Genomic DNA, 1,153,433 nt, shown 5'->3' on the forward strand with positions numbered 1-1,153,433 from the left:
CGCTGGGACCATGACCTGAGCCGAAGTTAGACGCTTAACCGACTGAGCCAGCCAGGTGCCCCTCCTATCCATATACTAACACATATACGTGATATTTAAATTTTAGATGGAAAAGAGATTACTTCTTTTTTTTTTTTAAAAGATTTTATTTATTTATTCATAGAGACACAGCTAGAGAGAGAGGCAGAGACACAGGCAGAGGGAGGAGCAGGCTCCATGCAGGGAGCCGGATGTGGGACTCGATCCAGGGTCGACAGGATCACGCCCTGAGCTGCAGGTGGCGCTAAACCGCTGAGCCACCAGGGCTGCCCAAGAGATTACTTCTTAATGCTACTCTGTGACTTTTTTTCCCTACTTAATAGTATATTTTGGCTATCTTTCTATTTTAGAACATAAAAATCGACTTCTGTTGGATGCCTGGGTGGTGCCGTCAATTAAGTGTCTGCCTGCAGCTCAGGTCATGATCCCAGGGTCCTGGGATCCAGCCCCATGCTGGGCTTTCTGCTCAGTGGGGTGTCTTTTTCTCCTTCTCCCTCCCCCTCTGCCTCCTCCCCGCTGCTCATGCTCTCTCTCTCTCTCTCAAATAAATAAATACAAAAATACATAAATAAAAGCTTTTTAAAAATCTACTTCAGTGTTTACATGTTCCCAAATGCTATTTGGGGTCTTTTTGCCCCTTGGAATCTAGAAAAGACTGGCTTGAACCTCAAGTCTGTTCCCTGGAGATTCTCAGGGTCAGGTTAGGATGGCTTATGTTCTCCTGGTCCCCCCTGGCCCCTTGTCCATGCTTCTGCTAAGTTTATTCCATCCGATGTCCTTAACTAGTTTCCAACTGATGGACATTTAGGTTGTTTCCAATCTTTTGCTCTTATAAATGCTGCTGAATAAATTTGTTCATCCTTTGTTTTATGCATATGGAATAAATTGCTACAAGTATTGCTGGGTCAATTTAGCAATAGATACTGCTGTAGATGCAGATACAGCAGTATGTACTCCTATGGCTAAATTCTCTTTACAGTGATGGTACTGATTTTCATTCATGATAGGATGTGTTAGCAAATCGTGATCTTCGCTTATCTGTGCAAACACACACACACACACACACAGTGTTTTTCATATTCTTTGCCATTTTTTTCCCTGTGAATTGTTGATGGGAAGGAACATTACACATGTTAGGGAAATTATCCCTTTGTAATTTGAAATAAAGATATTTTTTCTTAGTTTATTATTTGTTTTCACGTCATTTTCTTTTTAACAGCTGGCTAGGGTTCTATTAAATGGGCCTTTCTATTTGGTTGTTTCCAACTTTTTCCTATTGTAAAGATTTTCTTTCTTTCTTTGAGTAAACACTCCACCCAATGTGGGACTCCAACCCCATAATCAAGAGTCACATGGCAGACTGAGCCAGCCGGGTGCCCCCCCAACTGCTTGCTATCATAAACTACACATCTTTCTCCACCAATCTGCATTGGGTCTCTAAATCTAGAGTAAATTCCTTTTTTTTTTTAATAAAGATTTTGTTTATTTATTCATGAGAGACACACACACAGAGAGGCAGAGACAAAGGCAGAGAAAGAAGCAGACTTCCTGCAAGGAGCCTGATGTAGGACTCGATTCTGGATCCTGGGATCATGTCCTGAGCTGAAAGGCAGACGCTCAACTGCTGAGCCATAGGCATCCCTAGGCTAAATTTCTAAAAGTGCAATTGCTTAGTTGAAGACTATTAACTTAAAAAAGCTTTTTGATATGTATTGGGTTTTGGATATCACGTTAAAATTTTTTTGTATTATTACTTTTTTAATTCTTAAATTTTATTATTTTTTAAAAAGATTTTATTTATTTGACACAGAGAGAGAGAGAGAGAGAGAGAGCACAAGCAGGGGCAGCAACAGAGGGAGAAGGAGAAGCAGGCTCCCCGCTGAGCAGGGAGCCAGAAGGGGGGGCTCCACCCCAGGACCCTGGGATCATGACCAGAGTCCAAGCAGATGCTTAACTGATTGAGCCACCCAGATGCCCCTGTATTATTATGTAAAAACAACAAATGTGGGGGATCCCTGGGTGGCGCAGCGGTTTGGCACCTGCCTTTGGCCCAGGGCGCGATCCTGGAGACCCAGGATCGAATCCCACATCGGGCTCCCGGTGCATGGAGCCTGCTTCTCCCTCTGCCTATGTCTCTCTCTCTCTCTGTGGCTATCATAAATAAATAAAAATTAAAAAAAAAAACAAAAAAACAAAAAAAACAACAAATGTTCATTGGTTTAAAAAAAAAACAAAAAACAACCCACCTATCAATCACCCATTCACCTAGACTGGCTGGTCTAATCTATACTCCCACCCACTTCCGCTTCCTTCCAGTGGTAGTAGAGCAAATCATCTACAAAGAGTGAAGGATTTAGGGAGAATCTATCGTTGGATGAGAGGCTCCTCAGCTCTCCTCCGAGTTCCTCCAGATAGTGGCAATGGAGTTAACCCAGCGCTGCTGTTTGGAAGCCTTCCACAGGGGGGCTGTTCAAGGGGTGACCGTGTAATCCCACCCCCTGCTCCCGTTCCCTGGAGCCCCACTCTGCTTTTGCAGATGAGGGGAAAAAACAATCGCCCACGTGATGACTCAGCCAGCCCCAGGCCACCTGGGTGCCCTGCAGGATCCCCACACACCCAAAGGCTTTGCTTCCACCAGAAGTTTTCACTTACTTTTGATTCATCCCATCCCAGACGGGCAGGAAATTGCTGGCGGAGCATGAATCACGGAGTCTTTCCTCTGCCTCCTCTCATTTCTATGTTGCTTCTTTGAACAACACCCCAACCCTGTTGATGGGCACGCCCCCATGCCATCTCATCTGGGTGGGCACTGACGTCTGGCTGGCAGGGGGCTATGTCCCTGCCGAGCCACTGAGGCTCGGGAAGGGAATAGTCACCCAGCCCTACAAGCAGGAGAGCCAGGGGCTGCGCCTGGCTTTGTGGGCTCTTTCCACTCATGCACGTGGCATCCCAAAAACAGCTCCTCTGGGGAGTGGCTCCCAGGAGCCACCTGGATGGGAAATGATGTCCAATACAGTCTTCAAGAGGGTAAAGGGCTGAGGGACTGCATCTTCCGTTGGTGTTGCCCAGGGAACTGCTTCCCAGGACTCTCCAGGCCGGTTTCTGAAAACTTGCTCCTGCCACATTCCTAGTCTCCATTCGTGGTTGGCTTCACTCCAAGGGTACCAGGCACTGAGGGAGGCAGGGCAGACACCTGGCCAGCCAGGTCCCTAGGAGGGCTTCACCAGCCTGCGTCCTCTTCCATGCAGCACCAATTATTGCCAAGGGGGCTGCTAGTCCTCAGGATTTGGGAATCAGGGAGCCCACAGGCATATCCAAGGGTGTTTCTCAGCCTGGAGATTGTTGTGGCTGTCCGTCTGGAAACATGAGCCACAGCCCAACTCTCTCTGCACAAAGGATACGAACCTGAATTCTGAACTCTGAGCAAGGCACCGTGGGGTGGGCCCTCATCCACACTGGCCCACTGAAGCCTCTGTACCCTACATGTGGGCATTTAATTATTCTCTTTTTACTCAAGAGGGATAGGAGGCTCTCAGAGAGTAAGCAACTGCTTGAAAGTTACATGATGATCAACCTATGAACTGGGATTTTGAATCCAGGTCCTCAAGCTGGAATTCTTATCTCAAAGCTCTTGTTCTTTCCTCTTGATTCATTTTTTTTTTTTCCAGAACCAATAAGTCAGAATAAGAGGCCATAGTAGAGAGGCCACCTGATAAAACCCACCTCTGAGGCCCAACCCGGGGAATTCAAGAGAAATAATGTTATGTAGAAGGTAACATGAATGTTGGCCAATGACACTCCTCCAGGTATAGTTGGGGTTCAGGTAGTGGAGCTTTCTGGTGGGAAGTCTGTGAGCTATGACTTCTGGCTTCTTTGGGGTCTTATCTAGCAATGAGAGAGCTGGATCTCCACTGGGGGACTTTCTATCCCAGTGACGGGCAGTGTTGGGGCCTCTGGAATTTTTTCACCTCACAATTAACAGAGAGCCTTGTGCAATCGTGCAAAGTTGAGTACTTAGCCCAAGTGAGGGTCCTGGGGCTGGCATCTACTCTGGCTGCATCACCAGGACTTCCGGCCACCAGGGAGCTATGGGATGCCAATGTGGTAGAAAGGAATTTCTTCCGCCAAATCTTAAATGGGACATAACAACCAGGGACAGGATTTCATTGTTCCCACTGTAGGGGATTGTTCCCACTGTAGGGGTTCAGAATGTCACCCCAAAATATGCCACTTTGGCATATTGATTATTTTGAATAAGAGCTACTTGAGTAACAGCCAATGCAAAAAGGACACGCTGACCCTCCTCTGTCCCCCTGAAAACAGAAGAAGGATCTCCCATGTGAAAGTAGAAGGCATCCTTAATACCAGACCCAGGGAACTCAGAGCCAAGAAGACTGTATAAACAAGCCTTGCTAATTCTTCACCATTTACTACCTCTAGCTCTCTGCCTTGTCAATCTTTCACAAATGTATGGTTTCTTTGTCTAAAAGGTATAAAAGCTTCCTGCTCTGGTCACTTCTTGGAGTCTCGTATCCTTGTGGGGCTTCCATATGTATGTACGTAATTAAATTAGTTTGTCTCCTGTTCATCTGTCTTTGATGACAGGAAGTCCCAGCCAAGAACCTAGAAGAGCAGAGGGAAAATTATTTTTCCTCCCCTACACTGCTCAGCCCCATTCAATGAAGGTGCATGTTGCGGAGATTTCCAAATGAGAGCTTTGACATAGTTGGGGCCCAGTCATCATTTTGCATGAATCCTCCCCACCCCAGGCCCTTCAGTGAATTTGTGACATCGCCCTTCATCCAGGCTCTCAAATGAAAAACAGGCTCATCTTTACTCTCCCACTCTTCCCACAGCCGAGCATTCATCACTGTCCTTGCTCACTTATTCTCTCTTTTGAACATTTCAAACCTTGCATGAGCCCTCCAAACACATTTCACATTTTTCAGCTCTTCTGCATGTCTGTTTATACCACACCAGCCTCTTTTACTTGAATGTGGGGTGGGTGTGAAAATCCCCTCTTAATAGTCTGTGGGTTCTCCTCTTTCTCCACTGCAGCCTGTTCTCACAACACAAGGAAGAATGAGAGTTTAAAACCCAATAATGCAAACTCCTCCCCTTGGCCTCCAAGACCCCAGGGACTGGTCCCTGCCTGCCCACCTGTCTCAGCTGCACTTTTTTTTTTTTAAGATTTTATTTATGTATTCATGAGAGAGAGAGAGAGAGAGAGAGGCAGAGACACAGGCAGAGGGAGAAGCAGGCTCCGTGCAGAGAGCACGATGTGGGATTCCATCCTGGGTCTCCAGGACCATGCCCTGGGCTGAAGGCGGCACTAAACTGCTGAGCCACCTGGGCTGCCCTTTAATTTTTTTTTAAAAGATTTTATGTATTTGACAGAGAGAGAGAGAATGCGTGAGAAAGCACAAGCAGGAAGAGCAGCAGGGGGGTGGAGGGAGAAGCAGACTCACCTGCTTCTAAACAGGGAGCCTGACTTGGGGCTAGATCCCAGGACCCTGAGATCATGGCCTGAGTTGAAGGCAGATGCTTAACTGACTGAGCCACCCGGGTGCCCCTCAGCTACACTTTGTTGCAGGCACTCTTGCTTTCTTTCATCTCCCATCATTAGCACCGTCTATCCAGCCCCAGGCCATTTGCACTTGTGGCTTCCTCTCCTTGGAGTACTATGAACCCCGTCCTTCTCATCCTTAAGGACTCTGCTGAAGTGACAGTCCCTCGGAGAGCCTTCCGTATCATCTGAGCAGATCACACACACACACACACACACACACGCACACCCCGCCTTTTTTTTTTTTTTTTAATTTTTTAATTTTTTTTAAAATTTTTTTACACCCCGCCTTTTAAATGATAGCATTCCTGATGAGATGAGTCATCCTGGATTAAGGTGGGCCCTGATCCATTGACTGGTGTCCTTAGAAGAGGGAAATTTGCATGCAGACACATGGAGAACACCATATGAAGACAGAGGCAGAGACTGGAGTGATGTGTGTACGAACCAAAGAACGCCAAGCTTTGCTGGGAGCCACCAGAAGCTGGAAGGGATTAAGGATTCTCCCCTGGAGCCTGTAGAAGGAGCATGGCCCTACCGACACCTCGACTGCAGACTTCTACCTCTGGAACTGTGAAAACCCCACTTTCTGTTGTTTTAAGCCACCAAGTTGTGGTGGCAACCTGTTCCCTAGGTATGAATTGTCGGTAATTCTTTTGTTGGCTTATTTGTTTATGATTTTTCTGCCACTTGAGAAGACTTGTATTTCTTTATTCTCTCTGGTGTCTCTAGTGTCCAGCTGTGTGTCCAACACAAACACCCACCATGCAGTTTCAGATGAGATGATTCCCCCACACAATCAGCCGCAACATCTTACCAACTTCAGCTCATCTTGTGTTTACTGCTCTGTACCATGTCTATTGTTCCGGCTCTGGCTCATCCTCTCCCTCTCCGTTATTGCAAGAATCTTCTATCAGTTCTCCTTGCTACTTAACTTTTTACCTTCTTTTTCTTTTTTTAAAAAATATTTTATTTATTTATTCATGAGAGACACAGAGAGAGGCAGAGACACAGGCAGAGGGAGAAGCAGGCTCCCTGAAGGGAGCCCCAATGTGGGAAACTCGATCTTGGGACCGCAGGATCATGCCCTGAGCCAAAAGCAGATGCTCAATCCCTGAGCCACCCAGCTGTCCCTTTTTACCTTCTTTTTAACACAAATCTGATCTTACTTTCCTTTTAAAAAACAATTAAAAAAACATTTAAAAAATTTATTTGAGAGATAGAAAGCACGAGCAGGGGGAAGGGCAGAAGCATGCTCCTTGCTGAGCGGGGAGCCCGACACGGGGCTCGATCCCAGAACCCTGGGATCCTGACCTGAGCCAAAGCCATATGCCCAGCTAACTAAGCCACCCAGCTGCCCCTGATCTAACCTTTCTACTTAAACCTTTTGTTCTTTCGCTATTACTCTATGCCAGCTCTTGGACCTTGGGCCTGCTCCATAAACTCTCAGCCTCAGTCTTAGTCTTCCCATCTGTGGAATGGGGGTAATAATTGTGCCTACCTGAGCAGGTGGATATGAAGATTAGCTGAAAATCAGTGCAAAGCTTGGAGCACAGTGCCCAGCACAGAGAACCCCTCCAAATGCTAGCTTTCAGGATTAATGTCAGCATGTGTTTTGGATTGAGGCTAGAGGCCCAAGGCTATGTAAAATGAGTCCTTTGTTGAGATGAGAAAAATCACATGTTCAAAGCTGGCTGGTCCAACAACTAACTGTTAAAAATGATGAAGAAGCAGTTTGCCTAGCATTTTGGCCTGTTGAAGTTTGGAGAAGTTTGAAAGCGTGAGTCTGCATATCATTACACACACAATACAAATACAAAAAGTGAAAAACTTAAAATAGGCTCACGTTTATATTAAAATCCTATAATTTGCACCATAGACATCATCTTAAATATAGAAATAAAGGGATTCATTTTAATCATGGCTCAGAATTGATGTTCTTCATTTCTGAAAAACCTCTTAATCAGGAAATTTCAAAAAAAATGTTTAAAATGCATGGAAACACATTTCAGAGCAATTCCAAAATTCAATGTGTGCAAATTATTCATATATTCATAATTTTATTATAGCACATCAGATTTGGGGAATCAAGTGCAGGGTAAAGAGAATATCCATTAGTTGCTAAAAAAAAAAAAAGACCCTTAAAGTGAAATGAATTTAAATATTGTAACTACTTTCCTATTGGCTCAGAGCTCGCCCCAAAGCACTAGCCATTTAATAAGGCTGGAACTTCTCATTGATTTGAAAGGCTAAATTGGTGAGAATCTTTCTTATCAAGAAGTCAGGCTTTCTGTAGAATTGAACCAAGCTGATGTGGTCAGCCGCTTTGGTCAGCGTCAGGGATCCTGACAGGGGGCTCGATCTCATGACCCTGAGATCATGACCTAAGCCTAAACCAGAAGTCTGATGCTCAACCAACTGTAACACCCAAGTACCCCTGGGTTTTTATTTGTTTATTTGAGAGAGAGAGATTGTGTGGAGCGGACAATCCCAGGACTCTGAGATCATGACCCAAGCTGAAATCAAGAGTCAGACACTTAACTGACTGAGCCACTCAGGTGCTCAGCTTTAAACATAGGGAATGAATGATTGAAAATAGAAATACTGGCAGCTGGGGTGGCTCAGCGGTTTAGCGCCGCCTGCAGCCCAGGGCGTGATCCTGGAGACGCCGGATTGAGTGAGTCCCATGTCGGGCTCCCTGCATGGGGCCTGCCTGTGTCTCTGCCTCTCTCTCTCTGTGTGTGTCTCTCATGGATAAATAAATAAAATCTTAAAAAAAAAAGAAATACTAACTTGCCTTGATAGTATAGTTAGCCCCAGGGAAGTCCCAGCAAAATAGGTGTGTTGTTATTTATTATTTGTTAATATTAGAAATTCTCCTAAAGGTAGGAGAAACAGGGAGCCTTTTGGCCAAAGTGTGGGTGTGTGAGAGTTTAAAGGAGATATAGACTGTTTGACAGGAGGAATCTTCAGAGATTCTACAAACTCTGGGGAACATTCCAGACCATGAGAATTGAATAACTACCTGGCCCATACCCAGTAGGAGAAGAGCTCTCTCTCCCCTGTTTCATTCTATTAAAAGTCAAATCTTCTAAAATGTTCTTTATACCATCATACCTTCATGTAGTATACAATGGAAATAATACAGATGAAGTGTTAGTGTTCCTCGACTCCTCCCTCTCCCCCTCTCCACCAGGGACCTACCTCCTCTCATTCCAAGGTCAACGGGCATGTTATTATTTTGATGTTTTCTCGTTCTAGATATTTTCTCTGCATTTGCAAACACACATGTACATATGGAAAAATATAATGTGTGATTTCTAATTTGCATTTTTAAAGATTCTAAGTTATACATGCTCACATTTTAAAAATCTAATTATTATACAAGACCATTTATTGAGTCCTTACTGAATGCCAGGTATTGAGCTGCAGTAGTGTTCCAAGCCAATTCTACAGTGGGTGAAACTTGCCCTCCGGGTGCACCACGCCCACCTCCCAGTCTCCAGTAGTGGGGTCTTCAGTATTATCTTATTTGATCTTCACTGCAACTCAGGTGATAGGTATTATCCTTATCATCTCTCTTTTACAGAGGAAGTAGTCTAAGCTCTGACCAGTTAAAGAAATTTGACCTAAGCCACATGACCAGTCACAGGCAATTTGCCAGGATCTCAAATCACATAGTCTGGTTCCAGGATGGGATGACTCCATGCAGGAATGTTTCTATGGTTGAAATTGCTCTTGTGTCTCACTGAGGGCAATGGCCAGGAAAAGAAATGCATTGGAAGGTGAAGCAAAAGAAGCATGACATGCAACTTTGCATTGTGTGTCCCATGACACCTTTGCATTCTGTATCTCATGACACCTTGAATCATTCCAGGATGTCACACTTCATCAGAGGCATCGATTCTGTGGCTTTCTGTGCCTCCAAGAGGAGGCTTCATGGAAGAAGGTTGTAATAAAACAGCAGTGTGTATCGTATCACAGTACACAGTCACTGCTCAGGGCTTGGCACCCTCTCTAAATCAATTGCCTAAATGAATTGTTTTGTTCACGTAAAGCTCCATCATGAAGAAAGCAAAGTGAAACAAGTGTGAAAAATGCTCTTGCTTCAGATCTTTGAATGATTTTACAACGAGAATTGAAGAAGATAATTTAAAAAAAAGGAATTGAGGAAAATAGTCTCATTCTTCAAATCAATTCATCAGATCACAAATGTGGATGTTTTAAAGTTATTCATATCTGAGGAAAGCTTATTTTTAGAATTTTATTTATTTATTTTTTTAGTAATCTCTACAACCAATGTGGGGCTTGAACTCACGCCCATAAGATCAAGAGTCATGTACTCCACTGACTGAGCCAGCCAGGCGCCTCTGTGTTTAATTTTATAAGAAACTACCAAAAAAAAAAAAAAAAAAAAGAAACTACCAAACTGTTTTCCAGAGTGGCTGTACAATTTTGCATTCCCACTAGCAATATATAAGAATTTTGTTTATTTAACTAGCTCACCAGTACTTGGTATTGCTGAGATTATATATATATATATCTCCATTCTAATATGTTCGTAATGATAGCTTGCTGTGGTTTTCATTTGCATTGCCCTGATGGCTGATGATCTCAAGTAATTCTCCATGTGCTTATTTGCCTTTTCACTTAGATGAAGTGTCTTTTCAAGTCTTTGCCCATTTTAGAGAGCGGGGAGAGGGGCTGAAGGAAAGGGAGAGAGAGAGAATCTTAAGCAGGCTCCACATCCAGGGAGCAGGGCTTGATCAAGAGTTGGCCCCTGAACTGACTGGGCCACCTGGGCGCTCTAAGTCTGTCCATTTTTAAATTGGGTTGCATGTTTTATTACCCATTCCATTTGTTACTAATGAGTTTTGAAAATTACTTACATATTTTAAATACAAGTTCTTTGTCAGATATATGATAGCAAAATTCCAATGTGTATTTATTCTCTAAATGTGTCTCTTGCACAGCAAAAGTTTTAATTGGAATGAGGTCCAGTTTATCAATATTTATTTTTATGGATTATTCTTTTAGTATCCAGCCTAAGAATTCCTTATGTAGCCTTAGATCACAAAGATTTTCTCCCATTTTTTCCTGCACAACTTCTGTAGATTTATGTTTTACACGTTTAAAATAAAAATTGTATTTATTTATGAGAGATACAGAGAGAGAGGCTGAGACACAGGCAGAGGGAGAAGCAGGCTCCCTGCGGGGAGCCAATGCAGAACTCGATCCCAGGACCCCAGGGATCAAGCCCTGAGCCAAAGGCAGATGCTCAACTACTGAGCCACCCAGGTGTCCCACGTTTTACATCTAAATCTATGATCCATTTCGGGCTCAGTCAGTTGAGTGTCTGCTTTCATTTCAGGTCATGACCCTGGGATCTTGGGGTCCAGCCCCCACTTCGGGCTCCCTGCTCTGAGGGCAGCCTGATTCTCCCTTGCCCTGCCTCTCCCCTTGTGCTCTCTCTCTCTCACTCTCTCTCTCTCAAATGGATAAATAAAATCTTTTTAAAAATTAAAAAAACAACAACAATGGGTTACATTTGTATGGATTTATTTCTGGATTGTCTATTCTGTTTTCTTAACACATATGTCTATCTTTCCACTGTCTTAATTATTGTAGTGTTATTGTAGGTCTTAAAATGGGATGGCAAAAAAAAGAAAAAAGAAAAAAATGGGATGGCTTGATATCAACTTTTTCTTTTTCAAGATTATTTTAGCTATTCTATTTCCTTTGCATTTCCATATAAATTTTAGAATCAGCTTGTTTGTACCTACCAGAAATTCTACTGAGATTTTGATTGGAATTGCATTAAATGGATAGATTAATTTGGAGAGGATTGACATATTTGCTATGTGAATCAATCACTACATAGTTTATCTCTTCATTTATTTAGGTCTTCTTTGGTTTCTCTCATTAGTGTTTTGTGGTTTTCAGCATTCATATCTGTATATGCTCTGTTAGTTTTATATATAATGATTTCATTTTCATGGTGGGAAGCTATTGTTAATGTATCATTTTTTGAATTTCAGTTTCTAATTACATAGTTTCAGTACATAGAAGTATAATGGATTTTTGTATGTTGACCTTGTGTCTCATGCTAAACTGACTTATTATTAGTTCTAGAAGGTTTTTTTTTTTTTGTAATTTTCTTGGGATTTTTTTTTCTGTAGGCAATCATGATATGTGTGAATAGAGAGAGCTTCATTTCTTCCTGTCCAATGTATATTATGCCTGTTATTTATTTGTCTTGCCAATCTTTCCTAAGGTACTTATATTATTATATTTGAAGTAACTTTCTTGTAGATAGTGCATAATTGGGCCATACTCCACCACTATATCCCCCATTTCCACAATCTGTCTTTAACTGATTTATTTAGACCATTTACATTTAATGTAATTATTAATATGTTTAGATGTAGGTCTACCATTTACTATTTGCTTTCTTTCTTTTTTCTCAAGAACTGACCACCCTGAGGTCAAGACCTATGTGGAGATCCAGTTGGACGTTTAATCGACTGAGCTACCTGGGTGCCCCTTATTGAGCTACCTGGGCACCCCTTATTATTTGTTTTCTATTTGTGACTTTGTTTTTAACTCCTCTGTTTTCCCTTTCCAGCTTACGTTAAACATTTTCTTAGTATCTCAATAAAATGTAAATGGACTGCAAGATGATATTACTTTAGCAGGCAATCAAGCTAGTTAGGCTTAGATTAAACATCCTTATCCATTTTCTGCAGATTGTGGTTCCAGTATCTGTTCACTCTTTAAAGCTTTGCAGCGCCAGTCAGATATGTCTTCTGTGTGTGCCACCAAATGGCCAGTGTGGGATCTGGACTAGGCAGTAGTCTGTTTCAAGGTCCTCCAAGTCTTTCCTGTGTAGAGAAGCTCAGGAGGTCATAAATGACTTTATGGGGTCACTTTCCTAGGCTTTTCCCTTTCTACAATATCCTGGGTATCCTTTTAGTACTCTGGAGATCCCCTTTTTGATATTACAGCCCAGATATAAGGTTTGAGTTATCCCATACTGCTATGCATTTCTGTGGATGCACTCACATTTGGGCTAAGCAGTTAGAGAATTGGAGAACTCATCTCTGATTTGCTAATACCTAATATTCTCTCCTTCATCTCCATTTAATGTCATTATATACTTTTCAGAGTCCTCAAGTAGCTCCATTCTACCTATTTTTATAGCAATAATCATTAGGAGAGACAAAGAGGAGTATGCTTACTTCATCTCATTTAGACACTGGAACCCCTCATGTAATTTTAGAAAACATTTTGAGGAACTTAAATCAGAGCTTTGGTTATTATTCAGAGACATTTCCATTCCTTGTTTTTAAAAATGTTGTGTCAAATACTGGTTTTACTGGATTAAAAAAAAATCCTAAGTGGGATGATCTAGAGAAGAAATTAAATCATTCCTCTTGGCATTCTGATGTATAATCATCTTCCTAATGAACTTTATGTCTCTAAATCACATTTTAATGAGGTCTTGCTCAATGTAATGTGGACTAAATGAGAATAGTCACAGGTCTGAGATGGTTAAAGGTACCTAACAATTCTGGTGTAAAAACATTACTGGTGACTGGCTGACGGGCACTGGGGTGGGGGGGCACTTGATGGGCAAATTGAACTCCAATAAAACACACAAACAAACAAACATTACTGTTTCCAATATAAAGAGAATATTGACACATCTTTCCACTGCTGGATGGACAGTAGATTGAAAAGAACCTTCTACAACACCTACATAGATTACCCCATCACCTATGAAGAACTATTTGCAGTTAATGATTTGTTTAGTGCTTTCCTTTTCTGCAATACTGAGCTCCATGAGGGCAAGGACTATAACCATTTTGTTCACTGCTCTATCTCTAGAGCTTTGCACAGTATTTAGCAAATAGCTAGCACTCAACAGAAATATGATGTCTAAAGGATTGGATGATTTAAATGGAATGAGGCAGGAATGGATTCCACACAGTTACTGTAAAAAGAAGTATGTGTGGTTGCTGGAGAAGGAAGAGGGCAGGATATGACCAGCTATAATGTCCACTCTATAGTAGTGTTTCAGACTAATACCCTACAACAGGATATATACTTACTTAATAAGCATCTGTCAGATGCTCACCATGTTCAAAGCATTTGCTAGGTGATGGAGAAGAGGGTGATACAAAGATGAATAATGATCAATTTCTTTTCTTTCAGAAAGAAATTTCCCTTCTAAACAAAGGGATGCTGTGTTCTCAATACAAGAAGAATACCAGATTCTACTTTTTAATACCTAATATTCTTTAATTCAATTCAACAAATATATATTGCCTGCCTATCATATGTCAGATACTGTGTGAGTTACTTTCATAAGAATGAGAACAATGAAAGCTACTATTTTTTCCCAGTGATTACCATATGCCAGATTGTGTCAAATGCTTTGCAGTTGTTAAAAAGCTTTTTAATTTTTAAAAATTGTGGTAAAACGAACCTAATGTAAAATGTACCATCCTGACGGTTTTTAAGTGTACAAACAGTGACATTGAACACTAACTCCCCATTGCCCCTTCCCCCAGCCCTTGGCAACCATCCTCTACTTTCTGACTATGTGAATTTGATGACTGTAAGTACCTTACCTAGGAGGATTCATACAGTAAATTTATATCTTTTTAAAATTTTTATTTTTAAAAAGATTTTATTAATTTATTCATGAGACAGAGAGAGAGAGCCAGAGAAAGAAGCAGGCTCTGTTCAGTGAGCCCAATGTGGGACTCGATCCCAGGACCCTGGGATCGTGACCTGAGCTGAAGGCAGATGCTCAACCACTGAGCCATCTGGGTGCCCCATAAATTTATCTCTTTGTGGCTGACTTCTTTCACTTGGCACGACATTCTCCAGTTTCATCCATGTTGCAGCATGTGTCAAACTTTCCTTCCTTTCTTCAGGCTGACTGATATTTCAGTGCATGGATAGACCACATTGTGTTCATCCATTGCTGTCATACTTTTATTTAATTCTTGCAACAGGCCTCCCAAGAGACACATATCTATAACAGACTCATCTTTTTTTTTTTTTTAAGATTTATTTATTTATTTATGATAGACATAGAGAGAGAGAGAGAGAGAGAGAGGCAGAGACACAGGAGGAGGGAGAAGCAGGCTCCATGCAGGGAGTCTGATGTGGGACTCGATCCCGGGACTCCAGGATCGAGCCCTGGGCCAAAGGCAGGCACTAAACCGCTGAGCCACCCAGGGATCCCCCAGACTCATCTTATGTCCTGGTCAGGGGACCTCCACATCCTTCTCTTGAACCCTCAGTAGCTTCCCCAACTTGAATCTGACTAGTCACTTGCCCTAGGAGTCCTGGATCTGCCCTGCAGCCAGGTCAGTGAGCTAGAGGTATGGAGTTTCTGGCTCTTCCTGTAATTTTCAGACCCGGATGAAGTACCACCATCCCATGCAGCTGCCAAAGCAGGTACAGGATGCAAACCAGCTCAGGCTAGTTAGTGCCCAGTGGAGAACACTTTGCCTTCTGAGAAATGGGAGATGGGAGGAAGTTTGACATTTTCTGTCTCTTTTCTCCCTTGTGACCTCATGGACTATTCTCCTTGTAGACTGTATTAGTTTCCCGTGGCTGCTGTGACAACTTACCACAAGCGAAGTGGCCTAAAACAGTGGGAAGTTCATTCTCTCACACTCTTGGAGGCCCGATGTCTTAAATCGAGGTGTTGACAGGGCTGCACTCCCTCTGAAGGCTGATGGGGAAAATCCTGCCTTGCCTCTTCCAGCTTCTGGCAGCCCCAGGCATTCCTTGGCTTGTGACTGTGTCTTTCCTATGCGCCTCCGTCGTCTTTCTGTGGCCTCTTCTCTGTGCATGTGTCCAAATCATCTCCTCCTTTCTCTTAGACACTGGTCATTGGATTTGGGAGGTCCTGAACTAATCACACCTGCAAAGATCCTATTTCCAAATGAGGTCACTTCTGGAGTTCCAGGGGGACATGGATTTGAGGGGACACAACTCAACTAATTATATAGCCTACCTGGAGATGTCCTGCATCTGCTCTGTCTCTCCACGGCTCACTCTGAATCAGCAGCTGTTGAGGTGACGTGTGTATTGGTCTGTGCGGGGTGCTGTAATACATATTATAGACCAGGGGCTCAAACAACAGAAACTAACCTTCTCACAGTTTTGGAGATGGCAAGCCCAAGCCCAAAGCACCACAGGTTTGGTTTCTCTGGAGGCCTCTCTCCTTGGCTGGCAGACAAGACCTTCCTATGTGTTCTTATGGGGCCTTTCCTCTGTGTGTACACTCGCTGCCCTTTGAGGCTTTTTTATATGGATACCATTCAGATGGGATGAGGGCCCTACCCCAATGGCCTCATTTGAACAGAATTACCTCTTTAAAGACCCCGTCTCCAAATACAGTTGCAATCTGAGGTACCAGGGTGGAGGGGTTAGGGCTTGAACATATGGATGGATCCGGAGGGACTCCCTTCAGCCCATGACACTGATGACTCACATTGCTTCACACCTCCTTTGCTTTGCTCCCCTTTCTTCTCACCCTCACTGGCCTCGTTTGCACATCCCTAGTTCAGCAGTAGCACTGTTTATCCTTGCCTCAAGTTCTGTTTTCCACGGAACTTAGGCTAATACAGCATCTCTAGGGAAGAAGATGAAGTCCTGCAGTTTTGCACCAAATCTATGTTCCTTGTCACAGTGGACTTAAAAAAAACAAACTACTTCACTTAAGATTTTGTTTATTTATTCATGAGAGATATGGAGAGAGAGGCAGGGACATAGGCAGAGGGAGAAGCAGGCTCCCTGTGGGGAGCCCGATGTGGGACTCCATCTCAGGACCCTGGATCATGTCCTGAGCCAAAGGTAGATGCTCAGCCACTGAGCCACCCAGGTGCCCCAGTGAAGTGGTTTCTATGCCAAACTGTATCATAACCCCCACCCTGGGTAAAATGCACCAGTGGCTTCCCAATGCACTTGGTCTAAAACCTCCACTTTCACTCCTGCAGAGCCTTGCCTGGTCTATGCTCTGCTCACCTCCCCATTCTCAACTCCAACCTGTGCCCTTTTGCAGGTGCTCCAGCTTACCTGCATCCTTCCTGGCCTAAGAGGCATTGCTTTCCTTTCCCAGGAACGCTGTGACTCCCCAGATGGCTCACAGAGCTGCCTTCTCTTGACTGGTGGGTCTCAAACTAAATATTACCTTTTATATTTGTTTCTTAGGGTTGCTGTAACAAAGTGCCACAAACTTGATTGCTCAATACAGCAGAAGTTGGTTTTCTCATAGTTCTGGGGGCCAGAAGTCCAAAATCGAGGTGCTGGCAGGGCCAGGCTCCCTCTGGAGGCTCTAGGGGCAGCTGCTCCCTTGCCTCTGTCAGCGATGCTCGGCATTCCTTGGTTTGTAGACACAGTTGTCCAATCTGGCCTCATTCCTTTGTGTCTGTAGCTCTCTCACCTTATAAGGACACAGGTTATTGGATTTAGTGCTCACCCTAATCTGATATGATCTTATCTTTTTAAAAAAAGATTTTATTTATTTACTCATGAGAGACAGAGAGAGAGAGAGAGAGAGAGAGAGAGAGAGGCAGAGACACAGCCAGAGGGAGAAGCAGGCTCCATGCAGGGAGCCTGATGTGGGACTTGATCCTGGGACCCCGGGATCACACCCTGAGCCAAAGGCAAACACTCCACTGCTGAGCCACTCAGGCATCCCTGATATGACCTTATCTCAACTTGATTCTATCTGCAAAGACTTTATTTGCAAGTAAGGTCACATTGACAGTTCCCAGAGGTTAGGATTTCCATGTGTCTTTTTAGGGGACGCAGTTCAGCCCAGAACACCCCCTTAGCACAGTTCCTCTGAACGTAAGTCCTACAAAACCTTGTTCCTTCAACTCTAAGGGGCTGTGCAAGCCATGTGCTTCTCAGATCTCCCCCACTATGGGGAGCACGGTTGAATGGCCCCAGCTGCCGCCAGTGGTTTATTTTCACAGGGATCCATATCTGTCCTGGGTGAGCCTAGCTATGGTTTGCCTTTCTTACTGGCAGGTGCTCAGTCAGTACTGCTACCTGGAGGCCCGTGGAATGCCCAGTCCGCAGCCATGGATTCCCACACAACATGGCATTCAACCAGGGAACCTGTTTCACAGTGAAGAAGGCCCAGGAGGGGGCTCATGACCACCGGTCATATTAAATTCTGTACCATCCAGAGCAGTTGGTCATTACACAGTTGGAAGGCTCACCTACAGGCATAGCTGAAATGCCAGCTTATGTGCAGGGCTCTGAAAGATGGGCTTTCATCCCTCAGAAGGCATTAAATCCGAGACCCTTCGAGGGTGCTATGTCTCTGACGGGAAGCTTAAGCTGGTCCAGAAACCAAAGGGAGGGAAGCCAGAGTACTTCTACCTGTGTTACTCAACATGAGCCACTGGAGGATTTTCTGCCTCTTGCCTCTGCAACATTATAGGTCCCTGTCCCCACAGGAGATGCACTGTTACCTGGGAACACAGCAAAGGTCCTGTGCAAGCACAAGCTGTGCTAGGACACTTTGGACACCTGTGCCCAGAATGGCAGGAGAGAAGGAGTATCACCACACTAGTGGAGGTAATTGGCCTGGTCTGCAGGAAGAGGTACGGGAGGCCTCATGCAAGGACCTCATGCTCAGGCCTGAGCCTGGCAAGGGTGTATATATATACTTTTTTTTTTTTTTTTTTTGAGAGAGAGAGAAAGTGAGCTGAATAAGGGCAGCAGGAGAGAGAGAATCCCAGGCAAGCTCCACACCCAGGGCAGATCCCAATGTGGCTCGATCCCATGACCCTGAGGCCACTTCCTGAGCTGAAATCAAGAGTCGGATGCTTAACTGACTGAGCCCCCCAGGTGCCGCTCCATTATTAATTTTTGCTCTGTTTTCCCCACCAGACTACAACCTCTGTTAGGTCAGGAACCCCATCTAAATGGATCTCACCCTTGCACCGGGTGCCTGGCACAGAGCCTCGCATGCGGTGGGCACATGGTCCATCTGATGAGAGGACTTCCTCTGCTTCTCCATTCTTAATGATGCGACGCCACTGTCAGCCTGCTCAGGGTCTTGTGGTCGTTGGGATGTGAAGTAGGGACAAAAAAGCCTCACAGGGAGAAGTTAGGGATTTGAAAAACAAGAAACCACCGTTCCCTGACCCCGTGTGCCTTAGAATTGCAAGCAGTCAGGAGGCTCTGGAAATCAGAGTGAAGCCACTTTGAAGAGTTCTAAAGAGCTTATAGGAGGTGGCACTTCTGCTAGTGTGTGTGGGGGAGCAGGAGTTCAGAGGCTCTCGTCTTCAAAGGGAATCTTCACTGAGAAGGAGCAGCAGGCCTCCAGCCTTGGCCCCAAATCAAATTAGCCTTTTCATGTCCACAAGCAAACAAGGCTTCTGAGTGATGTGCAGAGATCTAAGTGAGATGAAGAGAAGGAGGGAGGAGCATCTTTGCATGGGAATCTTTCTGGTGCAGGGCTCGTTCAGTGGGGCTTCCGGGCTCTGCTTCGTTAGATCTTGGCTCTGAGCACTTGTACCTCCTCCCACTCCCTTCCACGAAGGCCAGCTTCCCCCAGGCTCTGTTTCAACTTTTTTTTTTTAATTTTATTTATTTATGAGAGTCACAGAGAGAGAGAGACAGAGACACAGGCAGAGGGAGAAGAGGCTCCATGCACCGGGAGCCCGATGTGGGATTCGATCCCAGGTCTCCAGGATCGCGCCCTGGGCCAAAGGCAGGCGCCAAACCGCTGCGCCACCCAGGGATCCCTCTGTTTCAACTTGAAGAAGACCTGAAACCATCAGGAGCTTATGGGTGCTGTAAGGAGCCAATGATTCTGGCTTAGGGTTTGCTGTTCCTTTGTGTTCTTGATAGTTTTGTGCTCTTTGGGGTTTCATTCAGTTTGGGCTGCACTATACTAGGAAGGGGTTGTGGGGAATAGTAGGTCTCCCGAAGAAATTTATAGTGGCAGCGAATTGCACAGTGGTTAATATCATGGCTTTCGACTGTGTATCAGTCAGGAGAGATGAAGCCATGTTGCAGTAACAAATAGCACCCAGGTCTCATTCATGCCATGGGTCTGGCTTAGCTCCGGCTGCTGTACCAAAATATCATAGGCTAGGTGGCTTAAGCAACGGAAATGGTTCTGGAGGCTGGGGAGTCCGAGATCAAGGGGCCGACAGACTTGATGTCTGATGATAGTTCTCCTTCTGTCTTGCAGCTGTGTGCTCCTATGGCATGAGATTGCTTGAGAGAGTGAGTTCTCTGCTGTCTCTTCTTTTAGGGGCATTAATTCCACCATGAGGGCCTCCTCCTCGTGACCTCATCTAAAATTAACCACCTCCCAAAGACCCCACCTCCAAATACCATCACATTGGGAGCTAAGGCTTCTACAAATAAATTTGGGCTCACTGAGGTTTTGCCATTTGGTGGTGCAGAGGGAAGGGAATGTGATGAATTAAGCACAGCCTCTGCCTTCAAGTGGCACGTTTCTTCTGCTCACACTTCCTTGATCAAAAGCAAGTTACAGGGATCCCTGGGTGGTGCAGCGGTTTAGCGCCTGCCTTTGGCCCAGGGCACGATCCTGGAGACCCAGGATCGAATCCCACGTCAGGCTCCCGGTGCATGGAGCCTGCTTCTCCCTCTGCCTGTGTCTCTGCCTCTCTCTCTCTCTCTGTGTGACTATCATAAATAAATAAAAAATTAAAAAAAAAAAAAAGCAAGTTACATGTGTAACTTCTAGAGGGATATGGAGAGTACCGTCCGGCCTTGTACTCAGAAGGAAAAACTGTACTATCGGCAACAGCTCTAATGATCACTAGAGTGACACAGTCTAGGTGTTGCTGTGAATGTGTTTTTTTATATGTGACTGACATTTAAATTAGCGCACTCTAATGGAGCAGATCATCTTCCATAATGTGGGTGGGCCTCATCTAATCAGTCGAAGGTCTTAAGACCAAGGTTTCTGAAAGAAAGAATTTGCCTTCAAAACTGTGACATAGGAACCCTGCTTAGGTTTCCAGACTGCTTGGCTTGCCCTCTGGATTTTGGACTCAAGGCTGTAACAACACCAAGCTTTTCCTGGATTTTCAGTCTGCTGGCCTGTCCTATAGATTTCAGACTTGCTAGCCCCTATAACTGTGTGAGCCAATTCTTTAAAATATCTACCTCTCTTAGCTCTTTTTGGGTCTCAAGCCTGCCAGTTCTTTGACTGGGATTTACACCAACACTATTGATTCTCCTGCATCTCCAGCTTCACAATGGTAGACTTTAGGGCTTCTCAGCTTCATCATTGTGTGAGTCAGTTTCTTTCTTTCTTTCATTTTTAAAAAATATTTTATTTATTTATTTATTTATTTATTTATTTATTTATTTATTTATTTATTTATTTATGAGAGAGAGAGAGAGAGAGAAGAAGAGACACAGGCAGAGGGAGAAGCAGGCCCCATGCAGGGAGCCCGACGTGGGACTCGATTCCAGGACTCCAGGATCACACCCTGAGCTGAAGGTGGCGCTAAACCACTGAGCCACCCGGGCTGCCCTCATTTTTTAAAAAATATTTTATTTATTAACTTGACAGAAAGAGAGAGAGAGAACTTGCAGGAGGGAGAGGCAGAGGGAGAGAGAGAAGCAGGCTCCCCGTGAACTAATACAGACCTAAATTTCTCTTCCCAAGTGAAAAATCTATTAAAGCCCTTGGAAGAAACTGTGTACTTTTGATTTGAAGTTAAGAGCCAATGGTCAAAGTATTCTGCTGTGAAGACTTGATCGTAGTTTAATAATGTGGGGAGATGGAATCTTCCTTGCAGAGCAGGCTAATGGCTTTGGAAGTCTCAGGCAATGTCTCGGCTTCTTCAGAGCTTTAAGTGGGTGCAGAAGCTTGGGGCTGACTCAGGCATGGTTTTTCCTCCTGTTTGGGGTTTTTGTTTTTGTTTTGTTTTGGTTTGTTTTCCTGTATAGAGTGAAGTCAGACCTAGCAATGTTTTGGTGATGTTATTACATCAACAAACTCTGTCATGAAACTTTAAAATATTCTTATTTTAAATGTTGCTCTGCTAAGTCCCCAAATCACAGTCCTGGGGGGAATCATGGAGCTAATCTGGCTTCATCCTTCTCAAATTGTGTCTATGAAACATACATTCCTAAATGTTCATCAGTGGTCCCTGAAGAAAATGGGATTCCATGACAACGTAGGTTTGGTGGAGACAGCATACACTCTCTCCTTTTTGGAGAATCCAAATGTAGTTCGATGAGGTTTGAGGGGCCTCCTGACTTGGAAGTAGAGACATCAAGTAGACAATTGGTAGTTGGGTGTGGATTTCAGGGACAAGGTTGGAGTTGCACACATAGGTTTGGAAGTTAACACATTTAAAACCACAAACAGAGGGACGCCTGGGTGGCTCAGTGGTTTGGTGCCTGCCTTCGGCCTGGGGCTTGATCAAGTCCCAGAATCGAGTCCCATGTTGGGCTCCCTGCATGGAGCCTGCTTCTCTCTCTCTGCCTGTGTCTCTGCCTCTCTCTCTCTCTTTCTGTGTCTCTCATCAATAAATAAATAAAATTAAAAAACCCCCAAAAACCAAAAAACAAAACCAGAGACAGAGAAGAGATTATTTGGGAGACGGTTTGGAAGGAAGAGGTGCATGAAGTCCGGAGGTGCTGCAGCTCTCTTGTGACCAGGAAGGGGAGGACCCAAGAGTAGAAGATGAGATCAAGACCTGAGTTGAGACCAAGAGTTGGATGCTTAACCCACTGAGCCACCCAGGTGTCCTTACTTACTATTTTATTTATCAACACAGCAGAACAGATTACATACTTGCTCAGTAACTTGCGTTTTCCACTCAGTTATGTATGGTTCACATCAGAACACATCTGGCACATTCTTTTTGATGGCGGTGTAGTATTCCACCGCGAGGCCCCATTGATGGACAGGCTTTTGTGAATACAAATGATGTAGCAGCAAACATCCTTGGGCACCTGACATCAGGCACCTGAGCAAGCTCATCTGTCAGAAGCAATTGTGCTTCCTTTCCTAAGAGTTGTCAAAGCTCTGTTCTTCTAGTTTCTACCCGTCTTCCCAAGCATGGCCCACATTGCCTGCTTCTCTTTCTCTCGACTCCATAAGTACTTACAGTATGGCTTCTTCCCACAAACATACCTAAAGGGCACTGGTGACCTCCTTCCTTAGGGCATCGCCTCTGACTTTTCTGTAGAATTTGACCTCACTGCCCATCCCATCCTGAAACTCTCCTCGCTTGGTTATCTTTGTCTTCCCATTTCTCTAAGCACGCTTTTCCTATGACCTTTGGCAGCCTCAATGTCTGGCAAGAGCTCGTGGGAGTGGAAGCTGCTGGGGCAGCCCTTGGGCTGTACCCACTGACCTCAGTGCCTGGACCCCAGAGGAATGGGAGGTTTTGATCAATATCTGAATCCACACTCTCTCTTAGGCTCAAACCCTTCACTTAAAAACAAACCAAAAAAGTGTTGTATTTAACTCCCGCATTTTATGTCATTATCATCACTATTTTAATATTTATTATATACCATTTAAAAAATATGAAAAGGTGTAGGGACACCTGGGTGGCTCAGTCGATTTAACATCTGACTCTTGATATTGGTTCAGGTCTCTATCTCAGGGTTGTGAGTTTAAGCTCTCTGTTGGGCTCCAGGCTGGGTGCAGGGCCTACTAAAAAAAAGGTGTTGGGTGCCTGGGTGGCTTACTGGTTGAGCATCTACCTTTGGCTCAGGTCGTGTGATCCCGGGGTCCTGGGTTCAAGTCCGCACCATGCTCCCCTCAGGAAGCCTGCTTCTCCCTCTGCCAGTGTCTCTGCCTCTCCCTTTATTTTTTAAATAAAATCTTTTTAAAAAGTGTCAATAATAACAAAGAATACAACAAAAGAATAACACAACAAATACCAATGTATCCACCATTTGGCTTCATAAAATATGACCAACACAACTGGAGGCTCTTTTGTACCCTCCCTGCACCTCAGAGATAATCACTGTACTGAATGCGGAGTTTGTCATTCTCTCACATTTTAACTGAGTCCTGAATTTCTGGCTGACCTCTCTGGATATCTCTCTATGGGGATCCCATTCAGTATGGTGAAAAGCAAATGCAAGTGATTCCATTTATATAAAAAGGAAAATGTGCTCTATACATCTACCTATCATCTATCCTTAGAAATCCTTCCAGAAATATCTATATTGGGGTTGACCAAACAGAACATGGCAGCAGGCCTTTTTTCACACTTCTGTGATACATCCAAATATAGTTTACCTATCTGCTCATTTGTGTTTTCTAAATTTTAAAAAAGATTTTATTTATTTATTTATTCATGAGAGACACACACAGAGGCAGAGACACAGGCAGAGGGAGAAGCAGGCTCCCTGTGGGAAGCCTGATGTAGGACTCAAACCTAGGACCCCGGGATCATGCCCTGAGCCAAATGCAGACGCTCATCTACTGAGCCACCCAGGTGCCCGCCCTTGTTTCTAAATTTTCAACAGTGGAGCATGGATGACTTGACTATGAATGCCCCAAACCTATCTTCTCTGAAACCCTCTTACTAACTGAGCTTTAACCCCAGAAGTCCTTATTTCTGTTGGAATTCCATAGTTCTTCATAGGTGTGAAACCTGGCAGGCATGCTTGATGCCCCTTTCTCTCTTTCTCATTCCTTCAGTGGTTGAGTGGATTTCTATTGCCCCCGTTAGATTTTAAGTTCTTAAGGGGGTTCAGACCTTATGTGTCTCCCTGGGGGCCTATCACACTGCACAGCTCGTGAACAGATGGTCCCAAAGCGGTTATCGAACCTTCCTGCCTGAGGCTTCGGGCTAGTCTACACCTTGCAACTGTCACCTGGATTATTTATAGAAATTTCCTCTATAAATAGACAGTTTCTGTTTCAGGTATGGTTTGCTCTTGATATTTACGCTTTGATCTCTTACCCTCCCCGGGCCTCAAACTTAGAAACCGGAATTGGAGCTGGTATTCAAATCCTTAGTCGAAGTACAAAGAGCGCCCAGAAGAACTAAATCATAGTTGTGAAGTTCTTTTTCTTTTTTTTTTTTTCGCATCGACATTCTAACTGCTGTCACTACATTTGCTGGGGAATTCCTGACGAGATTTTACTTGTCCTTCCATGCTGTTCTTTCTGGGGCTTTCTTGTTTTTCTTTGTGATCAAGTTCCAGATGGCTCAGCAGTGCTTCCAAAATGAATATTTTGACAGATTGCTTAATGCTTGCAAACCATGTCACCTTCGATGCTCTAATACCCCTCCGGTACCATGTCAGCATTATTGTAATGCAAGTAAGTAATCCTGCTTGAACAACTCATTCGTTGGTGTAACCTATTTTCTCTACTTTGACTACTTATTCAAAGAGTAAAAACATTGCGGGGAAGATGGTGAGGTCTTCTGTATCAAAAAGAGAAAGGAAACAAGGCAAGTATTTGAATGCCAATGGGACCAAAGTAATTACTCAGAATTGAGCTCAATTTGATGCAGTGCTGTTAGCAACATGGATTTTTATCAACTCTTCTAATTAAGTGTTATTTAGGATTTACGAGTCAGTGCTGATGAATTAGGGGAATTGGATGGCAAATAATCTTTACTTGATGTGGATATTATGTTGTCAGTTCATTATCTCTCTGATATTCTTTTAATTCAGTGAAAGGAACAAATGCAATTCTCTGGACCTGTTTGGGCCTGAGCTTGATAGTTTCTTTGACCATTTTCGTGTTTATGTTCTTGCTAAGGAAGATGAATTCTGAACCATCAAAGGACGAATGTAAAAACACAGGTTGGTTGAATGGTCAGACTTTGGAATCTATTTCCAAGAGGTGGCTATTGTGATTTGAGTTCCTTCTCTTCTTTTTTCCTGTTGAGTTATTTCTTTGGTTAGAGCCCTTTCGAGCGTGTTAGAGGACGGTTGTATTAAATGAACTTTGGGGCAGGAGCGAGCTGTCTTCTTTTTGGTGTTTGTCTCTTCTTTATAGGTGCCCCACAGAGTTAGCCTTCCCCTATAGTTTTCCCTCAGTAATTACTCTTCTGAGGTACTGGGCTTCCTTGGCAAACATCCATCTCTTTGACCAAAGTTAGCACATTGATTAAACGTTTACTTACTCTCAAGAAACTGCAAGCTCGGTCTGCTACTATCAGGAAAAATGTATTTGGCAAGATCCATGGCCTTATTTTTAATACAAATGTAAACATTTTTTGCTTGGTGAATATTTTACTGCCCCCAGAATGCTAGAAATGAATAGAACCAGTTGTTCCTGGATTATTTGAGCAGTCATTTTAAAGATCATTATCTTTATTAAGCAGCAGAGAACCAGTCTGAGAGAAGTGAATGTTCTACTTAAGGGCTTTTTAAGATAAAAATATTTCAGCAGCACCTTTGCCCATGATCTGATTTCCCAAATGCTTTGCAGCCTTTGGCCTATTTCTGATGCATTTATTTTCCATGTATAATCTGTAAAGCACCCCCCTCATTTGTCTTCTCATTTGCAGAAAAGGGAGGTAGATGGCTGTTCCACATAATTTACTCATTTTTCTTTTCTCATTTTCTTTCTTTCTTTCTTTCTTTCTTTCTTTCTTTCTTTCTTTCTTTCTTTCTTTCTTTCTTTCTTTCTTTCTTTCTTTTTTTTCTTCTCTTTATTTTTGCCTGGGGTCTGAGAAACAGGTGGGGAATGACTTTAAGTGTGACGTTTTGGAAGATGGAGTTATTCTGTGGCAGGTTGGGGAAGTAGTAAAACTTACCTTCACTGACATATAAATGGGGACATAACAGAGACTCCTTCCATACATGATCACAAAAAAATTCATTCTAAAATTTCTTTAAAAAAGATTTTACTTATTTATTAGAGACATAGACACACACACACACACACACACACACACACACACACAGGCAGAGGGAGAAGCAGGCCCCATGCAGGGAGCCCCATGCTGGACTTGATCCCAGGTCCCCAGGATCACACCCTGGGCTGAAGGCAGCGCTAAACTGCTGAGCCGTGGGGGCTGCCCAATATAAAAAATTTTTGATATGATACCAAATGGTCTGTAAGAGAAGTATCCTTACTTTGAATTCTAAAGTGTCCCCCAAAGGCTCATTTTGTGTGTAACATACGGTAATCTGTCATTTCCACAAGTGTAAAATAGAGCCCATAACTTAATGCCTTCAAGGGCCAAGTGGGTAACCAGTGAATGTAGCGGGCCAGGTGGAGGTTTCAACAGTTGAATAGCCAGGGCCCTTCCTCAAGGAGACAGCGGCTATTGACTTCAGGCAATTGTTTCCATGGAGGAAGGTTAGCTATTTGTTGTTTTTTTGAAAGAGACCAATTACCTAGATTTGCACATCAAATCCCTTGAAGGCTTTTTTTTTTAATCTCTTGATTTTTATTTTTTTAAAAGATTTATTTATTTATTTATTTATTTATTTATTTATTTATTTATTCATTCATGATAGACAGAGAGAGAGAGAGAGAGAGAGAGAGAGAGGCAGAGGGAGAAGCAGGCTCCATGTGGGGAACCGATGAGGGACTCGATCCTCGGACTCCAGGATCGTGCCCCAGGCCAAAGGCAGGCGCTAAACCGCTGAACCACCCAGGGATCCCTAAATCTCTTGATTTTTAAACGTGGACCAACAGGGGGCACCTGGGTGGCTCAGTGTTTGAGGATCTGCCTTTGGCTCAGGTTGTGATCTCCGGGTCCTGGGATCCAGTCCCGCATTGGGCTCCCTGTAGGGAGGAGCCTGCTTCTTCCTCTGCCTGTATCTCTGCCTCTCTCCTTGTGTCTCTCATGAATAAATAAATAAAATCTTAATAAATAAATAATAAGGGATCCCTGGGTGGCTCAGAGGTTTAGTGCCTGCCTTCGGTCCAGGGCGTGATCCTAGAGTCCCGGGATCGAGTCCTACGTCGGGCTCCCGGCATGAAGTGTGCTCCTCTGTCTGCCTCTGTCTCTGCTTCTCTCTCTCTGTGTGTCTCTCATGAATAAATAAATAAAATCTTTAAAATAAATAAATAATAAACAAACAAACAAACAAACAAACAAACGGAGGCCAACATAGCATATAAGCAAACACTTAAAAACACTGTATGGGCCTAAACAAAGTCCAATGTGGCCTATGGTCAGTTCCTGACTCCCAGTGCAGGACATTTGTTTTGTAGGAGATCTGTCTCCATTGCTTTGGGCCCTAAGGTGTCCTGCTAAGACTGCCAGGACGGCACCACCTGGGAAGTTGAGGTTGATCGTTCTGTTTCTACACAATCAGGATCGGCTCACCAGAACGAGGCGGATGCTGACCAGGAGAAGGGCCGTGATAGCAGGACCAGCGAGGAAGTTCTCTCGAGGGGCCTGGAGTACACAGTAGAAGAATGTACCTGTGAAGACTGTGTCAAGAGCAAATCAAAGGTGGATTCTGACCATTTCTTTCCACTCCCAGCTATGGAGGAAGGTGCAACCATTCTTGTCACCACGAAAACAAGTGACTACTGTAATAGCCTGCTGGCCAGTGTCACAGAGATGGAGAAATCCATTTTTACCAGATGATTAACCATTTCAACTGGTCAGAGCTGCTTTGAGAATCTTAACGTCAGGAGGAGTAATCTCTTTAGGATGATTGTACTTATCAGTTGCGGATAGAGCTTTTTGTCCTAATTCTAGAAAATCTTTATGTTAGATGTACTTCCCTACCTTATTGTTGGGAGCTTACCTGTGGAAATTTCCTTGGTTTCATGATTAAATTCTTGACTTACTGAAACAAAGCACTGCAGTGTGTAGATCCCATAGTCCCACATTTCTGTGGCTAGCCCCTTTCTCTCCTATACACACATACATGCATACGTTTCAGGCCAGATTTGATTATTATTATTATTGTTTTTAAAGATTTTATTTATTTATCCATGAGAGACACAGCGAGAAAGACAGAGACATAGGCAGAGGGAGAAGCAGGCTCCCTTTAGGAAGCCCGATGCGGGACTCCATCCCAGGACCCCAGGATCATGCCCTGGGCCAAAGGCAGACGCTCAACCGCTAAGCCACCCAGGCATCCCTGATTTTTATTATTAAAGAAAAGCAAGGTTATCTATGTATTCCTGGAGACAGAAGAAGCCTAGAGTCAGCCACACTAATTTAGTGTGCAGTGCATGAGTGCAAGCCTCAATCACTTGTGAGCTTTCAGCTTAATGGAGACATCAGGCATTATTACAATCCCATAAATAAATGTGTAACTGCAAACTGTGATAAGGGTATAGCAGGTATCATTTTAAGACCCCAATGCAGGTAGTAATAATGATAGCTAAAACCTAGCCTTCCTAGGGCCCCCTGGGTGGCTCAGTTGGTTAAGCGTTGAGGACTCTTGATTTCAGCTCAGGTCATGATCTCATGGGTCGTGGGATCAAGCCCTGTGACTCAGGCTCTGTGTTCAGGAGGGAGTCTACCTGAGATTCTCTACCTCTCTCTCCCTCTGTCCCCTCTCCCCCCACCTCTCACGTTCTTTCTCTAATAAATAAATCTTAAAAAAAAAACCCAACAAAAAACTTAGCCTTACTTATGTGCCAGGATTGTTCATGCTTCATCTGTACTAATTTAATGCATACAATAAACCACAAGATAGGTGGACAATTATTACCTCCATTTCAGACAATGGCAGAAACTGAGTCAGAGCAAGGTAACATAACCAGTAAATGGCACAGCCAAGATTTAAACCCAAACATCATGATTTTTTTTTTCTTTTCACATCAGTTGAAGTCCATTTGAGTTCCTCATCTCTTTGGGCTATAATCTTAGTCATAAGTGGGAAGGAGGGATTCCCTTTCTGGGGTTGTGCATAGATCCTGAGGTGTTATGGAAAGGTTATGCAACAGGTGATGATGGCCTCTGATAATATGTTGACTTTGATTGTTGTTAAGATGTCCGCTGGCACCATAGCATAGACTTCAAAGTCTTGGGGCTGTGTGGCTTCTTCTTCTTTTTTAAAAATATTTTTATTTATTTATTCATGAGAGACACAGAGAGAGAGGCAGAGACACAGGCAGAGAGAGAAGCAGGCTCCATGCAGGGAGACTGATATGGGACTTGATCCCCGGACTCTAGGATCACACCCTGGGGCGAAGGAAGGTGCTCAACCGCTGAGCCATCCAGGTGTCCTGGGGCTATGTGGGTTCTGTGTTGGGTTTAGGATATGGGGAAACTTGGTGAGCCCTTTTTGCCCATTGGGGGCCCATAATGGTTCCATTCCAGGCCCTTGAGGGCTACAGGAGACAATATAGTACAATGGTTTGGCACTGGCTCTTTTTCTTTTTTTTAAATTTTCATTTATTTATGATAGTCACACACACACACACACACACACACACATACACACACAGAGGGGCAGAGACATAGGCAGAGGGAGAAGCAGGTTCCATGCACCGGGAGCCCGACATGGGATTTGATCCCGGGTCTCCAGGATCGTGCCCTGGGCCAAAGGCAGGAGCTAAACCTCTGCGCCACCCAGGGATCCCAGGCACTGGCTCTTAGAGCCAGATTGCCTGGGCTTGAATGTTGGCTCTGTTACTAGAAGTTATAGACTTTAGGTGACTGTGAGAGTTACTCAACCACTTGTGCCTCAGTTTCCCTACCTATACAATGGGAATAATAATAGAATCTACTTATAAAGTTGTTTTAAGGATTAAATAAAAACACATAGACACATTCATTTGCACATACACATGTGTGTATATATATTTACTTTTTTTCCATGAAAGTATTTGGTTCATAATAAATACTTTGAGTTACATTGCTGGAATGATTTTTTAAAAAAATTTAAATTCAATTTGCCAACATATGGTATAAACACCCAGTGCTCATCCCATCAAGTGCCCTCCTTAGTGCCCATCACCCAGTTATCCCATCTCCCACTCACCCCCTTCCTCTGTTTCCCAGAGTTAGGAGTCTCTCATGGTTTGTCTCTCTCTAATTTTTCCCACTCAGTTCCCCTCCTTTCCCTTATAATCCCTTTCACTATTTCTTATATTCCATGTATGAGTGAAACCATAGATGATTGTCCTTCTCCAACTGACTTATTTCACTCAGCATAATACCCTCCAGATCCATCCACGTCGAAGCAAATGGTGGTTATTCATCTTTTCTGATAGCTGAGTAATTTACCCCAAAGATACAGATGTAGTGAAACGCCAGGGCACCTGCACCCCAATGTTTACAGCAGCAATGTCCACAACAGTCAAGCTGTGGAAGGTGCCACTATGTCCTCTGACAGATGAATGGATAAAGAGGATGTGGCCTATATATACAATGGAATGTTACTCAGCCATTAGGAGTTACAACGTTTAAAGGGAGTGGTTGGAGGTAGAAAACATTACAGCACAAGCTACGAGGTCACTAACTTATCCAGCCTCAAGTGCCGTGAAGGTAAGGTAGGGGGCGCTCTGAGAAGGTAAATCACGTTATCCTCCCCACAACTCCATGAAGCAGGTATGTGATGGTTACTGAGGCTGGAGGACCTAAACTAAGCTTTTGGGGGTGGGGAAGTTGGAGGGTGGATATAGGCACGTAGATTCTTGAGGATTACAAATTAACAACTGTAAAGTATAATTTTGAAAATGGCAAAGACAACCCCACCAATCAAACACACAAAAATTTTCATCTCTCCATTCTCTCAGTACCTGTTACATGTGCTATTTCGACACAATTGTTAATCATGGCATACAGAACACTTTGCATGGGACTTTTTTTTTTTTTTTTTTTTTACTTAATGCATTATCGTGAGCTTTTCCCCATACTTCCATCTTATAATTCGCATTTTCAACTACTGCAAGAGATTCCTCATGAAGTGGGCTATGATTTGCTTAGTTATTCTTCCACAGTTGGGGTTTGGTACTTTCCACTCTTTCACTGTCATAAATAATGCTGCGTGACAGCCTTTTCCAAAGAGCTCTTGACTTCTCCTGAATCCAAAAGATAAACTGCCAGCGGCCAGAGGTTTTGTGTTGAGACAGTGTAGTAGGAAGACCGTGGAGTTGTAGGTCACACAGAACTTGGCTGGAATTCTGCCTCCACTTACCTGCAGGGCCTAGTCCTCAATTCAGTGTATTCAACGTGGATCAGGATTTATTAGTGGATCATTCAACTGTCTCCATTAGCATAAAAAAGAAAAAAATAGAAGAAAATACATTACCCATGTAATTATTTTGTTAAACATCTCCTTAAATGTATGCATGTGTACACTGGGTTGGAATGTAAAATGTATTTGTTTACTCCAGGTTTTGGGCAAAACCAGTTGGAAAAATGCCCTTTTAACCTATCTGGGTCCCCTCTCCTCCATGTTCAAAACGGGGCAGTAACCTGAGCTTCATGTTATGAACACATGTTGGCCCAGCAGCATCCATCCACCTTCATCTCCAACGCCACCGTACCCCAGGCATACTATTTCTTGTTGGGCAACCGACTGCAGTGGCTTTCTAACCAGGTGCCCCTTCTCCACCCTGCCCCACTACAATTCATTCTTTTTGTTTTCTTTTGGGTGGCTCAGCGGTTGAGTGTCTGCCTTTGGTTCAGGTTGTGATCCCGGGATCCTGGGATCGAGTCCCATATCGGGCTCCCCGCATGGAGCCTGCTTCTCCCTCTGCCTGTGTCTCTGCCTCTCTCTCTCTCTCTCTGTGTCTCTCATGAATAAATAAATAAATAAATAAATAAATAAATAAATAAAATCTTAAAAACGAATTCAGATCGCGTCACTCCTCTGCTTACATTCTTCCAACGGCTCCCCATTCCCTTACCTACTTAAAGCGGAAAAATCCGAGACCCACAAGGCCCTCCATCCAGCTCTCCGACCTGTCTCTCACCCACCCCCTGGCTCCAGCCAACCCCTCGAGGCGGGACCTTTGCAGCCGCTGCTCCTTCCTGGGACACCTGTCCTGTGCATCTTCCACGGCCGCCTCGCAGCCATCGGTCAGGTCTCCGCTCAAAGGTCGGCTCCTGAGGCGCCCCCCCCCGCCCCGCCCCCGGAGATGCCCGGTTCCCACGGCTTGGCCCGTTACCCGATTTCACTTCCCTCCTAGCCCCTCCCGCTCCCCGGGACAGTGCGGGCTCGGTCTCCTCGTGGCGGGTGCGCGGCCTCCCCGGCGGCTCGGTCCAGGCGCGCCCCGCGACGGTCGCAGCGCGGCGGGTCTCCCACCTGCGGGCTCCCCCGACGCCCCCCGGCCGGCCGTGTTTACCTTCCGGGTCGGGGGCGGGCCCGCGGCGGCGGCGGCGCTCCACTTCCGGGGCGGGGCGGGGCCGGCGGGCGGGGCGGCGCGCTGTCTCCCGGCCTGTCTGGAGCCCGGCGTCGGCGGCGGCGGCGGCGGCGGCGGCGGCGGCGGCGCAGGCACCGGGAGCGGCACCATGAGCGGTGAGTGGCGGCTTGGCGGCTGTCACCCGGCCGGGCCGCCCCGGCTCCCGCCGCTGCAGCTGCACGCTCCGGCGCCGAGCCCCGCGTCCCGCCGGCTCGCAGACCCCCCGCCCCGGGCACCTGCGCTGCCCCGGCGTCCCGAGCCCGGGCTCCGGTCCCCGCCTGCGGTCCGCCGCTCGCGGCCAGCGCCGGGGCGCCCGTGCGCAGACCCCGGCCCTGCAGCCCCCCGGCCCGCGCCCTCCGACCTCGGGCTGCCCCGACCCCCAGCCCAGCCCAGCCCAGCCCAGCCCAGCCCAGCCCCGGGGCCCCTGCCCGCCAGCCATTCCCGTTCCCCGGGCCCCCCTGCCTTCGCCCCGGTGCCCCCGGGGCAGGGTGCCGGCCCCGGACTCTTCGTTTGCGCCCCCCGGGGCCCCGGGCCCCCGCCCCCGGAGGACCGACTTCTCCAGCCCCTTTGTCTTCCTCGCCCCTCCCGTCCCCTCGCGCCCTGTCCCCCGCCGCTTTGCTGGTCAGCCCCCGGCTGTCCCTCTCTGGTCCGGGCTCCTTACATTTTCGCCTTTTTTTTTTTTTTTTTTTCTTTTTCTCTCCATACTCCCGCTCCTTTGCAGTTCTTTGAGGTCTCTCCGCCCTGCCCTGCACCCCTGCCGTCCTTGTCCCCTACTGAACCCATCCGGGTGGCCCCTTCCCCGGTGGCACTTTCCCAGCAGCGCCCCCCTCCCCGCCCTCCAGCAGCCCCCCAGCAGTCCCCCAGCAGCCCCCCAGCAGCCCCCTCCCCGCCCCCCAGCAGCCCCCCAGCCCCCCCAGCAGCCCCCCTCCCCGCCCCCCAGCAGCCCCCTCCCCGCCCTCCAGCAGCCCCCCAGCCCCCCCAGCAGCCCCCCTCCCCGCCCCCCAGCAGCCCCCTCCCCGCCCCCCAGCAGTCCCCCAGCAGCCCCCCAGCAGCCCCCCAGCAGCAGCGCCCCTCCTCCCCGCCCCCCAGCAGCCCCCCAGCAGCCCCCCTCCCCGCCCCCCCAGCCGCCCCCTCCCCACCCCGCCCGCAGGGGAGGGGCGTGGTTACGGTGCGGAGGCCGGGAGCGGGAGGCAGGTGGGTGTGGACAGCTTGTGCTCCGTGTTGCTGAAGTTTAGTCCCTAGACTTGGCCGTGGATTCCCAGCCGTCCTCCGAAGCGATCTATTGGTGTTTTGGTGCTAAGTCATTCCTGGGTGTTTGAGCGTGGAGAGCGGCTCCGGGAAGCCGCGCACCGCCCGGCCCGGGATCTGGGTTTGCTCGGGAGGACCCGCCTCCCCTCAGGCCGCCCGCCGGCCCGGTAACGTGGACCGGCCTCGGGAGTCCCCGCATCCAGCTCCGGCTCCCTTGGCCCTAGCCTTCCACCCCGGCTGTCTGGAGGGGGCGGGGGGGGGGGGGAGCCAGGGCGAAGGGGCTGTGTCTCTCTGAAGTTTTAACTTTTGAGTTATCTCCATGGATTTTATTTTTTAAGATTTTATTTATTCATTAGAAACAGAGAGAGAGAGGCAGAGACACAGGCAGAGGGAGAAGCAGGCTCCTGCAGGGAGCCCGATGCGGGACTCCATCCCGGGTCTCTAGGGTCACGCCCTGGGCCTAAAGCAGGTGCTAAACCGCTGGGCCACCCAGGGATCCCCCCGAGGATGATGATGATGATGATGATGATGATGATGATTTTTAAACAAGCCACGCACCTTCTGTTTTGCTGGTGTTCAAGAGCAAGATTTGTGAAATTGTTGGTCCTGATGAGGGAGCTGGGAAGGGGGCTTCCTGGAAGATAGTCCGTCCAGCTTATGTTGTCAAAGCAAATGATTTTTTGGCCTAATTGGATTTCTGGGTCCTTGAACATTAGTGATAACTGCAACAAAGAGGTGGTGAGCTGGTTTCCACCCAGGAGATAGTAAAGCCTGGTTTAAGCGTAGGCCCTGGAGCCCACCGGCCTGAGTTCAAATCCTGACTCTGCCACATAAAGCTGTGTGATGTAGAGTAAGTTACTTGACCATTCTGGAAGTCCCAGCCAAACGGGGATAAGCCATATCACCTGTCATCAAGGCTTGTTGCAGTGGCTAAGTAACTTTATACAGCTTGGTACTGTGCTTCTCACATGGTATGTGTGCAGGAACTTGGACCCGTCGTGGTTTTCATAAGGACCCTCTGAGGTTCAGGTGGGGTTGTTTTCTGACCCAGCTCTGAGACAAGGGGCTGGGGCTAAGTACGCCTTGAAAAATCTCTTGCTTTGATTTTTTAAAACATTTTTAAAATTTTATTTAAGTTCAATTAATTAATATATAGTGTATTATTAGTTTCAGATGTAGAGTTTAGAGATTGCATATAACACCCAGTGCTCATTCCATCGCATCCCTTCCTTAATGTCCATCACCCAGTTACTGCATTCCCCCCACCCACATCTCCTCCAGCAACCCTCAGTTTGTTTCCTATAGTTAAGAATCTTTTACAGAAAACCTCTTGCTTTTAATATGACTAAAGAGACTCTGTCTCAAGCTTAGGGTTCTGGACCATTCTCTTCCTTCGATCACAAGAGCAAGTGAAATTGACAAGCCAAGGGAAATTGATCAATGTGTCCTTCAAGAAGCCACTTAATATCAAAGATAAGGAGGCTTTAAAATTTAATTTAAAAAATCATTACAAAAGGAAACCAACAGATGGCTTTTTTAAGGAAAAAGTTCAGGATGAAAGCCTTCTTTTGGAAAGATTGTAACTGAGGCAGAAAAAGTGGTTGCTGGGGACAGAAGGAAATTGCAAGGTGTTTTCAATTTCTTCTTTCCCCCCATAGAACTAATTGAAATACATCACTGTATAAGTTTAAGGCAAACAGCATGATTGACATATATTGTGAAATGATTACCATAATAGGCTCAGCTAACATCCATCCTCTATGGATATGATGAAAGAAGAAAAGAATAATTTTTTTCCTTATGAGACCTCTTAGGCTATACTCTCTTAATGTCTTCCTATATGTTGCACAGCAGTATTAGTCATCATGTTGTACATGACATCTCGAGTCCTTATTTATCTTATAACTTGGAAATTTGTACCTTTTGAACCCTTTCCTCCTATTGCCGCCTTCACATTTCTTGAGAATACAATTGAAATAGTCTTCCCACCCTTGGGATTGATGATCAGCATACAATAAAATAGTGTTGCTTGGAAATATTTCCTCTTTCCTCTGTCCTTTTAAATAGAAAATCTCAAACATCTCAGTGTAGTGAGCATTCATCATCTCATGACCATCCCCTATATACTTATTTCTTTCTTACCTCTGTCCCCAGTTTGTTTATTTATTTAAAGATTTTATTTACTTATTCATGAGAGACACAGAAAGAGGCAGAGAGAGGAGAAGCAGGCTCCATGCAAGGAGCCCAATATAGGACCCCATCCCAGGACTCCGGGATCACGCCTGGAGCTGAAGGCGGCTGCTCAACCGCTGAGCCACCCAGGCGTCCCATGTCCCCAGTTTATTTTGAAGCAAATCCCAGACACTGTATCCTTTCATCCATAAATATTTTAATATGTATCTCTAAAAATATAGGGACTCTTTTTTTAAAAAACATAGCTCAATTTCATTATCATAGCTATACGAAATTAGCAGTAATTTATATCATCAGATATTCAACATTCAAGTTCCCATAATTGCCTTATAATTTTATAGTGTATTTTTTAGACTCAGGATCTAAATAAGGTTTAAACAGTGCAATTTTTTTGGTCTTTTAGTTCTTTTTTTAACCTTAATTGTTATTCTTTTAGTGCTTTGTATATTCACAAAGCTGTGCACACATCATCATAATCAGTTTTAGAACATTTTCTTTAGTCCAAAAAGAAACCCTGTACCTGTTAGCAGTGGTTTCTCATTCTCCCTCCCCTTAGCCCCAGGCAACCATCAATCTACCCTATCTTGGATTTATTTATTTGGGATATTTCATATAGATTGAATCATATAATATGTAGCTTTTTTGCATCTGGCTCTTTTCACTAAGTATCTTGCTTCTAAGCTTCATCATATTGTAGCATGTAACTATACTTATTACATTTTGTATTTGAATAATATTTCATTGTATAGATATTCTACATTTTATTTAACCATTTGTCAGTTGATGGACATTTGACTTGTTTCCACTTTCTGGCTCCTCTGCATATTGCTGCTGTGAACATTCACCTACAAATTTCTGTGTGGGCATGTGTTTTCATTTCTCTGGGGTTGATATCTAAGAGTAGAATTGCTGGCTTCATTTGAGGAGCTGTCAGACTGTTTTCCAAAGTGGCTGCACCAATTTCCATTCCCACCATCTCTGTATGAAGGTTCTGGTTTCTTCACATCCTTGCCAACAGTCTTTTTGATTATGGCCATTGTAGTGGGTGTGAAGTGGTATCTTTATGTGGTTTTGACTTGCATTTCCTTATTGGTCTGTGATGTTCAGCATCTTTCCATGTGCTTATTGGCTATTTGTGTATATCTTTGGAGAAATGTTTGTTCAGATCCTTTGTCCATTTTTAAATTGGGTTTTGTTGAGCTGTAAGAATTCTGTATAATTTCTGGATAAAAAAAATTTCTGAATACAAATCCCTTAGATATATCGTTGACAAAAATTTTCCATTTTTTTTTTTTTTACTTTCTCAATTGTATTCTTTGAAGACAAAACATTTTTTTTTTTTTAAAGGAATGAGTTCCCCTTTTATCTCTCTCTTTTTACCACTTACAGTTTTTGTTGAAGGAAATAGTTCATCCTGTTACAGGATAGACAATTTGTGGGATTTTGCTGACTGCAACCTTCTGGTGTGGTTTGACATGTTTCTCAGTCTCTTGTATTTCCTATAAAGTGTCAATTAGAGTCTGCTGTATTTTGTAGTTGAAAATGTTTGAGTAGAGTCAGAGGTCAGATGGTTTCAAGGCCAAGCACATTAAGTGCAAATAACCAGGAAGTGGAATGCCTAGGTAATGCATACACAAGATAAATGAGTATCCTGAGGCCAGAAACAACTCAGATGACCATTAACAGGGGAGATGATGCGCATATGTGGTATGGTCACATGATGGAAAACCTCAAATGTTAAAAGGAATAAAATGGATTTCTGCACATCACAGTGGCTGTATCTCAACATTAACCTCTAAAAAGCAGTGCACAGAATTATGCTAAAATACATACCTTGATGCACATTAAAACATGCATGTGAAACAATGTTTGCAGATTCACATATGTGTGTAGAAGCAAACAAATTGGAGGAAGGATACTTGCTGAAGGTGAGCAGTCGTCTTAGGATGATAGCAGTCACGATTTGTTTCTTTTTAAAGAATCCAGTAGGTAGGAATACTTGACTACCAGCCTCTACAAGCTAAGGAATTATGAATTTCAGTTAATGCTTTTGCTCTTACTTAGAAGGTAGAACTTGAAGGGTTGGAAAGTCATTAGCATTCTCAGGCACTGTCTTTCCTAAGACTTTATATTTGAAGGTCCTTGATGCTCATTTCCATCAGTAACTAGTCTGTCAGGAACCTTTAAGTTAAAAACCCTGTTTCAGGAGTGGGGAAAGCTTGACCCAGAGAGGTCAAATAATTTTTAAGAACAGTCAAGCTCTAGCGGCCTTATAGACCAGAGTTTGGGGCTTAGTGGGTAATTTACTGCTGTTTCTTGCCTGATGTTTGTGTGTATTTTAGCAGCTTTATCTTATTTTTCTGGAATGTTGAGGGTCATGGTTTTCTCTTTGGCATTGACTGGGTCCTTTCCAGCAGTAGCTTGTGTTTGGGATAAAGAATCAGCTGAAGCGAGTAAATGGAAAAAAGGATGTTTGTGGTTTTCATTCAAAGCAGAAAAAGTGATGATATCAACTTTTTTTTTTCCTCCTAATGAAGGCACTGTGTTGATCTGTTGTGGCAGATTGTAAGAAGAAAGTGTTCTACCGTCAGCAAATATTTGACCATGTCCAATGCTAGTTAAGTGGCAGTGGATTGAATCTCATTGACATCACTTCTCCTACTTTCTTGTTATAACCAGTAAGGAGTATGGTTTTTAGAGCTCTTAAAATGTGAAACCCAAATCTGACATTTTATGGACTTCTCTGAATTCTGGCAATGTGAACATAATTCCAGATAAAGCACCTTCCATCCTGCCACCATCTTGTCTATATGTAGGCCATGAATTCTCAATGGGAGTGAAAATTGGTTCTCGAGGGAGAAAGAAATTTTAATCTTGTGTGTAAAGCACAGATACACATGCAGTATGTAAACAGGCAATATACTTGTGATGTTAAAATTTCACGGAGAGGATGATTAAAAAAAAAAAAGTCTGAAAAGGATCCTAAGGGGAAGGTAATGAGGAAAAGGTTGAGAAACAGTGGTATGAGCTGAAGTAATTTTGCCATTACCATATAAACTTGCATTTTGCTTTCATCCTTAGCATTTTAGGGTAATGCCACATTGCTATGTGGTCTTCATATTGATCGCTTTTATAGACTTCATAATCCATCATTAATCCATTGTTTTACATGTAGTATAATTTTTAAATTGTTTGATTCTATTTGTGGAAACTGAGCTTATTTTACCCCTTTCCTTTTTAGTGAATGTTTTTGTTTAAGGTAGGTTTCCTTCCTTTAGATTGATATGTCTTTAGGATGATTTTTCTAAAATAGCTGTAACATGAAAGTGTTGATAGTTCTTGATTGTTCTGGCTTTCGAAGTGGTTGTAGTAGTTACAGTGCCGCTAGTAGGAGAGAGGACTCTAGTGGCAACAGAGCCTGGCTATAAATTCAGGATTCAACATTCAGACATTTACTGAATGATGGTTTGGTGTTTCTTCTATCACTTAGCAGAGGGCTGTAGTGTTGGCGTCTGTCAAAGCACATTGAATGAACGTACCAAAAAATGTTTAGTTGGAGTAATGAATGAGTTAGCCAGGACTCTTCAGTTGCATGTGGCAGAGTAGAAGCTGATTTCGAAAAATTGGAGTTTAAAGCATCTTGTAATCGAATGTCTAGGGATAGTGCTGTCTTCAGGCTCAGTTGCATCCAGGTGCTTAGTGAGTCATAAGGACTACCTTTTTGGTCAATTTGAAACTCTGCTTTCCTTTCTGTTAGCTCCGTCCTCCAGCAGCCTGTGCTCCATGGAGGCAAGATGGCTACCAGCAGCTTTGGGTCTCATCCTACAATGTAGCAACACCTGAGCCAAGAGTGGGCCTCTTTCCCAGTTGCTCCAGCAAAAGTCCTGAGGCTGACTCACAGCAGTCTGGCCGGCTGTGTGGTCATCCTGGAACCCGTCAATGTGGCTCTGGTCAGCCAAGTCTGGATCGCATGCCCAGTCCAGAGCCCAAGGGTGGTGTCTGACTTGTTGTCTGGATAGAGGATGAACTGAATGGGGAGGGCTGTTATAATTTTGAATGGAACAGTCAGGGAAGGCCTCACAGGGAAGGTGAGGTGTGAGCAGAGACCTGAGGGAAGGAAGGGTGACTCTTGGGTCTTTCAACTGAGCAGCTGAAAAGGGTAAGAATTGCCCCTCACTGAGGTGGGAAAGTCTGTGGAACATCAGTGTTGGGTGTGGGGTGTAGCAGTTTGAGGCCCTCAGGGGAGTGAGGACTCTTTCCCAGGCCCTAACTTCTGCGTGCCCATCCTGGAGCTCTTTAGAGGCCTGGCGGTGGTGCCTTCTCTGTTCTCACTGCCCCACTCTGCTGGGCCCATGCTCCCAGGCTTCCTACTTGGAGGGAACCTTGCCCACCAAATCTTATTTTTCCTTGCTTGCATCTGCATGTTTTGGGATCCGCCCTTTCTTCCTCCATCTTAAAAAAAAAAAAAAAAAGCACACAAACCCCAAATCCCAAAACGACATTAAAGATTATTGTGAAAACATGGAATATCCCTATCAATATACCTCCCTAGAACATTAAATATTTAGATTTTTAGGTATTCCACTTCTGTCTTTGCTCAGCGCATATGCATTTTACATAATTGCCTTGAGTCTACATCTCAATTAGTGTTTTCACTTAGTTACAGCATTTATCCATTTGCCTTCCTGTCAAAATTATTTAAAAAGCCTGCATAACGTTCCACCAAATGGATATACCGTTGTAGGAAAAGAAAGTAAATTCCATTTACAATGTTCTAGGTTGGAATTGGCATATGTTTTCTGTAAAGACCCAGATAGTAAATAATTTCTCCTTCGTGGGCCATCTGGTCTCTGTCCCAACCACTCATCCCCATTGTTGTAGCATAAAGTAGCACATGCAATCAATAAAGAAAAGATGTGGCTGTGTTCCAATAAAACTTTATTTAGAAGAAGAGGCAGCAGCTGGATTTGGTTTGTGTGCTGCCCCCCGTTCCAGAACACTACCGGAAAAATCTGTGTGCCCGTGATACTGTGTTTCGGCAGTCATTGGGGTGTAGTGGAAAAAAGTTTAGACTCAGACAACCCTGGATTTAAATCCCCATGGAAGAGCCTGAGCATGTTATTGAGCTTCTTTGGCTCTGGATTCCCTCATCAGAAAATGGAAATAAAAGCAAGTGATGAACATAGAGTGCCTTACAGAGAACCTGGAGGTTGGAGGGCCTGGTGAAATAGTCCCTTATTCCTTTTTTCATCCTCCCCTTCCTCCCCTTCAGTTTAGTGGCCAAGGTGTCAGGAAGGTATTTTGATATTTTGGTAACTTTTTGTATGTGTTGCCATGTTGCCTTTCAGAATCCACTGCACTGGTATGTTGTTAGCAGCAGTGTGTGCCTATTTCCCTACAGGTTTACCAGCATTAAATGTTTCTTGGTGAATTGAGTAGTTATATAATGGTAACATGTGGCAGCTAATTTAGTGGGTTTATAATTTGCATTTCTCCAGCCATGAGGGAAGATACACTTTTCCTTCAAAATGCTTGCACAGTGCCATTTTAGTGTTTTTCTAAGCAGAGATTGGCGAACTGTGCTGGCCACCTGTTTTGTGAATAAAGTTTTATTGGAATACAGGCACATCCATTCATTGACTGTTGTTTATGGCTGCATACACTCTACAGTGGCAGAATTGAGTGGCCGTGACAGAGATCTTATGGTTTGCAAAGCCTAAAGTATTTACCATTTGTTATGTACAGCAAATGTTTGCTGAGCCCTGCTCCAGAGTAAATGCTTTGCCCATTGATGAATATGCTGTTGACTTGGTCTTTGATCTTAGACCTCACAAGGCCAATGAGGCTATCTATCTCCTTTAAAGCAGAGCCTGCTTCTTTCCATTGTGTGGTGGTGGACAGTCTGTCTTTTTGTCCTGGCCCAGCTGTGCCACTTGACCCCACAGTACAGAGAACTAGTGCCTTGACTTTGGGGAAGAATAAAGTCTGTATTATTTGTTTATGTACAAATGCTGAGCAGACAAAGCTGCTGCTTCCCTCAGCCCATTACACACACCCACAAGGCTGAGGCTGCTTCTGTGTCCTGGCTCATTCTGGTCCTCTCCATTTAAAGCGGACACTTTGGGGAGCCACAGAATCTAACTCCAGAGCCTTGATTCAGCAATTGTTGAGTTCCTTCTGTAAGCAGGGGTGTATTATCGCTGGTTCCACTCAATCTTGGATAGGAATGAGGAGCAGGTTTATGATTCCCCATAATCCTTTCTGTACGGATTATACTAGGGGTGTGGTATGGTTGGAGGGTCACAGGAGCACTCCATAGAGAACAGTTTATTTTGCCTGTGACAGGAAGGTTTCTCATGGAAAGTGACGCTTGGGCCAGCCACTGAGAAGTTGGTTTGTCTTCCTGGGCCCTTTGCAAAGGGATCCCTGCATGGAAGTTGAGCTGCCTGAGGTTAGCCTACTAGCCTTTCGGGCGTTGGCAGGCCTAGGCATTGTGGTAAAGTGTTGGGGCACTGTTCCTGGGGCAAGTGATCTGTGTCTCCAAACCTCAGTTCCTTTATCTGTTATGATGCTGCTGCCATCACCCATCTTACAGTTAGATATAAAGGTTTTATGTGTGTCTCAGAAAATTGGTAGCCGATATGGCCTCTAGTGTATTGTGTTTGATTCACGCAGAGTTGGATGAAGCAGTGCTCCAAAAAGTATAATTAGGTGCCAGTTAATATGAAAATCTAAGTTTCTGTCTTTTCTTGAAAAACCAGAAGATGGGACAACCGCTAGCTGGGGTTGCTATGAGGTGTGATCTGCTTGAGCCTAGTAACAGCTGCTGTTTCTACAGAGACATCCCCCTCAGCTCCCTCAGTCCCTACTTCTGCCCACAGCACTCATTTCCATTCTCTTCCTGACCCTGCTGGAGTGGGAGTGAGGGTGTGTGTGCATGTGTAGGGGCAGGAGGAGATCGGATCTTGGTTGTGTACATGCCTCTGGCCTATACAAGGCCACCTTTCCTGCCTACTCCCTTCGTTTCTGTTTTGGACTGGTGGTGGGGTTTTGGGGATGGTAGAAATTAAACAACAAAACAACAGCACTAAACTCACCATTGGGCCGAGAGCTCCAAGCATCTTGTATGCCTGCAGATGTGACAGAGCATGAATTCTAGCAGTGAGCACAAGTTATGGTGTACCTGTCTCATGCAAGGCTCTTGCAAGGTGTGGGCTCTTGGTATAGGGTGAGGGAAGGTAGGAACATGATTGAGGTGTGGGTCTGGGCTACAGTCTCCTGGGGACCCCTAACAGGTAACCATCTTACTGCTTACTGGGTGGCCATAAAGTCTGCAAACAGAGATACTATTGTTTTAATTTTCAAAACCTCTGTCTGATTAATTCTGCTAGGGCAGTGGTTGGCAAACTGGGGCCCATAGAGTAAATCCAGCCCAAGGCCTGTTTTTGTAAACAGCTATGCTCATTCATTAATGTGTTGTCTGTGGCTGCTTTTGAGATATAAGAGCAGACTTGATTAGTTGGGGCCATATGACCCACAAGGCCTAAAATATTTATTATCTGGCTCTTTACAGAAAACATTTGCTGACCCCTGGCCTAGGGCATGTTAAAGGTACAGGTTTAGTCAGGGAAAACCAGAAATATAGATCATCTGATACAACCCACTGCATGCTTAGGACTTGATAGAAACACAGTGTTAACTGCAGTTCTGCAGGATGTTTTGAGGGAACAATCACAGAGTATCATTGAGTGTATCATATATTTGTTACATAATATCAGTAAGTCATTTGCTGCCACCTGTGCTTCCAGATGTTATGGCTGCTGTGTAGATAATCAATGCAGGGTGAAGGTGATGCGGGCAGAAGGGCACCAGGCCAGAGCCCAGAAAGGTAGTCATGGCAGGGGTGGCTCTCCCAGATAGCCTGGCGGCCCCAGTGAAGGCAGAGCTGGCCAGGGCAGCAGAGAAATGGGGTTGCAGCTGGAAGGGCATGTGGGTACAGGCTTTTAGTAAACTTGGGGGAGGTATTACGACATCCTCGTGTGCTGTAAGGATTGCTTACATGAGAAGAACAAACTAACTGAGGGACAGTTGCTGGAGTGTGTCCTTGAGCAGAAGAGAGGAGACGGGATTCAGAGCACGAGTGGAGGTTCAAGTTATTTAGCTTCTAAAAGCCTTAGTTCATCGTCTCTGAAATGAGACAATCACATGTACTTTAGGGCAGAATTTCCTAATTGCAGCACTACTTGACGTTTTGGACCAGATAATCCTCTGTTGCCGGGACTGTCTTGTGCACTGGAGAAGGTGTAGCAGCATCCCTGGCGTCCACCCACTCCATGCCAGAAATACCTGCAGACGTTGCCAAATGTCCCATTGGTGGGGGCAAAATCACCCTGGTTGAGATCACTTATCTATACCCACCCCTCGTAGGGCTTCTCATAACTACATCTTCCTGAACTCCCGTTATTTGAATGTGCCTGTTGTTCCCTGTTAGTAGCCCCATGATGCAGAAGTTAGGGACCCCCCTCAGTGTAAACAGAAATATGGAAGAGAAGTGAGCCTGGGGGCTGGGTACTATCTGGAGTCCTCTTGTCTCCACTCTGCTCCCTCCCCAGGGCAAATCCTGTCTCTTTTTGGTTTGGAATGTGCTCTGGGCCAATATCTGTCTGTGTCAGCCCTTCCCATAAAAACATTTTTTATTGAACTGAAATTAATATAACATAAAAGCATTTATGTTTTTAATGCCGTTAAAAACCACGGATCATTGCTCAATTGTAGGACTAACAGTTATTATAACAACCGTCTTAAGGTGAACATTTCAATGGCATTTAGTACATTCATGATGTCCTGTGACCACCATCTCTGTCTAGTTCCAAAAGATTTCATCCCCCCAAAGGGAGACCCTGTTCCCATTAAGTCATTGTGTTGTATCTGTGTGGATTTACCTCTTCTGGTCCTTCCCATTTTTTTTAAAGCACAGCTCAAGTTCCTGCTTTTTCAGTGAGCCTCCCTGGCCCCAGCAGAATGGCAGTGTGGAGCATGGTAGAGGGAGCACTGGCCTAAGAGTCAGGCAGACCATGGTCTTAACCTTTGATGTACTGCTTGCTTAGCTGTATGACCTTGAGCAGAATTCCTGGCATGCAGTGGCACCCAAAGAATATTGCCTTTTTCTTTCCTTCCTTGAACCTGCTTCGTACATTGCAAGGATTAGCCATCAACCAGAGAAATACCTGGCATGACTTTACTCCTGCCACTGCATAGAGAGGTAGGGAAATACCACTGTTGAAGTGTGTATGTGACCTTAATCAGATGACCTAACGTCCTCTGTGGGTGGCAACCACATTTACCTTGACCTCCAGGGTTGCAAGGATTAGAGGAGGAATAAACATGGAGTTCCTAATGCCTCTTGCTTGTTTCCCCCACCTCACCCCCACCCCAGATGCCATGGACCCTTTTTTACTTTTATTCCGCCCAGTGCAGCAAGCACAGAGTCCTGGACTGGGTAGCTTTCTTGTGCTTTAGAGAGAAAGCCAATTGAAAGCATGTCTTAGAGCCAGAGGTCTTACCCTCTGGGATATAGGGTTGCCAACAACAACAACAACAACAACAACAACAACAACAAGACGTGCCTCATATAAGCTAGGCACTATTCTAGGTGCACAATCTACATTTAAGACACTTAGGAGGTGCAAAGGGGGTGAGTAACTTACTTGCCCATGGTCACATAGCCCAGGGTGAGGATTTGAATCTGGACTATCCCATTCTTAAGTCTTGTCTGTCTCCCTAGGAGGTGACAGAAGGCTGGAGGTTTGTGCTGAAAAGTAATGTAGGATCCTAAGGATTCTAAACATTAAAGACAACAGGGATGCTCATGATTGATTTTTCACACGCACTTGTGTCTTCTGAGTTAGAGCCGCATGGGATCACTGCATTTCTTTGATGGGTTTGTAGCCCCCTGGGGGTACTCCCTGGGGTAGCTTTATATTTTCTTTTGTTTTTAGCTTTCTATTTTCTATTTTCATTTTGATGGGGCCCTAATAAGGAATGCAAAAGAAGCCTCTTCAGGCTCATCTGGTTAGTAGTGTGGACTCAGGGCTGCCCTTGGAAAAGGAAGAGAGCAGGAAGACTGGGGCTTCCTTCACAGAAAATCACAGAAAAATCAGTGGGGCTGTGATTGCAGATTTGTTGCAAAGCTGGAGAGCCAGCAAGATTTAGCAAACGGCCAACGCTGGAGCTAGTGGACTTGAAATGGAATCCTTCCTTGAGTACTTTCCACGGGAGTAGCCTTGCGTGCTCCACGCTGAGCCTCAGTGCTCTGGTGAATGGAGCTACCTTTCCCATGACACTAAGGATTGTCAGTCACTTAATGGCTTTCCCCACAGTTGAAGACCAGTAGGTGGGCATTGCCTCCCTGCTCCCCTCCGGTGGTTACAGCATTTGAGACAGAGGGGACAGAGAATCTTCTTGACCAGGGCAGGGGTGCTTATTCTCCTCTTGGTCACTGGAAGAAGGCAGGAAGAAGGCAGGAAAGACACTGGTAGCGTAGATTGCTCTGTTTGCCTGTCTTCATGGGGGCCCCATGTTCCAGACTGCAGAGCTAGGACAGCACCATCTCATGCAGAAACTGGTGCCTAGAGAAGGGAAGTGACTGTCCCTGTCACATGGCCAGCAAGCAGCTCTGCCGGGATGAGAACTCATGATGTCTTGTGACTTCCAACTGGTGCTCCTTCCACTGCTCTTTATGGCCATGGCCCCCTGGGCACCTCCTGCAGTGCATACGTGCTCCCAAGGCTGCCTGTACTCCCTCCACCCCTGCTTCCCCCCACCCCGCTTCTCTGAATCCCCAGTTAGGGCCAGGATGGTCTCACTCAAGTGTCCTTCTCGCCTGCAGAGCAATTGCAGCCAGGGAGGGTGAGTGGAGGGCTGAGGCCCGCGTGAGGCCTGCGCAACCTCAGATTGTTTCTCTGTGATGAATGGGCTTTTCTTCCCACCACAAAGAGAGGCTTTGCGAGGTAAAGCAGAGGAGGCTGCCAGTACCTTCTCTGAGCAGTGGGTCAAGATAATATAGGAAAGATCCAGGATCATCATGCATATCAGGAAGGGTAGGGTGCCACATCCTCCCTGAACCAGCAGCATCAGCAGCATCCGGGAGCTAGTGAGAAACACTGAATCTCAGGCTCCACCCAGACCTGCGGAATCAGAACCTGTCTATAACAAGAGCCTGGGAGATTTTGTGTGAACATGGAAGCTTGAGAATCACTGCACTAAAAATGATCAGTAATGAGATGATGGAGATTTTTATTTTCTTTGTGCAGGTTTTCCTGATTTATAATTATTTTTTTACATGAATTTTTTTATCATGGTAAAATACAGGTAAGAAAATTCACCATCTTAACCACTTTTAGGTGTACAGTGCAGTGGTATTAAATATATTCACACTTTTGTGCAGCCATCAGCACCATCCATCCTCTTGACTCTTTCCATTTTGTAAAACTGAAATTCTGTCCCCATTAACACTAATTCCCCATCTTCCTCTCTTCCCAGTTCCTGGAAACCACCACCATACTTTCCCTTTCTGTAATTTTGATTACTTCTTATAAGTAGAATCATGCAGTATTTATCTTTTGGGGGACTGACTTATTTCAGTTAGCCTATTGTCCTTAAGTTTCATTCCATGTAGCATAGTTCAGAATTTCCTTCCTTTTTAAGCTGAATAATAGTGCATTGTGTGGCTAGACCCCGTTTTGCTTAGCTGTCTGTCCATTACACTTGGGTTGCTTTCACATCTTAGCTACCACTGATGCTGCTGCTGCGAACATGGGTGTACAATGTCTCTTCAAGATCCTGCTTTAAATTCTTTTAGGTGTCTACCTAGATGTGGAATTGCTGGGTCATATGGTCATTTGATCACATAAATTACTTTCACGATAAAAAAGATAACAAAGGCATTTCAGAGTGGAAAACTTTGTCAGGTTTCCAGCTAGCATTGCCCAAGGACAGGTAGGGTTGTTGGATGCAAGACTTGGAAGAAGGAAGAGAGAAAGCCTGACTTGTCCATCCCGGTGTTAGAGAAGAGCAGAAGCCATACCTTCTGCTAAACAAAAAAGTAGGATTGACAGCTAGACATAAGTATCAAGAGAGATGTTTGGGGGCTTTGGGTGCGGTGGGGGGGGGTGTTTTCAACCATCCTGAATGACACTTTGGCATACTTGTGTGGTGGGAATGATGTGTAGTACATCCTTACTCAAAACCCCTCCAGAGAAAAATAACCGTGACACCATTTAGGAAGACGCTTATCACCGTGTGTCCGTGGAGTGTCTATTCTGTGTTTTTTTTTTTTCTGTGGGCCTGGGGTGAAGCAGGAGCCTTGTGTGGTGACCCCAACACAGACTTTTGAGGGACATGGTCTTGAGTAAGGATCACGATTCTACCAATTAGTATTCAAATTAGAACAAAACCTGTTGTTTTGGTTCACAAGGCCCTTTGTGACTGGCCTCTGCCTGCCTGTCTGATCTTTCCTTCCTCTTTTTTGCTCTTTGCTCAAGTTGTAGCAGACTTCTTCCTTCTGGTCCTGGAAGACTAGAAGCCAAGCTTGTTCCTGCCTCTGGGCATCCACCCTGGCTATATACCCTGCCTGGAACGCTGGGATCCCATGTCTTTCCGGGGTTCCTCCTTCTCTTTATAAAGGGCCCAGCCCACACGTCACCTGCAGAGAGGCCTTCTATCACTGCTCTGGTGAACAGGACCCTCTTGCTTCCTCCCTGTCTCATCACCCCATTTGGTTTTTCTTCTCAGTATGACTCTGACATCATCTCGGTTTAGGTTTACTTAAGTGCAATTTCTTTCTTCCCTAAGAGGATCTTTTCTCCATGAGAGAATGTTTCTTCTATATGACTTCACTCCTGTGTCCTGAGCACTTAGCACATTGCCTAGGACACAGTTGAAGTTAGATAAGTACCGAGTGGGTCAGTGCACATGCTTGCTGTGCTCTGTGGACTTCATTTTCCCCATCTGCAGTGTGAAGATCCTAATACTTATAGGGTGGTTGTAGGAATTACAGGATGTAACACATGCAGAGTACTATTTTGTGTCTGGTGTGCAGGAAGTGCTCAACACGTGGTCACAGTTGTTATCAACTGAGTGGCCCTGACATAATTTGGATGAATCACTGACCATCTCTGGTGTGATGCCTTGCTGGGACTCCCTGGCAAAGCCCATGGTAAATTGCCCAAGAGAAAAGCAGCTTGGTGGTACTTTAAGGCCTGTGGTGTGGGGCATCTGTTCTTGTACCTCTGAATTTGATTCTTTTTTTTTTTTAAATTTGATTCTCCCTTGAAATAACTATGTTCTCTGTCTGGAGCATCATAATACATAGCTGTGTCTCTGTTGATTGGAATCCCCAGGTCTCCTCTGGGGCATCAGATGTAGCTCTCTAGCAGTCTGCTTGGTGCTTTGAAGTGTCCCTGCCTCAGACATTTTCATTTTATTTATTTATTTTAAAGATTTATTTATTAATTCATGAGAGACACAGAGAAAGAGGCAGAGACACAGGCAGAGGGAGAAGCAGGCTCCATGGAGGAAGCCTAATGTGGGACTCGATCCTAGGGCCCCAGGATCACACCCTGAGCCAAAGGCAGATGCTCAACCACTGAGCCACCCAGGCATCCCCCTCAGACATTTTTAAAAAAGATTATTTATTTATTTACTCATGAGAGACACACAGAGAGAGAGGCAGAGACACAGGCAGAGGGAGAAGCATGCTCCATGCTGGGAACCTTATGCGGGACATGATCCTGGGACTCCAGGAACATGCTCTGGGCCAGAGGCAGGCGCTAAACTGCTGAGCCACCCAGGGATCCCCTCCCTCGGACATTTTTAAATGGAAGTTAAGCATATACCATGTGTATCAGTTAGGAATGCTTTTGGTTGCAAGTAACAGCCTGGTGTATAGTGGTTGAAGCAAAGGGGGTTATTTGCTGTATGAGAGGTGGGAGATTTCTAGTATTGGTTCAGCAGTGAAATGACATCAGGGCTGGTGTCTCTGTGAGTCTCTTGGCCTTCCCTCCTGGCTTGTTGCTTTGTGGCTGCATGGTGCTACTCTGGCTAACCCCAGTGTGTTTATAATGAAGGCGTGAAGGATGGAAGAAAGAATGAAACCATTAACATGTATTCTTTTATCAGGAAGGCATGGTTTCCCCAGAGCCCTCCCAGTGTCCTTCTGCTTACATCTTGTTAGCTAGAACTTCTTAAGGTCACCCTTCCAAAAGAGGCTGAGAAAAGGAGTAATTAAACTTTTCAGCTTGTAGCACAGGAGGTGGCATGGGGAAAAGATGTTGGAGCTGATGGTGAGGTCAGCCAATGGGTATTGCCTGCCATACTAGGGGAACCTGTATTGTAAGTTAGACTGTTGGTTCTCAACTGGGGGGTGTTTTGTCCCCCATAGGACATTTGGTAGTATCTGGAGACATTTTTTGTTGCCACATCTTGGGTGTGTGTATGTGCTAATGGTATCTGGTGCGTAGAGCCCAGGGATGCGACTAAACGTCCTGCAGTTCACAGGGCAGCCCCACCACAGAGAATTATCTGGCCCAAATGTCAATAGCGCCAAGATTGAGAAACCTGAATTAGACCATTCCAGACACATTCTTCAGGTGTGGGGAACATGAATTTAGCTGCTTTCCTGTGATGTAGCAACAGGCAACTGGCCAAACTTCACTGTAATGATGTAGATTACTGGTGTCTGTTCTTGTTGATTTCATTACAGAGGAGGCTGATGCCGGTTGGGGACAGCCACATACTATGTGGCAGAGTCTTGGTAGAGGGCTCTTGCCACAAAGAACTAATGAAGCCTCATTGCATTTTAGGACCACAGAACAATGACCTGAAAAGACAGTTTCTGCTGGAGCGTCTGCTGGATGCAGTGAAACAGGTAAGAAGAAAGCTCTCATTTGACTTTGAGGTCAGGAAACAGTGTCAGGCCATCCATGTCCAAGTCATCTCTGCCCTTTCATGTGCATGACTTACTCCCTCTTTCCATCTGGGAGCAGTGAGGCTCACGGTGTTCCCCAGAGAGTGACAGAGCAGGGAGGGCAGTTGGAAGTAGTGACTTTCTAATGCCTTTGGAGGACCCCATCCTTCATGATGTCCCTTTGAGAAAGGCATTGCTGTTGGTTTCAAAGTCTCACTTCCAAGCAGTTGTGTTTTAGGGCAAGTCTTCCGGGTGCTGAGGTGGTGGCTGGAGTTGGCACCCTGTGGGCACGAGAACAGAGACGGGACGAATGAAGCCATGCCCAGGGTCGCGTGGGTCCTCCAGGTGGGCTCTGCTCCGGTTGCTTCATGCTGTTCTTGATATCCAGTTTTTAGCAGGTGTGAATGCAGGCTTTGGCGTGAGCCTGGCTTGGGTGTGCTTGCCCGTGCCTACCAGATGTGCATCGTGTAGTATGCATGTGTCAGCCACGAGCCCAGCTCCCTGCGAAACTTCTCATTTTATCCTTCTGACCCCCCAATGAGATGGTTCCTGTGATGGTTTCCATTCTATCGACAAAGAAACAGAAGCTCAGAAAGGTCCAGTAATTCACTTAAGGAGCTATAGGTCATGAGTAGCAAAGCTAGGACCCAATGCTGGGAATTCTAGGTAGCTCACATTTTGGAAGGTGTAACTGCCAATCATATGCATGCAGTCCCAATATGGGGAGATAAATACTTTCATAGGGATATGTGTCAAGTGTTAAAGTGAACCCAGAGAACTTGGTATCTCCCAAGCCTCTAGGCATCCTGGTAGGGTATGTGGTGGAGAAGACATAGACTCAGGCGAAGCTGGAGTCCAATACCAGCTTCACCTCTTCAAGGCTGTGTGTGTTGAGGCAACTCCACCTAGCCTCTCTGAGCCTCCCTCTTCTCTGTCATCGGGTCACTGCCTCTAGAGGGCTGTTGAGAGGGTTGCATTTGTTAAAGTAGGTAAAGGGCTCAGCAGTAAATACAGAGCCCACGTTATTTGTTTCTTTGTCCTGGAAGTGGGGAAATACAGTGGGAACATAAAGTAGATGTGGAGCCACTTTCAGCATAGCTGTTGAACAGAAATAAATTGGAGCCTATGCCCAGAGCTGCTATTACTATTGTTGTTGTTGTTATGACTTGGGGGGATGAAAGCGTTGTACATAGACCTTTTTAAGGTCAATTTTATTGAGGTATAATGGAGGCATGCAATAAAATACACTAATTTTAAGTGTGCAGTTCTATGAGTTTTGACAAATATATCATTTATAATCATTCATTCATTCATTCATTCATTCATTCATTGGAGAATACGCTCTGGAATCTTGCAAGCCTGCTACCCACAGTGGAGATTCCACACCTTTAAAAGAGAGTAGTGGCTACTGCTGATGGCAGCATGGTATTCTGAATTGAATGATATATAACTAAAAATGGTGAAAATGGTAAACTTCTCATATTCTATTTTTTTTCCACAACTAAAGAAAAAATGATGGTTTGCTTTTATTTGTATCCACCCTGGATGAAACGTCATTTGGCACAACCAGATGACATGGTTGAAGCCTGAGTCATGCTGCCATAATTTTATCGCCAGTCATAACAACTTTGGGGCCCTTTCCAGAGGCACCCATCATCAGATTTGTGGAAGTTTTAATTGTGCCTTGTGGAGCTCTTGTTCAGACAGTCAGCTGCTGACATACAGAAGCAGCTTCCTAGACGATGTACACAAGGCTGTGTGCTTTTGTTTTCCTCTTGGTGTTGTTTTCCCACTAGCTCCACTGTACAAGGGGGAGATAAGGGCTTCCTGTAAGTGGTGGCTGGAAGGCCAGGGTGTCTACTATCTCATGTCTTGGCTTGACACCATGGTACGGGGACACCCTGACTCGGCACCTGGAGTTCTTGGCCCTGTGTGTCTCATGATCCTGAAATCCTGTGTGGGCTGTTTGTGATGTTTGAGTGTCCCATCCTGATGATCTCAGTGGCTTCTTTTTCCATGCAGTGCCAGATCCGCTTTGGAGGGAGAAAGGAGATCGCCTCAGATTCTGACAGCAGGTAAAGACATTGCTTCTAAAACCATTTACTGTCAAGGTGGAAAAGGTGGCCAGAGATGACTAGCTTCTGCATTCTGTCTCTGCAGCCAAGTGGTGCGGTGATTCAGTTTGGGTGATTGTAGACCACCTATGCAGTGACTACATGTTTAGAGTATTTGCAGCTTCCTATAATACTCCCTCCTTCTAGTAGTCCATTCTGAAGGAATTACCTGAAATATGTTTCTGCATAAGTTATTTTCAGGGTAATTGATAATGATGGCAACTCAGAAATTGAAATGCTCAACAGGTGGGAAATGCTTAAAAAAATTCAGTGCCTTAGTAGAATGGAATGTTATGTAGCCATTAAAATTGATGTCCATACAGCATTTGTTTTAAGCAGAGAAATGCGCATGTAGTAATTTATAAATTACATTTTTAGTTAAAATAAAAAGAGCAAGATACAAAAGTATGTGGATGCAGAATGATGCTAGCTATGTTAAACCACCACTCTGGTGGAAAATGTACCAGAATGTGAACAGATGTAATCCTGGGGTTGAGAATATTGGGAATCCTTACACTTTCTGATATTTTTCATATTTTATACTGTGATTGTGTGTTTCTTTTATAATTAAAAAAAAGTCTAAAAATTGCCATTGACCTCCATGACCCAGGAAGGGCTGATGTAATTGCATAAGCTTCTCACATTGACTGGGAGGAGACGAAAATGTTTTGGCAAAGGTAAGAGACACACAGGCATTTACTTTGTGAAGTCATTCAGGGCTGATTCATGGTGGCAGGAGGAACGTTCCAGCAAAGGAAGGGAAGGGAAGGGAACTCACTTGCTCAGCATTCATCTCATCCTGGAGACTGGCTGCGGCCCCCACCCTCTCACCCCACCCCTCCCAGTGGAGCCAGTCCCTTGTCTGTCCTTTCAGACCCATGTCTGCGATTCTTTACCAGCTATCAGCAAAGCATGTAGTGCTACGTTTTAATAGAGCTTCAGGGACTGTTTGAAACTGGTGCAGATTTAAAACATTACTCTTCCCTTATTCTATCTCTTTTTTTACCTGGTTTTTCTCCCTAACACTTAGCACCAACTAACAGACTATACGTTAAGCTTTTTTATTTTGTTGATTTCTGTCTCCATGTGTCATAATGTCAGCGCTGTGCAGGCAGGGGTGTTTGCTGTCTTATTCACTGATGTACCCCCGTGTCTGAAAGCATGGAGAAGGTGTCTGGGTGAGCATGTGCATTGCACTGTGCTATAGTCAGGTGTTTAAATATCTGTGTCACCATGAGGCTTGTGAGCCTTGAGGGCAGAGGGGTCACTCCTCTAGTTTGTATTTCTTAGGGTTTTGCACAAACATTTCCTTCCTGTCACACATTTGCTTCTGAACATATGCTTGTGGCATCAGATCATTAGACTGATTTACTGCATTAGTTTTTCATGAGGCTCTACTATGGGACCTGGCCCTGGTCAGCACAGGGGTCCTGATTTGGGGATGCAAGGTCCACCTGCATCAGAATCATCTGAGAGGCTTACTAATCAATAATGCAGTTCTCCATCCCCTTCTGACTTCCTGCGTGGGTGCACATGAGCATGTGCAGGTGTGTGTGTGTGTGCATGTGTATGAGTATGTGGATTCAGGACTTCTTCCTCACTTTTTTTTTTTTTTTCATAATTGTCTGGTTCTTTTCCTGAGAGAGGGAATCCATCTCTAAATGTTAGATTAATGTGTTCTTATATAATAGAATTTACTACTAAGATTTTTATTAGGTGTAATATTATGTTTTATTGTAGAAGTTAAAAAGGTAATTCCTTCAATGAGAAATGTAGTTTATGGCTAAAAGGAGTGTGCTGCTTCATATTAATAATCATAGTTACTGCTTCTTAAGGCTTCTGTCCCTCATTATTCACGTTGACACTTCAGGATAGCTCCGAGAGAAGTGGTGGTATTATTCCGTCTTTACAGATGAGAAAACAGACTCAGAGAAGTTGGATAACTCAGCGTAGGTTAGACATGTGAGAAAGTTAGACTTGCAAGTGGGACCCTAGTTTCTAGGGCTTCAATGTCTATTCTTCCCATGTTATACTACATTTAGTGATTTTGTTGGTTTTGAAGCTAGGTTTAAGAAACATAGCTTTTCCCTAACTTTGAGGGTTCCTTCTCAGTAACAGAGTCTTGGTCTTATCTTTGAAATATGTTTGGGTAAATGTGGCACCACCTTCATATATATAGCAAAGGCCACATCATTGTCCTTATTCCTTGAGAAAGCTTAACCTCAAGAGGGAATGTCTGTGAATGTTTTGTTGTGGGGTCTGAACACATAGTGGGTCTCCTCCACCCCTGACAAATGGCCCCGCACCAGAAGTGATCTCAAATGTATTCTCTTCTTTCCAGCTCTTCTGCTATCACCTTGTCCCAGTCACCACATCTCTCTCAGGACGGCTACCATAGACTGTTTTCCTTCTGGTCCTGCTTCTTCTGCACACAGAGACTTCTGCAGAATGTGGATGCCTTCCTGTCTCTCTCCCACGGAGAGCCTTCCCTTTCTTCCCTTTGCTCTGTGGAAAAAGACTCACATCCCTAACAGCCTCTCTCTCTCTTTGCTCCAGCTACCGTGGTCTGGCCTTTTCTGTTTTTCTTTTCTAGTTTTTAAAGTCTTTTAATAATTTTCAGGGAAATCTTAAGACCCCTGACACCAATTATTCCCCTACCCCCAAGTCCTCTGGGACTGTTTTCCTTGCTCTATACCATGGATCAGCAACTATTTATATTTGTTCCTTGTCATTCTTGGCACTGAGCTCTAAAGCCCCTGAAATTCCCAAAGTCATAAAAGCCATAAAGGTGTATTCTGTTATGCTAATGCAGTGACTTTTAGAAAGTCCCAAAGGTTGGGGGCCGGTTACCAGGAGAACCAGCCCTGTGATTAGAGGGTTGGAACTTTCCTTCCCAGCACCCCCCACTCCAAGGAGAGGGATGGAGATGGAGTTCAATTGCTAAAGGCCAATGATTTAATCAATTCTGCCTATGTAATGAAGTCTCCGTAAAAACCTAAAACGATGGGGTTCCGAAAGCTTCCAGGTTGGTGTACCTGTGGAGGCACAGGGAGAGAGGTGTTCCTGGGAAGGGCATGGAAGCTCCATGTTCTTTTACCTTACCTAGCCCTATGCATTTCTTCCATCTGGCTGTTCCTGAGTTACATCCTTTTATAAGAAACCTGTAATCTAGTATGTAAAATACTTCTTTGAGTTCTGTGAGCCACTCTGGCAAATTAACCCACAGAGGAGGTTGTAGGAATCTTTGAGATATGTAGCCAGTCAATCAGAAGTACAGGTGATAACCTGAGCTTGCCACCAGCATCTGAAGCGGTGTGGGATGTGTGTAGTCATGTAGAACTGAGATCTTAACCTGTGGGGTCTAATGCTGTCTCCAGGTAGGTAGTGTCAGAATTGAGTTGAGTTGTAAGACACCCAGGACACCCAGTTGGTGTCAGAGAAAATTGCTTGGTGGTGTGGGGAAAACCCACACATCTGAATAGGTGATCAGAATGAGATCTACCTTGCCAGTTGGGAGAATTAAATCAGATACTGTGTGTGAAAGTGCCAGACATGTAGGTGTTAATTTCACTCCACAGGGACCGATATCTGGCGGGGACAGTCATCACTCAGCTGTGACTCCTGCCCATGCTGCCTACTGATGGAGGTAGTAGTCTGCAAATAGAAGGGCAAAAGTGAATTAGTGAGCCTTGTCAATGTTCTCTTTTGCTCTCGGAGGAACTGAAGATGGAAGATTTCTTTCCATGTAACTCCGGGTATAGTTCTCGGTCCCATTTGGAAAATGGAGCTCTTTAGATGTGCCTCTTCCCCCATCATTCTCCTGCAGGAAGTTAAGAACCAGTGTCTACTAAGACACAATGAATATTTGGAAGGGTTTTTTAAAAATTTTTATTTATTTATGATAGTCACAGAGAGAGAGAGAGAGAGAGAGAGAGAGAGGCAGAGACACAGGCAGAGGGAGAAGCAGGCTCCATGCAGGGAGCCGGATGTGGTACTTGATCTTGGGTCTCCAGGATTACACCCTGGACTGAAGGTGGCGCTAAACCGCTGAGCCACCCAGGCTGCCCTGAATGCCATTTTAAATTTACTGCCTTAGGCAAACTTCTAGTCATGACTGGAAGTGTTGGCCTATGGTCACAACTAGATTCTAGATGGTTGGATGAACATTAGTAGGAGCCTTTGAAAGGGTAGTCCACAGGTGTTTCTGCCAAGGCTGTTTGGTAACAAGCAATAGAAATCTACTCCAGTTTAGGATGTTGTGATCTTATAGAGTTGATGGCAGGCCAGGTTTGGAAACAGGAAGGGGTCAAGACAACTTTAGAAATCTAAGCTGGAAATGGGGGCTCAGAAATGGTCTTCTAGCAAGAATGGAGGTCTAGTTAAGGTTCTGCAGCGGGAGTGACTCTCTCATTCTGTTCAAGATTGACATTCCAGGGAGAAACACCGGATTGGCCAATCTCAGGTCACATGGCCATTTCCTGGCCACCAGCAGAAGGAGCTTCCTGGGACCACACTGGCTTGTGTAGTGCAAGAAGTCTACTTGGGTTCACCATCCCAAGACAAGATCCAATGAGGAAGAAATAAACCTTCAGATGAAATCTGAGTGCTGTGATGAAGGTGGCTATTACGAACACAGGCTGGCCACAGTGCCCAACATTTGCCACTTGTTGCTGCTGTACTGTAGTGACCATCTTTCTTGGGACAGTACTATGTGGTCTAAAAATGTTCAGGTCTATGTCAACAGCCTCATTTGATCCTTGTAATGACCCTGAGGTGTAGACCAGCAGAAAGGGGAATGATTTTTCACTTTTACTGGTGTAGAAACTTGGAGGCTGGCCATTTATGCAGCATTAATTTAGTATCTAGTACACATTGGTGCTAGGGGCACAGATTTTGGTTGGGTGGGTCACGTGGTTTATGGGTAGTGGAGCAGGACTGGAGTCAGACTTCATATTCCTGGAGTGGTCCTCATTATCTGACATTATAACTCCTCTTGTTTTTCTAACACAATTTCCCCAAATGAGAAATTTCTATCACTGCAAGTGCTTAACATTATTTTTAATATTAAATGTCATGGCATTAGATTCCTTTCAGTTGCTCAGTGGCTCAGTGGTTCACCCTTCCTTTTTCAATCTCAATGATACTGGTGGTGAGACTTGGTTTAGCCTTAATGTGAGGTTGAATTAAATGAAATTGCTGATATTTGATCCTTTTGACCTACAAAAACAATAACATCCTATGGTTCAAAGTGGTCTGTCTCCAACCACCTCCTCCTCTTGAAACAGAGGCTTTAGTCTCCGTCTCCCTCTGGCTGAGGGGCTGAGCCAGGATTTAATACTTTATTTTAATTACATTTTCATTTACTCTGTAGGGCCCATGATGCTGGCTTTCCATTTGCAATAGCAATAGTTTTCCCTTTTAAAACAGACTTCTTTGGGCAGCCTGGGTGGCTCAGTGGCTTAGTGCCTGCCTTCAGCCCGGGGTATGATCCTCGAGTCCCGGGATCAAGTCCCGTATTGGGCTCCCTGCATGGAGCCTGCTCCTCCCTCTGCCTATGTCTCTACCTTTCTCTCTCTCTCTCTCTCAGGAATAAATAAATAAAATCTTAAATAAATAAAAAAGACTTCATTTTATTATTTTATTAATTTAATTTAATTTTTAAAATTTATTTTATTGGAGTTCAATTTGCCAACATATAGCATAACACCCAGTGCTCATCCCATCAAGTGCCCCCCTCAGTGCCCATCACCCAGTCATCCCCACCCCCCGCCCACCTCCCCTTCCACCACCCCTTGTTCATTTCCCAGAGTTAGGAGTCTCTCATGTTCTGTCTCCTTCTCTGATATTTCCCACTCATTTTTTCTCCTTTCCCCGTTATTCCCTTTCACTATTTTTTATATTCCCCAAATGAATGAGACCATATAATGTTTGTTCTTCTCCGATTGACTTATTTCATTCAGCATAATACCCTCCAGTTCCATCCACGTCGAAGCAAATGGTAGGTATTTGTCATTTCTAATGGCTGAGGAATATTCCATTGTGTACATAAACCACATCTTCTTTATCCACTCATCTTTTGATGGACACCGAGGCTCCTTCCACAGTTTGGCTATTGTGGACATTGCTGCCAGAAACATTGGGGTGCAGGTGTCCCGGCGTTTCATTGCATCTGTATCTTTGGGGTAAATCCCCAGCAGTGCAATTGCTGGGTCATAGGGCAGATCTATTTTTAACTCTTTGAGGAACCTCCACACAGTTTTCCAGAGGGGCTGCACCAGTTCAAATTCCCACCAACAGTGCAAGAGGGTTCCCCTTTCTCCACATCCTTTCTAACATTTGTTGTTTCCTGCCTTGTTAATTTTCCCCATTCTCACTGGTGTGAGGTGGTATCTCATTGTGGTTTTGATTTGTATTTCTCTGATGGCAAGTGATGCGGAGCATTTCCTCATGTGCATGTTGGCCATGTCTATGTCTTCCTCTGTGAGATTTCTGTTCGTGTCTTTTGCCCATTTCATGATTGGATTGTTTCTTTGCTGTTGAGTTTAATAAGTTCTTTATAGATCTTGGATACTAGCCCTTTCTCTGATATGTCATTTGCAAATGTCTTCTCCCATTTTGTAGGCTGCCTTTTAGTTTTGTTGACTGTTTCTTTTGCTGTGCAAATATCATTCTCAATGGGGAAACACTGGGAGCCTTTCCCCTAAGATCAGGAACAAGACAGGGATGTCCACTCTCACCACTGCTATTCAACATAGTACTAGAAGTCCTAGCCTCAGCAATCAGGCAACAAAAAGAAAAGGCATTAAAATTGGCAAAGAAGAAGTCAAACTCTTCCTCTTTGCAGATGACATGATACTGTGCATAGAAAACCCAAAAGATTCCACCCCAAGATTGCTAGAACTCATATAGCAATTTGGCAGTGTGGCAGGATACAAAATCAATGCCCAGAAGTCAGTGGCATTTCTATACACTAACAATGAGGCTGAAGAAAGAGAAATTAAGGAGTCAATCCCATTTACAATTGCACCCAAAAGCATAAGATACCTAGGAATAAACCTAACCAAAGAGGTAAAGGATCTATGCCCTAAAAACTACAGAATACTTCTGAAAGAAATTGAGGAAGACACAAAAAGATGGAAAAATATTCCATGCTTATGGATTGGAAGAATTAATATTGTGAAAATGTCCATGGTACCCAGGGCAATTTACACATTTAAGGCAATCCCTATCAAAATACCATGGACTTTCTTCAGAGAGTTGGAACAAATCATCTTAAAATTTGTGTGGAATCAGAAAAGACCCCGAATAGCCAGGGGAATATTAAAAAAGAAAACCATAGCTGGGGGCATCACAATGCCAGATTTCAGGTTGTACTACAAAGCTTTGGTCATCAAGACAGTGTGGTGCTGGCACAAAAACAGACACATAGATCAATGGAACAGAACAGAGAATCCGGAAGTGGACCCTCAACTTTATGGTCAACTAATATTTGACAAAGGAGGAAAGACTACCCACTGGAAAAAAAGACAGTCTCTTCAATAAATGGTGCTGGGAAAATTGGACATCCACATGCAGAAGAATGAAACTAGACCATTCTCTTACACCATACACAAAGATGAACTCAAAATGGATGAAAGATCTAAATGTGAGACAAGAGTCCATCAAAATCCTAGAGGAGAACACAGGCAACACCCTTTTTGAACTTGGCCACAGCAACTTCTTGCAAGATACATCCATGAAGGCAAGAGAAACAAAAACAAAAATGAACTATTGGGACTTCATCGAGATAAGAAGCTTTTGCAAAAACAGACTTCTTTACGTGGAAAATGTGAGCCAAACTCAGGACAGGTCAGGAAGGGTACCCATCCTCAGATGTAACAAAAGTTGCCCAGCTCTTTATGGCAGATGAAGTCTGGGAAGGAGCTCTGGCTGGTCCAGTGTGAAGCTGGTGTGTGGCGTTTGGGTCTATATGATACATAGCACTGTTCAACTAATACCAGAAATGAATCCAAAATGTGAGAGTGTGGGAGGGAGATTTGTTTGATATTTTGAGATTACACAGCAAGATGCAACAGTCCTTGTGTGAAGTGTCACACACCAGGAAATTAGAGGCAGAGCTTGTTTCAACAGATTCTGTCCTTAGAAACCTCCCCAGGAGGAAGTGGGGGCAGCCACTGGGCTCTGAAATGCATGTGTTTCTCCTCACCCCTCTCTGTTGGAATCCTCTGCTCTGTGTTTCCCTAAGAACAATGACCCTTTCTTGTGCTTCATTAAAATTATTCTGCGTACTGTCAGTCACGCTGGCCTATGGAGAGGCCATAACATATTTTTGAATAATTTGCCTACTAGAAATAGTGGCTCAAGAACTCAGCAGGCACTGGAGGTTACCTCAAGGGGTAGATACGTTATTCTTCCACAAAAGCATCTTCTTCCACGTGAAATTACAGCACACAATCTGGAAGCTTTCCCTTGGAATTATAAACAGCAGCCCAAACTTCGGGGTGGCAGGATGTGCATGGGACTTGGAGCTCAGAGTTTGAATCATGGTGTTGTCAGTCCCGAATCATGTTGGTCTGTGGACAGGTTTTGACTTTCTTGTGCCCTGATATCTTCATCTGTAAGTGGGTACAGTTGTAATCACTTGGTAGAGCTGTGAGTTAGTTTATGTGTAGCCTTTTGAATAGGGCCTTAGCAGCTAGTAAGTTTCCAGAAATTGTTAGCTATTGTTATTGTCACTATAATTTTATGTAAAGTGTCCTGACACTTGGTAAATATTCTCTGCACAATGGGTCTCTTTGCCATTATGGCGGGGAGCGGGGGACAATGAATTGGCTTCGGGTTGTGTCTCAGAACATTTAGGAATTGTACATTTTTGTGACCCTTTAGTGACTATGTCAGAAGAAGCCAGAGAGGAGCTTTCTTCTCCTTTCCAAGCTTACCAGGGAAGAGTGATTTGTTTTGATGACTTTTCTTTACCTATGAGGAATTAGAAACATTTCTGAACTTTTCAGAGAGCTTCAAAATTAAACCAGCTGCACTTTGCTGTTCCCTAGTGTTATTCTTAGCATAGTTGAAAACTGTCATATGTATTTCCTCTGGACACTTATGAAACCAAATGGCTTTTTCAGGCATTCCTTTTCCTCTTTTACATGTCTTTGGATGTTCATCATGTGATTTTTGTCTTTAGTTTTTCACTGGTTTCCTACCAGCCCATTAGTCTGAGACATTGACTAGATATGATATGGCACTCAAGTAGCCATAATCTAAGAAATGATACCCTAGTGGATCAAGTTCAAACACCTCCCCAAGACAGTAAGAGAGGAACCTCCTGACTTTGCAGACCGTCTCCCAACACATCCAACACATCCACGATCTCATCATTTTCTCACGCCTCCCTAGACCACCCCACTTGCTACTCCTACTGCCTGGAATTCCCATCCTACCCATCTGGACCACTAAAGATCCCGCACTCACCTCTTATATCTGTACCTTATAACTACAGGCCACCATGACTATCCACAAGTTACATGCTCATCTCCTGGACTCAGTTCTAAGTTCCCTGAGGACAATGCTTCTCATCTTGCAGAGGATCTTGGGGTTCGGTAATTGGATTCTCTGTCCTCCCTATCCTGAACACTTCATTTCCACTTTCAGGATCTGTAGTAGATAGTTTCACGTTGCATTTTCTTTTATTTTACTCTATCAATCAAATGACTTGATTTCTTTTTGGAAAAAAAATTATTTTTAGCTAATGCAGAGCCCTAGGGCATTTAGCTAATTTGAGCACATTTCCATTCTGAATTCTAATACATATTTATATTAATAGCTATTGAAAATAGCTATCACATTGGCCCATAGGAAGCAATGTGTAAAAACTATCATCGCCATCATCCTTGTCATCACCGCCCTGATGGTGGAGAGAGACCATGAGCATGACTTATGAGCTTTTTTTTTTTTTAAGATTTTATTTATTTATTCACAAGAGATGGGAGAGAGAGAGAGAGAGAGGCAGAGACATAGGCAGAGGGAAGAGAAGCGGGCTTCATGCAGGGAGCCCAATGTAGGACTCGATCCTGGGATTTCGGGATCATGCCCTGAGCCAAAGGCAGATGCTCAACCACTGAGCCACCCAGGTGTCCTGACCTGTGAACTTTGATGTCAGGTGCCCACCCCAGCCACAGATCACCAGTTACCAGCTGTTAATTTCAGACTTAACTTAGCTTTTCTAGGCCTCTGTGGTATCTCTGGAAAGTCAGAAGATGATCACAGTCCCTACTTCCTTAGCTGTAGAACTGTTTGCTTGGCATAACCAGTAGGAACTTACTAAAACTCAATATGTTGTCATTCTTTGACTATAGACATATCAGTATTTTGGCGGAATTGGAAACTAAAGGCTAGACTATTGCTCATTAATTCCTCTATTCAACAGATCTCTGTTTGTAGATTGCTATGTTAGCATTGGGGATATAAACCGGATGAGTTGTTTGCTGTCCTCAGGGAACTTAGAACTGAGTCCAGGAGATGAGCATGTAATTTGTGGATAGTCATGGTGGCCTGTAGTTATAATTACCTAGTACAGATATAAGAGGTGAGTGTGGGATCTTTAGTGGTCCAGATGGGTAGGATGGGAATTCCAGGCAGTAGGAGTAGCAAGTGGGGTGGTCTAGGGAGGCGTGAGAAAATGATGAGATCGTGGATGTGTTGGATGTGTTGGGAGATGGTCTGCAAAGTCAGGAGGTTCCTCTCTTACTGTCTTGGGGAGGTGTTTGAACTTGATCCACTAGGGTATCATTTCTTAGATTATGGCTACTTGAGTGCCATTTTCATAATTTTTGCCATTTCTGTATACTGTCTGAGTCAGATATTCGCTTGTGGTGGAATTTGAAGGCCGTATATACTCTGGTCTTATCATAAGTAATACCATCAGTGAAATCCAAGACTGATGCTGGTTATAGTCTTTCTTGATGCATTGAAATAATTAACATAAAAATGTTCATCTGTGTTCCTCCTAAAATCACATCTTGTCCTGTATGCCATGGCAAAGTGTGGTATGGGTGGGAAAAAACAAAGAAAGACAACAACATAGAGTTGCATTTCTGGAAGAAGTGCAGGGGGGTGGGATGAGATGGGGTCTGGGAGGCAGGGAGGGGTGAGTCTGTGCACTGGGCCAGAGGGCTGAGTGGAGACGTGGCTCTTGAAAGGAGAGCCAGAGGATTGGAAAAGCCTTGTGACTGAGCCTTGAGAAGCCCAAGGGGCTGCCGGGACTTGGGAAATGAGACACCAGTTCTTTGGTGTAAGGTGTGGCCAGAAATCAGAGCAGTTGTGTGTTGTCTTTAATTTTGTTTTAAGGCAAGCTTTGGTGTGGAGTTTCCTTTCTTCCATGCTGTGGGCACCAACTATGCTTGAAGAGCCCTGGGTCCTCTGGCTTAGTGTCACTTCTGTGTTTCCTTGTTTCCCATTTATTCACTCCTTCAGCGTCTAGGGACTCTTGTTTCCTCCATTCTCTTTTCCCCTGGGAACCAGCTCCTTCAGCTGCTTCCTTCCCGACTGCCAGCTCCTGTTCCTGACTTTGAAGCTCCTCATCTGCCAGGAGAATCCTAGGCAGTATTTGTGGCTAGTCGAAGAGCTGGAGGTCAGTCTTCCCACAAGAAGGCAGTTACTCTGTTGATATTAGTAATTTGAAAATGGTCAGAAACTGTGCGATTTAACTCATTGAAGAATTGGTTATTCTTTTTAGTTTCTGGCTCCTCTGGTAGGACACTTATTTGATTTCTTCTTGCATGCCTGTCTGCCACCCTCAAACCTTCACACTTAAAGCGTCTTGAAAACTACTGCCTTGTGAGTTTTCACTGCTACCAGGCTTGCATTTTTTCTGGTTCTTTGTCAACTTTTTTTTTTTGGCCTCTTTTTTTTTTCTCTATTACATCCTCTTCTTGTTTATGACAAAAAATTATTTGTTCTGTGGTTTTCTCCAAGTTCATATAATTTTTATAAGTAAAACACACATGTGTGTACATGTACACACACACAGGTTTTATTGCCCTTGTTTTTCAAAAATTGAATTATATGTAATGTTCTGTATCTGTTTTCTCTCTTGGCACTATCCTGTCAAAACCTTTCTAAGTTAAGGTTTTAATAGTTTTAATTATTTTTAATTTTGTAAATCTAATCATTGTTTTTAAGATGTTGCATTATATCGCATGATGCATATGTGCAAATAGTTGCCTATGAGGTAATAATGACTTCATGTCTAGTATTCACTACTGTGGACAGTGAAACAACAGATACCCTTGAACATCTTTACTTTTGTACTGAGGATTTTATTTCCTTGGCATAGATTTTTCAGTAGTTGGGTTGCTGGGTCAAAGAGAATACGTGATTTTATTTTATTTATTTTTTTTAAGTAAGCTCCACATCCAGTGTGAAGCCCAGTGTGAGGCTTGAACTCACAACTCTGAAATTAAGACATCCCTAAGTGGAGATCAAGAGTCAGATGCTTACCTGACTGACCCACCCAGGGGCCTCAAAATGTGTTTATTTTTTATTTTATTTTAAAAAAAGATTTTATTTGAGAGACAGAGAGACAGAGCATGAGCCCAGGGAGAGGCAGAGGGAAAGAGAGAGGGACAAGCAGACTTCTTGCTAAGTGCAGAGCCTGACATGGGGCTTGATCCCAGGACTCTGAGATCATAGCCTGAGCCAAAATCAGATGCTTAACCCACTGAGCCACCCAGGTTCCCCAATATGTGTTTATTTTTAATAATTATGATCAGGTATCTTTCTAAAAATTTCTACTGGCTGTGCATGAGACTACCCTTCTCTTTCCAGGTAACAGTAGTTGTGAATGTTGTTTTGAAGTTTTATAGGTCTGATGGGTGAAAGGTGGTCCCTTGGGGCCTGGGTGGCAGTCAGTTAAGCATTTACCTCTTGCTTTCAGCTCAGATCCTGATCTCAGAATTGTGAGATTTAGCCTCGGGTCAGGCTCTGTGTGGAGTCTGCTTGAGATTTTGTCTCTCCCTCTGCCCCAACCCCTTTCTTTTTTTTTTTTTAAAGATTTTATTTATTTATTCATGATAGTCACAGAGAGAGAGAGAGAGGCAGAGACACAGGCAGAGGGAGAAGCAGGCTCCATGCACCGGGAGCCCGATGTGGGATTCGATCCCGGGTCTCCAGGATCGCGCCCTGGGCCAAAGACAGGCGCCAAACCGCTGCGCCACCCAGGGATCCCCCCAACCCCTTTCTTGCACACATATTCTCTCAAATAAATAAATAAACCTTAAAAAAACACAACATAAAGAAAAGGTGGTGGCTCACCATCATTTTAATTTGCATTTCCTTGATTGCTAGTGAATATCAGTATCTTTCTTGTTTTTTTTTTTTTTTCTTAAATATGTTTTGGCTATTTGGCTGCACTGTTTTGTGTGAAGCTCCTTGATATTATTTGCCCATTTTATTATTGGATTATTTGTCCCCTTATCAGTTTGTGAGAGCTCTTTATACATTATTGTAATTAGTTAGCCTTTCATCTAAAGCCTTTCTGCTTTGCAACATTTTTTTTCAAATCTGTCCATTATTGTTGGAAACACAGATAACAGTATCTATTATACTACCACATTAAAATTTTTTTACACAATTAAATATCTATTTATGGACCCATATGCCTACCTACCAGTTTTAAGGTTTTCAGTGTTTTAAAAACATCTTCCCAACCGTAGATTGTGCATGCAGTGTTTTAAAATTTTCTTGTAAGATTTTTATTGTTTGCAGTTAAACTTTTAATCCACCTATAATTTATTTTTTTTTTATGGCCTGTGGGATAAAACTAAAGCCAATTTTAGTTTCTTCTAGATGATTGCTATTTTTTTCACAGATCTTTTTGGCCCTTTATTTCTGGGCTACAGTTTACATTCATTTCATTTATTTAGCACAGAGTGAGCATGCTCTGATTCACAGCATGAGGACTAATTGAGAGTACGAGGCTGGCTTGACTCTCAGGTCCTGGGACGCCTGGCACAGCAAGGAGTCAGCGTGGGAGGAGGGCCCTCACATGCTTGTACTGCCACACTGGGATGAGGGGCCTCACCCCTCATGATTCTTGCTTAAGAAGAGTTTGCATGAATTTTCAGAGATACTGAAATCTGCTCAAATGATGGTAGAAGGTGCAAATAATTGAGAGAACATCATTGAAACCCACTCCACTTTCTCCTACTCCCTCACAAATAAGAACCATACAATTTATATTACTCTACAACTTGCTTTTTTTTTTTTTTTTTTTTTTAGAGAAACTGCGCAAGCAAGAGAGAGAGAAAGAGAGGGGGCTTGCAGGGGGGGCAGGGCAGAGAGAGAGAGACAGCGAGAGCGAGAAAGAGAGAGAGAGAATCTTAAGCAGGCTCCACACCCTGCACAGAGCCTGATATGGAGCTTAATTTCATGACCCTGAGATCATGACTGAGCCAAAATCAATAGTCAACTGACTGAGCCATCCAGGCACCCCATTGTTTTGGTATGTATGTATGTATGTATGTATGTATTCATTCATTCATTCATTCATTCATTCAAATTCAAATTCAATTCAAATTCAAATTTAGTTTCAGATACAGAGTTTAGTAAGTCATCAGTTGCATATAACACCCAGTAAGCTCATCACATCATCTACCCTCCTTAATGCCCATCATCCAGTTACCCCCTCTTCTCACCTACATGCCCTCCAGCAATCATCAGTTTATTTCCCATAGATAAAAGTCTCTTATGGTGTTATCTCTCTTTCTGATTTCTTCCCATTCAGGTTTCCCTCCCTTTCCCTATGATCCTTTTTGCTATTTCTTATTTTCCACATAGGAGTGAGACCACATGATAATTTGTCTTTCTCTGATTGACTTATTTAGTTCAGCATAATACCCTCCAGTTCCATCCACGTCTAGGTAAATAGTGTAAGTACCCATCCTTTCTGATGGCTGAGTAATAGCAGTGTGTGTGTGTGTGTGTGTGTGTATCTATATATATATCTTCTTTATCCATTCATTTGTCAATGGACATCTTGGCTCTTTCCATACTTTGGTTATTGTGAACATTGTTGCTATAAACATTAGGGTACACATGTCCCTTCATATCACTACATTTATATCTTTGGGGTAAAGACCCTAGTAGTGGAATTGCTGGATCATAGGGTAGTTCTATCTTTAACTTCTTGAGGAACCTCCATACCATTTTCCAGAGTGGCTGTACCAGTTTGCATTCCCACTAGCAGTGTAAGAGGGTTCCCCTTTCTCCATGCCCTCACCAACACTTGTTTCCTGACTTGTTAATTTTAGCCATTCTGACTGGTATGAGGTGGTATCTCATTATGAATTTGATTTGTATTTCTCTGATGCCAAGTGATGTTAAGCATTTTATCATGTGTTCTGTTGGTCTTCTTTGGAAGAATGTCTGTTCATGTCTTCTGCCCATTTCTTGACTGGAATATTTGTTTTTGGGTGTTGAGTTTGATAATCTTCGTTAAAGATCTTGGATACTAGCCCTTTATCTGATATGTCATTTGCAAATATTATCTTCTCTCATCCTATAGGTTGCCTTTTCATTTGGTTGACTGTTTTTCCTTTGCTGTGCAGAAGCTTTTTATGTTGATGAAGTCCCAGTAGTTTATTTTTGCTTTTGTTTCCTTTGCCTTTAGAGATGTGTCTAGCAAGAAGTTGCTGCAGTCAAGGTCAAAGAGGTTGCTGTTTGTGTTCTTCTCTAGGATTTTTATGGATTCCTGTCTCATGTTTAGGTCTTTCACCATTTTGAGTTTATCTTTGTGTATGGTCTAAGAGAATTGTCCAGTTTTATTCTTCTGCATGTGGCTGTCCAATTTTCCTAACAGCATGTGTTGAAGAGACTGTCTTTTTTCTATTGGATCTTCTCCCCTGCTTTGTTAAAGATTAGTTTACTATAGAGTTGAGGGTCCATTTCTGGGTTCTCTAATCTGTTCCCTTGATCTATGTGTCTGTTTTTGTGCCAGTACCATACTGTCTTGATGATCACAGCTTTGTAGTACAGCCTGAAATCTGGCATTGTGATGCCCCCAGCTTTGGTTGTCTTTTTCAAAATTCCTTTGGCTATTTGGGTTTTTTTTCTGGTTCCATGCAAATTTTAGAATTATTCCAGCTCTGTGAAAAATGTTGATGGTATTTTAATAGGGATTGGATTGAATATGTAGATGCTTTGGGTAGCATGGACATTTTCACAATATTTATTCTTCTAAGCCATGATCATGGAATGTTTTTTCATTTCTTTGTGTCTGGCTCAATTTCTTTCCTAAGTATTCTGTAGTTTTTAGAGCAGAGATCCTCTACCTTTTTGGTTAGGTTTGTTCCTAGATATCTTATGGTTTTTGGTGCAGTTGTAAATGAGATCAATTCCTTAATTTCTCTTTCTTCTCTCTCATTGTTAGTGTATAGAAATGCAACTGATTTCTTTGCATTGGTTTTATAACCTGCCATGTTGCTGAATTGTCCTGTATGAGTTCTAGCAATTTTGAAGTGGAGTCTTTTGGCTTTTCCACTAAAAATATCAAGTCATTTGTGAAGAGTGAGAGTTTCACTTCTTTGCCAACTTGAATGCCTTTTCTTTCTTTCTGATTGCTGAGGCTAGGACTTCAGTACTATGTCGAACAGTAGTGGTAAGAGTGGACATCCCTGATGTGTTCCTGACCTAAGGAAAAAGCTTTCAGTCTCTCCCCATTGAGAATGATACTTGCTGTGGGTTGGTTATTTATTTATTTATTTATTTATTTATTTATTTATTTATTTATTTATTTATTTATTTATTTATTTATTTATGATAGACAGAGAGAGAGAGAGAGAGGCAGAGACACAGGCAGAGGGAGAAGCAGGCTCCATGCAGGGAGCCTGATGTGGGACTCGATCCCGGGACTCCAGGATCTCGCCCTGGGCCAAAGGCAGGCGCTAAACCGCTGAGCCACCAGGGCTGCCCAATTTTTTTTTTTTTTTAAGATTTTGTTCATTTATTCATGAGACACACACACACACACACACACACACACACAGCTGCAGAGACACAGGCAGAGGGAGAAGCAGGCTTCATGCAGGGAGCCCGACGTAGGACTCGATCCTGGGTCTCCAGGACCAGGACCAGGCCCTGGGCTGAAGGCAGCGCTAAATGGCTGAGCCACCCGGGCTGCCCCTGTAATTATCCATTTTGGTGGGATCTTTGTCTGGTTTGGGATCAAGGTGATCCTGGCTTCATAGAAAGAATTTGGAAGGTTTCCTTCCTTTTCTATTTTTTGAAACAACTTCAGAAGAATAGGTATTAGTTCTTCTTTATTTTAAAGAAGATTTTATTTATTGGAGCAAGTGCATGAGTAGGGGGCAGTAGCAGAGGGGGAAGAGGAGGCAGGCTCCCAGCTGAGCAGGGGCCTGGATATGGGGCTTGATACCAGGACCCCGGGATCATGACCTGAGCTGAAGGCAGTGGCTCAACTGACTGAGCCACCGAGGTGTTCTGTTACTTGTTCTTTAAGTGCTTGGTAGCATTCCCCTGGGAAGCCATCGGGCCTTGGTCTTGTTATTGGGAGATTTTTTATTACTGCTTCAGTTTCCTTGCTGGTTCAGGTTTTCTATTTCTTCCTGTTTTAATTTTGGTAGTTTATAAGTTTCTACGAATGCATCCATTTCTTCCAGATTGCTTAATTTGTTCTCATGTAGTTGCTTATAGTATGTTCTTAAAATTGTATTTCCTTGGTGTTGGTTGTAATCTCTCCTTTTTCATTCATGCTTTTATTAACTTGGGTCCTTTCTCTTTTCTTTTTGAGAAGTCTGGCTAGGGGTTTATTGATTTTACTAATTCTTTCAAAGGACCAGCTTCTAGTTTCGTTGATCTCTTCCACTATTCTTTTGGTTTCAGTTTCATTGATTTCTGCTCTAATCTTTATTTCTTGTCTCCTGCTTGGATTACTCTCTATTTGCTGTTCTTTCTCTAGCTTCCTTAGGTGTAAGATTAGCTTGTGTATTTGAGACTTTTCTGGTTTCTTGAGAAAGGCTTATATTCCTATGTACTTCCCTGTTAGGATCACCTTTTCTGCATCTCAAAGGTTTTGAACAGTTGTGTTTTCATTTTCATTTGTTTCCATGAATTTTTTCAATTCTTTTTTAATTTCCTGGTTGATCCATTCATTCTTTAGTAGGATCCTCTTTAGCCTCCAAGTGTTTGAGTTCCTTCCAAATTTCCTCTTGTGATTGAGTTCCAGTTTCAAAGCATTGTGGTCTGAAAATATGCAGGGAATAATCCCTTTCTTTTGGTACAAGTTGATATGTGAGTTACAACCTGGTATGTGATCTCTTCTGGAGAAAGTTCCATGTGCAGTTAAAAAGAGTGTGTATTCTGTTGCTTTAGGATAGAATGGTCTGTTATGTATCTGTGAAGTCCATCTTGTCCAGTGTGTCATTCAAAGTCCTTGTTTCCTTGTTGATCTTCTGCTTAGGTGATACGTCAGTTGCTGTGAGTGGGGTGTTAAAATCCTCTACTGTTATTGTATTATTATCAGTGTGTTTCTTTAATTTTTATTATTACTTGGTTTGTATAATTGGCTGCTCCCAAGTTAGGAGCATAAATGTTGACAATTGTTAGACCTTCTTATTGGCTAGACTCTTTAAGTGTGATATAGTGTTCCTCTTCATCTTTTACTACAATCTTTGGCTTAAAATCCAATTTGTCTGATACAAGGATTGCTATCCCAGCTTTCTTTTGATGTCCATTAGCATGTTACATGGTTCTCCACCCTCTTACTTTCAATTTGGAGGTGTCTTTTGGTCTAAAATGAGTGTCTTATAGATAGCATATGGATAGGTCTTGCTTTTTTTATCCAATCCAATACCCTGTGTCTTTTGATTTTAGCATTTAGTCCATTTACATTCAGAGTAACTATTGAAAGATATGAATTTAGTGCCATTGTATTACCTGTGAAGTCACTGCTTCTGTATATTGTCTTTATTCCTTTCTCGTCTATGTTACTTTGGGAGTATCTCTTTGCATACAGGATCCCCTTTAATATTTCTTGCAGGGCTGGTTTAATGATCATAAATTCTTTAGTTTCTGTTTATCCTGGAAGCTCTTTATCTCACCTTCCATTTTGAATGACAGCCTTGCTGGATAAGGTATTATTGGCTGCATATTTTTCTTGTTTAGTACCCTGACTATATCATGCCAGCCCTTTCTGGCCTGCCAGGTCTCTGTAGATAGGTCTGCTGCCAGTCTAATGTTTCTACCTTTGTAGGTTAAGGACTTCTTGTCTTGAGCTGCTTTCAGGATTTTCTCTTTATTTCTGAAATTTACAAACTTCACCATTATGTCAGGGTGTTGATCTGTTTTTGTTGATTTTGAGGGGGGTTCTGTATGCCTCTTATATTTGAATGCCTGTTTCCTTTGAGATTAGGGAAGTTCTCAGCTATGATTTGTTCAAATATACCTTCTGTCCCTCTTTCTTGCTCTTCTTCCTCTGGGACTCCAATCAATTTAATATTGTTTTGCTTTATGGCATTGCTGATCTTCTACAATCTTCCTGGGGAAAGAGGAGAGTTACTACATTTTTGCCTGTTGCAGGGCCCCCGCACAGAGAGGGGTCACCAGATGGTGCCATGGTTCACATTTATGGCAAACTGAGCTGAGAGCCCACTCCGGGGCTTGCTGACTGTAGCCAGTTTCCTGGCTCCAGTGCTTGAGAACTATGTTGGCTCAGGCATCCCCGTTCTTTCTGTGACCCCGGGGATCCTGAGACCAGACTGTCCCACTATGATTCTGCCCCCCTTCGCCACCTGAGCACCTTGCAGGTAGGGGTGTCCCTCACTGGAACAGACTTCTAAAAGCCCATTTTGCACTGCAGGACTATATCACATTCGGGTAGCGGACTTACAGAGGCTCCCTTGGCCCACCATTTATCCTCCCATATATCCCCTGAGATTCACTTCTCTGAACCTCCTACCTTGCAAAAAGTGGTTGCTTTTCTATTTGTAGAATTCTGGCAATTATTTTCTTACATCTCAGGTTGTATTCACAGGTGTTCAGAATGATTTGATAGATATCTAGCTAAATTCAAGGGACTAGTTGAAACAACAATGTTCCCTACTCTTCTACCATCTTGCCTCTTTCCCTATTTTTTGTTTTGTTTTTAGACCTGGCTGTGTATTATGGAAATTTTTCCAGGTCAGTAGGTAACATAATGGTGCAGCTTACTGTCAATGGCATCTTTATGACTAATGCCAATTTGTCTAATTTTATCAATTATGAGGCACAACTGGATTTCAAAGATGTGTGAAAAAAAGTTGGTGCTTCTTCGGGTTGATTAGATATGGCATCTCATTATTTTTTAGTTTCTGTGTAATATTTTACAGTCTGAAGGTGGTATAACTTATTTACTATTTTCCTGTTAATGGATGTGCAAGTTGTTTCTAATTTTGTTTCTGCTTTTGCTATTGTAAACAGTGCTACAATAAAAATATTTGTGTATATATTTATTTATATATCTTTGCCTCCAATTTTTGTATTTGTTTATTTAAATTTTTAATTTTGAGATAATTGTAGATTCACATGCATTTGTTTTTGTTTTTTTGTTTTAGATTCACATGCATTTGTTAAGAAGTAATATAGAAAGATCCAGCTTTCCCTTTCCCCAGTTTTTCTTAGTAGTAACAACTTATAAAACTTTAGGACAGGGATCCCTGGGTGGCGCAGCGGTTTAGCGCCTGCCTTTGGCCCAGGGCACGATCCTGGAGACCCAGGATCGAATCCCACGTCGGGCTCCCGGTGCATGGAGCCTGCTTCTTTCTCTGCCTGTGTCTCTGCCTCTCTCTCTCTCTCTCTGTGTGACTATCATAAATAAATAAAAATTAAAAAAAAAACACTTTAGGACAGCATTTCAGATTTCCCTAGTTTTGCTTACACTTATTTGTGTGTATGTGCTTGTGTGTGTTTGTGTGTGTGTTTAGTTCTGTGCAGTTTTATCACTGCATAGGGACACCTGCTCATCACCACAGTCAAGATAATGGAGTAGTTTCATTGTCACAGGATCCCTCTCCTTGACCTTTTATACCACATGTACCTCCCTCCTGTTCCCTCCCTCTCCATCCCTAACTCCTGGCAACCACCAATCTGTCCTCTGGTTGTATAATTTTGTTACTTCACGAACATTATATTAGTGGAATAATACAGTGTATAATCTTTTGGAATTGGGTTTTTTTCCCCCCACTCAGTGTGATTCCCAGGAGATTGACCCATGTCTTTGCATGTATCAGTAGTGTGTGTGCCTTTTTGTTGCTGACTTGTATTCCATGGTATGTAGGGACCAAACTCTGTTTTTTAATTAACTCGCTGAGGGACATCTGGGTTGTTTCAGTTTTTGGCTATTGCAAATAATGTTGCTGTAAACATTTACGTGCAGGTTTTTCATGGGAACATAATGCTTTTCCTTTTTCTGAGATAGTCACCAAGAGTGTAATTGTTGGGTGGATGATATTTGCATATTTAGTTTTATAAGAAACTAAATTAGTCGGTCTGTGATTGGTTTTAAAGTTGATAGTCCTGAATTGGTGTCTTAGTATTATGACACTTTCCTGGCCACTGGTGAGACTGAATGTATTTTCATCCATTTACTGGTCAACATTTCCTCCTTTCATGATGTGTTTATTGACCTTGTTGAAAAGTTTATTATTATTTGAGTTGCTTGTCTTTCTCTTATCCATTTATAGAAGCTCTCCATATAATATGGCTTTTGATCCTTTTTCAACCATATGTATTTTGTAAGTATTTTCTCCAGTATCTCATTATTGTTTTACCATGTTTATGGTATCTTTTGCCATATAGAAATTTAAAAATTTTATGAAATTAATTATATGAGGCTTTTTTTTTTAAGTAGTCTCCATGCTTACTATGGAACCCAATGTGGGGCTTGAATCCTTGACCCTGAGATCAAGACCTGAGTTGAGACCAAGAGTCAGACACTTAACCAACTGAGCCACCCTGGCACCCCAAATGAACCTTTATTTATTTATATTTATTTTTTAAAGATTTTCTTCATTTATTCATGAGAGACACACAGAGAGAGGTAGAGATAGGCAGAGGAAGAAGCAGGCTCCCCGCAAGGAGCCTGTTGCTGGACTCGATCCCAGATCCCAGGATCATGCCCTGAGCCGAAGGCAGACACTCAACTGCTGAGCCACCCAGGCATTCCTCTGAATGAACCTTTAAAATTTTGCTTTTAGAGTATCCTGTCCTGAGGTTCTTCTGTATTTTTCTCTATTGTTCTTACAGTTTTATTTTTTCCCATTTATAGTTTTATTTATTTTGATCCATCTGGAATTTTGTTCTATCTGGAATTGGAGGCAGAAGTTTATTCTTTCCTTCTAGCCCTGTAGCTGGGTGCTTTTTGTCAGTGCCCCTAGTTTAAATAGTCCATTCTTGTGCATCTGAATTGAAGCACTGCCGTTATTATATCTCACATGTTTCCATATTTATTTGGATGGTTTTTTAAAAATAATTTTATTTATTTATTAGAGAGAGAAAGCAAGGGACAGAGCACGAGCAGGAGGAGGGGCAGAGGCAGAGGGAGAAGCAAACTCCCCACTGAGCAGGGAGCCCGATGTGGGGCTTGATCCCAAGACCCCAAGATCATGACCTGAGCCAAAGGCAGATGTTTAACCAATTGAGCCACCAGGCACCCCTTATTTGGATTTTCTATGAGGGGTTTCTTTACACTCCATCAATTTGTTTATTCCTACACTCAGAACCATACTGTGCCAAGTCCTTCCTGGGATTATTACTGAAATTGTATTCAATTTATACATCAATTGATATATACATAATTAATTTAGACATTAATGACATTTTAATTTTAATAAATCTTATTCAAGAAAATGGTATTTCTATTTATATTGATTTTTATACCTTTTAAGAAAATATTATTCTTTTCTTCATATAGGATTTTTATCCTTCTTGTTTAAAAATATGATTTATTTTACTTTTGTTACTATTGTAAATGGAATTCCCTTGTCCCATTTTGCTTACCTAAAAAAAAAAAATCAAATTTTAATGTTATAGTTTCATTTATTCCAGCATTTTTTATTTGTGGGTTAGAAACACTTTTATATCTTTGTAGATCTGCTTTTTTTGGCTTAAACATTATAATCTAAGCTCTTTATTTGTTTTGAAAAGTTTATTTATTTTGTAATCTAAGCTTTTTAAAAATGCCATTTGAAGTTCTCTATAAGCATTTAAAATAGTTATACTCCTTTCCTCACCATAACTTTCAAGTTGTATTTCTTCATTTGTTATAGCTCAATGTAGCAATATTTCTGGCTCTTGAGATGTCAATACTTCTTTAATGCTTGTTTTGGAAAGAAGCTAAGTTCAGAAAAGCGTAAAGGCAGGAAAGACATCACCAGTAATTCTTTTACCAAGTGGCTATTAATGTTTTCACATAATTCCTTTTAGGATTCTTTTTTAGCATAGTTGAGAGCAGACAATATATAATTTCACATTGTGCTGATTTTTCATTTTATATTACAAACCTGTGGGTTTTCATTATCAACTCTTGGTATGAGTTTTAAGGAGTAAATAGCATTCAATTATGTTTAACCAATTGTCCAAATGTGAGATCTTTAGGTGGTTTTTAATTTTCCCCAGGTATAGATGATGTTGTTTTGAGTATCTTCATTCTTAAATCTTTATGTGACTTGTAGATTTCAGCCAAGGATTGATATCTGCCAGGAAAATTCACAGGCTAAAGGGTGTGAACCTTTGGAAAACTATTCTTTATACATAAATGTAGAGCATGGCCCATTGCACATGAATGCCATATGGTAGCAAGGCTAGTGGTGATTCTACTGTCCTAAGTCTGAGATATGGCTAATGCTGTTGATTGACTGATTTTTATGGATACAGTTGACTCCATTCCAGGTGACATCCACAGGAGGATAATCCAGTCTGTTTTCATGATTGTACTTGGGTTTTCTTCCAGAGGTTCCTATAACACAGTGAAAGAGCACTTTGAAATATGCCCTCTTTCATAAAGTTAATTTGATGTCATTTGTAAAAATGTGGCTTTTATTGCTGATCCTGTCATTTTTTTCTAGCATTTGCCATTAAAAAGTACAGGATTCTTAAGAATCTTATTATAGATTCATGTGGCAGGATAAGGAGTCTTGAAATATAGGTCAAAGCTCAGGAAAACCACTTGCAGAATTTCAGCAGTAAACTTGTCAAGCTCATGTGGTGTCCAGCTGTGCTGGTATTGGTAGGTAGTTTTAAATTCAGCAGGAGCAAGGCCATTAATTTTCCATTCTTTCATTCCTTTATCAGGCTTTACTAAACATCTTGAGGGCCATTTTAAAAAAAGATTTATTTATTTATTTGAGAGAGAGAGAGAGAGAGCGCATGTGCATGATGGAGCACGATGGGGAAGGGGAGAGAGAGAGGGAGAAAGAATCCTAAGCAGATTCCTTGCTGAGTGTGGAGCCCAACATGCAGCTTGATCTCAGGACCCTGAGATTACCACCTGATTGGAAACCAAGAGTTGGATGCTTAACCAACTCTGCCACTGAGGCACCCCCAATTTTTTTTTGATTTTTAACAGCATTATTGATATCTAATTTGCATACCATAAAAACTGACCTCTTGTAAGCGTACAGTGCAGTAATTTTTAAAGTTAATTAATTAATTATTTTAGAGCGAGCGAGCAAGGGTTCATGTGGGGTTTGGGGAGGGGCAGATCAAGAGGGAGGGAATCTTAAGCAGACTCCCAGTGTGGAGTTTGATCTCATGACCCTGATATCACTACCTGAATGGAAACCAAGAGTCATTTGCTTAACCAGCTGCCGCCACCCTGGCGCCCCTTGCAGTGATTTTTAGAAGTAAATGTATAGAGTGGTACAACCATTAACTCAACCAAGTTTAGAACATTTTCATTATGCCAAATTTCTGTTGTGTCAGTTTATAGTTAATCCCTGATTCCAGCCTTAGGCAACCACTAATTGACTACTAATTTTGGTTTCTATATATTTACCTTTTCTCAAAATTTCATGGAATCCTACACTTTGTGGTTTTTTGGGTCTGACTTCTTTAGCATAATATTTTCAAGGCTCATCTTTGTTGTAGCATATCTCAGTACTTTATTCCTTAGTATTGCTGAATAGTATTTCATTGTATCAAGACACCACATTTTATTTATCCATTCATCTGGTCAGTAGTTGTATGCATAAAAGCCTGAAGTGATTTTCTTGACTGGTGCTTAAAAAAACAAAACAAAACACCTCATTTGCTATTAAGTTCTCCTACTTAATTACAAACATGCCCAGTTCATTGACTTACAGTAGAAGTTAAGAAGAAGCTAAGTCTTGAGTGATTAGTAGGTATAAACTCAGGCCCAGTGTGGAAATGCAAAGGGGACATAGGGAGGGTAATAAATAGCATGGCCTTTGGCAACGTAGTCATCATAGTGAATTAATTTTAGGGTTAATACTCCCTTTAGTACTCCCTCTGGGTTTTCTGCTGTATCAAGTTGATTGTGACCTGTCTTCATCTGGAAGGTAATACTGATGATGTAACCCAAACCTTGGTGACTGGGTTTGTGCTGTTCACCTGCATTCCATTCCCTTTAGGGGCCAGATATTATCTAGAGTTGGCGAGGTAGTTACTGACTTGTATGTTAGAGCCAAGTAAACTAACAGGGATTGTTGATTTAATTATTATATTTGCAGATTATTTGTTTAAAGGTGCAGGCTGTGGTTTATTTTTTTAAGTATTTTTATTTTTTAAAAGATTTTATTTATTAGAGAGAGAGAGCGCATGCGAGTAAGCGAGTGTGCAAGCAGGGGGAGTGGCAGACAGAGGGAGAGATAGAAGCAGATGCCCTGCTTAGCAGGGAGCCAGATGTGGGGCTTAGATCCTGGGACCACAACCTGAGCTGAAGGCAGACGCCTAACCTATTGAGCCACCCAGGCGCCCCCAAGCTGTGGTTTAGTATGGAGTACTCTAAACATAGCCCAGCGTTTTTGTTTTTTTCCCCTGAGGTAGGACTTTCATTGGGCTCCATTTTTGCCATGCTTGTTTTGATTCCTGTGGAATTTAGATGGTTTTGTTAGGTGTCCCAGCTTTCAGGAAGCCCTTAAATGTGTACCTGCATGAAATTGTAGAGGACTAGCATATACATATCTCATGTTTAAGAGTGACATCTGCCTAGCAAAGAGGGTTGTTTCAATGTGGGGGAGTATTCTGGGACTTATGGCTCAAGATTAATTACTTATTTACTTACCTGTTGAAAAAGTGTTTATGGAGCACACACTATGTACTAGACATTCAGTTAGATGCAGGGTAGTCAAGGTAGGTTTCTAAATAGTGTCATTGAGGACAGATGTTACATTTGGGATGCCAGTTGGGGTTCCTTCCAGTGGAGGGCCAACTTTAATCTTTAGCAGTGGTTGCCCAGAATCCTGGGATGGATTACTGATGTCTGTCATGAGCACAGACAGAGAGTAAATGTACAATTGCTATGTATTTGCTGACACCATGTTAGGGTTTTCTGGTGTAGATGGATGGCTTGAATAAAGATGGGGTATGGAAAAGAGAGGACATTTGTCTCAGAATAAGCATGCTTGCCTTGAGACATTTGTCTCAGAATAAGCATGGGGTGTATATGGAATCTACTTTGGATCAGTTTGGGATTTGGTAGGGCTGGAGTATGGATGTTGTTATTTATGTAGTCTTATAATGCTATTTATTATGTACTCATGTACTGTCTCTTAAATGTCTTTAGCCTGTTTCTTTAGGTATAAGACGGAGATAATACCTGCCTCACCTATATAATAATGTTGATGGGAGGAGCTAATGAAATAATAGGTATGAAAATAGTTTACCACCCACAGAGCAATAAACTCTTAGAGTATTATTACTACAGGTGTGGAGGTGAGTAGAACAGGAAATGCCTGAAGTTAGGCAAGATTGAACAGGATGGTGATGGTCTCAGGACCTTTGCACTGGGTCCCTCTGCCCAGTCTGCTGTGTTTGTCACATCCAGGTCATAACTCCAAGGTTACCTCCATTTAGGCCCTAGAATCTAAGCCTGTTCCTGCTGGGTCTTCATCTACCACCTTGTTTGGTTTGATTTTCTTCAGAGTTTTCATTAACTGAAATGGTCTGGTTAGTTTTGTGTATCTCCCTTTGCTAGAACTGTGCAAATGTGGTGAGGCAGAGACCTTGCTATCTCTTTGTATCCTCAGAGCCTAGAATAGTAGTGCCTGGCACATAGGGGGAGTTCGGGATTTATTATTGTTTTTTTGAGGTGAGGGGGCATGGGAGAACACGAGCACGAGTGGGGTAGGAGGGCCAGAGGGAGAGGAAGAGAGAGAATCTTAAGCAGATTCCACACTCAGTGTGTGGAGCCTGATGTTGGGCTTGATCCTAGGACTCTGAGACCATGACCCGAGCCAAAATCAAGAGTTGGACACTTAACCGACTGAGCCACCCAGGCATCCCAAGGATTTCTTGACATAGGTTGCATGAGTGAATGGAAGAGCCTTAAAGTCCACAGACTCAGTGGGCCTGGGTGCCCAGGAGCCCTATGAGGTTGGTAAAGAATAGAAGGTAGTAGCTGTGACCTCATCTCTTTGCCAACATGTTTTTGAAGGTCCTCTTTTTTTGGTTATTGAGAAATGAATTTAATGGAATCCACAATAGTAACTTAATTGAAAATTCATCCCATCAACTCTGGATCTGACTTCATAATGTAATCTCTTACAGCAACATAAAGGATAAGTATCAGAATTCATATTATTATTTTTTTAGTGTATGTAACAGGCCATGAAATTATACAATGTTTCCAATTTGGGAGGCTGGCACATTCAATCCCTTCAAAGATAATGTAATTCCTTAAACTATATGTGATATGAATTAGAGTTGGAACTTGTGAATTGGATACAATTAGCTGTCCACCCCTCCCACACCAGACTGATTTGTTTTTAAATTGGCTTTAATTTTTTCTCCTCTGCTGGCTGGCACCAATTCCATTTTCCCACCTTTCTTGTGAATTGTTACTCTGCTTTCAAGAGCCTGATGAATATGGCTAGACTGTGTGGGGCTTCCTGGAGGTATGTGAAAGGAACATAAATGGGGAGAGGTGTGCTGAGGGACCCAAGTCAATTCCATATCAATTACCTGCCCATAAATCCAGGTGTCAAGTGTGTACCTTCCCTGAGGTTTATAACTGATAACTCACCCGCTTCTTGGAGGTACTGGGGCTATTTTGGGTGTCTCTCTTCTTACACAGGTGGACTGATGAATAACTGGTTCTCTTGCAGGGTAACCTGTCTGTGTGCCCAGTTTGAGGCCGTCCTGCAGCATGGCCTGAAGAGGAGCCGGGGATTAGCACTAACGGCGGCTGCGATCAAACAGGCAGCAGGCTTTGCCAGCAAGACTGAAACAGGTACTGCTCACTCTAATGGAGCACAGAGGATGTAGTCTTTTCTAAAAAGTTTTTATTTTTTATTGGTGGTTAAGGCAGGCATTGTGTGGGGCTGGAATGGGGGCAGCATGTTGGTGCAGAAATCCACGTGTGAGAACGTCTTACCTCTAGTCAGTAATGGTGTTGTACTTTGTTGAATCCTCAGAACCACATGTTGCAATCTCTGGGGGCTAAGGGTTCTGCAGCCCAGGTGCTTTTGTCACCAGTGTGGTGTGGCAGTTGCTGGGAAATCGAAGATATGTTTTAATTTTGTACATGGGAATAGCATGACATTTTGTAATTAAATCTGCTTTCGACACCAGCAACAGAAAAACAATAGGTCTCTGAGCTTACAGCCCTGTTACCATCCATTTTAGTACTGTCAAAGCACTTCTTGCATGCCATGCTCCTGTGTGTCTGAATGACAGGGATAATGCTAATAATCACTACCAACAGGTGGGGAGCATTTTGTACAAGCCTGGAACTTCGTTAGTCCTTTATATACACTAACTCACTCAGTTCTTATGACAGTCTAATGAATAGTAGGGACCTTTATTTTCTCCATTGTACAGATGAGGAAACCTTAAAATGATTTGTTTTGGATCTGGACCTAAAAGTATGTCATGTCAAATGAGAAACATCCTATGTCCTTCTTCCCCAACTTTTTTTTTTTTTTTTTTTTGAGAGAGAGATCATTAGCAGGGGGGTGAGGGTAGGAGGAGGGGCAGAGGAGAAAGAGAAAGAATTTCAAGCAGGCTCCACACCCAGTGCAGAGCTGGGCACAGGGCTCAATCCCAGGACCCTGAGATCATGACCCGAGCAGAAACCAAGAGTCGGCGCTTAACCTACTGAGCCTCCAGGTGCCCTCTTACCCAACATTTTAAAGAGCAGATTCTTTCAGACCCTCAACTTGTGGCTGCTGCCCCAAATTACTGAATCTCATTAGTGTAACGACATCTGTATCACTGCTGCTGCCCCTCGTTCACAGCAGACCGTCATCTCTCGCCGTGTCTGGCAGAGGTGTCTGGCAGAGGTGTCTGCCAAATGAGCCCTGTGCCTTTCCTGCTCCCTTGTGTTGGTGCATTTCTCTTCCTTTTGCTCTCAGTCCTTCAACAGATTTTTGATTGCTGTCGTTCATTTCACCAGGCGCTCGTTCTCAGAAGAATATAGTCCCCTTTGGGGTAGGGGACAGCTGCCAGAGGGATTCCTGTCACTATCAGTTTTTCTTTATTTTTTTTTTTTAAGATTTTATTTATTTATTCACGAGAGACAGAGAGAGAGACAGGTAGAGCCACAGGCAGAGGGAGAAGCAGACTCCATGCTAGGAGCCTGATGTGGGACTTGATCCTGGGTCTCCAGGATCAGGCCCTGGGCTGAAGGCAGCACTAAACTGCTGAGCCACCCGGGCTGCCCACTATTGATTTTTCTTCTGTGCTCTTGGGTCCCTTCTCTAAAAGTCAGGGACCCAGGGGCTGAGTCAGAGTGGAGCCACCTTTCAGTCACTCCCTGTGGAAACCACTGCCTCCTGCCTTGGTCACCTGGGCTGTTAGCCTCTCTTGTCTCGGTGGCCTCTCGTGGCCTCTGCATGGGGGTGGCTCAATGCTGCGGGCTGCGTGATGAACTGCTCAAGGACATAACTTTGCCCAGAGTTGTCCTCAACATCATCATGTCCCTTGTCTTCTTCCCATTTCCATCGTTTCTGTGTGTGCAGCAGCTACCGTAGAGAAATGAGGGTGGAGTAGACCACTAGGCTCTGGGTCAGCTTCCATGCGACAAGGGCAGCTGATAGCATGGGAGAGGCAACCTTGGCTTTGGAGTTGGACCATGAGATGACCCCGGGGAAATGCTGCACTGAGCCTTGGTGGTTTTTACCTGCAAGGGCCATCTTCTCATCCACTGGCAGCCAAAATGGAGAAAATGAAATCTGAAGAGGAGGGTTGGATGGAAATGAGCATCCCTGTGCTCCCTAGTCCCTGCTGGCTGCTGGCCTGGGCCCTTTCTGTAGCATGGCAGTTATTGCTAGACCCTAGAGTCAGGTGACGGGGTTGAAATCCTGGCTTTGTGGCTCGTCACACACGAACTCTTTGGGACATCCCCTCTCTGAACTTCTGTTTCCTCTTGTGTAAAATAAGGTCACTCATAGGATTGGCTTCACAGTTCTGTGGTGGGGGCTCAATGAGACAGTGCCTGCCACGCCAGGCCTCAGTGCAGAGCTGTCGGAGCTGGTGCTTGATAACATGGCCACAACTTTCCATATTTCCAAGGTGATGTGCTTATTTTTTGGATGATGCCACTGAGGCTCAAATAAGTTCAGAAGTTGTTCAAGTTCCCATAGTAGTAAACAGCAATGCTGAGGATTCCAACCCAGGGAGACTGATGTCAAATTCCTGGCTCTTCTCAGCTTCCCCCTCCTCTGGCAGTGGCTGGATGCCCATTACTGCTCCTCTGTAGACCACTCTAGCTCAATTAACTGAATTGGAAGTGACAGGAGACAATAAGTAATGGTGAATTAATCCACAAGGCTGTTGTAGTAGCTCTGTTTACAGATGGGAAACATTACCTTTTGAAGAGAGAAGAACTGAATCCAAAGTAATGACCAAACAAAATGATATTGTTGAAAATCACCATACAGTAGATAATACTGAGAGTCTGCTGCGGCAGGACGGCATTTGGTCATCTGGGGTTAGGGTACCTACAAGGCTGAGTTTGGGAACAGGTGCCCTTTATGGTGTACTTAAAAAAATGCTTTAAAAAAGTTGTCCACATTTACAGATTATGAGATTTCATGTTGAAATACAGATTTCTAGCTTTTGTTCAGCTGGAGGATCTGTGGCTCTGGGCCCACATTCTGCTCACCACCCCTGCCATCTGTAGAGGGGCCCGAGTACTCTGGTTCCCCACACTCTCCCCCTCTTCTTCTTGCCCCTGAGATGAGTGTTGTTGTTATATACTGAGATGAGTGTTGTTGTCATATACTGTCCCACTGTTGTTATTGCCAATGTCCTTATCTGAAATTTAGCAGTTTTCAAGCATAAACACCTCTCAGATGATAAGCCTTTGAAGTCAGTTTCCAGAGTGCCAATATGGTTGTCACTTTTGTCCAGTTTTGTAGTCGCTTTTTGGGGAGAGGATTTGTTAACTTCTCATTTGGCTATAGCCTGAAGTCCCTTATTTTATTTTATTTTTTTTAGTTTTGATTTTTGAATCCATCCTTGTCTTTGTCATGTGCCTGGTAGTTTCAACTGAGTGTTGTGTATGAAGAATTGTGTGAAGCTTGGGATGTTATCTTTCTTCAGGAGGACTCACTCTTGCTGCTCAAGCAAGTAGGGTAGACGAAGATCAGTTTACTTCCGTCAGGGGTTGAGCATTTCATGCCTGGGCTTCAGCATTTGGTGAAGATATATTTCTGCTTTTGCCTATTGCTAGGACGTACTTATTTGGGGTTTCCAGCATGTATTTGTTTCCTAGACCTGCCATAACAAATGTGCACACCCCAAGTGGCTTAAAACAGCAGCAAGAAATTTATTCTCTCACATTTCTAGAGGCCCAGAGTCCAAAACCTAGGTGTTGGCAGAGCCTATTCCATCTGGATGCTCTGAGGGAGATCGCATTCCCAGCCTCTGGTGGTTGTCAGCCGTCCCTGGCGCCCGCCATCCTTGGCACCCCTTGCTTATGCCTGCTTTGCTCCAGCCTGGGCCACTCTCTTCCCATGGCCCGTTCCCTCTGGGCCTCTGTTTCCGTGTCCTCTCATTAAAGAACAGTAGCCCTATTGGATTTTGGCCCACCCTCCTCCACTATTACCTCAACTTAACTAATTACATCTGCAGAGAGCCTTTTCTCAAATAAAGTCACATTGTGTGGTTTCAGGCAGGCATGAATGTTCGAGGGATGCTCTTCTGTTACCCTGAGCTGTTTACCAGTTTCTGTCCTCCTCCACTGGTTCTGAGCTCGGATTCTTTCCCTATCAGACCTTGTGGGAATTCTGAAAGCCCCTCATAGCTTCTCATCAGAGAAACTCTGTTGCTGGCAGAAGCCTCAAGGGCCAAGTAAAGGCCTGAGTGTAGGCCTCTGGTCTGTGGACTTCCCTTCTCTGGGGGATCTGGGTTCTTTGTTCCTTGCCTTTGTAGTGCTCTGGGGTCCTCTGTTTTGTTTTAATAACTTTAAATAGCCGCCTCGCTTTCTCAGTTGTGTTTTTGGGAGAAGTGGTCTGATCTGGACTCCTCTTCCAAAGCTGGACGTGGCCCCTTGCGGCCACACTGCGAGGCCTTTTCCTCTTGCTGGCTTGCCATCTTCGTGAATGGCCATGTCAGTGGCCTGTCTAGAAGTCAGGTGCCAGGCATTCCTTCTGTGATAAACTGTAGCCTGGGAAAAGGAGTTTGCAGGTGAATTTCCTCCGGTTCTGTGAGGTTTTTAGCTAGTGCCTGCATCCATTCCCCATTCCCTAGTTTGCTTGTTTGGCGCTTTTGTTTTGTCTTTGTTTTTGGCTTAGCATTCAGGTTTTGTTTGTGTATGTGTTGTTTTTTTTTTTTTGTTTTGTTTTGTTTTTTTTTGTGTGTATGTGTTTTTTGACTTAGAGAGTTTTACCCAAACGTTCCTGAGTTATGAAATGTTGGTAGGGTGGACATGATTACTAAGTGTTATGCCATCAACTCAGTTTTGTCTTGTCAAGCACTGTTGGCAGGTGTGGGAAGCAGTGTTCATCCCTAGCTGAGATCCCCTTGAATGGTTCTGGCAGGTGGGTTATGCAGGACCCAGAGAGGCTTGGGGGGTGGGGTTACCCAGTGTGTCTCCTTTGGGATTCAAACCCCAGAAGTGAAAGTCTGCTGTGTCCGGGGGAGCTGTTTTCTCTTGCTTTGACAAGTGGCTGGATTTATCTACACAAATCATTGATTTGGTGGTGATACAACGGGAATCTGCATTTTAGAGTCTGGTCCTGCAGTTTGTGTAACTCTCTCTTCAGTTACGCAGGTTAGTGTGAATAATTATAGCAGAAACTGCTCTCCCCCTTCTTTCTTGCTAATAGAATTCTGATTTTGTTCACATGTTGGGTTTTCAAGAGCTTCAGGCCTGAAGCTAGCTCCAGGGGGAGTGAATCTAGATCAGATCAGGCCAACCTTAATAATTATCAGCTTGCCAGTAGTTGCTTTTGGAATAGACATGGGACATAATTCTGACCAAGGGGAAGGAAGGAGTCTGCTGAGGGCCATCTGGGAAATATTTTTGCTTTTATTTTTTTATTTTTATTTATTTATTTAAAGATTTATTTAAAGATTTATTTATTTATTCATTCAGAGAGAGTGAAGAGAGAGGCAGAGACACAGGCAGAGGGAGAAGCAGGCTCCATGCAGGAAGCCCGATGTGGGACTCGATCTCAGGACTCCAGGATCACGCCCTGAGCCAAAGGCAGAGTCTTAACTGCTGAGCCATCCAGGCTTCCCTATTTTTGCTTTTTGAATGGAGGCCTAAGACTTATTTTATGGTGTTGGGTTGTTGCATGAGACTGTGACATTTGAAGCTATAGCAATGGTCTTGAGATTTTGAAGGGGGACAAATCTGAGGACAAAAGCCAGTACGGCAGCTCAGAAAGATGTACCTTGGTAGGGTCTTCTGAATTAACCACCTCTATACCTATGTCTTTAGACTTAAGTTAATCTTGGAAATGAAACCTGGGTGTTTCTCTGTTTTGATGAATTGGCTGACCATAGGCCTGGCTTTCTTGTTTGCTGAGCAGCAAACATAGACAATGTCAAGCAAACATTTCTTGACATACTGAGCAGCTCCTGTGAGCCAGGGGATTTGTTATTGTTCCATTTTATTTCTGAAATGACTATGCATAGTGAATGATAGATGAAGAAAATGAGGCTCTAAGAATTTTCTTAATACTCCAGATGTAATAAGTATGGCAGAGCCAGGGTTTGGCCTTAGGTCTTAGTGATTGTGATTCTGAAGCTCCTACTATTTTATTCATAATGGCATATTGTTTCCAGGAGGGGACTCTCTGAAAGATCATGTTCTTCCCCAGTTTGAATTCATGAGTAAATGAAGCAGCAAGTATTGTAAGTTATAATCACTTAGAGCAGAGGTGGATAAACTGTGTCCTGCCATGGATTTTTTTTTTTCTGCCATGGATTTTTATAAATAAAGTTTTATTGGAACACAGCAACACATGTTCATCTACTTACTCTGCATGGCAGCTTTTAGGCAGTTGTAACTGATCATTTGTCCCATAAGGTATGAAGTACCTAATATTCAGCCCTCTAGAGAAGTTTGGTAATCCCTGTCTTAGGGAACAAGGACAGGGGATTCCACTTTACTTTATCACACTATATTCACTTGTCTGTTGTCTCTTTACCTAGATGACTAGATGGTAAACTTTGGGACCCCAGGGCATCATGTCTGTTTTACTTCCTCTGACTTCCTATCTCCTAGCATAGCATCTGGAAATATATCAGTATTTCAATCAAAATATATTCATATTTTATTATTTTAGTTTGCACAGTACTGTATTTCATGATTGCCAAGATACCTTATACCAGCAGAGGTCTACAAAGGAAGTGATTAAATTTGAAGGAAAAGAACAAAGATTGATTTTTAGATTTGATGAAAATGAATTAAAAGTGACTGAGACTTACATAGGCGTGACTTGGAATTGGAGGGTTTTGCAGATGTTGGATGCCTAGAGTCACCAATGCAGAATGCAGTATGGAAAAGCAAAGTATTTTTCCTTCTATTGGAGAAAGGAGAACGAAACATTGCAGTTAGTGCCTGTTGTAGTCTATTTGGGCTGCCATAACAAAATACCACAGAGTTAGGAGCTTATCAACAACAGCAGTTTACCTCTCATATTTCTGGGGGCTGGGAAGTCTAAGATCAAGGTGTCAGCACGGTTGAGTGAGGACCCTCTTCCTGGTCCACAGCCCCTGCCTCCTCACTGTGTCCTCACATGATGGAAGGGGACAAGGGATCCCTCTGGAGCCTCTTCTATAAGAGCACTAATCCCATTCCATGAAGACTATCTTCATGATGTCAGGGTCCTCTAAAAGGCCCCACATCCTAACACCATCATCTTTAGGATTTTGACATAGGAATTTTGGAGGGACACATTCAGACCAGAGTACTGCCATTTCATGGCAAAACCTTGTAATTTGATGTTCTTGTTAATGACTGATGGATCATCATGAGGTTATGTGGTGGCAGTCCATTACAAGGTCGTAGGCCTGGTTCAGAACATACCAGAGACACACCTGCTATCATTGAGCTAGCTGTCTGTCCTGTAAAATTTAAGTCTAATATTCCTTGCCTGTTCAGCAGCCCTTGGCACCAAGGACCCTCCGATGTTGACCCACCAATCCCCCCTCTCTTCTGCAGTGCCACGACCTCCTGGGATACTTGCTGCTTCTTTGTTCATCCTTCTTATATATCATTTCTACACCCTCAAATAGTAAATATCATTCATCTGCGGATTCTTTTGTTGCCTCTCATTTCTGTGCATACACATCCTGTCTGAATTCCTTGGTGAAAATTGCTCTCCATGTGCAGATGACTCGAAGTTCTACCTGCAGTCCACATCATTTCCTGGGGCCCTTTCTCTTCCATGTCTATTTGGATGCACCATAGGCTTATTGCAGGTTTCACAACTGAATCCTCATCTTCAGCTCCATTGGTTCCTGTGTTAACCTATGGCTTAACCTATGGCTCTACCCTTTCCTCGGCTTTCCTGGACAGCCCTTGGTTTTCCTTACAGCCTCTTTGTCCTTTCCCTCTGCCATATTTTGTCTTTCTGCCTTCCATCTCCATCCTCCCTGATCCACTCTGCACATTGTGCCAGGCTGAGGGTTGGGGATTCTTCAGTGACCAACCTGTTCCCCGCCCTCTACTTAAAGCACTGTCATGTTTCTCTTCAGAGATGGGGCAGGGGACACACTCCTTGACCTGGGTCCCAAGATCTGTCCTCTACCAGCTTTGTCTGTTTCTGCTCTTTCTCTAAACTCTACCCCACACCCAGGACTAACATGCAGCTTGCAGGTAGGGCATTGCAACACTTCCAACCAGGTGGTAAAGAAACCGTGACCTGAGTCCTCCATGTTGCCCTACTGCCAGAGCCCTTGCCCGGGGAACCCCTGGGACCGCTTCATAATTGAGCAATTAAAGTGTTAATACTAGACAGTCTAGGGGAGAAGGTGTTCAGTACCACTGTCTCTTCATTGTCAGGGACCAGTTTCGGTGTTTAAATCCTACATTTTGAACAGCATGCTTGGTTTCTACATTTGAAGCTATCAAATCTGGACGTGTTCATTGCTTTTACTCTTCCACTCCCTCCTCCCTCCCCAATTCTTGTTCACATATTACCAACTCAAACTTCTGTTTTCTCTTTTAAATTGTGGCAAAGTGTACATGATATGAAAGTGACCATTTAAATCATTCTAAGTGTACACATTGTATGACCATCCCCACCTTCCATCTCTCAAACCGTTTCATCTTCCCATGTTGAAAGTCCATCCCCATTAAACACTGACTCCTCATTCTCTCTGCCCCAAGCCCCTGGCTTTCGTACTCTATGATTTATCTTAAGTGCTTCATGTGAGTGAGGCTCACTTATATACTCCATGTACCTAAGGCTGATGTTGTTTAGCATAATGTCTTCAAGGTTCATGTAGTATGGGAGAATTTCTTTCCTTTTTTAAAAAAGTATTTATTTATTCATGAGAGATACAGAGTGAGAGAGAGAGACAGAGACACAGGCAGAGGGAGAAGCAGGCTGGGAGGGAGCCTGGCACGGGACTCGATCCTGGGGCTCTGGGACCACGCCCCGGGCCGAAGGCAGGTGCCAAACCGCTGAGCCACCCAGGGATCCCCTCCTTCCTTTTTAAGGCTGAATAATATTCTATTGTGTGTATGCACACCCACACACCACTTTATTTCCTTATCTGTGAATGGACATCCATTTATTGGCTGCTAAATAATGCTACCATGAATACAGGTTGTACAAATAACTATTCAAATCCTTGCTTTCAGTTCTTTTGAATAAGTACCCAGAAGTGGAATTGCTGGATCAGATAGTAATTCTGTGTTTCACTTTCTGAAGACCTGCTATACTGTTTTCTGTAGTGACTATGCCGTTGTACGTCCCCACCAGCAGTGTGCGAGGGTTCCAAGTTCTCCACATCCTTGCCAACATTTGTTGTTTTCATGTATTTATTTCTTGATACTAGCCATTCAAATGGAGGTGAATGTGATTTTGATCTCTTCTTTCTTGAAATCTCAGATTTCCTCCCAAGAAGTCATTCATGAGCTCCTTACCCAGTTCAGCTGGCCTGTGCCCCTCCTCTGCATGTCTCCTTTCTGCCTCCCCCTCCCCAGCCCTCATTAGTCTTGAGTCCTCCTCTTATCAAACCTATTTATGGCACTATCTGTTTTTGTGACTGTCTCTCTTGATGGTCAAGGACCAGATCTGTTATCACTCTTCCTCATAGCTCCAATGTATTGCAAGGTCCCTGGCCACCAAAACGGATGTTCAAAATAATGACTCCAGGACCCAGACTTGAGGACTGGTCCTGCTGCTTTCTTGTCCCTGGAAGCCAGACCCCACCCTCTGCTGTGTGCACATCTTCTTTTATAATCAGCTGAAAGCAGGTGGTATTAATACATACCCAACTGTAAAATTAGAGAACTGGACTTCCTTAATCCTCAGTGGGGATTTTTGAAAATGGTTGATTGCATTTTAACTCAGAGCAGAATTTATATTTTGCTTCATTGGGTCACCTTGGGTAACAATTTCATTTCTGTAGAAAAGTATTTTTGGAGAAGCTTCATGGGCCAGGAGAAGCCTGGGCCCATCCTTTTGATTGTGAGGGGAAGTCCACTCCACCGCCCTTCCATCCCTGCACAGCTTTCAGTTCCCTCTCTTTGTCTCTCTGCTGTATTCATGAACTTGCAAATCAGCTAGCTCTGGTGCAAGAGACTTGGGAAGGATGTCAGTGGAAGGTAGAAAGAAAATACTGTGCTCTGTCCAGGGGTGCTGATGAGAATGTTTAACAGCTGGTTGGGAACCACTGGCTTAGGGAGAGAGCCATAGCCAGGGCGCTACCCGCCTCCCGGCTAGGTATTAATCAGCGAGTTCCTAGATTATGGGGTTGTCCGTAGAGTCCTGGGGAGGGTCTGTGACAGCTGGGGTGGCCGAGGGCTTGGGCTACTTACCCAGAGGCATGAAACTGTCCCAGCAGTTTAGGATCTCATATAGGCAGACTGATGCCTTTTGGCCAGGAGTGACCTCTGGCTGTTTTAAAGATGTTTGATCCTAAGGTCTAGTAAATTAAAACTCTGGTAAATTTGGCCTCAGAGTTGTCAATTTTTAGTCCATAATTATCTGGCTTGTTGGATCCATGGATCCTTTGCTTTGTTCCTGTCGGCATGAAAATGACCTTCAGCAAAGGATGGGGAACATCCCTAAAAAGAGACAAGACACAAGCTTTAGAAGTCCTTCGTTTGGCACTAGAGAAGGTTCCCACTTTGTAATAAAGGAGGTGCTGTAGACTCTTGTATACCGTGGGTGAATGCCAGGTGTGCTATGCTGAGTTGTTAGAGCTCAGGACTGCCAACTTCGGGGGCCAGGCAGAAGACAGGAATGAATGAGTCAAGCCTGCGAAAAGCACCTGGGTTGGTGGAGACTTTGAGTCACCTGGCCGCCACAGGCAGGCTGGGAAGTGTCTAGGGGTTCAGGAAGAGAGATTTTGATGAGCAACTAGTAGCTTGCGAGGGTGTGGGCGTTCACTCCTTTGCATGGAGTGGTCAGCAGCCTTCTTTATGGGACTTTTCAGTAGAGACATCAGGGAATAAGGGGAGTAGCTCTGCTGTTACCTGGGGAAGGAATCCTTTGCAGTTCAACAAGTTGAAAGCTTACAGTCACTTGCCTCTGCTCTCACATTTATTCTTTGCCTTTCCCTGCAGAGTCTGTTTCCCAGGCCCCCTTGCTCACTGTCTTCCTGTTCGGCCAGAGGGAGGTGGTGATGGGTTTAGAAGGTGAGAGGAAGAGGGAGGCTAGAGCATTTCTTCCCAGCTTCAGGAGGCATGTCTAGCAGTGCTGTGCTTCCTCTGTGGTCCATAGATGTCCCATGTGGCCCCCTGGGTCAGGCCATGGTGTTCTTGTTTCCCTGCCCTCCTGGTGCCTCTGCCACAGTCCAGCTGTTGCCTGATGGGTCTGTATGTATGCCTGGAATTTCTGGATTGTACAGTAACTCTGTGTTGACCTTTTTGAGGAACCACCAAACTGTTGTCAACAGTGACTGTACCATTTTACATTGGTAATTTTTTTTTTTTTTGAGTAGAGATGGAATTGCCTTTATTTCTCTGCAACTGAAATTAACTCTGCTATTAAATCCCCTTTCATGTAGTTCTTATACTCTTTATACTACCTCTTCCTTCTGTTCCTCTGGCTTCAGGGATGGATTGGCTTTCTGGCATCAGTAGTCTTTAGGTGGCCTCATTATCTCCTATTTGGCTTTGTAGCCCTGCCAGAGTCTTTGTAACAGATGCCCTGTGTTAAATTCCTTCAGTGGACTACCTGGTGTGGTTTCTGTTCATGGCTGAGCAGGTGTCAGATGGAGCATGCTTGGCGTGTCAGAGGAGCATCAAGGGGATGGGTGAGGCTGTAGCAGGGTGAGTAAGGTGGAGAGTGGAACAGGATGGAAGCCCAGAGGTGGGAGAGGAGCCAAGCCATGGATGGACAGTGAGTGGCAGTTCATCATCCTCCTTGTCTTGTCTGTTCTTCTGATCTCCACCTACCTCCACCAAGCTAATTGGCCCTTGTTCTGTGGAGTCAGTAGGGATGTTTAGTTTTTATTTTTAAAAATATTTTATTTATTTATGAGAGACAGAGAAACAGAGAGAGAGAGAGAAAAGAAGGGAAGGAGGGACATAGGAAGAGGGAGAAACAGGCTCCATGCAGGGAGCCTGATGTGGGATTCGATCCCGGACTCCAGGATCACACCCTAGACTGAAGGCGGTGCTAAACCACTGAGCCACCTGGGCTGCCCGATGTTTAGTTTTTAGATTTAAATAGACTGGAGTCTTCAAAATTAATTCAATATCTCAGATTATTGTGCATTTATTTGTTCTTTAAAAAATGTATCAAGTTCTGAATTATAAACTTTAAAAATGGTAAATTTTATATTCAGTGAATTTTACCACAATTAAAAAATAAACCTGGAAGTGGCTATGTTAACCTTTAATTGGGAAGTTTAGTTTTTTTAAAATTTTTAAAAAATTTTTATTTATTTATGATAGTCACAGAGAGAGAGAGAGGCAGAGACACAGGCAGAGGGAGAAGCAGGCTCCATGCACCGGGATCTCCGGGTCTCCGGGATCGCGCCCTGGGCCAAAGGCAGACGCCAAACCGCTGTGCCACCCAGGGATCCCAGTTTTTTTCTAACTGGAAGGGAATTAATAGTGGACTTAATTTCAGTGGCAGAGAAATAAAGACAATCTCATCTCAAAAACAAACAAAAGATACATCAATGTAAAATGGTGTAACCACCATTGACAATAGTTTGGTGGTTCCTCAAAAAGGTAAACCTAGAATTACTGTATGATCCAGCAATTCTACTCCTAAATACAGACTTAAAAGAATTGAAAGCAGGGACTCAAACATACTTATACATGAATGTACCTAGAAGCATTATTCTAAGAACCAAATGATAGAATAACCCAAATGTCTTTTGGCAGATGAATGGATGAATAAAAAGGTGGTATATATGCATAGTAGGGTATTATTCAGTCATAGAAAGAAATTAAATACTGAGAAATACTAGAACGTGGATGTGCCTTGAAAACATTCTGATAGGTGAAAGTAGCCAGATATGAAAGGTCCCATAGTGTATGATTCTACTGATACAAACTATCTAGAATTGTCAGAATCATAGAGACAGAAAGGAGAATAGAGAGCCTTAGGGGCCGGGAGGAGGGGAGAATGAGGGAGTTATCATTTCCTGGGTATGGAGTTTCTGTTTGGGATGATGGAAGAGTTCTGGAAATGGATAGTGTGATGGTCGCACAACACCACGAATGTACTTAATTCCCCTGGATTATGCACTTAAAAATGGTTAAAGTGCTAAATTTTATTATGTATATTTTACCACAATTTTTAGAAAGCAAAAAAAAAAAAAAAGTATCACGTTTACAGACTTTTAAGAAGTCTTTACTATGTGATGTTTAAACCACACTTCCTGAGTTCTAGTTTCAGAAGGCAGTCCTGTGGCTGGTTAGGAGATGGCTGAGTGACAAAGCTGCGGCCTCTAGTCAGGAACTCTGCTTTGCTGATCTTTTTGTGTCTTGTAGTCAGGCTCCTCCAGATTTGGATGTGACTGGGGTTTGAGGGGCCCTTGGGGTTACCTAAGCCTGAGGCTGGTTTAGAAGGGAGCACTTGGTTGCCTTATGTTCCTGGAATCCTTGATGGCACGTATGGGTGATTCTGTTAGTTTTCCCCATTTCTTCTTTGGCTTAACAGAGCCTTGATTTTGCTCGGGGCCATGGGATATCCCCTGGGTGATGGATCATGAGTGATTCAGCCAGTCTTGACATTCTAGATCTCTGTTCCTCTTGGTTTTCTCAGATTACTTATCCTTTTCTTAAAAAAGGTGATAGTGATAGAGCTGGCTTTATCTTGTCCTCTTTCTTTCTGCTCCGATTGTCGATGGGATACCCAGGGTGGTGGCAGTTCTCTGTGACAGTGAGGTGAAGGTCAAGAGGTCGGAAATTCTGCCCATGACAGAGCCTTTGAATCAGCTGTCTACCTCCAGACTAAATCTGTGAGAAAATTAAGCCTTTGTTTATTAAGAGCCTAGTTCCTTGTAGTTGGTTTTCTGTTTCTCATTGAGCCATGGTATTTTTAAAAATTTTTTATTTTTGAGGGATGCATTTGTCACTTGTATGCACGTAGGCCCTGCTTAGTGCCTGGAGGGTTGCCCCTCCTCTGTAAATGATTATCAGATGACTGAAGAATACCCTCTCTCATTGCATCAGGCTTTTGGTTGTAGGTGACAGCAAGCCACTTAGACAACTTCAGCAAAAAAGGGCATTACTACCTCAAGGAACTAAGAAGACTGGAGGGAGAACTGGGTTTAGGGGCTCAGCATCCCCCACATCTGTCTCTGCCTCTCAGCCCTGCTTCTGTCTGGGTAGGTGTCTTTCCCAGGTGGGCATACTCTACATGAAAGGGAGGGAAGGTGGTTCCAGGTTTACATGATTATTAGAGCACCTACTTCTAAAATAGTGGATGGCAAACTTCTTCCTTAAGGGATGAGATAGTAGGTATTTTGGACTCTGTGGGCCTTAGGTGTCTGTAGCAACTTCCCAGCTATGACTGTGTAGCTGGAAAGCAGCCACAGACACTATGTCTACAAATGGGCATGACTGTTCCAATAAAACTTCACTTACAAAGACAAGTAGTAGGCCAGGTTTGGCCATTAGACCATTGTTTCCTGTCTTCAGTTCTCTAAGGAGACAAGGTCTCTCCTCTGGTGGTTCAGGTAGAAGTTGTGAGGAGAACACTGTGGTCCAGGTCCCAGCACCAAAAAACTCAGCAATTGAGAGGCATAACATTTTCATGCAATATTTTTAAAAAGTCAAAATTAATACAAAAAAAAATCACGGTGCTCAAAATAACAAACCAGGGCAGGAGAAGGGTGGGTTGAATGAGGCCAGTTGCAGCACACATTCTGCTTGGCCGAGTGATTGTCCAGTCTGGGTTATTTGTCCAGCACTGTGGGAGGAGAGGTGCATAGTGCTGAAGGCAACTTCACAGGGAACCAGGTGGGGTGCTGTTCTCCTAGGAAAGGGGGATGCAACTACTAGGGGTAAAGGGAAGGGGTGCTTTTTGCTTTCTGTGCTGCCTTGGCATGAAGCACTTTACACATATGCTTTATTTTCTCATTTTTCCCCCCTCATCATAAATTAAAGGTAGGTACTGCGATCCCCATTTTACAGATGAAGGACAAAAAAAGTTGCCCAAGGTCATACAGTGCCTGAATTAGAATTTGTGTCCGGGTTTTTGTCCTCCAGAATATCTCAGCATCTCTTACAGTCTAGGCCTGCAAGAAAATTTACCAGCAGACCTGTAATGTTAGAGTCCCCCTCTGTTGACAAGTGTCCCTGGAGGTGGCTTGCCTCAACTGCCTCTCCGAGGCTCTTGTTCTTGTGGGCAAATGGTGTTCAGGTGTTCGGAGAACCAGAAACCCTCACCCACTTCTGGAGTTACCCCCTGGTTTCAGAGCAATAAGAGATCGGTATATAGCCCCAAATTAAATTACGGACACTGCAAGCGTTAAGTGGCAGGTGAGCTGCACTTGAAATAGACCGTATTAATGCTGGCAGTGGAAGTGGAGCCCTGCTGGGATAATTCTTATCATCGTTGGCATCGCTTTGGCAGGCTTTAGACGGATTCTGTAGCACTACGCAATTTGCAAAATTGAAAGGTGAAAACACACGTTAAGTGTCTCGTGTGCATTCAAGGTCAGAGGGAGGTCACGGCAGTTCTCCAGAAAGACCAGATGCAGGTGAGAGTCACCTGATTTGAATCATGATAGAGATCCAGATGGTTGTTTGGCATGTTTCAAAACAAGTTCTTGGCCTGCTGGCCCACGGTATTGCTCTCACCATTCCCCCGTCCTGGTTTCTGAGAGAAGCCTTGAGTGGAAAAAAGGCTGTTACACATGACTGATCTCATGGGTTCGGGAAGGGGATTTGTGAGTGGCATTTAGGGGTTGAAACAGAACGTAGTCCTAAATGAGCCGCACTGTTGGTTTCCCCAGTCATTCCTGAGATATTTATTCAAACTGATTCAGAGGTTGGCTTCATCCACAGATATGCATACATGTGCATTTATTTGCCATTATCAGGAAAAGGAGAAGAGGAAACGATGCAGTCGCTCTCATTTGAGAAAGTAGTCACTAAGCAGATGGTGGTTGGTCATCATGGTCTGACCAGCGTGCTCAGCCTCTACTTCCCTTTTCTCCAGTCACCCTAGTATCTCTGGATGATTCTATACTTTGGGGCTTACTTTATGGGAGAGGAATCCGAAGGGTGGCATGGCTGAGTGAGCTGCCAAGGTCATTCTGTTGATGGATCTCTTCCCAGTCGCCCAGCCTGCTAGACTGGAAGCTTTGTTAAGGATGAACCCTTGTTGTGGCCTGTTCATCCAACAGCTGTGGCCGGTCCGTGGCTCCCATTACGAATGTAGTCCATGCTACCTGAGCTGAACTGAATCATTTGAGTGAACTTAAGCCAGTGTCCATTTAATGGAGATATGTGTATTTACATTCTTTTAGAAGGAATGTTGAAAGATCTTGTTTCATTCTCAGAGGGGTCTTTTAGCTTATTTAGCTTCTGGATGAGAATTCCCATCTGCCCGCAAAGACTCAGCATTTTCTCCCGTGGGATACTGAGCAGGTGTGAACACGATTATCTTGAAGAGGGTAGAGCCCTCCGTCCCCACACAAGGCTGTCAGAGTTAGTGCTTTGCAGTCATGTAGCTCCGAGGCCTCCTTCTGCCACACCGCTTACTGACCCTTTGGCCAGGCCTCGGACCTTGTCTTTGACATAGAGATGACATAACTGCTTATGAGGAGTGCGGACGGCTGTCAAGGCCTCAGTGCAGTGGCTGGTACTTTGCTGGTGCTCTGCACACAGGAGCAGCCCTTGCTGATGTTACTGGTTATTATTGACAGCATGGAAAAGGCTTGATGAGCTTATGTGATGAAAGTTGATCACAACATGAGGTATATACTAGAGTGAAAATTATGAATAAATCTGTGTGCATGTGGATGAAAAAGGTGGGATGTAAGGAGATCCAGTAACTACATTGTGGATAAAAACAAACTTTCCGGGATCCCTGGGTGGCGCAGCGGTTTAGCGCCTGCCTTTGGCCCAGGGCGCGATCCTGGAGACCCGGGATTGAATCCCACGTCGGGCTCCCGGTGCATGGAGCCTGCTTCTCCCTCTGCCTGTGTCTCTGCCTCTCTCTCTCTCTCTCTCTGTGACTATCATAAATAAATAAAAATTAAAAAAAAAAACAAACAAACAAACTTTCCTAGCTTTCCATTAAAGCCTTAAATCTGTTCCTATTCTCAGACATATGGAAATCTTTTCTAAGGAACTTGAAATGAGGACAGTTATGGACAACGATGTTCAAAGCAGTATGTAGGGAAAATGGGCAATATATCATGTTCCCAGAAGTATAGAAATACTTAAATATGTTTGGCTGGGAAGTCATCAAAAATCATGTTTTCAAAGATCTTTAAATGTGACAGGAAAACGTTCATGATCTAGACAAGTAAAGAAACAAACCCAGGTGCAAAATTATACTCTATGGTATCTTCCTTTTCTGTGCTAAGGAAAGAACTCAAAGTCCTGAAAAATGCCTAGGGAACGTCACTCTAGAACGATGTGCGTCCCAGGCCAAGTGCTACCATACTCATCCCTGTCTCTGCAGAGCCGGTGTTCTGGTTCTATGTGAAGGAGGTCCTCAGCAAGCACGAGCTGCCTCGCTTCTACTCCCTGCACCACATTGCCTCGGATGTGGGCCGCGGCCGGGCCTGGCTGCGCTGTGCCCTCAATGAACACTCTCTGGAGCGCTACCTGCACATGCTCCTGGCCGACCGTAGCAGGCTCAGGTACGTGGGATGGGCTTCGGGGGAGGCATAACCATAACTGACAGGTTGGAATTGCAGAAACTGACCTCCTGGGTTTGCATCCTGGTCTCCCCGTTGGGGGCACCCAGGTTCCCCTTTTATGGTCCCAGTTTATTCGCTGTGCACAGATGATCTGAGAATAAGCAAGAGAATGAATGCTCATAAAGGACTTGCATGACACCTGCATCCAGCAAGTACTCCATAAAGGCTTATTGTTATTTAGGTGTGGGATGTGGAGAGAGTTGTTGTCCCAGGGCACAGCCTGCTCTTCACTTGGTGAAATTTTAATTTGGGCTGCTTTCAGACTAAATTGGGGATTTAGTGCTGTTTTGTGTTTGCTTTTCCTTTGTGCTGGGTTCTTTGCAATTCCTTCTGGTTTGTTTGTTTATTTGTTTTTGAGGTTAATCCCAAACTGACTGAAAGAAATAAGGAAGTTTTGTGCTGGGCAGAAAAGTCAATTGTTATTTAAAAAACAAAAAAACAGGGCAGCCCCGGTGGCCCAGCGGTTTAGCGCTGCCTTGGGGTGGGGTGTGATCCTGGAGACCCGGGATCCCTTGGACGGAGCCTGCTTCTCTCTCTCTCTCTCTCTCTCTCTCTCTCTCTCTGTCATGAATAAATAAATAAAATCTTAAAAAATAAAAGGAAAAAACCCAAAAAACTATTTTATGATGTTTTCTTTTTTCCCCCCTTGATCGTAAACCTACAGTTCACTCTATCAGTATAGGTCAGTTTATGTTGCTCTAACAAACATCATAAAACCCTCAGTGGCTTGAGACAGCCAGGTTTACTTCTTCCCCCTGCTGCATGTCTGTCATGGATGAGTCGGGGTTTCCCATCCCAGGGTCCCAGGCTGACATAGGCTCCATCTTGACAAATGCTTTTGTGATTGTCAAGGTAGGAAAAGGGGCTGTGGTTGAACTGAACACTGGCTTTTGAAGCTTCTGCCCAGAGAGATACTTCACTTCCACTCACACTTCATTGGCCAGCAAATCACATGGCCATAGCCTGGCTCAGCAAGGTGAGGCATGTGCTGTCTCATAGCACTGGGGGGAGGGTACTGAATATGCATCAACTGTAGTACTGTCAGCCATGTTCCTCTCAGAAACATGTGACAGTGCTGACATTTTCCTGTACTCATGATGTTAACAATGACTCTATGTCAGTGGCTGTTATTTACTGTCTGAGAATGGTGGACTAGACATGTGTTTTGTCACCTGCTGGTGCAGAGGGACAGTGATCAGTCCTGCGCTGGTTCCTTGAATAGCTTCCACATTAGCAGTGTCTGGATCCTCAACAGTGAGGATTTAATTTGAGTGAATTAATTTCATTTAATTCAATAAGCTGGTATTTCATTCATGCCGTGATGCATTCCCATGGTTTTATATGCTGCCCTGTGTTCCCTGGCTTGTCTCCTCATCTGTTTGTGTGTGTGCGCTGCTCGTGGTCACCTGTCTACCAGCAATTCATTTGGTGTTCTGGATTGTGCACAAAGATTCTGACAAATACTCCTGAAGTTCTCCCACTGACATTGCCTGTAGTGCCTTGTCTGGCTGTATGCTCGGGCTGTGGGGCCACTGTGCTGACTGCACCTGTGTGACGCTTAGGTATGAGCCCAGAAGCTATGAATGTCTGGGTGCCACCCTACCCTGAGCATTAAGCAGTTTTAGTTGAGGAGAACATACTCCTCTTTCTTAAAACGAATTTCCACGAAGCTTTTTCCAGCAAATCATTTGCAAGTAGTTCAGAGTTGTACAACTCATTATCAAGGTCGACTGTAATGATGAGCAATTAGAGTGAATCCAGCTGTTAGAATCACAGTTGAACATAGCTGAATCTCTAGCCACTTATCTAACTAGATGTGGGAAAACCAAATTCTTTTACATGCACGGAAACTGGCCCAGATTATTAAAGAATCACAGTGTTGGGAATTGGAGGTAGAGTGGCAGTGCCAGGTTGAACATGTAGTTTGCGCTTGCACCGACACTGCTGGGTAAGTGTATCAGAAGTGGGGCGTTCCTTTGTTCTGTCTGTTGTACTCAGTCCCTTCGGCGGTGAATACGTCCCATCTCATGCTGCACTGTAGGTCCCTCGCCGCTGACCCTGCTTTAGCCTGTGAGCTTTGTCTCCACTAATTGAAAGTTCTCTGACCTCGTAGGGAAGTCAGGGATTGAGGGCATTCGCTTGTAACTGCTTAGCAGGGGTCAGGTAAAGAGCTAGGGAGCTGGACTGGGGCACCTGCTTCAGAGCCCTGACTGTCCCATTATTGCCAGATGAGCTTGGACAAGCCCTGGATGCCTTGCTGACCTCTCTCCTTCTGCCGGTTGAGGTTGTGGGGCCCGTTGGTCTTCCCAGCCCTTTCCAGGGCTAACTTGGACTTTCGGGTCTGCAGCCCAAGCAGTTATTACATACAAACGCTCTGGTTGATGGAGCCATGGAACTCTAGTTCTGAATTTGTCTCTTGTGGTAGCCCGGTCATGGCACCTAGGGAGCCAGCTTGGATTTCCTGCCTATGTCTTAGAGAGATTGCTTGACTGGATGCCACCCCTCCATTTGTGCCCTTCTTTGCTGCTTCATAAATAACCAAGTTTCCATCTCATGCCTATTTCAGTATACTCAAGCTCAGGGGATGAATGAGGAATTCATCATACGTTCAATCCTTTGTTTATAACCAGAAGCTTCAGCCTGGCAGAGACCTTGGATGACCAGGCACAGATTTTTAGGGAACCATGTAAGGGAGTTGTTGGGCTGATGGATGCAGAGAACCACTGTTCAGAACTTTTTCCCTTTCTCTTTCAACTTGCAGCACTTTTTATGAAGACTGGTCTTTTGTGATGGATGAAGAAAGATCTAGCATGCTTCCTACCATGGCAGCAGGTAAGCCTGGCTCAGGCCAGGAGTGATGGGTCCTTGAAGCTTGGTGAGCAGTCGGCTGGGAATTTATAACTCCAAAGGAGGCTGTGATTTTCCTTACTCCTCCCCTACTTAATGAGTTACTTGTCACTGTCCTTTATTTAGTGGCATTGGTCATTGAGTCCATTTATCTTGAGTTGGATATCCTGGCAGGGAAAGCATAGGGTTGGGGGTTTTGGCTGTGGCCTTGAACGGCCTGGGGAATTGGAGGCAGAAGACCTGGCTTTGACACCTGGCTCTACCCTTTCCTGGCTCCTGACCTGGGACAGGTCCTGTGAGCTCTGTTAACTTTACTTCCCTCCTCTGTGAGGTGGGGATCCTGTTAGCATGGGAATTGCTTTCATAGGACAGTGAGAAAATCAATTGTGGTGAAGAGTCATGTACATGATTTGTCAATATGGAAAGGCTGGATTGATGTTAGTTGGCAAATTGTTAGATTGTTTATCTTTTGACTCTCATTCAAAGGGTGAGCCCAACAGAAATGGGTAACTTGCTTCTTTCAAATCTTTCCTTACCTCTATTTTTTTTTCTTTCTTGAAGGTTTATGCTAAGTCCCAAGTACTGAGAGAGAGTTACATTCGTCTTGTCCCATTGATGAGGAAAAGTCAGGCTTTGACTGTGATTTCCTGTGTAGGCCAGTGCAAGCTTTTGCCTGAAGTGATACTAGTAATGCTATTGGTGCACATTTTTGATTGTTTGCTGAACTGTTTTTAGTGGGTGATTGTCTTTAATACCCTGTGAAAGAGATATTCTCATCCCCATTTTCCAGCTAAGGAAACTGAAGCTCAGGTTGTATGTGGCTTGACCAAGGTCTCTAGAAAGTGGCAGTGGTGGGATCTAACCCAGGCTGTCTGACCTCAGAACTTATGTCTTATCAGCCTGGGGTTGATCCCTTATTTATTTTTGACTAATAGGGAGACTATTTGGAAAGACTTAGCTCCTGTGATAGCTGATCTCTACTGACCCCATATTGTGGGAGGTTTTTAAATTCGTGCTTAAAATCAGGGTGTCCCCTCTTGTGTACTATATTGTTTGCCACTCATTTATTGTGTTGGAGGTGTGACTTTCCTGTGGTAGACACTCCAGACTTTTCCCTTTTTTGGGCAGGTCTGAACTCTATCCTCTTTGCAATTAACATCGACAACAAGGATTTGAATGGGCAGAGTAAGTTTGCTCCCACCGTCTCGGACCTCTTAAAGGAGTCAACACAGAATGTGACCTCCTTGCTGAAGGAATCCACACAAGGAGTGAGCAGCCTTTTCAGGGAGATCACAGCATCCTCTGCTGTCTCCATCCTCATCAAACCTGAACAGGACACCGACCCCCTGCCTGTCGTGTCCAAGCACGTCAGTGCTGGTGAGTGAGAAGGGGGTGGGACCTTGAACAGCGGGGTCGGGTCAGAGGATGGCTGACCATGGCCGAGGGGGACACAACTTGTGGTCTGAGAGTGCCAAGGGGAATGAAGTCTCACGCACTTGCATTTTCAGTTCATACTCATGTATATTTTTCTTCCCCCTGTTTCCTCTGGAAGGGACTGAGACCCTTGTTGAGATGTGAAGACCATAGGGTGGGAGAGCATTCGGCTCAATGACAGCAAAAAGACTGTGAGGGTGTGTTGGTCTCATGAAGCCAGATGAGCTTGATCTTCACTCATTTATTCCTTCATTCCCTTCATTCATGGGTTCATTCACTGCATTCTGTGTGCTTGGCAGTGAACCAGGAAGATCTCTAGCATTTTATCTGCAGGCTCTTGGGTTGGGTAAGGATAGATACTTAATGATGAATTCTACAAGTAAGTAATGATCCTTCTGATAAATGGGATGGAAGCAATGCATGGGTGCTACGGAGAATGTGCACTATTGGGGAGGGTGATGTTTAAGTGGATGCCAAGGAGAAAGGGAGAGTTAGCTTTGACTCTAGGCTGTGGGGTGGGGGGGAAAGAAAATTGATTGAATTAAGATCCATTTTGTGAGAACTTTGTAATATGCCTTGAGCCTTCTGGGACATTCAAAGTGTTGCTATAGCAAAACAGGGAATTTTGGGTTTAAGGATGTAGTCCTAATATTCTCAAATTCCTTTAAACAAGGCAGTAATCATGGTCATCTTTTTGGAATTATTAATGATGGTGAAAACTCAGAATCTTCTGGGGTTTTGGTATATATGCTGGATTTATCTGTCTTGTCTGCTCCTTATCCAGTAGAGACCCTAGGTGAATGACATAGGAAAGAGGACTGTTGAGGGCTTTGTGTGACAAAGAAGCTGGAATTTGTATACCCCAAAGAGTGTCATTTTCACTGCTTTTGACATTGTCTCAGTGTTTGATACACTGGTGAAGCATCACCATGTCACACCTTGGTTTAGATGGGATGGAATTTCTAGAGTCAGTTCAAAGTGTCTCACAGCCAAGTTTGATGATTCAGATGGGTGAAGAGACTGACTTCTGTAAGTACTGGTTACAAAGGCAGCCTTGATTTCAGTTTCACTTAGTCTTTGCTGTGTAACAAACAGCTCCAAAATGCAGTGGCTTGAAAGAGCCACGATTTATTATTTTTTAATGAATCTGTGGGTTGGCAAGATGGTTCCACTGATTTCACCTGGGCTCCCTCATAGGGCTGCACTGAACTGGTGGCTGAGCTGGAAGATCTAAGATGGTCCCACTTATGTGCCTAGAAGTAGTGCTCACTGTTAGCTGGGGCATCTGTTTTTCTACAGGTGGCCTCTCATGCTCTAATGAACTAGACTGGCTTCCTTCCCTGGGAGTTTCAGGGCAGCGTTCCAGGAGGGTGCAGCACATCCTGGTTCCTGGGCTGTAGAACTCACCGTTATCTCTGCTGCATGCTATTGGTAAAATCAGCACTGAGCCAGCCCACACCCAAGGGGGTGGAGAAGTAGTTGCCACCCTCAATGCATGCAGCAGCGAAGTCTCATTACAGAGATGGATGAATGGTGGCTGCTGAACAGTTGACCACCACCCAAAACTGATATTCTTGGTCTCATTAATCAGCTAGGAGTATTTTCCAAAGTGAAACAATGAAAGTCCTTTCATCTCTCTGACTTGAAGTACTTACAAGGGACGATTGTTATGTATGCTCTATGGAGTGTTTGTTTAAATCACAAGTAGAGCCCCACATCTATTTTGCTCAGTCTCCTGTAGACAGACTTTTTTTTTTCTCAAGGATTTAAAAAAGAAAATCTGAATTTATCTTATTTCTCAGGAGAATAGTAGAGGATTTTCTACAATATAGAGGCAAAATGGCTCAATCATGGCTTAATCTTGCCTGCTGCTTCCTCATACCATATCTTCTTTTGCCAGATGCCAAATGTAAAAAGGAGCGGAAGAAGAAAAAGAAGGTGACCAACATTATCTCATTTGATGATGAGGAAGAGGAGCAGAACTCTGGTGATGTTTTTAAAAAGATACCCGGGGCAGGGGAGAGCTCAGAAGAGAACTCAGACCGCTCCTCCATCAATATCATGTCTGCCTTTGAAAGCCCCTTTGGGCCAAATTCCAACGGAAGTCAGAGCAGCAGCTCATGGAAAATCGATTCTCTATCTCTGAATGGGGAGTTTGGGTACCAGAAGCTCGATGTGAAAAGCATTGATGATGAAGATGTGGATGACAACGAGGATGATGCGTATGGGAACATGTCAGGAAGGAAGTGCCTGGGCCATTCAGGGTCACCTGAGAAGTAAGTGCCACTTGAGCTTTTAATGAAGGGTGGTGCATTAATGGCTTTCTCTTTTGGCAGTATTGGGTGAAATCCAAGCACACTATGTGTGTAAAGAGCATCATTCACTTTTCTCATCTTGATTGAAGAAGAAGGAGCATGGGCTTACTGTCCTTCTGAGAATGAACAGAAGGGAGTATATTTGAAGGTATTTACTATAAAGTTGGTGTCAAGATGGGTGCTCTGAAATTCCTGCCTTATGTATGTGTTTTTTGTTTTTGTTTTTGTTTTTGTTTTTTTTTTTTTTTTTGTGTGTGTTTTTTGTTTTTGTTGCTTGGATATTCCTTGTATCTCTAACTTGCTCCTAGCACAGGAAGCTCAGGAGAGAGGCAGCGTTGTTCTAGACAAGAGTCACCCGCTGGCAGTTTCTGTGTTTATCTACAGAGGTGTGAACAGGACTTTGCCTGAGCTTGCTGCTTTAACGGTGGTGTTGCAGTAGATGAGTGTTTATGGAAGAGCCTTGATGCACGAGAAGGCATCAAGCAGAAGAGCCTAGTTAAGAGTGTGGATCTTGGAATCGAGACAGCCTGGGTTCTCACTTACTAGCTGCATGGCTTAGGTTGGATGAGTTTACCTCCCAGAACCTCATCTGAAACCTGGGAGAAAAACAGCACCTGCTTTTCAGAGTGATTGCTGAGTTAATGGGATATTGCACGGAGGCCTTTGGTCAACTGCTGCCTCTCTGGCTGCTCTGTGAGAATTCCTGTGCTTGGTCTTACTCCAAATGCCAAGTGAACTAGCTTGCCTTTTCGCTTGGGCATGGCAGTGCCTGGTGCCATCCACCACCCCCAGCTTCAAACCCAGCTGGTGAGTGAGGAACATGGAGATGCCAAGACCCTGAGGTGTGAGATGTGGGGCATGGCCGCTCTGGCCCTAGGCTTCTCAAGTCCCGTCTATTCTAATAGGAGTCTTTTTCTTTCTCATGAGATGATACCTATTTCTGATCTCTGCTCTCATCTTCATTCACATGGGTACCTGTATTAGCAGCATCACTTTGTTGTTCTTCTGCGGTGGGCCGGGCCCGGGCGGGCCCCAAGCATCCCTGCTACAACACCAGGAGCTCCCGTGGGAGGCTAATGCGAGTCACCATCTTCACGGATGGAAGGATGGGATTCCTCAGAGAGTGGAGATTTGTCAGAGCAGTGGGTAGAGCAGGGATGAAGGGTCAGTTGTGCTGTGCTCACAAGCTTCTACTGTCAGATATTTCCCACATTTCTACATAATTAGGACTATCAGTTGGTTGACAGATCAACACATCACGATTTGCTGATGTTGCCCCTGGATGTTCAGTATTTAGGTCTTTGGCTTTTGCTGTTGTTCTTGTTTTTGCTTTTTTGTTATCAGCCATTCTGAAATGAATGTTTTCATGTACAAGCCTTTTTTCTACTCCTGACGGGTTGGTCAGGGTCACCTCCCTGAAGCGTTTGTTGCTCTTGGTCATGGGGTGAGTGCTTTCTACCTGGGAACTGCATGTTGCGACCTGCTGTGTGAGTCGATCTCCAGAGAAGCAGAACCAAGGGGAGGGGATCCCCCCTTACCTGTGAGTTCACTTGCCACAGTTACCTTTCTGTGGTTTCAGTTTCCTGTAGCCAATCATGGTCCTGAAGCAAATACTCCTCCTCCTCATGGATCATTACAAGGTTGGTAGTGAACTGGCTTATGCCTACACTACACAGCGCCTTCATCCCACTTCATCTCATTGACGCTGGCTGGCCAGGTCTAAGGACCTAGAGGGGGGTCCCACAGGACCAGCCAAGGGAGTCCCTGAGTGCATGCAGGTTAGAAATCCAATGTGAGCCAGCAAGAGGTGAAAGCAAAGTTTATGGAAGGCATAGAGAGAGGGCAGGTACAGAGTGTCTCGGAGACCCAGGAAGGAAAGGAGGGAGTCTCATCCTTGTTCTGGGTCTGGGGGTTCCTGGAACCTCTCAGGCTTCCAGGAACTGGTTAGAACAAACATGAGGATCCAGGTGTTATTCCTTGGAGCCAGGAGATCTTGGTGTTGAGATGTCTAGTGCCTGTAGTGGAGAACACATCGATGAGAATATGTAGATGGTGACTTCCTCCAGTCATTCTTACCTGGTCCCTCCTCAGACGTTACCTGTTCTAATGAAGTCATTAACTCCTTGTCCCTTACAAGGAGGACAGATGCTTTATGTATCAGGAGGTAGGTGTAAAGTGGAAGTATGGGTCTAATCAAGAAAAGAAGCAAGAAAAGGAGCAGAAAGCAGATTTTTATGGAGTCCTTCAGTTTCCCTATCTCATCATCACGCAGGCAGTTTATCAGTTCCTGTCATCACAAGAAGGGTGACTGTAATACAGTATGATATTTTGAGAGAGAGTGAGAAAGACCACGTTTACATAACTTTTATCGCAGATTATTATTATAATTGTTCTATTTTATTATTAGTGTTGTTACTCTCTTAATATGCCTTATTTATAAATTAAATGTTATTCCAGGTGTGTATGAATAGGAAAAACATAGTGTATATATAGGGTTCAGTACCATGTGCAGTTTTAGGACTCCCCTGGGGATCTTGGAACATATCCCATGGATGATGAGGGGAACTACTGCCTGTCCATCTATGTCTGTCTGTCTAGATCTATTTTAAGGAATTGGCTCATGTGACTGTGGAAGCTTGACAGGTCCCAAATCTGTAGGGTGGGTCAGCACGCTGGAGGCCCTGGGAAGAGTTGCAGTTTGAGTCCAGAGGCAGGCTGTTGGTAGAATTTCTTCTTCTCTGGGGGACCTTAGCCTTTTCCTGTTAAGACCTTACACTGATTGCATGAGGCCCAGCCAAAGTGGGGAGGGTGATCTGATCTACTCAGAGTCTAGTGACTGAAGTGTCAATCTCACCTAAAAATACCTTCACAGAGACAACTGGGATAATGTTTGATCAGATACCCTGGTACCATGGCCTAGCTGAGTTGACAGTAGGCTACCGCAGCCTCCCCTTTTTGTTCTTCACCTGGGCCTTTCAGGAAGTGCCGTGTCCTTCTGTGTGTCCATGGTGAGTGCATCCCTGAGTTGATTCACTCTGTGTTTTTGGCCTCAGGCACAGTGATCTCTCTTCCTACCCCAGACTGTGCCATTGAGGGAAGCCTGAGGGGGGAGGCCAGCTTGTGAGCCAAGGTAGGTGCCTCCAGCATTGTGATGTGTAAAACACAAAACAGTGCAGGGTGACCTTTCCAGGGGTCCAGGCCCTTTGAGGCCACTGGGCCTCCTACAGGTTATGGACAGCCTCTCCCTGGCGTAAGGGGGGGATCTTGATCGAACGTTCTGCAGAGCATCTTGGGGAAGAGCAGAGGAATGATGACATGGCCTACTGAGTAATACTTGCATTTTGATCTTAAACTAATGTTCACATGAAAGGTCTAGGAGCCTAGAGGGGCCTGAGCAGTTGAACAGCACAGCCAAGTTTGTGAGGGAAAGGTGGCCCATCCCGGAGAAGGGCTGTGATTGCCTCCAAAATGCCCTGTTGGCCAAAAGTTGGGTTTACATTTCTGTTTGCTTAGCAATTAAACCACTGCCTTGATGACAGAGGAAAAATCTTGTCCCTCCCACCTCAAAATTTGTATGTATTCAGTTTGCTTTTTGTTTTTTTTCTTAAAAGAGGATCGTATGTTTATTACAGGAAGGGATTTTTCTGCCATTTCATATGTGACCTCTGATACCAGTAGGGACGTGGGGTGAAAACATAATTCAAAAAGAATTTCAAACATAGGGACAAATGTTATACCTCACTAGCAATTAAGCAAATACAGAATGCCGGTAGACACCCTATTTTGCCATGATTTATAACTGGATAAAGGGCGAGCTCTGGGTTAGCGCCCTGGGGGAGGGCTTGCTCAGCATGTCCTCAGCGCTTGGTGTGTTCGAGGCACACAGAAGGCACCAACTGAGGGATGGATGACTGGTGCACTTGGGCGTCCTCACAGATGGCCACCCCCTGTGTTGACAGCCCCCTGGGAAGACAGTCTGACGCGATGTCAGGAGCCTTAGAAATGTTTATCCCACTCGATTAAGCATTCCTTCGCTGGGACTCTACCCCGAGGAGAGATATATACCAAAGTCCGCACTTAGAGGAGCAGAACATGAGCTGACCTCCGTTAACAGCCGACTATTCTGTAGCTTACACTTTAACATCCTAGCGTCTCAGGGCTCAAACATCTTTTTTTTTTTTTTAATTAAGTTTTTCATTTTAATTCCAATACAGTTAATATAGTATTTTATTAATTCCAGGTGTTGGCTATAGTGATTCAGCTGTTCTGTCCATGACCTGGTAGGATCTTGAACTTCTTAAATGACATTTAAGAGGGTGCCAATAGTGTGGAGACCAACTTTGGAATGAATATTGAATGAAAAAAGCAAACTATGAGTCCTGCATTAGTTTCATTACGACGTCCTAAAGAAAAGTATGTGTAGAAAGAAACACCAAGGGAAGAGTGTCTAAGTCAGTTTTGTTTTTGGGAGTGTGGCTTTTGGTGTATTCCCCGCCCCCCTCCTCTTTTTGGCACTTTCTAGGTTTTAAAATAAGCGTTTGGTTTTTCTAATGAAAAGCAGCACCTGTTATTGAGTTAGTAAGCCAATGATGGCACATACTCTGAATTGGTCTCCGCCTTAGCACTCACTTCAGTGTAAATCACATTGGGGGTGGTGGCCCTTGGGCACTTTTGCTTGGGTTCTAAAACCTCACCTGATGGAGCCTGTCCTCACCTGCACTCTGGGTATGTTGCTGGGAAGTGAAGCTGCAAAATTTCCCCTTAGAATAAACAGCGGAAAATCCCACCCGCCTGGAGCCAGTGCAGTGGCCCAGAAAGGGCTGGTGGTTTTGCTGCTTTCTCCTGAGGGGCGCCCTGGAGCGCCCCTGGGTGTCTGGGAGCCCCCTTGTCACCAGCTGCTGGATCAGAGCCCCGGGAGGGCAGTTCTCTGCTGATTCTAGAGGTACAGCCCAGTTCACCCCATAGCCCCATCCCAGTATGGCTTTGGCTTCTGAGGGGCTCATTGTGGGTGTGACCTGCAGGATAAAATAATGGATTCTGCACAGTTCTGTTAGGATTGTTTCCCATTTCTTGCTCATAGCCAAATGTCTGACTAAAAGCTAGAGAGGGCTGAAAGGAAAATCTCTAAGTGGCAGGCCTCTGAAAGCAGGGACAAAGTAGCCTATAGGCCAAGATTCTCCCCCAAACTGAGAATGGTGGTTACTTTTTATTTATTTATTTATTTATTTATTTATTTATTTATTTATTTATTTATTTATTTATTTATTTATTTATTTTTGAACATTTTTATTTATTTATGACAGTCACAGAGAGAGAGAGAGGCAGGGACATAGGCAGAGGGAGAAGCAGGCTCCATGCACCGAGAGCCCGACGTGGGATTCGATCCCGGGTCTCCAGGATCGCGCCCTGGGCCAAAGGCAGGCGCCAAACCGCTGCGCCACCCAGGGATCCCTGGTGGTTACTTTTTAAAAGAGAAGGATACTTATGGGCACAAACCCTATATTTCCAGTCTGGTCCTTTACAAAAAAAATTGTGTTGATCTCTGCTCTAAATCAAAAGAAAAAAGCCTACCTATATCATGTCGGCAGCAGCCACAAGGCCCGTTGTACTGGGGTTTGAAAGATGGGGGCTCAGACCCCTGAAGCCTCTGTTCTGTCCAGGATGCTGAACTTGAATGAGTCATGGCATCTCCTGGACCTTGTGTCCCCTTTTTCTCCCCTTCCTTCCCTCCTCCCATCTTTCCTCTAAAGAAGTTTTAGGCTCCTTTACAACTGAGTTACAGAGTGATTTTATAAACTTTAAAGTCCCCTGCAAATACAGCCTGGCATTTATTACTGTTTCCTAATTGCCCAGAGGCAAATGCTCCTGTGGGCAAATCCTTCCCCAAACAAACTCAACTGAACCAGCTGGTGTGACAAAGATGGTCCAAGTTGCTTTTGTACTTCGTGGATAAGGTGACGACATAACTGGTCATATGAGCCCGGTTAATCTTTAAGCTGACCCCTTTTCTTGGGAGGGACCCAGATGCAATTAGGTCTGATTCTGCACTTTTACTAATGAGTGTTTGAGAACCAGTGAAGCGAAGGGACGCTAGCCCCAGGTCACCTGGCTGACATCATTTCAGAGCTTGGGACTCCGTGCTTCCTCTTGCTTCAGAACTTTGCACGTGCCATTCCCTCTCCTGCATTCTCCCCTCTGTCCTCTTTGCTCCGTTTACTGTGGCTCTCGCCTTTGGCTCTCACCTCTAACCTCCCTTCTTCAGGGAAACTTTCCATGGCCTTCCTGACCAGCTCTGCAAATCTGAGCTGCTGTCTTACATCTTCTTGTGGGATTGTGGGATTCATGTCCTGGTGCCCTACCAGACTGTAGGCTCCTCGAGGGCAAGATGAACACTGTTGGCTGGCTCTTTGGCCAGCACAAAATCTGTGTGAGCACAGAGCCTGGAATACAGTAGGTGCTCAGTAAATACTGGTTGGAAGAATGGATGCATGAGGTCTGGATCTGGACTGCATGGGCCTCCTATCTTTAGCCCTGTCACGGTCTGGTTGGTTCCCAAGAGGGAACTTGAGGGAGGCCCACCGATGCTTGTGGTGGTCTGAGCCCTCAGAGGCTCTTCGGTCTGTCACGCAGCTGTATTCTCTCACCTTAGGCCGCTGGATGGGAACACCCACCTCTCCCAGATGCACAGCTGGGCTCCTCTGCAGGTGCTGCACGGTGATGCCGAAGTCCTCTTTCCGGTCAGCGGAGTGGGCTCCTACAGCCCTGCAGGTGGGTGTTTCCTGACTCCTCCTTCCCTCCACTCCTGTGCTTTGGCTGGAGAACCAGTTCTCTGTAGGCATGAGGGAGCAAAGAGGCATGGGGCTCAGAGCGGGAGACTGGAAGGGAATAAGGGTTTGGCTTCTCTTCTTGCTGAACCGGAGTGTTTGAGTTGTTCCTAACCAGAGCGGGTGTGTTGGGCCAGAGCAGCTGACAAGTCAAGAAGGAGCCCCGAAGCCTGTTTTTTTTTCCTTACTAGTGATTTTTTGGGAACTTGGTCATGTACAAACTGACCACAAATGGTGACCCTTAATTTTGCCTTTGAGGGAGAAAGTTAGAGAACACTTAGCTCTAAAGTCTCCAGCACCCTTTGCAGCAAAGCACGTGGGGGTCAGAGAGCAGCTTGCTTCAGACCTGCCTGTACAGGGAGAAGATAAGTGATCCTGACTCCTTCCATTTGGTTGAGTGTGCTCTCCTGTGGTTTGTTACTGTTTTCTTGAGCTAAAGCAGGTCCTGGGGGAATGGTGGGAGGGGGAGGAGGGGCCCCTTGTGCAGGGAGCAGCTCAGTGCAGTGCCAGGTGGCCGTCACTGCCCCACAGCACCACTGGGTGAGTAAGGCCCTAGTGCCCCCCTGACCTCCCCACAGGCACCTTCTCACCCTTCCAAGGCCAGCTTTAAGAAATCATAACGGAGGCCCACCAACTGCTCAGGAAGCTGCCTACAGTCTGAACCAGATGATAGACTGTTGTTCCTTGTCACTGGCGGGCACAGAAACCCACCCAAAGTAGCTGGCACACAGGGGCGGGTGGGACGCCAGCTGGCAGCCGTCTGGGGTGGGGATCAGATGGCCCAGCCCCAGGAGCCGCACCGGCAGGGTGGGTTCCCCTCTGAGCAGCAGGGAACTGGGGCTGCTGAGTGTGTGTGGTGGGTGACTCAGTCCACCAGCGGGTCTCCTCTCTGGAAGGTGCAACCAACGGTGGTAACAGCAGCCAGCCCTTGTCCTGGAGTGAGCCCAGGACCATAAGGTGGCCCATCCGATGAGTACATCCCTCTCCACCACAGCCTGTGAGGAAAGGCTGGTCACTGTTACCCTACCTTTCTCTCAGATTTGTAGTGAAGGCTCCCCATGTGAACGTGGGGCAAGGTGCCAGGCCCCAGCTAAGGCCTCGTGAAAGCCTGCTGTGGCACCGCAGCAGTGGCGTGGCGGGGCACCTGGTGTAGGATGTGTGTGGGCCGGGAGCTGATGGTTGGAATGGAGGGTGCTCCTGTGTCTCCCCCATTCTGTGCCCCACACTTCCCTATGGGGTCTGCCCTTCTCCTCTTTCCTTTGAGAGTCTTTGCCCTCTCTCACTCCCTCCCCTTTTGTCCTCAGCCAGAAGCTTTTAGCTTGCAGAGAGCAGGTGGTCCTGACACCTATCTGGGACCATATGGCGTCCGCCTGATGAGCCAGTGTCCCTCCCACTCACCTTGTCTCCCTCCCTACCAAGGGGGCCTTTGTGTTGGGTTGTAATGGTCGCTGGGCTGTCAGGTGCCCTTGGTGCTCTGTTTTGTTTCAGTGGCTCCTTCCTTTTTTAGCTGGGTTCCTCTCACCCATCTGGGCCTGGGGACTGAGGGCTGAGGGCTGGGGCACTGCTGCCTGCCGTTTGTGTTGGGGTTTAGTCTTAGAGAACTCCCCGCTCTTCCTCCCTCTGGGCTTTCCTGCAGTGTCTCCAGGGAGAGGCTTCTGGCTGGCCTCCAGCATCCTGGTGTGAAGGCATCCCCCTTTCAGCTTTCCCAGGGTCCCACTGCTTACCTTCCAGCCTTCCTGACCCAGAGGCTTCATCTGGTCCCTTTAGTGGACCCCGAGGTCCAGCTTATCGTGATTATCCTCATCAGAAATGCTGTGTATGAGCTGGGCTGCCAACTTTTTAATTTACTCTAGTAACGAAGCTGCCAGGCGTCCTGGAAGCTTGTGACAGCCTCAGGGGCAAAGTCACTGTGGGTAGGAGTTGCATAGGAAGACAAATTATGCTCGGGCTGCAGAAGATACTAGAATCAGAACTGGAGGAATCTGCTACCTGATGGGAATGCCAGGCTGCTTCAAGTCCCTCCTGGCCCGATGCTCATTCCCTTGGGTGGCACTTGGTCCAGAGGTGCTGGGTCTGGCCTGCCTGCCAGAGAGGCCTTTCCTTGGGTGGCTCTGGGTGCACGATGTCAGCATGTCTCTCCCAGCTCCTTTTCTTTTGCTCATTTCTGACCGGTGTCCCTTCAAATTGACATCTTCCTACAAAGGAAAGTTAAATTATTCCTTCTCATCGTGACTGGGAGCTGTTTTGTGTCCTTAATGACAGCTTTGCACACAGAGGACTCTACCCTTAAGAGACCTTCTCATCATCTTTGAAAGTGTTACTGCCTCTAGTGCCTCTAGTGCCCTTGAGGGCATTTAGAGGAAGAGGTGGGGAGGCACATGGTGAAGAAAGATGAATGTTTTCGGTAGCTAAATCTGAGGAGGGAGAGGATGGCAGAGAAGGGGACTCTGAACACAGAAGTATTATCCTCTGATTCTTGGACAAGGAGGCCTTGTGGATTAAGGGGCTGTGCTTTGGAGCTGCATTTCTGGGATTAGAGGCTCAGAGAAGGAAGATACCAGCCAGGGTCCCACAAGGCCCGGAAGGAGGATTAGATACAGTCATTCCTCTGGGCACGTCTATTACCTGCAACTGAGCAAAGCGCGTTTACCAACATCTCTTTGAAGCTGCAAGGGAGAGAGAACCCCCGAAGTTTGTTTCAACTACGAATACTCAATGGAGGTGAACAAAAACCCATTTTTCTACCCACTGCACACGTGGAACATTACTGCTCGCCTCCTCACCGAGGGTCCTGGGTTTAGTGTTGCGTTGTAGTAAATTCAGTCAGTTTCTGAGGGCTTGTTTGTTCATTTCAGACCTTGGGTCCTCGAACTTTCATTTCCCCATTGGGTAGAATATTCAACGTGTTGTCCTACCAGTGGGTCTTTGGGGTTGCTGGTTGAGGTTGAAGAGGCTCTTTTGCAGCGCTGCTCCGATCTGAGACGGTTGGCCTGGGAGCTGGACTCCCAGGGGGTAATGTTACTTTTGGAGAGTCAGGATACTGTGGTGCCCCACCCCCCAAGCCTGTATTGTGTGTGGTCTCCACCCCCACTCATGGGGGTCATGTGCCACTCAGGGCTCATGGTTTTCTTTATGCAACTACTGGGTGGTCCTGCTCTGTGCCAGCACCATGCTAGGCTCCGGGGAGATCCAGAGGTGACCCCTCCCCCCTGCAGTTTTGCATGTAAGGGGGGGACAAGGGACACCAACAGCTCTCTCTGCTACCCCTACCCCTACCCTGGCCATTCTTCTTTTAGCAACCGGAGTGATTTCTTAGAACATAAGTCAGGTTGCATCATTCTCCTCCAAACCCTTTCAGTGTGCACTGAGGATAAAATCCAGAATCCTCACTGTGGCCGCCCTGTACCCCCCAGGCCCCAGCTCGCTGCACAGCCTGATCTCCCATTTCTCCTTAGCTCCATGCCCCTGGGCACACCAGCCTGCTTCCACTTCCAGGTTTTCTCCTCCTGCCTCCTGCACCCTGTGTGCATCCTTGGGGGGGGGGCGGGGGGCAGCCCACGTGGTGCTGGCTTATAAAGGGCTCCTCTGCCCACTCTCTAGGCGGGCCAGGCCTCATGTTCACACTGCCATACACCTCTTACGTCCCCAGCACCCTGACCTCAGCTTGTAACCGTGTGTTTGTATAATCACCTGGTAATTCCTCTCCCCCTGCTGGTCTTTGAGGTCTGTGAGGACAGACTCATGTCTGTCTGGTTCCAGTATGACTCTGGCCCTGGCTAGAGTCAGGCCCACAGTGGGGGGCTCAGGAATCCTTTGCAGAGTGGGTGAAGAGTGAGTGGGTGGACCAGGCACGTGGGGATGGGGCATGCCAAAGGGAGTGGACACCTGGCAGTTGGAAAAATGATATCCAGGTGGGGACACAGTGTAGACAAAGGAATGGGGCAGGGAGTCCAAGGACCTGTAGAGGGAGGGGTATGCAGCTCAGATCAGCTGTGCAGAGAGATCATGAAGTGGGTAAGGGCTCAGCTCTGCCCCTGGGCAGAGTGAGGTTCAGACTCTCATGTGCTGGCGGTCTGGGACAGGTCCCTGAAATCTTCCCTGGCCGTCTCCACATTTATAAAATTAAACTAATAGTAGTGAACCTCACAGGGTGCCTTGTGGATGAGTGGCACATACTGAGAGGTAGCTCTGCACCCCGGAGTGTCAGACCCCCTGCAGCATCACTGCTCAAGGTGGTAGGTTACTGGGGGAGATCACAGATCACCTGGGCTGAGGAGGCATGGTATCTGGAATGCTGGTAGGCTGTGCTGGCCATTGCTCCTGCCGTGGATTTCCGTGGTGCATGTCAGAGTCTCTGTTTTCGCTTCAGGGAGAGGAATCCAACAGCCATGAGTTGGATTAGCAGGGGTGAAACAGAACTGTGGGGACCCCCTGCAGGAGACTCGTAGAAGGCATGGAGCCTTAGCACTATGGTGGCAGTGGATGAGGAGTGGAATGAAGTGGAACCGGCAGGTCTGGGGTACCCTTAAGTGCCATGATGGGGGCAGGGGTGCTACACTCTGAGAGGCCGTGGTCCAGCGGAGAGGGTGGCAGAAGAGGCTGGTTTGCATGGTCATGGTCAGGTGGTGGGCCCTGCAGGGTATTCCAGTAGAGCTTTCAGGCAGACAGTGAGCCCTGTGGGATGAGGATTCAGGCTTGAGGTCCCAGCCAGAGGTGCGTACTCTGGAGCTGTCCTCTTCATGAAGGGGGAGCTGTAGCTGGCACCTTGTTGGGTTTGCCGAGGGGGACAGAGGGGGTGGGGGCAATGATGAAGGTGATGGTGGGAGCTGTGGTAGGCAGGCTGGGTTCTAGAGCGAGCTGCACTAGCAGCCACTCAGTGACTATTCTCACCAAAGCAGACGTGTATTAAAATAGGAGTTTGATCATACATACGGTTGGTGTTATTAAAATGCCCATATGGTAGTCACCGGTGTTACCCCTTTCATAGTTGAGGATACCATGTCGCAAAGATGCTAGGTGACTCGCTGATGTAAAATTGGAGGCCAAGCCTGCAACCTTAAATGAACCACAATGGTAGGGAGGGAAGCTGAGGGGTAGACATTCGCTGTTTCCCCTTCAAACTTCTTAAAAAATTCCAGGAGTGAGTGGAATAGCTTAATGGGGACAGCAGGGTGGAAGAAACAGTGAAGAATAATTTTCTCATTAGGATCCCCTGGTACAACGCCGTAAGAGCTGGGGAGCCTCAAGCAGGAAGAGAGTCAGGCAGAAATGGAATGACAGGGAGGCGGCCGTGGGGCTGAGGGCAGTGAGGGGTGGTCCCTTCCACCTGTGTGTCCCATCCTCCATCTGGGCCTGGCTCTGCAGTGAGCGAAGCCAGGAGTTTCTCCAAAGGGCACGTGCCACCATGGCTGGTCCCAGTCTTTGTGTCCCCGGCCAGCCTGAGGGCCATGCATTGGCACTTTTTTCTGGAAAGCGACTCAAACAGCAGCTAATACATTTATGAAAATCTTCAGTGCCTCTGGAGATTATCTGTGGCCTCACTTCTTCCGAATGCCTTTCCCACACCACCCTTCTCTGAGCAGGGAGGTGGCTTTCTAGAAAGCAGCAGGGCACTTGGTTTTGATGCAGGCAGGTGCTGTCAGTGATTAGGCTGTGCTGCCCCCTTGTGTCTGTCAGAAGCCCCTGCAGCGAGAGCGTTTTTATCTAACAGCTGATTAGTATTCCCTGATCCTGAGGCTGGCTCTGAATGTGGACTTCATGCATAATTCCAGGTGGCTCAAGGTCAAAAAGGTTAAGTGGGAGGATGGGGCCTCCCATCAGTGATTGGTCCCAAATCTGAGATTATGGCCCAAAGAATGAAACAAGCAGCAGATTAAAATCTGGTGAGCAGGTGAGGAAACATCTGTAAGTGGACTGATTTAGCAGAGCCAGTGTCTGCACTGTGTCCTTGCCTCATGGAGAAAATGAAATGAAAACAGACAGCTGACTTTCTCTCTGCAATTGCTCTCTGTGCACAGATGCCCCCCTCGGAAGCCTGGAGAATGGGACAGGACCAGAGGATCACATTCTCCCGGAGCCCAGTCCCCGGTACAGGTTAGTATTCGGAAGCCAAATTGTTTTTGAGATTGAGTTGTCCTGTTCACAACTGTGCTTTTTATTCTTTTTTTTTTTTTTGATTTTTTATTCATTTATGATAGTCACAGAGAGAGAGAGAGAGGGGCAGAGACATAGGCAGAGGGAGAAGCAGGCTCCATGCACCGGGAGCCTGATGTGGGATTCGATCCCGGATCTCCAGGATTGCGCCCTGGGCCAAAGGCAGGCGCCAAACCGCTGCGCCACCCAGGGATCCCTTATTCTCTTTTAAAGGTAGGAGCACACCTTTTGGGATTCAAGGTCAAGGCCTTAGTTCACACTAATGTTCAGGTGTAGCTTGCATCATATAATGTGAAGTTGCCAAGGGTGTCAGAGCATGAGAGACAGTGTTTATCAAACTTCATTTGCATACCACCTTTACTTTTATGGGGTGAGGGTCATACCTGGGTGCTGCCTCTAGTGTTATGCCTGATTTTAGCATTCAGTCACAGTAATGCACAATTTTTAAAAAATATTTTATTTATTCATGAGAGAGAGAGAGGCAGAGAGGCAGAGAGAGGCAGAGACACAGGCAGAGGGAGAAGCAGGCTCCATGCAGGGAGCCCAACATGGGACTTGATCCTGGGACCCCGGGATCATGCCCTGGGCTGAAGGCGGTGCTAAACCGCTGAGCCCCCCGGGCTGCCCTAACGCATGATTTATTTTATTTTATTTTATTTTATTTTATTATTTTATTTTATTATTTTATTTATTTTTATTATTTTATTTATTTTATTTTATTATTTTATTATTTTATTTTATTTTATTTATTTATTTTATTTTATTTTATTTTTATAATAAATTTATTTTTTATTGGTGTTCAATTTGTCAACATACAGAATAACACCCAGTGCTCATCTCGTCAAGTGCCCCCCTCAGTGCCCGTCACCCATTTACCCCCACCCCCCGCCTCCTCCCCTTCCACCACCCCTAGTTCGTTTCCCAGAGTTAGGAGTCTTTATGTTCTGTCTCCCTTTCTGATATTTCCCACATACTTCTTCTCCCTTCCCTTATATTCCCTTTCACTATTATTTATATTCCCCAAATGAATGAGAACATATAATGTTTGTCCTTCTCCGATTGACTTACTTCGCTCAGCATAATACCCTCCAGTTTCATCCACGTTGAAGCAAATGGTGGGTATTTGTCGTTTCTAATGGCTGAGGAATATTCCATTGTATACATAAACCACATCTTCTTTATCCACTCATCTTTCGATGGACACCGAGGCTCCTTCCACAGTTTGGCTATTGTGGACATTTAACGCACGATTTTAATATTAGATACTGTTGGAGCCACTTAGTTCTCCTCTATTTGAGATGTGCTTAGTCTGGCATATGGCAGTAAGCCCCGTATTGTTTTCTGATTTTCAAGTGAAAGTATCTCAAAGGGAAACTGAGTTGCTCAAAGTCATCGCATGTTGGGTGACAGAGCTAGGATGGACACTGAAGTCTCTCGGGTACTGCCAGGATCTTCGGTGCTTTTCCAGTTGTTTTCTTCTGTCTTCATGTTTTAAATTTGGTGCAAACTTCAGTGAGTGGGGATAGATCCCATCTGCATTTTCAGCCTTAGCTCCAGGATGGGAGTCACTTTTTACCTCAAAGTATGCTTGATGTTATGCTCTCTCCCTGAGTCTATAGGACCTTGCTGTCCGATGGTGACACCACCTGTAGGTCTCTGTACAGGGAGTACACTGTCAGGGAGGATTGGTGTCACCAGCTCCATCCAGGATGCAGAGCCCTTTATGCTTTATTTTATTTTATTATTTATTTTATTTTATTTTATTTTATTTTATTTTATTTTATTTTATTTTATTTTATTTTATTTTATTTCATTGATTTTTTATTATTTTATTTATTTATTTTATTTTTTAAGGGTTTTATTTGTTCATGAGAAACACACAGAGAGAGGCAGAGACACAGGCAGAAGGAGAAGCAGGCTCCCTTCGGGGAGCCCGATGCAGGGACTTGATCCCAGGACTCCGGGATCACGACCTGAGCCAAAGGCAGACGCTCAACCACTGAGCCACCCTGGGTGCCATGTTTGCTGATTGTGTTAGAAAAATACTAGGTATTGATTTCGAGGACACAAATAACCTCAGTGAGAAGGCAAATTTGTGAATAGGGAATCTGCAATCTGCATATGATGAGGGTTGCCTGTGATTTTGAAGGGCTGCCTCCCCGGCTTCTGGTGGGTACACCTGAGTACACTCAGCACCTGCTAGTTTTTTGAATGATGAGGTTGTGTATTTCCAGTGGCCGAGTCTAACTTCCTTCTGTCTGCCTTCTCCCAGTGTCGAAGCCAGTCCTCCCAGCCAGGGAAGCCCTCTGAGCAGCCTGTTACCTTCTGCCTCCGTGCCAGAGTCGATGACAATTAGTAAGTACTTTCTGCATGTCCTCCACCCATACTGGGTGACTTTTGGGGCTGCATATCAGTGGAGTGGCTTTGTGCTTGCTGTTGCACTGTGGACTTCACGAAATGTGGGGTAAAACCAGGCATGTGTGTACCTGGTCATGGAATTGAAGTGTGTGTGCGGTTCTAAGCTTCCTGAGCTGTGGTGAATAACGTGGTGCTTGGACGTGTGCACGCTGTAAAGGACACGCTGCCGAGATGGAACAGCACTGAGTTAGAGGGAAACTTCTGTTGTTCAAGGTTTAGGGACTTGCCTCCTGTAAGGTCGTCAGCTACAGAGGAACTGTGCTAGTTGGATTTCCTTTAGCCCTGGAGGAATCATTTTTGGAAGCAAGGAAGAGTGTCTCTCTCGAAGAATGAAGGTTGTTGAAGATTAGGTTCAGATAGTTTCTGACCTTTCTACTGAGAAAAAGTATTAGAGATTAGGTTCATGTGGCTTTATATAATAAAGAATAAACTAACTGTACCTTCAGAGGTAGAAGTTCATCTCTTTTTCCAGAGCAGACAGGCTGAGGCTGGTATGTGGCTCCATGTTCTTCAGAGACTGGGACTCCTTCCATTTTGCCTCATGGCCCAAAACGGCTGTTTTAGCTCAAGCCATCCCATTCTCCTCCCAGGCAGCAGAAGGGGGAGGGAGTAAAGGAGAGATGTTTTCCATTTCCATAGGTAGGATTCAGAGTCTGAACTTGCAGAGGGTAAGAAATTACAACTTTTTTCTCTGCAACTGGTTTCTCTGCCTGAAATTTACATTTCCCTCAATTATGAAAGTAGCAGCAAACCCTAGAAACCACAGCAGTGTCAGCAAAATGGGTGACTTTGTCACTGATGGAAGTCCACAGGCACCCTCGAGAACCCCAACATGAGAAAAATCTCAGAATGTTGTTTCTGCTGGAAAACAGCTTTTAATGTAATATTAAATAATTTTATGCATTAGGTCACTTTTTTTTTTTTTTACATTTTGATAATTCACTTTCAATATATTCAGTTTCCTTTGTAGTCTTGTGTGTCTTATGTATCTTAAACTATGTTTCTGAGAAGAGGCCCAGGGGCTTCACCAGGCTGTAGAGTGGGCCCGTGGTACTAAACAGGTGACCCCCTGCCGCAGCTCTAAGGCCCTCTCCTAGAAGGCACACTCAGTATCCCATTGGCCCTGCCAACATCAGTCCCACAGTCTCTGCTGGCTGCTAGGGAGGCAGTGACCCCACTGCCCTATTAGGGTGTTCATTGATAGGGGAGGAAAAACAGAGTTTGGGAGACAGCTGGCATTCTCCTGAGTTGGGGATGAAGGAGGAAATGGGCAGACTCTGTAAGGGAGGCACCGTGGGAAGGACCAGTCTTACTCTGTGTAATGAAAGTGTGCAGTTCATTATGGTGCTCCTTAGGTGGAGTCAGCCAAGTGGATACCTGTAGGTCTGTACACGGGGCAGGAGAACCCTGAAGTCGCTGGCTCTCAAAGCTCAGTTATTTATTTACTGCCATACCAGTACTTAACCCTGTAATTTTTTTCTTTTTAAATTGGTGCACTTAAGAAAACCTAAATGCCTTTACTTAAGAAGGGAGCTTTGCATGAGTACAGTGAGTGCAGAACCGCTGTTAGTTGCCTGAAATAGCAGGTAACTGAAAATAAAGACACTGGAAAGGAACCGATGTTAAGTCGGCCTGGATGTCACTGCCTGGCCCAGCTTCTGTCTGGGACCCCTTCCCATTGTTGTGAGGAGAGGCCAGTGAGTGAGCAGCAGCAGGAGGGTGGTGGGGATGTCTTTGTCCTGGAAGAAACCAGAGGGGGTGAGAAGGGACAGACGGCCTCTTGTCTGAGTCTCTGCTCCTTTACTCCTTGTCTTTCTGCATCTGCAAAGCTCTCTCTCCGCGTGGGTTACATCTTGTATAGAGGGCTGAGGCTTTATTCCGGCTCTGAGGTGTGTCTCAGAGAACACTGGTGCCTGCCTTACGTTTGTCTTGGAAAGAACAGCAACCTCGAGATTGTGGGCATGAACACCAGGCCTTGCCACTTGTCAGAGCACAGGCATCTTCGTGCGCCCCAGCGGGTACCCGGCATTATGCTTCCAGGCAGTTCCCTGCTTCCTGGGGTGAGGTCCCTTCCTGACAGGTGACCACAGTCTGCTTTGTTGGCACCTCTGTGGGTCTCCCCGGGCCACTTTCTGCCAGAGGAAGCAGCCGGCCCTACTTGTGCGTTGACACCACGGTCATCTGTTATCATGCCGATGGCTGAGATTTTGGTTCTTTTTCTTGTCTTCTACGATCTTCCAAAAATGTCAATCTAGTTTTCTTATTTGGTATCTTTGGCAAGTAGGGACCTATGCACGGTATAACTTGAATCTCTGAGCAGATGTGTCATCACACCCACAGCTTGACTCTTGATACTTTATTTTTTAATTTTTTTAAAAGATTTTTTTAATTTATCCATGAGAGGCACAGAGAGAGAAAGAGAGAGAGGCAGAGACATAGTCAGAGGGAGAAGCAGGCTCTCCGTGGAAGGAGCCCGATGTGGGACCCCATCCCGGGACTCCATGATCACACCCTGAGTTGAAGGCGGATGCTCAGCAGCTGAGCCACTCAGGGATCCTGACTCTTGATACTTTATATCGATGTCCTTTGTGTGTTGGGGCGTGATGCTGTGCTTTTGGGGCAGAGGGTGGTGGCTCCCTGTTTGCTGAAGTGGCTGCAAATTTTAGTGAGCCTTCTGGACACACACACTTGTATATGTTCTGGATGAGAGCTCAGGATTCTTTAGAAATTTTGGGTAGAAGGTGGTTTTGATATGTGTCCCCCTCATCCTGCCTGTGCCACTGTGACATCCGAGAAAAATAAGAAGAGCGAGCCTGTCTGGGTGCCTGGGGCATCAGCTGGGGTGGCCTTGACAAAGTACCACAGGCTGAGTGGCCCAAACAGCAGATCTTTTTTGCAGTTTAGGAGGCTGGGGGTCCAGGTGACCACAGTGTTGGTCCCTGGTGAGGCCGCTGCCCTTGGCTTGCAGATGGCCTTTTCTGGCTGCCTCTGCATTCCTGGTGTCTCTTCCTCTGCTTATAAGGACCCCAGCCCTACTGACTTAGGGCCCCACCCGTAGGACCTCATTTAACCTTAATTACCTTCTTAAAGGTCCTACCTCCAAATACGGTCCCACTGGAGGTTAGGGCTTCACATAGGAATTTTGGCTGGGGTGGGGAGGACTCATTCAGTCCCAGGGAGTCCCAAGAATAGTGTCCTGAGAGCTGTCCAGATTAAGAATTCCATCCCAGCACGTGAAGCACAGGGGATTCTACTCAGGAGATGCTTGACTCTCAAAGACCCTGAGGAGCCTGGCAGAGGATCCCCAACTCTTCTCTGTGATGCAGGGAACATTCTCTCACATCCTGCCAAGTGGCTTCCCTGGCTTCATGTAATCATGGATATCGGTGGCTGCCTCGGCACAGTGGTGCACTTCATCCTCAGTGATTGGGGATGACTGACAAGTCCCTGCCAAGCAGCCTTCCCCTTCTGGATGCCTCTGAAGTGGCAAAGGGTTTTTATCCTGGACTTTTTAGGTGTATATTCTTGTTATGAGGTGCCCAAGAGAGGACCGTGTGGCCAGGCCCACATTCCTGCTTTTCCTACGAGGCCCTTTGGTACTTAAGAACCCACAGAGCCTGTTAGCAAAAATTAATTATTTAGCGAAGTGGTAAAGACGGTTGGAGCACATCAGAACACTCCTACTTCTGCCTCCAGGCACTTCCCTTTCCGGCAGGTGAGTGTGTTTGGGGTGTGCAGGGCCTGACGACAGCAGTTCACCTGTTGTTTTGGTGGGTGATGTGTTGTCCCACCCAGGAGGGCTCGCCCTGAGGCCAGGCTGCCTTGTTTCCCAGGTCCCCCTGCCCTGGGTGGTCTTGAACCTCTCAAGGCCTGTTTCCATATCCAAACATAGGGATGCCACAAACACCCATCATTTGCCTAGAAGAGTATGTGGGTCAGAGCTGAGTGTCAGTAAATAGCAGCTATGACCAATCTGCTTATTTGCATTCTGCTTTCTTAGCATTATTTTCTAGCATTTTCCTCTCTACATCTTCCAGGTCATGCTGCTGAATGACTGTGTAATATTCCAATTTAGATTATTTGAGCCAGGGGAGGAGGGCACACCAGCCAGGTTTGTTTGTTTGTGATTTTTGCTTTTGCACTGAGTCTCTTCACTCATTGTAAAAAAAACAAACCGAGAAGTGCCAGGCTTGGAGTAAATTATTTTTGTCTGCTGTGTGTTTCTTTGTGGTAAATTCTTGGACTATGGGGCGGGTGGGCCAAAGGTGAGTCCCGTGTTTGTGGGTTTGTTATCAGTAGCCATTTTGTGTTTGGAGTGAACATGTTGCCAGTGGGGACAGCTGCTAGTTTCTTTCCCCCTCCACCGACCGTAATTGCTGACGTTTAATGCATCTGCCATTTTCAGAGCTGGAGAACTGGCCCTTAGAGGCTGGGTGGCCATGCGTTCTCTGGAGGGGCAGTCCCCCTCCAGGCCTTTGTCTGACATTTGTGACCCCTGCCCCACTGCACGCGTTGTTTGTGTGATCCTTTCTTTATTTTGTGGTCTCTGGTCCTCCCATTGGCCCTTCTGCCTGATGTGGAGCTGAAATGGGGATGGGGGCCCAGAGTGCTATTTGCCGTTCCTGGCACTGGCCACGTGGCTTGGGGAGGAGGCCAAGGGGACAGGCCGGCAGGACCCCCACCTCCCTGTGCTCCTGCTTATTAGCCTGTATATCAGGGAGCCAGAAGGCAAAGGCCGCCCTGAGGACTTGCCAGGACAGAGGGGAGGACAGACGGCCATGACATGAACAGACTCATGAACTTCCCGTGTGTCTCAAGTGCTAGGAGGGTGAGCACAGGGGGGCTGTTTTAGGTGGTGCTATTGAGCGCAGTCGGGCTCAGGTAGCTGCGGAGCTGAGGCCTTCGGGGTGAGGGGGACTGTGTAGTTTTGGTGGTGGGTGGTGACGGTGGCAGTGGGGCTGGGCAGAGGGGTGAGCTGAGCCGAGGGTGCTCTCAGTCGGATTTTATTTTATTTTATTTTATTTGTTTAAATATTTTATTTATTTATTCATGAGAGACACACAGAGAGAGAGGCAGAGACATAGGCAGAGAGAGAAGGCTCCATGCAGGGAGCCCGATGTGGGACTCGATCTCAGGACTCCAGGATCAGGCCCTGGGCCAAAGGCAGACACTTAACCTCTGAGCCACCCAGGCATCCCTCTCAAGGCCATGAGGTCAGATTTCATCCCTAGGGCAGTGGGAAGCCGGTAGGGGGGGTCTCAAGCCGAATCATGCGACCCTTCTCACTTGCTCTTGCAAATGGCAGTTGTGCAGCGCGTCTGCTACCTGAAGCATCGTCAGGAGCCGGGGGTCCCTGATTGCCCTTGCTTGCTCAGGGTCCTTGAAGGCCTTCCCTGGGTGGGACCTCCTGCGTTGACGAGGGTGTCCTCACTGTTTGAAGCTTCCAGCGGCCCCCAGTCAATGTCCTGAGTACTGGGCACTGACACCCTTAATGCTGGAGCACGCTAAGTGCTGCAAGAGCGCGGGGGGCTAGAGGGATGCTGGCGACCTGGAGCCACCATCCTGGGGTCCGGCCCAGCCCCAGTGCTTCCTGGGGAGATTTCCCTTTCTCTTCCTTCTCTTCCCCCCCACCCCCAAACTCTCTTTCCTCATATGTGAAGTGAAGAGACTGACGCTGGCATCTCAGGGCCGTTCTGAGAGATGAACGCATTCTCGGGAGGCCTGAGTGCTGAAGTGGGCCTCACGCGGGATGGGAGCCCTGGCGAGTGCCTGTAAGCTTCCACATGTGCTGAGCGCTGAGCGCTGCTGTTCTGACTCCCTTTCGGTCCTTGCCCAGCAATGCTCGGGGAGGGGGGGGGGGGACCAGGCCGAGACTGAGGACGAGTCACTGTTGTGTCCTCTCCTGGTATTTAGGTGTCAGGTGGCGGCATTGTCTTAGGGATGTTGGTTCTTTCTGAAATGACTTCTCGAAATCCCCTGGGGGGTCAGTTTGGAGCTCATTCAGTAGCCCCAGGGGTTCAAGCTCCAAACCCTAGTTAGAGCCCAAACCCCTAGGACTGCGGAGCCTGGCCCCTGACATTTCCATCCTGGTCTTTCCAGGTGCTCTTGGCCAGTCACTTCTGATAGCAGATCTGCTGGCGAGTTCTTCCCTCCCCTGACCACTCGTCCAGAGAGCTCGCCTGCACCGCCCACTCTCTCCCTCCACGGCTGCTGATCCCAGGTTTTCGAAGCCCTCCTGACCTGGGCATACTGTTGCTGTGTCCCCACCGGTCTGTGAGCTCCCTGAACACAGGTGCTTTGCCTGCTCCTTCACTGCCTGCACCCCAGCACCTCAAGGCCTCCTGCCGTGGCGTTGTGACTCAAGAAATCTTAGTTTAGGGGGTGAAGGAATGAACTGATGTTGATGCAAGTTCTAACAAGCCTGAAAACATCCAAGTGCTCTGCAGGAATGACCCGAGGGTCAGTTCCCGGGTCACTGGTGGGTCTCCAGCTTGGTCTGCAGCACAAGCCCAGGAGTGTGGGTTACACGGGGTTGGGGGGAGTGAGTGATTTTCCACCCGTCCCGCATGGGGCAGGAGGCCGCTGGTGCTTGCAGAAGGAGCACTAGCTTGGGGATCAGAAAAAGTTGGTGCTCAAACCGGCTCTGATAGCAGTGGGTCCCTCAGCCACTCTGTGCCTCAGTTTCCCCAGCTTTAAAGTGGAGGAGCCTACACTCCAGGATTCCTTGCACTTCTAACCATCTGTTCTGGGAGAGGACTTATGATCCCTGCATTCTCCTTTATGACCATGAAGGAGCCAAGTCGTGGAAGTCTGGGTGTTTCTGGTGTCTTGCTGGCTCCGGCTTGTTGCTCTGCCATCACAGGCCTCTTCATTCTCCCTGTGCTGTCTCCTTTGCACATGTCTTGACTGTTGGGCTGACCTTGAATGACCTTTGGTTGCTAGGGAAGCTGGTAAATGCAAACCTGCTGGCGTTGACATTTGGCCTGTAACTTGTTTTCCAGGCCAAGTGTTGGCCGATGTAGGAGGCACGGCCGTTTGGAGAGAGGCAGGGTGGTGTTTGTGTGAGTGCCCAGACGCCTGTGGACTGCTCGCAGGAGACGCTGTCTTACAGAGTTGGGAAAGGCGAATTAACCTTTGGGAAAGACAAATGTCACCTTCAGGTTTTAATTCTGAGTGGCAAGCAGCCCTCCTTTACACTGTCCCTGCCGAGTTTCCTCACCAGGGCTGCTGGAGGATTAGATGTATAAAGCCTTTATGCATCCTTTATATTTCCATAGCATTCTGGCCCAAGTGGTTGCAGATGAGTTGAGAAGGCAGCCTTTTGGAGTGGAAAGAACACTGGGGGTCAGGCCGGCCAAAGTACCACTGTTCAAGAGCTCTGTGACTCTGGGCAAATGCTTTTGCCTTCCCCCCGAAAGGAAGTGAAATATTACCTGCTTCCAGGATTCTTCACGAGGTATATGCAGTGTCTAGCATGGAGCCTAGAGTGTCTTGTGTCTGGTGCTTAGCTGGAAGTGCAGGGATGGTTTCAGAGACTGTGGAAGCCCTCGTGATTGTGTGCAAAATTCTTTTGGTGTGTTTGTGCTCATATGTGGATTTTCCCTGGGGGGAATTCCTTTGCTTTCACCATTCTCCCTCAGAGGTTTCCAGACCTTGGAAAAAAGGACCACGTAGCTGCTCAGTTTGCGATAATTGCACATAGTGTGTGTAGCCCCCCCAGTAGGTCAGGTGCTGTTCATCCTTGCTCTGAAGGATGAACCAGTACATTTTGCTCTGAAGTCACTACCAGGTAGACTTGCTATGTTCCTAACCGTGTTCTTCCACAGATGAGCAGTGGGAGCCCAGGCAAGTTATTTAGCCTGTCTGTGCTTCAATATTCTCACCTGTAAAATGGGATGAATAGTAGTATTCACCTAATAGGGTTGTGAGGAGTTGCATATAGCCTAGTACTTTTTGTAATGAATTAATATGTGAGAAATACTGAAGATACTTTATGCAAATCATACCTCGGTAAGAAAAATTGGAAAAACATACTCTGGAGAGTGCCTGGCATATTATACGTGCTATTATTAAGATCCTCGAAGGGTACACTGCCGGCTAATCATCCTTCAGGATGATATTTATTGAGCTGCAAATAGACCCAATTCCTGTTTTACTGACACCATCCCTGCTGCACAGGTCACTGTGGTTCCCTTTACCTGGCTTTTACTCCTTAATTTTTCCTCCTAGTTAAAAGGAGATTAACATGTATACTTTTTTTTTTTTTAAGATTTTATTTATTCATTTGAGAGAGAGAATGCACAAGTGAGCATGAGTAGAGGGATGGGATGGGGACAGAAGGAGTGGGAGAAGCAGGCTCTCTGCTGAGCAAAGAGCCCGATTTGGAGCTCAGGATCATGACCTGAGCTGAAGGCAGATACTTAACCGACTGAGCCACCCAGGTGCCTTGTGTACTCCATGTGGTTGTAATGGAAGCGATAGTCAGGACAGTGGTTCTCAATTAGGGGTGCTTCCAGCCCCCAGAGGTCAGTGGGTGACACCTGGAGACATTTTGGGTGGCACAGCGGGATGGGGATGCTGTGGCATTTGTGGGGTAGTGGCCTGGGACACTGCTAACACCCTACGGTGCACAGGACCGCCCCACAGCAGAGGATGATCCAGCAGTTGTCAGTAGTGCAGAGGATGAGAAAGTCCACAGTAGGAGGGGGAGGCACTGGGACTATTCTCCAGGAACCGTGTTTTGTTTTAGACCTTTTTCTTGTTTTATAATCACTTGCGTGCTCAGGGAATGAGACTCCAGAGAAACAGGAACCTCAAATGGACCCAAACAAAATGATACATCCCATAGAGCCTTTGTTCTTGGGCCTGTCTTTGGGAGCTGCTTCGTCCCATCATTGCAGTGAAGATAATTTAGGGGGGCTGTAGATGCATAAGCATAAACACCTGTGGCATGTACCAGCATAAATCACAGCTGGATCTGATAGCTGTAGAGACTTTCGCATTCAGCATGTGTAGCTCCTTGGGGCTCAACTCATTGAGAATTCCTTCAGTTGATACTTATTGGTATTCACGTCGGCTGTACATTCCTTCACTCCCTCAGTAAAAAAAAAAAAAAAAAAGAGTTTCTACTCCTGAACTGAAATCTTTGTTTGACTATATGGTCATTTGGGAGCGGGAAGTTGCAGGCAGGCGGCTCAGCCTTTCTTCCTGCGGGCTGCGGAGGGCAGCCCTGCGGCCACCAGGTGGCGCTCCGGCCCTTTCTCTGTCTTGCTCGCCCAAGCTTTCCTCCTGCAGCTGGGGGGTGTTGCGGACTCAATTTTGATGTCCAGCGCTTGTGCCCTATTTTAACTGTGAGGTGGGGTGGTGATGGCAGTGGCAGCGACGGTCTTTTCTAGTTGAGGAACATTGAGCATGCACAGAACATCGTATTTGCCACGAGTGTAACTGCGGTTGTATTGTTGCTGATGGCTTTCTGAGGAGGTAAAGGTGGAATAAAAGCTAATTAGAAAATATTTCTGCTTTGTCATCGCTTTCCACAAGATGGAATTAATTATCCGTGGAGGTTTGTTCATCATTGCAGTCCTAGTCATTGCCACCTTTTTCCTTTCTTGTGGGGTTGGGGGTTGGGTGAGGAGTGATAGATAATAGAAGTAAGCCCGGATAATCACCATGACTGTTTCCTTTTGATTTCTCCTCACTTTTGATATTGAGCCAGGGCAGAGGGCAAGAGAAACATCCTTGGTTGTCAATAGGCCTTGTTGACCGGGTCCTTTTTTGTCCTAGCTATTATTGGAAGGGAGTCTCAGTACTAGTGAGGAGGTCTGGCTCATTGCCTGGCAACACGGTTCCAAACGTTCTGTAGCTTGAAGATGCTCTAGTAATGGTTTAGAGGAGGAGGTGAGGTCCCACGGCCGGCTGGTTGCTTGGCGGGCAGGGTGGGCCAGCAGGCCGCTGCACTGCCTCTACTCTAAGCCCCCTGCCCCCTTGAGTCCAGGGAGTGACTCTAGTTGATAATGGCCAACACAGGTCCTCTAGTTAGGCAAGTTTCTTTAAAGACAAAACTTCTCGGGGTGCCTGGGTGGCTTAGTTGTTTAGGCATCTGCTTTCTGCTCAGGTCATGATCCCCCGCATTGGGCTCCTTGCTCAGTGAGGAGTTTGCTTTTCCCTCCCCCTGCTCTTGCGCTCGTGCTCTCTCTTCCTCTCCCTCAAATAAATAAATACAATCTTTAAAAAAAAATAAAGGGGAAATGTCCCACTGAGTGTTATCTACTAGACTTTCAGTCATTGTCTTGGTAGTTAGAATGTTCCAGATGGAATTCAGACATGCTTCAGTTCTTTACTGATTTGTTTATTCAGTCCACAGACATTTACTGAGCATCTCTCACATGCTGGGTGCTATTCTAGGTGCCGGGGAGTCAAAGGTGAAGGAGATCCAGTTCTACTCAGGAACTCTGTGCCTCAGTTTCCCCATCCTGAAAATGCAGGTTATAAGAGTAGCAGCACCCTGTGTTGTTGTGAGGACTGAAGAACTTAACATAAAGTGCTTATGCCAATACATCTGGCATGTGTGAGTTCTTGTTACATGGTCCCTGCCCACCTGAAGTTCAGAATCTCTTGGAAGTAACCATGATGAGAAGACCCAGAAATAAGAGAAGAATGGTTGCATGGGGCAAAGGAAGGCAGTTGGGTCATGCAGGGCGGATGTATTCTTTGTTGCTTATGGGCACTGAGTGACCGCCATCATGTTCTTTCCTTACCCTGACCTGGAAGGAGTCCCCCGCCGAGCAGGAGATCCTTTTTTTTTTTTTTTTTTTTTAAGATTTTATTTGTTTATTCATGAGAGACACACAGAGAGAGGCAGAGACACAGGCAGAGGGAGAAGCAGGCTCTTTGTGGGGAGCCTGCTGCAGGACTCGACCCCAGGACCCTGGGATCACGCTCTAAGCCAAAGGCAGACGCTCAACCACTGAGCCACCCAGGTGCACCGGAGCAGGAAATTGTAACTGGAGCTTGAGATCAGGCTGTCCAGCTTCCCCCGACATGGAACCAGAGAGGCCTCCAGCTGCCTGACAGAGATGGCTGTTTCCTTGCTGCTCCTGAGGGTTGGGGGCTGCTGTCCAGGAGGACAGAGGAGGGGAAATGGCTGAGGGGGCCGGTGTGTGTGTGGGGGTTGGGGCAGCCTTGATGAGGAGGGGGGGCACTCCACGGAGGGGGCAGCTGTGTGCAAAGGTTCCTGAATGAGGAGCCCAGGAGCCCCACCTCTGAGCCCTGCTGAACGCTGCCAGACATGCTGCGGGCCTGGAGGGGCTCTTCCAGAGGAAGTGTGATGGTCCAGCCTGTGGGACTCACTGTGTGTGCATAGCCCAGGAAGGCTGTGTTTTAGCTGGCCTGTCCCCCAGGGCATTGCCAGGAGTGTCTCAGGGCGACCTCCTGCTTTAGTCTGGGGTCACTCCCCTGGGAAGCTTTCCCTTGACCTTTGTAACCATGGGCTACTATGGATGAACTACCGTGAACTCTCCGGGTTTCAGGATCCTGTCTGGATTCCTGGTGCTTCTGAGCCAAATATGACTCCCCCCCCCCCCCCCCCCCTTTGGGGATTACATCCGTCTAGTCTCAGGTCAGTTGAGTTCTTGCCGGCCCCCTTAACAATGCAGTCTCCATATTTGTTGACAGACATTCTGGGGTGGGTGCTCATTGATCCCCCAGCCAGGAATAATTTTTGGTCTTGAGCTCTTTAGTGGGCTCTTGGCTAGGCCTTGCAGCGGCTTATGTAACAGTTTGTTGTAATTCAGAGCTGATCCAGAGCAGACTTCTTGCTCAGGGGGAAGCACCCGTCAGACTTGCTTGAAATATCAGCTCTGTTCGAAATGTGCCATCAGAAGAGCTGGGGCAGCTCAGTTTGTAGAGTTGTGTCAAGGGGGCAATTACCAGGTTTGAATTCGGGGTGGAGGTAGCTGGCTGGGCCGGACATCCCGTGGAGGTGGTGGGTCACTGGAGCAGTGAGGTCCAGAGGATGCCCCAGGGGCTCCCGTCCTAAAAAGGGGTGAGCAGCACCCACCTGTGAGAGGGCCTGATCAGTGAAGGGGAGGGGTGCTTGTGTTTCGGTTCTGGCGTTTCTTCCTTTACCTGCACCTCTTCCCCCTCCTCTCCTGGATCTTAAGTACTAACTCTCAAGGTAACTATTAAAATCTGTATTCTCTGTGTGAATACGTCTGCATGGAAAAAGCCCAGAAGATACTCATGGATCTCAGTAAAGAGTTTGCCTATCCCCCTCGTCCCAGCCACTTTAGCTGCCCCCCAGCCTCGGGACCCGAACCTTTGTGGAGTTCAGCCTCCGGAAGGACAACAGCTGCCAGACTGACAGGGCTGGCACGAGATCTGCACTCGTCCTCTGACAGGCTGTCAGGTTGCTTTTCAGCAGCTCTAGGCTGCCTCGGCCCCTGCACCGTCAGCTTATTGTCCCTTCTGGTCCTTCTGCTTGAACCACCTCCCCCGCCCCCAGCTGTGCCCCCCTCCGCCCTCCTTGTGGCCTGCAGAGCGCTTATTCATCTTTAGGGCTTAGTTTAGGTGGTGCCTCTAAAACAGTAGCAGTCTTGTAATCAATAATGCTGCCTGGAAAATCGCTTTAAAGCTGTGAGCTGGCAAAGATGAAAAAATGTCAGCCCTGAGTTCATTAGTCAGGCGAGGTCCCCCCAGGGGCAGGTCCTGAGTGTACCCCATGGGTGGGTGAGCAGCCCGTGGGCCCCAAGAGAGGGAACCCACAGGGGTTGGGCTGGGCATGCACAGTTCCTCCTCCTGGGCTCCAGAGTGGGATGTCACCCGTTCCTCCGGGGAGCAGTCATGAGGGCAGAGAACTCGGAGTGGGAAGTTGGGGGCACTTCTTCCCCGTAGAGATGGACAGTGAGAGACCTGGTGGCGTCTCTCCCACCCAGAGCACCTCACTTGAGAAGAGACTTAGAATTCAGGCTGTTTTTAGGTATATGGTTGTGGGTAGGTGACTCTCCTGAGGCTCTGTTTTCTCTCCTGCAAAATGGGATCAGTGATCTCTCCATGACAGATTTGCCAGCAACCTCTGATAAAATAGAGCACGTAAGGAATGGTGCCTGAGTCAGCTGACTGGCTGAGTGTGGAATCCATGACTCCTTTCACTGGTAGCCGGCCTTCATTTTCCCTGATCCATCTCCAAACGCACATCTCCTGTTCTCCCTGAAGCAGGGAAACGGGAAGCAGCTACAGAAGTGGGCCACAAATCTAGCAGGGAGGTCAGGTGCAGCCCCGGGGGCATCAGGTGGCAGGCTGTAGCTCAGCAGTGGTGACCCCTGAGTCGGTACCTCCCCTCTGCTGCTGCACACAGGCTGGGTGTTTGTGGGGGGCATGGTCGTGGGGTGGGGGGGAGTGCTGTGGCCCAGGTGGGTTTTGAGCTCTCTCCCTCCCGGTATGGACACACTCTCCTGCTGAGTTTTCCAATTCAGTTAGCCAAGAATCCAGAGCTTAGGGGAAATGAGGAGGCCTTAGGGCACAGGAACAGCTGTAGCCTGTCTTGCGTGGGTCTCCCCTTGCCTCTGGGTTCCCTCAGCTGCGTCCAGCACAGGTGGAGCCCTGCTGGCTTGGGGAAGGGAGCTGGGTTCTGCCAGCCACCGACTGCCCTCTTGTTCCCCCACTTCCACGGGGGTTTGGGAGAATGGCGCCAACGTTCTGTGCCCTTCCGATTCGGGGAATGCCTACCGAGGGAGAAAGCAGAATGCCCAGATGTGTCCGTGCCTCCCTGTGACCGAAGACCCTCGTACGTGGCTGGTTCTGCTAGGGGTTCCGAGCGGACACTCCTGGATGCAAAGCCGTTACTCCGGAGTGCTTTAGGGACATGAAGGCTGGGCCGCAGGGATGCAGCAAGAGGAAGTGCGCACTCAGTGTATTCTAGGCGCCAGGCTCTGCTCTAAGCGTGTTCCATGTGTCCCCTCCCCCCCCCGCCCGTCTTCCCAGCAGCTCTGCCAGCCCTGTGTGTTATCATCCTGTCTTATTGGTGAGCAAGAGCTGGGTCCTGGTGATGAAACTGCTCGATGACCCTCACACAGGTAGTGAGTGCTTGACAGGGGTCCCTCTGGCTGGGCATTCATTCAACAAATACAGGGGCCCTACTATATGTCAGGCACTGCCCTGGGCTCTGGGGCAGGTTCCCTCAACCTCTGCACTATTAGCATTTGGGTTGGCCCATTCTCTGCCATGGGGGCCGTCCTGTGCACCGTCGGGCATTTATCCACATCCCTGGCCTCTCCCACTCGATGCCAGAAGCACCTCCTCTCCAGTTCTGACAGTCAGAAATGTCTCCAGACGGTGCCAGATGTTCTGTGGGGTGGGCAACCCCCCCTCAGGTAAAAACCACTGCTCTAGGGGGATAGCAGGAAACCAAGAGCTTACGTTTTGTTGGAGAATTTCAGAGACCACACACACAAATAAATGTATCAGGGGATGCTTCGTCTTCTGAAGGAAAATGAAGCAGAACACGAGCACAGATGGAGAGTCAGCTACTCTGGAGGGGCTGCTGTGGCCTGCTGTCTGCGAAGGCCCTTCTGACGAGGGGCCTCTTGAGGAGAGGCCTGATGCCATGAGGAAGGGAGCTGTGAGCTTTGTGGAGGAAGAGTTCCCAGCAGAGGGGACAGCCGTGCACAGGCCTTGGGGTGGGAGGGTGCTGAGTGTGGCTGGGGCAGCAGGAGAGTGGGTAGGGAGGGTGGGGGTGGCTTTAGCTGTCACTCTGTGTGGGATGGGAACCACTGGGGACTCTGGAGCAGTGGAGGGCCATGCTGGCCACTGGGTGGAGAGTTGGCAGTGCGCGGGCTGGGGGGCAAAGGAGAACAACTGATCAGCGTCCTGGCAGCAGAGCCAGCCACTGGAGGAGGCTCTGGGCTCTCCGTTTAAGAGGATGACCTATGGTCTCTTTTGAAATTCATATGATCAATGCTGTTTTCGCTCTAGATTGAAAACCCTGGCCCACCTCTGCCCACCTGGAGTCCCGTCCCTCTCAGGACTGATCATGTGCCTCTTAATCTTTGAGCTGTGCCTTCTGCAGCTCAGGCCTCTTCTTTGACCTCATTTCTTGATTCAGCATTTTTAGGAAAGATCAATTAGCTTCCTGGAGAAAGGGGAGCACCTTACTGGGCTGAGGAAGCAGCAGCCTTTTCTGCTCTTCATCCTCAAGGCTCTTTTTGTTGTTGTTGTTGTTGTTTTTCCTCCTCTAAATCCAGTTGCCCTAAGGTAGCTTTCTGGTTCATGTTGCCTTCCGAGCCTTCATTTCCCTCCTGTTGTGTTCCGCCAACCACCACAGTTTATTGACCCCCTGATTAATTTTAATCATTCTGTATTGGCAACTTTGGTTAGTCACAGCTGCTCCTTCATAATAACGAGAAAGGAAAGTGTCTTCTTAACGTGTCCTTGATTCCATTTATCATCTCTCCATGGTGTTCTCGTGATCATTACTTTATTGGTTTATCCCCAGAGGCCTGTGTGATTGGGGCCCTTCCGAAATTCACTGATAAAAAAGATGAACTATATTTGAAAAAACCAGCAGCCTCTTTCCTTTCCTTTCCCGGAATCGGAAACCCACATCTAAGACAGTTGTTCAGGATGAGGCTGCAAAAAAGCAGAATGTGTTTCCTTGAACTGTGCCTACGATGTGGTCTCGGACCATCTGACCGTTAGGTGCCCTGTTTGGAAAATCTAGGTGTGGTTTGGGGCGTGTGGGCACTTGGACGCCAGGAGAATCTTTTCAAGGGAAACCAGACGCAGACATCGCCCTGGCTAGAATTCTCTGGGGCAAGTTCTTTCTAAAAAGTTCTCACCACCACGTTTACCTGGTGGCGTGGCTTCTCTCAGGATGGCTCCAGGATTAGCTTTGGGTGGAGGCCGTCACTGTCATGTGCTGTAGTCAAAATAAGATTGCCTCACTGATCACCGCGAGTCCTGGAAATCTGCATTTTTCTGTGCCAGTCTTTGTTAAAAATAGTTGCTGACCCTTGTCTGTATTGCTGGATACTGTATTCAGAGCGTTCTCTGCCTTCTAGAGATCGGTCCAAACAGCAAAGTATGTGAGGAAAAGAAACCGGGAAGAGTGCCAGAGACTCGCCTTCAGCTGCATCTGGGTATCTGCTGGGGATGTGGTGAGGCCCAGCTCCTGCAGGTGGGATGCGTTGGCTCTGAACTCAGACCCACTCGCGTCCGAACAGTGCTTCTTTTTGCCAGTTTCCTGGCTGATCACTGCAGGGGGGGAGGTTGAGGGTTCGGGGAAGTCAGCCTCACTCCCCAAGAGTGTTAGGAACAACACAATGTGCAGGATTTTCCACAGTCAGGGCCACAGTTAACTCACATACGAAGCCAGACTGCTCTAAGAATTTGATTTAAAAAGACTATTTTGGGGGAAATTATCCACCAGCTTATCTTTAATGAAGTTTGACCCTTTAGTCTACAGTAGAATTTTTTCTCTTCTGAGTCACACTGATAACTTAGAGCAGCAGATTTCTTTTTTTTCCAGGTAACACGTGAGCCATGGAAAACTCAAAAACTGATGACAAGGGTTGTCTGTCTGGGGATTCCTGTCCCTTCTCTCTCCTCCCAGAAGCCTTCAGATTCATCAATATGGTCCTGTCACACAGATGAGTCACTGTCCCTGAAGTGGAGAGATCACTCTGGAGAGGAGAGTTTTGCAGAGTTCTGTGTGGATATTAAGTTCAGGTGATTGAGTTGAGAAGCTGGAACCAAGGGACCCCAACCATATTTAATAGAGAGCTCCTCAGTGGGTGTGCTGCTTGGTCTAGCGTGGGAGGAGATAAGGAGTGATTGCTTTCCAGAGGCGGCCCTCCACCATCCATCTTCACTAAGATGGCTCCTCTAGAGGGGCAGGGAGTACGTCTCCATCTAAATCACATTGCGGAGGAGGGAGAGACAGTGAAGCAAGCTTGTCACAGTTTAATACGCAATGCTTTCACCAGGGACCTGAGAAGTTTGGTTTCTGTAAATTTCCTTTGCTCATCCCCAGCTCGTGGGGGCTATGGGATGGCACTGAGGAGCCACCTTGCTAATGCACTGGTTGCTTCATCAAGAAATGCATATGGTAGCGTATTAGGCAGGAAGTCACTCTGGCTAACAAAGACCTGTGGTGACGCTGGTTTAAACAAGGTGGAATTTTCTTTTCCCCCATAATAGCTTGGGACCTGGTTCTTCCCTTGTGTGGCTACGCCATCATCTCTCAGATGTTGCCCTTGTTCCACATGCCCATGACATTGACCTTTCTGCCAGAAAGGAGACATGGCCTCACACTCCCAGAGTGGCTTCCTACTCCCCTCACTTCGGCTCACATGCATCCTGTGGCCATATCTAACTGAAAGAGAAGGTGAGGGATGTGGTCATTCTGAGTGGTCATGTGGCCAGTTACAGAAGAAGAAAATGGGATTTGGGACAGTTGGTGCCCACTCCTGGTGGAAGATCACATGGTCAATCTGACCGTGGAGCTTTTGTTTTTTTTAGCATTAAACTTTTTGTTTTGAAAGAATTTACACAAGAAATGGTGAAAAAAATAGATTTCCATGTACCCTTCCTCCCTCTTTCCCCTAGTGGTACCATCTTACAGAACCAGAGTATGTTGTAAAAACCAGAGAAGCGATGCTCTACAGGCCTTACGTGATTTCACCCGTTTTTATATGCATTGGTGTGTGTGTGTGTAGCACTGAGAAAAGCTATCACCCATGTGGATTTGTGTAGCTACCATGCAAATGGTGTTTACTAGTTGCCCACCCCCTAGGATCCAGTCCAGGACTGCACGAGCCATGGGTCCCTGCCCAAGATTGAGCTTCATCCTGCCATTCCTTGATCTTGAAATATAAACAGCTGGTGGTTTGCTTGTTTACTGTGAGGTTCCTTAACTTCCTGCCCCTGCTTATGCCTATGGGTTTCAAACTGGCCATCCACAGAGGGGTTTCATTTGGGGCTGCACAGTGTTGAAAATAGCTTTTTAATTAGTTGCCAACATTTAAGCATTGGGTGATTTTCATGTTAAAAAAAAAAAAAAAACCAACAACAAACCAAACCACTTAACCTCAGTGGAAAAATCAGAACATCTTGTGACCACTAGGTATTTTTGCATAGCGTTCAGCTGTAGCCAGTGGTGGCTACTGGCTGCCTAATAGCAGTCCCTCCTAGTCCCACCTGCCAACTCTGCTCACGTGTGCTTCCTGCCTGGCCCCCTGGCAGGTGCAAGTCCGATTCCTTAACAGAAGCAGTTTTCTCTCTCAACAGGGGGCCTTATCCAAATTTGGGGGGCCAGCTACTCATCCTTCCAGCCTTTGTGCAAGCATTTCCCTCTAAGGAAGCACTTAATGGCCCTCCCACCCTACAGGATTGGTAACGTCTCCTCTCTGTTCTCTCCATCATGCCGCTCCCCACTTCACTGCTTGCCTGTCAGCCTCTGGGCCAAGTCTGCACACTCTTTGAGGGCGAGGGGCCAGGATCAGGGATCGTGTCTCTGCTCTCATTCATCTGCGTGTCCCCAACACCTCGTACTGTGTCTGGCACCTCGTGAGTGATTAGTAGTGTTGGTCGAGTGAGCACAGCAGAATCAAGGCCACCATCAGGTGCTGATGTGCTCACCGCTTACTGTGTGCCAGGCCTCTGCTGGGCCTTGACTGTCACCCTCATGCGTCCTCACTGTGACTCCATAGGAAGCTGTTCTTTCATCCATCTTAGTAATGAAGGAACGGAGGCGCAGAAAGATGAAAGAGCTTGGGTGCAGTGATAGCACTTGGTACCGAGAAGGTATGGGAGGACTTCTGCCATGGATATTTTTTAAGACCAAGGATTGATTGATGGCCCCTGGAGGAGATGTAGAAATGTATTAGAAATTGTTAGAAAATGACAGGAAAAAGGGAAATGTTGAACCATAGAGATTTTTCCTATTGATTAATCATTGGCTATTTGTTGTCCCAAAGAGGATAATTGTGGCACTCTGGCCCAGGTGGCAGATGGGCTTGGCATTGGAAGACCAGGATCTTCCTGGACCATCCTTAGGATCTTGGTGGCAGGGAAAGTTGACTTTTACTGACTGTATCTGACACTCTTTGAAGCACTGATGAAAATGAGGAAGGGGTCAGGCTGAGGCTTGAGGAGAATACCACTTGGCTCTTGGGGCTGGGATGCCAGTGCTGATGCCCTTTTCAAGGGAGATGCCATGCCAAACCACAGGGACGCTTGGTTAGTGGCTTCCATCAGTAAAGATGACTGGGCTGGACTTGACCATGGGAGATTAAGGCGGCAGGTGTGCTAGAAGCACTTGGCTGTTAGTTCTGGCTCCAACCCCTCAACCCTTTGGGGGTCTTGGAAGTATCATGTTGTCCCTTCTTTCAGGAGAGGAATAAGAGGTGTCCAAGCTTGTTGGGGACCTACTATGTCACTATGCTGGCAGGAGCATGCGAGTTTAGCTTTACTTCAATTCCCCCCAGCAACCCTGTGAGGTGGGTGGTATTATTCCTATGCCCAGGGAGGTTCAGTTTGCTATTCATTGACCCAGCTGGTGATTACTGGCATGAGGACATGAACCCAGGCTCAACCCGAAGCCTCTGCTCCATCCACCGTGCCAAGGTGTCCTCACAGTCTCTTGGTGGCCTCACTGCTACACCGGCCTTAACCGTCTATGTGCAGGTGTGCATGCCCATACCCAGGAGCTGCCGTCAGCCAGAGCACAGCGAGGACACAGCAGTTAGGAAGCTGTCCTGTTTTCTAGCGGAGAAGCCCAGCACTACAGACACTAGGAGGTTCCTGGGAGTGACACAAACATTCTTACAGGGCCCAGGCTTTAACCTCTTCAGCCTTGTTTCTTCATTTCTGAAATGGGAGCAATCCCAGCTGTTTGGTTTCTTCACCGTCAGTGTAAAGTTTCAGGCGCTTTGAGGATGACGGACTGCCGCCGCCCTAAAAGCCAGAATCTGCCTCAAGTGCTGAGCTGGGTGGGAGGTTGTCAGAGCCTCAGGCTCAAGTGTCTGCAACACAGTAGGTGTCAGGTGACCCTCTTCCCACCTCCCTGCTTGGAGGCCTGTCCCCCCCAGCAGGTCCTGTGGCAGGATAGAGGTGGCAGTGCTACTGGTCACTTGTGCTCAGTCTCAGCCCTTATAGGGTCCAGCAGCCAGCGCCCCATCTCATGTCTCTTGTTGCCCATCTTAGTGTCGAGCATTAATTTCATTAAGGACTAATTTTTCAGCTGCTCAGGTGAAACTTGGCACAGATTTCTCTAGATGAGTGGGCTTTGCACAGGTGCTCCAGACTGTGGGCCAGGATTAATACAAAGGCAGCGTTCAGTATTAGCACCTGCCTGCCAGGCCCAGCGACTGGGACAGGAGGGCATTTCATGTGAGAGGTTGGGCTGCTTGACACACCCCTGGTTTCCAGAAGGCTTAGGAGCTCCCAGCATGCCTATGGCCCAGACTTTAAAAAACATGCAGCCCGAGCTGACCGCTGTTGCTTCTGAGGAGGCCAAGGTGTCTGGAGGCCACTACTGTGCTGCCTGGCAGACCCGTCAGCCACCTCTCTAGAGCCTGTGGTTCCAGCCCCTTTAAGACAGGCTGGTGGCCTAGGAAGCAGACGATTAACACGAGGTGGCGTTTTCTCTAGAGGCCCAGGGTTTTAGTAAAATGGGCTGAGCACGAGGACTCCTAGAAAGACAGACCACTGCACCCTTATCCTCTTTACAAGGTGGTGGTTTCTCTGGGCAGGTAGGACGTGTGCATCCAGACCCTCATGCGTTGGCTCGCTTCCCCTCTGAATCCTGCAGGGGCCTTTTATGTACTTGGGGCAAAAGTCAGATTCCTACCGAGGCCTGTAAAACCCGGCCCTTTTGTCCCCTGTCCTGTGCCTGTCACTTAGCAGCCACACTGACCTTCAGGCAGTTCCTTAGTCACACAGAGTATGTGCTTGCCTGGTGCCTTCCTTTTCCATGGATGCCCCCCTACCTCCCAACACCTTTCTTTTAACAGGGGGTTTTATCCAAATTTCGAGGGGTGCTTGGAAGAAGCCTGGATTGGGGCTCCGGGTGCAGCTCAGTTCTGTGTTGTGCTCACCATATGACCTTGGGCCAGCTGCAGGGCCTGGGTATGTGCGTTGGGGCAGCATCCCCTGCCCCTGGGTGTGGTGCAGCTGGGGTTAGTGAGCGTGCCGCCTCATGCTTGTGGGTCACCCACAACATCTGGTCCCGTCCTCATGCATTCTTAAGCCGGGAGATCGTGGCTCTTCTGGTCTGCAGCCTGAGTGCTCCGTTGGCTGTTATGGTGCACCCTGGTCTCTTCTGCGGGTTTTCTTGGTGGTGTGGCATTCCCCTGCAGGAATCACTGTGAGTAAGGGATGGGGTTAGCATTTGTAGCACCTGATGGGAAGAACGCCCAGACTGCGGGTTCAGATGGAAGGGAACTGCGGCCAGGAGGAGTCCTTCAGCCTTTGGAGGAAATAGGTGATGGGGGCCGTGGTCCTCATGCTCTCTTTCTGCTAGGCCTCGGGGGCCGGGATCCCAGGGCCGGCTGCACCATCTGAGAGTGGGAAGGCCTTCCTCTTTGGGTTCTTAGGTCTTGGGAATGGGGATTCAGCATGAAAGAAGGGAGAGCATTCTCTGGGGTTGCCTTTTATCTTAGGTACAAAATCCTCTGCCGAGTTTGGGGGGACTGTTTCTGCCAGGAGGAGGTTTTCCCCGCCTGTTTGTTTCTTCCAGTTGCTTTTTTTCCTTCTTTCTGCTCCTGTCTGGGAAGGGAGCCAAAAGACACTTAGCTGCCCATATTTGGCCGCATCTAAGGAAGGTGGTGGTCTCTTCTCCTTTAGAAGATTTAATGTGGGGTGATTTTGCCCTTGGGGGGTTGGGGGGGAGCATGAATAGGTGTTAGGATTGGCCTCTTTCAGCTCTTACTACCACCTGGTGTTCTCCAATAATCTCCTTTAATTCCCATAATGGCTGCAGGAGGGGAATATGGGTCTTGCTGTTTTACAGGTGAGGAAATGGGTTGAGAGGTTAAATCGATCGCCTGAGGTAAAACAGCCAGTAACTGACCTAAACTCATTGGACCATCAAGTTTTCTCCCACTGTCTCAATGACAATGTCCTCCGTCCCATCCTACTGAGTATTTTGTCTCACTTAATCCCCGAGGCCAGCCTGTGGCCTGGGTCATGCGATCCCCTTCTTAACAGGGCACCTGGAAGGCCCAGAGGGAGCACCACTAACTTGGTTCTGAGCGGGATTTGTGGGCTCTGTGTGGGGCTGCTTCCAGAGATGGCTTCAGCAGCCGAGAGGGCCTGTGTTCAGCTGGGGTGCTGGGTGCGAGGGGGGGGGCATGCAGGGAGGAGCGTTCTCAGCTGCAAGCACTTGAGAGCCCTTTTCACTGTGGTTTAAGTAAACCTCTTTCCTTCCTAGAACCGGTTGGGAGGTGGGTAGTTGCTGGCATGGTTCAGGTGCTCCGTGCCTCTGATTTGGGTTCTTTCTTCCCCAACTTCCTTACTTTTGAACTGCACTAGAATATTCTGTTAGTTTCAGGTGTATAACATTCAACCATCTTGAGATAATTGTTATCCTAATCCTCTGTTTACCCCCCACCTCTTTGGCAACCACCAGCTTTCCGTGAGAGTCTGTTTCTGTCTTTCTTGTTTCTTAAATTCTACCTGCAAATTGGTACAGCACCATGGAAAACAGTTTGGGGAGGGGGTTCTTCAAAAAACTTAAATACCACTTGATCCTCTATGCTACTAAGTGTTTACACAGAAAATAAAGACCTTAATTGGAAAAGACACATGCACCCCTGTGTTGACTGCAGGATTATTTATAACCACTGAGACACGGAAGCTTCCCTAAACTTCTTCAGTTGTGTGTTTCCATCCTACTGTTTGCCGCCTCGTGTTTGCAAGCTGGTTGCTGCTGTTCTAGATACCATACCCATTTTCAAGCAGGAAACAAGGGAGAAAGGGTAGCTCCTGCTATTTCTTACTAGGAAAATAAAAGGTCCTCCGCCCTAGTCCACTTAGTAGGCTTGGTTTTCTATCTTGCTGGCCAGGACTGAGCCATATAGTCCCCTCCAGCCTTAAGGAAAGCTGTCAGGCGCTGTGCTAGTCTGGACATTCAGGGAGGATAGGCTTGCTCCTGCTCCTACAGTTCTCCCCCTTGAGCCAGTGGAGGGGGGTGGTGGTCCTCAGGCTGCCCCAAGGTGAAGTATTGGCTTCATCTTCTAGAGTCCCGAAGGCTTCCTGCAGAAGAGGGTGTAAAGGTGAACTAGGGGTGAAAGAGCCCTCCCTTCACGAATGTTCGAGGCCACTGACTGTTCAGTATCCAGTTGCTCTCTTCCTTCAGTCTGGCTAGTCCTGAAAGTCCTTCTGCTCTTAGCTCAGGAGTCTCTGTCACCGGCCCCAGGGGCAGCTTGGTCTCTGTACCTCCCACCTCCTTCCTAGGTCTGTACCTGCTTTCTTCTTCCTCCCACCCAGATTTTCTGCCTCATGTTCGAGATGGCCCCCTCTCTGAGTCCCCAGGGTGCTGGAGGACTGCTTCACTGCACACAGCAGCAGCAGTGGAAAAACCGTACTCAGGGACAACGTGGTATGCTGGGTGTCCGGAGACTCCAATGCTTGCCATTGCTTGTTGGCCTCTTGTGTTCTGAGTGACTCTTGTCACTCTACCTGTTTGGGCCTCCCCTGCCTTAACAGTAAGACTTGGGAGCATCATTGTGCCTGTCCTCCCTGCCATCCATGACTGAGGTGGCAGCTTGTGGGTGGCTATTTAGCCATTAGCCTCCCCCCCTTTTTTTTTTTGTTTACAGAGCACTTCCCTGTCCTCTCTCCCATCAAATCGCTTTACTTTGGAGGTAGGGAAACAGTCTGGGCATGTGACATACCCACGGCTGCATGGGAGGGAAGTAGTGGAGCTGGGACTGGTGACACAGACCCGACCTCCACGTGTCAAAGTGTAGAGCAGGACAGCAGATAACCGCTTGACTCCGTCTGGTGTGAGATTGGCCTATGTCCTCCGTAGCTGTGTGCTTCTAATTAATTGCAGATTATGTGTGTGAATCTGTCTGAGAATTGGCCACACATAGGATATCACAGCCTGAGGGCGGAAGGAAGCTGTGCAGCTGATGTCTTAATTATTTATGGGTATTTCACGTGCAATTAATCTTCCTTGCGTCACTTAACCCCACCACTCCACTGTGCGTGAGGCCAATTGCAGCAGATGTCGGTGTGGCCACCCTCGGGGCCGTAGCAGGCCTGGTGCTTTAGACAGGTCCCGGTCACATTTATGCTGGTTGCCTGGGGCCGTCCAGCCAAATGCAGCTAGCCGGCAGGGAAGGAGCAGATGATGGGGATGTCTGATGCTCTAGATTAGCTTGCAGGAGTCAGAAACTGGAAAGGTCCCTCTGCTGTTTCCGAAGAAGCTTGGCATTGCAGAGCTAGGAGTCTAGAGGACCAGCTTGTCTAAACAGCTCATTTGATAGATGGGACACCTGAGATGCCGAGTGGCCATGAAATACCTCAAGGACCTGGCTGCTTAGCAGCTGAACCAGCCAAGGACCTGGAATCCTTACTTGTTACCGGTCTCATCTCTCATCTTTGCTTCCATCCTCTTCTCGTCCCATGAGTCTCCCAGCCTGCTGGCTACTGACTCCAGTGCCAGCTCACTGTAGGTTCCAGGATGTGGCTTCTGGGGTAGGACTCTGTTGGTTGCAGGTGATAGGAACGAGCTCTAGTCAAGTAAGGGAGTATTCCTTCTCCTGCCTCTAGCACGTGGGAACATCATTGCATGTATTTATTTATTTATTTATTTATTTTAATTTTTTAATTTATTTATGATAGTCACACACACACACACACAGAGAGAGAGAGAGAGAGAGAGAGAGAGAGAGAGAGAGGCAGAGACACAGGCAGAGGGAGAAGCAGGCTCCATGCACCGGGAGCCCGACGTGGGATTCGATCCCGGGTCTCCAGGATCGCGCCCTGGGCCAAAGGCAGGCGCTAAACTGCTGCGCCACCCAGGGATCCCACATCATTGCATTTAGATGGCACTGGCCGCCTTGGGTCAGGCAGTCCGGCCTCCCTCCTCCTCTGTTAGTAGAGGAGTAGTGAGCTAGGGAAAGCACGTCCTTGACCTCTGGCCCAGCTGACTCTGCCTAGAACCTGCTGAGGCTTTGAGTCTGATGAAAATCGAGAATGTTAATCTTTTGGGGGGAGTGTGAGTCGGGGGGAATGCAGAATACAGCTGGTATGGAGCCCTGGCCTCTTTCTGAGATGCCACTGTGGGGTTGGGGAGACTGTAGGTATCACATGGTAGTTGTGGGTCTCAATGTAGGTGGTCTGGGTTCTGGTCTGTTTCCTTATTGATGAAATGGGTTTGATTATAGAACCTGTTTCATGAGACTGCTGAGAGGGCTTAATGAGATCACTTTTGGAATGTTTCACCTGATATCTGGTATGAGGAGGCCTGTATCCTGCTAACTACTGTTACTGGCAGAGCCCTTTGTGGTTTTTCCATCTGTAAAATGGGGCATGACCGCATCAGCCCCATGAAGTAAGGAACTCTTTGGTTCCTTTAATGCAGCCAAGCCCTGACCGTTGCTCCAAAGTTAGCAGTATATGCAAAGTTGTTGCATGCAGGAGACTGCTAGACCTGGGGCAGTCTCCTCGGCATCAGCTGTTCCCTTTTGGCTTGCTCCCAGTCACACTGACCCCGAGCCGCCTCTGGGGGTGCTGTGTCCCCTTTAATGTTCTAGCCCCAACGTAAACACCTGAGAGCAGGCTGGAGTGGTTAATCAGACTTCTTTGAGTGTTAGGATACCTGCTTTGTCCCCTTTCCCTGAAGGGGGAAAGCTCCACAAGTTCCCCAGAGAAACCGTGGCGATCCTTCAGGACAAAGGACTGTGTCTCCCCCATCCGGTTCTGCAGTGTAGTGATGGGGAACACAGGCTCCCTGCACAGCAGGCTTCCCGGTTTCCCAGTTGTGTGATTCTGAGTGAGTGACTTAGTCTCTCTCAGCCTTTATTGGACTCCTAAAAAAGCTGTGCTGGACAGAACAGGGTGGGGGGGTCCTCTTGCCCCTTGATTTACGGTGGTATGTGAATGTCATGGATGCTGACAGGATCTTGGTCAGTCCCAAGAGACCATCTCCAGGAAGGACCTCCTCATGGTGTCACGTTTGTGACATTGTGGGAGCTGAGAATTCTGACAGTGGTATCTCTGGAGTAGTGGGGAGGGCATGGTGCTACCATCTTTGTGTTCCTTATGGTCAGAAATCTTTCTATAGTAAGGATTGTGCTTACCACCACCGCAGAGGAGGAGCCTGGTTTCTCCATTTACCCAGGGCTTATGGACCCGTGTGGCTTAGGAGTCAGGCCAATAAAACCTCAGGCAGGTATGGGGCCCAGCAGGTAAGATGTATCTGTCCCAAGAGCTTCTGATGTAGTTTTTGCTGGGCTGTACTGCACAACACAGGGATTCCACATACCCACAGGGCAGGTGGGTATGTGGAATCTCACAGGCACAGCAGTAAGATGGCCCAAGTTCTCAGTGGTGCTAGCAGGAGTACCTTGGTAGAATGTCCACCTCCTTATGGGACCTGCTGATCTAGCTGTTTTGCAGTGAAAAGCAGGTAGGCCCTGCTTTGTACAGCTTTGCGTTTGTCTGACACCATCTAATTAACACCTGAATTCCACTTGTTGCCTTAAAACCAGACACTGGACTGGTTTCTACTCTCACTGGGCCTTTTTAATAAAATGCTCCAGCCCATAACTAGTGCTTCCTACAAATGGAAGGAGAGAGGGCGAGGTCTGTAGGCCGGTGAAGTAAACCACCTGCTGCCTCCTGCAATGATTACCTCTTAGGTGAGCAGCTGTCTTCTGCTCCTTCCATCTCCACTGCCCGACTCCTTCTCCAGAATCAATTTTAACTGTATCTGTAGTGATTTCTTGCTTTAAAGTATACTTGCAGTGAATAATGATGAAAGTAAGAATAAGAGTTGACTGTGCTGGGTGCTGAGGGCCTGGCTCTCTACTACACACATCTGAATCTCCTGTGAGATGCAGTGAGCGTAAACAACTCTACTGCCTCCCTGCAGGGGGGAAAAGGCTCTGCAGTTCTCCAGAAAGTGCAGAATTACCCTGTGACCCCGCAGTTCTCCCGGGTGCCTAATGTGAAGAGTTGATCATGAAGACTCTAACAAGTATGTGTACACAAATGTTCATGCGGCACTAGTGACAGTCACCAAGGGTAGAAGTGGCTCACATGTCCATCAAAGGATGAAAGATGGACCAAATGTGCTTATCCCTACCATGGAAGGGTGTGAGGCCATAAAAAGGAATGAGCCCCGGTACGTGCTCCGATGTGGGTGGACCTCGGAAACCTAAGTGGACTAGACCAGGAACAGAAGGTTACCTGTTGTAGGACTGGAAGTGTGGACATTCTGGGAGAGGAAATTGCACAGAATCAGAATGCAGATGAGCAGGTGCTGGGGACACCAGGGTGGCAGGTAGTGTGGGAGAAATTGCTTCTTGGGTGAAGGGTTTTACTTTGGAGGGGTCTAGTTTCACAACTAGAACAAGGTGCTGGCTGTGTGATGCTGAGTGTGCTGAGCATGGCTCAGTTGGTCACTTTAAGGTTGGTTTCACATTATGGGACGTTCATCTCCATACTTTATTAACAAAAGCCATGACTATACTCCCTCTATCTTCATTCTCATAAGTTCCTCCATTCTATTTCTTCTCCTTGAAGCAACCTTTACAACTGTTTTTAGTTCTTAAGGCAGATACTTCTTTAAAACTGAATGATGTGCTGATGGATTTTTCTTTTTAACTTTGGAGAATAAATGTACAGATTGTTCTTGACATCTGAAAAAGTGTAAGGGGGTATGAACTTGAGACCCCAGCCCCCGAGTCACTCCTAACCTGACAGTTGGTATGTATTCTGCTGTTGTCTTTTCTAGGTCTTTCATTTTTTAAAAGGTTTTTGAGAGCAGGAGTGGGGGGAGGGGCAGAGGGAGAAGCAGGCTCCCCACTGAGCAGGGAGCCCAATGTGTGGTTTAATCCCAGGACCCTGGGATCATGACCTGAGCTGAAGGCAGACACTTCACTGACTGAGCCCCCCCAGGCACCCCTTTTCTAGGTATTTCTCAGTGGAGTGGGGCACTGGGATTCTTGTTGATTCCCAAGTCCATTACTTTGAGGTTCCTGGGGAGTTTCCTGGGGTTTCCAGTCTCTGCTTCCAGCCCCTTCCAATTCCATACTTGTGACATTCTCTGTGAGACCTTTTTTTTTTTTTTTTTTTTTTTTTTAAATGGCTATACCTATGTGCCCTACTTACCCTGCCATTTGCAAGCTGATGGCATGGTGATCAAGAACTCCAGCTTCAGAGCAGATCTCAGAGTGGTGGCCCATAGCCATGATGTGCTGAGCCTGCCTGATGAGAGCCTTGTCAACTGTATTTAACATCAGATTTGCATAAAAAACGTGGTTGCTGGCTTCTCTTGACCAATCAGAACTGGTGGTAGCCTGGGACAGTGGACTGGAGACAGGGGCTGCTGCTGTGGTGGGGCCACCTTCTCCCTTCTTCCAGCTGGCCCCACATCCCTTTGAGGACTTCACTATGTTCACTGCCATAACTTGTGGGACTTATCTGCTTTTGCTTTTGGGACACTTGCCTTAAAGTTTGTATTAAAGTTGCTGTAAATACACTGCTGTAAGTACATGAGTATGTATACAAATGAGCGCGAACCCCAAAATTTCACATGTGCAGAAGGTGATAAAGATTTAGAACTTGATCATTCTTGTATTTTTCTTTACCTTGTGATTTTTTTTTCCCCCCCACCTCATTTTGTCCCCATGGGCTCCTCAAACCTTTTCTTCTGGATTATGTAGAAACAGTTTTAAGGGTGAGGTGAGGTGGAGATTTTAATTAGATTCCTGATTTTTTTCTTTTTTCCCCCATAGTAGGCAGAGGTTGGGGGAGTGGAGGCTATATGCTGGGGATTTGAGTCTTGAGTGTGCCCCATCCCGGGGTCTGGCTCCAGCTGACCCTGCCAGTGCAGGTCAGGGGCAAGCTTCCCAGGGAGGCTGACCAGGGTAGGGCCTTGTCCTACCAACTCCCGGCTCCATGGCCTGCAGCAGGTACCTTTTTTTGGGTCTTTGCTTCCCCATTCATAGAATTGGTGTAGTAGGCCTTGCTTCTCTGGAGGTAGTGGGAATCCAAGGAGACTGTGGCCAGAGCGTGCTCTTTCCTGGCTGGGCACACAGGAAATGCAGCAGGGTTGCCGCTGGCCCTTGGAGCATTGGCAACACATATGGGGGGGCACCTCCCCCCCACAATCTTAACAAATCACAAAGTAGAAACCCTGAGTTGTCAGGAGGAGGCCGGAAACAGAACAAAAGGCAGCAAGGGCCTGATGGATTTTTGAAGTTAAAGTGGAGCTCGATATAGTTTATCCTTTCTCCTGGAGATGAGCGGGAGTGGGTAGGCAGGAAAAGATATAAAAAGCAGTAAGTTAAGTTTGAAAAATGACGGTGTAGGTTAAGTATATAGCCGTAGAAGCATATTATTTATTTCTGTGCCTGTGCCCTCGTGAGCTCTCTCTTTAAATATAACGGAGTATGGGCCCCAGGGGAGCACTTGTAAAGGCTCTTTGAGGTCTTTGGGAAGAGATGCTATATAAAGGCAAAGAATTATTATACAGATCTATGTATATGTGAGAGTGTGCATGCGCGTGCACCCATACGTCCCGATAGACTACATCCAGTTATCTTAGTCCTTACGTTTTTCTCCCTCTTAAAGTGATCTTTGAACTCCTTTTTAAAAATTAATCTCCAGATCATTTCCCCTGCCTAGAGGGCCTTCAGTGGCTGAATATATGGGCAGGCACTCCTTCTCCGGCCGCTGTCACTGGCCCAGTACTTCACATAGCCGCCTCCGACACCCGTCATCCCTTGACGAAGGGTGTTATCTGTAGTGTGTGTCTGCATCTGTGCTGGTTCCTGCTCTGATGATCTGTTGGAAATTTGAGATCCGCGTGGGTGGATTCATGTGCCGAGGAGGAGGGGAATGGTCCAGTTTTATGGCCTGGTGATGATAGAAGAATTTGCCTTCCCTTCCATTCCCAAGACCCATTGGAAAAAGCTGGGTTTGAGCCTGAGTCTCTGTCCCTGGGGCAGGAAATTACAGCTGTGCATGCGGTGGTTAGTGTTTTCCGGATAGGCCTTGAACGTACTATTAAGCACAGTTGATGTTTCTGTCTGGCCCATCCCATGCTTCTCTGTTCCTGGAGATGAGCAGACTTTAGCAGTGGGCACCAATCGCTCATTAATTCATCTCGCCCTTCATGCATTCTTCAGGTCTTGGGTGTACTGTGGACAGGGGCTGGAGCAGGTGGGGGGCCCCCAGTTCTGGCCACCTCTCCCCCTATTCTATGGGGGTGGAAGGCTTGTATAGATTCTTTCATGCTAGTATAGACAAGGTATGACAGGGCCTTAGGGAAAGGGGTCTTGTTGACTCCGTTGGCTGTGAGGACTTGGAATGGTTGAGGTTTGGAACACAAGAGCATGATAGTAGGAGCTCCCAGGGGCCTGGGTGTTGGGAGGAGTCAGGCAGGAGCTGGGGTGGCAATTCCTTGTGCCTGTGTTACTCCTGTGGTTCCGGTCTCTGCAAGTCACCCTCAGAGAGCTATGTTGGCTGCTACATTTGTGCACTTACAGACCAAGTCAGCCAACGGTGAGTTTACCAGATCCATAGGGATTCTTCTCACAATTTGGGTTTCTCTCTGTCTTTGCCCCAGTGTCAGGCAGCAGGGCTTTATGGCTTATGTTTGACACTTCAGACGCCAGCCCCTTTGGGAAACTCTGTATTTTCTCTGTGCTGGGTTTGCCTGGAGGGGTTTTACTGGCTCCTCTTTGGCATACTTGAGCTCCTGTATTTGTCAGCTCCTTGGTCCCTGGCTTGGCCAGCTGTCCTCAGCTCAGCTTTCAGCACATGAATCTTGGTAGAACACCTTCGAACCATTTGTTCTTGGCCAGATGTATCTTCTTCCACCATTCCTTTATCTCTAGTCAGAGACTGGCCCATCCTAAACTCCTGGAGGACCCCCTCTGATTGGCTCTATTTGAAGTAACCAGCTGTCCTATATCTCCCTGCCTGTAGCTGGAGGCCTGTGAGGTCAGAGTCTTGAGGAGGGGTGTGAATAAGACTGGCTCCTTGACTGCCAGGTACCTATCCTGGCTCCTTGACTGCTACTGCCTGTGGGTGAGGACCTCACAGAAGAGGTGATCCCTGCCTGAAACCCAAAGGAGGTTCCAAGTCCTTTAGGACAGCCTGCGCCAAGACCCAGAAGCATGAGAGAAGGGGAATGGGTCTGTTCTGTGAGACCGAGCAGGGAGGAGTACAGGAGATGGGCAAGGTGTGAACCACCTTGGGGACTATGGTCCATGCTTGCTGGGGCTTCGGACATGTATGGGATGCAGGCGATGGTTGAGCCCTAGGTGTAGGCACAGCTGCCTCTGGGGAACCAACAAAGACCATGAAGCCCAACAAAGACGATCCAGGGCAGGAGGCTGAATGGACAGCTGGAGGGACCAGCAGCATAGCTGAGGAGACCTCTGAAGGGCTTGGGGGGAGGGGTCCATAGGGTCTGAGGCAGCAGTTACCCAGCCGGCTCACATCTATTTCAGCTTGGTCGACAGGCTTAGTGGGGTCCAGCCTGTCAGCTCCACTGCCGGGCATGAATGTCTGGCAGGCCCCACTACCTCCAGGCCTGAATCAGATGGTTGGCCATGGAGGAGTAGAGGCTAGAGTTTCTGGACAGTTCTCCTAAGACCGATAAACTTTTCCTAAAAAAAAATAAAATAAAAAAAAAATAAACTTTTCCTATAAAGGGCCAGATGGTACCTATTTCAGGCACACAGGACCCTCCCTTCCTGTCCCAACAACTCAGCTTTGCTTTTGTTGCACAAAGGCAGCCAGAGACTATTTGAGAACGGGTGAGTGTGGCTAAATTCTACTAAAACTTCTGCCGTCCCCTGCTCTATCCTGTGAGGCTGGCAGTATGAGCAGCAGTGTTCAGCCAAGGGGGGTTGCCTGGGGTCCCAGAATGAGGACTTGAGGGATCTGGGATTTCATGAGAAAACCTGTTTGTTTTTCCCCTGCTTTGCCTGTTGGCTGCCTTCGAACAGTGTCAAGTTTCCATAATGGATCATTTTTTTGTTAGACGGGCCCTTGATGGGCAGAGGTTTTTTTTTTTTTTTTTAAGATTTTATTTATTTATTAATGACACACACACACACACACACACACACACACACACACAGAGGCAGAGGGAGAAGCAGGCCCCATGCAGGGAGCCTGACGTGGGACTGGATCCTGGATTTCCAGGATCACACCCTGGGCCGAAGGCAGGTGCTAAACCACTGAGCCACCCAGGGATTCCCCGCCCCCCCCCCCCCCCCCCCGCCTTTTTTTTGATGGGAAGAGTTTTTAAAAAAACAAAATGTAATTTTTTTCATGGACTTGTTTGCTTTCGTGTTAAGGCCTCTTGTTGCAAGATGGCATAAATGTTTGTTCACATATTTCTAAGTGTTTTATGGCCACACTTCACATTTAAATGATTCCATTTGAAATGTGGATACATAACAGAAGCAGAGATGTAAGTCTTGTTTCTTGCTCCTAAAATGGTTCCTTGCCCTGGTAACATTTATGGACGAATCCATCTTTCCACAGTGATTTGAAATGCTGCTCTTTATCTCAGATCAGTTTCTTGGGGTTAAAGCGAACCTTCTCCTGTGAACTTGGCCGGATTTGCTAGTCAGTTCTCTGAAGCCAGGCAAGGAATCAATTTTTGAGGTGGTTGGTCCTCTGCCCTCAGCCTCGGGTGAGGGAGACCCTCAGACTCTGTGGAGGCTGCAGAGCAGAGAGGCTGGTCCGTGGGCACTTGAAACGTGTGTTGTGGCAGGTAATAAAAAGGAAGAAAACCGCAATACTAGAGACTAAACCAGTAATGGGATGTGCGTTGCTGGGGGAGAAGAGAGAAAATTATAAGGTAGGGAGCACCTCTGCTGGCGTGTGTCACTAGTGCTCGGGCAAATACCATATTTACATGGTCTGTGAAAACCAACCCCAGCGTTACTCACTGGCTTTGCTGCTTCAGAAAAGTCAGCAGGGTGGAGGTGTATGAAAGTAAAGTCTGTCCCCAGCATTTGTTAGCAGATAGCCGCTAACTTGGGACATTTCCTTCTTTGTGGGGACCATGAATGAATGTGCTGTGATGGTGGCATGGGGAGGGTGGGAGGGATTGTCTGACAGCCTTGTTTTTACTTCTGATGCTGGTATCCGAGGATGATGAGCTCGGCCTTGGTCATCCCACTGTTTCTCACAGGTGACTCCTGCGTGGTGTGGTTGGGGCCCCTTCAAGGTGAGCCTGTGGCCAGGCTCTCTCATTCCAGCTACATGGCTCTTCTTTGCTAGAAGAGCATTCATGTTTTCTGGAACTTTCTGGGACTTGCTGGGGACTGTTGCTTCCTCCAGGCTGTCTTTCACCTGTGGAATATGCAGGTTTTAGCTGCAAAGTCTGAGAGGCAGTATCTGGGATCCCTGTGTGCCATGCCCCCAGAACCTAGACACTCTGTCTCCTCTAAGTGACACCTCATTCTGTAGGTCTGATTTCCCACGTTTCCCATGGTGATCTTGTTTGACACATCAGAAAATTCTAGTATCTAGTCTGCTGCTCTAGGGCTTAGACCACTTAAAAAAAAAATCTTATTTCCCAAGGTTGAGGTGCATAGGAACTCTGTAAAATCTCATAACTCCTGAAAATGTGCTCAGTTGAACCAACTCCTACTTTGGCAGTCACTTGTACCTTATCCCTGTCTTTCTGTCCCCTGCTGTTGAAGGAAAATGTACTAAGTATGGTGATAGGTAACCATTGCTATAGTGCCACCAGGCGTTAAGTGGCTGAGCTGGGGTTTGAAGTAGGATCTGCCCAGCCCAGGAGTCTGTTGATGGCAGTGCTTCATGGGTTGTGCTCCTGTCATTGGCGTGGAAGGTTCTTGAACCCATACCGGACCACCTTGCCCTTCCCAGATCCCCACTAAAGCAAATTCTCTCTACCTGTTGTGGAAAATGCCTTTGGCAGGACCAATTCTTGGCCTTCGGGTGTGGAAGGTGACTTTCAGACCCCCTAGCCTTGTCCCAGTGTGGGTTTCTTCTCTTTACTGAGTGCCCTCTTTAGGTTGTGAAAATTGAGACCAGACTTGCCAGATGCGGATACTTTACATGTAGAAAGTGGTTATCACGTGTCAGCTGTTACTCTTGTTAGTTTCCATGGTATTGTAGTTGGGTATGAATAGTGTGTCTAGACCATTCATTGTCCATGAACCTTGACTAAGCATCTAATGGGTTGGACCTCTGGGGACCCAAGGTGTGTGATGTGTTGTGCATCTTTAAGGATTTGTAAGCCAATTGCGAGAGATAGGTGGTTAATTGTACACATTCTGCAACTTATTGAGGGGTGGGCAAATCCTGGAGGGCTTCCTGGATGACATGCCTTTTCATCTGGGCCTGAAGAAGGGGGCTGGGTTTTATAAGACTGCAAGTTGGACATGAACATTAGAAAAAACCAATTCTGACCATGAATCCCAGCAACTTGTGGATAGGGTCAAAATGGTGCAGTTAAAATCATCCCAGAGAGCCTCTCAGGAAGGCCTCTGGTCAGAGGCTGCAGCCCCCAGTAAAGAGGCTGGCGATGCCTGGTGACACCAGGAGGGGGCATGACGCAGACATCTCAGCATAAGGCTCCAGTGTGTGGGTGGTGAAGTGCTCCCTCCAGCAGAGGCTTGTCAGAGGCACAGGGGGACTGAGCAGTCCGGGGCACCCCATGCTGTGCTGTGGCGGCGGAGGTGCCCTGCTGTGCACATGTGCTCTGCAGGGTGCTCCTGCTGCTTGGATCCAGTGCACATGGCTCATTAGTATAAATCAGACATGCGTGTCACGTGTTGCCACAGAACAGAAGGCTTACAGATAGTGTAGTTTCTCCAGAGGATTTCTCTGGGGTTGGGGGAGGGAGGATAGACAAGTGGAGCACAGGGGGTTTTAGGGACAGCAAGACTATTTTATGTGCTACTATAATGGCAGACACACATCAGTACCATTGTCCAAACTCCGAGAGTACTCTGTGCCAAGGGCAAGCTGTGATGTTAACCTGGTGGTGGTTACAGTGTGTCTGTGCAGGCTCATCATTCATAACCAATGTACAGGGAGGGTGCATGGAAAAGCTCCATACGTTCAGATCAGCCATGGACCAAAAATGGCTTTAAAAAATAAGTCTATTGAAGAAAAAAAAAATTTCACCTCTTCCAGCCTCATGGAGCAACTCTTACTGTAAGTGCATATCCTCTTCTTCCATCCTTATGTGAAGTTTGGACTGATAGAGAACCCCAGTGGGGAGGTGGCTTGGTAGGAAAACTCTGGATTCAAGCAGTCCTTGGAGTACAGGAGCGATTTCAGGTCGCTGGCCTCTGGTGCTGGGTTTCTTGAAGAGAAAAACCAAATAGATCTTAGCCTGTCCTTGGTCTTTATTTTTCCCCTTTCATGGCCATGGTGTCATAGAACAGATTACTGGGTGGTTTGTGTGTGGCTCCCAACTGCCCCACCCATTTTTCAGTTTAAACTGCATACGTTGATGTTCTTCTAAGGTGATAATGCTCCCTGCTGCAGTGTGTAAGAGGCAGTGCTTTACCATAGCGCCATCCCATCCCCTCTGTCCTCGGAACCTTCTGGCACCCCAGGGAGTTGGGAAGGTGGGTGCTGATTTTGCTTCTCATACCTGAGGGAGAATGAGAGACTGGGATGAGCCTGAGAGCCAGGACCCAGTTACCTGGTCAAGTTTGGAAGGCAAAGTCCTATAGACCCTGTTTCATGATAGGCATATGGGAATGGGTATTGTTCCTTTAAAGACCTTCCTTAAGTGAGTTAAGGTACCTCACCTTAACTTGGGAAGGTACCTTGTAGGTGCTCAGTGGGTGTTTAAGGAGCACGCACTCTGCAGCTTTATCTGCTTCGTGAGCTGGTTCCTGTCTCTCGGGGGGCTGTGGGGCAGCTCAGCCCCTTTGGTCTCATTAGGCCTCAAACTCTTCCTAACCTTACTTCCCTCCTTCTTGATCTTGCCACCACCCTTACTCTTACCCTTTTAAGGTAACTGCTTTTTCTGCTTATTTATTTTTCTAATTTTTCAAATGTTGAAAGGTTGGAAGGATCATGTGTGACTTGGATCTTACGTGTGGCAGGAGCTGTGCCCCTCTGGTCCTGGCTGTGGCCTCATTTCTGGACACGCCTTGTTTCTGGACCTTGCACACGTGTGACCTGGGTCTCCTCCCTGGCCCTCCCACCTTCTGCCAGTGCTGGTGTCTTCATGGCAGTGTCCCCCTGGAGTCTGAGAACTCGGTTTTGATCCGGTTATGGACTAATGTCCCTGTGAGGCCTCTGTAAAATCCAAGTTCTTCCATCTGCACATGTGACTGGTAGCAGTTACTGTCTCCTGGGGTCCAGCGCAGAGTTTAGGATTGGGGAGATTTGGATTCAAATTTTAGTGCTGTCAGTATTTAATCTGTTTGAGCTCATTAGCACACCTATAAAACGGCCTATCGTGGTTGCCACATGGCTCTGTGTATTCACTGGATGTGTAATTTTGGCTGTGAGCTTTCCAGCAGCCAATCCCAAGAGGGAAACAAAATTTCACAGGATTTGTTAGGGAGGGAAAAAATAAAACTGGGTCTCTTGGAGAAATCCAGAAGTTCTATGTCTTGAGATCTGAGTGATAACGCTAAACAGCGTCTTTAATACGTGGATGGATTGTGACAACAGTTAAGTTTGGAGGTAGGAAAGTTGCATGCTTATTTAAAAGCATGGTTTCCTATCAGTGAATGCTTTCCTAAGTTGAAGATCCCCACAGGAGTAGCACCTGTAGGTCAAGACTGTGTATTGGGGAGGCCCCACCCCTTTCTAGTGTCACCTGTACTAATGAGAGAAGTCCATGTAGGAAAACCAGAGCTCTTAGGTTTTACTAAGTGTTTCTAAGGTTTACTAAGTGTTTCTATGTCCATGTGGAGCCAAATGGCACTTGATCAGCTCTCTCTTCTGTTGATAAACAGCTGTACCTGGAATAGATTGTTGTTCAAAGCAGATATGGTCCAGTAGTAGGGGTTCAGAAAAGTGTGTAGAAGCTGCAAGACTGTCTTTTTCCCGTAGCAGTGCAGAGTATGCTCCCTGAAGAGAGCCCTCCTCACACCTCACTGTGCCCTCCCCTCCCGTTTTGTGTGGCTAATAAGTGATCAGCTGTGCTCATTGGGTCTTTCAGACTGAACAGGAATTAATTTTGAAAGGGAAAATGGAACTTGTCTAGACAGCTTGCCCTAAATAGCACATAATCCAGCTCGATGAAGGAATGGTGAAATGGGCGGGGTCTGCTGAGTAATCTCGACTGTGCTTTCTTCCCTTAGGTGAACTTCGACAAGCCATCGTGGCCATGATGAACAGGAAAGACGAGCTGGAAGAGGAGAACAGGTATCCTGATTTTTCAGGCTTGAGGAATAGTCTCTTTGACATTAAACCTCCGGGACGAAGAATATTACAGATGAAGGAAATCTTGCTTTGACAAGATTGTGACCAGCGATCTCCTTTTGTGTAGGATGTACCACTTTAGCATTGGGAGGGGATGAAAGCCTTCCAATCATGGATCTACCTTAGAACAAACTAAGGATTTGGTAAAGCAATCTTCCTGAACTTTTTTTTTTAAAGGAGACTCTGAGATACAATTCACATATTATGTAATCAGCCTATTTAAAGGGTACAGTTCAGTGTTTGCACGCATGTGCAGCCGTCTCCAAGGTCCACTTCTAGAATGTGTTCACCTCAAAAGCACCCCATACCTGTTGGCTGTCTTCCTCTGCCCCTCGCCCCCCAACACAAAGCAGGCTTTTGAGTAACCTTTTATTTGAAGGCCTGTCTTCCCATGTCCTGAGCACTCAGATACTTAGTTTTCTCAAATCAGGGATACCTAGGGCAAGATGGTATTTGACTTCTTTTTGGCTTGTTCAGAACAAACAAGCCCAATTGCAGATAGTGAGAAGGTAAAGACTTTAATTGTTTTGGGTTCCCTGTTGAAAACAATGGTAGCTGCTTGCCCTGTGTGAGCTCTGCTGCTCCCATCTGGTGGCCTTGACTATGAGCTTCTCAACTGTGACCTTGTCTTGGCCTCAGGGCAGTTGGTGGAGGGATTTGCCTGCAGTTGTAGGTTAGGCTTCCCGAGCCATTGTTTGTCTCCCCGGGGGTCAGGGGACATGCGCCCTTGGGCCTGCGTGTGTGCATTCCTGTTGCTTCCTTGTTCTACTCCGAGCAGCAAGCAGGAATTAAGTGTCCACGGTGACAGGCAATCATGATTGTCCTTCGTAAACCTTACTGTGGGCCCTGCTCGACAAGCTTCTTCCTCCTCCTCTACGAAAACACATAAAAGAAAAACAAGCATGATTTCTAAAACAAAAGATAATTTTTAAAAAAAGGAATCTCGAGACAGCACAATTGTCCAACTAAGAAACGTTAAATGAAGGGCTTGTAGATACTACAGGATTCTTTTTCTTTGCTCTAGCTGGAGCTGTTCTCTTGGAAGAAACTGTAGGTTTTGTCTTACCTTGTGAAGAACAATAGTTATAGTCAATTTCTCCTTCCAGTGGGGGAAAAACAGTCACACCATGTTTGTGTCAGGGGGTTGCAGGCCCCAAGAAGGGAATATTTTCAAAGCCCTAAAGGAACTGCAGACTTCAGAGTTGAGTGAGTGATGGAATGGGGTGGGTGTGTGTGTGTGTGTGTGTGCGCGCGCGCGCGCAAAACTCCCAGTCCCACTTCTGCTTATATCCTGATGTCACCTGTACACTAGGTTTGGGATGTAGGGGCCCCAAAGTCAGTAAGTGCTCTCTGAAAAGATCCATTCGAGGTCCAGTGAAGTATAGTCAGAACCTTGTTTGGCTCACTTCTCGGTGGCTAATCATGGCTCTTTCTGGAACAGCTTCTGTCTTGTCTGCTTTACAAGACCAAGGATGACCGAGAAGTGAATGTTATTTGGAGTATTAACTCTCAAGCATAGTACAGAGCAGGATCCCTGCAGTGTGAACCCAGGTAACACTATAAAACACTAGGTCTGCCCGTGTCACCTGGAGATGGTAGACAGGATGCCAGTGTGCTTTGTGGGTAGAAGGGGAAGTGAGAGGAGGCCTCTGTCCGTATTCTACTCTTTCAGCTCACGGGACACTTGGGGCCTGTCCTGGAATCTCTTCCCTGGTTAAATCTCTTCTCTGATTCAGCTGTGACAAAATGGTCTTCATTTCATGTGTGGCCTTTCTGGGTGGCATGCCTTGAAAGGAGCTTGCCTGGGGGTCTCTCCACTCTTTGCCTTTAATTTTGCTGGCCACTGCTATGGTGTGTGTGTGTGTGGGGGGGGGGGGGGCGTGCGCCACAGAGCCTGGGCCACATCCTGGTTCTTCCTCAGAGGCACATGAGCAGACTTGGGTATATCTGTAAATCACTTCACATGAGATAGACTGGAACACAGGTTCATACAGACCCTTTGTGGAAAATGAAGGGGTGTGTTTTGGTGCGGCCGTCTCCACTGGCCATGTCTGAACAGATGGCCCCTCTGCCCAGGTCTTTGCGGAACCTGCTTGACGGTGAGATGGAGCACTCTGCGGCCCTGCGGCAGGAGGTGGACACCTTGAAAAAGAAGGTGGCTGAGCAGGAAGAGAGGCACGTCCTGAAGATCCAGGCGCTGGCAAGGTAGGGGGTGCAGAGGGCCTGACAAGTGGGTGTGGCAGCGGAGGTTTGTGCAAACCTCAAGCACACCCTTCCCTGGCACTATTTTTTTTTTTTTTTTTAAGATTTATTTATTCCTGAGAGACAGAGGCAGAGACACAGGCAGAGGGAGAAGCAGGCTCCATGCAGGGAGCCCCATGTGGGACTCAATTCTGGAACTCTGGGATCATGACCTGAATTGAAGGCAGATGCTCAACTGCTGAGCCACCCAGGTGTCCCTTCCCTGGCACTTTAATCAGCAAAAAAGACCAAAGGAAAACTATACATTTGAAATTTTAACTTACAATTACTGAATGATATACATACATATGGTTCAAACTATAAAAAGTACACAGCATTAAATGATGCAGTCCCCCTCGAGCGGGCAGTGGTCAGTGCAGAGATGTTCCACGCATGTCCTTTGTTTTGTCTTTTCACTTACCTCTCCTGCCTTCCTTTGACCTCTGTGAAACATGGTCCTTTATTCCACCCCCACTCACTGGACATCATACAGATGCTTCTGTACTGCTGTACTGGGGCCACTGCCTTTCCAATAGTTTCTGATCTCTCATCTACACTAGAGTTGATCTGACCAGGATGCTGACAGCCAGGCATTGGAAGTGGCTTGTGATCATTTCCTAATACTGTTTGTAATGATGCCACAGTGCATAACCTTTGTGTTTGTCACTCTGTTCTATATTTGTTAGAAAAATTCCTTGAGGTAGAATTGCTGGGTCAAAGTGCAGTAGTTTTCTAAGGTAGATAGAGGTCAACACCTCCTCTGCCCCACATCCCCAACCTCTGAGGCTGAGCTAACTGTCCCAGCAGGAGCAGGTGGGAAGGCCTGCTTCTACTCAGCTGTGCCTACAGAGGTCAGGCCCCATTTCTGGGTCCCTGGTAATGTAACCTGGTAAGGTGAAAAGTGGCATTGGCATAATGGTTTGCATCTGCAACTTCCTAATGAAGAGTACAGTTGAGTGTGTTCTTAGTGAAAAGCCATTTTATTTCCTTTCCTGTGATTTAGTTTATATCTTATTAAGGAAAGCTCACAATCTCAAGTCCCATAAAAATGTGGATTTTCCTGAATTTGTTCACATGCAAACATTTTTATGTACTGCACTTAAAATCTATAACTGTCATTTCTTAGTCTGCTTCTCTGAAGCACTTACATTTTATGTTAGTGGCTTTTATATGCCCAGATATGGCATTGCATTGAGCTAATGTACCACATTAAAATAATTCCCATTTGTTGGACATTTGAGTTCTTTCCTGTTAGGTAGGATAAACAGTTTATCAGTGGTTCTTTAAAGCTGCTTTATTATTTATTTATTTATTTATTTATTTTTTAAGATTATACTTATTAATTCATGAGAGACACCCAGAGAGAAGCAGAGACACAGGGAGAGCAAGAAGCAGGCTTCAGGTAGGGAGCCCAATGTGGGACTCCATCCTGGAACTCCAGGATCACTCCCTGAGCTGAAAGCAGACGCTCAATCCCTGAGCCACCCAGGCGTCCCATATTTACTTATTTTTAAAGGTTTTATTTATTTATTCATTCGTGAGAGACAGAGGCAAAGACCTAGGCAGAGGGAGAAGCAGGCTACCTGTAGGGGGCCTGATGTGGGACTGGATCATGCCCTGAGCCAAAGGCAGATGCTCAACCACTGAGCCACCCAGCCTCCCCTAAAGCTACTTTAAAATGAGACCAGGATGGGGCTCCTGGGTCTCAGTCAGTTACGCAGCCAACTCTTGATCTCAGCCTGTGTTGGTCTCTGCGCTCAGGAGACAGCCTGCTTGAGATGCTCACTCCTTCTGCCCCTCCTCCTGCTTGTGCCTCTGCTCACCCTCTGGAAAGAATAAATCTTGGGGAAAGGCCAGGAGATGATGTCCTGTGGATGTGCAGGGAGTCCAGAGTCCTGTCATTCATAGCAGCATTACTGCCCTGGTTCTGCCCTGTGATGTGTGTGGCACTAATGGAATTGTTACGTATATGTTCTCGAAAGTTGGCACAATGATCTATTTTTAATTAGAACTCTGCTTTCTTCATACTTGAAAATAACCTCTCAAGACCTCATGATGCATCTCAATGCATCAGGCAGTTGAAGGACAATGACAGGCACAGTACTTGGCATTTTCTCCACTGGACCACCATTTTGCCTTGGCCATGCCAGGGTTCTGTCATATAATTGTGTTTATGATAAAGGCTGAAGTCTGTAAACACTCTGGTTCTGCTATTCATGGTCATCTGGGGGTTGTATTAGGGGTCTGCTTAGCTTTGAGTCCCCACTCTGTTGCTGGCAGATTATGCATCTCTGGGTGATTGAACATCAGCAAGTGTTCATTTCCTTGTTGAGGAAATAGGATGATGATCTGCACCAGAAAGGACAAAATTCAAAAGGGCGTGAGGCTCTGGACATGAGCAGTTGAGTGTATTTTATAGTTAGTGTGTTTAATATAGGATAATTCTGGGGGAATTGTAGATCATGAATGGAATAGATGAACCTAATTTCCTAAGCAGTCTTTATTTTAAAGATTTTATTTATTTATTCATGAGACACACACAGAGAGAGAGAGAGAGAGAGAGAGGGGCAGAGTCACAGGCAGAGGAGAAGCAGGCTCTGTACTCGATCCTGGGTCTCCAGGATCACACCCTGGGCCGAAGGCAGTGCTAAACCGCTGGGCAACCCGGGTGGTTTAACCCCATTTGAACAGTGGGTAGCTAAGAGTTGAAGGTGCCTGAAAGTTTGCAGAAGGAACACCTATGAAATTGCACACAGTTAAGCAGGAGACAACAAGGACGCAAATGGAACAGCTGGATGTGTGAGGTTTTTTTTTTTTTTTTTTTTTTTTAAAGATTTTATTTTTTCATGAGAGACAGAGAGAGAGAGAGAGAGAGGCAGAGGGAGAAGCAGGCTCCATGCAGGGAGCCCGATTCAGGACTCGATCCTGAGGCTCCAGGATCATGTCCTGGGCTGAAGGCAGGCACTAAACTGCTGAGCCACCCAGGGATCCCCAGGATGTGTTTTGATACAGCCCAACTGCTGACCTGTTCCAGAGAGTTCCTCTGTTAGTTGTTGGAACTCTCTTACTGCTCCTTGCCCCAGAAGGAGAGCTATCAGTGTTGCCGGATGGTAGAGGTGTGTGGTCAGTTGTTGCTTGTGAGCCTGGGGTGCGGTTGACTACGTGCTTGCACTGGGGCTGTTCTGTTCTCATGTCCTCTTGTGTTCAGGTGGCAGGTGTCACAATGGAGGTGGTTTAGTCTAGTAGTTGGTGGCACGGATTCCAGCGTTGGCCTGTGGGAGTTGAATCATGGCTTTGCTGCTGCATTATTGTATGAGCTTGAGCAAGTGACTTCCTTGTTTCCTTAACTGTAAGAGGAGGTTAAAAAAAATCCTGGACCTCACAGTTGTTGCAGGATAAAGTGAGAGACTGTGTGTTGGCTCAGTCAATGTGCTTCATAAGTGCTCAATAAATGTTAATTATCATAATCTTTTTTTCCTGAGTACAATAATTATATTACTAAGAAACCTTATCTAATCAAAACCTGAATTTTAATTTGGCAATGGTGCAGAAACAATTAAATGCTAGGCTATTTCAGACCCTAAAAAGTGAAATTATTTTTTGCAGTGAGTATGGGAATATGCTGTGTGTGTTTGTACGTGTGTGCTATACTGGCTCTGAATGTTGTAAAACTGAAACACTGTAGGAAAAAATCAGCTTTTTATCACCTTCCTTTTTGCTCAAAATTGATGGCTTTCTTTTGGTGCTGTCCTGGCTCAGGCAAGAACAAAATTGTGTAACCAGCTCAGTGCTTTCATGGCCCTAACTGGCTGCTCAGTCCCAGGGTGGAGGCATTAGTGTCCATAGCAATTCTAGGCCTGTGAGTCTCCCTCCCTAAAGGATTATTTCCTACTGAATTAAGAAAACTGAAGCTAGGAGTCAGGTGTTCACAGAAAGAAGGCCTTTACATGCGAACTACCTTTGAGAGAAGCAAGTGAGCAGGGTAATTGGATTATTGCTAGGATGTTTTCTGTTTTTTTTTTGTTGTTGTTGTTGTTTTTTTCTTTTTTTTAATTTTTATTTATTTATGATAGAGAGAGAGAGAGAGAGGCAGAGACATAGGCAGAGGGAGAAGCAGGCTCCATGCACCGGGAGCCCGATATGGGATTCGATCCCGGGTCTCCAGGATCGCGCCCTGGGCCAAAGGCAGGTGCCAAACTGCTGCGCCACCCAGGGTTCCCCTGTTTTTTGTTGATTTTATTACTTAGCTTTTGCTTTGTAACAAATTTATTTCAAAGTCTGGTAGTTGAAAATACATGTTCATGATCCTCCACAATTCTGGGGCTTAGAAATCAGGGAGTGGCTCAGCTGGGTGGTTCTCAGAGTTGACCATGAGGGTGTAGTCATTTGAAGGCTTGATTAGGCCTGGACGATCTTTTTTTTTTAATGTATTTGAGAGAGCACACCTGTGTGCACAAGAGGAGCAGAGGAAGAATGAGAGAATCCCAAGCAGACTCCCTGCTGAGTGTGTAGCGTAATGTGGGGTACAATTCCACAACCCCAGCTGAAATCAAGAGTCCGATGCTTAACTGACTTGAGTCACCATGTGCCCCTGTGGAGGGTCTACTTACAAGCTTACTCCTAAGGCTCTTGTAAGAGGTCTCCATTCCCTGCCATATGGGCCTCTACCAGTAGGGTGGCTCACAGCACAGTAGCAGGTTTCCTGGAGTGTGAGTAATTTAAGAGCAAGAGAACACACTCAACATGCAAGACATGGTGTCATTCTTTTACAACCTAATCTTGGGAATGAAAACCTATTACTTTCCCTGTTTCCTGTTGTCCCACAGATCAACCCTGATTTAGTGTAGGAGGGATCTACACATGGATGTGCTTACCAAGTGGCAGGGATCATTGGGGGTCAGTTTGGAGCCTGCCCACCATCACCACCAGGATTCTTTCTTCCTGGGGCAGACACTATCCCAGTCTTTCTTGGTGAGTGGTTCTTCCTTCCTGTTCTGTGTGATTTGGTGGGACTGACCCTACCACTGCCTAACTGGTCTCCAGAGTAGGGCAGGTAATCAGGTCTGGATAGTCAGCTTGTTCTATTTCTTGGTCACTGTGATTGGATCACAGAAGGTCATGTGGCCAAGTTGATTTGTTAAGAGCCAGTTATGGCATTCTTGAGAGGATAGGATGTAAGACAGGCATTGTTGGCATCAGTCTTTGCTGCTATGTGGGAAGATCCTGACCCCAAATGGTAACACCATGGAGAGATGGAGGGAGAGAGAAACAGGCAGGTTCTAATGATACACCTTAAGCTCTTGGATCTAGTCTTTCCTGAAGCTGTTATTTATCTAGACTTACCAGTTGTATGAACTAATTACTTCCTTCAGTTATTTGAATCAGTTTGTGACTGATGTTCTCTGTTACAATCCTGAGTCCTAACTAACCAGACTTCTTTGTTTGGATAATAGGGGGTTGGAGCAAGTTGTTTCCTTTGTGCCTAGGCAACATTGCTCCCTCAACCATCAACCTGTTAGGTTCACAAATAGATGTGTGGCTGGCCGTGATTCATGAAGAGTGAAGAGCCTGTCCTGAAGAGCACCCAGTGGGTGGTTCCACAGAGCCCAGCTAAAGGGCTTTGCTTCCTGTCGCCTGTTGGGACTGGCCTTACTAATACTCTTGGTCACAATTTTATCTCCTGTTGAGGCACTTTAGTGTGCAAACAAGAATATGTTGGTTGTATGATGGTGCCATTTCTTTCGTCCTTCTGAGCCTCTGGTTTCTCCTCTGTTGAAAATTTAAAAGACAGTGGGTAGCATGGGCTCCTCCCCATACTTCCTGTGAGAGGACAAAAAGGATGTTGTGTGGTGTGTCCTGAGTGCTGGCTTGCAAGGGCTGTGTCTAACCCTTGGCTAAGGAAGCAGCACAGTGACTCTGGTCCTGGCTGGGTCACCTAGCAATTTCTTACATCTTCCTTTCCCTGGTTGTGCACTGGTGCATAATAATCTGAACTAATGTTAATAAGCTTTTGGCTGTAGAAACCCAATCCAAATTAGCTGTGGTCAACAGGGCAATTTGGTGTTGGTGGGACTGGTCACTCTATTCAGGTGTTCCTGGACCTGGGCTCTCCAGTGAGGTCAGTGCTCCCTCTCCTCTGCTCTTGGCTCTTTGTGTCCTTCTTGGGTAGGGCCTCTGCACCTAGCAGCAAAGTGACCTCTGATGGCACCGAGCCTTGTGTAAGATCCAAAGAGAGGAGACTTTCTCCTGATGATGTCCATATATAGTCTCTTAGACTCTTCACTGGGCATATTGTGGCCGGGAGTGAGCAGAAGGCCATGATTGGCTATCTCGCCAGGTCTCCGAGGCAGGCAGATAAATCATGCCTGTTATACTTCTCTTAGGTTTGTGGGGAAGATTATAGGAGCTAATGCTCCTAAAGCCTTCAGGAGATCTCCAGGCTCATCATAAATGTTCAGTGGCTGTCCCCTGATTTCTTAGCTGGTACATTGGCTGTGGGTGCCTGATGCTGAGGCCAGACAAGAGCATGTAGGTCTCTCCGTTGTCCTAGCTTTCTCTTGCAGTGAGCATCTTAGAGCCTTTGGTCACTGGCCTTCACTTGACCTTCAGTTCCTCCCAGTGTTCTTTCTGTCCTGCATGTGAGACAGAACTGTACTGCACAATCAGTAAGGGAAGGTTGGGTAAGGTGCTAGGTGCCCCACTCCCATCATTCCATCTGGACCCCTGGAGACCTTTACTGACTTTCCATGAAAGCTTTAAATCTCAGTGTCTGCCTTTTATTTTTAAATTAGAGAAAAAGGAGGAGTATGCTTCTAGTGAAAAAGGACAGTAAATCTCTTTTAAGTTTCCATCTAAAGGCATTGATGATGGTTTTCATCCTGAGTCCAATGGTCATAGGTGAGAAGGTCAAACATGGGCTGTATGTCCTCGTTTCTGTCTTGCCTTGTTTGGGTCTTAATGTCCAATAATAATTGGACCTCATTGATAAGCACTGAATCATGTGGATGTGTAGTTCTCAGGCTCTAGAGGAGTCTGTATTCCTTTTTTAGGATAATAAAAATATTTGGGGGTGGAATTTGGATAAGGTCCCCTTTACTATACTGAAATGAAATGCGTAGCTGCTATAACTTACCTATAGAACTAATTATTAAAATAATGAAAAAAAAAAAGCAAAATAATGAGTGTAACACCCTAACTGCTATGAAGGAGAAAAAAAAGGAAAGTAATTTATAATAAAAAGTAGATTTCAATATATATTGGCCAGGTATGGCTTTGCTGGAAAACATGATGCAGTTAAGTGCTTGCACCTACTTATAATGCATGAGTTTGGATTAAAGGCAGTAAGAAGATCTTAAAGGCCTTGATTATAAGAACAGAAAATGAAAGTAGAGCGTGGGTGAATTCTAGGGTAAAAAACCAGTATGTTGTGTGTATTTTAAATGAACTAGATTGTAGTCAGACTAGAAACAAACTTGGCACCTACACGAAGGGTCCTATGACGATTGAAAGTATGATGGGGGATCCAGGCCTGCCTTGGCCCGACTGGATAAATGCTAGCAGCACCCTGTCATCCCGATGATGGCCAAAAGCATCTCCATACTTTTGCATTGCTTAGACTTTGCCAAACATGAGTCCCCTGGGAGCTTTTGAAATGCCTATGTTCACACCTCTAGGAGGCAGTGATGTTTCCCAGTGAGAGTCCTTGCCTTTGCTCTTCCCCACTAATTCTCATTTTCAACAAGATTTGAGAACTAGGCCATCAGAATTGGGTATTCAGGAGCCTTCTGGCCCATTTTCAGTTGCTTTGGTCTCTGAGAGGGTTTGGCTAAGGACTAAACCCTGACCACAAAGATTTCTCTGTTGAGAGCTCCCACTGTGTGTCCCAGCCTACTCTGGTACTCCTGGCCCCTCACTTCCCCTTGGACACGACACTTGCTTTCCCCAAGGTCACTGGCTCTTGGACTGAGTCTCATTAGCCGAATGAGTTATGTTCTTCGTCATTCTTCAGTGGGTCTTTGTCAGCAGCTGACAGGTCCTTTATGACTTATACCAGAGCAGCCACGGAGAGGGGAGTGCATGTTGTGGGACAAGGAGGAGTAGAAAACATATGTGTCAGGGCGGGAGACAGGATGGCTTAGAGGGAGCCCAGTTCCTGAAGTTGAATGCTACCCACAGTCAGTGAAGGATGGTTAGTACTCATGGGCTCATTTGTTGAGTCACTCATCAAACATCTACTCTGTGTTAAGCTTAGTCAATCAGAGACAGAGTCAAGACAGAGCTGACTCTGACCCATAGGTATGAAAATCGAGAGGGGTGAGCTATATATAAACAAAGATTTTAACCTTTTGGCTGGCCATTCCTTATGCTCTAGTTGCCCCTTCTTGGAAGAAAGTATTATGTAATGATATATGGGGTAAGCCTTGGATTTGAGCTCTGCCTCTTAAGGTCAGGACTAGGGTGAGGTGAAGGAGAAGGTCACTCTGAGGGCCATCCAAGTGCTTCTGCCACTTTGAGATGAGAGATTCTGGTGGTAATTGTACCCCTAATGCCTTTCATCTAGAAAACTGGGATAATCATCTCTCCCTTATAGATGCTGTCGAAGAGATAATGCATGAAAAGTGCTAAGCACAGTGAGTGCCCTGAGTAAGTACTTAGTAAAAGCCAGCCGTGCTTGTTACTGGTTTCGTGGAAGTAAATTATTCTTCCATCCAAGCTTGCAAAGAGTCATTTTCTGGAGTTAATCTAGCCTGCTGTTGCTCAGATGTAACTAACTTTCTAATAAAGAATTCTTTGGGTTGAAGAGCTAAATGCCTCACTTAGACTTCGATATATATTACATTTACCAGGGGAGCTTTTGAAACTGTGTCCAACTCCTCCCCCCCCCCCCCCACCAAAAAAACCCAACCGCACACCAACTGTGCAGGCTGCCCCTCTAGACCAATTAAATCAGAATCCCTGGAAGTGAAACCCCAACTGCTCCAGTAATTCGAGTGTGCAGCCAAGGCTGAGATTCGGTGGTTTAGAGCAGCACTCCTCAAACTTGAATGTCTCCACCAAGTGCACCTGGTGGTCATGGGGACCTCAAACTGTTTCAGCAGGGCTGGGCAGGGCCAATAGCAGGTGTTTCTTGCTAGCTCTGGTGATGCTGATGCGTCGGCTTCCTGACCCACACTGAGTAGCAAGGATCTGAAAAGGTGAAGTTCTCTGAGACCCCCTGAGCTTATAGAAAGTTTGAAGGCACTTATTTTTTTTTTCTTAGTCAAGTTGGGAATTAGTTTTGTTTGCTAGTTTGAAAAAACGAATACTATGATCCACTATGAGAACTAGCACCATTAACATTTGTCATTTTTGCTTTTGCTTTATTTATTTTTTTTAAAGATTTATTTATTTACTTGAGATATAGCACAAGGGGAAGAAGGACAGGGAGAAACTCAAGCAGACTCAGTGCTGAGCATGGAGTCTGATATGGGGCTCCATCCCATGACCCTGAGATCAGATCTGAACTGAAATCAGGAGTCAGGTGCTTATTAACTGATGGTACACATCCAGGCACCCCAATATATTTTTTTCAAAGACTGATTTTATTTTAGAGAGATGGGGTGGGGGAGGGGCAGAGGAAGAGAACATGTCTTAAGCAGACTCCACATTGAGCATGGAACCCAACATAGGGCTTGATCTCATGACCCTGAGATCCCCATCTGAGCCAAAATCAAGAGTCTGACACCTGTCTGATTGCACCACACAGGCGCCCCTTTTGATGATACTTTTAAGCTAACAAGGAAAACCATGCAGACTTATTTTTGATGGGTCTTGAATGGACTGCATATGAGGTATTAGCACGTGCCCATCTTGCAGGTTGATTTGCTCACCTGACATTGAATTGGATGCTCTCATGTTCAGATGTATGCATGTGGAATTCCAGGGCAGTCAGCTGGAGAGTTTTGGAGAAAGCTCGTCTTTCTGTGCTTTTTCTTTTCTTTTTTTTTTTTTTAAAGACCTTTATGTTGTAAAAGTAACCTGCAATGGAACAGAGCATCCCAATCTCCCAACCCTAGTATGATTATTTCCCCTTAGTCCATTTAAGTACAGTTTTTATATCTACCACCATCAGTGTGTGCATGCAATTTTTTAATGATGTTTTCTTGTGTTTCTATGTAGTTTTCAAATTATGTTTAGAGAGCCTTCCCCCGGGAATATAAAATGTACAAATTGCAATCCTTAAGTCTGAGAATAAGAGTAGTTTAAAGAAGAAAATCCCCTGGACACAATTACCATTGATGTGTTATATTTATTATTTATGAGGTATTTTATTCCAGTTCATTTTATGTATACATTCATTTTACATAATTCAGATCACTCTGAATCTGTAAGTTTATCTGCTTTGAAAAGCAATTAGCATCCCACCATGAACATTTCCTCTCGTTATTCCCATCTGTGGATATCCTTTTCAAAGGTCATGTGGGATTTTGTGTTGGGCTGTGTCCTTGTTTCTCACATCCTTTCCTTAACCTTTTCTCTCCACTCCCCACCCCCCTTTGGGGGCAGGATTTCCATGAACATTTTTTGGTAAAGCTCTTTAGATTAAGGACTTAAAAAAATTCTAGATCTGTAAAAGCTCTTGATCCATATTGCCAAAATTCTTTCCAAGAAAGAGGTGTCACCTGATAGCCCTATGGTGGTATGTGGAGGGCCTTCCTCTGTCCGTTCTGAAGGAGGAGAAGGACCTCACGGGTGACTTTGTGGTTTCCACATGGGTTGGTTTTGGGCTAGTTTTCTGACATGGTGGATGCAGGCTGAGATGTTATCCTTGTGTCTGTCACTCATTTTCCCCTCTGTGAACTTCTTTCCTCTGTACATCCTGGCAAGAGCAGGATCACAGGGCAAAGGATATGAATCTTTTAACGGCCCAACTTAGGGGTTGCTCTGGCTCCAGGGTGAGGCAGAAGGACCCACCCAACAGCATTGGAGCAGGTTTCTTCACCCTTCATCACCCCCTTGACTCCTGCTTTTGCGAGTGTGGAAAGTGAAGGTGTCCTTAATATGGATGATTTCCTGGATGATTTTTACTTTAGGGAGTAGAGACCTGGGGATCCTCTCTCCCTCAGACAGAAAAATGGAAAAGCCAAATGTGTTAACATTTGAACCTCAAATTATGGAAGTACCTTCTCAGACACCATGAAAAGTGGAGAGCCATATAAGTTCCTTCCTGCCCCTTCTAGAATTATGTGATCCATGTGAGTTTCCTAGATATTTTGTATGAATACCATGAACAGGAAGAGAAGATCAGGAGCATCATGGCATCTGTTACAGCAGTCACATACAAGGGAGAAAGCCGTGTGCTTGTTTGTTTTCTCTGTTTCCAGAATCCAATCAAAGACTCAGGTTTTGTTGATGGACTAAAATTTTTAGGGGGAGTAAGCAGCAAGGTATATTTGCACGAACATCTGCGTTTTGAAACACGTGCCCACGTTGAATGGTTAAGCGTTAGAGCCATTAGTAGTCACTGCCAGATGTTCCCTGCAAAATGTGCACCAAACATGGATTTGGGTGGTTCATCAAGATGCGAAAAATCTGCAGCTGCTGAGGGAACAGGGAGAAGGTTGTATCTGAAATATTGTTGCAGCTCATCACTTTCCCCATCAGAGCACAGGAGCAGGAGATAAAAAAAATTACCCCCCCCCAAAAAAAATTACCCAAACCAATAAATACGATACAACTCTGATTAAAAGGTTATGATAATTATCCCCGGTAGGGGGAGGGTTATGGTGTGTGTACCATTCATTAATGCTCCATTTGCTGTTTTTTTTTTTTTTTTCTTCCTTCCTAATGAGAAGTGGGTAGAGCAGTCTGGAGGAGTAAATAACAGTTTTGAGGGCAAACTAAAGACTGGAGAGCTGGGGAAAGAACATTTGGAAGAGAGAGCACGCTATCTGGAGTGAGCATTTGTGCTACTTGAGAGAAGTGGTTGAGATGAACCATTTGGACCTGGCTGATCCCAGAAGCTGGAACCCATTGCTCAGTTTAACACCTTGGCTTTTCCCCTTGGCCCTGGGAGAGGCAGATTTTGTAAGCTGGTTATTCGTAGAAAAATTTTCGAACCTTGCCTTTCCGGTATGGTTTGCAAGGTGGCAATTTCCATGTCACTGAACATGAAGCCTGGGTCTTAAATATAGCCAGCATGTGAATGCCCTGCAGGCGGTGACAGTGGCAGTGACATCACCACCAAGCAACTTCTTGTTATTCTGGAGCCGGGGAGGGGGGGAGCAACAGGAAGCTCAGTGGAGGGGAGATATTCTTGGCAGCAGCAGAAATGCAGTTTCAGGAGAGACAACTGTCAAACTGAGGGATTTGGGAAGTTTGCGAAGTTTATTTGCTCGATGAACAAATGAAAGTTCAGAGTTTATACTGGGTGCCAAAGACACTGCACAGATGCCTGAGATGCTTACTTGCCATCACATGGTTCCTATGGCCTAACCAGTATCATGAAAACCTTTTAAGCCCAAGAACCCTTTCTTCAAATGCAGCCTTCCTGAGAGTGGAGCTGTGTGGGGTGGGGATCCTGGAACGCCACCTACTGAGCTGTAGTAAAACCCCTTGTGAACCACGCCACCCAAAGAGGCCATTTGAAAATGTTCACGGGGGGGGGGGAGAAGAGGTTTGCTTTTGAGTCCAGTTGTGCCTTGTTTCTGTTCCATGGATCTGAATCCACACCAGGCCTCTGCATCTCTTCCCCACTCTCTGGGGCTGTTGCCCAGGGGGTGTTCACCAGGACTCAAGTTAATGGCGTCTTTAGGTCTTGTTTTTCTCTTCATTGACTCCCCTGTCTGTGCGGTTTCCTAGTGCCATCTCTCTTCCCTGTGTTCTCGGTCTCCCTTATTTGCTCTTTTTCTCCTCCCTCACCGCCCTCCCACCCCATGACATTTGGCTGCTTCTAGAATGTTACTATGTTAGCTGTTGCTGACTTTTTTTTCTTAGATCACAAACCTTACAGGGCTGCATTGCTCTCAGGTCTGTTTCAGGGACCTGTGCAATGCCTGACATGTATCAAAGCCTGGAGGGGTCTTGAAGGAACAAATGTGTATTGGTCAGTCACGTCTACGTTGTTGCTCTGCTGCATTGAGCTTATCTTCTAATGTCCTTTTGTGGTCTAAGAAAGCTACCCAGCTATCACATCTGCATTCTAAGCAGCAGGAAGGATGAAGCAGAGGAGGAGGAAAAAACAGTTTGTGCTGACTTTTTTTAAGTTTTAAAAGATTTTATATAGAGAGCATGGGGTGGGGAGGGGCAGAGGGAGAGACAGAGTCCCAAGTAGACTCTTTGCTGTGTGCAGAGTTTGATGTGGGGCTCTGTACCATGACCCTGAGATCATTACCTGAGCTGAAATCGAGAGTCAGATACTTAACTGACCAAGCCACCCAGGTGCCCCTGTGCTGACCTCTTTTAAGGAGATTATCCCCACTCTCTCAAAACAGTTTTTCACTTATGTGGCCTGAATTTACTCTGTTAGGAATGCTGAGATTTTTTTTGTTTTTAGTTGGGTATCTCATCATCCCAAACAGGACAGCAGAAGGGAAGAATTGGTATTTTGGTATTTTGAAAGGCACAAAGTGGTCTGTGTTCAATGCCTTGAGCATAGTCCACTCTCAGAGGGAAAAGTCACTTTTGTTATGAGAAAGATGAGGTTCTATTTTGTGGTCATTGGTAGATTCACTTACCCCCATGGTGATGAGCAGAGTGGCTTTTTTTTTTTTTTTTTAAGATTTTTATTTATTTGACAAAAAGGCAGTTGCTTAATGGACTGAGCACTCAGGTGCCCTTTTTTTTTCTTTCTTCTTAAAGATTTAGAGATTGAGAGAGTGCTGTGCATGCAGGTGGTGGGAAGGGGCAGAGGGAGAGAGAGGGGAAGCAGATCCCCTGCTGAGCTGGGAGCCTAATGTGGGGTTTGATCTCAGGACCCTGAGATCATGAGCTGAGCTGACACCAGGAGTTAGACGTTCATCTGACTGAGCCACTCAGGTGCCCCAGAATGGCTTTTGAGTCAGGAAGATCTTGGTTCAAATCCCTGTCCTAAGCATTTGCTTGCTACGCTAGCTGTGTGATGTTGGGCATCACACTTTAACTTTACTTCTGTGAACTTTAATTAAAAATAATCCATAAAAGGGGGTAATAAAGAGCTTTTTCATTGGTGATGGTGAGGATTGAAGGATTCTTCCCATGTCTTGATCACCATCTTAATCAGTTATGGTTTCCAGATGCCCAGGGATCCAAGGCTGACAAAAACGTGGTTTCTGAGTTCCAGAAGCTCACAGAAGGGTATGGTAGGCAGAGAGAAGAGTCTGTGCAAGGGCGAGAGAGGACCATTTGGATGGTATGTTGAGGAAGATTCAGGTAGCTCGACATGGCTGCAATCCAGAGCCCTGGAGTCCAGGGTGTATTTGGGGCATGACTGAGGAAGGGTCCGGAAGAAAGGCCTGAGGATAATTCCAAAGGCTCCAATGCGTTTGGCCCTGGTTCTGTAAATGGTGGAGAGCTAGCAAAGCCCCTTAGGCAGGAGAGTACTTAATCAGGTCTGTTCTGTGGACCATTCTCTCTCCCAGACCGGAGGACTGAGTGTAAGCCGGAGCCATTCAGGTAAGAGGTGGTGGCTGCTGCATCTAAGTAGGGTGGTGATTCCAGAGAGAAGATGGTGCCGTGAGACCATGGTGGGATCAACACTGAGGGGTGTGATGCTGGTTGCTCCACACTTGGATTAGGCTCTGTCTGCCCAGCAGCCTTGGTTCCCTGGGGTGAGGGGAGGATAAACAGGCTGTAAGTGGAGGTACTTGAATAGCTCCTAGAGCAGAAGACCATACCCCACCTGGGTCCTTGCCACCAGTGTTTTCACTGTGAGGTTTTCTTCAGGCCTGAGCATCCTTCCTAGTGGAAGGGCTTTTGGCAAGTGAAGCAGCATGGAAACCATGAAGCCCTGTGGCGATGATAGCCTGAAACCTCAGCTAACGAGCTTGCTACTGCCCAGTGATCACATCTCCATGTTGGGTGTATGAACCTGTATCCCTTTGTAATTGCTGTGTCAGAACATGAGTAGGCCCCCAGTCCACTAGGGAGGAGGTTGTCCCTGGGTCACTGGGGTGATCACAGCATGTGATTTGGGTTCATCTGTACAGATTGAGGCTAATCTTTTGACTCCTTTATCTGACTTGAAAATTGCTCAACTGGGCAAGAGATGTGGTCTTCTAGCAGACAGATGCACAGGGATGGTGGGCATCAGAGGGGTGTGACCTGGGTTTTCTGCCCAGGTTGGTTGCTAATTAGGTTGTGACCTTGGCTTTCCAAGGACCTAATGAGACCAAGATGGCTCTGTCCTTCTCTGCCACCTGGCTACAGAGTGAAACTTAATATCTGTTTGCCCATGTTTCTTATTTAATTGTTTTATTATGGTATTTTCCAAATATATAGAAATAATCTAACCCACCACCCAGCCTTAGCAGTTCCTAACATTTTGTCAGTCTTGTTTTGCCTGTCCCTTCACACTAACTGCTTGGTGTTTCACTGGAATGCTTCAAATGCTAGGTATTAGATCACCTGTGAAATTGGTTTTATATGAATCTCTTACAGGTAAGGACTCGTGAAAAACCTAACAGTATGCAATGCTGTTATCCCCTTTAATACAATTAGCAGTGATCTCTTGGTATCATCTATCATCACAGATCTTTGTTTCAAGTTCTTACAGTGGCTTCAGTTGAATCTGTTTGGATTTTACTTTTAGAAGTAGAAATCTGCTCATGTCCTCCTCATGATTAAGATGCTCTGCATTGGGAGGGGATCTTCACTCTTGACCATGGCCTGCAGGCCCTGCACGATCTGACCTGTGCCTCCTTGCTTCCCTGTGGGGATCTTTGTTTCTTCTGCCTGGGGCATCATACCCTTGGGACTTGTCATGGCTGCTCCCCCTCCTGATCTCTGAAGAGAGGGCAGCCTTGTCTCAGCATGCTTCCCCCACCCTCTCCTCCAGACCTATTCTATTAATCCCTTCTAGTTCTTGTTATGTGAGTGGATGGTTATACAGTACAGCTTGTCTGCACTGTGTGGCCGGGGTGCCTGGAGCACACCCCTCTTGTAGGGAGAAGCCTTTCCCCCTCTTTTAAAGGCTTTATCTATTTTCCAGAGAGGCAGAGACACAGGCAGAGGGAAACGCAGGCCCCTGGCAGGGAGCCCGATGCAGGAGTCATCCCAGGATCCCGAGATCATGACCTTAGCCAAAGGCAGATGCTGAACCACTGAGCCACCCAGGACACCCCCCTCCTTTTGTAATCATAATACTGGCACAGGTGGTTAAGGCTCTCAGAAGCAGCTATGCCTTGTGATGGTTACTGCTTACATAATAATACTTTGTAGATAACCCATGTAGACTCTTTGGTTTCTGTAACTCTTTCCTGTTAAGAGGAGGTCCCAAATGCATATTTGAGTCCTCAGCCCCCACATACAGTGCAGGAAACTGGTTTATAGATGGCAGGTCAGGACCCCTGCAGGCGGTCATCTCAAGGTTTTGCCTCATAGTATCTGGAGAGGAGACTGTAGCCTGATGGGTTGGGCCCTAGGGTTCTGAGTAGAGCTATCTGGAAATCCTGTCTTGTCTGTGCTGCGCAACCCTGAGTGCATCCCTTCCCTGAGCCTCAAGTTACTCATGCATCAAATAGGGTGAACCGGCTTCTCCAAAGCAGCAGGCAGCAAGGCCTTCTTTGGGCTCTTTAGTCGCTTGCACACAGGCTGAGGTCTGTTTGCAGCAGCATTACTGAGGACTGTGTCTGCCCGGGAGGTGAATGAGTGTGGTGTGCACCCATAGGTCCCTGAACACGTGCTGCCTGTTAATTAGGGGTGGAACGTGGCTGAATAACTTTTACCCATTTTAGAAGTGTTCTCTCTGCACCATGGATTGTTTGGTCTCCTACCAGCTCAGTTATTCCTCACAGCGGTCAGTGAGTTGTGTCCTGCAGCTCCCAGTTTAAAGGAGGATGTGCTGGGGGAGGCAGGTTGCCCAAGGTCCCACATCTATGCAGTGGGTGGGGCTGGGGTTTGAACCTCTGTCTGCCACCTGACTCTGTTGTCGAGTCCCCTTGATTTCCCTTTTCACGGCCATCAGGATGGCGTTACCCCTGTGTCATGGTCGCAGTGGGTCTCTTAGGTGCTGTGTTTTTGTCCCGGCCCTGGCTGCTCATGGTCCACACTAACGGTGGTTTAAAACGGGCTGCCTCCCACATTGTCTCAGTTCCATAATAGCCTCTGGTCCTGAACCTTCATCTTGTTGCCGGTCTAAGTCTCTCGGCCAGTCTCCTGGGATGTACGACGCAGGCCAAGAGCCTCTGTTGCCTATCTCCCTGTACCGTTTTTCCCCGAATCTTCACGGGGAACTTGAGAATGCAGCTTTCTCAGAAAGTTTTATGTAGCAAGACATTGTGACAGGAAGACAAATTGTGGAGCTTTAAATTGAAGAAAAACAGGAGGCAATTTGTCTGATGTGTTCCAGTTCTGTTCTTTTACCTTCTTCCAGTCTGAGTTATGGAGACAGTTTCCTCTCGCTTTGAAGGTTAAACTGCTGGGAGCTGTTTTATCGGGGAATGTTCTATTAAAGCATTAAGAACAATTAGACGTGGAGTCCTTTTTTATTTTTTGCAGATTTTGACATCTAAGTTATTGGGAGCTTGGCTCTCTCTTTTGCTCTTCTTTAAAAATTAGAGAACACTGGAATGATATAGATTTTAGGGTGGGGGGGGGATTTGGCAGCAGGCTTACTGTAGTCCTTCAGAAGGAGAGAAAACGTTTACTTTTAGAAGTGGAATCTGATCCTCTAGGCCTGAGGGCTTTGATGGGGGGAGCTATGCTCTCCCATCCTCGGAGATCCTTGAGATGGGTCAGGGTATTCTTTTGTAGATTCTAGCAGGGTTTTCTTCATAGCCCTGACTCTGGTTTATAATTACATATTTGGGGGCCTCTCTGATGATAGTCTGTCTCCTACTGGACTTGGACTTCCATGAGAGAGGGGGGACATGGTGTTTGTATTGTCTGGCTGTTCAGGCCTGAACCCTGCACCTAACACAATAGATGTTAGGAATCTGGAGTATTTGAGGAGTAAGTGTATCTTGAGTAAAACTTGGTCTCTTTCTCCCTGCACTCCCCTCCACCCCTCTCCTTGCACCTGTGACACACTCTGCTGGATGTCCCCATCCTGCTGGTGCCACCTGACAACCCCTTCCCACTGCAAGGCCACTCTGGTGCCTATTACACCTGTGCCGATCAGAAGAGAAAACTATCCCAGGAGGAAGTAGATTTGGTGGGAAGCTGGTGACAGTGTAATTATGTGCCTGTGACTGCTTGGAAATATTCTGTACATCATGTTGATGGAAAAATATTGTGTTAAGTTGGTGAATTCAGCAGAACACACAATTTAGCTAAGCCTTTGGGAGGAACAGCTAAGAGCTCCTGAATGTTCATCTTTCTGAGAGCCCAAGAACGAGGTGAGCCCAGGTACGTCCCTAACAGGTACAGTGGAAGATCTGGTGTGGGACACCAGACCCCTCCAGTGGCCTTTGCCTGGAGATTGGTGCTATGCGTTGGTGGAAAAGAAAAGGGTCGACTGGACTGGTTGGGTGCTAAGATCCCTGGGGGGGAGAAGACCCAGAACTTGGGTTGCCCTGCTGGAGAGGCCACACCAGCATGGAGAGAGAGAGTAAGGGGTCACAAGCCCTGTGGCCTTCCCTGTTGTGCTGGTGACAGTGATGCAAGGAAGGGACCTGTGCCCATAGGCATGATGTCATGTGTGCTCAAGTCTGACTGACCTGGTGGAGTCCTGGTCCTTTACTTTGTGCTGTGTGACCTGGGGTACCTTTGAGCCTGTTCCTTCATCTGTAACGTGGGGGTGTGAGGATGAAATGAACTGAGCCCTTAGCCTCATGCTCCATGCATGGCTTTTGGCCATGATATTGTGATCTCCACCAGTGAATGCCCAGGAAGTTGTCTTTGACATTGACCCCCAACTCCAAACAAAAATCTTCGTTTGTAGAGTTCAGTTGAATGGGTAGAGGATGGGATTGGCCACACGTGCTGCTTGTTCAGAGTAGCCCTCCTGGCAGGGAGACTCTTGGGGGTGTCAGTAGAGAGCACCTCTTGTTCGTTATCTTAGCAGTTAGAACAAAGTGGCCAGATGACCTCTGCCAGGTCCAACAGGGCTGCTTTGGCTTCCAAGTGTGGTTGGCATCTCTATAAGTGCGCTGATGACTCCATGCCAAGTTAATCCCCAATTGTGCCTAATTCCCAGGTCCTGGCAGAGCCTGTAGAGTATTACAGGGAGCTGATGGCATTCCCCACCTGTCCAGAGACAGTGGCTCAGCTCACTGTGGGTTTGACCACTTTTCTGAACAGAGGTGAGAGCTAATTAATTCCTAGTGATCCGAGGGCCCAGCATGGAGCAGATATAAGAGGATTTCGAGAACCCCAGCCACTTCATGTGCTAGGCTTTGGCTTCAGATGTTTCTGACTAAACTTGTATCCTTATAAAGATGATGAATTTTCCCCAACTGGAAACTGCATCTCCTCAGAACCACAGTGGAATGTTAATTCAAGAAGGTAAGTAACTTCACCAGTAGGAGGATAAGAGACCCTACTGACCAGGGTGCTCACACCTCAAAGGTACTAGCCTCATTGCCCTGGACGCACGTCTTAGGAGGGATGAAGGAACAAGTAGCTTGTTGCTGCTCTGGCATCCCTCGCTCGTGGCAGACGGGAGTCTTCAGTCCCTGCACACTTTGACATAGACACAGAATCTTCTCAATCCCATGTCTAGGCTTCCACTTCTAATCAGAGTTGGTTCTTCAGGAAAGATCTGTTCTTTACCTTTCCTGCCTATTTGAACCCTAAGGAAGGCCCTTTCCAGAAAAGGTAGAGCGGCCAAACATCCTAACAAATGGTTCTAAGGCCACGTGGGGATTACGAGCCTGGTGAGAACCAGGAGGAGCACCGAACTTGTCCTGATGGGCAGGCCTGCTCGTGATGCTGAGGCATTGGTTGAGTTGACCGTCCTGCCACCCCCTAAAGATCACCTCATGTCCCTTCTTCACCGTGTTCATGCTGTAGGTGGCCATCCCAGGAGTGAGTGTCAAGTCTTAACATGAAGAAACTTGCTTGGTAGGAGAATACTTGACCTTCACCTGGTTTGGATTCACAACCCATTTCAGCCTCTGCTTCTGCCTCCTGAGTTACATAGCAGTTACACAGCTTAGGTGTCCTGCTGACCAGCCCAGCCCACCAACTTTGAAGTCCTAGTCAGAAAAATGTTGCAAACAAAGTATGTAATAGGAACTCTGAGCTATTATGATTCCATGTACAGGTTGTATCCAGAACAGGCAAATTTGTGGAGACAGATAGTAGATGGCTGGTGGGTGGGGGGAGCAGTTGGGAATGATTGCTCATGGATATGCGGTTTCTTTTTGAGGGGATGAAAATGTTCTGGAATGAGTGCTGATGGCTCATTATACTTGGGCGTATTTATGAACTTTGGCACTAAATGCTTTCAAAGAATGAATTGTGAATTGTATCTTAATGAAAAACTGGGAAAAGTACATGGGGGTTTTAAGCAAAACAGTCAAATTTTACTAACAGCTACTATTTATTGAGCACTTAAAATAATAACTTAGTGATAAAAGTGCTGTGCTATTCCTTAGTTCTTTCTACAACATCACTGGGGAAAGGAAGATGGTAGGCTTTCTCTTTGGGGTCACAGGTAGTAGAAACTTGGATGCTGGGATCCCTGGGTGGCACAGTGGTTTAGCACCTGCCTTTGGCCCAGGGCTCGATCCTGGAGACCCGGGATCGAATCCCACGTCAGGCTCCCGGTGCATGGAGCCTCCTTCTCCCTCTGCCTATGTCTCTGCCTTTCTCTCTCTCTCTCTGTGTGACTATCATAAAAAAAAAAAAAAGAAACTTGGATGCTTTAAAAAAAAATATTTATTAGTGGAGCAAGCACGAGTGGGGAGCAGAGGCAGAGGGGGGAGCAGCTCCTAGCTGAGCAGGCAACATGATGTGGGGCTCGATCTCTGGACCCCCTGGGATCAGGACCTGAGCAGAAGACAGACGATTAACACCCTGAGCCACCCAGGTGCTCCTGAATGCTTTTATTTCTGACCATGCAGAGGGAGCAGTTAATGTGTGTGTGATTTTGAGATACCCAAATTTTCCTTTCCTGGTTCTTCTCAGGAATGTTGACACATTACAGCTGATCGAGGTACATCCTGATTGCTTTTTTGATAGAGCAGCAGTAAGAACTTCACCTTCCATTCCCATAACCTTTTTTTTTCTAAGAGTACATCTACCTGGTACCTCTAATCATCCCACGTGGTTCAAATTCTCTCCACTGATGGCCTGTGGAGCTACATTTTTACCATCAGATGTATAGAGGTTGCCATATAGATATCGTCTTCCCCTCTAGATTTAATGTCCATTCTTTTCTACCTTGTTCTGTACTTCAGGAAGGGCACCTGGGCTCCTCTGCCCCTCCCCTTCCAGTGGGGGGTTGGGGTGCTTGGTGGATGGGAGGTGGGGGCATGAGGAAGGCAAAGCGGGGGCATTTATTTCTCTGGCTCCCCCCTTACCAGGCCTCAGCTTGGTGGTGGCTGTATTCCTGTCCTGGAGACCACAGGTCCTTAGTTGCCTGACCATGTCAGTCTCAGTTCCAGATACTATTGCCTCCCTTTGATTGTTGGTCCCATAGGAGTGTGGCATGGGGGCTTCCCAGTAGTGCCAGGTCCTCATCAGTCACCATCCCTTGCTGGTAAAGAGTTCTTTCATTAAACCCCATTTCTCCCCCTTCTGACGGTGCTTTTTTCTTCTGGACTGCGACTGAAATGCCGGGCTTGATCTTGCTTCATGGCTTTGTGCTTGATGGTTCCTCTCCTGGAATATGCTTTTTCCTGGATCGTGGCAGATCCCCAGGCTCGGTGCACATGTTACCACCTCAGGGGGAGCTTCCCCTGTCTACCTCTTACCCATTCTATTCAAGAGCTATGGTTATATATTTTTTGGCACTTGGAGCCCTTTAAATCCTCTTTTACTTGGTTGGCTGGTTGGTCTTGTCCTGAGTATCCCCGGCTTTCCCAGGTAGATGAGGGATAAGCAAACTTTTCCTATAAAGGACCAGAAAGTATTTTTGGTTTAGCAGCCTAGATGGTCTCTGCTGCAACCGCTAGAGTCTGCTGTCCTAGCAGGAAAGCAGCCACAAAGATGAAATGAACAAGCATGTCTATGTTCTTGGAAAACTTACTAAAAACAGACTAGAAACTTGCAGTAGGTAAAGGACATCTTAATACAGCTATAACAGAGCAACAGCATAATAAGCAGCATGATGGGTTTGGCCCATGGCCCATAGTTTGAAAACCATCAAGTAGACTGAAGTCTCCATGAACACTGGAACCTGAGTAGCAAATGTTCACTGAGTGGCCTGCTCTGGGTATGTCATTGTTCTGGACAGTGGGACCGATGGTGAAGGAAGATGGTCCTTGACCTTGGGGACCCTGGGAGACAGACGTGTGTGTTGTGCAATGTACCTGTTGATGCTGATAGATGGAAATGTCCCCTGGGGCCTGCTGGTGAATCTGCTCACCCTGCTGGAGAGGTCAGGGACTGGCCTCTGTGTGGAGGAGCCCTCCAAGTGTACCTGGAAGGATGATGGAAGGGTTGGCAGGTAGACAGGGTGTGGTGTGCTTAGCAACCGGGCAGAGCCCAGGTCCATTGTGCTGTCATTTGGTCATTGTTCTATAGCCTTGGAGGGCCCCTGGATGAGGCTGGACTGAAGAATTACTGTGATTAGAACAGTCATCCACTGAGAGTGGCATGGATGCTGGGTGTCAGGGGCTGGTAGCAAGGGGATTGTGGAGAAATTTCTTCCCTGAGAGTGGGTATTGTCTGGGGCAGGGTTTCAGGAGGATGTGGATTTCTTAAAGCTGAAGCTGATGCTTGCCTGGTCTGGTGACTGGTCTCTGCCTTTCGACATGGTGTGGGAGGGAACGGATGGAAGGCTAATGCAGACTCTGTTCTTGGCTCAATGGATGTTGGTGCTGCTCCCTGATCGAGGAGGGGGAGCAGGTGTGGATGAAGCCAGGATGTATTCAGAGTTTGGACAGTGGTTGGGATGGGGAGGTGAGCGACAAGAAAGACATAAAATATAAGATCTTGGGTAGTGTAAGTATCAAGAAGACCAATAAGAGATGGTTGAGATAAAGCTGCTGGGAATGTCTAGGGGAGAAGCTACCACTTTCCTGGTTAAGGAAAGCCTCTTGGTGATTGGAGGGCAGGGCACACAGGAGCTGAGTTTGGAAGGATGAGGAGGAGCCAGTTTGCCCAGATCTGGGGGCAGACTGTTCCAGTTAGACGAAGAGCATATGCAAAGGTCCTGAGGTGATAATGCACAGGACATGTACAGGGAATGTAGAGAAGGTGTGTGTGACTGGAGCAGAGGGGCGTGAGCTACGGAATGAAGCTGGAGATGCCACCAGGAGTCCCATCACAGAGGCCACTGTGAGCAGTTTGGGAAATAGAATTTATAGTCAATTGAGACTTGTGATTTTAGGCCAGTTTCAGGAAACCCATGCAGTAGTGAATTGTTGTGTAACAGATTTATAAGATGTGCTTGGGAATCCTTAGCTATGTAGGTTGGAGGCTTTGAAGAGTTTAGCCACTATATTTTCCCTTCTGGCCCAGTGTGACAACTTTGAGAAGATTTAGTACTGTTTACGACTGTGTTCCTTTCTGGTTGATAATACTTTTTTAAACTTCTCACTTGAAAATGGGCTGGCATTGGAAAGCTGTACGAGCAGTCTGAGCATTTGGCTTGTTTTTAATCCTGGGATTTTCTTATTTGGGCAGTGAGATTCGTATGGAATGTGTTTATTCATGCTTTCTTGACTGACTTCTCCCACGGCTCTTGGTGAATTTGCATTGCCACCGTAGGAATAAATCAAGAATTTGTCATGTTCAGGCTTTTGAGGGGAAAAAATGAGGAACATTTACCAGAACTTTTGGGAACTTTTTACTAAGTCAAAGTACACAGTGTGGCAGGGAAATGAATATAACTGAGCAGGCCTCCATTTTTGGCTTGAGGGTCATGGTCTGGGAGTCTGCCTTGCAAACATGGTTCTCTAGGTAATCATCCTGAAGGATAGAGGAGCTTGAGTGGCACCCCATCTGCAAACATCTTTTCCCTTACTGCCCAGTGCTTGCTAGCTGTTTGGTGGCAAATACGTGGCTTGTCAAGCCATTCAGCAATTGAGTGGCATGAAAAGATAATTTGCCCGTCCTCTTCTGTCTTGGGTCAGCTCCCTTACACCTAAGCAGAGGGGAGAAGTGATGTGTGTAGTAAAAATTGTCAATCCTTCAGTTTCTGAAGGCTTACTCAGCTAAATGTTTTTTGTAAGCCTACTTTATAGACCTATTTTTATCATTCAAATAAGAAGGAACTTTGATTCCCTGAGCACTTCTGAGGGGTCATGCATCATTTAGGGCTCTTGATGGGGAATGTCAGGAACTCTAATGCAAATTGACCAAAGCAGAAAGGGGATTCATGGGCTCCTATCACCCAGTTAGATTTTTGTCTTCAGGCATGGCTGGATTCAGGGTCCACCTCTGTCCCCTCTCTTTGTGGGCCTTCTTCCTAAACACTGCTTTCACTGACAGGCATGGGATGGTTGTAGCAGCTCCAGACCTCCTGCGTTCTTAGTTTCATGTCCGATGGGCAGGATAGTGCTGCTTAGGTCTTAGTGGTCAAACAGAAGTCTTTGGTTGGACGCTGGTTGGCTCCTACTGAGGCTAAATGTGTGCTCATTCTTGAGTCAGCCCCTGTGACTGGGAAGAGTGAAGTGAAGTCCTGATGAGCTAGCTCTGAATTATCTACCTGTGAAGGTGAGTTAGGCTCAGCTTCCACGTGAGCACATGGGTAGGGGGAAGAGCTGGGGAAGTAACGCTCTTGCTGTGAGCAAAAACAAGAGCTTCCCTGCAAGAGGTATCCTGTTCATATGTGTATCCCTCCTCCACAGCCCCTAAGTGCCCAGCATAGTGCCCCAACATTCAGTGAATGTCCTCAGAATCCAATTCTACACCTGAGAGACTGCAAGTTAGATGGAGCTCAGGCTGGCCAGAGGGGGCGCTGTGGCACTTGGCCATGTTCTCCAGTTGGCAAACTAGGGTAGATTTTCTTGCTGTACAAATAAATGCTCCCCCCCCCCCAAAATTATGTTTAGGAAGTATAACCCATCAAATGTGTGATATTTCAGATTCTATTGCTTAGGACAGGGTTCTGTTAAAATGTGGATTAACTTAAAAATATTAAGGAGACATTAGTATAGTTGCCATAGGACATGGTAAAAAGTTATTTGCCCATGGATGACTCATGGGTGTGCAAGCCTGGCACAGTAAGGGTTAAGAGCTGGGATCCAGAGTCAGCGAGCTGTGCCACACACTGGCCCTGTGACCTTGGGTTCCATTGCCTCACCTCCCTGGGGCCCCTTTCCCCCTGTGAATTGGGGCTGCCCTGGAGGGTTGGTGGAAGAAGTGGAGGAGAATCCCATAAAGTGCTTATCACAGTGTTTAGCACAGGGTCAATGTTGAGTTTATAGCAGCTATTGTTAGTGGTGGTAGGATAGGCATGGCTCAAGGTTAAAAATGTGTTTTTGGGGGTTCAGTGAAGTACAAACATTAATAAATGTTCATTGGGCACCTACTGTGTGCCAGGCCCTGAGCAGAGTGCTTGGGATGCAAAGTGAATAGGCAGGGCCCTTGCTTTTGAAGGCATCCAGCTTAGTGGGAGAGACCAACAGAGAAGCCTGCTGGGAGTGCTCAGAGGGCAGTAAGGGGAAGATGCTGTGCTAGCACAGAGGACGATGTCTGCCCAGAGTGCAAGGGCTGGAGAAGGCCTCCAATCTCTGCCTTGAAATGAGAGGAGTCAGCCAGGGAAAGATGGTGGAGGGAGGACACTCTACCCCAGGGGGCTGGTGTGTGCCAAGGCACGGGGCATCGACAGCTAGATCTCATGGTGTGCGGGCAAGACTCGAGTGCCGGGGGTTGGGGAGCAGAGCAGTGTGGCACTCAGTGTATTTGGAGCTATGACATTTTGGGTGATTTCTTCATCACATTCTTTCCCACCTACTTCCCGGGTGACTGCTCTCTGTTGGGGGCCTAGAAAGGTGGCAAATTGTTGCATAGCCACAACTCACAGAAACTCACAAGATTCTGTGTGCCCTTCCTCCCTTGGATACCCTCTCTTTCTTTAAGAATTGCCACCAATGGCTTCAAACATACAGAATGTGGTGTATATGTACATATGAAAATATGTCATGCATTCAAAATCAGAAGGACAGGATACAGCTTTATTGAACAAATACAGGGAATCCCTGGTCCAGCTTTGTGTTGTGAGTTTATTAACTGTAATGATTGGTCTGTTTGGGCTACATATATATTTATTTTGCAAAACAGAACTGAAGCCCTACTTTTTGTTTTAAAGATTTTGTTTAGAGAGAGTGAGTGCTTGTGTGTGAGTGTGGGGGGTTGGGAGCATTGTGTGAGAGAATGTCAAGCAGACTCTCCAGCTGAGTGTGGAGCCCAATGTGGTGCTGGATCTGACAACACTGAAATCATGACCTGAGCTGAAATCCAGTGTTGGGCGCTTAACCAACTATACGACTTAGGTGCCCCAAAGGCCCTGCTTTGAACAATGAAAATGTTTCCATCCTTGCTTTGGATTTTGGGTCTCCCCCTGTATGTGGGGTCCACCAGGAGTCTGTGCAATGGTGGTAAAGCAGGGACATTTGGGTACCACTTCCCACATGGCTCCTTAGCACTGTGCTGGTCTCCTTTGCATCCCAAGGATTTTTTGACTTTGTGGGGACCCTGTGGTAAAGTCTTAGCTTTGTAGCCTGGACTAGGAAAACGGGACTTCCTGGCCAGCTCTCAGTTCATGACATCATTGTTCTCATTTGGAAATGAAACACCGTGTCTGTTTTCCTTGTGTCCCTGCCTCTTGAGAAATCAGATTGCAGTGGCCTAGGACTGTACCAGCTGATTGCCTGGCCCAGAGCTGGAGGCCCCCCAGGAGCTTGTCTGAGCTCTGCCAGGAAAGCCGGTGGATCAGTTGCACCGAGGTGACTGTGGTGAGTCACCTGTCTGGCCAGGCTGTCATGGAGCCTCTGTGTCTCCAAGTAGAAGTCTTGGAATCCCTTTTCTTCCCTGAGCTCACCTGGTTGCCTCGTTCCTTGCCAGGGTTGGCTTCATGACCCTCATCGTTAATAGGGCCAGCATCATGGCAGCCACCCTTTAGTAGCTGCCTAGGGTGGGAGGTGCTATCATTGATTGTGTCATCAATACCACCATTAATGATGGCTTTTATGATTATGGTAGCTCACATTTACTGAGTGCTTACTGTATTCCGGACACTCCTTGAATCCCCCCAGAGCTCAGAGAGGTTAGTACCAGTGTCTGTGCCATTTGACAGGAGACTGAGGCACAGAGAGATGAAGTGACCTGCCTGGGGTGTCCTTGCTGGGGAGGTGCCAAGCCAGGATTGGAATTCAGATCGTGACTGTGGAGCAGGGGTCGGCAAACTGTGGCCTGCAGTTTTACGTACAGTCCTCCTGTAGCAGCCACACCCCTCCGTTGGTGGATTGTCCAAGGCAGCATTGGTGTCACCGCAGCACGGTTCAGTGGTGACAACACAGACTGCCTGGCTTGCGAAGCTGGGGTATTTATGGTCTTATCCTTGACGGAAAAAATGTGCTGACCCCTGTTCTAGAGTCCAGGCTCTGAGCCACCATGCAGTATTGCCTCTTAATTTGAAAAATAAAATCCCTGAGTTCCTACGGAGTGCCAGGTGCTGTGCCAAGAGCACTGGGACACCATGAGAGGCTGGCACACATGTCTCTTGTCCTGGTGGGCGGTGGGTTATGGTAACAGGCACTTACCCTAGTGTATGTTTGCAAGCAGAGTCGTGCTCTGAAGGAAAAGGGCAGGCCGTGGGAAGGCAGTAAAGAAATGCTTAGTACTTGTACAGAGACGATGGAGGGTGTGGATCAGAGGTGTTCTTGGGGCAGGGATGCTTGAGCACATGAAGTCAGAGGTCAGAGGAGTCCTCAGGAGGAGGCAGCAGGATGTGCAAAGGCCTGGAGGTGAACAACAGGAGATGGGGGGGGGGGGGGGATGGAGAATAACTCATCTTTGAGATAAGAAACCGAAGCTCAGCAGGAGAAGTAACCCTTGTCCAAGGTCACACAGCAAGGTCATGCAGGCAACTGAACCTACTTTCTTAACCCCATGTAGTTCCTTCTGTGTTTTTCCACACGAAGAGTCCATTACCTTACGTGCCTTATCCTGGCTGGCATCTTCTCAGAATGGGGTAAGCCAAGGGGTATGTTCCAGTAATTCTGGGAAGAAGCCTGGACACTTAGTGGGCAGCCACACAGGTGAACTGGGGCCTTAAGACCCTGGTGTGCCATTTAGAGCCTGATCCATTATATGTTCCTGGCCTCGTTAGGAGCGACTTCTTGGGGCTTCTTTTAATCCCTTATCATAGTGAGGCAATTGGAACACATTGCCAAGTTCATCTTTGTTGCTAGAATTTTTTTAATGATCCATCTTGAGTTATTATTAGAGTGTTACATAAATTCTTATCAGTGCATTCTGGTAGGTTACCCTCTGAGGAGATCTTTTAGGAAGATAACAGCAATTCATAGAAAACGGATGTGAATGAATTCCAGTTACCTGAATGCTGGTTTCCTCTTGCGCCAAATCCGTGCTGGAAGAGGCTGAGCATGGCAGCTGGGGGCTGGGCGGGAGGTGCCGTTCCACTCCTGACCAGCACCAGTGGGGGCAGGCATTCATGAGGCATTCACACCAGGGTGTGCATCTGGTGGGACCGTGCCCTAACTGGAGCAGGCCCTTAGAGGTGACCGCAGCACTTCAGCCTGCTGCTGGGGGGTGGGTTTGGGGGGTGATGAAATGTCCGAAGATGGACTGTGGTGTTGGTTGCACTAAAAATCATTTATTGTATGTGTGCAATAGGCGGATTGTGCGGTTGGTGAATTATATCTTAACCTGTTAGTTTAAAAAAAGGGACTGGAGGGGTGGGATGCCTGGGTGGCTCAGCAGTTGAGCGTCTGCCTTCGGCTCAGGGCGTGATTCCGGAGTCCTGGGATTGAGTCCCATGTCAGGCTCCCTGCATGGAGCCCGCTTCTCCCTCTGCCTGTGTCTCTGCCCCCTCTCTCTCTCTCTCTCTCTCTCTCTCTCTCTCTCTCTCTCTGTGTGTCTCTCATGAATAAATAAATAAAATCTTAAAAAAAAAGGGACTGGAAGGGTCGGTGAAAACCCCCTTCAGCTCATTCAGGCTCAAAAAAATGAGTGAGGGGCATGCAAGGTGATCTATTAGAAGCTTTAAGAGATTTCTAGTTTGAGAACACTAATCTTGTCTGTGGTTGTGATGGAGCCCCCGTTGCAGAGAGGGCTCAACAGGCACCTAGGGTGGGCTCAGCACAAGGCCGACTGCTGTGTACACAGCCCTTGCGAGGCCCTACTCAGACATCAGATACACTAGAAGGCACCTGCCACGTGTGGAACACTTGGGGGATTTCTTCCCAGGAAGGAGTCTCGGATACCTTGTGGGGCTTGTCAGGGGGCGCACAGGCGTGGTGGCCCTGGGCTGGGGTCAGGCTTTTCCTGACTCCTACCTGACGGATTGTGGTGCAGTCCTTTCCCCTTGGGTAGGACATGCCCTGAGTGGGAAGGCCCAGCAAACATTGAGGGATTCACTTTCAGTATGCAAGTACTCCTGTGCTCCAGGGAGGTAGAAAGACTCTCCCCCCAGTGGAGCGGAGTCCAGAGTGGGGTTTCTCACCCTCAGCCCTGCTGACATTAGGGACGGTCATTCTTTGTTGGGGGCTGTCTCCTGCCCTGTAGGATATTTAGCATCTTTGGGCTCTATCCACCAGATGCCAGTAGCATTCTCTCCTCAATCATAACAACCAAGAATCTCTTCGGACATGGTCTGCTGTCCCGGGGATTGAAGTTGGCCCCCATTGAGGAGTAGCTCTGTGGACGGGGTGGGAGGTGGGAGACAGCTTGTGCCAAGTCTCTGCGCTGGAGGAAGCACAGCAGCATGTGGGGGAGGGAGGCAGCCAGGGAGGGAGGAGAGCCCATGGGTGAAGAGCAGTAGGGGCTCGGTGAGCTCTGGCACCCAGCACTCAAGGTGGCCACTGGGAAAGTGGGCACGGGGTGTGAGGGGCTGGGGGTACTCGGGCAAAGCCTGACTCCCCCTGCTCTCTGGTGCCCTGGGAGCCAGTCTCTGCTGTGACGTGGAGGTGAGGCTTCTGCTGTGCTGCCGTGGGAAGGAAAAGGGCTGGGAGCATGTGGCACTCAGGATGCCTGCCTGTGTCCTGTCGTGATGGTGGCACCTGGAATGACAGGGCATATGCGGTGTTGGGGGAGCTCAGAGCAGGCCCAGGGGCTGGGGGTGTCTTAGGAGGACGTGACCTTTGATGGATGACAGTCTTGAGGGATCATGAACGAGTGGTATATACTTCTGTGCAGGGGTGTGTGTATATGTGTATGTACGCCCCTGCCTGCTGGGTAGAACGGGGTGGGGGGGGGAGGCCTCTCAGGTACGTGGATCACATGAGGAGTGCCTGAGCCCAGAGGGACGACAGTGGCTTGGAGCAAGCGCTTCTGGCCCCGTGTAAGTGAGGTGGGCCTACTCTGTGAGGCGGGGAGTGAGGGCTGACGTGGCAGCAGAGTGGAGGGAGGGAGTCCAGTGAGGAGACGGTGCTGGTGATCCAGGGGGGTCTGATGAGTTGCCCTTAACAGGCACTGGTGGAGTACAGAAGGGTACTGGGAGAGGAGCTTGGGAGGGGGGGGTAGGCTCCGTGAGATGGATCGATTACATCAAAGGGGTGGTAGAGGATGATGGGGCTCTGTAGGAGGTGTATGTGCCTGAACATGTGTGAGTGCATGCACACGTCCCTATGGGGTGTGTGTGTGTGTGATGCCAGCCCAGGACTTTCCTGGGAAACCTTGATTTCCAGGGAGATGGTGGTGGTAGGGTTTACTTACAGCTCTGGGGCTCAGGAGAAAAAATCATGACTTGTAGGTGCTTTCAGAGTCTTGGGGAAATGTGATTTTTGTATCTGAGATGTCTCTGGTGGTTTGGAGGAGAGCTGGGAAGACCTTTCACTAGGGCCAGGGTGTATGCTGGTGGTCTGTGATTTCTTCTCTAACTCCTGATAGACCTTGTAGTAAGAAATTGGGGGTTTCACAAAGCTGCCCACACCATCATCACGTTATAACTAAGAGCACCAAATTGATCCTGGACTGGAGTCTGCTGTTGTTTTGCTAAAGCCTCACTGAAAGGCTGAAATTTATTTAACAAAACAAAAAATGGAGGATTAAAAAGCACTCAGTTACTTCCACCTTGTGATCATTTTGAGTCAGCAGTAAATGTATACTTTTGATAGCTCTTTGCTGGAATATGGGTTTTTGTTTTTATTTTTTAAGTGCTTTTGGTAGAGTCTCTTATTTTGAGCCTGTGCTGTTTAAAACTGTCTGCTGAGGGAGAAAAGGCAGGAGTCCCCCAGTTCTGGCTGTGGCCATGTTCCAAAGTCCACGTCATTGTCTTTGCCAAAGATGAGCTTATAGGTGGTAAACTATGGGTGCACTCTCTAGGAATGGCAAATGGAGAGGAAGCCCTGTTTGTGAGGATTTTGGGGGTTGCAGTTCAAAAAAAAAAAAACATTGAACTCTAATAAGTTTACATAAAGCCAAAAAAACGAGGAACTTATTTATTGGTTAATGTAAAAGGGAAGCCCAATAGGATGGTGTCTGCTTCTGATCTGGATCCAGAATAGTAATGAAGTTCCTGACCTGTGAATCTTACCTCTGAGCTTTCTTTATGGGTTGACATCTTATTCAGGTGGGGATTCTGAGAGGTGGTTAACATGACCTTGAGCAGCATTAGGCTTTTATTCTTCTTGAAGGATCTCTGTAGAGTGAGGAACACCGTCTCCTCCCCACCCCCCCACCACACACAAAAGAACCCTGGCTTGGTCTGCATGGGTCACTAGGGCCTCCCCTGGCTTGGTCCTCAGTTTCAGAGGGTCTGACTAGCTAGGGCCAGATGCCCATTCCTGGTAGGTAGGGAAGGTAGAGCTATGGAATTGAGTGTCCCCAGAAGGAAGGGAATGGGATGACCCCCAAAATCAGAAGAGTTTCTTCCACCTGGAAAGCTTGGCAAATCCAGGATCCTGGATTTCAGGTCTTTGAAGTGTAGAGGAACTTCTCTTGGTTAGAGGGTAGCGATCCCTACTTTGAGGCTTAATACAGCATTTAGGTCAGATTCACATTGTCTAATATTTGTTACAGATGCTCAATGTTGACCTCAGCCTCTGCTGTCTCCTATGTCTGCTGCTTGTGGCATCATGGGTGGCCAATTATTAAATCTGGTTGAGGTTCATTTTAATTCTCAGCTCTGCTCCTTATAGGCTTTGTACCTGCAGGCAAGTCTCTTGCTCTCTCTGTGCCTCGTTTCCAGTGAATGCCAAGTCTACCTACCTGATCTTTTGTGCTTTTGTGAGAACCGGATGAGAACCTTGACTTGGTGAACTGGGAAGTTGCAGACTTTCCCACTGCTGATGCTTGCTGATGTTTTGGTGCACACGTGTTGTTGTTGTTGTTTTCTTTTTCCTCCCTACCTAACTTAACACCAAAAACTTTGAATTTTTATTCTGGAAGTATTACACTCTGAGAACTTATGTGTCTGTGTGTTTTAAAATTTTACTTTTTAAAACTCTCTCTGTGTGACTATCATTAATAAATTAAAAAAAAAAGAGTATAATGTTATAACGAATGAATGTAATCTTTAAATAGGAAGGACAATTGGCCCTGGCCCTGTAATTCTCACTTCAGGGATAATGGACCCTGAGATTCAAAGAAAGTAATTTATGTGAGGTATCCCGTGGCCTTTTATTTTTTTATTTTTATTTTATTTTTATTTATTTATTCATGAGAGACAGTGAGAGAGGCAAAGACCTAGGCAGAGGGAGAAGCAGGCTCTACGCAGGGAGCCCGACACGGGACTTGATACCGGGACCCCAGGATCACGCCCCAGGCCCAAGGCAGGCACTAAAGCGCTGAGGCACCCAAGGATTCCCTCCCGTGGCTTTTGAGGCGGCAAACTGCATTTGTAAAGGACCAGATAGTAAATACTTTTGGATCTGTTAGCTACACAGTCTCTGTTGGAACTACTGAACTCTGCCACTGTAATGTAAAAACTGCCACGTATGACACGTCAACAATTAGTTGTGACTGTGTGCTGTTACCAACAAAACTTTATTTACAATGGTTGTGGCTGCTTTTGGCCTGAGGCCATCATTTTGCCCACCCTGCCCCTACCCCATCATGGTAAGTTGCCAACTGCTGAGTTAGCTACTTGCATCTGGGGCTTCAGGCTTCAAAATCTAGCCCTGTCCCACTGTGATATGCAGCTTCCTCTACGTGCACATCAGGAGGAGCTTGTCTGCCAACCAGGAGCCAAACACCTGCTTTGGGAGGGGAAGGACTTCATCTCCCACTTTGTGAGGTGATGGCAAAGATGTTTTCTCTCTTTAGGGCTTAATGTATTTTAATTCCTTTAGTGTTTGCCTCGGTTTTGCCACCCTGCTGCTGTTTGTTGATGATTCAGCAAAAGTGAATGTGATTGATTGGAAGGTTTTGTCTGGAATGGCAGGCTCCTGCTAGTTTGTCCCTGAGACTACAAGGGCCTCAGACGACAGGTCAGCACCTCCCTAGTGTCTCATCACTGCTGCATAGCAGCCACCAGTGGCCTCTCCTGGGATGGAACTAAGTCATCGGCTTTGTGCTCCTGAGCTGCTGGAAGAGCCAGGTGGGGAGGGGTGGCAGAGTGAGACCCCTCGGGAGAGCAATCCTGTGACCGCTCTGCTCAAAGAGCAAGAAAAAGTTATTGAAGTTGTTCAGCCTTGACCTCTGCTCAGAGCAAAGGCTGAAAGAATCCAGTTGCTGCTGCCAGTGTCTGTTGTGGGCAGACAGGCAGCGGAGGGGTTTGTCGTTGGACTCCTGTCGTCGGACTCCTGCCAGGTTCGTGCCAGGTGACCTGGGCCAGGTGGGTGCAGGATGGAGTGGTGACTACATACCACCTCATGTGGTGTTCACCACCATCGAGGCAGTCTGGGAACCAGCACAAAAGAAGCCTCAAAGCTCCTTTAAAAACCGAAGGAATATGTGTATTTTCCACGTGATAACACTGTTGGTGCTTTATTAATAACAAATTATACAAAGTTTAGGAGGTGACACAAGATGAAAATGGAATCTGTGCTGGGTGGCTTGTTGGAAAGTGGCTAAGTTTTCCCTCTTAGTAATAAACAGCAAGCTGAAGGAGATTGTGTGCTTGGCGGTTTTGCTCTTTGGATTTTTGGAGGAGGAAAATGGTTCTATAAATTGCAAATATCATTAATCTGTTGGAAATCTTAATTCTTTTGTCCCTGAGCTAGGAGGGACCTAGCTTAGTGTCCTCTCCTGAGAAGCCTAACAAAAAACATTAATTATATTTCGTTTACTGCTTAGGTAACTTCCAAAGGGAGACTGGATTTGGGAATAATTACTTGGGGATTATTCTATTTTTAGGGCTGTTTGGGGATTATCTGAATTGTTACTAATCTTACTCGGCTGCATGTTACTCACTGCTTATACTCACTTACAAACTTGCCATGGCATTGGCTCCATCAGAAGTGGGTCATTATTTGTTACAGGCTGAGTTATGTCCTCCCAAAATTCATATGTTCAAAGCCCTCACCCTTAATGGGACTGTATTTGGAGACAGGGTCTTCAAGAAGTAATAAAGAATAAATGAGGTTGTCAGGGTGGGGCCCTGATCCAAAGTGATAGGGGAGGTCTTAGGCTCTTTGGGGAAGAGGAAGAGCTAGCAGAAAAGCAGGCACACAGAGGAAGGACTGTGTGAGGACACTAGGACAAGTATCCCATCTGGCAGCCATCTGGAAGTCGAGGAGAGAGGCCTTGGGAGTAAACCTAACCTCCTACACCTTGGTCTTGGGCTTCCAGCCTCTGTAATGCTATGAAATAGATGTGGGTTGTGTAAGCCACCCAGTCTGCGGTACTGGGCAGTGGCAACTCTAGCAGACTAAGATACACTCCACTGGTGTGTCTGGTCCCAGCTTCTGACAGGGGGCAGTTCAAATCCGGGGTCCATGCTTATTAGCTGTGAGTACTTGGGCCAGACTGCTGAACCTTCCTGTATCTCTTTTTCTGTAAACTAGGGATAGTGTATGTCCCAGAAATGGTGTATTCTGTGCTTGTGTGCTATAGTGTGACTGGTAGAAGGGTTTGACTCCATCTGAGCCTTGCTACCTGGTGGTAACTTGCATGCTGGTGTTCAGTGTTCCTGGGGGTTTTTACTGGTTGTCAGTGATGGAGGCATACCTTTCCCTAGGATTTATGTCTAAAGTGGTGTGGTATACAGGGAAAATGAACTGGTCCTAGGGTCAGGCTGCATGGATTTTTCACGTCTGTGTTGCCGGTTTTGGGTGGGGCCACTGGCTGGCTGCTTTCCTACTTAATGCCGCAGTCGGCTCAGCTGTATAATGGGGACAGCATTGACTTGGACTGGCATTCTCGCTAGGATACTGTGACACCATTTTAATCCACTTGGGACTATATCCCTCATGGCTGTCTTTGTGGTTTTTCTTCCAGGGTGTCAGGTGGGGTGGGGGTGGGGGGAAACTAGTCTGTGGAGGGTCTTTTTTTTTTTTTTTTTTTTTTAAAGATTTTATTTATTTGAAAGAGAAAGTGAGAACATAAGTGGGAAGAGGAGCAGAGGGAGAAAGAAGACTCCCCACTGAGCAGGGAGCCCAACGCAGGGCTCAATCCCATGACCCTAGGATCATGACCTGAGCTGAAGGCAGACACTTAACCTTCTGAGCTACCCAGGTGCCCCTGTGGAGAGTCTTAATAAAAGTCTTATTGATCTTCTTAGAGGCAGACCTTGTTGGTTACATTCTCACACATCCTCAGTGCCTGGTATAAAGCAGAGGCTCAGTTATTTTTAAGTTTTACTGATAGATAATGCACATATCCTAGAATTCATCTACCCCAAGAATGCAGTGTAGTGGTGGCTAGTGTATTACAGGCAGTGTTGAATTATTTTCTCAATTTCTGAACAGAATGAATGATCAGGTGCTTCATTGGTAGTATTCATTCATTCAGTCAGTATTTGCTGGGTGCCTGCTATTTACAAGGTAAGGTGCTATTTTCACCTAGTTTCAGCCCTGGGGATCCAGCAGTATTCTAGGCAGATAAAATTGTGTGCCTTCATGGAGTTCACAGTCTTGTGAACTCCAGGATTTGGTAGTGGTTGGCCTTCCCTCTCTCATGTAGCTGCGGGCTAGCTACTGTGAACGAACCTGCCAACGATAACTCCCATCTACTTGGCCTTGGGCTTCATCTGTCTTCCATTCCAGAAGTTGCTAATGTGGCCTGTATGTCATTGTAGTTTTCATCTCATCAGTATTCACTGGATGTGGGGGAAGGGACCGAGATCAGGAAATACCAGGTTCCATGCTGCTGGGAGCTTCAGAGGATGAGACCTGAAGGGACCTCCCAGGATGAACACCTGATTACAGGGCATGGCTTTGGTGGTGTATTGACTGCTCTGGTATCTTATAACGTTCTCTTCCATGATCTGTTTTGCCATGATCTGTGGTTGTTTTGGAAGGGGGCTGCAGTAAGCTGTTACTACAGTGGGAGGTGGTGGAGGGCTTGAGTTTGCTCATTTGAGAGCAAAGCTAGAGATAGTCATTGCCCTTGGTGCTATGGAACATAGAGCTCAATCGGGACATCCACTGGTCTGAGATTCCACAAACCATCCTGGCTCTTCTCCTCTTTCAAGTCAACCCAGGACTGCAAAGGGCCAAACTCCTGCAGAAAAAGCCCTTGTCCTGGAAGCTATATGGAACCCTCAACAATCAGGAAACTCGTTTAATAGGCTGTTTTGTTGTTTGATTTTGGAGAGGGGAATGGTAGGTAATCAGATTCATCAGACATGGGTCAAAACCGAGCTTTCCATTACAGACCACGGGCACTTCTCTTTTTTACCCTCTGCTTTGTGTCCACGGACACTTGTCTTTATGGCTCATGAAATAATATCCAAGACCTCAGAATTCAAAAAGTTCAGAGGAGCTTGAATGGTGTTTGTTTTCTTTGTACAATTGTATGAGCTATGTGTGACCTAGAAGGACTGTATTTGGCTAAATGGACACAGGGGCTGCTTTAGTCCTTACTCTGGTGGTGGTGGTGTTACTCTGAGACTGGTGTGGTATGAAGTGCATGAACTAATATGGTCTCTCCTGATTCCATCATCCTGTGGATCCTTGCCGTACTTGGTATGAAGAGAAAAGGATGTACAAATCTAGAAGTTAAATAAGTTCTTCACAAATAAAATTTGTATTGAATTGGAACTAGCAATATGAATCATGAGGTGTTTTATCTTAAAAATGTTTATGTGTATATCTAGGTATACATTCCCACGTGTAGATAATTTGTGAAAGCTCAGAATAACACCAGTACCAATGCTTTGGTGTAAGAATTGAGAACACATAAAATTTTTTACATATGCTTTCCCCTTCTTGGGGGAAAAAATCCTTCTGCATCTACGTTACCTGAATCTGTAGCCTATTTTTTCACTTTAATACTTGCTTAATCTTAGTTCTGTCAGTTGATGTAAATTCTGCAAGTTTCCCCTCCAGGTCTTGGGCTGGGTGGCTAGTCATTTGGGTTTTTGTAAGCTTGTTCTGTTTTGCTCGGGGTCAGGTGGGGTGCGGTGGTGTTTTCAGGAACAACATGCTTGAACTTCTTGCACGTTGTTAATAGTTGGTGTTCTTCGTACTTGGTGGATCGGAAAAGTCTTAGATCTCGTTTTCTTGATTATCTTAAATTGGTTACTATCTATTTGGGAAGCATTGCTTTTGGCAGATGGGTGATAACCTGATTTTCTTTCCCTTAGAAGGCACTTGCCCTGGGGCGGCAGTGGTGGTGGTGGGGGATGTCTTCTGTTTCTCCTGCAGTCAGTAATTCTGCTAGATTGCATCTTGGGGTTAGTCACTCAGAATTCGTATTCCTAGATACGTGGTGTGCTCTTACAATATATAATACCAAATTTCTTTGAACAAGGTTGTTTTTTCCCCCCCTTTCTAGGGGCTTCTGTTTTCTCTCTGTTTGATCTTAACTTGTCTTGAGTATTTGTCACTTTCTCTCAAATCTTTTTTATCCCTTTCTTTCCTTTTAGGTTTGTGGTTTTGTTTTTTTATACCTTCTAGGTTGGTCTTTTTCTGCAATGTTCGCTTTAATAGCCTGAGTTTTGTCACCTCATGACTGAGTCAAATTCTGCTTCGTGTTGTTTTTTCCTGTGTTCCATCATTTCCATGGGTCTTTGAGCATAGTTTGAAATAGAAAGTTGCAGTTACATGGGTATTTCTGGCATGCCTTCATTACCTGTAGATATGTTCCAGTTGTTACTCATTCCTTAAAACTTTGGGATTTTATCTGGATCCTTCTCTGTTGCTCTTCATGTGTAGTTAGGAAAGGAAACTTCTGGAGGGCAGTAAGGGGAGGGGAGGCTGCTTTTTCCAGCTTGGCAAGAGCTCCCTCTTCTGTTTCGATGGCAGGGTCAGGTGTGTGGCAGCCTTTTCCCTGAAGCTTTCTGCTTTGTCCTGCTTCCCAGCCTTTACTTTGGTCATCTTCTCTCACCTCTGGTGTCTGTCTCCTCCATTATGATTGTGTTCTAGTGGTTGGTGTCTTCATCTGGTGCCCTGCCCTGGAAGGGAGTCCTAGTGGGCCAGTTTCCAGGCTGAGTGGAGGCCAGCCTGTGTGAGCACCTTCAGCCACCCTGTAGGTTCCTTGTAGTCACCTGCTGTGGGGAGGAGGGAAACTCCTGAAGTGTTTCTGTACTTGATGGCTCAGCATGTTTCCTTTCCAGGGGAGTAACCATTGGTGGTTGAGAGGGTTCTTTCTGCAGGATATCTTACCAGATGTCCTCATTGCTTCCCTCTGCACAGAAGCTGATGCCACTGTGGCTGATGGTTTGTCCTTTCATGCTTATTAGTCCTCCAGCTTTACTTTATCCACAGGCTGGTGGTTTTGGTATTTAGTTGTTATTTATATATTTATAGAGACAAAAAATTTTTGCTTCTGTCACTGTTTTCCTAGAATCCCTTCCTGAGTAGACCTTTTAAAAATACTACAAATACATCTCCTCCTCTTTAATGATTCTACCAGACAAAGCACAAAAGAGGGAAGTTACCAATGAATGTAAGATTGAAGGTGAATGAATTGTAACAGGCTGATTGATCACAGTGGACCAGAGTTCATTTCCTTCACAAAACTAATGATTCTGTTGTCTCCTGCACACCTTCATTCATTCCTAGCAGTGCTTCCCATTCTCCCTGCTGCACGGGGCTCCAAGTGGCTGAGACTGTGGATCCTTCAGCCCATGATGTTGCCAGAGGGACCAAGGTGCCAGGAGCTCCTGGCCAGTCACTTTCAGCCTGGGCGGCTTCATCTGTTCACCTTCAGTGGGGTATAGAAATGTCATTTTGAGTCCTGTTTATGGTTTTTTTTTTTTCCATCAAGCACTCCTTATTTAAAACAAAACAAAACATTACCTAAGTTTTTGGTTTGAAATTTTTCAAAATATTTCTCAAAATTTCAAAATTTTTCTAAAAACCCAAAATAATTTTCAAAATTTCAAGAAATTTCCAAAAACCCCAAAATGTGCAAGAATAGTACAGTGAGGGCAGCCTGGGTGGCTCAGTGGTTTAGCGCCATTGCCTTCGGCCTAGGACATGATCCTGGAGTCCTGGGATAGAGTCCCATGTCGGGCTCCCTGCATGGAGCCTGCTTTTCCCTCTGCCTGTGTGTGTGTGCCTCTCTCTCTCTGTGTCTCTCATGAATAAATAAATAAAATCTTAAAAAAAAAATAGTACAATGAATTTGAGTACACATACCCTGCTCCTAGATTGACTAGTGGTCAACACTTGGCACGTTTGTCTTTGTTTCCACTCTTTTTTTTTTAATTTAAATTCTGGTTAGTTAAAATACAGTGCAGTATTGGTTTCTGGGATAGATTTCAGTGATTCATCACTTATATACAATACCTAGTGCTCATTGTAACAAGTGCATTCTTTATTGCCTGGCTCCCAGGTAGCCTGTCCCCCACCCATATCCCTCCCTTAACCCTCATTTCTCTGTAGTTAAGAGTCTCTTATGACTTGTTTCCCTTTTTTTTCTTTTCCCCATTCCCATATGTTCATCTGTTTCCTTTCTTAAATTCCACATACGGGTGAGATCATATGGCATTTATCTTTCTCAGACTTAATTCACTTAGCATAGTATGCTCTGGCTCCATTCATCATTGTTTTGATGGCCAGGTAATATTCCATTGTATATATACACCACATCTCTATCAATTGATGGACACTTGGGCTCTCTCCATAGTTTGGCTATTATTGTAAATAATGCTGCTCTAAATATCAGGGTGCACATATCCCTTTGAATCTGTATTTTTGTATCCTTTTGGGTAAATACCTAGTAGTGCAATTGCTGGATCATAGGGTAGTTCTATTTTTAACTTTTTGTTTAAAAAGTTGTCCAGAGTGGCTGCACCAGTGTGTTGTCCAGAGTAGCTGCACCAGATTGCATTCCCACTAACAGTGCAAGAAGGTTTCTCAACATCCTCACCAACATCTGCTTCTTGACTTGTTCATTTTAGCCATTCTGATTGGTGTGAGGTGGTATTTCACTGGGGTTTTGATTTGTAGTTCCCTGATGATGAGTGATGTTGAGCATCTTTTCCTGTGTCTGTTAGCCATCTGGATGTCTTTTTCGGAAAAAAATATCTTCATGTCTTCTTCCCATTTCTTAACTGGATTATTTATTTTTTGGGGGTTGAGTTTGATAGGTTCTTAATGTATTTTGGAATCTAACCCTTTATCAGATTTATTGTTTGCAAATATCTTCTACAAAAAATATTTTGTTGGCTGCGTTTTGGTTTTGCTGGTTATTTCCTTCACTGTGTAGAAGCTTTTTATCTTGATAAAATCCCAATAGCATATTTTTGCTTTTGTTTTCCTTGCCTCAGGTGACGTGTCTAGTAAGAAGTTTCTATGGCCAAGGTTAGAGGTTTCTGCCTGTGTTCTGTTCTCCTCTAGGATTTTGATAGTTTCCTGTCTCACATTGAGGTCTTGATTCATTTTGCATTTATTTTTGTGTATAGTGTAAGAAAGTGGCATGGTTGCATTCCTCATGTGGCTGTCGAGTTTTCCCAACTCCATTTGTTGAAGAGACTGTCTTTCCCATTGGATATTCTTTCCTGCTTTGTTGAAGATTAGTTGACCATATAGTTGTGGGTCCAGTTCTGGCTTCTCTTTTCTGTTTCATTGGTCTATGTGTCTGTTTTTGTGCCAGTACCATACTGTCTTATGACTACAGTTTTGTAATATAGCCTGAAATCTGGAATCATGATGCCTCTAGTTTTTTCTCTTTCAGGATTGTTTTGGCTGTTCAGGATCTTCTGTGGTTCCCTACAATTTTAGAATTGTTTGTTCTAGCTCTGTGAAAAATGCTGATGGTATTCTGATAGGGATTGCATAGTTTGATTTAGGTAGCATAAGCATTTTAACAGTATTCTTTCAATCCATGAGCATGGGTTGTTTTTTCATTTATGTCATATTCAATTTCTTTCAGAAGCATTCTGTGGTTTTCAGAGTACAGATTTTTTACCTCTTTAGTTAGGTTTATTCCTAGGGATCTTACTGGTTTTGGTGCAGTTGCAAATTAGATTGGTTCCTTGCCTCCTTCGTCTTCTGCTTTGTTCTTGGGGTATAGAAATGAAACAGATTTCAGCTCCTTGATTTTATATCTTGCAACTTTGCTGAATTCATGTATGAGTTCTACCAGTTTTTTGGTGGAGTCTTTCAGGTTTTTTACATAGAATATTTCATTTGCAAATAGTTGAAAGTTTGACTTCTTTCTTGCTGAGTCAGATGCCTTTTACTTTTTTTTGTTGTTGTTGTCTAATTGCTGAGGCTAAGACTTTCAGTACTATGTTAAATAGTAATGGTGAGAGTGGACTTCCTTGTCTTGTTCCTGACTATAGAAGAAAACTTTCCATTTTTCCCCCTGGAGGATGATATTAGCTACAGGTCTTTCGTTTATGACCTATATGATTTTTGAGATATCTATCACTACTTTGTTGAGTGTCCTTATCAAGAAAGGATGCTGTATTTTGTCAAATGAATTTTCTGCATCTTTTGACAAGATCATACAGTTCTTACCTTTTCTTTTGTTAATGTGGTGTATCCCATTGATTGATTTGCAGATAATGAACCACCCCTGCAACCCAGGAAAAAATCCCACTTGATCATGGTGAATAATTTTTTAAATATACTATTGAATTCAATTTGCTAGTATTTTATTGAGAATTTTGGCATACATCTTCATCAGGGATATTGGTCTGTAATTCACCTTTTTGGTGGGGTTTTTGGTTTTGGAATCAAGGTAGTGCTGGTTTCATAAGATGAGTTTGGAGGTTTTCCTTCCGTTTCTGTTTCTTGGAACACCTTGGGAAGAGTGTAGGTATTAACTCTTCTTGAAATGTCTGGTAGAATTACCCTGGAATGCTATCTGGCCCAAGACTTTTGTATGTTGGGAGATCTATAGATCTCTCTCTCTATTTCAAGATTTTGAGAGAGGTTTGAGAGAGGGAGCATGAGCAAGCAGGGCTGAGGGAGCGGAGAGGGAGAGAGAATCTGAAGCAGACTCCATGCTGAGCACAAAGTCCAGTGTGGAGCTTGATATCCTGACCTTTGAGACCATGACCTGAGCTGAAACCAGGAGTTGGATGCCTCATAGACTGAGCCACCTAGGTGCCTCTGTTGGGAGGTTTTTTTGATTACCTATTTAATTTCTTTGTTGGTTATGGGTCTGTTCACATTTTCTATTTCTTCTTTTTTCAGGTTTGGCTGTTTCTTAGTTTCTAGGAATTTGTCCATTTCTTCCTGATTGCCCAACTTGTTGGCATGTAATTTTTCATAGTATTCTCTTAAAATTGTTTGCATTTCTATGGTGTTGGTTGTGATCTATCTTTCATTTGTGATTTTTATCTATTTGGGTCATTTTTCTTTTTGATAAGTCTTGCTAGGGGTTTTATCAATTTTATTAATTCTTCCAAAGAACTAGCTCTTAGTTTTATTGATCTGTTCTACTGTGTTTATTTTTTTGTTTCTATATAATTTATTTCTGCTGTAATCTTTATTTTCTTTCATCTGTTGGCTTTGTGCTTTTTAGCTGTTCCTTTTCTAGCTCCTTTAGATGTAGAGTTAGGTTTTGTTTTTAAGACCTTTCTTGCTTCTTGAGGTAGGGTTTATAATATACTTCCCTCTTAGGGCTGCCTTTGCTGCATCCCAAAAGTTTTGGACTGGTGTTTTCATTTTCATTCATGTATTTTCTTTTAAACTGATAACCTGGTTAATCTATTCATTCTTTTTTTGTTTTGTTTTTTAGAGTGAGAGAGGGAGAGCTTGTGTGCCAAGTGGTAAAGGAGGGACAGAGGGAGAAGGAGAGAGATTATCTTAAGCAGGCTCCATACTGAGTTTAGGGCTGGACATGGGGCTCAGTCACATAACCCAGAGATCATGACCTGAACTGATATCAAGAGGCAGATGCTCAACTGACTGAGCCACCTAGGTGCTACACTGTTCATTGTTTAGTAGGATGTTCTTTAGCCTCTATATATTTGAGGTCTTTCCAAGCTTTTTCTTGTGGTTGACTTCAAGTTTCACAGTGCTGTGGTCTGAAAATATGCATGGTGTGATCTGAATCTTTTTGTACTTGTTAAGGGCTGATTTGTGACCCAGTATGGACAGCGTTCACTCAAAAAGAACATGTGTTTTTCTTTAGGATGAAATGTTCTGAATGTATCTGTTAAATACATCTGGCCCAGTGTGTCATTCACAGCTAGTTTCTTTGTTGATTTTCTGCTTTGATTATCTGTCCATTGCTGTAAGTGGGATGTTAAAATCCCCTACTATTATTATCTATGAGCTTCTTTTTTAAATTTATATATTTGTGTTTTCAAGTTGGAGGCATAAATATTTATAGTTTTTTAGATCTTCTTGATGGGGAGACCCCTTAATCATGAGATAATGCCCTTCTTCATCTCTTGTTACATACAGTCTTTGGTTTAAGATCTAGTCTGTCTGTTATAAATAGGTCTACTCCAACTTTCTTTTGTCATCCATTAGCATGATAGATCTCCATCCCCTCACTTTCAATCTTCAGGTGTCTTTAGGTCTCAAATCGGTGTCTTGTAGTCTGCACATAGAACTTGTTTTTTTTTTTAATTTTTAATTTAATATATTTTTAAGATTTTTATTTATTCATGAGAGATGCACAGAGAGGCAGAGAGCTAGACAGAGGGAGAAGCATACCTTGAGCCGAAGGTAGATGTTCAACCACGAGTCACCCAGGTGTCCCAATCTTGGTTGCTTTTGTGTGTGTGTGTGTGTGTGTCTGTGTGTGTGTGTGTGTGTCTGTGTGTGTTTGTGTTACTTATTTTTTTCAAACAAAATTCATTCTGATACCCTGTGTCTTAGATTGGAGCATTTAGTACATTTACATTCAGAGTGTTATTGAAAGATATGAATTTAGTGTTACTGTGTTGCCTATAGAGTTGGTGTTTCTGGTGATGTTCTCTGGTCCTCTCTAGTCTTTGTTGCTTTGGGTCTTCCCCCCCCCCCCCCCATTTAGAGTCCCCCTTAATATTTATTGCGGGGCTGGTTTAGTGATCACAAACTCCTTTCGTTGTGTTTTTGTTTGTTTGGGAAACTCTCCTTCTATTCTGAATGACAGCCGGATAAAAAATTCTTGGCTGCATATTTTTCCTATTGAGCATGTTGGATATCTTCTTTCACTTTTTACCAGCCTGCCAAGTTTCTGTGGACAGGTTGGCTGCAAACCTGATCTGTCTTCCCTTGTAGGTTAAGGATTTTTTTCCACTTGGGTGCTTTCAGGATTTTTTCCTTGTCTATGTATTTTGTAAATTTGACTGTGATAAGCCTTGGTGATGGTTGGCTTTTGTTGAATTAATGGAAGTTCTCTGTGCTTCTTGGATTTTGCTGCCTGTATGCTTACCAAGATGAGACAAGTTTTAGCTGCAATCTGCTCAAATAAACCTTTTGCCCTTCTTTCTTCATGTTTTGGGACTGCTATGATATGAATGTTACTCTGTTTTAATAAGTTGCTAAGTCCCCTAAGTCTGCCTTTGTGATCCATACCTTTGTTTCCCTCCTCTTTTCACCTTCATTATTTTTCGTGGTTTTATCTTCTTTATCATTGGTTCATTCCTCTGTTTTGTAATCTTGTTTCTATGACATCCATTTGGATCTGCATCTCAGTTATAGCATTTTTAATTTTGATGTGACTAGATTTTAGTTCTCTTATCTCTGCAGTAAGGGCTTCTCTAGTGTCTACTATGCTTTCTTCAAGCCCAGCTAGTATCCTTATAATTGTTATTCTAAATTCTAGTTCAGGCATCTTAAATCTGCAGAGATTAAACCAGATTAAATCTCTGGTTGTCATTTCTTCCTTTTCTTTCTTTAGGGTGTATCCCTCTGTCTTGTCATTTTGGGAGGGGAGTGGGAAAGGCAAAATTAAAAAAATAAAAAATGAAAAAATACATAAAGGAAGCTAGATCCTAGTTGTGGTTTGGTCTGCTTGTTAGAAGAAGCTTGATAAAAAAGTAGAAATAAAAACGAAAAGAAAAAAACTATAAAATGAAATTGCTCTTTCTGTATTCAATAAAAACAACCTCCCCTAAAATCCCAAAAGATATTAGATCCTGCTTTGCCTATAGCTGAAGCTTTGCATCACTGTATGATCAGTGGACTTAATATGGGTGTGGGGTTTGTGCTGTTCTTCTAGGGGTGGGGCCTGCTGCTCTGATTCTCAGGTGGAATTGCCCTATCCATTCTTTGTAATAAATGAATGAACACACACATATGTTGTGCATATATAGTTTTTCTGAGCTATTGGAAAAAATGGTTTCAGACATGATTTTTTTTAACCCCTCTTTCTAGGTTTACTCCCCAAGAATAAAGACAATCTTTTATATTATCATAATATTATGATGCCTGAGAAGGTAATTCCACCGTATTTAACATCCAGCCTGATGTGGGAAAAAGACAAAAAATTAAATTTTCTTATTTCCTAGAACCTATCAACAAGTCCTTGAAACAGGAGGAGTGATTTTTTATTTGTTTGTTTATTTATTTATTTAGGAACTCTGCTGCCTCAATGTTAATACTTTGCTAAGGCCAAGAGGCAATCTTAGCTCAACCCCCAGGATCTGTGAGTCTGCTTTAACATAAAAAAATTCTTTTTATCTCTAATCCCCAAGATAAATGTTGGTTGTCATCCTCCAAGCGTATGACCCACTGATATACATCTGAAGGGTCTCATGACTAAGGTTTTATTAGACAGTAATAAATGACCTTTTGTGAATAACAGCTAGCCCCCTCAAGGTCCTGGAAATGTTACTTCCAAAATTCCTTAGAGAGTTAGGCTTTCCCTAACCCTCCCAAATTGAAAGGATGTAATTGGCCACACCTCATGACCCCCAGGCAGCTCTTTCTGCCCATGGGTCCTGTCCTTGTGGTTTATTAATAAAATCGTTTTTTTTCCCCCCCACCAAAGATCTCTCAAGATTTTTTCTTGGCCATCAGCTCTGGACTCTCCAATAGCACTCCAAAACAACATCACAGCCCATAGTTATAATTCTCGTATTGTTCCTAATTTTTTAAAAGTAATTACCCCCCCCCCCCCTAGATTCAGGACTTAAATGAAGTTTATGCATTTATTACTTTGGGTTGTCATGTTGTCAGGACATCTTTGAGGCTGAATTCTGTGGTGCATGCGGCATGTGCTGCAAGGCCAAGTTCCTGCTTCTGCGGCATGCCTGCCTAGCAGCAGCCCCATGTTACAAATAAAAGCAGTGAAGTGTTGGACATCCTAGAGCTTCCTGCTGGTCACTGTATTCCCGAGCTCAACCCCCCTTATAACAAAAGGCATCCAGTTCCCTCCTGGACTTTGAGATCACGGTGTCTCATCAGCTGGCTGGGATGTGTGAGATTTCATTCAGTGGTCTGGCCCTCTGGAATTCCCCTGGAACCCGGAGGCCAGAGAACAGACACTTCTTATAAATAGTAGTAGTGTCTTCTGTAGTTTCTCAGTCTTTCATCCTCAAGGTGTGGGGTGGAATTGAATAGAGTAGAAACATATCTTCATTAAGTGAAGATAAGTGAAGCAGTAGTGACAGGCAGCTTGAACGAGCTGGGCTATCTATCTATCTATCTATCTATCTATCTATCTATCTATCTATCATCTATCTATCGTTTCTTTTTTGCTCTGTCAACTTGCAGTATTAGCTGTTTGGGGGAAAGTAATGATTTCCTCAGAGATGTGTTTTCATTGGTACCTCCTGCAGGACTGATTTTGCTTCAAAGTGAATGAGCCTTTTTGAGCAGGCCAGTGAAAGTTCTGCTGTAGTCCCTGAACCATAAGCCATCCTGGAGGGAGGGCTGTTGGTATGAACTGCCTGGACTTAAAACTCTGTGGTCTCTTAAGTTTTATATCCCATCTTTGCGTTGACCTGGAAATTTCCATCCCGCAGCTGTCTCTGAAATTGATCAGAGTGCCAGTGTTTATGTGCAGTGGGGCTGGGGGGGAGGTTGTCTCAAATTGGACTTCCTGCCTGGGCCAGGTGGATAATGGAATGAGTAAGGCTGGCCACAGGAGAGAATAGGGAGTAGGGGAGCCTTTGGGATACTGGAAGCATTTGTCCTGCCTGAAGGAGTTGCCAACTACACATTGCCACCCACGAATGGCCATGAGGGCTTGCAGGCCTTCTATGATCACACACTGGCTTTTTCAAGAGAAGTTAAAAACCTGGATCTTCATAGACATGGCCAACAAGCACATGAGAAAATGCTCCGCATCATTTGCCATCAGGGAAATACAAATCAAAACCACAATGAGATACCACCTCACACCAGTGAGAATGGGGAAAATTAACAAGGCAGGAAACCACAAATGTTGGAGAGGATGTGGAGAAAGGGGAACCCTCCTGCACTGTTGGTAGGAATGTGAACTGGTGCAGCCACTCTGGAAAACTGTGTGGAGGTTCCTCAAAGAGTTAAAAATAGACCTGCCCTATGACCCAGCAATTGCACTGCTGGGGATTTACCCCAAAGATCCAGATGCAGTGAAACGCTGGGACACCTGCACCCCGATGTTTATAGCACCAAAGTCCACAATAACCAAACTGTGGAAGAAGCTTCGGTGTCCATCGAAAGATGAATGGATAAAGAAGATGTGGTCTATGTATACAATGGAATATTACTCAGCCATTAGAAATGACAAATACCCACCTTTTGCTTCGACGTGGATGGAACTGGGGGGTATTATGCTGAGTGAAATAAGTCAATCGGAGAAGGACAAACATTATATGGTCTCATTCATTTGGGGAATATAAAAAATAGTGAAATGGAATATAGGGGAAAGGAGAAAAAATGAGTGGGAAATATCAGAGAGGGTGACACAACATGAGAGACTCCTAACTCTAGGAAACGAACTAGGGTGGTGGAAGGGGAGGTGGGAGGGGGTGACTGGGTGCTGGGCACTGAGGGGGGGAACATGATGGGATGAGCACTGGGTGTTATTCTATATGTTGGCAAATTGAACACCAATAAAAAATAAATTTATAAAAAAAACTCCTGGATCTTACAGGAAGATACTTTGATTTGTTTTTTTAAATGACTTGTATCTAATAAAACTGCATTGAACATGTTTGCACATACACAGAGACCCCATCCATCCCTACCCCTAATCCCCTGAGGGTCAACAGAGCAGGTCTACCAGCTAGACTTTTATCTTTCTCTCTCTTTCTCTGCTTCTTAGCCTCCATTGTTGTATTTTGTTGTTACCTTTAAAATTTTGCTTTATTCATAGTCTACATTTCCCTCCTGTGGTCTCAAGAGACTAGGATTTGATGAGACTATTGTGACTTATTCAAGAGCCAAACTTGAGTTTTCCACCTTTGTATTCAGATGCAAGACATGTGTGCCTCCCAAGGCTCTGGCAGTGACAACAGCTTCTCCACAGCCCATCAAAATCCCAGACGCCATACCACTTCTCTGGAGGAAAGGGTATCGTTCTAGGCCTCCCCTTACCCTGGCCCCTTCCTCATAGGCAGGCTGCACAGTAATGGTGAGCATGTACCCTGATGCCCAAATGCATTTGGAAGTGTTGGCTAGGTTCTGGCTCAGTGGTCCTGTTGGCATCGGCACAAAGGAGGTGAACAGGTTTCCGGAACTCTGCACCTCTCTGAATGGTGATGTTTATCAGAGTGACAGCACTGGCTGGGCCATGTTCTCAAATCCTATTTAGTGTGCTGTATTTATATTTACGAGGCAAAACTTCTTGGCTTTTCAGTGTCATTTAGGAGCTGTTCAACCCTTTGAACCCAACTTTGTGGGTTTTTACTATAAACCCATGTTTTTGTTGGTTGCAAGCCTGTTTTTTTTGTCTTCTTACTTTGAAAAATTTAAAAATGGCTGAAGAATTACAACAGTGAAAGGACTCTCATGTACCTTTCAGCTATATTATCTAGTCATTAGCATTTTACCACGTTTGAGGTAGTTTTCTCTTTACCTATAAAAACTCTTTTCTGGGATCCCTGGGTGGCGCAGCAGTTTGGCGCCTGCCTTTGGCCCAGGGCGCGATCCTGGAGACCCTGGATCAAGTCCCATGTTGGGCTCCCGGTGCATGGAGCCTGCTTCTCCCTCTGCCTGTGTCTCTGCCTCTGTCTCTCTCTGTGTGACTATCATAAATAAATAAAAATTAAAAAACAAAAACAAAAACTTTTTTTTCTGATCATTTGAGTTGTAAACATCATGACCTTTAACCTTTAAGTACTTATGTTTTCTAAGAACAAGGGCATTGTCTTTGATACCCATTGTGTGATGATAAAATTTAGGAAATGTAATACTGATGTGATAGTATGTGAAACTCGTATTTTTATTTTACTAGTGAGGCCAACTAAGCCTTTTATGGCCATTTTCTTTGCCCAGTCCAGAATCTGGCATTGCATTGAACTCTTGTATTTGTTAAATCTCTCTTAATCTGGAGCCCTTCCATACTGTCTTTGTTTTTCGTGACCTTGATTTGTGTATCTATTTTCTGGCCAGTTGCTTTGTAGACCATCCCTCACTCTGGATTTGTTAGCTGTTTGCTCACGATTAGAATCAGGTTATGCATTTTTGACAGGAACTGAAGGGTTTTAAATCCATTTCCTCTTGGTCTAAGATGGGGACACTAAGTGGCGCTTAGACTTGTGGTCTGATGGAGGGCAGAGCTTGATACTGAGAGGTGAGTGTGAAGAGCAAAGGGAGCACTAGGGCCCCAGCCAGAACTTGGCTCACAGGTGGGTCTTCTTTGGCAGGGGAACTTTTTTTTTTTTTAAATTATGATTCAGTGTTTTAAGACCTTAAAACTTCGCAGAGAAATCCAGACTGCCAGCTGCTGGTTGGAGGGCTTGAAGATCTGGTGACACTGGGGCTCCAGTTCCAGGTGCCTGTTGTAGAGTTATGGATGACCCCTGCAGATGGGCACGTGTGCTCTCCTGTGAGCCCTGCCCTCACACGAGGCATGATGTGTGTCACCCCTGCCTGCTTCACTCTCTCTCATGCTACTGGTCTTGTTCCTGTGGGTCTGTGACTCGAAGACCTCCAGAATAGGCTTGCAGTTGAGCTCTCTGTATTCTGTTCCTGTACAGTCATGCATTCTTCTTGGGACCTTCTTTAGGGAACAGTTGGCCATTTTATAGCTGCTCCATTTGCTTGTTCTTCCTCTTTTGGGCGGTTGGTTTATTTGGCTATGTTGTTATCTTCCTGTGGGATGCTGTTTGCATTTACTCTTCCTAAAGGTAGATTCTCACATGGAGGACCTTAGGGTGTCCCAAACTGGCTCCTGGGGAAGCCCAACTCCATGTGCGCCTCCTTCAGCTCCAGTTACTGTGAGAAAGGTTCCATCCCTGAAGGGGCCTACACCAGCCTGGGGAGATCAGGCAAGTATTTTTGGAGGAGGTGAGGTTGAATCAGTGACTCATCCAGTTAGCTTGAGGGAAGAGGACTCTATATGGATGCCTGACCTCGACATACCCAGAGGATGACTTGAACATTATTGCAGGTTCCCTAGCTTTTTTTTTTTTTTTTAATTTCTTTTTATTGGAGTTCCATTTACCAACATATAGCATAACACCCAGTGCTCATCCCATCAAGTGCCCCCCTCAGTGCCCGTCACCTAGTCACCCCAACCCCTCCCACCTCCCCTTCCACCACCCCTTGTTCGTTTCCCAGGTTAGGAGTCTCTCATGTTGTGTCACCCTCTCTGATATTTCCCACTCATTTTCTCTCCTTTCCCCTATATTCCATTTCACTATTTTTTATATTCCCCAAATGAATGAGACCATATAATGTTTGTCCTTCTCCGATTGACTTATTTCACTCAGCATAATACCCCCCAGTTCCATCCACGTCGAAGCAAAAGGTGGGTATTTGTCATTTCTAATGGCTGAGTAATATTCCATTGTATACATAAACCACATCTTCTTTATCCACTCATCTTTCGATGGACACCGAGGCTCCTCCCACAGTTTGGCTATTGTGGACATTGCTGCTAGAAACATCGGGGTGCAGGTGTCCCAGCGTTTCACTGCATCTGGATCTTTGGGGTAAATCCCCAGCAGTGCAATTGCTGGGTTGTCTTCCCTAGCTTTTTACTTTTGTGGAGAAAACCTTTTTTGGGTTACCAGATGATGATGGAGCTCCTGTTAATAATTTATGAATAATGAGAATAGGAAATAGCAAACATATACTTAGTATTTATTATTTTCCAGACACTCGATAGATACTTAAATTTTCTCTCTCTCTCTCTCTCTCTCTCTCTCTCACACACACACACACACACACTTTAATTATTTCTGTAGTTTCTGAAGTAGGCACTTCTATTCTCCCATTTTATAGGTGGTAAAACCAGGGCCCAGAGAGGTCAAGTGACTTGCCTAAGGTCACACACAGGTAGAGTCAGTATTCATATTAGGCCTGTTGGACCTCAAAACACTTTTAAGGCAGCTTACTGCTCACTTCTATCCTTTATGTCATTAGTCAGTGCCCTAAAGAAGTAACTCGAAAGAGTTTTGAATGAGTGTAAATGACAGTCAAGTATGATTCCGGCTATTAAGTTTGGAACCCAGTGATTTTCCTGTTGTGCTCAGGATATTTCGGGTGTGTATCATCTGCAATTAATTACCTTCATGAGTTGCTCGAGTTGTCTGGGCTGTTTCCCTGGCTCTGGGTATGAAATGTGGGGCCAGCGTGCCATTCTGAGTGGAATTTACCAGGTGGCTAATGAGATGGGGTTTATAAAAGAAATAGTGAAATGGTGGCAACAGGGAGTGAGTACTAAAAATCAAACAAGCTTTTTACGACTCCCCTCCCCCCTCCAGCTGGCAGATGAGACACTACACAGCTCAAGTCAGAACAGTCAAGGAGAAATGCAGACTTCTTGGAATTTGGGCCCCCTAGCAGCCCTTGCCCTGTCTTTTTAGAGAAAATGGCTAGAAAAGACAAGTAGTCAGATTTCTTATGCACACTGAGGGACCATTGCTTCCTGACCTGCAGTAGGGGGAGCATCGTTGTATCTCTGTGGACTCTTGCTCTGATTGGGGTGTGCTGGGACGGCGCAGGGCAGTGAGTAGTTCTTGGGCTCAGGTGTGGCCCGGAAGTGACCCGGAGGCTGGTTAAAATGCAGATTCCAGGCCTACTCCAGATTGTGAATGTTGAATTCTGCAGCAGGGCCTGGGAATCTGTTTTGACTTAATTTTTGAATTCCTGAATATTATTAGTATTTGCTATGAACAGAGCATTCTTCTTCATAATGTGTACAATCATCCCAATCAGACAATTAACATTACATTTTTACCATCTAGTCCTTTCTTCATGTTCAGCCTTCACCTGTTGTCTCACTAATGGCCTTTCTTGCAAAATAATTTGAGTCCAGGATGGCTTGTTGGATGTAATTCCTTCGATCTGGAACAGTTTTTTTCCCCTGGATTTCCATAACTTTGACATTTTTGAAGATTACCAGCCAGCTTATTTTGCAGAATGCTGCTCAGTTGGTTGTTGTTTGGAATATTAGCTTTCATTTATGCGTCTTGGTTACTTGAATCACTGAAGTGATGCGTGCTCTTCTCTGAACATCCTAGCAGGTGGTGCCCGGCTTCAATTTGTCCCATTACTGATCACAGTAATTCTGATCCCTTGATCATGATAGTATCTGCCACTCTTCTCTGCTGGGAACATTTTCCCTCCTTTGTGGTTCAGTATTTTTTGGAGAGGTAGTTGGAGTCTATGTGAATATCTCATTATACATTAAATTTTCTCCTCATTCACTTATGGGTTCATGGATTTCTCTTCAGTAGCTCATCCATTACTATCATTATTTTGATGGTCAGACTGTCTTGGATTTGTCCTGTGGCAACCCTGATGAGTGGGCTTCGGTGTCCTTTTGAAATGACTCTGTAAGTTTAGATGGACACTCTGAATTCCAATTCAACGCCACACTGTTGACCTTCAAACTTCTCACTTTATATATTTTTTGCTCCCTTCTTTGAAGCAAGAGCCCTGGATCAGACTGTCAGTGTAATAATTACTTGCAGGTGTCCAATATAGAGATTCAGCAGTTCCATACATCACCCTGTGCTCATAAGTGCAACCCTTAATGCCCATCACCTGTTTTAGCCATTCCCCACCCCCACCCCCACTTTCCCTCTGGTACCTATTATTTTTCTATAATTAAGACTGTTTGTGGGGGGCCAGTTGGTTAAGCTATCTGCCTTCTGTTCAGATCATGATCCAGGGTCCTGGGATTGAGCCCTATGTCTGGCTCTCTGCTCCTTGGTGATTCTGACTTTGCCTCTCCCTCTGCCCCTCCCCCCAGCTCATGCTTGTGCACTCTCTCCAAAATAAAAAAAAGTTTCTTTTGAGTCTCATTTGTTACCCTTTGTTTCTTAAATTCCACATATGAGTGAAATAATATGGTATTTGTCTTTCTCTGACTTCTTTTGCTTAGTATTATACTCTCTGGCTCCATTGCCTTCATTGCAAATGGCAAGATTTCATTCTTTATTATGGTTGAATAATATTCTATACCACATCATCATTATCCATCAATTGTTGGACACTTGGGCTGCTTCCATATCTTGGCTATTGTAAATAATGCTGCTATAGGGGTGGACGTATCCCTTTGAATTAGTGCTTTTATATTCTTGGGGTAAATATCTCATAGGGTGATTGATGGATCTTAAGATTGTTCTATTTTTAACTTTTTGAGAAACCTCCATAGTGTTTTCCACAGTGGCTGCACCAGTTTGCATTCCCACCAACAGTGCATGAGGATTCCTTTTTCTCTGTATCCTTGCTAACACCCCTTGTTTCTTGTGTCATTGATTTAGCCATTCAGCAGGTGTGAGGGGCTTTCCCATTGTGGTTTTGATTTGCATTTCCTTGATAAGTGATGATGATTATCTTTTCATGTGTCTGTTGGTCATCTGGGTACTTCTTTGGGAGCTGCTCATTTTTAAATTGGATTATGTTTTTGGGTGTTGAATAAGTTCTTTCTGTTTTTTGGGTACTAACCCTTTATCACATAAGTCATTTACAGGGATTTCCCATTTCATAGGTTGCCTTTTAGTTTTGTTGATTATTTCCTTTGCTGCATAGAAGCTTTTATTTTGACGTAGTCCCAGTAGTGTAGTTTTGCCTTGGTTTCTCTTCAGAGACCTATCTAGTAAGAAGTTCCTAAGGCCAATGTCAAAGAAGTTACTGCCTGTGTTCCCTTCTAGGATTTTTATTGTTTCAGGTCTCACATTGAGGTGTTTCATCCATTTTCAGTTCGTTTTTGTGTGTGGTGGAAGAAAGTGGTTACTCTTCTGCATGTTGCTGTCCAGTGTTCCCAGCACTATTTGTTGCAGAGGCTTTTTCCCATTGGGTATTCTTTCCTGCTTTGTTGAAGATTAATTGATCATACAATTGTGGACTTCTAGGTTCTCGCTTCTGTTCCATTGATGTGTATCTATTTTTGTGCCAGTACTATACTGTCTTGATGATTACAGCTTTGTAAGATGAAGTCCAGAATTGTGATGCCTCCAGCTATTGCTTTTCTTTTTCAAGGTTGCTTTGGCTATTTGGGGTCTTGTGTGGTTCATATGAATTTAGGATTATTTGTTCAAGTTCTGTGAAAAATACTGTTGGTATTTCTATAGGAATTCCATTAAATGTGTAGATTGATTTGGGTAGCATGGACAATTTAATAATATTCCTGTAATCCATGAAATGGAATGTCTTCCCGTTTCTTCAGTTTCTTTCATCAATGTTTTATAGTTTTTCAGAGTAAGATCTTTGACCTCTTTGGTCAGGTTATTGCTAGATAATTAATTTTGGATGTAGTTGTAAATGGGATTATTTTCTTAATTTCTCTTTCTGCTGCTTCATTATTGGTATATAAAACATATAATAGATTTCTGTCGATTGATTCTGTATCCTGTGACTTTACCGAATTTGTTTATTGGTTCTAGCAGTTTTTAGTGGAGTCTTCAGCATTTTCTGTATTTAATATCATGTCATCTGCAAGTAGTGAAAGTTTTACTTCTTTCTTACTGATTTGGATTCCTTTCATTTCTTTTTGTTGTCTGATTGCTGTGGCTAGGACTTATAGTACCATGTTGAATAAAAGTGCTAACAGCAGATATTCCTTTCTTATTCCTCACCTTAGAGGAAAAGCTCTGTTTTTCCCTATTAAGGATGATGTTAGCTTCAGTTTTTTTTTTTTTTTTAACAGATGGTTATTATGTTGAGGTATGTTCCCTCTAAACCTATTTTATTGAGGGTTTTTTTTTTTTTTAAATTTATTCATGAGAGACACACAGAGAGAGGCAGAGACCTAGGCAGAGGAAGAAGCAGGCTCCCTGTGGGGAGCCTAATGTGGAACTCTGGGATCCTGACCTGAGCCAAAGGCAGATGCTCAACCACTGAGTCACCCAGGCGGCCCTTTATTGAGGATTTTTAACATGAATGGGTATTATATTTTGTCAAATGCTTTTTTTTTTTTTTTTTGCATCTATTGAAAAGATCCTATGGTTCTTAGCCTTTTTCCTATTGATGGCATGTATCCCGTTGATTTGCAAATATTGAACCACCTTTGCATAGATCCCACTTGATGGTGGTGAATGATTTTTTTAATGTATTGTTGACTTTGGTTTGCTGGTATTTTATTGAACTTTTGCATCTATGTTCACCAGGGATATTGGTCTGTGGTGTTGTTTTAGTGGTGTCTTTATCTGGTTCTATTCATAGAATGAATTTGGAAGTTTACCTTTTTTATATTTTGGAATAATATAAAAAGAATAGGTATTCTTTAAAAGATTGGTAGAATTCACCTGTGAAGCCACCTGGTCCTGAACTTTTGTTTTTTTGTGAGTTTATATTACTGACTCTTTACTTTGCTGGTTATTGGCCTGTTCAAAATTTCTATTTCTTCCAGTTTCAGTTTGGATAGTTTGTTTCTAGGAATTTATCCATTTCTTCCAGCTTATTCGATTTGTTGGCGTATGGTTATTTATAATATTCTCTTATGATTGTATTCCTGTGGGGTTGTTTCTTCTCTCTGGTGATTTTGAGTCTTGTTTTCCTCTTGATTAGTCTGGCTAAATGTTTATCAATTCTGTCCCCCCCACCCCCTGCATGAGCCAGCTCTTGGTTTCATTGATCTGTTCTATTGGTGGTTTTTTTTTTTTTTAATTGTTTATTTCTGCTCTAGTCTTTATTATTACTCCTTCCTTCTGCTGGTTTTATGTTTTGTTCTTTTCAAGTTCCTCTAAGGTATAAGGTTAAGTTGTTAGATTTTTCTTGCTTGAGGTAGGCTTTTTTTTTTTAAGATTTTTTAAAGATTTCATTTATTTATTCATGAGAGACACAGAGAGAAGGCAGAGACATAGGCAGAGGGAGAAGTAGGCTCCTCGCAGGGAACCCAATGTGGGACTCGATCCTGAAACTCTGGGATCACGATGCCTTGGGCCGAGGGCAGACGCTCAACTGCTGAGCCACCCAGGCGTCCCTGAGGTAGGCTTGTATTGCTCTATATTTCTCATAATCACTTTTGCTGCATCCCATAGATTTTGGATTTTTATTTTAATTTTCACGTGTTTATCTGTTTTTTATTTTCTAATTTCCTGGTTGATCCATTCATTGTTTAATTAGCATTTTTTTTAAACTCCATGTATTTCTGATCTTATTTTTTTCTTGTGGTTGTCTTCTAGTTTCATAGCATTGTGGTCAGGAAATAGGCATAGTGATTACAGCCTTCTTGAATTTGTTGAGGTTTATTTTGTGGGCTAATATGTGATCTCTTCTGGAGAATATTCCATGTATACTTGGAAAAAATGTGTATTTTGCTATTTTAGGATGGAATATTTAGAAGATGTCTGCTATATCCATCTGTTCCAGCATATCATTCAAAGCCACTGTTTCCTTGTTGATGTTCTGGTTATAGGATCTGTCCATTACGGAGTACGGTGTTAAAGTCCCCTACTATTATTGTGTTATTATCAATTCCATTATGTTTAACTATTTTAAGTATTTAGGAACTCCTGTGTTGGGTGCATAAATATTTATAGCTGTTATCTTCTTGTTGGATTGTCCCTTTTATACAGTGTCCTTCTTTGTCTCATTCTTGTCTTTGTTTTAAAGTCTATTTCCTCTGATAGGAGCATTGCTACTCTGGCTTTCTTTTGACATTCATTTGCATGATAGATATTTTTCTGTCCTCTCCCTTTCAACCTACAGGCGTGTTAAAGTCTAAAATGGGTCTCTTTTAGGTGGCACATTCTGTCCCTCTCCTTCTTTTGATTGGAGCATTTAGTCCATTTACATTCAAAGGTAGTATTGATAGCTAGGTATATATTGCTATTTTATTACTTGTTTTGTGTTTGTTCCTGAAGATTTTCTTTGATCCTTTCTTGTCTCTCTTTCATGGTTTGCTGATTTTCTTTAGTGATATATTTGGATTTCTTTCTCTTCATTCTTTGCATATTTATTAGTGGTTTTTGATGTGTGGTTACCATTAGGTTTGTATATAGTGTTCTGCTTTAAGCAGTCTGTATTAAGTTGATGGTTGTTTGTATTTGAATCCATTCTTTTCTCCTCTCTTCCCCACATTTTAGGTATGTTTTATTTTCTATCTTTGAGTTCCTTGACTAATTGTGGTTTTTTTTTTTTTTGAGTGAAATATTCATTTTTACTGCTTTTGTGTTTCCTACCTCTACTGTCACTTTTCGTCTCTTCTTTCCAAAGGGTCCCTTATAATACTTCTTGCAGGGCTGGTTTAGTGGTCACGAACTCCTTTAGTTTTCATCTGGGAAGCTCTTCATCTCTCCTCCTATTCTAAATGATAGCCTTGCTAGACAGAGTATTCTTGGCTGCAGATTTTTCCCATTCAGCACCTTGCATATAACATGCTGCTGTCTTCTGACCTGCCAAGTTTCTGTTGAGGGATCTCCTGCTAGCTTTATGGGTTTTCCCCTTGTTAGTAACTTGTCTTACTGGTTTTAAGATTTTTTTATCACTATTTTGAAATATAATTCAATAGGCTTATTCAGTAGGCTTATAATAGGCTTGTTGTGGTTTTGGTCACCTCTGTTGGGCATTATCTGTGCCACCCCAATCTGCATATCCATTTCCTTCCCCAGATGAGAGAAGTTTTCAGCTATTGTTTCTTCAAATAAATCTTCTGTCCCCCCTTTCACTCTTTTCTTCTCGGGGCTCTGCTAATACAAATGTTATTACATTTGATGGAATCACTGAGTTCTCTAAGTCTATTCTTGTTTTGCATAATTCTTTTTTTTCTCTTTTGTTCGACTTGATTACTTTCCATGACTTGGTCTTCTAGGTTATTAATTTGTTCCTCTGCCTGGGGTGTGTGGCTAGAGGCACACAACTGGGTGTAATGCAGCAGGTGTGCATGGTGGCAGCTGTGCACCTGGCTGGCTTGGAACACCTGGGTGGTTTTAACAAAACTTTCCCTGAGCCCAGGTAAGTCCAACAGGCTTGAGGTGGATGAGTCTTTGGAGAACCTGTGGGTGTGGTGCATGGCTAGGGGTTAGACAGCAGGTATATGTGCAGCCCCATCTCCTGCAGGTGTCTCTGTGCCTTTGTTGGCAGGTAAGGGGAGAAAATGGCACCTGCTAGCTCCCTCATTTTCAGAGTAGTCCCCCGACAGGTTCAGAAATCAGTATGAACTAATGTCTCCTCTTTGCCCTGGTGTTGGATAAACTGCTGTTTTTCTGTTGCTTCTCTGCCCAAGCTTCTGTCTCTTTAAGGGCAGTGTCCTGGCTATCCCTCCCCTCCAGGCTCACCCAGTGCTGAATCAGCTGACCTCCAAAGCTCCAGGTTCCAAGCCCCACTGGTTTTATAAACTCAAGGAATTCAGCCTCTCTGGTTTTTAAAGCCAAACGTTGCAGGGGATTAGTCTTCCCCCTGTGGGGGCCCATTTCTCTGCTCACTCTGCACATGCAGCTCCCTCCTTCCTGCAGGCACCCTCCCTCCATGTTCTGACCTTTCAGATGCAGCTTGTTGTCTATATTGACTTATGGAGTTCATCCTGCCAGTCTCCTGATCATTCTCCAGCTTATTGACTTGGATGTGGAGGATACCTAGTTGAAAACGTGGGACGGGGTGAGCTCAGGGTCCTCCTACTCTACCATCTTAGGATATCAGGCTATTTTTGGTTACTATATCATTTCCCCTGAATGTAACTGGTTCCCAGTGGCTTTGGCGGGATTGGCTCAGGAAGAGAAGGGCTAGGAGATATCTACTTTCTGACTAAGCTCCTCCAGCTGAATCTCTTAGAGGGGATCCTCCATCCTCTGACCACCGTGGAAGAACCTGGCCTGTTGCAGGGTGTGGACTTTGGAGTTGACTAGATATCAATCCTCTACATTCATGGGTGATCTTGGCTAGTCTCCAACCTGCTGAGCTTCCCTTTAACGCATTTGGTCAAGTTTGGACGGTAGTAATACTCAATGTTTTACAAGGACTAAAATAAGAGAAATCGGATCTGACCACTTTCCTTAGGGTCTTACAGGTGAAATGGTGGTGATGAGCACAGGCCACATTAACATGTTTTACTAGTTGAGAGGTAAGCTTCTCGGGTATGGTAGGGACAGAAGAGGTGGTTGGTCACAAAGTCCTGGTGGTGGAGGAGTGGCTTCAGAAAGAGCATGCCTTGGAAGAGACTCTTAGAAAACCTGGAGTGTTCACCAGGGAACTGGGACAGTTGGGAGAGTTGTAGACAGAGTGAGACCAGCCTTGGGAAGGCACAGGTGTTAGGAGGAGCCTGGCAGGTGGGAGTGACAGTGATGAGCGGATTGCCAAATCCCAGAGTCGGAGTGAGTTCTGTGTGGCTGCTCATCTGAGCTACTCAGGGAGCCCTGGGCAGCTGCAAGAAGAGAGGAGGGGGACAGATCCGTCCTGAAGAGCACTATGTGTTGCAGGGGGTCAAAAGCCCGCATGGAATCCTAGAGTAGGCCCCCCATGGTGGCCTCAAGGAAGAATTCTCTGAAAGACCTCCTTTCCTCTCTAACCCCCTCATTGCTGAGATGCTGGCTGGCTGGCTGGCTGGGTCTAATCCCATGGACCTCTTTGGCTTGTTGATGGCCTTAGAAAGGTAGCATAGAGGCCTTAGAAAGGTAGCATGGAGCCACACTGCCCGGTTCTGGGTCCTGGTTCTGCTGCTTGCCAGCTTGTTACCTACAAGTAGAATTACTGAGTCTCCCTGTAGATCTGAAATCCCTAGCTGACCCTAGTCCCCTTGTCTGCTGCCCTAGTCAGTGCTGGACAAGTATTAGCTTCTGATGTCAAAGTCATGGTGAAGATTGAAGAGGGTGTCTGTGAAAACAGTACAGAAATACATGTGCTTATCCTAGTGCCGGGGAGCAAGAATTCCTTCCCAGAATTAAGGGATAATTTAATTAAAGACTAATTAAATTGGCATGAGACAGATTAACAGGAGAAAATCAAATTTAATAGTGCACATACAAGGTGTCCACACAGACTGGAAAGGTCAAAGATGGCAAAGTCAGGTATATATATCATGCTGAACTAAGGAGAACGGGGGTGTAGGGATCTAGGGCTTAAGAGGAAAGGAATATAATTCACAGGGTGATGAGAAGAGTGGATGATTGGTAATTAGATGTTTGCCCTGCCATACAGATGTGGGTCATGAGATAAAAGGGCCAGTAACCCCTTACTCTGCAAAGACCCTCCAATTTAGACCCTTCCAGGTAGTGAAGGGAGGTGTGAACACATCTCTTGCGGTTACAAGGTCTCGATTACCTTCAACTCAAGACAGTCTACATGTGAAAGTGGTACATTGTGTGTGTGTGTGTGTGGTGGGGTGGGGGAGGTGGGGAGCAGAAATTTTCCTTACCCCTTCACTAGCAACAGGCCTGAGAGATTATAATACCCCTGTAAGGTGATGCGGCTGGAGTTGCAGAGGAGACTTACGGGGGAGCACACACAGTTGAGGAAAAGTGATTTTTTCCACTTTGTTTTTTCAGTGAACTTGACCTTGAATGCTAGAACTGACTATGAACACTACAGAGTCCAGCAATTGATGCTTCCCTTCCTGCCTTTTGTTGGTGGCTGCTTGGGACTGTGATCACCATTTTGGATAGCCTGATCACTGAGCTACATTTTTCTGGTATTGAGGTGTGGCTGTGGTTAGTGCCTACTTGACACCCACTAGACCATCACTCTGAGGTGGCCTTGCTCCAGCCTCGGGCTGGGGAAAGCGCAGTTCCTGTAGGTGTGTTGTACAGTGATGTTTTGATGCCTGTGAATTACCAAATGCACTTACCAAGTTCATTGGTTTTGTTGTGAGTAATTATCCTTTGAGTAGTGCTGTCTGGGGTTGCTGGTTATTGATTCTGACATTGGGGCGGGCATAATTGCTTTCACTTACAAACATTAATTATCGCAGTCATTGGAAGCTGTTTGAGAGGTACTTACCACCTCCTCCACCATTGGCTTCCTTTACTGATGTTTTTAAAGATGACAGGGTGGCCTGGTGTAATTGGGGCTGGGGCGGGAGTTGGCAAGGCTTTTTGGACTCTTGAAGAATACCTGATTACGTCGGTCTCCTCTGTCACCACCCAGTCTTCCTTGTCCCAGCCATTATCCTTTCTCACCTGGGTGAGTTGTCAGCCTAACTTCCTTCTGTTCTGTGTATTTGTTTTTGTCCCTTTTTTTTTTTTTTCCACATAGCTTGTCACTCCCCTGTGTAACACGTTGGATTGGCTGAATGAAGTCCATAATTTGGGGTCCCTTATGATTCCTTAGCTGCTCTAGCCTCCTTGTCTGCCCCAAGTCTGGCCTGGGGGCTCCCTGCCTCCCCTGGCTGGTTCCTCTGCCTGGAACCTCCTATGAGTGTGCTCCAAAGTCTGGCAATGTGGGCATCCCCTGGGGGCTTGATAGATAGGCCGAATCTCAGGTTCCATCGAGACACTGAATCAGAACCTGCATGTTACCAAGACCTCTACTTGACCTGTCCTGCATGTTCATACCATGCCCTTCCTTGCTTCCTATTGGTGTTGCCTCTTTGTCACCTTTCAGAAAGGCTTTCTTAGACTACCCCATGTGAAATACCCACTTACTTATCCTGTATCCTTTTCCCTTCCTTCCTTGCTTTATTAATCGATAGACCTTTGGGAACAGTTTCAGATTTATAGAACTGTGATCAGAAATACTGAGTTTCCACATATCCCTTCACAGCCTTCCTCCCCAACTTCCCTGGTTAACATCTGGCGTTCCTGTGACATTGGTTATAGTTGATGAACCAATGTTGATATGTTATTAAATCAGGTACATAGTTTACATTAGTATGTAATGTACATTATGTACATTCTATGGGTTTGGACAAAGGTAGAGGGACATATGTCCACCACTGTAGCATCCTACAGAGTGATCTCACTGCCCTAAAAAACCCCTGTGCTCTGCCTGTTGACCTCCTTCCTCCTAGCCTCAGATTGCTTTGTCTTCATCATTGTGACTTTTCCTAATTATCTTACCATTGGAATCATAGTCTGTAGCCTTTTCAGATTGACTTCCTTCACTTAGCAATATGCATTTCAGTTGCCTCTATCTTTACATGGCTTTTGTAGCTCATTTCTTTTCATCACTGAATAATACTCCTTGTCTGGATTTACCGGTTTGTTGATTCATTCATTTATGGAAAGTTGTCTTGATTCCTTCCATGTTGTGACAGTAAGGAACAAAACTGCTATAAATATTATATGCAAGGTTTTGTGTAGACATAAGTTTCAACTCCTTTGTGTAAATACCAAGGCGTGTGATGGCAGGATCATATGGTAGGAGTACGTTTAGTGTTGTGAGAAACTGCCAGACTGTTCGGGAGTGGCTGTCCCATTTTGTGTTCCCATCAGCAACGCATGAGCATTCCTGTTGCTCTGTGTCCTCGCAAGCATTTGGTGTTGTCAGGGTTCTGGATTTCTGCCATTCCAACGGGTGTGGCTTGCTTGAGCTTTTATAGGTCTCATTGTATCTGAAGTCTGTTTGGTGACTGGTTTGTGCACCTTGAAAGTTGCTTTCAAGAGGGGAGAGACCTAGTCCTGTTACTACTCCATTTCTGTTGCCAAAATGATACTCAGTACACAAGCAGGTCTGTGGGAACGTGTTGAGTAAATGATGTACTTTCTACAATGTTCTGGTTAAGTCCTCGGGATTCTTCCATTATTGAGGTGAGTGAAGTGCAGACAGGGATGTTCACGCTGCACACATTTGGTTAGAAATTACTGTGAGACTCTCCCTTTACAGATGAGTGATGGGTCAGAGGAATTTGTCACTTTGGACATGTTATTTGCCCTCTCTGTTATTCTTAAGTCTGTTTCTAGACCTGAAATTGAGGATAAAAGTATCTCATAGAATTATTAGGATTAAATGAATTAATGTATGTAAAGCTGCGTTAGTTCTCAATTGTTAATAAATGATCCCAAAATATAGTAGATGAAAACAACACATTCTTGTCTCATAGTTTCTATGGGTCAGGAGTCTGGACATGACTTAGCTGGGTGCCTCTGGCTCAGGCTGTCAGGAGGTTGTGGTCACGTGTTGGGTGGTGCTGCTGTCATTTCAAGGCTCGGATGGCCTTCCAAGCTCTCTCACTTGGTTGCTGGCAGACCTCATCCCTCACCAGGTGGGCCTCTCCACACTGCCGTTATAGAGATTGCCTATCCCAGGAGTTGTCAGAAATAACTTGATACCCAGTGAGCACTATAGGAGTTTAGGTGGTGATGCTTGCTACCACCCCTGCCACTACCACCTACTACTATTACTACCACCACTGTTGCTACCACCACTAACTGCTGCCGCCACTGTCACCTACCACTGCTACCCCCATCCCTCTTCAGGTGTTGTCAAAGAGCTGGTAAGAACTGGAGCTGAGAGTTGGTCTGAATCTAGATATTTCCAGTTTCCTATACTGCCTACTGACTTTTCTGCTTTGCAGCATGGTTGCTGAGGCTAATCTTCTTTGTCTCACTGGAATGTGGACTCTAGGAGGGTATAGAGTCCTTGTCTATTTTGTGCAACCTCCTGCCTTCTGCACCCAGCCCTTGGTGAATAGATGCTTTATGATAACCTTGTTAATAGAACCAGTGTTGCACCCTTTACCTAATCAAATGGAAAAATAAAGTTGAGAAATGAAGGAAGCTCCAAGAGGTCAAGAGAATAGTCTTTTTTTTTTTTTTTTCTGATGGATTCCCTTCCCTTACCTCATACCTGGCAGTCCGTGAATTCCTGATGAATGAATGAGAACAAAATGACAGCTTTTTGTGGCAAACACTCTAGCCCCCACCTGAAAGGAGGAAGGGATTGGCCAGTGTTGTGGTTAACCCAGTGCAGTGTTCAGTAGAGGTTAAATCCAATTGTCTTGTTATATTCATGCCCTGCTTTGTGCTGTATGGAATTTAAGGCATATGGTGCTCTGAATGTGAGCAATTTTCAAAGAACTGAAAGGTGACAATAAAATAGTTGAATCTAGAATTGAACTTTTTCTTGGATTCTAAAGTCAGGATCTCAGAAGGAGACCTAGCTTTCTACCCCACCCAGCAATTCTGATGGTACTGCACTTGGGTGAGAATGTGGACCTCGGTGTGATGGAAGCCTGAGCAAGCCAGTCTCGGCTGGGCTTCTCTTACTGAGAGGTCCTAAATGACTCTTGTTCATGGGTCACTGAGTCTTTGGAGCCACATTACAAACCCAAGTTTTGAATTGGCAACAGGCCACTTTATTCCCCAAAGATCTGTTCAATGATGTACCACTCTTGATACATTTGCCTCATCCTTTTTCTTAAAAGTTAAGAGGGTATTAATCACAGAGACAAAGTAGAATGTAGTTGCCAGGGGCTGACAGGGTGTGCAGTAGGGGTGGGAAAGGGGAGTTGTTTAATAGGTACAGTTTCCACCATTCAAGATGAAGAAAGTTCTGGAAATGGCTACACAACAATGTAAATGTACTTTAAAAAAAAATTTATTCATGAGAGACACACAGAGGCAGAGATCTAGGTAGAGGGAGAGGCAGGCTCCCTGCAGGGGAGCCTGGGATCATGCGCTGAGCCAAAGGCAGACAGTCAACCACTGAGCCACCCAGGCATCCCGACAATGTAAATGTACTTAATGCTGCTGACCTGTATACTTAGAAATGATGAAGGCAGTAAATCTCACATGTATTTTATTTAAAAAATTGAGAAAAAGATGAAGAAAAGTACAGAGATGCAGTGGCAAGAGGTGACTTTGTTACTCTGAGGGTTTTTTTCCGGCCTCCTGCCTGCAGTTGGCAGTCTTTGGTTTTATGGTATCTTTCTTAGGTGCCCATATTGTGGACTCCCGTTAGTGGGAGATGCCTTCTAGGTGGGTGCAGTGGGAAATGTGGCCTTATCTTCTTCTCCTCTTTAACTTATACTTTTTAAATTGTCTTTTGGTTTTGGTGTACATACAGTAAAACTCACTTTTTTAAGGACGTATACTTACGAGTTTTAAGACCTGCATACACGAATGTAACCCTACAGTTAGGATGTAAAATAGTTTCATCATCTCTGGAAATGGTCACCTGCTTCCCCTTTGCAGTCAGACTTTCCCCCAACATCTAATGTTTCCCTACTGATAATCTATTCATCATAGTTGGGACTTTCCTAGGATGTCATATACATGATAATCCTGGGGTATGTAGCTTTTTGAAGATGGTTTCTTCCATTTAGCAAGTGTTTCTGAGCTTCATCCAACTTGTTACATATCCATAGGGCATCACCTTTGTATTGGTAAATAGCATTCCTTCGTCTGGATGTGTTCAACCCTTTACCCACTGAAGGACACTTGTTCTCAGTTTTGGAGGATCATGAATAGTACTGATAAATATTCATGTAGACATTTTGTATGAACAATACATTTTCATTTTTATAGGAAAATGAAAATAAGTTGCTGGGTCATTTGACAAATATGTTAAACCTGATGAAAGGTTGCTGTGCTATTCCCCAGAGTCCCTGAGTGTTTCTGCATCCCACCAGCAATACCAGAGAGATTCAGTTGCTCCACATTATCCCCAGCACTTAATATCATCATTTTAAGAAGTCTCTAGTGCTATCTCAGTGGGTTTGATTTGTATTTCCTTAATGATGAATGATGTTTAGCATTTTCCTTGTGCTTGTTTACTGTCTATATATCATCTTTGGTGAAATGTCTGTTCAGCCAGCTTTCCCTCTCCCCTCTTATCAAGTGGTGGTGTTTTCTTGAGTTTGGATATTCTCTATGTATTTTAGATAAGAATCTTCTGTTGTTTATATGATTTATAAGTATTTTCTCCCAATCTGCAGCTTGTCTTTTCATGCTCTTAACAATGTTCCATGCAGAGTAAATCTGCTTTGACTTTTTTTTTTTCCTATCACAAATCATGCTTTTGGTGTTAAATCTAAGAACTGTGTGCCTAACCCAGCTCAGGCATGCAGATTTTCTCAAACGTTTTAGAGTTGTATGTTCTGGATTTATCTGTGGTACAGTTTGGTTAATATTTGTATAAGATGTGAGGTATTAGTTGAAGTTGACTTATCTGCTTATGGGTGTGCAGCTGTTCCAAAACCAAGTATTGAAAAGACTGTACTTTGTCCTGAGTTGCCTTTGTACTGTAGTCAGAAATTACCTGGCCAGGGGTGCCTGGCTGGCTCAGTTGATGGAGCATAAGAGTCTTGGTCTCGGGGTTATAAATTTGAGCCCCATGTTGGGGTGTAGAGATTATTAAAAATCTTAAAAAGTTACTTGGCCAGATTTGTGAGTTTATTTCTGACTCCTGGTTCTGTGGCATTTTGCTATGCCCCATTCCTTAACTGCTGTACCTTTATAAAAAGTCTTAAAATTGGGTAGTATGAGTTCTCCAAAACTGTGCTTCTATTTCCTAATGATTTTGATTATTACAGTTTCTTTGGCTTTCCATATACATTTTAGAGTCAGCTAGTGCATATCTATAAAAAATCTGGGATTTTGATTGGGCTTGTATGAAATCTGTGGATCAGTTTAATTGACACCCTAGGTGTTTTGAGTCTGTCAATCCATGAGCCTGATAATTCTTGTCTATGTAGTTATGTTTTGATTTCTCTTGTCAGGGTTTTATAGTTTCCAGCATACCTATCCTGCACATTTTTTATTGGATTTACACCTATGCATTTCACATTCTGGAGCTATGATGACTCTTAAAATTTTGCATTCTAACTATTCATTTCTAATGTGTAGAGATACAATTTTTACATCTGACCTTGAAAAACTCATTCTTGGAGATTTTTGTAGGTACTCACGATTTTCCGTGTAGAGGATCATGTCACCTACTCCAGTAGGGGCCATTTTAGTTCCTCCTTTCCAATCTGGATGCCTTCTTTTTTCACCTTAGTTTACTGGTTAGACCCTCCAGTGCTGTGCTCAGTAGGAGTGGTGAGAGTGACTTCTTTGAGTTCTCCAGCTTCTGAGAAACCATTCATTTTATTACTATGTGTGATGCTAGATGGAGGTGTTCTTCCCCCACCCCTTTTCCCCCATCTCAGGTTAGATCTAACCTAACTTTTAAAGTTTTTTTTTTTCCTAGTTCACTACCGAAGTATATTGATGGATAACTTACAAATATCTCCTAATTCCATCGTGTAGAAATGAATGCTGTTAGCATCATGGTTTATATATTTCTACCATAAATACATAGCAAACCATACATAAGGGGCTGTAGGAGGTCTGCTACTTTTGTCCTCTGCTATGTTAATGTGATGGTATGTTACAGATGTTCCTTCGTGTTAAACATAGATTCCTCACAACTGTGACAGCTCCATAGTATCTTGTTGTAGGGAGATACACCATAATCTATCCACTCCCCTGTCATCTGACATTTAGTTTGTAACCAGTTTCTTTTGGATATATTCACAACACCCTCATGTATGTGTTCTGAGACTTCTCGTTTATGGACTGTGGCTTCCTGGAAGTGGAGTTGATGGGTCAGAGGGTGTACTGTTACTGAGGCTCTTGATTCCTGTTTGCTAAGCTCACCTCTGACCAGCCACTTCCACTCATGAGATGGGTGATAATGGGTGGCAGAGGCTCATACTGTGCAACTTCTGGAAAGTCATTTCCCCCTGAACAAAGCTAGCCAGTCGGGAGAGTTGTATTCACATTTGCCCAGGAGCCTAACCAGCCAAGGGAATCTGCAGACCCATGCTCATCATCAGCCCTCCTTGTTCAGTGGAATCTTTTAGGGCTTTGAATTTTTGATTTTTTACATATACTTCTCTAAATATATGTTGAACAACACAAAACTTTAGAGCCTAAGGGACATGGGTTTGAATCTCAGGTTTGACTCCCTGTGCCACTGCTTTCCATTCTGCAAAACAGGCACAGTGAAACCAACCTCCTGATGTACTGGTGCTCTAATGAGATCATGTGGGTGCAGAGTGAAAGAACCAGGAGTTGGAGATGTTGACATGTGAGTTGTGGCCACACATTGAACTCTGATTTTTTAAAATTTGTTTTTATTTTATGGCCTGTTTAACCTCTTGCAGACTGTTTCTTCATCTGTAAAGTGAAGGTAATAAAATTTGGGGATAATCCCAACCCTTCTTGCAGGGGTGTGGTACAGACTACACAAGAGCCTGTGTGCATCGTCTCTGACATAGAGTGCCCCACGCGGGGGCAAACTGTGATTCATCATAGATGTTATACAGATCCTTTGAGTGAAATGCAGCTTTTACCTATAGGATGTCTTGGCCTTGAGCTGCTTTTCCCTTCTTAGCTACCATGGAGGAATTTCAAGGAAAATCTAAAGCTTTCAAGTGCCTACCTCTGCCACAGTCCATGTGGGCCACATTTTTCTAGCAGAAACTCAGTTCTTTGCCACTAAAATTGGTCTCCCAGTTTTAGGGGACTATGTCCAATCTAAAACAGCATTTGGCAAACTGTAGGGTAGCCAGTGTGCACGAATACTTCACTTTGAAGGCTCTGAGAAGCTCTGGGGCAATAGGGGTGGGGGGAGAGAATGAAGTTGTTCAGTGCATCTCTCCCTGATTGTGCTTACCTGTGATCCCCTTCCTCCTCTTTCCACGATCTTTTGTCACCCCCTCTAATGCAGTTCAGGAAGCACTTTAAAATACCTTCTCTGTATACCTTTATTTTATTTTAAGGCAAAGGTTCTCTGCCCCAGATTGTGGTCATGGTGCACCAGCTTTGTGGTTTGGGCCACGCCTGTGTCCTACCTGCATTATTCTCTCTTTAGTGTTCTTTCAGTCCACCTTTGAAAACCTTTGAACTTCTTTTGAAAGGATTCTTTATATCAGAGCAATATTTGGAAAATCAGTTTTTTAAAAATCTACTAGAGGAATATCTCTGTTTTATATATATATATATATATATATATATATATATATATAAAAGATTGGTATACCTCTAAAATGATCTTGGCAATGTACCGCATTTGGAAGATTCTGTTTTAGTTCATGCTGTTTCTCCTCTTTGGTGGAACTGTGAGGGAGTTAGGTCCCACTGCCATTGGGAGTGGAGAGAACTGGGTAAGTACTCGAGGGCAGTCAGGGAATGGGGGATTTCTCTGCAAGTTTATCTTTGTGAGGTTGGTTTCCCACTGCAGTTGCTTGGGCCATGACAGGGCTAGGTCTGCCTGACAGAAGCTTTACCCCTACTCCTCCTTGTTCTGTGGTTTGCTCATTGTGGACATTGTGATGACTGATGATACCCCTCTTCCCCCAACCTCCCCCAACCACACCTCCTCATTTGAGGCAGATGGGTGAGTTAGAGTTGAAAGACCAGATCCTTGGAGAGGGCCTGGCATTGACAGGTGGATCACTGACTGGTCCTAAATGGGATGAGAAGCCGTCAGCTGCACCTGGAGCAGCAGTGACTACACTTGGGTGGACAGGGAAGTGGTTGGACCCTTAGGACTTCCTAGTGTCTCGTGTCACTGGAAGGTCTGAGCGCAGGTGGTTCTTAGTAACAACAACATCCCAGCAAAAACAACAGATGTTTTTTTAGATGGCATGTCAGGGTTTGATATTAAATCAACTCTGTTGGTTATAAAAACAACTAGATGTGGTAGGGCAATCTTCAGCTGAGCAGTATACATCCTAGAACCAAAGAAGGGGAAAATCCTATGAAGTGGAGAAGAGGGAGTTGCTCTAAGGTATTAATGGACACGGTGACAAATACCTATGCCTCCTTGATCTGAGCTCTCTGCCTCACAGGCTCACCATGCATGTGTTGTCAGTGTAGACAGGGTGGAGGTGCTTCCCCCCATATAGGTGAAGGGGTGGCCTGATCCATAGTACTACCATCTTTCCTCTTGAGGATTTTCTTTAATGTTTTTGTCTGCAAACATAACTTCCCTATAGAAGATTAGGGAATACAGCTGAGCAACCAAAAGAGAAAAAGGCTAAAAGTAATAGCCCTATGAGCTCATCGCTCAAAGGAGTCTGTTGGGATGCTGCCTGCATGTCTAGCCGTCAGGGCTGTGTGGCACTCATGCTCCCTCTTGTGCATGCACATGTGGGGTGGGGTGTAGCAAAGAGGTGAGGCCCCCTGGCAGGAGACACCCTGCCTATGAACTGATGTGCCCAGAGCCCCACTCAGGCTTTGGTCTTCCTTGCTCACCTTGGCCTTTACCTATTGAGGCTGACCAGCTTGTGGTGGTGGGACCTGTGGTGGTTTGTAGGCCTTTGGAGGAATGAGTGAGCCTACACCATCCTCCCCACGTCTTTCACTCACTCAGAGCCTTTTCATAGTTAGTATTCATTTAGTTAACTAATCCATTCTATTGTCTCATGAGGTGCCAAACAAAAAGGCATTTTTAATTTGCTAATCATAATAGACCTGTGTAATAAGAATGATGGACTCTCTATGGCTCTTCTAGCTACAAATTAAAGTTCTGTTGGCTGGTTGCAAATTAGTTGTTCAGAGCCTGGGAATTATTTTCTTGGCCTGGTAATGTGCGCTTTTTTTTTTTTTTAAATTTATTTTTGTTGGTGATCTCTGTACCCAGTGTGGAGCTTGAACTCATGACCCTGAGATCAAGAGTCACATACTCTTCTGATTGAGCCAGCCAGGCACTCTAGTAATGTGTTAGGTTTTAAGAAAATTTTTTTGCTGGAGCAGGAGCTCTCTGGTTTTCATAATCACCTGCCACCTACTCCCTCTTTGTCCTGGTTTGCTCTGCTCCTTGGCCTAGTCTGTGTGACTCCAGTGGCCATTTAAGTTTGTATTCCATTCTCAAGAGACACACTGTGGGGGAGGATGCTTAGAAGCATCAGTGAAAACAGTGGGCTATATGGAACTGCTTGCATGCATGCATGCGTACACGTGCACACACACATTATGCCCATAGGAAACTCTGGTTTTGCTCTTGTTCCATAGTTAGGTAGGCTGTAACCATTGGGGAGACTGGGCCAAGGGCATAGGATCTCTTGATACTATCTTTGCAACTTCATGTGAATCTAATTACTTGAAAAAACAAACAAAAAAAAAACAAAAACAAAAAGGGCCTTATACAGGTGTTTGAATTTCCTCCATAAACAGTTCCAGTGACCTGAAAGTGTTAACTTCCCACAAAAGGCAAAAAGTTCATTGGTACAAAATAGTCTGGGATGAATTTCTGGCTCCCAGAGGTGCTCACCCAGTGGTTTGATGTACTCTGCAGTTTCCCACCAATTTGATGCATATCAGTTTATATTAAAAACTTCAGTTTTAATCTGTTGCATCTAATTTTTAAATAGGATTGTAAGACACTATTAAAAGATCCAACCCAGAAAAGAAGCAGCCACTTGAAACCTTTCTGTGCTGGCTGCAGCACAGCAGAGGAACAGGGAAGCTAAGGATTGGCCTGTGTGCCGTGAGCAAATGAGAGCCCAAGCAGCAGACGTTGACACGGTTCACCTGTCTGTCCGCCTAAATGAGCCTGCAGATTCCGCCACATGGAAGATGCTCTGCCTCGAACCCTTGTTAAATGATGCCATATAGAAATGCAGATCAATTGCTTTCCCTGGTCTTCAGGTCCTACGTGACTTGAATTCACATGTGGTGATGAGGAGGAGGTTGGAATGAGTGACAAGACTCTGCCGAGGCAATCCAAGAAAACAGGCTGGACAATCCACGTGTATCGGGGAACATTTCCCTCCCCCAAACCTTTCCAGGACTTGTAGTTGCTTAGCCTCAGACATTTGCTATTCACATCACAGATGGAGAAAGTTGCAGACATCTTTATGAACATCCGTTAGAGGCTGTCTAGGAGGAGGGAGGGGGATATAACGGACTCCTCTGTGGTTTACTCTCTAGAGCTTCTGAGATGAACGTAGTGTTCTCAGGTGACACCTAAGTATATGGTAGAATCTGCAGTTGGTGATTTTTTTTTTCTGTCAAAAGTGCAGAAAAGCAAAATAGCAAACACAGGGCTGAGGTGTAGTCAGATACTTGGAAGATAGTACTGATGATGGGAAGTCTGAAGCTTTTACCCTGAATAAGTGTGTGGCGCACGCCCATGCCAAGGAATGGCATTTGCATCCATAAATGGATGGAGTTAGAAATGGCCTATGTGGTGAATTGTTAAAGGAGACAACCTAGTTGCAGAAAAACTTAAAATACCTGGTTTTACGAAGTAAGCCATAGTTGAGTGTATGGGTGTTGTTGAGTGTTGAGGAAGGCCTGAAATGTATATGCTGGATTTTCAGTTCTGGATACCAGGAGGAAGGGGGGTGACTTGAGTGGTGAACAAAGGAAAAAAAGACTTTAAGCAAAAAAAAAGAAAAGAGTGTGAAAAATGTTTCATCCAAGAGAAATAGATTAACTGCGTGTATGAGCACGTGCATGCATACCTAGAGAGAAGTATGATAGCATAGCTATAAAAATGTCACTGGGTTGATTTCAAGGTGTTCGGCTTTCAACTGACTTTTACATTCCTGCTGAAATGTGCTCTGATTGAGTATTTTGTGATGTGCATTTACATTTTTATATTTATAAAAAGAAACCTAGTCTTAAAGCTGTTTTCATATTGAGGAAATGTTCTCTGATGCTTAAAGGCACTCAGGCTCAAGACCTTTGGGTGGGAGGAGTAGAATCAGAAAGTGTGGAAAAAGCAACTCTCTCTGGGGGCACTGATGAGATACCAAGTCCAAATCCCAAAAGGAGACTGAGAAAAGCTCTTCTGGGCCTTGGGACAGAGCGACCTGGGTTTATGTCTTGGCAGTGAGCCTTGCTTATGACCTTGACCTTGGCCATGTGACCTTAGTCACAGACCTTATCTGTGCCTCAATTCCTCCTCTGTAAATTGAGGAGAATACTATTGGGTCATTGTGCCTAATACACGATAGGCATTTAAACATTTTCCTAATGAATGAAGAATGAATGAAGTCATGTAGGTGAAGTGTGAGCTGTGTGATACTCAGTAAATGGTAGTTTTCGCCTTCTGATCCTCATGTTCTTTTCCTTAGCCATGTACCTGGGGAATGAATTTGGTAGAGTAGGGTCTCGATGGAGCCTGAGTTCTGTGTTGCATAATATAGAGTCTTGTATGGAGATGGGTGTGGACTAAGCTGCTGCTTCTCTTTATGACTCCATTTACTCACCTGTAAAATAGGTGTGATGAGATATTGGAAAGATTAATGAGATGACAAAGATTTCACGTGATGCCTGGCAAATAATACATGTTCAGTGCATTGTAGCAGTTAATAAAAAGTGATTTTTCCCCAGGTCGAATACATGGTATTTAGGACGTGCTACTGTTAACAGAATATCACCGAGTGCCTGATTCCGAACAGGCACCTAACAGCTTGACAGACTCAGATAATCCAAGCACAACTTATGTCTGTATCCTGACTTTGTGGGGACTGGAACCAGTTAGCACTTAATTTACAGTTTTTGCAGGCTTTTTGCGAATGTGCCCTTGCTAATGTCTCCTCCAACAACAATCTCTTATACAGAAAATGTATTAATATTTATATCATGAGCCCTATGTTATTTTTTTATACAGATTGCCCCCCCCATTTATATCTAAATCTCCAGTTTTTAAAAATGTATTTTTTTTAACGTTCTTGTACCTGCAGAGAAAACGAGGTGCTCAAAGTCCAACTGAAGAAATACGTTGGAGCTGTCCAGATGCTGAAAAGAGAAGGTCAGACAGCTGAAGGTGAGGGGGAGACTGAGCCTGGTTGGGAAGGGGTCCAAACTTTTAAATCTCAACAGTCCTTGTACCTGTAGTGTAGGAGACCCTCAAAGTGTGATGACTGCTTATGCAGATGAATTAGAGAAACAGTGCTGATCAGGAATTTGGAAAACAAATTAGATGGAACATCCCATTGTGTATTCTTGCTAAATGCATAACTAATATTGTAAGACTTAATTGCTGGATCACTAGCAACAGTTGTATTAATTTGTGTACTTAGGCAGTTTTATGTCTGGGATCTTGAGGTACTTGCTAGGTAGAGAACCTTGCAACATGATAAAGTTCCATCAGGCCAGTGGTGAAGAACCAGAGCTGGAATTAGGCTGACCTGGTTTCAACCCCAGTTCTGGCTAAGCTTCTTCATCTCTATGTATCTTAGTTTCCTCATCTGTAAAATGGGGTCCCTACCTTATGAGGTAAATCCTCTAGATATCTCAGCATAATGCCTATTCTAGGGTAAGTACTGAATAAATTTTAGCTGTTAATATTAGTCAGAAATGCAGGTTAAAAAAAAAAAAGATCTCTTGACCAAGATTGCACCAAAGGAGGTGATACCATATGCTGCTTCTCTCTGCATTTTGGCTACACTTTAACTGTCCTGAATCAACTCAAATATTTCTCCGGTCAGCTGGAAGAAAGGATATTTAACTTTGGCTGAAATGTCTTGCAGCCTTCAGCCAGTTTACCATTAAAAGGTTTCCTTAAACACAAATGAACTCTTGGAGTGTAGACATTTTATTTATTTATTTATTTTTTTAGTGTAGACATTTTAACAAAGGGGTGGACCCTCCAGGCTTACAGGTCCTGGGAGTCAGCTTGACCTGCATTTGAATCTAGACTCACCAGGTATAACTTGATGTCTTGGAGTTATTTTGCCACCTGTAAGTGGAAACATCCCTCCAACATCATGGAGATAGTTGTGGGGATTTACTGAAACAATGAACACGAAGTTTCCGGTATGGCACCTGGTCTGTAATTGGTGTTCAGTAAGTGGTTGTTATTTTTCTGTGTGCTAGAAGGAGACTGACTTGGAATCTGGATATGGTTTGCATAGGAATAACAGAATAACAGAAAGTCTTGAATTTTGTTTGAAGCTTTTGTGTTGATTATGGTCTCTGTTTGGCTTCAACATGTTGATGATTACTCTTATGATTTTTATCACATGCTTTGCTTTGTTCATCATTAGTCTAGGGGTTATCATTGCAGAATTAATCATGTTTTCCTGTGGGCTCTTCACTTTTTCAAACAGACGTTGCTATTATGGCTCTGAATTTATTTGACCATGTGTTCTGTGGATGTTGGTCTTTTGACTTTCACTCCCCATCTTCGTTTCCCCAGCACCTTGCTTTTGTAGTTGCTCGTTCCATCCATGATGCATTTTGAGTGAGTGGTATTTATCTTCCCCTTTCCAGGCAGCTTCACCTCTGTTTCCTTTGGACTTTGTCACCCTGTGAAGAGTAGATATTTTTCCTCTGTTCTGTTGTAATTTTTAATTTTTTTGGTTTTTCTTTCTTGTATTTTAGAAAGTTCATTATTAGAGGCTTATGGGAGTTTAAGGGTTTTGTATGTGTATCGAGGGTGGAAATAAAGTCAGGTCATTTTCTTCCAAATCCTGGGTTCTTTGCCTTCCAAAGTTCTTGAACTATAGTGTGCAGAGGGCATTACCTGGGAAACTTATTAAATATGCCTCTTTCCGGGGAGGGGGGGAGAATGCTGTTTTTGTCATGGGTGGTTTCATCTAGGATGGGCCCCACATTGGCATGTCTAGATAATGTGACTCTAATGCACATGACTCATGGACTATACCTGACTGCCTTTTGAGAAATCTGTGCCCTGCCTGCTCAGAACTAGGAATCGGTGCAGTAAGAAAATTAAACCTAGGAAGAAAGAAGCATTTCTGGGCTTGTGATTTAAAACCTCAACTTTATAAAACATATGGTGGAATGTGAGCATCATTGGAGTCCTTCCTCTGGCACTCGAGTACACAGAACCCACAGTGTACAGAATTGTTTCCTTTACCATTGCCGGTCCTTAGGCACAGCCTGGATGCCCTGAGCCAAAGTTGAGTATGTGCCTTCAGGATGTTGAGATGGCCCTTGAGTGGATCAGTAGAGACCGTGTGGCGTGTCTTGTACTCTGTGTGACAGCAGTCCTTACTGCTGTTCATTATTGTGAAATGTAAGACCATCTGCCTTCTCTGCAGGTCATTGGTCAGTGAAAGGTTTTTATGAAAGTCCTCTAGTGTGGGCGTGCACAGGTCAGTGCTCTGTTGTGGTGCCTTAGGCCATGTAGTTTATGCCTCTCACTCAGAAATCCTAGTGAGCACCTGTAATGTGCCAGGCACCAGGAAACAGCCTTATTAAAAGGTGTGCTTTCAAAGAGCTTTGACCTAATTTTCAAGTGATGCCCTCTATTGGTCAAGTGAATCGAGGCTCAGTCCTCAACCCCAGCTAGTTGCTGACTCATGTTCAAATACAGTGTGTGCCCTTGTCAGGCTATAGTAGCTCGGGGTGTCTCAGCCAGGCTAGGATGGCTTGGGGTGTCTGGGGAGTTGAAAGAGTAGGGGCAGGGAGAGGTGGGAGGGGGAGAGAGTCCTTCCTGATCTCTGATTCCCTTGGGGTTATGGGTGGACGTAGAGATGTATACCAGCTTCCCATATTCTAGGTGGGAATTCGGAATGCATTTTCCACAGTTATAAGCCTTTTAGTTTGAGGACCTAAAGATTCTCTTTATCTTTTGGCAACAACTTATTTATGAAGTTGTTATTCCCCTCATCAGTAGGGGAAAAGAGTTGAGAAATCATTCTAAGCCCCAAATACTCAGGGTTGAATAGATTGCTTAGGGCTGTGTTGGGACCCCCAGCTTCATTGTTGTGGAAAAATGCCTCCTAAGATTTAAAACAACAACAACAAAAAACATTTAAAACGGGGCCTTAGAATAGATTGTTGACAACCTTTAATTTTGTAGATTTCAGATTCCTATTGTCTCCCTTTTCTAAAAGAACGGTTCCCTCTAAAATAAATGAAGATTTCATCAGTAAATATGGATTTAGGATTTTGGGTGACCTCAATATTAACTGAAGCAATTTTTTCTCCTTAATATGGTCCAGGAGTGTGAGGTTGGGTTATTCACCACTCGAGTGCTAGTTTTCCTTCCTGAGACCTGATTTCCCAAAAGCTTATGCCTTCACTTGAATTTTTGGATCTCTTTCATCCTGACGTGGATTGTCTGCTCTCCTTCCAGCTTTAGAGCTGTGTCCACAGTGAACTGGCCTGACAGTTAAGCTTGCAGTGTGACTCCTATTGGATGCTTAATCAGTTCTGTTAAGGAATTCAGACATTTCTCCAGTGCAGGGGAGTTTCACTTAGAGAGGGAGAGCAGGAGATGGCTCTCCAGACTCCTGTTTTCATCTATGAATTCACTGAAGTATGAAACCTAGTATGTCAAGTTGGCTTCTTGCCTGGAGAAGGCCTTCTGGCAGCTCACTGAGGGACCTGAGGAGCGGCGAACCCCCTCAGATACCTGCTGGGTTTTGTCGACAAGATGGCTCATTTTCTCAAGAATGGACTCACATTAGCCAAGCATGCAGAGGATGATGTGTAGTCAGAAGAGGAGTTCATCCATTCATAGTGAGTAAACCAGAAGCCCAAATCTGTTGCTCAGGCACATCGTTCCTTTTGAGTCTCCTCTGATGGTGGCTTGTGGAGTCAGAAAGGGGGTAACTAGTTGGGTGCTTCTTTAGTGTCTTGATGGGACCCAGACAAGCCCTTACTTGTAGAGATGCTGTCACCTACTGGCTCTTTACATGGTCCTTTTTGGTTGGGGGTGGGGCTTTTGGTTTAACAGGATCCTGTGCTGATTCTGTCAGATGGTAGTTGATGGTGAGAGAGAGAATGTGCATGTGCGGCTCTTCTGTAAGAGAGATATTTTGTACTTGCCTCACAACCGGTGGTCAACAGATAATTTTCTTTCCATTAGAGATGATAATTAATCCTGGCTCTTCCTCTTTCCTCTCTAGTTCCCTGTAAGACCTAGACACAGGACTCTCTAGGAAACTCCAGCTTGAGTAGCTGTGGTCACTATCCCTCACACACTGCCACCCAGGTGTAGACCCAGGGACTCTCCTGGTGAGTTGAGTGTCGAGTCTGCAGACTTATTTCTCACCCAACAGGGACCAAGAGGGAAGAATGTCCGTGGGGGTTAGTAGGTGACTTTTTAATCAACTCCACACAATTTGAGAATCTCCCCAACCAGCCCTTGAGGTATGGGGAGCGAGGGTGAGAGCATTTGGCTGGTAGAAGTCTCCATGGGGAAGCACAGCTCCCAGATGGAGGCCCTCTGCCGAGAGCTGTGAGGAATGCCACTGGGGAGAGGTGTCCTGAGGGAGATCCGTCAGGACTGGTCCAGGAGCATGGCTGTGGTATGGATTTAAGACTCCTCCTCCCTTGCATCGACCACATGGAGAAAGAAGGATGGCTTATTCTATCAGGGCCCCTGTGTCTTTGTCCAAGGTGTCACTTCATCCTGCACATGGGGCCCTGGGCATGGCCCATGAACAAGATGCTCACGGTCTCAACATTGGGGAAACCCAGCATGCCACATGGTCCTAGCATCTCACCATGGCCTTGGGTGGATGGATAACTTCTGTGTAAGGACACTGAGGACTCCCATGCACAACTGATGGGGCCATATGACCATTCTGTGACTCTGTTTCTTCCTCTTTAAAATGGGAATTGCAGTAATGACTTCCTCATGGGGTTTTGGGTAAGATGGAGGTGGGTTAGTATGTGTAAAGCACTTAGCATCCTGCTGACATGAGCCAGTCAGTACATACTGGCCACTGATCCTATAGTAGGTACCTCTACCTCTCTCAGCCCTTTTGTATGGTTCTAAAATTAGAATGAAAATAGTATGTACTTCATGGACTTTTGTGAGGATAAATAGTAATTAAATGAGGTAGTTGGGAGAACATGCTCGTGTCCAAGTCTGGGACGTAGAAGGTACTGTGGTAGACAGGAGGATGGCCCTCAAGAATGTCCATGTCCTGATGCCTAGGACCTGTGAATATACTGCCTTACGTGGCAAAAGGGACTATCCAGATGGGAGTTAAGGATTGTGATAAGGGGAGATGATCCTGCTTTATCTGGATGCCCCCAGTGTAATCATGAGGGTCCTTAGAGAAGGGAGGAGGAGGGCCAGGGAGGGAGAAGATGTGACAACAGAAACAGCAGTAGCTGGAATACAGGGCCCCAAGTCAAGGAGTGTGGGCATCCTCCAGAAAATGGAAAAGACTGGGAACTGGCTTCTCCCCTAGAAGGAGCACAGCCCTACTGATGGCCTGAGTATAGCCTGTGAGACATTTGAGACTTCAGGCCTCCCAAGCTCTAAGGTAGTAAACTTCAGTTGCTGTAAGCCGCCAAGTTTGTGGTTGTTAGAGCAGCCATAGGAAATGAACACTGGTTGTGAGGTGTACTGAGGTATTAACTTGACCCCCCATGGGCATAGGGACCATCGTCATCAATGTCTTACTCAGCTTGTAGTGGGAAGTTGAGGTTTTGAAAGTTGGGTTTTTGGTCAGCGGTCCCCTGGTGGACAAAATGGGACCTGAGAGGGGATCTGTGGCCTTTGACTGGCAGCACACATGGGGCAGGAAAGCCCACTGTCCCTGGCCTGTGCCTATGCATGGCATGCTTGTCTAGCCAAGCAAGGGAAGCCCTTGCCCCAGGTACACACTTGCCCCACTCTGGGGTTGCTGTGTCAGCTCTTGTGGGTGATTGCTGTCCCTGCCTGCTCCAGACACTGGAGTGAAGCCTCCACACCGTACATTCGGGACCTTGCTTGTCCCATGGACCCTTGGTTTTACCCTTTGGGTGTGGTCAGTGGTTGTATGTGCAGCTGATGAGGCCAGTTTCTCAGTGTCCCACAGGAGGATGTTCTCACCATGCCTGCTGCTCAGCAGAACCTTGCTTGGTGTTAGCTTTCTTTTGGGTTTGTCCGAGGAGCATTTGCTTGTGAATTGGAACTGGCTTTCCAGACTGTGGAAGACAGATGGTCTGCTTGCCAGAAGCATGGTTCTTTCCTGTTGGACTGGGAAGGCTGGGGCCATTGTAGCTCTCTTGTGTCCATGTGAGGCTGTCACACAGATGGAGGGGCTGAGCCAGGTTGGCTGAGAGGAGCTGGGATCATAGCTGAGCTGTGATCGTATCCTTTGAGCCCCTGAATCCAGCCGTGCTTGACAGGACAGTTTAGCCCTGAGCTTTGTGTTAATAAGAGCAATAATTCCACCTATCTCCCCTGCCTGTCCTCAAGCTTGAGTTCAGTTTCTGTAGTTCATAGGCTCGTGGCAAACTATCAGCTCTTTACTGGAAATGGAGTCCATCATGTGCTTGTGAGGGGCTCTTATTTCTTGGAGTCTGTCTTTCTAGATGATAGTGTCTGGGGCATCATGAGGCTCTTGCTCCCGCCTTCCCCTCATTAGGTACTTTCCGCTGTCCTTTTGCCTTGGCCACCGTATCTTATTCCCTAGTGATGGATTTAAGGCTGCATGTTCTTGTCGGTAGCTCAGTTTAATTAATCTGTCATGAGTTCAGGGACAGAGAAGAAATGGCCTATTGCTGGTGGCAATCAGAGTAATCGGCGGTGAGGCAGGAGGTACAGTGGGAGGAACTTGACAGATGAGGGAGGCATGGTAGCAATTTAAAAAGTTTACTCTAAGAAACAGAAGTTTAAAAAAAAAAAAAAAAAGGAAGTCCTCAACCTCCCTGATATGTCGTGTCTCTGCCTGCAGGTGGCCTGCTCACAGATTCCCTATTCAGTGCTTGTGCTTCATGTTCTCACCAGGCTTCTGTTTCCCTGGGCTCGCAGGAGATAGGGCAGGGCAGTTGAGACCCTTTGATTCTGTGGAGGTGGATGGCCACGGGCGAGGGGATTCCTGGAGCCTGCACGCATGTGGGGCATAACTTTGTATCTTGCAGTCTAAACTGTCGCGGGTTTGGGCCATCTCCACTTGGGTGGCCTTGCGTTCCTGCCCTGGGTGTGCACAGAGGTAAAGATGTCTTGGTCTGAGGCAGGCTTCTTGGGTTTCGAGTAAAGCTAGTTCCTGACTCTGTGCATGTCCTCCTGTCTGATTGCAGTTGGATAAACGTGAAGCCTCATGGAAACATATGTCAGATCCCATCACTCTGCTCCAGACCTTCTGATGATGGCCTCCAGTGTTGGCTGTGGTCTGGCTCTTTTCATGTTCCAGCCCTGCCTCCTCCTGCCCTGCTCCCCCCTTGCGCTTTCCTGCAGCCACCCTGGCCATCAGGCTCTTCCTCAGATGCACCAGCCTTGTTCCTGCCTCAGTGCCTCTGCAGGTGTCCCTCTGCTGGAATGTTCTTTCCCTGTGTCTCCACGGCTGATCCCATGGTGGCAGGCAGGTCTCTGTTTCAGCAGTCAGCTCCTCTGCCACGTTGTATCTTCCCACTTGCCTTTTATTGTGTTACTTAATCTTCATCACAGGGCTTACTGGTACCTTGGACCATCTTGGTGGTTCATCCCCTTCTCTGTTTGCTGTCTGTACTATCTACAAGAGCAGGGACCTTGCCTGTTTTTTTTTTTCTCGGCTGTGATCAAAGTGCCTTGAGCAGAGCTTGACCCACAAATGTTCAGAATGTGAAGAATAAAAATTTCAGAGCTGTTGGGAACCCAGCCTTCTGGCATGTAGGTGATGGAAGACCTAAGGTAGCTCCAGACAGTGCAGCCGTGGGCGAGTTGATGGGTCTTCGTTCTAGGACCACACCAGCAATGTGCTGGACCCCATATAACCCTTCTTAGGCTCGTGCCTTGAATCAGAGTCTTCTTTCTCATCATGCATAGTTTTGTATTTTGTAACCACAGTTTGCATATGACTTCGACTCTCCTATGGTTTCATCATTCAGAGCTCTTGATTACAAGAGTCATAAAATCCAATTTTATCTGGCCTAAAAAAAAAAAAAAAAAGTTTAACAGTGCCTGTCTTCAAGGATGTCTTGATCCAGGGATTTAAACAATAACAGGAGTCCCTCCCCAACCCCCATGTTTCTTAAGTCTGTGGTGTTCCCCACCCCTTTCTTTTCTCTCCACAGAGTTGGCAGTGTATACTGGTATTGGTTTAACCACCAGGCCTCTGAGGGGGAAGGGCATGATTTCGGGTGCTCATTGATTTTCATAGTGTAAATGCTCCCACTGGCTGATTCCTGGCTGCCAGCCCTGTGTTCCTGAGGGCTGTGTTGGGAGGGATACACACACTGGACTCCTGTGAACTGTTGTACCCCAGCCACTGTGCCCCACTGGGTGCCTGCTCTCTTCTCAGGCAGGCGTTCTCATGCTGGCAAGAGGCTGTCTGAAATTCTAGGTTGAATCTTCTCAGCAGGGGCACCTGGGTGGCTCAGTCGCTTGAGTGTCTGCCTTTGGCTCAGGTCATGATCTCAAAGTCCCAGGATTGAGCCCTGTAGTGGGCTCCCTGCTCATGGGGAGTCCATTGCTCTCTCTGCACATCTCCTTCCCCATGCTCGCTCTCTCAAAACAAAACAAAACAAAAACAACTCAGCAAACCAGAAGAGCACACTTCTCTTTCCCACCAGCTTCCTTATGAATAGCTCTACCCTCTTCCCCCACTTAGAGCAGAGCTGGGGTTCTTAGTCCTGGCTCTGCATTGGATCACCCGGGGAGTCGGAAAACCTCCCATGCTTGGCCACTGGGAACCACTGCCTTGGAGGATACTTCTTTCAAATTAATGAAGTTCAAGGCCAGCCGGTATGCTACAAATGTGCCAACAGTCTGATTCCTGGCCAGCAGGAGATGTCTGAGATCAATCGAGGTTATGTCTTTCATCTTCCATCCAGGTTTGGTCTCAGAACCTGTCTCCACATAAGTTCCACCAATTAAGAAGACAGTGGGGGGGGGGGGGTGCAGTGGAAGGTGTTCACCACTGTCAAGTTAAATCTGTACTTGTACCCACCCTTGCCCCCCCTTCAGGGATCCATGGTGGGTTTCAAGCACATCTTTCTCTAGCTTTTCCCTTCCTCTGCAAGCTTGGCTCTTCTCCATTGTGTCTAGTATGTTCTCTCTCTGGGCACTGCTCACGAGGCTTCAGTGCAGTTTTGCCATGTGTCCCCATCCTGACCAGTTCCTGATCCCTTCTCTTTGCTCATCCAGTTTCCTCTTCTGGAGGTGTCATTTCCCTTCTCCTTGTTCAGGCCAGACGTTACATTTATTGTAAGAGCCAGCTCTTCTCCTGTCATCATAAAGAAATGTAATCCCACTGATCTTTGAGTTTGCTAAACTCCTGTTTCACTTAGGAGCAGCAGCCAAGGTCTGGCATGCGATTGCTCACTCTGGTGAGTGTAATCCTATCTTTCGGGTATGTAGTCTCTCTGACTACACGGAGGATCATCTGAGACTTAGAGACTTAATTTTGTTTTTCTGTGTGTTGACCAAGTGGATGATAGATATGTGATAAAACTTGCCAGATTGCATCCAAGTAATCTTAGCAGTGACTTTAGAGTACTAGGCAAGTTGGTATAGATGAGAACAGCTTATCTGAGAAAGAAGAAAGTTTGGGGAAGCGATGGTACTTAATAAAGAGGAAGAGAAGAATTGTTCTCACTACTTCCAGGAGTGACCCACACTGCTCTGCCCATAGCCCATGGGTGGTCCCACCTAGATGCAGAGAGGGGTCTGGGAAGTGTCCTTTCTGGCTGGGTGGCTCCTTCCCAGTAGGAGTTCTGTACAAAGGAATGGGGGGAATAAGGACTGTACCAGTCATGCTAGGTACTCGCTTTGATGCATGTGGTGTCTGTCTTTGAAACCAGTTACATGGCTCCTTAGGAAGAGACCTCACACCCAATATGCTTATTTTGGGGCTTGCACTCTTTAGAATCTTAGAAGGAATGCTTGGTAATTTGTAAGGGTCTGCAGTAGAAAAAGTGTCCAGGGGCGCCTGGGTGGCTCAGTCGGTGAAGCCCCTGCCTTCGACTCAGGTCATGATCCCAGGGTTCTGCTCAGCGGGGAGCCTCCTTCTCCCTCCCCCTGCTTGTGCTTTCTCACTTGTGTGTGCATGCTCTCTCTCAAATCTTAGAGTGTCCAATAATGTGGGAAAGATGTGTCTGTAAGAAGTACTGATTCCTTTATTAGTTATTAATTGGGATGAAGAGACCATGTTGTACTACCCTTTGTTGAAAGATGTTTCTGGGATCCCCTGCACATCTTGACTTGTGGACGGTAAGAAAGGGTGCCCTTGGATTCACTCAGAAGTTGTTAATTGAACACTGCCCATGTGCCAGGCATAGTTCTGGGAGTACTTGAGTGAATGATAGGTACAAGCGCTACCCTTGAGCTGATAGTTTATTTTAGGGGAGATGGACAGTAAGAAGGTAGACAAATAGATCATTATAAGTGATTCTCTAGGAATTGCCTAGAGCAATCTTTGGTTGACAGTGGGGAGAAAAGGTCCTGTCCATTGGTGCTAGACCCTTTGCCAGGTTCTTAACTACAGTGTCTCTGTGAGGTTGGTGGTGTTGTCATTGCCATTCTATAGATGTGGAGCACCAAGGCTCTGAGAGATGGATGTGCTCCAGGTCACCATATTAGGAGTCTCCAGAGAAACTGATCATACACACCCACTTATGTAAGCACATGTGTATGTATGTGTGCGTGTGTGTGTGTATATATATATATATGTTGTATACAAACGTGTAGAGATGTACATGTGTGTGTATATATATACACCTTTGTACACGTACTTGCCTATATGTCCATCTTTATCTGTCTAGATTGGATTGACTGATTTTAAGGAATTGGCTCATGCTATTGTAGAGGCTGGAAACACAAAAATCTGCAGAGTAGGCTGGCCGGCTGGAGATCCAGGGAGGAGTTGACGAGTCTCAGGCTATCTGGAAGCAGGATTCCTTCTGGGGAGCTCAGCCTTTTTTCTTAAGGTCTTCAGCTTAAGGTCTACTCCCCTTCCATTGATTGAATGAGGTGCACCTACATTATGGAGAGGAATTTGCTTCACTCAAAGTTGGTTAAAATCTCCTCTTAAAAAAAAAAAAAAACAAACCCTTCATAGTAGTATTTAGATGAGTGTTTGGCCAAGTACTTGGGTGCCATGGCCTGGGCACGTGGACATGTGAAATGAATCCGGACAGTCCTCTGTCTAGAAAGAGCCAAGCCAAGGTTCTGGCCCGGTCTAGGCTGAGTGCGTGCTTTCCCCGGTGCTCCTCTACCTCTATTCTCCCAGCAGTGTCCTAGCTGGTAAGATCTGTTGCATCGCCCTGGGCCCCAATGATGGTGTGTAGCTGCTGATCAGGAGCTGCCTGCCTGTGTGGGGCTGCCCAGGGCACGATGGCTCAGCTGGTAGCATCCACCCCTTAACTGTATCCAGGGAAAGATCCACTCCCTTCCCCTCTTCTCCCTGGATGACTGAAACCTGATGGTGTGCCGTCAGCCACGTGGAGAACTGGCAGTTAGACTCGGGGAGAAACCACTTCTCGGGAGTGGTGGAGACCAGGCAGGCTACTGGCATTTCACGAAGGCTCCTTCTTCCACAGTGAAAGGAGAGGAGGAGGTGCAGGTGCAGGGGGGGAGGCACCGTAGTACATGGAGGTGAAGGCTGGCTCAGGTTCTGTAGCTGGTAGGATCTGGGTTGAATCTCTGTGCTCTTTGACTAGTTCCATATTCTTGGAATGAGTTCTTAACTCAGAGCTTTGGTGTGTTCATTTGAGGAGCAGAGATGATAATTTGATTTGATAAAGCATTTGAAGTTTCAGGGAGATGACATATGTAAAGTACCAGGCAACTCTTGATGGTATTTTGGATTGGAGATGCATTTTGGAGGGCGTCTAGGCTATAGAAGGTCAAGGCACATTAGCAGAACACCTGTACACTAATTTCTGAAAGTGGGTAATTGTGGTAATCATAGAGTGAATCTCCTTGAAAGCTTTGCATTCCTGGTAAAACATTTGTGTGATTGGCTAGTTTACTGACCTTTAAATTTCTGAACTGGTAGCTCAGTACCTGGCCCCCTATACAGTGCTCAGTACAGCAGCACCCAGGGAGCCATTCCTGGGACAGTGGCCCAAACTCTGACACACACACACACCACACACACACACACACACACACACACACACACACACACTTTTTTTTTTTTTAATGAGAACTTACTTGAAAAGTCTGGGGAGTAAGGTACCTAATACTCAATGTATTCACCATTCAGATTTAACATATAGTTTTCCAGACTTATTTTGGATCAGTAAAAAGAATTAAGCTTTAAGTGTCATCTAGAATGTCCTCACTGATGACATCCACGTGTTTCCAGATGTACGCTGGTGGCTCAGCATGGGTGGAATGCCCCTCTTAAGCTATTCCAGAGGCTTTAAGGGGAGGGTTAGGTTAGAACTTGGATGGCCCAAGCCAGGCTCCTCACGTGCCCATACCTAGAAGGGGGTAAGGTGTGAGCAGCTCCACCAAATACACTGGATTGAGAACAGGAAGGGGCAACACCCTTGAAAATAAGGGTGGGTCCTGATAAAGAGAGGACGTTGGGGAGGAAAAAAACAGATAGCCATGCAGCTGGAGTGACATGGGAAATGTAGCATCTCCAAAAGTTTTACTTAGGAGGGGTTTGGTGGTTTTATTGGGTAGGGGTTTGGAGATGTTGTTTTGATGCTGTATCTACATAACATGCACTCTGTTTTCGCTGAATTGGTATGTTCATTTGGGCTAGTCTATCAGGTAAACTAGGTTTGGGTGCATAAAAAAAAAAAAAAAAACCTCAAACAACAGTGACTTCCACAAGATTTTTCTCTTATCTAACATGAATCTGGAAATTGCCTTGTTTCGGGCTAGTGTGATGCTTATAAAAGATCATCAGGAATTCGGGCTGCTTTTTTGATTTTGCTCAACCATCTTCAGTACATGGCTTTTTATCTTCTTGATTGCCTCATGGTACCCAGATGGTGGTGGTGTTCCGGCCATTACATCTGTATTTCAGGCAGGTAGAAGCAGGAAGTGGGGAAGGACAGAGCAGGCACTTCACACCTGAATTCTATGAGGATTTAAAGCTTTAAGAATAATCTATCTTTAAGGAGCTTTTCAGGCCCCCCAACATGACTTCGACTTACAGCTCTTCGGCTCCCTAATTGAAAGGAAGATTGGGAAATGTGATTGTTTAATTGGCATAAAAGGAGGGGTAATTGATATTGGGTAGACAGCTGGCTGTCCTCAAGTGGCTTTGGGGAGGGTGGAAACTGTGGGGGGGAGGGGGGCTGCCAAAGCTCCTCCCACTCCTCAGACCAGCCCTTTGTGCCTTCACTATTGAGAATAGCTTCATCAAAGGTACAGGGGTCATCACAGCAAGCAAGAGGGTCTGGTCCCTGGTTCTAGAAGTGCCCGTGTCTCTCTGGGGCCTGCCATAAAAGATAATGTTTTATTTGTTCAACCTGATTGCATCCTCTGCAGGATGCTTTCCCCTCCTAAATCATTGCAAGAGCAATTGCCTGGAAATACCAAGTATCGATTCATGATTTTTGTTCATTTTTTATTTTTCCGTGAGAAATGAAGGCCCAGAAAGAAAGCAGGAGCACTCAGAGGCGGAGACCCAGGGCAGACATATATTTGTCATTGCCACTGCCCCGTTTTAGGGCTGCCTTGGTGTTGTGATTGTTGTGCAGTTTGTCAGTCAGTGTCTTGTTTGGTGTCCGCGTCCTCTCCTTCCAGGAAGCTGACAGGTGGCTGGTTTTGTTAAATGCCACTTTGGTTCTGAAAGATGCTCTAAGTTTCTAATTATAGCTTTCATCAGGCATCTGGTCACTGTGCTTTGGTTGAGTGGGTAATGATGCCTTGTACCTCAGATGAGCGTGACTTGTCTAAATGTTTTTTCTTGGACCAAATAGAAAAATAGACATCCTGTAAAAAGATAAAGCTGTTCTCTCGATCTGGGGTTATTTCACTGTTAACGGCCTCAGTTTCACTCTGCGTTTCAGTAGAAATACTCCTTCTCCCAGGCCTCCGAGGAATGCCTTCTATTCAGTGTCTAGAACCTCCCTGCTGCCCAACACAGCCCCATGCAGAGACATCCCTGCCCCACCGTCAATCCCCCCAGCTCTGTAGTTTGTTGCCTATTTTGTACTTTACAGTTTTTCTTTTTCTTTCTTTAGTGACCTAACTAATAAACATTGATGCCAGGATGCATACTCCCTGAGAATAGGGGTGGACTTGGTTTTGATACTGTTGGGCAGCCACCTTCTGGAGCCAATGCCTGACCCCTGGTAGGTGGCAGGCAGCTGGTTGATGAATGAGTGAAGTCATGAATGTAGTTAAGCACCTTACAATAATAGTGAGGATCCGGCATCGTCTGACTGGCCCTGCTCTAACGGCTTGATAGGCAACCCTCCTGTGAGGCCAGTACTGTTACCTCCCCGCAGCACAGGTGGAGGAGACCAAAACTTTAAAAGGTCAGGGCATACACTGGGGCCGAACTTGGTGAAAACCCCTGCCATTCTCTGTGTATTTGATTTGGTTGCTCCTGTCATCAGCATGGTCAGGTGCTTTGTCCTGGGTACACAGCAGGTAGATGGTGGGACCGGATCATGGGTGTCCTGACACAGAAGTGAATGACCTGCAGTGTGCACCCCTCTGGAGCCCACAGACTGGGGTGACTGGGAGGGTACACTGGGTGGGTTCCCAGAGAGGGAGCACCTAAGGATCTCCCAGCCAGCCATGCCAGAGGGCGGAACAGGACAGGACTTGGACACGGAGCCATGAGTTGGGCTTCCTGGGTGCCCTCAACCAGAGTGATTGGTAGGAATTCTGGGTATGTGCTGTACCTGAAATTTCTTACCTTGCCACACTCCTCATTACTTTTTCATTTCTCTCTGACTTGTAATCTCCCTTCCCCTGGGACCCAATCCCTCCAAAAGTACACCCTCCTTCCCCCCTGGTGGAGCCAATTAGGCCAAACTCAGCTGTCTTTAATTACTGGTCCTTGGTTTGCCTCTGGTTTTTCTCATTATCTTGCCGTTAGCAGAGTGCAGGGGTCCCACTGCTGGGCAACCAGGAACAGTGCCTGCACAGTTTGGGGCCTTGCTTCTGTGGGCTTGGCTTCCTTCTGAGGAGTAGACAGTAAGCAAACATATACCGATAGGCCAGAAGCAGTCTGCTGAACTGGTAGCTTGCCTAAAAGTGGTTTTTCAACAACTTTAAGGTCGAACAGCAGTTCGTGTTTTCTTGTTAAAACAAACAAAGATAAGCAGAAAGGGGGGAAAAGAAAAGCACAAAGCTCAGGTGTCACTGATAATCTGGAACGTATCCTTATAGGTAGAAATGACCTTTTACAGGAGAAGCACCCCCGCCTGAAGAGGTTAGTGATTTCTTACCCCATTTACATTACACTTTATGGGCTGAGAGAAGAGCTGGTGGCATAAACACACACAATAAAGAATTTAATAGTAAAGTCAGGCAGGAGTACAATACGACTGTGAATTACATCCAATGTCTTGTCACCGACCAATCACTTGTGTGCCGAGTGCCAGGGAACACGGTTTGGTGGGATGCAGGCTGGGTGCTACTTGCTCTTGTTCCTCCTTTTTCACCTCTTTTCCAGAGTAGAGTGGGGCAGCATTCATGACAGCAGGCTGGCCTGGAAAGTGAGGGTGAGGTCATGGATTTGGCCCAGAAAGCCCTAGCTTTGCCCTTTTCTAGCAACATGACCTTGGGCAGATTACCTGCCCTTTATTTTTCTGTCATTGGGTTTCATTTTGGGAAGTTTCTTTTCCTAAGTCTTCAAGTTCAGGAACCTTTTCTTCTGCAGTTTGCCCATGACACATTCATGGGGCCACACTGAGCTGCTGGGGATGCTTGGAAATAATAGTCTTGGTTTTCTGTCCTGATGGTCAGGTGCCAGGCCCAAAAGGTGTTTTTCTTGCTAAAAAAGAAAGAAGGGGTATTAGGGTACGGGAGCCATTTCTGCCACACTTCTGAACCAGCAGCTACTCTGTGTTTGCACAAGGGAGTTGGTGGTGCTGGCTTTGCTAGCAGCAGCAGTAATGGGGGCAGTTTCAGTGGCGTAAAATGTGAAACATGATTTCTGCTGAATGCTTTTGAAACTGTCCCCATTTGAGTGAAACAAGAAACAATAGACCTTCTCTTTCTGTTTAAGCAGTAAGTTGTCAATTTCTTTGCATCCTGTGCTTGCTTCTACTGTGAATCTAGGGTGTCCTTTAGCATGCAAGATTGCATTTACCATGGACAAATGGCCTGTTGATCAGCTGTTGTCAGTGCCATGAAAATTGTACTAAACTAGAATTGAGACCCATGTATGAATCCTGACCTCATGCTCAGCTGGTGTCATTTTGGGAGGGCATGTGCTCAGCCACTCCATCTGTAAGATGAGGATAGTAACTACCTGGTACAATGAGCAGTTTCACAAACTTAAGTTTTAAACTCCTTCAATATCATTTTGTGTCTCATTGAGAGAGGATAAAATTAATCTGCTTGGCTTCTCATGACTTGGTATTACTCTTCCCACTTTTTTTTTTTTTTTTTTTTTGCAACTTCTAGCTGGAGAGTTCTTTGTATGACACTTGGCATCCAATTAAATAGGAATTATACAAGGTACTTTCTGTTATTTGCAATAATAAAAAAGGGTTAAATGTATTAGAGAATTGATTTTTAGTGAAGTCAGTCACTACACAGCTTGTATTTTCATACCTTGTTTTTTAATAATTGAATATTTTGTTGAAATCTTAACATTGAGTTATATATACTTTTTGTAACAGACTCAACAATATACAGATGTATGAAAAAGTTAATCTCACCTAATGCTACCCGTTTTAGACAACCGGAATTAATGTTGATATGTATCACCTTACCATAGATCTTGACAAACGTGTATCCCCCCACCTGGCAGGAGTGGGATTACAGTCTCCATCAGTAGTTGGCAAACCATGGTCTGTGAGCCTGCTATATATGTTTGTGTAAATAAAGTTTTATTGAAACACAGCCACACCCAGTATTTGAGTATTGTCTGTGTATGCTTTCTCAGTAGAACAGAACATTGGTAGTGCAACAGAACTATAACTATCTGGCCTTCTAAAGAAAAAATTGCTGACCCTTGAAATATTTAGCCTTTCTCAGATAATAGTATATCACTCAACAGTTACAAATCTTGCTCCAGATCAATAGATGCAGATCTAGATTAGTCTTCTTAATCTTTTTTATTAGCGTCCATCATGCAGCTGTAATTTTTATTTTTTTAAAGATTTGAGAGAGCACACGAGCTGGGAGGAGGAGGAGAGAGAGAGAGAGAGAGAGAGAGAGTCTCTGAAGCAGGCTCCACCCTGAGCATGGAGCCGAATGCAGGGCTTGATGCCAGGACCCTGAGATCATGACCTGAGCTGACACCAAGAGTCAGATGCTCAACAGACTCCGCCACCCAGATGCCCCAGCTGTGGTAGAATTTTGAAGATCATTTTCCTATAGGTAGCATTTAGCTTATTTCCAGATTTTTGCCACCATAAACAGTGTTGAAATGAACTCCACATAGGTGTCCTTATAATCCAGGGGCTTCATGTTGATGGGAAAGATTTATAGAAGTACAGTCACTCAGTATAAGCATGAGTTCTATGCTTGTCAGTTGCCTTTTGGTTAAAACCAATAACAAAAGTGGTTTTTCAGTCCTTTTTGACTACAGGTCACGATAAGAGAGATGCTTAAAGGCTCACACATTCGTGTATTAAGGAATTGAGACATTACCTTCCTAGAGCAGTACTTACCTTTACTATGTGCAAACCATTCTTATGTTTTATATCCTGTTCTATTCCATCTTAATAAATAGTTGTGACTCACTGAGTTACCTTCCCCACCCCACTGAGGGGATGCAATCTGTAGTTTGAGAAACATTATTTTACAGAAGAGGGTAATACTCCAGAATCTAGAAATTGAGTTAATATGTTCAGTATTTTCTGTATTAAGGCCATTCCTCCCTCCTTCCCTTATTTAAGGCATAAACATCATTTATCTTACTGAAAACCCCTACATACTTTAGTGCATAACGTCTTTAGTTTCAAGGCAGGCACATACAAGTTTCCTTTGGAAATGGGAATTGTCCTTTGATGTTGATGGTTCCCTGAAGAGAGTGGACTTCAGGGCTTTCCTGCCATGTGTTTGCTGTCATTACCTGTGAATCAGGCCACCTCCTTTCTTGGATTTCACCCAGTCCTTCCTACATAGATCCCGAGCACCCTCTGACCCCAGCATTCACACACATAGATTTACCACCTGCTGGTTCTACCCCCACCCCATCCCCCACCTCAGCTCCCTCTGTGCTGCCTGCCCAGTACTCTGAGTTTGACCAGGACTGGCCTTGAGCCCCATGATTCTGTTTTTCCCTCAGGGTCTGTGGAGGCCTCTAGCCTGATATTATTAGGCTAGAGCCTTTGGCAAACAATAGAAACCAACTGAAGCCAGCAAGAAAGTGTATTATCACATAGAAGTAGGCCTGGGGTGCAGGTATGGCTGGACCCAGGTATGCAAACAGTTTACCAGGGGCATGTATCTCTCTGCCCCTTGGTTCTGCTTCCAGTGTAGGGTTGTTTCAGTTTCAGACAGGTGTTCTTTCCTGGAGGGAGGAAGAGGTAAGAGATAAACAGGGGTTAGAGTAAGGAACACCCATGTGGCTTGCTGAGAAGGTGTTGATTTTATCCTCAGGTTGGGGGGTGGTGGCTGGTGAAAACTTAGAAGTAGGAAGTGACATTTGCCTGTTTCCTCCCCTCAGACGAAGATCTGCCCCATGTGTTGTGTTGTTTCTGTGCATGACAGAAATGATTCTGCCTTTAGAGGGCTGGTTACTTTTAGACACCTAAAATATTTTTCTTTTCTTTTTTTTTTTTTTTTTTGAAATTTCTGACATTGTTTGAATTTAATGATTCATATTACGAATTATTCATGAAAATGATCTTTTAAGCTTCTTATAATAGCTGAAATTATCCTTCATTAGATACTGACAGGTCCTGTGATGGGTGTAATTATAAAAAAATATTCTTAGGCTAGCTATATTCTGCAGTGTTAAAATTACGCAAATGAGCAAGAGCTAAGAATAGAAGCTGAGTAGGATGGTCAGATTTTATGGGAGCCGGTTGGGGGGGGGGTGGCAGCTTTGCAAATTTTCTAAAAAGGAATAAATATGTGCTGTACACATAAAGTACGTTTTTATTACAGTCTGCCTCCATGCTTACCCTTTCCTCATCGGTGAGGGAGCAAATTAATTTTAGCGTCCTGAATTGTTTGTAGCTCCTGCCATATATGAATCGCATGAAGCAGAATTTTTTTCCCCCCTTCCTTCCACTCAGCATTTTCTGAAGGCATGCTGTAGTAGTCTGACGGCTCTGAGGAGAAGCTTGTCGCTGAGACTGAGAGCGGAACAGGGAGGGGAGAGATGGGCAGGCAGGGCAGCAAGTCTTGATCCCAGGATGGCCCTCTGGCTAACTGAGCCTGGGAAGTCAGGACCTCCTCTACTTCAGGTCGTGAGCATGGCCCGGTGGGATGTGCGTGGCTTTTATAGGGGCCCACCTGCTTCTTGGAACTGACCATGGCAACTTTGTAGGGAAAGGCCAGAAGGGGAGAGCACTGAGTGGCCCGTTGTGTGTGTTAAAACCACAGTGCCCAGCGCCCCGCGTGACCTGGCCCAGCCTGCCTCTCTGAGGACTCTGTTGGTAATGCTACCTTTCTACCTCTTACGTGGGTGGGGCCAACCCTTGTTGAGGGTTTTATGGAAGAGCCGCTGGGAGAGGGGATGGTTTGCAGGGCACCATCACACTGTATGATCCCTGTCCAACTCACAAGGAAAGCTGTTGGGGTGAACTCTTAATTCCTCATCTTTGAATTGGACCATTCAGCAAAACATCAGGGAGAGAGAGTGGATTTAAACACATTTAGGGACGCCTGGGTGGCTCAGAGGTTGAATGTCTGCATTTGGCTCAGGTCGTGATCCTGAGGTCCTGGGATTGAGTCCTGCATCGGGCTGCTTGTGAGGAGCCTGCTTCTCCCTCTGCCTATGTCTCTGCCTCTCTCTCTCTCTCTCTCTCTCTCTCTCTCTCTCTGTCCCTTGAGAATAAATAAATAAAATCTTAAAACACACACAATTAAGTAATGCTCAGTCTCTTAGGCACTGTTTAAAGAACAGTCTGCTTGCTTAATCTGCATATCTTAGATGGTAGATGCTATGACCATCCTCATTCTGTAAATAAGGAAAATAAACAGAGAGCTTAAGTCACTTGCTCAAGATCACACAGCAAATCGGGAAGGTGAAGCAAGGCTGATGAACCTCCATTGATTGGGGCTGGAGGCACTGGGAGAAACACCTGATGTGCCCACCCGAGAGATTTATAGTCAGGCTTAGGTTTATTCACAGAGATGTGTCTTCAGGATTTCTCTTTTCTCTGTTACCTCTTTGACTTCATCCTGTATCCCATCTCGGGATACCCATTAAACAACTCCCCATTCCCTTCTTCACCCAGGTCCTTGCTCTGCTTATTTTCTTATTTTTATTTTTCTTTCTGTGCTTAAAAAAAACCCCAAAAAACTAACAGTGAGAATTGCATGCCCTTGATGGAAATGAAAACAGCACTGATATCTGTGCACAGTGGTTGTGCTTTGGGGTGAGGCAGTGGCCTCTTCCTCCCCAGCTGTCATGGTGCTTCCATTTATTGAGGGCCTGCTCTTCACCGGGCTGTGGGCTAAGCCCTTCATGGTCCAGTGTCTGGCACAAGTCCTCACGCAGCACTTTCCAGCATGTCTTTGCTTCTGAAGAAACGGCCTTTCAAAGGGCCCGGGCAGTTTTTTTCTGGTCCTGTGGCTGACAGGGAAGCCTGGGACGACTGCAGAGCCAGAGCTCCTTACCCTCACCCAGGGGAGTGGCTTTGCTTTGGGTGGCTTCTCATCCCTGTCCAATCTGTTGTTACTGGAGAGCTGTGGGGAGATTTTTTCCTCAGCACATGAAATACCAGTCCGATTGAGTTGCAGGTGATCAGGGCACATGCGTCAGACTTGAAGACTGGAGTGGGTGGAGTAGGTGGCGAGTAGTGCCTTTCCCTATCTCCTCCCTCGCTGCCGTCCTTTCTGGGCCCCTTTCCTCACATCATCGAGCTCTCTGACATGTGTAGGGAGGGCCTGCCACAGACCAGGCCTGGTGCAGGTGCTGGGATGAGGACATGAGCCATGTTCGCTGTCCTCAGAGCTGACAGATAAGAAGGGCAGACAGACGAGTGGGAAGGTCACAGTACGGGAGGCCACATCCCCTCAGCTGGCCCTGAAGAAAGGCCAAGTGTAACCAGAAGGGTTCATGGAGAAAATGCTATTTTGAGGGTTGAAGTTTGAATAGGAATTGTCCACGTGGAAAAAGGATGGATGAGGAATTTTGAAGAAACTGTGTATGCAAAAGTGGGAGGATTATTGGAACTTCCCAAATGATCTTTAGCCAAGAGATAGATCTGAATATATTTTTAATATGGCCAACCAGCAGACAACCAGACCAGCTGGATGGCATCCTAGCTCTGTGTCCCCCTAGATGCTTCCATGGCACTTTATGAAAGAGTCCAGGGCAAGAGACTGTATTCTAGGGGCAGGATCTGTTAACGTTAACTAGGGATTCAGATCGGGGGCTGTACACCAGGCCCGTTTAGAATCCCGATGGGTGAATGCTGTCGGGTTTCCTGGATGTTCTTCTCTAATCAAGTAAGGACAGAATCGTATGTACATTTCTAGCTAATCTGTAGACCTTGATCGTCCACTTCCTTCATTGAAAAATCTTTACAGACACCTGTTAATCTAATTCACAAAGCCTTTGGTGGTGGTCAGAGATAAAGATGGCCTAAATCTTAATATGCCTATCTTTAAAAGGGATCTTTCATACTTGGTTGTGGAGGATTGTAAAATTGCAGTAGGCATCTGGGTCTACCTAGGGCCTGGCCCTGGATGCCAAGCAGAGGCAGCATGGAAAGCTTATGTTCCTTCCCTCAAGTTATTTGAGGATTTGAGGAGCTGATATAGGTTCTGCCCAGATCTCAGCAAAACCTAAACAAGTCTTGTTCTTAGGTCTGAGCTCAGCAAGCTTTCTTTGATCTATTAAAAACGATGACTCCCTAGCATCTAGCCCCACATCTACTTTGCCGTCCTCATTTTAGTTAGGCCTACAGGAATACACAGGCGCTAATGAAGAGGCCCCACCTGCCTTTTAACTAACACTAGTTAGACAGATGAAGCAATCGAGCCCTGTGTTTTATTCTTGGAAGCTAGCCAGCGTCTAGCCCTCCTCCTCCAGCATCCTGGCAAGAGGCAACTTCATCCATGGTATGAAATCCCTTGCATACAAATGACTTCTTGGTTGTGTCACCCCTTACTATAATTCTGGTAGTGATTAATTCTTTTCACTGTCACGTTATCTAACAAGTAGTCTTGTTCGGCGTTCTGGAGACCTGAAGAGTGCTCTATGGATTTTGGGTTTAATGTTAATATGCAGCCACTCAGAAAGGTGCAGAATAAATGGGATTGATATTGTCTGGGAGTTTGGGCTGCTGTACCCAGCAGAGGCCCAGAAGTGAGGTGTGTACGGGTAGAAAGCATGAATCACTTCTCCGCAACAGGAGAATGTTCTCATGATTTTTTAATGATATTCCGAAAATGAATGTGCACTATTAAGGTAAACTCTTTAAAAATTAAGGCTTTTGTAATTCTGTGAGTTTAAAACATAGAGAAAATCTGAGTCTGTTGACTGTATGATGCATGAGAGACAGCTCTTGGGGCTGCCTGGGACCACATGGAGCTGTAGGGGGCTCTGTTTATTTTTAAAAGGGGCTTTGGTTTCCAGGGAAGCTGAATGCCTTGGACTCTAGGTTTTGGGAGTATTTATTTAACACCAAGTCAACTGGCCAGCTGATTCCATCTGCAGGCAGCGGGGTCTGGCTACAGCCCCTGGTTCTGAGCTGATTTAGATCTGTTTTGGGGAGGGAAATTTGGACTCTGCTGAGGTTCATAACAGTTAGGATTATGGACCAGGAGTGTGGTGGGATCCAGAAACAGGATGCAAGCTACCCTTTTGGGGCTTCTGTAGGAGCCAGCATTGCTCTCACCATGCAGTGTAGCTGGCGGTCCAGCAGGGGGCGCGGTGCTGTTCCTCTTTCTTGCCTCACTGTATTTCCAGTCATTCACGGTGCTTAGAGTTCCAAGAATAACCCTGTGGTTAGAATCATTCCTGTGAGGCAGTTTTCTAGCCTTGCATTTTCATTGCTGCTTTTTTTGGGCCCTTCTCCCCCCCACCCAACCAAATGATCTTTAACTTGGTCAGGACGCATTGGCCTCACAGAAGATGGATGCTATATACATGCAATGTTTGCCATATTCTAGGGGGATCTTTTTTTTCTCTTTTTTCTATTTTCTTTTTTTTTTTTTTTTTTGCTGAGGTATCCCTGTTATCTTGGGAATTCTTTTTGTAGCAGCTGAGGGCTGAAACACACACACACAGTCACACACAAACCCCACACACATATACACAAAATCCAACTCAATTCAACCAACATTTCTCGAGTATCTTTGTGTGTCAAGTCTTGGGAACTGGTGCTCACTCTATAAATCTCTGGGGACAAAAGACGGTAAATTCTCCAGATCCTTACTATTCAGAGTGAGGCCTCTGGACCAGCAGTACTGGCATCCTCTGGGAGCATGTTAGAAATGCAGATGCACAGTCCCTCCCCCAGCCTCATTCTTTCAGAATCTGCACTTGCACTTGCACCTAGAGATCTCTAGGTGAGCTGCCCACATGTCCGAATGGGAGAAGCACTGCTCCTGTTTCTGTAAATGGAGGACAGACCCTGACAAGTGTTGGTGTTACTGCTTACTCTATGCCTGGGGCAGGCATCACTAATCAAACTGGATGCTTCTTCCTGGTGAAACCTGTCTACACTCCATGTTCTTTCTCAACACGGTGGTCCCGGCAGCCACTTCAGCTGCTCAGAGCAGGCATGGAGATCAAGCTGTGCTGCTTTATCCCACCTCCACCCAGTCCATGGTGATCTCTTGCTCAAGGACAACAGTAACATGCTGTTCCCCCTGCTTCTGCTCTTGCCCTCTTTCCCTCCTTTTCACATCACAGAGTCGTCTTTTTTTTTTTAATAATAAATTTATATTTTATTGGTGTTCAATTTGCCAGCATACAGAATAACACCCAGTGCTCATCCCATCAAGTGCCCCCCTCAGTGCCCGCCACCCAGTCACCCCCACCCCCCGCCCTCCTCCCCTTCCATCACCCCTAGTTCATTTCCCAGAGTTAGGAGTCTTTATGTTCTGTCTCCCTTTCTGATATTTCCTACCCATTTCTTCTCCCTTCCCCTCTATTCCCTTTCACTATTATCTATATTCCCCAAATGAATGAGAACATACAATGTTTGTCCTTCTCCGATTGACTTACTTCACTCAGCATAATACCTTCCAGTTCCATCCACGTTGAAGCAAATGGTGGGTATTTGTCGTTTCTAATGGCTGAGGAATATTCCATTGTATACATAGACCACATTTTCTTTATCCATCATCTTTCGATGGACACCGAGGCTCCTTCCACAGTTTGGCTATTGTGGACATTGCTGCTATAAACATCGGGGTGCAGGTGTCCCGGCATTTCATTGCATCTGTATCTTTGGGGTAAATCCCCAGCAGTGCAATTGCTGGGTCGTAGGGCAGGTCTATTTTTAACTCTTTGAGGAGCTTCCACACAGTTTTCCAGAGTGGCTTTTTAAAAATACAAAACTGTCTTGCTTAAAACTCTTTAGTGACTTCCTGGTGCAGTTAAAATAAAACCCTGCCTGACTAGGCCCTCTGGCCCTGTCCTGTGTCTCTTCTCCCCCATTGCCTGCTGTTTGTTCACTGCCTCTCTGCCCTCGTATCTGTTTTTGTAGCATGCCCCACTCTTTGCACGGCCGGGCTGGGATATTGGGAAGTCACTGTCTCCCTTGACTGTCCACATTGTCCATGTGAGAAAGCTAAGGAGCAAAGTTCTTTGATCTGCGTGAGGCCACATAGCCAGTCAGAGCCCTAGAAGGCTCATTTCAAGGCCTGAGCTGCTTGTGGAAGTGAACCACCCTCAGTGGTCCACACCGGGGAGCTGTCAGCAAGTCCTCTGAGTGTTCAGTGCTTCTTGTGTCTACAGTGTCAAGAATGCTCCTCTCTCCCTCCTCAATGCCTGGCTGCTCCTTGTCTGTTAAGGCTGGTCTTGGGTCTGTCACCTTCCCAGAGATGCCTTCTTTGGCTTTGCTAGTCAAACAGCTGCCACTGTTAAGTCTCAGCATCCCAGTCATGTTCTCCAGAGCACTTGTTAAAATTCATGAGTAGTTTTATTTATCTGTGGATTGGCTTGTTTTTAGTCTCTCTTCTTGAGTCTAAGCTTCATGGTGGCAGGAATCCTGTTAGCATTATTGACCCCACACCTGAAGCACAGTGTCTGGCACATAGTCAATATTCAGTAAATATAATTTGGGCTTAGCCTTGAATGAATTACAGAAGTGGGAGGATAGTCCTAAAATTTTAGTCTTGGTTTGGACCCAAGAGTATGTCTTGCCCACTGTCTACATTATGCAGATGATAAAGCTGAGAAACAGATGTGACCTTCCTGAAGTCAAGTGGATCTGAGCTAATCAGATCCAGGATGATTTTATTTAAATACAAGGATTCTTTTTAAAGTTACATACTCCCAGCAGACCATAACAGCCCTAAATAAAAGTATCTTATTCTTCATACCCTTTAAAAAAATATTTATTTGAGAGGAAGAGAGTGAGAGCTCGAGAGTGAGCACATGAGCAGGAGAGGCACAGGCAGAGGCAGAGGGCAAGGGAGAGAGAAATTCAAGTAGACACCACGCTGAGCACAGAGCCTGAAACAGGGCTTGATCCCACTACCCCGAGATTACGACCTGAGCCCAAACCGAGAGTGGGACGCTCAATGAACTGTGCCACCCAGGCACCCCTGTACCCTTTTTACCTTATTTCCTTTGAAGAACGGTGTCTTTTTGACTCTTACATGACCTTTTTCCTAATCAAGTAAGATACTTTCTATGTTGTGCAGAGATGTTGATGTTCCATCAGAGCAAACTACGTGGTATTTGAAGTAGGCGGTTTGCTTTTCTTGGATGAACAGACAGTCTCCATGGGGTGGTGCCCTGAGGCAAATCAGAAGGGAAGAACTGTGCTGCCTCTGACTTCTGTAGCCATGCCTGTGTCATGCTGAGATCTTGACAGGTAGCTAAGTTGTGTGTCATACGAAATCTCTTTGGACTCAAAAGGTCAGTCACATGAATTGCCTGCCTTCTTTGTAGGATAAGGTTCAGCAAACTTTTTCTGTAAAGGGCCAGTTAGTACATATTTTCAACTTTGTTGGCTGCGTGAACCTCTGTGGAAACTTCTCACCCCTGCTGTTGTAGCACTGAAGCAGCCCTAGACATTCTACAAATGTGTGGTCATAGTTGTAGATCAATAAAACTTTATTTGCAAAAATAGTGTGAGCCCAGATTTGGTGTGAGGGCCATAGTTTGCAGACCTCTGTCCTAGGATGTCCAAATTACATATTAAAACCAAAGAACTTTGAAAGTTAGCTTTCATTTTTTTCAAGTTTGTGAAGTACCTTGAGAGATGGCTTTGAGGCTGCTGTTCTTTGGATCAGGAACAGGTTCTGAAACTTGAGAAACCGTTGTTTTTGGCTTTCTGTTTGGGCAAAGAGTCAAGCAGTGATTTATCAGTTGCAAAAATAGTTTTTATTTTTCAAATAAACAATCTCATTCTCCTCATTAGTAACCCATCTGCTGGGCCATCAGCAGCGTAGAGAAAGATTGCTTCATCAACACGGTAGGGAGCGGGATCGCATAATACATCTAACCCTCATTCTTGAGTGACAGTCCTGTTTTGGGAGCTGGACTGCTTTGTACATGGGCCCATCATCCTTGCCCAAATGCTGGGAGAGCCCATTCAACACGATGGAAATGCCAGTCTCCTTTGAGATAGATTCAAAAAAGCTGCATGCGGACAAATGTCAGCATTTGTTTTTGACTAATGAGCAGGCGATAACCCTTGACTGCCCCAAATGCTTATCTTTGAGTGAGACTGGAGAAAGCTACATCATCAAACCCAAAGTGAAAATTAATATTACTCCTTCCCCTAGAGATGATTTGGGCTGGAAGTAACAGTGAGGTCTTGTTTGTGTTTTTTAGAATAAGGGTTTACTGTGCCTTGTAACAAGTCATTTAAAGGTCAAACTGTCCAAGGAGGACACTATTTAGCCAGGTTCATTAAATAGGGTACAAAGTTGACTCTTGGGCTCCAAATGCCAGTTGACTAGAGAAAATAAAACAGGGCTCCCTTCAAAAGATTATTTCCCCCTGCTGACATTAAAAAAAAAAAAAAAAAGTTGAACTCATGCTGTGTATGCATTTTTGTACCTGGCTTTTCCCTGTCATCATCCACCTCAAGACTTTTTAAAATCTAAAAAAGACTGATAACTCCAATTTGCAACAACTGTGCCATACTGCATTTAGGACATAGACCAGAGTTTATTTAGTCAATGTCCTGTTGTATTAGACCTTTTTTTTTTTAATGTTTTACTGAAAACTGCTGCGAGTAATGTCTTTCGTATATACAATTTTCCATGTTTCTAGTTACTTCAGAGAATGTAGTGCCATCAGTACTGTTGTGGGATGAAATGCTATGTTTTTTTCTGACTTCTGTGATAGATTACCATGTTACTGCTCAGGGTTGTGTCCATTTGATGGTGTCTGCACCAAATAGGGCTGATTGGCCACTCTCCAGCATGAATGAATGGTTACCATTTAAACACCACTAGGCACAAAATCTAGCTGATTGTATCTGATTTGTATTTCCTGAGTTGCTATGGAGATGGAATACTTTTTTTCTATATTTATAAATTGAATTTCCTTTCGGCGAATTATCAGCTCATTTTTTTGGCATGTATAAGAATTTTCCTAGGGTTATCTGAGGGCTTGGCATCAATAAAGACGCTGGCTCTGTTTTTTTAACGAGCTGTGCCTCTTTTGTTAATTTAAGCCTACAGCACAATAGTAGCTGGCTTTGTTGTAGCGGGTTTCCAGTTCAAACGTCTGGGCATAGTTCTAAATTCTCCTCCCCTTCACAAGTGTCCCCAGTTTGGGTGTTCAGCAGTTGGCCTAGTGTAGGCAATCTGACAGTCCATATTTTGAGAATGAAACCTTCAAGCCTTTGTTTGAAGGTACGTATGAAACCTTATGGTCATTAAGGGGGGGAAACATCTGTAAAGCCATGTTGAAATCCCCCCTGCCGTCTTTCCCATGGTATAATTGCTTTGGTAGTAGATGTGGTTTAAAAACAATCCTGGGCTTGCTTTTCCTTTGGTAAAAGAAAGAACAGCTCTGGTTCTTAGTCTCCCAATGAGCCTCACAGTGGGTAGCTGAAACTTCAGGAAACTTGGCTGTTAACAAGGATGTCCTTCTCCCTAAGCTATGAGGATTCTGATACTCCATTACTGTGTGGAACCCATTACCCTAGGAACAAAGCAGGGCTTTGAGCAGCCTGTGCAGGAGGAGTGCAGGTGCCTGACACCCTTTGGTGAGCACTTGCCATGTGAGCCCTGGAAGTGCTGGGGAAGAGGCTCTGGGATCAGGCTGACTGCCCAGTGGGTCCTGGCCATACCACCTTCTTCTTTTTTTTCTTTTCTTTTCTTTCTTTTCTCTTTTCTTTCTTTTCTTTTCTTTTCTTTTCTCTTTTTCTTTTCTCTTTTCTTTCTTTCTTTCTTTCTTTCTTTCTTTCTTTCTTTCTTTCTTTCTTTCTTTCTTTCTTTCTTTCTTCCTCTCTTCCTCTTCCTCTCTTCCTCTCTTCCTCTCTTCCTCTCTTCCTCTCTTCCTCTCTTCCTTTTCCTTTCTTTCTTTCGTTTAAGAGAGCAAGAGAATGAATGTGTGAACTGGAGAAGGCGGTGGGATAGAGCGGGGAGGGGGGAGAGTGAGACACAGAATCCCAAGCAGGCTCCATACCCAGCGCAGAGCCCAATGTAGGGCTCCATCTCATGACCTCAAGATAACCACCTGAACTGAAATCAACAGTTGGACACTCAGGTCGCCTAGGTGGCTCAGTTTGGTTAAGCATCTGCCTTCAGCTCAGGTTGTAATCTCCTGGTCTTGGGATCGAGCCCCACATTGGGCTCCAGCTCAGCAGGGTGTCTGGTTCTCCCTCTTCCTCTGCTCCTCCCTGCCACTTGTGTGTGTGTATGTGTGTGTTTTCTCTCTCTCTCTCAAAGGAATAAATAGAATATTAGAAAAAAATAGTTGGATGCCCAACTGATGGAGCCACCCAGGTACCCCAGCCAATAACCCTTTTTTGAGCTGCATGCCTTAGGCAAGTCACAGTTCTGAGCTTTATATTCCTCATCTGCAGAGTGGGCATGGTAATGGTTCCCTGAGAACTATCCTTATGAAGATCCAGCCCTGTGCCCCTGGAGGGACTCTGCCCTTAAGTTTCCTTCCTTGGTTCTCCATCTCGTACTGATGTGCCTAGAGCTTATCAGGTGCTTTCACATCTATGACCTATTCAGATCGTTCAAATAACTTCATGGGTTCTGGTCTTTTTCACATGCAGATAGAAGTAGACCATCATGTCAGGATGATGTTGCCTCTCTTCAGCATAGGCCAGCCTGTGGTCACCGCAGCCGCTTCTCCCCATCCATGCACTTCTGCACCTTCTCTCTGTGCTCTGGCCACCTGGGCTTGTCTGTTCCAGGAGGGTATCTCTTTTCCTCCTAGGGCCTCAGCACTGATATTTTCTTTGCTTGAATCCCTCCCACCCCCCCCAAATAAAAAACTGTCAACTACTTCACCTTTTTGATTGGCCTTTAGGTATAGGGTATAGGCCTAAAGGGCATAGGGTATAGGCCAAGGGTGCAGGGCTGGGTATAGGCCTAAAGGGTGCAGGGCTGGGCAGTCAGAAGGCATGGGGACAGATTATTTCTCCAGCATGCGGGCTGGTTGGTGATTACCCTTAGCTGGATTGCAGTTATGCTATTGATGTAATTCTGTGCTCCAGTTCCGTCTTCCTCACCAGATCACTTGAAGTGGCCACTCCTTCCCCTTTCCCCGGCCCCCAGCAATCCCTGATGTATTGTCTGCCTCTCTGTATTGTCTGCCTCTCTAGATTTGCCTATTCTGGCTATGCTCTATGAAGTGAATGGTGTGATGGGTGTCTGGCTTCTTTCATTTAGCATCATCATGTTTCCAAGATTAATTGAAATTGTAGCATGTATCAGTACTTCATTCCTTTTAGGGCTGAATAATTTTCCATTGTATGCATGGACCACATTCTGCTTATCCAGTCTTCTGTGGATAGATTACTGGTGCTGTCTTTGGCTGTTGTGAATAATGCTGCTTTGAATGTTCAGGTGCCAGTTGTTTTGTGGACATGCCGTTTTGCTTGGGTATGTTCTTAGGAGTGGCATTGCTGGGTCAAATGGTAACTAACTTTTTGAGGAACTGCCAGGATGTTTTCCAAAGGGCACCTCCCACCAGCAGCGAACTAGGATTCCAGTTACTCCCCATCTTGGCCAGAATCGATCGCCTGTCCCCCTTATTATAGGGGTCCTCGTGGAAGTGAAATAATAACTTTCATAATTTTGATTTGCATTTTCCTGCTGACTGGTGACGTTGATGATTTTTCATGGGTCCCCTGGCCATTTGTGTATCCTCTTCAGAGAGCTCTCTCTTCCGACCCTTTCCCTGTATTGAATTGATTGTCCTTTTTTATTATGTGTGTGTCATTTGTATGTTCTGGACACGAGGCCCTTATTATGTGATATGCAAATACTTTTTCCCACTCTCTGGGTGGCCTTTCACTTTCTTGCTGGTGTCACTGAAGCACAGCTGTTGTTAATTTTGCTAAAGTTGTTATTTTTGTTGTTGGAGCACATGCATTTTGGGTGTCCTACCTAATTGAGTTTATTTTGATGATTTGTGTTTTCTGTCCATTTCATCCCTCAAAATGATGTATTATTTAGGATTAAATATTGTTTGGCTCTGGCCCAAAGGTCTTGGGGTTATTCTGAATTCCTCTCTGAACTCCCCACTGTGCTACATTGACATACTTGCGCTTGGGACTGAAACTCTTTTGGGCACAGCTGTGTCTCTCCTCAACAGTGTAGCGGGTGCCCAGAAAAAGCCTGCTGAATGTGTGACTTGATGATCTGCTTACTCTGGTTCTGGGTCCCCTCCCTCCACCCGCCCGGCCTGTGTGTCTCCCTTCTCTCTTCCTCAGGTTGTGTTTTTCTTTTCTCCTCTCTCTCTGTATGAGTGTGTGGATGGATGTCTCTGTCTCTCATTTCTCCCCTCTTTCTTCCCTTAGCTTGTCTTCCACTCTCTTTAAGTCCCTCTGGTTTGGTGTCTTTATTTTCCTCCAGTCTCTCTCTTTCTCTCCTCTCTTCTTTGCTTTTTCTTCCAGTTGACCCCATCCTACGGTCTTGGCAGGTGATCAGAAGCAGACCTCTCTCCCTTTCTTTGTCTCTAGTGTTTAATAAGTTTGGGGGGGAACGTAGCCACAAACTGTTAAACCCCTTGTCATGCCTATACCCTGGGTTGGCAGGAGCTGCTGCGGAACCAGCTGGCACAGTGCTCAGGTTTGCAGCATGCCATGTACAATCCTGTCCCCTAGGCCTACAGTACTTCATTTGGAGTTTGATTAGGAAGCCGCAGTGAAGCACTTGCACATTGGGACATCTTAGGCATGTCGGATGGGAGCAGTACAGTCAAATATTTCCCTGTGCACCATTGCCAGCGTTGGGAGCTTTATTATGGAAATCACTATTTCTGCCTTTTCATTCTCCCAAGTTCCTCTCCTCTGTTGGTGTATTTTCACCTGCTCAATGTTGGGATAGTCTTCAGGGTTTTCTTACTTTCTGATTGAGTGGCAAGCCTCAAAATAACACAGGGGAAAGAAATGGAAAAACCTCTGGGTAAAGCAGATTTGCACTCCATGCTTCTCTTATTGAAAGGAAAATTAATCAGTGTTTGGAACAGAAAAATGTAAACACAATAAAAGGTGGATTAAGACCTAAGTTGTAAATTTGATCTGGGTGTATACGTATATGTTCGGAGTATAAATTCTGATTTATAATCACAGTTCTTTTTGGCAGTGCATAGAGGCCTTAGGGAACTGAAGAGAAGCAGGGAAGGATTTGAAAATAAATAACAATTTAGGGGTTATTGGAAAAGTACAGTTTTCTATTACTGTAGGACTTGTTTCTGCTCTGGGGGGTAAGTTGAGAGAGGATATGTGTGACTTAAAACTTGATTCCTCTTTTTAATATATGCTACCTCTGGTTGCATAGATAACCCAGAACTGCTTTACATATATATTTCCCAGTACTGTAGGTTTTGATTTTATATCTTTAGCTTCTTCACATCAATCCAACACAAATCTCATTAAATAAATGTCCATCAGCTGTGTTCCAGCAATTACTATGTGCTGTTGGTTTAACCAAAAGACTAGATTGAAGAAAGAAAGGCAGTCTGTTTCAGTCTGTGGGTATTTATTTTAAAAGTCTTCATTTGAATGCATGTCTGCACGAACAGGGCTGATGGCCTACTGTCTGTCCTTTGGTTAAGAAGCTTTCCTGGAGGCCCCATCTAACAACTTGGGTTTACAGATTACTGGCTGGTCTTAGGTAAAGGAGGTGTGATGTGGTCTTTTAGCCTGGAGCATGGCTTTTCAGAATAAGACTGGGCTTTTGCTATGAGAGAGGAGGTAGGCAGTGGATGCCAGGCAGGCTACCCTGCCCTGGCTGTAAAGGTCATGTTGGCAGTAGTTCATGTTCATTGAGCCATGCTATATGCCAAGAAGTACACCAGGCACATTAAATGTGGGGCATGTGGGTAACCAGATGGAGCCTACATCTGCCTCTGCATTTAGCGTTTGGTTGGCTAGTAGACTTTTTAATTGTTTAGCACCATTTCCTGGGTTGTAGGTAGCTCACTGGACTAAAACGCCTTGAGGACAGGAATACTTGCATTTGTTTCCCAAAGCACACCTAGCTCAGTGCTATGTACCTAGGAAATGTCCCCCAAATGTCGACATACTGAACCAAGGTACTTGGTGTGTGTGTATATTTCCACTGAAGTGTGCATGTACATTTTCTGATTATAAAGAGCTTTACGTTTATTAGAGATGAATTATAAAAGCAGGCACTAGGATGGAGAAAGGAAAAAACGACAATGTCCTCATTCAGATGGAGCCACTGTTAAAATTTTCAAAGTACTTATTTGCAGCCTTTTATCTTTGTGTGTCTATGTAAAACAAATTTGGATCATTCTATGAATATCATTTTGCATTCTCCCATTTCACTTGGGATTACATCATGAGCATTTTTGCATGTCATTAAACACTCTTCCCCCTCTGTCTTTGTGGCCACATCACATCCCCCTCCTTGCTATGGCCGGGCACAAGAGTTGTGTTTCATTGTTACCACTGCTGTGATGACCATCTTTACATGCATGTACGTATGTGATTCTATGATTTCTCTAGGTCAGTGATTCCTGCAAAGGGAATCACTAGGCCATTGGAGGCCCTTGACAAAGGCAGCCAACACACTTTCCAGCAGGAACGCATCCACACTGGCTTTGTGGGTGTGCCTGTTGAGCATCTTTGCTCTCTGCTAATTTGATGACAAGTGTTAAGTGTCTGTAGTGGTGGGATTTTTCCCAGGTGTTAATAACCATTTGTAGTTTGCTTGTTGCTATGAAGAGTCTATTTGTTGTCAATCTTGATTTTATTTTTTTCCTATTAGATTTTTAGGCTTTCCATTTTTGATCTGTATTTGCTGCTTATTCTTGGCCATTTTTGTGGCAAATACTTGTTTTTCTTCCATTTTTCTGTGTAATGTTTTCTGACTTGTAGCATTTAAAATTTTTTTTACCTAATAAAATTGGTTGAAATTTCTTTGTGGTTTTGTCCATTGATTTGGAAAGTTCTAAGATGTGGTTTATGTATACAATGGAATATTACTCAGCTATTAGAAATGACAAATACCCACCATTTGCTTCAACGTGGATGGAACTGGAGGGTATTATGCTGAGTGAAGTAAGTCAGTCGGAGAAGGACAAACATTATATGTTCTCATTCATTTGGGGAATATAAATAATAGTGAAAGGGAATATAAGGGAAGGGAGAAGAAATGTGTGGGAAATATCAGAAAGGGAGACAGAACGTAAAGACTGCTAACTCTGGGAAACGAACTAGGGGTGGTAGAAGGGGAGGAGGGCGGGGGGTGGGAGTGAATGGGTGACGGGCACTGGGTGTTATTCTGTATGTTAGTAAATTGAACACCAATAAAAAAAATAAATAAAAAAAAAAAATAAAATAAAATATTTTCTTAAAAATCAAAAAAAAAAAAAAAAAAAAAGGAAAGTTCTTATAGCTCCTGAGAACTAGTTTTTACCTCTTTGACTTACTTTAAATTTTTAAGTCTTTTAAATACATTTTGGAGTTTATTTTAGCATAACATGCAGAGAGAGGTTCTGACTTTGCCCCCAGTATCTCCCCCCACTCACTAGTTAAGCAGTTACTTCTGCATTGTTTAGTAACATTTATGTATTAGGTGGCTTTTAAGAGGATTAATGAAAATTGACTAAAATTCTCATCTGGGCTTGGCCTGGTCTTTCTGTAGAAGTCACTGTTGTAAACAAAAGGTAGGGGGAAGAGGAAAGAATGATTGACTCGGTATTGACTCAAGGAATCCTGAAAATAACAAATCCCTTTTTTATATTAAGAGGGAGTTTATTGATTTATGTAAAGACTTATAGTGGCTTTAGGCAATGCTTGGTCAAGGACTTGATATTATTAGGGCCTAATCTGTCTGTGCTCTTGTGTCTGTTTCTTGCTTTGTTTGTCCTTACTTCCCAGTCTCTCTCTGTCTCAGCCTTTCCCTGCTCATGTTGGTTCCATCATCAGACAGATCAGGCTTCCCACATGATTGTAGGATGATTACAGCAGCTTCGGGACCTGGATCCTTTCTAGTTTGAGTCCAGTGTGGAAGATAGGGGAGAGCCTCTGCTTCTGTGTAGTGGAACTGTGCACATACTTCCTGGGGTTGCACTGACTCCAGCATGCCCAGCTCAGAACCAGTAGCTGGTGAGGAAGATTGCAAGGCTCTGGTTGGCCCAGCCCTAATCACATACCAGCCCTGGGGTCAGCCCTTGGGTGGAGTCAGTGGTGGATGAAATTTGGGGAGGACTGGCTTCCCAAACAAAAGTTGGATGCTCTTTCCCAGAAGTTGAGGGAAGTGGAGTCTAGGCTTCCAATAGGTAGTGCGTGTCTACAGTAATTTCTTGTGAGTGGTGGGGCAGAAACCAACCAGCGCACCTTGAGAGAGCTAATGGCTGGAAAGGGCCAGTTGGAGGAAGCTAGCAGCGCCCTGACTTTAAGAGAGGAGGTCACTTTTCAGTCCTGACCCCAAATCCTGTGAGCAGTGATGTTTGCAGCCCTCTCATCTTCTCTCTGGAAAGCTGCCATCTCTTGTCCTGTCCCTGGTTGGAGGAGAGTATTAGGCTGCTGACTTTCATGGAGAAGAGCATTGATCCCAGGAGTTCACTTAGGTCTGCTTTGGCTGCCTTCTATTATCATCAGAGAATTCAAATCACAGGTAGCCCACCAGAAAGTGAAGACACTCTTGGCAATTCTGTCATTCTCCAACAGCCTATTTCATGTAGGGGTGAAGCAGAGCATACATGAACGGTGGTGTTGCTGCAAAGCAAGGTGCTGGTGGTTGGTCAGCATGAAATCCCATGAGGACCTTATGGGTGTATGCAAGAGGACAAAAAACAGGTGCTTTGAAGAAGGCAGGCAGCATAAGCTAAGGCAAGAAGTTTAAGAGAAATGTGTCACATTGTCAAAAAGCAAAGTCAATTTTTATGGTTCTTTTCTTGTCATTCATGTTTCTCTAATACATCATTCCATGGCCTTTGTGTTCCTATGAGAAGTCCTACCAACCTTCTCAGTAAGTGGCTCTGTAACTGAGTTGGTAGGCTCAAGAGATACCTCTTGTCTGTTCAAGAATGCTGATAACCCTATTTGGGCCTTCATCCTGGCTTGGACACCTGCTGGACATTTAATTGAGTTAAATAGTTGTGTTGGGTTTTGGGGTCTGTCCATTTGGAAGACACCAAAGGCCTTGATTGCAGGGTTGGTTATGTCCTCATGGAATCTGGTTGGGCTTTCAAGTATCCATAAGTACTACTTGTTGCTCTGCTCAAACAGAAGAGCCACTGGTTACAGATGCATGTGTGAGTCATGTGGGTGAAGTAGGCTAATGTTAGGACTTTGTATCTCTGTAGAAGTCCAGCACATCTGTGTCTGTTACCTAATGTCACAGATTCCTTTGTGGCTCTTGGAGAGGCTGGGTTCCAACCAGGATGGATGGTGAGAATCCCCAATAGTTAGAATTATTTTGGAAAATCCTTTGGGGAAGGTATCACATCGTGGATGCTCCTGCTTTCAGAAGTGGAACAGATTGTTGCTTGTGAAATAAAACCTCGCACGAAGAGACTGGTGGGTGTTTAAGAGTGAGGTTGTTTATAAACACCCACACTCTCTCAAACTCTTTGTTAAGCCCTACATCCTCTGAGTTTGGTAGGAGCCTCGGACTGGGAGAAGCACGTGGTTGCTGACACTCCTGGGGAGCTGCAGTCTGCATGTCTGCTGGGCGTGTGTCCTGGTGCATAGACTCGGTGAGCGGGATCGTGGGGGGTGGCATCCAGTACGGGGCTTGTTTTCTCCTCTTTCAGTGCAGGCCTGGTGTCTCATGTCCAGTCCTGGTCTAGGCACCTAGCTGAACCTGGATGGACTAAATGTCCATTTGATGCCACTCTAGGACATGTGCTGTGTATCCTAGAACGAAAGCCTGGTCCCCTCACCCACGTGGTCATGCAGCTCTGTGAAGTGAATACTGGGGGCAGGTTTCCTGTCTGGCCCCAGCTGACCTCTGAGCACCCTGCTTCTCCTGCTCTGCCACCTGGCTGTTTCTTTCTCACCTGCCTGGCATCTCCTTTTGCAGTTGGTAATATCTTCTGATGCCTTGTGACGAGTTTATTAATGGGTAAAGGAGAGCATATCGGGCTGAGGGTTTCATAGGGTACGAGGGGTTGGGGAAGCTTGAACGAGATCCTGGCGGTTACTCCTGCCCCGTCAGAGGGATAAAGTCGGTCTAGAATTCTGAGAATGGAAGAAGATTCTGTTTTTTCCTTCATATAATCATATAAATCACACATGCTAAACAATTTCTTAGGCTTCCTAGAAGCAAAATCATCTTCTCAGTACTGATAGGCCTAGTCTGATGTAAATGGAAGATGGTTTACCATTTTTGAGAAACCATTTCCCGTCTCTGAGAAGTGGCTGTGGCTGGCGGGAGTGAAGCGGATGGGTTAACACGGAGGGTGGCTGGTTAATGTTCAAACACAGATGTGCCTAGCTCCCGGAGCCCCATGTCTCACCATTTGTTACTGTTACTTAATTTGAAATGACAGTTTTGTGTTCTCGAAAGAGCAGTCACGTTTCTCCTTCCAGATTTGTTGTGGCAATTTATTAGTGGATCTAATTATGTTTGTTTGGTGAGGCCTCAGGTGAGGACCCACCTAAGTGGTAATAGCACTGATTTAAAAATAAGCCTGAAAGAGAGCAGGTTTTTCTTATAATGATATAGAACATTGATTTTTTTTTCCCCCAATAAAAATTGCTCCTAAATCGTAAACTTTTTTTTTTTCTTCAAAGATGTTATTTATTTATTTATTCATGAGAGACCGAGAGAGAAGCAGAGACATAGGCAGAGGGAGCCTGTCTCTCCTTCATGGGGAGCCTGATGTGGGACTCGATCCTAGAACCCCAGGATCACGACTTGAGCCAAAGGCAGATACTCAACCACTGAGCCACCCAGGTGTCCCCTAAATAGTAAACCACAGACCTGACTCCTATGAGGAAGAGATGTGGGAGCTCAGGACTGAAGGAGAGGAAGGCTGTCCCCTTCCCACACCAGGTTTATCTAGTTGCCTCATAGGTGGAGAAAGCCTGAGGCAGGAGGAAGAACAGGTGTCAGAAGAACTAAGGAGAGGCCGATGCTGGACCCCAGAGAGGGGAATGGGGGTGGGCTGCCCCAGAGTCCCCAGGGCCACCTACATCTCAGGAAAGGGTTTAATCTTTAAGAAAAATGGAATGTCTTTGAAGAGTCCCAAATAGAGATCAGATCTGCATTTTAAATTTGTCACACCCTCCCACTGTGGAGAGAGAATTGACCAGGGCAAAGGGCTGTGTGGGGTGAGCTGTTGGCCCCCGCAGCCAGCCTCAGCCACACCAGCTACTGGAGTTGGCACTGGGGTTGGGGATGATGGGAATTAAAGGAACATCAAAGGATTTGGGAGATGAAATGGACAGGACCAGGAGTCCATGCTGCAGTTTTTTATTTTTTAATTTTTTTTTCATACTGCAGTTTTAGGTAGAGCTCTCTCCTATCAGATTATATTCTTTCTTTAGTCTTTCTGTCTTTGCTTCGTTTTCCTGTGGCCTGTGCAGTCCATTTCCTTCTGCTTTTCCCTGAAAATGATTCTGTGGGTAAAAATAAATATCTTCCAACTTTGAGCAGCTCCTCTTCCAGATGAAGCGAATAAATGAGAGACTGAAATGCGCAGTGATTTGTGATGAGAAAGGAACCAGTGGTCCGTGATTGACGCAGGTGCAGCATTTCCTCCCGGAGAGCCGCCGGTCCCACGTCCCATTTACCAGACGCACAGCAGGGCCTGTGTTCTGTAGTGGCTTTACCCAGCAGAGCATTACAATATTGTTTAGTTTATTTGAAGACTCAATTAAGGCTGAAAAAGTCCCCCTTCCAAACGGTCTCCGGACTAGGTTTGCTTTTCTTTAGATGGGGTTCCTTAGGTGGCAGGCTCAGGAGGTGCCATTAGAGTGTGTCTTAAAAAAGAAAACCACCTGTGACGGCAGCCACATGCGTTTCCTGTTCCCACCTTGTGGTTGTGTAAGAGTGACAATCTAATTTTCATCTCTAAGGAAGGTAGATGGGGGTGAGACCGGCAGCTCTGAGCCTGCCTGCCTCCCTGGTCAGAGCAGTAAGAGGCCTCGGCTTCTGCTTCTACATGGGCCGCCCCTTCCCTACTGTTGCACCTTTGTTGCCTCGAGGAGGAGCCTTTGAGAATAGAGGTTGGGTCCTGTCCCCTCTGGCCTCTTGGGCTTCCCTTCATACTTGGACATGATCTGGCCCTGCCCTCCTCTTCCTCTCTTGCCTTCCACCATCCTGCCCCGGACACCTTCCCTCCTTCCCATCTGCCATATTTCACTCTTAAGACCCTTGTTCATGCCCTTTGGCCTGGAATGTCCTACCCTGAGATCTGTGTGCACCCGTCTCCCCTTCTTAAGGTTTTCACTTAAATATCACTTTACCAGGAGGCCCTTCTATCTGTCCTGGGCACCCCTGACACGGCTGCATTTTTCTCTGTAGCTCTTGGCACTGCTTGATGTAAAAATTAATTTATTTGTTGGCTTGTCTGGCTCCCCCACTGGATTATAGACTCTCTGGGAACTGAGGCTTTCTCTCTTTTCTTCTGTGCCGGATCCCAGGCCCAGACAGTGCCTGGCGCACAGTATGCCCTGTGAATACTGCCGAATGAGTAAGCACTTGAGAAGTACCCCACTGGGTGCTGCGTGATCACTGCATGATCCTATCGGTGAAAGGAAGGCAGTGTCTCTGTTAGTTATTTTTGCTTAACGAACCACCCCAAAAGTTAGTGGCTTAAAACAACCACCATTTTATTTGCTCACATGGCTGCGAGGCAGAGATTGAGGTGGGGCGCGGCCAGGATGGCTCCTCTGTGCTGCCTGTTGCGAGGCCACGGCTGAAGTTCCTCAGGGGCCTGGGGGATGGAGAGTGGGTGGGTGGGGGCGTCTGGGCCAGTCCAGCTAGGGCTGCTGCATTGGCGCTGTGTTCTGGCTGGTGGCTGCGTCCCTTGGTCCTCCTTCACGTGAAGGCTCCACATGCCTCTCTTGGGCTTAGGCACACCTGGTCATCTCCAAGTTCTCGGGGAGCCGTCCCAGGGGACAGCCCCGTGTGCAAGGCTGTCAGGCCTCTACTTGTCTCACGCCTGCTAATGCCCCATTGGCTGGAGCCCGTCCGAGTCAGCGTGGAAAGTGACCGCACGAGCACAGGGATATTGGGAGGTGTGGTTCATGTGGGGTCTCCGTACAAAGTCTGCCACTGGCAGCATCGTGTGTAGCTGAGCGGACAGATTTAGAACCAGCCTGCTGGGTTTGTGTCTGTATTTATCTTCTCTCCAATGGCAGGACTTTAGGTAAGTCACCTGATTTTTCCGTGCCTGTTTTTCTCCTCTATAAAACAGGGCAAGGCTACTTCACAGGGCTGTTACTGAGTTTGGTGAATAATCTGCGTTAAAGTTCTGAGAATGTCTCCTGGCCCGTAGTAAACACTAGATTAGCCATTGGGTGCCCAGCATCTGTGTGCTGGACTATTCCATGCTCCATTTCCCTGTTCATTTCTTGGCTCACTCTTCATTGTATGTATCAAATGTTTGTTAAGTGCCTGCTGGGTAGCAGCTCAGTGCTTGGGCTCTGGGATGCAGGAGATCCCTCGTGGAGCTTGTAGGAGGGTGGGGAGGGCAGATGAAGAGGTCAGGAAGCCTTCTACAAGAGTGAGGTAAGCCAGATGGGAGAGCTCCAGAGCTGGGGGAGGCCAGAGTGGGAGACACTCACCTGGGTTGTGGTGGGGATGGGCAGGGTAGGCTTCCTGTGGGAAATCACATCAAACAGTCCTTGAAAGATAAGATGGACATTGTGGGCAGAAGGTTCAGGTTGGTGGAAGGGCATATGCAAAGGCCCAGAGACAGGAGGAGGAAGTGGGGTAGACAGGAACTGAAGGAATTGGGGCAGGAGGGGTCAACATCCCCCCATCCCCGACATACACCTGTGGTTCGTTACTTCTTCTCAGTCCATAGAGGTGAGGTATCAGAAGACGACGCGTTGGTGAGAGCCCCAGGAGAGAAGCTGCTGTAGTCGGTTGGGCCTCAAGCCTGGCAGCAAAGAGGGTTTCTAGAATGGGTGGAAGTAGATGTCAGCCAACCAAGAGCTAGCCTGAAGGATCAGATCAGGTGGTTGGGGAGAGCTCATTCTGCAGCTCCCTGTGCCTGCTGGCTTGTGCCTTAAATGCACCACCTGCTTCCTTGCTCTACTGTGTACAGGCTCTTAAAGGAGCAGCACAGGGCCTGCCACATGTCCTGGGGCTATATTTTGGCAACAGGTTATTTGTTTCCATTCTGTAAATCCTCACTAGGGATAAAAGCAGATCTGTGTACAGATGGTGGAACCATTGGGTTGCAGTTGACCCAGTTGTAGCGCATGAGAGGTGGAGAGGGTAGAGTGATGGGCTGTTTTGGGTGGTTCAAGGTAGGCTTCCTGGAAGAGCTGACATCTGGGAGGTCCAGTCTGCATCCAGTGAGGGGGTGGGAGGTTCTCTTCCACAAGAAATCAGGGTTGTGCTTGGCTTGGGGCATGGACAGCTGACCTGGGGAACTGCAGGTATGCAGAGAGACCACGGGGTGCTGGGAAGATGGCATAGTGGAGGGTTCGCCTGCTGCTCCTCAGAGCTCCCACGTCCCTCACCTGACCTCCACGACCTTGCTCATTTATAAAGTGGCAGCAGTAATAGTTCCTGCCTTAAGGAGCTTTGCTCAGGTTTAAATGGAATAACGTATGGCAAGGACTTGGAACAGCAGTAAGAACTTAATATAGTTGTTATTATGGCCGTTGAGATTACAGATCCTCAGGAGATTGCTTTTTAGCTTTTTTCATGCCTAAACTTGATGATGCAGAAGCCATTGAGCAAATATTTGGAAAGAAGATTGTAGCACTCTCCCAGGTCCCACTTGTCCTTACAAATGATCAATAAGGATTTCTAGAAACAGAGTTTAATGACACAGAAAACTGTCCACAAGCCCCATCCTCAAACCTCATGGTAATGATGTGAAGGAAACTTCTGCACTCCCACTCGCACCAGGTCCCAAAGCATTTGAACTACTGGGCTGTAAGCTGGAAAACTGGGAACTGCCAAGAATGTCTGGAGTGGGGTTCCTACTTGGCAGCATCCTCTGGTGTCCTCTGGAAGTCTGAGCCATACCTGGCCCGCTTCCCTACCCACTGGCTTCTTGACTTCTCAGGAATTCGGTCTTCCCAACTCCAAGGGTATATGTGTACTTTCTAGGAGTGATGAGAGAATTCAGTCAGGTGATGTAATCACATTATGATTTGTCCTTATCGACTGTGAACATGGGCTCGACTCTTGTTCCACCGGTACTGTTTGTTTGTCATACCTGTCCCAGAGGGCGACTTCCCATACCTGCCTCACACCCGCCCTCGGGTGCTGGCAGCCATGCCTCAGTCCTTCCACATCTTTGGGAAAGGCTCTTTGCTTCCCTGGCTCCCACCTCTGAGAGGCAGCAGCCACTTGAGGGGCTCTGGGCGCCCAGCCACACAGAGCCTTTGGACCACCAGCTGCTTCTCCAAGTGGCATGGTGCCCGCAGCAGGGGCGCAGCTGCCTCTTCCAGCTGTCTAATTGCTCATCAGATCCACTTGAGCACCAGCATAACAAATCTTACTCCTTCATTCCCAGCCATCTTTCTCAGGATCTGGACTGCCAGCTGGGGATGAGGGTGGGAGGAGGGTTTGTGTGTTGGGTTTGAGGAATTCTTGAGGCCCAGATGGAGAAGCTGGTGGTATTGGGGTCTCTGGGTCCAGTGATCCCAAGGAAATGGTCATGTGTTCATTCAGCTGGTGCCTGTTAACCTTGCCACGTGCTGGGCAAGTCATGAGCTGAGATACAGAGATGGCGGGACAGTCATTTGGGTCATGAGCCTTTGGTGACCAGGCATTCACCTAGAAGTACTCATTTATTCTTTCGTTCATGTATTCCTTTTAAAAATAAACATTCATTAGCTGGCTATCATAGGCTTCTTGGAATTTTGGCTAACATTGAACCAAACAGATCCAGACCCTGCTCTTGCAGAGTTACATTTTAGTCTGGGGGAGACACACAGTCATCCCCAGATAGGATAAAATAGGTATGTCAGAACGTGATAATTGCTGGAAGCAAAGTAAAAATAGATCAGGCTAACGGAGACCAGGGGTGTGGGAGAGTCTGATGTTAAACAGGTGAGGATGAGCGTCATTGAGAAGGTAGTTTTGGAGCACCGGCTTGAAGGGGGGAAGAGTGGTCATCTGGTAGGAGAACGCTTGAGGCAGAGGGGGTAGCCTGGTAAGCATAGGGTGAGGGTGTGCCTGGCACATGCCAGGGGCAGCGAGGGGTGACTAGGAGGAGGTGATGTCATAGAAGCTTCTGGTGGGTTAGATCCTGCAGGGCCTTATGAGTTGCAGTGAGAAGGTTAGGTTTTTAATTTTTTTTTCCCCTGTGTGGAATGGGGAGTCACTTGGAGGATTTTGAGAAAGGAGTATCATCTGACCTAGGTTTTTGAGGACCACTTTGGCTGCTGCCTAGAGATGAGAGTATAGGGGAGCAAGGGTGGAAGCAGGGGGGAGAGCCAAAGGGATTATCACAAGAATCTAGATGGGAAGTGATGGCTGAAAGCAGGGTGGGTGGTCACAGTGGTGAGAACTGGCTGGGCATTTACGGTGCGACTTTGGCTGTGATGTATGAGTGGGAACAGGGAAGGCCTGAGCAACCAGAAGGATGCCATTGCCACTAACCAGGATGCGGCCAGCTTTGGGCAGAGGAGGAATGTGAGGGTCCAGCAGGAGTTCTGGTGCAGAGGTGCTGAGTTAGAGATAGCAGGACATATTAGAGGAGACAGGAAGGAGGCATGTCTTTTGTGGGCTGGAAGTACAGACTTGAAAGGTGTGGACAAATAAACATACTTAAAGCCCCAAGACTGGATGAGATCCCTGAAACAGTAAGTGTAGATGGGTCAGGACCTTGGGGCCTCCCACATTAGGAGCTTGTCGACAGGAGGAGGAGGGACCAGCACAGGTGATTTTGAGGGAGTGTCTGCGGAGGAAGGGGGATACTGAGAGAATGGGGTGTCCTGGAAGCCCAGTGAAGAACATGCTTGAAGTTGGAGACTGAACAACAGTGTCATGTGCTGCTGATGGTCAAACAAGTTGGGAATAATCTAGTGGATTGGAATAATCTAATGGCATTTGGAATAATCTAGCAGCAGCCAGTGGTGACATTGATAAGAGCAGGTCAGTAGGCCAGGTCAGGAGAGTGTGCTGGGAGAGCGTGGACGAGAACTGGGAACAGCTAGTGTAGGCAGCTCTCTGGAGGAGGTTGGCCACGGTTGAGAGCAAGGGGTTGTGACAATGAGGGTAGGGATGTGGAATGAGAATTTTTTTAGTAAGCTCCACGCTGGGCAGGGCTTAGACTCATGACCTTAAACTCATGACCCTAAGATCAAGGCCTGAGCTGAGATCAAGAGTCAGATGCTCAATGGACAGAGTCACTCAGGCACCTTGAGATTTTTTTTTTTTTTAATAGGACAACCAACATTTACCCCACTGTTGTTAAGCTCCACATGCTGTGCTGCTGTCTGACTTAGAGTGGGGAGCAGGACCCAGTTCCTGAGTACGTGGGCTTTCCACCTGCTGGAGTTGAGGATGGAGGAGGCAGGTGTGACTCTTGGCCTCTCCATTAGGTGTGTGTGTGTGTGTGACCACCTGCCTTCTGGCCTGCTCCGCTGGATTTCTAAGGTCCGAGCCAGAGTACTTGCTCTTTCCACCTGGCCTTCGATTCCTCCTCTGTCTTCTTATGTGTATTAGTTTCCTCTTGCTGTGGTAACAAATGGTTAGGACCTTAGTGGTTTAAAACCATGCACGTGTGTTATATTACAGTTCTGGAGATCAGAAATTTGATGTGGTCTTTCTGGACTGAATTTGAGATTTTGGCAGGATTGTGTTCTTTTCCAGAAACTCTAGGGGTGAACCCATTTCCTTGTTCCTTTGATGTTGCAGAAATAATTTCCAAGTGATTATAGAACTGAGGTCCCTGTTGCTTTGCTGGCTGACAATTGGGGTACCCCCTAGCTCTGCAGCCCTCTTCCAGGCCCTACATATGGTTCTTACATCTCTGAACCAGCAGCGGGTCACTGACTGCATGTCATACTTGGAACCCGACTTCTCCTTCTACTGCATCTCCTCTGTCTTTCAGCCAGAGAAAGTTCTCTTTTTGTAAGAATCTCTGTGATTAAAGGGAGCCCTCCTAGGTAATCCAAGGTAGTGTCCCCACTTCAGGGTCTGCCTGCCACGCTTGTCTCAATAAGTGCTATCAATGGTTGCTCAGACCAGCGATCTCAGGAGTCAGCCTTAGTTTCTCTGCATACTTTACCTCCCATTTCCATCCAGAGGTCTTGTCTGCTCCAAAATACACCAAAGATAGCCGTTGTTTCTGGTCTCACGGCCGTGAGCCTGGCTCAGGCCGCCACCATCTGCTGCCTGCAATGTTGCAGTAGTTCCTAACTGGTCTCTTCCATTGTATTCTTTTGCCATCCATAATTCACATGGTAGAATGACTTAAAAATAATCAAACAAATGCCATTGTATGACTTCCCTGCTCGGAACCCTTCATTGGCTTTGCCTGAAAATTCTTCCCATGGCCCCAGAGGGCCCTGTGGGATTCAACCGACACCTGCTTTCTCTGCTACTCAGTCACTGTGCTCCTTGTTTATCATGCGTCAGCCACACCGGCCTGCCTTCTGTCCTCAGAGAAGCCTCTCTATCCCGTGCCATAGCATTCACCACTCCTTTGCCAGAATGTTCTCCCGTCGTCGTAGTTCCTAACTGTTCTTCTCAAAGAGCCTAATCTCCCCTTGTCTAAAGAGCTATCCCCACTCCTGCACTGCCTCCTGCTTATTATATTTGCATGGCATTTGTTACCATCAGGAATTATCTCCTTTATTTGTTCATTTGCCACAAACCAGATGTAAGTTCTTGGACGGCAGTAGCCTAGCATGTTCTGCTCCCCATGGGATCCAGAGCATCTGACCCATGGCCACCACTCAGCATGCATGTACTGGGTGAAAACATGAGGGTGCAGCATTAGAATTCTAAAATGCTTTTGTGGGATGAGTGTATCTCTAAAAGAAAAAAATGCTTTCTTCTACTCTACTCACAACACTAATGCCAAATGTGTGGGGCTTTTTTCTGTACCAGCCAATCCTCAAATTTAGGGACACCAACTGGGTGTCCTACAGTGCAATTCATTTCTGATAAACTGGAGTTAGTGCAGACAACACAGTCTCAGGGCACAGTCCCAGAAGATGGCCTCCTTTTCCGACGTCAGTCTCAAGCCCTGGGTTTCCACCTGTGCTTCTGAGCAAACCGCCTATAGATTGGAGTTCCCACCACCCCTTCTTCAGGTTCGGCAATTTGCTAGAATGGCTCATAGGACTCAGGGAGATACTTCTTCACATTTACTGGTTTCATTATAAAAAATATTACAAAGGCTACAGTGAAGAGTCAGATGAAGAGGGTACACAAAGTGTGGTCTGCTGGAGTCCCGAGCACAGGAGCTTCTGCCTTGTGGAGTTGGGGTGCTTGCCCCTGCTGGTATGTGAGTATGCTCACCAACCCTGGAGCTCTCCGAACCCTATAGGTCAGGGATTTTTATGGATGGTTAGACCACCTAGGCAAGATGGATCATAAACTTAGTCTCTAACCCCTCTCCCCTCCGTCAAGATTAGGGAGTGGGACTGAAGGTTTCAAGCTTCTAATCACAGCTTGGTCTCTTTGGTGGCCAGTCCCCATCCCACAGCCCACCAAGAGTCACCTCATGAAAACAAAAGATATTTCCATCCGGAAATTCCAAAGAACTTGGGAGCCATGTGTTAGGAACTAGGGTCCAAGACCTCTGTGTGTATAGGTGTGTGCGTATTTTATATTTATATATATAAATATTTAAGTATAGGTATGTATTTAAGTTATTTTATATTTACATATAATATAGTGTTATGTAATATATGTGTTTAAATATATATATAAATATACATACCCATATATTTCTAAAGATGTTATTTTTGAGAGCCTGAGTCAGAGAAGGGGCTTAGGGAGAGGGAGAAGTGGACTCCCTACTGAGCAGGGAGCCTGATGTGCAAGGCTCCATCCCAGGACCCCAGGATCACGACCTGAGCCAAAGGCAGACACTAACTGAGCCCAGGCGCCCTGCATTCCTTATTATTTTTTTTCTAATTTATTTTTTATTGGTGTTCAATTTACTAACATACAGAATAACACCCAGTGCCCGTCACCCATTCACTCCCACCCCCCGCCCGCCTCCCCTTCTACCACCCCTAGTTCGTTTCCCAGAGTTAGCAGTCTTTACGTTCTGTCTCCCTTTCTGATATTTCCCACACATTTCTTCTCCCTTCCCTTATATTCCCTTTCACTATTATTTATATTCCCCAAATGAATGAGAACATATAATGTTTGTCCTTCTCCGACTGACTTACTTCACTCAGCATAATACCCTCCAGTTCCATCCACGTTGAAGCAAATGGTGGGTATTTGTCATTTCTAATGGCTGAGTAATATTCCATTGTATACATAAACCACATCTTCTTTATCCATTCATCTTTCGTTGGACACCGAGGCTCCTTCCACAGTTTGGCTATCGTGGCCATTGCTGCTAGAAACATCGGGGTGCAGGTGTCCCGGCGTTTCATTGCATTCCTTATTATGCAGTTTATCTGCCTTTCCACCTTACTAGTTAAGAGGAAGAAATACTTTTTATCTGCTGATGTTGCATGGCACTTGTAATGGTTTGGGAGTTAGTTCACGCATCCAGCATCTCAGGGGTGCCATGTGTGGAGAGAGTGGTTATTTTTTCATTTAATACACAAACACCCTAGAGGACTTCTAGCCTCCCTTGGGGAATTTCCTTGACTCTTGGTAAGAGGAGGACTTCATTCTTATGTCATGATCTGATTGTAGTAGTCAATCAAGTACAAAGAGACGACCATAAACAGACCAGAAACATCCCATTGGTACAGAGAGAGATGGATTCAGCCTTCTGGCCTGGAATGTTCCAAACCCTTCCCCAGCTTCCTTCTCCTCTCCCTTCTGTCCTCTGCTTCCTCCAAATCTTCCTTGCTTTGGGTTCTTAGATATAATTAAGATTTTCTGGGAAGTTGTCAGGATTGCAGAACATCTCTGTGGGCCTTTTGAAATAGCCTCCTGGTTTGTCATATATTATCATGTTGTTCCAAATATGTCAGAGTCTGTTTCTCACGTGCATAGGAAGCCTACATCACTTCTAGGTATCCAGGGAATTGTCCAGAGCCCAGAGAGATCATGGCCAGGCCACCAGGTCCTTCTGCCCCGTCTGAGGGGAGGCAGTGTGGACTCTCCCTCCTAGCATGGGCCGGGTTGCAGGGGGGTTACTGGTGGACATGACGCCCGCCCTCTTTCTGCCTGCCTTCAGCTTGCACAAGCTCCAGTTATGGCTGTGTGTGGGCCGTGCCAGGTGGGTCTCTAGCTTCCCTCACCCAGCAGCCTTGCTAAGAGCCATGACCGAAGGCCCCCTGCCTGCTGAGCTCTGTGGAGCCCTGGGGAGCGGGAGGATCAGGGCTAACCCTGGGGGTCACGTGTGGCTCCTGGGGGGTGAGCACTTGAATGTGCTCCTTCTCCCCTTTCCTACTTACCCTCTGTAGGATGTCTTCTCCTTGCTTGATGCAGTGGTTCTCACACTTAGTGTGTGTGTTGAAATCACCTAAGTATTTACTAAAATGCAGCTTTCTGACCTTCCCTTCAGACCCTAGTTGAATTAATTCTGGGAATGGGGCCATAGAACCTCCGTAGAACCTCCATTTTAACACTTTCTATTCCCATCACATTCCTGTGCAGGTGATGCTGTTGAGGGTGGGCCATGGTCCACCCTTAGAGTCTTGCTGTCCTGGTAGCCCTCCCTGTGGGGTCACTGCAATGTCCATGAGTTTCCCCTCCCTCCTCCCTCTCCTGTCCCTGCTGCATTTGCCCGTGTCCTGCTTGGGCCTTTGCTCTTCCCCACAAACATCCACTTTCCATGTTCTTCTGTCCCCTTGGGAGGCAGCTGCCACATCGAGGCTTTTCCTATGTTTCTCTGTGACCTCTTTTTTCTTTCCATGGTGACTTGACCTTATGGCATTCTTTAGAATTCATAAGGGATGTGAGCTTTCAATGTGATTTCTTTTCTAAACCAATCAGTCTCTCCACTTCTCACGCCCCAGTTTGAAACCTCAGCCATGACCTTGAGACTCGGGGATGAGGATTTTCATTTCATGCCAGTGTTCCGGGCGTCCCTGTTTCAGCTTTGACTTTACTCTGCTGTAGGTGCCTGGAGCAGAGACAGATACTGAGTTTTCAACATTAATTGTGTGAGCCTTAAAAAAAAAAAAACAAACAAAAAAATAAACCTCCCCTTTCCAAAATTCTCTTCCTTAAATCTTTTGCTATTACTGGCTTTTATTGACCAATTTTGTTCTTCCAGCTTCAGGTGTGGTGAGCATCCTTGTTGATTACTGCTCAAGGTACCTGCTGGCATCACCTGTGGTCTGGATGAGTCACTCCTCAGAGCCTAGCTGTAGGCCCCTCACCTTGGGGGTATAGGGCCCCGCCCTGCCCTGCAGCTTGCCAGCCTGGCAGCTTGAGGTCCTGTTTCACAGAGTACATACTTTTCAGCTCTCTAGCATCTTTGTCCTTCTGCTTGCCTGCCTTGGCCTTTCTCGGTCAGGTGTCCGGCTGTAGTGGCTGTGAGTGTACTGTGAGCTCAGGTTTGCCATTTGCTCCAGAGCCTCTCCTTTTCCATCCTTCATCCTCTGGGTCTTGTGGGCTTACAAGATCAATGTTAGTGCTAAAATTGACTCGGTCTTCTGCTTGGTTTCATCCATGAGAACATTGAGGCCCATAGTGGTTAGATGGCAGTTCAAGATCACAGAACACTGGGAATCTGGGGGTGGTGGTGGTGGTGGGGCAGGAAGCCTTTGTTAGCATTAACAGTTTAAACTGTGCATACCCTTTGACCCAGCCGCTCTGTTTCCAGTCGTTCAAAGAAAGAATTATGCACATGCACAAAGACAGGCACCAGGCTGTGGATTGTGGCCTTGCTTGAGTTGGGATCAGTTCCAGAGACTGGTGGGAGAGATGGTGGTTGTGTCCTGTGGTGGTGCTGTGATGAGGAAGGAAGCCAGTCTGCCTGTGCTGGCGAGGTATAGTCAGTCACCCAGGCTGGTTGTAGAGTGACAGGTGGCTATGCTGTGTATGCCATTTAGGTCGTAAAAACCCAAACCTGTAAGAGTACATAAGTACTTATGTAGCTGTGCATACAGTCCAGTAACAACAGTGAGGGGAGTGGGCGTGGGGTGGGAGGGTGAGGCTTTGGGGAGGGGTGCAGGACACTTGCTATGCTGTATACTTAAGCATCTGAGTTTTTTTAATTCAGATAAAATTCACATCACATGCCATTCACCTATTTTTAAGTGCAGAATTCAGTGTTTTTCAGTATATTCACCAAGATGTGTGACCATCACTACACTGTAACTCCACAACATTCTCATTACTCTGAAAACAAATCCTGAACCTATTAGCAGCCAGTCGTTTCCCACCCATGTGCCCCCACCCCCCAGCCTTTGGCATCTATGAAACTACTTTCTGGTTCTGTGGATTCTGACGTGGTGTCAGGTGAAGAGCATTCCCTTCCCCACTTTTTAAAGATAGATAGATAGATAGATAGATAGATAGATAGATAGATAGATAGATTGATTGATTCAGAGAGAGACAGAGGCAGAGACACAGGCAGAGGGAGAAGCAGGCTCCATGTGGGAGGTGGTGTCTCCAGGATCACACCCCGGGCTGTAGGCGGTGCTAAACCACTGCGCCACCAGCGCTGCCCTTCCCTCCCCTTTTTTGAAAAGGGAAGACCTTTTGATTTCTTTTGGTTAGCAAAAACGGGTAGTAATGGAGGTCTTCTGTAGAAGTGAAGTGGTGTAATGCAAACTTGTGGCAAGTGGGAGATAACCTGTAAACAGAACCATACTGTATGTGTCCTCAGGCATCTGGTTTTCTTCTCCTAGTATAATATTTTTTATAATAAATTTATTTTTTATTGGTGTTCAACTTATCAACATACAGAATAACACCCAGTGCTCATCCCGTCAAGTGCCCCCCTCAGTGCCCGTCACCCATTCACCCCCACCCCCTGCCCTCCTCCCCTTCCACCACCCCTAGTTCGTTTCCCAGAGTTAGGAGTCTTTATGTTCTGTCTCCCTTTCTGATATTTCCCACACATTTCTTCCTCCTTCCCTTATATTCCCTTTCACTATTATTTATATTCCCCAAATGAATGAGACCATATCATGTTTGTCCTTCTCCGATTGACTTATTTCACTCAGCATAATACCCTCCAGTTCCATCCACGTCGAAGCAAATGGTGGGTATTTGTCATTTCTAATGGCTGAGGAATATTCCATTGTATACATAGACCACATCTTCTTTATCCATTCATCTTTCGATGGACACCGAGGCTCCTTCCACAGTTTGGCTATTGTGGACATTGCTGCTATAAACATTGGGGTGCAGGTGTCCTGGCGTTTCATTGCATCTGTATCTTTGGGGTAAATCCCCAGCAGTGCAATTGCTGGGTCATAGGGCAGGTCTATTTTTAACTCTTTGAGGAACCTCCACACAGTTTTCCAGAGTGGCTGCACCAGTTCACATTCCCACCAACAGTGTAAGAGGGTTCCCTTTTCTCCGCATCCTCTCCAACATCTGTGGTTTCCTGCCTTGTTAATTTTCCCCATTCTCACTGGCGTGAGGTGGGATCTCATTGTGGTTTTGATTTGTATTTCCCTGATGGCAAGTGATGCGGAGCATTTTCTCATGTGCGTGTTGGCCATGTCTATGTCTTCCTCTGTGAGATTTCTGTTCATGTCTTTTGCCCATTTCATGATTGGATTGTTTGTTTCTTTGCTGTTGAGTTGAATATTTTCAAGGTTTATCCCTGTTGTGTGTACCAGTACTTAATTCCTTTAAAAATTATTTTTAACTGTGGTAAAGTATATAGAACAAAATTTATCTTAAGCATTTTGAAATGCATAGCTGAGGGGTATTAATAAGTACATTTCACTGTGGTGCCACCTCTTCCCACCAGACATCTCCACAGACTGTTTCTGTCCTGCAGAGTTAACTCTGTACGCTTTGAGCATAGCTCCCTGCTCTTCCTCCCCTAGTCCCTGGAGACCACCTTTCTACTTGCTGTCTCAAGGAGTCTGACTACTCTAAGTACCTCCTATAAGTAGACTCACACAGTATTGATCTTTTTTGACTGGTTGACTTCAATGAGCCTAATGTCCCCTGGGTTCATCATGCTGTGGGATGTTATGACTCACTTCCTTTTTAAAGACTAAAGAATATTCTGTTGGATGTGTAGACTGTGTTTTGCTTATCCATTCATCTACTGATAGACACTGGGGTTGCTTTCACGTTTTGGTGATGGTGAATAATGCTACAATAAAACATGCGAAGTCTCTTAGGATTAAACTTTTTTAAATAACATGCTTGTGCTCATGTATTACTTTTGAACTTAGGATGAAATGGGAAATAGAAGGTAAGTGGTCACATCTAGAATTGAAAGGTTTCTGGATTCTGAATGTTTTTTTCTGGTTTGGGGTGCTGGCACAAGGGGAGAAAACCATCCAGGGGAGGAGCATCGTCAATTTGTCTGAAGCTCGCTGAGGCCTTCCCTCTGGAATCAAGAATCCTGTCCGTCTCTGCCAGGCCAGAATGATGGGAGTTCCTGTGGAATGGTATAACACTGGGGTTAGGACTGTGCCCCCATCACTTGCAGATTGGGGAGGAGGAGGAAGTATCTTAGTGCTTACAATCATGCTGGGTACTCAGTAAGAATCCACAGATGATTAACTGCCACCAAGTTACTATTGTGGCTTCTCTTCTGGGATAGTTGCCAGCCCTTGAGTAGTTGTATGGGTCAAGTGGGAGTGGGTATGTGCACTCCTTGGAGAGAATATAAACTGTTTAGAAGTACAGTGGCTTATCCTTTGACCTCTTGGCTGGGTTGGAATTTCTACCATGTTCCTGTTCCTTAATTGGCTGAGGTCTCATGTATGTACAAGAGGGGCGTGAAAATACAAAAATGGATTTTTTTTTCCTGTAGCGAACATGTGTTGCTTTGATAATTTGAGAAAATAAACTTATTGAAGAAATGCAGAGAAAACACAGAACAAGATCTTAGAGCCATGATAAACATTAGCCTGTCAGTTAGATGGCATCTTCAGTTAAGAGTGGCTAGCGTCTGTTGATCAAAAGTCTTGATAGGTTGGTACATTCAGATTCAAAGAAGTGTTGGTCAGCCAGGAAGGAAGTACTGAGAATCTTACTTGTGCCCCATCTAATTGTGAACACCATGTGAGTTGAGAGAAACAAGATGGAACCTTTAGGGAGCTTATAGTCCAGGCAGACAGATAAGCTCACACACCTTTGCCACATGGAGAGCTTGCCTTCTGCAACAGGACCCTGCTTGTTGCTTCACCTGCTTCCTTGGGTCCTCTAGCGGGGGGTCCTGCAAGATGGGTGTGATGATCCTCTCTTTGCCAACCAGAAGGCTGGGTTTGGGTCAGGAAGCACTTTGCAGAAAGTGGCCAAGCTGGGGTTGGAAGCCAGGTGCATCTGACTCCAGCTCCTGTGCCTTTGGTGCAGTTACATCTCTCTTACTGTATTGATGTGTTTCCTTTTTTAACTGGATGACATGGACTGGCTTATGGTGTGGCAGCAAGTCCTAGGAGGGAGGCAGTTCAGAGAAATTGTCCACATGGGTGTTTGAAATTCAAGGGGTCTCCTCTGAAGAGCAGATTGTACAGTGATTACCCAAGTAAGGTTTTAGTTCTCAAAACTTGGGCTTTATAGATAACCCAGTTCTGCCTCTCATATACATAGCTGTGCTGTTTTAAGAACAAATTGCAGAAGTCACACGTGGTGGTTTGATATAAAATGATTTAAAGGCTTCGAATGAAAATACCGATTGCTCTCTCCTGCTCCTGCACCCCAGGTTTCCAAGGTTGACAGCTTCGTGTGCCCTTTGTCCTTGCTCGGATGACCAGGTGCACACTTAGGTGGGTCCTTCCTCACCGTTGCTTCCATCCTCCCTTCTACCAAAATAGAACCACACACATTTCTGTTACTAATTTAATTCTTGAACGTCAATACATTTGCATTTTGAAATGAAGTTTAAAAAACATTTGCAGCCATCCATGTCCCCTTTTCCCATTGTTGACAAGGTAACCCTTCATGAACTTCTACAGAGTACGGTCTGGCCCAAAAGTTCTGTTTAGGGCAAAGATCTGTTCTGTTCAGGGCAAAAGATCCCTGTGTCTGGCATGCCTAGCTGCCTGTTTCTTTCCAGCAAAAGAAGTGGTTTTCACTGTCAAACTGTTTTTCACTTAAGGGGGAAAAAACACAACTCTCAGGTGTCTATCAGAGGCTCTGCTAGGCTACATCACACGAGCAGGTGAAAATGTGCTCAGCAGAGGGTGTGAAGACAGTTCTGGTTTATGCCACCATCATTCCCAGCTGTCCCAGTACGTATGTTTTATATTTAGGTGCTCTCTCAGAAGAGGGATGTGGCATCCGAACAGGTGAGCATCTTTCTCTAGAAAGACCTATGCGAGATGGAGCTTCTGATGAAGAGGCTTTCTGTTTTGAAAAAGAAGGCAGGCTCTTGCTTTACATTCTTCTTAAAAAGTTATCCTGTCTTTAACACTTGGAGTGAGGATATAAAATGCTTGAGAATCTTGCCTTATGGAATCCTCGTAAGAAGTACCCTCCCCATTTTACAGAGGAGGAAATGAGGTGATGAGGTCTCATTCTACTTGGTGGCAGAGCCAAGATGTGAACCTCGGAATGCCTTGTGTGTGTCTGTCGACACTTCTGATCACACATAATTCCTCGTCTGGTACTAGAAACAATATCCCTGTCAATCCCTTGGTTCCTGGTCCTGATCTTGAGGGATACAACAGATGAGTCTGTAGTCTTGGGATAGGTCTCATTGGCATGGATATCCCCTACTAGGGCATTCTTTGGATAACATTCTCTTGGCTTGACTATCATATAAGCCCCTTGCCTTAAAAAAAATAAAAAATAAAAAAACCAACCTGGAGAATGATCTGTGAGGTGAATGGATTTATATCATGTTTTTGAAGAATTTGATTTCAACTTTCTGGAGAGCTGGGAATCTATAGTATTCTTACACCATGAAGCAACCAAAAATGTCAGGGTGTGTGTGTTTGCATATAGGAAAGTAGGTCTCCTTTGGAGTTTTGGAAGATGGCCTTGGAAATCTGACATTGTAGGAAATTGGTACCACCCTTGTGGGTAGGCTCTGGATGGCTAGGAGACAGTGTGGTGACTGAGGAACAAGTGTGGGACTTTGAAACCAGGCAGACTGCAGTTTGTATAACTGGGTCCATCATTTACAGTGTTCAAAAAGAAATAGCGCAAAAACAAAAACACCACAACACACCCAAACCTCTATTTTCTCATCTCTGAAATGGAAATTTTGTGCAATGGTATTGTGAGCCTTAAGTGAGAAGATAACCCCTCATCTGGGAGGTGGGATGTGTCAGGGCTCAGGAGAGCCTAATGGGCTCTTTATTGCTGCCTGTAGGTGCTCTATGCTGGAGCCTGTGCCCACGTCCACGTGGTAGACCCGCTCCTGCATCAGTAGGGAGCAACCGTCCCCTTTCACCGTGACGTCTCCTGTCTGATACACCTTCCCCGAGTACTGTGGTCTGGCTTCTCACAAGAGATTCTAGCTTGGATGAGGATTTCTTGGTGTTGGGGGACTTTCTTCCCGAAGATCAAAAGTAGCTGAATAGCAGCCACAGTTCATCTGTTGCCCCATCGCTGGAAAATCATAAGATGTCGAGTGCTGAATGGAGCAAGCCCTCCACAGAAGCTCTCCTGAGAGATTCCAGGGACTCACTGCCCAAGCGGCACCGGCTGTGGCAAAGCTGCAGCCATGCAGGGGCTGGTGGCAGTGGCAGTGTCCTCCACCTGTGTCACAGTTCCGGGGCAGAGAGAGAACCATTGGGCCCCCTGCCACCCCCTTTCTTGAGTTCTCCTTAGCTTTTGGGCCTCATGAACACCTATTGGACCAAGGTCTGAATGAGAGAGAGAGATTCTCTGTTACTCAGCTGCTGATGGGGTAGGAACACAGGTTGGGGTTTTTCTGTCTCTGTCACTTGAAAGATATCTGACCTTGAGTGAGTCCTGAGATTCCCCTGGAAACTGATTTTTGGCAGCTGTTACTCTCTATCTTGCATGTTGACTGTGAGAACAGGAAAGCGTTCAGTAGTGTGCCTGGCTCTTAAGCATCATGGTTTACTGATGAGTGCCAACACTAAGAGTGTCTTTCCTCCCAGCCAACCTGTGCTGGGATGGGTGGCCCATCCTGTGGCTCCTTGGGGTTGGCCTATTACTATTTTACAGCAGGAGGAGCCTCAGCTTCCAAAGGATAGGTAATCTCATCCATCCAGTTTTATCATCTCTATGCCATTGACTTCTAACTTGACATCTCCAACCTCTCCTCTCCCTGGAACTCCAGATTCACACGCTACTGTGTTCACACTGCTTTTCTCAGGTGGGCTGTGTCCAACCTTGACTTGTCTGAAAACTGGACTCCTGGTGGTCACTCACTCTTCCCTGTCACACCCACCCTTCCCTAGCTCAATAAAATGATAGCTCCATTCTTTGATTTTTCTGAGACCAAAAATGTTGGCATTAGCGTGACTTTTATCTTCACCCTGACCCCACGTCGGATCTATCGGTATCTTACTTATACATCTGGGGAGTGCTGTAGCTGGAGAGTGTCCACTAACTGCACTGCTTGCAAAGAATGGTAAGTTCTTCCTTGAAGGGAGATCTGAACTGTGCCTCCTGATCCCAGCCACTACACCTGTATCCTGAGCTTCCCCTCTAACCTCTTCACATGGCTGGAAGAATGATCTTTAAAAAAAGGTCTGGCCATCCCCCCTTTGTTCTGAACCTTTTAGGGTCTTCCTGTTTTGCTCAGAATAAAATATCGTAGCCTATACACCCCTCCCCCCTGCCCCGCCACCTTCTCTATGACCTCACATCCTGTTCTCTCTCCCGTCCATTATCCTTCAGCCATGCTGGTACTCTGGCTGTTCCTGGAGCACTCCCAGGGCCTTTGTACTTGCTCTTGCCAAGAATGCTGTCCCACAGGGCTTGCATGGCTCATGTTCTCCACTGTAGTGCGTCTCTGCTCAGCTGGCATCTCCTAAGTGAACCTTTCCTTGCACTTGACTTAATTAACATTCACCACCATCAGTGCTCATGTTTCACCACCTCAGTTAGCACTTCTGACAACCTGATATATTAAAGAGTTACTTCTTTATTTTCTGAGTCCCTCCACTCAAGTTTAAGCTTTGCATTGGCATTCACAGTCTCCCTCCTTAGCACATCCCTCTATGCCCGGTGCCTAGTGCCTGACACAGAACGAATCTTCAGTAGCTAGTTGTTGCATGAATAAATAAAAGACGTGCTCAAGGTCTCTCACTGGGAAGTGGTGGAACCAGACTTGGCCGTTGGTCTGAATGCAGAGACCACACTGTCTTCAGTATGCTTTCCGCTTGCCACAGCCAGCACATGGAAAGCGATGGATGCTATTATTATGAAGACTGTTTCTTCTGCTGCTTTGTAGGGATCATTGTCACTCACCCAGGAGGGACCTTTCTTCTTTAGAACCTTCGGATGTCCCAGATTTCCCATCACACCAAACCAGGCTTGCTATTCCGGGACTGGCACACTTCCTTGTGTCCATCAGGATGTTCAAGGGAGCCATCTCTGAATTTAAAGTGGTTCTTTATCCTCTTTTGCCACCAGCGTCTGACACTGTTTGCATCTGGGATCGTGCTAAGCTTGTTGAAATTGAAAGCAAAACAGTAACCTTATCATACTGTTTGCCATGTTGCTCTCCATGGTCTTTGAAGTTTTGCTTAAACTAATTTAGGCAGAAAACCCCATGCATTCTCTGGTGCCTGCTAACGAGACCAGCATAGTGTCTGCTGCTTTTAGATGACTTACCACAGACACCTCCAAACAGTAATGGCAGGCTGTGAGGAGGTAAAAAAACTGTGTCATGTTTGCTAAGTTTAAATGACCTGCTAACAGTACTAACAAACCCACAGCTTCTCTGAAACAAGAAAAATAGTTCTGATTGAAAGTGTTTCTGTGCTCCTACCAAACGTAGTTGCAGTGTCTGATTGTTTGCATTTAAAAGGAGAAGGCTCACTCTTTGGGGCCAAAGTTTTCTATTTGGAGTCCAACTTCTATAATCAGGCCGTTATGGAAATATAAGAGAAAATTGCTGACCACTCAGAGTACATGCAAGTAAACAAAGTGTAGGATTTCCTCTGAATACTGTGGATGTTAAGCAGGTTGACTGGGCTGGTAGGTTATCAGGTGCTACACAAAAGACCTAGACCTCTTCCCCTTTGGCCCAGGCTTGAGGTGGTCAGATGGAGTTGCAAAGGAGGCTGCAGTGAGAGGGTGCATCTGAAGATGCATTGTAAATTCTAAAGCACCACATCACATGAAGCACTATTACTGTTGCATTTTTATGAGTATCCACTGCATGTGGATACAGCTCTCAAATTTTTCTTAGCATGTTAAATACGGTTCTTCCTTTTGCCTTTGGGCCTATCTCTGTGCTTTGGCTTTTTCAGTACAACTTAAGTTCCTTATCCAAGAAGGAAATATCCAACCCTGTAGGTGAGCATTTCTTGTTAGGAAATGTTAGTCCTAACTAACTAACTAGTCTTGTTAGGTCCCAGCAGCGACACTTGGCTCATAGTCCTTGATGAGGGCAGGCTGTTAGGGTCCGAACACTGTCCCGTAACTCAGATTATGGGCTGGGAGCGTTAACAATGAAACTATAGACTGAAGACTATCAGTTTAATCAGTTATTGAGCCTTGTGTTGTTGAATTCAGAAGGAGCTGTAGTTGATAGAAATAGAGAACCATGTGTTCCTCTTGGGCTTTCTTTCCATTTCAGACTCAAAGATCGCTCTGAGGAGATGTGCATCTTTAAAAAAAAAACCCCATCACCAATCTTTAGTTGGATCCATCACAAATGTTTGTGTTTGTGGTGTAGATTTGACTTGTGGAGGTCAATCACAGTTGATCCTTGCCACGTTGATTGGTTTATTGGGGGATGTACAGAAAGTAAGGAGTTGAGGGTGCAATGTGCTGTTTTTGGCTCTCAAATGACTTGATGTTACTCCAGCTTTGATTATGCTGCCTTCCTTGAACACCCAAATGTTACCCTGCTCCTAAGGCAGATGAAGTCTTTCTGGCTTGAAAATAAACAAATGAGATGTGGTGCTTGTAAAATTTAAACTAATGGAATGACTGGACTTTCATGCCTCACCATGTGTTCACTTTGCAAGTGGAGAGATGGAAAGTGACCAATTAAATGGCTCCCTTCACTTTCCTAATAAGCCATAGAGATAGACGGGCCAACTCCACTGCTATGTTGTCCTTTTATATATGTCACCCATGTGGAACCATACCATCGTCCTTATGTCTCCAGGGCCTAACTCAGTTTTACCCACAGTGCTCTCTGAGGAAGTACCTGTTGAATGATTAGAGGTACTGTATTGTTAATCTATTGCTGTGTAACAAATGACCCCAAAATTCAGCAGCTTAAAACAACAAACATTGATGACTTTAGTTTGTGTAGAGGAGGAATCCAGGTGTGGCTCAGCTATGTGCTCAGGCTCTGTGACACAGCTGCGGTTGTCGTCTTAGAGCTTGACGGGAGGAGGATCCATGTCCACTCACCTGGCTGCTGGCAGACCCCTGGCTGTGGGTGGATACATCATGGGTTTCTCCAGAAGGCAGCTCACAAGATGGCAACTGGCTTTCCTCAGTGAGTGGATGTGGGCACCCAAGGCAGAAGCCACAGTCTTTTAAAAGTCAACCTCAGGAGTGACATGCCATCAGTTCTGCCACTTTGTGCTCATTCGAGGGGAGTCAGTAAGTCAGCCCATCCTCAGGGGAGGAGACGATTGAACAGTGGGAATCCCCAGGGAGGGAGGGATCACCAGGAGCCATCTTAGAGGCTTCCTGCCAGTGAGAAAAGCATGGTATAGCTGGGATTCGTCATTTATTATTTTATACCTGGGATAGAAGTTTCTGATATGCTTGTTAAAGCTGTAGGAATGGAACCAGGGCAACAGGAGGTCAGGTCGTTGCAGGGGAAGGTTGGCTGGTTAGTTTCTAAGAGACCTTTTATAAATTCATGAGTGCCCAAGGTCTGTTCCCTCGTCTTGAAGGTTAAAAAGCTTATTCATGCATCTGCCTCCTTCAGTGCAGAAGATTGTGGCTTCCTCTTAGATGTTCCAACAGAGGACCTAGTATCTGAGGAGGGGAAGGCCAGTGGCTGGATTTCTAAAGAGATGTGCAGACATCAAGCAGGTTGGATGGCCGTGTCTTTCTGATCAGCAGGATCTCCTTGTGGAGGAAAAGCAACCTCGCTTAGGCAAAGATTGGGTCTTTAGGAGGGCACCAGCAGGCCGTGCTGTTCACATACCTGTCACACCTCAGATGTGTACTAGCACCAGCCTTCACTAATGGGGCACGGGCAGCTTCCTGCTGGGGGTGGCTGCCCTGCCGTGGCGGGCGCTGCTACTATCTGGTCTAACATTTTTAAGTGCAGACTTCTCTCGGATTCTGTTTCCTTGTTTAAAATCAAATTCGGTGTTTTGTTGTTTAAATCCAGCATTTGCATGTAGCCTGGCCATAGAAGACCTGGCACTTCTGGCCTCCACACCCTCCCCCATTTCCTACTCCCCATAAGCAACTGCTTCAAACCTTGAACTGATTGTTCTGGGTGTTACCTTGATGTTTCTGAGCAGTGCATGTCCACTGCTACTTGTTGATTTCTCCATTGATACCTCACCTCAGAGGGTGAAGGGTAGCTCTTCCATCCCCACCCCCCCATGGTCTCCCTTCCCCCATCCTCCAGCACAGACACACCATCTTTTTGGTTTGGTCCCTGGGCTGTGAATACATTATTAGGACTCTAAAAATGCTCTGCAGCTGAGCTGTGAGGTACTTGATCATTATTTTCATGCAAGTTTTGAATTTCTTTTGAGTTAATACTTGCAAAAAAAATTTGGCGGGTGTTGCGTGAACTCATTACTAAGCCAAATGCTAGTACTCTCTTACTTCTGGAAATCTCTATATGTTAAAAACAGGGCATCTATTAGTTTCATCCGGGGACCATCTATCCTGCAGTTCTGGGACCCACTGTGGCCAGAGGAAGCCTGGCTGCTCAAGTGGGCCTGTTCTGTCCAGTTCACTGCTCCCGCTTGGTGCTCCTTTATTTAGAGAAAATTCACATGCCATACTTATGAAGTGTACAATCCAATTCTTTCTAGTACCTTCATCACCTCTCTCCAGATCTAGACTGTTTTATCACCTCCAAAAAGGTGTCCTAAACCCATTAGCAGTGACCCCCATCCCTCCTTCCTTCCGGTCCCCGAAACCAATACTTGACATTTCCTATAAATGGGATCCTGCTGTATGTGGCCCTTTGGTGTCAGTTCTGGCGTCTTTCCCTTTGCAGGCTCCTTTCAGGGGCTCATCTGTGTTGTGGCAGATGTCATTTTTCCTTCCTTTTTATGGCTGAATGGTGTTCCATTGTAGGGATAGACCATAGCATGTTTATCCATCAGTTATCTGTGATGGCCATGTGAGTTGTGGCCACTTGTAATTGTTAATAATCTTCCCACTTTTGTGTTGTATCCTCTTTCCTAGGAAGCCTGTTTGTTCTTAGATTTCTTCTCCTGTTTTGGTTAAAATTTTTGAATGGTTGTGTGTCTGAGGATGTTTTCACCTTCTTGTCATGGGGCTTGGCTTGGTCCATAATTCTTGTCGCGGGGCTTGGCTTGGTCCATAATTCTCGGTTGGAAATAATTCCCCTCAGGATGCTGACAGTATCACTTCATTGCTTTCTGGCTTACAGTGTTGCTGTTCAGAAATGCTATGCTGTTTCTAATTTTCTGTCCTTTGGACAAGTTCTGCCTCCACTCTGTGAGTTAGTGTCCTCTCCTGGTCGCTCACGTTCTGAAACTCCCCTGAGAGGTGCCCGAGCATGGTTTCCCCATTGTGCTGTGTGCTCCGTGAGCTCTTCTGTCTCCATACGCCTGCCTCTCGGTTCTGGGGCATTTTCTTGCATTAAGTCTTCGACTTCCTTGTCTCTGTTCCCCTCCCCACTTCCTTCCCCCTTTCTTGGATTCTTAAATGGCAAGTCTCCATTTCACTTTTTGTTTTCCCTCTTGTTATCCTTTGGCCTTTGTTTTCTGGAGATTTTCTTACCTTCTTTTCTTTGTATCTGCTGTTCATTTCTTCTATCACAGTTTTGTTTTGCAAAAGAGTTTTTTTTTTTTTTTTTAATCTCTCTGTGCTGCCTTTTCTTCTTTTTAAATACCTCCTTGCTCCTGTTTTCAACCATACCATCTTCTTCTCTCTCCGGGAATATTAATGAGCATTTGCTTCTTGGGTGTTCTTTTCCCCTAATTTGGGTCTCTTGCTTATAAGTTGTTTTTCTCTGTTGATTCTGGTCCTCATCTTCCATCATAGGTGCTTGTGTCAGGTGTGAGGTGTGTTCTAGTCAGCCCCTCTGAGGTAGGAGTGGGGTGCTAAAAAGCTGGGCTCATCTCCTGGCATGCAAGCAGGCTGTGCCATTTCACTAGAGAGCCTCTCACATCAGGGTCTTCAGCATGTTAGATTCCCAAGACCAAACTTTCTATTCCTTGCCTAGAGGTAGGTTTATGTTGGCTGCAGGATGCTCTGGGAATGGGTGAAGAAGAATGGAAGAAGCCCAGCAGTATTATGTTCTCTCTTTTCCATAGGGTACCCTGACCTTCAGCTTGACCCAGAGCTGTGATTTTCCAGATTCTCTGGAAATAATAATTCTCTGATTATTCCAGAGAATAAAACCCTAGTTTTCTGCAAATTGCTTCCTAAACAGATCTTGTGTTTCTTCTTTTCACTTTCAGCCCCATGTTTACCCCCCACTTCTAAAAGTGTCTCATATTAGCAGTCTATTAGCCGTTCACAAGTTGTCCCATGGTCATCGGGTTGAATGTCAGTGTTGCCACCTTGCAGCTGAGAAGGAAGCGTTCCCAGGCCTACAATGCACCTTACCAGTGATCTGCACTGGAATTTCAGAAATGGGTGTTTTAATGGGACTCTGAGAGGATGTGAATGTAAATGAATGTGTTCAGCCTATCACCTATAACTGGAAGCCCTTGAAATTTTCTCTTAAAACCTATTTTAGATTGAATAGGGTTACTTGGGTCACTGTTCGCAACAGTGGCTGGAGCCATGGTCACTGCTGGGACGGGAGCATCTTTGGGTTCATGCAAGCATGTTGGGTGCCATCACTCAGGGCCATGTTGCCTCTGGGGCCCTAGGTCACTGTGGCCGATGGAGGCTTAGGGAGGGGGCTGATAGCAGAGCTGTAGGCAGAGCAGGTGCAGGACCCCCATTTTTGCTCAGCCTTTGCCCACTTGGCCATTCTCCCCAAGCTTCCAAATCCCAGTTGCCAGAGGGCTGGCCTTCATGACCATCTCTTCCCACTCTGTAGGGCATCTAGGACTTAGCTCTTCTGGAACACACAGGGAATGGGATCTGCTTAGTGGATGTTTGTTTTTGGACTTGGGGTGAATCCATATTCTTGAGGGACTTCCTTCCTGCCCATGCTCCCCTGGTGTTCTTGGAATTAGCCTGCTTGTTCCGGTCCTAACTTGCTGCTCTTCTCCACAAAGTGAGCATTTATGGATGTATCCCTGAAAGGAGGAACAACACCACCCACTGGTGTCTGCTGTGCTAATAATTCTTGCATTGATCTGGGGGCCAGTCTCTTGTTAGGATGTCCTTGAATTGTCATTAGGCATTGATTTTAGAGTTTTTCCTGAAGCTGCCTGGCTTCTGCTCTAAGTACGTTTTATAAATGGCAATTCTTAGTGGCTCTATGTGGACTCTGATCCCCCCTCTGCCATTGATGTCGAGCTATAGGCAGGTGAGTGCTGCATTGGGGGAACTTCTTTGTTGGAGAAAGAGAAATTTGACCACTATAAAGATGGAGGTTCTTTAGTCTTGCCAGTATGTTGCCTGTGTTTCATTGGAATGGGGAGTAGTGATAAGATTATTCCCCAGGGTCGCACGCCTCTGTCTCTGTGACCATTCTTACATTTTTAAACATAGCTTATTGTTCACATCATTGTACTCATGTGAAAATGTTACAGTGTTGAAGTAATTAGTAATTGTGATTCCCACCCCCGCCTCACCTTAAAAAACAGCTTTCTTTATGGAGAAGATATTTGGCAAAGAAGAAAAGATTTTTTTTTTTTTTAAATGGGAGAATAACTCTGATTACTGCTAAAAATATTTATGGGCTTTCTTTCTTTCCCTAAAGTTGTACCAAATCTTTGGAACGTTGATGGAGAAGTTACAGTCACTGAGCAGAAGCCGGGCGAAGTGGCCGAGGAGCTGGCGAGCTCCTATGAAAGAAAACTCATTGAGGTAAGGCTGGTGGCCTCTGTGCATTCACTCCCAGTGTCGGCTGCTTTGGGGACTTTGCAGAAACAGGTCCAGCCTGTTGTGCTGATGTTAGCATAATCAGACACTGCTCCCCTTGCACTATCAACAAAACACAAAATAGTAAAAGCATCGTACTTGATGAAGAAAACTAAGAAGAGCTGGTTCTTCAGAAATACTAATGAGGCACTTTTGGTGCCTATGGCAAGGAAATGGAGAAAACACAAATATGTCATGTTAAAAATATGAAAGCAAATGTACTCTTGGATTTGGAGGAGATTAAAAGCAGGACAGATTATCATACACAACTTTGTGCTGATAAATGTGCAAATGTGGACTCTTTCCCAAGATAATTATTTATTGTTGATTATCAAAATTAATTGATGATGCAGCCTACTTACCTAGAGGGCACCAAAAACCTGACAGAAAGTTCTAAAAATAAAGGAGTGCCCTTGGAGGTAGCAAACCTAGATGGTTTCATAGAGGTTTCTAGGCAACCTTTCGAGGTATGTACAAACAGCCCGTTGCTCTTTGTACTTCCTTAACGCATTGTCTCTATGTACGTCTGTATTTCTGAATCTTGGTTCCAGTGCGCATCACTCTAATATAACAAAAACTGACAAAGATAGCCTAAAAAAGAAACTATAGACTAGTCTTATTTCTGCATAAATGCATAAAAATTCTGGAAAGGTATTACCCAGTCAAACCCAGTTCTATATGAAAGGACCAGTCCATGTGAAAGTAGGATTTATTTAGAATTTCAAGGATAGCTTAATGTTAGGAAATTCATCAAGTCAGCTTATTAATAGATTAAAGGCTAAACACCAGATACAGATTTTGCCTGATATCAAAGAGTCCTTTCATAGCATTCATCATCCATGTCTAGCAAAAATGCTTTTTTTTATTGAAATAGAGTTGATACACAGTGTTATGTTAGCTTTTAGTAGACAACATAGTAATTTGACAACTCTATGATAAAAATATTCTTGATAAAGGAGAAGGGTACTTATTTGATAGGATAAAGTGTTTTTTATCACCATATTTAGTGGTAGGCCGGAAGGCTAAGTTTTCAGTTAGACAACTAATAGGTGAAAAATATATGTATAGGTGTGTGTATATGTTGTGGTCACATACTGGTGATATCCATTACAAGTCATGTATGTTTGTCTAGATACATGCATGTAAGTGTATAACTATACTTGTGGTGCTTTGTGACCATTCTACAGTAAATTTTATTTTTGGAATCAGAAAAAGGCCTGCCATTGCCATGGAGACATGCCTGACTTAGGGGTAGGTTTTAGAGGCAGGCCCTTTGAGGAGGAGCCCTCAGTGCTCCTTCTTGGTTCAGGCTGACAGTCTTATTATAGTTCTATTTGACCTGGTTCCTAATGACCTCCAAAGAAGGGAGGTGAGAAACCATTTGAATTCTAACTCAAGGGAGCTAAAAGAGGGGATGAGCTGGGGTCTTAGCATAATGGGCTAACAGGGGAAGAATTACAAACCAGGATGGAAGGGCCTGGGGATTGAGGGGGACAACTGTCCCCTTAAGGCATGTCCTCACCCCAGTGCCCATCTTTGCAGCCTCATTCAGTGGGGTCATTGACCAGAGTTGGCTGGTGATGGTGCCAGGTTCTGGTGCATCATTCCATTCTCAGAAAGCCTGGATGGGTAAGGGAATGGGCCTTGTACCCTCAGGATTGTGTTAGCCTGTGTGTTTGTCTCCTCTAGGACCTCAAGTCCCTGGAAGGCAGAGACTGTCTTTTCCCTCTGAAATATACTCAGATACCATTTCTTGGCAAATGGTAAATGCTAAATAATCCTTGAATTGCAAATATTTTTAAGTTGTCCTAGGACAGGGGTATCTCCAGTTTATTGAATTAATGAAGAGCTGATGAGCTAGGAAAGGTGGCAGGGTTCTTATCAGAGTGAAAGTAGGTTGGTAGCTTGTGTTCTTTCAGGAAAATCTGGGCAAGGTGTTCAGTTGTAAGGACTTTGTCAGACCAGCCACATATTTTAGAGACTGGTGCTCATGTCCCAGGGCTCCTTTGAGTGTGCTGAGCTCTGGGTGGGGGGCAGGAAGGCAGTGATCCACATGTGGGTTCCTCCGGCCAGAAAGCTGACCTACTCATCAGTAACTCTTGCTCTGAAGGACTTGCAAAGACAGTGACTGGCCATTTGACCCACTGAGCAAAGTTCATTGGTTGGATGGGAAGTTGGGAGGTTGATCTGGTATTTTTTGAGTTCCTGCTTTCTATATAGGGAATGGCAAGGACAAAGGTCCTGCATGGGGAAAGAGTTTAGATTTGAGGACCAGAAAGGAGACCCTCAGGTCTGGAATGGAGCAGACAGGGACAGTGGTGGCATTGTGGCTGCTGAAGGCGGGCCAGATGATGGTGCCTTGGAGGCCGTGTCATGGCCATGCTGCCACCTGCTTTGATGGTGATGGAGTCTCACCATCTCACTGCACAGACTTGAGTGATGTGCAGAGAAGGTGACAGTGTGATGCAAAGTTACTGTCTGATCTGTGTGTGGTGTTGTGCTTGTTAGCTGCTACATCAGAGGGAGTGGTGATTGGAGTGTAAGGGCTTCTCTGGTCAGCCTTTTTTTTTTTTATTTTTTATTTTTTATTTTTTTTATTTTTTTTTTTTATTTTTTTATTTTTTTTCTGGTCAGCCTTAACTTCTAGTCTAGTTCCCTGTGACCTCCTTACCTAGTAGTAGGATTAGTGGCTATAGTCAAGGAGCTGAGAGAGATGGAGCTTGAAGCAGAGATGTTCTCCGTTGGCATTTACTCCCCCAGGCTGATTTTTTTCATTATTTTCTGATGGCAGAGTGAGTGGCCAGTGATCTTTCCTCTGTGAATATTATTAGTATCTCATTATACCAAGACTTTGGCTAAACTTAGGTTAGCAGTAATCAAGCTCTTTACAACATTCTTTGTGATGCTCATTTGTCATATTACCAATGGTTAGTTTTTACCAAGGGGTTCTAAACACATGTCCAGTAATGAGCATGGGGAGGAAGAGTTGATGCACTTCTTCCATTGCAGAAGGGCAGAAGAAGAGACATTTTATGTTATAGGACTGTTCAAAGAACCCCAGTGGTTGAATGACTCTTTTGTGATTCATCCCAATGGAAAAAGATTCTTGAATATTCTTTCTTTAGATGTCTCTGAGAGCATTAACACCACCTTGTCCACCTGCACACACATACACTGCACACTACACATCAGTGCTTGGTGGCCTGACACCTGCACCCCTGATAGCTCAGTACCCAAATTCAGCATTGTAAGGCATCTTTTAATGGCTGGGAGAACATCAGGGACCAAGGATTGGAGATGGAGAGATTGTCCTTGACATCCTATGATGGTTAACTTCTGAAAACAAGAGAAGAGCAAAATGCAGGTGTAGGTTCATCTGGCAGGGGAGAAATACGAATATGAAAGCATGAATTACCCAACAGCCACTGTGATACTGGCAGCTAGCTGTTGGCTGCACACTTATTTCCGTGCACTGTGCTAAGGCTTTTATGTCTATAAACTCCTGTGATCCTCAGCAGACTTTCTCAAGGAGGATGCTGTTCACAGATGGAGCTTTGAGAAATTGAGTAACATGCCCAAGATTTCTCTGCTTGGTAGAAAGCAGGGCTGGATTCAAATCACCCAGGCTGTCTAGCACCAGAGCACAAACCTGTCTTCTGTCTGCCTGTTCTGGAAGGCCACGCTCACAGAAAGAAACAAAAGGGAGACCTGCCAGAAGGGAAGGGACGGTCACTGGCCATGTTGGAGAGAAGGAGTGGAAGTGGAAGGAGGAAGACAGGCAGCAGAGAAGAGGGATAGTGCAGCACCAGCAGTTTGCAGCAGTGCTAGGAGGGGACACCCCATACTCTGGTGTACAGCAGGAGGGAGTGAGCTTGTCTGTGCAGGAATAAATAACCTGCTTCTGAAGCAAATGGAATGGAACACCAGGCTGGGAGCTCCTCGAGGGAACTGTAGATGATACCTTTTTAATTGTATATTAATTGCCTAGCACGGTTCCAGCATACAGTAGGAGCTGCATAAATATTGAACAGAATGACAAATCTGTTGAGTGGATTCAGCTGTTCAGTGTAAGGTTTATGAAAAGTGGTAGATGTGACTTTGCAAGTCACGGATTGAGAGGGCGTAGTTCGAGGCACCACTGTAGCTCAGGATAGATATCTAAGGAGAGTTAACATGAGTTCTTTGGGGGGTGGGGGGCAGACTCTTCTCACACTCAATTTCAGGAGGAGTTGTAGCCTGGGGAGTCTAGAGAGGACATGGAGGGACAGATGGACAGTTTGAACTGCTTTATCATGTATTCATTGAGGACTTTCTAAGTGGCCAGGCTTTACCTTCCTTCCTCCTCCTTTCATGGCTTTGCCACCCCTAGGAGCAGTAGCACTGATGGTTCCAACAGGTGACTCATGGAAGATATGGGTTGAAGCAGGTTCTGAAATGGCATTTGCTTACCTAGATTGACTTTTTCTTCTGTTTTAATGGCAATGTCATTGCTGTTTCCTCGATAGGTAATACTAGCTATTCATTACCCCCAGGCTGGTCCGAGGTCACCAAGATGGGTAAGATGCAGTGCCTGTGTTTGAGGAGCTCTCAGCCCAGGAGGTGAGGCAGACGCCTCTGTTAAGGATCATCAGGGAGCAGAGTTGAAATGCAGTTGTAGAGTTATGCCTCATGGGGTCCTAGAGCCATGTCCTTACCAACAGTTCTGCAGAGCTCAGGTACTTTATGGGAGCTTCTGGAATCTGTTCCTCCCTTTTTCATTGGGACTGTTAATAATGAAGCTTGGAATTTCTTCTGTAAACTTCCCATCTGTCTTGAAGATGTGGACACCAGGGGAAATGTATGTGTTGTCACCAAGGGCTTTGGAGGTAAAAGATAATGGACATGTCCAAGAAGGATGTGTTCTAAGATTCTTCTTTATCTCTTTTAAGTACAATAGCTTTGGTTTAGACTCTTCTGTAGAGATTTTCCCATTCTTCTCCAGCAGTTGTCAAGAAAAAAATGTAAGATGGCAATGGCATTTGGACTTGGATCCTGCATCTTTTCAGCCCTACCTTCTACAGCCTTGTGGCTTGCAGAGCACACCTGTCCCCGTCAAGATGGACTGTGTACAGATTTGTCACTCCCTGCCATGTGTTCCTGGGGGCGCTCCTATCCTCTCTAAGCGTTCATTCCCCCATCAGTAGAATGCAGCCAATGTACATGCTAGCTCGGTCACTTTGAGGATTGAATATAAAGAATCCAGTTCAGTGCCTGTAGTAGGAGGTATCTTTGTGCTTTCTTTTCTCCCTTCAGATTATTATTATTTTTTAATGATCCCTCACCACAACTTGCTCTCTGTGGGGAGTAAATCCAAGTCCTCTGCCTTTATTTGACCCAGGGGCAGGAGTGTGCCGGAGCCAAAGCAACAACAACAGTATATGGGAGGCTGTTGATTCAGTAGCAGTGTCCTGCTTACTCTTGTGGCTCCCGTTGAACTTGCCAGAGCTGTTCTGGAGCTCTGTTCTGTCCCTTCTGTGAGCCAGTTTCTCCCACTTTCCTCTTTACAGTAATTAGTTTTTCATTAGGTTAGAATCTGTTTCTGTTACCTCTAAAGTAGCCTAGCTCATAGGAAACTTTTATATATACAGTTGGAGCTTGAACAACATGGGTTTGAGCTGTGTGGGTCCACTTACTTGGGAATTTTTCTGACAAATGCAGTATAATACTGTAAAGGTATTTTTCTCTTAACATTTTCTTTACCTTACTTGAAGTATATGGTATGTACAACATACACAATTGGTGTTAGTTGAATGTGTTCTTGATGAGGCTTCTGGTCAACAGTAGGCTATTAGTTGAGTCTTGGGGGAGTCAAAAATTACATGCAGATTTTTGTGTAGAGGTAGCACCCCTAACCTCAGGGTTCAGCAGGGACAACTGTGTGTATGATCAGTAAACAATGTCATTTCCCCTTCCACCCTCTGCTTACCAGAGCTCCTTTATACCTGTCTTTTTTGTACCTAAGTTTTAACTTAAAGCCCCACATCCCTGTCAGTTGTCTATGGGTCTCATGCTTCAATACTACCAGTCCATCCTCTGCAAACAGATCTTTATTTCCTCCCCTGTGTCAGGACTCAGCTAGCTGTTGATTGATTTTTCAAATTATAGGATACTTATCATTTACTGTATGAGTGTAGTTAGTCCGTGAATTTTTGCTCATGGGTGAAATAAATGGTATATTAGCAACATTTATTCTCATTATAATGGCAGGTTACTATTAATGGAAAAGTAAGCTGAAGCCGGTAAAAAACACATTCATAATCACATGCTGTAGATAACTGTGAATGTGATCATCATTTCAATAAAACACAAAAGTTCCTGAGACAGCCGGGACCTTGGGAGCAGTAATACCACCAGTGCTTGCTTCATAAATTGGCACCAGTGGCATCCAGCGCTCTTGATGTATCTGAGAGTCATTTTTATACAAAAGAAGGATGAGCTTTTAAATAAAGGATTAGATCCCATGTAAGGACTCAGGATAAAGAACTCTGAGCTGAGATCCACATTAAACTGATGCTCAAAATGAAAAGCGTGGTGTGACTTTGCTTTTATTATTGTAGTCACAAGATGCTGAATGATGGAGATCAGGCTCTCACTTCTTGGGAGAAGGGAAAAAAAAGTTTTTCTCATGAAGCAAAACCGTTGAAGTGCTTGTTAGGTAGGAGCGAAAATTGGTAAGCAAGTGGGTTAGGTGCAGTTCTCACTAAAGGCCTCTTGCTTACAGATCGCCCTCCCCAGGGGATAGGGAACCTGAGAAAGAAACCTTAGCCTCTGGGTCATGCCAGGTGGCCCTACCCAGGTTATCTCTTCCTCTTTCCTGCCCTTTGCCTGACTCCTACACGGATTCCAGTTCGCCTTAACCATACACATGTCACCAGCACAGCTGTTGCTGGCCCTTGAGGGTTGAGGAATTTGGAGATGTGGAGGAGTGACCACGGATCACAAGTTTTCACTGGTGCCATGGGTTTCCAGGCCTCCAGTGTGTCTTTGTTTATGAGTGAACTCATTCCCTGATAATGGTCTCAGAAGAGACAGGCTGTCTCCCACAGGCAGCTCCATCAGTGTTTCTTTTATACCCCCCAAAGGATATTTTTACTCTGGATACTTCAAACCTATGTAAGAGTGGACAGAAGGTATGAGCTTTCATGAACCCATCCCCCAACCACCGTGAACTCACTGGCCAATCTTGCTTCATCCATACCTCTTTCTACTTTCCCAGCTTCTCATGGTATTGGAAGCCAGTCCAAAGGATGAACTGGATTTCATCTCAAAGTATTTTGGGACATATTTCTAATAGAGGGGTTCCTTATTTTTTTTAAAGGAAAGCACCCTATAATATCACTATTATACCTGCAAGTCAGAAATAACTCCTTAATGCCATCAAATGTCTGCTCAGTGTTCAGATTTCCAGTCCAGACAGATGTTTGAGTAAGGCCCAAGTGGGGTCCATCCTCACACTGTGATTGGTTCATAGTCTCTCTCAATTTACAGGTTTCCCACCTGTATCTTCCCCAGCCCTCTTCCTTCTTTACTTGTAATTTATTAGTTGAAGAAACTGGAAAATTTCTCCCACCACTGTTTTTTGAGGATTATAATGTACCCTGATTTTTCAAATTATAGGATATTTATCATTTACTGTATGAGTATAGTAACTCCCTGAATTTTTGCTCATGGGTGAAATAAATGGCATCTTAGCAACATTTATTCTCATTATGATGGCAGGTTACTATTAATGGGAAGTAAGCTCAAGCATGAAGCTGGTAAAAGCACTCTGTGATCTGGGCTTTTGGTGACATTTATGTACAGAAACGCAACCAGCAAACAGTGATCACGATGGTGACTGCAGTTAGCATAAATGAAGGGCTTACTCTTGTTTCTAGGCTGTGTACCAATGGCAATACATTGGGTCATCTCATGTTTGGTACATCCTCACAGGTGAGGAAACTGGGGGCTTGGAGCGAAGACCCCTCTCTGAGGTCACATGGCTTGTGTGTGTAGAGTTGGCATGCGGCCCTGGCGTCTGACTCCTGTACCAGCACGCTCGCCGTGATGCCTCCTGCTGCCTGGCTAGAAACTGGGACCAGGCCTTCCTGGCTGCTTGGCTCTCACTTAGCTCCAAGCAGGAGCTGAGGTGATGAAGGCAGTGACAAGCACACCAGCCATTAGCTTGTCAGATCCCGGGGGAGTTATGGAAGGGATAAGGAGGGATAATAGAAATTAATTCTGACACACACAGTACCTGATACAAGCCTTAGCAACATAAACAAACTGGAGTGCTTGCTCACGTGGCAGGCCTGTTCGGGTATGTGTTGTGCTCATCAGATGTCTCGAGTCTGCTCCTAGATGCGTAGGTTATCTACCCGGTGCAACAAAGGAGAAATTCCACTCTTGTCTGCATCCCTTCCCACCTGGCAGGTCTTCTTTCTTCCCTCTATCTCCCTGGTCTTTTGGTTACACATTGCTCCAGGTGGGGCATGCCCGTATAGGTGACGCCCTTACCCCTGTGTGGCATGTGTGTGCTCCAGGCCTCTTGGCGAGTGTCTTGGCCCGTCTTCCGATCTCTTTTGTAGACCTTTGGGCCTCTCCTTTCCCATTCCATGGTGGAGTTGCCACCCTCTGTTGATGGTGCTACAGACCCTGCTGCTGGCTCAGTGTCTCCATGCCATGTGTGCCATTAGGCTCCCAGTTCTGTTAAAGTCTCATTTCCGGTTGTGTCTCTCTGATCTGGGAGCCTGGAAGACTTGACAATGAACACATGAACTTCCTTAAACGCCACAAAAAATGATCCCCTAGTCCTTTCTGGGCAGTAGATAAAAACAGCTGTAATTAGGGTATCTGGTTTTTAGCTTTTCAGACCCACACTGTTCTGGGCCTGTTTGATACTTGCTTTCCTCCTTGAGTGGAAAGTGGCTGCTGCTGGTGCTGCTGTTGCTTCTTCTTCTTCCTTTTTTTTTTTTTTTTTGTTAGATACTTAATTTTTAATGTTTTCTGTAATTTACAAACATATAGCTTCCCATAATTATTATTTTCTTAACCATGATACTGTAATTTTCCTAATCAGTTTTATCTTTTTTTTTTTTTTTTTTAATTGGCTTCTTGAAGCTACTTCTGGGTCATCAGAAGGAATTGTCTGGTCTCTATAGCATGAGGTCTTCTTGGGGCTGGGCTCAGTGTTGTGACTATGCCAGGTGAAGGCACAGGGGTGTCCCAGCCCACCAGTAACATGTAGGCAATGCCACTAGCAGGTGCTATGGCAGTGGGGGCCGAAGGCCAAGACCAGGAGGAGGGAGGCCTTGACTCGATTGCTCGAGGACCACATAGTGAAAAACCGCTCCAGGCCTAATTGGTCCAGGCCTTTGTCCTGCATAAAACTCAAATGGCTCCCTTTTGCACTCAGGTACACCGAAATGTGATAAGTTTTTTTATATATTACCATAAGACGCTACATGTTCTAGCTCTCTTGCCTTTCTCTTGAGACCTAGGTCTACCTTCCCTCCGAGCTGGTTTTCATTCCGAGATGTGTGTATTCTCTCCAGGCCTGCCCACGGGCTGGTTTTGACCTGGATCTATGTTCACTCCCTGTTTTCCCTGGCTGCTGCCTTTGATCCTTCAGATTGCCTCCCACAAGCTCTCCCGAGTCACCTCACTGCCCCACTGAAGGCCAGATTCAGTTCCCGAGGCGTCTTGTTGGAGCCAGTGTCTGCCCTCTTCGTCCCATCAGTACTATGCTGTGTACTTCCTGGCCTGCCTGTGTCTTCGTTTCCTTCCTTTCCCCTGTTCTGTTGTGTGCCCTGATCCCTGCACCTGGCTGGTGCTTAGGTCATGCAGGAGTCTGTCGGTTGTGGGTGGTGGGGACATTGCTGTGTGCTTATCGGGTCTTTCTCACTGCTCTCTGCCGGGACCAAGAGGATGGGGGTGTTTTCCCATCTCCCTTGTGGTCTGGTCAGGACCTTGTGACTGCTGCTGGCTCTCAGGCTGTCAGCAGAAGGTGTGCGTGTCATCCAAGATTGAAGCACAGAAGAGGTGTTGTGAATTTTCTTCTCGTTTCTCCTGCCATAGTGACCTTGGAAGCAGTATATTCCATGTGGCCTTGCTATAAGACAACACTAGCCCACTACAGACCCGGTGAGAGCAGGAGCAGGCTGAGATGTGTTCAGACCCTGAGCTGTCTGGGTTTGGTTGTTACTGCATCATGCAGCAGCCCACCCTGACTGTCCCCAGGAAGAGAATTCCTTAATCCAAGGGATAGTCTGGCTTTCGGTTGACTGAATCGTGTGACATGCACTGTGTTATCAGGCCCCTGTTGCACTCTCTCTGGCCCCTGCCTCTACCATTTTTGGGTTGACCTCTCTTTAGTGCTGCCCCGTGACCACTCGTGATGGTCACATGTGGCTGTGATAATGCCTGGATGAATGTTCTTCTAGGTTTGAGTTCAGAGGACAAAGCAAGAGTCTGTTTCCATTCCTGGCAAGAGCCTTGAGCTGACTCTGATAGAGATGTCTTAGATCCCAATCTCCCTTTTCAGCCAACTGTAGCTCTTGCTCATGCACTAGGCTGAGGGGAGGGGCCCCATTCACACATGCGAAAGGAAGGTGGGGTGGGGGTGGGGAGGAATGAAAACTGAGACCATTGCTAGACAGGAAATGGGTGCCAGAGAGGCGGTGCCAGCACCCACGTCAGTGCTCACTGAATGTTTGAATGAATAAATGAAAGAATGAATGACTGAGTGCCAGACGAGTCAGCACATTGATGACTAAACCTTCGTCCTTGCCCTAGGGGGTTCACAGCTTACTGAGGAGTAAAACAGTACTTTCTAGCAGCAAGGGGTTAGTGAACCAGAACTTTCTAGCAGCAAGGAAGCAGTACAGAAATGAGGTGTGTGTGTGGGGGGCGGTTGGCTGTGAGATCTGATAGTGGAGGGGATGTGGTTTGGCTTATCCTAGAGAAGAGACTCCAGAACTCTTCATTTCTAAGCTGGGCTTTGAAGGCAGAACAGGAATTTGCCAGAGATACTGAGACAGAGGAAAGGCAGTCCGGGGCAATCTGAACAGCAGGTACAGAGGTCTGACCAGGTTGTCAGGATGACACTGAGTAACAGGTGATGGGGGCAGAGGCAGAACATTGTCAGAATTTATTAGTACTATCTCTCTGAGTCTTTTTCTGCTTAGTTGCTACGATTAATGTCTATTTTTCCAAAAGTGGTAAAATTGGAAAACATTCTCTTTCCTTGGTCGTCTTCGATCTGCTTCCCCCGACACAGGCGTCCATGGGCTGCCACGCCTCCCAGCCTCTTGCTGCTCTTGGCCCTTTGATAGAAAGCCCCTTGTGAAGCCTAGCTAGGCTTTTCTGACCTGTTCAGGAACATACGTAACAGTTTGCTCAAGTCAGGTGTCGAGAGACTTCTGTGTCTTAAAAACGCCCTGTAATTTGGTCCTAAGGGACCACCCCTGAAAGCTTCTAGCTTGAACAGTTTGGAGCAGTCTGGCTCAGGTGTAATTGTGAAATATTTTGTGAAAAGCATTGCCTGAGGGTGCCCTGTCATTTTAGAAGTGGGACTCAGCTTCTAATGGCTTGATGTTCTTGTTTGTTTTATTTAAAGGAACTAAAGCCTCCTATCACCTGCCTGTTCTCTTGCACCAAGAGGCTGAACAGCACGGTGGCTCTGGTGATAGGTTTGTAAAAGGTGGAGGTTCAGCCCTCTTGGCTTGTATGTAAAAAGTGCTGCTAATGTCCATATGAGCAACTTTTCCATGTGGAAGAAGTAGAAGTTTTCCCCAGAGGGACTCCCTCACCTAGAAACGGAGGAGTAAATGAACGGATGGTTAGATACAAAATAATACAATTGATGCCACTTAATGAACACCTATTATGTGTCAAAAACTGGACTGGGACATTACATGCATCCTCTCTTTAATTAGTACAACAACAGCTCAGGAAACTGAGGCTCAGAAAGGTTGAGCAGAGTGTCCTGAGTCACACCTCTTAGGAAGTGGCTGAAATGACACTCCAGTCCACAACCAGGAGGGACTGGCACCCCCTGCCTTGCTGCTGAGACACAGGTGCCTTTGTGTGTGAAGGTGTCCCCTTGTTGGAGGTTTAGCTTGCCATTTGTTTCCTGACACATTTTATGACAGTCTTCTTTTTTTAAAAAATAAATTTATTTTTTATTGGTGTTCAACTTATCAACATACAGAATGGCACCCAGTGCTCATCCCGTCAAGTGCCCCCCTCAGTGCCCGTCACCCATTCACCCCCACCCCCCACCCTCCTCCCCTTCTACCACCCCTAGTTCGTTTCCCAGAGTTAGGAGTCTTTATGTTCTGTCTCCCTTTCTGATATTTCCTACCCATTTCTTCTCCCTTCCCTTATATTCCCTTTCACTATTATTTATATTCCCCAAATGAATGAGAACATATACTGTTTGTCCTTCTCCGATTGACTGACTTCACTCAGCATAATACCCTCCAGTTCCATCCACGTCGAAGCAAATGATGGGTATTTGTCATTTCTAATGGCTGAGGAATATTCCATTGTATACATAAACCACATCTTCTTTATCCATTCATCTTTCGATGGACACCGAGGCTCCTTCCACAGCTTGGCTATTGTGACCATTGCTGCTATAAACATCAGGGTGCAGGTGTGCCGGCGTTTCACTGCATCTGAATCTTTGGGGTAAATCCCCAACAGTGGAATTGGCTGGGTCGTAGGGCAGGTCTATTTTTAACTCTTTGAGGAACCTCCACACAGTTTTCCAGAGTGGCTGCACCAGTTCACATTCCCACCAATAGTGCAAGAGGGTTCCCTTTTCTCCGCATCCTCTCCAACATTTGTGGTTTCCTGCCTTGTTAATTTGCCCCATTCTCACTGGTGTGAGGTGGTATCTCATTGTGGTTTTGATTTGTATTTCCCTGATGGCCAGTGATGCGGAGCATTTTGTCATGTGCATGTTGGCCATGTCTATGTCTTCCTCTGTGAGATTTCTGTTCATGTCTTTTGCCCATTTATGATTGGATTGTTTGTTTCTTTGGTGTTGAGTTTAATAAGTTCTTTCTAGATCTTGGAAACTAGCCCTTTATCTGATACGTCATTTGCAAATATCTTCTCCCATTCTGTAGGTTGTCTTTGAGTTTTGTTGACTGTATCCTTTGCTGTGCAAAAGCTTCTTATCTTGATGAAGTCCCAATAGTTCATTTTTGCTTTTGTTTCTTTTGCCTTCATGGATGTATCTTGCAAGAAGTTACTGTGGCTGAGTTCAAAAAGGGTGTTGCCTGTGTTCTCCTCTAGGATTTTGATGGAATCTTGTCTCACATTTAGATCTTTCATCCATTTTGAGTTTATCTTTGTGTATGGTGAAAGGGAGTGGTCTAGTTTCATTCTTCTGCATGTCGATGTCCAATTTTCCCAGCACCATTTATTGAAGAGACTGTCTTTCTTCCAATGGATAGTCTTTCCTCCTTTATCGAATATTAGTTGACCATAAAGTTGAGGGTCCACTTCTGGATTCTCTATTCTGTTCCATTGATCTATGTGTCTGTTTTTGTGCCAGCACCACACTGTCTTGATGACCACAGCTTTGTAGTACAACCTGAAATCTGGCATTGTGATGCCCCCAGCTATGGTTTTCTTTTTTAAAATTCCTCTGGCTATTCGGGGTCTTTTCTGATTCCATACAAATCTTAAAATGATTTGTTCTAACTCTCTGAAGAAAGTCCATGGTATTTTGATAGGGATTGCATTAAACGTGTAAATTGCCCTGGGTAACATTGACATTTTCACAATATTAGTTCTGCCAATCCAAGAGCATGGAATATTTTTCCATCTCTTTGTGTCTTCCTCAATTTCTTTCGGAAGTGTTCTATAGTTTTTAGGGTATAGATCCTTTACCTCTTTGGTTAGGTTTATTCCTAGGTATCTTATGCTTTTGGGTGCAATTGTAAATGGGATTGACTCCTTAATTTCTCTTTCTTCAGTCTCATTGTTAGTGTATAGAAATGCCACTGATTTCTGGGCATTGATTTTGTATCCTGCCACGCTACCAAATTGCTGTATGAGTTCTAGCAATCTTGGGGTGGAGGCTTTTGGGTTTTCTATGTAGAGTATCATGTCATCTGTGAAGAGGGAGAGTTTGACTTCTTCTTTGCCAATTTGAATGCCTTTAATGTCGTTTTGTTGTCTGATTGCTGAGGCTAGGACTTCCAGTACTATGTTGAATAGCAGTGGTGAGAGTGGACATCCCAGTCTTGTTCCTGATCTTAGGGGAAAGGCTCCCAGTGCTTCCCCATTGAGAATGATATTTGCTGTGGGCTTTTCGTAGATGGCTTTTAAGATGTTCAGGAATGTTCCCTCTATCCCTACACTCTGAAGAGTTTTGATCAGGAATGGATGCTGTATTTTGTCAAATGCTTTCTCTGCATCTAATGAGAGGATCATATGGTCCTTGGTTTTTCTCTTGCTGATATGATGAATCACATTGATTGTTTTATGAGTGTTGAACCAGCCTTGTGTCCTGGGGATAAATCCTACTTGATTCATGGTGAATAATTTTCTTAATGTACTGTTGGATCCTATTGGCTAGTATCTTGTTGAGAATTTTTGCATCCATGTTCATCAGGGATATTGATCTGTAACTCTCCTTTTTGGTGGGGTCTTTGTCTGGTTTTGGAATTAAGGTGATGCTGGCCCCATAGAACGAATTTGGAAGTACTCCATCTCTTTCTATCTTTCCAAACAGCTTTAGGAGAATAGGTATGGTTTCTTCTTTAAACATTTGATAGAATTCCCCTGGGAAGCCATCTGGCCCTGGACTTCTGTGTCTTGGGAGGTTTTTGATGACTGCTTCAATTTCCCCCCTGGTTATTGGCCTGTTCAGGTTTTCTATTTCTTCCTGTTCCAGTTTTGGTAGTTTGTGGCTTTCCAGGAATGCGTCCATTTCTTCTAGATTGCCTAATTTATTGGTGTATAGCTGTTCATAATATGTTTTTAAAATCGTTTGTATTTCCTTGGTGTTGGTAGTGATCTCTCTTTTCTCATTAATGATTTTACTAATTTGAGTCTTCTCTCTCTTCTTTTTAATAAGGCTGGCTAATGGTTTATCTATCTTATTAATTCTTTCAAAGAACCAACTCCTGGTTCTGTTGATCTGTTCCACAGTCCTTCTGGTCTCAATTTCGTTGAGTTTTGCTCGAATCTTTATTAACTCTCTTCTTCTGCTGGGTGTAGGATCTATTTGCTGTTTTTTCTCTAGCTCCTTTATGTGTAAGGTTAGCTTTTGTATTTGAGTTCTTTCCAGTTTTTGAATGGATGCTTGTATTGTGATGTATTTCCCCCTCAGGACTGCTTTTGCTGCATCCCAAAGATTTTGAACGGTTGTATCTTTATTCTCATTAGTTTCCATGAATCTTTTTAATTATTTTTAATTCTTCCTGGTTGACCCTTTCATCTTTTAGCAGGATGGTCCTTAACCTCCACGTGTTTGAGGTCCTTCCAAACTTCTTGTTGTGATTTAGTTCTAATTTCAGGGCATTATGGTCTGAGAATATGCAGGGGACGATCCCAATCTTTTGGTTTCAGTTCAGACCCGATTTGTGACCCAGTATGTGGTCTATTCTGGAGAAAGTTCCATGTGCACTTGAGAAGAATGTGTATTCAGTTGAGTTTGGATGTAAAGTTCTGTAGATATCAGTGAAATCCATCTGGTCCAGTGTATCATTTAAAGCTCTCGTTTCTTTGGAGATGTTGTGCTTAGAAGACCTATCGAGTACAAAAAGAGCCAGATTGAAGTCACCAAGTATAAGTGTATTATTATCTAAGTATTTCTTCATTTTGGTTATTAATTGATTGATATATTTGGCAGCTCCCACATTTGGGGCATATATATTGAGGATTGTTAAGTCCTCTTGTTGGATAGATCCTTTAAGTATGAGATAGTGTCCCTCTTCATCTCTCACTTTAGTTTATCTGATATAAGGATGGCTACCCCTGCTTTCTTTTGAGGACCATTCGAATGGTAAATGGCTCTCCAACCTTTTATTTTCAGGCTTTAGGTGTCCTTCTGTCTAAAATGAGTCTCTTGTAGACAGCAGATAGATGGGTCCTGCTTTTTTATCCAGTCTGAAACCCTGTGACTTTTGATGGGGTCATTAAGCTGGTTCACGTTCAGAGTTACTATTGAAAGGTATGAGTTTAGTGTCATCATATCTATTCAGTCCTTGTTTTTGTGGATTGTTCCACTGAACTTCTTCTTAAAGGGGAATTTGAAGAGTCCCCCTTAAAATTTCTTGCAGAGCTGGTTTGGTCTTTCAGTTCCTGCCTCTCTTGGAAGCTCTTTATCTCTCCTTCCATTTTGAATGAGAGCCTTGCTGGATAAAGTATTCTTGGTTGCATGTTCTTCTCATTTAGGACCCTGAATATATCCTGCCATCCCTATCTGGCCTGCCAGGTCTCTGTGGAGAGGTCTGCTGTTACCCTAATACTCCTCCCCATAAAAGTCAGGGATTTCTTGTCTCTTGCTGCTTTAAGGATCTTCTCTTTATCTTTGGAATTTGCAAGCTTCACTATTAAATGTCGAGGTGTTGAACGGTTTTTATTGACTTTGGGGGGTGGGATCTCTCTATTTCCTGGATCTGAATGCCTGTTTCCCTTCCCAGATTAGGAAAGTTTTCAGCTAGGATTTGTTCAAATACATATTCTGGCCCTCTGTCCCTTTCGGCGCCCTTTCCACCCCAGTTAAACGTAGGTTTTTCTTCCTCAGGCTGTCGTTTATTTCCCCTAATCTGTCTTCATGGTTTTTTAATTGTTTGTCTCTTTTTTCCTCAGTTTCCCTCTTTGCCATCAACAGGTCTTCTATGTCACTCACTCGTTCTTCCACCTCGTTAACCGTCGTCGTTAGGACTTCTAGTTTGGATTGCATCTCATTCAATTGATTTTTAATTTCTGCCTGATTGGATCTAAATTCTGCAGTCATGAAGTCTCTTGAGTCCTTTATACTTTTTTCTAGAGCCACCAGTAGCTGTATAATAGTGCTTCTGAATTGGCTTTCTGACATTGAATTGTAATCCAGATTTTGTAACTGTGGGAGAGAGGACTGTTTCTGATTCTTTCTTTTGAGGTGAGGTTTTCCTTCTAGTCATTTTGCTCAGTGCAGAGTGGCCAAAATCAAGTTGTATTGGGAAAAGGAGAAAAAGAGAGGAGAGAAAGAAGGAAAGAAAAGAGAAAAAGAAAAAAGGAAGAAAAAAAAGAAAAAGAGAAAGAAAAAGAAAGAAAGGAAAAAAAGGGGTGTGGGAAGCAAACAAATCAAAAAGGAAAAACAAAACAAAACAAAACAAAAAACAACAAAAAAAAACTACGGAGGAGTATCTTCTGATTCTGTGTACTTTAAGTCCCTTGACTTCCCCTGGAACTTGTCCGTCCAGCTGGTCTTCTGGGGGAGGGGCCCGCTGTGCTGATTTTCAGGTGTTAGCACTTGGGGGAGCTGCTCTGCCCCAGCCTGGTGCAGGGCTCAGTGGGGGTTGTTTACCCCGTGAGGCCCCAGGAGGAACAACCGCAGTGGCTGGGCCAGCTCTGCAGCCCTGGAGTCAGCCCCCGCAGGAACTCCGGAGCTCTCCGTCTGCGGGGCCTGGAGGCTCCGGGCGGGGCCGCTGATCTGCTCAGCTGGGGCAGGAGCGTCCTTGCGGTCCTGGGCCCTCGGGCCTCTGCCTGTCCCGGGGGCAGGCCGGATCCTGGGCTGTGTCCCGGCGCCCTGTGCTCCCGGTCTGTGCTGTTGGATTCGCGCTCCCACCCCACAGCCCCCTCCGCACGGAGCCTCTTCCTCCGCCCGAGCCCCTCTGAGCTGCTCCCGCCCCGCAGCCCCCTCCGCGGAGCCGCCACCCGAGCCCCACTGAGTTGCTCCCGGAGCCATGCAGCCCCCTCCGCACGGAGCCCCTTCCTTTGTCCGAGCCCCTCCGAGCTGCTCCGGGTCCCGCCGTGCGCACTGCAGCCCTTAGGGAGCTCGGCTTACTCTCCCCGGGGCGCAGGTGTCTGTTAGTGTCCCTGGGAGCCCGAGGGCACCCCCGCCCTCCTGGGGTCCTGCTCCAACTCCCTGCGGGCTCCTTTCCACCTGGGAAGATTGGTGCAGCTCCTGCTTCTCCGGGACGGGGCTTTCCTGTCCTGGGGACACTCGCCCCGGCCTCAGCCCGGCTCCTCGCGGGGCCCCTCCCCCTCGGAGGCCTTTTGTTTCTTTATTTCTTCCTCCCTCCCCCCGCCCCCCCTCTTCCTACGTTGATAGAAGTGCGAACTCTTCTCACTGTAGCATTCCAGCTGTTCTCTCTTTAAATCTCAGGCCTAATTCATAGATTTTCAGGATAATTTGAAGGTTATCTAGGTAATTTGGTGGGCACAGGTGATTTGGGGACCCTACTCTTCTGCCATCTTGCCCCTCCCCTTCTTATGACAGTCTTCTATTGGAATGCATTTCTAAAACTTGAAATACACCCCAAATTGGACTGGGAGCGGTTCTTAGGTTTGCTGGCCAATCCTTGCTCATTACAATGCAAATTAATCAAATGAGTTATGTAGCTCAGCTAATAACTTGCTTTGATCCAATACCTCTGAGAAACAATGAGTTGAACATTTTTATTTAATTCACTTTGGGGGCATTAGTTGAATGGATTAAAAAATTAAAAGCACAAAGAATCCTTTTTATCCATTAATTTTGAGCCTTTTTGTTCTTTTGAGCGGGTGTCTGTCTTCATAATTGTTATGATCTTTGTCGGGTTGGCTAGCTTACGTGTGTCCAGTGTTTATACCGTGCAGGTGTTTTTCTGAGCACCTTATCTCATTTGACCCTTAAAGTCACTCTTTGTGACAGTATTACTCTTACCCCTGTTTTACAGAGCCGGAAACTGAGGCATAGTGAAATAACCTATGTTTAAGGTTACATGGATACTTGGTGGCAGGGTTGGGAGTTAAATACGAGACCTGAAGCTCGTAACCAATCCCTGCTGGAACGAATCATTCTTGAATCTAAACTGCAGGTGATGGTGGAGGGGGTCTGTCCCCAGGTCGGCCAGAGTGTGAGGGCTCCAGCATGGCCTTAGCTGTATGCCCTGGCCCTCTCACCTGGCCTCTGTGAGCCTTGGCGGTCCTCATCTATGGCCTGGGAATAATCCTGTTTGATATGTCATGTTTCTACATTGAACTAGGAATGGTCGGCATCGCTTCCTGCTATTCCTCTTCTCCATGGGTGGCACGAAGGACTCAGCTCCCTGACCTTTCTGAGTTGAACAGTCTTGAGCCCCACCAGTCAGGGAGTAGCTGTGAGTCTAGTCTTCTCTTGGGCCTGTCTCTGCCGAGTAGTTGAGACTCGCCCGATGTGCTTACTCAGGGACAGTGAGCCATTGCTGGTTTCTGAGAATGCATCCTTCCACCTGGGGCCAGGGGCATCCACAGGTTTCACCTCTCTGCAGTCTGTGCGGGAATCCGGATGGCTTTGGGCTCCTGCTGCAGCCACCCACTGTCTCTGGTCCTGGATCCTGCCCCATCCTCTTCTGGGAGTGCAACCCTTTCATGGCTGGCCTCCAGGCTGGCTCCTACCTCCCTCCTGGCTTGCTGTCACTTGGCTGAGGGCCACTTGTTCCATCACTGGACCTGCTCTGAGCCTCTCTGGGCCCTCGAATCCAGGCCCAGAGCAGGTGGAGCCCCAGGGAGAAGATGTCCCTCTGTTCCCACCTCCTCGGTTCTTTGCCTCTGCCTGTCTGGGGATGGACTTGACCAGGATGAAGAGCGGTGGGGTCATCGGTTCCCTGCAGGGAAACACTCGCCTGCCACAGGCAGCAGAGCCTCCTGCTTCTCTTCCTACACTGTCCACTGGTGAGCTTTCCCAGAGCCTGCATTTTTCAGACCCATCACCAGGCTTGTTCCAGGGCTGGCTGCCCCAGTGGCCGACTGTTCCTTCTCTTCCTACCAACCTAAGTGCCTTCACTTGCCAAGTTGCCTGCTGCTCTGAGTTCTGCTTTTCACCCAACTCTGTCTCACGGCTTCTCTGGTGGCTGATGGTTTCTGCCGGCACCCCACTTTCTCTGCAGCTCCCGATGATGAAGGCACCAGTTACCTCTGCCAAGGGTGCAGCGAGGAGCAGAGTGTGCTTTGCCTCCTGTCTTCCTCCCTGTGAGCCACAGCCCTGCTTACAGGGCCGTGAACTCTACTTTGCTGGGGCGGACTGACAGCCGCTTTTGCACAGCCACAAGTCCTTCTTGAAAGTCTTCTCACCCTTCAGAGCCTTCACACGGCCCCAGTTCACTTACTTCCCTGGGCCATGCATGCAACTCTGTGGCCCACTTTGGGCAAACAATACTTGAGCAAAGGAGATTGAAATTGGGTTCTGTTGATTTCCCCTCCCCCTCCCTTTCTCAGGTGTTTTTTTAAAAAAATGCACTTTTAACAGTGAAGTGAGTGGAGATTAGTCTTCTGGAAACTTAAACATGTTTTCTACAAAGAATAGCTTCTATGCACCAGCTCTTTGATTTCCCGGTGCCTGAGATTAATGCTTCTGAAAAGGCACCTTTAAAATTCAGTTCTCCTCTAAATGGAATGTGTTTGGTGGGAATGGCCCAGTTTCTACTATATAATATGTAGAAATTATTTTCTCTTTGCGAGGAAACTAGATTTAAATGCTAAAACATTACCTTTTTGTTTTCTTGGAAGATCTTTTCTGCCTTCAGTTGGAAATGCTTTTAGAATTAATGGAAAATTCTTCCCTCCCTTTCCTGCAGCGCATGAGGAGAGCAAGATACTGGCTTCTCTGTAAATAACATAAGAACTGCTTTCCTGGCATTTGAGGTTTGAATTGCTTTGACGGCATATATTTTAAAGCAAGGTGGTGGTCAATTTGGATGAAAAATGATAAAAATTGATTGGATTAAATTGGCTGTCAACCATTAAAATGCCATTTTGCGCCTGAAACTTTGTACCAATAGCCTTTATGTAGGTATGGAAAGAAATGTAAGTTTCCCACAGTTTTTTTTTTTTTTTCCACATTAGAATTATAACTGTGTGTGTGTAGCACTTGACAACTTCTGGATCCTGAGTCTATATGCTTTTTCTATAAAGGGCTGGATAATAATAAGTGTTTTAGGCATTGTGGACCACATAATCTCTCTTGAAGCTTCTCAGCCCTGCATTGTGGCACCAGAGCAGCCCTACACAGTATATAAGTGAGTGGGTGTGGCTGTACCAGTGAGATTTTATTTACCAAGTCACGTGGCAGTGTGCCAGTCCCTGATCTAGATAGTTCTCTTTCTTGATGGCAGCGGTGGCAGTGGTGATGCGGAGCATCATGCGTTAGAATGGGCTGCTGTCATGGGCCAGGCAGTAGGCATATTTAATGCTCATAAATGCTTGAAGGAAGGGTGTGATTATTGCCACTTTATAGAGTAATACATTGAGGCTCAGCTTTGCTCTAATAAAACTTTATTAGAACAACAAAAAAATAAAAATCTACCTCTGCAGTTCAGAGACCTACTCTTTTGTGTATATTGTGCACAGACACTATAATTTTCTGTTGGTGTTGATTGTGTTGTTTGCTGTCATCCTGGGAACTTTGTTCAGTGTAATACCTTTTGCCAAGCACAGTGGACTATCTTGGAGATGCATATTCAGGGTGTGAATACATTTTGAAAGGTGTCTCACCATATTTTCTGAAAAGCATTTCTAGTTGGAAAGGATCCATCTTGAGAAGAGCCATTGCAAATGAAGGGTAATTTGATTAATCACATTCTCATGCCACTAGGAAGAGAATTAACATCATCATTGCAAAAACAGATGAGTATATTTTTTAAAAGATTTTATTTATTTATTCATAAGAGACACACAGAGAGAGATAGAGACATAGGCAGAGGGAGAAGCAGGTTCCCGATGCGGAACTCAATCCCAGGACCCGGGTTCATGCCCTGAGCAGATGCTTAGCTGCTGAGCCACTCAGGCATCCTATGAGTAAAACTTTAAAAGACAAAATTCACTTGCAGTTCACCCCAGAGATAGTCCCTGTAGACACTTGGGAGCTTGTTAACGACAACATTTTATTTCCATGTATAGATCCAGTTGTCTGTATCTGTTTATATAGACCTATAAATAGAGGTATTCTTTGTCACATAATATACTTACTTTTGACTGGAATGTATTGAATTTTTCGAACTTGGAGTCCTACTCTCTGCAGAGTTATATAACTTTTATCATGGAAATCAAATCCCCTCTCTGGAGGCGTTGTCAGTAGTTGGTGGTTTAATAGTGCCATTTCTGAGTGCATAATGTGACCTCCTAACACACTGTCAGAATTCCCTCCAACTCTCATTTGGCTTTGAAAGGGTATAGGGATCTGTCCTTGGTCAGTAGCACATATGTCTTCCCTCTGGGTTTGTGGGAAGGAGTATGAGGTCAAACTTTCTGCTGTCTAAAAGTCTTCAAAAGTGCATTTTTAAGGAGTGGTATTCACGAACACCTGCCCGAAGGTTATAGGGTCTATCCATGTGAGACCCTTTTGTCCTTGAGTTAAGCTAGATCATGGGCAGGAGCAAATGTGGTCTGAATTGCTTTACTGCTTAGAGAATTATCTCACAGTTCACCATGGAACTGTTGGCCTGAGTTGAATGCTACAGGCGAGCAACTGAAGACAGTGTCCAGCCTGTAGAGAGTCAGTCTACATAACGTTCTTTTTTGATTGAGATTAGTTTGGCCATCATTAAAATCTAGATTTCAGCTCCACCCTAAAGAAGCACTTAGCCCAGTGCACCAGGAAAGACACACACAGACCTGTCCATTGTCGTGCTTTTATAATGGTAAGACATTCAAAACAACTTAAATATCCATCAATAAGAGAACAGATTTAAAAAGGTGATGTAGCCTCCCTTTTAAAAATCAAGGTAGCAATGAAAATGGATGATCCTCAGTTGTGTACATCATCAAGGTGGGTCTCATGAATATTTTGTGGCTTGAAGGAGGCAAGTTGCTGCAGGACATGTTACACTAAAGATCAGAAAAGTGTGGAATGGAACAGTAGATCGGTTAGGAATTCACACTTGTGGTAAACTATACAGAAAGCCAAAGGGAGGACACATTTAAAAACCAGGGCAGTGATAACAGAAGATTAGGTTTCGAAAGTACCAGAAGGTTTTGTATCCTAAATGATAAAAGCAGGGAATAGGTACATAGATGTTTACTTTTTTTTTTTCTTCTATTTTTTAGGTGTTTGCTTTTTTAAAGCTTCTATTTCCTGGACCTAGGCAATAAAGTTTCATGTGTGCCTGAAAGTTTCGGTAATTAAAAAATTGGATTCTCTGGAAGCTCTGGGCCTTTATTCTTATACAGCAGCAGTCGGCTGGAGCCGAGTTAGAGCTTCCTTTTTCAGATGCTACACAGACTTCCAGCACATAGTCCTTAGTATTCCTCTGGCCCAGCACACCCCACCCATTTTCTGTGGCACTTGAATTTTGATCTCTGGGCTTGCTTGGGAGAAAATAGCTAGCTGAAAATCCTTTTTTTTTTTTTTTTTTTTTTTTTCTTCTGTGACATGTAGGTAAGGATGTCATGGGTTGCTCACATGATATGTAATTTGTGAGATAAATTGCTCTTAGGTAGAAGGTACCAGGAATGATTTTCTTGACTAAGTGGTTCTTTTGGGCCCTACGAATATTGTCACTGATGTTTCCTTCTTTGCCTTGGCTTCTAGGAAGCTCACAGGCAAATGTGGGTTCATCCGTAGTTGAAATGAAAGCACTGAGGCACGTTTTTGATTCTAACCTTATTGGCTTTGCCTGTTTTCCTGCTTCCTTTATCTTCTCACTTAATATAAAAATACTATTCCAGGTATACCTGTTCATAAGTGGCCATATTCTTTTTGGGAAAAAAAGATAATATAAATTATAAAGTCAGGCAGCCCTGGGTGGCTCAGTGGTTTAGCCCTGCCTTCAGCCTGGGGTGTGATCCTGGAGACCCGGGGATCAAGTCCCACGTCGGGCTCCCTGCATGGGGCCTGCTTCTCCATCTGCCTGTGTCTCTGCCTCTCTGTCTCTGTGTCTCTCATGAATAAATAAATAAAATCTTAAAAAAAATTATAAAGTCTCCCTTAGAATGATGGCAAAATATGGGTTTGTGAGAACATTCTGGAAATCTGAGCTTTATCCAGAATGTTTTATTCACAAAGCTGCCTTGATGATGTATTTCAGCCGTGTGGGTTACTAATTTTCTAAGAATGAGAATATAATTAAAATACACTTAACGCTAAAATGCAACTGAACATAATTTGATCTTCGATAATTTAGAAGGCAGTTAAGGAACTTGCCTTGCCTCAAGGCCATAATTACAAACATCAGTTATCATAGTGTGACACTATAAAAAAAATCTGGTTCTTTGAGCTTTCAGATTATTTGAAATCTGTAGGAACTAGAGTTGAGAATCCTGTGTGCAGTGTATATATAGGTCTTTCGAGCACCCACCTGGGAATAGTTCCTACGTGATTTCATGATGATTATTAGAAAAGGGGAGGCACGTGGGTCACAGTGGAAGGGGTTCAGTTCTCCAAACACCTACTATGTAGTGCCTGCCTGAGAGCTGGGAAAATCTTTGCCTTTTGGTTCGATATAATATATAAGAATGTAAATAGATATATTTGCCAGAAGTGGTGACTGCCTTGGTGGCATAGATTGGTCTCTTATCTGAGCAAGTAGTGAAAGGAGTCCCTACCCCAGGAAGTAGCATGTCCACTGGGAGGCAGAGTGTGGGTAGATTGGGGTGTGGAAGGCTCTCAGAAAGCCTAAAGCAACCTAGTTGTTCAAGGGGCTTATTTCTTTTTTCATACTTATCCTATGGTGAGAAGAAAGTGGTAGAGGGGTTACTGATGGAGGGGATGGTGAGGGACACAAGAGGGTGCTTTTCAGCGCTGATTGAGCACTGCTGTGCCGGGCACTGTGCTGTGTGCTCTACACCTACTGTCTCATTCAGCCCGCATGGCAACCCTGCGATGGTAGGTATTTTTGTATTCTCCACTTTGGAGGTGAAGAAGCTAAGGCCATTCCTCAGGAGATGGGAGTAAGCCAGGGGGTGGATAGGGCCTCATTTCCTCCTCTCCTTTGGATTTTCACTCAGGCATCCACTACTTACAGAGTTCCTCTTGCAACACCCTGCTGTTCCGGCTTCATTGGGGTCCTACTGACATATACCTTAGATGTGCTTAAGAGGACATACAAAGTGATCATTCGATACACGTGTGTATTGTGAAATCATCAGTACAATAAGTTTAGTTAACACCTCCATCCCCTCACATAATTGCTGTGTGTAGTGTGTGTGTGTGAACTTTTAAGATCTACTCTGGTAGCAACTCTCACGTTTGTAATACAGTATCGTTAATTATAGTCACCATTTTATCCATCAATCTTGAGAAACTCGTCTTACAGCTAGAAGTTTGTATGCTTTGATCAGCTTGTCCCCATTTCCCCGAGCCCCTGGCAACCTTTACTTCTTGTTTCTACGAGTTCAGCTCTTGGAGATTCCACATATAAGTGAGACCATGTGGTATCTGTCTTCGCTGAGTCATTTCACTTAGCATAAAGCTCGCAAGGTATATCCATGTCGTCACACATGGCAGGATTTCCTTCTTTTTCTGACCACCCTATTTAAAACTGCTTTCCTCTCCCCCACAGACAACTATTCCTATCTCTTACCCCTGCTTTGCTTTCTTCCGTATCCGCTATCTTCTGGTCTACTCTAGGTCTCCCCTACTCTGTTCCCTGCGTTTTCCCACTGGAACATGAGCTAGGATATGATGCATGGTTCCTTTTGTTCACTGCTGTGTGCCCACTGCCTTAAAGAGTGTGCACGGGTGGTAGGCCTGACACTTGCTGAGAGCTCTGGCTTTCCCCCACTTCCTCAGGGAAGGTGGGCCCAGGGTCACAAAAAACACTTCTTTGAGAGGACTCAAACACATCTGGGTTCTCCTGAAATCTTAATTTCAAAATGTTGGCAGGTGATTTTAATTGGAAACAGTCAGGGAGTCCCACAAAATCCAGTCGCTAGCTGAATTTTCCTTGCTGGCTGCACACTTGCCCCTTCTGTGAGTCTGGGAGAAGCACCTGCTGACTAGAAGCTGGCAGCATTGTGATGTCAGGACTCAAGTAGGGACCGAGAGGCTGGTGCAGTAACCCCACCCCGGGTCACAGGGCTCCCGACAGCATAGTGTGGAGGGCCTCAAGACCTGGGCATTTTAGGGACCAGTGACACTGTGACTATAGCAAGTCACTTCCTTCTTTTGGGAAAGAGTAGCCGTGCAGAGCTCAGCGGCATCAGAGCCTGAGGCCAGAGGGGAAAACAGTAATACTGATCCTGTCTGTATTTATAATTTTGCTATTTTGTTCGTTAGAGATTTTTTTGGCATTAATTTCGGCTTTTCAGAATTTTGCATGAAAACATTATTTATCATGATGAGTGAATTTTTTGGCACCCCTTAAATTTTGCACCTGGCCCCTCATCACCCCAGCCCTACCCCAAAAAGCAAAAGCAGATTGCTTTTGACGTTAGGGCCCATCTGGGCTCCAAAACCTCTGACATAGTACAATTAGAGTTTTCTAATTATGGCTCTCTGGGCTTTGAAGAGGAAGAGACAGCATTTCTACCTAGAATTTTGTCAACTTGCTTGTCTTTTGATGTGGCAAGGTGGAGTACCAACAGGCTCTATGACCTGTCTAGATTTACAGTAGGCCTTTAAATACATCTTGTGATTCGTTGGAATAGCAAAATCTTTGGAGAATTAGATTATTACGGAGCATTTGAAATCTTTGTCCTGGCAGAGGCTGAGTGTGAATGTCTTTGAACACATATTTTGCTGCCTTTACGACCATGTTCCCTCCAGCTGAAATTGAAGGCAACCTCTGTGTTTTAATGATGATTGCTACGAGTTAGCGCACTGCTAATGGTAGAGCTCCTGCTGCAGTGGCCTGGCCTTTGGGGACGATGGCAGAATGTTCGATTTTGCTTCCCTAGCATTTTGGAAATTCTTGGAAAATTCTTCGAGTCTGACAGCAAAGGACAGACTTGTCGGGTGAGCTGTCCTGTTGAACTCACCGGAGTGGAAGCCCCTGGTCAAGGCATGAATCTTTGTCTTGGTTGCAGGTAGCTGGAATCACTGCTCTTCAAAACTTTGAGACAGCATCATGGGGAAAATGCCCTATGGGCCGCCTTTGCCCACCGGGGAGTGGTGTGGGGGAAGCAGAGTGGTGTCCTAGAGATAGTGTGACGTTTGGAGGAACCCAGGCTGGCTTCTCAGCCCTGGCCCTTTCAGGGGTGGGTGTACAGGTGACCGGAATCAGGCCCCCTCTCTTCTCTACACCGGTTTCATCATCCTTAAGTGGTTGATGAATAGGCTCTTCTAAAAATAGATTGCAGAAGGGCGCTCTCTAAGCGGTAACCAAAAGCTAGAGATTCAAATTCTGGGTATTCTTAACTACCAGGAGTCTGAATCTTCTCCTCCATCAAGTGGAGTAGTGATGCCAAGTGCATATGTGTCACATGCCGGGCAGGCAGGATGTGGTGTGGACAGTTGTGGTCTGTTGTTGGGACTTGGGACTTAGGGAACTGTTTGCTCTTGGAGGCAACAAGACTTCATTTCCTGTCACTACGTGGGGTGATGTCACGAGCAGTGTGAAGAGCAGTGCCAGGCACATGGAGTTACCACCACACACACGTTGCATGAATGTTGGATGTGGTCATGGATGCATGAAGCTCCTGCCTTGTGAAGTGCTGATTTGGGTCTGTTTTTATCCACTCTGTTTTATCACATGTGTCTGGCACAGAGTGGGGCAGCTTAATAGGTATGTACCTTTGCCAGATACACATCTAGGCCAAGAGGAGACAAGAAGCCATCAGTGGTGGGATCTGTGGAGGCTGCTTGGGCTCTCCTGAGTGGTCTTGACCCTGGAGGAGGTCTGGGAATCCTGGAGGTCTGTCTGCACACTAGTCTGTGCCCGGCTGCCTTTTGGCAGGGCTCCAGTTTAGCACTGATGTGGCCGTGCTACTCTTTAAAATGGTGAAATATGTCCTCCACCTGTTGGCAAAGTGCTGCCATGAGCTCCCCGTGTCATCCTTCACTTCCACAGTGACCTTGACTGTCTGGACTCTTGGCCTACCAGCTGCCTCTGCTCTCAGGGCTTTTTACACTCAGCAGCAGAGGTGACCCGTCACTGGCTATGCTGGCCTCTGACAGGCAAATGCCCGGGGCTCATCTGTCCCACCAGCTGGCATTCTACCCTGTTTCCTTTCACAGTGGCTTTTGGACCTGCAGCCTCTGCTCTGTCTCATACTGATTGTTCCCCACAAGGCCTGGGAAGGTTCCAGGTTTACTACAGGCTTCAGGTTATGTATTATCCAGGTGCTAGGTAATTGCTATGGCCTGGCACTATTCCTGGGCCCTGTATAGAGGATATTCTTAATCTCAAACTCCCCTGGGTTGGGTACCATCATCGAGTCTACTTTGTATTTGCTGACTTACTGTACAAATACTTAATGTTTATGGTGTGCCAGCCAGCTCTGGGTGTCAGGGATAAACTGAGCAAATAGGTCGAAGGCAGATTGTGGCAATGCATGTATAATACTCCCTATTGCTATTTACACATAAATGATGTTCTGGATGGGTACAAATTATAGACCATTCCATCAATTTCTCAGCTGGAGAATCTTGACAATGCATAAGGATTTATTTACCCTAATGAGCAAAAGCAATAAAAATGCCTACAAGGTATAGCAATCCTAAGCCTGATTATGTAAGCTGTCAATGATGTCAGGATACATTAGGAACCTAGGAAACCTGTTGCATGTAGAGAGGAGAGGACAATCTGGGAAATGCAGGTCATGGTTGGCTTGGGATAATGGGAACATAAATGCTTATGGCAGACTATTTAAAAGGAAGCCTTATTGTGATGGAAAGGTAGTCCATCTCTGGGGCCTTAACATGGACAGAAACTGTTCTAAGATTATCCACCAAGTGATCTTGTTTTTGGAGGCTCTGCTGGAATTCTATGTATCCTGAGATGGGGTTTGAAGATGAGTGCTTCCCCCAAGAGTTGAGAGGCCACTGGAGTCGGATTCAGTTTGCAGGCCCTTCAGTTTGAACAAAGGGTGTATTAGCCCCTGAGCAGAGAGACTCCTCTGGACCCCAAGATGCTCAGATGGGGGAGATGCACAGCTACTAACTAAAGTCCAGCCATCCACATACCCCTACACACATTTCTAGCTGGTGAAATAACAGTAGCCTACAGGTCGTGAGTGTTCATGGTGTTGACAGGCATTGTGTGATCTCTGCTCAGAAACCTGCCTCTCAGGACATCCTTCTGGGTCCTCCTCTGTAAAATAACCTGCCTCCTCCCATTGTCCTCTTGTCCCCCTACCCCTGCCACACACTCTTCCTTCTTCTCCACGCCTGACATTTACATTGACTTGTGCCCTATCTGTCCTCATCAGCTCACCTGTCTGCTTGGTGTGTGTGGTGCCCTCTTTGTTCCCTGCATGATCCCCAAGCCCACTGCAGTTCCCGGCACATAGTAGGTACCTGGTAGACGTGTACTGAATGAATGCTCACAGAGACTCCCAGGGGTGGGTTCCACTGGCTTCAGCAACACCCAGGACCCCTGGGAGAATGAATTTGTGACTCCACTCTCTCTTGCCAGTCTTTATGGGGTTGGAGGTGTTGTGTGGTTTGGAGAAGACTGGAAGATTGCCCTTAGAAAGGGCAGGGGAGTTGAAGGCGCCCTGTAGGTGTCACCCAGTACCTCTGACCGTCTCTGCCATCTGCCTGAAATTGATGTGCATCCCCTTCAACTACATGGCTTAAGTCACAGCTCAGTGCTGGTGGGCGCTTTGTCTTCATCCTGCTTGAGCTAAATGTGCAAGAGTCAGGGTTTAATCAGAGAAGCAGAACCACCAAGAGATCGGTCCACGTTATATATTAAGGAATTTGATAGAGGAACTTGGCCTCACACGCTGTGGGAGCCAGTGAAGCAGACCCTGTGGGGCCATTGTCTTTCCATCTGATGCTGGAGTGTGAAGTCCTCAGGGCAGGTTGTCAGGGAGGGGAGAGGGATGGAGGGCAGGGACGCGAGAGCAGCTTGGGAGCCACCCAGTAGCCAAAGCCCAGGCCAGTTCTCCTTGCCTTCCCCTTGCTGCTGTGGGCATCCTGAAACAGCCAGCCCCTTCTTCCTCAAGGAGGTAAACATAGGAGTAGATTGAAGGTGGAGTGCTTGCGGGGTATGTACACAAAATGCATAATATTAAAATAAAATGAAGCCGTGAGAGGCAGTTGAGCAAACTGATGGGGAATGTGGCGCCACAAGCCAGGTGGTGGGTTAGGATCCTGCCTCTCCCATGCACCTGCGGCATCTGTCACCAGGGCAGGTCCCTTCGGTCTGGCCCCCTGTCCTCAGTGTGGTGATGAGAATAACACCTCTTCATAGGACTTTGAGAGGATCAATTCACGGAAAAACTGGAAAGTGCTTATCACAGCCTGAGATACACATTAAGTGCTCAAGATGTTAATAGTAACAACAGAATGAAAACATTTACCTTCACGCTCTTTCAGATCCAGGTTCCCTCTTCTGTCCAAGATCATAGTTGTGCTGCATTTGGAGAGACTCAGCTAAATGCTGATCCCAGTATTTGAGCCTGAAAAGAAAGATGCACCAAAAGGATAATGTTCCACCTTCGAGGACAAGATTGTCCTACCACTCTGAGGTTTTCATCCATGAGAAAAGGAAATACATGTCCCTACAGAGATGGTGCACAAATGCTCAGAGCACCTTCATTTGTGATAGCCCAAAGCTACAAACCCCCAAGTAGCCATCACTCATAGGTAGATACGCAACGTGGTATGCCTATACAGTAAAGGGGAAAGAACTAGTGGATACACAATAGTATGGATGAATCTCAGTTACACTGAGGAGGGAAAAAAATCAGACCAAAACGAGTTTACTTTATGATTTCGTTTATGGAAAACTCAAGAAAAGGCCAACTAATCTATGTATATAGAGAAGGCAAATGAGTGTGGTTGCTTGAGGTTAGGAGATGGCAAGGAGTAGAAGGGATGGATTACCAAAGGGGACTTTTGGGGATGATGGGTACGTTCACTACCTGGACTGTGACGATGATTTCATGGATGTAAACCCATGTCAGAATTCCCCTACTACACGCTTGGATTCTGAGTTTATTGTATGTCCATAGACCTCAGAGAAGCTGTTGTAGGGGGAAAAAAGGGTGAGGTTAGAACAAGCAAGGCTGTCCTAGCATGTGGAGGAGTGGTGGCCCACTGCAGGAGCGCCTTCCTAAAAGGCCCCCGTTCAGTGAGATGTCACAGCGAGCCAGCAGCACATTTCCCCAGAGGAAAGCCCGTTATTAAATAATCACTGTGCAAGGAGGGAAGAAGGAGGTAGATAATGGGATGAGGCATCCCTGGGAGGACTGTAACCTAGTTACGCGCTGCAGTAAAAAGAAAGTAAAGAAGGCTTCCTTTAGAAAGTTGTCCGGGCTGCCCATTAATAATCACCACTTTGGAGCTGAGGCCCACGGCTACACCATCAGGCTGTTCCTCAGAAATGCTGTTGGGGACTTGGAGGAGTTGTTTTTTCAAAATCCTTCTGGGTGAAGCACCTTCCTTCCCGCTCCTCAGTGGGTGTCCTCCCAGAGGTTGCTGGACACATGTCATGGTGTCGTCCACAAGTTCTGTTACGAGGGGGACAGGAGTCGAAGGCTCAGGGGGTGTCTCCTGATGGCCTCCCGTGACCCAGGGTGTACACTGGGACAGTGCCTGGCATACCTCTTGTGGCATGTCCTTTCCCCTGGGGCATGATCTCAGGCCTTAATCTCTGATTGTTTGCTTGAGCATTTGGTTTTTTGGTGTTTTACCGCTTGGCTGCAAGCCCCACCTCACTGAACGCCCCATTACTATTGGTTGAGAGAATGAGTCCATATATAATAGGTGCTCAGTAAATTGGAGCCACTCGAATAACTAGAGTGTTTATGATCTTACTTTATGACAGCTGAGGCTCACAGGCCATTAATGGCAGAGCCTGGACTCAAGCCACCTCTTTGGTGTCTAAGTCAACCCTGTTCTTTTACATCTCGCTGTAGTAATTCTAGAAATAGGTCTTAGATGAATGGACCACTCATGTGACCTGTCCCTATCAGTTGCCCCTGACAGGGAAGAAGGGAGTAATGGTGGGGAACAGATGCTAGATTCAGACAGCCTGGGTTGGTATCTTTGCTCCCTAAAATCGTAGCTATGTGACCTTTGCTGAGCTACTTAGCTTGTCTGAGTCTCCCTTTGCTCACCTGTAAAATGAGGATCATAATAGCGCCTGTCTCAGCTAGCACTGGATGAGTTAATGGACATGAAGAGATTTAGAGCAGTGCCTGGTGCCTGGGAAGTACTTTTTAAGTGTTTTTTTTTTTTTTTTTTTTAAACAACCTGAAATCAGGTATTCAGCAACTTCCCTGTGAGCTTTTGAAACCAAGGCTCTTTGACTCTAATTGAAATTGTGTTTCAGTAGAAAGAAAAAAAAAGCCACAAGAGGACTGGAAGCCAGTCATATCTCTGGCCCTTAATAGATCTTGGTAGATAAAAAGTGACACATACGACATCACTCTGTCTCGTACCAGAAGGCCTTGAACACCAAAGTCCCTTGTCATGAGAACAGCCCTTGAGTGGTTCCTAAATTATGGAAGTAGTGTCAGCAAACCTGCGTCCTGCCAAATTGCTCTGGGGCTGACATCTGGTAGGTGATTCAGTTTAATTCCCCGGGTGTACCTCCATTCTGAGTTTGTGGGCTTGAATTTATAATCTCTGGCTTCATATTCCCGAATCTCGGGAGCCTTGGTGGCTGACTTGGGAGGGACAAAACTACCGGTGATGGTGAAGCAAAGTGACAGTACCCAGGTGCTGCAGACGGGGCTTTAGATTGTATCCTCTGATCAGGAATCCTGGGGAAAAATGAGGATCGTTGTTACACGTTAAATGTTAACAGGGCATTGTTCTAGACCAGAAATCCACAAGCTTCTGTGAAAGACTGGGTAGTAAATTTTTCATGCTTTGCATATTTGATGCTCTGTGTGACACTCAGGTCTGTTGCTATAGCATGACGGCAGCCAGAGACCATATGTAAACAAATGTGTGTGGCTGTGGTCTTTATGGACTCAGTTGTGTATCTGCCCCCCACCCCATTTCTTATATTGGATCCCTAACCCCCAGTGTGACTGTATGTGGAATGTGGAGTTTGGGCCTTGAAGACAGGAATTTAGATTACATGAGGTCATGAGAGTGGGGTCCTAAGTCGGTAAGACTGGTGAGTGTAGGGGACATTTGCATACAGAGCACATCAGGGCTATGTGCTCGCAGAGGAAAGGCTACACGAGGATCCAGCAAGATGGTAGCCATCTGTAATCCAAAGAGAAACCAACCCTGCTAACATTTCCATCTTGGGCTTCTAGCCCCCGGAGCCAGGAGCAGTATATTTGTGGTTTTAAGTCACCCAATCTGTAGTACTTCTGGGAAAACTTTACGAAAACAGACGGTGGGCTGGATTTGGCTTACCATCTGTAGTTGGTTGACCTTGGTCTAGAGGACTGTCAACACTAAAGAAGATTTTGAGCACATGTTCTGAGCAAGGTGCTGGGGGCCTAAGGGGGTAATGAATTAACGACAAGTACTCTGCTGGAATGGAGTGGATGTTCTCATGGGGGAGACCGACAGCCCAACAAAAGCACAAAAATAAAGCCAAGCCAATTTCAGATGGAGCCAGCAACTCCGAAGAAAGTGGGTGATGTGATAGGTGACTGCTAGGAGATGAGGGTGGAGGGAGGATGGTCCCTGGTCTCTGAGGAGGTGATGCTTGAAGTGCAAAGTCCTAGTAGTAGAGTGTCCTAGGCAGAGAAGCAGCAAAGGTCAAAGGCCAGAGGCAGGAACAAGCTTGGTAAGTTGGAGGGCCTGGCAGTAGCCTCACAGGTGGAAGGACTTGGGGGAGCTCCCGTAGCGATGGGGCTGACCTGCACCTAGGCTAGTGTCACATGTGAAAGGTGACCCCTTTTACCAGAATCCAGGTGGTATTCTTGGTCACCTTGGGCCATCCCTGCCTACCTGAGTTTACTCGTTATTCTCTGTACCCCGAGGTGCCTCACTGCTGCAGCCCCAGTTCCCACCTCAAGGTCTATCCTATTCCCCCGTGGGCTCAGAATGGGTGCACCTCCTCTGCCTTTCACTCCTTCCTTCTCCCTGTTGCTCTGCGTGCCTTTCCCTCCTGGCTCTTTCCTACAGCCCTCGTGGGATAGAACAGTAAGGGCGGGCCTTGTGCCCAGTAAGCTGGGAAGATGGCAGAAAGTGAGGTCTTTGAGGTCATGTGGGAACTCATTGGAGTTTTTCAGCAGAGGCAGGTTTTAAGAGGCTCATTTTGGCTGTTGGATTGAAAACTGACCATGGAGTGGTGGCTAGGGCCTGAAGCCCCATGTCCCTGGGGTTAGAAATGACACCTGATTTGATTTTTTTTTTTAATTGAAGAAATTTGACTTATACTCCTCTTGTTCAGCTTACTTCTTACCTGCCATGTTAGAGGAAATCTAATCAGTCATTTTTGTGGGATCCTCCCTACTGCCTGGAAGTTTGTCTTTCCACCTTAGCATTTTGCAGGAACCCAGGGCCACTCTAGAGAGGGCATGGGCAGACAGTCTTCCCATCTGCAGCATGGAGATGGTTGCTCCAGCACTCCATGCACAGGCCATTTGCAGGCAGGAGCCTCTGCTGGGCACTGCTACTTTCTCCAGGCCACTGGGCCACAGGGACATTACCACAGGCCCTTGGTATGTGGGGCTCCCCCTACTTTCCCATCTTGGGGTCCTGCCCCCTGAGCTCATGGAGCACCCTCTCTACCATCCCCTCATCGCTTCTCTTGGTATCTCTTTTGGTTCTATTACAAAACCCTCACCAGTAACCCATCTAATCCTACATTCCACCCCAGACCTGGGTGAGGTTACTAGCCCAGAATTCCACAGGGTCCCTGCTGGAAATCAGAGACCATCCCAAGGAAGGGCAAGGCATGGATACTGTAGAGGCCATCAAGTGATCACTATAGGTCTGCTGAGGTTCTGGCCCATGGGAAAATACAGGGAGTCTTGTCCTGGGGTGGACAGGTTTCCTTGATCACAGATCCCACTTGAGAACAAGAATCCATAGTATATGTATTTGTTTGCAGTGTATATCTTGTTGATTATGTATAACCCTCAAAGCAAAAAGCAGAAAAACATGATGAGTAAACAACTCTAAATTAGAGCTCTCCCACTTTTCAGTGCCCCGGAGAACCATGCTGTTCTGTGGGACCCCGTCGTGATGCAGTTATTAGAGCTGAGCCTTTCCCTTGAGACCTTCCCATGTCAGAACTTTCATGGTGTCTGCCCACCAGTGCTGATGGAATATTTACCCTAAGTTGGCTTTCTTTCTTTTCTTTTTTTTTTTTTTTTACTTACCTAAAGCCAATTTATTTGTAAAGAAAAAGCAGTTTTGTTTGCCACTGGAAGAAAATACCAGCAGACGCACCGTGGTGAATACACAACAATGTATAGTTTCCAACCTGAAGCCACCGGCTGCCCCAGGGTGAAAAAAGGAGCAGAGCACCAGGCCAGAGGTGGTCCTGAGTTCTCAGAGAGACTGGGGATGTATAAAGAAGAGAAGGGCTGTTAGCCTGGGCCTCTGTGGTGTCCAGGACCACAGCCAGCGGTCCTCCTTGCTGAGATCCATGCTGGGGGCTGGTAAACACCTGTGGGGTGGTGAGGAGCTGGGGCTCTGAAGAGGAGGGATGGGCATGAGTTTGAGTACAGTATCACTTCACTGCTGTGCCTCAGTTTCTACATCTGTAATAGTATCTTTCACAGAGTGATTGGATTGAATGGAATCTTATTTTGAAATCTCTTTCATTGGTATGCAGCTGATAAATGTAAGCTTATTATTATTGGTTTGAATTATTTGAGTTGTCCCCTGCTTTTTTCTTTTTCCTTTTTTTTTTTTTTTTTAAGATTTTGTTTATTCATGAGAGAGACAGAGAGGCAGAGACATAGGCAGAGGGAGAAGCCTGATGCAGGACTTGATCCCAGGATCACTCCCTGAGCCAAAGGCAGATGCTCAATCACTGAGCCACCCAAGTGCCCCTGTCCTGTGTTTTTTTAAAGAGTGACTTTTAAGTTAAAAATATTAAAATGGGATCCCTGGGTGGCTCAGCGGTTTAGCGCCTGCCTTTGGCCTAGGGTATGATCCTGGAGTTCTGGGATCGAGTCCCACTTCGATGAGTCCCACTCCCGGCATGGAGCCTGCTTCTCCCTCCTTCTGTATCTCTGCCTCTCTCTCTCTCTATCATGAATAAATAAATAAATAAATAAATAAATAAATAAATAAATAAATCTTTAAAAAATATTAAAATAGAGATCAATTTTGAGTGCTTTGTGAGCAAACTGACCCTGCGAAGAATACAGCAAACTTCCTCAGTTTCCCCGTGGGGCTTGAGATCACATTGGTCTTCAGTGACCCAAGTCAACCTATCACCAATGTCTTTGTTTTTGTTTTTGTTTTTTTTCCCATGTGAGAAGAACTTTCTCATGATTAAACTGGCATTCCAAGGGCTCTTGGGGGTGTCCTTGGTTGACCTGAGAGAGATATCCTTGGAACCTTGGGAAACAAAGCAGCCCCTCACCAGCCATTCGAGGGGTGCTGGGAAAGCAGACCCCAGTGGTGCAGGGGGTCCAGGTTGGCAGCATTCAGGAGGGATAGAGGAGAGGGAGTTAGGAATGTTTCAAGAGGGTGGCCCTCCCTCAGCAACATCTGACTTTTGTTCTGTGGGGATACCTTTGGCATTTCACTCTGGCACCTGGCTCATGTTCTCTTTCTTTAAGCTAGAGTGGCGAAGCAAAAGCTATTGGCAGTCTCTGGCCTGGGTCCCTCTACTGGTCTGGGCTCTGTCCTCCTTCTTGCTCCCCACATGTTGACCTTGAAGTTCACATCTGGCTCCTTGCCCATCTCAGAGCCTCTTTGATGGTAACCTCTGCCATGAGCACAGCTCAGCTGGCAGATGGTCCTCTTGATTTAGGGACTTATCTGGAAATGACTGACCCACCCCCACCCCCACCCCCACTCCCACTCCCTGCAGCCAACTAGACAGCCTTTACTAAAGCTCCAGTAACTGTCAGGTAATGAAAGATAATGAAGGGAATTCGAGCAGCAGAAACAGCAGAGCCTCATCCAGGACACAAGCTCTTAGCGACTTCACCCAGAATGCTCTTTTCCTCACCTACTCCTGGCCCTTTATATAATCCCCCAGGGGATCCCTGGGTGGCTCGGTGGTTTAGCGCCTGCCTTTGGCCCAGGGCGTGATCCTCGAGTCCCGGGATCGAGTCCCGCGTCAGGCTCCCTGCATGGAGCCTGCTTCTCCCTCTGCCTATGTCTCTGCCTCTCTCTCTCTATGTCTGTCATGAATAAATAAAAAAAATAAATCTTTAAAAAAAAATAATCCCCCATAACGGTAGGCAGGTTACAGCACCATTGCAGTAACCTTGCAAGAGGTACTAAAAACATGCAACGACTCCAAAGTCGTGACTGCATCTCCCTTGCTGGATCTTGGCTTGCACGGGCGGCTTGTCCCATTTCTACGTCTCTGTGGGCCCCTCTGATGGGAAGAAGGGAGTGAAAATCCGAGATGTCTACATTTTGACTGTAGCCATTCCCGTCTGCCCCCTCTGAAAGGGGTTCGCAAGAAGGAGCTGCACTATTGGAAGGCCGCAGGGCATGTATTTGCAGTTTCGTAGCAGATTTCAATCTGGCAAGGAGGCTGTGGCTGCCAGGAGGGAAAAAGCCAGCTCGGGGTGATTCAGAAAAGGTTTGCTTTGCAAAAATTAGTTACATGCATCCTGGCAGGTCTTCTCTGAAGGGTAATTGTGATACTGACTGTTAGGGAAAACCTAATTAATAATAACAGGAAAAAAACTACATTTAAGTAATATTAAGGTTGTGACAAGCATTTTATAAAACCAAGAATTCAACATTAAGGTTTAGACTTGATCTTCCAACCTGTGGCCCATTGTTCCCAGGTGGTGAAGCAGATAAAATGCTTTAATTAAATATTTGGGAGGCACTTTGCTGGTTCTTCTTATTTATTATCTTGTGTGAGGTTGACATCTTGGCAATTTCTGAGAACAAAAGAATCCGCAGAGAAATTGGTTTGCTCTTTGTTTCATCCGTAGGATTAGATTTAAATAGAATTTTTGTCCCCCCCCCCGCTCCCATCTGTCTGGGTGTGAGGGGCAGTCAGATTTGGGAGAGTCCCGGAAACATTGAATCAGGTGGGTGTGCTGTGGGGTCAGTTGTCTAGAACGAGGTCAGCAGACTTTCTGAAAAGGGGCAGATAATAAATAAGTTCAGCTTCAGGGACAAAGGGTCTCTGTCGCAGTCTCCTAACTAAACACAGAAACAAACGGGCAGGGCTGTGTTCCAGTAAAACTTGATATGCAGCAATAGGCAGCGGGGCCAGATTTGGTTCGCCGACCCCAGCCAGAGAGTCTGGACTCTGGCGGCCTGGGTTAGAACCTAGATCACTTCCCAGTCTGCGCCCCTGGAGCAGTGCTGTAGGTTTCTTGGGGGAAATGGGGATAATAGTAGTACCTAGTGTCGTGGGGAGGGGGCAGAGAAGGAGGCCCAGAGGTCTGAATGATGCAGTCGGGGGGCAGGGGTGTGCATGTGTGGGTGATTGTGCCGGGTGGCAGGGGTCCGCGGGGCAGCCCCATGTAGGTGGAGCCCAGTGTGTTTGTCGCTGTGAGCCGTTGTCAGGGATGTTGGGGAGATGCTGGACTGGGGGTGGCGATGGCCGCTGAGACTGGGGAGGAAAGCCTTGCAGCCCCCTGCTTAGCTGACGGAGCACTGGGCCGCTGCGTTAGAGAGCGGGAGGGCTGATCCTGTAGGCCTGTCCCAGGCAGGTTGGCACAGCAGCTCCTGGGGGCAGGAGTTCAAGGCTCCTGTGTCGGTTGCGATTTCCCTTGGTGTTGATGACAGAACAACTTTATAGACCTGGGGTCTTCAAAGCTGAATAGACGCTCCTCCAGCTGAGGAGGTAGGATGATGGATTTGTTTGCCCAGGCTGCCATGACAAAGTACCACAGACCGGGTGGTTTAAACTGACAGACATTTATTTTCCACCAGTTCTGGAGGCTAGGAAGTCCAAGATCAGGGTGCCAGCCAAGCTGCTTTCCTCCAGGGCCTCTTCCCTTGGCTCGTAGACGGCCACCTTCTCCTCATGGTCGTCCCTTTGTGCATGTTGTGTGTGTTATGATCTCACATGAGGACACCAGTCATAGCAGATTAGGGCCTATCCCGGTGATTTTTTTTTTCACCTTAATCCACCTCTTTAAAATATAGTGTCTGCAAACACACACACATTCTGCAGTTATGGGGCTAGAATTTCAACATATGATTTGAGCTGAGAGCACACAATCCAGCCCGCAGCAGGTGGAATCTCTGAGTGCACGAAAACGGAGCATAGGAGAGAAAGCGCCCAGGAATCTGAGAATGCAGGCCTGTTCATGCGTGCGGGGAGGATGAAGAGGAAGGCTCCTCCGCTGGGCCACCTGCTAGGCTCACTCCAGTGAGGTGACCATTTGGGATTAGGTCTGAGCAACCCTCACAGAATGCCAGCAAGACCGTGCCCTTCTGGTCCCCAGCCTGGATCACGGCCTCATCCTCCTGGTTTCCTCAGGACCTCCCTGTGGAGCGCAGCACCACCCAGGGTCCATATTCAGACCCTGTCACGTAGTAGGTCAGCTGGGCTGTAGCTTGCTGCGTGTTCTGGGGAAGGCCACCACTTGGCGGAGCCTCCAACTCCTCCCCTTCCCCCTGCCCCGACCTTACACTACTTGGGAGATCGAGCGAAAATCTCCATAGGAACCGTGTACCTCCATGCCTCCCATAGAGAACTCCTCCATGAACGTTAGCTATTCTGTTGTAAGTACTGCTTTTGCTGTTTCACTCCTATTATTATTTCTCTCAACCAAAGACATTTCCAGCCTGTTGGCATAACCTTGGTCTTTCAGATAAAGTGTTTATTAAAGCAGCTAATCCTAAAATGGACTCAGTGATGATTCCAAGTATTTTAGCAAACGTAAAGAAAGCCCTTCTAGAAGGGAAATGGCAGGCTCTCGACTGCCTCACATCCCCAGTGACTGTATCTTCTGTGCTAGCAACAGCTCTCAGGAAACAGAGCACGGGCTTGGCCCCAAAGCTCTTCACTCTTGGCCAAGGGGAGATGGCAGACAGCATGGCTTTGTGGAGCGTGACTGATGCTCTTGTGCCCAGGATTTGTGGTTCTCTGTCCCCAGAGGACCCAGCTCTCTGACGCATCAGTCACCCTCCTTTGTCTTGCCGCGTTCAAGCCCCTCTTGAGAAGGATTGTTGATCCTTTTCCTTGGGCATCCTCTGAATCAGAATCCCTTTGTATCACAGCTCAGCTGACTGTGCTTGTATCTTACTCTTTACAGACTCATCTCACTTGTTAGGCTTCCTTCTGTTAAGATTGCCAGAAACCCATCGTAACATGATTTGGGCATCATTTAAGCCACATTGATTGGCCGATGTAACAGACTTGTGGAAGGGTGATGGCTGGATATAGGCGCTGAGGTGATGGATGAGGACTCCACCTCCTTGCTTCTCCTGCTGGCTTCATTCTCTGTGGGCCTCCATCCTGGAAGCTCAGCAACTCCAGCTGAAGGCCTGGGGTGGAGTCTCGGTGGCCACTTGGTGGTGGCGGCCGCAGTGGGGGTGGGGGCTGAGTTGACTGGTGAGGGCCTGACACAGGTGTCAGCCCCTGGCGTCCTACTCCTCAGAGGTGTACAAATAATTGTTTACCTGAACAAAGCCATTGTTCTGTTACCATGGATGGGAAGAAGATGCTGGGCTGCCACAGCAGTGGGTGTCCTCTCCAACCTCAGGAGCAGGGAACTCTGGCTCCTGGATTTTGCTGTCTGAGCCCCTTGCAGAGTGCCTGACAAGTGAATCTAAGGCAGTGAACAGATCTGTCACATGAAGATAATTTGGATTCTCAATTGGACCTCCCTCTCCCAATGGCTCTTATGATTTTGTGTATTGGTAACATAAATGACCCGAGAGTGATTTGTACCATGTATGGGCCTGTGCAGTAAATGAGAATGTGTATTATTTTAGTGTCTTCACTTGCCAAATGTGGAGCACATTTCCCGGCCACGTGTTGGCCTTCTCAAGTTCACGGTTCATTGGTGCCGAGTCCTGCTTTATGTCCCTTGAGAGGGCGGAATAGGGATGTTTTGTACACATGTGAAGTGGCCCTTCTCTGTTCAGCCAACAATAGATGACTTAGCTGGGGTTTTTCAGACAAATTCCTTTGTCCTTCTTATGCTTTGATGAAGGACTGTCCTCCCAAAGGGATTGCAGTGTTTGCAATTGTGTGTATGTCTGTGTGGACAGAGGGACTGCAGGTGGAGGATGGATTGTGAGTCAGGTGTTGTCCTGAGGTGGGTTTGTGGGCTAGTGTGGAGGCGGTGCCTTTTCCCACAGACAGATCTGAATGTGTGGTCTGGGTCCCAGGCTGGCCCTTGTCCCCCTTTTGACCCAAGGAGATTTCACTGAGAAGCACTAACAAAACTTGGGGAATGTATATCTACTCTGTCTCTTAATTATAGGGACAAAAACACCGCCAGTGAATGCATCCAGTGGCACTGGGTTCTTGTCCTCAGATGCCACCTTGCTAAACCTTCCTTGTCGCCCGCTACTGCAGCAGAGGGGCTCCGGGGTCAGGGCCTGTGCTGAGTGCTGTGTGTGCATGATGTAGCTAATCTCCATACCTGCGACAGGGCAGTCTGGGGAATCTCCATGGGGTGGGGTGGGGTAGGGTGGGGTGGAAGTGGTTCTTGTACTCCCAGGGGACATTGGGCATTGTTGGGACACACTTTTGGTTGTCACAACTAGGAGGGGATGCTCTTGGCTACATGAGTGGAAGCCAGAGATGCTCCTGACATCCCGCAATATGTAAGACACCCCGCAGCAAGGAAGTGCCAAGTCCCAAATGTCAGTGGTACTGAGGCTGGGACACCCTTGGCTGGGCTTACCCTGTTGCACATGCGAAGAAACAGCACAGGACGGTGAGATGGTGAGTCATTTACCTCAGGTCAAGCAGCGGAGTGGCGGAACCCAGCCTGGGCTCGGGGTTTGCCTGGTGGCCGAACTGCTCTCTCTCACTGAGCTGGCCTGGGTGCAGTAGTGAAGCCTACAGCCACCACCTCCCCGTTATTCTAAGCCAGAGCTTGATAAACTTCTTCCTGTGAGGAGCCAGATAAGAAGTATTTGAGGCCCTCTGGTCGCTGTCATTGTGATGTAGAAGCAGCCACAAACTGTGTAGACAAGTGGCCGTGGCCATGTTCCAGTAAACCTTGGTGTAGAGAAACAGGCCATGGGCCGGATTTGGCCTGGGAGGTGTAGTTTGCTGATCCTGTTCTAAGGGGTGGTATGTGGCCTTTCTTATTGTCAGTGCGTACTATAGTTAGAAGAAGGTAGATTCTGTTTTGAAGACATGCAGGTAAACGTTGGAGCTGTCTTTTACTGTCTTGCAGCTGTGTCACCCAGCCTCCTGGACCCCAGTCCCATCTGTGAAATGGGAACAACACAACACCTATTGCAGGATGTTCTGAGAATTACATAATTTATAGCATAAACGTTATTTCTATTGTTGTTGCCGTCATTATTACTGTTCACCTCAGGGGAAAAAGATGATAGTCCAGGAAGATGAACTTTTAGTCTGGCTCAGAACAAGGGGTGTGTGTGTGCATGTATGTGCTTGTGTACCTGTGTGCGCATGTGTGTGTGTCCCAACCTCATTGCCAAATGGTTGCTTCTGTTTTTTCCTTGCATGAAGTGCCATCATTTTCCATGGATTCTGAGTAACATTTAACTTTTGCCTGTAGCCGAGGGAGCTCATTAGTAGTCATGCCTGTTAGGAATGTCTGATTAAAGCAGCTTTATTGGTGTGATACTTTAAATATGCATGTAAATCTTCATGTATCCCTTTTGCCTGTTGGAATGATGCCTTCAAATCCTCTCCCATCCTGATCATGTTTAAGGCCATGGTCAAAAAGCTTGAGAAAGACCTGGTGCTTGGTGGGATGTCTGTGGGCTCCCCCAGGATCCTTCAGCAGATGCTTCTGGCTCACGAGAACCCGTCATGAGGTTCACCTTCGGGGTTCATCTGCACTTGCCTGGCCAGACCTGTGTCACTTCCTTCTTGCCACGCTTTTTTCTGCAGACTCGTCCTCAGCCCTCCCAGTCCTGTCTGCTTCTCCGTGATTTTTCCATTGGCCTCAATTATCCTCCTTCCCTCCTCACCATGTCTGCTCTGGTCCTTCAAGCTTCAGCTCCACCCAGCGGAGCTCCTCTCCGGGCCAGCTCTGAGACCCTCCTGGCAGCCTTGCTCCTGTTGTTAGTGGGTGCTTATGCTACTTGTGCTGCCGGTGGCTGCCGGGAGGGAATGGAAGGAAAGAGGCATGGGAATCTGTAACCCCCGTGAAGGACTGGGTGCCATGGTTCATAGTCACCAAACTTTACAATGACTCTCAGTACAGTGGCAGTGTTTTCCCCTTTGGAGAGATAAGACACCTGAAGCTCAGGGAGATGATGTTATGAGGCCAGTGATGGGAGAGGATGAAGTGTTGAATTCAAGCTTTGTTCACTCATTAATGTGCAGCTTTTCATCACGCCCCTGCTGTGGGTCTGATCATTCTGCAGGTGCTGGGCTTGTGGCTCACAGTCCAGATCCAGACCCAGGTCGGTCTGATGCCATGTCTGTATGTTTCTCTCACCATGTCATCTGATGAGGATTTCCTCCCAAGCAAGTGGTAAGGTCCTACTTGGACCACTGTCTACATCCCCCATGGAGCCTACATTTGGGGAGCTTTCATATTGTTGCTTGACAGTCTGGGGAAAGAGCATGGTTAGCCAAGTCCAGTCTGGTCCTTAGAGACCCGGCTGAGCGTCTTGACAGCAGCCGCTCTCCTGGCTGTGTCCAGCCGTCCTGTGTCCCATCATTTGCTTTGTCATTTCACTGCACTTCATGTGCCCTCATGGGAATGCTTGTTTCCTCCTGGAGCCAGTGGGTCCATTTGTAAACATTTGGGAGGTTCATTTTTTTGGAGAACAAAAGATTGTCCCTTTTAGATAAAAGGAAATAAGGACAAAAATCGCACTTCAAAGGCAGTGTCTATTCTGAAACCATTCTTTGCAGATTTTTGAGTTATGGCTGGAAACCAGTGTGATGAGATGATAAATGTTGATTTACAACCCTCAGTCTGGAGCTATTTTGGATGGGATTTTTTTTTTAATTTAAAGGAATAGTTTTATTGGTGTTCAATTTGCCAACGTATAGAATAACACCCAGTGCTCATCCCGTCAAGTGCCCACCTCAGTGCCCATCACCCAGTCACCCCCACCCCCCACCCACCTCCCCTTCCACCCCTAGTTCGTTTCCCAGAGTTAGGAGTCTTTAAGGGAAGAGGGTTCATCCGAGTTGTACTTCATTTTAAAACATCCCAACCATGTTCCGTATCAGAAAGGGAGACGGAACATGGATGGGATGTTTTAAAATGAAGTACAACCCGGATGAACCCTCTTCCCTTAGGGCATCTTCAGTTGTAAGTGCCTATTGGTGGGCCTTTTGATGTCTCGAGAGATGTTGCAGACCGAGGTCTGGGGCTTTCTTCCAGGAGGCTCTGTTGTCTTCCGTTGAGAGTCCCATTTCAGGGACAGACAGGACTAGCCTGGAGTGGATTGTCACTGTGTGCTGGGCACCATGTAGCCCCCTGTGCGTGGATTATCTATTGCACCTTGATTGGTAAAGCAGACGGCTAAAGGAGCCATAACTGTGATGACAAAGGGTTCTTCCCCTTCAAGAGGAACTCATTTGCCGGAACTCCCTTTGATTAGAGATTCAAATCTGGCAAAGTCGTCTGCATTTGGCCCACAGATTGGTTTCATTTGACTGATAAATTTTTAAAATTGATTTTATTGACCATGTTCAACCACCAAGACCTATCTCCCATAAAATTTTTATTTCCGGTTTGTCTTGGGGAAAAAAAAAAAAAAAGAAAGATCTATCAACAGTAGGTCTGTGCTTGTCGGGGGCTGGGTGGCAGTGCCCCTTTTCCAGATGTGTCCCTGCCTATCTTGTCTCTTTCACTTTCTACCTTCCTGGGCGCTATGGGCATTTGTGTTGGCCCCTCTGCTTTAAATGATCTGCTTTCCAAGTCCTTTTAAAGCAACAGTTTCTCAGATTTGATTTCATATACAGACTTTGAGGTGTGTTGTTCATTCAACATTCATTCAGCCAACTATGTGCCAGAAAACATAATCTGTCAAGATGCATATAGGAGGAGATGGACTGTTGCTACCTGACTTTTTCTGTGGGGGAAAGGACTTAAATTGCAATGGGGAGGGGAGAGGCCAATGGGACCCTCAGCAGCACTTCCTGTGGTGATGTCTTGTGAAAAGTGCGTCTGTGGGTGTCTCCGTGTGCAGTCATGTTTGTCTGTTGTCTTACATGGATGGGCCATAGGTCCTAGACCTCTGAGAGCCTTGGACTCCAGGCAGGGCTGGGATGTGGCAGGAAGGTGCTTTCAGAGGTGGAGAAGAATCTGTAATTTTACTTGAAACTGTTGCTGTGTGGAATAGAATTCACTTCATCAGTTGAAAAAGGCTCCATGCAGTGGTGTTCAGTAGTAGCTAATGCTGCTTGCATTTGCCCTGTGTGCCAGGCAGCATGTTAAGTGCCTTACCCAGATTGTATCTGTTACTATTTACAACCCCATACAATGGGTACCATGATTATCTAGGTTTTACTAGTGAGGATGTCAGGGCCTAGCAAGGATGGGTGGTGCTTAAGCTCATATAGCTTGCAACTGGCAGGATCAGGATTTTAGCCCCATAGTCAGACCTGCCACCTCCACCCTCTCCTGCCTCCCAAGGGTCAGGGTATATCTGTGAACACCTTAGCTCTGGGTCTGCCTGGGTAATAGTGGTCAAGGTTCTTTGTTGAACCATTATATTCAAAGAGGAACCAGTTGGCATTTAGGAAGGTAGAAAAACATAATATGTACATTTCAGATCAAGTTCAATGAGACCCAGAGGCATTGAGTGTTCCTAGAATAGGTAGCAGAAGGTTGAGATTACTTAATGTTGCAGTCTTGCAGCTTTTAGGGAGAAGATTTTGATTTAGAGCTCACCATAACACAGGTAGAGATGAGATATTCAGAACAGAGCCTCTGCTTAGCATCCCACGACGGCATGGGAGCCATAAATAAATTTGACTGCAGAGTCGTTCTTGGCAGAGATTTAAAAGAAAAAAAAAAAAGGCCACAAAAAAACCCAAACCAGCTTCTGGTGGGTGACATAAGGCTCTGTTCGCACTGCCCTATATCTGTTGTGGCACTGTTCGGATGGGTCTGGTAGGTTGGCTCATCTCACTGGCTGCTCATTGTGTTGTGGTGACTTTAACACCTTAAGAGTTCTCTTATGGGAAAGTGATAGGGATACGGTGGTTTCTCTTTGTCTAGAGTTTGCATGAAAACTGGTGACCTTTGTACTTCTTTGGTTATTTTGGAGAGGTGGCAAGAGACAGATCTTGATTCTCCATTTTAAAGATGAAAGACCAAGGGACGAGCGAGTCTGGTTCCCCATAGCTGTCCCCTGAGTCTGGCACTAGAGGAAGCCATAGGAGGCAAAGGGGCTGAACATTAATTGAATTCCAGCATTGGCCAGGCTCTTGAGAAATTTTTTTTTTCTCAATTTTACCTCCTCCTCCTCCTCCTCCTCTTTTTTTTTTTTTTTTTTTTTAAAAAAAGGACACCATGTGAACATTTAGGGGGAGATGCAAATGGGGAAGAAGAGGAGAGAGAGAATCCTAAGCAGGTTCTGTAGCCAGCATGGAGAATGATGTGGGGCTTGATCTCACCACCCTGAGATCATGACCTGAATCAAAATCAAGAGATAGACACTTAACCAACTGAGCCACCCAGGCCCCCTACCCCCCCCCCCCCACCCCCAGTTTTGCCTTCATAATCATCCTAAGCAGCAGGTAGCAGTGGACTGTTTTACAGACGAGGACACTGAGTATGTGACATTGATCCTAAGTTATGTAACCTTTTCAGGGTCAGCTAGTAGGTGATCCAGCTGGGATACAGATCTAGATTTGTCCCTAAAAGCCCTGTTCATGTCACAGTGCCACGGTGTTCCCAAAGCTGCTAAATGGAGATCTTTTAAGGTACCCACTGAAGGTCACCTTTCCCAAGGCACCAGTTTGACTCTCTGCTTTTGTCACAGTCCTGGAAAAGGCAGCTGCAGATGAGGCATGGCCCAGCAGCTCAGAAGTGGTCATGAAGGACCACATCCCTCCTTCCTGTCCATCGAAGCTGTGTGCACCTCCATCTCTGTTAGGCACCCCCTCAGCAGCTCCAGAGCTCCCAGCCTCTGTTCATACCACCCACAAGGAGGCAGAGCCAACCTCTCTTTCCAGAAGCCTCTGCAGGCATCTCTTCCCTTCTTGTACACTCCGATGTGGCTGTCCCTGAACCAATCACTTGGAATGCGGGTGGCATCAATCCTGCCAAATGCCTGTGGTGAGAAATGGGAGAGGGGACCCTTTCATTTGATAATTTCTAAGAGCTTGTCGTCATGTGTGTTATAGAAATATTTCCCTTAGGCCTGTCATTTGCCTGTCGCATGGCTGGCTACATAATTTGCAGGGCCTAATGCAAAATGAAAGTGCTGGGCTTTGTTGAAAAAATAGGATGACAGTGTCTTCCTCCCTTCCACAGTCTCTCTCTTATCCTGTCAGGGTGTTTTAAAAACTTTTTATTCGCTCTTTAACACCGTGATCCCTTGGGCATGGGGATACTTGCATACCCCCACAGGCCCTGTGCTATGACCTGACCTATGCAGGCATGCGCCATACCCGGGCCCTTGTCAGGAGTGGAGCGTGGCAGTGCTTCCTAGGTGCAGGCAGGCAGGGAAGCAGGCAGCCAAGAACCTGTGTGTCCTCTGCTCATGCACACTCACTATTGCCCATCCAACTTCACTTGCAAAGCACCAGTTCGAAGGTAAAATTATTAAGGATTTCAAGATGGCCCGCCCCTTCTGAGCACCGGTCTGTGTGACCACACTGGTCATGTTACTCATGAGGCTAGCCTAGATTCTTGACCTTGTTACATGGTCATTTCCATGTAAAGTTAAACATGGTCACCTTTTATTTTAATTTCTGGGTTTTGCAAAGGCGGCTCCAGGTTCTCTTGTAAGGAGGGAGGAGTCTGTGCTAGGTAATAAGTAGCAGAGTCCATAGCAAGGAGATTCCTTTGGAAGGTTGGAGATGGTGTATGTGGAGGTGTAAGGTGTTGTCAAAGAATGGGTGAGACCCAGGGATGTTGGCTCCTGCCACCATATTAGCTCAGATGTGCCTATTTCAGTTGAATATCATCCCACCACCCGAAGGCTTGGTCCTTGGCCAGTAAGTATTTTCTTTGACTGCAGTCTGTTCTTTTTAGTTGAGACTCTTCATCCTTTTAGTGGAGAGAAGCTCCTACCTCCTATGCAACTGAGAAAGTAGATAGCTAGCCTGGCTCAGCACATCCCAGAACGTTCCTGGTCTCTTAAAATTCCTTCCCTTCAGACAGGCCCCCAATAGAAAGTGAGGAACAGTGTGTCCCATACCTCCTCCATCACCTGCTCAGCCTGCCCCAGCCCCCAGGATGTGGGGATCCAGGCGAGGGCTTATGCAGCCACATCCTCACGCCCAGCCCATCCCCAGTCTCTTCTTGTGATGATTTCTTTTTTCTGTACTAAAGGCAGTGAAAGTTTGTGTGTTAATGCCCCTGGTAGAGCAACAAGTTATTTTTAAAGACATGTTTTATTATTGATTTGTGACTAAATTTACAAAGCAACATATGCATGATATTAGTCTGTCAGTACTGAGATCACATGCCAGTTCCTTCTCCAGAATAAACTGCTGAAAGCGAGGGCACATCTGCAGAGTTGCTCTGACTTTTCAGACTCATTTTGCCAAAGCACTAGTTTGACATTCACGGTAGTGTGGAGGGAAGCACCCCGCTTTGGGAATCCAACGGACCTGGCTTTGAATCTGAGCAGCCGAGTGGCTTTGGCCAGTTACTTCAGCAGCGTGGTTCTTGTCTTCTCATCCGTAAAATGAGGGGAAGTGAGGCCAACCTGATGGTGACAGGTTGAGGTGAGACAGCTCCTGGAAGGTAGGCATATTTCTACCAGTGTCAACTGGTCCCTCTGGCTCATAACCTCTGAGTGTCCTCTTCAGTGTGTGGAGCCCCTCCCAGGGTGACTGTCCCAAGGGACCATTTCCAGTGTAGCTGATGTCACAGAACCCTAACGCTGGAGGGAGTGGGATCCAGAGACATCCTGCTCTGGATGGAGATTTATGGAAATTTGTTGATGCTGTGTTTTTTATTTCACAGACACAGTGTCATTGCCAGACACGGCCGTGTGTGCCGATGTGCCCACGAGCATGCGAGATGCACTTGGCATTGCCTTTGTGGAGCTTAAGTTCTAGCAAAGGGAACAGACTAAAAACAAGCTGTCAGTGAAGAGTTAGTCTAGGTGTATTGGTTGTGGTTTCTGCATTAAAAAAAAAAAAAAAAAAGACTCCCCGACATAGGGGTTTGAAACAACATTTTGAGGATTTGTGGCAAAAATTGCCATCCAACAAGTGGATGTGCTGGTCTGTCAACACCGTATCACAGGCCACATCCCCTCTGGGCCTCAGGCCCCCACTGGCCGGGGCCTCTCCTAAGGACAGCTCACACATGGCAGTGGCCCCTCTGAGGGAACCAGGGAGAAACAGAAAGGGCGAGAGCAGGAGTGAGGGTTCAGTCTCCCGTCATCTCATTTTAGCAATGGCGTTTCCGTACTTCTGCCACTTTGTTCGGAAGTAGTCATGGGGTCTGGCCCACAGACAGGCACGAGGCGAACAAAAGCGGGTGCTAGGAAGAGCCTCTGTGGTCAGGGTGGCCAGGGATCACCCCCTGGAGGAGGTAATGTTTGAGCTGAGTTCTGAGTGGTGAGAAAGAAGAGAAAGGGAAGGTCTATGGAGACTCTGAAATGGGGCAGGGCTCATCAGAGGAACCAGGAGACCACTGTATCAGGACATAGGGAGTTAAAAAAAAAAAAAAAAAAAGTGAAATTAAGCTGGAAGGGTTGGCTGGGACCAGCCTTTGCCTGTTGAGATCTGTGCTTATGAGGAGTTCACCACCTTACAGAGGCTCATCCTGTCCTGTTGAGGGTCAAATGTCAGCATCAGGAGTTCTGCTCATATGTTGAGCCTGGACTGGTCCTCTTACACTGGCTGCAGGTCCTGGTCCTAGTTCTCGTACTTGAGCCGTGATACTTCCTGAACTCAGTGGGCCTCCTGTGTGTGGTGCAGGGGGCTGGGGATCCTGGGGTTTAGACGGGTCAGCGTCACAGCATCCCTGAGCTGGAGAGAATGGCCTGGGCTTGAAGCAGTTCTGTAGGAGACACAGGACCTGCTGAGGGTTGAAGGGAGACTGATCAGGCCTGTGGGTGGGGATAGGGGGTATGGGGGAGAGGCTTCTGGAGGAAAGTGCTCTGAAGGCGTCTGGCACCCAGGGTGCTGCAGGGAGGTCCTGTCTGTGAAAGGAGTGAACCGTGACCTCAGAAAAGCGGTGCACTGACCGTTGGTACAGAGGGGGATGGAGTTGGGTGTAGTTCATGTCTGTAGGCTCCAGTCAGTGATCTCGAGTGTGATGGAGATTTCTCAGCTGTGGGGGATGCTTCTGAGATGATATCACATTCAGAATGGTTGCCTCTGTTGAAAAGGCCCCAGAGCTTTCCTTTGGCTTCTGAACTAGCCTTTCTTAGCATGTGTGCCCTTGGGGAAGTCAGCGGTCAGGGGCTAGTGGTCTCTGTGGTGTTTCCTTCTTCCTTCTTCACTCCTATCAGATGTATGCTTGCTGTATCCTAAGCACTGTCCCTGGAGCTTTCTGTACGCAGTTTAGCTCTTTACACTGCCAGTGAGCAGGTACGAGAGCCCTTTCTTAGTGTGGGACCCGAGGCCCAGAAGCTCGGGCTGCCTGCCCCAACTCACAGTTATGATCATAGAGGTGGGTCCGCTGAGGCACCCTGCCTCCAAGCCTGCCTCCTTTCTTCTGGCCACACACTTTTCCCTTTTCAAAAGTCTTGGGCGAGAAAGCATCACTTAACATGGTGATGGTGTTCGTGTTAAACATCCCCAAAGAAAACGCTGGAATCTATGAAGCAGGCATAGATGGGGGCTTAAAGTTTATGTGGAAGCACACCCTGTAAGCAGAAAGGAATGAGGGCAGGCTTTTCCCTCACCTCTTCTGGATGATTCTATCCTCTGGGTTGTTTCAGTGTCTCAGCAGTCACTTTATTGGTGATTGGTGAGCATGAACTGTGTCAGGCACATGATTTGTCCTAGAGATCCAACAGTTGAACATGACCACAGTCTACCCAAACTGCACCATCTCTGGTTGAGCATGAGACCCCAGTGCACAAGAAGAGGTAAGGTCGTAGGCTTAGGGCTGCGATCCAGGACAGTGGAACAGGGCCACCCTCTGCATTCCCGCTGGGGATGCAGTGAGCCGAGCTGACATTTTGCCCCCAGGACAGGACCCAGGAGTCCCAGCACCATGGCATGGACCATGGCCTGAGGCTCATGGTACCCATCCCCCATGGTAAGATTGTTGTCCTCTACCTCTGAGTGAGAGGTCTGTCTTGGTCTCTGCAGGCTGCTGAAAGGTGGGCAGCAGACACCAGGGGCTGGAAAGCCCCAGATCCAGACTCCAGCAGATCCATGTCTTGGTGAGGGCCCACCTCCTGATTTGCAGACGGCGGTCTTCTTCCTGTACCTTCACATGGTGGAGAGAGAGAGGAAGCATTCTGGTCTCCTCTTCTAAGGGCCCTGCTGTGGTCTGGATATTTGTGTCCCCACCAAATCTTTGTGTTGAAAACCCAGTACTCAAGGTGATAGTGTTAGGAAGTGGGGCTTATGGGGATGGTTGGGTCATAAGGAAGAGTCCTCAGGTGTGGGATTAGTGCCCCAGTCACAGGAGCTGGAAGCAGCCCCTGGCTCCTTCCACCATGCAAGCATGCAGCGAGAAGCAGATGGTCTGCCTCTGGAGGAGGGCCATCACCAGAGCCCAACCATGCTGTCACCCTGATCTGGGACTTCTAGCCTCCCGAACAGTTGAGAAATACATTTATTTTTCATAATTTGTTAGAGCATGAGACCCCAGTGCACAGTGAAGAGACCAAGGTAGGCTGTAATCCCATTCATGGGGGCTTCACCCTTGTGTTCTAATAACCTCCTGAAGGCCCATTCTCCTAATCTCATCACGTTACGGGTAGACTGCACTAATTTACATCGCAGCCAGAGGTTGCGGGTGTAGGTCACTCACTGTGGAAATATGTCCTGGGGTTCTAATGCTTGCTTTTCCAACATTTAAGCATTTAACATAGCATTTAAAAAATGCTTAGAGATGATATATATTCTTCTTCCCCCACACTCTCTGTACTTTATGTGAGCCACTGTTAGGGTCAATGGGGGTATGGCAGTGGACACAAGACAAAGATCGCTGCCATCCTGTTGCTTGCTTCTTGTGGGGATGAAATGAATATGAAGAAAAGTAGTCTGTACTCAGGAAAGGTTATACTGAAATCAGCACAAGGATGGGGAGCAACGGGAGTAGGGAGAAAGGGTTTGTATAGTGTGGATCTGCAAGTTCCTACTTATGCAGCCAGGAGTAGAGGCCCACTGGTGGAAGAGGGAATGGGCCTGGTGATTAGTTATCCGGGGGAGGAAAGTCCTATGCAAAGGACATAGCAAGTGCATAGGCCCTTTTGTTTAAAGAACAGAAATGAGGCTGGTAAGGCTGGATATGGGGTCAAGGGCCATGGTAAGAGACAATGGCAGAGACATAAGGGCCTGGTCAGATCGGGCCTCGTAGGCCCTTCTTAGGGACATGACTTTGACTGTGAGTGATAGGGGAGCCACTGGCAGATTTTGAGCAGTGATGGCAGGTGCACTGGCCACTCGTTTGAAAGTGGGAGGGCAGGGCGTGGCAAGACTACCTAGGTACTCTTGTAGGAATCCAGGTGAAACAACATGGTGGCTTGGACCAGCGTGCTGATGGGAAGCAGTGAGAGGGTGGCTGGGTTCTAGACTTGCTGTGGAAGGAGAGCCATTGGATTTTACTGCGGGTTGCATGCGGGCTACGAGAGAAGGAAGAGTCTGGGAGGATTCCAGAATTTCTGGCCTGAGCAAATGGAAGGCAGTGAGTTGTCATCTGGTGTAATGGGGACAGCTGCAAGGGGAGGAAAATCAAGTTTGCTTTTCAGGCCATTTACTTTGAAGTAAATGAGTGAGCAGTTGAATAAGTGTGTCTGGGGTTCCCAGAAGGAGGTGTAAATCTATTGGTGCTCCACGCACATGTGGTGTTGAATACCCCAGGACTGGCCGAGGGCCCATAAAGAGGATTTAAAGATGTCAGTCTGAGAAGAAAGCTCGCAAGCATCCTCTCACCCATTGGCCAGATGTTGAATGGAGGGGTTGAGCTCCTCACTAGCTGCGGTGTTCAGCACCTTCCCCCACCACCCTGGGTCTGGCCCGCTGCCCTCCCATCCTGGGAAGGAGAGCACCGAGTGAGCACGCAGAGCTTGCCCCGAAGCCGGTACACAGGGGACGTTTCAGGGGCTGAGTGCGTGCTGAGTCATGCTCTCTGGGCTGCCCTCGGCTGGCTGCGTCAGCTGGGATGTGTTGCGTCCTCAAGCCAAAGTCCCGTGCTCTCTGCAGTGCTTCGCGGGCGGCCTGTGAGGCACCTGCCCCCTGGAGAACCTCCCGTGTGTTGCGAGATGGGTTTTCCTTCTTGGCAGAGGCAGAGTTCCACCTAAATGTCTGAGAAGTGTTTTCAGGGGCTGAGTCATTGCGAGGGTCAGAGGGTGATGAGTTGTTCGGGCCAGACGTTGCCTTTTTGACATGCTGATGGTGAAGTGTCTGTTCTCTTTGAAAAGGAGAGTGTCGGTGTGCAGTCAGCGTCCTTAACCAGGGCAGAGGGGCACTTGGGGTCCTGGGTTACAGAGGAGGAGGTGAGCCCTCTTTAGCAGCTTGCTCGTAAGTCCTGAGCTGTTTTGTCATTCCCAGAACCAGGGCAGCAGAGGAGCCATCCCGTCTTGCCAGCCTTCCCACTGTGACATGTTCCGGATAATGACGACACTCACTCTGTTTTTACACAGTTGTTATGTATCTGGTGCTGTGCATTGGGTTCCGCATTCTCTTAACAGCTCTGGAACATCAGTATCCTTGACTTCCCATTTGACAGATGGAAAAACCAGGGCTCAGAGAGGCCATGTAATTTGTGTGGGGTCTCATAGTATGAGGTCTGCCTGAACCCCCAGCCCGCACTACCCTCATGGCTGTCTGTCTGAACAAGGGACATCGTTCTAAACCTCTTGATTTACCCAGTGGCAAGGGTCTGGGAGATGGGACTGCATCTAATTCTCTGTACCCCCAGATCCCTCACCTTACAGATGGGGGGCCCATATATGTGGCCCAAGACCATAGAGCATTTCCCAGGAGAGAGTTCGTGATGCTGCGCTGCAGCTTAGTGAGTCCCCTTAAATATAAAAGGATGTTGGGGGAGGGGAGGGCATTTGTTTCAAACCCGATGGTCATGGGTCAGTCCTCAGACTCTAGTCACAAAAGGAGGAACCTGCTGTCATCACTATATAAAGATGAATGGTAGTGAATTGCTTGTAATTAAGGGTGTTCAAGCAGAGACTAGACATTACCTGGTGGCTCTGGTATTCAGGACTCTAAGCTAAAGGACAGAAGACCCAGTGCAACGTGGGTTTCAGCACAAAATGAAGTCTTGTGGTTCCTGGAACCTTGGGTACCCACCCAGGGTTCATTACACTGACGTTGGGCCAGCCAGTATGCAGGGGTCAAATGATAAAATGGGGGTGTGCTCTTCTTTTGCTTGTTTCTGTTTTCTTTATGGTCTTCATTCTTAGGCAGGCTCACCTGCTCGCTCTCTGTTGGTTTTTAGCAGGTCCAGCTTACATCCTATGAGCTGAGCAATTTTGGTGATGAGAGAGGGCTTTTTTCTTCATCAAGATTCTTGGAATTGAGGAATTGAGCCTCCTGCCATCCCTGAACCAATCCCTGTGGCCAAGGGGGTGGTATGTACTGATTGGTGAGGTCAGGGCACATGCTGACTGGGACCAAGGGTGTATGGTCAGCCCCCCAAAGCTGCTTGAGCTCAGAGCAGCTCTCACAACCTTCTTTGGGCTCAGTGCCATTCTGCAGATTTCCAGGCCCATCGTCGGGGAGTCCAGGAGATAGAAAGTTGTTTCATTGAAGGATTCTGTTATTCAGGATAGGCTTGGCTGTACTGCAGTAACAAGCACTCCCTAGTTGCAGTGGTTTACAAGAATAAAAGTTGATTTCCTGTGCACACTGTGTGTCCAGCCTGAGCTGTCCAGGGCCAAGGGTGGAGGTGGCCTGCTCCATGCAGTCACTCAAGAATTGGGGCCGACAGAGGCTCCCCTGTTTCGCAGCCACACTGTCTGGAGGACATGGCCTTCTCACTTGGCAGGGGCGGGGACAGCTGCAGAGTCCCCGAGCAGCAGCCCTTTGCTGAGACTTGGAAGTGACATGTTTTTACCTGGAGCCCACGGGCCAGAGTAGCCAGGTGCCTGTGCCCTGCTGAGTGGGGGCCTGGGAGACATGAGGGAGTAGAAAGGCAAGCGCTGGTCTCTCGGCCACACGGACTCCTTTGTGCCTGTGTCCTTCCCACTTTAGGGCTAGAGCGGCCCTGGGCTTGTGATTTCAGTCCACCTCTAGACCGGTGCTTTCTGCCAGTAGGGAGAGAAATTTAGCCTTATCCACCCTCTGCCCCCAGCTTGATACATGCTGCTGAACAAGTGAACTCCCTTTTACTTCTACCAGATTTGGGGGGTGTGGGCATGGTCTCACTGGGCAATTGATTGCTCAAGTGCTAGAAGACAGTGGAAAGTCCCATTTGATGAGCCACTCTGTAGGGGTCGGTCATGGGGAACCACTGTGATACTGTTATATTTATCTTCATTACATGTCTTGGCTCTCCAGTGGCCCAGGGAAAAAGTTATTTCCATGGCCCTCCATGGAAGGAAGAGACGTGAGTGATGTTTGTGGAGTGCTTGCTGCAGGCCAGGCTGTATTCTCAGTGCTGATGTACATATAGGATCTTAGTTAAATGGCACAGTGTCCCTGCAGGGAAGAGGGTATGGTCTCAACGTCGGGACTTGGAAATGGTCAGATCTGGGGAGAAATGATAATTACTCCTGGTCATGGGATGCAACCCACCAAGCGTGGCCCCAGGATCAGACCCAGTCTGTCTACCTCTCAATTTTTGTTTTCTAAACCATTCTATCCTGTCTTTTCATCCTGACGACCCTGGGGCTTCAAGAAATGTTACAAGGGTACACGTTTTCTTGTGTCACCAGGAGCTGTGAGAATCAGAGTCATAGTTGTGGCACCGTTGATTGAGCCCTCCCTGGGTATGGACTCAGTTAATCCCAGTAGTGACCCTGTGATATAAGTGCTTCTGTGGCCACTGCTTTATAGATGGAGAAGCTGAGGCCCAGAGAGGCTGAACAGCTTGTCCAAGGTCACCAAGCAAGTCACTGGCCGGTGGGATTCCTCATCCTGGCTGTCCAGCTCTCCCAAGTTCATCTTCCAAATCACTGCCCCACACTGTCCGCTTCGACTTGAGCATGACCTTCCCTCTGTACGGGCGGACGTCTGTGTCCCCAGCTCACCACTTGGCAACGATGGTGTACCCCATCCCAGAAGGGGCCCTCTCAGCTTGAGGCGAGTGCTGTGCGGTACAAGAAGGGGGACTCTCCAGGGAGGAAAACATTTTTTTTGATGCTCATAAAATTTAATGTTTTTCATTTACTTTCTTCTCTTTGAAACTTGGGCATAATAGATTGAGCTGTGTTTGAAATATTCAGGAGGTCTCTGTATTCCTTCTGGTGGAAGGTGATTAAGAATGCATGCTGGCCTCCCCTCATTTCTAGAAGACATTGGAATATGACAAAGAGCCATATAATTTCAGAATTTACATCTTTATATGAAATTCTGTGCTTTCTAGCACCCTGCACAATAAATGTAAAAACAACACTCCAGGGTGAAATATTTTTTGAAGAAACCTCTGGAATGGGGAGTGAGTGTTGGATACGTGATATTATATAACTTCCTTGGTCTGGCAACCAGCTCTGGGGGGTAAGAAGAAGCTGTCCCCTTGTGAGCCCCTCCTGGGTGCCACCCTGGGTGCTCTGAAGTCTGTTCCTGTCCTGCTTGGTTCTCCCAGCAGCCCTGCCTGTTCTGTGTGACGGATCCCTACTTGACAGCCGAGGAGACAGAGCTCAGAATGCAGGCTTGGAGGTGGGGGCCTGGGTTTTAACTTGTTCCCCTGCCTGATGCTGCCTAACCTCCTCCTGCCCTGCAAACTTCAACTTGGTATAACTTCTGGAACCCTCCCCTGGCCCAGGCTGAGTCGGGGCCTCTCTATGTTCCTCCTGCACCACTGGCCACACTGTGTGGGGACCATCAGAGTCTGAATCCCATGGAGACAGGAAGCTCCCTGAGGGTCACCATGGATGCCCAGCATCCAGGACAGTGCCTGGCACACCAGCGAAGGGCCAAATAAGCAAATGAGGTAGTAGTTCTGGACATGTGCAGGGAGGCACCTTTGGTCGCAGGAAGAACTTTATAAAATAATGACTCCGGAACTGCAAGAGATCATACCCCATGGTAGTCAGGAGCATGGGCTCTGAGTTCGGATCCCAAGCTCTCTGTTGGTAAGTCTTGATTAGGACTTAACCTCTGTAAGCTTCCATGTGCTCACCTGTTCCATGGAGATGGTAGCTAGCATGCAGAAACCACCAGGGCAGGGGTTTTATCTCTTTTCTTGGCTGCTGTATTTACAGTGCTGAAGTACAGGGCTTGGTGGATGGTGGGTGCTCCACAGAAACTTGTTGAATGGATGAGTCTGAACATTCTCAGCTCTTGCAGAGATGCCTCCAAAGAAGGGAATATGTTGTGGCCGGACCTCACAGGTTAGCTGAGCCTGAGCTCACGTGTGGGTCCTGCTGAGACCCGGGTCTGGCACAGAGTACGTGCTCAGTAAATGTTTGCTCTTAGTGATGAGGGCTCCCTCCTCCCCCCCCCCTCCTCTCCTCCACTGCCTTTAGTCCCTGCTCTGCAGGCAGGAGAAGGCTTCCCGGGCTGGGAGGTGGATGAGGCCCCTGTGGAGATGCCTCCTAACTCCAGGATCCTTGGGAATCAATAGTCGTCCTCCGTGAGCCAGCCTGTAAGCAATGCTTTTGAAAGGAGAGGCCAGCAGAGCTTTTTAAAGTAATTCCTGACCCATTTTCACAAGCTCAGCCAAACACAGTATTTTGTACTTGTAATAGGTTATAATTACAGCCATTGTATGATGCCAGGTAAACTGCATCATCTCCTGTGTTAACAGAAAGGAGTCTTTGTCCTCTTCTCCACCACTGACCCTCCCATAATTGATCCAGCAGAAATAAGCCCCGGAAGTGTCTGGTTTTGTTGCTGGCTGTGGTAGGGATCCCAGCTGCGGTGTGTGGAGAGGATGAGATCCTGTGCTCCATTCAGGACTGTGAACTGTGTGGGAGACAGCAGTGTCTGCTGGGTGCGTAGAGGCTGGCCACGGCATTGCCATACCTCCTCATGCAGGAGTTTTGTGTAGCAAAAAGAATGTGGATTTAGATGTTAGCTATTGCGATAACGTCTTGATGATCGTGGGCAAGTGTTTGAAACTCTTTGGACCTCATTCTCCTCCCCTATGAAATGGGAGCAACAATAGCAGCTGGTAGAATGTTGACGGCTACTGTGTACAGTTGTGTAGGTTGTACACTGCACAAGAGCATGTGCTCAGAGTCCAGCAGGAGCTGTATCCAGCCCATGCCCCACTCACTGAGCTTAGGCTGTGGCTACCTAGAATGTGCACTTTTTTTTATTTGTCCAACAGATCCTCTATCAATGGCCCTGCACATGCTTGATCTGTATCAAGTGTTCAGAAAACAGCAGCTGCTGATGTATCCTTCATGGAGACGATGCACGAATGGATCAGAGTAGTTGGGGAAAGACGTAAAGTGAGATTTGAGTTAAGCTTTGAAGGGTAGATAGAGTTTTTAGGAGGTGTGTGTGGGAGAGGGTTGGAGGAAGAGCTGCTAGTCTCATTTGGTGAGCGTCAGTCTCTCTTGAAATGTTTCCTCCCCTCCCCTTCCTACCTCACCCGTCCATCACCCTCACCCCTCCTTCCACTGCTTGAATGCCATGCCAAGGAAAATAACAGGATGCCACTGAATGCTGTTCTTAAGTTTTGGGTTCTGGACAAATTTCAGTGTAGACAAAATGGTGTCCCGTATCTCCCCGTGCCCATTACAGGCCCCACGCTGTTCCTCCTCCAAGACCAGGCCTAACGCGTGCTAGCTCTCCTTGGCCCCCTCCTCCGTATCATCTAGAGGTTAGTTGCAGATATCATGTCACTATTTGACAGGTGTTAGGCTGAGAAGGGTGCGATCTGGTTTGGGTTTTGGGGGGGGGGGGCTGTTTGAGCATTAGTTTGGGATTGCGGTGAAGAGCAAGAACAGGGAGCAGGGCTGTTGTGTTTGTCCAGGTGGGAGATGGGGGTGCTTCTGACCCAAGGCTCAGGTGACTGGCGGGAGGAGAGGGAGTGGATCCGAGAGAGGTTAAAGCTCTCGATTGTACAGGGCCTGTGGCACCGGCTGCTTTTGTTGGCACCTGGTTAATAGCAAATAATGGCTATTAGTACGGAGTGCTTAGTGCGTGCCAAGCTCTAAGCTAAACACTTCTTATGTGTTAACTCATTTAAATCTCTAAAAAGCCCTGTGACCTTTACACGGTTACCAACGTCATTTTACGGAGGAGAAACTGAGGCCCAGAGAGGTAAAAGCAATTTGGCCGAAGCCTCTGCTAGGACGGGGATGGGGGTGGGAGGGTGGTCTGGTGACTCCAGGTGCACACCTTGGCCACCACTCCAGGCAGCCTCTCTGCTGATGCTCCAACAGGAGGGTGATAGACGAGGGGACCTGTTGGAGAGCTTTGCAGCTGCATAGTGTCTCTGTGTTGTTCTTGTGTGAATGCATCTTTCAGCAGAGGGCTGGAACTCACGGTTTTGTCCCCCCCCCCCCCCCCCCCCCCCCCGCCGTTGCTCATTTGTCTCAACTGCTGGGAAGGTGTTGGCTGCTACTTTATTATCACGGTTTCTATATATGCTTCCTTTGCTCTTTAAGGGCCATTAGCAAAGGCAGCAAAGAAAAGGTGTTATCTGTGCTGTTCGCAGCTGCTGCTCCGTGTGACCTTTCTCTACGGCTCGCCTTGTGTATTCTCCGAAAGGTCACGCATCAGGAGACATGAGGACCAACACTGGGGCCCGGGCCCCAGCAGCGCTGCGCCGGGGCTGTCACAGTTACTGAAACATCTGTTTCTCAGAGGCATCCCATTATTAATTGAGCTGTTGTTAGTTCTGGGTGTTTCTTTTCCCCCATTAAGTCGTAATCCCAGCCAAATGTTATCAAGTGTTACTTCTCTCGAGCCTGGCGGTTCTGAACACGGAGGGGCTCGCTACAGAGGCGATTAAGGGAGGCTTTTTCAGATTGAACTTCTTATCGCTAGGGTTTCCTTACAAGCTTCTACTTACCTGGGTGACCGTGCAGAGCCCACACAGCCCTATCTCGGTGGCACTTGAGGATGGGTCCGTCTCAGGCTTCGGTTGAGTGTGTCACTTGACAGCTTTATGATGTGATGTCGAGGAGGACCAATCCCGAGATTGCAGAGCTGCTGCCTCATTGGAGGGAGCCTGAACAGCTCCTGGGCTCAGCAACAGTAGGCACTCACCCCACCCGAGCCCCCCACCAGCTCAGCAGGATCACAGCGAAAGGTAGCCCGGGAGGAAGGAGGAAACCAGAGAGACTTGGAAGACAGGAGATGTAGGGCTGTGAGCTTTGGGGTTACTGCCCCCCCCCCCCCCCGCCCCGCAGACTGTGACTTTGGACAATTGCTTGCCTTTTCTGAACCTTGGTTTCATCTTCTGTAAAATGGGCAGAGAGCTGTACTTCCCAGGCTTGTTGTATGTGCTAATGTGTAAAGTGCCTGGACCGCTGCCCGCCTCTAGAAAGTGCTCATCATGATTACTGAAGGAGCATTCACCAGGATGAGCACCGGGTAGCTACCGGACTCTCTCTCTTGGCTCCTCATGACATACCTGAACGATAAGGGATAGTGTCCTCTTTTGGCAAAGAAGGTAGTATGAATCAGAGATGTGAAATTACGGTCACACAGCAGTGGGTGGACACGGCCTGGATTTGACCTCCATGCTCTCTTGTTTTTTGTGCCCCATCCTGATTTTGAACATCTTCAAGTAATACCTAATAGGCCCTTGGACTGTCTTCATGTTGGAACCTGGTTTCCAAAATGTCTTCACATGAAGCAAAAACCACCTTGCAGAAGCCTCATCCTGGGGCGGCCTGCATGCTCCCAGAATGTCCTCTGCGGTTCTCCTGGGGACTCTGCATTCCACAGTTAGGGCCTGCCCTAGCAGAGGTTCTTGCCTACCCTGGGTGCTCCCTCCTGGACCGCCAGCGCCTCCTGGGGGTGGATGTCTGTGGAACGGCCTGAGGCTGGGCCTCTGGAGGCCCAGAGGGCAGTGGAAGCAGCCAGAGCCCACATGGCTGTCTTCTGCCGCCTGCCGATGACAGCTGTGCTCTGTAGAGTGGATGCTGCCTTTTCTTGGGTGTGTGTGTGCGTGTGCGTGCACCCACCATGTGTGTCCGATGGTGCCTTTCCTTCGGAGTGTGTGCATGTGTGCTCGCGTGCGCACCCATGTATGTTCGATGGTGCCCTTTCCTAGGCTGTGTGCCCCCGTGTGTGTGTCAGTACCTTTCCTGACACGTGTGTACAGTAATGTGTACACCTGTGTGCATGTGACAGTGCATTGTCTGGGGTGGGAGGGTGAGTGTGCCGGTGTTGCTTGCCTGGGGGCAGTGCTCTGAGTCCACAAGCCCAGCCTCATCACCCCTGGGCAGGCCCCATGCTGTTGAGACAGCGGCTCAGCATCCTGGTGATGGTGGGTGGAGAGGGCAGGGTAGAGCGTCTAAAACATAGGCTCAGAACTGAATCTCGGTTCCGGTGCTGCTGGCTCCCTACGTGGCAGTGGGCAAGACGCTCACCCTTTCTGTGACTGTTCCCTCAGCTCTAAGATGAGGAAAAGTAAGAGCATTCTCCTCCTAAGGAGCCCTAGCATCCCATGAGGTACTTCCCGAAGAGATGCTGGAGCAGCCCTAGTGCAGGGTAAGTGAACTGTGACCCTGACTCTTCCTCCCCACAATCACTGTGCAACCCCCTTACTCCCACTATTTCTCATCCTTGGGAGTCTCCTGCCCCCAGCAAAGGAGCAGCCTGGGTTTAGAAGTTGGAGATCCGGTCTAGAGTCGTGGCCCTGGCAGGGCATTAGCTGTTGGCCTTACACAGGGCTCTTGGCCTCTGTCAGCCTGGGCTTCCTCTCACCCCAAACAATCACAGCATTTCCCTTGCTGGGTGATTTACCATCACCTGAAGGGTTGAGTGATGGAAAGAATACAGGCTTCGGAGCCATGATAATTGGGTTCAGATCTCAGCTGTCACTCGTGGACTCTGTGGCCTGAGACTTCCTCAGCCCCTGAGCCTCACCTTCCTCCCCTGGGAAGTGAACCCACTCAGGCATCTATAGGAAAGGGTCAGAGAGGTTGATGGCAGCTATAACTTTTCCAGACCTGTTTCTGGGCTGGCTGTGGATACTCATTATTTTAGTTAACGTTGGTAATTTTCTTAGTTTTCAAGCCCAGATGGACACTGGACAAGAACATAACGTATATCCATCTGAAAGAAGGACAGGTATTGATGGCATTGGTTCTGTTTTATATGTATATATATAACGACTCTTATCTAAAAGGGATTATATTTTGACTTTTTTCATCATTATTCATAATTATTTCTGATAATTAGTAGAAGACATTGTTAAATTTAGCATATGTGTTGTATGTAGATAGGTGCCTTTCAGCCTATTTGGAGTGAAGATCTGGGTTTTTTATTTTTATTTTTTTTAAGAAAATTGCCAATTCATTGCGGACTGACACCTGTGTACAATACAATAAAACCTAGAAAAACCATGGAACTCCTGGATTTCATAGCCATATGAAATTGTGTTAAATATTTGTAGACCTGTACTGTCAACTCCTGTTCTTCCCTTGTTCCAGACTGGTAGCCAGATCCCACAGTCCACGTCTCAGCCCCAGTTCCTGGGCCCCTCTGGGCAGCAGGGCTACAGACCGAGCACACTACTGCATGCACTATACTGCATGTGGCTTGAACTAGTTTTTCTCGGGCTTGGGACTTTGCTCACCTTAGTGAGAAGTTGGAAGTAAACAGCTGACACGTGGAAAAGCTTCTGTGACATCGCTGTTTTTGCAAATACAGGTTGAAACACTAGTTTTTCTACAATGAGGGACTAGCCCAACTGCAATTCATAGCTCAGGGTGTAAAATGCTTCCCTTTTGTCTTTGCTGGTGGCTCCCAAATCTGGATGGCCAGTGGAATCTTTAAAAAGTAGTTCCTTGGGTTTCCCCTCACCCCCCACCCCCGTCAGTTCCTGAGGGTGAGGGCCACAAATCTCTATTTTTCAAAAGCCCTTGAATTGGCTGATGATCGACTTGCTCTGGGAGCCGCTGGGCTACACTGCACTACTTCCCTTCACCCTGTGGGGCACACTCTTCTCCTTAACCCCCGGAGGGCTTGGCTGTGTCCTGTAGCCCAAGGTGGAGTGCGGAGAGCACAGAGGACAGTGGCCATCCCACCCTGTCATCTCCTGATTCCCACACCTTAGTCTCACAGCCTGGCATCTCTGAGCCTTGAGGAAGACAGGCCCAGCCTGCAGGAGGGATGTGAGCGAGGGTCACGTGAGCGGATCGATGGAATTGCCTGGAAAAGGCTCAAAAGCAGGTTAAGACAGATGGGCACTGGCAAGGTGCTCCTCTCTACCTAGATGCAGGTGCAGTGTCCTCATCACAGAGAGAGGGCCTGGATCCCTCCCCGCAGCCTGTGTTGGGGGGACCAAAGAACAGCATGTGCATCTTATAAGACTTACGGTGCGGAGACCTCTAAGTGAATGTTCTCACATAATTTGGGGTATGTGACCAGAAGAGCCTCCATTGCTGTTAAAACTGGGGGCCTGTCTTGGCCCGGTTAATCAGGGAAGTGTCTAATTAGGTAGCCGAGGGGAGGGAGAAGCAGGATTGGCTTGAATGTGATTAGATAAAACATTCCGATATCAAAGGAAATGCCAGAGGTATTTTTTTTTTTTAATTTATAATTCTTTCGTGATTTGGCAGGTAATTATGATAATTCCTGGGATTTTCACAGACTTAAAAGCTTTTTCACAGCCACCTTATTTTTGGAAATCGTCTTCTCTGATGCTCCAGCTGGAGTGGATTGCTCAGTCTCCCGAAGTTCCAAAGCTATCGTCTTCCAAAGCCCAACTCAAATGTCACCTTCCTGATGACGCTTTCCCCCATCCCTTATGCCAGAGATACCAAGTAGGTGTCATCCACAGGCCAAGTGTCTGATCGGTAGGGGCTGCCTGGGTGCTCCCGTGGGGAAGGAGTGCAGCAGGCGACTAGTGATGTCTGCCAAGGGGCCAGAGGTGGGGAAGAGGAGGTGAGCCCATGTGCTTGGGCATTTAGGTTCCAGCCATTTGGAGCTAAACTGGTGCTCTGGGCACAGGTGCAAGTATAGGGGCTGGATAACTCTGCAACAGATTTGCCAAGTCACCAGAGTGTGGTTTTAAAGGTTTGATAGATGTCGCCAAACAGCCTGTGACTTAGACTTCTTGAATCTTTCTACCATCTTCTCTCCAACCTGAAGGGCAAAACCCAAAGGGTAACTGATGAGCCCATGCACCTTGTTAATCCATGAGGTACCTCTCAAAATGGCCCTGGGCATAGTGAGCGGTGGGGGGTGGGAGGCTGCCCGGCATGTGCCAAGGCTGGTGGGAGAAGTGAGCGAGTCCTGCATGTTCTCTCTGGGGGAGCCCTTCCCTCATGCCCCGTCCTCTTTCCCAGCCGTCCTCTCTTGGCGAGCTCTGTTTATCTGATCTCTGGGGTGTGAACCCCAGGACCTTCCTGCCCCCTCCCCCATAATAAGGCCCGGCACATGGTCAGCAGTTGTGTTGGTGACATTTCCTCACTGGGGGGTGGCGAGCCTCTCTCCACAGCTGAGTTCCTTGGTAAAGCACGTGTGGCCCCTTTGCACCTGGCTTCTGCAGACAGCCCTGTCCTCCATTCCACTGTTATGTGATCAGCCATCCTGTACAACGAGCTCTCTTCCTGAGCAGCGCAGAGCTTGTTAGGTGGGGCTGCTCCTGTCGGTGGCACAGTGGCCCCAGGCAGTAGAGAGGGCATTGAATCCCCGTTTTGTAGGTGAGCGGCTTTAGGCTCCTCACAGTTGAGCCTGGCACCAGAGCACACTCTAAGTGATCAGGTGCAAGCCTGTCTGGCACCAGAATCTGAGCCCTTAACTGCCTGTCTCAGCTGGTCCCCAACCCCCGGCCCCAGCTCCAGTAACCTCTGGGCCTTTGCACCTGCAGTTTCCTCTGCTGGATATGCTTTTCTCCTCCCTGTCTCCGGGTGACCTCCTAGAGCTCAGCACATCTATGGGACATAGAAGACCTACAAGTCTGCGTAATTTTAGATGCTAGGGGGTGAGCAGGTGATGGGGTTAGAGAAAGGCTGATCCTGAGCCTGAGGGTTTTATTCATCCTTTGGGCAGTGGGAAGCCAGGAAGGTTTTAAACATCATCAGGTGAGAAAATCCGATGTTGCTTTGGGAAGAGCATTCTGGTCTGCTTAGCCAAGAAGGGACTGAAGGGCAGCTAGTGTCTGTCCCATCCCCTGCAAGTCCATGGCTGCTGAAAATAAAGACTGGGCAGGCAAGACCAGAAGTGCCCTCAGAGCCTCATAGAAACTCCAGCAGGCGGTGGCTGTGATGCCGTCTTTTGTTTCTATGATCTCCGCTGCTTTTCTGAGGCTCTCGGAGTCTTGAATCCATTTCTAGTCGCACTAGACTTGGAAAGAGTTATTCAAGGAACAGTAAGCTCAGCATGGTTTATGTAAGATCAAAGCTGTTGGTCTCAGTGGCTGCATGTGGGGATATCTAATCTAGAAATTCGGAGTTTCAGAGCTTAGCTTAGTAACAATGAACATTGCAGTTTTAATGATTGGTCAAAATTATTTTATCGGTTTGTCTCCTCAGTTCTACTGGATCTCCTCCACCCCTACACCCTCACCCCCCTTCCCTCGTGAAATGAAAGCTTTGTCTGACGTGGTCAAGTCACTCTTCTGGCTGCAAGAGAGAACCGGGGTTTTGACAGCTCGTGATAAATACTGTTGCGAGCTGGGATGTTTCGATGTTTTATGCATTTATGGAAAATTGTTTTTAACACTCTGGCTCCCCCTGTAAAACAAAGCAAAACAAAGACAAAGTAAAACCCCGTTTTGCTCTGGAAATGCCGGTGGCATTTATTTAAAGCTCTGTTTTGTGGGGGCATGTTAGCAGGTATTTAGCAGTAATACTGGCAAGCTGTGTGTTCCCTGCTTACTGTGTGGTAAATGGATCCTCCGCCCTGAGGAAGCTCATGGAGGATTTATGTGATTTCTTGTGTGGAGGATCCGCACAGGCATTATTAGCGATTGGTTATTTGTTTGTGAAAGGCCAAAAGAAGATCGTCTTAAGCTTTTTCTATACAAAAGGAATAACGCAACTGGGAAATATTCATTTTAGGTCTGTACAAAAAGAAGCTGGTTAAAGGCTCCCTGACTTATCTCCCGGTGTTAATTGCATGGTACTTGCAATGTCTTTTGTGTCATTCTCACTTCGCATCTCACCCTGGTTTGAAAGAAGGTGGGCACTTAAGTGACAGGGAGTTGCCACGAACAGGGTTGGGGATTCACGGAGCAAGTTGAAGGAAGCATCAGGATTTGATTGGGAGCCCGGTGCATTTTATGTTGACTGCCTTTAGTTTCAGGTGAAGAATGTTAATTCTTTTACAGAGCCCAAGTGGTTATACCCACTGATTAATGGAAGAGTGTTCATTATCAGCAAACTAAAAAGTAAGGGAAAATAGAAATAATGGGAAGAAAATATGCCCCTTGACTAATGTTAATGTCTTGTTTATTTCCTTTTATGCTTTTTAGCCTTTTACCTTTTATATAACAACATATCCCCCCCCCCAAAAAAAAAGAATGAAAGAAAGAAAAGAGGATGGCCCCTCTTTTTAGTTCTCCTGAGACATTGAGACTTAGGTAAATGATCTTTTCTTTTCCCACAAAACGTCTCCCTATATCCCTTCTTGATTCTGACAGTATGTTTTACATTTTACGTATAGTATTTACATATACTATATTACGTATAGTATCAACGGTCTGATATTTTTTGTCTTAAATAGAACATGCTTTGTGCCTGGCTGAAATCTGTGGTGTACAGGACGGGTGATCTTGGGAAAATCAGGGGGATGGGGATGGGGGAGGGTCTATTGACCTCTGAATTCTCGAGGGATTCTCTTTAAGATGGTTGTAAGATTCTTCTCTGAAGGTTCCTAAAGAGCATGACATCTCACATTTCCCTGAACTGCTCAAATAATTGTAGTTGAATTTGATTTTAAGCCCCAATATGATCGCTCAGTAATCAGAAAAATTACTCTCTGTTTTGACCACAGGATATCATTGTGCTTTTTGTAAGTTAATAGCTGGAAAGACACGTGGTTCATTCTGTACATCAGTCATAGACTACTTTAGGGGAACCTCTTTTTATTTTTTGGGAATGAGCCAAGGGTATTGAATAAACATGCACAAGTTCAGGGGCTCATGGCAGGCCTGAATGGGCTGCATGTGGGCACAGTGTACATGGTGGAATGGTGGCACGTGGCCCAGTGGTCAAGAGCCAGGGCCCCGGAGTCAGTCCTTTGTTAGCGGTATGACCTTGAGCTGCTGCTCCCCTGTGACATCGTTGCCCTTCTGAGAGGCAGAAATAATACCTGCCTCACAGAGCCAGCATCACGAAGATGCAAGGAGCTCACGGAAAGGATTTCCCTAGCATAAGTCAAGTGGTGACTGAGAGGTAGTGGTGTCTCTGCTGTGGTGTCAGTCACTGTCACTGTCACCATCGCCACAAGACTTTGGTTCTGTTTTCTTGGTTTTCAGAACCAAGACCCTGATGAACAGAAGTGGTCAGTTATTTCAACTGTGCCCTAAGCGGGGTCATTCTTGGCAGGCACAGCTCTAGATGAGGAAGAAAGTGTCCATGAAGGATAAAAACCTAAGGCCCTGATAGAGCACTTTCGTGCCTGTAAACTGTGGACTATTGCTTCTGTAGCATTGACATCAACTAGGTCACAGGTGCGTTTGACTTACAGGTGCATTTGCACAGTTCATAGGTAAGTGGTGTTCTGTCTCCCACCCCCACAACCTCCCGGTTGCCTTGCCAGCAAGTGGCAGCCCCAGAAAAGGTGGGACCAGGGACTGGGGGTGGAGCATGGGTCTGCCCTCTGAGCCTCACCCTTGGGTGCTTGTGTGTTCCAGGTGGCGGAGATGCACGGTGAGCTGATTGAATTCAACGAACGCCTGCACAGGGCTCTGGTGGCCAAGGACGCCCTCGTGTCCCAGATGAGGCAGGAACTCATTGACCTGCGGGGACCGGTGAGTGCTCCCACCTGGGAAGGTCTCAGCCTCGCTCTTCTGCTTGCCTTGTCTGTCTCGCAGCCTCTGCTGCCCACAGCCACCTTGTTCAGTTTGTTCATCCTTGGCAATGGCGAGGGTATAGAAGAGTACAGGGACTGAGAGAGCGAGTGCTCGTGTACCCACCGTCCAGCTTTCATGTGCATTGACCTTTCCTACACTTGGGTTTGCTTCAGGTGGGAAGGGGTGGAATAAACACATGATACCGAGTCTATTTGAAGTCTCCCCTTTGCAACATTTTCTGCCCCGCACCCCATAATCAATATTCTGCAATTGGTGTATAGCCCTGTCTTTCCTGTTTTTACACTTTGCCACGTAAATTTACATGAGCAACAAACAGTCGTGGGTTTTGTGTAACTTTTACCTACGTGATGTTACCTGTATGTATCTCTTTGCCCCTTGTTTTTTGTTTGTCTTTAATTCAATATTGTGGTTTGGGGCGTATCTCACACAGATCTAGTATAGGAATTTAAAACTGTGACCCTCTTGATACTTTGGGCCACTTAGGGTGGTCCCCACATAGCTGTGGTTCCACCTGCCAGGATCTGGAAGCAGATGACCCTCTTTCTGATGAGTTGTCAGAAGATCATTGGTAGCTGGATGCTACATACAACACCTCCATCACTCACCTCCTTCATCTCATCACGTAGGCATTGTTTCATCTTCACGTCATCATGAGGAAGAAGGGAGAATAGAGGCCAATAAGATATTTTGAGAGAGAGGCTGCACTCAAATCTTCTATTATAGGGTATTGTTAAAATTGTTCTGTTACATGCTGTTGTTGCTAATCTCTTAGATGCAGAATTTGTAAATTAAACTTTGTCATAGGTGTCACAGGGAAAAGCAGAGTATATGTAGGGTTTAGTACTGTCCACAGCTCAGCCATCCAGTGTGAGCATCTTGGAATATATCCCCCACAGATAAGGGGGATGATTATAATTACTTGTTCTGGGGACCGTCCTGTGCATCATAGGATGTTTAGCAGCACCCCTGATTTCTACCCACTAGGGGCCAGTAGCACCCCACCCCATCACAATTTCCAAGAATGCCTCCAGACATTGCCAGACATTCCCTGAGGGGTGGGGGCCAAACCACCTTGGTTGAGGGGCCCTGGTCGGGTTCATTCACTTCCTTGACTCTTGAGTTCTCTCTTGCACGAAGTACCATGATAATTTTAATCCAGTTTCACTTTAATGCATAGTTAGGTTGTTTGCATTATTTTGCTATCATAAACTGCGATGCTGAGAGCATTTCTTCCTTTAGTACATGTTTGTAATAGCATCTTCATTTCAAAGCTTTATCGTGTCCAATGTTAGATGCTCACAGATTAAAGAATCTCTTGTATCCTCATCAAGTAGAACTGTCCTCAGTGGTACTCGGTCTTGTTTAAAGTTAGCCGCACCCATCTCCCTTCTCTATTATTTTGAATCAGATACTAGGTGTTACTTCATCTCTAGACCTCTTTGTATAGATCTTTTTTTAAAAAAAAGGAAACCATAAATATAATATTGTCATCCCTCCATAACCCTTGATTTCTGTATAGACACTAGGATCCACATGAGATCTCTGTGTTGTCATTGGTTACATCTGTGTGTTTATTTATTATTCTTTTAATGTAGTTGTTTTGACTTTAGTGAAATATAAGCTGAAATGTACCATCTTAGCTAGTGTTCAGCATGGCTGGTGTGGTGTAGGTATGTGGACATTGTTGTGTAACCCTCACTGCCACCCATCTCCTGAGACTTGTCCTCTTCCCCAGCTGAAGCTCTGTCCCGTTAAACCTTGGTGCCCCATTGCTCCCTCCTCCAGCCCCCGCCTACCACCATCCCACTCTCTTTGTCCTTAAATTGAACTGCTTGCTGATGAATCTTCCTTCACCTCTCTTTCCTTTCTCTTCCTTAACCTGTATTTGTGGAAGACCCTGAGTCGTGTCACCACTTGAAACTGGCTGATGGCACCTCTGCCATGATCTTCTCTGTGCCTCTCTGTTGCTTATATTTTCTTGAATTGGCACTTGGGTCTGGGGGCTGGGATGTAGGTGTAATTTTTCTGCAAACATTGCTGTCACTGGGGCCATGTGTTTGGTCAGGAGACACACATAGTCTGCCTGTCTCTCTTCGATCCTGGTGGACCTTTATTAGCACTTCCTACGTCCACTATACATAGCAGTGTTTCCCTGAGACCCGTGCCTCAGGGCAAACTTGCTGAGTTGGGTGGTACTTTAAACACCAATGAGTTTTACTTTTTTTTTTTTTTTAAATACCTGTTTACAATCCCTCTGTGAGTGTGCAGAAGTGTGCTGACACTTTGACATCTCTACCAACACTCCCGGGCCTGAGGTGGGTTTTAACTGGTGTTTTTCTTTTTAAAATTTATTTATTCATGAGAGACATACAGAAAGAGAGAGACAAAGACACAGGCAGAGGGAGAAGCAGGCTCCATGCAGGGAGCCTGATGTGGGACTCGATCCTGAGACTCCAGGATCAGGCCCTGGGCCGAAGGCAGGCGCTAAACTGCTGAGCCACCCAGGGATCCCCAACTGGTGTTTTTCTGATCGTGAGTGAAGTGGACCATCTTGCTATTGACTAGCTCATATATTGTTTCCATTTCTGTGACTTGGAGCCCGTGCCCATTTCCTGTTGGGTTGTGTGTGTTTTCTTGCTAATTTCTAGCAGTTCTTGTGTCTTTTCAGTTACACATGTTGTGAATATTCCCTCCTGGCCTATGGTTTACTCATGAGCTTTTAATAAAAGTGGAAAATTTTAAGTCTCTGGAAAAGGGAGAATCATTTAATGAGACTCCATCACTCAGCTCTGGCAATAATCAACTCAGGGTTGTTCTCAACTCATTCTTACTCAATTCAGCCCCTTCCCAACTCAGATTATTTGGATGCATATCCAAGTCATGATATTACTTCAGTCACAAATAATTCAGTATTTATCACTAAAAGATATTTACAATACCATCATCATACCTAAAAAAATTAATGATAATTCCTCAAATGTCCAGTCAGTGTTCAGTGTTCTCCAGTTAACCTTAGATATATTTTTAAAATTTATTTGCTTTAACCGAATCCCAGTGTGGTACAAACATTGCAGTTGGGGGATAGATATTTTTAGTTCAGTATTTCTCTCCCCTCCCCTACTCCACCCCTGCCTTTTGTTGTTATTATTGAAAAGCCTGGCATTTTTAACCGTCTCCTATTTATGATTTTGTTGATTGCAGCCCCATGGTGATCCTTACCATGTTCCTCTGTCCCCTGCCTTTCCTTTGAATTGGTCCTTAGTTGTAAAGTCTGAATGAATTTCAGCTTTTTTTTTTTTTTTTTTTTTTTTGACACCTTGCCCTTACAGGTGGTGGTATAGTACTTCCATCTGAGGGCACTTGAGCATTGATCTGGAAAGGTGCTGCTGGAGGTGCCACTGGACACCAGACCCTGTTTATTTATATGATGCCAGCATGTGGATGTTATCTTCTGTGCTTAAAGCCCCATAGAGCAGTCCTTAATTGGGTTGGTTTTCCTCACTCCTTGCATGTCCAAGATGTGTACAAGGTCTTTGTGGATTTCTTTCATTAGGGAGATACATGTTTTCCTAAGCGAGAAACACATTTAGTAGGTACCTATTGTGTATTAAAGAGCCCTTTGTGGGAGGTGATTTCATCTTTGTTTTATAGGTTGACTGAGGCTCAGCGAGGTCCCCAAATCTTTCTATATCATGGACCTAGATTCAAACTCTGACTTAATCCACAAAGTCTGTTTTCTTTCTCATGCTCCAACTTTGGGGAGTTAGGAAGAACAGATGTGGATGGGTTCCCTTGTGTTACCCATTGCCCTTCCAAGCAAAGTTCCATGGGTCCCTTTGTGTGTACTTCCTGGTTGTGTCCCACATTAAAGACTTGGGCAGCATAGCTTCTCATTTTATTGCTATCTGTGGCCCCATAGCTGAGAAAGGACAGTGGGGTTGCAGGAATGGGGAACTCCCTGTGCTGACTTGTATTTCAGAGTGTGAGCAGAACTGGTGTGGGGAGCAGACAAGTGGCTCCCATGTCCCTGCATCCTGGCATACTTCAAGGCCCACCTTACTAGAACAGGACTTGATAGCAGATGAGGACCAAGGAGTGGTCCCATTCCTTAGAATGGGTTCATTTTGGATCCCAGAGGAATGCCTGTGTGTCCTCAATGCTGAAGGAAAGATAAGTCACTCCTGTCACTGCAGGTACATTTTCTGAGAGTGCCTTCAGTGTATTATTCTCTTTATGGATGATGAAAACAATGAGCCAGCTGGTCTAAGTCAATTCTGATTTTAATAAGATAATATTTATTTATTGAGTATTGTTGCTGCTGTCTTTGAGGCGTAGTGATTCCTGTGGTAGGTGTCAAGTTAATGTGGGGTGGCTTACTGAGTGAAGAAATGGGCAAATGAGTGAAAATCACAGGTAGGAGATGGTGGAGTCCAGACTGTCTTCGGGCCCCTTTGACATGCACGCCCCCCTTCTCTGTGCCAGGACATGCTCCTTTTTGTTTCAAATCTGAATGCCCCATGGGGCAGTGACATCCGTTCTCACAGAGGAGACCCTGACTGTCAGGGGGTGCTTTCCTGGGGTGTGTGTGTGTGCAGGTTGTGATGGCCAGAGATGGGGGAGAGGAAAGTGGGTGTTAAGGGGCCTGCAGGCTGTGGGAACGGCTGGCCATTTGGGCAGTGACCCCCCAGAGGACACTTTGGCCTTGTTATCATTGCCTCAGGCCTGCTTCAGAGTCAGACAGCAAGGGCCAAAGGAAGGAGGAAATCTGAAGCTCAGTTTCAGTTCTGGAGGCTTCTCTTCCTTTGTGAGAAGCATCTGTTTATGGAATCTCTGCCTCTTCTCTCTTCGTTTCCAGTGGGCCTGGCTCCCTGCTGCCCCTGGATTAGACTGCCTCCCACACCACTGCAGTGTTCTAGGTCCTCAAGGGCACCGGTTTTTGCTTTATCTGGAAACCATCCCAATTTGCTCTTCCAAGTGGGGAGTAACGTGGCATCTCTGGGCCGCTTAGCGAGAGACTTGCCAGTAAAACCACTCAGTGGTGGGAATGTGGCAGGGGCCTGAGCATTTTCATCTCTGAATTCCCAGTGCCTGGCACCACAGCGCACATAGTAGGTACTCTGTAAATGTTCACTGTGCGACAACTTCATTTGCACAGAGCCTGGGAGGAGTGCATGGACCAAATAATTTTTTTTTTTTTTTTTTTTTTTAAGATAAGAGCAGGGACATTGTTTGCTCTCGGTGACAGACTTTTAAGCCAAGTCACTTATTTTAAGAATGAGTTTGGGATTAGGGGTTGAAGTTTTTTCATTTTCTTTTTTTTGAATGTAAGTATTTTTAGGACTCTGCTCATTATTCTTTGTCCCCCTCTGGTATAAGATGTGAATGAATGCCGGAGTTTTTTCTTTCTTTCTTTCTTTTTCCTTTAGCGGGGATTTGATTACAGCCCTGAGAATTCTCTGGGAGAACAGCTCCTGTTTTGAATAATAAATGGAGACAGAGAAATAGAACCTTGTAAGACTGTAAGGCGTGGAGGTCAATTAAAGTCCCCAGTGGGGAGAGCTGAAGGCTAAGCGACTCATTACCTGCGAGTTTGTTCCGCTCTCGGGAAGCAAACTTGGTCTCACTTTACATAATTGAATCTGGATTCCTCTTTTTTTCTGCCCCTGTGGTGGGTCTCTGTTTCTGTCCCAAGCACCCTTTAATTAGATCCCCTCTCCTGAGGAGGGTCTGACTCGAGGCCTGTAAAATCACTGCCCTGCCCTGACTCAGCATTTGCCCCTGTGGCTTGCTTGCCCACAGCATCACTGCACTCTTACTTGCCCCCCAACCTTCCCGCCCCATTAGCCATGGTCAGTTGGTGCTTGATGTTGGTGTCCGTTCCTATCTTCCCCCCTCTGAGCACAGCCCTATGTGATGGATTGATTAGATCCAGGTTTCGGCTGAGCTAACGGAGGTGCAGAGAGATTTTGTGACTCAGCCCAGGGCATGCAGCTTCACGGTAGCAACAAATGTGGACCGAGTCCTTTCTCATTTTTTAAATACCATGCCGCTTATGCTTTCATTTTTTTTTTTTTAACTTTTTTTCTTTTTTTCATTTCAAGCCAAATGTAGTGTCTATTGTGCTCTAGGCCAACACACTGGGTGGTTTCAAAGACTCCCATTCCTCTGTGGTGAAGCTCTCACACCTTCCCACTCCCTACCTGCAAAATGAATCTCTCCCTTTCTTGTCTCCCCATCTCACTTTGTACATCAGAGTGGTTTCTTTTTTTAAGCATACTAATCAGTTCTTCCTGATAGCAAAAGGGCTCTTTTGGAAACTCCAAATCTGGAGAAGGCAGTTTCCCAAAAAGCAGAACAGTGATTCAAAGGGTGTGTAAAGGTGGTGTCTCTAGAAAAGGGGAAGCATGGTGATGGAATAATCTGGAAAATCATTAGACCAGAGTGTGTTCGACAAGCTCTCCTTTGCTGTAGCACTTCTCACTTTTGCCTCGTAGCTCTCCAAACGAGGTAGAGAGAACCATGCAATATACGCATTATTTCCTAAAATTAATTCCCCAAGGAGCATCTTTTCTAAGATGTTTTTGGAGGAACGCATTTGGGAAACTTAGGGCCAAGTTACCCACGCACTGGCTGGCAGGGAGCTCACGGAAGCCTCATTTGTCTCCTGGGCCTGCCCTGGCACACCATCCGCGGGAGCTGGAGGGGGCAGGGGGTGAGGCCGTGTGGCTGCGGGGTGCAGCGGGCTGGCTCCGACTGGCCTTCTGCTTGGCCCCAGCTCGCTGGGGCCTCGGTCATCTGGGCAGCACTGTGCCCCGGGCACTCGGGCCTCTTACCCAGTGGCTGCCAGAGAGCAGGTGGTCCTCCTCTCATGTGTTCGCTTCTCTCCTGCTCTGTTTGGTTTGTTCTTCAGTCTCTGTTTCTCCTCCTGTCCCTTGTGCTTCTCGCTTGTCCTCTCCCCTGTATCTACCTCCCTTCCTGCTCCTCTAGCTCCTTCTCTGCTCCTTCCTTTGTCCCTCGGCCTCTACCCGTCTTCATCTGTGGCTCTCTTTCTCTGCCCCTTCCTGCGTGTGCCTTGGTCTCCAGCTGCCTGCCTGTCTCTTGCCCGTGCCTGAGCCTTTCTCTGCAGCCGGCTCTGTCTCTCTCCTCCCCGCTCCTTCCCACCTTCTCTCCTTCCGTGAGCATTTGCGTTGCTATGTGGCGTGAAGATGCTCACTGTTCGACAAACTCACATCCCTTCTATTTCCTCTTCCTCGTCTGACTGGTGTGTTTTGCACCAGGCCCCCATGAAGTGGCTTAGGATCCAGTTCCCTGAATGCCTTTGTGGACTCTCCCCTCTTGGCCACTCCCCTCCTGAGCCCTGCGCCCTAGTCTGGCTTTCCACAGCACTTGGTGCTGCGGCCTTTGTCTCACTGTCTTAACACTTTTGTGTTGAACTTTGTTTCCCTTGCAGACTGATCACTTCCCTGAGACGGGGCTCCATGTTCATGTCCCTCTTCTTGGGCCGGGCCCACAGTGTCCCTCATGGAGCCTCTGATGCGGTATCCATGGTAACACTCTGTTAACCAGGATACTTGATTATCCATTAAGGTGCCTTCCTGGTTTCTACCAGATAACAGATTTGCTGTTAATCCTTGCTCTAAGCTGCTTGGTGTTTCCACGGGATACCTTCTTCTACTGTTGAAATGACTGAGCTAGTGGTGGGAGAGGAAGACAAGTAATTTAAAATTCAGGGGTGAGGTGGAAGGAGGAAAAAGAACCTCATCCCAAGTTTTTTTTAATATGGCTCACTTTGAAATGAAATGCTTCCTGGGACTTTCTTGGTATCGTTAAAGCCTTCAGAGGGAGTGATCTCATTTGGGGGCTGATGCTATTTAAATAGAGAAGCTTAATAAGAAATATATTTTTCAGCTGGGTGACACTTGCAGAATATCTAATGATCAAGTACCAAATTGTCTGCGGCCCCACAGCAGCTCTAAACATCGTGTTCCAAATTATAAGAGGCTTTTAAATTCAGTACTTGGACCATCAGTGTTTTAATCGTCTACCGTCTTGAAGGAGATTATTTTTAAAAGTGCCATTTAAGAGAGGCTACTAAAAATATGTCTCACATAGAGGCTTAGCTTAGAAATGTTAGTTTTTGACACAAAATCATCCAGAAAGATGCTTGCAGAACCCGCTTTAGACCTCTCTGTGTCCCAGAATAAAAGCCCCTCTGGAGTCCAGCATCTTATTCTGTCCAGAGGCAAATACCCTGAGTGATCACATGCACTTTGCTGGTAAAGCAGAGCGTTCTCCAAATTGCCAGTCTGCCTCCCCACTGTGCCTGGGTTAAACTCTTGTCCCTGGTTTATGCCTGGCTTGCTCCTTACCATGGGTAGGTGGGTTTCATGGGAGAGCCCCGAGGGGCTACAGTTTACGGCTCGAGTGGGCAGCGCCTGGCTACCCAGGGCTTATTATGGGTGCAGAACTTTGAAAATACATTTTCATGAGGATGAGAGTTTTGTGTCTGCTGGCAAATGCAGCATGTGCAAGCTTTGCCCCAAAGCGAGTCTCATATTGATGCAAATAGGAAACACTGGCAATGTACGGAATAGTCCAGATTTATACACCTGGTGCTCCGTAATGATTTCAGCTGTGCATTGAGCAAGGAATTTGCTGCACTGGCTGCGACTGCCTGTCGGTCTCTCATGTTCTGTGTGACTGTCTCATGCAGCGCTTGGGCACATTGTGGGGATGTGGCGGATGTGGAAGGTGTGGGCTCTGCCCTTGCAGAGGTCAAAGACTAGAATCTGTTTTATGTGGCTTGATGTGGCTTGCATCTCTCTGGTTTGGCTGCTTTGTAATTTGGTTGGAGATATAAAGGTCTACATGGGGGTAACTCTGACACCTGTCCTGCCACTGATTCTGAAGAAATAGAAGCCAAGATCACGAGGCGGCTTTTGACCACCCATCTTACCGATTCTCTCTTCCCCAGCATAGCTTCGTGAACGGCTCCTTTGAGTTGGCTGCCCACAGTGCCACCAGCCCCACCAGCCAAATTGGCAAGCAGTGGCAGCCAAGATGCTCTTGTGCTCAGAGCCCCTGTGCCCCCTTTTATGTGCCACCAAGTCCTTCCTGAAATGAGCCTATTGTTTGTTTGTTTTCATCTGACCCAGATGCTCACATTCGCATGAACCAAAATCCCATGCTCAACACACACACATTATTGGTGCCAGCAAGGCCCACTGTTATTTATGCAATAAGGTAGCTATGATCTCACTCTGCCTTCTGTGGAAGCTGCTCCCACACTACACCCCTGCCTCCCCCAAGGGTAGCAACCTCAAGACCCTGGGTTGCTTTGCTCCTGACCATTGTGTGTTTTATTGGCATGTAGGTTTCCCTACATAGGGATGTCATTAGCTTGGTAGAGGGGTTCCTGTGATTAGGATACTGTAAAGGTTGCTCTGGGCTAGGACCTGTGCCCCACATGGTCAGACTGCAGTGCTGTCTGGACTCATTTTTGTCATCTTCAAAATGTGGATAGTCCCAACCTGCTCCATTCTGTCACCACCATGTCTTCTAAGCCTTTCTGACCAAGACACATCCATTAAATGCCAACTTATTCTGTTTCTGCTAAATTAACCCAGTATTTCTAAGTATACATGACCACATGGTAGTACTTATACAAACTCTATAACTAGATACATTATATGTACTTATTCCTTAATTTAATAAATTTTTCTCTGTGATAATAGAGCTCCCTTCTGATTAGTTCTATCTTTCCTACTAATTGCATATAACTTTCTTCATGTTTGTTAGGTTTCTTCCTAGTATTTATAATCTTTTTTTTTTTTTAAGGCCTATCTCTACTTCTCCTCTTCTGGCCTGTCATAAACTGAGGGCTGCTGTGTTGGGCAGTGAGCAGTTTTAGCAGAATGGCATGTAGACCTCAAAATAACCTAGCAGTTTGCTCTGGAAGCTTTCCCCATCCTCTTTAAGTGCATTTATGTTTTTTCCAGTAAAAAGGAAAAATGCTGTTTTTGTTCTGTGTTTCATGGATGTTGAGTCCCTGGCCGGTTGGTTTATGGGATCCAGAGTAGATTATGCCTAGATATGTTGTGGTTAGATTGGAACAGATGCATCTTGGTAAAGGGATCCCTGATTAATTTGATAAAACCAAACTATTGGTTCCCTTGATCTGTTCTTTTGGAAATGACCTCTTCCTGAAGGATGGGTGCCATCTTGGAATTGCCCATCAGGTTCTTGGCCCTTTTGCCCATGGTAACTGCAGAGTGGCTGCTCCTATTTTTGAGGAAAATTATTTTATTGACTAAGATTCAGATTGTTATCTACCAGATACTCAAAAACTGGGGAGTTTGTCCATACCAAGATGGGTGATTGTGCTTTGAGGTATGCCTGGTGGTGTCAGCTGGGCAGTTGGGATCTGACTTGACCAAGGTTTCTGATCATAAAATTGGAAAAACCTAGGTCCCCTTTCTCCTGGGAAAGAGGCTCTCCTTTTGCTTTCCTGGAGCATCACGGCCTTTGGCAGGATGAGTGTGTCACCTCTGTAGGAAATCACTCCCTCCCACTACTGCAAGGCCCACAGCCATCTGTTGCCCCCAGTGCCTTGATACAGTGCCGGTGTTTCTTCTAGGCTTGTTGGAAAGAGAATCGGGCAGATGCTGGAGCAGCACCTGACTCACACCGTCTTGCTAACCTCTTACTGCTGGCTCTGGGGTCACAAGGTTCTGCTGCCCCTTCCATTTGCTGTTGCTCTTCATACTGTGGGCAGTGCCTTGCTTCTCTGCCTTTTGTCTTTCAGGAGACATGTTTCAAGCTTTTTTCTAAGTTGTGTAAACAAAAATACATTTTTGGAATTAATTATATATAAACTGTATATTGAACAGAGTAAAAAATACACGTCCCTCCCCTAGAGATTGCTCCTACGAAGAGGTTTGGTATCTATCCTTCCCATACACTCTTGTGTTCCCATAAACTTCACTTTTTTTTTTTTTTAGAGAGATTTATTTATGTATTCATGAGAGACATTCAGAGCAGATACACAGGTGGAGGGAGAGGCAGGCTCCCCATGGGGAACTCAACACGGGACTTGATCCCAGGACCCTGGGATCACAACCTGAGCCAAAGGCAGATGCTTAACCACTGAGCCACCCAGGCATCCCTACTTTATGATTTTTAACAGCTGGTTGAGTCTTGGCTTTCTCCATTCATAAGCATGAGTTGGCATCTCCTTCCCTCCTGCTCTTCCGCATCTTTCCTAGCCCTCGAAGTCCAGCTTGTTTCCCAGCCCCTTGTGGCCCTGTCAGTACTGAGTTATTTTTATTTGTGACTTCCTCTGCATTCCTATAATCCTCCTTTCCTCACTGGGCTACCCATTTTGTCTGCTTTTCTTATGCCATCCTTTGTTTATGAATTTGTTCTGTTGAGCTCTACCTAGTTAAGTCTTTCTGCTGGACACCCATTCATTCTGCAGTGGAGGGGACGCAGAGATATGTTCACACATAATTGTGATGGAGGAGGATTATGTGTGATGGTTGGTTCTCGAGACACATTTGTTGAGTAAATGCATTAACAAACAAGAGATGGAATTGTGTGGGATGGGTGTAATGGTAGCACAGTGGTGGGTTGAGTGAATGATGGGATTGGCAGGGAGGGCTTCAGAGAGGAAATGCTGGAGTTGGGTTTTGAGGATGAGTAGAGATCAGTCAGGAGGACGGGCCTGCAAGACTGAGGGAATGGTGGTGTCAGCATGGTTCCTTTACCGACATTATCCACTGGTTTGGCAAGTATCGTTTTGCTTTGGCATCAGATAATGAAATCCTTAAAAAAAAAAAAAAAAACCATGGGAGTGGCATTTATACTTCAACTTATAGCAACAGATTACATTTATTTGAGCACTCACTGTATACCAGATTCTTTCCCAAGTGTTTTATGTGCAGCAGCAAGTGCATGGAGTAAGTACCCTGGTTTCCACTTCAGGGACTAGGGAACTAAGGCAGAGGCACAGTAGGGACTGTCCCCAAGTCCTTGTAGCCAGTAAGTGATGGAGCCGGTAAGTATCCTACTCTTTCAGTCTTCATATGTTCATCTTTAAATAGGACTGGCACTGCCCACCAGAGAGAGTTGTACAAGGTTTGAATTAAATAAAATACTGCTTCTAAATGATTCAAAGTAGTGGGTCACATATTACTTTATCCTAACCCTTAGTAAAATAGCACCCCGTGCTTTATTTTTCTTCACAGCACTGACGGCTAGTTGGCATAGCGTTGTTTATTTACCATCTCTCCCCTTCATCCTTTTATACATGGCTGTGTCCCCAGGGCCAGGTGGAGACTATGAAATATTTGCTGAATGAACGACTATTAGTTTGTACTTCTCACCGGAGCGTCCTGATTGTGGGTGCCCAGAAAATACTGGGTGAACGTGACCGTTGCTAAACATTCTGTACCCATTCCACACACCAGTGAGGGACCACAAGTGTATGTGTCACAAGACGATCAACATTGGCTGTTTTCCTTTTTTATTTGCTGTCATGTGTAAGGAGCTATCATATGTCTCCCGCCTCTGTTTTTCCTGATGTCTCGATTTAAACAGTTTCCAATTTGAGTATGAAATTACCCATCAGTCACAGAGAGAACGCCTGCTTTCCTTTGTGGCTGTTAGAATAAGCCAGAGCTTAATTGGAGGAATGGTTGTTGGAAGAATAAGGGCTGGCTAGAGAAGTCATGCTCCTTCTGTTCTGTGCCCCCATGTAGAACATCACCTCTCTCCTGGATGATAATATTGTCCACCCATCAACCCTCAATCCAGTGTGGATGACACCTTGTTGATTTATTCACCGGATGTGTATTCATGTCCTCTGTGTGTCAGGTACTGACCTGAGCACTGGCAACAACAGGCCCTGGAGTGTCCCCTGGATCCTTAGTCTGCATTGTAGAGGGGACAGCCACATGAGACCACCAACCCCCCCCCCCCCCCCCATGACCTAGAATCTCTGTGTTGTGAGAGAGCACACTGTGGAGGACTGCGCAGGGAGGTGCCCCTGCTTGCTCCTCAGGTCCATGCTTCCCATGGCCTGAGGCCTCTGGTCCTGCTCTTTGGCAGGATAATTTCAGGTTGTTCAGGTGTCAGGTGTTAAGCAACATGGACCCCACAAGGGAGGGGAAGGTGTTTTCTTTTGCCGGGGGGACAGTTCAGCAGTGCTGGTGTAGCTTCACTGTATCGCTTCTGATTCCCTGACAAAGTGGGGGTAGGCGTCAGGGTGCTGGTCAACCATGGTATCTAGAAGTCTAGATGCTGGGGCTGAACCCCCAGGTCAGCTGAAGGGGAGTCTCTGGAGTGGGGCCAGGACATCCCCAGTTGCCCCGGGTGATTCTAACATAGGCAGGGTTCAGAACCACTAACACTTCGAGTTCAAGTTTTGCATTCATCAAATCTGTTTTGCTTTGTATGTATAGCAAGTAAAGTTGGTTTGCTATTTGCTAGAGTGATTCCATTTTTAAGTACTTTTTAAAAAATCTTATTTATTTGAGAGAGAAACAGAGATAGCAATTGAGATTGCACAAGTGGGGGAGGAGAGGGAGAAGCGGGCTCTCTGCTGAGCAGGAAGCCCAACCTGGGGCTCGATCCCAGGACCCTGAGATCATGACCTGAGCTGAAGTGGACGCTTAACTGACTGAGCCACCCAGGTACCCCCATTTTTAAGTAAATTTTATAAGTAAAAAGGGTAAGTTTATTTAAGAGATAACATTAGTAAGCCCCAGTATAAGTGGTATTCGAATGGAGCTCAGTCATGCTGGTGCCTGGAGATGGGCTGATGGTGGGGAGTACCCCTTGAATTGACTGCAGTATCAGTGTGTGAGGCCCCAGTATTTTGGCTCCTGTCGAGTCTCAGGAGTGGCACCTCAGCACTTAGGCCCTACAAGCAAGTCACTGGTGCCACCCACATTCCAGGAAAGGGGGCCGTGCCAGGGTAAGAATGCCAGGAGATGGGGACCACGAGGATGTGTGTGAGAAGGCTGCTTAGCACAGGCAACTGACCGAACACACGTGCTCCTTCACACCCCTGTCCCCTTTAGGGGCACCTGTGGGTGAGAGTTCTCAGGTCCTAACTAACGCCAGGAGAAGCTGTGCTGCTTCTGAGCAATCATGGGTTATTTTATGGACAAAGAGGATCTTGTAACTAGTTTTATTTCACTCTTTGGTCAGAAGGCGTCTGAGCTAAAATTACTGCTTCTCTTTAGTTGATTGTATAGAAAAAAGCAATTGATTATATAGAAATGTCTAATACAGAGCTTCTGTGGCGGGAGGGGGGGGCGGGGCTCCCAGGCCCGGTCCTTAAGTCCTATTGCTGTCATCATCTCTTCCCTCCATCCTCATTGCTTGCTTTATTCTACCCCATAGGAAGTATTCTCACAAGTCTGTAACTTCACGTGTCTTGAGGTTGGGGGCGTTAGGTATCTGTGATTGTGCCCTGCTTTGGGGTGGACTCTTAGCTTCTGAGACGCAGAGGTGACCAGCACCTCCGTTCTCCTGGTGCCTGGGGTTTCCAGCCAGGGACATGTGGGCAAGGCTGGCATGGAAAGCCCCGAGCCAGCTGGTTTGCAGGGTCATCACAGCACAGAGTGGCTGGGCTTCTGCACCATCTCCTCACCATCTTCACACCCAGATCCGGGCCGTGGGAGAGGGACAGGAGAGCCTGGCCACGCACACTCTTTCCCAAAGCTGCTGCCCAGATAGGACACACATCACTTCTCTCTTATTTCATTGGCAAATCGAGTCCCACAGATGCATCTCAGTGCAGCTGGGAGGGGAAATGTGTTCTTGCCAGGCACCTGGAAAGAGGGTTATTTGTGGATAGCCTTGCTGACCCCCAGAGGTGGCACCTTACTTCTCAGGGTGGTCATGAGGATTCCGTCAAATGATCTGTGTGGAGCTCTAAAGCCTGGCATCTAGTAACCACTCATGAGCAGTGATGCTGGAAGTGGTTTGGGCCACGGTAATGATGCCGATCAGAGAAGTCCGGCTTATCCAGGGGCCCACGGTTGGCAAGTCTCTGTCTTAGTGATCTGTTCCTTCAGTGCATGTGTTGGGAGGATCTGGGGTTCCTGAGTTCCGGGTACTGTGCTTTGAACTGGGGATCAGAGGTAGGCCCGACATGGTATGTGTCCCCAAATACTCCCGGTCGTTCCTTGGCAGCAGGGATGGAGGGATTTCCTTTGGGTTGTTGTTTTTAGGACTTTGACCTTCCTAGAAAGTCCCATAGAAACAAGTAAATGCTGGAGCTGGAAGGACCCATTGATTCCGTATCAGGATGCTTTCAGTGGCAGAAGCACAGAACTGGAGCCAAACCAAGGTCAGCAAAGCAAAGAATTTGTTTTGTTGAGTAACTGAAAAGTGTAGAGCTTGGTGAGTAGTGGTGCCAGGCTGCTTATCCTCCCAGTCGTCATCAAGAGAAAGAATGCAACTCCATCCAACATGGCCCCCCAGATCCCCCACATTCTCTCGGATCAAACTGGCTTTGTTCATGGGCTGATGTTGAACCTGTCCCTGGGACCACAAGGACAGGATAACCACAGGTGACTCTGTGCTCATCCAGGGTCGAGGCGCACGGTGTAGTCCACACAGATCTCTCGGTAGCAGATTTTCCAGAAGGTGAGCCGATTCTAGGCAGCAAACAGCTCCAGTCTACCCCTTTATCTTGTCCCTTTCTTTCCTTGGGGAAGAAACAAAGCTCAGAGCAGGGAGATGACTTGCCTGCTGCTGCTCAGCCTGTGAGAAACAGAGAGGGGAGCAGGGTCCAGGACTGTGCACTCTTGCTGCTTTGACTTTGTTCCAAACACATCTCCAGGTCCATTTCAAAGGGTGTTGGGGAAACATCGCACGTTGGGAGCTGTGATCATGAAATGGATTTTAAATGGCCCTGTGCCTAGTGTCTTGTTCATTAGCAAAACTTCATTATTTACTGCTTATTGATAGAAGACAGATTGGAAATCAGGCAGATTTCTCCCTGGCAGGACTGTTTCTTATGTCCAATCTCTGTGGTGACAGTTTGGGGCTCTAATTGAGGGTTTTGCTGATTGGCTTCCTCAGTCATCAATGCCAGCAAGTGGGTGCTGCCCAGTGGTGATGAGGCCATTGTGTAGTTGGTCATGAGAGGCACTGGTGTGTGTGCTGGGGGGGAGGGGGGCAGTTACTCTTATGGGTATTTCTGGAAGGTGCTGTTTTGGAGTTCTTGCTAGTCTCCAGTGTTAAACATCACACAAGTTATCCAGGAGGCAGGTTCTGGAATGTGCCATTTTGGTGTTTGAAGACAGCTCAGTTTTAGGCATTCTTTCTCACTAGCTGCTCTCAGTGCCCTAGTCCTGGAGTCCTGCAGCCTGGAACTCCTAAGGCTATCCTAACTCCTATCAAATGCTTAAACCATTCTGTGGGCTTCATTAACCACCCCCACCCCCATCCCCCCACCCATCTGGCATTTCCAAGAGCTGTTAGCACAGTGGGACAGGTTGGGTGAGTGAGTTTAGGAAATGATTTGCCCCTATAGTCATCGTGTTCTTCACAGAGGAACGTGTCTTCTGGCCAGCCCCTATCCTCAGAATTTGAAACGACTGTCCCTACCAGCAGATGACACCATGGCCGTCCCCTGCTTATTCCTTTAGGAAATACTTCTGGAATGCTTCCTCTCTGTTGGGCCCTGGGATACAACACAGCAGTACTCAGTTTCTTTCACTTAATCTGTAGTGAGGCCGGCCTGGGAAGTAGTATCTGCCTGTTTCATCACGGAGAAATGCAAGGCTGGAGAGCCCGGGGCTTTGGCCAGGATAGCAGGGTCTCAGTGCAAGCTTGGACCTGTCTAACCCCAAAGCCATGCTGTTTCAAGATGGTGTCCTATCCTGCTGTGGACTCTGGACCCCACCACCTGGTTCCACTCCCAGCTCTGCCACTTACAACCCTGTGCCCTTAAGTCAGGTCAACTCTGGGAATCTGCTTCCCCATCTGTACATGGAGTGGCTAACAGGGCCTGGCATGGAGCAAGAGGTCAGTACGTGTAACAGATGAGCACAAATCTGGTGGCTTAAAATGACACACTGAAAGCAAGGTGCTGGCACCGACAGGGCCTTGCTCTATCTGGAGGAGCTAGGGGAGGATGCTTCCCTGATTTGTCTGGTGGGCAACTGGCTCCCCATCCCGCTCTTCATTCCATAGCACTGAGCCCCTTAGCCCATAGTCACCTGATTGCTGTCTGGTTAAGCAGCTGTGGCACTGCCACTAATGTTGGGGTTCTTGGTAAGATGCTGTTCAGGGGGCACCTGGGGGCACAATCAGTTAAACCTTCGACTCTTGGTTTCGGCTCAGGTTGTGATCTCAAGGTGGTGAGGTGGAGCCTTGTGTCAGGCTCTGTGCTCAGCATGGAATCTGCTTGGGATTTTATTTCTCCCTCTACCTCTCTTCCTGCTCGCTTTCTTTCTTTCTCTCTCTCTTCAATCTTTAAATCTCTAAATCTTTAAAAAAAAAAAAAAACACCATTCAGGAAGTGGGGTCTGCTTTAAAACAGATGGAAACCTTGAAACTACAAGGAATGGAAAATGCACGGGTGCATTTGTAGCCTAGGATAAATCATTCCCAAACATGTGGCAAATGCAGATGGCAGCTCAGTGTAAATAAGAACAGAGATAAAGGGTGAGAAAGAAAATAAAAAGCCTTTGTTCCAGAAGTGAGGACAGGTCAAAGAAAAGGAAGGGAGCAGCGGGTCTTCATTCTGACACACAGAGACAGAACACAGTCCTCGGTGCCCTGGCACCAGGGGGCAAGCCAGGCTGTGTCGGTTCTCCGCTCCTCACGGCAGGGCTGAGGGGCTCTAGAACTTGCAGGAACCTGGGAGAAAGCCGGCGCTTGCTGTAGCATCCTGACCCCCCACAGGGGCCGCAGGCATCAGGATGCCTGGGAGAGGAGGGGGACAGGCTGGATTCCTGCAAGTGGGAAATGGGTCTGATCAAACATGAGCTGAGGGGGGTACTATAAAGTTTGAAGCTGCCGGATTTGCCTTCCTGTTGTGCAGGGAGGGGCTGAGGAGGGCAGCATGGGGCAGGAGGGTGAGGAACGGCAGTGCCCGAGCGCCTACTAAGGCAGAGTGGGCAGTATGCTGGGCAGCTTGCAAACATGATGAAGTCTCGGGCGCTGGCCCCATCTTAAAGATGAGGAAAACCGAGGCCTAAGAAGTCACCGTGAGTAAGTGGCGAGACCCAAGTCCTCCTGATCTTAAGATATCAGACCCTGTGTCTTTTCTTGAGGACCTCCACAGCCAAAACTAATTAATGTGGAGCTTCTTGAGAAGCAAACCCCTCCCCGCCTACCCCGGGTGCCTTAAGCATCATCCAGGACATGGCTGTCTTATTGGTGAGCAGTAGAAATTAAACCCCTGGGAAGAATCCTGGGAGGAAACATTCCAGAGCCATTTCGCTTTGGTTCAAAAATGAGCAGTGCCTGCTCATCTGCAGATGTAATCATTGCACTTGTAATGGTAAAAATACAGCCCTTGCGTGATGTTAGCAGCAGCCAGCCCGGGCATACCCGTGCTCTCTGACCCGCGTGTCTTCATCGCTCATTACAGGAAGCAGCCTTCCAGAGGCGCTCAGTTTTGTGGGCTCAGAGAGGAAGCTTCAGAGAGGAGCCTGGATTCTTGTTTTGGGACCCACTTTTCTTGGTGGAGAGGCAGCCGGTGATTCAGCCAGGCCTGGCTTTGAATCTTGCTGTGTCGGTGGGCACATCACTTAGCCTCCCTGAGCCTCTTGCAGAGTACGGGACACAGGCTCCTACTAAACAGTTGCTCTGCGTTTCATGGATAAATGTAAATAAAGGCCTGGATCTTCCAGTGCTGTTCCTTATCATTCCTTCTCCATCACAATCCGGGCCTCCTTTTATTCTTCAGCCTCTCAGGTTCCTATCATGAAGCTGTGGAACTCAAACATTTCTTCCTCCCCACCCACCAAGAAAAATTAAGTGTTGCTCTGAAATCACCAACCATTTTCCTGTAGCTGCTCTGCCATCAATTGGAGCAGGAGGTAGCAAAATTCTTCTGTAAATGCCCAGATTACAGAACGTGTTTTAGTACGTGTTTTAAGAAGGGGTCCATACTGTCGCTGTCATATTTACTCAGCTTTGTTGATGTAATGGGAAAACAGCCACAGGTGATGAATGTTGTACACGCGTCCCTGTGTTCCAGTGAAAACTTATTTACAAAAGCAGCCTGGATTTGGTCCATGGGCCATGGTTTGCCCGCCCCTTATCCTGGAGTATGGGGAGGTGCTGGGTTCAGGGCTGGAAGTACCAGTGCGGAGGGTTTCTCAGTGACGCACCTACCCTTGCACGCTCACAGAGTGTGCTGTTGGCAAGGAGACAGACCTGGTAAGTACCTTCTGGTTTTCTTTGCAGTTTGACATCTCCAGCAGGTCAGCCCAAATGCACCCACACCTACTCCTGTCGGCAATAATGAACTGCTTAGACCCGTTGCTTAAACATCTGTTATATCTTCTATGGTTATTGAATGCTGCTTGGTGGCCCCTGGCTAGGTTCTAAGTGGCCGTTTCAGATGTACTGGCAGGCACTTTGGGAAATCCTACACATGCGCTCCACTGTGTGGAGTCCTAGCGAGAGTGGCTACACAGTTGTCCTAGCGAGAGTGGCTGGCTTTGGGTGCTAGGCTTTGCACAAACCCTGTACTTTCCTTTGGTGTCTATTGGTTGCTCTGTGCCTCTTTTTTTCTGGCTGTTGAGTGGGAATTAAGGGTGAAATAAGAATGAATGAAGCAGTTTGTTCAGTGTTTTATTCTAAACTATTTCTTTTCAAATAAATCTGGCTCGTGTAACCCTTTGAGCAGAGCCCTTCCTTGGAAACTCAAAATGGGCATCAGATCCAAGTGTATCCTGTTTCTGCTGAAGAGTGTGGGGGGAGGAGGAGCTGTGGCCACGGAGCTCTGGGGGCAGCTACTAAAATCCAGGGCACTTGCCAGGAGCAGGTAGGAATGCCCTGTATGGTGTGAGGCGGTAGGAGGTGCAGCCCCTGTGAGGCCATGTCCTCCCTTCTTGGGCCTCATGGTCCTCATGTGTCGCAGGAGTGAGCTTGGACTAGTTGGCACTTCCAGCTTGTTATGATGAGCCTAGGTCTTTTCACTGGAGATGGGCTGAGGATATTTGAGAATTGCTTCATGCCTTAGTTAAGTTAAGCCTAGAGAAACTGGAGACGGTTGTTAATGTGCACTTTCTTACAGGTGAGCCTTAAATCCATGGGTGGGAAGGCGATGGGCAGAGAGCTTGGCAAATCCTCTCGTGCTCACAGTTGAGGTGGGGTGTGTGCATTAGAACCATGCACCTCCTGGCTGCCCTTTTGCCTGCCTCCTGGGAACTACTCTACAGCCAGAGAGATTAGCAAAATGCCAGCGAGCCCAGGCTCTCCCTTGCTTACTCCCTTGGGGGCCTCTCACTGTCTAATCAAGGACCAGAGTCTTGCTGTTTTACCTTCATCCCTCAGCCTCCTCTCCAGCCGCCCTCCCTCCACACCACTCTGCCCTGTCCCCCTCCCAGACGCCTCTGCTGTCCCTTTTCTTCTCTGCAGACTTGCCCACTGTAATGGTGTTTATAGCTTGGCTGAAGATGGTCTCTCCTGCTGGATTATATGCTACGTGAGCCCCAGGGCTTTGTATCTCAGTTTGTTGCCACCTCCCTGGCACCAGGGTGCCTGGACCTTAAGAGGAGTTTAGTATGAATTTGTGGACGCAGTGTCTGAATGGCTGGCAGGTGTTTGCATCTGTGGAGTGGAGCAGTTGGCCCCTCACTGGTGGGTGAGGGCTGCCCAGCCCCAGTCTTCAGTCTGTGCAGTACCCTTGAACTCTACCCAGGAAGGTGGGCCTGGCTGCCACCTAGCAGGCACCTGTTCTCAGCCAGGCACTGGCCTGTCCCACAAGGCAGCTTCTGTTGCCCCATTGTACTGGAGGGAAGGAGTCACAGAAAAGGGTGGTGGCTTATTTTAGACCACACAGCAAAGTCAGAATTCAGTCCCAGCTGACCAAAGTCCGAGTCTGGTCCTTCTTAAAATATTATTTATTGATGAAGAAATAACATGTTTTCACTTTTATTTTATTTTTATTTTTAAAGATTTTATTTTAGAGAGTGAGCAAGAGAGAGAGAGAGCATGAACAGAGGAAGAGGGAGAAGAGAAGCAGGCTCTCCGCTGAGCAGGGAGCCCAATGCGTGTTCTATCCCAGGACCCCAAGACCATGACCTGAGCTGATGCCACCCAGGAGCCCCATGTTTTCATTTTCAAAAAGCTGATAAATGCCACTAATATCTCAGAATCCAGAAAAACAAAGTAGTTATATTAACCATCTGACACAATTCTATAACACTTTCTCTCCTACATTTTTAAGCTGTCTACTCTGAAGGCCTCTTTATAAGACAGTGATATTATGTCATTTTCTGTGCAGAGAATAGAAAGGTAATTTGGTTATTCTTCATGGTTGATCAAAACTTATTTTTTCCAACATTCTATCTGAAAAATTTTAAAAAACTGTGTTAAAGAATTTCACCGTGAACACCGTATAGCCATCACATAGATCCTGCTATTAACAGTTTATTGTGCTTTCTTTATCTTCCATCCCTCCATCCATCCCTCTCTCTCCCTTCCTTTATACTCCATCAATTCATCTTTTTTAAAAATGCATTTCAAAGCAAATTGCAGATATGATGACATCTTCACTGTATGCTCGGGGAGTTCTGATAAGTGCATGCACCTGTGTAGCACAAGACCCAGAACTTTGCTGTCACCCCAGAATGTTCCTTGATGCCCCTTCCCTGTCAGTCCCCACTCCCTTCCTTTTAGAGCACTTTCCTGCTTCTCCCCATCATAGACATAATACTTTTTCCCTTTATTTTTTTAATCTTTAATTTTTTTACTTTTCCCCTTTAATTTAAAATTACAAGTCATTACATTTATTTTTTGAAAGGGTGACTGACTACTCTCTCGTGTCGTAAAAACTTTTATTTATTTATTTATTTAATTTATTTATTTTCGTAAAACTTGATAAGGTATAAAGTTGTATAGTAAAAAATAACTCTGTGGGTACCCTGGGTGGCGCAGTGGTTTAGCACCGCCTGCAGCCCAGGGCATGATCCAGGGGACCCGGGATCCAGTCCCACGTCGGGCTCCCTGCATGGGGCCTGCTTCTCCCTCTTCCTGTATCTCTGCCTCTCTCTCTCTCTCTCTCTCTCTCGCTGTGTCGCTCATGAGTAAATAAATAAAATCTTAAAAAAGAGAAACATTTCTTAAAAAAACAAAAAAAACTGTATCTTCCTCCCACCCTTCCTTTTCATTGCCCTCCCTGTGAAGACATCCACAGTTGGCAGTTTCCTGTGTCTTTCTAGAAACAGTTAATGGAGATGCAAGCACACACGCATATCTATCTTCCAGCTTCTCGATCAAATAGTACTTGACCTGACCTGTTGTTTTGTGTCTTGTGTTTGTCACTTGACATTATATCCTGGAGGCCATTTTTATTGTTAGCAGAGGAGGCCCATGCTATTCTAGTCCTCACTGGTGCAGGTGGGCTCTGACTGAACCATTATTTTATGGAGCCATTTCATTACTAGTTACCCAGCTCTAACTGTCAGAAATGGCATTGCAGTGTATGTCCTTGTAGAGCTGGGTATACCTATGTTGTCTGTGCATCTTCATTCCTTAGAAAGAAACTTGATATTCACTCTGAGTTGACTGGATACTTTCCTCATGCCTCTTCCCTGAAATTCCTTTTCTTCCTTTCTCTGTGTATTCATCTTTCCATCCAGTGGGGACATTCATTGAGCAATTAGCACGCGCCTTATACCACTGAGGCCTCTGGGAATATTGTCATTGAGACCCTCCTAGTCTTTTCTGGGAAGCAGACACATCAAAATGTAATTCACAGAAGTGTAGTAGTCTCATTTCTTCAAGCTTCTGGAACTTCCTGGAGGGTAATGTAAGGAACTCTTGAAAGCTCTTTGTTGCCAGTTCTTTATTCCCAATGGAGTCTTTGTCCTCAGCTGATTTTTAAACCACAGGAATGCCTCTAATTGTTTGTAAAACAAAAGAACAGATGAAAAGATAAACCCAGGGATGCCTGGGTGGCTCAGTGGTTGAGTGTCTGTCTGTCTGCCTTTGGCTCAGGGCATGATCCCAGGGCCCAGGGATAGGGAGTTTCAAGAGTTTCACATTGGGCTCCCCACAAGGAGCCTGCTTCTCCCTCTGTCTATGTCTCTGCCTCTCTCTCTCTCTCTCTCTGTGTCTCATGAATAAATAAATAAAAACTTAAAAAAAATAAAGCCCAGAAGCCTGAAAGTGGTTCAGACCTGGGCTGGCTGCCCCTGGTAGGCCCAGAGGCTAAGGCTGACTTCATACTCAAAGGGCAGGCCTGGGCCTGCCTATCTGGCTTGTCTAACCACGGTGGAAGACAGCTGTGCCATTGCACATTTTGTTCCTTATTAAAGAAATGAGATGAGAAAGCAAGGCTGTAGGGGGGCCAGGAAATAGTTGTCGTTTTTGGCACTGCAAAGTGAGAGCTAATTGCTTAAGGGAAGGCTATTTGAAAAGATCGATGAAGGAGAAAGTGACTCTGGAAAACATAAATCATGGGTGTCATTTCGTGATTGGGACAAAGATTTGCTGCTCCGTCATATCTGCCTTTTGCCTTTTCTTCTGAGCGGTAAATCTGAAAGCTGTGTAATTAGAAGAGAGAGAATACAATTCTCTTCCTTTGGTTTTTCTTATCTCCAGACCAAGTCATCCTTATCATGTGTGAAGATTGCGAATTTGCTACAAAGCAGTTTCAAAATAGATTGACATTTCAGTGTGGAAATACAGCTTATATTATCATTTATTTCATCAGTCACAAATACTAATTCAGTGTCGACGCAGGGCGGGGCTGTCATGTGTCACAGTTGCATGTGTCGTCCAGCTCACAGGGAGGGACTGGTGCGCAGACTGATCAGAACGGAGTAATGGCCAGCGGCCCGCGAACCCTAGAGAGAGCAATGGAGTGCCACTGAGTTTTGGCAGTCAGGGCAGAGGTCTCTAGGAATGCATATTTTAGCTGAGTTTTGAAAGGTGAGAAAAGGGCCAGCTGTATTAACAAGTTGGAGGAAGAGAGGAAATGAACATAACTTGAGATAATTCTTGTGTCACACATTATTTGGGGGATCAAATGTGCTAATACATGGGCACATAGTAGGTATTGAACACATTGTTGGGTGGGGGTCCCCTTGTCTTTGTTGATTCTTTCTAATAGAGCACTCAGAGACAGGTGTCACAGGGTAGGTGAGGAAGAAACCAGGTTTGTTGAAACCGGGTGACTTCTCTAACAATCAGCGGGAGCCTTCTCTAATGATCAGAGTGGACAATTTTCCGCCAGTCCATTGGGACTTGATGTGTTCTGCTCGGAGTCTGTAGGCTAATGTGTGTATCCAAAGATGGGAAAGGTCCTGGGATTTCCTGGGGAGAAAGGCAGTCACCATGGACTGGGTTGGGCCTGTGCCTTGTTCCTCCAGGCCAGGTGCCTGCCCAGAAAGCACCCTGTGGCATCAGAGAAAACAGGCTTGAAGAAAGGCTTAGGGTTTTAGACCCATACGTATACCTGTGCACACCTACTCTTAAGGGGTTGAGTGTTCGTCTCTCCAATCAGAGCTCTTTATACCAGTGGAGCTTCTTCATTGTGGACCTAGGTTACTTTATCTTCTGGGCTTGTCAATGTGCAGAAGCAAAATGCAAAGCTTGGGGACTTAGTAGGAGGCTGCATAGCTTGGTGGTAAAAAATGTAGTTTCTGGAGCCAAATGACCTGCATTTGACTCCTACCTCTGTCACTTACTAGCTGAACGACCCTGAGAAAGTTACTTTTTGAGCTACCTCTTGCTGTGTATCAAACCACCCCAAAACCTAATGACTTAAAAACACAACCTTTTTCTTTGTTTCATGATTCTGTGGTTTGACTGAGTGATTTTGCTCCATCTTATGCTGTTGCTTGGGGCTCCAGTCATCTGAGACTCAGCTGAGCTGGACATCCAAGATGGTGCATTCATTCTTCTGGCAGTTGGTGCTGGCCTCGTGGCATCTCTGTTTCTTTTGTTTATTTTAAACCAAGTCCTCTTGTCCTTGCCTGTGAAATGGGGGTGACGTCTGTGTGTGCCCACAGGGCTGTGAGGAGGAGGGTATATGGGACGAGTTGTGATGTGAAAGCACTTTGAAGAGCAGAAAGCCTTTGACGATACCTGGTGGTGGTGTGTCTATGTTTGCAGCACCTCAGGACTGCAAGTAAGGGCAGCTCCAAGGACGGGGAGGGCTCTTTGTCCATCTTTGCTTGCTCCTGCCAGGATCCTGATCCTGGAAGTAGAAGGAGGTAGAGTTTTTCCTGTGGCTCTGGCGGTTGCCTGATTAGCTCTTTCCTCTTTTCTTCTGTCCTTCCCTTTCTATTTAAATAAGCATCTACTCAGCACATTTGTTTCTCTCTTTGGCAGAATCTCTGTTATCTGAGCCCCAGTCCTAGGTTTGAGGAATTCCCAGGCAGAGCACCAGGGTGAACCAGTGTCTGAATTCCATGTGGGCATTCCAGCCTGCCAGCAATCCAGGAAATCCTGAGTCAGGAGAGACGGGGGAAGCATCTTTGCTGACGTGCCCCAGAAGCAGATTCTCTGTGCACACTCTGTCCCTACCCATGCGCGTGCAGCCCCTGGGGTGTTTGTCCAGGAGGAACCGGGAATCCTGGGTGCTGTGTTTCTACGGTAATGGGTCCGGCCTTTCCCGTACCTGCGTATTGCTGTGCGAGTTCCCAGACGACAGGAAGGATGGGGACTTCCCTTCTCCGCAGGGCCAGGGAGAAGTCCATGAGGGCTCCATGCTGCTGATGACTTTTTTATGCCCGCTGTTGAGGGTGAACCAAACACAGGCTATGTTCCAGAGATCTGTCCTCCAGGATTCCCTGCAGCTTCAGGAGGTATTACAAGGGATGCTTGTGGCCAGTGACATTAGAAAGTTGATTTTTCTTAGAAAATACTGTCTGCCCCCCACCCCCAACCTTTTCCAGACTGGAGTAAAATCATCTTTCTGGATGATGACTGTAAACCCTAGATGATATCTGGTACCAGTCTGGATAGACAGCATGAAAAGACAAAATGTTAAAGGATTGGGTAGGTTTTGGGCATCAGTTATCAGTATGCAGGTACTGTCGAGCTGGGCCTGATTTGCAAGATACATTCCACAGAGGTCGGAAAGTTGACAGATTCTTTTCCAGTCAGTCTCTCCGGAACTCACAGACACGAAAATGTCTCCTGGCTTGCTGATACCAATAATGCCACATAATTAGAAGAAAAGCTCCCAATTCAAAAGGGCTTAACACCTCCCAGCTACCTAGATCCATTGTCCAAAATGTTCCCTACAAGTCAGACCCCCAAGGGTTAACTGATCTGTGAAGAAAATGCCTTCTTCTGAGAATTGTTTTAGAAGAAGCTTTTTTGTTTTTAAAATTGTAAAGTGATGTCTGTCCTTAAAACCCTTACCTTTTCTTTTACATAAGTCCTTCTGGCCACCTTTCCCTTTAGCTCTGTGGGGTTGACCCAGTCAGAACCTTTCCTGTTCCTTCACCTGGTTCCCTGGGTCCAAGATCTGTTCACTTCCGTTCTGAAATGAGGTTGATTTAAAGGCGGCATCCTGATGCATGTAATGTGCGGCAGGTGTCTTCACAGCCTGGGAGCCCCTCCCGCAGTTTCCTTGCCTGCTTCTCCCATATTGCCAGAAGAACCTTCCCCAGATCAGGCTCAGAGAAGAGAAGCTGAGAGCCACCCCACAGGCCCACCAGAGAAGGTGCTAGACTCCTGGCTGTGGCCACAGGGCTCTGTGTGGAAGAGTGAAGGGGAGAGGTGTCTGCACGGTGGTGTGCCTTCTGCCTTGTCCTTTTCCTTCCCATACACATGAGAGCATTTGAAGACAAAATCTCTCATTTCTGGCTTTCTGTATATTAGCCAAGTGCATTTTTATGGTGGGGTAGATTGAAAAGAGCATCTTTCTTACTTTACACAGTAATAAGAGAGACACTTAATATGTATTATGTGTCTGTTTCTGGTTGCATAAGTAATGCACCTTCATTGGAGGCAGTACAAGGAAGTTCACATGCATACTGCAAATCCACCTGCCCTCTGTCACTCCCGAGCTGTGCCAGGGTCATCTCCGATCTGCTTCGTTCTGACCTCACTGATATGTGGATGTCCTAAGTCACGCTGAGGAGCCAGACTGAGCATTTGCAGCTCCCAGTAGCTTTTTTATTAAACCCAGAGCTGTTTGCTGTGCCATTAAAATTTTATCAGAAGCACTCTTTTGGTGGGATAATACGTTTTTATTTAAATGTTTAATTGGTAGTGCATTATTTCAGAGCTCAAACAATGTAAAAAAAAGTGTTTAATAAAAAAAAAAACCTTTTCCATATTCTCTGCCAATTGTCCAAGCCCTCACCACCCCCCCACCCCCCCCCCCGCCCCCAGTGCCCACAGGAAAAGGTGCCTCTTTTCTAGATGTCTTAAAGTTCACCGCCGATGCTTCTTGAAGCAAAAGCAAAACCAACTTGATAGTCCTAATTCTCTACTTTTGCACCCCAGGTGTAGTGTATTAGACCTACCACCTGCACCCTGCTTATGCTCTCACTTAATCTGTCCTGGAGATCTTTTCATTATAGCACATGGAAAGCTATTTTGTTCTTCAAAAGTGCATTTAATTTTTTTTTCTAAAACAGTTTATTCAAAAGATAAATACTTTTTTTCATCTTAATAGAGCAAATGAAAATTCAGCCCTTCTCTCCATTCCCACTTCTGTATAATCAATGAAAGCCCCTGTTAATTTCCTCATATATTTCTCCACAATTATCATTGTGTTTGTACCCTCATGACTGTGCATATGTAACTCATTAAAAAAAAATCTGGTCATCTCATACAGACATGCCATAATCTCCTGAATCATTTTCTCTATAGTTGGACCTTTAGATTGTTTGAAAAATGTTTTTCAACTTGTCTAAGCAATTGAAAGAGGAATGATCTTTGATGTGAATTCTGGTCCAGGTCTTTGATGATTTCGTCTGGATAAGTCCTGAGAGTGAGCTATCTGGATCAAAGGATGTGGATGTTCTCAGGGATTGTGGGCCAGCCTCATGGCTTCCCTAATAGATTCTATCCTCTCTCCTCCCAGCCATCCATAGGAAAAATGATGCTCACTCAATAGCAGGGCCACAATGACACCCCCGTCCCTCCCACCCTGGTTTTTTGAAACTGAGGATTTCTCAACTTGGGGGTAGGCAGGTTTCTCCTTGTTGGGTTTGAAGGAATCTCTCAATAGCAGCTTCTTAGCAAAACCTGATCCTGGAGCCCATTATAATTGCTTAGCTCCACACATCTGTCAAGTGCTCAGGTTGGGTGGTTCTCCCTCTGGGCTGCCATATGTGGGGTGAGAGCTTACCCCTTGGGGTGGCAGGACAGATTCTGTATTGGTATTAAGGCTAACATACTGCTTTCCTCAACACTTGCCATATTATTAGCACAGTTCACAGGTATTGTGACCTTCCTACCTGCCAGGCACAATTGGGCATACTCTGTGGGTCTTCAGAACCACCTTGGGAGTTACAAGACTGCCACACCTGTTTTACCTGTGAGGACAGTGTGGCACAGCAGAGGCACATGATTTGCTCATAGCTGCAGGGTCAGGAGCAGATGGAGCCAGAGTTGACCCTGAGCCATGTGGCCCCGGAGCACTGTCTCCAGAACCATGGAATTACCTTCTGGCATCTCCGGCTCCCTGGAAAGACTTCAAGTCTTGCTTTCTTCCACCTCATAGCTGGTTTTCCGTGTGTTTGCTGAGGGTTTGTGGCAGAAGCGCCTTTGAAGTTGGGCAGCCCGGAATTTAGATCCAGTTCCTGCAAGTGTGGCCTTGGGCAAGGTCCCAGCCTCCCTGAGCCTGTTCCCTTATCCATGAAGGCTGAGGGGGCCTGGGGCGGACAGCAATGGTTAGGAAGATTGATGACCACTGCCGGTAACACCAGAGCTCTGACAGGTGCAGAGCATGAAGTAAATGCTCTTCCCCTGACTGGCCCACACCCTCCCCTGTTGCCCTTGTTCCTCCCGGTTTCCATCAACATTCTGAAATTCTGGCCACTTGACATTCTCTGAGTGTGACCGTAATGTCACCACTTACGGAGCATCTACTACTGCTGACCATTTTGGGATCCACTTTACGTAGTACGTGCCATCGTGCCAGGCAGCACAGTTTCTTTCACCCAGTTGTGTTCCCATGGGGCCCTTGTGAGTCAGAAGCAGCAGCTGTGTTCTGCCTTAAATTGCTCATGCATCACGAGGGGGGAAGGATAGAGCCGTTTGGGGGCAAACGTTGGCCTTTTGGGTTTACGTACTAGGTGTGTCTGTGTGTGTGATGTTCATCCCGATGACAGTGAATATTTTTTCCACTGCTCATTTGATATGTCGCATCTCATATCCTAATTAGGCCTTTATAGATCCAAAATTACATGATTTTACAGGCCTGCTATTATCTCAATAGGATTAACAGTCCTTTCTCCGTGAAGATAATGGAGATCCCTCATGGTGGCATGTTTTTATTACCATAACACTGTCTCTAACCATCCTTCCACAAAATCTCTTATTGTTTCCCAGTAACTGCTTTTTCACCTCATTCTGAACAGGAAATGTTCAGGGATCATTGAGTGGCAAAATTCTTGCGTGGTTATGCAAACTACAGTAACCAAGATGCATTTTCTCTCTCCCTTCCCCCTCTCCTGATGGCAGGTGCCTGGAGATTTGAGTCAAACATCCGAAGACCAGAGTTTGTCGGATTTTGAAATGTAAGTCCACAGCATCTGCTCACGAGGGGCCCTTTAGAAATAGGACTCTGTTGTGAGGTTTGTGTCCCAGAGGAGCACAGGGGAAAACAAAAATTAGGTGGAAATCTGCATGGGCTGATTTGGTTATCCTAGAGGTGAGAAGTTGTTCTCCTGCAGCCCGAGTCTGGCCTTCATACATATTTTATTTCTCTTGTTGGGTACTGGAAAACAATTAATTTTTTTTGGTTGACATTTAAGACTTGGAAGCTATCACATAAAGAAAGTAAATTTTGCTTTAAAAAAAAAAAAAAAAAAGACTCAAATTCCCTACCAGGCCACAGAGCTTGAGTACCAGCCGCCTCCCTCACACGGGGTGTGTGCTCTTCTGCTGACCACGGTTCCCACTTGTCCCTGGCTCCTGGCTCTGGCCTGCTTCTCTGCTTTCATTATCTGTGTGTCTCCTGGAGGAATTTGAGCTTGTAACTCCTGAGTTAGAGTTTCTGAGGCTGGGTCTCATCGGTTACTGGCTGTGGTTCTCTCTGGTGCCTCTGATGGTAAACCCCGGAAGACCTGAGATGGTCTTCAGACTTCTTGAGATCATGTTGCTTTGGGGTTTGGATGGGTAACCCCCTTGGGTTGGTGAAGGCAGCAGAGCGAGTGCCAAGTTAGGACCCAGCAGAGCCTCCCTGCTCTCATTCAGCTCTTCGGAGCAAGAAGGCCCAGCCTCCCTGAGGGAAGGTGTCAGCTGGGCAAAGCTCGCCTCTGGAGAGATAGGGCGGGACATCAGAAAGAGCACTTAGCAGGGCCAGGCTGACCCATCCTGAGTCCTGTCTACAGGACTCCCCCTGCTATGACCTCGGGCAAGCCTCTAGACCTTGCTGGCCCGAGTTCCTCACTCACACGGTGAGGTTGTGATGCCAACGTCACAGGGCAGCCGTGGCAATGACAGGGAGGTTATGAAAAAGGCAGAGGGTTCAGGAGGCCGCTCGGTGCTTGAGCGGCTGTCAGGCTGGTAGGCTGAGGGGGGTCAGTGTGAGGTGAAGTCATGAAGGATGGAATTCAGGGGTGAGCTTGCCTCCCATGGGCCAGTGGCAGGGGGCGGGGTACAGGCTGAGGAGGATTATGGGATGGCAGCCTAGTTGGGGGCAACGGTCAGGACAACCTGGCAGAGAGGTGAGAGCATAGAGGTGGGGGGGTGTCTCAGAGACATTCGTGAGGCAGAAGGCTGACTGCCACAGCACAGACTTACCAGGCACCTTCTGTGGGGGGGGGGTGGCATGCCAGGTCCTTGATGGAGGGCATGAGTAAGGCACAGCCCCTGTCCTCAAGGAGCCGCTGCCTGGTCCAGCTCCATCATCTCTCTCCCGCAGACGTGCAGCCCCTCCCACAGGTTTGTGCATCTCCACTAAAGTCAGAGGGAAGCACCATTTTCCTCTCTGCAGATGGAACCCCAAAGCCCTCATGTAGTTTGCACAGAAGGTTTGCTGACCTCTGAATTTGTCCTCAGCCCTCCCCTGTCTCTTCCCTGCACACAGCCACCCTAGCCACCTCGACTCCTCTAAGTCACCTGGTCTTCCCTGCTCGGGATCATTCCTTCCAGACCATTTCCTCTGTGCCAGGCACAGTTCTCCCTCACAGAGTCCCTTTGACAACGCTGTGACATGGGTGTCATCCTCCATATGACACAGTGAAGGCAGGATTCAGACCTAGGCAGTCTTCATCTGGGCTCTGTGTCCTTCACAGACATTAGTACCCCTGCCTGAAGCATCTTTCCCAGTCACAGCCTACCCTCCCCAACTTGGCCAACTCCAAACACTGTTTCCTCCAGCCCCTGTGATGCCTCAGACTGAAGCAGCACCTCACCCCCCTCCCTGACCCCCCACGAGCAGCTTTCACTGTCCTTAGATCCAGTATTCCTTGGTGGCACAAACAACAACGGTAACTAAATAGTTTCTATTCACAATTGTGAATGTGTATGTCCCTAACAACCGAGCCCCAAAACTTAGGATGTGAGAATTGGCAGAAATGAAGGAGGAATAAGTAGCTCTGCAGTAGTAGTTGGAAACTTTAATACCGCTCTTTCCATATTGGGTAGAACACCTAGGGAGAAGACCAGCAGGGAAGCAGAGACGCGAACAACACTGTAAACCAGTTCGATCCAACAGGCATGCAGAGATCTCTCAGCAGAGTACACTTTCTTTGAAGTGTAGGGGCATATTCTCCAGGACAGACCATACATCAGGCCACAAGTCTCAGTAAACTTAAAAAGATGGAAATTACACACAGTATCTTCTTAGACCACAGTGGAATAACCGTTAAGGGATTTGTCTCTCTCTTACTCACTGAGGCCAGGAGTCTCTGCTTGCCTCCTTGCTCTGTCTCCAGGACCTTAAAGTAGTGACTGACACATAATCGTTTTTTTTTTAAAGATTTACTTATTTATTTTAGAGAGAGCACAGCAGTTGAGGCAGAGGGAGAAGGAGAGAAAACCTCAAGCAGACTCTGCACTGAGCCCAGAGCCAGATGTAAGGCTCGATCCCATGACCCTGAGATCAGGACTTGAGCTGAAACTGAGAGTCAGATGCTTAATCAACTGTGCTACCCAGCGCCCCAGTCATGCCAACAATTTTAACACTGTATGGAAAATGCTCTGAAAGGGAGAAGTGCCTAAGCCAGTCAGGGGTGCCTGGTCCTTACCAATCAGGAAGGTTAATGAAAAGCAGAGTGTCAGGTACATTTCTGCACTGCACCCACTCCCTTGATAGAAATGAAAGGGGAGCACTTTAGGTGCTAGTACGATTTGGGGGACCTTTATAGGAGAAACGCCATTAGCTGTACAAACCAACTTGATGGCTCAGAATTGCAATTTTTACTTGGAGCTCTGAGGAAGTGATGAATTATTTTGCCCCATGAAAGAGGTCAGCACCTCATCTCAGAGCTTAGAAGAAATGCTGTTTCAGGAGAGAGCCATTTCTTTGTGAAACTAAACTGCTCTCCACCCGGAGATGAGGAGGCCACTGAGTCATGGAATCTTCCACCATTGTCTCAAGCTGTGTTCTAAGCACAGGAGGCTGGCACATGGTTATGAGCTGCTCTTGAGAGAAAAGGAGAGTTCAAGAGAAAGCGTTTAGCTCTGGAACAACTCTAAGTAGAGGCCAGGGCTGGAACGTCCCAGTCCTTCCAGAGTTGTGCAGTGCTGTTTTGATAACCACCAGGATTGATCTTTAGGTGACAGCGACAGTCAGCGTATCTGTCCAATGTGTCTTGAATTCAGCCTGGTGGAGGGTGTGGTGGTAGGTGCGTGTACCCAGCGACTCACAGTTAGGTGAAAGTCATCCCGTAAGACAAAACTCACAGAACCAAGGTGACCCTTGAAGACCCCTTAAATACCCTGTGAGGATTAACTGGGACACTGTAGGTGAAAGCATGGAGTCCCATGCTCTAAGCACTCAGTAAATGATTTGCACTTGAATTTAAGTCTTGGTTTATTGGAGCCAAACATAGTGCTTCTGGAAAGTTGCAAGAGAGGTGTTTGTGTCTGACTTCCTGGTTTCCCCTTCCCCACCCCAAGCAGATGTTGCCTGCGTAGCCATGGATGTCCTGAGCCTCAGAAAGCCTTCTGACCCTTTCTGTGGAGTCTGATCTTACAGCGGGGGCCGTGGTCTAGAGTGGGCACGGCAAGGAGGCAGCATGGCGACTCTAGGTGCTCCAGGTACCCCATGGTCGTCAGCACATGTAATCCTCCATGGCATGGGGGGGCTTCAAATTATTATCCTGTTTTTCAGATGAGGAAACAGGTCGAGATAAATTATGAGTCACGGTGACTCCTTATAAGAACTGAAGGGCAGCCCTTTCTCACAGCAAAGTACAGAATGTGTATGTAAATAACAAATACACATCTATGAGACCAAGTCCCGTAAGGATAATCCCAGAGGCTGGGTGACAGGCTTGCACTGGTCCTCTGGCTTACTCCTGTGCCTGCTGGATGTTGTCATAAAGTGCTTGTGTGTAATGCCTCTTAGAGAGGATGGTTTCCTCTCTTTCTCTTGGTAAATTGAAATGACTAATGTTGATCAATCCTCTTGCTCAGATCAAACCGGGCACTGATCAACGTGTGGATCCCGTCAGTGTTTCTCCGGGGCAAGGCAGCGAACGCCTTTCACGTCTATCAGGTGAGTCCCTGGTTTTCAGTTGGATGTCTCTGCTCAGGCGGGACCGACAGCTGTTTGTTGCCTTCTGGTCCTGCTGCCTCTTGGTGATGGAGCACTGTACTTGGGGGCCACAGCCTCCCAGCACTGAGGTTCCAGCTGCCCCACCTCCCTGAGGAGGTGCTCCTCCCTCTTTCAGGCAGGAGAGACCAGGGTGGAGCTGCTTCATGCCAGTCATGCCTCTTGGTGTGGCTACTGCAGGTCTCAGCTTGGACAGCTGGAGCCAAAATGGGATTTGTTGGCTTGTGTTGCAGCCACCAAGTCCAGGTGTTGGTGTGGCCTCAGGCATGGCCCAGATCTACAGCTCAGGTGTCCTTTTCAGGCTGGTGCTCTCTGTGGGTTGATGGGAGGCTCTCAGTCTGTCTGGGTTGTTTCAGTGTGTCTCCCCAGCTTGTCTTAGATCAGGAGCCCATTCCTGGCCCTCTGGGTGATGCATTTCTCTGATTGGCCAGGTTTGGATGTGACCACTGCTGGTGCTGGGGTGTGTCCGGGAGAGGGGAGAGGAGTTCTCCAAACGGAAACCAGGCTACTCTTCTCAAGAGAAGGGATAGCAGTTACTTGACAAAACCAAAACTGTGGATGTCTCTTCTTCCTCCTTGGGAAGGGTCATTCCCTGGCTGGGGGTGGGGTGCTGAGGGCCATGGGGCCTTTGTCTTCTTTGGAGGTGGTTTGTCTCCCACACCGGGGACTCCATTTTTCCATATTTTCTTTGATTTTCTGATGCTTCTTTGAGCCTGGCCTTCTTACCATCTTGTCATCTTTTTCTTGGCTTTGCTTACCTTGGATCCTGATCTCCAGCCATTGGTGTTCCCCTGTCCTGGACCGCTTTGTTTTCAAGTCTGACTCTTAGCTGCTCCGTGGGTCGGTCATCTTACATCACGACAACTTTCATTAGGTTTTGTTCCTACTCCCTGTCGGCTCTGTGAAAAGCCTTGAGTCTTGCTGGCCACCCCCCCCCCACCCCCCGCCTTTTGGGTAGGAAATGGGCCATTGAAGACACCTCAGCTCTTAAGATATTTTTTCCCAGAGACTGGGGTGGTGAAAAAAGTACAGTGGACTTGAAAATAGGAGCCTGGTCTCATTTAGTAAGCATTGGAGAGTCTGAGTATCCATGATGCTCCCTGCTTGGGCTTAAAAAGAGAATCAGGCATGATGGCTTTCTGTATCTCCCCTTTGTTCTCTTTCTCTTCTTAGGCCAAACCAACAAAATCCCTCTTACTTGACTGTCCTTCGAGTTCTGCTTTGTGGTCATCAGAAGACTGGGAGGTGTTGCCTGGCGGATGAAAAAAGTGAAGCAGACAGCTTTATTTTAGAGTGAAATTGAAATATGCTATCACTTGAGAGGTTTCCTTGACCTTTCGTTTCTGACTCTCTCCCCTGCCACCCCCTCCCCCAGCCCAGGATGCGATATGGCAGGTTGTAGCGTCTAGAAGTCAGTTATAGAATGAGACAGACACAGCCCATGTGCTGTTGCCTAGGAGATTGTTTCCACAGTGGTCATGGTGGCATCTGTGCCCCTCGGTCCCTGTCCTTCATGTCTTTGGAGCTTTCCTTGGTGCGGTCCAGTCAGCGCCCGGAGGAGGGGGCCTGGAGTCACCACATCAACTAGAGCAGCTTCGTCTCATCCTGTGGGTTCTCCAAAACCTTTCCTGGTGTTGCACCTCTGGAATGCAGCTCTTCTTTTAGCTAATAGCGCTTCTGGTCGGTCCCTCAAGAACGAAATCTAAGCATGTGTTTGGAAATGTTGGAGAAAGCTTTTGTTTTACAGTGTTCTTATCATGAATGACATCGGATAGAGGGTGACTCATTTAAAATGCTGGTACCATTGGACATTATTTTTCTTAATTGAAAAAATACATTCTATATGTTTCCCCCAAAAGGTATGAAATAATTTCTAGGAAACTCCTATAAAGGAATGATAAAGGAGAAGTGAAAAGTGAAATATTGGGATCTGGGAAAACATAAATGAGGAGAACTGACATTAAGGGAACCGTGGAAATCACACCTACCTGTCATGAGTTCCTGTACAACTGTTCTCATCGGTTTGTGAATTTCTTCTGGGCTTCCTAGCAGCCAGGGTGAAAATGGAAATGTGGCTCTTCTGGATAGTATCATGGCTAATGAGAAGAAAGTACATCAGTTCCTCAAAGGGAGCTCTAAGAGAAGTTTCCACCTTGGGCTTTAGATTAAACAGTATTGAGGGATATAGTAGAAAATCCCCATTACATCCCGGAGACGCATTGCTGTCAGACTTCATCCAATCTCCCTCAAAGGAAGTCAAGGGAATAATCTCCAAATGGAAGTAGTTCATTTGAAGAGCCAAGAGGAGAGGTCCTACACATGTAGTTCCCTCCATAGATGTATGGGCTTTCCAATAAAACACCTACAAGCCATGTGTAGCCATTTGTATGTACATTAACTAAAATAGAAGAAAATTTAAAATTCAGTTCCTCAGCCCACTAGCCACGTTTCAAGTGTTTAACAGCCACAGGCAGCTAGTGACCATCGTGTGGGAGATGTCACTGCCCAAAGTTCTCTTGGTGGTGGTGAGCTAGAGCAGCATGCCAGGAGTATGGGAAAGCAGGCTAATTTTATGTGTGCCGAGTCAGGTTTTAGAAAGACCACGGCTGGTCATGAACCAACAAATCCTGCAGGGAGAAAGCTACTCACTCTTCAGCTCTCCCCTGGCTTGGGATTACCGGCGGGGAGCTAGTCCCTGCGTGTTACCCCTGCGTCACCTTCACCCTCAAATCTTTCTGTTCAGCAGAGACAGGAAGGCTCAGGACAAGCATCTTTGGCAGGAGCAGACTTGAGCTTGATCACACACGTTGTTTTGGTTTCATTGTGTTTATTTATACATTTGCCTTCTAGTTATGGCACAGGATCCTGTTTTCCACCCACCATGGTGATGCATTTTCCTTTTAAAATAAAGTTAAGAAAGAAAGTGAGCCTGCTTTAAAAAAAAAAAAAACATGAAATAAATGATCGCGCAAGCAACAGTAATTTGGGACAGCACAATGTGAGAAGTAATAATCTGGGAAATGCTGAGCTGAGGGAATGGACAGTGCATGATACCGCAAGGAACAGTGATCCTACAAGAAGCCACAGCGGCAGTAGCCTCTCACTGGTCTGTGTGCCTTCTGTAGCCCATTTGGTCCACATGGCCACTCTGGGAACACACTCTGCTTAGCCCCATTTTACCACAGAGAGAACAGAGACAGAAACATTCAGTGAATTTTTTTTTTTTTTAAGCCCAGGTCATATTTTCTTCCAGGGTACCAGTTTGCAGCAGTTCTGAGAGTGAGTGTGGAGCTCTTCCCAAATCCAAGAGTGGGACAGGTGCCTTCCTTCTGAAGGGAAGGGCCCAGCCTGCACAGGCGGCCACCTGCAACCCAGGGTTAATGGGCCAAAGGGCATGGCACAGACTCGTGACCCACCAAGCCCTCCAAATCCAAAAGTCAAGCTGAGGTGGTCTTGCTTTGGGTAATTGTCAGAGCAGGTGCTGGCTCGTGGTGGCTACTCTGGCTGGAGATGGGTTTCAGGGGTGCTCCTTGAGAGCGTCTCCCTTGAGCAGTGGTGTCAGGGTCTGGAGAGCCTGCCCCAAGGTTTGGAAAACTGTGCTCCTAGATGCCGGAGGAACTCGGATAGCTCACCTGCTGCATGCAGTGCTTGGGCTCTCGCTCTCTGTACTGTGGGAAGAGGTCCAGGATTCTGTGTCACTCAAGGGATCCTGGCAAGAGATGCCATCCCCAGACAGGATTGAGTGTGGGTCTTTAAAAAAAAAAAAACAAAACCAGTTTGTGCCTTCGAATGCTGTGTTTTCCACACTCAGCCCTCACATCTGAGATGGGGACCAGGTGCTCTGGCGCTTACGGGACATGGCAACATTTGGACAGTTCTCAGAACACAAGTAAAATTGGTGTCCAGACTTTTCCCAACTTAAGGTTTTCATCCATGGATATTTCTGACGCTCCGGGCCTCTGCGCGTGCTTGGCTGCCAGCAGACACTGACTAGGGACAAGACGACTGAACAGCAACAGATAAAATGGGAAACACTATTTTACTAACTGGTCTTGCTGAATGTTTCTCCCTTTTTCTGTGTGTTAATACACCGTTGTGCTTGAGAACTCTGTGGTCTGTCACTTGTGCATGATAGTTACGTTTGTTGTTAATCATTTAGTTTCTGGTTTATACCTTTGCAGTGGTTTGATCTTATTCCCCATATGCCCCCACTTCCAAGCATGAGTGAGGTCCACTGTCTTTAATATCCTGCTGTAGTATTTATAAAGGGACGTTAGACCTTCAAATAAACAAACAAACCCCCCAAAACCTATTTTTTTCTTAAGCAGCTATTCCAGCCCCTACACTGGTATGAAATAATCTGTCAATACAGTTATTTTCTGAGCCCTCAAGTCCTTGCCTTTGAAAAGTTCTGTTAGTGTAAGTACAGCTGAAATCAGTCTTCTGTGGGGGATTAATTTCAGCCTTTGAACTTCGCCACCGGAAATACTGGCTCCGTACAGTAGTCCATCTGCCCAGCCCAATTAATTAGGTCTCCTTTGTATTAAAAAACAAAACAAAACAAAAAAAAGCATTGCTTTGTTTCAGCAAAGCTCTTCCCTTCTCGAGTAAGTCCCCTTTCCTAGAGACCACAGCGTGTCCTCTTGGCTTAAAGAAAGGGCAGTGCCCCAGGAGACGGTCCCCCCCCCCAGGGGGAAGCCGTGTCACCTGCACAGCCACTCTGAAGGTTTTCTCCAGCGGAGCCTATTTTCACACGTGGCGCAGGGAGCCCACTGCTTGCCCCGTCAGTAATAGATCACGGGATCTGGGTGGGCTGCGTGGGGCAGCAGGGGTGAGGAGGATGGCGACGGGTTTGTACCGAGGCTGAGGGCTTCCCAGCCTTGGCTCTCACCCCCGGTCCTGGGGGGCTTAGCCCGCGGGGCCTCCACTTCTCGGTCCGTGCAGCTCCGTCCTTTGGCCGCTCGGCGTGGAGCTCTGCAGAGCGCGAGAGAGTCAGTGGGGAGAGGAGGCTGAAGCGGAAGCCGGACCCACAGCCGCAGAGTCGTGGGTTCGGAGAGCCCCTGCCCTGGCAGCTAGGACTGGGGAAACGGGGACGGGTTCGAAGGCGGACGGGCCTGTCCCCACCACCCCCCCAATCCCTCCTGCCACAGCCGTTGTGCCGGGGCAGGCAGGAACGGCAGCTGGGCCCCGTGGCCCTGTGGTGCCTGGTGTCCTCCGAGCCACCGGTGGCATCTGTGCTGCCCGACGGGCGAAACCCTGGGACGCTGGCCTTGGTTCTTGCCATCTCTATCTTTGAGAACTTAGCATCCCGCCAAGTCCAGCACCTGAGCACCTCCTGAGGCTCACAGGACATTAACCTACAGCTGTTTCTGGGGTATTCAGGGCTTGTGAGAGCCCAACATGAGTGAAAACAAAACAAAAAAACCAAACAGGCTATTTTCCTCCCTTTGGACGAACATGTCACTATTATTCTGTTACTACATCTGTCTTCCCATGCAGGAGGAACTAATTCTTTCTTTCACAGTGTAATTCCTTTATTCACCCCAAAGGTGTTTATTGAGGGCCTACTATATGCCAGGCTTGTGGGCAGAATAGTACACTGAGGTTACCTCCTGCCTACAGTCTGGTGGGGACACAGATGCTGTCGAGTGAACGTAGCATCCTCTCATGGGAAGGGCTGGAGAGAGAGGTGCGGGCGGGAGGGATGGAAGGCCACTCACCTTGCAGAACAACAGATGAGATAAAGTGTTGGCGCAGTGCCTGAGCGTGCTACCTTTAGTGACGTGTAAGCACTTGTGATAAGCTGGCTATTACACCTGGAAGCAAACGTAAAAAGAACCCCTGTTTAACTGAATGTCTCTAGACATGCTCATATGTTCAAAACAGCCTTTCTTTGTCCTCTCCTTGGTCGGGCTCCATGTCAGCTGCCTCAGGGGTCACACGCAGCAAGGTACCTTTGTCCTCAATGTTTCTGGGTCTACCGAGGAGGTGGGACCACTACTCAGGACCCGGAAATGGAAGGCGGGTTCTGTGCAAGACTCCTTGAGGCTTTGCAGAGGGTGAACTCTTCCACCTGGGGGTGGGGGAGGTACAGGTGGGCAGAGCTCAGAAGATAACAATCTAATACAGGAAATGTTTGAGGGGGACTCCACAAAGGCCTGAAGTATCTAATTCACAGGCCCCAGTACATGAGAATTTGGCCAAGTGGGAACTGCCCAGTTGGGTGCTGGGTTTGGTCTTATTTTGAATTTAAATAACTTACTGAGTTGGACCAGTATATTATTCACCGGTGTCTCCACGGTGCCTGTTCGTGATTCCCCAGCATCGCCACCACCTCTGCCCTCCTTGGGGAGGTTTCCTGGGGTAGCATTACAGTTTGACACTACCTCTCTGTCAGGAGCCATGAGCATGGCTAGTATGCAGTCTGGATGACCTAAACATACCTATGTTCTCGGTTTCTGTTGCTGCTGGAATTAAGTTGGGGCTAGACTCTGGGTGGGCCCTGCCCCTCCTTTCAGAGCCTTCTGTTTGCTGGTCCCTAGGCTTGTTCCCTCATGGGCATGTTTACGTGGGGAACCGTGTCTTGGTCAAGGGCAGTGGAAGTTGAATCTGAGCAGTCCCAGAGACCTGGATGGTGCCACTGTCCTCAGGATGCAGCCATCGCCTCAGCCGGACCCAGCCTGATCCTCTCATGTGATCCTGGTCACATCCAGGCCAAGGCTCCTCAATTTGGGACCGTTTGGGAGACAAGCTGACCACCCTTCTTCTGACTAGGATACTAATTCCCATGATACACCTGCCCTCTTCTGGTTGTATGAGAGGGAAATCAGCCCAAACTGTACCAGAACTTGAGGGGTTCACTACCTGGGGTGCCTTAAATGGAACACAACCCAAGGAGGTATTGAAAGCAAAGAACTTATATTACTTGTCACAAGTAAGGAGGCAGGGAGATACCTCTCAAAGCACTGCATCTCCTTGGGGTTAGTGCTAGAAGCTTTTATCTGGCACAGCAGAGGGTGGGGGCAGAGAGCTTGATACATGAGCCATCTATACGTTTTCTGTTACTTAGGCACTTTGCTTACATACACGCTTAGCATGTCAGCAGGCTAGTGCATACATCATATGTTCAAGACAGTGGTGGCCAACCCCACCCATAGAAGGAGATCTTAGTATCGTGGCTAAAGGTAACTGGGTGGGGGGGCAGCTTGGAGGGCTTCTTTGCAGGCCCTCAGCTCCATTCCAGCTCAGATAGTCTCTCACAAGGGGGTTTTCAGCAGAACGCTTGGTCTGCCTCCTCAGGGGGAGCTGCTGTTTCTGCAAAAACAGCCACGTTCTTTTTACGCTTTCGTCCGTTCCTCCCTCCTGATAGCTTTCAGTCTTCCAGGTAACTCTGTATTGAGTCCTAACTAACAAAACTTAACAAAGGATATTCATTGGCTTGCCTAATGGAAAACACCAAGGGCAGACACAACTTGGATTTCAGAGACTCAATGTCATGAGGACTCAGTCCCCCATCTTTTGAGAAAGTAGCTTTTCCCCTGTGTTGGCTCTGTTACGGCCAGGCTGCAGTGGCAGGATGTCTGTAGGCACCTATGGGCTGATAGCTCCTCAGCTCAGCTGACCCCAGCAGGAGAGATCTCTGTTTCTCCCAAGGCTGGCAACAGTCCTGGAACTGATGTTCACTCTCATGGTGTGGGCCGTATCCCTGTCAGCTGATTGCTACGTCCCAGTGGATGGCATGCTTTCAGGTTATATGCCTATTCCTGTATCTTCTGTTGGTAGAATTAGGGGTGTTTCATCCAAGGAAAATGAGGGTACTCTCACCAGCAGAAGCGGGACTGGTGCCAACACATGTCCTCTGAAGCCTTCAGGCTGTGCACAGCCCACACTTGCCTTAGGAGCAGTTTGGTGGAAGACACCTGTACACAGAGTTTCTCCACGAAAGCACAATTGACATTGTGGATGGGATAATTTTTTGTGGGGGCGGGGGGTTCACCTGTGTATTGAAGGATGTAGAGCAGCATCCCTGGACACTACCTCCTCACTACCCATATGGTCTTTCCCGTTATGACAACCCAGGATATCTCCAGACATTGCCAAACATGCCCTGGGGCCATAATTGCTCTCGGTTGACAACTACTGCTCTACACGGATCCGTTGAAAGCTGTTAAGGTTTGATTTTGTTGAATGTAAATGGGATCCCATAATCTATACCTTCCTCCTGAGTATACAGACCTCTCTCTTCCTTCCTCTTTTTAAACTTCTGTGCATTATTTCCTAGAATGAGAGAACCATTACTTACTATTCTGATGATGGACATTTAGATTGTTTTCATTTCCTGGGCCTTGCAAACAAAACTGCCAGATTGTTCTCGTACAGACCTCTTTGTACATAATGTAGGTATGTCTTGAGGATAAATAGCTAGAAGTGTATTTGCTGAAGGGAAGACTGTATACATATTTTATTTTAATAGGCCTCGCCGAATTGCTCGTCCAGAGGCTGAACCAATTTTCAGTCATACCAACAAGGTGAAAGAATATTTTGTCCTCATGTCCTAGCAGTCATTGGGTATTATCAATCTTTAAAATTTCACCATTCTGATAGAGGGGGAAAAATTACATTTCACTGAGGTTTAAATTTGCATTTTCCTTATTCCTTGGGAGGGTGATCATATGTATGTGCTTTAATTTGCCCTTTGTATTGTGTGTGTGTGAATTGTTTGTTGGTGTCTTTCCCTATTGTTTTATGACACCGTTCATCACTTTATTACCCACGTGTAAGAGTGCTTTGGTTAGTAATCCTTTGTACTGTGTGTTTCAGTCTGTGGCCTGGCTTTTAGCTTGATTTATGAGAATTACTGAGTGTTCTTCTATTTTCTGGTCTTCAAATCTTGGGAAGCGAGGAGTTTCTTGCTTGACTTGCTGAAGTACTATACCTTATTCTCTTTGTTGTTACAGTAGCCCTGAGGTCTTATAGATGTTCTTTCCAGTTTTTTAAAAAAGACTTTTTATTTATTCATGATAGAGAGGCAGAGATACAGGCATAGGGAGAAGCAGGCTCCATGCAGGGAGCCCAACATGGGACTTGATCCTGAGACTCCAGGATCACGCCCTGGGCCAAAGGCAGGCGCTAAACCGCTGAGCCACCCAGGGATCCCCAGATGTTCTTTCCATTTTAGAGGTGGGTAAAGACCTGTTTAGAATGGTGAGTAAATAACTCATCTAAGGTCTCAGCATAAAAGCATCAGAGCTAGGTTCACTACTGGTCTCTCTACTCCAAGTCTATAGTTTTTACCTGAATTCCCAGTTGCCTCCAGAAGATAGAATAGAGACCAATGAGTAGTGGAAGTTGGAGAGAAATAGGTTTTGGCTCATCTGTTGATCTCTCCAACTGTCAATTCATCTCCCTATCTAGCCATCCTGCAGTTGGCTGGGTGCTGGGGATATTGTGAATGATAGACACACAGTCTTGGTCATTGGCTACTTGATATAAGGAAGATTGAATGTGGAGAACTAATCAAAGGCAGAGTGATCTTTTTTTTTTTTTTTTTTTTTTTTTTTTTAACTAGGCAGAGTGGTCTTACCAATACTGATCTTGACATACCCCCACCCCCTGCCACATTTGACCTTGTTCTACGAAGGAGGGACCAGATCTCTGGGCCTCTTGCCAAGGTTATAAGAACTTTACTGACAGATACTGAACTTTACTGGTCCACGTGGGCAAAAGGGAATTTTTTTCTTATTTTACTGTCACAGTATGAAAAGTGGATACACTGTTACTCATCCATCTTGAGACCAACCCAAGTGCAAGAAGCAGCCAACATACTAACTGCCCCCAGCCGTGTATTTCTTTTTTTTTTTTTTTTTTTTTTTTGAGCCGTGTATTTCTTGAAGGAAGTTCCATATGGGCCCCTCACAGCCAGCAGAGTTAGGATGATAGACTAAGACTCCTTCCTGGAGCAGGGTGCTGCAGAGCATGGGTGTGCCATAGCCACATTCCTCCATGGTGGCTCAGCAGAAGCCAGAGGCTTTGGTTCTTGCCAGGGTTTTCATGTGGTCATCATGGCCATGGCTATGTTGTTTGTAGTCTGGACCGAGCTCCTGAGGTTTAGACCCAGGCCCATAGTGTCCCACTCTGTGCAGGCTGTGACCTGCAGCTCTGTGAGGCCCTGCTCACCCTAAACCTGCTGTTCACCCGGTGAAAGGTCAGCTCCACAAAGCCACAGCTGCATGCCATTTTGGCTTGCTGCTGTATTTCCAGTGCTTAGAATAGAGAAGCAGGCTCATTCCACGATGGATGGATGGATAGATAGATGGGTGGATGGATGGACGGACAGACCATTGGACCATCCTGACTCTAGATCTCTACCCGTAGTATATTCTGATAGGCTCCTCTTCGCACATTTCTCACTGTGGAGAACGATGTTATCAGACTCTTCCCTAAACTCCCTGGTCCTCCTGGATGATTTCTCTTGTCATTCATTTTGATCCTGCTTCAGTTTTCTCACTGATTGAAACAACTGTCCTCAGGCCCAGCCCTGGTTCAGGAAGTTATACCTGCCCCAGGTAATATGCTGTTTTATGGTGTAGTGGTTCAGTTTCTCTGGTGTTCAGTGTTCAAGGACAACCTGTACCTTCACTTATAATCTCTAGATTTTTGCATAATCACCTGTACACACTCAGGGCCCAGTCCCAGCACCTGCCCCAACATTTTAGGTACTGGGAGTTAGAGTTCAGGATTGGCAAGAGGGGGCTTTATGAAGGTCAGAAAATAAGGTTTAATTGAATTCTTGTGAATCAGGCACTGTACTATGCCCTGGAGATAGATCAGTGAACACTGTGGACCTTGTGCCCCTCCATTGGAGTTTACAATTCTACCAGAAAAGAGACATTAACCATGTTAATGTATGTATAACACACAGATAAATATGTAGTTACAAACTGTGGATGTGCTATGAATGAATACTACACAGGGTTCCAGAGATTATAAGAAGGGGCCCCAGTTAAACTGGGGCTAAGAATGGCATTCTTCGAGAACATCTGCTCATTCCTGAAGGACAATTTATTTTTTTTTATTTCAGTAGTTTATTTTCATTAATGATAGAGATTATCTTCTCAGTAAATTCAAATAATTTTAGAACAGTGTATGATAAGCCAGAGCTACAAAAATTAACATCCAGCATTATCTTGAAATTTCAGGGGGAAAAGTGGTTGACTATAACTTCACCTATCTTTTTGGACCAAACGATGTTGACTGAAGGACAATTTAGAGTTACTAAAGTAAAACAAGAGGAACAGTCCAGGTTGAGGGAATTTCCTTGAGATAGGAAAGAGCATGGTGCATTAGAGGAGCTAGAAGGCTGGTATAGCTGCTATGGCTGGGGTGGAGTGAGAGAGAAAGAGAGAAGGCAGAGAGGCTCAGGGTCTAGAGCCAGCTGGATCTTCCAAGGCTTTCTAGTGATGCCTACGTGCCTGCTAGTTTGCCTATCCATCCACTGACCCATCTGTCCGTCCATCCATCCTTCCACCCACTCATCCACCTACCCCCCTGCCTACTGAGTCACTGTTGGAGGAGACTAGGTGATAGGAAATGATAGTTGAGATATGCAGAAAGCCCAGGAGAGCAGAACAGGTGATGTGTCTGAGGTATGAGTTCATCAGGATTTCAGGTACTCGGAATAGCTAGCACTTCCCGTGTGGACTCTTGAGTCGGTCCAGGTTTAAATCCCCCATCTGCCCCTGGGTTCCTAGTTGGATGGCCTTTTATGGTGGAGTCTTTATCATTCCTTTGAAGTCCCAATATTCTCACCTTTAGCGATGTTGCTTCCTTCATAAGGTTGAGAGCTCTACATGAAGGCATGTCTCCTAAATACTTAAGGTGGTGCCTGGCCTACTCGGTGAATGGGAAGGACCACTCTTATTACCGTTTGCTCAGCCAAAGGTGTGCACCTCGGGCACCCGAGTGTGCCTGTGATTTGAAATACATGCATGTGGTGTGAGTCTCTACACCCACAAAGAGGTGCTCCTAGGCACACAGTGGCCCATAGCCTTAGAACTCTGTTCCTCTGCAGTGGAATCCGGAATCCATATCACCCTCTTCTTCATTCCACCCGATCGAGCATTTGGACACAGAGTCTGCTGGTCCCTACTTTGCTGAGACTAGAAGACCCAAACTGCAGCCTGGAGCTTCTACACTGGGTGATGCGGTGCTGCGGGCTCCTCACTGGGAAATGACGTGTCAGTGCTGCCCTTGCCCCTGCCCTCCACGCACACACTGAGGTTGAAGGGGAAGTAGGACGTGGAAACACTATGACAATTAGGCAGCTGCTCAAGGGTCAGCTCTCATGACTTATGTTTATGTGATGAATGTTTTCCCAGGACCTAGGGCATGGGAATAATAACTCTTTTACTTCTGTGTTTAAAAAAATAACTTGGGGCAGGCGGGAGCCCAACTCTGTGCATTGGCAAGTATATGCCTTTCCTGGCGCTGGTGAGCCCTCTTAAGATCTCTAGGACTTGAATTGGGTTGGTGTGGGAGGGCTTTCACATCCCCTTAAGCGTTCATCCAAGGGGATGCACCTGACCCCGCTGGGGCTGTTGGTTTTTGCCCGGAGTTGGGCCTTCAGAAGCCTGGGGCTCATAATGAAGTAGGAAGGGTGGGGCTGTTTCTTTAAGCTTGGATTTTTTTTTCCTACCCCTTGCAGATACTGAAAAGCATTTTGAATCCAACCTTTAAAGGTTATCTCCTTGTGCCGCCGGCAGACTCATCCCGAGAGACTGTGAATTCCAGCTCCGCCAGACTTGCCAGCAGAGTGAATTTCTGCCAGACTGCCCTGGCTGTCTGCAGTTGCGAGAAGCAGCGCAAGTTGGCGGCCGCGTGGAGGCGGCTTTTCAGGGCCAGTGGAGAGAGGAGTACGAGGAAAGCGGTAGGGCGCTGGTTGGGGTCTCAGGAGGTCCCAAAGGGCTGTGTTAGGACGGTGAGCACATCATGGGGGTGATGGTGAGGAGGAAGCTTCCCTTGGGTTACAGGATACATTGCCACTGGGTGACCATGGCCCAGATGATAGGAGGCCGGGCTGGAGGCGGAGGCCCCTAGAAGATTTACAGGTTCACGAGATTCTGACGCCTCAGTTGCCAGAGTCGCAGAAGGGAAAACAAGCTGCACTTGGCAGCATGTGATAGAGAAGAAGCCACATGCTAGACTGTGGAAGTCAGTGAGTCATGTCGCCAAGCCTGCCCCTCCCCTGCCTGCTTTTACTTGAGTCTATTTATGAGACACCAAATACGGGAAACCGATGTAAGGCCACTGTGACTAGTGAGCACTGGTACTTATTAAGCCTTTCCCAGATACAGTTCTGATCTGAGAGGAAGTATTTTCACCTCTGTTGAGAGACGGCTACATCAAGATCAGAGAAGTGAAGTAAACTGCCCATGGTAGCACAGCTGGGGGGTATCAGGGGTGCCCTGCAAACCCAGGTCTAAATGACCTTCCCGCTCTGTGTTCTTTCAGAGAACAGCGCTGCTTTATTCTTGTTAACTGGGTTTCCCAAACAAAGAGGGAGAATGTGAAATAAAGATGATGACAATGAGGATAGTGGTAATGGTGTTAGGATAGTTGGTGGTTGATGAGGATGAGGATGGTGAGAAGGGTGGTCGTGAGGTGAATGATGATGATGGTTGATGAGGAAGGTTGGTAAGGAGGATGATGGTACTTGGTGAGGATGGTATTGGGGAGGAGAAGGGTGGTGATTGTGAGGAGGAAGATGGTTGTGAGGATATTGGTTGGCGAGGAGAAGAATGGTGGCTGCAAAGGATGTTGGTTAGGAGGAAGATGGTTATGGGGGATGATGGTGAGTTGGAGGATGATAGTTGGTGAGGAGGAAGATAGTGGTTGGTGAGGAGGAGGATGGATGGTTGGTAAGGAGGAAGGTGACGGGTGAGGTGGAGGAAGTTGGATGATTGGTGAGGAGGAAGATGGTTGGTGAGGAGGAAGAGGAGGATGGTTGGTGATGGCAGCAGCTGTGTTTCCCATGCACTAGACATTGTGCCAAGTCTCTCCATGTTTTGTCTCCTTAAACTCTCACAACACTCTGATGGGAAAGTTCTAATTATAGCTGTAGAAATAAGAAGAGGGCCATGTTTTGCTTGAATACCCCATTCGTGTTAAGGAAAAGCATGTTAAGAAAGATTCTGGAATCTTTTCACCACTGAGAGAAGTTTTTCTACACATTATAGCTGGGTTTCAATTATTCTTCATTCAGGGCCTAGCTGCGCCTGGGGGACTGAAAGCCCCGGTTAGTCTCCACACCTCCCTGACCAGATTTTTGCCTGGACTTGCTGAAAGCATCAAGTAAGCTACTCCTGATCTTCATCCCCTGGGCTTTTAGGACTGGCACCTAATACTTCAGACTTTTGGCTCTTCCCACAACAACAAAGTTGTGGCTGGCTTGGCTTCCATCAGTTTGTTTTTCAAACACCTTGGCCTCTGGAGCCCTGAGGATCAGAATGTGATTTGCCCCCCTCTGTTATTCAGCAGCTGTGTGCATTTACAGCTCTGTTCCTCATCTATAAAATGTAGCTAGTGAGCCCCTCATGTGTAGGATTGACATGAGAAGTAAGTGAGATTATATAGGAAAAGTGACAAGCACCGTACTTGGCATCCAGTGGATGCTTGAGAGATCCGTGTCTCTTTCCCCATCTTGCTGTCCAAGGACGGTGCTCATCTTCATTTATGCACTTGCTTGTTGTCTCTCCCGCTTTCTGCATGAGTGCTATCTTTATTTTCTGCTCTATCCTGGTGCCTAGACCAATGCCTGTCGAGAAGTATTTATAACACGAGTGAAGAGGCAAACGTACGTGCATATGCATTGGGGAAACAAGTATTCACATGAAGAGTCAAGGCAAGGAGTTGAAAGATGAAGCTAGTGAGGTGGACACAGGCTTGTGTCCAGGCTGTTCATAATTTTCACGATAGAGTGTGAGCTCCACAAAGTGAAGTTATTAGATGTTTTGCTAGACCAGTTGGTCAGGGAGAAGGACCACACAGGCTGCCCCAGTCTTGCCTGTATCTGAGCTAGAGCTCTCTGAGTTTGATTTTAAAGGAAAGGACATGCACTTTTTGGATCCTGGAAGCCAATTTCTGTTCCCATTTGGCAGAGCAGTGACTTCCTCCTGTCAACCTCAATCAGAGGTAAAAGCCAGAGCCCTTGAAGCCTGGAGTGTGGAGTCCATTCAGGGTATGGTCACTGCCCGAGGCTTGAGTCCCTGGCCAGGAGGCCCACCTAGTGCTTTCTGTTCTCTACCTGATAAAGGAGTTTTGTGTTTTTATTTTCCTACCAGTGTCTATTTTACAAAGAAAACTGAAGAGATAATTGAATAGTGAATGGTTTTATCTCTTGAACATGCTGATAACATGAAGATGATAATGTTCTCTCTTAGGGCCCAACCTCAGGCAAGTAGAATCTTGATAAGCACCCTATTTTAAGAGCCAGACTCTTCTGGTATCTGTAAATTATTACTAATAACAACTAAAGATCTTCATTGGCAGTAAGAGGCAGGGATCATGTGAGAGCCTAGGGGCTTAATTTAATGTGAAATATGTAGGGAGAGAAGACTTTTACAGCAAGCAGGAACTGGGAAATTATTTGATGGTTGAAGCCGACCTTGTGTTTGGGATTGGCATCCTATCTCTGGGCACACTTGTAATTTGTATTCCCCTCCATCGACTTCTCTCCCTCCCTCTATCCCTTCTTTCCTACCTTCCTTCCTCTCCTAGTATGGATCAGGACTGACTGTGTTAAGGACTGAATTACAGTAATGAGAAGGTGTAGAATGGCTTCTTGTCATCATGGAATTATAGTCTAGTGAGCGGAAAACAAATATTAACCCCGTGAGTAAGTGCAAAATAACAAGCATGGCCTGTCCATCCACAGAAGAATGGATAAATAAGCTGTGGCATATTCACACAGTAAAACACTGGAGAGGAAGAAAGAAGATCTCTAACTGCGTGCAGTAGTACAGAGGACTCCCTCCAACACTGTTGAATGAAAGATGCTAGATGCCAAAGAATAAAAGAAGTGTATATCAGGTGATTGCATTTATATGAATACAAACTCAGGCAAGATTAATCCATGGTGTTGGAGGTGCAGTGGGTAACAGGAGAACAAGCTTGACCACTGTGCTATCCATCCTGTGCTGCAGTCAGCTCTGCAGAGGATAGAAGACAACACCATGCTTACGTTTGCTGTGGATGTCGAGACCAGCAAACACCAGATCAAACAGGCTGTGAGGAAGCTCTGTGACACTGACCTGGCTGAGGTCAGCGCTCTGATCAGGCCTGATGGAGAGAAGAAGGCCTATGTTCCACTTGTTCCTGACTGTGATGCTTTGGATGTTGCCAACAAAATTAGGATCATCTAAACTGAGTCCAGCTGGCTAATTTTAAATACAACGTCTTTAACCATTAAACACAAAATAGAGCAGGGCCTTTGGGGTCCTAGTGTGGCTGATGTGGGCCACTTAGGTTAGTAGGGCTCAGGGTGAAAGTGTGGCAAGGGGCGGGAGGTCCTAGGAGAGAGGAAAAAGCTGGATCACCAAGCACATTCCCAGAGACCAGGACCAAAACCTGGATGTGTCAGATTTTAGAGAGGGTAAGCAGCATCATTAGCTCAACAGATGTCGTAAGGTTATGGAGTCTCCTTCAGGACTCCAGCCTCTAGATTATCACTGTATATATTTATTGTTTAGTCAAGGGAGCAGCAAATCATTTTGGCTCTGAGACCACAGGGCCCATGAAGGAGGAGGAGAACCAGGAGCCTTAGTGCACCCTGATGCACAGTTTCAGTTAGATGAAGTTAATTCTACTTCACTGACCAAAACTGTTTAGAAAAAAAGAGGTTGGGGATGGAAAATGTAAGCTGGTATACAGTGGAGGGAGAGACAGATGCCTGGCCTACTTTGAATCCAAGAGAGGGCTATTCCTCTCCTCTAAGAGCATTTGTCCTGGAATGAGAACCACACGGGGGGCAGGCACCTGCCCTTTCCTTGGTCAGTCCTCCTTTCTAAGTTCTTTTCACATCTTAAGCACCTGTTTAAAGGCACTTGTTTTTGGTATTGCTTTCTTGGACCCTTGGACACAATAAACAATTTCCATTGACACAAATAGCCGTCTCTGTCTTAGCCATGAAACTGGGCATGTTCTTTGTGGGGCCAGTTGGAGCCTCCTGTATGCAGCCAGCAGGCACACACAGCCACTGCTCCCGGCCACATCCTGCCAAGACTCTCAGGGCAAGGCTTGGGCAACTGGCCAGAGACCTTCGTAAATGGTTTATCTGAAGTTATTTTAAAGAATATTTTAATACTTAAGCATATCAGTCTGCTGAGGCTAACTTATGCTGTTGTAACAAACGATCCCCAAATCTCAGCAGTTTAGAGTACTAAGTTTATTACATGTTTATGGAGGGTGCCTGATTTATGATAGTTTGACTTAGGATTTTTCAACTTTGTGATGACGTGAAAATGATAGGCATTCGGTAGAAACCATACTTTGCATTTTGTACTTGGATCTTTTCTTGGGCTGGTGATAGGTAGTGAGATCCTCTCTCAGGATGCAGGGAGCAGAGCCTAGCTACAGCTCCCAGTCAGCCATACAATCATGAGGGTAAGCTATCAATACACTAAAAATCATTCTGTAGCCATATAACTGTCCTGTTTGTCACTTCCAGTGTGGTATTCAATAAGTTACACAGCACTTGATTGTAAAACAGGCTTTGTGTTAGATGATTTTGCCCAACCGTGGGATAATATATCCGTTCTTTTTTTTTTTTAAGATTTTATTTATTTATTCACGAGAGACACAGAGAGAGAGAGGGAGAGACACAGGCAGAGGGAGAAGCAGGCTCCCTGTGGGGAGCTTGATGCAGGACTCGATCCCAGTACCCCAGGATCACACCCTGAGCTGAAGGCAGACGCTCAACCACTGAGCCACCCAGGTGCCCCTAATATAACTGTTCTATGTTTAGTGTAGGCTAACCTAAACTGATGTCCAGTAGGTGAGGTACATTATATACATTTTCCACTTGAAATATTTTCAACTTAGAAATGGGTTTATTGGGGCATAACTCTCATAAGTCGAGGAGGATCTGCATTTCTCATTTGTGTTGCGTGTCTGTAGGTCAGCCATGGTTATGCTCCATGTTGTGGATCCAAACCAAAGAAGCAGCCCTGAGCTGGGGCATCCTATTCTCATGTCAGAGGAGAAGTGAGAATAGCAGACCATACTTGCTTCTGAAAGCTTGTGCTCAGAAGTGGCAGGCATCACTTCCACAAGACACAGGACAGGACGGGGAGAATAATCCTCCACATTAAACATAGAACAGTGGGCCTTGAAGATAGGACAACTGGACTTTCTGGTGGAGGAGTAATATGATATAGCTCAAGAAGTCATGCTCCCTCATTATGGAAAGATCTGGAAAGGTAGATCATTGTGATACAGCCATTAAAAATGATACTGTAGATTTCATATCTCAGCTTGGAAGGTTATTTCTCATATGATAAAACGGGCAAAAATAAGTAAATAGAACGTATAGTGCCACTAAAAGCATAAAAACTTGGAAAACGTGTGCTTAGGAATATAAAGTGGAAAGATCTAGACCAACTGTAGCAAACCTAGGCGTTTGCAGAGCCCAAGCAGGAAGTGAATCGTGTCAGCTGCTTCTCCGTGCCAGCTCATTGTCACTACACAGGAATTAGGGCTTTGTTTCTCCCCCATCTTCCAGGCTTTTTATTTTAAATAGAAACCTAGAGTTAAATGTTAAAAAAAAACTCTCATTTTTAAATGTTGGCAAGTAATGATAGTAATGAAAGTTTTTATCCTATATGGCTTACCAGTTTTGCAGTTCCCAATATGAACCAAAAATAATTTTCTCTGGGTGGTGGTTCCCCCCCCCCCCCAAGATTTTATTTATTTATTCATGAGAGACACAGAGAGAGAGAGGCAGTCTGCATGCAGGGAGCCCGATGTGGGATTTGATCCTGGGACTCCAGGATCACACCCTGAGCCAAAAGAAGGCACTTAACCACTGAGCAACCCAGGCACCCTGGTGGGGCTTTGCATATTTTTTTCCCCTTTTTCCTTATCTGTTTTCTAACTTTACCCCAAACCTGGGCATTTCTTTGTGACAAATCATGGGAAAACAAAATAATTAATAGAAGGAAAAATACGATTTAGCTGCAGGAATTGCTCTTGACTTTGTATCTCTCTATTCAGCTGAAAGTTGGTGGTTAATCAAAAAACAAAAACAAAAACGACATAAAGCATGGACCATCCTTGGGGCTCAATTTTACTTAAAACTGCTGAGGACCTCTGTGTATGATCAGGAATAGCCAAACCCCGGGACGAGGTCACAGGGAAGAAAGCTTGGGGTCCATCTTGTGTCAGGATTCTCTGTGCTGGCTTCTAGTGATGCCATCCTGCGGGTCCCGCTGAAAGTAACACCGACTTTGGGGAGACCCAGGAAGATGCCAGCTGTCTCAGTGGGAGGAAGAAGAGCTGCTGTGAGGGCCAGCTCCCAGAGCAGTTGTTGAAGAAAGTTGGTGAAACTCTTGAACTCTTGCTTGGCAGGGGTTTCAAGTTCAGTGTCTCCTGCTGCCCCCACTGCCCCCACAAAGGAGATTGGCTGGGTGTGGATGTGACTGCGGGAATAGGCTGGAGGTTCAGGCTGCTGAATATTCAGGAGTGGTTTTCATTTCTCTCTTCCCCCAACTGTAATTCCCTGCCTCACCACCCATCATGCAAATGTGATTCTTGTGCATTTTCTGGTGTTACTCTTTCCCTAAACAAGTAATCAAAACAACGTTTTGAGCTGTATTCGAGCTGCAAATAAGTTTAGTATAAAATGCAATTATTCGCCTCCAAAAAAAAAAAATCAACAGAGACAATTTGGACATTTGAAAGGATTGAATTACCCTTAATCAGAACTCAGAATGGCATCTATTCCAAGAATTAAAATAAGCTAAGACTCAGCCCTTACTTGATAATAGCCAGTTTTTTAAAAAGAAAAAAAGAACTTTAAAAAAATGCTTAAAGTAGTACATGCTGATTATAGAAAAATTGGAAAATAAAAGGAAGAAAAACAAATGACTCAGTGCTAATATGTAGATAAGATTACAATTAATACTTCTTTCAACTCTTTGTGCTCTGTATTTTCTCTCTAAATGGAAATGTCCCATGTGTGAAGTTCTGTGTCCTGTTTTTTAATTTGACGTAAGTTTTGTCCATGTTACTCCACACTGGATGTCAAAATCCTCTCTGACAGCTGCGTAAGATTCCAACACAGTGATGTAATACATTTCCTTGGATCTCTCCATCACAGAAGAAACTGTGTCCTGTAAAAAATTTCAAGAGTTTATTGGAGCAAACGTGGGTGCCAGTTGAGCAGCACCAAGAGAGGTTAGGAGCATTCCACAGACAGGATTTGGGGCAGAGTTTCTATGGGAGAAGATGCAGAGGCAAAGCAGGGAAATGACTTGATTGGCTGTAACTTAGGTGGTTGCATTATTTGGGAAAGCCTCGTTGGCTGTTTGAGATCAGTTGTTCTTAACCTCGAAGCATTTTCAGGGTTTGACTCTGGCCTAGGTTTGGGTTTCCTTACACAGGCTACCAAGGCCTTATGGCCACTTCAGTCTCCTGGTCTCCTTGTTTCGTTAATTTAACAATCCCTCTTGTTCAACATTCAGGATTTTTCCAGTTTCTCACTGTCCTAAACAATTGCAGAGAAGCAGTTACCCTTCAGTCCTGTTAGATGTTTTAGATTCTTTTTTCTAAATAGGTCTGTAGTCGGAGGAGGGGTACAGCACTTCGGGAGTAGTTAGGTGGGTACAGATTGCAATCTGACCCTACTGTTTTCTTGCTCTGGGACCACAGGCAACTCTGTCAACTGCTCAGTGTAGGCAGTATCACCAAGCAACTTGCAGGGTCATCATGAAGTTGAGAATAATGACTGTGAGGCCCCCGGCACCTGAGGGACCCTTAGGTAACTTGATGTGCTATCGGCCACAAGGAACGGGAGACCTGATTGGCCATAACCTTGAAATCAGACACATTGGCTTTGGAGTCAGGTCATTCCTAAGTTTACATCTCAGTTCTGCCCTGAGGGAGCTGTAACCTTGGACGAGTTATGGAACGTTCCCAAGGCTCAGTTTGTTTTTTTAAAGATTTTATTTTTTAATTTGAGAGAGAGATGGGGGAACAGGGGGAGAGAGCATCTCCAGCAGACTCCCTGCTGAGCACAGAGCCCATTGTGGGAGTCAGTCTCACAACCCTGAGATCATGACCTGATCAAGAGTTGGATGCTTCACCAGTCGAGCCACCAGGCGCCCCAGCTCAGTTGGTTTATTTGTAAAGTGGGAATAGTGGTACACAGCTCACAGAGGGCTTATGAAGATTACACGGAACTGACAAAAGGAGATGATGTGTACATCGTGTACAGTGCTTGGCTCATGCTCGGTGCACGACGGCCATTATGACTCTTCCCTCATCCTCGTTCCTTTCAGTGCTGGGAGTGAGATCTACAGAAACTGCCGTGGAAGAGTAAGGATACCCCTCACTCTTTGCAAAGGGTGGTGGGAGGTCATAGAAGCTTCCAAACCAGTCCTGCTGAGCTGGGACAAGCTACGTGTGTGAGAGAGGCTCCCAGCTCCCAGATGAGGACAGGCAGGGGGATGGCTGGGAGAAGGGGTCCACAGGCAGATGGCCAGGACCCCCATACAAGTGTCAGATCTGTGCAGACCCTGAGGTCCAAGAGGGCCTGGGAGGAAGAGGAGAGTATTCTTAAGATTTTATTTTTAAGGGCTGGAGCCTTTCTCTGGTTCTTACATTGCTGTTATTGATCTGCAGTATATGAGTGATGCTCTCCAGCTCTGTGCTATAATGAAAAAAACTCAGCTTCGATGCAACACATTTGGAAAGTGAAATACTCCTGCCCTCCTTAAAAAGAAATCTGATGGTTTGCAAAGTTTCAGAAAACAAATCTCATCTGTGTTATGTAAAGCACCCTCTTACTTTCTCGAAACCTCAGTTGAACCAAGTCACAAAATAACAGTATAAACATTTTCTGCTTCAGAGTGTTGAGAATTCTGTGGCCACTGTCCTCTAATCAAGTAAATTTGGCAACTGCCCATTCCTAGATGACCCTTGAGGAGATTCTAGAGGCCAGAGGCATAGCCGAGGCTCATCATAAACTCCTTTCTGGAAGTTTTTCTGTTCATTTGTTCATCTGTTTGTTCATTCATGCCTTGAATTAACCAAGGAATCCATCAACAGTATTTATTGAGCACCTTCCCGGCTAGACTGTTTCCTATGCCCTGGGGATGTACTAACAAGCCCAACCAGGTAAGATACCTGTGGCCTCAGGGCACACATTCTAGGAAGAGGCTCAATTAGCCAATAAGCAAGCACTGTAGTTCTATTCAGTAGTTAGTGCTAGGAAGCAGATAAAAGGGGTGCTTTAGGGAGGGGACTGGGGTGTATACAGGTAGAGGCTGCTGCCCATGGGGTCTGCCCAGAAGGCCTCCTTCATTGGTTGGCAGAGAGTACGTCCTTAAGCTTATTGGCAACTGAGTGACTTGTTCCTCCCCACTTAGAAATTCAGCAGAAATATTGTTAGGAACAGCTTCTCGTGTGTTGTTGTTTGTATTCCTTCGTCTAGGTTAGCAAGGCCAGCGGGCAGAGAACTTTGTACTACGTTGTGACTGTGTATCACTTTAGGGAAGGACTTAGAGGGGCTCCTCTCGGATGAACTCGGCCGGCCTTGGACACAGGGCACGGGGTGTAGGCTGGGCCTGGGGCCCTGTCCTGGAGGCCAAGGTGTGAGTGGAGCAGACTCTGGCAGGGCCACAGGATGACATGGGATGGTGCCGAGGGGCTTCTTGGAGCAAGGGGCGCCAAGTGGACAGAGCCCACCGTACTCTTTGGAAAAGCACGTTCACCCCGTTCCTTTTGGACTGTTGCAGAGATCTGCTCCCGCCATGGAGGACGGCAGGTGTCCCATCCCCGTTAGCCACGCTTCTGGGCGGCTCTTGTCAGTTTAAAGAAAAAGGAAAAATAAATGGTGTGGGATGGGATGTCTTGAGGGGAAATGGCAGTCTACAAAATGAGCCTCCTCCCTCTGCTGTAGTGACCACTAGTTGGAGTACATCCCTTAGTGGGGTCTTCTAGCAGGAAAGTAATGAGTGTAGAGCTCACAGGCCTCATCCAACTTGCTGGCGTTTGCATGGAAACATTCTCGGATCCTGGAACAGAAACCAACGTTTAGCAACCCCTACTACCCTCTCCGAGACTTTAATTCCAAGCACAGCTGCTTCGTTGCTGAGGCTTGTCTCCTCTGCTTGGCTCGCCTGCCTGGGTGTGTGTCCGCAACCCTCTATTTTGAGGTTTTCTTGTTGGGTGTCCTTATATTCATTCCCCAGGTCAGGGGTGCTGGGCAGGTCTTCTAGGCACCATTCCCTTAGTGTGCTTTCAGATGCTGGGGCAGCAAGACTGCAAGCCCTAGAAGCAAACATCTGCTTTCCAGCCCTGAGTGGCCTTGGGCAGCTTACTTGACTGCCCTGGGCCTCAGTTTCCTTCTCTGCAAAATGAGACATGGCTTTGGTTCCTTCCATTTTTGTGATAAGGACAACTTTGCAAGATAGTATAAAGTGTTCCTTAAGATAACGTGTAACATGGCTGCTACAATGTGTAGCAGCTCTCAGGGACTGCCTTTATTTTTTTGTCCAAACTAAGAATTGGTGAGCCCCAAGACCAGAGACCTAGGCCCTGGGGACTGCCCTGTACCCTGAACTGCAGAGCAGGGTGTTTGGTGGTAGGAGGGGGTTGGACCAGGGCGGGGGGGGGGGGGGTTACTGCTCTTATTTGCTTATTCTTTCGTGTCCTGTGTCTGAGCTAGAGCAGTGTGCCCTGATGTGTCCCCTACCTCAGGTCTTTGGATGACCCCCACAAAGCTGCTCCCCCCCCCCCCAACTGCGTACCCTTGAACAGCTCCACAACATGCTGGGGGCTTTCTGTGACTGTGCTCTCTCTATCTGGCACTAGGGGACCTGCTGACCTGACCCCACCCAAACCAACGAGAACATTTATATTAAGCTGTAAGGAAGGGCTAGAACACGATGTTCTCCAGGCTTGACTTTTCTATTGTACTAGGGACGTTTGTCCCTGCTGCTACTTTGTGACATCTTTGTTGGAGAATTAGGTCAGGCCCTGGTGGTCCCCCAGAGAAGATATTCCTGGGCATGTTTGCTATCAGTCCTATTGGCTGTAAAAAGGGGATAGGGGAGATCCTTTCAAGGGAGACAGGCTGTGTGTAACTGGGTGCAATTTGAGCACCAGCTCACCTTGCCCTAGGCAACTCCTCGGTCACCATGCCAGCCTCTCCGCCTTGAGATCAGCTCAGGTAACACCTGATGAGACTCACCTTGTGTTAGCTGGTGCCTAGAATAAAGGGACTTTGCATGAGGTAGCCTGCCTTATTATCTGATTCTTAAAATTCTGAACTGTTTTCTCTCTAGTTTAGAGAAAGATCCCATTTACTAAACTGATGGACTGGCAAGATGATAGGGAGTTTACTCAATCTAGTAAATTTGGGAACTGCCCTTTCCTAGATGACCCTTGAGGAGACTCTAGAGACCAGAGACACTGAGCATGACTTGCATCCTTTCCATTTTTGTGAGTACCTGTCAACATCTGTGACACAGCTGACTCAGGGCACTGTTGAGAAGACACTGGTTGAGGTACAGTTCCCCCACCCCCTTTAATAAACACAGTTCTTTATAGTGCTGCATCAAGGAGCCAAGGAAGCTGAGAAATTTAGTGTTTTCTACTTACCACCTCGCCATGGGTCCTCTGCCGTGAGTTTCTCTCTTGCTTTGTTCCACGGAGGCTCTGGATGAAAGGGCAGAGGACCGACCCTTGGTGGCTGCTGTCACCTGCTCCTGGGGCTCCCTGCATGGAGCCAGCTACCTTGTGGTGAGGACATGGCAATCAAGGCCCCTGGGCTGGTCTTGGGGTTTCACATCAGCCTCATTCATTGGGCAGCTACTAGGATCAGATGAAAAAGGGGTCCATGGTGCTCAACCAGGGTTCACACATCACCCCAAGAGTTTTATATTGAGATGCAGCCCTCCCTCTGTATAGGCTTTCCAGAGGTGTCAAGGCTATTTGCTGGGAGGTGGCTGAGAGCCCCACCATTCTCAGCTCAAGCTCTCCGTGAGCAGCCTTGGCACAGTTGAGGGCCCATCTCCTGCCTAGGCCCAAGCGTCAGGCTCGGTACCAGAGGCAGTGAGTTAAGGAGCTCACAGACGAACGTTTCTATTCAGAGAGCGGGAAAGGAATGAAGACAGGAACACGGCACCATTTTTAGTACAAGGAGACGTGACAGCTTGGCATCAGCACGATGCGTGACATCTCCGTGTATGAGGTGCGCTGCTGCCTGGTGAAGTGGGGAGCGAGCACCTGGCTGCTTGCCTCCCTGCCAGATGCCATTTCGGGAAAGCGCCTGTGTTGCTCAGACAGGCGTTCACACCCCCGACTGCTCAGACGCTGACCCGGCTGAGGATTCGGCGAGGCTGAGGGGGCTTCTCTGAGCTCCTGTTGGGCTGGAGGGACTCTAGTGGGTCCTTGGCCCCTGACTGCTGTGGTGTGGCTATTGGCCCAGGCTGCTTTCTGCCTGGGTGATCTTGGCCTGGCCCTTTCACTTCTCTGGGCCTTACTTTGCTTTTCTTGTCTGTGAACTTGAGAATTGGCCCAGGTGACCTCTAAGAATATGTAAAAGGAAGGTATCAGTCACCTTTTTGAAGTGTACAATCACTTTGTAGTAGATTCACAAGACTGTGCAAAACTGTCCCAATATCTGATCTCAGAACATTTTCATCAGCCTCAAAAGAAACCTCGGGCACGTTAGCAGTCACTCCCCATCACTGACAACCCCTTCCCCAAACCCTTGGAAGGTTTGGAAACCCTTGGAAGCCACAAGTCAGCCTGTTTGCCTTCCTACCTTACTTTTTTTAAAAAGATTTTATTTCTTTTTAGAGAGAGAAGTGCATGAGAAAGCAGGGGGAACACAGAGGGAGAGAATCCCAAGCAGGCTCCAGTCTGAGTGCAGAGCCCAACGTGGGGCTTGACATCACAACCCTGAGATCACGACCTGAGCCCAAATGAAGAGTTGGATGCTTAACCGACTGAGGCTACCCAGGCGCCCCATACTTTTCCTTTTAGGTTTCTCTTTTTTTGTGACATTTCACATACATAGAATCATGTAAATCCTACATCACGTGCCTTTCGTGGCACGTGCCTCTTTCAGCACAAAACTTCCAGGGTTCATCCACATCGTAGCCTGTCAGTGCTTCATTTCTTTTTATAGCTGAAAACACTGTGTAGATAGTAACATGTTTTATTTATCCATTCATCCACTGATGGAGTTCTGGGTTTCTCCTTTTTGGCTGCTATGAATAATGGAACTGTGTTTGTGTACAAGTTTTCTGTGGGTGCTGGGTTTCATTTCTCTTGGGTCTCTACCTAGGGCTGGAGTCACTGGGCCCCGGGTCACTCTCATTGGTTGTAGCCTAGTGGTATAAAGGAGCCTCTCATTGCACTTTCGATTTTCGTTTCCCTAATGGCTGACGGTGTTGAGCATCTTTTCATGTGCATATTGGCAATTTGTGTAACTTCTTTAGAGGAATGCCTGTTTCAGTCCTTTGCTCATTTTTAAATTGGGTTATTTTTCTAATTTTATTTTTGAGTTGTAAGAGATCTCTTCTGTATTCTGCATGCAAGGCCCTTATCAGATACACATTTTGCAAACGTTTTCTCCATTCTGTGGTTGTCTTTTCACCTTGCTGATGGTGTCCTTTGAAGTCCAAAATTTCTTAATTTTGACAATGTCCAATTTATCTGTTTTTTTTTCTTTTGTTCATGTAGGTAAGAATTAATCCATAAAGTATTGATTGAGTCTTCAGGGTATCTAGGATGAGGCTAGGCACCAGGAAAGCTTTTGTTCTGGATTTTTAGAATTCCACTAACAGCAAGTACCCAGTAATGCATACTTCTGTCCATTTATAAAAAGCCAGGTAGAAAGGTACCTGAAGCTCATGCTGATGCCCTGTGGGCCTCCTTGAACTACCTGAAAATGCTTTGAGAATCTGAGATTTGAGGGAATGGCGCTAGTCTGTGGTGTTTATCTTAGTTAACCATTCGAAGCATGTTTTCTAGAAACCTTCATGCAGTCCCTTCCTGAGACCTGTGCCACCAATGGGGACTCTCTGAAGTTCGTCCAGAGGAGCAGGATGCAGGAGAGGGAGGCATGTGATGGTGAAATTCCTACTTATTTCATACATTGCAGATACTTTTCTGCTACAATGGCAGAATCAAGTCTTTGTGATGGAGTCCATATTTGTAAAAAAGCCTTAAAATATTTACTATTTGGCCCCTTACAGAAAATACCTGCCTTTCCCTGCTCTAGGGAAAATACCTGCCTTTCCCTCCCTCAGGGCACTCATACACCAGAGCTTTCTCCATTCTGCACTGTCCACACTGCGCGCTGATGGTACAATTCTGTGTCTGTGCCCCGTTCACGGGGGAGCTCCTTGAGAGCAGCGGCTCTTTCTTTCCAGACCCTGTCTCTCATCACAGACACACAGCAGGTGCTCTGTGACTCTGAGATGGACAGAGGCCTGGCTGAAGGATGAGTGAATGAAACACGCTAAGTAAACAGGTGACTAAGATGAAGTTCATCCTGGGTGAACCGAAGCTCAGGATCCTCATCTGTGGAAACGTGGCCTCCGTGTAGGCTTGGCCCAGGAATTCTCCATCTGCTGTCCATCAGCTCCTTTCCCAACTCACACAACGAGTAGGCGTCACTGATCAAAGTGGCTGACACTCAACATGGTACCTGCTGTATGCCTGGCCCTATCCTGAGAGCCTCATGGATACTAACTCAGGACAGTCCTAGGAAGGAGGTACTGTTACTACTTCTGTTCCACCACGAGGAAATCGCACACGGGGGAGGCAGAGCAGCTTCTCCAGGGTAGCCAGCTAGTAAATGCGTGTGTGAGGGGAGGAGGCTGCGTTCCAACCCACGTGGTGGGGCTCGAGTACACGCTCTGTGTAGTACACATCCTGCCTCTACTGTGCCGGGATATGCAGTTGAAACAGTAGCTTCTTGTTCCATTTGTTTTAAAACAGGGAGCTCCTTTCAGCTTCTCCCCTTCAGATCTTAAAAGCATAACACAGTTGGTAATTGTTCTTCATCATCTGGTGGCATATTTAATGCATTAACCTTCTTTAATTGAATGAGTAATTCAGGATTGATCTAGCACTCCAAAAGGCACCCATTGTGTGCTCGATGAACAGAAAAGAGAGTTGAAAGAGCTTGTCAAGAACATTTCTCCAAAGAGGAGCTAGCAGTTAAATGCTTTCATCTGAAGGAGCTGGCTCTGTGGAGGAGGTTCCTTGAAGGGTTTCATGGTGGTGGAGCTCCTATGACTTCTTGAGGAGCTCCGATTTTCCCTTTCTGGAGGTGTAGTAGTAGTTTGGCTGAAAGGACGGTTAAGGGAAGCGACCCTTAATACAAGATCCGGATGCTGTGACCATAAGAATGTGGACACACTGGGAGGAAAAAGGAAAGCCAAACAAATAAGAAAACTGGTCCTGTTTTTTGTTACTGGAATAGGAACTGAACTACCGTAGGGTGTGTGTGCACACGAGGGAGGGTGGGTGGGTGTGCGTGTGCGCACACATGCTGGCAGCCTTACTCTTTTGTTAATTCATTCTTTCACTCATTCAGTAAATCGGCTGAGCGCCATGTTGGTGTTGAGTATACAATAATGAGCAAAAGACCCCCATCCTTGACTCATATGGGAAACCTAGCGGTAACCCAGGAAGTTGGATGCTAGTTAGAAGGCTGCTACATATTCCAGGCCACAGGTACCATTAGATGACTTATGCAGTGGTGAGGCTAAGCTAGGATGGCTGGATGTGTCCATTTCCTAGTAGGGAAGGAAGTAGGGAATCTATTGGCCGAAATTCTGTCTGTCTGGGACCCTGGTGAGGTGGGCAGTGCCATTACCTGCTTCCTGATGCTCCACATAGTACTTCTTAGGAAAGTATTAGGTTGAATTACATGAAAATTCTCTTTTTGTGTCACACTTACAAAATGTGGCCCAACCTTAGTATAGGCCTCTGTTCAGGCTCCAGGCTGATCTTACAAGCTGTTTGGCACCTCCCTTCCTTGGAGGTGTCCCATGCTCAGATCCATTACGTGAGGCTTGTGCCCTTGGGCTTCTGAGGACAGCCACCTCCTCCAACTCTCCAGATTCCTGGGGAGAAATATCTCATGTTACCATCACCCACCAACCAATGACAACTTCATTGACATTTGATAGGCCAGGTATTCACAGTGATCTCATGTACTTGTTGTGAACCAGAACACGGGACTCGTTCTCCCCAAATTATATCTGAAGGGTCAGTGCTTCATTCCTCTGCATTTTAGCCAAACTGTTCTTCATACAGTTCCTCTCACCTCTTTGGTCTCTTTAGAATTCAGATGTTCACTTTGCCTGCATTTTCTTCCTCCTCCTCGTTCTCTGTCTTCCCCCTGCCCTCTAAGACTCAACTGGAATCTTCTTGCCTGGCTAGATGTCACCTTGCCCCCTTCATCTCCATGGGCCTTGTTTGGACTTGTCTCATAGCATTACCCAGAATCAGTACTAAATGGCACTGATTTGGGTATGTATGCCGGGCCAAGAGTTCAGGCTTTGGGGCCTGACTGCCTGGGTCCACTAGCTGTATAACCTTGGACAAGTGATTTCACCTGTATGTGCCGTGATGATTAACCTATGGAAGGCACTTCCAATCAGCGCTGGTATGTCCTAAGCTTTCAGCATGAAATGGCTTTTTCTCATATCTTGCTTTCTACTTGTCTTACATTGTTTATTTTAATAGGGCAGGATATAAACATTTTAAGTACCACAGACTAGAACTGTTCCTTCAAATAACAACTGTGATTCTTAAAGTAGGTAGGTGAAGAAGGCCCATTAGGGGCATCAGCATGAACCTCAGGTACCTTTCTATGGGGCCTTTTTCTATAAATAGACAGAAGTATACATTATTGGCTATTCGTTGCTAGAGAATTCTAAAAATACAAAAATTAAAACATTCCTGGTGCCCAGCCTGGTCCTGGATACCCTGAAGGCTCTCAATCGATACCTTATGGATCAGTTTTTTATCTCCTATCAAACTTCATTTTTAACATATAAAAACAAAAGTCTAGAGAAGCCACTTGGACAAGACAGAGATTTCATAAATGGGGAAGAGATGGTTTAAACCAGCAGCCCACTCTCCTCACTTTTAAAGCAAAATCTATTTTCCGGTATTGTTATAGCAGATTCGTGGAAACCAGTTGGTCAGGAGGCCTAATTGGATGTGTTTTGGAAATTCTCCATTCTCAGTTGAAATGCAGGTTAATAGACAAGGCTGTCAACTCATGCATTGTTTTTCAGAGTTCACTCCGGAGATTGTTTTTGTGATGTGACTAATTACAATGCTTCATTTTACTGAACAAAAGCTAAAATAGCCCTGCCACTCACAGAGCCCTGCCTTCCCTGCCCCACTCGACAGACTTCAGAGTCTCCATCGGTGTCACAGTTGTCAGGAAGAGACTAGGTAGGAGAGGGCTTCCAGAGACTGTGCCTCACATGGTTACCTAAGATTGAAAACCCCTCAAATTCTGTGATAATTGCTGAGGCTGCTCTCAGGTATCCCAGGGAAGCCCAAAGATTGAAGCTTGGGAGACACAAGGACGACAAGATGTTATTCCTGAGAATGTGCTGGTCATCGTGCATATATGTTCCATTTGCTTTGCAATAGCCCTGTAGGGCCCCGGCAGTAAGAACATCATTATCTCTGTTTCAGAGAAGACAGCTTTAGAGAGGTTAAGTGAGCTGAGCAAAAGCCACACAGACAAACAAGGCTTGAATTCAGTCTGTCGTACTTCAAAGCTGGAGCATTTCCTGCAAACCACCCTCCCACCCCAAATCCAACGAGCCACCCCAGTTCCTGTTGGTGAGATCCTGTCATGGTCAAGGTGACAGTGACTGTGGCAGACACCAGCTGAGCATTTGACCATGTTTTTATGTGATTCTTTAATTGCTGCAGAATATCTTTCTTCAAGCACAGATTATTAAAATTAGAATTGTTCAAGGTGATTGGGCACTTTTTTCTTAAACCAGCAGTCAGTGATCCCACTTGGCATACGATCATCTTTTACTGTGACATCTCCTGTTTGTGTTGCAGCTTGACATCTGCAACATACTTAAGTAAGTCAATGATGAGAAAGCAGATGATTTTTCCAGATAATCCTCTGGCCCATGTTGCTGCCTCAAAAAGCCTGACTTCCATCATAGGACCTCATCCCATTCATTCAGACACTGGTACATGGTGCTAATTATAGCAGTGGCTGCCTCGTGCCCAGAGACATAGCTGAGACTCTCATCAAGTATCTGGTTCGGAGTCATGTGTTCTGTCTGTCTTCAACACGGTAGGCCATTCTGATGAGGTGCTTTGAATTTAGCCTCTTGTATCCAACCCTGTCCATCACCTCACTTCTAATTAACTATCTTCCTTTCCCTTTCAGACAGTAGTGATTTGCTTGGTTTTCACTGGACACTACCTAGAGTTTGACTCCCTGTGATCAGTAACCCAAGGTATTGAAATGCCCACTGGCTGCCTGGAGGTTTCCAGTGGAGCAAAACCCTGTTCCAGTTCAAAAGACATTGTCTGAGTGACCTACTTACTGCTGAGTGTGATGCTCAAAACAAGGGGTAGAGAGAGAGATGAGAAAAGACCACTCCAGTCCAGCCGGGAAGACAGGACACAGGCCCAGTAGCAGGTGGGGAGTGGAGAGGGACAGTGATATAGTGTAGCTTAGAGCACCATGGGAAATGAGAATAGGATACCCTTGAGAGCAGGAGGAGAGAGCAGGGCAGGTTGCTCCAAGGAGAAGATGCTTGTGGGCAAACCTTACAAGATGAGTAGGACCTTATCAGGCAATGAAGGCAGGGTGGGGACAGGTAGAGAGCACAGGGTGAGGAAAGGGAACATGAAAAAAAAAAAAAAGAAAGGGAACATGGCCCACCCACATGGGGAGCTTGGAATCAGTTGGTTCAGCTAGATTATGCAGTGCAGAGTGGGTAACAAGGTTTATATCTGCAGTTTCACTTGAAAATGACAGAAAGCTCAACCCAAATTGGCTTAAGCAAAAAGGGAATTTATTAATCCCTATAAGTGAATAGCCTTGGTGTAGGGCTGGCTTCAGGCACAGGTTGATCTAGGGCTCGGACAAGGTCTGTTTGCTCTCAGTGTCTCCCATGTTCTCCGTGGCGTGGTTCTCTTTTTTGTTTGTTTTTGTTTTTTTGTTTTTGTTTTGTTTTGTTTTTGTTTTTTTTTGTTGTTTTTTTGTTGTTTTTTTTTTTTGTTTTTTTTGCGTGGTTCTCAAATAGGCTTTCTTCTCACAGGAAAAGTCAACTGTAGCAACTCTAAATACACTCTACTTCATGTCAGTGAGAACAGAAAACGAAGCTCTCCCCCATCATTCTCAGCAAAAGCTTCAGCAGATCCTAGGTGGTCCTATGCCCATGCTTGAACCAGTTGCTGTGGCTGGGGGACTGACGGTCGGAGCTGATGGGCTTATGCCAGGGTCACAGATGCCATCCAGAGCGTGCAGCATGAGAAGGGAGGATGGCAGCTTCGCAAAGAGCCGGCAGGCTGACGCCAGGCAGGGGGAGCCATATGAACCAGGTGGCCTAACGCAGCCCACGTCCAGTACAGGTGGGCGGGCAGTTTGGGCATTACCCAGCATGCAATGAGGGCCCTGGGAAGTATTTTAAAAGAGTTTATTTATTCATGAGAGACACAGACACAGCAGTGGGAGAAGCAGGCTCCCCATGAGGAGCCCGATGCAGGACTCGATGCCAGGCCCCCAGGATCACGCCCTGAGCCGAAGGCAAACACTCATCTCTGAGCCACCCAGGTGTCCCCCTGGGAAGTATTTTAGGAGGGGAGTGACCCACATGATGGGTGATCAGAGCTGGTCACTGTGGCGGCAGAGAAGTGGGGTTGATTGTGTGCCATTTGGGGGTCCTGGCAGGGGATGATGACAGATGGAGGAATGGAGATGAGGTAGGTAGTAAATCCAAAACACACCAGGAGGTAAAATGGGCTATACTTGGGGCACTTTTTGTCCAGGGAGAATACGGGGTGAGCTGCCCTGAGCGGTCACACGCACACCTACCCTGGGAAGGAAGGCTCTTGATGGTGAATTTAAACTGAATGCTTATCTTACGCAGGCGAGGGCGAGAGTCCATGCGCTGCGGCAACAGTGGCCGCTTTCTCCTTGCATCAAAGATCTCCTGAGATACTTCATGCTATTTTTATTTATTCAACAATCCTCTACCCAGTGGCCCCCAAACTCTTGAGATTTATGTTCTCATTACTCCTCACCACATTGCTCTAAAGTACACATTAGGTTCATAAACACAATTTCAGGGCTCTGTGAGAAGAAGGGGATGCACTGTAACAGAAAATTGGCTTCCCTGCCAGCTCTGTGGGCTTAGATTTCATTTCCTCTGATGGCAGTATTCTTGGTGGGGGGCAGAAAGGCACCCTTGGGTTAGAAGTATTAGTAAACTAATCACTGAGTGGTAGCTGCCTCCTGTAACCCATCATTTAACTATGTGGCGGTGGTCCAGTGAGCAGGACAGCCCACGACCCTCTGTATCTTTGTACCCACAAAAGCTATCCCATGCAGCAGCCTTTTGGTACTAGGAGACCTAGCAAAGGCCACCCTGCAGCGATGGCCTCGCATCAAGGAACAGATGGTTTCCAACCAAAATGATGTTGCTGAGCACCAACCCTCCCGCCCCCACCCTGTCCTATCAGCTTCAGCCATCCAGGTCTTATGGATCCAATTCTGGGAAAGGGCAGTTCCCGGCTATGTGGACAAGCTCTTGAGCCTCTCTGAACCTCACTTTTGTCATCTGTCTTTTAAGGATACCCATACCTACTGCATCAAATTATTGGGAGGCATAAATGAGCTCTAAGAACAGTTGTCAGGAGCTTAGCACAGGCACCAGTTATATGACTCTGGGCAAGTTGGTGGACTTGTCTGAGACGTCCTTCAGTGATTCCCAGCCAGGAATGATCTTCCCTTAAGAGGAAATGAAATCTTAAGGCAACATCTGGCAATGCCTGGAGGCACCTTTGGGTGTCACAGCTTGAGGGCTACTGCTGGCCCCCAGTGGGTGGCGGCCTGAGATGGTGCATATCCTGCAGTGCACAGTGCTCTTCCCACAGCAAAGAGTCATCTGGCCTCAAATGTCAACAAGGCTGGGGTTGAGAAGCTCTGATGTAAAAAACAGAATATTTAGTATAGTACGTGGCTCCAAGTATTTCAATAGTGGGTAACTAACCAGTGGTGGGTGCTAAGTGCCTGCTAAATTTAGACAGCCAGAGATCAAAGATGGACGTCCATTGGATGGTGGTGATAAAAGTACCAGAGCTCAGAGGAGACTCATCTAAACCAGCTGGGGCAGAGAAGGGGCTCGGGGACTACTTCTTGGAGGAAAGGCACTTGAGCCGAGTCTTGAACTTGGCATTAGTCCTTTTCTCTTTTCTCCTCCATTTGGCCTAGCTGATGTCAGAGGAGGGGCACCAGCCCTAGGCACTGGGGTGTAGGGACAGGTGGCCTGGCCGTGTAACTCTTGGATCCCTCCTAGTGTCTGTCCCATGGACCTATGGGAGTGAAAAGAGAGGCCAGGTGACAAGGGTGTTGGCATGTCACTCCAGGATAGGAAGTGTCACCTCACTTCTAGTCTAAGATCGTGGGTCTGTACTTTTAAAGTTGGGTTTTAAAATAATCTCTTGTTCAGACTGTAGCTGTCACTTTTGTTAATTTTGAGGCTATTTGTTAGTAAGAGATGTAATTTAGGGCTTGGAAGTGGCCTTCATTTTGGCAAGTCACTGAGCACCTGCTTTCTCGAGGTGCAGGGGCCCTAGATGCACAAAGTTCTTAGCAAGACCCAGGGTCATCTCACCTAATGGCAGCATGTGCCTCCCCTCCCACCCTCTGCAGATGGAGACACCAGAGTTCAACTGCAGTGTTTCCACGGACAAACCCAGCACCAGTAGCCCCTCTAGCTGGAGCCTTAAGCCCACAGCACCCCACGCCACACACACACACACACACACACACACACACAGTACTCCATGACTGTGTCCATGGCAGACATAGCTAATCAATCACCACCTTCTTCAGTGACTCACTCAGTCCTCTTCTCAGAATCCTCCTCCATGTAGTCACTCCCTTCCTCGGGCAGCCACGCTAATGGATTAGAGCGGGCAACAGGTCTAGACCTGGCGGGTCTGCCATTCTCATTCTAGGTCCTTACTGGCCGTGCAGCCCTGGGTACATCATAGGACCCCTCCAAAATGTTGATGGTATTACCTAATTTGCATGGTTGTTACGAACCCTAGAGAGGTAAAGATAGATGAAAGTGCCTCGCATAGCCCCTCTAGTATACAGTAGGTGCTCAATAATTGTTAACTGCCTTCCTCTGTGCATCAAACTTGCCCTTCACAGATGGCAACAGAACTTGGGGTCCATTTTATTCTCACCTGATAATTGCCATTTATCTTTTCAGCTGTATTTTTCTTAGTCTTTGGTCAGACTGTGGGCATTTACAGAGCAGGGCTGGTGTCTTAGGATTCTTTATATATATATTTTATTTATTCATGAGGGATAGACAGAGGCAGGCAGAAGGAGAAGCAGACTCCCTGCAAGGAGCCTGATGTGGAACTCGATCCCAGGACCCCAGGATCACGCCCTGAGCCAATGGCAGATGCTCAACTGCTGAGCCACCCAGATATCTGTGTCTTAGGATTCTTCTTGTCTTCTGGCCTTCCATCAAGATGTGGTAATTGAAATGTCTAAGAATATGGCAGAGACTGCTATTTGTTTATCCAAAATATTCGTTTCTCACTTATCTCTTAGTAAGAGAGCCCTGGGCAATGTGCCCAAGTGGAAAAGACTACATTTCTCTGCTTCTCTTGCAGCTATAGCTGGCCATGTGATTGAAATCTGGCCAACCAGATACAGACAGACATGTTGGGTTTGGCTTCCCAGGAGACTTGCTCAAAGGGAGGAACCTCATCTGGGTGGTACATGCCTTGCCCCTATCCTCTTCCTCCTTCCTGCTGATTAGAACTCAGGCGTGATAGCTGGAGCTGCAGCAGCCATATTGGCCCATGAGATGTCCTCGCAGGGGGCAGGGCAGCAGGATGGAAGACGTACTTGGTCAGGGACTTTGTGGATTGGCCATACCAATCCTGGACTACCTCCTTCTGGGCATGAGAAAATAAGCCCCAAATGATATGCCCCTGCTGTTTTGAAACCAAATGCAGTTCCTAACAGCTACCAAGATTTCTTCAAAAGAGGTTGAGAGAATTGCATGCCCAGAACCCTAGAGCTGCTAGACATGTGATATTTTGGGACATTGGAGTTTAATTAATTTGACAGCTACTTATGATTTCCCATGTGTACAAGGTGTTGCTTGGCAGCATGGCTCACTGCTGGGTTTAAGAGGGAAAACAGAAGAATCTAAGAAGAGAGCTGAGCAAGGGAAGATCATGCTGTGCCCTTGAAGACACGTACAGGAATTTAGACTCACTCTTGAGTGCCGTGGGAGGACTTAAGTGTGGCTTTGGAACCACCTTTCTAGCTGTGGTGTGGAGAAGGGGCAGGGAGGGAGAGAGCTGACTTGATGTGTGCAACGAGGGTTGCTTCTCCCTCCCAGAAGGCCTGAACCTGTCAGCCATCTATGAGGATCGCCCCCACCCCCCGTTTTCCGTACCAGAGTCCCGAGTCTTACTTGACTGCTCAGTCAGACCTTGGTTTATTTCTGGCATTCTCTAAAACACCCACAGCTCTGGATATTGTGGGCTGGGCCTTCTTGATCCTGGGTCTGGCCCTGTCAAAGGCCTTTTAATTGAGACCCTCATCGGTTCCTGGTCAGCCGCTGTCGCATCCGCTCTGTCTGTAAGTGACCTCTAGGTGGCGGTGGCTGCCTGCTGCTGCTCTGGCTCTCGGGGCCATGGTCACCGGAAGTCCTCTTTCCTCCCCTTTAGCCAGTGTTGCTTGTCTCTTTCCTCCCTGAATTTTGAATCCAGACACCTATTTCTCTCTGTCTTCATGCTGTCCTTTTGACTTCACAGTTTCTGCTGCTGTTAATGCCATGTATCTTCTTCACAAAGTCTTTATTCATCAGGAGAGCTGGATGGGGCATCACTTTGCATAGACTTTGGTCCTGCCCGTAGAAGACCTTGGTCAGTTCCTCGCTGTCAGGCCAACGAGGATGGGCATGATGATGTGTAGGTAGGCGACTGGATACACAGGGTGAACAATGCGTCTGGCTGCCCACCCTCTTTCTCCTTTTCTCATTGTCTCCTTTTCCTTCTGTTCATCCATCCGTCCGTCCATCCATCCATCCAATCATCCAGTCCTCTGTCCATTCACTCCTACACCCTTTGAGCACCTCAGGGGCCCTGAGGGTTCCTGGGAGCGTCTCAGTCATGGATTGCTGCCCTTAAAAAGCATATCACCTGCTAGAGATAAAAGACTTAAAAGGTCCAAGTGCCGGTAAACGTTCAGGTGGTGTTCATTTGTTCTTTCCATCACTGTACAGAGTTTACTGGATGTCTGTTCTCCGGGCACTGGTCTGGGTACTGGGGCATAGTGAGGAGTCTTGGGAGCTTCCATTGTCATTGAGAGGAGACAGAGAGCGGTCAATAAATACATACGTGAAATGACTGCTAATTAGGCCACGTGCTAGGAAGAAAAAGTAATACAGTAGACAATCAGTTAGGGGCGTGGAGTCCTCCTGCAGAGTCCAGTGGAGGGTTGAGTTGGGTGAACGGAGTCTTGGGAGATGTGTGGGGTTTGCTGGGCCGACTGGAGAGGGAAAGGCATTGCAGGCAAGGGCCTGCCGTAGAAAAGCCTGCATGGGGGAGAGTGTTCGGGGGCCTCCAGGGACAGCTTAGGAGGGTGGTGGTCCCGCTACCAAATCCCTTTTTCAGATTTAGGGATACTTGCAAACCAGCCGTGGGAGCGGGGAGGAACATTGGAAGGTTTCTAAAGCAAGTGTAGTTGTTAGCCATCCGGGCTTCTGCTCCCACATCTGCTTGCTAAGCCTCAGTTCGTCTGGGGAAGAGGGCTAACAGTAGTGCCGCCTCCTGGAGTTCTCAGGAGGAGTGAGTGTGGTATACAGGAAGGTGCTTGGCCCCAGGCCTGTGGCATGGTCAGTGCTCAGGAAGTGCTCACTCGTCATTGTCAGAATTGGTGATTCTCCTGTGTGCTCTCTCCAACTGCCTCTCCAGGGCCTCTCGAAGTTCTCAGAATATTCCTGTTGTCATTGCTCATGCTTCCCTCCCAGGGTCCCATGGTGACCAGAGAGACCATCCTTCCATTCCTCTTTCACAGTGCACATGATGGAGGCCGAAGGAAAGTCAGTAGAGCACTGTGGCTGAGAGCTCAGGTTCTGATTTTTTTTAAAGATTTTATTCATTTATTCATGAGAGAAACCGAGAGAGAGAGAGAGAGAGAGAGAGAGAGAGAGATGCAGAGACACAGAGGGAGAAGCAGGCTCCATGCAGGGAGCCAGATGTGGGACTCGATCTCGATCTCGGGTCTCCAGGATCATGCCCTGGGGCGAAGGCGGCGCTTAAACTGCTGAGCCACCCTGGCTGCCCTCTGAAACGATTTGTACGTGTGTGTGTGTGCCTGGTGGGGGCGAATGTGTGCACGTGCACACCTAGTGGAGATATGTGTGTAATTGTCTTTTTCAGAAGAGAATCCATAGGCCGTAATGAGTGTTTTGGGGGGTGATCTGTCCCCGGGAAATGTGGGAGGATTCGGAATGCTAGCTGCTGGAACTCGTGGCAGGATAGGAGAGCTGCTCAGGAGCTCCTCTACATGCAGACCTCTCAAGGCAGGGCACCTTCTTCATCAAACCTGACAAGGGCCTCTAGAAAATGCTCTTCCCCTCTTCATGCCTCCCTAGGTAGCAGTGCAGCCATGGAGAGTCAGGTCTTGCCTGTGTCCGTCTCACATTCAACAAGAATTCAGCCCCTCCTTGGGATGTTAATAATATGATAGATGTGTCATGTACAGTGACAACAACCAGTGAGGAGGTGCTAGTGTATCCCCCTTGTACAGGTGCTGAAACTAAGGCTCAGAAGGGTTAAGCAGCTTGGCCCATGCCACCCAGCTAGAGCTGGATGGAGCCCCTGGGGGCTTAACTTTTGTTCCCTCCCCACTCGGGGTGGCCAGGCAGTGCTTACCCAGTGTTGTTCTCTCCTGAGATGTGAAGAAATGTACATCCCAGCCCCATCTTGGACAGCAGGAGCTTTTTTCTTTTTTAAATGCTGTCTACTGGGTGTCATTATGAGGCAGAAATGAGTACATGGAGCAAATGAACTGTGCTGCAATGTTTGTGGTCGGCATGCAAGCAAAATTTGGTTGTGTGGAGAGATAAAAGAGGGTTCCTCCTAATGACTACTATGTCTTCTTATACGACTTTACAGAGAGGTGCACAGAGTTCTTGCATGATGTCAGAAATATTCTATTGTTTTGTTTGTTTTTCATTACTCCGAAACGATTACTGCAAAAATTCTTAAATTGGATGCTTTTCAAAGAAGAAGATTAAAGACCATAAGCAGAGGCTTGCAGCTGTGTAAAACGGAGCATGCATCTGTGTTGCCCAGGGACACTTAGGGTGGAGTTTGGCAGCTTTACCTTGGGCTCTCAGTGGGGACCCAGGGTGCCTCTGTCCTGCTCCTTCCACAGCCCTGAATGGAGCTAAGTTGGTATTTGATGGCATTTCTTCACCAGCCATCCTTTTGGCATTATGTACCTAAGCCTCCCAAACACATTTCAGTGGGGGATGGGTCCTCAGGGTACCAAGTTGCACTTTTGCTTCAGCAACTGCCTGAGAGGATCCATTCTAATTAGAGAGTCTAGTACTCATTATCCACGTATGTTGGTGGTGGTTAGAAAGCCCCTACCCATCTTGATTCTTGAGTGAGGAGGGAAGTATTTGTACTCCTGGTGTTGGCTGCAAGGTTGTCCCAGGATCACTGGAAAGGGTACAGGGAAGGTTTTGCATTGTTGTGCAAATGAGCTAAGGAGTTCATTAAACTGAGAAAGGGGAATACTTTGGGGGAAAAGGAGGAGGTATCCTTTCTGTTCCTCTGAGAATCGCCCCTTCCTTGCACTTGCACTTGCATTGAGCAGATGTACAGAGACAGATACTCATCAACTCATTGGTCCATGGGGGACACCAAACTAGGGGAAAGCTATCTGCATAGTGGCCTAATCACATTCTCTTTTGGTCTGAGTTCTTTGGAGTATAGGTGGCAAAAACTTCATCTTAAAGTGGCTTAAACACAACAGTTTATGGGCTTCTGTAGCCGAAGAGTTTAGGTACGGCTTCATCCAGGGGCTGTGTGCCTCTCCTCCCCTTTTCCCCCAATTCTACTTCCCTCTTAATGGCTTTATTCTCTGGTACGTTCCCCTTCTTGTGGTCATCAGCAGTTCTGAGCTTATGTCCTTTCAGGCTGAGAATAACTAAAAAAAAAACAAAAAAAAAACCTCTCAGCTCTTCCCCAGTCACACAAACTCCAGATTGGCCTGGCATGGGCCAAGTGCCTATACTGTGGTGCATGCAGGGTCTTGACCAGCCAGACCTTGATGTCACGCCTGCCTGTAGGGTCAGAGCTGGCTTGAGATTCAAAGGAAGCACAGAGACCGAGCTTGGATGGAAAAGTGGGTCTCTGGAGGGGAACTGAGTTGTTAATGCTAGGCAGAGAGGAACAGCCATGTTTGCCGTGGGCGTGTTCTCCTGGAACATTTGGGATTGAACAGGCTTGACCGGGCTGGTCTGAATGTTGTGGGGCTGGGTTTGAGAGGTGTCCTATTTGGACCTAAGCTCAGAAGAAGAGAAAGCAAGTGGTGGGGCGACCAAGCAGCATTTAGTGTGCACCCACAGTAGCAGAGCATGGGCTGTACAACCACCTGCCCTCGTCCACATGGCTTTGCGGCTCCTGGTCCAGCTCTGCAGAGGGCCCAGGAGCATGTCTAGCGTTTGGCCCTCTGAGACACCTCATGTCCTTCTAGTAGGTCCGCATTTCCTCAAAGGCGTCATGAATCAGTTTCTCTTCCTGATGATGAAGGGGTCCATGACTAGGAAGACAAGGGCCAGAGACATCAGACCAGCTCACGGATTTTTGTCTGCAGGAGAGAGGGGGTACCCAACTCCTGGTGTAGGTGGGGGTTGAAGCGCCCAGAGCAGAGCACGATGAGGCAGGGACTAGGATGAGTATGTACTGAAGGAAGCTATCAGTTCCTTAAAGGACAATTAGCAGCAGTAGGAGAAGGAGGGTGATCCTTAATCACATTAGAAAGGGACATACTTTCCTTGCTGAATCATTTCCTTGCTGATTTATGGCCTCCGTATCCCATTCGTTTATATAAGAGCTGCTTGCCCGTGTGATACTTGGTCACTCAGCCCACATCATGGAGGCCAGATGAGGTAGGATAGTCCCAGTGTAGCTGAAGCTCTTCATTCAGAAGCCCTGGAATCATCTTTGAGGAGTTGTCATTTCTTTGCTTCCTTCAGAGTTGAGTATGTGCTTGTTCACATGCCAGATTCTTCCATGACACTTTGATTCTTACTAACCTCTTCTCAAGAATGCGTAATGGGGAAAGGTCTTGGTGTGGTCAAGTCAAGTAGGAAACTCCTCCTGCAGCTTTGTCATGGACAGCTCCTCCCACCTCCCTCTCTCTTGGGCCAGCTCTTCCTCCTCCTTCAAGGCTTTGTTTAGACATTACCGCCTCCTCCAGGAAGCCTTCCTTAATGCCTGCCACACTTATATACCACTTCCTTGATGTTTGCCACAATTATATACCACTTCTTGTTTCCTGGCCTCATGTGCTTCCCTCTGTTACAACACTTATTCTACTAGCCTATAATTTTTTTTTAAGATTTATTTATTTATTCATGAGAGACACGGGGGGGTGGGGGGATGAGACATAGGCAGAGGGAGAAGCAGGCTCCTCACAGAGAGCCCAATGTGGGACTCGATCCTGGATTCCGAGATCATGACCTGAGCCGAATGTAGGCGCTCAGCCGCTGAGCCACCCAGGTGTCCCTGGCCTATAGCTTTTGTCCGTTTCTCTGTCTGCCTCACAAACGTGTGATCTCCTTGAGAGCGGGCACCTAGCTTTTGCTAATAAGCGCTAACTTCCATTAAATATTTATATGCCAAGCAGAGTGGTTGATCTTGGACACAATCCTAGAAGGAGGGTGCTAGAATTGTCCTCACTTTGCATTAAGAAAGTAGGGTACAGAGAGCCTTACTAAATTACTTACAGTCACACAGCTAAGTAGAGAAGGTGGAGGCAGTGTTTGAATCCAAGGCAGTCCTTGTCCCCAGACTGTGCTCATATTCATTGCTCCAACTGTTGGTCTGCCTCTGTCTCTGTGTTTGCCGCCGGCACAGGTCCTGGCATATAGTAGGTGCTCAGTAAACAAAGGGTGAGTGACCCTGAGGAGATGGGAGTGCACGGAGCTGGATGTGCAACGAATGCACTGCTCAGGATGGAAGGACACTGCCTGAGGGGGTTTTGCTGCTTTTATTACTGAGAGAGGCAGGTTGGGTGCCCACTTAAGTAGAGGCACGCAGACGGAGAGCACGTTCTCACCACAGCCCTTCCCCTCCTCAAGGCAAAAGGGACTCAATGTTTTTATTTTTTATTTTATTTTTTTTAATGTTTTTAAAACTTCTTCCCCACACCAGCAGCTTTCTCTAAAGGCGCACAGAGTGAGAAACAACTTCCTATCTATCCCAGCAATATCTCACAGCTGTTAGGGCCAAAACAAAGTTTGGAGCCTCAGCTCTTACAAGGGGGTTTTACCTTCAGTTGCCCTGTATTGAATTCAGGCGTGGATGGAGATGAGCACTGGCAAGCCTCCCGTAGGCTCTGGCTTCACGCAGGCTGCGCTGCTTGGTCTCCTGCCCCAGAGCGGGTGCCCACTCCCCAGTCTTCTCTGAACTCTCCCGGCCTGGCTCTGTAGCCCAGCTCTGGGCCCCTTCCCCAGCCTGTGCCCTCAGGGAGGTTTCCTCTTTTCTTCCTAAATGACAGAGATAGTCCTTTCAATTCTGGATGTGGCCATGCATTTCAGGATGTCTCTGTATTTGGAGAAAAGGAGGGTCAGCTCTGCATTGTCTTCGGCATCCACCAGAAGTCCCGCTTACTTGAAAAATGTGACTTAATTTTCCTATTACCAAAGTCAGTGTTCAGTAGAGGAAAGAAATTTGGAAAACAGAAAATGCTAAAGAAACCGTAAAGATAATAAAAATCCATCAATGTTAAGAAATAACCACGGCAAATGTTTTGATTTGAATCCTTCTGGTCTTATTTTCAAGGGTATAATTGCATACATTCATACATGTGATTGAAATCTTATTTTTCAACATATCATAAGTAGGCCCTAAATTAACTTATTTCAGAATAAACAGATATCCAGTTTCTGTTTCTCCCTTTCTCCTACCCCAGGAAGTCTTGATTAGTATTAGTATCTGGGAAGAAAGAAGCAGAAGACTTTTCTATTTTCTGAATGGATCTAAAATGCTATTTGATAATTTCATTGCTCCAGAGCAACCAGCCTTCAGCAAGAGAAGGTGTCTCACAGGGCACATGGCTAAGGGGGTATAATGTGCATGACTCAAATATCTAGACTGGAACATGTGACCAGCAGATGAAGTCATAGTTCCTTTTTAAATTCCCTGAATATGATCACTGAGGCCCCCAGCAGCTTGATTGCCGGAAATTAGCTCCCATCAAAATGGCTCCAGCTATTTCTGAGTTCCCCAGGGACTGTCTCATGTGCACTTGGGGACTTGCCCCTGTGATTTTCTCTGTGGCCCGTGGTGTCGCTGTCCATGCTGAAGATGACCATCCTTAGGCAGCCACGCTCCCACTCCCAGCTGCCCACCAATGGTCACGGCCGCTCCGGCGTAGGGTGGGGTGGGGGGTAGTTCAGTGCTTTCTCTGCCCTGCTATTCAAACCCAAATATGACAGTGGGGCTATTCCTTATGTTCCTTCAGCAGAACCAAGACCAGGCTAGAAATTTTAATAAAACCATGCCAGCAGTGTAGGGATCATGGCCAAGAAATCCGACACGAGGAGAACTCTGTTACCACTCCTGGACGTAGGTCTCAATTCCAGGCCCATCTTTGGGGGTGTTGGAAGCCTGTCTTCCTGCCTTGCTTCTGGTGTTCAGCTTCCTTTAGAGGGTTGGCTTACCACCCCACTGTGGGAGCCCGAGGCCTGCAACCTTGAGCTCACAGCCTCACACCAATCTCCTCCTTAACTCTCTGGCAGAGGCTGCGTTTAGCAGTAGTGGGAGCTGCAGGGAGCTGCAGGGGCCGTCTTGCTGAGCAGAGGGTCCTTGGTGGGCTCTGAGGAGATTGGAAGGTCTGTTAACTTAGTGGATGTGCCGTGAAGTGGAGACCAGGCCCCTGAGTCCTCTGGGAGAGCCCGTCTGCCTCTGCCCTTCACTGGAAGTGGTCCTGCCCACTATTTTATCTAGCGCCAGGCTTTATTTTGAGACAAAGTTGTGAGTTGGCGGGGTCAGGAACTTAGAGTCAAGGGGACCAGAGCCCCCACCTTTTCCACTAGCGTCCCTTGGTCTTGAGGGTGAGGCAGGTTCTCAAAGGCAGAGTAAGATGCCCAGAACCCTGGGTCCAATTCTCATTAGCGCAGAAAGCGCTCATCTGCAGTCTGGGGAGAAGGCTGATCTTTGGGTACCCCTGGCCAGTGCCGCCCGTGGAAGTGTCGAGGCTGCTCTGCAGTGTCCGAGACAACAGAGCTTGGGCTGGAGCATACTGACCGCGGTCTGTGTGGCACGATCTTCTGTCCCTGAGAGAAGCCGTCTGCTGGTCAGCCAGTGTCCACGACTGTGGTGTTTCTGCTCCGGGTACTGCAGAGTCTGGCCTGGGTCTGTTGCATATCAAAAGTGCCCTTTCTCTTTCCTTCTTTGAAAGGTATGTGTGTGTTGGGGTGGGGCGGCGGCCGGGGAATTGTGCTGCCAATCCTAAGTAAATACTGCATTTCCCGCTTTACTAGCCTGCCGTGTTTACATAACCCTATGAGCTAAAAAGTCATTTTTCTCCAGCTATGTTATTTATCTTGTTCTTGGCATTGGGCTGCCGTAATATCACTCCATCAGCATGGTCGTATGGTAATTCAGGCATTTGGTTCTAGCAGTGAGGACACTTACAGTTAATAACACATGAAGCCATTTCATTAAAAGCGGAATTTTATTAGGACACATTAACACAGGCCACCAACCAAAACACAAATCATTCCATTCCTTGGATATTAAGGAAGCCAAATGAATTAGGAACCTAAAGCCATTTTTAGAATAAGCTTTGTTATCCTAATATCCTCTGTCTTTGCATTTAACCATGTGCAGAAAGGACATTGTGGCTCAAAGTTCATAGCATGTTCTTCCTCTCGGTGACAGATGATGTGGCTCTTGGGTGTAGCATCAACGCCAGGACCTGTTCTTCTCTTCCCCTCTTGGGTCATATTGGGCATGTTTCTTGGTTATTCCGAGTCTCTGTTTTAGGTCATTTAAAGTTGCAGGGCTTTGGTAAAAATTGTAGGTAAAGTATCTGGCACCGGCCAGGTGCCACTAAATATTACATCATCCCCTGTAAGTCCAAGGAACTTCTCTCCCTTAATGCCAGCCTTCAGTCTTGAATATCACACATAAAGAAGTTTTTGCTGCCCTGGGGAGGAGTTTGGATCATTAAAAAGTGGCCTGAAGTTTGAAATGGAGAGGCATGCATTTAGCTTATGCTGAAGAAAGGGCAGCCTGGCGTTTTGTTTGTAAACCAGCTGTGTGTAAATGAGCATTCATCTCTGAGCTCTTGCTGCATTCCCATCAGCAGTTTCTCTGGAGGGTCTGATTTTCACGGTAACCATCAAGTATCTCCTGTGAGGTCCTCCTCCTAAAATAGGACTCTTGTCCAGGACCCTCAGTGCTGGTGTAACAGGGGCTGGGTAAATGCCAGGCCTGTCTGCAGCCCACAGAGAGACTGTGTAGCGAGCCCCTCTTGCATGAGCAGCCCCAAGAACACTTCCAGGTTGTGTTGCAGTGCTTGAAAACCCACCCAAGGAGGTCACGCACCAAACTCTGCTGTTTCTGTTGACAGTTTTTTGGAAGCAAAGGAGCGGCTTAACTGCCCAAACCACAGACTCTGCATTATGTTTGCGTTTCCTCGCCTGCCTAGCATTTGACAATTAATTAGGCATGGTAATTACCTGCTGTAATTTTGTGATTGCACATCCTATAATTACCCCTAATTCTGTAATAGGGAGGTTCATGTACACAAAGGCAGACAACGATGAAGGTGATGGTTGTCACAGTATGAACAGCTGCCACTGCTCACTGCCTGCCAGGCCCAGGCCAGGCACAGCATCTCACAGCCACCCAGCAAAATCGCTCTTGTCCCCATTTTACAGATTGAGAAGCCGAGTCCCCAGGTGGAGGATCCTGCCCAGGAGCACAGCTAGCAAGGAGAGGAGGTGGATTTGAGTGCAGGCCCCTCTCCCTACAGAGCCTGGGCCCTTTCACTGTGCCATTCTGCCTCTGCAGGGGAGGCCCCGGGTATCCCTAAGGTCAGCGTGTGCCTTTGCTGGCAGAGCTGCAAAGTAGATTCGGAATTCAGGCCACTTAAAAGCAGCTTTTAAATCTTCATTCTTCATCTCCCCCCAGTTTTCCTTTACATATGTGTATGTGTGTGTATTTATTCACACATCAGTGGGTACATATGTTGTGTGTATGTGTTTAAGACTCTTTCTGTATAATTGAGAATTGAAGAGGTGAATTAACTTACTCAGGATCACTAGGCTTTCAAGAGGTGGAGCTAGAACCCAAACCCTTATCTGCCTAAGGCCGGAGTCTAGTCTCTGGACCCCCTTCCCTCAGCACTCAGGTCTGATTGCATGTCAGGTCCTCACGGATGCTCACCCACTACATTCTCATTGAGACATCCTGGGACAGAAGTGCGGGTGAAAGTTCAGTCTCCATGGCTTTGGGTGGGAGAGCTTCTGCTTTTAATTCCAGGCTTAACATAAATATCAGGTGCATAAATTTAGAGTTTATAGTTCAATGAATCTTTACTTTTGTATATACCTGTGTAGCTACTGCCCAGAGATACAAGGCATTTCCAACACCCAGAAGGTTCTTTGTGCCTTTTTTGGGCTCTGTGTAAGAATCCTTGCCTTCACCCGTAAGGTCATGAAGATCCTCTTCTATGTTCTCTCCTCGTAGCTTTATAATTTTACCTTTCACATAGAGATCTCTGATCCCAAAAGACATGAGTGCAGAAGCCAAGCACATGAAGGTCTGTAGCCCCCTCTGCCATAGCAGCCCCAACTGCAAACAACCCGAATGCCCACCCCAGCAGAACAGGTTAACAAATGGGGTGTGTGTTCCTACAGGGGAATGTACTGTGTGACCCTGAACAACACATGGGTGCTACCACACACGCTGCATAGAGGGAGAGAAACCAGACACAAAGGAGCACACTCTGTATGAGTCCAGTTAGATAAAGTTCAAAAACTGGTTAAGAAACGGGGTGGGGGAGCTGGTAAGGAGAGTGCTCAGCAGAGGAGGCAGGGGGCACGAGGGGGCAGGTAGGCATGCGCATGCTCCAGCAGATGTTGCTAATCTTTCAGATGGAAGTGTTTCTGGAGGCCCTGTCTACACAAGAGTTTGTTGTAGATTTACTTCACTGAGGGCCTAAGGTCCCCCTACCCCCTCCTTACTCCATGTCGTTACAGGCACTGCGAGGGTAATTCTTCCCAGTGGAAAAGAAATCGTCAGATTCAAACTTCCTCTCAAAACAGAGAAGAGAGGGTTTGTCCTGATTCCCAACTGCAGATATTACCTTCCTATTTTATTTTTCTTTTGCTGAGTCGAGGAGATTGCGCTTGAAGTGGCTTTTTATTGCTTGTTTTAGAAGGGAGCTTGCTTTTGCTGGAAGAGGTCAATTCTTGTTATTTCTCCAAGGAATTATTATCTTTATGGCTCGAGCAGAAGGAATTGAAGCCTATCAAACTTAATTTGGGAGGGGGGAGCCCTTAAAATAAAAATGAAAATCCTAACAATTTTGGACATAAGCGCTTTTAATTCTTCAGAGAAATAAATGCACAATTTGGTTAAGTGTAATTCAAGGACAACTTAATTTACAGAGAAAGTTTTCCGATTGTGGATGCTAAAAGCACTGCTATTGATGATGGACCGTTGAGGTAGTTCTGGCAATTCGGATGGCACTAGATTCCCAAAGGAGGGGATGTGAGAAGACACGTGATTAGAGCATGTGGTACCAAAGGGACTGTCTGAGGACATATGATCTTTCCAGGAAAGGGGCGTTTAGGCCACAGAGGTATTAAGCAGGGGCCTTCCTTACAGCTACTATTCCCAGCTGCCAGCACTGCTGCTCAGAGTTCCTGGGATCCTGGGGGGCCTTGTGCTGTGGTAGAGAGTGCCAGGCCTTAGTGGCATTCTCCCAGGCAAGTGACACACCTTCACTGAGCCCATGTCCACGTCTGTACAAGGGGCATGTTCACCATCTGCCTTGAGGATCCAGATGAGGATGGAGGGTGAGTCCTGTGGAGCGCCTGGCACAGGACCCACTGCATAGTAGGTGCTTCAGAGATGGCGAGTGGTAGCCTTGGAGTTAATTATATTTTATTGGAGTTCTGAAAAAAAATTTTACTCCCTTGGGTCTGGTCTTCCACTCTTGCTGAATTTCTCCTAGAGCCTCATAACTTTGACTGCCAACCGAGGACAGTAGGATTTGACCAATGTCCAGACAACAGCAGAAATGGAGAATGGGTGCATGACCTACAGGCTCCATGGCTGTCTCCTCCCCCTTCATGATCCAGTGGCCTCCAGATAGTAAAGGTGGTGCCAGAAGTACCCATTGGCCACTTTCCACCTTTGTCTAATGATGCTGGCAGAGGCAGGGGTGAGTACAGTCACCAATCTTGATGGAAGCATCTAGAATCCTCTCCACAGGTAGCTCCCCAGTGTCTGTTCTCACACCCCAGTGTTCATGGGAGGCACACTCTCAGCCTAATGAGGTGACTCTCAGACAACTGAGCTTTGAAGAAAGAGGCCACAAGGATGGTTCTGCTGTTGGTTTTCCCCTTGAATATGAGACCATCCAAGGTTGAGTTCAGGTCAGGCCTCCTGCCTGGTTCCATGAAGCCCTTGGTCTCCAGAGTGAGATGGTAGTGGGACGTGGCTGGGAAGAGTTTATAAATCACCTTACAACTCAGAGGAAAGAAACTTGAGGACTGTGAAGAGGCCATCTTGTCCTACCCCTGCATTTTACACACAAGGAAATGAGGCCCAGAAGAAGCAGGGAGCACACACAATGGCCAGGAGGGGCCATGTCATCCAGTCTCTGTTGTGCTCCCAGGAAATACGTATTTGTGGAGCTCTTTAGGGGAGAAGCACTAAATTCTGTATTTCTGTTTAAAATTTTCAGCGACCTATACCATAATTTGTTCTAAGCTCTAGGTCTAAGACTGAGTGGTAATTCACATAACTATTCTTTACCAAGCAAGAACCTTAAAGATTATAAAGCCAAGACAGATGAGACTTTGATGCCAGTGCTGCTTAAAGCTTGCAGAATGTCATGGTTTTGGTGATGATGATAATGACAGGAGCAGCAGTTGACTAGGGATGCCAGGCATTTTTTATGCATGCTTTTCGGCGTCTTTTTATTACTATTTGATACCCACTTCTCAGTTGAATAAACTGAGACCTGGAAAGAAGCAGTTAGCTGGTGGGTGGAGGAGGTATGGGACTTCTGGGATGCCACTGCAGTTTCCGGGCTGGGTGTGGATGTGCTGACGTCTCAGCACAGCCCAGTCTCCACCAGGCAGACCACTGGAGAGGGTGAATGTTACAGCTGATTGGAAGAGCAGAGACTTCCAACATCCAAACCTTTGTCACTTTCCTACTGGAAACCTCGCCAATAGGTTTATATTTTCGTTTATTTATGAATATGCACTTGGCGTCTTCTGTGTATCAGGCCTGTGACATGTGTGAACTCAATTCTGCTGAGACCCACTGAGGGCCATAATGTTACTGTCCTCATTTCTCAAAGGAGGAAGCAGGGCACAGAGGCATTTGGTGACTTTCTCAAAGACACACAGCAAGTATGTGGCAGAGCCAGGATGTGGTTCAGGGAGCTTGGTTGCAGTCTGCTCTTCACCACCCTCAGGCACTGCACATCCTCAGTGATCAAATGATGATGATGAGGAGGAGGACGATGACAATGATGTCAGATCCTGTGCCCGGCCCAGTCCTCATGCCTGGGGTTTTGCCTGTTGTCAGGGGTCTACTCTTTTCTTCAGTGCATGTGGTTCCCCACAAGCCACTGGATGGCATGGGGGTATTTGTCAGATAAATCCTATGACTTGTACAAAGAAGGGTTGAACTAATGATTTCTGAGACCCTTCCTCCTGAGTTGTTGAATGCCTACTGTTCCTCCTGAGCAGGAGATACAACAAGGAGAAGGTTGGAAGGTCAGAAGAGGCTTTAACATAGGATGTTTGGTCTAATCACATATTTCTTAGAATATTTTAAAGAATGGAGGCAAGGAGTGCCTGGGTGGCTCAGTCCAATTAAACATCTGCTTTTGGCTCAGGTCATGATCTCAGGATCCTGGGATCAAGCCCCACATTGAGCTTCCTGCTCAGGGAGGAGTCTGCTTCTCCCTCTTCCTCTGCCCCTCCCCTCTGCTCATGGCGCACACTCACTCTCTCTCTGGCTCTCTCTCTCTCTGAAATAAATGAAATCTTTAAAAGAAATGCAGGCAAATTGGCACCATCCTGCTTTGCCAGAGCATGTGGTGGAGTCTACAGTAAGATAGTGCAACGGTGTAAGAGTTGTCCAAGCCCACGCAGGCTGCCCGCCGTACCTACTCTAAAACTATCTTTGGTGTATGCGCATCCTGCATGGACAGCCACTGAAGGAATTTGAATAGGAAGATGGAAATAAATTGCATAGGGGAAAATGGGTGGCCAGAGGAGCAACTAGAGTCCTGTTGCTGTGGCCCAAGCAGAGGCAGGGTTAACTCTGGGGATGGGTTGGCAGGCCTGTTGTTCAGTACTTGGCCCTGTGGATGAAAGAACAGGACTGGTCAAGGGTGAGACCCAGGTTTCTGGCTCAAACAACTCTGGTCCATTCACCAAGGGAGCAAGGTCCCAGGAAGAGAGAGGAACAGATTTGTAGTGCAGATCATGGGTTCAGATGCAGACATGATGAGCCTTATCAAGTCTGGGTCTGGAGTTCATAGGAGCGGTCCAAACTAGAGATACAGATTTGACCTAAAAATGAAGTGCACAGACCAAAGTTGGTTGCTCATGTAGGGAAGAAGAGGACAGCGAGTGAGAACCTCCATCTCTGGCATGGGGGGAAGAGGAGATGCCCACGTGGAAGACCAAGAAGGAGTTGTCAGAGAAACAGGGACTCTGCACTTTCGTGGAATGAAGCCATTGGCTCTTGACTATGTTAGGAAGAACACAGTCACAGTTTCTCTCTCACGTTAGAGATGCCTGTTTTGTCATTATGTTAGAGGCTTTTAAGATGTGCATTGACACTCACTGCTTGCAGGTCATACTAGCTGTCAGTCATTGGAGATTTTACTCTTTTAGGCTCTTCTTGACTCATGCGATTTTTAAAAATGCACTGATCTCTTCCTGTTCTCCCTTGCTGTGTAGTTGCTGTGTATTTCTGGAAGGTGTTGGGGCCTGTAAAAAGCTGACAAAACAACCCTTAGATTGTGTACCTCCAGAATGGTCTCTCCAGTCCCATCTTGATGAAACTAAAGTTTTGTGCTCCAGTTGTGCTTATCCCATCTGGATGTGACCTTCCATCCAGTTGGCTTGATGCCAACTCTGACTCCTCCCTCCTTCCCCAGATTGATTTCCACTTCCTCTCTGTGGTGGCCTGTGTCATCCCGGGCACACTGCTTGTGTGTCCAAGTGCCCCGGCACCACCTTAGGAGGAGGTGCTATCAATCAGTTCCATATTATAGGTGAGGAAACCTATAGTCAGAGAGGAGGCATCGTTTGTCTGACACCCTCAGTCTGGGCTTTACCTCAGGGGTTCCCAAATGGCCCACTCTTAGTCCGTTCATTCTGCTGTAACAAGCCACTGTAGACTGAGGGGTTTATGCCTCACAGTCTGGAGCCTGGGGATCAGGATGAAAGCATCAGCAGTGGTGAGAACCCACTCTCCGATCCACAGACAGATCTTGTTTGTTTGTTTGTTTAAAGGTTTTATTTATTTATTTGAGAGAAAGAAATAAGAGAGCACAAGAAGGGAGGAGAAGGAGAAGCAAGCTCACCACTGAGCAGGGAGCCTCATGTGGGACTTCATCCCAGGACCCAGGGATTATGACCTTAGCCAAAGGTAGACGCCTAACTGGCTGAGCCACCCAGGTGCCCGTAAACATCATCTTCTCACTGTGTCCTCACATGTCAGAAGGGGCCAAGGAGCTCTGGGGGGGGGGGGGGGTGTCTCTTTTCTAAGGGCGCTAATCCCATTCATGAGGGCTCCACTCCCATGACCTAATGACCTCCAAAAGGCCCATCTCCTCACACCGTCATGTCAGGGGTTAGGATTTCAACATACAAAATCTAGGGGAACATAAATATTCAGAACACAACATCTACCTATCAGAATCATTAAAAAAAAAAAAAAAAAAAAAAAAAGAATCACTAGGTAGGGAAGCTTTGAAACACTACAGATTCCTGGGTCCCAGATGGTTAATGCATCCTAGCCAGAGGCTGGTAATATTTGGAAAGCACTGCTCCTTTCCACACCAGATCTTGGATATGTCTGTGGGAAAGTAACAGTAATGAGTATTGAGTATCTAGATCAGGGGTTGGCAAAGTGTTTTTTGTAAAGGGCCAGAAAATAAATATTTTCAGCTTTGCAGGCCATATGGTCTTTGTTGGAACTGCTCAGTTCTGCCATTATATTTCAAAAGCAGCTATAAACAATAGGTAAACAAATAGATGTGGTTGGATTTGGCTCATGGGGTGTAGTGTACCTCTCCTGAGCTAGGTAATTAACCTCATGCATGATGATCAGACAAGCAGTTGAACTTGCCGTTCTCCAGGGGGTACTTGGATTTGTGAAACAATACACTACAGGCAGACAGTCCATTCGGGATGTGGCAGGTTGAAGCTGCATTCAGCCACCAGGACAAAGACCTCTAAAACAGTAAGCTTGAATAAATTCAAGACAAATATTTCTCTTTTGTGAAAAAAAAATTTTTTTTACAATAGAAAGTCTAGTAATTGGTGTGGTGGCTTCATAATGACATCAGAGACCCTTAGTCCCGTCTATCTTCTTCATAATCAAGGTTATCTCATGATCACAAAATGACTGCTGGAGCTCCAGTTATCATGTCTTTGAGAAAGGAAGGAAGGAGGGAGGGAGGGAGAAGGGTAAAAAGGTACTGTTGGTAGAGTCAGATCTCTCCTAAGGGCTTCCTTAGAAGCCCCAGTGAAGTTTTTGCTTACATCCCATTAGCTACTCTTTCCTGCAAGGCAGACAGGAAAATGTAGTTGTTTTTTGTTGCTGTTGTTTTTTCCTGAACATCTTGCTGTCCCCAGAAATACTAGGAGGAAATAGAGACTGGGTGGGCAATGAGCACTTATTGTGACGCAGGAGGACCCAATGAATGCCCCAAATGCACTGCATTAAAGTGCCCCTGAGCCCCACTGGGTTTATTTGTTGATTGATCATGTCTCAATTTATAGAGATTAAGAAAGCCTGAAGTCCCTTTTCTCTACAACTAGCCAGGCTCTTCCAGATCTTCTGGGGTCTAATGTATGTGTCACTCTTACAAATCAAATACTTATATCATCAGGATAATAGTCCTATCAATCATCATGCCACTGCTTGGACACCCAGTGCCAAGCAGCCTTTTGAGATAAACCTTTCCCTCTCGGCAGTTTTTTCCTCTTTTGTCTTCCTCTACTGTGTATCTGCTGGAAGTCTGCTTCCTGAGGTTATTCAGAACACATCATCTTGGTCTTTTCTCCAAGGTCTCTTCCCTCTCTACCTGAGGCTCACATGGTCACCCCTTCATTGCCTGCCTTCTTTGTGATAATTTGGCTGCAGATCCTCTCATGGGGCCCGTGGTTCTCAGATTTACAGCGTGTGGAACCACTCGGGTTCTTGTTCTGAGCAGATCATTGAGGGTGGAGCCTGAGACGATGCCTTTCTAACATCTTTCCACCTGGTGCTGGTCCATGGAAAGCCCTTTGAGTAGCAAGTGATCTGGGCCTTTCTGAACATATTGCAGGTCATCCTTTTAGTAGATGGCAACCAAAACCCAACTGTGTTGGGATGGTCAATTTAGAATAGAGCAAGAGCAGGTTTTCAACTCATTTATCCCAGAAGTTAACATACACATTTTCATGAGGTCTGAAGACGACATAGGGCTTTTTTTTTGGTTTTTTTTTTTGTTTTTTTTTTTGGTGGCTCTCCCATGTTATTTCCTTAGCTCATATTTACTAAAGTCTATAAGTCTTTGTCCCACAGGCCACCCCTGTGCCGTATTTCCCCATCTCTTAACTTTTGGTGTTGGTTGTCTGGATTTTATTGTAAAACCTGACACTGATCTTTTTGAATTTCATCATATTGGATTAGATTCATTCCTCATGCCAGTTGAGATCACTTGATATGTGTCATCCAGTATATTTACCATCTCTTCTAGCTTGGAGGCTTCAAACTAGACAGGTCTCTGTTTCTCTATCCTATTCCCTTGGAAAGTTCTGGCCGTTAATTGCAGCTCTATTGTTTAAATCATCTGTCCTTGATCTTGTTCACAAGAATATTACAAGAGACTTTGATGGCTGTTTTACCAAAGTTCAGGTATATGACGTCTGCATTTGGGAATACTGGGTGGTTTTCACATAGAGGCAGAATTATCACTCATTTCATAGATGCCTATTTTTATTATGTCAGAGGTTTTTAAGATACGTATTGGCATTTACTGATTGCAGATTATAGTAGCTATTTATCATTGAGAACTTTACTCTCTGGGCTGTTCTTGTATAATTTTTTAAAACGCATCGATCTCTCTCCCACTTCTGTTTTCCCCTGAGATGTAATTGCTGTGGAGGGTGTTGGGGGCCTTTAAAAACCTAAAGAAATGGTTCTTACCTTGTGTTCCCCCAGAATGGTCTCTAGAAGTCCCATCTTGATTCAAAGTAAATAAGTTTTATGCTGGTCCTTATCCCATCTGGACATGACCTTCCATCCAGTTAGGTTGATGTTCACTCCAGCCTGTCCCTCCTTCCCCAGATTGATTTCCACTTCCTCTGTGTGGTGGTCCGTGTGATCCCAGGCATAGCTGCGCTGCTCACGTGCCCAAATGTTCCTTGGTAGGAGGTGCCATTAATCAGCTCCATCTTACAGATGAGGAAATGCATAGCCAGCAATCTGTCACTGCTACAGTATGCATGTGACGGAAGTCTGATGACTGTCTTTGCGATCAGTTGGCCTGTTTATCTCTGCTGATACTGGGAAATGATATGTAGTGTGGTGTTCCCATAACCTGCCTGATTTATTCTTTCATGTGCCTCTTTGTTGACTCAGTACCATAGAAGCCCTTCTCTGTTGAGCCCTGGGCATCTGGTGGCTTGGGAGATAGATGTGGCCCCTGCTCTTACAAGGCTGGCTCTTGTGGGTGGAGCATAACCACAGTCCCACCCCTTTGTAATCAGAGATGTTTGTTTGTTTGTTTGTTTTTTAAGATTGATTGATTCTAGAAAGGGGCAGAGGCAGAAGGAGAGTAAATCCCCAGCAGACTCCATGCTGAGTGCAGAGCCCGACATGGGGCTGGATCCCATGACCCCGAGATCACGACCTGAGCTGAAATCAAGACTCCTAACCAGCTGAGCCACCCAGGTGCCCCTGTAACAAGAGCTTGAAGAGAGATTTACATTTTCTTTCTCTTTCCCCTTCCTTGTCAGGTCTACATCCGGATAAAAGACGATGAATGGAATGTCTATCGGCGGTACACAGAGTTTAGGAGTTTGCACCACAAGTTGCAGAACAAATACCCTCAAGTGAGGGGCTACAGCTTCCCACCCAAAAAGGCCATTGGAAACAAGGTACTGTCACCGCGGGGACCAGGCAGCTCACACAGGAGTGCCTGATGCACACACGCTTCTGTAGATGTAGGACTCAGAAGTTGGCTTATGTAAGGAAAAAGAGGAACCAAGAAAACACTCATAATTCCATCCCTTAAAGACAAACATGTTCTGTTTTGTGTACGTCCTCTTCATTCTCTAGGGCAGAGGTCGGCAAACGTGTTCCATTAAAGGGCCAGAGAGGAACTATTTTTGACTTTGTGGAGCATATGACCTTAGCTGAAAATACTCAACTGTGTCATTGTCGTGTGAAAGCAGCCACAGACGGTGTGAGCACAGATGGGCATGGCCGTGTGCCAATAAAACTTTATTCATAAGAATAGATGGCAGCTCAATTTGGCTGATGCGTCATAGTTTGCTGACCCCTGTTCTGGACCCAAAAAAATGATTTCTGGTTTTTATCCATAGTTGTCATGATGCTTATTTGGACTCATGAATGTGGGGCATATTCCCAATAAAGCTTTCTCGGAGGAGCTTCTTTTGGTATAGGGTTACTTCCCTTTTGAAGGCTAAGAACTGATAATGACATAATTTGTTTCCAGGTATTCATCCAGGCACGTTGGAGAAAGGAGGTGCTAACACTCCATGAGGTTGCTGGTGTTCATCCAGCAGGTGTTTACTGAACACCATTATGTATCGTGGGGCGGGGGATTGGAGCCCAGGGCCAGGAGGACAGGCCTGGGCCTCGTGTGGGGCTTCGCATCATCTGCCTCAGCCCATTGGCCTCATTTTGTCATCCCTCACATTAGCTTAGAGCAGCAGTTCTCTGTCTTGGCTACACTTAGAATCACATGGGGAGCTTTAAAAGCTTCTGAGACCTGTAGTCCCCACTCCCCTTAGGGTTTAAGGTCTGGAGTGAGTCAGGGGTCCTGAGGAATTTCAGACGTCTCCAGGTGGCTCCGGCATGCAGCCAAGCTGGAGAACCCCTGGCTTCCACTCTGGTAGGAAACGGTGACAGGTGCATGATTACAGTATATCAACTAGCTTGGCAGGGACAGTTCAGCTGGAGGAGGTAAGGTCATGACCCTATTGAGGACAGGTCAGAAGCTGGGCCTTGTTAGAAGGGGGATCCCTGTACTCCCGTGGTTCTCAGAGTGTGGTCCCTGACAGCAGTAGCAGCATCACCTGGAACTCGTTAGAAATCCCAATTCCCAGGCCCCACCTCAGACCTACGGAAGTATCTGCTCTGGGGCTGGGGCCCAGAAACCTGGGTTTCAGTTTGTGTGGTGCTGATGCACGAGGAAGCGTGATGACCACAGTGCTATCACATTGACAGGGTTGTGTGGCAGATTCCATATATGGTGAGTCCTAGTCTCTCCCTTGAAAGAGGCCCCTAGTTAGGGTCTTCTTGGATCTTCCTCGCAGAAAACTGGTGCAAGGGTTTCCATAACCATTCCCAACCCTTGGGAGTTCCGCAGGGAAAACTATTACTGACTGTTCTGTTTACATGTTCATGGATTTTTGTGCTTCAACCAGATTAGAAACCTGATCACGTCAGGGTCTGTTAGATCTTAATTTAAACAGTTACAAAGCAGGTTTATCTGAGGCCTCAAATAAATGTGTCATTCCATTTTTTTCTGAAGATAAGTGGAGTTGAACCCATAAAAATGGAAGACTGAGAAATTCTACACTTGCTCATAGCAAGAAGGACAATAATTCTTATGAAAAGAGGGGAAAAATTATATACTGATTTAATCTAATGACTTGCAAGCTCATACAAATCTTGGGACCCATCCAGAATGTCTTAAAATGTCATAAAGCAAAATTCTGCCTAACTAACGTATTACCATTATAAGATACTCTCATTTGCAGCAAGCATTATACAGAAGCAGCCTTTCCATGACACCTTCTTTGGGGAGCTCGGCTTGTCTGTATGTCACTACGGGAAGTGAGCACAAAGCTGAATCAGGGGTATTCACGTGGTGAAATCTGTTGTGTGTTTGCTTCCTGCAGCTGCCCTACCACACTGGCACCCATTTAATGGTCTAAACACACAAATTGATTATCTTAGAGTTCTGGAGGTTGGAAATCCAGAATCCATCCGTCTGGCTGGGCTGAAATCAAGGTGTCAGCAAGGTTAGTTCTTTATGGAGGCTCCAGAGGAGAATCCTTTCCTTAGCATGTGGCCTCCTGTGTCTCCAGAGCCAGCAATCACATGACTGTGACCTCACCTTCTGTCACATGGTCCCATCTCCTTCTGTGACTTCTCTCCCTCTTATAAGGACCCTCACGATGACAGTGGGCTCACCCTGATAATCCACAACAATATTCTGTCTCAGGATTCTTAACACATCTGCAAAGTCACTTTTGCCATGTAAGGTAAAATATTCTCAGGTTCTGGGATTAGGCATCGTTGGGGGCCTCATGTTGCCACATTCTTTCTCTGCAGACCAAACCGACACCCTCCCCACCTTGGATCTCAGGGCAAGCCTTGGAGTTATTCCAAACTTATTTAAGACAAGACAAACCTACTGACACCACCTCCCAGGAGCAGGGACTGCCCTGACTTCCCCCTCTGAGGTGGGTCATCCCCAGTCCTGCGTCACATTCTCCTATCCTTGTCAATCTTGGGACTGACTCTGAGCAGCAGTGGGCTTTTGCCCTGTGAAATATGTGTCAATAGGGCACTGTCCCCGACCCCCCTGCCCCCATACCCAGTGCAATCCTGTTGGGAATAAAAGGGCTTGGGAATTAAAGGTAACATCTTGGTGGGCCTGGCCCAGTGATGGAGTTGTACAGATGCCCTGGATGGCTGGTTCTTCACTAGATTGTGGGTCCTTTTCCCCATGGTCAGGGCAGGCCTGATAGTTTCCTCTGTTGCTCAGGAACCTGACAGCTCCTGAGCAGTCATGGGGCCTCCATCTCTTGTCTTGGCCTTCGAATTGGCTGGTTGGCCATGACTTTACTTTGATTCCCTCTCTCCCTGTGCGTTTGGCTAAGACATACTCCCTTCCCTTAAGTATACTTTGGCTGCTGCCCAGAACAGGTTGGAGGGTTTATCGGATTTTCAAGGGCAGATTAAATCAGCATGCAGGATTGCAGCATCCAGCAAAGGCTACTGATGATGTCTGTCAAGAGACAAAGTCTGCACTGGTCCCAAATGGGCCTACAGGCTCAAGATACCTGCCTTCATACCCCGAGGGCAAGTTTTCTAGTTCATTTTCATTCTAAATTGGTCCAGAAAAATCAACTGTGTCAGCATCTTTTCCTTGATTGGATCACTTCGAGAATGTCTCACTTACCACTTAACACCATTAAAGTACGAAGACATGACTTCTTTGTGGATTGAGTTACATGTCCCTTACTCCTGTAAGCCTTAGATCCATTAAATGATTCAATCCAGAATCCACAGACCTGGACACTATTCAAGAAAATACTAGCCACAGTTTATTTTTTTCAAATTTGTCATATGAGTATCTTTCTAGCCTGAATTTCTAGGTATTTGCCTAACACTGCCACTGTTGTTGGTTATCTGCCAGTTGTAGAATTAAAATATCATCTTTATGATGATAGTTCTGACTTAAACATTTTATTTATATATTTGAGAGAGAAGAGAGTGAGCAAGTAAGTACGTGAGAGGGGCTGAGGGAGAGAATCTCAGGCAGTCTCCCCACTGAGCCCGACACAGGGTTAATTTTCACGACCCGTGAAATCATGACCTGAGCCACAACCAAGAGTGAGATGCTTAACTGACTGATATACTCAGGCACCTCCAAGTTTGAACTTTAATTGATAAATAGCACGTTGAATAGTCGTGGATACAGCATTTGTCTTTAGCAAGGAATTTCTTTGGTCTTAGTATGCCATGCGTATGTGCAGCTGTTCATACCCAGAGCACTCACTAGAGCTCCACATGCCTTCAGGTGCCACATCAGGCCTAAATCATGTTAAGGTAGTTTCCTGATTATCAGTCTACCACTTGATGAAGTGTATTCCTTGGTAGCTGAGTCAAGCAAGCCACAATAGTTGTATATTAAAGTTACTTATTAAATTTGAAATAGCACAGCCATGGCGCTTGTATCTATCAAGATAGTCTTGGTTAAGCTGGAGTAACAAATCCATGATCTTGACAGTCTTAGCCAACCAAGGTGTATTTTTGGCTCTCCTCAGGAGACCAAGGATAGGGGCAAATCAGACACACTGGCTCTTAAATCTTCTGCCCAGATGTGAAACATGTTAATTCCACTCCTCTTTCATTGGCCAAAGCCAGTTACTGAGCTGTGCTTAATGCCAGGGGAGCAAAGGAGTCCACTGCTACCATGTGCCCTGGAGAACTAGAATTTTTTCAGTCTGCTCCCTTGACCCCCCCAGGGGTGGCACTTCTCTTGAGCCACATTTCTGAGCAGGGTGTGGATAACAGGAGAGCACAGCTCTACCAGTTCAAGACTGGCACACTGAGTCCTGTGGTTTCCCTCCATGAGTCCCAGTTCAGGTGCTTCCCTTCATCCTGTTTCAGTTTTCCCAGCCCACGCCTGGTCCTTCCTGGTGTGGGCATCTGCACCTTTTCCACTCTTGCTTGCCCACTCCTCCATTCCCTATGGTATAGCCACAATGAGGTTTATACAACATAGATTACATGGCGTCATTGTTGATGAAGCCCGCCCCCCAACGCCAGTGGTGCCCATGGCAGTTAAATTCGAGACTCTTTATGGCCTTCCAGATGTCCCCTGATCTGTCCCCCGCTTCCTCTCCTACCTTATCTCCTGCCCCACCCTCTCCCCCCTTACACCTAGTACACTGACGACCTAAGGCTTCCATGCTGTTCTTACCTTGTGGACTTTGCTCCTGCTGTTCCCTCTGTCTGGATTGGCTTCCCCCTCATCTCTGTGTGGACGGCTCCTGTGGTTCATCAGACCTCAGCTCGAATTCCACCCCTAGGGCAGCCTTTCCCGACCACCCTCGTCAGTGCTGCCCCTTTGGTCACCTTCCAACCCCTGATCCTTTGTCTGCATGAATTCTCTCCCGCCATGTACCATTAATTCAAGTGATTGGGTTGTGACCTTGAGTAGTGTTGTCTCTGCCCTGGAATGGAAGCTCATGATAGCAGGGTCTTGGCCTGTTCCCTGCTCTCTCCCCAGCTCCTAGAATAGCACCTGGCACCCCAGAGAGACTCATGGCCTGAATTAAGGAATAAGTGAACAAGCATTAAGTGGGAAAATTTCCCTGTTACTTTCTTCTTCACATCACTGGGTCTCAGCACAAATTCAAAAAATCTGAATTCCCAAAGTGGGTGGAATAATTTTGAGGGTGACTTGGGAGGTTGCTCTCACTCCACTTGGAATGAATGTGTTTTTTGTAGAATGGGCCAGAGGCTGGCAAACCTTTACAGATGGGAAAGGTGGCCCTCTAGCAATCTGGGGGGAGTCACCTGGCAAGCTCCCCGTCCAAATGGACTTCGCCAGCATGAGGGGTTAGGAGAAAAACTTGTTTTTGATGACGCTACTCCCAAGTCTGCATTATTGCTCAGTGAGAGATTTGAGAGGCTGTCATTTCTTCTTAGGATAATGGAGTCAGTCTCTGAAAGTTCATTTGGCATTAAGGCAAGGCAAATCACTTTCCCTGGAGCCGCAGATAATTCAACTTGTTGGGGAAATTATGCATTAAAATCCTCATTAAAAACACATACACCAGTGCCAGAGGAGCCCACCGGTGCTCACTGAGCCATGGAAAGCACCTTTGCAGCTGGAGAGGCACAGATTTAGATGCAGCCATGGGGGCACCAGGCCCCCAGCAGAAGGTACTTGCAATGTTGGGAACAAGCAGCGATTTGGAAGAGTGTAGGAGCCGCTTAATTTTTTCCATTTAGAAACACTTCTGGAACGCCAGGATGTCATGTTAGATGTCAGGGGGCTTAACGGAAGGTCTCTACCCTCACGAAGTTCACGGCCTCGTGGGGCAAAGCCCATTGTGTCAGTTCTCATGGAAGAGTCCTGTGATCTTGGGGAACCGAGGGTTCCTAGTGCGCTCTGGAGGGGGCCGTGAGCGCCGCCGCCTTGGGCAGGGGGCGAAGTGCTCAGCAGGCCGGCAGGTCAATTCAGGGGCCGGCCTTTCCTTCAGTGTGCCCTGTGTTAGCTTTGTGTGGTTGCCTTAGGAAATAATCACAAACCTAGTGACTTTAAGCAATACACATTTATTAAGTTACAGTTGAGGAGGCCAGAAGTCAACATCATCATCACGGGGTTGAAGTCAAGGTGTCAGCAAGGGCTGCATTTCTTTCTCGAGGCTCTCAGGGAGAATTCCTTTCCTTGCCTTTTCCAGCTTCTGGAGGCTTCCCACATCCCTTGGCTCTTCCTTCCTCTTCAGTGTTGTAACTGTGACCGTCCTTGCCTGGTCACATCTCTGACCAGTGGGGAAAGATTCTCCGCTTTGAAGGGGTGGGATTAGTCTACAGCCATACCACCCTGACCCGTCCAATCTTGTCTGAAGGAATGGGATTGGATGGGGCGTACTCAGGTAACCCAGGGTGACCTTCCCATCTGAGGACCCTTAACTGAATCAGCTCTGCAGAGTCTCCTTTGCCCTGTGAGACAGCGTATTCACAGGGATTGGGGGGTGGAAAACGAGAGGGGGGCTGTTTCTGCCTGCCTCACACCTCTCTTTCCTTGCCTGTAATAAGGGAACTATTACTGTGACTTTGTAAATGGAGGGAGGGAGGCACAGGGAGGCCAAGTGACTTGACCAAGGCCATCTTGCTAGGCAGTGTCAAGGTGATATGTGGGCCCAGGCAGACAGTGCCAAAGCCCTCACCTTCCCCCCAGCACACGGGGATCTGCTGTGGAGTACCACGGAGGGCGGATGAATGTAGATGACTTAACCCTTGCCCTATGGTGGACTTTGACTGCCGTAAGGCCCTTCCTCGACCTCGGTGGTGTAGAACTCTGCCTCTCCACTGCTGACCCACCATCCCCACCCACCCCATGCTGACTGAGGTACCACTTACACAGCTAGGGGATGATGCCCTCATGGTCAACCGGGAGGCTTATAGGAACTTTCCTTGTAAACCTACATGGATGGAGGGGTAGTCACTCCTGCCCATTTATTTATTCAACAAGACTTTGCCAACTCTGAGAATCAAACCTAGAAAGAAAAAGGTTCCTCTTGCTTCACTAACTGTATGGCCTCGGGCAAGTTATTTGATAGTTCTCTGCCTCAGTTTCTCCTCCAGATACCACTTCCCTCTAGTGTTGTTATAGAAGGACTTACAGTGGTAGCATCTGTAAAGAACTCACAACAGCATCCGCATTGGATCAGTGCTGCGGACGTGTTTGTTAAGGGGGTGCCTAGGCTGGCAGTGAGGCAGAGCAAGCCAGCAGGAGCACATCCTCCTCACAGAGGATGCAGCAGACGAGCCTGACACAGGTGGCCCTTCCAGAACCCTCCACGTCTGCGTTTCTGTGCACAGGAATACCAACCACCATGTGCCGGGCGTGTGCACAGTGGGGGCTTTGTATTCATTCTTGCACTGTGGTATTCTTGTCGGGTCCCATATAAAATATCTTCGAGATGGGGAAGCCGGGCGCAGAGGCTGTAAACATCCTGCCCAAGGTCCTGTAGCTCCCATCAGGGACGGAGTCACATGGCTGCTGATGCCCCTGTGCCCCCTGCACCCTGGTCACCCAGCCCCAGAAAGCCACACCCAAATCTGGGAGGTGGTAATGCACAAAGGAACCTGCGACGATAGCTCTCTCAGGGGAGATGCAAAGTCTCTGGAGATTCTACCAAAAATTCCATCATGTGAAAGAGAATCCAGAAGACAATGCAAATTTGGGAGAAAAAAAAGAAGCTCCAACTGAATGAAGCCGTAAACTCATGCTTGTTTCTCGTTTGACACTCTGCCAACCACTGTGTAAATAGTCCTGATACTTAATGTATTAAGCGAGAAGAAGAGTGAAATTGGGCTCATTATACATCACACATTTGTACAGTAAAAGCCTCTTAAGATATTTTCCAGGAGAGCAGTTGCTAAAGCCATCTTGCCAGAGAAATGGTCTCAGGAGAGAGACTTTGAGGAGCCTCAGACTTGGACCATGTATATGCATACATATGCAAATGAGTGCATGTATTTAATAAGGGAGGGGTTCCTTGGGAGTACTTCTTTGTAATATCAAATTAAAATCCAATAAAAAAAAAGTCAAGGTCATTTTATGAACAAATAATCCAGAGCCAGCAATGAGAAGTGTTATCAGTTCACTGTTCGCATCCTGCGTGTTCTCTGCAAGTAGCACGTGGAGAGGTTGAATCTAAGCTAATCATCTTGGTGATCTCAGGCTACGGACCTTGCAGGTGCCCCCACTGTCCCCAAACTCGGAGTTAGCCTAATGCAGCCTTCTCTCTCTCAACCCACCCACCCTGTGGAATTAGAGCAGCACCTGGCTTATAGAGTGTCTGTCTTCTCAGCATCTCACACGTGCCTGGCACATGGTGGGTGCTGAGTGAAACATGTTTGATGAACCCGAGAACTCAAGCCACCTAAAAGCTGGTGTGTGACAGCAGAGTTGTGCAGTTCCTGGGTTCCCTTTCTTGTCCGTTCCCTTCCTCCCTTTAGCCTGCAAGGCTTTGGTAATTGTTCAGAGGAAGATTGACACAGCACGGTGAATATTTGCATGAGGCTCTACAGAGACTTCCCATTTGCCATGCCTGGTGATAAAGAGGAGTTATTTGCCCCGTCGGGATCTGGCCTTCCCGGTTCACCAGTCAGACTGGGCCGGCTCCTGTCCTTCACCCGTCTCAAGGCCTCTGATGCAGCAATGGTGAATCCATTGGTTTGGAAACTGGCACAAATTACACTACACTTGACTCTGCTGGGCATGAAATGTCATCCAAAATATTTCTGGGACTGTTAACTTATTTGTATGTCATTATTTCATCCCTCCTTCTAGCTCTGAGGGCCTTCTGATTATACTTAACTCATGTTATATCTGTTTTTTCCCCCTCACATTTTTGGACAACTGATTAAAATCACAACCCAGAAGAGTACTTGTCAGCTCTTACTCTCTTCTTGAATGATTGAGAATAATTGCTACCTCCCCCTTCAGTACTGCCATTAATATGTGAGAACTGCATATTGCAGTCTTGGTTCATCTTAAGCACACTAGAGAAAAACATTTTTAGTTCCCTAAGTTGCCACCTTAGGGTTCCAGAATCCTTTGTGTATGAAGGAAGCTGTCCCCTTCCCCTTGACATCCTCACAGGCCATTTGGATTTTTAGAAGGTTAAGACTTTGGACTTCAGCATCGCACTGGCCTCACTTCAGACCCTGTCTCTGGTACACACTGCCTGCGTGACCTCCGTGTGTCACCTGGTCCTCATGATGCTCAGCTGTTGCAGCAGTCATGTGGGTTGAGGGTGCTTGCATCGTGAGGTCTCATGATAATCCACCCGACATATCCTGAACCCTCAATTGGTAGCTTTAAAAAAAAGAAATAGGTCTTCAGAGGAGGCTCATCAATTTGGTTTCCATTCTTCTATAATTTGTGATAACTCAGACATAAGCATGCTTGGCTCTTTTCTTCCCTTCTCCTTCCTCCCCTCTTCATCCTCCTTGATACGGTATGGTGTGTGTGTTTGTGTTCTCCCCCTTTTTAAATCTTTTTAAATTGGATTCTAAATGCCTCTAATCATACATGTATAACATGATGGATTGCACTAAAAGAGTGCACCTATGCCAACAGCACAGACAGTAGGAAATACGTTCTTGGCCTGCCTCCAGTCCTCCTTTTGCAGGCAGGTGGCCACCTTCTTCCTATCTAATCCATGCATTACTTTTGCCCATTATAGGACTTTATGAAAATAGGATCATAGAGTATGGCCTCCTGTGTGTGGCTTGTTTCCCTCAACATTACATCTGTGAGAGTCAACCATGTTGTCCCAAGTAGCAAATCATTCTGGTCTTTTTCATCACCATGTAGTATTCCATCGTAGGGCTATATCACAGTTTATCTTTTCCATTGATGGATGTTGGATGGCTTCCAGGTTGGCTCCATTACATACATTGCATAATTAACATGTTTGTATATGTCTTCTTGTGGCTGTATTCGCTGGTTCCTGTGGGTCCCTATGTGGGAACGGCATTGCCGGATCACAGGGTGTGCATATGTTCCACTTCAGAGAGTGCTAAAGAGTTTCCCAAAGAGGTCACAGGTGATGATTTCTTAAAGGGTAGGGGAAAAGTAGAAAGAGTAAGGTAACAGGCACCCATATCCCTACCACCTAGAATTAACAGCTGTTCATATATACCTTTAAGTTCTTAAAAGTATATCTTAAAACATTTCAAGTGTGTCCCAGAATACATAGAAAAGTACAGTGAACGCACATCATCCTCATCTAATATAGTGTTTAGAAATGAAACATGACAGATCGAGCTGAATCTTCTTCCCTCCCCCCAAGAGGGAACCATTCTGTGGAGTTGGGGATCCTTCCTGTCTAAAAAATACATGCCTTGTATTTACCAATATTACCTTTCTGAGATTGATACATTTGGGTGCATCGCATTCTAATTCATTAACTGCTATACTTACTGACTATACTTTCTTACTATATAAATTCAGGTTGTATTTTTTTATTCTCCCCTGGTGGGCAGTCAGACCGCTCACAGTTCTTCTGCAGACGGTGTTGCAGTGAATACCCTGTACCTGGCTGCTGGCCTTGCCTGTTTGGGCTCCATTTCTCCAGGCTGAGAACAGGTGAAGGCGGCTCCCGACTCCCGGGGTCTGCTTGCCTTCACCTCTCCTGCCTTTTGCCAATCACACTCTAAGCAGAGGGCACTACTTGTTCCCTCCCAGCCCCGTGGATGCGGGATTCCTGTTATCGTACGTCTTCAGCAACACGCAGCATCATTAGACTTACAACTTCTTTATGTTTTGCTAGCACGATGCGTACCAAGTGTCAACTCATTACGGTTTTTAATTCCTGTTTGCCTAATTACAGGCGAGGTCGATGATCTGCTCGTGGTTTTTGGCCATTCAGATTTCCCCTTCCCTTTCTTGCCTGTTTGTATTTTGTGGGCTTTATTACACCAGTTTTTATCTTACTGGTTTGAGGATCTCGTCATCTTCTCCTGATGCTCACCTTCGTGCATTCCTTTTAAAAGGGCATAACTTTTGCCTCCCGCTCCAAAAAACCCCTCTTCCTGCCCTGTCTCCTTCCATGTGCTTCCAATTCCCTTCACAGCCCCCACAAGGCTTCAGTGCATACACTAAATGCCAGCTTTCCTTGCTGGACCGATTTTCCAGAGGAGCAAAACCACTCATCGTGCTATACACAGCAAGAGGATGGCATGGTGGTGTGTGTCAGCAAAGGCCCAATCAGTGATTGTTTGCAGGAGAGAACAGAAGGCCCCAGAGTACACCCATCCCGGGGCTCCTCTCTCTGAGCGGGGGTCCCAAGAGCGTTGAGCCCTGCCTTGGAGAGCTGCTCTTCCCTGCCACTTACCCACACCACATTAAGCTTAGCTGCCCCCTTGGAACTTTGTCACTGTTTAATTTCTCAGCTCTTCTGCCTTCGGAGGGAAAGCGAAGTTCTTTTTTGTAATGAGTTTGGAAGTTTTTTTTTTTTTTTTTCAGTTAAGTGCCTGATCCTCATAAGCTCATGAAAATGGAACTGTTTTGTATTATAAAGGAGCCCTTGATACTGGCTTTTAGCTCTCCCTCGTGAGCTGGGCAGCCTTCTTCCTAGCAGCAGGAAGTAAACAAGCCCTTCTTCACATCAGTGCTGCCATCTTACTAAGAATAGTTGCTGTTTAGTGAGTGCTAACTACATGCCAGGCGAGGTGCCAAGGACTTTGCCTGTGCGCTCATTTCATCCCCAGCATCCTGGTGGCCAGGGAATTATTATCCCTGTCTCACTCCTTGCCACTGTGCCTGTCCCACCCTCTTAGATCTTGAACCCTCAAGCTCTTTCTTGCCTTGGGGCTTTGCTCACACAGTTCCTCCTAGAATACTGCATCCTCCATCTGTCTTGTGGTGGGGTCTTTCTCATCTGTCCAACCTCACCTTAAATCATACCTCCTGAAAGAACCCTTTCCCAACTGCTCAGCATAAATGACAACCCCCCTACCCCCATTTTGGGCTTTTCATTTTGCGGCATCAGCTCTAGTTACTTGTTGAAACCTGACAGGAGGAGGGGGAGCCATTGAAGGATTTTAAGCAAGCAATGCCAAGCTTTGATTTGTGTTCCAGAGACATTGCTGTCATGCAGAGGATGGATTGATAAGGGGATGAGCAGGAAGACCCTTGCCTTGCCAGGACATTGTCTGTAGCTGGTGCCAACAAGTTCAGGTTAGGGCAGCACTATTGAGGACTGTGAGACAGTCCATAGTGGACCTGGAGACGTGGGTTCTGACCAGAGACAGGGTCTTCCATGAGAGACAGACAGTACATAGGTGACTGTACTCTGTGGTGTGATGGTCCTGTAATCTTGCCATGGGCAAAGCCCCAGCCCAGAGGTGGTCAGCAGGCAGTCCAGTCCAGAGACCACATTCCACCTGAGATAGGTGTTTGGTGATGATGACAATCACAGTGACAATAATAATAATAATAAAACCCATGTCTGCAGCTTGGAATCCACACAACTCCCCAGCAAGGGGAGGCTGGTCTTTATCTTTCTCTCAGATTTCCTTGTGGCAACAGCTGGCAGGAGCCGAATGGAGGCTGGCCCTTACATGGGACATGTGCGCTCCAGGTCACCAGCCTGCCCTGCTTTTCTCATTTCCTAGTCCCTGATGCCTTTCTAATTTGTCACCCCTAGAGTTGAGGGTAGACTCCCCGGAGGGGGTGATTTTTCATTTGAGCTTTGAAGAATTAAGTAGAGAAGAAAGGGAAGGTCATTCCAGTTAGGCAGCAAGCACCAACAGAGGTACAGAAGCATGACAAGTTAACAGGTTCAGGCGTGTGTTGGATTCTTTATGTCCCAGTGCTCCCCCCCCCCCACCTGGGCAGCATCAGGTTCCAGCAATGACTTTGGCCTCAGTTGAGGTCCAGGTGAGCAGGGTACAGCCGTAGTTGGACCCAGGGTCCTGTGCGTTCTCAACACCTTGGACCTGCCCCTTCCTTGTTACCTTTAGGATTTCCAGCTTTGGAGAACTGAAAAACCAGTATTCAGAGGAATAGAGCAATGGCCAAGAACCTGAGGAGTGAGAGTTCTTAGGAGAAAGAGGCCCTTAAAGTATACTGAGATAAAAATGGAAAGCTTCATTAATTCCCAGGTAAACATTCTTTTCCAGATAGACATACCTTTATTTATTTTTTTATTTCACAAATCCTTTTGGGTATTTACGGTACAAGAAGTCTTGGGGCTACTGAGGCAAGCGAGATGTGTTTCTTGCCCTCAGGAAGTGCACAATCTAGAAGGGCAGTTGGCAGATCACCACCTATTAGGTGCTTGCAAGGAGTTAAATCAGGGTTCTGTGGGAGCACAGGGAAGAGTGTATCATCTAGGATGCTTTCCACTACAGATGACAAAAACCGGAATCAAATTATTTTTACTCTAAAAAGAGAATTAGTTGGCTTGTGTGACTGAGAAGTTGAGATCGGGAGACCTAAGCTGGAGTATGGCTGGATCTAGGAGTTCAGTGACATCATATGTCATCTCAGCCAGTCTCTTTTTCTCCATTGATCACTTACTCTCTTGCTTTTTATCTGCCTCTGTCTGTTTCTCCTCTTAGCTTTTTTCCTGAGCTGGCTACGTTCTCAGGCAGGCATGGCAAAGATGGCCACATACTTGCAGACTTTCCCTATCACCTTAGCAGCTCTGGAGGAAAGGGTTCATCTCTTCCCCGTAGTTCCGTTCTCTGTGCTGACACTCACTGGCCCAGCTTGAGGCCTGTGCCTATCTTAGGACCACTAATAGTGACTGTGATTGGCTGGGTCATGTGCTGAGCCCTTGATCAGGGGATGGAATTGGTCCTATCTCAGCCACATGGTCTGAGAGTGAGAAAGGCTGATTGCCCAGGGGAAAATGCTAGTGCTGCCAGCAGGAGAACGGGGCATGGGTGCTGAGTAGGAGAAACAAGGGCAGCCAGCCTGGGGTGGGGCAAGGGGGAGAAAGGAAGGAGAGACTCCAGAGAAACTTCAGGATGGAAGTAATACCTAAATTGAAGGCGGAGCAGGATCTAGGTCTTGAGAGAGATGGGGAAATGCAGGCAAAGGAAATAGTACTTTGGGGGCCAGAATTGATGGAACAGCTCTACCACCTCAGGCCCATGATGCCTCCTGAGCAGATAGCAGGTCCTGCATGCCCTGGGTGCACGTGACATGGGGTGTGTGGCATGGGAGGAGATCACGCAGAAGAGCCAGGGAGGGACAGTTAGCTCACATGTTTAGCTGAGCAGTTTGGATTTTCATCCCAAAAGCAAATTACTTGGTTTTCAAAAATAGTTTTGCATATTCTTTTTTAAAACTTACTTGGGAAGCAGTATGGAGGATAAGTATCAGGAGAGACTGGCCCAGAGGGCTACATGCATACCAAGAGGGGCATCATTCATTCTCTCATCTGCTCATTCCTCAAGTCTTCCTTGAACACCTACCATGTGCCAGCCACTGAGAAAACAGCAGGGAGCTGAGCAGATATGGTCCTGCAAGCATACACCCAATTTCTTTTTTTTTCATTTTTTTAAATAATAAATTTATTTTTTATTGGTGTTCAATTTGCCAACATACAGAATAACACCCAGTGCTCACCCTGTCAAGTGCCCCCCTCAGTGCCCGCCACCCAGTCACCCCCACCCCTCGCCCTCCTCCCCTTCCACCTAGTTCGTTTCCCAGAGTTAGGAGTCTTCCATGTTCTGTCACCCTTTCTGATATTTCCTACCCATTTCTTCTCCCTTCCCTTATATTCCCTTTCACTATTATCTATATTCCCCAAATGAATGAGACCATATAATGTTTGTCCTTCTCCGATTGACTTATTTCACTCAGCATAATACCCTCCAGTTCCACCCACGTTGAAGCAAATGGTGGGTATTTGTCATTTCTAATGGCTAAGGAATATTCCATTGTATACATAAACCACATCTTCTTTATCCATTCATCTTTCGATGGACACCGAGGCTCCTTCCACAGTTTGGCTATTGTGGACATTACTGCCAGAAACATCAGGGTGCAGGTGTCCCGGAGTTTTATTGCATCTGTATCTTTGGGGTAAATCCCCAACAGTTCAATTGCTGGGTCATAGGGCAGATCTATTTTTAACTCTTTGAGGAACCTCCACACAGTTTTCCAGAGTGGCTGCACCAGTTCACATTCCCACCAACAGTACAAGAGGATTCCCTTTTCTCTGCATCCTCTCCAACATTTGTTGTTTCCTGTCTTGTCAATTTTCCCCATTCTCACTGGTGCATACACCCAATTTCTAACAATGTCTAGGTGTATGAACTAGGTAAGAGATTTGACTCTAGACCTGTCCTTGAAGGGTTACCCAAGCCACAGGAGGTTTCAAGTTATGAAGTGAACAGTATGGACTTTCTTTGATGTCCAAATTAAAAGTTTTTTTTTCTCATTGCTGCCAACCAAAGTAAAATTATTCAGCTCCATTTGAAAGACAAGGGTAAAGATAGAGAGGTGGTGTGTTTTCAGCTAGTAACGAACCATCATTTGTGCTTGACCTCCTGCCACTTGATGTTCAAAGTGGCTCTGTGTGCTGGGTAATGGATCTGTAGTTTGTTTTGGACAGGTGCATAAATCTTTTTGGGAAGCTAGAAAAATGAGCCGGCCAGGCAGACCTGGCATTCTGCTTCATCTTCATTTCCACCTTTTATCTCCTCCCCCACCCTTGCCCTCTCCTACACCCTTCCTCCCTCCTACAGTGGGAAATCCCCACAGAAAGCACAAACCAGAGTTTGGCATAGGCATTCTTCAAACTAGAGCAACAAATAAGAAGTGGTGTTGCTATCTGGGGCCTTCCCCTCAGTAATACCATTAGTGTTCAAGCAGGTCTGGAGAGCTGTAAATCAGGCCTTTCACCATCCGCTTCAGGGACTCTTGCAGGTGCCTCAGATGCATTGATTTTGGAAATAATTGGACATAACTGTTTTCCCTTTGCCAGTGTGTTAAGCTTCACTGGTATGCTGCAGGTGACTGATGGGTATGCCAATAATGCCGGCACTTAAGCAGAACAAAAGTGTCTGCATCTTTTCCAGATTCTCAAACAATGTGGTGAATTATTGCCACCCAGGGATCCCCTAAGTGTGTATTTAGGCCACATTACAAGTCACCGGCCAGCACCACGGACAGTTCCACCATGGCGGCCATTTGTCTGCTGTCTTCCCACCGTGGATGCAGTTGGGAATAGTTGGGTTTAAACAAATTGAGATGCTCAGACCACACTCCAGACCACCTGGCAAGCTAAGATCTCTGTGGGTGAATCCCCAGAATCTGTATTTTTTTTTTGATAGTCACATAGAGAGAGAGAGAGAGAGAGAAAGAGAGGCAGAGACACAGGCAGAGGGAGAAGCAGGCTCCATGCACCGGGAGCCCGACGTGGGATTCGATCCCGGGTCTCCAGGATCGCGCCCTGGGCCAAAGGCAGGTGCCCAAACCGCTGCACCACCCAGGGATCCCCAGAATCTGTATTTTTGAAAAATTCTTGGATAATGCTGACACAGCTGGTCTGCAGACCAGTGATTGGTGGCACTGACCAGAGGCCCAAGAGAAGGAAATGACTTGCCTAGGATTACATGGTGAGGTATTCCGAGAGCCAGAACTGGAAATCTGATGAGACCACTTCTTCATGATCTCCATAGGCGCATTTGCTCTCAGTTTTGTGCTGTTAGGCAGAAAAGCAAAGAACACAGGGGTGGATGGTTTTATGAGTTGGTGCTAGGCTTTCCAGCCCAAATCTGGTTTGAGATTAACAATATAAAATAGGACCTCATAGAAAGCTCTTAGATTTCTGTCTCATACCTATTCTTTCCAAAGGCCTTGCCCTTTAAAGTGTGGTTTGGATGGGCAACATGACCCTCACCTGAGACCTTGTTGAAAATGCAGAATCTCAGGCCTCACCCTAGTTCTTCTGAATAAGAATCTGCATGTTTAACCATGCAGGTGAGTTGTAGATGCCTGAAATTTCAAGAAGCACTGCTCTGTGTTATTTTTGTGTTCGTATCCGACTGGACCCTTGAAACAACACACTTCCTCATCTCCTTGTCTTGCTCACCCTGATCCTCTCCAGGGGTGAAGATTGATGCTCAGTTTGTCAGGTAGTCAGACTTCGAGCTATACCTGTTGATGGACAGAGTCACTGTGTGTTAAATTGTTACATGAGGATGTGCCTGTGTCCAGTCTCTGCCTCCCAGGCTGAAACAGGAGGAAGCCCCGCCAGCAGCCAGCTGGCTCAGTCCCTTGTTGCTTTCTTTTCTTCCTAAGTGATTTTATTTATATTTATTCAGTTCACACAGTTATGTTTAAGATGGTGAGGAAAAACAGATGTGGGTCCTGCCCTCATGGAACTTTTGGTTTAGCAGAGGCAGACATTATACAAATAAACCATATATCACCTTCAAATGGGGCCAGGTTTCTATGACAGTACAAGAAGCTGTAACACAGAGGACCTGCTGTAGTGAAAGGAATCCAAGTAGGGACATTTATTTATTTATTTTTAAAGATTTTATTTATTTATTCGTGAGAGAGACAGAGAGAGAAGCAGAGACACAGGCAGAGGGAGAAGCAGGCCCGCTGCGGGGAGCCTGACGCGGGACTCAATCCCAGGACCGGGGGATCATGCCCTGAGCCAAAGGCAGGTGCCCAACCGCTAAGCCACCCAGGCATCCCTAAGTAGGGACATTTAAACTGAAATATGGAAGCTGTGCAGTAACTGGCTAGCAAACAACCTAGAGGCGTGTTCCAGGCAAAAGCAGCCTTCGGGCAGCTCCACAATGGATATTGGGCCAGACACATGCTTGCTCACTTGCGCGCTCTCTCTCCCCCTCTCCCTCCCCCCCCTTCCCCCTCTCCCTGGCTAAGAGGGTCTTTCATCTTGTTCAAATGGAAAGATGCTAATTCTTGTTGCAAACTCAGAGTCTGCTTTGTCTCTGGGCTCAGGACTGCCTCTGACCCAGGCAGAACATGTGTTCCATGCAGATGTACAAGGTTCAGAATGGAGGCCTCTAGCTCAAAATCCAGTCTGACTCAGTTTTTCTTTGCCTCCTCTGGGCATTTACCTCCCTTGGGACTCTGGGGGGGGGGCAGGGAGTGAGAGTCAGTGGAGGAGGGCATGGGTCCTGGGGTCCTGGTGAATCCTGACACCGGTGTATAGCAGCCTGTCATGTTTGCACCTCGGTGCCCTCCTACGTGAATATCCTGGCATCTCCTGCTTGAGGTTGCTGTAAGGATCTAGTGAAGAAATTCAGAGAACAGGCTGACAACACAGCCTGATCTATAGTGAGTGCTCAAAAGCCACTGGTGGTGGTGATGAGGCCGTTCCCTGGGTCTCCTCGCCACACTGCCCTGTCGATGCCATCCTCCTCCCCCTCCACTGTCCTCCCCTTCCCACAGTGGGCCTTATGCCATTCTCGGTCCCATTTTACAACCCAGAGGGACCTGCTTGAGGGCTTAGCCTGATTCAGCCCACAGGGTCTTACTCTAGGGTCTGATTGTCCAGATGATTGATGAGCAAGAAATGCACTTTTCATATCACTAACATCCAATTAAAACATGAACTTCACACATGAACTTAGGCCACAAGCTATTCACAGTATTCCTAGTATCTGTAACTTTGTCTACAGTAGGAATGAGTCTCCCTGTTTTCGTATCACATGACAGTTGCCACCAATGGCTATAAATATCCTCCAAGCTCATCCCTACCTTGAAATTACAGTAGTTATAAGACCTGTCACTAGATTTGTTATCTAAAGCCTCAGCAAAGAAACGCTTGTATTGCTTTATCATCGTTTTGATAACTGTTTAAATGTAAGTGCTTTTCTTTCTGATCCTGTGTAGCTGGTTTCATGCATTTAAAAAACACAGCTCTGGGGGATCCCTGGGTGGCTCAGCGGTTTGGCGCCTGCCTTTGGCCCAGGGCCCAATCCTGGAGTCCCGGGATCGAGTCCTGCATTGGGCTCCCGGCATGGAGCCTGCTTCTCCCTCTGCCTGTGTCTCTGCCCCTCTCTCTCTCTCTCTCTGAGTCTATCATAAATAAATGAATGAATGAATGAATAAATCTTTAATAAAATTAAAAAAAAAACACAGCTTCGATTAGGGGATGGTAGGCTTTAGCAAGGCCACGCAGAGAACCCTGCCAGAGCCCCTCCCCAGAGGCCCCTCCCTCCCCACATCACATGGCTCCCTGCCCCGGCTGGGAGCCACCGTGTGCCACCACTCTTTCTGGCTGCCTTGCTCTTTCCAGACTTTTCTCCCTGTTCCTATTCTGACGAGTTCTGTTTTTGTGAGGCAGGTGCTAGATAAATAATTAATAGGGTGGGAAAACTTGTTGGAAATAACACAGCGCATGTTTATTTTTAAGCAGCTGAGTTATAGAGCCCTGCTCCAGGTGTGTTCCAGGTGGGGAAAGTGTCTCTGGCTAAAAGGAGGTGCTGGGAGGTTGATGGGAGGCCACTGCCAGCAGGAGGGAGAGGATTTTCAGAAAAGTTCGTGCATTGGGAAAGGTGGGTTTTGGGGTAGGGGTCTCCTGGGTGGGAAGCCCAGGGAAGTGGTGAGGGAGGGTCTGTGACCTGAACAGTGAGTGAAGGATGCCAAGGAAGAATCAAAATTTCAATGAAGACCTGAATAAAATCCTCTCACACGGGCAAAATTATGAGAGGAATTTGATTTATGTGATTGAAAAGAGCAGGAATGGATTGCAGCTTCAGGCAGAGCTGGCTCCAGGGCTCACAATCTCGTCAGGACTTGATCTCTTTCTCCTTTGCTTTAGTCCTGCTGGCTGCTTTCTCAGACAGGCTTTCTCTAACAAGATGGAGCCTCTGGCAGTTCCAGGCTTCGATCACCCTGATGGCAGCTCCAGAAGAAAGCACTGCCTTTCCCAGTAGTTCCAGCCAAAGTCTGGGCGTGGATTTCACTGTTCTGTCTGGGTCATGTGCCCTTTTGTTGCTGCTTTAAACAGCCGTAATTTACTTTTTGTACCTCCAGATTGGCCTTTTCTGAAAAATCTCATGTAAATAGCTTTGTACACGATGTAGTCTTTTGTGATCTCACAAAAGCAGGCTATTTCCAAGGTTCATCCATTGTTATAGCGTATATCCGAACTGTGTTCCTTTTTATTGCCAAATACTATTCCATTATATAGGTAGACCACATGTTGTTTACCCATTGGTCTGTTGATGAGCCTTTGGGTTTTTGCCACCCTTTCACGTCATTCGCCATGGACATTTGTGTGCAGTCTTCCATGTGGTTGCACCCATCTCTTTTTCTCTGATTTCATTCTTGCATTTGATTTCATTCCATGTAGGAGTGGAGTGCTGGGTCATGTGGTCACTCTGTGTTTAGCATTTTGAAGTACCGTCGGTTTTCCACAGTAGCTGGGCCATTTTATATTTCCAGCAGCTGGGTATGAGGATTCGAATTTCACCACATTCTTATCAATGCTTGTTTCTGTGTGTGTTTGTGTGTGTGTGTGTGTATGAGAGAGAGAGAGTGCGCACACATGCACCATCATAGTGGGTGTGAAGTTATGTCACATGGTGGTTTTCATTTTTGTTTCCCTAATGACGAATGATGCTGATTGAACATCTTTTCATGTGTTGATTGGCCACCTATATGTCTTTGGAGAAATGTCTGTTCAGCTCCTTTCCCTATTTTAAGACTGGGTTGTCTTATTGTTGAATTGTAATCTTTTCCATATATTCTGGATACAACACAAGTCCCTTATCAAATATATGATTAACAAATATTTTTTCTCATTCCTTGAGTTTCCTTTTCACTTACATGATGGTGTCCTTTGTAGAACCTGTATTTTAAATATTGATAAAGTCCAGTGTATGTTTTTTTTTTTCCTTTTGGTCCTTAAGCTTTCTGATGTTGAATGTGAGAAAGCTTTACCTAATACAGGGTTACTAAGATTTATTCCTGTTTTCTTCTAACAGTTACACAGTTTCAGTGCTTAGATTTAGTTCTGGGACTCATTTAGAGATAGTTTTTCTGTATGTTATGAAGGAAGAGGTCCAACTTCACTTTTTACATGTGAATATCCAGTTGTCCCAACATTGTCGAAAAGACTGCTCTTGCCCTGTTAGAATTGTCCTGGCATCCTGGTGGAAAATCAATTGACGATCAACGTGAGAGCCTATTTCTGGACTTGAAGTTCTTTCCTACTGATCTAAAGATCTATTCGTATGCCAGTGCCATTCTGTCTTAGTTACTGTAGCTTTTGTGGTAGGTTTTGGAAATGGGAAGTGAGTCTTCCATATTGGTTCTTTTTTCAAGGTTAGTTTGGCTACTCTGGATCCCTTAAATTTCCATATGTTTTGGGGTAAGCTTGGAAATTCTGTTAAAAAACAAACAAAACCGTACCAGCAACTGAGATTTTGGTAAGGTATTACATTGCATCTGTAGATCAATTTGAGGAATATTGTTATTTTTATAATACCTTCCCACTTGGGAACATGGGATATTTTTCCATTTATGTAGATCATCTTTAATTTTTCAACAACATTTAGTAGTTTTTAGAGTATGAGTTTTGTGCTTTCTTTGTTTATATGCCCATTCTTGAGCCAATCTCTGTGACCAGGGGGATGAAACATGCCAGTAGCTGGACTTGACTCATGTTTCTGCTTCTACACCTACAGGGCTTATCCTCTACCTAACTATATGGACTTAAAACGGGGAACAGGAGATCTTTGAAGGGATTATTATAGTGCTCTTAACAGTGGTATAGAGAAGATGGCTACTGGACAGGCAAAAATAAGAAAGAAGAAATTGTCATTGTATCTTAAAATCAAGGCTTCAGTAAAGGCATCTAAAGGGATATAGAGGCCCTGGAGCCAGGGTTTAAAAGGCTATTGTCCACTTGGTGTCTCATTAAAGAAAAGATAAAAGGAAATCCTTGTAGTCTATAGCATCTCAGGATACAGAAGTGAGATTTTGGAATCTTACGTTTACCAAAGGCTGTACACGAGGGATTTAAGGCAAGGCAGGTTTGGGAACAGCAAGTCTGGTCAGTAAAAGGAGGTAGTGAAGACTTAGCTGGGGAGGTGGGATCTCCCTGCCTGGACTGACCATGCCCCCTCCCAACCAACCCATCATATTCACTGTAACCTCATTCCTCAGATGCCTTTCCTGGGGCTTATCCTTAGCCCAACACATGTCGTTCCTTCTCATCTTCAGCTTTGCATTCTTTTGTCTGACAAAGCTTTGGAACAGCAAAGACTTGGCCTTGTGTGCTTATCATTATCAGCTCATGGAGATGATGACTATCCGAAGCATACAGGTTATTTTGAGAAAGAAATTACCTGGCAAAGTGATGACAATGATAGGACTAGTAACATGGACTGAGTGATTACTCTATGCCGGCGCCACAGCTACTGTTGTGCTCCCTCTTGTAGAGACTGTATTTTTCAAGGCCATAGCTCTAGTAAGTGGCAGACCTGGGATTCAAACCCACACGGTCTGAGTCTCCAGCTCAGTCTCTTTGCCAGCATATCAAAGTGTTGAGCACAGTGTCTGTACACAGCAAGCCCTCAATAAAGGTTAGCTGCTCTTTGCAGTCAGAGAAGAAGAATCTTTACTATGCAGAGTAACTGATATGTAGCCCCATCATCCCAATCTGGATAACCACTGACCAGTGCAGAATGGAGTCTGTTACCCCCTCTGTTCCCGCACATGTTAGTTGGGGTGGAGCTAGCTGCTGCAACAAATTGAAACCTCAGACTTTCAGTTTGTTCCCTGTTGATGTTTGTGATTAGTAAGTGGCTTAAGCATGGCCCAAGCTCTTTATGTCCTGAGCTTTCACAATCCTTTAGGGCAGGGGTCAGCAAATTTTTACGTAAAGTACCTGGTAGTAAATATTTTTGGCTTGAGACCATATGGTCTCAGTGGCAACTACTCCATTCTGTTTGTTGCAGTATGAAAGCAGCCAGATGACCCAGAAACAAATGGGTGTGACGAGTTTCAATAAAACTTTATCCACAAAAACAGATGTTGGGTCAGATTTGTCCCCTAGGAATTGGAACATACTGCTCACCAAGGGACGAGAGGGAATGAGAGAGTGTGGAAAAGACATATCCACTTCTTAAATGCCTCAGACTGGAAATGGAGCATCACCTCTTAAATTTCACAAGAACTAGTCCTGCAGCCTTACCTGTATGCAGGAGAGTCTGGGGAACCGAGCCTTTGGCTGGACCACTGCTTTCCAGAAACATGCCTGCCCTCTGGGAGGAGAGCATGTGTTTGGGTGTCAGCCTGCTGGTGTCTCTGCCGCAAGCCCAGGAGGTAGCCTCCTGTGGTGCAGTGAGTAGACTCTGGCCCCAGGTTTGAGGTTTGCCTATTTTCATCAAATAGCTTGAATTCTTTTAAGTTTATTTGCATCACCTACTCACTTGCTGACTGGAAGTAAAAGCTCTTTTCGTAGAATGGCTCCTTGGACTTAAGCTGACTCAGCAACTGAGGTGTGTTCAGTGTGATCTTGTGGAAGAAATTCCAGGTTGGGGATGGGAAGGAGTAACCATGCTGGGTTCCTCCTCTGTAAGACCAGGGGTGGGCATCATAGTTTTATTTATTTTAACTTACTTAATTTTGACAGTAGTACCCCTATGGGACTGGAGAGCATGGTTGGATAGGTGGATTCTGAAGTCAGAGGGGCCAAAGTTTGACTTCTGGCTCCATCATCCAAAGGATGTTTGACCTTGGGCAAGTTTTTCACCTTGACGTTTCTTTCTTTCTTTTTTTTTTTTTTTAAGATTTTATTTATTTATTCATAAGAGACAAAGAGAAGAGAGAGAGATGTAGAGACACAGGCAGAGGAAGAAGCAGGCTCCATGCAGGGAGCCTGACATGGGACTCGATCCCAGACTCCAGGATCACACCCTGGGCTGAAGGCGGCGCTAAACCGCTGAGCCACATGGGCTGCCCTCACCTCAACATTCTATTTCCCCATCTGTAAAATGGGTTTAGTAGTAGCACCCACCACCCAAGATACGAGGATTAAACAAATGGAATAACTGTTTAACACCAAGCCTAGCACCAAGTAAGATCTCCATAAATGACCGCCATTGCTGTCATCAGTCACCATCTGCAGTACTTGAACAGAGAAAGGGGGGCTACTTTGTTGAATTAGCCCTTCCTTTTATCTCCCAGATAGAGCCCCCACCCAAGACACTTCCAGGAAATTCTGCAGGAGCCTCCTTTGAAATGATTCTTTAAGTAATCTTAAACCCAACATGAGGCTTGAACTCCCAACCCTGAGATTGAGAATCCCATGATCAACCGACAAACCTAGCCAGGCACCCTTGCAGGAACCTTCTTTGAAAACTCCTGAACAACATAAGGTCAGAAGTCTCTGGTTCTGAGAAACAAGGTCAAGGAACCTGTGTTCAAACTTGCCTGCCAGACAGGTCTGTGCTTCAGGGGCCCCATGTGTGCAGTAGGGTTGGCAGTAGCTATCTTGCTGCCAGCAGGTCATTTAAGGCTGGGAGGTGGGAGGTCCCCTTTTGGAGGAGCTTTGAGAGCAGCAGGGAGAAGGGACAGTAATGCTCCCAGGTCTCTGCAGCACGCTTTGCAGAGAGAGAGAGGAGAGAGAGATACTGGCCCCGAACTGTGCCCCAACCAGCCAACCATATATACCACTTCCATATATACATACCACTTCCAAATGCTGGCCATTGGCCAGAGCTAGCTCTCTGACTCCAGCCTCTCTGCAGTTTACTGGGAACTGGGAGTGGAGTTTATAGATGTTTTTTGAGCACCATCTTCTGTGCTGTAGTCTCATGAACCATTGTATCCCAGCTCCTAGCACACGCTTGGCATATCATATTGGTTGGATAAATGCATGATGATGGCTGCCACTCTCTTACAGATAAAGAAGCCAAGACCCCCAGTTGGCACATGTCTTGACTCTAGCTAGATTGGATCCTTATTGGGCTCTGATTTTATTTTTACGTCTTACAGAAAAACTCCAGGGTCCTCATCTAGGGTAAATAAAGCTTCCAAGTAAAACTTGAAAATAATCCCTTTATCCTTCTTGCTTTATTTTATCTATTTGGTTTCTTGATACTGTGATATAATAACAAATATAGGCTTAGCCTTTATCCCTGGATCCTGGCACAGAGCCCCTAAAGCCCTTGGGGTTTCCTGATGGGGTGAGGGGGGCATCTTTTGATAGACTATTGGACTTAGTTTTGGGTCCTGACCCAAGAGCTTCTAAGACCCTTGAAATCTCCTGAGGCTAATGAGCTGAGTGGTGGCTGGGGCCCCGAGATGGCTTCAGGAGGGAGCCGTCCTCCAGAAGGTCAAGACATGATTAGAGGGTTGGAACATTCAGCCCTAACCCCTGACCTGTGAGGAGGGAGAAGGGCTGGAGGTTAAGTTTGGTCACCAACAGCCCGTGATTTAATCAGCTGTGCCTGTGTAATAGAATCTCCCTAAAAATCCTAAACTGTAAGGTTCATAGGGCTTCTAGGTGGATGAACATGATGAGGTCCTGGGAGAGTGGAGGGGGGAGTAGGGGGAAGTGCAGGGATGCTCTGCACCCCTCCCCCTCATACCTTGCCTTATGTGTGTCTTCCATTTGGCTTTTTTTGAGTTGTATGCTTCATAATAAACCAGGAAATATTAAGTAAACTGGTTTTCTGAATTCTTTGAGCCATTTTAGCAAATTATGGAACCCAAGGAACGGATCATGGGACTCCCCCTTACGTATAGCCAGTTGGTCAGCAGTCTATACTTCTGATTGGCTTTAGATGTGGGGGCAGACACATGGGACAGAGCCCTTAACTTATATGGTCTGATGCTGACGTCAGGCAGTTAGTGTCGGAATTAAGCCGAATTTTTTTTTTTTAATTTATTTTTTATTGGTGTTCAATTTACTAACATACAGAATAACACCCAGTGCCCGTCACCCATTCACTCCCACCCCCCGCCCTCCTCCCCTTCTACCACCCCTAGTTCGTTTCCCAGAGTTAGCAGTCTTTATGTTCTGTCTCCCTTTCTGATATTTCCCACACATTTCTTCTCCCTTCCCTTATTTTCCCTTTCACTATTATTTATATTCCCCAAATGAATGAGAACATATAATGTTTGTCCTTCTCTGACTGACTTACTTCACTCAGCATAATACCCTCCAGTTCCATCCACATTGAAGCAAATGGTGGGTATTTGTCATTTCTAATAGCTGAGTAATATTCCATTGTATACATAAACCACATCTTCTTTATCCATTCATCTTTCGTTGGACACCGAGGCTCCTTCCACAGTTTGGCTATCGTGGCCATTGCTGCTAGAAACATCGGGGTGCAGGTGTCCCGGCGTTTCATTTAAGCCGAATTTTTAGGCAACTAAGTAGTGTCTGGAAAGTTGGAGGATTAGTTTTCGGTATGGAAACAAAAAAAGAAAACCCTTCACACTTGGTATTGGAAGTATTGTAGATAAACACAATTCAGGCTTGCATTAAACTCAGATGTCCTGTAATGTAGGTCTCCTGTCCTCTACTTGTCTCATCCCTCCGATGCCCAGTATGGCACCAGGCACATTGCAGAAGCTTTCTGAATGGAATGGAATGGAATGGAATGGAATTTTTGTAAATGTGTCCTTTGTAAACAGGGGGACAATGTGGGACAGCAGAGTAGCTGGGCCTGGAAATTGGATGGACCATTTCCCATTTTACAGGCTTATCTGTAAAAGGGAGATCCATCCCCTGGCTGAGAAGTGGGTTTGTGAGGGTTAAGTGATGTGCCATGTTCTGAACACCTGACCTCAGGGGTGTGCTTACTGTTGAGTCTTTAACAGTTACAGTCAAGGGCAGGAGTCCCTGAAAGGGGTGCCTGGTTAGAGCCCCAGTCCTGCTCTGGTGGTCCAGCTGGGCCCCATCCCCTCCCATGGTGTCTGGAGTGTTTCTGCAGGAAGGCACTGGGTCTGCAGAAGCCTGGATGTGGCCCCTCGCACCAGCCTAGCTTGATGGGCTCTGATGGGGGGAAGTGGGGGTCCAGTCTTGCAGAGATCTGTTTTTGATGATCTATCGATTTTTTCTCTTGTTTCTGGAGGGCTTGCAGATATATTTTCTTTGGTCTGCTTCCTGATATTCAAGCATTTGAATTAGCCACCAGCTGATTTGAGATCATTGAGAGATTTTGCCTTCATTATGCCTTTCTTGGCCCATCCAGCCATTTCAGCCCATGGCACTAGCAGTTAAGGATTGATACTCCTCATGGAGGCTACAATGAAGACAGAGATGGTCCTGCACAATGCAGCCACCACTGCTGTTAAAACCTCTGAGAATCTCTAAACCAAGCCCCTTGTGACCATCACACTTGCAACAGACTGTGACATGATCCAGGGCGTTGTGAGGGAACTCGCTTGCCGGTCACCAGGGAATGGCTGTGTGCGCGCCATCTGTCAGCCGGACTGTCACCGTGCCAGTCCGGGGCCAGCACAGCCAAAGGGTGCATGGACGAGCAGGGACGGAAAGAGAGAGGGGCCCCATGGGGGTGCTTTCCTGTATTTTATGTATTTTATGTTCCAGTCTGCCCTTCCCGTGGGAAGCCTGGGACAAAATACAGGCGAGCACTCTGAATTTCCAGTTGGAATGTGACAGCTCCGTTCTTCAGGGCAGAACACGTATGCACCCAAGGTCCTGCTTGGGTCTTCGGGTCTGATGGAGGGAGGTCCTGGTGGTAGACAGGTGCATGAGAAAATATTGCCACGCTCCTGTCTCTCTTCTCTCCCTGGACCTCAGGTACAAAAAAAGCAAGTTAGTGCTGTTCTTCAGCTCCGATAACCTGATCCCGTTGGTTGCTCTGAAGCCTCCAGCCGTTTCTCATCTCTCATCCTGTCCGCCTCCTGTTCCCTGTTCGCCTGCTGCGGACAGCTGCTCCAGAGGGTTTGGCTGGAGTTGCAGATATGTTTGTTTTTTTCTAGACTGTGTGGCGTTGCTGTGTGTGTGTCTTGTATATATACTTACATGATGCTGGGCTCTAATCTCTGTTCCTTTACTTTGCGTCCTTGACGTCCTGTTGCAGCTCCATTCATGGGGCCATCTCTTCCTAATCTTCTGTAACCGGTGATTGTAATTTCAGGTGTGCATCCGCCACATCTCGCTCATCCCATCTCCCAGAGGGGCCACCAAGTGGCTCCTGACTCCAGGACCGTGCAGTGCTGACTCTGCCTGTCTGTGACCCTTGTGGTCCTATGTAAGCATTTCTCTGGGATAGGTGCTCAGGATGGAATTGCTTGCTCATGTAGTCCACTCTCTATAATTTGACCAAATACTGCCACGTTGCTCAAACATACAGCCATTTCACAGGCAGAAGGAAGCTGAATTGAGCTCCGTCCTAAAAAGGAAATCCATTGTGTGTTGAGCGTCCGTCCGTCCACTGTGTCCTGAAAGCAGCCCCAGTTTTTGCTTTCCAGGCATTATGTCGTTGGGTCACACGATGATCCCCTGACTCTGCCACTCTTGATACCTCTAGCGTGCAGCTGAGGAAGCTGTGGTCCAGAGCTAGCTCAGGACTCCCTCACGACCCTTCCGCTGAGCAGTGGTTGGAGCCGAGTGGCTCTCAGTGACTCTCATGGATACGTCATGCCCTTGCCTACAGAATCCCAGGTCCACAAGCTGGCTGCTGTGCATCTGAGGAGAGTGCCCTGAGCCGAGGAACAGCCAATGAGATCATGTGTCTCATGCTGGTGGCTTTGCATGGCCTGCGCTTCATGTTTTGTGTAATCCTCTTGCTCTTTAAGTATCTTCATGATTACCCTTCAGCATTTTAAAATGTGAGATTTCACTTGAAAATCTAGGCAGGCTGGCCCCGTGCACACTAGCCTCCAGTGGCTACTGTTCCTGTGGCCCCGATGGCGCCAAAGCTCGTGATTCCTGGAAGAGGCATTTTTGTGTGTGGGCAGTGCCCTTCTTTCCCCTCTGAGTTCTTCCATTCGATGCATGAACTGGCCTTGCCCCCTGCCCCCAGCGGTTGGGCCTGCAGTCTCCCTTATAGGCTTTAGCTGCGGAAGAGCCTGCTGCTTGCCCACCATGAGCTCATTTGCTGTGTCCTACCAAGGGCCCAGCCCACGCCTGGCATCGTAGGGGGCAGGAGACAGGCCACCGTACAGTGACAGTGACGCCGCTGTACATAGTTCACCCTCCCACAGACAGGGGTTCCGTTGATAGAAAGGTGAGAATTTATCAACCTCAGATACTGTGCCAGGGGGAGAGTGTTGAGAATGATGGTGTTTGGTTCACTCTGTACGAACCGTAGGATGAGTTTGTTTTGGATTTCCGTTTTTAGCAAAGCTGTAGGTCTCCTGTGGTTGTGGATACATTGATCCTGACAGGCAGGGACAGCATCCTGGCTATGAGCTGAACTCAGGCACAGGTGGCTGTGAATCCCAGCTCCGTCCCTCACCAGCGGGTCACAGAGAGAAGGCACTTCGTCTCTTGGAGCCTCAGTTTTCAGATCTGCCCAGTGGGGGTTTGAGGGTCCAGTTCATAAAGTCCTTGCAGGGGCCTAGTTAGATAACGCAAGTAGATGCTTCAGCTGAGGCTTGGCATACAGTAAGCCCACAGTAAAGGTGTCATAGTTATCGTTGTTACTGTTGCTATGAGAAGCTTCTGGGAGGAGGGCATCGATGTAGCTTGAGCCTGTGTGGGTTTTCTGTTCTTTATCTGAAAGAGAGAATTGCTTTCTTTCCTAAATTTGCAGTCAGGGTCTGGTGCAGGTACGCCTCACTGCAGGTGGGGTCAGGGTTTGCTCTCTGTTCTGACGCTTGGTGTCAGGCCCTGTAGCATGTGAGTGCTGATTGACAGCCTCCGAACTGCACCTCCTGTACTCCCCTCAAGCTGCCCAGCCCTGGCGGGTCTCATCTGCCCCTCCCATTTACAGTAAGATCTCACCAGCAGTGGGGCTCACCACAGCACCCCCTTAGCAGTGTGAGCAGGCGAGGTGGGTGGGAACAAGGGGAAGAGCGAGCTCGTATTTGATGTGGGCACCAAGCCCATGGCCTTTTCCATAAACGAAGCATGGACAGGATCGGGTCTGAAAGGTCCTTTTGGAGTCTGCCCTTTTCTTCCACCCAGTCTTGGGCTGTTGACAGAGCCCTGAATCCGCCTGCCCATCATGCAGAAACTCCTAATTCACATGGCACGGGGGAGGCAGTGGGGATGTCGTAACCCCTTGGCCTATTCGTGGTGGGGGGTGGTGGTGGCAGGATACACTATTGATGGGGTCAGAGGAACTGGTTTGAAGCCTGGCCATGTAATCGACTGGATCCAGGAGCGTGGGCACGGCGCCTCCTCCCCCTGCACCTCTGATTCCTTATTTGTGAGATGGGTGCATAATAGAGCCTACCTCGGAAGCTCATTTTGAGGGTGAACCAGATAATAGGTACAAAGGACTTAACCCAGTGCAGCATGTAGTAAGCCCTGAGGTGTTAGCTGGGATGATTATCCTTGAGGCTGGTCTGTGTGCATCTGCAGTGTGCATGTTTGTAGTTTCTTGGGAGCTCCTGTCACCCGTTAGGCAGGGATCATGGTTTCCTTTGCCTTCTCCACACGCAAATTCTGCATACACTGAATAGAGAGGAGGCACTTTAGGGTAGGTCAGCAATTTAGTGCAGAGACAGGGGTATGGTTTGGGTCTGAAGGTCCAGGTGTTAGATTCCAGCCTTCCACGTTTTGCATGGCTTTGGAAAGGAGGGAACCCTGTAGGTCTTGTGTGAGCACCGCTGCCGCAAGGCCTGATAAACTCTGCTAGCTCCCAGCTGCAAATGCTCCCAGCTTCCTGCCTCTGACACCTGATGCTCTTCTTTCTCCTTTATGTAAACCTGGTTGAAAATACTGCCAAGTGATTAGGAGCAGGGCTCTGGTGTTGGACACCTGGGTCCAAATCTCAGTACCACTACTTTCCAGTTGTCTTGGAACATGATGAATGACGTCTCTGGCCTCAGTTTTATTGTCTTTGTAAGAGGTGATGATGATGGTGATAACCCCACCTCATCCTGGGCCCAGTGCTCCCCACAAGCTCTGCGGCATCAGCCACAGTCTGATGACCCAGGCTCCTTATTCTTGCTCAGCCTTCCATGTCCTCCCTTCCCCAGGCAACAGCAGCGGTGACCGATTGCTCTGTAAGCTGGCGATAATAACGTGGGATGGATACTAAGTACAGAAGGGGCTCCTGGGCCCCAATACCACAATAACCCAAATAATGAGAAGGCACTGGTAGATTTAAGGGTCAAAGAAGGTAATGGACTGGTGGACTCGAGTTTGTGCTTTCTCATCTTTAAGGGTGGCCGCCGCTATAGCAGTCCGAATTATTGAAAGATCTGCAGTAATAGAGGATTCTTCAGGTCTTTGCCTTACTGATTTTGGGGTGCATTTTCCCTTAACACACGAGCTGAGTCGCTTCCATTTGTGGCTGGGTGTACATTGTCTGCCATGCTGTGGAGAAGCCCTGTCAACTGGTGAGACTATGTGGGATGAGATTACCTGGGGAAGTCTCTTTCTTCTTTAATTAGTCTTGATTCTTGGAATGACAGGAGGAGCTACAGCCTAACTAGAGCAAGGGTTCTAACACGTCCACACAGGAAGGTAGCTGAGGAGTCCTTGGACCTGCCCATTCCCTTTGCAAGGAGAGAACAGAGACTCAGGAGGGACCTGGCTTTCCCAGCCTCCCAGCCTGGGACCCCTCCCCTATAGCAGAGCACAGGTGGTGTTGGGTGGCCCTAGGCTTGAGGTGGGGAAATTGATCTGTCTGGTGTCCCCTCATAATCGGAGAGGTCTAGACACTTGTTTCTCATGCCCGTTGTCTTGGAGGGTTTGCCAAGCACCTTCCCCTAGAGCTCATTCCAACTACGTGCCATGGGAGGACAGGGATAGGATGGGGATGGGAGGTAGATCGGAGGGGTCTTCTCTGAGAACCAACTGGATCTGCAGGACAAATCCATTCAGAAATGCAGGCTGGAGAAGAGGTAGACCAGAGCTTACCCAAAAGGGAATCCAGAAACCTAGGAGAGTAGAGCCAGGGACACCTCTACGCATGGATACAGTTGCATCTGGTGACATCCCCACCAGGGCCCCAGGAACCTGTTCTTCCAGGTAACCTAGGGTTGGAGCTTTCATTAATGGCCGCTGCCTGGGAGTTGATAACAGGTTACTCTTCTAGGAGTAGATTTGCATATTTACAAGAACTCAGAAACCCCAGCCGAGTGATTGGGGTGTGGCCTCTAGATTGAGCCGTGAGATAGGCCTGGATTCCACTTCCAGACTGCTCACTTACTAGCTCTGTGAGCTCAGGCAAAGTCCTTAGTGTCTCCGTGCCTCAGTTTCCCTAACTGTGAAATAGGAGAGGAGCAGAAAGGACCGTGGAGGGAACAGCATAGGCAGATAAAATGTTCAGCGGACTCTATTTAGCCAGTAAACACTTAGCAAGCACCTGCTAGATGCCAGATACTGTCACCAGGCACCAGGGACATGGATGGTCATCACCATAGAAAAATAAAGGGATAGGGGCAGATAGGCAGAGGGGACCCAGAGTGTTTGTTTTTTGAACAGAAGGGACTTCCGGCAGAGATGGGGACATAGTGAGTGACGTGAGTCAAGCAGGTATCTGGAAGGAGGGTATTCCAGACCGAAGCAGCAAGTGCAAAGGCTCAGAGACAGAAGCAGGCTTGGCACGTCCCAGGAGGTGCACATGGCTCTTAAATAACGAGGAGGACAGTGGAGGACATGGGATGGAAGAGGATGGGAGGAGTCAGGGCAAGGTGGCCTTGGTGCCACACTGAGGACGTGGAGATGGTCTAGATGGAGGGTGTTGGGTGGGGCAGGAAATGCTTCGGGCCCCTTGGAAGCAGCTTGGTAAATGCTGGCTGTGAGCACTCACTTGGGAGCATCTGCCAGGAACCTGCAGATGGAGACGAGAGTGAGCCAAACTGGTCCCTGCCTGGAGAGACTTGTAGCCCAGGGGAGAGTTCCATGTGTGTCATGAAGTGAGGCCACTGGGCGCTTGGGTCTGGGCTCCTGGCTGGAAAGGGAGCCAGCTGTCCTGGGAGGCTTCCAGGAGCCCTTATGTTCAACACCAAAGGCTGAGGACGGAGCTGAGAGCATCTCCCTGGGGATGTGGGCCTGGAGCCCTGCCCAGGTGAGAGGGTGAAGTCCACAGGCCCGAGGCAGCCGGGTGACAACGGCGTTTGCTGCCATGAGAAGAAACTTGAAATTGATCCCGAAGCCCCAGGGGGTTTCTGCCTGGGAAGTGGATGGGAGCAGAGCTTGAAGGTGACCCCTTGCACAGGAGTCCTGAAGATCCCTGTCCAGTCACTGTGACGTTTGTCCTGGAAGGCCGAGAGCGTTTTTACAATGGGTCTATTTCGGATCTGGCCCCTTCTCACCCCATGGGACTAAGAAGTTAACACTCTTGGGGGCAGCATGGCCTGGCCAGGGAGATGAGAGCTCCACAGCCAACCATCCAGGTTCAGATCCTCGCTCTGCCACTTGCTCTTTCTGAGCCAAGCAAGTGGCTTCATCCTTCTGGGCCTGTTTGTCCAGCTGTGAGGTAGGGTGGTAATTCTAGCCCCACCAGAGGCCGCAAGGAGTGATAAATTGACCTGAAGCTGTCGGAGTGGTCCATGTGAGGTGGTGAGCATCACATTGTCCCCTCCCACATCTTCTCTGACCAGGTGTCTGACCCGTGTGTGTGCACCTGCCCTCTCCTCAGCAGCTCCTAGTGACTTCTGGCCTTAACCTGGGACTCTCCCCACAGCCTGGCTCAGCCCCTGCTTCAGTCTATCCACCCCTCCGTCCGGCTCCCTCAGCCCTGCTTGCCACCCGCCCGTGCACTCCATCCCAGTGCCCCCACAATTTCCTGGCAGTCCTACTTGCCGTGCCTTCTCCTTGGACCAAGGCCCGTAGTGCCTCCTGCTTCCCAAACTCTCCTACACCAGCCTGGCTGGAAGGGAACGCCACTTCCACGAGAAGCTCTTCTCATGTTCTGCTGCAGAGTTTTGTTAATGATGCGTCTGCCCATTGTCTACCCCTGGCCCGAGAGTGACTGGCGCTGTGACTTGTCACCTGGGTCCTCAGCATCCCATAAACATTGTTAGAAGAATGGAGAGCTTCTAGATGGCCACCTCTAGGGCAGCCGTCATGGTGCCCTGCTCTGGCACCTGCTCACCACGGGTCCTGGTGCAGCCTGGCGTCCGGGGAGTGAGGATGGCGAAGGGAAGCTGTACCCTGGTGCCTACTGGCTACTTGGCTGCATGAATGACACATGTAACCTATATTATCTTGTGGGCTCCGTGAATGTCAGAGAGGAAGACCATGACCTCCATGGGGTTACACCTGTTTCTTGGCTGGCTCTGTCCTTCCCAGGTGATTACTGACTACTTGCTTGGTGAAGGGTTGAGCTGCTGGAGTGAAGTAATTAGCAGGACTTCTCTTGTCCCTTCAGAAGGACAGTGACTCTGGCTCCTGAACTCGGGGGTGTCTGTAGAGACAGGGTGTGAAATTCTCACCGAGGAGGCCTTTGAGACACATCCTGGCCTTCCTCTCCCTCCCCTCCCCAAACTCTCCAGATACAGCCTTCTCCTTCCCTCTTCCCTTCACATCTGGTGCATTCCAGCTGGTGAGCACTCCGGAGAAAGGCTTGTTAAATGAGACTTGTTTGGACCAGCCAGGTCACTCATCCTGCGGTCTGGCTCTGGTGTGAGCCCCGGGACCCCCCTGCTCACGGCCACTTGGAGCCCGTTCTCAGCCTGAAGATTAGGACTAGTTTCCTTTCTAAGTGCGCACCTTTATTATTTCCCTGAGTTAATCAAATGAAGATGCTTTGTGCAGCTTTGCCAGAATTACCCCATCAGAAGCTTGTACAAGGGGCTTAGCCGCGTTTGGGAAGCGCACAAAGGTCCCTCTCACCTGCCCTACAATTCACTGCTCCCAGATGCCTCCGTGGAGAGCGTTGGCAGCGCAGTCGCGAGGATTTTCTCTCCTGGCCTTGCAATTCGGTTACATAATGTCTCCCTGGAGACTCTGCTCAGGCTTCTCACCCGAGCTGCGAGCTCCGGAGCTCACAGTCTGCAGCGCGGCCAGGAGGGCGGCCCGGCCCGCGCCAGCACCTCCCAGCTGACCCACCCTGGAGGGGGGCGGGCAGGTGTTCGGTACCCCAAGACTAAACAGAGGGACAGTGAGCCCTCCAGAACTCAAGAGTGTCACGGGAGGAATCGCGGACTGTCGCTCTCCGGCTTGAAAATAGCCACTAAGGGGGGCACTTGGTGGGATGAGCACTGGGTGTTATGCTATATGTTGGCAAATTGAACTCCAATTAAAATATATATGTAAAAAAAAAATTTAAAAAAAAAGAGAAAATACCCTTAGCCCTGAAGGGGAGCCTGCCTTCTGGCTGGGGACCCCGCAGGCCCGCCGCTGCCCCCCACCAGCTCCATCCCCGCGTCGGGTCCCTACATCCTGGCTGTTCCCGGACCAGCACCTTCCCCTCCAACGCTCCGAGCAGGGGATGTGGGCACAGGCCCAGGAGGCAGGCGCGGCGCGGGGAGCCCGGGGGCGCTGGTGCCGGCCGAAGCGCTGCTCGCTGAGAACCCAGTGAGGCAGTGCGAGGAGCACTCAGCCCGGGCCACACAGCTAAGGGACCAGCCCCTGTGCGGCTGCTGCGAAGGGCGGTGGGGGCCGCCAGCTTCGGGGGAGCCCCGGCGCCTGGCGGGCCGCGCACGCACCTTTGTCACCAGGCTCCTTGGCCTGACCGCGACGTTCACGGTGACTCCAGCCCAACCGGAAGCTCCAGGAAGTCAGGACCCAGGCCGCGTGGCTCCCAGGGGGCCCCAAGGCTCATCTGTTGAATGAACCAGTAAGTGACCAGATCAGTGAATGAGCAAGCGAATGAGTCCAACCCCTGAAGTCTGGCCGAGAACTCGAGTGCCCTTGCTTCCCCTCGAGGTTGGCAGCCTGGGCCGTGCCACTAGCACCTCTTGGCTGGGTGACTGCAGCGGGCTGTGCCGGGTCTCCCCGCCTCTATGCCTGCCCCCCTCCCTCCTCCAGTCTCGCCTCCGAGGGCACCCCTCCTGAGGGCACCCCTCCCGAGGGGCCTTCCTTCCGCTACCACCCCGGCCAGCCCGGCTCCCTTTGTCCTGTCCAGCCCACGCCACTCCCTCCCATAGTGCTTCCCGCGACATATTCACGTCTCCACTTTCTGTCTCCTTCTCCTACGGCCTCGGAGCTCCTCGAGGACAGGGGCCACCCTGTTACCCCGCGTACATCCATTGAAGAAGTCACACCGCAGAGAGGTTAACTTCCTGCTCAGGTCACGCCCGGTGCAGACGGGGTGGCTTCCTTGCAAGTGGCTCTACCCCGTCCCACGTGGCCTCCACACTCCCAGAGGAGAGGGTTGCAGGCTCTTGGCCTTTTTCTGGCAAGGCCTGGACCTGGTTGCCTCCTCTGGCGTCCACCAGCCTGGCCTGTGGCTCCCGCCTCACCACAGGGATGCTGGGAAGCTTGTCTCCTATGTTCCCAGGGAGAAGAAATGGGGCAGGTGGGACGGGATCCTCAGAATTGGACATAGAAGGGGATCCCGTGGCCGCAGAATCCTCGCGCTGGGCTCCCTGGGCGTCCAATCAATGGTCCAGAATTCTCCAGCCAGTGGACCATGTGTCAGATCAGCTGACTCTGGAGAAGCTGTCTCTCAATGGGGCCTGAGCTGCTCACTGCTCCTGATGAAGCCAGGCCCCTAATGCACTTTATACAGCACCACGATGTTCTTAGGCAGAAAGGAACTGTGGGTTATAGTCCCCTCAGCCACTGCCGGAAAGGTGGCCCCGGGGAGACAGTGTCAGACGTGGCAGGTTGCCATGGGGCCGAGTGTCTGTTCTAGGAAGCGCCGCTCATGGTCTGGTTTACAGCATTCCGTCGTTTTCAGAATTACTCTTTTTGTTTTTGTTTTAAGATTCTTATTTTAAGGAGCAAACATGAGCAAGGAGAAGAGTAGAGGCAGAGGGACAAGCAGACTCCTCACTGAGCATGGAGCCTGGCTCCGTATCATGACCTGAGCCAAAATCAAGAGTTGGCTGCTCAGCCAGCTGACCCACCCAGGTACCCCCTCAGAATTGCTGTTCTTAATGTGATGGCATCTTTATTTTCTTGAGGCTCAAAACAAAATTACCCTCTTCTGGAGGGAAGAAAATACTTGCATCCATACAGCCCTCGTTTCTTTTTCTGAAGCAAGGACTGACCCCCAGCCCTACTGATGGCTCTGGACTCTTAAGTGACATAGCATTGTGATGGGAATGCCATGGGAATGACGGCAGGGCCATGGCTGTGAGGGCTCGGGAGCGGCCCCCAGATGGGTCTGGCAGGTTCTGTGAGCTGGGCTCTCATCCACTGCCACCACTTCTTGTGCCACGATTAGGCTGCGGCCTAGGGGGCCCCACCAGTGAACTCAGAAATACCTCCTGGCCCTGTCAGCGCTGGACCCGACCCTGTGGGCAGGCTCCGACAGGACATCCGTCCCCTTCCAGGCACCCTGTGTGACAAGTAAGGTCTCTGAAGGACCCCGTCTTCGTGCACTTACTACCTGCCTTCTGCTTGCTGCCCGAGGCCATTTGGAGGCCAACCTTCTTTCCTCCATCCCACTCCCCTCACAGGTCTTTGTCCTCTCCCGTTGGACTTTGCCACAGCCTTCCAACCCTTCTGCCTGGTGGCCTGCCTTTCCTCCCCTGAATTCACGCCCCACAATTATGCGTTTTTGCAGTAAGTGTTTATGGGGCTTCTCATCATCTCTAGGCTCTGGTGGTACAGGGGAGAACAAGACAGATAATGTCCCAGCCTCTCTGGGACTTGGAATTGATTAGTGGAGGTGGGGAAGCAAGAGGCACATGATGAGCCAGCAAGACCATTCCAGGCAGCAGTGAGGACCATGAAGAAGAGAGAACAGGGCGATGTTAGCTGGTACATTCTGGAGGGCCTCTCGGAGGTGGAGGCACAAGAGCAGAGACCTCCAGGCCAAGGGAATGGTTTGGGAAAGGCCAGAAGGCCCCAGGAGAGTGTGCGTGTGACATGGGCAGAGAGGGCAGACATGCTGACAGTGTTGGGTGGGTGCTGAGCGGAGGGCAGGGAGGCAGACATTGGCAGGGTGCGCTGTGGCCACAGTGTGCAGGTCCCCGTGAGCCGTGCTAAGGGTTTAGACGTGCGTGTCGGGGGTGGATAGAGTTCCCAGGGAGCCACTGAAGAATTCTGAGCTCGGATGGTGTCGTGACAGAATTTTGAGAGGTCTCTGTGTCCGAGGCTGCCTGCAGCCCACTTCCCCGGGCAGTGGGACCACACATCTCCTGCAGCCCCCGCTGCCGGCTTCCTCCCGTGGTCTGGGAGGCTGGGCAGGACAGACTCCGGCTGCCACTCGTCTTGTCTCGCTCAGGCGGCCGAGCCCAGCTCTCGGGGCCTGCCCTCTGCCTCTGTCCTTTGCGTCTGCTCTTCCCTCACCTCAGCACGTCTGTTCCCTGCCCACGGCCCCTGTGTTTTCTCCCCGAGATGCTGAAGCAGTACTTTCAGGAGCAACTTCCTCTGATTGAAACCCTCTCTCCGTTCCTCATGTGAACTTCCTCCGAGCCTCCCTGAGCACCTGTGGATCACAGCCCCGTAGCACTTGCCCCCCTCCCCGGCCTCGACACTCCCCCCAACACCCCAACCCCCGCCCCCACACCGTCCACATAGAAACACCTTGAGGGAAACATTCTGGTGGAGCGTCCACGAATCATCCTCTATCGCAGCCTGGCAGACGGCATTGGTCACCAAGGGCTTAGCCTGGGTTATCATGAATGAGGTAGGCTCCCTCCTCATCCCCGTTTTACGGATGAGAAGCCTGAGGCTCCCCGTGGTCTAGCCACCTGACAGTAGAGCTGGTAAATGGCAACGCAGGTCGCTCCGCCTGCCTGAGGGAATGTCGTCAGGTGCGATCATCCCACAGTGTGATCTCGGATGGTTTTAAGGGGCCCAAGGAGGCCAGGCAAGGATAGGACCAAGGGGACAGCCTGGGAGGGTGGTGGCACTGTGCTTGTAGCTAATGAGGGCGGGGCTGCACGGTTTTCAAGGGAGGCCAGGAATCTGCATTTTATACACAAATATCCTGGTTTTAGTGTTAGGCCATACAAGCCACTAGCACCTCATGGCAGAAAAGGTAGGACCATCTTCATCAGTAGATGGGAACCCAGCTGATCCCCGACAGGGGAGTCTGTTCCGGACAGCATTGCGTTCAGTCCACTGAAGCCACCAGCTTCCTCCCGGAACGTGCAACAGCCCCCTTTTCAAAAAATTCCAGAAGCAGCAGGCACATTTGAAAACTGAAATGTTTAAACACGGACTGTGTATAACACCAGCAATTCCTGATTCACGTCTTAGAGGTACTAATGGTATTGCAGTTAAACAGGAGAATGTTCTTCATGTTTTAGGAAGCATGCCGAAGCACCCCGCGGTGAAACGTCGTGATGACTATAATTTCCTCTAAAACACCTCAGCAAATGGTAGCAGCAATGAAGCAAATACAGAAAAGGGTTAAGGCTTATTAGATAAAGGGTTATGGGGGTTTGTGATAGGCTTTGCTCTGCTGTTTGCCGTACTTTGAAGTTTCCGTAACAAAGTCAGGATGAAATGACAGACGTAGGGAGCCATGCAGTCTTCCACAGTTCCGAGATCTTGCCTGCCCCGCTGCGATCTGTGCGGGGACTCGGGGTGTCGGTGCCTCCAAACCTGACTGAGACCTGGGAGCGATGTCCCGGGCAGGGGTCTCTTCCCATGGTCAGCGGCTGCTGGAGCTGACCCCCAAGTGGAATTTCTGGTTTGGGGCAGCCTGTGGTGTGGAGGATCGTAGCTCTCTCACCTGTAAGTTGGAGAGCGACTCCTGGATGGAGGGCAGCTCTGACTCTGCCCCGGCTGAAGTCCTGGGACCCTGCTGCCCGCCTCCGCCCGCCTCCGGATGCTGAGCCTGCAGGCCTGGTCCTTCCCGTTCCTGAGCTTCCGATGGGTGGTAAGCAGGTCAGGCGAGGAGAGCGCAGAGCGCAGAGCATGAGTAAAGATTCCACAAATACCTTGGCTTATTCCGAACAAGCTCCGCCAAAACTTGCCCCCCCGTGTCAGCTTCAGATTGCCTCCGCGCTGGGTTTTCTCAGGGGCGGGCCGGCCTTCCAGGCACCAGTCTCTGGAGGGATGAGTCCTTGGAAGGACAGGGGATTCTTCTAGGGTGATGACCCCTCTGCCCCGTCACGGCCGCCCCCGGGACTGGGGTGAGAGCAGGCTCTGAGACCAGTGGAAAGTGTTTTTGACCCCTGGGTGGCATGCTCCCACCACTCCCTGGGATCCTGGTGCCCTCCTGCAGGTGGCCTGAGGAGCCATCTCCCGCCCCTGCTTGTTGCTGCAGAGTGTGCCCAGTATCCCTGCTGCACAGACGGGGAGACCTGCATGCGCCCCTCTGGGGCCCATGGGCTCCTTCGTGGTCTGTCTGCAGCCCCAGGCGGGCCTCGCAGGCTTGTGTGCCGATCCAAACTCAGGCCTCACGAGCTCCATTTGGCACTGACCTGGCACCTTAACCACCTTCCGAAGGACGAACGTCTCACTGCTCGGGGCCACAGGGCAGCAGCTGGTGTTCAGACCAGGGATGCAGTGCAAGCGGCTCCCACTCGTGCCGAGGACCTGATGCTCTCCCCACCCAGTGCCCCCATCCCGGGCTGTGGGAGACCCAAGGCCCCGCCTGGAGCTGGAGCGGCCCATCAGCGTGCAGTGCTCCCACCCTCTGGAGGGAGGGTTGTGATGGGGTGGCTCCCGCAGGGGTGGCTCTGGACAAGAAGACCTTGCTGTGACCCAGAGAGGGCCCGGGGGTGGGGGCTTGCCGCCCCCCCCCCCCCCCAGCTCAGTGACCCTTCCTCCCACCTGGTGCTCCGGGAGGGCTGCCAGATGCAATAAAGGGTGAAATTTGAATTTCAGATAAATGAATAATTTCCTAGTCCAAGTGTATCCCAAATACCGCATGGGAAGGTTTCATTGTGTAGTGCGTAGTCGAATACGGAGACATTATTGACTCATGAATTATTGAATATTGAACTATGAATACTGAGAAATTACACATTGTTTATCTGAAATTCACATATCACCCAGCATCCTGTATTTTTATTTGCTAAATCGGGCGACACTGAAAGAACCTCCCTGCCGTATTCCAGTCCTTGGCTGCTGGGCTTTGTGGGGACTCTTGTCCTGAGCGCAGGGTGGGCTCTGGGTGCAGCGGTGTTCAGCGGACTATCGCTGAGCCCCTCCTGGGGTCGGCTCTGTGCTAGCCCGGGGCAGGGGGGCAGGGAGGAGTGCCCCACTCCCCCTATGGGACCTCGTGCCTGCTCAGGCTCCTCAGACCCCCTCCATGCCGCCACTTGCTCATCTGTCATGTGCTATTAGTCAGAGTCCATCTCCTCTCGTGTTCTTGTGAGGATGGATGACTCCATTCCTCCGCCTGCCCTCTCTCTACTCTTCCCTCACCCAACGTGGTTCTCAGAGTTTCCCATGCCCCCCATCCCCGCCCATGCTGGCCAGGGCCCCCCATGCAGATGTGTGTGAGCACAATCGGCTGCAGGATCTGTGGGGGCCCCTTATTTCAACATGATTAAGGGTGTCGACACGGAGACAGCAGGCCACCACACAGGTCCACATTCTGTGCCCGCCAGGCACCCTTGGGAGGCCTGCACTGCTGCCGAGGGCCAAGCAGACACAGGGGTGGAGCAGTGAGCGAGGGCGGGGGTAAGTGTGAGTGCAGAGGGCCAGAAGCACCGGAGCCCAGAGAGGGTGGAGACCGCATGGACCCGAGGTGCTGTGCCCTCCGTGGGAACCGTGCTGCCCCTGCCGCGGCCGCCTGCTGCCACATATCCTAGTTATTTAAGAGAAGGTGTTATTTGTTTATCAATAAAACCTTTCTTAAATAGTGAGGACTGACTCATATCTTGGAAAATTCCTATGTTAGCAGATTAAGCACCACCTCTGGAAGGTAGCGTTTAGTGTGATTCATAATTAGACACTGAGCTGTGTGGTCACTGGGTTTATTGGTGTGTCCCACGCCGCCTGCAACCTCCACCAGTGACCCAGCAGCGAGCATGTGTGTTCGCTGTTCAATCCCCAGACCCCGTCGCTGCACTTGGCACATTGTAGGTGCTCCATGCAGAATGGCCACAGTGGCTGAGACTTCGTTCATTCGTGGGAAAGCACTGTGGGTGGTTTTAGGGACCCGCTGTGCCCCTCTTAGTAAGAACATCATGAGCATCCTCCCTGCTACTCAGCATGACTGCAACGGAAAGCCTCAGGCACCATTTGCATGTGGTGATCACTCAGTACCCTTTAGCTGTCTGCCTGGCGATGATTGATTGCTGTGTCTTCTGTGGGTGGTTTTGGGTCAGGCGAGGAGTGCACACCTGAGCAGCCCCCGTGTGTCTGTTTCCCCAGGATGCCAAGTTTGTGGAGGAGCGGAGGAAGCAGCTCCAGAACTACCTGCGCAGCGTCATGAACAAGGTCATCCAGGTGGCTCCCGAGTTTGCAGCCAGCCCCAAGAAGGAGACCCTTGTGCAGCTGATGCCCTTCTTTGTGTAAGTACTGCTCACAAGGGCCATCTGCCCCGCACTTCCTCCGTCCCCTCCTCCGAGGTTGGCCCGCAACATGTGTGTGTGTGTGTCCCCGACACGCTGGGGCCCAGGTGTTCCGGAGCTGGAGCCGCGGCACTGCTGACTTCTGAAAAGGGCTTCGAGACCGCAAGTCTGCAGATGAGCGTTGTTGAGCTGAGATTTGCAAATAAGCGCAGGCCCATGAGGTTTTCTACTTCACACCTTCTGATCACAGGAGAGCTTAATATTCCCTGCAGCTCGCAGAATGTTCCAGAAACAAATGGGTCCATCACTGTTGCTTCAGCGGGTAATGGACGCAAGGAAAAATCCTCCGACTCCCGCTGCTCCTGACTGAAGTAACATAAATATGAAAATACTTTAAGTGTGAGCTAACTTAAAATTAGGTATCAATTTCTTACTCTTGAATGTCATAAAAGTGAAAAGAAAATGAAAGGCGTTTGTTGACATGTCAAGCACTTACAAAATCATTACAATTCAAAACTGTCAACACAATGGATGTGGCTGTTTTTCTGAAACTGGAGCTTTGCTCACATTGGCATGCAGCACGTTCTTTCTGTTTGCCACGTGCGGGCGGCGCCTGTGTGTCTCCATGCTGACTCCCTGCCGCCCCTTTCCCGGTCACATTGCCGGGGAACATTTGTGCAGCACCTTGGGGCAGGTGGTCGTCACTTGGTGTCACTACTCGATCACTGATGAGTCTGCTCTGTTCTATATAATCTGTTATTAGCCTGACCCATTTATAGCCTGAAATCGGGACCGAGGTGATGGAGCAGCAGTTGGTTTTTTGTAGAGCTTTCAGATGCTATAGAACATAATTATATCACTTCTAGAACATTACCATCATGTGAAAACACAAGATGTAAACTCTCATATGGCAAACCTGTGGATCCCAAAAAATGGGATTGGGACTCGTTAATTGAGAAGCATTGGTCTGGGTCTGCGTGATGTGTTGGGGCAAAATAGGAGTTTCTTTTCAGTCTAGTTCTCGAAGACGGTACCCTGAGGGTTTGGGGGACTGTCCTCGTTAACAGCGGTGCTCTAGCTTCAGACACGGAGCTTACTCTGCTTGTGTCTGGTTGGGGAGGGTGCCTTTGGGTCACACTTCCCGGGATTTCTGGGTTGAACTTCCAACCAGCCAGCCACTGGCTGGACTGCCCCTCTAACTGCTGCCAGCTTGCGTCTGTTTTTCTGATTGTTTCAGGGCTTTTGTGAGAAGACAAAGTCTGTATTTGGCCTCGGGTAAAAGGCACCTTTTTTCCCAAATGCTCCAGATGGAAAACTGCACTTTTCTTTCATTCCCTTGTGATGCCAGGGCCTCGGCTCCACTGTTCCACAAGTGCTGTAAGAGTTCACGGGGCGGGGGACTTCCCGTTCCCTGAAAGGCAGACCTCTGGCTGTCATGCGTGTTGGAAATTAACCTGTCACTGAGTCCTGTGAGTTTGAGCTAAATTTTCTGATCAAAACCAAGTTAGAGAGTCGGTCCTAAGACCATGAGGCTAAGCAAGGCTGCCTGCCTCTGAGTCTGAGGAGGAAGGACTGCTCACAGGCAGGCTGGTGTCGTTCCCGCTGGGTCCGGGCAGCCCAGGGGTCTCTGGCTGAGTAAACATCGGCCTGCGGGATGGTTGGTGGAAATGGTGCATCCACTGAGCATCTCAGTGTGTGCGGTGAGCTCGGCCAGGCTGGTTGCCATTCATCAGAGCTGAGGGAGAAACCTTTTGTGCCTGATTAGCATGGAGAACGTAGGGTTTGATGCCACAGGCTTAAAAAAAAAATACAAAGAATTTCAATAAGAGTCTGTGGCAGATGACAGACTATTGACACCAGACTTCTGAGTAAGCACTAGTCTAGACCCCGGTTGGGATTAAACCACTCTTCCCCTTGGCTTTCCTCCCAGTCCAAATTATGCTGCTGCCCTGTCCTCTTCTGTCTTTGAGTGAGGTGGGACTCCAGGTTGGAGTTTGCAGATGGTTCATTCTGGGGCCCAGTGTGTCGCTGCTGGTGAATCTCCACGTGGTAATTTCCTAGTTGCGTGTGCCCACAGGAAACAGCGTGCCTGGCCTTCAGCTCAGAAGCTCACCCTGAGAAATTTCTAGTTAAAAAAAAAAAAATCTTTCTCGGCTAAGGAAATAAACTTCACAAAGCATAATTATTCCTATAAACCTTGACAGATTTCCTCAGTTCTTTCATATTTTTTCCTCTTTTTTTTTCCCCCCTCAGTTCTTTCAAATGCTGATTCAGGATTCTAAAAACCCCCTTTAGCTACTGGCCAGGAGTTGGATGTGTTCACTAAGGATGGCACTGCCTGTCCCCTTCCATTTGTTGAGTACTTGCTACAGGCACTGGCTGAGTGTTTCTCCTTCCTGAGAACCTATTAGGTGGAACCTTAGAAAGTTGCCAGTAAAATGGCAATTTCATAAGGTTCTCCTCAAAGCTGCCGAGGAGGGTGAGGCCCAGAGAGGTTACCTGCTGACCCCAGGTTTACCCAGCCAGCACGTGGTGAGCCCAGGCTGTTTGGTACCATATCCCGTGTTTCAGGACAAACCTGCGGCCTATGGATTGAGCCTGCCTCTCTGCCCTGTTTTATTTGACCAGTCCGATGGGGTCTTGTTATTTATTTATCTTAATTGAAGTGATGGCAACATCAAAATATTAGTGTCCAAAAAAAAAAAAATCAAGTATCAGAATGGGTCATGTCCTGTTATAGACTGAACACTGTGTCCTCCCAAAATTTATGTGTGGAAGCCCTGACCCTGATCTGATGGTATTTGGAAATAGGGCTTTGGGGAAGTCATTAGGTCTAGAGGAAGTTACAAGGGTGATGTAATGGGATTAGTGCCCTTATAAGTAGAGGGGAAGAGGCACCAGAGTTCTCCCTCTCTGTCTCTCTGTCACGTGAGGACACAGTGAAACTCAGCCATCTGCAAGCCAAGAAGGGAGCCTTCACCTGGAACCAAATCTGCCAGCACTGTGATCTTGGACTTTTAGCCTCCAGAGCCAGAGTGGGAAATAAATGTCTGTTGCCTAAGCCACCCAGTCACTGGTGTTCTGTGACAGCAGTGGAGGCCCATCCCCTCCCACTCAGCCACACTTGGCTGCCGTCGGACAGCGCTGCCCTGCCCTCACTGGGACCCCCCACTCCTGTCGTCTTCTGGACTCTGAGCGAGCCTTCCCAGCCATTTGCAGTTGGCATCTGGCTCTTTTCTCACACACTCCCCTGCATTACCTGTGTGGCCCCCACTAGGTGCTTGAGTTTGCTGCGTCTCACCCACCGCTCAGACAGCTTCTCCATATAGGGGGGATGGGACACCAGACTCTTCTATGAGCTGACCCACTGTTGAACTTCCTAAAGGTGGTACCTGCCAGCCTGGGGCAGGAGAGGGAAGGTGGGCAGGGGAATCAAAGCAAGTGGGTAGAATTTGCTCATTTTCCTTCATCCATCTTCCTTAAAACCTTGGGGCTTCTGCAGCCTGGAATCCATATCCAACAGGACCTGCTTTTGCATGCACATTTCTGGCTTTTTTCTCTTCAGTGTGTCAGTATTTCACCTGTTTTGCAAGGGGCACCATGACTTCCAGGCATTCTGCACACCTGCACAACCTGAGAGTCGAAGAATCAGCTGATTGAATTCATTCTCCCAATCTCCCCGCCTCCCATTGCCTTCCTTGGTAATGCCCGCAGCCGTCCGAGTTTGACAGCAGGACAGTAGGACGCAGGCCATTTCTTCTCCATTTTGAACTCTGCGCGTCAGGTGGGGACCTTAGTATGTCCCCAAAATTGGGAGCTGATGACGAGTGCTCCCCAACAGCCTCCTCCTTGGGAGCTCAATGTTCGCATCCTCCCAGCATTTCAGGGAAAGGTGGGCGCGAAGACGTGGCGCGGGACAGATGTTAGCAGACCCTGGGGGGTGGGGGTGTCAGGTGCTCTTTTGAAAGTGCGTTAATGAGAGAGGCTTGGCATCTAAGAATTCATTCCGCAGAACTGGACCACAAGTCGGTGAAGGCTTCAATGATTTGTTGTGCTGTCATTTAGCACATTATTAAAATGTTTTCTACACCGTAATTCATCCTTGGGAAATACATCGTGTTCTGCTGTTCTTGAAGGGGAGAGGAAGTTACGGGGGCAGGGGCTGGGGTAATGTAGGTCACAGCACAAATTCCCCATTGAATTTGCAGCAGAAGATGGGGCACTTGGCAGGATGAGCACTGGGTGTTATGCTATATGTTTGCAAATTGAATTCCAATAAAAAAATTTTTAAATAAATAAAATGGAAAGATAAGATACAAAACAAACAAAAAAAGATGTGGTCGATATTGCAACCACCCCTTCACCCCATCTGCTGCTGCATTTACTCTTAAAGCTGCTGGATATATTTTTTGCTGATATTGGAGGTGCCGTGTTCTCCCTGTGGGCAGAGGTTTAGCTCAGGGATGATTTGCCCCCCAGCCTGTGCACCAGGGAGAACCCGCATCCTAAGTTGGAGAACTTCACTTTGCAAAGTTGCCGCTAACAGAAATCACTTAGCTCCTTCCCGGGGACTTTTAACTCACACTGCCTTCGCGGACTAACCCCAACCTTCCAAGCTCAACAGTCTTCAGCGTGGTCCGAGTGCCAGAAAGGAGTACAGACCCTATTCGAGAAATCTCTAACGTGTGGCCAAAACTCAGCAGACTGGCTAGGTGTGGACCAGCACTTTAAAAGTAAAATATAAATGTGGAGTGACCAATGATGAGATGAGCATGCCCCAGCTTGGTGCCTTTCTGACCACCCTGTCTTGCATCTCCCTTCGGCTTGCTTCACTGATGTACATCAGCTACCAGGCCCTCAAGAGCAGGTGAGTTTGAGATCCCTGGTAGCCAAATAGAAAGGATGGGGAATTTGGAATCCGCGATACTCCCCAGCTCTACCACTGGAGGAAGTTGACCCTGGGCAAGGATTTGGCCTCTGTGTCTCGTGTTATAAAGTGTAAAAGGGGAAGAGTAGCAGTACCAGGGCCACTGATCAGTTAGGGTATTAAGTGAGGGCAGGTGAGAGAGCCCAGCACAGTGTCTTCTCTGTGATGGCTGCTGTTAATCATGAGACTTGTGAGAAAGAGGAGAGAATCCTTATTGAAAAACCCCATGGACACTTCTCTTTTGTCTCTTCATTCAGCCAAACATCCATCTGTCCCTACGAGTGTAAAACTAGAGGCCCAGAAAATTTAAGTGATTTGCCCAGAGTTGTCTGAATTATTCCTAAAGCCAGCGTCTCCATCCTCCTTCTCCTGCTGGGGACTCGAGCTCCGGACAGTGACTCCGGGCCTGCCCTGGGGAACCTGCTGATGTGTCGCTCACCCTGGGGAGATGATCCTTAAATGCCATCTAATCACCTCCAGCCCAGCCAAGTGACTTCCGGGGCTGCTGTTAAGAGATGTGGAAGAGGTGCTGGCCCTCCAGATCCTCCAGGAGCTCCGGCCCAAAGAGATGGGAATGGGTCCCTCTGTTTGAAAGTGACAGGGGCACCAGCTAATCTTCTCTACTACTGAGATGGCCTCTCTGTCCTGCAGACATCCCACCACTCAGTAATCGTGTTCCACTTGCCATCTCTTTCTGTTTGTGGGGAGCGGGGAGAGGTCACTTTCACAGGAGAAGGAGAAGAGGGAGCGGGGGAGAGGATGGTATGGCATTAACAGGTTCCAGAAGAAGTGGGAGATGCTGGGATACGTCTAGGACAGACACTCTGCTTGAGTGATGCATAGAACATCCCCCTCAATGAATGCTTGCAGTCAGCAAACATTTTCATCCAGTCACTGAAACAGAGTACCTACTAAGTACTCACTCAGTAAGCACTGGGGTTATAGTAGAGAGCAAAACAGAAGACAGATTAAGAAAATAAAAAGAAAGAAACCTCTGCCTTTATGGAGTAGGTTAAAAAAAAAAAAAAGATAAATATACATGCTGCCAAATAAGATCTTTGAAGAAAGTTAATGCAGAGTCAGAGCTGGAGTCACATGGCGGTGTTTTCCATCAGATGATCAGGACCTCATCAGCTTCTCTGAGGGATGATCTTGCAAACTTCTGGGGGAAGGGTGGCAGTTAGAGGGAAGAGTAAGTGCAAAGGTCCTGGGGCCAGGAAGGAAATCTGGTGTGTCAGATTAAGGCCAGAGTGGCCAGAACAGAGAGTGCAAGGGAGTGAGGCTGGAGAGCTCACCTAGAGCCAGATCATATGAGGCCTGGGAGTGGAAGGGGGCGGGGGAGGGAGGGCATAACAGGGACTTTGGGCTTTATTCTAAAAGAGTTGGGAAGACATTGAATGGTTTGGAGCTGGAGGGTGAATAATGACCCTAGTTTGCATTTTTAAAACTTCACTCCGGATGTGAGATAGAGAGTGAAATTGGAGAGGAGCGGGTGGGGAGGCTTTCAGAGGCTCCAGGTAGGAGTTGGCATCTTGGCCAAGGTGATGAGAAGGGCAGGAGAGGAGTGACTGGCCCCCGATGTGTTTGAGGGCTGGCTGTGGGGCATGAGGGTACTTTATAATATGCCCAGCATCCTGCCAGGCCAGGCAGAGGTGGAGATGCCCCCAAGTCAGTACACATTTATTGACACCGACTCTGTGCAGGCCCCTGGGCTGGTAGAGAGGTTGGCAAGGAGTATTACCCAGATGACTGAGACTTGGACCTGGTCTTGGGGGCCAGCATATGTGTGGAACATGATATTATAAGGCCACATGTCATTCATTCATTCATTCATTCATTCATTCATTCAATAAAGCTTGCTGAGTGCCTCATTATGTGTCACCCTGCTGAGTTTGTATCCCAGCTCTGCAACTGATGGTCTGCATGGCTTGAGCAAGTCACAAGCTCTCCCAGGCCTCAGTGTCTTCACCTGTACAGTGGAGGTGTTAGTGGCATCTACCTCGGGGGGTGGGGCCTGAGGGTTCTGTGAGGGCCTATATGTAGGCCCTTAGAATAGCGCCTCGCCCATAGTAAGCATGTACGGGCGTAACTATTTTTACCAGCAGAAAGGAAGCACGGGGAAGAGAGTCTGGGGAGCAGACGTTTTGGAGGAAGTGATAAACTTAAGGTATTAAAAAAAAAAAAATGAACCCACAGAAAGATAGGAGATTAAGAAGGAAATGTCACTCTACTGAGTATTGTGCCCTCACCACCCCCGACCCCCGTGATCACTGTCAGCTGCTTATGTAATCCTGTAGAAATCATTAATACTTATGTAAGTCAAAGCCAGACTCGACCGTGTTCTGTAGTTTGCCTTTTTCATTGACTAAAGCTGGCTAGTTCCTGGTGAAAGCCACACAGTATCCACTGCAATGTCTGTTTCATAACGTATTCTATCTACCCTTGCTCTCTTGGAACATTTAAGGAGGCTTCCAGATTTTTCTCCGTCAAACAGTGTTGCCAGGAATGTTGCAGTAGGTATACATTTTGACACCTAGGTCCGTAGGATTGATTTTTAGAAGCCCTTCTGGCTCAGAGGGCAGGTGCATTTAAAAATGTTGATAGATGTCACTAAACCCCACCCTCTTATGGCAATTCGATATGCAGAGTTTTGATAGGCAGAAAAGATGTTCTTTTTACTGTAGCCAAAGAACAGGGGGGTGGGCCCCTGTGGTCAGGATGCCCTAGAAAGCAAGGCTGGGACCTGAGGTAGAAGGTCTTGAGGGAGCTTCTGTCCTGTCTCCAAAAGGGATGCCTGTGCTTCTAGAATAACCTAGACACAGGCCATCTGGGCTCGCGGAGCCTTTGGCCCCTTTGGGCTCAGGTCAGCTTTAGGAGGATCATGCTGGCAGCCCTGCGGGTAGTGGGGGCAGTGGAAGCAGGGGAAGAGTGGATCGGTGAGGAATGGCAGGGTGGCTTTCACGGTAACCCAGAGAAACAGTGGCAGCCAGCCTGAACTGGATGATGCCAAGTGTTTCAGGATGAATGTCTGGGCAACTGATGGCCAAGGGGACAGAAGAGAAGCTGGTTTGGGAGCAGACAAGGTGAAAACAAAGCATTAGGTTTAGAAACTGGTCTCCGTTTGGTCCTGAAGGGGAGTTGGGAGCCAGGAAGAGAAAGGGATGAGCGTCTCCAAGGATTGCACTTTCTGAGCTTCACATCAGCTAGAAATTCCTTCCTGGCATTTCTCAGGAAACATATATATTCCAATCTCAAGAAAAATCCGTCAGGAAATCGGGAGAAAGTATTGCAGTTCTCTTCTGGAAATTAAAGTGCGGCAATCAGCATTCGTGGTTTGAAGGAATCCATGCCGGCTGAGGAGGCAAAAGGAAAAGCAGGGAGAGCTGACACGAGGAGGTGGTTAAGGTCGACATTTCTAGGAACCAAGGCGGGAACTGGTAGGAGAGAAGTGGTCACGGTCTAATTAGTCAGGCTTGCTTTTAGCTGCCGCCACACTTTAAGTGTGTGTTCCTGGCTCCGTCTGCTGCAAACAATGAGTCATTTCTGCAAATAAAATAAATACTAATAAGCTTGTGTGCATAGTACTTGATGTGAATGGTATTCCCAGAAGTAAGTTTTGGAAGCACAGTAAGTGATTTCGACCCACACCTCTGTGTGGTGCTGCTGACCTTGGTAGGGACCCGCTGCATTATCACAGGAGCAGCCCCGGGAGTGCGCGCCGGTGTTGGCCAGTGTTGGGGTGCTCACTCGAGGCTGCAGTTCTCCGTAAATATCCCCAAACTCACCGTTTCTTATTTAGGGAAACAAATCTTTTTAGATTTCCACAGTAATAAATAGTACAAAGCACGTTAGGAGTATGGGAAGAACAAGTTGTGATTTGGGAAATTGCCAAGAATGCCCAGGGAATCCTGCTTTTCTGGCTCTCCAACCCCAGCAAGTCCTCTCTTGCAGGAATCAGGGAACGCTCCTTGGGATGCAGTCTGCTGACACACACTTGGCACTGGTGCCCACGGATGTGGGGAAGGATGCACAGCAAAACGGGAGAGCAGAGGAGGGGACCACGAAGGATGAACGAACGTGGGGGACAGGGGCAGGCCCTGCGGAGCCAGCGAAGCAGCAAGAGGGGGAGGCAGGAAACTCGGACAAAGGTGGGGTCAGGGTCGTGAGGATGGGGTGTTTCCCAAAGAAGCCTCCCTCTGCACGCGGGAGCTGCAAAATTAGCACCCCGGCCCAGAGCAGTAAGAATAGCAAGCCGTCCTCTTCGTCGGCTGCCAAGTTGGCGAAGGACCCACGGAGCAGGTGGTGCGGTACAACTGTGGTGGCATCCCCGTCACCCTCATCGGGGAGAGCGCTGTGAACAAGTCATCCAGGGCAGCGACAGGGAACCAGCGCCCTCGCCAGCCCCAGCCCGCCTGTCACGCCTCCGGGTGGGGATGGGACTCAGTTCCACAGCCCTGCTTAGACGTGTGGCACCTCCGACAGGTGGCCTCTCTCTGGGAGCTGGGAGCTGGAACCTGGAACCAGCGGCTGCCTGAGGCTGAGGAGGACCCTTGGCAGCTGTCCTGCCCGAGGGAGAAGCGCTTTACATTTGCAAAGCACTTGACATAGTTCACAGCCTCCGCCTGGAAATTCAGTGCTGCAGCCCCTCTTCTGGAACCATGCCCTTTGCTTCTAGAATAACCTAGACACAGGCCATTTGGGCTCGCGGAGCCTTTGGCCCCTTTCTGATGTGTCCAAACAAAGCCCCAGCGCAGTGGGGGTGAAGCGCTAACGTGTCACCCCAAGTTCACAGGGACCACAACCAGGCTTGTATGGAGGAGAACCTCTCCCACTGCAGCCTTTGTCACTGTTCTTCACCTCCACACCTGACCCCATTATTATTATTGGGGGAAGGGGCAGTGTGCCACCTTGGGAAGTAAATGGCGGGGGGGGGGGTCCCCTCCTGTGATCTCTCAGCATCTTGCTTGTTGATGGCACCTTCCCCTCCATCACAGAGCAGAAGGAACGTCCCCAAGTTTACCCCTCAACTGGGGGATGGTGGCAAACCCAGATGCCCGTAGGCCCAGGCAGGTCATTTAAGTGAGTAACGTGTGTAAGTGTGAGTGGCGATACCAATAGAAACCTAAGAGAAGGGACGACTGTGGCTGCTCTGCATGAAACCCCTTGAGGCAAATTTTACTTGTGAACAAGAGCTGTTTCTTGGACTTAATAAGGGAAAGTACCAGACTTCCTTTTCAACCCTGTGTGAGTAAGGTGTGACCTCAGGGAGGGGTGTGGATCCTAGCTGAGAGGTGGGCAGCTACTCTCCCCAGTAGGTTATTAGTATGCCGATCTGCAGGTGGCCAGATCTTCGAATTCTCCAGATGGTAGAAACCCTTATCTCCTTATAAACTCTGATTTTAAAATTAGCTGTCAACTCACTTGTGTGGGGGGCGGGGTGGGGTGTGCGTGCAGGCCACTATATGTATCAGAAGGCTTCCAGGGCAGACAGGACCTGCATTAGATGCACCTGTTCAGCACATGAAGAAATGCAGGGGGCAGGGGGTAGTAACCCCTTTGATCCCAGGGGACACTGACCACCAGATACTGGCCAGGGCAGCTCTGACCACCAACCAGCCCTCAAGACCGAGCAGCCCCGGGAGTCCTGACGGAGCTTGCCTGAGCACGGGCCCCGACCGGTGATGGGTCATCGGGTCAGTCCAGAGGTGGGAGATGCCTGCTGGGGATCCCAGTGCAGCCCGTCCACCTGCCCTCAGCCTGTGTGGCAGGCCCTGGATCCCCAGAGAGGGCTCTGCAACCAGCCGTCTGTTGGCTCTTGCGGGCCAGCCGCCTGCCCGAGTCCTCCCCACCTTCTCTATGGCAGTTCTTTGTGTGCCTGGAGGCAGCACTTGTTTACCTACAGAAAAGGAGCACAGTCATGCTGGGGCTTGCTTTCTAGATGCTCACCAAGAACTGTGGGACGTTGGAGGGCAGTTGTGTCTATTCTGGGGAATTGGTCACAGGTTATTAGGGTTGAAAAGGAAGTCTGGTACTTTCCCTTATTAAGTCCAAGAAACAGCTCTTGTTCACAAGTAAAATTTGCCTCAAGGGGTTTCAAGCAGAGCAGCCACAGTCGTCCCTTCTCTTATGTTTCTATTGGTATCGCCAGATTTTCCTACTCAGTACCCTGCCCTGCTGAGCCCTGCTGGGTTTCCTTGTGCCCCTAAGGTTCTCAGATGGGGGCTCTGTTGCCTCCCAACCCCAGGGACTGCTGACAGTGAATGAAGACAGCTTTGGGTGTCACAAGGTGGGGGGCATGCTACTAAAATCTAGCCGGGTACAGGTCAAGGGTGTTGCTAAACCTGCTCCCGTGCCCAGGACAGCCGCTCAAAACAGAGTTTTCTGACCCATGGTGGCCGTAGTGCCCACATGGTGAGCCCCTGATCCTGTTGAAGAAGCTGGTCTGTCATCGACTCTTACGAGACTAGCTGTAAATCTCTGTGGCTCCACGGCCAGGAAGAAAGCAGACGTGAGGCCAGGAGCTCTTCTGACATCTCCCCTTTGAGGGTAGCGTTCCTGTCCCTGCCGTCAGACAAGGAATCGGAGCTTCCACCAGTGATGGGACCTGGCTGTAGTCTCGCAACTGGGACGTGAACAGAGTCATGGGCTCTGCAGCCTCTCTTCTTGGTCACCATTATGTCAGAATGGAGCACACGCTAAGAGTGTTCATAACCATCTTCATGACAAGGGGTTTCCAAGTTGCCAGTTATGGGTGCTAGTGTCCCTAGGAAAGGAAGCCTGGGCTCGGTCACCTTGCCTCCCCTCCGGAGGGGGTGCCCCTCCGGTCCCTGGCTTTAAACCTGCCCCTGCTGTGGTCTCATTGCAAGTGTCAGTGATGGGGCCACTGGTTGGTGCTGCCCAAGGTCCTATCCATTTTCCCCTCTTTGGGGTTAACTCCCCAAGTAAATATTGCAGAAAGACCTAGAGATGGGGCCCAGAGGTTAAAGCACGAACGGGGGCTTCAACCCAGGTGACGAAAGCGGTCTTAGCTACCTGCCCACCACACACTTCCTAGCCATCTCCTTCCTCCCTGGTCTGCTCATGGGCAGCGGCCCCTTTTTTTCCTGCACAAATCTAATATACCCAGGATGTTTAAGTGGGAAGGAGAACCTGCGTCGGCCCTGGGAACACTGTCCTTTGAGCACACCATCAGCTGGCTTAGCAAGCATCGCTCAGAAGGTAAAGCAGGTCATGGACTGAGGAAAAAGAACTCCTCATTTTGTTTTTTTGCTTTTTTTTTTGTATATTTTTTTATTGGAGTTCGATTTGCCAACATATAGTATAATACCCAGTGCTCATCCCATCAAGTGAATTCCTCATTTTGATTTCTCTTTTTTACACATGAGAACTTGGTGTGACGGACTTCTGGATGTTTTTCTCACTAGCTCGTTATGGGAAGGCAGGTTGAGAAATTATTAACGCAACAGGAAACAAGCCATTCTGTCAGAGTTTGGGATGCAGATCATTTTAGGACTTTCACATGAAAGGTATGAACAGAGTGGCATTGTCATTAAGAGAAAGGGCTGCAGTCCCACAGGCCTGGGTTCCAAGGCCAGGCCATCTCCCAGTTTGGTGATCTTACATTAGACGTTTTAAGGACTCTGTGCCTTGATTTCCCCATCTGTAAAACGGGACTGATAATAGCCCCTCCCTCGGAAGGCTGGTTCAGAGATTTAACAAAACGGTGCCGAAGCACTGAATGCTGAGTGCATGGTAGGCACTTGGCTGTGGCTGCAGGAAAAATCATCACTGATTCAGCTGTTGGCAGAGTCTAGACAGCTCACGCCTGCGTTCCCTAGAACCAGCACAGACCTTGGAGCTCCAGGGCTTTCAGAGCAACACCCAGCAAGCCCACTCACTGAGGAATTTGGGGAGACATGAATCTTCCTGAGTCTCCCCACCACAGTTACTCTCTTATTTCCAAATTATCAGTAAAGTTGATCCGGGGAGCTGAGGCTCTGTGATCTTAGCACCTCGAAGAGGGCATCCCAGTGGCCAAGCCCAGAATTGCTGAGACCAGGCTGCCAAGTGCCAGATTCCCCAGAACAGCAGACCTTCTCTGCACCCCAGTAGACTATCAGTAGACTATTCTATCTGACAGATGGTCAGATTTCCTTTTAATAGATAAACCCAAGCTCTATTTTGAGTTTCTCATAGGATGAACAATGGCAGTTTGGTACCGAACTGAAAGAGCAAGACCTTGGATCAGTTCACATGTCAGCTGTACTACCTAGCAGGCATGTGACCTTGACCGCTCTGTGCCTCAGTTTCCCTGTCTATAAAACAGGGCCAGTAGCACAGACCTCTTTGGTTTGGCGAGAAGATTAAAGGCAGCGTCACCCAGTAGGAGCTTCTCCAAGGGGTCTTATTTTAGCTCTGGTTGCATTTCACTTAATCCTTTGTTCAGACTCTCACTTAGTCCCAAAATGATTTGAGTTGGCAGCTTAGATAGTATTACAGTTGCTTGTCCTACTTCCTGTCTTTTATTTTTAAACATCGGAGCATCTGAAAATTCAGTGTGGAGCCCGGGAAGCAGATTAGGTTATTTTGGGCACAATAACCTCCATCCTATTTTGGGGTTAGTAAAGAAATAATGGTAATAAAAGTTCTCTGATACTGAGGAGGTGAGACTGCAGCACACAGGAAGTTGGCACTCTGCCGGCCAAGTTGTCTTGTCCCACATAGTGTGATCCATATGCCATCGCTTCGTTCTCAGTGGGCCAGGGCACCCACATGTGGCACTTCCACGCACCCATTAGGCAAGACCCGTGATAACTGGGAATGGTGACCATTGGGTTAGGTATCGGCACCTACCTGCCACGTCAGGACTGTGGGGGTTTACCTGTGGCAGTCAGTGGCCGCGGCGTACTGGGCGATGGGCTGGGAGGCCAGCTTCCACGCTTGGGGATCGGCTTGCTGGCTGCTGCTCCAGGATGGCCTTGCCTGGGAATAGTGGGCCTGCGGGAGCCGGGGAGGTTGCCAGGGTACATGCGGCAGAGCGAGAGCAGGGAAAGCCCAGCCCCGGTGGCACTTTCTGACCTCGACTACATCGTGTTTGCTGACATGCCATCAGCTGCAGCAATCTCCAGGCAGAGGCCCGGGCCAGAGAGGGAGGGCCCCACAAAGTCGCAGCGCAAGGGACAAGGTGCAGAGCGGTGGGCGATAGGGACCATTTCTGCAACTAGCACAGATGAGTAACTTGTTCTAAGTAGGAGGTGGAAGTGTGCGAGCGAGGGTTGGAAGAGTGGGTAGAGGGTGCACAATTGTGAGATTTATAGGGTGAATGAGATTTCAAGAAGGCGGAAGGAGGCCAGTGATTACCTCCCTGGCCGCCCACGAATCAAGAGTGGGACTTACTCCACACTGTGCTCCAGGGAGGGCCGCATTAGCACCTTTGATGTACTGCCCTGAGTCCTGTTTGCCTTGCCTTTGCAAAATATCTCTTTTTTTAAATCGGCATACAGTAAAAGTAGCTTTTTTTTTTTTTTGTCTGGAGTGGAGGTCTGTGCATCTTAATGCATGTATAGGTTTGAGCGACCGGCAGCATCCCATTCAGGATACAGACAGTTGCGTCACCCCAAAACTCTCCCTCGTGCTGTGCCTCTGTGGTCGCACTCTCCCTGGCCCTAAGCCCTGCCAACCACCCATCATCTCTCCTCTGTCACTATGGCTTTGTCTTTTCAAGAACATCACCTCCATGGACTCACACAGTAACCTCTGGAGACTGGCTGCTTTCACTCATCGCCATCCCTTTGAGATGCACGCAGGTTAGGCGTGCCAGGGGCCTGGTCCTTTTGTGCTGAGGAGTATTCCGTTACGTGGAAATGCCACACAGTATGCATTCACTAGACTCGTGTTGCTTCCAGGTGTTGACAGTTTCCAGCTAATACAAACATTAGTGTGCTTTTTACATGGACTACAGTTTCCATTTCTTTAGGGCAAATACCCAAGAGTGGGATGGCGAGCTCCTATGTAAGTGTAAGAAAGTGGCAGCCGGTCCCCGGGCGGCTGAGGGCTTCAGGTGCTGCGCATGTGGGGGCACCCCTCCCATCCCGGTGTTCTAGCTTGGCCGTCCTGGTCCTGAAGGACGTGTGGTAGGTCTCCCGTGGCCCTAGATGCCATTTCCCTACCGCCTGCTGATAGTGAGCACCTTTTCATGTGCTAATTTGGCTTCCATATCTTTTCTCTGGGGAAGGTCTCTTCAAGTTTTGTGCCCATTTTTAAAAAATTGTGGGGTTTTTTTCTGTTGAGTTTTGACGGTTCTTTATATATTCTGTGTGTAAACCCTTTGTCACATAGGTAATTTGCACATAATTCCTCCCAGCCTGTAGCTTGTCTTTTCATATTTCTTAACAGTATCTGGTGGGCAACAAAACGTTTTGATTTTGATGAAATCCAGTTTCTTGGTTTTTTTCCATTATGCTCTTGGTGCCCTAAGAACTCTTTGTCTAAACCAGGGTCACAAAGATATTTCTCTCAGGTTTCCTTCTAAAAATTTTACGATCTTACGGTTAGATCTGTGGTTCATTTTGAGTAAACTTTTGTGTAAGGAGTAAAGGTGTCAAAGGTAACAGACTCCCGTGTTCAGAGCCAAGGGGAGGGGACACAGAGAGGAAAGAAGCACTGAGGGTCTGGCCTGCTGTCTCGGGACCACAGCTCTTCTGATGCGAGAGGAAGATTTCCCCCTGTGCCCGTTTCCTGTGTCCACTGAAACCAATCAACACAAACTCTGGAGTTGTTTCTCTTACCGTCCTGGAGGTCAGGAGTCCAAGGTCAGTCTCATGAGACTGAAGTCAAGGTGTCGGCAGGGCTGGCTCCTCCCCAGGGCTCCAGGCCAGAATCTCTTTCATCACCCCTTCCAGCTTCTAGAGCTGTCACATTGGGGCCCCTTGTGTCACGGTGACGCCCACTTCTATCTGTCCTGTGACTCCACCCTCCTGCCTCCCTCTCACGGAGACCTTGTGACCACCGTGGACCCATCCAGAAAATCTGGGACCATCTCCTCATCTTGAATCTTTAAATTAATTACATCTACAAAGTTCCTCTTAAGAATAACTGGGATTAGGACACGGGCATCTTTGGGGAGCGATTGTTCCTCCCACCACACCCTCTCAGAGTGCTGGGTGCTTGAGGATGGCTGCAGACTGAGGCACGAGAGACCCGAGAAGAAAAAGAGAGAGACCTGGGCTCCCCTTCCCCACCACTGCGCCCAGGATTCAGTGCCACTGTCCTGCTCTTTGAATGGACTGGAGCCCTGTCCATGCCATGACACCCATTTCTGAGTGTCAGGCTGCCTTGACTCCAGGCTTGGAGGGTCCTGGAGGGGACGGTGGTGAACTCACTGCAGCTTTGATGGTGCATCAAGTTCTGATTTTCTTCCCCAACCCCCCAATTATTTCCTTTCCAGACAGACCCCTCCCCCCCTGCCCATAGCTGCCTCATGATTCTCCACATGTTGCATAGCTGATTTGGTGGCACTTATGCTTTCTTACTCAGATCTGTAATCCCTTCTTTAGTGTTTTCTACCCCAAAGTATTATGGAAGAGTTGTGCATGCAAAGGAGGGATATGCTGTGTGAACTCATACTATGTCAGGGAGTGAACACTCAATAACAGGGATGTTGCTAGTCACTATAAGGGTCAGCATTTATTGAGCCCCTTTCTGTTTGCCAGAATTACCTCATTAATTTTTATAATACTCCCTATGAGGGTAATTACCATTTTTAGGCACATTTTAACAGATTAAGAAACTGAGGCTCAGAGAGGCTAATGAACTTGGCCAGGGATTCATACTTAGTGAGTGAGTGTTGGTGCCTGCATCTCAGACCTAGATTGGTATGACTCGGGAGGGCCCCAGGCCACAACTACTCGGTCAGGCTGTTTTTAACCACCCTCCTGAGTGCAGACCAAGTCTGACCACGTCTCTGGATTCACGGAGTCTCCTTTGGCTGTCCTGACACCCATTACCACTGCCATCAGGTGGGAGTGTGGGTCCCTGTCTTTAATCTGGTCACCATACGTGCTTCCCTCCATGATGGAACCCAGGGCCTTGTGCTGACTTGACTTGTGATGAGTATTTCTTGCCCCCTCTAACGTGAATGTCCAGGGGGCAGGAGCTCTGTCTCTTTTCCTTTGTCCCTACGTGAAGCACAGCGCTGGGAAATGATGGTTGCCCGGTGAATATTTACTGTAATGAACCAAAGCTGTTTTCCACAGATTCCCCACAGTAGGGAGCTCCCCCAACAGGATGCCTTTTGATCCATTTACGGAGACTTGGCTTGTCTGATAAATCCGAAAGGGCTCCTGTGTGCACTTCCACTTTGGTTTTCTTTACCTTTTTTCTTTAATTAACAAAGCACAGATAGACCTAATCACCAGTTAGCTCAAATCCTGCAGTACTATCTCCTCCCAGACGCTTCCTAACCTAAGCCACCATTTTAGGTTCAGCCGTGTTACCTGGTGCTCCTTCTGTGTGTCTTTCACTAGCCTCTTTGCTAGCATTTTGCACACAGAGCTCATTGAGTCGGCACCTCTAAGAGACGTGGGATCTGTCCTTGTTCCCACTTCCTAGAGGAAGACTTTGAACCTAGACCAAGTGAAGGATTTGCCCAGAATGGCACAGCCGGTGGGTTTCACGGCTGGCACTGGGATGCAGGCCTGAGGCATATGCTTGAGCTGTCTGAAGGCACAGTGTTGGGAGGACAGCCCTCGCGCTGGTCCAGGTTGCTCTGACTAAAGCCAGTGTTTGTAAGCACTGTACTATCCCCTGCTCCTTTAAAAAATAAGTTAGCAGCCGAATGGTAAGATGCAGTAAAGGCGTCTAGTAAGCTGTCCGAACACCCGATCGGCACTCAGAGCTAACTGAGTCTCTGAAGGTGTCAGAAGCATGGTATATGTCACAAGGGACTCTGGTTAGCAAAATTTCAGAAACCCACCTTGAATCCACGTAAGCTGAAAAGAAGCATTTGTTCATGGAACTCTAAAGCCCAGGGAGACTATAGCTCCAGTGGCTGGATCCAGGGGTTCAAATGCTGGCAGCAGCCCTGTGCGTTGGCTTCGTTTTCAAGCAGGTTTTCTCTGTCTGGTGGAGCGATGGCCCCTGAAAGCTGCAGACCCGTATGGATCCTACAGGTACAGGTCCTGAGAATACGCATCCTCTCACTGGCTCCAGCCACTTAGCACATCCTGCCCAGCAGAAATTCTAGGGCCGATCCTGATGGGCCAACCTTTGCATCGTCGTCTCGTCTCTGAGCCAGTGACTGGCCTCGAGGATAGAATCCCATTAGCCGAATGTGCCAGATCTGGGCTGAAGGAGGGGGGACAGTCAGCCACCTCCACTTAGGGACCAAACCTGATGGTTAGGGGGCAGTCCCCTGAAGGAGGAAGGTGAGTGTACAGACGCGTCCATCCTGTGGGTCTGTCACCCAGCTGTGGGTGGAACCACAGCCAACTACTGCGTCAAGTGTTTGTGTAAGAAGCTTGTGACAGCTTGGTGCCAGCCTTGCACGCCTCCCTGAGCCATGGGATCCTGTGTCTGGGCACATCCCCAGCTTGTCACTCCAAATGGAGCAGGAAGCATACCTGAACGCTCTCTAGCAGGCGTCTCTATCTCCAGTTGTGCTCCAGCCTCTGCCTGGCAAAGCAATCTTGTCATATTCACCAGAATGAATTCATGAACTCAGGGCTTGTAGAGTAGGTTCCCAGGTGTGTCTGCTGCTGTAGAGTTTTCTCCCAGGCTGGGGGCCGGAGGGACTCCGTATGCAGAAGTCCAGGATGAAGGTCCTCTTGCCACCCATCAGGGCTCTCCCATCCCTTCGTCCTGGGCCCGAGGTAGAACCGGTGTGCTCTCATTGCAGAGGAGGAACAGATCCAGTGGTGGGAGCCGGGACAGGAGGGAAGGGGCTGAGCCCCGTCACACCAGAGTTCACAGCAGAGGCCCGACCTCTGGGCTCAACTGACTCATCATGTTCCAACACCACAGCAGTGACTGTTGCTCACCTCAGCAGAGGCAAAGTTCTTTAAGCAGGTTTGCACTCAACAGCCAAGGGGGATCCTGGGAAAGAAGTTCACAGTCCTACGTTCTAAGGTTCTGTCATTTATAAGAGTCGGGGGAAGGATGTGTGTGGATCAGAGGCCAGGAGCCATCACCTCCCCATTCCTTCACACATGCAGGGCGCGCCAGCAGGGAACCAGCATCCTCTGCTGGTTCAGGCAGGGTCAGGAAAGGGGGACCCATCAACATGAGGTGGCCAGTGTCCAGACTGCTGGAACAGAGAGCTGAATGTCAGGGTGGGAAGCGGTCACGGGGCTTGTCTGGTAAAGCTTGAAGGATCTGTCAGCTGTGGAGGCTATAAACTTCCATCTCTCTACCTCACTCTGCAGAGGCTGATTCCCATCTGGGGCACTTGATGGAGTTTTAATGTGCAGAGTTATATGGCACAGAAACATCATCCCAGGAAATTCCGTTAAGGGATTCCTTGGTTCAGCGGGCTTTTGTTAATCTGTTCCCATTCCTCATTCCGTGTCAGACCCTGGGGTCAGTGGCTCACGAGAGAGTCCACTTATTTGTCACTACAGCTCTTAAGAGAGCTCCGGCTATAATGATCTTCACTTAATACCCTTTCAATGGTGCCAGGAAAATTAAGCCCAGGGAAGTGTAATGACTTGCTCTGGGTCGCACAGCTGATGAGTGGCAGAGCCAGGAGTCCAGAGCTCAGGCTCTTCACCACGCCGGGGGCCTCATGCCAGGGAATTGAGCAGGGCCTCCTCGATGAGATGCCCACAGCTTCTGGGGGAAAGGTGGTAATTAACCCATTTTCACTCCTTGTGAAGAATTTCAGGGCTACGCACATCCCAAGGATTAGCTGTAGCAAGGGGTATCGATCAGGCTCAGAAATCCAGATACTGAGGAACGTCACAACAGGTCATTCCTCAGGGAATAATCCTGGTGACAACTTGTACGGATAGTCCCTGTCCCATCAGTCAACAGCTGTTCACTATCACCACTGCCATCCATCCTCTGGGGATGTTATTACAGGTGAGGCAGGCTCAGAGAAGTCGAGCCATGTGCCAGGCTCACACAGCTAGGAAGCATCAGAACTGGGTTTTAGTAGCCAGCTCTGCGAGACTCCAGGGCCCAGACACACACACACTCCACCTCCCTCAAAAGTCACCAAGTGCAGACACTCTGGTAGCCTTCCCGAGAAATAAAAAATAGAAAAGGGAGGGATGACAAGGAGGTAGGCCCTGCTCTCAGGTAGCTTCACAGAGTTCTGTTGAGTAACCGGCTTGCCATGCAGGTCCCTTTAAACACGGAGGACCTGCAGCCCCCTGAGGCGGGGCGACGTGGACTCCCACTGCATGCAGGTGGCGGCAGGTGTGCAGTCACCCTCCCGCCCCGCCTGGCTTCTTCCCGCTGGGATTTTTCCTGCTGGGGCTGGTGGACTGATCCCCAGCCTTGAGCGAGACCTCGCCCTCCTGTAGACTGGGTTTTGAGAGAGCAGCTGATGAGGGCCTTGGCCAGCAGGGGATTTTTGGAGAAGCTAGTTTGAAACAGACTGAAGTGCCCCTCTCCTCTAGAATCCATACGTACAGAAAGCAAAGATCGGGCTCTTCTTTTCTTCTGTTCTCTGAGCCAGACTGGCCCTTACCCAGCCTGTAGTCTCCAAATAAAGGAGACCTGGATGGTTCGAAAGTGGCCCCATTATGGTCTAAACAAGGGATCCACAGATTATGGCAGGGGAGCAGGGGAGAGCCGGCTCGCTCCTTATTTAAATGAAGCTTGATTGGAACCCAGCCATGCCCATCCATTACCTGCAGTCTGTACCTGCTTTGCCTTTGCAGTGGCAGAGGGGAGTAGCTGCAGAGCCTGGAGGATTCTTAGGGCCTCAACTCTTTACCGTCTGGCCCTTTACAGAAGCACCTTGCCGACCACCTCTGCGCGAAGCAGTTTGCAACATGCCCTCCGGTGTGGTCAGTGTAGGGAAGGACCACGCCATGATTCGGGCTGTAAGTTAGAGGGAGGTTGGATCCCACCTCGGCTGACAGTATAGGACAGTGACTAAGCATCCCAGGATTCTTGTCGCCTGAGCGCCCACAGTTCTCGGTCACGCCACTGTGAAGAATGGAGAGGTAGACCAGACGGAGAGTGGTGGGCAGCAAAGCAAAGTTTATGGAGTGACAGGATAAAGCTTCTGGAGAGTGAGGGGACCCAAGAGGGGTGCCCTTTTGGCATTTAAGTCTAGGGGTTTTTATATAAGCTCTTCCGTGGAACTACCTTGAGCATCCTGAAGGTGGGCCCCTGTGGGTTGGCCGCCAAGGTGTGCCAGTCAGGGCTTTGTCCCTGCACCACTCTCCCTGTCGGGTTCTTGTGCACAGGCTGGTCTTTAGGGCTGACAGCTAGAGACGAACTGGCTCAGCTTGTGGTGGTGACCCATGTTCCATGACTGCATTGTTTCAGGTGTTCTGCAAAAGTCACTTCTGCAGAGGCTGCTAGACAGGATGCTACTGTGGTCCTGTCTCAGCTGTAAAACGGGATGCTAGTGTGTTTTCATCTTAGCTGTCCCGGCTTTTTTTGCTGTCTTGCTGGGGACCCTGGCCCTGACTACCTAAGTGTCCAGTTAACCTCTAACACGAGGGCTTGCGGACCCTGCCCCTCACTGGCCGTCAGACCTTGAACCAGTTACTTCACTTCTTCTCATCCCTACTGCATCTTATACACAAGGAATCTAACAGTAGCACATGCCTTGTGGGGTGGTCGTGAGGGTTGCCCCAAGACCAGTGCCTGCCCACTGTAAACGTGATCCACACGTGTGCCATCTCTGTGGCTGCTTCTCTGGTTATTATTATCTGCTGCATGAGCATGGTGTCCAAGCCTTGGGTCTGTTGCTTGACAAGGGTGCGAACATGGGGACCTTACTCGGGGTCTCAGCTGCCTCCTCCTCTATAATGGGCATAACTCTCATTCCTCCCTGTTGGGGTTGTCTGGAGGATTATGTGGGACAGATGCTGTAAGGTGCTTCCCTCATGGCCAGGCACGGGGTTGTGCTCCAGAAATCAGGGGTGCCAAGGGTGTTTTTACTGTCAAGTCCTTTTTCAGCATCTAGTGAGATGATCACTTGTTTCCTCCTTCATTCTGGTAATGTGTGGTACGTCACATTGAGTGATCTCTGTATGCGAAACCGTCCTTGCAGTCCAGGGATAAATCCCACGTGGCCTTGGGGCAGGATCCTCTTCACGTGCCCCAGGATCTGGTTGGCCAGTACTGTGGTGAGGGGTTGGGCATCAGTGGCCATCAGGGAGATGGGCTTGTGGTTTCCTTGTAGCGTCTCTGGCTTGGTACCTGGGCAGTGCTGGCCCCACAGGAGTTAGGGAGTATTCCCTCCACTTTGGTTTTTGAGAAAAGTTTGAGAAGGATTGTTCTTTAAAAGTCTGGCAGCATTTATGGGCGAGGCCATCGGGCCCAGGCCTTTCCTCCGTCAGGAGGAAAGTTGGTCACCGTTCATTCCCCTTACTCGTTACGGGTCTCTTCAGATTTTCTCTTTCTCGGATTCGGCCTCAGTAGGTCCTGTGGCGTTATCCGACTTGTGGCATGGGCGGTTCACAGCACTCTCCTGACCCTTTTTATTTCTGTAGAATCAGAAATAACGTCTCCATTTTCACTTCTGATCTGAGTGATTTGGGTCTTGCGTTCCTTAGTCCATCTAGCTAAGAGTTTGCCAACTTTGCTGATCTTTTCAAAGAGCCAGTGTTTTGGTTCCATTCATTTTCTCTTTCGCTTTTCTGTTCTCTATTTTGTTTATCTCTGCTCTCATCTTTATCATTGCCTTCCTCCTCACTTTAGGTGAAGTTTGTTCTTTTTCTAGTTCCTTAGGTTGTGAAGTTAGGTTGTCAGTTTCAGGTGTGTGTGTGTGTGTGTGTGTGTGTGTGTGTGTGTGTGTGTTTGTGTAAGGTAAGCAGTTACAGCTGGAAATTTCCCCCTTAGCACTGGTTTCACTGGATCCCATTTGCTATGGTAGGGTGTGTGTTCATCTTCTTTTGGCTCAAAGTATTTTCTAATTTCCCCTGTGGTTTCTTATTTGACCCACTGGTAGTTGAAGAGTGTGTTAATTTCCACAAAGGGGTGAATTTTCCAGTCTTCCTTCTGCTCACGGTTTCTAACTTCATCCTGTTGCAGTCAGAAAGGATACTTTTGAAATCTGTTGAGACCTGTTTGGTGTCCTGACACACGGCTGCTCCTGGAAAGTGTCCCTCGGGCACTTGACAGTCACGTGCACTCTATCGTCGGGTCGAGTGGTGTGTGTGTCTGGTGTGTTACGTCCCCTATTCCCTTCTGTCTGCTGGTTCTGTGCGTTGCTAGGAGGAGGTATCGAGGTCTTCAGCTATGATCCTACAGCTGTTGTCCTTCTGATTCTGTCCATGTTTGCGTCCTGTATTTTGATGGGTGGTTAGGGGTGGATAAATGTTTATAATTGTTCTATCTTTTTGCTATATTGAACCTTTTCTTAATATATGACATTTTTTTATCTCTTGTAACTTCTTTTGATTTGAAGTCTTTCTTATCGTATGTTAGTACAGCCATGCCAGGGGGACCAGGGTGAAAATGAGACTTGTTACTCATTTTCATGAATGGGATTCATTCTTTTATTTATGTTTTTTGTAAATTTTTAAATTGGAGTTTGATTTGCCAACATATAGCATATCACCCAGTGCTCATCCCATTAAGTGCCCCTCTCAGTGCCCATCACCCAGTCACCCCATCCCCCCTCCCACTTCCCCTTCCACCACCCCTTGTTTGTTTCCCAGACTTAGGAGTCTCTCATGTTGTGTCACCCTCTCTGATTTTTCCCACTCATTTTCTCTCCTTTCCCCTATAGTCCCTTCCACTATTTTTTATATTCCCTATAAGAGTGAACCCATATAATGTTTGTCCTTCTCCTATTGACTGACTTCGCTCAGCATAATACCCTCCAGTTCCATCCACGTTGAAGCAAATGGTGGGTATTTGTCATTTCTAATGGCTGAGGAATATTCCATTGTATACATAAACCACATCTTCTTTATCCATTCATCTTTCGATGGACACCGAGGCTCCTTCCACAGTTTGGCTATTGTGGACATTGCTGCTAGAAACATCGGGGTGCAGGTGTCCCGGCGTTTCACTGCATCTGTATCTTTGGGGTAAATCCCCAACAGTGCAATTGCTGGGTCGTAGGGCAGGTCTATTTTTAACTCTTTGAGGAACCTCCACACAGTTTTCCAGAGTGGCTGCACCAGTTCACATTCCCACCAACAGGGCAAGAGGGTTCCCTTTTCTCCACATCCTCTCCAACATTTGTGGTTTCCTGCCTTGTCAATTTTCCCCATTCTCACTGGTGTGAGGTGGTATCTCATCGTGGTTTTGATTTGTATTTCCCTGATGGCCAGTGATACGGAGCATTTTCTCATGTGCTTGTTGGCCATGTCTGTGTCTTCCTCCATGAGATTTCTGTTCATGTTTTTTGCCCATTTCACGATTGGATTGTTTCATTGCTGCTGAGTTTAATAAGTTCTTTATGGATCTTGGATACTAGCCCTTTATCTGATATGTAAATATCTTCTCCCATTCTGTAGGTTGTCTTTTAGTTTTGTTGACTGTTTCTTTTGCTGTGCAGAAGCTTCTTATCTTGATGAGGTCCCAATAATTCAGTTTTGCTTTTGGTTTTTCTTGCCTTCGTGGATGTATCTTGCAAGAAGTTGCTGTGACCATGTTCAAAAAGGGTGTTGCCTGTGTCCTCCTCTAGGATTTTGATGGAATCTTGTCTCACATTTAGATCTTTCATCCATTTGAGCTTATCTTTGTGTATGGTGCAAGAGAATGGTCCAGTTTCATTCTTCTGCATGTGGATGTCCAGTTTTCCCAGCACCATTTGTTGAAGAGACTGTCTTTTTTCCGGTGGGTAGTCTTTCCTGCTTTGTCAAATATTAGTTGACCATAGAGTTGAGGGCCCATTTCTGGATTCTGTATTCTTCATCTAAAAAGCACTGGTTGCATCTCCTCTTCCCTTTCAGGCCCCAGGCACCGTGCTAGGCGTTGGGAAGACAAAACCTGCGGTCTCTGGCCTCCGGGAGCTTCCAGGTCAGCCTGGAGGCCTGTGGCAGGGGTCTCCCTGCCTAATGCTGTTACACCACTGGGCCTGGGTGTTTTGGGAGTGCCACCAACCCCTGGCACAGCCAGTATCACAGAGTGCAAACCACTAGCCCCCTCCCCAGGGAAGGGCAGGCTCTCTTTTGTATTCAGCACATAGAGCCTGTTTGGCTGATTTTCCCATCAGACGGGGCTACCACCCTGTGCCGGTGGCAGCTGGCAAGGGACACCACCATCCACTGAGGCAGCAAGGTCCTGCAGACACCAGGGCGGGTCATCTCCCTTGACACCTGGCTGCCCCATCCTGCTTCCTGAGTCGCCACTTTCTGCTCTTTCAGCCTCGGCAGGATCCGGGGGTCCTCGGGTCTGGCTCTCCAGGCTCGGGGTGCCTGGAGGCGTGTGGTCACCCTAGGGTATGAGGAAGGCGTGAGTCTCAGGACAGCCTGAGCAACCCGGGTATTTGGAGGAGTTTGACATCTAGGGGCAGGACCTGAGCTTTGGTGGGGACTATGGTTTAGTTTTGACCTCCCAATATTCCGTCCCAGCGTGCACAATGGCAAGCAGGACGCTCTGGGATCTGGTTCCCTGGCCATGTCTTAGCTCCGTGACCTTGGACAGTATGTTCTCCTCTCTGCACCTCTGATTTTTTTCAGCCACAGACAGGAGCTAATCAGCCTGAGCCCACAACAGGGCAGAGGAAGGGATCCGGGGAACAGAAAGCCAGCAGGCACATAGTAGGTGCTTTGCTCCATGGAGCAGAAACGAATTTCCCCTTTCCATCCTCAGGCAGCATAACCTGAGAAGAGTATGAATATAGATGGATCATTATAAACAATTAGAACAAAGAAGGGAGAATCTTTATTTCCTAATCCATATAGAACCCCTGCAATTAAAGATGTTGTTTTGACTGGAGAACTAAGAAAACATGATGAGAAAATTAGAGACATCTGAGCACCTACCTTCTACGCATGTACATTTTTTAAAGGACATTTTACACATAAACGATTAGGAATGCTTTCAAAATACATAAAAATACAGAGATTAAAATTAGTCTAAACACACAAAGGTCTGATCAGGCTCAGGCTGTGCCAGGGACGGGCCAGGAGCGCCCACCGAAGTCCTAGGAGGACGTGGGCAGGGATGGAGGAACTTCCTCAGTCCATCCTCCCACCCCTCAGCAGGTACTTAACTGTGCACCTACTATGTGCTACACACCATTTCAGCTACTGATCGTATTTTATTCAGCAGTGAGTCCAGTCCCTGCCCTCTGGACCTTCTAGGGGAGTGAATAGACATTAAATGAACAAGTAAATGTGTGTGTGGCAGATGGTAGTTGCCATAAAGAAAACTAGAATAGCAAATGACACCCTATGGGGGTGTGCTGTTTACAGCTAGGAAAGGCCACCAGGGGTGTCAGATACAGTGTGTGGAGACGGAGAGATGTGTCAGGTAGTAGAAGCAGCACCTGCAAAGGTCCTGAGGTAGAGCTTGCTCAGCCCACTTGAGAAAGAGCAGAAAGCCAGGATAGCAGGAGCAGAGGCAGCAAGGAGAATGGCCCCATCACAGAGGGCAGTGTAGCCAAGGGAAGATTCGGGCTGCCACTTGGAGTGACATGGGAGCCACCAGAGGGATAGAGCTCTGTTGTGAATGAGGATATGGGACCGGGAAGGAAGCAGAGAGGCCAGGTGGAGGATGATTTTCCCCGGGTGGGAGGAGATGGTGAACAGCACTCTGAGTCTGGATGTACTCTGGAAATAGGGACAGACAGGATTTGCCACACGTTTGGCATGGACATGAGAGCAGTCAGGATGGTGTGAGGCCCAGGAAGGAGACAGTTGCCGTTTTTAAAGTGGGGATGGCCAGGGGCAGTGGTGGAAGGAAGAGGTGGCCTTGGACATGTTGCATCGAGCTGCTGGTCTGACATCCAGGTAGAAAGCGTGAAGGACACTGAGCCTTAGAGTCCGGCCTTCAGGCTGGAGCGGGCTTGGAGGAGTCACCGCATGTTGGTGTGAGTGCTGTGAGCCCAGGTCAGGTGCCTGGGACGTGAGGGCAGAGGAGGAGACAGGGCCCGGCCCACCCACCTTGGAGAAGTTGGCCCCTGAGAGGGAGCAGCGGAGAGAATGGAGGAAGAGAGCGGGGATTCCAGCACCATGAAGCCCAGTGTGGAAGGCCCAGGAGAACGTGTGCCAGGCAGGACATCGGGGGACCATCCTCTGGACTTTGTCCAGGAGGCAGCCAAGCATGGGAGGGCTGCATCTGCGAGTCGGGCAGCCCCTGCCAGCTGTGGGGAGTCCCGGGGCACTTCCTCCCCCTCTGAGAGCCTCTTCTGGACCAGGATGCCCACAGCCTTCTCAGGGACTCTGGCAACCATCCTTACTTCCCAGGACCTCTGCGACCATGCCCACAGCTGTTGCTCGCCAGGACCCCCGGCAGCACCCTCTCTGACCCTCTTGCGTAGCTGGCAGCCTCCAGCAGGCCCTTCCCCAAGTGTTTGAAGTGTGGCATGAGGGCTGTGCACGGCTGGCAAAGCCCCAGGCCCGGCGGGGCTCCTTCCACACAGCTGCTTCCTCGTTTTGTCACCCCTGCCAGCAGCTTTCTCTGCCTTGGCCTGGGGTCTGCCCCTCGTTCTTTTCAGAATGGTACCCGGCAGAGGTATCGGTGACGTTAGATATTGTCACCAGCACTGGCTCTCCGAGGCCACACGGCGTGTCTCCAACCTCTAAGACATTAAATGTCCCTCCCCACACCGGGCCACTGGCACATCTGCCAAGGTCATTGTGCTTCCAAAGGCCGTCTGATGTCTGGGGGGGGAGGGGGAGCTCTGGGCTTGGTGGAGTCCAGGCAGCAGCAGGCAGACGGCTCGCTAGGTGAAGAGAGGGCTGGCCCTTAGCAGGAAGGAGACTGAGCCCCATGTCCCCACCCTGAGCCTCAGTTCCTCACCTCCAGAATGGGTGTGCTGTACTCAGGAGCTCCAGGACCCTCCCCACACCCCCACCTGGAGCAGGTGTAGGCCTTGTGGTAGGTGGGAGGAAATGGCCACACATGGGGTGATTGACCGGTTTGGCGGGCTCCCTGGGGGAGGCGGCTTCCCCTTGGCCATGTTGATGGAGCACCCAAGTGCTCATCCATCAGGGGCCAGCTGCACGCCCCCTATGCTGTCTGGCTGCCCCTTCCCGGCCAGCTGTGGGGAACCGTGGCCCACTCTTCAGGCCCAGGCTCAGGGCAGCCCCTGCTGTTGAGCAGGGGTGGGGCTCGATCTGAAACCATGGGAAACACATTGCAGGCCTTTCAGCTCCGGTCCTCGCCCCTGGAAGGCAGCACTGTTTGGACAGGTGAGCAGGTTGTGGATCCAGAGATGAAGTGACTCACCTGAGATGCCCAGCCAGACCCCCGGCTGTGGAGGCCTTCCCGTTCCCTGCCGCCCCTCCTCACAGGGTACACCGAGGGGAGGCGAGGGCTGGCATGCTGCATCAGGGCTCAGAGTAGCATCGTGGCAGCAGCGGGATCCGCCTCTGGAGGAGGAGGGTGGCAGAGCTGTCCTAGCACAGAGAAGTCTTCTTTTATGCCTGATCTAGAAAGTCCACTGTTCTCAGGGTGCCAGCGTGGAAAGGGCGGAAGCTGGGCCTGGGGCTGCTGCTCTACAGGGAAGATGGCTGGTGTGCACCTGCTGGGGCCACTCAGTGCTGGCTCTCATGGATGGAGTTAGGCTCTTAAATCCCCATCTAGGAAATGAGGAACCTGACACTCAGGTTGCAGGAGGGACTCCCTCAGGGTCCCTCAGCAGGTGTCCAGTCCAGGATTTGAACCCAGGGCCGCGGCCCCTCTTCCTTGAGCTGTGACTGCCTGGCTCCATAGACTTGGCACATCCAGAACTGTCTAAACAGGGGAGACCAGGTGGGGAGTGCAGACGCTGCACGCGGGTGGACCTGGCGTGAATTTCAGCTCTGCTCCTCCTCGTTGGGAGCCCTCTCTCACCCTCACTATCCTCATCTGTAAAATGGGCTTATTACTGTCCTACCTCAAAGGGTCAGAGCCTGCTCAGAGCAGGCCAGTTGCTGTCTATCCACTTTCTCAGTTAAGCAAGATCTAAGGACCAGGCGTGTTGCCAGCCACACAGTAGGGACTCCATTGTAAGTTGGCTTCTCTTCAGTGAGTGCTCTGAGGAAGTGCCTCCAGGCCAGGGTGGGAGAGCAGGGTGGCCTGTCCATGGCCCAGGTCTGTCTCCAGGAGTGGTCTTGTCCCCATGACACTTCTGTCCCTTGCGGTCTTGCCCCATGGCCTGGGCCTGGCCAGCATCCGCCTGCCTCCTCATCGTGCTGCATCTGTGTGGCAGGTGAGGCACTTCCATTGATGAGGCTGTCATCAGACTCACGTCTGGGCCCTACGGGAGTATAGAGGCAGTTGGTTGCAGCTTTTCTCCCCTCTGACCTATGTGCCTTCAGGTTGAGCCCTCTGGGAATACCTCTGTCTGGTACCTGCTGTAAGGTGGCTTGAATTGAATCTTCTCCACCCGCCTCCCCACGCCCCATGACTTTGCCAGGACAGTGGGCTTGGCCCAGGGCAATCTGGTCCAAGCACCACAGGGACCCTCTGGGGTGGAGGGGGCATTCCTGGACTCCACCGCACTGTGATAAGACTTGCTCTCAGCTCAACCCCTGGGGACTCTGGGTAGGGGATGGACCTGTATCATCTCTGCCCGGATTGGGCTTGGGTGTGTCCAGCTCTTTCTCTGTTCCTCAAGTTTTCCAGCCATGGCCCTCGAGGTGTATCCTGGTGGTGCCAGCACTCGTTCTAGCAGCGCTGTTCTGCAAGCATGTGCTTAGGCTCAGCAGGCTCTAGGACAGGGGAAGCCCTGTTTCCCTGGTGGTTTATGTTTGAGCATGTGAATCTAACTGTAGGCAGGGGCCAGGGCAGAGTTCTCTGAAGAAGGAAGTAGGCCATGTAAGGGCGCCTAGGCAGGCATCCCAACCTGGAGCTGAGAGTGGATAGGGCAAGGAGAGGTGGGCCCAGAGGAGCGAGCATGGACAGGTCACAGAACAGTCTTGGAACTGACAGCCATGCTTGTAGCTGGGTATTAATCATAGCATTTGGCTTTATGTTAAATGATGGTTTCTTGAGGATATATCAGATGGAAAATCCTGGAGTAGAATTTGGACCTTGTTTTTTAATGATTTTTGTCATCATATTTACCATTTGAGTGTCTACGGGCCCAGCGCCCTCAAGCTACTTTACATTTGTGTCTTCTGAGCCCCACACAGCTGGTGAGGGGTTGGAACAGGGCTTCACTCTTTGCTGCAGGACCCCAGCCATAAGGCCTGTGCCTCTACTGTCCCCCGCCTCCTGCAGCTGCAGAGCTCTTGACCTCCACACACATCCCTAAAACGAAAACAATGCTGCTTAAATCAGTTTGAAATGGTCCCAGGGCCTGGCATTTTGGTGTCCTGGTGTCCTGGATGCTGCTCAGGGGGCCAGGAGAGTCACCAGGCAAAATCCGTTCCAGCATTTAGCTTGAGATGTGTTGGGTAATAAACAGATGGATGATTTTTATGTGCAAACACTTGTAAAGGGGACAGCCCATTCCTGGTCCCTGTGCTTGGGGCCAGCAGGCCATGCTGTTTTGGTATCACACAGCCACTGACAGATACAACTGATAAAGTGCCAGAGAGATTAGGCTAGAACAGAGATTATTAGCAAACTGTGGTCCACAGGCCAGATCCCACCCATTGCATTTTATAAATTGTGTTGGGACACAGCCACACACATTCATGTTCTGTCTGTGGTGTCTTCATGTTGCAAGGGCCTCTGTATACTCTTGACCCCTTCAGAAGTTTGGTCCCTAGACTAGTATATAGAATACTGGAGCCGTCCTGCCTGTAGTGGGATAGAAGACTCTCCATGACACATCTTTAAGAGGAAAAAGCAATATGCAGCACAGTGCCTAAATTTCCACTTTTAGAAATAGCGAATAGTATAGATGTGGACATGAGCACACCTGTGTTTATGGATATGCTCTGTGTGCAATGGATAGCTCTAGAAAGAAACATAAAAAAATCACCATGGTTGCCTGGAGAGTGGAGGTAGGGAGACTCCCTTCATACATTTTTCTCTGCATGCTTTTTTATTTTGCACCACTTTGTTTCTTATTGAAGGAAATAATTTAGTTCAAAAAGTATATTAAGGCTGAAGAGTAGAGAAAAGGAAGACAGAGAAGGGAATAGCTTTTGCCTTATTTAGCTTTTTCAGGAAGATGGAACTACTGTCTTTTTATACCTGGGACTTTTCTTATTTGAATGGTATCTTCATAAGAATTACTTGGGGGAAAGCTGCAAGAACTCAGAATTGCCAATGATCTTGAAATGGAAATAAATTTTCAGTGGAACCCTAGAGGTAGAGAGGCTTGGGGCCCTGTGGAGAATTAGTTAGCCTGTCTTCATCTGAGTGGAGTGAGCCATGCTTCTAAGCAAGGTGCTATCCTAGCGAGGGGAGCAGTGCCTTTAAATCTTCTGATCATCGTCTTTTTCTTGGATGAGGCCTGATCTAGTCTGGAATGGTCAAACCAGGGCACACATCTGCCAGGAAAATATGAGAAAAATCTTCACTGTCATCCATGCAGATCTCACAGCTGCTGACCTTCACAGACTGCTCAGATCTGCCCTCTTCCAAGGAGGGTTTAAAATTACTTCTCTAGGGGCGCCTGGGTGGCTTGGTCTGTTTAGTGTCTGACTTGGTTTTGGCTCAGGTCATGATGTCATGGTCATGAGATCAAGCCCCAGGTCAGTCTCTGCATTGAGCATGGAGTCTGCTTAAGATTCTCACTCTCCTCTCCCTCTGCCGCTCCCACCCCTCTCTCCTTCTCTAAAAACATAATAAAATTCTTTCTGCAGAAGGCCTGATGCAATCCAATGTTCACCCAGTTCACCACTCCACCAAAATACCTGCCTTTGAGCTCAAAGATAAATGGAACCATTCTCCTTTTAACTGGTCTTCAAATTTGCAGAACTGCTCCCAAGTGATACGGTTGCTTTAAGTTTTTGGCCCTCAGCCCTGGTCTGCACATTGGAGCACCTGGCATGAGTCTAAGTCCCAGTGGTGATTCTAAAGTATACCCAGGGTTGAGAACTCCAGCTTTAAAAAGTTGTTGGAGGAGAGTCTGGGAAGATGGCAGAGTAAGGGGACCCTAAGCTCAGGTCCTGGATAGAACTAGGGAACACTCGCATCAGCATAAATAATCCAGAAAACGACCTGAAGACTGGCAGAGAAGAGGTTACATGAAAGAAGTTGGGAAGGGCGGAGATGTGGTGGGGAATGAAAGGGACCATCATGGCCATCTGTAGTCAGAAGGGAGTGGCGGCTGCAGAGAAGGGCAAAAAATAGACATTTACTCTGGGAAGGCTGCAGGAGCAAGACAAATTCCCAAAACATTTGGCCTTAAAAATGAGAAGGGCCAAATTTCATGAATTCTTAAAACCAGAGGGACTTAACAGCCCAGAATTTGAAAACTCTCAAACTCAGCTCCAGGAAATAAGAAGCTGAATCCCCATCCAGAAGAGACAGCAGGACACAAAATCCATGGAGATACAGTGTAAAAGCAGCAGTTTGAAAAATGCCTGGGGCATACTGGAGGGAGAGTTATTTACTCATCTCAAAGCGCGTCCCAGGGGACTCCTCTAGGAACAAAGCAGTTGGCAGGTGCCATCTCCCTAACTCAGGGCCTCCTGCTGGAACCAGTACGATGCCAGCATTCACTGCCTTCCTCGCTTGCGCCAACCCCCACCCCCAGCAGTCACATTGGCCTCACTCCCTGTGCTACAGGTCCCCTCCCCCAGAAGACCAGTGAAAACCTTGCCAACACATCTTCCCCCATACCTTTAGCGGGGCCTCATCCTGGCAGCAGTGGTGGCAGGCCCTGTGGAAACCAGAGGCACACTTAGTTAAAATTACACGCTCCACCTAGGGACCAAACACTGCCCACAACAGGCAAAGAGAGCCTCTGTGGGTGACTGAAGGAAAAATCAGCCAGGACAAAGCAGCAGGGTGTGTGCAACACACATAGGAGACACCCCCTGCAGTGCCAGGTTCTGGGAAACCGAGGACACTGCCCTGCAGGGCACTACAGGACCTCTTCATCAGGCCCTTACTGTCAAGAGCAGGAGATGTAGCTGACTTTCAGACAAAATGAGACAGAAGAATATGTCCTAAATGAAAGCACAAGACAAAATCACAGCAAGAGACCTAGGCAAAGTGGATACAAGTAATATGTCTGTAGAGAATTTAACGATCATAAAGGTACTCACTAGACTTGCAAAAAACAGTGGAGGACATCAGTGAGACCTTAACAAGGAGATAAAAAAGAATTTATCACAGATAACATAATAAAATGAAATTAAAAACACACTAGGTAGAAAGAATAGCAGGCTAGAGGAAGCAGAGGAACGAATTAGCAACCAGAGGACAGAGTGAGGGAAAATAGTTACAGGACTCTGTGACTTCATCAGATGTAATAACATTCATTGTATTACAATAGCATGTAGGGATCCCAGAAGAAGAAAAGCGAGAAAAGGGGGCAGAAAATTTGAAAAAAAAAAAAATGCTGAAAACTACCCAGTTACAGGAGGCACAGAGATCTCAACAAAACCAACCGAAGGAGGTCCACACCAAGACATACAGTAATTAAAATGGGGGAAAAGTAGTGATAATCAGCTGTCTTTAGAGAATTTTAAAAATCAACAAGAGTAAAGACAGTTATATTCAAGGGGGAAACCCCATAGGCTATCAGATTTTTTAGCAGAAACTTCGCAGGCCAGAAAAAGGTGGCACAATATATTCAAAATGCTAAAAGGAAAAAAAAATGTGCAGTCAAGAATACTCTATCCAGCAAGACTGCCATTCAAAATAGGAGAGTGAAAGGGTATCTCAAACAAAAGCTGAAGGAGTTCATAACTACTAACCCAATCCTACAAGGAATGTTAAAGGGGGACTCCCTCAGTGGAGAAGACCATAAACATGAAAAGAAACTCAAAAATAGTAAAAATAAATATATCTGTAAAAATCTGTTCAGGGACTCACAAAATAAAAGGATGTAGAATATGATGCCATATACCTAAAACGTGGTGGGGAGAGGAATGAAGAGTAGGTTCAAACTTAAGCAACCATTAACTTAATATATGCAGAAGATATGTAGATAAACCTCATGGTAACAGGCAAACAACAAAGAGAAAGGAATCCAAGTACATCACTAAAGAAAGCCAGCAAACCATACAAGAGAAGGATCAGAGAAAAACTGTAAAACAACCACAAAAAAAGTAATGAAATGGCAATAAATACTTACCATAAGTACTTTGTCAATGGATTAAGCATCCTAATCAGAAGATATAGCCAACAGAATGGATTACAAAAAGATCTTTCTATATGCTGCCCACAAGAGACTCATATCAGACCTTAAGACACCTGCAGATTGAGGGGATGTGGAGAAATATTTATCATGCACATAGATGTCAAAAGAAAGCTGGGGTGGCAATACTTACATTGGACAGAACAGACTTTAAAACAAAGACTATACCTAAGAGACAACGGAAGATAAAACGAAATATTTATGCGTCCAACATGGGACACCTGAACACATAAAATAGTTAATAACAAACATAAAGGAATATGATTGATAGTGATACAGTAACATTAGGATCTTGAACCCTCTAGTTACATCCACAGACAGATCATCCAAACAGAGTACAGAGTAACAATAAGGAAACACTGGCTTTGAATGAACACACTGAACCAGATGGATTTAACAGATACATTCCATCCTAAAACAATGCACATTTTTTTTCAAGTGCACATGGAACATTCTCCAGAACAGATCACATAGTAGGCCACAAAACAAGTATCAAACTAAAAAAGATTGAAGTCCTACCATGAATCTTTCTGACCACAAATACATGAAAGTTAAATAACATACTACTAAACAATGACTGGGTCAACCAGAAAATCAAGGAAGAAATAAAAAATTATATGAACATTCCCAAATCTTTGGGATGCAGCAAAAGCAATTTTAAGAGGGAAGTTAATAGCAATACATACCTACCTCAAGAAGCAAGAAAAATCTCAACCTAACCTTACACCTCAAGGAGCTAGAAAATAGAAAACCCAAAACCAGCAGAAGGAAGGAAATAATAAAGATTAGTGTACATCATTGAAACCAGGAGATGGTTCTTTGGCTAGAGGTTTATCAATTTTGTTGATCTTTTCAGTTTCATTAAATAAAAAAGAGAACTCAAAATCACAAATGCAAAAGGAGAAATAACAACACCACAAATCCAATCAGTGTAATAAAAATTATATGCCAGGCACACCTGGGTGGCTTAGTCAGTTAAGTGTCCGATTCTTGATTTCAGTTTAGGTCATGATCTCAGATCATGAGATCAAGTCCCAAATGGGGCTCCATGCTTGGCATGGAGTCTGCTTAAGATTCTCTCTCTCTACCCCCCCACCCCTGCTCATACTCTCTCACTCAAACAAAAATTATATGCCAACAAATTGGACAATCCAGATGAAATGGATGAATTTCTAGAAACATAACCGACGAAACCTGCTCATACTCTCTCACTCAAACAAAAATTATATGCCAACAAATTGGACAATCCAGATGAAATGAATTTCTAGAAACATAACCGACGAAAACTGAAGGAGGAAGAAATAGAAAATTGGATCAGACCAATAATCAGCAGTGAAATTAGATCAGCAATCAAAAACTGCCAACAAGGGGCACCTCGGTGGCTCAGTAGTTGAGTGTCTGCCTTTGGGTTAGGTGGTGATCCCAGTGACCTGGGATCGAGTTCCACATCAGGGTCCACACAGGGAGCCTGCTTCTCTCTATGCCTATGTCTCTGCCTCTCTCTGTCTCTCATAAATAAATAAAAAAAAATTAAACCCCCCAAAAAAACTCCCAACAACAACAAAAAAAGTCCAGGACCAGATGGCTTCATAGGTGAATTCTACCACACTTCTAAAGAAAAATTAATACCTAAAGATACCACACATAGAAAAGAACTACAGGCCAATATCTCTGATAAACATAGATGCAAAATTCCTCAACAAAATATTAGCAAACCAAATCCAACAATACAATAAATCATTAACCACAATCAAGTGGAATTTATTCCTAGAATGCAAAGGTGGTTCAGTATTCACAAACTAATCAACACAAAACATCACGTCAATAAGAGAAAGGCTAAGAACCATATGATCATCTCAGTAAATTGAGAAAAAGCATTTGACAAAGTATAACATCTATTCATGATAAAAACCCTCAACAAAGTAGGTCTGAAGACCATATATGAAAAATGCACAGTGGGACAGAACTGAGAGCTTTTCCCCTAAGGTCAGGAATAAGACAAGGATGTCCACTCAACGCTTTTATTCAACATAGTACTGTGAGTCCTAGCCACGGCAATCAAACACAGAAATAAAAGGCATCCACATTGGTAAGGAAGAAATCAAGCTCTATGTGCAGATGACATGATACTATATATAGAAAACCTGAAAGACCGCCAAAAAACCTGCTAGAACTGATATGTTAATTCAGTAAGGTTGTAGGATACACAATATACAGAAATCTCTTGCATTCCTCATGCTAATAATGAAGCAGCAGAAAGAGAAATTAAGAAAACAATCCCATTTCCGATGGCACCAAAAAAGAATAAATTACCTAGGAATACACTTAACTGAGGAGGTACAAGACCTGTACTCTGAAAACTATGAAGCACTGATGAAAGAAATTGAAGATGACATGAAGAACTGAAAAGACATTCCGCACTCATGGATTAGAACAAATATTGTTAAAAACCCAAAGCAATCTACAGATTTAATGCAATCTCTGTCAAAATACCAATAGCATTTTTCACGGAAGTAGAACAAACAATCCTAAAATTTTAATGGAGCCACAGAAGACCCTGCATAGCCAAAACAGTTTTGAAAAAGCAAAAACTGGAAGTATCACAATTCCAGCTTTCAAGTTATATTACAAAGCTGTGGTAATCAAAACAGTAGGATACTGGCACAAAAAGTAGACACACAGGTCAATCAACAGAAAGCCCACAGACAGACCTACAACTACATAGTCAATCTTTGACAAAGGAGAAAAGAAGATGCAACAGGAAAAAGTCCCTCCAAATGGTGTTGAGAAAACTGGACAGCTACATGCAGAAAAATGAAACTGGACCACTTTCTCATACCACACACAAAAATAAATTCAAAACAGATTGAAGACCTACATGTGAGACCTGAAACCATAAAAATCCTAGAACACAGGCAGTGATTTCTTTGACATCAGTCATAGCCACTTCTTTCTAGATAAGTCTCCTGAGGCAAGGGAAACAAACTGTTGGAACTACATCAAACTAAAAAGCTGCTGCAGAGCAAAGGAAAAAAAATCAACAAAACTAGAGGACAGCCTATTGAGTAGAAGATACTTGCAAATGACATATCTGATAAAGGGTTAGTATCCAAAATCCAGAAGACCTTAGTAAACTCAACACCAAAAACACACATAATCCAACTTTAAAAAGGGCAGAAGACATGAACAGACATTTGTTCAAAGACAACCTCCAATTGGCCAAGAGACACGTGAAAAAGATGTTCAACGTGACTCATCAGGGAAATGCAAATCAAAACCACACCCTCACGCCTATCAGAATGGCTAAAACCATCGACACAAGAAAGATGTTGCCAAGGATGTGGAGAAAAGGAAGGAACCCTCGTGCACTGTTGGTGGGAATGCAAACTGGTTCAGCCACCCTGGAAAACAGTAGAGGGTCCTTGAAAAATTAAAAATAGAATTACCCTATGATCCAGTAGTCACACTACCAGGTATTTACCCCCCAAATACAAAAACGAGTGCGAAAGGATACAGCCTCCCCCCGCCCCCCGTGTCTATAGCAGCATTAGTAAGTATGGAAGCAGCCGTAGACAGATGGAAAAATGGGGGGGGGGGTGTACACACACAATAGAATATTACTGAGCCATAGGAGCAAGCAAAATCTGGCCACTTGCAATGCCTCTGGATCTGGAGAGTATAATGCTAAGCAAGCAAGCTAAATTAGAGAAAAATACCAGGTCATTTCACTCATGTGGAATTTAAACAAAACAGATGTGTGTGGGGGGGGGGGGTGAAGGCAAACCAAAAAACAGCTTAACTACAGAGAACACACTGATGGTTTCCAGAGGGAGGGCGGGGGGATGGGAGGAACAGGTGGTGGGGATGAAGGAGCGCACGTGTGACGAGCACCAGGTGATGGATGGAAGCCTTGTTCGGGAAGACTCGAAACTGAGAACACACCGTATGTTAACTACACTGGACGTAAAATTTTAAAACCAATGTCGGGGACTCAGACCTGGGTCTGATCACCTCCTCCGCCACCTACAGTGCCACGTGGGTCCAGTTGCTGTCTCTGAGCCTCCGTCTCCACTCTGGTGTGACAGGAGGGTCTGCCACCTGCCAGCCTTTGCTTTACAGAGGCTGAGTCAGCGACCACCTGGGGGGGGGGGGGTGGAGAAGCTGGCTCCAGAAGCTTCCTCGCCACTTCTCACACACAGCCAGGGACCCTGAGTTCTGGGTCTGCTGTGGGATAGCGCACACTTCGGAGTCACAACAGCGGGTCCTCATCCCCGCTTGGGCCCTACAGGAGAAACCATTCGCCCTTCCTGAGCCGCTGGGACCCTCCTACCCAGGCGTGCAGAGGACGCTGAGGAGTCAGTGCACAGACGGCTGCCCCCACAGCAGACGAAGTGGCCAGGGCCGGCAGCTCCTGGCGCCCTAAGCTTCCGCCCCAGGTCTGTTGCTCCAGTGAAGGCCGGGGTCACGGACTGAAGAGTGGAATGCTTTCAGCTTTGAACTCGGGCCGCTCATCCCTGCAGGTACTCAGCTCTGCCCTCCTGGCGCAGGAGCCCCATACATGACGGGCAGGCCCCTGCTGTGTGTGATCCACGAACTTCTCTCTTTAGCTTCAGCCTCACAAGCTAGGGCCAGAATGTTCTTGCCAGATTTTATGGAAAGGGAAAGAACTCCAAGTTGGGGAAAGTACAGTGTGTCAGGAGGGAGGGAGGGGGCCCCGGGATTTGGCAGCTGGGAACCTGTCATCTACGTGCTCTTAACCCTGGGCCACTGAACCTGTCTGTGCCTCAGCTCCCTGAAAAGGGAGTACGAATGGGCTCCCCCTCACTGGCTTCTGGCTGTGCTTTGTTGAATACGTGCAGGGCAGCGAGGGCAGGGCCGGGCACACAGCAAGCACAACATAAAGGTCAGCTGGTACAGTTCAAGTGGAGAAATGATACACCTCTGTCCATCTGATCACACCCGACAGTGGCCCAGGGATCTTGCTCAGAATGACCAGTTGAGCAGCTGCTCGTTTTTCAGCCACTTACCAGGTGTTCCTGTGCACCAGGCTCAGGGAGCATGCAGTCTCGTGGGGGAGGCCAGGGAACAACCAACCAAACCTCAAACAGCTGGAATTACTGCAATGGGAGATACACGCCACGAAGCACATTTGCAAGTAAGAGAGCTCGCTAGGTATAAGGGACAGTCTCTCCAGAGAGGTGAACTCATGAGGGACAGATTTTGGCCACATGGAGAGCGTCTCCTTAGTGGAAGGAGCATAGCCTTGTCCACAGGTCATAGGGAGCACAAAATTTATTCATTGTGTGGCAGCAGCCTCTGGGGGGCTCTGATCAGGGCGCCGTGGTAGGGTCAGCTTTATATTTTAAAATAACCTAACACCATAGTACTTAGAACCACTGATGAGTAGCTCAGGCTTGGTGGAGGAGGTGGTGGCTGAAGGTTGGGGAGCCTAGGACACCGGGCTTTCAGCTCCACAATCTTTCTGGCACTTTCTAAATCCATAGTCTGTACATAAACGTGGCCCTTTCCCCAGGGCAATGGCTCTGAGCAGGTGTGACAGCTGGACCCAGAGCCTGCACCAGGCGTGCTCAGACCCAGCCTAGGAGGCGTCCTGCAGGACACGCTGGTGTGTACCTCTCACAGGACAGCGGAGAGGGACGGAGGGAAACTGCACAAGGACCTCTAGCAGCAGCATAGGGGGCTCCTTCCTGCAACATTTTCTTTATGAAATGAGTAACATGTAAGGTCTAGTTATAAAAATTTAATACGTGTGAATATATAGAACAAACACACTGCCCTGCGTTTCCTCCTTGTCTCTCTATTTGGGTGCATGTGCACCTTTTCTCATTTGCAGTTTTGTCTTTAATAAAGTTAGGATCCTGCACGGTCTTCTCAACCCTGTTGTCTTCATGTAATTGCATTTGCCAGATGTGTCACTGCATGTTGGTGTGTCACCCTCTGTGATGGCAGGTGGCAGCGCTTATTACAAGTATGTCATTGTGTGATTAATAATATCCTGACCTACAGGCAGGTAGCTTGTTTCCCGGCTTCCAGATCAGAAGCCATGCTGGGTTGAACATCCTCACACCCGCCTTTGTGAAAACACTCCCGTGTTTGTGTATATTGTGTATTGTGTCGAAGGGACACCTGGATGTGGAGCTCCCGAGTCAGGATTTGTATGCGGGGGGGGGCGGTGTGCACCTTCACACACAGCTCCCTCCCTTTTCCTAAGAGGTGTCACCTGTTCGCACGTCCAGCAGCTATGTAGGACCAGCGGCCCAGTGCTTGCCAACAGCACCTTCCGCCAGCTTGAGTCTCTGCTACGTGAGAACGGTGTGTGGCTGTGCCGTGGGCCCCCTCCCCCCAGGCCTACTCATTCCATGCACCTTTGCGCGGGGCCTGTCCTGTGTCACCCACCCTCTTTGTGCCCGGTTTGTATCTGTGAACCATACTGACCGCGGGAGCACACGCCGGAGGCTGGTGCAGGGGAGGGGGCGGAGGCCTGAACAAGAGGACAGACGGGGACGAGGCGCGCCAGACGAGATGGGGACCAGGGACTGCAGAGGCGCCAGGGCAGGACTGTGCCCTGTGCCCACTGGGGGCCTGAGGGCTGGCGGACAGGGAAGATAGGAGGAGAGGCGCAGGACCGCATCCGGGAGGGCTGTTGCTGAGTAAGGGAGGGATTTGCTTGGAGAAGGCGGGGAGATCACAGTGTTAGGAGCCACGGAGCGTCAGGAGCTGGCTTGTTTCAGCTGGATGGCTGCAGCCAACTCACCTCCCCAGGCTTCAACAGATAGTAGCAGAGTTACCCACAAACCCGCTTATCCCCCACCCCTGCCCCGAAGTGCTCACTGTATCCTTCCCTGTGCGTCTCTTGGGCTGCCCAGTCTCGGTGGTTCGTAGGAGCCCCTATACGCTCTGGGCCTTCCATGACCTGCCTCCTGCAAGAGGAGGGACATCTCCTCTCGTTGCTTTTTGTTCTCTGCTCCCGCACTGTTATAATCTCTGAGCTCTTACCTGTTGGAACAAATCTGGGCGATGCTCAAAGGCGTTCATGGCTTTCCGATTCCAAGGCGCATGTCCTGGGTTCCGTCCAGACAGGAGGACAAGGTTCAGTACGCAGAGACTTGCTGTTCCAAGTGTATCAGATGTGATTCTAGGCCCTGGCCATACAATGGTGAAGACGACGGTGTGGCAGGTGCATAAGGAAACTAGGAAACCATGACTTGGTAGCACATGATTGGAGGGGACTTTGAGTAAGACCTGCTGCTCAAGGACAATTGGGGAGGGCTGGACCCAAGGGCAGCCAGAAGCTACAGAGGAGGGAGGTGGCAGGATAACTCTGGACGGGGTGCAGAGGAATCTGTGAACACAGGGAGACCATTTGGAAATCTGTAGAGTCCGGGCCAGAGGCCGTAGTGCTTGGCCCTCCAATGGCCATCAGGGGGCATGGAGAGAAGTGCACATGTGGCACGCAGATCCAGAGGGAGACACCAAGGGGTATTAGGCATGGAGTGAATTAGGCATGGAGTATGAAGGGCAGACAGACCAAGGTCGTAAGGCAGGGATGCAGCCAGGAGGTAGATCGTTGTACCATTTAGCAAAGCTGAGAGGACCAGAGGGAGCACTGAGAATTTCTTTGCGGGTCAAGTTCAAGATAGGGACACGGGCAGTGGTTACCACCTCCTCCGCCAGGAAGGAGGAAAGTTAGGACTAAGGCAGTGAGGAGGACCACCCAGCCCCTTTCCAAAACAGCTTTTCGGGGGGAGGTCTCAGCGTGGCAGGGGTGCAGAGCTCCTGCAAGGTCAGCCTCAGTCTGCTCAGGAACTTGTGAGACGCCCACTTGGGTAACGAGTTCTAATTGAAGAGGCTCCTGGCCAGGTGCCCAGTGCGGCCTCCTCGGCATCAGGACATCTATAACCATCAGAAGCCCCTCCAGCACAGCTCCCGGCCATCAGATACTTAAGCCGACACCTCCGGGTGCCACAGTAGGCGGGATGGTGTTTTTATGGGCTCCCGCCATCCTTCTAGGCAAATGAGGCCAAATGCATTACTTTTTCCAATAGCAGAATTTATCCCGGGGACCCACACACATGCCTTCGCTTTGGGGGCCCTCTCTGCCGTCACCTTGTGTGCCTTCCCCTTCAGCTCAGCTGCACCCGCCCCCAGTCCAGCCTCCAAACAGAAATGAGACCTGTGTTCACTCCCCCTCTGATCAGTCACTGTGCCCGTGGGGGCTCACTCTCCAGCACCCTCATACTGGCACCCCCTCTCCGGCTCTGTTCCTACTGCCCCCATCTGGGTTCTGACGTCAGGATCCTCCTCCTGGGGGCCCTACAGCCCCACAGGGCACCCTGGCTCTGGGGCTCATCTCTGTCCTTGTCACTCCCGGCCCTCTAGTAAGACTTAGAGGCTATACAGCTGAAGCGGGTTATGCTAATGGGGCTCCTCATGATCCTCAGGGGGCTCCCATGGCAGTCCACGGTCCAGCCCCCCTTCCAGCCTCAGAGCCCACACCATACTGTCTTCCCAGAACCCTTGAGGGCTTTTCTCTGCACATATCTCCCTGTCATCTGCTCCTTAGCCCAGAGGATGAGAAGAACTGGTTCTAGTCAGGCAGGTCCAGGCTTTCCTGCTGTCACTTAGGAAACACATGACATCGCACCTCTGCGTGCCACACTCGATGCTCTAGACTTCGTGCATGCAGCAGAGCCCCCACCTCCCAGGTGGGTGGGAGGGGGAAACCAATGAAGAACAGTGCTCAGGCCTCCTGCCCTCTGGCAGGCACCCCGTGACTGTCACCTATAACCTCTGCTCATCGACAGCGGCACCGCAGCTTTCCCGGCCACATCCCCCATGACTTGGCATCCCAAGCACAGAATGCCTGGATCCGAGAGGATGTCCGATCTCGAAGCATCTTTATCTAGGAAGGAACCATTCTCTTTGCGAGGTTCACTATGAAACACAGTAAATGGGGAAGAGCCAGCCGGACAAGCTGCAGTCATGTGCGTGGGGCAGGCTGACGGCCACACGGGCCCCCTTCCTCCGTGGACTTTTGTTTGCCACCACCCTGGGTCGCCCCCCCCCCTTATTTTAAACGATGAGAGGATTCTCCACATTCCTGCCACTCTCCCCGTGTGCCACCCTTCGACTCAGGCGTACAAAACAAACACCTGGCCGGAGTGTGGATCGCGAGAGCCAACGCCGCAGTACTGGGACTCCACAACAAACAGGAATTTCACCTGAGCACAGCTGGAGGCCCTCTCGAAGGATCCTGAGAAAATACCAGTGGCTCTCCTGAGTCCTGAGGTGGGATCTGCATCCAGCCGGGCTGCATGCACCCTCTGCGGCTTGAACGGCTGGGCGTCTGGGAAGGCACCCTGTTCCCTGCCCCGTCCTTAGGGTCTTCCATACTCACCCCTGCTCCGGCTCCCCCCGACCCTGCCCCCGGCTCTTGTCACGGAGTTCCCTTGATTGAAGCCCTGCTCAGGGGCGCACCCACTGCCTCTCTGTAAGTCCCAGAGGTCGGGGCGGGGGGGTGTCCGTCTGTCCCGCTCAGCCCTGGGTGCCAGCGGTCTGGCTCCTGCATCCCACGGCCCCTCCTGACTGCAGGGCCCCGCTGTGTTGTCTGGTCGGGGGTTGTGGTCAGACTGCGTGCTCAGGACCAGGCCCTGCTCCTCCCTCGCAGCCCCCAGTGCCCACAGCTCCTCGTCTCAGGCCTCGGGCCCGCGTTTGAAGCCGAGGTGGTGAGCATATAGCAAACGGTGGGACTTTCAGCCCCAAGATTTAAGCAGTGGCCTGTTTGAGTCTTAAGGGTCAGGAACTGTGGGGTTCTCAAGAACTGCAAGAACCATCCATTGGTCACGTGTGAGGGCAGAAGTCCTAGGCCCCAGATCTAACCGGGGAGGGGGGGGCAGGAAGCCGAGGAAGAGCCAGGAGGTCACCTCCCACAAATCCTCAGAGCGGGCACTCCCCAAGAGAAACCATCACGATGGTAGCGGAGGGGGCTGCACATTGGGGCCGGGTCCTTTGGGTCCCCCTTCGTGGGGTCCTGAGCCTGCCAGCGTGCCCCCAAGCCAGTTCACAGGCGGTGTAGCCCAGTGCGCCTGGACTGACAGCCGCTGGCAGCCCATGAGGCCCTCACTGTTGGGGTAGGAGGCCTCCCCCAACCCACACCCTGGAGGACACCACATGCTAGGAGCACAGCCCTTTCCCGTGGTTTGCACACCATGGAGGTGGAACGCACCCCCCCCCCCCCCCGCATGCACAGACCTCCCCCAGGAGCCGGGTCCTGGAGGACAGCGGCCCCAGCCTCGGTAGACAACAGCTGAGTCCTATCCTTGTGCCAGGGGCCACCCCGGCCTCAGGCACCACCCATGCGAAGCCACCCTCCAAGCTACGGAAGGCAGCTCCCAGCAAATGGAATATTGACCGGCTCTCTACACCTAGTTTATAAGCAAAATGAAAAGTACATCTCTCCCCGTGGCCATTTTTCACTGATGAGTGACTGACACCATCAAATTGATGTCACCCACCTGCTGGGGACTGGGATGCCGCAAGAGTGCACCCCAGAGGCTTATTAAAAAGAACAGCCACCCCTGGGGCTTCTGGCAGGTGATGCTTACACAGACCTGGATTCCTCTGGCCCCGACGAGCGCCAGCAGGAGGGAGGAGGGGTTTCTGAAGTCCCAACTGACAGGGACTGAAGACCCGAGGATAAGGTACGCAGGGGATGCCGGGCTGTGTCCTGGGTGAGCAGCCGTGCTCAGGGTGCTGCTGCCCCCCTGCCTGCTGGCTGGGAGCCCAGGCTCCCGCTGAGCAGAGAGCCAGGTACGAGGCGTCGGTCACAGGGCTGATGCCCCCAAGCCGTGAGTCCCTGGAGCCCAGGAAGTCCACATCTCACGCACGGTGGGAGGGAGGCCTCTGCTTCCCTCCAGCCCTTGCTTCCTGCTGCCTCGTTAAAACTCCAAGGCCAGCCCCATGTGGACTCCGCGATGGCACCACCAGGACCAGGATAAGACTCTCTTACAACTTGGGAACCGTGTTCTCAGAGGACGTGTGAGCCACACTGGAAGTGACCAAAGCCAAGGTGGGCAGCAGGGCAAGGATGCTTACCGAGCACCCAGGATGGTGCCACGCTCCGCCACACGGACCTGCCAGAGAAGACCCTGCAACGTCCTTTCTCGGTTCTTTGAGCTCGTGCCTTTTAAGTAGCCCTAAGCCAGGGCTCACCCTGTAAAGCGTGTGCACGCGTCCTCACGTTAGTGTACGTTCACCACAGCAGACAGGAACCCCGCGTCCCCCCTGACCCCGGCGACCCCACACTTGCTATTTCTCCAGATTACCTGGTTTCAGACCTTCGCATGAACAAAGTTACAGAACGTGGGGACTTTGGAGCCTGGAATCTTTCCGCCAGCTCGGTGTTTGCAAGGTTTACCCCCTCTGTGGCACGTGGCGTCCCCTCTCCCGGGGGTTTCCGCTGGCCTGACTGTTAAGTAGCCTGTGCCAGACAGGGCCAAGGACAGATTCCTCGGTGTTCTGTGATGTGGGAGTTACAAAGACCCCAAAACTGGCCAAACCTACCTGCTTTCAGGTCAGGGAGAACCAAAGCCAGCGTGGAAGAGTAAACCGTGTTGTAGGGGGTGGCCCGTGGGAAAGGATTATTTTCAGAGATCTGCTTGTATAGAAGGCACATGGCCTCAGGTTCCCCTCCCTGGTGAGACAGTTACTTTGCTTCTGGTACAGGAAGGGTGTCTTTCTCACGGGGGTTTTAAATTTTCTGCTTTTAAGGAGAAGGAAGGTCACAGTCCTTTCCTGGGGTTTGCCGCTTTCCAGCTGCCTCTCACCCCGTGTGACCAGTAGGCACAGCGGTGTCTCAGGGGGGCGGGTTCCGCCTCCGGGACTGGAACCCGGGCTTCAGCACTTCCACAGTGACTGCCCCGCCTCAGTTGTATAGACAGACCACGTTACCCATTCAGCTCGTAGACATCTGGGGTGCCGATGCTTTCTGCCCATTACAACTAACGCAGCTTTCTTTTGACATCCAAGTTTCTGTGCTGGAGGCGTTTTCATTTTCCTTAGGTGTGTGTCTGGAACTGTCGGGTCCTACGGTCCCTACATTTTGTCATTTGAGGAACTGTCCGACTGTCTTTCAAAGCATCAGCATTTCCCCCCAGCAGGGTGGTCGGGTTCTGGTTTCTCCACGTCCCCCCAACATTTGTTATACTCTAGATTAGCCATCTGGGGGGGGGTGATCTTTATGGCTTCGAGGTGCATTTCCCCCTCGCTAATGATGCTGAGCATCTTTCCACATGGTTGCTGGTCATTTGTATGTTGTTCTCTGAGAAATGTCTGTTCAGATTCTTGACCTTTTAAATTCAGTTGTCTTTTTACTGTGATCCATCTTACAGGGGAGGACTGGGAGTCCCGGGTGCCTCAGTGACCTGTACAGGTAGCCCGGCTGGTAAACGATAGAATTGAAGATTTCTGTTCCCAGGGCCCCTGCCCTTTCTACCCAGAGAAGGGGACAAGGTCATAGTCTCCTTGGAGACTCAGAGTAGAGATGCCCATTCATGCTGAAGTAGATCTAGAAAGACAGTTTTTCTCAGCCAAGTTTATTGAAACTTGCCCTTTTTATTGCATCGTTCTAGGAGCTCTGACAAAAAAGCATGGAGTCCTAGAGCAACCACCACCAAGACACAGAAGAGCAATCTCCCCCCCCTCCCCAGCATCCCCTGGAACCCCAGGACCTGTCCCTAGAGTTGTCCTTTTCCAGAATGTCCTATGAAAGGCATCTGGGTATAGCCTTTGAGACCGGCTTCTTTCTTGTAGTGTAAGGCCTAGGAGATTATCTGACATGCCAAGAACATGCATTTTGAAGAAAAGAACATTCACCTAGGATTTGGGGGTGCAAACAAAAACCTCTGGCAACATAGGGGAAAACTTAAAAAAAAAGTTTTAATATGCCTTGAATCTATTTTACAGGTATTGTCTTATAGGTTAAAGTAACCTAAAAATAGAGGTAAAGAAAAATCTTGTTTCATAGCGGAGCTATGCAGCAAGGAGGGAAATGGGGAAGGTATAAATGGGGAGGAAGATGGAATCTGGGAAACATTGCTGCATATTCTAATCACAGCTCTGGGCAGGGCAACCCCGGGCCTCTGTGACTGTAACCACCTCTGATAAAGATGCTGTGACTTCAAGGATCCTCCCCCTTCACCACTGAGCCTGGGGACCAGAGACGCTGCACGGTCATATAGACCCGTGGCCAAGTCTGTGTGCGGTCTGCAGCCAGGCCCCGAGCACATTCTCCACGTAAGAAAGAGGGAAGACCTCCCCTTGCCTCAGCACCTTTATCTGCATGATTGTTCATGTCGAGGCCAGTGCCCAGAGAGGGTAGCTGGGCTGTTCATGCATTACGTCCTTAGTTGAGGTCAGCAACCTGCTAGGGCTGGTGATGTTAGCCGTCCGTGGTCCGTGATGGGGAAAGCACTGCCCAGATCCAGAAGAGGCTTGTCTTTTTGAAAAGCCAAGCCTTCACTCACCACTGGCTGGAGATCCGCAGACAGCAGGTTAGTGCAGCTCCAGGACAGCAAGAGCTCTGCCACCTCGCAGCCTGCCAGGCCCCCCTCTCCCCGTGACACCCTGCCTCTCTGGGCAGCTTGGGGCACGGAGTTTGTCCCCTTCTTGGAGACTCTCCCGCTGTTCTTCTCTTCCTCGTATGTCCCTGGGCCTCACTCCTCCCCCAGGACCCTCCCCAGCTCACCCCCCACCCCCACCCCCCACCCCCACCCCCACCCAGCATGGTATATGGCATCGGTTCAGTCGGTTACCACACTCCCACCCCCCTGGTCTGAGCAACCTCAAGGTAGAAACCAAGTCTTACCTTCATTTCCCCAGAAGCCCGCAAGGTTGCGGCCCTTCCGAGGGAGAGAGACAGTGATGATCTCCCAGAGGCTGGGCCCTTGGTCTACAGTGGCTAGGCCTTTGGCCCTGGTTCCCTGATATCGGGAGGCTGAACCACCACCTCAAGTAGAGTCTACAGGGCCCTGCCACGTCCTTGTCCTCAGGGCGCCTGAGACACAAGACTGCCCTCCGCTGTGTCGAGACCAGCCAGCTTATGGTCTGCCATCCAAGAGGCTGATCTTTCCAGAAACGCAAGGATGGTCACATGAGAGAAGGTTCCCTCCCCTGCTTCCCAGCCCCTTCCCTCCAGGTTGGACAGAGAGGGAGTGGAGGATGGGAGGTGGTGAAGTCACTACAGTTCTGTCATTTGCAAAATCCTCTACCCTGGAATGGCCTGTGCACAGCCTCGGGGCACCAGTGACCTTGACCCCAGTGCTCTCAGGGGAAGGACCCAGGGAGGGGGCAGCGCTCCTGCTCCAACACGCTACCCCTTCTCTGCTCCCAGGTGACACGTACCCAGTGTCTCACACCTTCCGCTACTGTTCATTTGTATTAGACACAGACAAAAATTACACGGCGGTGAGAACGTGAGATCTACGCGGTTACGTCTTAGGCATATGTGACCTTCTTGGAGACGACAGGGAGACTGTCGTAAGGCAGGGCTCTCAAAGCGATTCATGTGTAACTGCAGCTTCGTGCCTGCTGACTCGTAACTCCTCGCTTTAATAACCAGAGTTCCACTCTGGATTCTAGGGTTTTGATGATGTTAGACGTGGCCTGTAGGTGGAATCTCATGGAATTTTAGCTTCTGTGGACTCGCTGTCTTAGCATAATCTGCTCCAGGTTCATCCACGGGGTCACATAGGCCAGAATTTCCTTGAAGGCTAAGATTCCATTGCGTGTACACACCACGTTTCCTCTCTCCATTCGCCCATCCCCGGACTCGTGGCTTGTTGCCGTGGCCTGGCTGTTGTAAATCATGCTGCAGTGAACATGTGGCTGCAGGTACCTTTTCAGGATCCTCGTTTCAGTTCTTTCGGGTAAACACCCAGAGGTGGGACGGCTGCATCGTACAGTTCTCTGTGGTTGGTTGAGGAAGCTCCGTACTGTGTCCCACTGCAGCTGTAGCATTTTGCACTCCCACCAACAGCGTACAAGGCTTCCAAGCTCAAACTTCCTCCCCAAAAGGTGTCTTTTGAGAATCACCATCCCGGCCAGTTTGAGGGGAGACTCACTGTGGTTTGGATTTGTGTTTTCCCAATTGAAGAGTGGTCTAAGGACTGCAGCAGACATTTCTCCAAAGACAATATGCAGATGGCCAGTGCTGGGTAAACAGTACTTCCTTGGGGTGTGTGGCCTTACACATGCCTGGGACTGGCAGCTCTTTATCCAGCTGCCTCAGCATCTACCCAGTCATTATTACAGCTTCCTGCTCCCCCCGAACCTTCTACAGACGTCACACACGCCATAGGCCACCTTTGGCTCCCTGACACCCCCACTCTCCTGTGTCCAGTGATGGGACCCAGGGAGTTACTGCAACAGGTTCTACTCCTCTTACCCGGCACTGCAGCCAGCTTCACGGTCGCTGGGGGCTGGGGCCTTGAGGACAGAGCTGTCCCACCCCATGCACCAGCTGCTTTTACCATCAGGCCCTCAGCCCCAGCAGTGACGCTCCGAGTCCCCAAGCCTCATGTCTGTGACTTCTCCATCCATGCGGCAAGTCCTGCCTTCCAGGAGGTGAAGCCGCCGTCAGGGCCTGCCAGGCTCCAAGCCAACACTTCCCAGCACAGAGCCCTTCACACGGGAAACCACGTGATACTCTCCTCTTCCTCTTCCCCAGCTCTTCCTCCTCTGGGAAGCCCTCTAACCACTGTGTTGGCCCAGTCTGGTGCCCTGCTCAGAACACCCTGGGTTTACCTGTCAAGGCCTCTACTGCCCATCCCCACTGAGACTGTGGGCCCCTCTCTGCCAACATAGCTCACATGGTCCAAGTGGCCATCTGTCCCCAGAACTCTCAAAACAGCCCCGCTTTTCCTCTGGCCTGGAAGCCAAGGCTCAAGGAGAACAAGGCACTTGCCTGGAATGCAGCTGGTGGGTGACTTCACGTGGGGGTAACTCCCCATTCCTCACCGCGGCATCGTGAGGGCCACATGCTTGTCACCTCCGTGTGACAAGGCTCAGGGTGGCAGGACTGTGCCCTGATTCAGAGCCCCTGCCCTACTACCACAGCTCCGCTGCCTCCTCCGCAGTAGGGGCCCTTTGGGAGAAACACAAGGTCCCGACTGACTTGGACTCTGCCTCCCAGCAGCCAGTTCCCTTGGGGCCACCAGGCTGTGGCAGGACTCACACCCACCTTGCAGGTACCTCTGGGTCCTCAACAGGGAAGGGGGGCAGTGGGTTTCAAGTGACATTTATACTCAAGCCCTCCTGCACAGCATGAGCTAAGAGGCCTTCCAGTATCTTCCGCCCATCCTGTCACGGGCCTTCAGGGTCCGGAGGCTTCTGGTAACTTGGCTAGTTTCCAGAGAAGAGGACAACAGGCTGGCCTACGGCCAGCTGTCATCCTGAGGGAGGCCCGTGTGGGAGCAGCTGGCCGGGCTCCAGGCACATGAAGCAAAGCCCCCCCCCCCAACTGCAGAGGCAGAAAGCAGTCCCTAGAGGAATTCGGCATTTTGTCATTGAACTGCCATCCCGAACCCCAAACAAGGGGCATCTCACCGTGCCCCACGGCCACGCCTCAGAAGCGGCATGAGATCGGATCCTTGTAAGCAGAGCCTCTGCGGAGCCACGGGAAGGATGGGGGGCATTTCACAGCACCCCCGAGGACCCCTGGAGCTAGGCTCCTCCGGAGGGGGCTTGGAGGATTCTGATCTGCCACTACTCCCTACGGAGCCCCAGTGCTCGTCGGTAGGTGGGCTGTCCTCCCTCGCAGGATCTGGGGGCCCCACATCAGCAAGGCAGCAGGACAGGCACACTCGAGACCTGATGAGGAGTTCGGTCTCCGCTTGGGTTTCCAAAAGCGTTTTGTACCACGAGGTATCTACTGGAGAAGGTACTTATTTCTCACCTCTCCTGCCAGCCGTAGAGCCCACCGTTATTCCAATACCAAGTCTTGTTGGTTCCACTAAGGTCCGAGTCTTACCACACACAGGGGCCCCAAGAATGTCCACGCCCGTGTCTCCGACATAGGGCAGCGGCTCTGCAGCTGTGGTTAGAGACTCGAAAAGGCAGATGGCGCAGGTGGGCCCAGTGTGACCACAGACGGCCTTGTAAGAGGGACATGGGGACCGTGATGAGGAAGGCAGGGAAACATTCTCCACGGGAGCCTCCAGAAGGAACTAGGAGCCCCACCAACAGGCTCCTTGGACCCATTTTGGACTTACGGCCTCTGCAACCATAAGACAGTACATTTTGCATTAAAGCCATGAGGTCTGGGGTCATTTGTTACGAGAACCACAGAGAGTTAAGAGCTCACCACCTCTGCATGCACGGCCACAGCCCGGACCCCGGCAGCCCCTCTCCACACGCAGGCAGGGGTCACTTCACAGGGTGGCCGGGCCATGGCCTCGCTCCTGCCCTCCTGGAGGTGGCGGCCTCAGGCTTCTGCCCAGGGATGCGCCGGCTGCCCTTGTAGCCTGTGACTAACGACATCCCCGGAGGCCCAGAGTCTCCCCCAGGCCTGGGAGAACCCGTCTTGATCACTGCTCTGGCTCCAGTGGCTCCAACGAGGCTCAGCCCACATGGTGCTCCAGAAAGTCCTAGCACGAAGGGACCCGCCGCTCCATCCTGCAGGGTCACACGCCGTTTTATCTCGGGTTCCCCCGTTCGGCCTCCCCGTGGGTCAGTGCCACCTCCACCACGGCTGGAGCGCTCCCACGGTCCCATCGTGTAGACCGTTTAAAACCGAGATGGGGAAGCCCCTTGGTCGGACCGGGGAGTGGTTTTGCTGTTCTTGGCTCTTTTATACGAGGAACGTCCTTATAATTAGACGTTGGCCTACGTCCTGGTTATTCTCGTAGGACGAATTCCACAAGAAGTTCCCCCGTTTTTGCTACACCTCTTTTGACTTCAAATGCCATGTTCTCCAAGGCACTTTGATCTTCCAGCAAGGGCACATTTCAGTGGCACCGGGGGAAGGAAGGGAAGGAAGCCATGACCAGCACCTTACCTTACAGCCTGAAAATCGAGTCCAGGACGAACAGCCCCAAAGCTAGCTGGGACGCGCAGCTGTGCTTGGGCACGTCGGAAGACAGATGAGTTGCCTAACTGGGTTCCCCCCTTGTCCTCGCCAGTCAGACCTGGGTCACAGATGCCCCCCAAGACCACTGCTGCCATTCCCACAGCCCGCGGGACACCCTGACTTAATCAGATTCTCCCCTGCTCTGTCTTACAGTGACATTACCCCTCCTGGAGAACCACTGACCAAGAACAGCCGCCCCAAAGTGGCTTCCCGCTTCCCCAAGCTGTCCCGAGGTCACCCCAGAGAGACACGCAACGTGGAGCCCCAGAGCGGCGACCTCTGACCTCAGCCGAACCCCAGACTTGGGCCCTCTGTGCTGCGCCAGCTGCCTCTGCCTAGCCCCTCCGCGTCTGACCTGGCCACCGCAGCTGGCCCCTCCGCCCTGGAGTGACCACCACGTCCACCTGGCGATCCCCCGGAGAGCACACCTTCCCCAGCAGTCCTTGACGCTGATTAAACTGGTCAGTCTCAGAGGGCAAGGAGGCTCCTCGCCGGACAGACTCGGACGCACGGGCACCCTCCCGGGGTCGGCCCGTTCCCTCCCTCCAGCTCAGGGGCCAGCAGGAGGGTGGGCGCCCCGTGGAGCTCGGAGCCCCTGGGTGGAGATGCACAACTGAGGTTGGTCAGCAGCCGCCTCTTGACTCCTTCCCCCGTGGGAATCAGGATGACTGTTACCCTTCTTCTTCTTTTCATGTAACTGCCTGCTTAACCTATGGACGCGTGCGGTTAGAGCGGGGAGGTCCTGTGCCTCCCCGTTTTACTCTCTACCAGTGGCCCGAAGATGCCCTGGTTGTAGAAATCGTGGCCGGCGGCAGCTCACGTGGCCTCCTCGAGGGAGACAGCCCCGTGACCTTCTCGTGAAGGAGCCACGAGTGACGCTGAACTGGGGTGCTTAGAGCACTGCCCCCGACCTCCCCAGGTGGGCTCTGGAGGGGCCAGCCCGCAGTGGCAGCCTGGTGACCCCAGGTTGGAGAGCCCTGGGTTGTCCAGAACTCTGGGGCCTGACCTCACAAGCCACGAGGTCTCGAGGTCGTGGGAGAGGCTTGGGGCCCTCGGTGCAGCCCCCCGTGAGCTTGGAACAGATCACGGTCCTTGCTGACAGATGTGTCCCTGCACTCCGTGCCGCCACCCCAACCCACACAGCCCTGCCCAGCCCCTGCCCCGGTGCTGCCCGGCAGCTGGCTCCGTAGATGGCAGCATCCCGGAGCATGTGCTCAGCCGCAGAGTGCAACCGGGAACTCGGGTTCCAGGGAAGGACTGAGCAGCCCCGTGGGTGCAACAGCAGCCTGAGGCAGGTGGAGAGGGCGAGGCATGCATGGACACTCCCCAGAACAGTTTCAGCTCCCACCCGGGACCGAGGAAACCTCTGGAAAGCCTCACCTGAAAGGTTTCTGCTGTGCATCCCCAGCGGCCAGAAGGAACCAGAAAGGATTCAGGGCAGTCACAGGAAGCTGAGGTGACGTTGGGACCAGAGGCCACGTGAGCAGGATGAACCCGCTGTCCTCTGTGGGCCGAGGCAGGAGGGGACTGTCGTCAGCCGGTGGGTCGAGGGGACCTGAGACACCGTGTCCCTGAAAGGCAATACAGGGTCGCTTCCTCACTCGCCAAGGTCCCCACTGCACCTGCGTTTCCTCTGAGCTCCGGGTCCCATGGGGCCGGTTGGTCCCCTCCCAGGCTGCGGGAGCACAGTTGTCCTGGACAGAGCCAACCCTGAAGGCTCGAGCTGCCCCGAGTCCTGCTTCCTGAGGGTGGTTTACTGCTCCCCGCGACGCCAGCTGGGAGACTGCCCCTGCACTGCCTGTCCCCTGTGTTCCCCTTGGAGACAGAGGGGAGCCTCTGTGGCTCACGTCCCCTGGGGCTGAGGGTTCTGCTCAACCAGCCTGTTTGAGCACTGGACCCACAACACCCTGAGTGTGAATCTAGCTTCACCTTCTCCAAAATCCCCACCAGGAACCTTCGACATTCTACGGAGGTTAAAAAAAAAAAAAAAAAAAAAAAAAGTGCCCAGAGTAAGGGACAGATGCTAAGCCTTGAGAAATAATGACACACTCAGCCTGTATTTACAAAAGGAGAAACTGCCTATTTTTTAAAGCTTAATTGTTCATGGAAAACTTGCCCTGCTCTCCTGAAATCAGACGGAAGAGCATGTTCCTGGGACCACACGTGAACCATCCGGGCTGCTTGCTCTGTGCACTCCCTTCTCGTGATGTGGTGGGAATCTTAGAACCACGTTCAGCACACGGGCCACCTCCCCAATTTCAGCTCAGATATGCATGTGACACACACATGACACTAACTCCTTAAAGCCTTAACTCTGGAGTCATAGAATGTTCTGCGGTGGTACACCCATCCAGCTGCTCAGATACCACCGCTCCCTAGTGTGGTGGGATGGACACAGCAGGGGAAGAACCAGACCCAGGTCCAGCCGGGTGCAGACTACGATCTGATGCACAAAATGCCCTCCCCCAGCCCCCCCCACGCCGTGTCGTCTGCTGCCCTTCCATCTGACCCAGTTCAGAGGGCTGGCTGGCCCCTGCCCTGCACACCACCCACTCAGCCCCATGACCCGTCAGAGGGAAAGACAGTGCTACGGAGAGAACCCGCAGACGTTGCTCCTGTCTCCTGGATCCAGGAAGAGGACCCATTGGTGCCTCCAAAGTTAGCACCTGCGGGGCCCACCCGGGATAGCACATCACATCCCCCGGCAGGCACCTGGCAGTCACCTGTAGCACCAAGAGCCACCACCTCCAGGGCTTTCTGGCTACAAAGGGATCACCTGGTTGTCAAGACAAAACCATCTTCTGAGTCGTCCCTAGCAAGAGAGGGAGGGACACGGATGAGGTCTGCGGGCACACGCTCTGCTCCACAGCGACGCCCCTGAGCTCCCGGCTGACCGCTCCGTTGTCAGCAGTAGCAGGGTGTGGGTCGTGCCTTTGAAAACCAGAGGCAATCACAGCTGTTGACATTCGCAGCCGAGCACAGCTGCAGCTCCTGCCCAGCGGCCACCGTCAGGGGAGGCCTCAGGGTCAGGACCAGGAACAGAGAGGTCCCAGCCAGCCCCGCGGATCAGAAGCTGCCCTTACTTCCCAGCCCCCAGAACCGGGTCTCTGGCTGGAACACACTAGTTTCCTCTTTTTCTCAGCTCCACAGGGGACCATTCACTCACCTGAGGCCCCAGGCACAAGGCTCTGGGCCCCAATCGCCCCCCAGCTGCCCGCTTTCAGCCAGGGTACCGGCCAGGCCTGGTCCTCCGGGGTCCCAGCAGGCTCCCTCCCCATCAATCTCCTCATGCCTCAGCCCAGCTCCCTCGTATCGGCACCAGAACCCATCCCCCGTGGGGCACTCCACTCCCGAGGGGCCCTCTTACAGCCTGCAGCTGCCAGTGGAAGACCCGGCAAGGCCCCGCCTGCCCAGAAACAGCAGACCGGCCAGCAGGCAGCCCCGGAAGGGGAGCACCTCCACCTCAGTTTCAACCCCAAAGGCAATAATCGTCTTGACCTTTCCCCAGTGCTTGACTCAGGACCACGCCACACATTGGGCTCTGCCCCCAGCTGGGGACGCGGTAGACAGAGGGTGCTTCCGGCAGGCAGGCATCTGCTCGTGAGCAGGGTCTTGGACAACGATCATTTTTCAAAATATTTTGCATTGTTTCATTAAAGCTAACATTAAATATTTGCTGTTGGGTTTGGCTTCTGTGCTAATTTCGCACAATTGTAGCACTGTATATTTTATCTAACGTTTATGTGCCAAAAAGTTCGTCTTCATGTTTCTGTAATACGTGGTTTTGATTAGGTTTCTAAAATAAAATTTCAGCTACTGGATCAGCAGGGATGAGGGTAGAGGTGCGCTCAGACCCCACCAGCTCTGGGCTCCTCCTGCCGCTGCCCAGATGCACCTGCCCCCCAGCCAGGAAGCACTGTGGTGTACGGGCCTGCTTGTGACACTCTTGGGCAAGGAGCCTCTACTCTTGCAGCAAAATCTTCACAACACGTCGCATGGGCTTCTTTATGTACCTAATGAGTTTCTTTAGGAGAAAACAAAAATCTGATTTCTCTAAAGGATGGCTGAGCCTATGGCACGGATGAGCACCTCATTGGTAGAAAATGCCGAGTTCACTAGTGTTTGGAGGTCCAGGGGTTCTGTTCTTATGGGCACATGAATGCTTCTCCATCACGACCGGAAAACCACTAGCTGACCTGCCCCCCTCAGAGCCTGATCAGGTCTAGCTTCCTGCCTTCCCAAACTGCAGGCAGAGAGGCCACCCGTTCACCTTTAGAGGTTCTTCCCACCATCAATAGACAACCATGGAGGGGAAAGGCGCTTGCAAAAAATTGGGACGGAGGCCACGGAAGGATATTTGCACCCAGGATCGCCGAGAGGAACCTGGACAACATGCATTTCCGAGGGAGGGGGGAGTGGAGCTCGTTAGGATGTTTTCTTTTCTAGGATTCAGCCTAGAAAGAATGTCTACGTCTGCAGCCTCAGCTTCACCATCGCTGGCATCGTTTGGTAGAGATCACTTTGCTCACCTTAGCAGGTACGGACTTCCTGGAGGAGGGAGACTTGTGAATGCAGGAGCAGGGGGCCCAGCGGGGAGGCCGTCTATCCCGAAGGGTCTCCCACCGCTGACCGGGTCCCTGTGAGCCCTCTGCTGGGAGGAATATGGCCACATATTGGGAGTCGAGTCCACTGTCTGGATGCACGTGGGGCCTAACAGTCTGCAGATTTGCTCCGAAACGTGTAGTATTATGTTAACTACCCTCTTATGTTAAGGTTTACACAATAGGATTTTTAAACAAATGTGTTTAATTTTCTAAAATCTCTTGTATTAAACTTTTCTTTTGGAATAAGCTGTGGTAATTTTGTTACAATCTGGTTCAGATACACCTCTTTACAATGAAAATAAAAACGGTCACATTTTATAAATTAGACCGTCCATTGAAGGTCTGTTTCTTTGAGTTCTCTTTCAGCAATGGGGGGATTTGCTAAACTTTCAATATACACATTTTAAAGATTTCCAGAAAGCTCATCCACCATTTCATAGGAGAACCTAGGAAACAGCATTCACTTAGACCAACCTGTTTTTATTTGAGCTTAAGTGGAGCAGAAATCCCACTGTGAGCTGTTAGCCCTGCAGAGCTTAGAGACCATCAAAATGCCATACAGAAAAAGCCCTCATTACAGTTTCCTAGTCATCCAGATTGTTATTTGGCACCTACCGTATACCAGGCATGGGCATAGAGCAGGAAACAGGACAGAAGCACCCCTGCCATCTTGTACTGGAGTTCCAGGTGAGCCAGGTGGGTGATTTAAGTCAGCCATCCCTGCAGTTACTGACTGCATTAGGTGCCACCAAGAAATCAGCTGGGCTCGGGAAGCCAAGAACAGGGCCAGGACTGACTCTGACCCATGTAGGCCAGGGTGTCGCACTGTGGCACTGACCCTGGGGAGTAAGGCTGAGCAGGGTGACCACATATAGGATGTTTACAGCATCCCTGGTCTCGACCCACTAGACCTGTAGCACTGTGCAGCTGTGACAACCAGAAATGTCTCCAGACCTGGCCACCTATCTCCCAAGTGCAGACGGCCCCCGGTTGAGAACTGTGGGGCGAGGCCAAGGGCTTCTTTTGGCAGAAGTGACATTTAAGATTTAACTGGAGGATGAGAAAGAAATGGAACACTGTCCTTCCCTTCCTCCCACCACCCCTCCAAGCCCCCAAGTTACATTGGCTTGAAAACCCATGCCCAGAGCCAGGGACTTGGCCTTCCTAACCTAGTTATGGGAACGGAGAAGAGAAAGGTTCTCTAAGAAGTGCCCAGGCATGGGGTCATTCTGTGCAACTCCTACCATCAAACCTGGGGGGGATCTGACCAGGGCTCCAAGGAGGGTGGCGCCACAGCTCCAGAGCCCAGTGCTGTGGGAAGGCCACGCAGGGTGGGCTGGGGGTTGGGGGGGGGGGACACAAATGCTGGCCATTAAGGACGTGTGTGTACGGCACTCAGCACACCCACTGTGGCCTCCAGCTTTCTCAACCCTGTGCCCCCCACCCCCATCCCTAGGCCCGTGAAGCATGTGCCTTCCCATGTATTTGAACAGATAAGAAAACTAAGCTCAGGCTGTGTGTTGGTCCCAGCTCCAATCAGCCTTGGCCACACTCCAGCGTGTCCCAGTCACCTCTGCCTCACATCCATGTGTGTCCTGAACCAACCCTGACATGTGCAACCTCTCATCAGGGAGGTCTCAGCTGCCTGGCTGCCTCCAAGCACAGCTCACCACCCACCCACCCACCCACCCCCAACAGTATTCCCCTGAGCCCTCCCAACTAGAGGCTCATTCTCAGTTTCCCTATTCCAGACTACTTTGCCTCCTCAAAAGCATTAGTCCCTGTGGAGCTCAGGCCAGCTACTGGTCACAGCCTCTACCTGACTCCCTGCAACTTCTTCTCATTCCCTGGTCATTAGCACCCCAGCTGATGCCCCATATCTCACTCCCCAGCTTCTCCCTCCCTGAAGGCTTTTCCTCTTGGCCACTTGCACCTCCTCCAGATCCACACAGCAGCCATAACCCTGCCACTTCTAGAGCTTGACTTTAGGTTCTCTGCTCTGACTGGTCTGTCCTCCCAGTATGTTACTCCAATGTCCCCAAGACAACAACTCTTCAAATACTCTAAGACCTGCAACCTGTCATTCTGTAAAGCCTGTCCTCACTTTCTTGCTAAGCCCCCTCCTTCCCGGCATTGGTTCTACAGGCATGACGATCAGCGCTCCCTTCCAGGCATCGGTTCTCTTGCCCATCTTTCTACTTGGCCAGCAGAAACACAGCCTTGGTCAAGCCCAACCAACAAGCCAGTATTACTGCAACTTTGCTTTGGGACTCCACACTTTGTTTTCCATGTAGTTTGAGACAAATGCATTTGGAAGAATTCTTAGTTTGTGTTGGGGGCACACAATGCATAAAGAGAGAATTTTGTAACATCAGCAACTGAAAGGGGTGGGGACAGAGCTATAGCATTTTGTAGGTTACTGAAGGTGAGCTGGATAAATAAAAACCAGTTGGAGTGCTAGAAGTTGAAGATGTTCAGTGTAACCTCCACAGGAACAGCAGATCACTACATACACACAAAAAGAAATGACAAAGGAATTTAAACATTTCACTAAAGGAAAAGAAATTAACAGAAGACAGGAAAGCAAGAAATGAGAAATAGAAGGCTGTAAGCCATATTGAAAACAAAAGGCAAAATGACAAAATTCCCTCCTTATCAGTCATTTCTTAAGTGTAAATGGATTAAACTCTCCAATCAGGACAGAGATTGGCAGAATGGATAAGAACACATGATCCAACTATATGCTGTCTACAATGACTCATTTGGACCCAAAAAAAGACAGTGAAAACATGGGACGATATTCTATGCCAAGAGTAACCAAAAGGGAGGAGCAGCTATGCTGATATCAAAATAGACTTTAAATAAAGGTTGCATGAGACAATTATATAATACGAGACTCAGTATAGCAATAGTACAGCAATATAAGACTCAGTATCTTTATATTAATATCTAAATGCACACTTCATGATGGACCATCAAGTTCTAGGGAGTAAAAACTAAGAATTTAAGGGAGAAAGTCAGTTCTACAATTATAGATGGAAACTTCCATACCTCTTCTTGATAATGTATAGAGCCACAACCAGAAGGAAAGAGGACGTAAACACAATAAACCAAGCAGATGTAACACATGCATAGAAACTCTACCCAGGGACACCACACGCACAATTCTCAAGCGCACAAGGGACATTCTCCAGGACGCCATATGTTAGGACACAAAACTAGTCTCGTATTTAAAAATACTGATAGCATATAAAACACCTTCTCCAACCACAATAGGATGAAGTTGGAGATCATTAGCGGAAGGAAAACTGGAAAATTCACCTTTTTCTGGAAATGAACACACTCATAACCAAACAGTGGATCAAAGAAGTCACAGAGGACATGAGAAAATACTTCAAGATGAATGAAAATGAAAATATAAAATACTGAAACTTATAAGATCCAGTGAAACCAGTGCCAAGGGAGATGTGTATAACTATAAATGCTCATATTAAAAAAAAATAAGATCTAAAATCAACCACCTAACTTTACACCTTGAGGAACTAGAAAGACAAATTGAACCCAGAGTGAGGAGGAGGAAAATACAGGTTAGAGCAGAAATAGAGAAAAGAGAAAACTAATGAAAACAAAAGTTGGTTCTTTGAAAAGATCAAGAAAATTGACCAACTTCTAGTTAAAGAAAAAGACTCAAATTATTAAAATCAGAAATGAAAAATGGAGATGTTATTACTATTCCTCAGTAATAAAAAGGATTATGAACACACCGTGACCTGCATGCCATAGTTGAATAACCTACATGAAAAATACCTAGAAACACAAAACCTTGAATCACTAAATTCTGCACCTGAAACTAATATTACACTGTATGCTACATGGAATTTAAATAAACAGAAGAAAAAGATGTGCACAAAGCCTACCAAAACTGAATCCAAAAATAGAAAATTTGGAGCAACCTATAACTGAATCGATGAAAGGCTTAGACTCAATGGCTTCACTGGTGAATTCTCCCAGACATTTAAGGAACTAATGCCAAACCATGACCTTTTCCCAAAAATTGAAAGGGGGGGGGGCACTTTCTAACTCATTCTATGAGAACAGCACTTCCCTGAAAACAAGAGACCTACAGACGAATATCCCTGGATAAGTGTTGATGTAAAATTCCTCAACAAAATTCTAGCAAACATTCGGATGCATAGTAAAAGAGAACTATACACCACAACCAAGAGGGAATTATTTCTGGAATGCAAGAATGGTTCGACATGAAAACTGATCAGTATAATGTGCACATCAGCAGAACAAAGGGAAAAACCACTGGATCATCTCAATAGGTGCAGAAATAGCATTTGACAAAATTCAACCTCCCTCTTATGATAAAAACACTCCGTAAAGAATAAAGGAAACTGCCTCCACAAAATAAAGGCCATATGTGAAAAGTCCACAGCAAACCTCCTATTTACTGAATGATGAAAGACTGAAAGCTTTTCCTCTAAGATCAGAAACCAGACAAGGGTGCCCACCTTTACGCTTCTATTTGACATGGTACCAGAAGTGCTTGCCAGAGCAACTAGGCAAGAAAAAGAAGAGCATCCAAACTGGAAAGAAAGTAAAATTAAACCTGTTCACAGATAATAGAATATCATATGTAGAAAACCCTAAGGATTTCACACGTGCAGGCACGTGCGCATGCACACACACACCTATTAGAACTGATGAACAACTTTGGCAAAGGGCAGGATACGAAGTCAACCCATAAGGCAGTTGCATTTCTACACACCAACCATGAACAACCTGAAAGAGAAATTATGAAAGCAATCCCCTGTACAAAAGCATCAAAAAAGAATAAAATACTTAGAATTAACCTAACCAAAGAAGTGAAAGACTTGAAGATAAATGGAAATACCATGTTCATAGGTTAGAAGACAATGTAGTTACATCAATAGTACAATTAAGAAAAAAGAAAGCCCAGGCCCCAAATGGTGTGACATAGAATTCCTAAACTGGTGAATATATCCTCTAATTGCAGATTCAACACCTCCCAGAAATGTCGCCTTGGCCAGTCAGCTAGGGATTTTTCAGTCCATACCAGTGAGTCTGCCACTGGAGCCCTCTCCATCCCCCAGAGAAAAAGGAAGTAATCTGCCTAAGACATCTTGCTCTTTGCCCTAAAAAGTGGCCTTATCTGGAATAATCGTTTTCTTTTGCCAGTGACTTTCTTGCCCCTCCTCCTCCTCCTACAGAAACCTTCCCTTTTGTACAACTCCCTGGAGCACCTCTCTGCTTGCTGCATGGGGTGCCTCCTGACTCATCATTTAGTACATCCAGTTAGATCTTCAGATGTACTTGAAGTTTATTATTTAGCACTACCCAGAGCAATCCACCAATTCAATGCAATCCCTATGCAAATCCCAGTGATCTCTTTTTGCAGAAATAGAAAAAAAAAACCCATCCTAAAGTTCATATGGATCCTCAAGAGAACCCGAGTAGCTACAGCCACGTTCGGAAAGAACAAAGCTGGGAGACTCGCACTTCCTGATTTCAACACTTACTATAAAGCTACACTCATCAAGCCTTTATGCCCTGGGATAAAGACAGGCACACAAAAAGAATAGAAGGTAGAACCTAGAAAAACGCTCACGTGTATATGGCCAACTAATTTTTGACAAGGGTGCCAAGCCCTTTCCATGGGGAAAGGATAGTCTTTTCAACAAATGGTGCTGGGGAAACTGGATATCCACCTGCGAAAGAGACGTTCAACCCTTACCCCCACACCATGTACAAAAAATAAACTCAAAGTTTACCAAAGACTTAACTGTAAGACCTAAAACCATAGAACTTTTAGAAGAAAAACAGGTGAAACTTTCAAGACATTGGACTTGACAATGGTTTCTTGGCTATGACTCCAAAGTCACAAATAACAAAAGCAAAAATAGACCTATTGGATTCACGAAAATAAGAAGTTAAGCACCAAAAGATGGTATTTCCAGAATAAAACTGACACACAAAATAGCATATTTGTAGATCTTGTATCTAATAACAGATTAGTATCCAGAAAATACACAAAACTCTTAAAACTCAGCCAGAAACCAAGTCATCTGATTGAAAAAGGGGCAAAGGACTCAAATGGACTCAGTTCTCCCAAGAAGATACACAAGCAGCCAAAACACACATGAAAAGATCCTTAACATCGCTAATCATTAAGGAAATCAAACCTACAATGAGACACCACCTCATTTCCTTTAGGATGCTCACTATTAAAAACACGGTTGCCTGGGTGTCTAATTCAGGTGCGCATCTGACTCTTGGTCTCAGCTCAGGTCTTGATCTTGCAGTTATGGGTTCAAGCTCTGTGTTGGGCTCCATGCTGGGCCTGGAGCCTACTTTTTAAAAAGTTAAAACAAAACTGAAAACAAAAAGAACTTAAGTGGTGGTGAGTATGTGGAGCAATCAGAACCCTCATACGTGGTTGATGAGAATGGAAATTAGTGCAGCCACTAGGGAAAACAGTATGGTGGTGCCTCAGAAAATTAAACACAGCATTACCGTATAACCCAGCAATTCTCCCCCTGGGCATATACCCCAAAGAATTAAAAGCAGGGTCTGGAAAAGATATTCATACGCCCATGTTCAAAACAGCATCATTTACAATAGTTAAAAAATACAGAAGCAACCTAGGTGTCCACTGATGGATGAACAGATAAGCACAACGTGGTCTGTCCACACAAGGGAGTATTACAGAGCTTTAGAAAGGAAGGTCTAATCACGCTACAGTTACGTCAAGGGCAGTAAGCCAAGCACAGAAGGACAAATACAATTGCACCTACAAGAGAGACGTAGAATCACAAAGCACAGGGGTTGCCAAGGGCAGGGGTGGGCAGAGAGCACAGGAGAGGACGTTCAGTGGGCGCAGGGCTTTGCAGGATGAGGACAGTTCTGAGAATGGGCGGTGGCGCTGCTTGCAGGTGATGGATTTACTTAATACCCGAGTGTACTCAAAAATACTGTTTCATTATGTGCTTCACCACAGTGAAAAATAGATACACTGAAGATAGAGAAGAGCTTTAAAGTCAGAGTCTTGAATTTGCAGATTTGCCATGGACCCTTTGATCATGGCGCCCCCAGCCTCGGTTTCCTCATCTGTGAAAGGGACACCCGGGCTCGGATCTGCTCCAGGCTGTGACAGGTAAATGAGGCACCCGGGCCTGTGGGGACCACATCGCTGCCCTCCTGCTCCGGGTCACCCATCCTTCTGGTAGCTGCCCCTCGAGGCTGAGCCAACGCCACCACGACTGCCCAGAGGAGACCAGCCCCTCAGAGGGTGGCCCTGGTGTCCTCCCAGCAGCGGGGTAAACGAGGACAAGCTCAGATCACCACGGCCCCTCCATGTCTCAGGGAATAGGGCTGTCGCCCCCGGCCAGCTCCCACCAGGCCCCTTCTCCAGACCTGGGCACATGCTGGACAACCCGGGCAGCAGAGGTTACGGAAGCAGCAGCCACTTTCGGTGCCAGCATTCACCCCGCACCTGTGACAGCCCGGCCATGTCCTGAGCTCTTGCGTAGACCACACCCCTGAAAGGCAGGTGCCATCACGATTCCCAGCTCACAGATGAGCAAACCGAGACACGGGGAGATTAAGGCCACACAAGTGGCATTGCTGCAGAGTCTAAGAATATTTGCATCAGGGACTTCAGACTTTCCCAACCAGCAGGGAGAGGGACTTGGAGGGGGGCAGGGGGGAACACATGATTCCTTCTCCGTAGACACCTGTTCCAAGGCCTTCCCCAGAGTAGGGTCTTTAAGTCCTTGCGTGTTTCTCCTCCCTGTTCACAGGCCCTTCTGGCTCAGGGGCCTGTCAGTTGCAAGACAGCTGGGGCCCGGGTTGGGGGTTAGGGGACGGAGGGTCTATTTGGTCTTGAACCTGAGCTCCTCCTTCCAAGCCCCATTCATCTGAGCTCAGCTCTGGGGAAGAGGGGGCGGGTGTGAGAAACACCCCAAGGCCAAGCGCTTCGGCGGGGAGGTCCCCAGGAATGGAGCCACACAGTAGGATGAGGATTAGTGCATGGCGGGCGCACACTTGCCCTGCATCCTCGTGACAGAGAGGACCTGAGCCAGGCCGCGGAAAGGCTCTGTGATGGCAAGACCTAAGACCCAAGGGGGAAGGAGTTGGCCCAGTAAAAATGAAGGGAACAGCATCAGGCCGAGAGAACGCACGTGCACAATCGGAGGCAGAGAATTCATCAAGAGCCACGTCTGCGAGTTTTTCCTCCCAGCTTTGAGGTCACCAGGGTTTCCGAAGATGTCGGCCTCTGTCTAGCTCGCTCCAGTCATATTAGATTCAGTGCTACGTGCCAACCCCGCTCTTCGCACAGCTGGCAAGGGAGGGATCTGGGACTCTTGATCCTAGGAGCACCGTAGCCCCGCTGTGACCCCCCCCCCTTACCAGCGGGCAGGGGCTCTGTCTCCATCCCAGCCCCCTGCCCCGCTTCCTCCTCATCGTCCCGCGTAATGCAAGGTGGGGATCATACTGCTCAACAAAAGCCAAATCACGCCCAGGAAGATGACACCACAGGGGTGCAGGCTTAAGGGTGCAGGCTTAGGGGTCCCCAACATGTCCTTGTATTATCCCAAGGTTCTGGATTAAAGAATTTTCCTTATGCGGTCACAGGGGCTCCTCAACCCTCCACCCACCTGCAGGGAGCGGAGAGCCCTGAATGGAGGCAGCCAGGCCGAGGAGGCCGCAGGTGAGCCTGCAGGGGAGGCTGCTGGAGACCAGCGAGCTCGGTCGACAAGGCAGCTGGTAGCTACTCCTCCGGTGGACTGCGGGAGGGCGGCTGGATCCGGGTCAGGGGCCACTTGGGACCAGGGTGGAGCAGAAGCCCCACATCAGAGCCCGGGGAGCCCGGAGGCTGTCGGGGAAACGTCCGTCACCTGGATTGGAGGGCGCGTAAGCTTGTGGCCGGGGAGCCAGGATCCGAAGCCACTGAAGCTGGGGCTTCAGGGCCTGGGTGAGTAGCACCCTCTGCCCTTGCCCCTCCCTTTCAGAGAGGTGGGGCGGGGGGGAACCCGGCCGTGCCCCAGGTGACAGGAGGATAGAGCAGTCACTCCCCTGCCAGTCCTGGGCCCAGGCTGTGGACTTCATGTTTGCGACCCCCAAATCCCTCCACACCCCCACGGGCAGGTTTCCTGCGATCACACAGGGTAGGGGGCTTGCCCACGGTCACCCCGCCCGCAAGGGCTGAGGCCAGGACTGAAGCCTGGGCTTGGAGGCTCCAGAGCTGTGTTCGCATCCTGGGAACCCTGGATGCAAGTGCAGGGGGTCCCTAGGTAGACCGGCGGCCTGAATCTCCCTGGCACGTGCCCCCACCTCGGTCTGCTGTGTTCATACTCTGGCCCAAGACGAGTTTTCCAGACGGACTTCCTCCTCCTTACCCAGACACCTCAAGCCCTCAGCTACCCCAGTCCCTTTGCACCTGCCAGCCCCACCGCCTGAATTTCTCTTCCTGCCTGCTGTGGCCGACTCAGCGCTTTGAGTCCACCTTTAACACTGCTTTCCCGAAGAAGCTGTCCCCCACCTCCCAGTCCCTCTCCATCGCGCTCACAAGCCCCGTAAGCCTGTTTTGGATACTTTGAGATCTCAAAGTTTGCTTATGGTGGCAGCTGCCACTGCTCTGAGGAAGGGGACCACGCTGGGGTTATACACCAGTTTGCATCCGCACTGCTAGACCATAGCACTGAGGTGCTGCTCGTTAGGTGAGTGACACTCCTCTCCCCTCCCGACTCCACCTCTCCCAGGAGGAGGCACAATTACTTACCTCCTTCCAGGAGATTTCTCCGAAAACCTGGCCAACAAGATGCCCCCCACCCCACCCCGCCCCCATCCCAAGTTGCAAACAGGCAAGTGAGGCTCCTAGATCTTGCCACTGCTCCGTGCAGCTCCCAGCTGGCACTCTGTGAAAGGGGTGGGGGGAGTCCTGTGATTTTCACAGGCTCCCTTGTCAGCTTTCAGTCCCTTGTCTGGGTGGTCACCACCCCCGATCCACGGCCGAGGTGCATCTGGGCCCCCGAACAGCATCACGGGGACCGTGAGCCCTCCTTCACCTTCGCGCCCAGAGCCCTCCGGTGGGCTCCCTGTGCTCCGTCCCAGGAGCATTCTGTGTCCCCGGCAGACGGGGTCACCGGGAAAGTTCTCGGGTGGTTATTGATCCTGGATGAGGAACACAAAACCTTCATAAACCGAGGCTGGAAATTTTCTGATGCTAACAGAACAGCTTTTTCATTCTCGGGAAAACAGAAGTGTTTCTTGGTCCCACTTGAAATGAATTAGATGAATTTAAGTGGATTGATTTGTCAAATTACATGAACGCGTAGAACATAATTCTGATTTATCTCCTCCGCGCAAATGCAAAGGCTTCACATTCACTTGATGTTGTTACTCTAGCTCGCATGTCTGCTTCTGGCTCTGAAGGTTCACAAATGCTGCTCGTACTTCTCCCGCAGCTCCCGGTGTTAGGAACCCACAGATGGGTGGCCGCCCCTTGCCCAGGGGACCTCATCCAGTGCTTGGGATGCTGTCTACACTGCTCTGACTGCCCCATTGGCTTGTTTGGAGTCTCCCATGGGAATGTCTGAGAGGCATCTCAAAGTCAACGTGCCCCAAACAGAACCCTGGAGGACGCCCCCCACCCCAGACTCACTCCTCCTTCACTTGCCTCATATGGTCAAGGGCATCTTCCCCCAGTTGTCCAAGCTACACCGAGTCCTGGCTCGACTTCTCTTCCACTATATTCAACACATCAGCAAGAAGTCCCTTCTGCTCTAGCTCCTAAAATCTAGCCATACTGGGTTGATTAGCGATCTAAAGTTCGGGTCCATCCAAAGCTGAGAAAACAGGCTCATTTGGAAATAGGGTTTTTGCAGGTATGATTATTAAGATGGATCCACACTGGATTAGGGTGGTCTAAATCCAGTGGGTGGTGGCCTTAGAAGAGGACAGGCCAAGAAGGCATGGGGAACAGAGGCGGAGGTCAGGAGGATGTAGCCACGTGCCAAGGAGCACCGAGGATCGCCAGCAACCAGTGGAAGCTAGAGAGCCTGGGAGGGAGTCTTCCCCGGAGCCCTCAGAGGGAGCATGGGGCTTGCAGATGGTTCCATTTGGGACATCCAGCCTCCAGGACAGTTGGAGCAGCAACTCGTTTGGAGCCATCGGGTTTGTGGCAATGGGTTACCAGCAGCCCTCCGGAGAGAGGAGCGTGCCGTCCAAACCCATCTACTCCTGCCAGCATTGTCCTCGGGACTCCCGTCAGCCCTCACCCGGAATGCCCCACACCAGCCTGGCGCTGGTCTCCGTGCCATCCCCCCCGAGCCCTTCTCCCCACAACAGCCTGGGGGATTTCCTGGGCAGCTTGCACACTGAACCATGCGTACAGGTGTCTAAGAGCGGGCTGGGACTCTGCACGCTGCATCCTTGTCCCTGGGACACACACAGGAGCCTATGAAGCCGGTCACTCAATCACCAAGGGGACGAATGCAACCCAGCGCGGCCCCTGATTCCCGTGACCACCCCGCCCCCGGTGACCCACATGGCCTCCTGCTCCTGCCACCGCCTCTGTTCTCAGGCCCCAGCCCAGGCCGCCTACCACAGCCTCACACCCACCCTGCCTTGTTCTGTTATCCCGCTGTGCACGCGCACAGCACCCCGAGAGCTCGGCGAGGGGTTCCGGCCCGGCCCACTGGGTAGAACATCCTCGGCCATATTTGCACAAATGAAGTGATCTGCAAGACAGTTCGGCCAGTTTATGCTTTTGGGTTCCCCGTCAGTCCCATCCCGCCACGTCCCTGGGTCCTTGGCCACTCTGACGTCAGGCACAGCCAAGTATCCTGCATCGCCCGTGAGCTGAGTCGAGTCCCATTCACCTCCCTTTCCCCCCAAAGGGGTGACCACGCAGGTTACGGAGCCCCCCTACCAGCCCGGGGCCCCAGCATGACTCCAGTAACCAGAGCCTCCAGCTGACCTCTACCAAATACGTACCATGAACGACAAACACTGTGGGAGATAGGGACACCCAGGGGCTGCTTGTCACCATGGCACCGCCTGTCCGATCCTGACTATGTCACGTTCTCTTCGTCAGCATCTCCACGTTTCCCTCCTCCCACTGGTTCTGGAACCCCTGATCTGGCGCCTGCCCGGCTGCCGGCCCTAAAATGTGCTTTGTGAAGGTCACAGGGTGAAACCCAATGTCCAAGTCTTGATCCCCATGTGACCTGAGCGTCGGTGTATTTGGGAAGGCATCTCACCCTGTCTCCTCGCGCCCCTTCCGTCACTTGGGTTACGGGACCCCGTGTCCTCCCGGCTTCCTCCCTCCTGCTCTGCACACTCTGGGTCCGGACTCTCCTGCTGGTTCCTCCCCCCGCCCCGTCCTAATGCAGAGCCCCCCGGGGCTTGGTCCCACACCACTCCTCCCCGCTGCTTAGTGGCTTCCTCAGGCTCCGGGTGTTTGGTAGCAGCCACGTGCTGGTGACACACCCAAACAGGGCTCCTGACATTCCCCTTGAGCCCCCGCCATCCCGATCTATCCTGTGTCCCCGAGGGACTAGGAGAGCAGAGGTCAGAGGCTCTGGAGTGCTCTTCCATTCCTTCCTTTCCTGCCTCCACATCCCATTTACCAGCGATCCTGTCAAGCTGTATACCCATCATTTCTCACCGTCTCCTTACCTGCTTGAGCCAAGCCCCCTGGATTCGTGCCTTAGCCTCAGGGCCGGCCCTGCTTCCACCCTTGCCCCATAATGACCGTTCTCAACCCAGCAGCCTAAAAAAAAAAAGTCTATCAGAAAATGTCACTTTTAAATCTCTTCTACTATTACCCGTTTCTCTGAGTAAAATCCAAAATCCTTAACCCATCAGGCAGGAAGCATCCAGCCCAACAGTCCCCAGGCTCATCTCCCAAGACTCTCCCCCTGGTTCCTCCAGTGACTGTCACTCTCGGGGAAGAGGAGTGGGGGACACTCTTGCCTTAGAGCCTTTGCAGTTGTTCTGTCTTTGGCTCAGGTCACTCTGGCCCCACGTCTTTACGCAGATGTCACCTCCGGAAGTCCCATTCTGGCCAATCTAAGTAACATGGTTGGGGAGGACTCGAAGACCCCAGGGACCTCCTACAGGGGAGGGACAAGATATGAAGGGCCATCATTCCCATATTACCTTACATGAAGCCAGAAAGGGATTTTTAGGTATAATTAAGGTTACTGATTAGTTGACTTTGAGTTAATTAAAAAGGAGCAGATCTGGTGGGCCTGGCCTCATCAGGTAAACCTTTCAAATCTGGCTCTACTGGTAAAGGACGGAGGAAGACCAAAACCCAGCCTAAGCAGGATGTGACGTGCCACGTGGGAAGGAACAGAGCAGCTTCCGAGTCAGTCCTGCCGCCCACGAGGCACTGCATTCTGCCGATGACAAGGATGAGCTTGGAAAGAGATGCCCCCCCACCCGCATCTTCCAGACGAGAACCGAGGGGACCCCTTGACTTAGCTTTGAGGTGCCTTGAGCAGACAACTTGGCCAGACTGTGCTAGACTTCCAGTCCACCAAACTGGGCGGATACATGCGCGTTGTTCTAAGTGACCGTGTTTGTGATCATTTTCTACGTAGCCAGAGAAACAAAGTACAGGTAACCACCTTCAGACTCCTAGAGTGAGAAAAGGGATTTTCCATTCACATATCCCCAAAGCTCAGATCAAGAATATAAAGAAACCTTGCAGAGAAAAGAAAAATACGGGCAACTCAATAGAAAAGTGAGCAAAATACCTGAGTAGATTCTTAATAAAAGGGGATACCCAAGTGGCTAATAAACACGAAAAAATATTAGTCATCAGGAAAAGACAAAACCAAAATGAGCCAGTACTCTGTATCCACCAAAATTCCAAAATTGAAAGAGACAAGAAATACCAAGTATTGGCCCGAAGGCAGTAGAACTAGATGCTGGTAAAGAGCAAATTGGCAAACACACCCTTTGAAGACGCACCTATCCACTGACCTTGAACCTACGTAACTGGATGGACCTGCTTCACGGAAATAAGTAGTTGGCACAAGCGCACTCCCTTGTGCCATCTGTAGTGGCTCACGATGGCCTGGCTCTCCAAGTGCTGACCTTACCTAGTCCCCCCCAGCTCCCCTCTATGGGAGCATCTTCTGTCCTAGAGCAGTTCCCAACGCTGGTGTGGCTTGAGCCCTAAGGGGGACATTTGGAAATGGTCTGGAACTAGCTTGGAGCCCCACACCTGGGGGGCTGCCACGATCATCTCATGAAGAGGGACCACAGATGCTACTGCACATCCTGTGATACACAGGGTCCCCCCACCCCATAGCAGAACCATCCAGCATCCACAGAAGGTCCACAGTGCTGAGGGAGGCCACCCTATGTGTCACTACGGCCCAGCCCCCAATCTCCCTGAAGTCTGCTGGAACGCCACTCCGCCTCCCCAGGAGGCCTTCCCAAGCCACCACATTTAATGTCTTGAATGACACTTCACTAGGGGTTGTCACTGTTCTCTTTTACTTGTTCCAGTCTCTCGCCACCTGGGAGAATGTCCACTTCCACAAGACAGAGGTCCCAGCCGGTTGGTTCCCTACGTTCCAAGCCACCATCAACATTTGCCGGGTGGCCGGAGAGCAGAGGAAAGGAGGGAGAAGCCCCAAACTTTACCACGTGCGCAGCAATTCCATCTGCTCTCCTACACCAATGGGGGATGTTACATGGGAAGGTATGCAGGCAACTGTGAAGACCCCAGGGACCACACAGAAGTCTCTGGAAGAAAGGCTCCTCCTCTGCCTATGGTCTACTTGAGTTGCGAAGGTTGCTCTCAAGGTCTAGTGCTTCCCTGCTAAAATCAGGCTGTACCTTTTGTTCCAGGCAGCTGGTTCTTCTTGTCCATCAACAAACTCGGGGCAGGGTCGGGAGGAAAGGGAAAAGCAGAGGCAGAGGCCACACGTGTTCTGGAAGCAGATCGTGACACTGGACAGAAAACCTACGATGGCCCAAGAGGGCAACCGCACGCAGGATGGCGTGCCCTGACCACACCAGTGCTTCTCTTCCTGAGGCTCTTCATCCTGAACACCTATAGCAGCCACGTTGGCATTCAGATGAAAGATAAACACCCCTGCCCCGTGATCCTGGGGCCCGGAGAGCTGTAGGGGGTCTCTGTGAAAGCTGAGGCTGGCTCTGAGGGGCCTCGGGCTCGGGGACACAGCTAGGATGTCCGCTTCTCCAGTGTAGGCCTCTCAAATGTTCTTCGTTACATGACTTGTCTGCGTGTCTCCGAGCATGAGCTTGCAAGTTTCTTAAATTTGGAAATGATGCAACGTGTCCTAACATACTATGCTATTTCTAATACACAGCCCACCAGAAGGGTTTTCACGAGAATGAGATTTTTGGAAGCGGGACTTTTATTTCTGATCGTTGTTCTTACCAACGAATGGTCTTAATTGCCATCTGGGGACGTGGACTCCATGTTGGCAGCTACTGCATAGAGGAAATTCTCCTCCACGGGCTCCGTCAGAGCAATCAGAGGGGACGATGTGGGGCTTGAGGAGTGTGTTGTCCTGAGAGGGTTGTTGACCTCACAGTCGTCACCAGCCACACTCAATCTTGACAGGGACTTTGGAATGAAGAGAACGTGGCAGAGGGCATCTGGGACTGTGTCCATCTTTTATTTTCATCTGAACCTCCTTGGCCTTTTCTTCCACCCCCTTCTGGAGCTTTCTAAAGTTCTAGCCAATAGGATGTAAGCATCAGTCAAGTTCAGTTTCTTTAAAGGGAAGATGCTTGCCCTCCCCTTTCCCCCTTCCTGCTGGCCAAAGTGTGGCCATGAGGGGGTGCCATCTTGGGCCACACGGGCAAGAGCAACCCTAGGGATGGCCAAGCAACAAGATACAAAGGGAGGGGCTTGACAACTTTGCAGAGCAGAGGTCTGGTCTCGTTCAGGCTGTTATTCAGTCTCTTGTTTACTGCTGGAATTATGTAACAAGGTAACACATAAAAGAAAATCCTAGAAAGGCCCACCAGATAATGGGCTTGTGTCTTCAAAACAATGCTAGAAGGTCTAACAGACGTTTAACCACCCAGGGAAGAGAAGATGAAGGCAAAACATGGCAACGAGCTTCAGACACCCAAAAGCCTGTCCCCAGGAAAAGGGTGGTCTGACTCTAGTTGCCCCAGAGTATTTGTTGGGTTGGTTAATGAATAGCTAAGACTTGATGTGTGGAAGCTTCAGGAAGGCATATTTTGGTTCTAAAAGTAAAGATCCTTTTGAACAATTGGGGTTAATAGGGATGAATGAGAAGAAAGTAATGTTTAGTTGAGGAGCTACTGTATGTCAGGCACAGAATTGAGTGCTCAGCATCCTGCTTGCCAGGCCATCCCATCCAGTGTGAATTCCCAAGTACAAAATGCATTCACCATGTACAACTTAAAATCCTTCTCCACTTCTCTAAAGTAGACAGAGTAGACAAATGGTCAATAAGCACATGAGAAAATTCTCAACATCATTCATCATTAGCAAAATGCAAATTGAAGCCATAATGAAATACCACTCCATACTTATGAGGATGGCTAAAGTACAGGAGACAACAGCACATGTCGACAAGGATTTGGAGAAATAGAAATGCTCATGCACGGGGGGTGGGGGTGACCGGGTGGCGGGCACTTGACGGGATGAGCACTGGGTGTTATTCTGTATGTTGGCAAATTGAACATCAATAAAAAATAAATTTATTTTAAAAAAATGCTCATGCATTACCAGTGGGACTGCGAAGAGCGCTGCTTAGAAAACAGTCTGCCTATTCCTCACAAGGTTAAACAGTTTGTGTATAACCCAACTATTACCACCTAGGAATACGCCTAGGAGAACCGAAAATATATGCTCATACAAACTTTGCACACAAACACACATAGCGTTACTCATACAAGCCAAAACAAAAAGTAGAAACAACCTACATGTCCATAAACTGACGAACATGTCAACAAAATGTGGTTTATCCCTACAACAGAGCACAATATTCAGCCATGAGGAGGAGGGAAGCACGGACACATGGTACGATGTGGGTGAGCCTTGAAAACAAGCTATATGGAAGCAGCCAGATGCAAAAAGGATGAATATGGCAGAATTCCATCTATTGGGAACATCCACAAGCAGCACTTTAAAAACAAAACTGATGGCTGGGTGCCAGGGGAAGGGGCGGAGGAGGGGAATGCGGAATGGCCACTGGTGAGCATCAGGTGTCTTCTGTGACTAATGAAAACATTTTAAAATTAGATCGTGATGATAGTATTCACAAAGATAAGGTGGCCAGCTATTGAAATATTTAAAGAGGTGATCTATAGATTAAATGCTTATCTCAATAAAGCTTTTTAAAAAAAAATCCTTTAGCAGCCCTGTTGCCTAATGCTATATCCGTGTGCACTATTATTGACTTAATATGTTCCTTTAAAGCCACTTGAAGGAAATTTTTATAGACTTCTGGAAAGACAGAAAAATAGAGGGTCTTAAGCTCACTTCGGCCCACACACTGAGACAACACTCACGTCAGTGCAACTAATCCAGAAAACGACGTGAGGACCGGATAGAAGGGGCAGATGACACAAATGGGAACCAAATCCCAGTGAGACTAACCATAAATGGGAGGGACACCACCAGCACAGAGAAGGGAGAGGAACAGACTCAACACCAGGCATCCCAGACATAGCGGGAGCTACACTGGGAAGGCCAGTCCCCGTTACACTCGGCTTTGAAAACCAGTGGGACTTAACTGAGTTTTTACAATCAAGGGGGCTTACCTCTGGGTACTTTAAAAATCAGTGGGCTCATCTCTGCGTGAGCTGGAAAATAATAGAAAAAAAAGGAAAGGGATGCCATCTTCTATTATTTATTTGGAGAGAATGTGCTTGAGTGAGGAGAGGGGCAGAGGGGGAGAAAGGATCTCAAGCTGATTCCATGCTGAGCATGGAGCCAGATGTGGAGCTTGATCCCATGACCCTGAGATCATGACATGAGCCAAAATCAAGAGTCAGATGCTCAACCGACTGGGCCATCCAGGTGCCTTTTTTTTTTTTTTTTTTGAGTCCCCATCCATAAAAAAACAGCATAACAAATAACTGGGCTGGGATATAGCATAGAAGCAGGAATTTGTGCCGGGGTATATGGGAAGGAGATTTACTTATTGATCTCAGAATGTGTGGAGGGACAGGTATCTTTAGATTTCTCCAAGAACAAGAGAGCTGACAGGCCCATTTCTACTCCCCCGCCCCAACCTAGATCGCCTGACACTTGCAGGAACCAGCATGAACACTCTCTACCAACCTTGCTAACAGACCACATGCACCCCATCCCTACCTTCCCTACAGATCTGCCCCATCCAACCCATGCCACTCAGCAGGAGTCCCTCTCACGTGGCCCCTTCTGCATCACATCCTGTCCTGCAAGCAGCCTTGGCAGGGAACATCACCATTCTAGAGAGACTCCTGCCCCAGGGAAAGGGGAAGATAGCCACGGGCACCAGTGCACCCACAGTCCTGGCAGCCGCACCTGAGAGCCAGCAGCACAGAAAGTTGGTGATTAGGGACTAGGGCCCCAGCAGACCGACAGGGGTGGGCAGGCATCTGGTCTGATGGCTGGCACCACCCACCTACAAGCCCACAGCTGCCCAGACTGGCTCCTTAACAGCACAGGGACCAACATCTGTCTGATGTATCAGCCAAGTGGGCCACTGCAGATGACTGGCCTGAAGGCAGAGGGCACACGCAGCATCTGAAGCACCTGCTTCTGGTGAACAGGGGCCATTGTGCTAAAGGACACTACAGTTCTTCTTCCCAAGGCCTCTACCCTCAAGGAGATGTAGTTGGCAGTTGACTTTCCTACCACAGAGAAGCAGCTCTACAAATTGAGGAGACAGAGGAATGTGTCCCAAATGACAGAAGATGGCAAACACACATCAAGAGGACTAAGTGAAATGGATCAATACACTGGATGAAGAATTCAAGCTTCTGGTCCTAAATATAACAGACTTGAGAGCAGGGAGGATCTCAGTGAGACCTTCAACAAAAACAAAATATGAAAAAGAACCAGAAATGAAGAACTCAGTAAATGAAATTAAAAATATGGTAGAGGCAATCAACAGACTAGAAGAAGCAGAACAATGGATCAGCAAGGTAAACAGAATGAAAGTAACCAAGCTGAACAGCAAAAACAGTAATAAAGAGATGACGAGAACTCCGTGAACACCTCAAAGGGAATCCCACTCACAACATAGAGGTCCCAGAGGAGAGGAAAAGTGGGAAGAAAACGTGAAGAAATAGCTGAAATCTTCTCTAACCTGGGGAAGGAAACCAACATGAAGATCCAGGAGGCACAGGAGCCCCCAACAAAATCAACCCAAGAACACTCATAGCAAGAAACATTAAAATGGTAAATAAGTAGTGATAAAGAGAATTTTAAAAGCAGCAAAACAGTTACATATAATGGAAATCCCATAGGGCTGTCAGAGGACTGTGGCTGAGAAGGGAGCAGCAGGATGAAGAGTGCTGAATGGGAAGCACCTGTAACCAAGAATGCTCTCCGCAGGAAGCCTACCCCGCAGGGGACAGGGGGAGAGAGAAACAGTTTCCCAGACAATAGTTAAAGGAGTTCATCATTAAACCAGCCCTACAAGAAATGTCCAAAGGAATTCTTTGTGTGGAAAGAGAAGGCCTAATGAAGGAGTAAGAAAACTAGAGGGAAAAGTCTCACAGGTAAACACAAACATGAGCCTAATCGCTCATTAAACCAGTAAGGGAGGTTAAAGCACAAAAGCAATTCAATCTATAAAAATCACAGGATTTACTAAATAAAGGATGCAAATGAAGTAGGACCCTGTATACATTAAAGGTGCAGTGGGGGTGGTGGTAAAAATTTAGTGCTTGTAGAATGGGTTCAAACTTAGGCAACCATCAACTTAGCATAGATTGCTACATGCACAAGATGTTGCGTGTCAACCTAATGGTAACCACAAGTCAAAAACCTCTAATAGTGACACAGAAAATAGAAAAGGGTCCGAGTATTGTGCTAAAGCAAGCCACTGAACCAAGAGGGAAGGAGGCAAGAGAGGAAAAGAACAGAAGAAATACCAAAACAACTGTAAAACAAGTAACAAGATAGAAATAAGTACATTCCTATCCATAATGACTTTAAAGGTAAGGGGGCTGAATGCTCTAACCAAAAGCCACAGGGTGACTGAATGGATAAAAAAGCATGACCCACCTATGTGCTGCCTACAGGAGACTCCCCTCAGGCCTAAAGACACATGCAGATTGAAAATAAAGGGACAGAAACACATCCATCATGCAAACAGACGCAAAATGAAAGCTACTGTTTTCCAAATTCATTGTAGGAGGCCAGCATTGCCCTTATAACAAAATCAGATAAAGACACTACACACAAAACTATAAACCAGTATCTGATGAATATATATGGGAAAACCCACAAAATATTAGCAAATCAAATCCAACAATACTCTTTTTTTTTTTTTAATTTATTCACGAGACACGGAGAGGCAGAGGGAGAAGCAGGCTCCCTGAAGGGAGCCTGATGCGGGACTCAATCCCAGAACCCTGAGATCATGCCCTGAGCCAAAGACAGACGCTCAACCACTGAGCCACCCAGGTGTCCCGACCAACAATACATTTTAAAAAATCATTCACCCTGATCATGTGGGATTTCTTCCAGACCTGCAAGGGGGTTCATTATTTACAAATCAATGTGATATATCACATCAATAAGAGAAAGGATAAATAACCTTATTTCAATAGATGCAGAAAAAGCTTTTGACAACATCCATTCATGCAAAACTCTCAACAAAGCAGATGTAGAGGGAATATACCTCAACATGATACAGTCCTTTTATGAAAAACCTACAGCTAACATACTCAGTAGTAAAAACAGAGCTTATCCCTTAACATCTGGAACAAGACAAGGATGTCCACTCTCACCACTTTTTTTATTTATTTATTCATGAGACAGAGAGGCAGAGACACAGGCAGAGGGAGAAGCAGGCTCCTCATGGGGCGCCTGATGTGAGACTCCCAGGATCACTCCCTGAGCCAAAGATGCTCAACCACTGAGCCACTCAGATGTCTCTCACCTCTCACCACTTTTATTAAATATAGTACTAGAGGTCCTAGCCACATCAATCAGACAAGAAAAAGGCATCCAAGTTAGTAAAGAAGTAAATTTTTCACTATATGCAAACATCATAGAGAACCATAAAGACTCCACCAAAAAATTACAACTGACAAATGAATTCAGTGAATTTGAAGGATACAAAGCCAATATACTGAAATCTGTTACACTTCTATGCACCATTAATGAAGTAACAGAGAAAGAAAAATGTACCAAAAAGATTCAATACCCAGGAATAAACTGAGGTGAAAGACTTGTACTCTGAAAAGTAACATTAATGAAAGAAATTGATGAAAACCCAAACAAACGGAAAGACATACCATGCTCATGGATTAGGAGACTATTGTTAAAACATCCATACTCCCAAAGCAAACTATGGATTTAATGCAATCTCTATTGAAATATCACCAATATTTTTCACAGAACTGGAACAAACCATCCTAAAATTCCTGTGGAACCACAGAAGACCCTGAGAAGCCAAAGGAATCTTAAAAACAAATCTGGAGATATCCCAATTCCAGACTTAAAGTTATATTACAAAGCTACAGTAATTGAAACAGTATGGTAAAAAAACAGTATGGTACTTGCATGAGAATAGACACACAGATCGGTAGAACATAACAGAGAGCTCAGAAATAAATCTGAGGTTATATGGCCAATCTATGACAAAAGAGGTAAGAACATACAATAGGAAAGTTCTTCAGCAAATGGTGCTGGGAAAACTAGACAGCTACATGCAGAAAAATGAAGCTGGACCACTTTCTCCCACCAGGCACAGAAATGAACCCAAAATGGGTTATGAACCTAAATGGGAGAGATGAAACCGTAAAACCCACGGAAGAAAACATCGGCAATAATTTGACATTAGTCACAGATGCAATTTTCTAGCTAGATCTTTTCAGGCAAAGGAAACAAAAGGAAAATTAAACTGTTGGGACCAAAATGAAAAGGTTTTGCTTAGTGAAGGAAGCCTTCAACAGAACAAGGCAACCTACTGAATGGCAGGAGACATTTTAAGTGATCTATCCAGTAAGGGGTTAATTGCCAAAGTACACAAAGAAATTACACAACTCAACACCAAGAAGTTAAAAAAAAAAATGGGCAGAGGACCCGAGTAGACATTTTTCCAAAAAACACATCCAGATGGCCAACAGACACATGAAAAGATGCTCAACATGACTAATTTTCAGGGAAATGCAAATCAAAACCACAATGAGCTGCTACCTCACACCTGTCAGAATGGCTGGAATCAAAAAGACAACTAATTGTCAGGAAGGACGTGGAGAAAAAGAAAAAAAAAAAAACACTGTTGCACTGTTGGTAGGAATGCAAGCTGGTACAGCCACTGTGGCCAACAGGATGGAGGCTCCACAAAAAGTTAAAATAGAATCACCATATGATCCAGTAATCCCACTATAGGGTATCCGAAGAAAACAAAATCATGAATTCAAAAAGATATCTGCACCCTTATGTTTATTGCAGTATTATAATAGCCAAGATATGGAAGCAACCCAATATCCATCCACGGATGAACGAAGAGTATTCCTCAGCCATAAGAAAATGAAATCTTGCCATTTGCGATACGGATGGCCCTATAGGGTGTAATGTTAAGTGAAATAAGTCAGAAAGAAATAACTCTAAGGGCTTCACTCCTATGTGGAATTTAACAAAACAAATGAACACAGGGAAGAAGAGAAACAAAAAACAGACTCTTAAATACAGACAACTGGAGGTTACCAGCGGGGAGGTGGGTGGGCGGCAGGCACAAGGGCGAATGGGATGAAGAATACACTTGTGATGAGCACTGAGAAATGTATAGAATTGTTGAATCACATTGTACACCTGAAATTAATCTACCACTGTACATGAATTACACTTGAATAAAAGAAATGATCCAAAACAAAAGCCACCATGGTGATCCATGGTGATCCATCCAGTCTAATGCGTGCAGTGGGAGTGTCAGGACAACACAGACGCAGGCAGGGCTTCCGCTCTAAGGCAGTGCTCAGACTGAAACGCAGACATACTCGAGGAAATCTGTGAGATGAGTGTCTTAAGTTTCGACGAGGAAGGTAAACCCAAAGCCAGCAGAAAGAAGGAAATAAGAATGGAAATCCATGAAACAGGAAACCTAGTAACGGAAACAAGTTTTGAAGTTGATTTTTTGAAAAGTTCACGTTGATATGTCACTAGCTTAGGATTGAAAGTCTATAGGGACTAACATTACAAATGAAAAGACATCACTACGGTCTTACCGACATTAAAAAGAACTTTATGAACCGTTATTTCACTAAGTTTGACAAGTTTTTAAAAGTCAATAAATCCCTGGGATGAAACGAATTACCATAACTGACCAGGAGGAAATGTGAACTCTGAAGAGTTTTGAATCTATTACATGATTGAATTATTTTTTTTAATTTTTATTTATTTATGATAGTCACACACACAGAGAGGGAGAGAGAGGCAGAGACACAGGCAGAGGGACAAGCAGGCTCCATGCACCGGGAGCCCGATGTGGGATTTGATCCCAGGTCTCCAGGATAGCGCCCTGGGTCAAAGGCAGGCGCCAAACCGCTGCGCCACCCAGGGATCCCTATATGATTGAATTCTTAAGTTAAAAGCACCCCACAAAGAAAAATCCATTCAGAGAGGCCTTCACTGGAAAATTGTGTTATATAAAGAAGTTTTATCACACCGAAGGAACTCTACACCAGCTCTTTCAAAAAAGAATATTTCCAACTCTTTTTAAGAGGCATCATTCCAACACAAAACCAAGAGAAGAGGGATGCCTGGGTGGCTCAGGGCATGATTCCGGGGTCCTGGAATTGAGTCCTGCATCGGGCTCCCTGCATGGAGCCTGCTTCTCCCTCTGCCTGTATCTCTGCCTCTCTGTGTCTCTCATGAATAAATAAAATCTTAAAAAAAAAAAAGAGAGAGAAGACATCATAAGAAACAAACTACAGACCACTACTGCTCATAAACACAGACACAAACATTCTCAACAAAATGTTCAGAAAATCAAATCGAGCAACCGGGTGAAGTTTGACTCTGGAATCCAATATTGTTTAATATCTGAAAAGTAACACAATTCACTACATTGAGATAAAGCAGTAAAACCACATAATGTCAGTAGACAGAACAAGCTTTTAAAATAGTCAATACATACTTATGACAACTCTCAGAAAACGTCATGGAGCCTTCCCACAAAAACCCTACAGCTACTATCTTAACAGTGAAAGACAGTTCCCCCTAAAATGTGGAACAAGGAGGAGAGGTCTGCTCTGGCCACTTGAATTTAAAATTTTACTGGAGACCCTGGCCAATGCAATTAAGTGAGAAATACAGCAAAGTCACAAAAATTAGCAAGGGCCAAAACTGTGTCGGTTACAACACTGTACGTGGAAAAAATGCCAAGCAATCTACTAAAAACAAAGCCTGACTAGATCTAATAAGCAAATTTAGGATTGTTTCAGGAGAGGAGGTCAACATACAAAAATCCATTTAACTTCCATTATCTCAGCAGCAAAAAGGTGAAAAATGAAACTGAATACCATTTACAACAGCCATCAAAAGCCAAAATGCTCAGGTGAATTTCTGTAAGTATAAGAAACGTCACTGGTTTCTTAAGGTACAGGACCAGAGAAAATCTAAATGAAGAGATCTGTTATACTGGTGGACTAGAGGATTCAATGTTAAGATGCCAGTTCCTTCTCAAATTCACCTGCAGACTTAAAACAATCTCAAAAACCTCAGCAAGACTCTATTGTGGAAACCGGGAAGATGAATATAAGCTTTTTTACAGGCAGAGGACATCCAGCCCAAACAGTTTTGGAAAGTGTGATTTTTGACAGAAGGACCAACAGATCAATGGAATAGGATAGCCAGTCGCAAAGTAGAACAACACTTACAAAATAAAGTTTCCCAAAAAAAAAAAAAAGTTACCAATTTAATGTGGAAAGGAAAATTAAAAAATAAAAAGGAAAATTAACAAACAATGCTCGCTGGAAGAGTAGATATTTCTATAGAACAAAAATGAACTTTTTTTTTTTTCCAAAAATGAACTTTGATTCATCATTTCACACACAGAAGTTAGAGTAAGATGAATCAAAGACAAAAATAAAAAAAAAAAGACTATAGGGATTCTAGGAAACGTAGGGACATGCCTTCAGGATCTTAATTGAAATAGGCAAAGTTTTAGACAAAGGGTAGAAATAATCACTAGAGTTTTAAGATGTTAAAATATCCTAAATCAAAGTAAAAAACATCCATATGTCAAAGGACATCAGGAAGGATAGGGTAAGCCACTACCTGGAATAGCAAGTCCTAATACGTGGACCTGACGGAAGACTTACATCTGTGCTTTCTAAGCAAATGTTACCTCTGAATAAAAAGCCAAAAAAGGAATGGACAACAGACCCGAAGGCCCCTTTACAAAGGAAGACCCACTGCTATCCAAGCAACGCATGGAGCAGCGCTCAGTGTAATTACCTACCAGGGACGTGTAATTTTGTCCACGAGCTACCACCGTGCACCCCCCTGACAGCTAAACTCTAGGTGGGCAACATCCCGCACTGGCAGGGAGTGCTCCTAAGGCGGGGGGGCGGGGAATGATCCAAGCAGAAGCCTTTCCTGGGACCAGAGAGCCGCTCCAGAAATGCAAGTGGGTCTCCAAAGCCAGTCTTTTACGAGAACGGTCGCAGCAACTTCCCTGGTAACCGCCCACACCCAAGAACCACCAGAGCGTGCCATGGCTGGTAAGTACGTCGCGCTCGCACACTGCATACTGCTCAGAACTGAGAGCATCGGGCTGGCCTGAGTCTGACACGATAAGATCTCAGAGAACTGCTGGGTGATGCACCATGTGCAATTCCAGGGCAGGCAAAACCAACCCAGGGAGGAAGGCATCGTGATGGTGGCAGCCACTTGGGCAGGAGTGGGAGGCAAGTGGACAAAGGACACGAGCCAGTTTTGAGGGATGAAGACGTTCTGGAGCTCGGCCAGTGTGGCTCCTGCAGAAGCATGCGTGCATCCCTGGGCCAGACGCCTAGAGATCTGTGCGTCTATCTCCTTGAAAGTATCTCGATTTTAAAGACTTTTCAGTTAAAATGTTATTGCCACTCCTAAGGTTCCAGGTCATCGTGAGCACAGCTTCCTGGGCGGAGTGTGCCAGATGCTGGGCTGCTCGTCCTCATCACAGCAGGCCACACTGGCCGTGCCCGTCCCGAGCACTCGCTGTGCACCAGGCACTACTCTAAGCCCTTTTAGGGAGACTAACTACCCGGTGTTCTCGAGTGGTCTTTATGATATTCACTCTCCTCTTATGGAGAAGGCTGACCCGCACGTTCACACTCCCGGCCTCCCCGAGGAGGCCCTTAACGAAGGCGTTTCAGTTAGTGATGGGGATACGGCTTCCTGGTGACACGGCTTTGCTGCCGGCAAGGTGATGTCATGTTTCGGATCAAGTTCACTTGTGAAGGCCACAGACTGACAGCTGATCAGGTCTAGGGAGATACAGGTCTTCTAGAGCCCAGGCTATGCGCACCCTGGGGGAGAGGGACAGCTTAGGGCTCCCTGCTCGGTAAGGAAGCATCCTTCCTGCTTGGGGCCCTCAGGGGCCATGCTGGGGGGGCCTGCGGAGTCTTTCCACAACCCTCCCCGCCCATGAAGGACAAACTCTAGCCAGAAGGCAGTTAGGAGAACCCTCAAGTCTAAGGACATCGATATGTAACTTTTCCAGCTCTCTCAGAAAAAAGATTATGAACAGAGACATTTTTAGGCACGTTACATCAGTGTCCGTGTCCATTGCTACACGTGGACAAAAGCATGAACCCCAGGGATTTAGGGTCACTGTGTAGATGCAGGGAAAATCCGCGTTTCTATCAGATTGGGGAAAAAAACCCATCTCACTACCCCACACGCACAGAGAGCTTCAGGTTCCATAACATGCCTTTGTGCCAATGAGGAGGAAGATTTCTTTCCCATGGGAGGTGGCAGCCCCCACACATGCACAAGCTTGGCCAGCAGGCACAGGTTGGGTTCCTTGTCCCCCCTGCCACACCAACAAGGCACCCTGGGGCTGTGACCTCTCCCCAGCCACACAGGGCAGCCCTGGATTCCCACCCAAGGGGAGCTAACACAAAGGGTCAGAACTCCGTGTTCCATCCAGAGCTTGGCCATGGCGAGCAAGCCTCTTTGGAACCGCATTTCAAATAGGAGCCCTGTTTAGACGAAGAATCCCCTTTGGCTAAGGGGTGGCTGTGGGGATGACAGTGACACGGAACCTGTCTGCCTCCAGCTGACCCAGCACTTCATCCCTTTGTGTGAAGAATCAAGGTACCACCAAGCCCAGATGGAGGAGCTGGCCTCTGTGGTGCGGTGGCTGAGATAGGGACCCTCGGCCCTCATTGTTACCCACAAGATTCCAGCTCAATCCTGCTCATCTACCCCGGTTCAACTGACTCATTTCAAAACACACAGGGCTGTGCGTGTTTTTTAAAGCCACACTCTACAGGAAGACAAGCGAGACTCCAGAAGTAGGTGTCCGGGGTCACACGGCTAATAGCTCTGAATTCAAACCCAGGGTTGTCCCCTGCACATCTGGTGCCCCTCCCACGGGCTCACCACGCATGGGATCCAAGCCAGCAAGGGCCCTGAATGTCGACACCACTTAAGAGCATACTATTGCTGCCTCCAAGACCAAAACACGCCTCCAGGAATTCAAGTTAAAATAATTACCCACTTTATTCACGCCAGCCTGGAAAAAAAATTAAGAAGCCTAATAGATCGTGATAGGCAGAAATGGAGCCCTAAAGATCTCCACGTGGTAACCCCTGAACGTGGGGGTAGGCCCTGCCACCCCTGCAAGGGAGGGAACTTGCAGATGGAATTAAAGCTGACAGGAGCTGGGCCTTCGGCGCTGGGGGTGCCAAAAGGGGACAGAGGAGCCCCCTGAGGACTGCGGAGCTTTGGGAGAGGGAGCCACCAGCTGAGGAACACAGGTGGCTTCTAGAGGCAGGGAAAGGGAACCCCTCCGGCCCCCTTAAGGCGGCAGCTCTCCAGCACCTCGAGCCTTAGCCCAGGGGAACCGCAGTTCAAGCTTCTGTACCAGCTGTAAGGTGCTAAGCTGCTAGGGTGACCCGGGGGGGGGGGGGTGCCCACACTAGGGAACTGGTGGGGGAGGGGGCTGGCTGAGGGGCTACCCCTGGGGAAGAAGCTCAGCCCGGCTGAAGTCTGAGGCTCAAGCGGCACAGGGGCTGTGGGGGACCCCAGGAGAGCAGCCCAACAGGCAGCAGGCCTGGTGCAGCAGCGCCCAGGAAGGGGCTGGGTTCCCAGGCAGGGGGGTAGGGGAGGGTGGCTCTGGGGTAGGCCACGCATGGGAGCGCACAGAGGGGCCCCGGGGCAGGCAGCTGCAGCATTCGAGCAGGAAGGACCGCACACCTGGGGGGGGGGGGCAGTCTGAGACCCCAGCACGTCCCGGGCATCCCTCCTTCACCCTGTCCCACCCCGAGCTCCAAGAGCTGCTCCACTCTTATAGCGGCTGCCCGCCCCTGTCCCCAGGGGGGGCTGTTGAATGGGGACAAGGGTGGTCAGTCACCATCTGCCCAGAGAGGCACCCGCGGAAGAGGCAGCCCAGTACTCGGGAGGGACCCGGGACAGGGACAAAATGGGCACCATCTGCTCTGGTGCCTGGGGGAGCAGAGGGACGAGGACATGGACACGAGGTGGCAATCCCAATTTAGTTCCAAGGATAGCAGTCCCGGGCTTGGGGACTAAGGGACCCAGGTGTCCTTGGCGATGCCCTGGGTGGACCGTCTGGTCCCCACCTAGGGAGTGGCCCTGGGCCTTCTCCCCGAGTAGGGCGGCTGTGGGGAGGGCCCTGGGACCTGGACAGCAGGGCTGTCGGGGTGCGAGGAGGGGGCTGCCAGCTGAGGGGCTACCCCTGGGGAAGAGCGGAGGTGGACGAGCTGGCTCTAGGACACGCGGACTGGGGTGGGGAGCCTTCACCGTCTAAGAAAGATGGACCCCCTATCCAGGCACAGCTGGGAGCAGAGAGGAGGAAGGGGCTCATGTATCTCAGTTACCGGGTAACTTTTCTAACTCATTTAGTCTTCGTAATAATCCCATGAAGGGAGAAGTTCTATTACAACCATTTGGTACGTAGGGAAGCTGAGGCTTGATCAAGAGGTCAAGGCTAGTCTGTGCGAAGCCTAAATTCGAATTCTGGTCCCTGGCCCATCATGCCTTGTCCCCCACCTTCCTGGGAGCAGGCCCTGGGGTGACGGTGCTATGATCCCCCACCTGTGCATCCTCTCCCCAAACACCAAGGCCACTGCACTTCAGCCTCGGCCGATATCCGTCCACTGAAATGGTCCCAGCTCTGATTGAAGGCGCCAGTAGCAGAAATCCCAGCTCAGGAAGAAATCGTCTCAAGCCAGGGGTTGGCAAGCTTTTTCTGGACGAGACAGTGAATGAACATTCTAGTGTCACGGCACAGATCTTCATGTCAACAACTCACTTCAGGTGCCCGGGCCTGGCTGCATTCAAATCAGCGTACAGAACTGGAGGCAGGCCGGATTTAGGCCACGGGTTCAAGTTCGCTGAGGGCCACATACTAAGTTCACTAGAAGATCACCATGGAGGCTTGGGGGTGGACCTTAGAGCCCAGAGGAGGTGGTTAACATGCTTTCTCCTTCCTGTAAGATCAGGATTAAAGTCTGAAGACAAGAGAATAAGGATATCTACCTTTAATTTGGGGTCTCCTGCTTGTCTGGTACCTTATATATGGCTGCTGACAAATGTGTCACTCAAGAAGGTTTTAGCCCCATTTTCCAGATTAAAAAAAAGGCTCGGAAGGAAGGTGCCCATGATCCTGCAGCAATGAGACAACCCTGCGAGGTCCCTGCTGGCCACTCCGAGCACAGACCCCGCAGGACAGGAGACTCGAGGTGGCTCCAGGGTGCCTGCCGACCACATCATCCCGGGAAGAAAGGGACGGAGGAATCAAAAGTCAGAAGACATCATGATGAGCCGCTATGAAGGGTCTGGAGATTAAGGGACGTTTTGTAGGGTTGTAAGGTACTCTGAACTTCCAAACACGGACTAGGGGTTGAAAAGCACGCTTATCTTGATCTTAAGGGGCAGAGCCTTCCAGCTGACTTCCGGGTCTACACCAGAATATTTGAAGATGCTAAGGGGGCTGCTGTGATGGAAATGGGAGGGGACAGACCTGGGAAGCTACCCTATAACTCAGTGGCCAGATGGTGGTTGGGGTTCAAGTCTTTTAACCTTGAGATAGGACCATTAGAATACAAGTTACACCTTAGATGAAAGTCACCCTCAAGGCAGAGAGGCAGGATCACTTCTTAGTGTTCTAAGATCTGGTGAAGCCAAGAGAGGCAGGAAACCTGAAGATCAAGCTCCTGAGGGGACCAGCGTAGGCGAGGAGAGCTTAGCTCCGTAACCCAACAGGTACTTGGGTGCCTGCACCCATGCCCTCGAGGACAGACAGGAGCTACGTTCTCAACCTGCACCACCACTTGCTGCCCCAGGAACCTTCCTACGGCCACTGTGTTCAGTGCCAACTGTCCAAGGAGACCTCAAAGCTGTGTGGTGCCTCAGGAGCAAACTGCGAGCACGCTTACTGGTTTTCTTCCAGGGCACACACGTGGGTGGTAGCTGGGTGGTCAAATACCCGTTTGCAGCTTGAGATCAGCGAAAAGCCGGATTCCAACAGCTTGTGCCTATGTCACTGTAGGGACTAGTACCTCCAGCTGTGTGAGCTCCGGATGCCCAGGGGCGTAGCTCACGTTTCGTGGCCAACTTCACTTCCTTCATGTAGACAATGACCAGTGACCATGGTCTTAGGCTCCAGCAATATGGGTAAGTCACGCAAAGCACATAAATAGCTTGACAACCAACATGAGAGGTTATTCAATGGGAGATACTCAACAGGGTGGAACTGGCAAAAAGTGCCAAGTGGTCCAAATGTGATGGGTATGTTTCTGGCCTGCAGGACGATGGGTAAGGGCAATAGCTAAAATAACTAAATGAAGCCCAAATGTGTTGAGCACATACAGTATGCTAAGTGTTGGGACCAGAGGGATGTCCACTAGGGCTGCCAGAAAATGCCACAGGCCATGTGGCTTAACATCAGAAATCTCTCCTTGTCCTGGAGGATGGGAAGTCCAAGGTCAAGGACTTACTGGTGAAGCCACTCTCCTGGTTGCTCTTAGGACACCAGTTGTCCTGATTGGGGCCACCCCCACATGACTTCATGTAACCAGAATGATCTCCTTACAGGCTTATCTCCAAATACAGTCACATTGGGGGTTAGGGCTTCCACACAGGAGTTTGTGTTGGGGTGTTTGGGGGGTAAGGAGATAGAAGATTAATCCCTGTGCTATGGACTGAACTATCTTACAGGGAGGGACTAGTATTTTACATTTTGCAGGTGTGGAACTTGAGGCCTGGGGTAGGCACTTGGGGTCCAGAGCCCATACTTGACTATGGGGGCAGGGGCACGGGGAGGATTCCTGCTTCCCCCAATACCAGCATGCTTCCTGTAAGTGCACTGGAGGAATGTCATCCCAAGAATACTTTGAGTTGTCCAGGCACCTTCCTAAGTCATCTGCCGAGAGGAGAACCAGGCGTTAAGACACACAGGCTATGCCTTCACCTTAGAGGGGTCACATCTTGGGTAGCTACAAAAGAGCATCCTCAGTTCGCCTCATCCGTACACAGGGAGGGGATGTCTCCAGCGGCCTGGCAAATCGGGGGATGCAGAGCTGAGCTCTCAAATCCTAAGAGACATGCAAATGGATTCCACGTCCAATCCTTCCATCTTAGTTTTTAGAAGTTCTTGACACTGAAGAGGACCTTAAAAGCTTTCTTGCCTCAAGAGAGCCAGGCCTGGAGAATCCCTCATTCCAGCAGAGGGGAATTGAGGAGTTTCTGAATTCACCACATGGTGATCACCAGCGGGGTTGGACAGTTCATTTGTCCCACAAAGAACAAGGGGCCAAAGGCCAGAAAGCAAAGGAGATTAACAAGGAAGAGGGGGGAAAAAAAAGGAGGGTCTAAGATGTTTTTATCAATAAACTAAAAAATGGAATCCTAGTTGAGGCAGTTATTTGGCATTGAAAGTCCACTAACTTATTCTTAAAGTTTCTATGGTTAGAAGGCTAAATCCAAGACCTCCTGAAAGATACAATAAAGGTTAACCACAGTAGGCCACAGGATTTTCTTGAAAATTAGAAAGTCTAAGATTTTGTGAGGAAAAGTCATGACTGAAAAATTTATGCCCAAAGCCATTAGTGATGGATGAGGTCTAAGCCATCCTAAGACACAATATAAAGCTGCAATGTATTTAGAGCAGTGTGAGATCAACCTAAGAATAACCCTCTAATCAATGAATTAATAGCTTTAAAATGGGCTCCAGTAGAAGTTAGGACCAATGCACAGATTCCTGGTATCGCTATTCTTCAGACTTGCCCTAGAGGTTGTAGCACATTAACAAGAACTAAACAGATACGAAAGTATAGATCATAGAGGCTTTCTAGGAAATCCTTTGTGTTCTAAGAAAATACCATTTATAAGTGAGCAAAGCGGGTGGACAGAGACCTACATAAAAAAATGTAATAGGAAATTTAAAAATTGGATAGTAACAAAACTTTATAAGACAAAAAGGAGGTTGGAGAGCAAGGATAAATCTTGCCTGATTAACAAGAGACTCAATGGGTGAAGGAGAGGACTAGGATAAAAGTCTAAGTCACCTCTTCCCAAGTTAAATACTTTATGAAGGTAATATACTCCCCATGTAAGCTCCAGTAAGATTTTTTCCCATAGTATGACAAGATTTTGAAGTTCAGAACAAGAGCTGGGACCATTTTGGGAAAACAAAGGGAGACCTGTCTCACCAGATACCAAAAATAGAGGAGGAAGCCATGGGACACCAGAACAGAGATGTGCACACCTATGAAGGACAATACAGACCCAGATAGAGAGGGGTTTATGGTGTTCTATGGGAGACTTCCCATAAACAGACTCCTCCACAGTTGGTATCGAGACAACTGGCTGCACATCTACAAGAAACGAAAACAAACCCTAGAGGTTGGAACCCTACCTCATGACCTGCAAAAGTAAGTTTTAGTAAAAACCAAAACTATTAAAATATTACAATAAAACATGAGCAAATGTTTGGCTTAAGGGCTTTAAAGACCTTTACAGATACGGTTTTAAAAGCCATGAAAGATGACTGGTCAATAGGGGTATAGTAAGGCATTAGGGTTCCACATAAGAAAAACAAAGTTCAGGGCACCTGGGTGGCTCAGTCCAGAGAGTGCCACTCTCGATTTCAGCTGAGGTCATGATCTCATGACCGGGATACAGTCCCTCCTCCCCCACCTGTGTCGGTCCTGCCCCTTCCCCACTTCTCCCCCTTCCTAAAAAAAAAGGGAAGTTCAGGGGTGCCTGGGTGGCTCAGTCAGAGCATAAAACTCTGGATCTTGGGGTTGGGAGTTTAAGCCCCACATTGGGTATAGACCTTACTTAAAAGGCACCTGGGCAGGGGGCTCAGTCAGTTAAGCATCTGCCTTCAGCTCATGATCCCTGGGGTCCTAGGATCGAGCCCACATCAGGCTCTCTGCTCAGCAGAGTCTGTTTCTCCCTCTCCCCTCCTTACCTCCCTTGCCCCTAACTCATACTTGCTCTAATAAAATCTTCTAATCTTAAAGAAAAAAAGGCAAAGTTCAAAGGCAAGCGACTTTCCAGAAGATATTAACACACGTGACAAGTTATCTAAAATTATCGTAAATATATTCACTTGAGAGGCCAAAAGCCTTTTATGTTAAAAAATTAGCCAGAAGGAAAGTGGGTATTAGTGATCAGTGTGCAATCCGGAGAGGAAATACAAGTACCCAATGATCATATGAAAAAGTCTCCAACCTACTTAGCCAGAGAAATGCCAATTGAATTAAATATTTCTACCTAGTCAATTGCCAAAACCTGAAATAACAGTACTTTCATGCATGGCTGGTCACCAATTGCCAAACCATTCTGGAGGCTTGGCAGAAAGGTATGAGCCTACCTAGGATGGAGCAGTTCTACTTTCACCGTCCTTCCCCCGAGAAAAGCATTTGCCCGTGTTGGCAAGACAGCCTGAACACGGTGTTCATAGCCTTGTAAGAGGAAAAAAAAAAAAAAAAAAAATCAGAAGACAACCCCAAGTTCCCAGTGCCGGGTGAGTGGCTGGATAAGCCGTGGGGTATCTGTACCATAATCTGATGTGTAGCATTTGGAAAGAGGAAGTGTACTAGTATACCTCTGATACAAGTGGTAAGGAAAAAAAAAAAAAAAAAAAAAAGATTTGAACAGTACATTCACAATAGTATTGACACCAAAACCAGAAACAGTCCTAAAGGGGGTAGATATTCAAGCACAGAAAACGGTCTGGAAAGGCACACATTTCACTGGGGACAGAGGAGGGAGGTCTGGATGGGCTAGTGGTCAGAACTTTGTAACATCCAGGTTGTGAAGAACATAGTTGCCCAGGAGGATGGAGAACTCACACTTGGTCAGTAAATTGGAGACCTTGACAAGGATCCTCAAATCTCTACTCACATCCTAAGAGAATGGGCAAGGGGAGGGAGCAGGGAATATGACGGAGATGGATGAGGTTGGGTCTAACTCCAGTTAAGGGATGTCAGAAGTAGAAGGTTCTGCTTGTTCAAATTTATGATCTAAGGAAGTGGCATTTCTTCTGGTCCCCAGTGACACCGCATATGTTCAGTTAAAAAAAGAAAAAACAGCATTTCCATATTCAAGCCCCATCCCTACTACTTGGTAAACTGGCGACTTTTGGGTGAGCCGCTCGCTACCACCGAGTCTGATTCCTGTACACGGAAGGACATGCTGTGCTCCTAGTCTCCCTCCCAGTGACTGAGTCAGACACAAGATAACAGAAGCAAAAAAGACCAGAAGCAGAAGTGCTCTAAGGGCACAATCAGGATAATGTACGTATCCACTGAGTGGAGACACAGTTAAAATAGTTTTCCCCTCCGAATTTCTCCTCCGTTCAATACCTCGCACCACATTCTACAATAAAGCCCAGATGAAATCAAAATGAAACCATAAAGAGACCCAAATCCAAACCATATCATACCCAGAGAAGGGCTTGATCACACAATATTTGATCACACAAGAATTTTTAACTTCTTTACATCAAGTAATAGAAGGAAAAAGAAGGCTGACAACAAACCTCGAAAGCAAGGGAGGACACATTTAGTACAGAAAGATCTTCCACAAACCAGGGTGAAAAACAGATTCTTTAACAGGGAAATAGTTGCCAGAATTCTAAGCCAATAAACCCCAAGAAAATGAAAAAAAAAAAATCAAGGAGGGAAAAAAAACCCCACAAATGAGGGTGGGTTTCTTTCTTGGCTACCATATTGGCCAAAAATCAAAATACCAGCTCCACTCACTGCTGCCAAAAATCCAGGAGGACGGAGCCCCTAGAGCAATGCCATTGGAGGAGATCCCCTGCCAGCCAGGAGATTTAACACTTTCCAGGATCTGCGTTAAAAGCAAAAATAACCAAGTGAAATTTTAATACCTTTAACCCAATATATCCGAAGTGTTATTTTTAACTCGCTGGAACACTAAGATACGTAAGTACCTATCCTTGGAAAAGTAGTCCTCCTTTGAAGTTTGATATTTTCGACTTCCAGCGTCTCAATCCAGATGCTAAGCTTTGGTTGGAAGGGCCTTCGGTTTCCCAGGATTTTCCGTTCAAGGAGACTCACGTACCCATTTTGTCCCGAACGTATTTCAGTCTTCCCATAACTGAATCCAGTACCAGGCTTTAAAGTTCATTCTAGAGGAATCGAAATTCCAACTGTCCCCTCGCCTCGCTTGGCACACCTCGAGGGCCTGGGAGCCTGGCACAGCTGGTGGCTGCCATCCTGGGCGGCCTGGTTCTAGAATAAGCCCGGCTAGCATCCCGTCCCTCAGCCTCCTGAAACCTGGCACAAGGGCTCCAATCACCACCCGTATTTGGGGACTCCCCGTCCTGCCCTGCTACACGGGGACCTCCCCCCCCCCGGACAGGATGCATCCATCCCCTTTTCCCGGGTTTCCTGGGAGGCCCCCCGCCCTGGGTCCCTAAGTGGTGGCACATCTTAAGCTCCCAGGCTGCAGAGGACCAGCGGGGAGAACGAACGAGCAAGCCAATGCTACACAGCAGCAGGCTCCACCCACGGGGCCCCCCAGGGACCAAAGGCTTTCTGGGCGCCTCCAGTTTCCCAGCCTGGAAGGACCGGGCTCGGGTCACACTGTCCAAGACCCTTAGCAGAGCTGCTCCTTGTTGGAGCCAGAGCTAACGGCCCCTAAACCCTTCCAGGCTCTTCCCCACGTGCCCCCCCCATCCCTGGCAGGGGCTCCTGACTCTTTCCATAGGACCTGGTGTTGGGATCCCCAGGGCACAGCCTCTTCCCCCCGAGCACCGGGCCCACATGAAGGCAAGGGCAGCATGAGAAGCCCCCTGCGCTGGGCCCTGGGCCAGGCCCTCGCAGAGAACGCCCATGGCCACTCATGACAGGGCAATGGTCACGCAAGCAGGGGGGTTGGGTGGGGGTGTCAGGATTTCACCGGGGCACACACCCCACACGCTCCCCGGATGGAAGGTGCTGTGTGGGGAGGACGACCAGGGACAGGGGCTCCCCATACCTCTGTCCCCGTCTCCGGGCTGGTCTAATGCCGGCCTCGGTAGGCCACAGGGCCACCTAAGCCCCAGAGCACGGCAGACAGGAGCGTTCTGGGGGGTTCTGGGCATCCTACCTCAGTGGCACATCTCCAAGGCCAGCGCCTGGGCCTGGGCCCTCGTGCACCTACCTCGCTGCCCGGGCATCGCCGCCTCTTGCACCTACAGGCAAGGTGCCATCACCCGCCTGCGGGAAGCTGCACCTAGGAGGACCAAGCAAGCGAACAGCAGAGTCGGGGTATGAAGCTTCCTCCCCCCCACCCCTGGGGGCTCCCTCGGAGGTGCAGCCTTCGGGCAAGCAGCTACCGGACAGGACAGGCCTTGTGCAGGGTCCTAGGCGCAGCCCCCAGCGGGGGATGGTCTTCCCTCGGGCCACCTCCCTCACCTGCTGTTCCCCGGCCCCTCCAGAGTTAGGTGGCCGGGACGGGGTCCCTGGTCGTGGCCTGGAAGCGCCAGGTCCAGGTGGAGGCACCCAGGGGGGGCACATACGGAGCTGGGGGAGCCCTGAAGGGCCGTGGGGCATCTCTGGGCACAGGGACAGCCAGCAGAGAACATTCAGGGGTAGCTGCATGACCCCGGACGGGCAGGGGGGAGTGAGCAGAGGGACTCCAGTCCGAGGCAGGCTCGGGAGGCCACGGGGTGGGGGGGGGGGGGGGGCCAGAGAGTCCCGTGCAGCGGAGGGGCGTCATGCATCTCAGGCTTCGGGTGGCTCTGGTGGCAGGGCTTCCCGGCAAGGCCCCAGGACATCAGGCAGTGGCTGGGGGCTCTGGACTCCGGGGGTCCCACTCCACGTCCCACGGTGCACAGGGCAGCCCCGCAGCAGGGGACAATCCGGTCCCCAGCGGGTCAGGGCTCCCGAGGGAGGTGGCTGCGGAGACGGAGCAGGAGCTCCCAGGAGGCCTGGGTCGGGATGGCAAGACTTCGATGCTCTTAGAAGGAACCGCTGACAGCATTTCTGGAGAAGCTAAGGTCAACACCAGGGTCGAGAGCCCGAGCAATCAAAGAGGCATTTCTACATAGAAGTGTTCCTTGAGCACCTAGTATGTGCCCTGAGGTGCCTGGGTGGCTCCACGGTTGAGCGTCTGCCTTCGGCTCAGGGTGTGATCCCAGGGTCCCGGGATCGAGTCCCACCGTCGGGCTCCCTGCAGGGAGCCTGCTTCTCCCTCTGCCTGTGTCTCTACTTCTCTCTCATGAATAAAATCTTAAAAAAAAATATCCCTGCCCCCACTGAGGCCTACTATGGAGTGGGAAGAAAACTGGTAGAGAAGCCAACAAGAAGTCCTTTCTGGTAGCAATAAGCCCTCTTATTGCAATTTAACTCGATCAAGCGTAGCTGGGGAATTTCTTCAGGGAACAGATATCTGAACTCCACTCGGCCAGGAGATCTGGGGTAAAGACCTGCCAGGCCGGGGAGACCATGGATGCAAAGGCCCCGAGGCAGGAATGTGCACGTGTTCGCAGAGCTGCAGGAAGAGCAGTGTGGCTGGAGCAACGGAACGAGAGGAAGCTGCCACTGGATGGGAAGGAAGAGGTGCAGAAACCAAGGTCCTGCGGCCACAGGAGTTCCGATTTCATTTTCGGTGCAGCCGGCTGCCATTTGAGGACTTCCCTCTTCAGGGTGCCAAAGCTGCCACGGAAGAAGGGACCAAGGGGGCGTCCAGGAAGAGAGGAGACACCTGGGGGGCTGCACAGATGTCAGGAGAGGGGATGCTGCATCGGCCCCCGAACCTGGGAATCAGAGGAGCTTGCAGAACCTAATAAGATCCTGACAGCTGGGCCAGGGCCCTGAGCCACCAGGGGAACCCGGACCTCCTCAGCACCCTTGCTGGGATCACATGGTACTGTTTAGCGACTATCCCCAGCTGCAAAGCACCCTGCTGGACGTGGCTCAGAAGGCGGCCAGTGGCCTGGGTGTTGGGTCCTGGCCACCAGACACCTGTCAATCCTGAATTCCAACAGCCACGGGGCTTTCGTGGGACACCCCCGGAGTTACACCAGGGGGACTCCCCTTAGAATCTTGACCCTACCAGCCCATCCCCCAGCTCTGATGTAAAAAGAGGAAAGCTAATAGCAGCCGCCACTTAGTTGGAAGCGTGCAGCGTGCCAGGCCCATAGCAGGTGCCCAGGAAGTTAGCAGGATCACCTGTGGGGTGGAGGTTCCAGCAGCAGGTGTGCGCCCCGCCCAGCCACTTTCAATTAATAAATTTGAGGCCAGAAGGCGTTTGGAGGGAAGCGATCAGTACACCTGTGTCGCTAGAGCCAGGACCTCCAGGCCGGGCCTCCCTGCAGGCTCAAACAGCTCCTTGGGTTTGGCTGACTCTCTGCTCTCCTCTACAAGATGCAACACAGCAACTACTCCCTGGGTTCAGGGTCTGCTCGACAGGGACATAGCAGCTTTAGTGTTGGACTGAAGCCAAGACGGGCGGGGGTGGGGGTGGGGTACGGCCAGCTGGGTTTAAAAGGCCGGATGTAGGCTGCCCGGGGTGACACCTGCCCATGGGGCAGGGGACAGCTTCCCAGCAACCTACATATGGCACTAGAAGGTCCCCTATTTGGGCACAGCCACGGGCCACCCCGAGGGCAGGCGTGAGACAGCCCTGCACCTGCTGCTTCCAGCACCTGCCAACACCACGGAGGGCTGGCCGGAGCCGAGGTCACCTCTCACCTGCAAGGGCCCCTCCCAAGGCCCGGTAACTGAGGTGGTGGTTTTCCAGCGTATTTAAGTCCCAATGATTTCTTTAGGAGACCCAGCCAGTTGGGTCCACTCAGGCCCAGAAGCGCCTCCACCTGCCATGGTCTATGATGGGCAGGTGACCTTACCTGAGCACTGACATTTCTGTCACTGCAGAGCCACACCGGGACTGCTCAGACTCCCCGGTGCCCCAGCATCCCCAGGAGGGTTTACTAGAAACCTGGTTGATGGAAATCCACCAGCTGGGGTTGGAGGCAGGCCCGGGTGGGGCCGGAGGATGACTGTTCCCCAAGGCTCCCAGGTGATGCGGATGCCACTGCTGCAGCATCACTATCCGAGAACTGCTGCTCTGCGCGCGCCCCCTCCACCTGCCCACCTCCACCTGCCCCGTATTCCCTGACTTCACCAGCTGCACGAATTCCCTCGGCCCCGGAAGGCCCTCCACAGGGCTGAGGTCTGCTTGTCCACCCCCTCCAGGAAGCCCTCCCTGGCCTCCCAGGCTGGGGCCAACCTCCGCGGGCGGCCCTAAGCCTTCCTTTGTGGCCCAGCTGGAGGGTAACGGCCAGTCACCTCATGGCTGCCCCGCCAGGTCACAGAAAACCACCTCCACCCAAGGTTTCCCACACTTCCCCACATCGGCAGGCGCCTAGGAAGCCCCTGCTCCATGTCAAGCCACGAGGTTGTATCCTGCCCAGCTCCCTTCCCGGGCTGGGCTCCTCCACGGGGGTTGAGGCCCCGTCCGTCCTCGGGTCCCCCCAGGAGGACGTCCGGCAGGCAGATAAGACCCCCTGGGGAGAAGAGCACCCCTCCACGAGAGGAGCCCGGGGCTAACCCGGGTGCCACCAGAGCTAGGGCACGGGCCTGAGTCTCCTGGGCCGGGTTAGGACGGGGCCCTGCGGCTGCTCCTGGCACAAGCCTCTATCCTCCCCATGGATGCGCGCGGGACGGGCAGCTGGCAACTTCAGGAAGGCCTCATCCAGCGCTTGGCCTTCGGTCCCTCCCCCGTCACCCAGGGGTGCTGCCCGTCCCTGCAGCCGTCATGGAGCCGGGGCTGCCGCTCACACTGCCCGGTCCCCGCGGCCCTTCTGCCCCCACCCCTGCCCCACGACGCTCAGCCTCTCCCAGCCAAGCCCCTCCCTCCTGCCCTGAGCCCCAGCAACCGGGGGACCCCCCCAGAGTTGAGGCAAGCCTCAGATGCCTGGCCTGAGGTTAACAAAAGAGAAAAGTAAAACGCCACCCACCTCTGCGGCTTCCAGGGACATCCTCCCACACCCACAGGAGAGCCGGGAAGAGCGAAGGGGGTGCAGCTGGGCTTTAATGCTGTGGGTGGATTAACAGGGGCCACAGCTGATGACCCTGGGAGGAGCCTCGTGCAGACTTGCCCCTTAGGCCCCCCGGGGGAGGCTTGATCCCCAGCACCTGCTCAGATCACCCAAAGCCACCCTACCCGAGACCCATGAGTCACAGCTAAAGCCTGGGATCTGCTTTTCACGAGTAACCTCCAGCAGGTGCACGCACGTATGCACACGGGCACGCATACACAAGCAGGGAGGAAAGTTTGCAGACCTTGTATTTTCAAGGTTTCCTTATGATCAGGGCATCTGAGGGGCCTCAGCTGTGAGGGGTCTGCTTCTCTCTTCAGGTTTTGTTTACTTGCTTCTCTTAATGAGCCAAGGTGCTCACAGCCCTCGGCTCTCACTATGAACCAGACACTTTAGATTTTATGATAACAAATCACCCCATTAAAAAATGCCAGTGCCCCCACTGCTTATTCAAGTCTTACATGGCCATTTTAGGACATTGAGAAACTACAAAAATATATGATGAATTATAAACATAAAAATGATAATCACCTGTTATCCCACCAGCGACAGATACCAACACCCATTGACACTGTGGTACATTTCCATCCAGTACTTTTTCTATATGTATATTTAAGATAATTGGGAGTGGATCAAATAGTTTTTTAAAAAGATTTATTTATTTGAGAGAGAGAGAGAGAGCATGAACGGGAGGAGGGGCAGAGGGAGAGGAGAATGGCAAGCAGACTCCCCGCCGAGTGCAGAGCCCAACATGGGGCTCGATCCCAGGACCCTGAGATCCCTGATCTGATCGAAATTAAGAGTTGGACGCTTAACTGATTGAGCCACCCAGATGCCCCTACTTTTTCTTTCTTTTTTTTTTTTTAAAGCAGCTCAATTAAGGTATAATTGACATACAAGAAGCTGTACATATTAATTTAATATGTTTTGACACATACACACTCGTGAAACATCACCACAGCCAGGATGATGAACATATCTATCACTCCCAAGTCAATTGTTTAAAAAGGTTTTATTTATTTGACATAGTGAGAGGGAGAGCACGAGCGGGGTGAGGGGCAGAGGGAGAAGCAGACTCTGCTGAGCCAGAGCCCAACTGGGGCTCCATCCCAAGACCCCAGGATCGTGACCTGAGCTGAAGGCAGATGCTTAACTGACTGAACCACCCAGGTGTCCCCCCAAGTCCAATTTTTTTAAGTGGAGTTTTTATTTTGGAGTAATTCTGGATTTACAGAGAAGTTGCAAAGTGAGTTCTGGCACAATCCTGGGTGTAAATCCCAGTTTACCCAGTTTACCCTCACATACCATGTACGTTCATTAAAACCAAGACTTAAATGTTGGTACGTCACTATTAATTCAACTACAGACTTCACTTGAACTTCACCACGGATTTTTTCATGGTGCCCTCTTTTCTGTTCTAGGATCCAATCCAGGATGCTGAGCTGCGTTTGGCCAAATGTAGTTTTATAGCTTATCTTTTGTTACTTAACATTATCCCTCTAGAAACCATAAACCCTTCAAAAACACTGCTTTAGATGCTTCATATTTTTTTATACCAATTTATCATATTGCTCGACTTCAGTGATTTCTAAGGTTTGCTCTTGTAAGTGATGTTGCCATGAAACTCTCTGCAGCTGGTGTTCGCAGCCACCGCTGCGCCGCCGTCGCTCGCCGAGCTCCAGCCGAAGGAGAAGGGGGGTAAGTAAGGAGGTCTCTGTACCATGCCTCGTACAAAGCAGACTGGCCGCAAATCGACCGGTGGTAAAGTACTGGGGAAGCAACTGGCTACAAAAGCCGCTCGCAAGAGTGCGTCCTCTACTGGAGGGGTGAAGAAACCTCATCGTTACAGGCCTGGTACTGTGGCACTCCGTGAAATTAGACGTTATCAGAAGTCCACTGACCTTCTGATCCGCAAACTTCCTTTCCAGCGTCTGGTGCGAGAAATTGCTCAGGACTTCAAAACAGATCTGCGCTTCCAGAGTGCAGCTATTGGTGCTTTGCAGGAGGCAAAGAGGCAGGCCTCTTTGTAGACACCAACCTGTGTGCTATCCATGCCAAACGTGTCACAATTATGCCAAAAGACATCCAGCTAGCACGCCGCATACGTGGAGAACGTGCTTAAGAATCCACTATGATGGAAAACATTTCATTTAAAAAAAAAAAATTTTTTTTTCTCTTCTTCCTGTTGGTAGTTCTCTGAACGTTAGATGTTTTTTTTTTTTTCCATGGGGTCAAAAGGTACTTAAGTATATGACTGCAAGTGGAAAAATAGGGGACAGAAATCAGGTATTGGCAGTTTTTCCATTTTCATTTGTGTGTGAATTTTTAATATAAATATGGGGACATAAAGCATTAATGCAAGTCAAAATGTTTCAGTGAACACGTTTCAGCAGTTCAACTTTATAACAATTATAAATAAACCTGTTAAATTTTTCTGGACAATGCCAGCATTTGGATTTTTTTAAAACAAGGAAATTTCTTATTGATGTCAAAAAAAAAAAAAAAAAGAAAGAAGAAAGAAAGAAAGAAAGAAAGAAAGAAAGAAAGAAAGAAAGAAAGAAAGAAATTCTCTGCAGCTAAATCTTTGTTCGCATCTTGTATTGTTTCCTTGGGATTTTTTTTCTCCCCCTCCTTCTGGTCTATTGAGATGTAATCGACACATAAGATTATTTTCCTTGAGATATAACCAGTAGGTCAAAGTCCCCTAATATATACTTGCTCCTAGTCTTCTCGAGAAGGCAGTAGGATTTGGCAATTGTGATGATACTTCATTTCAGCCCAGAATCATTAGTGGAAGCTAAAATTATAGCGTGAAGGTTTGATGAGAAACGGGAAATTCACATGGTCTTGAAATAACTCCCTACATATTACTCCTTGATTACAAAGGAAAGAGTAGCCACTCGAAGTGGAGAAACCCGGCAGGCACCATCTTATTTGAGAGGTGGGGGTCAAAGACGTCAGAATGACAGGCCAATACCCGAGCGTCATCTGCCATGCAAAGAAAACCACAAGATCCATCTGTTACATTCCTGCCAGAGACGCATTACCTGAATGTAATCACAAGAAAACTTCAGGCAAACCCAAACTGAGGAACAGTCTACACCATAGTTGGCTGTACCCTGCAAAAATGTCAAGGTCATGGAAGGCAAAGGGAAGCTGAAGAATGTTCTAGATGAAAGGAGATTAACGAGACATGACTGCCAAATACAATATATATAATCCTGGCTTGGATCCTGAACTGTTGAAAAAAAGAATTTTTTGGGGGGAAGAATTCATGCAAAAGGCATTATTGGGAAAATTGATCCATAGATCCATAGATCAGATGATAGTATCAATGTTAATTTCCTGACTTTGATAAATATATATATATATTTATATATAAAAATATTTATATATATAGGAGGAGGCAGTGTGGACTTCTATCTGTAAGGTATTCTGGAGACGCCTGATATTAGATTTTTTTGTTGAGTGCTAAGAGGCATATTATGATGCCTTAGGATTCGAGCCTCAGAAAAGCCTTATTATCTCCCCACGGTGACGGGGAGATGCTTCCATGAAGTCTTGAAGTTTCCAATTTCCAGGGAAGTTGCAAATGACAACAAAGACCTCCCATAGGCTTCTTACCCAGGGACCATATTCAAGTTTTAATGATTGCCCGATGATAGTCTTTAGCGGAAAATGCCCAGTCTGTGATGATGCCTTGTGACCAAGTTTTATGTCTCCCCGGTCTCCTTCAGTCTGGGCTGGATTAGGAAGGACAGAGGGAAGGAGGAAGAGAGGGCTGGAGGGAGGGTTGGTTTAGATTTTTAGAGGACCCTTTGGTTTCCCAGCGTCAAAGTTTCTGAGTAGGAACATCTGGGAAACAGCAAAGCGTGCAGGAGAGAAACTACTTTCAGATTCACTCCACCCAGACAGGCATTGTTCACTCTTGGATGAATTCTCCATTTTTTTTCTTGACCATGTTTGAGATTAGAGTGACCGTATAACATTCCAGGGGCACATGGCATCTCTGGGTGAGCTTGCCGGGAGTACAGATTTTTGTCCTTGTTCTACACCAAGTCCACTGAGTTGGCATCTGCATTTTTAGCTGGTTCCCAGGGATGCTGATACAATTTAGGAATCTTTGTGGGGCACCTGGGTGACCCAGTCAGGTAAGCATCGGCCTTCCGCTCAGGTCATGATCTTGGGGCCCTGGGATGGGGCTCCGTGCTCAGGGGGTGAGTCTGTTTCCCCCTCTCCCTCTGCTCCTCCCCACTGCTGGGGCTCTCCTCTCTCTCCCTCAAATATGTAAATAAAAAATCTTTTGAAGAAAGACAATCATCTTTGCGTTCTGTATCTGTGACATTTAATATTCCATCAGAAACACCTCCCTTCGCCATGAGGAGGCCTTTTCTATCACTTACATGACCATGTATTGGTTATATCATCCAAGTGGTTTTTGAAAAATCTTCTAAAGGCCAGCCATCCTCACAATTCGGGTTTGTGACCTGTATTTGAAGAGAGAGTCTAAGTCAAGGTGGGCACACACGGAACGGGCTGAGAGAGCGTCTGTGGAATCTCAGTGAGACACGTGGGACCTTCACATCAAGCAACGGAATGAAGCAGGGTCTGGCCCCGTGACTCACACTCCAAGGGCAAGGCTGAGCTGGGTAGCAGCATCTGCTGAAAGCAAAACTCTGAGGAGCCAGTGGCCCAGTGTTTCCACGTGCAGGAATTGGGTTCCCGGGGATGTTCTGCACAGAGAGCAGACACATGATCTGCAGAGCTCACTGCAGCATTGCCCGGAATAGCAGAGGACGGGGCAGGACACAAACAGGTCTCCATCAATAGGAGACGGAGACTGTGCCATGGAGGGCTGGTGGCCATAAAGGGAATGTGCCAGTTCCACACATAGTGACAGGAGGAGCTGGCCCAAGAGCCTCATTAACGGACCCAAACTGTGCATGTACACGTTTTTAAGTATGAGAGATAACTGTCCACTCGCAGGTGTGTCTATGCAGGAAACGCTTCTGGAAAGACACAGAGAGACTGTTAAAACCATCGTGGCTTGTGGGGAGGTGGCCTCAGAGGTGTGGGCCACAAAGGAGATCTGGATTTCTTTTCTTTTCTTTTTTTTTATCATATTATCTTCTTGTGCTGTTTGGAAATTTTACCTCGTGGATGTATTATCTGCTTTGTTAAAAAAACAAAGGGCAGCCTGGGTGGCTCAGCAGTTTAGCACTGCCTTCGGCCCAGGGCCTGATCCTGGAGACCCGGAATCAAATCCCATGTCAGCCTCCCTGCGTGGAGCCTGCTTCTCTCTGTGTGTCTCTCCTGAATAAATAAAATCTTAAAAAAAAAAAATCTAGTAAAAATAGATAAACATTAAGGAAATGTTACCTGCGGGAGGGGGCGGGGGGGCTGGTGGCAGCAGTGGTTTGGGGTGTGATGGATGTGGCACGTGCCCTGGTACTTCCTGGTGATGCTAATGGGTCCTTACACCTCCTCCTAATTGCAGTGGGCTGGCCGCTCTGAGACACATCTGTCACCCGTCCCCACTGCAGCAGGAGCTCTGCGTGCTGAGCATGTGCAATGCGAGGCCCCCGTCCTGCCGGCTGGGAAGCTCGAGTCCAATCCACAGGTTTCCAGATCTGCTCCTGGGCCTCTAGGCTTCTTTTCCCACTGCTTCCGTGTGGCCTCCTCCTTCTAGGTTTACAAGGTGGCTCCTCGGGCTAGAAGCCCAGCCCATGGCCACTGGAGCACGGTGGCTGGGAGTGGCATGCAGAGGGCTTAGAGCAGGGTTCAAGGCCTGCTTCCCCTGCTTACTGTGTGGCCTTGGGGAACTTGCTCAACTTCTCCGAGCCTTCCTTTCCTCATCGGTAAGATGGGGTTAATAACCATATCTATGTATGTCATGGGGCTGTGTTAATGGAGAGTCTGTAGTAAGAGCTCATCAGATGTCAGCTGTTTGTTTGTTTGTTTGTTTTAAAGATTTTATTTATTCATGAGAGACACAGAGAGAGGCAAAGACATATGCAGAGGGAGAAGCAGGCTCCATATGGGGAGCCCTATGCGGGACTCGATCCCGGGACCCTGGGATCATGCCCTGAGCCAAAGGCAGATGCTCAACCACTGAGCTACCCAGGTGCCCACAGCGATTTATTTCCTTAACAAATATTTATCAAGCCTCCTAGTCAATGCTAAATCCTTTGCTAAGAGCTGGGGATTAAACATGCCTTTTAAGGTGAAATAGTCTTTCTTTTTAAGTGACTCAGAGTCCAACAGGAAAAGGGTACTACTACACAATATTTAATAGTTGTTCTTCAAAATGCTACCACATTCATTATCTTCTTCAGTTTTTATCGTAAGCCTGTGAGGTAGCGATTACTGCTCAGATTTTATAGATGATGACATTAAGGTTCCTGGAAGACAGAGCAGTGGGCTGGGGGCAAAAGGACACCGGGCTTCTTTCTGACCCCGTCTGACGTTGGGTGTGTGGCCCTCACGTGGCTCTCACAGCTCTCTGCCACAGCAGGTGGGCGTCCATCAGTTCAGGTCCGGCTCTCCCCAGATCTACTGTGGGCCCCACAGGTTGAGGTCTCTGTCCCACAAGACTGTCCCCTACTGCGGGTACCAACCACAAGGAATAGGTCGCCAGGTACTCACCACTGCGGTCCGACGTGGCGACGGCTGGAAGGTTCCCACAGCCCTCTCCTGGGATTCGCTTTCCTTCGCCAGAACAGTTCACATACCTCAAGCCATGGGTGGGGAGTGGCACGAGGAGCCTGGGCCCTCGGCAGCCCGAGAGGTGTCCCTGTGGCCCCCACGGAACCGTCGCTCTCCCTGGAGCAGGTTCAGAGGCAGGGCCCCTCCCAAGCTCGGGGGCTGCTGAGGGCACCCCAGCTGTGTCCTTTGGGCAGCTTGTTTCCCCCTGGCTGATCCTCGAATTCTCTTCTGAAAAATGCTGTGGCAGCTTGTGGCTGTATCCAAACGCCTGGCTAAAAGTGGCCCAGACAACAAGGACATTTATTATGTGTTTGGATAAGCGGCCTGAGGGTAGGCGGCTCCAAGATGCCTAATTCAGCCCTTGACGGTGTCCATATGGGCTCTGGGACAGCTTCTCTGCATTTTTTTTTTTAACTTTCCTCCTAGGGCTGCACAGACACCATAACTTCATGATGCCCTAAAGCAGGAGGAAGGGGTTTTCTCTGAGGATGTGTCTCGCTTAGAACCAGGGCAGGGGGAGGGGAGGGAATCTTTCCCTAGATATCCTCTCAGTGGCCAGAGCTGGGTCCCATGCCTACACCAATCACCAATGTGATCTAGAAGGTTCTACAAGGTCTGGGTGCAGCCACCCTGGCCAGCCTCAGCAGAGGCCCTGTCCCCACAGAGCTCCCTTCAGTTCCCTGAATGACATGGTTCCCTCCTGGTGTCCCCTGTTAACGCCAATGCACCCTTCCTATCTCGGTTAGGGTTTTTTTATTTTTATTTTTTTTAAGATTTTATTCATTTATTCATGAGAGACAGAGAGAGGCAGAGACATAGGCAGAGGGAGAGGCATGCTCCATGCAGGGAGCCTGATGCGGGACTCAATCCTAGGACTCCAGGATCACACTTTGGGCCAAAGGCAGACGCTCAACCGCTGAGCCACCCAGGCATCTGTCTCGGTTAGGTTTTAAAAAGAATTTACTAAACCCCTCTGCCTTACTTTCCTCTTTAGCAAAATGCATTCCTATTACTTACTCATCTTTCACATTTGTATGAGATTGCTCGATTGGGCAGTTCTTTGGTCTCACGTGGGGTGACATGCAGCCGCTGCTAGATGGCGGCTGTGGCAGTTGTGACCAAGATGGCTTCACTCATGTGGCTGGTGCCCTGGAGGGGCAGCTGAAAGTGGGGGGCTCATGCAGTCTCCTCACAGGACTTGGGCTTCTTTACATGGCGGCCAGATCCCAAAAGCACAACAGTGGAAGGTTCCAGGTCTTCTGAAGGTTTTTGGGTTCAGAGCTAGCATGGTGTCATGTCTTCCATATTTCAAAATGGTTAAAATGAGTCAAAGGACCACCCCAAACTCGAGGAGAGGGGGTCTCTACAGGGTCTGAACACTGAGAAGCATGGGTCACTGGGAGTTATCTTTGAAGACTAGATACCATACCATTTTAATAGGCCACCTATCCAGTAGTTTCCACAACAGATGAAAAATAGTCCTTTAAGTCATTGCCATTGCAAGACACACTCAGCCAAATGAATAAGTCTGCTAAAGTCGCATTGCCTCTAACCCTAGACAAATGGTCTGTTCCCCCAAAGCCCACCTTGTAGAGGAAGACAGCTAAAATAATAACCTTTTTCACAAGGGCTCAACATCTAAGATCTTACTCAAAAAACTGATTTTTCTCTCTTTTTTGTGGGAAGAATGTCTCTTTTTTGGGTGCAGGGGATCTCGAGACACAGCAATGATAGGGAAAGAGCACTGGAACACAAGTCAGGAGCTATAGATTATAATACCAATTTGGCAAGTAAGTAGCCTAGGCTTTGGGAAATCTCTTCCCCTGTCTGGGCACAAGCTGTTCCTCTAGGAAAATGAGAAGGATAGAACTACATAAAGGATGGAAATAGGTTTCCTTTATGGCAGCTTTTCCCACAATAAGCCTGCCCAACAGAGGGGCAGAAAATAATCTCTTGGCACATATCTCATGACTTTAGGTGGCACACCCACAGGGCATGGAACAATATCCTTACTTACTGAGATAGTTACTTGGTCACAAATTCTTTTTCAGTCCTTCTGCTCACACCAAGGTATGGCATGTCATCAACCTCTAAGGCATGGTGGAGTAATCAGGATAAGTAAGATGAGCTGCTGTAACAACTCCAGGATCTTTTTTTTAAAGATTTTTAAAAAAATATTAATTCATGGGAGACACAGAGAGGTAGAGACATAGGCAGAGGGAGAAGCAGGTTCCCCAAAGGGAGCTTGATGTGGAACTTGACCCCAGGATCACAACCTGAGCCAAAGGCAGACACTGAGCCAAGCAGGTGCTCCCCCAACAACTCCAGAATCTTACTGTCCTACATCCAGATGGCCAACAGACATGGATAGATGCTCAACATCACTCATCATTAGGGAAATGCAAATCAAAACCACAGTGAGCTATCCTCACACACCTGTCAGAATGGCTAACATCAACAACTCAGGAAACAACAGGTGTTGGCGAGGATGTGGAGAAAGAGGAACCTTCTTGCACTGTTGGTGGGAACACAAACTGGTGCGGCCACTCTGGAGAACAGTATGGAGGTTCCTCAAAAGGTTAAAAATAGAATCACCTTAGGATCCAGCAACCAGACTACTGGTATTTATCCCCCAAATACAAAAACATTAATTCAAAGGGATACATACACCCCCTATGTTTACAGCAGCATCATTTACAAGAGCCAAGTATGGAAGCAGCCCAAGTGTCCTGGCTAGATGAATGGATAAAGAAGGTGTGGTGGAGATCTACAGTTGGAATATTAGCCATGAAAAATGAAATCTTGCCATTTGCAACCACGTGGATGGAGCTAGAGAGTACTTTGCTAAGCTAAGTAAATCAGAGAAAGACAAATACCATATGATCTCACTCATATGTGGAATTTAAGAAACAAAACAAATGAGCAAAGGAAAAGACCGAGACAAGGCAAGAAACGGACTCCAAACTGTAGAGAACACACTGATGGTCACCACAGGAGAGGTGAGTGGGGGATGGGGAAACGGGCGATGGGGATGAAGGAGCGCACTTGTGATGAGCACGGGGTATCGTATGCAAGGGTTGAATCATTATGTTGTACACCTGAAACTAATATTACCCTGTATGTTAACTATACTGGAAATTAAATTAAAACTTAAAATAAGGGGGATCCCTGGGTGGCTCGGCGGTTTGGCACCTGCCGTTGGCCCGGGGCATGATTGTGGGGTCCTGGGATCAAGTCCGGCGTTGGGCTCCCGGTGTGGAGCCTGCTTTTCCCTCTGCCTGTGTCTCTGCCTCTCTCTCTCTCTGTGTCTATCATAAATAAATAAATAAATAAATAAACAAACAAATAAATCTATCTTAAAAGAAAAACACCTTAACATAGAAAAAGAATATTCCCATATTTTCTTGGCCAAAACTGCCATGGGATCTCACCTAGAAGCAAGGGGACTGGGAAGGAGGGCCTAACAGTGAACCAAAGAGAGAGAATGCAGATACTGGTGGATCATTAGCAAGTCACTGGCATGCTTGCTAGTCCTCAGGGCCCGAGCATTCTGGAAGCAACAGGATCTCAGTACTATGAAGTTACACTGTTTGGGGCTTTCAGGGTGGCTCTGTCTACTGTTACCTTCTCTTTGCGGTGAGCAATGCTGGCTTTCCATTTCAGTTGGTAATATGAAGTTTCCATATTAAATAAATACCTTTTTAATGAATGAATGAATGAATGAATGAATTTATTTATTTATCTTAAAGGTTTGAGAGAAAGAGAGAGTGCAGGGTGGAAGGGCAGAGGGAGAGGGGAAGCAGACTCCCTGCTGAGCAGAAAGCCCAATGCAGGGCTCTATCTCATGATCTCGAGATCATGACCTGAGCTGAAAGCAAGAGTAGGTCACTTAACTGACTGCACCACCCAGGCGCCCCTAAATAAGTACCTTTCTAAAAAATGAGTCATTGAGGCAAAAAGTGTAAAGATATGTGAACACTTGACATTTGGGAAACTGATCTAGGGCCGTGTTGTCCAGTGGAACTTTCTGCAACTATTGAAATGTATCCTGTGTGGTCCAATATGGTAGCCACTAGCCATGTGTAGCTACTGAGCACTTGAAAGGTGCCTAGGGTGATTAAGAACTGTATTTTAAATTTAATTTTAAATTTTACAACATAAGACAATGCAGAGCTAGGGTGACAGCCAAGATTGACAATGAATGCTGGCAACGTGTCTCAAGGGGAATTCAGAGGGCAAGAGTGCTATGATTGTTACTGATGGCTGGGATGGGTGTGAGAGGCATGTGAAGGTGAGCGTGCCACTTACTGGTCTTTGCTATACTTAATTTTCTTAGAGGGTCTTTCTAGCTCTAACATTCCAGAATTATATATCCTTCCCTAAACCTCCCGTAGCATTTAGTACCCCCTTAATGATCTGTCTAACCCACGATGTAGTGGAAGTATTTCTCTCTGGTCTCCGTGTTCCTTTTAAAACCTCCTACCATCTGCTCCTTTCTCGATAAATGTAGAGACTATTGATTAGAGGGATTAACTTGAAAGTACTTACCCATATCTACATGCATTTGCCCTGAAACTAATGATTTCAGGCTTGTGAGATGTGAGTCACCTTCTCTTTTTCTCAAGAAAGACATCGAAAAGCCACCTCTTTGGAGGCAAGGGGTCATTACCAACGGAAAAGGGAAGGACCCCTTCTGCTTAATGTGTGGCTAAAAGTGGGACGCTGGAAATAACCTTTCACCATGTGACCGCAGAGGTGGGACAGGCTGTCAACAGGCTTTGGTTGTCTTGGAGAGGAATCCACAGGTTCTGCTGCAGAGAAGGGAGGCAGGGGTGTGGAGCAGACGCTGAGAGTCGGGGAGACTGGCAGTTCTTCTAGAGCCATCCCCAGCATCCCTGGCAGGCCTGGAGGGATGGGTCACCAGACTGACCCCAGCTGGCATTTCAGACAGCTTTATAATTACCCTATCTATTCTTCAGCTTACCAGGGACCTTCTGATCTTGTTTGAATGCATGTGTGTTTTAGATGTGTCTTTTATCTTAGCCTGATATTCTAATCATTTTCTTTTCCTTTCCTCTCTGGCTTTTTTTTTTTTTTTAAGATTTTATCTATTTGAGAGAAAGAGAGATAAAGAGAGTGTGAGTGAGCATGAATAAGGGGAGGGCGGGGGTGGGGGAAGAGAAAAAGAGAGAGGATCTCAAGCAGAGCCCAATGGGTGTCTTGATCTCATGACCCTGAGATCATGATCTGAGCCAATATCAAGAGTCGGACACTAAACCAACCAAGCCACCCAGATGCCCCCTCTCTGGCCTTCTTTATTATTTGGACCACAAGACTGCGCTGTTAGGGCCAACTTGGTTCTCCTTCCTTCTGCTTTTTGCTGTGATTGTATTACCTTGAACAAGCTCCGTCACTTCCTGACCTCAGTTTCCTGTTTGGGAAATATTTCCATGGCATCGGAAGAACTGGTGACGCACAACTCTTGACCCGGCTCACCATGTTTCTATCACTTCCCGTTATCACTGCCTCAGTCTGAGCCCTTGTGCTCTTTCAAACTTAGGACCATGGTCCTAACACACTGAAGGGCCATCCCCACAGGCACTGGGCTCCCCTGCAATCTGTTCTCCCACCTGAGCTGGAGTGATCTTTCCAACATGTAAACTGGGAGGTGGTTAGGTCACCAGGGTGGCGCCCTCATGAATGGGGTTAGCACCCTATGAAGAGACGGGAGAAAGCTTGCTTCCTCCCTGTGTTCTTTCCATGAGAGGCGCCAACTGTGGACCAGGAAGGGGACCTTCAGCAGACACCAGATCTGAGAGCACTTTGACCTTGGACGTCTTGGCCTCCAGAGACGCAGGAAACAAATCGTTTGTTGTTTAAGCCCCAGCCTCTGACAGTGAGACGGCTGGTCCTCCTCCAGTTTGGCCAGTTCTCAGTGCTGTCCACAGCGGGAGGACAGTGTGGGAAGAAAACTGGACTTTGGGGTTTAAATACTCGCTCTGACACACGCCCTCTGTAGACTCCGGACCCACTGTCATCCACAACCTGTTTCTGCCCCTGGGCCCTGAGTATAAAACAATGAGTTCATTGCGTTCTAGGGAAAATGAAATAAGATGTGGATGTAAAGCTCAGAGAACAGAGTCTGCGGCTCCACATGTGTCTACTGATGGCTGGTCAGCTCCTTAATTGGGGTGAAAGTGCTGAATTCTGGATCTTTTTCCTAATATTTATAAATGACAAATTTAAAATATAATGAGAGGTTGTAAACATACCCGCCACCTACATTCTATCATTAATGTTTTGCTGTATTTGCTGTTACCTCTCTGTCCACCCATCCATTTATCCACCCAGTGATACATCTGATTTTTGTTATATTTTAAAGTGAATTTGGGGCATTACCTACTTCATATATTTGACCCTTAAATACTTCGGCATGCCTGTCATTAACTAGAGTCCACTGTTTGTTTGCAGCCTTTCCCTCTTTTGATGCACAATCTACATACACTGAAATGCATAGATCTTGATTATATGTTCACTGAGTTCTGACAGATGCATACGCACCTGCGTGATCTAAATCCCTGTCAAGACACAGAATATTATTATCTCCAGAAAATTCTCTCATGCCTCATCCCAGACAATTGCTGGCCCCAGCCCCGGAAGCAACTATTTTTTTGATATTCTTCATTCTAGGTTAGTTTTCCCTATTCTACAATTTCATACACAGGGAATAATACAATAATATATGCACAGCACATACTCCTTTGTGCAAGGCTAATGCATTCACTCGACACAATGCTTTTGGGATTCATATCAATAATTTCTTTATCAGAGCACATATTGGTCAGCTTGGGCTGCCATACAAAACACCATGCAGTGAGTGACTCAAACAACAAATTTAGTTCCTTATAGTTCTGGAGGCTGGGAGTCTGAGATCAGGGTGCCAGCATGGTTGGGTTCCTGGTGAGGGTTCTCTTCTTGCTGACTCACAGATGACTGTTCTCATCCTGTCCTGATCATCTACCAAAGGCCCCACCTCCAAATGCCACCACGTTGGTTGTTGGGGCTTCGACATGTGAATTTTGGGGGAGATACAGACATTAAGGCAATAGCGCAACGCCAAGGTTTTTCCTTTCCATATTTAGATATCTCTTGAAACTCAACTGCCAAGCTAATCCAACCAGCTCTCCTCAGATGAAAGACGTCAATAAAGAGGAATACTGCTGTGCTATCAAATAACTTATTATGAACCAGGGCAATAATTCATAAGCTGTAAATGGCATAGATTTTGAGAAATATGAGTGTTGTATTTGGCAGGATAAAGGCCATCCAAGTAGCAACTTCATGGCATAATAAAAATAGGATTTTTCCTCTTTTTTTAAATGCTTGAGTAGGGCAGGGAGGCTCTTGACAACTGTTACATGACATGAGGGTTTTAATCAGACATACAAGCCAGTGGACTTTACTTAACATTCAGGGCAAGGATTCCATCTCACTTTTCCACTGCTAGATCCCTAGACCTGGAAGTGGGCCTGGAGAGTAGTGGGTGATCAATAAATATTTGCAGGATTAATTGAGCACCACAAATGTGCAGCTATGAAATGCTGACTCATCCTCCCAAATAGGTTGTTCCTGAATTTCTGGTAACTGTCCTATGAGTCTGTGTTGCCTTCTGACCAGTCAGGTTGCATTACTCTTTTGCCATGCCTATATCCCATCCTTTAGCCTCCAGCTCTGGTTAGTGGGAATAAGTTACAGAGTTAGGATGAAGAAGACAATGGGAGTTGATGTCAGTACATGTGGGATGGTATCTTGGTCAGGTCTTTTTTGGTTTGTAAAGAACAGAAAATTGACTTAAGCAAAGAGGGAAGGTTTCTGGCTCATTTAACTGAGCTGCCTGGCGTTGCCTGGCTTTAGGCATGGCTGGGCCCAGGAGCTCATTTTGGTTTATTGGGTCTTCTTTCTACCCTTCCCCCCATTTCTCTGCCCTAGTTTCCTTTATAATGTTTCATTCCTGGTAGGTTCTGTTACGGGTGAAACCTTCAGCAGAAAGAGAGCTTCTCCTCTCAATAATTCCAGCAACAGTCCTGAGATTGTATCTCCTTGATCTGACCTGAGTCATGTGGCCTTCTCTGGCACACTGGCACCAGAACCATGGCACTAATATGTCACAGGCACTCCTGCTTCCAACATAGGCAAAGCCCAGGAATGGGACCAACCCCACCTGAATGACATAGACTAAATGGGGGAAGAGGAGGCCCCACAAAGTAAAATCAGAGGGGGCAGTGGATGCTGTACAGGGAAAGCAACAGATGCTAGTGGCAAGTGGGTGGCTCACATGGCCGCTAAATCATCCCGGATGAAGGTTAGACTTGGAGTGGACAGGAAGACCTGTTATGGAAGGAAAGCCTTCCATAAAAGAGAGAAGATCCAGAGATGATTTCAATGACAGTGAGCCATGAGGTGCATCCCCGGCACAGAGCAGGTGGTCAAGAATTCGTGGGATGAATACACCAATGAGGGGAAGGAAGGGTAGGAGCAGAGGTTTGGAATACAAAGTGGATAACTGGGGGCACACCAGTCTCACTTGTGGGAATTGTGGCCATTAGACCTGGAGCGGAGGTGGATGGTCTGAGCCCAGACAAGTGGTTGAAAATATAGGCGTTTTTCTTTAAGAGAAATGGGAGCTCCAGGGGCTTTGTCTGAAAATTTTGACACACAGAGAGGGAGACAATGAGGGAGAGGGAGAGGAGGTGCAGAGAATGGCAGGAGGAGCAGGTGGCAAAGACGAGAGTCAAAAAGGCAATGACGTTACTGCAATTAAGAAGAAAACTTGGAATGAGCCTCCTTAGTCCTCTGACGATGCATGGCTTCTCCGCACAGATTTCCTGGAGCTGAATGATGTGCAGCAGGAAGACAGCATTGTTGCCAGACTGACGTTTTCAGACTGTAATTAGTTGTGTTAAAAATCTTTACTTCTCCAAAGCTCAATGGAATCCTGCCACTGGGGAGATCAAATTATTCCCCTACTCTTTTTCCTTTTGAAACAAAAGCATATTGTGAAATTTATCAGAATCAATTAATATTTGTATCCGCTCTAATCCTTTAGGTATTGAGCCATCTTCCTTTCTGCTGGGTTTGATTTCATGACAATAAATGGTACCCAGGGGCACGATGACTGAGCTAGCGATTTAATCGGAATTTCTGATGCGTGGCAAAATTCATCCCAATGCAAACAATTAGCCCTAGAGCCCTCCAGGAACCCAACTGGAGCCAAGAATGGCAAGGTGTCCAGGACAGAGAGCAACAGAGCTGAGTTCCAAATTTCTAGCTCCCTGGGATCCGGTGTTATCACCTTCAGAAGTGCCCATCACGCACCAAAAACGGTGTTAGAATTATCAGCCCTGTTGGGAAGATGTTGCTGAACTGTCTACACAACATCAGAAAGCTTGTTTTCTTGAATGATAATTAGAACATCTCCATGGGAGGGCTAGTTCATAAAGATGCTCCCTGTGAAATTCCTCCATCCACACAAACAAGCCAGACGGGGTACTGCGACCAGGGGGGCAGAGGCTGCCGCTAATTAGACATGACATCAGCATTTATACTCCACTGGCCAATTATGTCAGGAGAAGTAAATAAAGCTAATGAAACTTTCTTTTCATCTGTGCCAAGAGCTAGAGTCTCAGTAGGGGAGATTGGTCCAGAAACCCCTCTGCTGGAGATCCTGTAGGTGATGTGTGACTTTATTGCCAGAATTCCTTGGAGAGAGGGGGAAGGGGGGGAGGGGAGAGAAAGCTTGATTGAATAATTAAATAGATAAACTGCATTCCATTTGTCGGAGGAGACGTAATTTTGGGACGGAAAGAATTTGCTTTCCAGTCTGTGACTCCGAGAGGGGCAGGGGCCTCCACACTGGATGGTCGACCGTGTGCAGCTAAGCGGGTGCGTGTGTTGTTTCCACCCCTTCCAGCACAGGGGGCTGCGGCCTTCCCCCCACGGCAGGCCCCGCAGGCCACTTTGAGGCTTGATGCAGTGTAGGGGTCCTGGGCTCCCATCGCGCGGCTTGGGTTTGACTTAGCCCTGCCACTTTCCAGTTGTGTGATCCTGGGCAAGTTCCTCACTGTCTCTGCACTTCAGTTTCCTCCTCCGTAAAATGGGGATAATAAAAGGACTTATCCTGGTGCGGCAGTTGGCAGCATTCAGTGAGTTTGTGCGTGTGGAGTGGCTGGCCTGGTAGCCGGCGTCCCTTGTGCCTCAGCTACCTCCTCCCACCCCACTCCGCCCCATGGCTGACCAGAGGGCAGTTTCTTGTTTCCTTCTGAGGATGAAAACACCAACCACTGATCTGCTACTCACATCACACCTGCCTTCCTCTTTCCTGCTCCTGCTGCCAACCCATTCTCACCACCTGTTGTAATCATCAGCAACCGTGTTCTTCTAGAAATTTGAAAATTTAAATCTGGGAAGTAAAACACATAAGGGGTGGGGGAGCAGTGGGTCCCTTGTGATGCACTGGTGGGATCTGTGTAGGCGGTAGGGGTGGGGAATCAAATGTGTGGTGCTTGCTGGTGATCAGCACGGTCGTTATTACCTACTGTGTGCATATTCTGTACCCATGAGTAGGCCAATGCATGAAGCAGTAAGCGCATTTAAACCTTACAGGGAAGGTTTTGTACCCATTTTATAGATCAAGAAACTAAGTCCCCTAAATAGGATATGACCTGCCCAAGGCCTCAGGGTTATTGCACAACTTTTCCTCCCGGGCCTGGAAGGGGAGGGACGTTTTAGAAGTGAGGAGACAGGCAGGAGGCCATGACAATGACTCGGTGACCTGAGTGGCAGCTGTGGCAGTGGGGATGGCATTTACTGATGGCTCACTGCATGCCTGGCCGTAGGCTGACAGCTCAGCACACACTATTTCAATTAATCCACACCCAAGCACCATTACTGTCCTCCTCAGACAGATGAGAGTGTGGATGAGGTTTGCAGAGGTTAAAAACGCCCAAAGGCAGGATGCCACTGGAGGCCCAGATGGGATCTGGGTCCAGAGTCTATCTTGGGAACCTCTGCTGTCAACCAAGGGTGCCAAGGATCCCGGGGGACTGAGGTATTAGCAGTTGTGAGAGACTGGACATGGCGCATGGGGCAGAGGGAGAGCTAGAGGCTGGGTTTCTGATTCCAGGCAGATGGCTGGGGAATGTTGCCACTCGCCAAGATAAGGAACAATAGAAAGCGTTTTTAGAAGGAAGATGAATTTGATTTTGGAAATGGATCTGAGTCGTCTTGGGGACACTGTTTCGCTGTCCAGTTGGCCTTCGCAGTACATAATTTGGAGGCCTTAGACGTTCATCTCATCTTTAAAATGGTCTGTGTGGGGATTGTCATCACAAACGTGGTAATTAAGGTTGTGCTGGTGGTACTGATGCTTCCCAAGGACAGGAGGGAGCAGGGGGGTGCTATCCAAGCTGTAGGAAACATCAATATTTAAATTGTCTCGCTGAAGTTGAAGGCCACTTTCTGTCACGGGGGCTGGGCACAGGGCTTGGTGCCTACTTGGCAAATGTCTTTGGGATGGATGAATAATTGGAGGGAAGGTTCATGGTACAGAGGGTTGCTGAGTGGTGCATGTCAACAGATATCTATCGGGAGTACCAGGTCCTGGGCCAGGCGACGAGAACACAGTGGCCGACAAGACACTGTTCCTGTCCTCAGGAACTCGTGATCTTGTCTGACACACACTGGAGATCAGGAAAGTACAGGACTACATGAAAAGTACAGTACAATTTCATTTAAATGACTTTTCAAAATCTGTGACAGCTAAACTATGTGCTTAAGGGACACAGTGTTCCAGTTTGGTAGTTTTAAAAAAAGCAAATCCAGAGAGTCTTTCAAAGATGTTATAAGAGATGAAGTCATTTAATTTCTTTGTGAAAGCTTGAAAGAACGGTTTCAAAACCCAAGGAGAGGCTTTTCTACAGCACAGTAGTAAGTCACACCCTGCACTTGCTCTCTCCTTCCACGTCTAAAACACACACCGTAGGGTCCACCTGGAGGCAGAGCTTCAGTGACCGCCGGATGACCAGTTCTCTACAGATGGTGGCTTTTGCCTGACAAGATGAAGGCCAACTGTGCATCCTCTCACCTGCTTCTCAGTGAGGCACAGATGAGGAGGCCCTCTGAGAAATGCATCAGCAGGAAGTGGGATGTGCCCGCCGGTCAGTCAACCAGTCAGTCACCCCATGGCTCTGTCCACGCTCTCAGGTTTACCACCCATTCTGTCCTCTTCATTCTTATCTCATGGCCACGGCTGTGGTCCCAAGGCCCTTTGTTTCCCCTTCCAGTGTCCTTTTCCAATTCCATGTTCAGCCCTATTCTCACTCGAGATTGCTCAACCCACACCTTTCTCCATGTGCTCTCAGACTACTCCCATCCCGACTTTCCTGGAAAGATGAGTCTCTGCTGATTCCCATTTCTTTCCCACTACTCATTTTTTTTTTTTTTTTTTTTAAGCAACTTAAAGTGGCTTTCACGTGCACAGCGAGTTGCTCTTTCACAATTACTGGTGAGCCTGAACCCATATCCTAGGGTCTTTTTTTGTGACTGCAATGGCTGTTGGGTTGTATTGTTGGCATTTCTGGTCCTGGCCAATGGGACTTACAATGGAGAATCAATTGGGGGCCTCTGGGTGATAATTCCTCTTGACAGAAAAAGTGACTCTGGAGGTAGAGACCCACCTCATCAGCCCTTTCTTCCCATCCTGGAACACAGTTCCATGTGGACATGATGCTTGCAGCTGGGCCGCCGTCTTCTCAGTAGGAATCATGGACCTGTCAACACTGAGCTAACCTACTGAGGTGTTCGAGCATCCTGGAACTGCCAACATTAGGAGTCAGGACTGACGTTGTGTGAGAAAAAACACCCTCCTTACTTATCAAGCCCCTTCTGATACTGTTACCAGTGGCTAGAAGGGTTCCAACTGATGAAGTATGTGCTTTTACTGATGAGGAAGCTGAGGTACGTGGAGGTTCGTGACTCTTGTGAGAGAACCCATGTTCACAGTAAAACCTAAGAGCCCGGATTCAGACCTGGGTCTGTCTTCAGAGGCACAGGGGCTCTGGAAGCAAGCACCTTGCATGCCAAAACGCCTCAACTCTACTGAGACATAGTTTTTGTAAAATAAACTACTAAGCTGCACACATTTAACATCTTCAATGACTTCTGGCAGATTATACGCCTGTGAAACAACTACACAAAAGGATACAGAATATTTGCATCCCAACAAAACTTTTCCTTGGGCCCCCTTTCCAGGCCATCTCTTCTTCCATCCCTGTTTCCAGGCAACTGCTGATCTGCTTTCTGTCACTACAGGTTAGTCTGCATTTTCTAGACTTTGATGTTAAGTGGAACTGACGTAAATGTATGGAAAAAGTGTGACTTCTTTTACTCAGCATGGTAATTTTGAGATTCACCCATGTTATTGCATGTATCCGTAATTCCATCCTTTTTGTGTGGAGTAGGAGCAATATCCCATTGTGTGAATGTACCACGTTTTGCTTGTTCATTCAGTTACTGATGGGCAGTTGGGTTGTTTCTAGTTTGGGGTTCTTATTACGAGTAAGCTGTTAGGCTCAAGTTTCTATGTGGAAATATATTTACAGTTTTCTTGGGCAAACCCCCAGGAGTGGAATGGCTGCAACACAGGTGGAAATGGATTTTTAAAGAAACTGCCACACTACTTTCTAACATGGTTGTACCATTTACTATTCTCAAAAAGAATGTATATGAATACAGGTGCAGGAGAAACTCTTCCTTTATTTACTACTCACGGAACACTTTACTCCTGACACTTCTGTCAAAATGTGTGCCCCCGCCCCCCTTACCACCACCTGCAACCAAGCAATTCTATAGCACCAGCTGGGGGTCCTACAAGTTAACTCAATTCTGACACGATCTACCTGAAGATGGTGCTAGATCTCACAAGCTGAGGGCTCAGTTCCACAAGACTGTCCCCCTTCCCCCTTCAGCTGCAAGTCCAGGTTGTCCCCTGTGCTTCTGACTGGTCAGTTGTAAACTAGAGCTTCCCACAACCCCCTTGTTGGGTTTGGTTAATTTGCTCAAGTTGCTCATAGAACTCAGAGAAATATTTCACTTACTAGATTACCAGTTTATTATAAGAGGATATAATTCGGGAACAGCCAGGATGAAGAGATGCATAGGCAAGATATGTGGAAAGGGGTGTGGAGCTACTGTGCCCTCTCTGGGTGCACCTGGGAGGCTTGGAGCAGAGCAAGTGGGGGCTCTGGGGAGCTACAGTGAGAAGTCTGAACTTGATTTTACGTGAGGTACAAAGTTCCTTTGGTGTAGAAAATGACTTTTTAAAGACAAGTATCAGAACAGAAAAATGAAAGGTGACTTGTTGATTATTCATTTTCAACTTTACTTACATAGGGTTTAAAAAAATCTACATAGGTCCTTTATGTTTTATCTAAAGGAAAAAATCCAACCTGTATATATTTGTGTATGTGTGTGTAGTCCACTAATGGTAAAAAAAAAAATAATAATGGCAATACAAATCCATTGAAGGAAAAAGAGAATTTAGTCAGTAAAATCTCTTCTAGAAAGAGGTTAGAAGTCATTATTATTCCAAGAATCCTCCATTTTATATATATATAAAATATACCTACATATAAAACATATAAAATATATATCCCTAAGGGCTCTCCAATGACATAAGATAGTATTTTATGAAATTATATAAAAAAAATCAATATTACCTGCCAAGTACTATCTCTTGCATGTGCAGCCCAAACTGCTAAGGTTATGTGAACAAGAAATCAAGAAATCCCTGGTGTCTATTACAGAAAGCTTTTAACAGAACTTGCCTTGACAATTTATTCCTATATCTTCCTTTTCCCCCCAGCTCAATACAAGATTGCTGCTTAATTTCACGACTGCGCAGAGCTGTTTTTAGGCAGTACTTGGGAAATAAGTGTTAAGAGTTCAAGTAAATGCAAATGATGTTTTTGGTACCTTTCCTCAAAAGATTTCCATGAGAATACAGACTAGACTATTAAGCTGTATTATGCATATATAGTTTCTACAGTTATATGTAACTTGGTTCTTTTTGCAGTACATAAGGGAAATGGTCCTGGTGCTATTATTCAGGCTCAAAACTAGGGTTTGCCTTGTAAGTCTCTATCACGGACTGACAATTTTGTAATGCTGGAAATCACAAGATATTATGAAATATTCTGTTTGCTCAGCTTCAAAGAGTTTACTCTAGACTCCCCCCACCCCTTTCTCTAACCTCAGGGGAAACATGACTGAATTCTATAGATAAACTTACTTCTTGTAAAAGGTGAATGCAGTGAGGTGTCTCCCCACCCCTGTCCACAAACCCAGTTGAGTCTTGACAACTCAATAATCTCCCTTTAGTAGCACCCCCCCCCCATTTCCCTCCCCAATTAAAATGATGAATTAGGGCACCTGGGTGGCTCAGTCGGTTAAGTGTCTGCTTTGGGCTTGGGTTGTGATCTCAGGGTCCTGGGATGGAGGCCCATGTTGCTCCCTGCTCAGTGGGGAGTCTGCTCCTCCTTCTCCCTCTGCCCCTCCCCCCTGCTCATACTCTCTCCCTCTAGGTTTCCCAAATAAGTAAATAAAAATGAAAGCTTTTTAAAAATAAAATAAAATGATGGATTGGAAGGGGAGCATTGGTGGCAATGCTTGCATTGAGGGTTTCCTACCCTCAGGGGCGGGATGTATAAGCAAGGGGCCAGCATCATCTGATGAAACATTTACTGGTGTGGGCAGAGCTATGCCCTAGAAGTCCACTTTAGTCTTCCAGTCTTCTCTGGCGAAAATTCTCTGCCTTGAACAATCTGGACAAGCTTTGCCACCCTGGATCTAGTGCAATCAGAGAAGAGGCGTCTGGGCTTTGCAAACCCTGGGATCAAGTTCCAGTGGGATGCCTGGGTAGCTCGTGGTTGAGCGTCTGCTTTTGGCTCAGGGCGTGATCCTGGTCTGGGGATCAAGTCCCGCATCGGGCTCCCTGCGGGGAGCCTGCTTCACCCTCTGCCTATGTTTCTGCCTCTCTCTGTGTGTGTCTCTCATGAATAAATAAATAAAATCTTTAAAATTAAAAAAAAAAAAGTCTCAAGGTTTCCAGCTAATACTGCATTGTTGGCCGGCAAACGTGGTCAAAGGTGCTTCATATTGTAGTATTGCCACAGGTGGAGTTGGTACAAACCCTCTCATTCATGAAAAATGAATTAAGGAGCATGGGCTGGACAGCTGGACTGCTTGCATCTCATTCCTTCCTTTCCTACTGATGAGCTGTGATCTTGGCCTAGTGGCCCCACCTCTCTGAGCCAAAGCACTTACAGTGTACTTAGCACATAATAAACATTCAAAACCATAGTACTTATGATCATGGAGTATTTTATTATTTTCAACAGCATAAGGCACTTATTTTTTAATGTGTTTTTTTAAAAGAAAAAGCAATCATAAGTGAATGTATTGGTAATTAGCTATTCTCAGAATGATACATGCTCATCTACAAAATCATTTCTTTCTGAACCAACCGGCATTAAGGAATACTGCTGGGTACTTAAAAAAATGGTGAGAACTTCCTATGATTCCCTATTCTTAGCATATCTTTGCTGTGTTTTGAAACAGTTCTTTTACATATTAGGTTTGTGCGGAAGGAGACCTAGAAGTCTCAGTTCCATTACTTTTAATGATCTCCAGATCCTCCCCCCCAACCCAAGTGCCACAGCCTACTGAGAGCATCTTGCACATGTCCCATAACACAGAAGGCTTTGTTGGTCTGTTGGGACTCCTCTTCCCTGGGCCCCCAGCAGCCCCACACCTGTATTTACAATCCTGGCATCTGATTCTGAAAGTCAGCACATCCCATGCCTCGGACACGTGGCTTATTACCTTTTACTGAACTCCTGTTCCTGACCCCTTAAATCCACACCTATTGTCAAGAGAAATGAACACAAAGCAAGACTGTGGCAAAATATTAAAACAAGAGTGTTCTAATTTTGAAAATCTTTAATTTTCTTGTGCCACATAACAATGAGCTATGATGCATCACCGATCTGTAGTATAATTAACTTCTTGGCTTTTGTTGCTTATGAATTTACGTATCCAATTATCCTTCTATTTAATTTCTCATGGTTTTGCTACAGTGACTAAAACTTTTTAATATGAAAATCTTTTTTGATTTAATGGACTTTTCAGTTAATTTGTAACCAGTCATTGGGGTACGATTGCCTGCTCTGGCCTGGCGTGTGAAATCTTCCCGGCAGGACGGAGTGCCTAGGTTTCCTGGCCGCCAGGGCAACAGATGAGATCACACTGTGGTCAGCAAGCAGCTGCAGAGAAGCAGCAGTGAAGGAGAGCACATAAAAACGATGCTGATTTTAAACCACCCACGCTCTTTTGTCAAGGGGTACTCCCATTCATTTAACCAAGTTGGTGCCTATTTAGGTAAGAAGGCTGAAATGAAAGCACCATTCTTGCCCTGCCAGAGTTTCTGCTTTGTTTCTTTAGAGAACTTCGCAGCAAGTCCCACTTGTTCTGTCAAAGTAGATGCAGTGAAGAGCCTCATATGTGGAGGGCCATTCCCATCACACAAGAAGGCCATTCTGTGGAGCTCCAGCGCCAATCGGATGTGAACGGGAGCAAACTCAAAACGTGCTGCTGGTGAACTGAGATGTGGGTCTTTGGGGCTTCAGTTCTGGTCTCTGGCATGAGGTTTTTGGAGATGGCCGATTTATGTGCCAATGAAGCTTTTCTCATCACCCAAAAGGCGAATTCAACTTTGACTAGTGTCGACTGCATCATCGACAATACCAGAAGTCTAAAAATTCAATGGCAAATGTCTGCTCAGTCAGTTCCTTGTAAAGAGCCTCCTGCGTGGCTCTGCTAATGGGACACAATTATTTGTTTTGTTAGGAAGGAAAGGTAATGACCTTTCTTTCGCTATGTATTTTGGGAGTCAAGAACACAATTTAATACAATCAGATGCAGTTTGTTTGTGGAATTATCAAAGACCATACTTGGATATCCAGGTGGGATGGAGGTCGACAGGTAGACATTTACCAAAATGCTACCAGGAAACAATCTATTTCACAAGCCACGCTGAGAAACACATCATTAGGAGGATTCACTCAAACACCCAGGCATCGAGATTCTAATATTGTTTATTCCTTTAATTTCAGGCTTCCCTCATGCCTCTCTTTTTTATTTAAGGGAGGGCAGCTCTATATTGTATGTAATTTAGGATAGGAGGATAGGACCCAGCCCTCTGGTTTATGCAAAAGGACATAAATCCACAAATCTGCCTGGAGTACTTTTCTATTTCAACAGGGGGTGGTACACAGGTGTGGTTTCTAGCAAAGTGAAAAACCAGTGAAAGTGAACTATGAACAGACTGTCAGGGGCAGTCACTTTTCCTTCATCAGGCCCACGAGATCGTCTTCTATGCCCTTCTCACTCAGCTCATCCAAACTGTAGTACCGATGAACAATTTTCTTGGCGGTGACCACCACGACTCGGAGCCCGTGGGTGTCCTGGCCCAGCTGGCATCCAATGGCAGATGACACTACCATGTCAAGGTTCTGGTAGGTGCCCCCGGCATTCCGGTGGTAGTGGCCTGAGAACACAGCGGTGACACCTGCGGGGAGGGGGAGGGAAGAAGACATTAGGGGGCCGAGGATTTCCATTTAGGGAACCTGGGGACCCCATGGTTTCCTTCTGGGAGCAACGCAGTATGTTATGAAATTAAATGCATAATATTACTCAGTGCATAATAAATGGGAAGACCACATATGTGACATCCAGAATCCTCTCCAGGATAATTCATTGATACAACATATGAACACATTTGTCATAATGAGTACAAGAAAGTGCTAGGGAGCAAGAAGAGAGAAGATAAAGTGAATCCCTTTGGGAGAGATACAGGAAGCGGAAGGAAATATTTTGAGGCCTGTATAAACAGCCATATGATGGAAGTTAAATGTCTACAAAAAGGAATGTTTATGGAGTTCTAATCAAGATAGCACAGCATGCTCAACATTTAATGTACCTCCTCCGCTCCACACTCAAGAGCCATGATGGATAAAAATCTAAAAAAGAAAACCAAAGGACAGAAGTAGCCTCAAAATAAAAATATATAGCTCTGCGGATGAGAAACAAGGCAGAAAGGCAGAGTAATGAGCAGGGTTATGGTGTTACTGGGAGTTAAGCTCCTATAGTGTAAGAGACTGCAAGGAGTTTCTATGCCATGACCCCTGTTTGAAAGAGGGTTGGCATGAAAACCTCTCTTTATGGAAGAAGAATGCAGAAAACCATCGCTGCAGTGGTGTGCAGGTGTTTTTTAACAAGTACTCCAGGAAACAAAAGAGAACCAACTTGTGACGTTTACTAATTTCTATGGTGTAAATACCCTGATCAGGCTGATTTCAATGTGATGTCACTGCCCAGACGTGGGAAGAGATGCCTGGTTGTACATTATTAATGGTGCTTCTTCTACATGGACACAAAAGCTGTGAGCAACCTTGGCTGCATGGTAATAATAACATGTAGCAAGATAATTAGAAAATAATCAGTTTTGAGTATTTATTACCTTTGCTTTTTAATATAATTTGACAGTGAGTTTGTAGAATTTAATTTTTAATAATGGTTGTTTAGCAACAAGCTCACAAAGTTCCTTAAAATTTAATAACTGGTTTTCGTGAGCTGGGTTGGAGCTGTCTCCAGAAAAGCACGGGCTAGGGCTTGTAGCAATCTGTGGATCTAGGAAGGAAGGACAGGCACAGGCTCAAGTCTAGGAAATGAGACATGTTTTCTCAGTGCTACAGTGGGAAAGGGCCCTCAGGCTTGACTGTAAGACCTGGCTCCAGGTGAGGGCTGGGGTGGAGGTAACCCAAACCACTAGACAAGGAGAAGCTACTCAAGAGGGAAAGTGAAGGAAAAACCAAAGCTGACCTCTTGCTCAAATTGAATCTGAAATTAAAAAAAAAAAAAAAATCTCACCACCTGTGAAGAAATTTCATGCTAACTAGGGCAGTCCATAGACTCCTTAATCAGGAATATGAATGCACTCCAGGTGAAATGAATGATATAAAACTGCCTGAAAAATATTTAAAATGAGTATATTTAGGGCATCAAAAAGTCCTTAATAAAGGACTGATATCTATAAAAAAGAACCAGATGTTATCAAATGAAACTGGGATGAATTCAATGAGAATAAATGGTAATGAAAGCTTAGAGACAGTGGCCATTAAAGACAGAACACAAAACAATTCTCAATAAATGAGATAAATCTAAACTGGACACTAATCAAAAAGGAAGCCAGTGAACTAAAAGACAGAATGGAGGCACTGAATCAAAAGACAACACAGAGACTCAGACACAAGCAATAAGAATACACAGTTTAAGGAACCCAAAGAATGGACTAAGAGGTATCAATGGATGCTTAAGAGGCAGTGGAACAAGAGAAAGGAGTAAATAACAGTAAGAGCTACCTACAAATGAAGAAACGATTGTTGAGGATCTTCCAAAATAGAAACATACGGGTCTTCAGATACAAAGTACTAGGTAGGAAAATAAAAGTTGATTCATACTGATATATATCATGCTGATATTGTGGAACATCCAACAACAACAACAAAAAACCCTAAAAAGATATCATGGTAAAAATACTACAAAAGAATGGTGATTAGATAGCAGGCACCCCAGCCATAAGAGAATCAAAGTGTAATGCCTTCCAGCACTAAGGGCAAGTAACTATGAACCTCAAATTTTATGCCCAGCTAAACCATCGTTCAAGTTAAAGGGCAAAATAAATACATGCTGGGGAATATGAAGATGAAGAGTTTACCACTTCCAAACCTTCACTGGAAGAATTATTAGGAGATACATTTTAGCAAGGAAGGGATGAAATATTAAAAAACAGTGATGAGCAAACACAAAAATATTTGGTTAATTTAATTAACTACTGATTTTCTTTGAAAAACTCCTTTTTTTAATGCAAAAGTAAAACTAAAACTCAAGAATGTCATGATAGGAAGTTCAATGGATAATTAAATAACATAAAAGCTATTATCATGTTTGGAAGGAAGATGAAAACAATGAGTAACTTTATATTCTGCTAGGAAAAAAATGCCTAATTAACATGCCTCTTAAAAACATTTGGGCACAAGCAACCAAATTAAAAACAGGCACATTGTACTTCATCAAAATTTTAAACTTTTGTGTGTTAAAGAACATTATCAACAACATGAAAAGATAGCCTGTGGAGTGGGAGAGAATATTTGCAAATCATCTATTTGATAAAGATCTAATATCCATAAAATATGAAGAGATGAATATGAAAAATATGAAAAAAGGGTCAATGTCACTAATCATTAGTGCAACACAAATCAAAACCATAATGGGATTTCACTTCACATCCACTAGGATGGCTATCATCAAAAAGATGGAAAATAACAAGTGTTCACAGAGATTTGGAGACATTAGAACCTTTGTAGAGTGCTGGTGGAAATGTACAGTGGTGCAGCCATTCTGGAAACCATTTTGGCAGTTCCTTCAAATGTTAAACCTACAGCTATCATGTGACCCAGCGGTTCCACTCCTAGGTGGAAATGAAAACACACACCCATGTAATAACTTGTACATGAATGTTCTTAACGGCATTATTCATAGTAGCCCAAAGAGCAGAAGCAACTTAAATGTCCATTTGAACTGATGGAAAAACAAAATGTGGCACATCCATATGATGGAAGATTACTCAGCTATCTATAGGACTGGAGGGTGCTGACATAGGCTCCAACATAGACTGACCCTGAAAACATCATGCTCAGCGAAAGAAGTTGGATACAAAAGGCCTCACACTCTAGGATTCCATTTATATGAAATGTCCAGAACAGGTATGACATCTTTGTTTGCCAGGGGATGGGGGACATGGCGAAGGGGGAGTGACTGCTAATGGGCACAGCGTTTCTTTGTGGAATGGCACAGTCTGAAATCAAACACTGGTGATGGCTGCATAACCCTGTGAATATATTAACACCGCCAAATTTTAGACTTTAAAAGGGTGATGTAAATTATATGCCTCGATAAAAAAAATGCAAAACAATGTATGGGAAGAGGCAGAGGCCAGAATGACCCATGTGGTAGTGATCAGAGGTGGAGAATCAGTATGAACTCATGTTTGCCTTAATATCATGTTAAAAACATAATGACACAGAGACACATTTATAGATGTGTACACATGCAGGATTGTATACAGACACATATTCCCCTGCTCTGTCAGCTGTCAGTGCCTAGAAACAAGGGCACATATTGGTCATGAACACACCTAGTGTCCAGATCTTGGTTTCTAGTACCATTCTCCAACAAAAGGAGCTACAGATCCTTGGAGAAATGGCTGCCTGTAGGGCTGGGGCAGGAAATCTACAAAATGAGCCTAGAGGATCTTGCTGGGCTGGAAAGTAGGAGGTACTCAAAAACTCACATGGATCCGTCAGAGGAACACAGTAAAGAGCTCCCCATAGCCAAAGCTTAACAATTTGGGCAATAAAATAAATTGGTGCAGAATTATAACATAAAGTGTAACAAATAAATCTATGAGTCCATAAAATAAATAAATAAGGGAAAAAGAGACCAATCTCCTGTACATAAGAACAAATAATTTACGTCAATATTCCGCCCTCAAGGAGGTGGGGAACTCCACCCTCCCATCAGTGTGGACTGTGCATACCAACTTCCTTCCAAGAGTAACTTCATAGTGGAGACACAGGCTAAACATCAACAGGGATGGAAAGTCAGGTTGCTAGAATGCACCCTTGATGCACTTTGATGATTGTGATGAAAACGGCACTTTACACCTGTGTGGTCTTCTCTCCCTACCCCCAATCCATGACTCCCAGCATGAGAAAACCATCAAACCAATCCCCGTAGAGAGACATTCTACAAAATACCTGACCAGTACTTCTCGAAACTGTCAAGGGCATCAAAAACAAGGGAAGTCTGAGAAACTGTCACAGCCCAGAGGAGACTAAGGAGGTGTGATGCCTAAGTGAGGAGTGCTATGCCAGATGGGATCCTGGAGCAGAAAGAGGACATTAGGTAAAGAGTAAGGGAACCTGATATGGACTTTCAATAATAAAACTGTGGCAATATCCATTCATTAATTGTAGCAAATGCACCATACTAGCGTAAGATATTAATAATGAGGGAAGGCAGGGACAGGGTATATGGGAAGTCTCTATTATCTTTGTAATTTTTATGTAAATTTGAAATTATACTGAAATTAAAAACTTTATTTAAAAAAACATATGGATAATTTCCAAAATAACATAAATGGAATATGTAGATTTCAATCAACAAAGAGGCAGAGGGAAAAAATTGCAAGGACTATAAAAACCAAAAGCATCAAACACCAAATTTTAAAATATTCCCAACACCAAATGCTGGCTCTAGAAACTGGATCACTCCTACAGTGCTGGTGGGAAAGCAAAGTGGTACAGCAACTCTGGGAAATAGTCTGGCAGTTTCTTACAAAACTTGCATTTGCCGTATGACCCAGCAACAGAACTCCTGGACATTTATCCCAGAGAAATGAAAACTTACGTTCAAATATCTGCACACGGACGTATACAGTAGCTTTATTTTGTAATAGCCAACATAAATGTCCTTCAAAGGTTGCACTGTGGTACATCAACACCATGGAATACCACCCAGCAATAAAAAAAGGAATGAATGATTGATACACCAAACTGGAATATACTTCAAGGAAATCTTACTCATCTAAAAAAGCCAAACCCAAAAGGTTCCATCCTTTGATCCCATTATGTAGTACTCCTGAAGTGACGAAATTATAGATAACAGTTGCTAGGAGTTAGGCACAGAGGTGGAGAGGGAGTTGGGAGCGGGAGTGGCTATGGAAGTGGGGCAGGAAGGATCCTCGTGGTGATGGAACTGTTTGCATTTGACAAGGATTCAAAAAGGTCTGAAGGAAATGTGTTCAAAATATTTACAGCAGCTGCTTCTGGGAGACTCAACAGAGCACTGTGACGACAGCCGCCAGGGCCCTGCAGGGGGCCTGCAGCAGGAACAGGGACACACCTGTGGGCAGGTGTGGCCATCTGCTGGCTGAGGTCCACACCTAGGGATGGGAAAAAAGGGCACCCAGGTTTCTCTACTCAGAGCAGTGAAGGGTGGCAGGAAACAGCTACTTCCATTTACTGCTATGAGGATATAAACAGCTACAACTCATTTCAGAGAGTAATTAGGTGCTATTCTCTCACATTTCATCGTGTGTTCCAATTGACCCACCACCACCACTTTCGTAGAAATTTATCCTTCAGACATAACCAGAGAAGGTGTGTTGTCTCTGGGAGCATAAATACACAGTATTGTGTTCACTGGGGCACTGATTGTGAAGTTCATTTATGGGAGACTGGGTAAATGATTGAAGGTGTATTTTTTTTAAGATTTTATTTATTTACTCATGACAGAGAGAGAGAGAGAGAGAGAGAGAGAGAGAGGCGCAGAGACATAGGCAAAGGGAGAAGCAGGCTCCCTGCAAGAAGCCCATGTGGGACTCGATCTCAGAACCCCAGGATCACACCCTGAACCAAAGGCAGCCACTCCACTGCTGAGCCACCCAGGAATCCCTCATAGGTATATTTTTAAACAGAAGTAGACTTACATGTGCTGGCACTGAAAGGCATGGAATATGTTATTAAGTATGAACAAGATGTTAAAGAAAAGTACTGTGTGATCCTGGTTTTGTGAAACAAAGACAGTATATGCATGAGAGGCTGTGTGCACATATGTTTGCAGCCCCCAGCTGAAGTGGGATACATTCCCACTGCTCACACTGGTGACTTCTCAGGGAGGGTGGGGGACTGGGGTTAGCAAGGGGCATCCCTTTCTACTCTTTAGTACCGTAGTATGATGTTATCAGGGATCATGGACACAAGCATCAAGGTGCTGTGAACAGCGTGAAAGTGGCGTGCCAGATGGACGGGGTGGGGGGCAGAAGGCATGGAATGGAGGTGCCCAAGCCCCGGGTAGGGTGCCCAGAGGGTCCTCACCACAACTGGAGAATTGAACAGTCCTGACCACACAGACTGGAGGACCTTGAAAGTGACTGCTTCCTCCATGGCCTTCCTGGGGTTTCAAAGCTTCATGGCTTGTGCTGCCAGAGGCCCAATGGGAGCCTGTGCTGTTAGACGGGCCTCGGGGAGTTCCTCACGGCCAGACGGAAACCACTTAGTGTTATTATTATTTTGTGGTGTACTAGATTATGTGCATGGAATTTGGGTCTTTATGCCTAATTCACAGTTGCAAACGGCAATATTCTGGAAGGAATGTTTGGCAATTTTCAATGTGGCTTGCATTAGCCGTAATTAGCTGTAAAAACTCATTTCTGTTCAAGTTTCACGCCGTATTTATTGGCGTCCACAGAGACAGGAGCATTAACGGGGATGTTCGAGTGACCCGCAGAACTTCCAGAGCAGATCTCAGCGGACCCGGGACAGCTGTGCTGGTCTGCTACGTGTGTGCTATCCATCTTCCCACTGCGAGCCCTTCAGGCTCACCGTTTGTTGTTAATGTCCCAAGTCACAGCATATGTGACCAAATGAGGATTGTGGCATTAGCAAGGACACCTAAGAGGACTAGCAATAAAGATGAATGAGACTGTCAGTGAGCAGGGCCATTCTGTTCAGAACGTCCTCCCCCCTGGCAAGAGATCTACCCCACTCCCACCATTACAATTAGAAACTTCACATCTTGGAATCCTAAATCAGAAACCGTGGAGTGGCCAATGAACAAGTGTGTAAAGGGATGGTCAGGCAGGAAGCTGGAGTCTGTGTCGAACAGAGGAGGGTACGAGTTAACTCTCCATCCTGCCGAGTTCTCAGGCTGAGTTCAAGGCTCTGGGCTATTCCTGGTGGGCCCAGTGACAACCAAAACACAAGGAATGAGACGTGGGGAGGGACATGAGCAAGCCTCCTCCCGGAATGGAACCAGAGCCAGAAGGTGCCTGGTGGCTGACAGAGGGAGTTTCTATTTCCCACGTCCTGGGAAGTCCCGCAGTTCTGAAGCCTGACTAGGTTCTCCAAATCCTCCCTCGAGTCAGGACAGTATGGAGGTGGAGTGGAAAGAGGATGGCTTGGAAGGGAGGACAGAGCAGGATGCTAGGCCAGGAGAAGAAACAAGGACAAAGTTATGCAGCTAGAAAACTCATGTCAGAGCCCAAGTGCTGAACGGGCCCTGCAGACTCTGGCTCTGTTCTTTAGGGACCTTGGGTAGGCTGCTGACCTTCGCAGGCCTCCACCTCCTCCCTTGTGAGATGAATCACGATGAACACCGGTCTCGTGGGTGGCACAGAGGTCTGAAGGAGAGCATGGAAACAGGCAACAAGCACCCAGCAGGTGCTCAGAAACTCCTGGGGCTCCCTCTCTGGCAGGGCCAGAGGCTCAGACACCAGGTGCTGGCCCTGCAATGTACAGTCTCCTGCCTGAGTTACAATCCTGTCCCTTTTGTGCTGACAGGCCATGAGGACCTGTCTCTGCTTTCTATTAGCTTTTGGTGGGGACACATTGATTCACAACTCAATGGAGGTAAAGAATGCATTAATAAATCACAGTTTCCTTGACGGGGGATTGATTTTAGCCGTGTTTTCAAGAGTTGTGCAGAATTTCCATCCTGGCTGTTCATTAGTCATCTGTGGCCGACATACCTCTATGGTTCCTTAATTGAGTATTACGTATAGATTGTTTCTGAATAATGAACTGCCGTAAGGAGATGACAAGCATCTTTTCAAATTACCGCCAGAAGAATTCCCAAGCAAAAGACGGCCCCCTGTACATCAACAGAGGACAACTTCTGTGGCATGAGCCTGGTATTTATTTCTCGGTGGTATCAAGTCATAAAGACGCTATAAAAGCTATTTTTAAGCTGTCTTGATTCAAATTCATTTCAAATCAATCAGAGGATGGGAATGCAATCTCCATATAATTTAATATTCTAATCCTGGAAGCTTGCCTCAAATCAATCAGGAGATTGCGATGTACCCCAGCACAATTTTAATATTAAAAACTTGCTTCCTTAATGCTTTAGTGTTACTTAAGCCTGGAAAGTGCAAACAAATTTGAATTGGACCACTTTTGTTTTTATACTGAGTACACATTTATGAAAATGCTATGTATCTTTACATCGCCAGCTGTGACAGTGAAAACTGTGTTGCAAATCATTAGTCACTCAATTTATTCTGCCTTGGTGGTAAGGAAAAAGAAACGTGACTCACTAAAAACAACAACAACAAAAAAACAAACAAAAAAGGAAAGTAAAAAAAAAAATGGTATGAACGGACAGAAAACAGGTACAGATAATCTGTGCTGCAGGTAAAGAATTTCATTAGCAGGTAGCTGAGAGGTGGGCCCTTGAGCCTGGGGTGGCCACATGGCAAAGGGGCACAGACAGATGTTTCTTAAGCAGGGCTGGGAGACACAGCTGTTAATCCAAAATCAGGGTCTGGCCCAACTGCCTCATTAAAAGGTTCTTTAGGGCAGCCCGGGTGGCTCAGCGGTTTGGTGCCTGCCTTCAGCCCAGGGCATGATCCTGGAGACCCAGGATCGGGTCCTGCATCGGGCTCCTGGCGTGGAGCCTGCTCCTCCCTCTGCCTGTGTCTCTGCCTCTCTCTCTCTCTCTCTCAAGACTGAATAAATAAAATCTTAAAAAATAAATAAATAAGATAAATAAAAGGTTCTTCACTACTGGGTTAGGGTTTTGAGTTGCCAATCTGGGAATTCTAGATTCCAGTATAATCACTCTCCTTAGGTTCCACGGGCAGGTATCTCCCCTCCAAAGTTCCCCTGGGCAGGTATCTCCCCTCCAGTGTTCCCCTGGGAACATGGAGAAAGGAAAAGGCTAGCTCCACATTCTGTGGGTGAGGCATAAACACTGGTGGAGCTCTCCGCTGATGTTGGAGTGTAGGGGGGCACCCAGACTGATCATGCCTAGCAGCCGAGCGCTTAAGCCCTACAGCTGGGTAGTAATATAAATAGCTATTCCTAATAAAAGGTAGCAAGTGATAACAGCCGGGTTTGGTAGTTCTTATTTACTGTATGCCCATCCTGAACTGAGAACTTTGCATATGTGTCATTTCAGGTAAGTTTCATAAGGATCCCCATGAAGATATTAACTCTCTTTTGCAGGTGAGAAAAGTAAGGAAGCACAGAGAGATTAAGGGACTTGCCTGGGGTCACACGGCTAGGATTTGTATCTGGATCAAGGCTGACTCAGAAGCAGATGCTCTCTCTGTCCTTTACCTTAGAGGTACGAAGTACCAAGGATTGTGACACTGCAGGCCCATGTCCTCCTCTTTGGCCAGTTCTTTGTTCACATCTGCTCCTAGGATAATGATTCTGGTGGTAATAATAATGATAATAAGTGATATTTATGGAGCGCTATCAGACATTGTTCTGAAGAGCACTACATATGTTTTTAAATCATGTGAGCCCCACAGTCTCCCTATAAAGAAGGCATAGTTATTATCCCAGTTTGGCAGGTGAAGAAAACAGATGTGGACACATACCACAGTTTGCCCCACTTGGCCAGTGTCCGGCAGGGCTGGGATCAGAGCCCAGGGGTCCGGCCCCAGAGTTGGCGCTGTTAACCAAACACCTGCTAAGTTGAGGGAAACTAAAAGCACATGAGAGATGGGGCATGTGAGGAGGTAGCAGGAGCTAGGTAGGTTGTCACCCCACAACTCCTGCTGACCCACCACCTACAGGAACCCCTTGTTCCTTCTCTGTGCTTTTGAATCCTCACCAGATTTGCAATATGGGAGAAATTCTTATGTGCGTTCTCCAGGGGAGTGAGTGGTGGTACCAGGATTCCAGGTCAGAATCCGGCTCTGCTGGAGGGCAGGGGCATGAGGCTGTAGGCCCAGACTGACAACTGGCTAGAATGGAGACAAGTGAGGTGCCAAGCTCAAGTCTGCATCCTCCTCCTCCTCGCGGTGAGAGCATCAGAGCATGTCATCACATAAGTTCAAATGTTCCCATCCCCAAATTCCCATTAACTAAAGTGAGATCTTAAAGATATTCTCGTGGAACTTCTTTTGAGGATTGCTTGTAACTTGATTGACCTGAGGTCCACAAACATTTTTTTCTGTAATGGATCATAAAATATATATTTTAAGGCCATGAAATCTGTGTGGAACTATTCAATCTGCCTTCCTTCATAGCTTGAAAGCAGCCACTATTCACAGTTATGTAAACATGTGGGCATGGGTATGATCCAATAAAACTTTATTAACAAAAACAAAAGGAGGATCACCCCCAGTAATGGGAGAAAAAAAAAAGCATACTATCTTAAAAAAATATATTTGGGTGATAAGGTTCAGCCACAGTTTCTCAGTTCTTCAAAAAATTAGAACTTTCTGTACTTCTCACAAATAAAGAAAACAACAAAGAGAACAGTAATTTGTGGTTTGTAAAACTATGAATGCCATTCTGACCAGGGGAGACAAGTGTACTTGCCCAACAGAGAACACTGCTTTCATGAACACAAAATTATTCTATAAACAATTACTCAATTATATAATAAACAAGAGCATTTGTACGAATGGTCAGAAAGAGATTTCTATATTTACTTGGAACGTAAGAGTGTCCATGTCCTTCATCTAAAAAAAGTAACTCAAACATTAAGATCCAAAAACATTTAAAAAATTGTGTGCTGATAATCTTTGCTTGAAATTAAATGTCTAATGGGCTTATAGAGGAAATGCATGTACCAATAAGAGAAATTACAAAATTCAACCAGCTTACAGTTTATACTCAATAAACACAAATCTATGCTGCTGAATTAACTTTATAGTTGTCCTTTATATGGACAATGTGAAGTGGAAAGAGCTCTGGGTGGCCCTGCTCAAGAGAAACATAATGTGAGCCTCTCATGTAATTTTAAATTTTCTAGTAGCTGCTTTTAAAAAAGTAAACAGTAACAGGTAAAATTAATTTTAATGATATGTTTTAAAGACTATATTTAAAATGTTTCAACATATAATCAATATTTAAAATATTACCAATTTTACATTATTTTCATACCAAGTCTGGGAAATCCAGTGTGTATTTTACACTTAGAGCCCACCTCATTTTGGACCAGCCACATGTGGCTACTATATTAAGCAGCACCATTCTGGGGTGGGGCAGATGTGGAAATCCAATTCTAGTGTTGGCTCTTTTTAACTGAATGGCCTTAGTTCCATTACCTGAAAAATGGAGATAATCACAGCTGCCCTGTAAGGCTGCCGCTATGAGAAATAGCTTTCACTGTGCCTTGTACACAGTAGGCTCCTAATGAATGAGAGTCATTTTAATATCAATTATTAAATGACTGAATATTTCTTTAATAGAAGCACTGAATTATCAATGCCATATAACAAACACAAGGCCCTTCGGCAGAGCGAGAATAACTACACCACATATAGAAAGAGACCAAAATAAAATAAAATAAAATAAAAAAGTAGCCCTAGGATCAACAGTTTCCAAAGTTTACAAGTAAGTTGAACCGCTAGGTCAAAGAATACCTCCACTTTTTTGGCACAGCGTCAAGTTATCATTGAAGAACCGTAAACCTCATATACTTGATCAGTTTTAACACACGTACACTCATGGAAATCATCACCAAGATCAAGATCATGAACATGTCCACCACTCCCAAAAGTTGCCTTGTGCTCCTTTGGAGTCACTCCTTCCCTCCAGCCTGGCCCAGGCAATGTCCGACTTGCTTTCTGTTTCTATAGATTGATATGGATTTTATATAATGGGATCATTTAATACACACTCTTTTTTGGTCTGGCTTCTTTCACATAGCCTGATTTTGAAAACTTTGATATATTTCATGAAAAGAATCATGAAGGCATGATTTTGAAAGACTCCTCCATACTACTGTATGTGGCAAGAGTTCATCCTTTTTATTGCCAAGTAATATTTCATTGTAATATTTCATGTCCTATAATTTGTTTACCATTCAACTTCTGACGGACCCTGTGGTTATTTCCAGAACTGCCTCAGCACACTTGATGAAAAGTGATGAACCATATATATGTTTGGGTTTATTTCTAAACTCACTTTTCTGTTCCATTAATCTGTTTATCTTTTAATGCCAACTGCCAGCTTTGATCCATGGGTTTACGGTTTGTCTTGAGATCACGTAGGGTAGGTCTTTCAACGTTGTTCTTCTTTTCCAAAATCATTTTGCTACTATAAGTAACTTGCATTTCCACAGGAATTTTAGAATCAGCTTGCAGATTCTACCTTAACCTTCAGGAATTTTTATTGGTATTATGTTGAATCTAGAGATCAATTTGGGGAAACTCTCCTATTAACAACAGTCTTCCAATCCATGAACATGGTCTATCTTTCTATTTACTTAAGTCTTCTTTAATTAATGTCAACAAAGGGCAGAGGTCTTACATGTCCTTTGTTATTCCTGGGTATTTTATGTTTTTTGCTGCTATTGCAAATTGAATTATTTTTGTAATTTCATTTGACAAGTGTTTGCTGGTGGTATGTAAAAATACACTTCATTTGTGTCTATTAACCTCATACCCTGAGATCTTGCTAAATTCATTTATTCTAGTAATTGTTTTGTAGATTCCAGGGATTCTCTAAATAATCATATCATCTGCAAACAGGGACAGTTTTATTTCTTCTTTTCTGATTGTTATGCTTTTCCCTGCTCTTTGTAATGACTGGAACCTCCAATATGCTGTTACATAGGAATGATGAAAATAGGCAAGCTTTCCTTATTCCTGATCTCAGGGGGAAAATTTAGTCTTCCATATTCCCATAGCTTAGACTTTTGACATGACTGTCAAATGATCCATAAGGAAAGAAAGCAACTTAAATTCCCACCAAGGATGTGAGAGTTTGGTCACTGAGATTTCATTCCTTGGGGATCTTATGAGGCAGAGCCTTTCAAAGACTAAAAGGGAGACTGTCCAACACACATTTATCAAGATATTTTGAGTAACTGCTATCCTCCCTGGTTTTATCATGCTGGATAATTCCTGTCCTCTTACTCTTAACTAAGCCTTTCACACGATTTACTCTGGCAGATCCTGTCAGTGTCCCTACCAAGCCCCTTCCCAAGCTGGTGTGTCCAGCTGGTGCTGGGAGGGTTGGCTGCTAACTGCTCACAGCGGCCCTTCCCGAGACCTGAATGACTGAACCAAAGCTGTGGTGGGGGGCACAGCCAATGAATGACTGATATGAGAGTACAAAAGGCCAGCCCCCAGACCATGTGGCATGGGACTCCTTTTATATGAAATATTCAGAATAGATGGACACATCTGTGGTGAGAGAAAGTAGATTTCTAGGGCAGAGAGGGAGGAAAGGGGAGTGGCTGCAGAAGGGTGCAGGGTTTCTTTATAGGGTCCTGCAAATGTTCTACAATTCATTGTAGTGGTGAATGAACAACTCTGTGAATAGATTGAAACTGCTGAATTGTACAATTTAATATGTGAATTGTATGGTATGCTGATGGTATGGCATGTCAATAAAGCTCTTATGGTGTGGTGGGGGAGAGAAAGACAGGGAATATGACCATAACAGTCATAGCTATCATTTTTTGAAGACCTGCTATGGGCCAGGCAGTGTAAACAAGCCTCACTGTATTATTTTACATTTTTCTCCATCCCTATAAAGGATTACTGTATGTGGGAGCTGGGGGACATGGTCCCCCTGCCTCAAGCTGGGGGGAGGGGGAGCATCCATCTCTGTAGTGGTGTGATTCCTGCTCTGGAGCTCTGGCTGGATCAGGCTGAAATCCTGAGCACACACCCTTGCTGACTTTGCTCCTTGCCCTGTCCTGGGTCCTCACTTCCCTGCTTCAGGGAGCCTCCCTCACATGTCTGCCAACCTCAGGCTCTGCTTGGACACTGACCTAGGACACTGGACACTGGACACTGACCTAGGACACTGACGTATAGGAGGTCAGCTGGACCTTCTGATGCCTCTATTACTCTCTCTGCCCAAGGGTTCCTCTCCTGGCCCCCTAATTTCTCTGACAGCCCCACCCACTTTACAAATAACAAAGACTTTCTATTAAGAGCTTCAGCTTGCTCTCTTCAGTGGTTTTAAAATTTCCCTTCCACTATTTATCTTTATTGTGTTTCTGCCTTCAAAAATAATGCATGCCTTAGGAGAAGAGAGCAGTTGAATAAGCTTTGGTACACACGTTGTGCAGCTGTAAGGAAGAGTTAGGAAGATCTCCATGAACTGATATGGAATGACAACCAAGAAAAATTATGTGAATAAAGTGCAAAAAGCATATACAGTAGCCTTCTTTTTGTGTAAGAAGGGATAATAAAACAAACACATATGATGCATGCAGCTTACCCTCAAATAGATCAGAATATATATATATTTGCAATATCTCTCACAAATAAAAAAAATAAAGCAACTGGGGGTAAAAATGCTAGATAAATCTGGGTGAAAGGAATATAGGTGTTCTTTTTACTTGCAACTTTTCTGTAAGCTTTAAAATATTTCTGAATAAAAACAAGAAAAAAAAGCAATACATACTTGCTAAAATAAAAATCAAATGTTGTAAAAATATAGAGCATGAAAAAAAGGAGGGGCAGGAAAATCTCTTTAACTTTCTCTTCCCACATAATTTAAATGTCTATACTGGTAATACAGGTATTAGATATAGATCTACAGCAATACACGTTTATACAAATAGACACAACTTCACAAAAATGGGATATGCTATCTATAGATATGCAACTTGCCTTTATTCACTCAATAGTCTATCTTTCAACTGTACCACCCAGGATATACAGCTCTATCTCAGACCCACTCTATAAAATCCTGAAAACTGTATTTCTAGTACATAAACATCTAGGCTGTTAGATGATCATTCTAAACTGGGAGGCCAGGTGGGGTTCAGCTCCTTTCAGCTCTGCAGACTGCTCAGGCACATGCAGAAACTCAGAGTTAGCACAGCTTCTCAGGGAGCCCTGGGGACCTGGAGCAAACCACTCCTGGGAGGGAGGAGTCTTGTAGCCATCATTCTGGTGGGTCTCAGGGGAGGAGTCCATCTGTACCTGTTTGCTGTAGGATTATTAGCAAAAGGAAAGACTCCCAGTGTATGGACCACCTAAGCTGAGAGGCCCTGCCTCTGCACAATCTGACCTCAGGGGAAGGCTGCATCATCTCCTCCAGGAGCTGGGACCCAGCCTGCTGATGGGGGGTGAGCAGCCACAGATGGCTGGTGACAACTTCATTACCGTGTCACCAGGCGTTCCTGGGCTGGGCCATTGCTGGGGCCTGGGGTCGTGCCTCTCCTTCTCCTGTGGGCACCACAGAACTCGCAAACATCTGGTTACCTCAGGCATTTGCCCAGATGTCTGATTTACATAACATGAAACATCTGGCTTGTCTTAAGGACACAGCCTCCTCTTGGGATTCTTACGTTTTCTTTCTTTGATTGGGTAGCAGTTAATGGCCCAGTTGCTGAAATGACCTATGACCTTCACCCAAGGTCAATTCATTCATACTCTAAAACCACAAGAGCTTTTTTTTTTTTTTTTTAATTTCCTCCTCTCAAGAAATTAAACTTTTCTTGCCTCAACTCAATAATAATCAACAAAAATTATATTATTCCCTGTTCCAGGCTCCTCTTAATTGAAACCACAAGAAGGTGGTGGGGGGTGTGTGTGAAACTATAACTCTTGATGGCACAGAAGTGGTCCAGAGAGTACCAAAGGCTGTGCATTTCCAGCTTAATCAGGTTAGAAGTGGTTCTGCCACAAAAGCCCCAAAGAGCAGATAGGGAGAGAGCTGCTGGTCGGAGTCCTCACACCAACACCCAGAGGGGTGGAGAGGGGCTCAGGTCCTGTTTATAACATGATGTTTCCACTTCTACCCACTGGACCTACTTACACTTAAATAGGACACAAGCCTCCCCTGCCTTTGGGAGCACGTGAGCTTTTACAATCCAGGGCACAGAGCAGCACTGCTGGGAAATCATTCCTTTCCGAGGCCTGCCAGTGCCTGGCTGCCTTCACATCCAAAGCTCGGGGAGTATAGGCTGCACCAGAGCCCCACTTCCCACTCTGGACTCGAGAATTAATTAGTCTTCTACAAAATTCAAACTCACTTCGTATTTATCTACAGGGGAGGCTATGCTCAACTTTTTAATTGAATTTTTCCCCTTCCTGATGACGCAGAAATTCAAAACCTGTGTGGAATATGCAAGAGGAGGGCTGCATTTTACTCATACTAGTGTTTGGAGACCAAAAGAGTAGTGGCAGCTTGAGGTAGGGGTCAGGAGAATGAGGGCCTGAACCTCAGTCTGCTACAACCAAGCTGTGTGAGTGTAGCATCTCCATCAACCTCCCTGAGCCTCAGTTCCCCCTTTTGGAAGGCAGGGCTAATATCGGCCACCCCCCACCCCCCAGGGTCACTTGGAAGATCAAGTGACACTCAGAGCCATGCCCAAGGTTGCACGGCAGGAAGCCGCATGTGGTATTCAGGGAGCGTTCAATAATTACACCTTCCTCTCATCCTTCTCTGAGTATATGAAGATCTTTTTTTTTTCTTTTGCACAAATTACATCTTTTTTCACTATTCATAATTTCCTCTTTATTTTTAAAAGAAGATGGCGGGCTTGTGTGTGAGATGCAGTGCGGGGCACACATTAGGGTTTCAATCCAGAACGGACAATTTTCTAGATTTCCATTACCCGGCTTCCATGCCCTATCTTAAACACAGCTGTCAGGACAAGAGGCTCATTAAAAAGATTATTTTGACTGACGGCATGTTCATGCATCAAACTGGAAATCCATCCAAAAATACTCGAGGGAGGCAGACAGAGGTGGCAGGACGCTGCGGGAGGGAGATGTTTTGCAGGGTGTCGAGGATGAAATGTGCTGGGGAGAAAGCGCTCCAGCTTGGACTTGAGCCAGGGAGGTCTCGGAGCAGAGCTGCAGCTGCTGAAACATCAGGACCTTAGAAAAGTCAGCCTCCATTTCGATAACTGGAGAAAGACTGATGACAAGAGGGTAGATTGGAGCGCGGCATGTGCCGAATGAGTGTCCTTTTCCAAGAGTCCTTTGACGGTGGTCTTCCCTGGGCTCTGTCCACACCCTTGTCGTCCCCCGGGGTGAGCACTGCCTCTCTGACCTCGGCCACCCCACTCGCTGACTCTGACGACTCCCAGCCACTTCCCAGCCATCTCCCTGCCAGCAGACATGACTCACGCACTTCTTTCACCCCCCATTGCCTGCTCCTCCTCTTATGGGCTTCCCCGGGCCAGCACGCACAGTCACCTGCTCCAGGGATGCAGGCCATACGCCTACTGTTTCTGGCTAGGGCCTGCTCACAGCCTTCGCAGCTCTCTACCCTCAGGACAGTCTTTGAGACTGCCTGCCTTCCCGAATGCCTCTCCTTTCTGCTCCCAGATGTGTCAGGACGACAGTCAGCTGTCAGTGGCTTAAATAAGTAAAAGCCGCATTTGTATTTATCTACGATGTCTTTATCCACCCCATATAAAGAAAGGAGGTGGGTGGTCAGGGTGGGTACGGTTTTGCTCAAGGATTTCACTAAGAATGCTGGTTCCTTCTGTTTTTCTGCTCTGCCATCCTCAGCTTGTGGCTTTGTCCTCAAGACTGCAAGATGGCTACAGGGCTTCCGGGCACTGTGTCCAGGTTCCAAGAAGAGAAAAGGGCCAACAGAAAGCTTTCCAGGAAGGCCCGCTTGCTGAATTCCAGGACTGGGACAAGTGGCCACACCAGGGGTAAGGGAGTCTGGAAAGTAGGGTTTTCATGACATTTCGTGACATCCTGCACGAAATCTGGTAGGGAAAGACAAAATGCATCCTGGGCAGACTGAGCAAGGTTGTTCTTTCTAAAATGCATACTTTGATTGACAGAAAATCCTTCTCATGCTTCTTTAATGCCTAAGATCTGGCTCCTGTTCCCTGCCATAAAGTGACCCGAGTCCTGTTCTTCTCATGAATGGTTCAAGGCCAGCTCTGACACAGACTGGGCTGTCTGTGGCTCTGGCCTCAGCTCATACTCTGCCTAGGGTCTTGAATGCCCTCTTCCTGCCCACATCCACCTGGTGCACTCTTATTCATCCTTCAAGACCCTGCCTGCTCCTCGCCTGAAGAAATCATCCCTGGCCCAGCTGAACCAAGCTGATTATCCTTTCTCTTGATTCTTTTTTTTTTTTTTTTTAAAGATTTTAGTTATTTATTCATGAGAGAGACAGAGAGAGAGGCAGAGACATAGGCAGAGGGAGAAGCAAGCTCCACGTAGGGAGCCCCATGTGGGACTCGAATCCAGGACTCTGGGATCATGCCCTGAGCCAAAGGCAGGCGCTCAACTGCTGAGCCACCAGGCGCCCCTTCCTCCTGATTCTTCCACATTCCTCTGCTTTTGTTCTGCTGTTTCTTGCTTTCCACCTTGGTGTCCCCTACTGGTCTGTGAGGGCCGAGAGCAAATCTATTGAACTGGATATCCATCCTCAGAATGAAGAGAATAGAGCTGCTGCTCCATAAATGACTGCTGGCAGACGGATGGACAGACAGAGGGATAGATGGATGGTGAATAAGTATATGAAACTTGAGGTAACTTGTAAGCTCTATGTTAGTAGGTGTCAGGGAAGAGAAACTCCGATCTCTCCATTTTGTCAATATTATCCAAGGAAAAGTAGGGTTCCAGTATTTTCTGACACTACAAAAGAATCACCATGTTCCTTGTCAGGGAAAGCCTGATTATTACTAACACGAGGGTGGGAGACACAGAGAAATGAGCACTGATTCTGAACCTTGTCTGTTAATTAAATGCCACATGAGGCACTACTTCACCTCCTTGAATGTTGTTTCTTTGATTTCAAAAAGGAGATGATGATAGATCCCTCATGGAGTTGCTGTTTCAGAGATGATGTATCTAACCCCCCAGCACAGGCTCAGTGCACCACGGAACAGAATGCCTTTTGGCACTGTTTCTGAAATAAGGTGTGAACGTGGGTTCTTTCTTCCTGGCCCCAGTAGACAATGCTGGCTGCCTTCCAATCCCATGCTCTTCCTTTTTGTCTTTGCTGAAAAAAATTCCCAATTCTGTTCTGGGAAATGCCTGGCTCTGGGAGGTCATGGGCTCCATCCCCAGAGCCAGGATTGGCAACTCTCCTCTTATGGCCACCTGCATTATAGGCCAGGACGAGGCCCAGGTCTGGGTATGGAGCTGCGGGAGGATATATCTGCTGGGATCCTGAGAAAGGTTTCGTTTCTTTTTAAAAAGCCCACTGTCCGTTCTGAATATCAAGTCCAGAACTCCGGCAGCCATCTGAGAAGCTCCACATGGACTGGCAGGTAGGGGCAACGAGCAGCATCACAGCAAGATCCTGATTCCCGAGTCGGCCTGGCTGAGAGCCTGAACCATGCCTACTCTTCTATTACACAGGATGATAAACTTCCTTATTCTGTGCACTGGGCGAGTTGGAGTTTCCTGGTACAGCCAAGAGGAACTAATACTACCTTAGGCTTTTTAGAACAGTGACTCTCCTTTTGGGGTGACCAATAAACTTTTAAACACTACATAAATTGGCTTTTAGAAGCTCTTATGAAATAATGGACTTCACTTGTTCTCCAACAGGACCCACGATGGTCCCTCGATAGGGTGACCTTCTCGACATCCCTTTTCCAGCTCGTGAAATTGCTCTCCCAAGCAACACGCACTCAGTGTGACCGAGGCATGGACCCAAGGCACTGTAAAGGCACATACAGGGGGCCAGGTTGGCTCGGTCACCTCAGGCCATGACAACTCAGGAGGCAATTTGGAAGTGAGAAACAGACAACACACGTTGGAGGCAGAGTATGTCATTACAAGACCCAAAAATACAGTCAATGAAAAACAAAAAGGGAAATCTCCTCCCTTAGAATTTAAGCTTTTTCATATTTAATATTAAATGAGGAAAACGGTAAGTGGCATATTTTTTTGAAATGAACTGATGGCTCTATAACTATTATCCTTAAATATAAGTGTCAGTGGTGATTGATCTTAAGTATCTGGACCAGGGGCTGGGAAGCTATCTATATAGCCCACTGTTTTCTTATAAGGTGTGTGAGTTAAGAATGTTTCTTAGCTTTTTAAATAGCCATAGGTAGGTTTATAGAAGCACCTATGCAGTACCTTTAATTTTGCCTCTTGGCCCACAAAGCCTAAAATATGTACTATCTGGACATTTACAGAAAAACAGTCTGCCAACCCTGATCTAGGTATCATTGTAGGGAATTCTTTTTGTTATTTTTTCATTTTTTGGAAAAACTTAAAAGATTCAGATGAGTACAAAAAATGTTAACATTTACATTCCAACCATCCATAGATAACAGATATTAACATCTTGTAAGATCTGCTTTCACGGGTTTTAAGAATAAAAAAATTTTAGTTACATGGTTTTTATGCAATTGTAGCCCAAGTCCCCTTTGACTGCCACCTGCTATACCAGAAGCGCCCAGCTTTTACCTTTAAGGACAGGTAGAGCTTTGGCCAGGGGGTCTGCGACCTCGACAAGGTTAAGACAGCTGTTCCTTCACCTTGATCAGAAGACAGGAAATGGGGACACTGATCACAGTGCTTCTGTGTATTGATGGATCATTTATACAAAAAAGAGGCTTCTTTCCCTTGAAAGCAGTCTCTGTCATGATATATGGGCTTGGCCGAGAGCCCAATCTATTGAATTGAATGGGTGCCCCCATCAAAGCAAATGTCTGATGGGTGATTTCATGAAGATGCAGCCGTCAAATAAAGGTGGTTATGAATGAAAAGGAAGAAGAAAAAGAAAAGGACACAGGAAGAAGGGAGGAAATGTCCCTGACATGAAGACTATCCACAGCAACAGGTATGACGCAATTCTCACGTTCTTATGGGAAACCACGCTCCTATCAAACAGGTAGCAAGCAAAGTACTGGCACAGTTTCAAATGTGACTTACTGGAGAGAGGAATCTAAGTAACAGAAACAGACATCTAATGTGTCATGAAGTCCCCTCTAAGACATCTATGTTGACTATAATTCTCTGGTTCATTCTCTAGCTTTTCCTCCTAAACTGAGCTTCTTGATGGTAGGACTGATGCTTACTATATACACTTCCTGCAGGCAGAGAATGTGAGCACTAAGGGTTCAACACATAAAGATGAATGTGACATCAGGCAAAGCATCCAACCCCAGTGTCAAGAGCTCCAGTAACGCTTCCAATCAGAACAATGAACCTCTCATCAAAACATGCCGGGAGGTTACAGCTAGCTTTACCAAGACCAACTTCAGGCATGCGTTTTATAATAAAATGTGTGAGCATTTTTAGTTTATGATTCACACCTGTTTGTGCCCAAAGAAGTTCACAACAGCTTTTTTTTTTATATAAAGATTTATTTATTGGTGGGGGGTGGGGAAAGGGGCAGAGGGAGAAAGAGAGAGAATCTCAAGTAGGTTCTACGCCCAGCTTGGGGCTGATGTGGGGCTCAATCCCATGACCCTGAGATCATGACCTGAGCTGAAATCCAGAGTTGGACACCCAACCGTCAGACCCAGACACCCCAAGCCAACCTTTATTTTTATTTCATCACTCTTCTCTAAGAGCTGCAGTCCCTGTTTTAAGTTTCACCATTATCCTCAACTTACAGCCACCCTTGACTCATACCCCAAGGAAGCCAGCCAGAGTCTACAGGATGGTACAGATCCTTCCCTCCCTGTTTCCAACATTATCTCTGTCTGCAGGAGGCGTAATTCACACACTGAAGTTCAAAGGGTGGGCTAGGAACTCACTTTGAAAGAAAAAGTTGCTTGCTGAGGCCAGAGGGGCCTTCCTCACCCTACGTGCACTTCCTGGAGCCTCACTCTACACACCCTCAGACATGATGGCTCTAAGCCTCCTTGGCAAGGTGGCCCCGGGAGAAGGTGCAGCAGAGTGGATGTGTGGGTGAGCAGGTGGGGTCCAGTCCTGGCAGCCTGCATCTTGAATCAACACCTGTGCCCAAGGTGCATTCTACTCGTTACCCTGACAACAGCTTGGCTAAGAGGTCAGAGCCCTAGGATGAGAGCCCAGCTTGGCCACTTCCCAGCTGGGTGTCTCTCTCTCCTTTGTCTGTAAAATCAGAGAAATAGTACCTGTACTGTTTATTAGTCTAATAATACTGTACTGTAATCTTTAATAAGTGGTCATTGTGATTACATGACAGTAATGTTCATTGATTTTAAATGGTTTAGGAAGTAAAACTGGCCGAGAAGTCGGTGACCCTGTGGTTTCGAGCACCCACTGGGGGGCACACGATGGGGCGGTTTCAGGGACACAGGACTCTGTCTGGTGGGCAGAGGACCAGAACAACATGGTCAGAGAGACTGGGGTCCCACCTCTGGCAATACTCCACCACCCAGCCGCAGGTCAGAGGTGGGAACTTGCAGAAAGGAGAAGATCTGTTCCCTACACATCCATTTACCTAAGGTTAAGTCACTCATAATATTTTCAGAATTTTAGGATATTAATGACAGTGGCAGGAAGACAGATAATACTAATAGCACTGTTTTTACTGAACACTTGCCAGGAGCCAGACCCCGTGTCATGGTACTGGGTTATCTTATCTGATCCTCATGAAAACCTGAGGTATTACTATGCTAGTTTCCCAGCTCCGTAACCTGAACAAGTGACTCTGCCTCCAGGGCTCCAGTCCGCTGTCAGTGACATGGACAGAACACCAATGTCTTGTAGCATTCCCTGCATAGCCCAGGCTGACAAAGCGCATGGCCACTGACATGCCATACGTAATGGTAAAACTGAACATGAGCCACGGCTCTCAAAAAGCTTGTTCACCGCTTCCCTTTTCCAGGAGAGAAGCTGCTCTGTTTGGTGTCTGTGAAGTGACATCTGGGAGGGAGTGAGGCTACAACCTTGAGGGAGACACAAGTGCAGATCATGAGGCCCCACCTGGGGAAGGGCAGCCCAGCTGGAGGCTCATGGGCAAGGTGGCATGGCCACCTGCCCTGGACATGACCCCTCCCACCTGGGCAATGTGACCGCAGGGAGCTCCACACCTGGGCTCCCACGGTGCACAGAACAGCGCCTCATGTAAAAGAAACATCTGAGAGAAGTTCTTTCCTTTCCTCTGATGTGTCTATGACTTAAGTTTAGGATGGACTGGGAAGCCAGAGAGCCTCTGTGTGGTCTCCTCACCTGCACTGCAGATAGGCGCACGGCCTCCTCAGCGCTATGACAAGGGCCCATGAAGCACCATGACGAGGGCCCATGAAGCGCTATCTCTGTGCTAGAAGGCTTGATCTAAAGGGGTGCCGTTCTTTCACTTCTAAAGGAATCATCAGTATGCAAACATTTCTGTTAAGTAAAATAAAAAAAAACACAACCCAACAACTACAAAACTAAAGTGATCTCTAGCTTATTTTAAATAACAGTATTCTAAATTTTCACTTGTATTGGTGGCCATAGTGGGTGCACAGGTCTTTTAAATGCGAGCAGATCCAGTAACTAAAAATACTTGAACTAGTATAGGAAGTAAGTCAGGGTGTTTAGCTAAGCTAGGGATATTTCAATTTACAAAGGAATCCCACCGCTCATTTGGAAGTGACACTAATTGCTATTTTTAAACTGTGACCTACAAAGAGAAGATATAATATTTTGATTTCGTAAACTTAAGTAGTCACTATGGTTTCCTGTGCACTTGTGCCTCCTTTCTGAAATGGTGCAATGGGATTTTTCAACAAGATTTCTAATTTTCAGTTTGAGACTGGTATCTATGATACCAGAGGAGGGACCTCTGTCTGCTGCTCCTGCCTACGCTCAGTGCCTAGCCCAGGGCCCATACTACTTGTCGAACGAATCAATGTTGACTTAACTCTGGGAACCAGAAAGCACATACTGACACGCGCCAGATTCTCGGTTTATAAATATTTACAATCAGGACTTGATTTCGATTTTAATGAGCCCAACTGTTAAGGATACCTCCAAAGTGAGAAATGTAATCCATCACTTCCCGCCAGATGCAGCTTCGGCAGTTGGTCTTTTATCTGGGTTTGTAGTGAATGAAGCACAGACGTCAAATGACTAGAGTAGGATATTTTATGGTGGACTGATCAAAACAGAAAACAGATCCAACCTGGGAACATGAATTCAGGACCAAATATGAATTAAGGAGGGTCAAATTCCTCAAGCTGATAGGCCCCCAGAAACTCTGGATTCTATAGATGCTTAAGAAAGGATGCCTTATGAGGTCTCACATGAAAGTTGGTTAAAGAAAACCAACCATTAGCTTTTTTTAAATGCATTTTAAACAGAGGGGCATTGTGGGGCACCTGGGTGGCTTGGTCGTTGAGCAGACATCTGACTCTTGATTTTGGCTCAGGTCATGATCTCACAGTTGTTACACTGAGTTCTGTGTTGGGCTCTGTGCTCAGCGCAGAAGTCTGCTTGGGATTCTCTCTTTCTCTTCCTGCCTTTGCCTCTCCTGCTGCCCGCAGGCATGCGTGCTCGCTCACTTCTCTCTCTCTCTCTCAATAAATAAATAAATAAATAAATAAATAAATAAATAAATAAATAAATAAATAAATAAATAAAATCTTTAAACAGGGAGCACCTGGGTGGCTCAGTGTCTGAGTGTCTGCCTTCAGCTCAGGGTGTGATCCCGGGGTCCTGGGATCTAGTCCCACATGGGGCTCCCCAGAGGGAGCCTGCTTCTGTCTCTGCTTCTCTGTGTCTCTCGTGAATAAATAAATAAAATCTTAAAAAAAAGAACCTTTAAACAGAGGACATCGTAGGATGATCACATATCAGCTAGATTCCGAAAAACCTATGAAATTATGCACTCACAGGTGTGTTTACCAACACGTTCACTGGCATGGTATGTGCTTAAGAACAAGTAATGAGGAGTCAAAATCTATCACCAGATTCCACAGAGATCTTCCATCTAGTTGACCGCTTCCCTCTCTTTTAAACTATTACTCACTTTTGATACAACTAAAAATAACACACATTCCTCATCCACCTTGAAAAATCTCAGGTTCCTTGAGACTGAGACACAGTCTGTCTTCCTGCACCTCTCAGGAGCTAGGAGACAGTCTACCTTCCCTTCCTGTTTGTATTATGAAGACTTGCTAATTCCTTTCTTTCTCAACTTACAAAGTCACATTAGCGAACATGCCTCTCTTTGCTTGGAGATGCTCCTACGCCCCACTTGTGAGAAGATCCTGCCCTTCCTGCTGGCACCCCAGGGTGAGAAGCACTGAGGTCAGGGTCAACCCAGAGCCTGTGCAAAACATATTTGCTGGCTGTGAGCTCGCGATCTAACAACTGGGTCATCTAACAATGAACAACCCTCCCTGGAGCACAAGCCCCGCACGTCCTTGCCTCACTTTATCTACTTCTCACACCAACCCTATGAGGTTGGGATGAGAGGCCCCACTTATTAAGTGAGAAAACTAAGGTGGAAAGATGTTCAGTAGCTTATATGAGGCCTCTTGGCTCAGGGCGTGGCGCCAAAGGATTTGAATCCAGGTCTGTCTGAAGCCAAAGCCTGCCTGCTGCTCTGTGATGTGTGGCCTTACCCCTCCCACCCACACACATCACCCCTGCACTCCCTCTGCAAGCTCTGTCTTATAACCATGTGCTACCTGTACTCTTATTTACTGAATATTTTTCACTGACTTGAAGAGCTTGTTATATTTTTTCTAACGTGTTAAAAATAAACACCCAAGTATTAGATTTTAAGCGCTTTCATGTCACCTCCCACACCCCCCCCCCATCACATCATGGGCCTCCAAAGGAATGGGCCTCATCCAGGTGTGCCCCCTACCGAGGAGCCTGAGGTAGCTGCCACACTGCAGTCACCAGAAGCACGCTGGGGTTAGATACATGCACAGTGTGGACACGGCCTCAAGGGAGGGCAGGGTGTCATGTGCTAAGAGGAAGAGTTCTCTAAGCTAAGGGTGGGAAAAGTATATGGCCTGCACCCCGCACCCGCTTCCGTAAATAGAGTTTTGCTGGAACACAGCCATCCTGTTTGCTTACGTATGTCTGCTCCCACCTATAAAGCAGAGCTCAGCAGTCTATAGAGAGCACAGCCCAAAATGTTTGCTGTGGGACCCTTTGCAGAAACAGTTTACCGACAGTTGCTCTAAGTCATACATATCCCATCCAAAAGTCAGCTGGCAAACACCAATCCAGAGGTGATACGGACATTACTTATGATTCTGATAAGTATGTGAATCAAGTCTAATTCCACTCCACTTAACCAATATTTATTTATTGATGGGGCTACTACATGACAAGTCTTGGTGACGGGCTGCGCTTACAGAGGCAAACAAAGCTGGGACTCCATTTCTTGGAGGAAGCAGGATATGAACAAAAAATTTCAATGTAACTCAGTAAGACATTAGAGGAGGATCTGATGTTTTATTTGTCGTATAATATGGATCCTGGAAAACTGACCTCTTTTGTTCTTTTAAATGTTGAAATTCTAAAACTGTAACCATGGGCTAAGATCTCTTTCTCCCCATTTTTTTTAAGCATAAATAATAGAGATGAAACTCTTTCTGTGAAATTACTCATTAACTTTTGCAGGAAAGATCAACTTCTGGAAGTTTTTGTAATTGCCAAATTCTCTCTGGGCCCCTGACTACCCAGTTCTCATCTCTATGCTGAGAATGGAAAAAGGCAAAGGTATGGAGACATCAAGGGAGACGGGGTCAGTGAAAGAGCCAGACTTTTGTTTTTTCAGACTGAGTTTTTAAATTGGAATCCATATTAACTGGGTCACATATGAACCTTTTGCTGAAAAAGGCACAAGGGACAGACAGTGGCCGGGCTCAGCCACGATTTCATTATCTACTATCTGTCTTTGCAACTCAACTAGGTATCAGGTGAATTAAGGGGAGAACCAATTTCTACATCCTCTGGATGTGATGACACTGATTATCCTTGGGCAGAGCAAAGGAAGATCAATAATAAGAGGTACTGCTTCGCATCTGTGCACCTGTCCTGCCCTGATAACTATTTATGTTCACTGGCCACTGACGCCTTTGTAGCACACAAAGAAGGTTTTTCACTGAGCTTCACAAGTGGATACAGAATGCTACCGTTTCTAGGGAAACCTGACTGGGGAAGCTCTTAGGCTTCAGTTCACAAAATGCGTCCCCATACACACAGTGGCCCATTTGTACAGTAATACCCCTCCTCCTCATTTACCTCATCCCATCTGAAAAATTAATGCAACAATGAGAGATGATTGTTGATGCTCGTTATTAAATCATTTATTCATCCCACACAATGATTCAGAATTATTCATTAAGCTTGCTGGAAGGAAGCTGGGTTTTACCTCCATGGTGGTTTGAGGAGGGATGTGCTCTTTAAAAGGATATTTTATAACAACACAATTATCATAATTAAAAGCTACCCTGATATTCTGATGAGCTTTTGACATATTTTTGAGTACTGGCATTTTAACACAAGGAGATAAATGAGACTGGAACAGTACTAGGGAATAATATTGCTGTGGGGGAAAAGCTGGAGGCAGCGTTATACAGCAGCATCACCCCCAATTTTATCATGGTCCTTAAGTTAATGAATTCTTACAAAATGTCACTTGAACTTCTGGCTTTCCCATATGAATCCAAGAATTACATTCTGTGACCCGAGCAATCTTCTGCGTTATTGAGTCCTAAGTGCATACATTCCGCGTGAAAGCCTACCTAACTATGCTTCCAACCAAGCAGGTCACCTGCCACAAGCTGGGTCCATACATGGCCTGGATCTCTTTCCAATGTTGCCTTTGGTTTGTTCTGTGTCTGACAGGCCATAAAGCAAAGGTCCTGGTTTGGTAAGCCACTAAAACTGACAGGTGACAGCAGGAAGGGCTCCATCTCTCTGCTTTTGCCTGGTTAAGCAGACTTAGGTGAAGATCCTAAGGCCAAGGGCCAAGAGAATCCTTCTCATGTGTGAAGGTGCATGATGGGTATAGTGGGGGGACCATATGGGAAGAGAGAATTTGACTGCTATGTGAACCTGGAAAGGTAACACATGGATCAGGGTGGAGGCACACAGTTACTTTACCTAAGAACGAAGGGCTTGGATGCTGTGGGATGTATGCTTGGCTCTTGGGACATACCCAGGGAAAAGCTTGGCCCAGGAGCAACGTGAGAGTGTGAACCTGGTCTGCTCTGTACCCAGCATCCAGTGGACAAATAAAAGGGCCATGTCAGTCCTTCACTCACTCCACAAATACTGATCAAGCACTAATTATGAGCTAAGACCCGAGCCAGGCATTCTGAATGCAGAGATGACCGCAGCAGCATCCCCACACTCAAGGAACTGAATCTAGTGGACAGTGGAGACAAGTCAGCACATACAAGTCCTCAGGGATCGAGGAAAGCTGAGGAAGAACCCAGGTGGGGCTGGGAGCACCTCATACAGAAGGTAACAAAGTTGAGTAGCCAGCCAGGTGAAATGGAAGAGGCAGAGACCATAGGGAAGAGGTGGAGCTGGCCTTGTCCTGGGGGTGAGGGACCCTAGAAGGAGGGGTTTTGTGGAGCTGCTATGATCCAGATGGTAGCCTCAAGAAGTGGACAGTCTGATGAGATATTAAAGGCTCTAGCACCACTAGTGGATTCTGGGCAAGGAGGCCCTACTGGAGATGGCTCTGTCAGAGTTCCGGAGCCTGACGCCACTGAGAGTGGAAGAAGACTACTCGCTGCTCTGCTCTGCCTCATGCTGAGCAAGCGAGCTTCTGCTGATAACTTGGCTTCCCATGTTGCTCTGCCTACGGGAAGAGATTGTGCCGCTGGGGCTTAGGGAAGGGATTCAGTCTTGTTCTACATCAATCAATTGGCATTCTGGGGGAGATATCCATCTGTGAGCTGGGGCAACGGGAGCCCACCTCCAAGACACAGACTGGCTCTGAGTGTGCTGATAAATCCTTCCTTGCAGGGCTGCGGGCCCGATGGCGGGGAGGTGGCTGGCGTATCCTGAATCCAACACTGGGTTCCTGGTGGGCGGGCAGCAGGCTTCCCTCAAGGCTGCCCCATTAGAGCTGTGGGCTCTCTCTGTTAAGTGTCTACAGGTCTCAATATCTGGGGGTGCCTGTGGGCCACATGTATTCCTCCTACAATGGGAAACCCAGAACCACATGCCACTCAAGAATGTGGCTGACAGGAGAGGAGAACAAAGAGCAGTCACAGGGACGGCATTTGCATCATTTAACATTTGATATGAAAGGAATCATTTCCCTGGCATTAAATGTTCTCTCTGGCATTATTCTCTGTTACAAAATAGTCTCCATGGTGGTGCTGATGCCATCTTGACACTTCATTTCCTTGTCATCAAAATGGTTTTCTGCACCAACTCGAGCATGGCATGAAATTTCAAAGACCTCAATAGAAGTTTTCCAACTTCATCTCCATGGAACAGTTGGAAAATGTCTCCAATTATGCAAGCTTTTTGTAAAATGTCTCAAAAATACAGAAGGGCCTATTGTACATTTCACAAGTAAATGCGAACACATTTAATGCTCAAAGATGAAAAGAAGAGTGTCAAGACTTTTTTTTTTTTTTTTTTTTTTTAAACAAATGCTTGCTACTGGGTCAGGACACCACCTCCCTCTCTCTACCCCCTAACAAACAAATGGATGTATTTAAATGTTAGATGCATTTGATGAAGTACAGTCTGGAAAGATCTGAAAGGAGGCATTAAAATCAAAACAAGAGACACAACAGTTGTCAGAACTGGAATCCTGCCAAATCTCTGGCCACACAGGGAATTGGCTTAGAACTACCCTTTTCTCATGAGAGCAACGCTACAGGTGCTGCCAGGAGAGACGGATGTGTGCAGGCCAGGATGCCATCAGAGTGCTTCATGTTACATGTGTATGTGTGTGTGCACACACATGTCAAATATGTGATTAGCTAATAATTTACAGCAGGTTAAATCAGACTAAATACATTTCTCTTCCCTGGTTCTAGAGAAGAATTCACTCCTCTTTCTGGGGAACCTAATGAGGAAGCCCCAGGACTTGCCAGGATTAATTTAACCCTGGTAGGAAGCCCGGCTCTTAAAAAGCATCTGCCATTGGGCAAGTCCCTGCTTCCCAAGAATATGAGAAAAGATGCCCCTGGCATCACTCCTTCTCCCAGGGTTGTGACAGCCACACTCAGACCCCTTTTCCCCCCAATAACTGTGTACCCACAGGACCCTGTCCTCAGCTGCCAGCAACTGTCACAGTTTCATTACTTGGTAGGCCAAGGGCTACTGTAATGGTTTACAGATCCTCTCTCCTTTGATCCTCACAATCCCTCTATGAGATAGCTCCTTCTGCTACTCCACAGTGAGGGTGAAAGGGCTAGGCAGTATACAGCCACTGAAAGGGCTGTGAAGCCACACGGCTAGTGAGGGGTGAGTTGGGGTCAAAACCTGGTTCTCTCCAGAGCCCCATCCTCTTCCCTCCCTTGCTAGGCTGCAGGGAAGCAGAAGGATCTGGAAGCTTTCTCTCTAGATGGCCCTCCTAGCCAGCCATGAGGGTCCCCAGAGGTACCTGCTCCAGCGAGTTTGTTGGCTATCTCCTTCCGCACGGACTTGGTGAGGTTGAAGTAGTCATCGTCCTCATCGATGCTCCGCAGGAACAATGGGATGTGCTGGAAGACAATGGCATGCTGGCACTTGTGCTGCCCCACGATGCTCAGCTGCTGATCCAGCCATTGGTCCTGTGCCTGCTTCAAAGCGGGGCACCGGGAAGCATCGTACCAGAACTGGGAGTTGAGGACGAGGCACAGGACACCCCCAACCCAGAAGCTGAAATAGTCGTCCCCCCAGGTCTGCTGGAACTCTGCCACAGTCTCAGGTGTGGGGGTGTTGCCCACGTCGTGGTTGCCGCTGACCAGCACCAGTGGGATGTCACTGTCCACCTGTGTGAGCACTCTCTGCAGGTCTGCTGTCTGCTCTTTCCGCCAAGGCATCCCTGCAAGAGTAAGGGTCACGTCTGAGATGGCTGTGGCTATTTATGGGTTTACTAACATCAGGTAAGAGAGCACAATCTAGAAGTACACTAAATCTGGCATGTGGAAACTGCAAACAGCAGCTGTGTGTTAAAAGCAAGTCAGTAAGTTAGGTGGGAACCTCTGTCCGCCCCCTCTTCCCTTAGAATGCACTGGAAATTCAGTGTCCCAAGTGGCCATCTGACCCAACATTGAGATTGGGTGATGATACGGAGTTATTCTAATATTAAATGTTAATGAGGCTTCATTTCTTCTATTCAGATAAAAAATGGGTCATAATGTGCGCCCCTATCGTGTGTGGACCCAGCTCTGAATACTAGTCTGAAACCAACTGCTATTTGAAGTTATTCTTACCATATCCGTGGTCTTGCACACTGCGTGAGCACCTCTATAAGAAAAATTCTTAGAATCCAAATGGCCACGTCAACTGGCACATGCATTTTGCCAAATCCCACTATCCCCTGCCCACACAGGGGAAGAGGTACTTTATATTCCACCACCGGTGTGTAAAAATGCAAGGGCTCAAAGTCTTCGCGTGTCTCCCTGTCCTAGCCCTCATCCCAGGCACACAAGATTATTCAGTATGGAGATGATGTATTTAAAACTTTAAAGAATGGGATTTGAAATGACCATTTCAACTCTAGATCATTTCAACTCCAGACCTGTTTTTTGTTGTCTTTGTTTTGCTTTGTTTTTTGAGCTACTCTGTGCTAATTTATTCAAAAAATATTGAGTACTGGCTATGTCTAAGGCACTGATTTAGTTACTGGGGCAAGCTGTGAGCCAAAGACACAAATCCTTCCCTCCCAACTGGGGAGTCAGATAACTGGGCCAGCAAATGATGGATGCACACGGTCCGTCTCAGATGCTAATGAAGCGTTGTTGAGAAAAGCAAGGTGGGGGGACATGACGATTCCTGTACCATGCTGGTCCAGAGGAACATGCTCAACATGGCGAAAAGGATGAGGGAGAAGAGCAGCCCAGCTTCCCGAGGGAGGATGACAACTCACCTGAAACACCTTGCCAGAAACAGATGAAAATTATACCCAACAGTCCTCGTCCATCATGAATTTAAAAGGCAAAAAGGTCTTTATGGAGCAATTACAGCTAAGAAGGAAGACCTAATGCAGAGAGGAATTCAGCCTAGATGGTCATAAAATAGGTGGGTGTGAAGCTGGAGTAGAAGAACTAACACAGGAAAGAAATAGAGACAAGAGACATAACCATTTCGGAATTTATGACTACAAGAAATTAGCAGTGGCAAGATCTCTTTTATAGCCAAGTATATGCCCGTTTTTCTAAATATCCCATGTGAGCTTATAAAGAACATGCATTCTCTAAGTGTTGACTACAGAGCTCCTTGTATCTCCCCTCAATCAAACCTGTTCATGGTGTGATTCAAGCCTCCTGTGCCATTCATCACTCCTTGCTTTTGGCAGTGTCTGATTCTGAGAGCCTTGGTTAAACCTCCACTATAATTGTGAACTGATCCATTTCTCCTCGTAATTATGCTAAGTATCCTTTACTTTTAGCTCTGTTATTGCGTAAGAGGTCAGGATTTCCATATCTTACTGAAATAGCTTTATAATTCATTCTAAATAAAAAGAGGTAGCTCTACATTGATGCAATAGAAAAATAATTAAAGTTATAAAGGTAAGACATGGAGGAAAAAGCACATGTAAATTTTTAAAAGGCTTATGCATATTCACATATTAAGGATAAAAGTTCTCCAAAGACACAAGGAGAACTATTAACTATGGTTAAACATGGCAAACAGTAGGGATGGACAGGGACTTCCACAATTCGGTTTTAACCCTTTATACACATAGTTTTTTTTTTTAAAGAAATTGTTTTCTTGGTTTTTGTTTTTTGTTTGTTTGGGTTTTTTTTTTTTTTTTTTTTTTTTTTTTTTTTTTTTTTAAGGGGCTTTTAGCCCCATAACCTTAAGGTTTCAATAAAATTCAGGAGAGGCCAGTCAGGCAGCTGCATTTCCAAGCAACCCCAATTTCTAGGATGAGTGGCATTTGCTTGGAGAAGGGTGTCAGTCAGTTGACCTCTGCAGAAGCTCCTGAGGGGAGAAGCAGGTCCCTCCTGGCACCAGGGACCAGGAAGCTCCTCCCTCGGTGGTGCTGGGCATTTGCCCACCTCTAATGTCTGCCTCCTCGCTGGTCTGGGCTGACCTTGGGGTTCCTGGTTTAAAGGGCCCACGACTGATATTGCTTCTTTAGCTGAACCGACACTGTGGGCATCTATGTTGACTTACATAATCCTCCCTAAGACTCCGCTCCCATGTCAACAAATAGGAAAGATGAATCCTTTATGGCCTTGAACATGATAAACCATTTCAAAGGAACTCCACAGACCAAGGCTAAATCACCACTACTTTCCTTAACCAGTTTTCTAAAAACCCCAACGTTGCCACTAATGTTCCCTTCTTTCCATTCATATTGACTTGGGGGATATTGTGATGCTCGACAATAGCCAGTACTTACCTGGTACTTACTACGCGCAGGCACTGTTCTAAGAGCTGTACTCATATTAACTTGATTTGACAGCCAGTGGGGGTGTCAGGAATTGAACTCAGTGTTCCAGCTAAGACTGCTGCCTCTCATTACAGTGTCCTGGTCACAAACTAGGATCCTGGCTTCCTGCGTGACTTCTCTCGGCCATCCTGATCCACAGGACATGGGTTTATAATACACTGGGGTACACAGTGTTCCTCATTCCTTATATTCAAAGGGCATTCATCATGATGCTCTGATTGAGTCAGACACAAAGAATGTTCAATTAGCTAATGACCATATACAAAAAAGTACCTTCAAAGAACGGCTTACTCAAAACTTTGAAAAGGAGACCCTGTCTCCAAGCAATCTACAAGGAAGAGCTGTGACTTACACATGGAAATAGGATGTTTGTTTCCAAACTTTAGAGGGATCCTGCTTTAGGGGAAGTCACAACTAGCCCCCAATAACCTGTTAAAAAAAGACATGACGCTCATCTTCTCTACACCCCCTTTGTCAAATATGAGCCTCTCTTGTGAGGCTTTTCCAGAACTTTCTATACCCCTCATGTAGAGGCATGGCGTGGAGGTGGAGTCTAGGACACCTGGGTTTGGTCCTTGGCTCTTGCCCCTCACAAGCCTTGTGGTGTCGGTGAGTCACTTGGTTCCTGAGCCTTGGTCTCATCGTGTGTGAGAGGAGGATGATAGGCTCCATACCTCAGAGGGCAACTGTCAAGATTCATACCAAAATAATGATTTCTAGAGTTCAGTATGAACAGGAATGTAAAAATGTTAGCTGTCTCTTCCTTCCACCCCCACACCCGAATGTACTGAATTCTCCCTTTTTTGACCGGTGACTCAGAGTGTGCACATAGCAATCAATAAATCATTTCTGAAGGAAAGAAAACATTCCCCAGGGATATAAATAATTTTTAGGTAAGAATTTAAAAGTGAGCAAGTAACTTCTTGATTACAAAAAGCCAAGTTTAAGGAAAACATTGCATTTATTTTCAACACACTTTTGTTTGTGCAGATCAGAATTTCTTTAGCGTCAGAATATTGAATGCTTAGTATTATTAGCATAGCTAAGAGTACATTCTAGCACAGCTTCCTAAAGAAGTCATAAGATTACAGCAAAGGCCAAAGCCAAACCTTAACTAGCATCAGGAATAGAAAAAATGTTAACTTGGCCAAGGATATAGAACTTCCAAGAGTCCCTTATAGATCAAATGGGGCTTTCCACTTCACAGGAAGGATAGAAATAGAGGCACAGAAAGAAGAAACAAGACTTTTGTGAAGGAAGAAAAACTGCAAGAAATGACTCAGGAGAGAGGAAATTCCATTAAAATTTAAGGATTATTTATTCTAGTTCTGTGAAAAATGTTGGTATTTTTATATGGATTGCATTAAATCTGTAGATTGCTTTGAAGAGTGAACATTTTAACAATATTGGTTCTTCTGATCCATGAGCATGGAATATCTTTCCATTTGTTTGTGTGAACTTCACAGAACTAGAACAAATAAGCCTAAAACTTGTGTGGATTCATAAAATACCCTGCATAGCCAAAGCAATCTTGAGAAGTAAGAACAAAGCTGGAGGCATCAATCACAATCCCAGACTTCAAGTTTTATTACAGAGCTATAGTAATCAAAACAGTATGGAACTAGCACAAAAACAGACATAAGATTAATAGAACAGAAAACAAAACCCAGAAATAAACTCACACTTCTATGTTCAATTAATCTATGGCAAAGGAGGCAAGAATATGCAGTGAGGAAAAAGTCCCTTCAACAAATGGTGCTGGGAGAACTGGACAGCTACATGCAAAAGAATGAAACTGGACCACTTTCCTAAACAGTACATAAAAATAAACACCAAATGGATTAAAGACCTAAATGTGAGACTTGAAACCATAAAAATCCCAGAAGAGAACACAAGCAGTAATAGTTTTGACATTGGCCATAGAAGCATTTTTCTAGATATGTCTCCTGAGGCAAGTGAAACAGAAAGCAAAATTTAAAAAGGAAGTCATCAACAACAACAAAAAAAAGGCGACCTACTATGTGGGAAGAAGATATTTGCAAATGATAGATCTAATAAGGGGTTAAGATTAAAATTACATAAAGAACTTATACAACACCAAAAAACACTAAAAAATCCAATTCAAAATGAGCAGATAACCTGAACAGACATTCTTCCAAAGAACACATCCACATGGCCAACAAACACATGAAAAAAATGCTTGGTATCACGAATTATCAGGGAAATGAAAATCAAAACCACAAAGAGCTACCACCTCACATCTGTCGGAATGGCTCAAGTCAAAAAGACAAGAGATAACAAGTATTGGCAAGGATATGGAGAAAAAGAAACTCTCTTGCGCTGTTGGTAGGAATGCAAACTGTTGCAGCCACTCTGGAAAACAGTATGGAGGTTCCTCAAAAAATTAAAAATAGAAATACTACATGATCTAGTAATTCTACTACTGGGAATTCATCCAAAGGAATCTGAAATACTAATTCAAAAAGATATATGCACCGCTAGCTTTACTGTAGCATTATTTACAATAGCCAAGATATAAAAGCAACCTAAGTGTCCACCGACTGATGAATGGGTAAAGAAGATGTGGTATACATGCACTCACACACTCCCTCACTCACACATAATCACACACACACACACACACATACACGAATATTACTGAGCCATAAAAAAGAATGAAATCTTGGCATTTGCAACAACATGGATAGGCCTGGAGGGTATTAGGCTAAGTGAAATTAATCAAACAATGAAAGACAAATACCATATGATTTCACCCACATGTGGAATTTAAGAAAACAAGTAAACAAAGGAAAAAGAGACAAGCAGAAAATCAGACTCTTAAATACAGAGAATTGGTGGTTGCTAAGGGGAGGCTGATAGGAAAAGCATGTAACAGATTAAAGGGATTATGAACACACTGTGATGAGTACTAAGAAATGTATAGAATTGTTGAATCACTATATTGTACACCTGAAACTAATTTAACATTGCATGTTAGCTATACTTGAATAAAAACCAAAAAGATGAGAAGAGGAGGACTGCTCTGGGCAGGTCTCCAAGGTGGAGGAAGGGCATCTGCCAAAAAGTGGGTACTGAGAGGACAAGGATCCCGAAGTCAGCACACACTTCACTGATGAGAAGAACTCTGGAAGGACAGATGGGGCAGTGTGGAAAGCTGTGATGTACTCAGAATACACATTTAAAAAAATTTTTAAATGTGAGGAGTTTAAAATAAAACCAGGAGGTAAAAAAATATTATAAAAAGATAATTACAAAATAGTTATGTATATCATTCGTTAACACTGAATTTTTAATAGTCCCCAGAGGACTGAGGACAAAGCAAAGATGTCTGTTCTTACTATTTCCATTCAGCATCACACTAGAAGTTGTGGCTAGTGCAGTAAGGCAAGAAAAAAGAAATAAGAAGCATACAGACAGGAAAAGAGAAAATAAAACTGCCTGTTCTCAGAAGACATGACTATCTCTGTAGAAAATCCCAAAGAATCTTTTTTTTTTTTTTTTTTTTTTTCAGTATCTAGACTAACAAGGGAGGATTGGCTTGGTTGCTGGATGCAAGGTCAATGTATAAAAATAAACTGTATTTCTATAGACTACAATGAAGAATTGGAAGTATAAAGATAATTTTTTTTTAAAGATAAATATTTGAAAGATACTTAGGGGGTAGAAACAATAGGAGTCCTTGTATTCGTTACAAGAAGGAGAGGAAGGACTCGAAAATAATTCTCGATATCTCAACAGCTGGGAGATCAGTCATTCATTTACTTACAGGAAAAGACTGGGGAAGAAATAGGTTAGAGGTAAAAATCGAAAGCTCTGTTTCAATATAAAACTTGCCCTACTGATATAGATACAGGCAACAAAAGGAAAAAGCAGACAAATGGACTTCATGACAATTAAAAGCTTTTGTACATTGTAAGATGTGAGTATCAACCACAGGATAGGAGAAAATATTTGCAAATCATATATCAGGTAAGGCATTAATATCCACAATATATAAAGAACTCTTAAAATTCAACAACAGATTAGGGCTCCATCTTCTGAAGGGAAAATAACATGGTGCTTCACTTAGAGTACGTCTCAGCCAGAAGTGCAGGCAGACACCAAAAAACCTGAGTGCATACCTGCCAAGCACAAAACACCACGATAAACATATTTTGTTTTCCCTTTGGGGATTAAGGAGAACAGAAGCTGCTTCCAAGCTTCCAAGAGTATAACCTAGCTACAGAAAAAAACAAAAAACAAAAACAACAGAACAAGAAACAAACAGCAAACCCACATGTTTCTATTCCCCTTCAATCATCACCATCCTGGCCAGCAGAATGCAGTGACAGCAGAATTCCACCTGGAAACTACTGACGAAACCATCCACCTCTGAGACTTTCACATTTTCTTTCTCCGCGGAGGCTATCCAAATAACAGATGCTGTGAATAGACTTCAACAGTGTTATGAATCTATTTACTGTTTCAGTAAGATTTTCTTCTTTTTTTAACAAGCAAACCAACAAGGAAGGATGTTGCTTTAAGAAGACTTCTATCTTTCCTAGTCCCTGGAGGCACAAGAACTCAAATGAGAGCCGATGATAATACACTCAACCACTGTCAGGACAATTTAAATTAAATAGCGGGACAACCTTAGCAAGCACAGAACCTATCCAGTAATGTAACGGCTGTTTATTCAGGGGGATTTAGGGAGTACTTCCTGGCTGGACATGGGCTGCAGTGAACGGAACACAATCAGTCCAGCGTTGAGTAAGCACACGCTGAGCAGATACTTGCAAACCAAATTTTTTCCCCAGCCAAGGCTGGGGCAGGGGAGGCAGATGAATCGGTGTGTGCTGAGGAAGGACTTCCTGTGTGGAAGACGGCGGCTGTAGGTGCTCAGATCCCTTCACACCTGCACAGTCTTCTTGGCCTGCCCCTGACTCCCAGAGGCCTGCTCCGGCCTAGGATCTCACATGGCCTCAAGGCTGGGCTGTGCACTGAGCAGCGGTCTCCAGGAGCATCTTCTCTGCATGGTGAAGGTACCTGGTAGGTATGTATGGATTTGGTCTAATTTGGGATCAGATTAGTGTAGAAATGGCAGGGAAGACACTGGGACATGTACAAAACAGCCCCCTCTTGTTTCTCCTCTCCCTAATATCAGCAGTGGGTTCTCAGCTGGGCAACCTCAGAACTCTTGTTCCTCAGTCCAGGCTTTCTGAGAAGAAAAGAAGGTTCAGCAGCTTCTCCCTCCAGGTGCAATCCAACTTCTACACACTTACATACACACACCATCCCTCTGTCTCTAAAGTCTCTTTTCCTAAGAGAGCTGTAGCGAAACTTGAGTTAAGTGAAGGCAGGGCTTTTCATTTACTCTGTGAAGTTGCACCTGCTCTGGGCTAAAATGCTTCCTCCCAAATTCATATGTTGAAACCCTAATCCCCAATAACTGCATACAGTATACATACCCTTCCCAAGAGAGCTGACCCTTGGTCTTCCTCTCGAATTCTTTTCACCTACCCTTCCTGTATCACAGCAAAGGTAAGACCACGTTTCTTCTCCCCTGGTTATAGCTTACTGCCTACAATGGCCTCCAGGCCGGCCCCTGGCTCCTATGGGTGACCTGCGACCCGTCCTCACAGCTAGGTCAAGAGGTTTTCCAGCCAGGTCACCAGCCTGTCAAATTGCTCACCTCACCCAATCACAAACTACTCCAAGCTTCAGATACTTAACCTCATCTTCTTATACCCTGGCCCATCTGACCCTCCCGTCATCCCTGTGATGGTGCAATGGATGGATCTCCGTGTAGCATCTTATGTAAGAGACACATTTTGAAAACACCGCCCAATATAAAACTTGCTTGTTTCCAAAGTACTCCTGAAACAGAATGGTGGGTTATTTGCTTACTAGATGAAGTGTCCCGGACGTTTTGCAAGAGCATGAAAAATTTTGCATTTACTCATCACCAGCTTCACCAGCTCTAAAATGACACAATTCTTAACAAATGTTTAATTTGAAAGGATCTGTATTACTTCAAAGCTAAAACATAAAGAGGCTTTTCTTTCTTTCCTTTTTTTTTTTTTTTTTTAAAGTATAATGCTATTTTGGATTCACATAGCATCAATCCATTGTTCTATTACCATGGTTTACAGATGAGCAAACCAGGGCTTACTGCAGCCAAAGGGAAGGGAATGGGGTGGGGGGCAGAGATGGGGACCCAGAGCCAGCCAAGCTGCATGGAACCCAGGGCTCAGCCATGGTGGGCTAGCCTGAGAACTGGCTCGTCTAGGGGGGTGGGGTTCATAGGATTCGGGGAATGAGGAGACAGGCATCCTAAACCTCACTCTGTGACCAACCAACTGTGCTCTTTTTTGGCAACAGTTATGAACATGCCTCTTGCTATCATGAATGAGTTACCGTCTGCCAGGGCACGAAAGAAGGAACTGCAACATGACCACCACTGTCCTGTCACCATGACACTTCTTATTTAACAGTGTGCTGCCTTATTTTGCCCAGGTATAAAGTAGCAATGGAAACTCACTATATCTGTGATGTAACATGTATGGGTCCAGGTACCTGGCGCAGTACACTGAAGGAGACAAACAGGGTCCCTCCTTCATGGATTTTCAAATACGTACACCAGGCTTCTGCTGGTGTGGGGCAAAGGAGGACACTCACTTGATGCTAAGGACCATCCTCACAAGACCCGCCAGGGAACTACTGACTGACAATAAGCAGGAAATAACTCTCACAGCCTTTCCACAACTTGACCCCTGGGTTTAGGAGGTATGGTCATCAGTACATCCAAAAGTGTCTCAAATATAGGGGAATTCTAGACTCGTTGAAATGTATCCAGTTCAATCAGGCAGACTGGCATTCCAGCCAGTGGTATAGCAAATACACAGAAGCAAATTCTTTGATGAAATCATCAAATCTGCCAAAATCATAAGGTAAGTCACTGGAATTGTGGGGGAGATTCTAGATACCAAAGCCATTTTTATTTAAGCCTTTCATTTGAGCAAGCTATGGTCAGTTCTTCAATAATTATAGATGATGCTCCATACTTTGAGTTCATCATAATTCTGTACTTAAAAACATTATAATACAGATGTATCAAAGGTTTGTTGCTTGGTATATTATCCCCCTTGTAGCATCCAGCAGTATTTTCTTTTTAAAGGGGAAAGACACTAGAATTATAAAAATCTTTAAACCTCTTAGAATGGTTTTCACTTTGCAAATGTATTGTGTGCAAAAGTTTGTTCATAAACGGCTGCCTGGAATGCAACTAGGATCTGTCACAGATGTAACATCATAACTGTTGATGAGCTCTCAGGCTCACTCACAATAACCTAATCTACAACACAGATGAATGTACTCACTGAACTACATAAGAGTTATAATCATGCTTCTCTTCCCAGCTGCACTGTTTACCTTCCCAGCAAAATATTTGAGATTTCTGTTTGTGTTGCCAGATTCTGCGTCTTACCTTTCTTTCAAAAATGCTCTTACCAGTTAGCATAAGAACCTAACCATTATTTATACCCATAGATAATAACGATTACAAGGGGTTTTAATATACTAGAAGTGAGAAATGTATTATGTGAAGTAATGAGTACACTAAATGCATCTGACTAGAGGTTTGGTAAAGGTACAATTATGTGGTTATCTATACTTAGAAATATTATTTATTACATTAATAGAAGGAAAATGTACTAAAATTAGGGATTTTAGGGTAACATATCTCGATATATGAAATATGTCAGGGGAAATAAAGATGAAGCGTCTTCAGGTTGAATATATTCTTGGGAGCCCAAAGAAAGAGTGAGGTGAGCCAAGGTCAGTTTGAGTTTGACCAAGTGAAGCAAGTAACTCTCCTAGGATATTCAGAAGCTCATTCTATGAGAAGAAGTAATAAACATGATGTCAGCTATCACTTATGGAATTCTTACCACGTGCTAAGCACTGGCATTACTGCATCCTGAGGCATCTGTTACTCTACTGATCCCATGCTACATGACCAGGTCAACCTGGCTGGTCAGGTGACCGGGGGCCCCTTCTCATGCTAACATCATTCTAATGAGTAAAACCACATCAAATGAAGTGAACTACTGGCCAGGGAAAAAGAAACGTGGTCTTGCTGGTTCTGTGATGCAAGAAGGATGGGTAAAGAGGGTTAGGTTGAGGACAAAGGATCAGCTCTCCTGGGAAGGGCCTGAGTGGTAAATGGATGGGACATTCAGAGTCTGGGAGTTCAGGACCATCTTCTAGTGCCTGTCATCTTTTCTGCTGGCATGGTCACCACAACCGTGAGCAAAGAATGTATCTGGGATTCCTCACTGTCATCCCCACCCCACCTATTGCCATCTGTGCACTTGAAGGAAGCTCCAGAAGGTGCCCAAGGGATGGGTGGGAGCCAACGTGCACACTCAGTTCTTTGGGGGAAAAACATGGATTTCCAATTCGGGCTGTAGGAGTTCTTTCATGCCTCCTAGTCCTCGTGTACCCAAACCAAAGTGCTGAAGTCCCAGGGCCAAGTTAATTACCTGGAACACATGCTTGGGATACTGCAAGGCTAAATGTTAGGGTATTGGGATTTGCCTAGACTCGAACACTGCAAGCTCAGGAAAACAAAAATTAAGGGAATGAACCCCACAAACTAAACCTTCAGTCTGTGTTCCTTATTGACTTTTATGTCTGATAAAGACATGGAATCAGAATCATCTTGTCATCTTGCTGGAAATGAGGAATATAGAAAACAATATCTGGAGAAGCTATGAAAGGCTGAAGCAATAAAACCTTGTTTTTATCAAACCTTTAAGCAGAAAGGACTCAGAGAAAACACAAGTGTGATCACGTTTGGTGAGATTGAGAGCTAAAAGCCATCTTCAAGTCCTAAGAGGCTTCCAGCTAAAGATGGCAGATTGGAAACACACACTTAGCTCTATTCCTTCCACATACTGCTCTGCAAAGATAGTAAATGCTCCAGGACAAAGACGAGAGGAGAGAACAGGCACAGAAATGTGCAAACCGGAGAGCAGGTGGACAAGTGGGCCTAGTTCACTCAAAGTTAAATAATCAGCTGGAAGTGGGAAAAGTTATGAAGCAACTGGCTTGGTGTAACTCATCTGGAAAACCCCCTGGAGAGATTTACCAAAGATCAACCTCCACCTTCCTGATGACCCAACAATTTCACTTCCAGGGCTATCCCCAAAGAAGGGAGTGCACAGGTCTAATAAAAGACACTAGTAAGAATGCTCATAGCAGCCTTATTCACAAGAGTCCCCAAACAGATGACCTGGATCTCCATCAGTAGTAGGATGGGTGGGTAAATTATGATATAATCATCACACCGATACTGTGTTGCAGTAACAAAGAAGGAACTACTGTTGCATGCAGTAAGGTGGAGGAATCTCAGATATTACACACAGCACACTGGGCCAGAAGAGCACATCCTGTATGATCCCATTGTTAAGAATTTCAAGAAGAGGCAAAACCAACTGATAGAGACAGAAAGATTACTGATGGAGAAGAAGCGCGAGGGAGCTTTCTGGCAGGTGGCAAATGTTCTCTATCGTGATGTGAGTGGCAGGGGTGGACATGCCTGTTCAAGCTCTTCATCTCAGATTAAATGCATTTTACTTTTTTAATATTGAACTTCAATTTTAAGTTCAATTGAACTTAAAAGAAGAAAATGAATGAAAGGGCGAAAACATCTGATCTGTATTACATATACTTTAAAGGCTAAAGAATGTGCAGTGACAGGTGTTCTTGGAAATGAGGTAAAAGACAGCCAAAATGGAAAGATGCCCTGAAATCCCACAGAGCTGGACCACTGTCCTTCATACTTTGGTAGATGGGGACTTCAGCTTTTGTAGTGAGTAAACGATTCTGAGAGTCAGCAGGTACAACTACGGTAGGGGTAATCATAGTGAAGGCAGGAACATTAAGATAAAAGGTTTGACCCTAATTTTGTGAGCACAGCCTTTTCCCTGTATATGCTCTGAGAATGAGAGCAGCCAGGTGCCTCCCCTCCACCCCCGCCCCTTGCACCTCCCCTACCCACCCCACCCCCAGCCTGAGCAAGAGGCAGGAAGAAACTACCATGGGGCATCTGAGAGACAAAGAGAAAAGACCTACAGACACTGGTTTTGGGGAAGAAGGGGAGCCTTCACCACTTTATGGTAAATATCATAGGATACAAGCCCAACCCCAAATGGTCAATGCTGCATTATGTACGGGTGACATACTCATACAGGCATGAGCAGCCAGGGATCATTATATACAACCAATATGAACAACACACCCAAACAATCAAAAAAAGAGGGGAAACAGACAATTTGGAGGGAAAAAAAACTATCTTCAATATTGTCAGGGAAGGAAAAGAAAATATTGCACCCATCAAACAATTACAGGAATAATAAGCAAAACAAATCTTGAAAATTAAAACTATGGTAGCAGAAATAGCAGAAGGAAAATCTCAGCAGAAGGCTTAAAAGATAAAATTGAAGAAATATCTCAGAAAGTAGAATAAGCAAGGAAATTGGGGGGAGGGGGGAAGGAGACAATATTTGAGGGCCAGTATTGGAAGTCCAACATCTGAAGTACCAGAAAGTATAGAAAAAAAAATCACTGGGGGGAAATCATCACTGAAATAATCTGACAGTATTTCAGAACTGATAGCCACAACTTTAAATAATTTTAAAAAAGCAGATTCACACCACAGTATATCACACACAATGTTACTTTAGTACCTTGGATACAAAGGGAAGATTCTACATGTTTCCACTATCAGATAAAGCATCAATTTTCAGAGGGAAATTGAACATCTTCAAAATCTCTACTGGATGGACAAAGGCAAGGAAGCTGAACTTTCAAAATGCCAAGGCAAAAATGACTCCTTATCTAAGATTCTATACCCAGCTGAACTACCACAATCTCAATGGAATGTGAGGCTAGAATGAGGATATTTCAAATATAAATTCTTTTCCAGAAGCTACAAGAGCATGTCATCCATCTAAAAAGGAAGGAAACAGGATTCAACATGAGAGGTAAAGGTAGTCAGTTCCTAGAATGGGGATGGAAATCTCAATCTCAATAACAACTACTGTTGTTAGCAGGCTTAGAGTTACCAAGCAGGACAGATAACTTTCTCCTAGACAAAGCTCAAAAAGCTGAATCTGACAGATGCCCAATATTTTTAAATTTATCAACAGGAAATCTGTGCACTTATGCCTTTGGAAGAAGAGAATCAGGTTGTATTAGTACATTTAAAAAATTAAGACATTTTGGGGCAGCTGGCTGGCTCAGTTGGTAAAGCATGCAACTCTTCATCTCAGGGTTGAAAGTCTGAGCCCCATGTTGGGCGTAGCGGTTACTTAAAAAAATAAAATAAAATCTTTAAAACAAAAATTAAGACATTTTATTTTAAAACATGAAAAGAAGCTGCAGGGAATATAATCATAGCATACAAACATTGCTCAGTTGTGAATGTTTAAGATAATGTATACATAAATGAACTACTATAAATACTGAATTCTGATATAACTAAAATTAAAATTCAATGAAGATGCAGATAAGATAAATAACAATGAGCAAATCCAGAAATGGCAACATAAGCATGTTACTTACAACTACAGAAGTGATTATCAACATTGTTAGCCAAAATCACTGACAGGGGCTGCCGCTGGGAAGGGAGCCACAGCCAGGTGAAGGGTCATAAACTGCCTCTTCTCATAACAGCCTGTGTATGATGATTTGACTCATTAATCTGCAAGCCTAGATAATGTTGACAAAGATGAAAAACCAAATCAAAGAAGCAAGACTTTAAATCATAACACTGTTTTTGGTTACTGTAAAATGGCAATTCCATAAGCTATGTAAACTATTACATGATAATTTTTGTAATTAAGAAAATCACTTTCTTATCCCAAGGGTATTTAAATGTCTAGGATGTATTTCAGCTCCTTAGTGGCAACAGGGTTCTCATGAGACCCCTCATCAGAGCAGATGAGGAGGAGGTAGTGGGGCTGAACACAGATTACAAACCGTGGCATGCACCCCCACAAAGACCACTAAGCAAGGGACAGCCTCACAGCAAAGACTGGCCAGCGCCAGGGGCTAATAGGCTCCTCTTTCCTACCTCGTACTCAACTGCTCTCCCCTGCTGGCCAGCAGACTTCAGACGCCATGCAAGGCAGGAAGATACAGGACAGGAAATGGGGTGAAAGCCCTGGTGACAGGCAGAGAAGTGGGGAATGTTGTCTGGAGGGTCAGCTGGGAAGACTTAGGTCACTGCCATCACAAGTATACAGATATTCGGGGGACCCTGGGTGTACTTCCTTTTCAGGGCCTGAAAATCTGCCCCTCTGACACACTCCATTAAACAATTATCATTTTTCCCTTTCCATCCCTTGGGCTCATACATAATGAGCAGGCCATGCCTGTAAAACAATCTGCACCAAGATCCAGGTGCCCTTTCCCCAAAGATGAATTACAAACAGAGTAACAATATGTACAATTATACTGCCTGCTTTATAGGGTTGTTATGAAGATTAAGCACCTTCATCTTTACAAAGCACTTAGAATGATGCCTGGCCCACAGCAAGTCCTATATAAATACTAGTTATCTTAATAAACTAAGGGAAGAGGGCATGTCGTGTTTGCAAAGGCACAGTGGCAAGTCTCTCTCTATCCAGAAGTTGTGCTCATGTGCTGAGGAAGGTGTCCTACAACAGATTTAAAAGGTGCCTGCCTCCGCTTGTGGTCTCAGTAAGGAAAGAAAGTTCTATTTAGATTAAACTGGACCCCAATGGTGGGAGAGGCCTAGGTCTTGGATATCATTATGGGCCAGGGTTTTGGCCTTGGGGGAGGTGTAATAGATCAGACCACCTGCTAGGTGAGACACAGGGAACCCTGGGCCCTTAGAGTGCAGCTGAGCTTGCTGCCGTTGCAGTGAGCAATTCACTTTGTTGCAGTGAGCCGGGCACATAGGCTGTGGGGGGGTCCCTGTTAAGTCTGGAGTGGCTTGGACCGTCAGAAAGCCAACCCCAATGCCAGCAATGATCTGAAAGCTGGGTGCAGCACAACCAAATACTGCTTTGCACTATCCACCTATGAGGAGAAGGTTTAAATACCTTTGGATCTTGGCTCTTGATGTCTAGAAATTTCCTGCTACTGAATTAGAAGAAAGTGAATTCTAACCCAGAGAGAATAGGGGAGTAGCTTAGATTTTGTATTCTTCCCTTTGGCTTAACAAATGTCTATGTAACACCCATTCTGTCCTGGGCACTGTGCTGGACTGTAAGAGCACAGATGAAAAATGGAACTTCCTGCCCTAGTGGAGCTCACCCACCAGTGGAGAAAGACTCTCAGTACAGTGAGTACGTACCATATGCCAGATGATACCTGGCACCAAGTGTTACGAAGAAAAATACCGCAAGGAGTATTAGGGAGAGCAGGTGGGGATGGGAGGAACTACAATTTTACGATCAGAGACAAGTTCAGTGACAAGGAGACACACAAGCAAAGATATTGAGTATGGAGGACAAGCAGTAGTTCAGGTATGGGAAGAAAGGAGAGGAAGCAGTGGGAACAGTTTCCAGGAAGAGGAATAGTATGTATGAGGACAGAATGTCAAGGGGGCATAGCCCATGAGGGAACTGTGAAAGCAGTCAGGATGACCAGGGACCAGAGCACTCGGAGGAAAGTAACAGGAGACGTGGCAGGCAGGCCCAGACCAGGCAAAGCCCTATGGCCCACCATAGGGGCCTATGGACTCTATAGGTCCAGGGGCCTGCCTGGACTCTAAGAGCAATGGGCAGCCCCTGCAGGATTCTGAGCAGGGATGGGCATGGTCAGAACTGAGGTTTAGCCAACCCCGCTGGCTGCTAGGTTTGTATTGGCCATAACTCTTTTGAAGAATGAGAAGTAAACAGGTGGGATCTGTGGAGTTTCCCCCTGCCTTACCAAAGATTTCTTTTCTATTTTTTTTTTAAGATTTTATTTATCCACTCATGGAGACACACGCAGAGAGAGAGAGAGAGAATGAGAGAGAGGCAGAGACACAAGCAGGCTCCATGCAGGGAGCCCAATGTGGGACTCGATCCCAGGTCTCCAGGATCACGCCCCAGGCCAAAGGCAGCGCTAAACCGCTAAGCCACCAGGGCTTTCCCCCAAAATTTCTATTAACCATATAGAGCTGCAGAGGCCAGATGGCTGGCTGAACCATGAGAAGAAAAGGGACACTGGAGCTGGGCAGCAAAGGGGCTCAAAGCTACCAGAGTGGTGGCCAGATATGGACCAGAGGAAGGGGAAAGCTGAAGGGAGCACATGCGTTATGGTCTCTCTGTCTTCCTGGTGTTCATCCTCTCAGCATCAGGGCACACCTGCTGCAAGACTGAAGGATTTGAAAAAAAAAAAAAAAAGACTGAAGGATTTGGTCATTTTTTAAAATATAAAAATTGCTGGCATCTTGTTCTACCAAGAAATCATCATGACAATAAGAATGACTGATGCTCATCGATGATAAACTGTTAATATGGACTTTGATGCAAGTAGAAGGCCTGTGAGCTAAAAAAAAAAAAAAAAAAAAAAAAAGAAGGCTTTGAGCAGATATGTCAGGACTTGAATGATCCTTCCTTTAGAAAATGTTAACAATCCAAGGCTCACATCATGGTACTCATAAGGTAATCCAAACATACATCAATAAAGGATGGAGCTGGTGGGAGGTGGTTCTTTAAGCCATGGATATGGAATGGCACTCTTTCATTATAAATCTTTTTTTTTAAAGATTTTATTTATTTATTCATGAGAGACACAGAGAGAAAGAGAGAGAGAGAGAGAGAATGGCAGAGACACAGACAGAGGGAGAAGCAGGCTGCACGCAAGGAGCCTGACATGGGACTCGATCCTGGGACTCCAGGATCACGCCTTGCACTGAAGGCGGCGCTAAACTGCTCGGCCACTGGGGCCGCCCCTATAAATCATTTTCTATCAAAAGCCAGATGTAGAACCAAAAGCAGCAGGATAAAGGACTGAGCAAGTAAAAGGCTGTGCTCACTCTCAGTAAGAACAGCCTCAGACTGGGACCCCAGAGTGGCACAGCAGTTGAGCGTCTACCTTCAGCTCAGGGTGTGATCCCGGGGTTCCAGGATCGAGTCTCACATCGGGCTCCCCATGAGGAGCCTGTTTCTCCCTCTGCCCGTGTGTCTGCCTCTCTCTGTGTGTCTCTCATGAATAAATAAAATCTTAAAAAAAAAAAAAAAAAGGAATACACCCTGCAGATGTGCTAAAAAAAAAAAAAAAACACTCCTTAAATTATGCATTTGACTTAAGAGGAGATGATGTCTTCTGAAAAAAATATGCAAAATATTTTTTCCTAAAAATTAAAAATTCGCTGCTCTGATGGGTTCTCATATTTGCAGCATACGTTACTTGAGAGAGTAGAATAATTTTTTTCCAGTCCTTGAAATGCAAAACCCAAACAAACATGACACAAAATACTGTCTGCGTATACACTTGAGCATTAGACCCGGCCACAGAAGAAATTACAGTAATCCCTCTCCCAAACATGTGTCGCTGTGGCTCATACTTCCAGATGACAGCTTGGCACTCTGCATCTCTCAGAGCCCTGGTTCAGGTGTGTGTGAGTCACTCTATTTGGAGGCCATATGAGCAGAGGGCTGGGAGGGAGACAGAAGGAATGGGGGTGGAAGGCGAACAGAACACACTTTCACACTGTTGTCTTGATCAATATGGATTTCAGGTCAGCACCCTAAATGCTTGCCGGGCAGGAGGAAATTAAGACATATAAGACGGGCCAGAGAAACAGGAACCAATCATATGAACCATAAAACGAGGAAGACATTGGACATTTAGAAAGAGAACACTGCCAGAGTAAAGGAGAGATAAACAAAATGGGGAATGTACTTTGTTTGGTATGTGACACCACAAAATGCATTTACAAGATTTTCTTAAAATCAAGAGACCAATCCTGAAGCATATCTATCAAGAAAATGTTTGTCTTAAGGCATGTAAAGAATGTTGAAATTATTTTTACTTAAGGGGCTCTATTTTATTTACTTATTATTTATTACTTAAGGGGCTCTGTTTTATTTTAATGCACATTTAAAAAATAAGAAAGATGGTGTGTTCTTAATGAGGGGACATTATGCAGCCATTCACAATGATGCTTGTAATAACAAAGAGGCTGATTTACGTTACATGAAAAATCTTAGTACAGAAAACTGCAAATAATGTATGAACTTGACTAAGCAAAAAAAAAAAAATTTTTTTTAAGATTAGGAAGGAAATATGCCAGAAATGTTAATAGTTATTGCCTCTGGGTGGTATAGAATTATGAGTAATTTTTTCATTATTCTTCTTCCCTAATTTCTCTCAATTGAGCATCTATTACTTTTATAATCACACACAAAAACCAAACACACTATTAAAAAGCATGTTGCAGGGATGAAATGTCTCTGAATATTTTAGTTCATAAATGCATAGCTGTAAGCTGAGGGCATGAATATAGATGATCACTGTTTCATTTATTCTGAAACAAGAATGCTGGGATTTTCGGGAATAATGAAGGGTAAAAGCTCCTGGCAAAGTATCTTACCTACTCAAACAGCAGAAGATTATACAAATGATTTAGAATTGAAGACTGCAGACTAACTGCTGGGTAAAAGCTTATTCAGTAGACTACCATCCCAGGTCCCGTGCTAAAAATTACAGCCCTGCTCAGGGAATCAGAGTCATTTTATAGACCCTAAAGATACAATCATCCCAAATTATCGTTGCAAAATTACTAGCAAACTGTTTCTGCCAATACATGTCTAATGTAGAAGCTAAACTGTGGCAGGCAGTAGTCACTGCCCCCCACCCCTTGGAAAAGGTCAAGTACAGGAGATCTGCTATAATCACTCCAGCAGGTAGTGTGTCAGTGTAGAAGGAGAGGGCTCTGGAGGGAGCGAGGTTTGGCTTTGAGTCTTGCTTCCACCCCTTACTGAGCTGCATAATCTTTGGCAAGTCATTTATTCTTCCCGAGATTCTGTTTCTAATTGCAAAGTAAGGATAATGATGTCTACTTTGCCAGAATTGCCATGACAAAAAAGAAAGTGTGTGTGTGTGTGTGTGTGTGTGTGTGTGTGTGTGTGTGTATGGTACGACTAGAGACTGGCTCACATCGGACAATGGATGAATGAACATACAAATAATCAAAGCAAGTGAGTTCTTCTTTCTTGTCCACTAACACCAAAGTCCGTGTTCAGGTAAATGCCGGGGGGGGCGGGGGGCAGAGCACTACTAGTGGGCTGGCCTAACTCCCATTTCTTCCCTTCTGCTCTCTTGTTCACCTCCAGTGTGGAGGCTGGAAAGAGCTACACACATGGTTTCTGGGCTCCCTTCTAGTTAGAAGTGGCAAAGTGACAAAGTGACACAAGAACAGAGTGGCTGGGGGGATTCCAGGGAAATGTTTGTGTTCTTGATGACAGAGTCATGTGTCAGCGGTACTGCCTTCCTCCCTTCCTTCTTCTCTTCAACACGGAGGGGATGGCTGGGCTACAGCAGCCACCCTGCAATCATGAGAAGAGTCACAAGACGCTGATCATGACAGTGTTAGCCAAGGTAATGCCAGTAGCTGCCAACTTTCAGACTCGTTATTATGTGAGAAAAATAAGCCCTACTTTATTGAAGCCACTTTTTCCTAAAACCCGCAGTCAAAAGCATTCTTAGGGAATACAAATCATGAATATAATTCTATCTGGTCCTTGCTCTCAATGGAGCTTACTGTCTTTATGATATGGACAATAAAGGGGGCTCACATATAAATGTAGAATGAGAACATACTATTAGAGTTATGAAGAAGGGGGTACTTGAAATTCTGTCCTTTGTATATGAAGGGTTTTGAGCCACTAGAGAAGGTCAGGGGTGAGGGGGACTGGAGGACAGAGTTCCCAGCGGGGCAAACAGCAGGTGCACAGCCCCATGGCAGGAAAGGAAGGCCAACCAAGAGGATGCTAAACAAGATGGTGACTAGTGCAAAGAGTGCAGAGAGCACAGTGTAAGATCAGGCCATGGGAGATGGGGAGGGCTACACCTCTTTGGACTTTGTATTTCTTATAAGTATATAGGGTCCCCCCACCCAACCCAGGAGCAAGGAGAAGCCATGTAAGTGAGTTTGGCAGGGGGTGGGGCGGGGGGGGGCATGTTCAGATTGAATTCTGGTGGCTAACTGATATCTATCTGCGGGTGTGGTGTGGTACCCGAGAGACAGAGACTGAAAATCCCTATCTGTGGCATACCGTGTATGAGGATCCATTCTCCCTTCTCCTTTGCCGACAGAAACCAGGTCATGTGCTGTGTCCTGCTGACAGACTCTGATTGGTCCATGCCAATAAGTACTTTCTTCTTTCCTGTTTCCTATGATTCCTTGGAGTCCAGGAATGGACATATAGCCCTAATCTGACTGAGGGGACCTCAGCAGCAGTCCATCTGCTGGTGAGGGTGGGGTGGGGTGGACTTGTGAACAGAGGGCATAATCCTGCTTTCCTAGTAAGAGGGGAACCCTATGGGGCCAATCCAGCTCTGGTGAGACCACATGGTAACTAGCAGGAAAATGAAAGCCGGCATGCTAAGGATGATGGGGCTTATTGTCAGAAAGACCCTGGGACCCTGCTGGACTCCAGGGCTACTTGTTCAAGCTGCTGACACTGGGGTGGCTGTTCCCTGTAGCCGAACACCTTCCTAAGTGATGTACCTGATATCTACAGAGAAAAGGCTAAGAGCCCACATCTATTTAACATGCTTGGTAAGTAATTTGCTTCATCAGTCTAAGAAGGCAGCACTGTATTAGGTAACATTCCCTGCTTCCAAACCAGGAGAACTGCCTAATATGGGAATATAATGGGACCCAATTATGACAAAACATTACAATAACTTCAGGCCAAGCGGCTGGATGATACTTATAATAAAGTGGGCAGGACAGCAGGCAGGGTAAACCATGGCTGGCACCAGCAACTTTCTGAATAGTTTTGTATAAGACTTCAAAAAATGAGCAGAAAAATAAATGCCTTTTTTGTAGACAAAGTGAATCGAGACAGACCTGTTTATGGCGAGCTGTGGAGAATTATATGTGAGTGGAGAAAGATGACAATCATTACGAGTGATAAAGGGATCTCCGCTCACTGGGGGTATGGTTAAAGACATTACACTCAGTTTAGAGCAGCTTTTGAAATGGGCATGATTATCTGCTTCCTTTCATTAGGGAAAAAAGTTGGTCGGGCACTATTGATCTATTCACACAAGCCACTAGAAAAATTCACTATCAAAAAGCTGGTCAGATATGTGAATTTCTATGGGACAGAAGACACTGAATAGACAAATCAGACAATGGTCAGAATTTTAGGGGAGGATTCACAGTTAACTGTGCTGCAGCTTACAACTTCTAGCACATACTGCCAATCGTTTATGTGTGTGCTTGCCTTGTGTCTATGGTCAACAAATGTCAGAAGCATTTAAGACATGACACATAGAGACATTCTGAGAAACACATGAATAGAGAAATATATAGAAATAATACTTGTAGAAAAACATATTTTAAATTACTGTAGACAAGTCTTTCAGACATTACAAAACATGTAATCACTTGTGATTGAAGTGCTTAACCAATAATAAACTGCTACCTAAGGAAAGAGTATGGATAAAAGCAACTGGTTGAAGTTGTCTCGCTATGTTAGAAATCACACAATGACAGGTCTCAGCCCGGGCTGCTTGTAGCACAGTGTCACACACGGGGTGACTTACACATAGCACGAATTTATTTCGCGTTCTGGAGACTGAAACTCCAAGGTCAAGTGTGCCCGCAAGGCCAGGTTCTGGGTTGAAGGTGACTGACTTCTTGCTGTGTCCTCACATGGCATTAAGAAGGGCCAGGGAACTCTTTGGGGTCCCTTCTATAAAGCACTAATCTTACTCACTTCCCAAATGGGATCTAACCACCTCCCACAGGCCCCACCTCCTAATACAACTCACTGGGGGTTAGGACTTCAAAATAAGAGTTTTGCAGGAGACACAAACATTCAGGCCATAGGATGACACAAAGGTGGGAATGTCAAGTGTGTTAAATGACCTTGGGATTTTAAATTCTCAGACATGAATTAGGGAAGTAGAAAATTCTTAACTGAAGATATCAGAGGCATTATAAATATCCCAAGATGATTTTAAAATAAAAACCTTTTTACCCATATCTATTTAAAGTTGGCAGTCATAATTTATTTCACTAATTGCAAAAACATAAAATCTACCCGCCTGGGAGATTTACTGCTGAATATTTAACACCTTCCGCCAAACTACCATTGCGCTTTACCTGCTCCTTTCTTAGGGTTATTAATGATCATTTATTGAGTGGCACAGGGTATGTGCCAGGTATTGTATAAACCACCCAAAAGGGAAGAGGCCTTAGATAATTCAATGAAGAAACTAATGTTCAAGAGGAGTTAAGAACACTGCCCAATATCTACTTCTGTGAGACCCCCAAGGCGGCTCCCAGGTTTGACGACTCTAGGAGAGCTCTCAGGATAGAAGTCAGCACACATCATGCTTACGGCTGTGATTTATCGCAGAGGATACACAGCAAAGCAGAAGAGCCAAGGACGTAGGAAATCAGCCACCAGTTTCCGAGTCCTCTCCCAGGGGAGGCACAGAGGACATGCTTAAGTCTTCCGGCAGCGAGCTATGACAACACATGTAACATGCTATCAAGAAAACACAGTAGAGAGCCTGTGTCAGGCCTTTTAGAGCTAGTCATGTAGACAACCTCTACCTGGCACATACAACATTCCAGACTCAGAAGAGGAGGGGGTGTTCCACATAAGCCACTTTGTCTACACAGTTGAGGTGCAGTGAGGTCCTCCATCGTCAGCTCTGGGAAACCAACTTCCACCCCAAAGTGAAGGTTCTCAGATGCCAGCCAACCATGTGGACAGACCTTCCTATGGGCAAGTCTCAAGCCTGCCACGCTAACTCTTGTCTGCACAGACAGATCGTTAAGGGGGCTGCGGCAACTGGCAATCACAGCTAGAAAAAAATAAAATATAATTGGATCCCTATCCCAGCACATGCGAAAATCAATTCCAAGTGAATTAAAGACCAAAATTAAAGGACCTTTTTAAGATTTTAGAAGAAAATGTAGTAGAATTATCTCCATGACTCCAAGGTAAAGAATGACTTCTTACTTAAACAACAGAAAGTGCACTGACCATAAAGGAAACTGGCAAACTGAACTATATTAAAGCTTAAAACTTTGGTTCATCAAAAATTGCATAATTTTAAAAGTGAAAAGACAATTCAATCTAAGAAAAGATAGCAACAATCGATATATACTGACAAATGATTAATCTGTGAAATATATAAAGGCTATTCTAAGTTACTAAGAAAAAGACATATATGTCAATGGGGAAAAAAAAAAAAAAACAGGCAAAGAAGACCAGACAATTCAGAGAGGAAGAAACCCACGTGATCCAAAACCCTGAATAGATGCCTAACCAATCCAGCAATTACGAAAAGGAAATTAACAGGCACACAGGGACTGACTTCTGCTTCCAGGCAAGAAGGATCACACGCGGGATTTGCGCTCCTGCCTGGGACAAGGACAAGGGAAACACTGGAAAACTAGCGAACCCCTGGCGCTCGGGGCTCTGACCTAGAGGCAGACACAGGTGAGGGGAGCCAGGCAACTGCCCAGAAACTGCGTGCGGAGTCTCCAGGCGGCGCTGCAGGGAGAGCAGCCCCAGGCCGGGAGCCAGCCACCACTGAGCTGAGACAGGAGCGTGCAGTGCGGGCATCGGACACCAAGAGTCTGAGGGTAGAGAATGAGCAAGGACAGAGCTGCTAGGAGAGAGAAGCCTTGGGGCCAGAAGTGGGGCCAGAAGTGGGGCCAACTCAGGTGAGGGAACCGCCCGCCCCAGGCCAAGGAAGGAAACATCTGAAAGATGCGGAGGGAGCAGTCCTCAGTGTCCACACCCGGCTGGGAATGATTCCCATTCCCACCAGCCACGGGGAATAGCCTCATAATTCAGGGGCTGTCAGGAGAAATACTCGGAAGGCTTTGCTTCAGAAGTGGGGAAAAACTAGCACGCAGCCCACCCCCCCACCACCAAACTCATCCTGCCCATAAACTTAAAAGCAAGACTGAAAGGATGAACTGTTCCAAACAACCGTGCCCCGGAATGGCCCAAAAATATTAATAGGAAGGCAGAAATATCCAGCATCCAACAAGGTAAAATTCACTATGTCTGCTGTCCAACCCAAAATGTCCAAAAATGCAAAGAAGTAGGAAAATAACACCCACAACGAGGAGAAAGATGGACTGAATGGCTAATAGAACGGGAGAGCGTAAATGCAGCAGCAACAAACTGCAAACACCTTACCAGCTGGACGACAGCACAGCGGGCAAGGGGGTGAGCAAGCTGTGGTGTACGCAGACGTCGCCGCACTCTCCAACAGCAGAGAGAGCCGAGCCAGCATGCTTCACGGCAACCTAGAGGCCGCCAACGTACGACCGAATGAGGAAAAACGCTCATGGTGGAAGAGCACGCCCAGGTCATGCTACCCTCTACAGAAAATCCTTGAAAACATGTAAAATAAGCCCATGTATTCCTGGGGGGGACGTACACACAGAGTAAAAACACAAGGAGATCCCAACTTAAAACCCTCTTACTGGGCAGCCTGTGTGGCTCAGCGGTTTGGCGTCTGCCTTTAGCCCGGGACATGATCCTGGTGTCCCGGGATCGAGTCCAGCATCGGGCTCCCTGAATGGAGCCTGCTTCTCCCTCTGCCTGTGTCTCTGCCTCTCTCTGTCTCTCATGAATAAAATCTTTAATAATAATAAAAAAAACCCTCTTACCTCAGGACAGCATTTGTCTCAACGGGAGAAGCTGCTAGCTGCCCACCTGATCACCCTTCTCTCCTTCCTTCTTAAAAACTGTATTCTCCAGTCTGAGTCTAGTCTCAGAGTGGAAGCTGTTAAGAGGGCCCACCCTGAAAAGCCCTTCCACCACTGGCCTTACCTCCTTCACAGACAGGTGACGTTAGGGCTGCTGGGGTCAGGAATTAGGGCCTACCCAGGCGATGAAGGAGCACAGAGCCAGAGAAGCCTGGGTCCCAGGAAGGCCTACCCCCAAACTTCTCGTTTGGGACTTTCTGTCACGTGCCCTTGATCCCTCACAGAAGTGGCACACGGGTGGCTTCAACCGCATGGTTTACTTCAGAAGCTGGCTGGTATTCCACTGTATACATAAACCACATCTTCTTCATCCATTCATCTTTCGATGGACACCAAGGCTCCTTCCACAGTTTGGCTATTGTGAACATTGCTGCTATAAACATCGGGGTGCAGGTGTCCTGGCGTTTCACTGCATCTGTATCTTTGGGGTAAATCCCCAGCAGTGCAATTGCTGGGTCGTAGGGCAGATCTATTTTTAACTCTTTGAGGAACCTCCACACAGTTTTCCAGAGTGGCTGCACCAGTTCACATTCCCACCAACAGTGCAAGAGGGTTCCCCTTTCTCCACATCCTCTCCAACATTTGTTGTTGCCTGTCTTGTTAATTTTCCCCATTCTCACGGGTGTGAGGTGGGATCTCATTGTGGTTTTGATTTGTATTTCCCTGATGGCAAGTGATGCAGAGCATTTTCTCAATGACAAATACCCACCATTTGCTTTGACGTGGATGGAACTGGGGGGTAATTATGCTGAGTGAAATAAGTCAATCGGAGAAGGACAAACATTATATGGTCTCATTCATTTGGGGAATATAAATAATAGTGAAAGGGAATAGAGGGTAAGGGAGAAGAAATGGGTAGGAAATATCAGAAAGGGAGACAGAACATAAAGACTCCTAACTCTGGGAGACGAACTAGGGGTGGTGGAAGGGGAGGAGGGCGGGGGGTGGGGGTGACTGGATGGCGGGCACTGAGTGGGGCACTTGATGGGATGAGCACTGGGTGTTATTCTGTATGTTGGCAAATTGAACACCAATAAAAAATAAATTTATTATTAAAAAAAAGAAAAAAAGAAGCTGGCTGGTAGAGACATGTGTACTCATTATAGTCATCTTTACACTATTTCAGGCATTCTTTATGCTTTTCAGTTTTTTTTTTTTAATGCTGAAACATCTGAAACTTTAAAAAATATGGAGCCCGATATCTAATCCTCAGAAAGATTTGAAGACTCGGTGAGAATGAGCAATGTCTTTCGAGGCAACTCAGTAAAGAACACTGAATCAGAAATAAAAAGGAGGCTGCCTAGAGTCACCAAGCCTGCAGACAGCAGCGCCAGAGTCCAAGGTCTGAGTGCTTCCCACCCCACAGCTTTGCCTTGAAGATAAAGGCTTCCCCCTAATAAAGGGGTTCTGGCTCATGAAATCCAGTGCAACAGGAGTAGGGCAAAGGCCAAGTGCTGTTATGAAAAGGCTCTCTAAGAAAACCCTGTGAGAAGAACATCACGGGCTGGAACTGGATTTTGGTGGGCAGTGCTCCGTAGGTCTTAAGAGACCGACCTGGTGTTTGTTTAGAACACTCAGGTGTGCACCTGAATCGCTGCTCAGGTGTGGAGGGGCTGCCGTGTGGGAGAGACTCACACGCCATCCATCGCTCTACCACACAAACGGCGCAGCTCTGTTCAATCCTCACAGCCCTCACTTAATTCTCCCTAACTGCCTTCCGGTCAACTTGTCTTCGGAGGGGTGGGAATTTATCAATTTTGTCAGTGCCAAGTAGATCAAATTTATTAAACTCTGAAAATCGGTTACTTGAGGGCTATCCTGGCAGGTAAACTAATGAATAAGCAGAGAGTGCGTATGTAATGGCATGAAAACCTGTGTCTGTGTGTAGGTCATTCTGCCTGTGTGGCAATGTCAACTCCAAACTCTCCTGCCCTTCGGACTGACGAACGAGCCCGCTTCCTCTCTCTGCCCTCCTCCGTGTGAGGACACAGCGAGAAGCCGGCCATCTGCAAACCAGGAAGGGGCCCTCGCCAGACACCAGATCTGCCGGCCCCTTAATCTTGGGCTTCCCCTGAGAAATAAATGTGGTATTGTTAAAGCTGCCCAGTCTGTGGCAATCTGTTATAGCAGCCTGAGCAGACTAATACACATGTTACAAACGCAGTGCTTTCAAAAATTCCACTAGAGTTAAGCACCAACAAAGGAAAACATTTGGATCTGGTGAGCATCATCTACTGAAATCCATCTCTCTAGGATAGCTTTTACTTCTGTTTTGTTCTGGGCTTTCTCCCCTCCATGCCTCTGCTTACCACCAACCCACTGAGTCAGAGCGGAAGGACTGTTGCTCCCTAACCATGCGTGTCCAAGGGCCCCGGGCTGGCAGCCACGGGGGCGCTGGCACCTGGCACAGGGTGACCTTGGTAGGTGTGGGCAGGAAGAACTAAAGGACGATGAGTCTTCAGAACGGCCAGTACACAGCCACAGCTTCCAGGTGTCTTCCCTCGGCTGCCGGATTCCCTAACATCCCTCTGGGGGATTGGGGAAACCGGTTCCAGGAGGTAGAGGGGTGTCACTGCCTGGGAAAGGCAGACGATGTTCCTGCACCTTCTCCCCCTGCCCTTCCCTTCCGATCCAGCCAAGTGGGTCTTTGCACGTCCCCCAACCTCAGGGCCATCCTGCCCATGGGTCTTGTGTCAGAACGGTCCTCTCTGCGGTGGAGTCTGTTGGTTTTACCCGCCCCGCATTCAGTTTCTCTGCTTTCTGACAACTGTACCACATTCTGACTTGAAGAACTACCTTTGCCAGCTGTTCAGTGACTCGGCGGGGATAGTCATTTAGGTCAATGTGCTCTTCCTGGCTGAGGCATGGGTGTGTACATGGACTGGGCCCATCAGACTCCCTTTCCCTGGCACTATTCTCGAGTGGGGCTACAGGAGGATGGAGCATGGCAGCGGCAGGTGCACCTGGCCTGCAGTGCTGTGGGAAGATCTTGTGTTAAGCTCTGCTTCCCAACCCCCCAGAGCTTTCCAGATGCCTGTTTTCAGCCTCTCCCTTCAATCCTTGAACGACCTCTAATCTTTTCAATTAACCCATTTTCCCCCTTAAATTGGCCAAGGGTTTCTGCTGCTTGCATCCAAAGGACCCTCTCCTCCCCTCCAGGAGAGATTTATCTGGAAGATCCCTGCTCCTCCTGCCCCTGTACACACGGACGGGGACAAGCGCCTGCAGCCACGTCTGTACAGTGTGACCCTAGCCCCTGGCAATGGCTGGCCAGTCTCAGGAGACATCCGATCCTGCCTGAGCCAATCACACACTCTCTTCTGGGCATTGAAAACTGGACCTTTGGATATCTATGCATCTCACTGAGAAGAGATGCTATGAGACGACATGAAGGCAGGGCAGGGATCATCCTGTATTTGTGCCCGAATCCAGAACGTTGGTCTTCAGAGACGGGAAAAATAGAGTGGGGAAGGCCCCTGGGACCCAGGAGAGGCAGAAGTCGGTGGCCCTTGCCTTTCCTGTTTCTGTGCCCACGTGTCCCCTCCCTCCTTGGGCCTCAGTATACTCCTGCCCTCCCATTCACCGAAATCCTCCTGAGTCCCACCGCCCAGAGACACTTTTTTTTTTCCTTAAGCTACTTTGAGTAGATTTCCGTTTCCTACAAGAGAAACACCTTTCTTCAAGACCCTCCCCTGCTGTATAGGCTGATTTGAATACAATTCCTATTTTTCACAAGAAGTCTGTGGGTCCTTCCTTTTACCTGGATCATGCTCCTGGTGGGAGCTCCCCCATCCATCTGTGGTTACTCCTGCAGAGTCTAGCCTTCTGGAAATCCAACCCTATTCAGTGACCCAGGAAAAGAAGAAATGCAGCCATTCCTCCCATGTGGGCTATGAAGAAGATGGACAAGGATGAACCAAGATGGCCACAAACGAGGCTCTGGGTTACTGAATACTTCATCGTGCTCATTTCCCTACGATGCACACAACCTCCCAGGGGTCCTCACAGCTTTCCCCCTGGCTGCCCATCAGTCTCGGCTCTGGCCTTTTATTTCCTTGTGTGGCACAGTTCTGTCAGACGACAGAGAGATATCTGGTCTTCAAAGTGCATCTCAGTAACAAAGAGCCATAGCCAGGTACGTGGTGGCCTCTGAACCCACCCATGTGAGCATTCACAGGCTCTGGAGGAGGACAAGTGAAATGACAAATATTGGTTTTAAAACCAGCTCTGTCCCTCAATCATTTCAACGGGATGTTTTCAAGCCAGACCCAAACCAGAGGAAGCCAAGGCAACTGATCTCCTGTGATATGTGTGCATGTCCATAAACACGTGCACACAAAAACACACACACACACACACAGGGGCCGCTCCTCCTCCCCCCGAGGAAAGAACCACCCTCCCCGCCTCCCCCGACTAACAGCCATTGGTCTCTATATGCTGCAGGGGCAGAGGGGGCACACAATTTCTCAATCTGATCCACAGGCATCTGATTAAACAAACTGAGGGGATGAGTGCACATACATGTGGATTCCTCGTCCTACTAAAAGACAAACTGTAGAGACCTCTAAGACCCTCTGCTGCACATAGTCTATTTATAAAAATCTAATTTGCACAGGACCTTCTCTACTGCTGAGAGGAAGAGGCCAACAGGGAGAATATCAGCTTTTCTTGTACCTTACAGTGGATCAAATTAGAGAAAATGTTAACATACAGCAGGAAAAGTGGGGGTGGGGTGTGTCCTATGCCCAGGAAGCTGCAGGGCAAGTGAACAGTCCTCTCTCTCTCTCTCTGTCTCTGTCTCTCTCTCTCTCTCTCTCTCGGGTGGGAGGCAGCAAAAAATGGGGTCAAACGTCTCTGAGGGGTGTCTCTTGGCAAAAGAACTGTATTGTTTATATGACTGTCACAGTGACCCTCATGGGTTAACCACTGAAGGTTCTCTCAGGGTGACCCGTTTGCAAGCATTTCAGTCTACTAGCATCTTTATGCATCTACTAGCTTTATGCATCTACTAGCTCAGAAGACATTAGATCATTCTTACCATAGATAAGCTCAGAAGACTAGCTCAGAAGACGTTAGATCATTCTTACCATAGATATCAATACTTTCAAGAAGGCTCACATCCGTATGATGATGATAATTCATTCTCTGTTGTATCGTCGTATGAAAATAGCTAGACACATTCAGCAAATTTGGGAGATATGTTTGGGGCGGTATGACATAAAATCCAGGTTAAGTGACATATTTAAATTGCATCGCGGGCTCTGCAGGGTGCCTCAAAGAAGCAGAAGTTGGTTCAGCTGCAGAGCCTCTAAAACAGGCATGATGGTACATCCACGAGATGGGCGGCTGGAAGAGCATGCTTGTCCATACCGACAGTCTGTGGACACATGCAGCTGTGGTTTTAAACAGGAGCCCCTGAACGGGAAGTCCCAAGGGCGGAGACCACAAATAAGAGGGATGATTTGTGAGAGTGGCGTTGCACACAGCAGCCCCCTGCGAGCTGCTGCAGGGGAAGTAGCAGTGGGAATGTTTATTTAGCAACAGTTAGTGCTTCTCCTTAGTGATACCAGGAAAGCCAAGCAGCAAAATAATAAATCAGACAGAAGTAAGCAATTAAAGGCTGCTTAGTGAAATTTAGGGTACAACTTTAACCCTTGAGACCAAGGTTGTAGACCTTGACTACAATGCTCTCCCAAAATATATCCCCGATGGGTTGTTTCTTCCTACAGAGCGGTGAGCATTTATATGAAATGCACGTATCGACAATTTTCCATGTTTAGCTTCTATAATTTTGGTTACAATGCCCTGAAAAGTGTTTATCTTCAAAACAACAATCTGGGTATAGGAGGACTATACGATGGCACACTGAGGGGGACCAACCATCTTGGTTTGCCAGAACTAAGGGGTTTCCCAGGATATGAGACTTGTTAGTGCTGTAACCAGGACAGGCAAAGCAGGCTGGGCAGCCGCCCTAATCTGGAATAACACAGAACTCCAAAGTCTAGCTATAAACATTACCACAGATGCGAAGAGCCCCATGCAATGCAGTCAGCCTAAAGGGTGCGCCTACCTGAACTGTACAGAAGGGCCTTAACATGTTTACAAATAAAACCCATAAAACTGAATGCACTGGCTGGTTTCCCTTTGAGCACTTGGTATTTTATGGACAGACCCTCAGATCCTTGGCACTGATATTCCACACAGGGGTCTTAGAAGCAGAGGTACCAGGGGTAGGTAACAGTTTGTATCCATGACAGGCTTCATTCCTTCCAGATCATCTACCAAACCAATCCTAATGGCAACCTTTTAAAAAAGGATAAAAGGTCTTCCCAGCATGCTCTCAAATGATACCCGATTAAAACACTGTGTAATTATTTACAGGAAATGGTAGTGTGTCAGAGCATTTGACTGAAAATACCATCTTCCCAAATAAATTTGCTAGAAAGTTAGGGTTGCTCTAAAACAGAGCAAAATGTATGGCAACGAAAGGCAGAGGAAGAGCCAGTCACTTAGGTCCAGCATGGTGTCAAGTGAGGATAAAGGAAAACGAGCAAGGACATTGCTCCATCACGGCCACCACCAAGGTCTGTCATAGGCTCTGGTAATTTATAATCTTGTTTAATCCTCCAGACAACCCAAGAACAGAGATGTCACCACCCCTGACTTCCAGATAAGAAAGCAGATGCTCAGCAAGGTCTAGGAACAGCTCCTAAATGACTCAGTTTAGGACTCAGGTTCCTCTGTCTGCACAAGGTGTGTATGCTTTAAACACCTACTATGTTTCCAATACCAGGGTAGGTGCTGGGATGCAAGTGGATTACTGGCAGAAAACCTATCCTTAATAAGTTCCCAAGCTGGGTGCAATTGCACCATAGCAGGTGGTACACTTACCAAGTGCTCATCAGGTGCCAGAGATTATGCAAAATGTTCCCTGGTTACTGTATCAGCCAGTCCTGGTACAGATATTGCCTCCCATTTTTATTATTTTCCACAGTTGTACAGAGTCTGAGGCTTACAGATGTTTTTTGTTTTGTTTTGTTTTGTTTTACAGATGTTAACTAGCCCAATGTCACAGGGTTGATTAGTCATGTTCTCTGACTCCGAAACCCAGACTCTTAACTAGACCATGTGTGTCAGAAAAATGCAGACTGAGCTTGGCACTGCATTAATGAAACCGACTACTAGCTTTAGAAGTAGAAAGAATCATTAGAAACTGGTATTTCTGAAGAAGTCCTCAAGAATACTGGAAATGGAGCTGAACTGCAAAAGAGGACAAGGATAATGACAACAGTAACAAGATGGAAGAGGATGGAGGAGGAGGATGGCTCAGCCACCATTTATTCGATGCATATTTTGTGCCAGCCCTTCTATGTTTTCTATCTTGCCTCATTTCCACAACAAGCCTCTGAAAGTAGGTACATTAGCTTCATTTTCCAGAGAAGGAGGCCCAAGGTCACATGGCCATGACAGGATTCAGCTGGGACTGGTACCCAGGCAGGGAAGACAGATGCCGCAGCCCGAGCTCTTAATCACTGCCCCTCTGCAACCAGAGGTTAAAGAAATACAAGAGACCCATTCCACCTCCCAATGGAAGAGCTGCAAAGTCACACTGCAGGATGGGATGCATGGAGGGTTGCAGAATGGAGGCCATCTGTAATAAGTATACCACAGGGGTGATGGGCTGAGCACATGACACGGTGGAGGTAGACCAGGTGACCAGTGGAAGGGACAATTTGATGAGGGACCACGCTGTTGGCAAAGAATTCAATCAGGCAGCTGCAAAAGCCCTGGTATGAGTGGGGCTAATACAACAGAGGTGAGTCAAGGCTGCAAGCAGGGTGGGCTGCACTGGGTAGGGGTGAGGTGGGGAGGAAAGATGGCTCAAGAATGAATCTCAAAAGTTCACATCCTTATAAATGAAGGAACGAGACACCACCAAATGGAAAGGAAGCTCTAAGAAGAGCGAGTTTGGTTTTCCCACGATGGAAGTGAGGTATGAGTGGAACGACCAGGCAGATGCCCAGGGAGAAGCACAGAGTGGAATCTGGCCTGGTGGTGGGTGAGTAAAACCAGTGATTCCGACTAATTTAAGCAGAGAAGCAATTTACTAATGGATATCAGGTAGCTGCAAATCAAAGAAAGCTGGAGAACCAGGTTTCAGAGCTAAGAGGGGAGAAGCAACACCTCAAATCACACGTGAAACTGCTTCCAGGAAGAAGTGCACAGCCCCCAGCACCCCGGCCTGCCCAGTGACACTGCCGATGGTCATGATAGATGTTGGTAACATTAGGACCCTGCCCACTGTTGCCCTTGGCAAGTGGGTGTAGCTGCCAACCCCTCACCAGGACAGATCCTGTCTCTTCGGTGTCTACAGCTGAAGATTCAAAATCCACTTTAGGGGAGTCTGAGTCTTTGAAACTGGGCCACGTGCCGGAGTCCTAGCTGCAAGGGAAGCTGAAGAGAATAAGAGGGCTTCTGGGTATCTGGCTTCGATCACAGCAAGTGGTTTCTGCCTCCCTCAAGGAAGGAAAGAGAAGTTCAAAGGTACAGGGAGGCCAGGCATAAACACCCACTGGTGTTCTAACATCCATCTGGTTCTGTCTCTTCTACATAACTGAATATTAGGTTTGCCCTTCACCGGTAGAAAAACCTTTACATGTCTCAGAACAGAGAGTTTAATGTGGTGGTGCTAAGATTTTGAAGAAGATGGCTGCATTCACCTTTGGTGAGTCAGAGGCTACTATAATGATCTGGTCGGCTTTTCCTGATGCTGGGGGTGCTGGGGGCCCAGTGGTCCCAGGGCAGGCTGTCAGGAGGCCGGTTCACTGGGAATGAGAAAGCTGTCTTCTGTTCAGAATTGCTGCAAATCTCCCACAGCATGTGCCCAGGGTTTGGAGGTCCCTGGGTTACAGGCTCTGGGGACCATTTTTAATTTACCGATAAGTGAAATTTTAAAATGTGACATCTTTGAGTACCGCTACCCTGGTCTATTAAACAAAGAAAAGCAACTCCCATGACAATATCATCCTATTAACCTAATGCTGATAATGTTGATGTGGCCCAGGGCTGGCAGGATGGCCTAAATTGCAACTAGACTGTACCTGTTTCTACTTGCATGCACCTGCATGGCCTCATCCTTATGTGGACAGAGACAGATCATTTTGTATTCTGCAGATTTAGATCCAAAAGAGCTTGCAGGGGTGGCTATCATCAAACTCAAGTTGGGAACACCTGTCCCCCACCCCAACCTACCTCCGCCTTCACCCTTTCCCCTAGTTTTTTTGCAGCCTTGGCCTGTTGGAGGGTGGCAGGTAGAAGGACTCCCTCTAGGACTCACTTCAGGATGCCTTGTGAGGGTTCAGTAAAAGGAGACTGCCCTCTGAATTCCAGAGCTGGGCCCAGCCACAGTACCCCACGCCAGCTGGGCAATGCTGGGAAAGCTGTCAGACCTGACAGTTTGCTCATCTGGAAGAAGGGATAATAACACAGCTACCTCGGTGGCTCCCCACCACCCTGAGTAAGACTATTTATGGTAACAAGCTCTTCCCAATTTCTGTGGCTACTTCAGTTTACCTAATGATAAGGAATGAAACCGTAAAGACTATTTTTGAAGTGATGAAAGAAGAAAGAAAGAAAGAAAGAAAGAAAGAAAGAAAGAAAGAAAGAAAGAAAGAAAGAAAGAAAAGAGAGAAAGAAAGAAAGAAAGAAAAGAGAGAAAGAAAGAAAGAAAGAAAGAAAAGAGAGAAAGAAAGAAAGAAAGAAAGAAAAGAGAGAAAGAAAGAAAGAAAGAAAGAAAGAAAAGAGAGAAAGAAAGAAAGAAAGAAAGAAAGAAAAGAAAGAAAGAAAAGAGAGAGAAAGAAAGAAAGAAAGAAAGAAAGAAAGAAAAGAGAGAGAAAGAAAGAAAGAAAGAAAGAAAGAAAAGAGAGAGAAAGAAAGAAAGAAAAAAGGAAGGAAGGAAGAGAGAGAGAAAGAAAGAAAGAAAGAGAGAAAGAAAGAAAGAAAGAAAAAAGGAAGGAAGGAAGAGAGAGAGAGAGAAAGAAAGAAAGAAAGAAAAAAGGAAGGAAGGAAGAGAGAGAGAGAGAAAGAAAGAAAGAAAGAAAGAAAGACAGACAGACAAGCAAGCTACAGATACCAGCAACTCAACTTAGTGAACTTGCTATTCAGTTTCTAAAAGTTTGGGTTTCATTTTCAGACAAAACTATCCTTAATGAAAACTGTAGAGAATAGTTAGTCTTACAATAAATAGATTCTCATCTTTTCAAGATGGCAAACTAGGATTAACCTGAGTCAGAGAGATGGGCCACTCCACTCCCTCCATTGTGTTGAGTACCCAAGACCTTCACTTTCACATTAAAAACACTTTCTTTTCTATTTTTACTTTTTTTGGGGGGTGGGGTGGAGTTCACACACAGAAGATAGTAAATTTGATCTTTTGGGCCACTAGAGATATTATTTAGTAATCGGATAAAAAAATACAGAATGTACTAGTTATGCCATGTATTAGGACAAAGGCCCAATTTCCCCTTTTCTTAGTATTACCAGTGATTCAACGATCTACTTCTAAGAATTTATCTCACAGACTAACAACAAAATCAAATGTGGTAGATCCACACAGTGGAATATTATTTGGACGTGGACAGGAATGACAGGCACCAACACCTGCTAGGACATGGATGAACCTTGAAAGTACGATGCTCAGTGAAAGAAGCCATTCATAGAAAATGTCCAGAAAAGGCAAATCCACAGAGACACAAAGCGTGCTAATGGCTGCATAGGGCTGGGGGCGAGGAGGGGTTGGAGGGAAATAGGAAATGACTGCTAATGGGTAAAAAGCTTCTTTTGGGGGTGATAAAAATGTCCTGAAATAGATGGTGGTGATGGCTGCACAGCTCTGTAAATATAATGAAACCAGTAAGTATCCACTTTAAGTGGGTGAATTATATGGTATGGGAATTGTATCTCAATAAAAAGATCTCATTTAAAAAACCCAACTAGAATTGTGATTATTGTATGGTATTAAATTCCAGATAGCATTCTAAGCACTTTTTTTTTTAAGTTTTATGAGAAGTCTATGAAGTACCATGATCTTCGGCATTTTACAGATAAGGAAACTCAACCACACACAGAGGGAACTCACCCAACATTATCCAGCTGGTAGAAAAGAGTCCATGATTTGGGTGTAAGCAAGCTGACTTCACAGCTGTATTTCTAACGGCAGCACATATACAAAGAGGTGTGGGTTCAAGCAGGGGCCCTACAGTACTCATCATAACATAAGAAGGGACACAACGAAATGCCCACCAGCCAGGGACAGAAGATGTATACTCTGCTATCTGTGCATTGAAAACAGTGATGGGCACCTGTATGTGCTGCTCGGGAAGAGAACAGAAATGTCACAAATAAATGCTGTGTCCTTCTGGCTCCCATTCTGCTTTTTCATGTTGCTTTTTCAACGCAACATGTGCAAGCATATATAAGCTTGATGATTCTATTATTTTTTTTCACGAAAACCTAGTAACTGTGTTTTCTCTGAGAAGTGTATCAGTGGGGGCAGGAATGCAGACTTTTTTCCTGTTTACCTTTTGGCACTGCTGAATTTGATCTGACTGCTGAAACCATGCACTGGTGGGGCCACCCAAGACCACTCCAGTTTTGAGGAAGCTGCTCTGACCCAGCACGCCAGACCAGGGCCCACATGCCACCCTCCCTCTCAGAACAGCTTCACACTTGCTAAGGCCACCAGATTATTCCCTTTGTGTGGCCTCTTTCTGCCAGCCTCTCTCCTTGACCAGCGTGGGCGCCTCCTGAGGAAAGGAATGGGGCCTGTTTCTTGCTAATGTGGACCACGCACACACGCAAGCCCTCCATACTTACCTGCTATGACTGATGTGACAAATGAGTAAATGACCTACAGTCCAATGACCTGACTTCAACAGCCTACGGTCAAAGCCAGAGCAGACCGGTGGAGCAGGATGCTGCTCTGGGGCGTACCAGGACTGGGGACTCGACAGCACAAGCAGCCGTGAGTGGAACTTAAGAAAATGATTTATTCCTTCAATTAAAAACATTTAGTTTCATCTAGTGCCAGAGAATTTATAGAGCCATAATCCTTTCCATCTCGAATCCTTTCTATTATCTTTTCCTAATTAATTGAGGTATGTAAATTCATTGATCTAAAACTTTGCAAGCCTAAGAATTACTCATGTAGTGATCTGGAACCATGCTGCCAACAGATCAAGCTTAATCAGGTTCCACCGCTTTTTAAATTATACATGTTATTAGACAAAATTCATTTAATTTTGCATCTAACAGCTACAGCTTATTACACTGGCTGCTCCCAGACATTTACTGCAACTCACTGTTGAATATGTACTATAAGCCAACTTAGGATACAATTAATAAAATGTTTGACATAATGGGAGGTTTTGGTATGATGTGGAATATGCCTTAATGTACTTTTGGGGAAAAAAAAAGATGAACGAAGGTATATTATCCATATGAAATTTCTAAAATTGCTACCTTACAGATCAATACAAAATTTCTTCACAGGGATATTTACAGATTATGGAAGCAGTATTTCACCCAAATAATACATAAAGGAAGGAAGGAATAATAAATTTTTTATACAACCCAAATAATATATATTGAAAAGAACTTACATGGTTTTCCAATAAACTATTCAGGAAATAGAGTTGGATATAAATATTCAACAATCTAGAATTCCAAACATGCAGGTGAATTTCTAAATTCTGAGGGTTAGAAAATAGGTGCCCCTCAGCAGTTCTGGCACTTAAAGGTGCCACGTTTCCAATCTCTCATTATTTTTTTCATTCCACATTCTAATCACTTGACCAATTACCTGATAATTGAACTTCTTTGGGATCATGCTCCTTTTTAGTATTTCATTTAGTTGCAGAAAATAGGCCCATCAAAGCGGTGAAATGTCCCAATTCCAGGAAATGAGTGTTTACAGCAAAAAACAATGAAAGATATAAATATTCCCATCAGCTTAGCACAAGCTAGGAAGACACTGGTTTTGTCGATTTGCTATCTACTTGCTGGGGAATTCTGCTGCAAGTTTCTGCAGCATCCATCTGCCATCTCTGGAAAACTCTCAGGGCAGGTCAGAGGGTAGAAGTGGGCTCCAGAGCAGACCACCACAGTTTCTTTGCCAAACGGCATCTATGATCTTGGCTGACCATAGGGAAAGTGTCCTCAGATGGAATTCAAAAGTAGGAGCACTCAGCATCGAGGTTCCTTAAACCATCTTTTGAGTCATGGAGCCCACGAAGGGTCTGATGAAAGCTAAAGACCCTCTCCCCTCACCACTCCCCAAGGCATCTATGCAAAGACACTGGATTTTGTCCAGTTTTATGGGGCTCACCGGCTGGACAAAGCCTATTAATGGACTTCACACCCAGGGCAAAAAACTACTTGAGAAGTCCCCTTATTGGATATTATGTTACTTAGTGCCCCAGAAAGAAACCCCCATAAAAACTTCCTTTCAAATCTAAGATATTCTAGAAAAAGCTGTGCCCATCTTAGAGATGGGTTTGATTTTGTTTCTTTGACGACTGTCTTTTTTTCTTTCTGGCTAATCTACCATTTCTCTGGCCAACCACAGAGAGGTTTCTCTGTTTCTGCCTCCCTCCCTTGGGTCATGACTTCATATATAAACTTGTATTTTCTTTGGTCCTGATTAGTCATTCCTTACTTATATTTTTTTATTGTGCGCTTCTATTTTTAGCCTCTCAAACACTTCATGGAACAAACAAACCAATGGGACAAGGCTTTCTCAATTTTCTATGTTTGATCCAAACAGCAGAAACCAAAGAAAAAGAATACAGAAGGGCTGGTTTTTTCTTCTTTTTTTCCTTAATCAAAAGGCAATTATTCACAACCTCCTGTTATTCAGCTCCAGTCATTTCTTTTCACTGAATAATCAAACATCCACATTTTCCTAGCCACAATTAAGAATACTTTGAGCCTTTACTTGAAGGTAGAGTTTCCACCTTTGAGGTTATACTTTGGTCAATCATAAAATCCACACATTGACTAGGATGGGACAGCTCTGAATGGCGGACGGAGTACGTCCGTATATGCACACAGGGAAGGGCTCTCCATCTGGGGCCTACAGGAACCAGTGAACCCATATGGGGAAAAACTATGTTTTCACTAACGTTTGGTATTTAGTATTTCCTCCTACTATTAAGCGGAAAATCACAGAGGTATTATTAAGGCTCCTGGGACTTTGCCACCAACAGAAACTACGAGGACTTTTCATATACTATTAGAGTTGTAGACACCTCACCATATTGTTTAAGCTCAGCACCACTTTGAAATTATAGTAGTTATTTAGTCCTGCTGTTAGACTGTGTTGTATAATAGATCAACAAAAAAGTATGTATTTTATTCTATCAAATAATTTTAAAATATTTTGATAAGTGTATTTCATTATGCTTGGTTTCCTCTGAAATCCTGTGCATTTTATTTTATGCATTTAAATAGATTACTCTGAGAGGTGGTACAGAGGTGGTATGTCAGCCTGCCAGAGGGGTCCAAGGCATAAAACAGGTTAAGACGCCCTAACGGAGGACAGAGAGCTGACACAGCCCAGCAGCGAGCATAGTCCCTTTGCCAAGATGCCACGCTGAAAGTGTTGGGGGGCTAGGGGGAGGGGTGCAGGCAAGGATGATCACAGCTGCCAACAACACTGCTTCTGATCACACACCTAATCAAAAACAACTTTTCAAGTAATTCTCCAAGCTCCCTAATTAGTAATATTAGGTAAATTAGTTCAAACCACTTTCAATCAGTCTCAGCAGAAGGAAGGTATTGTTGCTGATTGCCTGGATGTTTTAACAGGCTTATAATGGATGTGAAGGATCTAAGGAGCCATGGGGCTGGCTGATTGCTCCAGGTTACCACTGCTCAGCATTCAGCCATACACAACCTGTGGGAAGAGCTGAGGCTGACAGCCCTGCCCATTCCAGGGCCTGGTGGTATCTGAACCCAGGCACGTCACTTTCCAGCACTCACAAGACCCCTTTTATGTTTCAGTATGTTGAGCAATATGGTAAAGTGTCTTCAAATCTTGGCATTTCTTGAAACCTGGAGTAGGCACTTAGAAAAACTCAAGGCTAATCAATCACAAGGTGAGGAAATGAACATACGTTAACTGAGCTTTTAGAAGAAAAAAAAACCAAAACCCAAGAGCTACAAATCCTACTGTGATGGGGACAAGAGGATTTCTGTTCAACGGAAACTTTTGAGTAGCTATGGTGTAGTGGGCAGTGCAGACATTCAGCACTCGTACGACAGGGACTGAGGTGCTGGTGGCAAAAAAGAGGTAATATGGAAGAGCAGGTCAATCCCTGAAACATATCCTCTGGGGAACCACACAACAAATTGACTACAGTTCACGTCAAGCAAATGCTAGAGCAGATCCCAAGCCCAGACAACCCATTTGACTTCAAGTAAAACTAACTGGTGTACCCAAGAATGTCTTACAGCAGCATTGTTTAGATTAGCTCCAACATGAGGAGATTATCACTCCTCGTTATGGCCTGAGGAGAGGATTAACCAATTATGAGATCCAATCCATGGAATGCAATGCACTTACTAAAAGCCTGACATAAACCTCTATGTATCAACATAACAGGATTTCCCAGGTAGATGGAAAGGGAAAAACTAAGTCACAGAACAATATGCACAGAATAATGATATTTTTTTTTATTTTTTTTTTAATTTATTTATGATAGTCACAGAGAGAGAGAGAGAGAGGCAGAGACACAGGCAGAGGGAAAAGCAGGCTCCATGCACCGGAAGCCCGACGTGGGATTCGATCCCGGGTCTCCAGGATCGCGCCCTGGGCCAAAGGCAGGCGCTAAACCGCTGCGCCACCCAGGGATCCCAGAATAATGACATTTATACAAGACAAGGTTGCTCACATATGGTGACCCCAAGAGAATGACTTGGGTGAGGTTACAGTTTATTCTAGACGTAGATTCTAAATTTTTAAAAAGGGAACATATTCACATATTTATGTAATTTAAAATCTAATAAAATAATAATAAAACTGATCCTTATCAACCCGAGTTTGAACATTACAAAAGATCAGAATGGAAAAAAAAAAAAAAGAACTTCCTGTTTCTGTGTGTCCACGTTCCTTTTTTCTAGGTCAAGCAAGGACTTTTGTCTGTTTTATTCACTGATGTAGCACAAGCACCCAGAACACTGCCTGGCACAAAGTAGGCACTCAGCAGAGATCTCGTAAATAAATGAATCGACTGTTCATTTAATCCAGAAATGCGTACTGGGTGCCTCCCGGTGTATGGGCCACTTGCTTCACATCACGGGAAACACAGAATGATTCATTTGACTTGCATTCAGGGAACACCCTCCCCGTGTCCAACTGTGTCGGGCGCTAGATGAAAACACATCAATACAAGCACATACACCCCCTCACTGCCCCGTAGGAACTTGAATTAAGCTTGGTGGAAGGTGAACTTGTAGAGGTTGCAGGGATGAAATAAGGCCTTTTCCTGGCTAGAACCTTAATTCTGGCTTTGTTTTTCAATGCCTCTGAGGCTTTGCTTATCATAGTCTGTCTTATACCAGAATTACGTTCATATGTTTGGTGCCTGCCCAGCTGGGGAAAATGAACACCAACCCTCCCCGATTATGTGTATGCTGGAAGGACAAATGGCTTACTCTCTGCCCAAAGCCCAGATCGCCAAAGCACTCCATCTTTGCTCAATGGCTTCATTTCTCGACTCTATTCCTTCATCCTAGAATTAGAAAACTCCAAGTGAGAAAGGCATCTTGATGGTCATTTGGCCATGGCTACTCCTATCTGGACCTTAACCCAGTCGTTCACATCTAATTTAAGGCAAAAGGCTACCACACTGCATGAAATAGGATTTTTCAGGTTTCGCTTGAGTCTTTTCAATAAAATATTAAAAAAAAAAAAAAAAAAGAATTGAGAGTGCAACTAAGGAGTGAATTGCAAAAGAAAAGAAAGAGAAAGAAAGAAAGAAAGAAAGAAAGAAAGAAAGAAAGAAAGAAAGAAAGAAAGAAAGAAAGAAAAAAAGAAAGCCACCTCAATCCCGCTTATTAGTAATTCTACTTTGCATTTCCGCAGCATCTCCCAATTCCTAATCACCACTCTGTTGATCCCTTTACTTTTAGCCCTTCTCAGTCACATCTGCAGACACCCAGCCCTTTTCTGCGTGGAACTTAAGACTTTTCCACCTAAGTGGATTATTCTGCACTTATCTATAGCAAACATCACCCTGGTGCACATATCCTCTCCTTAGACTTGTCAGAGTCCTTTCGGAATTCAAGTACATTTTCATATCCTGTCCCTTTGGTCCGAACAAGGTCCCAACCCAAAATCCATTTTAACTTTGAAACTAAATCATGGTTCCCTTGCAATGGTGTGGTTACCTTAGGGGAAAAGTTATATCAGAGGGAGGAAAAAGCCTTCTGCTTCTAGTGATGAAGGGCTTCTTCATCCATAAATCCAAAATTATCAATACTGCAAATTCATATGTTCTTATCCTGAATCAAAGTGGCCACACCTGCTTTGAAATTTGTTGGAGTTTTTCAGACTCGAAAACAGCAATACTGTGCATGGGGCACATATGAACTCACACCTGGAACTGGGTCTTGGGCGACATCCCATTGTGGACACAGTAGCATTTTGCTAGCAAAACATATGAATATTCTCACTAAGTAGGAATGAAGGGAGACTATAAACAACCTCATGTCAGTTCAGGTGAGTTTTGCTGCCAACTGAGTTAGTTTTCAAACTTGAGAAAAACTCTTAGCTTTCAGAGCTTTCTGGATTTTGGAATAGCACATTAAGGGATCATGCACACGTACACGACCCAAATCAAAGAACCAGTTCTAGATCTCCCAAACATCCCACATAAGATCCTTTTATTTATTTATTTATTTTTATATTCTTTTTTTTTAAATTTTTATTTATTTATGATAGTCACACACAGAGAGAGAGAGAGAGAGAGAGAGAGAGAGAGGCAGAGACATAGGCAGAGGGAGAAGCAGGCTCCATGCACCGGGAGCCCGACGTGGGATTCGATCCCGGGTCTCCAGGATCGCGCCCTGGGCCAAAGGCAGGCGCTAAACCACTGCGCCACCCAGGGATCCCCCACATAAGATCCTTTTAGAGCATGCGTGTGTGATTGTTTTCCTGAATATTCTGGAAAAGTTCTGTTTTGACTCTGCATGGCAGAGGTCACTCTGCTTTAATTGTTCAAACTGTTTAGAAAGCAAAACAAAGGCCACAAACTTAAAACATTTCCCTGTGAGAGCGCAGCATGAAAAATCCAAAAGTAATAATAGTTCTCTTGTTAGGCATCATTATCTTTAACAGTTGGAGGGAATGTCCACAAACCACTAGTGTACACACCAAAATTAGGCATCATTATCTTTAACAGTTGGAGGGAATGTCCACAAACCACTAGTGTACACACCAAAATTGTACCTAATGCAGAAAACACAGGGCCTGGTGCAAAAAAAGCAAAGCCAGGTACATTTTTATCTGGCAAGTGCATCTCAAACTTAATTGTCCATAAGTTCACCTGGGAATCTCATTAAAAAGCTAATTCTATCTCATCAGACCTGGGTGTTGCAAAAATTTTACATTTTGAATAAGCTCTTCACTGATGCTCTGGGGTCCACCCTTTGAGTAGGGAGGTTGCCACGTAAACTATATGAGGTCTGAAAACAGCTGGACCTGAGTTAGATCCTGACTCCACCACTTATAAGCTGAGGAACCATGGGAAATGTATGTAACTGCTCTGAGCCAGTTTCTACCATTAGTTAAAAGGGAAACAGCAAGGACACCCCCTTTTCATGAGTCTAATGAGTCGGTGAGCTAGCAGCAGCAGTCCTAGCAGATACACACCCTGAAGTGCATCCCATGCCATCTGTGGTAGGCTGAAAAGGGCTCCCAAAGACGTCCTCACCCCAATCCCCAGAAGGCAGTGACTATGTTATCTTACATGGCAAAAGGGGAATTTGCAGATGTGATAAAGTTAAAGATCTTGAGATGGAGAGGTTATCGAGAGGTTATCCAGGGTTATCTGCGTGGGCTGATAATCACAAGGCTGTTCATAAGAAAGAGGCAGGAGGGTAGGTTCAATAGAGAGAACATGAGAAGATGAATCAAAGGTCAAAGGAGAGAGAAGAAGCTTTGAACATGGGAGGAAGAGACCATGACTCAAGAAATATTGGCTGCCTCTTAAGTAGGAACTTCTAGAAGGAAGGCAACCCTGCACACTCACTCTAGACTTCTGACTTCCAGGACTGTGAAAGAATAAATCTGTGTTTGTTTTAAGCCACTAGGTTTGTACTAATTTGTTATAGCAGCTATAGGATACTCATACACCATTACTAAAAAAATGCTAACACAGGCTTGTCTCACTTCAGGTAATAGAGGGTTCTTCCAGAGGCTGAATCATGAACTGAAATGAAATCATGTAACAGTTGCCTGGGTGGAGGTCAATGAACAAAGAGCTGGTCAAGAAGCCTTTATAACCAGGGAAGAATTTGCTCTCCAGCTCTCTGTTTTGTTTGGTTGTGGCAATTTTTAGTTGATGGGCCAGACACGCATATTAATAACGAGCTGTTCTACAGGCTGAAAGGATCTCTTGTACTCTAATTGCATCACCACATTCCGATCTGTCAAGTTCTCCACGTGATCTGGGGAAAGCTCAGAAGGTTCCTGGGGACAGCACCAGTCAATGCCTCCATGTCAGGGTGACCAAACAAAGTAATAACCCTAGGCTTCAACATGAAGGACTGAAAATCAATGGTCTCAATATTTGTACAAATCTCCACTTGCTATTTATAATGTGGTTTATTCTATAGAGAAGCTTTATAAAATAAGGGAAAAAAAAACAAACAAACAACCAGGTAACCAAAAAAACATCTGCAGAATGAAAACACGTATTTTAAAACTAACTAGACTTTGTCCTACATTTCTTGGGCTTTCTCTGCAGAGCCTGGTACCATGAAGGCCCCTCACCATTCCTGGTTTTACACTTCCCTTACCAGATTTTAGGATCCATGGGAGGGTTGGTTGTTCATTTCCAACCACTATATCCAGAGCACGTAGTGCCTTAACTGGCACTCAGTGTGTACACAGTAAGAATGTGTAGATGAACAAATATTGTGATGAATATGTATAATGGAAAAGTGTGTTACAACTTTCATTAGAAACAGCATTATTCATAAAGTTCTTTTTCTCCAGTTTGAACTCAAAACTACTTGGCCCAAGATATTATTTATGGTAGAATTAAAAGTATGCTTTCTGATTTTATTTGCCTATTAATACATGCATCTGATAATTAACAATGTGCTAAGCAGTCAAAGCAAATAATTACTTTTCTAGTGGCTGCCCCAGCATATGAGCTAAATGAGGAGGAAGCCACTAATTGCATATTAAAAAATGGTAACTAGCTTTAAAACATTCTGTTTAATCTCAGACCACAATATTCAAAATAGTTACAGTCCTTCACTGGCTCAGTTACAATCCCACAAAACAGTCCAACTCTTCAGAACAGATACGAATTCTGCTCGGGTCACACTGAATATAAAATATGTGTTCAAAAGACTGACGGTTCACATTTACAAGGTCTTCCGACCAATGGAAAAAGTTAATCATAAAAACCGTATCTTCTAATTTACTAAGCTCAGTATATTTTATGCAAGAAGCACTGAAATTGCATAGAGAGCTTTTATTTTAAATTTTATTTTGAAATATGACTGATTACATTAACGTAATTCAGAATAAGTCAGTAAACATCTACAAAAACATGTTACATAATTTTAGTCAGTCTTAAAACATTTCTGTTTTCAAAGAAAAGAAGCCACTGGTCATAAAAACTGTAAACCTGGAATCTAACCTTCAACTATCCAATAAAAGCAGAAGTTTGCTCACTGGATGGTCCAGAGTGAGAGATCTAGCTGATGCTACACAGTGCATATTACACCAAATGATTCCAAAGAACCTAGCTAACAGCAAAATCAGAGCATCTGGAAGCAGCATTAATCTGGTCAACTAGCATCTTACCTTGGTTTTACCTGATAAACCAAGACTGAGTCCTGCTATGATTTCTAACTCCATTAGAAACTGGAGCATCCTGTAGTCACTTTAGCAATGTACAATATCAGCACCAGGAAACCCTTGGTCAAGGGTCACCAAGGATGGCCCAGTTCACATGCAGCTAAGGTTTTACCTCTCTACAAAACTTAGCAACATCCTGCGAATGTGCTTCTGTACCAAGCTGCTGAGACATCCACCACTTGCCCAGAGAAACAGAGCTCACTGACCCTTTCTTGTGAAGCCCCAGGCTATTGGGGTTTTGAATGCTTCCTGCATCAATGGGCTCTTGGCTCAGAAATGGAGGTTCTGAGAAGGTAAGGGGTCTGTCCCAGTTTACCCAGCACATCAGTGGCAGGTGTGGAGCTGGCATCTGCCTATTTTGGGTCTCTGTGCACTGCCTTATTTTTCTTCTTCCCTACCTTGCTGCATTTGTACAAGCCCAACAGTAGGAAAGGCTGCTTCTCCAAGGACAACCACTCTGGATTCTACCCAGTGGGACCCAACAAATGACATGGGAATGTCCACATTCATAACTTTGCATTAAATATGTATAAACAGAGAATGAAGTCCTCCTGCTCATTATACTCACTGGACTCTGGAAAGAGTGATTCTGGGCAGCCCCTTTCTCACATCTTCATTTTGGGATTGTTTTGGATAGGTAGGCAGCCAGACAAGTGAACCCTGAGGGGGGAGAATGAATGCACCCCAGCTTACCACAGAGTGCCTCAGCTTCTAAAGGCACTGGAAATTACAGGACTCAGAGCCCAGGTTTACAAGATAGTATTAGCCAAATGTGCATGGCCACTGCAGTGTTTTCTGCAATGGTCTTCAGGTTTTCTGCAATGGGGTGTCTGCTCTACCTCTCTGATGGGCAGGCGCAGTTCCACCAGCTTATATTTGCTCACCAGGGTTTATCTTGCCTGGGGGAGAAGGTATCAGAAGAGGAAATCAAAATACAAGAGTTCTAGAAGGTGTTATTTTTACATTCTACTTCTCTTATCTTGAAGGGAACCATCCTGCTCTTCAGACCACACTGCTGCGGCAGAGATGACCCCACACCCTGGCTACAAGGGACCACGTGAGCTAGACAGTAGTCAGTCAAGGACTTTGATTGGACCACCTAGAATAAGGCACTATATGTTGTGGTTTCTGTGACAAAGATGTAAACCCAGAAACCTAGAGAGAGCCTGCATAAGAATGAAGTCAACCCAGAGGAAAGCAGGGCTGAGTGAAAGAGACCAAGTCCTGATAACAACCTAAGCCTCTGGATCCAGCCATATCTGAAGCCCAGATCTGCCACTGGACTTTATAGTCCCATAAAGGAATATGCACCTTTAATTAAAAAAAAAAAAAATTGGTTTAAGTTAGATTTCTGTCGCTTGCAAATGAAAAAGTAAAAATACAGGAGAAATTAAAGTGCAAGAAGAGAGGAAATAAGAGAAGATAGCACTTATAGATATGGTTATCTGGAAGCAGTTCAAGTTTGTCCCCTGGAAATAAAGGTGACGTGGGAATCTGTTCCATTTTTCATAGTAAGTTCAGATCATCAGAACTGTAGCTCTGCCTAATTACTGTGATTAATCTCACCAAATTCTAAATATAAAATGAGCGTGCATTTTCTGATGTTCAAGGATACTCCAATAGCCATGGAGAGAAGGAATGCACCATTACTGAATACAGACGTCTCCTATTTTTTTTTTCTTCTTTTTTCTGCCCAAATGCAGCCATGATTGGGAGGAGAGAAGGTCACATCAACAGCACAAGTCTTACCTGGCATGGCATGGATGAGGTCCCCGCAAAGAACAAAGAATCTGGGTTTGGGCTTCAACTTGTTGATGGCCTGCACAGCTTGCTCAGTTAGACGGATCTCCTGGCCCCACTCGTCACCGCCACTGTCGCTGTCCCCAGTGGACCAGGCCTTCATTAGTCCAAACTGTGGGTCTGCTCCTTGGATGAAGTAGAATGGGCCTTTCCATTCCCTTTCCTTTTCTTATAAAAACAAAACAGAACAAAACAAAACGGAGAGGGAAGAAATATTATAAAATCTGTCAGGGAAAGCATCCAGGTTATCGTGCAAGTGGATACAATATTTTTCTTAAATTAAGTAGGTCATTTTAATAAGCTGCTGTTCAAACATACCATTTTCCTGTCATAGTCTAGAGGATTTTGATTTATACTAATTATGCCTGGGACCTGGTGGTTCCCAAAGGCCAGGAAAAACCACGTGGGCTGCAACAGCCACGCAGCCAAGCTGTTTGTTTAAAACTAGCCGGCCAGAATGGAGCGCAGAGGCACAACAGCACGCTGTATAGAGGATATTAATGTTCAATAATAGTTTTTTTAATTAGAATTAAAAATACCAGAAATTGAAAGCTGCCAGAAGTATTATATTTAAATTACTAGGTGAAGCGCTTTCAAATCTTTTATGCCAGGCTTAATGGCACAATTTGCACTGTTTCGGGGGATGTGACAGCATTTTAATTATAAAACTTGGAGCCTGGAAGCTCCGGCTATCTGGTAGGAAATGCAGTGCCAGAAATGAAATCTTGAAAGGAGTTAGTCAACGAGAAGAAAAAAAAAAAATCAATGCTAACATTTCAAAGGCAGCATAATGTGGGCTTAAGCAAGGCATGAGGCTGGGGGGTGGGGCAGTAAGGGAGAAGGAAGGGAGAGGGGATTCTTTATGGTCTTGGAAAGGGCCAAGCACCAAAGGGTCACTTGAACCAGGATTATTAGGCTTGTCCTTCCTATCAGTTCCAATAATCCTAAGCTTGGTGGGCCACAGGTCTCTACCCGTATTAGCCAGAAGGACTGCAACCAGTACTTGCTTTTGCAGAGCTGGAATGGCCATTAGTGAGCATGGAAGCCCTGTGGGTGTCAAACTTTTTTTTCATGGGGACAGCATCTTCCCCTCAAACAAAATCTTGTGTGGTAGACCAACATTGAAAAAGAGAGCCTCCTCTGCCTAAGCTGGATCTGAGGACAGGGCAGTCTGAAGACCCCCAATTTACAGCCCCTACATTTACCCAATGAGAACTGAGGCCCAAAAAAGGAACATGACTGGCCTAACGGCCACCAGCAATCACTGGCAGGAAGAAAACCAGCCCACAATCAATCTTGAGACTGTTTTCTTCTTCTTTTTAACAAATTAGTATATTTTGCATGTTAACTGAGTAAGTGGAATTTCCTTTGGAAGTCATGAAGATATTACGATTTCCAAAAAGCTCCTTGGAGTCATTTCATGTCTCTGTGTTCAATTCATTTATTGAATTGATAAGTATTCACTGAGAGCCTACCATCTGCCAGCCCCCATATGTGGTGCTGACCATACACGGCTGGACCTAGACAGACAAGGCCCAGCTTTCCTGGGGCTTAGTCCTCATGGGGGAGAAAGACCTGGAACAAGGAAATGAGCAGGGAATGGAGCTGGAGCAGCAGGTCTAGGAGGGTGAAGTGAGAAGTGATGGCTAATTTCAACTGGATGCACAGGGAAGGCCTCTCTCTGAGGTGAATCATCTATGGTGAGAGCTTACTGGCAAGGAGCCAGGCTAACCTTTCTAAATATGGTCACCACCCTTCTGCCCACCATGCCTTGCTTACTGTCTTCTTAGAGCGGACCTCTGGCTTTAGGACTCCCTTCCTTCTCAAGTGCTTTTTCAGAATTTACAAATGCAAGTGTGCGAACTACCTGCACATACTTTACTGAACAAATTGCATATGCAAGTTACTCCACCAGTTCTTGACCCACAGCTCAGAGACTGTTAGCTGCTCAATCAAATCACAACCAACTTGAACTCCATCTTTTTTTTTTTTTTTAAGATTTATTTATTCATAGAAACACAGAGAGAGAGGCAGAGACACAGGCAGAGGGAGAAGCGGGCTCCATGCAGGGAGCCCGACGTGGGACTCGATCCCGGGTCTCCAGGATCACACCCTGGGCTGCAGGCAGCGCTAAACTGCTGCATCACCAGGGCTGCCCTGAACTCAATCTGAACAAGGAGTGCATGAAACTCTGAAATATGCATCTCAGTGTTAAGGACAGCTGTCTAGCACAATAACAGACGTGAACTTGTATTTATTGAGCCCTTACTACGTGTGGCAGAAAGAATACCAAAAAGGTCCCAAAGATCCCTTGGTCAAAGGGTACAAAGATTTAGTTCTACAAGATTTGGTTCTACAAGAAGTTCTGGAGATTTACTATACAGCAGAATGCCCACAGCTAACAATACTGTATTGTATACTTGCAATTTGCTGAGAAGATAGAATCTATGTCAAGTGCTCTTACCACACACATAAATAATGATGATGATGATAAAGGGGTGACAGGAACCCCTGGAAAGAGATGGGTATGTTTATGACCTTGATGGTAGTGATGGTTTCACAGGTGTTTACTTATCCCCAAACTCCTGATGGAGTTATACACATTAAATATATACAGCTTTTTACATGTTAATCATGCCTCAATAAAAATGGTCAAAAAGAAAGAAAAAGGGCAGCCCGGGTGGCTCAGTGGTTTAGCGCCGCCTTCATCCCAGGGTGTGATCCTGGAGACCCGGGATCGAGTCCCACGGGATCGGCTCCCTGCATGGAGCCTGCTTCTCCCTCTGCCTGTGTCTCTGCCTCTCTCATGAATAAATAAATAAAATCTTTAAAAATAAATAAATAAAATGCAGATGTGTCCAAAATATTTAAAAAAAAAAGAAAGAAAAAGAGAGAGATTAGGCTAGAAAAAGACCATGATTTTCATCTCTTTCTCACACACACACAGCCCTCCCTCTGCAGGTAAAAGGTTGCCGTGCTGTGACCCACCTATTGGAGAGGCCAACATGATAAGGAATGGAGGCAAAAGCCCGTGAAGAGTGGAGACCCTCCATGCAACAACCCAAAAGGAGTGAAATCCTGCCAACAATGACATGAGTAAACTCGGAAACGGACTCTCCCTTATTAGCTGGACTGTCAGATGAGACCATGGCCCCAGCTGACATGGTGCCTAAACCCTGTGGGAGACTCTGCAGCAGAAGGAAACTGTGACACAGCACAGGTTTGTTGTTTCAAGAGCTGCCAAATTTCAGGATGCTCTGCTATAAAGTGATAATAGATACTGAGGGATCAGGCATTAAAGATACATAGTCAGCAAGACTTCTTCAAGGGTTGAAGGCTGGTGTCGTTTAAAAAAAAAAAAAGAAAAATGAGATTCCAATTTGTGTTTTAAAATTAATTGTTGGCATCATTCATTTATTTTACTTGAATAATAACCTTTCTACATTGAATGCTTTTAACGACATTCCTGTTTCTGAGGCAGTTTGCAGAGCTGTTTAAACTGGGCAAATTAATCAGAATCAGATCAGGGAGGTGATCGTCATCCCAAGGTTGGCGCATAAATCAATCTTCTATAACAAACAGAATTTATAAACAGTTTTCTACAGCAAACATTTTAACCAATATAGTTTCCTACAACAAATAGTCATCATCTCAAAAAGTCAATAGTCCTTGGAGGTATTAAAATAAATCTTTCATTATTATTTGTTTACTTAGTAAAATCTTAGATGGAATCTCAATTTTACGATGACAAGGTACAAAATAAATAGATTTGACCTGAAATGAATGACAGGTCACATATCACACTATTCCACCTGCCTTATATATATAATAAGAACAATTTGACTTCAACCTCTGCCTTCTCAAAAGCACCTGGGTCCTCTTAAAGTTCTGCTACAGAAGCTTGTGGTCTTCAGTCTCATCTTAATTAAGGCTGAATTTGAGACTTATGATGCTTAGTTGCAGAGGGAGGAATCTTTTGTAAATTTATACCTCCCCCATCCTTCAAAACACTGAGAAAGTGAATACTTAACAATGCTTGCCTTAAACTATTTTGCCAAAGTCCAAAGTCACGCCCAGGGCAGGACACAGGTATTAGTTAACATCTACAAGAGCCAGGGAGAGCTTGCCATGCCATCTCCTGCCAGGCAGAGCACATGTCTGAACTCGGCACAGTCCAGCTGCTCTCTTTAGATTCCCTAAAAAACACTGTTCTGGCAGTTCGAGCCCCAGAAGTTCAGATATACCAAGGTTCACTCCTAAAGCACCTCAATAAAGAATCAGAGCACTGTTTATTATTGAAGAAAAAAAAAAAAACCCCACCACTTTGGCATCCAGGGAGCTTTTTGTTTTTGTTTTTGTTTTTATTTTCCTAGTCAAAGAATTTAACTGTGGGACTGCTTAGTTAAATGGTAAATGCCTGATAACCACCCCCTCCCCTCAAAAAAAAGGAGAATTGCTGGAAGTGAAAGTTGAGGGAGGGGGGGTGGTGCATATGATAGGAGGGCACCAATGAAGCATGCTGCCCTGGGCGTGAAAAGCAGGGCTGGGCCTACACTTTGGGCCTCACGGTGTGACCCCTGAACCAGCATCAGCATCACCACATGTGAGCTTGTTCGAAAGGCAGCATCTCAAGCCCAGCCCAGACCTACTGAGGCAGTCTGCATTTTAACAGATCCCCACATGATCCGTATGCAAATTCAAGTTTGAAAAGCACTGACCTGTAACTAATCAAGGAACTGCCTAAACGTGTTTGATCAGAAACAGGTGCAAAGTGATTTTTGTTTCCCTAAATTGAAATAATGGCTTAGAGGATTGGTTGTTATTTTGCATATTTTCCTACTGATGGTTTTTTTTTTTTTTTTTTTTTTTGGTTTGCTTTTAGTTTTCTCTTGCATATTTTCCTTTTCATTTTTAGGTCCCTGTCTGCGTCCAGCCCAGGTAATTTCCAAAATTGATAAAAGAATGCAGTCAGGGACCCTAATTAGGGACGATGATAAAGCCAAGGTCAAATTTTGAGATAAACTAAGTACTTGAAGAATAAATGCATTAGAGGATAACGTGAGGCTGATTAAATTAAGACCTCATTTCTGACATAGGTGGTACCAAAACAAGACTACAATCTTGAAACATTTGACACAAACTTCTGATAATGTCTACAGGGTGCTTACTGTTAATACACCATGAAGTATGCAGGTATTTGACTAAAACACCTAAGTCTTCTATAAATAAGAATTCCACCATGAATTGAACTTTTTCAATATAATTTTTGTAACAAATTCACAGAGATGGTGTATTAGCAATCTACTGCTACGGTAACAAAGGAACACAAAGGTAGTAGCTTGAAACACTACACATGTACTATCTCAGTTTCTGTGGGTTGGGGATCTGGGCACGGCTTAGAGCACGGTTCTCTGCTCACGGTCTCTCACAAGCCACAATGAAAGTGTCTGCCAGTGCTGAGGTCTCAAATGAAGACTCACATGGGACAGAATATGCTTCCAAGCTCACTTACGGGGTTGACTAGGTTCCTAGCCGGCTGTGGTCCAGAAGCTACCCTCAGTTCCTCACCATGTGGGCCCCTCCAGCATGGCAGCTCGTAACATGGAAACTGGCTTCATCAAAGACAGTGAGGGAGAGGGTCTGCTAGCAAAGAGCAGTTATAATCTTAGGTAACATGGCGATGGAAGTGAGATCCCATCACTTTGCTGTATTCAATTCATTATAATCAAGTTGCTAGGCCAGCCCAGACTACAGAGCAGAGGATCACACAGGCTATAAATACTCGGAGGCGGGGACCCCTGGAACCAACGGAGAGTCTCTGCCACAGGGGGGACTATTAAAGCCTAGCCTCACATACTTAACCACACCACTTAGACCTGACCCTCCTGTACAGAGCTGAGTGGGCCCATTTATTGCAGCCCTATCCCAGGGCGGCTGAAAGGTTACCTCACAGAAGCCAACCTTTTCCCACTACAGCAATGGAAATTTTCAGTGTGGGAGGGATTTGCAGAATTACTTAACCCCTTATTTAACCAACGAGGGATACTGAGGCCTGGCTAGGGATCTTAGTTATGGCTCAAGTTCAAGATCACACAGTTAATGAGCAGTGGCTTCCACTGTTCAGAATCTCAGTGCTGCTGGGCTGGCCTGCAGAGGGGAGAGCCATAAAGGAGATGGAATGTGCCTTGGGCTGCCTGCAAGTTATCCACCTCCATAAAAACATTTTTATCTCCAAAAAGTTTCCTTTGAAAGGAACATCTTGGTAAATAAGAAAAGTGTACACAAAGATAATGCTGGCAAGGCCCAGAGCTTTTCCCCAGTAGGCTGTGATGCTCACAGTCCCTGCCAATAGCACAGGGCTGATTCAGGGTATAGGCTAGAGCCCAGAACATCTATCTTCTACGGGATGCTAATTGGTGATCTTCTCCAGGAATTACAAACTCCAGGTCTCTGGATGCGGTCTGCCTAGCAGGTGTGTTTTGTTTGGCCCACATAGTAGTTATAAAATTTTGAATCTGTTGCCGACATTTTAAATTCATGAGTTTCATACAGATACCTGATTTTCTAGATGCTCTTGGAAAATCTAGCCAAATCAGGCCCAACTGCAATATGCTGACTGGCTGGGCTAAGCAGTGGCTGCTCCTCAAAGGGGACGTGTGGTCTCAAATTCACCATGGTCCACACTTGGTCCCATTCACCAGCTGGCCCTTGTGCACATGGGCAGTGACAAGCCCAAATCTATGATAACTCTTCCATTCTGCTCAGAGGTGCAGAAGAAGAAACTCAGCAAGGTCAAGGTCACATAACTTGCTCAAGGTCTAACAAAGGGCTGAGAGGCCGAACCAGGCCTATTATGCCACAAAGCCCTGACTTCAGGGCAAGGGGTCACACAGGTGAGATTATAGAGAAGACCTAGCTAGCTGGGAGTGCCAAAATCTGTCCAAATGGTATGTCAGAAAAAAACAAGCTCTGTGTTACCATAATAAATTACCATAATTTATTAAGGTACCACAGCCTGAATCGAATTAATTTTAAAATTTCTTAAAATCTTTAATTAATTAAAAAATATTTTTATAAAGGAAATATTGGCCTTAGAGAGAAATCTGATTCATCCATTGTACAGAGAGTATCAGGATTTGGCCACTTACAGATTTTAGCTGATAGAGACTGTCACAGAAACCACCATCTTTCAAAACTGAGGAATAATAGGACTGTGGATTTGTGTGGTATTAAACTATAGACAGTAAAGGCCTGTGAATCTTCTTTAAGCATTACTGGGTACAAAGCGACTGCACGCATAGAAGAATCTTAAAAACCTTTAAAAACTCACACAATGCCTTACCGCTAATCCTTCCTATGCAACTGTTTACGTGCCAATATCCTGCCTGAAAGACAAATATTCAGATTGCAAGGACTCTTTGCCGTTAATATCAGGAACTAAATGTTTTCTTAAATCTGTCTCTGTCAATACATTTCCTCTCCCTCATTTTTATTATACCTTTCAGGCATGTATGTCAACTCGTATTGAAAGCTGACTTTTTAACATATACCAAGAATTAGAAATTTCATTGATCCTTTTGCTATTACTAGCTCATCAATGACTAATTATAATAAATGCACCCCCAAAAGCAAATGAATTACTATTTTCATCACTCAGCTAGGAAAAGGCCTATAGGAATCAATCATGCCATTAATTAACACCTAATACACTAACAGCATGTGCTCTCTCGATGTGCCAAACTTGCTACTGTACAGGCAACTTCAAATGGTTCAAGGTGGAATACAATGATAAATAGCTCTCAGTTTAATTCTAATAAAGCTAAGTCTCATTTCCCAAATCTCTTTTGCTTTTGGGAAGATATTTATTAAGAAGTCTGATGAGCAGGCTGGTGAACAAGGCCGCAATCATTACAACAGTGTATCACTACACTGTAAGAATATTTAAAAGTTCAATGTTTGCACTCCTGTTAACTTCTCCGAATCAAAATCATACATGAACTGGGACCACAGGGGCCACATTTCTCCATTTGACTAGAAAGCGGCAGAATTAACTAAAAAAGTGAGCAGAGTAGTGGTTTTGCTTTCCTGAGTATGTCCAAGGTCCCAGCTCATCCCATCTGCACCTTACAACATTCCCACAAGCAAATCCTTTAATACTGGCCTCTTTTTCCTGATGGCCCTGAGTCTGCCAACAAGGTCCCCAGTTCACCAGTCTACAGATGACAGGATTGTGTGTCACTGGGTCCATTTAGCCTACCAGGTGGATGCACGTGCTCTACAGTACCTCCTTCACCTCCACAGCCCCATCACCTTGGGTCAGTGCTCCACCACTCCCACCCAGGGCTACCAGAGCAGCTCCACGCAATGCTCCCTACTCTGATCCACTGCAAGCAATCACTGCCGCTGTGACTTCCTACAACCCTTGTCCTGATCATCAAACTCCCTTGCTGAAGGGTCATTACACTCTAATTTCCATAAGTAAAGACCCATGTTCACGTTTCCTTTCCAGTATATTGTCAGCATGTATCACTGGGTCACTGGCATGGGAGAGGCATTCAGTAAACATTTGGTGAAGGGATAAACCAAGATGTCGACGGATCCTTGTTCATTCTGGCACTTGGGTCTAAAATGTAGTGCAAAATTTTTCTAGCTATACTGATTACTGTTCCCATTAGATTGGTGGCTCTCTTGACCAGGGATGATTGTGACCCCCAGGGGACATTTGATGTCTGGAGACATTTTTTGATGTCACGCTGGGAGGGTCACAGTGCTTCTGGCATTCAGTGGATAGAGGCTAAGGATGCTGCTCAACATCCCAGAGTATACAGGGTGGCCCCACAGCCAACAGTCTAGCCCATAATGTCAATGCAGAGATTGAGAAACTCTCCCCAAAACATGCCACAGGATCCCTCCAAAGGGACCCTTATCTGCTCCTCAACACATGCAACCTTTCCCACTGCTTCCTCTAGAGGATGCTCCCCACTCTCCTAACTCTTTCTGCTGAGACTCCACCTACCCTTCCTAGTCCAGCCCAGCACCTACCTCCCTCCCCTGCAAGGAGATGGAGCTCTTCCTTCTTCCCTCTTTCAGCAAGTTTGTTCTGAGTACCTGCTATGTGACAGGCACTACACTTTAGTCACTGGACATTCAACAGTGAGCAAAATCACAGGTCCCATTCTTTAAGACCTTACACCATAGTGGGGAGATGGATGACAAACAGATCAACAACTAAGCTGACTACACACTGTGCTCATCATTACTGCAGAGGGAATCACAGTGATCGTGGACAGAGTGACTGGTGGGTGGGAGCTGAGGCTGGATGGAGCAGTGAGGCGACATGAGAGCCAGGCACAGGGTGGCTGTGGGGACGCACCCCAGGCAGAGGGCACAGCAAAGACCAGACCCTGACACTGGAGGCAAATTTGAATGTAAGGTAGGGGGTAGATCATGCCAAGGCATGTCTCCCAAAGCCCTCACCGGGCCCTAGTATAGCCTAGACTCTGAGGCTTGCATGCCAGGTTCAAGTCCCAATTCCACCCTTTACCAACCATGCGACATAACACAAGATCTTAATCTGAGTCTTATTGTCCTCAGCCATAAAGTAAACCCTACCTCAGAAGGGTTGTCATGAACAGTGACTGAGTGAATACATATAAAGCATTTGCACTTGGTGCATAGTAGCCAAAGCTCACACCAAGTGTGAGCTTCTGTGATCCTGACTGTTACTTACAGTAACTCTTTCCCTTCTCTTAGCAGAGACAAAGCCACCCAAACCGTACCCATTTCTTTATTCCCCATAGTACATGGTGGGGCGCAGAATATACTTGGTGATACAGATACGAATGCAAGCACACACACGTACAAATTACGTGCTTTGATCTTAACATTCTTCCCTTCACATACTGGGAATATTGTGTCAGTTATAAAACAGCAAAGATGGGTAGCTTTACAGCTGTGTGGAGGCTTTCTGGCTAAAGAGCAAATGCCAACGAGATGCAATTTTTGCAGTTTCTCACAGTAGCCATCTGCACAGTGAATCACAATCTAAATGTCTGCAGTAATACCCCTCATCTTCTCCAGGGACTAATCTTATCTTAGTAGTGAAAAGCAACAACAACAACAACAACAAAACCACAGCAGTGGCAAAACAATCTTCACCACCTTGGGACTCTTTCTGGTTTAACGATCCAAGTGTCCCGACTGTAAAACTGCCAGAACTTATGTTCCATATAATAGTGCCATTCCTTAGTGGCTGCCCAGGGCTGGAGTGGCGGGTGGGGTGATGGCTGATGGGTGCTGGGTTTCCTTCTAGGGTAATGAAAATGTTCTAAAATCAACTGCGGTGACGGTCGCACAACTCTGTGAACGGACTAAGTGCCAGCTATTTAAAGTAAATAGTGCCCTCTGAGGCCCCCCTTCCCCTGAAATAATTAACTGTGACAGCACTATCCTCAGAGTTTCCATATTACTTTTCCTAAGTAGCAAAGCAAATTTATCCAATCTCTCTTTTCTTTGCCTAAATGCACCAAAGGTGGTTTTTGAGACACACAAAAGCTTCTGAGTCATAGCTTGGCTGCCAAACTTGCCATTCGGGGATAAAGGACCTGCCAAAATCTTTATCTGCAACCCTTCAGAGAAGTAAAAGGTAGACAGGCTCGGGCTCCTCGGCCAGGTGGCTTTCAGCCTAACTGGCTTTGCCTGATGCTGTTCTAGACAACAGCTACAGGGGGGAAAAGACATTTCCTGAACCTCTCTCACTTTTCCAAAGCAGAACTCCATTTGGGGTTTGCCTTTTTGGGGTAGATGTTTGCTAGGACTTATTTCCCTCCATTACCCATGCTGCTATACCAAGAAAGCAGGTGGCTGGTGCCCTGGGTGGTACTTTGGGGAGAAGTGGAAAAAGACGCTCTCTCTGGGCAGAGGTGCCCTGCGGGGGCAAGCCTGGGTATAAGGAGAAGGCACCCCTTCCTCAGGGCAGATGTGGCCCAGAGAGGGCTCACCTGATAACATGAAGCTGCTTTAACAGGTACCTTTGGGAAAACAAAACAAAACAAAAACAAAAAAAACAGGTATCTTTGAATGCATGACCTCAGCACCACCTGGGGTGGTTTGCAAGGAATCCCATTAATTGACTCAATATCTTGGTTTTTGTTTTGTTTTGTCCAGAGGACTCATGGTGTAAGCAATTGGTCAGGCAAATACAGAGAAATGTGATTGTATTTACTCGTTTACTTATATGACAAATGGCCACCGAGTGGCCTCCACTGCCCGACACTGTCCTAAGTCTGGGCTCCCTGCCCTCCAGGAATTTATAGTCTAGGGGCATGAAAAGGCATGAAAGTCACAGGAATAAATACACAAATGTAAACTGTAATAAGTGTTGTAAAGGAAAAGAATGAGCAAAGGGGAATAACAGGACCCTGAGAGTGGGAGAATGAGCACGCGTTTCTTCTAAAATGCTAGTCTGCTTCTCCCTCTGCCCATGTCTCTACCCCTCTGTCTCTCATGAATAAATAAAATATTTTTAAAAAATAAAAATCAATAAAAAATAAAATAAAGTGATACCAGAAGAATGACAGACCCTAGAGAGAGAAGGAGAGGGACAGAGGAAAGCTATGGCAAGGGATGACAGGCCCAATTTTTGTTTCAAAGAGATGGCTCTGAATGCCGTACAGGGAGTAGACTGGCGGGGCAAGAGTGGACACAGAAGGCTACTGGAACAGTCCAGGTGAGAGATGCAGGGCTGGGGGTCATAGTGGGAGCTGGGAAGGGAACAGGTGGACAAAGCCAAGGCGAGCTCTGGAGGCTGGAGGGATGGGGCTGTGGAGAGAATGGGAGGAGGAGAGATCAGGATTGACTCCTGGGCTCCTGACTGAACAGGAGTGGGAGGGCAAGACAGGAGAAGGAGCATTCTGGGGAGCAAACGAAGAGTTCTGTCCTATTCCAGTATGTGCTGGTGGCCAGGTCAAAGGGCTGGATGCCAGGAGAGCTGTGCTCCCTTCCTGGCCCTCCCACCTCCTGATTTAGGACCTGAAATCCTGAAGCATCTCAGCACCCTCGGGTAAATGAAGCCACTGCATCCATCACCACAGCTCATCTTAAGACAGCTGTAGCCAACACTCTGCCTCCGTTTTACAAATGAGGACCTACAGCATTAGCAATGATTAGGGTTTTTTTCTTTTTCTTTTAAACAATGGTACATGGCAACTTTGGGTATTCTTTCACTCAACAAATATTTCCTGACTGTCTGGCTACATAATGGACTCAGTCCTAAGAGTGGCTGACAGCAGTTCTTGGGCTCCTGGAGTCTCCAGCTGCCAGGGCCCCATGCTATCGCCAGTAACTAATTGGGAGGGTTTGGCAAAGTTAAAAATCACATGCTTCACAAATATAAAAAGCTGCCAGTTAGTCCTCTCTGTGAAAGAGATGCTCTCTTACCAAACCCACAGATTTACCAACACTCTCCATGCCCTCCGCAAAGGCACTGACTGTTGCCCAAAGTCCCTCAAGGGTTCAGCTCTGCACATCCATCAGTTGTCCCCGAAAGTGTTCAAGCTAGCACTTACTTTTAAATCACTTAATTAAACATGTAAACCAGAGAAATATGAATTGTAAAAAGGGCCGCTTCCAATAAAACTAAGACAGATGTTTCGGGAACACTCAATAAAAGGCAGGCTGGCCAAAATAAAGTACTATTGAATCAGGTGTTGTGGAGACAAGTGTAAAATATTAGAGGAAAAAGAAAGTATAAACCTAGAATCCTTTACTTGGAGTGCTTTCCAAGTGATTTTTAACTGACTACTCCACTGGAAAAAACCCAAACTGGAAAAGATTCATTATGGGTGTTGTTTATGCAAGAAAGACTCCATGGCAGGCCCATCTGTAAACCCAATACTCTAAGACAAGTCCTTGGCCCGACCTCAAAAGAATGGTAAATGAATGTACATTTATAGATTACATTAAAAATAAATGTTAAAAGAATGTGTATTTTTTTAAATTCCCCTCTTCAGCTCATTTTTTCTTTTGACCAACTGCTAGGTTTCTACTGTAGTTAAAAAAAAAAAAATCTTTTTTTTCTAATAATTAGACCCTTACCCCACACCATTCATAAAAATTAATTCAATATGGACCTACACCTAAATGTAGTAGTTTAAACTAGAATACTCTTAGAAGAAACACAGAAGTCAATCTTCACGATTTGGGGTTAGGCAAAGGTCTCTTAGGACATCAAAAGCACAAATGATAAAAGAAAAAGGTGATAATTTGGAACTTCATCAAAATTAAAAATTCTGATGCTGCATAGGTTATCATCAAGCAAGGGAAAGGAGAATCCACAGAATTGGAGAAGATATTTGCAAACCATTGATTTGATAAGGGATCTATATTCAACATATATAAAGAATTGTAACAACTCAATGAAAACACAACCCAATTATAAATGGGGCAAAAGACCTGAAAAGATATTTCTTCAAAAATATACAAATGGCCAGTCAGCACAGGAAAAGATGTTCAACATCATTAGTCTTTAAGAAAATACCACAATGAGATATCAATTCACACCCATATGGTTGATTATAATAAAAAAAGAGAGATACGACAAGTGATAAGTGCGTTGGCAGGGATATAAGGAGGTGTGGATCCATATATCTTGGTGATGTGAACATAAAATAGTGCAGCTCCTTTGGAAAACAGTTTGGAAGTTCCTCAAAATGTCAAATATACTTATATGACCCAGCAATTCCAATCTTAGGCATATACTCAAGAGAAATGAAACATATGTCCATACAAAGATCTGTATGTGGATGTTCACATCAGCTTTATTCCTAACAGCCAGTGTTCATTTGGGAAACGTCTGCCAACGTCCAAATGTACATCAATACGTACTTGGATAAACAAGACATGATTTCCCACATAACGGAATGTCAATTCAGTAAAAAGGAACAGAGTGCTGATATCTGCCCAACATAAGAGAATCTTGAGGATTATGCTAAGAAGCCAGTCACAAAAGAACACAGATTGTAATTCCATTTATATGAAATGTCCAGAAAAGGCAAAGCTATGGAGGTAAATTAGTAGTTGCCTGTGTGAGGAGTGGAAACAGGAACAGACTATAAATGGGCACAAAGTTTCTTTTTTTGGGAAACAGGTTCTAAAACCCTGACACTGTACCACTGTAAATTTATTAAAAATCACTGAACTGTGAACTTAAAATGAGTCAATGTTATGGTATCTCGATAAAGTCACTAAAATATAGAAAAGCAAAAAAAATAAAAAAAAGACACTCAAAAATAAGAGCTCATTTTTTCTCTTAGACTTGTTATGATGAGAATGTTTTACACACTAATTTTTTTTTTTACACACTAATTTTGATTGATGATGATGATGATGATGATAATAATGAGGGGATAAATAATCAAAATTCTTGTCTTATGCACAGGAGCCCTTCTTAAATAAGAGATAACTGGTTTGGCCTGGACGTATGACATAATTAAAAGCATTTATTTCATTTTCTTCACTGATCTGTTAGAATTTTTCCAATACAATATTTTCAAGACCCCATTCAGACCTCAATAAACATTTTCAGGTCTCGTAGTTCTAGAAGAGGCCTTAGGTGATACCTGGAAGAGATGGGGCAAGTTATTTTTTTTGGGTGTTCCACTTATATTCTGCCACGTGAGAGGGTTTCCAGAGGCGACCGAGAAATATTCAGGACTGGTGAGGAGCTGTTTCAGCTCCTCTGAAACAGCTGCAGAGATTTAAAATGTCCAGGGAAATCATCTTTTTAAGAAAACCACCAAAGAGCCCTATCCTCTAAGGGGGCAGGGGGAACATTCTGGTGGTAAAAATAAAACTGGAAAAAAGAACAGCTTAGGACCTAAAAACAAATAAACATGGGTAATTTTTAAAACCAATTTTACCTTGATAGTTCTCCTTTTTAGAATTTCTTCAAAACTGATGTCATGAACTTTTCAGAAAAACAATTATTTGCTAGGATAAAGTGTAGCCTTGATTAGGGTGTATGTGTCGAGGAAATATAATTATCAATTTGCCTAATTAAAATGAGTATTTGAACATGCCTGAGGAATGTGCACCTTTCTCAAATGAGAGGTGTACAATTTACTTTTTATAAACATCTGTTGATGGAGCCTCGCAGACTGTGTTAACAAGGAACGGATGCCTGAGGCCAAGCTTCACGTACAATACTCCCGGAAGAAGTGCACGTCGTACTGCCACTCCTATAAATTACCAGGGGGGAAACAGTCTTAAAGTGCTTACCACAGACTGTTGTATGCCCCCCAAAGTTTCATGTTGAAACCCAAACCCCAACATGATGATATGTGGAGGCAGGGCCTCATGGGAGGCAGGGGGGAGGGTGTGTGTGGGAGGTGATGAGGTCAGGAGGGCTGAGTGATGAGATTAATGCCTTTTGGAAGAGACCCCAGGGTGCTCATTCCCCGATTCCCCCGAGGGCACAGCAAGAAGATGGTCGTCTGTGAACCAGGAAGGTTTGCGCCCATTCGCATCTCGCTGGCACCTTCATCCTGGACTTCCAGCCTCCAGAACTGTGAGAAGCATCTGTTGTTTATACGCCACCCAGTCCACAGTGCTTGGTTACGACAGCCTGAATGGACTAAGACAGCACTCTTCGGTTCCCCTGCCAGGCGCTTTCGCTAATTCTGAAGGGGGCTTTGAGGAGCGAGTGTATGAGGGTTATAAGGGAATCTGATCAGTGTCCTTGTTTCCTCACACATGCAGCTTCAAACTCTGATGCTTTAGGTAAAGACCAAAGTCCTCAATTACTTATCCCCCCACCCTGCCCACCACCATCCTCCTTCTCATAGAACACCACAGCCCCCAGTCTTCCCTTTCGCATCCCGCCAGGCCGCAGATTTTTACACCTGCTCCATCCACCGTCCACGATGCTCTTTCCTCCCTTTATAGTCATCCTCCTGCAATCAGGTAACACACCCCTTCCTCAGGGAAGATACTCAGCAACGGAATGTATACAGTAGATACGTGTACAATGGACTACTGCCCAAGAGGAAAGTGCATGAACTAGAGCTTCTGACATCAATATGGATAAATCCCAAACCTCACGTTGGGCAAAAAAGTCCTATCAAACTATTTTGAAGATGGGCACTACGGCCAACTATGTTTTCTAAAACCTGCCACAGCTACATTTCTGGCCCCGACACAGTCTTCCAGAACCTTGCTACTCCTCACCAAGAGCTGCAAAGAAGAAAAGAACAAGGTTTTAGGGCGGAAATCTTGAGGAGAAACGTATTTTAAATAGGCTAGCCAAGAGCACCTGGGTGGCTCAGCAGTTGACCATCTGCCTTTGGCTCAGGGTGTGATCTCGGGGTCCTGGCAAGTCCCCCATCGGGGTCCCTGCATGGAGCCTGCTTCTCCCTCTGCCTCTCTCTCTCTCTCTCCTCTCTCTAATAAAGCCTTTGGAAAAGAAGAAAAAAATAGGCTAGCCAAGGGAAAACCTGACCCTGAGAAAGTGACTGAACTTTATATACAGTTTGGAAGCTCAGAAAGAGAGGGCCAGGCTCCACCAGCCCAGCTACTAGCTATGGGAGCTGGAGAAAAGAAAGCCCTTGGAGAAAAACCGTGTGGCAGCAGAACTGGGCAGAGGTCAGGACGTCATGCATGAAGCAAGAAAGGTGAGCGCACCCACCAGACCATGCAGGGCACCATGGGGTGGGGGGTAGGGAGCAGCGGCTCACAAAACTGGTGAGTGCATGAGAGGGGAGCCTGACTTCTGGCAGCAAAAAACCTAAGAGGACCAAGCAACAAGCAATGTGCCAGCTTCCTGCCTTGGGCCCCCAGGGCTAACATCCACTTAGCACCTCACCTGCATAAGCACACAGCGGGTCCAGAGGTTGGATTACAAGAATACCCTTCATCGGAAAGTATGCTCATAAATTGAATTTAGCTAAAAAGAAAGAGGCACCTGAGTGGCTCAGCGGTTGCGCACCTGTCTTTGGCTCTGGGCGTGATCCCGGGGTCCTGGGATCGGGCTCCCTGCATGGAGCCTGCTTCTCCCTCTGCCTGTGTTGTGTCTCATGAATAAACAAAAATTTTTTTAAATCTTTAAAATAAATAAAAAGAAAATACATGCATCTAAAAAAAAAAAAAAAGCAAAACGACGTAACATTTTTGCATTTTACAAGGAGCCCGAGTAAATGCAGACCCCCTCCGGAGCTCCTGCACCCTGCACCCTGCACCCTGCCCCGCCCTCCACATGCTGCAGGAAGCCAGCGGGACGACGGGAGCCTAAGATACAGGCTGGGGGCCTGCAGGGGCACAGCCGCGCGCAACAACAGCGAGGATGCTCTTCCCGGTTTGCAGGTGGGGAAACTGAGGCCGAGCCGCCCTGCTGGGGCACGCGTGCAAGGCAGGGCCGCCAGCAAGCGAAGTGCACTGCCCGCGCGCCCGGGAAGCACGCTTTGCTGCCTCAGTGCATCGCCTCCTGTCTCGGTCTCTCTCTGGGATGCGGAGGCCGGCGAGGCCGCGCCGCCCGCACACCTGCTCCCCGGCCGCGCCCCTCGAAGCCCCGGGCGCGGGCGGCGCGGCAGCTATTGCGGTCCCCGGCTCCCGCCCGCGGGGCAGGTGCAGCCCTCGAAGCCGTCCGGCTGGAGGCGCGCGCGGCCGCACCGACGGTTCCGCCGACGGAAGGTGCCGCAGCCTGAAGTCCCCGCTCCTCCCCTCCCCCGGCGGAAGGCCGGCCGTACCTGAGGGAAACGCGTCCAGGGTCCTGCCCCGGGCTCTGCGGAAAACACCCCCCGCCTCCGCAGCCGACATGGCGAGCGAGTTTCCCGGCTCCCCCTGAGGACACAGTGGCGCGGGAGGGAACGGCAGGACGCCGCTACAGTCCCAACCGCCGGGCCCGTGTGGCCGGGCGGCGCCCTCTGCTCGGGGCGGGGCCGCTCGGGGCGCCGCTGGTGCTGCCTGGGCGAGGCGGAAGCGCGAGCGGCCCCTCTGGGATCGACTGCGGCGCCTGGACCTGGGCCTGGATGCAGGCGTGCAGGGGATGCTCTGCCGCTCAGGCGGCTGGGGGCGACCGCGGGGTTTCCCTCCTCCCCCCCTCCAGCTCCCCCGGAGGCGGCCTGCCCTGGTTTCACAGGTGCAAACACGGGGCGCCCAGTTAAGTTGGAATTTGAGACGCACGATGAATGATGGTTCAGCGTAAGTATAGCCCACGCGGCATTTGGGATATACTTACCCTAAAATTGTTTTCGTGATCTGAGATTCCACTTTAACTGGAGCTCCTGCATTTCATCCAACAACCCTACCTTAGGCGGGGTAGGGGGGGAGGTCCGAAGCGCTGGGCCCTGTCTCAGGACAGTCCTCCAAGCTCCCCCCCCCCCCCTACTGTGACCCAGGAGCCCTGATCATGAGGCATCTTCACCATCACGCTGTTACTGTCATCATCGCTCCCTCGGAATCGTAGCTCACCTCCGCTGCACATGAGCGCCAGGGCTGTCGTGAGCTGCGTGTGTCAGAAGGGGAGACTGACGCCCAGAGAGGTGGCGCAGTTTGCACGAGGTGACACACCTGCAAAAGCAGTGAAGCGGCCACCGACCCAAACCAGGACCTGTCTAGGAAAAAGAAGGGGGAAAAAAAAGCTCTTGCACCACGCTGCTGTAGGCTGGTGTTTGTCAACGTGGTTAAAAACAAATTCCGGGAGGGGTGGCACCTGCCGAAGCCGAATCTCTAGGAGAAGGGTCTGGCTTTAAAAAAAAAAAAAAAAAAATCATTTATTTATTCATGATAGAAAGAGAGAGAGGCAGAGACACAGGCTGAGGGAGAAGCAGGCCCCATGCAGGGACCCTGACGTGGGACTCGATCCCGGGTCTGTCTCCAGGATGATGCCCTGGGCCTAAGGCAGGTGCTAAACCACTGAGCCACCCAAGGATCCCCAAGGGTCTGGCTTTAACTCCTTATGAGGTTCTTTTGATCCATCAGGTTGGGAACTTCTCAACTAGCTGCCTACATCCAGGAGACTCGTCCTCCAATCTTGGACAAGAGTTCTAATAGTAAATGGTAAGTCCTGGGTAAGTATTAGGCATTCACTCTCATCATCACTAGTCACCGTATTGCTATTCCCTGCGTGTGGTCTGCCCCCCTCCTCCCCAGGAGGACTGTCAGGAAACATTCAAGAGGGAATGACAAAATGAAAACTAAAAAATCCCAATGGGGACCTCAAGACCCTGCAAGTTCCAGCTCCGGCCCGCCTCTCACCCAGTAACTGTCCTCTTTCAGTTCCTTAAACATGCAAATCCAGTTCCCTATTTTTGCACATGCGGTTCCTTCTGCTTAGAATGCACCTGCCTGGGTAGCTCAGTGCTTTAGCACCGCCTTTGGCCCAGGGTGTGACCCTGGAGACCTGGGATCGAGTCCCACGTCAGGCTCCCTGCATGGGGCCTGCTTCTCCCTCTGCCTGTGTCTCTGCCCCTCAGTCTCTCTCTATCTTCATGAATAAATAAATAAAATCTTAAAAAAATATAGAATGCACCTGCGCATTTAAACTTCAAGGCCTCTGCTTAAATCACACTTTCAAGGAGAGGCTTTAGCCCCCCACACACTTGCACACACCCTTCCTATCGAAAGCAGGTTTCCTCCTTGTTCTTTTTGTAACTCTCTGTTCTTGTCTCTTATAGATAGCCCTTTGCACAGTTGGTGCTATTGCCACACGTGATAATTATTTACAGATGTACTCATTTGTTTCAGGTGTTATTATTTGTCCCCGATGTCTTTCCCAACTCAACTGTTAAAGTCCACATGGGTGGTTACCTCAACTGCCTTGCTCACCAGGAAGGGTGCTTGAGGCATAGACACTCCAGTGCTGCTGCATGAATAAATAGATTATGAATATCTTGACAGTATAGCCTGATTTGAACCTGGGCAGTGGTTGGGCATAGCTCTATTGGTAGTGATGATGAGGAACCTCAGAACGACACAGGAACCATTGAATGCTAATAATGGGTGCAACCAAACCTTGTCTGCCACTGGGTCCCAGCAGCTTCTTAGCCTCATTGCCTGCCCATCTTCGCCTCATCACTGTATAGGTGGGTGGTCCCACTCTCCTCTGACCGTGGTCTTCCAGTTCATACCCTTTTCTGTTCAGCTGTCTGCCTGGCAGCATGAGAAGAGGGTATTCCTGGGCAGCTGGGCCTGTCCAGTCCATTTCCCAGCTGTGCAACCCTGAGCAATTCACATCATCCTTCTGAGCTTCAGCATCTTCATTTAAAATGAGATAATCAGGGGACGCCTGGGTCGCTCAGTGGTTGAGCGTCCGCCTTTGGCCCAGGGTGTGATCCTGGAGTCCTGGGATCAAGTCCCACATCGGGGTCCCTGCATGGAGCCTGCTTCTCCCTCTGCCTGTGTCTCTGTTCCTCTCTCTGTGTGTCTCTCATGAATAAATAAATAAAATCTTTAAAAATAAATAAAATTAGATAATTGTAACACCAACCTCATTTGCTTTTGTGATAAATCAGTGAAGCTCTGAGCAGTTTCCAAAACATACCAGGTGCCTCATACGTTTTTTTCTGAGTCAAAACTGTTACTATTATTGTTAGACTATCCCTTCAACCCATTCTTTTCTAGTCAAAAGTCTCCTTTTTTCAAGATTAGGTGTTCAGGGGTCATCTCTTATATCAGTCAGGCATCGTGTCACAGCAAATAACCAAAAATCACTTCAAATTGGTTTAATAAGAAAAGGAATCCATTGACATAAACAAAAAACCCCATGCAGCTTCAGGTGAGGTTTGATCAAGTTGCTCGTATGACGTTATAAGAACCCAATTCTCTCCATTTATCCTCCCTGCCTTTAGTCATTTTGGCTTTATCCTCAGTCTCCATGTAGAGAACTCCTTCCCACCACTTGAAAGTTCCAGGCTCCCCCTTCTAGGAGCAGAATGGCTACCACAGTTCTAGACCGCACCCTCATGAGACACCACCTAGGGAGGAGAAGGAAAAAAGGTCTCTTTTTCTCAAAACCCCCAGCAAACATTCGGTTTCATCACCGCAATGCCACTTGGAATATGTGCTTCTTTCTGAAGCAAGGTCAGAAGATAAATAGCATGTTTAGACTGGCTTAAGCTATAAGGGCCACCCCTGGAGGAGTGGTATCGATATCACTCAAACCACCTGCCTGAAGATGAAGAGCCTAGTTCTCTTAAAATGACACATGGATACCCTGATTGCCCTGAGAAAGGGGGGAATGGCTAATTAAAAAAAAAAAAAAAAAGAACCGACAGAGAATCCACTGTATTCCCTCCCCATGCACAAGTGAGGGTTGGAGTGAGGGGAGGGAGAGCATATCAGCCAGCGACTACCATGCCTCCTCGCCACCCTTTAGAAACTGTCCTTTTTCTCCACCCACCCCTTGTAACAGCAGGTCCAATTGTGTTGTTACTTAGAAACCCAGGTATATAATTAAGAACACTAGTTGCTGTACTGGACTCTATTATAGCTTCACTCCATGAAGCCAACAGAACAATCTGTCTTAATACTCAAAGGCCCCTATGTTGCTGAGGTTTTTTAGTTCTTCCATCTACTCCTTAGAGATCTTCCGTCTCCTTCTCACTGTCAGGCTGTGAACTTCTGCTTCTCACCATTTCTGGAATCTCCCCGTAGCAAGTCCTCACTCTACCTCCTTCTCTGGTTTCTTGTCTGCCCATGTTTGTGAAACAAGATGACAAAGGTTGTTAGGATTATGAGCCAGGTTGGTTTACAGATTTGAGCCAGGAGGCCTGGCATATGAGTTCAAAGCCTCATTTAAAGGAAAGTGCTTAGGCTTGACTTCAGTGGATGTAGTCATTCCCAGGTGGACTGTGTGATGGTTAAGTTTTATGTCAAATTGGCTGGCCCCCAGTGCCAAGATATTTGGTCAAGCATTATTCTGGATGTCTCTGCCAGAGTGGTCTTAAGATGAGATTTACCTTTCAGTTGGTGGACTTTGAGAAGAGCACGTTGGCCTCCACAATGTGGGTGGGCCTCGTCCAATCAGTTGAAGATCTGAATAGAACAAAAGAGTGATTCCTCAAGCATGAGGGTATTCAGCCAGCAGATGGCCTTTGGATTTCAACTGCAGCATTGGCTCTTCCTGGTTCTCCAGCCTCCTGGCTCACTTTGCAGATTTTGGACTTGCCAGCCTCCATAGCTGTGTGAGCCAATTCCTTAAAATAAATCTCTTTCTATATGTCTACACATTTTTGCTTCTGTTCCTCTAAAGAACCCTGACTCACACAGATTGTTCAGAGGTCTTTTTTGGAAGTGTTAAAGTCCCAGAGTGAGGCTTTAATTCAGGTTGGTATCATTCTGGAAGGAAGGATAGTATTCTGATACAGCACATTTGAACTAGGTGGAAATGTGAGACACAAGACAATGACTCAGCAATGTGGGCACCAATTTGTCCCCGGGGCACCAGACGCCCCTCACCATTACCCACTCATGACCTGCACTTTTTCAGCTGACACTCAGAAATCAGGGACTAGGGAATGCGATGGGGTCAAGGCGAAGGGCAGCCCATGAGGATGTCAATTTTATACACGTGATTGTTTTTTTTAAATTGAAAATAAATAGATTGGACCAGGTTGACATGCTGTGTGTACTTCAGACCCCAAAAGTTGGTGTTTTTTTGTGTATTTTTAAAAAATTTATTGACTTCACTGATATCGTCACAGTGTTGGCATTAACAGGACTTCCACGATTTCTCCCCTTTTCAGGGTGTTAGAGAATTTCTGAAATGTTTGAGATGTACCTACGTTCAAAGTTAAATCCTGTCCCTGAGACCTTTTAGATGTCATTGCAACTCTCTTGGGTAAGCCACAGAGCTCATAGATTGTGTTTTCATCGTTAGAAAGAAAATATAACCATTAGGTGAGCTACTATGTGTAATTATCGTTTATGAGTGCCTGCCAGGTCTTTATGTGCACAGTCTCTCCTGTTAGCCCTCAAACAAAAGAAAGTCTCACCTCATTTTAAAAATGAGACTATGGAGCCACAGAGGAAGCCAAGTAATGTGCCCGGAGTCATCCCACCACTTGCCAAAATAGCGAAGCCTACGGCCCTCTTTTTACCCTGTTTCTGCCTCTCACGTTCAATTTCCATGTCTGTTTGGCACCAGTCCTCCTTGCTGCCCACCATTTGGCTTAAAGAGTTTAAGTCTTAAAAAAAAAAAAAGAGTTTAAGTCTTTGAAAACTTGTCCCATTTGGGTGCAAAGCACTTACACTGTTCTGTCACATGACCTAAATGTAAGCTCATTCTACATACCAGCTCTGTGACCTTGGGCAAGTCACGTAACCTCTCCGGGCTATGTTTTCCTCAGCCGCAGAGTGAGCATGACCATGTCCACAGCAGAGTTTGGGGCAGGATTCGGTGAAGTGGCATATTTAAAGTAGGTCTCACAGCACATAATAATTGCTCAGTAAATGGCTTGTTCTTTTTGTGGTCATTACTCTCTCAGCCAAGCTCCTGAACACCTTCCAGCATGGCAAGGCCTTCAGACTTCTTGTTTACAGAGACGGTGGCTTCTGGACATTTAGAACCTGGACAGAAGAATTTGAGCTTGAAAACCATTCCCAGCGAAACCTCACGCTGTCAGAAGTCCTCTCACGTGTCCCTGTTTCTCCAGATTGATCTGACCATGACGGTAGCCACCAGCCACACACGACTACTTCCACCAATCAAAATTAAATAAAAGTTAAATGACAGTTCTCCAGGTACACCAGGCACATTTCAAGTGTGCAATAGCCACACGTGGCTAGGATGACCAGAGTTTAGGGGAAGAAGAGCCAGGACACTCAGTTAAATCAGAACTCCAGATAAAGTATGTCCCAACATACAAGAAAAAAAAGTCACATGTTGTTTATCTGAATTCACATTTAACTGGGCATCATATTTTCTCTGGCTGGGGCTTCTATGCTGGACATCAGAGATGTGGAGCATTCCCATCATTATAGAAATTTTTATTGGACAGCACTGCTTCCGAACCTCAGTGAGCCACTTGAAGTCAATGAACCCTGTTACTTGTGTCCTTCTGTCCAACTGTATATGATGGGCACTCAGAGCATGAACAGCTGGAAGTGTCCCGGACTACTATAATAAACTTCTTGGCCTTTGAAGCAGTTCATACTAATTACTCAAGTTCTTTTTCATCCAAAACACTTTAATTTCCTCATTTAGGCTTTTGTTCCTCCTTTCTTTCTTTTTCTTTTCTTTCTTTCTTTCTTTCTTTCTTTCTTTCTTTCTTTCTTTCTTTCTTTCTTTCTTTCTTTCTTTTTCTTTCTTTTTTTTTTTAACTGCCCTACAGTGCTTAGCACCCCTTGTAAATCATTTCTGGCATGATTGTATAGGGGCTTATTCTTTCCTTTTTTTTTTTTTTAAGATTTTATTTATTTATTCATGAGAGACACACAGAGAGAGAGAGACAGGAAGAGACACAGGCAGAGGGGACACACAGACACAGGCTCCATGCAGGGAGCCCAACATGAGACTCGATCCCAGGTCTCCAGGATCATACCCTGGGCCAAAGGTGGTGCTAAACCGCTGGGCCACCTGGGCTTCCCTTACTCTTACTTTCCAATCTTTATTTTATTCATCTGTATCGTGAACTCAGCCACCCCAACTGTTTAAATATTTTGCAGTTACTCAGTGCCATGAAAAATCCTCTTTTCCCCCATTCTCAACAAGAATTAGCATTCTCCTGAAAGCTCTAAACCTTGCAACATAGACTTGAGATAGTGATGCGGTGTTGAGAACACCAGCACCGTACATATGAATGGCCCCACTTAGGGCCTGTTAACACTTTCAAAATTTGGCAAGTGGGTGCAGGGATCCATCCATCTTGCCACCCAAGACAGGCTTTCAACATAAGTTCCCTTTGCTTATGAAAATCTCCACGTTCTGACCTGGAGTGGCCTCCCTATTCTTCTCCCCATCTCTCCTTGCCCTCTGAGAACAGGGGCCAGTTTCATTTTACACCCGGGATGCTCCCAAGAGGATTATGAACCAACACAGAGCTCAACTCCCCAAGGCACGTGTGTATCTCCAGTGCCATAAACCAAGTGCCCAGAATAGGACCTGACCCATAGGAAGGCCTCAATCAATACATGTTGAATTCAATCAAATTTGCTTCTCAATTAAACTTACCTATGTTGACAGTCCCAAAGGCACATTTCAAATTCTGTTATTTCTGCATGTGCCTTCATATAGGATCGGTTTACAGTGAATGACAACAATAACAAAATCCTACCTACTTCAGCCCCACTGAGTGAGTCTCTCCCACTCGTGCTTTTCTTTCATTTGTCATGTGTCCATGCCAAGTCATTGCAGTTGGCTCCTGGCCCTCTCTGGAGAACATTTCTGCCACTGGGGGCTCAGGACCAAATTGAAAGTTGTCAGAAAACACTGTAGACACCTGTCCCTTCTTCTGTTTTCATTTCATTTGTTGGCCTTCATCCTGCTGGGCACTGTTTGAGTGGATCAGATCCTGTGTGTGGTAATGTTATAACAATACTTTGTTTCCCACAAAAAGGAATATATACATGGGTCTGAATCTGACAGGTCTTACTGGGTTTTGTTTTTCCAAAGCACTGGCCTCGTTCTTTGTTCACCTAATGTTCTGGAGAAGTAAGGGCTGTATCCAGCAGCACTCCAACAGCATAAGTCTGAGTTTTCTCTCTTGGGACTCTGACCACATTAGTCTCAGCAAGAGGTTCTCAACCCAATTGTGTGTCATCATCAATCACCTGAGGGGGTGGGGGGTTAAGCACGCATTCCCAGACTTTACCCTGGAGTGTCTGATTGGATAAGTCTTGAGTGAGGCCTGCGAATTGGTCTTAAAAATGTCCCAGGTGGAGTGCCTGGGTGGCTCAGTTGATTAAATATCTGACTCTTGATTTTAGCTTGGGTCATGATCTTGGGATCCTGGGATGGAGCACATGCGGGGCTCTGCACTCAGCAGGGAGTCTGCTTGTCCCTCTGTCTCTCCCCCTGTCCATGCTCTCTCTCTCTCTCTCAAATAAATAAATAAAATATTAAAAAAAAAACACATATCCCAGGTGATTCTGGTATGCTGCTGGGGTGAAAGACTGCTTGTCTATACTCTTAAGATGAGGCCAACTATCTGAGTCAGGTGAACAGCTAGGAAACATTATAGCCTGTGGCTGTAGCAGGTCTGCTAAGAGAAGTGCAGTGACATTTGCTGCATCACTGGGCACTGAGATATGTGCCTTTTATTTTTTATTTATTTATTTATTCATTAGAAACACAGAGAGGAGAGAGAGAGAGAGACAGAGACACAGGCAGAGGAAGAAGCAGGCTCCATGCAGGGAGCCTGACATGGGACTCAATCCCAGGTCTCCAGGATCACGCCCTGGGCTGAAGGCAGCGCTAAACCGCTGCGCCACCCGGACTGCCCCGATATGTGCCTTTTAAATGGGATCTCATTTAAGTTTCAACACAATCTTGAGAGCTTGTATGTTGAAGTGTCTCCCTAGATTCATATCTATCCAGAACCTGTGTCTGTGACCTTATTTGGAGATAGGGTCTTTGAAGATGCAACTAAGTTAAGATGAGATCATTCTGGAGTAGGATGAGCCTGATCTGATGACTGGTGTCCTTATAAGAAGGGAAGAGGACACCTGGAGACACCCAGAGAAGAAAGCCATGTGATGAGAGATGCAGACATTGGAGTGACACATCTACAAGCCAAGGAACACCAAGGATTACAACCAGTACCTGCAGCTTGGAGAACAAGGAAGGATTCTCCTCTAGAACCTTCTGAGGAAGCACAGTCCTGCTGACACTTTGAGTTTTGACTTCCTGGCTCCAGAGTTGAGACAGACTCTATTTCTATTATTTTTTTTTTTAAGATTTAAGATTTTATTTATTTACTTGTGAGATAGAGCATGAGCAGGGGGAGGAGCAAAGGGAGAGGGACAAGCAGACTCCGTGCTGAGTGCTGAGCCAGAGGTGAGTCTCCATCGCAGGATCCTGAGTTCGTGACCTGAGCTGAAATCAAGAGCCAGATGCTCAAACAACTGAGCCACCCAAGCACCCTTCTATTTCTGTTATTTTAAGCCACCCAGTTGGTGGTAATTTGTTATGGTAGCTCTAGAAAACAAATACAGATTTGTATAATTGCCATTTGGCAGATGAGGAAACAGAGGCAGTGTGAATGATGCAGAGAAGTTAGACGTGGGCTCTATCCCTGAAATCTCTCCCGGGGACTGTAGGGAAGCACCATGTGCATATGGAGAGCTTGGGCTCTGGAGGAGACAGACCTGGGAAGCATCTCAGCTCCATCACTTACTTGCCATCTGACCTCAGGCAAGCCCCCTAGTGTCCACCGAGCCATGGTGTCCTCACTTTCACAGTGGAATATTTCATAGAATTTTGGAGAAGATGAGGTGAGAAACTGTGGGAAAGACACCTCGACTGGTACATGATGGGCTCTCCAAAAAATGGTACCTGTCGCTATTGTCCATATGGTCAACATTAATAACAGATGAAGCTGGCCAGGATGCTTCCAAAAGAAGGAGGAATCAGAATTTACTTCTGATTTTATGCTAAATCTTCACCCTTTAATGTGGCCTTATATAATTGGCTTTGGTCAACAAAATCAACCCGAGATGAGGGAGGAGGGTCTTGAGCTCCCCCTAGAGGTGAGCATGGGTTACAAACACCAAGTGAGGAGAGGAAGGGAAGGACAGAGATAGATCTGTTGGAAGTAAAAGGAGAAAGACTGGTTAGGTGGACAAATTGGGGAAAACCTTGAACACTAGGCAGAGGAGTAGCTTTAAGGCAGACAGATGGTGGGGGGCGCCTGGGTGGCTCAGTTGGTTAAGCATCTGCCTTCCGTTAAGGTCATGATACCAGAACACTGGGATCCAGCCCCACATTGGGATCCCTGCTCAGTGGAGAGTCTGTTTCTCTCTCTCCACCCTCTCTCCCTTGCCCCTCCACTACGTATGTGTGCTCTCTCTTTTGCTCACTTTCTCCCAAATAAATAAAGAAAAAGAAAAAAAAGACAGACTTTGGTTTGAGTTGGAAGGAACTCGATGTGAAGTGAGCAATAGAAATCTGCAATGGCTAGGCGGAAAGTTCTGGCAGTCAGAATGGAAAAGAAAAAAGAAAAGTAGGACAGAGATGCTATGAAACAGGGCCTGGTGACAGAATGAATACAGGGACTCTAAGGTAGGAATCAAAGGTTTGGGTTTCTAGCCTGAGATAATGGGAGAAAAAATGATTCTGCTCTTAGAAACAGATTAGTTGGGAGCAAGAGCCGATTTGGGGGGCAGTCAGGGAGATAATGAGTTAGTTTTGGAATAAGCGGAATTTGAGGAAAGTTTTTCTCCTTTTATGACCCCCCTCCTTTTTTTTTTTTTTTCTGGTGTTCTATTCATATGTTTTGTCTGCCACCCGGGTAGTCCAGTATCATGGAAGACGGAGGTGGTAAGCTGCGAGATTGAAGGCACCTCTTTATTTTCCCAGCAAAAGTCCAACTACCTGATTCAACTAGAGTCTTTACAAAATGCCAAAGCAATGAAGAGAAGATGAGAGTTTCTGTAATCCTACCTTCCCAGCCATCTCTACAGCAAAGAGCGTTAGAGATTCAGATATTGATATCAATATAGATATAGCTCAACTTCATGATGCCCATACAAGTGTCTATGTGCACACAAGTGTGTGCATGTCTGTGTGTATTAGAGATTTGGGGGAGGGGTTCCAAGAAATATCTTCTTTATTAGCTATGTAAGGATATTTTATTGGATATATAAGGAGATCAATGTGTCTCTGGTCACTGATAAAAGCAAATTTGGCTTGACGGGATGAGCACTGGGTGTTATGCTATATGTTGGCAAATTGAACTCCAATTTAAAGAAAAGGCAAATTTGAAGGACATGGCTGATGTAGGTAACCAAGTGGGCTTTTTAATGCTTTCTGCCTCTGAATTAGTTGTATTTACTCGCCCAAACATTGCTCAGCTGGACAACGATCCGCATCTCCCAGCAGGGGTAGAACCAGCTCCTCTAAACTTATCCAGTCTAGGGGGGAGCAGATAACAGGAGGCCAGTTCTGGAACCATGCTGACCCAGTAAGAGGAAGTGCGCATGCCCAGTTCATCCTAGACAAGTGACCAGTGAGAGAAGCCCTCCCTCCTCCCCTGGTGTGTTGTGAGGGATGGGATGGAGAAGAGTCGGGAGGTCCTTCCACAGGGAAGCACAATGGAGTGGGGAGTGAGGGCACAAAATATTAGAATTCCTATGTTTGTTTTCAAGCCTTTTTCACTACCCTCAGAGCTCCACAAAAATGTTCAGGAGGATAGAAGGGGAATCTGCTGTTTTGCAAACTGCTTTCTTAACGTGTTGACGTTATTCATACACTCTGTGTATGTATGCATGTGTGTAAAACTCACAATTTGATCCACAATTTGATTTGGGTTCTATTCTGGGGTTGCTTCAAATTCTCCTCTTCTCAATAGAACTATGAGAAATTGTTGTTTTCATAATCAAAATGGTCAAATGTCAGCAACTTTATGTTTCAATCTAATATTTATGAGCAATGCCGCAATGAACAGTTTCAACATATTGGTGCACTTTTCCAGTAATCTCTTCAGGATAAATTCCTAGAAATGGAGCCATTAGGCTAAAGAGTATACATATGTGAAATGTTGATGTGGTTTCTCAGAGTGCCTTCTGTTCCACCAACGTGCATGAGACTCCCCAGCTCCCCCAGCAATTGCAAATGAAGCCATGGGTAGATCAATTCACTTGTTACCAAGTATGTATGCACTCCTTTTTGTTAGATTTTTCTGTGGAACTTTTGTTTCCAGTTGCCTTCCTTTGGGGTCTTTTTTTCCTTTGGCATAGAGGTATCCAACTGCTTCCTCCACCCCTCACTGCCCAAGAATCAGGAAGAAGAAATCTGAACTGTGCTTTCTTCCACGTCGACTGTAACAGAATTTCTTGAAGTGTGATTTCTATGAAAAAAAATGCACTTATCTATTTTAATGTCCTGTATGTTGTATTACTTAACTTCTGAGATTGGTGCAAATGGTGAATATAAAATGTTGTCAATAGGGGCGCCTGGGTGGCTCAGTTGGTTTAGTGTCCAACTCTTGATCTCAGCTCAGGTCATGATCTCGGGGGCATGAGATCAAGCTCCCTGTCAGGCCCCACACTGAGCACAGGGTAGCTTTAGATTCTGTCTCTTGCTCTCCTTCTGGCTCTCCCCTCACTCTCACTCTGCAAGGTACCAGTTATAATATTAATGTTCAGCTTATGGAATCTTCACAGCCAACCTGGGAAATTGGTATTGGTATCCCCAGTCTACAGTTAAAGGACTTGGGCTCAGAGAGGTTTAGTAGCTCCTCCAAGGTGACATAGCCCCTGTATTAGTTACCTATTGCTACATAACAAATTACTACATGCTTAGCAGCTTAAAACAACAACTATTTATTATTTTACAGTTGCTGTGGGTCAGAAGTCTGGGCATAGCTTAGTTAGGAATTCTGCACATAGACTATCCCAGACTGCCACCAGGTGCCAGCCAGGACTGGGGTCTCATCTGAAGACTTGACTGGGGAAGGTCTGTTGCCAACCTCTTATGTGGTTGTTTGTTGGCCCAAGGGCCTCAGTTCCCTTCTGGCACCTGGCTGGAGCCTACCCTCAGTTCTTTGGCACATATCCCTTCCAACATAGCAGCTCACAACATGGAAGCTTGCTCCATCAAAACCGGTAAAAGAGAAAATCTTCTAGTGAGACATAACTCATTGTTCATAGCCTCATTACAGAAGTGGCATCCTGTCATTTTGCTATATTCTATTGGCTAGAAGCAAGTCACCAGAACAGCCCATACCTACAAGAAGAGGTTATACAGGGACACGAATACCAAGTGGTAAGACTCCCTGTAGGACATTATAGACCCTGCCTGCCAAAGCAATTAAATAGCAGAAGTAGGATCTGAAGTTGGTCGTTTCAAACTGCAAAGATCTCCATAGTTAACCACTATGGTTACTGCCTTCCCAGACAAATTAACCCCATTACATCTCAGAAAGATTAATCTGATTATTCTAACATGGATTCTAACAGGGTTTTTTAAAATGTTTTTTTTAATGTATTATCTTTTTAAATTTAATCTCCTAAGTGGGAAGCAGAAAGTTCCATCTAGGGTGGGTAAATTAACTAGTTCCATGGATTTTAGTTAGGATTAACTTTAGAAAGAAAAACTAATGACCATAAGACTTCTAATGTTAAATCCTTGACTCCTAAATATTAGACCTAGCCTTCTCATATAACTTTTAGAACATCCAACCAATTTACATGAGGATAAATACAAGTAGGGCAGATGATTAGATTCAAAGCAGATAAAATGATGTTTCCTTGGGAGAAATAACTTACATTCCTTGTCCAATCCTTTTTTCCCTCCCATTTGTGTCTTGAATCTGTAACTAAATTCAGAATTGAAATGACTAGCTTTAATAAACATCCTCAGACATAGCCATACATCTGTGTGTAATTTGGTTTGGGGGAGAACAGGAGAACTGGTTCATGGGGGCATCTATGTGGGCAGAGAAATATCTTCATTTATTGAAATGTTCCTAGCAACAGAAGTTTGTTTTCTTTTTTGCCTCCAAATTCTCAAACTAGAAACAGGCAAAATGATGATAAGAAATCTAGAAAATTATAGATTTATTTTAGTTTCTTTAGAGTGTAATTGTGTTATAAGGATATCTCATTACATTGGCTAACATAAAGTCAGAATCTTTTTTTTCATTTTATTATTTTTTTTAAAATATTTTATTTATTTATGACAGATACAGAGAGAGAGAGAGGCAGAGACACAGGCAGAGGGAGAAGCAGGCTCCATGCACCGGGAGCCCGATGTAGGATTCGATCCCGGGTCTCCAGGATCACGCCCTGGGGCAAAGGCAGGCGCCAAACCGCTGCGCCACCCAGGGATCCCTTTTTTTTAATTTTAATGTCAAACTTGGCTTACTGTGGATTTTTTTTTTTCAAAAGCTAACTTATACAACAGCAGGTAAATGCTATTATATTAGACCGCTTCAGGACTGCTTTGGTATTTCAAATGCCTTTCCCTTGCATGATGATTTTTCTTTGGCTGTTTTCATATTATTCAACCCTGCACGCATTTAGAACTTAGCCAGCTCAATCCCTTCTGGGAAGTAACAACAACAGTAATACTGTTTATTAAAAAATTATATCCATCCGTAGTGTTTCATACCAGGCTCTGCATTTTCCATGCATGCTTCATTCTCTCTTCATAATAATCCTTAAAAAGTAAGCACTTATCCTAATTTTACAAAAGAGGAATATGAGGTTTGCAACTCAGAGGACTCAGAAAACTTTAGCAAAATGCCCAAGGCCACACAGTTAGGAATTGGTGGAGCAGGATTTGAGACTGTGCTCTTTGGAATTATGTGATGCTGGCACCCCAGGGTTTGGCATATACAATGGATGAATAAGTGAAAGAATAAATGACCAGTGAGCTTAATTACATCAAGCCTTACTTTAAAAATCATATTTTCTCAGGGCATGTAGGTGGCTCCATCAGTTAGGTATCCAACTGTTAGTTTTGGTTCAGGTCATGAGCACAAGATCGAGCCCTGCCTGGGGCTCCATGCTCAGCAGGGAATCTGCTGGTGATTCTCTCCCTCTCGCTCTGCCCCTTCTCTCCCCTAAAATAAATAAGTAAATCTTAAAAAAACAAATAAAAATCATATTTTCTCAACTTCCCACCCTCCCTTGGCAACACATGTTCTAAACCTCTCGCAGAAGGTAAAGAGTGTGCCCTATGATGTCAAGCAATGCTTTATTCCAATTCAGACTTGCAGCTTTTTAGCTAAGTGATCTTGGCCAAATTGTATAACCTTGCTGAGTCTGCTTTGCTCCACAACAAAATGGGAGTCCTATGTGCATCTACTTCTTCCAGTAAATATCCATATCTACAGGGATATATGTATATAGATCTTTGTCAACTTATGATGGGGTGACATCTGGATAGATGCATCATAATTTGAAAATATTAAGTCAAAAATGCATTTAATACATGTAACCCACTGAACATCGTAGCTTGGCCTCTCCACCCTCCATAAACACATGCTCGGAACACTTACCTACCTACAGTTGGGCAAAATCATCTAACACAAAGCCTATTTTATAATAAAGTGTTAAATATGACATGCAATTTATTGTATACAGAACCTAAAGTGAGAAACAGAGTGGTCATAGGGGTACAGACAAATGGTTGTCAGCTTGTCGGTGTTTACCCTCCTGATCACGTGAGAGCCTGGGAGCTGTGACTGCTGCCATTGCCCAGGATCACAAGAGAGGATGCTACAGTATGGCCCTACCCTGGGAAAAGATCCAAATTCAAAACTCCAAGTACACTTTCTACTGAATGCATCTCACTTTCACACCATTGCAAAGTCAAAAAAAAAAAAAAAAAAAAAACCTGTTAAGTCAAACCATCCTAAGTCAGGGACTATTTGTACACGTAAAGAGTTTAGCACCAGGCCTGACATGGGCGCATGTTTACTTGTGGGCGGTTACTACCACATGGAGTTGTGGGAATCTGGATTTAAACCCTGGTTCTGCTACTTATTTGCTCGACATCTAGAAGCACGTACTTACCCTCTCTGTAAAATGGGCATCATGACATCTCCTTTGTCATCAGGGATTTTTTGAAAGGCTGTATGGCAGTGGTTCTCAAATGTCATCAAGCAGACATTTGGCAATGTCTGGAGACATTTTGGTTGTCATGACAGAGTGGGGATACCACTGGCATCTAGTGGGTAGAGGCCAAGGATGCTACTAAATACCTACTGTGCAGAGCACAGCCTCCACAACAAAGAAATATCTGGCCTCCAATATCAATAGTTCTGAGGGTGATGCATCCTGTTGTATGGGCATGTCGCAAAGAGCAAGGACCCAATACATGCTAGCTAGTCTGATTTCCTATCTCTTTGAGCTTCCATTTCAATTAACACATTGCTTCTGGGAGCCCTGTCAGTTCTAAAATTCTCTGATTCTAACATTTGTGAAATAACTATATACACAAGTAGGACACAAACCTTGTTTCTGACTGTTCTCATCAAGACCCATCGAAAACAACCATCTATGCTGGCAAAATAAAAAAATTATCTTTGTTATTTGACGTTTTGTAGAAATCTTACTTTAGAACACAAGTTGAATGCAGTCATTATAAGTTTTCCTCCCCATCTTATATTAAAAGAACAGCCTCAGAGAGAAAGTATTTGTGCTACATAATCTCATGCCTATTTGCGGGGCTTTTATAAGAACTCAAGGTTTTTCTGGGACAGGCACTGTCCACTTATTACTATTTTTTTTCTGAAACGTTATGGTTATGGGTATATTTGTCCATTTATGTTTTAGGAGTTAAAGTTGACATATCAGGTCATCCATTCCCTAGAGATCAGCCTTTTTTTAGGGTATGCTTTTTTTTTTTTTATAGTAGCAACACTTAATCATTGTGGCAAACTTGCACAGTCTTAAGAAGTATTATAGAGAAGGAGGAGAAGAAAACAGGCATAATCTTATTACCCAAATACACCCAGACACACCCAAAGGAAGTACTACTAGTATTTTGGCATATTTCTTCCTAGCATTCTTTTTCTGAGCATTTCTTTAGACAGTTGAAATGAAACCGCATTAAGAAGTTTTATCTTACCTTCCCCACTTAACATCACAGCATAAAAATTTCTGCATGTTATAAAAATATGTCCTAAACATTTCTAGGGCTATAGCATATTTTATCATAATAATGTACACTTTAAAAATGTATTACCCACTTATAAAAATATTTCATTATAGAACGAATTAGTTGCAAAATGTCACACAAAAAAAGTACAGTATACAAAATGAAAATGAAAAATTAACCACTCCTAGGGGCACCTAGGTGGCTGAGCCACTTAGGCCTCTGCCTTCAGCTCAGGTCATGATCCCAGGGTCCTAGGATTGAGCCCTGCTTGGGACTCCCTGCTCAGTGGGGCATCTGCTTCTTCCTCTCCTTCTCCCTCTGCTCTGCTTGTGCTCTCGTGCTCTCTCTCTTGCTCTCTCTCTCTGTCAAATAAATAAATAAATAAATAAATAAATAAATAAATAAAATCTTAAAAAAATCAACCCCTTCATCCTCCTCAAATTCTCTTTTTTTCATTTGGAGCTATTTTAAACAATTCCATGTGTATTTCCAAGACACTGCTTGTGGCAGTCAGTAGGGCTGTCTGCTGCCCAAGAGTTCCAGCCATTTTCTCAGGCACAGAGTCTGATGCCACCTGCCAGCTAGTTTATGTTCTAATTAGATCCTATGACTAGTTCTGGCCAATGGGTTGTGAGTATTTAATAATAATTTCTGGTAAGATCCCCCAGGGCCTTTGTTTCCTCGTATCAACTGCCAATGTTCCAGTTAGTAGCTGCTGTATCAACCAAGTAGTGGAGAGAGGTAACCCAGAGCAGCGCTCCCAGACAACTCAGAGTGGGCAGGAACAGTAAGTGAGAAACAACACAGAGGTTATCTGTTACAGGAGGATAACAGCATAGAGCAGTGTAGCTACCCTATCCTCACTAGTAGAGTGGTTGTATTTATATATGTGCACACACACATGCACACACACACACCACAAATTGGCTATAATGTATGCATTCTTTTGCAGCCTGGTTTGGGTTTTTATGCTAAGAAATATATTAATTATTCAAAAGCTGTTCACTGAATATCTACTATGTCTTGATGCTATTCTAGATCTTATATCAGTGAACAAAACAAGAAAAATAAAAAAGCTTATACCCTCAATGGAATGTAAGTACATGGGTATCTTTCCATGTTTGTACATATATACTGACCTTATTACTCTTTTTTTTTTTTTTACCTTATTATTCTTAACAGTTGCCTATCATTCTACTGTAAGGCTGTACCAAATTCATTAAGCAAACTCCTACTTGCAAATATTTAGGTTATTCCCAATTTGTCTATTCTTGGAAAACAAGGTTACTGTAAATACCCACATACACATGTGTCACACACATCCCTGGGTATGACACCCACAATTGTGAGTGCACCTTAGTTCACTTAACCATTTTTTCACAACTGGACTCGGGAACCATTTTCAATTTGGGGTTATTATTGGCCATGCAGTGTGGTTTTAGGGTTAACATCTGTCCATTTGGAGATTTGGGGGAAGTATGAATGGATTAGACTTTAGGCACTTCTTAGGCTGCTGATACATGTCAGCACACATGGCATGATTCTCTTGTATAGACTTCCTAGTTCAGCGGGAATTGTCCTGGCCTCTGGGATTATTTCACACATAGGAAGTAAGAGATGTGAACTGCCCATCATTAACCATTCCTTCTCAAGGACATCTGAGACACTAAGAAAAATCAAGCCAGGAATGAAAAATAATTAATATTGGTGGGCTATTTTTATTAAGACTATGTTTTAAGCCATTAGCATCTTTATTTTCTTTTCTAGGCATTACTGTATTTCTTTGTTTTTAAACAAAGTTGCTGTAATAGACACTTTACACAGAGGACTTCACACCAGCATCAACCTTGAACCCAGTAGGGCACACCTCCTGGGCTTCACTGTGAACTCCCTTTTCTACTCTCCAAGACAATGACTCATATCTTTTCGCCTTATCTTCCCACTGACACACCTACCCCCTCCCTGTGGCTGTATCACTTTCGCACCTCCCTCCTTCCAATGATCACAAAGGGACACACTATGATACCCACAAAAGACACCCTGTTGTCTTGTGCATAGTGTCCTATCCCCTTACCTGCCCAGGAGATAGAAATGCTCCCTTTTGCTACTTTATCATTCATTTAAGCTCAGAATGGCATGTAGATTTTTGTTACAGCACAAGTTTAGCCACAAAAGTGCCTGCTTTTCCTCTCTTGAAAGGGAATACAAACAAGCTGCAAAGGGCAATATCTTGTCAGGTTTTCTCACCAAATCAGAAGTCCTCTGAAAATGATGTGGGCTGCAACTGTCCTGTCCTGAAGGATTTGCCTGTGGGACAAACCAGCTGCTGCCCACACTGCAGATTGGCCCAGACAAGCTGTGAATTTTTAACTGCTCAGGGCTACTGTATTACCACCCCCAGAGCTGTTGGTGGAATGACATTCAGGATCCCTAGTATGCATGCCATGAGCCGAGCAGACTAACTGGAAAAAATGAAATTCTTGAGCTCTTTATCCAGTACAGTTACAGCTTTTCCCAGTTAAACAAAGAAATATGCAGAACTCCAAGTTAGGTTGATGGGCAGGGGGAGTGTCTCTTCTTTGGGACTTCCATTCATTTGTTCTACAAATATGTATTGCATGTCTCCTCTGTGCCAGGCACCAATTTGGGGGCTTGGGATACATGAGTAAATAAAACAAAGATATCAATATTCATGAAGCTTACATTCCAGGAGGGGAGTTAAGATGATACATATAATAGACAGATGATAGAATGTGATAGAAGTTGATATTCACATTACATAAAAACAAACAAATCAAAACAAAACAAAAACCGAGCAAAGAAGTCTGAGCTTGCCAGAGTAGGAGAGAGGACAGTTTGCATCATCATGTAGAGTGGTCAGGGTGGCCTTCATAGAGAAGGTAAAATGTCAGCAAAGATCTGAAGGAGGCAAGGAAGTTAGCCAAGTGGGTATCCGGGGAAGAGTGTCCCAGTGGAGAAACAAGTGAGAGCAAGTTCCCAAGGAGATGGGAAGTGGTGCCTGGAATATCAAGGAGCAGCAAAGATGCCCACTGTGCCAGGAGTAGATGAACAAGAGGAATGCAGTAGGGGAAGCGGTCTGGGAGGTGATGGGAGCGCAGCACGTGAAGTACTTTTATACCACAGTAAGAGCTTTGGCTTTACTTTGAGCAAAATGGAAGCCACTGCAAGATTTTGAGCAGAGGTGTGACATGATTCAACTTACGTTTTTAAAGGATCACTCTGTCTGCTATGTTGATAATTGACCAGAGGGAAGCTAGGGGTCCTACCCAAGCCAGACTCGACATCAGGACCAGATGCCAGAGGACAAGACAGAGAGCAATGGTTGGACTCTGAATGCATTTTGATAATGAAGTCAGCCTGATTTTCTGAGGGCTTGGAAGAGAAGAGAAGGCACGAATACTTCAGAGACTTCATCCCAAACTACTGGAAGGGTGGATTTGTACAGACAGAGTCTGGGAGCATTGGTGGGAGAAACAGATTTCAGAAGGTGAGGGAACCAGGAGTTTATTTTGGGGCATGTCGAGTTTGAGATGCCTGCTAGACATGCAGGTATAGTTGTTAGTAGGCAATTGGATAGATGCATCTAGAATACAGGAGAGAGTCTAGGTTTGATACTGGCAAGTACTAAACTTTTCTTTTGTTTTAAGTCTGCTCCACACCCAGCATGGAGCCCAACACAGGGCTCAGACTCAAAACCCTGACATCAAGAACTGAGCCAAGATCAAGAGTTGGATGCTCAACCAACTGAGCCACTGAGGCGCCCCAAGTGCTTAAATTTTTTTGGTCTATTTTTTATGTGTCAAAATTCTATTGATGCAAAAATCACTATTAACCACTTTTTTGTTGTTTGTTTGGGTTTGTCAGTACTTCCACGTATCTATCGTCAATAATATTTGATGTTCTGAATGCTGAACCCAAGACCCATAAGACCCTCAAATAACCTTCTGATTCATCAGTGGAATAATAAAATCAAGTTGAGAGGACCTTTTGAGTTAGTTTATACTTGACAGCTTGATACCTCTTGCAGCATGTGTGGTTGCATACCACCAGGACTATTTGTTTTTGAGTCTCCTTCTCCAATTGTCTGTACAGAGAAGGGAAGAGGGCATGAGTGAAACACCTTCAGAACCAAATATCTGAATTATATTTTAGTGCTAGAACTTTTCTGCTGTGAAAAGTAATTAAAATTTTCAGTATCCCTGAATCTTCCCTATAAGGTGAGGTTAACACCCATTTTGGAGGGCGGTCGGGGGAAATGCCATGCCTGATTCCTGATAATCATGATTTTTGTGATTTATTTCTTTTTTAAAGATTTTATCCATTCATTCATGAGAGACACAGAGAGAAAGAGGCAGAGACATAGGCCGAGGGAGAAGCAGGCTCCACGCAGGGAGCCCGATGCGGAACTCAATCCTGGGACCCCAGGATCACGCTCCAAGCCAAAGGCAGATGCTCAACACTGAGCCACCCAGGCGTCCCTGATTTTTGTGATTTATACCTTGTCCACAAGGTGGGCGCCCAGTAACCTTTCTATTCCCTCTACTGCTCCCCCAAGTACCCACCAAATGCCTAGCACGTAGTAGGTGTTCAGTAAACACTGACTGGTTCACCACTTAGGTTATCCGCCTTTCTCCCCCAGCTCTTCCAAAATACATTTGTTTGTTTGCGTCACGGTCACGTATCAATCACTATGTGCAAGTGGTGATGTGTTTACCTATTCACTTTCCACCTTTCCCAGGAAACGTAAGCTCCAAGAAGGTAAGAGCCTGCATTCATTCAATCTCTCTATCTCTAGTGCCTAGAACTGTGTCTGGAATGCTGTAAGGGCCCAATAAATACTTGCAGAGTACATTAGGAGGTGAATGTATGATGTCAGCAGACAAACCAACTCTACTATTTCATATACAAGGTGAAACTTCAAGGACCATAAGCCAAATCACCTTGAAAAATCTGCTGCCCGGTAAAGGGCAGACCTGACATTACTTCCAGCAGTACGGTTTTACAAATTAATTGATTTTTCTGACTCACTTAGTGTGAGTTTAAAGCATTTATCTGAAAGTGCCGCAATATATTCTTTGAATTAGTCTAACCATAAGAGACACAAAAGCTGAACTAATGAGTTAAACACTTAACTGAGCTATCTTTATTAGCTTCTTGCCTTCACTGGTCTCACTATCACCTCTGTCCTGCTGGTTGCAGTATTTGGTTCTTCTGGGGACAGATTCAGTGAGTTTTCCCTTCCAGCTCGTTGGAGAAAACTGCAGATGTGCCCTTGGGTGATATCATCTCCTCTCAGGTTGGGAGGCTTTGTCAGGGGCCTTGCCAGACCCTCCAGAAAGCCACTGCCTCCGTCCTGGCCCTGGTGTGCCACCCACCCCTGCGGGAGCAGTATTTGATAACACAAGCCCAGCTGGATGAGTCACTGTTGTGAGTGACCAGCCAAATTGAAATCTCCTTTAACAAAAAGGACTTGAAATGCAGGAATAAAACACATTCTTTTAATTTCCACTTTTAATGGGCATATTATGCATGGCCAGGGACAACACCTGTGTTTTCTTCCTCCCGTTGGATATCATAAAACTCCTCTGAATCTTAGTTAGGTTCAAAGTTCTTTCTTAACGCAGCATTCTGTAAATGTCAAGCATTCCCACACCATTTCTCTCACTTTCTTTGCTGTGTCTGTGGACCACCTCCTGGTTTTCTTTACTGTAACTCATCTTTGCTGCTCAAATATCTTTGCTCAGAAGAAAAAAAAATTTTTTTTCCTAATCTCACACCTCATGATTCTGGTTAAGCCAGCATCTCCTAGCACAATAGATGCGTATAAAATTGGAGGGGAAAATAAAATAACATTAATACACATAAGACAACTCCATCTGCCGGCAAAGGACTCTGAGGCTGGAATGTGTGAGGTCTCCGATGAAAAGGGAGAGTAGGGATCCCTAGGTGGCGCAGCGGTTTGGCGCCTGCCTTTGGCCTAGGGCGCGATCCTGGAGACCCAGGATCGAATCCCACATCGGGCTCCCGGTGCATGGAGCCTGCTTCTCCCTCTGCCTCTCTCTCTCTCTCTCTCTCTCTCTCTCTGTGACTATCATAAATAAATAAATTAAAAAAAAAGAAAAGGGAGAGTAGAAAGGATTGATGTTGGTGTTGGAGAAGCAGAGACTGCAGGTGGGGACTGTTCTCCCTGAAGTGACTCAGATGGGGGAGCTGCTTTGTGGGGATCTCTTCTGTACCAGGATTGTGCGGTGGTTGCATGAAGCTTACAGGGGTTTTAACTGCATGCACACACACACACACAAGCCAAAACTGGTGAAATCTGAATAGGATCTATAGTCTGATTGGCAATACTGTATCAGTGTCAGTTTCCAGGCTTTGACATGGCACTCTGACTATCTGACATGTCACCACTGGGGGAAGCCAAGGGAAGAGTCCATGGGATTCTATGTTCTATTTTTGCAGCCACCTCCTGTGAGCCCACAATTATTTCAAAAAAAAATTTTTTTTTTAGAAAGGATCACGTCTTCCCTTACATGGCTTGCATGTGTGTGTCACTTAAGAAAACATGTGCACCACCTGCTGTCACATGTCCTGCTCTGAGCAAGAATTGGTTTATCATGTTGTGAAGGTGAAATCTAAGAAGAAGATGCATATCTCAGACTTTGAAGCCCTTGAGAGATTTAGGCATGTAGTAATGAAAGAAGAAAGCTAGCATTGAGGTAGGAGCTTAGGCTTGGGGTTCCTGTCAGAACTGGAATGAATCTCATGTTCACTCTACCGGTAGAGAGACTTTGGACAATTGTCAACCTCTCAGAGCCTGTGTTTTTTTAGCTGAAAAATAAGGACAAGTGTATGGCACCTTTATCATAGGATTTCTGAAAGGCTTATATGAAATAACTTGGGGAAAGCCCTTAGCATACTGCATGGCACTTAGTATTTATTTCTGTCTTATCATCTTCTTTCCCTTATTCTTGCTCTTCTTCCTATCATCATCATCCTCATCCTCATCCTCATCATCATGAGTTGAATTGTATACCTCCCCCCAAATGATGTATTCAAGTCCTAACCTCTGGTACCTATGAATGTGACCTTATTTGGAGATGGGGTCTTTGTAGATATAACCGAGTTAAGATGAGGTCATGCTGGATAGAGATGGGCCCTGACCCAGTGACTTGTGTCTTTATGAGAGAAAGAGGAAGGAGATCTGGAAACAGAGACCCTGGAGTCACATGGGGAAGAAGGCCATCTGAATATGGAGACAAATTGGGAATTATGTTGACACAAACTAAGGAATACCGAGGGCTGCCAGCAATCATGAAGAGTAATAGAGGTAAGGTAGGATTCTTCCCTAGGGCCTTCAGAGGAAGCATGGCCCCCCGCCTCCCTCAGCATCTTGATTTCAGGGTTCTTGTGTCTAGGACTCTAAGATGACAAACCCTGTGTTTTAAAGCCACCCGATTTATGATAATTTGTCATGGTGGCCCTAGGAAACTAAAACAATCATCATCATCATGGGTCAACCGTTTTATGCCTAGTATCTCAGTATCTATCATATTGTCATTTAAAAGACTCCATGAAGTTCCATAAAAGGAAGCCCAATCAACTCTCTTTGTCTTGTATTTCCAAACTGTTTGACCAGAAACTAGCATGTGCACGTAGAAAGAGGAATGAGCACTCGGGAACTACTAACTTCATCTCATCTCACAATTAAGAAGACTAAGAACCAGTGAGAGGAGTTGACTTGCTCTAAGTCACAGAGTGAAAACAGTGGAATTATAACTCAGTCCTCCTCCCTCCTCTCCATCCTAATCACAACCAAAATACTCACCATTGAGCTCCAGAATTCTGTCAGGGTCTTAGAGCTCATCTAGTCCAAAGCCTCGTTGAGGAAAAGGAGGCCCAACAGGCAGTGATTTCCCAAAGTCACAAAGCACACTACAGTGTTTTTCTCCATGCAGAAAATGTGCACCCTAAATTACCCAGCAATCAACCTAAAATAATAGATGATGCTGCCACTATTGGCAGAACTTTGTGATGAAAGCTATCGCCACACAGATATTTTTTAAAGTAAATTTCTTAATAAAGATAATAAACCACAGACCATACAGCTTATCAGAGGCAAAGTAAATTCCTTAACATATTAGATTTAAGGGTTTTTAAAAGATTTTCTTTATTTATTTGAGAGAGAGAAAGAGAGCATGAGTAGGGGGGAGGTGGAGGCAGAGGGAGAATCAGAATCCCCACGGAGCAGGGAGCCTGAGCTGGGGCTTGATCCCAGGACCCTGAGATCATGACCTGAGCTGAAGGCAGATGATTAACCAACGGAGTCACCTAGGAGCCCCTAGATTGAAATTTATGATTACACTGACTGCCATGGAACATTAATCATTGATACCAAAATATTTCTCTTAGATGATTTTATATCTTTGTTTTCTAGGTTAGTACAATATTATTGCATGTCTAGAGCTAATAATTTTCTGCTGAATTTTAATGCATAATAAAATGTCCTTAAAGCAACCAAAAGTAATGTGTTCCCTCAAACAAAAAGTACTTTAAAGTCACCTTCAATACATGTATGAGGAAAAAAATTATACTTTGTCCCCCAAAAAATGTAATATAGAGTTGGGGTATATTTTATATATCTCCACAGGTTATGTGCCAGCAAAAATGGTAGAAACACGGAAAAACTGGGGGTTTTATATTTATGTCTCAATGGGGAATCTTCTGTTTTTTCTTTTAAATCATCTTGCCCTTTAATTCCGAGTCAGTGTTTATTTACATGAATTTCAGGAAAAAGCTGACTGGTAAACATGTTACTTATCCCATCATCACCCCTCCCACTCAGATGAGGAGTCAATCTAGATATACAGGCATATGACCTATTTTTTGAAGGCTACATTAAGAGATGCAGGTCTGAGGAGGTACTTTTCTGGAAAGATCCAAAAGTGATCATTGGCTCAGCTTCCTGAATTGTAGACAGATAGGATTAACCATTAGTAGATCATGTACTTGACAAATAGCTTCAGAAATGAACACAGCCCTCACTCAGGTCTTGCCATGTTCTCAGAAATACAATATGATGATGCCAGGCCACAAGGAAGAAAAGAACCAGTTCATGTTGATGCTACTTCATATATCTTTCTCTGAGGAAAACCGAAGGAAACTAAAATTTTTGTGCTAAACAAACACTTGAAATCTTTCATCTTTTTAAATCCTAAATGTATGTGGGAAAGATGCCAATCCCATTTATAAATGAGGCTCATTTGTCCTTGGTTTTACATCGTCAACTAGCATTGACTGATTGCTCATCATATGCCAGGACCTGGAGAATTTGTTTATGTGTATTATTTCACTTAATCTTCAAAATCGGTGTGGCATCAACCATCTTTCTCAGAGAAAGAAACTGAGACTAGAATCTGTTCAAACTTTTATAGTCTTAGGGGAGCCATTGATACATTGATAAGGTTCCTTGGAACAAGTTGAGAAATGAGAGACAGGAGTCAGAAACATGAAGATCAAAACACTGTGTGGAAGACCAGAGGCCAAGGGAATGAAGATCCCTCCCCCAAGTGTCAGATGTCCAAGTTCACACAGCTTGAAAGCAGAGGAGGTGGGATTTGAACCCTATTCTGTGTGGCTCCAAAGCAGAATCGACTCCACCACACTGTCCTGTCCATGGTCTTCCTCTTTTTTTAGAGAAATAATGGGATAACAGGGACATCCTACAAAAACAAGTTTCATCCACTCAAATCTTGGTTACCTGTAGGGGATTCCAACTACTGTCACTCATGGGTTAACTATGGATTAATGAATACTTCAATTCTTTTCATTATAAGCCCTGGGATGAAAAGCCTGTTTAAAAAAATGGTCCTCTGCCTGATTGAGCAAATATGATCAGGACTCTTCATTGCAAATAACAGGAGCCTCATTCCAACCAGCTTAAACAAAAGGATGCATTTATTAAAAGGACACTTGAGAGTCATGCAAAGAAGAAAAAGATGGAATCAAACCGGAAGAAAGCAGAGCTTCCATGTGAGGATGACAAGAAGCAGAATCTGCCAGAAAAACTGGCTTCTCCAGCCGCAGGGGACAATATTCGTGTTCTAGAGCTGCTGTAGCACGCGACCCCAGACTTAGGGGCTTAAGACCACACAGATCTATTGTCTTACAGTTCTGGAGGTCAGAAGTCTGGCCTCACTGGGCTGAAATCAAGATGTTAACAAGGCTGCAGTCGTTTCTGGAAGGTCTGAGGGAAAATCCATTTCCTTGTATTTCCCAGTGTCTAGAGGCTGCCTGCTTTCCTTGGCTTATGGACCCTCCATCCATCTTCAAAGTCTGCAATGCTGTACCTCTCGCAGAATGTTCTTCTGTTTCTCACACCTTCCTCTACCTCTCCTGTCCTGCCTGCCTTCTTCCATTCTTAAGAATCCTTATAATTATATTGTCCCCTGCCCCACAATCTGGGATAATCTCCATATTTTAAGGTTGTATAATGAGCAACCTTAATTCCATCTAAAACCTTGATTCTCGGGGTGCCTGGGAGAATCTCAGTTAAGCATCTGCCTTTGGCTCAGGTTGTGATCTCAGGACCCTGGGACTGAGCCTCCTCCTCCCTATGCCCCTCCAACCCCTTGCTTGTGCTCTCTCTCTCAAATAAATAAATACAATCTTTATAAAAAATCTTGATTCTCCGTTGTCATATTCCGTAATATATCCAAGGTTTCTGAGGATTAGGGCATGAACATCTTTGGAGGACCATCATTATTACCCTGCCTGCCATAAAAGGGCATACACCTGGATTTACTAACCAACAATTCTGAATACCATGGGTGAGAGATGAATTTTCAAAGGGAAATTGGAATGTCGGAAGGTGGGGAGGGATAATTTGTGAGTGACCCAGAGTGACAAAAGTCCTCAACTGATGGAGAGAGGTCAGTCATTTCAGAGAATCGAGGGGCTGCTGAGTGGGAACAACCATAGTTATCTACTATAAACCAATATTGCAAGTAAATCCCTCTTTGATGATTCATGCTTTCTCAATGTCTCAAGATCAGTCTTATGACTACCACCAGTTGGACACAGACCTACATAGGAAATACAAGTGAAGGTGGATTTGTACTGGTTTGGAAAGTATTCTGAAGTTTTGCTTTCTTGTTATAAAATTCCTGCCTACGTTGTTTTGTTGTTTGTCCTTTTCTTATAAAAGTGAAATGTGGAATTCATAAAAATGATTATGTGAGGGCACCAGTGCATTGAAATCTTATTCTGCTGTATTAAAGAAAATAAAGCATCTTAAAAATAAATGGTTAGTAAGACTTATTCTCCATTTAAGGCAGACACTTATTCTCATCCCTATTAAGATGGAAACCTAACTTGGTGAATTTTCGTGGTTAGATAAAATGCTTCATTTAAATTCTGTATTGCTGTGGAATACCCCCATCTCACTCTATTTCTAATAGGGAACTATGATTTATAGTTTAGTGTCTATATTCTTCTACCTCTTTTTGTATACATTCTATTTAGAAACAAACTCTACAAAAGTTTCACTTGATTTTTTTCTCAAGGAACAATGCTCTTTAGATAATACTGTAGGTCAGGCCAGGGGTTCCAGGGTGGCTCAGTTGGTCAAGCATCTGACTCATGATTTCAACTCAGGTCATGATCTCAGGGTCCTGGGATGGAGGCCAGAGGTGGGCTCTCTGCTCAGCGGGGAGTTTGCTTAAGGATTCTCTCTCCCTCTCTTTCTGCCTCTCCCCCTACTCACACTCTCCATCTTTCTCTCTCTAAAATAAATACATCTTAAAAAGAAAAAGAAAACACTGTAGGTCAGGCCATATAATTCCACCCTTACTTTGAAGTAGATCACTGTAACATCTTCCGAATGTTTTGAGAGAAGCCAGAGATTGAGATTTTTATGGGAGGAGTTCCAATTTTTTAAACATCCAAAACTAATTTAAAAATGTAAAGAATAGTGTGAAGCCTTAACTGAATACACCTGTGGGTTTGATTCATCCCATGAATGGCTAGTCTGAGACATATGAATGGATGTGCTCTTCAAACAAACCCCATGTGGATGGTGTCAGTAGAATCTGCCAAGGTCTGGAAGTACAGGGATAAAGGAGGACAGCAGACTCAGATGGTCATGGCTGAGATGAATATTGTTTGCCTATATAAGGGGATCATACTTCTTAGCTTCCTTGGCATTGGGCAAACCATGCAACTAGTTAAGGTCAATGGGTTGTGTGCTGAAGGGACATGTCTCAGATACTAGTGAGAGTGAGAAATAAATGTTGGTTATTGTATGATTCTGAGAGTTGGTGGTTTTTAAAAGAATGTTTTAACTGTAGTATATTTTGGTTTATCATAATATGGGGGTATATTCACTTTCTATTGCTGTGCAACAAATTATCATGAATTTAGCAGCTTAAAATAACACTCTTCTATTTGTCCACATTTCTACAGGTCCAGAGTCTGGATGCCTCAAGGCTGAAATCAGGGTATACATTGATCTGTATCCTAATCTAGAGGTTCAATTTTGGAAAGTTCTATTTCTGAGAAAACCTTGAGTTGTTGGCCTTATTCATATCCTTGGGGTTGTAGACTGAGGATCTCATTGTCTTACTACTCGTTGGTCTGGGACCATTCTCGGCTTCTAGAGGCTGATCTCAGGTTCTTGCCCTGTGGCCTCTCCTTCACCAGCAAAGAATCTCCCTGAAACAATCCCTCTCATGCTTAAGTCTCTCCAATGCCCCTTTCTATGACCAGTTAGAGAAAACTCTCTGCTTTTTAAAGTCTCAGGTGATTAGATCATCCTCACTGGGATAATATTATCTTAAGGTCAACTATGGCACATAACACAACCTAATCATGAGAATAAAATCCGTCATCTTTATAGTCCTGGAGATTATGCAGGACAATTTACACCAAAGGGGCTGAAAATCTTGGGGTCCATATATTTTTTTAAAGATTTATTTATTTATCTTAGAGAGAGAAAGATTGAGAGAGAGAGCACAAGCAGGAGGGGCAGAAGGAGAGGGAGAGAGAATCTCAAACAGACTCCACACTGAGCATGGAGCCCCAACATGGGGCTTGATCGCACTACCCTGAGATCACAACCTGAGCTGAAACAAAGAGTCCAATAATTTACTGACTGCACCACCCAGGCACCCCTCCTGTTGTCTATATTAAGATTCTATCTAACATACAATCAATGAGTAAGACTCTTTGTTGTTCTATTTTTGCATGGGGAAGAATCTATACACCTAGGTCTTATCTAACAACTTCAACTCGTTAAAGTTATATAACGACTATTCTACTAAATAAAAAGCCATTGAATGGGGAAAAAATTCCATTATTTTTAATGGGAAAATTATGATGCCTTCCATCTCAACCAAAACATCCTTACACTTTTCAAAGATAGAAAAATACATTAAATGAACAATGAAAGCAAGTTTACTTAAGTACTAAGTAAAAAATAGAAAGCCAATAAAGTGTGCACATAAGATATAATGCAAAGAAGACTTAATGTACTTGGCAAAAGAGGAAGATAAGTCTTAATTATGGAGGTGTGTAAGGTAATCATTTCTTTGAAAGGTGCATTTTTCTTTCTATGCCATTTTCCTTAGTAATTTCTGAACCATTTTGGGGGCTGGTGAGTAGGTTATCTCACACTCAAACTACTTGAGAAAAAAAGGTAGAGCTCATATAAACACCTTTAGGACAAAACAAACCTAAATATGAGAACACTCATGGAAATAGTGCATGTGCAGAACATACCGAACCCTGTAGAAGACACTGCCTCCTTATTCCTTTATCTTGGTGTGTACATACGGGGTAATCTTTTGGGTTCATCCAAATAGGGCTTGCAATTCAAATTTGTTCCACCTGATATTTTCTGACTTGGCAACTGTTGTGTTGGGTAAATTGGAGAGTGTGTCTTTGCCCGAAACCATGTCAAACTATCACTTCTCATAGCATGCGTATTCAATGCGTTTTGGGGAAAAAACATTGGAGACTCCACGCTCCACGCAAAGGAATATATGTATGTATATATAAGTAGTTGTCCAAACAGTAGCATACTTTTCAAGAGCCATTAGGGCAGAAATGGACTGAACAGCTTTCATGTGATCTAGTATTTAGATCTCATCCAAGGGTACATGGTTTAAGGACCCTCTGAAATAGGGTCAGAGTTAGTTTATATTTATTATCTGCTGTTGAAAAATCACTCTCTTTTCCCCATAGTTATATTGAAAATTAACAAGTCAAGGTTCATAAAGGGAAAATAATTGAGATTATATTTAAGCCAAAATGACTCATTTTGAGGTTACCACTAATTAGGAATTGTTGGATGAAACATACTTAATAAATGAATGTAGAGCTGACAGTAGATAGTTATTGGCTTTTGTAAATCTTTTTTTTGTTTTGTTTTTTTGTAAATCTTTTTATTTAATTTTTTAAAAAGGAAATTTTCAAGTTAAATGTTAATTCCATATTTCAGGGTACTAATCCCTATAGCACAAAAAATGATAATGAAAATATAATTTTAAAAAATCAGCACAAAAGCAAAAATAATGAAATTCTGTATCTTGCTTTAAAACGTTTTAGTAGGAACTGTCCATTTATGTTACAGTATTATATTTCTGTTTCCTAAATGCCATGTAGGGTACTTTTTTGGGGATTCTGAATGAGGCAGAAAGGCTGTAAGCCTCAGCTTTTCTCTTGTTATTTCTCCAAGTTAGTCTTACTTGAAAAATTCCTGAGAATAAGTTTATCTTTACTGAAAGTGGACAAAAGAATATTTTTGGTAAAGTCCCTTGACAGTTCAAGAGGAAAAAATACAGTTTTAAGTGAATATTATATAAATAAAATACACTTGAACTAGTGCTTATAGAGGATGTTTCAAGTGTCCTCAATACATTTATAATCCGAAACTATTTACCCTTGCTTCAATCCTAATATTTTTAAATAGGTTTATTAAAAACTAGCCCTCACACTGTACTTAGGGAGACGTAGGTAGAGCAGTTCCTCTTCCCCACATTCTATCTTAGTTTATTACTTTGAGTCTGAATATGGAGAAGACTGAAGGAGAAGTCATCAGACAATTTGGGGACCATTGAATCTATCTATCTATCTATCTATCTATCTATCTATCTATCTATCATCTATCTATCTATCTAGATACAGATCTATATATATATATCTCTATCTCTCTCTCTTTCTGAGAGAGAGAGCCAAAATTAAGAGACACCTAACTGGCTGAGCCACCCAGGCACCCCCATCATGCATTCCCTTTAAGCTATATATATTTATGGGTATTGCCTTATGCCACCTGATTCCCTCAAGATTTTTTGAGATGAAATGGTTTTTTTTTTTTAATTTATTTATGATAGTCACAGAGAGAGAGAGAGAGGCAGAGACACAGGCAGAGGGAGAAGCAGGCTCCATGCACCGGGAGCCCGACGTGGGATTCGATCCCGGGTCTCCAGGATCACGCCCTGGGCCAAAGGCAGGCGCCAAACCGCTGCGCCACCCAGGGATCCCCTGAAATGGTTTTTGATAGTAATTTTAGGACATTTTCCCCCGAAAGTGATGACAAGTTTGGAAGGCATTATGTTCTAACAGTTGAATAGGATTAAGTTCAACTGCAATAAAATCCTAATGACATTGACTTAATAGAAATGTATTTCTTTTTCATATAAATAGCATCTAGAGGCAGGCAGTCTGAGACTATATGGAAGCTCCATAGTTCTTGGGATTCATGCTCTTTCCATATTTAATACATGATTTTTACTTCATTGTCCAAGACAGTTGCTGGTGGTTCAGCCAGCAGGAAGAACAAAGGAAGGAAGAAGAGGCCAAAGGTACATGGTAGCAACCTCTTAGGAAGGTTTCCTAGAAAGCAAAACATTACTTCCTCTCCCACCTGGAATTTAGTTCTATGTCCCTACCTAATTAAAGGGGAGTCTGGGTGGCTCTATATCTAGTTAAAAATTTGAGATTTTGGGATGCCTGGGCAGTGCAGTCAGTTAAGCATATGACTCTGGTTTGGCTCAGGCCCTGATTATAGGGTCATGGGACTGAGCCACATGTCAGGCTCAGAGCTCCTTGAGATTCTCTCTCCCTCTCCCTCTGCCCCTCCTACTCATGTATTCTCTCTCTCTCTCTAAAATAAATAAATAAATCCTTAAAAAATGAAAAAAAATTTTTTGAGATTTTATTACAGTGGCAAAAGAGGAAAAGGGATCTTCTGGAAGATCCTGAAAGACACTGGAAGAAAGAGCATGGTCTTTGAAGGCAGTCATATCTAGATTGTCAATCTAGCACTTATTAATTATGTGGCCTTGTGAAAGTGACACAAGTAAGTTTCCATTTTAAATCCTAAGACAAGGATGATATCACCTGTTCTTATGGTTATTATGGCCTGCCTTCCTAATTTCCATGACGTATATCTCCAAAATAGTAAAACTCTGACTCTTGATATGTGCACCTTATACTGTATCTTCCAACACATTCAATCATCTTTGGAAACAACTCTTTGAAAACCTTCCTTCAAAGTCACATAAATCTCATTAAATTAGAATGCACTGCTTAACACAGCGTGTTTGTACAGCAAATGTGGACTGAAAGAATAAATACATTTGAAGACTATTCCCACGAACCCCATTATACAACTGTATAATAAATATTGACTAGATGGAAAGTGAAAGAAAAAATGAACTACTCAGGTTATTTACTTCAACAATAATTTTAAGTGAAATTATGCAGGCTTTGGGGGTAGCCCTTCCCTGATTCCACTCCTATTGTGAAGAGAGGGACTTTTTTTAAAATTAATTTTTTAGGGCCACCTGGGTGGCTCAGTGGTTGTGTCTGCCTTCAGCTCAGGTCATGATCCAAGGTCCTGGGATCGAGTTCCCATCAGGCTTTCCACAGGGAGCCTGCTTCTCCCTCTGCCTATGTCTCTGCCTCTCTCTGTGTGTCATGAATAAATAAATAAAACCATTTAAAAATTAATTTTTTATTATGAAAGTATATTTGTTAGGGTTCTCCAGGAGAGAATCAATATGAGATAGATAGAGATTAAAAACATGTCTCTTTATATAGATACAGAAATCTTTATATTTACATCTACATCTATATATAAAATTAAATTTATGATAAGGAATTGGCTCATGAGACTATGAAGATTGAGAAATCCCACAATTTGCCATCTGCAAGCTACAGACTCAGGAAAGCTAGTAGAATAGTTCAAAGACCCGAGGTCAGGAGAGTCAATGATGTAGAATCCATTCTGAGTCTGAAGACCTGAGAACCAAAGGTCCCCAGGGACCTTTGACTTGAGAACAGTCAGGCAGGGAGTAAATTCCCCTTTCCCCTGTTTTTGTTTGTTTGTTTGTTTGTTTGTTTGTTTTTGTTTTTTGTTTTTTTGTTCTATTTGGTCCAGGAATGGATTGGATGACACCACCCATATTAAGTGGGCTACCCGCTTCGCTCAGTTCACTGGTTCAAATGCTAACCTCCTCTGGAAACACTCTTGCAGACACATCCAGAAATAATGTTTAACCAGATACCTGGACCCCTTCCACATCCCAGTCAAACTGACACCTGAAGTTAACCATCATACAAAGAAGCAACAACAACAAAATTTTGGTTGCAAACAATCCAGAGTACAGAAAGAGTTAAAATAAAATATTAAAGCCCATCATTGTCTTCATCCCCCAAGATAACTGGTGTGTAGTATAGGATTTTTCCTTCCCTTTTTTTTTTCTTGCTATCTATATTTAAACAAACACAGGGATAAGACTAAACACATGATTCTGCAACTTTTTTTTTTCCTTAACAGTACATCTTGGACATTGATCCACACCAGTTTATAAAAGCTGACCTCATTCTTTTGACTGCTGTATAGTACTCCGCAGTGAGGCTGTTCCATACATTTCTTGAGTAGTACCTGAATGTGGATGTTCCTTCTGTGTCTGTTTTTTCTCTATGACCAATAATGTTGCCAGGAATGTCTGTGTGCAAATATTTTTGCTTACATCTGTGGGGGAATGTCCTAGAAATTAGGTCATCTGGTCCAAGGATCTGCTCACTTGGCAGTGGAACACCAACTGACAAAATGCCAAAAGAAGCCATTTAGACATCTTTTGTTCACTATTCCCTTATTGGTGTCTGGACTAAAAAGATGGGGCAGAGATATAGAGTCCTTCCCATTTTCAGTGTCCACATCCCCGTATACTTCTTTCCCCCAGCAGCTCAGCAGGTTGTTTTATTACCACTGAATGACCACTCTCATGTAGGTGAGAGAAAAACAAGCCTGACTACTATCTCCCTGCTATACTGATAGCATTTCTGAAAGCAGAGATGATGCTTCAAGCAGACTATTTTCTTTAGGTCAGTGGTGAGCAAGCTACAACCTGTGGGCCAAACCCCCGCTACCATCCCTTTCTGTACCATCCTTGAGCTAAGAATGGTTCTTAATGATTTTAAGTAGTTGGGTGGGGGGGAAAGACAAGGAATTTCAGCGATGCAGAAAAATGATATGAAATTCAAAATTGATGCCGGTAAAGTAGAGTTTTGCCAGAACCCAGCCACACTCATCATTCACATGTTGTCAGTGGCTCCTCTTTATAAAACAAGAGTGGAGTGGAGTGGCTGCCACGGAAACTGTATGGCCCAAAAAGTGGAACCTATTTACCATCAGGCCTTTTGCAGAAAATATTTTTTTCACTGTTTCTTCATTTACTTTTTATTAAAGTATAATGAATGTACTGCTATATTAGTTCCAGATGTACAATATGACTCAACAATTCTATACATTTCTCAGTGCTCATCATGATATAGTGTATTCTCTATTGTTGTGTCTATTTCTCGGTTTGTCACTTTTTTACTTTGTTCATTTGTTTTGTTCCTTAAATTCCACATATGAGTAAAATCATCCAGAATTTATCTTTCTCTGACTCATTTCACTTAACATTACACCAGCTGAATCTATCCATATCATTGGGAATGACAATATTTCCTTTTTTATGGCTGAGTAATATTCCATTTTGTGTATATGTGTTTGTGTGTATCTCACATATTCTTTATCCATTCATCTATGGATGGATACTCAATCCTCCCTTAATTAAAAATGGTCAGGAGCACCTGGGTAGCTCAGTCAAGTTGATCATCTGACTCTTGCTTTCTGCTCAGGTCATGATCTCAGGGTCCTGGGATTGAGCCCTTCTTGGAGTCTGCTTGGGATTCTCTCTCTCCCTCTCTCTGCCCCTCCCCCTGCTCAAGCACACTCTCTCTGTATTTTTCTAAAATAAATAAATAAGATCTTTAAAAAAATGGTTAGAGCATCTGAATAAACATTTTACCAAAGAAGACAGACAGATGGCTAACAGACATATGAAAAGATGCTCAACATCGCTCATTATCAGGGAAATGCAAATCAAACCACAATGAGATACCACTCACACCTATCAGAATAGCTAAAATCAAAAACACAAGAAACAAGAGGTAATGGAGAAGATGCAGAGAAAAGGGGAACCCTCTCACACTGCTGGTGGGAACAAAAACTGGTGCAGCCACCCTGGGGAAACAGTAGGGAGGTTCCGCAAGAAGTTAAAAACAGAGCTACCCTATGATCCAGCAATTGCACTACTGGGTAAAATTTACCCAAAGAAAAGGAAAGCACTAATTCGAAAAGATATGCACTCCCCTTATAACCAAGATATGGAATCCCACCATTCCTTCAGGTCTGAGGTACTATTTTTTCTTCTGTGCTAGTCTCACGTTTTCTTTTCCAAATTCTTCCTATCACTCTGCATGTTATTTCTTGTTTTCCTCCAACAATTCTCTGAAGATAATACTGCAAATTAGCAAGGCCCATTTTAATAGTGAATTGCATTTTCCCACTTGCCAAGTTCCAGAAGGTAAAATATATTTTAAGGAAAATGGAAAATAATGGTTTTGACTTTGGTCTAAAATTAATTTTGGTCACAATATTAACACAAAGCTAATGAAATTCAGAATGGAGGGGGATTTTTAAAAAAATGAATAACAAAACATAGCTCTTAATCTTTTAGTCCTGTTCCCTAGAAAGACTGATTTAATTGTAGGGTAGGAACCAGAGGAACTGCTACCCCTTTACATTTGGGGTCCATCAAAACCAAAAAAATCTTAACACTTTCTGAACCAGAACTGGCCAGAGGCTGAATGGCTGCTAAAGTATTACTGGATGCCTTGGTGGCTCAGCGGTTAAGAGTTTGACTTTAGCTCAGGCTGTGATCCTGAAGTCTCAGGATTGAGTCCCACATCAGGCTCCCTGCAGGGGGCCAGCTTCTCCCTCTGCCTGTGTCTCTGCCTCTCTCTGTGTCTCTCATGAATAAATAAATAAGATCTTAAAAAAATAAAGTATTACTGGAAAAGCCTATGTCTAGGCTTATGGGAAGAGGGGGGAGGGTTGAGTTTATTTATTTATTTATTTATTTATTTATTTATTTATTTATTTATTTATTTGGGGGGGGGTGCGGTTTGAGTCTTTTTAGATTAATTCCCCGGCTCTCAGGTGATTGCCTGCCGGGACAGGACAAGAGTAAGCACCAAAAGAGAGCGTGTGAGAAGGGATTCTGGTCGCCCCTTTCAGGTAGACTGCCATATTGAGAAGTCTGTGTGGAGCCATGAGGTGGGGCCGTGGTTAATGGATGGCTCAGGGAACCAGCTTGGAAACAAGACAGCTCCTTAAGGATTAGACCAGGACATCCCCCTTCTCAGAACCAGCTTTGCCTGGGACTCATTACAGATGTGAGCTATCAGGCCCCCACCCCAGACCAACTGAATCAGAATGGGGTTGAGGCTGAGCAATCTGTGCTGTCACAAGCCTCCAGGTGAGGGTAATGCTTTTGTGCAAGTTTCAGGATATTCACTGCATTCAATCCATGCCTCAGGGCTCAGTGTGGAGGCAACACTAGAGAACTCACCAGAAACTGTTAAGCTTGAAGCTTCCTGTTTGTTGGCTGGGTGTTTCTACCGTGCTGGCTACTGTTTATCTAGTGCTAGTTATTGTGTCTCAGGTACTGTAGCACATTTAAATAACAAGAGCTAGCATCTATTGAATGTATTCCAAACACTGTTCTAAGTGCTTTCTTCTACCCCCCTCCCCCCACTGGATTCTGAGAACAATCTAATGAGGTAGCTGCTGTCAATACCTCCAGGACACAGATGAGAAAACTGAGACACAGAGTAGTCACGTTGTTCGCAAAGGGTCAAGACAAGCAAAGACAAGACCCAGGATGTGAACCAGGTGCTCAGGCTCCAGAGCCATAGTCCTGACGTACTGTGGCTGATATTCCGAGATGCATTAATTAATTTAATGCATCATTTTATTCCCTTCACCTTACTTAGAAAGTGAAATGCACTGGGGCGCCTGGGTGGCTCAGCAGTTGAGCATCTGCCTTCGGCCCAGGGCGTGATCCTGGAGACCCAGGATCGAGTCCCTCATGGGGCTCCAAGCAGGGAGCCTGCTTCTCCCTCTGCCTGTGTCTCTGCCTCTCTCTGTGTCTCTCATGAATAAATAAAATATTTTTAAAAAATTTCAGGAACAGTGTGGTGATTTACACAGTATGGCTACTTTCAAGCTTGAGAAACCTGGTCTCATCACACTGGCCTTCTGTCTTGTTCTGGTAATGTGCCAAGCTGGTTCCGAACTCAGGCCTTTTGCCTGCTCTTCCCTCCCTCTGGGATGTCCTATCCCCATCTCTTAGCTGCATCATTCATTGTGTTAGCTAGGATGCCAGGGGAAATCACTCAAATAAGGGGCTGAATGCTATTGGCAGAAGGGAGAAAGGCAAGGGACAAAAGCAGAAAAGAAATGGAATGTGTTTTGTTTTGCAGAACCAACACACCCTTGGATCCAGCCAAGAAGACGCCCAGCTAGATGTCTCACCAGATTGCTCCTTACCTGAGTGGGTTTGGGCCAGCCTGGAGCTGAGGGCCAGTGCAGAGCACTCCCCTGGCACCCCCAGCTGACCTGAAGTTACCGTTAGCTCGTTACAATACTAAGATCTCCTCCTATGGGCAGAATTTTCTGCCAATTTTTTGAACATATGATGTATGCGCTTGCAGGCTGACACCCTAGGCATTTGCTATTGAACCACAATTGCCTCTGCAAGCCCCCTGCCTCGCCCCACCCCCATGCACTGGATAAAAGCTAACCCCAGGGGGAGACAGTGCCTCGATAGAGTTAGTTCCCTGTCTCCTTCCTGATTTATAACAAGTAATGAAAAGTGTTTTTGCTTCCGACTCTTACATGGGTTGTATTCCATTTGATATCCACGCAGCAGAGTTAGGTTACAACATTCAGGGTTTGGCTGGAGGGTCCTATTCTTAGAGAGGCCTTCCCCAGTCATTTTGTCTAATGTCACCCTTCTCCGTGGTCCCCACCCCAGGCCAAGCATTAGCACCTCAACCTTCTTATTCCTGGGGGCCATTTTCTAAAGTAATTTTATTTTTATTATTTTTTAAAGATTTTATTTATTCATGAGAGACACAGAGAGAGAGACAGAGACACAGGCAGGGGGAAAAAGAGGCTCCCTGCGGGGAGCCCGATTGGGACTTGATCCCAGGACCCCAGGATCAGGCACTGAGCCAAAGGCAAATGCTCAACCACTGAGCCACCCAGGTGCCCCTAAAGTCATTTTAATTACTCACTGGTTTATGTCACCGCTCATTGGTCCCTTCCTGAGAACCTGCACTCCCTGGGAGCAACGCCTGGTCCCTTGTCCCTTGGGCTCACCGCCCACCGCAGCAGCCCCAGAGCCCACCAGGGTGGCTGGTACCCAGTAAGGGAACCCTACCCACTTGCCTCAAGCCTTCCTGGGGCGAAATTCCAGATGCCTCGCATTGCCTCCCCGCTTCTGCTCTCAGGGCCTGATCTGAAATCTGATCCTGGGTTTGTACCAGGGGCCCTGCCCCTCTGTGAGCATTCCTGGCTGTGCCAGAGCTGGGAGCGTGCACAGCCCTGCCTTCTGCCTGGAGAAGGGAGGGTGAGAAGCTGCCTTGCTCGGGGCTTGCCCAGAACAGCAGCCTGAGCTCACCTTTCCAGCCCAGAGGCCTTTTTGGTTCTGATGGTGATTATTTGAATGAGGCATTTTTAACTGCACAGTCCAAGGGCTTCTCGACAGGGGACCCATTAACACTGACCTAAGAGGGAGTCACCTAGAGGGACTGAAGCCCCAGGGACCACTCTGATAGCTTTGGCAGAGGTGGGGCCTCCTCTGTCACAGTGGCTTCCCCAGGCAATCAAATGGGCAGCGGACAGGATTGCTCATTTAGCATCTCCAGCCTCTGGTCTCAGAGACCGCTAGGGACCGTCTGCCCGCTGCCTGCAAATCAACCATCTGCCTCCCAGGCTCCTTTCCACCCTCCCTCCATCTCTCTTTCCTCCCTTCTTCCTCCCCTACCTCTTCTCCCTCCTTCCTTCTCCCTCCTCCTCTCCCTCCTCCCTCCCTTCCTTCTTTTCTTTCTTCCTCCCATCCCTCCTCCTTCCTCTCTTTCTTTCCTCTTCTACCCCCTTCTCTTCCCTCCTTTCCTCCTTCTCCCTCTCCTTCCAACTTTCCTTCCCTCTCCCCTGCCCTAAGGTTGTTACAAAGGTTCTCTGAATTCCCCCCTTTCTACCTCTGATCCCTGGCAATTGGCTCCACCCACTGCACCCCTTTCTCCTGCATCTGGCCTGCCTGGAAAATCTGAAATATCAAGATGACCTACTTTCACTTTGTAGGTAGAGGCCATGGAGCTGTGGCTAGATGAACGGCAGAGGTGTCCAGCAGGTGGGAATTGTGGGCCCTACCAGTTGTCTGGTGGGGCTGGTGGAGGCTGCTTGCAGGTGCACATTTTCGAAGCCTGGCTCCTCTGTGCAGCATTCACACACCTGGAGCATTTTAGGGCACCTCTTTGGCAGCAAGTTGAACAGAAGCTGGGATTTCTATAGCCAGAGTGCTACGTGGCACCCCATATTTACTGAGAGCTACCACCACTGTGCCAAGTAAGCAATGTGATCCAGGTAGGAGTAATCATGATCACTTCATCAGGCAAGCACTTTGCAAACACCGTCTCATGGGGATGCTCCCCGAAGCTCTTGTGAGATGGGTATGATTTGTGCCCATTTTTTAGAGGAGAAAACTGAAGTGTAGAGGGGTCAAGTTGTACAGCTTCTCAAATGACAACTCTGTGAGGTGAAGATTCTAATCTCCATTTTATTCAAGAAAATCCTGAGGCTCAGGGTAAAGACCCCACAGCAGAGAAGTAGGAAACCCAGGGCTGGGCAGCAGTCCCCAGTGTATGCTAGGCTAGGATGTTGTGCACAAATAAACTAATACCATTTGTGAAATTTTAAAATTCAGTTGCTAGGAGAAACATTTACTTATGCAGTGAGGATTTCCTGCACAGTAGGTGGGTATCAGACTCAGTGGTGGTGCAGTAGATAGCAAATATGACCTCACACTGCTTTCTCTTTAGCTAGGGCCCTTTGCAGTGTGATTGCCCTTCCCCCATCAGGGGGTAGAGGCCAAAGCCCTGCCCCTTGCATCTAGGAGAGAGAGGTGACCTCAGCTGGCAGCCAACCACCTCCCAGAAACAGCAGTGTGGCTGCCCAGCAGCTGACTGTGGATGTGTGAGGGGAGCACAGGTGAGAGCAGAGAACTACCCACCTGAACCCAGCCCCAAATGCCAACCACGTGATCGTGAGTACACTCAGCATCTCTCAAAGTGAAGTCTCCAGCCCAGCCACTTCAGCATCTTTGGGGCACCTGTTAGAGGTGCAGATGTTCAGACTCACCTTAGAACTGGTGGATCATGCTCTCTGGGAGTAGAGCCGAGTGACCTCCTTGTTAAAAAAAAGCCCCCCCCACCCCTGGGTGATTGTGGAACAAGCTAAAATTTGAAGACACACTAAAGTAAGTATGTTATGTGTTATTTTAAGCCACTAACCTAAAGAGGTTAACTGATAGAGATGTAAAAGAGAAACTCACCCATGCTCTTGAGATGCTTAAATTTCATTAGGGGAGATAACACATTTTTAAACATAAAATGTGTGCAGTGTAGGGGGCCCGATGTTAAAATTATAAACCAATATCTTGGGACGCCTGGGTGGCTCAATGGATGAGCTACTGCCTTCGGGTCAGGGCATGATCCCAGGGTCCTGGGATCCAGTCTCACATCAGGATTCCCACAGGGAGCCTGCTTCTCCCTCTGCCCAAGTCTCTGCCTCTCTCTCTGTGTCTCTCATAAATAAATATAAATAAATAAATAAATAAATAAATAAATAAATAAAATCTTTTAAAAAATAAAAATAAATAAAATCATAAACCAATATTAGATTGCATGATGACAATGAGCACTCATATTTATTTAAAGTTTTTTTTTATTTTTTATTTTTAAGCAATCTCTACACCCAATGTGGGGTTCGAACTCACAACCCTGATATCAAGAGTTGCATGCTCCACCGACTGAACCAGCCAGTTGCCCCCGAGAACTAGTATTTATGTGAAGGCTTACTAGGTGCCTGGCTGTGAAGCGCTTTGCATTCATTATTTTACTAATCCCTCATAGGAACTCTTTGAGGTTGGTGCTATGCTTATGTCCATTTTATCAATGAAGAGACTGAGGCCTAGAGAAGATAAGAGCTACGCCTGAAGTCACTGAACCAGCCAATGGCAGAAAGAGATTCCATCTAGGTATGTGCCAGACTCTGGAGGCCATGCTCCTGGGTGTTGTAGGATCCAGACCCACATACACTGCAGCAATCATGCTGTGAACGTCCAGAGGGAGAGCCTTGCCATTCCACAGTGGAGTCAAGAGGGGATTTATGGCAGAGGGAGTGCCTGGGTTGACCTCAAAGGCCAGACCGAAGAGAAGAAGAATTTCAGATGGGGGAGCAGCTTGGGCAAAGGTGAGGGAACAGGCAAGCCTTAGGAAGACACAGTCATTTCGTTGGCAGGAGGGAGTGTTCCAGGGAGGGACTGCAGCAGAATGAGCAATTCAGAGACTTACAAAGATCCAGCATTAATAATCTTGTTGGACACGAGGTGTGGAAAGGTTATTTGAAATATTAAATTATTGAACTCGGCATTGACTGGATGCCTTCTGAATTCTGGGTAGTGCAGTCTCTGAATTGGTTTCCCTCCACCGTTTTACTCTACATGGTGGAAAGGTGTTGGACTTGAAAGGGTAGGAACAAATTTTTATCCTTGCTTTAGTGTGATCTCTTGCCCACATTGCTTTATATAGGTTCCCCCCAACCCAGAAACTTATTGAGAGAGTAAGACCACTCTCCTTCTGCTTTCCTGCGTTTACATATCGACATATCAAAAGAGGGAATATTTAAGTGAGCATCTACTATTGTGATCAGCATTCTATCATGTGAAGATGCTGCCCCTGTTCCCAAGAAATTGAGCAATCTAACTGGACAGGACACTGTTTGGCGCAGATTCTAAGGATTATTTCCGGTGAGAGCAGAGAAAAATCAGTGTAGGTTGGAGAAACCAGGAAGACCTTCCGGGAGAAGCCAGTACTGATGTGGAAGGAAAGTTCAGTACAATATTCAGTATGTCAGGGCCATCCTTAGAATCAACTAGAAGCTACTCTTACCCGATTTAGATAAACAAGAGGTAACCCTTTGCCTTTTTAAAAGTTTCTTGGCACTTTTCCGATCTCAAGTAGCGAATGTGTGTCACCTCTTGGATTGGTTCTGCTTGGAGTGCCATCTTTTAAAGGATTTTGAGTCTCTTGCCAGCTTCAGAGGAATGAGTGCTGGAATCAATTGGTGATGTCTGCCCCAGGTGTGGAAGGAGCCAGGGGGAATGTTCTACATATACGACTTCTCCCTCCCACATGCTCCCACACTTTTCTCTGGGGATTAGACTAAAATATAACTGTTTTCATAGGCTCAATTACCTGAAATCTTTAACTAACTGGACTTCATACCTTGCTTTTGACTTTTCGGACAGAGAGGCACATAAGAAAAATCAAACATATCAAATATTTGAAAAGAATCTTCAAAGCTTCCTTTCTGTTCAGCTAGTTAAATTTTAAACTGATATCTTGTTCTTCATTTAGGGTATTATTTAGAGTATTATATGCTGAAAGATGACGGTGAGGTATAAAAAAAATCCTGGATTATTAAGGATAAACTATTTGTATAAACACCAAGCTGTGTTCTGTTAAAAACATGTGTTCTTAGAGGAAAGCCTGTTTGCATTAAGAAACACTCATTTAAGGATGTAGTTACTTGCTACAGTGGTATTAGGTGATTCTGAAAGTGTTTGGTTCTAATTAATGTTGGATAGCAACTCTGTGTTTTGAGGATAGAAATCAAGAAGAGAAGTGGGTCACAAGGAGGCGATTTCTTCTTGATTAGACAACAACAATAGCAAGAAGAATGGGGTGGAGGTTAGTAGCGCTCCATACTGCACAACTCTGGGAGAGGCCATTTGTAACAGTTATTTGCAACACAGCCAATGGGATTTTCTGGCATTCCATATAAGCCAAGTTCAAGTTTAAACGCCAATTTCAGTTTAGCCCAACAAATATTTATTCAGCATTTACCAAGTATATTAAAAAAAAACAATAGGATATATATATATGATGGGTTGATTAAAAAGAACTGACTGAGGCACCTGGGTGGCTCAGTGGTTGAGCATCTGCTTTCAGCTCAGGTCGTAATCCCGGGGTCCTGGGATCGAATCTCGAATCAGGCTCCCTGTAGGGAGCCTACTTCTCCCTCTGCCTGTGTCTCTGCCTCTCTCTCTGTACCTCTCGTGAATAGATAAATAAAATTAAAAAAAAAACTGACTGACTTGATTTTGGAGGCTGAGCCGTGGAGAAACCCAAGGGCCATTGATATAGTTCTAATCTGAAGGCCTGTGAACCAGGAATACCTACAGTCCAAGCTCAGGGGATGATCAACCTCGGGTCTAGGAGTCAGGCCCCAGAAGCAAATTCTCTCTTCTTCTATCTTTTTTATCTCAGATGTTAATCTCATCCAGAAACACTCTCACAGACACATCCAGAAATAATGTTTAGCCAAATATCTGAGCATCCCTGGTCAAGTTGATACATAGTATTAACCATCACACCATTACGTTTAACACTGAGAATACAGAGGTAGATAAGGAAGGGTCTCTCATCTGGAGGAGCTTTCAGCACAGTGGGGAGGAAGACTGATAATGATAAGACAGCTCAATGATCATTAGTACAAAGAGAAGTGCCTGGTGATATGGGGGTACAGGCAAAGGGCACTCAGCCTGGCCAAGGATAAGGGAGCAACAAGGAGTAGGGTTTTCTAGAAGAGATGATGTTTGAGTTGAATCTTAAAGTATGAGTAGGAGCTTCCACGGAAAACAGGATTTGGGAACGTTGCTCCAGGCAGGAAAAAAAAAAAGTGTGGCCAAAGGCATGGACATGTGAACAGTCACATGGTGTGAACACTAAACCATTTGGTATTGCTCCCAAAGGTAGGTGTAGGATTATGTGTGGCTGGCACTCGGACAAGGAGCTCAGAGAGGACACTGATGCTATACTAAGCTTTTGGGACTTTTTACTGAGGGTACCAGGGACTCAATGAAAAGCTTCAAACAGGGGTCAGATTTTCCTTTAGCAAAGTCACTCTGGTGAACAGTGTGAAGGAAGTGCAAGAATAGACATGAAACAAAAGGCCTCTTTCCTCCCTTGTGCAAAGAGAAGGGGAAGAATGGAAAAGTTCAGGAGAGAGTCCCTAGAGCTTTGATCTCAACTAGCACAGAATGCTAAAACTTGGAGCTAGAACAAAGTTTAGGTAACTTTGAGAGTCTTTATGAAAACCACAGGACCAAAATGGAGCCACTTAGGCTACGTGACCAAACCTGGGCTTAATACCTAACTTTATTGCAGGTCCAACCTCCTTGGGAAGCGTCAGGAACTTCCTGGTCAGCACTAATGAGGTTAATCTGTCACCAGGACCCTCTCTGCTTCCCAATAGGAAGATGAGATAATCCATCTAATAAGATCCCCTGCCATCTCCCTAGGGAACGGTGACCTTGACTGGAAAAATCCTCTTTTTTTCCCCCTGCTAATAACTTCCTTGCCCCATGCTCTTTCCTATAAAAAACCTTCCATTTTGTACAACTCCTTGGAGCTCCTCTCTGCTTGCTAGATGGGATGCTGCCCAATTCATGAGTTGCTTAATAAAGCCAATTAGATCTTCAAATTTACTCATCTGAATTTTGTTCCTTAACATTCTGGTAAGAGATTCAGAAGAGTTGCTTTTACTCAACTTCAGGCATAGAACCAGAGTTAGATTCTGCAGAGATTTTTGAATTAAAATTTGGTGAGAGCCAACCATAGAAAAACCTATGCACATGAGCTCGATGTTCATGTTTTAGGATGTTCATAAGCACATTGCTCAAGACAGATCCAAAATGGAAACAGCCTAAATGTGCCTCATCAGGAGACTGGATTTGATTGTATGTCCATGTAATAATATAGTAGGTACTATGTTACATGCATATGGTGTTATACATGAATATAGTGATGCAAATAAACGTAAGAGCTAATGAAACTATAAGGATGAATCTAAAGAACATAATACTGAGCAAAAGAAGACACAAAGAATGCATACATATGATTCCATTTCTATAAGGTTTGAAATTAGGCAGAATGAAACTATATTGTTAAGGGACGTATCTATCTATACTTTGTAAAATACAAAGGAAGGCAAGAAATGCTTACCTCAAAATCCTGGGGGAGTGTTGGTTGGCAAACTGGCCCCGCACATAGAGGACAAGGAGAGTCGAAGGGGCAGACAGCTCCAGATGGGTAGGTGGCAGGGTTAATAAGCAAGGGAACTTAGGGACAGCCAAGACAGTAGATCTCGGCATCTGCCTATGAGAATCTTAAAAGTTTAAATAGAGGCTTTAATGAGGTTCATTTGTGTATATTACCTAGAAGGTCTCCACAACTCATTGCTCACTCAAGGCTCTGTCCTTGGACCAGCTGCTAGTGTGGGAATGGTGGCCAGAATGTACACGGCAAGTTCAGCGGGGCAGGTAGGGAACCTCTGATTGCCTGGGTCCAGCTCGTGGGTCAGCTGGAGGTCATGTCTTCTCCGCAACCGCCTCCAACAGGATCTCAGCTGTTTCCACTATGCAGAGAAATATGGACACCACCTGGGGGCAGCTCCATAAATTCCAAGGTGAACCTCTCAAAGGTTGGTCTAGAAAGTTTGAGCTTCTGAAATGATAATAGATTCAGAGCTATAAAAGGAAGACTCATTTTTTGTTTGCTCCATGTCTTGGGAGCAGGTGCAAAATCACCCCCCACTTCAGAACCACTGCTTTAGAACAGTGCTATTCAATTAAATGATATTTAAAGCCACATAAATCATTTAAAATTTTCTTGTAGCTACACTAAAAAAATTAAGAGAAACAGGTGAAATATATTTTGCTTGTCTCAATATCCAAAAATATTATGTCAATATGTAATCAATATAAAAAAACTGATGCACTTTCCACTCTATTTTCAACACTAAGTCTTTGAAATCCCACATTTTATACTTATGGCACAACTCAACTTAGACTAACCACTTTTCAGGGCACCTAGCTGGCTCAGTTGGTAGAGAATGCAACTCTTGATCTCAGATCATGAGTTCAAGCCCCACACTGGGGACAAGGATTACTTTAAAAAATATATAGATTAGCTACCTTTCAAGTTCTTAACAGCTCATGTGGCCCATGGATGCCATATTGGACAGTATATTTCTAGAACATAAGCTCCAAGACAGTAGGAATTCTTGTCTGTTTTTTTACATTGCTGCATCTTCAGTGCCTAATACCACGCATAACACATTGTTACCCTTAACAAACATTTTTAGATAAATCATTTAATGAATGACAAAATCTATTTGTAGGAGAGAGGAAGGACACTCATTTTTTTCCCCTAGGTCTATTGAAATATATGACATAAAACATTCTCTAAGTTTGAGGTGGACAGCATAATGAATAATGAATGACTTGACATAAATATATGTGTGTGTGTGTATATATACATATATATGTATATGTATATACATATATATGTGTGTGTATATATATATATATATATATATATATATATATATATAGTATGTGAAATGATAACCACAATAAGTTGATTTAACATCCATCATGGAAGGGCATTCTTATATGGAGTGGGACACTTTAAGAGTAGTAAGGGTAGATCAAAGCAAGTCAGAATAATAAACTCCCATCTGGTGAGAATTTAAATCTTGCACAAGATGAAATTCATAAAACCACCAGTAAAGAGGCCAGTTAGCTGTTAGGTGGAGGAAGTGTGTGGGTGGAGCTCACACACACACACACACACACACACACACACACACACACAGGCACTGATTTCCTGCTGTCTCCTGCACTTCCCAATAGGATGCTGAGTTGTCCCCTTTTAAGCACCCAACTCTCACACCCCTCCCAGAAACATGGCTTCCATATCCAAATCATTGTCATCTTTGTTGCAACACTATTTTAACAGTTCACATGCTGTGTTAAGAACTACAGATTTCTTCTAGCCGTCTGGCCTAAAAAATATTGGCTTGCTCTACCTGCACTTGAGATTGAGTTTTTTTTTTTAATTGGTGTACACCATGATCTCCCGTGTATATGCAGGCAGTTAAGTGTGTTATTAAAACAGGATGGTGTTTTGCTCTTTACATATGACATGCTGATGCGAGCAAAAGACACAAAAGACACAGCCAGGACCTTTCTCAGCAATTTTCCCCCCATCTTCTCCCAATGTCTTGATGTACTTTTCAAATTAGACTCCAGGTCCTTTTGGGTCTTGCCTCATTTTTTTTTTTTTTTCTCCAGCAATAAGAGCATCACGATTCTGGGCAAGCTAGTTGTGCAAGATGACACCGAGGATATTTCCTGGACTCATCTTCCTCCCACCCCTCCCTGGGATTGATATAAACAAGCTCATACAGATGGACTAGATTTTCTTTATTTCAGTTCAAGAAAAAGATATTCCCCTGTTGACAGATATCAAGGGAGAAGTCTGACTGTAACAATTGAAGTACACTACTTTCTCATCAAGAAATCATCTATATTACAATGGATTTTTCGCTTTTCAACAAGTCTGCCATTTGGTCCCTGTTCCTGTCAGCACATCTGCTTGGTAGATGTTCCACTAACCTGTTGTCTCCCTGGAGGATAAGCAGAGATGTCTTTCCAAAAGCTTCTTCTAATGCCAACCTTTTTGCTCTCCGCTAAGTGGTGACAGTTTGGGCTCACATTCTCTGGCTAACATGGTTTACAGAAGATTAACCCCCAGAAGATTACAGAAGCAGAGGGACCAGCTCGCCATCCTCATCCCTCACATTTGAATCTCCCTAGGCAGGAGAGGCAAGACTTGAACTCCCCAGTGAGGAGAGATCAGTGGTTTTGAGACTTTCCAAGTCCTTTTAAGGTAAATACATCCCCGAGGTTCATCACCACCAAATGTGTGTGCTTAGTGCAATCATTTAGAAGATTTTTTTAAAAATACAGATTCTGGTTTTAGTGAACATAATATCAGTCCTCTGGCAAGACTTCTGACAATAGGGTACGTACTTTGGGGGTAGGAAACTAATTTACATGATTTAGGTGGAGTTGACACTGTTAGCTCTGCTCCAGGAACAGACATATGACTCAGGCCTCACCTATCAGAGCCTATATTCTTCGGGCTACTGATTGGTTCAAAGATGGGCATATGACCTAAGCTAGACCAATCGGAGGTCTCCCAGGGACTTTTGCTGAAACTACCGAGAAAGAGATGCATTCATGTCTTTGGGGATCACTAGCAGAAAGATTGTCAGCATAGAGCTGTTGGTGGCTCTCGTTTTATCATCTAGGAGCTCATGAAGGAAAGCCAATGAGATGATGAGAGCCAGGAGATAGAGGAAAGAGAGAACTTAGAAGGCAGCACTTGAGTCCCTAGATCTAGGGAATCCTAAATCTAATCCTGGACTGTTTTTAGTTTTGTGAACTCATAAATCTGTCCACTTCTTTTTACCTTAGCTTATGTTTATTTCACTTGAGTTTCTATCGTTTTCAGATAAGACTATACCTGTGAACACACTCATATTCTCATGATCTCTCTAGTTGGAAACCACGGAGTCAGAGATACTGATATTTATTTATTTATTTATTTATTTATTTATTTATTTATTTATTTTTATTTATGATAGTCACACAGAGAGAGAGAGAGGCAGAGACACAGGCAGAGGGAGAAGCAGGCTCCATGCACTGGGAGCCCGACGTGGGATTCGATCCGGGGTCTCCAGGATCGCGCCCTGGGCCAAAGGCAGGTGCCAAACTGCTGCCACCCAGGGATCCCCGAGATACTGATATTTAAACTTTAGAATGCCATAAAATTCAAACAGAGGGCTTTCATATGGGTCTTCCCCAAAAGTTCTGGTTCAGAAGGATGCAGCCCAGAAATCTGCATTTGGTGAACACTCCAGGTGCTTCTGACATAGGATCACACTTTGAGAATTACAAAATTAGAATATCCTCATGGGCCACAGCTTCAGAATGAACAAAGTGACTGATTGGATGCCTGCCATGAGCCATACCCCTGGGCTAGGTTCTATACTTATTTCATCTCCAGAACAACCTCCTGAGGTCCCAAAAACAGAGAAATAAAATATCTCCCATTAGATTGGCAAAATGACTTTGCACAGAAGCACAACAGAAATTCTACTCTTTTAATCCAGGCAGAGAGAGAGACAGAGAGAGAGAGATGCAAAAAATAAAAGAACCTATGAAGTTTTCATTGATTTTCCAGAAGTTACCAAGTCCAAGGATATATATAATTAGGGAAAGTTAATCAATCTCTTAAATAAAACCTTCTGGTCTTGTACACAAGAAGATAGAGCATCTTACAATAGGCAGAATCATTAGCCTGTTACAGAGTCTGAGTAGTAAATACTAGAGCTGAAGCTTTGAGAAACTGTCATTACATCAGCCATGATTTGAATCATCCTGTTTTGTAGAAACCTGACCCTGGGCTTTTCTGAAGCCAGTCTGGGGTCAATGATGTTTGTGCTTTCTGTCTCTGGTTTTGAGTTTAAACTTGCAAAAAAAGATTGACCGAGACTGAGTTCTTCAGGAGATGCTGAGATGAGGCTTCATGCGTAATTAATTTATTAAGGAAGCTCTTGCAGGAGAAACCCGTAGGGGAAGGATAAGAGGCCAAGCAAGTGTGATTTAGTCAATGCTCCACAGCCGGTAACTTCAGCCGGGGACTCTGGAGGGTAAGGTATGCCTCTGACTTTGTTCCAACTCGAGCAAGAGAGCTGGAATTTCATACTCTTGCACCCATATGTCATTGACCAAAGTCTCCTTGGAGGGACATAAAACCCCTGAGCACTTCTGGCTCAGAGCATCCAAGCAAATTTGCTCCACTGGCCCAAGACAGTTCCTCCCTTCAAAGACTTGCTTGTGAATGCTCATAGAAGTGAAAGTGCATCAAATCAGGCAAGGCACACAAGAGATGGCCAAAGGAATCCAAGGGAACCTGGATGCAGGGCCAACACTGATTTGTTGCCGACTAGACAAATCTAATAATTTGCATGTATTTGATGAATTCACCAATGGACAGCTAGTGGGTGACAGACGTTGGTTTTTTTTTTTTTTTTTTTTTTTTTTTAGCACAGTTCCAATCTAATTTCAGAATGCAAGATTAGGCAGTATCCTTCAGGTTGCCATCTCTCAAACGTGCTCAGCTTATAACATTTTTTGTGCCCCAAATGTCCATAAACTAGGCATAGACTTTTTTTTTTTTAGTATTGTTCTATTCAATAAAAGTGAGTAGTCTTCTAGTTGAAGAATACAAATATTTTCCCTGGGACTCAATAAAGCCATGTTTGATTAAAGAAAACTTGTGGATTTATTAAAATTATAAAAATAGGGCATGCCAGCAGAAATCAAATAAGGCACAAAAAAATAAAGTGAAAAAAAATCTCTCTTTTCAATAACACTGACTAGAGGTGACCACATACTAGTGGTTTATCCTGTTTAGTTCCTCTTCCTATTATTTAGCTAGTATTCTATGGACATCTAGGTTGCTTCCAATTTTTCACTAATACAATGTTGCAACACATTTTTTGTTTTGTTTTGGTCTACAGTCTTGTGTAGGTTATGAGCATTTTGTGCACAGGCATGTAGACCCCTTGAAGGAGAATTGCTGATACCAAGTTTCATGCATTGAAAATTTTGAAAGATGGAGTCAAATGTTCACCCCACACTCCAGCCCCACAAATGGTTATACTAATATATACTCTCATCAACAGTGATTAAAGCCCATTTCCTCGGTTATTTTCATCTTAAAAAAAAAAGGTTGTATCCCTCTCTCTCTTCATATATAGAAGAATATATGTATGTATATTATATATCATATGCAAATACATGTTATATATACCTGTTATATGTTTATACATATTATATACACATATATACATATTATATGTATGTATAAATATATAATTATAAATAATATCATATATGTGTAAATTTATTATTTATATGTAATATAAATATATTTATATATATAAATAAAATGATATTTCTTGGCTTGGCACCTGTATATAAAATGGTACTCAATCACCAAGACTTATCCCTGTAGATACAATCTGTATTAGAATATGACCTTGCTCAAGCTAAGGCTTGGGTCATTTTTACCCCAGCCACTTTAAAGCGAATAATTCACGGCTTGAAGTACATTCACGGTGTTGTGCAACCATCACCCCTATCTGGTTCCAGAACATTCCCATCACCTAAAAAAGATAATCATTTTTAATGATCTTTGTATCAAGTGAGCACTGTTACGGAATGTTTGGAAGAGGAACAACACACATTTCAAGTAGAAAAGGTACTCATCACTGAGATTAGAGTTCTGATCATCTTTTTTGTGTTGTAGAGTTTCTAGAACATCAAAGGTTCATTTCAGGGCTCGGAGACTTGCCAAATGTGGTACTCTTAAAAAAAAAAAAGGCAAAACTCTATTGTCCTGAATAATTCAAGACACTGAGCTGGGATCTTGGTTTAAAAAAAACAATGTGGCTCGCTCTTCTATTCTCATTGTGCCGGTCTTCCACTTCTTTCTACCATGTAGCTCATTCCTCAGCCACACTAAGTACCAGAGTTCCCAGGTTCTGTGCCTTTATTCAGTGTTCTCCCTGCCTCAAATACCCTTTCCCTGGGACTTCCTGCTCATTCTTCAAAGTCCATCTTTAGGGTCATCTCCTCTGTGAGGTCTTCCCCAATATTGATTTCTTTCTTCCATTTATACCCATGGTGCATTGTTTAAACCTTCTCTTTCAGATGATCTGCTATTTGAATGACTTAACTGTATGCCTATCTCTCTCCATCTGAAGGTGATGGCCCCATGGCAGGGACATTGCTCTATTCATTTTTCAGCTGTCACATAGTTTCTAGCTCAATACGTGTCTGCTGAAGTGAATTGGACCACGGAACACGTTACTATGAGTTTTTATAGTATTTAATTAAAAGAAGGTAATCTCAGGGAAAAAATGATTTGGATTCAAAAAAAAAAAAAAAAACAAGAATACCTGTTTTAGGTTTTCTATGGATAAAGAAACCAAAATCTGTTCAAATTAGCTTAGGCGTAAGTGGGTTTTTATTTTTTTAATTTTTAATTTTTTTGTAAGTGGGATTTTAATGAAAGATTAACAACTTACAAAAATCCCAAGAAAAGCTAGAAATCTGGTTCTCTCAAAGGAAAGGAGCTGGGTGGTACCAAGGATCTACAGCTGTCAGTGTTTACAGACCATCCCTCTGGTGATGTTTTTCTTTCAACTAATCTTTATTGAGCACTTCGTATGTGCCAGAATGGTGGTGAGCACTGGGCATACAGTATGAAGAGTATTGCCACAATTCCTACCCTCATGCAATTTGCAGTCTGGTTCCTAAGCATTAATGTAATGGGGATACTTCTCCCCCCATACTCATCTGTGTTTCTTAGCTCAAGTTCTTTTTTTTTTTAAGTTTTTATTTATTTATTCATGAGAGAGACAGAGAGAGAGAGAGAGAGAGGCAGAGACACGGGCACAGGGAGAAGCAGGCTCCATGCAGGGAGCCTGATGTGGGACTCGATCCCAGGTCTCCAGGATTCGATCCCAGTTCTCCAGAATCAGGCCCTGGGCTGAAGGTGGCCCTAAACCGCTGAGCCACCCAGGCTGCCCTCTTAGCTCAAGTTCTTAAGGAGAAATCTAACTGCTTTGGGGAATATTATAATCAACTGCACCCTCCTGGGTCAGCCCTCTGGATCCATCTCTGGCCGGGCGTTGAAGGACTTTTCTCTAAAGAGCATGCAGGCCTGTCAGGCACCCAAATGTGCCTCTTGCAAAAAAGAAATCATCCTATTTTATGTGATTTGCAAATATGTTATTTATGATTCATTTTATATCCTTTAAGGCGCCAGATTCCAAAGATAACTCTAATAAAGAAAAAGCCATTTCATATTATGATGGTAACACCCTATGCTGCTGTGGGAAGCCAGGACAATTACTGCTTTAATTTGAAAGAAAGTTCTGCCCAAGCAATTAGCTCTGTCAGCAAATATTGCAGACGGTTTTTGGAGCTGGGACCTTTGAGAGCATCGAATTCTGCTGACCTGTTTTCCAGATGAAAAAACCGAGGCCCAAAGAAGGGAAGCGATTTAGTCAAAGTCAAAGATCCATCATGGAAGCACTGGGGATGGAACTCAGGGAGTGGCTGTGGCGGCTCTTGTTTTCTGTTTCATCTGCCCTTCATCCGTTCCTCTTTCTTTTTTCTTTTTTCTGTTTTTATAAACCTTTTAATCAAGTACTGTCCTTGAATAGGTAAAGTATACAGAAGATTTAAAAAAAAAAAACAGCATGCAAAAGCCTACAGGGAAGACTAATGCCCCCTCCTCCACTTCCTGTCCTTGAGGGCCACAACTGCTTCCAGTACAAATTCTCAGAAAAAGTCTGTACATTCTAAGCATAAGTGTGCTTTTTATTTCTGCTTTGATTTTAAAAAAAGTTATATTTTGACTGAAGATCATTTGATATATGTATATAGGTATATATATATGTACATACACATACAGAGGATTTTATATATTATATGTGCATTATAGCTTTTAGAAGTATAAATTTATTTCTAAGTTTAATATTTGTGTTTATATAAATATATTCATATATTAAATATATTTATATTTGGTATATATTTTTATAAATAAATGATAGTATATTATCTATATTTTTAAAAGATTTTATTTATTTATTCATGAGAGACACAGAGAGAGAGAGGCAGAGACATAGAGGGAGAAGCAGGCTCCATGCAGGGACCCTGATGTGGGACTCGATCCCGAGACGCTGGGAGCCAAAGGCAGGTGCTCAACCACTGAGCCATCCAAGCATCCCTATATTACTTATTTTTATAAAAACATTTATAAATGTAATAGTATAAATTATGATTTGCTATAATTTATAATATGTTTAGAATATAAATACATTTATTTGTATATTAAATATATAAGTAAGGTAGTAACACCTAAACTGAGTTTCAAATTTTTTTGAAAATTTGAATTGCTCATTCTATTTTTTTGAGAGAGAAAGAGAGAACTTGATCTTGGAGTGGGGCAGAGGGAGAGAATCTTAAGTAGGCTCCCGCTCAGCCTGGAGGCCGTGTGGCTTCATTTAATGACCCTGAGATCACGACCCATGAGATCACGACTTGTGCCAAAATCAAGAGCAGGACACTTAACTGAATGAGCCACTCAGGCGCCCCTTAACTGCTCATTCTTTTTAACTGCTATATAGTATTCTGATACGTAAGTATGGAGAATTATTTAGCCGATCTCTCAATGATGGAGAGATCTCTCCTGGTGGTCATCAGTCGTCTCACAAATGGAGGTTGTTCTCCACGCTTTGCTCTTACAAACAATGTCATAAAGAACACTCTTCTATATCTTTGTGTTTGTGTGCAATGACTCCTTTCTCTCTCCTGCCCTCACCTCCTGTCCTCTTCTTGCCTCCTCTCCCCGCCCCTGCCCTCTCCTGATCTCTCCTCCTCCTCTCCATCTGGCCAGCTCATGGCATCAGGGAGGAGAGACACAGAATGTAACACTTGGTGGTGATGTGATGAAGGCCTGAAGAGAGAAACTGGAGACAGAGTATCTCGGTCAGAATTATAACAGGAACCAACTTGAGTTAATTTAGGCAAAAACAGGAGGAAGGTAGGAGGATTTTATTGGAAGATTCAGGAGTATCACACAGATCCCCCAAATCTCAGGATCCAGAAAACCATCAACAAGGTAGTTACATCTCCTTTTGTCTTGTTTCTGCTGCTCTCTGGAATCAGGCCCGTTTCCCCTTCTGTTTGCCCACCCTGTTTGTTCCGGTCTGTGCATGGAGGCCATGGGGATTCCGCACAGGACTCAGTACAGAGGTTTTCAGCCCAGACTGATTGTTTTTTTCTCGGTCCCAGATGGGTGATGAAGACCAGACTAGCTGGCAAAATGATCTATATAAGATGCAAATCTGAACACATGCAGCTCTCTTTCCTTTACATTGTTAGACGAGGTACCATCACTGTAGGAGATAGTCCTGAGCGCCTTTGTGAGCGAGCCATTGAAACACTTGAAAGCTGACCCCCTACTTGACCTTCATTTCCAGTCTTTTCTGCTCAAAAGCTCCAAGTTCTGGCCATGCCAGACATCAAATCATTTTCTGTTTATACCAAGAATGCATGACTTGGCCAGGACAGCACAGATTGGGTTTTAACCCCAGCTCACCCATTGGCTGGGCACCTCCACCTGATGTGGAGCGCACATCACCATGGCTGTACCAGCAGAAGCAAGAAGTCAGAGTCAGAAGAGATTAGGAGAAATACAAATCCCTTGATCATGGCATGGGTGGCGATGAAAGTTCATGCTGGATTTCCCTTTACATGGGGATGGTGTTTGCATGATTTTACTCAATTTGCAAAGGACATGACGGGCTTGGCAACTATAGGATTTGGAAGAAGACATCCAATGGATAGCACCTGGGCTTCACAGGCACCTGCCCTGTTCTTTTAGACCTCCCTGTTTTGTCTCTAATCAGGAGAGGTGGCTTAAGCAGGTTATGTCATCTGAAGGTGCCATTGACCATGGCAGCTATGTTGGGAATGGAGTGGATGTGTCTTGTCAGAGGCAGGTCATCCCCAAGTCCTGTTGAGTCCCCTCCCATTTGCCATGATCCCGAATTCTACCTTTCTACTTTTCACCTGGAATAAAGCCAATGACTGCCCTCTACCTCCAGCATTGGTTCCCCTGGTCTGTTCTGCACAGAGCAGGCATAGTTATCCTGCAAAAATGCAAATCTTGGTCAAGTGACTCCTGCTTCAATGACTTCCAGGTGCTCTCAGGTTTAAATTTAGTCCCTCTCTACTGCCATCCCCCCTCCAAAAAAAAAAAAAAAAAACAACCTGTTTAATCTGAACCTTGCTACCCCTCAGCCTCAACCCCCACCTCCAGCCCCATCCTCCTGTCTTTTTGCCTAGCTCACTGATGACTGTGATCCTTAATCTGGAACCAGGCATGGGCATTATTGCTTGTATCAGTTTTCTCTTGCTGTTGTCAAAATTACCACAAATTCACTGTTTTAAAGCAAGGAAAATGTATTCTCTTATACTTGTGGAGGCCAGAAGTCCAAATTGAGTCTTAACTGGCTAAAATCAAGGCATCAGCTGGTTGATTCCTTCTGGTGGCTCCAGGAGAGAACCTCTTTCTTGCCTTCTTCAGCCTCTTGGGCTTGTGGGACCCTTCCTCCATCTTCTGAGAGCATAATTCCAGCCTCTGCTCCTGCCACCCCATCTCCTTGTCCTCTTCCCGGGCCAAATCTCCCTCAAGCTCCCTCTTATAGGAACACTCATGGTTACAGTGAAGGCCCCCTTGAATAACCCAGGGTAAGTTATCTCAAGATCCTTAACTTAATCACACCTCCAAAGTCCTTTTAGCCGGGAACTAGATTTGAGGTTTCAGGGATTGGGACTTGGATATCTTTGGGGGCCATTCTTTCAGCCTACCACCCTACCTTCCTGAGTTCATCCCAGGATATATTAGATACATTAACCCCACTACCCCCCTCCCCCCGCCCCCAGGCTAGTTCCCACAAGATGCCATATTTTTCCAACCAGAGCATCTATTATATGCATTACAATCATCTATTAAGGAAAGGGCTGGTTATATATTCACCAGTTCTTTCCTCCTCTGAGCACATAGGAACACTACATTTCCCAGGCTCCTCTGTGCTTGAGTTGAGACCATGTGACCGAGTTCAGCTAATAGAATATGGTGGGAATGATGTATGCCCTTTCTTGGCATGGCCATAAACTGCCTCACCCCATCCTTCTGCTCTTTCCTCTCTGGCTCCGTATAGGCCTCCATGTGCCCTCTACATGGCTAAAAGTAAATGATTTCATGATGGTGGAGCTACATGACGGGAGGGACTTGAATTCCTAAGTTACCGTTTACTGTGTTAAGCCATGGAGATTGTGTGGTTCTATAGTATAGCAGATGACCTATCCTGACTGAAAAATATGTCTTTTTTGTTTCTTTTTTTTTTTTTTGTCTTTTTTGTTTCTTTGCTTTACCAAACTATAGGCTCTATCTGATTTCCTATTGTATCCCCTGCCACTAGCCCAGTGCTTGGCACAAAGCAAATATTCTGTAAAGGCTTGCTAAGTGAATGAAGGGCATGCAGGATTCAGGATGAGGGCATGGTGTGGGTAGGTGAAACTAGGGAGCCGTGTCATTGTCACTGCGCAAGATGATGAGGGCTGATCTGAAGCAGGAACAATGGGGATGACAGAAAGGAAGGATCTGATGCTTATTCAGGAGGGAGAATTGACAACCTGATGACCAATAGAATAGGGAAGTGGAGACAAAGGATGGTGCCAAGGACCTCCCAGTTTACTGGTTTGGATACATGGCTGGCTATTGGTGCACTGAATTTTCAAACCTGGGGGTGTTGTTCTGAAAATGTAGGTGAAAACACAGCTTCTATAGGTCTATGTGACTGTTGCTTCTCTGGCTGCAGTACGATTCATGTGTAGAAGTTTCTCCTGGAATACTGTTGGTTCGGCAGTCTTGGTGATCCGGAGGTTTTCATTCTGCTGGGGTTGGTAGTAATGGGATTTGAACTGTGTGGTTAGTCGACGGATATTTGTGCATCTGTTTGTGTCCCCTCAAAATTCGTATCTTAATATCCTAATGCCCAGAGTGATGGTATTAGAAGGTGGCACCTGTGGGAAATGGTAGCCTTCTCATGAATGGAATCACTCTCTTAAAAGAGACCCCATAGAGAGCCATCACCCCTTCCACCATGTGAGAACACAGCAAAAGGTGGTAGCTCTGAATTAGGAAGAGAGTTGTCACCAGAATGTGACCATGTGACCATGTCTTTTTTTTTAAGAGAGAAAGAAAGAGAAAGAAAGGGAGCATGAGGACATGAATGGGGGAGAGGCAGATGGAGAGGGAGAGAGAGAATCTTAAGCAGGTTTCATGCCCAGTGTGGAGCCCGACATGGGGCTTGATCTCACGACCATGGGATCATGACCCGAGCCAAAATCAAGAGTAAGATGCTTAACTGACTGAGCTATCCAGGTGCCCCACCATACTTGTGTCTTGATCTTAAAACCTGCCAGCTTCCAGAACTGTGAGAAATAAATTTCTACTACTCACAAACCTTACCCAATGTTTGGTGTTTTGTTATTGCAGCCCAAATGGACTAAGACAATTGATATGGCATCATTCACATACCCCTGTATGCATGTCCCTTTTCAACACAATTTTGCCACTCTGCCAATTAAGTCTTTTTCCCTCCGACTTGAATATGAACTGGCTTTGTGGCTTGCTTTGTGCCAACAGAATGTGGTATGGCTGTTCTGACCTGGGGTCTCCATAAGTCTTGCATGCTTTATTTTAGTATTTAAGAACCCCTGCTGAGGCACCATGTGAAAAAGCTAGCCTGATGGCTTACAAGAAATCTCATGGAGCAAATAGGAGCTGTCCCAACTGAAGGCTGTCCCAGACCAACCAGTACCCTGGTGACCTGGCAGTTAGCAGCATGGATGAGTGAGTCCAACTAAGACCAGAAGAACCATGCAGTTGATGCCAACCTAAGTTGCCAATCCACAGAACTGTTACCTAAATAAAATAGTTATTATTTTAAGCCACTAAGTTTTGGAATGATCTGTTACATGGCAAAAATGAACTGATACAATCTGAATTTGTAGGCTTTGTAGGAGCACAGAGACACAGGTCTGGGGAACTGGATGGTTTCTGTCTAGCTTTAGTTGATTCCTGGGGATACACCTTGCAATTTTACCCAAAGTAGCTAGCTGGAAAATTCATGACCCTAAAACCTATTTTGGTTTCCCAGTACAGTTTGAGGGACTTTTTTTTTTTCATCATTTCTTCTTTTTGCTTTTTATTTTTTTTTGTATATTTTTAAATTGGAGTTCCATTTGCCAACATATAGTATAACACCCAGTGCTCATCCTGTCAAGTGCCCCCCTCAGTGCCCATCACCCAGTCCCCCTGTCCCCCTGCCCACCTCCCCTTCTACTACCTCTTGTTAATTTCCCAGAGTTAGGAGTCTCTCATGTTTTGTCACCCTCTCTGATGTTCCCCACTCATTTTCTCTCCTTTCCCCCTTTAATCCCTTTCACTATTTTTTATATTCCCCAAATGAATGAAACCATATAATGTTTGTCCTTCTCCGATCAACTTACTCCGATTGACTCAGCATAATACCCTCCAGTTCCATCCATGTCGAAGCAAATGGTGGGTATTTGTCGTTTCTAATGGCTGAGTAATATTCCATTTATATATAGACCACAGCTTCTCTATCCATTCATCTTTCCATGGACACCGAGGCTCCTTCCACAGTTTGGCTATTGTGGACGTTGCTGCTATGAACATTGGGGTGCAGGTGTCTCGGTTTTTCCCTACATCTGTATCTTTGGGGTAAATCCCGAGTAGTGCAATTGCTGGGTCGTAGCGTAGCTTTATTTTTAACTCTTTGAGGAACCTCAGTTGGAGGGACTTAAATTATTCAGATAATTGCTTCAAACCACCACTTTACTTGTGAACAAAAGGGAGGTTCTTAAATTGGTCAACCCAGACTCTGGGATTTCATCTATAGTAAAATGACCAAAAATTGGGGAGGATAAACTTACCAATTTTTCCCTGGTTAAGACATATTTTAAAAATACCACACACACATATACATACACATGATGATAAATATGACTAATATCAATAAGAGATAATACATATAAGGCTAACATAATTTCAGGAAGTCATTTTTTTATACAAATAGAGTCCGCAACCATTAAAAGAGGGTGTTTATTAAATGCCTATTTCATCAGCCAGAATTTTTCTCCACTTTCTATGGGCCAGTGGAAACTTAAATGCTGACAGCTTCAGTATGGTTCTCTGGACTGACATTTGAGAGCAATTTTTCAGGAGAATCTACCAAATTTCTTTCTGCTCTGTTGCTGAGAATGGTTGCATACATTTGACTTAGGACTGCCTGAATGTCGCTACTCTGAAAAGTCTTTGTGAGGGAAGGTGGAGCTACATATCCTCTCCAAGTTCCCATAAGCTTGACCTCTCTTTCTGCTTGAGTTGCATTCCCTCCAGAAAGGACCTTCTGCATAACTTGTTGGGCCCCATGTTCAGAAATCATTGAGAATCTCAAGGCAACTGCAGAGCAGTTGGTGAGTCTGGAGCCCTCTGGGGCCAATGGGAGAGATGCTATAAGGCTGCCCAGGAAGCTGGCCCTGCCTCTGTGTTCTATCTTGCCCTGGAGATTTCGAGATCCTAAGGATCTTGGCTTAGCCCTCTGTCTCCCCAGCACTCAGTGTAGTGCCTGACACCTAGGAGGCTCCTTCGGGGTGATAAGCGTGATCCTTTACTAAGCACTGCTAAGGTTCCATTCACTGTGCTAAGCATACTGCACAAGATATGGAGTGTCTGTAATATTCCTGGAGAAAGGAACGATCCTTATCCCCATCTTATAGATGTGAAAACTGGGGCTTAGAGAAGTGATGTGACTCATTTAAAGTCATAAACCTCAGATGAGAAAGAACCAGGATTTAAACATAGGCAAGAATCACTGGCTCTCAATCAATTTTGCTATGTCTGGGAGGTGCTACTGGCATCTAGTGGGTAGAGTCCAGGGATGCTGCTAAGCCTTCTACAATGCACAGGACGCCCCCTCCCCAACACAGAATGACCCGCTCTAAAATCTCAGTAGCACCGAAGCTGAGACATCCTGCCCTAATACCAAAACTCATGTTTCCTAAACATCAGACACTTCATATTTTCCTTTTTTGTATTTTATTAATAAATACTAAAATGTATTATTTTACTTCCATTGCCTTTAAATTGACGTACACCTTAAATATCTATGCCCACGAAGTCATGTGTCTGATGTGCCACTATTTTTTTTTCTGTTACACATTGAAATAAATATAAAACTATTTAAAAAAACTCTTTGTTGGGGTACCACCAAAATCATCTCATGTACTTCTTGTAGTCTGGGGAAACCATACTTTAGATCCACTTCATTTCTTCGGTAAAGTATCCTTGATCTTTTCAGACAAGAGAATAAGATATTATCAAATCAGTGTGTTGCTTGAGCATGGCAAGGTGTTCGCCCCATTTTGGCTTCTGTGGGAGGAAGGCATGGAGGGGACACGACCTCTGGCTGACCCTTGAGCTGGACATGGGCAATCGGAGGCTCCTCACCTCTCCCCTGTCCTTGAAATGTGTATTCCCCCCACTGTTCTGGCACTAGGAGTCTGTTTCAAGGATGCAGCCTTGAGAGAGCAAAGTGCTGATAAGACCATCTGGACCATATGCTACTGACCCTCGTCGAAGCCTCCCTATAATATAAACTTGTAAGATTCTGGTAGACAGGTGCAGAGAACCACTTGTCTTGCAGGGCGCAGGACAAGCTGTGTAAATTCCCTTGCTTATCACCCCTGCCACCTGTCCATCTGGAGAGTTCTGCTCCCTTTCTTTGGTCTCTTCTTGTCCTCTGCATATGGGCATCCAGTTTTGATTTTCACCCCGGGGTGGGGGGGACTCCTAAGGTTTCAAACCAACAGCTTCTGTGTTATCTCTGTCTCTCTCTCTCTCTCTCTCTCACTCTTTTTTTGGTCTCAAGGCTAACAGTTGCTAAGAAACCTTTTTGAAACCCTAAAAGCCACCTGATGAGGACTTATTAACAAACAACGCCTTCAAGTGAGGGCCCGCAGCACACATAATCTAATTTGCTGAGTTGCTTATGGACACTGGCTGCAAGTCCTGGTAAGCGAAAGTTGTTTGTAAGTCTGTGCCTTCCCCTAATTGTTGGGGAGTACCTTTGCAGTCTTGTGGCAAGCTGTACTGCAGTCTGACATAATTAAGCCCAGAGCAAACGAGATTCTTCTTTAGATATTAAAAGTGCCTGTGTTGTAAATAATAATGTCATCATCTCTTTCATAGAAAGTGCTTTCATTAAGAGCTGCATTTTAATTTCAACGCATTTGCATGAATTCATTTGGCTGGTGGTGGGGGGTGGTATTTGATGATATTTCATCTTCCATGAACTTGCCAGGTGTTTCAATTAGGAAGTTTATAAACCGTCCCCCTCCCCCTAGGAGCCCTGAAAGAGAGACTTTCTCAATCGCACGTTCTAAATGGGGACACGTCCTCAGTAATCACACATCTATTAGGAGGTAGTGAATCTATTGACTGAGTTGACATACCCAGAAGGAGGGGACTTTCTTCCTTTAAAGAGAAAGATGTACCTAGGTGGTTCGTCCCTCTTGTAAATGTGTCTCAGAGGCTTGGGAAACAGGTGTGGGGAATATTCCAGAGGGCCAGCGGCAGCCTTGGCAGGCAGGAGCAGCGAGGGAATTTGGTTTGGGTGAAGCGCACAGGGATAGCAGGCTTCAGGTTTGGGGTCTGGCGAACAAGGCATGCCCCATAGATTGCTTCTTTCCCAGGCAGGATCCCTGCACTCTCCTTGTCACAAACAGGGGGCAGTCTCTGTTAATTAAAGCGGGGAACAGCAGCCAGAGTGAGTCTCCTCTGAGGACGGGACTCAAATGTCCTGGTGACAGGCAATATTTTACAGAGATTGGAGGCAGATTCTAAAATGGGCTTTTCTGTCTCGATTTTGTCTCTTTTTGCTAACGTTTGTTTTTGTTTTTAAATCAAATTTAAAAGTGTCTGAAAACCCTCAGCTCTTGGGGGAAGGTGTCTCTGACCTATTCTTCTACTAGGCTATTGCTCTAAGCTCCCAGCCCTGATGCTGGCAGGAAGGTGCCTCAGTGGAGCGCAGTGGGGGGCAGTGGGGTGGGAATTAGGAAACCAGGGATGAGGAGTCTAGCAGTCTGCAGCCAGCCCTGGCTTTCGCATTTCCTGGCCATTTGACCTTGGACAAAGCCCTTAACCTCTCTGAGCCTCAGCTTCCCGGACTGTGGCAAACCACCGTTGGAGCAGCCCTTCTAGAATCTGACTTAGTGCTTAGAAATATCCCAACCCCTCAGCACGGTTTTGAGTGCTCCTCTTTTGAGTGCTCCTCACGTCCAGTGCTGCGGTAGGTGCTGGGAGACTCTGGAGGAGTCATGGCCTCTTTCTGTCCTGGAGTTTACCATCTCAATGTGGGGAGACAGAAAGCAAATATGTAATATAACATCAGGTGGATAGGGAGTCTGGAGGCCTATTTTAGGAAGGCACTACCTGCAGCGGTTAGAACACAGGCCCAGGAGTCAAATTTCTTGGGTCAAAAGCCAACCGCGGTATTTCCTTGCTGCGCTACTGTGGGCAACTGGTTTAATTGCTTTGGGCCTCATTGTCTCCCTCTGTTGTGTGGGCCCCGTTACATTACCTAGCAGATAGAGTTAAATGAGATCAGTCACTCAAATGGTTTAGCAAATATTCCCAGATTGTCTGCTAGATGCTAGGCACTGCTCTAAGCATCTGTGAGGAGGTGATTTTAGAAAAGACAAGCTTAGTGGGCATGTTGCAGGCACCGAATAAATGTCAGCTATCATTAGCTCTCACACACCAATGCTTGTGTTTGTAGAGACTCACACAGTGGCTGTGGGTGTGGGTCGACAGACATGCCACACTGTCCTATTTTGGGGATCCCATTATGATGGATCTGATGAATTTAGACTAAACGATCTCACACCTTGTCCAGGTGGGTTTGGGATAAAGTACAGCCTGTAATTCAATGGGTCTTCTAGGGCCGGATGCTCCTGGGTATGCTCCATCAGTGTGGGCCTGCTTTGTTTTTGCTAGAACAGGGTCATTCTTTGCTAGACTTTGGGAAGACAGCAGGTGACATTCTTCGGAGAGAAGGGACCATTAGCCAAACTCCCTCTCGTTCTGAGAAAACTTGCAACAGAGTCCAATACCTGCCCCCCCTTCACCCTGGCGTTTTTCAGTTAAGGGGACCCAGTATGTCATTTTATTCGTGGCCCAACTTTTTTGGTGCTTTGAAAATGCCCTGAGAAGCCCCCTGACCGCAGCCCAGGGGAGGGGAGGGGAGGGTGGTGGAGCCATCGTTTCCCTGCAAATCGCCCAGCCGCCTGCAAAGCGAATACTTAGTTAATGCAATTAAAAACAAAACGCAGGGGCGTGTGGAGATCTAAATTCGGTGTAGCAGTTTTGGTGCAAATGCTGTTTTGGGGGCTACTGGAGTCAAATTCAAGCAGAGGAAAGAAGAAGTGGGAGAAATGGGAGAGGGCCGACGGATAGCTGGATGGAATCCGCGGCTGGGCGGCGAAGGCAGATTTGGAAATTCCTGGCTGGCGACGGGGAGCTGGAAGCAGAGGGCGAAGGCCGCACTCCGCAGCCCCGGGTGAGGAGGGTGAGGATGTCTGGGGGGGGGGGGGGGCGGGGAGGGGAGGGGGCCCCGGAGACCGAGGCTGAGGCTGGACGCCCAGGCCTTGCGCTGCACCAGAGCGGGCTGGGCGCGCAGAGGCGGCGCCGCCGTGTGCCCTCCCGTGGAGCGCGGGCAACGCCGCGAGTCGTAGAGGGTCAGAAAGTGGCAGGTCCGGGGGCCTAGGGGAGTCCCGAGGAAGGACATTCCGGGACGTGGGGCAGGCCACGGCCTCGGCCTCGGCTGCTGCGTCTCCGCTGCCCCCCGAGCTTCTAGGACTATGGAGCTCGTCCCGCGGCCCTCTCCCGGGGGTGCTTACCCCGGCCCAGGGCTTGCCGCCCCGCCTTCCCGGCTCAGCCTCGGTCCTCCGCTCGTCCCAGGGAGTTGAGCCGTCCGGGAGGCGCGCCTGGCTGGGGGGCGCAGTCGGGGGGAAGGGCGAGGTGGCCCGCTGCACCTGGAAAGGGCGATCCCTCCGTCCGCCGAGGAGGGGGAGCCACTTAGCCCGTCCCTAGCCCCTCCGGGTCACCCATTCCCGGGAGGGCAGATCCGAGCCGCAGCTCCTGCGCACGCACGCCCGAAAAAGCCACGGGCGGGGCCGCCTCTGCGCCCAGAACAGGTCGGAGCCGCGCCTCCAGCCCGGAGAGGGCGCGGGAGGTCCCGCAGCCGTCCTCCACCTGCCGGGAAGCCCCGGCGGTGCCATCGGCCCCGGCGGCTGCGGAGCTCCCTCCTCCCCGGGCGCCCGCCGAGCTCGGCTCTGCACGCCCCCCAACTCGCTCCCGCCCGCCCGAGTCACCTCTTCCGCGCCCCCGCCCCTCTCGAGCTCGCGCCCGTTCCACCCTCCCCTCCTCTGCCCGCCCTCCTCCCCCTCCCCCTTCGCTCCTGCCCTCCCTTCATTCCACAAGTGTTGCTTCGCTCTCTCTCCAGCGCACTTGGCGAGCTGGGGAGGTGAGAGGGATCCGGCGGGCGAGTCCCGAGCCGCGGGCCGAGGGGAGGCGCGGGCGCACCGACTGGCCCCTGCTCCCCGGCCCCCGCCTCCCCCCGTAGCCGGCCGGACCTGCCCCCTCCCCCGGCCCCCCCGCGCCCCCCCCCCGCCGCCCGGCCAGGCGCGCTCCTCCCCGGCCGGCCCCTGGGCGCGCGGCGCGCTGGAGGCGAACGCGGTCTGAGCCGCGCGCCGTGGCCGCGACCACCGAGCGCCCCGCGCCGCCCCCTGCATGTGCGGCCCGCGGCGGCTCGCAGCCCCCGGCAGCAGCCTCGGCAGCTTCGGCCGCGCCTCGAGAGGCGGCTGCAGCGGCTCCAGCGGCGGCCGAGCGGCCGAGCCCGGGCTGGGAGACACGATGCGCCGCGTCCTCCGGCTGCTCCTCGGCTGCTTCCTCACCGAGCTGTGCGCCCGCGTGTGCCGGGCGCAGGAGCGAGCGGGGCACGGGCAGCTGGCGCAGCTGGGCGGCGTGGTCGTGCTGGCGGGGGGCAACCGCTCCGGGGCCGCCTCCGGGGAGGCCGGCGAGGGCGCGGGGGTCTCGGACGCGCCCCCGACCCGGGCGCCCACGCCGGACTTCTGCCGCGGCTACTTCGATGTCATGGGCCAGTGGGACCCGCCGTTTAACTGCAGCTCGGGCGACTTTATCTTCTGCTGCGGGACTTGTGGCTTCCGGTTCTGCTGCACGTTTAAGAAGCGGCGACTGAACCAGAGCACCTGCACCAACTACGACACTCCGCTCTGGCTCAACACCGGCAAGCCCCCCGCGCGCAAGGACGACCCCCTGCACGACCCCACCAAGGACAAGACCAACCTGATCGTTTACATCATCTGCGGGGTGGTGGCCGTCATGGTGCTTGTGGGCATCTTCACCAAGCTGGGGCTGGAGAAAGCGCACCGGCCCCAAAGGGAGCACATGTCCAGGTGGGCTGCCTCCCCCACCCCACCCCCCTCCGCCTCCCCTCCGGGCGCCGCTCTCCCAGCGCTTCCCTCCCCCACCCCCCGCCCCCATCGCCGCGTCTCTGCCGGGGGAGGTCTCCCGGGAAGCCAACTTCGTGGTGGAGCGCGGAGAGGGGGCGCTGGGCTGCGCGCAGGTGTGGATTCGAGCGTGTGTGTGTGTGTGTGTGTGTGTGTATGTGTGTGTGGTCTCTGCCCCCATCACCCTCTCGCCGCCCCCTCCTTGCCTAGGATTGGAGTGGACCTGAGACAGCCGGGGAAGCTCGCGGCCCCGGAGTCCTGGGGTTTGGGGAGGGGTCCGCCGCTCGGACGCCAGATGCTGGGCTCTAGGTAAACAGGGCAGGCGAGCCCGAAAGGGAAGGGGGGCGTGTGTGAGCCCGCGCGCGCGTGTGTGAGGGAGGAGGGAGGAGGGAGGAGGGAGGGAGTGTGTGCCGCCTGTAACTCGTACCGCTCGCGAAAAAGAGGCGAGGGAGGTGGAAAGAGAGGGGAGGGCGAGAACAAAAGCCTCGCCTGGAGCGGCCGCCTCGCTCCCTCGGAGCTTCCAGGTCCTTGGAACTGGGACCTCGGTTGCCTCCCTCCGCCCAGACCCCTCGCTTCTTTCCCGGGTCTGCACCTCCCGCAGCGGGAGGAGGGGGGTGGGGGTGGGGGGCGCCGCCTCCGCTGCGCGCTGCGCCCCTAGCCCGCGGTTGGCGCGGACTCCAAGGGCGGGCGCCCCGCTCCCTCCCCACGCCGCCCCCCGACACCCTGATTCGTCAACTTTGCCGGTTGCCTTATTCATTATGCAAGTCCCAGCGCGAGCAAGTCGCAGCAGATGGGAGAAGGCATTTGGGGATTAATGGAGCTATTTGCCTTTTGCTTTTTTTTTTCCCTTAAAAAAAGTGTCTAAATTGATTTGCACAACCCAGTAACTTCGGAGGCGGAGGCTGCAGCCCCCAGACCCCGCAGGATTGGGGACAGGGTTAGGCGTGAGGTCTGGGGCCAACCGGGTTGAAGAGCGACAGGCGGTCTTCCAGCAGCTGGGTGGTTGGGCGCCCGCTGGATCTTCTTCCCGAGTGTGGACATAGGGGTCGCCTTGGGGCCCCCCTCCTCTCCCCGTCCCCTGCACACAGACACACACCCTCCCCACACCTCCGGCGGGGGCCCCTGTGTGCGCGTGTGGATGCACGCGCTCCGTGCGCCTGCCTAAAACATCTGAACAAAGAGACCCACCAAAAATAGGCGAAGGAACATTACCACCTCACTAGTAATTATTTTCTATTTATACGCAGAGTATCCGATGACTTTTTTTTTTTTTACCCCCCGTGGGGAGGGATTTGGGGGAAGAGGTGAAGAAGTTCCTCTTGGTTTGGGTCAGCGGGGAGGTGTAGATGGATGTTGGGGTCCTAAGCGCAAAGTAAGCTTCCAAGGTATACAGGAAACCCTGCCCGGCTGAAAGAGTCACATGCTGGCCCCGCCCACCTCCTGCACCCCCCACGCCCCCAAGGCGCCCTGTCGCCAGCCCCACCGGCGGGTGTTTCACGTCCCCGCAGTCCCCGCCAATCCCTGTAGCTTCCCCAGGTCTGTGACAAGGTGAGAGAGGAGTGCCGAGGCAGGACTGCAGCAGGCAGCGGTGTCGCCTTGCGAGGGAGCGAGTCACCCAGGGACCTGGGATCTGAAGTCTGCCTTGCAGATTCAGCTTAATTCCTCTGCCCACTGAGCCTTTTTCTTGCAAACCAGCGCTGAAAGGAGCCCTCCTGGGTGTTGGGGTGGGGGTGGAGGAGGGTAGGAAGGGCCGGAGAAGGCAGGTGGGGAGGTGACAGCTAAGGGTGGGTGGCTCCCTTTGGACGTCTGGCGGAGAAGGTGATGCTAGCTCCAGGCCCTCTTGGATCCGAATGTCCCTGTGGAGACAGCACTCCACTGCAGACCTAAGGGCCCCAGCAGGGACTCAACTTCCTGTCCTGCCCCCTTGCAGCTCTGTCAGGAGAAAAAGAATCACCTAGGCTCTGCTGGTTGCAGCCACTTTCTTCTGCAGGTACCAGGAAGGGACTGCTTGGGGGTGAAATCTCCAGGTAGCCAGTCCTCTGGTAATGGAGCCTCCGCACTGGCTTCTCCTTGTACACATTTTGGGAGTTCCAGAATGCAGTGGAAGTGCATACTCTTGAAGGGACAGAACAGTTGATTTCCCACCCCCCACACCCCATGCCCAGCCTGGAGCCCGTCTCCTGGGTTGAGCTTACCACCCTGAGATCAAGACCTGAGGCTGAGATCAAGACTCGAGGCTCAACCCACTGAGACACCCAGAAGCCCCAAGAATAGTTGATTTTTATGGGCAGTTTCCATGGTATGGTTTTCAACCCTGACTACTGTTTGGGATCGCCTGGAATGCTTAAAAAAAAAAAAAATCATGTTGCTAGGGGCCCCACCCTAGACAATTTAGATCAGAATCTCTAGGGCTTCGTGAAGCCTCTGTACTTTTGTAAAGCTCTCTAGGCTTTCCAGCGTGTGGCCAATCACTGTTAAGGAAAAGGAACTAACATTTGCCAGGCACCGTAGTAGGGGGTGTGTGTATGTACACGTGTGGACATGCATGCGTGAGTGCATGTGTGTGTAAACATCCTCTCATGTAGTGCTCACAGCTATGAGACAGGTGCTGTTAATTCCCACTTACGTATGAGAAAATCGTGGCTCGGTTTGCATGGCTTGCCCAAGGTCACACAGAAAAACTTCAATCCCCGGCACCTGGTTTTCAACTGTGTTTTCAGTTTCAGGGCGCATTTGGGGGGGGGCGGGCATTTCCTAAAATGCAAAACGCACATTATTGTGTCATGTTCAGAGAGATTCCAAATCCATAAGGTCTGGGATGAGCCCTTAGAAATCTGCATTTAACAGCCTCTCTGAATGGCCCCTAAAAAGTGGCCTACACATTAAGAAAGACTGTTCTGGAGTTTGGGACTATTTTACAGGGTTGGGGATGGATGAATTTGTCCAATGCCACGATGACTCTGGTATGTGCCTTCTGTTGTGTGTTGTCTGCACAGGTAGGGCTTTATGTGTATTTGTGGTGCTGGGGGCTGCTCCAAGGACCGTCCAAATGCATCTTGCAGTTGATGCAGGTAATCATCTCGAGCCCCAGCCCCAGTCTTAATCTCATTAGCTGTTGCCTGTAGGGGCTAAGAGGTGCTTGGATGGGGCAGGCACACCCAGCTTGGCCTCAGAGAGGCTCCAAGGTGGCTTCCAGGTGAAATTAATGTGCTGGCCGCAGCCTCTTAATTTATTTTGTCTTGGGCGGTGAGGGTTACTGAGATGAGAGGTTTGTTCTCATTTTATCTGACTTACAGATAAGTAGGACTTATCTTACTTACAAGTCTTGGAAGACTTACAGCCCCTTGCTGTCCGCATGTCACCAAGTGCTCCTGTGACCCGTGCACTTGTGGGATCCCAGAACAGGCCTCCGTGATGTGGGTTTTCCGGCTCAGAGTCCTGGGCATGTCACCTGCTTCCTTCTGGGCTTGATTGGGATTGAAATCAGGAGAGTCCATGATTCCAGGAGCTGTGGGGCTCTTGCCCATGGTACTGTGAGAACTCCACAGATACTCGTTCACCAGCCACGGGAACATTCCATCCTGCCACGACGTAGTGGAAGAAGAGACTGCAGAGGGTGGCCAGCTATGGTCACCAAAGCACGCAAACATGTTTTGTTTGGTCTGCAATGTATTTCTCTATTCATGCATTCTGATTTTTTTAAGTTTCTCTCTCTTTCTCTTTTTGACTGTGAAATATTTTAAATCCACACACACACACAAAGCCCATGAAACAAAACCTTGAAAGAATAATAAAAATGAACTCCAGTATGGCCTTTAAGGTTTCTAAGCCCCGGCACTACCAGCATTTGCGGGTGGCTCAGTCTTGGTGGGGGGGCTTTCCTGGGCATTGCAGGGTGTTGGCCAGCATCCTTGGACTCTACCCACTAGATGCCAGTAGCACCCACCCCACAACCCAGCTGTGACAGTAAAACAAAAATAATAAATCCTCAGCCATAGCCACATGTCGTCAATGTGTAGAATCACCCGCAGTTGAGAACACTCATCTAGACTGAACAATTATTAGCATTTTGTCATATTTGCTTTATAGCTACTCTCTCCCCATATTTCTTTCTCCCTCCTCTTCCCCCCTCCCTCTCCTTTTCCTTTGTTTTTTTGGCTGAAGCATTTGAAAATAAGTTGCAGACATGACACTTCCTCCCTAAATACTTCAGCGTGGATCTCCTGAGAACAAGGACACTCTCCCACACAACACAATTCCAAGTATCACACCCAAGAAAAAGGACGGAGATTCCATCATATCATCAAATAACCAATCATATCAAAATTTTCCCAGTCAGGCCAACAAATGTCTCCTAGAGTTTGGGTTTTCAAACTCAGATCCAGTTAAGACTCCCTGCATCTGGCTGTGAAATTTCTCTGGTCTCTCTTCTCTATCATGTTTTAAAATCAACTTAGAACCAGTTGCCAATATTTAGAAGCGGGGAGTTTTCACACAGACATCTAGATTTCTGACTTCTCTTGAGATATTGGGCAGGTCTGGCCACACTGGACCTGCATTTTCACACCGAAACTGTTGGCTGCCGTGCTGAGAGGTGACTTTCCTCTTCAGGAAGCTCACAGGTTCACCTCCACCTCCGTCCCCCAACCCAGTTCATTCAGTAAACTGCAGTCCTTGGAGATACCTTCAGGCTGACCTTAGTGGCACGGGCTCTGGTTGGATGGCCTGAGATTCAATCCAGCTCGACCACTGAATAGCTGTGTGACCTTGGGAAAGTTACTTCACCTCTCTGAGTTTTTAGATTCTTGTCTGTAAAATGACATAACGACGATGATCCTTATGGCATAGGCTTGTGGAACGTTTTGCTGAGCCTGGGCTTGGGAAACTCCTAGCCCAGAACTTCCTTATAACTCTTATTATTCGAATTTTCTACCCCTCATCTGCCGAAGGGGTAAGTGCTGTAGTCTGGAACTCCGTGCCTGGCCCTTGCTCTGCTAACATCTTTTCAGCTATGTGACATGGGTCGAGTCTCCTGACTCCTTCTGACTTAACAAGAGGAGGTGGCAGGTTCAGAATAGAAGACCCACGTGGGACCACAGGAAAAGCCTTGCAAACTGGTGGCCTAGGTGATGTTGAAGAATGCTCGTCGGGTTTGCTATCTTGCCGAGCTTGTGTGTGAATTCTCAATTTCAGGGCCTTCCTCAGTGAGGCAGGCCTTATGACAGTCTGTCTTTTGAGAGGCACAGATTGCTTTCCATGAGGATGAATAAGCCCTGGGGGAGAGGAGGAGTCAGACTTCAAACCCCAGACAGTCTGAGGCCAGAGCACAGGTCCTTGACCACTAGGCTGCACTGCCTTTGAGCAGACCCGTGCAGGACTTCTGTTTCTCAGATCACAAAGAAGTGCTTGATGCTCTGCAAATGGCCACACATGCAGTGGGGCCAGTTCAAGGAGTCACCATAAGATCAAGACCAGGAATGTTTTCTGCATCTGCCCCTGGCAGGGCCAGCCCTCTTGGAGAAGGTATTGATGAGAAATGACCTCAGGGGCAGAAAAGCATGTTTGAAGCTCTGTACACTTGAAGCCAGTAGGGAGCACATGTCATTATTTTGCCCACCTTCAAACAGAATCAGAAATCCAAGGGGCAAATTACATAGCACAGTGTCCTGTGTGGATTTCAAACATGCTTCAGAAGAGCTGGAGTCCCTTGCAAAGAAATAGCATCAAGTGATGAGTGTCCCTCCTTCTTTTCCCTTTTCTTCTTCCAACTTCCCTGTTTTCTTGTATATCTGTGGTTATCCTATGCCTTTGACCAGATCCCCGAGTTGGAGAAGCCCTTGCATGCGTATCTTGTTGGCCATGGAAAAGACTCTATAAATTCTTTTTCCTTGCAGGATATGTTTGCTTCTCTTTGGGCATTGAGTCCTTGCATTTATTTATTTTTTTGAGCGAGACCGAGGGAGGGAGGGAGGGAGGGATGGAGGGAGGGAGGGAGGAAAGGGGCAGAAGGAGAGGGAGAGAGAGAATCTTAAGCAGACTCTCCATGCCCAGCGCAGAGTCTGACACAGTGGCTCCATCTCATCTCCCTGAGATCATGACCTGAGCTGAAATGAATAGTTGGGTGCTCAATGGACTGAGCCACCCAGGCGCCCTTGAGTCCTTGCATTTTAGAAATCACCTCCATTGGGGTATAGTGTACATAATAAAAAGGAGTTTGAGTTTGGAGTTTAAGTGCAGTTTAATGAGCTTCGTCTATACCTGTGTGACCACCACTCTGAAAATTATCTCATGCCCATTGCCCTTGCATTCTTGAAAAATAAAAGATGCTTCTGATACAAGAGGAAATGCTCAGGAATCCTATTCAAGTGTTTAAATGTCAGAGCACAGTTCAGACCTTGGGATTCCTGGAAGCTTTGAAGCAAGGTGCTGGGACTCTGAGCTCTGTTTGGAAATGTTGGGGTCTTTTATTTGCTCACTGTAATTGGAAAGTAAAAGGATGCAGCATTCTCTCTTTGTTCCTCAAATATGCCAAGCTCATTGCTACCTCGGGGCTGTTGTGTTGGCTTGGCTCAAATTCTCCTCTGTCAGACCTCACATGCTGGCTCTCGCTATTCAGGCCTCAGCTTGAGTGTCCCTTTCTCTGAGAAGCTGTCCCTGACCACCCAGGCTCAGTGACCGCCCCCCCCCCCGCCCCTCCAGCCCATCGCTTGATGTTAATAGCTTCATTTCACATTATAGCCTAAAATTAACTAATTTAGTGGTTTGCTAGTTTATTATCTGTCTCCTTGCCTACTGTCCACAGTAAGGAGTGTGGGGACACTAGAGTCTCTTCTGCCGTTGTATCCTCAGTGCCCAGAACAGTATCTGGCACAGAGGAGTACTGGCTTCTGACATCCTGGTTTACATAAGAAAGTATCTCCTCTTTTATTCATTCATTCTTTCACTTATTCATGTCATAGGTATTTATTGAGCAACTATGGCACCCCAGCACTATTTTGAGGGCTCTAAGAGAACAGTGAATAAGTACAAACAGAATTCCCACACTCATAGAGCCAACTGTCAAATGGCCCGAGACAAATAACATACAAGTACATCTAGAAAGAAGCTGACACTAAATTGAACTTTATACAATTGCCAATATTCAGGCACTTAAAAAATGGCAATGTTTCAGCATAATTGCTCTGAACCAGGTTAACGAATATCAAGAAAAAGTATTCTTCAATAAGGTACCTGTATTATTAGCTAGGGTTCTCCAGAGAAACAGAACCTATGTGAGATATAATAGAGGGAGCTTCATTATGTGGACTTGCCATGAGCAAGTTTGAAATCTGCAGAGCGGACATCTCAGTTTGCAGGCTATCAGTCAGGAAAATTCTTTTTCTTTACTCGGGAGGGTCAGCCTTTTGCTATAGTCAGGCCTTCACCTGATTGGATGAGGCCCACCCACATGTTGGAGGGCAATCTGCTTTCCTCAGTCTCTTGATGTAAACGCTCATGTCATCCAGAAGCACATTCTTAGACACACCCAGAACGGCTTTCGACCAAATATTGGGGCACCTTGTGGCCTAGTCAGGTTGACACTTAAAGTTGACTATCATAGTCCTCTTAGGATCTTGCTACTCAGAGTGTGACCTGTGGAGCAGCAGCATTTTCATTAGCTTGAGAGCTTGAGCAAAAGAACCTCAGGCTCTGCCTCTGAGTTACTGAAACAGAATCTGCATTTCAACAAGACCCCTAAGTAACATGAATGCACATTGTTTGAGAAGCACCCAAACCATGTGCCACAAATAGATGCCAAATCCTTGGGAGTTTGGCTTACAGAGCATAGTTGGTTCTTTCCATTGCCTTAAGTTTTTTGGATACGTGTTATAATGTGTTTCTTAGCATGTGCCCTCATACATGCACATTTGTTTTTACTAGTAAATATGGGATCATACTAGCAAACAGCTATTAGGTACATTATAGGACATATATGAGGACAGAAATTTCAAACTGAGCTGAAAGTACAATAAATATTATTTTAAAATTAGTTGCTAAGCATGGTGACATCATGTGATCATTGGCTGATATCGCAAAGGCTGAGGATGAAGCACATCATTAATAAACAGTCTATATTTTGAATATTTCTCGTGAGAGTTGTGATTCTTTTTGGCTGACTTTGCTTTGATCTGAATAGCCAATCATTGTTTTTAACCTTGTGACAAGCTAGGGGTTGAAGAGAAGGCGAGAGTCAACTCTATTGTGCTCTGGGGCTATCAGTGTTGTCTCTAGGCTGCGGTTTTCCTGTGGGGGATATTTATTTTATTTTATTTTATTTTATTTTATTTTATTTTATTTTATTTTATTTTATTTTATTTTATTTTATTTTATTGTTTTATTTTATTTATTTTGTTTATTTTATTTTGTGGGGGATATTTTTAAGCCACATGCCTGCTGAGTGATGCTTAGCCTACTTAAAAGGAGAAACTTTATCTTCATAGCCCCTTTCAGGGTGCACCTGGCTGCAGTACAGGTGATGCACCCCAGTGATGGTGCCAACTGCCAGTCACCCTCCTTGGTCTGAGTTTCCTGATTCTCATCGTCAGGCGTGGGCATTTCAAGTGAAGGCTCCAGCATCCCTACACACACACACACACACACACACACACACATACTACATTGATTTCTTACTTTAATGACTAAATATCACACGTGGAAGCTCTTGGATTTCCTTTCTTGATCCCGAATCATTTTATGAGGTCCCTGGAGGGAATGGATCATACCTTGTAGGCTGCTTTTTGGGTTTTGTTTTAAAGATTTTATCCGGGATCCCTGGGTGGCGCAGCGGTTTGGCGCCTGCCTTTGGCCCAGGGCGCGATCCTGGAGACCCGGGATCGAATCCCACATCGGGCTCCCGGTGCATGGAGCCTGCTTCTCCCTCTGACTGTGTCTCTGCCTCTCTCTCTCTCTCTGTGACTATCATAAATAAATAAAAATTTAAAAAAAATAAAGATTTTATCCATATATTGAGAGAGGCAGCAACATTGGGAGAAGCAGGGTCCACACAGGGAGCCTGATGCGGGACTCGATCCCCAGACTCCGGGATCATGACCTGAGCCAAAGGCAGATGTTCAACCACTGAGCCTCCCAGGTGTCCTTATGGAGGTTTTTAAAAGAACCCTCATTTCCACTGCATACTTGGGGAGGGGCTGCTTTGGGAGAAAAGCAGCGTTGGCTTCTGGGCAGGACTTTTAAGAACTTTAGCACTCAGGAGAAGCCCAAGGGGTCTGCAGAAGGCAGTGTTGACCATGTTTCTGGTAGCTGTCCTGGTAACTTTGCTAACCTCTTAAAAGCCTGAATATTTTGAAATTCTGGGGGGACTCCTTGGAGAAACTGGTGAAAGCTATGGCTTCTTGCTCAAGAAAAATGTACAAACAAAATTTCTATTCAAATCCAGATCCTCTGAAGCTCAAGATGAGGAACCTGTTTAGAAGTTAAAAAAAGGCAAATTAGGTTTTAGAGGGCATCTGCCTTTCCCCCCAAATGCTCCTTTCCTGTTGTCCTATTGAGTTTCAAACTCTGCTTACATCACAGAGCTGGGAAGGAGGCTGAACTCTGATTTCAGAGATACTCAGGTTTGTATCTTGGTCCCTGCACTGATAAGCACTTAACTTGAGCATTTTCTTCCCCCGCATAAAATGGGTAGGCTAATCCTCACCTTGAATGCTCCCTTCCTGATTGGCCATCTTTCATCTTCATTGGCCTTTTTTCTTGTACCTCAAATATTCTTATTCTTTCCTGCCTCAGGGCCTTTGCACTCGCTGCTCCCTCTGCTAGGAAGTTTCTTTCCATCATGTTTATGTGACCAACTCCTCACTGTTCAGGGCTCAATTCAAGTGTCATCTCAGGAAAACTTTTCCCGACCACCTTATCTTTGTCTCTCTCTGTGTCTATTTAGAGTTTTAAAAAAGTGTACAATTCAGTTATTTTTTGGCATATTCATGAAGTTGAGCAACTATCACCACTATCTGATTCCAGAACCTTTTCATTATTGAAAGTCCATATACGTTCAACAGCCACTCTCTAGTCGTCCCTCTCTCCAGCCCCTGGCCACCACTCATCTACTTTCTATGGATTTGCCTATTCTGAACATTTCATATAAATAGAATCATATGCTCCATGGCCTTTCGGACCTGGCTTCTTTATAGGAGTGTTAGCATTCCAGGTTCCATTCATGTTGTAGCATGTGTCAGTACTTGATGGCTTTTCATGGCCGAATCATATACTCCATCCCATAACATATATTTTGTTTATCTATTCATTAGTTCATGTGGGTGGTTTCCCACATTTTGGCTGTTGGGAATAATGCCATTATGCACTGGTGTCTCTTGATTGTGTTCCTTTTATGTATTTAATTTTCACAGCCCTGGTTTATTTATTTAATATACATATGTCTTATCCTGTCCCCTAGAATATAAGCTCCAGGAAGGCAGTGATCTTTTCCGTCTTGCATCTTGCTGTATTCCCAGAGCCTTGAATAGAGCCTGGCACAGAGTAGGCAATAAAGATTTGTTCAGTGAACGAACGAATGAATGAATGGGAGCAGTTGCTATTCTCTTGTCTCTTGGAGGACCCAATCTTTTCCTGTAATTCACATGCGATCCTTGCTGTGTTCCCTGTATCTCACATCTGACACTTCTCACCAGCTGTGGTTCTTGGGCCATCGTCTCATTGCTAAATGAGCAACCATTTCCCGAAGCTTGGGCCCTCTGTGACCTGAACAAAGTCCAAGACTTGAATGTGCAGCAGAAAAATCAGGTGGCTGCATCCTGCCCCTGGAGTTTCTGAGTCAGTAGGTCTGAGTGAATCTGAAAATTTGTATTTTAACACGTTTTCAGGGGATGCTATTGCCACTGGTTGGCAGACTGCTATTTGAGAGTTGGTGCTACAGGGGGGTAAATTTCAGCAAGCAAGCCGGGCCTCTTATAGTCATTGGTGGTATGTGGGGGCCTCATTCAAATGCTCACCTTGCTTCTCTGTCTCCCTTGATGTGGACTCAGAGGGTTCTGGTTTGTTCAGAGCACCTGGATGTATCTAAACGTGTGGCAGTATGCTGGAGAAGCTCTCCCTGGTCCAAGAGGAGGAGTGGACCAGGATGCTTATTGCAGTGTTGTGCACAGAGGCAGGGAAGTGTGCTGATCATCTAGGTGCCCATAATCAGGGAAATGGATAAGCAGGGCTGATATCCTGCAGCTTCTCACCATGAAACTGCTGGAGGGAGGAGATTCACAGTTAGCGGTACAGCTAGCTCTCGTGTTGTGCAAAGAGAAAGAAACAGATTGAGGTTTACAGTAAAGACGCCCCTCAGGTCAAAGATACACACCTGTGCAATTATAGCTACAATAGTATATACTGTTCAAGGATAATCCTATCTAAACAGAGACATGATGGAGCGTAGGTGAAGAGAAGTAAATGTGCTGGTGAGGTCTGACCTTAGGTGTGATACCTGGTTGACAGCTATCTCCGTTCTGATTGGTGTGCAAACATTGAGCTGCTTGACTCAGTTTTACATCTAATTGTGAAGGTCACTGTTCTGGTTGAATTGTCTATCACATCTCTGCCCCCAACACTACCCATTTAAAAAAAATATTTTTTAGAGTCGTAACCTTGTGGTCTTTGGAATGTGACTTTGTCTAGAAATCGGATTGTTGCAGATGTAATGATTTAAGACGAGGTGTCCTGGAGTAGGGTAGGCCCCCTAACCCGGTATGACTGCTGTCCTTAAGAGCAGATTTTCACAGGAAGACAGTGACTCCAGGAGACACACCAGGTGGTGATGGACGAGATTTCCAGCAACCTGCAGAAGTCAGGAAGAGGCAAGGGAGGAGTCGCTGTAGGTCCCCAAAGGGGTGCAGCCCTGCTGACAACTTAATTTGGGATTTCTGGCCTCTAGAACTGTGAGACCATAATTTCTGTGGTTTGAACCCACCTGGTTTGTGGTGCTTTGTTACAGCAGTCTGGGAACTAATACAGTCACTTAACACCTCTCCACTTGCTCTCTTATCTGTCGAATAATACTAAGAAGATGATCAATCTTTGGGTGAGCGTCAAGGAGATTAAACATGATGATAAATGGGAAGAGCCCAAAACACAGTTGGTGACTCAGATAGAGCTTTCCCTCCATCCCAGCTACTGATTAAGAGGGGTACTTACTTACAACATGGGGTGTGGATGGCTCACACCAAATCCTCCCTAGCTGTAGGAAACCCCATGCACACAGTATATAGAGTTATGAATACAGACTCTGGTTCAAAGCCCTATACAAGTGGTTGTGTGACCTTCAGCAGGTTAATTCACCTCTCTGAGCCTTTGTTCATCCACAAAGAAGGAGTAATAAGCCTCATAAGGTGCTCATATGCTACTTAGTTGAATTAAGGCACATAACGTGATTAGCAAGGTGGCGGGCTTATGGTAAGTACTCTATAAATGTTATTTGTTGCTAATAGTGGGTCATTGCTGTACATGACTTGTGGTATCTAGCATTAGCTATGAAGGGGGACTAAGTGTCTGTGGGGTGCAGACACTTTACATATATTCTTCATTTAATCCTGTCAACAACTCTGCGAGGTGGGTGATCCCACTCTTACGCAGCTATTGTGAGGAGCATGTGGACTGTTTTGCATGAAGTCCTTATGTAACCTCTAATTGCAGTGATCTTTTTTACTTCCTTATGTCTTTTTCTCCCTCCCACCCCTAGCTAGAATGGCAGCTCCATGGAGTAAGGGGCCTCATCTTCATAAACACAGTGCTCAGAGCACAGCAGGTGCCAATCATTGTGTTTGGAATGAACAGATTTAAATTCTTTCTTCTTTCAGGGCCCTTGCAGATGTCATGAGGCCACAGGGCCACTGCAACACTGACCACATGGAGAGGGACCTCAACATTGTGGTTCATGTCCAGCATTATGAAAACATGGATACCAGAACCCCCATAAATAATCTTCGTAAGTATAGTCGTGCGGTCCATTTCCAGCCCCTCTTGGTGACCCGTGCGGTGGTCATGTGTCTAGATTTCATGGTCTGTTTGGGTTCATTAAGACTTTTCTGTTTGTTGACTAGTTAAAAGTTTTAGTTCATCTCTCTGGGATGAAGCTGTGTTTGGCATCATCAGCTTTCACTTGGTTTGTTTCTCTGTTAAAGAGTGATCCACTTGGTTGGTTTCTTGTGGTGGGTTCTTCTGTTAACTAATGGCCCTTTTGGATGGTTCATCTTGGTGGTTCACCCACCTTGTTAACCACTGGGCTACTTGGTTGATTCGTCTTAGATAGTTAATCTGTTATCCAATAACCTATTGTATTGATTCATCTTGATTGGGAAATTGGTTAACCAATGGTCCATTTGCTTATTTGTCTCCTTCTTGAGGTAGACCAGTTGTGACCATTAGGTTCCCCGCTGTTTTCAATGAACAGATAGTAGTTCAGAAGAATTCGATCTCTTTTTCATAGAGTTTTGCAAAAATAAATCACAAACTACTCTATGTGTATGTGTATGCACGTGCGCATGCACATGTGTGTTTGTGTGTGGGGTGTTCCGTTGTGGTTCTGTTGGTTTGGGGTGTGTATATGTGATTCAACAGTAGCAAATTCTCTCCATTTTTCTGCCAGGAAGGAAAAAAATGCTACATTTGCTATTATATTTCAATAGGTATTCTTTAGTGGACAGAGCATACTTGGGGATCTTGGTATATTCCCTCAATTTTTCTTTTCTTTCAAAGGTCTTTATATACAATATACCTTATGGAGCTGATGCACTGGCTAATGGGAAGGGGGAAAGCAAGATTGTTTAGTTTTTTGACAATAGTGTGCTACCGTGTTTATTCCTAGCAATTATGTTTTCAAGTTAACCCCCCATTAAAGTAATGTGGAGGGCTTGGTTTAAAACAACAAAAGCCAGACAATTTAAAAGATGCATTTAGTTGTGGCTGGAGGTTCTTAAAAACATTGCACATTTTATAGTCTGGGTTGCCTTTGCTGAAGCTCCACGAGAAGAGTTGCACTGGTGTTTTATTTGCTGAATCATCATTTTGGACTGTTTGGCTACAAATTTTTATGCTGGATGAGTAGAGGAATAAATCTGTGGTATTTGACATAGGTGATGCAAATTATCTGATCATGCATGGTGATGATTTTTCATAGCCTTGGAAAAAATGTGGCAGTATATTTGTAAAGTCAATGTTTACACAGTTTGAAAATGGGCTACCAAACAGAATGTCTTAGGTGTCATTGTATTAAATAATTCAACCTTATTTATTTATGTGCCAGGTCGTAGAGTGGCATGAGAAATAGCCACATTTTAGAGCAAAATACATCAGCAATTGGAAGTTTTATGACCAAATCTCACAGCCCTGAAAGATACGGTAAATTGCACCAACTTTGACATGGCAATTGCTGAGCCCAGTTCTGGCTTTCATGGAAATGAGCACATTCTCTTTCAGATGTCACTGGGAAATAAGTTGAACCTAGATGTATGTGGGTTCCAGCCATTGCATGTGAGTGAATATGATCATGGAGGAGACAAAGTTGAAATGGTGTTGAGTCCCTGGCTCTATAAGGTGACTGTTAACAAGTTTCTCGTGAGGTTTCCATCTTTAGGATGATGTTTGAATCAGCACTCACGTGGAATAACAAACTCTTTGAAGTCGCCCACGTTTCATCATTGCATCAGGCAAAAGGGCAAGGAACATTAATGAATCTTGTTTCAATAAGGGACTTTTGTTTAAAGTTGTACTGAAAACAAATTACTGCTCAGAGATGGGTGTCCAGGCACTAATTCAGAAGGCTCCTGTGAGGGACTAACTGGGTTTATTTATGATTCTTGCTTTTAGTTTGTATCTGAATCTCTCAGTAATCAGTGATATTTATACTAATTAAAAAATGTGTCTTGTAATATTCTACTGGGAAGAAGTAGACCGGAGCATTCCTGGTAGACTACAGGAGAGAATTCCAGGTGCATGCAAACATTGCATTCTTGCATGAATATGATGTTAATTTTATATATTGCTGCTGGGTTGATCTAGTCCATATCTCCTAGAATTCTTCGTAACATCTTGAAAATAAAAAGCATACAGCTCTTCTACAGATTTATATTAATTGGTTCAATTTCTGTAACTTGTTCAGTACCTGGTAGTCACGATAGGCTTCCTTGTAATGATTTTATCTTTTTTTATTGATTCACAAGAGCTATTTATATATTATAGACACAGGAAAAATCTACATATTCAAGAGAAGGAATGTTTCGGGAGTTCACTGAGAGGATAGGCCTTGATAATTGGTATTTATCAGTTATCAGGGGTTCAAGAAGCCATGCAGGTGCCCATTTTGACCCATAGAGAACTAGGAGAGAAGGAATCCAGTCCAACTGAGAAGTTAGATCAGCTCTTGGTGCCAGAATTAGAATGCACCTATTGAATATAAAACCTTTTTCCTGAACATTCTAGGTGCTATGAAGATTTACAATAAGAAAAAAAATGGAAAGAATGACGTATCCATTTGTGATATACCCATCATGCCATTGTTGGGGCATTCTTCACTAAACATTCAAGTGACCAGATTTGACCAGGAATTCAATACCTAGAACTTGAATGTCATTTCTTTTGTCTCTATCCAGTAACCCACTCGACATAGTTTTAGGAGAATATTCCTCTCCATCTGTTTCTCTTTCTTCATCTTAATACTTTTGCGAGCCCTTTCTGGTTTTCCATTATTCTTTGGTCAAATGCTAAGAGAATAAAAAGTCATTTAGAAGGAAGGGAGTGGGGAAGGACTAGGGTAAAGGCAAATGGAGGCGACAGAAAGCTTCAGTGTGGGGGAAATTTTTGCCAGTTTTCCTTTATAAATTTCCTAGGGTTGATTTTTTCCTGTGATATGCAAGACTTGCCTTTTTATCTGAAGACGGATTTTTCTTCAGCTGGAGCTGTTCATGTTCTTTCCAGGCATTCAGTGATATTGCCTAAAAATATTTAGTCTGATAATCAAAAGGGCCTCGACCTCTTTGATGAACAGGATGTAGATTCAGATGAGATAGTGATTTTTCGCAAATGCTCCTCGGCTTCTGTGTAATTATAGTTTGCTTTTGAAGGCACATTTTGTCCTCAAGTGCTATGAACGTGCTTCTGTCTCCCCCACCCAAGCCTCGCAGCCTGCCAGTGACACTCCCCATCCTTTCTGGGAGTGCAGGGTAAATATAGGCTCCCTTTCGTCTTAAGGATGGGAGATGGGAGTGAGTGCCGTAGATACAAGGAGAGAGCCCGGATCAACGTCTCTCAACTTGTCTGTGTTAACAGCACGTTTTTTTTTTAATATAGTTTTAGTTTGGGAATAATTTTATATTTACTGAGAGGTTGCAAAGATAACTCCCAGAGTTCCGTATACTCTTCACCCACTTTTCCTGAATGTGAACATCATACACTGATGTGGTTTACCTGTCACAACTAAGAAATCAACATTAGTACATTATTTTTAGCTAAACTGTTGATAATGTTTGGATTTCACTATGTTTCTTCACTCGGGTCCCTTTTCTGTTCCAGGATGCACTCCAGGATGCTACATTGTATTTAGTACTGCAAACTTGATAGTAGAATTTTGGTTGGCAGTATTGTTTAATGATGTGGTAAAGACTGAAAACAATCCTAAATAAGTCAGTAGCAATTACAAAGCCTTTATTGCCATGGTATAAAAAGTGTCTCCCAGTGGCTATAAAAACAGCCACATAAAGTTATTCACCTGGTCACTGTTGGAATAGAACCCATTGTTATACTGACTGCGCTCTCACATAAACTCCTGGGACAAAGTACCCTCCTATTCCACGCAAACATGCAACCCCTCTTTGGAATTGGGTTGACGTTACTCTATTTATTTAGCAGCATAAGCTGAGCAGGTGGGATCTCACCCCGAACTGAGGAGAAGTACTGACTTGATGTTTCAGGACACAGAATCTATCAGAAAGACCAGGCTCCCATTCCAGCCTCAGCCCACTCCCTACTGCCCCAGGACCATTCCCAAGTGGGCTTACAAGGAACCAGATGAAAGATGCCGTGCAGCTCTTGTCTAGGGCCAAATCGATTTCCATTCATTTATCCATATTTACCAAGGCACCTGGATGTCATATACTTGACTTTTGGAGGCACTGGGAGGGATATTCCCAAATATCTTTTCAAAATTGGGGGAACTTCCTAATCAGGGCAGGTACATAAGAATAAAACCTATGTAAGGTAGTTAAATATTAACAGTTACTTATATAGACAGCATTCTAAACCCGAAACACATTGAATCTTCAAAACCTTATTAGGTTGGTACTGTTATTTTCACCTCATAAAGGTGGGGAAACTGAGTCTCAAGTTAAATGGCTTTTCCAGAGCTCATACAGCTATTCAATGGTGGCACTGGGGATTTAAACAGGGCTGGTCAGACCCCAAGGTCTGTGTTTTAATCACTACACTGTAAGACCTCTCCTTCTGGTACAGGTGTTTGCAGAATGGGGAAGTCTTCCCCCGCTAGGAGTTGAAGTTGATAAAGGATATGCTAGGTGAACCCAAAGATCAATTGGAACTGTAGGAAAGAGAGCTCTTTCCAAAACACACTCCATCATACATCTTGTGGAGTCCTTCCTTAGGAGGCATAATAACTAAACTTTTATTGAGCACTTGCTATGTGCCATGTATTGTGTTAAAGCTTTGGATGCCTCAGCTCATTTCACACTGGAAACAACCTTCAAACAGCCCAGCTCAAATCCCTGCCTCAGGATCTTTGTACTTGCTGTGCTTCCTGCCTACAGAACCCTGCTCACAGGCCTCTACCCTTTGACATCTTACCCCCAAAGTCACTGCATGGGAGATGACTTCCTAGTCTTCCTCTTGTTCCCAAGTCACCTACTGTTCCCCATTTCTCCCATTATTTTCTTCATAACTTCTGTTCCCTCTGATATTATCTTCCTCATTATTTATGTCTACAATGTAAACTTTATGAGAGCAAATGTTTTGTATTGTTATAGTGGCATCGCGTATTATGGCTCACGGCAGCAGCCCCATACATTTCTGTCCAGCACATGAAAAAGCCCGTGGAAGGGGTATTATTATTCCTGTTTTGTGAAGGAGAAAACTGAGATTCATGGAACCTGAGAAACTCACCTGACATGATAACTGAGATTTACTTTAGAAATCACCAGGAAGATATAAAATTGTAGGGGATGGCAGAGGAAACAGAAGTAGAAAATATTATTGCAGCTGGTGGCCAAGTACATGGGGGTTCATTCTGTCTTTGTGTATATTTGAAAATACCCACCATAAAATTAAAAATCAAGATCCTGTCCACGGTGTCCTAGTTAATAGAAGAAATAGGATTCATACCCAGGTCCATCTGACTACATAGCCTGAGTTTTATTAGATACACATGAGGGTATCTTCTGGTGAATATCCAGGGTCAGAAAGAGTAGGAATCAGGGTACTTTTGGGACTTCAGTAGGTAGTGTGAGTAATAAAGCATCACTGTCTTTTGCCTTTAATGCACTTAATCACTGTGTCTTTTAGTTCATATTAATTAGGGAGAAAAAAATGTAGTTTCTGACCAGCCAGTGGCCTGGCTTCTCCTGGATCAACTGTCTGTCTCTGGTTCAATCAGTTGGATGGAGTGGAGAGTGTCTTAGCCCCTCTCATGGCTATGATGGGGCAAGTTCTTGAAGAAGGTCATACTTGAGAAGTGGGGTAGGGATTGGCATTTGGAGCTTTGTTAGGGTGGGGGCAGGGATTGTGTTTATTCACCCCTGTATCTCCAGCGAAATGACACAGTGCTCAATGGATGTTTGTTGAATGAACAAACACACACATGGATGGATGAATCTCAAGTTCCATAAGAGGCCCAGTGGAACCTGTTAGCAAGGACCGTTGGGATTTTGAGTTTTGAGGGAACTTGGGTAATTAACTCATGTGAAGCTTTCACTTTTTTCAACCAAGCCACAGGTACCAACACTCATGTTTCTGAAACAAAAACTTTCTTTTCCACAGTCAGGCACGCTAAAACTGCTCTATCTGAAGATCTATGACTATTATGGTTTTGGTACATGGGTCAGTAAATTATAGAGTTAATAAAAGTTAGGGTTGGATCTATGACTGGATTAGTTACAAATATTTGTAACTAAAGATAAGTACAATGGCTTGAGTCAATTTTGTGTGGTTTTAGATCAAGAGTTCTGTGTTATAGATGAGTCTCTGACATGTGTATGATGACCACTAAAGATGTCCAATATGAATTTGTGGTAGTACAATGAGGGAGTGGGGGATATATGCTTAGCAGAGAGTCATACCTGAACTGGGTATCTGCTCTGTCACCTATAACTATGTAATCTTGGAAAAATTAAATTAATTTTTTGAACCTCAGTTTCCCACACTATAAAAGAAGTAAAATACAAGATTGTTGAGAGGATTAAATGCACTACCACATATAATGAACTTAGCATAATGGCCGGTAACATATAAATGTTGGTTGTTATGATGATTATTATTGAAATGAGTGATCATTAGTGTTAATGTGGTCCATTAAAGAGGGGACGATGATACACACCAGCACAAATTTATAGTATAGTTGATATTTCAAAGTGAAAATGTTTTCATTCTGTGTGTCAGTTGATAACACAATCTGTGTGTGTGTGTGTGTGTTTGTTACTACTAATGTTTTTGATGCAAATGAGAACTGAAGAATCTGTCAATTTCTTCCCAAGGAAATAGCTCTGATGGAGCAGCTGTCCCATTCTTAGACATTTGTTCCTGTGTTATGTTTTTCTTCAATTCCCGTTGAAACACATGAGCTTTTGTTCTGTTAGGAATATTGATTTTAATATTTTATTTAGAGTGGTGGACCAGGCCCATAGGAATTTGTATGGTCTCAAACATGTCTTGTATTTCCACCCAGAAAATGAGATTATGTATGCATGAGGGTGTGTGTGAGAGGGTTTGTCTGTGTGTGTGTGTGTGCATAAGCAACAGAAGAACAGAGCCCTTAAAAGAAAAAAAAAAAAACCTTACCATTTTCTGTATTCCACCTCCTGGGCTGTTTTCAGAAATTGCTACTAATGCTGGCCACATGGTATTGCCTAATTAGATTTGCATTGCTTTTCCAAAGTGCTTCAAACCAGCTGTAGGACTATTTGTAAAGAAAGCCTAGGTGCCCATCACAGTGTCTGGTTTAGTTTAAAAGATGCCAAATTCTGTTCCTTCCATACTAGGGAAAACCTATTTTTGGACACAGTTTCTTTGGGAGAGCATTTCTAGTTATATATTGGGATTAAATGATGCAACATGCCTACTGTGTTTTTGACACTTAGTGTGGATATAAAAGGAGTAAAAGATAAAACAGAATAATGATTGTTCTGCACCTGCCACACGCACGCATTTTGCTTCTCACAACAACCACATGAAATAATTGAAATAGGTATTGCACCCACATGTTATAGATAAGAAGACTGTGGCTCAGAGAGTTTAAGTAACCTGCCCAAAGCACAGACTTATTCAGTAAGGAGTTCAGATCCTATACGTAGGTTCAAACATGAACCCATCTCTGTCTGGCTTTAAGCTTTGTATTCTACTCATGAACTTTCTTGTGCTTTTCCTGAAGACCTACGCTGGATGATGCTCCAGTTATGTCTCTTCTTCTCTTTCTTCTCCTCATTTATTGGTTTCTGCTAAGAATGACTGTATTAGATTATGCTTATCTTTGAAAATGGACCAGTTGAGATAAAGTCACTATTTCTGTCTTGGAGGACTCAGATTTTAGCCAATTTGTCTGATTTCTTGTCATTAATATTTCCATTGAGTCAATCAATATTTAAATGATACTTACTAAAATCCTGCTATGAACAAGGCAGTATATGAGGACTTGGAGATATGAGGATGAATGAGACAAGAATAGGAACTATCCTCTTAGAGTTTATGGGACAGTGGAATAAATAGATAATAGAAGAGGGAATAGATTAGGACAGTTTTTATGAGAAATTCTTATTTTGTTCTGAGAGGGAAATACGCCCTAACAACTTCCAAGAGTCACAGTGAAAGAAAGCGGAAAAATAGCATGTACTAATTTTCCTTGCCTTTAATCAAGGGGAGATCTATCAGTCTTAGAGTATAGGTCTTTGCACACTTGGGCAGCTCACTCAGTTGAGTGGTTGATTCTTGATTTTGGCTCAGATCATGCTTTTAGGGTCCTGGGATCGAGCTTCACTGTGGGCTCCACACTCAGCGGGAAGTCTGCTTGATGATTCTCCCTATCTTCCCTTGCCCCTTCCCCAGTTCTGTCTCTAAAATAAATAAACAAATCTTTTAAAAAAAGAATATAGGTCTTTCTTGCAGGTCTGATTAGTTTTATACAAATCATATAAGGGGAGAAGGGGGATTTTGTTTGGTTAGGGTCACATTATTTTTGTTTTCCTATTAAAATGCCATATCTGACACAGGAAGACCAAAACTTCAGAATTAGCTGTCAGGAGTTGAGTATAGATTCTTTTCAGAGTATCTTTTCAGTTCAATCAGCTTGCTGTTCTTCAAGATTAGTGCTGAATTTTTCTTCCTTTAAAAATAACAGCCAATATAAAATTAAGCAACATAGTTTAAAACCATAATACATATATTAAAATAATTTATAATGAGGTTTTAGGAAGCTGCTTGAAAAACTCCAATAAGAATTCTCAATAAAGTTAATTACAAGTTGAAAAGGAAACCCCATCACATTATTCTGAGAATGCAGTTAATGAAACTAAGTGTAATCATAATCTGAATATTTCATTAAATGGGGACTTAAACTCATTAATTTAGGTATTAGGCTTGGAGTTGTGTCCTCACATGAAAACCGCCGTGCTCAAAGCAGAGCCTGCACTTTATTCTACTCATTTCAATCCAGCCCTTTATCCCCAAGATGGGCTCACGTTTGGAGATCTGTCCATGGTGCTGAATCACTCCCAGGATGCCGGTTACGTGATTCAAACCACCGAGCAAGAAAAGTTAATCTAGAATTTTGGAGCTTGAGGGTACTTCAGGAATTATCTTGCCTTTGGTTCACTCCACTTTTGGTTTCAAAGATGATTAAAAATTGTAAAAAAATTGAAGAACTGGGGGATCAACATAGTGTACTTTCAATTTTGCCAAGAAATGAAATTCAAAAGTAACTACAAAATACTATCACCGTCATTTCATAAATGACATGGACATTTTAACACTGAACATGTTGGTAAGAAATATTTCTTGAAATAAAATACAATCCCTAAATCAAATGAAGTGTTAGCTTTATGAAAAACTCATTCCCCTGTCCTTATTTCTCTCTCTCTCTCTCTCTCTCTCTCTCTCTTTCCCTCCAATCAATTGAAAATGAGAACAAGGATTTGCAGTTTGGGGAATTACTGATTATTTCTTAAATGGTTTGCTCACTGAATAAGTATTTGTTGAATAAATACTGGGGCTTGGTGTTAGGGATACAGATTTTGGCTCTGTGTGTATGTATGCATGTGTAGGTATATATGCTTATGCATATTTATGCATATATGAATTCATAGAGATTATACTCAGTCCATTCTTTGCATCTTACAAATAATGAAACTGAGAACCAGAAAAATGTTTTTTTAAGCTATACAATGACATTTGAAAAAAATTTTGAAAGATTTTATTTATTTATTCATGAGAGAGAGAGAGAGAGAGAGAGGCAGAGACACAGGCAGAGACACAGGCAGAGGGAGAAGCAGGCTCCATGCAGGGAGCCTGACATGGGACTCGATCCCGGGACTCCAGGATCATGCCCTGGGCCAAAGGCAGGCATTAACTGCTGAGCCACGCAGGGATCCCTGAAAATTTTTTTTATTTAAATTCAATTTGCCAACATATAGTATAACACCCAGGGTTCATCTCATCACGTGCCCTCCTTAATGCACGTCATCCAGTTACCCTATCCATCCATCCACCTCTCCTTCTACAACCCTTTGTTTGTTTTTTAGTTTGTAGTCTCTCATGGTTTGTCTTCCTCTCTAATTTTTCCCCTCTCAGTATCCCCCCTTCCCTTATGATCGTTTTCACTATTTCTTGTATTCCACATATGATTGAAACCATATGATAATTGCCCTCCTCTGATTGACTTATTTCACTCAACATAATATCCTCCAGTTCCATCTATGTCAATGTAAATGGTAGGTATTCATTCTTTCTGATGGCATAATGATAAAATTTAACAGATTAACACTGTTTTGAAACTTTTATTGAGTATTTAGGACACAATAACTGATCACAAATACATGTTTACTTGGCAGTTCTCTGAAATGGACTTAAAATGAACTACTTGTGAAGGGAAGGGATAGACTTTCTAGATATGGTACAGCACTAGTTTAGTTTGATGTCTTACCTCTAATCCAAATGAAACTCTGAAATATTAATGTATTTTTGACATTTTAAAAAATGATTTTATTTATTTATTTATTTATTTAGCACGAGTGGAGGTGGGGAGGGGCAGAAGGAGAGAGATAATCCCAAGCAGGCTCCATGCTGCGTGCAGAACCCTGTGTGGGGGTCAATCTCATGAGCCTGAGATCATGACCTGAGCCAAAATCAATAGTCCAATGCCTGACTGAGTCACCCAGGCACCCCAGATAGTCTTGACATTTTATTTTATTTTATTTATTTTTTAAAGATTTTATTTATTTATTCATGAGAGACACAGAGGAAGAGAGAGAGGAAGAGACACAGGCAGAGGGAGAAGCAGGCTCCATGCTGGGAGCCCGACATGGGACTCAATCCCAGGTCTCCAGGATCATGCCCTGGGCTGAAGGCAATGTTAAACCACTGAGCCACCCAGGCACCCCAGATAGTCTTGACATTTTAAAGAAAATATTGACTTACTTTGAGCCCATGAATTGGAAGTTATGCAAGGGCACCATGTGGTACTTGATCACCTTAATAACAAGGAATGGAAGAAGTGCCTCATTCTTCAGAGGCATCACTTAAACATGTTAGTGCATATATTCAAGGTCAAAGAAGGTCATCAATCAAACAATTTTTGATAACAGCCAACAAAGACATTGCATAAACATGCTTTTAAAAATTGCTCCCTACGAACATTTTTTTCCCCTAATCAGCTTAGAGGTCCAGATTCTGGCATGTTTCTTAAAACATATATTTATTGCTATTTTACTTACATACATATATACAGTATTACATGAATACATACAGTTATAAAAATCTTCATATGATATGGTACCAAAATCTTTAATAGCTCCTTTATAGATACTAGCATCATCTTAAGTCATATAATTATTAATTCTATGTAAATGAGAATATTTCATTTCATTTCAACATGCATGTATGTACCATGTATGATTTACATACTAAAATTTCATCTACTTTGTTCATTGTTCTATCTTCAGTGCCTATAATAGTTTCTGCCATATAGTATGTGCTCAATGTGAATTGCTAAGTGAGTGAATGAATTTATAGAACTTTGGCACTAGAAGAAAATTCAGAGATTAGTTAGCTGGTCACCTATATTTAACTACAGTAGTGAATCATCATCTATAAATTTTACTTACCTCATTTTTGGGCAATGGCACCCTTGATGTTTCTTTTAGGGGAATTTCTCACCTACATTTTGGGTGGAGCTAATTCATCCTCCTAAGGGTGAGTTTTTGACTCAGTCATAAACCAACAAATGTATTCTGTTCCCACAGTGTATTCTAAATTTTGGAATAATATAGTGTTGAACATTCTAACAAAGTTGAATTTCTTCAGAATTGTTTTGGCCACAGTGATGGGTTCAAGACTGGACAGGTAAGAACTAGGTCCACAATTTTGTTGCTGTGCTGGTGAGAAAAATAATATACTGATAGGGTTGCAAGGAAGATGGCATATACTCCTGGAGTTTGCTGCAAGCCATCTTGTTACCACAAGGTGGAAAACCTTCCATGGAATAAAGCTATTATGCAGAAAAGCAGATTGGAGAGAGTGACTTTAGTTCTGATGATATTGTTTGAATTCCTGGATCCAGCCACACTTCAAGTGAGATTTTTAGTAACCTAAGAGAATGAATTTCTCTCCAACTTGATCAGCTTGGGTTGGATTTCTGTCACTTGCAATGGAAAGAATGCCAATTTCTGTCAGCAAAAGCTACCTTTTCTATATTACAGTTTTCAAAGCATAGATCTCATTTAAATCTTACAAAAATCACCTGGAACTACAGCCTATTAGCCAACAATACCCAAATTTATGCATAAATGTGCTCATTCTGTTGAGATTTCATCCTACTAGACTGTGAGCTCTTTGAGGTCTGGGATTAGGTACCGACATTTGCACCTTAACATACAGTAGGCAATTAGCAAATATTTGGTAAATAAACTAATGAAACCCTGCCACTTAACTAGTTGTGACTCATCTAAGCTAAGTGACAGAGCAAGGACTAGAAGAACCCCAATCTCCAAACTCCAGATCTGGTGCTCTTGGTTTCTCCCTTTGCATTTGGGTATTGGGCAATTTGGGGGTATAGTGACATCTAGGTCTTCACCTTAACTTCATTACATCATGAGTTACATTACCTGCTTACAACTAACCAATTGAGGTTTCCATTGCTCCTTTCCATTGCAATAAAAAAAAAATCAAACTCTTCACATGCCTACAAGATTCTAAATAACAGCAAGTTCTTTTCTCTTCTTTGAACATGCCAGGATTGCTGCCACCTTAGGAGCTTGACTTTTGCTCTTCCATCTGCCTGTGACACTTGTCCCCAGATCTTTGCAAGTGCATGCTCCTTCCTGTCATTCAGGTCTTAGCTAAGCTGTTATGTCTTTGGGGAAGCCTTCCCTATAGAAAAGAGCTCACACTATATAAAAACTCCTGCCACCATCACTTTCTATTAGGTCCCCATTTTATCTTCATCATAGCTCACTACCCAAAGTCATCTTGTTTACTGTTTTCTTTGCATCTTCCCCACCAAAATGTCAGCTCCATGGTACTGGGGACCTCATCTGCCTTGTTCCCCACTTGTATCTTCCCTGCCTAGCACAGTGCCTGGTGCATGGCAGGTGCTTTATAAAAATTAGTCAAGTGAATGCTGTCAAAATACAATACTGGGCACATTTTCAAGTCATTGCTACTATTTTTCTGTTTGTGAATTCATCGGGGTTTTATTTCTTGTAGACTAAACCTTCAGTGTTGTTATAACCATTTAGCAGATGCCAAATTATGTGCTAAGAAAAGTTGCATATGTTTAGAAGATCATGAACAGATATTCCAGCATTACCTGGAAATTATGAAATGTCACACAAAGACAATGCTTTCAGAGTCTAGTCCACCAATTTAATCACAATTGATTTTTTTTCAGTAGTGTTTCCCCCCATTTCTTTCAGCTTCTTTGGATCTTAGATTGCCTCATAATGTCCCATCCATACTGACTCTCAATTTCATCAGCGTGAAAGCAAATTAAGGAAGGAATTGGGTGTGTTTAATATTTATGCAATGACTATGGTGTGTTGATATGGATAATAAAAATATCCAACTTAACTCTGGTGGGGCGAAGTAACTTTAATAACCTCCCGCTTTGATCACAATATTGATCTAAATGTATTGCCAAGCAGAGTATTCTATCTCCAGCAGCTATGTTCCACAGTTAATTATTACATTTTAAAGGAATTCTTAACAACCCAGAAGGAGGAAATGGTGGGTACAAGGGAAAAAAAAATCACAACAGACCTACAGATTCATTTCATAGCCTGTAATTGGGCAGTCATCCAATGGCCAGCCCTAAGCCCTGGTGTATCCATGGTTAAGATCAAGTATTTACCTACACTTTGACTCTGGGTCCCCAAATGCCCCAAATATGCCACAAGATCTTCTAATCCTCACTTCTGGAGCAAAATCAGTTCAAGCTAAGAAAAGCACATAAGAACAAAAAGATGCAGTCTTAGGATTTTCAATCACAAACTCTCTGAGCATCTCCTGCCTCCCAGGATACTTTTTAGTAAAAGTATGGGGAAAAATGCGATAGATTGTGTTGTGGATAGAGGGGATCCAGGGAGGAAGTTGTTTTTCATTCCATTTGCTTGTTTTCTGGTCTTTGTGCCCCACTGTGATCGCTTCAGCAAGGTTTCTGCTCATGCCAGTCTTCTGTTAAACCATCACTCTATGTGCCACCCTCTATGGGGCTTGTTTGGGGTAAAAGGAATGGCACTGATAGCATTTATTGGATACTTGCTGTATGCCAGGTGTATCAAATGTATGCTCTTCATTTAATTCTCTTAACAAAGAGAAAATGGGTAGGATTATCTATATCAGAGTAAACTGGCACAGACTATCCTTCTGGTACATGGATTCAAATACACTGTGGTCTGACTGCAAAGCCGGGGCTCTTTCTTCCACCCAGAGTAGGCACCTCGGGTTCCTTTTGGGTGCCAAGGCTCATGACCACTAGTGGCTGCCTGAAGGGGAGTGTTGAAAGGGATTTTGAAGCTGTAATCTAGCTCAGTTGGCATGAGTAGTGAGATTGATTAGCGAGGTCTGCTGCTTATGTGCTATATGTTTATACCCCTATTTCTGCCCCTCAAAAGACTTAACTTATGATTCTGGGGGCATCTGGGTGGCTTGCTCAATTAAGCTCCAACTCTTGACTTCAGGTCACAATCTCAGGGTTGTAGGATTGAGCCCTGCGTAGAGCTCTGTGTGGGGGCTCTGTGCTGGGCATGGAGCCTACTCAAGATTCTCTCTCTCCCTCCCCACCAGCCCCTCTGTGCGTGCGTGCTCTCTCTCTCTTTCTCTAAGAAAAAGGACTTATGATTTTTGTAAATGAGGGAGGATCAATGCAATGCAATATAAAATGAGGGAATATAAACCCAACTGATGGATTGGGAAGGCCTCAAGTGTGTAGTGCCTAAAGTGGTGTTTGAATGTATAGTAGGTGATTAGCATACCTTTATTGAATGAATGAATGAACTAATGAATGAATGAATCCATGAATGAACAGTTTGAGGCACATGAAAACCTTTTGTTCTTTTAGGTCCTCTAAGCTATTTACATGTATCAAGTCATACCCCCCGTAAAATGACATATCAAAACTACATTCCTATTAGTTTCTAATAGACATGCCAATCCAGGACTGTATTTTAATAGTATATCCTGTGTTTGTTTTTGTTTTTTAACTCATGGTTGATGTAACAAAGGGCAATGTGAAGAATGCATATGCATTCTTATAGATCTGCTGTTGAAAATGAGGCATATTCTATTGTTCAAAATTCTTTATATAGAGAATGACTTTGGGATTACACATTCATTCAATGGACCTTTGTCTTGCATTATCTAGTTAAATATGCTAATGGAGCAAAAAAAAAACAAAACAAAAACAAGCCATATCTCCAACCTCTAGAGTCTACACATGAGTGGTAGGAAACTGTTCTTATACTCAATAGATAAAAAAGTAAGAAATATTTTTTGTGATATGCATAGGATGAAACAAGGAAGGTGGCAGGATAAAGAATGAAAAGATTAGGGACACCTGGGTGGCTCAGCAGTTGAGCGTCTACCTTTGGCTCAGGGTGTGATCCCAGAGTCCCAGGATCAAGTCCTGGGATTGAGTCACGCATCAAGCTCCATCCAGGGAGCCTGCTTCTCCCTCTGCCTATGTCTGTGTGTCTCTCTCTGTGTGTCTTTCATGAGTAAATAAATAAAATCTTAAAAAAAAAGAATGATAAGGCTAACATCACCGAGGAGGTAACAATTAAAATGAAGCCTAAGAATGAATGAGAAGGAACCATCCAAGTGAAAAGTGCAGGAATGTGGTATTCTAGGCAGAAAAAACAGAATGTGCAAAGGTCCTGAGGCAGGAAAATACTTCTTTATGCCTGTGGAAATAAAGGAAGCCCAATAGGGCTAGAGTCTGAAAGGAAAAGGATTTTATGAGTAAATGTGGAGAATTGCTATTCAGAAATGAAAAGGAGCAAAGTGAAATATGAAGTATAGACTGTCACTACAATTTTTGAGAACCTACTGTGACTAGGCCTGTGTTACATGCTTTACATCTATTATATTGTGTCTCAGTGGTTTATCTGTCTTTGTAATAGTGCATCCCCGTGTGCATCCCTGTGGGTGTCCTACTGAACACAAGTCCTTTGAGAAGTTCGGCAAAATGAGAGTTTCTTGGCCAAATAAATTTGGAAATACCTACATGCTCTCCTGCCTCTTGGAGACTTTCAGTAACATTAGAGACTCAGAATAAATGCTCTGAAGCCATTTACACTTGTGTTCATTTCAGTGTTTTTCAAACCGATAAATCTACTAAAACATCTTTTTGTGTAATAATTCCTGGACAGATGTGAACCTGGCCCGGCTTCATCACCTGCTTTGGTGGTAAGCTCATTAGGTCCCAAGGTGATCGATCCATTCTGCTTTCAGGCGGGCCCTCGTTGAGAGGGACTTTGCCTTATGCCCATTTTAAAGTCATCAGCCACGCCCCTTAGAATGGCCTAATCAAAGAGGTGGAGGCCAAAGCTATTGCTAATTCTCTCTCCTTTCTGTGCAGGCTAATTCCTGCCATCCTTCAAGGGTTAGAGTCAGTAGTCTACATTAGGGTGATTGGGTTACAAGCAACAGAAATCAGTGCCATGTGTGACTCATGCAACAAAGGGGCTCTTTTCAAGAACACGGGATGGTTCCTAGAATGGAAGGAACATCTGAAGAGCAGAGCTTGGGATGGTAGGAACCTGGGCAGCTCTAACCAGGGCTGGTGGCATGAGCTAACAGCATGGTTTTAGCAAAACTCTGCTGCGGACATCAATCGCTTTTTTCTTCCTCTTGCCTCCACGCCCCTTAAATTCAAGGTGTGAGGGGAGAGTCTGATTGGCCCACGTTGAGTCACGAGCTTGACACTTGGTGGGGCAGGGCAGGTACCTTGATTGACAGTCTCACCCAGAGCACACGTAGTAAGTGAGATGAGAGCCTCCCAAATGAAATTGGGGTGTTGGTCCGAGTAAGTAGGGGATGGGTGCTGAGTGTTCCAAAAGAGAAACAAATCTCCATACGTCCAAACAAACCTAGCTTTCTGCATGATCTCGCCCCTGGTTATTTATTTTTCCAGCTCTCTGTCCACGTCTTCAGTACCGCTCACTTCCCCCAACTTCTGGACGCTGCCTGGCTGGCTTCCCTGCATGGTTTTCCCTCCCTGTGGCTTAGCCCTTCTGCTATGTGTTCGCCTTGCGTCCCTGATGAGGCATAATAATGAAACTTAATGAAGGTCTCCAGTAGAGGTTGGTCTAAGTGAGTGGGGAGGGGTCATCACGGGGGAAGGAAATTGAGGTAGGAAATGTGGGATGTACTGAAGGAGGATGATGTGGTTGGTAAGGAAGGAGAGGAGTGCATGTGGAAGCACATGTTTGCAGACTCCTGCTGGGGCAGGTGCTCGAGACTTGCTGGGGCACAGGGGCTGCTGCCTGGAGCGAGGGGTGACGGAGCTGACTGGTGAACAGGAGGCCCCGAGGTCCAGGGTAAGGAATTTAGAACCCAGCCTCCTGAAGTTCTTGAGCAGACGTGCTGCCTTACATCACTTGTCTGGCTAAGAGGCGTCTTGTGGGGCTGTTGGGCCTTTGAAAAAGAGTTTGGGGAAGCTCTCCAGCAATCTCGAACACACCAGCCACCACCTCAGCCCTGGAATCCTCCTGCCAACCCTGCACCAAAGCGTTTGGAGGGTTGCTAGGAAACTGGGGATGCTTGAGCAATTGGGATCTGATTATAACAATTCTCTAAGTTTCCATGGTTGGAGGAGGAGCAGGCCGGTCCAATGCCACGCTTTCTTACCTGACTATGGAGGAGAGTCAGGTTGAAGTGCTTCTAAGCTGTGCGGGTTCAATTCTGTGATCTCAGGTCAAGGATGTGGAGAAGTGAATGGGAGAGGGGGGGCCGGAGAGAGAGGGAGAGAGAGAGAGAGGACATAAATAATGTCGGTATTTCTGGTCACCATTCCACACAATGAGCATATGCTGAAGGAAGATGGGAGACATGAGTCTGCTTTTGCCTCAGACAGACTCACTTCCCACGAGCTTCTCCCGAGTGTGATTCTAGCATTTAAAGATATGCATTTTTCATATAACTTGGCCCCTAAACACAAGCCAGTTACTTCATCTGGTGCTCAATCAGAGAAACAGCCATCGTGGGTAATGCTCGCTGAACATGATTTTAGCTGCTCCCTCTGGCCTCAGACCCCTGCACAAGATAGGACCCAGTGTACAGTTCTGCGAACCCCCTGGTTGGGGCTCACGGCTGATGCCATATAACCCCTGCCTGCTGACTGGCCCGCTCCTTGGCACAGTGTGGGCTGGCTGGAAAGTAGTGGCGTTTATTTATTTGTTCCATGCCCCAGGGATGTCTCTTCTGAGGTCACTAGTATAACCTGGAGCAGAAAACACGGCCAGGTACCCTCATACGATTAGCCGGTCCTCTCGTGACCACAGCCTTGCCCCCTGTGCTGTGTGAGCCCACCACTGCCCTTGCATGGCATGTTTGTTGGAGTTTTAGGGATTGATTGTGTAGCTGGAGATTTCCTAGAAGGACAGCTTCCCTAGGTCTCTGGGCAGTGGCTTCTGACCATTTATATAGAGTGCATTTGATAAATTAATATATTTATCTATTGGAACAGATGCAATATGTATATGGGGAAAAAGAAATGAAGCAGTAAAAATGGGTGCAAAATAAGCATAGGTGTCCGCGGTCCTGCAGTGTCTTGTCCTCCTCAGAGCCAACCACTGTAACAGGTTTATAGTCTATTCTTCCAAAGATACTCTATGCATTTATTAACATCTGTAAACAGCTTCGCACCTTCTTTATTTTACTTAATAGTCCATGTCTGCTCAGGCCTCTCAGGCTCCCAGAACACAGTACCACAGACTCCATGGCTTAAACTAGAGAAAGCTATTTCTCCCCGTCCTGGGGGCTGGGAAGTCCAAGATCAAGGCGCTAGTCCCTTTGGTTCCTAGTGACAACCCTCATCCTGGCCTGCAGAGAGCTGTCCCCTTGCCGTGTCCTCATGTGATGGAGGAGAGATTAGCTGGTGTTTCTACTTCTTCTTAAAAGGGTACCAGTGCTACCAGATTACAGCCCCAGTCCTGTGGTCTCATTTATCTTTTATTACCTCCTTGCCCTCCCCATTTCCAAATACAGTCACCTTGGGGGTTGGGGCTTTAATGTATGACTTGGGGTGGGGGTAGGATGCAAATAGTCTGTAAGTGGATCTTGGAGACTATGGGAAACACTCTCAGGGAGCTAGTTACTCATCCAAGTGGTGGTGTTGGGATTTGAATCCCTAAATCTGCCCAGCTCATGTTTTCCCCTCTCCATCAACTTTTCTCAACCCGCCTCTCCCTACTCCTGCCCCCACCGCCCTCATGGTGATATTTGATGAAGCTTCACAGAAATGATAGAAATGACAAGGCCCTTCACATATGCCCAGCAGAGAACAGGTTCTCTGCAAGCGCTTGTACCTACAAGGTCCTTCAGCTGAGCCTCATTCTCTCAGGGCAAAGATGTTGAGAGAGCAAGTCTGAGGGTGGTACTGGGACATATAGCTGTTTAACAGTCTCACCCTTCTGCCAGAGGATGCATACATAGGTGGTCCTTGGCCATATTTTGAGAAATACTCTCTTAAGAGTTCTAATTATCCAGCTAGTCTAATTTGGACTCTGGTATAAGGGATATATACTCAACTAAAGGTTGATTCCTCCCAGGTATCATATATATTTTAAAGATTTTATTTATTTATTTGAAAGAGAGACAGCAAGCAAGCATGAGTAGGGAAGGGGAGCAGAGGGAGAAGTAGACTCTCTGCTGAGCACGGAGTTCAATTTGGGACTTGATCCCAGGACCCAGAGATCACAGCCCAAGTCAAAGGCAGATGCCTAACTGACTGAGCCACCCAGGTGCCCCCAAATATCATATTTTAATGGTGTGATTCACACATGGCCCTGATGGGAAGGAAGGCACTTTTGGTTGGATGAACCCCAGGGGCAGGGGTTCTTCCCAGAAGGTGGTACCCACCTCCTAGGGTCTGAGACAGAGACTGGAGCATGGGCTTGGGGGTCCTTTAGACATGAGTCCAAATTTGTGGGTTCTACCTCTTACTAAGGCCGTGACCTTGAGCAAAGTACATATCCTCTCCCTCCTGCCATAGGAAATGGTGGTGTTACTATCTAGTATCTTGGATTGCTGTGAAGATGAAATGAAACTCTGCATGTTAAACCACTGGCCCAGTTCCAAGGGCAGCAAAAACCACCAAACACAACAAACAGAAGCAAACGAACCCTCCCCCCCATCTTTCCTTCCCCAGTGTCACAGTGATAATACTTTGCTACAAACCTGCCTTTGTCCACGGGACACGGCTAGACTGTGCCTCATCAAAACGTCACTGCTCCAAGACAAGTTTAGGGGCACGGCGACTTTTTTTTTTTTCCTTTGTAAGGACAGAGACTCTGGAGCAATCTGTTACTTGGGTTGGAGCCATTTGAGATTCTCAGTGCAGTGACAGCCTGATGGTAACGTGCGATCCTAACAGCTTGCATTAATCATGGAGACAGGAGGTGAGGACAGGGGAAGCTCTTGAGGACAGCCCCCTGACATCTGCAGGCACCTCAGTGCAATCTTTCTCAGGGCTGAAGGACAGGAGCTCCTAACTCTCTTGAACCCCCGCTCTCAGTAGGGGAGAGAGAGCAGAAGCTTCCGCAGTTGGTACAAGTGAGCTTATATCTGAACCGGAAAAGGCAGAAACAGGGTGAGATTTATTAGTGGCTAAAATGTTCTGAAACCAGTTCCAGGGGTGTTCACAAGTGGAGAGAACCTTCGGAAATGTGCATTGTGGGAGCACACTGCCTTTCTCCTGATCTCAGAGAATCAGGTTGACCAACCGTGTAAAGATGAATCCCTCAGCATCCACAACAGTCTAGATAGCAGCTTTGCGAATCTCGTTCTTACATTTGCTGAAGGATGTTAATCAAAGAGGACATTATCTCGGTATCTCGGTATTTCCTTCCACAAAGCCCATTGTATTTTGAGAAGCCTGTGCTAGGACATAGCTTTCCTTCTCCTTTTTCTTTTTCTTTTTAAATTATTTTATTTGAGAGGGAGAAAGAGAGAGCAAAAGCGCATGAGCAGGGGGAGGGGCAGAGGGAGAGGGAGAAGCAGGCTTCTCACTGAGTGGGGAGCCTGACATGGGGCTTGATGCCAGGACCCAGGGATCACAACTTGGGCTGAAGGCAGCCGCTTAACCCACTGAGCCACCCAGGTGCCCCAGCTTTGTTTCTCCTAAGGAGCTTCATTGTTCTCATGGCGGGTAAAGGAAAACGATGTCAGTGATCTGCCTACCCTTTTCACTTAGTTTACCCACAGGCACCAACCAAATTCAAACCTGCATTGACCCTCATCTCCTGCTCTCTGGTTTCCATTTTCTTTTTTTTTAAGATTTTATTTATTCATTCATGAGACACACACACACACAGAGAGAGAGAGAGGCAGAGAGAGAAGCAGGCTCCATGCAGGGAGCCCGACGTGGGACTCGATCCTGGGTCTCCAGGATCACACCCTGGGCCGAAGGCAGGGGCTAAACCACTGAGCCACCCAGGGATACCCTCTGGTTTCCATTTTCCTTTCCTCTTGGGGCAGGCCCTGTACTAGGTCAGGATCTTTCAGGTTCCAGCAACAGAAACCTAACTGATGCAAGCAAAAAGGGATTCAGTGAGCCACGTCACTGACCTTCAGACATGGCTAGGTCTCAGCAAGTGGTTCTCAGAGCTCTGTCTCTCCATCTCTAGATTTTGTGTGCTTCCTTCGACTTAATCTTAAGACAGGCTCCCTCCCTGGGGTGGGAGCCCTAATGCAGCACCGTCCTTAGCTTCCCCATCCCAGAGAATGAGAGACCTGTATTTCTCCGTGGGGCTAGAAAGAAGCTTGGAGAGGTTTGTGATTGGCAGGTCCCATGACCATCCGTGCATCAATCACCTTGACCTGGCGGAATGGTGCTCTGACGGGTCCTTCAGGGGTCCTGTGTTGACTGCTGGCCTTGGGAAGGGTCAGCTCCATCCAAGCCTCATGGTCAGAACAGGGCCGCTGTTGAGCTGGTGTGTGTTTGTGTACCTGGCATATTGGAGGAGGAGTTCTTCAGAGAAGAGATTCCAAACAGACAACAACCTTAGAAAAAAACCCTCCACGCCCCTTTTTCTAATTCGTATTGTTCCTGGTTGGGATGTGTGATTGTTTGTTTATATCTACTTCGCAGCCTCCAACCCTTTGTGAAATGAGGTGGAATAAATAAATGATAAGATGTGTAAAATGACTGAAAAGACTCATCAGTGCATCTCTCCTTACAAGAAGAGGGTGGGTGGGGTTGACAGAGATAGCAGTTGGCAAACCCAGCCCCAGGCTGAGTTGTGGAATGTGCTGCAGGTGGAAAGCTAGTCTCTGACTTCCTTCAGACTTGCTTTCTGTGATGCGCACCCTGGTTTAAGAAAGGACCCTGCCTGGGGCACCTGGGTGGCAAAGTTGGTTGGGCATCCAACTCTGACTTTGACTCAGGTCCTGACCTTGTGGTTGTGGGACGGAGCCCTGCATTGGGCTCTGTGCTCAGTGTGAATTCTGCTGGAGATTCTCTCTCTCCCTCTGCCCCTGCCCCTCTCAAATAAGTAAATAAATCTTTAAAACAAAGGACCCTGCCTCCATTTGTGGATGCTGGTCAGGGGCTCATGTAATGCAAATAGCATTTTGCAGATCGATAACCAAAGCTGAGAGGAAGACACGAGCTCAGGCTTCACTTTTAGAAATTCTTGGTTTGTTTTTTTGTCATTCTCTCTCCTCCTTCCCAACCTTGACACTTTTGACATCTTAGGCCAGATAATTCTTACATTTTTGACATCTTAGGCCAGGGTCTCCCAAACTTGATTCTTTTGACATCTTATGCCAGATACTTCTTTGTTGTGTGAGCTATCCTGTGCGTTGGAAGGTGTTTAGCAACATCCTTAGCCTTTACCAACTCCCCAGTTATGACAACCAAAAATGTCTCCTGGACATTGTCAGATGTCCCTGGGGTGGGGGGCAAAGTCATCCTGATTGAACCCACTGCTGCATTAGAATGTGGCTCCTGGGAGAAGAGGGAACTTGTATGATGACATGGTCTCTGTTTAATGCCTCTACCTAGTACATTGTCTGGAGCTTATTAAATGCTCAATAAATATATATATATTTTTCTGCTAAATCTTTGTAATATATATTTTTTCTGCTAAATCTTTGAATGAACTGGCCCACTTTGAATTTATTTCTAGCTGCTCTTGCCCTCCAAGCAGCCACATTTCTTCATGTGAGGAGAATCAAAATTGTGTAATGTTTTACCTTCTTTTTTTTTTTTTTTTTTTAAGATAGTATTTATTTACTCATGAGAGACACAGAGAGAGAGAGGCAGAGACATAGGCTCTCCCCTTACGGGGAGCCTGATGTGGGACTTGATGCCAGGATCACGACCTGATCCAAAGGCAGACGCTCAACCACTGAGCCACCCAGGTGCCCCAAAGTCTTACCTTCTTTCAGGCATACAAGAAGCACTCAATAAATGTTAGCTCCTGGGTTGTTATTATTATGACTGTTTCCTTCCTGGAGTGGTGCTAAGCCCAAAGCCATGTGGTTATTTTGCACTAAAAAATCATCACTGTTTCTTGAACCATAGGTAGGGACTTGGCGAAATGGCTGGAGAATGGGAGAGCAACTGGCATAGAGGGTATGTCTGAAGGACTTTGGGCGGGGCTGGAGGGAGGGGTGGTTCTCCATGAAATGACATCACCATGGACTTTTCTTAGAGCCAGAGGTCTTTTACTAGAAAGCAGCTATGGAACTTAAATGTTGTCTCAGGCAGCAACAGTACTGTACCCTCCAGCCTCAGTGTTTGGAAGTTGTAGGAACTTTTACAGGGTAAATGTGCCTGGAGACCTGCCTTGGTTGGATTTCCCCAGAAGCTGCCCCTGAGACAAGGATCTCAGGGCATGGCATATTTTTGGGAGGTGAACACAGAAAACACTGTTAGGTGAGGGCTAGTGAGATAGGGAAGCTGATAAAGAGTGTGTATCAGGCCACTTACTGCCTGGACCAGTGGAGCTCAGTCCTGCCTGGGATTTTGGGAGAGTAGAATGTGTACTTTCAGAGTCACTGCAACTGAGAGGCAAGGTAGGGTGGGGAATTCAGCTGCCAAATTCTAGTTAAACACTGGGGGATGATTCCAGAAACATCGATGCTCTGGCACTTCTGGGTTTCCTTGTGTGGGAACCAGGCGTGTTCGCCATATAGACTGAAAGTTATCAGGCAGAGGGTCACAGGTGTTTGTAGCTGGCAGCACTGGCTCGAGAGGTAAGTGCTGGCCCTTTAGTAGCTGGCAAGGCACTAACAGTATGCGCTATGGGCATCTGGTGGACAGGGGTGGTGGTGCTAAAATCCTACAGCATCCAAGGGAGACCCTCACAAGGAAGAATTATCCCATCCTGAATGGACATCCCTTTGAGAAACACAATAAATGAGAATGGATATTTCCTTTCTCCTGTGGATTCCTGCAAGAAAGAACCCTTTTTGTTTGTTTTATTTTGACTTATAAAGACAATAACTGTTATTTTTCCCTGCTTATTAATGGAATACTTACTCCTTGTAGAAAATGTAAAATCTGTGAAAAGCATACAGTTGATGCATCTCCTTTTTGTTCCATCTGTAGGTAATAGACATAGTGGCTAGAAAAACTGAGTTGAAAGTCAGTCTTGGGTTCTAGTCAAAGTCCACCACTTACTAGCTGTGTGGCTAGTTTGAACAAGCTAGTTAACCTCTCTGAGTCTTAGTTTCCCCAACTGAAAAATGGGGATAGTCTTGAAAATTAAATAATATTTGGAGAAAATTTGGCTTATAGTAAGCGCTCATCAGATATGGCATACACGAATTCATCTCCTTTTAGAAATGAGAATAACATTATGAGCTTGTCTTTAAAATGCTTCATATGATCTTTTCATGTGTCCTATTTTGTGTTTTGTTTGGAATTATTTCATTGGTCTGTTCTTATGGACTTAGAACTTTTCAAAAACATTCTTCTTCTTTTTTTTTTTTTTAAGATTTTATTTGTTTAAGAGAGAGAGTGGGGTGAGGGAAAAGCAGAGGGAGAAGAAGAAAGAATCTCAAGCAGATTCCGACTCCTCATGCCCCACATGGGGCTGGATCTTCCCGACCCTGAGATTATGACTTGAGCCAGAATCAAGAAGTTGGATGTGTAACCAACTGAGCCACCTGGCTCCTTCATAAACATTCTCTTAAAGTATTGTGTGATATTCCAGTGAGTACCATATTAGTTCTCTAATGCTGTGTAACAAATTACTTAAGACAATAATAATTTATTATCCCATATGGTTTCTGTGCATCAGGAACTGGGAAGTGGCTTGACTGGGTGGTGCTGGCTCAGAATCTGTCATGAGATCACAGTCAAGATGCTGGCTAGGGTTGCCATCATCTGATTGGGTCAGAAGGATCCGCTTTCAAGATGGTACACTCTTGGTGATAGTGTGAATCCCAGGATGTGAGAATCACTGGACGCCATCCTGGAGTCTGGCAAATATGTGGGCACTCCTTAACTATGTTGAATAAATTAATGAGTAGATGTGATGCAACGCTCATCCTGTCGCAGCATATTCAGATTATTTTGGGGACAGGGGCAAAAATTTTTGGTCCACAGGAAGGAACCTGAGTGGGGAGGCCAGACTGTCTTAAAGCTCATGATAAAGCTTGATTTTCTCACATTAGAGTTCCTTGTCCCATTAAAAGCGAAAATCAGGGTGGGGAATGGATAGGGTGAAAAAGTGCACAGCAAAGTGCTGGAAAAAGATCAGGTCAGGTAACAGGATCATCTACTGTATGGATACCAGCCAGTGAAGACCTGATAATAAAGTGAAACATTTTTGGAGCATCCACTGGTTGCCCGGCACTTTAATCTTTGTGTTAATAATTATAGCAACTCTTCAAGTTGCCCTTTTTGCTCTCATCTGTAAAATGGGTGACGTGGGCACTCTCTGAGCCTAGTGGTCCTCATTTACAAGCAGACTAACAACAGAACCTTCCTAATAGTGTGCTGAGTGGGTGCCCCAGTAACTAACACAAAGTGCTCAGCATGGTGCCTGCCACGTAATATGCTGCTCAAGACGTGCCCCCTGCTTTCACCTCTGTTCTTGCTACCTTTTAAAAAAAGATTTTATTTATTTATTCATGAGAGACACAGAGAGAGAGAGGCAGAGACACAGCCAGAGGGAGAAGCAGGCTCCCTGCAGGGACCCCAAATGCAGGACTCGATCCCAGGACCCCAGGATCGTGCCCTGAGCCGAAGGCAGACACTCAACCACTGAGCCACTCAGGCGTCCCTGTTCTTGCTATTTTTATTGCCATTCTTATTCTTACTGTCATAAGTCACAAACCAAGTCAATGACAGAGCCAGGATTTTAACCCAGGTCTGTTAGAGTAAAAAGCCTGTGTTCTTTGTCCTCTACCACTGTGCTGCGGAGACATCCTCCTTGGCGTTCCCCACCCTCCAAGGCTCTCACGGTCTTCTTGGGAAAGATAGAACTTGGGAGCATGAGACAGCCAAGAGGAAGGGACGAGACCAGCCAGGTGCTAGCTTGGTTGTTAATGTCTTACCTCATGTTGGTTTCCTGGAAGTAAAGCCCAAGACAGAGATTGGTGAGTGTTTAATTGACTTAGGAGGAGGGAGGTGAGGAAGCAGGATAAGGCAGAGGAACAGAGCTAATAAGCAAGCATGTGGTCTTTTTTTTTTTTTTAAGATTTTATTTATTTATTCATGAGAGACACACAGAGAGAGGCAGAGATATAGGCAGAGGGAGAAGCAGGCTCCATGCATGGAGCCCGACGTGGGACTCGATCCTGAGACCCCGGGATCACGACCTGAGCCAAAGGCAGATGCTCAACTGCTGAGCCACCCAGGTGCCCCAAGCATGTGGTCTTGATGGGAGACCAGCTTTAGCCTGATCCTACACAGGGAGCTCTGGAGTGTGAAATGCCCCATAAAGTTGGTGTTGCCTTGAGGCAAGTGGCTGGCATTTTGTGGCTTTATATGTCAGTCAGCCATTCATTGGCTCCGGCCGCTCCCCTGGATGGACAGAGGGCAAAGTAACTTTCTAGGAGAGATGGCTCTGGTGGCCAAGGTGGAGAAGGCACAGCTGTGGGCCATTGGCAGCTGCTAGAGGGGGTCTGAGCAGGGCACTACAAGTGGCCGCTGCAGTCTCGGGGGGCAGGAATCCACAAATTATAGCCCGTGGGCCAAATCCTGCCTGCCACTGTTTTTGTAAATAAACTTTTATTAGAATATAGCCAGGCTCCTTCGTTCTCGTATTGTCTATGGCTGTTTGTGCTACAGCAGCAGAGTTCAGTAGTTGCGACAGAGACCGTGTGGCCTTCAAAGAATAGAAGGGAAGGGAGAAGAAATGGGTAGGAAATATCAGAAAGGGAGACAGAACATGAAGACTCCTAACTCTGGGAAATGAACTAGGGGTGGTGGAAGGGGAGGAGGGCGGGGGGGTGGGGGTGAATGGGTGACGGGCACTGAGGGGGGCACTTGACGGGATGAGCACTGGGTGTTATTCTGTATGTTGGCAAATTGAACACCAATAAACAATAAATTTATTATTAAAAAAAAGACACTTACTGCTCCCAGTGACTGGCCTAGGTGTCCAGGAAAGATGGAAGGGTTCAGCGTAATCTGGGGTGGCCCCATGGTGGAAGTCCCTTTTCCCTGGGACTTGGGGATGGCTGAATTTTGGGTTAGGGGGTGAGAAATCAGGAAGACCTGCAAGGACTAGTAGGGTAATGTGGGCACAGGGGATGGAGACACACCCAGAAAAGGGTGAGGACTGCATCAGGGAGTGTGATCTGGTACAGAAACTTCTCTCTATGGACCACAGGGATATCTGGGACAGGAGCTTGTTTAAGTGAAGAAATCCACTTAAGGCTCATTTCCAGGGAAGAATTCCATTTAGAAACCCTTAATCAGAGGAGTGCGTGGTCTGGGGTGTGCTAAACGCAAATGCATCCAGACGTAATTATTCGGAGCAGCTCTAAACAAGTCTGGTCACTTAAGATAAAGATGTAAAGCACGCACTTTGGTTTCATAGGAACAGTAAAAGGAAAAAGGGGTGTCTCAGTCCCTGATATTGGTGAACACTTGGCAGGAATTCATTCAGCACCGGCAGACATCACGTGCTCGCTAACAGGGACATCAGGACAGCAGCGCCTGAAACCCATGGACTATTTTTGTCAAAGGAGAATTCAGTTTTAAATATTCGATGCCTTTAGGATAACTCATCTATCACTGGGCCAATTTAAGTCTCATTAATCACATAAAGGAGCAGGGGAAAGAGCTCTCTGCCCTGTGGAGGTATCACTGCCCAGCTGAGGAATGGAGGCCCAGTTCCCCTGAGAAATGGGACTCAAGTGGCATAACTATGTAGAGATGGGAGCGACAGTGATCCCCCTGAGTGGGGACTGCTCCTTGACTCAAAATTGCCAATGGTGGGTTCTGCTGCAGAGTTTGGGACAGCGTGAATTGAGAGGATTTGGAAGACCATGATGGGGATCTAGAGAAGCATGGGGCTTTGGGGGTCAAGCAGCCTCCATTTGTGGGTCTGCCATCCAGCGAGACCTACTATGTGCCAGCCACTGCACTAAGCACTTTATTTATTATTTATTTTTTAAAGGTTTTATTTATTTATTCATGAGAGATACAGAGAGAGAGAGAGAGAGAGAGAGAGGCAGAGACACAGGCAGAGGGAGAAGCAGGCTCCACGCAGGGAGCCAGACACAGGACTCGATCCCGGGTCCCCAGGACCACGCCCTGAGCCGAAGGCAGGTGCTAAACTGCTGAGCCACCCGGGCTGCCGCCCTGCACTAGGCACTTTAAACACAAAACCTCAATCATCACAACAGCCCTATGTGGTATATATCATTGTCCCCCCTTGCAGTGCCCCTTTTACTGATGTAAAAATTGAGGGTTAGAGACATTAACTCATTTGCCCAGAGTCCTGGATCTTGATAGCGGCCAAGCCTGGATTCAAAGCCTGGTTTGACCATTTCCTTTCTCTCTCTCTCTCTTTAATATTTTTAAGTTTATTTATTCATGAGAGAAAGAGAGAGGCAGAAACAGAGGTGGGGAACCGGATGTGGGACTTGATACCAGGACCCTAGGATCACGACCTGAGCCGAAGGCAGACGCTCAACCACTGAGCCACCCAGGTTTCCCCGGCTTGACCATTTCCAAACCAAATCAGCCTCTTTTTTTTTTTTTTGGTATTTTTTTTATTGGTGTTCAATTTACCAACATACAGAATAACCCCCAGTGCCCGTCACCCAATCACTCCCACCCCCCGCCTTCTACCACTCCTAGTTCATTTCCCAGAGTTAGCAGTCTTTACGTTATGTCTCCCTTTCTGATATTTCCCACATATTTCTTCTCCCTTCCCTTATATTCCCTTCTTTAACTGTTACACTGCCCTGTACTCACACTAAGCCAGGTCTCCTCGGTGACGGAGAACTTGCACGCCTTGGAAAAACTAGAGAGTATGGAATGGTAGGAAGTAGAAGAAAAATAAACAGCCATTAATTCTCATTGCTCAAAGTAAGATTGATACCATTGCTGTATATTTCCTTTCGGGCTTTTAAAAACACTTGGATTCACACAGTGCCTTTTTGTCTCATTTTTTCCAAATCAATATTATACCATAAGTCTTTAAATATTATCACATACCATTGTAAGTATAATTTAAAATAACTCCATAACGTGTTATTGAATGGCTGAATATACTCATCTATATTAGTTCCCTCCTCTTTAAAATGTGGCCAATATTTCCACCTCATAGCTTTATAGTGAGATAAGATACCAGTTATTAAGTGTCTGACATATGAAAGGTACTCAATAAATACATGTGCTCTTCTTTTCCTGTGTTAGGACAAGTTTGCTGGCTTCCAAGCCTGAGATGGGGATGCTTTTGTACAACTCACATTTTGTGAAAGTTTTCTGATGATATTCCCATCATCAGGATCATCCCATGACGATCCCAAATCCTAGGTTGTCACCTGTACTTGTGATGGATTAGTTATAAATCAAGCTTCCCATCACCCCTTCTTTGAGTCTGAAAATTTGCTGGAATGGCTTATAGATTTCAGAGAAACACTTACTTATATTTGCCAGTTTATTATAAAAGGGTGTGATAGAGGATAGAGTTGAACATTCAGGTGGAAGAGATCCATAGGGCAAAGTATGTGGGAAGGAGCTTGGAGTTTCTGGCACCTTCATGTGTACAGCGACAGTATGAAGCTATCTGAACCTTATGCTTCTGAGGTGTTTATGGTGGCACAATTACATAGGCGTGATCAGTACTTGACTCAGTTTCTAGCCCCTTTCCCCTTCCTGGAAGATAGAGAGGGGGCTGAGAATTCCAAGCTTCTAATCATGAAGCTTGGTCTTTCTGGTGACCAGCCCCCATCCAGAAGCCCACCAAACGTTGGCTCATTAGAACAAAAGACACTCCTATCACATTTCCAGAGATTTAGGAACTCTGTGCTGGGACCCAAGGTCAATGACCAAATATGAGAATAAGAGATGCTCCTAGTGCTCACATCATTTAAGAAATTACAAGGATTTCAGGAGCTCTGTGTCAGGCGCAAGGGCAATATATGGATTTTCTGTTATTTCATGGGTGTAGAACCTCTGGGTGAGGCATCTCCTGGCTAACCCAAGGAGACTTTCTAGATCAGTCCTTTCCAAGATGGTAGCCCCTAGCCACATAGCCTAGTAAGCACTTGGGATGTGGCTAGTCTTAACTGTGATGTCTTGTAAGTATAAAATACAGACCAGACTTCGAAGATGTAGTGTGAAAAAGCCAGATGTCTACATTATAAATCATTTTAAAGTTGATTACATGTTGAAATGATAACACCTTGAATATAGCAGGTTAAATAAAATATATTATGAAGGTTAATTTCTCTGGTTTCATTTTCTATATTTTTTTAACATGAGCATTGGAAAAGTTGAAATTACTTATATGGCTTGTATTTGTGGCTCTCATTATATTTCTATTGGATACCATTGCTCTGGAGTAGGGGGAGGCAAACATTTTCTGCAAAAGGCCAGAGAGTAAATATTTCAGACTTTGTGGACCACACCATCTGTGCTGCAACTACTCCAACTCTGTGGTCATTGTAGGAGGAGGGGAATGACCATAGACACAAGATAAATGATGAATGGGTATGGCAGTGTTCCCATAAAACTTTATTGATAAAAACAGGTGGTGGGCCGGACTTGACGCATGGGCTGTAGTTTTCTGATTCTTGCTTTAGAGAAAAAAAAATCAGCTGTAAACTTTCAGCCAGTGCCCACATAGGCTGGGGATGGTATGTGCGTGGGGTGTACCAGTCTGTTAAAAAGGATCTGAGTGGGATATCAAGAGTGTGTTTCTCCTATTTCTCTACTGGTTGGGGAAGATTCTCTACCCAAATGATCCCCCCCCCCCCCCGCTTTTACTACTGACCTCTACTACTGTCTCTAAAGGAACAAGCTTTAGGGGGAAACTTTATTTCAGAGAGCTTGGATTGTGAGGCTAAAAATGGAGAAATAGAAAGAAGGAGAGTCAGACCAAATATTTATTTCCTTAAGAATCAGAGGGGAGGAACACACACACATCCACACAACATTTGAAGATGCTGCTGGGTATTCTGAGGATCTGGGCAACTGGTCTACCCTGGAAGGTTAGAGGCAGTGGCACCTTAGGGAGTTCAGTGATTCCCGCCTGACCCCCCACCCCCCAGGTTTTGGCAACACAAACATAAACATGGGGTTTTTCAACTGAGAGCAATTAACATAGAATGCCTTAGGCTGGGAAATAATTAATACAAATTCGTGGGGGAATGGCAGCTCAGCAGCTCCTGCTTCCCCAAGGTGGACTTACTCAATTAAAATGATCCTTTGGCCTCCAGAGAACTTTCTGTGACCTGTTTATTTTTTTTTATTTTTTTTATTTTTTTTTATTTTTTTTTTAAAGATTTTATTTATTTATTCATGATAGTCACACACAAAGAGAGAGAGAGAGGCAGAGACACAGGCAGAGGGAGAAGCAGGCTCCATGCACCGGGAGCCTGACGTGGGATTCGATCCCGCGTCTCCAGGATCGCGCCCTGGGCCAAAGGCAGGCGCCAAACCGCTGCGCCACCCAGGGATCCCTCTGTGACCTGTTTAGTCTGAACCGGAATGCCTCTGCTGGCTCCGCGCATCTCTCCTGGCAGCTCCATGGCCCTGCCCCTTCTTGCAAATGCCGAGAATTTTCTAGAGGTACCTTCAGCATGTTCTTCTCCATGTTTTTACCCATTTATAGGTTAGAATGCCCTCCTCAGTCTACCGTCTCCTCCAGTCAAACACCTGTTCCCTTGAGGCAGAGTGACATCTTCCTCCTTCTGGTTCTCTTTTCCTTTCACAAACATTTATTGAACACCTATCATGTGCCAAGCCTGTGTTCTGGCACCGTTTATGAGGTCAGGCTTTATGTGCTAGTGGGGAAGATAATGATAAATATGTAAATAAATAAGTAAATAATATAACTCCAGGAAGTGATAAGAGCACAGGAATAGAGATAGAGTGGGCACGAGAGGTCTTTTTGAGAAGGCTGCATTTGAAAGGAGACCTAAAAAAATAGAATAAGCATAGCCAGTGTTTTTATGGTACCTAACTGTGTGCTCAGCAGTGTTTGGAGGGCTTCACATGCATTGATGAATCTCCATGATGATGCCGTGAGATAGACCAAGATGAGCCCCAGCTGGTAGAACTGAAGTGCAGAAGGATGAAGTCATTGGCCCAAGGATGCCAAGTTCATCAGTGGTGGGATGACTCCAAGCTCCTGGTGCCAAGTGCTCTTAACTCTCAGGAGGCATTGGGATGTTGATTTATTGAATATTTGACTCATTGATTTATTCCAATCTTCCACTCAGAGAGGACCCGATATGGACCAAGTAGACATAAGTAAGACCTCTTTCTCACTCATTGCCTTGGGAGCAGAGACAGCTTTGGGGTTCAGGCTTGACATGTCATCTTTTCTCAGCCCAGGATGGTGAAGGAAGGATCATGGAGACTGTTCAGAGGAAATGACAAGAAGGATTGAAACTCGAAGGATGAGTTTGTAGGAAGATGATGTTGGGCTGGAAAATGGGGCAAGAGAGGTCAGGAAGGGCTGGTAGGCAGAGGTTAACAGCCTGTGCAAGGATAGGGAGTCATGGCAACTCCAGGGACGTAATGGAAGATGGGCACAGAGCACACGTGGGGAGGTACCAGCTCATGAGACTGGAAACACCAGCTTGTGAGACAGAAACACAAACAGCAGTCCTCAGATTTCTTGAGGAGCTGGGGTTTTATCCTGAGGGCAATGGGTAGCCATGGAATGATTCTAAGTAAGAGGTGACCATGGTTGTTACTGTGTTGTCAGAAGATCCCATGGATACCAGCGTGCATGTGTGTGTAGTGGTTTGATGGGGGACATCTTATCTCCATTTTTCTTGACACTTTCCATCTGCCTGAGAGATATAGAATTTTCTCCTTAACTCTTATGTATTTAAAGATAACAATAGCAGCTGATTCTTACTAGGTACATACCAGGGGCCGAGTAGATTCTATGCTGTATAATCTATATATTTTCTCATATTTAATCCTTAAAACACTATGAGATAGCTATCACTTTCCTTTTCATTTTACAGATGAAGAAATTGAGGGTTGTAGGGGTTGAATGTGGCATCTCAAATTACACAGCTGCTAATTGGTGAAGCAGGGATGATAGCTCAGGGATTGTCATTCCAGAAGTCACAATGGAAAGCACCATGTTTCCTCGCTCATCTGTCAGGTGCACAGGTCCTGTTTTCACACCCAGAGGGCAGGGGATGAATGAATGCACTTACTGAGCATCTACTATGCACCAGGTGCATGGCGGACAGCTCTACACATGCTGTTTGTGTTCTTTGGTCACAGTCTGAAGCTGTGCACCTCCTTTCAACACAGAAAACTGAAGCCAGGTGTGGGTTGCTGTGTTTTTCTCCTGGCTAGTGTTTCATTTCCAGTAGTTTCTCACTGAGGGCTTCATAACCTGCGTTCTCAATCTTCGGCATCTTTGTGAGTTTTTTTTTTTAAGATTTTATTTATTTATTCATGAGAGACACAGAGAGAGGCAGAAACACAGGCAGGGGGAGAGGCAGGCTCCCTGCAAGGAACCCAATGTGGGACTCGATCCCAGGACCCCAGGTCACATCCTGAGCTGAAGACAGATACTCAACAGCTGAGCCACCCAGGTGTCCCTCAATCTTTTGCATCTTTGACTACTGCTACCTCCCTTGGGATTGCCCACCTTCTCCCCAACAAGAAGTCTAGCCAATGGCCATGTTAGGATTGGTTGGGTTGCCATCCATCCTCAGACATGAGTGCTTTTTCTCCTTTTTGGTTCACTTTTATGGCCATTTCTTCCTGATTCTTTTGCCAGGTGACTTTTTCCATTAGCAGCCTTCTCTCCAGGCTGCTGCTCATCACACCTCTGAGGATAACCAGGCTTTGTGTGGATGTGTGTCTCTGACTGTCTGTTCCCACGGGGGTGCTGGGGACAGGGAGGAGGTATTACATTCCCGGAGACTAACTACGTCCCCATGACCCTGAGTCCTCTTTTCCTCATGATGGCATGATTTATTTATTATAGACCAAAAAAAGGTGTATTTGCATATCAATTCTTATTTCTAAAGTAATATATATTCATCACCAAACATTTAGATGGTTTGGATAAGCAAAAAGACGAAATCAGAAGTAAAGTTTAATCTTACCATCTAGAGATAAACGCGGCTAATATTTTGGAGAGTGTTCATCCAACGTTCTCTCTCTCTCTTTCCTTTTTACTACAAACTGAAATCGTACTGTAAATGCTATTTTGTAATTGGTTACTTCCCTGTCACAACTTGACAGAGGCACCTCAACTTTCTTCTCCAGTAATGGTTCTCAGACTTGTTTTAGCAGCTTCTGAACCGTTTCTACAAGCCCGGGCACTGAAAATGAAATTTATAAGACAGATTGCCTCTGTCCACTGGGGCTGCTATAACGAAACCATAGGCAGGGTGGCTTAAACAACAGACATTTATTTCTCACAGTTCTGGAGGCTGGGAAGCCCTAGATTAAGGTGCCATGTGATTTGGTCCCTGGGAGAGCCGCTTCCTGGTCTACAGACCCTCTCTTTCTTGCTGTGTCCTCATGTGGCCATGGGAGGGGAAGAGAGAGAGAGAGAGAGAGAGAGAGAGAGAGAGAGAGAATGCACTCAGTTGTCTCTTCCTCTTCTTATAAGGGCACAAATCCCATTATAGGGTCCCACCCTCATGACCTCAACTACACCTAATCACCTCCCAAAGGCCAACCTCCTAGTACCACCCCATTGAGAATTAGGGCTCCAACACCTGGATTATCACAAATATTCAGTCCATAACACAGATAAAAACAGAGCTTCTTTGATTGAAGCACAAGCGGAGGAATCAAAATTCTGCTTTGTTACTTTGTTCTCTTGCCCTCACTTGGCTCTTACTCCACCTCTGAGGATTTCGTAGTTTCCCAAGGAGTATTGTTTGCAAAAGCAAAACTTCTTCCTCCTCCAAAGATATTTTATGTGGTTTTATTGTGTGCCATTGTGCAAACATACCCAGTTCCATATCGTCAGACACCTAGGCTGCTATTTTCTGCCATTAAGAATGAAATGATAATGGACGTCTTTGTACTTCCAACCTTGTGTGTACCTGTGATCGTTTTCCTCAGGTGAAGTCTTAGAGCCAAAATGTTTTTTGATTCTTGCCTTGTGGAAATTTCCCTGTGAAGGCCAAATTTTTATTTGGCAGGCCAGGAGTGTAGGCCTCGGTTCAGAGTGTGTATGTGCTGGGCACAATATGTCTTCATAAGAGATGGCTGCTGTTGGCCTGCTGAGTCATGCTGTGTCATCAGGACAGCAACAGCCTTGCCCCTGGGCCTGGGAGGGCAAAGATGGATGCTGATGATGTGATCTTATATTTGCAACAGCCTTTTATAGTTTTCAAAGCCCTATTCCTCTGTTGTCCCACAGTTACTTCATGAGGTAAATGGGGAAGATGTGGATCTATCTTTAAAAAAAAATTAAGTCATACTGAGGTTCAAAGAGGTTAAGTGACTTGACTAAGATTATGCATCTTCTAAAATGGCAGCACTCTGTATTAGTCAGCCATCACTGCAATAATGCTGCATGACAAATAATTCCCCCTTCCCCCAAACCCCCCAAATCTCAATACCTTACATCAATAATTATTTTTCTTTTTCTTTGACAGCTGAGTGTGAGGTTTGGTTGTGGTTTGGTTGATCTCAGCAGGACGAGCATAACAGGGCCCGGGGACAAAGGAGTAAGTGGGACCAGATGATGTACTAGAGGAAGATTTTGGCAGGACCTGAGAGGCCATGGTGGGTGGTTTGAATGTTACATTTATTGCAGTGGGAGCCATTAAAAGATTTTATGAGAGGGGGGCAGTGTGATCTGATTTATGTCTTAAAGGATTATTTGGACTTGTTCATTCAATTTTGGATTTTCTGTTCTTAGTTCATAAAAGGTGCTCCAGGAGTATTTTATTGGATTAATAATGAATCTGGTTCCCAGACAAAGGAATGTCTGTAAGACTTGAGGCACTGAGTACTGTGCTGTTCTGTATGTGAGATGCTGCTAAGCTGGTTGGCTTCTCTGGGTAGGATCCATTAGTTTATTCATTTATGCATTCATTTCACTAATTCAGCAAACATGGGTGCTTCCTTTGGGGTGCCCACACCAGTAGAGGAAAAACTGTACCTCTCTGTAGAACTTTCTGGAGACCTTGGCCTTACCTCCTCTGCTGATCTTCTTTTCTTCTGGGGAGGAAAAATTCAGAGCAGCTGGTGAATAAAAGGGGTTCACACTCTCAAGAGACTCTTCTCTCATTGGAGTCAAATAACCAGGGCAGAGGGAGCAATCATTGCTGGTCCCAGAACACCCTTTTTCCATCATTTCATTCAGCTCAGTTGTGTGGGAGAGGAAACCAAGTCCCCAGGTTGGGGGGGTGGGCAGTAGGAGCCGGGAGGTGACCTCATTGCTCAAGACAACCCAGCAAATTAGTACACAGGTAGTCCCCAGCGCCCCTTGGTTCTGGTCCTGGGGCTCTTGGAATCATCTCGCCATCTCTGCCCTGTACCCACATTCACCTTTAAGCCAACAGTTTAAATACTCCAAATACAGTTTTGGGGAAAGAAAAAGAATGATGTTTATTTTGAATTAAGATGCTTTTTTGATTAAGGACCAACCCCATAAAGATAGTTTACATTTAAAATGGAATATTAAAGTGCAAAGGTTGCCTTCAGGAGTAGGAATTACGGTTTCTAATTATATAGTATTTGGAACTACATATTTATGGAACCTTTGAAGAAATGCTTTTATAAATAGGTCAAAACAGGCCTCACAGTCCTTATGTGTTTATTTGCCTGGTGCGCTCATTTGGCATTTGGCCCTCATCTTGTGCAGCCCTGACTCTGGTTACATATTCTTGTGTAAATGAATCATCTCCAGCTAGACTACAAGCAGGGTTTTTTTTTCCCTCTATTATTTCTTCCCTGTATCACAGTGTCTAGCATCGTGGTACCTGGTACAGGGAGCCTGCTTAATGATAAATCCATTTCATTCCCCATTCTTCCCCTCCCCTACCTTTTGTTCTAACTAGGCTCCTCCTTCCTTCCACAAACATCCCTGGAATAAAACAGTGTCAAGCACTTTCTAGCCACTGGAGATTCAGTGATGAGTAAGGTGAACGTTTCCTGTGCTCACAGAGCTTTGAGTCCAGCGGGGGAGAGCCAGGCACGAAGCTATAGAAGTGTGATCAATTTGCAAAATGACATCTGTGACGTGAGCATTGGAAAATGGGTGACAGGAGAGCATGGGGGCCTTTGTGTTGCAGAGTCAGGGAATGCTTCTACCCCAGGAATCGCTGTTGGAGCTGAGATCTGGAGGCCCAGTAGGAGAGCTGGGAGGGAAAGGGTGGAAGAGCAATCCTGGCCCAGGACCTTGCAGGGCTCTGGGAGGGCCTGGAGACAGGGAGTGGCCTGGGTCTTTGGAGTAGGGGACAGGAGACCGGCATGGCCTGAGCAGAGAAAGCACAGGGGACCTGGAGAGCTAAGCTCACAGAACTTGAGAGGTCTCAGAGGATGTGGGGGGAGATTTTGGCATTTTTTTTCTTGAGAACAGTGGAGATCCACAGAAGGGGTTTAAGCAGGAGAAAAACAGAATTTCTTTTTTTTTAAGCTTTTATTTATTTATTCATGAGATAAACAGAGAGAGGTGGAGACATAGGTAGAGGGAGAAGCAGGCTCCCTTCAGGGAGCTCGATGTGGGACTTGATCCCAGGACTCCAGATCACGCCCTGAGCCAAAGGCAGAATCTCAACTGCTGAGCCACCCAGGTGCTCTGAAAAACAGAATTTCAATTCTGGAGGGTCCCTCGTAGGCCAGAAGTGTACACTGCTCCATCATTAGGGAGCGGGTTCAATATGCTTTGTTGTGTCCACACCATGGCATGCTCAGCAGGTGAAACAGAGAAAATGGACAATCTCTGTAGCCCAACATAGAAAAGTCTCCAGAACAACATGGCAAATGGGAAAAACCAAGGTGCAGAACAGCCTCAGAAGTAGAGGAGATAAGGCCATATATTCTAATTAACGTATATTTGAATAAGGAAACATTGGAAGGACCAGTGGCTGGATATTGTGGTGTGAGTGGGGGGAAGATGGATGGGGGCCGGATGGCCACCATGGACTTCTCTCCATGTATACCTTTGACACCATCATGCCTTTTGAGCCACATGGATGGCTTATGTTTCAAAGATAGAAAGGGAGGTGGGCAGGGGGTTGGGGTGACTGGGTGACAGGCACTTGACAGGATGAGCCCTGGGTGATATGCTATATGTTGGCAAATTGAACTCCAATAAAAAAATAAAAAATAAAAAATAATTGAACTCCAATAAAAAAATAATTAATTAAAAAAAAAGAAAAAAAAGAATTAAAAATATAAAGTCAAAACAAAACAAAACAAAGATACTGTTGAGCTGGGCTCTAGCAGCTGTGGGACTATACAGTTAGGGGTGGGGCAAGAGGAGTGCTTATAGGCTGTTGGATCTCCAAGGGAACCGCTTTTCTAACTTTAACTGGCCTTGCTCATGCTTCTTAGCATGATGGCAATGTTTCAATTATTGATTGGACAGCCCCTTATCTCTTCCTTCCTACTCTATCAAGACTCTGGCTTTGATAACAGTGATTCATTGACATCTTACCATTGACAATTGTTGTAGAGTTGCCCCCGTTAGAGGGTTATGTTACCTAAATTTTACTGAGCACGTACTATATGCCAGACACAGAGTGTTCCACCTATATTGTCAAGTTCAATTCTGACAACAGCCTCTCTCCACCATTCTGTGGAGAAGGAATTCAAGATCTAGAAAGGTGAGGTGATTTTGTTCAAAGCCTCCCTTAGTGGTTGCCCCGGGAAGGGCAAGACATTTATTAGCTTGATGGCTGTTTGCAGGGTGTCTACTCTGTGCCAGGGGCTGGGGTAGGTGCTGGCAACATGCAGATGGCTAAGAAGTAGTTGTTGCTTTTCACGTACACTAAAGGGCCGGACAGAAGCTCCACACATAACCATTATATGGTGTGACAGAGGCTTTAAGCCAGATATGTCCAAGCCCAAGTACAGTACAAAGAAATGAAGAAGGGAATCACAGAAGGCTTCCTGGAAGAAGAGAAGATGCTTTAGCAGAGTCCTGTGATATGTAGAGGAGTTTGATGAGCAGACAGAAAGTGGAAAGCATTTTGAGAGAAGGGCATTCCAGAGAGAGGGAACAGCATGTGCAAAGGCAGGAAGCAGTGACCCCAGTGGTAGAAATATAAATGCTCTGAAACTGCCATGGGGGAGCAGCTGGATGGGGGCCAGGTCATTGCAGGGCCTTGATGCTGTGCTCAGGGTTTATGGCATTTGCCCCGCCAGCCCACGCCTGATATACACCCCTCTCCGCTCTCAGGGTGACCCTCTGCCTTTATAATGTATCTATAGTCAGCACCCAAGTTTCATTCCTTGCTCAGCTGAGCAGTTGCTATGTGTCAGCCTCTGAGCAGGGGCCTCAGTGCTGAAAATGATGTGGTCATGTCTTGGGTGAATCAGGCATGGAAAGAGACAATTTTCACTTGTTAAGTAACATTATACAAGGAAGCCCAGAGAAGGAGCATACAGGTGGCGGCAGGAGGTGGTCAGGGAGGGCTGCTTGGAGGGGGTGACCCTTGAGCTAAGTGTTGGTGGACGAGGAGGAATTGGTTGGGGGATGAGCTGGTGATGCCTCAGAGTAGAGGGGACATCCGTGAACAAGGCCCAGAGGCACAATGCAATTAAAGTGTGTCTGTGGGACAGTGGAGTGACCAGAAGTAAGGCTGACGGGGTAATCGAGGACCAAGCCCTGCAAGTCGAATAGAGTGTTTTACAGATGAAGAGAGAAGGAGGAGGAAGGAGAAAGAAGGGGAAGAGTGATGATGACATCCTTACATTTCAAAATAGTCTCGAAACCAGAGCCCATTCTCCCCGCCAAGAGCAGCCTGGAAAGCAGTCCCGGGAGCACAGGGCGATGGCACTTTCCCCGGGGAAACAGTGAGTTGCTCACAGTAAGTCAGGTTTCGGCGGAGCCCTGCACGGCGGGCAGCTGTCAGGTGTGATCACACCTACGTGCCGGAGCTGGCCTCCCTCTGCCAGGGAGTTAGGTCTTCCAGCATGGCTGAGACTGGGCACCCAGGGGGCCAGGACCTCAGCCTTGTAAGAGTAATTAAAATGGGATCAGTGGTCCCTGTGGTGACGTGGACATCAGTGCTCCCAGCACGGAGGCCCCCGGCCATGGCTGGACTTCATTCCTGAGGGCTGGCCCCCTGCCCACCTTGCCTGTCTGGCCAGGCTCACCCCGGCCAGACGGGAATGGAGTGCCCTCCCCTACCTGCCATCACGAGCCAGCACTATGCTGTTGTCATGTCCTACCTGTGGTCCGAATGCTCAGGACGACAGCCCCGGGAGGCAGGAGGGGACACTGAGGCCCAGAGTGACTCAAGGAGCTGCCCACGGGCAGTGGGAGCCAGCGTCTGGATGCGACCGCAGGTCTTTGGACTGTTGTAAGTTCTGGGTCTTCTGCTGTTGCTCACCATTATTTTTCAGCGCCCCCCCCCCCCCCGCCCCAAGCCTCGTTGTGAAAATGATCCTTGCGGTGGACGGACTATGCACCCTCCCCCGAATCCTGTGTAGCCCTCCTGACCCTCCAAGGTGGTGGTACGTGGAGGGGGGTCTTGGGAGGCGATCAGGGTTCGGTGAGGTCATGAGGGTGGGCCCCCCTAATGACTCTAGTGTCTTTAGAAGAGGAGACCCCAGAGCTCTGTGTGCCATGTGGGGTCACAGTGAGAGGGTGCCTGTCCATCAGTCAGGTGATGCCCTCACAGTGACCTGAGTCACCTAGCAGCTTGACCTTGGACTTCCCAGCCTCCGGAACTGTAGGAAATCACTGTCTGCTGTTGCAGGGCCCCGCCTATGGTGTTTTGTTACGGCAGACAGAGCAGATTTAGAGAATTGGCACCTATCTCTGCTTCCTTACAACACCCCAATTTCCATTTGGAGATATAAAAAAAATTATTTACTCATGAGAGACACAGAGACACAGGCAGAGGGAGAAGCAGGCTCCCTGCAGGGAGCCCGATGTGGGACTCGATCCCAGGACCCTGGAATCACACCCTGAGCCAAAGGCAGGTGCTCAGCCATTGAGCCACCCAGGTGTCCAAAATTCACCCTTTTAAAGTGTACAATTCATTAGGTTTAGTAAATTTACAGAGTGGTATAGCCATGCAGCTACCACATGTTAGAACATTTTCATCACCTTGAAAAGAAACCCAAACCCATGAGCACTTGCTTCCATTTCCTGGTGCCCCTCAGCCCTGGCAATTATAAATCGCTTTCTCACCTATGGATATACCTATTGTGGATATCTCATAGAAAAGAAATCACACTATATCTGGTCTTTTAGGTCTGGCTTGTTAGACTTATCATATTTTCAAGGCTCATCTAGCTTGTATCAGTAATTCACTGATTTTTTAAAAGATTTTATTTATGTATTCATGAGACACACAGAGAGAGAGAGAGAGAGAGAGAGACAGAGACACAGACAGAAGAAGAAGTAGGCTCCCTGAAGGACTTGAACCTGGGATCCTGGGCTCAGGCCCTGAGCTGAAGGCAGACGCTCAACTGTGGAGCTACCCAGGTGTCCCTGATTTTTTTTTTTAATTTGGTTTGTTTATTTTTTTATTTCAAAATTTTTTATTTTATTTATTTTTTAAAATTTGGTTTAAAAAACATAGGACATAGAACATGAGATGTACATGAATGAACGTTGAAGCATCCAGCATGGTGTTGTTGAATCACAGGCACAGTGTCATCCAGAAGATCTATAGAACTTCATCCTCGGAAGCAGAAATCTGATGCACATTAAATGCCACTTGTTTTTAAGATCTTCTTTCAAAAATTTAAGTATACTCTACACCTGACATGAGGCTCAAACTTATGACGCCTTGATCAAGAGTTGCATGCTCTACGGACTGAGCCAGCTAGGTGCCCCAGATGCCATTTGTTTTCAATGGTCAGCTGAAAGCGTGTGTCATAAGAGACTGTGCTCATGTTGTGTGCAAGACCAGTGGGAAAGGTGATGAGCATGGAGTCTGTCCTTGCAGGAAGCAGGGGACCAGAAATAAGGCAACAGTCTGATCCATGCTTCCGGCTTGAGCAGGGAGCAGGGGTCAAAGACGTCTGCAACACAGACTTTGGGATTCGGGGGCTCATAGTGTGACTAGAGGGAGGTGGCCGGGCATCAGTGACCCCTCATGGTGAATGTAATAAAGACAGGAGGGAGATGAGGGGTGGTGGGGATTCAGAAGACAGAGCGCATTGGGCCCAGGACCATGGCACACAGTGGGCACTCAATAAATATCTGATATCAATAAATATCATAATTACTCATGATAACAGGGACAATGACAATAGGGCCTTTATGGAACATTTATTATGTGCCGGGTGCCTCTCTTCATGTTTTATATTTTTATGTCATTTGATCTGCATGGTAACCTGAGGAGGTAGCTATTGTTCCTTCTTCCATTTTCCAGATGGGTAAAATGATGCACTAAGAGGTCGTGGCTCAAGGTCACAGGGTCAGAGCTGCATTGAAGCCCTCCCCTTTCTAGCTCCACAGACCTTTGGTTTCACAAGTTTTCACCGGGATGGAGGTTTGGGAGTTGAGCGGTGAAGGCAGGCTGAGAACACTTAGCCCAGAGTCAGATAATTCTCACCTCAGGCGGAAGGCATTAAAACAAGCTTTTTACATGTTCTGGGTGTTGTAGCCGAAAAGAAAATTATTCGCGTAATCCTTTCCCTCCAGTCCTCAGCGAGGGGGCTTCTGCAACCCCTCAAGTCACAGCCTTATAATTAACTAAATGAAAAGCTCCCTGCAAACTGGGAGTCTTCAAAGGGCCTCTGCCTGCAAACTAATAACACTGACAGATCATGGTTTTCATTAGAACAAATTGCTGCGAAGTCAGGCCAGGCCTCTCTCCCTCTCCTCTTCAAATGCCTGGGATATGTGAAGAAGCGGTCCGTTCTCTGATATGGCCTGAGAAACTGAGTTTCTAAGGAACGGGGGGCCAGGATACAGACCTGGCTGATCTGGAAGGAAGCAAGAATGTGTCTCCTGTCTGCTGGCCCAGGACCATGGCACACAATGGGCACTCAATAAATATCTGATGCCTGAACAAATAAAAATAGTTCAAAAGTGATTATGTGGAGCACCGCATGTGTAACATGAGCCAAAGGGGTGATGGTGTATCAGTCAAACCTTTGGGGTTTTCTGCTTTTGGATGCAACAGAAATTCCAACTGACTTAAATAATATAGAGAATTTATTGACTATATAACTAAAATGTCCTTCAGGAAAGGTTTGATCCAGCATTGTCAGTGTCACCACATTATTGCTTTTGTTGTGAAAGCTCAGCCCCTGGGAAAGTCAAGACAGGATGTGTTTATACTATAGGGCTGATGTTGTGGCTTGGTCAGGGGTAATATTTTACAGACACACAATCTGGCCTAAGATGGAAAGAAATCACCAGATTGCCAGGCTTTTGTGAAGTACAGAGGAGCAGATTAACAGAATTCAAGAATACGACAGAGAATGAGGGAGTTTCTTGCTGTGTTAACTTCAGAAAAGTTTCCCCAAGCTCCCCCAGGAAAATTGTTTCCCTGCAATAAAAAGGGGTAGTAATTTTTGTCCTGTTTAACTCTTGGGCTTATCAAAAGACTCAATTAAAAAAATATATCTAGGGGTGCCTGGGTGGCTCGGTTGGTTAAGCATCTGTGTTCGGCTCAGGTCATGATCCCAGGGTCCTGGGATCAAGCCCCATGTTGGGCTCCTGGCTCAGCGGGGAGTCTACTTCTCCCTCTCCCTCTGCTGCTTCCTCCTACCTCCTCTCTCTCTGTGTCTCAGATAAATAAATAAAACCTTAAAAAAAAGAAAATATATCTATTAGAATTGTACAGTAATGAAGAACTATAATTAGTAATCATGGGAATTAACTGATTATTGATAGTTATGATTTCTTCTAGTAGGTGCTTAGGCTGATTCATTCATTTATTTATGCTTTTGTTTATATATAGTCTTCAGGAAAGGTTTGATCCAGCAATGTCACCAAATTAGTATATTTGTCTTGAAAGCTCAGGCCCTGGGAAATTTAAGAGGTGATGTACTTGAACTACAACCCAGTTTTAAGTCTGTTTGAAACATGCATATGCATGTGTTAGTGTGTGCGTACATTTGAGATCTAATTCATGCACCATACAATTTCAGCCTTTTAAGCCTTTCGACTCAGAGGTTGTTAGCATATTTATAAAGTTGGGCAGCAATCACCATTCTCTAATTCCAGAACATTTTCATCTCCTCATAAAGCAAGCCTATACTCATTAGCAGTCATCCCCCTTTCTCTCTCGCTGCTGGCAGACACTGATCTTTCCATATCTCTTACTCTCTTATTGAGCGCCCACTGTATGCAAGACAGTCTACCAGGTGCTAGACTGGTGATAATAAAAAAAAATTTTTCCCAAATGATTTGGAATCAGATGAACAAACTCTGAAGTTTTCAGGCAAACAAACAAACAAAACAAAACAAAACAAAACAAAAAGCCAATAAACAAAAAAACAAAAAAACCGAATGAACCTGGCTGATTGCCAGCGTCACTTAGGAGGTGACTGCTTTTTCAGGGAGGGACAGAGTTTACTCCCTTGACCAGGATTTGGCAGCCATGAAGCCTGTTTTCTTGTCCTTAAAATGTCATTTACCTCTAGTGTCGTTCTGAGTACAGAATGAGATGATGCATGTTAAGTGCACCCACGTGTTTCCTGTTCAGTGCACAGCACCCAGCACCCAGTAACACAAGTGGTCAACAAATGGTAACAATTTTACCCTTGAAATGAATGATGAAAAAGAAATGGTCTACAGTAAAGACCATGCTTGCCTCAGGAATTGAAGAACAGGGAAAATTTTCTTACGACCACTACACTGAAATTGGGGTCTAACCTTGGCACTTTTACCAGGATTTATCTCTGTTGTGGGCCAGGCTTCTGGTCTATTGTGGGAACTTTGGCAGCATCCCTAGACTCCAGCCACTGGGTGCCATTTGCATTTTTCAAGTTGCAACAACCAAACTTGTCTCCTGACATTGCCAGATGTCCCCTGGAGGCCAGAATAGGGGTGGCACTGGTCAAAACTGAATACTCAAGTACTTCTTGAAGAACACTTGGCTTCCCAGCGTCAGTGATTTTGCTTACTTCGGAGATTTCCATGTCCTCAGTGCCACTATGTCCAGAGCCCACCATTGGCCTTCAAAGTCAAGCCCCAAGCCACTTCCATCTAATATGTTCCTTGGTGAAAGAGCTTCTCCCACCTCAAATCCCTAAAGCACTTTGTCTCTACCTCTTGTATGATGAGTATAAACTATGTAGGTCTGTGCTTTACAATCCCCATGGTAATTCCACAAGGAAGGCATCGTTCGTTCCCTTCATTTACAGATGGGGAAGCCAAGGCTGGGAAAAGCTCTGAAACTTGCTCAAGGTCACATAGCTGGAAAGTGACAGAGCCAGGACCTAGTTGGGCACTTCAGGGTTTATGTTTCTTCCCGCAGGCCCCACAGTCTTTGTGAAAATCTCTTTCTTCTTTGCATTGGCATGACCTGTATACATACCTCAGCTCTTCTGAAGACTGAGAAGTCCTTTTGCATTCATCCCTAGCACTGTGCCTGGCACCTAGCAAGTGCTGGAGAATATTTGTCCAGTGAATAAATGACAAGTAGAAAAAAAAAATCTCAAAAAAAAAAAAAAAAAAGAAAAAGAAAAAAAATTCTCGGAGGAGGCTGCCAGTTGCAGTCACCGAGTTTTTGAACCTGGGAAAGACTCAGATCTATCTGGGATGGTTAAATATTTATCTTCTGGAAGGAAGGCTGTTGTCTTGGTTATCCTTTGAATTCTTGCCTGTCTGTAGTCATTCAGCAGAGGTTTTCTGAGTGTCTCTTCTATGCCAGGACTTGTAATCTCTAAGGGGTCTAGGAATGAATAAGACATGGTCTTCTTGGTGGAAATATTTTGGAAACCCGTTTGGAAACTTCTTGGGAAGTGGAAGATGCTCCTACCCTTCAAATGATCAATTTCTCTCTAGGTGTAAATCTAAGGAACTCTATGTCACAGGATGCAGAGCCATGCCAAGGATAGTCATTGCATAAAGGATAGTTAATGGTGAAAACACCGCAAACAACCTAATTCATTGGTTCCCAAATTTGTCTGCATGTTAGATTCATCTGGAGATCTTTTTAAAAATTCCAAAGTTCAGGCTATACTCCATGTCAAGTAAATCATAATCTCTGGGAGTGGGAAACTGCTGTCGCTATGTTTCGAATCTTACAGGTAATTCCAGTGTGCAGACTGGTTTGGAACTACTGATCTAAATATCCACTGTCAGGTGAATGAATAAATGAATTCTGGTATATTTGTATAATGGATTACCTTGCTGTAATTACAATGAATGAACTATACTAACAGACATGTACAAGGATGTTTATAGCCGCACTCTTCATAATAGCCCTAAACTGGAAACAACCCAAACATCCATCAGCAGTAAAATGGATAAACAAATCATGGTGTGATCATAAAATGGAATATCACACATCAGCAAGAATGAACAAACTTCAATTACATGTGTGAGTCTCGTAGGCTATTGAGTAAAGGAAGTCAGACTGAAAGATGTATAGATCGTATGGTTCCATATAAGTGATGTTCTAGAACAGGGGTCAACAAACTCTTTGGTAAAGGGACGGCAGTCAATGTTTTAGGCTTGTGGGTGGTATGTACTTGATTGCTGATCAGCTTGGCCATTCTGCAAAAGCAGCCATGCATGAGACATAAATGAGCATGGCTGTGTTCCAATAAAACTTTATTTACAAAAACAGGTGGCGGAATGGATCTGGCCCACCATTTGTAGTTTGCCATAGTTTGCTGATCCCTGTTCTATAGCAGGCAACATTAATTTATGGTGAAACTATCATGACATTTGTTACCCTAAGTGGAGACTGGTGAAAAGAAAGGCAGCTGCTGGGACTTTTTTTTTTGGCTGCTGATTATGCTGCTGTGTTCACTTTGTGGAAATTTGTCATTCTGTGCACTTACGATGTGTATACTTTTCTGTGTGATATTATTCCTCAGTGTTAAGTTTGCATTAGAAGCAGCAAATAAACAAATGAACCGAAACAATATGCATTAAATCGTTGTGTGGAACACAGTGAGTTTTGGAAGATATATACAGAATGTAAAATAGGCAAAACAATGTAATAAACTGTTTAGGGACCATGCACTAGATTAAGAAGACGTCCATGGGAATGGTAACCACCACATTCAGGATAGTAGATCTCTTGGGATGGGAGGAGGGAGGTAAGTGGGGCGGGCATGGGTGGGGAGGGGGCTTTTTGTGTAGTGCTAATTTCTTATTTCTTGATCCGAGTGGTGAATAAATCATGTTATCCTTTATTTTCTTTTACATATCTCAATCTACAATAATGGCAACAGATAATATCTCTCTTTTTCAGGGGCATTTGTCTTAAAGTGAGTGCAGAAGACTGTGAGCCCAGGAGGGCAATGGTTTTTAATCTATTTAATTGATTTACTTCTCTCTAGTGCCTAGAACAGGGCTTGAGACATAATAAGCACATGGAATACTCATTGAATGAATGAATGAATGAATGAATGAAATGCTTAGCACACAAGGCAGAGACTGATTGATGAATACAGATTGATTGACGAATACAGTGGGAATTTGGAGAGAAGGGGAACCAGAGTCTCCCTGAGGACCAGGACCTGGGACTGGGCAAGGAGAGGATGGACACTGCCAGGGACTCCCATCTGTCCAGTCTTCAAAGGTGCTAGTTTTCCAGCCTCAATGACAGATCAAAACGTTGGGGCAAAAATTTATTTATTTATTTATTTCCTTTTTTCTCTTTTGTTGAAGATTTATTTATTTATTTGAGAGAGAGAGAGAGAGGGAGAGAGACTGTGTGCGCATGAGTGAAGAGGAGGGGGAGAAGAAGAGGGAGAGGGAGAGAGAGAATCCCAAGTAGGCTCCATGCCCAATGTCTCAATGACACTGAGATCCTGACCTGAGCTGAAACCAAGAGTCGGATGCTTAACCAACTGCACCACCCAGGTGCCCTGGAGGCAAACATTTAAAGATGACGCCTGCTGACCTTGTTCCCCTTCCAGATCCCGAGTGAATGCAGGGAAGATGTGAGGACCCCCTAGCTTGGCTGCTTTGTGGGCTGTCTAGTAAATCCTGAAACCTTTGTCGGGAGCCAGGCAGCTCAGATCACCAGTGCTCGCTGATGGGGAAGGAGGCGGTGGGGGAGAGGCAGGCTGTGTCTGGCCGCGTTGGAGAGGCACGCAGAAGCCCGCTTGTCTCTTGGCTGGCTGCCCGGTCTTGAATGGGAAAAAGGTCTTCCCATGAAGCATGAGTCAGCCTCTGAAGCTTGGGGAGGGGTGGGGGAACTGTGGCCTAATTTGGTGCATAATTGGGGAGGCAAGCATCCTCCCTGTGCTCTGGGGATGCTGTCGTTTAAAAAATTCATGAATCTCCTTACTCACCCTGTGCTGTTGTATGGATCATCTCTCTTTAGGAGGATGAGCTCTAAGAGCCGTGTGCTGTACCCGATTATTTCTATGATCACCATTATTATTAATGCCATCATCGTTGTTCTTGGGGTGGATCTGTGAGGCAATTAATCAAAGCAGGCAGAGTAAAGAAAATCCTGTAAAAATGGAGAAAGCTGGTATTTGGCAGGCTTTCCCAGCTCCTTTTCAGCTCAGTGTTCAGCTCAATTTTAGTGGTACCCACGGGGTTATTCATATTAGCTTTCTCTTTAGAGGATTGCCCCATGGATGCTGGCCTGCTTTGCATTATATTTAGTCTATTCATTCCAGAGAAATTTCTCTTGAGTTCTTACTCTATGCCAGGAAACTTCTAGACTCTAGAGATGTGGTTGTAAATAAATTAGGTAAAATCCCTGAGGTCCTGAAGTTTATGTTTGTGTGTGTGTGTGTGTGTGTGTGTGTGTAGTGAGGGGCAGGCATGAGGACAAAACAATTTAAAATGGTAGTGGGATCCATTAGTTAGGGTGATCAGGGAGGGTTCTCTGGAAAGGAAATATCTGGATTAGGACCTTAAAGATAAGAAGACATAGTAGGGCAGAGTGGAAGAGTGTTCCAGCCAAAAAGAAGGTGCAAGGTCCTGAGGCAGGAAAAACTTTGGCAAGGTCTAAAACCAAACAAGAGTCCAGTGTGGTTGGAACCAAGTGAGCAAGAACAAGGGTGGCACTTAATGGAGTGAGAGATATTGCAAGGAGTGAAGTCATACGGAAACTTTCAGACCCTGGTAAGGAGTTGAGACCTCTTTCTAAGGCAGCACTGTCCAATAAAGCTTTCTGTGATGATGATCTGCTCTGTTCAATATGGTAACCACTAACCATATGTGCCTATTGGGCAATTGACATGTGGCTCATGCAACTGAGAAACTGAATTCTTAGTTTATCTAAAATTATATAATTTGAATTTTAGTTAATTTCAAAGTTAAATTGGAAGAGCTACATGTGACTATCAGCTACCATATTGGACAGTGCAATTTTAAGTGACCCATATACCAGAGTGGTTTCGACCAATGGAATGGTATGCTAGGGTAATATGTTTCTTGATAATGGATTTTTTGGGGCAAGGGTAGAAGCAATGGCCCATTTAGGAGGCTGGTATATCCTATTCAACTTTTCCTAAAAAGCCTAGCAGCTAAGTCCAATAGAAAGAAAGTTTTCCTCTTCTCCTCCTCCTCTTCCTCCTTCTTCTTCTTCTTCTTCTTCTTCTTCTTCTTCTTCTTCTTCTTCTTCTTCTTCTTCTTCTTCTTCTTCTTCTTCTTCTTTCTTCTTCTTCTTCTTCCTCCTTCTCCTTCTCCTCCTCCTCCATCTCCCTCTCCCTCTCCTTCTCCTCTTCAAATGCCATCAGTTTTTCTGGAATGATATGGGATCAAACCTGAGCAGACTCTTTAGGAAAATAGATAGTCATGGGGAGTAGACTTTGTGTTTTTTTTTTTTTTTTTTTTTGGCTTTGTGTTTTGATGGACAGCTCCATTCTGGTAGTACTCAGGAAGAGATTCTTGACTCCCCTAAAGATATAGGCTCTAGACCAAGATAGTTAATGTTATCTGAACCATTACTGGGCAAATGGAACATCTTGATTTCAGAGCAGAGAGCTGTAAGGAAACTGGGCAAGAAAAGGCCAGTTTCACGTTTATGAGTCCTCTCTCCTCCTGCAGATAAAATGCACATAATAAAACCTGTATATGTTAATGAGAGTTGCCTTTTTTTTGAGTACACCACTTATGTATATGTAACACATTGAATTTTGACAGCCACTCCCCCTGTTGATGATAGATCCCTAAGAAATCTCAAGACATGAATATTTGTATTAAAACTCCTAGAGGTAAGGATGGCATCATTGATTTGGGTACAGTGAAATGACCAGAGGACTGGCACCCCAGAGACCTGTGTTCTAGCTTCAGTTCTGTCACTAATTGGCTGTGTGGCCTTGGGAAAAGTTCTTCTTGTGTCCATGTATTATGGAAGGGATTAATTATTATTCTACAAGGTCCTTTGGATCCTGCATCCTATGGCATAAAAATGTGCTTGCTTTTCTTATCATGCACAAGTGGCTTTATTGAGAGTGGGGCTCAGGGAGGAATGAAGACATAGTGGAGGGTCTCCAGCATTAGCACAGTCAGGATTCTTGGATGGCAAGCAACAGAAACCGATTCTGACCATGCTGAAAAGCTGAAGTATGAGGCCTGAGAAGGACAGGAACCAGAGCATTCCAGGGTATCTAGAGAATGGCAATGAAGACCTATCTGGGTGGAGGCCTTGTATTCACATGCTCGTGACTCAAATTATGGGGAGAAAGTGTATGTTTGGACAAGTCTGGACCACTCCTTGGCCAGGAGAGGGCAGGCCACTTTTACTGATAATATCTCAAAAATTGAATCCAATGGAAGAGCTGTAGTTCCTGGAAGGAAAAATGACACACTCTTGCTGACAGAAGAGGGAAAGAAAGCCAGGTGGATGAACATGACCAAGGTTTTCTAAAAACATAGACTGTGTACTTGAAAATTAAGCATGTAATCAAACTGCCATATATGTATAGACTGTGCCAGCCTTAATTCTGAGGGAAATGTGTCTTTTAACCAGAATCCTCAATTCCTTTTTTTTTTTTTTTTTTTTAGGTTACTCAGTGTGAAAATTTTTCTGTGCCTGGAGCTCTTTCTATCAACATCTGAATTATCTTATTTCTATCCATTTCCCTATATTTATATAATATTTAGGGGTTAGTACATAGCTGAGATCCAAACTCTTGTATGTTGTTAACCTACAGGCATAATACTCCCATCCATCCAACCAACATCCATCCATCCATCCATCCATCCATCCTTCCAATGGGTATTTGTTGAGTACCTGTTACAGCCAAGCACTGTGTTTAGGTAAACACAAAACTGTATAAGATACATTCCCTGCTCTTGAGGAGTTTTTGGTTAGGTGTGAGTTGTTGTCTGTAGGTGGGTAGGAAGACATTTAAGAATTGCTATGTATACTGCAGCTAAAGCTATTCTGATCACATGGACTAAGTGTTGTGTGTGGGGGGGAGGGATGGGGCAGGGCTCAGAGCTATTAGCTCTGCCAGAGTAGTTGGGATTTATGGAAGTTGGGTGTTTAATGATGATTAGAAATACTTAGGTCACAGTGACCAGGGTAGGGCATTCAGGAAGTGATAACTGAGGGGCACAGGCATGACACTATGAATAGGCTTGGCCTAATCAGGATTTGTTTAAATTTCAGATAAAATTTGTGGGTGAAGGGGTGTGGCAGAGATGGGTGATGCCCCCCAGATATTTGATGAGATCCTTGGTCATCCTTGTGGGACTCAAAGTTATCCTCAGTGGCCTGGCTTATTAAGAAGGATAATAGATTCATTTGTTTGAGCAGAATTTTTGGCAGGGAACATTAAACCAATAGAAATTTCTAGTTAAACATTAATTCATCAGAAAAATCTGGTGACCCAGAGCATCCTGACTAATCAAAGTTTTGCCGAGATTCTCAATTAGTCTCACTTGGCAACATGTTTGAACCAATCATGAGTTGCCTTCCCTGCTGACTGCTCTAGGAAAAGAAACTCATTAATTTTTGAAAAGGGGAGGCCCTCTGGATTTTCTTCCGTCCTCTTATGGTCATTTGCCGTGTGTGTGTCATCTCTTGGCTTGAAATTTTGAGGTTCTGCCTCCCCTGCTGATCATTCATATTCTGTTACTGTCTCAACTGAATCACAGAGGTTTGGAAAGATGCTTTACTTCCTCCAAAATTCAGTTAGCTTGTGTATGCGTGGACCAAAGATATTTTCTCCTATTCTCAGGATCTTTGAATCATTCTAAATGTGTCCAAGTGTGGTGACGGCTTTCACCAGAAGGTGACTTTCAGGGGTTCAGTAACATGTGGTCTGCAGGCAGGTGAGTGTTACAGCAAGGGTTACTGTGAAACCCTGGGGCTGGGTCAGACAAACCTGGTTCCAGGCCTGGCTTTGCCTGGAACGTCACCCTTGGCAGAGAAAATGAGATAGCCCAGTAGAAATGGGGAGATGTATCAGGGACCTTGGAGAAGAATGGCTGAAAGTAAGCCAGTGAGGACTTTTAGAAAGTGATAGAATCAAAAGAATGTGTAACGTCGCTGAGTTTCTCTGGGGAACTCCTCCAGAACATCATGAGCATGAACAATATGGGAAAAGAAGGAGGAGGGTGAGTGGAGAATATGTTGGGTATTTTTGTGGGGCTCAGGGCTTGGTAGGATGATGGTGCATTAGTCATGATGGTTTGGGTTATGCTGCAGTAATAAGCAATCCCAACCTTTCAGTGGCTTAACATAAAAAGGTGTATTGCTCCTGCTTCAAGTCCATGGCAGGTAGGCTATGCTCCAAGTTGTACCTACTAAGGAGCCCCGCTTTTCAGGGCCTCCATTCTCTGGGATGGTGCCAGTCTCCAAATCAGGGGGAGGAGGGTGCAGCAAGTCATGCGGTGGCCCCTGTGGGCTTCCACTCATGTGTCACTGGGCAAAGCAAGCCACGTGTCTCTGCTTGACATTAAGGGGGTTGGAAGGTCCAGTCCAACCCTGAAGGGAAATAGTGTACAGAAGGAGTGACTACTAACGGACTTCAAAAATTGATTTGGAATCATTTAGTATCCTTTCCAGGAGGAGAAGATGTTAATGATTCTCGGGCTGGGGTGCCGGAGGATAATTATAATCACAGCTGCAGACCATCATGCACATACTACCAACTAGGCATTGACTACACGTTTACACGCATTAAAAATCGAGTCTTCAAAACCTATCCTGTAATCTAGAGTTTAATGTATGAACAAACTGAGGTGGTGAGAGGTTAATCCAAGTTTGCCTGAAGCTACACGTGTGGTGAGTTTTAGATTCTTGACCCCAGTTTCCTCTTACATCAAAGCTCAGTCTTGGGGCACCTGGGTGGCTCAATCGGTAAAGCATCTGACTATTGGTTTCAACTCAGGTCATGATCTCAGGGTCCTGTAATTGAGCTTTGTGTTGGGCTCTGCATTCAGTGGGGTGTCTGCTTGACGATTCTCTCCTTCTTCCTCTGTCCTCCTCCCAAGCTCTCTCCAAAATAAATTTTAAAATCTTAAAAAAAAAAAGCTTGGTCTCTATCTTTCCAGTTGGAAAGGAGATGGAGCCCATATGGGAACACAGCAGCTCCTGTCCTGAGTGTGTGTGTATGTGTGTGTGAGTGTGTGTGTGATGTTCCCACTGGATTGTAAGCTCTATGAAGGTAGAGGACATTTCTTGTCTCAATGGTGTACCATTTCTTGTCTCAGTGGGGTACCATTGTACCCCAAGTGCCTAGAAGAGCTCCTAGTACTTGCTTAACATGTATCTGACAAATGAATGAGACGGGGAAGAGCGTGCTGGGTTATCCTCTAGTAGGCACTGAGCATATACATGAAAAATATGGCCCCTGCCCTTAGGGAACTCACCGTAGAGGGAAGCGTGTGGTGCTGCAGAGAACACAGTCCAGCCTGGGGGACTCAGGTAGGACTTCCTGAGGATAGTTTGTAGAGTGAGAGGGAGTTATGCACCTTATGTAAATAAGGGTGGGGATAGGGAGGCAGCTTGTGGAAGAAGTAGCTGGTGCAGGGACAGAGGGGAGAGAGAGAGAAAAAGGGAGAGAGCGAGCATCAAAATGAGTAGATGACACATGGGATGGGATGCTGTTCTCCAGCTAATAAAATGGAAGCCCGAATGTGGCCCACGTCTAGATCATACTTCCATTAACCAAATGGCACCGCTGACTCGGTATAGGATAATCGGGCTGCTCGCTGTTTATTCTGGAAGAAACAAGCCTGACTTCTATTCCCCCTTGGGGAAGAATTTTCATAAATGCAGCCCTGTTTCATCAAATTATGATTGCTGATTTATATAAAGAAGGAGGAGCACTGTGTAACCCAAGGAGTCAATTTTGATTGTAACTGACATCTGAGTATGATTTGAAGGACTCAGAATTTAATTACGCTCCACGTAGATGGTAAATAATTTGAAATGTTAGGCAGCGAGTGTGTTTTCAAACCCCAGACCAAATGCCAGGGATGCAAATTGCCACCTCCATAAAACTCCCATACAGAACAATTAAGGACAACAGTATTTGTTTCCAGAGTAATCTGTTTAATATCTAATGGGGATGACATTATAAATAGCCCCCAAAGGAGTGCAGTTCCCTCGAGTGGGGTGGGAGACAGTTTGAGATCATTTTATGTAACGTTTGGCTTCTATGCATAAAGAGGTAAGATATTTTTTTTTACTTTGTTTTCTTCCTGTTGCAATGTGACAGAACCATGAGAACCCTCTCCTCAAAATAAATAAATAAATAAATAAATAAATAAATAAATAAATAAATAAAAAAGATGAAAAAAAATTAAAGAAGATGGGTTGAGGTTTGGTTGGAAAACAGAATGAGAGATATAAAAAAAAACATAACCAAGTATTAGTTGTAGAAGCTACGTGGTGAAGACAAAGGTCTTCACCATACAATTCTTTCCAATTTTCTGTATCTTAGAAAGTCAATAAAACGTTGGAAGAGTGAAAGAGCCAGACACAGTCTCTTCAACTGATGGGATGGTTCCTGATCCATTTGGAGGCTTCCAGGCCCTGGTTGCCAACCTTGATTCCTTGCCCCTCTTGGTCTCCATATGTCACCAGCCATCAGGGTCCCGTGGGTTTTGCATTGCTTTAAATCTTTGGGTGACACCCTCTCTTCTCCTCTTGCCATGTCTCTCCTCTCTTCCTCTATCCTTGCCTGGGTTGTACAGCCGCACCCTCTTTGCTTGTCTTTCTCTGATCCCTCTCTGGTCCTACACCCTGCAGCCAGGTAAGTCCTCTATTGATCCATTAAGCACCCTCTGGGTAGCTGCTGTATATGAGACGCATCTGTTACATGACAGGCATTCAAAACTCCGGACTGATCATACCCCCTGGTTGATAACACGCTCTCTTCGTTCCATGCAGGACTTCCTTTTGTGTAATTAATTATGTCTAGTAGTTATAGTGGATCCTTTTTGATAATGTAATAAGCACCTGTGAACATATGCCCCAAAGGAAAATGGAATATAGACAATGACGTGCATCTAACCACATGGCTCCCTACCAGGCCACTCCCCTGTACTGCCCCCTCCAAGTCCATCACCCTTCTTTATCCTTGTTTGTTACTTGCTTGCTTTCCTTCTGATATGCTTATTGCTTCAATTTATATTCCTAAATGTTTGTATTTTTACTTTGGCTGCTGTTAATTTTGTAAAATGTGTATCATGTGATTTATAATCATTTGGGTCTTCCTGTTCGTCCCCGACTTAATGAGGTTTTCATCCATAATATTGCATGTCACTATGGTTCATTGGTTTTGACCACTGTTTATGTGTCTTAATTTATTTCAGTCTTTCTCACTTTAAAATTTTTAATCCTTGGGACACCTGGGTGGCTCAGTGGTTGAGCATCTGCCTTAGGCTTGGGGCGTGATCCTGGGGTCCCGGGATCGAGCCCCACATTGAGCTCCTTGCATGGAGCCTGCTTCTCCTGTCTCTGCCTCTGTGTCTCTCATGAGTAAATAAATAAAATCTTAAAAAAAATAAAAATTTAAATCCTTACTTTCTTTTCAAAAATGGTTATCTCTATCTTCCCTTTTGTGAGATTAAAACTTCACTTACTTTCCCATCCCTTTATCTCTTCCCTCTTTACCACTACACCTACTACTGACACGATCCAGACTGATGCCTCTCAAAGTTTAATATGTATTCAAATCACCTGGGAACCTTATTAAAATGTGGCATCTGTTTCAGTAGGTTGTGGGTGGGGCATCAACCTCTGCATTTTTAACAAGCCCGGGCGGTGTTGATGCTGCTGGTCAGGGGACCACACTCTGAGTTGGAACTGGAGGCTTTTAATTCAGTGCTTTTATGGATATAATTCTCTTTTTATTTGGTCTTAGCTATTCTTCAAAGACCACAGCAAAGCATTGATCAGCTATCTCTGTGTATCTGGTACCATTTCCTGGATATGTCTTCCCTCTTATTTAGGTAATTCATCCCAAATTGTTTTCAGTATGGGGCTTTGTGTGACAGATCTTTGAGGTCTTCTATGCTTGGCAATATTTTTATCATACCTTCATATTTGGATGACAGCTTAATTGACTATAACGTTTTAATTTCTATGTTCCCCCCTTTAATTCCTTAAAAATACTACTTTCTGTATTTTTGCATATTGCGTTGCTGATGAAAAACTCCTGGTGTCGGTCTGATTGTTTCTTTTTAGAAATGTGACCTCTTTCTCCTTGGAAGCTTTTAGAATTTCCTGTTTGATTTTGAACATCTTAACTTGTACTAGAATATGTCTACTTACGTGTTTTTCCTCATTTCTGCTCTTTGGACCTTTGCTAAGAAAGGGACTCTTTCTGGGACTCTTACTTTGATGTCAGTGATTCTTCTCTATCTGTATCACTTGACTTAAATTTTTTTTTGTCTTTTCTTTTCTTTCTAAAAGATTTCCTCGATTTTATCTTTCAGTGATGAATGCATTCTCCAGCTGTGTGTTCTATGTCTATGTATCTACTCACTGTATTCTTTATCTCAACCATGATACTTGTCACGTCTGACATTTCAATGTGGTTCTTTTACATATTTCCTTGTTCCTATTTCATATCACTAGTGTTTCCTTTTATCTCTTTAATATGTTTAGTGAAAGACTGATTTTAAGTTCCAACTGCTCTAATATTTTTGCTTCTATTTGAACCTCTAACCCAGGGTGTTGCTTTTCTTTTGCGATGATTGTGCTCCTCAAATGTCCTGTTATTTGGGGTTGTGAGCTCGCTTTACCCCAAAGGTATTGGGTTTCTGTGATGAGCAGTGTGGATGGATGAAGGCCAGACCCCAGTGTCAGCTCCATGGATCTCAAAGAGTAGGGGGTGGATGCGCTAGGATGGAGAACTCCAGATGCCAGAAACCCACAGCCGATCACTGCTCACCATTTGAAACAGCTTTTCAGGCATCACTCTGCCCTCATGGGCAGCAACATAGGAGGAGACATTTTTGGGGATGTGAAGAGGGAGAAGTCCTCACTTCTCTTTGGGGTCAACTTCTTTTAGGTCACTTAGTCCCTACTTGCTTTTCTCAGCACATCACCAGCAGCACACAGCTTTCCCTTGCCCTGATAGCATCAGGACCAGAGGTCCGAGTTGGGCAACAGGGCAGGTGCTGTTTGTCCCTGGGACCATGGTAGGGTAGCAAAAAGAGCCAAATTCCTGTAGTCCCTCCCCCCCATCTGCTTTATCCTCTTACAGTCATGCTAGGCAGCTTCTGCCTCAAATCCCAGTCATTCCCAACTCACTCTTGTCCGAAATATCCCCTATCCACTCCTGTAGCTCCTGCCGGGTCCTCGCATTTCTCTCTGGTTCCTCCAGGGCGGATCATGGGGGAAGAATCCAGCAGCCAGGCTAGCTCAGCATATTGATTAGAACAGAATCGGCAATCTTGATTTCCAGTCTGCTGTGTCTTTGTTATAACATAGATTGTGTGTCTACACCCTGCCCTCCAAGTCCTGGCAGTCCTCACAGTGTGACTGTACTTGGGAATAGAGTCTTTAGAGGGCTAATGGCATTAAAGTGGATTGTATGGGTGGGCTCCGATCCAGTGTGACTGGTGTCCTTATCCGAAGAGGAGATGAGGACACCAGTCATAAAGAGGGAAGGACATATGGGGACATAGGGAGAAGACAGCTATCTGTAAGCCCCCGAGAGAGGCCTCAGGAGAAAACAGACCCTGCTGACACCTTGATCTTGGACTTCTAGCCTCCAGAATGGAGTGACAATAACTGTCTGTTGTGTCAGCTGCCCAGTCTGTGGTACTTTGCTATAGCGGCCCCAGCCAAAGGTCTGTTACTGATGGAACTCTACACAGACCACCCCCCTCAACACCTCTCAGAACTTCTCTCCACTTTCCAAACTGCACTGATTGCTTGTTGAGTGATTACTACATACCCTGCACTGTTCTAACTGCTTCATACATATCAACTCACTCCATCCTCTATAGCGCTCTGAGGAGATTAGTTATCATTATTCCTATTTCACAGATGGGAAAACTGATGTACATAGAGGTCCTGGAACTCTGGTCAGAGTCACACAGCCAGTTGGAGTTGGAGCTAGCATTAAGTCTACCTCTAGAACCCGCTGCATAACCGTTTTAGATTCAGCTAACATGACAGCTGCTAGCCATTTACTTTTAAATCAGTTAAAATAAAGTACAAATAAAAATTAATTAAACTAAAATAAAAATCCATGAAACCTTGAGAAATGTCCTTGACCTCCTGGAGCCTCACATTCTCCACCAGCAAAATGGGCATGCGTGTCCCTCAGAAAGTGTCTGTGTGGGTTCACTGTGAGAGAATGCAGGTAAAATGTTCAGCACAGGGCCTGACTCATGGTAGGGCCCCCAGTTTTAACTTTCTGGCTATTTATCCTGTGGAGCTCTGTCCTCTACCCCCCTGATTCTTTCAATTAAAATCCCCATTATTTCAAGCTCGCCTGAGTGGGCTTCTGTTTCTGGTAACCAAATGGTACATGATTAAGATAATGAGTGCCTGTTGGCTCTTGGCATTGGCTCCTGTTCATGATTCCCATGTTGGCATCCATTCTACTCGGCTGTTGGTGTTGTTTATTTAAATACTTGGTAGGTAACATTGATTTTGAAGCTCAAGACCATCCTGGACTCCCCATATGGGATTTGGCATTCATGCAGTCCCATGGTTCCCAGCCCAGAGCCTCTGGCCTTCTTGCCAATTTGCCCTTGTCACTCTATTGCCAATACACTGATTCTTATCGCTTTAAGCTTCCTTAATATCAAAGCCTCAAGCATCAAGGAAATGAGCAGAGGTACCGAGCAGCAGAAAGAAATGAAAGGCACATTCAATATCTACCATGGTGAAAATTGAAGCCCCTGTAATGTATTCAATCATTTTCCTTGTAGAAGGATTTCATATTAAATCTTAGCGGCCTTTTATTTTGCCCCCAAATATGAGCTCAATTTGCTGAAGTTCTGAGAACAGTCAAATTCTCTCTTATTTACTGATACATGTACGAATAAAGCTGAAGATCCAGAGGCAAGTTACTCAATTATGCCTCTCTCTCTCTCTGTAGAGAAGTAAAATGGGATGCTTTCCTTAGATCCGAGCCATGCTAAGGTAATCAGCTCTGGGAAATGGTCTTCAAGATGATCTTTAGAATATCAGGAAAGGAGACTTTTTTCCTCCCCATTAGACAGTAGGGAAATTGCCTCTTGGGGTTTAAAGCCTAGGGTTTGGGAAAGTGTAGCTGGGCTTGGATAAGAATGATGAGGGCCAATATGTAGCCCACATTTCCCATCATTTTTTGGGCATGCTTCTATGGGCTCTGCTTCTCATGGTCTGTTCTTGCGACTCTCTCTGAAGGACTCCTTTGGGGGACTAGAACCTCTCTTCCTGGGAGGCTGTATGCCCCCCGGTGCCTAGTCGTGCAGGCATATGGAGCCCAGCTGTCTTGCCTTGAGTTGGGACTAACTTGGAGGTCTCATGTTCATATCAGAGCTACAAAGAGGGTCAGGCTAAGGGTGCGACATTCCCTGAAATTGTCCCTTGCTCAGTTCTTCACCTTCCCTGTCCTGCTTTCCCTGTCCCCTTACCAGTTTTTCCCATGAGCATTTTCTGGTTAATGTGTTGCACATAGATCCTCATCTCAAGGTCTGCTTCTGGATCATGTTTGCATCAAAAAGAGGTAGTAGTGGGTGGGGATGGGGGCTAGAAAGAACATAAGCTCTACAGTCTGGGAGGTTGAGACGCTGGTATCTGTTACCACTTAGCTGGTTGTGAAAACTTCTTCAAGTCTCTTCAACTTCAGCTAGTCTCAGTGTGCTCATCTGTAAAATGGGAAGAATATGCCCACCTTGCAAAGTGTTATGAGGCTGGATACATCATCTGCATGGTCTCTGGCCCACTGTGGGCATTCAATAAGTTGTGGCTCTTATTGCTATTTGTGATTGAAGGGAGCAAGACTAGAGGCCAGGAGTTCATTCAGAAATAAATTACCTGAGAGGAGAAATGAGCACCTGAGCAGGTATGTCATGCTACCATATATGTCACACGAATACCATAGCCATCAGTTATATGTGTTCTCTCCGTCTAAGGCTTGGGCTGGTGTTAACCTGGTATCTTGGACAGTGTTGGCACTCCACCCAGATCTGCTAATTTTCCTTTTAGTGCTTAAAATATTGGATTTTACCAAAAGCTGTTTTGTATTACTATTATTATTTCTAAAATTATATATGATAAAATTACATATATTATATGATTTATTAAATATATATTTATTAAATATATATTTATTTATTTATTTACCATTTCCATGGTCTCCAACCTTCGATTATCCCGTGCTTTTGCATCCGACAGCCAGCACCAGAGGCTCTTGTTCAGAGGACTTTCCGGGCTGCTACTGGAGCTGCTTTGCCTGCAAAGAGCCAGAAATGCCTGACAGTTTGCATCCTGCTCCCAGGACAGCCCTTAACTAATGACTGCCGGGTGCAGGGATTCAAAGCCCAGCTCTCTTGCCCTGGATCAGGCCATCAGTGGGCCTGATTTATACTCCAGAACCACCCTTCCCCCTACCTTCCTTTCTTTGTTCTGCTTCAGTTGCTTCCTTACTGGTTTGTTGTTGTTTTATGTCCATTTGTTCTTTTTTGTCTTTTTCTGGGAGCAGTTTCTTAATAAGTCACCCATGGTGTAAATCCTTATCTCAGACTCTACTTTTAGGGAACACAGTCAAGGGCAGCTGGCACACACCAGCATGCCCATAGTGGGTATTAAAATAGTGAAATATTTCCCAGCTTATTGGAAAATAGCCATGGCCCTGGTGCCTCCTAAGTGTCCACCTGCAAACCTGACCCTTCCCTTGAATCCTCTAAACTTTCCGAAGGTTTTTAACTACAGGGGTAACAGCAGGGACTTCCAGAACCTTCTCCAGCACTATGGTCAACATGCATTATGACTGTTCAGTAGATGCACTTTCAGGGTTATTAAATATTTTGTCTATCCCTGCACCAAGTAGGCACACATGGGGTTACTCAGAAGGGTGTGTGTGTGTGTGTGTGTGTGTGTGTGTGTGTGTGTGTGTGTGTGATTGAGAATGGCAGGCAGGCTGGCCCAAATTTATCATTTTGTGGTGGCATTTCTCCCAGACATTACAATGCCTTCCTTGTTTAACAAAATCCTCAAGCACTTCTGTCTGCCCAAATGTCCAGACTCATGCCAGGGAAAGGAAGAATTGACTTCTGTTGGAAGTCAGCAAGAGACCATGAGTCCATTCAGCTTGAGGCTCACCCAGAGTGACCCGAGGGGGCTTTGGGGCAAGCAGGTGTGCTAGTGGCATAGTCACAGAGTAGACACCTGCCACCTGTCTGCTCTGAGGAGGCCAGCAGAGAGTGTACTCAGGTGTGCAGCCCCTGTTCATCCTCAGACAGTCCTATCCTGCCCATAGTTCTTTCCTCACTGATCTGTCCAATCATGTCAAAGGGCTAGCTCTCTCCCTCCCTCACTTCCCCTGCCCTCTCTCTTTCCTTCCTTCCTTCCTTCCTTCCTTCCTTCCTTCCTTCCTTCCTTCCTTCCCTCCCTCCCTCCCTCCCTCCCTCCCTCCCTCCTTTGGTGTATGTTTGTGTGTGTGTGTGGGAGACAGGGAGAGTGGGGTATCATTTTTAGAAGTGGTTTGGAGTTTCCTTTCCATGTAGTCAATGGATGAATTACTCTTTTTTTTTTTTAGAGAATCTTTTTCTTTTAATTTTTATTTATTTATGATAGTCAGAGAGAGAGAGAGAGAGAGAGAGAGAGGCAGAGACATAGGCAGAGGGAGCCCGACGTGGGATTTGATCCCGGGTCTCCAGGATCGCGCCCTGGGCCAAAGGCAGGCGCCAAACCGCTGTGCCACCCAGGGATCCCTGAATTACTCTTTACAACCGTGAATGGGAGGTGGTAGAAATAATGAAAGTGTATATCGGGATTCCTGAGCAAGTTTTCTCTAGATGTCTGTGGTGATATGGTGGAGGAATTTAGATATTGTGCGATCGTGAGCCTTGAGGTCTGCCCTATGTTTGCCCTATCTAGTTCTATGTTTGGAGGGGAGGCCTGACTCCCACCAGGAGGATCTCACTCCTCTGCAGGTCAGGGAATCAGATGGTCTTTCCAGGATCCCTACATTTAGTCACCTAGATTAATTTTTTAAAGATTTATTTGAGGAAATGAGAGATAGCATGAGCAGAAGGAGGGTCAGAGGCAGAGGGAGAAGTAGGCTCTCCACTAAGCAGGGAGCTTGGCGTGGGGCTTGATCCCAGGACCCTGGGATCATGACCTGAGCTGAAGGCAGATGCTTCACTGACTGAGCCACCCAGTTGCCCCAGTCACCCATATTTTAACAGTGGTAGCAGCTCACATTTATTAAACACTAACTGTGTTCCAGGCACTGTTCTTAGAGTTTCCCCCTATTTTGTCCTGCCAAGAATCCTAAGAGGGAGAAGCACATCTGTTTTTATCCCCATATTCCAGAGGAAATACTGAGCCTTTAGAGAGGCGAAGCCATCTGTCCAGGTTCATACAGCTGACAACATCTGGAGTTGAAGCCAGCGGTATGGCTCCAGGACCTGAGCACTAACCATGATCCGGTATTGCTTCCTTCACTCCATAAGTGATATCACGCTTGACTGAAGTGTATCTGTGCCTTTCATATCTGTTCTTCACTGGACTCTGAGCAGCCTGAGGCCAAGGGGCATTTCTTGACCGTGGCAGTATCCCTAGCTTGTCCCCAGGACTCAACACAGGTCAACGAGTGCCAAAGGGAAGGGACTGTGGGTAGAGGCAGTGTGATGATGAGCCCTGGAGCATTTGATGGGGCTGAAGAGTTGCTGCCTCTCAACCTTCCCACTGACCTACCCCATGTTAGAAGTTTCAGAAAGACTCATTCCACTTCGAGGAAGGTTCTGGTTCTATGTTTGGAGTAACTTAAAAAAACAACAACAACACTAGAGCCGCCATTTCAGTGAGTACTTGCTAGGTGCTACCTGGCACCATGCTAAGCAGTTTACACAGTGGAGGTTCTATCATCTGCCCCTTGTAGATGCATAACCAAAGGGTTATTAGATCCATGAAGTCAGTGACTTGCTCAGAGTTACAAGAACTAGTACACAGTGGACGCAGGATTCATCTCTAGGTGGTGGGGTTCTAGTTGTCCTATTCTTATGCACTAAGCTATTCTACTTGTCTAAATACGTCAATAGTCAGAGATCCAAAGAGGAAAAGAAGTTGCAGGACAAGGCAGCAAGATCTTGAAGCCAAGTGTCCAGATTCTTTCAGGGCATTCCCATGGCAATGCTCACAGTCCTCGTAGATTCTCTGCTAATCACCTGGGACTCCTGAGTCTCCAGGCTCTAGTCTCAAAGGACCACCACATGCACAGTAATGTCCCCAGACCCAAATCCCTCTTTGGAAGGCCCTTGTTTGGTAGTTTAAACTGTCAGGTCAACTCTTTGTGGCTGTTGACATTTCCATACTCTTGCCTTGAAAATCTCTCCCCATCCCGTCCACTTGAAATAACATTTCCCCCCAGGCGAGGTGGATCTTTCATCCCTGTCTTTGTTCCCCCACCAAGAGTTCTGCTCTGGGACAGATCCCCCACCGGCTACCAGCCACTACTCATTGTCAGACAGTGTCTCTCCCCAGAGAAATCAGAAGAGCTCCTCCTGGCTTGGTGCTGTGTATTTGTTTTCTTTTTAAGAACAAGATTTTCGTGAAATCTTACATTTTCATTAAAATGTAGTTCTTGTTAATAAGAATGAACCTTTAGCTGGATACTTACGACCTGCCAGGCCCCTTCCTGGGCATTTATATACATGATCTCATTCACTCTTTGCAGTAGGCACATGGTTATCCTGTGTTGTAGATGAAGTCATGGTGATTTGGAGCTTGAGAGTTAGCAAGAGTAAGAGCTAGAAAGGGGTGGTGGTGCTGGGATTTAAAGCCACGCTTTTCACACTAGAAGTCCAGTCTTGGAGCTTATAGAACCTAGAGTTATTTTGAAAAAAGACATAAAAACTGCCTTTTCATCCCACTACCTGGAGATCATTGTGGTGGGCATTTGCTTTATTTCTACTTAGTCTTGTTTTTCTAAGAATATATGGCTAATTAATTTTCTTTTTCCCCCCATATGCCATTTTATTATGATTAGGTTTCCATGCCATTTAATAATATTTAAAAGCAACACTTTAAATGTCTATATAATATTCCATTGTATGAATAGGCCATAAAGTATTTGACCCTTTTGTTATACTTGGCCAGGCAGGTGGTTTAAAAGTGGTTTTTATTTTTTCTCTTCTTTTTTTTCCCCTTAAGTAGGCTCCCTGCCCAATGTGGAGCCTGGACTCACAACCCTGAGATCAAGACCTGAGCTGAGATCAAGAGTTGGATGCTTAATCAACTGAGCTACCTAGGTGCCCCTAAAAGTGGTTATTCTTAAGTGAGTGGTTCTCAATGGGGATTTTACAGCCCAGGGAACATTTGGCAATGTCTAGAGACAATTCTGGTTGTTATAACTGGGGAATGGGTGGGTGGGTGGGTGTGCCCTTGACCTCGAGTAGGGAGAGTTCAGGGATGCTGCTAAGCATCCTATGATGCACAGGACAACCTAGCAGCAGAAAATTATTTGTCTGACCCCAAGTGTTAATAGCACTGTGCATGACTAACCTTGATCTTAGACCAGCCTTATGATGGACATCCTATCTGTTAAACCAAGCATGTTTGACAGACAGAGCTTCTATGGTTGATTTCCAGAAAGGGAATTGCTGAATCAGAGATGACCACCTCTTTGAAGGCTCTTGACACAATATCAAATTGCTACCCAGAAATGCAGAAATACCATTCTTCCAACGCTGGTACCTATTCCATCACGCTCTAGCTAGCATGGAAAATTATGATGTTATAACCCTTTGTTAATTCGAAACAAAAAAAATGCTTCCCTGTTGTTTTAATTTGCATTTTCTTTGATTATTAAGGAGTTGAGTACCTTTTCATAGGCCTCTTAGTTGTTCGTATTTCTTCTCCTGTGAATTATCAGCTCGTGTCCTTAGCCCATAGTTTTGTTTTCTTTTCCTTCTTGCTGAAGTCTTAGGAGGTTTTAATTGATTGGTGGGAAAGTGTTCCTTTTCAAACCTTTTTTGGATTTCAAAGGCAACTCAGAACATACATTTTTGACTCATTATGCAAAACTTATTAAATATTGTTTGGTAAGAGCCGTCTAGTAGGATGATTATGGGTTTTGCGGAGCCTTTCCCCTGTCAGATGGAGAGAAATCATTGAAAGTTGGCAATATTCTTTGAAGATGAAAACGTCTTTGCCTGGGTGTAAACTAACATCCCATTGAACTGAAGGAAGGAGATGAAAGTGCCTGAAGTTTCAAGTGTGAATTGAAAACAGAACCAGGAAATAGAAGCATGTTCTCAGACTGACAGAGCCCTAGTCTCTGGCTCAGAAGAAAAGTTCTTGTAATTGCGGAATAATTAGTCAATTAATGTCACTCTGTTCCTCGATCTATCAGAGTGGGAAGGAGGAGAGGAAGGTAAGCTGTGTCCGTCTTCTCTTCAGAGGCGTTCAGAACAGCACGTTTGGGAGAGTTAAAAGGGAACGCAGGTCTTATCCAAGCCTAAGGTGTCCAGAAACACCCACCTTGTATGACTGGGAGCACGTGAGATGATACAGTTGGACGCTGACGGACCCTTTTAATAGTTACACATTTAGTTTAATGTCTCTAGAAAAAATATCTCTTGTTAGCTCATAGATCCTATGAATGATATTTTTTATGGATTTTATGTATATTATTGCTCAGGATAGAGGTAAAGTAGTACAATTAAGTAAAAAACAAAAGTTATCTAGAACAGTGCCTCATTGCCAAGAGGAGTGTCTGACACATATTAGTGCTCAACAAATATTTGTTGGATAAATACAAAACATTAAGTGGGTAGGGGCACCTGGGTGGCTCAATCGGTTAAGCGTCTGGGTTTCAGCTTAAGTCATGATCTCATGGGTCATGAGATTGAGCCCCGCCTTGGGTTCTGTGCTCAGTGTGGAGTCTGCTTGTGGATTTTCCCTCTGCCTCTCCCCCTCCTTGCTCTCTCTGTCTGTCCTCTCTCTCTCTCTGTCTGTCTCTTTCAAAATAAATAAATAAATCTTAAAAAAATATTAAGTGGGTTGTATTATGGGCAATTTGTAGATACTTTACAGTGAGTACTGCAAAGGTGGTCGAATAATAGAAAGCTTGAGAAATGGTGCTACTAGCATACTTGACTCCAGACAAGAAAACCAAGTCTTACAGAAGGGAAAACATTGCCTGAGTTCCCACAGTAAGACCTGGAATCTGGTCTTGTGTTCTGTCTCGGAGACCACTGTGATTTCAGCCATAATAAAAAGTGGTTTCTAGCAATGTTAACATGGTATTTACTTCTTCACTATTGTAACTGTGGTATCAATGGATGTGACCATGCCATTTTTGCTCTGGGACATGACAGGTGGTATTTTGCATTTTGCAGAGGGCGTGCTTTCCTGGGGCAGTAGATGTTTACTGAATGTGCACCATGTACACGGGAAAGCTGAACCCTTCACATGCTATATTTCTGCTTCCCCCCCCACACCTCTATGATGTAGGTGCTAGAATTGTCCTCCCATTTCACAACCAGGAAAATTGAAGCACAGAAAGATTACATCATACCCTTGGGTTGTCTTGTCCATGTAATTAATCCATGTGGCCCTTATGCCTATGCTGCCAGTGACATTATCCTTGTCTTAGATTCTTTTTTAAAAGATTTTATCTATCTATCTATCTATCTATCTATCTATCTATCTATCATCTATCTATCTATGTATCTATCAGAGAGAGAGAGAGAGAGAGAGAATGAGAATGAGCTAGAGGAGAGGCAGAGGGAGAAGCAGACTCCCCACTGAGCAGGGAGCGAGATGTAGGGCTCCATCCCAGGACCCTGGGATCATGACCTCAGCTGAAGGCAGACACTTAACTGACTGAGCCACCCAGGTGCCCCCTTGTCTTAGATTCTTAAATAATTCATTTTCTGTGTGTATTTATATCTCTTTCTCTAAAAGACATTACATGCTTTATGGCATGGATTGGGTGGAGGGGAGAATGGGCTAGCCTCAGGCCCTCCATGAGCACACCACTGTGCCTACCTACAGATGTGTTTTTTTTTTTTTTTTTTTGCAGGAGGAAGGAGTTAATTTTCTCCTTGTCTTTGAGGCTGAGTTAGCAAAGAACAGGGCCATGACAGGTCATCTCTGGTCCCGAGAACTTAATTTTGGGGTTCCTCTAGCACAATAGTTAATTGTGGTGACTTTAGAAATAGACACAACTGGATTTGTATCTTGATTTTTCCTAGGGATAGGGCTTTAGACCCTATCTGAGCTTTAGTTTCCTTGGGTTAAGATACCTAGATCAGGTATGGGGATGAGATAAAACAACATGCTCAATAAAAGATAATTTGATATTCATTCAACAACTAATTATCAAGCATCTACTCTGTGCACTGCGTCCAATGCTAGTGTCTTGCTGGTGGGCAAAGTAGATACAGCCCCTGCCCGCATGCAGTTTACCATGCAGCAGAGGGGCAGACATCAAGCTGATAATAACCCACTTTCAATTTTTCAACTTTCAATAATTTCAATTTGTAACAAATGTAGGGTTCTTCAAAGAGTTTATATGAAGAGCCTGTTTAGCCCAGATGATCCCTTGCCTTTCTGAGCGAGGTATGTTATGCTGAGATCTGCAAGGTGAATAGGAGGAAGCTCAGTATGCAAGAAGAGTGGGGGCTCCAGGTGGAGGGAATGACATCTGGGATGGCATCCAGGGGGAGGGAATGACTGGGACACAGAAAAGAATTTGGCAAGGTAGGGGTGGGGGCTGAAGATAGGCCAGTGTGGCTGCAGCATGAGTGAGGATGGAAGGAGGAAGAAATGAAGCTATGTACCCCAGGCTAAAAATATCCCTGGGCAAGAGAGGTAGTGGGGGCCCTAGAGGTCAGGATAGGGAATTTGGACTTTTCCTGAAAGCAATGGGACGACATTGGAGCATTCAATATGAGCTGATCAACACTGTAAATAGAACATCCTGGTTTCTTATGGAAAACAGATTGGAGGGGGCATGGAAGGCAGGGAGGTAGTTGGAAGGCTGTGTGACACCCAGTTGAGAGATGACAGTAACTTGGACCAGGGTGGGGGCAATGGTCATGGAAAGAAGTTGATGGATTTAGGATAGATTTCAGAGATCATGGAGGCCTGTGTCATTGTTTGGCAAATTTTCCCCTCTCCTCCCTACCATTGGAAGAAAGTACTTCCTCGCTCCACTGATGTTGTGCTTGGCTGGATGACATGCTTCAGTGAATGGAATATGGGCAGAAATGACAGTATGGTCTGAGAAAAGGCTCTATGAGGACTTATTTCTGTCTACCAGGCTCTTGTGGTCTCTTGATTCGCTGTGATACTGTAAAGCCTGATTGGTGGTGGTGGTGGTAGTGCCCCATTACCCTGGTTCTAGAATAAGAGGACTTGTGGTAAAGAATTGCACTTGATCTCCATCTTGAGAATAAGCCCAGCAGAGTCAGGCAGAGGTCCATTTGACTCACTGTGGTCTCCAACCACTAAGATTTTGGAGTTGTGTGTTCCTGCAGGGAAAACTGACCCTTATGGAGGTAGAACAGGTATGATCAGTAGATCATGGTCAGAGATTCGATATCATGGGTAGGGAAAACACAGATGCCAAGGGTGATGCCCTCATTTCTGGTATAGGCAGCTGGATATGGATGATGATGCCATTTACTATGAAGATCAAGTGTTCAGTTTTGTTATTGTTAACTTGAGATAACTGTAAGATGCCAAGTAGAGATATCAAGCCTACAGATGGACATATATGTGTGGGATCACAAGAGAGTTCTGGGTTAGAGATAGACTTTTTTCTTTTCCTACAAACATCTAAACAAGGGTCAAAGTCATAGGAGTGGATAAAGATCATTTGGGCCAGTGTTTCCTGAACCTTGGTGTGTGCCCAAATCTCTTAAGGATGCTTGCTGAGAAAGCAGGTGTCTTGGCCGCACACATGGAGATTCCAACTCATTAGGCATTGGATAGGATCCAGATTATTGAATTTTTAAGAAACCTCCCCAGGTGATCCTAGAGTAGGGGATCTGTGGACTGTACTTTGAGAAACACTGGCCCGAGGAGGGATATCTCAAATCTCAACTAGAATGTCTTTCAAATATTCATCTGGCATTCAGCCCAGCAAAAACAATGTGCTCAGTTTCTGAATTTAATCCTGCTCTTTACTGCTCCTCCACTTGCTCCTCCACCTTGCCACCACCAGAGCTCCTAAACCTCAGAGGATTTCTCAGAGTAGTCATATGAAAGAAGGGCTCAAAGAGAAGATGTTTGCGTTCATTTCTGTTTATTTATTTATAGAGAAAAGTCTACCATTAGATGATCTAATAAGCACTTTAATTAGGCAGTTTTATCATGTTTATTCATTTAAGTGATGCCTTTGCTGAGCTGCTTGAGGTTGGGATCTGTGTACCCTGCGTTGCCAGTGGCTGTCCCACACTTGCTTTGCTGGCTAAGGGATGGATGGACATGCAGGAAGCGGTACCCACAGCACTCATGGTGCTTCCTGGTTTAAGTTTGGTGTTCGTGTTTCTGGTAATGCCAATTGCATAATTCTGCAGAAATTGTAGGAAGGTATAAGTAAAATCTCTTGACTCTCAGAAGGCAGATGGCTAAAATTCCTAAATGTATCCAGGACACAAAGGGATAACGCATTCCTGTCTCTCCGTATTTGTTGCCAAGAACTCAGATGATTTTTGATTAAAGTCTGAAACCAAAAGTTGCAAATTGGTGACCTAGAAGGCTGGATTTGTCTGGCAGAGATGTTTGATTTGGGCTACACCGTGGTTTTTAAATCAATTTAATTCCCAGCATTGACAAACTGGGAAGCTGCATATAAAATCCAGATTTTTTGGCTCTCTTCAAAAAATTCAGATCTGGCAGTGCTGAGCACGTTTTCCCACATAGCAACACTCAGTTGGAGGTGAGTAGCAGCTGTCCCTTTTTAATGGGGTTGTGTTCACCAGTTCATCATGAGCCCCGTCACTCCCTCCTGAGCTTGATATTCTGGCTGCATGCTAGTTACCATTTGTCATCTTTTCCAGGCCTACTTGACTTACTTCTGTTACCTACATGATGCCGAGGGCTGCTGCATTCCACACCTCAAGGGATGCCATTCCCATCACAGTCTGGAGTTGTGCAGTGTGCACTGTACAACTGTACCCAGCAGTCCTGCTAGTTCCTTTGGATCAGTGGTTCTCAACCTGGGATCCGTGAGCGCTAAGGATCTTTTGAGTTGTCTCAGGGTGGAAGGGGAGGCCCTGAGGGTGGGGCCTTTGAAGGACCTTCAATTGCTTGTCTCTACCTCAAACAGAAAAGCTTCCTTTGGGTCTGTTATTTTGGAATGCTGAATAATATTTTCATTTTGAAAAAAAAAAAAGTTTCGTGGCTAAGAAAATTTGAAAAAGATGACTGCCAAAATTAGCTTTCTATAAGGCACCCAGTGTTGAGTTCTTTGGGGATAATACCACTCAGCATGCATGTAATTGGCTTCTGCAGCCCCCCAACTGCCAAATCCTAGGCCTAGAATTTGTTTTAATCAGTATAATTTACATACAGTGAGCTGCACATAGCTTAAGTGAATAATTCAATGAGTTCTGACAGATGCATTTACTCATGTAGCCAAGTTCCCAGTCAAGATGAAGAACGCATCCATCACCCCCAAAATTCCCTCATGCCCCTTCTCAGGCCCTCTACCCATCCCCTAGAGGGAACCACTGGTCTGATTCCTTTCACCAGAGACTAGTTTTGTATGCTCCTAAATATCTGGTAAATGGAATCATAGCTTATGCTGTCCTTCGTGTTTGCTCTTACAGCTGGCCAATCCCTGAGGCCCATTGGCCAAGGCTCAGAAGGTCTTTTCTACTATTCCTTGAGTTTCCTCCCTATTCCTGAGATCACCAGGGTGAATGTATTTACCTAAGCCTTTGGTTCTGAATCTTGACTGCATCTCTAGAGTATTTAAGATTGCAATGCCCCAATGAGAAAACAAATCAGAACAGTGGTTGATTCTGGGGAGAGGAGGTATGGACCAAATGGGGAGTGGTATGAGGGAACATCCTGGGGTGAGGGTAATGTTCCATATCTTGATAAAGATTGGGGAGAGGCATTGGGATAGGCAGTGTTAAACCCATAAAATTGTGTACTTCAGACTTATGTGTTACATTCTAAATAAATCTTATCTCAAAAGATAAAAACATAAACAGATATCGAACTTCAGTTAATAGCATGTTAGGAATACTGAAGTATTCAGGGGGAGATATACTGATGTCTTCAATTTACTCTGAAATGCATAAAAACTTGTAAGGATTGATGGGTGGATAAAGGGATGGGTGGATGGGTGGATGGATAAATATGTAAGAAAGCAAGAATAGTAAAATGTTAAATGTAGAGGTTAGGTTGTGGGTAATGAGGATTCGCTGTAAAAATCTTTCAACTATGGTGTACGCTTAAAAATTTTCATAAAAAGAATTTTGGGGGAAGTCCAATGCCCAGGATCCTCCACCAGATAATACATGGATTTAACTTGCCTGGATTGGGGCCGAGTTGTCTGTACTTTCTAAAGCTCCCTGTGGTGGAAGACCACTGACCTGAATTAGGGTATAGCATTTCTGCTTTATAAAGTACCTGTTATATGCCAGGACCTCTACATACAAGGTTTCACTGAATCCTCCCAACAGCCTTGGGTGACCAGGGACGTGCCATGCCTTCATTTTCACACAGCTGCTCATTGGTACCACCAGACTTGGAAAACACTATGCTCCATATCCCTAACGTGTGACCTCTTATATGACCCTTAGCATGTGCCAGGTATGATGATAGCCTGCAGAATTTTGCTGCTCCTCCATGCAATCATCCTAGGAGTTGGTCATGATTAACCTCTAGTTTCATACGCTCCTAAATATCAAGTAAAGCAGAGGTTGACTTGCTCAGTCAGTCGTTGTTTGGTTGATAAAAACCGACATGCCAGGCTCTGTGCTAGTGGCCGGCAGTGCACTATGAGACAGTCTGCTGGTTCCTGTCTTTATCGAGTTTACACTACAGTTGGAAGATGGGCTATGCATCCAGTGCTATGCACTCTATGATGGTTGTGATCTGTGCTGTAGACATCTGGTTAGAAGGCATAGGAATCTATCTAAGAGGGACACCAGAGTGAGTCTCGGGATGAAGACACCGTAAAGAAAGCAGCCATGAGAATACACTATTTACCTGAAATCTGAAGAAATAGTTGGTCATGGCAAGGGGAGAGCATGTTCCAGGTGGAGGGAGCAGTGTGTGCAAAGACCTGGAAGTAGGCAAGGACCAGAAGGAGCCAGAAGGCCAGGCTGCTTGAAACAGGGTGAGAGACAGAGAGGGTGATGCGAGCTGGGAGTAGGGCAGCAGCTAGTGGCCAGATGCTGCAGGATCTCACACACCAACGGGGGTGATCACTGAGGAACCAGAACCAACGAGGAGTGTCAGACCTGAGACGAACATGACCCGTTTTGCTCCAGGTACCCTAAGTCAGAAAATGGCCCAGTGCAGCTTGGGACTGGCTTCTCTCTGTCCTCACTGTCTTTGTGCTTCTCCCCTCCACTGTCCCCTTAAGCACAAAGGGATGCCAAATTTTTCAAACACCAGTGTCTTTTCCAAGAATTGGTTGTGTTGGCCGTGTACAAAATCTGCTTGAAGGGCAAGGAAAATTCTCACCACACTAAGGCAGAAGGCATGAAAGCAACCTGCAAGCACCCCTAACAACAATAGGTGATAACCCAAAGTTACAATATCCATAATATTCTGTGCTGCAGGACTAATTAATGTTGGATTGGTGGTGCGCTGGCCATGCATTCTTTATGGCTTCGATTACAGAGGTGTCATGGGAGAACAATGTGTTGGGCTCCTGTAGGTAATAAAACAGGGTGGGGAGGACAGTTTGGAGGTGCTGTGCATGTTCTAGGCATTCTGCTTAATAAGTGCTCAGGTGTTGTCCAACAAAGAAGACTGAATTTCTTCCTTAAGCCCTCCTCAAAGGGGCTATAGGAAAAAGTCCAGCTTTTGACAGTTCTGGAAGGATCCCTAAAGCCCAACTTGTCCATTTTAAAGAGACCCAAAGGGGAAATGTTATGCAGTCAAGGCTCAACAGGGAACCTGTGGTAGTTCAGGAGTAGGAAGCCAGGTTGCTTGAACAGGTCAATGTGTTAAATACCTGGAAAGTCAGGGCGAAAGACATGATCAATGGTGAGGCTGGTGGGCTGGGCTGGGTTGGACTAGTTAATGCTTTTTTTGGGGGCGGGTGGCTAAGGTGAGATTTTGATTTTATTCTAGAGCCATGGGAACCCACTGGAAAGCTTGAAGCAAGTGGATTGACTTGACCAGATTTACATTTCATATAGATATCTCTTGACGCTTGGCCTAAGGTGGATTGGCGCAGTCATCTGGGTGGCCAATGATGGTGATGGAGCCTAGGGTGGGATGGGAGAGATGCTGAAAGTGGATACGATTGGATGATGACCTGCTGATAGTTTAGGCATGAGGGTGGGAGAGAGAGGTTGTTGCGGATGCCTCGAAGATTTCTGGGTTGGGGCAAGAAGACCAGAGGAGGTGCCACTCCTGAGGCAGAGGTGATTGATTTGTGGAGTTGGTGGGGGAAAGGTGGCTCACTAGATTTCAGGCACTCACGAGACATCCAGACAGAGGTTTCAAGTCAGCTGTTGGATAAATGAATCTGGAGGTCATAAGAGAGATCAGTGCTGGAGATTTAAATTTAGGAGTTTTGGAAGGGCTGCAAGACAGATGAGATCAGCTGTTAAGGAAGCATAGAGGGAGAGGAAGCTGGGGCTGTGGGCTAATGACAACCAGCATTTATGAAGCACCTACTATGCACCAGGTCATCTTGGACCATACAAGCGCCATGGAGGTGGCTGCCCATTTTGCCAAAGAAGAAAATGAGGCTCAGAGAAGTGAAGTCATTTTCCCAAGGTCACACAGCTAGTAAGTGGTTGGCAGAGGTGGCATTAAATCTGGGTCTTTCTCTCTTCTAGAAAGAAAGCTCCTCCTGTTCAGTGGATCTCATGAGGGCTCTCGGACTAACTCTCGCTGGACAAAGGAGATACTTTCTCATCCCTGCATCCATCATTCAGGCCAGCAGGACCTCTTGATTGGCCTGGCCTGAGACAAGTGCCAAGCCCTGAGACTGAACACTGACCACACGGCTGGGGAGTGGGGGAGGGGAAGAGCCGTTACCCAAGGAAGGGTGAGAGGATACTGGCAGGTGGTCACTGCAAACAGACACTTCCCCCACTGGGCACCAGCATCCCAGGGACGGTTGGCTGTTTGGAAAAGCATTTCTGCCACATGGTGGCTCTTGGGTGACCTCGGCTTGTGAGTGGGGGGGGGGGGGAGGTCTGAAGCAGTGGGAGGCTCTTATTTCAGAGAGTGGAGCACAGAATGCTGGAGTCCTTTTCAATTGCAAAGTCACCCACAAAGGCATATGTCTCTCTGCAGCTCAAGCTACAGATGGGCAGTGAAGCCACACACACACACACACACACACACACACACACACACACACGCTCTGAGAGACTGATTTCAGATGAGCTTTTATTAGCTAGCATATCATCTGTGCAAAGAAGAGACTCACATTTGAGCATTTGCATCATTGGAAGGAAAGAAAAATAAGCCAGCCAGACTCTTCCTTTCCTCCCCCAAAGGAAGGGGCAAGAGTGACCCCAGCAGCCTGAGTGGGTGTGTCTGCTCTGAGCACCTGTCCTTTGGCTTGTTTTCTCCGCCCAGAATGGGTGGGAGCAAGCCACAAGCCCTTAGCAGTGACAGAGAGTCTCAGGGGAGGAGAAGGGTCCCACTCTCTGATACCCATCAGAACAGTCAGCCCATGACACTGGGTCAATATTTATTGAGCACTTTCTCTGTCTTTCCACCTGTGGCTGAGGGCAAAGACGATGCCAGTGAAACGTGGTTCAGAATTCTGTCCCCAAGGACTTTGCAAGTCATTTGGCGACTTCATTCATTCATTCATTCATTCATCAGACATTTGTATCTGTTGTCTCCATTATTGCATTGCCAACACCTTGCACATTTCCTGGTTCAGAAGAGGCACTCAATGAATATTTGTGGGATGCACAAATGAGGGAAGAAATGAGGAACTGTAGGAGACCCCTAATGAAGGGAACGGGAACCTGCCTTTATTAGGGGGCTCAGAGCCCTGTCACTGCATCTGAGGTACCTTGTCCAGCCTGCTCAGCTGCACCTCATGTTTGACTTCACTGGCCACTCTCCAATCTTTGAAACTCACCCCTCCCTTGCTTTCACGAAAGCACTACTTTCTCCTCTGCTTCCCTTCTTTCCACCTCTCAGCCCATCCAGCTCAGGCTACTCTTTTTCCACCAACCTCTACCTGTAGGTGTCTTTAGCTCTTTTTATCACCTTCCATACCTTCTGCACACCTGCTGACTCAGGGCCATGTCCATGATGAGGAGCACTACCTGCCTCCATTCCATCATTCAATCAATAGAGATCTTCGGGGAACTATTCATGTGCCAGGCTCTTCTAGATGCTGGAGACAAAATGGTGAACAACTCAGATCAAGTTCTTGCCCTTAGAGAATGTCTGTCTTCCACTCTAAACTCTCTCTTGAACACTAGACTCATATAGCCGGATGTATTTGACATTCGATTAGACATCTCTCCCATAGACCAGCCCATCTTACTGTGTGATGGATCTCAGCAGATGGATCTTCCCACCACCTAGTTCCCCAAACCAGAGAAGGGGGCCCCCACCCTAGACTCCACCTTATTTCCATACCCCCTATACCCAAAAGGTCCCTAATCCAGTCGTTCCCACATCTGGCACATCTTCTATATCAGCCTCTTGTCCTCCACCCTCCCTACACAAGTGCTCTATAGCTCTGGCTTATATTTATTGCTGCGGCCACCATATTGGTCTCCCTGTCTTTGTTCTTGCCTCCTCCCAGCTTATATCCTAGCTGCTGCCAGAAGGATCTAAGATCCCAATCACATCATGTGTTTCCATTGCTGAAAACCTTGAGGGCCTCACATTGCCTTAGGATGAGAACCCAAGCTTTTAAACATGGCTTGGGGCCCATCAGGGCCCATGATGACTTGCCCCCTCTGGTTGCTTCCCCAGCCTCAGCTCTCCCTGGCTCAGGCAGATCTGCCTGTAGTTCCTCAAGCCTGAACCTCCAACCCTTTGCTCCAGCCTATCTTCTCTGTTGCTATTTCTTACAACCCTGCATAGAACTGGCCTCTGCTACCTTCAAGCCCCTCTTGTGCATTGTGACCTACCACTGCTCCTGCAATTCTTATCACACATGATTATTTCATCATCTTTCTTTTTTAAATCCCACAACAAAGGAAGGAACAGTGCCTTAGTTTTGTCAGTACCTGGCACTTGTAGGCGACCATCCTGACACTATTGAATGTGAATGGGGCGGGATGGAAGTTGATGCTGTAGAAAGTACTGGTAGATAGATGATAATTAAAAATATATATTAAATAAGGATTGGCCTTGGAGGATTAAGAGCCCAGCCTCCTTGCTCCTTGGGTGCAGCAACCATGAGATAATTTTTACACCCTCTCCCAGAGGTCCCCAGTTGTGAATGTGTACCACTTACGTCAATGGTAACCTGCTCCTTAACGTACCCTTCCTCATATCACATCCTCATTCTTCTACAGAATTTCCTGGGATGATCATCTCAAATAGAGCCCAAAATCTTTGTCTCGATGATGTCTGCTTCTGCAGAACCCAACCAAGATAGTGACTTAAGAAATGTTTGATGACTGACCAAACAAATGCAATGCAATGGCTATAAAATATCCATCAAACAGTAAGTGAGCCACACAAAACAGCCTAGAAGCAACAATCAACAGTTCCAAAGCTTTCTTTTTTTTTAAGATTTTATTTATTTATTCATGAAAGACACACACAGAGAGGCAGAGACATAAGTAGAGAGAGAAGCAGGCTCCCTACAGGGAGCCTGATGTGGGACTTGATCTCAGGACCCACGGATCACGACCTGAGCCAAAGGCAGATGCTCAACCACTGAACCACCCAGGTGTTCCAGTTCCAAAGCTTTCTAAGCCAGGGACGAAGGACCCCAGTGTAGATGGGGAGTGATAAAAGCTAACACTGAATGGGCATTTACTCTGTCTCAGGCTCTCTTCTAAGGCTGTGCATCTGTGTGTATTTTTTTTCCTCATTTAAATGTCACAACAAGTCATGGTAGTTCTATTTTCACCCTGCTTTACACATGAGAAAAACTAGGGCACAGAGGGGTTTGGCCCAAGACTTCCCAGCTGTAGGTGGAGGAGCTGGGAGTCTGCTCTGAACAGTCTGGTTTCCAGCTGGATTCTAAACCACAGTGCCTGGAATTGGTGATGAGATTTGATCTGGGTCCTGAGTGCCTGGAAGGGAACGAGCAGGACATCTAGAAGGCAGGTCAGCAGGAGCAAAGGCAAGGTGAGAATGCACATGCCTTGCTCAAGGTCATATGCCTCGGGGGGAGTCTTTATTTGTAGGAAGGTCTGCATTTTTTGCAACTCTCTCATTACCTCCTCCGTTTTTCCCGTCCCCCAGATTATTTTCAGCACTGGAGGATGTGGGGAAGGCTGGAGGGCCAAAAGCTGGAATCAGAAATCTCCGAGGAGACTGGCCGCAGACACAGTTTTACTCATTTGTAGTCAGGGTTTGCAAGAGTCTCAAACACACACGGGAACTTATATTCAAAATCACAGGATCCCAGAGTGGCATATCCAAGGTGGCAAACTCAAATGCCTGTAAAGGCCAGGCAGGCGGTCAAGGCCAACAGTGGAGTGTCCTGATGTCAGATGCTAAATGCAGCCTATGTCTGACCCAGAGGAGGCAGGCAATACCCTGGTGCAGCCCGTCATTGCCTGCTGGGAGTGGGGGCTCAGCATGGCTGGTTTTCCCCTTCAATAAAAAAGAAAAGAAAGAAGCTGGAAATCCAATTTTTATTTATTTATTTAAAGATTTTATTTATTTATTCATGAGACACACACACACACACAGAGAGAGAGAGAGAGAGAGAGAGAGGCAGAGACACAGGCAGAGGGAGAAGCAGGCTCCATGCAGGGAGCCTGACATGGAACTCGATCCTGGGTCTCCAGGATCATGCCCTGGTCTGAAGGTGGCGCTAAACCCCTGAGCCACCCGGGCTGCCTGAAATCCAATTTTTAAAAGATGAAACATCTCAAACGCTAAATATTGGCAGTAAGTTAATTTGAAAGACACACTTTTCAGGCTGACATTGATGAGGTCAAAGAAAATGTCTTAGTGGGTTAGGTTCGACCCACAAGCTCCCATGTTAAGACCTCCTATAAAAGGGGTACCTGGGTGGCTCAGTTGGTTGAGTATCTGACTCTTGATTTCAGCTCAGGTCATGATTTCAGGGTCATTAAGATCGAATCCCATGTTGGGCTCTGTGCTGAGCGTGGAGCTTGCTTGGGATTATGTCTCTCTCTCTCTGCCCCTCCTCCTTGCGCAGTCTCTCTCTCTCTCTCTCTCTTAAAAAAAAAAAAAAGACCTCCTACTGAAGATACTGTAGACAATAGAATATTGTACTGAGATCAACAGATACCTGGATTTAGAGCATCTTAGGTTCAGAATCATTAGTGTTATAGATTCTCAAACTTAAAACTCTTCTAGATACTTGGCACATTGAGTCAGTAGAATAACAGAATTTTAGCTGCGACTGCGGGTACACAGAATCACAGCTAGAAAATCAGAATCATTAACATGATAGGTTTTCGGAGTCTGAACTTTTATTTGTTAACCTTTAAAATCTCACAGTCCAGCATTATTGGAATCAGATGCCTTCTACGTTAAGCATCTGGCCTTTCACATGTTTAAAGTCATTAAAGATATTTAGTTAAATAAGTATACTTGCTAAATCTCTGCCTGAATGAATCTTTCTCCCCCATGATATTCTCATTCATGTCTTCCAAAAATATTTTTATTGAGCACCCAATATAGGCATCAGTGAACCAAGAGAGACAAAGTGCCTGCCATAATGCAGCTTGAATCCTTGCACAGGGGGGCAGGTGGGAAACACATACACAAGATGATTTTAGACAATGATCATTTCCAAGGAGAGATGAAACAGAATAATTGTATAGAAAGGGGCTTGGTGGGATGAAAACATGGGTATCAAGGGTGGCCCTCTCTGAGAAGGTGGCCTTTGAGAGGAGACTCGAATGATGAGAGGAGTTAGCTGTGGGAAGATGGGGGGGGAGAAAGAGGGTTCTGGGTAGGGGGAATAGTAAGTGCAAAGGCCCTGAGGTAGGGACAGGCTCGTGTCATTGAGGTGCAGGAAGAACACCAGTGTGGCCACAGCACAGCGAGTGGGAGGGAAAGTGGGGGTTGGTGAGGTCAGATTGCTGGGCAGGAGTGTGGCCTCTTTTCAATTCAAATAAATAATGAAACGCTTTCAGCACATCTGTGTTTAAACCACTGTCCACTCTGCATCACACGTAAGTGCTTGCTAGGGTTTGTGGATGCAGAATCCAGGTCACAGAGAATGAGGTGGGGGTTAGCACTGCTCTTGGCCATGGTGTCCTACAAGGATCCACAGTCATTCTTCCACAGTGCTCTTGCAGGCAGCCCCTTGCCCATCATCACTGCTTTATGACATCCCCGCTTCTCTGGTCCTGCAGTCCTGTATCTCTATCAGCAGCGGCCAGACAGGGAGGAGAGACAAGTTTCAGAAGGGTGTGTGAGAGCTGTCATAGCCTCTATGCCTGCTATCTCCATGGTACCCAGGCAGGGGGACAATCTAATTAGGCTATTTTCAGCATCCCGGAGGGAGGGGGAGTGGAGGGAGACAGGGAGAAGGGGACCTGCCTCTCCTGCTGCCTGTCTCTCCCCCCACCACTCCCTCTCTGAAGTTATTATTGATTAAACAGTCAGGGGCCAGGGAGGCAGGACCTTTCTGTGCTCCATGCTGGGATCAGAGGAGGCTTTCGGGCAATGCGGTGGGCCTTGTAAACTGCATCAGGGACCCCAGGGGCTGGCGGGCTCCCAGGCCCCCATTACTAATGAGCTCTGAAGCTTACAGCTTTGACCAGAAACACATCCCCTGCAGGCTGTTTGTCCTCTGTTGGGGCTGGCTGCCACTAGCTTCCTCTGGCACGATGGGCCCAGAGATGAGGATGTGGGCAGCCCTTTGCTTCTTAGCCCGGCCCGTGTCAGCCTTCAAGGCTCTTGCCTGTGATATTCAGAGCCTTGGAAGGGAGCCAGGCTCTCATCTGCCTGGAACACATGGCCAGTGGCTTCTGGAAGTGACTCACGGGCTGTAGACTCAGTGGAAACCTACTGGCCTCTTAAGTTCTGAGTGGCCAGGGATCACATTCAGTGTCCCAGTGTCTAGCACTTCCAGGTGCTAAACATTGATTCACCAAATATCCCGCTATGGGACTATGAGAAGTCTGCCTCTAAAGCGTTTTCTTTAACTCACAAGACACCACTTTTCACATCTGCCCATTTGCAACTGCATTGTTCAAACTTGGCCCAAATCGGCTGGTTCTGGATGTTAATATGGTCAAATCAGGTTGCAAAATAAAGCCATTACTGTATGTAGGGAGCTGTACTAGGGGAGTCCCAGGCATTGTCTTAGCCCCTCAGAACAACTCGGTGAAGTAGTAGATATTTTTATTAGCCCCATTCCACAGGTGAGAAAATGGAGGCATGGAGCGGGTCAAGGAAGATGCCCACGATAACATAGCTGGTGTCTGATTTGGGATTAAAACCCAGGTTGGCCCAACTCCAGCGCCAGCTTTCCAAGGTAACAGATTTAAATGGATTCGTGGCTTCAGGACTCAAAGGAGTCTTTAACAGATTAATGTGAGTTGTGAGTCTCAAAGAGGGGATATTTCCTGAAGTCATTTGACCCTTCCCTGTTTTACTTTCAGGACACACTTGTTAACATCTTCTGACAGCAGTTTGGGAAGGGCTGCTAGGAGGTAATTAAACAGAGCAAGTGATAACGTCCTTAATTAATCCAATTCACTCTCTTTCATTTGTGCTTATTTCCTTATATTGGCAATAGCTCCAACAGGAGGTCTTTAACAATCAAATCCCTGGTTATTCCTTGTGACTACGGAAAGAGCATGAACACCAGAAGAGGCATTTTCAGAGAGAAACTCCTCTTGGGTTACTGCTTTGCGCCAGTCTGAGATGTGATGCTGTCTGTCATAGCACAGGGGTGGCATGAATTCTGAACCAGGGTTATGGCTGTTACACACACACACATACTTTTACACACTCACACATGCCCCAGTGAATCAGAGCTTACCTCAGGACTCTGCCCTTTTGTTACAGAGTCACAGGACTTCCAAGACATCCTGATATTTTTCCATTGGTATATTCCTTTCTGCCCATTAGTAACTTACTTGGTGTGTGATGGTGCTCCGATGGCAGGGTCTCCCTCCTATGCCTTCTACTTCTCCCTTCAGTGTCTAGTGGAGGGTTGGACATGCAGAAGCTCTCAATAAATGCCTGGTTGGTGGATCTTCTTCATTCCTCAGCATCGCTATCAGCATCATCAAAGCTATACCTATGTTTGATTGTCTTCTGTGAGTGGACATTGGGCCTCATGCTTGATAGCCCAGAGTCCATATACTGCAGCCCATCCATAAAACTCAGCTGGCTGCCTGTGTTTTGTAAGTATTTGTAATCAGAACACAGCCATGCCCACCCATGTAGGCATTGTCTGGGGCTGCTTTTGTGCTGCAGTGGTGGAGGTGAGTAGTTTAGGCAAAGCCTAAAATGTTTACTATCTGGCCCTTTGCAGAAAATATTTGCCGTGCCCTGCTTTATACACACACAGTCTCTTTTAATTCTCATGACAACCTTAAAAGGAAATCTTCCCATTTCACAGATGAAAAGATCAAGGTTCAGGTCTAAAGGTTAAACAATTTGCTCAGATGTTAAGATCCAGGGTTTAGACTCAGGTCTGTGTGTCCAAAGCCAAATCTCTTTCCTTTGCCCTGTGTTCCCCACCAAGAACAGTTTGAATTGTTTCACCTTTACTTTTGAATCAGGTTTTCTGAGCATCTGGGGTTGGTTCTATTGGGGGCTAAGGGGGGCCAGTGCCAATCTGAAATCACCCAACAAGGCAGGCAGGATGCCTGGGTAGTTTGAGCTGGTGGGGACTGTTCCCCTCTGCTTAGATACACAGATTCCCTCCTAGAGATCAAAGATGTCTGGAGCAGCAGATTCATCAACACGTTTGAAGTCTGGTGCCAATTTCACAAAGACAAATTAATTTCTTTAGCTTCCCAGCCTCTGATGGCTTCAATGCTCGCAGTGCTTTCATCTGGAAAGTCTTCCAGTATTTCTCTACGCCATGGGCTCTGAGAGCTATCTAAATCATCAGTGACTTATCCACGCAGGGGAGGAGGGCTGGCTAGTAAAGCTCAGTTCACAAGCATAAGCCCAAGTGGTCGGCTGTGTATGGGTGGCAGCGAGGGCAGAGAATTTTTGAGTCTCTGGGAAGAATACTCGGATGAGCTCATCTCCCAGTTGTTGGCGGAGTTTTTACCACTTACATTTGTGTTAGGCAAATCCTGCAAGCCTAACAACCCAACCCAAACTTAGCACATTTTGTTTTGTTTACTTCACTCGGACCTATGGCTATCTTTATGTTAGGGCGTGACAAATGCATTACATCATGTGTTAAAGGAATGGGCTTTGTGGAAAGCACCAAGTGACAGGAAGTCAAGACCATCTTGCTAAGAGTGGGGGGTATGTTGTCTCTGTACTCTGTAGGTACTTTTCAGGGACATTGAAAAACACAGTTGCCAAGAAAGGCAGTCTTGACCTAGTGAGCTTGCCCTGGGATTGGGGATTTCAAAGTACACGGTGAGGGGAAGAGCAGGTGCCTATGAATGCTCTCCTGAAGGGATGGGTTTTGGGATTCTGTGCAAGGTGCTCTGCTGTGCATTTTCTTTACATAATAGCTACATAAACAGTCTTCTGTGTTGGATTCATTATGCCCATTTTGTTAGAAAAAAAGAAAAGAAAAGAAACTGAAACTCAAAGTAGTTAAGCAAGTTGCTGTGAGTCTCATAGCTACTGGCTAAGCGAGGATTCCCATTTAGATCCATCTTCTGGAAAGTTTCTGAAAATAATGGTATCATCATCATCATCATCATCAACAGCATCTGCCATAGTTAGTGGTATTGAGTGCCAGCATGTGCCAGATGCCGTGGTAAGCGCTGTCCATGAATGATTTCATTTAATCCTCATGATAACCTCATGAGGTAGGTTATACATTATTCCCATGATACAGATAAGAGAAACTGAGGCTCAGGGCAGTTAAGTAACTGGCTCAAGGCTCCCCAGCTTGTAAATAACTGGAGACAGCCCTTGAGTGCCTCCCAAGTGAGACCAGTGCTGCCTTCCACTCAAGTCACACCAATTCATATGTTTAACCTGGGGTATCTTTCCTTAGGGGCCGTCTCATCCAAATCCCATACAATAGACGATTCACTGGGACTTCAGGAAACCCCCTCATGCCCATCTTCCTTCTCAAAGGAGATTTTTGACCACCTAAAGAAGGATCTAGACTTTGCCTTCTTCTAAATACCAACCAAGACTATTTACTCCTTCATAGCCCTACGTTGTTCCCCACTGAGGGGTAGCTCAGAGCCTCAACACTCTGCTGGACAGAGGCAGCCACAGCTGGACCCTCATGCAGCCCACCCTTAATGCCCATCATGGAAACATTCACCATTGGCAGATGTCAGCATGGGGAGGGTTGTTGAGGTATTGCTGGCCTGTCTTCCTCTTATCATTCATTCCTGCACCCAAAGCCTTAGCCCTGAATCTGGCAAGAGGGGTCTGGGATCTGATCTACAATTTGATTTAGTCTCTGGCCAGTTGACTCCACCCCTGGGGGGAAGCCATTGACAATGGTCAGTTGAGACTGGTTTCTTGGCATTTCTTGTTTCCTTCCTGGTCTTTTCTCTTGTTTTCTCTGGTCCTCATATTGCCCTCCCTTCTAGCATTTGCCTGGCACCCACATCCTCTACCTCCAGGGTCGTCCTTTATAAGCTATGCGTCAAGCAAGGGGTGGGGGGCGGGGAAGAGGAGAGCGGAGGGTTCCAAGGGAATGGAGGCAATTATAAGCCCAGGAGGGGCACTGAAGCTTGTATTTCCAAAATAGAAATCTGTTTAAAAACACTTACCGATTCCCAGTCACCTGTCAGCTGTGGTTCTACAATTTATTTTATTTTTTAATTTTTAACAAGATTTTATTTATTTATTTATTTATTTATTTATTTATTTATTTATTTATTTATTTATGAGAGACAGAGAGAGGCAAGGACATATGCAGAGGGAGAAGCAGGCTCCCTGTGGGGAGCCTGATTCGGAACTCAATCTCAGGACCCGAGATCATGCCCTGAGCCAGAGGCAGATGCTCAACCACTGAGTCACCTGGGCATCCCTGTGGTTCTACAATTTAAATGTGCCTAACTATTGCCTTATGAGTTGGTAAAAATGCAGAGTACCAGGCTCCACTGTCAGAGGTCCTGATTTGGTAGATGTGGGCTATCTGTATTGGCAAGAGCCTCTGGGATTCCCTGCTGATGGTCCAGGAACTGAGCTTTGACCTACAGCACAAAATCCAAATGAGCTTTGACCTACAGCACAAAGTCCAAACTCCTCAGTATATGTGTGTCATAGTCTGCTTGGGCTACAATTATGAAATACTATAGACTATAGGCTTAAACAAAAGAAATTTTTCTTCTCACAGTTTTGGAGGCTGGACATCCAAGGTCACGGATCTGGCTGACCCAGTTTTTGGTGAGATCTCTCTTGCTGGCTTGCAGATGGTGCCTTCTTGCTGTGCTTTCCTCCTGGCCTTTCCTTGGTGTGTGTGCAAGGAGGGATGGAAGGAGGGAGGGAGGGAGAAGGAGAGGGAGAGGGAAGAAAAAAGGGACAGGGAGGAGAGAGAGAGAGAGAGAGGGAGAGAGGGGGACAGGGAGAGAGGGAGAGACGGGGAGAGGGAGAGAGAGAGAACTGGTATCTCTTTTTATAAAGACACTAATCCTATTGGATCAAGGCCCCACCTATATGACCTCACTTAACCTTAATTACTTCTATTCCAAACACAGTTGCACTAGGTCGTTAGGGCTTCAAAATAGGAGTTTTTTTTTTGGGAGGGGGGACACACACATTCAGTCCATGAATATTGCATTCAAGGCTCTTTTTTAAAAAGTGAATTTGTTTTTAATTTTTTAATTTTTACTTTTTTAGAGAGCAAGTGCATATATATGAGTGGGGGTGGGGGAGTGCAGAGGGAGAAAACAATCTTTTTTTAAAAAAATATTTTATTTATTTATACATGAGAGACACAGAGATAGAGAGGCAGAGACACAGACATAGGGAGAAGCAGGTTCCTTGCAGGGAGCCCGATGTGGGACCTGATCCCGGGACCCCAGGATCACGCCCCCAGCCAAAGGCAGCACTAAACTGCTGAGCTACCCGGGCTGCCCGAGAGAGAGAATCTTAAACAAGTTCTACACCGAGGACCAGAGCCCAATGTGGGGCTCAATCTCCTGATCCCGAGATCATGACCTGAGCTGAAATCAAGAGTCAGAGGCTTAACCAACTGAACCACCCTGGTGCCCTGCACTCAAGACTCTTTGAGACCATCCTACACATCCTTTGTGTCTCTATCGGCCTTTCCACTTTGCATTGTATGGTCCACATGTACTGAACTATATTAGGCCTCCTATATTTTGGAGGGATAGGTTCCCAGACCTTTGCAGCTTTAAGTGTCAAGCATTCAGAGTGAATCTGATATATACTCCTCTTTGAAGGAATTATACACAAGGACACAAAGTCTTGGTTTTATTACTAACAGCAAACATCTGTTATCTTCCCAGTCATGGGCTTCTATGATGATTGGTGGTAGGGCAAGAAGCTCAAGCCCAGAAACCTAAATTAGAATCCTAGTCTTTGTTCTCTTGAATCTGGAAGAGTTGGGTGTGCCAAGCTGAACTGGTTCATTCAGCCTCATGGACAAGGTTGGTGGGCGGTCCTACTTTCCCCGTGACAAGGGACATGTGTGCTGGACCCTCCTTTATTTATTTTTTTTTCTTTTCTTTATTTTTTTTTTTTATTGGTGGACCCTCCTTTAGAGCAGGAGTGACTCAACCATGGATTATTTTGCCTCTCCCCATCTTCCCCCAGGGGTCTTTGGCAACATCTGGAGACGTTCTTGGTCATCGCCAGTAGGGGAGAACAGTGGCTTCGGGCAGTTAGTGAGTGAAAGCCAGGGATACTGCTTAATATCCTACAATACCCAGGCCCCTCTTTGCTCCATACATACATCACAAAGAATTTCCCAGTCCAAATAGTATTGAGAGGTTGTGAAATTCAGTTCTAGAGGTTCTTCTGAGGGTTTGTTTGCTGAGGGCATGTTTGCAAAAAGAGTTTTCCGTATTTGGAGGCTGGAAATGAAATGGGAGGGGGGCTTGCTATCCAGTCTTTACAGCTCAGTTATTTTGTCCACTGGTACATTGTGGCTCCATCAGTGTAGCTAATTCTAAACATTTGCATGAGCAACTCCTCTGCCCATGGGTCACAGGAGGACTGGGAGCTGGGACAAGGGAGAAGGGGTTGGAAAACAGTTCATTCTCTTCTTTCTGGGCAGAGGTGGCAATGGGGGGGGGGAGGCAGCATGAAGGTGCATTATAAGAGTCTGTGGCTGCCATAATAAATTACTACACACTGCATGACTTTAACACAGCAGAAACTTCTTTCCTTTTTCTTTTAAAGGTTTTATTTATTTATTTATTTATTTATTTATTTATTTATTTGAGAGAGAAAGAGAGAGAGAGAATGAGTTGGGGGTGGGGGGCTGAGGGAGAGGGAGAAGCAGGCTCTCCACTGAGCAAGGAGCATGACATGGGCCTTGATCCTAGGACACTGAGATCATGACCTGAGCTGAAGGCAGATGCTTAACCAAGTGCCCCCAGAAGCTTATCTTCTTACAGTTTGGGAGGACAAAAGTCTGAAATCAAGGTGTTGGTTGGGCCACACTGTTTCCAAAGTCTCAAAGAAGAATCCTTCTTTGTGTCTTCCAGCCTCTAGTGGCTCCAGGTGTTCCTTGACTTGTGGCTTGTGGCCAACCTCTGCCTCCATCTTCACATGACCTCTTCTTCTTTTTGTGTTGTAAATCTCCCTCTGCCTTTCCCTTAAAAGGACTCCTCTGGATTTAGAGCCCACCTGGATAATCCAGGATGATCTCATCTTGAGGTCCTTAATTGGATTACATCTGCAAAGACCATTTTTCTAAATAAGGTCACATTCACAGTTCTGGGGATTAGGACTTGGACAGTCTTTTGGAGGGGTTGTTATCTGACCTACCCCAGAATGGGATAAAACAGAAAGATGGAAGAGGATAAAAAAACACACTATGGAATATGATTTACCTCCTAAAATTCAAGGAAAGAGGCTGAGGACGGAGAAAGGAGCAGTAATAGGGCATCCACCATGCGCCAGGAACTGGGCCAAAGCTCTCCATTTCTCAGATCCGTTAATCCTCACGGATACTTGGTGGATCGGTTATCTCCATCTTAAAGATGGAAATAGAAGCTCAGAGAAAGTAAACAAGTGGCTCAAGCACATACAGAAATTGAACACAGGTCTGCTGTTTCCAGAGCCTGTGCTCTTTCTAGGATAAAGGGAGCATTTGCAGCCTCTTACTAGCAGCTGCGGGGAGAGGCCAACGCCAGAACATCTATTTTGCAACAGAGAAGCTGTCATTGCTCATCCTGGGCCTCCCCCAGCCTGGCGTTCACCTGCTTCCTTTGGCAGCCGGAACTCAGGTGCTGGACAGCCCAGCTGGCCTGGAGCCTCCTGAGGCAGGGGTATGGAGGCAGAGTTTGGCTGGTTCAGAGGCAACACCCCTTTTGGCACCCTTGCCCACTTGGCACTGCAGAAGAGCTGGTCCTGCAGATAAATATTAGAGGGTTTGGAGTCCCTACTCCCACCGGTGCTGGGATTGGAATAACTGAGGCAGAATTTTCTAAGAGAGGCTGTACAGTGTTATAGCAAGAGAAGGTTGGAGTAGACACACCTGGCTTCCAATCTCACCTTTCTCACTACTGGGCTGTGTGACCACAGGTGAGTTATTTCAGCTCTCTGAGCCTCGGCTTGCTTAACATCGAACTAAGGGTATTACTGACCACCCTTGTGCAGAAAACATCTCGAATCCTGCTGCACAACGGATTCTTCAAATCCCTGGGTTGGCTGAAGTTTCCTGAGATGCTTGCCCTCTGCATGGCCAGGTCTCTGCTTAACTCCGCAGTTGTAAAGCTAGGACCTCTTTGTCAGGTACCTTCTGTCAAATGCAAATGTGGTGTGTATCATTGCTGGCAGATCAAAAGAGGTTATTAAAACTCTGCCTTTTGTTTCTTATAAAAGGAAACTTAAACCTCAGCACTGAGCATGCAACTCAGAAATTCCACTCCTTGGTGTTTACCCAAGAGAACTGAAAATTACATCCACACAAAGCCATCTACACTAATATTCATAGAAGCTTTATTCAGAATAGCCCCAGACTGGAAACAACCCAGACGTCCGACAGGAGAGTGAATAAACCAACTGTGGTACATCCACACAATGGAATGATTCTCATCAATAAAAAGGAATGAATATTAATACATGCAAAAAAACATGGTTGAGTCTCAAAAACATTCTGTGCAGTGAGAGAAGCATACTGTACGATTCTATTTATGCTCGGATGCTCGGAGGGTAAAACTATAGTCATGGAGAGTGGATCAGTGCTTGCCTGGCGGGGTGGGGATGGAGTAACGGACTTCAAACAGGTGGGAGAGACCTTCCTGAGGTCTCTTTCTTCATTGTCATGATGGTCACCTTACTGTACACGTGATGGGGTTGGTGGAATTGTACTGCTTTGAACATGGGTGCATTTTATTATATGCAAATTATATATGATATATAAGTCATATGTAATATACAATAATATATAACATTATAAATTATATAATATATAATAATATATATTATTATATATTATATAATAACTATATAACTGACAGTTCCTGTATATTATAAATCATATATAGTGTATAATAATATATAATCATATAAGTCATATATAAAATATATTATATATAATATACAATAATATATAATATTATAAATTATATATAATAATATATTACATATAATTATATTATATATATACAGCTAATATATAATAATATATACATACATAAACCTCAATAGAGTCTCTTTTTCTAAAAATCTGCCTCTGTCTCTGGGCACTGTGCATCTCTACGCGCCTTCATGGTCAGACTGCCTCTCCCCCAGGTGCTAACAGGTATGGTCCCTACTGGTCCAAGCCCCCACCCCAAGGAGAAGAGAGCTTCTTATAATTTAAAATTAGAGCGTGGATTGTTATTGGGCTAGCTGTGTCATGTGACCCTTTCCGCTGAACCAATCACTGTCCAGGGGATGGTAATGGCATTCCCGGATTGGTCAGGCCTGGATCACGTGCCAGATCCGGGAAGTGGGGTCAGGCCTTTAGACCTACCGCGTGAGCGTGCGGGAGCGGCCAGTGGAGGCGGAGGTGGTGGCAGAAGGAGGAGGAGCCCGTGGGCTGCGTGGACCTGGCCCGGCTGTGACCTTCCTGGGTACCTGTCTCTCTTTCTGACCCCAACATCCTCCGGAATTAGAGAGATCTGCCTCTGCTTCGTGTCTGGCGTGGCTGCCGCCGGTGTGAGGTAGTAGAAGGACAGGGGCGTTGACGTGGGTTCGAGGCTTGGCGCGGCTTCCCCGTGACCCCGTGACCCCGTGCGGTTTACAGGACTTCTCTAGGAATCCGCTAACGTACCTCTGAGGCAAGCGGAAGGGCCAGCCCTCCCGCCCCGCGACCCCGCAGTGAGTATTAAGTGAGATCATTCACATCGGGCGTTGGCAGAACTCCGGGCACACCGTTCAGCCTTTAATGTCCTCCAGTATTACTGCTTCTGCCCGTTCAGATTTCTTTTAAGAACTGACAGTTCCTGTTTACGATCGGGGGTAGCACGTCTCGGGACCCTGCCAGGTGCCCCGGGCACTCCCGTCGCCCTACACACGGATGGCATCCTTGCTACAGGCACCTGCCACTCATCCTGCCCGAGCGCCTTCTCCGGGTGCTCTTCGCGCATGCGCGGTGGGCTACAAGTGCTGAGCCCTCCGCCGGCCAGGGGTACCAGCCTTCTCATCTTCTCCTGGGTGGGACGACTCAGGGCCACATTCGACTGCATCTGGCAGCGCTTCCGCTTCCCCATCCCCCACTACAGGGCTGAGCCTCTGATTCCTGGTAGTAAGACGCCCTTTCACAGGGGATTAGCTTTCGCCCCTTTCTTTAACCACCCAGTCAGTGCTTTCCTCCCTAACTAGACAATTTGCATCCAAACATTCTTTCAAGGGCCTGCATCTGATGGGAACCCAACCTGAGATCCAGACCCTCTGAGTGAGTTGAAACATCCTGTTTTTTTTTTTTCTTGCTTGTTTTGTTTTGTTTTTAAAATCTATTTATTTATGATAGAGAGAGAGAGAGAGAGAGGCAGAGACACAGGAGGGAGAGCAGACTCCATGCCGGGAGCCCGACATGGGACTCCATCTTGGGTCTCCAGGATCAGGTCCTGGGCTGAAGGTGGTGCTAAACTGCTGAGCCACCCAGGGATCCCTCCTGTTGGTTTTTTGCTCTTGGCTGGCATCACTCATTGGTCTGGTGTTACAGTGTGGGGTACTTACCCCCTGCAGGCCAGGGGTGTTGACTGGCAGCTCTTTGAGGGCCTGCTGAATAAAATATCATAGAAAAGAATTAATTATTCCTTAATAAATGCAGTTTGCTGGATAGGAAAACCCGATAAAAACATTTATAGAGAGAAATGCAGTGGGAGCCATGAATCCCCAAAGGCCCCTGTGTGGCAAAAAGAGAGGGAGTCACTGACAGGGGAGTTCTCAGTAAATATTGGTTGAGTGATTGATTAGCCTGGCACCTTGCATTGGCTATTACTCAGTGTCAGAATAATGAGCTGTGGGTTTGTGTGCAGCCAAGTGACTTTGCAGAACCGCAAGGTTTGGAAGGCTGAGCACATACCTCCAGGCCACTCCTGTAGCTCTGTTGTGTTGACAGAGAGGATCTCGTTTGAGAAAACAATGGCTAAATCAAGTGCCACTGCGCGCCTTGGTTACAGTAGGTCTTATTCTAGGCATATTGGAAATGACTTTTCCTTGGGGTCCACAGCCTCAGATTTTTTTTGAAAAAGAGATTGTATTTATTTGTTCATGAGAGACACAGAAAGAGAGAGGCAGAGACAGAGGCAGAGGGAGAAGCCAGGTCCATGAAGGAAACCTGATGCAGGACTCGATTTCCCCTGGGCCAAAGGCAGACGCTCAACTGCTGAGCCACTCAGGGGTCCCCGCAGTCTCAGATTTTAATCCTTCTCTTGCCAACTGTCTCCCTGAGTAACCTCGGTGAGTCCCTGGCTCTCTCTGGCCCTCAGTTTCTTCCTCTGTCAAATGGAGTGCTTTGGGTGAAGAGGCCCCAGGGTGTATTGTGAGCTGTATGAGTGCTATTGTCTTGTCAAGGGTGTATTCAGCCACTGGACCTTTTCTGTGATGTGAGTTGGTAGCAAATGGACCCTGACCCATTTTACAGATGGAATAACTGAGACAGACTGAGCCTTATCTTGCAGTCACTACATACTGTGCCGAGTTTTTAAAATTTCAGTGCAGAGACTTGTGTAATTCCTGAGACCTGACAGCCAAGGGTCGGGCAGCTTAGACATGTATCAAAGGAAATAGTGGTGTTTAGGTGAAGCATGCCAGTAGGGAAAGCATGTGAGTGCTACAGACTGATAAATATGGGTTTGGATTGTAGTTTAGCCACCTCGCTGGTTCTCTGAATCTCAGTGTCTTCACTTTTAAAATGGGAGAAATCATATTTATGTTACAAGTTAAGATTTAGGCTCCCATGAGCTAGTTCTGTTACAACACTCATCCTCCCCTCCCCCCACCCCCAACAAGAATCTGTTCCAGTGCGGTTAATCTATTAGGAGAACAGTTCGAATATTGTGTGGGTTTCACATTTGCTTACGTGCAGTTTTATCAGTGAGAAACAATAGGCGCGTGAAGATAACTGCCAGACTCAACCAAACTGAGCCACGTAGAATGGTGCAAAATGCACCCATGCACACCCCTCAGATGAACTGAGAGCCCTATGCATCCACACTTGGTGTTAAAACTTTCCATTTGATTTTGGATAGCCAAGTGTCAATCCTACCCTTTCCCAACTCATACTGCAGCCCTTCCAGCACACACCTCCACAAGCCAATTTCAGGTCTTTCCCAAGGTAAATTGGCATATTTATTGTCAGATGCATGTATTTTAAAACCACTATGTATAAATGGTGCTACCATTTAGGTTCCTGTTTTGTTTTGTTTTGTTTTTTTCTAAATGTGTCACTGGTGAACTTTCTGAGTGTTTAACCCCAACCTCACTTCCCCATAAGCTCTGTGATTTTTGTTGCATGATTTTGCATGGCGCAGTGACTTTCAGGGATGCATGTGTTGTGCTAGAGCAGAACTATATACAGTGAAGTGCCTGGGGTAGTGCATAGCACAGAGTGAATGTCACAGTGTCCTCCTCACTTTTTATCCTCAGGTGCTAGAAAGTAGAAAGACACGTATTGTGAATCTTGATTGTTAGTAAAAGAAACTACTCAACATTTATAGGTAGAAAAGAGGGACTTACTAGAATTCTACAGGGATGGACAGGAATGGAACTTGGCTTCAGGGAAGTTGTAGTTATGAACTTTGGTTGTAAAAAATAGAAAACCCAACTCACACTTGCTAAGACAAAAAGAAGCATATTGGCTTGTGCCTCAAAAGTCTGCAGATTTGCTTCAGTCACAGCTGGATCAGGGAACTCAAGCCATGCCATGTCACTGGGACTTCTTTCTATCCCTCAGCTGTGCCTTCTGCTCTGTTGGCTCTGTTTCCAGGCAGGCTTTATCCTAGTGGTGGCAAGATGGTGGCCAGCAATTCCTGGCTCACATCCATACAGCTTCAAGTCTAGTGGGAAAGAGAGACTACTCTTCCTTCTAGTTTCATCTGCCTAAATCCTGAGATTTGCTGGCTCTAATTGGGTCCTATTTCCACTCTTGAAATGATAATTGTGGGCAGAAGAGTATGATGCTCTTATTTGGCCCAGCTTGGGGGACCCACCCTGCCCTGAAATTAGGGTGCAGTCGGCTTTTCTGCAAATGATAGGCACTAAGGCTGGGGAAACAATGTATCTCCAAAGAAAATTCCAAGTATTAGTTTCCTGTATAAGGAAGAATGACTATTGGACAGGCAAACACAACACAATGCCATTGTAAGAAGTTACCAAACCAGGCATTTAGAAGCCATTTCCATTTTCTTTCCTACTCAATGCTTCATTCTTTTCTTTCCTGAAACCTTCCTTTCTTTGCTTTTCTGATTCACATGATTTTTATCATGGACAGAATCTGCCAACCTCACGCTTGCCAAACTCTTACAGAGCCAGCCACCAGAAGGGAGTGACTATCCAATTCAAAATTCTAAAGGAAGGATTCTGTCCCAGCTTGGATCAGGGGCCCACTTGCATTCAAATGACCTGACTCAGGCGTGGGGGTGTTGCTGTTCTATCGTACAAACAGATGCCAGGAGCCCACTGTTATGTCTGTAGATGGTGAGACCAACAGGAATGGCCAGTGTGAGTTGGCCAGTTCATGGCAAGGCAGGTCTTTTCCACTTGCTCCTGCCTTTACTGCTTTCAGGATTCAAGCCCAAGATGGCTTAGCCCATTTTTGATAAAGTGGAGGATTCTCATTAGGATACCTTTGTCTGAGGCCAGAAACCATCGCATCCCACAAGCAAAGGAGTAGTTTGCTTGATTCCTAGGGATCTCTAGTCCATTTAACAGGATAGAGGGGACCACAGAGGAGTTGGTGGGGGTAGAGGCAGTGAGCACCACCAACACGTCTTTACACGAATGACCCGATTTCTCAGCTTCTCTTTCACCTCCTGGCCCTGCTAGACTTGCTAATGAACAGCAGCGCTGACTCATATCTTATAGAAGTCAGGTCGTTGGGACATTCTTTTTTCTGGGATGAGGGAAATTGGATCATAGATATTCAGCCTCCGTCCGGAATTAGTGAGATATGAGAGCAGGAAAGTAATTTAAGTTTATCATTTTGGTCCACTTGGAGATTGTTTTGCGTTGCAGATTGTCATGACAGACCCAATTCTACAGCCCTCCCAGTATACACACTCTTCTCCGTATGACTTTGCAGTTGCCCTCACAAAGAAGTATAATTATCTCCGCAGCCTCTTGAATTTGGCCTGGCCTGTGATTTGCTTTGACTGATAGTATATTGATAGAAGCAACTATATACCGGTTCTGAGCTTAGAGCTGAGGAGACCCCATGTGTTTCTACTTATGCTTCTTGCTTCTCTACCATTGCCCAGAAAACATGCCCAAACAGGCCTATCGGAGGATAACAGACACCTGAAGTATAGCTGACACCCCCCAATAACCCCATCTGAGGTTTTCACAGATTAGCCAACAGTCACCAGGTCCTGATGTTTCCATGAGCTGAGCTGAGACCAGAAGATCTACTGGATGATCCTAGCCTCAGCCACTGATCATAGACTTGGGAGCTCAACAAATGCTTTTTTTTTTTAATCTCAGTATTTTGGGTGCAGCGGTGACTTTTAAAGTAGCATTATTGTGCTAACACATCATTGATATATTTGGGAGAGAACTAAGAGCTCCGTATATGAGTATGTATTATGCAACAGACACTTTATGTACACTGGCTTTTGTCTTTCCACTGCATTTAGGTAGGTTACACTTTGTAGACAACTGAGATGGGAATTAAAGAAATAAGTGACTTACTTAGGGCCAATGAGCTAGTAATGGGTTAGTTTGAAATAACAAGACAGATAATTCCCTAGCTATTAGTACAAAGAGCTCCATAATTCAGAATGAAGGGGGGGGGGGACATTCTCACGCATTGTGTCATCCTGAGGTTGATTATGTCTTCCTGTAACTCTGTTTTAATAGCTTCTACCATAAAGATCTTGGATTTGTTGTTGGCGTTAAAACCATACTTAAAGGAGCAAAAATTTGAACAGACAGTTCACCAAAGAAGATATACAAATGGTTGGTCAGCTCATGAAAAGGTGCTCAACATCATTAGTCACCAGGGAAATGCAAATTAAAACTGTAATAATCTATCACCCATTAGAATGGCTACATTAAATAGAGTGACAATATCACAAGTGATGACAAAAACGTGGAGGCCACTAGAATTCTCATACATGGCAGGGGTAAAAGGCTACGACAGAAAAGAATTTGGTAGTTCTTTTGTAAAGTTAAATCTGCACTGACATATGACTCATCAATTGCACTTCTAGGTATTTACTCAAGATACATGTAAACACATCTATGCAAAGACTTTACAGTGATGTTCATAGCAGCCATATTCATGATAGTTCTAAACTGGAAGCAACCCCCAAATCCATCTATAGGTGAATAGGTAAGTAAACCAATTGTGAGATGTTAGTTAACAATGAAAATTAGTTAACTACTGATATATGCATTCATATGGATGAATTCCAAAAAAAATCGTGTGGAGGGGAAGAAGGTGGATATAAATGAATACATACTATGTAATTCCAATAACATAAAGTCTAGAATTGACAAATCAATCTATATGACTCAAGGCAAGTCAGTGTGTTTTCTGTGGCTGAGGGCATGGGATTTATTCATATGGGGCCCAAGGGGGCTTTTGAGGGTGATGGAGATGTTCTATATCTTCATAGTGGTGATGGTTAGTTAAACCAGCATCTAAATTTGTCAAAAGCCATCAAAATGTACAATTAAAATAAGTGCATTCAATTGTACATAAATTATACCCAATAGTGTTGACTTTCAGAAAGATCTAAAATTATGTCTTTATGTCTTTTTGAAAGTCAGATGGTTAGGAATTCTTAGGAGATGGTGAATGGTATGGCATAAAACCAGCTTCTGAAAATTAGGGGAGAAAAAGCACCCCCTCCCCCGATGCTGCCCAAGATAATTCAGAACCACGGACAGCACTTCAGCTTTCAAAGATCTAATGCAGGTAAAGCTGTTAGCACAGAGCCTGGCAAGAGAGTTAAGCACTTACTAAAAGGCAGTTCAAAATACCCTTTAATGAATGCCTACTACGTGCCAAGTATCATGTAAGACCCTATTTATATGCATTATTTCATTTTATTCTCAACAGCCACTAGTATTATCCTCACTTTGCAGTTGAGAAGTGAAGCATTTTCCTTAGTGCAGTTTTATAGGGGAAAGGAAAGTGAGGAATGATCATACACACACACACACACACACACACACACACACACACACACGCAGGTTAAACTTTAAGATGCTTCCTGAAAGGGGAAAGGGCATTCTTGCTTCTCGTATAATCAAGCGCTGCTTCCAGGGTGTCTGAAGGCAGGGTAGTCATCAGGCAAGCAGGTGTACCTGCCAGCTTGTGGAGGAACCACAGGTACATTTCCCCTAGCCTCTGGCAGATTGTTTTTTACATACGAAATTACTTGTCAGGCAGACGTTTTTTTCTCCCTGAGTTCTCATAAGATAGAAACAACAGTGTTACATAACATGCATCGGCAGAGTTGGTTTTGTAGAGCATCTGACCAAGATTGGGGGGTGGGCAGCAGCAAGGGAGGAGGCAAGCCGTAGCTAAGAGAGTCTCAAAGGCTGAGGTTCTGGGAAGGCTGCTGGATGAGAGCATGGGGCAGAGATGAACCCTCATCATTGGAGATTGGGCAAAGGCCCAAGCTGGGAGCTCAAACCTGGGATCCTGGCATGTAAGCATCTCCTCCAGTTCACACTGTCATCCCTGTGTTCCACATCCATCTCTTGCCTGAACTTCAGAAGTAGCCTTCTGAGTCTTCCCACTTCCAGCCTTTCCTCAGCTTAATCCTAGAGCTCTGTACATGTGTATCAGATCTTTTTCACTCCCTTCTATCAAATGTATGAAACATTCTCCCAAATGGAACCTCCTCATGCAAAGCCTTTCACAAACATCAGGTGTCATTCAAAATCAGGGCCCTGAATACTTCACCAGTATCCTTCCTTATCCCTATGCACCCTTGTTCCTCCCCCTACTGAACTGTTTGCAGGCCCCTGAATGCATCACGCTGTGCGGTATTTTGCCCGCATGGTTCCTTCTACTGGGATCCCTTTTCCTTCCTCAACTATCTCTCTAACTCCTAAATATCCCCCAAGCAGGAACTGTTGTCAGCTTCTCCCAGGGTCTTCCTCATCTCTCTCCTCCATTACCTTCCAGCTGAATTAGAGATCCCTTCTTTGTGCTCCCATGGTATCCCTTTCCAATCCCTTATTAAAACTTGTACTTGGTAATATGTGGATCTGTTTAATCATTCTATGGTTTGCCCTTTGCTCCATTTCTCTTCCTTTTCCCCATTTCCTTTGGAACACCTAGGATAATCGTTTTAGGGCCCCACTCTTGTTGACATTGTTCCAGCTACTGTGTTGTTTTGGGGAGGGAGGGCAAGGGAAGTAGGGTTCCCCAGTGTGTACCATACTCTTTCTGCCTCAGGGCCTTTGTATGTTCTATTCCTACTAGCTGGAATTCCCTCATCCTTTCCCATAGTTTCCCGTCTCATGACTAACTCTTTCTCTGAGCCTTAGAATCATCCTGCATGTTTCTTTAAACACATATACAAACAATGTGAAATCATATATTTGCTGATGTGATCATTGTGAGTTTTCTCATCCTGGCTAGATTATAAGCTCCAGAGAGGTGGAGACCACATGTCATATCTGTGTTACCCACACTGAATTACTAGCATCTGCATATAATAGAGGTTCAGTAAATTTTTATCGACTCACTCAATGGGTCTAACTTGTTCCCTCATTTTGGAGTAAAAAAGTTGATAATATTAATTGTCATTTACCTGTTTCAGTTTACAAATGACTTTGACATACAATGTCTTACATATTTCTACTTGAGCTTTCTGAGATTGACAGCACAGGGTTATTACCCCATTTTTCAGAAGGGAAACTTGATGCTCAGAGAGGTTAAGTGACTTGACAAGGTCATCCATCTATTCAGGAACCTTCACCTCCTGCTCTTTTCATGCTCCTGACTCTGGCTTCTTTATATGGAAAAGACATTCCTGACTAATGTGTCCATGCCATGAGTTTGTTTATTTCCATAACTCATAGAGGAGGTTGCCAGACTAAGGAGGGTAGCGTTTTTAGAGCCCAGAAAAAGCTACAGTATAATGCAGGCCCTTATTACATTACCCTTTGGAAGATGAATTGGAGCTGCCAAGCATTTGCCTAAATCAATAAGCAGTGTGGCATTAACTAGTGTGAGGTTCATTTCTCGTCCCCAAATGAGGAGCAGTTGGTGTAGAGGGAATATGCGCTAATCCCACACACCTGTTCTTTGGCAGTGACCGTAAGCACAAAAGCTCCATAGAAAGAGGGCTGACAGGCAAGAACATGGCGGGCTCTGGGACCACACAGACCTGATTTCATAATTTGGCCCTGACGATGTCCAGCTATGTGACCTGGACCTCAGTTTTCTTATCTGACAAAGTGGGAATCTGAAGCCATTTCTCAGCTTCCCCCTCAGTGGTTGGTCTCCTTGAATCTCCCCCCTCCTTCCCGGGTCTTGTCCACTCCATCTGCATGATATGTCCTGCATCTCTTCGCTTCTTGGCACTGTCTGGTCCAGGCCACCATCATCTCCCTGCTGGTAACCTGCCATAGCCTCCTACTTGGTTTCCCGATTCCACCCTTGCTCCCTTCACAGCCTGTTCTCCACAGGGCCGTCAGAGTTGTCCTTCAAAACACAAATCAGACCATCCACCTGCAAATTCCTCATTATGCCCTGCAAGGCATGCGTCATCTGGTCTCTGCCTCCCTGTCTTGCTCATCGACACCTCCCTGTGCCTTTACTACTCAGTTACAAACACACTGGCCTCTTCTCGTTCCTCAAACGCATGACTCTTCTTCCCACCCGGGTGCTTTTACGCTTGTTCCCATGGCCTGAGGTGCTATTCTCTCTACTGTTTGTTTGCATGACCATCTCCTTGTCATTCATATTTCAGCTCAAATGCCACTTCTACAAATGGTCTCCCTTTCTAAAAAACTTCCTGCCCTGCCAGTTTCTTTCTTTTGCAACTGCCTGTTTAAATTTTTTTATAGCGTTGATCACATTCCAAATGATCTCATTCATTTGCATGTTTTCATGTTTATGGCCTGACTCCCTCATTAGAATATAAACTTCAAGAGAGAGGGATCTGGCCTATTTTTTTCCCTGCTCTATCATCAGTGCCTTACACAGTGTCTGATGCATAAAACATCCCCATAGGATTTTTGAATTAAAAATAGGGAAGAGTCGCTCAGTAAAGAAAAGCTTCTTTTACTTCTTTGTATCATGCTAAGGTCTGAGGACTCTTAGAGGTAGCTTTTTGGCACAAGTGAATACTAAACATATGATTTCGAGAGTCAGTAGCAAACATTGCTTGTCTTAAGCTGCCCCACTGAACTTCACAAGTACCTTTTCTAGAGCCAGCCTGATTTTTCTACCACTTGTCGTGGGGAGTAAGTGTGGAATCCTGAATCTCACTTACAGGGACCCTCCAACCTAGAAATATATACCTTTGCTTCCAAGTAAGTGAGTAACAGGGGTCTTGTAGCAGACATAAGCCCTTCATCCATCTGTTTATCCATCCATCCATCCATCCATCATCCATCATCCATCCATCCAGTCAACAGATACTGTGTTGTTGAGGGCACGTTCTATGCAAGTACCCAGGATAGAGCATTGGTACAGCATTGATACGTACATCTTTTCCTCTCAACAGCTCATAGCTGGGTGTGATGTTTCGATGATGGTACTCCATTGGAACAGCAACGCTGTCCACAGGAGCAGTGCTGCTCTCTCAAAAGCACCCCCTTTCTTTACCATTTCCTCCCTGGCCAAATGGAGCCTGCCTTTTTGGCCAACTTGATCTCCTGTTTGCCTCTCTCTGTCCGACACCCGATCCCTCTTTGTGCCTTGGGCTCTAATATCATTATCAGCCCATGGCTGATCCAGATTTAGGATGCCTGCCTTTGGCTTCCCCCTTGGGCTTGGCCAGTCCCTGACTCCCTGTTCTACTGTCATCAAGCTTTGCAACCTGCCTGGCCCCGCCCCCACATCTAATGTCCTGCCCTCCTCTTTTAGGCTGCGCTCTGTTCCTTGTCAAGGTCAGGTAACCCCAGATACAATTTCTGTGGTACACCATCTACCCTCAGCAGCCATCCTGAGGCTTGGGCTTGCAAAATACGACACTACGTGTTGCTGTATTCTGATTATTTTGTGTTCTGAAATCCCGATGAACAAGTTATTTAAAGGAAGGGTTCTATGGCTCTGATCAAGTTTTAAAAGTGCAGATCAGATCAAACAACTGCACAAACCAGTTTCTTCTCATGTTAGCAAAATGTCGAAGCAGTGTCTAGGTTAGCAGTTCTCAAATTTTAGAGTAATTGAGGCTTGTTGAGGAAGCTTGATAAAATACCAATTCCTGGGCTTCAACTCCACAGATTCTAATTCAGTATGTGATAGGACTTCAGAATCTGTGATTTTAACTACGAGCTCCCTGGGAATTCTGATGTAGGTCCAGGGGTCATATCAAGAATATTTAACACATATTATGACATAAGCACCATCTAGCCAACAAGATCTTGTCCATGCCCCTCAACCTTTAACCACCTGCCTGGCTTGACCTTTTTGTTTCTGGATTGAGACAAGGGTTCAGGGGACTTTGAAGGAGGAGTGTAGCATTTGGATAATCCAGTGGATATTTAGGGTTCTCAGGGCAGTGGCTATTACCAACAAATGTGGACATGTTTCTGTATTTTAATAACCGGTATGACTCCTTATCTTTTCCACGATCTGCTGGGTAGAAGGTCTGCAGAATACAGTTTGAACACAAGGCATAAGGAGGACTGGAAATCTTGGACCAGTGCCCACCTCACCCTATAACTGGGTGTTCATGTTTACTAGCGTCTAGAAGAGGCTTCTTTCTTGCTGCTCACAAAGTTTCAGCACCATGCATGTGATTGCTTTTGGCTCATTGGCAGAATTTGTTCCTTTGGGGACTGGTCTATAGGATTAATGAAGTGGCAGATTTGCTTTGACTGTAATTAGTGAGAAATACAATAGCAATTTCGAGTGGAAAATATAGCTGAGCCAAACTCACCAAACAGACACTTTCTGTAAGCATGTGATCAGGCTCTGAACAAATGCCTCAATTGTTCTCATCAGTCTTCCTGAGCCAAAATCATTTGGCTTCTGTTGGGTTGGATGTCCCAAGTTTTCGATGAAGGGGATCAAGAGTGGCCCCTTCTCGACAGTTCTCTGGTCCTCTAGCATGTAGAATGCTCATGGATACTGAAACAGGTTTGTTTCAGAAGAAAGGTGGAGGGAAGTGACTGCCTTATTCAGGGTAAGTGTCCCGCCCTCTACTGTCTATTCAAGGCATTTTGTTTTATATCTGGCATAGCTCTCACCAGGATCTGAAATGGTGTTATTTGCTTACTTATTTACAGTCTGTCTTCTCTCACCAAGGTTGCCTAACATCAGGGCTCTTTTCCTTGTCTACCACCGTATCACTAATGCCTAGAAGCATCCCTGGCACATAGCTGATGTTCAAAGAATATTTGTGGAATGGACCAACCCAAGAAGTATATTGGTCAAAGTAACACTAGCTTCCAGAACACATAAACCCCAGAATCTCAGGGGCTTAATACATCACATTGACTTTGTATTCACATAAGATCTGATTATATGTTCCTAGATACAGATAGGTGCTGGAGGTGGGGCTGGAACTCCCTTCTCCATGTTGTCACTCAGGGGCCCAGGGTGATGGAGGAAGGTCTAGCTTTAACCTATGGCTTTCAAGGTGGGTCTGGGCATTAATTTCTAGCCAGTAAACAGTGGGGAATGGTATGGGCACAGGAGTGAAGGATCCCATGAGAGACTGTAATGGGCTCAGCCTGGAGGTAGGAACATTCGTCCATCCATAGTCTGTTGGCCAGAACTCAGTCACATGGCCGCATCCAACTGCAGGAGGGCCTGATAAATGTCTAGCTGGGCACCTAGGAAGAAGGAGAAATGGATGTGGTAAGCAGCTAGCCACTCCTTATCCTGAGGTACTTAGTTTCTGTAAGGACCCCAGCTTGACATCTGTCTTCCTGCAACAGAGAGTTTAATCTCCTTCGCCTTCCACAAGCTGAAATTACTGCCCCAATAGGCTCCACAAACATAGAATCCCTTTCTTAATTGCACTCTTTCTGCTTTTTCTGAATTTTTATCCAGGTGGTGGGGGGAATGGGCAAAATAGATGAAGGAGATTAAGAGGTACAAACTTGCAGTTGTGAAATAAATAAGTCCCCGAGATGAAATATGCAGCATGGGGAATATTAGTCACTAATACTGCACTAATGTTGCTGGTAACAGATAATGGTGACACTTATGGTGAGTGTTGCGTCGTAATGTATTGTGTTGTTGAGTCACTATATTGTACACCTGAAACATAAGGTTGTATGTCAACTGTACGTCAACAATGAAAATTAAATTTTTTCCATTATAAAAAGTCAGATAAAGTTAACATTTATGTTGATGCTTATAGTCTCCACTCAAAAAGTCATTTTTTTTTCATGAGGCAGCACCCAGTGTGGCAGAGAAGCACATGGATTCTGAAACCCTGCTACCTGCTTGAATCCCTTCCCTGCAGTTCCTAGCTTTGTGACCTTGTGCCATTTCCTTGTGCCTCAGTTTCTTGATCTGTAAGATGGTGATAATAATACCCACCTCTGGGTGGCTCAGTCGGTTAAGCATCTGACTCTTAGTTGCAGCTCAGGTCATGACCTCAGGGTCATGAGATCAAGTTTGCATGGGGCTCCATGCTCAGTGGGGAGTCTGCTTGAAATTCTCTCTCCTTCTCCCTCTGTTCCTCCCCCACTCATACTTACCTACACACACACTCTCTCTCAAATAAATAAATCTTAAAAAAATAATAGTACCCACCTTATAAGATTATTCTAGAGAGTCAGCAAATCCATAACTGTTAGAGTAATTGGAAGTTTTAAACAGATATTTAAGTCAAAATTGTAAATGAATGTAAAAACATTAAGTTGTCTCCTGGCAACTTTGGGTATTTACAGAGTATTACTCTAAGTATCTTACATGTATCATCACGCTGAATGCTTACCATGAGGTGGGTGCTGCTAAACCATTTTGCAGGTGTGGACAGATAAGTAGCTTGCCCAGGGTCACACAATTAATGACAGAGCAAGGATTTCAGTGCTGGCATTCTGCCTCTAGAGCCCACACCACTAACCATGACACTCTGCTGTCCTTGTTTAAATAGCATAGAGAGTCCATGGTTACAACATAAATAATGAAGTCTGTTGGTTCACTCAAGAAATATTCATTGAGCATCTACTATGTGCCTGGCTTCTTGGGAAAGGCTGGGGTTACAGGGTGACCTGTAAATCTCCTGCAGAGCTTCAGAGTACAGATGATCAATCAGTAAGCAAAGACATAAACCAGGTAATTTCAGACCCAGATAAGCCCTGGGAAGAAAATAAAGCCAGATAATGGGATAGAGTGGCTAGAGAGATTCTGTGTGGCCGCCCCTATGGAAGAAGCCACGTGGGGCCTGAAAAGGAAAGTTTTTGTCATTTCTCCAGCTGCGGCTTGTCCTTCCTGATAAGCTGGGCCACGTCACTGTTATGAATTCAATCCAAATTTCAAGATGGTCAGGCCTATTAACTCAGACCTTTTGACGAGTGTGCAGAGCACAGATTTATTATATGTCAATGTTTGTTTAAGTCCGTAACTCTCTCACAGTGGAATCGAGAAGGCAGGCTCCAAATAACCATCAAAGCCCATTAATTTTCTCCAAATGCAAAGGCATATTCATCAGATGTCACCAAGAAGCTGTGGTCTGGAGGTTATGCTGATGCAAGACAAGTATCTTATCTAACACCCCCGCCCCCCGCCCACCCCTGCCACCACCACCCAGCCTCTGTCCTGGGGAGAGGCAAGTTTTCCTCTGAGGCTGTGTATCATACCCATCCTTGTTGTGTGCAAGACAAATGTGGAATCACAGCATATCTGAGCCAGAAGGGACCTTACAGAGGGAGGCTGCTTTTTCCTGAACCCAAGACCTCTTTAGGCTGACAGAGGATTTTTGGAAACACTTCTAAATGTGAGAGGCATTCTGGTTATGGGATCCAGACTCCCAAAGAGCAGAGTTCCTAGGTGGTTTGGAGGCTACATAACACACAAGATTTCCAGGGCCTGCCATGGGGGGAGCCAGGATGCATTCTTGCCATGATTTGTATATCGGTCCTCTGTTCTCGTCTTCCAGAAAATAGAGCTCAGAGAAGGTGTGAATAACCCAAAATCACACAGTAAGTTATTGAGAGAACCAGTATTCACTGTAAAACAGCCCGGAACTATTCATAAAAGGGAATTTAATGGAGCTTCCTCCTGCCTAAAGCCCTCCATGGCTCCCCATTGCTCTAAAAAGGAAAGTTGAACTCCTTACCACACCTTACAATACCTTGTATAGTCTGGCCTGAGCCCATTTTGACCTCTGACTTCTTCCCTCACACTTTCTAATCCAGCAATCATGAACAACTTCTGGTTCCTTAGACATTTTAATCTCTTGTTCACAAGCCTCTAAGTGTCTGATCGCTTTATTTCCTCTGCCTAAAACACGCTACCTCTATCTACTTCACCTTCTTTTCCCTTCATCCTTTCTGCTTCATTTGTAACTCCATTTCTTCTGGAAGGTCTTCCTGGAAACTCTAGCTTAGATTAGCCGCCCCTGCTCTGTGTTCCTGTCATCCCTGACATCCCTCTCCACACCACTCTGCCCTGTGCTGGGCACCAGAAAAGAAATCTGACTAATGGTGTTCATAACGAAGACAATGGTGGGCATGTGGTTTTCTCTCCAGTGCATCTGGATTACTAGGAAAGGTAAACTGAGGAAGGCTAAAAGGATCCGCCCCACTCCTAACTCTTCATCCCTGCCTCTGAGACCCAGCTTTCAAGAGTTGCTTTCTGGCACTCTCTCAGAGCTTTAATAAATCCTTTTTCACCCCTGCTGCCCACCACAGGAGAAGGGAGCCAGCTCACTCCCTGCCGATGCCCCGCAGGCTGTCTGTCCCTCCATTATTCGGACCATCAGCCCATGGTGTCTCATCCATCGTGGGGAAAATCAGAAACATTTCTTGGAGCCTTTGGGGACAGGGCCGGGGCCTCCAGCTGTGGCTTCCAATGCTGGCATCTATCCAGCCCCCCGATTGTGGCAGATTTGCAGTTTTTATTTTAAACAAACTTTCTTAGGCAGCAGAGAGAAGTTTGCAGTCTGCTTGCCCAGGGCGTTGGAATTAGCTTTGTGATAGTGGCTTTCTGGAGGGTGGCTGGATGTTTACTGCATAATGGTTCTGCCCTTCAGAAAGAGAATAAATTCAGAAAATCCCCGATAGGGCCATCTGGAAAAAGTGACAAGAAATGAACATCTATCAAGTACCTCCCGAGTGCCAGAATTGGTGCTAGATTCTCTACATCTTTTATCTCATTTGAGTTTCGTACGACCCTATGGGCTTAATACTGCTAATAATATTTAGTAATAAAATCGCTAAAGCGTACACAGCAATTACCATGTCCCAGACCTTATGTTGGGGGCTTAGAGTGCATCGTCGCATTGGATCATCACCACTTCCCTGTATGGTGGAAGTTATTAATGCTCTTTCCTGTAATGCCACATGGAAACTCAGGGAAGCCAAGAAATGTACATAGGTTAACACTCTTTGAAAGTGGGATTCAGATCCTGTCCAGTAGATGCCAAGGCTCATTCATTTTCAATGCACAGCATTCCTGCTTAGTTAGTTGTTAGCTGAGCTCCTCATCAAGATTTCTGAGCCTTTCCTAAGGACACCACCCCAGGAAACAACCCCCCCCACAGCAGGGATTTCTGGAGATGACTTCAGGAAGGCTCAGATTTGAGGTACTATGCCTCCAACATTTGCATACTGAATAACTCATTTGTTACTTGTTTTCCCACACCAGCTCTGTTGTTTTGATAAATGGTATATCTCACACAAAGTGTGATGATGAAGTAAACAAGTCATTTCTTTGATGTTTCATTCTGCATAACTCAAAATCAGGTAGGATCATCAGGACTACCGATCAGCATGGTAAGGAGGGAAGCATTTACAGAACCCAGAGCAAATCCTGGCATATCTTGAGGGTCCAATTTCTAATAAGTCTTTTGAGCCCCTGAAAATGGCTTATGGACTTACAGCATTTTAAAAAAAGCACTCTATGGGTCTAGGAGCTTAGAAAGGAAGCTCTATTGTAAGGTGAGCCTTGGATCTCCAGAGAACTCCACAGTGGATAGAGGGCATGGGACCCAATTGTCAAATATGTGTGGGTTCCACTGATTAGACTCTTCAGTCTTGAATTAATTATTCAGTTAAATACATTCAGTCATTTAATATTTCATTTCTCCTATTATTTATTTATTGATTATGTCATTCAATTCATTAAGCCCTTTCCACAAATGTTTCTGGTCCAGTGTGTGAGGTATTGGAATCTCTAAAAGGAAAAGTAGCCTTAAAGAAACCTAATTTTTTCTCTAGGCTCTTTAGGCACAATCCAGGAATTATTGGCAAATCTAAAGCTTTGAGCAGCCATTCTCATTTTTGGTTAGAGTGCGTGTGTGTGGGATGGGGTTCAGGCTTGTGTGTGTTTTGAGTTTTGGGCTTGGTATTGTCTCAAAGAGTCATGGAAGTGTTGCATGGCTTAGGGGAAGAAAACAACTCTGAAGAATGGTTCCAGACTGCTCTGGATTAGAAGTTAGCATACCTGGGCCCTGAGGTGGTGGTTCTGCTCCTTAACAATTATGTCAAGTTTGGTGAGTTGAGGGTCATTTCCAAACGTAATGTTGCCACTTATAAAATAAGTGGGTTGACCAGATGATTTAGGATTCATTTTATGATTGCTCATGAAGATCCCAGCCCTGTACTTGGTGTGCAGTCAGCTCTCAGTAGATAATCACTTCCTTTGCTTCTTTTGTTCCAGGTTTGAAATGAGGACTCATCGAGAAATGACCAAGTTGGTTGTGCTTATTACACTCTGGGGAGGAAAGTGTGTCTTCTCTGTTGTTTTTCCCTATGGGATGGCTGAGAACGGTGAGGGAGTGGAGATAGAGGACTAGCTTGTGTTGTAACTAAAGCAAGAAAAGCTCTAGAGAACACCAATTTCTTCTCCATACCTTAAATCTTCCCTGTCAAGAGGGGAAAATTATACAAAGGAAAAATTCTGGAAGGCTATTGAGTCCTCTTCTTTTGTTTCTCCTCCCAGGACAGGGAGGTTGAAGTGTCCTGGCTTCACCCTGCCATCCCCAACTCAGTTCATGCTGCCAGATGATTCCCCGCTTGTGCAATGCCCAGATTGGAGAGCTAATGGCATGGGGTTCAGCCTCTCCCTCTTTTTGGGTTGGTTCCACACCTGGAACCCCACTCCTGATGATTTTCCCCTCAATGTTTGTTCTCATGTGTCTCCTACACATGTCTATTTGAGGAGAGAGGTTATGCATCTTCTCTTCAAAAGGAGATACAACTTCTAGGAATTTATCCTCAGGAAGTCAGCCTGGAGGTGTCAAACGAAAGCCAACAAAAGGGATGTTACAGAATTGAAAGATTATGACCTCACATCATGAGGCTATAGAAGAAGTATTGATGAGGAAAGATGTCTAGAGTGTATTAGTAAGTTTTTAAAAAGCATGGTTGCAAAATTGTATATTGTGAGGGGTGTCTGGGTGGCTCAGTTGGTTAAGAATCCGACTCTTGATTTTGGCTCAGGTGTTAGGGTTCTGGGATCGAGTCCTGAGTTGAGCTCTGTGCTGGGCATGAAGTCTGCTTCAGGATTCTCTTTCTCCCTTTGCCCCTTCCCCTGCTCCCTCCCTCACTCTCTCAAATAAATAAATCTCTAAAAAACTGCATGAATGATATGGTTCTGCTTGTGATAGGGATAGAGATATGGACAGAGATATAGATATATGGTATATAACGAAATGTTAATCTCTTGGAGGAGGTATTTGTCAATTGTCTTTCCTTAGTCCCTTAACAAACTAGTGATAGATTAGGGTTAAGTTTTTCTGCTTCCATACTTAACCTCTTTTCATGGGACATCTTGTCTCCTAAAGATTCATCAAGAAAGATCCACCAGGAAAATCCCCCAATTGTTTTTGCCACATTTCTCCCATGAGTAAATCCCTGTGTGTAGAAGTGGTATAACTTCGTGTGTTCTGGAGTAATGTTTTACCACTCCTTAGCTGTGTAACTTTGGGTCTTGGTTTTGCCATCTGAAAATGGGGTTTTAATAATGATCTCATGAGATGAAGCTTCCAAACACTTAGCACAGAGTATGAATTGAATACACGTCAACTACGGCTGGTTTGGGGTTTGAAATACATGTTCCCTCTCTGTGCCATTAATTCTTGCCACTCATCTTCTTATCTACTTTCTGATTTTTTCTTTTCTTCTTCCTCTCCTCTTTCCTCTCCTGCTTTGTCTCCCTGGCTTCTTTCTTCTCCCCCTCCTCTTGGCCCTCCTCTCCATCCTCCTTGTTCTTTCTGGTGTGAGCAGCATATGTGCATACCCGGGACCCACATGTTTGAAACAAACAGATGAGCAAGTAAAAGTGAATGTTAGAAGCTGGTCCATATTTCCAGAGGGAAATGAATTGGAGCTCAGTGTGCTTTCAGACATACCCTCATACAGTTTTTATGTTTTTAAAGCATTTTTAGATTTTTAATACTCCTCATTGCCAACCTTAAACCCTTGAAGAAGGACCAATCTAGCTTACCCACAGATGCTGGAAATCCCCAGTCATTATGAAAATAATAAACCAAGAAAAGAAAAGAAGGAACAGGCAATGTAGTATAAAAACTCCAAAATAGAACCCTACTGCCAAAGAGCTTTATGCTTCCATTAGTGATTTAGAGCTATTCCCCTCTTTCTGAATATACTTTGGGGCTGTGGTATAAAGTAGTTTTTCTAATAACTCTTGGGGAACATGTCACCTGAACTGTTTGGCTCTAAGGATGATTAAGGACTGTGTGTGAGAGAGCCAAGAAATAAGGCCAGGGAGCCCCTTCGTCAGGTGCTGTCTTCTGAGAGCTCTACCAACAGTCATTATCAGGAGAGATTCCTCCCTTGCCCCACCTGGCTTGATGGGGGGATGAATCGACCACATCTTCTAAATGCTCAAAGCTGCCAAATGCATGGAATAATCGACTCTTGAACCCAGCCTATGGCAAAAGTACAACTGACTGACACACTGTACAAAAATGCTATTCAGATGAGTTCACCAAGCCTTGAAATCCATAGAGCTCCAAGTTGCTGGAGAGTTGTTTCTGTTTTCCTGTATTGTTATTTTTTTCCTTTTTTTTTAAAAAAAGATTTTATTTATTTATTCATGAGAGATATAGGGAGAGAGGTAAAGACATAGGCAGATGGAGAGTGAGAAGCAGACTTCCTGCGGGGAGCCCAATGTGGGACTCGATCCCAGGACCCCCGGATCATGCCCTGAGCCAAAGGCAGATGCTCAACCACTGAGCCACCCATGTGCCCTATCACTTCATCTCCTTAAAGCCCATGTCAGTCTGTAGAAGTTACATCTTGATTTGCTTCATTATATGTCTTCCCTATTAGAATCTAATGTCCACGAGAAAATTATGTCTGCATGTCCTTACACCTTGAACTATGCTGGGCACTTGGTCTGAGTTCAACAGTCCTCTGATCACTGAATAGATGATTCTGTTCTTGGGTTTGGAAAACATGGCCACTCTGTGTGCCATCAGCTCTTCAAATCCCTTATGCACACTTGCTTTTATTTATTTTAAGTTTATAGGGGCCCTTGGTGTGAGCAAGCCTGCCATGAAACAAGGCTTCTCTATGCCCAGTAAGATTACCCAAACCAAAATTTGCTCGGAAGCTTGCCTTGGGCGGATTTTGCCACTTGCCCTGGCATGGGATGTGGGCCACCATGCTGCTTCGCCTGGTACTGGGGGTGTTTCCTGGCAGGACTTTAAGTGTTGAAACTGGGAGATTCCCAGGCAAACTGGCAAGGTCGGCTGCTTTGATGAGAGGGGAGCAGCCACCCCAACAGCCTGGCCTTTAACCATTGCTTTGTCCTTCTTCCTTACCTTGACCATTAATCAAGGGTAGCAGACAGGCTATGGATTCAGGCTTTGGTTGAAACAATGATGTTAAACAAACCATCTGAGGAGACTTAGTTTAGTCATCTGCCAAAGTGGGGGTAATGATGCTCTTTACCTTTACAGGTGGGGCGTGGAGGCAAAATGGGGAGTACCTGGGTGGAGCCCACTGCCAGCTTGGCCTTGGGTGCACAGTTGGCCGCAGTGAATGTGACTCCCTTTCTTATCTTTCCCTCTTTTTGTGTAACGCTGAAGTTTCCTGAGCAGCAAATGATGACTGTTCTATTTTAAACTCCCCGATATTTCTGGGAACCAAGGAGCCTTGTAAGTCATTTGACTATACACACACAGCTACGGAAATTCTTATTGGCGAATCAAGGAGAATGCCTTTAAGTTTCCATCATAACCTCCTTTTAAAAATAGCTGACAAATTTGACTTATTTTCAGGGCAACAGTAGGATTTTGCTAAGGGGGGGGGGTTGTGAAACTCCTCTAGAGTTGGTTGATGAAATGGCAAATAACAAATTGCGCAGTGTGGGGAGGGTTTAGACTCACCTTGAGGCAGATACTTGGGTTAGAGAGAAATCTTCAACATGGGCTGCCTCTTTCTGGCCTTTGCCTGCACCTCCAGCCCCATCTGGAACCTATGTTCCCCTCACTCTGCCTTCCAGTTAAGTCGACCTCCTTTTAGTGCTTGGAAATTTCCACGTGCCCTCCTGCCACAGGGCCTTTGCACATGCTGCTTTGCACCCGCTATCTGATTCACTATTTTCTCTAGTCCAACTGGAGTTAGCTTTCACTTGTCCTTTAAATTTCCGCTCAAGCAGCTCTTCCTTAGAGAACTTTCTCTGATGTCTTCACATCAAATCCCTTTACCCCACCCTGTCCAGGTGTCCCATTGATCACAGATGCAAATTCGTATTCATATATAACATTGTTCAATTAACAGTCCTCTCCCCAATTTGGCCATCGCCATCATCATCATAGTATACGTTTTTTAAATGACTTCTCTGTGCCAGGCACCATTCTAAGCACCGCACTCTTGTTAGTTTATATGATCCACACACCAGCCTCATGAGGGAGGCGCTATGATGATGCCCATTTTTCAGATGGGGAGACTGAACCATATAGCAGGTAAGTGATTTATTGAAGACCACACCGCAAGTAAGTAGAGGCAGGATTCGAACTCAGGCATCCTTGTTCTAGAGTCTGTGCTTATAACCACCTTGTCGTTCTGTGTCCTTTGAGCAGTGACCATTGTGATTTTCTACCACAGGATTCTACCGATGACTCAACACTCATAGGCTCACCTAAGTGTTTGGAGAAGGATGGCTTTCTCTCTCCAATTCTGTGCTCCAGGCCCTGTATTTCCTTCATCTTGCTCATGGTCACAGTAAGGTGTCTTGACTCTCAGCTCACATCCCAGTCTTGTGAGAGCTATAATAGGGCTTCGGTGGACCCACAAAGGAATGAGCTTCACTCTCTACCTCCACCCACTCTGGTCCTTTTAGTGCTCTGGAGGCCATGGCCACCTGGGGAGACACTGAAAATACAGAAGAGTTGTTGGAATAACCTGGGGCATGGTGAAGTTGACATTCTCTTATTTGTTACTCAACCAAGGTGTTTTTTAGAAGAACATTTCTTGTACTCAGCTGAGAGTGGATGAAAACCATCAACTGCCTTTGGTAGCGGCCAGTGAACCTTTGCTAAATAGAGCCCATGGGTTGCCATCCGGACCTACAGACTCTGGCCAGTGCTGTCACACATGGTTTTCATGATGCTCAGGGCACAGATGTGCTTATTGGGTCACACATCTATCTCCCTCGATGGACTGTGAGCTCTAGGAGGACGAGGGCTCAGCAAGGACTCCCCAGGGCACACTTTAGGGCCTGACACATAGCGGGAGCTCAGGAAATACCAGCTGAATGGATGTGTGAGATATAGGGGACCCCTGTGTAAATGGGCTGTGCTCTCATTCTTTATACCAGGGCAACAGAAGAGCGGGAAAAGCCTGTGTGCACTGGCTCACTCCAAAACACTTGCTCTCTGAATCAACTTCTCCTGGCCAGCAGGATCTGTGTTGGGCCTTTTATGTTGGACTCACCTATAGACATCAAGTTCAGATGTGTAGAACACCATTAGGTATGGGAGGGACTTGTATTCAATGGAAGCTTATTAAAATGGAAATTCTTAGGCCTTACCACAGACCTAAGAATCAGAGTTCAGGGAGTAAGGGCCCCAGAGCCTGCATTTTATACACACCTATGGGGGGGCACCTGGGTGGCTTCGTTCCTTAAGTGGCTGCCTTTGGCTCAGGTCATAATCCTGGGGTCCTGGGATTGAGCTCCACATCAGGCTCCCTGCTCAGTGGGGAGCCTGCTTCTCCTTCCCCCTCCCCCCTGCTCGTTCTCTTTCTTACTCTCTTTCTCTCAAATAAATAAAATCTAAAAACAAACAAACAAACAAAAAAAAACCACACCTAAGGGGATCTGATACATGACGCGGTGTGGGGACTGCTGCTCTAAACTAGTGATTCTTCATCAAAAGCATGCTTCAAAATTGCGGGGGAGCTGTTTCCATGTGTAAATGTGCAGGGCCTGCCCTCTGGAGATCTTGATTCAGTAGTGCTGGAGGTGGAGCAGGGCCCAGGCATATGGATTTTTTTTAATGCTTTTCCAGCAATTGGGTGAATACCAACGTGAGTTGCTTATTTCCTGGTAATAATAATAATAATAATAATAATAATAATAATAATAATATCTGAACACTTGTTAAAATTGCCAGTTCCCAGGCTGGCCCTAGAGTTGCTGAACTTGCCTCTGTGGGAATTGATGCTTTTCAATATTTGCCAAAGTTTGGGACACATGGTCCTTTCCTGGGCCTCTTACTCAAGGGTTCCCTTGTGGTCACAACAAAGAAAACTCATGTTGATAACTATTCACTATTCTGGTCCCAAGCCATGAGGCACTTTATGCTTCTTCTGTATTTGATTCTCAGGAGTATCATAATTTTCCCCCATTTACAGATGAGCAAAGTTGAGGCCTGGGGAGGAAGCCATGATGCTGGAAAGTGGCAAAGCTGGGTATAAAATACTAGAGCCACAAGGGTCTTCCTCCAGGCTTTCATTCCAAGCTCAGTGTAGCTGCAAGCACAAGCCTGTAGAGATGTTGTTAAAGCTTTTGCACATGCTCAGGGCTACCATACAGTATGCTGGTGCCATGACATTGACCTGCTATTGGCTAGTGTGTGTGTGTGTGTGTGTGTGTGTGTATTGCGGGGGAGAGATCTCCCACTGGTAGGGATCCAGCTAAGGACCAGTAGTCATTAACATCATCAAGCAGCTCACCAAAGGGTGATATATCATCCTAGACTATTTGGCCAAGGTAGGCATTGACTTTGTTTTTGAGGATGGATATATGGGAAGGTGTTTCCATGTATATTTTATGTATTAATCAATAAAACATTCTTAGGAAGTCATGTTGTAGGTTGAATTGTGTGTCTTTCCCCCCTATACAATTCATATGTTGAAGTCTTAAACCTCAGGACCTCAGAATGCGACCTTCTTTGGAGATGGGGTCTTTAAATTTCAAGTGGGGCATTCAGATGAGCCCTGATCCAATAGGACTAGTGTCTTTATATAAAAGGCCAAATCTGGGATGCTTGGGTTGGCTCAATGGTTGAACGTCTGCCTTAGGCTCAAGTCATGGTCCTGGGGTCCTGGGATCAAGTCCCACATCAGGCTCCCTGTGAGGAGTGTGCTTCTCCTTCTGCCTGTGTCTCTGCCTTTGTCTCTCTCTGTGTCTCTCATGAATAAATAAATAAAATCTTAATAAAAAGGGCAAATTTAGACACAGAGACATGCATGGAGACAAGATGAGGTGAAGACACGGGAAGACAGCTATTTACAAGCCAAGGAGGGGCCTGGGACAGAGTCTCCCTCACAGCCTACAGAAGGGACCAATTCCACCGACACCTCTATTTCAGATTTCCAACCTCCAGAGCTGTGAGACAACACTTTCCTATCGTCTGAGCAACCAGTTTGTGGTGCTTTGTCACTGGGGCCTGAGCAGACCAACATAGGAAGTAATTACTATGATTACTTTCATTTTACAGGTGGGGTAACCTGGGATTCACAAAGATCTTGACCCATGATAGAGAAGCACAGATGATCCTACTGAACCCCAACTAGGCCTAACCCCAAAGCCCTGGCTTCCTCCTCTCCCTCTCTGTGTTCCTTTGGGCCATATTATTTATGCTGCTTGAACATCATCCTGGGAGAACCACTGGGACATCTCCCCACTTCCTCAGACTCAGACTGGGGCTGCTGGTGAGGACAGTCATATTACCTGTGCTGTCCCCAGAGCACCTGTTTGCCTTTAGAAGCAGCAGAGGTTGAGTTCCCTTGCTCTGTGTCTTGTCAGCCAGAGCACCTGGGGAAAGGTTTTTGTTTTGTTTTGATTTAAAAACAAAACAAAACAACTTCTCTCTGGATCTCAGTTTCCTTCTCTGAGAAGTGGGGAGAATGGAACCTGCCACTGAGGGTGATGATGAGGATCAGAAGAAATAATGCCTGAAAGCAGCCTAGCATAGCACTGGGCCTTCCAGGTCCTGGGTGGATGGTAGCTGCCACCGTGATTACTTGGAATCAGATGGTATCCCCTTCAAGTCATGGCGCTTGCTATGGGGGGTGGGGGCCTCTTGGCCCCACTGTTCCTATCTCCATCGGGACCACAGGATCTGTCATAGAGGAACAGCAGGGCTTGGCTATTACCCTGCTACTTGGATGCTAATCTCTGTTAACCATAGTAAACAGAGGAGATGCTTTTTCAGGCCGTCCACACAGGGCCTGATACGGCTACAAGCAAGACCTACTAGAATAGGCTCCCGAAGCCTTTGCATATGCTCCATGCTACCGCCGGAGATAGAAATATGCCTCACACACAGTGTTAAAAGAATCATTCCACAGCCTACACAGATGTCAAAATAATAACAGGATGATGTGAGGCAGGGAAATATTTTTGATGACTATTCCCCCATCTAGAGTTATATAATCTATATTTTTTTTGGTTGTTATTGTTGTCAAGAGAAGTTTGGTGAAGGTTGGTGAGTCCGAAGGTCTGAGACGGTTCCGTATCGGCAAAGCCTTTGAACTTGGCAGTTTTGTGCATTGTCTAGATTCAAGGGAATATGGGTATGAGGTCACCTTGGAGGGTGCCTTGAGGACAGGCAGGGTGTGGCTGAACTGGGGGTGCCAGTGGTTATATTGACTGGATACCTTTGTTGAGCGCTTTCTGCATGCTGGGCACTGCACTGGGTGCTGGGCATGGAGACAGGGCCTACCAAGCACAGCAGCTGCCTTCTGAAACTTGCAGTGTATTGTGGACTATTGTGGAGGGGGAGCCCCAAACTATATAACCATCCATGTCATAAAACCCATGCAAGTTGTGATTTCTGATATAAAAGAAGCAAACAGGCAGAGGGACAGAAACAGGACAGTGATGGGGAGGCTGCTCTGAGCCGTCAGAACATTTCAAGCAGGCCGAAGGACCTTGCAGGGTCCTTCAGGGTGGAAACAGCTCGATGTGTGAGGAAGGGAGAGAAGGCCAGTGGAGGTGGGTTTGAGTGAGGGAGGGAGAAGTGATGGCAGGCAAGTGCCCAGTTAGGTGATTATTTTTATTATATGATTATTTTTGTTATCCCAATTCTGTTGTGGCTAGGGTTTCTAAATAAAATACAGGATGCCCAGATAAACTCAGATTTCAGATAACTTTTAGTGTAAGTAAAGTCCCAAATATTGCATGGGACTTACCCTAAAAAAAAAAATCGTCCTTTGTTTTTCTGAAGTTCAGATTTAACTGGGCATCCTTCATTTTCATTTGCTAAATCTGACTGGAGTGATCAACCAATGCCACGCAGACCGGAAAGGTAGAGATGGTGTTCAAATAAATCTTACCCGCAAAAACAATGGTGTATTTTGCCTCCGGAAGTTCTATGGAGTAGAATAAGGACTGTGTCTGGGTACAACCGATCTTGCTGTGGGACCTGGAGCAGGCTGCTTAACCTCTCTGTGTCCCAGCTGCTACAGCCATAAAATACAGATCCTATTTGGGTCTTGAGGGCCTCAGCAGGTTTTACTGAATATTTGCTAAAGTGCTACAAAGGGTACTGAGCATTTTATAATTTGCAGGGCATGAGTTATGACGTCCCTCCAGAGCCCTTGACACTAGGATACTGGGGAGTTTCCTGGCCTAGGGTGAGCAGGGTACTACTGGTCATTGGCCTCAGGCTCCCACTGGGTTGGCACAGCAGTTACTGATTGTGTCTCTATTTTAAAGTTTGACAGTTTTTCATTATGGATTTCTTTGATTTAATTTTTGACTTTTAAAACTATTGCATTAAATTATTCTTTGTCTCAATGATTATTTTTGATGCCCTCTTTTATATTTTGCACCCAAATACAGTGTGGCTCACTCCCTTACCTTAGTCCTGGCTCTTGATGGAGGAACACAGTTTCAGGAGCCAGATACACTTGGCAGGGTTTGATTTCAGACCCACTGCTTACTAACCAAGAGATCCTGCCTCATAGTGCCTCAGTTTCCCTATCTGTAAAATGGGTTCCATAAAAGCTCATGTCTCTGCTCCCTCAGTGATTTACCGTGGGGCATCATGGGGATAATTATGCAGAACAACTGTCTGAGTGCTGGGTCCTTCAGTGTCCTCTCCTTCCTCCACACCAGGAAAGCAGGTTATCTTTGTCGTGCATTTCTGTTTACACCTTGCCGCGTGCCAGGGGGGATCCGCGAGGTCTTCTAATCAAGGGCACATATGCCAAAGAGGTGCAGGCAGTTGGGTCTGTGCCTGGGTCCATTCCCTTGCATTCTCTGCCTATTTCCTGTATCGTGACTCTGGACTCTCAACTCCTGCTGGGAGCTGAGACTCCAAGAGTAGTGTCAATGCTGGTTTTTCATTTATTCAGTCCACAGATATTTATTTAGAACCTACTCTGTGCTAGGCATGTCTGTAGATGCTGGGGATGCAGCAGTAAAGTGACAGGGGTGGGTGCCCCTGCTGAGGGAACTAATCTTCCTACTGTGGCAGCAGGGAGGACACAAGAGAACACAGTCATGAGCAAGATGACTTCCAACAGGGTAGAGAAAACCAAGCAGGACCATGGGAGAGGGCTTCTCTCCTCTATTTACATACTTGATAGGGAACACACCTCATTAACGCTGGTCTCTCTCTCTTCCTTCTTCTTTCCTCCTTTCTCCTCTCTCTCTGATACCCAGCCTCTCACCACTACGTGACCTGGGCCCCAGTCTATACACAGGCTCCTCATGCAGGTCCAGACTGGATGTCTGTAAGCAATGAACCAATGACCCTTTTAGAGAGAAGAGGGTGGAATTCATGGTGCAAAACCATGTCCACAGCTCAGCCAACTGAGTGTACTTCTGTTCCCATGAAAGGGATGCCCTTGTTTAATCACTTGATGTAAAAGTGATAGCATGAGGCATCCGGATGGCCTTTCATCCATATTTCTAGGTGAGATATCCCCTCTTTTTTTTAGTGCTCTTATGTTCTGGGCCAAGTTTAACAATCCTGTGGCCATGGAAGGGTTATCCATGTTTTACGTGCTGTGGCTCTCCTGTGGAAAGAAAGAGAGAATGGAAAATAAACATTTCTGAACCAAAATGGGAGTCCTTTGAATTTTCCAAGGGAAGTAGAAGTAGTGAGTCTTGTCTGGAGCTTCTAGAATCTTTGCTTATTAGGATGACTTGGCAGATCTTTGTCTCCCTATTGGCAGTGCGCTCCCTGCCACAGTTCACTTGGCAAATCCCTCTCTGAGGTACCTGTGCTGTGTCTTGCGGGTCCATCAACAAGTCATCCTGGTGGGCTGGCTGAGTGAGCAGGTGCAGGTTTGCGAACTAGGTTGTATTCACATCCCCGTTTTGCTGTTTGTGATGCAAAGGGCCTTCTGTGATCTCTCTACTCCAATCAGCTCCCCCGTCCCGACTAATCACAGTAACTGTTTCTCCTCCTTCCAGGAGCAAGGTAGGAGCATCCGCTTGTCCATCGTTTTAAGTTAGGAGTGGCCATGTGATTGCTTCGGCCAGTGATTTCTGAGCAGAAATGACACGTGTGTGTCACTTCTTGTGGAAGCTGTAATAGCCAGTATGGAAATTTCCTGTGTCATTTTTCCCTTGCCATGGACAGCACACTGAGATCAAACATATGTGATATGAAGTCTCCTCCGTTAGCTTGGGTCCCTGAGTGACTGTGGTGGATACATCCCTCTGCCAACCTGCTTTTGATATGCAGTGTGAGTGAGAGATGGTCCAGCCACTGGCACTGAGGGGTTGTTTGTTACTGCAGCACACCCTAATGCATCCTGACCAATACAATATTCCCTTTAAATATTTCCTCTTTCCTTTATAGCTTGTACCACCACCACCAAACTTATTTATATTTATTTGCTTAATTTTTATCTCCTTTCTCTAGAAGTTCTATGAGAACCATCATTTTTGTTATTGTTTGTTTATTTGTTTTTGAAAGAGAGAGAACGTGCAAGTGGGGGTTGGGCAGAGGGAAAGGAAAAGAGAATTCTTAAGCAGACTCCATGCTGAGCACTGAGCCTGACACAGGGTGCAGTCTCACAACTCTGAGATCATGATCTGAACTGAAATCAAGAGTTGGGCACTCAGATGATCGAGACACCCAGTCACCCCTTTTTGTTATTGTTTAATGGGGTAATTCTAATTCTTGAAGAGTGCCTCGTACACAGTAGGCACCAAATTGATATGCATTGAATTAATAATTTGGTTAATGTGGCCAAGTCACTTAACTGCCATGAGCCTCACACTCTTCATCTGTAAAATGCGAGTACTAATCATACCTGAGTCATAGGAACGTTTTGAGAATTAAATGTCATGAATATAAAGCACCTTGCCCCCTGTCTGGAACATAGTAGGTGTGCAGTAAATACATGGTTTTTATCAGTTGCCAATCCAGTGAATCAAAACAGGGCCTCTGTTGTCAGTTACATTCAGCAGATAGATAATTTGACACAGTTCCCCAGATTTATGAGATGTCCCTCTGCAAATAGGTAGCATCATTATACTGGAATCCAAGGACCTCACTCATAGAGATGCTGCAAGACTTGTTTTAAGTGTCTGCTTTTAGTTTGTAAGCAGGAGGGCATAGAATCTGGGAAAGTAGCTGTTCCATGTTGAGCTGGAGCACCATCAAGGCCCCTGAGAGCTTTAAATGCTTTGGATCTTGGATGGATATTCAAATAGAAAGAAATAACTAGAGCCTGTGCAGTCTCCAAGGACACTATATGGAGAATTAAAGTTTTTGAACCCCTAGAAGAGACAGACTGAGTGCTTCTGCTTACTTTCTTTCTCAGTGCTGAGAATCTGGAATGGAATCTTGTCCTGATGTGGGGGAAGGGGCCACAGTGGGATCTCTTCCAGATTCCTGTCTGCCGAGGGATGGGTGAGTCTCTAAGTAACACCTGATGGGCAGGGGCTTGTGTAGGTGCTAAAGTGCTGGGCTCTGGGGTTGGATGAACTCAAGCTCAACTCTGGGCTCCATGACTTTATTTATTTTTAAATTATTTTTTAAAAGATTTATTTATTTATTTGAGAGAGAGAGAGAGATAGTGAGAGAGAGCACAAGTGGGGAGGAGAGGGTGAAGCAGGCTCCCCACTGAGGAGGGAGCCCAATGCAGGGCCCATCCCAGGACCCTGAATCATGACCTGAACCGAAGGCAGACGCTTCACTAACTGAGCCACCCAGGCGCCCCATGTAACTTTAGAGACCTTACAGACTTTGGGCAAATGGCTTCTCCTGTCTGTGCATTGATTTCCTTATCTGTCAATCTGTGCCACTCTGGGGAGAAGCAGGTGAGATTCTCGGTCTTTTTGGCCAGACTTAATCTCCTTCAATCTGCTCTCTTGGCTGAAGCTGGTGTGTTCTTCCTAAAAGGCAAATCCGATCATGTGACTTGTCACCTAAAGAGCACATCTTCAGTGGTGTGGCACTTCCCTCAGGGTCGAGTCTAAACTTGCATCCCAGCATAGGTCCTACCTTAACCCACCTTTCCAATTCCACCTGCACCTGCCAGTCCCACTGCCACCCAACAAACTGGGCTTTGTCACAGGGCTTCAGGTTGTTTCTTACCCTGCTTGGCTCACTCTACACTCCTACCTTCTACTCCCACTGATTCCTCCTTGACCTTCAGATCTCACTATAGGTGTCCCTTCCTGGCACCCCAGACACTGACATTTAATGAAGGGGACCCAGTCTCTAACGCACAGGAAGTTCCAGGCTGGCTGGGATGGGGCTGACATGCTGGGAGGGCTGAGTGGTTCAGCATCTGGGCTCTGAGATCAGGCCCCTTAGACAGTGTGCTTGACCATCCCGTGCCTCAGTTTTCCCATCCATAACAGAAGCCAACAACTTTGTGTGGCTGAACTGAGACAACGCATGGATCCGTGGTTCCTGGCACACAGAAGTACTTTCTAAGTGGTGATGATTTTCACCACTTGCTATTGTTTTGTGGGCCTGAATATATTTTTTAAAGATTTTATTTATCCGTTCATGACACACACACACACACACACACACACACACACACAGAGGCAGAGACACAGGCAGAGGGAGAAGCAGGCTCCATGCAGGGAGCCCGATGTGGGACTCGATCCCAGGTCTCCAGGATCACAACCTGGGCTGAAGGCGGCGATAAACCGCTGAGCCACCCAGGTTTGTGGGCCTGAATATTAACCAGGTTCTTAAAAGTGTGTGTGGACACATACACAGACACTCATACACTCCTTCTCTCTTTGCTTGACACTGAGGGACACTGGGGATAGTCCCCTCAAAGTCCCAAACCTTGCAGTGCCATTGGGCTGGTTTGGGGGATAGCCTTGCTTTTAGATGAAAAGGTCGACCTGTGTTTTCACGCTCTCCTTCCGTCCAGGAGGGTAGCACCCTCGATAATCTGAATTTGGAGGCTCAGCTTTGGCAGGCTTCCTGAATGCCAGTGAACACCACAGCTGGGCTGTTTGGGAAACCCAGCTTTCTTGTGACTTAAGATGGAAAAAGGTTCTAGGTGTGTGTGAATGGGTGTATTTTTGTATATGTGTGTGTTTGTGTGTATACGTGCATATGCACATGTACATGTGGTTTACATGGGTGTATACAGGCATGTGTGTATATGTGTGCATATGCACATGTATGTGTGCGTGCACATGTGTGTGTATGTGTACGAACACAGCAAAAGAGATGGAATTTCTTTTTTTCCTTCTTTCCAGCTTCCTGCATTTCTTCCCCCCATTGCTGCTTGTGTTACTTCATCTCCGTGACTGTCTCTGCCCTCTGTCCCCCTCTCTCTGACTCTGGCTCTGTCAGTCTGCACCCCCGGGTTCCTCTCTGTGCCTTCCCTCAGCGCCCCCTCGCCCAGCACCCCATCTCTTTGTTGGCACAGAGTAGTGGTTACCTAGGAAACCACTGCAGGGTGAGCACATGTGATTGGCCAGGCCGGGGCTCGACTCTGGGTTGGCGGGCAGATTTTGGGGGTGATTCTCATCCTCAACCCCCTTTGGGGGAGGGACACTCACCAGGACATGAAAGGAACCTGAGTGTGCTGTGGTGAGCAGGGTCCTCCACCAGGGAAGGAATTCCTGTCCTAATGAGGACTCAGAGTTACAGAATGAGGTCACACTAAGACATTTCCAAAAAGGCACACAGGCAGAAGGCTTTGGGAGGGACCATCATAGCAATAGCTAACACCTACTTACCAGTCACTGTGTGCTGAGCTCTTTCTATTAGCTTATTAGCAAACCAATGTAGTAGGTATCATTTTTCTTCCCATTTTACAGATGAAGAGGGGAAGGCTGAGAGAGAAATCTCTTGGCTAAGTCTACACTGCTGATAAAGCAGAGCCAGGGTGTGAACCCAGCCGTGTCCTGTGTTTAAGACATCTGCACAGCCACCTTCCCTGGGAACTCTAGGGAAGGGATGGAAGATGTGGGATCGGTGCTTACAGAGACTGGGGGCTGGACGAGGTGGCTTCTCAAGACCCGTTTTGCCCATTCCCCCAGCCCCATCCTTTGATCTGGCTCTTTTCTCTCTTGAGTCACTGGCCCACTGCTTCGTGGAGGACCTGCAGTACTCAGGAACTGACGTGTCACCAACTAACATGTCACCCCTGCATCCTCATCTCTCAGAAATGACAAGGCTTTGTGGAAGTGGACAGTGGTACTGGTTGTCCAACAGTGCGAATGTACCTCATGCCACAGACGTGGACACTTAAAAAAATAGTCACTATGGTACATTTTACATTATGTATATTAAGAAAAAAGAGTGACCCGAGTCCTAAATCCATCCAGTGGGGGGTCTCGTGAGCCTGTGATTCTGGCCCTGGGCTTCTCCCATGGAAGAGAGAAGAATGAGCTGGCAAGGAGCTTTCTCTATGCTAGGAGGGCACTCTGCAAAAACACTTAAATGTGGATTATTTCATGGATCCTACCAACAGCCTGGGAGGCAGTTTGCTTTATGATCTCCATGTCACCAATGAAGTACCTGAGGCTCTGCGAGGCTGCAGATTTTCTGGGGCTTACACAGCCAGCTAAGCGATGCATTTTGGTTTGAACCCAGGCCTTTCTGACACCATCATGCCTCCTGAATTGCAAAAGGCCTCCTTACTGCCTTACCATTTGGGGGATCCCAGTGAGAGAGCCCCACTTCTCTGTAGTCCCAGGAGATTAGGTGATCCCTTGTCCCTGATTCCAGCTCAGACTCTCCTCAAGTCCTTGGCACCCACCTCTCTACTAGTGGGCAGTTAGCTGGCCTGGACCATCACCCCAGTGTCCTCAAAGTGTCAAAGTCAGTTCAGTGATGTTACAAAGTGGTGGCTGGAAATAAACCAGGGACCCAGTGCAGGTCAGCCAGCTGGATTAAAGCTGATGAGGCACATCCCCGGGAAGCACAGCAGAGGTGGGCAATACCGAATGATTACTTGCCACCCTGGGACCTGGAGATGTAGCTGGCCAGTAAATTGGCCAGAGAGGAAGTATCTAGGGCTCTGAGGGACCAGGAGAGGAAGGGAGGGGCCCGGACATACTCCCTCCCTGTCACGTGGCGGAATTAGAGCCAGAGTCCTTCCAGCCACCATGTGCCCATCACACAACAGTATCTGGGCCACTTATTAGGACTACTGGCTTGCTGAGAGTTTTAGTCTTGGCAATGGCTACATTTACATATATGGCCCATTTAAGCCTTTCAAGAACTGCGACTAGGCCAATCAATATTCTTCTCCCATTTTACAGTGGGGGAAGGTAGGCTCAGGGAGGTGAAATGATTCTTCCAAACTCAAACGGCTGGTAAGATGCGAAGTCAGGCCTGGCTATGCCCAACCTCCTTTGTTTTATACAGGAGGTTTGACTGCTTCCTGAAGATTAATTGGGGTCACTGGGGAGTCAGGGCAGGGTCGTATTAGGTGGTGAAGGATGAAAGATGGGGGCAAAAGTCTGCCATCTGTCAAAGTTTGTTCAGTGTATACATCTGACACTAGTTAAATACCAGGACATCAGATCACGGGGGTGTGGAGTTTTTGCCAACAGCAATGGTCCTCCAACAGTGGTCCCTGGTCCAGGAGCATCGGCATCTCCTGGGAATTTTTAGACATGCAAGTTCTGGACATGGGACCCAGCAGTCAGCAATCTGTGTTGACTGGTAGGTAGCCCCTCAAAAGTCAGTCCACCTGGAACCTGTGAACATGACTTTATTTGGGGAAAGGGTCTTTGCAGATGTAATTATGTTAAGGATTTTAAAACTAGATCTACTTGAATTAGGATGAGGCCTAAGTCCAATGACAAATGTCCTGATAAGAGCAGAAAAGAGGAAAGGATGTTCAGTGAAAGCCATGTAAAGACAGAGGCAGAGATTGGGGGGTGCATCTACAAGCCAAGGAATGCCAAGGATTGCTGGCAACCCCCAAAACCTACGAGAGAAGCATGGCATGGATCCTCCCTGAGGGCCTCTAGAAGGAGCCAAGCCTGCAGACACTTCAATTTTAGACTTCTCACCTCCAGTAGCCAGCTCCCCACACTTGCAGGACTTTTTAGCATTATCACTGTTACGATTATTTTTGCTAGTTATGTTTGCTTCTCTGCACTTGGCAAGGGAAGAAAGTGAACATGGTTTATGGTGGAGACACGCATACCACTTTAGGACCCTATATCTGCCCTGTGCCTTAACTGCACAGAGCATTAGGGCCTGGATGGGAGGTTAGCAAAGCCCGTAGTTGGGCATGAGGCTTGACTCCCTAAGCCACATGGGAGGCGGGCAGGACCACTGAGAAAGCAGAGCAAGAGTGTCGAAATTTCCTGGTCATCTGCCTAGATGGTGTAATGATGTCAACATGCCTCCTAATTACATACTTGAGAAGTTTCCATCATTCACTGTGTTCTCATCTCCAGCACCTGGTGTTGGCCCTTCTGGAGACTGAGGGCCTGGATGGCAGAGACACTTGTCTGGCCATTCAGATTCTAAAGCCAACAGATCTTGAGCACATCCTCAGGGCCTGAACCTTTAGAAAGGCCTTTTGAATCCGATGTGCTCTGCTGTGCCCACTGCTTGCAAGAGACAGGAAGATGGGCTGAAGGGCTCTAACCATAAAAAAACTCTAGGCTGGGCTGGAAGGAGCATCAGCTAAGGGTGTGAACTCCCCCACAGGATCCTTCTGGTGCTGAACATGCAGCCATGGATGAGCAGAATAGCCCATTCAGTAAAAAAAAAAAAAAAAAAAAAAAAAAAAATATATATATATATATATATATATATATATATGGTTTTGTCTGTGCAAGGCACTTTGTATGCATTATCTTTTGACCCTCATAAAAGCTCAGTGCTGAAGATATTATCGATTCCTACCTTATAGAAGAAAGACAAAATAAGGTATGAGGAAAAATCACACTACCAAAGGTCACACAGTTCGTAAGGCACAATCAGGATTTGCTTAACATAGCATTTCTCAACCTCAGTGCTATTGACATTTTGGGCCAGACCATTCAGTGTTGGGGGGAGGCTGCTGCCCTGTGCGTTGTTTGGCAACATCCTTGGCTTCTACCCATTAGATACCAGTAGTGCCCTGCCCCCCAGGTGTGACAACCAAAAATGTCTCCAGACATTGCCACTATCCCCTGGGAGTTAAAATCATCCCCACCAAGAACCGCTGGTCTAGCTTTAGATCTTTGTGTTCTTTCTAAGATGCTACTTTGGCCCCGCAAACACTCCAAATCCAGGCACCTCTCTGTGAGGCATTAGGGTATAAATTACATATCATACAATTCATTAACCTCATTACCTTCTAGTTGACTCCCCCCGCCCCCCCCCAGCACACACACATACTCACCCCTCTGCTGTTTCAGAGGTATGGAACAACAGAGAGGTTTGTCCAGTTTCAAGGTCAACAGCTTATAAATAATTGAGTCGAGGCTGAAGTCCAGTTTGCAGGCCCTCATCCAGTCCTTTCTCCACATCTCCCTTCTCTTCCCACAGCCTCCCTGCAGCTCCAAGACCCACCTGTTGCTCCCACAGAAGGCTGGATGGGCGTCTTGAAGATTCATCATGTAGCATCAGCAACAGCATGTTGGAATAATTGGTTTCCTTACTTTCTCTCTCTTCTTTCCCAAGAAGTATCAACTCCACAGAGTCATAGCTGTCTCTAGTGTGTTTGGTACTACACTCCTAATCATATACACCCATCATGCCACCAGCACATAGTAGGTCCTCAGCAAATATTTGTGGAATTAATGATGAAACCACTGTTAGGGTCTTTTCTATGAATGAAAAATCAGAGGAGCATGCATTAGTTCTTGGTGTCAGTGACAGTTTGCCTTGGCCACAACTGGTTTTGAAGCAATAAGGAGAAACCCACTCAAGCTAGATAAAGCAAAACAGGATCCTTTATTGGAAAGCCCCAGGGATATCTCACAGACTCCAGGGCCAGGAGGACAGCCCAGCTTCGCCAGGCACCAGGGCCAGGGAGAAGGTGAGTGGTCTGTCCTCTCTCTGCGGAAACAGCTTCAGATCTTAGACTTCTGTCTCTCTCTTTCTCCTCTCTTTCTGCTTCCTCTCATTTTCTCAATTTCCCCCTCCTGTGTAGACCAGCTTTGTCTACCTTATCCACATGGCAAAAGATGACCATCTCAAAATCGAATTCTGGACCCCCCACATTTACTTGACCCCTTAGTTCAACTGCAAGCCCGGACCAAGGAAGGTCTCTTGCTGCCAATTTCAAATTTTCTCCAGGGAGAATCTGATTGGCCCAGCTTGGATCAGGTGATCATCTTTGGTGCAATCAGGAATGGCTGGGAAGCAAGTGGGACTTGCTTAGTATAAAAATGACCCCCCGAGGCCCATTTTCATGTGTACAGGGCAGTTCTGAGACCTGCAGGGGTTGAGAAAACCCTCCCAATGCCTCTACTAACACTTCCTCTGCCCAAAGGAAAAATGGTAGCCCTCCCTAGCTTGGCGAAAGGTAGGTGCTCAATACAAATCTTTTGAAGGTGGGAGTGGCTGGGAGAAATGGGTGAGGCATGCCAGCCTCAGGTGGACACCAAACAAAAAGACTTGGAAGGAGACCCTAAAGGGAAGGTGTGCTTTGATATCACAGCTCTCTCGTCCCCACTGTTACCACTTCTAATTACAGCCAGTCTTAGTTAATTTGGGTTAATTGGGAGGCGGAAGTCCAGTTTACATTAAAGAAAAGCCAGATACATATATATCCCTCTGTTTTGATTACTTGTAAGGACACACAAGAAATTCCATCACAATCATAAAAATGTGGCAAAAACAAGTGAAAAGAAGCCAAGGAGGATGAATAGAAACCTAAGCAATAAAAATCCCCCGGAACTGGCTTTATTCAATAAAACTATAATAGTTGTAATGAACACATAAATGGTTGAAATGAAAACAGGTGCTTGTTTGATTCTCTCAAATAGTAACAATGATGAGAAAGTAAGATAGGAAATGTGTGTGTAGCATTTACTGTGTGTCAGACACTGTTCTAAGTGTTTGACAGATTATACATCAAGTCATCTAGTCTTGTAGCAAGTCAGTGATGGAAATTCTAAAGGATGTGAGGCCCAATACCAGACGCTGGAGCTGGGGACTGCTCAAATTTGAAAATACTTTTGAAATTAATTAAGGGGTCAAAGGGAAGGGCATGTCTGACCTTCTCTACAGGAGGCATAAACAGAGTGGTTAAGAGCTGGGAGAGTGCAGGAGCCAGATGGCTTGTGTGACATTGTACAAGTTACTTAACCTCTCTGAGCCTCAGCTTCATCCTCTATAAAATGGAGATAATAAAACCTACATCTGATGATCGGGGTGAGGATTCAATGTGACACAGAACCTCTGTAAATGCCTAGTGCAGTGCCTGGCATGTCGAAGACACTGAATAAATGCCATGATGTGGTTGTTGAGGGTATAGGGTCTGGATCCCAGCTGTGTGCCTTACAATGCTTTGCACACTAGGAATTACTTCTCGATAAGCTTCCGTTTTCTCATCTGGAAAACTTGGTTGCTGATAGATCCTGCCTCGTGGGGTCTGGTGAGGAAGAGTTCCAGGAATTCAGGTACTCAGCACCGTGTCTCATTGTAAGCTTTGCTGCATATTGTCGTTATGATGATGATCGGCATTCTGGGGTGATGAACTAAAGGAGCACAGAGAAAAAGATAGGCCTTGAAGAATGACAATGTGAAAACTATTCTACTGTTAAGTGATTTGCACTGTGCAATTAGCAAAATATACTTTTTTTTTTTTTTGCAAAAGTGCTGTAACGATTGTGTTTGTGTCAATCATGACACCCCGTAAGCAGTACCCTGGCCCACCAAAATCCATTTTCTCCTGACCATGTTGGGTCAGTTGGACAACATTCCCCTTGACTTGCCTAATTTTAATGAGACATTAGATCAACATCACAAAAGTAATTTCAGGTTACTGTGGTTCCTTGACAAAGATCGTGTTATCATGACACAATTTGGTTTACATCTGGAGAAATCTGTGCCATTGATTTCTAGGCCCAAACTCTTCTGTACTGCCAGCAGCACAAGTGTGAAAATGTTTGCTTTCTTTTTTTTAATATATCATTAAGGTTTTAAAAAATCTGAGAAACACCTTCTTGGAATGTTAACACTACCCATTACTGTTTGTCGATGCAAGCAGTGGAACTCAGCCTTGGCTGGCTGAAGTGAAATGAGAATACATCGGATGGGTGAGGAAAGGGAAGGCTAAGGAGCCAGGAGCCAGGGCAACTCCAGGTTTGTGGAAGGTAGGACAACTGGACAGTCTTGACCACCATGTGGTCAGCTCTGCCTTTATCTCAACCTCGTCTCCTTCCAGTTGAGAGATGAAGTTCCAGGAAGAACCCAATTGGTCTAGCTTGGATCTTATGTCTGCCCCTTGGCAGGACAGAGATAGGGAAGACGTGACAACTTACAGTCTCACTAAGCCCGTGGACATTGAGGAAATTTCCGAAGAGAGCAGGTGGGACAAGGTCAGGGACATGGTGTATTCAGATGCAGGGAGCCTCCTTTTCTCTAGTTGTCATGTACCAGAATCCCGGTTAGTGCTCTGCAGTGACTGATTCATGTCCAGCTTTGGCCATGTAGTGGAAACATAAAATGGATGTTCTGTGAAAGAAGGGAGTTGCAACGTGATGAAGGACTGGAGTTTTCTAAACCATTCCTAGTCTCCTTAGATTTAGTTCAGGAAGCTTTTGGTATATCCAAGAATGGACAGGGAATGTGAGCCCCAGAGGTCGAGCCTGCTAGCAGTCTGGGCTTTGCAAGTCATGGAGAGGGAGTGCCTTGTCTAGATTTAGATCCAAAACTGTGGGAAAGGATCATTTAGCACTGGGGAGAGGGAGAGATGGGTAAGGCAACTTTAGAGCACTCTTTATCATAAACGTAACAGGGTCAGATGAGGCTGACAACCCAGTCCTCATGGCCACTGTGAATAGTCTAAGGAGAGCTGGACTGAAATTGCAATATGAATTATTTAGGCTGCAAGGAGAGTTAGACATTGTGGCAGGCCTTAAAGAGTTGGTTTGGATCCAAGGTGGTCAGTTAGTGCCCCTTCTCCCAGCCCCCTGCTCCTAATTCGTACCTCTATGATGTATATCACCAGATAATCACAGCATTTCTTCCCAGCAGGATCTGATTTCAGAATTTTTCTCAACTCAGCATATGAGATGGCTTCAACCTCTCAATAGGATCAATTAGCAAATGGTGGGGTGGGGGTGGGGGGCAGGAACAGTTTCCTGCCCATAAACTACGTTCAGAATCAAAATTATGAGTTGGAACAGGGACTGCACTAAGTATCTTTTCAACGTTTTGCCACACTTAGGAATCACTGACGGCTCATTAGGTAATTGTCAAGGCAACAACAGTGAGAACAATGGAAAATCCTGGTGGGGAGATAAAAAAGGAAAGGGGATTCTGGAGGGGTGAATTCAGTGAAACACAAGTGAGGTATTAAACAGAAGTGTTTAACTCCCTTGAGAACATGCAGAATGGAGACCTCTCAGATTTGAAGACTTTTTCCATTGTATGCAAAAAACCCAAAACAACACCCCCACACACACACACACACATCACTGTGGTTTAAAAATTAATGCAACCTAGTGACTAAATTTAGTGACTAAAGCAACAGGAAAATCAAGAGATGATCTCAGTTCAGGTGGGGCTTGATCTAACCATTTAAAGACCAGATTTCCTCTTACTTTGTCTTTCCATGATAATAGACCCATCCTTGCAGCACCTCTTTGTAGGTCATCAAGAACTCTGGATTCTCTTCTCCTGGTCCCCAAATGGCTACAATAGCTGCAGACTTTCCGTCTTTAGCCCACACCATTCAGAGAAGAGAGAATAACTCCTACTGGAGTCCTGGGTCTTCTCTTTTTCACTGGCCTAAATTAGGCCACATGCTGTTCCCTGAATGAAGGATGGTATGAAGAGCAATCCTTGGAACTGAGGGAAAGATCACTCTGCCAAAACCATGTGGCCAAGATTGGAGGGTAGGTGAATTCCCCAAATGAGAAGCAGGGTAAGATCAAAAGGAGAAAGGAGAATGGACACTTGAGAAGGTGATCAAAACTATTCTCTGCAGTGGTCATTTGTGTATGTGTGGATGGATGGGCAAGGGGCTGAAGTCTGTTTCTTAAAAGACATTCCTTCAATAAAATGGGAATAAAGAAAAGATGGAAATGTTATCTTGTGCAGAGGTTCTCGAGGTGTACATTTTAGAGAAAACTTTCCCTTACTGAGAGAGCCCATCACCTTCTTCACCTCCTCTTGACACAGAAATAGGTTTGGGCCAACATTTGTAGTGGATTGCTCCACCAGTTTTGCCCAGAGCTTTACCTCCCTACCAACCCTGTCAAGCGTGTGTGTACCTGATTCAGAACCGATGTGCCAAATGAACCTGAGTTTTCTCAGCATTGAGAGATTCAGGGGCAAACAGCCTGTTGCAGGGAGGAGGAGGTGGGCACCTGTTGGCTGGCAAAGGAGTAACCTGAGAAGTAGATGCCATTTCTCCTTCTCTATCTCTCCTTGCCTCCACTGGGCCTCATGCTGCTACTCCAATGGTCTGGTGAGGGAACAGGGACATGCTAAGATTTGGATAAATTTTAGCCTTGGATAAGTCGTTCAGTCTCTCTTTTGGCCTCATGCTTTGATATGATGGTCTTACAAGTGGGTTATTCTGAGGATTACTGTAGGCATTACATGAGATGATGTATGCAAGGTCAGAGTACTTCTGTTTGTGTCTTAGGTGGCTTCCCTAGAAGCAGAGTCTGGGATGGGGATTCTTGCCCAGGTGATTTATTGAGGGATACTTTCTGGAGAAGGGTGGCAAGAAAAGCAAATAGTTCAGGGGAAGGAGCTCAGCGAGAGTGTAGTGGTCTCAGCTGGTCTTCAGCCTGCCTGCATGGGAAGCTCTGCAGCATCACTTGTATCTCAGAGCTGGTCCCCCTTTAAAGCAAAGGGTCTGGTCTTCTCTGCTCATGTGTTACTCAGTCGTTGAATGTGGGTAGCCCCAAGGGGCATGTAACCTCTCTGATCAGGCAACTCCTGTTCAGTTGGAGCCAGTTTTCCATAGAAGAGGGTGGCTGGGAATCATTAGCAATCACTGTTCACAGCATCTGGGAGTGGGGCCCCTCTTGGTGAAGGGAATCTGGGCGGGGCACCAATGGCACCCATCACACCAAGCTGGATACAATCTGGTGGCAAATCAGGAGGGACTTAGCGCTTGTAATTAACTCTGGTTTAGATACAGGAACCCAAGTAGGGAGCTCAACACCTTACTCAAGCTCACATTGGTGGTAAGTATTAGAGGAGGAGCAAAGCTACAAAATTCTTCTGGCCTTTTGCAATAAGGTTATTCATGCTATCAGCTTTCTCAAAAAAAAGCAGAACAGTTTCTTGTGGATTATCTGGGCCAGCCCCTTGGTTTTAAAAACAAGGAAACCGAGGCCCAGAAAAGACCAGGTGACCCAAATTCACAGAGTAGGGCAGACCCAAGACCAAACCTGCATAAACATATCCATCAAACAAACCCAGCAAGACTCATTCTGCTGCTTCTTTTTGAAAACAGACAACTAAGGAAGCGGCTGTTGCTTTGTGGAAATAAGTTCCCATGAACTCAATGACCCCCTGCTGCTTAGAAGGAAATTTTGATCATGTGGTGAATAAGCCTCCCAGACAACAGTGTTCTTGCTTCAGAAGGGGCTTGTGGGAAAATGCAGGGAGCTCAGGTGCATGTTAGCAAGGGTGATAGGGAGGGCTGGTGCCAGGGTGCTCATATTTATGTAGCAAATTTTTATTGTGCTAGACAGTGGGAAGTCAGCAGAGCACAATCCAGATGGGTTCCTCTTTCCGGAGGTCACAGTCCAGTGGGAAAGACAAAGATTAAACTACTCTTTATGCGATTAAAATAACAATTGTGGTAAGTGCTATGAAGATGTTCAGGGTATTGCATGAACACATAACCAAATGACCTGACCTAGTTTGGGGCCTTGAAGCTTTCTCTGTGGGAGTCATGTTCTAATTGAGATCTAAAGAATGGAGAGAAATTAACTAGGGGTGGGGGTTGAGGGAGAGGATGGAAGGATATTATAGGCAGAGGGAACAGCTTATGCATGATCCCCAAAGTGGGATGGTCTGTCTGAGACCTGTTTGTTTGGGGAAGGCCAGGGTGGCTGAACGTAAAGTGAGAATGAGTTTGATGAAATATGAGGATAGAGATTTGGCCTTTTAATTGAGGGAAAGACATTAAATGAAGGTAAGCAGGAGTGGGTATGAGGGATGAGGGGGTGTTCATGTGTGTGTATAGGATAACAGATAAGATGTGTGTTTTAGAAATACCATTCTGTTAGTTATGGTATGGGGGGAGGAATATACTTAGCAATATGGCAGATTCAACTGGCATAGCTCTCTCCATACTTCAAAACATACAAGATTATTGGATGTATATTATATATATTTAGGGATAATTTATACATATATATATATTTCTCTTTTTGGTACATTCATCTATTGAGTCTCTGCTGCATGCTTATTTTTTTGCCAGACACTTCCTAATTAAACTCAATATTAGATTTGTCTTTTCTACATGTCTCTTCAAAGGATAGTTGGGTATGTATTCTATAGCTCTACGTTTACTGTTGCCTTTTTTAAGAAATGATTTTATTTATTTATTCATGAGAGACACAGAGAGAGAGAGGCAGAAACATAGGCAAAGGGAGAAGAGCCTGACTTGGGACTCGATCCCGGGACTCTGGGATCACACCCTGAGCTGAAGGCAAATGCTCAACCACTGAGCCACCCAGGCATCTCTCCTGTTGCCTTTTGATCATTTGTTTAGCTAGACATGAGCACTCACAGAACAGATACCATTTCTTTAGTTTAACTGAACTACAGTTAACATATAGTGTTATGTTAGTTTCAGGTATACAATGGAATTATTTTTTTAAAGATTTTATTTATTCATTTGAGAGAGAGAGTGTGTGTGCACGTGTGTGAGAGACACCACATGAGCAGGAAGGGCAGAGAGGGAGAAGCAGCCTCCCCATGAGCAGAGAGTCTGATATGGGGAAGGATCCCAGGACCCTGAGATCATGACCTGAGCATAAGGCAGACAACTAACTGAGTGAGCCATCCAGGCACCCTGGAATGACTCCATTCTACACGTTACACGATATGTTACTGGGCTCATCACAATAAGTGTACTCTTAATCCCTTTTATTTTACTAATGTGCCCTTCCTGCCCTCTGACAATATATTATTAATCAATTTACATGTTTTTAACTGGTACCCCCCACATAAGGCTACAATTCTTCCTCCTTTAGTAAAGGGCTAGAGAAACTCTGTCCACATGTCCAAGGAAGGTTATTGCCTGCTCAGGGTTCAAGGTTGGGAAAAGATCTCTAGTGAGAAAGCAAAAGGCTGAATCCATGTCATGTGTGTATGTACCCACCTGGGGTAGAAATTCAAATATGGGGAATTAAAGTATAAACTAATATAGGGCCAAGGAAACACCTGAGAGAGCAAAATCTCTTTGTAGGATAACCTCTGCATTCCTTGGCCCACAGGACTTTTGGAGAATAAAGAACCTCTGTTGAAGATGAGTTCACAATTTAAAAATTGTGATTTTTTTTAGCATCTTATATAAAGGATAGTTAACAGGCATAATAAGTAGAAGTAGCATCTCAAGAACTTGAGACCATAGAATGATCTGGAAAAGACTATAAAATAAGTTTTTGGAAAATGGCCAAAGAGATAAAAGAAAGATGAAAGACACTAATGAAAGCACAAAGATATTATTAAAAGGAGATAGGAAGATTTAAAATTTTTAGAATTATTTTTAATTAATTAATTATTTTTAGAGAGAGCATGAGAGCTTGGTGGGGAGGGATAGAGAGAGAGGGAGAGGGAGAGAGAGAATCTTAAGCAGGCTCCACGTTGGTTTACCACCCTGAGATCATGACTTGAGCTGAAATCCATAGTTAGATGCTTAACCAACTGTGCCCCTAGGAAGTTTTTTTTTTTTTTTTAAGTCAACTAAAATGTACAGAAATCAGGAATCCCTGGGGAACCTGAGTGGCTCAATCAGTTGAGCCTCTGCCTTCAGCTCAGGTCATGATTTTAGGATCCTGGGATTGAGCCCCACATCAGGCTCCCTTTTCAGTGGGGAGTCCACTTATCCCTTTCCCTCTGCACCTCCACCCTACTCATGATCTCTCTCTCACTCTTTGTGTCTCTCTCAAATAAAGAAGGAAGGAAGGAAGAAAGGAAGGAAAGAAGGAAGGAAGGGAAAAGAAAGAAAGAAAAAAAAGTCAAGAATTTCCTTATTGAAATTAAAAATTTGCTTTCAGAGTTCAATAGCAGATTAGACATAGCTTCAGAGAAAGGCAGTGAATTGAAAGATAGACTGGAGGAAATTACCTACAGAGCAGAAAAATGGTATTGATAGATTGGAAGAAGTCAAGAGTAGATTCAGAGGGTCTTCAGTAACATAGGTAAGGGATACTTGTTGTGTCCTGGGATAAAGTGGTGCCAGTGAAAATGGGAATAAAATGGAGTTTAGCACATTTTGTATTTCAGGGTTGAGAAAAAGAATGTGCCTAGGCAGAGAGTAGGGTGCTTGTCCTCTGAGGGGAAGATAGTGACCAATGCATGGAAGTTGAAAAGAGGCTGATTTTCATTCTAAGAACCAGGTTTGAAGAGATTATGAATACTTAGGAATACTACAGATGGGAATACGAATCTAGTTCTTTTTGACACCAAAGCCATTGTAGAAATTCTGAGTTGTAAGGAGATGCCACTTTCAGGTTTCCTGCATCTGGCAGGCAATAGCAGAATTGGAGGGGATGGGGAATGTGGAGGGCTGGAGCCCTCTTTTTCTGGGTCTTGGCCCAAAACTTGACTTCAGCCTCAAGTGAAAAGGTAACTTAGACAGAAGGAACTTCTGATATTGATCCTGCTTCTGTCCATAACAAAGGGGTTAAGAAAAGGCTAACTCTGTCACTAGCTGTGTGATATTCGTTCAATTGCTTTCTGTCTCTGGGCCTCTGTTCATCTGTAAAGTGGGAATGATAAGACTCATCTTGCAGGGCTTTAGACAAGATCAACTGAGTAATGCATAAATTGACAGGTTGGCTGTAGAATTTATACATCTCAAGTTGAATTCATAAGTGTTCAGGATGGTTTTATCTAGCTAAATTTGGGGGACCAGATGAAATGAGGACCCCTACTCTTCTGCCATCTTGCCTTCTCCTCCGGTTGTAGCATTTATAATGTTAAATGTTGCAGAAAGGTGGTTCCTCATGACTATTTCTGGATACAATTCAAAACTTGGGATTGGAAGGGTCCACATGTGAGGGGATCACTGAGCATTACCCATCATGGATCCCAGCTGCAGATTGAAAAGAGTGACTTAACTATTACAGTTCAAAGTATGGCATGTGCATGTGTGGGTTGGTGGGGAGCTTACAGATTATGAATCTGAGAAAGCCCAGGAAAGCCAGTCCACTGGGGAACATCGTGTTTCCCTTTGGGTAGTCCTTCCTCCAGTTCAACCCTGAATTTTTTTTCCCAGGTAGCTCAAGTGTGTGTTGCGAATTTCCTGGGGAGTTCCACTATTTTTCTTCCTTGGCCTGGCCCTGCCCCCTGCAGCCTTCAGAAACCTCTGCATCTCCACTGTGACAGGCCTCTCCTTACACACCACACAGGACTGCCAGAGATATATATAGTTGGGAGGGCAAACCAGTTCAGATGCAATTGTCACTGACTCAGATGCTTGCTCCTCTGGCAGAAGAGGAAAGCACAGAGGATTTAATGGGTGTGGCTCACCCTCCTCCCTCTGTCTGCTTCCTTTCTCCTTTGCCTCTCCCATGGGTCTGCTCAGCTCCAGGCCACACCCCAAAAAAGGAATGCCCCAGGAGCAGGCCCATTCACAAACCTCTCCTCCAGAAGGCTTATCAGGTCCTGCCCCTTGGTACTTTTCCATTCTCTCTTTGTCCTTTGCCAGGACGTTGGCGGAAGGGATTCTGGGAAAGAAAAAATTGTCATTGTCACAAGAAAGGAGAAAAGGTAAAATGTGACAAATTCCCCAAACATGCTCCTCTGACTGGGGATGAGGGTAGAAGATGCATTCCCCCCGCCCCCAGAAGTGCATGAAACAGTTGACAAAACATGCAACTAAACTTTAAACTTCCCATCCTTGGAAGATGACTTTAAAATAGGCCATTAGACAAAAAGTAAGCTAAGAGCCAATTTTGTGCTAAATATACTCATTCTTTTAAAATCTGCTATTTTTGAGTTAAATGTTGCAGAAATTACTGAATTTGCATTTAATTATTTTAATAGATCTTGTTTACAGATGACTAGGCAAAAATGAAAAAAAAATAAATATATTCCCCAAACTAATTCACTTTGACTGCTATGGTTGTAACTGTGCCTAAAATAGAAAAACACTCAGAATATTTCTCAAAGTCGGAGCGAAAGACAACTTTAATTCCATTTTGTCTTTGTGTCAACACTACACATGCTGCTTCCTCTATTAAGTGAAATTCGTACTTTTGAAATTGAGGATGAAATATATTTTCTCTGGTGAAGGACTTTTCTGGATCTGTCTCTTAATGGGCTTGCAGACTGTGTTTGGAGAGTCATGGGGAATAACATTTTATATAATCAATAAGACCCTGTCTTTGTGGTCAGGGTCAGCCTGGATTGAATTGAAGTTTGGCTGCATACTAGCTGTGTGTCCTTGGGAGAGTCACTTAACCTTTCTGAGTCCTGGTTTCTTCTTCTAAAAAAGAGATATTAATTTAACTGCATAAGAGTGTCAGGAAAATTAATGGTAATATATGTGTAAAGCAGCTAGCACAGTGCCTGGCACATAATAGACAGTCAGTAAACACATTTTCCTTCCTTTTCCTCCTTTCTGTCTTTCTCCAGATGTGATCAGTTTTCCTCCTCTGTTTTGATAGAGCCAACTTGCTGGGTTCAGTGATTTGTCAGATACTTCCTGGACCTCAGAGATAACTGTGAGAGAAGAGCAGAATTCTCTGAGCAATCATTGTGACCATACTTGCAGGCACACCTGTATTTGGAACATGTTTCTTTTCCTTAGGAGACTGGCAGGCATCTACTTGAAAAGTTTTTCTTTTTTCTTTATTATTATTTTTTTTTTTTCTTTTTAAGGATTTATTTATTTATTTTAGAGAGAACATGTGAGCATTTGGGGCAGAGGGAGAGAGCAAGAGGACCTTAGGCAGAGTCCTTGCTGAATGCGAAGCCCGACATAGGGCTCCATCTCACGATCCTAAGATCATGACCTGAGCCAAAAACCAAGAGTCAGATGCTTAACTGACTGAGCCACCCAGGCGCCCTAAGAGAAACTTTTTTTCTAACACCCAGGTAAATAGATTTGGAGCCTCAGTACTCCTCTTTCCATCTCCCAGCTCCTCGGAACACAGCAGAATGTGCACACCCCAAAGGAGCTCAACAAATGTTTATTTACTCATTAGGTAGCACATACCAGCTAGTTGCTGGTCTAGTCTACCAGAGAGTCGTCCCTGACCTTCATTTGGCAACTCATTTAACCTGTTGGAGGCCTATGATGAGCCTCGTGTTGTGTGCACATTTCCTGATACACACCATGTGGGCAATGATTGAAAACAGAAAGCTCCTAATAACTATGTGGATCTCTCTACACTTCAGCTTCTTTTCCTGTAAAACAAAAGGAATTGCATCAGAGGATTTCAAAGGTCTTTTCAGGCTCTAAAATCATAGGATGGGGCTTCCCAGCTTTATTCTCTCAGTTTCCAGAGGTTGGCCTTCAGAAAACGGAAGTTTTTATGACCATCCTGCCCCAGGGATAGGACTTACAGCCTCTTTATTATTTTTTAAAGATTTTATTTATTTATTCATGAGACACACACAGAGGCAGAGACATAGGTAGAGAGAGAAGCAGGCTCCATGCAGGGAGCCCGATATGGGACTTGATCCTGGGACTCCAGGATCATGCCGCCTGGGCCAAAGGCAGACACTCAACTGCTGAGCCACCCAGGTGTCCCTTGAAAGGTTTTTCATTCCAATCTTTGCTTTGGGGACAACCAGGCCCATTAGCCCACAACATACAACTTGTCTCTGTGCTTTCAAGCTAAGCTAAGGATGCCAGGAAGTGGTCAGCTTTGCTGCATTTGGTTGACTCCCTACCTTCTGTAGAGAGTTAATTTAATGGGGGAAGGAGCAATGGGTAGAAGAGGCAAATGTATAGCTTCTCAGATGTGACTGTGGCTACCTCATTGGGCCATAGAAGGGAAACCAAAAAAGGAAAGTGCTGGGGGACTGCCAGATTCCTCCTTAGGACTGTTCTAGCTCACATGGACTTTTGGCACAATATTTGCCATGTGTTAAGGAAAAAGATTGTGTTCCAGACAGTCTTTATTTTGCGGAGCCCTAGCCTTGGATTTCCAAGTATGATAGAGTATAACATTCTTTCAACAAACACCGAACAATTAGCTCCATACAGGCAGGAGCTGGTGATGGTCTTTTCTTGCCACGGCATTCCCAGCATGCCACATACTATCTGGCGCATAGTGAATTCTCAATAAATTGTGAGTGAGTGTATACCGTGAGACAATAAACACGACTGCAGTGGTTCTCAGACTTGACTATGCATCTGAATCCCATGGAAGGCTCATGAAAACACAGATTGCTGAGCACAGCTATGGTTTCCCATTCATAAGGTCCTGGGTGAGGCCAGAGAATTTACATTGAGAGCCACTGTTCGGGTGGTCATGAGTAAAAGCTCTGGAGTCAGGGACGCCTGAGCTTGAATCCCTATTTCCAGAGATATTAGCTGGGTAACTCTGAGCAAGTTACTTAACTGCTCTGAGCCTCAGATTCCATATTTATATAATGAGAATAATATCAGCTGTGTCACAGGGTGGTTGAGAGAATTAAATGAAAGGGTGTACTGAAAGTGCTAAGCATAGGTCCAGTTCATGGTAGATGTTCAATAAATGGAAGCTAGTTTGAGTATATACTGAGCATCTACTGTGTACTCTGACATATGCAGTGAGAAATGTAGAGACAAATAAGGTATGGTCCCAGCTTTCAAGAAACTTATAGATTAGTGGGGGAGGCATATGGAAGAAGCAGTAATTATCTACTGTGACCACAGGTGACAGATGCAGGCTTCTGTGGGAACACAGAGGGAGGCACCCAACCTGACTGCGGTTGGGGGGCTCAGAGGAGGATCCCTGGACAAGGCTGATGCCCAAGCTGAATCCTAAGAAATGTTGAGAAGATGGGGAAGGTTGTTCCAGACAGATAAAATGTTTGGATAGACTTGGAATCTCCCATTTGGTATCCCCTGTAGGTACCCTGAAGGCTGTTCATGGTGCTTGAGTCTTACCATAATTTGGGGGGATCAAGGCAAATGTTACCTCGGAAGCTTAACTCCCTGAGCCCTTATCAGGCATAGACCCCCATTTCCCTGGCTCACTTCTGCCTTCTTTGACCCTTTAATCTTTCATGAAGACCCCAAGCTTGTTCTTACCTTAAGCTTTTGCACCTGCTCTTCCTTCTACCTAGAACTCTCTTCCCTCAGACCTTCTCACAGAGGACTCTCTCCCTTCATGTCACCTGCACCAAGAGTCCATTCCTGACACCTGTTTTAAAGTAGGTCCTCTGGGGATCCCTGGGTGGCGCAGCGGTTTAGCGCCTGCCTTTGGCCCAGGGCGCGATCCTGGAGACCCGGGATCGAATCCCACGTCGGGCTCCCCGTGCATGGAGCCTGCTTCTCCCTCTGCCTGTGTCTCTGCCTCTCTCTCTCTCTCTCTCTGTGACTATCATAAATAAATGAAAAAAAATTAAAGTAGCTCCTCTGTTCTCTTCCCTATATTCTTATCCTGCTTTATTTTTATTCAAGGTATGTATCACTCCTTGAACTTATAGGTTTGTCTACTCATTTACTATCTTTCTTCCCCACTAGATGGTCAGCTCCATTAAGGCAGAGAGTGTGTCTTGTACTGTAAGTGCTTAGGACATAGAAAGCACTTAAGTATTTGGCGAATGAACATGTAAGTAATTGAGACAATGGATAAGTGAGGGAATCCCTGTGTAGAGCCCTATGGTAGCCCTTGGCAACTATCTGCTTCTGTTCTTTTGAGTTATATTGGAAGAAATTGAAGCCCAGAGCTCTTACCTCATCTAGCTCAAACGGAAAACAGGTACTTCATGGGATCGGCCATGAGATAGTGGACAGTCTTGCATTGTAGTGACATTGTCTGGTCATCGAGTCTTCTGGGGCTTTGACTTTGGTATTTCCTATACAGAATACAGCTTAATAGCACTGGGTGACTAGAGATGGGGTGGAAAGGAGTTTTTGAAGTGGGTGCAGTAAAATATCAAGGTAGACAAGCACCCTACTTCACCTGGTTGCCCCTGCCTAATGGTGGAAACCTTGTGATTCTCATGGTCAGAGCTTCTTTGCTTTGGCAGTGATAGTAGTACTAGTTCTGGCCTGAGACCTTGTAGTGCTAACAATCAGAGTCATTAACTGAATGCTTATTATGTGTGAGCCACTATGTTTAGTGCTCTACATGCAGATTCTTCTCAATAACCTTCAGATTAGGTACTATTGTTACCCCATTTCACAGAAGAAACTGAGGCCCAGAGAGAGGAAGTCCCCAGTGCAATGACACCTGAACATATGCTCCTAATGTTGTTGCTGAAGAGTCACAGAAACCTAGGCTAAGATCCTGACTGTGACTCTTAGGAGCTGTGTGATCTTGGGCAAATGACAACCTCTCTGAGCTTTGGTTTCTTCATCTGTAGAAATGGAGTAAAAACTACACTTGCTGTCACATTGTTGCAAGATGTAGATATAATGTATAGAAAGTACTGAAGAAATCCCTGCTGCATAATTGGCATCCATAAATGCCAGCTCTTATAATTAATGACTGCTGTTCTATACCTTAACTAATTCAGGATTAGCTGTTCTGCGTGGCCGTAGACCCATTACAGCTCCATTAAGCCAAGGAGCCCCTGGTTCCCTCTCACTTGCTGGCCATGTGCTCTTTCCTTTGCCTTCTGAATTTCTGAGTCCTGTTCTCTGCAAATGACAGGGGGCCTCTTCTCTTTGCGGAGCACAGAGCCACTTGCACTGCATGGCAAGAATGGAAGGAGGTTCGGAGAAAGTGACATGAGGAGTTAAATCAAACGACTTGAGTTTGGTTTCTGGAGGATGCACAGGGCTGAACGTCCAGATTTTCTTCAAGGACCAGCTGTGGATTCTGGTTCACCTGGTGCATGTAGCAGTTGCTGCTTCAAGGATGGAGCACAGTGCTGAGAGGATGGCATTGTAGACAGAGGCTGGGTGGTTCTGGAGGCAGACAGATCCCCGCCTCTGATAGGCCTGGCTCTGCCCCTCCAGACTCTGTGACCTTGGACAGCTCCCTTTGCCTCCCGGAATGCTGGTTTCTTCATCTGCGAGATTGGTGTGGTGGTGAAGAGTAAAGGAACAAACAGTTCAAAGAAAGTGTTGTATCCATGTGAGGGACTGACATTAAAGCTCTGAATCTATTCAGCAATCTTTATTGAGTACTTAATGTCTGGCAGGCACTGTCCTAGATCCGGGGTTGGCAAACCGACCTGCAGATCAAGAGCTGCCTGTTTTTGTAAATAAAGCATTATTGGAACACATCCACATTTATTTGTTTACGTAGCATCTGTGGCTGATTTGGTGCCATGCTGTCAGTGGTGAGTAATTCTGACAGAGACCCTATGACCCATAAATCTTGAAATATTTACCTTCTGACCCTCAACAGAAAAGTTATAGGTGATGAGACAGCGGGTAAACAAAGCACGCACACACCTCTTCACTAATGTAATGGGACATTCTAGGATGGGGAGATGGGTAACAAACCAAACAGATAAATTTTATAATATATTAGAAAGTGGAGAAAAATAAAACAGAGGTGAGAGACAGGGCATACTGGAGAGGGGATGCATCTGTGATTTTGAATAAGTAGGTTGGCCAGCGCCAGCTTCACTGAGAAGGTGACATTTCAGCCATGACTAGAAGGAGGGAAGGGAATGAGCAGTGAGGTAACGGGCACAATTAGACTTGTGGGACTTTTCCAAGTCCCACTCTGGCTGCTGTGCTGGAGGCTGAGGAAAATCTAGGGGATTGGAGGGCCTGGGGTCTCCACGTGGACCTCTAAGCCTTCCATCCTTGACCTTTTCATGGGAAAAGGCACCTGAAGACAGTGTCAAGAACCTAGACACGGACAGGGGCTGGGTGTGATCCAATGAGAAGCAGGGACTGTAGCAAAGTGAGCACATGGCCCTTTAAGGGATGGCTGCTAGTCAGCTCCTGCCGTTTGTCACTACATGGCAATGTGAGCTCAGTGTCCCCAGAGCTGATTCCTCAAGAGAACTCAGAAATGAAGATTTTAATATCAACTCTTCCAGCCTCTATATGTTTGCTAGTAATTCAGCTTGTCTTTTTAAATACCATGCACAACAAAACATATCTGCAGTACCTTTCCAGCACAAATACAAATATTTCTAGTTTTACCAAAAGTCCACAAAGCTTTGGGCTGTTGGCTTTAAAATTTTTTTTTTTATATTTTCCCAAGTGGGCCGATTGGGACCTGGCATTAGCAAATTGGTGTTTTTAATAATGTGCCCTGGTGAATTGTGAATTGAACCAGAATACAGTTAGTACTGAGTGTGTGTGTGGGGGGGGGGACACTGGGCATGCCATGTTGGGTTAGTATAACATGATGCACCGGGACTTGGGTCTGCAAGGCCCTTTTTGGCCTCTAAAACCCCGAGGGTGTAACTAGCACAGTGATGATGGATGCTTGCCTGGTTCATTCATACTCCAGGCCTGACCCTGTGCTCGGGAGTGTCCAAGAGACAAAGATTGCAGGTTGGCTCTTGCCCTCTTGCAGTTTCCACTCTAGGAGAATAGGTAGCACAAATGTCCTTAAATAAAGGGAAACACAGGCTAGCACTGGATTGCAAACTGGAGTCCTCAGATAGACCTGGTCAACATTCATGTTTTGTTTGGGTTGTCCAAGTGTGTGTGTGTGTGTGTGTGTGTGTGTGTGTGTGTGTACATCTGTTTTAAACTAGGTGCTGGCTTTTGAAAATCAAAAGACTTTACAGAAAATTCCAGATTTGGGCTTCTCTTGAAACCCTCGGAGAATCCGGCCTCACCATGCCAAGTTCTGCACCTTGAGGTGCAGTGTGTGCTCACTCCTGGTTCAGGCCCGGTTTACTGGTTTATGTTTCCTGCCTGTCCCCCTCCTCCCTGCAGACTTTATGATTTGAATCTCTTAAAATTGGGGCGACAGATCTGAGTGAGACCCACTTGTGGCTGTGCCTGTTCCCAGGACGCAGTCTCTCACTGTATCTGCCATGACCAGTGACCGGTTGTGATCCCTCCTATTTATTATGCATCCCCAAGCTTCTAGCACGGGGCTCCTGGCTCAGCTTCCATAGGAGCAGCCTTCTAAAGGAACCACCGACAGGCTGAGTGCTGCCATTTTGGTAGAGGTCAGACCCGCCCTGGGTGTCCTCACCTCTGCCTGGTTCCTCTGGCCTCACCTGGTGGCCCAGATGGTCATTTCTCAGAGTGTGGCCATGGTAGCCATTCCTGCCTACTCTGCAATAGGCACAGGAGAGGGAGAGAGGACAGGTTTTCCCTCCATCCCAAATGAGGCCCCCTTCTTGGGCAAGTTGATCACACACCAATGTCAAGTTGCCGCTGGCCCTTGGGAAACATTTCATCCGTGACGCCGTAATTGATTTACCCCCTTTTGTCCTCCCTCCTGACGCCACCCCCCTTTCCTATTTCTCTGCTGCTATGATGCTTCACTGATTCCCCTTTGACGTTTGGGGAGAATTCACTCTCCATGACTTGTTTTGTCCCTGTTAATCCCCAATCAATACATGGCATCCAGTGCAGTCACTGTTCAGGGGGAAATAATGATTATTCTCCCCTGGGCCAAAAGTCATCTTAATTTACAGAATAAATTGCTAAGTCAAATTTTAGATTTTTTCCTTCTTAAAGAGACAGATCATGGGTTGGCAGAGGGAGACAACAATTCCTCTCTCTATCAATCCCAGTATTTAGTGTGGTCATATAACAATACTCCTTTTAATCTTTAAAAAATGCCTTATTTCTCCTCTGATGGAGGGCCTTTGCTAATTGCCTGAGAGGTGGTTTACTCCTATGGTAACAGGGAAACTGAGGCGAAGAGAGTACATGACTTGTCCAAAGTCATATGACTGATCTAGGTGGCAAAGATAGGATAGGAATGCAAGTGTGGTAGACTCCTAAGCCCACAAGAGACGTGGAGGAAGAGCCCACTGGTACCTCCATTCTCCTGCCTTTCATCTCATCCTTGCCCATCCTCTCGGACAGCCTGTAAACCCCCTTCTCAAAGCTCCTCTTCTGGTCAGAGTATAATGATTTATCTTTCTCTCTCAACTGTGATTAATGGAATTTGGGATACATGTAGGGGGACACAATCATGTGTCTGGGGTGAATTCTTGCCCATTCCAGATCACAGAGTGTCTGTCCTTAATGTTCCACGAGCAGGTGCATGGGAGAAGCAGGGGCTAATGGGAAGGAAGCCAGGGTTGCATCTGCAGAACCAGAAGGGCCTCAGGTGAGAACCAGCTCTGCTCTTGAACACTAGAGCCCAGCCTGTGGGGAAGTTGGAATCACAGGAGCAGGGACTGATCACATTTTTGTGGCTCTTATCACGCACACAAATAGGACTTATACCCATGTAAAGTCTCCCTGTATTATGTCTGAGGGTTGTTGCAGCAGATTCATTGTGTTCTCACCTTTGTGTGCCTGTGTTTTTCTCACAGTGTGTGCCGCTTTTTCTTTTTCCTACTTTGGCCTCATTACTGATGTTTCCTGCTGGAGAAACTCTTGTGGGTACCTCATGCTGCTGGTGTCCTGCATGACCACATCATGGGCTCTGTCTCAGGATGTTCACAAAGGTGCCAACTCTGAATCTTTCAGAGCAGTGAAAGGAAGTCATCTCTCCCCCACTCTGGGATACACTCTACCTTCTGAGCACCGAAGCCATCCGTTTTGGGCTTTGTGCTAAAGTGTCTCATGAAAACGCAGACTTTGGTTTCTCTATTCATATTTTCTCTAGATTGCACCAGGGGCCCTGCACCTGGTTCTTGCTCTCTCCCATCTCCCTCACTCAGGACTGTCCAAGCCTCTTGCTTTCTTCTTCAACCCCCAACCAAGGCCCAATGCATGAGGCTCATGGAAAAGCACTGTCCCAGGGGGCCCAGCTCACCCCTGAGACATGTTGGGATTTCAGTTTGGCTTCAAGCTAGGACATGGTAGTATTTAATAGTATGGGCTTGGGTGGGAATGTAAAATGGTGCATCTGCTTTGGAAGATAGTTTAGCGGTGCCTTAAAAAATTAAAAGTAGACTTACTCTATGACCCGTCAGTTTCACTCCTAGGAACTTACTCAAGAGAAATGAAAACATATGTTCACACAAAGATACAGCTGTGAATATTCAGAAAAGGATTATTCATAACAGCCCCCAAATGGAAACAACCCAAAAGTCTTCAATCAATGAGTAGGTGTACAAGATATGGTAGATCCATATAGTGGAATACAATTCAGCAATAAGAAAGAAATGAAGTGGGTAGCCCAGGTGGCTCAGCAGTTTAGCACAGCCTTCAGCCCAGGGCATGATCCCGGGGTCCCAGGATTGAGTCCCATGTTGGGTTCCCTGCATGGAGCCTGCTTCTCCCTCTGCCTGTGTCTCTGTGCCTCTCTCTCTCTCTCTTTCTCTCTCTCTGTTTCTCTCTGTGTGTGTCTCATGAATAAATAAATAAAATCTTTAAAAAAAAAGAGAAAGGAATGAAGTACTGATAAGTGCTAGCAGATTTGCTTTTGATCCTCAAAAACATGCTAGATGAAGAAAATAAGATGTATTGGCCATGTTGCATGATTCCACATGGAATGTCCAGGAAAGGTAACTCTGTAGAAACAGGAAGTAGATTAGTGGTTACCTAAGGTCAATGGGAGCAAGACTTAACAGAAAATAGGCATGAGGGAAATTTAGGGGTGCTGAAAATGTCTACAACTGGGGGGTGGTAATGATGGACATTCTATAAATTTACTAAAAACATCATGCAACTGTATACATACAATGGGTGAATATCATAATATGTAAATTATATCTCAATAAAACTTTTTAAAAAATGATGTGAGCTCTGATTCTGACAGATCTTGATCTGAGTTCCCACTCTATAGCTTACTGGCTGTGCCATTGCAGATTACTTAATTTAATTGAGCCTCTGTGTCTTTATCCATAAAAAGGGCATAAATGGTACTTCCTAGGGCTGTGGAGAGGATTAAAATTGGTCAAAGCCTGGGATGTGCTTCATCAGGAAAATATAATAACAATAAAAGTCAACATTTATAAAAAGTGAACATTCATACATTCTGTGCTCAGTACAAGTTAATATTTTTATTTGTCTCTCCTTGATGCTGAGATATTTTTCATATTATTAACATTTTTGGAAATGTACCTTAGAAGTACAGCTAGTAAAGTGATTTTATTTCTGTTGTCTTGGAAAGTTTTGGAATGTATGGTGCATCTGCAGATTGAAGGTGTCTGAGGCTGGGGGAGGTGCAACATTATCATCATGGCCCCATTCAGTCCCAAGTGTTCCTGTCTGAACTACATTTCTGGCCAGCAGCCTCCTTCTTCCCTTCTTACCACAACGGGTCTTCCGGGCTCCCTGGGCTCCCAGGCTCCTGCTTCCTATTTTTGCAAAGCTTCTTGTAGAGAGGCTTAGGGGGAGGATGGGCAGGATGTCCCCATGGGGCTTCCCGAAGCCTTCCAATTAGACTGGTGGTGAGGAGACTCTGGAGGAGGGAGGTCTGGGCTCGTGCCAGCAGGACGGCTGTGAGTTTGGGGAGGGAACACAGAGCACAGAAAGGGAGCTGGACTGTCTAAGCAGTCAATTTCATTCTGGGCATGGCCAAGTGCTTGTGCTGTCAGGAAGAATTGAGCTACTCTGCTGAGGAAAACTGCCAGGGGCTGAGAAACTGCATCCCTACAGGCTCTCTGGCTCCTCTTGGGCTTCCCGAAACCTTGGCACTGCCCAGTGGGAGATGCAGAGCTTCAGGGTTGGAAAACACTGGACTGGCTGACATTGAGAGTGCCATCTTGGATGATACTTGCATTCAAAGTCTTCATCATTTGGCTTCTACTACGTATCTCACCCGAGGCTTGAGTCCTCTGAATATCCTGGATTCCCTATTTCTATAGGACCTGCCCTCCCTCTGCCTCCTTGTCTTTGTCCCTGCAGCTCTACTTCCCCTTATTTTTTGCAGATGAGGATATTGGGCCTGAGAGGTCAAGAAACTTGTTCAAGGTTACACAGCTAGGAAGTGGCAGAGCTGAAATTAGAACCCGAGTTTTGAGGATTCAAGAACTCTTGGCTACTAAGCTGAAATTAGAACCCAAGTTTTGAGGATTCAAGAACTCTTGGCTACAAATTTTGGTGTGAATTATAGCACACGTTATCATATTATATCATAATGTTAGGCTGGCACATCTGTCTCCCATCTGCATGGATTGCATATTTTCTACCTCTGTATCTTCTGGGCCCAGTACTGAGCCGGTTAGGAGCAAGCTTGGCTTCTGCCACTTACCAACTCTGTGGCTTTGGGTGACTCATTTAAGCTTTGTGAGCCTCGGTTAATAATACCTACCCAGGCTATTTGTGAAGATTTGATGAGATGGTGTATACATGGTACCTTGTGCTAACTAGGTGGGGCAATTTTGTTTGCCTCGGGGCACCACTCAGTTCAGACGGGGTTTACTTTAATCTCTAGCTCCAGGGACAGTGACAGACCTCTGGCTGGCCTGGCCAGAGTGCAAGGTCACAGGGTACCCTGGCCACAGGGATTGATTTAAAGGTAGACATGTGATCTGGATGGGCCAATCCACGACTTCTCTGGGACCTTGGCTAGAGATAGCAGAAAGAGACACATTCCATCCTTCTGAGATGGTGGTTGCTAAGGGCTATATAAGCTGTGAGGTGTTGCTTTCACCGGGCAGGATAGCACTTTCCTGAGAGCCCAGAGGAAGCAGAACCAATAGGGGAGTGAAAGAGATAGTTCTGGTCATATTGTTTGAATTTCTGGATCTAGTCATATCTGGACTTCTCTAGCTTCATGAACCAATAAATTCTCTCTTTGGATTGAATTAACTTATGTTGGTTTTTGTCACTTGAAAGTGAAATTGTGCTTCACATGGTAGGCATTTGAAAGGGGCAAGTCTTATTTTTATTTAAATGTTTAGTGCATGAGGGAGTGAATGAAATAATATGTGCATATAAAATGCTCAGAGTTGAACTTCAAATTTATTTATTTTTTAAAGATTTTTATTTATTTATTCATGAGAGACATGGAAAGAGAGGCAGAGACACAGGCAGAGGGAGAAGCAGGCTCCCTGCGGGGACCCCAATGTGGGACTTGATCCCAGGATCCCGGGATCAGTCCTGAGCCAAAGGCAGATGCTCAATGACTGAGTAACCCAGGCATCCTGAACTTCAGATTTAGCAAAGATCACATAATTCGGCAGGCAAGATAAAGCCAGGTGACAGGATCCTGAATTCATAGGGCAGAAGGTTCTTCAGTGGAATACAGGACATTGAGATTTAGCTCTTTTCTTGTATGAAAGCCAGTGGGGAAAATGATGGCAGCCAGTGGGGGCCAGATGATGATGAAGAATCTTAAATTTCATGATGTTGTGTTGGAGGATAAGTGGTGGATGGTGAAATCAAAGGCCAGTAGGTCATATGAAACAGGAACCACTGCCAGAGGACAGTGCTGGTGGGTATGAGGCATAGCTAGTCCTTAATCTTGAGTCACCATAAAACAGGTTGGGGAGGGGTGGTGTGGGTAGGGGTCAAATCTGGCCTAGTAGCCCTACCCATAGTAAGTGCTCTACACTTAAGCTGGTTTGATTTGATTTTTTTTCTTTCTGTAAGGAACTGAACTTGTTGGCTATATTTATGTTACCCCGAGTTTCATTTATTCAAATCATTCATTCAGCAGATATTTATTTATTTATTTATTTATTTTTTAATTCATTTATTCATGAGAGACACAGAGAGAGACACAGGTAGAGGGAGAAGCAATCTCCACGCAGGGCGCCGGGACTCCAGGATCAAGCTCCAGGCTGAAGGCAGGTGCCAAACTGCTGAGCCACCCAGGGGTCCCCCATTCAGCAGATATTTATAAGCCAAGTGCTGCACTAGGCACTTGGGATCACCTGGTACAAAAAAAGAGAGAGTCCCAGACTTCTTAGAGTACATTTCTCATGGATCGTGTGTGTGATATGTTAGGTGGTGATCAGAGCTAAGGAGAAAGGACATTCGGGCGGGGGACGGGGAGACAGGGAGTGGGGGAGCAGGTGCTGCTTAGGGAGGTTGGGCAAGAAAAGTTGATGAGGCATTCTGCCTTAAGTTCAAGGCGCATGGGAAGATATCTTTATTAATCATTGGGAAGTTGTTTATAATGTATCACTAAATGGGAAAAAAAGTCAGCATAGGAACTTACAAAACAGATTGCACTAGAGTGGGATTGCTTTTGCCACTGGGGAAAATCTTGAATCTGAGCCAATCTTTTCTTTTTTTGGTTTGTTTGTTTGTTTGTTTTTTCCTTAAGCAACTTTGGTATTTTTTTCATGATTTGAAAGGACTCGCATCGCAAATGATTCTAACACAAGAAAATATCATGAGACCGGCTGGGGGTGGGGGTAGGGGGAGGAGAACAGCTACTAACTACTTTCCTATCTTCCTCCAAAAATGCCACGTCCTGAATTGACTAAAACCTCCCACAGTGCTCTGAAACGGGACAGGCGAGACTGATGTCCTCCCAGCCGTGACAGGCATGTGTGCGATGATTCGGAGGGTGGGTGTGCAGGGGCACATTTTGACCTGGCTCTCCTGGATCCACAGACATTTAATGTTTACAAACTTGTCAGGGTCTAAAAATCAAATAATTATTTTATTTGTTTGTTTATTTGTTTGTTGAGTTTCCAGGTATTGTGAGCATCAGACACCCATGTCCCTCACTTCTTACTCAGTCTCCTCTCAGGGCTAGAGGGATGGTGGCAGCCTCAAAACAAGGTCTGATGCATGCATCCTTCAGTAATTTAGAAAATCTGAATGTTTGATGATGAAAACAACCCCAACCTTATGGAGGTATAATATTCAACCATTTTAAGTGTACAATTCCAGGGATTTTTAGTAAATTTCCTGGGTTGTGCAACTATCACCGCTTACCCAATTTCAGAACATTGTCATCACCCCAATGACATCCTTGTTCTTGTGCCCATTCCCACCACCAGGCAATACCAATCTATGTTCTGCTTTTATAAATTTGCCTGTTCTGGCTATGCAATATCAGTGGAAGCACACAATACGTGACCCTTGGTGCTTGTTGCACATAGCATACTGTTTCTGAGGTTCATCTGTGTTGTAGGTGGCATTGAGATTTCATTTCTTTCTTTTTAAAAAAAAAGATTTTATTTATTTATTTGACAGAGAGTGAAAGAGAGAGAGAGAGAGAGAGAGAGAGCCAGAGACCACAAGCAAGGGGAGCAGCAGAAGGAGAGGGAGAAGCAGACTCTCCGCTGAGCAGGGAGCCCCATGCAGGATTCGATCCCAGGACCCCAGGATCATGACCTGAGCCAAAGGCAGCCACTTAACTGACTGAGCCACCCAGGCACCCCAAGATTTTATTTCCTTTTATTGCTGAAGAATGTGCCGTTACATGGGAAGACCACTCCATGCATTCACTTGGGCTCTTTCCATTTGGGAAATATTATGAATAATGCTGCTGTGAATGTTCTCCCACAAGTCTGGGTGGATGTGAGTTTTCATCTGTCTTGGGTAGATATCAAGGTGTGCAACTGTCAGGTCACATAGGAAGAGAATATTGAAGTTTTCAAGAAACTCATACTTAGTCTTAAAATGTGTTAAAAAAAATAGTGTTAAAATGCCCTCCCAGCCATATCCCAAAGGGCTGAGAGTCCTCGGTGGCCCTGGCTGCTCTCTACATGTGACTACCCCAGGGCCTCAGTGGGATTTTCAGGACCTTCTGCCACCAGCCAGAGTAGATCCTTGCCCCCTGACCCCAGCCACTTCTGTATGTAGTGCCTTCCCAATCCCGAGGAAGACAGAGCCCGAGGAGGGCAGTGGCTGTCTGAACTGGGCTTTCTCCCCACACCAGACCAGCATGGTCCTGTGAAAGCAGCTGCAGTGTCTTCCTGCCGCAGAGCGCTTTTCATGCAGGAGACAAAAGAGATGAATATTATGCCAGAAAGGTGAAGCTCGGGAACTGGGATGAAAAGCAGGCATCACGGGCTCCACATTTCTCTGGGAGGAATTAGCTGCATTTGAGGAGCTGTCCCTTTGCAGCTTTGATGGCTAGTTGGGTCTGTGTCAACAGAGGGAGGGACACTGGAGCTGTAGCACGAATCCAGGGTCTCTGGAGACTTGGAGATGGCCTCCTGAGAGTGTGACAGGTCAGGGAGGCCAGTCAGGCAGCTGAGCCTGTGAGGGGGAGCTGGTGATCAGAGAGTCACACGTGGTCTTGCCCATCCTGTGGGGATCTGGGGAATTTGGGCTCAAATGGATGGTGCCCAGCTAAACCTTTGTACATCCAGGAGGCAAGAGGTCTGCATAAGTGGAACAGATACCCACATTACCGATCTCCTTAGTAGTAACTGATTTCTCCCCTAATGGGGCTGAAGGTGATTTAAAAAAAATACTCAAAACAAGATTCCCAAGATTTCATTGTTGGTTGTTGAGCAAGTGCTGTTAAGAAGGTGGTCTCAGACATCAGATTTGTTCTACAAGATCACCAGATAATTTATTGAACCTCTCTGTGCCTCAGTTTCTTCATCTATAAAATGGGACTGAAAATAATACCTCCCAGTGTTGAGGATTAGCTAAGATTATTTTTGTACAGCCCTGAGCAAAGTGGTGGATACATAGAAAGACAAGAGTAAACATGAACTGTCATTACTATTATTTTTAAATTCATGCTTTATGTATCATGAAGGTGGTTTTCTATTTTAAGCCTCTTTCCTACCGGATGGGTGAAATGGAATCTTGTTCTATTCCAAGAAACCCCTATGTGATTCAGTCTTGCCTCTCCTCAAAGATTTTGATTCTGTAAATGTAACAGGATTGTATGTGAAGCAGGTAGGGAGAGTATGATCTTCCCTTCCTGACCCCACTGGGCCCATTGGTCTTCAGTTATCGTCCGTCCAAGCTGATATCTACGGAGGCCCATTTTTATCTTGTATTTGCACTTTTAGGAGAAGTTAGGAAACTTGCCTAAAGACACACAGCTGAGAAATAGAGCCAAGAGGCAACACCAGGTGTGTCTGACTTCAGGGACTTGCTCTTTACTGTTTGTCTTCCAAACATGACCCCAAAGGCCTCTTTACCTTAAGTCCAGATAGTCTCATCATTCAAAAAAAAAAAAAAAAGGAGAAAAGGGTTTTTTGAGGAATTGGACTGTGATCGCCCTGTGACGGAGCAGAGAGAGCCTTGAGGACTCACTTGAGTCGTCCACCAAATAAAGCTTTTTATTAAGTTTGGAAAGCAATCTGGTATCTCAGTTAACGAAATATATTCAGTACATAGCTATTGAGTTGAAGGTAGTGGGGAGGGGGAAGAGAAGGAAAACACAGGGAAGAAAGCAAGATTAAAAATAAAGGAAGGTTGGGAAGGAGGAGGGGAGGAAGGTGAGCAAAGGTTTTGGTCTTCTTTCACAAGGCATACCTTTGAAATATATTAAATTTATGAGACTTCACCGGGTTATGCCTCAGCATCTCCACCAGATCATTTTCCAAATTTGTATTCTAGGCCTGGACCCCGTACCCAGTGAGTTGGAATCCCTGGGGTCAGTCCTGGGCAGGTAAACACAGGTGAGTCTGAACTATAACTCTTATCAAAAACTGTGAGTTTGTAGTTTTCTGATTTTGTTTTGTCTTGTTTTGTTTGGTTGTTTTTCAGCAAATTTAGGATTGATTGAGGTTTTGCAGATGATTTGTTCTGGTTTGTGGGTCTGGGTTGGTTGTGGCTCTGTGTCTTATTTAATAAAGACACTTCGCAGTGATTTCCAGGTCAGAGGAGGTGCTCAGTGATGTGCCTACTAGAGACCATTAAAAGGCACCGCTGGGTCCCCACTCCACTTGCCTTCATGAGGGCCGAGGAATGTGTGAGGTTGACCATTTCCCTTTAACCAAACCCTATGTCACTTGGAACCAGAGTCTTTTTGCACATTTTTTACTTTTTAAAAAAAGACTTTATTTATTTATTCATGAGAGACACAGAGAGAGGCAGAGATACAGGCAGAGGGAGAAGCAGGCTCCCTGTGGGGAGCCTGATCTGGGACTCGATCCCAGGACCCCAGGATCACTCCCTGAGTGATCACTTCCTGATTTTTAGGATAAAGATTCTCAGGTCACATTGACCTGAGTCAAAAGAGTTTTCACTGGTTGTAGTGATGGTGATGTGGCAGTTCCCGAGGGACCGGTAGGACCGCATCTCCTGTGTGTTTGTTTAAGGGGGTTCACCCAGCCTGTTCACATTAGGTTAGGGTTAGCGTGATCTGTTTTTCCAGGCAGCACCTATCTTGACCTAGCTGGTGGTTGCCTGATTTGAATTTCCTATCACTCAGATTAGAGGAGGATCATCCTTGCTGACTTAATTGGCTGCCTTCAGGACTTATAGCTGTCACCCATCGGACAGGAATAGATATTGAAACCTTGGGAAAATTGTCTTGCCCGAGAGGCTCATTACCGCATCCAATACAAAGGAATTTGGGCAGGGAGGTCAGAGTTAATATGATTAATATTCAGTTGCTGCAGAGACCTAGCCAAGGAATTGAGAATGTCCTGAAAATTACTGGCTCATTTGTTTGCATTCTCTGGCTGTGTTCTTGGAACCCATGGAGTAGGAAGGGCTGAACATAGTGAAAACTGGGAAGAGGCCCAGGCCAGTATCTTAGGGATAAAAAGAGTTTTGTGGTCATAGCCAAGAGGTCATTTGATCTGACTCCTAGTCAATGTAGGCTCTACCCTAAACTACCTAGTAGGGGTCATTTGTTTGTTCGTTCATTCATTCATTCATTTATTCATTCATTCATTCAGCACATACTTACCTAGGACCTACTATAAGCCTGGAATTGTGCCTGGAAATTTTTTAGAGATTACCTGTGTTGGTTAAAATGTTCCTAGAAATAAGTGACTGTTGTTCCCAGAGCACAGAGATGTGACAATTTAGCAAAGTCATAATATTGAAGTCTTCCCCACTCCCAAATTTTTGCTTCTTCAATTATAATTTTTATTTCAAAGAAATTAAAAATGATACAGAAAAATACAAAGAATGAGGTAACAATCACCCAGTCTTCTACTACCCAGAATCCACAATAGATAACATTTGGCCCTGTTTCTTCAGATAGATCAAGATAGGTACTGTATGGAAAAACAGATCACTCTAACCCTAACCTAATGTGAGCAGGCTGGGTGAACCCCCTTACACACACACACACACACACACACACACACACACACACACACACACATATCAGAACCAACTTTTTTGGCATCAAAACCAATAAGTCACAGATCATGTTGAAATTGCCCCTTCCCTTGCACCATATGTAAAGTTAAGAGTCATCGATTTTATGTGTTTCCTTTTTATAGCTAATCCAAGTAACTTTTAAATGTTTAAAAATGATTTGTTTTTAACTGTGTTAAAATTTTCATAACATAAAATTTACCATTTTACCTTTTTTTTTTTTTTTGAGGTGGGGAGTGGGGGAGCAGAGGGAGAAGGGAGAGAGAGAATCTCAAGCAAAGTCTACACTCAGCTCAGAGCCTGACTTGGGGCTTGATCTCATGACCCTGACATCATGACCTGAGCCAGAATCAAGAATTGGACACTTAACCGACTGAGCCACCAAGGTGTCCCCCATTTTGCCATTGTTAAGTGTACAGTTTTGTGGCATGGATTGTGCAACCAATACTACCATCCATCTCCAGAATTCTTTTCATCTTGCAAGACTTAAACTCTGTACCCATTAAATACTAACTCGCCAATCCCTTCCACCCTAGCCCTCAACAACTACCATTTTACTTTCAATCTCTATAAATTTGACTACTCTTGGTACCTCATAAAAGTAGGTTCATACAATATTTGCCCTTTTGTGAATGATTTATTTCACTTAGCATAATGTCCTCAAGGGTCAACCATGTTGTAGCATGTGTCAGAATGCCCTTCCTTTCAAAGGCTGAGTAAGTACTCTGTTGTATGTATATACACATTGTGTTTATCCATTCATCTATCCATGAATACTTGGATTGCTTCTACTTTTTGGTCATTGTGAATAAAGTGGCTATGAACATGGGTGCTCAAATAACTGGTTGAGTCTCTGTTTTCAGTTCTTTTGGGAATATACCCAGAAGTGAAATTGCACAATTTCATATGATAATTCTATGGTGAATTTTTTGAGGAACCACCATACTGTTTTCCGTAGTAACATTTTATATTCCCACCAGCAATGCCCGAAGTTCCCATTTCTCCACATCCTCACCAATACTTGTTATTTTCTGTTTTTGTTTCCTATCTTTTTTTTTTATAGTATCCATTCTAATGGGTGTGAGATGGTATCTTGGTGTGGTTTAGATTTGTGTTTTGCTGATGATGAGTTATGTTGAGCATCTTTTCAGGTGCGTATTGGCCACTGTATATATTTGGAAAAAAATGAATATGCAAGTCTTTTTCTTATTTTTTGATTTGGTGATTCATTTTTTTAGTGTTGACTTTAGGAGTCCTTTATATATTCTGGGTATCAATCTCTTGCTAAATATATAATTTGAAAATATTTTCTCCCATTCAGTGGCTTGCCATTTCACTCTGTTGACTGTGTCCTTTGATGCACAAAAATTTTGATGTTGATGTAGTTCTGTTTGTCTATTTTCTTTTGTCATCTGTGCTTTTGGTATCATATCTGTGAGATCACTGATAGATCCAAGGCTGTGAAGTTTTTTACACATGTTGTTTTTTAAGAGTGATACCTGGAACTCTTACAAATAGGTCCTTTTTAATTTTTACATATAGATTTATGTTTTGATAAATAATATATGGCATTTTATGTTTTAATTTTTGTGTACCATGTCATATTTTACATGGCATCCTGCATCTTATTTTTCCCCCTCACTCGACATTATGTTTTGGGGCTTTATATACATTACTGTCTAGCTAGATATTATAGCTAGCTCCATCCATCCACTCATCCATCCATCATCCAGCCAGCCAGCTATTCCTGTCTCTATTTATCTATCTATCTATCTATCTATCTATCTATCTATCTATCTATCTATCTACTTATCTACCTCCCTACCTCCCTACCTACCTATCTATTATCTATTGTCTTTCTCTGCCACCTTGTCTTTCATCATCATCAACATCATCATTTGTGTGTCTATTTACTTATTCATCTCTCTGGCTGGCTGTCTAGCTATTTTACATCTATTCTATGTCACTCACTCATTTTTCTTGCCTCATCATGTAGCAGGGGTGATACTCAAAATATTTAACAACCCATATGCTCCAGGCACCAAATAATAAAAACCTTGTAATGATACAATCAGACTAAATTTGGCTATGAATAACTGGCAGATCTATCATACTGGTTCACACCAGCTGACCAATAGTCCTGGCTTGTAAGCACCTGCATTTGTAAACCGTACATTAGCAATATTTGCAGTTCCTTCCAATGTTGACATTCTTATGAACAAAATCCTCTGACTTTCTTCCTTGGGAACACTTTCGTTTTGACTACTGACTCTCTCACCTCATCTCTCCTTGTAGAAATCTAAGTGGCCTCTTTGGCCTATTTCAATTAGCACCCTCTGCCTGGATAACTCTTGGATCTCTAAGACAAATTTTTGCTTTGAGTTTCCATTCTGTCTTATAATTGGGGTTGTATTTGTAGCATTGTCTGTAAGTTCCTTCAACCTGGTGGTATACCTTACTGATCCATCTGACTTCATTTTACATCCACCTCTCACTTGAACATGCATGTCAGCTGATCCCTGGGATATTCCACAGACCCTTGTTAGGTTGGCAAGGAATCAGTGGTGGAATCTACTTGCCATGGGGCATTAGAAGTGAGTCTGAGACAACATGAAGATGTGAAGTTTACAAGTTCTCAGTCATAGGAGATTCCCAAGATATTCTTGGCTCTGATGGCCCTTGGCTCTGAGAGTGCTTGCCAGAGCAATGTGGTTTTTGGTATGGCACAGTGCCATTGCTGAAGGTATCAGGTAGGAACTGAAGTCCCAGAAGTAAAAAAGTGCTTTGAGAAGGTAGAGCCAAGATGCTGTTTGACAGCCAGAGCAGTGAGCAGAGTGTTGGCTTTGCAGCTGGACACTCCCCTCTCTGAGCCTATGTCTAGAAAAGTCTTGAACCCAGTCATCCCTGGCACATGGTAGGCACTCAGTAAATATTTGCTGAGATGTGAATGAATGGAGCCAGATAGCCCTGTGTTCAGATCCTGACTCTGGTGCCAGGTACTACCTGTGGTTACAGTACTATGTACCTTCAAGGTTGTTGGACAGAGGAGGTATCATGGACATGTCGTGCTTATCACCACTATAGACACAAAGTGCATGTGCATCAAACACGTTACACTTAATATAGGTTGGGCATTTGTGTAAGTTAGGGACAAGTCCTCAGGAGATGGACATGTGTATTTGTCCCAATGTTATTTCAATTGTGACACTGGGAAAGGTTTTGTTGTTTCTGCTATTTATTTGTGTTTAAACCCCCTCAGGTTCACTTTTGTAGAGTGGGTGTGCATTAATACTGCAGAGGTCTTTGGATACCTCCTATGAGATTTGTAGTGTGGGCTGGAGAGTGGCCATCAAGAAGATATAGCCAGGTCCTAATGCCCAGAACCTATGAATATAAACTTATATGGGGGGAGAAAAAGGTCTTTGCGTGTGTGTTAAAGTGAAGGTTCTTGAGATTAGGAGATCATCCTGGATTATCTGCATGAGTCCTACCTCCAGAGGCAAGTGTCCTTGGAAGAGGACACACAGAGGAGGCAGTGTGAGCATAGAGGGGAGATCCTGGAGGCACAAAGGCTGCAAGAGGCAGGGGCAGATCCTTCCCTAGAGCTTCTGAAGGGGAGCAGGCCTGGAGCCACTTTGATTTCACACTGCTAGCATTTAGCGAGAGAATGAATTTCTGTTGTTCTAAGGCACCAGGATTGTAGTAATTTGTTACAGCAGCCACTGGAAACTAATAAAAGTGGTTTCTATGCTAAATTCTGGTTATGCAAGCACCTTTCGCATATTGCAGGCACTTATTGAAATGCCCTTAAAAAGTTACAGTAGAGTGCTGGGATGTGACACAGATACCAACAGCTCCACCAATGCAGCAGGTTGACCAGGGGGAAGCCCAGGAAGGTCAACTAACCCAGCAGCCAGGGATGTGTCTGGGAGTCTTTCCTGGAGTTTATCTAAGCTGTGCCCCCAAAATCAAAGAGGGGTCAGCTCGACAGGGATGTGGGAGGGCATTTCAGGAGAGGGAGGCACATACAGGGGCATAAGACAACAAAAACAGGCAATAATTCTTGTCTCCCTGACTCTGTGGGGAAGGCCGGATAGCCGTCTGGAGCATTGCTTCTCCAACATTGAAGTGCACCCGGATCACCTCTGGGATCTGGTTACCATGCAGAGGACTCTGATTCAGTAGCGTCAGGGTGGATTCAGAGATCCTGCTTTTCTTAGGAGCTCCTAGAGGATGCCAGTGCTGCTGGTGTGCAGACCACACTTGGAGGCAAAAAGCGTTAGTATTCTGAAGTTCAGAGCACTTTTGCCTCTTCCTTACCATAGCGGAACCTCCCCTGGACATAGCCAGGCCGTGATGCCAGAAATCTTGTAGAGGACAGGGACTTTGTCCAAGGTCACACAGCCTCAAAGGGTTATCTTTGATTTTAGAACCTAGGTTTTCTGACTTGGAATGCAGTGCTCTTTTAAATAAGGCATCACACAGCTTCTTAGGACATACAAATGAAAGCCAGATTTGGATTTTGATCCAGACTGAGAGGCTTTTTTTTTTTTTCATATGTAACTTGCATGCTTATTATCAATTCTGTCTTCATTCTTCGGTGGTGATGCTCTTGTTCTTTATTATAAATTGGTAGTGCTTCCTTGCATTAGCCACACACTGGAATCCCATACAGAGCTTTAACAAATTCGACTGCCTGGCTCCTGCTTGGGGGATGGATTTATTTGCTCTAGCATGTGGCTTAGGCATCAGGATTTTAAAAACTATTCACAGGTATTCTAATGAAAACCCAAGGTTGGGAATCACTGATCTAGTTTTTTGGCCTTGGTTTTTTCCTCCCTTCCTCTAACTTCCATGATTTCTGGTTTTTTGTTTGTTTGTTTGTTTTTTAAAATTCTTCCACTGGTCACTGTATACTTTTAACTAGTACAGTCATTTCTTTTTCTTCATTTGTCAGCAATGAAATCTGAAGTGTAATCTTTTAATTCATTACTGTGAAAAACGTTTGAGAGAAATGTGGACATTCACTCCCACATGCCTCTTCCCATTATCCCTGTTCCAACTTAATTAGTAAGCTCTGGTGTGTGTATATGTGGCTTGTGGGCTTCTTTCACTTTTGTTGGTAGCATTTATGTTTTATTATTTGACTTATCCTTCAAGACTTGTAAGATTCACATCCTTTTCCCAAGGCTGCTCAGTTCTTTTAGTTCTGCATTTCATTGGTTTCGTTTGTTAAAACACTTTGAAGAAGCTGGAAGGGCTAGAAGAATGGAAACAAAATTGTTGTGTTTTTGATAGTGATGAATAGTAATAATAACCACATGTACCCTGTCTTACATGGAAGTCATGACATCTTACTAATCAGGACCAATGAGGGAGCAGGTGCCAGGCGTTTAAGGGGCATTAGTTCAGCTGGTTGTTTTTTTCTGAAAAACAAACAAGTTTTGTTTTGTTTTGCATCAATGTTTATAATGGAGATTGGTTTTCTTGTGTGGATTTTGTTCAGAAAGGCAGATTGGGTTGAATTCATTCCTTATGGCCTCTGTCCAGTCTTGGTACCAAGATCGTACTAGTGGAATAACGTGATTGGAGGTAGCTCACATCTTTCCTATGCTCCAGAAGAGTCTGATTAAAATGGGAATTTTCTATTTCTCAAAGGTCTGCTACCATTTGGCTGTAAAATAATTGGGTTAGTGCCTCTTTGTGAGTTTTTTTTTTACCCTGGCCTTTATTTTGAAATTTTGAAAAATGTTCAACTTACAGAAAAATTGAAAGAGAGTACCACAGAAATGACTTCAATTTTTATATGGCTTTTGGCCTACTGTGGTTTTCTGCTTTCTCTTGGGTCAGTTGGGTAATGTAAATTTTGATTGAAAAGTTGACCATTTTCACTAGATTTCTAAGTTAGGGTGAAACTTTTAAATAATATTCTCTTATTTTTCTAATCTCAGCTGTATCTGTGGTTATAACAACTTCATCGTTTCTGACAGCTTTTATGTTACCCCTAATCCTCATAACGAGTTTGTGAGGCAGATACCACATATCACCTGTATTTTACAGATAAGAACATTGAGATTGAGAGGAATTCACTGGCTTCTCAGGGCCCGACAGCTAGTGAGCGAGAGGGCCGGGTTCTCGCTAGAGCTTTATAGCTCAGAGTCTGGCTTGCATCAGCTGTGTCTTCACGGCCTGCTCTCCGACCGCACTCTGAGGAGCAGGGCCTGAAGTATTCTGAAGGTTACAGCGTATTTGCCCATCCCTTACCACATGTGAGCCTCCCCTGGAGATTGCCGGGTCCCCCATTTGGAACTGAGAAACCAGAAGCTTGCCAAGAGGAGCTGCCGTGCCCAAGGTCACACGGCCTCAGATGGTACCATTGATTTTAGGACTCAGGTTTTCTGACTTTGAAAACAGTGCACTTTTTACTAATTCATCATGCAATTTCAGCGTGGCATACAAATAAGGGTTAGGTCTTTATTTTTTGACCCAGTCTGGGAGCCTTTTTCTACTAACAGATTGCTGATATCCCATATCCACTTACCAATGTAACATGTGTATTTATTATTAATTAGTAATAATTATGTCATATACTATTAAATAATTATATAATCCTCAAGTAATAATTATCAATGGGTTGTTAAGAATCATCATTAATTATGACTAATTAAATTAATTATAAGTAAGCTGCCTGTCTTATAGTCTTCTGAAAGGTGTGGGCAGAAATCTCTGTGCATTGTTTCCTTTAGGGAAAGTGTCCTCATGGAGTCTGGGGTGAACTGGGCTCCAACCAAATCAGCTTTCTCCACCCCAATCAGAGCCCTAAATGACTATGGCTGGGGGTCTTGTGCTCTGCTCAGGCAGACACGGAGTCCTTGGCCACCTGGTTCTATCAGGTTGGTGCTATTAAAAGGAGGCTGATGGTTTGCTCTTGCTCCTGTTGCTGCTGTAGACTGCAGGAGAGCTAAGCTACCATGTAGGCCCTGTTCCAACAGCAATAATAGCCAGGAGTGGCATTTTTGGAAGAAGGATGGTGGGTGACCTTGGCAAGAGGGGAGTGCACTCCAAGGGGGATAAGAACATGACAGGGAGATATGAAGGGATGAAGACAGTGTACTTCTAGAAGTGAGGAGGGAATGGGTGACAACACCTGGCATGGCCTTAAAAATGGCATGATGGGGGGATCCCTGGGTAGCTCAGCGGTTTGGCGCCTGCCTTTGGCCCAGGGCGCGATCCTGGGGTCCCAGGATCGAGTCCCGCATCAGGCTCCCAGTGTGGAGCCTGCTTCTCCCTCCTGTGTCTCTGCCTCTCTCTCTCTCTCTCTCTCTCTCTCTCTCTCTCTCTATCATAAAATAAATAAATCTTTAAAAAATGGCATGATGGTCATTGGCTATAGAAGGGTATGGGTGGTGCAGGTGTGTCTGTGGGCAGTGCTGGAAATGAACTGAAGGAAGGAAGAAAGGGTACAGATATACAATTAGATATATCTACAGTATTTCTTTTTTTAAGATTTATTTATTTGAGAGGGATGGAGGAGCAGAGGGAGGAGAGAGAATTCCAAGTATACTCCTTGCTGAGCAAGTAGCCTGATGTGGGGCTCGATCCCAGGACCCCAAGATCATGACCTGAGCCAAAATCAAGAGTTGGATGCCCAGTCCACAAAGCACCCAGGCACCCCTACCATATTTTTTTAGTTTTGGCCAAGCTAGTTTGACAGCAGAGTTGCTCCCGCTGCTGAGGGAACTCCCACAGGACAGTCTATAATAATGCAGGGAAAGCTGATAAATTCTGTTGCAGAGCTTTGGAGCCCTTTGGCCTGTCACCGAGAACTTGTTACCAGGGGACCTGTTACCAGGGGGTCACAGATCCAACATCTGCTTCTTCTCACAACCCAGGATGAAATCAGTGGCTGTGCACTGCTCCAGGCTGCAGGGAGGCCCCATGTAAGCAGTGCCCCAATGCTCCCCATGATAGTATGTAGGGTGGAGAACATCGGGGACTAGGGAACATATTTTTACACATAAATATTTATGTCAAATCAGCTCTGCTAAGAAGGTGGCAAAACAAGGCGTGAAAACACAATGAGACAGAGCAGCCTGATTTTTTGCAAATATTTATGAGAGAAAATGCTAAGAGAGAGAGAACTCTGGAAGAGAATAGCCAAGAAGAAGAGAGAGACACCAAGGCTGCCCCTAGCCATGGGAATGCTGCCTCCTTGCAGGGGGTCAGTACAGAGGGCAGGGCTAATTCCATAATGCTGTCAGGGAGGGAAGAGGGTTGACACTTTTTATTTGTGTGTTTAATACCCATAGGACAGTCACTTTGCTAAGCACATGAAATTCTTTAACATCTTGTCCACTGCTGTTCAGCTATGTTTTTAAGATTTTATTTATTTATTTGAGTAGGGAGAGATGGCATGAGTTGGGGAGAGGGGCATAGGGAGAAGGAAGAGCAGACTCCCAACTGAGCAGGGAACCCAACGTGGGGCTCGATCCCAGGACCCTGGGATCATGACCTGAGTTGAAGGCAGACGCTAAATCAGTCAATCAATCAATCAATCAATCAACCAGGTGCCCTGTTTAAAAGTTTTAAAATGAACATTATGACTTTTGTGATTAATCACTAAATTAAACACACACACACACAGAGAGAGAGAGAGAGAGAGAGAGAGAGAGAGAACAGATCTATATAACAGGTGTATTTGGCATCCTTCCATTTGGTAAAATGATCCTCTGAGGACTGAGTGAGAAAGTCCACATAAAATACTGCAGTGCCCGGCATGCTGGAAGCTCTTTTTTTTTTTTTTTTTTTTTTAATTTTTATTTTTTATTGGTGTTCAATTTACTAACATACAGAATAATACCCAGTGCCCGTCACCCATTCACTCCCACCCCCCGCCCTCCTCCCCTTCTACCACCCCTAGTTCGTTTCCCAGAGTTAGCAGTCTTTACGTTCTGTCTCCCTTTCTGATATTTCCCACACATTTCTTCTCCCTTCCCTTATTTTCCCTTTCACTATTATTTATATTCCCCAAAGCTCTTGATTCATGTCAGATGTCACTGTCATCTTTTCAGCAGGTGGCTTATTAAAGAAATGCATGGAGGGGTGCCTGGGTGGCTCAGTCAGTTAAATGTCCAACTTTTAATTTTGGCTCAGGTCAGATCTCAGGGTGGAGAGATCGAGCCCTGCCTTGGACTCCAAGCTCAACAGAGAGTCTGCTCCAGATTCTTTCCTTCTCTCCCTCTGCCCGTCCACCCCCACTCATGTGCACATGCTCTCTCTCTCTCTCTTAAATAAATAAATAAATAACATTAAAAAGTGCATAGACTGGTGGTCGATGGATCTAGCATGTGCCCTACCCATAGTAAGGGCTCAATGCTTTTGTTGTTGAAAAAGAAGAAAGAAAGGTGCTGGGACTGACCCTGGTTTTGAGAGAAGGAGGTTCAGCATCTGTGTGCAGTACAGTTGTGGGCGGTCCACCAGCCACTGCAGAATTTTCAGCCAAAGGTTTCCCATTGTCCTTTTGAGATGTGGCCATCTCTTGCCAAGACACCAGCAATTGTTTCTACCTTTGGCAAGCAGTTATCCTCAGATTGACTTGAGAGTCCTGTCCTTCCTAAATGCTGGAGGGAACAGAACAGAGAAGGCTCTATCACATGGGAAACCAGCCAGATGGTGGAGGTGGAGGAAAAAGAGATACCCTGATGTTTGGGCATTTTGTCGATTCGACATTAATGAACTATCCATTTTCCAGGCATTATGTTTGGTGCTCTGTGTGTTTTTTCTCATTTGATCCTCAAATAATGCTGTGAGGATGACATTAGCATAACTATTTTATAGATGAAGGAGCCAACCTGCCTAAGGTCATATAATTCCAACAAATGTTGATAGGACTGGGGTTTGAGAACTAGAATATCTGGGTTTTAAATCTTTGAGAGAGTGTGCAGGGATAGAAAAATAAAAGATGTGATTAGTAAATGTACCCATTAGAATATAGTCTGTTTGGTTTTCTGCTCTTGAGAAGTGGGGCAAGAAAGAGGAAATTTTGTTATGCACAGGATACATTCACTGGTTTACTTAGGAGTTGTGTTTGGCTCGGGTTGTGGAAGGCAGATAGAGTTATGCTTGAGTGTCTCATCTGATCTGTTGGTAGTTGCTGCTAGGTGGGAAATTGATGAATGATGCCCGTTATACATGTGGGATGAGGAATTAGTGGCCTATTTGCTGTTTCTTCGATAGCTACTCATGGAGCAGAGAAGTGGCTGTTCTGAGTAATACAGGAAAGGCGGAAGTAAGGGTGGGTGGATAATATCGTTGGAACAACAAAGGTGAATGATAAGCACAGCTGGCAGAAGCTGAATCCAGTGAAAATGGACAAAGGCCTCAGTTTGTGTGATAACAAGAGATAGTGAACTTATTAATCCTCCAATTGCCTCCAGGGGAGGCAGCCCAGTCTGGGCAAAAGAGACATTAGGAAGACTCTAGAAAGCAAGTCCCTCTTACAGTAAAGTGGTTGCTAACGATGGGACTTTGGGAGCTGGATAGATCACATTTCAGATCCTGGCTCCATCACTCATGAGTTGTGTGACTTGAGTTTTTACTTCTGCATTCTCATCCACACAAAACAAATACTGCTCCCAACCCTTGGTGTTATTTTGAGGATGACGTGAGATAACACTATTGATGTGCTTTGCATACAGCAGGTCCTCAAGGTATGGATTTTTCTCTTCTCTTCCACCCACCCTATTGTGGCCTGCATTAAGGGATTCTCTCCCTGGTGAAGAAAGGCCTTGTTGGGGAGCTCCGAATACTGACTCAGACTCAGTCCAGCCCCTGGTAGACAGGTGTCTCTAATGCCCGCCCCCATCCATGACCAAACTTAAGGCCCCACTTGGCTTCCCCTATAACTATTAATGGAAACTGTGTTCCTAATTCCCCTCCTGCTGTGCAGTCAATTTACTTCTTAATGCCTGGCAGAGGCAGCATGCAGAAAGATTGACAACATTGTTCACACTGTTTAAAGGTTCCACTGTGCGTTGAAAATTGTCTAAATGGGGGGATAATGAACAATCACCAAATTGGAGCTTTCTCAAGCTGAGAGAAAAGAAAGGCTTTGGAAAGTGGGTGCCACATGACCGAAGTTATTAGCCAGAGTGGAGAGGGGAAGACAGATAGTGTCAGTCCCTCAAGCTCAAGAAAGATTGGATCTGTTGGAGCATGAAGTATTTGGAGCCTTTCACTACTTACAGTTTACTTGGTAACTTTCCAGGGGATACTGAGATGAGAAGGGCTAGCACTCCTCAGATTCTATCAGTTCCAGACAGGTTAATAAAACCATGAATTCATTGGCATCCACCACAATCTGGTGGATCCCACCTCCTTGAGATGAGAATTCACCATTGATTTCCTGACAATAACTTCCCTGATGGGATGGGGTGTGCTGGATGGAAGGTTGGTGTCTCAAAATCTGCCTCTCTTTCATTTGTGGTGAATCTCAAGGTAGGTGGCTTCAACTTCAAGTCTCTACTCTGTTCCTAATAAACGAAGGGCTCTCACAGAACCATTTTGATGAATTACAGTCATAATATTTAGAAATAAGTGTCATTTGCCATGTTCTTATTTTATGGTGGAGAAGACACTGTGCTGTATTTCGACCAGCAGTCCTATGACCTAGGTTATTATCTACATTATAAAAATGAGACATTGAGCCTGGAAGAACTAAGATTTCCCATCCAGAACCTTATAGTTACAAACCAAAATCTGTTTGACTCCAAATAAGATACTTGAGCCCATCTATGCAAGACTACCTCAACATGAGACATTTGGTGGTTGCAAAAACCACCCAGACTGGTACAAGAATGCTGTTTAGGAAATATTTATATTGAGAAATCTGCCAATGGTCTCATGGGTGTTTCCTTGTATGTAACTTCTCTCTTTCCTCTTGCTCCTTTAAAAATTCTTTGCCTTTGCCTTTTGACTATTTATTATGTGTTTTGGTGCAGCCCTAAATGAGTTCAACCTCCTTCGGGTTCTTTAAACCTCATGAATCTGGATACCCATTTCTCTCCCTGGGTTCAGGGATTTTTGTTGGCCATTGTTGCTTTGCATATATTTTCTATCCTTTTCTCTTTCTCTTCTGGAATTCTCATAACATGAATATTGTTTCTTTACATTGTGTCCTGTGTCTTATAGGCTTTCTTCAATCTTTTTCAATCTTTTTTCTTTTGCTGGTCTGCCTGGTAATTTCTAATGCCCTATCCTCAACACTGACACTTTCTTCTGGAGATCAGATTTGTGGTTACCAGAGGCGGCAGCGTGGGGTGGTGGTAGGGGGGTGGGGGGTGGGGGGGAGGGTGAATTGCTAAAGGTGGTCAAAAGCTACAAACTGCCAGTTATAAGATGTGAGTCCTGGGGATGTAATGTACAACACAGTGACCATAGTTAATGCTGGTATATGATATACAGGAAAGTTAAGAGAGCAGATCTTAAAGAGTCCTCATCACAAAAAGATTTTTTTTCTTTCTTTTTATTGTATCTATATGAGAACATGGATGTTAGCTGAACCTACTGTGGTCATCATTTCATAATCTATGTAAATCAAACCATCAAGCTGTGTGCCTTAAACTTATACAGTAGCATATTCAAGTATTTCTCAATATGCTGGAACAATAGCAATATTTATGTGTTTATTGTTTATTAATCTGTTCTCATGAGCATTGAGCACTGATCAACTCTGAGGCTAATATTGGGTATCCGCTTGTTGAGGTCTAATATTACCTGGCTATTGACCATTACCTGGGATGGAGAATAAGTGGGTAGCAGACTACCTTCTTCCACTATCCCAGCAATGGCCAGCCCCTATTTGAAATTGACAGGCTGTGAGGAATTCCATGGCATACTCTAGCCATTGGCAAGCTCTTAGGTGTCTTACTGCACAAATTGAGAACGATCTAAAGAGGTTGACAGAGTCTTTTCAGCCCCATCTGTGAGGATGGTGACATCTTGCACTTAGGCAGAAATTAAGACAGTGATGTAGAGGCTGCCTTGAAGTGAAAGCCTTCCCTGGGACCCTCATCCATGCTCCTACAGCTAGCTCTGATTTCTTCATCATAATATTTAATCTCACTACTGTGGTGTCTGTTTTGCTGTCTGTCCCCCCATCCCAGCTGAGAGTGAGTTCCCTGAGAGCAGAGACATGTCTAATGGATCTGTGTGTTCCTGAAGTCTTGTATGAGACCAGGCAAAGAATAGGTAGTTAATACAGTGAGAGTGAGAGAGCATGAGAGAGGGGAAGAGAGAAAGAGAGAAGGAAGGGAGAGAAAGAAAGGGATGGAAGGACAGAGAGAAGGAATCAAGGTAAGGAGGGAGGAAAGAGAAAAACTAAGAAGTCAGGGAATGAAAGAATAAAATTAAGAAGAAAAGTTAGGTAGGAAGGGAGGGAGGAAGCAAGAAGAGAGGGGAGAGGAAGAAGAAATGGAAAAGAAGGCTCATCAGGCCACCTCTTGAAGAGTTCAAGAGTGCAAGACATGGACTCAGGCTGTCCATGTGATCGGTATCCCAGGACACTGGGCTACAGAGTGAGCTTCTGGTTTTGTTCCAAAGACCCAACTTTCTCCAGGGCTCAGTCCCTTTGTTTGTGAAATGGGCTTGTCATGTCTACCTGACATAGTTGCGAGAATTAAACCACATAATCAACAATGAAAGAGTCATGGCCCCTGAAGCAGGGGGAGTCCAAACAGAAGAGTGGAAATATCCCAAGAAAGCTCAGACGGGAGAGAGGGATCTCAGGGAGAACCCAGCTTCCAATGATGACCTGTCAGCCTTTCCTGTTCTAAGTACTGTAATTGTTAAATTCTTTTATTAGACTCTTTTCTCTGGCTTGATAGGCCCATGTCTGTGAACGGGACCTTTCTTGGGGTGCACACAGACTGTGCTATTTTGAATTCTGCATCATTAAGATAATTAGGTGCCCAGACAGAGTTTAAATACGATTAAGGGTTTGGTGCACACTGGCTGGCCCTGGTGGCGGAGTCATCTGGGGACTTGGCCTCCGCTTGCTGCTGGCTTTTGGAGCTCAGAACCTTGCCTAGGACAAAATGGCTCTCCTGGGCAAATGAAGGGAAGTATAGGGAAGGAAGGTGGTATATTTCTGAGCTCCTTCTCAGTGTCAGATGATCCACAGGGAATTCTAGATGCACTGTCGGATTTAATTTTATCCTTCTAACAGACTTGTCAGATGTGTGTTGTTGCTCCCATTTTACAGATGAAGACACAGTAGTGAAGGGGTGAAGGCACATGCCTCAGGTCAGCATCTAGGAAGCCCCTCTGGCTAGGTGGCCTTCAACACATTCCTTCACCTTTCTAAGCCTGAACTTGCTGAATTTATAAAATGAGGATAGCAATAATACTTACCATGTAGGGTGGATAAGAGAATTAAGTATCATGGGACATACATAACACTCTTATCACAGTGCTAGGCAGATACAAAGAACTTGATGACTGTAAATTAGCATTCTTATTTATTCCCAGATTACCTGGATCTAAAGCCTAAGCCTGATGTATGAATCTAGCTTACGTCCCAGTGGGAGACAGACATGGGCCCACATGGACACAGGGAGATCCTGATTCTTTTGAGTACGTGATCATCTTTGGTTCCTATCATGCTAAAAGAATTCAATTGTGGCACATCTGTGTGCTCATGTCTACACTACAATGTTGTAAGAATTCACTGTGGCTATGCCTGTATGCATAATATGCCTGTGCATCTACAAACCCACTTCTGCAATGATGGAAAACAAACCCCACTTCTGCAATCTGTACAGAACTTTACTGTTTACAGAAGAGCTGTGTTGTATCAGCTTTTATTTCTTCTCTTCCAATGACCCTGGGTCACTGATTGACATTATCTTGTCCTCAACCTACCAATATTTTTTGTCTATAAATGTTTTCCGACCATCTTGTTAATGTCACACAATTCTAGACATAAATGTGAATGAGAAGACAGAGTTCTTGTCTTCACGAAGCTTCCATTCTGGTGGCAGTAAATGTACAAAGGGAAAATAAGATACTTGTATGTACTAATTAGGGCTGTAAAGGAGAAAAACAACCCCAAGCTCACAGTGCATGAATATGGTCACAGTTCATTTCTTGTTCATATCATAGGGAGCTCTGCTCCATGCAGTCAGGCAGGGATCCATGATCCTTCTTTCCTCTGGCCCTGCTATTCTCTTCGGGCCCTGAAGTGCTCCACTGAGCCCAGCAGACTAGGGGAGAGTGAAAGTTGGGGAACTAGATGGGAGGCTTTTATGAGGATAGGCTGTGAGGGACAAACATAACTTCTACCAAGGTTCCATTAGCCAGAAGTGTTGCGTGGCTATACCTAATTCCAAGGAAGGCTGGTAGATATGGTGTAGCTACCTTCTCAGGAAGAAAAGGAAGCCAGTTTAATAAAAATGCACACATCCTCTGCCCCCATGTACACAAGTGTGATTGTGTTTTGCTGTGCGTTTGCAGCTGCATGGTTTCTTTGGAGGGACTTAGAGGGGCTGATTTCTACAAGAGAAGGAAATATTGCTGGTGGGTGTATAGTGTTCCCGCTGATCCTATGATGCTCAGTAGGGCAAATCTGACCTCTGTGACTACCTTTTTCACATCCTTCTTTCTCTCCCTTTGCCATCTCTTACTCCCATCCTACCCTGTGCTCAGATCTATATAGTGCTGTGCTTTCCTTTTCCCTTCCCTGAGTTCAGATCTTCCAGTCTTATGAATCCCCCACTGCCCCTCAAAGGTTTCTCACAACTGAGAACCTGGGTGATTTCTTGTGTCTTTGAAAAATTCTCATCTCTTTGTAGCAGTCATGCCATTAGCCATGACTGTGGCCATTACTACTTAATTTGAACAGCCCTCAGAATTGTCATTGAACTTTTATGTTCTGAAATTTCAAGGCCTGTCTATCCCACTAGACTGTAGGTACTAGGGTGCAGGGACTGTGGCTTTCTGAGCACAGCTGTACATCTGGTGATTGGCACAACTCCTGATACCCAGTGGAGCATTCGTGCGACATATTCAATGGACAAATGCATACATAATTGAATGCATTTGTATATCTTTTTTCACCCTCCCAGCAAGCTTAGGAATGAAGTGTCATTAGCCCCATTGTGCATTATTTCTCTTCCCCAGTTTAATAATCTTATCCGCAGGTAAGGAAATGATGCTTGAGGAATTTAATAACTACTCCAAATCATGATCGGAATAGTTGGGTGGACTTAGATTCAACTTCAGGTGTGCTTGATTTCAAATCTCATGCTATTTGGCTTTTGTTTGTTCATTTTCTACTATGTCACATTGCACCCCCATCATCTGAATACTAATATATATTATGTATTATAATATAATAATATATATTTTCATAATTTTAAATATAATTCTTGTTTATATATAATTATATATTACACAATAAATGTATAAGTAATAATGGTATGATTCATATATTTCTTAGTACTTTTTCGAAGTACTTTCACATAGGTGATTTCATTAGAGCATCCTGATAGGTTAGAGTAGTTTGTAGCACAGACTCATTTTTATTTTCCTACTCCACAGATTTAGAAAGAAAATCTACACAGATACTTCCACACTAGGGCTCGACAACTTTTTTTGTAAAGGACTAAGTGGTAAATATTTTGTGCTGTGTAGACATAATCTCTATTGCTACTACTCAGCTCTTCCATGGTAGCCTAAAAAAAGCCATAGACATTATGTAAAAGATGGGTACGGCCATGTCCCAATAAAAGTTTGTTGACAAAAACAGGAGACAGCCAGATTGGGCCTACGTGCCACAATTTGTCAACTCCTGCTCTATACAACCATGAGAAGAGCTAACATGGAAAATATGGAAAACACCAGAAAGGGCAAATCAGGCTGGAAAGTTTAAATTCACTTGCTCCAAATGAATGAGAACATATAATGTTTGTCCTTCTCCGACTGACTTACTTCACTCAGCATAATACCCTCCAGTTCCATCCACGTTGAAGCAAATAGTGGGTATTTGTCATTTCTAATAGCTGAGTAATATTCCATTGTATACATAAACCACATCTTCTTTATCAGAAAGGGAGACAGAACGTAAAGACTGCTAACTCTGGGAAACGAACTAGAGGTGGTGGAAGGGGAGGAGGGCGGGGGGGTGGGAGTGAAAGGGTGACGGGCACTGGGGGTTATTCTGTATGTTGGTAAATTGAACACCAATAAAAAATAAATTAAAAAAAATAAATTCACTTGCTCAAAGCCACAACATATTTGTGGCAGAGCTGTACCCCAAATCCACATTTTTTTGCTTCCTGACATAATGTTCTTTCCACTACACCAGTCTCCCTCATTAGCTGCCATGGCGGGCATAGAGCCTCATCTCTGACTCGTGGGTTTGCAATTGCAGATATTAATCACTGCTCAGTCTTTAGCCCTGATATCTTCCATCCACAAAATCCTAAAGAAGGGCAAGTGCTTTGCTTTCTTGAGTTCTGTCTCTTTCCTAAAGAAATGAACTTAAAAGCCAGAACTGAAATTGTCTCTGATTTTCAGTTCACCAGAGTGGTTAAGCATTAAGGAGGGTCCTTGATGGAATGAGCACTGGGTGTTCTATGCAACCGATGACTCTCTAAATTCTACTTCTGAAGCTAACAATGCACGATATGTTAATTAAATTGAATTTAAATACAATTAAAAAGAAAGAATACAGATATAGAGCCAGGCAGTTGTGGCAGTAGCAGCTCTGACACTCACCAGCTGGGTGACTTTGGGTGCTGCAGTGTCCACATTAGTAAAATGGGGATAGTAACAGTCCCTGCCTTGAAGGGGACTTCGAGGAGTTGGAAGTAGTTGGATAAGGATTAAAACAGTTAAGTGTAAAAATACTTACAAGAGTGTCTGCCACCCAGTAGGTGTTTACTGCTATTGCTGCTGGTTATCATTATCATTACTATTATTTTCCCCAAAATAGTGGAATGTGTGACTTCATACCTTTACTGCTTCTAACCTCCAATGCCTATAATGCAGTTTCTTACCTTTGGTGTTAGTGACATTTGCAGCTGAGAATTCTTGACTATGTAGCAAGGAAGTAAGTTCTCTCCACTGGAGGATGTTTAGAAGCATCCTTGACCTCTACTCACTAGATTCAGCAGCAGCATCCTCCCCTTTTTGGTTGTTAATAACCAAAAATGTACCCAAACATTACCAAATGTCCCTTGGGTCCTTGGGGGCAAAATCTCCCCCAGCCGAGAACCACTGCTCTAATGTGATTGCTTCTTCCTCACTATGGTTTGGCAAATTCTGATATGTCCTCTCCTCACGAAGAGAGAAATTAACAGGTGTTAAGAAAAAGTCCTGCAAGCCATTAACCCTTCATTGAGACCCTCTCACTGATGTGATCAACCCAAAGATCATTGGCAAACACTTTGGAGAAAAAGTGAGCAGCCTGTGGGAGGCATTTCTGATTGAAATAAAATGTTTTGGGACTTATCCCATGGATAAGTCTCTAGATCCAGATCTCTAGATCCTCTCCTCTCCATGAATGGGGAAGACATTCTGTGTGACTGAGTCAATCACTTGGGGGAAGGCATCCGAAGAGAGCATTCACCAGGTTAGACCATGATGGAAAGAAACAAAGTCATCCTTTATTCATTCAACAAACCAAAGGCTACTTTTGTTTCTAGGGGAATGAGAGAGTATCTCCATATTCCAGAAACTCACAACCTAGTCAAAGACACAGGCATGTAGACCAATTAACTGAGCGGTCCTCCAGATTGGGATTACAGGGCTAGGTGAGATTTGTTTAAACAGATGCTGTATTTTTCTGGATTTTGATTTTACCAAATATTAGGGAATTCTACACTGATGTGGAAAGGTAGAAATACTGACACTGCCATTCTCTGTTATGATAAAGTGTCCAAAAACATTATCATCAAAGGCCCAAGAAATAGAACTTACTCAAAAGGAATGTCCAGGATTTTCATTTCTCTTTTTCCTGTCAGAATGATACTTTGCTGAGCAGCAGGCTATAAAAATTTGGGTCATTGCCCAATGGTGCCTATATAAATGCAGGTTCCAGATTCTTTCCTGAATTTTATTTGCTTTTCTGCAGCTCTGGTCACTGGCCTAGGGAGGATGACCAAGGTGAGATATTTCTCTGTCCCCAGGCCTCAGGTTGCTGGGTGGTGTCTTTGGATTTACAAAATGGATGATTTTCATCCTTTCCATAATGCCAGGCCCATCCAGTTGGGCTGGCTGGTATCCCCCCCCGCCCCCCGCCAAATACTCGCCCATCACCCAAGGGAGACAACATGTCAACCTAGGCTACTGGCTTTGCTTTAATTGAAAGTCATGGAGATAATAGGCTTGTTCTCTGTCAACTGTTACATCTCCATCATTCATATTACCCTCAATTCTATCAGTCAGTTCATTCATTCATTTAATGACCATTCAGTGCTGTAATAAGGGGTTGGGGCATGGAAATGATCCACCGTGGCAGGGAAGAATGTTTTATCAGTGACATTGTTTAGAACTGCTAGTGTATGGTGATAATATATATAAGACCAGATTTTCATTGATTTTATTATTGCTTTCAAATTTATTACAATCATTGTACTCCCTCTGCCTGCACTAGGGATAGATCTCCAATACACCACTACTTCCATGTATGGAGTGTCTGCTATGTGTAAGAAACTGTTAGAATCTGGGCACATGTGGATTGGTACAGATAGCACAGTGCTTAAGTGTGCTGCAGAATTAGACTGCCTGCTTTTGTCACTTAAAACACAAACTAGTTACTTAACCTTCTGGGCCTTAGTTTTCCCATTTTTAAAATAGGGAATATTGGTGAAAGTTAAATAATCTACATCAAGCACTTATTACAGTGCCCGGTACACATTAACACCTGGGTATACATTGTGATTTATTCCACCAAATATTTATTGACCACCTGCTGAGTCCCTGACAGTGTACTAGGCACTGGGCAGGATCTAACAAAATAGTTTCTACCCAGGCCAATGGGAAAGATTGAAGGAGTTGTTTCTGCTTAAGGAAAGGGAGTGAGGGAAAAATCACATAGACGAGAGACTATTTTAGCTAAAGCTTGGAGAGGGGGTAGGAGTTTTTCAAGAAGGGAAATGGGTTTGATATGGTTAGAGCAAAGCAAGGTGAGGCCTGATGAGAGATGAGAGTAGAAAGATGGGCAGAGGTTGGGTGATATAAAGCCTTGTTGGGAAGCTTGAGCTTTATGTCTTGTAGGTGATGGGAGCTGTTTTAGTTAATCTAGGCTAAGTTATGTGAAACAATACAGGTCTCTATCTCTCTCACAAAGCTGTCCATTGTGGAGAGCCTACAGCTTTGGCCCTTTACTCAGGAACCCATGCTGAAGGAGCAGCTCCCGTGTAGAACATCTGGACTCTTAGTAGAGGAAAAAAGAAAGGAGAGAAGATGTCAGCGCTCCAAAAGTGGCCCTTAAAGATTCTGCTCAGAACTGGTACACGTTACTTTCACTTATATCTCATTGGCCAATGCAAGTCACATAACTGATCCCAATGTCAATGGAACAGGAATTACTTCTTCCACCGTGAAAAGTAGGACAGCAAATATTTTGAACAACTGTGGAATCTACTATGGCATACTGTGATCGCATCTGGGTGGCAAGGAGCAAAAGTCATAATAGATATGAAAATGTCATAAATTGTAAAGCCCCGGTCAAATGTCTGCATCCTCCTTTAAAGAAGGACTTGCTGTCCAGCTATAAGGAATGTGGTCAGCAGAGTGTCTGTAGCTACTCATTCCTTCAAGCTTTGCCTCAGCTCTAGAGAGCTGTATCATCACTTTCTTCCCAGAGCATCCAGTATCTAGAGACTGAATGAGGCAGATTTATTTATTTTTTTAAAGATTTTATTTATTTGAGAGAGAGAGAGCAGGGCAGGGGGAGGGGAGGGAGAGGGACAAGCAGTCTTCATACTCCGCTGAGCGCAGAGCAGGACATCAGGCTCAATCTCATAACCTTGAGATCTTAGCTGAAATCAAGAGTCGGGGGCACAAACTGGCTACACCACCCACATGCCCCTGAATGAGGCAGATTTATAAAGGTTGGAGCATTTTGGCCTGAAGAGGAACAACCCTAATGCATGATATTTGTTCCAAAGCTCCTTGTTGGGGGGGTCTCAGGCTTTTCAAGTTTGATTGCAGTTCAACCTCTCTGCCCCATCGTTGTTTCTTTCCCATTTCCCTTCATAGATGTTGACTCCTAATAAACATCTTGCACCCCAAATTCCATTTCAGCATCTGTTTTTAGAGAACCCAATGTGACATTGCTATAAAAGTAATAGTGATAATAATGTAATTATTATTATAATATACAATAATAACAATAAGATTGATGTATTTATTGCATTATACTCGCCAGCAAGGGCCAATTTAGGAAAAAAATCAGGTTGCAGAATTAGTATTTAAAGCAAGAGATCATCCCTTTGGGTTTTTTTTTTTCTCATTTATGTATTTTTATTTGCTAATGTTTGTATCGGTAGACTAGAACTAAACTTCAGAGACACTGGATATCATTAGTTTGGATACCATTAGTTTATTATAAAAGACAGACATGAAAATTATTTACATGATGAAAGATTTCACAACTTCACTAGAATGGGCAGCTTCACTTCATGCTATTTGAATAATGATTTCAGTCCACATACTTCCCGATAATGTCACCATCTCTAAATAAGAAATAACCCTTGTCATCTAGAACTACTTTGGTGCCTCCATATTCTGAGAGAAGAACTTTATCTCCAACTTTCACACTAACTGGCTCAATCTCTCCACCCTTTCCTTTAGGACCCGATCCAACAGCTACTACTGTTGCTTGCAACACTTTTCCTTGAGATTTTTCTGGAAGCATAATACCTCCTTTGGTTACAGTTTCAGCTGCATTCCTTTCAACTAAAACTCCATCAAAGAGGGGAAAAAACTCTCTAAACACTTGCTCTGCCATGACTCTGGCCGCCACAGTTGGACCCTGCTCTGGAGCTGCTGCTGCCATCCCTTTGGGTTTTGTCTAATAAAGCCACCAATTTGTTTCTACAGGATTTTGTGCTCCTGAGGCAAATATTCCAGGCCACACTCTCAAGTCCTTTGGAATCAACCAGAAGATGAAATCTTCATCCCAGACCATCTGAAACTCAGAGATTCTGGGCTAAAAAAAGCCCTCTTAAGAGAATCCATGGACTCTTTTAAAATAGTTAGAGCTGTCTAGAAATAACTATCTTGAAGCCCATGCTATTATGTGGCCTTATTATTTTTTTTTAATCAACCGTATCAGCAATGCCTCTGTTTATTAAAGTGTAATAGCAAAAGACCCATGTTTCAAGCCAGAGAGACCTGGGCTTGAATTTAGGCTCTTTACTAGCTGCTTGAGAGCAGGCAACTCACATAACTTCTCTGAAACTCCTCTAATAGAATAAGGATGACAAAATTTACTCTGTATGTTTATGGTGCGGATCAGATGAAATATTCTATATGCCCTTGTGAAGGTACACGATACAGAGTATATGCTCAGTAAATGTGCATTTCCTCCCCCTTCTATTCTTTCTCTTGGATGAAATATGCAAATGTCACTTGCTGAATAGGTAGTTTGGTCACTCCCACCTATGACTCTGGCATAAAGATTCTTCTTTCTGAGAAATGCACACTAGGAAGAAAAACAATGGGGCTGCTTTTTTCTCATACCTGGTAAAATATTTATTTTGACTAGAGTTCTCCATCCATGATGATTTAAAGGACTAGATGGGCTTTCTCTTATGTATAAGCTTCTCTCAGTCAGTAAGGGATGCCTGGAGAACTAGGTTGAGATTTCTGAGATAGGGCCTGGGTGAAGCAAGAAAGAGATCAGGGACTGATTAATGATGTCTGTCACAGAAACAGAATGAGCATGGGGTGGCACACATGCCACGCACTTTCCATCTTTGTGACATTTCAATAGGATGTATCCTTCTTTCCCTCTCCAAGAGTTTTCAAGCCTGTCTCAGTTCATGGGAAATCAGATCCAGTTTTGCCTTAGCAATGATGTTGATCTGGCCAAGTGAATGAGAAATATTTGTTGGAGCTGAATTTGGAGGCAGACAGTGGAGTCTATAATAGATGCTGTTGAGTGGAGTTTTTAACATGGTAATCTTATCTCTCTCTTTTTTTTAAGATTTTATTTATTTATTTAATCATGAGAGACACAGAGAGAGAGAGAGGCAGAGACACAGGCAGAGGGAGAAGCAGGCTTCATGCAAGGAGCCCGATGTGGGACTCAATCCCGGCACCCTGGGATCACGCCCTGAGCCAAAGGTAGACGCCCAACCATTGAGCCACTCAGGCACCCCATCTTATCTCTTTCTTTAGGACTCAGTTCAAATAGATCCACAAAGATGCTACTTCTCAAATCTTAGCGTTTGTAAGAATCACCTTGAGAATTTGATAGAACACAGCTTTCTGGGCTTTATCCTCAGAGATTCTGATTTAGGAGGTCTGTAGGAAAACCTGAGCATTTGCATTTATTCATACTCAAAAGTGATAGCGATGCTGCTAGTCCATGGTCCATGTTTTGAGTGACTCTGTTCTAGGACCTTGCTTCTCTCTGTGTAGTCTGCAACCAGCAGCATCAGCTTCATCTGAATTCCACTGGACATGCAAAATCTGAGGCCCCATCCCAGAGTTACTGAATCAGAACTCACACTTGAACAAGATCCCCCTAGTAATCCACATGCCAGTTAAAGTTGAGAACTACTGAGCTAGGAGCTCTTCTCTACTCTCCTGTACTGGGATAAGTGCTCAGATAGGTGGGATAGGAGGTTCTCACCATCCCTCCCCTACATCATGAAAGTCCTTATCATATAGTATTATAATCAGGATAGTCTACCTATTAGACTTTGAGCTTTTGAGAACAGGGCCCCACATCCTCATTCCTATCTATCCATTTCCTAGGGTAGTACTGCATAAAGGAGGCCCTCAGAAAAAGGCATGCTGAATGAACAATTATAGCAACCCCCAGACCCTATATTCCACTAACCATCCCTCCATATCTTATTCAAGTTCTCTCTTGTATGATCTTTGAAGAGGGATTTGTTTCCTCAGTAATTCGGGAATATGAATGCCTCACTTGGGGCATATTTGAATCCTTTAGGAGGACAAGGGATTTCCAGGCATATAGCTCTTATTTCCATGCAAGCAATTGCTGCCCTAATTATGAATCATTTCCCCCCCGCCACCATTTGTGGGAGCAGGTCATGAGGATTCCCTATTTAGCAACATCTTTTTTTCAGGATTCATGGCTCATGAGATGGCCAGAGTGTCTGATCTCCTATTTGAAGTTTTTAATTTCACAATACCTACTTTCACCTTTGCTTTTCACTTCATTGGGCACTGTAGCTTGGGAGCTTTTATTAGGGTGACTTACTGCATTATGGGGTGAAGGGGGAAGAAGATGGAGCTGATGGAACTTATGTTCTCAAATGTGGTGTGCTGAGTTGGGAATGAGAGGACTAGAGTCATCATTGTGACAGTGCCATTTCCTTCCTGCATGACCTCAGAAATTCACCTCTCCTGACTCCTCATTTTCTCATGAAAGATTTGTTTGGATGTTATTAGGAGTTGGTTTTTTTCCTTTTCTGTTTCTCTTCTTTAAATTTGCTCCCTCCTTCCTCTCTTTTACCTCCCTCCCTCCTTACCTCCCTCCCTCTTGCCTTTCTTCTTTCCTTTCCTGTCTCCTTCTGTCCTTCCTTCCTCCTTTGCTTCCTTTTCTTTCTAGTTTCCTTCTTCCCTCTCTCCATCTTTTTTTGTTTTGTCCTCCCTCCATCTCCCTTTTTCCTTCTCCCTCTTCTTTCCCTTCCTTCCCAGACTTCCTCTCCCTCATTTCAAGCTTCCTTCCTCTCTCTTTTTCTTTCTTACTTCCTCCCTCCCTCCATCTCTGCCTTTGCTTTATCAGCAGAATTGTTTCTTCAATAATTTTCTGTGGAGTGCCACTCTGTAAGCCAGTGACGAATGGAACTGCCCTGTTAGAGTGTCTGGAGCGCCAAACTCCTCCACACCCTCTGTCTTTGAAATAATTCTTTAGAATCTCAGATTCCTGTGAAAGTGCAGTTTACAGACCATTAGACTTGATGTTCTCCAATGGGCATTTTGTTCCTAACAATTTAAGGATTATATGAGTAAACAAGACAAGTTGGGTTAGAATGTCTTGGCTGACATCTCACAGGAAGATAACTTTAGAGCTTTTGCCCTGGGACCTCAGAAGAGGCAGCCCTTGCAGCTCAGACTCACTCATCCTGGCTCTGACTCAGATGAGGTTCCTGGTCAACTTTATTCCTGTGCCTGTTATATTATAGTTCCAGCCACTTCTCACCTGACTTCCCAGTTTGGTTGTGCCTTTCTTTTTTGGCTCTTGGTCAACCTTTCTCCTTTCATAAGTCAGTGATGCTGCCTTCTGGGAGTAACCAAACATCTGCTGGTGAGTCCATTCAGTATCCACCCAAAAAAGATTTATTGTAATATGTTCCATATGCCAGACACTGTAGTAGTCACTGGGAATGTTGTAATACATCACACACTATCCTGCCCTCGGGATTTTGTAGGTGGGCTAACCATGCAGACAGATCAGTACCAGTCAGCATGATAAGTGCAATGATAGAAACCTGTGTCTGGCAGTGACAAGAGAGCATGAATTCTGTAGTGAGGCTTGGTGAGGTCAGGGAAGCTTTCCCAAGAAAGGTGATATTAGCTAAGTTTTGAAGGAAACACCCAAAATTTAGACTGGGGAGGAGGCAAGTTGTAAGATTGATGCACAAAGATTCAGAGTTGTGAAACCACACAGGATGTCTGGAACAATTATGGGCATATAGAATTATCCAGAAATACTGTCATCTATAGGAAGAGGAAGAGTAGTGGATGATGAAACCAGAGAAGCAAGACCAGATCCTAAAGGTACATTACACTAAGAAGCTTTCCGTTGCAGATGGTCAGGCAAGAGTGAAGCCTTTTTGCAACTCTGATTTCCCTCAAAAGTAATGGTGGAAGATTTAGAGGACAAAGAAAAATGAAAGAAATAAGAACCCCTTCCCCTACCTTGCCTATGGAAGCCCATCCTCCAAAGGCAGCAATTGCCTCTTCTAGTCTTATATCTATGCAGTTTTTTTTATAATGGAGATAATCCCATTGGTGAATTTTCAACCGGATTCTCAAGTCCAGACCTGCCTACTAGAGCCATCATGTTATGAGCTGAGTGATATCTTGAACCTGAAGCAAAATCTCAATGAACCAGAAATTGCTTAGTAGTCTTTTGTTTTGAAGTGTTTTATCTTAGAATAGTTTAGACTTGTAGAAAAGTTGCAAAGATAATACAGGGAGTTTCTATACACTCCTTGCCCCAGTTTCACATTTAATAGACTTAATTAATTGCAGTTTATTGGCATCACTTATTACACAAATAAGAAAATAGACAAGTCATGGGGATTTGTCTAAAAACGTAGTGTCTGATTGCTGCCTCCCCATGACTCCCATCTCCTGTGTAGCTGTAATACTGGACACTGAGAATGACAATTCATGTTGATAACCCTGAAGGGACACATCTGTAGATCATCCATGCAGAAGCAGGAAATGAACTCAGATGGTAAGAAGATTCCCCACCACACAAGTGAAAATAAATAAAATTTTCTCTTCTCCCTGAAATAAAGATTTGACATTACCATTCTAGGAAAGTTTCTGAGCCTCATCCTTGAACGCATAGCCAGTTGGAGATGGCTCTACTGGATTTAACTCCAGATCTTTCTTGTCTGGGGTGGACTGGGTGAAGTGGGAGCCCAGGGATCATTGTAATTGTACTAGATAATAGGGTTTCTAGCATGACCAGGCTGAATGGTGTAGCCACAACTACTTGTTAGGTCTTCCCTAACTCCACATCATCAGTAGCCTACATGTTCCCTTCTGTAGCAGTACAGTCTGAGCCCCCCAAACTATACTGCTTAAGCCAGACAGTTTAATTCTCTACAGCTTCAAGTTCCACTTGACTCCACTTGCTTTTCACAGTTGAGCTAAATGCATGTAATCAGAACCCAATTGATTATTACAACTCTTTGGCCAGCTGCAGTGGGAACTTTGCAAGTAGAAACCATTAGTCTATAATGATAAACTCCAAGTTTTGATTTGGAGCTACACACAGTTATTTCGCCTTCCTATGAAGTCTGCAGACAGTGCATTATCAAATTGTCCTTTTGATGGTCCATCATCTGGCTCAAAATACCTCTTCCTTTTGTTTACCCCAAATTTAATATTATTTTTTTTTTATCATGTCCTCATTTCACGAAGGGAGAGAGATTTCCATAGGGATGGAGAAACCTTGATGTTTGCACACTGTTGAAGAATTTTTTTTTAGAGGGGAGATTATTCAAGAAGCTATAGAATATGTAACAGGGACCATAAGGCTTTTCCCTAATTACCCTTTTTATATGTTTTATGGGAAAAGGTATAGTCAAGTTAGTAGGGATGCACTTAAGAGCATGTGGAGGTGGGTAAATGTCCTCAGTAGATGTTTCTTTTATTCTAATTAGCCTACTTGCTTAACATATCAGTGAAATTTTTCAGTCTAACACCACAGTGTGCCAAGGATAAATATGTTCCCATAACCATCCTTTGGAATTTAAACTGTTACAGCAGAGGGTGATGAGGACTTCACACATGGCAGAGGGAAGACCAGTGGGTCAGCTGCACTGGTCCCCAATGGGAGGTCATACTGTGGCCTGTCACCATTCTTTGGCTATGCTCCCTAGCCTTGTTGGCTATTCCTGTTGGTGTGGTCTGGCTCCAGCAACTGACTGCCACTAGACCAATACATAAACTATCATAAAAATATATCTATTGCCACTGAAAGGGAGAGTTAGCCATCAAGCAGATAATATTAAGGCAGATAAGTAAATTCTCTCCTAGGGGCTAAATCACATGGGAAGCTAAATTATAGTCGAAATATTTCTGGGGCAGTACCACTGGGGATGCTGAGCATGCTTGTTTTGACCTACAAGGATCAATTGTACACATCTTTCCCCAAATCCAACATTCATGTTGGTTGCTTGCAATTGCAATGGTGAGAATATTTACACCATAATTTTTTTTTATATTTTATTGGTGTTCAATTTACTAACATACAGAATAACACCCAGTGCCCGTCACCCATTCACTCCCACCCCCCGCCCTCCTCCCCTTCTACCACCCCTAGTTCGTTTCCCAGAGTTAGCAGTCTTTACGTTCTGTCTCCCTTTCTGATATTTCCCACACATTTCTTCTCCCTTCCCTTATTTTCCCTTTCACTATTATTTATATTCCCCAAATGAATGAGAACATATAATGTTTGTCCTTCTCCGACTGACTTACTTCACTCAGCATAATACCCTCCAGTTCCATCCACGTTGAAGCAAATGGTGGGTATTTGTCATTTCTAATAGCTGAGTAATATTCCATTGTATACATAAACCACATCTTCTTTATCCATTCATCTTTCGTTGGACACCGAGGCTCCTTCCACAGTTTGGCTATCGTGGCCATTGCTGCTATAAACATCGGGGTGCAGGTGTCCCGGCGTTTCATTGCATTTGTATCTTTGGGGTAAATCCCCAACAGTGCAATTGCTGGGTCGTAGGGCAGGTATATTTTTAACTGTTTGAGGAACCTCCACACAGTTTTCCAGAGTGGCTGCACCAGTTCACATTCCCACCAACAGTGTAAGAGGGTTCCCTTTTCTCCGCATCCTCTCCAACATTTGTGGTTTCCTGCCTTGTTAATTTGCCCCATTCTCACTGGTGTGAGGTGGTATCTCATTGTAGTTTTGATTTGTATTTCCCTGATGGCAAGTGATGCAGAGCATTTTCTCATATGCATGTTGGCCATGTCTATGTCTTCCTCTGTGAGATTTCTGTTCATGTCTTTTGCCCATTTCATGATTGGATTGTTTGTTTCTTTGGTGTTGAGTTTAATAAGTTCTTTATAGATCTTGGAAACTAGCCCTTTATCTGATATGTCATTTGCAAATATCTTCTCCCATTCTGTAGGTTGTCTTTGAGTTTTGTTGACTGTATCCTTTGCTGTGCAAAAGCTTCTTATCTTGATGAAGTCCCAATAGTTCATTTTTGCTTTTGTTTCTTTTGCCTTTGTGGATGTATCTTGCAAGAAGTTACTATGGCCGAGTTCAAAAAGGGTGTTGCCTGTGTTCTTCTCTAAGATTTTGATGGAATCTTGTCTCACATTTAGATCTTACATCCATTTTGAGTTTATCTTTGTGTATGGTGAAAGAGAGTGGTCTAGTTTCATTCTTCTGCATGTGGATGTCCAATTTTCCCAGCACCATTTATTGAAGAGACTGTCTTTCTTCCAATGGATAGTCTTTCCTCCTTTATCGAATATTAGTTGCCCATAAAGTTCAGGGTCCACTTCTGGATTCTCTATTCTGTTCCACTGATCTATGTGTCTGTTTTTGTGCCAGTACCACACTGTCTTGATGACCACAGCTTTGTAGTACAACCTGAAATCTGGCATTGTGATGCCCCCAGATATGGTTTTCTTTTTTAAAATTCCCCTGGCTATTCGGGGTCTTTTCTGATTCCACACAAATCTTAAAATAATTTGTTCTAACTCTCTGAAGAAAGTCCATGGTATTTTGATAGGGATTGCATTAAACGTGTATATTGCCCTGGGTAACATTGACATTTTTACAATATTAATTCTGCCAATCCATGAGCATGGAATATTTTTCCATCTCTTTGTGTCTTCCTCAATTTCTTTCAGAAGTGTTCTATAGTTTTGAGGGTATAGATCCTTTACATCTTTGGTGAGGTTTATTCCTAGGTATCTTATGCTTTTGGGTGCAATTGTAAATGGGATTGACTCCTTAATTTCTCTTTCTTCAGTCTCATTGTTAGTGTATAGAAATGCCACTGACTTCTGGGCATTGATTTTGTATCCTGCCACGCTACCGAATTGCTGTATGAGTTCTAGCAATCTTGGGGTGGAGACTTTTGGGTTTTCTATGTAGAGTATCATGTCATCGGCGAAGAGGGAGAGTTTGACTTCTTCTTTGCCAATTTGAATGCCTTTAATGTCTTTTTGTTGTCTGATTGCTGAGGCTAGGACTTCCAGTACTATGTTGAATAGCAGTGGTGAGAGTGGACATCCCTGTCTTGTTCCTGATCTTAGGGGAAAGGCTCCCAGTGCTTCCCCATTGAGAATGATATTTGCTGTGGGCTTTTCATAGATAGCTTTTAAGATGTCGAGGAATGTTCCCTCTATCCCTACACTCTGAAGAGTTTTGATCAGGAATGGATGCTCTATTTTGTCAAATGCTTTCTCTGCATCTAATGAGAGGATCATATGGTTCTTGGTTTTTCTCTTGCTGATATGATGAATGACATTGATTTTTTTACACGTGTTGAACCAGCCTTGTGTCCCGGGGATAAATCCTACTTGGTCATGGTGAATAATTTTCTTAATGAACTGTTGGATCCTATTGGCCAGTATCTTGTTGAGAATTTTTGCATCCATGTTCATCAGGGATATTGGTCTGTAATTCTCCTTTTTGGCGGGGTCTTTGTCTGGCTTTGGAATTAAGGTGATGCTGGCTTCATAGAACGAATTTGGAAGTACTCCATCTCTTTCTATCTTTCCAAACAGCTTTAGGAGAATAGGTATGATTTCTTCTTTAAACGTTTGATAAAATTCTCCTGGGAAGCCATCTGGCCCTGGACTCTTGTGTCTTGGGAGGTTTTTGATGACTGCTTCAATTTCCTCCCTGGTTATTGGCCTGTTCAGGTTTTCTATTTCTTCCTGTTCCAGTTTTGGTAGTTTGTGGCTTTCCAGGAATGCGTCCATTTCTTCTAGATTGCCTAATTTATTGGCGTATAGCTGTTCATAATATGTTTTTAAAATCGTTTGTATTTCCTTGGTGTTGGTAGTGATCTCTCCTTTCTCATTCATGATTTTATTAATTTGAGTCTTCTCTCTCTTCTTTTTAATAAGGCTGGCTAATGGTTTATCTATCTTATTAATTCTTTCAAAGAACCAACTCCTGGTTCCGTTGATCTGTTCCACAGTTCTTCTGGTCTCGATTTCGTTGAGTTCTGCTCGAATCTTTATTAACTCCCTTCTTCTCTTGGGTGTAGGATCTATTTGCTGTTTTTTCTCTAGCTCCTTTATGTGTAAGGTTAGCTTTTGTATTTGAGTTCTTTCCAGTTTTTGAATGGATGCTTGTATTGCGATGTATTTCCCCCTTAGGACTGCTTTTGCTGCATCCCAAAGATTTTGAACGGTTGTATCTTCATTCTCATTAGTTTCCATGAATCTTTTTAATTCTTCCTTAATTTCCTGGTTGACCCTTTTATCTTTTAGCAGGATGGTCCTTAACCTCCATGTGTTTGAGGTCCTTCCAAACTTCTTGTTGTGATTTAGTTCTAATTTCAAGGCATTATGGTCCGAGAATATGCAGGGGACAATCCCAATCTTTTGGTATCGGTTCAGACCTGATTTGTGACCCAATATGTGGTCTATTCTGGAGAAAGTTCCATGTGCGCTTGAGAAGAATGTGTATTCAGTTGAGTTTGGATGTAAAGTTCTGTAGATATCTGTGAAATCTATCTGGTCCAGTGTATCATTTAAAGCTCTCGTTTCTTTGGAGATGTTTTGCTTAGAAGACCTATCGAGTATAGAAAGAGCTAGATTGAAGTCACCAAGTATAAGTGTATTATTATCTAAGTATTTCTTCACTTTGGTTAATAATTGATTTATATATTTGGCAGCTCCCACATTCGGAGCATATATATTGAGAATTGTTAAGTCCTCTTGTTGAATAGATCCTTTAAGTATGATATAGTGTCCCTCTTCATCTCTCACTACAGTCTTTGGGGTAAATTTTAGTTTATCTGATATAAGGATGGCTACCCCTGCTTTCTTTTGAGGACCATTCGAATGGTAAATGGTTCTCCAACCTTTTATTTTCAGGCTGTAGGTGTCCTTCTGTCTAAAATGAGTCTCTTGTAGACAGCAAATAGATGGGTCCTGCTTTTTTATCCAGTCTGAAACCCTGCGCCTTTTGATGGGGTCATTAAGCCCGTTCACATTCAGAGTTACTATTGAGAGATATGAGTTTAGTGTCATCATGGTATCTATTCAGTCTTTGTTTTTGTGGACTGTTCCACTGAACTTCTTCTTAAAGGGGAATTTTAAGAGGCCCCCTTAAAATTTCTTGCAGAGCTGGTTTGGAGGTCACATATTCTTTTAGTTGCTGCCTGTCTTGGAAGCTCTTTATCTCTCCTTCCATTTTGAATGAGAGCCTTGCTGGATAAAGTATTCTTGGTTGCATGTTCTTCTCATTTAGGACCTTGAATATATCCTGCCAGCCCTTTCTGGCCTGCCAGGTCTCTGTGGAGAGGTCTGCTGTTACCCTAATACTCCTCCCCATAAAAGTCAGGGATTTCTTGTCTCTTGCTGCTTTAAGGATCTTCTCTTTATCTTTGGAATTTGCAAGCTTCACAATTAAATGTCGAGGTGTTGAACGGTTTTTATTGATTTTAGGGGGGGATCTCTCTATTTCCTGGATCTGAATGCCTGTTTCCCTTCCCAGATTAGGAAAGTTTTCAGCTAGAATTTGTTCAAATACATATTCTGGCCCTCTGTCCCTTTCGGCGCCCTCGGGAACCCCAATTAAACGTAGGTTTTTCTTCCTCAGGCTGTCGTTTATTTCCCTTAATCTATCTACATGGTCTTTTGTTTGTCTCTTTTTTCCTCAGTTTCCCTCTTTGCTATCAACTTGTCTTCTAGGTCACTCACTCGTTCTTCCACCTCGTTAACCCTCGTCGTTAGGACTTCTAGTTTGGATTGCATCTCATTCAATTGATTTTTAATTTCTGCCTGATTAGCTCTAAATTCTGCAGTCATGAAGTCTCTTGAGTCCTTTATACTTTTTTCTAGAGCCACCAGTAGCTGTATAATAGTGCTTCTGAATTGGCTTTCTGACATTGAATTGTAATCCAGATTTTGTAACTCTGTGGGAGAGAGGACTGTTTCTGATTCTTTCTTTTGAGGTGAGGTTTTCCTTCTAGTCATTTTGCTCAGTGCAGAGTGGCCAAAAGCAAGTTGTATTGGGAAAAAGAGAAAAAGAGAGGAGAGAAAGAAGGAAAGAAAAGAGAAAGAGAAAAAAAAAAAGGGAAGAAAAAGAAAAAAAAAACGAAAAAAAAAAAAGGAAGAAAAAGAGAAAGAAAAAGAAAGGAGAAAAAAAAGGGGGTGGGGGAAGGAAACAAATCAAAAAGCAAAACAAAACAAAAACAAAAACAAAAACAAAAACAAACAAACAAAAAAAAGAACCACCGGGGAGTATCTTCTGATTCTGTGTTTTTTAAGTCCTTGGCTTCTCCTGGAAGTTGTCCGTCTAGCTGATCTTCTGGGGGAGGGGCCTGTTGTGCTGATTTTCAGGTGTTAGCAGTTGGGGGAGCTGCTGTGCCCCTGCCTGGTGCAGGGCTCAGTGGGGGTTGTTTACCCCGTGAGGCCGCAGGAGGAACAGCCCCAGTGGAGGGGCAGCTCTGGAAACCTGGATTCAGCTCCGGCAGGAACTCCGTCTGCAGGGCCTGGAGGCTCCGGGGCGGGGCCGCTGCTCTGCTCAGCTCGGGGCAGGAGCGTCCTCGCTGTCCTGGGCCCTCCCGGCCTCTGCCTGTCCCGGGGGAGGCGGGATCCTGGGCTGTGTCCCGGCGCCCTGTGCTCCGGAGCCTGCGCTGTTGGATTCGCGCTCCCGGGCCGCAGCCCCCTCCGCGGAGCCGCCGCCCGAGCCCCTCCGAGCTGCTCCTGGAACCGCGCAGCGCCCTCTGCACGGAGCCTCTTCCTCTGCCCGAGCCCCTCCGAGCTGCTCCCGGTGCCGCGCAGCCCCCTCCGCGGAGCCGCCGCCCGAGCCTCTTCAGCTGCTCCGGGTCCCGCCGGGTCCCGCCGTGCGCGCTGCAGCCCTTAGGGAGCTCGGCGCACTCTCCTGGGCGCGCAGTTGCTGTTACTGTCCCAGGGAGCCCGAGGGCATCCCCGCCCTCCTGGGTCCTGCTCCCACTCCCCACGAGCCCCTTTCCGCCCGGGAAGGTCGGTGCAGCTCCTGCTCCTCCGGGACGGGGCTCTCCTGTCCTGGGGACACTCGCCCCGGCCTCAGCCCGGCTCCTCGCGGGGCCCCTCCCCCTTGGAGGCCTTTGTTCCTTTATTTCTTTTTCCCCGTCTTCCTACCTTGATAGATGCGCGAACTCTTCTCACTGTAGCATTCCAGCTGGTCTCTCTTTAAATCTCAGGCCGAATTCATAGATTTTAAGGATAATTTGAAGGTTTTCTAGGTAGTTTGGTGGAGACAGGTGATTTGGACACCCTACTCTTCCGCCATCTTGCTCCTCCCTCTATTTACACCATAATTGACAAATGTTACAAATTACTGCTTTTTTTCTTCTCCCAGGAATTTGATTTTTAAACATTTATCAGCATATCACTTGACTTATTACATGTACCATAAAGCATATATAAGTTGGTAGCACAGCTCTGGACATGTACTGCACAGTCTTTGGAAGGCCATGACCAATGTCTTCTTCCTTTACTCTTCTTGTGGTTGGACAAGAATTCTGCTTATGGATGTATCTGCTGTTATGTCCCAGCATGGGAGATTTTTTTCCTTGCTACTTCTTTAAGTTGGTATTACTTATTTCTGCTCTTGTGTCCATCTTATATTCACTGGATAACCTGGTTTCTGAATTCCAGGTTCTTTGGGGCCATAATGCTGTTGGCTTTACATACACTACTGGGACAGAAAGTGGAAAGATAAAGCAAGTGGCAAGGACTACTGTCATTTTTAGTGCCTGTTACCATCTATCTTTAAGTGCTCTTCCTGAAACAATAGATTTAATGGGAGCTCAAACTGCATGTGAAAACTAGCCTTCTGCTGATCTTGGGTCCTGGTTTGGACAAATAGAAGGAAGCAGAGGCCACCACTAAGTTGATTTTGCTCTTTCTAATGAAGGATATAGTGCCAAAAAATTAAGTTTCTTTCATTAGTGAAAATGAGGGTCCTTCGTCAACTCTCACATTATACAAAGAAAGAAGGAAAAAAATACAGGCAGAAGAGAAGGCAGGGAGCCTAGAAAAAGTAAACAATTATTTTTGATTTATTGATCCCTGCAAGAAGATAGAGCTTTTGGCAGAACAAGGAGCATCTTTCTTAATTAGTGCCATGATTTTTCAGCAGTTATTGACAATGCAGTGTCTTTAGCCCTGTTGTTTCCTTAACGCAAGCTTCTTTGTCTGCAGTCTTCACCATCTAGTTTGGATTCTCTATCAGAGGGATGAGAGGGAAAGAAGATTCACTGCTTCTCCCCAGGAAACCATAGGAGCTCCTCGATTGCAGCATAGTACAGTGTTGGAACCAACCTTGGATTCAAATTCCAGTTGTGTCACTTAGCAATTATGTGGCCTTGGGCAAATTTTAACCTCACTGGGTCTTAGATTACTTAGCTTGCGCACCTATAAAATGGAATAATCAGACCTGCTTCATGATTTTATTGAGAGAATTAGAGGTGAGGTGTGGAATACATTTCATAGTTCAGGCAGAAGGGGCAGTTATAAGTAATAGTAATGATTGGACAGATCTATTTCTTCAATCTGCTGACAGGTGCAGTATTCACTTTCCTAACAAATATTTAATGAGAATCTACTGTGTTTTAGACACTGAACTTTTATCACTGAACATAACATACAAAAAAACTGCCAACCTCATGGAGCTTACATCCTAGTACATGATGAAAAATTTAGTTGAGCTGAGAAGACACTGGAAGCCTCAGCCCAATGGACAAGGCTGAAGTCAAAATTTTTGCATTGAGGAAATAAAAAGGTTACTATCCAAACCCACTGGGAGGAAGTGAGGTAATACTTTTTGAAGCCAACATTTTTTGAGCTCTTACAATGAGGCAGCTTGGCAGAGTCAAAATTCAAACCCAGGTGTGCTGAATCCCGAACTAATGCTCTTAGCCATTACTAATGAATGAGACACCAACTGGATGGATGGGATATTCCCTTGAAACTTCCTTCACTTTAGATTTAGGCACAGGTTTTGGGACTAGCTTTCTGGAGAAAAGTCTGATTTCAGTTAATTTTAATATATAAGCTTTACAAGGTCAAGGTACATATCTTTTTGGCTGGCTACCATATTCTAGAAGCTAGTTGAGTTTCTGGAGCTTAATAATTACCCCAAAATATTTTGAATGAATCAATAAATCAATCAGTCAATGAGTGAGTATGGTAGGATATGTCCTTCCTGGTCCTTGGTTTTTCTACAGAAGGGAAGACAGCTGAGTTGGACTTATTCAGCACAAAGGACAGTGACATATGTTTCTTTGAGGAGATAGTATTTGTTAAAAAGATTTTATTTATTTATTTATTTATTTGAGAGAAGGGGGACAGAGTGGAGGGAGGGGCAGAGGAAGAGAATCCTCAAGTGGACTCTCCACAGAGTGCAGAGCCCAACACAGGGCTCAGTCTCACCACCTGTGAGATTGTGACCTGAGCCGAAACCAAGAGTCAGAGGCTTACCTGACTGAGCCACCCAGGTGCTCCCTTTTGAGGAGATAATATTGCATCTGAGGAACAGTGAGTAGGTTGGTAAGCCTAGAAGATATGGTGGCATGGAAGAACAATGGGGAGTGAGAAACTAGTACAGTCAGGTCATGGAGGTTCTTGAATGGCATGCTAAGGAAACTGGATTCTATCCAGGGGCTACAGGGAGCCAATGAAAAACACACCTAAATATGGTTGGAGTAGTTAAGAATTAAGATGATTCTGGAGCCAAGAAAAGGTTTGCTTAAGGCCAGACCACAGAACAGGGACAGAGCAGAAACTAGAAACCCTAAAGCTAGAGAATTTCTTCTAAGCCACACTGTGTCATCTTAATTCTTGTGGGAAAATGCGAACTGAGCTTTAACTGTATATTATTTCTGCTCAGGGCAGATTTCTTGTTGTTTTTGTTTTGATCATCTCCTCTGTTAGGTGGGACGACTTTTGCCTGTAGACAAGAATTTGAGAGAAGCCCACATGTACCAAGAAATGATAATTACTCTAAACACTGTGCCTAGTCAAAGGGTTAATTAGGGTTTGGAGTCCCAGAGGGGCAAAGGAGAACAGTAGGTCAGCATTCTGGAGAACACCTTCAAATAGGTCTCTGGAAATATGTTGGAGAAGGATCTAAATATGTTGGAGGATGTTCTAAATGTCGGAAAGATATGCTCAGGACTCTGTGACCATCTTTCCTGGTGTCATCAGGCATGGTGTACACACATACACACACACATGAATAGGTACATACCCCTTCCAGCACATACCTGCTTGCTCAACTCATAGTTCTGGTGCTACCCACACATGCACACTGTCAACATACATTTCCCACACATCCCCACACAATCTGAATACACACAAACACACATTCCCCACACCCAGTGAAATATATCCACCACACACTCACAGAAGCAAGAGCAGATGCAATGCCTTATGCTCACATACCCTTACACACCCCTGCAAACACACACCTACCACACACACCATGCACAGTTTCTACAACACACTCATACAGCTCATGCTCTTAGTCACAGAAATATACTACACACCTGTATCAAAACCCTCCCACTCAGAAAATATACAAACCTCATACTCACCTACTCACCCCAGTTACATAAACACTCATTCCTCTATTACTCCACCACAGCAAACCACAGCCCACATTCTATATTTATACCTATATCTAGGTATATATGTATAGCCACAGCCATATCTCTATCTATATTTATCCACACACACATACCCCATACACACATACACACTGTCGTTCACTCACATGTATGCACACACACATATGCCATGACTATACCATGTATATATACCATACTTATTTCCTAGGGATCATAATTCAACAGTGAAAACATTGCCTGGGGCCAAATGCAATCCTTGCCTAGGATCACTAAAAAAATATTATTTAAACTTTAAAGTTTTTATTGGGAAATAAAATTCTATTTGCCTATTTTTGGCTCCCCTGAGGTTAAATATGGCCTTATTCGATGCTCAAGCAGCTTCCGGGATTATGTAACTCCAACAGCTCTGACTTCTGACGTCAGTGCCTCCTCTACCCTTGGTGATGGGAGTGTAAATCCCTTTCATTCACCACTAGCAGCAGCAGCAGGTGTTCTGGGCAAAGGGATATTTACTGCTCTGGTTAAAGGATGGAATATTTGGGGGAAAGTGATACCCTCAGCCCATATGATGAGCTTCCTGAACACAGGAAAACTCAGACCAAAACATGAAAAATGGTCTCTTCTTGCACATACACCTTCCCAGGCTCTCTTTTTGTGAGATGAATGCCTGGGAAAAAGACTGGGAACTCCAGCTGATCAGGCTCATGTTCTGAGCCTGAGTGTTCAAGGGCAACTGGGAATAGAGATGAAGAGGACCATGCGGAGAAACTGTGGTTTAATGCCTTGAGCTTTTCTGCTCATGCTCCCTGGGCACCAGGTCATAGAGGGTTTCAAAAATCTACCTACTGGCAGGGACTGTAGCACCAGGCAGAGGGTAATGTTGCATGATGGTTAAGCACATGGCGCCTAGAGTCAGGTTACCTTGCGTCACATTCCAGTTCTTTCATCTATTAGCTTCTTGGGCCCCGGGGTGCTTACCTGGCTTTTCTAAGCCTTGTTTTCCCCAACTCTAAAATGGGGATTGTTGTGATGTCCAAGAGATAGAATCATGAACAGTGCCTGGCACATAGAAAATATTCAGTGGTCTTCATCATCATCAATTTAAAAAAAAAAAAAAACAAGCCTATTTTTCTGGTATCAACTCTGGCCAAGATTGAATTTTTTAAAAAATTAATTTAATTTTTAAAATTTAAATTCAATTAGCTGACATATAGTACATTATTAGTTTCAGATGTAGAGTTCAGTAAATCATGAGTTGCATATAATACCCAGTACTCATCACATCATGTGCCCTCCTTAATGCCCATCACCCAGTTACCCCATCCCTCAACCCCTCTCCCCTCCAGCAACCCTCAGTTTATTTTCTATAATTAAGAGTCTCTCATGGTTTGTCTTCCTCTCTGATTTCTTCCCATTCTATTTTCCCTCCCTTCCTCTATGATCCTCTTGCTGTTTCTTATATTTCGACATATTAGTGAAACAATTATGATAATTATCTTTCTCTGATTTTTTTAAAAAGACTTTATTTATTTATTCACCAGAGACACAGAGAGAGAGAGAGGCAGAGACACAGGCAGAGGGAGAAGCAGGCTCCATGCAGGGAGCCTGATGAGGGACTCGATCCCGGGTCTCCAGGATCATGCCCTGGGCTGAAGGCGACACTAAACTGCTGAGCCACCCGGGTTGCCCTCTTTCTCTGATTAACTGATTTAGCTCAGCATAATACCCTCCAGTTCCATCCATGTTGATGTAAATGGTAAGTATTCATCCTTTCTGATGGCTGAGTAATATTCTATTGTGTGTATATATATTTATATATGATTATATATAGAGATACAATATAGTACAATATATGTATATCACATCTTTATCCATTCATCTGTTGATGGACACCTAGGCTCTTTCCATGGTTTGGCTATTGTAGACATCGCTGCTATAAACATTGGGGTGTGTGTACCCCTTCATCCAAGATTCAATTTCCTGCTCTTTGGTTTTTCCTTTGAAGGTAGAGCTTTACTCTTCCCCCATGTTGACCCTTCAGTATTTCTTCAGATATGCTACATTTATTTGCTTATAGCTCATGTCTTTGCTCATGTTGACTCCTCTCCATGCACTACCCTCCTCTTCCTAGTTGGTTTGGCAAACTTTTGCTCACCCTTCAAGTGTGGCCTCATCCTGGTTAGGTTTCCCAGATACCCCAAGGCAGACTCAGGTTTATTCCACTCTGTCTCAGCTCCTTGTTCTTGGTGACCTTTGTGCCCCATCCTTCACCTTTGTGGCAGATTTGGCCCTCTTTGGCAGCAGCAAGAGACAGGGAGAGGTTCACAACAGTCTCCAGGATATGTAAGTCTCCAAGACTACTCCAAGCCTTGCTGTTCCACATGTGTTCTAAGGAGTCATCGTCATCACCTAGGAGTGTGTCAGAGGTGCAGAATTTCAACTACCCCAGACATACTGAACTGGAGTACAACCTTTAATAATGAGGTGATTCATAATGACATTTGAGAAGTAATGTCTAGGACTCCCCCCATGCAATGATGGTGAGAAGCAGAGCAGGTGAAGTATTATGTGCATTTGTGAGAACTTGGTTTATTTTTTCTGGTTTCAACCATGACCATGGAGGAAAATGCAGGTAGATATCATAGGTACGTGAGATGCCATCAAGAATATGATCGTGGTCTGTCCCTTTTACTGAATCCCCAAATCTTTCTCCATATTATCTTCATCTTTGCCCTCATCTTAAACCTTTCTCAAACTCTATCCCAGTATTCCCAAGGTGGAATCAGCAGACTGTGGGTTATTCTGCCCCTAATTATTGCACATTTACTTGCACATAGATTTTTTTTTATATTATAATTAACACGAGAAAGAAGCTCCAAAAACGGAACAACCAAGAATGGCACCCAGTCTCTTTGATTTTCAGTAGACTACGTCCTCCATTTGCCTGAACAACAAAAAGTTCAGCTTGCTCTAATGGTCACAAGAATATAAAGACTCTGTCGCTTTGTCCTCTTTATATATCCTATTCACCAAGACATGCTCCCCCAACTCTCTTCAATTAGTATCTATCTCTACTGTTGTTTTAGAAAGACTGTTTCCAAATTTACATGACTGCATAATTAAACCTTTACAAATTCTTGAACTAAATATATTTTATATGCTTATCAATTAGCCAAATGCACTATTCTCATTCAGAAAAAATAGATTTCCCTGCTGGCTGTTCTGCACACCAGCACACATGCCTCCTTTATCTTTAGACTCTATTCTCCACAAGAATAAGACTATGGATGAGCTGACACCTAGTAGGTATGCTTAGGAAATTTGTCTTAGATGAGTGAATACGTAGGGCCCTTGGGCCCAGGGAGTCTGACTTTTTCATCTCCATATCCCTAAGGTTCCTGGCACAGAGTAGGTTGCTATAATTAATTTTGAATGAATGAGTGGACAGCAGGAGCCATCAGTTCTGCAGCCTTTGCCCATAGGGGTCAGAATGGCTCCCTAGATTAAATTACGTGAGAAAAAGATCAGGGAAGAAAACAAAGCAGAAACCTTATTTCATGCATATTATGATACTGCTCTTTTCATTCAGTGTAAATAAATAAAAGGGGCTAGTTCCAACAATGGAACTGTGAAAATACCCAGAGATGCATATAACAAGTCTACCACTACCACTCCCTAGAAATAAATTCATCTGGCCGAGCTATTTATTTCAGACTCACTTTTTTTTTTCTTTTCAGAATAAGTCTGCTGTCCTCCATACAAGTCAGAAGAGTGTGCCTGTATGTCTGCTTTATCTTTAGGTTCCGTGGTTTTCTCTGTTTGTCTCCATGTGTCTCTTTTTGTGCCTGAGTCTCTCTGGGCTTGTGGGTTGCAAGCAACAGAAACCAATTCTGGATGACTTAAACAAATAAATGACCAATGGGAAGAAATATGGGACAGCTCATGGCTTTCAGAGAAATGCTTGAAAACTTCACTTTAGAAAGGAAAGAGACAGGGAAGTTTCAGAGAACTGGAACTAAAGAGGCCTTTTAACATGGTCTGTTATTGAGATGAGTGAGCCTCAACCATTTTCCATTAGTGGGTCACTCAACTCAAGATTTAAATGCCAGCAACATGGTATGTGATTGACTTACCTTGGGTCACATGTTCAGTCTTTGGCAAGGCAAGAAGAGAACACTCAGTTTTCTGGATTGATCAAGACTGTATCAGAGTAATAGATAATGTGGTAGACAGAATAATGGTCCCAAAGAGATCCACATTCTAATCCCAGAAACTGTGAATTTGTTATGGTAAGGGAGAATTAAGGTTGCAGATGGAATTAAAGTTGCTAGTTAGTGGACTTAAAGATAAGGAGACTATAATGTGCTATCCAAGTAAGCCATTATAATCCCAAGGGTCCTTTAAATGTGGACAAGGTAGGCAGATGAGGGTCAGAGTGATGTATTATAAGAAAAACTCAACCAGCCAATGCTGACTTTCAAGATGGAAAACATCCGTGAGCTAAAGAATGAAGGCAGTTTCTAGAGGCTGTAAAAGGTGGGAAAATGTTTTCCCCTAGAAAAGAATGCAGTTCTGTTGACACTTGGATTTTAGCCCCATGAGACCCATTTGGATTTCTGACCTCAAGATACATAAAATAATAAATTTGTATTGTTTTAAGCCACACATTTGTGTGCGAGTTTGCCATAATAGCAATAGGATATAGATACAGATTTTCAACCAGAAACAACAACAACAACAACAACAACACATGTCCAAAACAGAGTTGGCCTATAAATGTTTGTTTCCATATTGGCCTTTGATGAAAAACTTAGTGTTTGCAATCCACTCAGGGGTAGATAATCATAGTTTTGTTCCAATACCTAGCACAGAGGAGGTGCTTGATGAATATTGGCTTCCTAAATTGATAGACTGTGGAACTTTCTTGCTCTTGGCTCTTTCCGTGTGGTGTTCAGTGGATTGCGAGGTGTTCTGTGCCCATTGTTCTGGAACCTTGTGATGGAACTCCAATGTGTGACTTCCCACAAAGAAAGGGCTCCTCAGTCCCTGCTTCCCACCGGGCCTTCAGATAAGGCAAAATCATGCCCCATAGTACCAATTCCACCCCATTACAAGCTCCAGCAGAGAGATGTGGCCCTCTGGAGGGGTCCAAACCTGATGTTCCAGGATGTTTGCCAGTCTTCTCTGGAGCATGAGAAAATATTGTACTTGATGATCGTTCATTTTGATTACACTTCTGCTCCAGGGAGTGTGGTACTTTTTTTCTGCAATGTTTGGGAACGAAGCATCTCTGGGTATTGGTCTATGCCCATCAGAAATCAGTGTTGTGATATAATTACATTTTTACATTTGCAAAGCAGATGGATCATCAACGAGCAGGTGGCTTAAGCTCCTGTTTCAAATAGAGGCAACAGATATGAGGGCTGGGCTGGGGGTGGGGGATTGAAATCTCTCCTCTGTTCCCAGATAAGAGCCATCTAGTTTCTGCCTATGATGCTTTTATAAGGAGGCTAGCAGGGAGATACCTGCAGACTCAGGGAGGGAAATTCATATTTATTAAGCACCTACTATGTGTTGAGTTCTTTCCATACCTTATTCATTTAATCTTTACAACAGACTTAAGAAGTAGGCTTTAAAGTGAAAAATGAAAAGACCAGGGCTCCAGGAAGATAAGTTATAGACCTGTAGATACCCAGCTGGTGTGGTAGCCATTAGAGCTTGCTGTCTATCAAATAGTCCCTGGGCCCTGAATTTCCCAAAGAGTGATTTCTCTGCCCTGACCTTTGAATGTGGCCATGCTTGTTTAGGATGGTGACCTGTGAGTGGAAATGAAGTATATCTGTTCTGGGTAGGAAGCCACTACATTTAGGAGCCACTTCATTCTTTGCCACGTGGTTCCCCTTCCCCTCCCTCCCTCTACCCCCCACACCATGGTGATAGGCAGTGTTCAGAATAGTGGATGCACGGTCAGCTGGGTTTTGGCAGTAAGGCTACCCCCAGCTAGTGCATGAGACATGAATCATGAGTGAGAATAGATCTTTGTGTTAAGCCACTGGGATTTTGGGGGCTATTTGGTACCTACCCCTTTGTTGCTGCTAAAGAGAATATATGGAATTTGACCACTTATTAGCCTGAATTTCCTTCTGCATGGCGCCAAAGCAGACTTGGTTTCTTATCCATGATCTGTGTAGAGAGTTAAGCCTTTATTGTTTATTTTGGAGGTGGTGGTGGTGGCCATGATTCTTTAGTCAATGGGGTCTGTGAAAGCAGGGAAGGTTACAGGGTTGTCATATTTTTTGTAAGGATTGTTTCTGCCTCCCCAGGAAGAGTGCAGGGATGAGGGGCTCTGTCCCTTTCTCCACATCCCTTGTGGTCCTCAGCACGGCTCACATTGTCGAGTTGATGGACTACTACCAGCAGGAGCTACCAGGAAAACAGATTGAAAGGGTTAAAAAGACAATGAAATAATGGGAGGGGATGGATTAAGAAAATGGAAGCCCTTGAGGTGGCACAGAAGTAGATTAGGGAAGAATGGATCTGACCAGTATCCAATGGAATGAGTTGCAATTGGAGTGGGATTGGAACGGCTGAGCACAGGATAGCTCATAGTGGAATTCTTGGAATAAGATGGGGGGAAGCATTTGGATAGGATGGAGTGGAATGAATTAGATAGAGCAGAATTATTTATTGCATTAAGCACACAGAGTGGGCTGGAAAGCATTCTTTTCTTCTAGTCTCCTATTCCTACCCACCCGCCCCCACCTTCACCGCTGCCCCAGGGTCTATTTTTGCTACTGTAAGTAGTCAACATGCTGTTGAGCAAATGCCATTGTTAAAAAGACATCCCCTCTCTGAGGGAAATAATTTCGATCTCCTCATTAGCTCCACAAGGCTGCTCCAGGGATGGCCTCTGGCCTTTAATGGTATGAATGTGTGTGCATGTGACACACACACACACACACAAACATGCACACACACACAGCGGAGTAGGGAATGATCCTAACTGGTATACCCACACTACAGCCTTCCAACCAACTAGTGATTACTCGGCCTGGGGGTAATATTGCTGGGTCAGGGGGCATTTGGCCACTTCTCTCCTGGGGACGTGTGTCTTACTATATACCATCAACTCCAGCTCCTCTGCCTCTTCCCCATGTCTGCTCTCCCTCTGCCCCTGCTCTGTGTTCCCTGTATAGTAACAAGAGGCTTGCTCTGCTTTTTCCTTCCTTCTCCCAGAACGAGGGAATGTGCTTGGAAACAGTTGCCGAGGGAGCAATCTTGTTTTTGAAAAAGAAACTGTAAAAAAATGTGTTTGCGGGGATGCCAGAGTGGAGTGAGCCTTATTTAAGTGAGTAGGGTGGTGGGAATGTGTTTACACAGCAAGAGAACTCAGGCTGGGTGTCTGCTATTTCTTAAGTGGATGGTATTTTGAAAGGACTTTATGATCTATCTTTTAATTCATTGTTACTGCTTCCAGCCCAGGAAAGTGTGCCTTCCTGGTGTTATTCATGTAGCTTGGGTTAAGCGGTAGAAAATTGACAGCCAGTCTGAGCCTGTGCTTACCTAACAGCAATGTGTGTATGCACAGTTCAGACAGAGCCATGCACACGTGCGTAACTGGGTGCACCCATAACCACTGTGAGCATTAAATGGGGTTGATATTTGCAACAGGCTTAGGACAGAGCCTTGCACACACCACGCGCAAATTAGTATTAGCCCATTATGAACGGTGCGCACCTATGGTGTACACCTAGTGCTGCAAACACTCCTTGGTGGGTCCCATTGTGTACACATTTAAAATTGTGTCCTTGTACAACCGTGTACCTCAAAAGCTGTGCACGCCTGTGGGATTCTATCTGCACAGAATCCCATGCACACCTCTACCTGCACAGGTGGACAACCAGATGTGCTCTCATCTGTGCACATGACTCCACATTGTGTGCACCATTGGAACATGAAAGTACAAAGGAACTGAACACTTATGGACTGTTGATATAGATAGAGAATAGATATAGATATATAGAAGCAATTTGCAAATTTCCTTTGGAAACCTGGCTGAAGGCTTTTCAAGCATGCTTCAGAGGATCCCCATTTAGAAACTTGTTTCTACATTCCATTCGTTCTCAGTTCCAGATGGCAAGATTCCATCTTGCTACCATCTGAATCCTCATCTTATGTCTCCCTCCCTCCTCTCCTTCCTCCCTTCTCTCTTTCCTTCCTTCCTTCCTTCCTTCCTTCCTTCCTTCCTTCCTTCCTTCCTTCCTTCCTCTTCTTTCCTTCCATCCTTCCTTTCCTTTCCTTCCCTTTTTCTTCCCTAACATGCTTTATATACTCATTTTTGGCTAAACTTGCTGGCTGCTGGGTTACAAGACAGACCTGTGTCTCCTTTCTTGGAGCTGATAATCTATCCTGGCATCAAGTATATCGTTTGCTAATATGTGTGGAGCAACTTACAGTCACAAAGCTCTATTGCATACATTATAATAGCACAGTACTGAAGCTCTCTGATATTGGAGCTAGAATACCTGAGTCCAATCCTAGCTGTACAATTACTTGCTGTGCTCGGGCAAGTTACTTAACCTTTCTCATCAGTTAAACAGAGATTACAGCAGTCATACCCATTTTGTGTGGTTTTGATGAGAATTGAAAGAATTTAGGTATGAAAACCCTTGAAATGGTGCGTGGCACACATTAAGTGCTATAGGTTATTTCTGAAATTGCTATCATCAACTTCTCTCAGACAGACCTGCGCAACTAGTAGTGTTACCCTCATTTTGCACACATGAAAACAGGATCAGAACAGTTCGGTGTCATTTAAGTCAACTTAAATGACTGTCACCGCCTCTCAGCTGTCTTTCCTACTTACTCTCCTTCCTCCTAAAGGGGAGATGCCATTCCCCCATCCCCCAGACAATTATTCATTCCTTTTCCTGGTTTCTCAGGAATTGGCAGTGATCACAGATTTGAATTTGTTCTAAGATGAGACTTTTAGAAATCACTGCTCAAGGTCCAGTGAGCTCCCACCTCTCTGTGTGTGTGGTCTCAGTGTGATTCTGCTTTTACTCATCTCTGGGGTCTCATTCCCTCTATGTGGGCTCCTCAGTCTGAAACAAGATCATTATATCAGGAAGTCATGGTGTTGGGGGTGACTTTGGTACACTAGAAAGAACCAGGGGCTCACAGTCCAAATGTTTGTCTTCTGGTCACTTGTAGGCTGGGCAGTTACCTCTCCTCTCTGTGCCTCATGTATAAAATGTGATTCGAGTTTTTCCATGTTTCCCCTTGGAGCAGTTTAGAAATAGTGCAAAGAACAGGGGCTCTGCCTTCAAACTGACCAGCATCCAAATCCCAGCTTTGCTTCTCCCTGACTGTGACTTGCTTAGTCTTTTCCTAGGCTGATTCAGCCTGAGTTCTTCATTGCAAACAAAAGGACCCTGCTCGGAATGATTCCAGCAGAAAATTAGTTTATTGAAAAGATGTTAGGTTGCTCATAGAATTTCCATGGTGTCTGGGAAACTAGCTTGGAAAATGAGCAGAGACAAAGGGAGACACAGCAGCCATGCCACGGAAGCTGTTCTGTGAAGACCTTGCTGTTGACACCACAAGACCCTGGATGTTGTCAACAGTGTTTCTGCTCCTAGGATGGCTTTTCACCATCCCTGTTTCTTGTGCCAAGAGCTCCAAATTCACTCTATGACTGATGCAGCTGATTGGCCAGGCTTAGGTCACATGCTCTTGCCTGAACCACAGGGGAGGCTGGAAAGAAAGTATCTGGTCTTTTGAGCTCCTGGGAGGTATACTCCATCTCTCCCCGAGACTCATAAGATGGGGAGCTCCCCAAACATGGAAAGGGGGGATGAAAATGTTTGAAACAATAAAACATAAACTCAACCAAATACTGTCAATTACATTATTGATTCCTCCTCTGTAAAATTGGGAAAATAAGACCCATCCCTAAGAATTCTTAGGAAGGTTATATGAGTGAACCCTTGTGAAGTGCTTTGGCATCATACCTAGATCTTATTGGCATTCAATAAAAACACCTGTTTCCTCTCTTTTTCTAAAACCTACATCAGGGCCCGAGTCTCACGGGTGGTTCCCAGAAGCCTGTCTCTTCCTTGCTGTGTAATGGTAGAGGCTGCCTTGGTCGATGATGCTGAGTTGTCTCCAGATCCCCAGTGGTTCATGGAGCTTCCTGAGAAGTGAGGCCAGTACTGTCCACTTCTGAGAAGGATCTCAGGGTTGGCAATGATCATGTTCCCTTGTCTATAACAAGTAAAATTTCACTCATTATATCGAAAGAATGGATATGAGTGGCTCTTGGTTCATGAATCAGAGCATCCTTGGAGCATATGCTTTTCTCTTGATTAATACTTGCTACATTTCTATGCTAGCAGAGCTTTCCTTGCCTCAGAGAGCTAGAGATAGCCTCCTTTAGGAGAGAGTATAGACTCATGGAGATGTTCCAATGATTGCCCTTTCTCCAAGGCCCAGATTCTGGTCTGTCCCCTGGGTGTCTCTATATGACCATTCAGTCCACAGAATTCTCTCTCTTCCATGAATATTCCTATATAGCTTATATTGTTCTCCTTTCTTTCTCACTCTTTAAAAAAAAAAGATTGTATTTACTTGAGAGAGAGAGAGAGAGCAAGTGAGTGAGCATGAGCAGGGTTAGTAGGAGGGGCAGAGGGAGAGGGAGAAGCAGATTCCCCCCTGAGCTGGGAGCCCAACACGGGGCTCAATCCCAGGATCCTGAAAACATGACATGAGCTGAAGGCAGACGCTTCACCCACTGAGCCCTGTAGGTGCCCTTCTTTCTCACTCTTTTTCTTCCTCCCACAATTATTCACTGAGGGCCTACTATGTGCCAGCACTGGAGATAACCTGTATATTAAGGCAAGCACACTATTTACTCTCAGAGAATGGTCATACTAGTAGAGGAGAGAGAAAATAAATAATAAATAAAATAATTTTGTATTGCGGCAGGTGAGAGCTAGGGAGATACCCAAACAGTGACATCAGGGAAGCTTAGGAAACTTTATGTTTGGATGTCAGTGGGTCCCTTCCAAGGGGAAAGAGTTCCAGATAAAGAGAGCCACCTGCACAGGCCCAGGTGGGGTGAGCTGGGGTGCTCTGGGTATAGGTCGAGATTGAGCATGACTAGAGCACAGTAAAGGGAGGAGAGGATGGATTACAGGGTTCAGTTAATAGTACTTGCTATCTTGACTTGTTAAATTGGGTTTTCTGAAGTCAAGCCTGCATCTTCTACTTTTTAATGTCTGCCTATTATCATGCCTAGAGAGTACTGTTCCTTGAAGAGGTATTTAAACAGAACTTGTTGATTGACATCCCCACATTGTATATTATGTTGCAGAGGTAGTCCTGGTCCCTTCAAGAGGTATTTCCTGCAAAACAGTGAAGCCAAAAGGAGAGAACCATTGGGTCCTACATGGCTTAAATGGGGTGCATCTAATGCAAGTTGGGTCATGTTTTGCCCATGTTATCAAATCAGGAGGCCCAACCCCAAGCATTGGGTATCAGGAACAAAATCTGATGAGAGAATTCTAGTATATGCTCTTTGAGGATGGTTTTTATACCTCCTTGAGCCCAGTTTAAAGATATGGCCCTCTGAACCTAATACTTAACAAACTCCTCCAACATATGCACGTAGATCTATTAGAATACTTCTATTAGGAATATTCTGACGGGAGGGAATGATGATGTCTCCCTGAAGTCTCCTTCTACTGCCTCTGGCTGAGACAGGGCAGGTGGGAAATCAACACTCTTCTTTTCAGACTGGATGGTTTCAAGGGAACAAGTGGATTCTCAGCCTCCGGGTAGATATTGGGTTCAAATGACCCTGGTTTCTTTCCCTGGTCCCATTTCCCATTGCAAGAGAAGTTGAAAGGTTGGCATTTGAGCCAAAGCTTTACAAATAATTTACTGGAAAAGGAAAACCCTGGTTAGAGCCAAAGACATGTGTATTTCAAAGGAGCCATAGAAATTCACAGACTTTTCAGTCCTGGATGGTTCCAGGGTGTTGTGAATAGAGAAAATTATAGACTGTGGGGAGCTCCAGACTGTCCAGGGCTTTTTGAGATGTCCCTGGGAAATTAGACCATCCAAAAGTGGTCAAAAGTCAAGGGAGGAGGGGATCTACTGTGTTGATGATCAATCATTGTGACATCACTGAAGATATCTCTCCTGACCGCTCAGGCCTTTATGTCATCAGACTCAGCTGCCCATGTGGGTAAGCCCACATGGACCTGGACTCTAATACCTCCTCAATGCTATTTTTTATTTCTAAACAACCTCTCTCTCATTCAAGTGTAATTTTTTAACATAAGTATTGGTTTCAGGTATACAATATGATTCAGCAATTCTGTATATGAATCTGTGCTCATCATGGTAAGTGTACTCTCAGCTTCTCAACCTATCTCAAGACATTTTTCTGATCAACTTCTGAAGCAGTTAATCTTTCCTTTTCATTTTGATTCACTCTTGGCACTTGTCCCATCTCAACTTTGACTGAACTTTGACTGCCCTCTATAGTTAAGATGCCACATCCAAACGAACTCAAAAGCATTTTTCTGTTCCAGCCATCTTGAGTGGAGCACCTATGTTGGCCCAGACCTAAGACGAGGATCCAGGTCATCATGTACCAGCTTTTCTTGTCTTTCTTTTTTTTTATTTTTTTTTATTTTTTATTGGTGTTCAATTTACTAACATACAGAATAACCCCCAGTGCCCGTCACCCATTCACTCCCACCCCCCGCCCTCCTCCCCTTCTACCACCCCTAGTTCGTTTCCCAGAGTTAGCAGTCTTTACGTTCTGTCTCCCTTTCTGATATTTCCCACACATTTCTTCTCCCTTCCCTTATATTCCCTTTCACTATTATTTATATTCCCCAAATGAATGAGAACATATAATGTTTGTCCTTCTCCGACTGACTTACTTCACTCAGCATAATACCCTCCAGTTTTCTTGTCTTTCTATATCCCAGCCTCTTTGATAGGCAGTGGGTACTTTTGAATGTGAGCCACATACATGACAACGTTATGGGCAGGCTGGGGTTGGAGAGTTTGGAGTGTGCCTTATAGGCAAAATCTATTTCTGGGTATTTTTCCCTACCAGTGCAAGAAATGGATGGGGGTTACTAAAGATTTGTTTCCTTGGAAACTTTGTACTGGGGAAGGGGAAAATGTGATGGCAGAGGTGGATTTCAGATGTAGCTGCCAGCAGATGAATTATCCCATATAGCCCCCAACATTCTCAAGTAGGTAATATAAAATTTGGTAGACGCAACCAGAAGCATTTGGAAGGAGGTGGGAGAGAGCTTTTTCTTGGAGACAAGGACGATGCATATCAATCTTGGGGCCTAGACTAAGGAGAATAAGTATGAATTTTTAAGATTTATGAGTGAGTGTAGAATGGTGTAATTCTTTCTTGGTAAACAGGGAAAGTGGATATTTGTTCAGATATAGGAGTCATTAAGAAACAAATTAAACAAGATTTGCACATTCCTATAGGGCTGTCAAGGAAAAACAGAGAAGCAAGGATGTTCTTTTATACTTTACATTAGCATCCTTCACAGTGTTGGGTATAAGCACACATTTTTGATACATGGAACTGATTGCTATAATAATAAACCAAATTCCATTAAGACAAATTCAGGGCTTGTCCAATTCTTTTTTTTTTTTTTTGTAATAGAATCAGAGTATAGCAAATGGAATTGGAAATAAGTAGACCACTCCTGGGCCTTGACAGTGTTACATACAGGCTTTTGCTGTAATGCCATTGGCATAGAAGGTGGCTATTATCATGTAGGTATATGATCATTGTCATAAGAGAAAATGGGAGAGAATGTCAGCAAAGTAGATGTCAGAATATTTTAAAAAGACTTCAATTGCCAGTGCTCTGGAATGGAGAGCAAATTAAGTTAGTCATTTACATGAAAAAATACTGATATGAGAAGAAGAGGTAGTGGTTTTGAATATATGCTGTTTTATCACTTTGGAGTAGTTGTCCTGTCAAGAGATGGCTCTTTTCGATTCTTAATGTGTTATTTAAAACATTCTCTAAAGCAGCCCACATCTTTCTCTTAAAGAACATGTTTTAAAAGAACATGCACAGAACCTGAGAAACCTTGGACAATTCACATAACTTATTTGAGTCTCTGTTTCATTGTCTGCAAAGCTAAGAGTAATGAGAGTGGACATCCTTGTCTTGTTCCTGATTCTAGAGTAAAAACTCTGTTTCTGACCATTGAGTGTGGTGTTAGCTGAGGGCCGTCATTATGTTGAAATATGTTCCCTCTAAATCCATTTTGTTGGGAGTTTTTAACATGAGCAGATGTTGGATTTTGTCAAATGTTTATTGCAGCATTATATATAATAGCCAAAGTATGGAAGCAGCCTGTCTCTCCACAAATGAATGGATAAAGAAGATGTGGTGTCTATATATATATATATATATATATATATATATATATATATATATAGAATACATATATGATGGAATGTTACTCAGCCATAAAAAGAGTGAGAGCCTGCCATTTGCAAAATTATGATGGACCTGAAGGGTATTATTCTAAGTGAAAAAAGTCACAAAGAGAGAGACAAGTACTGTATTATTTCACATATATGTGGAATCTAAAAACCAGATGATCAAACAAACAAACAAAAAGCAGAAACAGACTCATAAATGTAGAAAACAAACTGATTGTTGCCAGAAGGGAGGGGATGGGAAAAATGGGTGAAGTGGAGTGGGAAGGACAAACTTCCAGCTATGGCATGAATAAGTCATGGGCATGAAAAGTACAGCATGGGGAATATAGTTAATGGTACTGTATTAGTGTTGTATGATGACAGGTGGTAGCTAAGCTTGTGAGTATAACATAACATGTAGACTTGTTGAATCACTATGTTGTATACCTGAAACTAATGTAACATTGTGTATCAACTATACTTCAATAAAATATGATCATAAAAAATAAAAATAAAATGAAAGAAAGCTACTAATGCTAAACTTCCAGGATCATAGTAAGAATTAAATGAGAAAATGCATTTGGAAGTACTTACCTAGAACAAGTCCTGGGGAGAGAGGTGATAAATCACAAATGTCATTTAACGGAGGAGAAAGACATGATCTTCCCTTGACCTTAGGAAAATTATTTAATATCTCTAAGTTAATTTTATTCTACTTTTCAAAGTTGCTTTGGTCATTATAGCTCTTTTGAATTCCCATATGAATTTTGGAATCAGCTGGCCATTTCTGCAAAAAAAGCCTGCTTGGATTTTGATTGGGATTGCATTGAATCTACATAATAATTTAGGAATAATGGACAACAACATTGAGCCTTCTAAACTATGAATACAGTGTACCATTCCATTTATTTAGGTCCTTTAAATTTTTTCTCAATAAGATTTTGTAGTTTTCAGTGTACTGGACTTGTGCATCTTTTTTCAGATTTATCTCTAAGTGTTTAACATTTTTATGAAATTGCAAGGTATTTTTTCTTCACATTCAATTTCTAAATAATCCATTATTACTTTATAGAAATTGTATATTGATCTTGTATCCTGCAACCTTGCTAAAATCACTTACTAGTTGTAATAATGTGGGGTTTGTTTGTTTGTTTGTTTGTTTGTTTTTTAGATTCCAAAGAACTTTTTACATAGGTGATGCTGTTACCTAAAAATAAAGAAAAATTTAAGTTCCAGTATGGATTTTTTTTTCTTTTCTGGCTTTATTGTTCTTACTAGAACCTGCCGTAAAATGCTGTAATAAATGTAATAAATAGAATAGTGTAAATGAATAGTCTTGCCTTGTTGCTGATCTTTAGGTAAAATGTTAGGTATTTCACCATTAAATATAATGTCAATTATCAGTTTGAAGAATTCTCTATCCCTAGTTTGCTAGACTAGAATTAGTAGATGTTGGGTTTTGTAACGTGATTTTCCTGCATCTATTGAAATAATCATATGGCTTCTTTTATATTATGAATTGCATTGATTTTCAAATGGCTAACCTTAGATTAATGGCATGATATTTTATTTTTATACATTGTTGAATTTGGTTTGCTAAAATTTTGCTGAGACATCTTTTGGTTGTGTTTATGATGGACATTGGTCTGTAGTTTTCTTTTAATGTGTTTGGTTTGGGTGTCATGGTAATACAGGGCCTCGTAAAGTAAGTTGCAAAATATTTTCTCCTCTTCAATTTTTTTGGAAAATATTTTTTACAATAGATATTATTTCTTCTCTGAATATTTCTTTTTTTTCATTTATTTTTTATTGGTGTTCAATTTACCAACATACAGAATAACCCCCAGTGCCCGTCACCCATTCACTCCCACCCCCCGCCCTCCTCCCCTTCTACCACCCCTAGTTCGTTTCCCAGAGTTAGCAGTCTTTACGTTCTGTCTCCCTTTCTGATATTTCCCACACATTTCTTCTCCCTTCCCTTATATTCCCTTTCACTATTATTTATATTCCCCAAATGAATGAGAACATATACTGTTTGTCCTTCTCCGATTGACTTACTTCACTCAGCATAATACCCTCCAGTTCCATCCACATTGAAGCAAATACTGGGTATTTGTCATTTCTAATAGCTGAGTAATATTCCATTGTATACATAAACCACATCTTCTTTATCCATTCATCTTTTGATGGACACCGAGGCTCCTTCCACAGTTTGGCTATTGTGGCCATTGCTGCTAGAAACATCGGGGTGCAGGTGTCCCGGCGTTTCACTGCATCTGTATCTTTGGGGTAAATCCCCAGCAGTGCAATTGCTGGGTTGTAGGGCAGGTCTATTTTTAACTCTTTGAGGAACCTCCACACAGTTTTCCAGAGTGGCTGCACCAGTTCACATTCCCACCAACAGTGTAAGAGGGTTCCCTTTTCTCCGCATCCTCTCCAACATTTGTGGTTTCCTGCCTTGTTAATTTTCCCCATTCTCACTGGTGTGAGGTGGTATCTCATTGTGGTTTTGATTTGTATTTCCCTGATGGCAAGTGATGCAGAGCATTTTCTCATGTGCATGTTGGCCATGTCTATGTCTTCCTCTGTGAGATTTCTCTTCATGTCTTTTGCCCATTTCATGATTGGATTGTTTGTTTCTTTGGTGTTATAATAGGAACTGAAGCCATTCATTTTAGATCTTCTCATGTGAGATTTATGCTATAAAGTATCCTCTAAATACTGCTTTAGCTATATCCCACTTATTTGGTTTGTTGTGTTTTCATTTTCTTTTGATTTTTTTCTTTGATTATTAGATTATTTAAAAGTGTATTTTAGTTTCCAAATATTTGGGTACTTTCTAGATAATTTTCTGTTATCAGTTCCTATTTTGAACCATGTGGTTGTAGAATATATTTTATATAGGAATACTTTTAAAATCATTGAGATTGGGGGTGCCTGGGTGACTCAGTCAGTTGAACATGTGCCTTCAGCTCACAGCTCAGGTCATGATCTCAGGATCATGTCCTTCATTGGATTCCTTCATTGTCCTTCATTCAGGTCAGGATCGAGTCCTTCATTGGACTCCCTGCTCAGCGGAGAGCCTGAATTCTCCATCTCTCTCTGCCTGCCACTGCCCTTGCTTGTGCTCTCTCTTTCTCTCTGTCAAAAAAAAATAAATAAAATCTTTAAAAAAATAAAAAATGAAAAATAAAATCATTGAGATTTGTTTCATGGCCCAAAATACATTCCATCTATGGATTGTCTTCTGTATTTCTTTGTTCCTAGTAAGAAATATGCCATTATTGTCTGTTTCCTCTGTATTTAATGTGCCCCTTTTCCCTCTGTTTTTAAGATTCTCTGTATATTATTGGTTTTCAGCAACTTGATAACAATATGCCTTGGTATAATTTCTTCATGTTTCTTGTGCTTATGCTTGGTTGATTGTCTTGGATTTGTGGGTGTGTAGGTTTTTATAATATTTAGAAAATATTTGCCCATTGATTATTCAAACAATTTTTTTTTGCTTCCTTTACCCTCTCCCTGAGAGATTCAGATTCCACATATGTTAGGCCACTTGATGCTTTCCACATCTTGTAGATGCTTTGTTCATATATTTGCTGTCTTTTAAAAGAATCTCAGAGCTTCACTTGAATTGATTCTATTACTATGCCTTCCAGTTCACTAATATTTTCTTCTCTGTTGTATAATCTGCCTTTAATCAAATGCACTATATTTATTTTTTTTCTTACATGTTGTAATTTTTATCCTTAGAAGTTTTATTTGGATCTTTGTATAACTTCCATGTCTGTACTTCTTGACTTCTTCCTCCAAATTTTTGAATATATTGAATTCAGTTATAACCAGTGGCTTAATATCTTTGTTTACTAATTCTACCATTTTTGGTGTTTCAATTGATTGATTTTTGTCCTCTTGATAGTTATTTTTTTTCCTCCCTTTCTGAATGCCTGGTGACTTTTAAAAAATTGAATGGCATGATTTCAGGGTCCTGAGATCAAGCCCTGCTTCAGGCTCCCTGCTCAGCAGTGGAGTCTGTTTCTCCTCTCCCTCTGCCCTTGCTTGTCTGCTCTCTCTCTCTCTCTCTCTTGTTTAATCTTTCTCTCTTTCAAATAAATAAATAAAATATTTTTAAAAATAAAAGTAAATGACAGACATTTAAAATTTACCTCATAGGCAGAATGTTTTTTGTTTCCATGAATATTCTTGAGATTTTTCTCTAAGATGCAGGTAAGTTACTTAAAACAGCTTTATTCTTTTGGGTATTGATTTTAGGTTTCATGAGTTAAGGTCATAGAAACACTTATTCTAAGGATAGCCCATTCAGTACCCCATAGTTTATGAGGTTTTCCACTGTGATGGTGATAACAGGAACTATTCCCAGCCCTGAGTGAGCTCTGGGAATTATTCTTTCCAGTCCTTTCTGGTGAGTTTTCCCCAGCCTTATGCAGTTTTCCCACTAGCATACCTGTCACATGCCAGGCACCATGCTTTGTTCTCTTGAGGAAATGTTGGTAGGAACAACAATAATAAAAGTATTAATATTTATTGAGTATATACTACATTCCAGATACCATTCTAACGTTTTTGGTTTTATTTCAGTTTTTAATTTTTAAAATCAGGTATAAGATAAATCTCTTATCTCAAATATTATCTCAAATTATTAAATCTTATTGTCTACAGAGAAGTTAAGTGGCATGCTTCACATCACCCAGAACCAATACAAGAATCCAGGCAGTCAGATTTCATAGTCTGGAGTCATATTCTCTACAATTTACCACTTATCTAGTACATCAGCTCAATGTATATACGTGCCCTAAGTGTGCTGAAGAAGACTTCAGGGATGGATGCCTGGTGGCTTAGTAAAGTGTCTGACTTCCACTCGGATCATGATCTTGAGGTACTGAGATTGAGCCCTGCGTTCAGCTCTGCCTTGAGCCCTGCCTTGGGCTCCATACCCAGGAGAATCTGCTTGTCCCTCTGCCTCTCCTCCTGCTTGTGCTCTCTCTCTCAAATTAAAAAAAGCTTTCGTAAAGACTTTGGGGAATATATAAATGAATTTATTATAACTTCAATAACTTATTAGAAAAATATAACTAGCACATCAAATCTGCAATTTTATAGGTGCTACTGCTTAGAATGAAGAAAGGTAGTGATAGCAGACTTGAGTTTAAGAAGAATTATTTAATAAACATTATTTAATTATTTAATTATGTAATAGATAGTGGGCAAATTTGGCAAAAACCATGCAAGTGGGGCAGCCCTGGTGACCTAGCGCTGCCTTCAGCCCAGGGTGTGATCCTGGAGTCCCAGGATCGAGTCCCACATTGGGCCCCCTGCATGGAGCCTGCTTCTCCCTCTGCCTGTGTCTCTGCCTCTCTCTCTCTCTCTCTCTCTGTGTGTCTCTCATGAATAAATAAATAAATCTTTAAAAAGAAAACATGTAAGTGTCATAAGTTTAGGAAACTTTCTATTAGATTCCCTATCCCATTGCATGGATGAAGAAACAGGCTGAGGCCACCTCAGATTCCTCCAACCATGAGTGGAAAAGGCGTTTTGCCCTGTCTTTGTTCTTTGTCTTCAGGGGATTCACAGCTCCATATACACCCATCCCTTCCCACAACGGGCAGGAGACCGGACACATTATCATATGATGATCGGCAAGCGAAGTTCTTTCTGCTGCGAATTTATTAAGATTAATTTACTAGGGTAGTTGGGGGACCTATTGAGCACTTAAAAATGTTAATGGACAGAATTCCCAATAAATCATGTCAACAGATCTTTATGAAAACAGTGGGGAGCTTTTAAATTGGGCCCAAGAAACAGCTCTGTTCCCCCCCCCCCCAGGTGGGCTCAGTACAGCCTTTAAAGAAAATGGCAGATATTATCTGCCACTCAGAATCTGGAGTCTGTGATTCTCCAGCCACAGAATTCTCAGTGGGAAGTCATTCTCATAATAATAGCGATCATTTGTTAATGCCTACTGTTTAGCAGGAGATCGTGCTTAGGATTTTATATATGCTGCCTTTGATCTTGCAAGTGTCAGTTTTATTATCTTTCATTGCATGACCTTGTGACACTCCAGGTCCTGAGGCTTGAAGGGACTTGTCCAAGATTGTGGGTTTTCTCCAAGCCCCTGTCTCAACTGCAGGTGTCAGATTACTAACAGTGCTTTCATGCTTCTGGGCTTCTGCTCTCACTGTTCCTTCTCCCCTAGCACCCTCTAGCTCCCTCTTTATAGCACTGGCCAACTGATTTGTCATGTCTCAGTTCCCTTGATAAAGTATTTGGTCAAGGTCTGTCCTTGCTTAGAAGCCTTAGAACATCCCCTTTACTATGGGATCAGGTGCATGCCCTTTAGCATGGCGGACAAGGCAGGATTGGCGAGGCCTTTCCTAGTCACTTCTGTGAAAAGCCCTCTCCCCTCACCCTCCATATTCCCTAGCTCTTGTTTTGCTTTACTTTTCTCCATAGCCTCAGTAACTGACTTTATACACTTGTCTGTTGTGTTGCCTTTCTCCCTCACTAGCATGTCACCTCCACCCTCGAGCAGGTCTTTTTGTCTCTTTTATCGACTACTTTGTCCCCTGGCACATCCCCCAAATGTTGCAGAGCAGCTGTCAAAATGAGAGCGAAGGATAGGTCATTGGATGTGATGAGCGGAAAGTCAGTGGTGACCTTCAAGAGGTGGTTCTGGGCAAAGAAGCTAGACCATGATGGAGAAAGTGGGAAGTAGAGGAGGCCATGGATAGAATATTCTATCAAGAGTTTTGTTGTTGTTGGAATACTTTCCCATTCTTATTTTACTCTACTTCTGAGCATTTGGCACAGTGGCTCACTCCCTTCATTCCTGGACACTCTTTCTCTGTCTCATGTCTTAGATTTTCTGTGCTTCTCTGTCTGCTTCAAGTATGACTTCTTGCTCATCCATGGCTGATGGTTTCTCATTATTCAGGTTTCATTCATGTGTCAATAATAACCATGTTTTCTAGTTTCTGTACTTGATGCTTTGACATCTTGTGACCTTGCTGGATCCTGGTAAGACTGCCCATCCCAGGGTTAGGCAATTCCTAGAGATAGTAAGGATTTGCCTCAAGAGTGTCTTTCATATGCAAGCCAACCAATCCAGAGCCTGTATTCCCAACCACCTTTCTTATAAAGTTCTTAGACCCCAGGCCACTCACTGTTCCTCTACTTTAATTACCCAGGTTTTGGTACGAGATGACTAGGATAGGTCCCATGCCCCAGAGCCCACCAAAATAATTCAAAGTAACCATTCATAAGCCGGCTTGCCTTGCCTCTTCTATTCTTTCCTGCAGAAATGACAGTAACCACAGAAACCACAGCCTTTGTCCATGCTCCTCCTCCCTGCTTCTCTCTGCCTCCTAACTCACCCTGGTGTTTCCCCACATGACCCCCCATGGTGTGGTGTGCCCCCTCCTCTTGAGATCTGTGAATGCCTAAGCTATCATTTCATTGGTTAATCATTTCCTGATCTCCTGATCTGTTGGCTTTGTCATACCTGGCTAATAACAAAACCTAAATTTTAGAATGATGTCATGACCCCAGAGAGCCCTTTGCTGACCACCTGTAATTCTCAATTTCAGCAAATTTATTGGTTTCCTTCATGGAAAGCACCCTAGATTGTAATTATTTAATCTGAGTGTTCATTTGTCTTATTATCTCTCTTCTTCTACCAGATTCTTTGAGGGTATTTTAGTCAGAGAACCAAAATCAACTGGAGATATATCAGCTATATCTATATTTATATATCTGTGTAGAGAGAGAGACTAAATCTATCTAGTGGAAGTTCCAATTCAAAAGCTAGCAAGCTCAAGACCCAGGAAGGGTCAATTTTTCAGTTTGAGTCTGAAGGCAGGAAAATACAGATGATATAGATGTCCCAGCTTAAGTATCGGGTAGGTGAAGTCCTCTTCTACTCAGTCTTTTGTTCTACTCAGGTCTTTGGTTGATTGGATGAGGCCCACCTACACTGGGGAGGGTGATCTGCTTTATACTGAGTTTACTGATTCAAATGTTAGTCTCGTCCAGTAACACCCTCACAGACACCCTTAGAATAATGTTTAACCAGATGTCTGGGCATCTTGTGGTCCAGTCTAGTTGACACACATCAAAGAGCCAGGTCCATGCCTTCCTTGCTTGCCATTGTATCTCTGGTACCTTGCATACAGGTGGTGCTTAATAAAGCCTGTTAATTGAATGCAGAAGGATAACATAGAGACGTGATTATTCTTTGAGACGGGGCCTAGTAAGGTGAGGCTAGGCTGTACAACAGTGATGAATAAACCTGGAAACTCAGCAGCTGGATACAATAAACCTTTATCTCTTATTTACACAACTCTGCAGCCTATTGGGAAGGCCACTTCCATCTTGTGGCTATCCATCCTAACAGGTAGCCTCTAAAGTTGCCACAGAAGTGGCCTGGACATGGTTTATGTCACTTCTGTCAACATTCTGTTGGTCAACATTTCATCACGTGGTCCCAGTCTACCAGCAAAGGAGTCTGAGAAATGTAGTCTTCCAGTGTGCCCAAGTATAGTGAACTGCCAAACATCCTCTGTCCATTTGACACCATGAAAGGGAAGAGGGGGCCTGTGAATCCCTGCCATGGAGAAGGCTGTCTAGGAAGCAGTGAGAGCTTAGAAGCAACTAGAGGTCTTGGGTTTGCTCTAGATCTCATCAGCACCATGCTTCTATTTTTTCCAGCATCCTCTAAGAGCCTAGGAGCCCAAGATGTGAGATTAGAAGGGCATGATTCTCATCCAGTTCTGCCACTGACTGGCTGTGTGGCTTCATGCACATCATTTGCCCCCTCTTAGCCCCAGATTATTCACCAGTAAGAGTGGGCATCAGTAGCTGCCTATAGAATTGACACAGAATTGGTGATCCCATGTGCATTGTGCCTGGCATTAACACCGCACTCAGTGAGTGATTGTCATCCTTAGAGTTGTCATTTTTATCATCTTGGTAATTACTCTGGAACCTACTGAGGCATGGACCCTCCCTCGCCAAGTGGAGCAGCTTCCAGATTCTGGATTTCCAACTCCTCACATACGGTGATCCCATGGAGGCCTCACACCTGGTTGGGAGAAGAGAGAGAGAGATCCTGTGTGGGGTTTGGCCACCACTCTGTCTTACAGGTGCCATGTGACCCTCACAGCTCCTGGTTCTAGTTAGAAGGTCAACTGCAGTGCAGCCCTTTCCCAGGGTAATAAGTTTTTAATGTAGGCGCAATTAGTGAATAAGCAGGAATAAGCAGTTGATTAGTTCATTATGAAAATGCCGAAAACAACACCATTTGTGGTAACAGAAGCTCGGGAAGACAGATGTGCTCCTTTTCATTTTATCAGTTGGGTCAGAGTGCCAGGAAAGTTAACATATTTTACCATAATATTAAAGCCCTTTTAACACTGAAAGGCCATTACGTTAGAAAAAAAGTTCCCTCTCTAGGGTATTAATTAGAGAGAGAAAGCTTAAAAAAATCATAATCTCATTAAATTCCTCTCTTATAAAGCCATTTTCATAAAGAATCCTTAATGTGAAATGTGGATGGAAAAACGCAACTCTGGCTGAAGAATTTATGAAAAACATCAAGCAGCTGATCCATCCTTTTTAAGGGAGGGAAAAAACAAAACATTTCATCAGATTCCTGGCTTTGGATTTCTAAAACAATTATGAGTGGCCTGAGCCAGAAGTCAGAGAGTAATGTAGTCTGTGAGGTCCCGTCTCCAGCCTCCCCCAAAACTAATGATGACAGATGATCACTCTGGGTGGAAACTTACACTCTGTGTCCCAGCCCCAAATCACTCTCTTCTCTTGGGGCTTTCCTGAGTTGCACTAGGTCTCTGGCTGGCATCATAATCTAGTTCCAAATTCTTATGCATGTACTTAAAAATATAGCCATTTAAAACATATACTCATTTGTTCATGTATTCATCCCTATAGTAAATATCTATTGAGCTACCAGGCATGCCATATACTGTGCTAGGTGCAGGGGATAGAGTAGCGGATGGAGTAGTTCTGAATTTAGACGCTTCTAGTATAACAGAGGGGCTGCATGTTAATCAATAAATCTCTGAACTGGTGAGAAATTACAAATGAGTAGATGTAATGGATGAGGAAAGGATGCAGTGCCAAGAGAGAATGAATAAAGGGCATGCAGTTGTCAGAGAAGGTCAGGCAAGGCTCACCCTGAAGCTGATGTGTAAGAAGACAGGGGGCTTTACCAGGCTGGGCTGAGTGGATGAATGGGGGTATTCCGTGATGAGGAAACTGGATTTGCAAAGGTGCTGCTCAAAGAGAAAAAGAACAAAGGATATCTGGAGAAAGAGAAAGAGGCTAGGTGGTTGAGAGGGGAAATGGGACAGGAAGGGGAGGAGGTGTGAGGTGGGACAGATGAATGGAGCTGTGCAGGCTGGTCCCCTAAGAGACTGGAAAACCATTGGAGCATTGAGGGAGGTGACATGATCATTTTATAAATATGAGTACACAGACATATATGATACAGTAAATAAAGATGCACCATTAACTACGTGATGTTGAATGAATTGCTTTCTCTCTCTGATCCGTTCCACGTGGATTAAATGAGGCTAATAATGGGACCTGTCTCTAGTTTTACAGTAGCTGTGATATGAAGTAATCCAAGTGCAAATGCTTCTCCTAGGGTTGGTATGCCATATGTAGGAAACTTTTTCTTTCTTTTTTGATCTCTCCTCTCCTCTCCTCTCCCCTCCCCTCCCCTCCCCTCCCCTCCCCTCCCCTCCCCTCCCCTCCCCTCCTCTCCTCTCCTCTCCTCTCCTCTCCTCTCCTCTCCTCTCCTCTCCTCTTTCCCTCATTCCCTCCATTTGTCTGCCTTCATCAACAGGGGGGCAGGGTTCAACCAACGGAAGGATATACTCTGCTTCTATTAACTTTTAGGACAGTCAAGGCTTTAAAAACAACAACAACAACAACGCAGGGGACTCTGCTTTGCTTATCACACTTATTAAATTGATTAAGCAGTGAGTCTGAATTGGGTGCTAACCTTATGCCTGCTTCTGCAGAGATGACCAAGGAGTGGGAAGTCCCCAGTTCTAACACCTGTGCATCTGCACCGCCGGAAGCACGTAAGGAACCCTTACTTAATTTAAACAGGTGGCCTTAGGAACAGAAGGCTGCATGGAAGCCAGGTAATGCGCTGATTGCTCTTTCTCAGCGGAATTTGTTGCAGCCCAGCCATTAGTCACAGCATCAAATCAATGTGCGGAGCCAATCTGAAGACGCACAATCATTTTGATTATGATTTTGACTGTTCTCTCTTCTTGTGGCACCATCCATGGCTCCTCAGTCCCCCTTTTTGTGAAATAATAATGAAAACACCATCATTTCACCACCTTCGTGCTGGCAAGAACTGCAGTCATTCAGCCTGCCAGTGACAATCTGAGCCTGTTTTCTCCTGCCTGTTGAGGCTCATAGAAAAGTGTTAAAAACAATCATATGACTTAATCACAATTCACTTATCCTGATGGTTTCTTTTTCTTCTTTTCTTTTTTTTTTTCTTTTTTGTAAATAATCTTGATGTAAATTCCTGGTGGGCCATGAGAGAGGAGGCGGGTTTTAATGAATTGGTGATGAAGTGGAAATATTTTGAAATGCTGAAAAATGTATTTTGCTTGTCACTTAATTACTTATCTGCCGCCTAATAGCACATTCCATAATATCTTACTTCCCGATCTGTTCAACTGGCAATAAAAATTCTTCCTTGTGATTGCCATGTGCTCCCAAGTAAAGACCGGTGCATTAGCAACCAAACACATAACGATGCTTTAATGACCTGATAATGTCTTTTCTTTCTGGAATGGAGCAAGGGTTTTCTTGTTTCACTGAAAATTCATCTTTTTCTCCAAATGAATATTGAGAGGGAACTGTTATCAGTCAAGAGATGAACACACACACACACACACACACACACACACACACACACACACAATTACCAATCCAGAAACAAAAGATTAAATTAGCCAACATTTTTTGTTACTTTTATTTTAGCAAGGCGACAAAAACACATAATAGTGTTGAATACATCCTAGAAGAATGACAAATTTTGTATTTTTGGACAATATTTTGGAAATCACACTATGGGAATGGCATGTATGTGTGTGCCACACACACACACATATACCACACATATTTTCATAAGTATAGATCTAGTTTATTATACGTGTATCGTGTTTCAGGGCCTGTGCTGCATAGTAGGCATGTAAAAGACAGGAAGACATTGCTTCCATCCTCATAGACCTCACCGTCTAGATAGCTTTTCTCAACAGGGGGTAATTGTGCTCTCCTGCCCCTGCTTTTCACCCCAGGGACAGCTGGTGACTGTCTGGAGACATGTTTGCTTGTCACAGCTTTGGAGAGATGTGCTACTGGCATGTGGCAGATAGAGGCCAGGGCTGCTGCCACATATCCTACAATGCACAGGACAGTCCCCACAGCAAAGAATGATCCAGCCCAAGATGTCAGTTGTGCCAAGATAAGAAACTGTGGCCTTGTATAAAAGATAAATGAAGTATTGAGCAATTACAATAGAGTTTGATAATTGGATTCTATGCCAGAGAAAGCTTAGAAAGCTGTCAGGGCAAAGGGAGGAAGGCACCTAACCCAACTTGGGAGTTCAGGGAAGACTTCTTGGAGAAAGTGATGGCTGTACTGAATCTTGAAAAATACAGAAAAACATTGACTAGAAAAGGATATGGGGAAAAGACCATACTGGCTAGGGAGCCAGAGTCATGGCAAAGTCCACAGGCTGGATCATGGTGTGGCTTTAAATATGTCATGTCACTTCACTGGGTCTCTTCCCTCCACCATAAAATGAGAAATTGGGGTAGGGGACTTCCAAAGTCCTTTTTAGCTCCATGTTTATGATTCTGTGCCTCTAGCTTGTGTGTATTTGCAAAATGCAGGATTCGATTTCCACTTGGTTTTATTTTTGTTTCCATGGTGGGGCCTTCTCATGTGACAACTTCCAGCCTCCTGTTTGTTTACCAATGACAAATGACTTCCTCTGGGCTCAGCTTGGTGCTGGGTTCTGAGAACATAGCTTGGTGCTGATCCTCCATCGTTGTGATGGTCCTTGAGCATCCCCTGGGAGTTGAAGGGCTGTGAGCCCATCGGTACCTTTCCTCTTCCTTGGGCAGTGGTCCTAGCAGAGAAGGTAGAGGATTGCTTTAGGGCAGGGGACATAGAAATAGAACTGGGACAGGGATGGGGACCAGAAAACTCGAGGGATGTTTATGAGAAAGAACTAACAGGACTCATTCAGTTATTGGGTCTGTGAAGTATGAGATGATGAGCAGTGGTTGAGGGGCATGCCCTTGAAGAGGGCATATCAAAAATGGTGCTCCAGATCCTCTGTCTTCCTGGTGATAGAGCCAGGGAGGCCGTGGGAATGTGAGAAGTATAAAGTAGATTCCCTAACATCCTTCCTAGATGGAGGCAGCTCTGCGATAGGAAAACAAAGAACCCTTCTGAGAGGAGAAAGCTGCATTATGCCCCATCTTCCTTGATTTCCTGACATTAGTTACAGATGTAAACCAAGACACGGAAGATCTATGACTGGGTCCTGGTGCTCAGCTGGGGTGTGGGGGTAGGCACCCAAAGGGACTCACATTTGGAGTAAAATAATCTGATCAGCTCAGGTTCCAGATCTTTTTGTGGGATCCTCTCTCTCGGGGCTCCACTTCTCTCCTTTCCCAAAGTCGGTGGGGAAATTCTTCCCATGTCCAGGGATGCTGTGAGGAAAGGGGATAAAAGTACTTGGGAGGCTGGAAGGTTCTGGGATTTGGGTGGGACGTGCCCAGTGGCAGGATCTGAGGTGGGCAGAGACTCAATCTCACTCACGTTCATGCCTGGCCAGGCAAGAGGTGAGGGTTCCATGTGACCCATGAGAGAGGCAGGGCTAGATGCAACTGACTCTCCAGCTAGTCAGAAGGGGGCTTGGGATAGTTCCAGTGTTTCTCAGCAGGGTCTCTGTCAGCATATAGGGTGGGATGAATCCCTGTAAGGGACCCCACACAGTGCAGGGCATTTAGCCACAATGCCAGAGGTATCCCCTTTACCATCTGACCAGTAGAAAATGGCCTTTCTCCCAGATATATATGGAATATATTAATATATGTTTAATTTTTATATTTTAACTTGTATATTTGTATGTTCATATTGTTATATAATTACATATAATACAAAATATATTGTAACACATATAACTTACAAAGTATGTTCATGTATTTATGTTTGTTTATATATTTATAACTCATTTATATTCGACAGTATATTATATATTACATATTTACATTTACATTGATTTTTATAAAGTGTTTGTGTTCATATATATATTTCATGTATTTATAATGTTTATAATTTAGCTTAGTGTCTGCTATTTTTTTAAGATTTATTTATTCATTCATGAGAGACACACAGAGAGAGGCAGAGACACAGGCAGAGGGAGAAGCAGGCTCCTTGCGGGGATCCCGATGCGGGACTCGATCCCAGGACTCTGGGATCACGACTTGAGCCAAAGGCAGGTGCTCAACCGCTGAGCCACCCAGACATCCCTTAGTGTCTGCTTTATGTTCATATTTGACCTTAACATTAAAAACGTACCTCTGGCAAATAAGATTTCCTCACTCAACTTATTCTACCTTCCTACTTGTGCCTACAGTTGCATCCAAATTCAGAGGGGCTGGCCCAGGATCCAGGCCTATTTGGGGCTCAGGTCTGGCCTGTAGTTGTCACCTGCTCTGGTGCGTGGCCCACAAGAGGCACCTGCCCTTCTGCTGGCAGACCTCTCCTTCTTTGTCTTTGGTCATAGGGTCCATGCCAGGCCTGCTGCTTTGCCTGTTTGTTGTCCTGACCCCAATTTCTGTCCAGAGTCCCACAGTCCTCCTTTAGGATTCAGATCTTAACCAGTACCCGCTGTGTTCGGTGGTCTCATGGCCCCTCAGGGTCAAGTGCTCCTCACAGACTCAAGGAGGCCCAGCCTCAGGCAGCCAGACAGGCTCCTGAACATGGACTCACAGCAGGGGTTCCGAATTTAGCCCAAGACTTGGCCCCCTCCCACTGACATAACTAGTGGTGCCGGTTACATCTGTGAGCTGGTTTTTGACTCACCACTATTTTTTTTTTCACAAGTAAAATATAATTGCAGGCTTATTGTTATATTATAACCTCACATGGAGGAGTGGGTGGTAGGGTGGGCTGAGGCTCAAGACAGATAATGCCCTAAGAGGGCTGCAGTTCTTGGATCACCCACATCTCTTCTCCCCATTTTTAATCTCTTTTTGAGACAATAACTAAGCCATGATGTTGACTTAGTGTTATTCATCTGTGTGGTTACCCTGAGGCTGGGGAGGACTCCCAACTCCAATTATAGACTGTTTGCCAGCCTTTGATCTTTGAGGACCCTTTGAGCCTCCTCATATGCTGCCTGGGGAAAACCTGATTCTTTCTGCATTTCCTGTTCTTTGCTCAGCTACCAGCTGGGAATCTCTCTGATCTGGGGCCAACTCTTGATATACTTGGTGATCTGAGTTGCAAAGATCCATATTTTATCTCCACCACGGGCAGTATACAGGGCCCCATCTCCAAGAATCCATGCCAACAACAGCTCACTTGCTTCCTCCCTTACCTCTCCTTTTCCTCTCCTGTGGTCCAGAATTCCTCTTCTCTCCTGGACCAGAGACAAAGAACAAAGCTCAGCAAATGCTCGTTCTTATCAGTACAAGCTCAAAAATCTGGAATCCGACTCTTTGGTTGTCTGATTCTACTGTTCAAACTCTCCATCCAGCCTCTGGATGCACTATGGCCATCTGCCCAATGAGGGGAAGGTCACTGTATTAAAAGAAGTATGAGGGGATCCCTGGGTGGCGCAGCGGTTTGGCACCTGCCTTTGGCCCGGGGCGCGATCCTGGAGACCCGGGATCGAATCCCACGTCGGGCTCCCTGTGCATGGAGCCTGCTTCTCCCTCTGCCTCTGTCTCTGCCTCTCTCTCTCTCTCTCTCTCTCTGTATGACTATCATAAATAAATTAAAAAAAAAAGAAGAAGTATGAGGGGGGCACATGGCAGTCAGTCCTTCATAATATCCTGCAACACATGTATTAGACACAACTGGTGCCCAATACTTTTCCTTAAAAAAACTGACGTAATTTATAAATATATAGTGTGTGTGTGTGTATATATATATACATTCATGTGATTTGTATATGTGTGTATAGAGGTATATAATATTAATATATATTAAGATGTATATTATATAAATATAACATACATGTATAATATATATAATATTCATTCATGTGATTTCCTTTTGCCTACTATCTATCTTTCCCACTGAATCATGAGCTCTCAGAGTCAGGGATGAGGTCCATTTTTCCATTGATGTATTTGCAATGCCTGGGATGATGCCTTGCACATAGAGGCACTCCAAAAATATCTACCGTATGGGTGAATGAATGTGATCAGATCTATTCTGAGGTTCTAGAGGGACAAAGAGAATCTTGAAGAACGAATGTGAACATAGAGAACAGAACTGGCTTATTTTATTCTCAAGTTGCTCAGAGTATCTCCTCCACCCACGGGCTAGGTAGAAGTTGGGTCAGGTGTGTCTGTGTGGAGAGAAAAGTTGTCTAGAATTCTGGAGAGCTGACTCTTGTTCTGGCACTGCTGCATATTTGCTGAGTGATGAGGCCAAGCCTACCCCCTCTTTAGGTCTTGTTTTTTGTTTTTGTTTTTGTTTTTTATCTGTAAAACTTTTGAAGGGACTGCTAAAGGCTTCGAGGTACGCGGTTCTACAGTCTCCTGAGGAAGCTTCTGTCTCCCGTCTTGGGCCTCACGCTTACAAGCTGCTTCCTCCAATCACTCTCCAGACTCCTGACACAGCAGATGGAGCTGGTGCCCGCCCACGACTGACAGATGAGCCTCATTTACAGCCCTCAACATTTAACCACTTGGCTATTTGGCAGAATCATCTAGCTCTGAGACACTAGGGGAGCCCTCCTTGTCCTGAGCAATACAACTTCCCACTTCCATGCCTTTTGTCTATGCTAGGGACCTGGAAACATGGAACCTAGAAGCCAGCCTCCTACCATCGGTCAAAGGGGCTCTACAGAGAAGCCATATTTGAGCCTAGCAATATTGCCCAAAGAACAGAAGATGATGATACAGTCAGTATCCAGACAAACATTAGCTAGTGTGACCTATTTCCAGATCACAGAAGTTTGAACCAGGGGTGGAGGACACCTAACCCAGAATCAGCCTGCCCATGGGCTGATCTGTGTTCTCAGAGTGAAAAAGATGAACTGATCAGATGAGAACCCCAACAACCAAATGTTTAGGAATAGAAAACAGACTAAGCCATCCTTACAGACTGAGAGTTACCAACAGGGCATACAACACTGTGTAGAATGCAAAATTCTACATCTCAGGAAGCAAGTTTGGGCAAAGTCTCCATTTCACATTCAAAGTGATTCTTGCTGCAGGAGACACCTGTTGGACTCATAGTGGAACCCTGATTCCAGGCCGTGTTAATTCACCATCTTTTTCATCCAGAAACATGTTCTGAGCAGTTTCCATGGCCCAGACATTGTGCTGGGTGCTGGCATTAAACCAGTAAGTGGATGAGATTTGGTTTCTGTGAATTTAGTGGAGGACAAGGTATCAATTAAATAATAATACAAGGAAATATATTTTTATGAACTGTAACTACAAACATGAAGGATATTGTTATTGTTAGCAGTATTATCATCATCATTACTATTATGGGAGGGCCACATATATGTAGAAGAGGAGACTCAAGAAAGCTTTCCCTAAAAACATAAAGGCAGAGTCCAAAAAGATGAACCAGAAATCAGGAGAAGAGAGAGGATTCTAAGCAAAAGAGAAGAATATATATGAAGGCTTTGAGTGGGGAAAGGACTTGTGTATGAGAAAGGTTCTGATGAGCGCCCATGTGACTGGGGTAGGTAGAGGGTGGCAGGGAGCCAGTGACTGGCAAGGTGGGCAGCTGCGGGTCATGCACGACCTTGTACTTGGTGTGGATTTTGAGTTTACCCAAAAGTGCAGTGGGAATTAATTAAAGAATTTCAAGCAGGGGGTGATGTGATAGGATGTGTAAAAATTGCCCAGACTTGTGAGTGGTTAATGGACTTGAAGAGGTGGGGAAAGGAAATGAGGCATCTCATTTGGTAGGATCCAGGTAGGAGACAATGATAATTGGTCTTGAGAGGGTGTGGTGAACAAGGAGAGGGGGCGGGGGAGGATTTGTGAAATATTTTGAAGGGAGAAATCAAAGGGACGCAACCTTTAAAATCCCCTGGAGATGAGGGGGTAGGGCATCATATTTCATGTAGAATTATCCTGAAGCAACTGACAAGAAGGAAGAGTGGCCATTGGGCGGGAGTTGAACAAAAACTTTGCCCCAAGCTCTGAGTAAGTATGGTGTGTAACTGTCATGGGAGTGTTTTGGGATGGGGATACAAGAAACATCACCAAGGGCAGTGATGACTGGAAGCTATGTAGTGGTGGGGCATCCAGCAAGCTTATGGAGAACATGTCAAAAATGATTCAGTCTGAGACATTCTGAGTTCTTATCCATCCTAAAGTAAAAGGTTTTCCACATATTTTTACCCCTGTGGGTTCATTTTAGGCAAGATATATATTTTTAAAGATTTATTTATTTATTTGAGAGAGGGGGGATGAACAGAGAGAGAAGGAGAGAGAAAGAATCTCAAGCAGACTCCTCACCCATCTCGGAGCCTGACATGGGGTTCAATTTCACAACCCTGAGATCATGACTTGAGCCAAAATCAAGAGTCAGACACTTAACCAGCTGAGCCACCCGGGGTTCCACATTTTCACCATATTTTTGCGGATGGGCACTCTCTATGAAATAACTATTATTCTTCACATTTTATAGTTGAGGAAAAGGGAGAGTCAGGGAGGTGAGATCACCTACCCAAGATCACACAGACAGAAACCCAAGTCCAGTCCTATACAAAACCTTCCTCTTCTCCATTGGTTTAGAAATATTTAGCTGAAAGAAGAGCCCTCCATTCCTTCTTGGTTCTGTGTCCACATCCCTTGCCTTGTCCCCTTGTTTCTCCATAAGTCTCAGCCTATCCACTACTGGTGATGGTGACAGGGTGGGTTTATGACACTGAGTCAAGGTGTGAGGATCCTGTTTTTCTTCTCATGGTCCCAGTTGTAGCAAATGTTGGGGACTGAAGATTAAATTTCATCTAATTTCCCACGAAGTTAGAAATGGATGTTATTTTAAAGAAATGCAAATTTTGTATTTTTCACATCTACAAACTAAGATGTTTTTAATGTGTTGCTGTGTACTGAATCACCCCACAACTCAGCAGCTTGAAACAAAAACAGTCATTTTATTGTCGCCTGTAGTTCTAGAGGTTGACTCTGCCCAGCTGGTCGGTACTCATTCAGGGTCTCTTATGTAGTTGTGTTCAGATGGTGGCTGAGGCAGATGTCATCTTGAACTTTCTTTACTCACATATCTGGCAATTGACTCTGGCTGCCAGCCAGAACCTCGGCTGGAACTGTCAGCTGGAACATTAACACGTGGCCTCTGTGTGTAGCCTGGGCTTCCTCACAGCATGGCAGCTGAGTTCCAAGAGCTGGCGTCCCAAGAAAGCAAGCAGAATTGCCTGGCATTGTGTGATCCAGCCTTGGAATTCACAGAGCATCACTTCTGCCTGACTCTGTTGGCAGGAGCAATCACAAAGATCTGCGAGGGCTCAGCAACAGGGGACACAACACAGATGCCCCACTTGATGGGAGAATCGTCAACATTGTATTATAAAAAGAGCAAATGAAATGGGGAGATATTGCGGTGACCATCTTTGGAAAATGTAACCTGCCACAGATGATAGGAAGTAAAGAGTAAAATGAAACACAGTAGTTGAAAGTGCCCACATTATATGTGTCTACTCACAACTGAACCCTTTCACCACAATGTAATTCATGGCTGACTGTTGTGAACACTTTCATTGTGACATAGTTCATGGCTCATACCACAAGGGAAGGCAGAGTAAAAAGAAAAAACTATTCCCCTATATTTTTTTCTCCAGCTACTCCGAGTTTATTATGGTTCCTTAAAAATTACACAATGCTTTCCCATCATTCTTTACCTTTGTTTTTACTGTTTCTACTGATAGGAATGATCTCTCAGCTGAGAGCTGGAGATTCAAAGAAGCCTACCCTCAATCCTCCAGCTAGAGTTAAATCTCTATGAAGTTCCTCATCTCAGTTTCAACAGCTATGCTTTTCTTTTCTGAATAATCCTATTTGTTTCTTTTTGCATAAATACCTGTTCTTATTTCATATATGCAATATCCTTCGTCTCTTTGAGACTATTAATTACACGTATTTTAAAGTCCTGACCTAATGGTTCTGTTGGTTCTCTATCCTTGGATTTACGTTCTTCTACTTTTTGAGATTACCTCTTCTATTTCATAGTGTTGGTTGGTATTTCCATGGGTTTGGTAAGTCCGGATTGGGACTCATCTTTGTGGTTGAGATTCCTTGTAGAATGTCTACTGGGTTTGTTAGCACTGTCTTCTTGGGGAGGGATGGGTAGGAACTGTGGTGCTTGCGGTTCCTTAGCCACATCCATGCTTTATGCAGAGAGTGGGATGTGTTGACCAATAGGATGCTTAAGCAGGTGGTCTTCTGGGTGGCCCTGATTCATCCTGAGCACCCCCATCCACTTTGGGTATCTCTCTGCCTGACCTAAGATTTCGCGATCATGGTGCTTGCCTCGCTAAACTGAGAAGCCAGAAGGCTTGGGGAGAAGCAGGATGGCTTGGGTTCTACTTCCTTGGCACAGGGAAGTTGCAGCATAAAATGAATGACTTGTCAATGTCCTCATCCCCTCTTGTTTCCATCATCACCTCTGGGATGTTTGAACCCATCTTCTGCAGCTCTGTTCTCTGGTTTGGATCCTGCCCCGTGGATTCCTTTTTTAATCTAATCCCATTTTGGCCCCACATTTCAGAGATTCCTCACAGTCTCTGCTCTGCCAGCAGAACTCTTTGTTGCTAAGCAGGGTAATGTCTTTACATATTTTTTAAAAATTTATTTAAATTTACTTTATAATTTATATGCAGTAAAATTGATTCTTTTCGGTGAACATTTCTGTGAATTTTGACAAATGCACGGAGTCATGTAATCATTATCACAGTCAAGACCCATGATGGCTCCATCCTCCTACCTCACCTCCAGATTCCTTGGGCTGTCCCTTTGGAGCCAACTCCTCATCTCACATCCACATTCCTGATTTCTATCCTTATAGAATATATAAGGACATTTTCTAAAATGTCCTATAAATGGAATCATACAGTATCTGGCATTTTGAGTATACCTTCTTTCACTTGGCATAATATATATATATATATATATATATATATATATATATATATATATATATATATATATTAAAAGTCTTCCTTGGGCACCTGGGTGGCTCAGTTGGTTAAGCATCTGCTTTTCACTCAGGTCATGATCCAAGGATCCTGGGATCAAGCCCTGCATCGGGCTCCCAGTAGGCAGGAGTCTGCCTCTCCCTCTTCCCTTGCTCCTCCTCCCTGCTTTCTCTCTCTCTCTCTCTCTCTCTCTCAAATAAATAAAATATTTTTTAAAAAATTTCTCTTCCATTGCACTTCTCAGTGGTATTCCTCTGCATGGATGAAGCTTGTTTATCAATTCACCAATTGAAGGACATTTGGTTTGTTCTTAGTTTGGGGCGATTATGAATGAATCCACTATAAACATCACTCAGGTTTCTGTGTGAGCATAAGTTTTCATTTCTCTTGGCTAAATACCTAGGAGTAGAATTATAAAGTCTGATTCTCAGTATATGTTTAATTTTTTAAAAGATTTTATTTGACAGAGAAAGAACACAAGCAGGGGGAGCGGCAGGCAGAAGGAGAGGGAGAAGCAGACTCCCCACTGAGCAGGGAGCCCGACTTGAAGCTCAATCCCAGGACCCTGAGATCATGACCCAAGCCAAAGGCAGACACTTAGCCAACTGAGCCACCTAGGTGCCCTAAGTTTACCTTTTAAAAGAAACTGCTACACTTTTTTTCCCAAGGGGTTGTATAATTTTGCATTCCTAGGAGCAATGCATGAGAGTCTCACAGTTGCTTCACATCCTTGCCAGGATTTGGCATTGTCAGACTTTTTATTTTGCTTTTGTTTTTGCTATTCTTCTAGATAGGTAGCGATATCTCATTGTGGTTTCATTTTGCAATTTTAAGGGTTTCTTTTTTTTTTTTTTTTTTTTTTAGGATTTTATTTATTTGAGAGAGCACGAGTGAGGGAGAGGAGTAGAGGAAGAGGGAGAAACTGACTCCCACTGAGCAGGGAGCCCGATGTGGGGCTCGGTCCCAGAACCCTGGGATCATGACCTGAGCTGAAGGCAGACGCTTAATTGACTGAGCCACCCAGGTGCCCCAAGGTTGTTGGGTTTTTGTTTTTGTTTGTGTTTTTTAGATCTTAAATGATCATTTTTAGGAATTTTAATCTTGAAACAGAGATTGCCTCAGATCTTTGTACCTATTTGTAATATCACATGTGATAGAAGGAAGTCATTTACCTGTCTGTTCCTGTCTTCAGCACTCCGTTGGACTGTGATCTTTTCTTATCCATTTCTCTTTCCCCGATACCCGGAAAGATGCCTGGCCTAGGAATGGCACATGGTGATTATTTGATAAGTGGGTTATTCAACGAATGAATTTGCTCAACTTGCAATTAAAAAGGATTTGATTTAATCAACAATCACCACTTGGAGCATTCTCAGAGGATAAAAATGGTTAGGCTGTTTTTATTGGGGCTTGAAAGTCTTTAAAATGTGGAAATATGAGGAGAAAGATTACAGATTCTTGTATGTGCCAGATATTAAGGTTAGTGCTTTCAGGATGTATCTCATTTTATCTTATTCTGGACTTTGTCGTAACTAATCAGTTAGTATGGAGAAAGAAGCATTGGTTTTGGATGAAGTTGACTTTGTCTCTGCTGCCCATGACCTTGAATACATGGTTCATAGCCTCTTTTTGCCTCCTATTTTTCATCTGCAAATTGTGCACAATAATGCCTAACTTTCGGAATGGCTTCAGATATAATAAAGGATGTATAGGTAAAGTACTTGGCACGTGCTTTTTATTTTATTTTTTTCAAATTTTGGGAAGGAACACAAAACATAAAATCTACTCTCTCAACCATTTCTAAGCATACACTTCAGTAATGTTAAGTATATTTGCATTGTTGTGCTCCCGATTTCCAGAACTTCTTCATCTTGCAAAATTGAGAAACCTCTACTCATTAGACACCAGCTCCCCATTCTTGTCCCCCACCCCAGCTCCTGGTAACCACCATTCTACTTCCTGTCTCTAAGAGTCTGACTACTCTAGGTACCTCATACAGTATGAATCTTTTTATAACTGGCTTATTTCACTTAGTGTAATGTCCTTAAGGTTCATCTATGTTAAAACAGGTGTCAGAAGTCCCTTCTTTTTAAAAGCGGAATAACATTCCATTGTTTGCATATACCACATTTTCTTTCCTTTTAAAGATTTTATTTATTTGAGAGAGAGAAAAAGTGTGCACGAGTGGGTGGGGGAAGGGCAGAGGGAGAGGGAGAGCAGACTCCCCGCTGAGCAGGGAGCCTGACACAGGGCTCAATCCCAGGGTCCCAGGATCATGACCTGAGCCAAAGGTAGACGCTTAATGGATTGAGCCACCCAGGGGTCCCTATACCATATTTTCTTTGACCCTTCATCCTATCGAGGGGTACTTGGGTTGCTTCTACCTCTTGGCTATTGTGAATAGTGCTGCAGTATAGGTCGGTGAGCAAATGTCTCTTCAAGAACCTGCTTCCAATTCTTTTGTTGGCATGTGCGTTGCCTTCAGTAACACTTAGTTCCCCATCTCTCTCCATTTTATATGCAGTAAACCGCAGGCATAAGGGCTCCATTAATTTTCTTAAGACCTCACAGCTGGTACGTTGCTGGAGTAGGATTTGAATCCATGTCTCCTGTCTCTAAATGACCTAGTCTATCTTCATAAACTCACTTTGCTCTCAAATACTCCTCAAGAGGAAAGATTAGCATCTTGAATCACAGGGGAAGCTAGTTAGAGGACGTTGGAAGATAAAGAAAATGGGGAGAGACATGGTCGTGTCTATCACTGTGAGCCTCAGCCATCCTCTATGTGACAAGTCCTTGAAAATGGACTCTCGAAGTTAAGTGCGGGAGATTTACACTCCAAGTGGGCTCTGTGAGGACAAAATGTATGAGTGATAGGAAATCAACAAATACTCTGCCTCCATGCATTGGCTCTGTGAAGCTTCAACCAAAGCAGGAGCTAAAGGTCTTTTTGGTACACGCTGAAAATTTTCTTAAGCAACTGGTCACCTGCTGTCTGAGACTCCCCCAACCCCTGTATAGCATCATTTCTACTAGAGTCTTGGTGTAAGATATATTGCATCCTCCACCCATCGAGTATCTGCATTGTGTTACCACCTGAAGGATACATACCTGAGCAGCGTAGCATCCCTTGTGTTTGGCTAAGCTGGGCCCAGTTCCCTCATTTCTTTTATTGCTTTCCTTTTCTATTGTTGTTGTTTGCTGTCAAATTGTCCATAAACAAAATACGTAGCCAGTGCACATACAATCCAAAAAGAAAAAACAAGTTTCAGAGCAACAAAAATGGCTGTTGCTAAGCTGACACATTTAATGCATTTTTCTTAGCGAGAAAGCTGACTTTTAGGTAAAACTCCTTGCATACTGCCTGTCACATGGCAGGTGCCTGAAAAATGGTCTTTTTCCCCCTCATCCTTTCCTGTGTTAGTTAGAATTCAGTTCCATGGAGTAAGCTCCAGGAGCCAGGAACGGAGGTGTGGAGGAGATGGATCATATCCCCTGACCTCAGCGGTGTGGGAAAACAGGCATTGGAAATAAAGAGACTATTTCTGTGGCTAAAGAAGCAAAGCAAAGGAAGTGTTTCGAATTGAGAATTGAATCGTGTCCCTCTCGAATAGATATGCTGATGTCCTAACGTTCAGTACCTTAGAATGTGACCTTGTTTGGGGATAGGATTGTTTCGGGTGTAAATTAGTTAAGTTGAGGTCCTCCTGGAGTAGGATGAGCCCCGATCCAATACAACTATGTCCTTCTGAAAAAGAGGAATTTGGACACAGACATGCACACAAAGCAAACACCATGTGAGGATAGAGGCAGATATTGGGGTGATGCTTCCACCAGCTCAGGAGTGCCAAGGATGGCCAGCATACCACCAGAGGCTAGGAGAGAGGCACCTTACCACCTCAGAAGGAACCGACCTTGATCTTAGACTTCCAGCCTCTGGAACTGCAAGATGATACATTTCTGTTGTTAAAAGCCCTCCCTATCTCAGTGGTTATGGCAGCCCTAGCAGGTGAATACGGAGAGGTGCAGAAATATTTAAGATAGGGAAGGGGGATGCATCCCTGGTGGCTCAGCGATTTAGCGCCACCTTCAGTCCAGGCCGTGACCCTGGAGACCAGGAATCCAGTCCCACGTCGGGCTCCCTGCAGGGAGACTGCTTCTCTCTCTGCCTGTGTCTCTGCCTCTCTCTCTCTGCCTCTCTCTGTGTCTCTCATGGATAAATAAATAAAATCTTTTTAAAAAAAAGATAGATTGGGGGGAGGAAGGTCCCCTGGAGGGTATGATGTATAAGCTGACCCTGAAAAGATGATTCAGAGTCAGCTTGGGAAAGATGTTGGGAAAAAGGAGAGCATTTTGCAGAATAGTATCTTTACATATGGCTAATTGTTACTTTACAACTTATTCTAACAAGCTTGGGTATCTAGTTTCTAATCCCACAACACATTTGGACTAGAAATAATGAAGGCCAAGATGACAGGCTGCAGCTCACCATGCAACTGATAAAAGATTAACCATGATGAAGGGGAAAAGAAAAGTTCTAAACAGATGGAATTGGGAGGAAGATGGTACAGGAGGAGGGTAAGAGGACAAGGAGCAGGAAGGAAGCAACCAGGCCACACTGGGCTAGCGAGGGACGGGGCACACGTGTACCATTAGACGAGCTCATGAGCTTGACTTTGGGGAAATGACCACTGTGCTCATAAGACAACCTTTGGTATTTATAATGAAGATGCTGAGCCATCGGTGGTGAGTTAACTCACTTTGGAGATGGCCCTGAAACGGGATACCAATAAATGGCCATTTCTTGAACATGCTCACAATGTTACTTCCAATTAAAATGGTCCTCGTGTAGTGTCTTCGACAATCTCTCTCAAAATGTAAATGAAGAAGGTCTTCTACCTTCTAAAGCTGGATGAGGTGCCATGTTGGTTGTGCTGTCACAGGACTCTGTTTCACTGTATCATGGCACTAACCATGCTGGTCTTAAGGGTCCTCCATGTCCCCTGTGTTCCTTTGGTCTGCGCTGCAGACCAAAAGTGCCCATCGTCTCTTTGGGGCACAACCCAAGATTTAGAATGAATCTCTGCCCCCACCCCCCAGAGCCTGCATAAAAAGTGGCCAGAAGTGAACATTAAATAAATATTTAACAACTCCAGTTTTAAAATATCCCCATCCTAAATGGTCAAAAATTTTTAAAAAATGTTTTGCATGCTTAGAGATACAAACCCATGGGTAACACAAATGCTTCGTTTACCAAAGGTTTTACAATGATGTATGTGCAGTTTTTCCTCCATTGCAAATCCCTGCTGGTCCTTCTGCCACCAAGATTCAATAAGATGGATTTAATTCTCTTTCTACATAAACCTTTTCTGGTGAGAGCCTAGCCTGCTATGTTCTCTTTTGACAAATTCAGGGTAATTTTGAGTTGGATTTGAATTTTTTTTTTGCTTGCTTGTGGCCACAGAAAATCTACATGGTGTTTCAAACTATAATTTTCAGGTTTTCTCTTTAAAAGGATACTGGGCACAAAGGTTTGGAAAGGATAGAAAGGAAAACAGAGCTAAAAGCCAGAGCTCTGCTATGACTTCTGACCATGTATTCTCTTTTTTTGTTGTTGTTCTGAGAATTACCACTGCAACTGGCCCCTGCAAGAACATCCCCTCCCTATTCCCTCTCATTTATCCTGTTCTGAGACAACTGAATGATCTGGAATATGTCCAAGAATCCCGAGTCCAGAGGGGGCCTTATGGAAACCTACCGCACTCTCCTTTTGTGGCCACCCCATCATGTCATCTTTGTTTCCCAGACAATTGGAAGCAATAAAGCTTTGGCTATAATGTCTTGGATGGTTACTCTGTTTCAGGTGGGATGCTGAGCACTGTGTATATGCAGTCTCCAAGCCTCATAGCACCCCTCAGAGGAAGCTGTTATGTCCCCATATTAGAGCTGAAGACTGAGGCTCTGGCAGGTGTTAGAACATACTCCAAGATGCTATTGGCAAAAAGAAGAGTCAGAATTTGAATCCAGGACTAACTGAGTTAAAATTCCATTCTTACTTCATTATGTCATCCTGGATGCTGCTGCTTGTGGGCAGTGACTGCAAAGCTATGCTGTCAAGCACAGAAAGTATGTTGGGGAGAGTGGGGTGGGGGAGAAAGCTGGGCAAGAACAACATGGCCTCATAGGCTAGGCAACCTCTTGGGTGTTGAAAATCTTTGGGAACATTTTTTGAGCTCCTCTAATTAGTAGGTGGTGCAAGAGCTAGGACTCGTCCACCAAGCACAATGCCTGGCACACTGCAGACAAATACATGAGGAGGAATGGATGGGTGAGCAAGCTGGAGAGGTCAGAGCACAGGTTCCACAAGGCAAGAAGGGATTCTCAGAACAGGGGTGGGGGGAGACCTGCTCGTTCCCTGGGGTTATTATTATTATAAGTTCTATTCTCCGGATGAAAAAGGAAACAAGGGATCCCTGGGTGGTGCAGCGGTTTAGCGCCTACCTTTGGCCCAGGGCGCAATCCTGGAGACCCAGGATCGAATCCCACGTCAGGCTCCCTGCATGGAGCCTGCTTCTCCCTCTGCCTATGTCTCTGCCTCTCTCTCTCTCTCTCTCTGTGATGACTATCATAAATAAATAAAATTTAAAAAAAAGAAAAAGGAAACAAAAACATATAGATCTGGCCACTGGTTTACTGGTCTGAGTGGGAAATTTTATAAGAAGGAAGATACTCAAAACAGAAGAGTCTCTTTCCATAGAGGAGGCTCAATCCTGAACCTCTGGTTTCTTCCTGTCCCTGCTGAGAGGCAGCTTAACTTAGTGGAGGAAGCACCTGCTTTGCCATCAGACAAACCTGGGATCAAATCCTGACACTTACTAATATGCTGTGGGACTTTGGACAAGCATCTCAACCTCTTTGGGCTTCAATTTCCTTATATGTAAATTAGGATTGTAATACTTAGAGAAATAGGTTGTTTTTTGTTTTTTGTTTTTTATATGGTTAAGGTGCTTATTTGGCCTTTCTGAGTTTGTGATTTTTGTCTGAGTTGGGCTATGCTAACCATCTGCTTGGGAGAGAAAGGAGAATAGAATAAAGTGGAAGGAAGCACTCCATGCTACTATGTGGAACCCTCTGCTCCACAATGAAAGGTTCTATTGCAGGATCCCTGCTCTGAGGCTATCTGGGTAGTCAGATCATACCACTTTGCTTCTTAACTGACTCAGATCCCCTCTGATAGCTCAGAGCTTCTTCACTTTGAGTTCCTCCTGGGGTCCCAAACACAGTAGTGAGATGAGAAATCCCTGCCCTCAGCGTTTCCCTCACCCATCATTTTCCCCAACATGGGTCTGAAGACCAAAGAGGGAAAATCAAGTGATAGTCCTTCATCTCGCTCTCTTTCCTTGTCATTTTTCTCATTTCCCTAAAATCAGAGGAGGCAGGCTTCCCATCTTTTTTCTTCCCTGGTCCATCCTTGACAAAAATTCTGTAGTCCTGCCTACTAAGTCCCAGCCTCAATTTGCTAAAGAATGGAGAGAAAGATATGAGGGCGTCCTCAAAAAGTTAAAAATGTAACTACCTATGATCCAGTAATAACACTATTGGGTATTTGAAAGGGATACACTAATTCAAAGAGATACATGCACCCCAATGTTTATAGCAGCATTATCTACAATAGCCAAATTTTGGAAGCAGCCCATGTGTCCATCGTTAGATGGACACTTGGGCTTAGAATGGATAAAGGAGATAGGGGCATATATACACACTGGAATATTACTCAGCCATCAAAAAGAATGAAATCTTGCCATTTGCAACATGGATGAAGCTAGAGAGTAGAATGCTAAGTTGAATAAATCAGTCAGAGAAAGACCTATGATTTCACTCATATGTGGAATTTAAAAGGAAAGAGAGAGAGAGAGAGAGAGAGAGAGGGAGAAATCAAGAAACAGATTTTTTACCATAGATAACACACTGATGGTTATCAGAGGGGAAGTGAGTGGAGGGATGGGTGAAATAGATTTTGGGGATTAAGGAGTACACTTGTGATGAGTACTGGGGGATATGTGGAATTGTTGAATCACTATTGTACATCTGAAACTAATATAATATACTGTATGTTAACTACTGGAATTTAAAATTAAATTAAATTTTAAAAATTAAGAAAAAAAAAGAATAGAGAGAAAGGAATTTAGAACACTTTCCAAAATCAGCCATGTGACTTAAAATTGTATTATTGTCTGACTGCAAAATAATTTTGTGAATGTCAGAAATTTAAAATTTACTCCCTTAGAGCCAGTAAGGAAGTAACCAAGAGCACAGATTCTAGAGTCAAAAGGCTAGGTCTAAAGCAGAACTCTGTGGTATGAAAGTGGTATAATTTTGGGCAGGTTACAAAGCCTCTCTGTGCCTTGATTTCCTCCTTTGCAAAATGGGTTAAACAGTATCTCATAGAGATTCTTGGAATGATTGGATTAGTTCATATAGAGGATAGTGCCTGGTACCTAATAACACCTCTTTGTGTATTATGTATAAGTGTGTCACCATCTTCATCATTAATTAATCAATTAATATCATCATCATCATCATTATTTTTTTGTATTCCTTCTGTAATAAATCCTAATTCCCCAGCCTTACCCAGCCAGATATGTGGATGCCATGGTCATCATGTACATAGGAAGACAGAAGAGAAAAACATATTAATAATTTGAAAGATCCATTGTTCGTAAGACTGTGCTCTAATTGATAAAAAGTTGTTTCCCATGGGGATGTGGGTTAATAATTCTAATATTGCTAGATCTCTATACTAGACTGAACAACTGAGTTGTTGAATTCTGAGAGCCACATTTCTCATTGTTGGAGTGAGAGCTTACAAATAAGCAAGAGGAGGAGTCTAGAATGACCCATATGATGATGGATTAGAGTTAGAGATAGCAAGATGAACTCATGTTTAGCTTATGGTAGATAAAGATGGTTACATATATAAATATTTGTAGACCCATGTACATGTGAGTTAGTACACACACACACACACACACACACACACAGATTTCCTTACTCTGTCGGCAGAGAGAGAGACCAGAAGCAATGAGCACACCCAGCACTCAGATCTTAGTTACTAACATCATTCTACAATAAAATGAGCCAAACCTCTTTGGAGAGATGGCTGATTCTAGCACTGGACAGGGAATATACAAGATGAACCTGGAACATCTTGTATTGCTTTTTTAGCAAGGAAGCTCTAAAAAAGGGGCAATAGGAGCAACTGAAAGTTTCCAATGGCCAACCTAAAACAATTTGAGCAAAAAACAGAATAAAATAGTATTAGTTTATAACTCAATGTAATAAAATTCATCTCTGTGTGTCCACACTGATATAAATAAATGGTTTAATAATTAAGCGACGAGAAAGAGACAAGCCTCCTATAAAGAATTCTGAATAATTTAATAGACACTCTGTACTCAAAGAGGTAGAACATAACTCCTCGCTCTTTAAGTGTGGGTTGTACGGAGTGACTTAAAGAGTATGGTATGGAAAGAGAAAAAAAATAGCATAATTTTACAGTGGAGAAACTTGACAGACACTACCTCAGGCAGGTGATGAAGGTTAACATCAACAATGATAAGGCATCATAGTATGTATCCTTGATGGGTGATGATGAGAATGTCACTTTACAGTTCTCCTCCCCCAAACCCACAACCTCACTCTAGACATGAGAAAAACATCCGACAGATTCCATTCAAGGCCTATTCTATGCAATACCTAGCTGGAAGTCCTTACCACTGTCAAAATCATCAAAAACATGGAAAGTCTAAGAAACTAACAGCCAGGAGATACCTAAGGAAACATGATGACTACATTTAATGTGGTAATTGGATGAGATTCTGGAACAGGGGAAGGACACTACATAAAAACTGAGGAAATCTGAATAAAGTGTAGACTTCTGTTAATAGTAGTTTATCAAAGTGGCTCATTATTTAAATGTACCATACAACACAAGATGTTAGTAACAGGATCTGGGGTATATATGGGAATTCTTGGTGCCATCTTTTTTTTTTAATTTATTTATTTATTTGAGAGAGAGAGATGGAGACAGAGACAGAGACAGAGACCGAGTGATGGGGAAGGACAGAGCCAGAGAGAATCTCAATCAGACTTCACGCTGAGCATGGAGCTCAATCTCACAATCTTGAGATCATGACCTGAACTGAAACCAAGAGTCTGACACTTAACCAACTGAGCCATCCAGGTACCACCCTGGTGCCATCTTTGCAGTATTTTTTTTTTTAATGATAGTCACAGAGAGAGAGAGAGAGAGAGAGAGAGAGAGAGGCAGAGACATAGGCAGAGGGAGAAGCAGGCTCCATGCACCGGGAGCCCGATGTGGGATTCGATCCTGGGTCTCCAGGATCGCACCCTGGGCCAAAGGCAGGCGCCAAACCACTGCGCCACCCAGGGATCCCTTTGCAGTATTTTTATAAATCTAAACTTGTTCTACAATGAACACCTTATTTTAAAAGATGTATTGTCTGTAGATCTCTACATTATAGGGTTGATATAGGAATTAAAGGAGATATATTACATGAGAAATTCCTCGCCAAGTGCCTGGCACATTATGTACGTTCCACGAAACAACACCTTTGACCATCTTGTGCCTTTCTGAGCTGTTCTTCCTGTTATGTGCCTTGAAAGACTGGCTATTGTTACTTTTCTCCCAAGATGAGCCAAATTAGTCCAGTTTCTGATAGTTGTTATTTGTCTCTTCTACACTGAGAAGCCCACAGCATCCTCCCAGTGTTTGCAACTGAGCATTTTTACCTTAGCTGACCCTATCTGAATTGCATTTATTTTATTTCTGTTTAGTGACTAAGATATACCACATATAATGATACTTATGCAGCGGTTACCTGGGGGTAGGTCAGCCAGATGCTTCCAATTAGAGTAGCTATGTCTTACCCTTCTTTGAAAATGACTGTTAAATACTTAAGACCCCTCTTCCGTCTTAGGAAGGAGAGCACAGGGACATCATCAACTTTTTGTTTGTTGACTGAGGTTCTTGATGGAAAACAGCATCCCAGAACAGCAAGTCCTTGTTTGTTATTTCTAAGAGTCAGAATGAGTTGCGAAATTATAACGAGGCAGGGAAGGTTTTTTTTTTTTTTGTGGCATTGGGTAGGAAGTATCTTTCTACAGAGGTGAGGTAGGTAAAATATCTCTGGGCCCGAAGTGTGTCTACAAAAGAAACTACCCTGCTGAGAGCAAGTCATCATTGGTCTGACTGGATTCCTTCTATGGCCATGACTATATAAATTAAATGATAGAGATAGATAAATAGATAATATATACATATGTGTACATATATACATAAAAATACATATGCATATACATATATACCTACATACGCTCTACCTCTTTTATTTTTCTTCTCACCTTTACTGGCAAGGATGAATCTGATCCAGTCTTTGCTCTTCCCTCACCCTATTGTTCTATTTTGCTTGGATTCCAAGCTGGGCTGACTTCCCATCTACACTTTGGTTTCTCCTCCTTAGCTGGATATATTTGTACAAAACTCACAGAAACTCTGGGTTGCCAGGTTTGCTCTATCTTCTTGTTCAGTAAAATGAAAATAACATTTAAAAAACCCAGTCACAAATGTCTGTTTAATAATTCTTGATTGCTGCCCTGAGACTGGATTTCAATATTTGTGAATATTCAGTGTCTGGAAGCAAGCACCAAATGTCTGTCTGAAATGGCCGGAATTTGCTTTCTGTGGCTCTGCATGTGATAGCAGGAATATGGCTCTGGGGCAGCCCCATCTCTTCTTTTGTGAGGGACTCCTTTGGTGGGCCATCTTGGTCATGCCCACTTACATTAGGTTAACCACTCACTGCCCTTGAAGAAGCTCAGGACTTGGGAGAAATCATCCAGAAGCAAATACTTTATGATAGCATATTAACTATTCTGTTGAATAATATAAAAGCCTGTCCCAAGTGATGAGGAACATCTCTACAGAGTTTTATTTCCTTTAGTTTTATTTCTATCTCTACAGAGTTTAGCATTTCCCCTGGCAGGCCTGGGAACAAAATTTGAGCTGATGTTTGGGATCTACTTCCAGGGGTGAAAAAACATGACCTGCCATGAAGATATTAGTAAATTAATTTATGAATGTCTTTGGGCATTCCCTGTGTACTACTGAGGCCATTCGCTGTTTGAAATTTCTATTAAATCTCTGTAGAATACCCAGGTGTGATTCCTTTTCCATCTTGACACAATCCCCAGGCCCTTCATTATAGCCACATGGGCAGCCTCCCCTCGATCTGGAAGTCTCACTTCCCAGAGGGAATCCACAGAACTACACTAGTCCAAACTCTACATTGCCGAAGATAGTAACCCCAAAGCATGCTAGCTTATTAGAAAGGGATTTCCCTATCTTATCTTCTCTGCTTTCCTCCTATTGTCCTTACTCCTTCACAATATTCTCCACATGGCAGGTTCAAACTCACTTGAATCCATGACCTTCTGGCTCCTTGAGTCCAAAGATTCCCAGTAGAAAAACTCAGGGAAGAATTCTAATAGGTCCAGCGTAGGTCCCATGCCTGCCTCCAGCCCAGTCACTACGAGAAGAAGGAGGCATCATGATTTGTCCAATTTGGATCACATACGCACTTCTGTGGCCAGAGGTGTGGTTTCCTGGCCTGATTTCCAACTGCCGGCTCTTACATATCTGAATAAGAATTTTTGTGGCTGCCAGAGCACATTCCGCCCCTGAACATGGTGGGTTGCGAGTGCTAAGGCATTGCTATCTTCCAGAAGCAGCCCTCACCCAATGACTGTTGGGAATTGGTGTAGGAATAGTAAGGGGCTCACTTGCCCACGGAAGACAAAATTCTGAGACAGGCATTCAACACCATTTACCAGAATTCCAAAATGGGATAAGACTCCAGTTCACTACAGTTAGTCTGCTTTCTCTTCCCTGTCTCACTCTGCTACTCCTTTTCTATAGTATTCCCTGAGCCTGCCTCCCAGATTTGCTCCTCCTTGAGTCCTTACCTCAGTGACTTTTGGGAAAACCCAGACTGAGACAGTCACCGTGATGGGCGGTTCATCACATGACTCAGATGCTCAGGGCACAGTGTATTCTGTGCAGGGTAGCTCTGAGTACACGCAACTAGCAGAACCTGTCCAGTAAAAAAAAAAGACGTTGTGAGAAAAAAAAATTCACAAAACCAGGACACAATGAGGACTTGTAGTAAGTGCTCCCCCTGGACCAGCATTTGGGCACAAAACATGTCTAGCCTGACATGCCCGGGAGGAGACAAACTTCTCCAGCAGGTTGCTCTGGAGAGAAGATATCAGAGGATCTTGAGGTCCACGCTTCAGCAAAAGCTGTACCTTATGCAGCACCTCATCCATGATTTCCTTAATCTTGGGCTTTCCCAGCCCTGCTGAATCTCAGCCAAAAAAGCTATCTCGGCAGAAGGATACACCCACTTCCTCACGTGCAGGCCAGAGGCTGGGTTATGTGGCATATGTTTGGTGACATTCCCATGATGCAGTTGCCTGTGCAGTGATAAACATGCTCTGCTCATCTCTCAGCTGTAGTGTCCCTGTCTCTTTCCATTTGGGTTCATTTGGTTTCTAAAGCCAAACATAGTCCATATCTATCATGGTTTGAATTGTCTAGAAGCAGCACTTGAGAGAGGGATTCAGGTGTATGAGACTCCGAGGGAATGCTCTCCAGCACTCACACACATACAGACACACACAGAGACGCACAGACACAGACACATGCACAGACACATGCACACACCCCTCTTGGGTTGTGAGGGAAACAAAATAGGAAAGATAAAGGAGCCACTCAAGGATAGGGTCTCAGTGTCAGATAAAGTCTGGACCAGGGGTAGTCAAATTATGGCCCTTGGACCAAATCTAGCAACCACCTGTTTTTATAAATAAAGTTTTATTGGTACACAGCCACACCCCCTTCATTGACCTCATGTCTGTGCCTTCTTGCTACAAGGGCGGAGTTGAGCATTTGTAACAAGACAATGTGGCCCATAAAGACTGAACAATTTGCCGTCTGGCCCTTTACTAGAGAAGGTGGCTTGTTTCAATCCCTGGGAGTTCTGGAGCATCCACTGCTCCAAAGCTATCCCCACCTTGAGGCATGGGGCTGGTCTGCATGCCTTGGAGTCAGCCAGGCCCTGGTTGCCAGCAACCTCAGGTGTTGAGTGAGGTGCATGAAGCACACTAAACCCAAGGTGGTAGTTGCCAAGAATAACTTCCTGGGTGCTAGGGGCAGCCATGGGCTGTGTGCAGCTGACACAACAGCCAGGAAATAGGCACACATGCCAAGTGAAGGGGATCTTTCAAGGCAGCACCAGCACCCACCACCATGTTTATCTGGATCTGTACATGTGCCTCATGAAGTGGGGAGAACCTGTAGTTCCTGCCTGAACCTGAGCCATAATCACCCCATCTGGGCTCTGCTTCTCCTCTCTTTCCTCCCCTCACTCCATCCATCCCACTGCTCTCAGGGTGTTGGGGAAACCCTTAACAATATAAACCAAAAGGAACTATCCAGGTTGACATGTATAGAGTTAACTCACTTTTAAACACATTTTTTTCTAACAGCCGCATGATATCCCAGCATATGCATGTACATATTGTGTATTTAATGTAGATGCACAGTAATTTATTTACGAATTCTGTATTTATAGAAGTTCAGGTTGTTTCTGTGCCTGTGCCCTTTAGCCACTTTATAGACAACGGTGCAAAGAACGCCTCTGAACAAATATTCATATATTCTGTATCTTTAAAAAAAGCTTTATTTATTTATTTGACAGAGAGCAAGAAAGCAAGCAAAGCAGGGGGAGTAGCAGAGGGAGAGGGAGAAGCAGGCTCCCCACTGAGCAGGAAGCCCAATGTGGGGCTTGATCCCAGGACCTCCGGATCATGACCTGAGCCGAGGGCAGATGCTCAACTGACTGAGACACCTAGGCACCCCTATCCATATATTCTCCATATATTCTGATGCTGTTTCTGTAGGCTTCATCCCTAGAAGTTGTATTATTTGGTCAAGGTATACATTCACATTACATTTCAAGACAAACAAACTGTTTGTTTCTGCAAACATGGCAGATTGTGCCCCCAGGTGAGTTTATGAGACTGGCCAGTTTCCACATCTTTGCTAGTGTGGGGGTCCTTCCATGCTTGTACTGTTTGCTGGTCTCCTGGCAAAGCACTGGCTTCTCACTGTTGCTCTGACTTGCATTTCCTTGACTATTACTGAAGTTAATCATCTTTATATATAAATTTGCTGTTTACCCATCTGTCCTCAGCTGCTTTCCAGTGAGGGTCATGGAGTTGGTTGTTCTGACATGAGTTTGGGACCAGGCAGTGGTGGGTGTGGGTAGAAGGTCCTGCTCCATCTGTGATCATGTCCCTCTGTCTCCTCACATGCAGACACGACCCAGATGAACAACGCGGTGCCCACCTCCCCCTTGCTCCAGCAGATGGGCCATCCGCATTCGTACCCCAGCCTGGGCCAGATCTCCAACCCCTATGAGCAGCAGCCACCGGGCAAAGAGCTCAACAAGTATGCCTCCTTGAAGGCAGTCGGTGAGTGCTCTTCTGTTTCTTTTCTCTTCTACTTTTCTGTACTTTTTTTCTCATTCCCTCTGACTGTTTCTTCTAGTCCTCTCTTTTTTTCTTCCTACTTCTCTTTTTCTTCTTCTTTCATAAAATCTGTGTCTGTCTCTGTCTCTTTCTCCATTTGTCTCTCTTCTCTCTCTTTCTCTATCTCTCTATATCCCTCTGTCTCTGTCTCTCTCACACATATTTTTGGTCTCTCTACCTGGGGCCCAGGTCACTGTGAAGCAGAGCCACTCAGCTGCTTCCTCTCTGCCTGGATCAAGTCCTGCCTTGTCATATGGGGCTGGGAGGGTGGGCGAGGGACACATGTGGGGGCCATTTCCCGGGGAGGAGGGCCTGGAGACTCATTTGGTCCCGTTGACAGCCCAGCCCCTTCATCGTCCACCATCTACCCTCATGAATCCTCAGGGAATCTGGACACAGAATTCAGGACACCTGGTCTCCGAATGCCTTGCCCGGTAATGGGTAACACCCATCACCCCCATAAGTCACCCCATCTCTGAGAAGTCGGTAAGTGAATGCTCCTCTTTCAGGCAGCTTCTGCTTTTCAAGATGGGACATGCATCCTGGAGCTGGTGCTAAGTTCTTATCAAAGTGCCAGATATTGCATCAGACCTTTTATACATCCCGCCTCATTTTCTCACATGATCCAAAGCAGAAGGCCCAATTATTATCCTGGTTTTCAGATTAGGAGATTGAGACTTGAGGAATCTGTGGGTCTTTATCACTCCAGAGCCTATCCTCCTGCCACTAGCCTCCCTCAGTCCTGCTCCTGTGTCAGTCCCTTTCCCCAGCTCACACATAAGAGAGTGTGACAAAAACCCTGATAATGATCCAGGCTCCCGAACAAATAGTTCATGCAAGAGTTCTATAGGGTGGAAGCAGCAAAGTCAAACTTCAGGCAGATGGAAGACTCACAGGCCACATGCTTGCTTGTATTATCATCTGCTTGTCTTCGTTTCTTCCCTCATCAGAGATGAGATGGGAGACACTTAGTGATGGATTCCAGTGTTAAATATCCTAATGCCATTAAAAATTGACACCAGAAACCAAAGCCCAGACACTATCACGGGTCTGTGATGCCTGTGGTGACCCTGGTCTCCCAATAGCAAAGGCACACAACAAGTACCTTGGTGTTCGGCAGAGGGCCAGGCGCATACTAGGAACTCAATAAGTATTTGGACCACAAGTATCTTTGGGAACTCATTTTTCCCCCTCTCCTAGGACTTCTAGATGGAGTCACTCAAAGACAGGCAAACCAAATTTCTAATACCAAGGGCACAGGCTGTGCAGATTGACACAGGCTTTTCTAAATCCCAAGCCCTGCAGGACTTATATACCAGTTCCCACGTTTCATGTTGAAATTCTACACCCAACTCAGCCCTCATATACACCCCATGACACAGATTCCCTCTATTCCATATTGCGTGTTTGCACAGCATATGCATCCTAAGCGTGTTCAAACAGACTCAAATATTAGTAGGAAGAGCTGAGAGCTGTTGCCTAGGAGAGAAAAAGTCGGGGCATCTGTGCTGATGTAGCTGCAAAGCCTTCATACACTATTTGGTGGCCCACCACCCCCCTCCCCTTTCTGAGTCTTGCATTTGGGTGATAAATGGCATCTGCTGGTTCTATTTGATTCTTCTTTTGGCATTAAAAAAAATCAGCCCAGACACTTTTTTCCTTTTGAACTCGTTACATTACCTTAAACAACTCATTTCTTCAGCTTAGGTGCAATGTCTTGTCCTCCCTCAAAACCCAGTAGCTATTTGGGTAAATAATGGGTGGATATTCCCACAATGCTCCTTGATTTTCTCCAGGATTTATACAGGGATCCTGTGCATAGCAAATGTCTGCAGGGCATTGAGAATTAAATTTGCGGTATGAAAATGTATCTTACCCTCCTTCAGTAACACTTTCTTCCACAAAGGGAGAACTTCTGAAATGTTTGCTGAATGAATGAATGAGCTTGTCTTTGGCATGAATCAAAGAACAGCTTAGTCATAAGGAAGCACCCCTAATCTTCTAGAAAACTATGAAGAATTTTATTTAGAGTACCCTCCTCAATCCTGGATATGGTTGATGTGCTCCTCTTTTTTCTCTGTCCTTCTTCTAGGACTGTTGTGGGAGTTCAGACCTTATATGAGTCACTGATGGTCCTGTGACTCTCTAGTGAATGGAGGCCCAGTGAGGAACCTACTAGGGACTGGCTGACCCAATGGCTTATCCAGGTGTCCAGCATCTGCCTGCACAAATGAAAGGCAAATCCCATAATAAATGTTCTTTGAAAGGTTCTTTATTAAGGCATAATTCACACCATGATGTGTATGTGGATGATGAAATGCATTTCATTAATGAAATCATTACCACCCAGGAGAGAAGTTGTTTAAAAAATTGTTTGCTCTTGAAAGCTCTGCAGCCTCTGATAAACAGACTCACTTCCCAAAAATTTCTAGTAAATAAGGAGAGCCTTGGACAGCCTTTAGGGTTAACTGCCAGGTTCAAAAATATCCCTGGAAAATAAATTTCTCTTGGCGGCTTTAATATCCAGAACATTGGGTAGTTTGAGCCAGTCACTGAAACTCTCTGACCTCAACCTCTTCAAGTGAAAAATGAGGAATGAAAAGTGAGGAAATTTTAAAATAGAAAATGAAACAATTCCACTCATTCTAGTTATTAGAATACCTGTGGACCATTAAATATGTCCTGTCCATTCACTGCCAACCCGGGAAGAAAAAGATGGTGACTTGGTTCGTTTTGTTTCGTTTTGTTTTATATATTTTAGTTGCTTATTGAAATCATACTCATTCATGTTTAAAGAGAGCTCTTTTCTCTCTACAGTTCAGGAATACAGCATGTGACTGCAGAAGGTTTCTGTTCCTAAGAGGTTCACTGCCCAGTTATCAGTAAAAGATTAGCACACACTAGGGAAATGCCAGAAGCTAAATCTCATCAGACTCCATACAAGGAGGTGAGATGAGGTTGAATTATCATTTGTTCAATTCATTCATTCATTCATTCATTCATCCATTCATTCTTTAGACATTTAATCTGATGTCCCTTGATTATATGTCCCATTGAGGCATGAACCAAGTCTGTCCCATTCATCAGTGCATCCCCAGAACCTAGTACCATGTGGGGGGAACTTAATGAGTGCTCCCAACATATGTTTATAAAATCAGAGAATAATAGAGTGTGATGGGCACCACATCAAGACGGGAGCTGGGAGAAATGACCAGCAAGATGGTGGAACATAGCATGGCTTCCGAGTTTAAGACCTCATTCAGACTTTAGCAAGTAACATTCTAGATAATAAAAATACACAGCTAATGGTTTGTTGGGAATATTAAATGATATAGTGCACAGAATGTGCTTAGCCCGACACACAGTCAACCCTCAGGAAATACTGCCACATAATAAAGTCTCCAGACCAGAGTTGTTTGTCGGGCATATTTTCCCTTGAATCTCCAACGTAGACTGGTACCTTGGTTAGCATGCAATTGTTCAGCTGTCATTTTGAGGGAGGGAGGGTTTATGCCAGTTTGATGGGAAAGACATACAAGGAAGCTAACTCACACTGAGGATCTGATAAAACAAACAAGCAAGGAAATAAAGAGCAAATGACTTTTCTGAGCTGTCCTAAGGACCTGCAGTCAGCCAGACCTCTACACTGGCCCATCTATAGCCTGAACAATGAAAATCCATGCCCGGACATATGGCTACTACAGTCTATCACAAAAAGATTCAGTTTCATCCGACTGACTCTTCTTCCTAAGTCTCCTTCCTTCCTAAGGATTTAAACATTTTAGACATATCTTCTTCCACTAAGATTGAAGACAGGAAGTGTGTCTTGTGATAGATTGAGTCGAAATGTAACCTGAAAACTTAATTAAGCACACGAGTTCCCTGGCTTGAGCCACCCGTGTGATGGGTAGTTATGATGTGAGAACCATTTTATGGTTCCTCATAGGTCAATGTTCACAAGACAAAGGTGTTTGGGAAGGTATTCTAAAGGCTTACCTGATGGCTCAGAGAGGGGTGGCTCCTGCTTCCAGAGTTGGAAAAAGACCACACTTTCATGTAATTTCTGATGGACCTTGCAAACAGAAAGTCACTCACATGTTGGCATTTGTCTCCTACTGGCTTCATGTCCAATTTTTTCTCTAGGCATCTAAGAGTTAAACTCCTGACCACATGCTCTTTAGATTCTTTGGTGCAGCCCTGGCTACTCAATGAGAGAAAGAGGGCATACCAGCATTATTGATAAAATGCTGTGGTACCTTCATTTTTGCATTAAAATTTTAATAAAGTAATTTTTTCTGTTACTGTTTGACAGACAAGGGATGATTTTGCCAGAACCATGTTACATTTTCCAATAGCACTGTTTAAAACCACAGCAACAACACACTTCAACAAGGCAGGAATTCTCTCTTCCATCTTGCTGTAGGAATCCTGTGTGAAAACCCTAAGTGATGTATTAGGGCCTTAACTATGGATTGACTTCTACTAGTTTAATTTTTTTTTAAAGCTATGGCAGGAGGAAGGTTAACATCACCGAACTCCCAAAACACTATACCGCTGATGGAGGGCTTGATCCCATTCTTGCAGATGGTGACACTAAGGCTCAGTGTAGTTAAGCAATTTTCCCAGGGTCATATTTTTTCGTAAATGGCAAAGCCAAGAGTCATGTTCAGGATTGCCTGATTCAGAATCCTGTGTTCTTTCCATGAAAAGATTCTATCTTCCAGAGAACAATTTCTAGCATCAGAAGGTTATAATCAGACCAAAAAAAAAAAAACAAAAACAAAAACAAAAAACAAAAAAACTTTTGGGAGTACCATTTCCCCCTTTTTTGGAGGGAAGACTTACTAACATATTGATTGTATTTTCTTTGTTCAACGTTGAAAATTTTCCCAGGGTGCTGAGTATAATTGAGGTGCAATAGACTTAAGGCATACTGTAGATAAGGTATAGCTTACATTTAGTGAAATATGTAGATCCTAATTTTATAATAGTGTGATTGTTGAAATATACATACTCTAGGACAACTGACATCCCAGTAAGGATAAGAAGTATTTCATCACCCAGAAAGTTCCTTCATGTCCCTTTCCTCTCAGTGCCTTGGATCCATCCCCTTTTACTAAGTGTTTAATTTTTTTGTCCAACAAATATTTATCTAATGCCCACTAGTGGCACAAAACATGTAGTGGGAACTTAAATATATATTTGGAAGCCTGTGTGCCATCTGATTAAGTGTCTTTATTTTCAGTGGATTTATGAAAGACTTGTTACCCCTTGCCAGAGCTAAACCCCGTCTTAGGTAGTGGGGACAGGGGTGGCGAGGGCATGGTTCCTGGCTTCACGGGATGAATTTGACTTGGGGGTAAGATGGCCTCTTTGGGATCAGTGACTCAGCGACTCGATCAGGCTTGTGTCCACCCGCACAGGAAGATTTGGGGCCACATCACTATTTCCAGATGTCAGTGACCCTGGCTCAGAAGGAGAAGAAACATCCAGTCCATCCCGGGCGGGTCTCACTTAATTTTAACTTTGTCACTCTCCTGTCCCGTCATTTCCACTCTGTGGTGAGTGATGAGGGTGTTGGAGTTCATATCCGCAGGGGGAATGTGGCAATTTGAGCATCCTCTGGCATGCCTGGGAGGCCAACCGGAAATGTTTAAATGAGGCCGGATCTGTGCTCTGTAATCATTCACATCACACAGAATGTTCCCTGTGACTCCTCTCAGCTGGCGGCCTCATCTGTCTCTGGAAATTGCATAAAAGGCTGAGGACTTGGGCTGTCCAGGTAGAGTCCTAAGAAGGGAAAGGGGAGCTAGTGGCGCACACTGATTGGCCAGGCCTCCAGCCAGTGGGCAGAGGCTGCTGCGTGGACATGTGGGTAGATTTGCCCTGCTTTGAGTAAAACCCTTACGGAGAAGGCATATCAAAGGCAGGGTTAGGGTGTAGACATTGCCCTTCTTACCATCTTTGACTTTGTGAAAGGGACCACCGGAGGGATCTGCTAATAATGTGCGATCCCCCTCGGGCTCATTCAGCACACCTGGAATGAAATTCAACTTGGAGAAACTGATTTATAAACAAAATTCCAAGCATTACAGGATTCTCAAATAACAAGCTTGATCCCTTTAACATTTAGGGGCATTTCTTTCCCTTAGGAAAAGTAACTCCCTGGAGAAACTTCAATTCATTCATTCATTCAACTGTATTTTTCAAACACAGACCATGTGTGAAGGCAGCCTCTCTACCCCTCAGGGACCTGCCACCCAGCATGTAAAGTTGCAGTCCTCAGAGCTGACCCCAACCTTGGATTTGGAGTTAATAATGCCTGCCCCCCCAAACACACACACACACACACACTTTTTAGGAGAGGAATTGCACTAAAACAGGATCAAAATGCATCTCTGATCAACAGTGTTGTCATTAGCCAGAGTGACCTCATGCAACTCAAATGTTCCTTTCTTTCTTAGAGGGTTGAAATTCAGAGCCAGATTCACTGCCTAAGAAATCTGTCTCCCTAATGCAACTGAAAACATCTAGGCCTTTTTCAGGGGACTTCTTCTGACCCCCTGTGGGGTGTTATCCTGATACCGCTGCATGGCTTTGCAGAAGGAGGCGTGCGCAGGATCACATTTGAACGTTTGGCCTCTCGCCCGTCCCCCGGGGCCCCTGAGGCCTGCCAGCCTCATGGAGGCTGCAGCTGGGGCTGCCAGCGGCGGCACCTGGGGGTGAGGGCACCGCGGACGTGGGAAGCCGGCCAGCAGATCAGCATCTCTCGATTGTTATTTTTTTAGGAAGTTCTGATGGTGACTGGGCAGTGGCGACACTTAAGTCACCAAAAGGTACTGTACGGCTTTTTCTAGCTCTTTCATCCGGGGTGTTGTCAGATTTGACACTGACCAGTGAAGACACAAAGAGTCCTGGTGTCTGTGTGTGACCCAGTATCACACGTATGTCTCCGTTGGGTGGCCCTGCAAGTCCGTCGAAGTTCCAGCGTGTAGATGTTTGTGTGTGTGTGTGTGTGTGTGTGTGTGTGCGTGCGTGCATGTGTGGTGGTGTATCTGTGCTCGGGGCTATTGTTGAAGAACGTGCTACCCCTCATGTCTCAATATTCACTGCCTGAAGGAAAATGTCACTTTCAGACACCTTCCCAGGTAAGACATCCGGGAAATGTTGGTTTTTCTCAGCAGCACAAGCAAAACAGCAAAATACAAGGTGAATGAATGCAGGGGAGAAAACACAACTTCTGAGGGAGAGGGAAACAGAATCAGGTTATTGGCTCAGGGTCTGGGGAGTGATTAGCCTTTTTGCTATTTTTGGCTTTCCGGAGGCCATATGGTGAACACTGAAAGCCAAGGAGTCAGGTCAGATGGAGTCTAGGAGTTCACCAGCTGGGTGAACTGGACTTCACTCCCTACCATGTGCAGACAGAGTGCTGGCCTTTGGTATCATGGTGTCAGTAACTTCTCCGATGCCCCAGCTGTGTAGACCACATCCACATTCCTCCCCTTCAGAGATGAGGACTCAGCGGGTATCTGAGCAGGGGTATTTCGCCAACGTCTACAACTGCTAAGTGCTGGGGTTGCAGTTTAGACACACACCCATCTGACTCAAGGCCTAGGTTATTTCCCAGTGGGGTGTGGTGATGGGAGCAGCTCTTTCCAGAACAGGTGGGAAACTTGGTTCTCTTCTGCCTTCACCCCATTTGCTCTGTTGGATTTGGTGGTGGGGAGGATTCTCAAAAGTTGGTTTCCAAGGTGGAGACAGGATTGGGGGCGAGTGGCCTGGAGATGGGGCCACCCACTGGGAGGCTCTGCGGTCACCTACATGGGCAGTGACCTGAGCTGTGGTGGGTGGAGGATGGAGAGAAGGACAAGTAAGAAGGCTATGGGAGGTGGTGAGTGAGTGCCTCTGAGCAGGCAGGAGGGTACAGTGGTTCCTTCAGTGGTTCTCACATTTCAGCCACTTGGGCAGCATCAGCACCCCCGGAGGTTTGTTAAAACCCATATTCCTGGGCCCCATCCCAGAGCTTCTGATTCCCTAGGTGTTTGGTGGGGCCTGAGGAATTGCATTGCTGACAAGTTCCATGGCAGTGCTTCTGGTTTGGGGACCACACTTGGAAGACCACTGCACTAGAGAAATCCTGCTGGGAAGTGATACCATCTAATTAGATCTCTAGGGATCGTTCTGGAGGCTGAGGTTTCTGAAGAGGGGAGTCTGACCAGGTCTCAGAGGCTCAGAAACAACCTCAGCTCTGAGAGGAGCATGGGGGGTGGGGGATCTACTCCCGTATCCAGAGAGAGAGCTGTAGATCCTCGTGTCTGCTGAGGATCCCTTGACTACCCAGTTGCCTTGAGAGAGGCAGATTTTTGGGTCTTGCATTAGATAATAACTGTTCACATGTCAACATCCATTTTTAGAAATGCAAACAATTTGGAACATGACAGACCTACTAATTTGAGGCATAAACTTTTTTTTGTCTCCTCTGTGAAAAACAAAGCCATTATGATTCCCGTGACAGCATTTGGAGGCAGTCAGCACCCCTGTCCTTATATCAGCTTGTTGTTGTCTGATGCATTTAGAAAATATTTCGGGACCGGTCAAAAGCAAGGGCTTGGAAGCTGTTTTTCTACCCAAACCGGGCTAATTTCACCTGTCCTGTTAAATGAATCTTTATTTATCCTGCCTTGTCTGGGGACGAGAGTAGGGATCTCAGGAATGGCCAGGCCCAGGTTCCTCTGGGGTCACTGATCTTTCTCCAGTGTTCTCTACTCAACCTCCAGCCCCAGAGTCTGCATGAAGCATAATAACAAGGCTGGGGAGTTTGGACAGCGCCTGCCTCCCACATCCTGACGCCTCCTCAAAAGGGAGACACATGCAGGCTGTGATGCACTTAGCCTCAGACACACCTGGGTTCCAACCATGGTCTCCTCGTTCAGCATCCTTGTGATCCTCGGCAAGTCAGCACAGCCCCTCTGAGTCCCTGTTTTCTGATCTACAAGATGGGGATAATAGTCCCCTACCACCTAGGTTGGCTGTGAAGATAACATGTACAACACATGTCACAGTGCCTGGCATATGGAAAGTCATAGCCACATGAAGACTATTACTGGTATCATTATGACTGTTACCAGGTGAGCAAATGAAAGGCTCTGGAAAATTTCGTGCCAACACAACCCGTCAGACTCTAACGCATCATTTCCCAAACACTTTTGATGTCTGATCTCGTTTCTCTTCAGGAAAACCAGTTAACATCTTAACATTCAGGGGCACAAATGTTGCTAGGAACCCACTCTGGGAGCATAGGGCAGGGGTGGAGGAGGAGACAGAGGGGCAGATGCCACCTGGGAAGGTTGGCAAAAGAGGGAGTAGCTGCCAAGGAGAAAAGCCAAGGTCCCCGAAGATGCAAGTTCCCTTTTCCATCCGCATTGACTATACCTCCCTTGGGAGGTGTACCATATGTGCCAGGGTGAGAAATGGTGAACATCACACCCATTTGCTCTATTCAGGTTTCTCTGAGGTTTCCCATGCATGCTGCCCCCTAGTGGTCACTGCTTTGCTCCACTCCTGCCTGGTCCTAGGAACTCCCCACAAAATTGTTGAAACACCCCCCTCCCCAAGGAAGACACCATTACCTTGGTTGCCTCTCCAATCGGTATGAAGCCATGTCTTTTGGGATCTGGTAATTTTGCAAAATGAATCTTTGAATCTGACTGTTGCTTGCTTAGTCCAGTGCTACCCTAGGGCACTGAATGTGGGGGAAGCCACCAGCATAGGACTGTGGTATAATCACTCTGGCTTGGATCAGAAGCAGACCACGTGCTCTTGCACAAGCCACTCATAGGCTCCCGACACCCATTTCTGGTATTTCCAGAGCAGCGGCCCTGAAAATCCACATTCCATAGTGTTTGGGGAAGTAACTTTAGGAGACAATAGAAGTAAAATGCTTTAATGATGACAGTGAAGAAAATATGCTCTCCTCAAGCCTTCTGCTCTTATGGATGAGGGAACCAAGTCCCCTGAGATAAATGAGATTGCCCAAAGTCACACAGGAAAATTATATCAGACCTGGGGCCAAGGCCCAGTCTTCAAAGAATGGCTTAAAGACTGGACTGAGAGTTACTGGACATGCTTGTTACAAATGAAAATCCTGGGCTCACATAGGGCAAAGAAACTGGGACCACTGGACATGGGGCCTCGACATCTTCTAATTTTTTGTTTTTTAACTGCACTTTCTGGATAATTCTTTATACACTAAAGTTTGGACTTACCTTTTCCAAGACCCAATCTCTAGACACAATTTATCCTAGAACACCAATTTCACATGCCAGGATTCTTCCAAACACGAGTATTTTTGCTGTTTGCTGAAATAAAACTGTTTTCTTATTTGAGGGTTTGAGCTGGATCCATAGCTGGAAACTAGGAACATTGGAGGTGACAATCTTGGATTCAGTGTCCTGCCCTGACACTTATCAGCTGTGGCAGAGAAATTTGGCAGCCAAATTACCCAGTATCTCTGGGCCTTAATTCCCATTGTCACACAGAAGAGATGATTTTGCCTTGTCACCTATATTTAAGATGGCTTAAATGAGACAATGTCAGGGAAATGAGTAAGAGTGTCTAGTACATAGTAGGTACTCAGTAAATTCTAGCTCTTTCTTTTTTCTAAGAAAATTGATGTCCCGTGGGATCCCTGGGTGGCACAGCGGTTTAGCGCCTGCCTTTGGCCCAGGGTGCGATCCTGGAGACCCGGGATTGAATCCCACGTCGGGCTCCCGGTGCATGGAGACTGCTTCTCCCTCTGCCTGTGTCTCTGCCTCTCTCTCTCTCTCTCTCTGTGACTATCATAAATAAATAAAAGTAAAAAAAAATTTAAAAAAAAAAGAAAATTGATGTCCCATAGTAATAAGTGTTCATCTGAGAGATGGTACAGAAGGCACAAAGCAGGAGAAAATGTCTAGTTTGGGTGGAAGTCTTGTTGGAGTGCACACATCTTGAATAAGGACCCACCTAAAGGCAACCTTAAAACATTACTGCATGAAATTCAGGCTTTTTCAATGTTCTGATTTGGGTTATTGGTTTGCTGGTGAGCAAGAGGGCGCAGAGCAGGTGGAGAATAGGGAGGGGATTTTTTTTTTTTAAATAAAAATCAAATCCCACCAGCTCCTGAGTTTGGCCTCTTTTGAAAAGCACACAGTAAGCACTGGAGTTTTGATGAACTTCTTTGCAAACCCATAGGGCATGGAGGAGATTCTCTGCTTGGCAGAAAATGCCATTCTGTAAGACTCAGTACATATTTTGCTAGTTTGAAAAATATGCACCAGCACTCCCTGTGATGTGAAGCCAGTTAGGTCTTTTTTTTTTTTTTTTTTTAATCTTCTGCATTTCACACTTTCCCAGCACGTTGCATGGTGCCTACCATGCATAGTAGACACTCAATGTGCATTTTATCAATAAATGATTGAATGAAGTTGGGCATAACATTTGAAGGGAATCCTGTAGTCTTTTCTGAAGAGGCACTGGGAAGTAGAAAAATCAACCAGATGGAAATCAGGAGACCTGTGTTCTAGATCCAGTGCTCCTTGTTAGCAATTTGCAGTCCTTGAGACCACAGCTTGAGTTGTCTCTCCTATAGAATGGAAGGTTGGGGATCATTGATTTCTTTGGCTCTTTGCTTTGCTCTGATTGGCTTGCCTTGTCATGCACCCTCCTCTGAACAAATTGTTGTGGAGAGGGCAATGGAATGGGTTGGTTGTAGTCCCTGGAGAATAGCTGGGGAAAGAGTGGAGGCATGTGTCAGCCAAACCACGTGGATTAAGAGTAGGAGACAGGTAGATTCCCCATCTGAAAATATGGGGCTCTTCCTGGAAGTAGGGTGAGTAAATGACTGGTGTTTGTATTGGTAGTCTTGCCACAAAAATGCTGTGTAACAAGTGGCCCCAAACTTGTGATTTAACTTTATTTAGCAGCATTTACTGAGACCAGGTGTCTATGTGCCAGTGACTTGTGCTGATGTCAGAGGTTCTCCTAGTCTCACTTGAGTTGACTCTTGTCTCTGGGAGCTTGCTGAATGTTGGCTGATCAAGGCTGGTTCTAGCTAGAATGACTCAGGTGACTTGACTCTGCTCCAGGTGTCTTTCATCCTTGGAGAGGGTAGCCCAGACATCCCATGATGATGGCATAGGTACAAAAGAGGAACCTCAAACCAGCAAGCACTTTTTCATGCTTCTGTAATGTCATGTCTGTTCACATTCATTAGTCACATGGATGAACTCAGAATACACTGGTGGGGAAAAAAGATCTACCTCTTTTGGGGTGAGTTTCAAAGTTGCATACAAAAAGCATGGATACAGGGAAGGGTGAAGAATTGAGGTCATTTGTGTATGAACCTAACATAGGATCCGAAATCTTAACAATTATTTGCTTTGAGATAATAATCTGCTTTGTTATATGCTTTGCTATGACAAATTGGAAGGAAGAACATGGGATTAAGGAGAGTCAACCTTTATTTGCTACATTTAAAAAAAGAACAAACACCAGTTTTATAAAATTTCACCAGAGGAGAAGTTGATTGGAAGACAAACTATACAAGGAATTTCTGAAAAGAATGATCTCCATCTATGGAGCAGCAATGCAGGATGCGTGGCAGGGCAGTGAATGAATGCACCACTTCCATCCAGAGCTCTTCTATATAGGGGGCGCTGTGGTCAGCCATGGCTGGAGCACAAGTCTTGTCTATATTTGTTCCACAGCCTCTCAGAAAGAGGTGACTGCATAGCAGCACTGCCTAAGGGAAGAGACAAAGGACCTGCAGGTTTAGAGGCCTGTCAGCAAGACATTTGCAGAGGGTTCCCTGGACTCATAACCAAGGAGCTCGTGGTGCAGCCTGGACAGCTTTAGTGGAAAGCCCAAGCCAGGCACTATTTCAGAATCCTCTCCAGCAAAGATAGTGGGAGCCCTCAGGGTTAAGACAAAGAAGATCCTGGCTTCTGGACTCCCCTTGACAGTTTTCTTTCTTCGAGATAAAGGACTTCAGAAGGAAGATGTGAAGCCCAGCAGAGAGAGCTGGGAGCCCCGAGCTTCGTTAAGACCTGGTTCAAATGTGACTTTTCCTACTGATGTCTCTTCAGCAAGGCCCAGAACCAGGTGAAACAGGGCTAATTCACCATAAAGGCAAATCTTCCCAACTCCTCCCTGGCTCTCTCCTGTCTAAGAAGCTAGGCTTTTTTCTTGCCTTTCTTGTTTCTGCCTGCTAAGACAGTTTCAGGAGCCTGCACAGCTTTATAGAATGTATTTTAAAAGAAGAGAGAAATACCTGGGTATTTTTTTTAAACATGAACTGTCCCCTGTTTCACTCTTTAACTTAGTTTGTGAAAGAGGGGGAAAAAAGTGCAGACCCAGACATATTTCTGTATAAGTAAAAAAGCAAATATTGTCCTACTGAACCAAAGGCCCCACAAATACAGCAGCTTGAAAGAAACAAGTATATCTTTCTGTTACAGTACCCAGGGGAGTGGTACATGTTGGTGGGATAGCTCTACTCTAAAGTGTCACTTGGGGACCCAGGCTCCTCAAACACTATTTCTCTACCACCGTCTACAGGATTGTCCTCATCTGCATTGTTGTGGTTAGTTGTTGTCAAGCCAATGGAAAGGGAGAAGAGGGGACATCCAGGGAAAGCGATTTACTTTTAAGTAAGTCAGGTGAAATGAAAATTGGATGTATCATTTTTGCTCACATACCATTGGCAAAAGATGAGCGACATGGCCAAATGTAGCCCCCAAGAGGGCTGAGGAAATATAGTTTGGAGCAGAGTGGCCACATGCCCAAGAGAAAAAGGCAGAGAAAGGCTTGGGACCCAAGTGGCCATGTGCTACATCTTCCCAGGTGAGAGTCCACACTTAAGGAACACTACCATACACCATGCATAATGGTTTGTGCTTTTATCTACCTTGTCTCCTTTACTTCTGCACAGCACCCTGCAAAGTCAGTCTATCCTCATGCAATTTTCTTTTGCTTTCTAACAATGACAGCAATAGCAGCTACCATCTGTTGAATACCAACTATGAGGCAAGGACATTGGTACTGTACGTGATTCTCTTCAGTACCCTCAACCCCCTGCCACCCAACCATTGTCTTTTGATTTTCAATTTTATTGGTAGAACTCTGAGAGTTCAGGTAACTTGCTCAAGGTCTCCAGCCTATAAGTGGAAGAGCTGGGATCTGAACTCAGATCCATCTTTCAGAGCTTAGGCTCTTACCGCCATATTGTGAAGAAGAATTTATGGTCACAATAATCAGGTGGGTGTTCTTTCAGACATCATTATATATTGTATGAACCTGATACATGGCAGCCTTCAAGTTCTAACCTCACTAATCTTCCTTTCTTTCTCTCATTAATCCTTCTAATTCCTGGAATCTACTGCTGAAGTCTTGCCTTTTGAGACTTGAGGCTCTGCTATGGCTGCTGAGAGCCAGTGTAGGATTCAAACCCAACACTTTGGTTCTTTGTCGTTGCTGAAAGTGACTGCTGTTCTCTGGGTGGTGGAGATGGGATAGCAGAAGCACAAGGAAAATAAATATTAGTTAATATTTCACACTATCCCACTACATTGTCAGGGAGGAAATCATTGTGATGAGCCCAAGCAAGCACATCTGCTTTGTGGGGCCAACTATATGAACTAGTATGTGTCAAGAACCTGACCTGAAGTCTTCACTCAGTTATATGAGAAGTGAATGGCTCTTTATCCAGCTCAACTCCAGGACGGGTGGCCTCCTTTCGGTCAGTGACTGGCCAGCACTCCAGCTAACATCATTGCCCTTCAGAGATGCCAAGATCTGTGCTCCTGGTAATGCAGTAGCCAACCGTAACACTGGAAGAGTCACAACCTGACAGGGAACATCTCAGGTCACCCCCAGCTCCCTCCTCCTCACCTTAAGAAAGAAAAAGATTAACCTAGTTTGCTTTAGGAGGGAATTTGAGGCTTTGTTAAGCTTCTGGTTGAGAGATCCTGATGTTTCCTCTTGAGAATCTGATACTTGCCATGTGCACCCCAATCCCTAATGTTGGAGGGAGAAACAATCCCTAATGAGAGGAGGAAACAAGAAAAGTGATATCTCTGTATAATTCTCACTCTGCTCTCTATTTTCTGTAGTTTGGGGGGATATTTTCCTGCAGATAAAACCTTTTGAAGGAAACAAGATGGTTCTATAAGCCAGGCTAGTGGTTATAGAAATGGTGAGGGTTGTAGCCACAAGTTCATAAATTTCAGGACACCCAGAATTGAGCTGGGTATCCTGGGTTCAAATCCCAGCACCATCACTCGAACAAGTTGCCAAAGTTCTGTAGTCTCAGTTTCCCCACTTATAAAATGAGGCTGAGAATGGCACCTACCTTGGTAGGATATTGAGAGTCTTAAAAGGATTAACAGGGGTGCCTGGGTGGCTCAGTCAGTTAGGCATCCAACTCTTGGTTTCAGGTCAGGTCATGATCTCAGGGTCCTGATATCAAGCCCTACATGAGGCTCCCTGCTCAATGGGGAGGCTGCTTGTGATTTTCTTTCTCCCTCTCCCTCAGACCCTCCCCACCACTCTCTCTCTCTCTCTCTCTCTCTCTCTCTCTCTCTCTCTCTCACTGTCTCTCATAAATAAAATATTTTTTTAAAAAGAAGGTTAACAAATTCCCTAGTCAAGTATCAAGAACAGACTATGTGCTTAATAACTAATATGAGCTTTTACTCAGTTTACCACTGGGGATCTGAGAGGGAGACCACAGTTCTACTATATGCATGTAGTCTCTAACCAGTCCCTGCTTCCTTCACCTAACTGCATCCTGCCTCCCTGAGCTCACTGCTACAGAACAGTCATGCCCCTGCAAGGCTATAACCAGAGACATGGAGCTGGGCAGCAACCAGGTTCTCCTGCCCCAGAAATAAAGGAATTTAACCCATGCTTTAGTCCTGTGATTCCTATAAAACACAGGGCACAGATCACTCAGACTTCTATATTAGTATGTATTAATGTTCCCCAGAAAAATTGAACTGTGTATACACACACACTCTTATCCTATTATTTATATATATATATTCACATATGAATAATAGGATATATATATATATATATATATATATATATATATATGGGGTGTGATTGAAGCAATTCCCCATAATAAACCACCTTTCATATATATATGTATATATATGAATATGACAAATATTTGTATATATGAATAACAGGATATGTACATATATGAAAGGACATTTATTATGGGGAATTCGTTCATATGATTATGGAGGCTGAGAAGTTGCATGATCTATTTCTATTGTCTGAGAGCTAGAAACCCAGTGGTGTGATCTCAGTCCAAGTCGAAAACTTGAGAACCAGCAGAACCAATGGGGTAAATCCCAGTTGAGGAGTAGAGGGCCAATGTCCCACCCAGGAGATAGGGCAGCAGACAGGAAGGGCATGGAGCCTCCCTTCTTCTGATTTTTGTGGTATTTTAGTCCATCAACAAATTAGATAATTTCCACCTATATGGGGGAGAGCAATCTACTAAGCATACCAATTCAAATGCAAACCTTCCTAGGCACACCCAGAAATAATATTTAATCTGGACACCCGGTAGACCCAGTCTGGTTGACACGTAAAATTCACAGACCAGATGGCCAAAATATGAAACATTCTGCCTGTTTCTAATATTTTAGAGAATTCTTCAGAATCTGAAATATTTCCAGTGCTTTCCTGCCTTCACCAAATGCATTATTGTACCCCTACTGTGTGCCAGGCACTGGGCTAGGTATTGGGGATACAGTAGTGAGCAGAGCTGATATGGCCTATACCCTAATCAGAATTTATATTCTAGTCAAAGGAGGCCGATAATATCCAAGTAACTAAAAAGATAATTTCATGAAATTATACAAGCTAAAAATATAGTAAAATAGGGAGAAGTGATGAGAGCAGTTGGGGGTGGGGAGGGCTCTCTTTTGACTGACTCATCAAGAGGGATTTTCTGAGGAAGTGACCTTTGATCAGAGAACCAAATTATAAGAAGAATCCAGATATGCAACCAAAAAGAAGAGCATTTTGGCAGAGAAAACCGCAAGGATGTGATTCAATGGCTCTGACGTGGTGAAAAGGTTGGTGTGTTCAGGAGCAGAAAGGAATCCTGTGTATACTGGTTTGAAGAGTATCCCTCCAAATCTCTACCCACTCAGAACCTCAAAATGTGATCCTGCTGGGAAATAGGGTCTTTGCAGATGTAATAAGGTGAGCTCATTCTGGATTAAAGTGGGTCCTAATGCAATGACCAGTATCCTTATCAGAAGAAGGAAATTTGAACAGATAGACCCACACAAAGAGGATGGCCAGATGGAGTAAGAGGCTGAGATTGGAATGAGGCAAAAGGCAAGGAATGCCAAGGATTGCTGCAACCACCAGAAGCTAGAAGAGGCAAGGGAGGGTCTTCCCCTAGAGCCTGCAGAGGGAGCATGGCCCTGATGACACTTTGATTTCAGACTTCTGGAATCTGTGAAAGAATAAATTTCTGTTGTTTTAAGCCACCCAGTTTGTGGTAATTTGTTATGGCAACCCTGGGAAACTAATACACTCTGTGACGGGTTCACAACAAGTGGAAGAGATGAAGCTAGAAAACAGCCAGAGATCAGGTCACGTAGACCTTGGGGCCACTGCAAATAATTTGGGTTTTATTCTTAAGTGCAGTAGGAATATGTATTACTTGATTTCAACATATTCTTGGACCAAAGACAGGGACAAATGAGGAATGATAAAAGCTTAGGTTGGCTGGGGCATTGCTTACCCGGTTAAATTCATCACCCAAGACCCAAGAATATCACCAAGTGAGAATGAGCTGTAGGAACCCCTCCTTAAGATATCTTTGGCCCAAGGAAAGAAGGTAGGTGGGAGGCCACCTGCTGAGACCCTCAGATGTGCAGCTTGTTTTGAAAACGGGTTATTACCTTGACTCGCTCTCTTTCCACGGAAGTGAGGCTCCATCCCACCCTGCACCTGGACAAGTGTCTGCTGCTAATTAGAGGAGAGACAGATGGAGGAAGGTAGAGTTTAATTTTACAGCCTTGGTTCCTTCAAGGCAATTAGGCTCATTGGAAGGAAAGCACCTTTTTCATTCTTTCTTCCTCTTTTTAAATGAAGAAAAATCAAACCAGAGAGGCCCAATGTTGTTGAAAGGCTCACACATCTGTTTCCTGGTTGGCTTGTCAGCCATCTGCCCACAAGGTATTGGGGCTGATTAGGTTAATGCATTTATTAATGGGGCTTACAAGGCTGCTCAATGAATCTGTTATTTCTTTCACGAGAAGTGTTTTGATATAGTGACAGGGACCACACTGCACAAAGCCAAGAGAGGCCAAGTAGGCATTTCTTCCTCCTCCTCTGGATCTAAGTCAGAAGAGACCAAAAACATGGGGAAGAGAGCATCACAAACATTGCCTTTCCTGGTTATGGGAATGGCCCATACACCACCATCTATATTCCTGTTATTAAAACAATCTTGAAAATCACTCTTTAAGGAACAGTTTCATGTCCCGGCAACAAATCTGTGCCTGCTCTGTACTTCTCTAAAACACCTCTAAGTCCAGTGGAGGGAAGATGGTCAGACAAATAAGTGACTGTGAATGATATAGTCTTGCCTACTAGACTTCAGATGGCCTGGAGACCCCTTGCTTCCTTTATTTTACCACACAGATGTCCTTTTTTTTCTTGAAGTTGTCACACTCCTTCCTGCCTGCAAATGCTGTTTAGTGTCAGTTATATACTGCTGCATAACAAACTTCCCCAAAGTGCAGTGTAGTGGCTTAATAACAGCCACCATTTATTGTACTCATGATTGTGGGTCAGCTGGCAATTCTTCTGGTTTGGGCTAGATTAGCTGTTCTCAGCCAAGTTTACTCGGTATCCAGAGTCAGCTGGCAGGTCAGTTGATGGCTGTGTGATCTAGTTTGTCCTCACTCAGTATCTGGCAATTAGCAGGTGGTTGGTTGTGGTGAGCACAGGCAACTGGCCTGAAGCTTTCTCATCCTCCAAGAGGCTAACCTGGGCTTCCTTTCTCATACGGAAGCAGGAATCCAAGAGCCTGATAGTTGAAGCTTTAGAACTTGTAAAGGCCCAGGTTCAGGACTTACATGACATAATTTCTGCTACAGTCTACTGGTAAAAGCCAGTCACAAGGCCCGGCCATATTCAAAGGGTAAAGAAAGACGTTCAGCCTCTTGATGGAAGGCAATGCGATGTACAATGGCCATTTTGCTATATACTACATGTTCTCTCACCTGGAATCCTGCTGCTGTTACACATCCTCAAGGGTGCCTTCCCTAATCATCCTGAAAAGATCAAGTCCCCTTCTTAGGCCACTTCATAGGGCAGACGAGGCAAACACAGGTGGTAGGTACAGGGAAGTGAAAGGGGAAGGAAGAAAGGAAAGGATTGTTGGCTTGGATAAATGCCTCCTTTGTGCTTAGCAAGTTGCCTGGCACAGGGTGAGTGCTCAATAAATGTCTGTTGGATTTAATCCAGTTCTTTCAGAAGACAGACAAAATATATGTACTGAATAGTTACTACATTCCAGAATTGTGTTACGTACCTTATATATCTCATGTAATGTATTGCTCACAACAAACCTGAAAGTAGCTTATATTATTCCCATTTCACACTGAAGGAAATAAAGCTGTCAGAGGTTAAGTGACATTCCTGAGATCTCATAACCTCCAGTCTGTCTGATTACAGAGCCCCCAGAGTTTTCTGTCCACCCTTCTCTTGCTCCAAGTACCAAACACTTTCTACAATCCGGGGGTCCCCAGAGTCAGGCTCACTAAGAGACTAAATCAGGGTTGATTGTGGAGGAGGTTGTAGATTCTCCCTGTGGGACCTCATGATTCCCTGAATAGAGCCTTCTCCCCATCCCTGCACTGATTGGCAAGATTTTAATGCCTCTGTGATTTCTTTCCTTTAGAACTTTTTGAGGAAGCATCACCTATCCCAGCTGTTGGAATACCTACTTCATAATCAATTGTCTCAGTTTGTCAGATACAGGAAACCCTGACTACATTCCTTTCTCTGAGCAGATCTTTGACTAGTCCACTGTCTGGAAAGAGGCACATGGGAATGAATGATTCTAGATCACAACTGGAGATGTAATGAGGATGAGTGAGACTTTTATAAGAGACTCCCAGAAGGAACAGGGGAGGGGAGCTTCCACTCCTATGATTGCCCTAATATTCTATGCATATTCATAATATTTTGCTTTTACATCCACTCACTGGATACTTATTGAGTATCTAATATCTGCCAGAAGTAGGCTGGACATTGTGCACACAGTGATGGGCAGGAATCTGACCTGGTCTTGCCCTGTTGCAACTGCAGTGGGAGAGAGAGAGACAGGAATACACGCAGTGGATTAACGAGTGCAAAATGGCATGTACAATGTGTGCCATGGAGAAGAACCTATCATGGTGGTATGTGACCTTGTTCAAGGTTCTAGAAGGGAAGATGGTGGGAAGTGGTAAGAGAGAACAGGAATGAGATTGGAGGTCACTTACCTTTAGTTCTCTAGGAAAAGCTATGTGCCCTGACTGTGCTAGACACCAGGGCTTTGCTTGTGGTCTCAACTCTGGCTGTACATTAGAATCATTTGGGTGGAGGGGCGCTTCAAAAAAATCTGTGCCTGGGCCTGACCCGCAGAGATTCTAATTGAATTATTCAGGGGAGGGATCCAGGAATCTGAATGCTTTAGAAGCTCCCTCATGTGATTCCCAAGTACTGCCAGGATTGAGAGCCCCACAGATGGAAAGATAAGGTCTCTGCCTTCAAAGCTGCAACATCTTGTTGTCAGACCAGCTCAGAGATCTTATTATAAATATTCATAAGCCTACCATATTTATACTTTTAATTTTTTGTTTATTTTATTTAAAAAATTTTTTTACTTTTAATTTTTTTTAAAGATTTTTATTTACTTGAGAGAGAGAGAGAGAACATAGAGGGAGAGGGAGAAGCAGACTCCACTGAGCAGAGAGCTGGATGTGAGGCTCAATCCCAGGACCCTGAGATCATGGCCTGAGCCAAAGGCAGACACAACCGACTAAACCACCCAGGCATCCCCCGTATATATACTTTTATGTTATTTGTAGGATTCTTTGGTCACTATCTGTCTCCGCTTAGTAGATGTCCACCCCATGAGGGCAAAGACCCTGTCCATTTCTGATTCTTCACTGCCTAGTACTGCCTAGCACATGGCCCCTGACTCTCTGATGAATGAATGAGCAAATTACCTGAGGAGGATGTTGGTAGATGAGGGGCATGGTAGGTTTTGCATTTCAGAAATATGCCTCTGGCTGCAGTGTGGAGACTGGACTGGGTCGAGGCGTGAGGCCTAAGGCAGGGAGGCCAGTTTGGTGGCTGAAGTGGAGCGATGTTCAAAGTTGGAGGTGGAGTGGAATAGGTTATAGCAGCATTTGTAGGCATAGCTGGACAGGCTTAGCAGTTGTGCTGGAGGAGGAAGATGCTACCTTGTTTCTGGCTTCAGGGGTGTTTGCATCCAGGGGTTAAGGAAGGACCTGAAGAAGAAGGTATATTTGTATTTATTGTTAATGGTTTCAGACTTGGCTACCTGGAGTAGGAAATACCAATGAATCTGTCCTGGAGGTAACTGGATTCATGTCCTCCCCCACTACCCCAAGTCCAAAGGGGAATATCAGAGCGTCCTTCTGTTGAGACTTTGTGGCATTGGAAACCTAGAACTTTCTTCTGGAAAGCAGAAAGATGGGGATCTTACATTGACTTGAATTTAACTCATACCCCTTTAATCAATGCATGGTATTTTCAGAATGTGTGCTCTTCGCATCTTTAGTAGCAGATTCCTTTTGACATTCTATATCTTCAGAAGCTCTAAGATTTATGGCAAAGGGGACTTTCTCTTGAAAGATCACAGTAGCCAGGACAATATACATTAACAGGGACAGAAACCCAACTTAAATGGTATGAAGCCTGGAAGGTTAATGTGTGGCTTACTGGAGTGTTGTATTGAGGAGTCTGAGCAGAGGCTGCACTTGTTTGGACAGAGCACTATGATCAATGAGTGACGTCTGCCATGGACACTGAGCGGGCAAGTGGGCCATATTTTTGTGCCCTTGGTCCTAAAACTGAAGCTTTCCCTCTATGGCCTTTGAAAAGCACCAAATAATGTCTACTGGACTTAGGTTCTACCCTGGCTCAGCCACTAGCTGGGGGTAACTTTTGTTAATCATTTCATATTCCTGAGCTTGACAATTTCCGAATCAATCAAGCAGGAGTAAAAATCCCCATCCTTCCTACTTCCTAGGGTTGTTGAAAGGATCAAATGGAAAAGAAACATGGAAAAATGATGGCATCCATGAATGTACATATACACAAATTCACCTATGTAACAATGTGGGATATTGGAAGGCTGTGGGATGATGGAAGCATAGATGGGAAAACAGCAAATATTTCTCATCTCCAAAGAGATGTAAATTTAAAGTTTACTGCTAAGAAATAAATTTTATTTTATTTATCTTATTTTAAATAATCTCTTCACCCAATGTAGGGCTCAAATTCATGACCCCAAGATCAAGAGTCACATGCTCTACTAACTGAGCCAGTCAGATGTCCCACTAAGAAATAAATTTTAAAAGTGTAGAGGATCTTATAATAAAAGAAGTATAAGAAAATAAAAGATCTCATAAACTTATCAAATAAATACACAGGGAAAGAAAGATGAGGGAAGGAAGGAAGAAAGGGGGAGGGAGGGAGAGAGAGAAGAGGAAGGAAGAGGAAAGGAAGGAGGGAGCCAGGATCATAATGAAAGAAAACAAGGAAGAAAAAGAGAAAGAAATCACGGTGCTGGAGATGGTGTGGTGAAATGGCACAGAGATTGGTGTGACTCTTTTGGAGGAGTTGGCAATATGTATCAAGAACCTTGATAATGTTTACATCCTTTTGTCAAGTAATTAACTTCAGGTCATTCATTTCCGGGCTGGCTAATAAAGATTTTAGGCTCTATGGGCCTCGCAGTCTCAGGCATGTGTACTCAGATCCACCACTGCAGAGCAAAAGCAGCCACAGACAGTAGGTAAGCAAGTGGGTATGGCCCTGTTCTAGTAAGACTTTATTTACAAAAATAGGCAGCATCCGGATTTGATCCAGGGGCTATAATTTGCAGTCGTCTGATGTAGATGAAGAAACTACTTTTACAATGATCCTAAATACAAAAAGAGCTTGAGTCTTGAAGATTCTCATTTCAGCTTTATTTATGTCAGCAACATATTGGCAAACAACTCTTCATCAATGGGAGGAGTGATTAATTTTAATAGTTCCACCCAATGAAATATTATGTAGGCATTAAAATGTTGTTTATTAGTGATTTATAACAGCATGGAGAAATGCATGATAGAATGTTATTTGGAAATTAAACAGTGATTTATAATGATAATTACAATGGCAGGGGCTAATACCTGAATACTTTGCATGCATGATATCATTTAACCCTTTAAACAACTGCATGAAATATAATATATGTATATATATATATATATATATAGTAACTACTCTCCTAATGTAGAAACTAATGGTAATAAAAACTACGAAGTTTCTTACCTTTTCATTAAGTAGCCAAAGTTACACCTCTAGCAGGTGGAAGAGTTGGGGTTTGAACACAGGTCTACTTAACTGCTTAAAGCAACCAAACACACTAATAGAAATCCCAAATTGAACCCCATTTATGGAGAGAAAATATAGCCACACATTGATATCGGCGATCTTGAATGGTGGGTGACAGATATGAATATTCCTCAAGATGTTAAAATGAGAATGCATGATTTTAATGATGAAGAAACAACCCTGGAACTTTGTAAGAACACCAAGGAGGTACAGTGCTCGGTGCACTATGGTGGAGAAGTGTTTATTGGAGGTGGGGGCGGGGAGGGTGTGGATTTAGAGTGTCCACTGGGGATGCCCTAACCTTCTTGGTCTTTTTTTTTTTTTTTTTTAACCTTCTTGGTCTTGCTCTTGCTTGTGAAAAGAACTCAACCCTCTTTCCTTCTGTTCTCCTTCCTTCTGTCTGTTCCAGATGGAGTTTCTAGTGTGTGTCTCGTTTGGACTGTTGGCCCATTTAACGCTGTGGTCAGGTTGACTTGCCAATCCCTAACTCTCTCTCTCTCTCTCTCTCTCTCTCCCCACACACCCCCTCTCCCTCTCTGTGCCCTGTCCTCCCCATCTCCGTCCACCTTGGACAGCCGACAAGGTAAATGATGACTTCTCCTCCAAGCGACGGCACCTGGCCGAGCTGGCCGCCAAGGGGAACCTACCTCTGCACCCAGTGAGAGTGGATGACGAGCCGCGGGCCTTCAGCCCTGAGCATGGCCCTGCCAAGCAGAATGGACAGAAGTCCCGCACCAACAAGATGCCCCCACATCCCCTGGCCTACAACTCCACCGCCAACTTCAAGGGCTGGGACCCCAACGAGCATTCCCTCCGGCGGCAGGCTTATGGTAACAAGGGCAAGCTTGGCACAGCCGAGTCGGGCTCCAGCGACCCCTTGGGGACTCGCACCCAGCACTACCCACCCCCACAGCCATACTTCATCACTAACAGCAAAACAGAAGTGACTGTCTGAGCTTTCACTACAGGGAGCATCCTGGAGACCATACTCAACTGAGAGAGGCAAAAAAATACCCCTGGCCCACACCCTCCCTGTCCCCCCCACCCCCGACATGCTCCCCCCCACTCCCTGACTCCCCGTTCCAACCGACGATAAACCTACTGGTGACGCAGAATCACGCTTTTCTTGGGTCATGCCGAACACATGTCAGCGGGCAGCTGAGCAAGACGGAAGCAGGGACGTTCAGCAATACAGCAAAGGAGAAACTGAGGCACGGCTCTTTCGACTTCAGGCCCCAGGTGGCCAACTCACACGCCCACACCGTGGGGCTAATTTTTCTTTTCCTCCTGACTTACAACTGAACTCCATGATGAAAAATTAAAAGTAGCACAACTTAGAGAAATTGTCCATTTGAGCACATACACCATTTACCATGCGCTGTTTCCGGTGAAAGAGCCAGGTTGGGGTGGGGGGAGCATGAGGGTGGACACAAGAGAAGAGCGTACTTGAGAAGAGGAGTTCTCTGGGAAGAATGCTGTGTGCATAAGTGTCTTCTAATCTCAAGAAATAGTGACATGGACACACAATTTTACCAAGCGTGAGACAGTAACTGGACCCTTACCATTCTATTTGTAGTACTTTTCATATCGTCAATGTTGGAAGCAAACACACACACACACACACACACACACACACACACACACTCAAACTCACAAAAAGTCAATAGACCCTGAACCCACTGGCAGTGATGAGAAAGAAAGAGCATTTTAGAGAAGTCCTGTAAAGACCATGACCATGTACATGGCAAGGATAGTAGGCTTCTGCAGCGGGCAGAGGGTCCAGAGAGTATTAAATAACTTTAAAGAACAAGAAGAAGAAGAAGAGAAACAAAGACAAGCCCACTACAAAACAGACAAAAACAGCAAATTCATTTTTGCCCAGAATCCTTGGGACTTAGGAAACAATGACATCAGAACAAAAACATACTCCACAGCTGGAAAGTCGACAAGAGGTGAGAAGGGGACACCCCGCATTTCCCGCCTTGCCTCCAAGACAAGAAACAGACGCAGAAACCAGTCCTCTCTTACCCATCTCTCCCCGACCCCCCTCAGCCCGTTGCCGCCGCCGCTGCCAAATTTCAACTGCTTTGGACTGAAAATGTCATAAGCGTGGGTGGTGCCTTCAATGTGTTACTGTTTAATGACAGTCTTGTTTCCCAAGTGCAACCTGTGTTCTCTGAGCCCCCCACCCCCCGCCCCGCGTCCTGTTTCCTGCAGTAATAGAAGATGTTCCTCTCCTCCTTTGTCAGTGAGCCCAGCCATCCCACACCCCGAGGGGGCTGCTACGATGTCGGGGGTACCTAAAGATGAAGACCTCCCCGCCCCCCACCCTCCCACCCCCAGTCCTAGCGTTATCTGCCCCCCCTGCCCCCGCCAAACCTCCCAAGCATTTTGGGATCTTGTAATTTCCATGGCCCTCCCAGCCACCTACCTCCCCAGATACATCCATCCAAGAATTCATCTCCCAACCAGAATCCCCCCTGAGGTGGTTGTTCAGATCGGTCCTCCCAGCCGATGGCCCTTGGGCATCCCGACCAAGGTGGCTTCCCGGCGGCGTGCTGCCTCACCTTCTCTCTCCTCTGACATCACAGAAGCAAGGGAAATCCGGGGTTGGGTTCTTCTTTTCATTCCATCTGGGGGGCACATTGACAATGCATGTTATCTCCTTGGGCCGTAGTCTCCCATCCGAAACACGGGGAAAGCCTTTCAATCTTTCTGAATGGCAAAACCTCTGCCCATTTTTTAAAAATGTAATCGTGCACAGGTGCCACTCTGGAAGATCCTCACTGAGAAGGTGGCTCTGCGCTGGACAAAGCAGAGCTGGTGGTGGGGGTGGGGGTGGGGGCGGATACAATGCCCACTTTCTCAGCCTCTTTGCTGGGATCCCAGCGTTCCCCAGAGTGGGGTATAAACACCGCCCTTCGGTCAGGGTTTCCGTGATATTAGCTTTCCGTGTACCTGCTTTTGGCATCCTTGTGTATTGCCACCAAAATATTTAATATCTAATATTTAATATCTAAATTGATTCCCTCTTAATACTTTGAACTCTTAAAAGGAAAACTTCCTTTCCTCATGTCAAACAGAAAGGCAGTATCAATCACCCTAAATAAAAAGTAAGCATAAAAACAAAGACCAAGGCAACAGAGTGGCAATCGTTAAGCTCTAGCTGGATATTGTTGCCTGTGGAAGGATGTTAACCCAGAGCCAGGCCTTTGCTGGCTCATCGCACGCTCTCTCTGTCTCTCTCTCTCTGTCTCTCTTCCCTTCCATCTTTCCTCCCTCTCCCTTTTTTCTTTATTAAGAAGATTAGCAGATTTGTTAAAGAGCTGTTAAAGATATACCAGCACCCAGTGGAGACTTTGCACTCCAAGGGACTCCATCGGACGGATAGAATGGAAAGGAACCCATTCCCTCTGTGACTCGGTGTTAACCAGTGCTAGATCCACGTGCTACTACAAATCGTTTTGCATTTGCCAGTGATGCACAGCGCATATTTCAGGAAATACGGGGTCTGCTTATCTGTGAGGTTCCCTACAGCTCCAAAGTCCTGTGAGTCTAGTTTCCCCTTTGGCTCATCCTGCCTCTTGTACTGGACTCACTTCATCTGACCTTTATCCCAACGCTGATTAAGGACCTTTCTTGGTCTCTGAATCAACAGAATTCTTTCCCACCCCACCCTCCTCCGTGTTCCTTCTCTTCTGGGTAAACTTCATCCAGTGAGTTTTGTTGTTAGTTGGGGGGTGTTGGCAGGAAGGTTGCAGCACGCTCAGGAAGATGTGACAGGATGACGGCAGAGGACATTACTTCTCTGTCTCATGACCTTCCAGTTGGCTTGGTGAACTGGGACCAAGGGGGTGGGGGCTGGACAAGGAGGTTTATTCTTAGGCCTCCTCCCAGGAGGGTGGATGGGGATGGAACTCATGGTACTGATGGATCTGTGGCTGCCGTGTATCAACATGAATCCTGTAGCTATGGTGGGGAGCTTAGAAGAGAGAAACCGGAACAAAGCAGAGAGGCTGTCCCTGTCCCATCCCGTGCCCTGGCACTAGCCTCTACTTTTTGCCTTTAGCTATCCCCGACTTCCAACCCAATGGGACCAGAGTCTGACTTCCTTTCGCCCTCCCAGAGCATCTCAGCCTCCATCCCGCCTTGGGCTCTGCCTGGTACCCCCATCTAACTCCCCCCTCCCCAGTTTTCCGTGTAAATGGAGCATATTTTATGTGCGAATATTTTAGTAACCGTATGTTCTGCAAGTAAACCTGTGTTAATACTTGTCAACAACTGCAGAGTTTATGATACCAATAATACTTCCTACAATGAAGAAAAAAAAAGACATTTGTTTGTTTTCTAAAAATGTTTATTTGTAAACATGTATTCACTATATTAATATGAATTTCTTACCTGGCAATAAAACTGATTATATGTGATGCTGTTGGGGTTGCCGTGTATCTTTTGTCCAAAGTTCAAAACCAAACAAAATACAGCAAAAACAAACAAACAAGAAGCCAAAAATGAAATCAATGAATCACCCCAGTGGTATTTAGTACAAGTTTATTGTGCACACACCAAAAAGACAGTTTGCCAACCGGGAGCATTTAAACCAAAACGTGGAATGAGGCTCAGAGGTATATCGTTGTAAAGCAGCTTAGATCATGTGCAATCAGTGACTACTGATTCCCCACAGTGATGGGTTTCAATATTAGAATTTTCTTAAATGAGAGGGAACTGGTTAGTGGTGACCTCATATCAATTTTGGGGAATAAGTTTGGCTTAGGATTTTCAGAAGTGTCAGCATGAAGTGACCCAGGTCAAGTGAGCCTTGCTTGTCTTGCAAAATAAGCTAAATTAAGCTTTGTGTGAAGGACTGAACTGGTTCTGTTCAGGGAATTCCCAAGGCCCGTCCCTGTTGGTGTTTGATTTTAACACTTCCTAGGGTCCCACATGCTAATCTAAGCTTCCACCAGAGACCACCAGTATTAGCACAGAAAACTAAATCTTTAATACATACAGGATTCATGGGAAATTGTTACAGGTAAAGGACATTTTTATTCCATAGCAACTTATACAAATTTTCCAGGAGAACAGTTTTTGTTTGTTTGTTTGTTTGTTTGTTTGTTTGAAGCCTTTTTGGTAGGAGTCTGTGTCTCTTAGGTTCACTTCCTGCCTTTAAAAAATAATACCATTGTTGGGGGTCCCTGGGTGGCGCAGCGGTTTGGCGCCTGCCTTTGGCCCAGGGCACGATCCTGGAGACCCGGGATCGAATCCCACGTCGGGCTCCCAGTGCATGGAGCCTGCTTCTCCCTCTGCCTCTGTCTCTGCCTCTCTCTCTCTCTCTCTCTGTGTGACTATCATGAATAAATAAAAAAAAAATTTAAAAAATAATACCATTGCTAGATCCCCTCATCATAACTAAATTTATCTGCACTGGTCAAGAATGTTGCTGAGATTTGCACTTTTGTTTTTATCAGTGACTACAATCATAAAAAACACAGAAGATTGGATTCTTCCCCTATTTGTTAGATTTTTATTTCCTGCCTGGCTTCTGTTCACATTATTTCAGTTTGAAATTTTCAGGTAGAAACCTGCCTTAATATGGTCTCATTGGAAAGGGGCTCTGAGAAAAGTTGATCTGAGAAGCAAAGAGGGCACCAGTGTTGGGGGGGGGCGGGGGAGGAAGGGGAGACAGGAAAAGGAAAATAGGCCATAAAGGATACCTTCTCATGCCAGTTATCACTATGAGTGACTGGAATTTAAGGCTGTAGGAGTGGGCGGGGGAGGGGTGGGGGGTAGAACACACAAAATCATCCCACCCAAATGTAAGTGGAGCTCAGCTTTTCACACATCAACTCCCAGGCTCTCATGTGTGAGGGCAGAGGGATTTCTGAGGCATGGAGAAAGCCCTAGGTGCAGAGATGGCCTACTGGTAATTGGAAGTCAGCCCCTGGGGCAAGACACAAGGGAAGAGGCAGGAGTTCGCAGGGGCTGCTCAAAGCTAGCCTCTCTGAGGTCTTCTGGAGTGAATTTCTTCTCTCTGGCCACTTCAGGAGTTGTCTATGTCAAGCAGAGAGAATACTGGACCACAGTCTGCAATCTGAGTCAGGGTCCTTGCTTTGGGATGTGGAGATCCTTCGTCAGAGGGTCGTTTGGTGTCTCCCAGAGTAGATCTCATGGGCTCTCCGTCTCTTTCTCTCTGGGGCATAGCTGTGGTTATCAGAAGAGTCTGGATAGCAGAGAATGTTCCTCCAGTATGTAACTCTTCAGAGGGGGAGTCACTGACAGTGTACATCACAGCCCCATGGAAGCAGGGTAGGACAGAGAATCATGCCTCTGTAGGGAACAATGACGGATTTTCCCATTAGTGAAGCTGTTTGGTCACAACTCAAAAAACAACAATATACAGCAAAGTATATTTGTAGAACTCTGAAGATCTACCAAACACTGTTGGGGACTTTGCATCATTGTCACATTTGATCCTCACAACCGTATAAGGTAGGCACTGTTAGCTTTGGAGGTAAGCGATCTCTCTAAAATTTGAGTAATTTTGCCTGACTCGATTTAGCTATGAAGCAGTGGAACTGGAATTTGAATTCCAGAACTCATCCTTTGACTACTATAGAGCAGTTCTCACTTGGGTGAGCAAGTGGGTCAGTGGAGAATACAGACTCGGATTCTCAAGCCCCTCCAACCAAGTTGAAGTAGGTCTGAAGGGAGGGGGGCGGTGGGCAGGATTCAGTGTTGGTAACAGATGCCCTATCATCACAATCCAGTGACCTCCGGACCTGAAAAGTGTTGCACCATATTACATTTGCTGGTCATCTGACATCTGTGGGCCCAGGATGGAAAAGGAAATGGGATGGAGATGTGTGCCACCAGAGAGAAGGACCTTCACCCTTTGGCTTCATGTCCAATGTTGGAAGACTGCGTCCTATACAGGACAGAAGACTGACTCCAGAAGAACAGTTTGCTGGTATTGATTCTCACACTAATTTGCAGTGTGTCCTGGGGTCTGACACTAGTGCTCTTTGAGGCTCTCTTCATCCCAAAAAGGAGATTGGGATAGAAAAATCTCCACTCCTACTCTCTCACTTGATTAGGTGTCTCTGCTACTCAAACCATAGTGTTTGGTATAGTCAACAGGATTGAGTCCCTTATCACTTCCCTAAATTTGCTCCTGGATGAACAGGACTTTGCTGAATATAATAATATTATTGTAGCGCCCTCTATGCCTTGAGCACTTGCTAGTTACCTGGCTTTACATTTAGGGTTTTCCATTGCTTTAACAGCTATGGACTTACTATGATGGTTCTTACTTTTTTTTGTGTGTGTGTGCCATGGATTCCTTTGGAAGTCTGGGAAACCTGTGGATCCTTTCTCAGAATAATGATTTTAAATGCATAAAATAAAACACATAGAATTACAAAAGCTACCCATGATCTTGAAATGCAGTTGTGAAAATATTTTAAAGACCTACATTTGTGATATAGTAATATATGTGATTTTTAACTATTGCATTAAATAACAAGATTGAGTGACAGATAGTCAATGTAGTGATGAGTACAAACAATTCTTTGAGCTACCTGTTACAAGTACACATTGATGTGACAATACCCATGATTCTATTGGTTACATAGTCCTAGGTCAGTGCTAATATCATGATGGATTTCTGCCTATGACATACAACATGTCAGTTAGAGGCTAGTGAAAATAAAGATGTTATTATTTTACCATCCAAGTTCCCAAACCCACTGAATTCTATCCACGGATCCCCTTGAGGGTCTGTGGGTCTAGGTAAACCATCCATGGACTAGAAAGACTCAGAGCTACTTTCTTTTTTCTCTCCATGCTCTGATTTTCTCATCCTTAAAGTAGGGATAATAGTAATATTATTACTTCTATCTCTATCATTGGCTGTTGTGAGAAATAAAATAATAGATTAAAAGACATTAATGAGCTCCTAGTAAACACTCAGGAGTTCGCTTTTGTTATCATAATTATTATTTCAGTGCATCCTATGACAATCCTATGAAATAGTATTTTTATTATCCTCCACTCTCAGAAGAAGAAACTGAGGCTGGGCTTGAGAGATTATGCTTGCACAAAGCAAAACTGCAAGTCAGTGATAGAACTGATTGAGCCCCAGATCTTTCTGATTCATCCTCCGGCTATTGACCACATACCTTGTTGTATACATATTCTTTGTAGCAAATATGTTAAATATCCTTACAGCTCCCGGGAATGGAGTCAGTCACACACTGGGGTAGTGGCAGTGATAACCCCAGTTCTTCTTCCCTCCCTGAAGAGAAAGGCAGATGTCCGAGGTTCAGGACTAGTCTGGGAGCTTTTTTTTTTTAAGATTTTATTTTTTAAGTAATCTCTTTACCCAGTATGGGGCTCAAAACCACAACCCTGAGATCAAGAATCACATGCTCTGCCAACTGAGCCAGCCAGGCACCCTGTCTGGGGACTATTTTTAAAGGCCTGTTGGAGATGGTTAATAATATCTTCCCGTTCAAGGTAAGCTCTCCCCTTAGAAGATTCCAACTACAAGGACTTCCCTGTCCTAGAAATTGTCAGATTCTTTTTTTTTTTTTTAAATCAGTCCTGTTAGAAATATATTCATCACCTAAAACTAGATAAGCCTTCCCCATAAATTCAGGCCGTCTCAGCTTTGAAAGATAATAATCATTGTAATGGTAATAATAACAATAAGTCTTTCTGTTACCAATTATTGAGCTTTTATTATGGGCCAGGCACTGGGTCAAGTACTGTCCATGCATTGCCTCATTTTCTCCTCTCAACAGTACTCTGAGGAAGAGGCATCATTCCCATTTTTGAGATGGAATAATGGAGACTTGGAGAGGTGAAATGAGTCTTCCAAGATCATACATCTAGTGAGTGGCAGGGTTGGGAATTCAAACCCACATCTGTATGATTCCAAAGCCAACCCTATCACCATGATCCATTTCATCCTCACATGACCTATGCCTGTACTTGCTTCTGTTGGGGTAAATAACTGGGAACTGTAATGTGTACTGCATCTGTTCAAAGGCCAGGGAGAAGTATACCCCTCTGGGTTAGATAGTGCCCACTACTACCAGCTGTCACTGACCTGGAGGCACTGAACCGGCCTGATGCCACCTCTATTGATGTTTCTGTCCTTCATGTTTTTCAGATTTGTCCCCCGTACTCCATATGTCACCAGCGAAACAGCCTTGGCCTTCGGAATGCATTAGTGTTTGGGCAGTGGGAAAGAAACAAGACCAGAGGAGCCTTCTGGGACAAGTAGACAGGAAATCAGGAATTTTAACTCCGTGTCCCTTAATTTTGTATGACTTTGGGAAAGTCATTTTTCCTCCCTAAGTGGCTATGCCATCTTTTGGATAAGAGTAGGACCCCTGGAGTCGGATGATCCATGTCTGCTTTCACATGGGCATAATAATAGCACCTATCATAGAATTGGTACAAGGATAAAAGAATACAATCTTCATAAAGCTCTGAGCACAGTTCTCAGATAGTAATTTCAATATTTTAAAACTTCATTTAGGATCATCACCTACCCCAGGGCCCCACAGAAGGGATTAGAAGAAACATCAAGTTCATCAAGCTTCTTCACCTTGGGTTTGGGTGAGACAATTCTGAACCTGGTGTGATGCCTTTTCTTCCAATTCCCTGGCTATTGGTGAGGTCATGAACATGTTAGGGACCTGATTTTACTACAGATCCTTTTAGAGTTTTGATGAATTTTTGAAAATTAGAAAGAGAATAAATTCTTGTTCAATGACTGTGGTTTGTTTGATAGAGGGAATTTTTCAGATCTAGAGGTCTAGAGGGGATAAAAATCGTAATTAAGAAGATCGGTGGTAGTAAAAAAGGTTGGCTTTAGGTGGTTTATTAGTTATCTATTGTTGCGCAATGACATAATCACTCCAAAACTTGGTAGCTTAAAACAACACACGTTTATGATTTGTTATCATGTATTGTTATTTATTATAAGAGGTCAGGAATCTGAACATGGCTTAACTGGGTTGTGTGCTAGGGGGTCTCTCGGGAACCTACAGTCAGGGTGTAAGCCAGGGTTGGAGTATCATCTATAGGGTCAAGTGGCATAGATTTGTTTGTAAACTCACTCATGTAATTGTTGGCAGTATTTAGTTTTTCTAGGATTGTTGGGCTGACTTCGGGTGTTGGTCCCTACCTGGTTCTTGGCCTTAGGCCATCTTCAGTTTCTTTCCATGAGGGCCTCTCTAATATGTCAGTTCGCTCCATAAAAGACAGCAAAAGAGAGCATTTTCTAACAATATAGAAGTCACAATCTCTTGTCACCTAATGATAGAAGTGACAACCTCTCAACATCACCATATTCTGTTGGTTAAAGGCAAGTTGCTCAAGGAGAAAGGATTGCATAAGGCTGTAAGGACCAGAAGATGGGTATCATTTGGGGGCCATCATAGAGGCTGCCTGACACTGGTGGCACCTACGCTCCCTCCAGGGCAAAAGCCTGAGCAGCTATTATGTCTTTTGTGAGTAATGAGTATTTGAGCACAGTTATGATGTCTCTATCATGTTCAGAGAGATGATTAACTAACCTGGGATCAATTCTTAGCTCTATCACCTTCTGTGCCTCAGCTTCTCCACCTTCAGTAACAGAAGTGATGATGGCACCCACTCCTCAGGTTTATGTGAGGCCTTTACTATGGGATGTCTGAGTGGCCAAGCAGATGACTGCCCAACAAAGATGTAACATAGAGTTATGGCAAGCCGGACAAGAACTATGCTTTGCAGCCCTTCTCCTTTTGCACTTGGATGGGGGTCATCTGACTGAGCTTTGGACAATAAGGCTGGTCCATAAAACCTCTGGCACTATCCTCCCAACTGCCTCCCCTACCTGCTGGATAGATGCCAATGCCCAGCACACCCTTGGAAAATACATATTGAAGATGATAGAGCTTGACCAGCCCCAGTCTCTGAATGATTGTGTGGTGCAGTGACTTCCCTGCCACCAATCCCATCGCTAATTAAACTTTATATGAGTGAGAACTAATCTTAACATTGTGTTAAGCCCTGAGATTTCAGGGTTTATCTTTTAGGGTAGCTAGAGTTTCCTTAACACATACAACAGATGAGACATCCTGAACAGTATCTGCCACATTAAAAACACTTAATAAATGTCATCTTTACCATCATCATCATCATCACCATCTTAACTCACCTACTCTGTACTAAGACATTTACATCTCCAATATTTTTTTAAAGATTTATATATTCATGAGAGACACAGAGAGAGGCAGAGACACAGGCAGAGGGAGAATCAGGCTCCATGCAGGGACCCTGGGTCTCAGGACCCTGGGATCACGCCCTGGGCAGAAGACAAATGCTCAACCATTGAGCCACCCAGGTGTCCCTACATCTCCAATATTTAATCCACCCAATAACTCTGAAAGGGCTAGTAACTCTATTTAATAGGTTAAGATCTTGAGAAGTTAAACAATTTACTTAAGATCACAGAGCAAGGGCTGGAGTGGTCATTAAAACATGGTTTAGGTGATCTGGTTCCACCATTTCTAGTATCCCACTCAGCACTCTCGAAGTTGCTGGTACAATCTGGATCCAGCAACGGAGTTAAAACCTTTGTAGGAGAAGAATGTCTACATTGTCAACTTGGCATCTCACTATTTTCTTGTCAGATTCCAAAACCCAACTCGTGCTGTGTTGTACAGTTCAAAGAAAGCATTTCACATCAAGAAATGTCATGGTTGCTAGAAATAATTTTGTCACATCCTCTTGAATTTTTCCTTTTTGCAAGTTCAGAGGGTTCACTTAGATTCAAATCTTATAATGCCTCCTTTTAAAACATTATAAAAGGGCACCTCGTTTTTCAGAATCTCCACATCCAAATAGAACACTTCATTGTCTTCGTCTTAAAAGGTACAAAATGAGGAGATCCTAAAGAGGCAATTTATGATGTGCAAGTGCCTTATTTTCTAGTAATTGGAAGCTGGTTTTGATGCTGTAATTTTGTTTTTGTGTTTTGCTGCCCACTTATCAAAGGCAGTTGAGCTGAATGTACAGGATTTTTACAAGCTGGCTGCCAGCCCTGTCCCTGTCTTCGGGTCCCAAATGTTAACTCTGCATAGGTCTTAAAGCCTTTATCCTGGGTCTCATTATTTGCTGTGGGAATCTGCCTCATGGCAGTATTCAGTACTTTCTCAAGCAGAGTCCACAAAATTTTGAAGAAAATTTAGGGACACTTCTAAGTGTTTTATTCCTCTCAAGCACCTCATTTAGTTATTCAGTCAACAAATACAGAGTACTTACTATGTGCCAGGCATTGTATTGGGCCTTAAGAATACAAGGATCTCTCTGCCACCATCCCTCCCTCCCTCTCCACCAAAAAACAAATGAAAATGGAAGATGGACAAATGGATACAGGTACCATGAAGAGAGACAGCATGGATAAGGAAAGCCTTGATGACAGATAGACTTGGGTTCAAATCCCCCCCTAGCACTTCTAGCTAGGCGACCTTGGGGAGATTACTGAGTTGTTTCAGAGCCTGAGTTTTCTCATCTCTAGAATGGACACAATCATACCTATCTTGCAATGTTGCCTGAGCATTTGAGGTAAGGTGTGTGAAACATTTAATCATTGTGGATACTCAATAAATGGGAACTGCTATTAAAATGAAATATTTGCTTAATACTGATTTCTACTCATCAGAAACCAGGCTAATGGGGCAGTTCGGTATTTCTCTTTTGTTTATATTGGGATCCCTAGATACAGATCCCCAGACAAGGATTCATGGACAAGGAGGAAAGGGATCCCAGGAGGAACTGGTAAGACAATGGTGGGAGTTAGACAGAAGAGGAAAAAGCCACATAAGGATACAGTTTCAGGCAATGTCCCATGGAGGGTAGCTCTGGTGTATAACACTTCTCAGAATTTGCACCTATTCCAAGCAAAGAAGCTGGGATTTCATTCTTACATACTCACCAATCAATAGCAAAAAGGATGGGAACCCCCAAGAGCTCTGGATCACTACATGTGAAGGGAAAGCAGTGCCATAGCCCGAGGGAAGAGCTCCAAGGTTTCAGGTGCTGGCAGCTACAATCAAAGGCACACAGAGTCTGAAAGATTAGTTCATGGAAATGAGAAAAAGGATATGAGGGTATCTGGGTGAAGCACCAGCTATGTTGGTTATACCTCCCTTTTCTGACTTCAGGGGGACGTTAGTCCTGGCCCAACTAGCCCCAAGAAGTAAGATGCCCATGGTTCATAAGCATGGGCAGTTTGGAGAATTTCCGAATCCAAATAGGGCTAATGGGGGGCTTTGGGATCACCATGGCTTAAGATGAAGTCTTAGCCTACCTTTTTTTTTTTTTTTTAAATTTATGATAGTCACACACAGAGAGAGAGAGAGAGAGAGAGGCAGAGACACAGGCAGAGGGAGAAGCAGGCTCCATGCACCGGGAGCCCGACGTGGGATTCGATCCCGGGTCTCCAGGATCGCGCCCTGGGCCAAAGGCAGGCGCCAAACCGCTGCGCCACCCAGGGATCCCCTTAGCCTACCTTTTTATTGCCTGTGGCACTTTGGGCAACTGATTTAGCCTCTGTGACTTATATCCTCTCACTCATAGAAGAGGAATGACAATATACTTTTTGTAGGTTTGTTCTACAAGGCTGTCTTTCTGTTCACGGATTGATCTGACATATATATACTGAACATCTGCTATATGTCAAGCTCAGGGCTTGGGTACACTGAAATGAATCAGACACAGGTCCTGCAATCCAAGACCTTGGCAGCTAGTGGAGGAGGCAGACATATAAATTATAGACTCCTTGTCCTTCCTTATACATGATCTGTCTCCCTTCCTCTGTCTTCCTTTCTATCTCTGTCTTGTTTCTGACGCCATGCCTTCTCCACTCCCTCATCCTGCCCCACGTCCTCCCTCCTTCACTTCCTCTCTGCATTCCTGTCTTGCGTCCTCTTACCCTCCCCACAAACCTAGTTTTCATATCCACTAGACACTCTACAGCCTTCTACCCTATCAAGTTCCTGCCTCCTGCCGTTCTTTTCCAAGGGCCTTTCTGAAGGGTACAGAGTGGATGAAGTTCTGGGGAATCCAATTCAATCCAGGCCCTCTGGTTTGGCAGAAGGTGACATGGAGATAACAGGAAACCACTCAGAGCTTTAATTAAAGGTTGGGGGCTGGAGGAAGAGGTGAACGTGGGTGTACAAGTGCAAGCAGCAGTCCTGAGTCCTCAGGAATAGCAAATAAAATACATGGCTAATTGTTTGGCGGCAAAGTGTGGGTGGTGGTGCAGGAAGGTCTAGAGAGCAGAGGAGATTTCCCTGCTATTTTGCAGATGGGTAGACTCCCAAGTGTACTGGGATGGGCACCAGGGAATTTGTGGCTTGAAATCTAGCTCTGAAACAAGCTGCATGATCTTGAATATTGTTTTCCTCATCCACCGGATATGCGTAGAGACCGTGACTTCTGAGGGTTGTGTGGTCCTCTCAGCCAGGAACCCCGCTTTTAAAAATATCTTGATTTCTCTCCCTGTTGTGTCTCAGTCTTGGAATGACCCCATAGGGGCTCTTATCATATTAACCAACTTTTTTCATTCCAGGATCCTAGCAGATGACTACCTTTGGGCTTGGGAAAGACCTACCTTCAAGGCCCTGGAAGCAGACTGTTGGCTGGAACTCAGTTACCATTGTACTGCGAAGTCAAGGGCAACTGCTCCAAATAGAGAGAGTACTCTGGTAACTTATATAAAATAGTACTCAGACTTAAACATCATGACTCAGTAGCTTTCTGGGCCCTGGAATCAGCATTTTAAGAAACACATCAGAGATTCTGATGTGGTCAGTTGGTGGACCACTGTTTGTGAGTCACTTCTAGACACCTGGGATTAGCTCGACCTCAAATACTCCGACCTGGTTGTGGAAGGTCTCTAAGCATCTTTCCTTGTCTGCACCATAGGGCTCTTCACCCCTGCCCTGTCTTCCTGCAGGATTTCTGTGAGGAACAGATGAAATGGCAGATGGGAAAACTCTAAGAGGCTACACAGATTCAAAGATGATGCCCTTTGTGTGAGAAGCTGCGCCACCTCCAAGCTCCCTCTGAACTCAGCGTCACAGGGACTGCAGACAGAGAATATTCCAGGGAATACTTCAGCCCCTCAGCCCACCTCCTGTATCACTTCCTCTTGGCCAGTGGTCTTAACTCTAGCCGTTGCTGTGGCAACCAGCAGAGCAGGTGTACTCAGGTAGCACCTGGCTGAGGTGTGCTGTAGAGCTATTGCCTTCTGCCTTCGAGCTTCCTGCCACCACAGTGTAAGATAATTTCAGGAATGTGTGCTCCATTCTGATACATGTGCAGTGCTGCAAATGTGAGGGGGTTAACACCCTATGGGCTAAACATGACCCAGTGTAGGGTGGGGACTGGTGGTGCATATTCTCCATTTCCCTCTCTTGGGAAGACAGTTCCAAGTTCATTCAGCTCCTCAGAGGTCCTGGTGGGCTGGAGCCCCCTTACTCACAGTAGTTATCAGCTCCATAGAGCCCCCTGGGGCTGACTTTTCCTCCTGTCCTGTTTCACTCTTCCTGGACCCTCCTCCTTTTCCTTAGGATCACTTCCCCAAACACCTACCTTAAGCTTCTACTTTGTACTTGGGTCACATGCAAACCTCATACACAGGGATCTCCAGAACAATTCTTCCTATTACAACCTTAAATCCTGAACCTCATATCCAAACCCACCTGCTTACACCATGCTCCATCCTATAATTGTCCTCAGTTATCTTAAAGGTCTAGTGGTTCTCTTTTGGGAGAGAGCTGGGAGGGAAATACATCTGCTCGGGTACTAATCCCCCCCTCCCAGACAAGTATGTTATGTAACAACCCCATTAGGTCCAAAGGTGAACACAGAAGGGACATTTCATCTCATTTCTTTTAACATTCAGTAAAATTAAGGAGACAAAAATGAAATGCCACTGAAAGTTACTTTTCTCTTTTTTGCTTTTTTTTTTTTTTTTAATCCTCCCACTTCCTGTTTCCTCTTGGGAGATTGAAAACTGTCTTCTCACACATTTCTCATTATCAGAACTTAATGAGAATTCTAATTAGGACTACTGCACACTTCGGTGGTAGTTTCCAGAATGTAGCTCTCTGGCTTCTGACTTGTCAGGCTGCCAGTCTTTTGCATTCTCGCCAAAGATGCCCTCTATCATAATAATACTAATCGCTATCATTTATTGAAAGTCTACTATGTGCCAGGCCATTTGCATATATTAGCACTGGTCCTCACAAAAATCCTATGAGGTAGGAGCCATGAAGTGATGGGGCTAAAGCCATGCTGCTAGGAACTGGGATTCAAACTCAGATGTGTTCTCTGGTCAAGGACTTCTCATGTCCCACCTGCACAGGGAGTCATGGGGAGAGAGAAGATAAGACAACAGGAAAACTCGCCACAGCTCCCAGAGTAACCGTCAGTTCCAATCAGAATGTTTGTTATGAATTATTATATCTCCAGCCTCGGTTTCTTGGCCTCTATTGCTATAGTTTAGGGAATCCCAGGAGACTCTGAGACACCCAATTAGAGGGGCAGTAATAGCAGACCCAAGAATAGACTGATTGCTTATTCATTATTCTTATTTCTGAACTCTTCCATCCATCGTACGGAGGGCTGTCAGCAATTACCATGACGCTCTTTCCAGAAAAGGGCCTCTTAGCCTGGCTAATCACCTCACTGAGAACCGAACAGTCTCAGGGCAAATCCTCCTGATGTGACATCAAACTTCTGTCTCTGGGGCTTCCTGGTGAACTCCCAGTGGACACCCTGGGGCAAAGTGAGAGAGAACTGGACTTTTGCAAAGGAAGGAACAGTCCCTTTTAGGCTGTTAAGTGCCAGTCGTTTTGTTGAACAGCTGTGCCCAGAGGCAATGTGGTCTTATAACAGATCAGCAGATTAATACCAGGTAATGAAGGATCAGGTGTGAGCTGGGGTCCTCTGCATAGCAAGAGAGGAGCTGAGTGTGTTCCCTTCTCCTTGCTGCAGAGCCTCTGTCATCTTGCTTTTTTTCTTCATTCTCTGGCTTCCTACTCTCTCCTCTACTCATCCTCCTGAGCCCCTACTTAATAACACCACACACTTGGGATACCTCGTAGAGAGTGTCATTGACACATGGTATCACCACTGCTCAGCCCCTAAAGTCTGTGCCCCCCCCCAAAACACGTCTCTCTTTCTAACTCTGTTTCTCCTCTCTTGCTCTCCATCTTCGGGACTTTGTGTCCCTCTCTTCTCTGTCTCTCTGTTTTATTCTCTTATTCATGGATATACAAAGGATTAGTTGTCTCTTGAGCTGAGTCCACGTTAAACCATCACCACTGTCTTCCATTCCTACTTGTTTCACACAGCAGTATTCACATTCAGAAGGCAGAATTTCAGCAATGGCCACAATAGCCAAACTGTGGAAGGAGCCTCGGTGTCCATCGAAAGATGAGTGGATAAAGAAGATGTGGTTTATGTATACAATGGAATATTACTCAGCTATTAGAAATGACAAATACCCACCATTTGCTTCAATGTGGATGGAACTGGAGGGTATTATGCTGAGTGAAGTAAGTCAGTCAGAGAAGGACAAACATTATATGTTCTCATTCATGTGGGGAATATAAATAATAGTGAAAGGGAATATAAGGGAAGGGAGAAGAAATGTGTGGGAAATATCAGAAAGGGAGACAGAACGTAAAGACTGCTAACTCTGAGAAACGAACTAGGAGTGGTAGAAGGGGAGGAGGGCGGGGGGTGGGAGTGATTGGGTGATGGGCACTGGGGGTTATTCTGTATGTTGGTAAATTGAACACCAATTAAAAAAAAAAAGGCAGAATTTAGAATCCAGATCTGACTGACTCCAAAGCCTGTGTTGTTAGAAGCTGCCTCCATTTCCCTTCTTCTCACTGTCCACATCCTCTCTGTTTCCAGTTCCTGCCATGTTAATACTCTAAATAATTCTTGAACATGATATACACCTTCCCATCCTTACTATTTGTTTATTTGTTCAACATAAACTACCAAGCACCTGCTATGTGTCAATACCTATAGTAGGTCTGGAACAAATGTCAGAAAAGTCCGAATAGGGCAAGATTCCAGTCGACAGAGGAAAGAGATGACTACTATGTCTGCAGAGTTTTCATTACCTCAGGCCTGGGTTAATGTAACAGATTTTTCTCAACCCATCTTCATATGCCAGGTAGACTACCTAGAAGTTAGTTTAAACCCTTTAATGGAATTCCTTTAGAATAGAACGCCTATAGAAGAAAGGGGTGTTATATAATATCCCCCATAACCTATCCTGCAACCTCCTCAGACTCATCTTTTACCAATTTTCTGCCTTTTTGTGTTCTAAGAAAATTAGGCTGTTGGAAGTTCCCCTATTATCCACCATGCTGTTTCCTGCCACCTGGCTTGGTTTTTTCCCTCTGTCCTGAGTGACTTTCCTTCTACATTGGGTTAACTCTACTCATTCTTTAAGACTCATCAGAATTTTCCCAATCCTCTCCACCTAGATCAGATGCTCCTCTTCATGACCTATAAATATCCATTACTGAGATTATTATACATTGTTTTTTTTATTGGTGTTCAATTTGCCAACATATAGCATAACACCCAGTGCTCATCCCGTCAAGTGCCCCCCTCAGTGCCCATCACTCAGTCACCCCCACCCCCCTGCCCACCTCCCTTTCCATCACCCCTTGTTTGTTTCCCAGAGTTAGGAGTCTCTCGTGTTGTGTCTCCCTCTCTGATATTTCTCACTCATTTTCTCTCCTTTCCCCTTTATTCCCTTTCACTATTTTTTATATTCCCCAAATGAATGAGACCATATAATGTTTGTCCTTCTCTAATTGACTTATTTCACTCAGCATAATACCCTCCAGTTCCATCCACGTCGAAGCAAATGGTGGGTATTTGTCGTTTCTAATGGCTGAGTAATATTCCATCGTATACATAGACCACATCTTCTTCATCCATTCATCTTTCAGTGAACACCGAGGCTCCTTCCACAGTTTGGCTATTGTGGACATTGCTGCTAGAAACATCGGGGTGCAGGTGTCCCGGCGTTTCACTGCATCAGTATCTTTGGGGTAAATCCCCAGCAGTGCAATTGCTGGGTCATAGGGCAGATCTATTTTTAACTCTTTGAGGAAGCTCCACACAGTTTTTCAAAGTGGCTGCACCAGTTCACATTCCCACCAACAGGGCAAGAGGGTTCCCCTTTCTCCACATCCTCTCCAACATTTGTGGTTTCCTGCCCTGTTAATTTTCCCCATTCTCACTGGTGTGAGGTGGGATCTCATTGTGGTTTGGATTTGTATTTCCCTGATGGCCAGTGATGCGGAGCATTTTCTCATGTGCATGTTGGCCATGTCTATGTCTTCCTCTGTGAGATTTCTGTTCATGTCTTTTGCCCATTTCATGATTGGATTGTTTGTTTCTTTGCTGTTGAGTTTAATAAGTTCTTTCTAGATCTTGGATACTAGCCCTTTATCTGATAGGTCATTTGCAAATACCTTCTCCCATTCTGTAGGTTGTCTTTTAGTTTTGTTGACTGTGTCTTGCTGTGCAAAAGCTTCTTATCTTTATGAAGTCCCAATAGTTCATTTTTGCTTTTGTTTCTCTTGCCTTCATGGATGTATCTTGCAAGAAGTTGCTGTGGCCAAGTTCAAAAAGGGTGTTGCCTGTGTTCTCCTCTAGGACTTTGATGGAATCTTGTCTCACATTTAGATCTTTCATCCATTTTGAGTTTATCTTTGTGTATGGTGAAAGAGAGTGGTCTAGTTTCATTCTTCTGCATGTGGATGTCCAATTTTCCCAGCACCGTTTATTGAAGAGACTGTCTTTCTTCCAATGGATAGTCTTTCCTCCTTTATCGAATATTAGTTGACCATAAAGTTGAGGGTCCACTTCTGGGTTCTCTATTCTGTTCCATTGATCTATGTGTCTGTTTTTGTGCCAGTACCACACTGTATATGGTTTTACAATTACCTGCTTAGGTGTCTTTCTCCCTATTAGATTGGGACCTTGCAGAATTAATTTGTCTCTGAATTCCCATTGCCTAGAATAGCGTGTAAAGTAAGGCAACTGATAAATACATGAATGAATAAGTGAACAAATTAGTGAAAGAGTGCTATTTTTACTACACCTTGTTGCTTTTCTGAGCATTGATAGGCCAAGACTTATTGAGCACAAGGGACAATTTGTAACTTGTAAGACCTGAGGACAGAAAACCTTCCTTTGATTGTGGTGGTGGCGGTGGCAGGGGGTGTTTTAGACTCCTTTGAGCATGTGATGTGACCTTTACAAGAAAGACACACATAGACATATGTTTGATATAGTTGCAGGGAATTCGTGGATTCCCAACGCTCATATGTACCAACTTCTGGCTCCCTTGAACACAGTATTAAAAACTCCATCCCAGGAAATGAAACCAGGTTACAAATGATCTGCCAGAGAATCTCTGTCCATTTAGGAAGTTTTGTAGGAGCAGAGACAGGATTAGAATTTTGTACCTTTTCTATTTCCCTTAGGACATCACATTTCCTCTTGGCTGAAGAGTTTGGCCATTGGTATGGAAACCCTCCCCGGGAAATGTTTTCTTTCTTTGTTGCTACTGACATGAGGCACTTTGCTATAGCCCTGCAAAGTGACTTGGTCGATTCTTGGAGACACTATGTAGGTTAATTGAATGTAATTAAGCTGGTCTAAGTTGCATCTGGCTTACTTCTTAATTATGTGGCAAGTTGCTTCTGGGACTTTCTTTCCTCACCCCTAAGATTGTACTAATAATAACAAACCCATAGACTACTGAATAGATAACATTTAAAGGGTGTTGAGTAGGACATCTTATATGTGAAACATGCTCGTGGATCATATAATACCACCACCACCACCACTACCACCACCATCCCCAGCATTCAAGTCTTTCGATCTATGTGATGCTTTATCTGTACAATATCATCATATTTTGATCAGTCCTTTTTGTAAAGCAGAGGGATGCTGGCAGATATCATTTCCTTCAAGTACTATTCCACCAATTTAAATATTGTGGTTCTGAGGAAGAATCTTTGCAAATGCTGTCATCTCTTTATAAGTGTCCACCTGGGATCCAGCATTTACATAAAAGCCCTTAAATTGACCTTCAGAAGTGGAATTTTCTCTATTCCCTTAATGTTTCAGACTCCCTTCTGTGCTCAGAAGTTGATGAAATCCGAAATCTGCCCATTTTGTGCTTTTTAAGAGAAAACCCAGTTTAAACACTTAATTTTATTGGTGACTTAAACCTGTGTTTGCCATTTTCTTTGCAAGGAACTCTGAGATTTTGAAAGCAGCCCTCTGCAAATAAAAACATCATGACCAGACTTCTCAGCACTCCCTGTGTGGATGGATAGTTTTGCAAATGGAAAAAAAAATGGTGCATTTTCCTGATTCCAAGTAGCTGAAATTTGACTAAAAAATCTTAGCAGCCCCAAGGCCATGTAATTTAGTGCTCCAGACACTATTCAGCCATCTGCCATCCACTTCCCCAACCTTATTGCCCCTCCTCTACAGCCCCATTTGGAGACTGTAAAACTTTGATTACCTAAAATAGAGTGAAAAAGATTCTGAATAAATAAATTTTCTAGTTCATTAGGTAATCATCCTGGTAGATAAAGATTATTTGGCAGACCTATCTTTGCATACTGTCACTGTTACTTATTAAGTGCGTCCTTGGCCAAGTCACTTCACTTTCCAGGGTCTTTATTACTCCAAGAAATGGGAATGGAAATGGAAACATTTCAAGGTTATGCTGAAGATTAGAAACAAATTTGTAAAGCATATGGCATGTAATTGGTGCTTGGGAAGAGTTGGTTCCCTTCCCCTTTTCATTCATTCAACAATTTATTGGATAGTTTCTGGGTGCCCAACACATTCCTGGGAACTGAGGATAGAATGTCAAACAAAACCCTATTGCAAAAAAAAAAAAAAACAAAAAAACAAAAAAAAAAAAACCCTATTGCCCGTGCTCTTAAGGAGTCTAGTGGTAAAATAGGATATGTTCTAAGATGGGGAAGTTTAGCATGCTTTAGGAGTCCATAGGAGAGGAATCTTTTTTAAAAAATAAATTTATTTTTTATTGGTGTTCAATTTGCCAACATATAGAATAACACCCAGTGCTCATCTCGTCAAGTGCCCACCTCAGTGCCCATCACCCAGTCACCCCCACCCCCCACCGACCTCCCCTTCCACCACCCCTAGTTTGTTTCCCAGAGTTAGGAGTCTTTCATGTTCTGTCTCCCTTTCTGATATTTCCCACTCACCTTTTCTCATAGGAGAGGAATCTAACCCAACCTGGACTATAGGTTATAGCCAGGATCATGGATGTTGATTATCATCATCATGGTGATGGTGATGGTGATGATGGTAGTCATGATTTTGAGGAGGATGATGGTTACAGCATTCATATTTTGTGCTGGGTGCTATTGGCGTTAAATGACATGACAAGGACTACAAATCTGATCAGTGTCAGAGTCTGTTCCAAACTGAGGTTCTTCCCAACTCCAGAGAGTCTTGGACTCTCTGGCAATCTCCAAGCTCATGGGGCTTGAGGATTTATTCCAAAGCGGACCAGAAATGAAATTTGGAGCATCCAAATCCTTGTACTAGGATGACATTCACTATACCCCCCCCTTTTTATAATCCAAGCTTACTGTTTTCAACATTTTGGAAATTCATATAGGAAGAAACTGGTGGATTACCAGTACCACATGTCTACCAAATACCATGTGCTCGAGACCACATTATCACAAACACTTTCTGTGACCTGGAATGGATATGTGCAGGTGACCATGCTTTCATGAGCCCAAGAGGACTTTGACAAATAATCTGTGAAATAGGCATTAGTGAGATTCAAACTCAGCTGTGGCCAACTCTCTCAAGATTGGTTATAAACATCCCGAGGAATCAAACCATCTCTTGCCTAGACTATAAATTCTGTGGCTGAGAATGACAGTATATGGGAGTTTGCTGGCAGGGGGATCCCACAGGTGTGTCTTTGTGCAGCTTAAGCATTAACAACATGACAACAGCTCAAACATGGCAGAGAGATAACACAGACATTAATTAAATCAGCCAGCCCAGGTGGGCTCCCTCTACAGAGACTCAGAAACTGGAGATAAGAGTAAGGAGTTACCTTTGAGGTTCAGCCTGAGAGAAAACCAACATCCCCACCACCCTTGAATGCCTCCAACCATCTGGTAAAACAACAGGCTGTCAATCATCCAATGAGGAAAACTGGTCCTGATATGCTCAGTGCTTAAAAAGAATGGGGTTGATAGCAGTTGTAAATTGATGGGAGGCAGCCTGAACACCTACAAAGGTGATCCCAGCCAGAATATAGTGGTTTTCATGAAAACATAAAAACCATAATCTTGATCCTGGCATCCTCCACCCTCTGATGCACTTCAGGTTCATTTCTCAGCTCCCTCCTTCCCCAAACACACCAGTCCCTTTAGCTGTCACTCTTCTATCTATATGAAAGGTCTTATTAGATTGTATCACACAGTTGACCTGCTCCCTTGCCTACCTGCCTGGAAGATCCTTAAAGGTAGAAACTCTATCTTATTAGTCTTTTTAACTTGTGCCATAGTAAGACCAATAGAGCTTCCCTGCGCTAGCTCAGATAACAGGTTCTTAACTTTTTTGTTGAATAAAGGAAGGAAGGGAGGGATGGGATGATGGGAGAGAGGAACGGAGGGATGCCAGCTGTTTCTTCCATGGAATGGACCACCCAACATGAAACACTGCGGCCACCCAGACCATGGAATACTCCATTTACTAAGATTATCCTACTGAGAGATATAAAGCCAGTCCTTCCTCCTTCAGCCTTAAGTTACAGAAGGGGACAGTAATATCTCTCTCCTCTGTTCCTTCTAAATCACTTTGCCTAGGTGCAGCCAGGCACAATCTTAAATCTTAAACCCCCATTTCCAAGACCTTTGCTCTGCACTCCTCACCTCAATATGAATACACTACTCTCTTTCGTAATCATTTCTCTCGGCTGTCTCCCCCAGTAAGGGAAATTGTTGTAAACTAAGGCAAGGGCTTTTAGCTTGGTGGGCTCATGGTCATGTAGTTGTGGATAGCCTTCAGGGACCCTTAATCCCCTTGAAACTGAATATGTAATCTTGTATAAGATTGTGCCAATCAATATTAGTTTCCTGGCTTTAATGAGGTATTGTGGTTCTGTCGGTTGCCGCCACTGGGCAAAGCTAGATGAAGGGTACTTGGGACTTGTCTGTGTTACTTCAAAAACCTCTTGTGAATCTATCATAAGCCAAAATAATAAAAAGTTTTTAAGAATCTCATGAAGCAAGAAAGTACATAAAATAGGGAAAAAAGAATCTTATGAATGTATCTGTTCATTTTTCAAGGAGAAGATTCATAACTTTCCTCCATGTTTTAAAGTGGAATTTAGTCCACAAAATTTTATACACATGGATATTACTACTTACACAGTTCTGAGACTTAGTACCTTTATCTCTCTCATCAAAGTACGTCCTCCTATGGGCTGTCATTTGTCATCACCAACGTCTGCTTCCACACTAAATGGGACCGGAGGAAAGAGAAGAAAATTCCTTGTACTGCAAAGATTAATTCCATACTAGTATTTCTCTTATGCTCTATAATATTGAAGAGAATGTCTCTCTTGTTTGTAACCCTGTGTTGTGTTTTGGAAGACCCTATTTTTATTGTCTTAGGTTTGGGTTGATAGTGAGCCTTGGTTTAGGAGTCAGAATAAAAGTTGAGTGAAAAGATTACTCACTTTTGGTACTGACCTTTCCAGGGTTAGTCTCAGAAGCTCTGAACAACTTGCAAGAAAACCATGGTGTTTAATAGGGGTAGTGGAAGGGGAGGCAGGCGGGGGGATGAGGTAACTGGGTGATGGGCACTGAGGGGGGCACTTGATGGGATGAGCACTGGGTGTTATACTATATGTTGGCAAATCGAACTTCAATAATACATATATAATAATTTATATCTATCTATGTATAGATATGTATAGATATCTATGTATAGATATCTATGTATAGATAGATAGGTGTAAATTTCATAGCCACCCAAAGTCCCCAGGTCTCTTCCTCCAGTTAGAAACATGGCAGCCCATGGTTCCTATCCCATGAAAGAGGGAGTGTGGCTGCTGTGTTGGATTCCGAAATTGGCTGGACCTTGAGACAGAGGAATTAAGTTTGAGTTCAGGTTCCATGAGTTATTAGCTAAGGGACTTTGGACAAGCCACTTAATATCTCCAGGCCTCAATTTCCTATCTTCCAACTGAGAAAGGTAACATTACCCTCATGAGTCTTGAGAAATACATAGAACAGGCATGTGAAAGCACTCTGAAAACTCCAAAATAAGACACAAATGTGAGAGATTATTATTAAGGAGAAATATGGGAAAAGAAATGACCTAGACATGGGATCTGGAAATAGGCCAAACCTGTGCTATGCCCTTTATGATTGCTGCCTAAATTAAAAACACTGTCAGAATCACAGATCCTAAGCAAAGGTAAGATATATCTGTATCATAGAAGGTTTTAATGTATTCCCATGTGGAGGAAAGAGAGTGGATATATTGACTTCCTTAGACCCAAGGGAATCCTGTCCTATCCTATCCTATCTTATCCATTCATTCAGTATTCACAGAACATAATCTTAGCATCAAACCATGTGATACATGCTAAGATATGGAAACCAATGAGACATTGGTCCCTACTCTCCAAGAGTGGAGAGTTTCATATGGGAGACAGAAACTACTCCTTTCTAGGGAAAGAAGCAAAATAGAATCAAAGAAAAGCAAGCAGTTTTAGGGGATTTTGTTTTTAAAAGAACCATTACCAACATCCAGAGTGTTTTGGCCATCAGTTCACACTGCAATCAATCTTCTAAACTCTAATTCACCCATCTGCAGACTTGGATGGTGAGCATTTCTTTAAAGAGGTAAGAAAGATTCATTTCTGCTCACCAGCCACCAGATAAGAAGTAGGTGCATAGGTTGTTTTATTTTGCATTGTCATGTTCAGTGGATGCTTTTTCAGATATGTTCTTTTTATATCAAAGCAACTACATGCACAGTTAAAAATATGAACCCACTTTATAAGAAAAAGTGGAAGTCCTCTTTACCCATGTCTCCTCATCTCCCAAAGGCAAGCATTTTTAATGGCTAGCTCTTCTTCCACAAAGTTATGCTATATTTCTAACTATGCACATATGGCTATTTCTCCATTAATTTCCCCCAGACTTTCTTCATTGATTTCCCTCTTTGGGAAGATAACGTTTCCATCCTTTTCTATGGGGGTGAGCTCTTTTCCCCAATCTTGGACTAAAATGAGGGTTCTGTGGGTCTGAGAGCCTGCAGTGCATCATCCCATAGAGGCTGTTCCTCACACTGAGAGGCTAGAGGAGGAGAGTTTTGATGTGGTCAGTGTTAGCAGGTTCAGTCACACAAGCAACCTTCCCACAGGCACTGACTGCTAGCTCTTGCTGGAGTTTTCCAGTTGGAATTGCTCTGGAACCAAGCCTCCTGGAATGTAGGCTGGCATTGCAAATGCAAAAGAACTTTCAAGATGGAAAACTGACTGGAAGCGCAAGGATAGCTCTGGGGACCCGGGTGGAGGAGGAACTGAGTGGGTGGTAGTGGGTGGAATAGAAACAAGATAGGACATCTGCACAGTCCCTGGTACGGCTCAGAGAGGAAAGGGACGAAAAACAGTAACTCTTAGGGATGAGACCTTCATATACGATAACAAGCTGTGGGGAAGCCGAGGGATTATTCGGTGTACACTGTTGGGACAAATGTTGGCTAGCAGTTTGGCAAAGACTCAGGTTGATCCTCACGTAAGATTTAACACTGAAAAAAGAAAAAAAAAACCCAAACCTTCCAGGTCGAGTAACAGCTTTAAATTTTTAATAAAAATATGCACCAGAAAACAATAAAATTGAATATTTACTGAGGTACTGAAACAGAGGTAATTATGGGTGGACAAAACCACAAAATAAAAGATATATTTAATTATATATACGATATATGTTTAAAATGTATATATCATTATAGTATATCTATTATATTTAAGATACATATTCCCATGTGGAGGGATATTGAATCTCCATATCTATATACCTACATCTCATATATATATCTCCAATATATCTCTATCCAGTATATATCTAACACATATAATATCTCGAGGTATGTATATCTTTGGCTTTAAAAAATGTTAAAAGAAAGCAAAAACAGGACAATATTCTGAACAAAGATGACAAACCAAGCCTCAATATTCTCAACATAAAAGAGCTTATAAAACCATTATGAAAATCACTAAGCTCCTGAGAGCTAAAATAGCCAGAAAATAAAAATCACAAAGAGGAAACAAAACGGCTTTAAAAACATATGGGAAAATGTTCACCCTTACTAGTAATCAAAGAAATGCAAATTAAAACAGAGACACTATTTTCAGCCAGAAAATGTGTAACATTTTCAAAAAAAAAAAATACCCCAACTGATGGGGGTGTGGTAAAATTGATACTCTCATGCACTGCTGGAGGCAATGTGAGTTTGTGCAGCCCTTTTGGAAGGCAGCTTGGCAGTGTGCATCAAGAGCCTTAAAAATATCCATGCTTCTTAATTCAACAATTCTAACCTCCAAGGCAGCAATCGTAAATGCAGCCAAAGCTTTTTGTGTTAAAAAACTTCATTGCAGTGTTGGTTACCACAGTAAAAAGAAGAAGGCAGTCTAAATGTATAACAAGAGGAGGAATGGTTAAGTAAATGATGGAGTCCATTTGTTGGATTATTATAAACCATTAGTAGTGAGTCAGACCAACCTGGGTCTGTTCCTGACTTATCTTCCCTGAGCTCCAGGGAATGCTGCTTGCATTTCTGTTCATGCTTCCTTATCTGTAAAATTGAACTAATGGGCCCCTGCTAGGTGGTTGTGAGAATTTGGCTTGGTATTTGGTACGTTGACTAGGGGTACTTTTCTTGTTTCTCTTTCTTTCCTGTTTTAGCACCTGGCACTGGTGTTCTGAGGGGTGGGATAGTTATTTCTGTATCTCAAAGGATTCTGGTCCAGTGATTTTACCAGAGGAAGAAGACTAAAGGGTTTAGGAGCCCATGGGGTGCCGCTGAGTGCAGCTGCTGCATAAATGTATGGTGAGGGCTTCAAGGACCCCATTCACCACCCCTCCACCTCCCTCATTCCTCTCCTAAAAAACACTCCCATTTCAGTTGGGATTGAATAGATGATTTTGCATTAGGTACTGAGAAAGGGGAGTAGAGGTTACAGAGGTGTTTGTGATGGTGAGATGAATAAGCCAGTCCTTATGCTCAATGAAAAGTTTTCTCTTTTTAATACTTATGCTTTGCAAGATGCTTAGTGGCACATAATGTTCTCCGTGTACATGAGAAAGTGAAGACACTCCCCTCTGTACTGTTAATGGTCCTGTTTTCATCCTCAATGGTGACATATTTTCCTTATTCCTATGGTGGACACAATTCCTTGTGATGTTTCTTTCCTAATGAGCTAAAATGTCTTCAAATCAATCCTGGGAATCCTTTAATTTAAAAACAACAACAACAACAACAACAACAAATTGACATGCAGCCAGAATAAGTAAGAATTCTTGGAGGAACCACCATCACTAGCTTTGTGATTCATTCAGCAGGTATGTGTTAAAAACCTATTATGAAAAAAAAAAACCTATTATGAAGCCAACTGGACTCATAATGCCAGTTGTACCTGTCACTTACCTTCTCTATACCTCAGTTCACCATCTATAAAAGAAGGAAGATAGGCAAAATGGCCTCTTTCAGCTGCAATGTTTTACATGCATGTTTTCAGCACAGGAAACAGTGCTGCAGAAGTCCTGAGGGATAATGCATTTGAGGGAGAATGGATGAAAAGAATGAATAAAGAAGGCAATTGCTGAAATAAATCGTAGAGGTAGGTGAAAATCTATGACCCAGAAAGGTGAAGTAACGTGGCCAAAGCCACGTACCTTATAAAGAGGGAATCTAGTATTCGGTCCCAGGTCCAGGTAACCAAAATCCATGCCCCTGCAATCACCAAAGACCTGATGAGACTTGACCTCTAGAAAGCTCTCCCCTCTCCCATAGCAAGGCTGACATTTGTCACAAGTTAGTTATAGTTGGATGCAAGGGCATTGGAACCGGACCCTGAGAGGCTGACCCAATTATCATCACTCTAACCTGCCACACAAAATTTAAAGCCAGCCACATTGGGAGGAAGTGTTTGCTGGGCTCTGATAAGGGCTTACATGGAGCGATGCCCTGCCTCACTCACCAGACTCCAACAAATTCCAACTGTTTATTTGATGAAAAATAGTTTGCCTTCCATTTACATTTCCCCTGATGGTGGGGGTCTGCAGGCTGAGCCAAGGAGTAGGATTGTATAGCATCAGGCTGATGTGTTGCTCATGCTATAGGAATGCACCGACTCAACAGGGAGGGGATGAGGACACCATTGCAATTCTCCAGGGCACCTCCACCAGGTTTATGGAAGCAGACCTTTTGTACGAAGCAAAGCAGACTTAGAAACAGAATGTACCTTCCTAATGACTTTCTCTTAGGAGAGTGAAGAAGGAAAGAAGAAAATGAGGGAGATAGAATGAGCTTTGCAAGAAGGTATTTACAATTAAATTGCATTTTAAAGGGAATGTGGAAATCCTTGCTCTGCAAAGAAGGTGGAAAGAAGCCAGCAAATTTTAGTAGAAAGTTAGAAAGTGACACAGGCTTTGGAGTCAAGAAGACTTGAGTTGAAGTGTTGATCTGCAATTATCAGCTGTATGACCTTGGCCAATTAACCCAGCTGGGAATCAGCGTCTGAAAATAAGGATGATATACTTGCATGTTGCAAAGGTTGTGACACAGAAGTCACTGAACGGATTTTTTTCTCTGTCTCATTAACCAAGAAATATGTACAGTAAACAGGAATGGGTAGAGACAGAACACCCTGGAGTCATAAAAGTGGTCTCTAATTAGAAGCATGGTAGTTGGCACCTTGGAATCACCAGGAGTCTTTCTTAGAGAGGAAATCAGTTTTGAGTCATTGGAAGTAGCATCCCCTACAGAGAATGGGAGAGAGAGGAGGTGGAGGTTTTGGAGCCTCATTTGGGAAGTAGATCATGTGGTCTCATTCTCTTGGAAAGGGGATGTATATAAGGCATTTGGATCCATTTCCCAGGGTTTGAGAGAAGGAGTGAACTGATCACTGAGCTCAGACCCTGAGACGGGAAATAGTTGGGACTATAGGGTTCTGTGGGTAGCAGGGATAATGTCCCCAGTCCAACAGTCAAATGAAATGCTTTGTAATGGGGCTCACGTTTGGGCATCCTTGGCCAAGCTTAATTGAGAAAGAATGAGATTTAAAAAAAAAACAAACACAGTGTGGATCCAGGAACTGTAGCGCCAATGTAGACAGAGAGGACAAACATTATCTGTTAGACTCTGTAGCACAGTGATTCTCTTGGACTGTAGAATCATCTGGAAAGCTTTGAAAACAAATATTTGTTGTGAGCTCTACCCCAGGCCCATTAAATCAAAATCATCATGTGTAGCCGGGCTTGAGAACCACAGGTGTAGACCAACTTTATAAAGCATTTGGGTTGTTTTCAGTTTGGGGCTATCATGAATAATGTTGCTGTGAACATCTGTGTGAAAGTCTGTGTGGACACTGGTAAGTAAGTAGGAAAATGTGGTCTATCTATGCAATGAGATACTTTTCAATGATAAAAAGGAGCAAGCTACTGCATCATGCATGAGCCTCAAAAACATTATGTGAAGTGAAAAAGAAAAGCAGACACAGAGACAACAGATTGTACAATCCTATTTCCATGACATGTTCAGAAAAGATAGAAAGAAACGTAGATTAGTGGTTTCCTGGAGCTGGGGATAGGAATAATGGTTATCTGCAAACAGGCATGGGAGATCTTAGGAAGGTGCGGGTTTGTGTGTGCATATGAAAGTGCATTCAAATTGATTTATGAGGATATTTGCACCGTTTGGGTAAAGTTACTAAAAATCATCAAAGTGTATAATTGTAGAGGATGAATTTCAGGATATGTAAACTATAGCTCCATAGAGTCATTTATAAAAATTCAGTGAGGCAACAAGAAGCAATGGTGGTTGTGGACTATTTAAAAGCCACAGATTTTCCTGGGGCACCTGGGTGGCTCAGTGGGTTGAGCATCTGACTCTTGGTTTCGGCTCAGGTCATGATCTCATGGGTCGTGAGATGGATCCCTGCATCTGGCTCCATAGTCAGCAGGGAGTCTATTTGAGATTCTCTCCCTCTTCCCCTCCCTCCACTCTCTCCCCAGCCCCTCTCTGTGGCTCTCAAATAAAAATAAATAAATAAATAAATAAGCCATGGATTTTCCTGTTTGAGTGCGAAGCTAACAATTACATTACTCCCTCTACCCTCCACCATGGGTGGCCTGCACAGAACCTTGTTCCTTCTGCTATATGTAAAATTGATGAGGAGAGGCATGAGAGGGCTCCCAGATGTTTTGCCAATCTAGTAGATAAGGACTCTAAGATTACCTGGAAAAACAAAAGCATCACTGTATTAGCACATGACATTTACAGAGGAGCTGCTACCAGTTATGTGAAAATTAAGTGAGATAATAACTTACAGGTAGAGTACCTGGCAGGTGGAAGATGTACAATGAATATTAGCCCTCATCTGCATCAGGAAAAGACTATTGTCTTTCTCTCTTCTTCTTTATGATCTCCTGTCTTACTGTTTCCCACCAGAACTGGGCATGCATCACATGGGGCTTTCATTTTCTCTGAAGCCCTCAGAGTCTCTTCTGCTCTTTGTTGGTACTGAAGACTTTCCCCATTGGCTCACTGATATTCTCTCCTCTCCCCTCGCTCACTCTGTTTTTATCTGGGATTTTTAAACTCAGGGGAAAACTGAACCCATTGCTTTCTGTCTCATTTTATGAACTGGGAAAGCCATAGAATCAGAGCAAAAATGGCAATTTGGCCACATCCCCAGTTGATTGCTATCAGAATTGGTACTTTTCACCTCATCACACCAACTCAGCCATCATCAGCTGCAAAGAGAGCCTACAGAAGTATTGTAAAGGACCCAGTTTCCAACTGTGCACCTTCTCAAGCCAGTGCCAACAAAGGGACCTCAGCCCACTGGTGAGACATCTCAGTGGTGTAGCCTGATGGAGGCATTTTGAAATCCCAGGTGTGCCATGGACCAGCTATGCAACTATGGGCAAGTTGTTTAACTCATAGGGTTTTTATTGGTCTAAAAAAATGGGAATGCTTGGTGCATAGGCAGACAGGAGAATTCAACAAGATTATTTATACAAAGAGGCTACAGGTCCAGGCATATGGTAGAGGCTCAATGAATTCTTATTCTCTCCCCCCAAGCCCCAGAAGATTAAGGAACTGCAGGACTGTCATGAATTGTCAAAGTTCATGGGTATCTTTGTCTCTGACATCAGAAACACTTGCGAACCTGGCAGTCCTAGGGTCATCAATCAGAACATCAGTTTGGAGTGGGTTGGAACTGAGAATACCAATGTTGAAAGTGAATGTAGACTCTACCAATGAGGCTGTTTATAGGAATCACTCACTCATTGTGTGACCTTGAGAAAGTCAATTAGTGACTTGAGAAAGTTATCTTAGCTTTCTCACCTGGGCGAAAGTAACTTATTTGGCAAGACATTCTATTAGCCATTAGCTTGCTTACTTCTCATTTGAAGCCTCATAAAATCAAAACATAAAAATGTGTTTTTGCTCATCAGTTATTGGACTGTCCAGAGATGTTGAGGCATCTGATGAAAGGGAAGATGGGTCATCATTTCAGATTGCCACTTGTATTAATCGATGCTTTTAATTGAGTATCCGGGCTCTCACTTTCCCCACGTGAATCCATTTGATGCTGTGGATAAATTTCCAATTGTTATACACAACAAGATTGTTCTGCTTTGATGTCAGCTTTTATGGTTTAATTACTTATATATATGCTTGTAAAATATACTTTACACTGCTAATATCCTCTTGACAAAGAAGTTTTCTTTCCCTTGCTAATCAGTTGAAATGCCTTGAAGAGGTTACCCACTCCTCTAGTTTCAAATGCAAAGGCTTGTAAATGGTTTAATTTTAAAATTTAATTAATTATTCCAGCTTCTAGCAGCTGTTCAGGGAAGTGATTGTTAATTCCCCATGGTAGAGATAATGTGGGCAGACAGAAGGGAGCTAAATCACTGCTGGCTGACCCTGAAAGGAGGAGGGAGGAGAGAGAGACCTTGATTATGTCAAATGGCCTGAATTCCATGACATGCTGACTCTTTGTGGGATCAGAACGTTTGAAAAAGTCATTCATGTTGCCTTGAAGCTGGAGAAGCCACTTAACAATGACAGCCATCCCTTTGGGGGAAACTCAGCGGAATCAAACAGGTTTTAGGAAGGTCTCGCTAATTCCCTAAGGCTGAAAAATGCCACCCAATGCCGAGAATTTGGTCAGCTGTCCTCTATTTAGCACAAATTCCGAAGCTGCACTCAAAGTCTAGCCCAGAGTGCTGGTTATTGGGTCCACTTTGAGTCGTGGCAATGGTTATGTGATGCAGCAGGGATAGCTGTCACTCAGTATCAAGTATAAATTCCTCAAATCTGATGACAAGGCATGCAGTCAAATATTCTCATATTCAGAAGGCATAGATCTGAGTTCAGTTCCAGTCTTTACCAGCGGGGTGAGATGGGTATATGAAGAAGGCAGTAATCCCTACGTCACAGGGCTGCTGTGGGGATCAAATGTGATAATATCTTTAAAACCCTTAATACTGTGACTGGCTAGGTGTTCAATACACATTTCTTCTCAGAAAATCTTTATGCATATTTTTACATAATTGAGATTGCACTGCATATACAATTTTGCCTGAGATAGAAATAAAAATCTGAAGTCATATTTTATCAGAACTTCAGACATTGCTCTGTTGTTCTGATAAGTCAATATAGTCTGATTTTTTATATAAATGTTTCCCCCTTTCTCTTCAATATTTCAGTATGTTCCTATTAATTTTTGTGATCATAACGTATTGTCATATATATGAATTTGATTTAGCAATCTTTCAAGGATATCGGTGTCTATGTTGAGGAGTTATTTTGATCTGTAATTTCATTCATTTTTGGAATGACCTTGTCCAGTTTAAAGATCAGCATTTCTCTGGCTGCACAGAACATTTTGAGAGGTGTATCCTCCTTTTCTATTTTTTAAAAGAGCTTGTGTAAGTTTGGTGTGATTTCTTCCATAAATGTTTTACAGAATTCACCAATTCACCTTGAATTCAATTATTCTTTGTGGGAAAGTTTTTGACAAATTCTATTTCCTTAGCAATATTCTCTTATTATCTTTCTACTACTTCTAGGATCTGTGGAGTTCATAACCTCTTTTCATTCATGATTTTTAGATTTGCATTATTTCCTATTTTTCTTGATCAATTTACTTAGGGCTTTATCAAATTTATTGATGTTTTAAAGAAGTAACTTTTGAGTATGTTAATTTTCTCTTTTTTTCTTTTATTCACTTCATTTATTTCTCTTTATTATTTTCTTCACTTTTACTTACTTTATTCTTTTTTTCCCTTTAAGGTGCAACATTAGTTCTATACTCTTCCTGTTCCAACCTCACCCTCTTCCCTTTTCGAGACCGTAACTATACGCCTGTCAGATCATTTGATATTGTCTCATAGGATCTTGAGGCTCTGTTAACTTTTCTTAGATCTTTTTCCCCCTGTGTTCTTTAAAGCTGATAAATTTCAATTATCTGCCTTCAAATTCACTGACTTTTTTTACCTATGAAATTTTTAAATTTCAGGTATTATATTTTAATTTTTAAAAAAGATTTTATTTATTTATTCATGAGAAACAGAGAGGGTGGGGGGAAGCAGGCTCCACACAGGGAGCCCAATGCGGGACTCGATCCTGGAACTCCAGGATCATGCCTGGGTCGAAGGCAGGCGCCAAACCACTGAGCCACCCAGGGATCCCTGGTATTGTATTTTAATTGTTATACTTTTAATTTCTAGTCTTTTCATTTGGCTCCTTTTTGTAGTTCCATTTAATTGTTGAGATTTTCTACCTATTTATTCATTAAGACCATGTTTTCCCTTCTTTAAGTCTCTCCTTCAGTTATTTGCACATATTTGTAATAGCTGCTTAAAAATCTTTGGGGATCCCTGGGTGGCTCAGCGGTTTAATGTCTGTCTTTGGCCCAGGGCATGATCCTGGAGTCCCGGGATCGAGTCCCACATAGGGATCCCAGCATGGAGCCTGCTTCTCCCTCTGCCTGTGTCTCTGCTTCTCTCTCTCTCTCTCTCTCTCTGTATCTCTCATGAATAAATTAATAAAATCTTAAAAAAAATCTTTGTCTGCTTAGCCCCACATTTAGACCAGTTTGGGATTGGTCTATAGTGACAACTTTATTTTTCTTAACTATGGCTCACTTTTTCTCATTCTTTGCATAGCTAGTGTTTTTTTTTTTTTAATTGAATACTTGACACAATAGATAATATTATGGAGCAGAACTTTGGGTTCTGCTTTTCTGAAGAGTATTGATTCTTCAACCACTAGCTGATCACCAAGAACTTGTGAAGGTTTGGTTTTGCATTTTGCTAGTGCAAATCTATGAAAGAGTGTTTCTCAAACATCTCTAACTCAGTTGACTTCAACCTCTATACTCTGTCTCCCCTGCAGGTCTTACCGGGGCTTGTTTTTAGGCTTCATTAAGACAAGCCACTAGTAAGTTTTACTCTAGGGTGTCTCTTTATCCTAATTTGATGACATTCTTATGTGTTGGAGGGATTTCAGGTGTGTTAAGGATGTGTTAAGAAGATCCCTCTAATCTAGGGCCAGAACACACCAACATTTCTGTTACTTTTCTTCCCCCATTTGACCTATAATATCTAATTCCAATTTCAATCCATTGTAGCTTTTGTCTGGTAAACCTTGTGAGGTCTCACTTTGAGAACGGACAACCTAGCTTTCCTCCGTAGACTTGCAGGGAGCCCCCTGCATGGACTTCTAGGGTTCCCTCTCCACACAGCTTCCATTTCTTTGATGCCTTATCAAACACTAATTACTTCATTATGTCATCAATTCAATCATTAAACAGATTCCCAGTGGCTTCATTTCAGATGTCCAGAACTCTGACTGATGCCTATTCAACTTAGCAGAAGAAGAAACTATTGCTTTCTTCTCAGACTCTAGTTCTCTGTATCAGGCTGGGAAAATTTTTCATAGACAGAGAGCTGTGTGATCATAGGGCTCAGCTAGGAGGTCTCTTCTTTCAGGTATTACAGTCTTGTGCTGTTTTCTTTAACTTACATATTTTGTCTAGTTTTATAGTTGTTTACAGGGAGGAGACTGGCCCAGTACCAGTTATTCTATCATAGCCAGAAGAATTTGGCATTTTGTTTTAATAACTGGAATTCAGATAACTTCATCAGGATATACTTAGATCTGATATTTGTGTTTACTAACACACGGGTGGTCAATAAAAATTTGTTGAATAAACAAAATATGTTAGGTAATTACCTGTTCAGTCTTTTCTACAGCTCAGGAAAATTTTCTTTTATTAGCTAGTTGATAATTTCCTCTCTTTCATTATGTCTGGAACATTTACTAAACAGATTTGAATACCTGGATATATCTTAATATCCACCTCCTATTTCATGTTTGACCTTCTTTTTTTTTTTTACCAGTTCTGACAAAATCCTTCAGATTTGGGGGAATTTTTAAAAATCCCTAGTCCAGATTTTAGTCTTCACTGGTATCCACTCTTCTGTGCAGATCATCTACATTCTAAATTTTAGTTTTTACTTGGACAATTTGGTTTTAAAATTTTGTTTTGGAGAGCTCTCATTGTTTCTTTTTCTTCGCAGCCTGTTCTTTCTTATTGATGTGATAAATGGATAAATTTCCTTCAGTTTATTGTGTTAACTGCTCCCTCAGACATTAATTTGCTGTTTATTGTATTTTGAAAATCTCTTTCACACTGTTTGGTTTCTCCAAATGTATGGTAGTTATTCGTTGTTTTTCATAATTATTGATGTAACGTAAATTGAGTGATGTTGGCAGCTGAGGAATAATTCTTTAGTTCAATGAAATTTCATGTTCTGTTGGCGATGAATGCAGATTTCGATCATGAAGGCCTTAATGATGGAGGAGGAGATGGGAGACTGGGCTTTCCTTTAGGGTATGCAAGCAGAGGATTTTTCATTTTCAGTAAGTGATCTTGCCATCTTTCCTTGGAACTATAAGTTGTCTGAGGCACAGCCCCACTTCAATGGCCATAGATTACTCTGGGAGTCTTTATCAGAATTTCTGGATAAAAGATTTGTACACAAAGCATTATCCTAGAGTGTCAATAAAGTGTCAATAAAGCCACTCCAATATCCAGGGCCTGGCTGAACTGGTCTATCTTTTAATTCTTTACCCTGATGACAACCCCATGGCCAATGTTCTTCATCCCTTCTACCCATTTTCTTTCCTTTTCCAGGGCTTCCTCTTTTGTCATGTGTTGGTAGTACTCTTCTCATCCTTCCAGTCCTGCTATGAATTTAAAGAACATGTGGATGCTTTTCTTCTGTTGTTTTAGTCATGCATATTAAACCCAAAGTCACCACTTATATTCTATTTTTTAGTACCCAAGCATTTTCTTGGTCACTAAATTTATTCACACCCATGTAAAATCAAAGTCAAGAACCCAGATAAAGCAGGCAAACAGATCTGAGTGAGCTACTTCTCTGGGTAAAATAGAACAGCCAGTGTTTGTTCATTTCACAGCGATTAGAAAACAATTAAACCAATATTAGAGAAAAGCGTAACAAGAAGGAATATGTCATTTGCAAAGGCCATCTGAAAGCTTTAATGCATGTTTATTTATCACTAGGGGACATTTGCTGATAAAATAGATTTTCATCCAAAGTACCCCAGAACAGCAGACATTGATGGATAGAATAGATTTTTAAGAAGAAGGTAATGGAATTAGCATAAAGGGCACTTAAACATCTTGACCTTGTGTATAAAGCCATAAAGATGATACTTCTTAGAGGCCTTATAAACATAATTGCATTAAAAAAGGTGAAGCTGTGGAGTTTGTTTGTTTTGTTTTTGCTTTTAGTGAGAGCTGAGCTGATGAATTATAGTCACTGTGCAACTGCAGTGTGGGTATGGGTTTATATCTTTTTATATTTTTTCACTCATTACTTTATTGATTCACTCATTAAACAAATATCAATTAAGTATCCACAGCAGCCACCAAACACTACTCCTGCAATTAAGGAACTCGCATTCTAACATAAGAGGGAAAAAGGAAACACATCATTTACAATACTGTAAAGTAGTCCAACAAAAAATTAATTACGTGCTCTCTGAGATCCCATGAGAACCTTACTAAATTGGGGGGATAAGAAGGCCTCCCAAAGGAAGAACAACTAGGCTGAAATCAGGACTGGTAGGATTTAATCAGGAGCAATAGATATGATATTTTATTTTATAGATCTATTAGATATGAGCAATAGATATGATATTTTATTTTATAGATCTATTTATTTTTGAGAAAGAGAGATAGAGAACACAAGGGGGACGGGGAGAGGGAGAGAGAGAATACCAAGCAGACTCCATGCTCAGCATGGAGCTTGACATGGGGTCAATCCCACCACCTTGAGATTACAACCTGAGCCAAAACCAAGAGCCAGACGCTTAATCAGTGGAGCCACTCAGGCACCCTTAGGAATGATATTTAGATACAATAGATGTTTAAGCATCCAGAGGCATTAGTGAGAATATGTTCCAAAAGAATTACAAGCACATCCACATGTGAGGGGGAAAGAGCAAGAAATAATGCTGGGACAGTAAGTGCAAGTCACAATATGTAGCGTCTCTGACCCAGGCTGAGTTCTGGGCAGAGGGACACAGTATGGTCAGGTTTGGCTGCAGAGTGTAGAAGAGATTACAGACAGCAGAACTGTGATCACAAGACCATCTCGGGGAGTATATGGAAATCCAGCTGAGCAATGGCAGTCACTTTCACAAAGGTGCTGTCAGTGAGAGTGAAGATGAACAGGACAGTTCTAGAACTGCTTTGTGTCATAATAGGTAGGATCTGGTGAGTGTTTGCACCTGACGGTGACAGAGAAGGAAGGATACATCATTGTGGATACTCTCTTGCTAACAGATTAATTCAGGTCCATTCACACTCATCCCTTGAATGAGTGAAGAACGCGGATGGGCATGTGGATGGGCACAATATTGGAGGAGGAGCTTTGGGAGGAAAAAATGTGTTCAGTTCTGGATATCTGACTGCGAGGCACCAGTGGGACCACATAGTAGGTAGCAAGATATGTTAATATGCAGTTCAGATGGGAGATCTGAGCTGAAGATTGTATCCAGGGAGACTGAGCGGTAATGATAATCGAAAACACAGGACCAGGTAAAAATGAACCATGAAAAGAGCACAAGGGATAAAATATCAAAGAGGTAAGGGGAAGGCTAGACTAGTTTGGTGTATTAGCTCAGGTTGCCACATGAAATATCCTAGACTGGGGGGTGCTTGAACAACAGAAATATCTTTTCTCAGTTCTGGAGGCTGGAAGCTCAACATCAGGGTGCCAGCATGATTGGATTCTGACAAGAGCCCTCCTGTTTGCTGGCAGAGGATAGACGGCCATCTTCCTGCTGTGCCCCCACAGGGTGGAGAGAGAGGAATTGTTTGTTGATTGATTGATTGATTGATTGATTGACTGATTGATTGATTTCTGGCAGCACTGAGTTCCAGGATGAATCCTCAAGCTCCAAACTCCTGAATCTTTTTGTGTGATCACTGTAACCCTCTACCCAACTTTCCTTCCAGACACACAATTCAAAAATTCCCTCTTTGGCCTGAGCTCATTTGAGTTGTGCCTATGCCTTTATAATTTCTGAAGAATCCTCACTAAGACTGAAATTGCTGGTGTGGACCTGGAAGCAAGTACACTCTGATGTGAGGAATAATGGGCAAAAGTCTAAAACAAAAACAAAACAAAACAAAACAACAAAAACCCCAAAAAAAAAACATGTAGTTGTTTTGCAAGAGAGATTCGTTCATTCCTTCAACACAAATTTACTACCCTGTGTAAGGATTTAACACTGAACATAGGTGGAAAGGTATGTGCATAGCTGAATGTGAATAAATCTCTCAGATAAAAAACTCTGTTGAACATCCAACTTCCGAGCCTGTTTATGGTGTGACCTAATCTTTGCTCCTACAGCATTGCATGCGTAGCAGTACTATTGCATTTTTATGTCAGTGCTGCAAGGGCAAACATTTTTATTTCCAGAAGCCAGCCAAAGCAGAACCTCTCCCTTAAATGTAGCATTGGTTTCGGGGATGAAGATGAAAACAGAAACACACTTTCCTGGATCGCATCTTCTCTCGATTATTTGTCTCCAGGGTGCGCAGCCACTATGCTTGCAGCCAAGATAAGCACCCAGAGAATGACAATGGCAGAGCACGGTGAGCACCCACGAGGACAGGGGCTAATATAGAAACAGGCCTTCTGCACCGGGGAACGTGGTATCTTGCGTTGCTGCCAATTAATTAGTGATGAGTTTGTCGTGTTGCTTGTTGCCCAGGATGATTAATCTGAGCCTGAATCCAACGAAACCATTAAGGAAAGTTCACAGCAAGATAAGCTGTGAGTGACAATGTTACCCTTTAGAAGAAGGGGAGTTGACAGAATGAAATGCACCCCCCTGCCTCCCCCTCGCTGGTTTCCAGCCTGTCACAGTAAAATCCCCGAGCTCCTGCTGTGACAAAAGAGCTGAGAAGGCATGCTTGAGAGTCATGATCAAGGACTCTCTGGACTTCATAGGGCCTGGGGGTTCACTTCTCCAACCAGCTCGTCCCACAGATGAGGGGGCCAAGGTCCAGAGAGGTTATTGTACTCAGGTGTAGACACACAGCAAGCCTCTGACTCAGTTGGGGCTGCAGCTCTGCCTTTTGGCTCCCAGTGTTGTGCCTTCCTAGCCTGTCACAGGGTTGTGTTCTCACAGAGGAGACGGGCAGTGTTGAGCATGCTCCTTTTTTTTTTTTTAATTGGAGTTCAATTTGCCAACATATTGCATATCACCCAGTGCTCATCTGGTCAAGTGCCCCGCTCAGTGCCCATCACCCAGTCACCCCAACCCCCGCCCACCTCCCCTTCCACTAACCGTTGTTCGTTTCCCAGAGTTAGGAGTCTTTCATGTTGTGTCACCCTCACTGATATTTCCCACTCATTTTCTCTCCTTCCCCTTTATTCCCTTTCACTATTTTTTATATTCCCCAAATGAATGAGACCATATAATGTTTGTCCTTCTCCAACTGACTTATTTCACTCAGCATAATACCCTCCAGTTCCAACCACGTCGAAGCAAATGGTGGGTATTTGTCGTTTCTAATGGCTGAGTAATATCCCATTGTGTACATAGACCACATCTTCATCACTTGCCATCAGGGAAATACAAATCAAAACCACAATGAGATACCACCTCACACCAGTGAGAATGGTGAAAATGAACAAGACAGGAAACAACAAATGTTGGAGAGGATGTGGAGAAAGGGGAACCCTCTTGCCCCCATTCTTGGTGGGAATGTGAACTGGTGCAGCCACTCTGGAAAACTGTGTGGAGGTTCCTCAAAGAGTTAAAAATAGATCTGCCCTACGACCCAGCAATTGCACTTCTGGGGATTTACCCCAAAGATACTGATGCAGTGAAACGCCAGGACACCTGCACCCCGATGTTTAGAGCATGCTCTTTAAGGATGTCAGAAGAGAGGCCTGGAGACTTGCCTTCTAGTGCAGGTTCTGGCCTCAGCTTGCCCCTGGAACTGAAGATAGCTGCTGCTGGTGGCTTGGTGGTTTCCCTCCATGGCTTCCAGAGGCTGGATAAGCTTCCTCACACATCATGGTCTCAGAGAAGCTCCAAGATCTCTTGAGATCCAGACTCTGAAACTTACACAATATTGCCTCTATTGCTCTTTGTTGGTCAAACCAAGCGTCCGGGCCAGCCAAGCAGACTCCAGCCTGTGAGGAGGAATGATAAAGTTATATCGCCAAAGGTCATATGGGATATAACTTATTTTTTCAGCAATCTGTGCAAATTGTATCTTTCACTTCTGACAGTCTAGAAATTTAAAGTTCCCACAAGAACAGCAAAAATAACCCCACTGACTCCATGACCCAGACATACTTGACATATCTTCTTTGGATGATGTTGCTTCTGAATTGCTCCCAATTACCTGGTGGTGTTGGTGGTGGTGGTGGTGGTGATGTACAGGCATGGGGCTGAGGGAAATATAAGCGTTATGTATATAGATCATGTGATTGCATAGAGGCATGCATGCCAGTTTATGCTCAAGTGCATGTTTTACTTTGATATGTGACTTATTTTTCAGAGAAGATGTCATGCGACTCAAAAGAATGTATAATATCAAAAGAGAAAGCTCAAATTCAAAGTAGATGCCAGGTAAGTTAACACAGAATGGCAGTAAAATGGAGCCAGAAATGACTTAAAAATGCATAGCATTATGTCCTTGACTACTTTGGAGAGACAAACTATAAACTTGACTCTGCACTTCCTAGGAGCATCACAGACTCCTGTGGAGAAATACTGACTTCTCATCTCTTGATCTTGGAGCCTCCTGAAGAGACTGCATTTCTCCCCACCTCCCAATGGCTTTGGATTTCATGACTCATTCATATAAATTTATCTTTTTCTTTTTGTAGCTTGATTAGGGTCCTTTATGATCAATTTATTTTTTTTTTCTAAAATGTGATCATTTTGAGGGCACCTGGGTGGCTCAGTCTCATGCAGCTGAGACTCTGAAGAGAGTCACTGAAAGAGTCTGCCTTCAGCTTGGGTCATGATAAAGAGCCCTGGGATTGAGTCCCATATCGGGTTCCCTGCTCAGCAGGGAGTCTGCTTCTCCCTCTCCCTTGCTGCTCCCCCTGTTTGTGCTCTCTATCTTTCTGTCAAAAAAATAAATTCTTTAAAAAATATGTGATCTTTTTGGGGGACACCTGGGTGGCTCAGTTGGTGAAGCATCTACCTTCGGCTTAGGTCATGATCCTGGGGTCCTGGGATGGAGCCCCAGTGTCGGGCTCCCTGCTCAGCAGAGAGCCTGCTTCTCCCCTTCTCTCTATCAAATAAATAAATAAAATCTTTTTAAAAACTGTGATCTTTTTAAAATTTATATTTATTTATTTATTTATTTATTTATTTATTTATTTATTTATTTATTGTGATTTTAAGGAAAAGCAGAGGCCAAATGTGAAGCCACCATGGCTTCTGTGTTCTGTCGCTGTCCTGAACCAGACAGAAGCCAGAGGTGGCGGTGGCTGACATGAGCCCAATCACAACCTAGAACATGTGTGTTTGTCCTGACCATTGCTTCTTAGATTTGGGGCACTCCCAACACACTCTTTCTCATATCAAATAGCAAGAACCCTGCAGACAGAGGAATTGGATCAAGAAAGGCCTGGATCTCCCTCTGTGTGCCTACTTTGGTACCTCACCTCTTGGAATGACCCTGCGTCATTAAATTTCCCCAATCTTCTTATTTAGACTGTCACTAGCTCTGTGCTCACCCAAAAACTGGTGGCAGATTTTCAGGGTGTTTTTTTCCCCCACCAACTTTTGAAATCTGTCTCAAATATGCAGCTTACACTGATCTCTCGATCTCCCCTTGGTGGTCTCCACTGTATACTTAGGTACAAGTCCCAGAGGCCCAATTCCCATCCTAGAACTGGCCATCTCCTCACTATCAGATAGCATCAGTTACTCAGATGAGGAGGAACCATACGGAAAGAAATCTCAACATCAGGACAAGAGGAGGGAGGGAGAGAAGGACGCTGAGGCTGTCTTGTACGCTGGGGCCTGAGAGGCTGAATGGAAAGTAATCTCTTCCAAAGCATTTTTTTTTTAGAATGTTATCAAAGAGCAAAAGTTCTAGGACATCCAGTTGAATGAGGACACTTGGTCTCCCCGGTCCCAGCAGTCATCTCTTGGACATAAAAAAAATACACTTGCAAGCTTTAGCAGAAAAGCCAGTATCGATCTCTTCTAGAGAGAAGGAATGCCACTCCTCATCAAACAAAGATCTTTTTTAAAAGAACCAGACAAAGCCAAGAAGACGCAGGGTTTCTCCTCCTCCAAACGGCTGTTAATCTTGTCATATCTTGGCTTCAGTATTAACTGGGAAAGTCGAAGAGGCAGATGGATTTCAAATAGCCTCCACTCATTCTGCAATATTGTAATGAGTGCCCAGCTGTGGCAGACACATTCAGAACAAGTTCTTTCATGCAATGGTCCTGTGATTGTTTTGCAATAATTTATTTGTTTATCAGACATGCAGGCATGCAGACATGCTTGTGTGCGCACACACACCACTGAGGGGTTCTTTTGTTCCTTCTCCCTGCCAACTGATGTTGAGATTCTACTTAGACAAATTCTCCTTCCTTGGTCCTCAGAGAACAAGTCAGAACCAAATGTTTGACAGTCTTCCCAATATTTGGCGATAATAATTGTTCTCCCATGAGTCTTCTCTAGTCAAAATCTTACTCTGTTCATGGACTTTTTCTTGTTTATCATTGTAAGTGGACACACACACGCACCTAGAACAAATGAGAAAACTATGTTGTTTTCCAACTGTTTTGTATTTCCCGTGGCTCCCTCAACTCCTGTGGTTAATAAGCCACCTGCAAAAATCCTAAAAAATGCAGTAGCAGAATCATGCAGGGGTGAAGGGCCCAGGCTATTCAGGATCTTCCTGGCTTTGAACTCCCCACTGGCAGGCTGCATCACTTTGGCTTCAACATCATTGTCTGCAAATCCATAAGACTGTTGCTTAAAGATGTGTAATTCTCTTAGAACAGTGGCCAACACCTGACAAGCACCTGATAAGTTTGTTACTGGCATTGTTTTTATTATTAAATCTGTTCACTTATTTCCATCCTCACTCCTGAAGTCCTCAATCAGGCTGACGTTATCTTCTGCCTGGACATCACCAACAGCTTCCTTTTCTTGTGATTGATTTTTAGTTTCATACTGCTGTGGTTGGGAAAGATACACTCAATGATTTCAATCTCCCTAAATTTATTGAGACAGCTTTTTACTCCCTGACTCTGCCTCCATTAGTCCATTCTTCCATTGTCTAGCCAGAATAAACACTTAAACTTAAGTGAACAAAAACTTGGTGATATGGTGTGTATTCCCAGGTATGTGGAGGTGACAAGAACCATGAGAAGATACACCCTGAAAACTGAGAAAATCCATGAAGGGCTTTGACTAGTATCCTGTGGTTTTGCCCAAGGCTGTATGATGGGTGAGGGTGCCCAACTGGCAGCTGGCTCTCCAACACTCCCTGCCTCTTGAATGTTTGGCTCTTCATAAGAAGTCGAGAGCAGTCCAGTTCCCTGGTCACGCCTAACACAGGTGGCATCATCATTGTGTCCTGGGAAAATTTGCAATGTCCCATTTAATTGCTGGGTGATGCTAAGGGTTTCCATTAGACAGTTTATCAGCTAGTGTTTGCTGCATAACAATCCACCCCAATGCTCAGTAGCTTGAAACAACAGCCATTTATTATTATATGTCATGTGAATGTAGGTTCACCAAATATTGTCTAGTCTGGGTTGGTTTTAGCACATCTCTGCAGGTTATCTTGAGCGAGGGAGATACTGTTGCGGATGCCTGTCCACTGTGAGTAGCAACATAGGGTAGTAACTGTTCTAACACATATCTGGTGGGTGCTAGTCTAAAAGCATTGCTTATATTAATTCACTTAATCCTTACAACAAGCATTTGAGACAGTTATTATTAAAGTTATTATTCTCATTTTACAGATGAGAAAATCACTGCACAGAGAGGTTTGGTAACTTGTTCCAAGTCACAGAGCTGGGATCCTAAACCAAGAAATCTGGCTCCAGCATTCGTGTTCTTAAACATTGCAACCAACTCTCTTTGTTTTGGGGGAAAATAAAAGTCAGAAATGCAGATTTTCAAATGGAATCATTCAAGTATCATATTTTAACAAGTAATTTAAATATACAAAAATCATTGTGCAGGCCAAGGGAAGTATCTTTGTAGGCTGAATTTGACTGTGGGCCTCTAGTTTAAGACTATTATCCAGCCTAGAGGATTGGTCTGACTAGGCGAATGTTATCAGCCTGAATTTAGGGCAGGTGCCAGCCATGATAGGCCTCCTACCCTTCCGGAAAAGTACTGAACTCAGTCAAAGCTTCCAAGATCAATCCCCAAGATCCCAGCGGTGTCTTAACAGGGCTCTGGCTGAGGCTCCTGTCCTGGCATTGGCCCAGGATATCAGGTAGGCACTGCCTGACATTGACCAGTGCTTCTGAGGGCATCGGAAATTAGAACTGGAGCCCCAGGTGGAGGCTGGCCTTGGTTTGCATATCAGGCGTGGGCCAACTGTGAGCCTTTTCACCTTGGATGGTTCACCCTCCTGCAGAGGCCCCAGGAGTGAGGGCTCAGGTGTTGTGCAGGTGTGGCTTGATGTTGTCAAGACTTGACTGGCTAGGGGTCAGAAGAGGGATGTGAGGAAGGCAAGAGGATGTGAAAACCAGAGATGAAAATTGTCTCGCACCATTCATAGAGAGAGGAACAGCACCTGCAGTGTGCCCAAGAAAAAGTATGAACATGCAGAGGAGGGAACATTGATATAAAGAGGTTGCTTTTCTCTTTTTTCTAGAGTTTTTCCTTGAATTGCCCCAATTCTCAAGACAAGTTTCTATGGGATCAGTCTGCCTCTCTTGAGCCTATACCAGACTCTGTGTGGGTCTGTTAGGTAGAGGAGGGGAAGAAGTTTTCCCTCCTTCCTGACTTCCTTGCAAATTTAAAAAATGTCCCTTAATCCTCAGTCCTTCCAAAGGGTGACACCTGTCACTCTCCTGTGGCAAAAGCCACCTCGTTTGTGCTTTCAGAGGAGATAACAGCCAAATCTCTTATTTTACTTGATGCAGCATTTTTCCTCCATTACCAACCCCACCTCTTCCTCTGTCAGTTTGAAAGAAAAGACTTCTGAATTTTTTTTTTCCCTGCAAAATTCCCCACCCTCCATCTTTTTTGGCAGGAACAGATGCTGGGATTTCTGAAGGTGGGAAAATAAGTGGTTATATCCTCAAGTTATATTTTTTAGCACTTTATGTAACAAATCCTGGCAATATTTACCCATTTGTATTATCTAGAGGGTTGTTATTTGCTGTGCCTGCTGTTTTCCAAATAGCACACAGAAAAATTAAAAAGAAAAAGAAAGAGAAAAAAAGAAAGAAAGAAAGAAGAAAGAAAGAAAGAAAGAAAGAAAGAAGAAAGAAAGAAAGAAAGAAAGAAAGAAGAAAGAAAGAAAGAAAGAAAGAAAGAAAGAAAGAAAGAAAGAAAGAAAGAAGGAAAGAAGGAAAGAAGGAAAGAAAAGCAAAGCAGATCCCTGCCTTACTATGTCCAGGAATGCTGGGGATGTGGTTGATCATGTTCTGAAGGGGCCACATTCTGTTTAGGGGGCTGACAGTTGCTTTGTGGAAATGAAGCCATGATGGTATTGTGAAAACCCCTCGTGCAGGTTACAATATTATTTCCTTATTGTAAATGTAATGCATGTACGCTGTAAACTTAGAAATATTTTAGAAATACGAAAGGAGTAAAGGGAATGATCACCTGTGTTTCTATAAGTGATAAGCCTAATGGTGTGAAATACAATATCCCATGCATCCATTCACAATGACACTGAAAGTAAATATAACATCCAGATATATTTTGCAATTTAATGGCAGCCCCACAGTTTGAAAGACTCAGAATGCCTGCATGATGTTTCACCACACTGGTGTTCAATAACATCTTAATCTACTCCCTTGTGGGTGGATATTTAGGTGACTTCTAAGTTTTCACGTCTATAAGTGGATAAATGTTCTTGTTCACCATTCTTCATATTTGCTAGTACCTTAGGCTCTATGAGTCCAATTGTTGAGTCAAGGAGAATGGATATTTCTAAGGCTCTTGACAGTTTTGTAGGAAATTGGTACAAATGTACACTGTGTGGTCTTTGGAGACCAGGGCAGTGTCAGCCTGTCATTGGGGCTTCCCTTTGCCCTAGGGAAAGCTAGAAAACAGGCTAGTAACTGGAGAGTGCTGGGGTGGAGTTGAGATTTGAAGTAGGACAGTCAGGGATGGTGTCACCAAGGTGACAGTTATGGGCTGCAAGCCTATGTCTCCCAAATTCATGTGTTGAACCCCTACCTGGCAATGTGATTGTACTAGGAGGTAGGACCTTGGGAGTTGATTAGGGTCTGATAAACTCATGAGGGAGGAGCCCCCTGAAATAGGATTAGTGCCCTTACGAGAGTCACAAGAGAGCTTGCTTCCTCTCCCTGCTCTCTGCCAAGTGAGGGTGCAAGAAGGCAGCAATCTGCAAAGTGGAAGGGGACGCTTGCCAGAACCTGGCTGTACTGGTTCCCTGATCTCAGACTTCCAGCCTCCAGAGCTGTGGAAGCCACCCAGTCTGTGGTATTCTGTTATGGCAGCCCAAGTAGACTACCACAATGACAGTCACCTGATTGAGGTGTGAAAGAGCCATGTGGGTTTCTAACGAAGGGACTCCTAGCAAGGATATGGTAGCTGCAGCATCCCCCAGGCAGGAAAAGGTCTAGCCTAGCAAAGAACAGTAAGAAGGATGGCCTGACTGTTGGCCTTGAGCTTCCTGGTGGTCAGAGCAAGAATGGGAGCTTAACAGGAGATGTCCCTCCTCTGCCAATAGCGTTTAGTACGTTCTGAACCTACTGTAGGCGGAGGAATATACTCAGGTGACCAATCCAAACCACTGATACCTGCTACCCTACTAAAAAAAAGGAAAAAAAAAAAAAAGAGGTAACCTTTATCTAATGCAGAGATGCTCCCTTCCTTATAGAAACTCAATGGACTTCCTGGCTCAGAAGTTCAAAGACTTTGATGGACCCTACAGGTTGGAAGGAAGTGATGTTGAAGCTGGGAAAAGTCCCTCTGAAAACTCTAATTTGCTATTAATTTTCTTAATTTTGCTAACTATTAGCATCAATAAGTTATCAACAATGAAAAGAATTGCTCGCAAATACTAAGAGATTATCTCCCAGGTATTGGTGTGAAAGCTCTATATGAATTATCTTGATTTAATCGTTACAACAACCTTACGAAGTCAGTGATATCATTATCCTCATTGTTCAGAGGAGGAGGAAATCGGGTTTAGAGTAGTTAAGTAACTTCTCCAGGATAACAGAGCTGGTGAGTGGTGGAGCTGGGATCCAAACTCACTACTTTTGGGGGAACTCTACCTTCTGGTTTGCCTGAGAGAGAGCTCTCTCAGAGTCATGCTCTTCTGGTGAAATGCTGATACGCAGCCCTCTGGAAGGGTTTATTCAGTTAACTAGGCCCTGGAGAAGGAGAGCTGGAAACTTCACTCAAATGCAACCTGGCTGCCACACTGAGATCTGCCCTAATTATGGCTCTCCCAGCCACAGAAAGGGCTGGGTTTGTCAGGAGGGCACGTGCAGCCGCCCCTCTGCACACCACCGGGTTCTGGTCACAGACAGAATGGGGAGCAACCTGTGCAGGGTGCCTGCAGGCCTGTCCCCAAATCCACTTGGCTGAAGTGAGCAGTCTCCTTGGATCCCCTTAAACTGTAAGAACAAGGCAAGGACTGCCCTGGAGGGGACCCATAGCAGGATGCTCCAAGGGCAGCCCAAAGACTTCTTGCTCCTGCTCATCCAATAGAGGCCCACTGAGAGACCTCTCTCCCCTGAATCTAACCACCCTCGCTTCACAAAGACTAACGCTCATACTTTTGTTGCACAAAATATTTGCTCTGTGGTTAAGAATGTAAAACCCCTTTTGCCCCATTTCTATCAGCATTTACCCAGTAGGACAGGCACTTGCTGTTTTAAAAGACTGACCACTTAGATCGTTTAGAATTAGATTCTCATTCATTATTCACAATTCTGTAAAGTGCGTAAAATATAACCTTTTACACAAAGGGAACTGAGGCACAGAGACTTTATGTAATCTTGCTCAAGGTCACACAGCTGCTAGGGAGAAGAGCTTGGGTTGAAGTAGAGATTGGCTGGCTCTGGAATCCATGCTCTTAACAGCTCCGCAGAACTGGGGATAAGCAGACCTTTGTTCAAATCCTGACTAAACTACATTGCCATTACTTGCTCATGGGCACATCTTTTGGCTCCTCTGTGCCTCAGTTTCCCTGCCTGTAAAGTACACGTGCTAGTTCTTCCTCCAGCAGAGAATGTTTAGGAGGATCATACAATACAGTGCACGTGAAGCTCCAGGTACCAGTGTGGTTTCCCAAGAGGACTTGCCCTCCTGAGGTTTATGTTTCACCTCCACTTCCATCTCAATGCTCCTGTTTCAAAGCAGCCCAACTATTACCCTCCTCCAGAATGCAAAATTTCACCTTGATCCAAGCAAAAAAAGAATCCAAGGGATGGAGTGAGGGGGAGCAGAGCCCTAAGTAGCAAGTTCTTGCCCACTTTTCCCTCCAATAATCCTGCACTGCAAGATGTGCTGACTTCCTAGACCCAGTCCACCCCCGGAATCCATTTCTGAGTGGGATCTCATGATGTAACAAGCTGCAAAGAGCAGCCAGCTCCCCTGGAACAAGGACCTGTTTGTGGAGCTTCCCTGCAAATGTAACCCTGCCCCTCCTTCTCCCCTCCCCCGCCCCCCCCCCGCCCCCCAGGAGCTCATCCAGGTGGGCCCTCCAGGAGAGAAACCAAACCCTTGCATTTCTCTGACCTGCTCTGTCATCTGGTCTACCCCGTTGGCAAAACTCTGAATCAGATTACTCAAAGTCTCATTTATTAATTGGGGATCGGAGCCCCTTTAGGACAGAACCAGGCGGTTGGTGAGGAGCTGAGCTGCAATGAAAAGAATTTAATTTAAAGAACAAGTCGATTCAATTGAATCCTGAAAATCATTCTGATGTGCTCCCAGGGGAGTCTATTCGGAATCAATAAATGTGCCTGTGTTACTGTCTCCTGTCTCTACTCCCCTCTGCTGGCCCCTGGCCAGGGCGACATTCTTCAAAGAGACCAGGTGTCATTTAGAGGACATGCAGGGTCTGTCAAATGCATAAGGTGGGGTACTTCTCAGCCCTGCCATGAGATCTCTCTCCTTCTCTGGCCCCCAAGTTCCCCTAGCCCCCTACTTACTCCTGTCTCTCCCTCTCTCCTTCCTTCACTCTTGGCCTTCTACTTTCCTCTCTTTTATCTTCCTACAAAAATGCTATTAAAATATCCAAACATATAGAAGCAGAGAGCAGAGTGGTGGCAGCCAGGGGCTGGGGCGAAAGGGGTGATGTTGGATGGAGATTACACACCTGCAGTCCTACAAGGGCTAGAGACTCACACACACTATGCTGGATAAAGCTGGGAGGCCAGCAGCAGAATTCAGAATTCAGAATTCAGCCATGCTTGGGTTCAAACCCTGATTCTCTCAAACCTGCTGTCACTTTCCTAATTGTAAGGTGAGAGTAATTTTGTCCATCTGGCAGACTCACTGTGAAGGCTAAAAAAGATTATAGAAGGTAAACTGAGCTGAGGGCCAACCATGATGGTGGTGATTTTACTCCTGTGGAGATAGGAGTCCCAGTGCGAGAGGTACACTGATTTTATGGCCTTCTGGGCAGCCATGGAGAGTTTTATTAGACACAGGGTGGCATGACCTGGGCCGGTCATTCCTTCCTCATCAGCTGGGTAGGATCCAGATTGTTGTCTCCCTGTCCCGCTGAGTCATGATAAGGGGAAGCAAGAGAGCCAGTCATCTATATGTGTCATCTCTCCTATCTTCCCTGTGGAATGGAGGTGTGCAGGCAGGAAATCAACCTATTTTTTTTAGAAAGCAGAAGTGTCCACAGCTTGTACACATATGTGAGTGAGCAGGACAGAGCCCCAAGCCTATCCTGGAATAAACAGTCCTTACTAGAAGCAAACCCCACAGACATCAGCTGCTCTGACTCTAAGATAAATCATTAAGGTAAATAATGACACTGGCAGCCTGGTGCCTTAGGAGGAAGGATTGGGGCCCCTCTGGCCCGAGTCCTTTCCAAACAGGACCTCATCTGCCACCAGACTAAGCTGCCTGCTTCTGCCTCTGTGCATATCACCCTGCGTCTAGGCTCTGACTTTTCTACTCCCTGACAAGTGACTTGCTTCCCTTTAGATAGTCTCACCTCCTCTAGGAAGCCTGCCCTCGTGGGGCTGTCACCCAGTGAAAATGGCAATGACTCTTCTGTCTGAGAGGCCTGATTACTCTAAACATAAAGCATTTTAAAGCATTCATGTTTTGGGGACACCTGCCTGGCTCAGTTGGTAGAGCATGTGACTCTGGATCTGGGGGTCCTGAGTTCAAGCCCCATGTTGGGTGTAAAGATTACTTAAAAACATAATATTTTTTAAAGCATTCGTGTTTTCTCCATCTGTAGAAAGAGGATATGAAGCAGTTCCTCAAAAAAGTTAAATAGAATGACCACTCAAGCCAATAACCCACTCCTAGGTGTGTACCCCAAAGAACTAAAAACAGAAACTCAAACAGAAACCTGTACACGTGCTCACAGCAGCACTATTCACAATACCCAAAGGTGGAAATAGCCCAAGTGTCCATCAAAGGATGAATGGATGAATGAATTGCCATACCCACACAACAGAATACTATTTAACCATAAAAAGGAAAACAGTATGAATGCATGCCATCATGGGGGTGAACTTCAAAACCATTGTATGAGAACATTAAGTGAAAGAAGCCAGTGATGGGAAATATCCAAAATAGATAAATCCACAGAGATGGACTGCAGAGGGATGGTTGTTGGGGGCTAAGGGGGGAGGAGGAAATGAGGACGAAGGGATGAGTGGGTACCAGGTTTCTGTTTAGGGTGATGGAAATGTTTTGGAACTATATCGAGGTGGTAGCTGCACAACATTGTCAATGTACTAAATGCCACTGAATTGTTCACTTTGAAATGATGAATTTTGTTGTGTGAATCCCACCTATTTTCTTTTTTAAGTGGAGGACAGCAATAACTAGCCTCCTAATCTGGTTGGGTATGAGGGATGAGATAATGTGGTGGAACTCCAGATGTGCGCTGTGGCTCAGCAATTTTCACTCAATACATGTGATTCCCCTTCCTCTTCACAGAGTTAGTCTTCATGGACTGTAAGGATCTGATACCTTGGATCCTGTGGCACAGTTATCCTTCACTTTATAGGACCATATTAATTGCTTAGGAAAGCCAAGTGAAATTTTTTTTAAGTAGGAGGCATACAAAAAGGTTCCGCTCCCCAGCTTAATTTCTGTCCATACTACAGCTTTGGGGAATCTTACTCTCAATCTATGTCCAATCTCTGTTCTTGAGCACTCATGCTTACGCACCAATGGGCTACTACCCTCTCCTCCTTGGGTTTTTCAATTTCTGGTTCTGGGAAGATTTGTAGAAGTGGTGTCTTTTTGCCACCCACCACACAGAAGCTGTCTTCTTCTTATTATTAAAATTATTACTTATTAAAGATAGTTTTAGATAATTGAAAAAAACACAAATGCACACACTAAATCAAGTTGGCAAGAGTGTGTAATTTGAGGTCAAATGTAAACTGAACAGAAGAAGCTGGAAGCTAGTTTTTAGATAACTTGAACTTCATGGACAAAATAATAATAGTAATAACAGTAATAAAGGGTTACTTATGTTTATTGAGCAGTTACACTGTTTTGAGAACTATGCTATGAGCTTTTACGTACATTTTTAGTTCCCACAACAACCTTATGAGGCAAGTCCTATGATTAAGCCGATTTTACAGATGGGGGACTGGAACATTAGTGAGGTTAAGTGGCATGCCCAGGGCTGAAATATGGAATAAATGAACGATGAACAGAGTCTAGAGAAGGACTGCCATTCATTCATCGATTGCCAGGGAGCAGAGGAGTCAGGAGGGGTGCATAGCAGGAGGAAATGAAGATGGTGTTAGAAAAGGCAGGTGAAGGACACCTGAGGCTGGTCCTGTCCTGAGACAAGTCTCCCAGTGATCCCCACCTGCAGGTATACAGGCCCTTGTGTAATCACCTCTCTGGACTGGCCTGGTAACCTGTTGCTAATAAATATATGGCAAAGTGATGGGATGTCCCTCCTGAGCTTACATTACAAAGACTGGTTCGGTCCTTGCTCACCATCTCTTTCTCCCTCTACCTCTCTCTCTCTTCCTAACTCTGATGGAATCCAGCTGCTGTGTTGTAAGCTACCCCATAGAGAGGTCCACCTGGCAGTGAGGACCTGCGGCTGGCTAACAGCCACATGAGTGAGCCTGGAAGTGGATTGCCCGCCCCCCCGCTGGGTTGAAACTTGAGATGAAGAGTACAAACTCATGAGAGACCTCAAGTCAAATGACCCAACTGTATCACACTAGATTCCTGACCTACAGAAACTAGGAGGTAATACACATTCTATTGTTTTAAGCCACCAAGTTTTGGGATGATTTGTTACACAGAAACAGATTGTTGGTAGAGTAATGTTTTCAAAGCACAGATTTTGTCAGGCTCTGCTAAAGATAGGAGAGATTGAGAAGACAAGACATAGTCTCTATCCTCCAAGAACTCATGGGCTAGTAGGATGACAAGAGAATAATTTAAAATGGAGAACTAGAAGTGTGTGCAAGGCACAGAACTGGTAGAGGGGACCCAGCAATAATAAGAGTTCTGGGGCATTGACATATGAGTAGGAGTTCACTAAGTAGATGCTAGAAATGGTAACTTTTTTGAACAAATAAAGAGGCTTAAGTGGTAAAAGATGGGAAGCAAGACCATTTAGGATACAAGAAATGGGATTATCATAATTTGGTGACCAATCTGTAGGAATTGAGGAATAGACACAGGGAGGAGTCAAGAGTGAACTGTGGTTTTTTTGTTTGGGTGAATGAGGGAGTGGTTGTGCCATCAATTAAGAATGGAGACCACAGGAAAAGGACTGTAAAGAGCAATGAGCTTTTGGAACAGGTCCCAGATATGTTCTGGGTTGTTGTTCCTTAGCTTTCTTTGATCACTCTTTAATAACACACACACACACACACACACACACAAACACACACACACCAGTATTAGTTATCTATTGTTGTGCAACAAAATACCCCAAAGCTGAGTGATTTGCAAACATTTGTGAGGTTTCTGAAGGTCAGAATTCCAAGAGTGGCTTAGCTGCTTGTAGTTTCTCACAAAATTATAGTCAAGATGTTGGCCATGGCTGAAGTCATCTGAAAGCTTGAATAGGGCTGGAGGATCCACTTCCAAGACAGCCCATCCACATGGCTGTTGTCCAGAGGCCTGTTTCTCTCTACATGAGCTCCTCCATGGGGAGATGCTCCACATGGTTGCTAACTTCTTCCAGAGCAAAGCAACCCAAGAGTGAGAGAATAATAAGGAAGCCAAAGGGCTCTTTATAACTTAGTCTCCTAAGTCACATACTGTCACTTCTGCTTTATTGTAGTCATTAGAAATGAGGAACATAAAAGGATACATGGTCATATCATAAACATATATATATGTATGTATATATATATGTGTGTGTCTTTATACCAATGTGCAGCTCATAGTGGGTACTCATAAATATTTATGAATGAAGCAATTACACTACATCCAGAAGTTTTATACTGTCTCATTTAATATATTACAAACATGGTTCCATGGCATTGTTAACTTGAAAAGATAAAACCTCCAATTATTTTACCTGCAAATATGGGTTTATCTGGAGATAGCAAAGAATTGCAATCTGAGGCAAAGCAAGCTACAGCAAAACCATGGAGAGCAAAGGAGAGGAACCTCTTCTATACAGCAAAGGGGTAAGGGAAGGGTTGGGAGGGGCTATTATAAACAAAAAGTTGATTGGAATAAACTGGAAGTTCCAAGTTTACGTTTCTCATTAGCTGAGTTGTGGCAGTCTCTCATTGGCTGGGCTGTTGCTGAGGCAGAAAGAAAGCCTTTCTTCCTCCTGCTGGGGTCAGAAAGTAGTAGCTACAATAGTACCCACATGCAAGGTACCTCTCTTCCTCTTGGGTTTGTGTCTGCGATTGATGGGTGCTAGGGCATGGGAGCTCCCCCTGCTGGCCTCCCACCTCCATTCTAAATGAGGGCTCCCTTGATTAATTTTCACATGAGAAACACATTCATCATACACTTTGCAGTCAGATTGGTTTGTGTTTGAGTCCCAGCACCATCTGTGCACACTTGATCAAATAATTTAACTGCTCTGAAGTTCAGAAGTTCAGTTTCATCATTTGCTCAGGTGAGAACAATAGCACCTATATGCCAAAGTTACTGTAAGGATTAAATGATCTAATATATACACTGAACTTCGTTGGCTGCTTGGCACAGAGTAACCACCTTTTAAAATGCCATTTATTATTAATATCATGCATTCCTGAGTGGCGTGGCTCTTTGTGTGCTTTCCCTCTACTTTCTGCCTTTGTGTTCCCGTGGCTAGAGGTTGAGGCTTTATGGATCCAGACACCCAGGGATGAGCTATCACAAGAGCCTCACAGTGCAGAAAGGAGACGTGCCTTCTGTCCTACTCAAAGCACAGGATAGCTGCCTGTTTTGTATTTGCTGTACAGGAGTCTAAAAAGCATGGAGCCTGATGCCAACCATTATGCTGACTATAGACATGATTAATTGGTTGTCTATTCCAAGCATTAACACCTATTCCCATAGATACCTGATTACAATGACTAATTAGACAAAAGTTCTTTTCCCAAGCCTGTTTGAATTATAGCTCTAGTGTAATAAACACCTAAGTTTTTATTCAATCTGTACTTGATCTTTTTTTCCTGCTCTTTCTCTTTACAGGAATCGATAAGTTGTTTAGACACTTTTAATAGAGAGGAAATGAACAGAAAGCAGGTTTTGCCACTTTATTAAAGTGACTTGGAAATGTTTTAAGTTTAAAAAAGACAATCCTTTTCATCTACCCAATGAGTTGGGGTTTTCAGGATAATTTAGATGAGCTTATTTCCATGAGTAGATGAGGACAATTAATGGTCTTGCCAGCAGTTAAAGTTGGATTTCATGGCAAATAAAATGAACTTGCATTCATGAAGCTCACTGTGTTTATTCTGGGCGCCATACATCATGGGCCAGGGGCAATTTGTTATCTGTTCTTGCTTGGTGCTGCATCTAATGCTTGTTTCCTCTGCTCTTTCGTGACTTTCGAAGTGCATCTGGGAGGCTAAGATCCTTTCAGAAAATAATTATTTTGAGGCACCACATGAATAATAGGATAGTGAAGAAAGGGAATAGAATGTTCTAGGACTTTTTAACCCCAAAGCAGCAGATTGTATGAACTGTTCTATTAGATTTCACAAAGTAGTCTATGTTCCTGGCCCATCCTCTTGGGGGAAAAATCTTGCTCTGATGCTTACAAGTGAGAAAGTGGAAGAAAAGCACCATGCACATTTCTGGTGTCAATGTCTGTTGAGATGGAATGGCAGGATAAGAGATGGGCACCCATTGTAATGGCTTCTGGTCTTTCTCCATTCCCTGTAACCATTGTACCAGGAATCCCAAGGTGATGTTATTTAAGGTAGATCATTTAGGCAGGATAATTGGTGGAGATGAGTTCAGCCAAATAATATTTTCCTAAGCATGGGTCTCAGGCAAACATCCTGGATTGAAGACATTCCAAGTATCCCAAAGACAGTAACTCCTTGATATTTCCTCCTGCCCACCTGCCCCATTGCCAGCATAACTCATAGCATGACCAGCTCCCATCCATCATAGCAGGAAACTAACAGATAATTGTCGAAGTAGAAGAATATAGAGGTCACATACTATTTAGCCATATGGAGACAATAGTAGAAAAACTAATATAAATGGTTAAAATTGGTTCCCAAGCTAATCTCAATAGGTATGTGTATGTGGGCAGAAAGTAGGAATAGGGCAGGGGACTGTTGCATTTCATTACTGAAAAGAAAAAAAATGTTTATAAAGAGTCTGTAATAACATGGAAAAATATTTATAATATAAGTGGGAAGGCTGGTAACAAATTGTATACACAGTGCATTCACAAGTATATAAAAACTAAAACCAAAACAAACAAAAAGCTATGCATGGGGAAGGCCTAGAAGGAAACATGCCAAGTTATCTACAGTTCCCTGGGTGGTGGGAAACAGGATCGTTTTATTTTTGTCACAACTTCCTTCGTTTCCGTATTTTCCCAATTTTCTATGGCAAACATGCACAGCTTTTGTAATGCCAAAATAAATGAAATATTATTGGTGGAGTTTGCTCTCCTCTCTTCATGTTGAGTGGCTAGCAAAAAGGATCTTTTGGCTGGGAGTCAGAAGCCACAGGGTTTTGCTCCAGCTCTGCTAATGAGCTGTATCCCTTGGGCAGGAATCCAGCTTCTCTTCTACTGTGAAGACAAGGCTGGAACTAAATGATCGCCAAGCTCCCTTCTTGCTCTGGCATCTTAGGATCAATTCTAGGGCAATTCGCTATGAGCTGGGAACAACTCCTTATTCTTTGATCACAACGGTCCCTCCCCCAGTCTTGCTCAGTCCCTTTGCAGTGATTCTTTGCATCCTTGTCAGATGCAACCTGCTGTTGGATCCAGGGGTCTCATGGAGAGTGAATGGTCTTAAAGTCAGGAGCCCTGGCTTCTCAATAGTTGTGCGCCAATCACTTCTAGCACAGCACCTGTGATGTGCCTGGTTCATGGCCATTTGTAATGGAAAAAAAAAAAAAAACTCTCTGAACCTAGGTCCTTGTCTTTAAAAGGAAGGTAATAGTTATTCCTATTTCCTATGAAGAAGAGAGAAATTGCATGTCTGGGGACATAGCACAGAGTATGCCACATGGGAAGTGTTTGATAAATGGAAGCTGTCCCAGCAGAAGCCGACTGTTATTAAATGCATAAAGCTTTGTTTATGTAATCAGGGAGGTATTTCTATTAGTTTGGGAAGAAACAGAACTGTGGTTAAGGGCACAGTCTGCTACAGTCTAGCTGTGTAATTGGAACATCCTTTCCAATGGATCCTAGAAGCATCCTTTTTGTCACTTGGATAATAGAGATGTTAATAGGGCACCCGCCTCATAGATCGTTGCTAGGATAAAATAAATTATTTTATGTTAACTGCATGGAATAGTGACTGGAACATACTACAGATGGGGTCACTGAAGCTGACAGTCGTTGATTGGCTTTCCTATGCAGGAAGGTCACATATATTGGAGTGGAGACATGAGCCCAGGCGGTTTAGTCATTGTGCTGTATCTCGCCTCTCCCTGGTCAACTGTTTAACATGGGTGAATGCTGATGAAAACGCCCGGATGAACCACCTGTGCACTTACAATCAAATCTGTAGGTCAGAGTAAATAAAATCTGATAAAGAGCATTAGAATCAGAACAGTTACAACAAGGACAATGCCAGAGAGTTGCAAGCGCCCCAATATGTGGCCAAGCTGAGGATGAGTGATGGCATTTGGAAGGAGCTTATTACTGGGCAGGCAGGGCCTGGGCACGCAGCAATCACTTGTTCACTGGTGAATCCCTGGTTGCCACCTGCAGTATGAGTGGTTCATTGGCGGGCAGGAAGCAGAGGTGGAGGGGGTTTTGTATTGTACATTGCGTAACAAAGAGGATGTGTGACTTCTCTGAACTCACAGAGAACCTATCCAATGTGATTCCCTACAACCAGAGTTTCATTGTTTCTTCCTGTCTAGGGGATCTGTATGCAGCCTTGTGTTGACCTCTCTCCCCAAGAAGGAACCCCCCGAGGGTGATCTCTCTTTGATTTTCACTGGGTTCAAGGGTTCAAATACACCTTCTGGTCAGGCTCAAACTCTTGAGGGATCTTCTTTAAGCTCACAATTACTGAGTGCTTAGGACTTGCTAGGAGCTAGTGGTGTCAGTAGAAAAATATTCCTAATATTTGAAGCCCGTACAACAGTCCAGCCATCCTGTATGACTGAACCTGAGATGACATCAATAACTCACAGTTGTATTTTATACTTAGAAAAAGAAACCCATTTTATCCAATAATTGATGACATATTATCAACTGTGAGCCACATTCCAATGTCAGAGATGATAAAATATGGGAAATGTGCACCATAGAAGTGATAAAATACACTGTTAACTCATTTGGTCTTCCATCAGCTCCACAAAGCAGATATTAAGATGCACACCCTTCAAGAAAGGGAAAGTTGTTCAGAGACATTAAGTGTCTGAAGTTATACAGCTAGCAAGACAAAGCCAAGGCTTAAACCTCAGCAGCCTGATGTGAGCCCTTGGGTTTCCAACAGCCTGAAAGTCATCTGAACTGAAGGCAAGAAGCCTGCTGCTTGCTGCTTCTCTGATTCCTCCCCATTGAGCCTCAGGACAGCCTTCACACCTTCCAGCCTTCCCTGCTCCATAGACTCTCTCCCGACCTCCAGAGGCCAGCAGAGCAAGAGGTCCAGAGTCCCCTTCCTGGATCTTTTCTGTCCAGTCCAGGAATTCTTTGGTTGCAAACAACAGAAATGACCAATGACCTATAAACAAAAGGGGAGAGTTTACTGATGAGAAAGGGGCAGCTTGCAGAACAGACAGGAAAGTGGGGCTTGGGGGCAACACCACAAGTCTAGATGCCAGGGAAGCTTCAAACATCTGCTGGAAGGAATCTGTATCAACCACTTCTGTTTAGTTTTCCTAAATCTGTGTCACACAGTTCAAGAGTCAATGCTCTGGGACAGAGTCCTGTTGCCCTGGTGTGGGTTAGGGCAAGGGATGCTCATCAGTACACTAGTGTTTTCCCAATACCACACACAGGAGGGAGTTCCCCAAGAGGATATCTAGGTCAAGAATATAGGTCCTGGCGTCAAACTGCTTTCTCCCCCAAGCTGGCTCTGCCTACTAGCTGAGTGACCCTGGGCCAGTTACTTACCGTCTCTGTACTTTCTGTTCCTTCATCTGTAAAATGGAGATCACAACAGACTTACTTCACTGGGTCATTGGGGGGATGCATAAAACAACCCATTGTACCCTGCATGTATTCAGTGCTTAAAAATGGTGGTTGCTGCTTGTCCCCTACATGGTTAACTTCAAAGGCTATGGCTGTCTGTCCCAGAATCTTCCTGATTCCTAGAGCTTCATGAATCATTATTTTCCCAGAAGTACCTTGTGTCACTAAAATTGGAAATGCCTCACGTTTGATCTTCTGGAGCTCTCATTTGAGGAAAAAAAAATGTTTTTGTTCAAATTTTCTGTCTGAAATACCTACTATCTCACATTGGTCTATAAATGGATAATTTCTAAAGTCATCCCACATGTGCCTTTTTTAAATTGATCTACTATTTACATAGTCTGTGCCCAGCACCATGGTAGTATCTATAAGCAGGTAGTGACTCTATGCAGGGGAAAAGTTCTGTATCATTCATGAGTTCATTACTTACTAGGTCAGAGATTCCCAACTTCTGTACCATGGACATTTTATTGATTCCTTGTTGTGGGGTCTGTTCTGTGCCTTGTAGGATGTTAACAACATCCCTGGTCTCTATTCCTAGGTGCCAGTAGCAAATACCACTTCTCCCTAGTTATGAAATCTAAAAATATCTCCAGACATTGCAAAATACCCTAGGGGGTGCAATATTTCCCCCAAATGAGAACCACTATTCTAGATGTATATGAGTCCCATCACAACCTGACCTGCCAGCACCTGTCTGGTGGATCCTCAAAGTTTCCAGGGCCTAGAAGAGTAGCTGCTTACATGGTAAATGCTTACTATTTGCAAAAATGATCAGATAAATCAAGATCATGGCAGTTTTCTGCTAAAAATAAAACAAAAACCTGCTTCCACCATGCCCTATCACTTCCTAAATCAAGTTCAAATTCCTTAGCTGACACCCAAAGCCTTACATGACACAGATCCAGTCTAGATTCCCACCTAGCCTCATGCTCGCATTAGGACTCAGGTGGTCCCCAAGGACTCATTTCGCCATGTTTATTTTTGCAAAACAAATTCCAGCCAGCTGCATTCCTCTTGCCCCAAGAGACCTGAGAACTCTCAACAAATATTTTAGTCATCAAAGTGACACTAAGAGGTATACCCTACATGAATTAGAGAGGGTAACACTTTATCACACAAGAATAAAGCTGAGTCTCTTCCTTGTCTGACAGATTTGAAATGGCACAGCTGAAGCTGTGGTTGGAAAGAGCTCAACTTTGTGGGAGTCTTCTGCCTTTTGTTTCTCCATCCAGGACACCTGGGCTGGGGATAGGTGGGTATGTCTGTTGAGGGGGAGGGTACTCCAGATCTGATTTTTAACCCTTTGACATCCACGCTGGAAGTGCAGTCCTGTGTTTACAGCAGGAGACAGGTATTTCAGACAAGGTCTCCCAGCTATGCTCTTTCTGGGTCCTTCTGGGACCTATGGAAAGTGTTTCTGGGGATTGCAGTGCAGAGACATTGTACAGAGCTGATAAAAAAAAAAAAAATGGGGCAAGGAATGGAGGGAGCATGTGTGGCTTTTCCAGCAGGGATGGTTCTTGTTTAAACTTTGGTTTTACATTTGTTTTGGTATTTGAATTTGAAGCAAGGCCAAGAAAGAGGGAAATTTGCAATTATAATTGCTTCTTATCCTGTTAAAGCAAAGCTTTAAAATGCAATGGTAGGTTAGAATGGAAGCGCACAGCAATGAGCTCTAGGATCCAAAGATCTGAGTTCCAATTCAGATTTCTCTCTTTGCAGCTGGGTGACCTCAGGCAAGTCCCTGACTTTTCTAAGCTTTGGTTTCCTTATCTGTAATAATGATACCAACTCTTTGGGTTGCTGAAGAGGCTTAAAAGAGATGATGCATGCCAAGATCACCACACAGAAAGGGAAGCTTTGTTGCTGTTGTTGTTTTGTAGTTACTGGTGCACACAACCTCTTAGAGAGATAGTAAGGTCATCTCTGGAGAAGGGCTTTTCCTGTAGAACAAATATTACCCCTGGGATTTGTATAGCAATGTCAAATATGAAATCAGTGATTCCTTTCCCTTGGTTTGTGAGGGAAGACTGAGTGAACAGGACAGAGGGTGGGGGATATAATTTGGCAAAGGTACTAGAAGATTCCATTTGTAATTAGCCTATGGACCCATTCTCTGGCCCCCCTCTCTGGGCCTCAGTTTCACCATTTGTACAGTGAGGAGGGTAGAACTTAAATATCTCTAAACTGTCATCATTCTTTGATATTCCAGTCTGGCGGCCTTTAAAATCTCTGTGATGATGGCAATATTCTATATCCATCCCTTCCAAGATGGATGGTAACCATTAGCCAAATGGAGGTTTTGAGCACCTAAAATGAGGCTAGCATAATGAGGAACTGAACTTTTAACTTTATTTAATTTTAATAAATTTAAATTGAAACATAAATAGCCCAATGCAGCTAGTGGCTACCATATTGGATAACATATCTCCAGGATTTTGGGAATTCACAATGAGGATTCTAAAGGGAATGACAATCCCCTTATTGTGACTATCTCTGTCCATCTATAGGTGGCATTAGGAGGACATGGTTAAGATCTTTTCTCCGGCTTATGTTGTCACTCTGGCAGATTCTGATATCTGAGAGGTCAAGGACCATGCCTCTATCATTGTATTATTCTCTCTGGAGCCTTGCACAGTGGGTCGTTCATGGCTGGTGATCAATAACACTACATTGAATGAATGAATGATCTTTCCCCAGGAGTCTCCCTTTTGTCGTCCTAGTATAGGCCTGGAATTTTCACTAAGGACAAATAATCCTGGCAGCTTTTGCACTATAGTTTCCACCATTCATCGGTTAAAATTCAGTTACCCTGGGGAAAGTATTGCAATAAAGCCATACTAGCATCTGCCCTGCATTAGCCTATCAGATTATGAGGTGGAGTGCTGGAAGCAGTAGGACAGGGAATGACACACCCGGTATATGGGGAAGGGGATTTTACAATTCAGGGAACTTACTTATTGTGTAATGTCTGTGTTTCCTTGTGTATTCAGGTATGCCTAACAACCTTTGGTTGTGTCTGCGTACAGATGTGTGCAATGTATAGATGGGATTTATGCATTGAGAATTGTTATCCATATGGCAATAATAATAATAATAATAGCCACCAATTAATATATAGCTAATGTGACCTTGAGCAAGTACTTAACCTTTTGAGGTTCTTTAGCTGTGAAAAGGGGATAATAATAGGAATTACGTCTTTGGAACTTATAATAATTCAAAAAGACATTTTTTAAAGTATCCAATATAATACCTGATGTATAATGCTTGCCGAATAACATAATAGAATTATGACTATATGCTGTATTGTCCACACACTGTATTTTTTCATGCTAAGGGCATTACAGATATTCTCACCTTTAATTCTCATGGCCATGTTGCCAGCTAGGTAATGTAATATCTGAGTTTTACAGATAGGAACAGCCTCAGAGAAGCTAGATTATCTTAATAAATGCTGGTTCTCCTCATTCCATCTATACCCAATACCTTTTGGAAATGAATGTAATCAGTCTCATGTGCAGGAGCCTGGCTGGCAATATCCAGTCACAAAGTCTGTACACAGAGTGGGGCTAACACATACACTTTGTCTCCTATGTCCCTCAAGAAGCAGAACCCCCTGCAATTTAGTAGCAGATCCACAGTTTGGCACTTGACTCTGAATCAGAATTGATACTCTTCAGTCTATGCAACTTTGACCTCATAGCATCTTCTTTGACCCAGACTGAGCCAAGTTAAATGCCTCTGTTTCTGTAGCTCAAGAGACACCTCCAGGCTCCCAGCCGTTTCTAGCCATCTTCTGAGCAGCAACTCCAAAGAAAAAAATGGGAAGCGTACGAATTCCCGATTTAGGCAGACTGGGTTCAGATTCCAGCTCTACCACCCATGAGCAGAGTAATGTAATTTCACCTCTATGACTTGCATTTGTTATTTGCTTTTTTGTTTTTATTTTTAAAGAGTAATAGTATTTGCCCATCTCCTAGGTTATATTATCAGTAGGCAACAGTATCTGGTTCCAGATTTCTTAGGCAAAAAGGAATGAATTAGAAAAATATAGAGTAGCTCCCAGGATATAAGAAATAGTGCAGGGTGGCTCAGTCTAAGGTTTAGCATCTGCCTTTGGTTCAGGTCATGATCCCAGAGTCCTGGGATTAAGCCCAAAGGCAGGCTGTCTGCCCAGTGGGGAGCCTGCTTCTTCCTCTCCATCTGCCTAAGGCTCCCCACTTGTGCTCATTCTCTTTCTCTGTCAAATAAATAAATAAAATTTTTAAAAAAAGAAAGAAATAGACACTACAAAGTGTTTGGGAAACTCTTTAAGGCCTTGGTGGCACAAACCTCTTGATGGTTATATTAGCATTCTCCAGAGAACCTATTAGATCTATCATCTATTTATCTATCTATCTATCTATCTATCTATCATCTATTATCTCTTCTCTCTCTCTATCAATAAAAGAGACTTATATTTGTTCCTTGAACAACATGGGTTTGAACTGTGCAGGTCCACTTTACACGGATTTTTTTTTTTTTTGTAAATATGACACACTACTATAAATGTACTTCTTCATGATTTTCTTTTTTTTTCTTTAAAGATTTTATTTATTTATTTATTCATGAGAGACAGAGAGAGAGAGAGAGAGGCAGAGACACAGGCAGAGGGAGAAGCAGGCTCCATGCAGGGAGCCCGATGTGGGACTCAATCCCCGGTTTCCAGGATCACACCCTGGGCTGAACACGGTGTGAACTGCTGAGCCACCCAGGCTGCCCTTCCTTATGATTTTCTTAGTAACATTTTCTTTTCTCTGGCTTATGTTATTGTATACATAAGAATACAATATATAGTATATATTAGCAAATAAAATTCCAATGTATAAAATATTATATATAAAAATACAGTATCTCACATATGTGACATACAAAATATGTCTTAATCGACTGTTAATGTTATTGATAAGGTCAACAGTAGGCCATTAGTAGTTCATTTGGGGAAAGTGAAAGTTATACATGGATTTTTGACTGTGGGTAAGGTCAGTGCCCCCTGACCCCTGTGTTGTTTAAGGGTTAACTATATTATAAAAAAAGTTTTCTCACACAATTAGAGATGCTGGGAAATCCCACATTTTGCCATCTGTAAGCTGGAAACCAGGAAAGTTGGTCATATAATTCTAATCTGAGTGTAAAGTTCTGAACACCAAGGGGGTGAGTGGCATACATTCTAGGACCACACAGAAGACCAAAGTCCTGCTTGAAAACAACCAGAAACAGCAAATTCTTCCTTACCCTGCCTTTTTTATTTCTATGCAGCCCCCCAATGGACTGGCTAAAGCCCACCCACATTAGGAAGGGCTGTCTGCTTTATAGAGTCTGTCCACTCAAACATTCATCTCATCCAGATACACCCTTACAGACACAAGCAGAGTGATGTTTGACCAAGTATCTCAGCAGCTGATCCTGTCAAGTTAACCCATAAAATTACCCACTCAGGTGCCATAAAGAAACCTCAGTAGTTCCAAGTGCTTGCATCTCTACACTTAAGAGTCAAAGTCCCAGGAAAGATTCTGACTGGTTGAGAACAGGTCATGTGACTCCCTACAATATTGAGGTAGTGAGAAAAAATAATCTGATAGCAAAACCCAGCATACAAAACATGTTCTGTATCTGGGTAGTTATTGTTATAATTTTCGTCTCTCTCCTCTCTGTGCCTTATTATCAGTAACTCAGTGAATCATCCCAGAATGTCTTTGCAACCTGGGTATCCTGAAAACAACCTCCTCAACACCCACCAGCCAAATTTGCTTCTTTCTCAGCAACAATATATACAATTTAGGTGTTAAACAGTATGATAACAGTTATTTCAGTCCTTGCCATAGTGTTTACCAAGCTTTCAAAGTCTTGCCTCCAGGAGACACCAGGCATTATCACTCCGTGAAAGTAACACTTCAGGTTACTCTTCCTGTTACTCCAAGGTGGAATCGGGCCAGCCCCTCTCCCTGCCTACTCTGCTTGAGAGGCTTCTGGGTCCTAATCAGGGAGGAAGGGAGCCTGGGGGTCGGTCGTGCTGAGGGCAGGCCTGAGCCTGTACCTTGTGGTTAACAGATCAGCAATCTTGTAAAAAAGGCACTGGCCCTTGCCTTTCTTTGGGCCTCAAGATTGCACTTTGACACTTGTATCATCTAAAAACATCTCATTTCACTTATAACAACATTTTGTTCCTATGTTGGCTTTGAACAAATGGCTGAAAAGATTCTGCTTTTGAAAGCAATGATCTCTTTGCCTCCCCTAAATACATTTCTCTCCCCTTCCCCCTTCTCTCAATTCCTAATTGGCCCCGGAGCAGGTGGCCCTAGCTCTCATCCCCTCTAGCCCTTGCACACCTCTGTAGAGTTCTTGGCACACTGGAAGAGCTTTGAAAGAGAAGAAAAGATCAATTCCTAGATGCCAGGTTTCTAGTAAGGATCTGTTTTGCCCCTTGATATCACCAGTGTCATTACCTGTGCATAGTCTACAGGCCCTTCCACCCATTAGAGTGTTCAGACTTCTCCACATTAGCAAGTTCTTCTTTTCCCAAAGAAGCAGCCTACCACACTGGGCTTGTGAGCTACAAATGCATATATAAATCTCTGGGGTAGATTGTATTGTCAACCCTAATTCTTGACCCCCTCTGCCCTCTCTTATCCATACCTTTTGCCTGGGAATTTTTATTTTCTTCACTAAAGGAGTAAAAAATAATTTCCTATTCTTCTCTTTAGGCTCAGACAAGTGACTTCCTTTAGTTGATAGAATGAGGTAGACGTGATATCATGCAGTTCTAAAAGGCATACCTCTTGAGGCATGCATGCTTCTCTTTGCTTTCTTGCATCTCTGCCACATGCCAGGAGAAGAATATGCCCACTAGAGGGAGGACACATGGAGCAGGGCAGAGTCACTCCAGCTAATCCCTGTCCTGCCCCCAGCCAACCCACAGAACTTGAGCTAAATAGATACTTCGTGCTGTGTGCCATTGAGATACTGGAATTTGTTATGCAGCAAAATTGAAAATTCATCGTTTGTTTATACATCCCATCTTGCCACTTTATCCTCATATGGCCCTACTCAGAGCTGTTTCCTCAACTTTTTCATCAAGGGATTGACTTGGATGATTCTTTAGGGTCATTTTAGCTCTGAAATTATTCAATTTCTTCTCCAGAGCCCCAATAATCCCATTAGTGGATCATCCCCCAGTATCTCTGGGTTGAACATTTGTTACATTGTAGGGCAGTAATGTATGGAGGTGGCCCCATCTCCCATTTGCTGTGAGATCAGGATGGGTCAGCTCTGTCTTATTCATTACCACACTACTAGCATCCATCTCAGTGTGGACACATATTAACTTCTCAGTTAATGTTTGCTGTGGAAATGATGAAATAGCCAAGGGGACTAGCCAGAGGCACATCCAGATGGCACATGCATCCACCTTTCTTCCTCAAAGGCAAACAAGTATTGCCAGATTCAGTAGACTGCGTGCAGGCTATGCTGTGTGCAGGGGTGATTTGATCAATCAGCAATTGTTTCACTTAATTAATTTCTAGCATACTTATGCATACAATGTGTCAAACTACCTTTATATTTTCATTTACTTATTTGTATAATCTAGCTATCTGCTTAACCAACTACCAAAAAGCAATACACGAAAATGATAAAAAAAATAAGTGCTATAAAAGGATATCTAGTCAAAATTGTCTCTCTTCCTCTTTATCTTTAATACTCTAGGTCACCTTCCTGTCAGAGTTTCTTGGGCATTGCAAAGATCATAAAGATATTTTATGAACAGAGAAGCAAATATGTACTTAACGTCTCATTCTATTTAATGTATATGCAGTATGTTTTCTTATTATTTGGAATTTTACCATTTTCTTTTTCTTTCAATATTTTATTTATTTGGGAGAGAGAGAGAGAATGAACACACAAGCAGGGGCAGAGGGATAAGGAGAAGTAGATCCTCCTGCTGAGCAGGGAGCCTGATGTGGGGTTCCATCCCAGAACCCTGGGATCATGACCTGAGCTGAAGGCAGATGCTTAACCAACTGAGCCTTCCAGGAACCCCTGAATTATTATCATTTTCACTAAAATTTCCTTAAAGATAGTACTGTATTTGGTAGATGTAGCTCTATCTTGATACTTTCTTAGCTGTATGCAATTTCATCTTATGGTTTACATCATAATTTAAGCAGTCCCTATTGTGAGTATTAAGGTTATTTCTAGTCTTTTGACCAAAGCCTTTTGAAAACTCTGGCTCATCTGGGGTCAGTAGGTGTGCACTTGACCAAAAGGCCAAGTGGGAGTGACATTCAAGCCCACACTCTACCCATCAAACCTGGAACCCAAGGGTAGGGCTGTATTAATCAGTTGAACAGATGTAGTAAGAGGGGAGGTCCCTGGCTTTACTCCTCTAAAAGTCTTAAAGAAGAGTTCTCTGAACCTAGCAATCAGCCCATCCCAGGGATGAGCTAAGTGAGATGATCAGGAGCCAAGTGAGATGATCAGTAGCCACCAGGAACTACCACAGACACTAACTACTCATAAGGACTAATTAATTATGAAGAGACAGAAAGTAAGAGCTATTTATTGAGTAGGGAGCTAGATGACAGGCTAGGACTGAGGAAAGGACAAGGAAAAATGAAAGGCGCCAAAGCCATAAGGTACCCAACACTAGAGAGAAGGAGAGGATGCAGAGGCAGAGGGGATGGTGATGCTAAGCATTGGCCCCTGGGCAGGTGAGGGAGCCTTAGAGGGTCAGTTTGAGGGTTCTTGAAGTTTAACAGAGAAAGGGAAAAGTGAATGGCTACAAATATGATCTTGAACATTGGGGGGGGGGGTGTGGAAAACTTCTTTTTAATATTTTTTCTGAAATGTTTTAACTTTTCTCAAATAAAAGAGAAAAGCTATTTTCCCCAAGATCTTCTCCTTTTTCCTATGTTCTCAGGTCTTTAAATACCCCAAACATGATAATTTTATGAGCAAACCACATTATACATAATACATTTTTATGTTTCAAAGCTTACAAAGTGACTTAAGTTCCATAAAGAGTGTTAAAATTTAAAAAAAGAGGAATGCATATATTTCAGTTTTCCCACATTGCTGCTTCATCTGCTCTCCTCCATCACACTAGATTTTTTTTTCCCCTTGGCTTCAACATTCTGAGAAATTTTATAACTGTAACCTCAAACTTCCTTTCCAGAATGACCTCTACTTTTCTCCAGACAAGACCTGAAATCTGATTCCACCTCCATTATTTGTTTGCAGAGTGACTTCCAGGGAGTTACTTTGTCTCTTTAATCCTTGGTTTGCTATCTGGAGAATGGAACCAATGACAGTACTTATGCCATGTTGTGATAACATGGTATGTGTTCATAGCTGGTACAATTCTTGGCACACATGAGATTGGATTCGTGTTCTGTTTCCTCTTCCTGGTATCCTTCAGAAAATGTTCCCTATTATCTTGAGTCAGTTGTCCTTCTTGTTAACCTGGGTGGGGTAGAAATTAGATAGTAGCATTTAGGGGAGATAATAAGGGACCAGAAGTCAGAAGAAGTGACTGAAAGTGGATCTCAAGCAAAAGAGGTAATACCAGGAAAAAAAATAATTAGAATTCCTCTGTCATTATGTGGGAGAAAACAGGTCTTTTGGAAGATTTAAAGACATATCTTTAGGATGACCAAGTTTTCCTGGTTTTCCTGGGAATAAGAGTCCCTGGATGTGGACTTTCAGTGCTAGACCCAGGAAAGACCCTGACTCACAGGGACAACTTGGTCATCCTATGTCTTAAGCTTGTGGAAGTTATGGAGGACCCTTCCCATGCCCATGAATGACTGGGTGGACTTACTGTAAACATTATGGCTGAGTAACATCCATTTCTTTCTGAAGAAATACTGAAACTGTAGGTGAGAGAATAGTGGTCCAAGAAAACACTAAAGATGAGGGAGATAATAACCAAGAATGAGTCAACTATTTTAATTCGCTGGAAGAGTCCTCATCTTCCTTCCAAAATCCACCTATGTTCCAAAAGAAGATTCAAATTTGATTAAAATGGACATTCTCCCCCCTCCCCCCAAAAGGGCAAAGAACCCTCCATCAGAGCAGTGAAGAAGCTGTACTTCCCAGATGTCTCAGAAGCCCCAGAGTAGTAAAGTGGAGTTTCCCAATGGAGAAAGAAGAGGAAGTGGAAAATGAAAATATCCAACAGGGTGTGACTCTAGGAGGGTTCCTAGAAACCCCATGTGGGAAGATCATTAGTGATATAGTAAAATAATCAGGCATTTTCCTTTGACCGCTCATGTGTTCTGTCCTGGTGTTACTCAAGCCTCTCTTATCCACTCTGGGGGCAGAGGTGCTAACTGGCCTGGTGCTTGGAATGTCAGCAACTTCTAGGGATGCCCAACATGTACAGAGCTGCCTCAAGATTGGTTCTGCCCTCTCCAAATTGACTCTTCTTTTGAGTTCTGTTTCTGTCTTTTAAAAAGATCTAGCTCTTTATTCTACTTCTTCTCTCCGTGAGAGATCCTCTGCAATGGCTGCCTTCATAAGTCAGAGGACTAGAAGAACCATCTTTTACTGGGGAAGAGGGTAGGGGATGATACTCTCTGGTTTAGCTCTTGGACCCTGAAGATTGGGGTCATCGGCACATGAGTGATTGGAATATCCATCTAAGCACCAAGTAGCCTGTCTTCTTTCTTTCAAGGGAATGGATATAAAGCCACAGCCAGGGGCAGGCAAGACCATCTAGGTTCTACAGCTCTTCCAGCTGCAGTTAAAGGTAATCTGGGAAGGAAGAAGCTTGGTTTGGATAACGTGTGAAATGTTATCACCCAAATAGAGTCATTGATATGTCTCGGGCATGTCCCCAGATGTACATTTGACCGAGATGCATGCATATCACAACTACCACTCTCCTGAAATTAGGGAGAGAGGGAGGTTTTCAAGTCCGCCTATTTGATGTTATGCATATTTCATGGCATTCAGAGTGAATGGAACTTCTGGACATCTTCCAACAATCTCAGACTCTCTGGAGCCAAGAGCCACATCATGCATTTGAAGGGATGAGTTGTTTAACTTTGAGAAGAAAAGAACTCAGGTTTCTACTTAACCATTAAAATGTTTGGGAGAGATGGATGGGGGAGATCAGCAATGATGTCCTAAAACAGGAACAGAAGGAAAATCATTCTGTGAATATCTGGTACATAAACTACTTTGCCTTAAGGTAACCATCCACAGCTTTGCAGCAAAAAGATGTGGGAGTAGAGGCATTCTCCATTGCTCCTGCTTGCTGACATGATTAATGCTTGATGCTTCCTGGTGAAACTCTATAACCTTGTTGAAAAGGATAACAAAGAGCCTTTTCTCTCAGGAAACGTCCACCTCATCTAGCTCCAAACTGTCTTTGCTCTATCAACAATGACAGAAACTAAGATCAACATTTTCATCATGTTTTCCTACAAATATTACTCCATTTAATTTTCTCCAGCCATGTTAGTGTCCCCAGTTTTCAGATGAGGAAACTGAGGTTTGGCAACCTTTTGACTTTGAGGCCAAGTTTCAAAGTTTAATGTCAAATTTAACATCAAGAATCAAAACCCAGTTCATTTTCTCTTCTCACTGGGGATAGACAATCATCACCAGTCAATGAGCTCTGTGTTTCGTTTCTTCTTTCTTGGACTTTCCATGTTTCTGCCATCGGATTCTTCCTAAAGGGGAGAATCTGCTTCTAGGTGACCGTTGGCCCAATTGTCTGAAGTCTGAGCCAGTGTTGGTCACCAGCCAACCCTCATGGACACACATAGCCAACTATGGAAAGAAGAATCTCACTGCTCTTGATTTGGAATTCTAGTCCTGCTGCGTCAGGCATCTTCCTTCTCTGGAGGTCACTCTTTCCATCTGTAAAATGAAGACAGTAGGATTCCCTTCCCCCTGGGTTTGTTGTGAAGGATCAATGGACTGATATAAATACTTGCTTCCCCATTACTAATTGAGCTAAATAGGGCAGTGATTGTAAAGTTCTGACAGGGAACCTGGCACATAGTGAGAACCCAGGAGTTATAGATTGAGTCGAGTCTCACTCCACACAAAAATAAGCATTAAAGCCCTAACCCCCAGGACCTCAGAATGTGACCTTATTTAGAGACAAGGCCTTTACAGAGGTAATTAAGTTAAAATGAGGTTGTTAAGGTAGGTCCTAATCCAATATGACTGATGTTCTTATAAAACAGAAACAGTCATACACAGAGGGAAGATGATGTGAGGACACAGAGGGAGAAGACAGCCAGGTGACTGGAAGGATGCATTTATAAGACAAGGAGAGCTTAAGGATGCCAGAAGCTAAGAGAGGGTCACAAAACAGTCCCTTCCCTTTGTCTTTAGAGGATCATGGGCCTGCTGACACCTTGATTTCAGATTTCTGGTCTCCAAAACTGGGAGATATAAATTTGTGCTGTTTTAAGCCCCTCATTTTGGGTTACTTTGTTATGCCTGCCCTAGGAAACTAAGAACCTAGGGGTGGAGATGGGCTCATCTAGGGCTCTCTGGCTTGGGGGTAAGACCCAATTCAGACTTCTCCTTTGTTTTATGACCCCACTGATGCATGCTTCATACTCTGGCTTTTTGATTCCACATCTTCTAATCCAATCTACTGCAGAAATCTACGCTTCTTGCAGAAACATACACACACACTCATAGAAGGAAACTTCATCTTAAATGCCAATCAAATAAAGGGAATGATTAGATCAGGAAGGCTGACCTGTAGCTAAGAATTTGTAGATCCTTCCTCAGAAACAACATAGTATCTTGAAAGAACTCAGATTTTGGACCCAGACAAATATCCAGGGTAAAATCCAGCTCTGCTATTCACCTGCACTGTGAATATGGACCAGTTTCCCACCTGTAAAATGAAAACTAATAGTACAGGCCTCATAGGGCTGTCATAAAGTTAAATGAGAAGCCATAAGCTTTGCCCCTACCACAGTGCTAGGATATATAGTGGTAGGTACTCTTTAAAGGGTAATTACTGATAATGCAATTGCTGTTGTGTCCTAAAGACTCACACAGTCATACCTTGTTTCCCCTGAGTTTTTTATCCCCCCTAATTGCATGCCTCATTAAAAACATTTGAAAAAGATGGAGAGAGAACCTAATGGCCTAATTCCCCCAACTACCCAGGAAGGATGGTTCTGTGGGTCTGTTTTCCTTATGCAATAATGAGGGAATGATAAAACAAGCAGTTTTGCATTTGAATATGGAGCTTCTGATGAACCAGAAGGGAAAACATTTGAGTGGTTTGTCAAGTGGCAGTGGAAGCTTATGGACTTTGTGCTGCTTCATGACCTCACCTGCATCCTGGCTCACAGTGTAATGTGGCAACAATTCTAGGAAGACTTGGGGAACAAATCAGTATCATCAGCACAGAGTAGAGATGGAATATGGGTTGTCACTCTCCACTCTTGCCCATGCAGACACTGCTAAACAATCATGGAACTCCTTCCCACTGAATTTATTAAGAGATTTAGAACCTTAAGAATTCACACTATCACCTAATCACAGCCAGCCTTCAGTTTGAAAGATACTTGCTATCTCTGACTCAGGAAAAGAGGGAAGACCCTAACTGATTTATGTCTCTTTGATGGGGGCAAAAATGAGGCAATTCACCCATCCAGAAATATCTGATGGCCATAGTGGGGAGGAGAGGTAGGGCTTTGGGCATAAGGGCCAGGTGAAGTCAGAAATATAAGGAGGTAATAAACCAGATACCCTGGAGAAAGAAAGAACTCAGGGCAAAGACTTCAGGACAAAAAATTAGAATGATGCATAGGTTTTGGAGGTCTGAGCTAGATAGCTCATTGGTTGATGCCTAAGGAATTACTTGGGCCAAGATGTAAGTATTTATTGAGCAAGTATTAGGTGTCAGGGTCTCTCTAGGCACTTCCATGGACATCTTCTCATTCAACACTCACAATAACTATATCAGGTAGGAAGTATTCTCATTTTACAGATGAAGACACAGATATAGAAAGATTAAGTAACTTATCCAAAGTCACAAATGTATGCTACCTGTGTTGGAGCCTTTTTCTCTTATATAATAGCTGATGTTCATACTTTTTTTATCCTGAAAGCTTTTGAAACTGCTAATAAAATGCACTATGATAACAACGAGAACAATGATAGGAAATAATAAAGATACCACAAACTTTGCCAGATCATGTTGGCTGAAAATTTTACTTGATATTAAGGACCTTCAAAGTGGGATCTAATAGATATCCAGACTGGAGAAAGACTAGAAAAGGAGGTAAAGACACTAAATACAACTCTTGAAAGAAGGGGAGGAAGGTATTTATAGCAACTCTGTTTGTGCCAAGGTCAGAGGCAATCCAGAGGCAATCCAGAGTAATCCAGAATAACAGGATGGTGTTGCCTCTGTCCCTGGAGGGCTCACTTCTTGGTGAATGATAGTGTGGGACAGCCATTGGTGTGGCTCTCTGTGTTAGGCTGATTTGAGAGAGGAGATGAAGAGCTGTCATTAGGGAGAAAGCTCATGGACTAAAGAGGGATGGATGGAGTAGGTTGTTTGTAGGACCACCTTGAATCCTGAAAGCTTTTCTGGCTCTACTTCCACCATATATATGCTGACAATACCCACCCTCTGCCTCCTTTTAAAGGTGACTGTAGTCCCTTGAAATAGGGTAACCACATAATTTTTCATGTTTTGAGAGTAAAAATAAAGAGGTCGCCATGTAATTTTTTTATGGTTTGGCTCCCTAGGATGCAAAATAGGATGTCACTCCCATTCCCACATAAAACCAAAGAGAAATCATGTGACTTTCACTCCAGCCCCATCTGTAACTTGCTACACATCAGCCACACATCCTTTTTGAGCCCCAGTCTCCTCATCTGTCATACTGTCTGGACAAACTCTAAGGGTCTGACATCCTACAGGGTTCCCACACTCCTTTGAGGGTGGCTGAGGCCATTAGAGCATGGGTCTGTGGAAACAAGTAGGAACCACAGAGTGGAGGCATCCTTTTCCTTGGGCTCCGGGTAGGACTACCTTGGTGTTTGTGCCTTATACCCCCTGATGGCTAGAGAAGAAATAGAGATGTGTTATTAACAAAAGAAATGAAGATAAATATAGCCCCTGTTGGATTAATATCCCCAGGATTACTCACGTCTCCTTCAAAGTGAAGCAAAGATCATGTGCCGCCTGACAACCACCCATCTGGCCTGAGAAAAGTCGCCATATGGATGGTTGTCGCTAATTATAGTTAAATACTGAAGGGAGGATGTTCCAGTGTGGAGTCTCATAAGATCAGAATTCTCTTGGTTTCCCCTTTTCCAGGAGTTGTGGAAAGGCTGTGTGGTTGTCCTGCTCATACTTGCTCAGGTGCATTCAGGCAAGCTACCCAACCTGTCCAGAATCAACTTTCTCCAACCCAGAAGTGGAGGAATAATAATCGTCCTTCTTTATGTTAAAAGGTGTTAACAACATAGCCTCTATCCCAAATAAAGAGTCAGTGGAGGTCCTAGATCATGAAGGAATCCAAGGAAACAAGCAATAATTTAATAAATGCACATTTGGTGGCTCCTATTATGAATCTGAGTCCTTGGTTAGGTATACTAAGATTTATCCAAACCATAACCATACCTGTGTATACCCCGAGTCTTTTATTTCTCCAGAGTATCTGACTTTATTACCTCTGAGTCTCATTCATTACCTCCTTACATTTCTGACTTCAACTGGCATAAATATATAAATATATATATATATGCATTTGGATTTTTTTTGCCAGTCCCAAGCAAAAAGCACCCACTGAATCACTCTGATCCCAGAAAGGAAGCTCCCTTGTTGAAACCATGTGACAACCTACAGCATTGCTTTCTTAAAATAGTTGGAGATTCCTTTCTTTCCATCCCAAGAGGATGACCAACTTGAAAGATGAGGAACCCATTTTCCACATATATGCTCTGAGACAGTCACCAAGAACTGTCAGTTTAGCTGTGGACCAAATGTCAGGGTGTAGATTCAGTTTGGGAAAAAAGGAGATGGAATATTTAAATTGCGGGTGAATATCTGTCAGTGCTCTTATTCTGTCTGCACTGTTTTGTCCACTCCTAGATCCAAGAATGGCCAACTCTCCTAACTACCATCCCATCAAAGTAAGACTACTTTCCCATGGAAGCCACAAGCTACCATTCTCTTGGACATCAAGTAGACAATATATGTAACTATAGTGAAATAGGTGTAAGGAAATTCACACGGCTCTCAGTATTCATTAACTGACCCATTTTTTTGGAAAAGATTTATTTTTTATTTAGAAAGAGAGTGAGAGAGCACACACATGAGATGCAGAGAGCGAAGGAGAGATAATCTCAAGCAGATTCTGTGTTGAGTGTGGAGTCCCATGTGAGGCTTGATCTCATC

General features: G+C 45.5%; 4 protein-coding genes, 4 long non-coding RNA genes and 2 pseudogenes across 19 annotated transcripts; 7 read left to right on the forward strand and 3 right to left on the reverse strand.

The window, feature by feature from the left end:
- Nucleotides 1–24,586: 24,586 nt before the first annotated feature.
- TNFRSF17 (TNF receptor superfamily member 17) lies at nucleotides 24,587–28,394 on the forward strand. Its single transcript, XM_072835831.1, has 3 exons — nucleotides 24,587–24,935; nucleotides 25,295–25,426; nucleotides 27,902–28,394. The coding sequence occupies exons 1-3, from the start codon at nucleotides 24,818–24,820 to the stop codon at nucleotides 28,177–28,179; spliced, it is 528 nt and encodes a 175-aa protein (XP_072691932.1). The 5' UTR covers nucleotides 24,587–24,817; the 3' UTR covers nucleotides 28,180–28,394.
- A 4,546-nt stretch (nucleotides 28,395–32,940) lies between these two features.
- Nucleotides 32,941–561,220, forward strand: SNX29 (sorting nexin 29). 7 transcript variants are annotated; one of them, XM_072835835.1, is made up of 21 exons: nucleotides 32,941–33,019; nucleotides 51,206–51,270; nucleotides 53,332–53,384; nucleotides 81,761–81,885; nucleotides 99,386–99,566; nucleotides 102,388–102,458; nucleotides 103,602–103,850; nucleotides 105,808–106,183; nucleotides 112,872–112,990; nucleotides 119,064–119,139; nucleotides 121,472–121,554; nucleotides 159,126–159,189; nucleotides 161,323–161,451; nucleotides 236,443–236,525; nucleotides 301,204–301,310; nucleotides 370,254–370,370; nucleotides 400,290–400,345; nucleotides 404,415–404,496; nucleotides 460,797–460,937; nucleotides 503,526–503,665; nucleotides 556,445–561,220. In XM_072835835.1, the coding sequence occupies exons 1-21, from the start codon at nucleotides 33,013–33,015 to the stop codon at nucleotides 556,572–556,574; spliced, it is 2,454 nt and encodes an 817-aa protein (XP_072691936.1). In that variant the 5' UTR covers nucleotides 32,941–33,012; the 3' UTR covers nucleotides 556,575–561,220. The 7 variants fall into 7 exon arrangements, with proteins under 7 accessions (XP_072691936.1, XP_072691934.1, XP_072691933.1 ...); XM_072835833.1 differs by lacking the exon at nucleotides 556,445–561,220 and adding an exon at nucleotides 504,903–505,753 and having other exon boundaries at nucleotides 236,443–236,510; XM_072835832.1 differs by lacking the exon at nucleotides 556,445–561,220 and adding an exon at nucleotides 504,903–505,749.
- Nucleotides 182,467–184,250, reverse strand: LOC140638456 (uncharacterized). The gene is made up of 2 exons (XR_012035483.1): nucleotides 184,080–184,250; nucleotides 182,467–183,659 (listed from the first exon to the last, which is right to left on the reverse strand). It is a non-coding gene; the product is annotated as an uncharacterized lncRNA (long non-coding RNA).
- Nucleotides 561,221–603,507: 42,287 nt separating the features above from the next.
- Nucleotides 603,508–604,461, forward strand: LOC140638457 (histone H3.3A-like; annotated as a pseudogene).
- Nucleotides 604,462–624,984: 20,523 nt separating this feature from the next.
- On the reverse strand, nucleotides 624,985–725,092 carry CPPED1 (calcineurin like phosphoesterase domain containing 1). Of its 2 annotated transcripts, none has more exons than XM_072835840.1 (4): nucleotides 724,887–725,092; nucleotides 707,098–707,316; nucleotides 658,190–658,612; nucleotides 624,985–627,246 (listed from the first exon to the last, which is right to left on the reverse strand). In XM_072835840.1, exons 1-4 carry the CDS (start codon nucleotides 724,954–724,956, stop codon nucleotides 627,017–627,019), a joined length of 942 nt encoding a protein of 313 aa, XP_072691941.1. In that variant the 5' UTR covers nucleotides 724,957–725,092; the 3' UTR covers nucleotides 624,985–627,016. The 2 variants fall into 2 exon arrangements, with proteins under 2 accessions (XP_072691941.1, XP_072691940.1); XM_072835839.1 differs by lacking the exon at nucleotides 724,887–725,092 and adding an exon at nucleotides 724,130–724,234 and having other exon boundaries at nucleotides 707,098–707,311.
- LOC140638459 (uncharacterized) lies at nucleotides 724,817–731,291 on the forward strand. The gene is made up of 4 exons (XR_012035484.1): nucleotides 724,817–725,340; nucleotides 726,121–726,198; nucleotides 729,885–729,979; nucleotides 730,626–731,291. It is a non-coding gene; the product is annotated as an uncharacterized lncRNA (long non-coding RNA).
- A 60,905-nt stretch (nucleotides 731,292–792,196) lies between these two features.
- On the forward strand, nucleotides 792,197–1,080,242 carry SHISA9 (shisa family member 9). Of its 2 annotated transcripts, XM_072835841.1 has the most exons (5): nucleotides 792,197–792,792; nucleotides 805,701–805,828; nucleotides 1,051,906–1,052,061; nucleotides 1,058,907–1,058,954; nucleotides 1,076,391–1,080,242. In XM_072835841.1, the coding sequence occupies exons 1-5, from the start codon at nucleotides 792,230–792,232 to the stop codon at nucleotides 1,076,768–1,076,770; spliced, it is 1,275 nt and encodes a 424-aa protein (XP_072691942.1). In that variant the 5' UTR covers nucleotides 792,197–792,229; the 3' UTR covers nucleotides 1,076,771–1,080,242. The 2 variants fall into 2 exon arrangements, with proteins under 2 accessions (XP_072691942.1, XP_072691943.1); XM_072835842.1 differs by lacking the exon at nucleotides 1,058,907–1,058,954.
- Nucleotides 897,106–963,513, forward strand: LOC140638462 (uncharacterized). Of its 4 annotated transcripts, XR_012035485.1 has the most exons (7): nucleotides 897,106–897,308; nucleotides 897,392–897,465; nucleotides 897,998–898,042; nucleotides 903,021–903,142; nucleotides 933,489–933,981; nucleotides 960,967–961,028; nucleotides 962,915–963,513. It is a non-coding gene; the product is annotated as an uncharacterized lncRNA (long non-coding RNA). The 4 variants fall into 4 exon arrangements; XR_012035486.1 differs by lacking the exon at nucleotides 933,489–933,981; XR_012035487.1 differs by lacking the exons at nucleotides 903,021–903,142; nucleotides 933,489–933,981.
- Nucleotides 984,240–984,700, reverse strand: LOC140637624 (10 kDa heat shock protein, mitochondrial pseudogene; annotated as a pseudogene).
- Nucleotides 1,080,243–1,081,630: 1,388 nt separating the features above from the next.
- On the forward strand, nucleotides 1,081,631–1,085,568 carry LOC140638463 (uncharacterized). The gene is made up of 3 exons (XR_012035489.1): nucleotides 1,081,631–1,082,782; nucleotides 1,084,617–1,084,706; nucleotides 1,084,988–1,085,568. It is a non-coding gene; the product is annotated as an uncharacterized lncRNA (long non-coding RNA).
- Nucleotides 1,085,569–1,153,433: the final 67,865 nt, after the last annotated feature.

This window comes from Canis lupus, chromosome 8 (assembly GCF_048164855.1).
Source record: "Canis lupus baileyi chromosome 8, mCanLup2.hap1, whole genome shotgun sequence".
NCBI classification, from domain to species: Eukaryota; Metazoa; Chordata; class Mammalia; order Carnivora; family Canidae; genus Canis; species Canis lupus.

What these genes read in the sequence shown, in the direction of transcription:
- SHISA9 (XM_072835841.1), top strand. Translation starts at nt 792,230, where the DNA reads ATGCGCCGCGTCCTCCGGCTGCTCCTCGGCTGCTTCCTCACCGAGCTG. An exon ending in AACCCCCATAAATAATCTTC is followed by an intron (nt 805,829 to 1,051,905) that starts GTAAGTATAGTC and finishes CCTCACATGCAG; the next exon opens with ACACGACCCAGATGAACAAC. An exon ending in GACACTTAAGTCACCAAAAG is followed by an intron (nt 1,058,955 to 1,076,390) that starts GTACTGTACGGC and finishes CACCTTGGACAG; the next exon opens with CCGACAAGGTAAATGATGAC.
- SNX29 (XM_072835832.1), top strand. An exon ending in TGCCAGCAAGACTGAAACAG is followed by an intron (nt 81,886 to 99,385) that starts GTACTGCTCACT and finishes CTGTCTCTGCAG; the next exon opens with AGCCGGTGTTCTGGTTCTAT. An exon ending in CATTCAGGGTCACCTGAGAA is followed by an intron (nt 106,184 to 112,871) that starts GTAAGTGCCACT and finishes CTCTCACCTTAG; the next exon opens with GCCGCTGGATGGGAACACCC.
- TNFRSF17 (XM_072835831.1), top strand. Translation starts at nt 24,818, where the DNA reads ATGGCTCAGCAGTGCTTCCAAAATGAATATTTTGACAGATTGCTTAAT. An exon ending in TCAGCATTATTGTAATGCAA is followed by an intron (nt 24,936 to 25,294) that starts GTAAGTAATCCT and finishes CTTTTAATTCAG; the next exon opens with TGAAAGGAACAAATGCAATT. An exon ending in GGACGAATGTAAAAACACAG is followed by an intron (nt 25,427 to 27,901) that starts GTTGGTTGAATG and finishes CTACACAATCAG; the next exon opens with GATCGGCTCACCAGAACGAG.
- CPPED1 (XM_072835839.1), bottom strand. Translation starts at nt 724,219, where the DNA reads ATGAGACACAACACAGGCAGAGGGAGAAGCAGGCTCCATGCAGGGAGC. An exon ending in ACGCCCAGAGCCAAAGACAG is followed by an intron (nt 707,312 to 724,129) that starts GTGCGCAACCGC and finishes TTATAAGAAAAG; the next exon opens with GAAAGGGAATGGAAAGGCCC. An exon ending in CCTCATCCATGCCATGCCAG is followed by an intron (nt 658,613 to 707,097) that starts GTAAGACTTGTG and finishes TTACTCTTGCAG; the next exon opens with GGATGCCTTGGCGGAAAGAG.